Source organism: Talpa europaea, assembly GCF_964194135.1.
Source record: "Talpa europaea genome assembly, chromosome: 12".
NCBI classification, from domain to species: domain Eukaryota; kingdom Metazoa; phylum Chordata; class Mammalia; order Eulipotyphla; family Talpidae; genus Talpa; species Talpa europaea.
Genome location: NC_140079.1, coordinates 81,779,766 through 82,896,177, shown reverse-complemented (window position 1 = coordinate 82,896,177; position 1,116,412 = coordinate 81,779,766). Strand labels below are relative to the sequence as shown.

General features: G+C 41.2%; 1 protein-coding gene across 1 annotated transcript; it reads right to left on the bottom strand.

Annotated features, from left to right (window-relative positions):
* Nucleotides 1-185,832: 185,832 nt before the first annotated feature.
* On the bottom strand, nt 185,833-914,381 carry SDK1 (sidekick cell adhesion molecule 1; the record flags this gene model as incomplete). Its single annotated transcript, XM_084251360.1, has 45 exons — nt 185,833-186,069; nt 196,752-196,881; nt 197,273-197,393; nt 200,175-200,312; nt 203,488-203,652; nt 212,207-212,332; nt 212,926-213,087; nt 219,406-219,543; nt 221,261-221,447; nt 223,341-223,456; nt 243,089-243,190; nt 245,208-245,267; nt 246,737-246,872; nt 252,659-252,729; nt 255,562-255,665; nt 262,737-262,938; nt 265,690-265,884; nt 278,020-278,118; nt 280,129-280,318; nt 281,598-281,713; nt 290,449-290,686; nt 291,275-291,425; nt 293,068-293,177; nt 309,562-309,683; nt 312,747-312,938; nt 316,902-317,000; nt 324,051-324,243; nt 325,867-325,982; nt 346,001-346,182; nt 350,905-351,045; nt 351,998-352,145; nt 367,383-367,519; nt 376,771-376,947; nt 379,149-379,251; nt 381,088-381,255; nt 382,418-382,534; nt 385,586-385,780; nt 389,415-389,498; nt 397,138-397,328; nt 398,005-398,116; nt 499,033-499,166; nt 637,679-637,826; nt 640,063-640,169; nt 660,683-660,842; nt 914,168-914,381. The coding sequence occupies 45 exons, from the start codon at nt 914,379-914,381 to the stop codon at nt 185,833-185,835; spliced, it is 6,534 nt and encodes a 2,177-aa protein (XP_084107486.1).
* Between the last annotated feature and the right edge of the window lie 202,031 nt (nt 914,382-1,116,412).

Here is a 1,116,412-nt window from a genome sequence, read left to right as displayed (position 1 = left end):
AGGTGGTACCGCCTGCTACACACCTAGACTCTATAGCCTATGGGGCCCATTGTTATATATGTGACCCGTCATTGACTGAAACATCTTTATGCACATGACTGTACTAGGTATTTAACCTAGTAAAACGAGAATTTGTGTTAACAAAAAAAAAACTGTAGAGAAATATTAATGGTGGCTTTTTTTCATAATCACCCAAAACTGGAAACAACCCAAATGTACCTCAAATGAGGAATGGATAACAAACCCAGGTACTGCCAGATGGTGGAATATTATGCAGTGATAAAAAGGAGTAAGGTGTGTCCACACACAACACAGGTGAATCCCAAATGTATTGTGTGTGCTTTCAATTATAGGATGTTCTGGAAAAGGCAAAACTATAGAGACAGAAACAGATGAGTGCTTGGAAAGGGCAGGAGGTCTGGGAAAAGGTTAACCACAAAATGACATGTGGGAATTTTTGGGGGGTGGGTGGTAATTGTGATGGTCATCATCACACTATGTATTTGTCAAAAGTAGCAAAGATGTATACCAAAACAATGACTCTTACTCTGTGTAAATCATATTTAAAGTTAAAAAATAAAAAATCTCTAGAAAGCTTGTGGTGGTCAGAGACTACTAGCTGAATTTGGCTATTTACATTTATACTCTAATTAAATTTAAATTAAACATTCATCCGTGCCAATGCAGAACAACATTGCAGAAAGTTGGACTGGGCCATACTGCCTTGGGGGTGAGGTGTGCCTGGGCTACCTCTGCCCTTCGCCCCTTCATCTCCCAATGTCAGGGAATCACACCAAGCAATGTGCTGTACAAGAACCACAAAGAATTGATGATGGGGTCACCCCTTGCCTTAAGCTGAGGAGGCCCTGGCTTGGACTTTTGCTCGGGATTGGTATGTGCAAGGTGCAGAATACAGCTCCATTATAAGGCAGGATCCTTCTAGAAATCCCTCAACCTGAGTCCTGATTGAGTCAAAGGCAGGCAGATGGGGCTGAGGAGGCCAAAACCTCAAAGTTGAAAGCGGTTAGTCCACACTAGAGTCTTCAAGGACCTGGAGCTCAATACATATTTGGCAAATGACTGGGGACCCCACACCATGCTCTGTCTTATCATCTCCTTCCTCTTCCTGTTGACTAAATGTCACTTCCTGCAGTTTCTGTGCCCTTCTGAGATCCTTCCTGTGTCCCCAGTACTGCTTCCTGCCTGTTCCCTGTGTCCCTAGAGTCTCATATCACACAGTGATGAGATCTCTGACCACCCTGGGGAACAACTGGGCTTCTGTGACACCACAAAGACAGAGAAAAATGCCCAGAGTAATCTATGGAAACACCTTACTCATTTTAGACCTGAGAGAGAGGAGCTCTTGGAGCCCTTGGAACAGGATAACCTGTTTTCCTTTGAGGGCCTAACCCCCAACAACCTTGTCACTTAGAATCCATGCATATTTCTTAAACACCAGTTCAGGAAAGGGCTGTTTGATCTTTACACTACTGGAAGCCTGTTCAAAACAAAGTCCAAGTAAGAAGGACTCTGGCAGAGGAGCTGGCCTTTAGAAAAAGATGTGCCATGGGTTACTCATTGTTGCTGTGTGATCAATGGCTTAAAAACGTAGCAGCTTCAAACAATACACCTGTATCACCTCACAGTTTCTGTGGTTCAGGAGTTCAAGGATGACTCAGCTGGGTGGTTTTGCCTGGAGACAGACCTCTTTTGAAGTTGTGTCAAGATACTGGCAGGGCCTGCATCTTCTGGAAGTTTTTCTGAGCATGGAGTCTGTGCCTCACCCCCCCCCCCAAGGCAGGGAGCTCACATCAGGCTAGTGGGTGCTGTTATTGGCAGGAGGCCTCAGTTCCTTATTAGTCTCATGACCTCTCTCTATAACATCTTTACAACATGGCGGCTGGCGGCCCCCAGAGGGAGGGATCCCAGAGGTTGGAAGAGGGCTGTGAAGACTTTCATGGCCTTACTGCAGAAGCCTGCCTCTGCCATTTCTGCAGTACCCTGGTGGTTACACATGTCAGCCCAATTCAGTAGTTCTAGAGCATACATACCAGGAGGAGAGTTGAAGTGGCTGTTGGTATCCCATACATTTGTTCAGTAGCCAATCTTCTGGTGATAACAGGAGATGCTATTGCATAAGCCCAGTCCTCACTTGGTTCCAGAAGTAAACTGAGTTTCTTAAGATACAAAGTGAAGTCAGAGCAGCGTGGAAGGACAGTGAAGGGTGTGGGCAGGGGCTACTCCACTGTTACAGTACCCTTGAGCAAGCTCTTTGGCCTGGGGGGCCTCCCTTTCCTCTGCTGTAAAATGGACTTAGGGTTTTTGGGGGGCTTAAAAGGGACCACGTCCATGGGGTGGTGAGATACTGAAACTCACGTGTTACCTCAAGAAATGCAGAGCATTTTGTAAGAATAGACTTAGAAATGAGGAAAGTAAGACTCTTAGCCTGAAGGTCTGCTCCACAGAAACACCTCTCTCCCATCCTCATCCCCCCAAAAAGTTGCTCAGCAGGACAGTCTAGAAGTAATTGTAAGTAGGATTCTGTAGTGCTATTTCTGCTTCTCTGTGAAGGTTTTGCATGTGCTCCCACCATTCACCACTCCATTCAATAACAAGTGCCAGTTCTTCCAGAGAGAAATTTGATAGGTGTTAGACACTTCTGCACCTGGTGAAGAGGGTCACCCCACATTTCCTATCCTTAGAGTGGTTGCTTGGGATCTGGCCCTCCAAGTCCATCAGTGGTGGGTTAAGGGTAGGGGACCCCGTGCAGGCAAAGTTGGCTTATGACTGGGGAGCCCACCGAGGGTATTCCCTTGGCAGGATCTTTTACATAGACCTCTGAGGACACAACTGGGCAGATGTGGTGCCCCTCCAGGCGTCATAATTCAGAAGAATGCATGAGAAATGCGCAAGGGAGAGTTTCTAGCCCCCATGCTCCCAAAATGGTAGCCACTGGCCACAGCAGCTGTGAAGCCAGGAAACCTGTGTGCTCCTGATTGCTAAGTGCTGTGAGGGTGAGTTGCCCCTGGCCTTTCGAGGAATAAGTGAAGGGAAATGCGAAATCTCCTGAATGGCTTTTATATTGATTACAGTTTGAAATGATAATATTTTGGATATGCTAGACTCAATAAAATGTTTTGCGAAAATAAAGTTCACCTGTTTTCTTTTATTATTTTTTACTGCTTTATCGACAGCTACTAGAAAACTTAGTTACATTTGTGCCTGGCCTTGTTTTTCTATTGGATGGCACTGTTAGAGAGCCATGAAACTGTATTTTTTTTTTTTTGGTCCCAGTAGATGTTTTTGTTTTAATGATTTGGTGTCTTTGTATTCCTTCCTTTTTCTGTTACCCCATGGCCTCTCTAAGTCTTCAGGTCCCAGGGCTTCTGTATCAGCCTGAGGGGGAGGAGAGATACAGGAGAACACACAGCATATTTGAACTGGCTGGCTCCGCCTCAGGGTGCCTTGGTTTTCAGCCACGGAAACCAGCTCTGGCCAACTTAAACAAAAAAGGAATGTCTTGGCAGGATGCTAGGTAATTCACAGACCTGAAGAAAACGGAGATCCAGGTTTCAGAGAGGGCAGGAGTCAGAGCTGCCTTGGGGATTTAGCAGTAAAAACCTGAGGCTGATCTCTCAGGAGTCCCCCAGTGGGACTAATCAGCTCCAAGCTTTTCCCCTTATTGCATCAGACTGTATGAGACTGGAATCACCAGGAGAGAGCAGCTGATGGCTTATCAGAGGTTTGACATCCAGACCTGGGCCAAAGGTGGGCCAGTGCCTTGTCGGGCAGCCCTGCAAGACAACTTGTAGAGGGTGGACGCGTTGCAAAGCCCAGCCTGGTTGCTGTAAGCGGCAGGGGGAGGCAAGGCTGCGCAGGCACACAATGGTGGCCGCTGCCTCATTGCAGCTAGATTTTGTCAGTGACCAGCCGAGAACTCAGTCAATTCAGTGTTTTATGACTCTTAAGTTTATCTGCTAAAACTTTAAATTTTGGAAACATTTAAAACATATATAAAAGAAGACTGAATAATAAAATAAACCTCCACATACCCATCACTCAGCTTCAACCTTGATCAATTTATGGTCAATCTTGTTTCATTGCTAAGCCAACTTAAACAACCCTCTCATAGTCCTTGGAAGCAAATTAAAGACATTATTTTATCATTCTCTTAATCTAGTGTGTATCTGAAAAAGATAAGCATTAGCTTTCAAAATCATAACACAACACCATTATCAGTCATAAAAGAATCCTACCAATACCTTCATATTATCAAATTTCTGGCCAATGTTTAGATTCTTATTTTCAAACATCTTTATTGAAATATAATTTATAGATCCTAACATTCACACACTGTAAGTATACAGTCTGATGAATTTTAGTAGGTTTATACAATTGTTTCATAGTTACCCCAATCCAGTTTTGGAGCATTTTAGAACATTACTGCCACCCAAAAAATTCCCTCATACCTGTTTTCAGTCAGTGCTACTCCAACTTGCAGCCTCAAGGAAAACACTCCCCTGCTTTCTTTTCTATTTTTCCCTTTCTCCAGCAATTTCACAAACACAGAATTGCACAACATGGGGTCTTTTGTGTCTAGTTTCTTTCATTCAGCACAAGATTTTGGGGTTCACCCGTGCTGCTGCATGTCTCAGCAAATCAATCCTTTTTACTGTTGATAGTGCTTTATTGAATATTGAACACATTCAATATGCACATGCCACAGGCTTTTAAAATCAATCCACTACTCGATAGACATGGATTGTCTCCATTTTTCAGTTTTACAAGTAATCCTGCTATAAACATTCATTTGACAGTTTTCTTTTCTCTTGAGTAGTAGTAGTGCTATCCTAGGGATAGCACTGCTGGCTTACACACTGAGGATGTGATTCACTTTTTAAGAAATTACCAGACTTCTAGACTATGACATGCTCCACAACATATAAGTATTCTCTCAGCCTCTACTCATCTATATTTGTCCCCATCTCTTTTTTTTCCCTTTTCAATTTATTTTAAAATCAGACCATTTATTCAGTAGAGTTTCCCAATCTGACTTTCGCTGATTACATCTCATGGTGCCTTATTTCATCTGAATTTTTAAAAACAAAATGCCTCTCTGACAGCTTATTTGGGCATACACATACATACATGAAAACTAATAAAACATTAATATGTGTTTCCCTGCTTACTTGAAGCCTCCCTATTCAAAGTACAGATTTCCCGGCAGGAACTGAATGAGTGCAATATCCTGAATTTTTATAGCAATTTGTATGTAAAATATGCAAAGCATTTATGGGCGGGAGAGCACACTTTCCTGTTTGCTCTGGTGCCCCTTGTGCTTGTAACAGAGCTGGTCATCTCATAGGTGCTCAGAAACTGCTTGTTGAATGAATGCATGAATATGAATTTATGGATATTATCTGCGATGGAGGAAATGTCCCATTATTGCTTAAAAAGTCAGAATAATTCTTTGAGTACATAGGTAGTAGAAAATTCAGTTTCAGTCATATCTGGGTATCGTTTCCCCTCTATTCAAGGGTTTTGTGGACGTTTCCTACACTGTCTAGAATGTTCTAGAGGCAGAATCTTTAGCCTACCCATCTTTGCTGACATGTCCACCATTCAAGGCTGATGAGGTTGCACATTTTACAGCTTCAGGGCCAAGCTTAGGCACAGGAATCTTTGGCAAGGCTGGGAGGCCTGGTTCCTGAGGTCCAGTTTTCCCTTCTGTGACCCTGTCCCTTTCTTGGGGCTCTCCAAGAGAGCAGGACTCAGATCCCCTCTGCTCACAGCATCCTGCAGTCCAGCACCTTCCATGATCTTAGTTTGTGATTCCTTTTGCTGGGCCTGGGAGCCGCCCCTTCTGGAATGTTCCTGCTCCTTTTCCCTTTTTGGAGGCCTTGACATAATTCCCTCCCTGCAAACTTATGCTTTCAATTCTGCAATCCAAGCACTCCCAAAACAAGAGAACACAAGCCCTGGCTATTTCCAGAAACAAATTCAGAGAAAACAAAATACAAATTTATGTATCAGGAGACATCCTGCTGCATCCATTTAAGGAACACTGTCTTTGTATCTAAAATCATAATACCTTGCTTCTATCATTTTTAAACTTTTTAAAACTGATGCCAAAACGGAAGGAGGTATCATCATTCCCATTTTATAGCTGGGGGCTACAGTTCAAACAGCCTGGTGTAAAGGTGCGTGTACAGGCTCTGGTGACAGATCCCCTTACTCCAATTGTAGTTCCAACACTTACTAATTGCAAGATCCTGGGCAAGCCACCCAATCTCGCTGGCTGCCTCAGTTTCCTTCCTCCATATAATTTCCAGACTACATGAAAGTCACATGTGTATTTACTACTTACTAAGTAGAATCAGATGCAACTGCTGTTTAAAAATGATCAAATGTAGTCATCAATTGATATGGTTCAACCTAAAATTATAACCAAAATTTATAAAAAATAGGCCCAAGTACAGTTCAATTTGAAATCTTCAGGCAGGGAAGAGAAGGAATCAAAAAGGAAGCAGACACAAGGAAAGAAAATGAAATTGGTCTAGCGAATTAGAGGTTGTAGGCTGGAACTGCATGTTTCTCACGCTACTGTAAATATACATTAACATAGCCCCTGTTTTGAAGTGGGAGAAAAGGAAAAAGCAAATGTAGTTTCCCACATCTATGAAGAAATTTGTATCCTAGAGAAGGAAATGGAATTTGAGAGGGCCTGGCTTCCAGCCCAACTCCAAGCCGCTTGTAAGGAGTATACGAGAGACTGCACAAAACACACACATTGCAGGGGTGATTGAAAGCAGATGAGATGTAGCCTCCTGCTCTGCATAGGCACTGCAGCGACGCAGCCTCCCACGACGTGGGTCGAGGAGGCCACAAATGCCGAGGAAATGCGCACCATGCGGCCTCCATCGGCTGCCCAAGACCTCTTGCTGGTCTTTTCCAAAGCAATGTGACCCATTAATGCTTCAAAGGAAAAAGAGAAGTTGGCTAAGAGTCTTACAAAGTTTAAGTTAATCAAAAGGTTACATTTATAAGATATAATCTTGCCTCCCTCTTTTTGTTTATTAATGCCATAAACAATAAGCGCTAGTGTTGAAATTAAAGCAAGTTAGCATGCTAACTTGCTAGATTTGAAATCCTCCCCAGCAAGCATTTTCCTACTGTGCCAATAATAGTAAATTCAGGTATCAAAGGCTCATTATAATAAACCTAGGGTAGAGTGATAATGTCTGAGAAAAGCACCAGATATACTTAATAAAAAGAGAGTACAGGAGCCAGCATTCCTGAACCCTGTCAAGACCAAGAACTGAAAACCCTGACTCCACTCTGGATAGAGCTATCCTTGACTGTAAACACAGAAAGACAAATGGAGCTTAGGTGAAACCGTCACATTTTCCTTTGGGGACAGGGTGGTTCACTGCCCAGCCCCTCACCTACATTATTTAATTAGTCATTGAAGATTTAAAGTGTTAAAGGATAGAAACGCTCTTCCTCTCCTCTCCAGGCTGCCAGAAATGAACCATTGTTCGAATGAGGAGCACAGGATAACGTCCTAAGGGACATTATCACCAGGAGACTGGCTTCTGCTCCAGGCTTTGATGGCAGCTGTGTGATCTCGGGCAATGTTGTAGGGTGGTTAATGCTAACAGTGTGGAGTTAAAAGGGCCCAACCACTAGTAGCCTCTCCTGCAGCCATTGTTTGTTCTTCCTTCTAATTTGCACAACTCTGGTTTTGCCTGGGATGGTAACAAGCCCTGCTTTAAAAATGACATTTCCCAGCCTTTCCAGGAGCCAGGGTGGCCATAGTATATAACTATGATTAATGTGCTCAAAAGAGGTCACAGGGCTTACAATGACCAATGCATTCCAGTTTTCCTAGACTTTCTTGGTTGCAGCAATGAAAGTCCTGCATCTTGGGAGGCTCCTTATCCAGGACAAACTGGGATGGTTGGTCATCCTAGCAGAAGCCTCTTTGAAAGGGGCAGATGTAACTGGGAAGGGCCATTTGCTCTTTCCTGTCCCTCTCTCTGCAGGTGGTATGGGCTCCATACCAGGGGGTCTATTAAGCAACATGTGTGAAGAAAAGCACCACCAAATAATTTTGATGGAAAAAACTTGGTATAAAGAGCTGTTTACTCGGCATAAAGTAGTTAACTAGGGAATTGAAAGGTATGTAGAGAACTCTAAGTGTATCTTGGAAGTAGCAACTAAATGAAGTAGATACTATCCCCAGGGGTGGGCGAGTAAAGTGAAGAAGTTATAATTATTGAAACTGATAGGGACTGAAGCTCTGATTTGTGAGAAGGCGGGCTGGTTATTCTGAGAGGTCACAACGAACTGCTTCTGTGTTAGAAAAATAACAGACAAGAAGCTGTTGCTCTGGGACTGAAGTGATGGTGGGGGTAAAGGAGCTTTGCTGGAACACAGCTTACAGGAACAGGAAACTTGTGGAGAGCCAAGGGAAGAAACAAGAAGGAGAGAGTCCCTCCTTCCTCTTCCAGCCTTGGAGTCTTTGTCTAATGCCACCTATGGGAAGACCCTAAGAAGGAGCAAGTGGGCTAAATTGGGTGTGCCTAACACCACAAAGCCCATTGTGCAAGAATGAGGGTTTGGAGCTGAGACCCTAATTTGATAGGTACACCTTTTCTTTGATCATGTTACTCTCCTTTCTCCTGGAAGAAATCTCCTAACACCAAATTTGGTGTTGTTTCCTTGCTTTTTCTTAGAGTTTTATCTACATTTGCATGGAACTATGAGTAATGTGGTTTGATTTTACCTGTTTAAAAGCTTTTTATGGGCCTTCCCGGTGGCGCAGCGGTTGAGCGCTGGGTTGCAAAGCTGCCCGCAGCCTCTGGGGTGCCGGCTCGATCACCGGCTGCTCCCCGGCCACCGGAGGAGGGTCCCACATGGCGCGCAGACCTCTCCTGCAGCCCGCTGCTCCCCTCAGCAGTGTACTTCGGTCCTTCTGCCTGCTCTGCTCCCCACTCTGGCTCTGGTGAATTCTCTCACCCTCCTGCGCTTCTGACTGTACCCAGTGCTTGTATAAATAAATAAAAAGCTTTCAGAATTATACTATTTCTGGTCTTGTGTGTTTGAATTTTTACATTCAAATTGTTTGGGAGATGCACCCATATTCTGCAGGTGGTGGCGGTTCATTCATTTCCAAAACTCTTTAATAGTCTGTTGTGTAAATCTGCCCTACTTTATTCACGCAACTGTTGAGTGTTCACTCAACTGTTTAGCTATTACTTTAAAAACAGTTCTTGTACATCCTTCCTGCAGTACATGAGCATGCTTCTTTGGCTGGTTTTCAAAGTGTGGTCTCCAGACTAGCAGCATCACATTATCTGAGAACTTGTTAGAAAAGCAGATTCTAGGGCCTCCCTGGTGGCTTAGGGGTTAAGTCTCAGCGCTGTCACCACTATGGCCTGAGTTTGATCCCCTGCCAGGGAGCTGACCCACATGGTTCATCAGATCTCTCCTGTCTCACCCACCGCTCCCCTCAGCAGTGTATTTTGTTAGTCTGCCTGTTCTGCTCCCCACTCTGTCTCTGGTGAACCCTCTCATCCCCTGCATCTCTGGCCTACACCCCAGTTCTTCCATGCAAAAATGAAGGAAAAAAAAAAAGCAGATTCTGGAGACCTATGGACTCACATTCTGGGAGTGGGCCCTAGAGGGCCTTCAGCAGTTTCTGATGCATGAGAAAGTTTGAGAGCCATCTACGCTAGGTTATTTACCTAGAGGCAGATTTCTGAGTCACAGACTGTAGAAAGTTCTAATTTTTTTTAGATAACATCAAACTATTTTCCAAAGTTGTTGTACCAGTCTGCACTTCTACCCACAGTGCATTAGAGTTCCCATCGTGCCGCATCTTTGCCATCCTTGGCTCAGACGTCTTAATTTTTGCCAGCCTGAAAGGTATAAACATCTCCCCTGGCCTTCTCCCTGCTTGCACTTTTACTTTCAGATTTCCCCATGTCATGAGGACATTAGTCCTAAGGGATACCTCGACTCCAGCATGGCTTCATTTTAACTAAACACACCACTTTCAATGATGCTATTTCCAAATGAGGTCACATTCTGAAGTGCTAAGGTTAGGGCTCCAGCATGTGAATTTTCAGGGAGACAACTCAATCTGTAACAAACAGCACATAACGGATCATCTGAAACTGGAACACTTTTGAGGTAAAATGGGGCCCTCAGTTTCCTGGATGACCCAGTACGTAGAGGGAGACCAGGGGTTCATAGAATGCAAACACTTACCATCCACATGATTCAGTGGTAAGGCTTTGTTGCAAACAACAGAAAATAACAGAGTTCTGATACTGCAGGGATTTATGATCTCACATGGAAGAACTTAGGACAAAGGGTGGTCCTAGAGTGGGTTAGTCCAGATATGCCACTAACAACTCGGTTTCTGTTATCATTTGGCTCTTCTGTCCTTGGTGTATCAATTCATGGTTTTATGATGGCTGGAGGGGACTCAGGCACCCCCATCTTCACAAACCAGGGTCACTTAGGAACAAAACACTTTCCTAAGGTGCTCCCCACCCAGGGTCCACTTCCCCTCATATCTCATTGGCCACAGGACACCACAAGCCCAAGTTCAGACCACTTCCTCGTGAGGGATTTGAGGCCACCTTGCTTTTCTGCGCCTGATTATGGTTCTCTCTGAAGAACCAAACTCCACCTCACCTGGAGCTGGTAGGAAGTGGGTACTGGGACAAAATCTAGGTTCTTTTGGCAGAAAAGAGAGGAATGGGGAGGGGGCTGCTAGGTGGGCAACTGAGATGCCTTTGCTACAACACAGCACAGGGGCCAGCAGCACTGAGGAGACAGGTAGAAGGAGATATTTTCACAGCGGGGCATGAAAGCAAAACCCAGGAATCATGAATCTTTAAGGTGTTATTCTTTCTAGTACATTGATTACACTTAATGTTTTGGGAAGTTGGCAGCAGCACTCACGTCTTGTAAGGTGGATGGTGTGATCATCGAGAAGGTCAGGTAGTTTCATTTATTGCCCTGGTCTGAAATCATTTCACACCGGATGACTCTGCAATTACTAAGGAGCACAAGGAGAAAAAGGCCTCATTACCAACGATCGTTACCAAGCAACAAGCAGGCATAGCAAGAGTTGAAATAAAGGAACTTAAATGGACCACAGAAATCAATCATCAAAAAAGGTAGCATATGGGAGAGAATATTAGTTATCTGTTTCTATTTAATTTCATTTAAAAAATGACACATCTGGTTGGAAATGCAACATATGTTCATTATAGAAAATTAGGAATATACACACACACAGAGGTATATATATGAAACTCATTGCAGGCATGGGCTCAGCATGGACTACTTTTAGTAGTTTGGTGCCTGTCTTTCAAAACACACACACACACTCAGTCTCCTATCTTGCTTTTTGCAGCCACTCTACAGAGTATTTCCCCATGTTTTTTTTAAAAAACCCTTAGTTGATATCAGCTTAAATAAATGCACAGTGCATTCATTAGGAATAACTCTTTGCAAAACACTTTGAAAACTTTGAAAGGCCAGTCCCAGGGGCCGGGGGTGAGTTGAGCACCTAAGCACCAACCTTGCTCTCATTGGCTCATTTTGACTTAGGCCATGCTTCTAACCTCTTCATTTTGGGAAAAGTAAAAGACTGTGTTGAAGATGAGGTGAGAGGAAAATCTCCTGTGCATTGATTTGTGCTGAAAATCATAAAGCAAAATAGGAAACTTTCCAGTTCTTAGTACTATTTTTTTTTTTTTCTTCAAGGACCAGTCTTTATAGGTCTGAGCACTTCCTGGGGAATAACAGTGCACGGGTCCTCAGCTGCACCTTAAATTCTCACCTTACCTGGTGTGGTGGATCCTTAGGAAGCATGGCAGTGCCATTAATACAATCATTCTCTTATTAAATACAAAAAGAAATCTCACAATAGCAAAGCTCCAGGGTATTTCAGCTGTCCTGGCAGGATTTTCCCTGCTATTTGACTACAGCGCATATGAGGCTAGGCCAACCACACACCTCATGTAGGTGAAGTTCCAGGTATTTAACTCTGTTAACCTTCAAAGAACGAGTAGACATTGCCGATTACAGGTCAAGTAAAACGATTTGTCTCTCAGGTTTACTTTCGTTGAAAGAAGAGTATCTGACTTCTTGGGCTGAAACACTGAACCGATCGTCTACTATAAGACTGTGCTCCATGGGAAATAGGCTCCTGCAAATGTGTGCTCTTAATTATTCAAGAGACCAAGTCCAGGGGAAAGAACATGGGCATTGATAGATTTCAGAGCAAGACTGACCTAAGTTTAAATCCTGGCTCCACTCTAAGTGGCTGTCCTTGTGAGCACAGGGCAGTTGCATGCTCCCAGCAGCCTCAGGGTTGTCATCTGTGGGAGGGGAAAATGATTCTTGCTTGATAGAACCTGGTGCTTAGCGTGGGCCCAGCAATGCATGCACAGGTTTCTGTGCTCAGCCTCCAAGGACACGTGGTGTTCAAGGTGACACTGGAATGTGTCTGGATGCTTGGACAGAGCATTTGGAAAAACAGAGAAAAAGCCAAAGTCCTAACAGATGAGTCAAGGCTCTCCAGAACTAACATCTAACGATGGTAGATGCCTACCGGGTACCCACATTTAGGCATCGCTCAGGGATGTTTCTGCCAATGACTGACCACACATAAGGGGGTCCCCACAGCTGTACTGTGCAGCTTAGGTGTGTAGTAAGCTGTACCACCTATGTGTTGTGACTGTACACTGTGACATTTGCACAATGATGAAATTGCCTGATGATGTCTTCTCAGACAAATCCCTAACATCTAGTGAGATGTGACTGAGAGATTTATTATAAGGAATTGGCTCGTGATTCTCCAGAGTGGGCCAGGAGCCAGGAGAACAGGAAGGGCTGATGTGCTCCTGTTCTGTTTCACTTGGGGGAGGCTGCACACTTTCATTGTAGTCGGGTCTTCCACATTAGGGAGGGCAGTCAACTGCACTCAAAGTCCACTGATTTAAATGTTAATTCATCCAAAAACCCCCTCAGAGAAATGCCCAGAATAGTGTCTGACCAGTTATCTGGGCATTGTGACCCAGCCAAATTGACATAAAATGTGAGCTATTTTGCCCACAACCTAGTATTTTTGAAAAGCTAGCTAGGACCTAGGAGCACTGAGGGATGGAAGCAGGGCCCAAAAGTCCACCGTGGAGAGATGGAGCCCACAGCTGGCTGTGGGTTGTCTGGATATGCACACCCAGGTCCTCAGTCTGATTGTGACACTGCCGTGTCCCAGGTGTCAGAGGTCCTTTGGAGATGGGAAGTAGGCTAGAGAGTATGGGACTATCCCAGGAGACATACATCCCAGCACACTTCTGTGACATGACTGAGACTATGAGGCCTCTCCTCACCCCTAACCTCAGGCTCTTGTGGCAAAACAAGATGGGATTAACCCATATTTTTCATAATTCAAAAGGAAATGAGGAGGGCTGAACTAAGCCAGAGGTGGTGCAACGGAGGCCAAGGGCCATGCCAATCCCTCTACCTGTTTGATGCACCCCCCCCAACACACATACTGGGTTTCAAAACATGGAATTGGTTGCCAATATTCAAATGTGAAATGTGCTCCCCTCTCAGCCTGCTAAATAATAAACATTTTTTTTTTAATATATTTTTTTTAATAGAGGCATGTTTTCTTTCTTTCTTTATTTGTTTGTTTTGTTTATACATGCACTGGGTACAGTCAGAAGCACGGGAGGGTGAGAGAATTCACCAGAGCCAGAGCGGGGAGCAGAACAGGCAGAAGGACCGAAGTACACTGCTGAGGGGAGCAGCGGGCGGCAGGAGAGGTCTGCGCGCCATGCGGGACCCTCCTCCGGTGGCTGGGAAGCAGCCGAGGATCGAACCGACGCCGCGGAGGCCGCGGGCAGCTTCGCAACCCAGCGCTCAACCGCTGCGCCACCGGGGAGGCCCATAAACATTCTTTAGTGATTTAAAATATAAGTACCAAGGACTGGTTCCAGGGTACAGACTGGGATCAGTCTCTTCATTCTATTTGGACCAGTAGCAACTCAGGATGAATTTTTCTTATCATGTATGGCAGAGCTGCAAGGGGGCTGGAGGGAACTTGCTGTGCTTCCTGAGCCTCAGCGTGGACTTAGCCCAGATGGGCTTCTACCCGTAGTCCATGGACCAGGACAAGTAACGTGGCCAGGCCCCTAATTATAGGGGGTGGGATGACCATGCCATGTGTTCTACTGGGAGGCATGCAAAGTTACTTGGCACACCATGGGGATAATCTTACTACAAGGTAGAGAACGACTAGGAACAATAATACAACCCACCATTTGTGTCAATAATTCCTATATGTATAACATGTTCCATCTGTAATTGCACTGTGGTTATAACAGTATCACCATGCTGTTGACTGACAACCTCTCATTCAGTAAAGACTTTCCTCCTGGCCCCTCTTCCTTCCTGTAGTTTGCACTATGTGCACTTGAGAGTCACTGCTGTACTCAAAGCACGCCCTTGTTAGGCCAGTAAATTGCAGTATCTTTATTCACCTGATTTCCCAAGCCAATGCTGTGCACTGGCTTTGGAAGGATTTCTGTCCCCCAGTGTGCAAGGATGGCACTTGAACGCTCTTCAAGTCAGTTTTTTCCACTTTCCTTTATATCTCTGAAAATTTTATGAAGAAGAACACACTTCCACTCAAAGGTATAAAAGCCCAGAACTGTTGCTCCTCATGTACTGCATCTGGACAGAAAGGCCACTTCTCAGCAATGGGACGATCCAAATGCAGGCCCAGATATCACGGGCCTGGTCCCCAGAGAGATAAAGACTTTGGGGAAATGATGGCTTGGTGTCTTGGTCTGTCTTCTGTTTGAAAACACAAGCCAAACAAATTCATGAATAGTGCAACGTTATTGGTTAATGCAGAATGGCAACCAGGGGAGGGGGGAAGAGATGAAAGTACTGAGTTTCAAGGTTAAGTCTGAGAAGCAAAGAGATCGGATTTTTTCTCTCCCATCCTCCTAGTATGTATTTGCTTTAAAAAAAAAAAAAAACACACACAAAAAAACACCACCACAAAACAGCACTTAATTGGCTCTTTTTGGTTTCTACATCAAACAAGGAAGGGGCTGTGTGCAGGCGAGCCCCCTCATTCCCTGCCCTGCCTCCTGCATGGAGCCTTTCAGAGCACACAGAACAACTGGGCACATTCCAAACCCCCCTCTCCAAGCAGCCAGGCAGCCAGTCTTGTTTGTTTGTGAGTCTGGGAGACCCAAGCATCTTGTTAGTGTTATGTTGGGGAGAGGGGTGGGAGATCTTTTGCTCAGGCCTCTGGAAAGCTCTTCCTGCTTAGAAAAGAGGTTTTGTTTGACTCTTTTTTTTCTTTTGGCCTCTGAGGCACCAAAGGGAGTGATTCATAGGGAACCACCTCTAGACTTCAATAGAGCAGCAGCTCGAGCTCCCAGGGCCTCCGGCCTTTGTTCACAGAGCGGGATAAAGCCATGAGGGGCTGCCGGCTTGGAATCCAGTTCTCATGCCTGCTCAGTGTCGTCCTTGCCAGGCCAAGCTTTGGACCTGAGCTGGTCTGGAAGCTGAGCAGTGTGCTTAGCAGAAGCTTTCTCCTCTGGGGTGGTTCTGTGTTAGGAAGGCAAAGGGGTGACTCAAACCGAAAAGGGCTTGAGCAGGGGCTAGGGCTCCAGGACCCTTGTTTTGTTTTACTCCAGTACAGAGTAAAGAAACAAGGGGCATTCCCTTCTGAAATAAGGGTGCAGGGAGTGGAGGTGGCTGAGCCCCCAGGCAGGAGAAGAATGCAGGCCTGTGGATCATGACACAGTTCCCAGCCAGCCTTGATGGCCTCTGGGCATGCTGAGTGGGCTCCTGTGACCACAGCAGAACTGAGGGTAGGCTTGGGAACTGAGATAGTGATTGGATACAGGATCATGAGGAAAGTGATGGCCGGTAGGTCCATGCCCAGAAACCATCGCCCAGTGGATGCCACGTTGGTTTCAAGCTTCCTTGGGCTGCATTTGTCCCTGAGGTTGAATGGGGTGCGGGGGAAGATTAGAAAGTGTTCTGGTCACATGGTGAGGATCATTCCTCAGGGCCAGGCCTCTTTCCTGCATTCCCTTAACAATTCTGAGTGCCCAGTAGAGCATTGTGCAAATTCAAAAGTCAGGTGCTCGGCTGCAGCATGGTGCATTTGCTAGGCTCGGAATGTGTTAGCAGGTGCAAAACTGAGAGCAAATAATACATGGCTGACAATGATGTCACCGCAGCACCTAAGCGTTTCATGACAAGTGTCAGAGGCCACAGAGCAGTGTGGGGTGGTGTCTTCATCAGCTCAGCCTGCTACAACAGAGATACTATGGGCTAGAGGCTTAAACAACAAATGGCATTTCTCACAGTTCTGGAGGCTGGGAAGTTCAAGGTGGGTGTGTGGGCAGAGCAAGTAAGCCAGGGCCTACTTTCTGGTTTGCAGAGGGCTGCCTTCTCTGTCCTCAAGTGGCAAGGAAGTGGGGAGAAGGATAGGAAGAGGGAGGATCAAAGAGAGAGACAGCAATCTTGGGTCTTCTTATAAGGACGGTAATCCCATTCATGAGGGCTTCACCCTCATAATCTAATTATTTCCCAAAGACCCACCTCCAAATACCATCACATTGGGGATTAGGTTTCAATACATAAATATTGGGGGGATTGGGGGGAACAGATGTTCAACCTAGAACAGGGAGTAAGGCAACATAGGTACCAGCCCTGGTCTACTCCTGATAAATCAGGTGGCCTCTTATAAGACATGTGGCCTGTCTTGGCTTTACTGTCCTCAAATAGGGATTTGTTAAGGCTGAATTGTTTCCCTTTCAAGTTCATTATGTTGCAGTTCTAACTCTTGGACATAGGCTCTTTTAAAGCCGTGATCAAAGTAAAATGAGGACACAGGGAAAAGAAAATCACCCACAGGCCAAGGAGACCTCTAGCCTCCAGACTGTGAGAAATGTTCATTGTTTAGGCCCCAGTCTGTGACCCAGGCTAAGACATGGTTGGTGGAAGAACCTGTCCCCCACGGCTGTTCTGAAAATGATGTGATCAAATAGCTGGAAAGCCTCCAGGAGGTGGGAGCGCCATTTAGCCACCATAAAATGTCAGCCACTGTGCCAGTCCTGTCTTGCTCAACTCCAAGCAGAAATTTGAACACAGAAACCCAACACCAGTGTCCCTGGCTAAGAGACACTGCTTTACGTAGTAAACTGACCAGGATGCAAGTCCAGCCCATCAAGGACCAGAAACCCAACTCACAATGGTTTAAGCTGTGCTGAAATAGGTGAGCACAAAACACTGGGACCTGCAGTAAGTGAAATCTTGGTGTGCGTTGACCCCATGGCTCCAGCTGTTGATCATGAGTGGCTATGCCTTCCTCCTGTGCCAGCCTGGAGGCCCAGTGGCCACTTGACTCTGGTCACCCTCAGCCCATCTCTCTCTGGAGAGGCATCTGGAAAGGAAAAGCCATCTTCTTGTGTGGTTCTACCTTATTAACTAGGGATCCTTTTCTAGAATTTCCTACCAAATGCCCCTTCAAATGGGATGTCTGATCTTTCCTGAACAGCTTGGGGAATGGTGGGTGGTTGGTGACTGACTTGGATTTCTAAATCCTTCACTCATTGGTGGGTCACTGTGGGAAGTACAGACACATCCAGGCCCACTCTGGAGCATCATTAGGTGCCCCGCCCCTTGACAGCTCAATAATGGGTGAAGGTAAAGCGGGAGTCAGTCACTTAATATAGTCCACTGAAAATGGTTGTCTCACCAAACTCTGTCCCTTGAGGCAGGTCCTGCTGCCACCTTCATTTTAAAGACAAGGAAATGGATACTCATTGAGCTACACAGGCAGGTAGGAATGTTGGAACTGAACTAAAAGCACTAGGATCTAACTCGCACCTACTTCATGTGTAGAACCAGCTATGGAGTGAGGACAGTTGTATAGTATGTTGGGATATAAATTCATGTTCAGTTATTTCACCTAGGTTCAGATATTGCATGGGGTTCAGACACTCCATGCTGGTAGCTTGCAATAAGCCATCAGAGAACTACTGAGGAAATGTGAAAATGTCACAATTCAGAACATGAAGTCTAGATTTGGCCTAAGAAGGATGGTAAAAAAAATAAAACAAAGACTACATGCTAGAGAGCACAGGTATGCAGAAAATCTTAAAACAATCACTATTTGACCCTTCAAAGAAAACACTTGCAGTCCTTAGTCTAGACTTAAGAAAGTAATGGAGAAAACTAACAATGCAGTTAAACTAAATGTTTAATTAATGGCTATGTAGCCACTGCATTGTGAATAGCACAAAATATTGAGCACTAAATATAGTCATCAGGGACAGGAAAACTATGACTCAATACAGCAAAGAAGCTGTTCACCTATTGATGAATAAAGTTCTGAACTATGTCTTTTTGTTCTGATTTCTGTTTTACTCACTCATGTACTCTCAAAGCCACCTTCATATCATATATTTAATGACAAAACATTTTTTTTAGGAAGTAGTGCATTGGGAAGCAAATCAATTAGACAGATTTCAATTGAATTTCAACTGTAAGTTGGCTATGGATATAGGAATTCAGCAAAAATAAGCAAAAGCAGTTTCTGATAATCACAAAAGCATCTGGGATTCACAAGAGCATTTTATCAATAGAGTGTGCTGCACATACCTTTTATCAGTAAAATTTACTATGTATACATGCACCATCCCCCCCAGTCAATTGTTAAACCTGTGCTACCAGCCTGATCTCTAGGATAAGTACTTCCTGCCTTCCCTTTTAAACAAGGGCGTTTGGATTTCCCCTCGTGTAGGTGTGACTAGGTACCTAAAGCCTGGAGCAGTGTCTGGCACATAGTAGGTATTTAAAACATGTTGCTGAAGTGTGTGTAAACTCAAGAGTACTAACCCAACAGTCTAACCAGCAGTGACAATGCAATTGTGAGTCTTTAAATGGGAAATGAGTGTAAAATGGGGGGTGGGGGTTGGGGGTGGGTGGGTCTGGGGGTAGTTTGGTTTTTACTCTTTGTAAAAACTCCTCCAAACCTTGAAGTTAAAGGACAAGACCAACTGCCATCAGCTGGCATGCACCCAACAGTGCTTTCACACAGAACCGCATAAATAAAAGCTATAGAATAAGTGATGTGTTAAACCGGAAACATCACTTCTTGGCTATTTTAATAATTCCTTGACTCACCGCCCGTTTAAAGGCTTAAATATGCACTGAGCACCGAAACACCAACAGCCTTCAAGGCACGGACCCTCAGGCAGGGGAGGAGGCCTCTGCCCGGGGCCCTGCCCAGACAATGCAGCTCCGCTAGCTCCCGAGCGCCAGAGCGGCCGCGGCGCGGGGCCGGGCCCACGTGGACCTCGGGGGCCTCTCTCCGCCTCCCGCGGGGCCACCGAGCTTCCGCGCTAACGCGGCCGCGCCCGCCGGAACGCGTGACCTTGAGCGGGCCACGCCGCCTCGCCGCACCCGACCCGGGCCTGGACCCTGGGGCCGGCTGACGCGCTGCCGTCATGGGGACGCGGGACGTAACGACCCTCCCGGCTCCCGAGCAGACCGGAAGGGGCGTCAGGACGCGTGGTGCGCAGCCGCACTGCGCAGCTCGGCGCTTCGGCCCCCGCCAGGGGGCGCTCCGCGGAAGGGGCGGCAGCTGCGCCCAGGCGGGACCACGTGCGCACCACGTGGCGCCCCCAGCCACCCCGGGCCGTGGTACGGCCGCTCCGCGGGCTATGCCGGCGGGCCGTCACCAGCGAGGAGGAAGAGCTCGGGCTCTGCGGGAGTCCCCGCTCACCTTTGACCTCCGACCCCGCTACCTTTAGGGTTACCCCTCGCCAGTGGCCGCGCGGTGTGTTTATAAACAGAGCTCCCGGCGGGACCAAAACCCCGGACCGACGGATTCGCACCCGGGGGAACGGAGCCTTCCGCGCAGAGCACCTTCCGCCTTCTCCTGCGCTTGCGCGGCGGCGGCGGCGGGGCGGGCCGCGGCGCTGGGGCGGGGGCTTGGGGCCGGGAAGGGGCGGGCAGCGGTCGGGAAGTCTGGGCGGGGCGGCCGCAGCCCAGCCCCAGCCCTTCCGTACCCTGCCCCGCCCTGCCCCTCCTCAGCCGGGACCTCCCTGCACCTGCCAGGCCCTGCTCCTCCTCGGCGCTTCCAGGAGGTGTGCCCTGGGCCGTGATCCTCGAGTTGAAGTGCGGCTGAGATGGGTGGGTGAAGGTTAAATAAACACTGGCCTGCCCTGGCTGGACTCCACCTGGCTGCTAGACAGTCCCTCGAAGCATGCAGGCCCTCTGTGCTGATGAATGGTGAACAAGTGGTATTTACACTCAGTGGACTACTATTAAGCCATAAAAAGCAGTGAAGTGCTTTATTATAATGCTATGTGTTCTGTAACATGGACGGAGCTGGAAGACGTTGTGCACAGAAAGATAAAAATACTATGATTCCTCCGCTATCAGATCTAGAATAGGCAGATTTGTAGAGACGGAAAGTAGAATGGCGGTTATCACAGGCTGAGCAGCTGGGCAGGGGGGAGTTAGTTTTCAATGGAGACAGTTTCAGTTTTGCAAGATGAAGAGTTCTGGAGATGAGTGGTGGTGAAGGCTGCACCCCAAAGTTAATGTGCTTAATGTCGCTGAACTGGATACTTAAAAATGGGAAATTTTGTTGAGTATATTTTATCACGTCCAGCCCCGTGAGCCTGACTCTGTTTTCATGTTCCAAAAGGCCACAACCTTTTTCTGATGCTCTTGAACTCCTACAGCCCCAGCCAACCTCAAGGCTTCTTACCATTTTGTGATAGCAGTGCCTTCCTCTCTCCTCTCTTCTGGACCTGGTGGTTTCCTTCTCATGTGTCCATTTACATAATAAACTTGTGTCTATGCTTACTTTATGCTGCTTGTATAAAGAGAAGGGGATACAAAGATGATCAGAGCAGGTAATGACTCTCCCCTCACGCCTGGATATTCAGGCAGAGGGCATGGTCAATAAACAGAAGGGAAAACACTAGATTGCAAGTGCTGTAAAAAGAAGGTGATGTGGTAGCGACTAGGGACCTAATCTGGGTCAGGTGATCCTGAAAACTGTGGGGAAGACTGACCATGTGCGGTGAGACCTAGGAGATAAGGAGCAGACCATGAAGATTGGACGGGGTGGAGGGGGAGAGACGTTCCCCTGGAGAGAGAAAGAGCAAATACAGCCAGTGCAAAGCCCTGGGCCTGTGCCACTTCAGTGTCTAAGAACAGAGAAAGACCAGGTGGTTGGAGCATGTGTGTAAGGGAGAGATTTATGAAATAAGGGCAGAGAGATGGGTGCTCCCCTTGCTGTAATTATGGAAAAAATTACTCTCAAACACAGTAATCATTTTATTTCTCTCTAATTTCTATGGGTCAGGAGTTCATTTAGGGCTCAGCTAGGTGGTTCTTGTCTGGGGTCTCAGTTGATGTTGGTGGGAACTGTGGGCTGCTGAAGAGATGGACTGGGCTGGATGTCCAAGTTGGCTGATTGGCATGGCTGGCAGGTGAAGCGGGCTGTGGGCTGGGAGCTCAGATGGTGCTGTTGCCAGGAGTACCCACCTGTGGTTCTTCAGCATCAGGCTTTCAGGGTCCAGAGCTGGGTTTCTTGTCTGCAGGCTCCCAAAAGACCAGGCGGAAACTACATGGCCTTTTAAACTTAGCCTCAAAAGCCACACAAGTCTCACTTGTGTCATACTTTGTTGGTTGGAACAAACAGAAACTGATTCAAGGAGAAGGGACATAGACCCCTACCTCTCAAACGGCGGAGCATCAAAGGTTTTCAGATTTTAAAATCACATTGCAGATGATCATCGCTCTTTTATAGATGGAGGAACCATTATTTGGAGGTGCAGTGAGGTGGCCCAGGCTCCACAGCAGAGCTGGGGAGTGGGGTGGAGTGGATGGGGCCTCCCGGGCTTCTCCTATCGGCCTCCTCTTGGCATGCTTCAGGATTAACCTTTTCAGCACCTAGTTTTGGCTCAGTGGTCTCCTAGGAGACGCCTTGCGGAGCAATCCCACCTTAGAGAAACACACAGTCTGCTTCCTGGTCCTGTTTTCCTGTCTCCACTGTCCTTGGTACCGCCTCAGACGATGGCTCATTGTCTGCCTCTCTCAAAGCCTTGTTTGTCTCATTCAAAGCTGCATCTGCAGAATCCAGCCTGGTCTGAGCCCACAGGAAAGCTTCATAAATCCTGGGAATGAATCTCTGAATTTGGCTCAGGGTTCACTTAGCTTTCGGTGCCTCCAGCTGTCACTCGTTGAGCCCCTGTGACACGCTGGACACTTTATAGACACAAACTTTGTCCTCACAGCAGAACTTAGGCAGACTTCACAGCAATGAAAATAGAGGCTGGTGGGGAAGGGCTCTGAATTTTTAACAAGCTCCTTAGGCATGCTGATCTCAGAGGATAAGGACTGTACCCGGAGTAGCAAAAATCTAGGTGTCGCTGATGTTTCTGGCCCTTGACAGCATTTTGAATATCAGGGATTAATGACAGCCTCAGCGTCTGGGTTTTGCCAAAAAGGCAGCCTCTCAGCCCCAACCCCGTCTACTGACTCAGAATCTGTATTCTGGGTTGGGGCTGGAAGGGCACTCCCTGACTTCCCCCTGTGCTCTGGCCAGCTTACAGTGCAGGACAGGGGCAGTGGGACCTGGCACAGAGTAATGATGAGTGGATGAGTCTTAAGCTCACCGACCTTTCTGGGCTCAAAAGCCCTGATGATGCGGGTGGTTTTGTGTTTCCCAGCCAAGCGTGCTGCACCTTTGATCAGAGAACAGTGCTGTGCCCTGGAGATGGCAGTGCAGGACGGGGACTCAAAGAGCCAGGCTGAAGAACCACAGCGGCGGCCCCTCCCTCACTCCACCCCAGCGTCAGCTCTCAACCTCTCAACGCACTGTTTCCCAGAGCTTTCTGCCGTGAGCACTGGTTTCCGGGGTGTGTGGGGAGCCGAGATCTCAGCACTCCTGCCTGAGCGATCCTCCACCAGGAAAGTGCTCACCCAGCCAGCGTTTGTTGATTGCTTAAGGTGTGAGGGAGCCTGCTAAGTACCAGGGACACAGATTTGATGCAAAGAAAACAGTGATAAAGCATCACCCAAATACACGGAAGCCATGAACAAGTGCTACTGAGAACTTCTGGGTGCTCAGAACAGTAGCAGCAGCTCAGCCGTGGGGCAGCAGGAAGCATGCTCAGTGACTTTAAAACAGCTGTGCCCGTCGGTGGAGGACAGATTTCCTTACAATTTCCCCTTCTCCCTGGTGACAAATTAGTCTTAGCCCATCAGGAAACCGATCAGAGGGTCTTCAGTGGTTCCCACTGTAAAGAGTGTGTCCAGCTCCGGAGTGGGTACCAGATTGAGGACCTGAGAGTAAAATTGTCATGAATTCGGGGGCAGGTGGGTATAGGGGGGCATAGTCTGCCCTTGGTCCTTGGAGAAGAGTTGAGGGGAAGCCTTGCCACCCCACCCAGTTGGCGGCAGCTGGCTCCTGTGCTCTGAAGGTCCAATGGGAAATGGAAGCTGCCGAGGCTCACTTGTCATGGAGCCTTTGTGTTCCTCCAAAATTATGTATTGAAGCCTCCTCTCCCTCCCCCGTGCCCCCACCAGGTGTGGTGGTATTTGGAGATGGGGTGTCTGAGTAAATAATTACATTAGAGTCCTAGGGTGAGTTCCTGCTCCAATAGGAGCAGAGGAGGCAACAGAATCTCTCTCTCTCTCTCTCTCTCTCTCTCTCTCTCTCTCTCTCTCTCTCTCTCTCTCTCTCTCTCTTTCTTGATGTGTCCAGAAGGCTGCCTTCTGCAGCCAGGGTGGAGCCCTCACCACAGACAGACTATGCCAGGTTTGATCTGGGACTTCCAGTTTCCAAATGGGTAAGAAAAGAAATTTCTATTGTTTCAGCCACAAGCCTGTGGTGTTCTAGTGACCAGAGAAGACTAGTCATTTGGAGCATAGCTGGCGACATGGGAAGAGGTGGTGATTTATCAGAGGCCTACCACGTGCCAGGACTGAAAGACTCTTGTGGATGTTTTTGCTCAGCTCAGAGAGATATGTTTTAACCCTCCTTGCCCCGGGTCTCTCCCTCACTTTCTAGTTATGTGTTCTTTGGCTCTTTGTCCATTCTTACCTGTCTATTTGTTTGTAGTCCATTCTCCCCGCCTCTCCCCGCCCCTGTAGTAAATGCTGTGAAGGCAGGGGCTGCGTCTCCTGTCTACCCAGTGCCTTGTAGAGCACTTGGCACCGGTAGGTGCTCAGAGGCTAATTGTCCTGTGGTGGTGAGTGCAAGCCCTGGTGTCCACATAGCTCCTTATCGAACCCTCACAATTCTGCTAGGTAAGCATCACCTGCCTTTCACAGATGATGAAGCTGAGTCTGAGGGAGGGGGAGAGTGAGTTGTCTCAAATGTACACATCTGAGCAGTTGTGCCTGTAGGTGGCAACCCAGGTGCGACTGACTGCAAAGATCCTGTGCTCCCAGCAAATCAAACTGGATTCAGCAAAAGAGATTGAGCTTAGTTGTGGACAGGTTGAGTTGGCCAAGATGGTGGGTTGCTAGGTGGATGTTAGTGTTACACTAGTGTTTACAGACTCGAAAGACCCTAGAGTTGGACAGGCTCATAGAAGATGTCCCTATACCTTCTCATCCTGGGTTGGACTCTTGTCTTAATGTTCGTGGAAGGTCGTCATCCTTGGTCTGCTCAAATATACCTAGTGATGGGATTCCTCACATCAAAGAGTCTACCAATTGTTTTTTCAGAGATGTTGATTGCTTAAGTTTCCTTATGTGGAGCCAATGTCTATTTCCCTGGTAAAAAAAACATGACGAACAAGACAAAACCAAGAGGTCTGCAAGGTCTCCAGACTTGGCTTGATGTTAACTCATTAATTAAAATTTTGCATTCAAGTCTTCAGTACCTTCTTAATCCATCTCGCTGAACTTCCTCCGCCCATATTTGTCTAACACACCCATAGGAGCATCATGAGAACCGCTGCCAAATATTTGGCTGAAATCAAGACATGCATCTCGTTAGTTTTAGAAGGGAAATGTGAATGGCTTTGGGGATCCAGGCGGTTTCTTAATCACCATCCATTTGTGTCTTCTTCTTTCAGGGTTTACAAGATTTAGGAATTTTGGCATAGCCAGACATCAAGTTCTGCAGCTTCCAGAATATTCCCTTCCTTGTTTTATTTGTGATGCAGGACATCTGCTTATCTCTTCTCTCCTGGTACTTTCCCAGTCCTCAGAGCTCTCTGAGGATGGGGACTACATCTGTCATGGTCACCATTCTGTTTGCTGCAGAGCCTCCAGAGCCTGGCGGAGAAGAGCTTGGGGACTGTGCTGACCTGCACTGCACGGAACTGACTCCAGTTCTGCAATCTGTTCCCAAGTTCTGTCTTGCACGTGACATTCCTGAGTCCGCAGATTCCAACCTGTCTCCTACTTTAGTTGTTCTTAAAAAAAAAAAGAAAGCATATTCTTTTTTGTGATTATGAAAGTAATACATACCTATTAAGTATTCTAAAAATAACCAAACAAAATCATCTATAATTCTATGCTCAATGATATTTATTGCTCATGTTTTCTTCCTGAGTTTTTGACTCACAACTTTCAACTGCCAGAAGGATTGTTTCATCAGGGTTTTTTTTTGTTGTTGTTGTTTGTTTTTTTTTAAACATCTCAAGTTCTACCTGATCCTAATCAGCTTTATTGTCTTCCCCCTCTACACTGCTCCTAAGTTCCCTACACTCGTTAATAGTGTCACCATTCACCCAAGATAGACCTCTTGCACTATCTTCCTTTTGACCCTCAACATCTTATTATTCACAGTCTAGCTCCTGGAATGTGGTTTCTCATCATTCTCCCTGCTTCCCAGGACTCCAAAGCAGCCCGTTATCATTGCTCATCTGAACTATTGCAACAACATTCCTACTGGCCTCTTAACCTTTCACCTCAACCACTGGGGCAATCTAATCACTACATGGTCGTTGAGATAAGATCATATCACCCCTCTGCTCAAAACTGTTCCGTGACTCTCCTCTTTCTATAGAAAATTCAGCAAGACACTCAAAGTTCCGCATCCTTTGGTCCTCTGTCGCCTTCCTCATCACCTACTGAATGTCATGTCCTCCAGGAAACTTCTCTGCTCTTGAGGTCAAAATTAACAACCTTTTCTCTCTGTCCTCCTACAGCATTTGTTGGACTGCAGGTGTGCTAGCCATTTTGTGTGCTGTTGCTTCTATATCTTGCTTCCTCTTTAGGCTGGGAGCCTACTGATGCCAGGGTCTGTTCCACTTGTCTTTGTGTGATTAGAGAGAGTCAGTGTTGTGCAGATTCATTTCAATGAAAGATGCATATGGGCACAGAAACTTTTTTTTTTTTAAAGATTTATTTATTTATGCACACAAGAGCTGGGGTGTAGGCCAGAGGTGCAGGGGGCAGGGTGGGTGAGAGGATTCGCCAGAGACAGAGTGGGGAGCAGAACAGGCAGATCTACTGAAATACACTGTTGAGGGGAGTAGCGGGTGAGACAGGAGAGGTAGGGGCACAGAAACTCTTAAAGTAGGATTATGTTCTCTGAATATCAAGAGTATTACCTCTTGGAACTTCAGGTTTTTCTTCACAAATTTTAAATTAATAGGAATAGTATATGCGTGTGCATGTGCTCGCTAAATATAATTTAGTTGTTAAATATTTATATTTCGCAGTTATCCATTCCCACTGATTTTCCTTGAGGAATTGCCTGTTTTCCATCGGCTACAGTTGAATGGAGCGGTGGTGTTTATAATCAGCAGCCTGCCCTCCCCAAGCCAGAGGATGTCATATGACCCAAGATAGATCCAAATTGGATGTTTCTTCCTCTGGAAACTGAATTGGGGTGAAAGACCAGAGAGGTTAAAAACAGGTGGAGTTTCCCATCCTCCACCATTCCTCTTGTGGGACTTAGTGTCCTAGGAGGTGCCAAGTTAGGGCTCCACCTCTTATGGGAACAGGTTACATTTGGATTTTTGAAAATTACAGTGAGATGAAAATTCCAGGACTCCAAAGGCTTTGTGATCCTTTTATTTCCTGTCAAGCATTGTGTCAAGCCCTATTCAGATGTTCCCCATAGTACCTCAAGCTCTTTTCCGGAGAGAGCTTGTCACTTGTCTAAACCTCCTCTAAGCTGGCCAGGCCTGCTTGGTGGTGGTGTGGGCATGTGGTCACCTACAGGGAACAGTTCCACATGGTGGAGAAATGTTTCATGATGGAAAGATGTGGGCACATCTACTCTTAGCTCTTTTTATTTGCATCACTGGGAGGCTTAGTTCTTCTCTGGAGACATACCAATGAGTAAATAAAGCTCCAAAAAGAGAAATCATAGAAGGCAAATTTATAGGCTTACTTGTTCTTCCTTGTTCCAACCTATAGCTTAGCTTCCAGGAAAGGGTGTGGTTTGTTTTTGGATGCCGGTGACTGTGTATTAACCTAGTGGCTCCCTAGGGCAGGAGAATTGGCATGTGATGTCGATGAGGTCACCTACAACTTTGTCATATAGTTTCTTAACTCTTAGCTGCCCTGGTTCTTGCTGATTTCTAAGATTTTTCTTTTTTCTTTTTAAAGATTTATTCATTTATACAACAATGGGGGTACAGGCCAGAGGCGCGGGAGGGTGAGAGAATTCCCCAGAGACAGAGTGGGGAGCAGAACAGGCAGAGGGACCAAAGACATTGCTGAGGGGAGCAGCGGGAGAAACAGGAGAGGTCTGCGGCGCCATGTGGGAATCTCCCTGGCTGGCCGGGAATTGAACCTGCGCTGCAGAGGCTGCGGACAGTTTCACAGTGCTGTGCTCAACCTGCTGCGCCACTGGGGAGGCCGTGATTTCTGAGTTTTTTTCTACAGATTTGTGTTCATTCCTGAGTTAGGGATGAGTTTGTTGATTGCAGAAAAAGAAAGCCCCAAACAGCAGAGATAGGCTGACCAGGTCTGGGCTGTGGCTTCCTGGGGTTACCATTGTCCCCGACTTTGACTTTTCCTGTCTTTCTGCCCCAACCATCCTTGGCATGTGGCTTTCATCCTCAAGGTCACATAATGATCATGACTGCAGTGGTGGTGCCAGCAGTCACGCTGATATTCCATAAGGGAGAAATGAGCAAGGGAGCAGGTTCGAAGGGAACTACCAGCACAGTTAACCTCTTAAAAATGCCTTTCCCCCGGGACCTCCTTGGTGGCATAGGGGTTCGGTCTCAGAGCTATCATGCTATATCACTGCTGTGGCCTGTGTTCGACCCCCAGCCAGGGAGCTGACCCATATGGCGCAGCAGACCTTTCCTGTCTCACCCACTGCCCCCCTCAGCAATGGATTTCAGTGTATTTCCACCTGTTCTGCTCCCCACTCTGTATCTGGTGAATCCTCTCATCTTCTATGCCTCTGGCCTACAGCCCAGTTCTTGTATGCATAAATAAAAAAAAAAAACTTAAAAAAAAAAGCCTTTCCCTGAATTTCAACCCAGTGACTTCCATTTATGTGCTTTTTGCCACGGGGCCACCCCTGGTTTTGAGTGAAGCTGAAAAGTGCGATGTAACTGGGCACATTCTGACCTTGACTAAAGCCAGGCCTGTTAGGAAGGGAGAGAAGAGAGTGGATACTGGGTGGCAAGTCACAATCTTTGCCTCAGCCCCCGACATCCTTCCTGCGACTCCTTTTTGTGTAGATTAGTTTTAGATACACCCTGTGGCTTTCAACCAAAGAAAACTGACAGTTTGGCATATTTTTCTTTCTTCTAAAACCAAAACATTCAGAATTATTGTGGGGAAAAGAGAGAAACATAGATAAGAAAAAAGATCAGAATCACCTGGATCCTATGACCCAGAGATGAGGATCATTAATAATAAATTCATATCAACAACTGTTCTACCAATTAGTGGTTTTCTCACTTTTTTTTTTAAAGATTTATTTTATTTATTTATACAAGCACTGGGTACAGTCAGAAGCGCGGGAGGGTGAGAGAATTCACCAGAGTCAGAGGGGAGAGCAGAGCAGGCAGAAGGACCAAAGCACACTGCTGAGGGGAGCAGCGGGTACGGCAGGAGAGGTCTGCACGCCATGTGGGACCCTTGCCGGCGGCCAGGGATGGAACCAGCACTGCAGAGGCTGCGGGCAGCTTCGCAGCCCAGTGCTCAACTGTTGCACCACCAGGGGAGGCCCTGGCTTTCTCACTGAAAAAATTAAATCTTAAAGGAATGCTCACTTCATAACATAGACAAAATGGCGCGTCTTTGATTGATGCTGGAATGGGAGACCCAGATGCCTCCTTGTTGGGTCCCTCTTTATTTTGTTAATTTTTGGACTAAGTTGAGAAACCAGGGTTCTAAAGGACTGTCTATCTATCCTTGCATTTTTCTACCCTAACTTGCTTGATCAGTCCCCTGTGGGGGAGCCCTTAGGTTGCTGCCATCTTTATAGATAAACTTTGTTATGGGTAAACTTGCTGAACTCTCCACCCCCCTCACCATTTAGCCTGTTTTGGGGCTCAGCCTCCTTGGGGCTCATTTGTTGCCTTGGCAATGATAACAGGATCATGGAGTCGAGTTGTTCTTTTCTCTTCCTCTGCCATCTAGTGGCCTTACACCAAGGAAGCCCTTCCCTTTCTCTGTCATGTCATCCCCATCTTCAGAAACACCAGTATCTTTTCAGCGCGTGCCCTCCTGGGATGCGGCCTTGCACGGCACATTAGACCCCTTTCATTTGGTTTTGCGCTGGGGGCTGTGAGCGGCACCTTGTTGGAGGAGGCCACCCTAGCTCTCTTGTGACTGGTTAGTGTCCAGGCAGTAATGATATTCAGTGCTTTTGTACATACTCTATTTTAAAACTCTTTTTTTCTTTTTTCCCCCTCTTACATTTATATATATATATATCTATATATGTATGTATGTGCATATATAGATATTATTTTTTTTACATCATTCTTCCTTTTCATGCAATGCATGTGTTCTCCTCTCAGGTGTTGTCCTCGTGAAATTCCCACCACCAATCCACCCGTGCACCATCACCATAGTCCCTTGTGCTCTTCCCTCCCCTGTTTTGATCCCTCTCCCCCACCCCCTACAGAATTTCTCTGATTAATAGTTGCCTGTTAATTTTGTTTTTTAATTATTATAATTTTTTTCTTGATCCCTTATTGGTTCCATTACATATCTCCTTTCTGGCTTATTTCACTGAGCATAAATCCTTCCAGCTCCATCCATGTTGCTGCGAATGGCATGAGTTTATCTTTTTTGCTGAATAGTATTCCATTGTGCATGTGTACCACATCTTCTTGATCCACTCATCTATTTTTGGGCATTTGGGTTGTTTTCATATCTTACCTATTGTAAGTAGTGCTGCAATAAACATAGGAGTGCAGGTATCCTTTTGAATTAATGTTAAATCTCTATTTTTAACTAATTCTAGATTAGAGAGAAATATATAAGGATATAAATGCACACATACATATGTGTACACACATGCATGTATATAGGCATATGTGGATATATGTGTATATACATGTGCGTCTATATATCCATAGACACACACAGATACGTGTAGGTGTATATATGCACACATGTACATGTATACATGTGTGTAAATATGTACACTTGCATACACATATACACACAATATCTCTTATACCCCACATCCAGTTTCCCCCAGTGGTAACATCATGCATAATTATAGTACAATACCATACCCAGGACTTTGATATTTGTTCAACCCATCGTGTATTCAGGTTTCACTAGTTACATGAGTGTGGGTGGAGTTTCATCCAACATGGAGATCTGTGGAACAAGCATGACAGTCAAGACACAGAAATGGGGCCTCCCTGGTGGCCTAGGGGTTAAGTCTCAGTGCTATCACAACAGCATGAGTTTGATCCCTGGCCAGGGAGCTGACCCACATATGGCTCAGCAGACCTCTCCTGCCTTGCCTGCTGCTCCCCTTAGCAGTGTACTTTAGTAAATCTGTCTGTTCTGCTCCCCACTTTGTCTCTGGTGAATCCTCTTACCCTCTATATTTCTGGCCGGCACCCCAGTTCTTCTACGAAAAAAAAATCTTAAAAAAAAAAGACACAGAACTGTTCCTTCACCACCAGACCACCTCATGTGACCCTTTCTAGCCACCGCACTTCCCCAGCCCCAGCCCCTGGAAACCACTGATCTCTCTCCATTGCTGTAAGCTTGTCATTTAAAGAATGCTGTGCAAGTGGTATCATATACTATGTAATCTTTTGAGATTGGCACTTTTTCATTCAGTGTAACTCCCTTGGCATTCATAAAAGTTATGTGTGTCAATGACATGTTCTTTCTTATATGCTTCTCTCACTTAGCATTAAGATCTCAGCTTTATCCATGTCATAAGAAAGTACTTTGTGGCTTTCATGGCATGGCTGTAGCCTTGAAGGGCAAGGGTCTTTGTGGACACAGAGTTTTCACTTCTAGACAGAATTCCGGGTTCTCTGGCCGATGCACACTTAGTTTTGTGAGAAATCGTCCAACAACTTTCAGAGTGACTGTGCCACTTCCATCCCCGCCAGCAATGGGGCACCGTCTCGTTTTTCCACATTCTCCCCAACTGTCTGTTTTTTTATTTAGCCCCCCTGATAGATGTGAGTTGTGACTTCATTGTGGTGGTGATTTGCATTTCTCTAGGGGCTCATGAGTTGATCTCTTCTCACGTGCTTATTAACCATCTGCGCACCTCTTCCTGTGAAATATCTCCTCATTTCTTTTGACTGGCTTTTAATTAGATTGCTTATTTTTTGCTATTGATTTTGGATATTTATTTTTTCTGTATTCTAGATTTGAGTCCTTTGGTGATTATGTGATTTGTAAGTCACATAATCTATTTTTTTTTCATTTTTCTAACAGGGTCTTTTTCTTTTTCTGTTGAGATATCATTGACATCCTATACATTCACTCCTTTAAAGTACACAATTTAGTAGCTTTTAGTATTTTCACAAAGTTATAGAACTATGGCCATATTTAATTCCAGACTGTTTTCATGACTCCAAAACTAAACTCATGCCCATTAGTGGACACTCCCTCTCTGTCCTCCCTCTAGCCTCTGTAACCCCCTTTCATTTCTGTAGATTTTTCTGTTTTGAATATTTCACTAAAATAGAATCGTAACATGTGGCCTTTGGGATCTGGCTTCTCTCACTTAGCATCAAGTTCTCAGTTTTACCCATGTCATGATAATGTGTATCAGTATTTTATTCCCTTTCATGGCTGAGTAATATTCCATCACATGGGTTGACCATATTTTGTTTCTCCATTGTTATGAGTCAAATTGTGTCCTCCAAAAAAGAAATCTTGAAGTCCTAGCCCACAGCCTCAAAATGTGGCCTTATTTGAGAAAAGAGTTGCTGCAGATGTCGAAGTTAGACCAAGGTCTTCTGGAGTGAACCTGCAGGGACCGGTGTCCTTACATGACATATGGAGAGAAGAATGTTGTGTCAAAGCCATGGCAGCAACTGGAGTGATGCTGCTGCAAGGCAAGAGCTGCCAAAGATTTCCAGCAGACTCCAGGAACTGGAAGAGGCAAAGGATTCAGAGAGAGAGAGAGAGAGAGAGAGAGAGAGAGAGTAAGAGAGAGAGAGAGAGAGAGAGAGAGAGAGAGAGAGAGAGAACGAGCATGGCCCTTAGAATTCCTGATGTCAGTCTGTGGGTGAAGCATGTGTTCACAGCCCGCACTGTGAGATAACACATTTCAATTATTTTGAGTCACCTGGTTTGTGGTCATTTGTTTCTGCAGCCCCAGGAAACCCAAATATCCATTCATCATGTGATGGACTCTGGATTCTTTCCACCTTTGGGCTGTTATGATTCATGCCGCTGTGAACACATGCTCTCAGTCCTCTTGGGTGTACACTTGGTGGAACTGCTGAGTCATGTGGAACTCCATGCTTAACTTTTGTCAGTGTGGCAAACACGCGTAACACCAAATCTATAATTTTAACCTTATTAAAGTGTACAATTCAGTGGCATTAAGTAACTCACAATGTTGCATAGCCATTATACTACCTAGTTCCAGATCTTTTAAAAAATATTTATTTATTTATGCATACAAGAGCTGGGATACAGGCCAGAAGTGTGGGGGGTTAGAGGATACACCAGAGACAGAGTCGGGAGCAGAACAGGCAGAATGACTGAAATACACTGCTGAGGGGAGCAGCGGGCAAGACAGGAGAGGTCTGCTGCACCATGTGGGTAGCTTCCTAGCTGGCCAGGGATTGAACTCCTGCTGCAGAGGCTGCGGATAGCTACACAGTGCTGTGCTCAACCCCTCGCACCACTAGGAAGGCCCTCTAGTTCCAGATCTTTTGCATCAACCTGAATTGAAACCTGGAATCCATCAAACAGTCCCTCCTGCCCCATCCTCCAGCTCCTGGAATCACCAATCTGCTTTCTGTCTCTCTGGATCTCCCTCTCCCAGCCAGGTCATGTAAATGGAGTCAGCCCATGCATGTCCGTCTGTGTTTGGCTTCTTTCACTGAGCAGAATGTTCTCAAGTTCAAGCACATCTAGCATGGCTCCGTGCTGCATTCCTTTCAAGGAAGAATAACACTCTATTGCACAGATAGACCACACCTGTTTGTCCACTCACCAATTGATGGACATTTGGGTTGGTTCCACCTCTTGGCTATGACAAATAGTGCTGCTGTGAACATTTGTGTGCAAGTTTTTGTTTGAACATCTGTTTTTGATTCTTTTGGAGTGGAATTGCTGGGTCACATGGTAAATTTTATGCAACTCTTTGAGGAGCCCCCAAAGGCAGGACATGGAGGCGCAAGGATTAAGGATTCCAGTTTTTCCCCATCCTCCACCACACTTCTTGTCCTATCTCAATTTTTAATAACTTATTTAAAATGTCATTTATAAAGTCTAATGCACATTTATAAAGTTTAATGTTTAATAATGGCTGTGCTTAACCACCAGCTTGCAAAAAATCCTGAAAATGTAGCAACTGACTCTGGTGAGCTGGGGTGAGCCACTCCAGTCCACCAGCTGAGACCCTATTGTGTCTGATCTTATTCAAAGCAGCAGGAGTAGGAAGTAGGCAAGGGCACCCCCAAGTCCTGCTCTCATCTTCGCGTTCATGGGATGGGATGGAGTCAGTAACATGCTAACATAAACCCGGTGGTGAGCTGGAGGGGCTGTCAGTCAGAATGAAGCAGGGTGAGGGGATATGGTGAGTTTGACAAGTGCTTTCAGGCAGGGCTGTGGCGAGGCCCCTGTGCAGGAGCAGAGGGTGCAGCCTCGGAGCAGAGGCTGACTGCAGTGAGGGGGCACAGGAGCTGGACAGGGAAGGTGCAGTCCAGGAGGAGGCGGGGTCGGTGTCGCTGGTTGGGTTGTAGGGGGTGGCAGTGGGGGTCACGAAGGGAGCTGCCGTGGGAGGGTCAGCCTGTCATGTCCTGCCTGTGGGCCATGACACCACTTTGGACTTTGCGCCAATCAGGGATCCCTTTGGACTTGGACAAGCACCTTCTCCTTCAGCTGGGAGACTTTACCCCCACCAGGAAGTAGTACCTGGATGACCCTTCCCCTCCTCTCCTCCTTTCCCGACTCTCCCGAGAGCTCAGCTGCCCTGAGAGAGCAGGAGTTTTTCTGTGGGGTTGCAGTCGTGTGCTGGGAGGCCATAACGCCCAGTTAACCGCACCCTGTGGGCTTAACCAAGGGAACTTTATTTCTCAGTCTGCAGACTAGATGTCAGAGAGCTGGGCTTCGGCAGGGCTGGTTCATCCTGAGGCCCCGCTCCTTGGTGCATGGACAGCCATCTTCTCTGCGTCTCAGAGGGTCGTCCTCTGCATGTCTGCCTGTGGGTCCACGCCCCCTTCTTATAAGGCGCCTGGTCCCACTGGGCCATCAGGAATGCGTTCTCATCTAATTACATCTTTAAAGGCCTCTCATCAAATGCAGTCACGGCCTGCGGTCCTGGGGCTTAGGGCTTCCACGCGCGAATTTTGGGAAGACACTGGTCAACCCATAACAGGGGTGTTGGGGACTTTCAGTTTGGGTTGGGGTTGATACGTCTACCATTTATTATAGAAAGGGGTACCAGGAAAGGGGAATTTGGGAAGATGGACTGGAATTGGGGAGAGGTTTGGGGTGTGTTGTCAGGGGCAAGAGACTATGTCTCAAGAATTCATTCCAAGAATATGTTATCCTAAAATATCACCGCTGCCCTAGGCAGCTTTCTTCTCATACCTACGGGTAACTCACATGAGGTAAAAGACATGAGGGGTACAGTGTGCTTCCTGAGCCCCCCCATACTGGCTCTGGGACATTTCCACTCTCAGAGAGCTCTCTCCCCCACTTCCCAGCAGCACACACACAGGCCCCCCCTGCCCTGACCTCTCTCACTGGAGTTTAGTGCCACGAACAGAATGTTTATGTCCTTCCAAAATTCATATGTTGAAATCTAACCCCCAATATGAGAGATTTAAGGGTGTCCTTGTGTCCACTGGATGGATGGGAACTTGGGTGGGGGGCAGTGGGCAGCGAGAGCCAGTGAATGTCTGGCGAGCGGCGGATCCCAGATCTGTTCAGATGCCAGGGAGCTCTCACTATGGCATCGTGGGGAGAGGAAACATTTCTTTCTCCCTCAGACTGGAGGAAGGCCGCCAGCATTTCGATTAGTGCTTTAAAAATGAAAGTTTGGCAACACGAGTTGCGCAGGCTTTGGGTTTGAACGGGCGCTGTCAGTTGTCGGTGCTCCTGATGTTAGCTGTCGCTGTTATTTTTAAAGGAAAATGTGTTCCAAGTTCCAAGCGAGGGATGTAGGAATGAGCCCTGGTTGTATGGCCTGTGGGAACATGTCTGTGGGCCAAAAGAAAACATTGCAACTTGGGCAATAGCAAATCCTGGAAATGATGACTGTTGCTTGCAAGCCTGTTGCCAGTCACTTGCTGGTGTTTGCAGAAACCTGATACACAGGCATGTGTGGGGGAGGCGGGAGGCTGGGTCAGCTAGGGGTCTCAGGGTCATAAATCACCAAGAAACTGGGACCCATATCCCCCTCTATTTTAGGTCAGGGTCCCCAGAGGATTTTGTGTGCAAGTCATTTTGGAAGTTAGCAGTCTGGGGGTCTGCAAGGGAGTAGGCAAGACCAAGATGTCTAGTTGGGCAAAATCTTTGGACAAAGTCATCCAGAGGTCATGTGCAGGCCGAGCAGCTCTGCCAGAGCAGCCCATTAGAAGCTGTGGCCCCTGAAGCCGAGGGTGACTATTAAGAATGGTGGGCCACAGGGGACCACGGTTGTCCACAGCTGTCCTATGGGATGTGGGGGTGTGGATTCTAGATTTTGATCTTGTGATTTTCCTGCCTGTTGCCTGTGTCCCCAGGACTCTCTGGGTGTCTATTTCAGAATTAGGTGCTGGGTGACAGCCTGTCTTGCTGCAGGCTCCAAAGTGGCGATAAATTCTGAACCGGTGTGCCGATAACTTGTAGCGTTTTCCTTTCCCCCAGAAAACAAGAGGCCAAAACCACTTCTGAATTACTCCTACCAGCGGGGTGTTATTGGCAGCCCCAAGCAAGGACTGCTAGTCACCACCCATGCAAGGATGCTGGTTTCCTCCCACGGTGCAATGTCTGATTTCAACAGTTCTGGAATGAATGTCACACCTGGAGGTGGTGATGAAGGAAGCTGGGGTTCTTCTGTTGCCCTCCTCCAAAGCCCTTCCACACATGGGGTCTCTGCGGCCACTTACGCTTCTTGGACTATAACAGGCATACAGAAAAGTGTACCGAGGGGCTGCTCCATTTTTCCAAATGAGTTCACCCAGCTGAGCTCCTTCCAGGGGAACACCCACCTTTGGTGACCAGACACCGCACCTATGAGGATCTGCTCACCCCACTTCATGACACCACAGATGAGCTTGCCTGCCGTTTACATTTTATGCATGTGAAATCACATGGGCTGTGATTATTTTTTTGGCTTTCACCCCTTGGTCATTTACTTCTCACTGAGGACGTGTTCTGGTGCGTGGGGGCGGGCTGTGCAGCCTCCTGCTGTGACCACACCCTGCTTTATCCATCCTCCCTTTCGCTCATGGGCATTGGTGCTTCCCCAGTTCTGGCCTCACAGTGTGCGAATGGACCACAGATGGGTTTCTGGGGGCCTGGCGTTGTGTCTACGCCCAGTGAAGTTGCTGGGTCCTGGGTATTTGTATTTCAGCCGGACTGGTTGCTGCCAAAGAATTTCCAAAGTGGGGGTGGACTGTTACACTCCTCCTAGCCACACTGGAGTTCTGGTTTCTTTATTTTCCTTCACCAACCTTTGGTGTTTGGACCGTCCATCTTGCAACTCAGTCACAATAAACGGGATCGTGCATTTCAATATTCTCCACCCACAGGGCTGCTGCTTTTCTCACAACAGTTTTGTGGCAATTGGAAAATGGACACCCCTGTCTTAAGATACCATAAACGTTTATCTGTTGAAAATTTGTGTAATGGTCTGTTTTGGTGAGAGCATGACATGTTACTGCCCTCTGCTGGAAAACTCTTGAAATTCATAGTACAAATCTTGGATTTCTGCAGTAGAAATAGGAGCTCCTTAGGTGTGGATGCCCTTGGGCAGTGCACACCCTGGACAACCACACATGGTGATTCTGACCACTCTGCACTCTTGTCTGCGCACACTAGAGAAGATGGTGAGGAGCGGGAGGAGGAGGGCCGATGAAAGCTCACAAAATGGTGCCTGAGGGACTGAATCTGGTCTGAGTCGTGTTTTATTTCACCTATGGTGTAAAATATATTGAGCCAATGTTTTCAAATTGGGGGACTTTTGTCTAAAAATCTGGAAAAGTCTGAAAATTCAGAGAAACTAAAGAAATGGGGTCCGCTCCCCCAAATTAGAACAAAGGAACCTGATCTGATGTGTTGATTTAACCTCAGTCTGTCTCCACCATGTGCTGCTAGACTCCACCCAAAGCCTCTGTCAATGGACTCAGGAAAACCAGAAGATAATGTGAATGCAGGGGCAGATTTCTACCCCAGGTATTTTCACTTATTTAGGGCACATGCCTTAATGCTATAGGTATATACGTTCGTGATCACTAATCTTGACATTGATAAGGGGGGAATAAAACTACCCAAACTGATCATTGGACTGGGACAAAATAACTCCATCTTCTTTGTGCTGGAGCAAAAATCCCACTGACAAGATTTTTATGGAACTATAGGATCATAAGTCCAGAGTTTACTGGCAGAACTTGCCCAAATGTCTTGGTGCTTCATGAGCTGGTGGCTGAGAGGATGTGGTGGCAGGAGGGCAGGCTGTGGGGATGAGCTGGCAAGGGTGAATGGTTGCATGTAGCGCTTGCTCTGGGGGAATCTGGTGTTCTGAAGGTCAGGGAAGGGGGTGACAGCCTGGCAAGTCATGGAGCTGAGATTGAATTGAAAATGCCAAGTCTTTATGTTATGTAGTTTTAAACTAGTCTCTTGATTAACTCAAGAATTATTCACTTGTCTCTGTCCCTATATGCAATTTAAAAAATCTAATGGCTAATGGCTAATTCAAATAGTCTTGAGGTCATTGTCATTATCATTATGGCTGAACGAGAATCACAATATGACCTGTGTTTTCTGGACATCTACTTGTGCACGGTGATGGATTATCTCATGTAATCATCACAGTGTTGCTACTCATATGGATACTAGTATTAGTGTTGTTTTATAGACTTATTTTGTGGCTAAGTCATCTGAAGTCTAAGGAGGTTAAGCAATCTGCCCAAGATCACAGTAAGTTGGGGGCTGTGTTTGAACCCAAATCGTCCTGATGTCAAGGCTCCAGCTTTGGATGTCTCTGCTCTTCTGCTCAGATAGCATCTGATTTGCCAACAGGATCTCTTAACTCATGCACCAGATGAAATCTAGGTGTAAGCCAGTGTTTTGTAATGATTGCCAGTGTGATACTGCTGCATATGTCACTTCTTCCTTGAAAATGTGACTCTTTTTGATCTTTGATGTCATGTGTTTTGGGGCTCTAGACTGAAACCACTGAAGTTCTCCCCTATCTTCTCCCAGAGGTCCCCAGGGTGATCGGATATTTTGCACAAGGTCACAGCCTGGCCACGGGAGAACTGGAATTGATTGTGGGGATCCAATGTTGAGTTTCAGAGGTTCCAAAGCTGTAGGCATCAGTGCCTGCTCTTTAGCAAAGTGAGCCAATCCACAATCCCACTGGCAGCAGGAGAGCTGCCCCCTCTCCTGGAGAGGCTTTGCTCAAATTGGCAGATGTCAGCAGCCTTGATCCACTCGTGGCTGCTCCACGCGGTCCTCCTTTTTGGGGTGGACGTGGCTCATTTTTGATTCTGGCAGAAGCATAAAGGCCGCCAGGCCCGCACTCTTGCTGAAATAAATCCAGTCTTGCCCTTGCTGAGAGGGCTCAGCTGGGATATTATGGGATAATCAGAGCTCATTACATCTTCACAGAGGCGTGGTGAGGCTCACAGGAAAAGACAGGGTTGAAATGTTTGGGAAAATAGTGAAATGCTAGGCAAACCCACAGTGTTATGACTCCGGGGGTTGGAGGTGGAGGAGGCCTGGGGTGAGAGGGTGCTATGTTGTCCCCCCTGGAGTCAGGCCCCTAGACAAGTTCCCTCTTCTTCACCCCAGGCATCGCAGGTCCCCCCTCCTCCCCCCCAGTCATGAGCTTGCAAGGAAGAGGGTGGCTCAGCTACCCTGTATTTTCATGCTGCATTTTTATTTGCACTGAAGCCTTCCATTTAAGACATCTGCCAGTTAGATTAAATAAAAGCCTTTCTCAGGCCATGAAGAGGTGGTTATTTGCATTAAGTGGGAGTAGCCATCCATGAGAATGAGAAATTTCCCTGTGAGAAGAGCCTAGAGATGCCGCCTGAGTCCTCCCAGAGAAGTGTAAGCCTGGGGGAGGGGTACTCGTAACAGCAGTGGGGAATGTAAGATCTTTTTGGGAGAAGTCAAAGCAGGTTGGACTTTGTTGTGCTTTTATTTCTACATTAAAGAACCACTTATTTAACACATGCCTTGTCTTAGGTATAGATCCAACCCTCAGGGTTCAAAGTGTAGACATAAATGGGTGCCCATGTGAGCAATAAAGTACTGTAGGGGCACTGATGAAGGAAAAGTCAATGTGCTGGGGAGTTGGATGTCAGGGAAAGTTCTGGGAACTATAACATCTGCACCAGGTGTTAAAGATATAGAAGACTTTCCCTGTTAGACAAGGCAGGAGCAGGCATTGATGGTGAAGGGACAGTACATGTCAAGGTCCTGAGGGTGGTACCTGCAGGAAGTTTTTGGATGTAAGTGATCACCTGAAAAGACAAGAGCTTAAGGCACTTGGGGAGCAGGGGGGAGGGGTGGGAAATCAGTCTGTGAAAAATCTCCGATGTTGTGGGGTCATTTTTTTTTCTTGTGGGACCCTCGCCGGCAGCCAGGGAATGGCAGAGGCTGCAGGCAGCCTCCCAGCCCAGCGCTCAACCGCTGCGCCACCAGGGGAGGCCGTGTGGGGGTCATTTTTTATTGCTTACTTCCTCATAGTTCCATAAAAAGGAGGGCTATATGTTTTGGTCTCCAAAAACTGAAGAGTCCTAATAAGGGCCTTTCTGCAGATGGACGTGGCTCCTCTGATTAGGGAGGCTGAGCTAAAATCACCACTATCATGTGCTTCTCGCTTCCTCTGTGGGCCTGTTTGCCCACCACTCGAGTGTCCCCTCTCAGGGTCACAGCACATGTGCCCACCCTGTGTCCTCCATGTGGCTAGTCAGAGAGGTTTGCCTGGGAGATTCCCTCCCATCCATGGCAACTGAGGTCCCAGGGAGATGTAATACTTGAATGAAAGGGAAGAACAGATTCCCAAGACCGCCAGGAACATTCCTGACAGCCTATTCCAGCCTGGATTACCCAAAAATAACTCTAGTGTGGAGCTCCAGTTGGACATGTCTGACAGTAGGGCCTGGCCGATCAGCAGAAACATCTTAAGAGTGGGAGGAGGTGGAGGGTCATGGGCTTTACCCAGTCTCATGGGGAAGGGTTTGTGAGAACATGCTGGGTCCTTTGAGGTACAGACAGGCGAGACAGCACCTAGGGAACCAGGTTCAGTGGTGATTCAGATTAGATTCTTCTCTGGGGTTTCTTGTGGGCACACCCCAATAGCTAAGGGTTCAGATTACTGTCTCCTGTTGTCTGAAGACCTGCCTAAGATTCTTGCTGTCAAGGACAAGAGAAACAAGATCAGGCAGAAGACAGGACTTGGGTCAGGGCCACAATCCCAGGGCAGTCCAATAGCAGGAATTAGGACTAAAAATTGGTGCAGACAATGGACAAATGTTTTTCTAAGGGAGTGTAAATGGATCTGACCACTAGAGGGTGCAGTTTGGCAACATGCATCAGAAGCTTCTGAAATGCTAAGTTACAGGTAAAAAAAATCCCCACAAACCCAACAACAAAAGACCACCAAGCAAAACAAATTTCAGCATTGCTTCTAATCTACAGGTTTTGTATTTTTCAAAGAAGATAACAGTCAGCAATTTACTGCTCTAAGACTTGAAAATAGATTATTTGGGGTTTGTACATGCAGACATATACTGTGTTCTCTGATTTGCATAAAATACATGATTTCTTTTTCAGTGATTGCCTTACATCTTCAGACAAAACCTCGTGTCAAAATGATCTTAGAAAATGCATAATTTTATCTGCATACTGAATATTCTAAGCTTCAGGGAAATAAGTGTGTGCTGTTGATTGCGTTGAAGGGGCATATGCATTCAGTGGTTCTCAAATGGGCTGTACTGTGTCCTTCCTCAAGTTCATATGCTGCAGTCCCATAACCTAGGACCTTAGAATGTATTTGGCAATAAGGTCTTTAAAGAGGGAATTAAGATTAAATAAGCTCATGGGTGAACCATACTCCGATATGACTGGTGTTCTTAAGAGGGACGACCACGTGAGGACAAAGTAAGATGGGGACCATCTTCAAGCCAAGGAGAGAGAAAGAGGCACAGCTTCTGCTGTATCCTAATGGTTACAATTAGCTATAGAGGCATCCCAGATTCAGTATTGGGGGAGTATGATCCAGTCAGAATTAGTTTGAATCAGTTTGGTATTTTTTTTTTCAGGTCAGAACCAGTTTTAATTGGTTTGAAGCAGTCAAAACAGGTTTGAACTGGTTTGATCCAGTCAGAAGTGCTTTGAATTGGCTTAATCTAGTCTTAACTGGTTAGAATCAGTCAGAAATGGTTTGAACCAGTTTGAAAAGGTCAGAGCAGATATCAACTGATTACAGATTATTTTATCAGGTTAAAACCAGATAGAACTGGTTTTAACTGGTTTTATCTGGTCAAAACCAGTATGAACTAGTTTGATCTGGTCAACACTGGTTAAAACAGTTTGAACTGGGGCCTCCCTGGTGGTGCAAGGGATTAAGTCTCAGCACTATGATGCTATTGGCAGCCACTGCAGATGAATCTGATCACTGGCCAGAGATCTAACCCACATGACGCAGCAGACCTCTCCTGTCTCGCCCGCTGCTCCCCTCAGCAGTGTATTTCAGTAGATCTGTCTGTTCTGCTCCCTACTCTGTCTCTGGTGAATCCTCTCACCTCTCCTCCCCCCACATCTCTGGCCTACACTTTAGCTCTTGTATGAATGACTGAATAAAAATAAATCTTTTTTTTTTTTTTTTAGAGATTTATTTTTCATTTATTTATACAAGCACTGGGTACAGCCAGAGGCGCGAGAGGGTGAGAGAATTCACCAGAGCCAGAGCTGGGAGCAGAGCAGGCAGAAGGACCGAAGTACACTGCTGAGGGGAGCAGCGGGCGGCAGGAGAGGTCTGCACGCCATGTGGGACTCTCCTCTGGTGGCCGGGGAGCAGCCGGGGATTGAACTGGCGCTGCAGAGGCTGCGGGCAGCTTCGCAACCCAGAGCTCAACCGCTGTGCCACCGGGGAGGCCCTAAAAATAAATCTTTTAAAAAAAGTTTGATTTTTTTTTCCTGGTCAGAACTGGTTTGAAGCAGTCAGAATCTGTTTGAACTGGTTTTATATGGTTAGAACTAGTTTGAAATGGTCAGAACTGGCTTTAGCTGGTCAGAAAAAGTATGAACCAGTTTGGATTGGTTTGAGCAGGTCAGAACTGATTTGAACCATCTTTTTCCCAGTCATTACTGGTTTAAGTGGGATCAGAAGAAGGTACAATGGAGGCATAAGTTAGGTGGGGACCAGAGAAGAAATTGAAGTACTCAGACCTGGAGATCTTAATCATCTTGAAATGAGAGACCATTGCCTCCTCAGATTGAGGAGTTTGGGTCATTGGATAAGGATCTTGAGGAGAGTGGTGAAAATTGGACTGTATCAGCAGGAAGAAGAGGAGCTGTCGGGAACAGGAATTTGCCTCTGTTTCTCTTCAGGAAAAGAGCAGAGATCAAAAGTCATTGTAGTCGCAGGTGACAAGCAGAGAGAAAGTGAAGTGTTGCAGTGTCAGCTTTGTACATGTGAATTCATGCCATCAGAGACTAAGTATAGCACGGAAGTGAAGTTTTCAAATGCACCTGTCTGCAGCCTCTTTTGTTTCTTGTTCAAATTCACCTTGAGCAAATAGTCCAATTAACTGTTCCCTCAGTGCCTCGCTTATACCACCTTTGCATCAATGGACATGTGCATCCAGCTTTGACAAGACCTACAGTGCTTTCTGTTTCCTAATTTGAATGTGATCTTACACTTTGAGATGACTCAGATGACAAGATTGAGTGGCAGAAGCCAGCCTCATACCTTGATATTCTGATGAATTGAGACTCCGGCTCATCCATCATTTTTGGAGCTGTCAGAGAATTCCTACATCTGGAAGATCTGTTACTCTCCTACAGTATTGGAAGGGGGAAGAAAATCCTCCTAGCATCTGGCATTAGTTTTGAATTTGCTAGAAAAATGGAACTGTGAGATACAGAGTGAATGTTCTAAGATGAAAGTAGAGCTCAGATGAAGGACAAATGACTAGCCAATCTAAAAGGACCCTTAGAGTGAAAGAGGATGCTGTTTTCTTGACTACAAATTTTGGTAAGCATTTGGAGGGGCTGACTTTATTGGGAACGGGGTAGCTTAACCACTTTTCACAGCTGAGTGATTTCATCTAGAAAAACTTTTGGTTCATTTTAAAGCCAATTGTTCTGTTTCTATGTAACTAAAATGAAACTAAGAGTAGGTCCTGCAGATTCAAGAATAAGGTGCCAGTTGTTCAAGACAAAGGCAGATTCACCACCTCACTGGGTGCCTCATTTTGGGAGATAGTTATCTTGCCTCCTGTTTACCAACAATTCATACTTAAATGCAAAAAATAAAAAACCCCAGAGAAAACTCAAGATTAACATGTCTCCTGCTTTCTGCTCTCAGAGATTGCTACACATAATATCTGGAGGATAATCTTGTGTAAAAATACATCTATATACCCATATATACTCATGTAGATTATACCTGCTTATATTTGTCAATGATTTATGGATAATTATACAATTAAATATTTATATGCAATTACAAGGTGCATAGGTTTATAAAATTTGTGGCACACGCAGCAGTATATTTTGATGTCTCCTTTTTTTTCTCTTTGCAATATATTATGTTTTCATATAATAATTATTCTTTCTCAATATAATTTTTTCTAGTTGTATCTATTGCATGAATTGTCCAATCCTTTTTTTGTACAGGGACATTTTCTTGGTCATTCTTATTCTTTTTATTTTTGTTCCCAATTCTTATCCCACTCAATTCTCATTAACAACTGGTAGGGAAGTCTTATTGCTGTTTTGCGGGAAGTATGTCCAACAGGGACTTAGAGAAACTAAGTTTTTTTTTTTTTGCATCTGGAGTTAGAATTTATACTCAGGCCTCTGATCTTATCCTAGATTCCTTTAACACAGAGATAAATTAAAATTCTCCAGTAATTATTTCTTTACATTTTTTTTATTCAAATGATGCTGGAATTCACAAAGAGGCTTTCTGCATTACAATGACTTAAATCATTGGTTTTCAATTTTTTCTTGGAGTCTGGGGTCCCAATGGGTGCCCAGGGCCACCAGCAAAGAGTGGAAAGTGAGAGTCAAGTGGGAGTGTCGCCTGCCATGTCTACCTCCACCCCTATCAGCTCTGTGACTTCTCATATGAAAGGTCCATACTGGGGGTTCTAGATTTTACATAGTGGGGGGTCATAGGGGTGTCTCTTTTGACAAAAGTATCTTGCTGCTAATAAAACAACAGAATAAGATGCTGTCTGTGAGTTCATGAAGAATTGAAGGAGAAGAGCTTAGATGAGTTGATTTTAAAGGTATTGTTAGGGGGAAAGGATGTCTTCAGCAAACTCCATACAGGCTTTGTGGACTCCACCCCCACTCCATCAAGACACTGGGAACTACAAATCCCATTATCACCAAAGGGATGTTGCGAGGACCTGAGGGCAGAGTTAAGCAGCCATTTTCTCTGTTTGTGTATTTAACCAGCCACGTGAGTGGGGTCTCTCTCTTGGCCAGGTAGTGCTTGGTCTCTGTGGGTCATTTGGGATTCCAGGTCAGCGGAATGGGTAGGACACATTTAAGAATTTATCTCCCTCTTTTTCTCCCTGAGTTATTCATTTCCTCATTTCCCCTTCCCTTGTAAATAAATCTTTGAGTAACCTTTTGTGTGTGACTGCAGTCTAATGCCCCTTTAAGCACGTGGGTGAGGCCCCATGATCAGGCAACACATTTTATATCAGGGTTGCTTTGTAATAGTCTCACCCTGCTGTCCATCCATAAGCAATTACTCAGTCACAGAAAGGAAGGACGCTCCAACACACACTACAACATGCAGGAATCTTGAAAATGTGATACTCAGTGGGAGGAGTCAGGCGCAAAGAATTTCCAGACAGAGCGTGGCAGGAGCCAGGTGAGGACTTCTGGAAGTATTTCCTAAAATGTGGTGACTTCCGTCCCTTGGAAACTGGCTCTTGTCTGTAGCTGTCCTGTGTTGAGGAAGCTCAAGCAACCACAGCGAGACTACAGGGAGATGCCAAGTGTAGTCGTTCTGGCCCACAGCAGATTGGGATCTGGGTCAACAGACACCCCAGACCTGTGAGCCAAGACCTTTGTGATAGGGCCAGCCCCCAGCTGAGGCTCCAGTATGGTGGAGCTAACAGCCACTGTCCCTGCCACGCCCCATCCGGGAGCAGTACAAAGTGGCCTCTGGCTCCCTTGGTTTTGAGGGATGGGATCTTCCGGGGTACTGTGCCTTTCTTCTCATTCCCAGGCCAGGGGGTTCCGGGTGCTGGGTCTCCTCCTCGAAGCCTCATCTCTTCTGCTGTCTTCTGTGCTGGAGGGAGCCTGGGAGCGCAGCAGTTAGAAATGCCTTAATTTTATTAGGTTGCGCCTTCATTCATTTTTGTCCCGAGACACCCTTTGGAACCATTGCACGCCCTTTAAAAATCAAACTAATTAAGCTCTAAATTAATTAAAAATATAAGGAAATCGATCTGAAAGGCAATGTAAACCGAGAAGAGAAATGAAACGAAAGTCAATCTCCAAATTGAGTTCTTTTCTTTGGGGAAGTGGCTGTTTTGGCCAGCGTCCCCCATGGGGTGAACCTCTGTGGCTTCCTCAAAGGCCAACGACCCCACCATGGAAGCCGGGATGCCTGTGCACAACCACATCTGCGTGGGGCTCCTGCTTCTGCCCACCTGCCAGGTGAGGGGCATGGTCGCGACCAGGCCGCCAGAGCCATTCTTTCTCTGACACAGTTAAAAAAAAGTCCCGTTAATCACCAGGACGTCTATTTATTCAGTGTCCAGAGGTGCCAGCCACATCACATGCTTGACTTCATCTCATTCGCAAAATGACTTTTGGAACTTGATGGAGGTGGTGGCATGACATAGAGAAATATACTCAATGCCACGCATTATTCAATTTGAAATGGGTTAATTTTATGTTATGTGACTTTTACCTCAGTAAACGATTAAAATTAACAGCAACAACCAAAAGCTGGTGGAGTAAAGACACTTGTGATGTCGTCTGATGAGGCTGACCCGAGGCTTGCAAAGCAGTAACCTGCCTCCTTCCAGGCAAGAGCAGGGGCCCGGGCTCCGAGTCGGGGTCCATAGCCCAGCTGTGGTCTGGTCTTCACCACCCCTCAGCAGTTTGGGGAATATTTTGCAGGGAGAACAGATTCTTCTTTACATATACAGTGCCAAATATATGAGTTTTTAGAGGTTTTTCTACAAAAGTACTTTTCTTCCATGAGTAGAGGGGTCTGTGTTCCCTTGTGGCCCTTTGCCTCTGCTCAAGGCTCACCTCACCCAGGCCTGGGCATGGCTGCCTTCCAGTTCATAACCCATAGCTTGTCACTGTGCCCGCACGTGGTGGAGGGGGTGAGGGAGCTTGGGGTGGGGTGTCTCTTTTATAAGGACCCTCTACCCTCACAACGTCATCACCTACAAAGCCCCTTCTAAATACCATCATCTTTGGGGGTCGGGGTTTCAACAGATGACCCTTGAGGGAACACAAACTTTCAGACTATGGCCAGGAATTGTTTTCTGTCTGCATTTCTGCATGGCTATCCTGTCCCTGAGGCCTTCCAGGCTGGATGGAGGGAAATTGCAGGCAGGAGAGGCGCCAGCTCTGTTATGAACATGCGTAGAGGTGGTGGTTGTACAGCATCATGAAGGTGCTAAATGCCACTGAATTGTTCACTCTATAGAAGTTCATTAGGTTATGTGGATTTTATCCCAATAAGAAAAAAAGAGGCATTAGTTAATAATTCAACAATATTACCACACTGCATTGCAGTATAATCTCAAAGCCAAGCCGGGGAATGAAACCAGCCACCTTTATTCTGTGCTCGCTAATTGGAGTGAACTCAGGTTTCTGACTGGGGCAAACCGACTCCGTGTGATTAATTTAGCAAAGGTCATGATCAAGAGGACTCATGGAGGAGCCCACTGACAGGGTCTGAGGCTGGGCTCTGCCACTCATGAGTTGTGTGACCTTGGCCAGATTTTTAATTTAAATAAAAAAAAGGTGCATTTATTATCAGCAGTCCAAGAGGAAATGCAGGACGATGATCCAATATTCTGTTTAACTTTTAATGCCTTCTGAACTTTCACCTGCGGAAACCTCAAATCCTGCCAAGTAACATCCTAAAAGAAAGAGCATCATCAGAAGTCATCATCTCCCAAAATGTTTCCAACAGTTAATTAATCACCAACTAAAAACACTTCTGAGAGTCACGGATATTTAAATTCTTTATGTTTCAGTTTCTTTATTGGTGAGTCAGGAAAATACTATGACCTATCTTGGTGAGGTTGCCCAACCCAGGAGATGTGAGCTCTGCTGCTGCTGTAATTATTATTATTATCAATGCACCTGTTGGTTCTGTGATGTTCTGGGAGGGCAGGAAACTTACTTGCTTTCTTTTGCACTGCTGATTCAGCTTTGAATAGAGGGTCACACTCAAGAAATAGCGCAATGAATAATTGAATGAGTTGTGTTAATATTCAAATCCACAATGTCTAAGCGTTATCTTTGGAGCCTGAGATTGAGTCATATTTTCTGCCACTGCAGTTCTCGAATTCTTTATAACCGTCTCGTGGTGTTCAACAGAGCAGCCAGCATGCAGGAAGTTCTACCAACACGTCTGCTGAGTGAATGACACATAGAAACTCGGCTTTTGGACACAGGAGATTTTGATGGCATTATTGTCACGGTTGGGCGTAAACATTTCCTGGGAGTTGAGCCTAGTGCCTGAGAGTCAGTTATGCTCAGGGTGACTCTGGAGGCTTAGGGCCCAGTGCAGTCCAGCCAGTTCTGGTCAGTAGCAGCAGGAAGAAGCAAACAACTTTAGCTTGTGCTGGAGGCAGGAAAGTCTTGGCTGTGAGCATCGGTGACCAGAGAATCTCCCAAGAAGGAAAAGCTGGTGACTTAGGTGGTGAGGACAGGGAGCCAGCGGAGGTTGGGGGTGGGGGGCAGCGCTGACATGCATTGTTGTCCTGTGCTGCTAACAAGGCAGTATGCCCAACTTCTGCTATTGCCATAAATCTGGCTTCGGTAATGCTCCAAGTTAGTGCAGCAATTTCCCTCTCTTACACAGAGTCACTCAAACTTCTATGAGTCACCTCATGAAAAGCCATTTTGACCTATGGCCTGACAGTGCCTCCTGCCAGGCCAGTACGGGCACTGCTATCAGAAAACACCCAAGTCTGAACCTGAATGCATGTTGCCTGAGGAGTCCACTACAACACTCTTATAAATGATCTAGAGCTAAAACTAGAACGTGGGTGGCTTAAAGTATCAGAAATTTGTTCTCGCACAGTTCTGGAGGCCACAATTGAAGTCAAGGTGTCACCAGGGCCATGTGCTTGCTCAAGGCTCTTGGGGAGGAGCCTTCCTGCCCCTCCAGTTTCTGGGGCTCTTGATGCTCTGGGGCTGTGCTGATTGCTCCAGTCTTGGTCTCTGTCTTCACCTAATGTTCTTCCTTTTGTCCCTCTGTATCACCTCCCCATCTTTTTCTTACAAGTTCACCAATCACAACATTTAGGCTCCTTCCACAATCTAGGGTGATCTTCTCCCAAGATCCTTAGCTACATCTGCAAAGATTCTATTTTCGTTTAAGATCACATTCACAAGTACTAGGAATTAGGATCAACCTCTACAACACTCATGCTACTGAGGACAGAAAAAGCCCTGAAATGGAATGGATTCCTCCTGCAAGTTCTGGCGTGCTGCTGGCATAACTGGAGAAGTGGTATTAAGTGGATTCTAAACCTCCATGTAGGATCATGGTAATAATTTTTGTTGGTTAATATGGTCTTCTTCCCAACCTTGATTTTCCTATTTACAAGCTTACATACACCTTTTTAGAGAAACTTCTGAAGGTTTAGTGCCAGGCCCCAAGCTGGCAATCGGGTGTTTGGAGAGCCCATAAACTGATAGGTGGGGTTGGAGGGAAGGCAGAGATGGGATTGTGTCTGGCAGTGTGCATCAGGGCCCTGGACACAGTAGGGATGCACTACATTCTTTCAGGTGACTACGGCATCTAACTAGGAGATCCAGGATTTCCATCATCCATACCATGGAATACCATGTGGTGGGAATAAAGTAACGGTAGAGGGAATGCATCCAGGAATGAGAGGAGGCCTGGAGACATGCAGCTGGAAGAAGATCTATTTATCCATCCCCTCCTTTAGGTGAAGCAAAGTAAGAGGCTGTTCCTTCTCTCACCTACTCGTAAGTCAGAGTAATTTTCTTGTCTATATCTCAGTGAGATGTTTGATTCTTTGTGATACATCATCGATTAAGGAAGGCCTAATTTGGTTACCTAGGGATGGCCCTTCTCTGTTATTGAAATTTATTACCCTCTGAGTTTTATCTGGAATCAGGAGGCCTGGACAGGCCAATCGCTACATGGCTCTGACTTTGTGGGCTTGAAATACTGTCAGACACAGAAACAGAAAATGTGGACCGCCAGCCCCTGCTCGCAGTCCCAAAGCTTTGCAAGAAAGTTCTTACAATTTTACATCAAAAATGAAGGTCAGATCACTTCTTCCACATTCAAGGATATTTGGTGAGCTTGAGCAGGCCTGTCAGAGATTTCCCAAGACTTTATCTAAACTTCAGACTCTCTGGGTTATTATTCAGATTATACACCTAAAATCTGCTCAGCATGAAAATGTATATTCTTTTTTTTTTTTTAAAGATTTATTTATTTGTTTGTTTGTTTGTTTATTTATTTATTTATACAAGTACTGGGTACAGTCAGAAGCGCGGGAAGGTGAGAGAAATCACCAGAGCCAGAGCAGTGAGTGGAACAGGCAAACTGACGAAGTACACTGCTGAGGGGAGCAGCGGGCAGCAGGAGAGGTCTGCGCGCCATGTGGGACCCTCACTGGTGGCCAGGGATCGAACCAGTGCTGCAGAGGCTGCGGGCAGCTTCTCAACCCAGCACTCAACCGCTGCACCACCGGGAAGGCCCGAAAATGTATATTCTTTACATCAAAATATTATACATATTTATAATTTCCCTGTATCCAGGCAATTGATCCCATTTTGCTCAAAGTTCACTAACATTTGATTATTTCTTAGTATTATACAATGCATCTCAAATTTTGTTTCCTCCTGTTGTCCTGTCTTCCTTCCTTTTTGTCATATTGTGGCCTCTTACTTGATTCTTTTCTTGGCTCTTTTGTGCCACCTGAGTTTTGTCTCTCTGCTCCCAGCTAGTATGCTTTGAGTGTCATTCTTTTTTTCTTACTTTCCCTATCTCGCTTTGGGTAAGGCACTGAAAACTGTCTCTCTAGATGGGCCTTGACTACTTTCTCTTTTTTGTTATTTTTTCTAACTGACTTCAAAACCCAGCCATGTGTAACATATGGGGACCAGGCTTAGTGATTCCCAAAGTGATATTAAGACTACTTAGAATAAAAGACACATCCAATAAGATGACGGGCAAAGAAAAATCAAAGCTATAAAAAGGAACAAATATGCTTCCTTAAAGACTGAGTTACTGTGGTTAAATTTAAGCTTGGCATTGGGATTCTCACTGGTCCGGGCAATAAGGGAAATAGCATTGCCTTAAGTCACCTTATTTAACAGAAAATTGTCAGCCCACTTGTCAGAGAAAGGTCTTTTCTGGTTTTATACTGTAAAAATATTTTTTTTTCAGGTGGGTGTTATATAAGGGACACTGAGCAACATCATGGATGAGGCAGAGATGACCTTGACCTAAAACATTCCTGCTCTTTCTGTAGGAACCTGTGGTTCCACCTTTTTTGGGGTGTCCCTGTATGAAATGTTCCCATGGGTCTGAGCAAGCTGACCCCCTGAGTGAAAATTTCTCTGCTGCACACTGCCAGCTATGGTAGATGCTAGGGCTGATATCAGTTTTGCTGTACTATTTGCACTGCTTGTATTGATTCTGTGACAATTGCTTCTTCTTTTTTTAGATCTTTAAATAAAAAAAAATTCTTTCATTTCAAAAAAATTAAACAAACGCAACCACCACCTATTGGGCCCCTTCCATGCCCTTCCATAAGCCATCCTCTCCCCGTCTGGTAACCTCAGTTCTGTTGTTAGAGTTCACCATTTTTCCTTTTGTTGTGTCCATTCATCTGATTTATTTCCTTATATTCTACATGCAGGTGAAATCGTTCAATGTTTGTCTTTCTCCTTCTGACTTTCTTCATTTTGCATAAGTCCCTTGAGTTCTTTCCATTTTGCTGAAAATGGCAAGATTTCAACATTTTTAGACCTGAATGGTATTCCGTTGTGAATATGTCATTTTTATCCAGTCATCTATCAGTGGTGGTTTCCATATCTTGGCTGTTGTGAATAATGTGCAGTAAACATAAGAGGTGTATATACCTCTGTGAGTTAATGATTCCCAGATTCTTTAGACAGTTACTCTGAAGTAGGATTGCTGGATTACATGGTGGTTCTATTTTTAGTTTTTTTCAGAAGCTGTTTTCCAAAATAGTTGTACCGATTTACATTTCAACAGTGGACAAAGTTTCCTTTTCTCTGCGCACACTTGTTAGTCTCTTTGATGTGAGTCACTCTCAGGGGTGTGAGATGGTATTTCATTGTAGTTTGGGTTTGCATTTCCCCTAATAATGAATAACATGACCATTAGCCATCTGTATGTCCCCATTTGGAAAAGCGTCTGTTTAGATTTTCTGCCCATTTTCAAATTGGATTATTCTTCTGCTCCTCTTCCTCTTTTTTTTTTTTTGTTATTGAGTACATGAATTCTTTATATACTTTGGATATTGAACTCTTAATGGGTGTATGATATCTTCTCCCATTCAGTAGACTTTTTGTTTTTGCTTACATTTTATTTCTCTGTGTAGAAGCTTTTTAATTTAATGTTGTTCCATTTGTTGGGGTTGAGTCCCCAAAGACATCTCTAAGCATGGGCTGGTGTGGGAGGCTGAGGGGCCCTGCAGCAGAGAATGTGGAGGCTCATCAAGGCTGGGCAGAGGTGTGACTGGGCCTGGGTGGCAGTGAGCAGGGCCCAGGGCAGCAGGGGTGACTCTCAGGCCTGACAGAACCCCAAACGCAGCAGCAGACCCACTTTAGCACCAGGGTGGTTGAGGGGCTGATGCCTGCTTCCCCATTCCCATGAGTCAAACCCCATATATTCTGAGAATTAGAGCCGGCAGGGGGAGGGGGTTGTTCAAAAAGACTGAACTCAGAGACGCTCTTGCCCAGTGAAACTGAGCCATTGTTTTATGACAATAAAATTCTCCTTACCAATCCTGCCCCAGGTAGGGTCTCATGGGGACAATACCTCAATTATGAAAAGTTAAAAAGGTACATTGTCTTTGAGTATCTGTATATCTGTATACATTTTCAAAAATGCTAAATCTTTCATTTCTGCAGTTGGTACCATAATATAGTGGTTTGATGAACAAAGATGAAAGAATCAGACAGCTGGAAAGGGTCTCAGCGTTTGAGTCTAAAGCTTTAATTTTATAGATTTTTTCGTCGAATCCTTCTAACCACTCTCTGAAGAAATTGAGGTACAGAGAAGTTAATGATTTGCCCAAAGTCAGAGCTGGAGAAGGTAGAACCCTTCTGACCTATGGCCTTAACCATTTTGTTGTGTTTTTCCAGACAGCCTCACTGCTTTCACTGCTGTGGTGGCAGCCTGGAGGTCCCCAAAAGGCAGGCATGGCTTTAAAGCTAATGTTGGTCCCCAGTGTCCTCTCAGAGCCTGAGCACATAGTAGGCCCTCTTTAAAAGCATCTCATGGCTCTTTGTGAAACACATATTAGAAATACTACGTGGACTCGCACTGGTACCATTCATCCTTATGCCACTTGGGGATTTCCCAATGCCTGCCTTAAGGAGGTTCATCTGAACCTTAAATGCTCCTGGGAGGTCAGCAGGAAGCTCTTGTCTGAACTTCTGTTTAGAGGAGCAAACATTTCCCATGCACCACGCAGGGTCGGGCCTGAGATGTCCCCAGACTGGTGTTAATGGTCACACCTGTGAACAGACCTACTCCATGTGGTGGGAGATCAGCCCTGGTGCCTTGGAAGCACCGAGAAGGAGCACTTGCCCCAAGGGGGGTTGGGAGGCGCTGATACCTCATTCGAGAGTTTAGCATTTTCATTAAAAAATGAAATTTATAGGGCCTCCCCGGTGGTGCAGTGGTTGAGCACCGGGCTGAGAAGCTGCCCACAGCCTCTGCAGTGCCGGTTCGATCCCCGGCCACCAGCAAGGGTCCCACATGCCACGCAGACCTCTCCTGCTGCCCGCTGCTCCCCTCAGCAGCGTACTTCGTCAGTCTGCCTGTTCTGCTCCCCGCTCTGGCTCTGGTGAATTCTCTCACCCTCCCGCACTTCTGGCTGTACCCAGTGTTTGTATAAATAAATAAATAGATCTTTAAAAAAAATGAAATTTATAGGTGTACATGTTTTAAAAAAGGTGAACAGTCCTCCAAGGTTTATAAACAAAACTACCATTTCTCTGTCTTATCCGATCCCAACTTCAGTTTTTCCCTCTAATTAACTAATTGGATGAGAACCACCCACATTATGGAGGGTTCCTTTACTCAAAATCTACTAATTTAAATATCTAAAAAAATCTTCACAGCACCATCTATACTGGTGTTTGACCAAAAACTGGGTGCTTCATAACCTAGCCAAGTTGATTAACCATCACAGGCACAGAAGAGTTTCCCCTTTTATACATCTCCCTTTTATATTCCCCCCCTTTTTTTTTTTTACCTTGAATGAGAATGAGAATTCCCTAAAGTATGGAAGAATCAGCTTATTAAATAAACCTAGGCAAGTGGCTTGGAAGAGTTTTATCCTGAACCTCTCCTGAGCATTCCAGTTTGGAAACATTTATCAACTATTCACTCTGGGGTTAAGACCATGAAACTTTCAGCTGTTTTTAGCTAATTGCCTTTAGTTTTATGGGTCTCACAGTGGGTGGGAAAGGAGATGCCAAGTGACTGTAATTATTGCTGTTGGAGATGCTATTATTATTTATCACCTACATGTTACCTATCTATCTTCACATTCCCAGTTCTGGGTTGGTGACTGAGCAGACCCAGCATCTGCCCCACAATCCCCTGTGACCCTGCTCCCACTTTTCAGATATGGCACCTATACACATGGATGTTTTAAGAAGCTGAGAATTCCTCAGCTAACACTGGTATATTTTTGGGGAAATTTTTTGGCCAATGGTGAAGTGAGTGTTGTCTGAGCTCCCTTTTTTGTTTATGATTGTAAATACCTGCTGAGTTCCATAATAAAGAAATGCCCCTCCTCAGGAGGAAGTTCTGAGGTTTCATACTTTTCAGAAGTTAAGTCATTGGCCTCACCCAGCACCCAGTGAAGTTTACCCCAGGGCTCTATTGTCAGCTATTAGAAGCCTTGAGTTTTACTTAAGCCTTTTCTTATAGATTTCCAGGTAGCTCATCAAACTTAGTATTAGGAGAAAAGCCTGATGGGAGTGCCAGTGGGAGTTTACTAAGCTGTGTATATAGAATCAAACTTCCTGTTTGTAGCATGAGCCCTGGGAAGCCTTTTTTCCCTTCCTCCTGGACAGCTTTGAAACTTCAGTTTAGAAACTTCAGCTTATTAGGCAACCCAAGTATTTGCCAGCAGATAATTTGCACATACTCGAGTTCTCTCAAAAACTGCTAGCCCCTGGGATGATTTCCATGGCTCTAATTCACCGTCTGTTACTCATGACATCATTGGGGGACTTGAGAGATAAAACAAGAGCTTTCTGCTTTACTTCTGTCCCTTCAAAGGAGGCATCCTGTGGGTGAGTCTGAGCACCCTATGGGTATAATTGAGACAAAATGGTGGTTGTCTATCGACTTCAGATATTTAGCCATTAAATGAGATTTTTTTTTAAACACAAGCAGAATTGCTTATACAAAATCACTAGAAAGGAGATGATTTGACAAAATTAGAAAAATGTAATTTCACTGAGTGTACTAGGTGACACAGAGACTAAATTTTGGCAGGGCCTTTGTGACTAATCCGGCTCTGATGCCTTACCCAGGGCCTGCCCCTGGATGGAAGGTTCTAAACCACTGTCTGGAAGGCCAGTGGGCAGGGTCTTCTGTGCAAGCTGCCCTCCAGCTCAGATTCCTCTCCCTCTTGTTTCTCAAATCCTAATTTTCCCAACTAGGTCTTCAATGCCTTTTTCCTGCCTAAGAAGTTCCTATATATATTTTTTCCTCTGAAAAAGCAATCATTTCCTTTCTATCTTTCTCTCAGTAAAACACCTAGAGACCCACATTCTGGGTTCTTCTTTTACATAGTTACAACATCAAATATAACAGTTGAAATGTAGTAACAAGATTTTTCTTAAGTTATAGAAATAAAAGCCTAGAGTCAGTGTGTAATTTGCTTGGTCCTTCCAGAAGTGGTGGCACTGGAAGGTCCATTTTGTCATACCTGAACCAGCTCACTTTCTCACTCAACAAACATGCCTTAGAGTTGCTTAAATTGCTGGAGTAAAAGGAGTCTTTGATTGTCAGCTAGACTTTTCTGGTCAAGGGAGGGAGTTATTGTGTATGTGTGTGCCCACTCCAAGGGGTAGGGTCCCGGCATTTGACCTGATGGGAGGGTAAAGGGACCACTACCAGGAGGGTGGGTGGTTGAGGGGCAGCCTCTCCCTGGATTCATTACTAGCCCTGCCACTCTCAGGCTGGGTGAGCCAACTGTTAACCTATGCCTTAGTTTCCCCATCTGCAAAGCAGGGTGATAACAGCACTTGCCACCTAGGATTAGTGTGAGGATCACAAGTTAAAACAGATGAGGCCTTTGGATCCCTAGCCCTTGGGCCCTGCTTGGGATTCAGGTTGCCGGAGCAGTGCTCTGCCTTGCATGCGGCCCGCTACACCGCAGATCAATTTGCTAAAGAACCAGTTTGCTGAAAGAGTTAGTTCCTGGATTCTGAGGCTACTTTCTGAGGTTTGGGCTCCTCCCTACCCCCACCCTCCGTGATGTTACACTGTCACGTGAGGAAGGGGGTTTTCCTGTAAACACATTTACTATTTTTATTCCTGGACTCACAATCCCACTCTGACATCTGCCTTTCCCATGCTTTGTCCTGTTCCCTGCCCCACCGCTGCCCCTGTGCTGCGGGCACATTGGTACCTCCAAGGGCTTTTCCTTAGACTGGCTTTACCGTTTTCTCTACTTTTGTGGACTTATGTCTCTGTCTCTGTCAGGGAGATGGCAATGGTAGAACATCCTCATGGTTCTGGTGAATGGACTTAATCTGAAGTGACTTCAGGTGAAGTATCAGAATAAGGCACAGGGCTTAAAAGCCAGCCACCCCAGGGTGCCATGGTCCACAGCCCTCCCCACAGTTGTCAGAGCCCATTGCGCCCCAGGACCCTTCATGTTACACCACAGGACCTGGTATCAGGGGCCAATTAACTGGACTCTACAGAGTGATGTGATGTCTGCACTCTGCATCTGCCTTCATCTGTTCAGGCTCCTCTAACAGACAATCAGAGAAACTGATTTCTCCTCATAACAGAGGCAGGAAGTCCAAGATCGCAGTACCAGATTTGGTGTCTGGTGAGAAACCTCTTCCTGGTTCATCAGCTGTCTTCCCTCTGTGCCTTCCCATGGCAGAAGGGGATAGCTATCTTTCTGCAGTCTCTTTACAAGGGAATGAGCCCCAACACCCCTGAAGTCCTGCCTCCTAATCCCATCATGTTGGGTTTTGGGGTGTAAGGACACAGATATTGACACCATAGCACCATTTTGCTAAATTTTGGAAGGGTACCTGCAAGACAGGTGATCCCTTCATTCCGGTATGGAATCAAAATCACCATGCCTTCCTTGGCAAGCTCAGACACTAGGGATAGCAAAATGAATACATTGTGGTTCCTAGCCGGGAGGGGATCATAATTTAATTGAAGAAACAAAAACATCATTTTTGTACAACCAGCATGACAAATGTCACCGTAGGTAGATTTACGAAATGCCTCCAGGTGCTCAGAGGAGGGAGTCAGGAAGGGCTTCAGAGAAAGGGTACTGAGCTGTCCCCTTTGGTCACGGTCCACCTGAGTAAAAAGGTTCACATGGTCTGTTCCAATGACTTCCTGCCCGAATATTTAGCCTGTGGGATTTGCCAGTGAACAGCCATAGAATTAACATTCTCTTATCATAAAAGATTGTGCCTCAGTGTTTTGAAGTAGTTTTTGGAATATCAAAAAATGTAAAGAAAAAGGTAACCAGCATCCATGCCATAATATTTAGAATCCAGAATTTAAACCTTTAATATGCTGTCATTTTTATTTCAGATCAATATTTTTTTAAATATTTAAAGGAGCAAGAATAATACAATAAAGATGAAATGCCCTTCGTATCCTTCCCCAGTTTCAATCTCCCTTTTTTCTCTCCAGAGACAATATTATCATAAATTTGGTATGTATTCGTTTACTCTATTTAAAATGATTTCCTCACATTTCAATGAATATATATCTCGATATCATGTTGCAAAGTATCATTTATGCATTTTAAACTTTACAGAAGTCCTATGTTATGCATAACATAACATCCTAAACCTTGATTTTTTATTCAATAGTATGCTTTCTAAGATATAGCCATCTTGATAGATATCTTACCTTATTAATTTTAAATGCTGTATAGCATTCTTCTATTGAACAACTACTCCATGATTTATTTATAAATCTGATGGACAGTTAGTTTCCATTTTTTTGCTCTTACCAAGAGTGCTGCATAAAGCATTGTTCACATACCTCCTGGTGAAAAACGGCAGGTATTTTTGGATTGTGGAGTACGTGCAGAACCTAACTGCTCTCCAAAGTGGTTGCACTAATTTACACTCCCATCACGTTTGAATGAATCTTTATATTAAACACTTGGTCCCATTAGACTTGGTGACTCACTGCAGTTATGTGATGGAACTGGCCTGGATGACTCAGGATCATGAATCGTATGTATCTCTTCCCAGCCCCAGGTTTAGTAATGTTTTGAGGTTATCTTGAAATATTCACCACCATGTGAATGTTTACACCATGGAAACTGGCAAACACTAAAAGTCAGGATTTTCCCTTGGAGAGTCAGGTATTTAGCACTTACCAGCACACCAGTGCACCCTGATGTTCCTGATGTCCTGAGTGGCAACTGTTGTGGTTGGTTTCGATCAGTCCTCATGCACCCTTTCTGTAACAGCTCTTGTGAGCTCCTGGGGAGACACCTATGGGCAAACAAACATTCAGTCATCATATTGTAAAAGAACAATGATAGAAATATAGACAAGGCGAAACCATGACCCAAAGAGAGGCTAGTAAACTCTCTGGGCAGACTGCAGGTGGTATGGTTGGGAATGGATTCAGAAAGCTGACATTTGAGCTGAGTTTGATAAAAAACAAAAATAGAGTAAAAATGGAAAGGTAATTCCAGGAAGAGGAAATAGCTTTGGCAAACCTACCCAGGAGTAAACCAGCAGAATGGAGTTAGGATTTTGGGTGGGATTGTTGAAGCTCAGCCTGGGAACCAAGGGATGCTGAGACCAAAGGGGATGTGTAAGTTCGTGACTTCACCCACTTGAAAAAATTAATTGTGGTAAAACACACATATCTTCTTAACCACTTTTAAGTGCATAGTATAGAAGGGTTAAGTATATTCACATTATTGTACACCCACTATAACCATCCTTTTCTAGAAATCTTTATCTTGCAAAACTGAAACTCTGTCCCCATTAGGGACACTAATTTCCTCCTCTCACCCTAGCTCCTGGCAACTACCTTCTACTCTCTGTCTCTCTGATTTTGACTACTCTACAAATAGAGTCATATGGTGTTTGTACATTACGTGTGAGACTTCATGCACATCTTCAAGTTCACCTATGCTGGACCACATGGTAGACTTTCCTTCCTTTTTAAGACTGAACAATATTCCTTTGTACATATAGATCACAGTCCACTTACCTGTGCATCTATCAACAGACACGGGGTTGCTTCCACTTGTTGACATTTGTGGGTAATGCTGCTATGAATGTTGGGGCTGCAAATATCTCTGTAAGACCATGATTTCAACTCTTTTGGGTATATTCCCAGAGATGGAATTGATGGTCCTATGGTGTTCTGTTTTCATTATTTTGAAGACCCACCACACTGTTTTCTATAGTGGCTGCACCATTTTATACTCTGACCTATGACACTAGGGTTCCATTTCTTCCACAGCTAACAGTTGTTTTCTGTTTTTTTTTTTTTTATGGTAGCCACCTTAATGGATATATTCACCCCACTTTTGATAAGATAACATTGACCTGAGTTACTAAATCATAAATATTGGCTCTACTTTATGATTTTTTTATGACCTGAACTGAGGTGAGCCAAGGTTCTTTGGATATCCACATGTCAGTGAGGATCATCACTGGACCCTCCACTGCCAGGTGCTATTTTCATTGCAAATCTTGCCAGATCTATTTGATTTCACTGGCCAAAGTTCTGACTCCTGTCAGAGCACTTCATGTTCTCTGTGTTGCATGAAGACTTCCCTCATCTTTTGCAAGTGCAAAACAGGAGATCATCTCCAGCAGAGGGAGTGTAAGAGAGAGCAGGTGAAGGCAAGGACAAATAAAATTATTTCTGAGTTTTTCCACTGTTACCTCTTGGTCTTCTTTCTTTCTGTAAGTGACATTGTGTGAGTCCTTATCTCCCTTTAATCGGGTTAGAGAGTGCTGGAAGTTCTTGACAAGCACATGGGCTATTAAAAGGATCAAATGAGATTATAGATGAGCAAGCACTCAAGTTTGTAGTGCCACATCCATGCACAGGATTATTATTAATCTCCCATTGATCTCTTAATACGGGAAAATAAAATTAAGTCCTCTCCCAAGGGGTTACCATGGCAAAGACTTGACTATGACTCTCATCTGCCCAGCCCCCTCCCTTTCTCTGTGGGATCCAAAGTTCTAGCCCCAGCCATTTAATTGCCCATGTGATTTATTACTCATTAATTCACCATAAATCAGAGGCTGAAAGTTTGTTCTGAATCAGGGACATATATTTGTTTTGCTTGGCTCATTGAATGCTTAAAAATTATTTTAATTTTGTTAGTAGCAGAGAGAAATCAGGAGAATTATTAACTAACCAAAAAAAAATTCCAGATTTCTGATTTTTTGGGAAAAATGAGAAGACCTGGCAGTCCTGGGACAATACTTCCACCTGCTGGAAAGGGCCCTTCCCCATCTGCCCAGGGGTTTGAGCAGCAAGTCTGATGTGAATGAGAAATCAACCCTGAGTGTGACAGCAGGAGTCCCAGTCTCTCCTGGGAATTTGTGAGCAGGCTGGATGGGTTTGGGGCATGTTTGATTTTGGGGTATGTGTGTGTCCTTCTGGGACAGGTATAACCATCACCCCATAGATATGGTCATTTTCTTCCTATCCCAGTGAGTTGGGGCCTCCCAATGCTGAGGAGGAAAGCCTACTGGTAGGTAAGTGTGCCAAGACTCAGAGTTAAAAAAAAGACCACCGTATCGCTTCCTTTTTGATCTTTATGCTATTTTTGTCTAGATTTATTCTTGTCTAACGTGATTTTCAGCACAGCGTTAATAGAAAAGCTTTCAAAATTTTATTATTTGGTAAAGCTTTAATGTTTTGGATCTATATCTTTTATCATATTGAAGAAGTTCTCTTCTATTCCTAGTTTGCAATTTTTTAATGACACATTTAAAACCACAATTGAATGACCCATTTTATAAACCTCTTTCTACATCTATTGAGTTATACTGTAGGTCATTCATTGATTTTTGACTATTAAATCCACATGCATTCCTAAGGAAACCTAGGTTTGTCATTAAAGTGTTATCCTTTTTATTTACTGTTGGAACCAATTTTGACATTTTGCATTTAATGTTCATAAATGTAATTGGCTTTGTTAGGATTTTTTTATATTGACCTCATAAAATGAGTATTGGGGTGTTCCTTCTTTTTTTTTAATTTAAAAAATTTTTTTTTTTAAAGAGGCATGTATTTTTATTTATTTATTTGTTTGTTTGTTGTTTGTACATGCACTGGGTACAGTCAGAAGCGCGGGAGGGTGAGAGAATTCACCAGAGCCAGAGCGGGGAGCAGAGCAGGCAGAAGGACCGAAGTACACTGCTGAGGGGAGCAGCGGGCGGCAGGAGAGGTCTGCGCGCCATGTGGGACCCTCCTCCGGTGGCCGGGGAGCAGCCGGGGATCGAACCAGCGCCACAGAGGCCGCAGGCAGCTTCGCAACCTGGTGCTCAACCGCTGCGCCACCGGGGAGGCCCTGTTCCTTCTTTTTTATATAAGAGTTTTTATAAGATTTGTATTATTTATAAGTATTCCATAGAACATCTCAATAAAGATAATCTGGAGTTTACTTTGTAGGGAGTTTTAAAATTATAGATTCAATTTATTTAATAATTATAAATTATTCCAAATTTCTGTTTCTTCTTCTGTCAATTTTGGTGAGTTGTGTTTTTCTAGGTATTTGCAAACTTCTAAGTTTTCAAATGTATAAATGTAAAATTTGCTTAAAAGAGCAATTTTGCTATTATTTTCATATCAAAATATCTATAGAGATATTTCCTTTTTCATTCTTGATATTTATCTCTTCTCTTTTTCTTACCAGAGAGTAATTATTTTATTAGCATTTTCAAAGATGACAACTTTTGGCTCTTTCTTCCTGCCTATTCTATATTTGCTTTATTTCAACTTTTAAATATTTCCTTCCAGTCTACTTCCTGCAAGCAGTTTAACTTGCAGTTTAATTGTTTTCCTTAATTTCTTGAGATGTATGCCGAGTTTGTTGATTGTTGGTCTCCCTTTTTCTTTTTGTATTAATCCGAATGGGTTTTAAACTTAAGTTCTTCTAAATTTGGTTGTGATTTGGATAGATTTCCCTCTTACTCTACATCTAGCTTAAATAACATAATAATTACCTGGTCTTTTAAAGGTTAACTGGAAGTCACCTTCTATCTCTTTGTTTTGAAACTTTCTGTTTTAGGTAATTTAAACATATGGAACTGAATATTATTTGATATAGTTTGCAAATTGTTGTGTCTTACTAGAACAATTTCATCCATTTTTATTTATTGTGTTTACCAATATGTTTTAATACATGCCCCAACTCTTACCTTTTAAATTTTTTGTCCCTTGAAAATTGACTATTCAATTGTTTTGTTACTTTTTTCCTCCATAGTTTGAGGTTGAGAAGTTGTATATATATAGAGCTATATATATCTATGTATCTATATCTATATGAATTAATATATATATGAATTAATTTGGGATTTTTTACCTTGAAGTTTTCAATAGCACATTAAAAAATATTATACATCTTGAATTATTTGAACAAATTGATAACTTTTTCTCCTCTTCACTCCCTCGATTTTCCATATTTCACAAAACTCAGAAGATGACTGTTAGAATGGCTTTAGTTTTTCTCATCGTGGTTACTTGTGTCTTATGTTGTCTACTTAAATTCATAATTTTTGTTTTGGTAGAGTAAATCCTTAACAAATTTACTCATTTGTTCAAAAAAGATTTCATGGATGTAAGCTCTTTGGGCTCTAATATGTCTGAAAGTGTTTACTTTTGAGTTCACACTTAAATAGTGTTAAGTGTGTATAATTTATATATTTTTGTGTATAAAATGCTAGATTCAAAATAACACTTAAACCTCTGACTTCTGAGGTTATTGCTCCTTTGCCTTTCAGCATCCATTGTTGCCACCGAGAAGCGGGGGTCCAATTTGAATTTTGTTCGTTTGCAGACAATCTGTTTCCTTTCCTCTTTCTTTCTTTTTTTTTTTTTGCTCTGTAATTTCTTAGGACTTCCTTTTTGTCCCTATTGTTTTGGAATTTCGAGTGGTGCCTGTAGATGCTTTTCTGTTTCAATCATTCTGATTAACTTTCAGTGAACTTATCCAACTCCTATACATGTGTCTTTACTTAACTCTGGATTAATTGTATTATTAAACTTTTTTCTCTTCTCCATTCTCTGGATTCTCTACATATGAATTTCATATTAGATGGATTTTGAGTGGTTTGATTATTCAGGAAATAATTCATTTTTAGCAGTGTCAATCTACTACTCGTCTGAGCTGTTGAGTTTCAAATTTTCACTATTGTATTTAAAACTTCTATTTTAGGAAGGACCCTAATTGGTCCTTTTATTTACCCATGCACTGCTCTCTCAACTAGGCAAAGTTTATCTGAGGCAGCAAAATACTTTCTGAAAAAATAGAAATATTTTCAGTTACCCATATTTCAAATGGTGTGAAAATTATGCAGTCACAATTGACCTTAACCTGGGTCATGTCCAGGAAGACCTGAAAGAGTAATGCAGCCAGAAGTGATACTATTAAAAATTACTCCTGTCAAGGATAAAGTTACCAATCTTGAGGTTTACTTTTAACTAAAGCAACATAAAACTTCCTCTATTCCCAAACGAGGGACAAGTAGGCTGAATAGACATCGCCTAAAAGGCTTCAGGAAATCTGCCTCTGTTTTTTTGACTTGACACACAGTTCTATCAGCAACCTAAATTTAGATTGCTCCTTGTTATGAAACCAGGACATTCCATTTTTGTTCTAAAAGGAATGACACAGAAGTCAACTCAGCTGCTTTTAATTCATAAAGCAGATTTAAATTTAGCTGAGGAAATAAAGATGTTAATTGCAGTATTATTTATAATAGCACAAACTGGAAGCAACCCAAATGGTCAAAAAGGAGGAAAGAGGAAAATAATTCCTGGTACTTTCAATCAAAGAATATTATGTAGATATTAAAAACAGTAGCTATGAGGATTCAGTGGTGAGAAAGACATTAAGTTGAATGAAAAACAGGACATAAAATTGTGTGTCTACTACAATTACAATTATGTATCTGCAAAATATACTTGAAAATAGGAAAATGTAAAAGAAATGTTATTTGTGGTAATGAATTGGGATGCATTTTTATGGAGGAAATTTTTTATTTGCCTTTTAAAACAAAGTTGTATAATTTGAGATTAATTTAGGAAAATAGGTGACAGAGAAAAATGTGATGGAGAAACAGAGAACAGAGTCCACAGCTCCAGGTCTTAATCACGACTCTGCCCTGTGTTTGGATTATCTTTAAGCTGCTTCAGTTTTTATATCACTTCTGGAATTTTGCTTTTGTTGCTTTTCCTGCTCTACAGACCATATCCTATGTACTTTCCACACTTTCAAAAATCTTCTAAGGTTCTAGCTTAGCACTATTATGTTTTTTGTTATTACTCAACAACTTTTATTCATGACGCTGATGATTGTGGTTCACATAGTATCATCATTTGAGTCACATATTTTGTCTTAATAGTCTGTAGTATAATATTAATGTAATTCAAAAAAGACATGATATGAATATAAAAGATACTATGTGAGGCTTAGTGTACTTGAAAGCAGAATCCATGAACTGTACTATAAGTTAGTATATTGGTATATACTGTGTTAGGTTATATGATATGACATTCATGGAATGACTTGTTTGTTTGATCATCTCAATCCTTGAAGGTATAGTCTTAGATCAGATTGAATAAGCAAAAATCTCCCAAGTTTCTAACTTAGTATTATGTTTTCTGCCATTTTATTGGATTTGGAATTAGAGGAAAGTAATACTTAGTACCTCATTTTGTTAAGTCTCTGTTGTTTATTTTTGTTAACTAATCAATAGTTATAAAGGCTTGCTCATTCACAATCTTTATCTTCTACCGTTATGTCATTCATAAATCTTTGTTTTTTAATCTGAAAGTCCCATCTAATTGTTTTTAGAAACTTAACCCATGATGCTGGCATAGAATATTGCATGTTATGTCTAACAAACTCTTATTTTAACATTTAGTGTAGTCTTAAAGTATTTCTTTCCTCTTTGAATTAAATTTATGTCATATTGTTCATGGTACTGATTATGGATCTAGGATCTTTGCCCTTTGCTCTACACAGCTTAGGTAAGAGGACATGTTTAGCACTGATTATATAATATCACGTTGAAGTCAAAACTCAGTGACTCTGCTTTCAGCCGAGGCTTCACTGATGGATCAATTTAATCGGTTTTATTTTACTTGACACATTTCATGATGGACCATCACCCGGTTTGGCTAGTCTGGAACTATTCATTATAAAAACAATACCAGAGGGTAAGTATCCACGGTTGACTAAACTTTGGGTTATTAGGATTGCAGTCCAACAGCTGTCCACCTTTTAAAATGTGGCTATAGGAAATATAGAATTACATATATCATCTACCATTTATAGCTTACATTACATCCGCATGAGTTGTGTTGGACTAGAGTCGGTAAATAGGATATGTTAAATTTGGGTTTATTTGTCATCTTTGGACTCTAAATATTCCTCCTTTCTGTTGTCGATCCCATGGAAACGTGACATCCAGGCCACTCTCACACTTTTGGTGATCTCACCCTGAGGTTGTGCCATAAACAATGATCAAAAGTGGAAACTAATTCCCCAAGAGACTTTCCATTAACATACTGGAAGGCCAGAAAAAATCCCTTTGAAATTCACAAAGCAAGGCAGAAATTCTTCTCTGTGCCAATGAGCTGCTGGAGATTCCTGATGCCCTTTCAACACTGGAAAAGTCTTTGGTTTCTATGGTGCTCATCAATATCCAATTGTTTATTCTGGATACTCAGAGAATGGAAATGTCTGAAGTTAAGAGCTGAGTCATTACTCAGCAGCTTTTATTCATAACACTGATGATTATGGTTCACATAGAATCATTTGAGGCACATATTTTGTCTTAATATTCTGTAGTATAATATAGATATAATTCAATAAAGACATGACATGAACATAAAAGATACTGTGTGATGCCTAGGGCACTTGAAGGTGGAATCTAGGGCCTATATAAGTTAATACATGGATATATTGTGTTAGGTTATATATTTGTGGAACGGCTTGTTTGATCATCTCAGTCCTTGAAGGTATAGTCTTAGATCAGATTGAATAAGCAGAAATCCAATTTGATTGTTAAAATAGCTGGGGTTTATTCCCCCAAATTTTCCCACTAATTAAGTTTTTTTTTTAAAGATTTATTTTTTATTTATTTATACAAGCATTGGGTACTGTCAGAAGCGCGGGAGGGTGAGAGAATCCACCAGAGCCAGAGCGGGGAGCAGAGCAGGCAGAAGGACCGAAGCACACTGCTGAGGGGAGCAGTGGGCGGCAGGAGAGGTCTGCACACCATGTGGGACCCTCCTCCAGTGGCCGGGGAGCAGCCGGGGATCGAACCGGTGCTGCAGAGGCTGCGGGCAGCTTCGTAACCCAGCACTCAACCGCTGTGCCACCAGGGAGGCCCACTAATTAAGTTTTAACATGCATGTGAATCAATGGTGATTTTAACCCTGTTGAAACACAGTGTCTAATTCAGAGACCTTGGGGCGGGACCTGAGAACCTGCATTTCTTACCAGCTCCCAGGCCATGGAGATGCGTTGGCCCATGGTCCCCAGGGAAACGGCAATCACCAGTTTGCCCAGCAGGGGCTCCAGGGGTTAAGCTATGTCTCTCAGCAGAGCAGGGCCTGGGGCAGCTTGAATTTCTGGACTATTCTCTCTAGCCAAGAGCAGCCTCATATTTCAGTGGTTTTGTTTCCTGAGTATAATACCATGGGGTAAGAACTAGCTTTGACTTTTCATAACCCCAAGCCATCTGTATCAAATTCTTTATACTTCAAGGACTAGAAAACCATAGTCCAAAATGATTCAACAAAGACATCTCTTAGCTCCTGTAATTGGAAATTCCAGGAACAGACCTGATGTGAGGTGCTCAAATGATGTCACCCAGATCAAGTATTTTCCCATGTTCTCTTGGTTCCACTCACATTCAAGGGACGGGGGGCGGGTGGGCGGCCCCCTTATATCAAGATCTCAGACTCCCTTCTTTTCTGGAAGGTTGAGATAGCTGGGGCACCTCCAGACCATAGGTCCTGTCAAGCTCAAGACCAGGATACTTAGCAGTTGTCTCACTGCTTGCCATTGGTTTCTGTAGTCGGACTTAGTTAGTACAAAGAAAGGATTTCTCCACATTCCTCAGGCTATTATTATTTTCAAGTTTCTACACTTTTCTCCCCACCACCATCCCTTCCACCCCACTCTCCCTTTCCCTCCCCTCCCTGTTAATGTCAGAGCCCTGCACTGCTGTCTACTTAACAGTCTGGTATTTGTTCTTATCATCATGACTTCTTTTACTATACATAGTTCTCTTCAAGGCCTTCGCTGGCTGTATTTCATCTTTCCTGATGGCTGGAGAATATTCCAGAGTGTAAGTGGACCTCTTTTTCATCCAATTGTCTATTGGTGGGCATTGAGGCTGTTTCTATGTCCCAGTTATTGTAAACAATGCTGCGTTGATGTCTCCTACTCTTTGGCTACTTGCCCCCCAAAAATGGGATTGCTGGGTCACATGGTATTTCTGTTTTTTGTTTTTAAACGTAAATCCAGATTGTCTTTCATAATGGTTGCACCAGTTTACATTTTCCTAACAGTATAGCAGCGTTCCTCTTTTTCCTCTCCAACACTTACTGCTGGAGGCCTTTATAATATCCCCATCTCATCATGGGGATGAGATGGCAGCTCATTGTGGTTTTAATCTGCCCCTCTCTTACTGAAAGTGATGAACATTTTTCACATCTATTGACTTTCTGGATATTATGCAATGCATTTAATTTTTTTTAATTGTAATAATTTTTACTGAGGTAGCATTGGTTTACAACACCGTATATGATTTAGGGGAATAGATTCACACCTCTTCAGATGTCTGTTACCACGCCACAGCACCAAAGGTGTTGATAGTGTTCAATATGTTCTGTTATGTTAATGAAGGTAACATTTGGAGAACACTGAGGATAGGGCCTGGTTACCAGGAAAATAAAAATGAATAGACAATTGGAAATTCCAGTCCCACCCCCCCCGACCTTGAACGTGGGGAGAGGGGCTGGAGATTGAGTTCAATTGCCAATGGCCAATCACGCCTATGTAATGAAACCTCCATTGAAGCCCAAAAGGAGGGGCTTTGAAGAGCTTCCAGGATAGTCAAACTGGGGGGTGGGGGAGAATGGTGGACCCAGAGAAGGTGTGGAAGCTCTGACATTCTCTCCATACCTCACTTTATGCAACTCTCCCATCTGGCTGTTGCTTTGTTCTCTTTAGAAACCTTCATAAAATAAAAATGATGATCTAGTGAGTCAACAGGTTTCCTGAGTTCTGTGCACATCTTCAGCAAATAGAATAGAGATGGGTGTCCTGGGACCCTCTGATTATAGCTAGTTGATCAGAAGCACAGATAATAATCCAGGGCCTGTGGCAGGCGCCTGGAGGTTGAGGAGGGGTCATGGCGGCCTCTGATATAGAGCTGGCTGTCAGAGGCACAGGCTTGCCGGGGACTTGTGGAAGTGGAGGGCAGTAGGGGAGACTGTGCGCTTACCTGTTATAAGATGGTACGTAGTTGAGTTCGTGCACACCTTCAGGAGTCTGAGAACTGCTTGTTGGTGTGGGGAAGTCTCAGCATCACAGTCGATCGGAAACCCAGGAACCCAACGTAATGCTGCTGCTGGCCTGGGGAGGCAGGGTGTCCAGGGGCCTCCCAGCCTCCAGCAAATCTTTTACGCTTTCTCTGAGCTCTTCCTGCCATTCTTTTGTGGTCTCTCCTCTTCTGTAGGCACTCAACCTCTCATAGCTGTCCTACAGCCCTCCTCCTGTCTGAGTGACGCCGCCCTTACATCCCTGGCCTCTCGGCGCAGATGTGCACACTTATGCACAGGTGTCACAATCATGCACACGTGCCCTACGCCCATGCTCCCAAGCGCCTCCTGCATTAGCACAATCAAGGCCGCAGGTGATGGCCACAGAGGCTAATGGTGCAAAAAGCCTGATTAATTCATTCACCACACAGGACCACACTTTGAGAACCCCTGGCCTGAACAATCCTATCAAGGCCCCTCATTTGTGGTGCTTATCTCAAGCCCTTGTCTTTACCAACTTGTGCTATTGCTTAGGCTTTCCTCTTTCTTCCCCTCCAGTCACATTCAAGCCTCCTGGTGCCCTCCTTGTTTAGAGCACAATAGATGAACATCGTCAGTTGGTGTCCAGACTTGGAGAGAAGAAACTGAACGCCTGTGTAGTTTGTTAGTCTCGACAGACTGAAGAAGACCCCTTGGCCCTAGTCCTGATATTGTTCACATTTATATATATCCTGATGTGCTCACTGTGGGTCCCAAGGACCCAGCATAATTTATAACTTTAGAAAATAAAATTGCAGTCTTTTGCTAGTGATTTAAAGTAAGAGCTATTAGCGTAAATGCTGTTGCTACTCAACAATTTGAGGAAAATACGAACACTTCTCCTTAGCCAGTGCCTGTTATAGCAACCCGGCTGACATGGCTGCTGCCTGCTGCGGCAGCTACGGCTGTGTCTTCTCAAAGTGAGGTAGAATGGATTCTGCCCTTCCCTCATCCCACAGGAGCTGTCCTTAGGTGAGGGGCTGACAAGTACCTTCATACTGCTGCTCTGCTTTCTTTTCCCATCCTGGCTGTTACAACTGAGATGAAAAGCCACCGTCGTCTGGGTGAGCTCTTGGTCAACAAAACATTAAGTCAGTGTATTATTTACTCAAAAAAAGACATCCAGCTAGCCATTCCAGGTAGGGCTGGCTTTTCCTTGAGGCAGAATAGATGATTACACAGCAGTTTCTTGGAGAAGTGGAGGGCTGTCCTGTCTAAAATTCCACAGATCACTTCCTGGGGTTAAGTACTGGAGTCCTCAGCTAGTGTTTTCTCATAGCATAAATGAAAGTCACTTCATTCACAGCACCTCTGTGTGAAGAAGTTGGACCACGTGAAGATCTCGGATGATTCTAGAAGAGAGAGAGGAAGTGGCAAGGGCGGTGTTGGGAAGGTTGGGGGGGTGGTCGGTTGACTCACTATTCAGAATTCTCATTTCCTCTGAGCACCTTGCCGTGGTCTTCCCTGCCCCCCCGGGTGTTGGTCAACCGCTCTGGTGCGAGGTATTGGCAGACGCAACACACCAGGGATTTGAAGTGAGCTGGTGTCAGGCATGCACTCTTGTTCTCTGCCATTGACAGGAGAGCTTCCCCTGAAGAGCTTCTGCGCCTTTAACCTAGACTCCAGACTAAATACATGTGGTCCAGATTAGTGTCTGACCCCCACGGGTGGAAGGGGGAGAGGTCAACCAGACTCACAGCTCAAAGAAGGGGTGACCCCAGGCAAGCCTGGATTAGGTCAACAATGCTTGCTGTTTTCTTTTCCACCAAGATTTTGTAGTTGTTTGTTATGTAGCAATAGCTGACAGATACAGATGACAGACACTGGTGAGGAACTTGGGGATGCAAGGTATTATTTTAGCACTTTTTCCAATTTGCCTAGAAAGGCCCTGCCTCTATATCAGAAATCACAGGTCCATCCATGAATTTTTGAAACACTGGTTCATTTTTGTCTCCCTCATTATGATTTGCAGGGTAATGATGTCATTAAACAGCTTTTAAAACTTTCACATTAGCCAAGAGATGGGATCATAACCAGCACTTTGGCAAGATTTCAAAACTGAAGGGGAGTTGTGAGGTGGGTTCATTTATAATAAAATGCAATGACTTGAGGATTTTAGTTTTCAATTACAAAAGTTCTAGTGCCAAAGGCTCAGCTATGCAATTCAGTTCTTAGCTGTTTTTGGCTGTTTCATCTCCTGAGTGCTTGACATCTAAATACCCAGTCAGTCAACAGCCACAATGCTGTTCTTATTTCATGCACTGCTTGTATGGAGTTATGGGGAGAAGAGAAAAATGTTTCCTATATATTTTTAAATTTATAATTTGGAGTAAACATGAACTACTAAATAGATCAGTTATTCACTTAAATGCCAAAAGGGCTTTAATAATGGCTTCTCTAGTAACTTTATAAACTATTATAATTTGTATTTATTTCTGATAACTAACAAAATAGAAAACATCGTAAAGAAAAATGAATTGCCAATAATCCTACCATACAAATAATGATAGTTAATATTTTGATGAATAACTCTTCAGACATTTTTCAAGACACTCATAATTTATATACAGGTTTTAATGGTTGCAATGTATTCCTTTGCATAAATAGGCCATGATTTGTTTTATCAATTTTCTATCAATATTCATTTATTTTGTGATTTTCTCTATTATAAAGAGTAATGCAGTTAAGATCCTCACATATTCATCTATATTCTAAGCAAAGTTCTTATGAGTAGAATTTTAGGTCAAATGTAAAGTTTTTGTATAAAGCATTTGATATATGTGGATGAAATAATTTCCAGAAGTTCAACTTCAAAAGCCACTTATAAAACACTTAATTATTTTGATTAGATGGTAATGTCATAATTGAAACATATAATGTATCTGAGGTCAACGATTATTCTTTTCAAGTTTTTAAGTTAGGCTTATGTACTTGTGATGAAATCAAAAACTTTGAATTTTGGTCCTTTCAATTCGGTGTTCTTGTTTCTTCTTATGTTAAAGTCTAGCTCACTAGGGAAGATCTGGTGATTGATCTATCTATCTATCTATCTATCTATCTATCTATCTATCTATCTATCTATCTACCTATCTATCTATTGAGAGAGATGTGTTAGTGCATCTCTTCTGAGACTTTGGCTCTACCTTATGTATCCCCTCCTGGCTCACCAGACGCACAGACCTGCTGACTGATTCCAACAAACCAGGTACTGATTTCCAATCTCTAGACACATTCGAACTGCTAGGCAATTCCATAGGGTTGAAAACATGCAGCCTAGAGGTTGGCCCAGCACTCCCTTTTTCACATATTTCCCACTGTTCCCTGGTGATTTCGGTGGCTAATTCACCCACTTACTTTTCCTGCCTTGTTTCTATGGGCATATGAGTTTTGTTCTAAATCTCTTATTTATGTTCAAATAAAGAACATGTGAAGTGGCTTACACGTGAGCCGCACTTCCAGAGTTTTGTGGAATGAACGGGCCTGGGAAGGGAGCAATGCTCTCATCAATCTGTCCTGATTGACTGGTTTTCCATTGGTTTTCTTGGTTCTCATCCCCCTGCAGTTCCCCTTCGGATTCTGATCTCCACGTCCTGTGCCTGACTGCATGGAAAATGAAAGCAACCCAGAAGACGACAAAATACAGGGAAAGAAAAGGAAAGGGGAAGTAGAGAGAAGCTGCTCTCTTTATCCTTTGTGTGACAAATGGTTCCTGTGGTCCTTCCAATAATATAAAACTTACTCTTCCCTATTGGTGCTGTGATTCTGTCCAAGGGCTAAAGAGTGGCTCTTTTGGGGAGAAAAGCTTTTTTAGAGTAGTTTTAGATTTACAACGAAATTGAGAGGAAGATACAGAGATTTCCCCTAAACATGTACACTCTCTCCCCAATACCAACATTGCTCATCAGAGTGGTACATTTTTTTTTAAACCAAGGAGGAACCTACATTGGTATGTGATAATCACCTACAGCCCATACTTTACTTTGGGGTTCACTATTGGTGTTGTATATTCTCTGTGTTGGAAAAATGTATAATGATATATACTCATCATTATAATGTCATACAGAGTATTTCCACTGTCCCCCAAATTCTCTGTACTTTGCTTATTCATACTTCCCTCTCCTCTCCCCCAGAAATCACTGATCTTTTTACTGTCCCCAAAGTTTTGCCTTTTTTAGTGCCAGATATTTGGAATCATACAGGATGTGACATTTTCATGGCTTGGTAGTTCTCTTCAGTGCTGAATAATACTCCTGTCTGGATGGACCACAGCTGATCCACCCACCTACTAAAGGACACCTTGGATGGTTCCAAGCTCTGCCAACTAGGAATAAAGCTGTTATAAACATCCATGTGCAGGTTTTTATGAGGATATAAGTTTTTGACTCCTTTGGGTAAATACCAAGGAATTTGATGGCCAGATCCTATGGTACGAGTACATTTGGTTTTGTAAGAACCACCAAACTCTCTTCCAGAGTGGCTGTGTTTCACCAGAGCAATTGGCGAGAGCTCCTGCCAAGCCACACCCTCCCCTGCGTTGGGTGTTGTGGGGTTCTGGGTGTTGACTCTTTTCATAGGTGTGCTGAGGTTGTTTTAACTTGCCGACATGAGTTGGAACATCTTTCCTATGCTTCTTTGCTATCTAAATGTCTTCTCTGGTGACGTGTCTGTTAAGATCAACCAAGGCAAAATGAAGCACAGAAAAGGGATGAACTGAAGAACTTAATCTAATTCCTAGAATCAGCTAGAAGGTGAGTTTAACAAGAGCAGAAACTTGTGTTTGAATCCCTGCTGTATTTCTGACACTGAAAACAGCACCCATCACGTGATCCAAGCCCTGTGAGTACTTGCTGAATGAATCCTGACCATCAGCTAAGACATTTCCATATGTTTGTTGAGAGGTCAGTGGATGCGGCACTCAGCCTGTCATTACAAATAACATTTTATTTGTTCATTTATGTTTTGTCTAAAATTGCTTTTGCACAATCATGGCAAGTTAAACCACTGCCACTAAGACCATCTGGCTAAAAAGCTGAAAATTATTTACTATCATCTAGCCCTGGATTAGTAATCTCTCTGATTAGCCAGCTGCCCCAAAGTGGGCAGCACTGCAGAGGAGGAATGGGCACCCTGTTTGATTCCTAAACACTCCCTTATGAATTTCATGCATTTATGCTAAGGCCTCAGATCTTGTGGATGGCTGGAGAGCCACTGTCTCCTCTTGGGCTAGAAGGCCGTGTAGGCAGGCCCATGTTCTTCTATGCCACTCCAAAATTCAAAAGTTCTGCAAGCTGAAAATTTTGGGGGAACTTCTTTGGCTGCAAAACCTGACCTGAGCTGATGAGAGACTATTTATAATCATTATTTTCCTCACTTAGCCTGAATATTCATGTGTTTTCCTGCAGAAATATTAATGGGTTTGATTATGGGGTGCTGCCCCCCGATCCTTTGGGGTTTTAAATGTGATATGAAGCATATGCAGTACATTAGCTTTTGAAAGATGCAAAGTTCTGAATTCCAAAATACATCTGGCCCCAAGGGTTTCAGATGAAGCTCGTTGGCCTCTACAGGAATGGCATGAGAAAGTGATAATTCAGTTAGCACAGAGCACTCTGCTTTGAGCAGGGGAGGAAAGAAAGTCTATGAAGGCGGGGCGCTCGGGGACTCCAGCAGGCAGCCTTAGTGGGTGTCTGGCAGCAAAGCCTGACCATGAGCATGCACCGGGCACCCGGGCTGTTTGGGGGTGAGGAGGAGGAGTAAGAGTTCCACTAAAAGCAAATGTCTGCTTTTACCGGGGCTGACTGAGGCCCTTCAGCTGCAGGTTGAACTCAATCACCTGCAAGCAAGTTGTGGCTGGTGTGGTCTGCCCCCTCCCTTTCTCACAGATGCCTCCTCTCCCCCAAATCCAGTAGCTTCAAGATGGGGAACTCCCCACCCACTCACACCTCAGAAGTGGTTCTGGTGAGGACGCTTCTGCCATGCAATGATAGAGAGCTGCCGTCCCTTATTTCTGATGTCACCAGTCAGGGGGCAACATGAGGGTGGTACCACTTTGGGGCTGCAGGCCCCATGCTGAGTAAAGTGCAAGAGTGGCTGGGAAAGTGAAGGTCCAGCAGTTCTTGTTTAGCCCTGAGAGAGGACTTAATCCCTCCTCCCCCCAAGAGGGTGGGGACCCCATCAAAAGCTACGAGGGGTTCAGGCATTAACTATGAAAAATGAATGACATATCCGGAATGCGTTGGAGAAGTAGAATGATCGGAAAACAAAATGGAATTAGAAAGCCAGTGAGATCATGGGAATTCCTAAATGGTCTGTCATTTGGTTTTAGTCTTTTTTCCCTCATGGATGTCAATCTTTCCTTTTAATTTTTTTTTCTCTTCTCACTTGGGATTAAATTATGCTTTCAAAACCTAGTCATTTTTTTATGAACTGATTGAATGACTTCATTGACTTGAAAGAACTTTCTGCCAACTTCCTTTAATTGCTTTTTTCCCCCCGTTAAATCAAAGGTGCTTATATTCAGTCCTGGATCTGCTCCAAATTAAGTGATTATATGTTGTTGCCTCCACACTCGCCTCTAATTTCTTCAAAGTAAATGGATGAGTCACATCCCTGCCTAAAAGTAATGACCTGTTCATACAGGGAGCACCTGCCATTGTGGGTGATTGACTTCCCGGGGAGAGGCAGCTTCTCCCAGTGGAGGCAACTTTCTTAGAATGCTTATAAAAAGAACCAAACTAAAAGGTAGGAAAAAAGACCAGGGAAACAATTGGTAGCTAGGATGACAAATTAAGAAGATGGTGCCCATGATTGAGTTGCTTTTCTCTTCTTTGGATTTGAATTGTTAAAACTCAGAGAGAGAGAGATTGCTCGAACACCTGTCTGCGTAGCACACTCACAGAGGCTGTGGGGACATCTCCTGGGCCCAGGTAGGGAGGATGATAGAGGTGAGGGTCCAGCTCAAGCACAGACCCAGAGGGGGCAGCAGAAAGGGCATGGCTGCCCACGATTTTGATGTCTCAAGTGGTCAATGTCAGATTATTTTCCGTGTTTCTGTAGGAATAACTTCTTATGAAACACAACCCCTTCAGAAATTCAGTTTCTGGGGCATCCTGAAAAAGCAAAGAATACAAGTAGCTATCATGAAATATAATCTAGTTAGAATAAATTGCCCAGGCATGAAGGTGAATGAGCTACAGAGACTTCGACTGGCGGGGACTGCTTGATTTGGTGATTGCCATCTGCTCAATTATCAGGGTGATAATTACTTGAAATGACCTTTCAGCCCATCTCTAGGTTTATATAGAAGAGTAAATTTATCCCTCAATCCATTAACAGTTTTTTTTTTTAACTTTGTTTGAAAGAAGGGATTTCAGAACAATTTGACAGGCCTGCTGGGGACAGTTGAACACCTGAGGGAGGTGGAATACTTGAGAAAATCTACCCCAATATTTCTCAGATGTGAGGACTTGGATATATGGGGAAAAGGAGAAAAGACTCCACGAAGGTTTTGTGAAAGGAAGAAAGAAGAAGCAGACAAGTTCTTCCGTTCTGAAAGTCATTTTTCATTTCTGTCCATCTCTACTCTCCTCAGAGGCCTCCTATACCCCCAGAGCTTCTCTTATCACATGGACACCATGTCCTAGCTGCAAGCTCAGTCCTAGTCCTGGGCCCCCACTCACTCGCTGGCCATTTCTTAGGGTCAGTTAAGGGACCCTCCCACTTTCTGCAAATGAAAATGCCCCAAATAATGTCTAGCAGATTCCCAACCCATTTCCTGACTACACGTTTTCATCATTGAAATCACTATTCATGGAGCTTTGAAACCCTCCTTTTCCTGTCTCTTGACCTCCATATCCATCTAACTTTTATCTCTAAATTTTTTCTTAAGTTTATCCTTCCCTTAACAAAAAGCAACTGTAAAAAAATTGAAGTATATCACATATACATGGCAAAATGCACTACTATTAAGCATACATCTTGTGTGTGTGTGTATGTATGTGTGCGTGTGTGTGTAATTAGCATCCCATCACATAACAGAATATTTCCATCATCTTGGAAGTCTCCCTTGGGCTGACTCAGATGTAGAGGTAACTGCTAATATGATGTCTATCAAATAGGAGCTTGGTTTAACTTACATTTCACACAAACAGCACCACACACTGAGTCTGGCTGATTTTGGTCAACAAAATGCTTATAAATTTCATCTACATTAGTATTTTCAGCCATAACTTCAGCTTTAGCAATTGAAGTGCTTTCAATTTGGGGTTATTGTGAATAAAACTTCTAAGCTGAGGTGATCATCCCAGACCACATTTTGGTAGACAAACACACTCAGTTCTTTAAGAATGGAATTGCTGAGTAGGCATATTTTTAGCTTTTCGTAGATGATGCTAAATAATCTACCAAAGTACTTGTACTGATTCAGTCTTACCAGCACTATAAGAAGGCTCCTGTTGCTTCACATGCCTGCCTGTGTGATGGCATTGCCAGCTTTAAGGGGAAGTCATTCTGATAGATATGTCACTGCATTTCATTATAGTTTTAATTTGCTTTTCCCTGCTGAGAACCTTTTTAATTCTTATTGAGCATGTAGGCATTTTCTTTTGTGAAGTGTTCGAATCTGTTGCTCATCTTTTAATTGCATTGTTTATCTTTTCTTCATATACTTACATATGATTCCTTTGTGGGAGAGATGTGCTGAGGATTTCGTAACCTTATCTGTGCATTGTCATTTCCATCCTTATGACATTTTCTGATGAATAGAAAATTTCAGTTTTAATGAAATCCAATGTTTGAGTATTTTCTTCCATGGTAAGTACTTTTTGTATTGTCTTTAAGAAATCATTGCATACTTCAATATCCTGAAAATAGTGTGCTGTGCTGTGTTTTCTTCTGGAAGCTTTTTCATTTTACCTTTCACATTTCAATGCATCACCTGCCTCATATATGCTGCAAAGATCACTCGTGCCATCGTCATTAATGAAATGATCTCCTATTTGTGGGTTCCTGCACCCTCTACTCTGCTCCAGTGGGCCACTTCTCTATCTTCGTGCCAATAACACTACATCTGCTGCTTTAGCTTTGGTGTAAGTCTGGACTCAGATCTTTATCCAGCCTGTCTTGTCTTCCATGATTCTGGGACATAATCTCTCTAGTTTAGCAAGACCAATTTCCCCCTCCCTTCTTTCTGTTTATTTGCCTTTCTTCTGTTTTTAGAAACCCAAACAAAAAATAGATGAATGTTCACACATGAAGCGAACCGATAACAACCAGCACTGTCTGTGGTGGAGCGAGGGAAAGGGGCTGAGGCCCACACGTGAGGTCCCCTCCTGCCTCATCACATCAATCATGTGCTCATCTGTGTATTTTCATTTGATCACTTACTACGTGCCAGTCCCTATGCGAAGTGCCAGAAAAGCACTGGGGAGCAACAGGAAGATGTGCTTGCCTAAAAGCTTCCAGTTTAGTGGGGGAGGCAGAGAAAAACATTGTAAACCATAAACAATTCTTGCAATTACAGCTAGTGAAAAGGGATGGGGGAAACAGGACGCAGTGAAACAGACCATCTTCTGTAGGTGCGCAAGGCGGGGCTCTCAAACCAAGACCTGGAGGATGAGAAGAAGCTGGCCATGCAGAGGAAAGATTGTTCTGAGGAGAGGGAAAGGCAGGCGCGGAGGTCCTGGGGCACAGCAAGGCTGGATGCATCCTAAAAACTAAAGATGGTGGATGGTGGGGGTGACGTGGTGACCTGCCTCTGAACAGGTGTGACCGCGAGCCACTGGCTCACACACAGTGTTCTAAACCTGTGTTACCTCAATAAAAATAAAATAAAATAAAACCAAAAACAGAAGATGGCAGCAAATATGAGAACAAGGGATGGGTTCATCTAGGACCTGATTTTTTCACTGGTTCTAAGTTCCCTGAGCATAAGGGTCGTGTCCAGTATTTTTTTTTTTTTTATTTCTTAAATAGTTTGGTGTAGTAAGAAGAGCAGAGTGATGACAAGGAAATACTCTTGGATGGGAGTTGTCATAACCTTGTCAGCTGCTCGAGGTGCATGACTGGGAGGCTAATAAGCCCACCTTTGGCTTTTCCTGTGGGTGAATGGATTTTCTTGTTTAAGTGTTGGAAAGAGTAAGAAATCAAATTAATAACCCACAAAAGCATGCCCCAGGCCTTACAACTTATATTTAAAGATTTAACATCACCCATTTATAACATCATTAATTTATGAGTCTCTGGTGCTCTTGGTTACCTAAAACCTTTTTGGGAACAAGTAGGATGGGAATAAATAAGTAAATAATTGTAATGATAATGTCTTCTGAACCTGGGCTTGTGAAAATGAAGCATTGATTCTTTCGGGCTATTTGCTTCAATGACCGACTGCAAACCGATGCTTTATTGCTAATAAGTTCAATATGGAAAACTTTGGAGACTTCAGGAATAGAAATCAGCGCTTGGAAAGAATGTCACACCATGAATGACAGGTTGGTGAAGAAACTGATTAATAATACACTGCAGCTGCCATCGCTGGAACCCCACCCCACCACCCCATGCCTGGCTCTGAGGCAGACACCCGTCCCCTTAGCCGCTCCACCACTCTCAGCTGTTTGACCTTAGAAACCCCCTTCACACCTTCATGCCTCTGTTTCTTCATTCATAAAGGTGGAAATTCAATATTTATTCATCTCATAGGATTGCCACGGCCATAGAGTGGTGTAATGAGGCCTGTTGGTCAAATCCGACCCATCACCAGCACTGCCCATGAGCTAGGAATGATTTTCACTTCTTGAAATGGTTGCCACAACAAGAAAACCAACCTGGAAGAATGCTCTTTTATGACATGTGAAAATTATGTGACATTCAAATGTCAGAGTCTGTGAATGTGGTTTTTTTTGGACACAGCTATGCTCACTCCTGACGCGGTCCGTGGCCACCCCCAGCTGTGCTTTGGAGTTGGGGAGTTGCATAGAGACTGACAAAGCCTAAAATATTTTAACAAACCCAACTGTCCAATCTTTCAAATTCCCTACCAGTGTCTTACTGTTTCAAACACAAACTGGATTTCTACAGACAGAAACCTCTCTTATCATTTAAAACTGTACAAATATTAATGAACAAATCATACTGAACAGCTAATTGTCATCCACCAAGTGAAGGATAAGGGTAATTAGTAAACTTGTGAAAAACTATGTGCTTTTTCTCTCTCTCAGAATGGATTTAATGGAACTTGTGAATTTTAAAGAGTTCTTATCTGCTCATGATGTTGAATTTAACAGGACCTCTATTTTTCAATGGTTGATTTTTAGATGTGTCAGGTTAATAAAACTACATTTCTCAGTATTTCAAAATGAAACTTTTCATTGCTTCAGGATCCAATTCTCTTTCCAGCTAGTCCACATGACTGTTTTGACTGAATTATTCAGCAGCTGAGTGCTCTGTGTTTTGTAGAAGTTGGGACTTCACCTTCGCCTTACCTCCCAGGTTCACTTGGCTTCAGGTTATAAGGTGCAGACAATATCACCATTTTTGCAACATGTTCCTATTCTTTGATTTTCCTTGATTTGTAAGAATGGTATCTGGCCTTCAGAGAACACTGGGAAACTTATCTAGAATCTTGTGGAGCCTGAGGGAGGAGAGGTGGGTATCAGTCCTCCTGAGAACTGTAAAGGGCAAAGGCAGTGTGGAGCGCCCTCTGGTGGCAGGGCAAGGAGACAGAGGGCTGCCTTGGGAACTGGCTGCAATGGCATCAATGCCAGTGGGAATAAAGGTGCGTATGGTGGGGTTGGGGCAAGGGAGTGATTAAATATGGATTCAAGGCAGCTCTTTGGAAGGTGACTCCTGAGCTATAAAGACTTCCTGGGGAGCAAAGTGACAGCTGCCTGGTGGGTTACAGGAGGCCTGGGTACTTGAAAGCAGTCAGGTGGAGGAAGCACTGCTTGCATCAGGGAAATGTGGTTAGATTCCTAGCGGGGGAAAGCCTAGGGCAACCTAAAAGGCACCTATCAGAGTATCCGCCACCGCCAGAGTGCTCCCACCTGGCCACAACTGCACCAAGCCAGCGCCATGCCATCTTCCTTTCCCTTTTCTTCCTTTCCCAAGCGCCTGCCCCTGGGGAAGCAAAGTGCAGCTGGAGAGTGTGCCTGGGGGCTGGGCGGAAAGGAAACAAAGGACCTTCTCCAGTCCACCAGAGGTTCTTACTCTTAAATCCAGCCCCACTTGATGGAAGAAATAAGTTTTAGACTTAAGTAACTTCGACATTTTTATATTGGAGTGTTTTAATTCCCGAAAACCATTTGCATATACTTTCTGGAAGTGACCCAAACATCTCTGTGCTATTTCTGAGATTTCATGAAAGGGAGAGAAGATCTAGTCCAGAAAAATGGGTTGGAAGAGACACCTTTATTTGCTACTCACAGACCAGCTCCTGATAAATCTCTGATGTGGCTTTTTTTTTTCCCCCCTAGAAAGGCAGAAAAACTTAAACCAAGTCAAAAATTCATTTTTCTCAACTCAAGAGTTGCCACCACTTCCGTGCTCTATATGAGAACCCACGGTTTATGTGTGCTCTTCAGATATTTACTGTAAGGGGTGAATTTTGCTACCATACAAATCTAATGAGACCTGGAGTCCAAGGAACTTTCAAGGGAGGATGAGGCAGGAATTTTTTAACATTGGAGCATGTCTCTCAGGGTTTCACAGGTGGGGTCAGAGTTTCTCTGAACTCCATGAATTTTTCAGGCCAAAATTGGATGTGCTTATGCACATTATTCCTGGGGATAATATAGAATTCATAATTCTCTTCAAAGGGTCTCTGACCTAAAAAAGGTCACAGACCACGGGTAGATCCTTGCCCTGATGACTCATTTGAGGTAAGAGGAACAAAGACCCCATGAAGGGCCCAGGCAAACAGCTTGGGATTTCCAGAAGCACAGAGGAGATGCAGCTGTGGGTGGAGATAATCCTCCAGGATCAGCCCCTGAGAAAAGAAGGGGCAGAAACAGAGGGAAACTCTGAGCAACCAACACACCCAACACAACTCTGGCTGGAATGGGCCTGTGGTCTGAGCCCCCTCCCTGGGCTGTGTTGGCTGGGCCTTCCTACACGCTCTTTGCTCATTCACCAGATGTAGACCCTCAGAGGGAGATGACCTTGAGTGGGCCATGTTCTCTGCAGCTGAACACTGCCCCCTTCAGGAGCTGATGGGTAGCTCACTCTTCACTCCAGGAGGAGTTGCCTGTCTTTTGAGATTATTATAAAAATAAAACCCCAGAGAGGGCGGGGCGGAGCAACATGGCAGCGAGGAGACGCTGCGAGTAAGATCTCCCATTAAAAAAAAGTTAATAGGGAGGAAAAGCGGCAGGTCCCAGTGAGAACTGGGACACGGAAGATAAACGGACGACTCCAGCAAACTGCCCGAAGAAGAAAGTGGCCATAAAAGAGGACGAGAAGGGAGGGAAGCGCAGAACCCTACTCCCCTCCCCCGCCCACAGAGGTGGCACTCTCCGACCGGCAGAGAGGAGGAAAACAACAAACCAAAACGCCCAACAAGAAAAACGGACGCAGCAAGTGGGACTGTGAGTGGAAAGGAACTATTTCAGCCACCACACCCCGTGAACGGGAGCTGAGGCGAACCCTGCAGGATCCGCCGCGGAGGTGAGCTCCAGGCGCCATTAAAGAGAGCCCCGCCCCCCAGGAGGAGACCAGCACCAGCACACAGCCCCGGCCGCCCGGTAAGCTTGCGCGAAAGCGGCGCTCGGATTGCAGCTGCCCAGGTCCCCGCGCCTGCGACCTAGGCTTGCGGGGAGACGGCGGAGGCCCTCCCTGAGTGAGCAGGAACAAGGTGCCCAGGCAGGGGAGCGGGATTCAAAAGGCGCCATTCCTGCGCCACTGATCTGGGCTACAGCCCCCGTCCTGGAACTGAGGGCTTTGGAACTGAGACCCAGGCGGAGGCCCTCCCTGAGTGAGCAGGAACAAGACGCCCAGGCAGGGGAGCGGGATTCAAAAGGCGCCATTCCCGCGCCACTGATCTGGGCTACAGCCCGCATCCTGGAACTGAGGGCTTTGGAACTGAGACCCGGGGCACGAAATTAGGGGCGTGGGTTCCCCACGACGGTGGGGCACAAGGCAGACACAGCACCCCAAAGCCGTTGAGGTGTACCCTACCATCCCCGCTCTGCTCCCTGTCCCACGGGGTGGAAAATCAGCTCCCCAAGGGCTCTAGGAGAGATCTCTGGCGCCACCTAGTGACTTGACCCTAGCACAGGCTCCTGAAGGAGCTAGTGGCCAGCTGGGGAGTTAGCCCACACCGGGCCCCTTCCGAACAAGTAGTCTGAGCCCACAGGGAGAGCGAGCACCCACAGCCGGGGCAGACCAGGCGCTCAGAAGAGTGTGCCTGAGACCAGAAGCGCAGGGAGTGTGTCCCACATCACCATTTTAGAACAGGGACATTTCTTCAGTAAAGACTACCTGCAGAAGGCTTCCTCAGGAGCCAGAGGTGAGCGGGGGAAGTTCGCCCACGCCAAACCCCCTCTGGCCTGCAGTCCAAGCCCAGAGGGGAGCAGGAACCCACCGCCGGGGCAGACCAGGTGCACAGGGGAGTGTGTCCCCACATCGGCATTTTAGAACAGGGACCTTTCTCCAGTAAAGGCTGCTTGAAAGTGACAGATGACTCCTGGAAGAACCAGAGGGGAACAGAGAAGCCCACCCAAGATGCCGGCCAGTCCCAACAACACAGTGTCCCAACGCATACGGCAAATTAGAAAACAGACAGTAGGGAGGAGAAGAACCACACGCAACCTAGCAACTCTCCAGAGAAAAAGCACACCACAAAAAGAAAGCCAGCCCCCAGATTGCAACGACAATAACTTGGAAGAATTTCTGAGCCTTCCAGAAAGAGAATTTAAAATTGCCGTGATTAAAAAACTGACAGAAGTCATAAAGGAAAACAATGATAAGGGAAAAATAATCAACGATCAGAAGAATGCAATTGAGTCCCTAGAGAGGGAAAACAATGGTCAGAAGAAAGAAATTGAGTCCCTAAAGAGGGAAGTAAAAGAAATGCAGGAGATCAAAGAATTAATGGAAGAACTAAAGAATTCTGGGAAAAGCAATGAAAGCAGAATAGATGAAATGGAAGAACGAATAAGTAATCTTGAAGACACAGAAATAAAAAGAACCAAAACAGAAAAGGAAAGAGAAGTACGAAGGAAAAAGAACGAAGAAAGACTTTGGGAAATATCTGACTCCATGAGGAAAGGAAATATAAGAGTTATAGGAATACCAGAAGGAGAGGAGAGAGATGTAGGAACAGAGAAAATATTCAAAGAGATAATTGAAGAGAACTTCCCAAATGTGAAGAAGGAGCTGAAAATTGATATACAAGAAGCAAGAAGAACACCAAACTTCCACGACGAAAGGAAAAATACAGCAAGACACATAATAGTAAAGCTCCCAAGAATCCAGGACAAGGAAAAAATAATGAAGCTGGCAAGAGGGAAGAAACAGATAACATTCAAAGGAAAACCAATCAGGCTGACATCAGACTTCTCCGAAGAAACACTACGGGCAAGGAGAGAGTGGAGGGACATAGTCAACAGACTCCAAGAAAACAGATGCCAACCAAGAATACTCTATCCCGCAAAGCTCTCCTTCCTCTTTGAAGAAAGAATATGGACCTTCCCAGACAAACAGAAACTCCAGAATTTCATTGCAACTAAACCCCCACTCCAAAAAATACTACAAGGAGTCCTAAAGCCAGAACCTCAGAGGGATGAATAACAATGAAAGAAGGCCAAAAAAAAAAAGTTATTAAAAGAATAAATAAATAAAATCAAAGGAAAGACAAACACAATGGCAAATACAGATGTTAACATATCAATATTAACTCTAAATGTAAATGGACTAAACTCTTCAATAAAAAGACACAGAGTTGCAGCCTGGATTAAGAAACAAAACCCAACCTTTTGCTGTCTCCAGGAAACACATTTAGCTACAAAAGATAAAAATAGGCTCAAAGTTAAAGGATGGAAAACAATCCTACAAGCAAATGGACCAAAAAAGAAAGCAGGAACAGCTATACTTATATCAGATAAAACAGATTTCAAACTCAAAAAGATAAAAAGAGACCCCAATGGTCACTACATTATGATCAAGGGGACAATACTTCAAGAAGAAATAACACTCATTAACATATACTCACCAAACGAAGGAGCACCAAAATATATCAGACAACTGTTGTCCTCTCTGAAAACAGACATCAGAGAAAACACATACGTAGTGGGAGACTTCAACACACCACTATCAACAATGGATAGATCAACAAGACAAAAAATAAGTAAAGAAACCAAAGCTCTAAATAAAGACCTAGAGCAATTGGGCTTAACAGACATCTATAGAACACTAAACCCCAAAAAAACGGAGTACACATTTTTCTCAAGTGCACACGGATCATTCTCCAGGATCGATCACATACTGGGGCACAAGACAAACATCAACAGATACACCAAGATTGAAATCATATCAACCATCTTTTCTGACCATGAAGGCATCAAACTAGAAATAAACCATAAAAAGAAGGCAAGGAACTTTCCTACCTCATGGAGATTAAAAACCACACTACTGGAAGACCATTGGACTAATGAGGAGATCAAAGAAGAAATTAAAAAATTTTTTGAATTGAACGACAAGGAGGACACCAATATCCTAAATGTATGGGATGCAGCAAAAGCAGTAATAAGAGGAAAATATATAGCAATAGAAGCTCACATCAAGAAACAAGAAAGAACGCAAAGAAACAACCTAATCTCGAAGCTCAAAGATCTAGAAAAAGAACAACAAAAAAACCCCAAAACCAGTAGAAGAAAAGAAATAATAAAAACCAAAGCAGAAATAAATGAAATTGAAACTAAAAAAACAATCCAAAAGATCAATGAAACCAAGAGCTGGTTCTTTGAAAAAATCAATAAAATAGACAAACCCCTAGCCAGGCTCACAAAGGAAAAAAGGGAGAAAGCACAAATAAACAGGATCATCAATGAAAGAGGAGAAATCACAACGGACACAGCAGAAATCAAAAGAATAATCAGTAACTACTATGAACAGTTATATGGAAACAAGTTCAACAATCTAGAGGAGATGGACAAATTCCTACAACTCTACAATCACCCAAAGCTAGATAAAGAAGAAATAGAACACCTAAACAGACCAATTACAATTAGCGAAATTGAAATGGTAATCAAAAACCTCCCCAAAAACAAAAGCCCAGGACCTGATGGATTTACAAATGAATTCTACCAAACATTCAGAGACGAATTAGTGCCTATCCTTCACAAACTCTTCCAAAAAATTGAGAAGGAAGGGACAATACCAAACACGTTCTATGAAGCCAACATTACACTAATACCAAAACCGAACAAGGACAACACAAAAAAGGAAAACTACAGGCCAATCTCCCTAATGAACACTGATGCAAAAATCCTCAATAAAATTTTAGCTATCAGAATCCAACAATGTATCCATAAGATAATTCACCACGACCAAGTTGGATTCATTCCAGGGGCACAAGGATGGTTTAACATCCGAAAATCAATCAACGTTATCCAACACATCAACAAAAAGAAATATAAAAACCATATGATAATATCAATAGATGCTGAGAAAGCTTTCGACAAAGTGCAACACCCATTCATGATAAAAGCCCTTGAAATTCTTGGGATACAAGGAACATACCTCAACATCATAAAGGCCATCTATGACAAGCCAACAGCCAGTATCATTCTCAATGGTGAAAAGCTGAAAGCAATTCCATTAAGATCTGGAACAAGACAAGGATGTCCACTCTCACCATTGCTTTTCAATATAATACTGGAAGTCCTAGCCAGGGCAATAAGACAAGAGAAAGACATCCAAGGAATCCAAATAGGAAAAGAAGAAGTCAAACTATCACTATTTGCAGACGATATGATATTATACATAGAGAACCCCAAAAACTCCACAGAAAAGCTAATTCAACTCATCGATCAGTTCAGTAAAGTGGCAGGATACAAAATCAACACGCAAAAGTCAGTAGCCTTCCTATACACAAACAATAAATCTGAAGAAGAAGAAATCAAAAAGACCATCCCTTTTGTTATTGAAACAAAAAAAAATCAAATATTTGGGAATAAATCTAACAAAAGAGGTAAAGGACCTATACAAAGAAAACTATAAAACACTGTTAAAAGAAATAGAAGAAGACACAAAGAAATGGAGAGACATCCCCTGCTCATGGATTGGAAGAATAAACATTATTAAAATGGCCATCCTTCCAAAAGCAATATACAGATTCAATGCTATTCCAATCAAAATTTCAATGTCATTCTTCAAAGAAATAGAACAATTATTGATGAAATTCATATGGAATCACAAAAAACCCCGAATAGCCAAAGCTCTCCTGAAAAAAAAAGAAGGGAATGGAGGCATCAGACTCCCAGACTTCAAACTATACTACAAAGCCATAATCATCAAAACTGCATGGTATTGGAACAAGAACAGACATACAGACCAATGGAATCGAATAGAAAATCCAGAAATAAACCCACAGATTTATGGTCAACTAATCTTTGACAAAGGAGCAAAGAATATGCATTGGAGCAAAGAAAGTTTGTTCAATAAATGGTGCTGGGAAAACTGGGTCGCTACATGCAAAAGAATGAAGCTTGACCACTACCTCACACCATACACAAAAATCAACTCAAAATGGATTAAAGAACTAGACATAAGACCTGAAACCATAAAATATATAGAAGGAAATATAGGCGAAACACTACGTGATTTGCACATCAAAGACATCTTTACAGACACATCACCCAAAGCAGTGATAGTGAAGGCAAAGATAAACAGCTGGGACTACATCAAATTAAAGAGCTTTTGCACAGCAAAAGAGACAATAACAAAAACAAAGAGAAACCCCACCAACTGGGAGAACATTTTTGCACCCAACACTAATGATAAAGGACTGATCACAAAAATCTGCAAAGAGCTGATGAGACTCAACAACAACAAAGAAAATAATCCAGTCAAAAAATGGGCAGAAGAGCTTAAAAGAAACTTCTCTGAAGAAGAAATGCAAATGGCCAACAGGCATATGAAAAAATGTTCAACATCACTTGTCATCAGGGAAATGCAAATCAAAACTACCATGAGATACCATCTTACACCAGTGAGAATGGCACATATTAAAAAAACTAGCAACAACAAATGTTGGCGAGGGTGTGGAGAAAAAGGAACTCTTCTGCACTGTTGGTGGGAGTGCAAACTGGTCCAACCACTGTGGAAAGCTGTGTGGAGATTTCTGGACCTACTAAACATAGAGCTTCCATATGATCCAGCAATTCCACTCCTAGGTATTTACCCAAAGGACACAGAAACATCAATTCCAAAGAGCACCTGCACCCCTATGTTTATAGCAGCACTGTTTACAATAGCTAAGCTTTGGAAACAACCCAAATGCCCAAAAATAGATGACTGGATCAAGAAGATGTGGTACATATATACCATGGAATATTACTCAGCATTCAAAAAAGATAAACACATGCAATTTGCTGCAACATGGATGGCGCTGGAAGGGATCATGCTCAGCGAAATAAGCCAAAAAGAAAAAGAAAAATACCGGATGGTCTCACTCATAGCAGGAATCTAGAAAACTTAAATAAGGGACCAGGAAAATGAATAACTATAAGAAAGTGAAAATCAAAATCAACAAAAAACTATGAACCAGAGACACTTTTAGGGGGGCGGAGGCGGGAGGGGAGGGATTGGGGTCAGAATGGGGGGCTGCAATTGTATGGGGAATATAACAATAAAATTTATAAAAAAAAAAAAAGTATACCGATATGCACCCTTTCAGAAGAAATATTTATTAAGACAAATTAAATTCTTATCTCATTTAAAAAAAAAATAAAACCCCAGAGAATGTTTCCCTTCTCTGATTTTTTTTTCTTTTTTGCTCAGAGCATTGTGGGTAGGGGGCACAGTTCTTTACCTGGATAGCTTAGGTTCATAATTCTAAGTGACGTGTGTGTGTGTGTGTGTGTGTGTGTGCGTGTGAAGACTATGGAGGCTAAGAGCAGAAAATTTAGGATTCTCTGAATCCAACACCTCATCAAATTGACATCACACATACATGTAGATTCAATTCATTTCAAATGTGCTATCAAACACTATTTCAGAAGCTTCAGAAGTGGCTCAAACTTTTAAAGAGAACCAAATCTGAAGTTCAATTCAGTACCTTCCTCATGCATGACATAAGAACATCATTTCTAGAAATTTCCCATCACAATTTCTGAAATGTAAATAGAACACAACAAAAGTACACAAAGAACAGCAAACAAATTAACAAAGAAGACACTTTTAGTGGCAAGCCTGTAGGCTGGCAAGGCAGGGGGGCGAGGGGGCTGAGGAAACCAACCCCCATGAATATTTACTCTTTCTCTGGGCTCTCTCCAGCATTCTCTCAAGGTCTAGCTCCTTTTTGCAATCATTGTCTCCTTGTAGTTGACCCCCATCTCTCAGGGACGCCCCCCTTAAATCCCTGACTTCTAGGTTCAGGTGTGCACACCTGTGCTTCAGGTATCCACAATCAGGCCCATGTGCCCGCCCCTACGCTCCCAAGTGCCCCCTGCATCAATACAGTCAAGGCCGCAGGAGATAGCCGCAGAGGTTAGTGGTGTAAAAAGCCTGATTAAATCACTTACCCCTGGTTCCTTCATGCACCTCCGGCCTGGCTGCTAGTGTGGTGGGAATTGTGATTGGAATCCAGGGCCTCACCTGACATGCCAGCCTGGCCAGAGTCACCCCAATTACAAGTTTTGCTCTCTCAAACTAGAGGTCTTTCTTGGCACGGCTCCACCAACTCAGTAGAATGCTTACCTTTAGCCTTTTCAACTCCAGTGCTCTTCGCTCAGATTAATCCCTCTAAGTCTCAGACACAGGATGGAAAAACAGGAGTTCAGCTGTGAGGGCGGCTTTGTGTTGGGAGCTTCAGGCCCTCACGGCTGTTTTCCCCAATTAGAATATTTTCTGGACCGTTTGCTTGCGAAGTAGGTCATAACCTGTTCAGCTTTCTCCTTTTGAGAAAACCCACTGATTCTCTCCGTGTCTGTATTTAAGTGTTAAAAAAAAAATCCCTATGGTATAAATCCACCTTTTGGTTCAACTTTGGAAAAATTGAGTTTATCCTAAGAATATGCAATTTAGTTGCATTAGCTTCCCAATCGTATTTGTGGTTGAAGTAGCTTATAATGTTCAAGAACCAACTGATAAGAAGGATTTTCCTTATTGTCCAGAGGAAGTTAAGCCCATAAATACCAATTTTCTGTTATAGGTCAACTCTGAAGGGAAATAAAATGGCCTGGGTGCGCACTGGGGGCAAGCAAAACCAATTCCCCTTAGGCCCACATGTGTTCTGTTTTATACCAAGGACAACTGCTTAACTCCACACTTAGTTCCCAGCAAACCCCCCTTGACTTCAAGAAGTCAACAATCATGGTGGATTCATGGCATGGGAGTTGTAATCCTAGGTGCCTGGGATCTCTTGGGCATGGAGATGTGGGTGGAACAAGTAGAACATCTAGTGGAGTTCATTCAGGATATACTATTCCCCCAACAATTCTCCACAGTCTTGAAGAGAGTTGTTACTTCTAGATACTTCCATTGGGAAGGGCAGGCTCTTGTGCACAGCATTCTGACCACTGCTCAGCCTCATGAGAAATGGCCTTGGCCTGCAGCACCTCCTCACAAAGGGATGGAGAGCCCAGCCTGTGTGGAGCTGTCGCCGTAGTGGGACAATCTCCACTGTTACAGACTCATCCTCTGTTCTTCTTGAGTGTGTGTCTGTGGCACCAGGCCCACCCACTGCTGTATTTGTCCCTGTAGGGTAAGGAAAAATGTCAGGCTTTTATGCCCTCCCTCAGGATAGATGACGGAGCCCTGTGGTCCTAATGCATGCCTGATGGCGGGCACCTGGAATAGGGTGTGGGCATAGGTAGATGGGATTCACCTGGGCTAAGACTGTGCTTTTTAAGGGCGGCATCACAGGGACGCCAGAAGCCGAAAGAGAAGCCGAGAAAGCAGCAGCAGAAGCCGAAGAGAAGCCGAGATCACCAGAGAGCCCAGATAGAGTGAGGATTTGCTGGGGGCTGGGAGGCCTGCCAGCCTCCTGGCCCCCCAGCACCCCTGCCTGCCATATGCCTGGTGAACCCCAAAAAGCCACTGAAGACTGACTCCTCCTTTACCCAGTCTGCATGGGATCAGAAAACCTGCCCTGTGTCCGGTCCCGCTTTACAGTCCCCTTGGGTGAGAGGACAGGGTTCTGTTGCAGTCCAAGAGGGGTACATATAGGCCACTGTCAGAATTCCAGTCTGGACACAGTGGCCCTGGGGGATTCACCCCCACTTGTGAAATCTCTTCTCTCTCTAAGTGAAGTGTTCTATCCAGCACTTGGCTGGGTTGTGTTTTTCTTGGTGAATCCAATACCCAGATCCTGTGGGCACAAGCACTGGGATGCCTAGTTCTAGTGACACGTAATAGATGCCATTGCCTCGGCAGTTTCACACTGTAAAGTGCTATGTTGAGGAGTCAGTGCAAAAACACCCAGTGGAAAGTGAAAAGTGAGTTGTACATGTGAAAGAATGGAGTCTATCAGGGGGCACCCAGAGAAAGTCGACGTATCTTAGGGTGGCAGCTCAAGAGTCCTGACCTGGTGGTAGGATACATGGAACTGCTTTTATTTTCTTATTAAACAAGTTCCAAGTCCATAAATTTCACTGAACTGTCACTGGTATGGAAATGAGAGACTTCATGCCAACATAGTTGATATCTACTCACTATTCTAAAATCTGATTTGAAATATTAGATGGAGAATCTTAAGCCTTTGCCCAATCTACCCGTATCTCCCATCATGAATTTGGATCGGAATTCTCAATCTATGAGATGGAGCTTTCTGGAGTGTCAAAAGGGAAGAAAACTTTGTAATTTTGCTTTCCCTTTCACCAGAAATTGTGGTGTCTACAACACCGACATCATGACCGGTTGGTGATTACGGGTGAATAATATTTATTCTTGCTTAATCCAACCAATTGAATGAAAACATCCATTTATATATTAGTTATTTTAGAAAATTGTTCTTAAAACTAGGACTAAAATACTGCCTCGCTGTTGTGGATAAAGAAGGAAGCTAACATTTCTAGATTATAGGCATGTGTCAGGGACCTGACCAAACATTTCTGTAAGTGTTAGTGTGTTCAACTACTGCTACTGACATTGCTCATTAAAGATAAGGTAACAAAGGACAATAGCAGCTATATAGGAAGGTATTAAGTCCCACTGCATGCAGAGATGATTACAGAAATAAAGATAGTTGGCACCTTAAATGACAATGAACTGGAAGTTCTTGCCTGAAGGAAATGTGGCAGTTACAGAGCCTGATGTCCATGGATAAGAGGAGGAGAGGAATGACAAGAAACCACTATGGAGAAGAACTAGGGAGTTCAATCATTTGTCAAATGGGGCAGAGTGGACCCTTGCTAATTTAGAGACTCATGGAGATGGACCTGGGTTTTCCCAACATAAGTAAGTCTTGGTTGGGCTCCCCTCAGAGGCAGATTCCGAGGCAAGGATTTGAGTTCAAGTTTACTTGGCAAGGGCTCTAATGAAATGCTGGGAGGGAAGGGAGAAGGAAAGATAGTCAGTGCAGTCTCTATGGTCAAGCAACTTGCCATGTGGGTCACTGGAGCTTGTACGATCTGACGTTGTAGAACATGCATCTTTGTTACCCCACCCAAGGGGTCTGGAAACTTCAATGTTCATACACAAGCTCCAGCCATTGGATGAGGGCAGTACATAGCTGGGAATTAATTTTCTGGCCATCTGGTGTGCTGTGGTAAAGAGATGTTGGGTACTCTCATTGGTAATGATCACAGAGATCTGGAAGGGCACCATCATTCAAACCAGTTCTGCCTTGATTAGGATACTTAACTGAGCTTCCATTTGGCACCAGAAAGAAAAAAGCACATCTTGACTAATGCACTTGTAGTAACCAATCACATTTTCATACTGTCTCATGTTTCTCCATTAAGAACAGTTTTGGTTTCTGGTTCTAGGTATGCTTTTGACTACTTGATCGAGTAGTCCTCTTGCTAAATGAAATAAAAACCTCAGGATGTTAAATATAAAACAAACATTCAAACAACATGGATGTAATTAATATCAATGAATAGTACACTTAAAAAGGGTTAAAATGGTCAGTTTTATATTATGCATATTTTGCTGTCAAGAAAAATGAAAACAAAACCAAAACCAAAACAAAACTAAAAAAACACCAAAACAAAACACTGAAAGATGACAGACAACCTGGGGACTCCAGGGCCTCGAGACTGATGTGGAAGTGGGTTCCCTGAGTTTTCTCATTGGCCTATGTACCCCAAACTGAGTGCTGGAGAAGATGGTGGCAGGAAGTGTCAACAGGTGTGGATGAAAAAATACTAAGAAAAGCTCTCTCAAAACAAAGGGTTAGGAAAGGGACAGTTTAGCAAGACGGAACATTTTAGACAAAAATCACTCTACTCCAAACATCATGGGAAAATATAACCATCTAAATATGCCAATTATAAGACAGAGTTTGACAGAGTGGATTTTAAAAATGAACAAATTATATATTGTCTACAAAACTCTCACTACATATCTAACATATATAATGATATATGCAAATTGAAAGTAGAAGGGTGGAATGAGATGTACCACAAAATATTCAAAAGAAAGGCGTGTCTATATCAACAACATAAAGTAGTTTTTGAGCAAACAAATTTGCCAGAGGCTGAGAAGGACATTACTTAATGATAAGAGGGTTAATCCACCAGAAGATGAGGCAATCCCAAATGTGTATGCAGTGAAACACAGAGCTGTAAAATATGTGAAGAAAAATTGATAAAACTTGAAGTGGAAATAAACAAATCGACTTCAGTCTCTCTCAACAACTCATAGAAAACTAGACAGAAAATCAGCTAGGTTATTGCCAAACTCAATACCACCATGAAGCAGTAGAATTATAGACATTTTTGAACACTCCATCCAAAGACAACAGAATGTATGTTTAAGTATACATGACAGACCATATCCTGGACTTAAAAACCCTAAACAAATTTAAAAGTTAAACCATTCAGAGTATGTTTTCTGACCACTAAAGAATCAAACTAGAAATCAATAAAAGAAGGATAATAAGAATATATTTAACATTTAAAAGCAAAATTCTTCTCAATAATTCATAGGTCCAAGGAGTGTCAAGGGACATGAAAAAAGAAATGAATTTAATGAAATGAAAATACAACATATTGATAATGTGGGATGCCATTAAAGCAATGGACAAAGAAAATTTACAACATTAAATGCTTACTCTGGAAAGAGGAAAAGTCCAAATCAATCACCTAACCTCCCACCTCAAGAAACTAGAAAAAGAACAAAATAAGCTCAAGACAAACAGAAGAGAGGAAATAATAAAAGTGAGTAGAAAAAATTCATTGGAACAAAAACTAGAGAAAAAGAAAAAAAATAACAAAACACCAATTCCTTAAAAATATATAGGAAACTGATAAAACTATGGAAATAAAAAAGAAAACAATAAAAAAGACAGACAAGACACTAACAACATTAGGGATGGAAAAGGGGACGTTACTATAAGTCCTTCAGACATCAAAAGAGAAAAAGAGAATATTACAATTTCATGCAAATGAATTTGATGAGTTAAGTGATTTGGATTAATTTCTCAAAAAGCATAAACCACCACAAGTAACCTCGTATGAAATAGATGATTTGAGTGATGTAACTATTAGGGGAATTGAATTGATAAATTAAAAAATGTTGACAAAGCAATCTTCAAGACATGATGGATTAACTGGAGAATCTTCCAAACATAAGGAGAATTAACACCAATTCTACATAATCTGTTACAGAAAATAGAAGAGGATCCCTTCCCAATTCATTCTTGGAAGCCAGTATCGCCCTGATACCAATATTTGGTAAAGACAGTCACCAACACATATCCTTTATGAATGTGATGCAAAGATCCTTAGCAAAATATTAACAAATGAAATTCAGCAATATACAAGAAGACTTATACCTTATAATACAGTGGGGCTTATTCCAAGGTTCAATATTTTAAAAAATGAATCAATATAGTTCACTATATTAACAAGCTAAAGAAGGATCACATAATTATATCAATTGATACAGAAATAACTCAACATCCATTTATGGTAAAAACTCTCAGAGGGTCCATAAAAAATATCAAAAGTGATAGTTCATCTAAGTTAAAAAACATTTGTTCTGAGAAAGACCCTGTGAAGAGAATAAAAAGACAAGCCACAGACTTGGAGAAAAAAATGTGTAAACCATATATCTAGCAAAGGACACACACTTAGAATATATAAAGATACGCAACGTCATTAGCCTCTAAGGAAAATGTAAATTACTATTATGATGATCTATTGCTACACACCTATCAGAAGAGTTAAAATAAAAATAGTGACAACAACAAAATGCTGGCAAGGGTGTGGAAAAACTGGATCATTCATACATTGTTGGTAAGAATGTAAAATGTTATGACCACTCTGGATAACTGTTAGTTGCTCTGGATAACTGGTAGTTTCTTAACTATTAAGCATATATTTGCCATATGGCCCAGCAACTGCAATCTGGGATATTTTTCTAGAGAAATGAAAAGTCTTCTTGAAACACAAATGTTCATAGAAGGTTCTTTTTTGGGGGGTAATAATTCCAAACTGGAAATAATGAAAATGTTTCATAATAAGAAAATGGTTAAGCAAACTGATCTACCCATGCCATGGAATATAACTCAGCAATAAAAAGGAAGGAACTATTGACACAACAATCAACTGGCTGCTCTCAAGGATATCATATCATGTTGGGTAAAAAATATCAAACTCAAAAGGTTACATACTGTGTGATTTCATTCATATAACATTCTTGAAATGATAAAGTTATGAAGATGGAAAACTCTCCCATGGTTGTTTGGGCTTAGGGATAGTGGGGGTTTCAGGATGGGTGTAACTGTAAAGGGTTAGCAGGAAGGAAATCTTTGTGGTGGTGAAATGATTGAGTCCTGATTACAGTGGTGGTTCCACAGATATGGCAATACATGAGTGCTAAGATGACCTGATGCTATAAACACACATTGTACAAATGTCAAGGCCTGGTTTAGATGTTATGCTGTAATGAAGTAAGATGTTGCCATTGGGGGAAGAACAATGAAGGGTAAAAGGGGTCTCTCTGCACTCTTTTTGCAATATCCTATGAATCTATAATTATTGCAAAATAAAAAGCTATTTAAAAAAAGTGTCTAATGCCTAAGGTTTCTAGGAGTATCAAATGAGATAATAACTCTAAAAGGCTTAGAAAAATGCTTGAATCCAAGTATGAGTTCTATATTAAAAGTGTAAAAATATCACCCCAATATAACGAGTTCCTTGCTCCGGTCTTCATATTTTAAAATAGCTCATGTTAATATCAGGTCTTTGGGGGGCGGGGACAGGAAGGGATTGTTGTTACTCTCAGAAAGTTTGGAAATATTTTCCAGTGAAGTTCAGGATTAATTTTTTTCTTTGGGGGAAACTTTTTTTTTTATAATTTCAAATGAATGCCACAATATTGCAGGAAATATGGAAGAAGGTGTCTGTGGAATTTGGAGCTGAGAAAAGTAAGGAATAACATGGATGCCACACACCATCTCATCCACATCCTACATTCTGGAGAGTTTCACTGCTAATGTCCAGAGACAATAATTAGGTAGCTTTCATTACTAGTGGTGGTCAGTGAAATACAGCTCAGTTGGGATGGAAAGTTTTAATTGATGATGTTCTAACTACACAATTATAATTGGTCCTAATGAAAAAGAAATGTAGAAATATCTAAAGAAATCAGTGTGACATCCCACTCATGTAAGAGTGAATGCTCATTAATTTGGACTGATAGAGACATGGGAGGTACACCACCATGTACCTGGGAATATATATCAGAGACTGGTGCAAGCTGGCAGGAATGGTGTCAAGGTGACCAGAAATCAGAGCTGGTTGAGGTGTGCAAATGCTAAACATGATGGACTTTGAAAGCTAAGTTAGAAGCAAAAAGACAAGTTACGTCCACTGGGGCAAAAGTCACAAATGTCGTTGTACGAGAACACATGAATACAGAATGAGGATGCTTTTATAGCTAAAAAAGAAGGAAAGACTTGGCAGTAAGAGCTCATGTTTTTTGGCTACCCAACATACCCCAGACAGGTATTTCCTCATCTAATCTGCACTACAAGCCTTCAGGTGGGTGTTAAATCCCAAGCCTGCAAATCAATGCAACAAATGTCTTGGAAGCAACTACTATGTGCCAGGCTCTGTTCTAGATCCAAAGATATAGCAGAAAATTAACCAGACATGACCTACCTTTAAGGCAATGGCATTCTGGGGTGTAGTAGGGGAACAGTTAATAAAGGAATTAAACAATATTTTAGAAGGTAGGGGAGGGGAAACAGCAGGTGTGAAGTTGCAATGAAGGGGTCAGGTACTAAGGATGTGGCATTGGAACAGGCTTACAAGAGCCTGCAAAAGCATGTAAAGCATTGACCTTCCTGCTGAGTTGATGACCTTGGAGGATTCTGGGGGGCTGTACTCTCAGAGGGCAAGATGGAAGGAGGAAGGCAATTCTAAACCTGCAGACAGTGGGTGGGTGCTTGGTCTCCAGGGAAAGTGATGGAAAAGGGTCCAAATCTGAAGAGAACATGAAGGCAGAGGTGTGGGATTTATGGATGAACCCTCACTTTTAAGCTCCAGTGATGGAAGAACGGCATTGTATTAACTGAGATGGGAGCACAGCGGAGCTGCTGGGTGTGGGGCAGGTGAGGATTCCACTTCTTGTGATGTGATGGTTGAGAAGCCTGTCAGACAATTGGTGAAGAGGAGGATGTGGGATTCTGCATATGAGGGGTGGGAGGATTGAGCTGGGGCTCTACTTTCGGCAGAGGCCATCGGCATCAGCATGTACATGGAACCTGGAGCTCTGAGCCCTGACAGATGACCATGAAGGGAGGCAGTGCAGCTGGAGAGGAGGTTGTGGTCCTGGAGTTGGGAAGGAGGGGAGAAGAGGAAGCAGCAAAGGGGTCTGAGAAGGAGCAGCCACAGAGGTGGGGGAGAAGGGAGAAGCTGAAAGGCTTTTTATCCTGGAAACCAAGCTGTGTCAAATGGTGCCACTAGACCAGATAAGATGGAGGCTGAAAGCTGAATTGGTGCAAGGAGGTTGTGCAAGGAGCTTGTGCAACTGAATTGGTGCAGGGAGGTTGGAGTTTTTGGTGAAATTGACAAAGTGGCTGTTAGACATAAAAACCCAACTGGAGTTGACTCATAAGGTAATTGAGGGAGGGGAACTAGCAGTGATTCCCAAGCAACATCCAGATCAGTGGAAGACAGTTTTAAGAGAGGGTGGCCACTTACCCACAGGGACTCCTCACACACAGGAAATTGGATGCATATTTATCGGGAGCATCCTGGTAAAGACTTCTGTGGCACGGTGGAATGGGATGGAATGAGATGGAATGGGATGATTCTCAAGGTCCCCTACAACTCAAAGATTTTGTCATTCACTTTGCCAGGGCTCTAGGAAAGCCAATTGCACAGATAATCCGAGGGAGACTCACCTCATTCCAGTGATAACATTGGGGCGACAGATGCTTTTGCTGTAGCCTTGCTTGTGCTGTGTTCTTTTTCTTTCTACAATTGTATTTACATTCCCAGCACTTCCTAAAATGTTGACTATAAACCAACTCTTCAAAGAAGTTGTAGAATTCGTCATAGGGTCAGTAAGCAAAATTGAAAGAAAACTGGCAAAAAAGAAACCCACATGGCAGGCAGGGGTCCCTCAGAGGAGGGGAAACAAATGTTCTCAAATGAAGGATGGGAATGAAGCTTGCTCCTCAATCAATCGTGCAGCACTTGTGTTCACACACAGAGTAGAAAGAGCCCACAAAACTTTGTTTAAATGAAAGGAGTATTTCAAGTAGTGAATTCACAGTCTCAGGAGGGAAGCAGCAAAGTCTCACTCTCAATTTAAATTAGAAGGCAATTGGATCTTTGAGAAAATGCTCTGTGTTCAGTATAGTTTTCCACAAATATTAAATGTTAGTCAGAACTATTCACATTTCTGTCATCACACTCTACCTCATTATACTATTTTATATTCCTCGAGGCATATATCAGTTTAAAATGATTCTGTTAATTGCCTCTGTGTTAACCATTTATGTACCCTCCTTGACATGGGAGTTCCGATAGGACAGAAACTTCTCTGTCTTGTATATTTAATAATGCTCATATGAATTTGTTTACTAAATCTAATTTTTGGTGGTTGAAGCTATGACACTAACCTACTTTTTTGTGTCAGGAGTAAGTTTACTTTGGGATGGACCCTAATTAAAATAGATGTTTATTGTTAGACAGCATCTGTCCCTAGTTCCTCTTCTGCATACCTGTTTAGAGTGGAAAATGACCAGATGTGGACTTTCCCAGTATTTTTTATATTTTTGCCACAAGGAATTGTCCCATATAATCTTAACAGAGTATGCTGAGGGACTTCAACAAAAGCTTTTGTGTAGTAGTAATAGAGAGACCCTCTTATAGGGAATGAACGTTTGCCACTGTTTCCATAGCTTCCTGATTTTGAATAAGGTCATGATGCCTGGAGCTGCAGCAGCCACTTTATGATCATCAGGCAATACATAAGTTCAAAAAGTTCACATCTTAAAGATGATGGGGAAAAATGGCATGATCATCTTGACTCTTTGACAACCCTTTTAAGTTATAGGAAGTCACTGCTTATCTCCTTGCTAAGTGAATAAGCCTCTATTAGTTGAGTTTTCTGTTACTTGCTGCTAAATGCATTGTAAATGATATAATAGCCACTATGTGGTATCACTAAACATCTGTGAAGTAAACACTGTGTTTTCCAGTTAGTCCCTAGGATGTTAATGAGCTATGCTCATGGTTGACTCTTACCTTTCTTACATCTAAGATCAAGCAGACACTTTGCTATTGAGGACTGACTTCTAGACAATTAGGACAGATTCTCTCTGATAAACATTATTTAGCACTGTGTTTGCTACAGGTATCTCTGACTCTGTATTGTCACTTTTTACACGATTAAGATTTCAGTTCAATCCTTTGATAATTCTTGGACTTCCCTTGTAGGTGTGTGGGTTTTTTTTTTTTTTTTTTTTGGTGCAGATGATTCCAGTTTTACATATAAACCCAGCTCCTCCTGCATGTTAAGAACTGGAAATATAAATGTGGATAAAACACAATCTCTGCTATATTGAGATGAGGTGGAGGTGAGAGGGCTGGAGGACAAAGGAGAGAGAAGACAGAATTCTAAAATAATTTAAAGATCAAGATACCTATGATAAAGGCAAACAAAAAGAGTCATTCGGGCCTCCCCTGGTGGTGCAGCGGTTGCACACTGGGCTGCCAAGCTGCCCGCAGCTTCTGCAACACCAGTTCGATCCCTGGCCGCTGGTGAGGGTCCCACATGTCATGCAGGCATCTCCTGCCGCGCCCACTGCTCCCCTCAGCAGTGTATTTCATCAGTCTGCCTGTTCAGTTGCCCGCTCTGGCTCTAGTGAATTCTCTCACCTTCCCGCGCTTCTGACGCTTCTGACTGTACCCAGTGCTTGTATAAATGGATGGATGAATCTTAAAAAAAAGAAAAGCATGAAAAAACAAAAAACAAAAAAACCCAAAAAGAGTTGTTATATCATAGATAGAAATGGAATGTTTATGTTTATGAGAACTCTTTACAATTCTTTTCTATTTAATTCTTAGAATTAAGAATTTTGTGAGAAGTATCTTTCTATTCACTTTTTTTTTTGGATGTGATAACTGAGGTCCAAAAGAGTTCACTAGTTTAAGTTTACCCACTAGGACTGGGTCAGCAGAATTTGAACCCAAAACCAAGTGTTCCAATTCAAATCTTCTATTTCTCCCTTTACTCTTCTCCCATAGGAGGTAATTGACAAAGGTAGTGCCAGTCCAGAGAATTGCATGTATTTGGCCTAAAAGAGATTTTCAGAAACTGTTTCCCAAGTTTCAGTTTACTTACTGACAACTACTTATACTATGAGGGAATCTGTAAGCAGTATAATGTAGTATTAAAAATATCTTAATTTTTAGAAATTTTAGAAGAGATGAATATCAAAGAGACATTTTCCTGAAAATACTTGCTCATGATTAGCATTATGTAGATCCCTGATGATAAAATAGAACACGATGGATGGATTTTGGCCCTTAAATGAAATATACACTGCTTAAATTTTTATTTTTTGTTTATTGATTCTACAAAGAAAATTGATAATGAAAGTAATGTTCATAGACATGGTAAGTCTAGAATGATTACTTAAATATTCATGACATGCTATATGAGCTAGTATGCTTTAGTTACAAGTAACAGAAGTATTTGACAAATGGAGTATTAAATAATATAGATCCTTAGTTTCTCTCATTGTGGTAAGTTCAATGGCAAGTTGTTCCAGGATTGATTATTGGAACCATATTCAATTGGAACCATGAAGACATCATTTTCCTTCTGTTGAGGAGTTTCCTCATGTTCACAATATGGTTGCTATAGCCCCAGGCATCACATCTTCATCCAGTCATGTTCAAAAGAAGGAAAATTTCTCCTTGCATGTCCCTCTTCACTAGGCAATTTCTCCTTGGCATATTTCTACTGATGAGCTTTTGGACTGAATGTGGGCCAGGCCTAGCTTCGAGAGAGGTTGGAAAATGCATACCTGTCATTTTCAGTTATTATGATGAACAGTAGGTGGTCCAGCTGCGAAGAAAGGTAGAGAAAGGGAGGAAATAATTCTTTTTCCACAAGCCCATCTATATAGGGCAATATTATTTCTCAAGCCTCTGAATTTGTTGCAATCATTCCTATTCCACAGGATGGCATTGCAGGGAAACTATTCACCATGATAGCTTGTAACTTTCTACTTTGGTTTGAGGTTGCAAGGTCCCACTCAATGACTTCCACTGGTATCCTTATGTGTTATTCTCTATTTTCAAAAAAGATACTAAATTAAAAGTGAATTTCCCTCCTTTTCCCCAGTCCTCTTCCCTAGAAGCAACCACTGCTACCAGTGTCTTATGTATCTTTTCAGAAAATACTAAACACATGACTACTAACCTCACAAAATGACTCTCCAGCTTGTGACTTGTGGTCTAAATGGCTCTTGGAAAGTTACAGCACTTTTAAACAACTCCTCTTTGCATGTCTGTGAGTGCACATGTGTGAACCATGCAATCTGTTTGTATAAAAAAAGTTGTATCAGCCATGCTCATTTGTTTACAGTCTCACTTTGAACGACAGAGACACAGTTGTAGTTGTGACAGAGACCACAGGTCTCATGGAGCTGACACACAAGCTCTCTGACCCTTAACAGAAAGCCGTGCCACCCTGTTTTAGGTTATGGCCGCATATTCATTTGTATGTTGAGTCTATTTTTCCTGTCGTACTTCTGGCTCCTGCTGAGGACACCAGATGCCAGGGTGCTCTTGGAGCTGGAGTGTGGGGGACCCTCGCAGGCTCTTTATGTCTGTGCCTCAGTGACTTGATTCCTATTTGGAAAATCAGGCTCTAAAGGGTATGTAGTGCTTTCTGCTTGCTTTGAGAATTTAGATAAATTTAAGAATTCCTTGTTTTCTGAGATGAGTCACTAGGTCTCTAGTCCGAGAAGCAATTTTCACGCTTAAGCTTTGCACCCAGGTCCTGCTGCTATCGGAGAAGCCGTCCTGGACGGGTGGAGGCAGATTTGACCTTGCCACAGGTCCCAGTTTCCATTAAGCCACTCAGTTAGGCAAATAGAGAGTAAATGTGTTTCTCAATCAGATCGTGGGTTTACACTCAAGGATAATTTAATTTAGTAGAAAATCTGGAAACCTTGGGGAATGGCAAGGATAGGAGAACAAGTATTTACAGAAATACCATGGAATCAACTTATCCAGTGTGTATTTTTTCAAGCTCACTTCTGCAAAGCAATGGCTACAAAATGACTCAGATGAAAATGGGATTGCTAATTTAGGATATTTCTTTCTCTTTCTTCTCTTCCTCTCCCACCCCTTCCCTTCATTTTTCCCTGCACCATTCTTTTTTTTTTTTTTTTTTTTACTTTTTTTTAACTTTTTTTTTTTTTTTTATATAGAGGCATGCTTTATTTATTTATTTTATTTATTTTGTTTGTTTGTTTTGTTTATACATGCACTGGGTACAGTCAGAAGCGCGGGAGGGTGAAAGAATTCACCAGAGCCAGAGCAGGGAGCAGAACAGGCAGAAGGACCGAAGTACACTGCTGAGGGGAGCAGCGGGCGGCAGGAGAGGTCTGCGCGCCATGTGGGACCCTCCTCCGGAGGCCGGGGAGCAGCCGGGGATCGAACCGGCACCGCAGAGGTTGCGGGCAGCTTCGCAACCGAGCGCTCAACCGCTGCGCCACCGGGGAGGCCCCCTGCACCATTCTTAAGGCATATTTAGAAAAGAAAATAAGAGAATCCCTTTCAATCCAGGAAACAGGGACGGAGCGCAGATGCGTGCAGCTCTGGGGCAGGTCCCGGACTGCAGACACCAGCCGACCTCAGCGCACCTCCCTGCCCTCTGGGGTTGTCCCCAGACTCAGCCTGAAGTTCATTATCAGTTGCTTGCCTGGAAGTTTCCCTCCGAACTTGTAAGGAAGACCAGGTAAGATCTCAAACCAGAACTACTAACACACTCCTTTATTAATGTTTCTTTCTTTCTTTTTGTTGTAGAAGAGTCAGACAGTAAACTCAACCAAAAGACAAAAAAGGAATGTTGCCCACTAGTCTACCCTCTCCCAGAAAGCCCATTTTCACATTTGAATATTTTTCCTTCTATGTTATTTCCATGCATTTCTTAGAATTAAGATTCCACAACCTGCATATCTTCTTTTGTGATCTGTTTCTCTTACTTAAAATATATTCTACCTTCCATGCAGTGTTCTTCTAATTCAAATGCACTTTCTAACCTGTGCTGAAGAAAACAAGATGAATAATCAATGCTACTTATGCTTATTTGCTGGCTGAAAATTTTGAAGTTATGGCCTCTTGGATAAGGGTCACAGGCTACAAATATATTACCTGAAAAGATCTTATTAATTAGGGGAATTAAATAGGTTGAGCAAGAAAAAGAATTGACAATATGTATCTCTAAACGATGTCACCTGTGTGGCTGGGCCATTACTAAGACAGCACTTTGAAATGTGAACCGAGAGTCATGAACTTAGCTGATGGAAGCAAAGGCAGTCTATTTATAGTCAATGTTGTCTCCAGAATCTCTTTACTAAAATTTAGAAAGTTTTGGCAGGCTTCCATGTGGTTAAGACACTGGCATTTGGGGGTGGAAGGACATCCTTGGTTAGCAGTTGCTATAATCCTGAATGTGACAGTATTTGGAGATAGGGCCTTTGTGATTAGGTCACGAAGGTGGAACCCTCCTGAATGGGATTAGTGCCTGTGCAAGAGCAGGATAGGTCATGAAGGTGGAGCCCTCCTGAATGGGATTACTGCCTGTGCAAGAGCAGGATATGGCTTTCATGAGAGGGAAATCATGCAGTGTTTGTCTTTTCCTGTCTGGCTTATTTCACTAAGCATAATTCCCTCTAGGTCATCCATCATTTAAAAAAATAACCAAATAGTATTCCTTTGTTTATATATAGTATATCTTGATCCATTTGTCACTAGTGAGCACTTAGGTTGTTTCCAGTTCTTTGTATAAATAGTGCTGCAAAGAACTTGGGGGTGCATAGATCTTTTTGAACTTGTTTCCTCAATCTCTCTCTGCCAAGTAAAGACACAGCAATAAGGCATCTATCTACAAAGCAAGAACAGGGACCTCACCAAGAACTTAACGATATGCTAGCAGCTCAGTCTTAGACTCCGGCTTCCAGAATGGTGAAGATAATTTCTTTCTTTCTTTCTTTTTTTAATAGCAGCCTGAACAGATCAAGGCAGTGGTAAACAAAGGTTAGACAGGAGGGCAGGGACTATGCAGGTATGGGCTCATACCTGTCCTTCCTGTATGGTAAGTGTGCACTGCATGGTGTTGAGTTCTTGGGGCCCCCCGATCACCCTTAGGTTCGACGATCCACTAGATGGGCCACTGAGTCCAGAAAAGATGTATTGCCTATAGTTACAGTTTACTACGGCAAAGGACAGGGGTTAAAATCAGCAGAAGAAAGAGGTGATGAGGCAGAACTTCCAGACAACACTGGCTTCTCCCAGCAGCCGTGTGTGACAACATGGAAGTGATATTGCTGTCCAGGGAAGCTCACCCAGCCTTGGTGTCCACACACATGATTAACTTCTTTTCCACCCCTCCCAGAGGTCAAGCTGAAACTGTGTGGCCTAAGGCTGCCACCTTCAATCACATTGCTGGAATAGGCTGTCTGGCATGGTGCAAGGCCCAGGTAAACAAAGACACTTATCAGTCAGGACATCTCAAGTCAAGGGCTAAACCTTTCATGCTGGCAGGGCTTGGGTAATTTATTTATTTATTTTTAAAGATTTATTTTATTTATGCATACAAGAACTGGGGTGTAGGCCAGAGGTGTGGGGGTGTGTAAGAGGATTCACCAGAGACAGATTGAGGAGCGGTACAGGCAGATCTACTGAAATACACTGCTGAGGAGAGCAGTGGGGAAGACAGGAGAGGTCTGCTGTGCCATGTGGGTCAGCAACCTGGCCAGGGACTAAACTCACGCTGCAGTGGCTGCTGATAGCTTCATAGTGCTGTGTCTTTAACCCCTGCACCACTAGGGAGGCCCAGGGCTTGGACAATTTAGACTTCTGATTTAGCAGGTTACTGTGCAGCCCCCCTGTTGCCAATGGCCACTATTCAGTTAAACTGTAGTTTAAGCCTTTCTTGAGCATCTCTGCCCTGGATGTGATGCTTGTCCTAGGAATGAGATGATAGATAATGAGGGGACTTACAGGGGTTCTCTCCTGCTCAGCTGTTTCTCTTCTCTTGCTCTTGAATCTAATTAAGAAACTAAGAAAGGACTAATTTATGGCAGAGGGTGATGCTGTACCTAATAATGTATTGATCATCAAAGGATAAATAGACTAAAACGGAGATGCTAGTTAAATACAGGAAACTCTTGGATTGTGGTCAAAGTAGCTATTTAGAATCTAATGGATCCAAGTAGAACTGGTATTCTTCAGACACCCTCGGTTACATACATGGTTTAATGAACACAAATGTAGGCCAACAACACAATGAAAACAGTAAATGTGGAAGAATTGTGATGGTGGCATTGCAGAATATGATTTTATTTTTCTCAGGATATTGTTATTTATGCCTGAGTAGTATGGTGGTTTAAGTTACTACTAAAATCTCATAACAAGCACTAGCTAATAACTGTCACAACTATCTTTCCTAGGTAGCCTGAAGTACTACACTTGACAAAAATCCTTAATGTGAACACACACACACACACACACACACACACACACACACACACACACACACCCTCCCTTCCCTTCCTGTGCCACACACATTGGCTTCAGGAACTAAGCACGCAAATCCAGATTTTATTTTTACTGGAGTAATATTGCATCATAACATTATATACCTTTCAGGTGTTCATCATTGAGAATCAACACGTGTATAGACCACATTAAGTTCACTGCCAAAATTCCAAGTCTGTCCTGCGCTACACCGCTGTTCCCTGTGAACTGATTCACCTGCCTTCACCCCCCTCCCCTACAGGGGTAACCTGTAGCTGGTCTTGCAGCCCAAAAGTTTATTTTTGTTTTATTCAGCTCATTTGTTTGCTTCCATGCCACATTTGAGTGAAATCATACAGTGTTTGCCTTTTCCTGTCTGGCTTACTTCACTAAGCATAATTCCCGCAGGTCCATCCATGTTGTTGCAAATGGCAGGATTTCATTATTAAAGAGCTGAGCATTCTGCTGTGCACATAGAACACGTTTTTACCCATTTCAAATCTTTACCCATGTCAATCAGTGGGCACCTTGGTTCTTTCCAGTTCTTGACTGCTGCAAATAATGCTGCAATAAACATGGGGGTGCATAGATCTGTTTGAATTAGTATTTTTGTATTTTTCGACAAGGGATATTACTTCACACCTGAGAGGATGGGTATTATCCCAAAGATAAGAAACAACAAATGTTGGAGAGGATATGGAGAGAAAGTATCCCTTGTATGCTAGTAGTGGGGATATAAATTGGTGCAGCCTTTATGGAGAGCAGTATGGAAATTCTGCAAAAGATTAAAAATAGATGTACTGTGTGATCCAGACTTTCTTTAAAAAAAGCATCTGATAAACAAAAAACATATGAAAAGATGATCAATCTCATTAGTAATCATGGGAATGCAAATGACAGCCACACTTAACAGGTTGGCAACATTTTGAAAGGTTGACTCGAGGGAATGTTGGTGAGAATGTGAATCAATATGCTGCTGAAGATGGTGGAAATAGGTGCCAGGTCTTGGAAAGCTGGCGACATTGGTGCTGCTGATGACACACACCATGTCACCAAATGGCAATTCCCTCTCTGGGTGCGGATCCTGGCGGAAACTGCACATGTGCTCACAACATTCAAGTTGCAGTGTTTGTAACAATGACATGATGAGAGCGATACAAAGGCCGATTACCAGGAGACTGGGTAGATGTGCCATGGTTTAGCCTGGTGGATACCAGGCGGGGGCCCCCGTGGCTGTGGCCACAGCTTCCCATTGTTTGGCGCCTAGTTGACCCTGGTTCCGTGAGGCTGGAGGTTCACACGCCCCAGCTCAGAAAGCAGCCCTTAAACAATGGCTGGTGGGAACTGGCATGTGAATAACTCTGCTCCACTTTCCTTCTGTGCCTGTTCTACAGAGTTTCCAAGAATTCCCTGGTGGGATGGAGCTCCAGTGTTTTAAATGCCAGTCTATCCGTTGCTTATCTGGGGAGATCCAAAGAAACAAGGGAAACTTTATTGAGTATTTATTATCTGTAATAGTTTTTATTTCCTCCAAATAAATGACATGGATTTCAACCCTTGTCTCAGGGTTGACCTTTGGGGAAGCCCAGGCTGAGACTTGGCTGTCCACAAGCTGTCTTGGGGAAAATCATAGCAATCCTTGGTGAATGTCCCAGCAGGCTTGTGGTGCTCCCATCAACAGCAGAGGCATTAACTGTTGCTTTAACTCTCTCATTTCTGTCAGCTGGCTCCGCTGCACCCTCTTTTCAGCTCAGGGGAAGAAGAGGAAGGCGCTGAAGTCTGGGATTTGTTCTTGTGTATTTCCAAACAGGAGACCCCCACATCTTGGCAGACTCCCTCACTAACTCCATGCTGCAGGGAAGTTTACCCCTATGTAATGCCTCTGCTAAATCTCTATAGCTCCTGCTCTCCTATTACACAACTCTGTGCTGAGGACTCAGAAAGACACAATCTCTTCTCCATGCTCAGACTTCTAGCTCTCTTAGAACAAAGGGTACTTGTTTGTAAAGAAAGCATGATTCTTGACCTACTAAACATAGAGCTTCCATATGATCCAGCAATTCCACTCCTAGGTATTTACCCAAAGGACACAGAAACATCAATTCCAAAAAGCACCTGCACCCCTATGTTTATAGCAGCACTATTTACAATCGCTAAGCTTTGGAAACAACCCAAATGCCCAAAAATAGATGACTGGATCAAGAAGAGGTGGTACATACATACCATGGAATATTACTCAGCATTCAAAAAAGATAAACACATGCAATTTGCAGCAACATGGATGGTGCTGGAAGGGATCATGCTCAGCAAAATAAGCCAGAAAGAAAAAGAAAAATACCGGATGGTCTCACTCATAGCAGGAATCTAGAAAACTTAAATAAGGGACCAGGAAAATGAATAACTATAAGAAAGTGAAAATCAAAATCAACAAACAACTATGAACTAGAGACACTCTATGGGGGGTTGGGGGTGGGGAGGGGAGGGATTGGGGTCAAAATAAGGGGGTTGCAATTATATGGGGAATATAAAAATAAAATTTATATATATAAAAAAAGAAAGCATGATTCCTCCAAATGTTTTGATAAAGTGCCTTGTTACATCCTTGCCATCATCATATTCTAAAAAGTCACACATCGCACAGAATGGGGAGGATGAGCCAATAACTGCGGGGATGATAGATTTTGAAATGGACAGTGTACCTGAGTCATCTTCCATGACAACACCAGAAAATGGATGTTGTCAGGGTTGTGTTTGTAACTTGCTTGCTTCATATTTGGTATGAATTAAAACAAAACTTTTTAATTTATTTATTCCAGAACTTGTTATCTTGCCTTAAATTTCTTCTGGAACAAGAAGGGTTATAAGATGGAGTAACCACATAACTATTTTTTGGGGGGGCCCAAACTGGGGAAATTTTGAAATTGAAAAGTAATGCTAAAGTAGAAATAATTTTAGAAATATTTATTTATTGGCTGACAAGTTGGTTTCATTAAATTGGTAGACCTATGAAATACTTCTTTTGAAAAACTATTTTCAAAAAATAAATATTTAAAAAATAAATGAAAGCTATATGCATTAAAGGAAAAGCAATTCAAAACTCTTCATACTAATTATATGACGATTAGACAGTAAAATGGGAAGAATGATTATTGGCAGCTATTCACACATTTCTCTAAATTTCTTAGTCATATTTCCTTCTGATACCATGTCACTGATATTTTTCTAAAAAAACAAAATTTTCCTTTTCATAAAATTGCCTACAATCTTCTTCAGAGTGGCTTTTATGATTAATGACTTCAAAATTGTTGACGTCTCCAATCGATTCTTCTCAGTCAATCATAATATTTGAAATTGCAAAATCACTCCTCTCCATGGGTGCCAAACTTTCTGGTAAGCTCAGAACAATTCTGACAAATGGAGGTTATTATCAGTTCTATTATTTTTGTGTTAAACTTTGCGAATATTTTAGACCACACTTTTACAGATCCTGTCTTTTTGCTTTCACTCAGAATACTTCTGTTGAAAGATATTTTTATGAATCAAAATTTATGAAACAGTTTACTCTATTTTTGATTCTTCTAAGTATTTTGCTAATGGAAGCTGCTGGGAAATTTTAAGTACTAACTATCAGTTTTCAAATTAAAAATAGGAACTACATAGAAAGATTTTTTTCTTTCTGTCTCGATATTTCCAAACACAATTTTGGAGTTTTAAAATGAATTATTATACATGGTTTGAGCTCATATCATTTAAGTTGTTTACTTCCATGCTTGCTTTTGTGGGGACAAATTTCAATACCTTCCTGATTGCAGACTTTATTTTCAATAATTGCATTTTGCTAAGATCTTCAAGTGCGAAGATCTTTTGGCTGCCATGATTACTTTAATTAAAAATTTCCAACTGATTTGAAATGAAAGCATCCAAGATTTAGAGGATTCATTTATAAAAGACAGAAAAGTCACTACCATTTTAGGATGCTTACATTAATTTTATCTAAAGGTTCAAACATTTCCAAAATGCATGGAATATTGGAAGCAAAGAGAGAAAGTGTTGAACTTTAAAAAAAGTTAATGTCAGCCTCATTTAAATATTTTTGTAGTTCAGTTACTCTGGGCATAACTATGTATTATAAGTTGTGACAGGCACAGTTTTTGTTTCTAATATCAGAATATTGCTGCATATTTGGAACAATTATAAGTGCCCCACAATGGGTTCCAAGTATGTTGTTTGTCCTATAAGAAATATAGTTGGAATCAGTTGTGGTGCATTTGTAATTTATAATTTAGTAGAACTCTGCTTTTACCTTGATGTCGTTCTCCATCAAAATATTTGTTGTGTGGTCACAGCTCCCAAATTATTTTATCTTCAATGGTGAACTTTTAAACTGAATTTTCAACAGCATTCATAATATCTTTAGATGTGTTGCCTTCAGCAAGATGAATTTTCAGAGGCTTTACTTTGATACTATGAATTGATGAAAAACACCAAATGAACTGATTCAAATGAACTGAATTTCTATTTGAATGTGACTCTGAGATGTGAAACATGCCATCACTTAGCTGTTTGTGCAATTCCTCCACTAATGAAGCCAACATATGAACAGCGATTGCTTCCCGTTTTGTACTTATGCAGTAAAACTTGGGACGAAAAATGAGTGACATTAATTGGAAGAACAGTCATTGGCTCTAAACGAAGAGTCATATTTCACCAAGTGTCATGTAAATGCATCTTCCTACACTGCCACCTTCGAGCACAGTCTTCTAAAATGACAAGAAGGTTTGAATTGATATTGCAGCATCTTTAGTGGGTTTGCCTTTTTCTGGTTTTCATGTGGGACCTCATGGAAACAGGAACAGGAAAATGCCCCTGGGAGTGTTTTCACTGGGCCCCATCGTGGGTGCTTGATGTCAACAAGCATTTTGTGTCAACTATATGTTCACCATTCACTTCTGGGGAAATGGGAATTCAGCCCTTAATTTTTATTAAAACATGCACTTTGGCTTTTCATTTTCAGTTTATTACTATCTTAAGGGTTTGTTGCAAAATAAAAAAGGCATTACCACACCATAAAATACATAACCCGTTGTTGATTTACTCCATGCAATAAATGTCCATAATCCTTTAGCACGAGTGTTTGGGTTATTATAACACATTCACCAGCAGGGCTGCTCAGTGTCTTTTTCCCACATAAATTAAACATTCACCTGTGTATATTTTCCCCATTCCTCACTGGCCTTGCCATTGCTGGCCTGTAGTTTCAGGCATTTTGCAGGACAAAGCACAGGCAGCTCTGCTGCAAACTCCTCCCAACTACCCAGGACCGGAGGGTGACCTGTATCTAAGTTCACTCCATTTTATCACCCATCTTGCTTTATGAGTGAGTCCCCCACATGCTCTCCTAGAAAGGGAAGTGCTAGCTTATATTGGAAATGATTATGAAACAGGAACTGCCCATGCTAATCAGCTTTCAGATTTAGTCATGCATGAGCCCAAGAGTGTGGTGCCTGGCATGTGTCTCACCCGCTGTCAGACTAGATGATGGCGGAAGCTTCAAGCCCACTGGGTATGCTTTCCATCAGGGCTAATGCTAGTGCAGCTATCATAGCACTGTGATGTTAGAGAATTTAACAAAGCAAAGCAGGGACAGCAGACAGAGATTGTTTTAGGAAAAACAGAAAGTTTGGTCGCTCCAGTAGATAAGTAGATAGATGCACAGATGATAAAGGACAGGGGCCCGGTAGGTGACAGATAATACACACATGTGCAATACACAAAGGTAGAGATTATACTTAGATGTAGGTTACACAAAGATAACAGGTAGATGGTACATGGGTGAAAGCTGAAAGGTAGCTGAAAAGATGATACTAATGGTATGTAGATGACTTTGCTAATTGTCAGTTATGATTAAGTCGACCACTACTATTTGGCCAATTTATCCTTTTGTGAAGGATGTCTTTACCTTGAACTGAGAATGTCTACTCCAGGACCTTATAATCTCTCTGACTTTTAGTTTCCTTATTTATATAATGAAGATAACAAGCACTCTGACATTAAATAAGATGATGTCTATGTGCATGTAAGCTAAAATCATCCTCCTTTTCATAAGAAAAGAACCTCCAGTGTAAAAACTCAGTCATTTCAAACTGATTCCATGTTACTACCAGTGTCATCAGGAAAGAAAAATATGTTATTTCTTATTCTAGCAAGATAAGAGACGTGGAGTAGAGATGGCAGTTTATATTCTTATATTGATTTCTCGGCCCAACTAAAATATATCACTTAGTGTGTTTGCTTTTTTAATTAAAAATATTCATCAAAATATTATGTACATACAGTTAAAAATAAAACAGCATTACAGATAGTGATTTTTAACTTTTTATTAATTTTTTTTATTGTGGTAAGATATACACAGCATAAAACCATTTTAACCATCTTTAAGAGTACAATTCGGTTGTAGTTAGACTTTGGCATTGTTGTGCACGCATCACCTCCACTGTCCCCAAAACTCGCCTCATCTTGTAAAACTTAAATAACTTCCCTTTAAATAACTTCCCTTTCTGTTCCCCCAGTCCTTGGTACCCACCTTTCTACTTCCTTCCTTTGTGATTAGACTGTCTAGCTTATCTCAATTAGCATGCTCTTAAGGCTCATTCATGTTGTAGCATGAATTGGTATTTCATTCCTTTTCGTGGCTAATATTTCATTTATGTCTACATGTAGGCATAAGTGGCATGAATATACTACGTAGAAAATACTACATGCAAAAAGTATAGAGCACATTTTCCGTCTTCATTCATCTGTTGTTGGGTTCTCGGTCGTTTTCCCTGCTGTCTGTTGGAATAACGCTGCCATGAATACAGTGTACACATGTCAGTGAGAGCTCCAGCCTCCATGTCTGTTGTTTGCAGACCCAGAGCCACTGGTAACTTCTGGCAGACTTTTCTTTCCAGGTGAATCTCTTCCCAGTCGCTAAACATTATGCTTATATAGCTATGCTTTTATTTTGAAGTTTGAGTCCTCCATTAATTTTCTGTTCAGATGAAGCCTTATTTTCCTAGCCACACCTCAGGCTCCTTCAGTCTCCCAGTATTTTTTTTTTTAATTAATTTATTTATTTATACAAGCACTGGGTACAGTCAGAAGAGTGGGAGGGTGAGAGAATTCACCAGAGCCAGAGCGGGGAGCAGAGCAGGCAGAAAGACCGAAGGACACTGGTGAGGGGAGCAGCGGGCGGCAGGAGAGGTCTGCGCGCCATGTGGGTGGCTGGGAGCAGCTGGGGATCGAACCGGCGCTGCAGAGGCTGTGAGCAGCTTTGCAGCCCAGTGCTCAACCACTGCGCCACCGGGGAGGCCCAGTCTCCCAGTATTTTAAGTTAGTAAGTGGGTTTACGCTCAGGATGTCCACTGCAGAGTTAAAGAGCTTGCTCTGTGACGCGTCCTGTCCACATGGTAGTCTGCCAGGTGTCCCTTCCTTTGCATGTCCACTACGACCTGGGGACACTGTTTCGTGTTTGTCCCTGGGGGTCAGCCTGGGTGTAGAGTTTCCTGTCACTGCTAAGGGGCTCACTTTCCTTTGTCCCTCTAACAGAGAGGCCATTACAAGCCATCCCTTCCTTGATGTCTCTGCGCCATCTATGGAATCTGACACTGCCGCCTCCCCCTCTCCTAGTGGAACCCTCGGCTTGGCTGTGGCTCTTCCCAGAGAGCTGTCAAAGAGAGGCATGCATGGGAATTATGCTTTCCGAGGCCCTGCATGTGTAATAGTCTTTTGTCCTCAAACCCTCAAACCAGATTGACAGTTTGCCTTGTAAAGAATTTAGAACAGAAAATCATGTTCCCTTGGACATTTTGAGAAACAGTATTAAATGAATACTATTGTCTTCAAGCCCCAGCATCCTTGAAAGGTAAGATGCTATTAAGTCCCTTAATTCTGGTTCGATGGCCTGGTTTTAATTTTTTTTTTCTGGGAGCTCTTAGGGGCCTCTGTGGATAATTAGGACCCTGGGTGCTACTCTCTGACCAGGTGGTTCTTTGTTCATTGTCTGACGCCAGTGGGTCCTGTCCTCCTTCCTTGTGAGAAAATGCGCACAGATGACTTCTTATCACAGCTTCCTTTTCATTTCCTCAGATCTCTCTTTTGGAAACACCTATGAGTTCGATATTAAACATTCTCTTTTTTTTTATATCATGAGATAATGTCCTGCCCATGCTGATAAATTAGTACATAGAACAAAGCTGTTTCACTGTAGCATCCAAGAACGAGCCCGGTTTATGGCAAAGAGCAAAGTGGGTGAAAAAAATTATCAAGAAAATGAGCTGGTGAGAAACACCTTTTTAACAGTGTTTGTTTTATTTGTTATTATCTCTCTCCACCTCCTATTAGAACATATTGGGGGAGGGAACATGGTTTTGTTCTCTACTGTATCCCCAGCGCTTGGAATGCTGCCAGACGCAGAGCAGGTGCTCAATAAATATTTGGTGACGGAGTAAACAACATCCTCTGTTGGAATGTCAAGTGCATGGAACAGGAGCCTGCTAATCAATTCTGTTTTCCCCAGGACCTCCAGCACTTAGCTCATGCCTGGGACACAGCAGCTGCTTATTAAGTCAGTGTTGAATGTGTGAGTAACTTGGGTGGGAAGCCAACCTTCCTGCTGAGAGGGGTCAATGTGCTCGGCCATGGAGATCCTTCACTGGGGTTCTCTTTCTCTGGGGAATAAGCATCCTATCTCTTGCTTGGCATTTGGTGCCTGGCTGTTATGTCCTGTGTGGCAGTGTGGCAAGGGCAGATGGTCCACGGTTCCATCGCAGATATTCCATGACCTCCTGTTTCAGCTCCTACCTCATGTTATCTGTGTCTTTTGGAGGGACTGTAGTCCTATTTCTCTTGGATTCTCTTGGGGGAGAAATGTCCTCTTTATTTTCCACAAGTTCTGCTAGAGCTCTCAGAGGGCTGACTTCCTCTCCAACCCACAAGAGTGGTCACCCCCATTCTATCATGATCTTCACCTCTATCCTCCTCCCTCTGCATTGCTCAGTCTCACCAGATGAGCTCACTCAGGCTTTATGCCTTCTTAGAAGCTTATACTTTCCTAATTCTCATTTAAACTGGATTGTAGGAAAGAGAGAGAGGACATATACCTGGCATTTAATGGTAATACTTTGCATGGCTCTGAAGGAAGTCTCACACAGAGAGCATGGACCAATCAGCCTCTAACAAGGTCACTGTTCTTCAGATCTTGACCAGGTGGGGTGCTCTGAGGGCACAGAGGGCCTCAGCAAAGAAAGCCATCATGTGAACAAAGCCACATAGTAGCAAGTTAATCATTGTTGGGTGCTGGTGACTTTAGGAAGCATGAGTCCAAGTGGAAACTTATAGTTGCTATAAAGGAGGAGATGAAGGCTGGTGGGTGGAGGTGGGCGGTGTCACTGATTTCTCTCCCAGGTGTTAGAATGTCTCAGGGTTGCGGGATCCAAGCAGGTTGTGGAGACTCTCCCTGACTCTCCACCTGCCAGAAGAAGAAGCACGTTTGCAGGCAGCGTGAGAGACTTAGGAAGATGCTCTAGCCACCCGTCAGCAAGACCCCGAGGCCCCTCTGAGGCTGCAATGGGCCTCCATGGAGCAGAGTAACTGGAGCATTTGGTGGAATCTGGGAACACTGGGACTGTTGGACCCCCAGGCTGCTGGCTCTGTCCTGCTTCCTCCACTCGGGGAGGCTCACAAATGCTGTGCACATAAACAGTGCTGTGGTGCCCTGGAATTGTTTGCATTTCTCAGCAACATAGGTGATGGTCAGGCAGACGTGGCTTTGTCCCTTCCGAACAGTGTTTTTGGGAGACATAAAGTATGTGGTGTGAGGTTATGATTCGGATGCAGGGCAGGGACTTCAGTTGTAAGCACAGTCTTACTACACATGCAGGACCACTCCAGGCCAGACGTTGGGGCAAAAGCATGGTGCCAACTCTGCTCTTCTTCCCCCTGGACTCCAGGAATGGTTGATGAGACCCCACCATCCATTTCTCAATGGAAAGCTAAGTAGACACCAGTAATTTCATTTTGCATTTCCAAAGGGAAGCTCTTTGCTGATGAGTCAGAGAAAATGGACTTGGAAAGGTCCAGACAGAGGGTGTCTTGAGCTGGAACTTGAATATCCCAGAGAACAAAGACAAATTTCAGATCCTTTCTCTTAGCCACTGTGCTGTAGAACTTAATAAATTTCTACCAAGAAAATATCCAGTAGTGGTGTGAAAATAGGTACACGTACATCTATCTCTATAACTGAGAGAAAGATAGAAAACCATGGATTGCACTGAGATAATGTCCCTTTATAAGGATTCTCTCCTTGGAAAATATATTGAATTCATCCTGAGGCATCTTGGCCCAGAAAGTGGATGAATTAATTTGTTCCTTCTTTACATAGTTACTGGATTTTTTGTTTACATAGCATTTCACCAAGACTCTTGGGAAAGTAGAATTAGTACAGAAAAATAGTTGATAGCATGTAAAGTGGAGAATACTCAAATAAAATAGATTAAGTGGGAAGAAAATACACATATAATGTGTATTATGGATGTGTAATGGCCTACTACTGGATTAGTATTGATGCTTTGCCCAGGATGGAGCCAGTTCCTGCTAAGAGCAGTCAGTTTAAACAATAGAAAAATTACAGCATGCTTAAAAATACATAGAAAGAGAAGAAAACTCACATTTAATGTCACTCAACACGGATGCTTAAAGGTAGCTATTGAGTTTGTATTGATAAAGGTTGGCATGGCACACACACCTCCCAGATTTTACATGGCAGTCCTGATTTAAAATAGTCTGTCCCTTTGACGATTATGTGTTATAATCTGAGCACTGGGAGATAGGGCCCAGACCAGTTAACCATGGAAACTACCTATTCATCTATTCAAGAAATATCTGTGTGACGCAAAGTGGAAAGTCACAGACTTTGGACTCAAGTACTACACTGTGGTGGTTGTGGGCAAGTCAATTCACCTCTCTCTCAATCCATTTCCTCATCTATATGTAGAGATAGTCACTACCCTTAGGCATAAATGAGGTCACCCATGTTTTGAGGTGATATTGTGAAGAATTTACCACTTTCTTCTTTTAGTTCCTGAATGTGGTTACTTGTAACCCGAGGACCTCCCTCTTCCCCGCACAGAGATTTGAATTTAGAAATTCAAAGAACTTATCTCACCAGCAAAATGGGAATAGTGATTACATAGAACCAAAAGAATATGGTCTTGGAAGTCAGAAAAATTTGGGTTTAGATTCTGTCTACAGCAGAAATTGCACCGCCCACAGGCTGTACTGGGGTGGTCTGTATGGCCTACAGGACACAGCAGAAGGGATGGCGCCTGCTTGAGTAGGTTGCCCAAGATGCCACTGCTTCCATCTTGATTCACCTCTCTTGCATGGCCCACTCTGGGGGAGGCTGGTGACCCCATGCTGAGCAGTCCCTTGGGGAGGCAGCTGAGGGGGACCTGAGACCTCAGGTCAATACCATGTGGGCAATGGAAACCCATCTTCCAGCCCTGTCAAGCCATCACACGACTTCAGCCCTAGATGACCACATGACTGCAACCCCATGAGAGACCCCAAGTCACAAGCACCCGACTGAGTGGCTCCCAGACTCCTGATCCTATGACACAGTGTGGGGTCACAAACACTTGCTGCTTAAAATGCTAGGTTTGGGGTTAATTTGCTACAAGGCAAACTGAAGCTACTATACCTTCTGTCCCACTTGCTGTTGGGTAACCTTGGGTATGTTGCTTCCTGTTTTCATCTGTAAAACAGGGGCCATGGCAGTTGCTTCTCCCACCCCCACCCCACCCCATTATCCCTATCAGAGGACCCTGCAGGTAGGTCACATACACATAGCACCTGCCTGTGTCTCTGCCTGTCTCTCTGCCAAGGTCCATCCTCTGAGCACGAGCGCGTCCTTGGCCTGTGTGTGAGCTGGGCTGCAAGTGCCATGAAGTTCGTGGCCTGGGAGAGATCCCCCACCAGCGCAGAAAGGGGGCTTCTGAGTGTTCTGCCACTGTCTCTGAGGGGTCTCATGGAATAGCTTTTACTTTCAAAGACCCTTTATTCATTCTCTGCCCTTCTTGGCCTCATTATTTATCCATTCCCTTACTGTGCTTTCGAAGAAAATACTTACACCTGAACTTTGCCTTAAGGTTGGCTGCAGGGATGACCCACACTAAGGCAGAGCTAATGTGATGTTTGTCTGATGAATGGGGAATTGTGGGAAGGGCTGGTTCTCTTCCTTTTTAGGGAGACTTGCAATGAAAGCTCAGAAGCAAAGGCTCTCTGTTCCTGAAATACCTTATTCTGGGATGCTTCACCCAAAGTTAGGGCTCAGTTATTGTGCATAAGTGAGTGAGACAGAGAGAGACTGCAGGAGAGAAATTTCTCACCACGAACCCAGCTCTGTTAGCACTTGGTGGACTCATTTTATGTCAACTGAATCATTATTTCAAATTCCTTCCAAAGTTTTCTTTCTGTGTTAAGTGCTGAGAGTATTCAGGGGGGCCGCAGCCTGAAGGAAGCATGTTAGATGACCAGAACTCAGTGGGGTTTGCTCAGGTTTCTCCGCAGGCCTCAGCACGGGGATGGGAGACAGGGGGCAGCGCTCAACACTATGTACAGCCCATTAAAAACCATGACTCCGCTGACCCCCTAGCAGTGGGACTCGGCGCCTCTGTTCTTCTGCCAGTAATGATCAACGATTTACACCAAGACATTTGCCCTCTTAACAGGCAACCCTTTGGATCACTCGCTGGGATTTAAAAGATGGCTAGAAGGGGTGAGCAGTACTCCTGTGATTCCCCCAAAACGCTGACCTCGTGACATTGGCCTCATTAGCACCATGCTGTAAAAGCAACGATAGGGCCCAGACAGAATCCCTCCATAGCAGAAACTGGCCATCACACATGCAGGAAATGGGAAAAGCTTTTCCCTGACAACACATCTAACACTGCTGCCTGCTAGAGCTGTTACTGATGCTGTTTAATCAATGACTGTAGGTTTCAGGAAAGTTCACGAATTCTCATCTATTTAACCAAGATGCTTTCATCACATATATTTATGTACAAGTGTTTAAAAATCTTTAAAATATAAAAACTTAAAAATATAGCCTCCCCGGTGGTGCAGCGGTTGTGCGCTGGTTTGCGAGGCTGCCGGAAGCCTCTGCAGTGCTGGTTCGATCCCCGACCACCGGGTAAGGGTCCCACATGGCGCGCGGACCTCTCCTGCCGCCCGCTGCTCCCTTCAGCAGTGTGCTTCATCGGTCTGCCTGTTCTGCTCTCTGCTCTGGCTCTGGTGGATTCTCTCACCCTCCCGCGCTTCTGACTGTGCCCAGTGCTTGTATAAATAAATAAATAAATAAATAAATAGATAGATAGATAGATAGATAGATAGATAAATAGATAAATAAATAAATAAATAGATAGATAAATCTTAAAAAAAAAATAAAGGGCAAAGGATCTAATGGAACTAGATCTTCTTTGTAGTTTAGAGCATTGTAAAAAAAAAACTTAAAAATATATTCTAGAACTATGTTTTCCCTTTTTTTTAAAAAATTTTTTAAAAAAGATTTATTTATTTATACAAGCACTGGGTACAGTAAGAAGCGCGGGAGGGTGAGAGGCCAGAGCAGAGAGCAGAACAGGCAGACTGACAGCAGAGCCAGAGCAGAGAGCAGAACAGGCAGACTGACAAAACACACTGCTGAGGGGAGCAGCGGGCGGCAGGAGAGGTCTGTGCGCCATGTGGGACCCTCGCCAGGCGGCTGGGGATCGAACTGTGGCTTGCCCGGGGCTCGAACTGGGGCTGCAGAGGCTGCGGGCAGCTTCACAACCCAGCGCTCCACCGCTGTGGCACCGGGGAGGCCCTGTTTCCCCTTTTGAAGTTGATTAATTAGTAACTTTTGAGTAGCTAATATATATTCTCACAGTTCAAAATTCTGAGGATAACAAGCAATACCTATTCCTTGTACTCCTATCTAATGCTACCTAGGTTTTCTCTCAAGAGGCGACTGATCTTATGTGCTACCTATATATATGTATAATATTTCCAGAATATTTTTTATGTAGACAACCAACTAGGTGTGTGTGTACACACACATGCATATATGCACACACACATTCATAGCACACATACTGTCTTTTGTCCACTATGCAATCATCCTCACTATTTATAGATTCCATATTTGGGAATTTGCCTACTTGCTAAAATTTATTTTAGCTCCAAAATCAATACTCACAATATTTCTATGATCAATTTCAAAATGCATAGAGCAGTGAAAAATTGGGGTCTCCAAACCTGCACATATCCAGCTGAGGTCAAACTAAGTAACGCTCTGCCTGCCTGTTGAAGCTCACACTCGAAACGCAGGTCCTTTCTGCAGTCTGTTTAGTGCTACATTTTCCAGACTTTGTGCTTTTTGATGGTGATTTTATCACTGAAAAGGCCCCCAAGCACAGTGCTGAAGTACTGGTCAGGTTTCCTGAGTGAAGGAGGCTGTGGAGTGCTTTGCAGAGACAACAGGTGTGTAGGTAAACTCTGCACAGCCACGAGTGCTGTTGGTCAGATGTAATGTTCAAGAAGCAACAATAGATATTAAACAAGTTATCTTTTAAACAGAAACATAAAACAAGATTATATGTTGATTGATTGACAAGAATGCTGGACCCGAGGCCTGCATTTCCCCGTCTTAGTCACCCTTCTCCTCATGAGGGGAGACCTGTGTCCTTGCCCCTCGCATTTGGATAGGCTGATGACTGCTTTGGCCAATAAAGTCTGGTGGGACCGATGCTGTGTGTATTCTGAATCCAGGTCACAAAAGCCACACATGTGCTGCTCTACTGGCTGCTCTTCCCTCACAGAGCCCGCTCAGAGGGCCCAGCTGCCATGCTGTTAGAAGCCCAGGTCCCATGGGTATCCACTCTTGGTGTGTTGGATGGTCTGTCCCTTCAGGCTGCTGTAGCCCCAAATGGGCAAATTAGTCTTCCTGAGGAAGCCGTAGACATCCTGGAGCAGACATGAGCCCTTTTCCTTCCTGTGTGGATCCCTGACCCATAATATTGAAATGTTAATGTTTTCCACTATCTTCTTTCATAATTGGTTTAATTCCTACATCAATGTCAACAGTTCTATTTCCTATAGATGGTATAAAATTTGGGGTGGGTTTTTCCACACTGTGTTCCTGGGATGGAATTGGGTTTCTGGCAATAGGGCACTGCCATAACACCAGCTTAAAATATGTGGTGGGGCCTCCCTGTGGTGCAGGTGGTTGAGCGCCGCACTGTGAAGCTGTCCACAGCCTCTGCAGCGTGGGTTTGATCCCAGCCGGCCGGCGAGATACCCACATGGCGAAGCAGACCTCTCCTGTCTTGCCCGCTGCTCCCCTCAGCAGTGTATTTTGGTAGTCTGCCTGTTCTGTTCCCCACTCTGTCTCTGGTGAATCCTCTCACCCTCCTGCGCATATGACCTGTACCCCAGTTCTTATATAAATAAATAAATCTTAATAAAATAAAATAAAATAAAATAAAATATGTGATGTTGGTTTAGGAGGCAGATGGTGGGCAGAGTAGATGGCTTCACTGAGGCTAGAAGGGGTCTCTGGTGGCGTGAGGAAAGGTTAGCAAAATGCTTGCTTGTGGTAACTGGAGACTAGGAAATGCTTGTAATGAATGGCTAAGAAGATCTGGCTAAGATTGCCATACAAAATGCTGAACATGTCCCCTGGTTTCTTTTCACTAAATTTCTTCTTCTTTACACTGTCTCTTCATAACCTCTGTCCTTTTTAAATTTTGCTTTTCGTTTGTTCTATGAAATGTATAAATAGAATTTATAAATAAATAAACATCTATTACATCTTTTGTTAAAATTTATTAAATGAGGGAATTTACAGCTTTGTCGTATGAGTTGCAAATGTTTTTTCTAAGTTTCTCATTTTGTTTCATAACTGTTTAGGATGGATTTTCTTACAGAAGTTTGATGATGATGTCAGGTCTACTTTTTTTCCTCTTACAGTTTCTGATTTTATATGATGGCTATATAGCTCCCCAACTCTAACATTATTTTTGAAATATAGCATGCTATCTATTTTATTACTTTGGTGTTTTTCTTTTGAAAATTATTTAAATTTTTGCTATAACTTATTTATTACTTTTTCTGGATGTGAGAATGGCTACTCAGTTGTTGACTGAACACTATTGAGTCAATGGCTAGATCCTTTCATCCCCGATGTGAGGTGCCAACATAATCAAAATTGAATTCTCATAAGTATTTGAGTCTGCTTTTTGACTTTTTATTCTGTTTCATTATTTTTTCTACCTATCAGTGTGTTAGTACACTGCCTTTTCAGTGATTATAGGTTTAAAATATGACTTAACACTTGATAAGCCTGATTACCCCTTCTTTTTCAGAAGTTCCTATCTGCTTTTACTCGTTTTCCCACACAATTTAACAGCAGCTGTGCAAATCAGACCCTCTGCTTCATTGTTCTTGAGGTCACGTTAGATTTATACACTAATTTTGGATGTATGGGCATCCTATCACACTGATTCTTTTGATGCAAGAATGTGGTATATTTTCCATTTATTCTAGGCTTATTTTGTGCCTTCGGGAGCATATTAAAGTTTTCTTCATAATGACCTTGCATATTTTATTCTTAGCTATTTCATCTTTGTTGTTGCTTTTGTAGGGAGTTATTTCTGCTGTTATATAGTCTAATTAGTTGTTTTATATGTTGTCATTTTTGCATATTAATAATATTTCTTTTCCTTTTCTCCTCCAACAATTTTATACAAAGCAAAAGTCTCTGTTCTATTGGGAGTCCCATTGTGCCTACCTCTGCTTCTATCATTCAATCTGTACTTCCAGGACAGGCATCCAATTCATGTAGTTCAAGAAAGGGAAGTCCCCCTCCCCTTTATTTCCTTCCAGAATTGCCCTTTATGGCCCTTTCTGAGATACCCAGCACTGTTGATTGCATTTCTTGTTATTTGCAAAGACACTCCTAACCAACAAGGGAGACAATATGGTGGAAGAGAGGCGAGCCTTGATGACGTCACAGAATCCTGGCCCAAGATCTCCAAGGTCTACTATCGGAGTTCTTATTACACAAGCCACAAACGCTGTTTTGTAAGAAACCAGTTTGACCTAAGCTATTTGATCCCTGCATGAAAAGCTTCCCTGGGAAAGACCCTCTACCCGTCCTGCCATTTACTGTGTACCACTTTACATGATGGACTGTGTAAGGGCCGTGGGCTTTCATGGTCAGATACTAGAGATCTGTTTTGTTCTTTTGTTTGTGTTTTCCTCATTCTTCTTGATCCTTGTAGCTTTGTGTTACTGTTACATGTTTGAAGAAACAGCCCACTCTGCTTTCAATTGTCTTTGAACTGGGAAACCTTCACTGGTCAACTCAACCTGGCTGGAGATTCTGTGCCTGTGTGCTGCAGGGCCAGAGTGCTGCAGGGCCAGTGTCCAGTCTTTTCCAGGATCCTGCTCATTATCCCCTGCTCCCTCTGGTGTCTGATTGTGTCAGCTCCCTCTCTGCTCCATTCCAGGCAGAGAATCTTGTCCCTCAGGTTCATGTTGAGGGAGTCCACCTCCTGGCTTGTGGAGCTCACATTTCTGTGGCTATCTCTCCTCCTTGATTTCTTCCGCATGGAATGACTGGGCTGCAAGGGCTGGCTTGACTGTTATAAAGTTTTAAATGTGCAATTTTAAATGGTCATCATCCTTACCCACTCTGTAATGCATACATGGAATGGACCATTGTTCAAAGATGAGCAGCATATGGAACTCTGAATTTCAAATACAAGTGAAGTAGGAGAATAATAAGAAATAAGGAATCTTAAATTTGTCTCTAGATGATCTCAGCAGGGCTCACTAGAGCCATAATTTACAGTCATTGTATAAAAAATGGCACATTGAGATTCCTTTATATTTTAAAAACTGGCATTACAAAGAGAGAGAGAGTACAGCAATGCTAGCACCTAATTTCACTCCTATATTTAGGGAATATAGTCTTTATTCCACCTGTTGCAGCCACATGCTGTTTGTGAAGAAATGCTAACAGTCAGCACTTAATACCATTTCTCTTATCTCTCACTTAAATAAAACACAAAACATTAAAAAAATTGTTTTGAAATTCAAGATTCAAGAATTTCAAACATCAAGTCAATTTTTGTCCTCCTTTAAGATACAATAGATACTTGACTCAATTTGTGTTTCAATATCAATTTTTAATTATTTATAAACAAATCAAGTTTTTATGTAGAATTTATTGGGAAACTCCACTATTTTCGCTATATTTCATGAAGAAATGTGCTTATATAAAACACTGTAGTAAATATGGTTTTAAAATTATATTGACCTAAAATGAAGTATTTAAAATTAAAATCTTTTTGTATCTTTTCATATCTTTTTTTCATATCTCATGTGCACAGAATTACCTGATCATCCTGGCTGACAATGAGAGCTACATATTCCAGGAGCCTCTGCCCCATAGAGGTCTGGTTAGAGCTGGTGGAAAGAGGCATTAAGGGAAGATTTGAGAGGGGGAAGGGCAGCAACTACTGTTCACAAAGGAACATCAAGGTCAGGATAAGAAGGGACAGGCTCTGGGTGCTCCTGGGTCCAGCATCCTCACCTCGTCATTCCTGTCTGGGGTATGCATATCCTTTGGGCTCTATGCCACAGAGCTCTGACTCAGACTTCTGCAGACCCTTGGCCGTGGGTGCAGAGGAGCAGCAGCCACCCAGGGGAACACGTTCCCACAGTGCTCTCTCCCTGGACATCCCAGCCACATCCCACTGGCCTTGCGCTTGACCTCTCTAGTTGTCCTGAAGGATCCAACTTGCCCACCTGCTCTGGGTTTCAGGAGGAATGCCGAGTGATGTTTCCATCACATTCCAGCTCCACTTACAACCCTTCATTTCTGCTCACTCTATGTGTGTATAAGGTCCAAAAATGGATAAGAAAGCTCTGTCCCATAACACTCAGTGTCTCTCTGCTTCCCTGACTGAACCCTGACAGATCCATCCAGAGAAAAATTGTGAAGATGGTTGCTATGATTACTTATTTTCATGAAAGGGTCTTATGAATCAGAATACACAAAGAGCCTTCAGGAAAATATATTGCAAAATGCAATTTCATTTTTATTCTTTATATGATATTTAACAAAACCCAAACCAAAAGCCAACAGGCCTCCAAATACCACAAAGTCAAATTTGGAGGGAAATATGGCCACAGCGTCTGTATTTTATTCTCAGGACCTACCCCACGGGCTTCACAAAGACTTTGAAACCAGCAAATTTTTTCTGCTCTAGCCTTTGGTGTGTCTTTCCCCATGATTTTTAGAAAGCCTGTCCTGGTCTGATCCTTAAAGCAAAAGAGGCTTTTGGTTTCCAGGTGAAATCTGACTCTCTGAAATTTTATCTTGGTAGTGATCACTTGCACTTACTTTGGGATTTAAATCAAAGGTTCCAACTGCTAGTCAGCCATTAGGATTTAATCTAGCTAGGTTTTTTATTTGACACACACAGTGCTTTGTTTGTTTTTAAATTGATTTAGTAAACAAGTTTTATACATTGGGCGATTTCCCATTAAAATCTTGATTTCTGACCTCTCCAAAAACAGTCAGAAGATACTGCTTAATTGGGTCCCCATACAGGTGGGTAAGCCTGGGACAATAACCCTAGTCTCCACCAATCCTTATTATCTTAGCTTCAGCCCACTGCCTGCATTTATACTGCCTGCCAGGCTTGTGATATTTATAGCCCTCAGTTGTCTGTATCTAGGCCCTTTGCAATGGCCACCTTCCTAGGCATTGACCCCTGGACACAGCAAAATGCAAGCCATTTTTCTTAGGCAGCAGGGCCCTGGACACACAGTCCTGCCTTTCAATAGGGGAGCTTGTTGGAATCTACTACCATTGTGTGTGAGACAGGGAGAACAGGAAACATGGTGCCCACAGTACATTTTGGTCAACTGAACCTTCTGAACTTTTTTCTTTTTTTTTCTTTTCTTTTTTTTTTGGGGGGGTCTGCCTGGGAGATCTTAGCTCACTCACAAGCATTTCACTTTCTGGTGCTTTTTTCCATTTCTTTGTTGACTTTCGGATCCTGTCAGTTCAGATGATATTATATGCTTCCATGATGCTGATGCTATATCAGGCACAGCTAAATATCAAGACTCTGGCATTTTCTAAGGTTGCAATTTCATTTATTATTCTACTGATTTCACACTATTCCCCACCACACCCCCTTTCAAAGTCTTTCTTCAACCATTTTCACATTTTGACATCAGATTTTTCCACAGAATTTTGTAACGGTTGATGCTCTGGTTGCAATGGGGTGCAGGACTGTGTAAGCTCTGTGTTCTGGGTTCATTCCTCAGCCTACCTTCCCCTAACACCCATGACCTAGACAGACTGAACATTGAGTCAATCCTTTTTCTGAGCAGCCTGGTGACTCTCTTGGTCACCTTCCCTGGGCCCTGTCTTGAGGCCCTTAAACATTTGCAATAGCACCTGTCTCAGTGTTTTATCTCCTCACCAGTTTGCTCCCCAACCTGACTTCGGGCTCCTTAGGCACTAAGTCTTTTTTTCATTAAACTTGCTTCATCTTTGCACTCTTCATCTGAGAATACAATAGGAGTGCATTAGTGGCTCTTGCCACAATAATGGAACAAATCACTCCCAAGCCTACCAGCATAGAACGCCAGTACTCATTTCTTGCTGTGTATCTGGGATTTGGCTGATAGGCAGGGTTTGGGCTCTGTGGGTCCTGGCGTGGCTCAGCTCAGGTCTGCTCCATGAGTCTTTTGGTTTTTCTGGGTCAGTGGGACTCCCAAGGCTGCTCTTGTCATTGTGATGCCCAAGTGCGGGGAGCAAGTCCAACTGGATGAGACCTTTTTAAATTTTTGCATCTTGCCTACTAACATCCTATTGACCAAAGCATGAACTCAGGCCAACCTAATGTCCAGTGATGGGAAAATATACCGCCCATGAGGAAGCTGTGGCAGGGATATGGAGGCCCACTACAACCACAAAGCAGTGGAGACTTCACGCTGGTACTTCAGCCTGACCCCGCGTGCTTACTTTTTTTTTTTTAAAGATTTATTTATTTATACAAGCACTGGGTGCAGTCAGAAGTGTGGGAGGGTGAGAGAATTCGCCAGAGCCAGAGCGGGGAGCAGAACAAGCAGACTGACGAAGTACACTGCTAAGGGGAGCAGCGGGAGTGGCAGGAGAGGTCTGCATGCCATGTGGGGCCCTCGCCGGCGGCTGGGGATCGAACCGGTGCTGCAGAGGCTGTGGGCAGCTTCGCAGCCCAGTGCTCAACCGCTGTGCCACCGGGGAGGCCCTGACCCTGCATACTTAAATAATTGTTGCATCAACAAATATGGGATCTTTAAGAGATTCAAAAAGATCCCTCATTTCTTGTTCAGAATTTAGTGACTGCAGATTTATCCACATGTGTGGCCTGACATTGGGAGGCTGCTTCTAACATGTTCTAGTTTCACGCCAACCATTTCCAGAAGTCGCATGGGCTGTCTCAAATTAAGACTCAAAGGGTCAGAACCCCGAGGCTCAGTGCCACAGCTAATCACAGCCTCGACTGTGATGTCCAGCTGAATGGTGGAGCCAGGCCACCTCCCACATCTGGGGAACCCCACCTCCAGGCCCCATGGCCTCCTTATTAACATTCACTCATGCACTGACAGGGAGCAGAAGTCTGAAACCATATTAAATTCTTGTAGACCATTTTATTTTATTAGACCATCACTGTAACATGAGTTTTGGCATATGTATGAGAATTATGAACAAAGCTTATGAAGGAGCAAATATTTTCACTCATTATTGTTCTTTTCCAATGTTTGTTCATTTGATTATTTGTGAAATTCTATTAAAGACAACTAAAGGAGATGGGCACTTTCCACATTCCTGCCCATTGATGCTAATCCTAGGGATTTTATGCAATGAAATTTGTTTTCAAGATTCATTTTTGTTGAGTTGGTGCAGAATTCTTCTTTATAATTTGTGGAGAGGCAGAGGTCAGGAATAATATGCACAAATATTTATCTCCTAAACAGTTAATTCTTACTCTGAAAGTGACTTGGGAAACTTGAGGGGAATAAATTTTCATCATGTAGCAGAAAATGTTGAATAATTTAATTGGCACTTTTGAATACCTGCCTGTGAAATAAAGGAAAGGCCTATAAAGTGTAGGGATATTTGGAATTGTTCAGTCAGGAGGCTGCCTGGCACAGAGAGAACGGGGCTAACAAAAGAGCACATTGAGTCAATGAGTGATTGTGAGCTGTGGAATCCTCTGCTCTGGGTCCTGTCACTTGAGACCGGAGATGAAAAATTACAGGTAGACACTCATATTGCTAATTACCATGGACAGGATGTCCTCACCACCATTGTGGCTTGTGTACTTCATTCTAGAGAGCAATACTCATCTAAAGAGATGAGGTTTTGCAGAGAATTTCTCATTATCATCATTTCCTATAAAAACCTCATGAATTATTTTGGGGCACTATCTCCCGCTGCCATGGTACAGTTACAATGACAGGCTTTATAAAACTCATTTCTCTTGTCCAGGTCTTCTCAGCTTGGGCACAACTGACTTTCCTTGTGGTGCAGCCTGTGCCATCCTCACCCTGCAGGGTGTTAAGCAGCATTGATGGTCTCTGCCAACTAGATGCCAGAACTACTGCTCACCCAGTGTGACCACCCCGGATGTCTCCAGACATTGCCAAATTGTTCCTTGGGGAGCAAAAATTGCCCCGAGTTGAGAACCACGGCTTTAGTCCAATCTAAAAACAATTATGAGGATGGTAATCATGGAAATGCAAATTAAAGCAAGAATGAAACAATTTTCCCAGCACCAGTTTTGCAACAATATCAACTTGGATAATGCAAAGTTTTGGCAAAAGTGGAGGGAAAAAGTTGTTCCTGAGGGCTTATTGGAATAAATATTTTAGGAGGCATTGCTAGTTTCTATTCAGGATAAAAATGCACATCACCAGTGACACAGACTTCCTTTTAGTATCAAACCAGGAGAAACAGCGATGGTTTTACTGAGGAAGCGTTAAAATGGTGTTCACTGCAAAATTACTTAATACACAGAAAAATGGAAAACCTAAATGCCCATCAACAGGAGGGCAGTTAATTAAGCAGCAGTGACCAGTGCCACAGACTAATTTGCAGCAACTTAAAATAATTAGGTACATCTGTATACACTGACGTGATGGGGCAATAAAACACCGAATTAAGAAAATAAAAGGCAAATTACCCAATGAGAGGTACAGAATAATTTCACTTGTTACTATCTCTTATATACAAAGTCAGTGAGTTCTTCAGGTTGTGTTTATAAATTGGAACACACAGAAAAAGATCTGGAAACTTCCCTAAGAGTGGTGACCCCACCACTCTTTTGCTTAGCCTTGGTGAGAAATTGGTGGTAACTATGACCAGAATTTGGGCAGGTGGAAGGGAAAGAGGAAGTGAGGATGATGTGGGGGCTTCCAGAATGCCACCCTTCACAGCTGTGGCAGACATTTAAGAAGCAAAGGGGAGAGGGAGCCATCTGGAAGACAGCAAAGACCAGTGTGCATTCAAACGTAACTGTAACATTTGTAACAAATGTAACACACAGCACACTCACAGCAGCACTATTCACAAGCGCCAAAATGCCAAGCAGCAACCCAAGTGTCCACCAATGGATGGATGGATAAACCAAATAAAGCTATAGAGACAACAAAGTACTATCTAGCCAAGAAAAGAAATGCTAATAAGTGGGACAATGTCATGCTTAGAAACATGATGCTAACTGAAAGAAGCCAGACACAAAAGCCATGTTATGACTCCATGGAGACAGAAACCAAAATAGTGGATATCATAGGCTGCAGAGTGAGGGGGTAGCAGGTGACTGCTTAATGGGTACAGGTTTCCTTTTGAGGTGACAAAAAAGAGCTGGCTAGAGATGGTGGCATATACAACATTGTGAATGTACTAATGCCACTAAATTGTTTATTTTAAAACGGCTAATTTTATGTTATATGAATTTCACTTCAATAAAAATAAATTAAAAAAAAAAGTAGGGCGCCACTTGTTCTGAGAACTAGGTGGCATCAGCTGTGAGGACACAAGCCAAAATCTGTTCATTCAGAAATTACTCTTCCATATCACCAGAGCTAAGGAACGCTTTACAAAGTGCATGTTTGTTGTCAAGGACGTGGGAAAAATTTTACCCAATTAATTAATGAAAGTCAAAGACTTGGACTCCTGACAAAACACTAAGGTAACAATTCAGCTTTGCCAAATGCTTGGTGGAAAAATATGAAGAAAGCAATGACCCGGCCCTCCAGGCTTTGAAGAGTAGACACAGTCATGAAAACAAATAATTACGTGATAAATTGAGTACAAAAGGATACTTACAATTTATGGAAAACAGAAAGAGGAAAATGAGGATTCTTTTGGAAGCTTCTAACAGAAGCAATCTCCTGGGGTGGGCACTCACTTTTGTCAGGTGGGTCTTTTGGGCTTCCTGCTGGTCGGTGAGGAAGGGGGTTCAGTAGCCGCACACCTGAAGCCACCTTTAGTATGGAGAGAAAAATGTCCACTTTGAGAAGATATGAGAATTGCATTTACTGTGTGTGCTGCTCTCCTGGCTCTTTTCCTAGACTGTCTTTCTCCCTGTCTTTGCAAATAAGAAATAATCCTCCAGCTCCTACTCCTCAACTCAATCCAATCTTTCTTCTTTCTTATTTGTTTAGTGCAGTGGTTCTAAAAGCGTGGTTTTGCAAAGCATGGGCCCTGAACCAGCATTGCCAGCATCACCTGAGAACTCATTAGAAATGGAAATTCTTGGTCTTCTCAGACCCGTTGGCTCAGGCAGTCTGCTGGGGTCCAGTCTTCTGTGTTAACAACCTACTTGCTGTTGCTGTTGAGAGTTCAAGTTGGAGTTCTATAGCCCTAAGCAAACAGCCCTGGCATCTCTCAGGGTGATTAAATCCTCGCAAAGACAATGAGATAGCTCTTCACTCCCAACAGAATAGGTAGAATTGAGAAGTAGACAATAACAAGTGTCAGTGAGGATGTGATGAAATTAAAACCCTCATACACTGCTGGTGAGGCTGCAAATAATGCAGCCATTTTGGAAACCAGTCTGGTGGTTTTTTAAAATGATTAACACAGAGTTAGCATGTGCCCCAGTAATCCTACTGCTAGGTAGCCATGAGAAATAAAACACATATCCACACAAAAGCTTGTATGTTCACAGTAGCATAATTTCAATAACCCAAAGGTGGAAATAGCCCAAGTGAATAATAAATAAGCAAAATGTGGTATATCCATTGAATGGAATATATTTAGCCTTTATAAATAATGAATTAACGATACATGCCACAACATGGATGAAATTTGAGAACAGTATGCTAACTGAAAGAAACCAGTCACAAAAGACTAAGGTAGTGGGAGTAATACTAAGGTAATAGAATAACTTCTACCACCCTGTAGTTTCATTTATGTGAAATGTCCAGAGAAGGCGAGTCCATAGAGGCAGAAAATAGAGTAGCAGGTACCAGGGGCTGGGGTGAAGGAGGGAGATGGTGAGGGTGATGACAAGAGGATTCAGGACTCTTCCTGAGATGAGGCAAATGTTCTAGAATTGACTGTGGTGATAGTCACATGCATCTGTGACTAGGCTCAAAACCATTGACTCTGTACACTTTGAAAGGACCAATAATACCTCAATAAAGCTGTTTTTTTCACTTAAGAAAACACTCAAAGTCTCCCCCGTTGCTTTAAATATCAAGTTAGGAGCCTTTACAACAGCCTCCAGAGCCTAGAGTGGCTAAACTCCACCTGGGTTCCAGTCTCAGTTCCTCCCTGATTCCCTCTCCATTTCCATGTTCTAGAAACCCTGCCAGAGCCAAGCCCAGGTCGGGGAAGGCTTCTCTCCATGGGACACCTTTCCCTGCTCACACTGTCAGATGCTGCTCACTGTGTCTGTCCCGGCTGCTGCCCTCTCTCAGAGTTCTGCTTCTTTTCCGTCATTAAGCCGATCACAGCCAGCAAGGCATCTTTGTTTTTGTTTCATTGGTGTCTGCTTCTCTCATGAGCCCCTAAGCTCCACTGAACCAGATACCAGGTTTCTTATTATATTTGCAGCACCAAGCACTGTGCCAGGCATGGAAAAGGAGTTCAATAAATATTAATCACATTAACTAATATTAATGAAAATGCTAATTTGCTTCCATACACCTGTGAGGAATGCATCACTATCCTCCAAATGCATGCAAAATCACCGTAATTGCTTTTTTTCCATCTTAGTTGAGAATAAATTTCATATAATTGCTCATCTTTGAGTTGAAAATAAACTCTGAGAAGACACTGTCATTGATTGTATTAGGCTAAAAATCCCATAGTCCCAGCTGACCTTTTCATCTATAAATTCCTAGTGTTGGAGGACGGGGGAGAGATGTATGATTAGGTCAGAGTCTTGCTAGAAACCCAAGTTAGAACTTGGGAATATCCACCTTCATTATCCTACCTAAAAGGCTGGACGCTGTTGGAATCTTGACATAAACTTGTCAAAGTTGTCCACTCATGTCAGTCTCAGATTTCAAGATATTTATTATTTCCTGAAAGCTTATTACCGAAGGGCAAAGGAAAGCATGAGAATGGGAGATTGATGTGAAAGGAAAAAGATTTTCAAAGGATAAGGCCAGACAAAACTTAATTAATGATAAATCTGATGGGATACACTTCTTCAGTGAAACCACCAGCCTGTATTAGTCTGTTAGTGCTGCCACAACAAAATATGATAGACTGGAGGGCCTCAACATCAGAACTTGATTGTCTGACAGTTCTGGAGGCTGGAAGTTCAAGATCAAGGTGTCAGCAGGGCTGGTTTCTCCCAAGGGCTCTTTCCTTGGCTGGTAGATGGTGTATTTTCCCCATATCTTCCTGTGATCATCCCTCTGTGTCTGTGCCCTAATCCCCTCTCATTTTTCATAAGGACACCAGTCCCATTAAATTAGGGCCCACACTAAAAAATGACCTGATAGTAACTTAATTTCCTGTTTCCAAGTACAGTCATATTTTGAGGCACCAGATATTAGGATTGTAATATATTAATTTTTTTGGGAGGGGGCCTAGGATTCAGCCCATTACATGATATATGAATAGCAGGCAAGTTCAGGGGAAAAAACCCGCCATTTCTCACATGACATATACTCCTACTAATATTACATGATTATTTGTCTAAATAAATTTGAGACTAAGCCTCACAATTTTGATAAATCTGATAACATAGATGTTTAGGAAATGCTTAAAGAAATAACCAAAGACATTGGTTCATGTTATTATAAATAAACACTGTTTCTCATCCTTGGGTTGGGCAGATACAGGCCTGTTCTTTTAGATCAAGTATCCTCATGTGCTTTTGGAGACAAATTCTCCCTCCTTAATTTTCAGCTCTCTGAGTAGTAATAGTTTTCAAGCCCTGAAGAGTCTAACTTTTCTTTTTCTTTTTCTCCAAGGGTCCTAAGAACAACTTCATCTGGTTAATGACTGAGGTTAAACCATCCTACTTGACATCTTTGTTGCTTCTTCATTTATAAACAGAAAATAATGTATTTTAGGATTTTTCTTAGCAAAAGACATAGGAAAAAAAGACCCATTTCTTCCATTCAGTATACATATGGAGTCACAAGTGTGAGCCTAGGATGACATAAGATGCTAGACACTTGCCTTGTCTCTTCCTTCAATGATGCAAAATTTCTAGATGCTTCTCAAACTGTCACACCAAGATTTCTTGATGTCAGTCAGGGCTTTTATTAAAAATTCAGATTAGAATTATGACTATATCTACAAAACTCAATTTCTCCCACATTCAAATTCTTTTATTCTAAATAAAAGTTAAAAAAAAGAGCAAACTTCATTCTTAGCAAATGACTACAGACTCCATCATATAGGTAAATGCTGTCAAAAGCAATTGAGTTCATCCTAGAGCTGACAGAAGGAAATGGGATGGCATTGAGGAGAGACCCAAATGGTGATAGTCCAGATGCTGAAATTAGACCAGAAAAAGTGCAGGTCTGTAAGGGGAGAGACACAAGCTGGTGGGCTAAGACTTTTCGCCATTGCTGCAGGATGGGGAGAGACGGGAGTTGCAGATATTCCCAGAGGGGGCATTCCAGTTTAGAGATGTCTTCACAAAGAATCAACGAAAGACATGTCATCTTTTGTAGTTGACAAGAAGTAAGACTTTGCATCATGAAACCCCACAGGAATGTTTTGACAAAGATCACTCAGTACTGAGTAATCACACCACGATTGAGTGTATTTACATAAATGAACTAAAAGGAAAATATGAGAAAAACAGCAGCAAATATATTAACAAAGAATGCTCAGCTATTTTTGCAACATGTTTTTCTTATTGCTGCTAAAACAAATTGTCATAAACTTGGTGGATTAAAATGTAAAAGATTGAGCTACTATATTACAGGCCTGGTGGTCAAAAGTCTGAACTAGGCCTCACTGGTGTAAACTCAAAGTACCAGCAGGTCTGCACACCTTTCTGAAGGTACAGGGAAGAATAGTTTTCTTGTTTTTTCCAGCTTCTAGAGACCACCTGCATTCCTCGGCTTATATCCTCTTTCTCCATTTTTTTAAGGTCAACAATGGCCAGTAGAAGTTTTATTACATCGCATCACTCAGACTTCCTCTCCCACCTCTCATCTACATTTAAGGGTCCTTGCGATTATACTGAGTCCACTGAGATAATTCAGGGTAATCTCCCAGTTTTAAGGTCATCCAATTAGCAGTCTTAATTCCATTTACACAATTTCTCCCCCTCCCTTTCCATGTAACATTACATATTCATAGGTAACATGAATCGGGATAACTTTAGGGGGGTTATTATTGTACCTACCACACCAAAAATAATGAACAACAAAAAAGAGGGCCAATAAAATAGTCAAATCTCAGGCGAGAAGGAAGGGATAAAGACAGGAGTGGATATATTTACACGGCTCACTGATCAGAGAGCTGCTGGGCTTCAGATCCCAAGTGCCATGATCACCTTCCAACCCAAGGAAGGGACACTGAGAGCAGAGCAGTGCTATTGGTTAAGGTTGAAAGTTGTGAGCAACAGAAAAACGAATCTGGTGAATTAAAACAGAAAAGGAATTTATCGAAAGTCCTTAGACATCATGTCTGAGAACCAGGCTTGGAGGCTGCTCCGCCATGAATGATGGCCCGAATCACCCTGGCGGGAAGAAGGATAGTCCCGCCCCGGGACGCCAAGTGCGGCTCCAGGCTGGTCCCTCCCACCCCAACCCCCAGCTGCCTGGGTTTGGCTCCAACATTGTACACAGATGCTCCAGCGCGGACACATGCACGGAGGCCCCTTTTCTTTCCTATTGGCTGTGATTCCCAAGTCAGCACAACTGAGCCCAGGTCACACAGCCTCACTTAGCTGTCCGGGAGAGGTGAAAGCGAGGAGCTGGTGTCCTTCACCTTCTGGTGGGAGATGGCAGCGGCTCTGCCTGATTCCCCCAACACAGAGCAGGCGCGCAGTGCAAGAATGAACAAGAATTGACAGCGCCTTTCATAGCAACAGCTGTGGTGTGCTCAGTAGATATAGTGACAGAACAACAGTCTTCTTAAAATCTAGCTTGGTCACGTCATGTTCTTATTTTAAAAATTTCACATCATCCCATTTAGTAGTAAAGCAGAATCTGGTCACTTGGGGTGTGGTGGGGGGGGACTTATGGTCAGTGCCGAGCCTGTCTATGCAGGCTCAGCCCTGACCCTCACTACCTTCAGTTACAATAGGCACTTACTCTGCCCAGTCTTAGCCCCCTGCTCCCTTTTTTTCCCCCTGTGTCTTATTTTTAGGTAAAATTTACATAGAGTGAAATGTGCACATCTTAAGTGTTAGGATTTGATGCGTGTTGACAAATGCATACACCTGTGAACCAGACATCTATCAAGAGAGACCTCTCGCTCCTGGGTATTTCTCTCCTGCCCCTGCCCGTCAAATCCTTGCTCCTTCCCACCCCCCAAAGCAACCACTGATCTTTCATCACTACAGATTTATTTTGTCTGTCCTAGAATTTCATTTGCATGAAATATAGTATGTGCTTTTTTGTGTCCAGCTTCTGCCACATAACAAAATGTATGTGGGGTTCATCCACGCCTGTGTGTGATCAGCAGGATAGATGAGTGCGGTGGGCCAGACAGACCTGGTGAAAGTCATCACTCTCATTTGAACAAGGATTGTTCCGATCACTGAGATTGAGGAGAAAGGACTAGCCAGATGAACCAGAAGTTGGGTTACTGTGTCCCCCAAACCTACCCCAAACAGACCCACTTTTTCTCTTTTATAAAATATATTTACTGTCTGGATAAGATTTTGTTTGGGAAGAGTTCCTCCCACTTCATATTTGAGAAACACAGGCTGAAGCATGCCGGGCAGCTCCCGGGGGCTTGTTTCCTGGCTGAGCTTTCCCTCCAGCTGGAAGCCATTTCAGTCAAGATCAAGAGTCCATTTTCTCATAGTCAATGAGCAAACATTTGGCTGCCCAGTATGGGCAAGAAATGTGTTAGACTCTGTGGAAGATTCCCCAGACCTTGGGACAAGACTCTAGCCATGGTGGTCCATGGTTCTGATTGTGGAGATGTATAGGCAAGACTGGTCCGGAGCCCTGCTGCTCTTAGCCCAGAGAGTCGGAGCCCATCCTGAAGGGAGAGCCCTGCCTGCGATTGCTTAGAAAGCTGATAAGCCATCTTTGATCTCTGTGAAATAGGAAAGGGAAAAGGATTAGAGTAGAGTGACTAGTGAGGTTTGTTTACTGTGGGGCTGTTGCAGAGAAAATATTTGTACGTTTCTGCATTGTTGGGGCTGCCTGGGTAATTTTTACTGGAACCTGGGATCCTAAATGAAGAGCAAGCTCTGGAGTTAGTTGGCAAATGTGGAGAGCGAAAGAATTCCGGAGAGATTTGCTGGCTCTCTGGGGAGGAGGCAGAGGCCCAAGACCTGAAGATACTGGGCTTCCCAGGCCCCTGGCAGGAGTGAGCACACTGGCTAGCTCCACTCCGCGGAGCCCCTCAGAGGCCACTAAGTCTGTGGCACTATTTCAGGCTTTTGTTATGGCCACACCTCACTTCTGGTGATAAATTCATATCGAGAATATAAAGATATAAGATACAGGTAAATTATATAGGAAACAATAGCTAATGTGAGAGAATCCTCTCTCTTCACACACCAGGCTGTGGTCCTCAGTCCTGACTACTGGGGAGCCTCCACGTTCCATGAAGTCACTCAAGACCCAGGCTCCTGCCATTCTGTTGCTCCCTCCTCCCCTAAATTCTGGTCTCCATCTAGCACAATGGAAGCGCTGCTGTTACCACATCTACACTCCAACCTGTAGGGAAGAAGCTATGAGGCAGACGTCCCAAATAAGAGGTGAATCTTAAAGTCAAAAGCTGGGCTGTTCCCTCTGCTCACATCCCAGTGGCCCCTTATGGTCACATGGCCTCATGGTGCTGAAGGGAGGCCGGGAGGTGTGGTCTCCAGGTGAGTGGCCTTGAGCCCTGCTAAAACTCCGCTAACAGGGTAAAATGAGAGAAAGAATTTGGGAAGAAGCCCAGCATTCTGCTGAGTGAGCTCTTTGCAGGAAGTCACGGAGGGATGGGGCGAGGAAATTTATTAACTGGCAGGTTTTCCCTCTCTCCTGTCACATGTAGGCTGCTTCTCATAAATAAGGGTCCTCTTTTATTTATTTATTTTTTTTTTACATAGCTCTGCCTCCTCCGTTCCTTGGAACCAAGTCAGGTCCAAGAGAGCTTGTTGCACTAACTCCGTCTCCCCATTTCCCACAGTTTGTGGCAGGCAGTGTGTGTGTGTCATATTTCAGGGCAAATCCCAAATCTGTGGGAGGTGAATTTGAACTGACACAGACTCCAGCCACTGCCCATCTGCTGTCACCTCTTCAAGCCTCTCCTGCACAGACCTGCGCTTTCCCAGCTGGTTGTCAGTCTGCACATGTACCTGGAATCTGTGGACTATATCTGTTTTCTGGGTTTCCCCAAATGGAGTTTATGGGGTTTTAAAATTCTCCTTGTTCCTTATGTATGATTTCCAGGAGGAGATGGAGAAAGATGTTCTTACACAGCATGTTCATTCCAGAAGGCAATGGAATAGTTTAATGAGTCACTTTATTCTGGTTAGAAGGAGCCACGGACTGGCCTCTTGGGATACAGATTTCTCTGTAGGGTGAGACACCGCAGCAAGTACCAATTTAGGCTGGTGACAGAAAATCAGCTTGATTAACAATGACAAGATCAGATGAGGTGGCGAGAGTGTGTCGTGTTAGGATGGAAGCTGTGTCTCACTGTCTGCCATCCCAGGACAGCCCTGAGGACATTGCCCTGGGCGAAATGTAAGTGGGTTCTCTACCAGTGAAATTGTCCCCGACATACCTCTGAGGAGGGTAATGACCCTACAAAGAAGTAAAACTCCCAGGAAATGAATGTGTAAGTGCCACTAAGTTAATGCAAAGCGAGAGCTCAGGCAGCGGTGTCCTTGCTGGGCGTAGTAACCACGGGCCATAAATGAAGCCAGAGCAGAGGCTGATAGAAGTGCTGTTGGGGCCATAACTCTGACTCCGTCTGGTGCCTGCAGCTGATAAAGACACAGAGCGCGGCTCCCTCCGCCCACCCGTGATCAGGACTTGTAGCACCAAGTTTCCTCTGGGGCAGCCAATTTTGTTTTTTCTTCGTGGAACAGATTGCTGGTCTCACGGCCAGATTCGGAACAATTCTGTGTCCCCACAGTGTGATCCACCACCAGGTTAATTCCAGACATTTTGTAACGTATTTAGGTGGCAGAGGCGGCCTGGCCATCTTCCAGGGATGCCTTCCCTCAGCACGCCCTTGCTGAGCAGGGGCTCTGATGGCTATGGAGGGCCCCTTCTGTTTACAGATAAATAGAGGGTCTAGAAGGAACCTCCTTCATGGGCCTCAGATGACTTGCTTGAGGTCTCTAAGCCATTAGGCTGGCCAAGTGATCGGGGTGGATCCTGCCAACTGTGTGCTAACCTCATCATCCCCTCTTCCTTGCTAAGAGGAACTTGAGCTTTAGGCTTCAGTGATAATCCATGTGATGATTTAGGATTATCTAAGACTATCATCACAAAGCAGTTTCCCAACTCCTCAATCTCCCTCGCAGCTAGAGAAAGCCATGAGATCCAATTCTTACCCATGAAACCTAAAGCAAAAGGGAAAGCTTTTGCTCTGTTGATGAAAGCAAGGAGAACTATGCTGGTGCAGCTTCCCCCACTTCCTCCCTACTCACTGCTACACTCACAGATGTGATGTCTGGTGTTGTGTAGCCATCTTGTGACCATGAAACAAAAACCCACAAGTCTCAGTGCTAACACAGCCTGGGTCTCTGACATTATTTAAACAACTGAAGCAATGTCGGCAACTACCTATCTCCAGATTTTTCTGAGAATAATAACCCCCTTAAGAAATATATTAAGTTTTCTCTTCACTACAAGCCAAATTCAGGCCTGATGAAGTACAAGAGCAGAGCTAGGATGCTTTCAGAGATGCTTGACCTCAAAGTCCTTATGGCACTGGAACTGGTGACTGCACAGGTGGCCTCCCCAGTGTGCTGTGTAATTACATTTCTAATGTGGCTTCTGGATTCCTCTAGAGTCTTCCAGTGCAAGCAAGCAAAGACAAAGGGTTTATCTGATCTGAACTTTGAAGTCACACAGCATCACTTCTGCTTCATTCTATTGTCACAAACAGCTCACTACAGTCAGTTTAGATCCCCAGGAAGTGTTGTAAAACCAGAACCACCTGGAAGGGAGTTCTGCTGGGGAACCACTTAGCAGGGGCATGCTCTTCAGCCACTGTGCTGAAGGCATAGAGGCGAATAAATTGTTGACCACTCATGGAGATGCAATAGCCTCTTTTTTTTTTTTTTTCCATTACAAAATGTTCATTGTAGGAGCTCTGGAAAGCAGAGAGAAAGGTAAAATCTTGCCATCCACTATCCTGTCAGAGATTCAGCCATAGAAAGCATTTGGCATGTTTCCTTTCAGTTCTTTTTTTCCTCAGGATAATTTTGGATCATGATTAGTTCTTTCCAAGCAGTGAAACAGGACAAGGGCTCAAACAGGTCTCCAGAATCATGGCACACTACCTCAGGTGCGGTTGTCCGACTGCCTCTTGGAGAAACTGATGTTTTTACGGAGACCAAAATGACCAAAGGAGTTGGGGGAAGAACTGTCCAGATGAAAAGGACAGCTGGTGCAAAGGCCCTGGGGCAGGGTCTGGTATGTCTGCAGGTCAAAGTGGGTTCAGAGAAACCAGGGTGTGTTGAATTTTGGAAAGAGGCTTACAATGGGGTAGGTGTCAGTAAAGACTGGGCTGTGCAAGGCTCATTAGTCATGTGGTAGGATGAATTCTATCCTAAATTTATTTCAAGCAAGAGGGAGAAGAGATCTGATTAAAAAACAATTTCTCTGTTGGGGTTGCTGCACAAAGTGGTGCTGTTAACTGTGTGGCTTAATTATCAGACATTTACTATCTCAACCTGGAGGCCAGAAGTCTCAGATCACACTGCCACAGGGTCGGTCCCTGCTGAGGGCCTATAGGAAGAATCTATCCCAGGCCTCTCCCCTGGCTTCTGGTAGTTGGCGGGTTGTCTTTGGCGCCCCTCAACTTGCACATGCCCCTTACCCCAAGCCCTGCCCTTTGCAGGGGAGCACCTCTCCTATTGGATCAGCGCCCGCCCTGATGACTTCATCCTAACTCTATCCTGTTTCCAAATGAGCCACCTTCACAGATGCTGGGGGTTAGGACTCCAACAGCTTTTGCCGGGAGGAGGCATATTCAACCCATAAGCTTGGCATTGCATAGGCAGATGAGTTTGGGAGTAGAAGGCAGAAATTTGACTAAATTCACTGAGAATGTTCTCCTGTGTTCCTCCATAGTCTGAGACCCAGTGGCTTGCAGAGCCTCCCAGTGTCCGCTGTGCCAGCCTGAGGTGGCGAGGCACCTGTGAGTGTGTGAAGGGCATCAGGGAACAATCAGACAGCAGTTCCCCCAGGGCTGCCAAGGGTGTCCTCTGGGACAGGAGCCTTGTTCTGACCCAGCCCTGGCTGAAGCTGCTTCCTCTGGTCTCCTAAGTAGCTGACTTGTGGGAGAAGGTGCTCTGCTCCCTGCAAGGAGTTTTGTCTATTTTTCTAAGGCTAAGATGTTAATCTTCATTCTGCATCGAACCTGGAAGGCTGTTTCCAACTCTGGTGAGAAGCTCTCTCTGCTCACACTTATAATTCAGCACTGTAGCTCTGAGAGGGGAAATATTTAAGACCCTGACATCTTAGATGGAGGTAGTAAATCGATGAAGCTTTGCAGGAACTTGAAGGATGGACTATCATGGTCTTAACTGTATACTCCTCTAATTCACACCTTAGAGTCTTATGCCCCCAGTATCTCAGAATATGACTGAACTTGGGGATGGTCTTTTGAGAAGTAATTTGGATAAAATGAGTCATGTGGGTGGATCCAAGGCCAGTATGACTGTGCCTTAGCAGACGAGGAGATGAGGACCCAGGGGGAAGCCAGCCACCCTCACACCCAGGACAATGGCTGCAGAAGAAACCAGGCCTGCTGACACCCAGAGCTTGGGCTTCTAGCCCCAGGATCTTGAGGTGATAAAGTGCTGTTGTTTGAACTACCCCTTGGTGGCTCTCAGGAGAGCAGCAGACTGTCTGGGGCTCCAGGCTGGAGAGATAGTGATAGGAGAGGTGTACTGAGCGTTAGAGTGTAGGGTCCAACTTTGCTTTGCAGGGTTTCCATATTTGCAAATTTGCGGGTTCCTTAGCAATGCTCTGCCTTCTCATTTCTACCCTCATTTTTGTAAATGAGTGACCGTTGTTGCATGCTTGGTTGGCGATTCTGTTGTTTGAGACGGCCCCAAGCTTACTGCTGCCTGGAGTTCCTGAGCACAAGGCTGTGCCGTGGGTTCTGGAGAAGCTACCCGTGCTAGATGCTAGATTAGCTCTGGCCACACGACAACGTGCTCTGGGCCATTGGCCATTGGCTCTGGCGACAATACTTCGCCAGGGCCTCTATATAACAGAGGGTCTTCAAACAGAACCACATAAACAAGGTGTACTGGCTTACTACAGAGTAGTCACAAAAAAACTGGCTTACTACAGAGTAGTCACAAAATGGTCTCGTGGAACCTAACCCTGTGTTTCCACCTTGGGAGCCATGGTTCCGCAGTCACTGATTCCACATTAGTGGTGACTTCACAGAGCACAGTTACTGAGAATGAGGAGAATCAACTACAGATGCTTCTAGGGAGGGGCAAGTTAGAGGGTATTATGGGGGAAGTGCTTGGGGGCATCTCAGAGGTGCACTTACTTTACAGCAGCATCTAAAGTGGAGATGAGATTATGAAGAGGATGAAGGGCGGGCTCACCTCGATTACTTGTGTTGCGAAGGTGGTTGTGTGTCCATGTGCAGACGTCGTCATCACATCCTTTCCCCACGCTGTGGACGGCAGGTGATAACTTAGCTTTCTTTCCAAGTGCTCTAAGTTGCATTGTCAGCACGAGGACTTTGATTTTATATTAGTGACCATTAATGGAGCCTTTATGTCTATTTTGCCACGAGCCCAGAGCACCATGTAGTGTTTGTGGAGTGAACACCAGGCATTCTGCTAGGTGGAGGCATCTGGCGCCCATTTACATTCTAAATTGGACCAACTATTAGCTTCTTTCAGAAAAGGTTTTTTTTTTTTTTTTAAGTTATTTGTTTGAACTTTGCTTTTACTTTTGATCACCTGAAGGCAGAGAAATCTAAATTCCCAGAAGATAGAAGAGAGAAATTTAGCAGATTTCTAGAAGGGAGGGCTATTTTAAAATAAGGGGTTGAAAGAGCATTTCACTGGAAAGGAAAGAAGAATAAAGTCCTTTTATCCCTACATTAACTCTGGATTCTGAAGTCAGAAAAGAAAGTACACCCGTCTCCCCAGCTCTCCAGATGAAGGACCTGAGGCCATGTGACTATTGATTACAGACCTTGGCAAGGCCAAGAGGGAGCTGAAAGTCAAAACGAAGGACCATCAAATAAGGAGAAATACATTTTTCCACTATTAAAGTAAGCTCTGTATGTTAGCTGAGCACTCATTTGGAGATATAATTAACGTGGAGAGGGAGGACAAGACAAATCACGGCAAACTGATTCAGCAGAAATCATATCAGAGCTGGTTATTGACCTCGGCAGGAGAGGGAAAAACCAATCAAAGGCAGCTCGCGGCAGCCAGTGAAAGAAATGCACACCCCCCCCACCCCGGGATGAGCAATTGTTAATCTGCGTGCAATAAAATAAGAACAGCACATAAACAATACTCAGTGTCTTAAAAAATGAAACCATTAGTGTAACTGCATATGCTGCTCATCTTTCCCTTCTGAAACGTATGAAAAATTTCTTCGCCAGGGCCAATTAGGATCTTCTACCACTTGCACAAGAAGTGCTACTTATTATAGGTGACAACATAATGCTAAAAAGACGCTTAGAAATAAAACCCAAACTGTAATCATTTGGCTGGATAAGGCTCCCTGGCTTTGGCAGCCTCGTATATTTGCAAAAAAGTCTTCTTTCCATAGAGGTTATGTCTCTCTTTAGTATTTATTATGGTGTGTGAGGGGCTGGGGTGGGGGTGCAGGGGGAGGGAATCTTAGTTCACATCTTGGGAGGGTCAGAAATGTCCCGTGTTGTCAATGCCTTGAAATCAACCTAATTTTGCTTCTTAGTCCTTTCCTGCTTGGCTGGTAGGAAAACAAGAGGCATTTTAATGACATTCCCCACTCGGGCTCCTGCTAGAAATCGTGCCTAGGTATTGGAGTCCAGTTAAGGTAAAGGCAATTGGGAGGGTGAGAACAGATGACACCTATTGTTGGTTCCTATGGACCCCCCAAACCCGAAACTCTCTTTGCTGCCTCTGAGCCAGATTTGGGGTCCTGGAGTCTTTGGTGGAGCTGGAGTCCAGGCTGAGAACCACATGCCTGGAGAGCATGTGACTGTTGTCTCTGAGGACCAGGCACAATTCAGGGGGATAAAGATTTGTACACGTCCCTGAGGTTGCAGAAAACTGGAACCCCTACTCCTCACAATTGGGAGACGTTCCTTTTTCAACCTGAGAAAAATGCTCCTTCTGTCTACATTTCCCTCGGATGCTCACTTCTCTTTTCAAACTCTGTTTTCTCAAAGTACTTAAACTTTTGAAACTAAATCAGGTGGGGAAAAATGCCTGGCAAGCACTTCCTGTCCCCCTTCCAGTACCCGATCTTGTGATGCCCACACTGTCAACAGGGGGAGGGAATAGGAAAGTACAAGGGGAAGACAAATTAATATCTAAAACAGTATTCTGTGATGACTGGTTGAGGCTCCAGGGCCTTGACTGTGCGAATTCTGCATTTGAATGAGTTGAGGACTGTGACCCAAGCCCCTCCCCCAGGCACTCCCCCCCAGGGCCCCCCCCACTAGGCCGGCTCCCACAGAATCAAGGGAATCTCATACATATGCATCCAGTGAGTGTGACTTAGGGTCTTTTTTTTTTTTTTCTCAGTAAATAAACTATTTTTTTTTTCCCATTCTACTTTTTTTTTTTTATAAATTTTATTGTTATATTCCCCATACAATTGCAGCCCCCCCATTCTGACCCCAATCCCTCCCCTCCCGCCCCCGCCCCCCTAAAAGTGTCTCTGGTTCATAGTTTTTTGTTGATTTTGATTTTCACTTTCTTATAGTTATTCATTTTCCTGGTCCCTTATTTAAGTTTTCTAGATTCCTGCTATGAGTGAGACCATCCGGTATTTTTCTTTTTCTTTTTGGCTTATTTCGCTGAGCATGATCCCTTCCAGAGCTTTTGCACAGCAAAAGAGACAATAACAAAAACAAAGAGAAACCCCACCAACTGGGAGAACATTTTTGCACCCAACACTAATGATAAAGGACTGATCACAAAAATCTGCAAAGAGCTGATGAGACTCAACAACAACAAAGAAAATAATCCAGTCAAAAAATGGGCAGAAGAGCTAAAAAGAAACTTCTCTGAAGAGGAAATGCAAATGGCCAACAGGCATATGAAAAAATGTTCAACATCACTTGTCATCAGGGACATGCAAATCAAAACTACCATGAGATACCATCTTACACCAGTGAGAATGGCACATATTAAAAAAACTAGCAACAACAAATGTTGGCGAGGGTGTGGAGAAAAAGGAACTCTTCTGCACTGTTGGTGGGAGTGCAAACTGGTCCAACCACTGTGGAAAGCTGTGTGGAGATTTCTGGACCTACTAAACATAGAGCTTCCATATGATCCAGCAATTCCACTCCTAGGTATTTACCCAAAGGACACAGAAACATCAATTCCAAACAACACCTGCACCCCTATGTTTATAGCAGCACTGTTTACAATAGCTAAGCTTTGGAAACAACCCAAATGCCCAAAAATTGACTTAGGGTCTTTAAATTCTTGTTTTTGGAGTTGACATTGGCATCAACTTTCTTATCAATCATGGAGGTCACTATTTAAGACTGTGGGTTGAGATAATCCCTGCAGAAGCTCAACTGTAGAAATCAGAGGAATCCTCAAGTATGTGCCTTATGAAACATCTTTCAAAAGTGAGAAAATCCTTAAGTCATTTATTCATTTTTCAACCTAGTCTAGGGACAGCTGGAAATTTTAATGAATCTGAAAAATTTGTTCAAATAAAGAAAATTAGATAAAGATATATCTGTGGTATAAAATTTAGATGATGGTAATGAAACTGTCCTTTGTAGGTGAAGATGTTGCCAACTGACCATCAGGAGACAATGGGTTTAATTACCTTTTCAGTAAAAATAATGAATTCACACTAATCTGTGGGTCTCTTTTAGTTTTGCTTCTAAAATCCAATTCTGGATAAGGGCAACTATCAAAAAAAAAAAAAAAGAATCAGCACATGATTCTCACTGATTCACATGATCTCTGTTGTGGCCATGCTTGACATCAGAATTTGTGGAGTGCTAAAAGATCATGATATTCTGGGGTAAATTCTTACAGGGCAACTCATATTTTGTAAATGTTGACTTTGGTCCAATGTATTCATCAAAATGGAAACCCCTATTAATTTGAATGAGAGTCAGGAGACTGAAGACTCATTGTCAAGCCCCAAACACCCCAAACTCTACCTTGGTTAGAAGTGCTACCCCTAGAGATAACTTCAGGAACCTGTGCCCCATGAGAGGTGGAAATCACCCCTTGGCGTGGTCTTGGCACACAACTCCAGGGGGCACTGTTCACACTGTGACCTGTGCAGAGGGTGACCTCTTGTGTGACTCGTTCTCCCGGAGCAGTGCAAGGCACAGAGTCTCACAAGCTGTGTTCTGACACATTCTCCATGATTTCTCATAGCCAACAACTGCAATTGGGGAGCATTTATTTCTCCCTGCTATTCCTGTGCCTCCCCAAACTGAATAAAGGGTGAGAGAGGACACTCTATTAAAGCGTAGGAAGCCACTCCACATTGACAGCCTCAGACTGCTGTCACCATGTAGGGCTGTGACTCCTTGGTGAAATCCCCTCATCTGAACAAAGACAGGAGAGCAGAGCGAGGGATGGTCTGAATGCATTTCCTGTGGCGGGAGCTGCAAGGCCTCCAAGCTGATCAGATAAGGTAAATGTGTGAAACAAGTCAGAAGACCAGACACTCACCTCAAGCCTCTGCCCCACATTCAGAAGGCCAGTTTGTCACACCCCACTTCAGATGTCACTCAGGGCTCCTCTTGGGGGAACAGGTGCAAAGTGAAGCAGGGAGCCCTCCAATTAGCAGCAATATCTTGAGCCAGATCCGGTGTAGGGTCGTGGTCTTCAGAGGCGAGAACAAGCAGGCAGCGGCAGGGGAATGCCACCTCGCAAAGGGCAGCAAGTCAACACGAGCCACTCTGGGAGTTCCAAAGGGATGTTAGAGGTGGCCAAATGCTGGGGGTAGTATTTTCTCAACACCCGCTTGTAGTTTAACTTTTCCCCAGCTCTGCACTCTCACAGCTGAGTCTGGTGAACGCCCTCATTGTCAGAGTTTTGCAACCGCCGAGGCCGGGTAGTTTCACCCTCAGTTCGGGCAGCTTAAAAGAGAAACTTGGAGCCCTTGGCGTCATCTCCAAGGATGATGGTGCCTTTCCATGACCACTTTGAGAGTGAGCAGGGAAGCAAGCGGGCAGGGAGACAGCAACGTGGGCCCCTGCGGATCTCCACAGCTTCTTTCCTCTGGGCTTTCTCTGGCGTTCTCTCCTGGACGCTTCCTCTTGCAGCCATTGCTCCTCCTGCAGGTGTTCCACCACAGCCATCCCCGTCTGAGCGACGCTGCCCTTATAGGCTCCGCCTCCAGGCTCAGGTGTGCCCACTTACCCACGCCCACGCCATCCTCCAGGTGACCGCCATCAGGCCCGCGTGCCCGAACCCCCGCTCCCGAGCGCCTCCCGTATTCAAGGCCGCAGGTGACAGCCACAGAGGCCAGTGGCGTAAAAGCTCTAGCATTTTCATTTACCCTACAGTCGCCACAGGAAGGGGGCTCCATTTCCCCAAATATCTCGACTTTGACACGGCATCGTTGGTGATGTTCCCACAGGTATGTGGGTGCTGCGCTCCTGTAGGGTTAGGGAAAACGTATCAGGCTTTTCTGCCCTCTCGCCATTAGGATGACAGAACCCTGCGGTCCTGAATGCATGCCTGATGGCGGGCACCTGGAGTGGGGTGTGGGCATAGGTAGATGGGATTCACCTGGGCTAAGACTGGGCTTATAAGGGCGGTGTCACGGGGACGCCAGCAGAAGCAGAACGAAGGAAGAACCACGAGTAGAAGCAGAAAGCAGAGCAGCAGAGACCACCAGAGAAGGCCAGAGAGCCCAGAAAGAGTGAAGACTTGCTGGGGGCTGGGAGGCCTGACAGCCTCCCTGCCCCCCAGCCTCCCTGCCCCCCAGCACCCCTGCTGTGTACCTGGTAAATCCCAATACAAGCCTGCAAAAGCCACCGAGGGCTCCAGGACTCTCTCCTCCTTTACCCCGTCTGCTTGGATCATAAAGATCCTGCTCTGGCCCTTCCTGCCCCCTACAGGTCCCCACAGCAACACGAATAGTTCTCATACTCCAGCAGGGTGTGCACAAATTCAACTCAATTCTGACACTATCTAGCTGGAGTTAGCATAGGATTTCACAGATTAAGGGCTTAGTCACCCCAGGATCTCCCTTCCCTTCAGACAGCAGCCAGAACTGGTGCTTTTGACTCAGTGCCTGTAGATCAGTGTACCCCAGGACCCCTCCTCAGCCTTCAGATGCCTGTCCCCAGCCCAGGTTACTATTTGTGTTTCTGACCAACTGGTTGTGAATCAGAGGTGCCCAGCAGGCCCAACTCTGGTTTAGTTAATTTGCTAGAACAGCACACAGAACTCAGGAATCCCATTTACTCACCAGACCAGCAGCACATTACACAGGATTCTAAAGGAGAGAGATGGTCAGGGAGAGGGAAGAGACGCGTGGGATAAAGTGTGGGGAAACAGGGCAGAGCTTGCTGCCCTCTCAAGGTGCACCGTTCTTCCCAAACCTTTGTAAGTCCCCAGCCTGGAAGCTCTTTGAAGTCCCCTTGTCATGGTTTTTGTGGAGATTTCATTATACAGGTTTGAGGGATTAAGTCACTGCTTTAGTAATTGAACTCTACCTCTGCTCCTCCTTCCAGGAAATCAGAGAGTGGGATTAAAAGTCCCACCCTCTGTGCTTGTTGGTTTCCCAGGCAACCAGCACTACCACCCCCCCCCCCCCATGTGCTTTCCAAAAGTTACCTCAGTCAACAAAACAAGAGCCCCCTTCAACACTCAGCACTTGATCCAAGGGAGCTGAGACCTAGGAACTGTGGATAAAGACTAAATACATCTGAGAAATACATTTTGGTATCTGAATGACCAAATACATATTTTCCCTCTAACTCACAATATTGCAGAAACCATACTCAGAAGGCCGTGCGTGTCAGTCAGAGTGGAGACGCAATCTCCTGGAGTAGGTGTTGGGATAAAGCAGGCAGAATGACTCTGGCCGCATAATGCAGCTGGCTAATAGGAATCACATTATTTTGTTTGGCTCAGAAATGATCCCAGATCTTCTTTATTATCTGTGGCTCAGCTGTTCTCTAGAAACATTTTAGCTACTCTTATCAACAGATTATGAGACAGCCTGGCTCTCCTAACTAAGAGCGTTTTAGGATTTCAATGTTACAATTTTATATCTCCACTCTCTGGAAATTTGGGTCATTTTGTGCATTATGAAGGACTTTCGCTGTCCATGTTCATTTGCAGTGATTATGTGAGTGGCCAAAGGGTGAAAAGTAATCCAGGTTCTGCACATGTAAATTCAAATGGGGAGTAGTTTCCACCGGAGGTGAGTCGCCTTGAAGGGCCAGCACCTGCCCCGCACTTCACTGGGGCATCCGTGCCTCTGAAATGTCCTTGTGATTTTTGGCGAAACAACTGCAATTTCCCACCTGTTATGAACCAGTAGCGACAACCTGTTCTGATGAAAGCGATAGTAAATTATTGACTAGGTGCCCCAAATAAAATCCATTTAAATGTTTTTGTTGTTGATACAGTTTTGGTTTTTATTCCACTCAGGCACACCGGGCTGAAAATTAACTCTAAACTTGCTATAAATCTAAGGAGCAGGAAACAAAGAACTTGTTTCTTATCCACCTCCTTCCCCACAACCTATTTGTTCTGCTTTTGATTATTTGAATTTTTATTTGATTCTTTGTCTTTGCCTACTTACGAGAGATGATGGACAGCTTTCAGTTTGTATTTTACTTGACATGTTGACAGCCTTTTAAAATATAATTATGTTATTTGCAGACTAAGTACAATTGACCATAAAAACCTGGACAATGTACAAAATTATGGACAAAACAAATATCACCCCAAATGCCATCTCCCAAAAGCCAGTGTTCCTATTTTGGTATATTAGTCTCATGCTTGTTCTCAAACATTTCACAGCCTTTTGGAGTGCCTGCTATATGTCAAGCGCTGTCCTTTTCAATATTTTTTTTCAATTTTGTTTTTCTGTGCTATGTACTCACTTATTTCAGAATTAAGACAGTTGCACTTTAAATTCCGTGTCTTTTTTTTTAACCTAATGTTTCATTGCATGTATTTCCTCACACCGTTCAGTAGCTTTAAACTGGCACATAGTTTGTTTACAAATTATTCAAATTTATCACGGTTTTTAAAACTGTTTACTTGTACATATTTAGGAAGATTTTCATTTCTGGTTGTTATAAATTAAAACCCATATGTAAATCATTGTGTGTTTATTTCATTGCTATTTGAGAATAAATTGCTAAATGAGAATCCTAGTTGGAAGTATAAACATTATGTGTTAGATGCTTACGTCCAAATGGTGTTGCAGAAATATTGTCTAATTTTTCTCTCTTATGAGCAGTTTGAATGGGACTGTCCACTTTATAGTGTTATAGGGCAGGGTGAGGGTTTCCCTGGAATCCTCAAACCTGCCTGCCCTAAATAGGTTTTGCCATCTGCCGCATCAAGACAAAACATACTCTAGCGCATAAGACCTTCAATAGAAAATAATGTCAATAAATTTAGTGTGAAATAAAGAGAAGAAAAGGGAAAGAATATAGTTTCCAAATCAAACACCCACAGTTTCCCATCCCCTCGTGGCAAATGCCCAGCTAAACAGGGTTGGCCCAAAGCAGGGCCACTGAGACCCAAAATCTTGCTACAAATTGAAGGCACCTTCTGGTGGGAAAGCACATGAGAGGCGCAAAAGGGGCCAGGCAAGTCTGTGATGACAGGAGCAAAATCAGAATACAAGCCAAAGTAAAGGCTCCCCATTGTCAGCCTCCCCATGGGGCTCACGCCCACTGTCTCCTTCCATGTCCCTCAAGTCCCTGGTGCAAGTCCAAGGCCAAGAAGCAAGTGCAGCTTCTTCACATATCTCTCTGCTCCATGTGCTCCTCCAGGTCCTCTTCTTTTTTTGTTTTTTAAGATTTATTTATTTATACAAGCACTGGGTACAGTCAGAAGCGCAGGAGGGTGAGAGAATTCACCAGAGCCAGAGCGGGGAACAGAACAGGCAGACTGACAAAATAGACTGCTGAGGGGAGCAACGGGCCAGGGGAGGTCTGCGCGCCATGTGGGACCCTGTGGGACCCATCGGCCTGGGATCGAACCAGTGCTGCAGAGACTGGGGGCAGCTTTGCAACTCAGCGCTCAACCACTGCGCCACCACTGCGCCACCAGGGACCCTCCAGGTCCTCTTCTTGATCTCTCTCCTTCCTTCTCCCACGCACACTCCTCTAGATTCCCCTCCTGGCCCAGCCCCATCTTCCCTTAAGGTGGGGGAGGGGAACCTGGAACCTCCCCTTTCTCTGGGGATCACCCTGCTACAATAGCTCAGCGAGTCCTCACTTAATGTCATTGGAAACTGTGACTTTTTCTTTTAAAGATTTATTTATTTTTGCACCCAAAAGCTGGGGTACAGGCCAAAGATGCAGGTGGTGGGGGTGGGGGAGAGGGGGGTGGTGAGAGGATTCACCAGAGACAGAGCGGGGAGCAGAAGAGGCAGATTGACCGAAACGCACTGTTGAGGGGAGCAGCTGGTGAGACAGGAGAGGTCTGCTGTGCCATGTGGGTTGCTCCCTGGCAGGCTGGGATCGAACTCATGCTGCAGAGGCTGCAGATTGCTTCATAGTGCAGTGCTTAACCCTGTACCACCAGGGAGGCCCTGGAAACTGTGACTTTAAGTCAAACAATGACTTCAAACAAGTCCTCAAACCATTGTTTTGTTTAAAAATCAGCTGGGATTTTTTCCCCCTTATCAACATTATAATGAAAGATGAAATGAAACAGTACTATCTTTACATATAGGACGTGCTATATTTACACTAATACTCTTATTTTTTTAAGACTTCATTTTGTATTGTTTTATATTTTTGACTGATAAGTTGAATACTGTATATGTTTGGTGGCTATTTTTTCCAGGTTCAGAACTTGCTTTCAAGGCCATTGTTGAAGGATTTCTCTCTACTCGTCTTTCCATTTTCAATTTCGTTCATCAGTTTTTTTAAATGCAGTACTTAGTACTTTCATTCATCTTGGTTGCCATTTCTTTCATGTTTTATACCTAGAAAGTCCTTTCTACTTTGAAATTCCCTATATTTCTTTCTAGTTGTGTGGCTTGGTTTTTATATTTAAGTCTTCAAAGCATCTGCAATTTACTTTGATATATGATACATGAAAGAAAACTAACCTTATTTTTATCCAGGGAGTTGATTATCTTGCTTTATCACCTCAGAGTTGTAGAGTGAAATGTAGAAATATTCAAAAGGTTCTGGGTTTCCTCTCTGTAATCCCTCTGTGCTGAGTCTTCTGAATCCTGAATCCCTAAAATGCAGAGAACAGTAGACTCCTTTTAAGGATTGAATTATCATTTTAAACAGCTCTGCTTTGTGACGTACTACACATGCTTTCAATTCCCCCATTTAAAGTATACAATTCAATGATTTTTTCCCCAGCATTTTCACATTATTGTGTGTCTATTACCTTAATCAATTTTAGAACATTTTTATTATGCCCCCCCAAAATCCTGTACCCCTTAGTGATCACCCTTCAATTTATCCATCCACCCTAGGTGCTACCATAGCCCCTGGCACCCACTAATCTGTTTGCTGTCTTTCAAGAGTTGCCTATTTTGGATATTTACTATAAGTGGGATCATCTGCTATGTCATCTGCCATGATTACTTTCTTTCATTGGACATTGTGTTTTCAAGGTTCATGCTTGTTCTAGCATGTGTCAGCACTTCATTCCTTTTCATTGCAGAATACTATTTGATTTCATGGACATACCACATTTGATTTATCTGTTCACCAGTTGACAGATGTTTGCGTTGTTCCCATTTCTTTGTTCTTATAAATGATGCAACTGCAAACATTCCTGACAAATTTTTGTGTGGGCACAGATCTTCTTTCCTCACAGGCATATGACTTGGAGTGGAACTGCTGGGTGGTATGGTAGCTTAGCTCTACATTTCATTGTTTGGGAAACTGCCAGACTGTTGCCCAAGGGTTTCCCATAGCAGTGCGTGAGGATTCTGATCTTGTGACATACTTACCAACACTGGTTACTTATGTGATAGTATCTGGAAACAGTTAGTGTGCATATAATTATTAAGATGCACTAGGTTGGGTCCCTAGCCAATATGGCCTGTATCCTTATAAAAAGGGGTGCCACTCCAAAAGCTGGACACACTGGGGGAATGCCATAGGAAGGCTGGAGTGATGCAGCCACAAGCCAAGGAAACACCAGAAGGCAGAAGACAGGCCCAAAACAGATCCTTTCCTCCAGTCTCAGGGAGAGAGGCCTTGTGGACACCTTGACCTTGTACTTCTAGTCTTCAAGAAGATTTCTGATGTTTAAACCACTCAATTGGTGGTCCTTGTTAGGGCCTTCCTAGCAAATTCATCTAGAGGCGCTGCAGCCCTGGAGAGGTCCATGGTGGGCTGACACAGGGCATAGGGCACCAGGGATGGGGCTGTGAGCTGGCAGGGCCAAATGGAAGAGCCAGCCTCTGAGCAGGCTTGGGGAATGGTGGTGGATTTGCAAGCAGGGAGGAAGGAAAGACCAGTTGAGCAAAGAGGCCAAGGTACAAGATGTGGGAAGGTCTGGAGAAGATGGAAGTGTCACGAGGCAGAGCAAGGGAAGTGGGCACAAAGGTCTAGGGAGTGGGGTCACTTTGGGCCTTGCAGTGACCACACAGTCAACTGCACAGCTGGGAAAAACTTTGCCCCAAAGGCTGAGCCTGGTTGGGCTGTGACGTTCTTCCTCCAGGTGAATAGACCATTAATTCCTGCCGTGCCTGACCTGTTGTGAAAAGCGATTTAGTTAAATAGGTTCCAGGTGACTCCCTAGATTGTGACTATGAGGATTTATGCAAAACAGGACACAGACTTAACATCCTTCATCAAGCCTGCTCTTGTTAGGATCCAGCCCACATGTGGGGCTGCTAAATCTTCCTTGGTCCACTGCTCACTCAGGCTTCTGATGCCATCCTGTGTGCCAGCCTCATTTGTTAGGCTGTGACCCCACAGTGAAGCCGGAATTTGCCTTGCTCATAACCCAGCTGGAAAATTAAATTTTATTTCCAACACATCTTTACCCTTCTTGCTGCTGATTTGTCTGGCTCCAAGCCAGTCTCCCTATGGCTTTGGATTTAATATGTGGCCATAAACCCCTCAGTGCTACCACAGCTATAAGCTGTCCTGGTGTCACTCTCCTCAATGCAGTTCATTAAATCCTGCGCACAATGTGCACGAGGAGATTGGAAAGCGCCTTGGGTGGAGAGCATGGGTGGATGCTCTTGATGGGCATCAAGGTGAACATAGATTATAGTCCACACGGAACGAGTAGAGGCCGTCTGGGGTTGGGTGGGAAGTGGCACCTCTAAGTTCCTTTAAAAAGTTCCTAAATGCTTCCTAAAAGCTTTCCCTCTACCCCAAAGTGATGGCCTAGTGTGACTGGTTTCAGCCTGATACCGTAGACAATTCTAGGGCGTCACCAGAAGAACGGGTAAGCAGATGGGCACAGGCATCCAAACAGCTGACAACTGCTCAGCACTAGAAAGGAACGAATACTACAAAACAGCACACACTGGATGACTCCATTTTATGGAGCACAACAGCCTGCCAGACTCATGTACAGCCACGGAAACCAGATGGCAGTTCTTCACTGTGGAGTGTAGACCGGCGAGGAAGAGCGTGTGGGAACTCTCTGGCCGACGAAAACATCCCAGTGCTTGATTGATGGAGGTTGCACTCGTTTATCAAAGCTCACCCTAGCCTGCACTTTAGACTTAAGCAATTCAAAATACGTAAACGTTACTCCACAATTAAAAACAAGTCCCAAGATGATACAACCATAGAAGTTGCTGGAAATTCAAGTGTCCAGTCACTTACCTTCGAGGGTGGACCTCCTCGGGCTCCAGCAGGCACTTGGGATGGTGGCAGAGAGCACACAGGGGGATTCACCACCGGGGTTCCCTTGGGATGATCACCCCATTGATCTCTGTGGCTTTCTTAGGGAGCCTCTCCAGGTGCTCCCCGAGGGGGTGCCTGCGGGACTCCATCACACCGTGCCCAGATAGTCCAGTGCAGGAAGAGGACCTCATTGGTGGGAGAAGAAGGTTAAGTGGCTGCTGGGGCGCTCTATGCTGGATGCTAAATACAGAATCCATCTTTCAGAATTTTACTAGGCGCCTCCACTTGCTCAGAGCCAATTAAATAAACATCTCTAGAGGAGATGCTGTGAGCTGCAGGTGAGATTGGGTTGAACAGTCCCCTAGTTTATTGGATGTCATCATGTGTTTACCGGAGAGTTACTTCCCCTGGGGTTGGGAGGGTTTAGGCGTGAGGTGGCTGCCCATGGATTATTTTTGGGATTCTTCTGGGGCTGGTATATCCCTCCCTTTCTCAGAATAGTTTGCATTTATATGTATGTGGGTATATCTCGGGGACGGCTGCCTCAACATGGCCTAGCAATTGGTCCTACCACACACCCACTTACTCAGCTACAAAACCTAGAAGTTGTCCTTGTTTCTTTATTTTTAAAAACACCCTGTCCAAGCCAACTTCATCTCCCAGATCTTTCTGGAATCCAATTCATTTCTCAGTAGCTATTGCTGTCCTCTGTCCCACCTGGAACGCAGCCTCCCCACTGGCTCCCTGCCTCCGTTTTTGTTCCCTACCACAATCTATCCCATCACCCTCTGCCCGGTGGTTTGTCACTGCAGCAGGGTCAAAGCCCAGCTCTATCTTTAGCGAACAAAGCCCTGCAGGGTCTGGCCCCTGCCTGCCTCCCATCCTCCCTCTCATTGTCAACACTCCAGCTCCCTGGCCTTCTTTGAAGATCATGAGTGTCAGCCTCCTCAAAATACAAACCAAAGCCACAGAAAGTTATCACTTCACACTCACCATGAAGGCTATCAAAAACAAACAAGCAAAACCCCAGAACACAAAAGGTGTTGGCAAAGATGTGGAGAAATCTGAACCTTGGGCACTGTTGGTGGGAAGGTAAAATGCTGTAATCGTTATGGTAAACAATATGGCAGGTCCTCAAAAAAATGAAATGAGCACAGGATTCACCAGTTCCAGCTTTCGGTATTTACCCAGAATGATTGAATGCAGAGTCTCCAAGAGATATATTTGTACACAGCAACATTATTTATAATAACAAAGAGAGCAGAAGAAACCCGAGTGTACACTGATGGAGGACATACATGAGATTATATAAAAATACGCAATGGGGGCCTCCCCTGGTGGTGCAGGCGGTTGAGCGCAGTGCCGTGAAGCTGTCTACAGCCTCTGCAGCCTGGGTTTGATCCCAGCTGGCCAGCAAGGGTCCCACAAGGTGCAGCAGACCTCTCCTGTCTTGCCCGCTGCTTCCCTCAGCAGTGTATTTCATCAGTCTGCCTGTTCTGTTCCCCACTCTGTCTCCGGTGAATCCTCTCACCTTCCCGCATCTCTGGCCTGTACCCCGGCTCTTGTATAAATAAATTAATAAATCTTTAAAAAAAATAAAAATACACAATGGGATGTTGGCCTTAAAGGGGAAGGATATTCTGCTGGGCTATCAGGCTGAATGAAATGCCAGACATAAAAAGATAACAGGGTATGATTCCTCTTACAGGAGGTCCCTAGAGAATCCAAATCCTTTGAAACCTTTGAGACAGAAGGAGAATGGTGGTCCCCAGAGGAAGGAGCGTGGGGAGTTCATGTTTGATGGGCACAGAGTTCCAGTTGGGGCAGATGAAAATGTTCTAGAGCTGCATGGTGGAGATGCTGCCTCATGATGTGGATGGATTCACCGCACTGAATCCATCCACATCATGGATGGACACTAAGAAACCATTAGAATAGTAAAGTTTACATTGTGTGTATCTTACCTGAATTTAAAGAACAAGCCAGTTCTCAATCCAGGAGCCAGGCCCTGAGGCCCATGAGACATTAGCTATAGGGAGCTGGTGGGTGGTGCTGGAGTCCTGGCTGGCCTGATGGCATCTACAGTCTCCACGTAACTCACTGGCCCCCTCTGGAGGCCGGGCTGTGTCTCTCAGAGTTCCGCTGGGGCAGGGCAGCCAGGACCTCATCCAGGCAGAATGGGAACTGGCCCCCGGCTCTGCTCTGCTCCCATCACAACCCATCTCCACCTCCCACTGTGCTGGTTCATTTGTAGAGCCCACCTTAAGCAAAAATATGAAAGAATTTCAATATTTTTATGTTCTTTTTTTTCCCAGATTTACATGTATCTTTGAACATTCAAAAATGTTACAGAAGTTAATCACAGGCCAATACCTAAAGACAAGACCAACTGTGTCACCGTGTTTGAGATATTTCTTTCTTGTCTTTTTTGAGCACTGTTTATATAGATAAGCCAGTACTCAATATGACTCTGTATTTTGGCGTTTTCTACCTAGTGTTGGCATTTCCCCATGCCATAAAATATTCTTCAGCATGAAGTTAATGATAATACCTGTCCAGGATCCCATCCTATGAGTACGCCATCATTTGCAATAACACCTGCTTTGTTTCTGTTTCTTCCTATTTTGCTAATAATGCTCCAATAATCTAATTTTCTTGAGAGCTTTTTTGATTGCATTTCTAATTATTATTTTGGAATGGATTTCTAGATTCCTGTGGAGTGGATCACCAGGTCAAGGATGGGGAGCATTTTGAAATTTTTCCTACATAGTGCCAAATTGTTTTGCTCCCTGTAAAAATAGGTTTCATATATTTATTCACCAATATAAATTTTTATGTAAATTTTTATTTTCTTTTTAGTAGCAGGCCTCAGAAATTTCCCTTTGATAAATGTGAGCTGAACACCCTTTCTTTCATTATTTATTTCTTATTCTTTTCTAGAGCATTTGTACTGATTTATATAGTTCCTAATGGTGCCCATGTCCACAACTCTCACAACCTTTCATATATACTTAACATATGGTATATTATAATACATCATTATTTTAATACACAATAATTATTATATATATTTATACTGATGTATCAATAATAATTCTAATTCTAATTTGATAGTAAAATAGACTATAGTATTTTTAAAAATCTGAAAGTTTTTGGTTGCTAATAAGGTTGTATATCTTCCCATATGTTTATTTGCACTTATGTTTCTTTTATGAATGTCCTTTGAATGTCTGTCTGTGGGGCTTTGGTATTTTCCTTATTGATCGGCACAAGCTCTTTGTAAATTAAGTCTAGTAACACTTCATTTGTCATATTTCTGCCCACATTCTGCCACTTTGCTGTTTGTAATGGTAATAAAGTGGATCAATGGTGTTTATTTACTTCCCTCCCGCACTGAAGCCCTTCTTCCTTCCTGCCACTCTGCGCTCTCCTCCTGCTTTCCGGGAAGGTCAAATTGAACAAAGGAGGGGTGGCCTGTGGCCTTCAGGTTCAGTTCTGGAGACCAAAGCCCTCCTGGGGAAGCCAAGAGCTTGCTCTTAACACCAAGGCTTGGAGGGTGTCGTGGGGTGTGCGGGAGCCCCCAGGACTGGTGGCCCTTTCAGGTGCTGGGTGATGCTGGAAGGAGCTCCAGGCCTCCCTTCCTCCGTTCCAACAGTGGCACAAAGCCAGGGAGCAGCGCAGGAAGGCAAAGAAAAGGGGAACCTCTGGAGACTTCTGACGGAGGGCAGGAGCTGGCCATGTGGGCCCACATGATCTGGGGTGGGAAGGGCATTAGAGCTGTGAGAATTCCGGAACTGCCCTCTCCCCAGAAGGAACATACTGTCAACAACTATCGGTGCCATTTATCAAGTGCTCCCACGTGCTCTGCGCCGGAGCTTCGCCTGCACACCTCATTCAACACTCCCTGGACTCTCCCAGCACATTTCCATTATTCTGCCCATTTCATAGACAGGAAAACAGAAGGCAGAAGCCTGCCCAAGTTTGCGCAATCTGCAGAGCTTGGGCTGGGCCTCAGGCCCAGGCCTGCGTGAACCTGGAATCCACACTCACTGCTCAGCCTCCTCAGTAGAACTTGCTTTTTGGCATCATTTCCACATTCACGACTGACCAGAATGATGAGAGACCTGGGCCTCAGTGGGGGGCTGGTAGGTTGAGAATGAGAGCCAAGATGCTCTCTTCCTTACTTCTTTATTTGTTAGGTTTGGGCTTTCAAATCCCTTTCCCACACTTGAGCTTATCTGAGGCTCAAGCAGCCAGAGGGCAGGCCTGGTTTTCCTTCAGGGGAGCCATGATGAGGGCCAGGTGCTCTGGGAGCATGGAGGGTTTCAAAGTTGGAAGTTCCTGCTGCCGTTTGATGGTGGGGCTCTGTACCCATGAGATGGTCAGAGCTTGGCACACGCCAGAGGGGGACTTTGCCAGTGTTATTGATGAAACATGTATCCACATCAAAGGATCTGGGATCCTTGTAACCTGCTGACTTGATCGTCCCTGAACCCATGTTCGAAACCCAGTTGTGTTGAGTTCACTGGGCAAGTCAGAAAGTCAGAAGGGTAAAGGGAATCTTCCTTCCTCCCATGAGTGCCACAGCATGTAGGTCCTGCTTGGTGCAGTGAGGATGTGGAGCACAGAGTAATATTATGAAACAAACTTTGGAGAATCAATCAGGACAGCTAGCTTTCACCTGCAGTGCTGGCCTCTGCTTTTCAGCAGAAGGTCAAGGAAGAAATGAATCATGAAGGGTTGTCATTAGAAAGAGCTCTGCAGAGAAGGCGAGCCATGGGTTGGGCCTCAAAAGTGGGAGAGAATTTCTATAAGTAGAAAGAGTAAAAGAATATGGTAAAAGGGCCAAAGTGTATCACTAGCTATTAGGGAAATGCAAATTGAAAGTGCAATAGGATTCTTCTGTACACCCATCAGAATGATTAGAATTAAAACAACTCACAATAGCCAGTGTTGACTGGGAACACAAAATGGTACATGGTACTTTGGAAAGCAGTTATGTAATTCTACAAAAGTTAGACATACACACATGCTTATGACCCAATAATTCTGAGTTTATATCAAGGAAAATAGGTGCTTATGTCCACAAGGTGATATGTATACGAATATTCACAGCAATTTTATCATAAGAGTCCTAAAATGGAAACACCCTAACATCCTTCAACAATAGATGGGTAAAAAATTCTGGGATACTCATTGAACAAAATACTAATAACAATGACCTAAAAAACGAACACAAAGTTGATAAATCTCACAGACATAAGATTCAACAAAGGAGACCAGAAACAAGCACAGGAGACTTGGCATGTGATTGCACTTTTAAAAGTTAGACTTATGAAAGATGATAGAGAATAGAGAAGTGGTTACCTGGCAAGGGCTTGTGGGACAAGGTTAAGTGGAAAGGGGCATGAGGACCATCTGGAAGCTGGAAACGGTGTACAGCTTGACTTGACTGATGATTATGTAACTAGGGTTAAATGGTTAAATTGCTCTCAGACCCTAAAGCAGAAAAGAAAAGTCTAATTTGAGACTTGTGTTCACAGAATCATTTTCTTTGCAAATGACACAGCCTGAGCAAGCAGAAGCTGCTAACCTTGAGCTGAGCCCTTAGGCCAACGGGAACCAGAGATGCAAATGCAGAGGAGGGGGTACCCAGAGGTGAGGGCAGCCACCAACAAAATCTCAAAACTCCAGTTACCCAAAGATTAGCCTCTTCGTACTTCATGTATGAACTGCCCCATCACTAGTCAATGAACTTCAGCCAAGTCCACATTTCTTAGCCTTTAGCTCACTCCTTTGTCAATAAAATTTAACTCCTTTATTCTCAACCCTGGTTTCCCAAATCTATATAATCTCATTCCCTTTCTTAACAGGGGAGCTGGTTTGAGGTTTCTTCTTGCCTCCTTGCCAATCTATTCACCGTTAAGCTGTTTTCTTTTCTTAAAACCTGATGTCACTGTATGAGCCTCAATGTCCACTGCTCAGTGACAGTCCTACAGGCAAGAACATACATCAAATTTTGCTGAATTGTATTCTTAAGATTTTGTGGTTTACTACCTATGAGCTATACCTCAATAAAAGCATTAAAAAAAAAAAATAGCCCTAATCATCAAACCCGAAAAAATGTTGAATTCAGGTGAAGAATTACTTCCAGTAATTCACTGGGGGAAGCATTTTCCACCTTTTTGGGGAAAACAAAATCTATCCTCTGAGTTATTCTTAGCTTTCTGAAGCAACTTCATGAAGGAAATAGATACATTTGCACAATGTTTGTCTAAGTCATTGTCTCCCTAACCCCCACCTGGCCCCTGCTCCCCAAAGTCTGTAACATCCCTCAGCCCCTGCTGCTGGGGAAATACTTTGAAATGCATCAGCATTCCAAAGCAAAACTGTCCTTTCCTTGAAGCTTCATTGAGCAAGATGTGTTTCCAGATTGGAAATATGTAGATTTATTTATCTTCTAAAACAACACCCTGTACTTGAGGGATGCTGAGCAAGTCTGCTGAGAAAAAGGTGAAAGCTGTCTGAACTTTGAAAAAACAGTGGGTAGGGGCTCTGAGGCCAGTGGACAGAGTCAGAACAGGACAGATTCCATGGAGCAGGCTGGAGGGGGCCAGGGAGCACCTTTCTTGGCTTGGATTTTTCACACAGAAGAGGTGGGTTGAGAGAGAGGGACTGATCGCTGGTGTCAACTCCAGGCCCTCAGAGGCCCTCGAAAAAGACTGGGGTGTTGCATGAATCCAGGAGATTAAGCAGCTGGTCCCCAAGTCTAAGTTTCCCTCTTTTCTAAGTAGCTGGGAGCCAGCGCTGGATAAATTGTCCAAGTTGGAAGACTTGTCACCCCCCCTCTGGCTCTTCCTTCTGAACCCTTGGCCTTCCTCTGTGACACTCCCAGCCCCCCTGCAAAAACACCCCTTTCTTTCTGCTCATTTCCCTGTCAGATCTACTTCTAAGACAAGTACTTCTATTATTGCTACTAAAACGCAGCAGCATTGGTTAGGGAGGCCTGAGGGAATGCTGTGAAGCGGGAATTCGCATTTTAATTAGGGCCCAGGGCTGGGGCCCCTTCCCCAAAGAGCTCCCTGGCCAACTTCCAGCCCTGAGCTGGGCTGCCATTTGCACAGTTACATCTGCCTCCTCACTCCACAGCCTGGCCTGCAGGAGCGTGGAGCTAGCAGATGACCGAAGCCTCGGGTCGTAATTTCCAGCTCTAGTAAAATTCTCATATATATTTTTTATACCTGTTCTAAATTCATTTGGGCTCTGGGCATTTTGAGCCGGGCTCATAATATGCTGGGCTGGGAAGAAGGCAAATGGAGCTCGTCTTGCTTCATGGTATCGTGTACAGAAAGGGGAAAAGAAAATCCTGAATATTTATGTCTGCGCTCCCGGACCCAAGCCCCCTCCGTTCATCTTGCTCTCAGTCACTGCAAGCCAGCTGCTCTTCCTCCTGGAGGCTCAGGCGCATGCCAGCGTTCCTCCAGCTCCTTCCCAGCCACTTCCCAGAGCTCGCCCTGGAAGTTTGCATGGTCTCTGATGAGAAAGAACACGGAAAACACAGCCCATTTATCGAGCTGTCGTGGGTGTTTCTTGGGGTGTAGCCCGGGGCTGGCCACCAGTCCCGAAAATGACACTGGGATCTATCGAGGATGAAACTTCCGTTGAGCAGAACTGTTGCATTCAGAGAGGCAGGAGATATTCTGATTAAGTAGATTGAACAAGGGAAAAAAGCCCACGTCAGTGAGTGCCAGGGCAAGTGAGGGTTAATTAGGCAGCTCAGGGACAGGGCAGGCAGGGACTTTGAGAGAGTTAAAAAAGCTTCTGAGATAAGGACAGAGAAACCCAGGAGGGCTAATGAGGGCAGTAAATTTTAAGGCTAATAAGGAGAGTGCATTTTAAGAGAACTTGGACAGGGGCAGTGAAGGAAAGACGAAGATAAGAGCTGTAAAGCTGCACGCAGCTGCCCGGGGAAGCACAGCCACAGAGCGAGCCAGCCCCCAGGAGGATGAGAGAGTTTAGGATATAGAGAAACAGGTTTAAAGATGCCCTAGACACAGGCCCATTCGGCTTCTTGGCCCCTCCCTGACCTGGTTCCCTGGCCTGGGAGTCCCACTTTATTTCTGTTCATTTTCTCCTTAACAAACTTTTTCTTTCTCTAAACAAATCTGCCTCTTGTGGCTTGCTTGTCTGAGCATCAGTGATGCTCCTGCTGCAGGTTCGTGAGACACCCACCGGTGGGGGTCTAGTGGCTAGGGCTCAGCGCTGCCCCTGCAGCCTGGGATCTGCTCCAGGCAGGAGACTAGGCCTGAAAACCTGAAATTCCGGTATTATCAGCATGGTTCTTAGAATGTGGAAGTCTGCTTGAAGAACAGAAATCTTTCTAGCATTTAAAGACCATCTTCTCTGAGTGGTCCCAGGCAGGAAAGGAGGGAGGGAGGCCAGTGGATGTTCCTTGGCTCTCCAAGGAAAAGCTCCCTCTTGGGGTCTTACCCAGTTTCCCAGGTGTCCATGCCGTGGTTCCCTGCAGGTGCCAGTGTGCTGCCCGTGAGCGTGAGGTGGGGACAAGCAGGGCACACTGGCCCTCACATGTGATACAAGCAGGGTATGTCTCTCCCAGAAGACAAAAAAAAAAAAAAAAAAATATGTATTCTGCTATCACCTGACCTCTTAGGCCTAAGTGGAAAATAGTGATTAAAAAATAGATTTAAAGAAAAAGTTGAAGTACGCAAAAGTTCCACAGTCATCCCTCTGCTTCCCACCCAGCCCACTGAGGGTTTGAGTTGGCTTCTGGCTAGTAGAAATGTGAGACTCAGCTTTCCTTTAAGATGCTGATAGTTGAAGAGGAAGGGATTTACATTTCTCCACCCAAGGGATTTGTGTGGACAGGACAGAGGACCCAAGCTCACCCCCACCCCTTGCAGGCCCGGTGGGAGGGCTCTGCCCCTCCTCCAGAGTATGAATGACAGCCCCCTGCATTTCTCACACTTTAAATTCATTTTCCTGACAGGGGCTGCTCTTGGAAGCACCAAGGGGGCCCATGAGCAAGCTCAGGAACCTCCTTCCAGGCACCAGGGACGGGAGAGCCTTGTACCTGCAGGTCCAGGCCAGAGGGAGGGAAAGCAGGGCCTCTCATACCCCTGCTCCCTGGTCACGGGCCCAGCCACAGCATTCCTGTTCCCAAGACACCCCCTCCCAGGTGCCCACCTGGACAGAAGAGACTCCCAAGGAGAGGGGTGTGTCTTCACTGTACTTACATCTGGGAGCTAGAATCCTGTATGCCTGCTCTCTCGCTTCCTGCCCGTTTCTAAAACTCCCCCCCCCCCCACCCCGCCACCCCCGGGCATGGCCTAGCCATCTCCTCCCCACTGCAGCACTGGTCCCGCTGCCCACCTTCACCTGGAACCTCTGAGGTCAGATACTCACTTTCTTCAGCTGACAGAAACCAGAAAGAGGGGCGTGTTTTTTCCTCAGGCCCTTTTGCCTGCCCTCAGGGACATTAATGGCACTTTTTAATGTCTGTGCCTCCCTTTCCCTCTCAGGGGGAAGGTGGAATGTTTATTCATGCCCTTTTATCCTCAGTGGAAGATGCCTGGCAAGGCTGCATTGAAGAAAGAAAGTGGAGGAGAGAGGGAGAATGTGAGGGAGGAAGCAGGGAGAGGGGAGGGAGCTGGCAGGGCAGAGGAAGACAGGGAGATGAAGTTTCAACACCCAGGGCCCACATGCCCAGGCGTCTTCTTTTTTTAATAGTTTTTTTTTTTTAAGATAGATTTATTTATTTATTTATTTATTTATTTATTTATTTATTTATTTATTTATTTATACAAGCGCTGGGTACAGTCAGAAGTGCAGGAGTGTGAGAGAATTCACCAGAGCAAGGCATCTTCTTGACCTTGGGAACGAGGAGCTGGAGGGGTCCAGAGTGCCCCTCCTCCTATGTGTAGTTTGCCAACATTTGCCTCCTTGGGTTTTCCTTTAGTGAAGGTTGCGGGGTGGGGGGTGATGGCTCCAAGTTGTTTCTACTTATGTCTCCAGCACTGAGGCAGGATTTCAAACCTCGATTCCCAAAACCAAGTTCTAAAGTGGATTAAATGAATAAAAAGGTACAGCTTGGCTTAGAGAACATGGCTGGGTGTTTTTCTAAGGAAGGATTAGATGCACTAACAAAAAACAAAAGCCAATAAACTTAGATCATACTCAGTGCTGCCCCTCCAACCACCTTCAGCAGCACAGCAGCAAGGTGGCAGATCAGGTGCCTGTGCTGAGAACTCACACTGCTGCCAGGGCAGGGCCTTGGGTCCTGCTGTGTGTTTGTGTGTGTGTGTGTGTGTGTGTGTGTGCTGATGGTTTTTAAACAAGTCCTCTCTGTGGAACTAGCCCAACTGTTTGGATGAATGTTTTGGAATGATTAATTTTTAGTCTAATGTTATGTGCCACAGGGAAGATTGTTGGCATTTTGCATGTAGAGGAATAAGACCTCCCCACACCCATCCATCACCCTCTTGGGTGATGTGAAGAAACACCTGTGGCTTGCCAAGGCCAAGTGGCCAGTTTAAGCCAAATCTGGGATTAGAAACCAGGTTTGGGACATTTTCTACTAATTATAAGTTAAAAAGGTGGGGAAACTTTCCAGAAAATTCATGGCCAACATGTTTTGGGGTTCTTTAATGTTTGAATCACTGTGTTTTTTAAAAAAAAAGGTGAGAGGAGGGGTGGTTAGGAAAGTGATTAAAATATGGTTTTGATCCTAAAGATCCCAACAAATGAATATCTAATGGTAGAAATTTAGTAATGACCATGGAAAGTGAGAGATTTTTGGAAAGAGGTCAGCCCAAGATGTCTCAAATTCCCTCACAGGAGACTACCAATTGTTGAAGGTCTGTAATGGTCCACTGAAATCATTGAGATTCTAGCTGCCTTGACATATGGCAATTTTAACTTCAGCAAAAGGATAAATTGTGTTACTTTGGATGCTGCTGTTGCGTATAGTCATTTCCATGTTAACCTGTCTTTCCTTTCCAAAAATGGCTGCCAATTTACAGGCAACTGCTCAGCATCTTAGATGCTGGCATGACTGCAAAGAGCCAAACCATATTTTTCAAAGCCATCAGAATATGAAATGAATATATGAATATGAAAAGGGATTTCAGGCATATTAACCAGTGCTTAATTCCTATCTTGGGCTCAGAGAGATGGGAAGGAAATTGCCAGGGCAAGAAAGCCCACATTTAACTAACTTCCAGAGTCAAGAACATGATGAGGAAGCAGCCATGCGCTGGATCACGTTCTTTCGTTGGCAAAATGGGTGTAAAACTCCTCAGAGAACACAGGCTCCATGATGACCAGGAAGGGCTGTGTACGTACATGTTGTTGCAGAAACCAAGACCCCAAACAAAACAAACTGGCAATGACTAAACGTTCTTAAGACAAAATGTCCTGGCTGGCAAGCCTGGAGTTTGGATTATTTCCTCTCTGAGAACTTTATCATTCTGTAACTTCCCTTTTATTCCCCCCTCCCATAGTAGAAAAAAATATGAGTATTTAATTTTAAAGATAGAGCCTAATAGGATAACTTTTACTATCTTGCTTCCTACTCCCTCCCGGTGTTTTATCGAACTTTCTCTGTGCCAGCTGTGTTGAAATCTGTAGTCTTTACTGTACTTAGAATTTATGTGCTTTGGGGCACATAATCTGAAAGTTCAGTTTAATGAGTTTGGACAAGTGTGATCACCGTCACCCAAAGTGAGGGCCATTTCATAGCTCAGATTTCCGCCCCCAAACCACCTTGTGGTTCTGGACTTCACACTGCTGACATCAGGGTATCTGGATTATTTTGCATCTGGCCTCCCTTGCAGGAGATAACATTTGCCAAGGCTCTTGCATATTGGTTGTGAATCAATAGTTTGTTTATTCTATTGCTGAGTAGGATTCCATTGTCTGGAATTTATTTACCCATTTTCCAAACAAGCCCACAATTTATTTATCCATTCTGTGTTGATGAACATCTGGATTATGGTGAGGCTGCTGTAAATATTCCTCTACAAGTTGTTTGTTTTTGACACATTTAATTTCTCTTGGGTGACTATCCAAGTAAAGGATTGCCGTGTTACAGAGCAAATAAATGTTTGATTTCGTAAGCAACTAGCACCCCAACATTCCGAGGGAGAGCCATTTTATTCTCTCACCAACAGTGCTCCACGTCCTCACAAACATTTGGTAATGCTAGACTATTATGTCTTTAGCCAGTCTAGTGGGTGAGAAATGAGTTTCTCCTTTTTATTTGACCAACTCCTATTCATCATTCAAGACAGCCAGATGCCATCTTTCTATGTGGCTTTCCAATTCTGCTCTATGTCCCGTGGAACTTGCATGGTCTGTATGTTGAATTTGAATCATCTCTTCAATTCTGTCTTTCCTCCAAAGAACCACGAGCTCTCCGAAGGCAGGGCTGTGCTTTACATGCCTCTGCCCCCCTCCCAATGCTCAGCAGTGCTCCTGACCCACAGTGAAAGCCCCAAAAGTTTGATGAAGGAATAGGAGTTGAGAAGTTTGGTTTCTGATTTTGTAATCTTGGCATTTCTGATTCTTTTAAAATGGGAATTTCAAGAGACACCGAGGTTAAACTGTATCCAAGTGTTATCAATATATTGACTGATGGTGTCCAATACCATCTCCCTTATCTTCAAATTTGTTAGCAGATAACATTGGCCAACAGCACTAAAACTTGTTTTGCTTGGCTCCTGAGAGGCTAGAGGGAGAAAGCAAAACTGAACAGCAATGGCCACAGCTCAGTCGTGGCTCTCATATGGAGCCATTCTAAAGAAGAAATCAACCTCACAAGGCCATTTCTGCTGGGGCCTGGAACGCACACTGAAGAAGGATGGTTGTTTCTGTATTGACCATTTCTGCATCAACCTGATAGTGATCCCAAGCATCCTGAGGCCACCTGAGGCCAGCAGGGACCCCAGCTCACTCTGTACTCCTTGGCTTCTGTCTCAGACCACTGTACTTGCACTGGTCTATACCTGAAAAATTTGCACTGGTTGGCATCTGCATTTGCAAATTCACCTATGAAGTGGAATTGAGTTGCAGTGTGTGGATTTATCATCAAAACATTCTTCAAGCCACTGGTCGTGCTCCTGCATTCTTGTGCCAGGAGAGCTTTGGTGGATGGAAATGAAATGTCTCCTCCCCAAAGCACAAAGGACAGCCATTATTTCTAAGGTATTAAAAAAAGACAAACTTTGGAATTCCATGGTGTGAATCCATCTTGGTCAAGGGATTATAAAAAAAAGTCATATTTCCATCTACACACAGTCAAACCTTTTCCTACAGAGATTATAATAAGGTCTTCCCGCTTGCCTTGGGTCTCAGTTACAGCTCTCTTTCCTCCTTGCCTTGCTAACTTTAACTCCTCATCTCAAAGTGGTTCAAGATGGAGGATGAAGGAATTGGAATTAATTCAAATGACCAAGTGGTTCCAACCACAGGTCTGTTGGGGGAAACAGGACTCTGAAATACAGTCACCCTCTGATATTACATAATGCCCCAAAGGGTGGCAGAGGCCTACTGCAGAAATACCCAGTTACATAAAAAGATTTATATCACCAAATCCCAAACTTATGATGGAAAGATTAATGCAGCTTTTCTATCCATCAGAACTTTCCAGAACAATGGAAATGGGTCATAATCTGTGCTGTCCAAGATGGTAACCACTAACCGTGTGTGACTATTGAACCCATGAACTGTGGCTCGTGAGGAACTGCATTTTAAATTTTATTTAATTTATATTTAAATAACTACATGTGACTAATGGATACCGTGCTGGACAGCACAGTTCTAACCTCATTTAAGGGCTAGTTAGTTGTCAAATGAGTCCAAACACCCCCTCAGTCCATCCACCTCATTTCTTTTGCCAGGAGTAATTAGGGGAGGATTTGTGGATGTGGTGGAGTTTCATATGGATGTGGGATGATAAATAGGGTTTGAATAAGGAAAGTCATTACTATCTAGGAGATAGGGGCAGGAGGAGTTTGCATAAAATCAAAAGTAGGAAGGGTAACTGCCAGTTGTTGAAACTAATCAGCCTACCCACAACAATGATGCTTTCTCAGTTGTAAATGAAGCCTAAATTCACCTGACAGAGGAAAACCTACAAGATCTCATTTTGAAAAGATTAATGTGTAGGTAAAAGCACACAGCGTTCAAAGACTTGATGCTGGTGGTGCCCGTGGAACATGGGAGGCACCTTCGCGCGAGGAGGCTTTGGTCTTGTATGTATTTGTTCCCTGAGAATTAATGGTCTTCTAGCATATTTAAAGCCACATTAAAATTCTGTTATCTTCTCTATTTCAAGGGCAAAAAATACCCAGTCTTTTAAATTAAACTGTTTTTCAGATGTCCTTCTGAAGAAAGAATCATTCTGTCTTCACTTGGATTTCAGCCCCATCAATAAGAAACTAGGAAATTACTTGTAAAATGTTGAAAGAAAGGGGCACTTCTCATGACCTCCTGGCTTCAGCCTTTCTCTTTTTTCTCCTAACAGATAACAAATCAGAGGGAACAATTCAGTCTATTTCTCTAGAGATGGTTACAGACCTCTGTAAGCAGGACTCTGTAATTGCTCTGGTTCCTTTGGGGCCCCAGAATGGAGGAAGAGGATAGGGCAAGAGTGGATGGTAATTGGAGCTCTGTAGAGGTCTAAATAGTGCATTAAAAATGTAGAAGGAATGACAATGTTGATGAATGTAATAAGATCCCAATTTCATGAAATAATGTAAAAGTTGGTAGCGAGATGTATTTCAGTCAAATTACACAAAGTCTGATACAAAAGTAAAAATTGAACTTTGGTATCAGAAAAATGTCATAGAAGAGGTTCAAGACAAGAGATAAAGTAACCCAGAAGAAAATAGGAAAAAGAAAATAGAAACCAAATAACTGAGAACAAGCAAAATAAAATAATAAAGTGGCAAATATAAGTTTTAAAACATCAATAGTTGTATTAAATGTAAATGGTCTAAAAATACCACTTAATGACAGAGTTCCAGCTATGTGTTTCCTATAAGAAATTCATTTTAAATTTAATGATATATATAGGTTGAAATTGAAAGTACTGAATTGATAGTAACTGAAATCACAGATTGTATTTACTGCCCATAGTGGAATCAAACTATAATCAATGAATGACAGAAATAGCAAGAATATCTTTCCAAGAAATTGGAAATAAAATAGTACAATTCTGAATATCCCAGCAGTTGAATAGGACATCTCTGGGAAGTTTAAAAATACATTGAATTGAATGGAAACGGAAATGTGACATATAAAAATTTGTGAGTTTAAGTTAAAACAGTGCCAAGAGGGAAATTTATAGTATAAAATGCTCACATCAGAATAGAATAAAAGTCTCAAATCAATAAATTGCATCTCAAGCAATTAGAAAAATAGCCAAATAAAACCAAAGAAGAAGGAAAGCTATAAAAGCAGTAGCATAAATCAATGTCATTGAAAGCATAAAACTAGTGACACACAATGGGAAAAAAAGCCAATTTTTTAAATAATCAAGAAAATAAAAAAGTGGTGGAAAAATTGACAAAAAAAGGGAAAAGACATGCTATTTTAGAACTGTGAATGAGACAGGAGACTCACTACCAGCCCTCACACGTAGAAAGAATAAGGGAAAACTCCAAGCAACTCTACACACACAGTTAATGACTTAGATGAAATAGGTGAATTCTTTGAAAAGTACTTACTACCTCTTCTCACCTGGTATGAAATAGATAATTTGAATAGCTCTATAGCTATTAAGGAATTTGAATTTATAATTAGGAGTCTATGAATAAAAAAGTCTCCAAGTGGTTTCACTGGAGATTTCTACCAAACATTTAAAAAGTATAATGACACTAATTACATAATTTCTTCAGAAAACAGAAGAGGAGGAAATGTTTTTCTCATTCTGTGAAGCTAGTGTTACTCTGATTCATACATCTTAGATGTTCTCAGCGCACACTCAAATGGAAAAGTCCAAGGAATTTACCAAAAAATACTTTTGGAACTTGTAAGTAGATTCATCAAAGTTGTAGTGTATAAGATGAAGACATACAAATTAATTTTCCTGTATTCTACCAATGAACAGACATAAACTAAAATTTTAAAACATCATATCATCTATAATTGCTTTTTAAAATATAATAGAATATTATATAAATAGAATAGACAACCTCTCTAGTCTCACCCACTGTCCTCTCAGCAGTGTATTCAATAATCCACCTTTCTTGCTCTCTAATAATAATAATAATAATAATAATAATAATATCAAATTAAAAAATAAGAATTATTTAGGTGGAAGTCTAATGAAATATACATTTGACTCGTATGTTGAAAAATACTAAGCTAATGAAAAGAAATGAAAGATGAGCTTAATAAAAGGGGAAATATTCTAAAACAACTCTGAAAAAGAAGGCTAAAGTAAGAGGAATGTCTCTAGTATACTAGATAGCTACAGTAATCAAGACTGTGCTCTTAAGATAAAGAGAGAGGTTAAACGGACTAAGTGGAGAACCCAGACAGAGTCCCCCACAATTAAGTCATTTAATTGTGTTAAATGTTTAAGGTTAAGTCATTTTTGACAAAAGTGTAAAAGCAATGCAATGAGGAAAGTAAACTTTTCAACAAGTGGTGCTGAAGCATCTTTGATCTAAACTTCATACTTACACAAAAACTCAATCAAAAAGGATCACAGACTTAAGGTAAAAACTAACTTTTGGAAGAAAACATAGGCAAAAATCTTTAGGCTACAGAATTTGGTGAAGAGTTTTGAGACATGGGATCAGAATAGAGGGGAGGGAGTGGCGCCCCAAATGGAGTGCTGGAGGTGGGGGCAAACAAAGAAAAAGACATGGTATCAAAGTATGATTCACAAAAGAAAATATCAAAAATTTGGCTTCATTAAAATTTAAAGAATTTGCTCTGGGAAAAGCTCTGTGAAAATGATGAAAAGAGAAGATGAAGACATGACACGAAAACTACATGTCCAACAAAAGACTTAGATCTAGAATATATATATAAAAAAAAAAACCTTTCAACCGAACAGTTAAAAAACAAACAAGTAAACAACCCAATCAGAAAATGGACGAACGACATGAAAAGACGTTTTACTGAGAAGGCTATACAGATGGCAGATAAACCCATGAAAAGAGGTTCAGCATTACTAGATATCAGAAAAACAAATTAAAACTATGTCATCACTATACACCTATTGGTTAAAATAAAAATTAGTGGTGATGGACTATTATTCAGCCATTAAAATGGTGGAAATCCTATCATTTGTGACATTGATGGAGCTTGAGGGCATTATGCTAAATGAAATGTCAAACAGCAAAAGACAAATTCTGCAGGATCTTATTTATATGTGGACTCTAAAGAAAATCAGACTCATAGAAACAGAAATGAATGGTGGTTATGGGGGGGTTTGCAGGAAATAGGGATAAATTTCTACTTATAAGATGAATAAATTCTGACATACTAATGTACAGCATGGCGACTACAGTTAGCAAAAGTATATAGTTTATTTGAAAATTGCTAAGAGAGTAGCTCTCAGATGTTCTCAGCACACCCTCAAATTGATAGTTATGCGAAGTGATGGATATATGAACTAATCTTATTTTGATGATTATTTTGCCATATATCATGTCAACTCCTCATGATGGCCACCTGAAATTGACACAATATTATAGGTCATTATATCCCAATAAAGGTGGAAAAAAATAGTGGCAATTCCAAATGCAGGTGAGGATGAGGAGAAACAAATTTTCTCATCTATTACTTTCACCCAGAATGTAAACTGGATGTCATCCTCTGAAAAATAGTCTGCAGTGTCTTAAAAAATGAAATAGACATTTAATCATACAACCCAGCAATTTTACTTCTCAGGCATCTGTCTCAGAGAAATGAAAACTTGTGTCCATATAAAAGTCTGTACGCATATGTTCATAGCAGTTTAATTTTGAATAGCCAAACCTGGAAATAACCAACGTTCCTCAGTAGGTGAAGGGTTAAACAAACTGCTACCCCATATTGCAAAATATCACATAGCAATAAAACAGGGCAAACTATCAATGCACACACCACCAGGATGGATCTCAAGGGCATTAAACTGAATGAAAAACACCTTCTCTAAAGGTCAGATACTGTATGATGCCACTTAAGCAACGTTCTCTAATTGACAAAAAGATGGAGATGGAACACAGATGAGTGGTTGCCATAGTGATGTTTGAGGGAGGGAAGTGGGTGTGTATAAAGGGGCAGAATAAGGGGGACCTTTGTGGGGATACAGTGGTGATTACACAAATCTACACGTGGATAACATCACATAGAACTACTGTGATGTGATTCATAACAGAAAGACGTATTTGATCTTCATCCCAGGCCCTGGCAGAGCTCCTAAAACCCTTGGAATTTTCCAAGAGGACAGCAATAAAGGTGCCTCTTGTTGGGTGAGTTTCAGAAGCACCTAAGGATGGGCCCCGGTAAGAGCTAAAACCATAAAATTCTTAGAAGAAATCACAGATACAAATCTTTGTGAGTAGGCAATGAATTCTTGAATAAGACATTGGAGGTGCAAGCAATAAAGGGAAGCCAGATAAGCTGGACATCATTAAAAGTAAAAGTAAGAATTTTTGTGCTTCAAAAACACCATTAAGAAAGTGAAGCGACGATTCGGAGAAAACATTTAACTAATCATATCTGATGAGGGACTTGGTTCAGAATAAAACTCAGTGACTAAAAGATCACTAGTTAAATTAAAAAATGGGCAAAGAATTTCAAAAACTATTTCTTAGTAGCTAATATAGGAATGTCATCTATTCTGTACTGGCTGTATGATCTTGGGTAGGGTCAGCAGCCTGAGTCATTAGAAAAGTGTAAGTTAAAGTCACTTATAACTAGCAGAATGGCTAAAATAAAAGACATACATACTTTTCACGCTTTGCTAGTGAAAACAAAAACTGTATTGACACATTAGAAAACAGCCTGGCAGTTCCTCAAAATGATAAACACAGCTCCCCTGTCTCAGCAATTCTGTGTTTTGGTAGATACTAGAAAGAAAGAAAAACCTATGTCCACACAGATTTCTACACAAAAGTTCATAGCTTATGAAAGGTAGAAAGGACTCAAAAGTTCATTACTTGTTGGATGGACAAAAGTGTGGCCTAACATACAATGGACTATTGTTTGGCAAAATAGACAAAAACCCAACCAAACAAAAAGGAATTAAGTGCTGACCCATGTTGCAGGAAGGCTGAAATCTTGAAAACATTATGCTTAGCTAAAGAAGCCAGGCACAAAAGGGCATAAATTGTATGAATCCACTGATATGAAAAGCCCAGGAGAGGCCAATTTACTGACAGAAAGTGCTGATAGTTGCCTCGGCTGCAAGGGGAATGGCGGGGGGCAGGCAGGGGTGATGTGGGATGGTGACTGACTGCTAAAGATACAGGATTTCTTTCTTGGATGATAAAAACATTTAAATTGGAATAAAATAAAGTAAATGTACTTGGAACCGTTGACTTACGCACCTGAACGCGGTGGTGTGGCCTCTAAGTCATTCCTCAGGAAGGCAGCGAGGAGGAAGCCGCAGGCCGCCGCTGTGCTTGACCTCGGCTGTAGTTGGACAGCTTGACCTCGGCTCCTGACCTGGCAGCACTTTACCGGTCCCTCTGGACAGTTGTTTAGTCTACGTCTGGCTCTCTCTGGAAGATCCAGTAACTTCCCCATGGGACCCACGGAAGCCTCTGCTTCCTCACAAATCCTCAAAATGTTTGTCGTCCAAACCAAACACCAGGGTGTACTATGTCTGGGTTTCTACATGTTTTCTCTGAAGAGCCATGTTTATCATTTGCTTTTCTCTTAAGTCTGTGTTTTGGAAGATTTTATTTATTTAGCAAATTTCATTTACCTTTCCTCAAAGAACGATACGGTTAGTTCCTTCAGGTTTTTGGCAGAAGGCCACTTCTCCACTCTGGTTAAGTGAAACGATACTTAGAGTATTAGTTAAAGTGCTAACAGCCACCCCCCACCACTCACCTCCCGCCCCCCCCAACTCCCTTACCCTAAACTACTTCTATTTCTCTTCTACCCCTCATCAGCAAGCATCCCATGCAATTCACTTCTGAATTGTGGTTATCATTTATTTCTATCTCTTTTTTTAAAAAGATTTATTTTATTTATCTATACAAGCACTGGGTACAGTCAGAAGCGTGCGAGGGTGAGAGAATTCACCAGAGCCAGAGCGGGGAGCAGAGCAGGCAGAAGGACCGAAGTACACTGCTGAGGGGAGCAGCGGGCGGCAGGAGAGGTCTGCGCGCCATGTGGGACCCTCCTCCGGTGGCCGGGGAGCAGCCAGGGATCGAACCGGCGCCGCAGAGGCCACGGGCAGCTTCGCAACCCAGCGCTCAACCGCTGCGCCACCGGGGAGGCCCTATTTCTACCTCTTCTTACTTGAAAATCAAGATGTGGGGGATGTCTTGTCGTGTTCCCCGAGGTGTCCCTAGTACCCGGTACACTGCGAAGGGCTCAACAGTGTTCTGCTGAGTGTGAATGATTAAATAATGCTTTGCTTTCCTTTTAATTATTTTTAGAATTGAGTTCAGAAGAATGATGACCATTTCTGAAGTAGTCTGTATATCCTCATTTTGTAGAGGGGAAAATTGAACCAAGCCTAAGAACCCACCGAGATCACATAGCTCATAAAGAGGGCTCTCGGGTGTGACCCTAGACAGTGGCCTTGGGAGCCCACCCCACAGTGCCATGGGTATGGAGCTGACCCTCAGACTCTCGTGCCAGATGTTATTTCAGCCCAAAACAAAGAAACCTGCACAGCCTAGCAAAGGAGTAGATCGCTAGCATTATGAAATATTGGAAGTATCTTGAGAAACTCAGGTATTTGTTTGAACCCCTAGAGGGTATGGACGGACCAGGTAAGAAATAACTAAGGGAGAATTATGGCTCCAGAAAACAGAAACGAATACACTGTAACCATCATAATCAGCAGGTGCAGGCCTGGGAGCGAGCGCCTGCCCAGGTTTTTGAAGCGTCTGGTGCAGTATTTTAGTTCCTGGAGATCATAAACTGGGGAGGCAACCACTTGAAGGCTGTGCCTCTGGGGGACAGAGGTAGTCCCTGAGCACCCTGGACCTGGACAGCCGGCTGTGCCTCAGCGCCCTGTTCCGTCGCCTCCCCTGCGCTGGCTCTGTCCTAAGCCCTGACGCGGCAGCGAGTCTTCCTTTTTGTCATTGAGATGGGAGTAGGATGTCAAAGGAGGGCAGACAACTTGGCTGGTGGTGGATTTGGCAAAAACAACAAGCTCTTTGAGAATAGATGTGGGCACGGGAGCTGTGATTACATCAGCCTCGTCCAACTGAGAGCTTCCTCCCGCCTGCCATTGACCTTCTTGCTTTCCCAGCTTCTCCGCTAACAGCACCAGGACTCACCGGGGCCTTATTCAGATTCCAGCGTGTCCCCACTATTTAATTTGGGCTGGATTCAGATTTACTCGGAAAGCAATAGGAAATTCAGACACCAGATTTAGTGGTGAATGTCCTCCATGTGATAAAAGACAGTCAGAATTAGAGGTTGCTCAGGCAGGGCGGACGCCGAGGAAGGGATGGAGGGACGGCGTGGCGGAGGAAAGAAGGTGGCAGACAGTTCAGGGGACAGTGGGGCTCAGCTGCCTGATTTCAAGTCACCAGTTAGGAAAGCAAATACAGAAAACTGCAAGATAAATGTGTCACTTTTCAGGACAACTTTGAATGGAAGATGAACAGACCCAAGGAATGAATCGTTAGTCAAAAGAGCATATGTTGCCCCACGTTGAAAGGCTGAACACAGGCTGGTTCCAGGGTGAACTGCTTGAAACCAGGGTTGTGTATTTTGTTGTACGTGGGGCAACTTTTCCCCAAAACCCCATAGCCAGGAGAGGGTTGACAGTGCCCTGCGTGTGGCTGGGCGAGGCACTCCCGGCCTCTTTATCTGATCAGTTGCAGATTCTTCCGCTTCTTTCCTCCCGAGGACCCACAGGTGACCAGGACGAGGAGGTGTGCACCAGCAGGCCACTCTTTCTTACTCAAGGTGCCTGGGACGGCCTCAGGGGTGACAATGGGAACAGAGGATGCTAGTTTTGGAATTGAACCTGCTTTCCCATCCACTTCTGACTCACGCCTCAAAATAACCTGGTGATACGTTACAGAAAAGATCAGACAGGATTAGTGAATTTCCCAGGACCACAGAGCGAGGAAGAGGCCCATCTTCTACAAGTCATGTCCACGTCCAGTGCTCAGGATGCCCAGAGAGGGCAGGCCCTGGGGGCATGGCCGGGGGGGCCCACTCAGCCCAGGTGCCCTGGCATAGTGCCACTTTTCTCTTTGTTACTGAAAAAATAATATATGAGTATATTGAAAAATTCAGTGGTATGAAGCTAGTCCCTCTCCCTTCAGTTCCTCTCCTTCTGGCCCTCCCTAGTGGCAATACTAAATGGCAGTGGGCACCAGATTCATGCTGTCTCCCAGAGCCAGTCTCTGCACATGCCAGCATCTGGTGTGTGCATTGCACATACGCACACACGGGCAGGCAGGCACGCACCCAGCAGGAACACACTTACTTTTGCACAAAACAGTTTTATTGGGAGCTTGCTCTGTGTCCACGTATGGAATTTCACCTCGTTCTTTTAAAGAGCCATGTGGGTTCCATGTATGGATGTGGCGCAATGCATCCTCCTGGCGTATGTGGCCTGGTGCCCTGTGTGACGCCAGGCTGTGTGCAGGGCCAGGCCCGCACGGGGCGCTGAGTGGGTCTATGGAGGGGGTAAGGAAGAGGGGCTCCTGGAGATGCCGGCGAGGCTTCCCTCGCTGGGGGCCCACATGAGGCTCTCTCTGCCGGCAATGCCCGGGAGGCTGTCTGAGAGGACGGTTCAGGTTTCTGTCTGGTGTCTCTCACACCTCTCTCTGGAGCAGGAGCCCCCAATTTTCCTGTGCCCGATGATCTTGAAAAATGTTCCTGGAGAGGCACAGACCCTCATCTACCTACACTGGGCTCTACTAACTGAATGGGATTTTTTTCCTTCTGGGGTCCCTTTGGGGTGCCATGGGGCTCTCTGGGCCCCAAATCAGCAGGCCACTTTCCCTATCTGCTGGCTAGAGAATTCCACCAAAACATTTTCAGGATGCTTCAGAAATATGAATTTTTTACTCTAATGTTTGAGGCTGGATCAAATTCAACCCTGTAATGTGGTGTTTGCTTAATGACTGCAGAATATTGTCTTATCTGAGGGGAAGCAGGACATGCTAAGACCGCAGAGCCCAAAATTAACAGCTTGGAATTTTCGCCCATGCTGGCTGTTAATTGACTTAAGCCATTTAAAGGAAAAGAGGTTTTGGCAAATCCCAAGGCACTCGCACGAGCAAAGCCATGGACATATTCAAATCATTTAAAAATGCACGTCTGGCGAACCAATCATTTCAGGAAAATAGGCTGTTTGAGCAGAAGGCTTTCAAAGCTTCCGTGGCTCCCAAATAAAGTTTCTGAATACGGTTCTACTGCATCGCAAAACTAAACCCCTAAAACCTAATTGGGATTGTCGTAGACGTCGGCAACCACCTTGTCCAATTTCGGTTTTCTTGGGAAGGCGATAAGGCCAACCTCAAAACCGCTTCTCCCTTGTGGGTCAGGACGATGCGGCGTTGAGGGTGGGGGGCAGCGTGCATAGAGCCAGCCCCACAGATGCGGGGGGGCGGGGTACCGAGCAATGCTGACCCGCAGAGGAGGACTCTGCCAGGCTGGGATGTTTAAAACAAGCTCATGATGTTCATGGAACGTTTTGTTTTTTTTCTCTGGAAATGCCTCATTTTGCGGCAAAGCTGCCGAGGGCTGACACCCACAGCGCCTGCGAGCTAGGCGGCACCAGCTGCGGCCCATCGGTTGTCTTGGCTGGAACCGCCTCACCCTATTGGTTTTCCCCTGGAGAACCTCTGGGGAGCAGCCTCCAAGCAGCCCTTCCAGGAAAGGGCACAGCCTCTCTGAGACCGAGGGACTGAGTGGCTTCTCCAGGGGCAAGGAGCAGGTTCTCCTTCAAAGGAGGGGCGCAGTCCTGGACTAGGTTAAGCAAAGAGACCTTACTGAGGGGGTGCAGGGAGCTCTCCGAATTGAATCAAGCTTGGAAAATGGCAGGAAGACATGTTGCCCTGGGAAGTCAGGTCATTCATCCAAGGCGCCCCCAGCTTGTTTTTCTGGAGATTCACATTCACAGGAGGGGGAGCACAACCCCATGAACCCAGCTCGGGCCCCTAAGAAAATGGCCCTTCGGAGGGGTCCTCTGTACGTGTCCCTAGGGGTGGAAGTTGGCCTAAGAGCTATCGGCTGAGTGGCTTCCTAGCAGCCAAAGCCCTGTGAGACCCCCACCCACACTGGGGCCCAGCTCACCTCAGAGGTGCTTTGCTGACTGTGGTGTCTGCTGGCCCCGCCCCTCCTACCCACCCCTCCCTCTGGCCTAAGGACACTCCCAGGGCCTCCAGCTCCTCCAGCCCCAGGCAGCTTTTTTCTCCTGCATTCATCCTCCTTCCTTCCGGTACACCTAGCTGTCACTCAGCAGGACAATGGAGGTTTCTTTTCAGAAGTTCTTCCATTAAGTTTTTAATAATAATAATATTAGCAATGACAATAGTTATGGCAAGGCTCTCTATAACACGCCAAGTTAACTCACGCGCCCTCTGTATCAACACAGGCCAGAATGAATGGGGAAGAGAAAAAATCTCTTTCTCCACATTTCCGTGCAGTTGCCAGAGTGTGCGAGGCTTGGCGGTGTTTCTGTCATCTCCAAAGCGAGCTGCTCACAGGTTTGAGAAGAGCTCAGGTGAGAGCAGGTGGCTTCTGGAAGGCAGAGCAATGCAGACGTTCAGGATCTCAGCGCTGTAGCAACCAACCTCCTGGGTATGGCCTGGAGCGCCCCATGAACCCAGCTGTCTGCTGGCTGTCTGCTCTGGGGCAAGTGGTTCCCCTTCCTTGTGGGTGTTTCCTCATCTATAAATGAGGCGCTGACTGCACCCCCCCACTGGCTCCTGGTGGAGCTCTATGAATCAACAAATGCAAAGAACGCAGACGGCTGCCCAGCACATGGTTGTCCAACACAAGTCATAAGGCAGCTGCCATTCCCAAATATTGAAAATGTGCAGATTTTCATTTCATATTTAGGGGGGTTGGAATGTAGGTGGACAATGTTGAGAAAAAGAGAGAGAAATGAAGGTATTCTGAAAGGGCGTGGTGGGGACTCACGGCACCCCCTCTTCTTCAACTGCCCCTCCCCCCACCCCGGCAGTGGACACCCTTCCTGGCTGTACCAGGGAATCAGGGACTCCGACTTAGCTGGTCTGGGTGTGGCCTGAGCACCAGGAGTTTTACTCTAAGACACAGCAGGGAGGAGAACCCCCATCCCGAGGCGGCTGGAACCGGAGGAAGAGCGTAAAGCTGCGCCTCCCCAGATGAATCCTGGCACTGCAGCCGCACCTCCTGCCTGTGCCCCCCAGGAAAGGGGGTAACCACCCTTCTTTCTCTTTCACTCAGAGTTCCCCTGAATCTCCAGAGACCCCCCCCCACTTGGGGGACAACTGCTGTGGAGGGGAGGCAGTTTCTTCTGGCCCTGCACTCTTCCCAGCAAGGCTAAGGGCAGTCTCCCCTCCCGGCACCTATGAAGTCTTTAGGGGGCACAGCCAGTGGCAAGGCTGGTGCTGCCCTGGGTGGTTGCCCTGGGTGGTTGCTGAGCTCTCGGGGACGCTCAGCTTCACCGCCTGCCCTTGGCCACCTGGCTGCCGGCCAGGCCGCTGGGAGCGCTCAGGCCCTCTGAGCTCCCTCTGCTGTCCAGGCACACTCGCGTGTCAGCAGGAGTGGGTGTGGGGCAGCCGTGTGTGGGGTTCAGCGCAGCACCAGGGTGAAGTTTCAGAGTTTACTTACTTTTATAGCCCTAGAATTCATGAGTCATTTCATCAAAACTTGAAGAAAATCACAGGCCATAAGGAACCAAATGACGTTTTTATTAAAAATTGCACCCATAGCACCTCTCTGTCTTCCTACAGTATTTTTGAAAAGGAGATCGGGTTTTCTGCACAATTCCAGAAAATGTCGCTGGGAAAACCTCAGGACCAACCTAAGCTATTGACAAAGCAGAAGGTGACCTGGAGAGGAACTGAGGGGCGCCTGGGCGGGTTGGCCCCGTCCTTGGACTCCTCCGTGGCTCTCCCGCTCCGGCCTGGGTCCGTGCTACGGGGCTGCTGAACCGAGGAGAGCCGTGCTCAGACACGCGGACTGACCGCTCATTGGGAGAATAGCTACACTGTGTGTCAAGGACTCGTAAAACTAAGACCATGCGACAAACTTTTATGCAAACACCATGCTTCAGTCCATCGTCACCAGGCGCAAGCACAGGATCAACAGAGGCGAACAGAGTGACCCGCGCCCTCTGGGCTGTCAGAGCTCACGGGGCGAGGCCCAGCACCTGTGCGCAGTGGGACGGGCCCCACATGGCCCTCTGTCACCTTTCTCCTGCTATGACATTTCCTGCATGCTCCGAAGAGCACCGTAGGGAGGGGCTCAGGGCAGGCGGGGGAGGAGAGGGCTCAGTGGGGGCAATTTGTTAAGAGGGTGGAGGTGGGGGGGACGGGGGGGGGGGCAAGGCGATGTGCATAAAGCCCACAGGGGGCACAGGGACACCCACAGCTCTGCCCTGACTGAGGGCTCACTTCTCTGGAGACTTGTGCCCCAGGGGCCCTCATGGCGAGCTGAGACCTGCACACCACCCCTGCAGCTCAGACAGAGAGCCTGGCGCCTCCTGCTGCTTCTCTGCACCCCTCGCCTGGAAGGGCAGCTCACCCCACACTCTCTGAGACGAGACGGATTAAGGTCTTCCAGGGAGGACGTGGTTGCTGTTCACTGTGAGGCACCTAAATGCCACGCTCCAGGAGCAGGCGAAGAGAGGACATTTCCCTTGGCCTTGGTAAAGGAAAGGTGGCTTGTCCTTTATTCCAGAACTGAGATTAAAATCCAGTGTCCATTCTCCTATTGTGACTTGTTTTTCCTCCCTAAAGATGAAAGGCGGGGGGTGGACACTTGCCAAAGCCCACAGTGCTCTGGGAAGGAGGCGGCTCTCTTGGGCCAGGGGCCGCAGCGACAGGACGGGGTGAGAATGTTAACAGTCCATCAGCAGCCAGTGCCAGTGCAACCTTGTACAGACAATGCCATGCCAAAAAGTTTACTGAAAGTAGAGAGAACACAGGAAATATGAGCCTGAATAAAAAGGTGTCATGTTGTTGTCACAAAAACCCAAAAGCAAAAACACACCTCAAACCGAACTGTCCGCATCCTAGGATGTTCCAACATTTCCCCATTAGTTAAAGCAATGTCCGTATGGCTTAGGAGGCAGTCAAAGTGCACGGAAGGCAGTGTCTGTCCACGTTTCCACCGATCGCTTGTCTTCCAGGAGTTCTCGCTGCAGCGACGCGGTTTCCTGTCCACTTTGGGGCTGAGAGGAAGGGGCTGAGGGGAAGGAGGTGGGTCCCCCAGGTGGGTCCTGTGCAGTGGTCGGGACATTAGGGGGTGGGTGGGTGGAGAAATTCTCATGCGAAAGTGGCTTTGGGCAGAGCATCTAAGATTTTTGGTTTAGAATATATTCCCCTCCACTCAGAAAGAGCAGGACAGAAGGCGTGGAAGGAGGGAGGGCAGGGGAGAGAGAAAGAAAGGAGACTTTCCACACTCTTTATTTTTGAAAAAAACTGCAGAGATTTTCCATCCAACACAAAACTCTCCTTGGTCTCCTGGGGCCATATCCAGCAACTGTGAAGGCAGAGGGTCAAGTCACCCCTCCACCCTGGAGGTGCAGGGAGAGGGCCACGCACAGACCATGTGCTCTACTAGTGGCCTCAACACTGCTGGGCCCCACCGTACCCCATCTTTAGGCACTGATCACCTGGGAGGACCCCCCCGTATCCTGCCTTGCTCCCCTGCGCTTGGGGGATGTAGGTGGAGTGGGTGTGTGTCTTGCATGGCTACATTCTGGCTGGCCAGAGGGATGTGGGGGCTCGCAGGGTGCCGCACTAACAGCACTTCTGTCACCTCTAGACCTGGGCTCTGAGCTGGGGGACTGACCACCCACACCCCAGCCACCTCAGACCTCTGTTGCAATAATAATGGGATGGGCTGGAGGCGAGCTAGTTTGGACTTTAAACTTTTCAAATTATTTCATGCTATTTTCCTTTTGCTAAAAATGAAAACAAAACCCTAACAATTAAAGGAAAAAAGCTTCCAGAAAACCTGTTAAGGCTAAAAGCTGGCCTCTGAGGGGGGGCAGGGACAGCAGCACTGGGGGTTCAAGAAGCAGCGGGAGGCAGACAAGCAGACCTAAGACCGGACTGGGGTGGAGGCCAGTTCCTCACACAGGAGGACCTGGGGGGCGCGCGACTAGGACCTCGTGTTCTCAGAGCTGCTTTGCTTTATTTGGAGACACTGTCGCTTTTCTCATGTACAAAGCTAAATAATTAATAAAAAGGCACCTGGAGACAGCAAAGACTCATTCATTTCATGTGACATCTTTTAAAAAAAGATAAAAAGATTTAAAAAATACTCTGGTTAACAATGCACACTCCGTACACCACCAGCGACTCTGCAAACGCCACTCTGTTTCCTCTCTGGCAGCGTTTGGGCTGCGCGGCGTGCTCAGGACAGGAGCGAGCTCGCTAAGGGCCGCTGTGATGGCTTCCCGCCGCGGGGGAGGTCTCCTGTCCTGCACTACTGGATTGAAAGAAAGAAAGAAAAACGTCCCGAATATTTCAGCATTGGAAGGACACACCGGGCCGCTGAGCCATCCCAGCGTCAGGAGATGCCCCTTGGTCCCCGCTGGTTTCTAGAAACCTCACAGCTGATTCCTCGCCTAGAAACTGCTGACAGAACATTCCAGAAATGGATGCAGTGGGTCAGGAAGCACTGAGCCCAGGTCAAACATTCGTTCATCAAACCCCACGCCTGAGCCTGGAGCCCTTGGCTGTGCAGGATGGAGTCGGTGCGCCGGGCCCGGAGGCAGAGGAGGCCGAGGGAGGAGGGAAGAGGGCCTGCCTGCGGGAGGGGGGTCTCCCCGCTCCCCCTCCATCTTCCTCGCTGGGCCCCCGGGATGAAGCAGCCCGGGACTGGGAGGTCTGAGGTCTTCCGAAGTCCGGGGTGCCAAGCCATTGCACCAGTGAAATACACCTTCTCGTAAAAAGAAAAGAAAAAAGAAAGAAACCCGCTTCCTGCAGCGATGGTACAAAAAGCCGTTAAAAAAACCTTCTGGATTGAAATCTAGTGTTCACAAGTAGGTAAAATCAGCACGTATCAGAATTTGTTTTTAAACAAAAACTCGGGCTCCGTTAGTGGAGTTGATTGTCTTAACAAAAATAGACTCCAGAGTTCGCCTCCTCCCCCCGGGGCGGCCGGGCTCACACGAAGGAGGAGAAGCCGGTGAGGGGAGTCCGGGTGCCGGGGCCGGGGGGCGCGAACACGGCGCTCTGCGTGGTCACCACGGTGTGCAGGTGCGGCCCCGCCTCGCCGCCCGCCACCGCCTCGTACCGGTGCGGGGTGCGGCGCTTCCACGAGTTGTAGTAGGTGGGGTCGCTCATGTAGTGGTTGACGAAGGAGTGCTGCGGGGGCGCGTCCTCGTACTCCGAGTCAGTGGCCTGGGGGGACAGTGGCAGTGTGAGCATGGGGGGGCTGCCGCAGGGGGGGTCAGGGGGCGCAAGAGGTCACAGGGGAGGACATGGCTCAGAGGTGCACAGGCAGGGGTGGCCAGGGAGGGAGGGTCCTGGGAAGGTGGTGGTCATGGGGGTGATGGTCAGGCAGGGGAAGGCGGCCAAGGGAAGGGTGGGCATGGGTAGCACAAGGTACAGCCAGGAGGCCGGACCCTGGGCCGCAGCCTGTCAGCTGTTTCTGCTCTCCTCCTTCCTCCCACCCAGGCCCAAGCCTGCCCACCCTCCATCCAAGGTGCCACAGACCTCCCCAGGCCTCCCCTAGCCAGAGGCCCTGCTGAGCTCAGGTCTGCACACCCACCCCAGCGGGGCCAGCGTGCTTTCTCATATGCTCCTGAGTCTCTGCTCCCTCATCCGTGGTCCGCCTGAGCTGGGACCAGGAAGGGTCTACAGGGCACTCCCACCCCGGGAGAGGTCTCCATGGTCTCAAGGGGAGGCTCAGGGTGTCCCCACAGCCCAGAACACAGAAGAGCAACAGAAGGGGCAGGGGCAGGGCCGTGAGCTCTCTGAGACTGCTGCGCCCGCTGCCATGGGCCAAAGGGAAGGCAACCCCGGTGTTGCTGAGGAGGGTGTGCCCTCCACGGGACATCAATTTTTATGCGAGGGCGCCTCCAAGCAGACCTCTGTGGGGAGGCAGCTGAGAACCAGGCCAAGTGAGGGCAGCTGATGTCTACCGTCTCCACTCCCCTCCCCAGCGCTTCCCCACCCGGTTACAAAGGAGCCACGGGAGACCGGGCAGCCCATTGATGTTGCAGATTAGTCCTGCTGAGAGCTTCCCCCCTTTTCTTTTAATAAAATAAATCAGTAGTTTCCATTAAGAGCATTTAGTGCACACAGTTTCTCTGTTCATTTTCTTAAAGCAAAACTCATGTTTTTTTATGGTCTTTTGGGTTGATTTAAATCATTTGAGGTGGAAAGTAGAGGCGGAAACGATTTTTTTCCCTGAGGGTGGAGGGCTCCAGTTTCCTCTCCCAGACAGGATCCTAGGACCCTCACCGTCGGGGGTTCAGGAGCAGTGGATGGTGCCCAGCAGGTGGCCCTGGTTCTGCTGTGAGGACCAACACCTAGAAACTCCCAGAGGCTGGAAACATAGCAGGTATTTATAGACAGGACGGTCAGCCCACGTAACACTGGCTTGGCCACTGGGCCCCACCCTGAGCTGTCCCTCACACTCCAGTCACCGGCCTGCATGGCATTTAGGGCACAGACTGCCTCGAAGACTCAAAGGGTCAGTCACAGTCCTGAGCTCCCCAGGACCTTAGCATAAACTCCTTGTATTGTGGAATCACGAACTGCCGGCACCGGTGGGTGGTTCCTCCCCTTTTTACTTTGTCAGAGCACAAGTAAGTGCAGGACTGAAAAATGTCCCCTCCTGACACTCCTGAGATGCAGAGCACCCAGTCCCTCCATTACCAGATGACGATGACAGAGGTGACAGTGGCTTCTCTTCAGTGGACAGATCACATGCCAGATAACCCAACCACGTGATCTCTGCACCTGCCAGTGATCCTGAGGTGGGTATTATAATTCCCTTTTTATAGATGGGTCTCTCGGGGTTTGGGGGTGGGGGGGCCAGGGGCAGGAGCCAAGCCTGAGCCTTGCCTCTCCAGCAGACAGGACTGGCTCCCAACTCCAGGCCTGCATCAGCTGAAAGGATTCATGCATCCCTATCTGTCATCCCAAAGCCCACAGTGCTCTGGAAATCAGGTTGCTTTTGTAACTCATTTGGTGGCAAAGCCTGACCTGAACTGAGCTAATTTGGCAGCTAACCCTGCACTGAACTGATATGAGGCTATTAAGTGTGAATATTCGGGTGTTTTGCTGCAGAAATACTAATGTGTTTCCTTGCAGATTGCTGCCTGGGTCCTGCTGGAGACGATACATAATAAACGACATATTCCCAAATCTGAAACAACAAATTCTTCGATGATCTGCCTCAAGGGTTTCAGGTGAGGCATCAGGTTCCTCTATTTGTAACTGTGGTTAAAGGATTATTCTCCTGTTTCCCAGAGGCCCTGAAGTAGCTTACAAGGCAAACTCTGTGTAAACTGAGACAGGCAGGAGAGAGAATAAAGGTCACCCAAGGAAGCTGAAGGGATCTGTGACCTATCCCTGAATGGGGTTAGTCACTTATGCAGATACTGAGCTTGGGTCTAAATTTCCTGAAGCACAGAGGAAAAGAGCACACGTTGAAATGCACCGAAGGCCTCCCTTTCCTCCTGAGAAAATCACAGACACTTGGGAACAGACCGCAGCTGTTGGCTTGAGGATTCACAAGTGGGGGTCAAGGCCATGACCACCTGAAGACTGAGTCTACCATTCCAGTTGTCTTTGGTGCTCTGGGTACCCCCGCTCACTGTCCTCACTCAGAGGATGCTTGCATAGGAAAGGTGAGAAGAGCTCCGTAGATCTCACTGTGTGTCTGAAGGAATCAGGCCCACGGAAGAGTGACCTTCTCAGGGTCATTACTAGGGACACAGTGAGGCCACACCCTGCACTGGTACCACTGTCAAAAGTAGCAGAAATGCCCCAGTGGCGCAGCGGGTTGAGCGCAGCGCTGTGGAGCTGTCCGCAGCCTCTGCAGCACCGGTTCGATTCCCGGCCGGCCAGGGAGAGTCCCACATGGCGCGGCAGACCTCTCCTGTCTTGCCTGCTGCTCCCCTTAGCAGTGCATTTCGGTCCTTTTGCCTGTTCTTCTCCCCGCTCTGTCTCTGGTGAATTCTCTCACCTCCACACCTCTGGCCTATACCCCAGTACTTGTATAAATAAATAAATCTTAAAAAAAAAGTAGCAGAAATGAAGGCTTTTCAGTAACACTTGAGAGACACCCTCTTCACAGTTTAAGAAGAGGGCGGGGAAATGCTTTGAATGGTGGGTCTTAGGTCAAGTCCTAGCGGGGCAGGAATCATCCAAGCCAACACTCATGCAGCACCCAGCTAGAGACCCTGCAGACACCCTGACTGGGGAGGCTCTTCCCGTCCCTGACCACCCCCTCACTGCAGCTATCTAGCCGGGTTTGTGGCCAAAGGAAATGGGGGTGCTTGAAAGGGGCTCCGCATTGTGGAGGGGTCAGCACTATAAGCGCCTGTCCAGCTCAGCATAGAGAATGGCGGCCCACGGTCCACGCCCCCGTGTTTTCCTCCATGACTAAGACATACAGTTTCATCAGAGCCATCTTAGTAACTATACTTGTATCATTGTGCATTTTCTCAACCTAAATTTCAAAGTCGTACAGCATCGAGAGAGGGCTCTGTGACCAGCGTGGGTGCTAAGCACTCCTGGCAGGAGCTAATGGAGGTGTCTTATGTTCCTGTCTGGGCTTTGACCTTCCTGAATGACCTTCAGGAATGACCCTTTCTGCTTTTCCCTGTACAGGGGTGAATGACTGTCCTTGAGAAAGCAGCGTTTGGCTAATAAGTGGGCACATGACTTAGCTGAGCTGGACGGCATCCACCTGGGGTTTTCACGCATGTCTGGAAGAGCAGAACTCAGTGGGCAACCAGGTGGGTGGCTGGAGCTGTGCGTGGCCTGGGTTGCAGATCTAGCCAAGTGGCTTCCTGGGCCGTGGTGAGGAACTCAACCACCATGCAGAAGGAGTCAGGGTCCAGAGACTCAGAAGGCCCCCTTGCTCCCTGCTCTTCGTCAAGGGAGAAACGGGAGTCTGCTGCTCCTGGGAAGGCCCTCACAAGAGAGTATGGGATTAAAACACCATTCCTCCTTTGGCTGATGGGCTGTTGATTGTTTATATGACATTATTATTTTTTAATGGGGATGTATTTTACTAAGTTAGAATTATTGACTTGAAGGAAATGCTGCAGGCTGCAGGGTCTTTTTTTTTTTTTTTTAAGTTTCCTGTGTGATATGGAGGGGTGCTGTGTGCTGGTTTCCCAGGAAACTGGGGAAAGACAGACGTGATTGGACGCGGTGACAGACCCACTGTGGGTTTCCAGCAGTATGCGGAAGCTGGCAAGCAGCTGACAGGGATAATCCCAACACCTCTGGTATTATGTCCACAAGATGAAAGACTCAGATATTACTAGGGAACTAATTAGGTACAAGGAGTACAAAGGGGCTTGCCTAAGTTGGTTGGAGCAGGAGAGATGTTGAAAACTTTCTTTGGGTTTCAAAAACAAATTTTAAAATGCAGTTCAAACAGTCATCCCGATACAGTTCCTAAAATGGTGGCAGACCCTCTTATTTCTAAGCAGAGAATCATAAAGAGGCACAGCATGTGTCACATGATGCTGATGGCCTAATTCAGAGCAGGGCCCATCAGGCAGGTTCTTGTGCACCTGTGAGTTGATTCTCAGAATTGCCACTTTAGCAATATCTCTGAAAATGGTTAAAAAATACCCTGGGGGGAAAGGTTGGCATTGCTGTTTTCTTAGAGAATTTATTAGCTTCTCAGAAGAGCTCTTCTAGCAGAGACCCCCAGGGTTTGTGATGGCTTATTCTCCTGGGTCTGAAGAAGAGGATGGGCAGGAAGACTGCCCCAGTCACAACCTCTCTCTTTCATTCCTGCATCGCCTCTGGGTCAAACCATGGACTGGACCCAGGACATTGAATGTACTTTACTCTGTATCCCTGACATCCCAGTGTACCAGTAGTTAACTCTAGAAGCTGTCTTTGGTAGGGGATGGCCACTTTACATCTAATTCCCAGTGCAAAGTCACTAACAGACAATGCTGACCGAAGTGGGTGCTACAGCTTCTGAGCTTCTACCTCCTTGATTTGTTCTCCCCGTGGCCCTGGCCAGTCTCTCTAAGGGCTTTATTGACAGTTCTCTGAGCCGCACCTCAGAGACATTGTGGGTTTGGCTCCAGACCATGGCAATAGTGTGAACACTGCAGTAAAGCAAGTCACCTGAACTTCTTATTTCCCCACACATAGAGAAGATATGCTTATACTATGCTGTAGTCTATGAAATGTGCAATAGTATTATGTCTAACAAAACAGGGTACATGCCTTAATTTTCGGTGGCACAGAGACACGAAAAAGCTGTTGGAAAAACGGTGCCGACAGATTTGCCCACGCAAGGCTGCCACAGACCTTCAATTTGTAAAAAAACAGAGCATCTGTAAAGTGAGATGAAGTGAGGCACAATTAAATGAAGTGTACCTGGAACTTAACTCTGTTCCTGTAAATGGTGGGTTAAGGCAGGGAGTCAGAAACACTCATCCCTCACAGGTCCTCTGAATGTCAGAATCATCAATGGGGAATGCAAGATGCTTCCAGAATGGAAGGAGGAGCTCTCTGATCTGCTCCCCAGTGGAGCAATGATTTCACTGGGAACAATAATCTTATAAACAGCCATTGAAAGCCTCTGGAAATGGAGTTATGAGCATAGAGCAAATGGAGAAAGATTTATTCCAGAAAATCTAAATATCACTCAGAACAGTGAGCATCTGAGGCTTCTGACCCATGAGCTCGCCCCCACTGCCAGCTGAGTGTGATGGCTCTACCTGGGCAGAGGTGGTCTACAAGACAGGACTACCTCTCCTCCCAGCTCCAAGTCTAAGAATTTGGTTTAACCTGGGGCAGAAAGCTTTTATACCCATCCCTAGGAATATGTTGCAAAAGTCTCTTTCAAACAGATATGGCCAAGAGTACAGGGCTCTCTTCCCTCACCTAACCCTCATTCCTCACAGGTTGGATGGTCTACATCATATGGGGCAAGCCAAGAATGACACACTTTGATGGTTCCCACCGCAGCTCATTGTAGGGAAGCAGCTCCCTGTGGCAAGCCCAAAAGTCCAGGGGCTACCATCTGGACCCACTAGGGGTGGAGAGACAGTCCATAAAGAACAAAGAGCTCCCCAGTTCTGCCTAAGGGGAAATGAGTTTATTTGGAAGAAGTGCCTAAGGGCATCACTGAAAACAATGGAGGCCTCATCTGTAAGAAATTAGTAAGGGGAAGCTGGTAGTTCCATGATATCAACAAGTGAAGCAAGAAACTAGCTAGAAGTTTAACAGAGAGAACCCGGGAGTGAGACAGCAAAGGAGAGCCCTCTTGGGGTTGGAACAGAATTCAAAAGGGCTGGACTTTAATTGGATCAAACTATGGAGTACTTTATACTTCAGGGCACTGTCAAAACTAATAAGAGCAGCAAGTAGTGGAGGCTAACAGCTGGGTGTGATATCAATAATAGCAAACAGTGCAGAGTCTTAGTGGAGAGGTAAGAAAAAGAGACCAGCAGGGCCTGGCTGAAACCACAGGCAGCGCTGGTATCAGGGCACCTGCATGCTCAAGGCTGCCCCCTCGAGGAGCAAACTCAGAGTGCACACAACGCCGAGGAGGCACACTTCCAGGAGGTAGTCTAGCCAAGTTACTAAACAAGCAAATTAGCAAATGAGCAAACAATAGCAATAGTCCCCAGAGAGTTGTGGATCTTAGTGTTCAGAGTTGTGGCAGTAGATTACATAAAATTACCTGTTTAAAAAAACAAACAGGAAAGTGTGACCATTGCCCAGAAGAGCAGATAGCCTCTGAGGAGGTCCAAATGTGGTTCACACTTTGAAAGCAGTCACTATAATATGTTCAAAGAACTAAAGGAAACATTGTTTAATGAATTAAGTAAAGTATGAAGACAATATCTCACTTAGTAGAGAATATCAATAAAGATATAGAAATGATGGAAATACAATCAAAGGAGAAGTTTTGGAGTTGAAAAATATTAACTTAAATGAAAAGCTAAGTAATTATAAAAGAAAATGTAATGATACATTTATTCTCTAATTTAAAAAGCAATTGCATAAAAATATGCATTTAATAGCATTGTTGGTTCTATGACATAGAGAAATGTAACATATTTAACACTGCATAAAGGAGATGCTGAGCAAGGAGAAGACTTGTACGAATAACCTGGATCCAAAGGAAGAAATGAGGAAGACCAGGAATAGTAAAGAAGAAGGCTAAGATGAGAGATTCTAAACATATACTTGCTCTCCTTTCTTCTCTCAATTTTTTTGAAAGACATAAATTTTTATAAAGTAATAACTATGAAAATATATTCTTGAATTTGAATGTATAGGAACATAATGTGTGTAACAGCATACAAGAAGGGAGGAGGGAATAGAGAAAGATATGGATACCTTTTCTACATGCCACAGAAATTTAGTCTAAATCAGTAGTAAATACTGACACTGGAGCAATCACTTACAAAACAGTTGAAAAATATAGTATAAACAAAACTAAGAGAATTAAAATGGTACATTAGAAAATAGTCACTTAAAAAACAAGACAATAATGGAAAACAAAGGAATAAAGATGAGACATATAGAAGGCAAATGGCAAAATGGCAAAAGTAGACTCTACTTAGCAGTAATTACATGTGAATGAATTAAATAATCCAGTCAAAAGGTAGATATTGGCAGAATGAATAACACAAACCAACTTTACGCTCTCTATAAGGGGGCACTTTGGACTCGAATCCACTGAAAGTAAAAGGATGGAAATGATCGACCATTTAAGTAGTAACCGAGAATCAGAGTGATTATACTGATACCCGACAAAACAGAATTTAAGAGAAAAATTGTGACTAGAGGCAAAGAGGGTCATAAAAGAATCAATCCATCAAAAAGATATAATAGTTATAAACATATATGGACCTAAAGACAGAGGCCTGAAAGACAAGAATTTTAAACAGACAGAATGGAAGAGAGAAATAGACAATTCAACAACAGTAGTTGGAGACTTCAATACATTAACAGATGGCAGAAGGCCCAAAGCATAGAAGACTTGATAAACAGCACCATAAATCAACTAGGACTAACTGACACATTCGGAACACAACGGCAGACTCACACCTTCTTGTCAAGTACACATGGAGCAGTCTTCCAGCACAGACCATATGTCAGGCCATAAAACAAGACTCAAAAAATTTAAAAGGATTTGAAAACATACAAGGTATGTTCTTTGCCTATAATGGAATAAAATTAGAAGTCAGTAACAGAAGAAAATTTGGTAAAATCACAAATATGAGGAAATTAAAAACATACTCCTAAAAACTATTCTGTCAAATGGGTGACTTATGTGGTGATTTATATCTCAATCTAGCAGTTTAAAAATGTAGCTTAAAGTAAACTTTCCCATTTGAGCTGCCACTGCCAAGAAAATGAAGGTCACCCAGGTCCTGCTGTTGGGACCCTGTGAATAATCAGTGCCTGCAAATCTCCCAGATTCATAAGCTTCAAAGTTGGGATCTTGCCAGATATCAGAGCAAAGAACTCTGGATATAAGACAGGCCTCACTTTACCACCTGAGGACCCAGGCTGCAGACAGAGAGGCACAAGAGTTCTCATCCTGGACTCCCCAGGGTTTAGCTGGAGGTGCCTATCAGAGGCTTCAGAGGGGGCATGGATCCCAGATCCTCGGTGGAGTTCTGCACAGAGTGGAGAGTGTCTTCGCCTTTCACCAGTTTCCTGCTGACTCCTTCACCCAAATGTAGTAGCAACTTTGAGGGGCATCTGTGGGAGTTATAAAAGTAACCCCTTTCTCCAGGGCTAGCCAAGGGGGTGAGGCAGGTGCCATGCGCCCTCCACTACACATCCTTATGCCACCAAGACTTGGTTCCACTGCTAGTGGATCTGCCTCTCAGTTCACACCACTAGGGTGTGTCTGGGGAAGACATTACAAAATCTCTTTAAGCTTTGGCTTTCTCATCTGTCATAAGAGATCCTAAAAATCTCCTTGCAGATTGAGTGTGGTCTCCATATTCCACTCTTCTTCTACCTGCCCTGTCACCTCCTCCTGTATGTATATACATGCACATCAAGCCTAGCTCAGTACCTCCATGCATTTAATCATCCTCCATACAAGTCAGCTGGATACTACTCTCCAAACACCTATATGAGAAGAGAAACAGACAGATGCTTCCAGAATAGCCCGGACCATTCCCTAGGAATGGTCACTGACCACACATCTTCGGTTTGGAGGAGATGGCTGTGGAGCGGGACACTCACATCAGCTTTACTCTTCTGTCTCAATGAGGCCTGCCTCGTGGGGTGGGTGTGAGCACTCCAGGTGTGCACTGGGCCCACACTAGGCGCTCAGCTAGCAACTCCCCATGCAGAGCTAATGCACATTCACTGCAAGCATCATCCCTGACGCCTGCAGATTCTAAAGAGCAGCAGGCCCAGGAATTAAGGACAGACAGTAGGTAGGTGTCTTGCAAACATGTCTCTAATTGCTGACATGGAGTTGGCTGGAAGGCAGTCCCGCCCCTTCCTGGCATGCTGCTTTTGGTACAAGCAGCTAGAACAAGGCTGCTGTTTCCTTATCACAAAAAGGCAGGTCAGTTTTGCAGGCGTCCACTTGATAACCCCTCAATTTTAGACAAATGTACCTTTCCGAACATCTGCAGGGCTGCTTGCTGTTTCCCTGTGCCCAAGGCTATGGCACAGACGGGGGACCCAGTGGCCTCTGTAAACAGAGCACTCCAAGCAGAGCAGAGCAGTGTCAAACGGCACCCACCTGCTGTCCAGTCTCACCTGGAGTTCATATACAAGGCACAATTTAAAAGAAGCCATTCTGTGGAGCCTCAGGGCTCAATAAGGCCTGAATTCAGGTCAAAATGAAGGTGAGACTTTTTTTAGATTAAATATTGATTTAGAGTATGAATGCCAAGAGGTGGGGCGGGCCTACGTGCCCAGCAAATGACTTGGTGATTTTCGTCCCTCTGAGATTTCGCATATCTGAAATCAAAGGTTAGGGCTGATAGGGAACCATCTCTAATTGTGGCTTCAGCCGGTTTTGCTTGTACATGTAAGACACAGAGACAGGGCACTCGTGAGGAAGGCCCCTCCCTGGGCTCTGGGGTTGTGCTGGAGGCTGACTCTCCCTTGCGGGGGCGATCACTCCAGGTAACTGCTCAGTGAGGACAGGGAGGCGTCTTCAGCGGGAGGTAAGTTCTCCTCTTCAGGGCACGGAAGCAAGAACAGAAAGTACTCTGGGCAGGAATGGTGAGGCTGGCAGGAGGGGGAGCACATTTGGGGAGGGGAAGGCGCCCTAGTTTCTACCACTCTCATTGGCTCAGGCTGTCTGCCACCTCAGCTGGGCTCTAGAGACCATGGGTTCTCCGGTCACCACCAGAAAACACTAGATTTATTTCTGAAAGCAAAATGGAAAGCAAGTAGGTTTCTAGATCAGAAGTCTACTGGGCTGAGTGGATGATGGAAGAGCTTGCTGGCCCCGGGAGCTCTAGGACTAGGTGAGAGGAAGTGCATGGACATGCCCTGTGCGCGCAGGAGCTGCTGGGAGTTCAGTCAGCTTCACACTGGTTCCGAGCCTGCCTTTCCCAGACAAGCTCGGTCTAGTTCCTCCTCCGGCTCTGTGGACTGGAGAATGAGACTTGTGGGAAGTGGAGTGCAGGCCTGCGCATCTGTCCTGCGCTGGGCTGTGCCTTGGCCTAGGGGCAATGGGTCTGAGTGGGGCTTTTTTGTTCTTTTCTGGTCTGGGAAATAGAGCTGTTTGTCTTTGGCTCTGCAGCCTGCCTCATGTGGCTGTTGTGGGGCTCAAACCGAGACCCAGTGTGTGGCACCTTGAGAAAGCAGAGGGTTTCCTACCCAGGAGGGAGTGGCGGCCACACCCAAAGGGAGTTTGCTTTAGTACTGACCTCGGATTCTGAAGCATCCACCGACTTCTCCTTGAGATTCCCACTTTCACTCAGTGCTGTGCCGTTGTACTTGTGGTGGATGTCCTCGTCTGAGTAGTGCAGCCCGCCAGGGCTCGGCCGTGGTGGGGACCTAGGGTGAGGACACATATCCTTCAGGGTAGCTCTGGTCAAGATCCCTGCCCCTCCCCCTGGCCCCCATCACACCTGAATGGGAGGAGATCACCACCTCTGACACTATCCTGGTAACTGCTGCAGCTTCATGTGACACCCATGTGAGGGTGTCCCCTACTCTGAGGGGCCCGGCCAGCTGACAGAGGGGCCAGCCTGGGTCACTTCCCTCTACACATGAGAGTGCTCTCTTCTGCTGGCTCTACAAGTGGATTTAAAATACCCCTAACCCCCTACCAATCTTGCCTCTTGGATTCAACATGGCCTCTGCTGGGATCTGGTGGGATCTGGCCGGCTTAGGTCCTTGGGCAGAAGTGGGCCAGCTCTTGGGGTTACGGCTGCCATGTCCCTACCTGGTCCCATTCTTTTTTGAGAAGGTGTTCTTGACATTGAGGTGGCGGCTGTTGAGTTCTAAGGCAGCGAATCCTCCATTATCCAGTGTCACGGACTCCTCCATGTTGGAGATGCTCTTCCCTGAGGCGGGGCCGGGAGAATGCACACAGGTGTTTAGTGACGGGCCAGGGCGCCCAGCCTGTAGTGCTACCGATGCCTGCTGAGTGAAACCCAGGTTGTGCAGGCCTGATGTAGCTTACAAGAAAGCCAGAGTTGGGGAGAAAAGCTTTGGACTGATGACAATGATGGAGCAGCATGGCAAGAGTAGCATTTGGGGTTTACTTTGCCTGACACCAAAATACTGATATTCTTATCAGTATGTTACGATAAAGTACTCAAGATACATAAGCTTTATAGATAAGCTTTATATCAGGGAAATTAAGGTTTAGTAATTTTCAAAATAAAAAACACCTCACAATCATATCACAAAATGCATTTATAGGGGGCTGGAAGCAGAGGGAATGGGGTTTCTTCTTCAGATGGTGAAAATGTTCTAAAGTCGACCATGGCTCATGGCGGCACATGTCTGTGAACAAACTGAAAACCACTTCGAAAGGGTACATTTATAAGTACACATCAAAACACATTTTAAATACATTATCAGATCAAATGAATGACAAACTTTTAAGAAACCAAAGGACCTTAGCTGTTTCCAGTGGCATCCCATCTCTCCTGGCTTAAGTGCCTTGCACTGTCGCATGCTAGGGCTGGCCACCCCCACCCCTTTGGCCCCTCACCACCCTGGGAGCCCTGTCCCCAGAAATGCTGCTGATTTACTCACCCCCTTCTTTCAGATCATGGTCAAATATCATGAGACCAGAGAGAACTTTCCCGATGACCTGAAAGAGCAGCTTCCCCTTCTCCCGCCTCCATCTCCAGGGTCCCATACCCCGACTGTTATCCCACAGTGCTCATCCCCAAGGCTGTGTTTTTCTTGCTGACATATGCGCTTGTTTCTTGCGGTCTGCTTTCTGTCTCTCCTACTGGACCATACGCTCTGTGAGGCCTGGACCTGACCACCCACCGCCACCCTGCAGGACAGAGCCATGTACACACGTAGGTGCTAACTCCACTGCCACCCCCAAGCCCCCAGGGGCTTCTCGTTGCTGGGGACCTAGCATGCATTCTGGCACAATGCTCTCTTTGTGTGCAACAGGAAAGCCAACGGAGCCCAGAGAGTGGCCATGAAAGATGGAGCTGCTCACGAGCAGGATTTGGGTTGATGTGAGGTGAGCAGGTGGAAACCAATATCAGAGAGGAAATCCAGGGAGGTTGGCAGTAGAAGGGAGGACAAGAGGGGCAGGGAAGAGTGATGCTGTAATAGCAGAGGTTTAAGTTCTGCATGTCTCCTGGGCAGGAAAGCAGACATTCTGGTAGACAAGTATTTTTTATCTAGGCTTCAATTATGATGTTAAATTAATACTCCAGGGTGAGGCGGAGTATCAGAAGCTGCAGGTCAGGTCTGTCTTTTCAGGTCTGTTTTCCAGATGGAGAAGGAGAGTGAAAAGCAGGGAGATTTTCTATGTGCCAGACAGGATTCTGTAATAGCATTAACTCAGTAAAATGACATGCCATTCATACATTGTAAATCCCATAGGAATAAAATCTGATTTAGGAACACTTGTTAGAAGTGAATTTATACAGAAAAAAAATAAATCCTTTCTTTGAGGGATGAATTGCTTAACATTACAAAGGCAAATGGCAGGGGCTTTAGGTGCCTGGTTTTATTAACCCTTTCAGCAGAGGGACTGATAGTGCTGATGGCTGGGGTGGGGGGCCCAGTGGGTTCATGCAGTGGCTACTTGGTTAGCGAGGACTCATCAGGGTCCACCTTTTTAAGAAGAAAGGACAGAAAGCTGAGGGGAGAAGCTGCAGGGGTGGAGCTGGGCTCATAAAGGGCCCTTCCTGTTAGCATGGCTACTGGGTATGTGGATGCTATACAGGGGGTAGAAGGGAGACCAAGGTCTAGAGCCCAATTATGCTCTGGTTATACAGAGATGGTATCTCACTGGTGATTATGAGGAGTTTTTAAAAATTAAGGACAATAAAATGCCTAAAGTGTACTCATTTTAAGCTTCTGGAGTGATGTCATCTCATTATGTATGAAACCACTGTGGGCACAGAGGTAGAGAACACTCCGGCACTCCATACTGCTCCCTCATGTGCCTTCTCTGTTTGTACTTCTTTGCCAGGAGGTAATTGCTATTCTGTCTTCTGGAAATATCAGTTCCTGACCTTTCTATACAGGGAGTCACACTGGATGGTTGTTTGCCCATTTCTCTGATGGCAATTCAGTCAGCAACATTTATTGAGCACCTACTGTATGCAGGGAGTTTGTGCTGAGAATACAAGGCTGAACTAGACCTCAGAGGGTCAGAGTTGGAATGAAGAATGTGAGGCAACATACAAACTTAAGACACGTTTCTGGAACATTCCATGAGTCACAGCAACATTTCTGAGATGTGTTCTATTTCACTGTTTACATAACACTGAATAGCACAGTGTTTCATCTGCCTGATACTTTATACTTTCTAATCAAATTCAAAAAGACCACTTTCTTAGCGCAAGGTGAGGTGCAGATGAGGAAACAGATTCAGAGAGACCAAATGACATTTCCATGACACCTGGCCAATGTATTGAGGTCAGGGCCAGGGCTGGAATCTGGGTCAGCCAGGCCTAGAGCTCTGGCTTTTTCGGGAGGTTTACTGTCTCCACAAGGAGATCTGGAGCATCTATTTTTCCACCCACAGGCAATGAAAGGGAAAAGTGGCCGCTGTCATGACAGATCTAGGAGAGACAGTCCAAGTGAACACTTCAGTTTGCACATGTGCAGGGCTCGTGTGCACATGAGAAAATGCCCACCTGTGCCGCAGTTCTTGTACCTCTTATTCTGCCCGTGCAAGACCAGGGCAAACACCGCCAGCAGGAGGAGGATCAGGCTGGACAGAGCCAGCACCAGGAGGAACCACCATTCCTCGTAGAAGGGGGTTTCCACTTGAGCTGTGGGGCAGACAGAAAGCAGAGACAACTGACACAAGTTGACAGAAATGCCACCTGGCCCTGAACCCAGGAGTGGGGTTTCGGGGGTGAGTCAGGAGGAAGGCTAAGAGGCATATTCCGCAGCTGCAGCGGAGATGAAGCCCCTGTCTGGACTGGGAGACTGCGGCTAATTGACCATCGTCGGGGACAGGGCTGGAGCGGGGAGCACGGTGGCTCCTCAGCAGCTGCAGGAATTAAGCCTGAGCACATTTCCACCTTCTCTGAGGAAGTAGGATCAATATGCTGTCCCTTCCCCACAGACCTCTCCACCCGGAGTCTGCTCCGACCTTGCCCGTCAAAACTACCTTTCACACTTACATCTCCAAATTTCATCTGCTCGCTGATGTTGAAAGGAGGAAGGACCAAGAGCGCCTGGACGGCCTACCCTCGCCACGAGCTGGCACCCCTCCCAGACAGCTCCCCAGGGCCCCTGGACCTCCCATCACCACCTCACCACTGCCTGCTGGGGCTCCTTGCCCCTTATCCCACTGCAACCATTTCCCAGCTCTTCCCCTTCTTCCTGTCTTGCTCAAATCCATCCTGTATATGGCGGCAAGGGAGAAGAGATCTTTCCGAGATGGAAATAAGTTGCCTCCTCCTAAGATCCTTCGGTGACGCCCCATCAGGGCATTGTCTAAGCCTGAGGGATCCCCACGGTCCTGTCCTGCTGAGCTCTGGGCCGCCCACACCAAGTGGGCCCCTCTGGTGACACTCACTGGGTGGCTGTCTGTCTATCTGGTGCCCCCTCCACCAGGGCATGTCTTATTTATTTCACGCCTCCAGCAGAAGTGACCTGAACAATTGGCCCCACCTTTGGATAAGTTTTTAAGAAACAAATGGAAAAGGTTTCATTTAAAAGTTGCTTTAAAAAGGGATACTCTTTTTCCTCATGTTTATTCTGTCTACTAGGAACTGCAAAGTGGGAAACTGTTTTTTTTGAAGGTGTTGTATGGCCCTGGGGTCCCACTCAGAGCCTTCCTTCTGCCTCCCCGCAGGCAAATGGTTCCCAGACGCGGAAGCCCAGGACAGAACAGGAAGCCTGTTACAGGTGAAGCCCAGTGGCTTCCCAGTGGAGAAAACCCACATGAAACATGTCGACCTTATGTGATACAGCTCATTGCACAGATGCAACATATGTGCACACTGGGGAAAAAAGAGGGGAGTTTGCTTTAGATAATGTGACAGCACAGGATTTCTGAGGAGATGACAGCATTTTGAATCCAAAAATTAAAGGCTGGGTTTCAGGCTATGCATTAAACTCTCCTTCTAATGAGGCCAACAAATCCCCACACCACCCCATGGAAGTGGCCACAATCAGCAGGGAAAGACCTTGGCTATCCTGCACGTATCCCATCTCAGGCCAGGACACCCCCCAGATTTGCTGGCTTCATGGAGGGTGACAGAGGCTGACTACAATTCAGCTGGCAGCCAGGGCCAGCGTTTGGATGCAATGGATTTCAGAGAAATGTCAAGCCACAGGCCCCTGGACTGGAGGGGGGAAGCAGCTGTATTTTCACGTAGGAACCAGCCTTTGTCATCAGCTACCTGTATGTGAATTAAAAGCTCAGTGCATTTGGAATTGCTTTATATTGATTTTTCATAGATGAGCCAAGTGAGGCAAATCTTGGGTTGCTGAATTGGGGTGATGGGTGCTTGGTTTCTTTATTCTAATCTCTACCCTGGGTATGTTTACATTTTTCATAATAAAAATGAAGGAAATGAGAAAATTTTGGTTTTGCTAGATCTTATTTCACAAACGTGCTGGTGGGGCATTGGGCCTCTCCTGAAGCCTCTCACTGAGCTACCAGGAGTTACAGGGCTTAGGGTCCTGCCCCCACAGCGGCCTCCCTTTCTCCAAGCTCATGCAAAGAAAGGGTGAGGGATGTTTTCAGTGCAAACAAATATATTCAGTAGCTTCAACGAACTGAAATTCAGGGGACGAGAAATGTACTTCTCTGGCTTATAAGGAAGAGCAATAGTGAAGCTGACACTTTCCTGGTCCATGTCTCTTGGTTTCTGGCCTAAACGCTGCCACTGCTTTCAGGCACCAGCCCCCTCTCTCAAACAGCTTCACACTGTCACCCTGCCTTCCGACCCTAAGCCTCTCTAGAGCCCTGACTCCCAACCTTGGCTGCACCTTAGAATCACAGTGGTGTTAAAAATAGTCACTCCTCCCAGACTCCTGCCCTAATAGATGCAATCACTGGGGGGCGTGGGATGGAGGGAGTTTTCCTAAGTGCAGCCAGGGGTGAGACCCATTTCTCACTGCACTCTCTAGGGAGTGAGTCTGGCTGATCTGGCCAAGTCACCAGCCTTTCCACCTTACCCCACCTGCCTCACCCTCCTGGGCTGTAACCAGCACTTGTCTCTGGTAACCCCTCTGCCTCCATTATCAGGAGGCATTATCCATTATCCCTTCCCCTGTGATGACATCCCCCAAAGCCTTCAAGACCCAGACCACCTCCCTCCTCTGAGAAGCCCTTCCTGATTCCCAGGCCGTCACTCTCTCCCCGTCTGTTACACCCCTGTTACATCAGTCTGTTGTCACTACAGGGGAAGAGGCCTGTTCTTCTTTATCAGCTGCTCCAGTCCTCGCAGCCCTGGGCTGGGTGGCACAGTCCTCCCAGCCCTCAGCTTCCTGGGGAGAGGGGCGGTGGTGGGGGGGACTGTCAGACACAACCTGGTGTCTCGCACTAGCACTGCCCTGAGGGGCTGCTGGGGAGATTTTGCTTTTCAAAAATTGCAAATGGTTCCCTGGTGAGGATGTCTCAGCTAACAGGAGGGGCTGGACGCCTGGGCTCTGGAATACTTGCACACAGAGGGGACAGTGCTTAGCTCAGGCTGACTGTCCTGACTCTTGCACATGTCTCTGATTAAGAAAAAATGAGGGAAAAAATGAAGAATTGCTTGAGAACAGTGTGACAACGACAGTCTTCTGGATCTGGGCTCTTCAGGGGCCTGGCTGGGGATGTGGTTGGCTCATTGGGTGCTGGGATCCCCATCGTCTTCTCCAGCAGGGCCCCGGACTGTCAGAGTCTGCCAGAGGACAGTGCTTGGCCTCTTTGTGATTATTCCACGCCATCCTTCCCTCAGAAGCAGGAGCCCCTCTCCTGAGTTTCCCCCGAAGGCTCCCTACCTGACACAGCTGTGGAGGGGCTGCTGGGCTCCCCAAAGCCCACCTCATTCACAGCCACCACCCGGAACTCGTAAGTCACTCCTTGCCGGAGCTTATCCAGACTGAGGGTGTAGGATGTAGCACTCCGGGGAATGTCCTTCACGAACATGTCCCACAGACCTTCATCTGCAGGAGGAAGCAGGGAAAGAGAGGTCAGAGGGGCCTTACTCTTGAATTCGAGCCCCTTGCATCGGTTGGCTCACAGCTCCCCGGCCCAAGACTGGTGGCACCAGCAGCTGAGGTGGTAAGCTGCACAGGGCTGGGGGGACAGGGAGGGAGACTTGTCTTTTCACTCGGGAACAGATGCTGCCAAAGCTGCTTTCTGGCCAGCGGTATTGCCCAAACCATCTCCTTGCTCCTATCACAGTCCCATGGCACCCCAGGCCTTCCACTCTGGTTTCTGACTTGATGGTGTGTTTGGCTTAGGATTCTTTAGGCCCTTCTGGCTTGCTGCTGTTGCTGACGTATGCACCCATCCCACCTCCCCACACCCCCGTATCTCTCTCCCAGGATCCTCCTAGTCAGAGCTGGTCCCTGCACATGCCAGCCATGGTTCTGAATGCTGGGTCCACCTGCATTCTAATTGGAAATGCAATTCAGCTGGCGGGTCAGAGAGACAATGTTAAAGGACAGTTTCTTTCACTGCCAGCAGCCAGCTTTGTGGAGATTCGGCTCAACCTCCACATAGCCTCAGGCGGTAGCTGGGCCACTTTTAAAATCGTCACTTTTAAAATCAGCGCCACTTTTAAAATCGTCCACAACTGGGGCCTCTCTCATGCAGCTGGCATGGAGACGGGGAGCGCAGTGGGAATCTCACATGTTCCCAGACACCCCTGCCAGGGGCCTTTCCCTCAGACCAAGGATCCTGCTTTCAACTCTCAAACCGAACTCCAAAGGGTTGCCCTTGACTTTGAATGTCCTTTGGAGGCTGCAGCATCAAACCTGCCCTAAGACCATCTTGTTTTTAAATCTACGCTCATCTGCTACCAAAAACAAGTATGAATTTAAAAAAACATTGAATTTTGAACAGAAACTAATACATCCCTGTTCACAGAGAATTATTCACAGCAGTCAAAAGGTGGAAGCCACTCAAGAGTCCATCCAAGGATGAATGGAGAAACAAAGTGTGGTTATCTGCAGCTGGAATATTCGTCAGTCATGACAAGGAAGGGGGTTCTGACACATGTATAGCATGGAGGGAACTGGGGGCCATTTTTACTAAGTGAAAAAAGCCAGACACAGAAGGACATCTCCTGTTTGGTTGCACTTTTATGAGGAGCTAGAGGGGTTTCTGTTGTAGAGACAGAAAGTAGAAGGGGGCATTCTCAGGAGCTGGGAGCGCAGTGGGGAGTTAGTATTCAACAGGGACACTTTTGGAAGATGAAGAGGTTCTGTGGATGGAAATGAAGATGATGCACGATGATGTGAAGGCCCTTGTGCTCTCAAACTGTCCACTAAAGAAAGGCTAAGGTGGGAGATTTTATGATAGTTATATTTTACCACAAAAAAATCAAATATTTTAAAACCCTGCCATACAGGAAAACAGCAAAAAATTGAACTTAAAGCCAGAAGAAAATTGGGAAGCAAGAGAAAGGAAGAAGAGAGAAGGAAGGAAGAGAAAGGAAGAAGCAAATGGATGTAGGGGCAACAACCAACAGCAATATTTTCCATTAGAAAGTCAGAGTGAGACAGCCTTGGTGCACATTAGCTGTGTGACCTCAGGCAGAGTACTTAGCCTCTCTGTGCCTTGTTTATAGAATGGTCACAAAAAAAGAATCTGCATTATAGATGCCAGGACTAAATGAGTTAATATTTACAAAGTGCATAGGACAGTGGCACACACATAGTATACCCAATACTACGAGAGTGTAAATAAAATGTAAATCTAACCACTAAGGCTATAGGTTGGTGAAAAATGGGTTTAGAGCCCAAAATGTTCATTTGCAGCAGCAATCCTTCATGAATTATAATTTCTTTTATAGGTTTAGGTATGTGATCTTTTAAAAAGAGCAGGAGATCTGGAGAGAAAAAAACACATCTGAATATGAATGCAGCGTGTTGACAGCTTTATGGGGAGCTAAGGGTTATCTGGAAGCCAACTTATCACACACGTTGAAACACCAGATATGCTCAAGTGGATTAGCCCCACAGTAAACAGAAGGAAAATTGCTAGTGTTCAAGTCTATATTTGCATAGGATTTAAGAGTTTGTACCTATTAAGTCCTTAGAGTCACAGGTTAATGAAGGACTGGATGTGAATGAGATTTTAAAGGTACAAATCTCTGTACAGCAGAAAGGTAGAACAATGACTATTTATTTCTAAATATCCACATTTATAGTCACTTCTCACCAAGATATCCATTATCACTAATAATGTCAAAATGGCAAGCCATAACTTAAGCCTCTTTTCCTTCTGAAATGTTGAGGTTCACAAATGAAATGATTGTTATATGTGATTTATATTCTGGCTTTGCATAAGAATGATCAGGGAATAATAGGCAAAGAGGGTGCATTTTCTCTGCATGCAGCAACCTCAGCCTTGGGAACCCCGTGGCCCCTTCCTCCTCCACTCGGCTCCTCCTCCATGCATTCATTCTACAAGCACTAAAGACTCACTCTTTGGTCAAGTTCCAACCATCAGGGAATCAGAAGAAATTTCTATTCCTTCACGGGCTATTCATGGTCTATGGGCAGGGGGTGGAAGAAAATCAGCAAGATCTTTTCACCCTTTCAGACTCATCTTTTTTGACCTCAGTCCCAGTCCTGCCTCCAAGAAGAGATGGTCGCTTCTACCACTTCTACCAATGGGCTCTCGGAACCTTGTCACATTTACCAGTCTGTTTGTACCACCTGGGCTCTTGAACTTTTCAAGAGTTCAATAAATATGTTCAGGTGATCCATCTTCTCCACCTTTGTATCCCTGTAGCATTTCTCAAGGCCTTGTATAAGCAGACTGTTAGTAAATAACCACCACCAGCAGCACTTTTTTTAGTGCTTACTATAAGAAAGTCAATGTTATAGAGGCTTTAAATGTTGAGTGAATTGTATGATATTTTTCATCTAAAAAGATAGACTATTTTATGCTGTAAAAGATACTAAAGAAAAAAAAATCAGACTCAAACTGGATGCTGCTTAAAACCATTGAAATTAAGGGACCAAGAGTGTGGAAGTTACTTTCTGACATTCTGAGTAGTTTCTATGCTTCTGGAGTGGGTTTTCGGAATGTCTTTTGCATTAATGTTTCTGTAATGCTTTGCTACTACCTAAGGAAAAAATTATTTCCCTTCTTTTACCATCACCTAAAGGCCACATTTTATTTTAAGAGCTCTGTCATAGCTCCAGGAATGTGTGCATTTTTCATAAAAACATTTTAAAATATTGATACAGAATCTCAACATAAAACGATTTATTTAGCAATTCATTTACATTGAAAAGTGTTGAGGTGGGGGTGGGGATCATACCAAGAGAATTTCCTTCTGAATTAACAGAAGAAAATGTTCACATTTTTATTCTGCCTAATTCTCCCTTTCCAAAATCAGCACATTCAGCATTTTAGATCTCACTTACAATTCATTGGGCTATTTATCCACACTAACATTTATATCATGGTCATGAGTGGGTAGGAAAAAGCTGGCAGCTGTTAAAGCGTCCACTCTGCTGCTCCACTGTGGATTGTTTTTCTCATTTGTATTATGCTGTTAAATATCTCAATAAATCAATGATGGAGAAAAGTATCTCTACAAATTAGGGGGGAAAAATAACATTACAGAACTATTAACCATAATGAGATTTTTGCAGCTGATTTCCACGCGCCAGGATAATCCCTAGCGCCTGGGTTTCCATCTCAATCAACACTTGAGAGGAGAGTGGCCTTTGTATTTTTTAAAGGCAGCTCTGAGCCTTTGTTTCAGCCAGCTCTCGGACCTCAGGTAAGGCTCACTGCTGGGAAACTGAGCAGACACCAAGCTAGCATTCCCTTACCCCAAAGGAGTTCCTGGTGGCCATCCTGGAAAAACCCATGATTGCCCTGAGATATCCTTTAATGCCTTATGCCAGACAGCAGGTGCCCGGATGACTGATGACTGTCCCTGTTGGGGCCAGGGCTTTGAACTTCCTGGGGGTCAACGTCAGCTCTCAGGCTTCCTGGTCTTGATGTCTGTGGGGACAGGGGTATGTGGCAACAGAGTGAACCCAGTCACATGTCTGCTGGGCCCCTACTGTCCTTGCGCACTCTCCTTACTGAAAAATTGTTGGGAAAATGCCACTGCACAGGATGCAGGCAGGGAACCTGCTGAGGGATAAACTTTGTAAACTATTCCTATTTGTTACCACACTCTGATCACATGCCTAAAATCCTCTCAGCCTCAGGAGAGATGGTTTTCCTTTAAAGGATACAATCTCTTTGTCTTTGCTGTCTTTATTGCATTATTTGTCTACTCAGAAAAAGGTGGGGGAGTGGCTAATATTGAAGATCACTGAAGAAAGAAACCTTTTCCCGTCAAAGTAGGTTATGATGTTGTACAGTACTTACTCCTAGCAAACAAAATGAGTCAGTTTTAACTGTGCTAGCATCTCCCCCACCCACGTGGGAGGAGGCACATCTGTTCCAGACAGTGTTCCTAATAAACCTGTTCCTAATAAACCTGGAAACACAATCACCTCCTTTTGGAATTTAGAGGGAACCCAGCTCAGGCACATCTGAGGGTTCATTGCTTAATCTATCCCCGAACACCCAGACCCGACTGTGTGCTGCAGGTATTAGGGCAGACGCCACGCCAGTACAAAAGTCTGATTTCATGGACAGTTAAACTGGGTCTCCATGCCGAATGAAACTGTCATTCACAGCCTGAGATTTCTGGTTCCACTAACTCACACGACCAACAACTTGACTGTCAGCCTGCAGCGCTGAGCACACGGACTCCTGTCAGTTGTCTGTTTCTTCAACACTGCCATCTCTCTTTGTATAAACGGTCAATCTGGGTTAGAAATGCAACTGAAACAGGCGGGGCTTAAACACAACTGTATGTGATAAAAAATTACCCTTTACCTGATCCTTGCTTAATACAGGAGAGAAAAGGAGAAGAGTGTCTAAATGCAAAGGACGCCTGTGACGGGCACTGACCCCAGAAAGAGACGGGATGCAAAACTGACAGGCTGTCAACAACTGTGGTTAGGAGAGAGACAAGAAGCGAGTGGCAGGGCAGGGCCCGAGTTGGCGCTGCAGCTGCAGCCCTCCTGCTGAATTTGCTGACTTGGGGACTTCTGTGGATTTTAAACAGAAAAATACTGATTTGGAAAAATACTGATTTTCATCTTTGTTCAATTGAAAACTCCCATGGCCAAAGCCCCAAAATGAACAAAATGAATGGGGAGGGGCCTGGGAGGCTCCCAGCAGCACTACGAGAAGAGGGAGCAGCATCCTGGCAGGGGCAGGGGCCTGTGCCCAGTCTAACCAGCTCTCATCTCCAGGCTAAATACATGACTTGTGAAAAAAGCAATACAATGTCTGCTTGCACTGGATACATCCTAAATATGTATTTCATGGCTGCTTTGGAGAGGAAAATATATTTATAGTTCCTTTAGTGCCATTCTAGTCTATTGTGTAAATATGTAAATTAGGCTTCGTGATCTACACAGTAAAATGCCTTGGGATAATTTGTGTAAATAAATCATCTGCATATGCCCACTGCACAGTTTCTACTGCCTTCCAGGGAGCTTTGCAACACCGATCTAGAGGAAACGTACGCCCAGCCAGAGAAATGAATCCTGGGCAAGGCCGTCCCCAGGGGCCTAATGTGATGTCCTTGGGCCCACACGCACTGGCCCTCCCTTCTCCAGAAGAAAGAGAGAATCTGTGTTTGAGCCCGATGCTAATTTCATTAGCTGCTGTTCAGTTCTGCAAGTGGACGTTAGGGCAGCCATGGGGCTATTCAGTAGAGTTTGAGGGGGTTAAAATGAGGATGCAGAAGAACGAGAGGCTCAATGGCCATCTGCCTGGCTGCCCAAGCCTGCTGGCCACACAACCACCAAGCTGATGAGCTTCTTGCCTCTTGGCTGGGTGGGAAAGAGTCAGGCTGAGTGGACAGCTGGGGCCACCCAACACGATGTACTCAGCGTTCCCAGACACCCAGTGGTGGGGCTGACCTAGTGTGGCTTTTCCCTATGGAGAACGACTCCTTCTAACAAAAAGCAGGACCCATACACCAAAACCAAGCTCTCCCCAGAAAACCACTCCCATGCCTGGAGAAAGTCTTGCCAGGGAGCTTCGGTGGAGAAAATGAGATGATACAGCAGTTAATGTTTTGTGTAATGAGGCCTGTAATAGATGACAGCTGAGATCCAAAGCCCTAAGGTACTGGCAAGGTGTTTAAATATTGACAATCCATAAAAGCATTTCATTTGACTCTGAGTTGCTGCCGGCCTTCGTCACAGAAGGGAGGGGGTGCCTTTCTCGACTCGCAACAGCAAGACCGTGAGTCCAGCTGCCTGTCCTGATTCAGTTAACAATCTGAAAGGGGAAATCGTTGGCAGCCTGCTTTCCAGTTTGAGTAGCAAAACGGAGGTGAAAGCAAAATCTTTAGGGATCACTGAAAAAGACAGCTCATTCCAGGTCAGTTTCTTGTCACGTCTAAGTCCCCTGGGGTCATTTTTCATGTTTGGTCCTGACTGCTAAGCTCAGAACTCCAGCTGACTCAGAAGGCTTCTAAGCTTGGGCAAGGTAGGTCCTCAGAGGTGCGAAGCTCAGTGTGAAACCCTCGCTGACATGACATCCAATTAGTTCTTATTCACACCACCTTGCCGGCTCCCTCCAGCTACTCTTCTAACCAATAGGTGCCCTGTCTCCTTCATTATGGAGGATGGATGCGCACATGGTAACTGAGGAGAGATTAAATAGCTCCCCAGGCAAGCCTGAGAATCAATACCTTATCATTTCTTGGAAAGTGCTGAAATGTGTTCACTAGTGTTAAGATTCTGAGCCCATGCACCCGTGTCTGGCTGGTGATGTGTTACATTCCCCGCAGGCTGATCTCTGACATGAAAATGCTTGTCTCCAAGATGTATTGGTGCACTAGACTGAACATAGCTGAGACATCTTGAGATATTGCAGAACGTCGCCTTATTTGGAAACAGGGTCTTTACAGATGTAATTAGTTTAGATGAGGCCATTTGGGTGGACTCTAAACCAATCTGATTGGTGTTTTAATAAAAAGGGGGAAATCCGGACTCAGACACACAGTGGGGAAGTCAAGTGAAGGTGGACTTAGAGATTGGGGTGATGCTTCTAGAAGATGGCCAGCAAAGCACCAGAAGCCAGGGGAGAGGCCTGGCACAGATCGTCCCTCATCACCTTGTAGAGAATGAACCCCACCTTCACCCTGATCTTAGACTTCCAGCCTGCAGAACTGTGAGACAGAAAATTTCTGATATTTAAGCCACCCAGCCCATGCTACTTTTACAGCAGCCCTCGCTGACTGATACACCTACATTTAGAAGTAAGGAAATACTAAGGTCTGTGAAAATAAAAATGTGTTTTTCGCTTCAAAGCTCAGGGATCTCCTGAATTCTACCATAAACTTGGTAGACCTGAGGAGTTTGTAAAGTAAGTCATGTAATAAATGCCTTCCCTGGATTGGGGGAGAAAACTGGGTTGTTTCCTGCAGGCCAGGGCAGCTCTGCAGGTCCTTGGTCTGGGCTCAGACCTCACCGTCCTTGTCAATCTCTGAAAGTGTTCTTGAGTCAAATGTCATCAGTAGAGAGCCAAGGATTGTATTCTAGTACCATCTGCTTTCAGAGGTGACTGACCACAAAGGCCCGGGTTCTACATTGACCTGACTTCCTTCACAGAACAGACTGAATGCTTTGCTCAACAGAGAAACTATCAAGATCCCTCAGGCTGGACTTGTGGAGTTCCTAAGCCAAAGAATTTTTATATTGTTTTTAAATATGTGTACATATATTTGTCATGTGTGCGGTTTCCCCATAGAAGTTTCTACAAGGCAGTTATGACTCGTAATCTTTCAAAAGCAATCTGGAGGGGGAGGAGGGATGTCTCTGACAGTGATGTATGCAACTTTGGGAATTGTTCCTCCTGGTCTAATAGCTTCTGTAAATATTAAACTAAAATGATTCTCAGCACTGGCGCCCATCAGCTGAAGGGGCGGGGTGGGGATGGGGTGCTGGTGGTTCTCTCTCTGAATATATCCCTAGCACAAGGTGCACTTCCACGCTCAGATATTCATGATTAACTGTGAAACCATCTGAAGGTCAGAGTGACTATGCTGTGTTGTCTGCGTTTGGTGACAGGCTCTAGCTTCAAGCAGTAATATCAGACCCAACCCATTAGAAATTCATTTTTCAATAATGTCCATCCTTTGTTATTATAGTTGATCAGAGGAAGGCTGGAGGGGGGGACCCTCTTAGGGTGGTAGGTGGGAAATGATCTCGGGCCTCATCTTCAGAAGCCATAAAGATGAAGCAGATGTGTCAGCCTTAGTATTAATGGGGATCTTCACAGCAATCTGACATGGGCGTGACTCTTTCAGTCCAGGCTGTGAATGAACATTCAGAGCCTTTGGTGAAAACACCCTCGGATCTCACCGGTGGGTTGAAAAAGCCTCAAGTGTCCCTAGGTCCTCGCTCCTGGGCTGAGGAGCAGGTGCCAGTGGGCCACCACCCTTACCTGAGGGCCTGGCCTCTATGACGTAGCCCGTGGTAGGTGCCCGGCCGGCGTTGCCCTCTGTCCACTGCAGGGTCAGTTCAGAGGCAGATTTGGTGACCAGGACATCTCTAGGGGAGCCTGGAGAACCTGGGCAGAAAAAGAAAACAGGGGTGACACTTGCTTTGGGGGGTGGGGCGGGGTTCTGAGTCTGAATCCCCAGGCAGGCGGCTTAGCCTTGTTCAGTACAGTTTGTATATGGGGAGGCTGACACTGGCCTCGTGGGCTTGACCTGAGATGGGAAGAGCTGATGCATGTCAGATGCTTGGCAACAACAGGTGCTCCCTGGCCTTGATTCTGCCACTCTCTCCTTAGAAAAGGCCAGACTCATTTGGGGGAAACCACATGGCTGTTCTTCATGATGTGAAAAGCACATTTTCTCGATATCTTATTTCAGAGATTGAATTCAATAACTTTCTTTTATTCCCCCAGAAAACAAAAACCTTATAGGCTTAACACTTAAGAATTTTTCCTCTCTAGTTAACAAATCCACTGCAGAAGTTCACATTAACACAAGCTCTTGAAGACATCCTCATGGCCACAATATTCCCGTGTTCGTGCCTGCTTGAGCTGGCCACTACCACGTCATAGGGAAGGTAGGCGAATCCTGAGCTGGATGGAGTGCGAGGAGAGAGGCTCCAGTTGCGACTGGTGGGAGCTGTCTGACAGCGGCGTTGGCTTACCCTCCGCTGGCCCGGCGGTGACATTCGCTTGCAGCTCAGGCCCGTAGGTAATGGTCCGTGCTTGCACGCGGAAGAAATAGGTCACTCCTTTGGTGAGATCCCGCACCTTTAGCCAGCGCTGCCAATTCCCTTTCACATCCACTGTCACCACCTTGCTCACCCCTAGAACCACCAAAAGCAGAGACAAGAATATGTTTAGAAGAGCAATCAGCACTGTCCATCCCACTGCGATAACAAGGAAATCTGGCCTACACTTGGCACAGGAACTATTTCTTACAATTAGGAGGCGCTTAAGTGGTGATAATAGACAATTTTCAGCACAGATAAGTGTAATTAGAGTTTAAGCTTGATAAGTGAGTGCTGACAAAGAATGAAGCAAACCTCACAACACAGTGGGGGGAGGCGGCCCCCTGGGCTCACTAATTACATGAGCGGGGAGAGCCAGGCCCAGGCAGTGCATACTGCAGGAGGGCCTGGTCCCCCGACTCTCGGTCAGCCCCCTGATGACATGCTGGAAGGAGTCCTCAAATGAAGAAAGCTCCGTGTCGCTTGTATTGATGACCAAAAGCTTCTTGACTTAGTTATGGGGGGAGAGGAGAAATGGAAAAAGATTTTTCACTTTAGCTAAAAGGTGGGAGTCCCCCCAAGGGGTCCCCAGCAAGACTGGTTTGCCAACCTATAGCTCAAAGGCCTCAGCAACACCTAACAACTTCTTCCCTGCATCCTGAAGCAAGGATGGAGGAACATTTGTCATCACATATATCGATGACTAGATTTAGAGAATATGACAACATAGAGACAAAGTTTTCACTCATAAATATGCAAATGAAGCAAAAATGCTGCTGGTTGTATTAAGTATAATTAGAAAACCGAGATTTAACATTTTTGGGAAGAAGATACATAGTGAAAATCACACAAACAGCATTTTCTAGGAGGGAAAATGGGGTTCTTCGGCGAACTAAGTTTGAAGGCGATACATTAAACAAGAACAAAGTTAAATAAGGTCCTTGCAGCGGGATTTCTTCAGTGCTTCCAGTGCACCGACATCCGGCTCATGGCTTCCTGGAGGACAGTGTAAGGATGAGGCATTCCAAGGCTTAGTGAGCAAAAGTTGTTTTCCATGTTGTTCAGAAGAGCTGCCCCTGGTGCCCTTGGGCCCAGGTGCTCGCCATCCCCATCAGGGATGGGGTCAGCCTGCCCTGGGCACCAAGGGGCACGGCTATTTGGTGTCTTCAATCCTAGAGCAGAACAAAACTCCTTCTTTTATAAAATGCATTCGCCTTTCAAAGTCATCAAAGCAAATTTCCCTAATCTCACTGGTCGCCAAAATATCTTTTAGTTGGTTCACGATTTTCATGCCATGGCATTTATTCAGCTAAATTATTCTCCTTCAAAGAATTCTTTGACTGCTTTTGAGTATTCTCCAAATTTGAGTTTTCCTCCAATGTAGAGAAACAGGGCCACTTCTGCCCAGACAGCCCGACCCTCTCCTCACATTGCTCCAGACAGGGGCTTCCAGGGTGACCATTTGTGCACACATTGTGGGTCATCAGCAAACAGACAGCGTCTGGCTGAATAGAAAGTTATTCTGGGTAGTCTACCCTTTCTTTGTTACTAAGTGGTTTCCCTCTCTCCAGAGCAAAACCAAGCACACAAAGATCTTGTGGATTCTCTCCCACCCGGAGGGAGAGCCAGTCTGGCCTTCCTGCGATACTCGACTGTGTCAAAATCTTAATTATTTAGTCAATTTTTAAATCATGCCCTGCACTATAAAGCCTCGGGGTGCAATCACATAAAATACTACCTTTTAAAACATAGTTTACAACATAAAAATAGCTCTACCATTAAATCAGATTCCCAGGAACATGGTTCAGTGAGTGTTCCATGTGGCTTGGTACTGTGGGCAGAGGGCTGGGGCGTCCCGCCATGACGGAGGGGCCAGCCAGGGACAGATGTGGGCCCCGCCTCAGCATGCAGATGTGCTAGGACAGTTTTCCAACTGTGAGTGGCACGACACTGCATCAGCACTGTGGTCCCCATTCCTTTGACCGGGACAGGTGCATCTTAGTCAGAAGCTTGTCCCAGATACTGCCCATGCCTGGGTGAGGAGCCATGGAAAAGGCCCTAGAGTCAGTCATGAGAGAGCATTGTTTTACAACAATTCTTTTCTATCTTGTGACACTCACATACACGTATGGGCCTATCTCTGGCAATCTTCACAAAGGAATCAGAATTACTACAGTTAATGGAATTCTGGCTCCAAACAAAAAGGCCTGATGTTTTCACTACCTTTGCAATCATCATTCTGGGAAGTGTATGGGTTCTATGAGGCATCTGAAAGTACTGCCAATCACTCAAGCGACTTGTTTATGACCCACGGTTCTCTGATGCAAATCTCGGATTCAACAGTGAAGGGGATAAGGATGGGGCTTCTCCAAGAGGCCCCATTCCAAAGGCCTCACGCCGAAGGCTTCCAGCACAATGATCAGAGTGGCCACTGAGGGTGGACGTAGATACTGCAACTTCTCTGGGCAACAAGAGGAGCCGGGACAGCTGGGAGAGTCAGACCAGCATGGAGGCTGGGCTACTGGGGCTGCAGGAGCAGGCCAGGCGCTGTGGTTGAGTGGTGTCTGCCCCATGCTGTCTTCTGTGCACTCCCAGCCACACTCCATCCCATAGTGAAGGGCCTTCTCAGTTACACGGCAGCACTGTCAGAGATTCAACTCCAAGTTCCCCTTGCCCTCACCAGCCCCAGTAGGGACAAGTGCCCTCCATGACTAAGGGCAGAGAGGACCCTTGGGTGGCACTGCTGGCTCCACATTTCGCCAAGTGTGGATTCTCACTGAAATGTTCAGAGTGGGCCAGCGGGAAGGGAGTGCGAGAATGGGGTTTGGGATTGATCATAGGTCTGTTACTTGTTCCTGAGTGAGGCTGGGCTAAGCAGTTGAGCTCTGTAGGCCTCAGTTTCCCTGTTTGTTCTGAGGTTGATGGGCCCACCTCGTGGAACTGCTGAGAGGAGCCTGGGAGGTGGGGGGGCAGCGTACACGGAGGGTCAGGATCCCTCTCCATTAGCAGTGTTTAAAGTTACAAGTAACTAGTGCCAGCATCTGCCTGGAACCTCACCCTGTGCCTCTTATACACACATCTGTATGTTGCTGTGTGACCCCACAACCACCATTTAACTGAGCTCATGATCTTGGGTGGCCCCCCGGCCAGGGAGGCCCTGGTGGCCTGGCTCTCGTATTGTGTGGGTGTCTGGTGGGGGTGACTTTCCGCTGGAGGCCATAGGGGCCAGGCCTGATGGTTGGCTGGCTGTCAGCCCTGAGGAGGATGGTGACGGGGTCACGTATTTCTCATCATCAAAGGGTTAGATCAGGAAGACCCAAAGAAGAATTGTGCCTGAGGTTCTGGTCATTCTCATAGTCTGTGAAGTGAAGCAGCCAGCAAAGCCGAGGGCTTCTCCCCCTGCTCCCAATTCCAAGCCCATGAGCTTGTCACAAAGCCAGGGCAACCAGGCCGAGAAAGCAAGGCATCCCTGAGGCCCGAAAAGAGAATGCTGGTGACTGCTGGTTTCCTGTGAAAAGAGGCAGAGCCGGTTGTGACAGTGACCTGTTGTCACTGGAGAGAGTGACAAGCCCATGTGAGCCTCGTGGCCTGGAGCGTGAACAACTCTAATAACTGCTCCTCAGGCTCTGTGTCTGTGTTGCTCACAGTCACATTTAGTGTCAGAAACACAAACACTCTGTTTCTCTCCATCAGGTGGCAGATGAGAACTTGGCTCTTCAACCTGATTGCCAGGGTTCAGCCTACCTCTCTCCATCATTCTCCAACTGCAGGGCACTGGCAAATGTCTTAGAGCAAATGGCTCCAAGCCCATCACTTTGTTTGGGAACTGAGGAAAAAAGCAGCATGCAGTTGAGAGCGTGCAGGGATGTGCAGCATGCACCTGGTGTGGCAGAGTTGCTGCACAGGTCACCCAACAGAGTCAGGACCTTGGAGGGGGTGTGTTTATAGGGAGCACAGGGGGAGCTGAGTGTGAGCAGAACCTGTCTAAAGTGCCCACACTCCTGTGAAAGTGGATGAGTAATTGCTCCCTGACAGCCTGGCACCCAGACATGCAGGGTCATCTCCCTGGGAGGCCACCCAGTGGAAGGTGGGGAGAGCAGTCACACTCCAGGAACAGCTCCAGGAACAGCTCCAGGAGATGGGGTGTCACCAGCTTGTAAGTCCCACTGCGGCAGCCCACAGGGCAATGATTACTGTGTAGTCTTGCCTGGGGAGCAAGAGAAGCAGTCAGGGGGCAGGGTCCTGGGTGCCTGGGTGCCCGCCATGGAGAGACCCTGCAGTCCCATGAACACAGACATGCTGGTCCACAGAATACATCGCTCACTTAGGGTGATGTGGGGAAGCTCACTGTCTGACAAAAAGGGGCTCGTAGGTCCATCAGAGCCATGGATTTTACCAATCCTTTCTCATTTCAATGGCCATAACTGGTTAATATCTCATGGGACCCGTGTGTGTATCGATGTGTGTGTGCAGGCAGGGGTGTACGTGTGTATGTGCAGCTAGGTATGTATGTATATGTGTATATGCAGGTAGGAGTGTGTGTGACACTGATGAACACAATGGAAGCTCTCTGTAATTCTCGGCTTGTCTCCTTGCTGGGGGAGCAAAGGTGGTGGCAAGTGTCTTGGCCTCTGCAGTTTGCACCCCTCTCCCAGCCAGGCCCCAGCCACCTGCCGCCAGGCAGGCATTTGGTTCTGACAAGAACACAGCAGAATGCACCCACGCTGAATCAATGTGGTGCTGTGCCCTCTTTGCCCTTTTCCAAACTACTTTCACATATCACCTCTTCTGTTATTTACCAAAGTTCATCGATTGTGTGAGACACACTTTTTCTTTTCTATTTTCACATCACTGATTTGGGATGCAGCTCAGAATTGATGGATCAAAAGCATTGCCCATAGTTTATTGGAAGTATTTTTTCTTTCTTAGCACTTCATAAAATAACAATGAATCTTATACTCAATGGCATCTTAGATGCGATGAAATAAAATCTAGTGCTTAAATTTTCATCTTCAAATCAACTCCCTGATTTACTCAAATGTACTTATTTTAAAAGGCAACTTTTATCATGGCTTTAAATGGAGAGCCGATATTATCTGATGTGTTGGTTATATTTTTCCCTCCTAGACATTAAAGAATCTATAATCTTTACAGTTCACCTATTACTGGGGGGAAGTCTGCCTTGAGCTGGTCTCCTCTCTGCCTGACACAGGTGGCTACCATGTGGATGACAGCAATGCCACTCATGCCCCAGCCTCTGGCCCTCACCTTCCCATCCAATTCAGGGGCAAATACTCTGGGCACCACCTCCCAAATGCATCCCTGATGTTCCTCCTACCACCCCAGCAACGTGTTCCCTTGCCAGAAACCACAAGGGTCCCCCCCGGTCTCCTTATGCCCAAGCTTCCACTGTCCCCTAAAGCTAATCCATTTCTTTTTCTCTCTCCATCTATTATTCATCGTTATGCTTCGGTTGTTTCCTCTCTCAAAGCTCCTTTATGTTTAAACATTTTCTCTGTTCTTCTTAGAGGGTCTGTGTTTTTTATGGATCCCGGAAGTCAGAGGGATCAATATGTCTTCTTTTTATCCCAGGCACTGAGATGGTGGCAATTAACCAGAGGGACACTGGCTTCATTCTTGAGTGAAACCCACCATGACCCATGCAACCCGGCGCCACACCACGTTCTGCTGTGCTCATCTGGATCAGCCTTGGGAAGAGGGTCTGGGCCTTCTGGAGGAAGGTCCTCCCACGATGTCTGTGGACCTGGATCCTTCTTATCACCCAGGTCTCCTTCCTCCATCCAATGGTCTCATGTCACTCTACTTTCTTCTCCACGGCAGCAACCACTGTCAGATTTTTTATTTGTTTTAATTACCCATATGTGACCACTCCTGGAATACAAACTTGCTGCATTCTGGAAAGCAAGGATCCTAATAAACAGATTGGCTATAATCCTTGCTTTCCTGTACCCACAGATTTTAGCATCTTGAATGGTTAGTGACACAAAGTAGGTGCGTAATAAATGTCTGCTGAACAAATGAATAGATGAAGGTAGCAGAAGCACATCTGAAAAGGCCGGCCTGCCAGCGCCTCTCTCAGGAAGCCCTGCTAGCTCCTCGCCAGCAATGCCCTCTGTGATCCCAACCAGTGGCACCGAAAGGCAGCCTCCCAGTGCCTCCCAGAATCTCAGGACAGGAGAAATGCCTTGAATGCTACAGAGACGAAGTCAAGGGTGTCTACCACATAGGTCTGCAGTGGGTGCTGTGCTGGATCCCAGGGCACAGAAGGCCTTTAGTAACCAGGCCTCTTCCAGAAGGTTCCTCACTTAAAGATGAGGAGGAGTATGGCTCCAAACACTGTGGGGTATTGTGTACCTGTGAGCCTGTTCTCCCCAGGGTCCCTTCTGGCCTTACCTTGCACAGGTGCTAAGGGCTCGTAGACCACGCGATAGCCCTGCAGGACGCCATTGGCAGCCACCGGCTCGCCCCATGAGACATTAAGTGTGGTAGAGGTTATTTCTGAAAATGCCAAAAAGCTTGGGGTCCCAGGAGCTGGAAGAAGAGAACATAAAGGGACTTTCACAAAGCTCCCTTATAGATCATCTACATACAGATCTACGCCTCCGTGAAGAATAAAAATGCTATTAGATGTTATTTCCAACCCAGTAAAAGTCTAAAGGCCACTGGATGAAAGGAAGATTTATTGATCATCTCCAAACTTCCTAGGATCAATCAAAAGCCACAGACCCACCCAAGAAGAGGAGAGAAAATGACGGTGCTTAAACACAAAGGAGCCCGAGAGACACAATGACAAAAGCATAAAAATGAATAATAGATGGAAAGAGAAAACGAAATGCAGATTGCTCCACTTTCCAGTGGCTGGTGGAGGATCCCGCAGCTCTGGCCCTGCTCTTCTGGGGAGGGCTGGGGTCTGTGTGCTTAGAGAGCTCTCCCCCGCTCCTCTCCTCTCCCCCAGGGGCCTGCGAGCCTCAAAGGCCCCTACCCTCAGGTCTCGCCTGCCCTCTCAGGCACTCTGCCAGCCCAGTGGCCTGCTTGGTCTGGAGAAAGAGCAGAGCGAAGGGGCCAATATGAACTGGAAGAAATTACTAGCAGGTGCATAGGGCAGCTTGGTGGCCAGGACAATACTGACCCTGCCTCTCCTCGCCCCCTGCCTGGCTCCCGGTGAAGGGCACTGGAACCCAGAGCTGCCCCCACCTGACCCTCCACCTCCATCAGTGTCAGAAACAGCCCCGAGTCAGCACCCATGTTTCCCCTTTTGTTCTCCCTCCTGCTCCAGGGGGTCCTTTGACTTCTGACCTGCCAGGGCCAGTGTGTCCTGAGGGGGCCCAGCCCCCCCTCTCTGTTCTACAGCTTCTTCCAGCTTAGGCTGTGAGTGAGACCCAAGGAAGCATCCGGTCATCTGCCCATCATGCCCATCGTGATGCTTGAAGCCCGTCTCCAGGGGGAGAATTATCGAGGTGGAGTGCTAGTTGGCGGAACCCACAGAATGTTGGAGAACCCAATGGGAGCTGAGTGGAGTGGGTTGTTGTTCCACATGCTCCCCACTTTCCTTGTCTTTGAATTCCTGGTTCTTACAAAGAGCCCCCTACTGCTCCCCAGACCCCAAGGCCAAGCTGCTGTTCTCTGGGGAGCCCTGTTCTACTTCAGCGTTCCCAGGACACCAGGAAACACTAAAGTGCCCTGGAGAACATGATCCGCTTGGAACACACACTGCGCCTGTGTGAGTAGACTGGACGTGGCCACTGCAGCGTGATGACTGGCACGGCAGCCCACCCACGAGAGATGGCCAGTGACTGTGTCCAGGGTGGTCTGCGGCCCTGAGACCCAGGACAATGCCTGATACTGTGGCTTTACCCCCCAGGGATCTGCGTGCACTAATGGGAAAACCCTGATCAGGGCTGGGATGCACCTGCCAGCTATGGACAAGGCCTAGGAGTAGATATAAAGCCCTCCTCCCGCCGCCATCTTGGGGGGCTCTGCGGAAAAGGTGCACCGCTCACATCTGTCTAACACCAGGCTGAGGCCAGGCCCTGGGGAAATGAACTGATTCACACCCAGAAATCCCTGCCTCTTCAGAAACCCCAGCGACATGGGATGGGGGCTACATGGCAGGCACAGAAATGTGGGCACAGAGGGAAAGGGTCCTCCTGCCTAGAGGGTCAGGGACACCCCCTGGGAGGTGACACAGGTCTTGGCTCTCAACGGGAGTGTTCCACAGAGGCAGTGAAGAGGAAGCACGTTCTCCTACCCGCCTGATGCGTGCGCCCCTGCCTGGGGCCGCTTCTCGGCCCGTCGCCGGCAGCATTGAAGGCGGAAATGCTGACCAGGTACTTGGTGTGGCTGCTCAGGTTCTTCAGCTTCACCACGGTCTCCGGCAGGAACAGGACTTTCATTTTCTCCGTTTCGTTCTGGCTGTCTGCCTCCCAATAATAAATCTGTTAGAAAAAGCAAGAGGTTGGGGACGGGGAGGGCGTAAGAAGGCCCAGTGAGCTGAGTTGAGACAGGGTGTCACCTAGAGTGAGATGAGACCCTGGGGTTGGGGGGGAGGCCTGGGTGCATTCTCGGGTGCAGTTCTGGCTGGGAAGGGGGTACTTCTCCAATGGAATAGGGTTAGCTGGGGTCAGCGCAGGATGCAGGGAATTCCTGGCCACTCCTGTATCTGGGGAGCCCGCAGTGAGCGCTTCTGAGCTGTCTGTAGTGTGAGCACTGCCTCATGTGACAGACCCTGCACGAGGCAGGGTGGAAGGGACCTTCTTTCAGCGCCCTCTCTCACAGAACCAGCTCTCCCGGTGCCTTTTTATGGCCTCTGCTCCTTCCCTTGTCATCTGGAGAGAAGAAACACTAACCACATCTCCTCATCCTCAGCCTGTGACTACAGAAAGCCCCCCGGCTTCCACCCCGTGCTTCCACATTTTGTTCGAGGCTCACAAATACCATGGTGAAGAGCCACGAGGGCTTGGCACTGTGGGGAGGCCTCATGTTCCCCCACCTCCTGTCATTTTGCTGTGCTGTGCCCCTGGGTGAATGCAATGCCTGGCGAGGAAGAGGCTGCCAGAATCGCTTCCCTTGTCAGTTGACCCAGAACCACTGCCCGAAGCTGGGGCCAGCCAGGCTTCCAAAGGCAGCACTGGTTCATGGTCCCGTCTTAGCTCTGTGGGCTGAGGCCAAGCCAGGACCTTCAAGTGCAGGCCCAGGTTCGGGCCAAGTCTCCTGCTCGGCTCACTCGTGCGTCCAGGGCAGGCTGGGGGGCTCCAAGAGTGAGTATCACTCACTTCCACCTGCAAGATGCCTCCAGCTTCTGCTCTCCGAACTGAGCAAATAGATGCTTCCCTCTAACAGGCCTTACTACCTTGAGATCAATATCCAGGTTCAATGTCTGTGTCATTAAGGAAATTAGAAAACATATTTCGGACATACATAAATAGCACCTTGCCTGCAGGCTCAGGGACTTCCTGTTACCTCATTAATCACTGCAACAACCCTGCCGGGGAGGAAGGTATTCATTTTCATAAAACACCTACAAAAATCATTTTCAAATGGATGTTTAATTGGTCCAATACTCATCAGGGGAGGCTAAGCTATAGAATCTGATAACTGATCAACTTGGGTCCTAACAGATCAGACACGGACATTCCACTCTGGAGAAGGATGGGGGATTCCGAGGAGCTTCGCGGGCTCTTCTCTCCAGGATGGTTGTAGCTGATCTCACAGGTTTCTAAACTCTCTAGATAAACCAACTCTGTAACTACCCTCCCCCTGGCACTGTTGTTGGCATGGCCTGCTGTCTTTTTAAATGTCATTTCTAGACTATAGAGCTAATGTGGAATCATAGTTTATTGCAATGGTTCTCAAAGTGAGTTCCTTGGAACCACAGTCCCCTGGGGTACTTCTTAGAAATGCAAATTTCTGGGTCTCCTCCCCCCCATATATTTGATCAAGGGACTCACACAGTGACCAAGGGCAGAGCTGGGAAGAAGAGCCTGTTCTCTTCAGTGCACTCTCTGTTTTATGGTCAACAAAGGTTCAGAGAGTCCAGAGTGGGTCAAGGGAGCAAGGAAGAGGTACCTGGGCACAGACGGGTTATACAGTGAACCGAGCTCCCCTCCCCAGGGGCCCAGAGGCCTGGTCAGGCTAGGCCTGCTCCAGCGCTTAGTATCACCCACAGCGCAACAGGCCGAGGGCTGGCCGTGTGCCTGCTGTGGGAAAAGAGCAGGACAAAAGGAACTGAAGGCAGCAGTCACGGAGGCCTCTACGCTGGGGATTTAGGCCCAGATGCTTGGTGTACAAGTGACCTGAAGGGAGACCCAAACCATGCAAGGGAGCATTGCCTTGTAGCCCTGGATGTTTCCGTTCTGGCTCTCGGGTGGAGGCGGGTCCCACGTCACCTCCAGCTGGCTGGCCGTGAGCGGGTTCACCTGGACATTTTGTGGGGCCATGGCCGGGGCTGAGGAGAGAGAAACACAGGAGAGCAGCTGACACGTATGTGTGTTCACAGGGGCGGGGCTCCCGACTCCAGGGGAGACACCGCGAAGGGATCTACTCTGGACCATCTCAGTGTTGACTCCAGGGAACGCTGCCTGCCCTCCCTGGAAGCATGATTTTTTTTTTAAAGATTATTTATTTATTTATACAAGAACCAGGGTACAGACCAGATGTGCGGGAGGGTGAGAGGATTCACCAGAGACAGAGTGGGGAACAGAACAGGCAGACTGACAAAATACACTGCTCAGGGGAGCAGCGGGCCAGACAGTAGAGGTCCGCTGCGCCATGTGGGACCCTCGCTGGCCGGCCGGGATCGAACTGGCGCTGCAGAGGCTGTGGACAGCTTCACAGCGCAGCGCTCAACCGCCTGTGCCACTAGGGGAGGCCCTGAAAGCATGATTTTAAATGCATAAAATAAAATAGGGAGCATTCCAAAGAAAACCGATTACGCTGAGACACAGCGGGGTGTTAGGAAACAAAGGCAAGATATGGCAATCTCTGTGCTTCATGCGCCATGAAGTAGGCTGAGTTGTTGGCCGGGGAGCGGCTGGGATGCCTCAGCAGAGATGTGTGTGGGTGACGTCTAGTGAGTCAGTAACAGCCCTGATTCGATGGGGGACTTCTGTGGGCTCAGCTGCTGAGTCACAGGTTCTGCGGTCCCCGCTGTGGCTTGTTGGCCACGTTTATAATGGAGGGAAATGCCAGAGTCAGATGGGGTTTAGAGGAAATAAAGGCGTGTGTGCTCCCACCACAGGGTCGGGGTCCTGTGCTGAGTCCTGTTCCACACGCACTTGGTCTGCAGACACAGGGATGTGAACACAGATGCCATCACCCCTTAATTGTTCTGTGAGGCCACCTATGGCTTCAAATTATGAGGATCCAGTCCTCGCTTTGAGACTTCCCTCCACCTCGGGGGTTCTCCCGGGGGCTGTGTTTGTGTCAGTGGGGTGTCTGTGCATGTGAAAGTTTGTGAAAGGTGACCAAGGAGGACGCCCTGGCCATGGCCTCATGAGCAGCAGCTGGGAGCTGAGAAGACACAAGCACACATGAGTGCTTTTCAGAACATGCCTCTCTTCTCGGTCTTCCAGTTTCTTGCAGTGTTTGAATTCCATGCTAGATACATGTGCAGACAGCCTGTCCACTGCCTCCTGGGTGTTACTCCCTTTTACTACCTGGACACTCCCCAGTGAAACCTGTGCTGGGCTGGGCCCCAGGACCTGTGCTGGGGGCCTGGCTGTGGGAAGCAGAGGGCCAGCACAGCCCCCGTCACCATTTTAGCATAGGCCGCAGGCCCAGAAGTCCTGCCTTGGACTCAAGACTGTTTACAGGCCGTAGATGGACGTGATAAAGCAGTCGCAGTCTGAGGGAGACAGCCCATACAGGGGCTCTCTGAAGGAGCCTTCTTGGGAGACGCTGACCTTCATGAGTCACCCCTTCCTCAGGTCTTCTCTCCCCACTTTGCTCACCCCCACCCCACGTAGAATAAAATAGTAATTAACACCCACTCAGCCTGACATCAACTATTTATTTTGTTCTAACTGTGTGGTTCCCGTATTATCGCTGCCCACCCTGCCGTTAATGGAAATGTTAATAACCCGCACCAGGTTGTTGTGACAGATGCTCGGCCTCATTATCAGAAATTCTTATTTACCGCTCCATTAAACAACAGAATCACACAAAAAAACAATTCAATCAAAACTAACTGGAGGAATTTTAACAGCCACATTAATAATCCAAAACATAAATAAAGTTAATGTCTTTTGCATGTTTGCCATCGGCAACTCTATCGCAAAATTACTGTTGTACAATTAAAATGTGAAAGGCAAAATTGAGCATGGCCATTACCCTGATAGTTGGTTAGAACTGTCTGTGTGTGGCACCCCCCCCCCCCCAGGGTTTCCTTGGTTAAGGCACAGCCAAACCTGGGGCCACAAGAGCTCTGAGGTAAGAGAAGCCCATCCTGGACACAGGTGACCTTCATGAGCTCCAGGCGAACCCCTGAACTCTGGGACCTATGAGCCCCTCCACTGGGGTTGGCAGCTGTCGGACAAAGCCCTCGGGTCCCACTCGACTAGCTGAGTCACACTGCTGTCCCCCAGCTGATGCTGAATGTACCCACTGGCTACCCCGAAGCAGAGCACTTTCATGCCATAGAAACACTGCAGGTAACAAAGACATTTTGACGATGACACAGCAGGGGAGAGAAGTATGTGCGAACATGGAGCAAAGCGTGTTGGTTTCGAGACTTATTCTTTGGTTCCTGAAAGTTCTGCATTTCCACCCTGACAGAAGAGCCTGACTGTCAGAAAGGCACTGTTTACAACCCCGAATGCAATTCTTGTTCTGTGAAAAGTGTGTTCGGTTTGGAGACCGATGGAGCGTCTGATGAATCATTATCTTTTTGTTCTCCTACCTTAGCATTTGTGGTGTATGGCAAACGCAAATATCAGCTCAGAATGCTTTTTTTAAAATGCATGAAATTATTTTTAAAAAGCCTTTTAGCCCAGCAATTTCTGGCATGTGGTGATATACGGATAGCCTACAAACAACATGGAATGTAAAGGTTAAGATGCAAAGTGAAGATTCTCTCCACAAGTCTCATGTCAGGGCTTACAAGGCTATCCCAGAACTGTGATCCAGAGTCTGGGGTGTGATGGCTCCTGACACCCTAGCCAGGGAGCTACTCTGGCCCTGGGGAAAGAGAACTTGCCAGTGTAGTAATAGGGAAACTTCTGGGACTTCTGGAGACACCTAGATCAATAGTAAAATTCCAGAGGTTTCTGGAATTTTCTGAAATTCTGAATGATGGCTTTGGGAGCCCCACAGAGTTGGGTGCTGTGGGCAGGATGCTGGTGGACTGGCCCCAAGGGTAGTTAGGACAGTCAACTCCCTGGGTGGGTGCTCTGTCCCCAGTGTGCCCATCCAGTATCAGCTGGATCAACCAACAGCCCTGAGAACACAGTGGCTATCCCTGACTCGGTCTCAATTTGCTGTGAGAGCAAAGTGCTGGTTCACAACCTCCTTACTCCAAGTCTGCCATATCCCAGAAGAATCTGGGCTACTTAGCAGGGCCAGAGCCTTACTTCTGAGCTGCAGGCCCTCTCACATCAGCATTTAGAACCTCGCTGCAAGGTGAGGTGAGCACCAGTGTGCTCATACCACAGAAAGGAAAGGGGAAACAGCTATAAAGATATTTAGAAAACTAGTAGAGGCTAGAGAGCTCATGGGGAAGTGTTTGGAGCTGGAGGTATCGTCAACTCTGCCATGAGACTCAAAACATCCACTGCCCTCCTATAGAAGGTTTGGCACCCAACCATGGACAGTACCTTCTTGAGGGAACACTACATGCACTCCTGGTCTGATGACAGGGACTAGTAGTGGCCTGCAGGCAGAGGTGCCATGGCCACTTCCCAGCAGAAGCTTCCTGAGGGCTGTGTGGCCACTACCTCTCCTCCACCACCACAGGGGTTCCATGTGGGGCTGGTTCCTCCATCCATGTCTTGAAAGGAAGACAACAGGAAGCAGGACGAACACAGTCAGAGTGGGAAGGACAGGGGATAGTGAGGGATAAAAATGTCATTGGTGTGGTTAGTCACTGAGATTTGGGGTTATTTGTTGCCACAGCATAACTTTGCTGAAATTTTCCTGAATATTAATCAGGCTCTGGGCTTAGGACTGAGGGGAGAGGGGACACAAAGGTGTAAAAGACAAGTTTAGCAGGAGAGGTAAAACACAGTGGTCGTTACACATGGTGGAAGGTGAGGGCAGGCTTAAAGGGCCACGATGGGGGATGTGGGGTCTTTTCCAGAAAGCAAAAATCTAGCTGACTCTTATGGGGATGATTTAACATGTGATGATGAGCCAGAGGAACCTGGGTGCTGTGGGGGTGGGAATGGATGAGCATAGCACAGAGGTGACAGAGCAGAGTGTCTGTTGGGGTCATATCAGACACATGGGCATCCTGGTGCTACAGCCATCTGAAGCCAGGCTGGCATTTGTTGTGCTGGGTGGTGCTGGATGATGCTGGGCCATGCTGGGCCATGTTAGGCTTCTATTTTTCACTTTTTTAACCCAGTGATCTATTATTTGGGTAGAACAAGTTCTTAACTGATAATCTGAGGCTCACTGTCCCTATTTTAATATAATAAAATAAGTGTTACTATATATGATCAAAAAATTAAAGAGTCATCATTTTGCTTTAATTACATCAACATTTTTTCTGGTCCAACACTTACTCTGATTTCCTGCTGAAGTAAATAAGAAATAGAATTCTCTAACGTAATTTAACTTCTCAGCAAACTTTGCCAACACATCTGTTCCCCTAAGCAGGGATACCTGGAGACAGACTTTGGGTTTGGGTAATTATAGAGCCTCCAGGGCCTTCTTGATATGTAAAGGAGGCTTCATGGATCACTGTGCTTCCACTCAGTCAGAGGCAAGTCACAATTGGAGACAGAGCAATGATTCAGTACAGGAGGGCAGAAAAGTAAGGATGGAGCAGATTTAAAAGACGAGCCAGGAAGCATGGCGGCTTCTTGTCTGGGCAGGTGCACAGACCGCCAGAAGAAAGGTTGTGGCCCCTGATGGGCCAACCCATCACCAGCCCCGCTCTCAGCTACTCTGGGTCTATGCATGAGCACTAAGGTTGTTATAAAGTCATTAAAAAAAAAAAAAGCTTACAACAGGCCATTCAAAAGAAAAATCAACTTATACATCTGTAACAAGCATGAGGGACATGGATCACCTTCCTTTCAACCTGAAACCCTGTCTCTCCAGAAATCCCAGACTTCTGAAGGAAAAAACTATGGAGATGAGACCCAGCCTGCCAGCTGCTGGCACTGTGGTGACCCATCAGCTGGTGGGGTCCACAGCACTGAGGGTGCGCTCGTGTGCTGCAGAGCCAGGTGACTGGCGAGCACTGCATCTGGGCTCCCTCTACCTCACAACCCTGTGAGGGGGGATACTTCTCCCTGCCCCCAGATAGAAAAACTAAGACCCAGAGAGGTTAAGTTGCCCAAAATCACCGTCTCAGCAAGTGTGATAAAACCCAGTGGCTCTCTCTGAGCCCCCCTCCCACATAATTCCTAGGGGTATGCAGGGGGACCTGGGGCAGCCTCCTCCTTCCCACAACGCAGCTCCTGCTGCCAGACTTTCCTTCAAACTCCAACCCCCCAGTCTTTACTCTAAGCGCCTCATTGCTGAGTGAGAACTGCAAACAACTCTAAAGAAGCAGAACAAGGAAAATCAGGAAGCTAGTCACAAAAACTGTTTTCAGAAAAAATCAATGACATGTACTTCGGGCAACAGAAACTCTACATAGGGGGCCATGGAAGAAGCCCCAGATAGTGAGTTTTAGGATCTGGGCTCAGCAGGTGGGACCTAGAACACTCTTCAATCCGAGGCTCAGTTTTACAGGTTGTCAAGTGAAGACCAGTCTGAAAGTGCTTTAGAGATGGAATGAAGTAAGCCATGTGAGACCGCAGCCCTGCATCTGGCAGAGAGCAGGCCAAAAGCCTGCTCTTCCAAGGTGCACGGGACCTATGTGTTGGATGCCAAGCTCATCTGGAAGTGGGCAGTTCATGGGATGGGTGAGCCACTGGTCATACCTGGGCTCTGTTCCCTGTACAGAGGGGAGTAGTTACACCACAGAGTACTGACATGTTCATACATGCACCTCCCCTGTGGTTCCCTCATGAATTAAGAGCAATTAAGGTGTGGCAGGGGGCTCTGCCTTCCAGAGCCTGGCACTGGCATCACAACTGACAGAGATGGATTCAAAGGTCCCACTTCCTGGCTCATACCCTGTGTAAACCCTTCCTCTGAATAGGGGCTACACTGGGACTGGTTACAGGAGGCTGTGTCTTGCAATTGTCAGCAGCCCCTCTCTTAGCCTCTTGCTTGCTGAGGCATGAAACTCAGGGAGGTCTCTGTCCAACAGCCTGGAAAATGGAATCCAGCCAGCATCACACGAGGGAGCTTACAAATGGAACCTTCCCTGCTAAAGGCTGCAAGGACACCCCACACAGGGGCCGCAGCTTGGCCATGCCTGGATTCCAGAACAGAAGGCCCTCTGAGGCAGCGTGGCGGCTCTGAGCAGCTAAGTTGGGATGATTTGCCCCATAGCCACAGGTTCCTGATAGAGCCTGATGTGAATGGGCTCTTCGAGGGAAGTTGAAGCCCATCCTCTGCACATTCTGGACCTTCAGAAAGTTGCTTGAATTTGGTGGCACCTTTGCCATGGATGCTGGATTCATGGTTCTCAGGAGCCCAGGCCCATCTTCAGTTTGGTGCCAGGAGCATCCAGAGGACACCTAAGATAAACCCATGTTCTTTTTACAGGTTGATGCTTTGGCAAGAATTACGGGATTCTGGAGCTGCGAAGCATTTACATGGTTCTGATAACAGGGGTCTCAGGACAGGGATGAGGACGAGTTCGTGAGTTTTTGAGCTCTGACAGAACATGTTCATATGGGTGAAGAAAACAGAGTGCGTACCAAGAAGACATCCTCCTGGTAGGCGATAATGTGGCAGCTGCAATCCTAAAATGCAGAGCCGTTTCAACGATTATGTCTTAAAAACAGTTGTTTCAGTAGGAAAAGGAGGAAGAGGCCAGAGAGTCAGACTCATAAAAGCAAATGCATTTTTCTTACAGATATTTCCATGATAAAGACTGGTTTTGAATAAATCCAGTGTTTGGTTTTATCCAGTAATGATCTCTGCTTCCCCATCAGCAGCACTTACTGCTCCCAAGTTCTTATCAGCTCAATCACTGTTACCACCCACTGTTATGATAAGTAAAGTTAAAAGCCACTCAAACAAACCAACTAGGTTGCCTGTAACTATTGTTTTTTCCCTCCTTGGTGATGGAGTGAGTTTCTATCACAGCCAAATCCAGGTCCGGACAGTCCGGGATTGCATCGTAACCGGTGGCCGTCCAATCATGCAATTCACAGTTCCTAATTCATCACTGGATTCCTGTGCAGTTTGTATTCTCAAAACTTAAAGTATAGGAAAAATAATTTAGTCTCCTTTTCCACCTTAGAAAATTGAGGCTTGGAGGGGTTAAGTTGCTTGTCCTGGAATGCGCTGGACTTGAACTGGGGTCTATGTGACTCTTCAGGCACAAAATGGCAGGTTCTCTGCCAAGGGCCAGACAGCATTTTAAGCTCTGAGGGGCATAAAGTCTGTTGCGACCACTGAACACTGCCTTTGTATAGCAGAGCGGCCACAGACAACATGTAAGTGGCATCTTGATACAACTTTATTTACAAAAACAGGCTGGATTAGCTTCTCTGAGTAATGAAGGAAGGACACAGGCTGGAGAGGGAGGCCTATCTGAACCATCAAGCACACTACATGCTGAATAGGATCCACGACACTTGGCCCAGTGTCCTGGGCTGTTAGCCTTCAGCATTTAATACTGGAGCTGTCAGGTGTCCCGGGGGAGAGCCCCCAGGGTTCTGTCACTTGGGACTGGGCTTTGAGAGTGGACCACTTGCTATCTTGGGCCTGCACTGCTACAAAGTCTCATGTGCCATGGGGAGCCTCAGGTAGAGTGTGGGGGGCGAGTGATCCCGGAGGCCCCAGGAGGCTGGGACCAGCAGAGATTGGCTTAACCTTCTGACATCCCACATTTTTGAAATGCTGTCTTTCTATTATGGTTCCAAGTCAGAAGGCCTTATTTTTTAAGCAATATGTACCTTCCTCATGGAAAGTGGCCACTTTGATGTGTCCTGGTACCAATGACCCAAACAGCATTTCAGTAGAATCTTTTGGAAGCTTTTTGCATTTCAGTTTTTTCACCTGCAAGAGGAAGGTAACCTTTAAACCCTAAACCTGCTGGGATGTGGCGAATCCGTGAACTATGACAAACTCTCACTCTTCTCCCACATCCAAGTGCAGGGGCGAGGATGCCAGACTCTTTGGTACTCTCCCACAAGAAACACTTTAAATAAATCAACGTGGAAATGAGGCTGGGGCTATCAGGCCCCTTCTCAGAGGAAGCACTGAGTCTACAGGGAGGTATGCCCAGATAGGGAGGCCTGGAGCAGCTCGGAGCCTCATAGGAGCCAGGCCAGTGGCTGTTCAGGCCTGAGCACACAGTGACCTTTCCCTCTTTGCTGCTGGCGTTCCTCAAAGAACCTGCAAGTAGCACCTGCAAGTAGAACCTGGGTAAGTAGCATCCAGTCTCCATCTGAGCTGGGCTGATGGCAGCCACGTCCTGAGGTGTCACCCCGGCGGCAGGAAGGGGAGGCCTGAGGCTGCGTGCTCACAGGCTGTGCTCATAGCACCAGCCAAGCCTTCATTGTCATTCCTGCTTCATAGGAAGAAAAGCTGAACATTGCACTGCAGTGAGGGGAGAGGCTGGAGTCCAAACCCAAACGTCCTGCTGCAGAGCCTGGTTCTTAACCTCAACAAATGGGAGGTGGTGAGCTGCCCTAGTCAGCAGGAATCAGCCATCCACTTGTTAGACAGTCTTCATACCCACATCCCAGGTGCTACAGGGCCTGAATTCCACAGCAGGCCCTTGTGCATGCTGTGCGCTCACGCGGGGACGGCACTGTGGGGCACTTGTGCCTGAGCGGCAGGTGTACAACCTAGTGCAGGACACAGGCAGGTCAAGAGGATGCTTCACCCCTCCAGGACAGCGCCACCTTGCAGCCCATCACCCTCTTCAAGCACCACCGTCATAGCTTTGCTCTCCTCCCCTCAAACCTTTCCAAGAAGCCTCTGATCCTGAAGCCCTTCCATGCCTGGCTGAGCTGTGCTGCCTCTCCCCAGGCCTTGGCCCTGCCCCCCACCTCAACTGCTGCCCCGGCCCTGTCTAGAATCTCCCTCCCAGCTCATCTCTGCACCTTCCCTTCCAGCATCTGTGCTGGTTGTAAGGGGCAGGCTGGAGTGGCTGCTGCAAGGACAGAGCTGCAGATGACAGCCTGAATGAGGGTGGACCATGAAAGGAAAGTGGACTTGACATTAAGGACCTGAATCACCAGTCATGTTGATGAACCTATTGGCTCTGGGAATCAAAGATGACACCCGAGGGCTGTCTTGGGTTTGGGGTGATGGAGGTGTCACCCTCAGGCCACGTGGAGGAAGAGCAAGCGTTTCTGTCCTTCTTGCTGCCATGTTGTGGGGCAGGGGACAGGGAATAGTGATGGGCTACACTCACTGCTCTCCAGGCTCCGGGTTTCTCTGTCGTCACTGCCCTACCACCAACCTGGAAACTGAGGCCCAGGAAACTGACCCATTTGTCTAGGAGCACAGGACAGACCAGGACTCCAACCATAAAGTATTCACCTAGTTTGTGCTTTAACTCCTACATAAGATTTCAGTGTGGACAAGTAGGTTTGCAGAACGTGTGGGTCACAGTCGAGGCGCTGGGTTGGCTGGACAGATGGTCCAGCCTGGAGTGTGAGAACTGGAATCACGGGACTCCAGAGACAACTGTGGATTTGGGCATGAGGTGGCCATGTCGGGAGTGGGGAAGGGAGGAGAGCAAGGGCCAACTCCCACTAAAGGCCCCAAAGAGACGACAGAGGCAGAGGTGGAAAGCGGGGGGATCCGTGAGTCAAAGGCCGGGGTAAGACAGGACGGGGAAGTACTCAGACTTGGTTATTCCAGGGACACGTGGGCTGATGCCGGCAAGGCTAGGAGTAGAGGACAGAACCGAGGGCGGTGAGAGCAGTAACTCCGTGGCAAGTTGAGTGCTGACTGAATATCGATTTTATTAAGAAATTGTTAATTAGTTTTTCTAGGTGTGAGGATGACTTTGTCATCATCATAGGTTTTTATGAGTTCTTTTAGAGATATGTGATGAAAATCTTTTTGAAAAAAATGCATGGACGTTTTAATGATGTCTGAAAAGTGCTTCCAAATCCCATGGGGGGAGGGTGGGAGGTGAATGTACAGGCGGAGCAAGATGGGCCAGTGGTGTCTTGTGGTTGAACTGGGTGGTGAACGCGTGAGCCTCCTTTCTGCTCCTCTACCTTCCCTTGTTAGAAGTCAAACATGAACACTAACCAGAAGAAGAAGGTTCTTTTAGGAAGAGACTGTCTGGGAAGGAGAGAGAAGAGCAAAGCTGGTATTTGGGGGAGACCTGGACTCAGGGCACCATGTTGGACTCAGCAGCTTCACATCCACTGGGCTGCGAGAACCCAGGGGTGGAGTGGACACCTGCTTTCCACACGGCCAGCCGCTTAGCCACACACATGGGATGAGGCCTCCCTTCTCCACGCGGATGGCCCAGTGTTTGCTCATCTCAAAGTTTAGTCCACACTGAGCTCTGTGACTTCTAGACAGCCCCAAGCCCTGTAAAGCCTGATCTGGGAGAGCTTCATCCCCTTAAAGGTTCCATGCAGAGCAATCATGTGCCCTCCTCAAGGGCAGAACTAGGGGTGTCTCCCCCTTTGGGGGCCTATTGAGTTGCTGGGTGAATGAGGTCTTGATCCTCAGCAAGTATGGTAATCCGGAGGGCTTTCCAGAGAATCTGGCCAAAGACTGAAACTGAGGATTGTGTGACATTTGGGATCCTTTCCAGATAAAGCATTAGGCATTAGCATTGTCTTCATAACCTTCCAATGTTGCTGGAAATAGAATTATGAACAATGTCCATTTATCTACATTTCCTGAGCTCCCATGTCTGCTAGGAAGGGCAATAATTCAGGCTGAGGGGCAGCGATGAAGCACCCAGGGCAAGAGAGGGACACCCAGATTTGGGGAACATGTTTTCCTTGTGGCTGGACAAAGTAGGGTGGGTGAGGGCATGTCTAGAGATGATGCTGGAAGGAAGAGTGGGCCAGGGCTGGAAGGGTCCCACCGGCCAGTCTTGGAGCATATCCCCCCCCCACCATCCCGTAGATAAATGGGGGATCCTCTGAGGGACTGAGACAGAAAAGCAACAGGATAGGATCTGCAGTCAGGAGGGTACGGGGGCAGGTGTGTGGGGAATGGGTGAAGACAGTGACCCAGAGGTTTCTGAGAGTCTCCATAAGGGGACACAGCTCACACCTGTGGGTGCCCAGCATTAGCAGACCAGAACCAGGGTGGCTTGGCCCCCTCTCATCTCTTCTGGGGGCTTGTCTGATTTTGAGCTTAGACCCTGGAGCACCCCAGGTTGTCAGAACCTCTGCTCCTGTCATCCCCGCCTCAGCCCCCGTGTCCCTCTCCTGCTGAGCTCAGAAGTTGTATAATCAACACAGTCGCGCCTTGATCAGCTGCCTGAAACCTCAGGCTGCCCACAGAGAGGGGTCCTGGGGTTCTGATGCTGAGAGAGGGTGCGCCGGCAGCAAGTAGCACATGCCCGGGCTGTAGCAGGCAGTGCAGTTCTCTCTGCATGACTAGGGCAAAGGGCGCGCTCTCCACTCACTCTCCGAGGTCTGCTCCACCTGCTCTGGTCAGGCCCAGGCACGGGTGTTGTATGTGTTGGGGGTGTTCAGGAGGGGGATGCCCCCTCTTCAGGGAGCCTCCAGGGTGAACTCCTTGGCAATGGCTCAGTGCTTGTGCATCACGGAGCAACCACATGCTGCAGCCCCAGGGTGTAGAAGTCCTGGGCCACCTCCCCATGGATGACCACCCTGAGCTCCAACTGTCCATCTCTGAACTGGGGACGGTGGATGCACTGAGCATGCAAGGCTGCCCACAATGCCCACTTGGTCATTCATGACAACCGAGGTCATTCTGGGCCTCTGCCCACACACAGTGGGTGAGTGAGCTCTTGATCCTCAGCCAGTAAGGTAAACCACAGGTTTTTCCAGAGAATCTGGCCAAGGACTAAAACTCAGCACTGCTGACGGCACTAACAGGGGAGGCTGCTGCCACAGCAAGAAATCGCCAGCGGTTTCCAAACACCATTGCTTGTGTTCCACGAATAACACTGGGCGATGCCCCTGCACACAGATGGAGAGTCGCTGTGGCTCCATGACACACGGGCGGGATGGGCACGCTGAGTGCCGCTGGCAGATGTTCCCCCGTACACAGGCTTCAACTAGCGCAGCTCAGAGTCCTCTCCTCCTCATGGAGCAGGCTCTAGGAGACGCTTTATCTGTCACTAGGGGGAGCTAAAACAGCAAGACGCTCAGTGATTTGTCTCCCATTCCAACCAGCAGTAATTAAAAACTTGGAGTATTTGTCAGAAAGGTGGAACCCAAATTCTGCAATAAGTTGTCATTCTTAGAAAATGGCAAAACAATAGTTTGAAGATTCTTATCTGTCTTTGAAAGCAATGCACACACCAAAAGCAACCAAATGCCATATAAAACAAAGATATGATAATAAATGCTGAGATTTTTGCGTTTGTCCAACTGCCCTTTTTGTAAAAAGTTAGAGAGCCAGAGATCAAAGGGCTAGATGTTCAGCTGCCAATGAATGCTGCACCCCACACCCCACTGGACGTGGGAGCACATCCTGCCTCCCTTTGCTGGAGAGCCCAGAAATCAGATCTTTATTGTGGGACTGATTGTTAATACGTCTCAGTAAGCAGCGCCCTCAGCCTTGGGTTCTGTACAGCCCGTAGGGCAGGGCCAGGTTACTGGAGTAGCTGGGCTCACAGAACTGCCACAGTGAAACCTGAGAGATGGCTGATACAACATGCAGGCCCAGTACCCAGAAACTTCTGGCCCCAGCAAGAAATGCAAACCAAGAGGTACATTGGTCAGCACCTACAGAGGAAATACGAATGGAATGGAGACAGCAGGGATTTCAATGTCAGGTTAGAATTTAATATACTTTCCATAAAAATCCCAGTAGAATTTGCTGTTTTGAGTTTGCCAAAATGGTTGTAAAGATTGTAAAATGACTGGAAAATAAGCCAAAAATGAAGACAAGCTCTATTGCATAATAAAGTGACGTAAATGAAAGGTCTGGCGGCACCAGGGCAGTAGGAACACGTCTCAGACACACTCGACCAGAGGTAAGAATGCAAAACATGAGTAAGTGCCATTGAAAAGAATCAATCAGTAGAAGGTCTTGGGGAGGGGGCTCCTCTGGCATTGAATACTCTGCTTAGAAGCCCACTTTACACCAGGTACCAGAATAACTTCCAGATTGATTATGGAATTTAATGAAAAGAAAATGAAACCATAAAGGTTCAGAAGCCAATTATGTGAGTACTTGCCAGCTCTCTGGCTGGGAAGCAGAGCTGCAGCAGATCTACCGGTTTGAGCACACGACGATATTTTTTAAACACAATAAAATCAGTGACAAACCATGTAAAGGGGAAACTATTTGCCACAGATATGATTGAACATGATAGTCCTAATATCCAGAGTTGCTACAATCAACTCAAAACACTAAGACTCCACGAGAACAAACACTATGAACCATCACAGACATTTAATCACAGACGAGTAATTTGAAAGCCTGTATATGAAAACAGTCCTGAGATAACTTTTCACCAGAGGAGGGAAGATTTAAAATGGGAAGAGGAACAAGCCACTAGTGTATTCTGATCTGTTGACACAGTGTCAACAAGTTTAGGGTTTTCAAAAGTACAAAATGTCTATCTCCCTTGAACCAGAGATTCTGCTTCTAGCACTTTTGCCTAAGGAAAGTCTCAGGGAAGTTGTGAGTTTTTAATCGTGTTCACAGCAGCTTTATTGATAGAGCAAGGCACTACCCTCAGTACCAGGATAGTTGAGGGCTGGTTGGGAAGTTTCATTCCACCAGGAACCGACCCTTTCCCACCCATCAGGTATTCTGCACCTCATCAGGGAGGCAGTGTCTGGTCCTGCCCCCCACCTCCCCAACAGCACACGATGCACCAGACACACACACAACCAGGGTGAAAATTGCAAGCTTGCTCTACCCACATGGTGTCTAAACACATCCCCAACTTCCAAACTGAACCAGTTCCAAGCCCCCAAGGCCCTCCTACAAACAAGCCCCCCACCTCCATGTCAGTCCCAGGAGGAGGCTACAGATGTCAGGAGAGGCAATCTCAGACCTGACCTGGGTCTGCTGCTGCCAGACCTCAATGCCATGGGCAAGAAAGCCCAAGGAGGTGGGAAGGTAGCATCGTCCCTCCTCACTGGGAGGCCAAGGAAATTCTGAGGCATTTCCCAGACCAGGGGTGCAGAGAGAAGAGGCACATCTAGATGGTCTGGGGGCTGGGTGGGGAGGAGGGTTCTAGCCTCTCCCAGGAGCAGCTGTGGGCTCCACTCAGGGCCTCCATGAACACGCTAAAGAGTGTCGCTTATGTTTACACGTGTTCAACTGGGAGGTGTTAAGGGCACTCCCTGGGGACAGACATGCAGCTGCTAGACTCGGGCTGGCATGTTTGGGGCATCGGGTCTAAAGGGTGAGACAGCTGTGACTCTGGTGTCACTGCACAGGTCTGGGTGCCCAACTACCATGAGGGATGGGAACTGGAGGTAAAAACTGCCAGCCCTGCTTTGTCTGGGGCTACTGTGTCTCAGGCCTGCTGCAGGCCACAGGGATCCAGAGGCTGCGGTCAGGCTGGGAAATCAAATGCTGGGCTTTTCAGTGGTTGAAAACAGGGGTTGAAGGGGACCCTCAAAGGCTGGATGCGAATCCCCTCTTGGCCCCTTGGGAGCTATGGCCAATAGCTGGGCTGCCCATCTCTGAGAGGCCAACCAGCCCCTCGACCCCCTGGGGTCTCACTTTTCATCTGTCTCCCAGTGGAGGAGGGGTCCTGGGCATGCACCCCCATTCTACAGATGAGCAAAAGGAGCCCCAGTACTGCCTGGCCCACTCCCCACCTAGCAGTCCTCTTCTTACTGCTTTCTTGGCCTCACAGGGAGCTCCTGAGTGTGCTGGGGAGGGGGTTTCACATTTCTGCAGTCTTTTCAATTTGCTCGTGGCCCCTGACAGAGGATCAACTTTCCAAGCTGCACTTGGAAAGGCCGTGAACTCTGAAGTGAGGCCAGGCTGTGAACTCTGAAGTGAGGGCTATGCCGGCCAGGAGGTGAGTTCTGGGCCAAGTGTCTGGACCCCTATTGGAGTTATTGTTTGTATTCAGAAGGGCTGGTGGCATTTCCCTTGCAAGACTGTTCGGGATAAATAGGACAGGCTGACCTGGTGAGGGATCCCAGCTAAGATATGCCCAGGTCTTGGAGACCGTGACCCACCCAACGCTGGTGTTCAGTCCCTTTCTATGCGGGAATCTGTATCGGCTCTGTGCTATGTCTCTGCTGCTCCCTTCCCCGTAGAGTACGACAGTTACCCCATTAGCCCCACGTCGTGTGCCCCACAATGGCAGCCTGCCTTTTCCTGGGCACCTCTCCTCTTCCTGCAGGTGCAGCCACAGCTAAGGCCCAGCAGAGCCATGAACACCTGGCTCCAGAGTCCACACTGATAGCGGCATTGGCTGTCCCCTGGGGATCTTTCCTCCTTTTTGGTGCATGTGGTCCAAGTAGAGTTGGCATCATCCCCTGGCTCAGGGACCTCAGACCGCTGACCACAGCAACTGGCTTGCAGATGGGGGTGCTACTAAAGGCAGGCTAAGTGCCAGTGCATGCCCACTATAAGCCTTATTGGAAATGGGAAGCTCTCCTTCTGCTGCCTTTAACTGCAGAGCTACCTCGATGAAGAGCCTAAGGCAGGAAGCAAGCGGAAAGAGGACAGGTGCCGAGATGGGACATGGGACCAGTTTGTTGGGTCCTGGATCCAGCTGTGATTGAAGCTGTATCCAGACTCTTCAACTGCTCTGTTACATGAGTTTATAAATGATTGTTTCAGCTTAAGCCTGTTTGGGTTGGTTTCTCCTGCAAATTGGAGTCTGTATCAAGGTACTGTTTTTACCAATATGTAAATCTAATAAGGAATTTAAAAATCACTCTCTTTGAGGTAAAACAGATTAAATTGCATATATTTGGACTAGAAGGGACCTCATCATTTTCCAGACAAGGTCAGACAAATTGAGCTACTTGCCCAGGGCTTCTTCATTCATCCACCCACTAATACTGATGAATCCTGGTCCAGGTACATTCTGGACTCTCATCCTGTGAGCTTGTAAGCAAGACAGATGAGTTGGAGACAGATTTGGGATAAGAACCTGTGTCCTTACTCCTAGCTCACAGAGTTTCCCTTGGCACCATCATGCCTGAAGACTAGAGCTCAGAGTGGTTAAGTGACCTGCCTATAGCCACACAGCTGGTGGCGAGCACAGCCAACACTCAGACTGATGAGTCCCCTCATGAAACCACAGTTTTGTCCTAGTTTTCATCTATGTCTTTTTTCATCAATGTTGACTAGGTTTGTAATACTATGGGAACATGTAGCCAAGTGAACAGAAATTAGCCCAATTTAATTTCATTTTCTGAGGCTTTGTTAGCAGCACCTCTCATTGTCAGAATGAAATTATTACAACAGGAAACTTGGGCTGTGAGATGAGAGGCTGTAATGATAACAACTAACTGGCAGCAATGCTAGAAGCATGGGCATCCTCCTTCCAGAAAATTCTCTGCAGTGTAAACACAGATGACAGAGAAACATGCTGAGGCTGAACAACAGCTGAGAAACCCAAATGCAGGACTGGGTGCTACCAGGCCCAATGTGTGAGCTGTTTGGATTAATACAGGAATGGGGGAAAGAGAGAGGAGCAGAAAGAACTGAATGCAGGGACCCCTTCTGGTCTAAATTCTGGCTTGGAACCCCAAACTAGTTGGAGCAAGGAGAGGTGTATAGAAATAAGGCCACAGGACTCCTAAGTGGTGGAGGAGACAACCACCTTCAGGAGCCTTAGGGAGGGCCTTCCAGACAGAACAGGAGACCCGGCCTGGGGACCAGAGGGGCTCTGGGGTCTCTTGGTAAGGCTGCAACCCACATGATGGTGGAAGAAGCAAGTGTATAGCTTCCTTCCCTCCTATCTCCCTCCCCCCATCTCATCTGGTGCTGGGGAATTGCAGGGTGTGCACAGCAGTAGCAGGCTTGCTCTGCCTCCTGAGATGCTGCCACCAGCTGGGCCCTACAGGCCCATGGAGCTGTGTAGTCCCATCCTCTGCCTGCGCCCTGCCCTTCCCCTGCTGTAGGGAGTGCCAGGAAGAAACAAGCCCAGGACACAGTAACTGGAGCAGAAAAAGTTAAGTGTGGGCACTGTGGTTATGGTGCAGACCTCCAGACAGCGATCCCAGCTGCTGTCATCTCAGCGTGTGTGGGAGGACCCATCTGTGGGGCACGCCCCAGGGCACAGGGTCCCCATGGCCTCCCTCCTGTCCCATCTCCACATAGGATTTCTGGAATCTCTATTTGGAGGACAGAAAAGGCATGTGGGGCCACTTTGGTGTAGTGAGAAAGACAGACATAAAGAGAGGATTGGCCCATGTGATGGTGGAAAGTCGAGCGGTCTCCCACAAAGTATCCAGGGAGCAATACAGAGGAAGACATGTGGAAGTGCCTCGAGGGAGGGTGTCAGGGGGTATTTCTGAGAAGAAGCCCTGAGGTTAGGCCCTGGGGCAGGAGTGGAGTCATCTGCGGGGTGGGAGGGTGGACAATGCTCCAGGCACTTGGCCTGTGAGTGAATTTCCTAAGACACTGCAGAGCTGCTCTTGGGTGCCCACTCTTATTCCAGCTCCTCTTCAAGCTCTACAGGCTCTGCTATTCGGTGCTCCTGTGTATAGGGTCAGAAAGCTTTGGCATGATGCGTAGAACTTCCCTTTTCCTTCTAGGGGGTAGCTAAAGGCTCCAAGAGTTCAAGGCCAGAGATTTGGTGGCAGCCACTCTTCATGGGGGAGCGGGTGTCGGGGAAGGAGATGGGATAGGAGGACAGGCCGCTAGGGAAGAGGAGCAGAGACCCCTGGTGAAGAGGGCAGGGAGATATGAAGTCCCAGGGGAGCAGGAGAGCCAGCATCTCATGGGGTTGCAGCCACCTCTCCCTGGGGGGTTCAGTATCTGCCCAGCACTCCTGAATAGTATGTGGTTCACCATGCTCATAGAAGCTCTACTCATAAAATCCAAACAGTGGAAACACACGCAAGCATCCATCCTGGATGAACAGGTAAATCAAATGTGGTGTACACACACAGGGAGTATTACCCGGCCAGGATAAGGGATGAGGTGCTGCCACCTGCTGCCACATGGAAGAATCTCAAAACCACGATGCCCAGTGAAAGGAGCCAAGGACAAAAGGACATATTGTATGATTCCAGTTATATGAAATATCTAGAATAGGCAAATTCATAGAGACAGAAAGTACATTAGAGGTTGCCAGGGGCTGGGAGAGGGAAAGGGGCTGCTTAATGGGATGGAGTTTCAATTCGGGAAGATAAAAAGTTCTGAAGATGGATAGTGGTGATGGCTGCACAGCAATGTGAATGGACTTAATGTCCCTGAACCACACACTTAAAGAGGATTAGGATGACATATTCTATACTGTATGCATTTTACTACCATGCAAGACAAACAAAACAATACAGAACTGGAGCTGAAAACTTGGCATCAAGCCCATGGTCGCTTATCTGACCCAACATGGCTCCCCAGGGTCTGGCCAGTCTCTCCTCCAGGCTCCAGGTCTTTTCTCTAAGGCTCTGCCCGAAGGATCTTGAGTTCCCTAGATACTGACTCCTGGCTCTGGGATGCAGGCTGACTGACAGGATCTCAGTATTTCAGATCCCAGCTGGTCAGCCATGCACCCCCCTCACCCACCTCGTGACCAGGCCCCATCGTGGTGGCCATCCAGGGTCCAGGTGCCGGAATGGACAGGAGTACCCACCCTTACAGACAGCACATCTGGTGCCTTATGTGGATCTTTTTGTGGCAGGCCCATCCCCCTCTAGAATACTGGCCGCCTATGCCATCTGCTCTAAGTAACCCCTTGGGACAGAGTTCTGTGCAGAGAGAGGTTAACATAACCCGTGCTCCAGAGCACACGCATGTCACTCATCATCACTTGTTGACAACATTGCCTGACCAGCCCAGAAAAATCCTGCTAAGCAAGACCCTCAGTGCTGACTGATTTGTTATAGTAACCTCTCCAAATTGCAAATGGTCTCATAGGTCTCTGCTTCCTGGTCCAGTGCCCGAACCTCCTTCCTCCTGCAAGCCTGGGTCTCTGTCCAAGGGAATGCCATGTATCCCCAGCTAGAAGCACTCATTTCTGACAAAGCATCTGCAGATCCAAGCAGAAACCCCAGACTGTGCACCCCTCTGGAGAACACAAGGCAGCAAGCAGGAGTGTGGGGTGCTGGTGGGGGAGCTCCTGCCAGAGGATACACAGGGCCTGGGAGGAAGAACCCACTGGGCCTCAGAGCTCAACACAGCATCTCCCAGTGCATTAGCCCCACAGAGAGGGTAGTTCTTGAAACAAACTCAGGGGACACATGCTCTCTAAAGGGGTAGAACATGCCCTGTGGCTGACCAGGGACCCAGGAGGGGTAGTTCCAGGAGGTTAGGCTAATGTGCCTGAGGGTCCCTGCCAGATCCAGGATAGCAGGCGGGCAAGAGCCAACATCCCACACAGGGGTGACACACACCGTCCAGCTGCTGATGGACACGACAGCTCCAGATAAAGCAAACCTGGCGGTTCCAGCTGAGCCTGCCTTCTCCCTCCCCTCCCACCCGTTACATGTTTTACACAGCGGGACATGCAAGACTTGAGCGCTGCACCTGGCAGCCTCAGCCCATGGGTGGGCTGGGCGCTTACCTGCCTCGCCCACGAAGACCTCCACAGGCGCGCTGGCCGGGCTCTCGCCTATGATGTTGTAGGCGGTCATCACCACTTCGTAGCGGCGGTATTTCTTTAGATCTGTAGAAGGAAGGAGACAGTGGTCAGCATGCCCAGGTGGCCCTTATTTTTAGAACATTCCCTCTTGAATCACACCCAGGGAATCTGTGCTTGGAGGAGACGCAGGGGAAATACTCAGACTCCCTTCTGAGAGGAGTGTGTGAAGGGCATGGCACCCCGCATTCAGCTCCACTCCTCTGGGGGTGCTTCAGCACCCACACTGGGGGGAAGCAGAGACTTGGCCCATCTGCATTCAGGGAACAGGCAGCAGAAGCGCCTCTGGTAAAGGTCACAAAACCTGATCTGGGCTTGCCTTTTGGTCCAACAATCTCTCCTTACAGACAGGAAGAGATGGAGAAGGACACTGCTGTTAAAAAAGAAAAAAAAAAATACACAAACCGAAGGTCTTCAAGGTTGAACGACAAGGTCCTGGGAAGAAAAGGTGCGTGCAGTCACACAGAGAGTGCACAGGGCAGGCAGCTGAGAGAGGAAGTCATACTAACAGACACGGGGAGAGGACCTGGCCTTTAAACCAAAAAGTTCAGGAAGGGTCTCGCGCTGGTTACTGCTGCTTCATCAGTTTTCCCGAGGCCAAGTGTGCATGTGTGATCACGTGGGTGAATGGTGTGAAGATGGCTCAGCCAGGTCTGTAAATTTTGCCTCCTGGTAAGCTACTACTTTAGCGAAGGTTCAGTGAATCAGACCAACAAGGTCCTGCCACCACTGGCTTTGCAAAAATGTTGACAAGGCTCAGCCCACATGCTGAGTCGGAGCTCAGCCTCACCCACCCTCACTGGTGTTAGAGCTGCGCTGCCGTGTGGGCCTCACAAGGCTGGGCTTATTAGTCTCAATCTGGGAATGTATGGCTGCAAGTCCTGAGGAGAGGGGTTACTGGGAGACAATTGGACAAGCAGGAGTGGATGAGGATGCAGCTGTGTGGGTGGGTCACCCCTCTAATTCTTCATGACCCATGATGGGAGGCCTGGAGCCAGGAACCGTCATCACTAGAACCTGGTCTGCACACAGCTCATCTGCTCACTTCTGGGGAGTGTCTGGTTCTGGGAAGCACTCTGCCCCAGAGGATGGGAGACAGATGCCAGCAGATAGGGGAATAAAGCAATATTTAGGGAAACAGCTCAGTGCAGAAAGAAAATAGCTGAAGCCTATCCTGGCCACAGGGAGTTGGATGGACTGTCTGCAGGGGGTGGTGGAGACTGAAATGGGGTGAATCACCATGGCCTGCATTTGGACCTTGAAACCCACCCCTAGTGAAGAGTCAAAGGGGTGGTTTAGCTGGAGTCCAAGGGAGGAGGAATATAAAGAAACGGGGTGTCTACACCCAAAGGACTATTACTCAGCCTTTAAAAGGAGATTCTGACATGTTGGTTCACCATGAAGGGACCTTGAGGACACTGTGCTGGGGGAACTGAGCCAGTCACCAAGGAAAGACCCCGTATGAGTCCACTTACACGAGGCCCTCAGAGCAGACAAGTCGACAGAGGCAGGAGCAGAGGTGACTGGGCTGGAGGGGGCGGATGGGGAGTTAGTGTTTATGGTGTCCATAGTATTCATGGGGTTTACGGTGTTTCAGTTCGTGAAGATGGAAAGTTCTGGAGAGGGCTGGTGGTGATATTGCACAACAACGTGAATATACTTTATGCCACTGAACGGGGCACTTTAAAGTTGGTTAAAATGGTAAATTTTGTTATGTGTATTCTACCACACACACACACACAAGACTAAAAAAGGTCAAAGAAAGCCAGCGAGGAAATCTTGCCCAATCCGACTATCCCAAACTTGAGGACCAGATGTTAGTAAATCCCCTTCCTGGTGTCTGTTTCTAGAAGTTTCATTTCCTGTCTCCCTGGTTCTGGCATGTGGAGGAGCAGCGTTTGAGAGGGTGAGTTCCAGGAATTAAAGCCATTAATCCAAGCTGGTTTTCACTTGGTCCACTGAGAGGCCAATTGGCGCTGGCCCCGACCTGCTCCCCGTCACGGCCACTTCCCGCTGGAGGCGCTAGAAGGCGGTGTGCACTTACGTGTTAATTCATACGTCGTTAATGTGGAGCTGCTGTTCACAGTCTTGAAGCTGCTTTGGGCTATTAGGGTAAGCAAAGCAGAGAGGCAGTTAGCATGCAGCAAGCAGTTACTGCAAATGATGTGCTGAGGAAACAGGGAGATGGGGGCCTGGCTGGGAAGCTGCTTGGCTCCCACCCTGTTTGTCCAAGGCCCATAAGGACCACAGGTGACACTTCCTACCAACTCTCTGGGGGTCACCCCACTTCATTAACAGCCCCTGGTCCATTGATGGGGTGGGGCATGCACTCATCTCTCTGATTAAATGGAACGAATTAGTATCTGGCACGACAGCACAAAGCAATACCGGCGAAGATAGAGAAATCAGTTTCTCCCGGGTTGGCAACTTTTCCAGATTCCCTATGGCAGGTACAGACAGCTTATCTATGCTCAGGTGGAGCCCTTACGTGTGCTCAGGTAGGTAAGCAAACTCAAAGAGCACTTGCAACCTGACCCAAGCACGTCCTGGGAGCCTCTTGTTTTGACTTTGCTCCAAAGCTCAGGAAGATGCTAATAGTTTGGCATCAGTGAGGGACACCTGGGGCTGTGCCAAGCATGTGGGTGAGACCGCCAAGCCGTTTTCTTTGGTCAACACTACCCCTGATATCAGGCCAGGGCCAAGCTGCAGCGCGCTGCCCAGTGTGAGGGGCTCTGGTGTGCCCTGGGGAGCTGCCTGTCTGCACATGTGACCCGTGTGGGCTGACCCCACAGAGCCTCCTGACAAGACCAAGGTGGCAGAGGGCAAGAATGTGGCTGCCGAGCAGCACATTTCTGAAGCTGCTCTCGTCTCCAACATGTGGACACCAAGGGACAAAAAGATTTTCTGTGATACCCTTTGTCAGGAAATGAAACTCTAACCCTCCTTCCAGAGTAGGAGGAGAGAGGGGGGCAGCCTTGACCGATGGGCAGAGCTTGTCCCTGATTTTAGGGCCAGACCATTGCGGCCCAGGTTGCAACTGGCCATGCCTGCATCTCCCCGCCAGACACTCTCCATGCAGGGGAGCAGCACTGCAGCTTCTGGAGGGCCTGGCTACCTCTCCTTATAAAACCCGGGGCACATGGACCTTACTTCACACTGTGCTCCTGACTTCTAACCCACTGCTTCTGGCCCCTGAGCCCCTCCTTTCTTTCCACCTTCAGACCATTTCATCTTGCTGGGCCCTTGTAAGTCACACCTTCCCTTCATGTCCTTAATGAAATCCTTTCCCCCTGACCACCTGTCTCAGAGGACTCCTCCTCCATGAATCCTCCCCAGACATCCCCCCTGCCCCACACTGGATAGAAATCCCAAAACACAGGGAGCTTTCTGGGGGCCACTACCCTGCTGACCTTCTGGCAGACTCAGCCTCACTGCGCACCCCTGCGTCACTGTGCTCAGTGGGAAGCAGGACTGCCTCTCCTCAGATCTGCCAGGCACTTCCCACCACACACTGTACAGAGAGGATCCACGATGGTTCCCTGGGTGGTACCTACACCAGGATGGAAGAGGTACCTGTGAGCTCTGCTCGTAATGCGGATGGTGTCTGGAGGGTCTTGTACTCGCTGCCTGAGGCTGCCTCAGCCTCCAGCTCCCGGTAGTAGATCCTGTACCCCTGCAGAAGGCCATTCAGGCTCTCGTCCCTCGGAGGCTGCAAAGACACCACAGTCAGTGCAAAGAAGAGTCTGGTGAGGTCGCTTCAGGTTTAAGTAGCCAGTTGGTCAGGAGGAAGTCACTGCTCAGTAATAGGTGGTTCCCGGTGTTTGCCAACAAAAGACAGGTGTCACATTCATGAAGGAGAAAAGGGGGTTGCAGGCCCGGGGCCAGGCCATGGAGTCACGTTCTGTCATCCAGATTTTCTAGTGCCCATCTGAGGGGGCTTGGAATCCTATCCCTGTCCAGCTGGAATACTCGGATGAACCCAGGACTGAGGCAGATGGGCCAGGAAGCTGCCTGTTGCCTGGTAAATCCAGAACTCTGAGAGTGGATGTGGCCACTCCAGATTGTCCACCAGCTGGTCTAACCCTGTCCCTCTCTGTCCCTATCCACCAGGGTTCCTCACAGACCTCTCTGCCTGCCAGGTCACACCCACCCCCTCCTGCCCAACTCAGACCTCAGGCTGCAATCCCTGGCACCTGTGAGGTCAGCAGGCCTAGGAAGATCTGATGGTAGGTCAGGAGCTCATTCAACTGTTAAACCCCAGGGAATAAGGAAGGCTCAGCCCCTACCCCACTATAAACCTTTGCAGGGTCTGACTCCAGGACCTGTGTCAGCCAAGATCTCATCAGAGTCCTTCCTCCCACAGTGGTTTCTGTTGACAGGTAGTTGATCTGTCACTAGGACAAACGCGCAACTGCACCCCACAGCTGTGTGCAGAGCAGTGGAGTAACGTGAGAATTCCAAGCCTGCGGCTCGGGGGTTACAAATTAGCCCAGCCCTGCCTCTGGCATCTGCTATCTCTTCGGCCTGTGAGGTCTCCTGAATAGTAATCAACAGTAACTGAAAGGCAGTCCTGCATGCAGTCTGGAGGATCAGAGGAAATGTCCCAAAGAGGGGGCTTTCCAGCTGACCCTGGAGATGGGGGGCTGAAGCAGCAGTGAGAGTGGCCCTCTAGGAGGGGCTGCAACATCTTGTGTGGACCCTTAGACAGGAGTGCAGTGGTGGCAGGGGTGTGGAGGGGCTCTGGCCGCAGGGCAGGGGAGGAGCAGCCAGTATAAGGCTCAGTTCTAGTCAGGACTGACTGTGCACCTAGTGGTTCGGACAGACAGTCATCCTGGCAGAGAGTCAGGATGTGGCAGCGTCAGGGGTCTGGGTTGTGATGATGAGAAACCTCATGCTTCCCTTTCTAGGTCTGAGCTGACTGGAATGGGTAAAAGGAAGAGGGAGTGAGCAGATCAAATGGTCTTGCAGCGGGGCCTCTCTGAGTGTCAGCCAGCCTCTCACCCTTCAAAGCCTCCCTTACAGCCTCAGATTATGTCTCTGGCAACTGGAGGTACTTGGACCTCAGCAGGGAGATTGCAGAGGCCAGGGTCTGGCTCTGCAGATGCAGGCTGGTTGAGATAGGATTACAGTGAGGACTATTTTTTTTTAGGGAGATCTTATGAAGGGGGGAGCATAGGATTCAACTCACCAAAAATATCAAATATGCAGGAAACTAAGAGTTTGGGAAAACAAAAATGTTCTCAGTGGGAACCAAATGTGGCTATCCAGCTGGCAGCTAACACCCCAGCCAGCATCTGTGTCCATGTATCCTGGGGCTGGAAGATGGAGGGAGAGGGCGGGGGCTACCGATCCTGCGCCCACAAGTACTTCTATCCAAGAAGGAAGGGTGCTTTAGAGGTGTGAATGGAAGAGGTCAAGTCCTCAGGCCCCACAGGCACAAATGGCCACAGATATGGCTCTGCATGTGCCAACAGGCTCACTGCTGGTGGCCCAGAGATCCCTTGCACTGCCCTCCCAGCAGGAGGCTTCCAGGTAGAGGGAAGGGATTGGAGGTCCCACAGGCCTGAGAGAGGCTGCTGTAAAAGCTGCAGCTGGTCCAGGCCTCACAAGGGCAAGCTCTCTTGATACACAGAGTCCTAGGTCTGCATGGGATTCTGAATGCCTTTAACCACACGTTCTCTTTCTAGATTTGGAATAAGCTGATCTGTCATTCAAAAAGAGGCCTCCATGACTTTGTATATCCCGGGAAGTACCAGTGGGGCAGCTCCATGTAACACATGGACCGTTCTGGAGGTGATGGGCCAACAATTTCATACTATAGATTTAAGGACTGTCGCTGAACTTCCCAGCGTCAACTGTCAACTGTTTCCACAACAAAGAGAAGCTTCCCTTTGCATGCAGATCAGTTCTTTGGGCCCTCAGCACCAGCACCCCCTCCCCTCGCCCCTGTGCCCATAGTTTCTGATTGGTGTTGATTGGAGGGCAAGGTCATGTTGGTTCATTTCTGTCTTCTCCACAGCACCTGTGACAGGCCTTGGACTCAGCAGGTGCTCAACCAATGTTTGTGGGAATGAGCTGGGTTTGCTCACTCCCTGTCTATACTTCTTTCATCCTTGATTGGCCATCTGTATGGGCAGATGCTTTCAGAGAACTGGCCACCCCACCTAAAAATGACTTTACTTTGACTTTATTCTGCAGACCAGAAAGTCTACTGGCAGACTCTTTGAGGGTCTTGAGTGCCTTTTCAGTTTGTGAAAATGCAGGTGACCTGGTAGGAGTACATCTGGCCTGGTCACCTGGTGAAACAGGCAGGAGGATGGAGTGAGCTGGTGAGATGTGGAAGGATGAAGACAGGGAGTCTCACAGAGGCAGTGGGGTTGTCTGGAAGGAAGGGCAGGGGTTGGGAGGAGGCAGGACTCCGTGATGAGGCTCACTCCTCTTCCTTGCTGCTCACATAAGGACAGACTGGGATGAGGGCAGCAGCCATACCCTGACAGGGCAGCTCCTATCTCTCCCCAGGGCTGGGGCTTAAGGGGGTTTGACACATGCCCAGGGACCTGTGGCCAATATGAGACAGAGCTAGAACTTAAGTACAAATCTAATCAACTATCATCATGCTCTGGTGTCAGATGTGCACCTTCCTGCCTTTGACCTGCGGAAGGTCCGTTCATCCTGCAAGATGCATTCAGTTGTCACCTCTGCCTCCTCCTCTACTGTCTTTCCACTGCATTGTTGAGCTCAGCCCACTAAAGGAAAGCTCTTCTGGGTCTGGAATCTACCCCATTCACTTCTGGATGCTCTGCACCCTACACAGAAGCTGCTCCAAGTTTCAAATATGTCCCGAGAGGCCCCACTGTCTTGCCCCACTGTTCATGCAACCGTAATGCTCCTCCTAGGAAGTTGCCTGTTACAACACTGAGTCACCTTCTGCTGAGAGCTTCCTGCATGACTTGATACATCACTCAGGATGCTTTCTTCACTAGAAAACAACCTAAAAATCCACTTAGAGAAATGTGCAGTAACATGAGGGGAAATGTATTTGAGTGACAGACTGTCCAATCCACTGGAGGTTTCAGAACAGCCAACTTAAATGTTGTGATCAATTCAGAAACACTAATGTGTATTATGAACAGTACTTGGTATGAACACAATACCACCACTGTCTAGAATATATGCTCAAATCCTTAGATTTCAAACAGCACTGGACCCCGTGAAAGGCAAAGATTGATTATCCCACTAAGAAGAATCAAACTTGACAGGCTACTACAGAGGAGCTATTTAAATGGGTCGGCAGTCTTGAATTACAGGCAGTGTTAGCATTTTTAAACACATTACTAAAAAAAAGAAAGGTTTACAGGTGAAATATTCCATTTGGAATGCAAATCTATATTTAAACATAGTCTCTTTGTTCTGTTCACCCTGATTTAGTAAATTACTCATAATTTTAATTATACTTCAATTGCCTGGCAGTTGACAGACATTTATTTCTATAATACATGGCATTGACCACCTCCTGCTCTGGGCTTCTTGCAATTAGTTTGTTCTATTGGGCACCAAACAGGGACAGCTGATGGACACATATGCCAAGTTCCTTTGGTGCCGCTCCCCACCACTTCATAGAGTTGTTTCACTGCCACTGAGGGGCTCAGAGCCCGAGTGGTTGGGAGGCAGGATGGCCAGTGGCACGCCCACCATAGCTGGTGTCACGTCCACAGCGTCTTCTCTGGTGGTGATGCTGTATCCCAGCCCTGAGCCCTGCCTTTACAGAAAAGGAGCTTACCTAGTTATTGGTAAGCTGAGCACCACAAAGGAAAAGCTAATTTTCTGCTAAAATTTAGCACAGTATAAAAGAACAATCTTCTTTTGGCTGATTATGTTCATAGAGGGTCAGAAATGAGTTCCTACATCCCACCTAAGACCTGCGTGGATGTCAGAGTGCGGTGCTCTAACTGGCCTTGGACCAAAGGCCTTTGGAGACCTCAGAGGTCACCTATGACCTCCTATTTTTACAGATGAGGAAACTGGAGTGAGAGAAGCTATGGATCAGAGGGAGGAGGTGGGAGTCGACTCTGCTTTCTTGGTTCCCTGTTCAAAGCCCAATATGCTGGGGGAGCTAGAACTTGCAGAGCTATGGAGTGAATTTCCAGTTTCACCTGAGGGTATCTGGAAATGTGTTTTGATCTCCTTTAAAGATTCCATCCCCTCCCAGAAGCTGTTACTTAGCAATAGAGAAGAGATGAAGATGTGGCCCCCCAATTACTCCATCAATACTTGCAGGAGATTATGACCTTTTACCAGAACCTGGCTGATTAAAATGCTGTCCCCCATCAGGTTGTGTTAGACTGAACCACGTGAAATATGGCCACTTCCCCAACTGAATAATGGTCAAATTTTCTATGATTCACCTAATAGTTAGTCCTTACTTAACACCATCAATAGGTTTTTGGAAACTGTCACTTAAAGTGAAATGATGAATAATGAAACCAATTTGACCATAGACTAATTGATATAAGAATTTAGTTCCTGTGGCATATTTCTTGTCACAAAAACATCACCAAACTTCTAAGCAAAGACCCCAGACACTTCCAATATTCAACAATCATTTGTATTTAGTCATTCATTTTCTAACTCCCTGATTCCAATTCACCCCATGGCCCACTGGCTCTAGACACTGCCATCCTCATCCCAGAGATGGCAGCTTTCTTCTGGCTTCAGGAAATTCCTTGCTGACCAGAAGCTTCCAACAGGCTCTCACCACTGCCCTTCCCTCTCACCACTGCCCTTGGCCACTGCCATTGGCCAGATCTAGCCCTGCTAGCACCTGACCCTGGCTGAGAACCCCCTAGAGCTGGCCCACAGGCAGCTGGGCTGGCCCTGGGGCTGGCTAACTTGCCCCTCTATTACTTTTGTCCTTCTTGTAAGCAAAAATCATGCAAAATTATAAATAAAGCAAAGAGAGGGCAGCCATGTTCCATTCAAGATCCAGTGTTGTTTAGTGCCCCACCAAGGATCATTTGATTATTGAGAAAAATGTGCCTGGTTTGACTCACTGTTCACTGAAGATTAAAGACTCACATTAGTGAAGATACATGGAATCCTGTAGATATTTTGTGTGGTTGAAAGTGATTTCTACAGGAGAGATAACTTCAGAGGTTATGGTTTCATTGCTCCTAGGAGCCCTGCTCTGTCCTCTTTCCAAATTCCTGGGCATTCAGTCCCTCTGATGCCCTTGTCCAGTCTTGCCCTTGCTGGTGCCTCCTTAATGACATGAGGACAAGTTCATTCTGCACGTGCATGTCAGCTATGTTTTCCGAGTCTTCGAAATCCTAGTTGGACACTATTTTCCTCCCAGTTTTTGTGTCCAATATGGATGTTTTCTTTGTGCTCCTCCTAAACACCAGCCCAGCAAGGGCCAGCCTGTAGGTTCCAGCCGAATGAGCAGGGAATGAGCACAAAGTAACTCCCTAAGCACAGTAGATTCCCACAGGTCCTTACCTGCCACTGGATCAGAACAGAGGAGGTGGTGTGCGGTGTCACTGAGATAAAACTTGGAGGTTCTCCTGGAACTGAAATCCAAAGAAGTACACAGGGTTACAAGATGTGGTCCATTTGGCCACTATTCCTAGGCAGCTCCCTCCTGCTTCCAGTGAGGAGGTGGGGCCAGGCCAGCCCTAAGCTTGGAAAGTAGATAAGACAACAGCCTGGCTGGCTCCTTCTTCCCTATGGATTCTCTTCTCCTACTTGTAATGCCAGTGCCCAGGACAAAAGCGACCCAATTGTAAATGGATGGTCGCAAGATAATGTCCCTGAATTTATCTCTGCAGACAAACCCACACAAGTGAGTCGGAAGTGAGCCTGGGCCTCTCAACTGCAAACCCCTCATCACCCCTCATGACAGTGTGGTGCCCTGGGAACCTTATCTGCAGAGCCTGCCTGTAGGTACCACCTCCACTCCCCTTGAAGAGGAGCATCCTTTCTTTTGAGGTGCTTAGGGCAGAATGATTTCTCTCTGTGATCCAGCCTGGCCACAGGCCCTTGACTTTACACACTGGCAAGGCCATCATGAAAAGAGGCTGGCTCCTGGTGGTTGAAGGGCTACTTGCCATTGTTTTCAGATATGCAGTTCTCCTCTGCTCTCTGGAGGGACAAGGTCAGTTTGATCTCTGCTCATGGCAAAAGTCCTACACTCTGGAAACCAAGATTGTTTCAGGCATCCCTCAGGTCCAGTGGGCTCCTCTGTGCCCTCTCAGCCCCTTGTTCCAGTATCTGCAGAGTCCCACATTAGCCCAGGGAACTGATCCTCTGACAGCTCCCCACTATAAGCTCCTGGGCAACACAAGTTAAATTCGAAGGTGGTCATTGAACTGAACTATTTAGGAAGTTCTCCCCACCTGCCCCCACCCCATGGCAGGGCATCCCCACTCCTCTCACCCTGAAAAATTGGGTCGCTGGGTCACCTGCTCAGAGAGCCTCCTCTGCACTTGCCAGGTTACCAGGTAACTTGGGATATGCCTGCATTGGTCTCACCCAGCCCTCTCCATCCTCCATGTCCACAGCTCTCAACCCCACACCCTTGCACCTCTTGCTGTGCTGTCTTGGGTCAGAGGTGGTCCCGTCCAGCTTTCCTGATCATGCTGATTGCAATTACAGGCAGTCCCAACACCCTAATCACATTAACAAGAACATGTTTATTAGCACACCTTGCACACATGCTCCTGGAGCCCAGGGACCCTAAACCCTAGAGTCTGTCCTGCCTGCCAATCTGGAAACAATGCAAGGCAAGGCAAATACAATGCAAATCACCTACAAAGAGAAGCCTCAGACCTCAGGAAGGAAGATAACATGCCAGATAGGTGCAGCAGAAGGAAGGCTTTGAATACAGAAGGAGGAAGCAAGGCCTTTGGGAAGCCTGGAGAAGCTCCCTCTGACTGAGCCATGTAGGGCAAAGCGAGGCTATGTGTCCTGTTCTCCTGTCAGTTCCTTAGAGACACCCAACAGTAAAAGAAGCTTGTTCTGTTTTCTAAGAATTGGCGCTTAGCCGCAGATGTAAGATTAAAACAGGAGACACAGAAGATAACCAGTTACTTGGGGTAGGTCCTCGCTTTCCTGCCTGGACCGTGCAGGCTGAGGCCAGCACTGTCCCGTCCCGTCCCTCTGACCAGGAACACATGGCCTCAGCAGGCCCTGGTCTCTAGGAGCACTGTGTGTGCTGCACAACAGTCTCTACACACTGCTGAGAGCTGGAAGGGTCCACCTGACCCTTTGCTGGTTCTACAGGTCACCTGAGGTCTCTTGTTAGAGACCCTCAAGGCTCAGATTATAAAAAGAGCAGAACTGAAGACGTGAGGTGGAGGGGTGAGCTGGCTAGAGATTGATTTGTTTAAAAATGGTTCCACTGGTGCATTAAATGGGGAAGACAGTGCTCTGGGCTGAGTCTGGGGAATTATTACAAAGCACTGTGGGGCCAACTAAGTGCTCAGGTTTGCGGTCCCAGATCTGAGCGTCGGCCTATTTTGCAGTATCAATCCTTTTCCATCCTAAAAGTCTGCCTGTCACTGCTGGATGAGTTTGATGGTGTTGTCTCCTGGCAGGATCAGTCACCCCAAATCACAATGGATCTTCAGGCCCAACTCCTCTGAGGTAGAACAGAGGGGGTGAAAAACCACTGGGAGCTTTTAGGGCTCTCCCGTCCATCACTTCATTGTGCTTTTGTCAAATGGCAACACTGGGGGATGGCTTGCGAAGCAGGAAAATGGGGGAAACCTCTTAAAACCCAGCTACCCTTTGACATTTATTTTTAATGACCCTATAAATTATTCAATTTCTAGGATGCTAATGGATTATAAGGGTTTTGGAAGCCAATCAAAGAAACTTCCATTCCATTTGGAAGCCCTTGAAGTCTTGATTTACGGCCAGGGCCTCACAGGAACACTCCGAGTTGCCTGTTACTAATTGAATCCTGCTGCTCCCCACAGCTTCCCTTGCTCCCATGGGGGATCCCTTCTGGCTCAAGACAAAAGTGGGGCCTCTCTTTAGGGGCCAGAGTTTCAGGGTGCAAAGGCAGCGGCAGTCAGGCTGTTGGTGTTCAAGGGCATAAACTTGTAATGAGTAGTAAATAAGCCACAGAGCTCGACTGTGCAGCGTAACAAATGCAGTCAAGAGTATTGCTCTATAATGATGTAATGAGATAAATACCGCTTCAATGGCAATTGTATCACAGTATATAAAGGTATCCAAGCAGTATGCTGTAAACCTTAAATTTATAAGATGTAACGTGTCAAATTTATTTAAAATAAATAAACAAACAAAACAAAACTTCCAGTGAAAAAGAAAGCAAAGGCAGCAGCAGGGAAGGGGTCTGGACCTGTTTGTCTCCAGGCCAGGCCCAGCTTTCTCACCATCCTGCAGCGTGGTCACCGCCTCTGTCTCGGTGCTGAAGTCGCTGTCCCCGATGTCATTGGTGGCTTTCAGGCGCAGCTTGTAGGAAGTGAAGGGCCTCAGCCTGAAACATGCAGAGCCCTGTGACTGCCCGAGATTTCCCTCTGGCCACCCTGCGGGGTCGGGTGAAGCCCCCAGAAGGGAGGTGGATTCTTCCCTGCCCCATGCACTCTGGGATTCTTCTGGGCAGAGAGGAGGTTCTTTGAGGTGGAATGAATCACTCATGGCAGCAGTGAGTCAGATTTAGGGGCCTCCCATATTGTCCAGGGAGTGGCCCTCAGATGCCAAGCTCTCTCTGAAGGGCCTGCCTAGAGAGAAGAACTTCCCAGATCGGAGAGAGGAGAACTTCCTGGCTCCCAGCAAATCATTGCTCTGAGAAACTCAAGGAATTTCTCAGGGTGACTAATTACATCAGCGCTGGCTCTAGTCTACAATGTAAAGTGAGTGCTCCCCAGTTCACCTTCTCACTCCCTCCTCTTGGCCATCCTGCATGTTACTTCAACATAAGCAGGTATAAAATCACTGTATCTCTACCCCACCTCTGCCCCCCACTCCAGCAGCAGGTCTGCCCTAGATTATGGCTTTGCATTCCTCTTGGCTTCCTAGACCACAAGACCTGCAGTGATTCTGGATTCTACCTCCCCTGTCCCTCAAGTCCAAACTATCTCTTAAGTTTCCTCAACTACCAGCCTAAGTAAAGCCCTCATCACCTCAAAACCAACCCCCTCTCCTCATTCCCAATCAAACCTATAAACTAGTGGTTTTCAAACTCAGCACTGTTGAATCCTCTGGAAGACTAGGGTCTCCTTACTGTTCATATCCATTTCCATCTGGTTTCTAATTTGGTTCTGGGTAAGGATTTTTTTAAAGAAAGCATCTTGTTTTTTAAAAATTCTATATCCATTTTTGGAAACCAGTATTATATAAAAATTTCTTCTATCCTTGTTTTCATATTGTCTCCTGCTGAAGGATAGATGGCAGGGGTTCCTGATCAGCTAACATTTCAAGGGCTGCTTCCCCTTCGAAGCCCTCTAGAACCTGATCTCACCCTGCTACTTATGAGTCTGTGGCTGCAGACAAATCTCCCAGTCTCTCTGGATAGAGGGGAAACTTGCCTTGTCCCAACTTTAAAGGAGATGCTTCTTAAGCATTAAGAATAATATTTTATTACAGGTTTCTGGGAGATACTCTTTATTAAGTTAAAAAAAATTTCCTATTTGTTCCTAGAGTCCTAGAAGTTATTTTTAGCTAATTTTGTTGATAACCATGCATTTTTCTCCTTTGACTTCCTGCCTCATGCACCATGTTTTTGGGAGCTAGCTCCTTCTACTTTTCTTATTAGAAGCTCGTACAACACAGTTGTTAGGAGTGTGAACTCTGAAATCAAAGTGCCCAGTTTCTAACTTTCAGCTAAACTTGGGCTGATTACTTTCCCTAGCTTCCCTACCTGAACTGATGAAAGTACACATTGTAAGGTGGCTGTTGGGCTTAACTTCAGGAGACCCCCTTGGGAGCAAATGGGCATACAGTGAGAGATGACAACTTAGTAGCTGCCATGATCACCCTTTCATGTAGCGGCATACAGCCTGTCCCTGCCTGCTTCCTCATCTCTTTCATCACAATTTGCAGTTAATTGTCTCTTTTATGACTATCTTCTTTATAAGACTCAGGACTCTGTGAGGATGGGGACTAAGCTGGTCTCATTTACTGCAACACCAAGGGCATCTAGGGTGCTCAGTGAGTATCTGTTGAATGAATGAATAAGGGCATTATTCATCTCCAAATTTTTTGAGAAGGTTGAGTTAGAGGACATGTGAAAATCAGCAGTGTCTGACACATGGCAGATGCTGCAGAAATTACCTTGCTATAGTTAACACATATTTATTCAGGACATTATTATTTAGAACATTTTGGGCACATATTATTTTCACATATTTAGTAATTCACTGTTCTCTAGTGATTTTGGGATTTGAGCCCAAATATCAAGTTCATTTGAAGCTCACTGACGATCATCACTCTTTCTTTGCAGTCCTGTGGGGTTGGAGGAGCTGGCACACAGTAGGTGTGTGGTCAGTGTGTTAGACAGGGAATGAGGTGGCCCCGATGGGGCTGTGTGCAGAGGGAAACAGGAAGCAGAGTTTCTCAAATCAGATGTATGTTGGGCCAGGCGCACCTCATTCACTTGCTTGCTTGCAAGGTGGATGAATTGTTGGGAGTCACAGGTACAACTAAGGCCAGTGACTACAGGAGTCTACCTTTCAGGCAGGAAGTCTGGCCAGGCTTCCTAAAACTGACCAACAGTAGGTCAGAACAGCGCAGGGAGAGACCAGCTATGGCCAGTGAATGGTGGTGGTGCCCTCCCCTGGTCTCTGAGTCTCCTGGTCTCCTGGCCCGGATGCACCCTCTGCTTATTCACCCAGTCCCCTCATGACTCTGGGGAGCTGCTCCCTTGGACTATGGGTATTTCTTGATGCTGACTGTGGCCCCATCCACTCCTGGCCCTGTGGTGCTCCTCTCATGGCAGATCAGGATTTCGGGGACCGCTGAGACGCCACCGGAACAAACCATCCTGAATATTCTCCTTCAACCCCTTTAGTGCTCCCAGTTCTGCATTCTGTTTACACTTCAGGTGGACTCAAACATCTGCTTTGGAGTCAGCCACACCAGAACTCAAGGCCAGGCCCTGCCACTTCTCACCTGGATTCAACTGGGTGAATCACTTAGCTTTTCTGAATCTCACTTTATTCATCTACAAAATGTACTTCTCAGGGATATTGTGAAAGTAATTTGCACAACCCTCCCTCATGGAATCTGACAGATCGTGGCACACAGTAGGCAATTAATAAAAATTACTCTCCCTTCCTTCCCCAAAAAGGCTTTAATCTGGCTCTGTCCCGGGAGTCCACCCTTGCTCTGTGCAGCTTCCCTTAGTCTTCATCTGCCAGCTTTCTGCCATCCAAAATCAGAAACTGGCTAGATTTGGGTAAATATTTGAGATAATACCCATTATTGAAACTCTAACAATCCCAAAACTCAGGAAAAGAATGGATTTGGATAATGCAGGACTCTTACTGCCCAAACTGCTATCCAAATTCTTGCTATCCAAAGTCAGGAACCAGGTATTCAAAAACAAGCTAGGGCCTGTCCTGCCTTGGATGGTCAACCTCTTCCCCTATCTACACATTTTACCTGCACAGTCAAGTACTCTGGGGGCAGGAGGGGGGCATGGCTTACAGTTAACTGTACTTCCCCCAGAGTTAAATGGAAGGTCTTATAAATAGGAGAGTCTCCATATACTCACTCATTCACTTTGGTTAGAATAATGAAGTATATGAGTCTTGAACATTTAAAAAATTACCTGCGCCACCTTTATTTATATTTAAAGGGCTGACAACAGTCAATAAGAACTCATTATTAGCACCACAAAAAGCATGGAACCCTTGGCCGAAGTTACCTGGTTATCCATATAGCATTATTTTAAAATTACACCGATGAACAAAAGAAACGATCCCATGAGGCAGGGTCAGTACGTTGACCTGAGTGTAGTTTTACGCTACAGGAACTCCTTGTTGGACCTTGTATTTTTGGTTTGAGTCCACAGCACCTGACACAGTGGGCAATCCATAGGATAGCAGAATCCCCCGTTACTGATATGCAACACACCCGGAACTCACGCCACATTGCTCTACTCTAAAGTGACATCAAGACTATCCACATGGCAGCCCTTTGCTTCCACTATGCTGCATCTTTGAGATGCTACCCAACTTACAACATCAACCAGCAACCAACCAGAAACTGGTAATGTGGAAGTCTGTCCCTCAAACCCACGCCCTGCTGGTATTCTCCACTCGTCCTCACTAGATGTAGGCATGGTCACAAGATTTAGATGGTTCATCTTTTATGGGCTTCCTTTATTTTTGACAACTAGCTTATTTCAAGGAACTTGCATAAACAAAATATACAATGAAAAAAATCCAGCCATCAAAAAAATGGGAAAATGCAGTCATCAGGATTACTAAACATTCCGCAGATCACACCACACTACAGTGTACAGAATATCGTTTTTCCGGATTCTGCCCGTGACATTTTCCATTGATAGGCAGAGGAAGCATTTGTCCTAGTTCTGGCCCATTAGGAAATTGACAACAGTCTCTCCTACACCAAATTAAACTGTCTGTCCTGAAACATGGACCTCTCCTTTCCAACGTAAAGTCCCAAGCACACAGCTGGTCTGTTTCATTTCAGGGTCTCCCTGACAGGAAAGGCAGTGGATTTTATTTTTCTTTGTTCTTTCAGATGGTTATACAAAGGGGGTGACATTGTTTATATCTGGGAGGACATTCTAATTAAGTTTTAAGTGCCCAGTGCTATTGAGGTTGGTTATCAAGTTAGCTGGGCTTCGTCGGCCAGCTCCCCTGACCCCCCAGAGTCATGCCAGGAGAATCCAGGGCTCTGGGGAAAAGTCCACAAACAGGAGAGCTGCCCCCGAAGGGCTGAGAGCCGTCCTCTTGGGTCCTGGGGCTGTCGTTCAAGGGTAAGTGAGTGCTGGCAGGAACCTGGGGCAGAGTTTGACTATTTTTGGATGCATTATTACTTGGCTGCCAGCTCCCTGCTGTCAGTAACTGAGGCAGCTCAGCTCTAAGCTCCCAGAGTTAAGTGGAATCATGAGACCATTCCTCTAGCCCTGTCTCTCACAGATGAGAACATGGAGGCTTAGCAAGCTCATGCGGTGGGCTTCTCCCTAGACCACATGGTGACTAATGGGTACAGACTACCAACAACCTGCTGTTTACATGACATGCCTTTCCTCCATTATCTCAAAGACCCTCATAAATGAACTGTGTGATGGTTTGTTCCATGAAGCTTTGAGTTACGGGCCTAGGGAGAGTTAATGCCACACCGAATCGAAGGGATTCGATTCTCCTTCCATTTAGAGAAGTAATCATTACCTACATGAGCTCATTACTTCCACTTCCTCATCTGCAACATGGGATTGATGGAAAGTCTAGTCACAAGTGGTCTGTGCACCACAGGGCTGTTATGGATATTGCAGGGAACAACATATGGAAATTGTTTTGAAAATGACAGAACGTCGCATCATGCTGAGATGAAGACAATGATGACAATGACAGTAATGAAGGCTCAGTGGAAAGCTTTAAACATCTGGAAGCCACTTGACCAGGTCACTATGGAAATCACCTCTGAAGCGAGCATCCCAACAGATGGGCTTCCATGCTGAGGAGTTTACACTGTAGCACTCACTGTAACTGGTTTTCTACCTTGAACTCCCCAAAACATCTATCTGAGCAAATGTGTATGGCAGACACGTCAGGTATCTGAACATGTCTCTCCCCTCAAATGGGAGCCAGGAGTGCCCCTGTCCTGCGGGGGGCAATGCTTGTGCTTGGGACCCTTCACCTCCATTTCATTCAGAGCTAAGTGCTGCCTGGGTCTTGTGGCAGAGGGGTCACAGTCCATCATTTGGGGGCCCTGACAGGACAGCTGTAGCTAGAAGCAGGTGAGCAACTGCCTTCCTTCCTGGCCACTAACTGGCTCTCAAGGCTATTTCCAAAGGAGCATGAAGTCTGGGAGCTGAAGTGGAGATGCGGGATGGCCTAAGTAGCCTGAAGGTGGGTGCCCCAGGGTGCCTTATACCATGTCCAAAGTACACAACAACTGAGAGATGAGTGATGAGGAGACCCCCCCAAGGCCATCTGAATGGCAAGTGACAGAATCCAGGTATGAGTGTGGGATGGTTCTGACTTCAAAATATCTTTGGCGATACCAACATCTTCCTGTGATACCCAGAGCTGACCACACCCACATCACACATCATGCTGGGTCCTCAGACCAGCGAGGGCAGCACCTCCTTTCTCCAAACCCCACTGCGGTCACCTCTGGGATGCACACTTCAGCCTCAGTCTGATTCCAAAGCCTGAACTAGGTCTAGGGGTCGTTGAGGATGGGGGCTCAGGTGTGGCAGTGTGCAGGGCTGCTCTGGGCCTCAATGGGGAGGGCCGCCCCCAGGAGGATGCATACTCTCTCCCATCTGGCAGGCTGGTGACCTTTCTGAGCTTTGGTTTTCATCACAGAGTGGGAAGATGAGCTCCCCTCACCGTGCCACAGAGGGGATTCTACCAGCTGCTCTAGGTGACATTTCCCAGCATGGTGCCTGGCATGGTAGGTATGAATCAGAGGTATTTGAGTCTCAAAGGTGAAGGACCTTGGCCGGTCTGAGAAACCACTGTCTTCACTCCCTCAGCTTCTATGAGGGAGTTGATGAAGATTCCAGAACCCACAGAAACAGGTCCCTCCTCACACCCAGTAACACCCAGTTAATTGCTGCTTAATACGCAGTAACTAAAATCAGGGCCAGATGAGAGTATGGTGAAAATATCAGGGTGGTCTTCCCCAGCAAGCTAATGGACTGGGGGGTTTCTGCCAGGGATAATGGGGACAGTGTAGGCCCGGCTGGGTGGTAAGCATGGCAACCTGAGGTCACTTCTTCCACCTGCCCGTCTAGATTCTCAGCCTGCACTCTGTTTGCCCCTCAATTGCACAAGGGGCTGAAGGAAGACCATGGAGGAGACATGCCTGCAAAATGTCTCACTGCTGTCAGCCTGTCCCCCTCCCACTCTGTGCCTAGGAGCCTACTAAATAACTGGATAAATGGGGGGATTCTCACCTTGTTCGGTGGGGCCTCTATTTCCCCATCAGGCATCACTAACTGGGGTGGATCCTATCTGCCTCACTTATTTGGAAAGAGCACAGAGAGAAGGAGCATGTCTCCTGGGACACCAGCAGCCCCCTCCTCCCTGCCCCCCATCATCTGCCTCTGGAGGGCAGGGTACCTGAGCCCACACACCCAGGCTAATGAGGGCCAGCATCCCTCCCTGCTCGTCAGTGCCTGGGGTCTCGTGCTGGGTGTTGCCACCTGGAAAAGGCTCGGGTGGGTCCCAGGTGCAGGACACAGGAATTCTGGGCTCCCTGGTGCCCGTGGGAAGAGGAGCAGGAGGTCTCTGTGCTGTGTCTCCTTGCACCATGAGACCCATGCTCTGTGGGTGGGAGCCACAGCAGCGGGGACCCCATGGCCAGAGCCCAGTCCCACGGGAAGGGTCCCCCCAGCTCTCAGTACCTTTCTACGGCACAGGCGGTGGCCTCGTGGCTGATGGACGAGGAATAGGTCTGCCAGTCTCCTCCGGGAAGCTCCCGCAACTGCACTGTGAAGTACCGGATGGGAGAGGCCCCGTCGCTGCCCGGGACCCACTGGAGCCGGAGACTACGAGCCGTCACGTCTGCCTGGGGTACCAGGAGCTCTCTGGGGGGTGCAGGACGCTCTGCAACCAAACAAGGACAGCCCAGGGGCAGCTGAGAGGCCGCGAGTTCTCAGGGGTGTGAGGTACTCTTAGGGCTGACTCGGGATGAGCCACTGCGTGGATCTGACTGGAGACCTTGCTTGTTCCTGAGCAGAGACAGACAGATGGACAGAGGCGAACTGACGCAGGCTCCCGACTGTCGAGTTTGGGCATCTCTGAATGGTACCTGCGTCTCCTAAGCCTCAGGTGTGAGCTGGGGTGTTATCGGATTCTGGGCTCAGTGCCTCTTGAACACTGATTTCCTCCCCCTGGACGTCCACTGAACCTGAAACTTTAGTGACACCGATCTCAGTTCGTCCTTGGTGCCATGTTGTCCCCTGTGCTGGCAGTGGTGGAACTGAGAGTGGGGGGCATGGGCCAGGGCCCAGAGTCTGACAGTGAACTGTTTGCCATCTCTGAGTCTCCTCACCCATCGATTGCAGTAAAGGAACTCCATGGGGGAGGGATAATTGTTTAATTGTTTATCATGCAGATTATTGATTCTGATTAAAATGTGTGGCATGTAATAAAGCAGCAATTGATTGCCGGCCCTGCAGTGACGGGCCTGTGAGGAGTGCTTCGATCTAACTTAATCAGTACCCTTCTCCTGAAGGGACGCTTTGGCGGGAGCCATGGCCCTGAGCCCCTTCCCTGCCTCAAAGCCCCCTCCTGGGCAACTGGCAAAGCTCTCTTGGCCTCTGTTCTCTGAGCAGGAGTGAGGAGTAGAGGGCCTGGGGCAACATCTAAACCCAATGGGCCTAAGAAGCAGGTGGTGTGGATGGGGTGGAGGTGCAGTGTGTGGGGTGGGGTGCAGAGTCAGATGGGGTGGAGATGCAGGGTGGGGTGGGGCTGCCAAGTGGGTCCCGGGATAGGGGATGAGGCCTATCCTTTAACAGGGGCACGGTATGGGAACATCCCCTCCTCCGTCTACAGGCCGCGGAGCAGGAGAGCATGGCTTGTTGACAACTACTGCAGCTCTGAGGCAGGCAACATATCATCATCGTGAGGAAACAGGCTTGCTGGTTCTGGTGAGCAGGCCTCAGAGGCTGAAGTCTTCCCTTGGAAGATTCTGAGCCCTGAGCCACAGAGGTGAAGCCAGCCTTCCCCACTGCTGATCATCGGAGGGGTGGACCAGCTTGGGGGACTGCCTTTGCACCTCTCCCTGTTGCTTTTTTTTTTAATATTTTTATTTTATTTTATATATTTTTTACATCATTTTTCATTTTTGTACAATGCATGCATTTTCATCTTGGTTATAGTCTCCCTTTTAAACTGATGGTTTGAAGTCAGCCGGTGACATGGTGGAAGCCACCCGGGGGGGGGTCAGTACAGGTGGATGCTGTCCAGGAGGAGGCAAAAGAGCTGTGGGGAGAGTGTGGAGGGGCGAGCTGGGAGAGGGAGTGGGCAGGGAAGGGCCCTAAGTGGCTGTGCAGTTCTGAGTGGGCGAGGAAGGGTAGAGAGGGAAGGCCACGTCTCGGCCTTAGAAAGCAGGAAGGAGCTGGTTCCCACCCAGAAATCTGAGCAGACTAGGTGAACATTTTCCTGGCCTGGTCTGAGCCATGCGGTGAGAGCAGCTGTTTCACTCCCTGGCCATGAGTTTCCTTGGCTACAAACCCCAGCTCTGTTGGTGAGAATTAGAGGTGAGGAGGGCAGTGCCTCTCAAACTGATCAGAGGGCAGGAGGGCTCAGAATGTCTTTGTCTTTTTTCAGATCTACAAATTGTCTGTCAGATGTTTTGGGCTCAACTTAAATTGTCCCAAATTGTCTAGCTCCCTTAAATTGTCTGCTGTGGTGCCTGTGATGCAATGCTGCAGACACGGAGGGCAGCTTACACTGAGTGAGCACTGCGCTCAGGCTACTGGTCAGTGCGCACAGCAAGTGCTCCCATGGTCCTGTGCTCTATGCTCGCCACACAGTCTGCAGGCCATACAGAGGGGAAGATCTTTGCCTGAGGTTGCTCAGCTCCAAAGCCTGGGCACGTGGTGTCTCAGAAGGGACGCAGAACAGATTATATGCTCTGAGTGCTTCCCATCTGGGTGCCCTCAGGCTCCTTCCTGTTATCATTTCCCCTAAGATCTCTGGGTCCAGCTGTGATGTCAGAACCTAGAATTAGTCAAAACTGCATTTTCTGTTAAAGGTGCTGTGGCTCTGGCCCTAGAGGAAGCTAGTCTGCTGTGGCAGACTGCTGAGTGAGGTCCAGGACATGCCCATGGGCTGCTGGGAGAGAAACCTGCAGCAGATTTTTGTGGGAAGAACTGCCCTTGTGTTCTAAACTTCAGCCCCACGCTGTGCATCCTGTGAAAATGACCCATCTGGGCTCACTTTCTTCTCCCATACAACCAGGGGCTCATACCACATTCTTCCCTGGGCCTTGTTGGGGACAAACCAAGATAGCACATATCAGGCACCACCACCAGGGCTCAGAACAGAGGGGGTGCTCATGGGCTTCCCATTAGGACCGCCTCGTGGAAAACCTCCTTCCTGAACACCTCAGTGAGGGCTCCAGTTTTGAACATCAGACCTAGAACAACACCCTCTCTGAGATATACCTTCATCTTTAAACCTGGGACAATCATGTCTACCTTTGAGAGTGGAACTGTGGCTAATGCCGAGCCCGCTATGCAGGGTGGTCTGACCAAGGCAGCGGCCTGCCCACCAAGTTCATGGTTCCCTAGGAGCCCCCATCTCCTCCCACTCCCACCATGGCAGTGAGATTCAGGATGAGAGTCTTACCTCTCTTCTCAGTGGTGATGACCGTGGCTTCCAGTGGCTCCCCCCAGCCCTGCCTGGTTTTGGCCGACAGCCTGAAGATGTAGGCTGACTCTGGGGCCAATTCAGTGGCCGTGAATTGCCTCACGGTGGCACCGACCTCCACAGTGGTGAATGTGTTGGGGCTGCTGCTGGCCAGGCGGTAGGCAATCTGGTACCCTAAGGGGAGACAGTAGGGGGGCTGAGTCATCTCTCCACTCACACTAGAAAGGCCATCTTCCCCCACTTGTAATCACTTCTAGATTGGAAACCCAGACAGACATTTGTTTCTCTATGAGTCCTCCCTCCTTAGTCGGCATCTGAGAGGCAGATGCTTTGCACATGGCCAGGGAAATCAGAGCCACGGTGGTGAATAAGGCAGGGTTGGGCACCAGCTAATCTTCCATGACACTTGTTTCCCTCTTCATTCTTCACAGGAACAAGATGTGAAACCAGTTTCATCTTCCCATGGCCACTGGTACCCCAGAGGAAGCCAGGAGGACTTGGGAGGAGGCAGGAAGCCAGCAAAGTTGAGCGTTTCTGATGGGGGTCTGCAGAGTACTCACTACTCACTGCTGCTGTCCCCCACTCCATCCTCCTCTTGAAGATAGGTCTTCCCCTTCCTGGGCTAAGAGCAGTATCTTCCATGTGGTTTTTTTAAAGCACATTTCTCCAACAGTGTGGCCTGCAGGGCTAGATGGTGGGTTGAGTGCCGTTGGCTCTCATGTCTGTGTCTGGTCCTTCCTCTCTTTCATCTTCCTGCTGCCCAGCTGCCCACAATCCCCAGTCTCCCAGAGTGTGATTGACACCCCCACCGTCCACTGCCTTCAGTTGACTCCTTGTTCTTGCTTCTCCTCTGCCCTCCACACCCCTAGCAGCTCTGGCATGTGGCTCTGAGCCGGGGGCTCCACTGTAAATAATCCTCCTCCTGTCAAGGAAGCAGGAGGGTGCCTGCTAATCAGTCCAGGGAGGGGTCTATGGGCTCTGAATGTCTCTCATGTTGCTTGATTGTATCAAGGTTCTAGGGCTGATAAGAAGTCATTAATGATCAAATCTCTCCAACCAGGCCATGCCAAGCCCTCTCCACCAGAGTTTGAAGAGGCAGTGCCCACTGGCAGACCCAGCCAGGGTGCAGTGCTTAGCCTCTTTCTGCTCACAGACATGCTAGTCCAGCTGCTAAGCTCCTACTCTGATTAAAAGCAGAACTGATGGGGTGCTACAGCCTCTGAAAACATTAATGACAGCCAAACTGTTCAAGTCAAACAAGGGTAACTCATGGAGGGAAATTAGATCAACAGAGCTGAACTCTGTCTCCACCAGCTCTTGCCTTCTCGGGTGTCTTGTGTTTGGGAGGGCTGCCCACAGAGAGAAAGCACCTGCCTGACCCCTCGTTCAGCCCCTCTCTCCTCGGCCATGTCTTGTCTGGTGAGTGTCTCTGCTCCTTCTGTCTGCCTTCGGCCCCAGTGTTGGTCAAGCTCCACAGGCACTGACCCTGCTCCTGCACTGCCATCTATCCAAACACCCCGGGCCAGAGGAGAGAGTGCCCAGGCATTTACTCCCTAGTCACTGCCAGTCACTCTCATCACCACACACACTGCCCTGTCCATGGTGACTGCTATTTGTAGATCTGGTGTATGCAAAACCCTGAACCTGAACACCCTGAGTAGCCACTACAGCTGTGGTTCTGCCTTCTACGCATGGTCTCTTCTCTCTGCCACAGTGACCAGCTGTCCCTGTGCTTCCAGGATGTGACTCAGCAGGCCCTGCACCTCTGCTAAGGGTGCCTGCTTGAAGCTGTCCTTCCCCGCTCACTGACCGGTTGACTGACAGTCCCGAGATTCTGCCAGCTCTTCTCCGAGACCTTCCCTCCCACCTCCTCTCCCTGCCTATTTGACTAGTGGGAACCTGACAATTGGTGTAACATGAACCCAATCCCAAGCCTCCTGAGATCCCTTGACAACAGATCCCTAACAAAGCAGACATTTAAGTTTGCATCAAGAACAGACTAACGCACCTGTGTCTGGGGCTTGGGCCCCGACTATGCACACACTGAATTTCTGGGTGGGGTAATCTTATAATTTCGCACAGTGGCAGGACAGATTTCTCCTTTGTGCATGCCTCTGCCTAAGGTAGCAAGAAGCAGCAGAAGCCACCTGACAACAGCTCCTTGTGCAGGTACACACCAGAGGCTTGGGCATGGCGGTGAACACAAGGCTGACTAGACACCCAGACTCCCCATGCACTTCCTTCCCAGGTGACTCCACCAGCATAGCTTCCTTCACTCCATGGGGAATCATGTGTGATTCAGACTCTACACTGATTCAAACTGCCTCTTGCCCAGTGAGTCTGAATTAGTGAGACACCAACTGCTTTAAGGAATAGCACAGTGATTACAGATGTGCTTTCATATTGTCAACCTTTGTTACATTTTGTCTCTGCTCAGATTATTCTGTTGCTGAAGTTAAAAATCCTGTGATGAAACAGATTTTTGTTCAAAGGCGTATCTTTGTGAATTGCGGAATTTGAGAATTTAATGGGAAAGTCATCTCTCCTTGCCTGTCTCTACTATTAATGGGAACAGCCCTACTTCTTCAGGGCCTCTATGTCCAAGGCACCTTACATCTGTCATGTTAGAACTCATGACATTCCAGGGGGCAGATATCAGTGTATCCACCTTACACTGGAGGTCAGGGAGGTGGTCCTTTGGCATTGGAGTCCCAATTCTTCCCAGGAAACCCTGCTATTTCCCATAGTTCTTTTGTGCTCTGAAATGATAGGATTCTGATGATCTGAAGAAAAGGGAGAAAAATGGAAAATAATTTGGCCACTCAACATGAATTTTTCAAGGTTATTATGAAAGTACAGGAGGAATCTTGAAGCATTTAGCAAGCAAGAGGCACATCTGGTGCTATGGTGGGACTTAAGCACAGCAGTGCAGTGGAGACTCTGTGGCTGATGGTCTGTCTGGAGGGGACAGACAACCTGGGAGGAGCAGCCTGGCTTCCCCACAGCAGCGGGGTAGTACCCACCCTGCTTTGAGAAGGCTAGCGCAAGAGGAAAAGCTGGAGTGCCTGCACCAGGACAGTGGGTGACACCAAGACAAGGGCATGCTGATTCTGTGAACCTTCACAGAGCAAGCACATGAAGAGGCACTGGCAGCCCTGTCCCACACAAGGCACTTTCCCTTCTATGGATATTTCTGCTTGAGCCCTAAAGATTCTAGTGAGCTCCAAGACAGGTCTGATTAAATAGTTTATTAGGGAGGCAACCCCAAGAAATGGAGAGGAATAGGGAAATTAAACAGGGAGGTAAGGATACTGCTAGAAACCTGCTGTGAAAGCTGTGGCCCCTCTGCACACTGAGACTTGGCCCTATTGGGAGCACTGGGGACTGTGGAGAAGCCACAATCACACCACAAGTGAAACCATTTCCCCCCCGTCAGGAACATGAGTTTTAACAACTGCATAATATTCCATCTTGGGGCCCTGCCCCTTAGCGTGCTATCAGGACCACAGAAGAAGCAGGGGTGTTTGCAGCTGGATTGCCCTTGAGTCCACTGCCCTTCAGCTTCAGTCGGGTAACATGGAGATAATATTGATAATATTCACTTTTATATCTGCAGCAATGACTCCATGAGATAATGTATGTAAATTGCAAAGCACAACGTCATTTGTGCCTAATTGCAAAAATCTGGGTTATTATTTCTATCTCTGATCCAGTTCCCACTCTGAGCCACAGGGAGAAAATTCCTCAGCTTTTGGGTTAAATTTGTACCTTCTGTTATTTGCCCTAAAAATAAGGCTACTATCACCTAGTCCCCCATTCAGTGGGAGTTCAACATAAAGATCAACACCTGCATTTTACCTTGATGGGCCCCATGGACACTAGAAGAGACACTTTCTCTGTATACAAACAGCAAAAAGAAGCTGCTGAGCACTACCAGTTCTTTTTTTTTGGGAGGGGTGGGTGGGTGGGTGGGGGAGGGAGAGTAACGATAGGCAGTATTCAGAGATAAAAGCATTTGGGAGGAAAAGGCTGGTTATGTAATTATAGTTACAGCAAGATCAGAACCATTATTGTGCTGAATTTCAGTGATGCAAGGTCAGCAGCCGACGTGGATGTTAGGGAAGGATGGATAAGCTGAATCAATAGTAGGAGTAAACTACAGCCTGTGAGCGGGCCTGTGTTTAAGGTTATGGGTGAATTATGATAATACAGGCATTCAGGGGAGTAAGGCCAAGTGCCAGCAACATTGATCCAAAGCTAAGATTAAAAACGTGGAGTAAGGGAGGCCTAAATGGGTTTCTGAATACACCCAGAATATGGAGGACCTCAAGCACCTGGAACATCAGAGCCGACAATGGGCACATGCTACAAATTCCAGATCTATCCACCAAGACAAACGCAAAAGGGAGATTTTCAGATCATGGAACCAAAAACTAAACGCCTCTTGGTGGGAGTAGTCTCGCTGCCTCAGTCAGACAGGTTGACTGGACTCATACCAAGGGGATTCTGGAAAGTTTTGTACAGATATATTAGAAGGCTACAAGACTTTATGGCTCCCCAGGCAAATAAAAGGTACCAGGATGAGAGCTGCTTGCCACAGGGTTCTGATGCTCAGGTTCCCAGTGGCAAGGCCACCACTGGGGTGGGGTGCTCCTGACCTCCTCAGTGGCCACTGTTATGGGTGTGGGTGGTGACACTCTGCCAGCATCCATTAAATGGTCAGAGAACTGACGAGCAGCTGAACAGCCCTAGGAGGGCCTGGTCAGCCCAGCCTAGGTGTTGTGTGGCTTGTTGGATTTATAGCTTATCCATCTGAGACTGTGGCCAGGCAAATGCAATAGTGGATCAAAACCATGCATTTGCAAACATGGATTATATTCAATTGAGCTCCTAATTCTCAGCAGAGTTCTTGCCTACCCTTTTGTAATAAGCTAAAGGTAAATGTTAGACCCTCGGTAGCTGGAAGACGTCTAACCAGGTGGAGGTGGGGAAGATTTTGGCACATCTGATGGGGGCAGGCCCATGTGGATTTGAAGAGCACATGCATCACTTTAGTTTAATAGCATTTAAAGGAGTCTGGAGTAGTTGGCAAGGGAGGGAGGGGTGACCACACTCAGGTGGCTTGCTCCACACCCCCCAAAGGAAGGCTCTAAATGCTAAAAGCTCTCTATAGTAAAATATTTACGCAAATAAGCAAGCTTTTCCCCCTCTAGGCACCTGCCAGTGTTTCATGCTGTTAATCTCTTTTGGAAATGCAAGAACATGTTTTGATATAGATTACAAAAGCACGAGCTGCAGAGGTGTTTATATACTCAGAAGGCCGCGCTGCCAGAGTGGGAACATTGATTCAGGGTCTCTGGATGTAAAGTGAGTCTTGCAAAAAGATGTTTTCCCTTCTCCCCCGTGAACACCAATCTGAATCTTTAGAAACTGTTTTCCCATCTTTCCTCCAGCATCTACAATTTGGTGTGCTAGCTGTAATAATATTCAGGTGACAGGTTACCCAGACAACATTTGTTACAATTACAACTAAATGCCATTACAATGTGAGGCTCCAATGTGATGCTTTCTGCATTACAGGTAGACACCGAGCCATCTGCTTCGCCATGGCTGGAGTGCTCAGTTTAAATACTATCTTCTTTCTACCTGGGTTATGGTGATTTTCAATCACCTCTAGGGACCCTGGATCAAAACCCAAATGTCTCCACATACTTAGGAACATCCCATAGCCTGGCACCAAATCACCTTTCTAGAAATTTCTCCCTCTCTCGTCAGCATGAACCAGCGTGATAAAGAACCAATCAATGTGACATATCACTGGTGAATATAAAGTAATTTCTAGCATTGGGCTAAGATGCGGTGTGACATAGAGACGGTGAACCAGCCCTGGAATCCAACAGGCCTCCAGGCTCCTATCATCCAATAGAAATGATAAAATACTAAGTAACCAAGATACTAAAGCTTACCACTGATTGAGCACTTACTATGTGACAGGGATCGTTCTAAGTTCTTAATGAGCAATTCATTAAACCCTAGGAGGGAGGTATGAATGATATTCCCTTTTGAGGGTACAGAAAAGCTAACTAGCTTTTGTGACTTCACTCAGCTAGCACATAGTGGCTGAGGGCTGACCTAGGCAGCATGGCTGACGTGTCCAAAATCTCACCCATGCTCTACTCTGCCTGTCTGTAAGAGAAGAGGAAAAAAACAACTTGTCTGTGACTCACGCCATGGGATTATGCAGTGCATAACTGCCTGGGGAGTTCAGGCAGAGGATGAATCATGTTGTCTGGGGATGTCAGACAAAGCTTCTTGAAAACAGCCGATTGAGTCAGGTCCCGAGAGACAGGAGAGGTTCCACAGCTGTTTGACCCTTTCTGTGTGTCTTACTTTCTGCAACTTAGAGAAGCACAACCTCATATATACCCTCAGAACCCCATAATCCTGCCCTGTGTCCCATCAACACCATGTCCAGGCAGCAATTCCCATGGGATTTCACACTACCTCACTCCAAGTCCAGGGTGGAAAGGGGAGAATTGTTAGAGCAGTTGGGCAAGAGAAGACTATAAAAAGAATCCAAATTGGGAAAGAAGAAAAACTATCATTATTTGCAGATGACATAATAAACATAGAGAACCCTAAAGAAAAAACTAATTGAAACAACAAACCAGTTCAGCAAAATGTCAGGTTTTAAAATTAATTCACAAAAATCAGTTGTCTTCCTATATGCAATCAATGAACTTGAAGAGGAAGAAATTAAGGAAACAGTCCTATTTACAAGCACACCAAAAAAATTAAATGCTGAGGAGTTAACCTAACAAAGGAGGTGAAGGATCTATAAAAAGAAAACTATAGGGCCTTCCCGGTGGCACAGCGGGTTGAGCACAGCGCTGTGGAGCTGTCTGCAGCCTCTGCAGCGCGGGTTCGATTCCCGGCCAACCAGGGAAATTCCCACATGGTGTGGCAGACCTCTCCTGTCTTGCCCGCTGCTCCCCTCAGCAGTGTATTTCGGTCCATCTCCCTGTTCTGCTCCCTGCTCTATCTTTGGTGAATCCTCTCACCCTCCCATGCCTCTGGCCTGTACCCCAGCTCTTGCATAAAACTAAATAAATCTTTAAAAAAAATATTAGACATCGTTAAAAGAAGTAAAAGACACACAGAAGTGGAAAGATACACTGGATGGTGTCATTTATATGTGGAATATAGAGAAACCAAACAATGGATCATACAACATTGATTTAAAAACTAACCCTTGAAAGCTGACTATAAAACTGAGGAATCAGAGGGTGTGTGTGTGTGTGGGGGGCAGGTAAAGTGGGAAGGAAGCACAATGGACAACGGACTGTGGTGGTGCACTATGGTCACAACACCTGAAAAAGTCGGGGGTCACCCTATACTTCCATAATACTAAGAACAATGTAAACCAACATTACCTTAGTAAAAAAAAAAAAAAAGGTCCAGTGCTGGTGAGGGAGGGGTGATTTATGCACTGCTGTTATGAGTGCAAATTAACACAGCATTTCTAGAGAGAAAATTTGAAATGTGTGTGAATATCCTTAAAAGTGTTCTAATACCTTGTAGTTATTTTATTTCTGGGAATAGATCCTGAGGAAATCACGAGAAATGCAATGAAGATTCACCTCTAAGGATGTTAGTCACATTATTATTTATGATTGCGAAATTTGGTAGATAATCTGTACTTCTTTATTTTCAATTACAGTTTATTTGAGTTTAAACATTATAATATTTGAGTATGTTCTTACTGTGAAGTTCAAACAATACTGAAGTATATAGAGGAATTCTGCTTTTGGCAACGTGGTAAACTAGATGACCTGGAAAACCTTCCTGTGAAGACATTTAACAATGACAAATATGATTGTTAAGGAAACCTTCTAAGTACATAGTTGAATTGGCAAAAGACAAGGAGAAATTATAGAGGTTGCAAAGGAAATGGAATAGCAATTCAGATAAGTTAAGATGAAGCTGAGAGTAGTCCGAGGACAAGAGGTCATGGCAAACAAGGACGGCCAGGTTCATGGCTGTTGGAGAAACCCAACATAACACCACAAGAAGCCACTTTGAGCCTGACAGGATGGCAAATGTTTTAAAATTCTAAACCTATCAAGGGTTGGAATAGATGTATAAAGCAACACAGAGACAGGAGGGCGGTATTTCCACTTAGGAAGACAGCCTGGTGTGAAGCTTGAAACCTACAAACTCTGTGACCCGGGTATGTGCCAGCGAACCAGAAGGCAGCTCCTGACAAACGGGGGACACTCCTGAAGTCCCACACCAGGGGAATGGAGGGAGAGACTGTACATGCAGAAGTGACGACTGGGGAGTAAGTGACAGCTAGCGGCGTCTGCCAAAGCTAAATTCACGAAGCTGAAAGGAAAAAAAGGCAGGTCTCAGAAAAACACATAACCGAGATTTATCTAAGTCAAAAAACATGCAATACTACCAGTAGGTTGTTTAGGCTTAAATGTAACTATAGTAAAATCAGAAAAGAAAGTGAATAAAGACAGGGCCTCCCCAGTGGCACAGCGCGTTGAGCACTGCGCTATGAAGCTGTCCGCAGTCTCTGCAATGTCGGTTCGATCCCCACTGGCTGGCAAGAATCCCACATGGCGCAGCAGACCTCTCCTGTTGTGCCTGCTGCTGCCCTCAGCAGTGTATTTCTGTCGTCTGCCTGTTCTGCTCCCTGTTCTGTCTCTGGTGAGTCCTCTCACCCTCCCGCGCCTCTGGCCTGTACCCCAGCTCTTATATAAAGAAAAAATAAATCTTTAAAAAAAAAAAGAAAGCTAACAAAAACAAATTGGGTGAGTGTTCTCCTTTGATTAGGGCTTCGGTGGTATTGGAAGTCCTACATCTTAAACTGGGCGCAGGTATATATGTACTATTTTATTATTCATATATGACAAACACTGGAATGATGAGAAGCATTTTATAATCATGAAGCATTTTATAATTACAATGTTAGAAAAAAATGTTAGATTGTAAGAAAAAATGTTCTTAAACACCTAAAATTTTTTAGGTGGTAGAATTGTGGGTAAATTTCATTTTCTTCTTTGTACTTCTTTGAATGTTTTTAAAAAATTTACAGTGAATATGTTATTTTTATTTTATAATTGTTCTTTTATTATAAAATATTTCAAACGTGCAGAAAAATACTTAGAATATAGACCATACACTGAAGTATTTGTCACCCTGACTAAACAAATCTTGAGATGTTGCCAAATTTCTCTGATTTTTATTTTTTTAGAAAGAAAATAAGACAGAAAAATTGGAAGCCATCCTGTGGGCTCACTGGATCCTCTCTCAGAGACAGCCTGATTCTCAACTGAGGGTCCATTCCTGTCCATATTTTACATTGTTATTCTATATGCACATCCCTAAAACGATATACTGTAAGGGACACATCACCCAAAGCAGTGATAGTGAAGGCAAAGATAAACAGCTGGGACTACATCAAATTAAAGAGCTTCTGCACAGCAAAAGAGACAATAACAAAAACAAAGAGAAACCCCACCGACTGGGAGAACATTTTTGCACACAACACTAATGATAAAGGACTAATCACAAAAATCTGCAAAGAGCTGATGAGACTCAGCAACAACAAAGAAAATAATCCAGTCAAAAAATGGGCAGAAGAGCTAAAAAGAAACTTCTCTGAAGAGGAAATGCAAATGGCCAACAGACATATGAAAAAACGTTCAACATCACTTGTAATCAGGGAAATGCAAATCAAAACTACCATGAGATACCATCTCACACCAGTGAGAATGGCACATATTAAAAAAACTAGCAACAACAAATGTTGGCGAGGGTGTGGAGAAAAAGGAACTCTTCTGCACTGTTGGTGGGAGTGCAAACTGGTCCAACCACTATGGAGAGCTGTGTGGAGATTTCTGGACCTACTAAACATAGAGCTTCCATATGATCCAGCAATTCCACTCCTAGGTATTTACCCAAAGGACACAGAAACATCAATTCCAAAGAACACCTGCACTCCTATATTTATAGCAGCACAATTTACAATAGCTAAGCTTTGAAAACAACCCAAATGCCCAAAAACAGATGACTGGATCAAGAAGATGTGGTACACGGGCCTCCCCGGTGGCGCAGCGGTTGAGCGCTGGGTTGCGAAACTGCGCACGGCCTCAGCGGCGCCGGTTCGATCCCCGGCTGCTCCCCGGCCACCGGAGGAGGGTCCCACATGGCGCGCAGACCTCTCCTGCCGCTCGCTGCTCCCCTCAGCAGTGTACTTCGGTCCTTCTGCCTGCTCTGCTCCCCGCTCTGGCTCTGGTGAATTCTCTCACCCTCCCGCGCTTCTGACTGTACCCAGTGCATGTATAAACAAAAACAAACAAACCAGCAAACAAATAAATAAAGCATGCCTCCATTAAAAAAAAAAAAAAAAAAAAAAAAGAAGATGTGGTACATACACGCCATGGAATATTACTCAGCATTCGAAAAAGATAAATACATGCAATTTGCAGCAACATGGATGGCGCTGGAAGGGATCATGCTCAGCGAAATAAGCCAGAAAGACAAAGAAAAATACCAGATGGTCTCACTCATAGCAGGAATCTAGAAAACTTAAATAAGGGACCAGGAAAAAGAATAACTATAAGAAAGAAATATCAAAATCAACAAACAACTATGAACCAGAGACACTCTATGGGGGTGGGGGGTGGGGAAAGGAGGGCTTGGGGTCAAAATAAGGGGGTTGTGATTGTATGGGGAATATAAAAATAAAATTTAAATAAAAAAATAATAAAAAAACAAAAAAAGGATATACTGTAAGGTTGGTCAAGTATACATAAACATTTTCAAACTGCATATTCTTCTGCAACTTGCTTCTTTACACTCAACAGATGTTTGTGAGAGTTATTCATGTTGACACATGTAGATTCCCTTCATATTTTAGTTTCTATAGTGTTTTCTGCTGTATGAACAGCCCATAATTCCCCTTCCTATTGCATTATTGATGGGCATTTGTAATGTTGCCAGTTCTTTTTTCCTGGCTATTAAAGGAGTCCTGCCACAACTATCCTTGTGTACTCTGTGCACACATGTGAAATCTCTCTAGGGTGTGAGACTGGAAGTGAAGAACCTCCAGATTACAGGTTACACGTCTGCCCTACCTGACATGCCACATGTTTTCCAAAGGGATCACACTTACCTAGAACACAAAGCAATATCTCTGGGGGTCCCTAGCAGTTGAGATTAGGTAGATACCATATTTGAGAGCTGAGCTGATCTGGAGAATACACCATACTTGCTGCTCTTCTTTTAAATGCCCAATTTAAGTAGTTTGGGCCTTGGGTTCTCTTCCTCCATGGAAAGAAGGCCATTTCCAGCAGCTCCTGGCCTGGCCCAGACTACTACCACAGTCTCAGCTCAGTCTATGCCTCCACAGGCAAAAGGCATTTTGTTTTGGCTGAGTGGACACCCCTTCCTTTTTTCCAGGCCTTGGAAGCCCTTATCCTTGGGATCCAGCTGGAAAGCTGCTGCCTATCCACCCAGATCCTACTGCCCAGAAGGAGCTGCCTGCAGAGCCCTTGGTGACACCTCTGTCATGTCACTTGTCAGGTAGGGTTATGGTGCCTCTCCCTCATGGTACTGTGGACATCTGCAGGCTGGGCACATTCTACTTACTGCTCACTTCCCACTCTGCATATGACGCCTGGCGTATAGAAAGCCTTCAATCTGTCAGGGTGAAACGGTGAATAAATAAAGGAGTGGACCATTTTTTAAAATAAAATGTGCTGCCTTTGGGGAATAGAAAGAAATTAAGGCTTTTCATCAGTGTTTCAGGATTATTCTTCTGAATGAAAAGTTAAAAGTAAACAATTTCCCTGGGACCAAAGACATGCAATTCACTCAAGCAGCTTCTTAAAAGGATTAGGTGCAAGTACTGTAGTGGAAGAAAGATGTTTCCAGGAACTTGATAGCAAAGCCCAGGTCTCTATCTTCTATGAAAAACTGGCTTGTTGTTTTCCAGAAACACATCAAAATAGCCTGGTTATTTCAGAGCTGAAGGGAAGGTCAATTACATATGATATTGCTATGAACCCCAAACAAATGGAAGAAATTCTAGGTTAACAAAATGTAAATTTCAGCCTGCCAGAAAACCTTAGCGCACGGTTCACGAAACAGCAGAGGGTCTCCAACCTCTCAGAAAGGGCTAGGCTGCTGTAGACAGAATCTTGTTTTTGTTTTATCTCTCAGAGATCTAATAAAACCAGAAGAAATCAATCTAACTGTTATTTCTCTGCGATCCCTTTACTACTGCCGCTCCCTTACCCAGAATGATGCCGTTGGGCTCTTCTGGGGGCTGCCACACGATCCGCACTGATGTGAGCCGAACTTCGGGGAACACCAGCCTCACCGGTGGGCCTGGGGCTGAAGGGGAAGAAACATACCATGATCTGGACACTGATACAATGTTACATGGGCCCGTGTCAAGATGAAGGGGGTTCTGTGGGCTAGCGGAGCATGGTGACGACCATGGCTGACACTGACTGTGGTTGAAACATTCTAAGTTTTGGCAGAATGACTTTTGGAATCTAACTGGCTAATAATTTTGAAGAAACACCCCTCATTTTGATTCCTGCCCACCCGCTTTTCTGAATTTCCTCATCAGCACTCATAAACAATGCTGGAAATAGTGTGTTAGTTGCAGGAAAGCTGTCACTGAATGATGGCCTAGAGTGGATCAAGTACATCAAGCTGAGAGGAAAGATTTCACCAAGCTGAGCTCAGATTCCTTTCCTGGGGCTTTAGGTACATAAAGTGGTCTAAAATTCCTCCCAATTCTACATGGAGGTTATGATGGCGATAAAACAACATGTTTCTCATCAGAGATTCCTGCCCCCACCCCCTTATGCACACTATCCCTCTCCTGTGTTGTCCTAGAAAATTAAGTCTGGCCATGCACAAATGCATATAATTCTTTTGCAGGCCACGGTGCACCAATACTTCAAAAAGCAGTTATGTACTGTGGTACTATTGAATATAGTGCCATAGTCCTTCTAAAACACATTCACTTAAGTGGAGAGGTGAGCTAGTGTGTGGCCAGAATCAGGACTTCTTGTTGGAACTTATTAACTGATTGACTCCTAGATAGGAGGCAATGGGCATGAACAATCAATACAAAAATAAAATGGTATGCGTTCTTATCATGCCAGGGCTGTTGAATTCTGCCTCTAGCTATTAAACTGAGAACAATATTTAAAATTTTAAACATGCATTATGACTACTATAATGGGGTAAAATAAATGCCAGGAGGACGCCACAAGCCAGGACCCAATGCTGACATAATCCCATGTGACAACACCCCCATCCCCAAAGCCATTCAGTACCAATCATTTGATGAATTTGAAAGGAGGGGTGGAAAAAACATGTCTCTGTTAGGAGTGGGAGAGAAGGAAAAAAACTGTTCTGTGATGTTGGAAGAAACAATTGTAATTGACTGAGTTTGAGGAGCAGTTTCTAAAATGGTCCTTTGACTTTTCAGTTGTGTAACCCGGATACCCAAACGCTTTACAAGGTTTTGTGAAGAAACAACCTCAGGTCACGCTTGTCCTCTCAGAGGCCCACTGGCCCTGCAACTGCTTGTTTCTGGAGGACAAAGTTTTGCAGAGCTTCTTCTAGCCACCGACCCATAAAACAGAGAGGACAGGTTCAAGTCAGCTAGAGTACATTTGGGGGCTAATTACTTAGTAAAGATGCTTAAGAAAACCCACAGTTGTTTCGCCTGTCAGATGGTTCTGGTCCCTGAGGAGAATAGCATTTACCACCCCTGCCACCGACATATTAGTTATAGTCTTTTCAATAATGAAAATGTGAAGGAGTTAACCTTTGAGTGTTTGATAGCTGCAAAGTGGAGAAACATATTTACTGATGATCTAGACTTCTATAAACACAAAGCCATCAAGTGCACTTGTTATTCAGGCCTGGAAACAGGGGTCTGGGCACCCTGGGAGCCTGAAAACGCTGCACTCTGGATGGAAACGTCTAATTACCTCGTATTATGCAAATGGCAAGAGCTGGGCAGCACCAAGAGAATCAGGCACACAGGCCGGGAGTGGAGTTTTAACTAGATTTGTGCAGACATCACCAAGAGGAGCAGCCTCACGTTTTATGGCCCCGGCCCACCGGCCTTTATTGCACTGCCTATTGCAGAGTTACGATGAAATTCTGCACAGGTTCATAATTAGGCTGTAAAAATTCACTCCAGGCTGAGATTGGCCATATAAATGCTCAGCGACTGAAAGACAATTTTGTTTTGTTTTCCTCAACTGAAAAAAAAGAAGTGGTTTGAAAATTAAGTTAAAAATGACAACCACCCAAATGGTTTGGATTGTTAAAAGCGACATGGGAGGCCAGCGAAGGCTTGGAGAATAAACATACCGTCATCTTTGGTTCGCTCTAGGAGGAGGGGCGAGCTGGGGACCCCATTTCCGATGCGGGTGAAGGCCAGCACCTGGAGCTCATACAGCACAAACTTCCGCAGGCCTGCCAGCAACGCAGACTGCGTATGGTTCCCTCGCACGACGTGACTTCGGAGCTCAGAGTCCAGATCTTTGGCCCGGAACAGGATCTGAAGCATCGACACACACGCGCAGTGGTGATGAGCATGTGACGTGTCAGGGAGGGATCTCAGCAGGTGTGGGGGGCTCGCAACTGCAGGCGAGGACCAGGACGGCTATGCTGAAGGCTGAGGCACCAATTTGTATAAGCTGTTTTGGGGGAAGATGGTGATGCTGTGCTCCAGCGTAGCGGGGTAGCTGGAGTTATGACCCAGTTCATGGCTGCGTGAGCTGGCTGCCTTGCCAGAATTTGCAGGGTCGGAGGGCCCCAACGGCGGGCCTCAATTATAACAGAGACAGTCTGCTTCCCAAGAAAGGAGCCAGCGGCCCACTCAGTTTTCCGGCTTAAAAGAGTAGCTGCTCTCTGGCATGCCTATACCATATTCTGCTGCCCACACCACACACAGTTATCCTAATGCCCACCTGCTCCTCAGCTCCTAAGTCCTTGCAATAAGCTCACCCTCTCCAACCTATTCCTTAGGATCAGAGACCCCAAAGGTTGTAAAAGATGGGGTCATCAGGGAGAAGCTTAAAAATAGCACAGCAATATTTTTCTCTAGGACCCAGGTATGGGATGGGCCCCCTCAGTAGCATTGTCTAATAGGCCTCATGTCTGATGGGGCCAGAGTGAGTGATTAGAATATCCAGGGCAGGGGAAGCATGAGAACAGGTGGAAGAAGCAGAGACTGGGGTATAAGTTATGGAAAGTGCAGTGGAGATGTGCACATGAGACAAGCGTGGCCTTACTGGCCAAATCCAGAAATGTTCATTCTGTAGTTTGGTGGGGGTGCTGGGGAGCAGAAGGGGGAAACAGTGCTAGTCACTGCAGTGATGGAACAAGAGCATAGGTAAAGACTACCCCAGAGATGGCGCACCAAGAGGCTGGGGTGCTCAGTCCTACAGTGATGCAGGATGACAGGGAGGTAGCGAGGAAGGACAGACCTGCATGCTTTTATACAGTTACACTTATTCGGCACTTGGCATGAAACAATAACCCGCTTCATTCCCACAGCCTCCTGCAAGGCAGTGACGCTCATTACTCCCAGACTGCAAGTGAGACAACAGGTTCAGACTTCAAGTAGCCGCTGCCATGGTGTGTGGTTTTGGCACAAGGTAAGAGGTCGTGCAGGTGCCTGATTCCCCCTCTAACTCCCCCAGGCTGGAGTGAGGCTTAGACTGGCATCTCAGAGCTGCCGGAGCTACTGTTCTATGAAAGATACAAGCTCACTGGGGGAGTGACGTGCAGCAGCCCCTTCACGGTGCAAACACAGGAGGGTCTCTGGAACATACCTTGTAACCCAGTATGAGCCCATTTTGATCCTGTTCAGGCACTGAAGCCCATGTCAGTAAAATTTGGGTGGAGCTGACAGCCTCAGCTGACACGTTTTCAGGTGCGGCTGAAGGAACTGCAAAGAAAGAGTTAAACAGATTGGTACCAAAAGTCTAAAGGCTTCTACAAAGAGAGGTCTAATTTTTACCCAAATAATCAAGTTGTCCTTGAAATAGCAATGTATTCTGAGCATTTTGCAGTGATCAGATTAAACCTGCAGGGGTATAACAGAAATGTAAATCTCTTTAATATTAGCAACAAATTCCATAAATCCTGGGTATTTAGGAGCTCAATTCTACCTGAGTCCACCCAGCAAGAAAATACGCTTGGTCTGCTTTCTGTATTAACTTGCAGGAACTGCAGACTTTCATCTCAAATGGAAATCCTCACGTTCAGATGCTGGTTCACTGACATCTCTAAATGAGGTTTGTCGTGAGGTGCTGGGTGGGGCTGGAGAGAGGAGGTAATTATCTGACCCACATGAATGGCAGGAAGGGATGGTCACTAAGTGCTGAGACATTAAGTGTCAGTTGTTTAAAGCCACCCTGTTGGGACAGTTTTTTTTTACAGTAGCCTTAGGAGATAGTCTTTAGAGACAGTCTATAAGAAAATGTGCCAGGATTAAGGCAAGTTGTTGGAAGTGCACGGTAGGGGTTGGGCCCTTGGTCCCGGTCAGCACGAGGAGTCACCAGACAAGGTGGCAGAGCGGAAAGGAAGCGGGCTCCACAGAAGGTCACAGGGAAGTTGGCAAGTTGCTGGAGAAATGCTGACTCTGGAGGGATGAAGGGGAAGGAGTTGGCCCCCACCTCTGTCCCCTCTTGTCCAGGGAGGGGAGGCCATGGAGGGCATCCCAGGAGGCACAGTCTTGGGCTGCAGCCCCCATGAAAGGGCATGCCTAGCCATGAAACCCAGGAGGCAGCAGCACGGCCCGGCCCACTTCACTATGCGGATTATTTCAGAACACGGAGGCAAGAGGCATTTCTTGCTCCTGACTCTCAAGGAACCTCTTCACATTTTTGGAGAGAGATAATGTCAGTAAGTCCACACTGGGTAGATAAAGTCTTTCTTCCCAAATATGTTCGTTGACATTTATTTGGTTATTCAGTTATTCAATAAAATAACATTAATTTATTTGCACAGATATGTGCCGCAGTAAAGCATATTTATAATTTCACGTTTACCTAGCCATCTGAAGGGGAAGGAGGCTCACTGCACTTCCCACCCTGGGTTCTCACTGGGGTTCTATGTGCCGGTCAAGGGCTCCCACCAGAGCTCTCAGTTCCACCAGGGCCCTTCCAGGACATGGCTACACGCACACTTAATGTAATAAAAAATGAGTGATAAACTGGCACCTTGAAACAACTGTGAATGAAATGGGTCACTTTCATTAAAAGAACATGAAAACCTATAATGCCCCTGACTTTATTTTCTGAGTCTGTTTGGAATAAGATGAGAATATCAGATACAATGTATGCCCAAGATATTAATGCTATATTCTAACAAACTCTGTCCCTGTCTGTAAGAAGAGAGGCCATTGTCATAGCAACAAAACCAGTCCACCTCTCAAATGCTTAACTGTTTCCTGCAGGTCAATCTTTGAAACTATGAGTGCACAGTTCTTACTATAGATCTACAAATAATAGCTGATTTTCGAAGTCGTGGTAATGCGTGCCTCCATTTACTGGAGGGCCATCCACATCCCCAAAGGACTAGGGTGACCTGGCGATGGAAGCAACTCAGACACAGCACTCAGAGCACCGCTGGATTCTAACAAGGAGAGAGGCAGAGAAAATGGCAGTGTTCAGGATTAGAATTTCAGAGATTTAAATTCCACCTGGATAAAAGCTACCATTTAGTCACAAACAATGTTTTTAAGATTTTTTTTTTTAAAAGCCTTACTCATTATCTATTCTGAGGTAGATACAACAACTTTCCAATCTAACATCTTTTTTTTTTTTTTTTTTTTTTTTTTTTTTTTTTTTATTTTTTTTTTTATAGAGGCATGCTTTATTTGTTTGCTGGTTTGTTTGTTTGTTTTTGTTTATACATGCACTGGGTACAGTCAGAAGCGCGGGAGGGTGAGAGAATTCACCAGAGCCAGAGCGGGGAGCAGAGCAGACAGAAGGACCGAAGTACACTGCTGAGGGGAGCAGCGGGCGGCAGGAGAGGTCTGCGCGCCATGTGGGACCCTCCTCCAGTGGCCTGGGAGCAGCCGGGGATCGAACCGGCGCCGCAGAGGCCGCGGGCAGCTTCGCAACCCAGCGCTCAACCGCTGGGCCACCGGGGAGGCCCCAATCTAACATCTTAAGTTCTGAAACAGTCTTAGAAATTTTCTTTCAAAACAACAACAACAAAAAAAACCCCAAAATAATGCTATTTTAGGACGCTGATTCTTTCCTTCATTTGCTCTCTCTTCTGTACAGGATTTCTTGCTGCTCAGTTCAATTCTACTTCTCATGGCATCTCTTGATTTTTAAAGCCTCATTTATCCTTATAATATATCATAATACGGCACGAGATGTCACGAAGCCAGTTAGACTGCACTTCAGAGTAAACTACATTTCAGTGTGGTTCAAAACAGTCCGCTGTGTGCCTCCTGCCCCGGGTGCCTGCCTGCACGCTGCTCCCTGACCTCCCAGCTCAGTCACTGAGTGACACCTTCTCTCTGAAAATGCTAAGCAGTGCCTGGAGGACCAGTTCTCTGAAGGGGTGGTTTCTCTGCTGGGGTGGTAAATGCTGAATGTTAGCAGGTCCAAGAGAGACAAGAAGGCAAAACTGCTGCATTGAGCAGCATGCGCCTGCCAGTGGGAGGAGCTGCCCATTAGAAGGAGGAGCTTCACAGTCAGAGGGAGGAGCTTTCCATGGCAGGAGATTCTAAAAGCTCCACTCAGAGGAGGCCTTACTGCAGCCCTACCAGACAGCCACGATGATGGGGTGCCCAAGAATGCCCCAAGTGGTGGCTCCTAGAGGAGAGATCCACGCCAGAGGGGTGTCTGAAATGTGAACCATCTGCCTCTTGATTTGAAGACCAATAACCCTGCTATCCCATTTGTGATGAAACACCTGCTAAACCAAAATTCTTCCCAGAGAGAGAAACATAAAGTCAAGTTTACTAACCGAATAAATGTTTCCTTAGAAGTAAAAAATAATTATCTGTGAGTCATAATCTTTAAAAGAAGGAAGAATGTGATAGCGGACAGAGCAAAGATTAAGTCACAAGTGATCTTACTCGAGATCAAAACCCTCCACAGTGCGGGAGGAACATGACAGTACTGAAGCTGTCCACCCAGTTAATTCTGCAGGGCTGCATGAGAGTCCCCCCTATCATACATATATGTATGTTTTTGTTAACTGAGGAAAAAAACCAAACCCACAATACAACATCTATACCTCAATCTTAATTAAAACATTCCAATCCCCACAGAAATAAACAATGTTACTCATAAAAGTCTCTTCAGAGTTGTTGTGTAAGAGGTGACACAAGATTGAAGTAAAGAGAGTTAGAAGGAACCATCTGGAATGAGTTTACATAGAGTGACATCCTCTTGACTACTGTTAAAATAGCTTCTCAGCAACTGGAAAAATTTGTACAGAAGTATAGTCTCAACTCAGCAATTTTTTTGCTGCTTATTTTTTGTGTGTTCCTTGAAAACATATCAAAACAATATTATTTTCCATTTTTTATTACATTTTCTTCATCTGTACATAACATTAACTCTGTTGTTTTCTAAAGGAAATACTTGAGAAGTAATTTAGCTGGGTGTAATAGTTGAGGCTCACAGATCTTTTCTTTCAGCTCCTTCCAGATTATTATTCCACTCTCTTCTGGCTTCTGTTCTTGAGAACAATTACCTTTGTAGGTAAGATGTTTTTTACTCCAAATATTTTTAAGATTTCTCTTTGACTTTGATATTTGCAGCTGTGGCACAATGCAATTTGCTGTGGATTTGTGTTTGTTTATTCTCCTTGGGATTCATTCTGAAAATTCGTGTCTTCTGTTAATTCTGGAATTTCTCAACCATTATCTGTGCAAAGTTCCTCACACTCATTTCACCTCTCCTTTCTGAGTCCTATTAGATGTATTTTGGACCATTTATTCTATTCTCTGTCTTTTGACCTCTCTATCATATTTCAATCTCTGTTATTGTGCTGAATATTTTAGTTATTTGCTCATATTCAGCTTCTAGTTTGATAATTCTTTGAACGGTATTATTTCTAATGATGGTCCTATCTTTTTTATGTAAAAATTGCTTTAAGTGGTATCTCAACCTTTACTGAAAGTTTTAATGCTTTCTTTTAATAATTGAAGACTTTAAAATGGTTCCAGCTTTATTGAGACATAAGGGACATAGAACATTATGTAAGTTTAGGTGTTACATTTTGTAAAATGATTGCATCATGGTGGTAGCTATGTAACAACAAACACCTCCATCTCACCACATAATTACCAGTTGGTTTTTATGGTGAGAATATTAAGGGTCCATTCTCTTGGCAACTTTCAAATATATTAAGACAGTATTATTAACAATACTCATCACTTTGTACATTAGATCCCAGGAAATTATTCACCTTATAACTGGAAGTCCTTAATCATTTAAAATGCACTTCTGACATATTCCCTATCAGACTGGTATATATTTAAAGTGATTCGGCCTTCCTTTCGGCCTTCCTTCCTTCCCGATGCTTCTCCTTACTTATGGTAGATTATTTCTTTGTATGTTTGGCAACTGTGAGTTCATCATTTAAAATTCTTGGTTTTTATTTGGGACTGTGTGGCACTGGTGTGCTTCCTTTTCATTTTGCTTTCTTTTTGGAGGATTGTAAAATCTTTTCCTGCAGTATAATACGTTTAATATTTCAGAAGGAGTTCATCACTGTTTGCCCTGAGGGGAAGAAGATATCCTGCTCAGAAAGGACAGTAAGGCTCTTTGGAGTCTTCCAGTCATCGCAATGTGTACAAATTTGAACCCTACTTATTTTAGTAACAGTTTATCTGTACCAAATGAAATTAGGGGAGGTTGAGCTCTTCTTAAGGGGAAAAAAAAAAAAAAACAACAAAGCAGCTTTATTGAGATATTATTAGCATAGCATACAAGTCACCTCTTGGAAGGAGACAATATGATTATTTTGTTGCATTCCTCGCTGTGCTGAGTTATATTCTGTCATGGATATCCCACATTCATCAACTGATGGACATTCAAATGTTGTTTCTACTCTGTTATTAAAATGCTGCAATCAACATCCATGCACAAGTTTTTGTGTAGACATATATTTTCCACTCTTAGGTATATATTACCTGTGAGTGGAATTACGGGGTCATATGTGTGTTTAACATACTGAGGAATTACCAGCTGCTTAAAAGTGACTGCACATTTTACATACCTACCAGTAGTATATGAGAGTCCCGATTATCTGTATCTTCACCGACACTTGCTATTGTCCATTTTTTTAAAAAAATTATCTTAGGCGTCTTAGGGCTATGAAGTAAAGTCTCACTGTGGCTTTGATTTGCATTTCCCTGATAAGTAATCATGGGCAGTGCTTTCATGTGCTCATTTGGCCATTTGTATATCTGCTTTGGGGACATGTCTGCTCAGATTCTTTACCCAGGTTTTAATTGGGTTATCTTTCATTGTGGGGTTGTAAAATTTCTTTTCTTTATATATTCGGGATACCAGTCCCTTATCACACATAAAATTTACAAATATTTTCTACCATTCTGAAGATTGTTTTTTTTAATGGCCTTCTTTGAAGCATAAAGATTTCCATTTTGATGAAATCTAATTTATCTATTATTTTTTTCCCTTTCATTGTTTGTACTATTGGTATCTGGAACCAATTTCTCTTCTGAAAGTTTCTGGACCATTCATATAGTGTAAAATCAGAACCCAAACTGGGTCAGGCATAGGATTCACAGTTATTTTTTTTTTTTTAAAGTCTCTATGCATTTAATAGATAATTTTATGTACCAAGGTGGGGGATTTTTTTCCCTCATTTAGAGTCTAGGTAGACAGACCAAATTCCCTGGGCAGATCATTTTAGTCTTCCCTTTCAAATATTCCTCAGCAATCAAAAAAGATAAACACATGCAGTTTGCAGCAACATGGATGGAGCTAGAAGGGATCATGCTCAGCGAAATAAGTCAGAAAGAAAAAGAAAAATACCGATGGTCTCACTCATAGCAGGAACTTAGAAAACCTAAATAAGAGACCAGGAAAAAGGCTAATCAATACAAAGTAAAAATCAAAATCAACAAGCAACTATAAACCAGAGACTCACTATGGGGGGGGGTGGGGGAAGGAGGGGTAGGGAAAGGAAAGACTAGAGTCAAAATAAGGGGGGAGGTGCAATTGTATGGGGAATATAACCAAAATGAAAATGCATACATTGTGCAAAGATGAAAAAAGATGTAAGAATTATATAAAATATTTAAATAATAATAATAAAAAGATGGTACAGCCTTCAAGAATCTTGTGCTTATGAGGGGGGCTTCTTAGTTGTCACTCTCCACTTTACACAGATCGAGGCAGAATCTTCTGTGTGGCAGAGGTACCAAACCCCAAGTTCTGGAGCCACCGGATGGCTCTGCCCTCACCCAGCCAGGCAGTCACAACACCAATGGCTCAGTCTCTTGTCCTGTTAGCCTCTGACATCTGGGACTTGCCTGTTTTCCTTATGGGCATATCAGTACATTTCAAATTAGGAAAAAAAAACAACCACCACCATGTATTTTAGCCATAATGTTCCTAGTTAGCTACAGCAGAAGTTTTCTTTTCTTCTTTTTAAAAAATATCTTTGATGGTCTGCCCATTATTGGAGTTAGAACGTCGTTAGGATTTTTCAAGTTCTTTGTCACAAAGATTCAGACGGTTAAGGTAATAAAGCTTTTAAAACCTCCATGTGGTGATAGCCCGTGATCAGTGTGTTTTGGTCTTTTCTTTCTTTCTTTTTTTTTTTTTTGTGGGAACCTCGCCGGCGGCCGGGGAACGAACTGGCGCTGCAGAGGCCGCAGGCAGCCTTGCAGCCCAGCGCTCAACTGCTGCGCCACCAGGGGAGGCCCTCTTTTATTTCTAATGTAATAATATCTAACGCCTGAAAGACAGCTGAGGAGCCATCAGATCCAGTCTAGCTGTTCTGCAATCCCTCTTTAAATGCGGGTCCTCTTGGAAGCCTGGTGCCGTGGTGACAGCCTCCCTCCAGGGTTCCCTTCTGCCCCCAGTCCAGGGTGCTCGGGGCTCGTTCAGTGAGCCACTTCTCAGTCTCTGTTTCTCTGCACTGCTGTTGCAGAGACCTCCTGCTGGCCGAACCTGGGCCTCAGAGAAGGTCAGGCAGAAATCAAGTCAAATCTGCCTAAGAACTTTTGCTCTTGGCTGAAATGGCTGCTTACAGTCTGTGGCTGAAAGTAAATCAAAGTCAAGGGAAGTGAATCTTAGCAACCTTCATGTGCCTGCCCATAATGGTAATGCCAGGTGCAGACATATTTGGTGCCTTTGCTGGGAATAGGAGAACGAGTCCACCAGGACGAAGAGAAACCTTTATCCAGCATTTCCCAAACCTTTCATGTCATGATAGGCAGAGAAGTGACACTGGGTGCACACCAGGGAGGCAATGAACCGTGGCCTGCTGCTCTGAGTCCCCAGTGGTGATCAAACTTACCTCCCTGGCCTGGGTCCCTGGAGAGCTGAGGCACCTGCCCACCTTGAGCACCCCTATGATACAGTGCAGTACAAACAGTACCCCCAATCAGAGTGGATACAGGGCAACAGGAGGAGAAGCTGAGAGCCTGGGAGAGCCCACCAGGGTCAGTGGATCATGTCCTTATTTTTCAGAGCCGCCTATATCCTTAATCCAGCCTTCCTTGTGTCTTACTGGACCCTCGGCATTCTCCATGTCCCCTTGATAACCCTTATGTGTTTTCTGGGTCCTTCCTTAGAGCTCCTAGTAGGCCCAGGTTGAGGAGCAGTCTGGTCAGCCCTGGCAGTGACCGGGCTTGCCAGAAACTCACTCCTGACCCCTGTGCGGTATCTTTCATGGCCTCTGAAGCCATTTCCCAGGCAGGGGAATGTTGCTGGATGCTGTCTTCATTAGGCCACCATGCACTTGGCCTTCCTTACTCATCCTTCTATGTATTGCCCATCAAGTGTACTCTAATTTCTGATTTTATCTTCTACAGCAGTTTTCAGTGTTTCAAAAGTCAATTAACTTTGTGATTTAAAATGATGACAATAGAGGAAGACTTTGCTCATACAATGTTTTAGCACATGGACAGAAGTAGAGTTCTAGTTGGGGAGCTGGGGAGGCCTGGGGCATTCTGAGGGCCCCAGTGTGGACACTGTCTCTGGAAGGGGGTTGGGGGCCACTTGACCCCTTCCTCTCCCATGTGGGTTTCAGGAAAACCTCCTTGATTTTGTCCCCTTGAGCCTGGAGAAAGCAAGGCTTGTCTTGGCTCAGGAAGCCACGTTCACACATATCATTAATCAACAGGAAGTCCTGAGGACCCGGAATCATAACTACCTTCTTAGACTCCCTATACATGCTTGTTGAGCCTCATTGATAGTGAAAATTATCCCTGATTAAAAAAAATAACATTATGAGTCCAGCTGCTGGTAGGATTCATCATTAGTGGCACAGGCCCTAATGAGGTTTTAAGTAATTTGCTGTCGAGGTTGACCTAATTTCTGCATTACAAAAGCGCCACCACAGACAAAGGTGGGTCAAACCAGTGAAATGGCAGGGATGGTAAGCTCCATGTCTCGGGAGACACTCGAGGACAGGGTCCGAGTCTGCAGGCCTGAAGAGCCTTCCCCTCACCTGACTCCCGCGTCCGGCCCCGGACTGCCTCGCTCCAGGGCCCGGCCCCAATGGCGTTGAACGCTTGCATCTGCAGCTCGTACTCCGTCCACTCCTCCAGTTCCTCGATGGTGCACTCCCTCTCCAGCCGATCGTTGATGACTTGGGCCAGCCCTGAAGACTGGAGGTCCAAGCGCCAGTACTTAATCCTGTAGCCCACCGACTCGGGGTTCCCATTGTACTGGGAATCAGGCAGGGGCTAGAAACGGCAATAGTCCATGGTGAGCTGACATCTCAGAACCGTCACCATTAAAGGCCTTCAAGGATGGGGCTCTCTTCTGAGGTCAAGTCTGTGGAAAGTATTTTCTGGGAGGAACATTTTCAGAACTTTCTACTCACCCAGGGACCTTTTCTTTTATTAATTAAATGAAATCCTCTCAGTAACTCTGACTGAAAATAATTTCTTTTAATACATTTTGGCTTAATTTTGTGGGGAAATGTTCTGATTAAATATCAAACTGGCTCTCTCACAAATATTGAGTGTGGTTCCATGCTGACCTGGCTTAAGGACTCACAGAGCCAGGGTGTAGCACCATGGACTGACTTTCTCCCCCAAGGGATACTCCTCAGTTCCAAGAAGCCAGTGAGTAATGCCATGAACTAATGAGATAGCCCAGGCTGGTCTGAGAGCCAGCACTGACTGTAAAATGTAATATTTCCTGGTTTAATGATGAGCTTAGTTTTGGCTAGTAAAGGGCATGACAAGATTACTAAATGCTGGGTGCAAGTATGTCCCCTGGCTACTTGAGACCACTGGCCCTGTCACTGCCACGTGGCCCAGACTCACCACCCAGCGGAGCCGCAGGCTGGTCTCACTAGCGGTCCTGACAGTGATGCTGGTGGGAGCCACGTCAGGAGGGGCCTGCAGCGTCTGGATGACCCGGGATGACTGGCTGAAGGGACTGGCACCAACGATGTTCACCTGCCTCATTCGAAATCTGGAAGTAGAACCATTGACAAGTTATTTCGGGGCAGAAGGTAAAGGGAGTGATATAAAACAAAACCAGACAGAACAAGCTGAGACTGTTTCTCGGGGGAGGGATTGGATATGTGTCTTCCTATATTGTAAAGGCCTTTGCTCAAGGGTGCCCTGTTTCCACCTGGTTTCATTAAAAATGCAAATCACATATATGTCCCTTTCCCCTAAGCCTTTTAAAAATGGTAAATGGATTGCACCTCAACAGTTTCAAGTTCTCTAGTGAAGTGCTATTGGGGAAGTCAGTTGGGCTGACGCAGGTTTAGGAGAGTATCAGGAGGTCTTCAAGAAGCTGTTTAACAGAATTGCAGAATGTGGCCACCAAATGACAGTTCTGAAAGTCCAGTGTCTTTTTAATGATGATGGGCACCCCCCATGCCCTATTCTCTGTGGGTTCATGGCCCCAGAGCCCACACCCTGGGACTTGAACCCAACCAGTAACTGTGACCTTTGGGAAATTCAACCTGTCCCTGCTTCTTTATTTCTAAGTCAGATGCTCTTGGAGGTCTTTGTGAAATGTTCTCAGTTCTACTGCCTTATTTACATATACAAACATTTGAATGGAAGTTACAAACAAGAAAAATATCCTAAGCACACATATATTTATGACAGAGGCTTCCTAAACTGACATAAATAAGACAGGGACATTGATCACTAGTCACAATTTCTGATCTTTGAAATAATTATACAAGCTATGCTAATTTCACACCATAAGTCCTGAATCCCAATAGTTGATTTTATGCTAAATGTTTTCCTCAGACACTGAGAGTACAGCATCTTGATTCATCTGCTCTAAACTCAGAAGAAGGATGTAAAATGAAATAAAAGCTAAACAGAATCTCTCACCAGTTTTTTTTTTTTTAAAACCCTAACTTTGGTATTGTACTGAAAAAACATTCTTCCCAAAGATGCAATTTCACCTTTACTCCCTGAATTAGTCATTCTTATTTTTTTATTCCCTGATCTTATGAAATGTATCCATCCTGGCAGAACAATGACATTATCAAACCCAACATCTGGTGATAACTGGAAATTTCATCTCCTTCAATGATCTTACGGGAAGTTATAACATCTCTAACAGCTCATGATGGCTCTCCCCTTTGCTAAGGCCAAGGATTTACTGCCTGGATAAGTTTCAGGATCAAGAAGCAAAAGGTTAAATGGCATGTTAATGTTTGATTAGTGAGTCTAGCAACTCCTGGACCCTGGAAGGGGAAGCAGAAGGCTATTCTGAAGACATCTGTTTTGTGTATAGAAAGCATGTTCATAGTCCTGACAGGTTGTAGAGTTTTGTAAAGAAAAGTGTCCTATCTCTGACTGCCAGTGGCTCTTGCCTATTAAGCCTAATATAACTGTAAGCCATTTCTATCGAGTGTCTCGTCAGCTGGGTTAGATGGAAAGAGCATTGCTAACCTAGCTCCCAGGACATAAACCCCATTGGAGCAATACTGAATTGTGTATCTTCTCTGAAAGGTTCAATGTACTGCTACTGCCATGTGGACACTTTTCACTTACCTGTGCATAAGTGGATTTTGCTATTGCAGACAAAGCCACCTGCTGGTGATGCCAACTTGCCTGCAAAGGCTGATCGCCTGTTGTCTCACCTGTAGTGAGTGTAGGGTGTGAGGTTTGGGATCTCCAGGGTCTGGGCATCGGGCTCATTCTCTTCCTCGTAGAGGCTGACCCACTCCTCTTCATCGCCGATGGCTCCTACCTGTGAAGAGGGAGATCCTGGCACCGACTGGGCAAGTCTCAGGGCATGCGACTGCCTGGTCCATGGTGACTAGGCTGCGACTCTGGCTGGGCAGAGTCATGTGGTATCACCTATTTGCAGAGCTACACTGAGTCCTGTGCACACACATACCCCAACTTGTGCCTTGGAGATGTGGCCCCACTGAGTGGTTTTAGCCCAAAGCTCAGTCAGCGGTCATCTCTCCATGCTCCCACTCTGCCCCAAACACACACTAAAACTACCAGTGGTGACCATTGGAAGGTCTTTACATAGCCAAGGACTCCTTGGGTGCTAGAGGGGCAGGTACACTTCCTTTCCTAGCAAAATAACCATCTTAGGGTAGAACTGACTCCCTCCCAATAGGACATGGCCTTTTCAGGTCTATACAAGCTCAGGTCTATACAAGCTCAGGTCTATACAAGCTCAGGTCTATACAAGCTGGGGAGTCGCTCTCTCAGTTTCTACCTCACTGGGCCTCTGGTCCTGCCCAGGGAGCTGCTTCTTGCTGTGTTTACCTTCATCATGAACTTTGCCTCCCCTTGGCCTGCTCAGGTGGTATTTCCATTTGGCTCCAACACTCTGGGGCCACACTAGCTGTACTGCTCACTTATGCTGCCCTGGTAATATCCTATTACTCTAACAGGACATCTTCTAATTCTGTCCATGCCAAGCTGACCACACCACTCAAGCTGCCTTGCCAGTGCCATGAGCCCTGTCCCACAAGAGACAATAGGGGCACCTGAGACCTCCTGCTGGCTAGGATGGTCTTAGGATTCCACTATGCAGGCTTCTGCATCCCTGTCCAGGGCACTCTGGCCTGGTGTGGCTGTGTGGCCCTGGGGACCCAGGGAACACAGGCAAAGAGAAGGCGCTGAGCAGAGTGAGGGTCAGCTACACAAGCCCTGTCAAGGCAGGATCAGCCCAGGGCTTATGCAGTTAACACTTCATAAATGCCTCAAATGACAGCATAGGAAATGTGCTCATTAATTTTGCAGAGAAACCAAGTTGGCAGGTGTCCAGGTCACTGGAGGATGACATGAGAATTTGAAATGACCTTGGTAAACTGGAGAAATGGACATGGAGGACAAGAAGGGGAATAAGTGAACACAAGTGCCAGATAGCAGGCTTCCTAAAGAAAACTCAAGGCAAAACACAAAACTCGAATTACTTTGACCATTAAAACAGTTTGGAAATTCCTCAAAGAAATTAAGCATAGGGTTACCACATGACCCAGCAATTCCACTTTGAGTGATATGCCCAAGAGAAAGGGAGCCTGGGACTCTAGCAAGAGCGTGCACGTCCAGGTTCACGCAGCCCTATGCACAGCAGCAAAAGGTGGAAGCAGCACAAATGTCCATCAAATGGATGAACAGATAAAAACTGTGATCCATCCATAAAATAGAATATTAATGGCCCATAAAAGCGAACGAAGTGCTGATACAAGCTTCAATATGGATGAAGCTCGAAAACATTATGCTAAATGAGAGAAGGCTGACCCCAAAGGACAATAAAGTATGATTCTTTCTCACAAAACATACAGAACAGGTAAATTCAGACACGGAATGCAGATTGGTGCTGGTTGGGGTCTACGGAAGGAGGGAGTGGGAATAGGGGTAGAGTTTCCGCTCAGGATGGTGAAATGTGTTGGAACTAGATGTAAGTGGACTAACTTGTGAAGCGTACACTTTAAAACGGTTAACTTTATGTTATGTAAATTTCACTTCAACTGAAAAAAAATTAAAATGAAATGATTGGTCAAAAGCTTATGGTGGAAAAGATTAGATTCAGTGAGCAGGGTGGATAATGAGCATCAGGGAGGCAGCGAAGCAGCCGAATGGGCCAGAGGATCAGGGCAAGACTCTGCAGTGTGCTCAGGAGAGGAAGAGGGGGGACACAAGAACCTTGAACCAGGTGGGCTGGCTTCCTCCTATCCCCCCACCCCCACACCGTGGTCCACAGTGAAGCCTACCTCAGGGGGATGGGAATGAAAGAGACAAAAACAAGACCATGTGGACAGATGGAGGCTGTACAGCGCGCCTGTGCAGGACATGCTCCACCTTCCGTGGGGAGAACTGTGAGTGCCTGACAGTGTCCAAGGAGGATGGGGAAGGTGGGTGTGCTGGGACCAGAGACTGGAGGGAGTAGTACTGGCCCCCACGTTTGCTTTGTCAACTGGTTCCATGTTATAGTAAATTACTAGTTACATTTACTAGTCCCGTAAAGCAAATATGCTACCACACTCAGTTGAATTGCGTGGAGTGAAAAGGACACTCAGCACAAAGTTGTAGTGGTGTCAGAGAGCGAGGTGAGGCAGGTGCATGCTCTCAGTGAAAGGAATCCTCTAGATATTAAATCAAAGCACTTGTGCAATATCTTGGAAAACACATTTAGAGGAAACAAAAAGAAAGGCAGACAAAAAGAGAAAGGGATGATTTCGGGTCTAGGGCAGTCAGCTCCAGAACTTTGATTTACCACCAAACCCTCATCTCAATCAGGGCAGCTGCTGCTCTGTGCACAAGGTGGCTGAGGTGGTCACTTGGCACATGGCCCCTGGGCACTGCTATGCCTTAGCTGCTGTGGAGCTTCTGAAGCTCTTCCTTTGTCTGGGCCTGCAGGAGGGGAACAGATGCATGTCCAGTTTCAGGGACTACCCAAGTCCTTAGGCCTCTCTGTGGGGCATCTACCTCTGCAAAATCACGCCTTTCTCTTTGTACCCCTCACCCTACTCTTTCAACCTGGGATGCTTATTTGAGCTCCCCTGGTGTCAGGCCCTGGTGAGAGACCCTGGCTCTCTCACTCTTGACTTTGAAGCTTAACATGGATTTGTTATCTGTATAGTTGATTTGTGGGCCTGGTGGCTATCCTGACCCTGTGGGCATCCTCTGACCTGCTGAAACACCCAGCACTTGGGAGAGTGCTCTTGGCTGCCTGGGCTGCTGTGGGTTGACAGGGTGCAGTGTGCAGGCTCAGCAGTGACCCTGGTTTTCAAAGCCTGTTCTACCCACATGGACTGCAGGAGAACTGGCCAGACCTCTGATGCACCCTTAGGAGAGGGCATGTAGGAGGCCTCCATGGGCACTAGAATGGCAGAAGATGGGCAGGTAGCAAGCAGCAGCAAGTTGGGTCCACAACTCCATTAGCAAAGACCTGGGGGCAGCAAGATGATGACTCTCTACCTTATCTTTACAAGGAGGAGTGAGCTCCTGCTCTGGAGAACCTCTGAGAAAGGACTCTTTCCTTGGAGAATTCCCGGGCCCCATCATTCTCAGGCAGATGGCCCCAAACTGGCCTTCTAAGAGGTCATTTCTGGTTAACTGTAGGACTTCAGTTTTGCTGAGTGTAGCTACAATGGGAGGGTCAGGACCATTGGACTGTGACAATGGAGAACCACTGAGGCTGACATACAAGGTCAAACCTCTATGCCTTTCCATCCAGAGCTTGGTTATCTTTTGTAAAACTTGGATTTGAATGGGTGCCACATTGTCGGCAAGCCCAGGTGGGCGCCACACGGCTCCATTTGGCACTTCCTGCCTCTTTTCCCTGAAGTTGCAGTTTGTCATTACCTGGAGGCATCGATAGTCTCAAACACCTGTCCCCTCCAAATGCTCTTCTCTCTCTAAAATGTGCCGACCCCTTCTGCTCCTTCTCTATGCAGCTGGCAAACTCTCCCAGAATGGGGAGAGCATCTGGGCCTTTGGGAAGCCTCCGTGAACAGCATGCCCTTGCACCCTACTATTCCCCAACCAGGTTGTCAGATGGAATGTGCTAATTCTGTGCTCTCATGGCATCTTCTACCTTCCTCTGATCTGGTGCTGATCGTATCTGTCAAATTATCCACTTAATAGTGTGGCTCTCATACAAATACATAATGCGCATCTAAGATGCATTTTGCTCACTAATGAGGGAACAAACAGGGTGATAAAGCTGGTTCAGAGGAGCGTCAAAGTATGTAGAATAAAAGACAGAAGATGGCATAGAGCTCATGAGTTAGACGTAACACAGGTCTGGGTTTGCAACTTTCAATCTTCTACACGATAGTGTCCAACTTCACGGTGGGGGCCAAGTTATGACACAGTAAGGCAACAGATTGACAACACTTGAGGCAGATGTCCCTCAGGTAGGCTTATCAAATAGCTCCTAGGACAGAAGTCAGCAAACTATGGTCCATGGGCCAAAAGGGCCCACCTCCTGCTTTTGCAAATGAAGTTTTATTGGAGCATCGCCACGCTCATTGTTTTGTGTCTTGCCAACAGCTACTTTCATGCTTCACGGTAGAAACAGAGTCGCCGCAGAAACAATTTGGCCCGATGGCCTACAGTATTTACTATCTGGCCCATTATAGGAAAAGTATGCCAGGCCCTGCTGGAACGCGCCATGTCTGCAAGGCCAAGCTCCAGGCAGGTCCGGGACCTGGCTCATCACAGTACCCCGAGCCTCTCCCCAGGGTCTCCTGGCATTCAGTCCAAACAGGGGCCCATTCTGTTGGTTTAACACAAATATACAAATAAACACGTAAAGATTTCAAAATCAATTGTCTCACACTGAGCTCCAGAAGCAAATTATTGCTGAAAGTATAATTTTGCATATAGATCTCTAGGGGAAAACTTTAGTTTCTATAATAAAAGGTTTACATTTTGATCGGAGAGACCAGGGTTCTTTTTAGTGGGAAATAGAAATCCTTTCATACTTGCTGGGCTTCTCTGGCTTTCTAGTTAGATTCTAAGACCATCATGACAGAGTATTCTAGAAGTAACTGGCTGTTCACTAATGATGCACTGGACATGGAGGGAGGCAGAACTCTCTTAAGGGTAAAATAAATCAGAGCTCTGTGGGGAAGCTGGGATTTTGAAGGGTTTTCTTCTTCTACTAAAACTAACAAACAGCACTTTGCAATACTTGTCACAAAAGCAGAAATACCACACCTTTTCAATGCTACTCGGCAGGGAAGTTGTTAGGACCCATTAGGGAGCACCTGTGCAGTCCATCCACTGAAGCACCACGATTTGCCGCCTGGCCCTGGTCCCAACAGGAGAAATCTGCTAGCTCGTCTCTTCCTCGTCTGGCCTTGGTACCAGTTGGCCAGGGGCTGGGCCCCTCTGGACACGAGCCACTCATTTAACTCAGTTGACTCCTGGATCCCAACACCTTGCCCAGTGGGTTTTCCTATGTGAGCGTGAGTAGTTTGCACTCTGCAGGACCTCAGGTAGAAGTCAGCTGCTTGGGCAGAACTTTGAAGCCCGGCTGAGGGGCAGTGGTGGTCTTGATGGACTCAGTGCCCCAGAAGCCAGGAGGTCAGTGGCCATTCAGGGGACACCATCCTTACCCAAAGTGTCAGTTTGCACGAGGAGAGGAAGCACACACAATGCAGTTGTGAGTGGGGAGAGGTGGAGGGGGCAAGGGGAAGGGGGCTGGAGAGGAAGGGGGAAACAGCTCTCCTTTCATCCACAGCTAAGGAGAAGAAAAAAGACACTCCAAGAATTCATTCCATGGAAAGCTGCCAAGCCAAGTGCACCCTGCTTGGCTGAAACTCTGGTGTCAGCAGGAAAACTTGCATGTCAAGCAACTTCCACAGTTCTTGAGTCCCCTCCTGTTCTGAGTGGCTCTCCTCCCCGGAGCCTGAGCTGGTGAACCCCCCTCCCCAGGAGGCAGCTAGAGGGCTGGAGAGTGGGGACAGATATGGCATCTGCCACTTTGCCAGTAGAAGCACAGCGTAGCCAGGAAGGCCAAGGGCCAGCGAGTCAGGCCAGTTTGCAATGCCAGTGAGTTGTTAAGAGCATCCCACCAAGCACTTGACTTAGCTTGACAGGTTTCCTGCTTTGGAACAGCCAGAAATCTGGTTCCCCCAGTCTACCCTGTCTGCTGTCTTCTTAGTGTTATTTTTAGTATTTGATGTTCTTTCTCTCTTGAAAAGCAGGAGGATTATAGAATGACTCTTTGGTTTTTATCACCTGATAAAAATAAAATTTACATTTTAAAACCATAGGTATCATGCAACCTCCAAACTATTACCTTTTCATTCCACGCCAATCCCTGGTTGGAATGTCCTCATCCCCATCAAAATATTGTTCACCCTTCAAGGCCCAAATGAAATTTCACCTCCACTTTGGAGCCTTCCCTGGTTATCATGGCCAGTTATCCATCACATCTCCATCATCCCTCCCATATTTCCCCCACATGGTGAGTTTCTAGAGACAGGGCCTCAAAGTTTTCCATCCTTATAATGTAGTGTGTAGCATGATATCTGAAACCAGTAAGACAGCAGATGCTTAATAAATGCTTGCTGGATGAATGGATGACTGAATGAAAAATATAAAACCTAAAGACAGGAAAAAACGAAACACGTAGGCAAATCTAAAAATCCAACAAGCGATGTAAAAATGGGAGCAGCCCTCAACAAGAACAGGAAAAAATTACTCTCATAAAATTTAATTTGGTTTGACAGTTGTGATTTATATATACGTTGACCTCTATTTCTTGAAAATGACATTTGTAGTAAAATGCTTCCTTTAGTCCTACTTGAGTTGTCACTTGTGCTGTAGTATTTTCTTCTCCTGTGGTATTTTAAAAAATCCCATAATAGAACCTAAAAGGATCTGATAGACTAATGAACAAAAAGGCCACTTCAAACCATTCATCTTGTACAGATTTCCTATGCTGGTCACAAAATAAAAGAGAAAAGTCATTGTAAGGGTGTTATTATGGACAATCAAGCAAACAATAAACATTTTGAGATATCTGAGTCTGTATTTCTATGTCACCTATCATCACAGCGCCTACACGCTTAGGCCGAGGCGTGACACCAGAACAAAGATGCAGCCTGTCTTGGCAAATTTACCACAGTGACCGCGTCATTATTGAAGGGACCATTAGAGATGGTGACAGCCCTCTTATGCATACACGACGGGCTATTCAGAAATAATGTTGCTCTTTTTCGTCCTATTATGAAAGAGAAATTCAACTCTAGTCAGGGTTTATTACAACTGAACTGCTGACAGATACTTATCAAAAGGGCCACAACCAGCCTTAACTCCCATGGTGTTAAGAGAGGGAGGAGTTATAACTGGTGATTAGAAGCCCCAGCTCCAGCTGTCGACATTTGGCCTGTGCCCTTACAGGAAGACAGCACACCAGCACACCTTCCTCCTGTCAGGCAGCAGGCCGCCTGTGCACGGTTAAACTGGGATGAGATTTTATAGGATGGCAGCTCCCCCCTGCCCCCAAATCTGCCAGGTCATTTTTATTCCTTAAGTGTGGGTACTGGGCAGCGAACCATTTCCTGGAAACTTTTATGTACCAGTTCTGTTCTGAGTCTGAGGTAAGGAACCTTGACTGGACAGACAAGGTCCCCGCCCTCACTGAGCTCAGGTTCCTGGGAGACTCTTTGTAACAACCGAACAAATCAAGAACACTTTTGTGACAAAATGGAACAGTGTGTGAGTCCCTGGGGCTTCCTGGTATGTCTGCTTCGCAAGCGGTGAGTCTTCACTTAGATACTGGTGCCCTGGCTGTACTGCCACATCTTCACTGGTGATGGGGTGCAGCAGGGTCCCGAACCCTCTGCAGAGGTGGGCCAGCCCCAACTTCTGGGCGAGGTGAAGCCCAGGATGGGGGTGGGGAAGCCCCCGAGTAGTTTCTAAACATAATTTCTATGCAGACAAAGCTGGATTTGACATTTTTCAAGCTGTAGGATTTTTGGTTCCGTCTGAATGAATTCTAAGCAACAGCAGCCTGACTCTCAGCTGGCCTCTGGGTACATGGCCCTAGGCAGGCTGCTGGCCCCAGGAATGGGGATGATTTCCTGTGTGGTCACTGGTCACTCAGCCAACTGCTGACCACACAGCACCTCCTTCCCTGAGTTTCCAAGGGGAGTTGGCCTTGACTGTACCCTGGCTCCAGACACCAGCCCTGGTCTGGATCTGCTGGGGAACTGCTTGGCTTTCCAGCTGTTCTCTGGGGCTCAGCCCTGTGTTCCTTGCACAGGCCTCTCCCCAGGATCACTGCCTCTCCTCTGGGCCCACATATCACAAGCAGCCTTTGTGAGGTCAAACTTTATTCTTTTTATTATGAGCTTCTGTTTACTAAGTGCTTAGTATACATGAGTTCCATGCTAATGTTTTCAATGTGCTATTGTTTTCCCAGTGGCATGGCAAGGAAAACGAGGCAGGAGGGGTCACGTTATCTTCCCCAGGTGCTGCTCCCTGTCCCCATCCTGACTTCTATGCCCCAGTGAGCACTGATGGGCCCTCCCACACCCACAACTACCACGGAACTGAAGGTTCCCTGTCACCAACACACCTCATGCTTGTCCTTGGTGCTTGTCCCTTCCCTGGTCCTGCCACCAGCAAGGCCAGTTCTGGAGGGAACACGGGAGCCACTGGGGCAGAGCTGGGGTCAGAGTGCCCATTCCAAGGATCCCGAGATATCGCTAAGCCTCAACATTGCCCAGTTTGCTCTTTAACACTTCTATAGATTCTTAAAGAAGAAAAACATCCCTGAAAACACATACACAGGAAAGTAGGACAATTTAGAATAACGCCTTTGGACTAATTATTTTACATTAACATGCCTCTTATTTTCGAAAGGAAGGTCTTCATAAGTGAAAGCCCCTCTGAGCCTGTGGCCTTCTGCTTCTCCCCCTCAGACAGTGATCAGCCAATGAGGTCTTGGTACCTTGTTTCTTCCCTGCACCTCCCCCTTTCCTACTCACTAGAGGTGGGGGCTGCTGTGAGTTTCTCTCGAGGCCCAGTGTCTAGTACAGGGCTGTGGCAAGCAAGCGCACAGTACACAGGGAGCAGATGAAGTGTGGACAGAGCACACCCAGCTGAGGGGAGGATGAGAGCACTTCCCTGGCCACACACACACCTTGATGAGCTCGGGCAGCTCAGGCACAAAGGGAAAACCCCCAGGTTATACATTGACAAGAGCATTTGCCAAGATATTTTCCTGACAACTCACTGAGAGGAGCAAATTATTGTAAGAGGCCCTGAGAAACAGGGAAACAGTGACCAGGCACACATACGCTGTGCTCCTGGGCCAATACATCAGCAAACAGAACAAGGAAACAGTGCCTGAGGCCTTCCCATGTCAGATTCCATCCCCCAGTGGGAAGTGCACCTGGGGATAGAGAACGTTGCTTCATACCCCTGACTTTCCCCAGGAGTGTGTCATCCTGCAGGCCATCATGTAGACACAGCCCGGGGCACATGAGCATCTTACCTGTGGCTCTCGGGCACCTGGCGCTCCGTCTCTCTACCCTTTAGTTACCGAGAGAACAGCGCCCAACAGTCTCTGCTTTATTTTATTAGCCCATAACACTCTCTAAAACAGTTCCTTTTAAGAAAATGGCTACTATTATGTACAAATAAGCACTAAGTGGGTTTTTTTTCCCCTTTCCATTTTCAGAATGAAAACCGTTTTATCTGTACCCAAAGTGTTACCACTAGCATCTTCATTATAGGAAATCCTGCTCAGAGCAGCCTTTTGAGGAGGCTAGATGTGATTCTGGCTATTAGAACTCAGCAAATGGCTGCAGACGGCAGGGGTTCACAGAGGACTGAGCAGGCAAACAGGAGTGGTAAATGAAAACATATCACATTTGCATTCTCCCCTTTTATGGTGCGTCATAAAAATGTGGGAAGAGATGTTTTGCTCACTCTACAGTCAAAGGTTACTAATTAAGCAAAGCATTACTGAACCAGAAATACCTATAAAAGCTGCTTTTTTTTAACCCACATCTGAACATCAGCTTATTACAGGGTCTTTCAATGGGCCCCTCTGATGATTAGGATCTTTCATTCCATAATTCACTAAAGATAACTCCGAGTAATAAAACCTTCTTGGTGCACTTTAAAAATGGTCAGAATTTAAAGGAAACTTTTCTGCAAAGAAGACGCGGTTGAGCTGTAGATCAAAGGGAAGAAGTAGAAACTCGGTGCTTTCATGTAGGGCCTAGTAGGAGGCTGCCAGTCCTGGCCTGGACCTTGAGATCGGCTCAGGTGCTGGCCCCTTCCTGGACCTCCACAACCACTGGCCAGGTTCAGCCCCACTTCTGTTAGCACCCCAAGTAAACCTCTACTCAATCACCTCATTGCCTCACTGGTTTTAATGAGATGCATCATTCACTGGCTGACTCTCTGGACTGGCTGTTCCTGAGTCTTAACTCCTCTTCCAATTCTAGGCCCTGGTCAGGCACAGAGTAGGAGGCAACACACACTGCTTAGGTGGGAGGCTGCTTGGATGGGAGGCTGGGTAGGGAAAGCTTCCACTACAGCCTGGAAAGCGTGAGCTGGTTTGCTCAGCTTGAGAGAATTGGGTGTGGAATATTCCAGTAAGCTTTGCCTACACAACTCACAGTCTCAAGAGAGAGCCCCACTACTTTGAGTTCAGAAAAGTTGGAGCTTGTCTAGAGCAGGAAAACCGTGGAGAGCTTCTTAGATAACTGGAGTAGGATCCTGGGGGATAATATAACGAGGGTGTGGCACTTAGAGAAGAGGCCCTGGGATAGGGCCATGAACTGTCCTGTAGGCTGACCGGGTTCTCAAAGGAAATTTAATTTGTAACATATCCATGCAGTTACCCCTGTTTTGCACCTATAGCCTGAGCTTGGTGACTTGCCAAAAGTCATAAAACTTGGACACAGCAGAGCTGGGAGTCAAGTTTAGCACCTCCCTCTCAAGTTTAGCACCTCCCTCTCACACCTCCCTCTGTGCTATTTGTTTTCACATGGCTGGCTTTTTGGAGGACATGGCCTTTTTGGAGGACCAAGTCGGACTCAGTCATCCGTGGAACAGGGCGAAGGCCAGAAGGAGGCACAGAGAGGAACAGGCTGGCATTTCTTGTGCCTGGAGTCCCAGCACTAAGAGTGAGAAGAGGCACCACAGATGTGTTCTTTCCCTGGATGGGCCATGTGAGCACTGGGGAGGATGTACATAGGTCAGAGTAGATTCTGAGTCTGTGGAAAACTGAACACTGGCCTTAAGGCCTTTAAAGGCATTTAAAGAGATGCCTATTCAAGGCATATCCTGCTGTAATATGTCCTTTAGGTTAGAAGCAACAGGTCACAAGTGAAAACAAGATGAGTTTGCCAAAACAAATGGATATTTATGCTAATGTTGGTAACATTCTTGAGATTTTCTTGGGATATCTTAGGGTATCACTGAAAATCAGCCCAACTTGTTCAACCAAAAGAGTACGATTTATTATAGCATAAAACCAGGGTAGCAGTCTGTTCATGGAGTCACTCCAGATATTTGAAGTAAAACGACATTGCTTTCCTGTGACACCAGGCATCGTCAGAGAAGAGACAAGCCACAGCCATGTGCTCTGCTCTAGGATGGAGCCCTCTACCCAGGGCTCTCAATGCATCCGGATGAAATGCACAGCTCCTCCCAATCACTGCTATTTTCTAGAGAGCCCACAAAAGCTCTATAATCCTTACCTTCTGGGGTTTAGAACAAAGCTGCTTTTTTCCCCCCAAGAATGAACATTTACCCTCTAGGAACATTAAAACACAAATGGTTCAGATAATGATTTTTAGGGGGAGAAACATTATTTTGTTTTTGAATTTTTAGCCATCTGTACTACTACCAGAATTTTGAAACTTGCTGAGTTAATGTTAAAATGTCTTAGAAAATATTTCTTAGTTCTTCCAGTTCTGGTAATATGGCAAACAAGATAACCCAAAAAGGACTTGCATCCCCAAAGCTTTATTGGTCAGAGAAAACCAGAGGCCTCCTAGGTGCACAGCTGAGCACTTGAGGAAGTGCGTCCTCACTCTGAGCAGCCAAGGTAGTGGGGCTGAATGGCCGCGGGGATGGGACATGGTGCATTTTGTTCAATGGAGATGAGAAGGATGGAGCTCCCTCACATTCTCCCAGCAAAACAGAGATCCAGAAAGTCTAGATCATCCATGAAAAGTCATTCGCATGCAGAGGATGTTAGCTGGGGAGGGGCTGGCCACCAAGCAGTCCCACCTCTGAGACCCAGGGTTCTGGGTCCCTGGAGCAGGACCAGAGACAATAGCTTTCCATTCACTCTGTATCTGGGAAGTTACATGCAAATCCAACAAGGCCTTGGACCCAAAGAATCCAATGAACTGATTTCAGGTGGGGCCTGGGTATTAGTGTGTGTTAAAATCTCCCCATGCACTGACTCACAGGACTGAGAATGCAGAGCATTTAAAAAGATGCCCACAAGATCCCACTGGGCCAGTGAGGTTGGGTCATCAGCAATCCTGCCTCTCACCTCTGTCCGCAACGCAATCAAGTTCCTGTTTATGAAAACTGGTGAGAAAAGAAACTATTGATCTTCAAAACTAAACCAACAACCAGAAAAAGCCAAGTTCACTTATGAACACAGATATAAAAATCTTATAGCCCAAACCAAATAAACATCATAATCAGGTTGTGTTCATCTCAGGAACAATGAAATAGTTGGATATTAGAATATCCATATACCCATTTCCTTCCCACCAGATGGAAGAAGAAAAAACAAGTGAACAACTCAATAGATGGAAGACATAATTTGATAAAATTAGACTTCTTTATTATTTCTTAAAAGCCCCCCCCCCAAAATAACACCTAACAAACAGGATTAGAAGAAAGTTGTCTTAACTGAATGTAGGTAGCTTATTAAAAGGTAGCCAAAAAACCCACTAAAAATGTACATGATTAAATAGTAAAATAATTTCTTTAAAGTTAGTAATAAAACAAAGATTGTTCTAACACTGTTCCAATTTAATATGATACAAGATTTAGTTCTCTCAATAAGATTACAGAATGAATTAATAAAAAGAGACAAAAAAGAGGGAAAAAAGATGTAAAAATATCAAAGGAAGAAACAAACTGTCACTATTAATAGATGATGTGATTTATTTATAGAAAACTTTAGTAGAAGTAACAAGCTAACAAGGAGATTCTCAAATTTTCTGATTACGACACCAACACACCAGGCTGAGCAGGGGCACATACCCAGGTCACAGGTGTGAATCCTGGAGCCAGGATGTTCCAGTGCAAACTGACTCCTTGGCTTTGCTGTGTGACCCTGATACTGCAAGCCGTGCGTGTCTTATCTCTAAGAAACGCAACAGCAACCACTCCAGAATCGTTATCAGGATTACATGAGTTAATATTTGTAAAAGCACTTAGAACACATAAGAGTTCACTCAATACAGAAAAATGGTCAAAAATCAATAGTGATTCTAGATGCCAGCAGCAAAGTCAGAAAATGAAATTACAAATACACATAAAATCTTGCAAATAGTACCACTGACCATATTTTACAGGTGAGGAAATTAAGGTTCACAAAGAAGTTAAGTAGTATGTCCAGATCACAGAGTCAGGATCATTTTTCCTGCCTTTCTGAGAGCATGTAGTGATTTCATAAGAAGAAAATAGCTAACAAAAGTAGAATTAAACAAATGGGAACACTCATAATATTTCTGGATAGAAAGACTCAGCCTCATACAAGATCACAAGGCCAGGAAAATCCTAACTAAGTCAAGCTCTGTGTGTGTGTGTGTGTGTGTGTGTGTGCGCGCACGCACGCATTGCTGGGGGCACTGGGGAGATCTTACCAGATGTTAAAATGTAATTTAAAACCTCTATAATTAAACAATGTGGAGTTAGTGCATGAATAACCAGACTAATAGAATAGAATAAAAAGTTCAGAAATACTCAAGTACACATGGGAATTTAATTTTACAAATCAGGAAGAGAAAAAAAATGGACTTTAAAATAAATGGCTTTAAAACAACTGCATAGCTATTTGCAAAATGATAAAAATAGAGTCATACCTCACTCTATATAAGGGCAAACTCCAAATAATGGAGATCAAAATACAAAAATGAAACACTAAAAGTGGCAGTAGAATATTGGATGAATGCCTTTATAACTTGAGCATGGGGGAAACTGTTGCAATATGACTCAAAAATCTAAAAACCTGTAAAAGCAGATTGATAAATTAGACTTCAGATTTTTTTTGCATGACAAAAAATTACATACGCAAAATGTGATGGGAACACAAAAATGCTACAATCTGTAGAAGAGGGAACTGGTAATTTCTAGAAAATTCACATATACATTAGTTGTTTGATTCAACAATACTGCTCTTAGGAATCTAACCCAAACACATAGTAGCAAAAATACAAAATGCTTAGGCCTCAGAGGTTGCCACACCATGATCCCTGGTACTTGTGAGTATATTACTTTACATGGGAAAAGGGACTTTGGAAAAGTGATTAAAGTTAAAAACCTTGAAATAGGGAGATTATCCTGGATTAGCTTTGTGGTTCAATACAATCACACAAATCCTTAAAAGTAGAAAATGGATCTGATGGAAGGAGGAGAGAGTTGAAACCTGAAAAAGACTTGACCAGTCATTTCTGACTCTGAAGATGAAGAATGGGGCCACAGGCCAAGGAATGTGATGGCCACTGGGAATTAAGAACAGCTCTCAGCTCACAGCCCGCACAGTTCTAGAACTATAAAGAAGTGAATTTTGCCAACCATTTGAATCAACAAGGAATTAGATCCTCCAGACATGAATGCAATGCTGCTGAAACGTTGATTTGAGTCCATGAAATACAATTTGGATTTCTAACCAACAGACTTGCAAGAGAATACATTTGTGTTATTCAAGCCACTAAGGGTTAGTAGCTTATTATTGCAGCCACAGAAAACTAGTGTACATCCCTGATGCCTGAAAGCAGAGGGCTGGTTAGATGAACAAACCTTAAATCATCCACATGAGGGAAGACTCTGCAACTGTAAAAGGGATGTGGGCGCTCTCCACACAAGGTACAGAGTGATCTTTGGTGTTGTTGCCAGTTGAAGATAGGAAGGCACAGCATGTTATGATGTAAGAAAGGTGGGCACATATATGTATATTTGCTTATGCTTCAAAAAATCAAGAAAGAGTAAACCTAAAACCTATATATGGGGCATTTGGAGGAGAGAAGTGACAGTGTAAAAGGAAAAGGTGAACATGAACTTATATGATTATGCCTTTTCTATAGTTTTGTCTTTGAGATCATGTAAATCAGTGACATGCTCAAAAATATATTCAATTTAAGATGTTTTAACAATGTTTTAAAAAAGCAAAAGGATTTTTAAAGAAAGCAATCACTAAAATTTGAAGCAAAAGAGCAAAACAAAACAAAACAAAAACTCTGAAATGAATAAACCTAATTTTGTATTTAGTTGGTGATATAACTGCACAGAGAAAAGAATTTAGAATTCAGTATTTTGACTGTACATCCACAGTGGAATACAGTCTAAGAAACAAAAAAATGCTTAAATTGCATTCAGTAGCCTTATTGTTAGTAGTGGCATTGAAATTACAGCTTGAAAACTTTTTATACAATAGTAGGATAAAGAAAATGAGTAATTATGTTAATATTAAAAACAATTTTAGCATATGAAAAAGGTATTTAAAATATAAATTCCAAGTTAAGTAATCTTCAATTTGCATTGGAAATACCATTATGATCTCATGATGTTTCAAAAAAGTATGTATTTCCTCTCTGTGTCCACTGGAAAGGTTTAGAAGCAATGACCAACCACTAGCAACCCTCAGTTGCCCCATATCCAGATTTGGGTCTTTAAATGCCACTTGACACTAAACTTGCCAGGTAAGAATCCTGTAGCTCAATTTGCACTTGGGGCAGGCAGTCATAGGTGATTCTAAGGCATCCTATTGTATCAGAAAGCAAAGATATCATCAAAGATTAGAGTTCTCTTGTTGAAGCATAGAACATGAAGGCCTGACCCCTGGCCAAAGATGGGTCAATTAGGTTCAAAAAGAATAATAACTGTAGGTGATTAAAAGGCACTGACTATATTAAAAATGGATATATTAAAAAATACTGGTAACTTGGGAAAGAGATAGCAGTGCGGAAAAAAAAAAAGAAAAATTTTTTCAACATCGGAAGTAACTAGATGACCAGATTACTTTGAAATTGGTAATCAAAGGAAAAGGATTTGGAATTTACCTTCCTTCCCATTTTTAGGGTAACTAAATAACTGAAGTGATGAGGGGAAGTATTTCTTTTCAGAGATGAGCTACTAGAGGAGGAAAGATTGATTAAAAAAGTACCATTTTGAGTACTGTAAGAAAATAGTTAATTGAGAAAAAAATCATTCAGGAATGAGATCATAAGATATAGAGCTGGTGGGGAGTGACAAGGTGATCCTGCACCTCAGTTGTCTCCAGTCTCTGGCTCTCTGATCCTAAAACACAGCCACCTCCCAGGCGGCTGAGCAGCTCCAGCCCATGAGTCATTGTTCTGCAGAGGCATCACTTAACTGCCCCCAAGTAGAGACCCCAGTATCACTCCTAGGAAACTCTGACCCTTAGTTGAGACACATACCTGCCCCTCTACGATCCACCTGGAGATGGAGGTCTTCCCGTCGTAGCCTGGTCGGAACTGAAGAGTAGCAGAGCGAGGGCTGATGTTGGAAATGACCAAATTGGATGGGGCACCAGGAAGTTCTAGAGACAAATGAGAGAGGAAAAGTAGAGATTTAAATTCTGTCACAGCTCAGGAAATATATCAAACACGTCAGCAAGTAAATAGTCTCAAAACACCATGCTGCCAAAAATAGGGTTTGTTTTCAAAACCGTGAAAGGGAGAAGCTAAACTTTCCCAAGGACATGCTCACAACATAATTCTTACTTTAATAGGGTCACCCATCAGGTTTCAAGTCATCTGAAGAGGCACTGGAGACATATTCATGTAACCTCTTAGGGGATAAACTCTGAAGGTAGGGACCATGTCTTACTCACCACTGTACATAATAGATAATTCATAGGTATTTGGATGAAGAAAGGATGAATGAAGGTAATTTTTCCAGGCTCCTAAAAGACATGACCACTATCCTTTCTAGGCTCCTAAAAGATGTGACCACTCCTTTTTATGACCACTACGCTGTCTTGGAAAGAGAATGAGGACAGGGGACAGGAGCGTGCCCACGGCCCTGTGTTACTTCCAGGCAGCACGACATGGGTAGGTGTGTAGGTTGTGGGCTTAGGCTTCCTGGGACTGGTTTCCAGGACAACTGAATGCAGGTGAAAGTGCAGAACTCTTCACACTCTGCCTGTGTTCAGTTTCTCTGGCAACTAAATGAAGGGAAGGTGGTTCTGAAGGAGGTGCCCATCATCTGAGGTCACCCATGGCACGCCTACTCCTCCTGCAGTAGGCTGCTCACCCAGAGAGCCTGTCCAAGTCAGAAGTGATTACCATGAGCTCAGGATGAGAGCTCTTATATTGTTGTGCAATGCAAAATACTCTCTAGAGAAAGATAATGGGGCAGAATGAAGAGGGGAAAAGACAACGCAAGTCGCCAAAAGGGCTGTCAGACCATGCTGTTTCTGAGGAGTGACTTCCTGCTGTGCCATTGCTTGGGGTATTTGAAACCAGGTCTTGCACAGAGTCAACAAAACCACTTTGGTGATCAATTCAGTATTGGCAGAGGCAAGCTCTCTAGGATCTCGAGGGTCCTTTTTCATATCTAGTTTAATGAGTTTGAAGCAGAAAATGTTTAAATCGAAGGACAAGTGACTCTTCTTTATATTCCTCGGCTCTCTGGCTTCGTAAATGGTTCTTTAGTCACTAATGGATGTAAACTTCAAGCACAGCAAACATAAGACAGTCCCCCTAAGTGACCATCATAATGTGATTTTGCTTCTAGTCAATACTTAGATCGCTCAGGGAAGTCTCAAGAGCAATCTCCAGCCACAGGTGATCTGACCTGTAAATGAAGCCACAGCAGTTCTGTGGCTCCCTTCACCTGGGGTATCAGAGGTGTCCCAGCAGCCAGTCCCCTCTCCCCTCCTGTCCTCACTCTGCAGTTTCTGTACAGCCCAGGTCACAGTAATCAGATGTGGAGGCCGGTGGAGGTCAGCGGGACTGGTGTACTGCCCCAGTTGGACAGTGCCCGGACCATCTCAGGGAAAACTCTGGTCAAACACACGCCCTCCCTCCCTCCCCCTCAATGTGGTACTCAGTTGCTATGTGCAAGCAAATTAAAGAACACGCTACCACCATCATCACTACTTCAGCACAGTAACAATATTTTAAGTATGAGCTTTGGGAACTGGCTTTAAATGCTCTCAGTAGGCGCTGCAGGAGCTGACTATCTACATGGGAAACATTAATCTTTCTGCAAGACAAAGAATTCCTTCTTTCAAGAAGAGATTTATTTTGCAAGTGCCTTTTAAAAAATTACCAATTGCATAGACATCACCTGAGAAGTTGTTCCACAGGCAAATGCTCCAGCCACGCCTCATAGTCACAGAGTAGACATGAGGGAGGGGGCCAAGCAATCTTAAGAAGCCCCTGTGATTCTGATGCCCTGGACAGTGTTAGAACCACCACCTTTGAGGGAGGACATGGGGCTATCTATAGGTGGACAGAAAGACTGGGCTATCTTTGGGACAGTGCTGGGCTCAAGGCTCCACTGCTGGCAGTATAGGTTGTTCGTGGTTTCCAGAAAGTGCCATATGAGGTCATACTGCCAGATGAGAGGAAACATGTCCCCCTCGTCCTTCTCTGACACCACATACAACACAGGCTGCTGGCTCATTAGAGCGGAATGTGAGATGAGGCAGGAGCAGGTTTATCACTGTAGGCTTTTTATTCTGCATACATTTCACTTGTGTATTCTCTTCAGGTCGCGCACGTCACCCTTCCAGGACAGCAATTAGGTTATGAAGACTGAACTGGATCTGAGGGTCTATGTACGGGATAAATGCTGTTGGAAAGGGATCTTTACATTCAGGTCATTATACCGAGGCTCCATGCTTTCCTTAAAGACTAAACTAAGGCAAATTGATGACTTTTAAATGGCAAGAGATTTATGGCTTTAATCTCAGAATTGAACTAATAACTCCACAGTATTTTCTCATGACAGGAACCTGTGAATCCTTGAAAAAACACTTTCATTTTAAATACAAACTTTACAATTAGAGAGAAAAGTGAGTAATAATTTTCTAAAGCTGAAAAGAAGTAAGCTGGCTATTTAGGAAGAGATCTGAACTTCAAAAAGGACATGAGAGCAGGTGTAACCCATGTCCACACCAAGGTCAAATTCAACCCAAGCACTCTGTTCATTTAGCAAGAATACTGCACCATTGCTTATATTTTTCTCCCCCCATCTCTTTACCTTTCCTTCCTATTGTTTCCTACTTTGTTTTTTAAATTCAAACTTAAATTTTTATTGTTTTGTTCAGTGAATAGTTTTCACTTCCTGTTCTTAATTTATTACCCACATAACACAAAGTTTGTGTTTTTCTACTGTGTGGTCCTCCACTTAGGCTCACACTTTATGGAATCCATCTCTTTCCTCCCTCCCATAAGCACATTCCCATAATCCACACCCTAAAAAAGAAATGTTAAGCCACCCTAAAAAGACACTAGACTACGAAGCTGAGTTTGGGCATTATCCACTCACCCCTAACCACCTTGGCAGGCAGCATCTGTACAAAGAAGTCCATCACCAAGAACTCTCCAAGGGAAATGCGGAGGCAAGGAAAGCTCGCCAGGATTTTACTGACCTGGAGGCACTCCAGAAGAAATGGTGGATGATGTTGCCAGGCCGGGCCCCACAGCAGTAACAGCAGCCACGTCGATGGTGTAGGTGGTGAGAGAGGACAGTCCTTTGATCTTGTATTCGTGAGTTGTGCTATTTAGAGTGTGTGAGAGACGAGAGTCGTTCTTACCATACACCTCCCAGGAAATCTGATAGCCTAGAAATCGATAACAGGAGGGTTAATTTAGGTCCTCTGAAGGCCAAGAGCTGAGGCTGGACACCGCACCTCTGTCACCTGCGCAGATCTGAGACAACAGTGATGACAACCCACTGCCCTACTAGAAAGGGCTCCTTCCTTTGTGCTCCCCCAGAAATTTCCATCGCATCACTTTTCAATCCACAGTGGCCCTCTCCTCCGTGACAGTGAGCTATAGGAGGGCAGGGCCTGTGCAACATTTTGGTAACCTTGGTCCCCAGTGCATGGAATGAAGAATAAAGACTGCCAGTCTGCTTCACTTGATTCAACTGTCTCTTATCAAATTCTGGATGCATTTTATCAGCAGTTGCATTTTTAGAAGTTGATGCTCTCATTATGCAGTACCCAGTCAGTAGCCTACTCTTGTGTTCCAGCTAACTTGTGGAATTACTGCTACTTTTTCTGCTATGAAATGATCTGTCCGGCACTCTTTCATTGTAAATAGTGCTTTGCCTTCCAGTGTTTTATCTGAGTACAAAAGTCTTTCTTTTGGTTCTGCCTTCCTCTTTTTGAATCCCCTGTTTTCCTAGTGAAATCTGATTTCCCTTGTATACTGTTCAGTCCAATGGGGTCTCATAATCACAATTTATTCAGCTTCAGATTCCATCATGATGTGGGTCTCAGAGAAAAAAGGCCCAGTTAGCCCCTGAATTGGCCCCGTGGAGGGGAGTTTATGTGATTAGAACAGGCTAAGGAGTGTCTGGTAAAGGGGAGACAGTGATGGAAAGAGCTCCTGAGCCCGGAGACAAAGGGAAGCGAGAAAGTGCTTGCTCTTCCCTCTTCCCAGGCAATGAGCTCAGGGGTGCTGAAGCACGGGGAGGTGCCTTTGCTCTCTTCCTCCTCCTCATGGAAGCAGTAAATACAGTTAGAAACTTGCACTCACAGGCACACAAGCATTTAGAGGAAAGTATCTTGGGACTTTAATATTTTGGAAAAAAACTAACATCAGAAGCCGCCACCTGCCTGCCACCCCACGGAACCTGACGGTCCAGCACCTCTGGGCATGGCACTGAGGATCCCGGGCTGCGGGGGCATGTGAGGAGCAGAGGCAGGCAGGGCATGGATGCTGTACCTGGTGGCTCAACACACATCAGAACTGTCAAATCATGTTAGCTGCATGCCTGCTTGAGGCCTTGCCATGCTCCAAGGTCTCTGCCCCAGGCCCCTGAAGACCACTTAACCCTGAACTCGTCTGCTTATGGCTCTCAGCTTGGCCTTGGGCCTTGCTTTTCCTCTTCTCCAGGGGCTCGTGCATGTGCCCTTGCACAGCTGCCCTTTCCCATCCCAACCGTGACCTTGGAGTCCCCATCTAGTCCTGGGTTGAGACTTTAGAGACTCCTTCTTAACCATCCTGATGGCTAACCCTGCTCGTTCTCTGGGGGCCAGCACTCTAGCCAGGATTGGGAACAAAATGTATCATGAAGACAACAACCACAGCAAGCCTTCTAGGCCGAGAATACTAGTAACTTCCAGTACAGAGAGTACTGGCGGCCTTTCTGTACACGTGTTAATTTCCTTTAATCCTCACAATAAACCTTGAGGTTGGAACCATGTTTATCTCCAGGTCACAAAGGAGAAAACCAAGGTGCAGTAAGCTGTGAACTTGCCAGCAGTTGAGGGGATTTCTAGGGTTTCCCAGGCTCCTCATGCTGCTCAAGGTGCTTCCTGCAGTGCCACTTTCTCCCCAACCCTTGCCACCTAGGAGGAAACCTGAAATCATCCCCCAACTGGGTGCTTAGGTCTGAAAAATCTCTGAATAGTTTGGTACTCAGGGTCTACTCGAGTGGACAGGAGAAGGAGGCTTTCTTTAGTGTCACAGCCTCCCTGTCACACAATTTTATTTGTTTAAAAGCTGTTCTGCATCAAAATCTACCAAAATACAGCAGCTTTATATCATGGTGGCCTGGAGGCTAAACACAGCGATTCTAGCATGTTGGGTAAGTGCTGGGATTTATTAGTATCAAAATTAATAATTTGGCATGTTAAAGTTACTGTGGGTACAAACTAAGCCAAGACCCTCAAAAACACCTGAAGAAAGAAAGTGCCGGCTTAGATGCCTAAGAAAGGGGCCATGTGAAGTCTGCACAGGGACACAGCAGTGGCACGTGGGGCAGAGAGGCCTCCGTTATTTCTGGGAGGTGCATGGAGCTAGCCCAGGAGTGTTCCCTCTGGCTCCTGCATGCAGAGGAGCGAGGAGCGAGGAGTCAGCCTCTGCCAGGAGCAGTGCCTCCAGCTGGCGTCCTACCTGCTCTGAACGGTTGCCTAACTGAGACTAACGACTGTAGGAGCTTCTGAAATAATTTTCTGTTGATCTGAAGTAAATTCCCTACAAGAGAGCAGTACATCCAATCACAAACTGTCTGTCTGCATCCCAGCCCTCATAAATCAGAGTTTACGGAGGGAGAGTGGGAGAGGTTGAAATTTACAATGAGAGTGCAGTGGGCAATTTTCTGGGGTGGGTGGGCCACCCCCTACTCAGCGTTTCCCTCTTCTTGGTCCTGAACTAAAACAAAACAAGGCAGAGGGGAAGCTCTCCGCTTACTAGCACCAAGGCTGATAAACTATCATTTCCTATAAGGCCTCCAACCACATGACGCTGTGCAAAGGACCAGGCTATTATGCTGTCATCTGCCTCTAACAGCCACCTACAGCTTTAATGGGGAAGGCTTCTAAGGGATGGCAGAGCCACAGCAACATTTCCGGAAAATGGCTTTAGAGGCCAGGTTTGCCTAAAACATTGTTTTTCTCTTGCTGCGCTTGGTAAAATAGGCCAGGGAGCTGTTGGAATGCTCCATAGGAGACCCACTTCGATTTGGAGGGTGCTGGCCTGTCTGGGGGCAGAGTGGCCAGGGCCAGGGCCAGTCTTGCTAAGGGCAGGTGCTGCCCGGACAGCCAGTGAGGCACGGAGACAACTGGCAGGCCTCACCTCTAGGCAGGCCTTCTGGGACGCCAGGCACATATTATGGTGTAGGTGGCATGGGCCAGACAAAGTGAGGGGGGGGCAATGTGACCCCAGGGAGGACAAAAGCAGAATGTCTGCCCGAAGCTCTGCTGTAGTGAGCCCCCAGCCCAGGATCAGGAGTGCAAGCAGCCTGCTGGCTCTAACTCCAAAAGTCAGGGCTTTGAAGGTCAAGTTCCATAATAAACGATAAACTGTTGCTTGTAACTATAGGTATTTGTTTAAATAAAATATGAAAATGAGTTCATTAAGGCCTAATAGCTGGAGAACACAGATGATCATAAATTGGAACTATTGGCAACCACCGCTTAGCTGTGAAATGTTGGCTCAACTCAAATGATTACACCTATGGGGCTTCCTTTAAGATTTAAAACAGAAGTCAAGTGTGCAGTGTGTTCTGAAAGGCCAGGGCCGGGCCTGAAAAGAAGAGTCCTCAAGTCTCTATAGCAGGAGGCCTCGTCAGCTCTGCCCCACGTTAGGCCATTCCAGATCTGCAGACTTTCAGCACAGCACCTGCACAGAGTAGGCATTCAGTGCGCATGTGCTGAAGAGGAAAGACCACCTCATCTCTCCCAGGCTCAGTTTCCTCGTCTACAACAGTTTTAATCTCAGTGTTTGCCTTATTGTGTTTACATGAGAATTAAGGGAGATAAAAGTGTGTGGGAGAAAAACACCATAAAGTAATGCATTCTTGTGATCAAAGAGATCTGAGAGGTTTGGTAAGAGGATGCAAGGAGACCAGGTCTGATCTCTGAGGCTGAAGCCCATGCAGGGGAAGGCCCCCACATGCGGCTGGGCTTTTGGGGCTGGCCCTGGTGGGTAACCAAGCCCCAGGCTGACGTGGCAGTTGGCAAAAACACAGACAGACAGGCACACTCTGTCAGCCGTTTTGTTGGAAGCAGTCTCGGCCTCCCTGTGCTGGTGTAAACTTGCTTTTTCTTTTTTTGGAAAATGGGGACTCTCACCTGTAATGATGCCGTTTTTCTCCAGAGGCTCCTGCCAGCTGACCTTGAGAGATGTGTCCAGAATCTCTGTGAAACTCAGATGTCCCACAGCTCCTGGCTCTATGATTAAAAATAAAGTCCTCTGTTACACAACCACCTCCAGCTCTTTGGGTCAGATTTGTATGGCAAGTTCTAACCATGGAAGGGAGCCAAGCCAGAGGCTGCAGGAAATATCAAGACCAGCCTGGAAGGGATGAGGGAATTCGAGGTGCTGAAGGCATGTGGGCTGTGGTCACATCAATGAGTTTACTCAGCTTCCTTGCAGCCACGCTGCCGGGAGCAGGAGAAACCGGCAGTGGATTTAGATCTCTCGTCCTCTGCCTTTCTCTTCCATTCATCTAATTAGATCAACTGGGTTGGCTGGATCCTGAGAAGCAGTCACCTATACTTCATCCCTGGACATGAATCCACATTTGTGTGTCTGGTTTGTGTGGGGTCAAGAACCAGGGGAAGCCCAGTGTCTGGCCCACACCTGGTTGCAGGTGACACCAGCACTCCTGTTGCAGAATTGCAGGTTTGTCCCCTTCGGTCACTCTCCCCAGGGACTTGACAGTGGTAGGGCAGGGGTCTGAGGAAGTTCCAGCAAATGTGTACTTTTCTCAGGAGTTTCTTGGCACTATAGTCCCCTGCTCCTAACACAAGGAGGTAGAAGAGCAGAAGGTGGTTTAAAGCTGGGTCAGTGCTGGTCTGAAACCTGGCTCCACTGCTTGTATTCTGGAATAATTTAAACTTGCAAAGCCTTAGTTTGCTCATCTGTGAAATGTGAGAATTAAAATAACTCACTCCACCAGGTAATGGTGAGAATGAAGTTTAACAAGACATGAAAGCAGGTAGCAGGTCCCTGGCACCACAGAAATGCTTACTGATGTTAGCTGCTATCATTATGATCCACTGCCAGTCATCACACATTCAGAACATAAAGTAATTTTTCAGATGAGCTTACTGCTGCTTGGAAAAGCATCTGAGGGAAAGAGACTTGAGAAGCTAAAACATGAATTAAATAGATGCAGAATCATAGATTCTCAGACCCAGGGGACATTACAAATGTCCTCTGTTCTCTCTCCCACTTCACAGCTGTGGAATTCAAGGCCAGGTCCAGATCAGTTCTAGGACACAAAGCACACAGATCTCCCTAGAGGGACAGCAGGACAGGACAAGTCACCCCTGGATGCAACTTCAGGGGCTTCTGACCCTCATGCTCCAGCCTTCCTAGATTTAGAGACCTTCACTGCTCCTACAAATAGACCCATTTAGCCAGCCTCCCCACGTAGTGGTCGGAGGGGGAAGAGGCTGCCTCATAGTTCAGAGGTGAAGGGTTGACTGTGCTGCGTGATGCTCTCACTGAAGGCTGGTGAGTCCCAGCTCTGCAGGGCATGGGGAGCAGATAGAAGGGAAATAGTTGATAGGAGGCTGGAGCCTTAAGATGGGATGGGGGAGTGGAAGGGGGAGAGGAAGGGAAGGAGATGGATGTCACTGTTGACTGAGCCACGCATTGTGTGGGTGCCTGGCAAATATCACTTAACTAGGAAATAGGGCTGCTTTGCTCAGACCAGCTCTGCCCTCTTCTCTACAGTGATGCCATGTGTTTACCCTCTCAGAGGCCAGCTCAGGAGAAATGCAAGGGACAAAGTCACAGAGGAAGAACGGAAGGTTCAAAGGTAAACTCAGAGACAGGAGAAAAAGAGCATGAGGACGGAAGACAGCATGCAGCTCCACGCAGTGCTGCACACACCATGGCGTGGATGCAGGCGGGCTCGCCAGCTCCTGTGGAGCGCACGGCCACGTGGCTCCCTAGTGACCTCTGAGTACTGCCATACTGACACCTTTTTCATAAGAACTAAATGTAATTTTTAAGCTTAAAATAGGAGAGCATGAAATCAAGGATGTTGGTTGTCCTGCCAGAGAGCAGAATTCTGGGGATCCTAAAGATTCACCCCCTTCTCCATCCTGTCAGCTTGCTCACCCAGATGGGGGATTTTTAGGTGAATCCAATACTAGTGCTCAGCTGGTATTTTGTTGAAGCCTCCAAACACAACTGGTAGCTTTTTAAAAATGGTAACAGCAAATATTCAACTGGGTGAAACTTTCAAAAGACTTTTGATGGTAAGCTCAAACCCTCTGGCAAATTTCCCTCTTAGGGTGTGGAAGATGGTAAAATAGAATGGCTGTCAAGATCATCTCATCCTCCCCCAATTCTGAGTTTCCAGAAAGATATTCTGATGGATTTTGAACTGACTTGTTCTTTTTTCGATCGATAGAGTAGCAAGAAAGCTTTTTGCTCCTTTTATATTCTCAGTGTTTCTGCTTCCTGGATTCCTGCCCAAATATGCTGTCCTCTAGCTCGGCTGCAACAGCTGCAATGTCTGCACTTAAAATTTATATTATTTCCTCTTTACTGTGCTGCACCCCACCCCCACCCCCACCAAGTTCTTATTTCATTGGCGCTTTGGAAATCCGAGTTCTGCTGGATGTGGGACCAAGCACAGCACAGCTACAGAGCTCTGGGGTCCCCTTCTCCAGCTGCCAAGAGTCCTGCTACCCTAGAGCCTGCTTCAAGCTTGCCTTTCACTTTTCAATGAGGTAGTTCACTTTTACAAGGGTGCTCTCTCCTTCTAACCAGGATAAACAGGCTCCCTGCCTAGCAAAAGAGGTGATTCTGTTAGAAAATTCCAAAAATGATGAGATCACTTCTAGTTTTTTCAATTCCTAAGAAAGACACTCCAAATTTTCTTGTTTTCCTTACCAAGTTTCAGTTACTTGTTTGACTGTATTACATGTTCTATTTCCTAGCTACAGAGCTTTATGTTGGGTTTCCTCATAGTTCTGGTCTACAGCTAAGGGGAAAAATGTGCTTTTTTAGTAAAGAGTTCAGCCAAGAGTCTTCTCTGTTTTAATTTGGAGAAGTTTACTTTTTATTTTTAAAAAATATCCTCTGAAAAGAAAAACCTGATGTTTGGTTGTATCTGGCTGTGATTTGAGTGAGATGCTGCCCTTGCCACTTCTTACAACAAGAAAAATAGAGGAAAACTTGCAACAAACACTTGGAACAGTTATGAAGGGGATGCCGGACAGAAGCTCTTGAAATTTATTGCCACCTTGCAACCACCTCCCTTACCATAAATCTCCCTTCCCATGTTATCTATATATCTATAGGAATTAGGCTGTGCTTTCCTATACAGGAGTGGAATTCTACCCTTTGTCTAAGCAAGGCTCATTTTCCTCTTCCAGGAGTCCTGGGATCCAGCATGGAGACATCTCACTCCATACTCCAAGTTCCCAAAGACCAAACTTCCTTGAAAACCAGCCTCCTCATGTCCAGTTTCTCCCTTTTTTTATGCTTCCCTTACAATTTGATACCCAAAGCAACTTCACCTGCTCAGGTAGTTTTAACAGTAAGGATCTTATACCTTAAAAGTTCTGATATAGAACTGACTTCAAATCTTCCCATTTGTAGTTAGACCTTGCATTCAATGGCATTCCCTAGACTTTTTCTTGGAAGGTAAGATTATAATCACTAATTTTGAGATTTCTAAATCTACGTCTTTAGACTTTCTTCTGCCTGTTCACCTAGATGTCACCACAGGTATGTAAAACTGGGTGTATCTCAACTAAACCTATGATCTCAACTCAGGATGTGTATTCCACATCTTGGTTACTGGCAATACTGTCTGCACAGTCAGAGAAACCCAAGTATGTTGATCCATCCTAGAGATATCCTTTAACCATCTCCCAAATCTAGTAATTTTCTACATTTTCTGTGACAGCTCTCTAACTACTCTTTTTATTACTATCTCTACTGTCTGGGGGTAGGTTCACATAATTTCTTTACTTTTTCTAGCTCTTTTTACTTAAAGTTCATGACTGGAAAAAAGATCCCACAGCAGATACACATTATTTTTTTTCAAGTTCTCATGAAAACATTCACGAGGATTGATCATATCCTGAGCCATAAAACAAACCTCAATTAATTTAAAAGAACTGAAATTACACAAAATGTGCTCTTGATCTAATTGAAACAAACTAGAAATCAATAGCAAAAGTACAATAGGAACATCTCCAAATACATGAAAATTAAATAGCACACTTCTAAACAGACAATGAGTTAGAGAGGATGTCTCAAAGGAAATAAAAATATCTATAACTGAATGAAGTGAAACATAACATATCAAAATATATGTGGTTCAACTAAAGTAGTGAGGAGAGGAAAATTCTTACAGCACTAAATGTTTATATTAGAAATGAAGACATTTCTTACTAAGTAGTGATATCAAGAAATTTAAAAAAGGAAAGAAAAGCAGAAGGAAAGAAATAAATAGAATAAAAGCAGAAATCAACAAAATTGAAAACAACAGAGAAAAATAAATGAAACAATAAAACTAATAAATCTCTAGGAAGAACAGAAAGTAAATAAATCCATCAACAATATCAGGAGTGAAACATTATATATACTATAGCCATTAAAAAGATAATAAGGGAATACTACCAACAACTTTACACTCACAAAATCTGACAACTAAGGGGACAGATCCCTTGGAAATCACAAATTATCGTAATTCACCCAAGATGAAATAGAAACTGAATGGTATTACAGAAAATGATTCATAATTTTAAAACCTTTTCCAAATGAAATTTTTAGGCCTAGAGATTTCACTGGAACTTTTAAACATTTAAAGAAGTAACATCATTTTACACAATTTCTTTCAGAAAATGAGGAGAAAATACTTCCAAACTTATGAGGAAACTATTACCCTGACACCAAAACCAGACTAAGACAGTAAGCACAGAAAGACAAAGCAACAGACAAATAGCTCATGAATAAGTAAATGCAGAATATCCCCTATAAAATATAGCAGAGTCCAACAACATAAAAATAATTATACACTATGACCAAGTAGAATTTATTCCAAGTATGAAAGGCTGCATCAAAATTTGGAAAGTCAATCCACCATGTGAATAAACAAAATGATCTGAAAATTATATGATTATATTAATTGATGCAGTAAAAGCATTAGAAAAGATCCAACATTTAATCATAACAAAAACACTCAGCAAGTTCATAATGAGATTTGCCTCAATGATAAGAGTATCTATTAAAAAATCATACCTAACAGTGAAAGACAGAATGCTTCTAAGCATTTCGTTTTCTCTCTAAGACTGAGAACAAGTGAAGAATGTCTACTTTCCTTACTCTTATTCAGCATAGTACTAGAAATTCTAGCCACTGCAATAAGACAGTAGAAATAAGAGAATATATATTAGGAAGAAATAGATGGTACTGGGTATGACCATAAAAGAAGGATCTTTATGGTATTGGAACCATTCAGTATCTTGTCTCTGGTAGCTGAGACACAAACCTACCATGCGATAAATCGTATAGATCTAAATACACACACACACACACACACACAACACCCCAGAACAAGTAAAACTGGGAAAATGTAAATCAGAACAAATGTAAATATCCTGGCTGTGATATACTATACTTTTGCAAATGCTACTACTGGGAATCTGGACATATTATAATGGAATCTCTGAATAACTTCTCATAACTGCATATGATTCTGTAATACTGTCAATAAAAATTCAGTTAAACAAAAAACATATAACTAATCAAAGGTGAGTCTGGGAAGAACTTATGGGATTACTCAATAGTAGCAGGGTTACTTTCATTTAATTTTTCTATTAGAGGAAGTTAGGTAGCCTCGGAACACCAAGAAATGCACATAATATTTTCCCTGTGTCACCTATTTGACATCAACTTTGAGTCAGTGGCAAGGTGGTGACAGTGGAATGCTGGAATGAAAATCAGTCTGTCACGGTTATGGGTAGTGAAGAGGTTATGGAGGAGGTCAGACTAGTCATTTATACTAAAGGAAATGAGCTAAGTCACTGGATGGAGCAGCACAGTTGGGGAATTGCTACCTGTGGGTGAGGGAGACCTCAAGATATTTGTGGGCTCAGGGAAGGTTAGTCTATTCATCCTTTGAGAAGCAAAGGAGAAGGATAGTGCGAGAACACAGGGTAACTGAATGGAAGGGAAAGAGAGGCAACTCATTTTAGATGGCCTTGACTTCCACAACGCTATTTGCAGAGAGGAGAGGGAAGCTGAGGGAGCAGGCAGAGAAGAGTGATGGACCACACCACCAAACAGGCAAGTGAGAGGCCGACTACACCAGTTTGGCTGAGATAGGGAGGAAGAAGCTGGAAGAAAGACAAGTGGCAGCCCTGGAAACTTCAAAAAAATAACTTATAATAGTTTTAATTCTCCTTATAAAGGGAGTGCATATTTATTGTAGAAGTGACAATATACAGAAAAATACAAAAATACCTACAATCATACCACAGTGAGTTGATAATTCAAAATTGTGGTATATTCCCTTCAAGGACTTTCCTCAGCTCATAATTTGACATAAGTATATTTTTATAGAATTTAGAACTCATATAGTTTGGGACAGCATTTTTTTCCACTTAATATTAGATCATCATCATTTTCTCTCAAAACTTTTTTCACTAATTCCAGAATATTTAGCATTTTGCCATACCATATTTTTTTCAATTATCCCCCTTTGGAACATTTGAACACTTTGCATTTTTTTTCAGTTACAGATACTTGTAATGAACCTCCTTGTACATCAACCCATGTGAACATCTGTGATAATTTTTTTGAGAAAAATTTCATTAGCTAATGTTTTCCAGAAGTGTCAGTTGGCCTGAGAACAGGAAAGGGGCCGGTTTGAATTGAGCAGATGCAGATAATCGAAAGTTGAGGGGCTCAGGATGACCCAGGTAAAATGCATGGGGAGGGCCTGAGGAGCATGGGCAGAGAAGCCCAGCAAAAACCAAAGATTGACCACATGGCCAGGACCAGGTGCTCTTTCTCGCCTTCCTGCTTTCCTCTAGCCAGGCTTCCTTTCATATTCCATGGACCAAATGTTATTTATGTTTTCTAGTGACTCATCTCTGTAGGGCAAGTAGAATGCTGAGAATGCTGAGAATATGGAGTTCCCTAACGACCATCTCTGCCCTCAGTGCTGGGTATACCAGCAGTCCATTCTTATTTAACAGCTGACTCATGACTATTGATATGACACATGGCAGATAAATACTCACTGTCTTCATGAGTCCAGATGAGCTGAGGAGTGCTTGGAGGCCCATCCCCTGGAGTGGTGAAACACAGAACTGATGTGAAGTAAGCAGTAAACTTCTTCAAGTTAGTTATGAACCCATGGTGGACTCCATGGAAATCAGGAGCAATGGTGACTACAGTGATAACCTCAGGGGCATCTTCTGGCCATGCTAGAAGCTGGATGGACAGGTTGTAAAAGACGTTTTGTTAGTTGCATTTTTTCACTCTCAGTCTTGATCAGAATTTTCTTTTGCAATCAATATGCGCTCAGAGAAAGCAAAGTCATAACTAAGAAACTCCATAAATCCTACATTTAATGATCTCATGTAAACATTGAATTTGAAAGTTATCTCAGATTATGGAACACAAAATGTATTTTTATATATATTATATATGCATACATAAATAAAATCTACTTTATTCATTGGGATAATACATGCACCTTCAAATTTTTACTTTCTCTTCACTTAAACATATACTAGAATATATATTTATCATCTTCTATTCAACTGAATCAGTACAATGAAACATAAATACAAATATTTCTCCTGCTAGGCACCTGCTCTGACTCCATAAAAAGTTCTTGATACAATGGAAACAATTGTAATTATTTATAATTTATATCACACTAGTTTTCTAATAAGAATTTTAGGAATTGATTTGAATTTTAAAGAAATATAGCATGTATGTATGTTCCAAGGGAAGTTGTTTAACTGTTTTGATAACATTATATGTAAGTGTGACTTTTAATTCCTTTGACACTCAACATTTCCAGAGTTAATTAGGTCTGTAAGTTAACATGCCACAGGACATAAAGTATATTTCTATAGATCAAGCCAACAACTAAGCCATGGAATGAATGCTGTGGTCTTGTCAATGAAACTTGACAGGGAAGTCAAGAACAGGAATCACCTTGATCAATATGATTTTCTTTCAAAAAAGCTTTTGAATATAGATACTGCTGGCGGAAAAGAAAAGGGTAAATTTCTAGCGAAAAACAAGTGTTTCAGCAAGTTGAATTCAAATGGGGAAAAAAAACCCACGTCTCTGAAGAAATAATAGTCTCTAAATATAAAATACTCTATAAATATCTTTCCTAAAAAAAAAAAAATCTTTCCTGAGTTTAGCTGTCATTGTAGAAGATTAATGAATATGTTGTAAGTAAAATTAAGATGGACTCCCAAGCCCATCCAGAACTTGATCTAAAAGTTAAGATAAGCTCTACTTTTGGAAATTGCATCCAAAAACATCTATGAAGGTAACATATTCCAGTAGCTGTAAGAACAGAGGATTCTGGATTGTGGAATGTGTCTGTGTCCTTAATTTAGTTCATGTAGTTATCCTGATTCAGCTGGTCTCAGTTCTATTAACAGAACTCTCCCTGAAGTAGAGAAGGGGAAGGGATAAATGTCCTTACTTGATAGAAATATTATAGTTGCATCCAGTACCCTCTGTTCTAAGTCTGTGTTCTGAGAGGACTCCTTTCCAGGAAGAAGTGATTTGTATAAATACTATTTCCAATCAACTGAGATAGTTCTCTCAATGGTAATTTTTAAATGAACAGCCTTTCTCATTAGAAATTGTTCTGTTTATATGAGCCATCTTCTTGATAAGCAGTATTGAGTTTCAGAACAGTAGCTATAAGACCTTGCATAAATTGTGACCCCACCAAGGCCAAATGCTCTATAACTAGAAGCAATGGGTTCTTGGTGAAATGAGGGGTGGCTAGCCTCCTAACTGAATCATAAGACATGACATACCAAGACAGGCCCCTGGAGGCTCTCCATGAAGCTCACATACCTTGTATCCCTGGTTGATGCCATTGATGAACTGCTGAGGGGGAGGCTTCCACAGGAACTGAATGGTCGTGGAATTCACAGCTTCCGTCTGTACATTCTGTGGGGGCGCTGTAGGCACTGTTCCAAGGCAATCATAAAGGACAGCAAAACCACCAGTAGGAGGCACAGTAGGGAGAAGAGATGAAAAAGAAATCCTTAGCTACCACTTAAGGATTCACTGGCAATTACAGCACTGAGAACAGGGGAGTGTGATGAATGTTTTTGGAAGCAAATAGTGGCATTACAAAGAAAAAAAAATTGGGCTATTTCTCATTTTCTGTTGGAGAATTCTTTAAGGCATAGGCAGAAAAGTGAATGGATCTTCTCATTCCACAAGCGAGCCTTTCCTAGGGATCCCAAGATGGATAGCAAACAAAAGCTTTCTCTGATTTCTTTTTCAATTACCCAGTACTTGTGATCAAGGCAATGTTTCATCTAGAAATCCATCTCCCATTATATACCACTGTGCTTCAAGTCAAATTATCCTTTACATGGAAAAAAAAATCCCCTTCCCATATGTATTGTTGTTTATCCATTTGGAGACTGAATTTTTCTTTGTCTGTCATAAAGGCAAGCATTAAAATTTTTTTCTCTGCTTATTTCTTTCTTTTACTGAACAGCTATTAAGCCCAATTATATATTTGCAAATGGCCTGTCTTCAAGGAATTCACATACTGGGAGAAAAACTGAGGTTGTTGTAAACAAACTACTCTCTGGAGCAGTAACTAACCAGCTTTGCCCTAGGAAAGTATGGCAAGCTTTGATCAGGAGACACCTGGTGAGGTCTGGAAGAAAGGGCCAACCATTGAAGAGAGGAAGACCTTGAGGAAGGCATCCCCATCTGGGGAAACACATTGAGTAAAGACAAAACCTGGCAAAAGGTGAGCATGGCTGGGCATGGGGTATATTGGGGAGAGGGCTTAGTAAGTCGGGGGTTATTTTGGGGGCTGCCTCATAGGTCAAACACAGTGGTTGATAATGTACATGTTAGGCAATGGGGAATTAAAAGTGTCTTGAAAAAAAAAAAAACACAGTGATGTGACACGACAAGCTTTTAAAGGATGATAACCCTAGCGGTCTATGAAAAGAGGATTAGCCCACTGGCTCTACTATCAAGTTTTCTGCAGGTGAAAAGAAAGGTCCTAAAGGTTCTTTAGAATCCTATTTCAAAAGTAAGACACAGAAGCCCGAAAGATCATTTGGTTCAAGGCAAAAAACGAAACAAAACAACAACAAAAACAAAGACAAGGGCCTCCTGGCACAGAGCACATGAAGACAGAACACAGTTCTGTTAAAAATTACAATACCTTTCATTGTTCTTTTTCTCAAAAACTCATCTCATTATGCAGAGATGAAAATAATGTAACATTTATCCAAGTCCCTCAAGTCTACTCTTCCATGTTCTCTTTTCCAATCTGCTCTTGACTTCGGCTATGATATCCCTTGACACTTCCCTCCATAAGTCACCAAGAAAACTGTCCTACTTCCCACTCAACAACTATGCAATATTTGTGGATTAAAAATGACTACAGGGATTGCTGTGTCTAAGATGCAGAAAGCTGGAGAGAACATAATGTATACCAAAGGACAGGAAAAGACTGAATAAACTATAAAATCATAACTTTTCTTGAGCTCACATGAAGCTGAGATCACAGGGCAACCAAGCAGTCTGAAATATAAAGAAAGCTGGACATCCCCAAGGAGGGTGACTGTGGTATTGGCTCATTTGTACAGAGCACAGGAGAAGATATCACAGAACTGGGTAAAGGAAATCCAACTGATTCTTTTTTTTAAATGTTTTAAATTATATATATATATTTTTAAAGATTTATTTATTTATACAAGAATCAGGGTACGGGCCAGATGCGTGGGAGGGTGAGAGGATTCACCAGAGACAGAGCAGAAAACAAAACAGGCAGACTGACAAAATGCACTGCTGAGGGGAGCAGCGGGCAAGACAGGAGAGGTCTGCTGCACCATGTGGGACCCTCACTGGCTGGCTGGGATCGAACCAGTGCTGCAGAGGCTGCGGACAGCTTCACAGTGCATCGCTCAACTGCCTGCACCACCAGGGGAAGCCCAAATTTTACATATTTTTTACATCGTTGTTCATTTTTGCACAATATATGCATTTTCACCTTGGTTATAGTCCCCATACAATTCCCACCACCCTGTTTTGCTCCTACTCCCTTCTCCCCTCCCCCCCTAGTGTATCTCTGGTTTATAGTTGCTTGTTGATTTTAATTTTTACTTAATGAATTGCTACAGGGAATGTGGGCTGGCATGGGGGTATGGAATGTTTGGATACTGCAAATACACAAAAATGACTGAAGTACATACAGAGATATAATGTGAGAAATATAGTAGCCTTCTGATCATAAATTACAAGACCCAGAGGATAACGAAGCAGTTATCTTTAAAGTAACCAATAGAAAAATCTATCATTCCAGAATTCTGCAGCCTGTGAAAATATCTTTGAACATGAAGGCAAGAGAAAAACATGTTCAGAAAGACAAAAATGGAGTGAATTTATTACTTCAAATCTGCAATATGAAAAATGTTAAAGGAATTCATATAGATCTTTTAGATCCATGCCCATCCCATTTGGTAAGTGAATGAGCGACCCCCACATGCCACCAGGTACCACACATTCCAGCCCCTCTCAGCATAACCCCTGATATAAAACTGTTAGATAGAATATAAGGGCTGTTTTCTTAAACCCTACATTTATTATGTATCAATTGATAACCAGGGACAGTCTCTACAGAAAGAAACAGAGTAGAGAAGAGTATGTAGGAGAAAGAGGAGGAAAACAGAAAGGGGAAAAAATATAAGGAGCTAGTGGGAAAGACTAAAAAATATTTTGGCTTTTTCTCCTAGACCCCACATTCTCGGGGTTGGAAGAGGGCCTCTCATCCTTTGTGGGTTTAATGGTTTAGTTCTGGGGTTTCATGAGCCCAATTAGTGACTCTGATATGCTATGAAACTTTCCAACAAAAACAGTTAGGTTCACTAAAATAAGACCACAAAAAGGTGTTTTGCATCAATAAAATCAGCAATAATTTCCCACCATTCCAAGAAGACATGGGCATCTTTGCTTTGGTTGGGTGCTATGTAGTAGTCATTTCGCAAGGTGTGTCCTTGCCTGCTTCTGGCCTTTCATCCTAAAGTTAGTGCCTCTTGGCACTCTCCATGGTGTCAGAAACAAACACCAGGACTGACTCCCTCACTGACCCAGTTAAGAGAGTAATTGCTTCCTTTTGTCTCTTCCTGGGATGGCACCAAACCATGTGACAGAGGATCCGGCCTGCCATCCTCACACCAAAGCTCGTGGAGTCTGATCTTTTGGATGTCTTGACCTTTGGGCATCTCTACCCCAATGTCACAGGATGGAGTTTCTGAAGTTTCAGATTCCTTTTCTCTTGCCCACGCTGGACTTCATTAAAAAAATATATATATCAGCAATTCTTCTCAATTTTCTTTTATTCTCAGATTCTTTGGCTCCCCCCCCCCACCAAATTTTATCATTAGAAGTGACTTAAATTTGTGTACAGTGAACTTAAAATTTCCCTCAAGTGAGAGAAAGACCTACAGCCTGCAGTATATCCTCTGACTGGGTTCACTTGCAGGAGCAGTTGTGGCTCTGCCACATTTGAAGACGGGAGGACTGTCTCTGAGAGAGAACTACTCACAGAGCTGGGTTTTAGTTCTCACACAGGTCTCTGAAGGAAGCAGTGGCCTCCTATTGCTCTGAATAAAGCCTCCAGGGACATTTTCTCCCCGGATAATTAGCATTTAGAGTGCCATCTTTCTATACCCTTAACTGTAGACCTTGACGAGGCCTGGTAAAGTGACAGGTTTATGTGCTTTTGTGGTTTTCATTGTTCAAAAAAAAAATCCATTTTCACTAGATAATTCCCCCAGCACAGATCTAGGGTATTCTCAGTCTTAAATTTGCCACAGCTTAAACCCATTCGACAGTGTCTCAATTCTGTCAGCCAAGGACAGGAGCCCTGTTTGATGCACCCAGCACTCAATACCTAACAACTATCAAGTTTGAAAGGAAAACCACAAGAGAAGTTTCAGATACAAGTTTTATCTGTCATGGAGACATTTGCAAGCAGGCAAAGCAATGACTGTTTCTTATACCTGAAGATGTGATTTCCTGGAATGGCAAGGAGGAGATACCCAGGGCAGAGTAGTCCTGCCTAGGTGCATTTGATGGGGTACACTTGGGTTGGTGTCTGTCAGTTTTTCAGGATAGTAGTCACTCAAAAATTTACAGCTTGTTGAAGTGACTGTTGAAAACCACACATACATTTCATACTGTTAAATGAAAGCCAATCTAAAAAGACTATGTAGTTAAACTAGACAATGTAGTTCAACTAGATGATATTCTAGAAAAGGAAAACTATGAAGATAGAAAAAGAGCTTGGCTGTCAGGAGTGGGGAGGAGGTGTGAATAAGTAGAGCACAGGGAACTTTTAGGGCAGAGAAATTGTTATAGATATATCTCCATGAAGGGGCGCACTGAATGGGTGCCACTTCCCCCCATCCCCCACTTGTATGCAGTTGCCTTGGATTACAAGTCCCAGCATGCCATAAACTGAATATCCTGGATGGGAGGCAGCTGGGAAGGGGTAGGGTAGATATATAAGTAGAAGGGGAGACACCTGGAGAGGGGACCCATGTACTTGGACAAGACATGTGGAAGAGAAACATGTGTAGACATTTGGAAGGGATACTGGAAAAACACACATGGGTGAGAGACACATGGGAGGCTGCTCCTGGTCCTTGAAGGGGACAGTGGTGCCCTATTTCTGACCTCCTGTTGGGGTATATGGTGTGGGGTATGTGGTGAGTTTTGAGTCTCTTCTTCTGTCCCAGCTCTCTGGGACTTGGCCAACCTCTTTCTTGTGGTTCTTTGCCAGAAGGTACCTTAGACTTGTAGCAAACTCTTGGGTCTCATTAGCTCCACTTTCAGCCAAACCAGTTTGGTTGAGAATTTGGCCATGAGGAGATAGTAATTTTTTGAGTTTTATTGGAAAACTATTATTTGAAATCCTTTCTTCTTTTTGTATGTACACCAACTTTATTAAAAATATTTCACACTAACAGTCTGCTTCCTTTCCCTTTGTGCATACAAATGGTCAGAATGCTTTTAGACCACACATCCCATAATAGTTTTGGATCCTTGGGTTATTTCTCAGGCACATGCTAACAAAACTATGATGTTATAATGGTGAATACCTGTCCTTATGCATTTTCCCAAACCCACAGCATGTATAACGCCAAGAGTGAATCTTACTGTAAACTATAGATTCTGGGTAAAGTGTCAATGCTGTCCACTGCTTATAATAAATGTTCCATTCTGATAAATGATGGTGATGTAGGGGAACTATGGGAGAGCTCTGCATGCTCTGTTCAGTTTTTCTGTGAACTCACAGCTGCTTTAAACATTGTATTTTAAAAATGAAACACTGGCACATGATTTGTTTTGAAAACTTTCTGAATCTAGTCACTATTATGCACATTCTGTGTACTGCCTGGGGCAGAGAGGCCTTAGAGTGGCCAGACCATACAGAGCTCTCTCATAAAGCCACTAGCCCATGTTCTATCAACCTGTGTTCTATCCTAGTTGCAAGTGACATTTCATTTGTGAATTTTTGTTGTTGCTCAGTGTGAGAGTATATATTTTTTTCCCAATTAATTTGCTAACATTTCCATCTGGTTAGATAGAGAGGGCATGTGTGATCATGCTTATGATTATTTTCTGGCATTGTTTCCCAATAAAACATGAATGATTAAATAAATTTCCTTTCCCTTCCTTTCTTCCTGGCTAGCAATGTTAATTCAGCAAGATTTGATCACTGATGGAATTTTAAATTGAATCATTGTTTTTTGAAATTAAAGTTTTAAAATAATACGGTGCATAATGAAGCCTATTCATTACAGAGGACTATAGGGATTTACAGTTTCAAATAATTGATTTAAATTTTTTGAAATATTTTAGAGCAGAGATTATGTGATTAATAATTTATGTAATAAATTTTTCAGAATTTTAATCCTTTAATCAAATAAAAATGAATGTGTCAATACTGCCTTGCTCCATGCTTCATTTTTTTGATATTTCAACTTGATTTATTTTAAAACATTCTTAAGCATGAGTACATTCAAAACATTGAGACGTTGATTCTCGAAGTCATTAAGACCTACAGTCTACCCAATGTATTTTGTATTTAAATATATAAATAATTATTAAAATTATTTATGGCAATATTATTAATGTAATTTTACATTTATAGCAAAGTATTTCTCACCACAATAACAACTTTTGATTACGGAACAGTCATCAGGTATACCAGGTATATCTTCCACCCAGGGACTATAATGGGGATGATCCAAAATTCAGAAATGTATGTTCTGATAATCTCCTTTTTCAGCCTCTATTTAGAGTTTGATGGAAAAGGAATCAGCTGAAGCAATGATGCCAGGCAAATTATGTCAGCACCTTTCCTGAAAGCATTGATCTTACAGGAAAAAAAGATTAAAAGTAGGAAAATTTTCTGCAGGGACAAAAATAAGGACAGGTATTTATGAGTTTGTTACAACTGCATCAGATTGAGTACAAGGAGCTAGTTACAATGTCCTGCATTTACTAGCTATAGCCAAAATTCCTTCTGCAATTGCAGAAACACTCAAACTGCCAGGCAGCATAGAAACTGTCAGCAATGTGTCTGGGAGCAATGAAGCACAGGAAATAGGAAAGGTACCACTTTTGAATATGCTGTTAGAAGCTGCATGGCTGACATGGAGATGACCCACAAACTTAGTACAGAAGATGATTAAATCAAAATGTTTCCATTGTCAACTGGTGGTAACGATGTTAACTGCACTTGGTTGGATGTCTCAAAAGAAATCCTTATGACATTATTTATGTTGCAAAAGACATTCCTGTCTTAGACTGGGTGCCCGAGAAATGGACTTTGGCTATAAAGCCACTAACATATAAGCTTTATTGGTGTTAAGTGGACATATCTCTATGGAAATGAGAGGCCAGCACTGGGCAGAAGAAGGGCTGCTCTGTCAGACAGCAGTGAGTGAGGCCTCAGTTGATCCCACAGGCTGTGTCCTTGAGTTGATTCAAACTAAGGGACAGAGACAGGCATTTCCATGTCCATGGCAATTAGTCATGGCCACAGGTTGACTTGTGGGAGTGGAGTTACTTTGGGTGAGGCAGGTCCCCATGGCAGTGAGCAATTCCTGGGAAAGTCACAGCTATGAGTCCTCAGCAGGCCAGGTATCAACACTGGGAGAGGGCATGATACCCAGAAGAAATGATTTGGACCAGACGCCACAGTATAACACAAACCAGACAAGCGCAAGGGATGAAATGGTCAAAATTAAATGGACACGTGGGAATAAACAAAATACAAGAGAACAAATGTGTAATTTCTATACCATTGCCAACAGAAAGGTAAAAGACTTTATATAACAAACTCAATATGAAAGGCTGTGATTCAAGAAATCCATTGTTGTATTCATGGAGGTCTCCTCTGTAAGAAGTGGTCTGTGGACCTGAACTCCTCATTAAATGCCGTTATCAGAATGATGCATCTAATAAAATCCAAGACAAGATAGTTGTGTTGGTTTTTTGCTTTGTAAAAGAAATGGAATCAGAGTACCACTTTTAACAAAAGAATTTCTTTTGAGTGAATCAAGATGCTGTTGTACTCAGGTATAGTTAGTCACATTGGTTCTCATCAATCTGCAATGGACAATTCTTTGATTTAATGACCTGGGCTAAGTTTGTCTCTGGGTCATCTGACATGTCATCCATTTATTTTCTAACAGTATAAATAAAAAATTGGAACTCTCCTGTTTCAATTTCAAATTGAAGTCTATCAGCTGTCCAAAAGAAGGGATTTTCAAGAGTATTAACTTAACAAGCAATGTTCTTATAATTTTGGGTAAATGGATCTCATTTTGAAGATCTATTGATGGTTAAGTTATTGGCATCAAAATTGCTTATTTAAATGACACTTCAAAAGTAATAGAGAGCTATACTGATGAGTGTAAAGTGCATGGATGGATTCAAAGCAAAAAATCAACTTTGTTAAGGAGTTAAACATTTTTCACTAATGCTATATAATCAATTTTATAATTCTAAAGGAGTCTGTGTTTGAACTCTAAAGAAAAATTAAGACTGGCAGCAGTATCTGTGCAGATCTATAGAAATGTCCATTATTTTGAAATACTTTATACGAAAAACACTTGATCAGAATCCAAATCCACTCACATTATCACAAAACCCCATTCAACATTACATTTGTCAAAGAAATAAAAGGAAGAGCTGTTAACCTAAAGAAACATTGCACCCTTAAAGTATAATTTAAAGAGATTGAATTATCTGTGTTTTGGTTAATAGCAAGAGGGAAGTTTCTCTCAATGGTGGTGGGGGGGGGAGAGCAATAAATAATCTTCAGGCATTTGTGATCATTTCCTTGTGCAAATACTTTGACAGTAGTAACTTTCAAATATTTGAGGAGGTTATCATTAAAAGCGTTGTTCTCAATAGAACCAGATATTGAAAAAGTTATGTTACCCAATCGAGGTCAAGTTTCTTACTAAAGATCTTGAGCTTTTTGATTGGGAAGCTTTAGATTTAAGTTCAGATTTAACAGTTTCCCTAGTGTGTCAGTGGGGCTTTCTAAAAGTGTATTGTTATGAATCCGTGAACTGAAATGTGTCTGAAGCATTTCAGTCCACTGAAGTTGTTGTGATTATTGATTTTCAGATTTTCCCCTCTTTAGTTAGCGGGACCCTCTTCAAGTCAGGTCTTAAATTTTTCTGACACATCCTCAGTTCTGTTTGAAAACTTTGCTTTGTGGAATGACTCAGGCTCATTGTCCACACTGTCTGCTTCTACCCATCCACTTATACAAGAAAGCCTATTTATTCTTGTGGTTAATTGGGAAGCTCAAAGCTAATAGGTTGGTTCTTATTTCTACACCTTTTTGCAGAAATCCTTTTCTTAAAGATAAAATCATCATGCTACCAATTCAAATTTAGAGTTTCAAGTCTGCCAAAAATCTCATCCCAATGTCATCAACTTACTTATTTGTTTTATCTCACAATATAATTGTCTTAGAAATAAACCCAACATTACTACCACCAAAATGACTGTTGAAATAGTTCTTGAGTCTTTTTTAAAAAAAAGTTTTTGTGTTTATAGTATATACTCCCAAGGATATATAGTCAATTTTTTATGTTTTAAAGTTACTTGAAATAAATACTTTCATTTTGGCTATTCCACCAACTCAATGTAGTTATGTTCATGTGTTTCAGTTTTTTTGAGTTTTCAAATTAATTTGGTTTTACATTTTCATGATTTCAAAGTCAATGAGAAGCCTACTTTCTATTTCCATACTTTCTATTTCCTTGTCGATATAGGTCTATAGTATTAGAATTATTCTCCTTCCTTTCTTACAGCTATATAATACTCTATTTGTATGGTTGTGTACTCTTCTAATACACTAAATTTCCATATGTAATTGGGTCCATCCTGGGTTTCCTGTTCTTTTCTATTCATCATTCACTCAAGCACCAAGACCTCACTGTTTTAAATATAGAGCTTTACAATATGTTTTAATACCTAAAGGGTTAGCCCACTCTCTTTGCTTCTTCTCTTTCAGGGTTTCCCAGCTTATTTGTTCCTTTAAAATTAACTTTCCAAGGTCCAGAAAATATCTGATACTATTTTTATTTCAATCATGAGACATTTGCAAATTAACACAGGGAGCACTAACATTGTGATGTAAGTCTTCTTATGCAAGCACATGGTATGTACATCCGTTTGTTTATGCCTACTTTTATAATGCCAGGGAACATTTATAGCTTTCTTCACAGATTCTGGTGATTTCTTAAGTTTATCTTCAGGTTTCTTTTCTTTCTTCCTCCCCCTTTTCTATTCTATTCTAATGTTATTCTGCTACTGTAAGCAGCTTTTTTTCTCTGAACATAACTTCTTGCTGTGAAGTCAGTTGTTTTTACATGCTGATTTTATAACTTGCTAGTTTGATAAGTTCTCTTGTTTATAGTAGCTCTTTCATTGACTCTTTTGGAGTTTTCAGATAATGAATCTTATTATCTGCAAGTACAGATAGTTTTATCACTTCCTTTTCAGTCCTTATGTCTCTCATTACTTTCATTTGTCTACTGTTTGGGAATACACATTTATAGGAGGAGATAGGGCAACAGAACTTTAGACCACAGCAGGGACACTTACAGAGCTCCTCCATCAAATAAATGGAGAAAATGGACTTGGGGTTTGGGGCACACACATAGTTTACCATAGTGAGTAAACATCTATTTCTATTTATTATACATTTTTACTATGGAGGACTTTTGAATATTGGCAAATGTCAAAACTGCATTTTGGAATAAAAGCCTACTTGGATATGAGCTATTATTTTTTCATGTGCTGTTGGATTTTGTTTATTTTTTTTGTATCAATATGCAGAAAGTGAAACTAGTTTGTAACCTTCTGCTTTGGTACATCTTTGCATTCTCTGGAATTGTTTGGGATGTTTTGTGCCCTAAGGCATGATCAATTCTTATAAATGTTTCCTGTGCACTGTGAAGGTGTATTCTCTATTACCAGGGTTCAGAGTTGGTATATAAATTCTACATTATTCATTGTTTTGTTTAGGTATTCTACATTTTTACTGATTTTACCTTCTGTTTATATTTGTCTTAGATTGAGAGAGGCATATTAATGTCTCCTTTTATTTGTTTCTCCTATAGTTTCTGCTTTATGAAAGTTGTTACTATGGTGCTACATATATAAATGATGAGTGTTATTTCTTCATTATGAAGTGTAGCTTTTAGCCTTATAAAATGTTCTCCTTTCCCTTTTTAAATGATTTATTTTCAGATAAATTCTATTGGTCAGATATCATGATTATGATGCTGCTGTCTGTTTTATTCATATTTGTCTCTGTATTTTCTGTCCATCCTTTTACTTCATACCTTTCTAAATCTCAATCTTTTATAAATCTCTTCTTTACAGCACAGTACTAGATATTGCTTTGTTAGCCAGCCTGGAGATTTTTTTTCTAACAAGCTAATTTATGTCTGTTATATTTATTGATATAATCAATAAATTTGGCTTCAGTTCTGTCACATTATGTATATATACAAACATATTTTAAATTATATGTTATTGATATTTCTCTGTGTATGGCTGTGTGTGCCTCACCATGTGATGCTTTATTTTCTTTCTTGATAGTTTTTGATAATCAAGCTTTGTATTTTAGCTCTAATGTTTATATACATACATATGTATACATACACACACATATTAATATGTTTACAAAAACCCTAAGTCTTCTCTTTTTAAAATACAATCTAATGGCTCTCTACTGTAAACAATATTGCAATTAGATTGTAAACTTTTTAATCTCCTTTCTTCCTTAGAAATACTGTGATATAAGACTACAGAATGATGATATAGTAAAATGTCCTAATTCAATTTATATGTATTATTATAATTTACCAGAAGACTTCCTACTTGGTTTCACAGTTTCACTTACATTTGGAGAAGCCAATTTTATCTCTGGTAACAAGGTTCACATGTCTATGTTCTGCATACATGTATATTGCATGTATATGCACACATGCATGCATCTATATGCATAATCGTGAGTGTGTATGTATATAAAGCTATTTTTATGTATGTCTAGACACAGAGACACATTTATATGTGTATGCATGTTTGGATGTGCACTTACACACATGTATACACATAGATGAGTGTGTGAATGTACAATTAGACATGTATGCATGCATGCATACATATATATTTACAGTACATAGGAGCCTCTGCTATCTGACTAGGTCCTTTCTTTGTGTTTATGTATGAATCTAGGTGAAGGTCTCCACCTTATGAACCTCAAAGTCTGGTTGGGGAAGCTAACATTAATTCTATGTAGTAAGTGCTATAATGAAAGTCTGCATGGATTCCCTTAGGGGAGACTTTGTGGAGGAGAGAGTTCCTGGAACCAAATGTGTAAGTGGAAATTTCCAGGTGAAAATGCAGCAGGAAGTGTATTATAACCTGAGCATGTGCCAGGGCATGGATGCTCAACTCAGTATCATGGTTTTGTCCTGTAAAACCAGAGTTTTATGAAGAAAGCTTCTTTTAGGAAGCACTATAGAGGCAAAGACCATACAAATGGTCCTCCGATGATGTCCAGACCATTCTGCAGGCTGGAGAAGAAGGAATTGTAGGGACCCTCCTAGGTCATGCCATTCACCATGGAATTTCTGGCCAGCCCCAGAGGGTGGCCACTCAGCAATTGCTGGCGTAACATCTTGGACAGTTTTCCTGACCTCTAAGTCAACTTGAAAATCTGTTGTACAATGTAAAAGGGGTTTTACTTATGTTGAACTAAAACCTTTCCTTTTGCAATTTCTGCCACAGATCCGTCTATCTCCTGGGTAAATTCTTTCTTGCACATATAGTTGTTAGACTATTTGAAAAAAAATCACAAAAAATATCCAGCTAGGCTTTACTACCATAGGCCAAATAACCATCCTGTTTCTTTTCCATTTTCCCATACAACAGGATTTATAGGCACTGCCTATCCCGGTCAGTTCCCTCTGAGAAACCTTGATTCTCTCATTGTCTCTCGTGGAAAGGCACATGGAGTTGCCTTAGTGCCTCAAGTGGCTTCTAGCCAAAACACGACACTGTGACGTTATGATCTGATTGATTTGAAAATCTGTCATCTACAAGATAGAGATTAGGATTATGGTCTCGGCACTCCTTGGATCTGAACTCAACTAACCATCCTCTTCCAAATCTTTTCACGGTAACTCTTGGTATTTGAAGTCTCCCCTTCCTATGGTCACATGATTGCTTATGTGAATCCAAAGGTAGTATTTGGTTTATGTCTCTTATCTTTCAGTTTTGATTTCAACCATGTTACCTTTTCCAACCCCCAAAGGCAAGCCTTGTGATATTCCCAGCCTAACTCCCATTTAGTCTTACTGTTGGCTTCATTAGTTCTCTTGGGAAGACTTCTTCAACCCTGACCCTGATGGATCCTACAAGCAGTGGAAACCTTTTGTGAAAGGGATGCCAGATGAATCCAACCAAATGCCCTGCATTCCTCAAATTCAGTAATTTTTCAAGTCACAAATGCATTTAGAAGACCAAGAAATCAATGTAGCAGTCAGAGCCCAGTTAGCATGTTTGAAAGAATGAAACCTTGGAATAAAAAATACCACATCACATACTGCAAGAATAATAGCTGTTCCAGGAAGCTTTGTTTCAGGTGTGTGTATGTGTGTGTGTGTGTGCACGCGTGCATGTGCATGCATGCACTGGGTTTCAAAATAAAACTTTTCTTACTGTGAATTGCTGTAAAAAATGTCCACAAACTACTGCAAACTCACTTGCCATGTGAACATGTAAGTAGGTAAGAAGATACTTTACTTCTTTTCTATTTCACATGAAAACTACGTTGAAAATCTGGCAGTGATTTTTGTCCATGTTTGATATATGCAGAATGAAAAAGATCACAAATCTAGCATTTTCTAGCTATGTGACCTTGAGAAATTAATTTCTTCCCTAGCATCTGCTTTCTTCTGTAAAATAGGGACAATGATGCCTATCTCACCCTACTGCTAGGGGATGAAGGAAGGAAGGTGATGAGTGTAAATGCATAGCACATGATAATGCATACTGCTAGATAGAGGCTTCTGCTAAAATGCAAGTTCATATTCTTCCCTTTCCTGAAAGTTCTAAAAGACCAAATTAAGTCCAACCTAATGGGACAGCTATATCATTTCATTCAGTACTTACTTAGTGTTTTAGGTGATTCTGAGAGAATTTGGAGCATCTGATTCTGTAGGTGCAGTCTGAGACCTAGGAAGTCTTAAGGATTGAGAAACAAATCTTTTGTGCAGTGTCATTTATGCCACATTGAGAATTTCCCAAGAGGAGATAAGAATGGAGTTTGCAAACAGAGTTCATTTATAATCCTTACTTTAGAAAACCTTTCAAAGCCCAAGTGAACATTTAGGAGCTTTTACTAATGTTTTAGAAATGTGGATAACCAAATGTTTTTTCCATTTCTTTTTAAATGTGAAATATTTCTTTTTCATTAGAAGGTAATGTTCTGAACCCAGAATTAATCATTAGAGTGCAAAAAAAATACCTGTTACAAGAAGAAAAATGACAAAGGAATAAAACCAGGAAAAAATAAAATCATGATGTGCTCAAAATGATGATTTATAGTATAATTTGTCTTGAACCCTTTATAGAAAAAACAACATCTGCATATTAATGGGTACATTTAAGAAGTTCTCTGTATTTGCACTGGCATGCTGGGAGATTTAAACTTCATCTGTGACATTTCATATTCTGATGGAGTAGAGGACTCCACACCTAGGCTCACCTGAGGACTTCATACTCACATTATTTCTTCATGAGTCTTTCATGGTTAGTTGAACAATTTTTAACAAAAACTGAATGTGGGAACCAAACACTGAATCTATGTGGGATCTGCACTGCTGATTGCTTCAGATGACTATAGTACTTCCCTCACAGACAAAGTGATTAGAAAGGTGCTGAAGTAGATATTGGCAGTAAGAAAAATGCTTGCAATTATACTGGGCATTTAGTTACGCAGAACTTTTACTCTATGACTTTTCCCACTTGAAACCAAAAGCATATTGATTTCTAGAGGCATTTGAAAGAAATCCTCCAGTAAATTTAAATCATTTTCCATTTCAATTTAGTAATCACAATGGAAATCTGACAAGCGGGTTCCAAGTATATTGGGATTCTAGGTCACGGCCGCCATGACAGAGACACCTTTTCTCTCTTGTCTTGCAAAGTTCACTTGGCTGGAACACTATTCAAGTTCTGATGCTCAATCTAAAAGTTAATATTTGCATTTAAAACTGCCTAGAGCAGAAAAGGTCAGGAAGGCAAGACTCATAGAACTTATTAAACAGGCATGGTGGATAAGCTAATGGTGAACAAAGTATGAAAGGGTCATGCAAAATCAGAGAAGGTAGAAAGTTTAGATTAAAATAATATGAATATCCAAGGTATGCATCCATGCTGAGGACTCACAAAGAACCAGTGTAGACACGTTTATCTACCAGATGTTTGCTGTATTTCTAATAAAATGGAATCAAAAAGAAAAATGGAATTTGTGACAGGTGAACAGTGGGTTCAGATCTCTTCAGGGATCAATGTCCCACTGTGTTAAACTCTAGATAAGCAAGAATAACTTGCTTATCTTCCTTCAAGAGCCTCCTTGACGAGAATACATTAGTGAGGAAAAATATGAGCTCCAGGAGCACCAGGCACTCCCTCTCTGCCCAGGCAAAGGGCATTCCTGTTTCTCTGTTTGCACCCTGATGCCAAGAATTGCCTTTCTGCCTTCACTTTATACCAGGGCCACTGTACCCTTTGTAAGTTCTGTGAGATCCACAGTGAAACACGTCACACACCCACCTAATGGAGTAGGAGTCATACCAGCTTTCCCCAAATCCAAAGAGCCTTATTAAAAGTCGAGATAGATTACGTATCATTTCCCCTGATGGATCAAGCTTGCCACTGGCTGAATGGAAAAGGAAAAATTAGATTGGTTGGACTGTAGCTTTATTCTTCCTGAGGCCAAGTATTTCCAGCCCTGGTCTCTCCAGATTGCAGATTATGTTTCTGTATCTTCTGATCATTTTCCAAGTTCGGCTGACAAATAATTAAGTTTATGAGTTACTCTTTTTCTGTTAATATAGAGGCATTTTAATGATTTCCTTTTCAGCTTCAAGGACCAACTTGGTCCTGCAGGCTTTCTCAACAATCGGTGCCAAGAGCGGTGGGGCCTCGAGCGCACCGAGAAGGGTTCCTACTACAAACTAGCAGGTCTGGCTGTTACCTAGACCGATCCACAGAGATTGAGTTCTGAGGGTGAGGGGGCCCAGAGACACTGTGTGTTTACAGTTTCTGCTAAATCCTACATGGACCATCACGTGGGCTCATGAGGTGAGTTGGATGTCACATGGTGTGAGACAGACTGTTCCACAATTTTATAATTAGAAATTTTTTGTGCCCTAGGCTTGACTGTTCAGTTGGCATCAGCACAGAAAGTGAGGTAGAAACTGCTAGCTGCCCTCCACTTCCATCCCCTTCCTTCCGCAACAATAGACAGAAGTGTATCTGTAGATGCCCACCTTTGCAGCTTCTCCAGCAGAGACATTCCATGAGTTGCAAGTGGAAGTCAGAGGCAAATGGGACTGCTACAAAAAGACCTTAGAAGTGGGCATACTTGCATACTTGGGCACGGGCACATCCCTGTGCCTTCTTCCTCCTTGCTTTCTAGAGTGTGGACATGACAGCTGGCACTGCAGTAGCCAGCTTGTGATCATGAGGCAGACGCTAATGATAGCAACGCAAACAGAAGGAAGCTGCTTCTCTGGTGACTGTGGCACTGTTGCTAGTGTGGCAAAGATGGGAGCAAACCTCCATTTTGTTTAAGCGAGTTATTTTAGGTCTGCTGGAGCCTTTCCTAACCAGCATGGCCAGCTGCAAACTTAGTGCCCTGATGTTGTCCTGCCAGGCCGATCCCAGCAAAGCCTGTCGTGAGGATGGATTTCACATTCATGGCATCATCTTCTGAGTATCTGGACTGCTGGTCTTTAAAGCATGTAAGTAGCAACGATCTTGTGAATAAGAGGAGGATATGAAGTGGGTAAAAGAGGCTGGTTTCTATTTGAGTTCTCACTACTGTTTCACAGTGTTGGTCTGACCTCCAGAATCAGCTGCAAGTCCCTGAGTTTGAAAATGTGCCAGGCAACTCTACCCTTACTTCCAGGTGCCTCACACTACATCGAGCACACAGTAGGTGCTCACATCAATTCTTAAATGTCTGTTTGATTATTATTAGCAGGGATCTCTTTCTGTACAACTGCCAGGCAGAAACACTGTAACACCGTAGTGCATACTGGTCACTGTCACAGCAGGAGGAGAAAGACATAGCAATGCTGGCCTCTGAGTGATAGCACAGCATTTTCAAAGCTTTTCCTCATGTATTGTCTCATTTTCTCTTCACAATGACCCTTAAAGTAGTCAGGGGCAGGTACAAATGTCTCAATTTCACAAATGAAAAAATTGCAGCTCAGAAAGGTTAAGTGTGTTTCTTGAAGGCAGATAAGTAGTAAATATCGATATTAAGAATCAGGCCTAGGTGGACTCCCAGGAAAGGGCCCTTTCCGGGACCAAAGATATGTTCTCTTTGAGACTTAAACACACAGTATTTTCTGAGCCCGTACCGAGGTGAGGAGGGGAGCTGAAGGCTGGTATTGAGCACATACAAGGACACATTCAAGAAGACAAAGAAGAAATTCCTGGAGTGAGCAAAGATGAGAATTATGGCCAATGCACTGACTGCCCGAGACGCATGGGGTAGGGGCTCTAAATTCCAACATCAGCCTCAAGCATTCAGGCAGGGGTTTCCCTGGTGGCGCAAAGGGTTAAGATGCAACCTATGCAGCTACCCACAGCCACTGCAGCATGAGTTCAATCCCCAGCCAGGGAACTACCCTCATGGCACAGCAGACCTCTCCTGACTCACCCACTGCTCCCCTCAGCAGTGTATTTCAGACAGCCTGCCTGTTCTGTTCCCTACTCTGTCTCCGGTGAATCCTCACCCCCCCCCCCACACCTCTGGCCTGTACCCTAGTTCTTATATGCATAAATATAAAAAAAAATCTTAAAACAAAAAGCACCCAGGCAAAGCAGATACCCCAGTTACAAAAACTGAGCGGTCCATGGGAGATCTGCATATGTGGCATTTTCAGAAACCTTTGCTCATAAATAGTTGAGAGAGAGCTATTATGAACCATTATTTGCACAAAACACTAATTGAGGTCATATTCTCACCCACATGAGAACAAATCCTTCCACCTAGCCAAAGTGTACCTAGCAATAAGTTTCCCCATCAGGAAGATTCCTTTATATAGCGGTGAGGGCCCACTCGTACAGTTGTCACCTCTGCCTGAGCTCCACACTCTGGCAGGACAGTCCAGGTGTCCCCATCCACCCCAATGGGGAAATGACCTCTCAGTTCCTGAGGACATGAGAGGCTGCTAATGTCCCCAGAAAACAGTGGTCTTGACTGCAAAGACTGGGTTGCAATGGTGGCTCTGCCATTTGTGAGCCACGCAATTTCAGACCAGCTGAATTGGAGCAAGCTTACATCTGCTCTCTTTATGCATAAATGACTGAAATAAAACCACCCTGCTCTATTCTTGAAACTGCAAGCAACTTGAAGAGGGTCACCTGTTTTCACACCTGTGCTGTTGTGCAGGAAGCAGTGGGGGAGGAGCAGTGTGAGTCAGCCCCACTCTTTGGACAGGGTGTTGGGAGACACACAAGGGGTTGTAGGCTCAAATCCATTTTGAAAACCATAAGGCACCGAATGTATTACCCCTTGTCCCTCGTTGTCAGAGTTGGAGGGATTCATCACTTCAATGCAAATGACTGTTCCTTTGTCTCTGGAGTTCTCCGCTTCCCTCCCACCCCTGCATACTCCGACAGCTTCATCTTCCTAATATGGCATTTCAAGCATGTCACTCACAGCTCTTAAATCTTTAATGGCTCCCCAACACCAATGGAATAAAGCCAAATCCTAAGGCCTCAAAGCCCTTCTCCATTAGGTTGAGATCTGCTTCCTTCTGCCCTGCACAGAACTCAAATGCACTGGGATTAAAATGAGGCAGTCACAGTTAGTAGTAATAGGAGATTATTAATAGCAGTATTCGTCATTTTAAGTGCTTCCAAATTTATTGTTATTTTATTAAATAGACTAATTAAAGCAAACATTAATTGTCCAGGTTTTCAGCTATTTTCATTTTCCAATGAGTAATCAGGAATTACTTGCAGATGAACAGGTCCTTCCTGGTTGTCTTGCATTTTAAATATTTCTGCTAGTCACTGTGAAAGCAGAGCTGACTGCACTTAATTTATAAAGGAGGATTTATGGACTTACGGATGACAACAGACAGCCAATCAATAAGGGATGATAATAACAGCATGTAATATCAAGGAACATTAGGTCTCAGGCATGATTTGGGGAGAGAAGTGGGCAGTTAGAAACCTTATCATTTGAAAAAGGTCAAGGTCTGGTAGCAATAAAAATGCCTAAGCAAATAAAATCACACCTGTGAGTCAGGAGAGGGTACAAATTGCTGAATGAAAAAGGATTTTAGATTTTGTGGGAAAATTGCTTCCTTGGGCAAGGATTTGGGCTACTGTAGGACACAGGCATTGCATCGAGAGAGGGTCTATTTATTACTGCTAAGAGCAATAACAATGAAACTCAGACATGGAGAGTGTTTCTGAATGCCCACCTCTTCTTGAGGCTGAGATCTGAATCCTTCAGAAAACCGTGGAGGAATTAGAAGCTGCAGAAAGTCTTAAAATGACAGGGTTGAGTCTTAGTACATATTTGTAAGAAACAGTGGCTATATGACATTCTGCCTGGTCATTTTTTAGGGGGATGGAGAGAGGAGGAATTTTTATTGACCTACTAACTTGTTTGCTTGTGTAACTGAAAAAGAAAACCCTCCAAAAGATATCATGTTGCAAATTCCATCACCAACACTTAAATTTCATCTCTAACAAAACCCAAAATTCTAAATAGTCATTATCTTTGAAAAAGATCACAGCATCACATAGGATTCCAGAGCCAGATTTTCTGCACAATACACCATCATACCATAGAGAAAAAGCCAACTCTACAGAACTTTTCAAGAATAAGAGGACCAGTTAAAGGAGGTGTGTAGATACTTCCTGTCTTTAATAACCAGGAGAAAGCAGTTAGAATATTACTGGTTTTCCTCATACAGTATCACTGTATCTTCAGAATAGGTCCGGAGATTATATTATGTATATGTTGAATTTCATTTTAAACCATCCCTGAAGGACCAAATCCTCTATTTTTAACATGCCCAGTCAAAGTTTGCAGACCCTGCTCCCCAACCAAGAGTGCAATCTTTCAGCAAAGGAAGCTCACCTCCTTGCAAGGTATACTCAGTCACAGCCCTGCTGAAGACACCCAGTCCAGCCCCGTTGTAAGCAGCCACCTGTATTTCATACTGCGTCCAGATAATCAGCTCTGTCACCAGGCAGTAGTTCACTTCTGGGCTGGTAATGTTCCTCTGCTGGTATTCTCCAGGCAGGCCGGCCAGGCGGTACCTGCATCAGAATGTAGAGAAATGCTTTGAGCCAGGAATTTAAAACCAAGGTTTTATCCTTGGTTATTGTGCAGGGCAAGAGGAAAATGGAAGCAAATAAATGAGGGTAAGGCTGAGAGATCAGCCCTAACAACACTACTTCCCAATTCAAGGATGAAAAAAATGTATAATCTAATCTCACAGTGATTATAAACTCTGGACAAAACAGAACTGGCATTTCTGCTACACTATGGTTAAGGAAAAATTATAGCTTTTTAAGCGTAACTTGTCTAGGGAGTACAGTGACTTAGTACCAAAAATTCCAGACATGTTTTCCACGGGGGTGTTGCTATAAATCAGTTTGAACAACAGTTTCCTCCTAATACTCTGATGTGGCCACAGACAGTGAAGCAAGCAGTGCTGCTTCTTGGCCTCTGTGGGTTGAGTTTCCAGTTTGGTTTCCATTTCAGAATTGTATGTCCCAGAATTAGAATAAGTCATTTTAAAAGGTGTACACACCCCACAAATGCTGGACCAATGCTAAGCATGACAAACTGCTTTTAGGAGACGACTAAGGGTGCTTGTGTGGTGTGTTCTGAGCATATAATGGCAGAAATTCAAAGTTGCATTTATTTTTCAGGTGATAGATATGACTTTGGACTTAGAGAATGCATAAATTAGGAAATTACTATTTGCACTATGAAAGGACTTTTTTTTAGCATTATTTTGATTAGCAAACGTTTTTCCATTATTCTGTTAATGGAAGTGAATCAGTCCCCCTGGCAAAAGTGAGGGATTATGTACAGAGAGAGTAATTTCCTAAATCATCACGCGGCATCCGAAAGCATCTAATTTCTGTCTACGATGTGGTGCTTGTCTCAGGGAGACGCGGCTTTGTGTTTTTATGCTAAGTGGGAAAGGGAAAGGCTGAGCAGGAGGGCACAAGACCAGAGAGGCCGCAGGACACCCTTCACTCATCCTGGGAGGCTGGGAGCTTCGAGAGCCCCTCCAGAAGTCATCCTGCAGTGCCCCCGTCAGACCACGCACAGGACCCTGGGCTCAGAGGGGAGGGCATGAGTGAGGCGTTCTGACCAGAATGGCAGCAAGACCGCACCATCCAAAAAAGAAGAAATTCGGGCCTTTAAATGGAAAACACCTCTCCAAAGAGAATGATGACCGAAATGCACCAGGGAAGCACAGAAATGGCAATAAAAGGCTCTTCATGAAAATCAGGATTTTCTGAAAGTCGTTTTTCATCCCCTCTTGCGACAGGCCATTTATACTTGGTGAAGCCTGTTTGATAGGACAAACAAATGATCAAGAACTGACAGTACTTGAATAGCAAGAAGGTCTGAGGCCTCCTCCTGCCTTTTGCCTGGATGGAGCAAGCAAGCAGCTTGGCGGCTCTGCTGCTCAGCAGGCAGCACCGCAAGTGGAGAGCAGGCAAAAATCAAAGTTCATGGATCAAACCACGTTTTTGCTTCATGCCCCATCAGTCTATGCTATCGACAGAAGTGGTGTTCCTTTACTGAATGCCTGCACTAAGTAAGTGCAGGTGTAATTCACAGAGGGGTCAAGTCTGTTACACCATGAGGGTCTTCAAGGTGGCAGACAACAGGGAGACTGGCTTGGTATGAACAAGCCACGGGACACATCTTCCCACTAAATCCCTATCCACAAAGCAAGAATTGTTAGAATGAATGGCACTGAGATGGTTAGACAGCCATTGGAAAGGGCAAAACTAGGTTCCACACCCACACCACACACTAGAGTATCCTGCCATGTGGGTGGTGCCTGGGGCAACTGACAACTAAGAGGCACAGACTGGGCAAAAGGGGCTAAGGAGAGCTCTCGTGCATGGAACTATCACCACACACCCATGCTCCAGGGAAAAGAAAATGTCAGAGCTCCAGAGGTTGGGGAGGACGTGTGCATTGGATAGTCTCAAGTAAGTCCTTCCCTTCTCCCAGCCATGGTCTCCACTCCCACGATGACACTGGGACATTTCATAGGGTTGTCCCAAGAATAGAATGAAGCTGATAGATGTGAAAGGGAACAAGCAGTGCAGAGCGCCCCATAAATATTTCTTCTTTTGGAATGTTGCTCTTCTAGGAAGCACGTTAAGAGAAAGCTCTGAGGGCCTCCCCTGGTGGCACAGTGGTTGAGCGCTGGGCTGCGAAGCTGCCTGCAGCCTCTGCAGCACTGGTTCGATTCCTGACCACCGGTGAGGGTCCCACATGGTGCAATAGACCTCTCCTACCACGCCCGCTGCTCCCCTCAGCAGTGTATTTCGTCAGTCTGCCTGTTCTGTTCCCATCTCTGGCTCTGGTGAATTCTCTCACCCTCCTGCGCTTCTGACTGTACCCAGTGCTTGTATAAATAAATAAATATATCTTTAAAAAAAAAAAAAAGAGAAAGCTCTGAGTTAAACTAAGCTAAGTCTGGGTGAGCCACCATTTCTGCAAGCAGGGACCCTCCGCGTGTGATGTTGCAAAACAGACTGCAGACGCCATGTCTTAGAAATGGGTTTCTCTCTCCTCCACATCTGGCAGCTCAGTCCATGCAGACCAGTGGTTCAGGATGTGTTTGTAATATTCACAGGATGTCTGGGAAGGTCACAATTAATAACGGAAGTGCAGGGCATCATCCTCTGACTGGTAGGCTACGTTGCCCAGGAGACCATCTCAGACAGAACAAGATGATTTTTTATACGGAAATAAACAGGAGAATGTTTTTAAAGGACATAACCCCTATGCTCCTCTCAAAGAAACACCCTGGCCATTATTATAAATATTTTATTACTGCGCACGCATCCTAACTACTTCTTATGGCCAGAGCCACAATGGTGATTTATTTCTATTTTGCTCTTCCCTGGATTGTGCTGCAGATCTGACACAGAGACTTGTGCCCTGGAGGAAACAAGCTTGCAAACAGACCTGATTTGCAGACCAGAGGATTATTTGGAAATGTTTCCAAGCAAATTCATTCTGGCATGGGTCTTTAATTTCTGAAAACTTTGATATTCACAGGCCTTGGGTAGTATACCCTCATTTTAGGGCTTTTTTGACTTAAGTCCCTACAAATACAGATGCCCTCTTTTCCAGAACTCAACTCCACTGACACCATCATGGAAAATCCTTTCAACAGTCATAATCCCACAAAACAGAGAAATGTGCACCCTCTGATGGGAACTTGTAACATCAGAGAGATTTTATTATTAAACTCCACGCCCCGAGCCCAGTTCTGTGGGCTGACTTTTAAAGTCTACTTGACAGCTGGCGCCTAAGAAAACTATTCCTCCATGTGCTGAAAAAGACAGAGGCAGGCAAGATGAGGAAGCTTGTGATGGGCGGGTCCAATTACTGCCACTAATAGATGAGCCTGGAACAAGAGCTGCAGCTGGAGCAAGGAGCCATTTGTAGAGTGGTGATGGGGAACCTTGGCTTCAGCAGTAGAATGCAGGGCTGTTTTCTGGAGAAGAACTACAACTGTCCAGAAGCATCCCCAGGACCCAGAGCCCAGGGGACAGATTGTAGCCTCCCCTGTGCCCTTCTTTGAAAAGGGGAAGGACAGTTGGGGACATGAGTGCTGATTCCAGTTCTCCAGTCCTTCACGTACCCCTGGGGACAGACTTTAAACCATTTCAGGCAGATAATGATCTGGCTTATGTTTTGAGGATGATTCACATACTGGAGGGAAAACTTTACAGTAGCAGTGAATTGGTTGTGACAGGCATATATTACATGCATATGGATAAACTTGTATGAAATGATGAATGGATGATTACACAGACACATATTGGGAGTGAGTGGTCCTCCACACAAAAAGACAATGGTATTAAGGAAGCATCACTCATCATTTCTTACATTTATCTAAGAACTTAAACTTATCCATTTCAGGCCTTTGATAAGCCACTATTTGATCATGTGCTGAGAATGCTCAGGACAATAACATGCTCAGAATAAGTATAAACCAGGCATTTGGAAGATCCATCTATGATTTTGGCTCTATAAGTCTGCTAAGAAGTAAGGTTAACAAATTTGTCCATAGTTCTACACCCTACTAGAAGAAATTTAATAATTATCTTTCAATGTAGTTTCACTTTTTTCTCTTGTATCAACAAACCACTGCAATTATCTTGTTTGGTGCAATTTTAAAATCAGGAGTAGTTCTGGCAAATGAGATTTCTTCTTTCAAATGCAGGCAGATTGACTGAAATACACTGCTGAGGGGAGCAGCAGGCGAGAAAGGAGAGGTCTGCTGTGCCATGTGGGTCACCTCCCTGGCTAGGGATGGAACTCATGCTGCAGTGGCTGCGGACACCCTCATAGTGCTGCATCCTAACCCCTTGCGCCACCAGGGAGGCCCTCAACTGTATATTATTAATTAAAATTATTATATTTAATGACACATGTTCCTGGTAAAAATTTTATATAAACTGAAACGGATAGTACACCGTGCTACCAAACCATAACACCCAACTCCATCCTTCTGTCAGAATGCAGCTGCTGATGCCAACTTTTTGTGTGTACCCACTATGCTTAGACTGTCTCTGCCAAGCTGTCCACGTTCACTATGCTCTCCAGTTCGCCACAGTCTCCACCATTCCCTAAATACATACATTTGCCCTGGTTCTCCTGATTGTTGTTGGTACCTACAGACATCTGACTTTGCAACCTCAGCAAAGCAGACATGTAATTCTTTATAATGACAGTCTTCAAATGACCACTCATAGCCTACTTACCTGAGGATATACCCACGTAGCACCCCATTGTGCTCTGTTTCTGGGGGTGGTTGCCACTGGACCATGATAGACTGATTTGTCCGTCCACTGGCCACTATATTTTTCGGGGGGGCACTGGGTGGTTCTTCAGGTAACATCAACCTAAAAAACAAGGAGGGGGAGGGGAAATAGAGATGATGAGGAGAAACAAAGGTGGCTCATTCATGTTTCCTGTCTTGCTGAATCTGGAGCCATTTACTAAAATTGAGTGATGAGAAAAACAAAACACACAGGTGATCAAACTGAAAGGACACGCATGAAATAGTTACAACAAATCAGCATAATAGGAAATCAGTTAGGCAGCAGCAAGGAAGACACAGGAGGTGACCTTATTCTGTCTGAATAACCCATGGTACCGCTACTCTTTAACAGATTATAAGCCTGAGCGAGCCAGCTCACAGGCCCACAGTCTGAGACTCCTTCCAAATTATTTTCTTTAGCTCTTTCAATATTCCTCATCTCAAACGCTCACATTCTGAAGAAAAGTCATTTAGATCTCCACAATTCTACAACTCAATTCCACGGGGAGCTCGGGGCGGCTGGGGAGTGGGCATGCTGAAATCTGATGAAGCTGTTTCCCATGTTACATCTGAGTGGGCTTCAGAAGCAGCCACCCCAGGGATGGGTGAGCAGCAGCCCACTGGGGATCCACGGCAACACCAGTGCTCATTCAGCTTTCTCACAACACTCGGAGATGCTTACTTGTCAAGACTGTCAAAGCGTGGTACCAGCGCCGGCCCTCTTGGCACTCAGCTGGATAAAGGGCCTGGAAACAGGCACACTCTGCATTTCACGTATACCGAGAGTTGTGCTATCAGGAATAATTTATATCAGCATGGCCAGAGAGCATCACTGAAGTCTACGAAACTTCCCTCAGAGCGAAGGACAGCCAGCTAGTCCAGCACATGACTGCATTTTCTCTCTTTTTGCCAGTAACACCGAGGGCTGGAGGGTGATTACTTTGATCAAGTTCCTCTACATGAAACGAGGCCTCTGCTTGCTCTAAGGCTCAGCTTGCCCCTTGTCCCCTGACAGAGGGATGGCACTCACGCACCTGCTTGTCTCTGTGCTGTACTGGCCCTTCCCCACTTGATTCACGGCACACACCCTGAATTGATAGGTGCGAGCTGGGGTCAGACCATGTACGGTGACGCCTGTCATCTCGGGGCCAACATCTGACAGATGCACTTTCCATGGAGAGTCTGAAAGAATAAGCAAAACAAATTCAAACCTACACAAACACAAGTATAAATAATGAGTGCATACAAAATGCATTCCCTAAATCATCTTACTGGCTTACCAACGCAGGTGTTGGAGACGGAGCACTGATTTCAAAGCGCTGATTTCAACAGACATGGAAACCGAGCTTCATGAGGCTGGTAACTAGTGAGCCTGGCAGTAAACTCAGGGCCCCCCTCCAAGCCCAGAGTGCCTCCCGTTACCCCATGCTGCCGTCAGCAAGTAAAGAAATTTTCTGTTCAACCCGCATATGGCAGTTCAAATGGAACCGAAATATTTCTCACCCCTGTCTTCAATATGTGATGGGAAAGAGTTCTCTGACAGCTCACATGGTTAGGCAGATTGCAGATTTTCCTCCCAGAAGAGGATGCTGCACATGTCACCAAATGATAAATAAAAACTATATTCATTAACATTTTAATAAAAGAGGAAATGAGCATGATAAAGACAGATGGGCTGTGTATTTCGCAACCCATCTGCGTGGCGGTCCGTTCCACCACCACACCCTGAGTGGCTTTGGCTGGAGGGAGACGTAATGAAATTCACAGCTAGTTCACAATATCTTTCTACCCAGCTTTCTGGCAGGTGTGGGAGAACAATTCTGTCAGCCAAATGAGGCTTCTGAAGGTTCTGCTGGGCTCCTACACCTTCGCGTGATTGTTTTGCAGTTTAAACATGCTTTTTGGCCAGATCATTTCAGAGAGTGAGGCCTTGGCTTGAACAAGCCCTGGCATTGAGGTTGAGCACCCACTGTCAGTTCCCATTCTGAATCACTATGGTGTCTGAACTGTATTTTCAAGTTATCAGTGAAGTAAAGCCTGGGGAAAGAGTGTGCGTGAAACCAAACCTTCTGTCTGTTCCTAGGGTGCTAACATCCCTTCACCCCCTCCCCACCCTGGAGTTGGTTAGAAAGAGATGACATATGAAGTCCACCTGGGCACCAGGCAATGCTTAGACTGAAGACAACACGAGCTACACATACACTCCTCACGTGGATCACAGCCACTTCTGCAAAAGCCTGAATGTCTAGCGGTAAGGACTCATGAGTCTGGGTCTGGGAGCTCATTGGAAATGCACTCTGGTCCCTTCCAGGTCAACAAGAAGCCGTAAACTGCTCTGAAATGAAAGAAGACTCTCAAAGGCCACCTCACTGACCTCCACAGAGATGCCTGTCACCAAGTTGGAGTTTGTAAGCCGGATTCCTCAACAAAAAGTTATGCTGCTCTGAAGCATACTGCCAGTTGGGCTTGAAGACTGAATCTTTTTAATTATTTCAAATAAAGCTGCTTCCAAAAATGGCTTTCTGGGAATGCAGTCTTCCCCACCAGCTGGGCATTTCAGTGTTTTTGGCTATGGATTTGCCGTGATGGGTAATCCACAGTTGATGAGGAGCCCCCTCACTTTATGTTTCCTTAAAAATGCCACGTGTGCATCCCTGACGAGCTATGGGAAAAGCACAGCAATTTCTCTTTCACTTTGAGAGTCTGAGACCCCCCTACAAGCATCCAACAGCTTGTGGTGATCTGGCTTTCTAAGGCGGCTCCCTTACAGAAAAGAGCCACTTGTCAGCACAGAAGATGAAAGCGCTCCCCTAGTATCACTGCGACTGGACTTCGTTGGTGGGAACTAGGGCTCTCCAAGTCAAGCTTCAATGGAAAGAGTTTTCATTCTGTTGACTGAAAGGTAGTAGAGAAAACACGGATGCCAAAGTTGACTATGAGCTCTCCCACTGACTTGTTTAATTTTGCATGTGCTTCTTATGTGAAAATGGGGGGACAAATCAAAACCACAATGTGATAGCACCTCCCATCCATTTGCATGGTTATATAGGGGAAAAAAAGCACAAAATAACAAGCATTGGCGAGGACGTGGAGAATTTGGAGCCCTGTGCAGTGTTGGTGAGAATGGAAAATGGTGCAGCTGCTGCAGAAAACAGGATGGCAGTTCCTCAAAAAAATTAAAAATACAATTTTACCACATGATCGCAATTCCACTTCTGGGCATATATCCAAAGAAAATAAAAATAGGGTCTCAAAGAAGGATCTGTACACCCATGTTCGTAGAGCATTAGCCAAAAGATAGAATAGCCAAAAGGTAGAAGCAAGTCAATAGTCCATCACATTGATGGGTCAATGAATAAACAAAATGTGCCCGATTTATGTAATAGAATGTTATTCAGTCTTAAAAAAGAAGGAAATTCTAACATTTGGTACAGCGTGGATGAATCTTGAAGACACTAGGTTTGTATTAGAAGAAGATAAATCCCGTATGACATACTTAAATGAGATCCCTAGAGTAATCAAGTTCACAGAAAGTGGAAGGTGGTTGCCAGAGTCTGGGGGAGGGGGATGGGGAGTCGGTGTTTCATGGGGAGTATCAATTTTGGATGATGAACACATTTTGGAGATGAACAGTGGTGATGATCACACAACAATGTGAATATACTTAAGGCTACTAAATTGAGCACTTATAGTTAAAGATGGTATATTTTATATGTATTTCACCACAATTCAAACTTTTTAATGGTGAAAAGATGGGGAAATAACAACTCCTGAGATTGTCATGAATATGAAATAAGAAAATGTGCATTGCTGTGTCCAGCCTGGCCCAGGGAGCCTGGTCTGTGCTCTGGACATACCTGATTCCCAGAGTCACTTCCAACCTCTTTGTGCCCCGGAGGCCCTGCCTGGCAGGGATGGTTCCCACCCCAAGGCTTCTCCTAAAGAGCAGAGGGAGGGAGAACGAAGTCAGGGCTCTTTCTTTTCACTGGGAGGCTGCTCAGACTACCTGCATCCTCCATCCAAAGGTGCCTGCTCTCTGCACTCTCAGCTCTGCAGCCTCCTTGTTTCTGTGGGTCACTGGTGGTACCAGCTCTGCTGCTACCAGCCCCAGATTACTGGGGGTTCCCTCAGCCCACACCTTTGCAAAATATTCTCAAAGCTTCCTCCTTTATTATTCTAATTTGAGGGTGCCCAGTTGCCTTGTGGGTACCTAATTGATAGCTTGCTCAACAAGCTTATCTTTCATCCCTTTCGCCCTGCAGATCTCAGTGTCTGTAAGCAACGAGTGACCACAGCAATTTCAGCAGGAGACAAAGTCGAAAGGACAATGTTCAAACCAGCTGACTGAAGCTGTTAACTGCAGGAAGAAAGAGGCAGAGAGGGCCCAGAAGTTGCCTTTCCTGCCCTTAGAGCCTCCTTCCCAGCCTTTGCCCCTGTGACTGGCAGCCATTTGTCAGCTCTTGGAAGTGCCTAACTCCAGCAAGAGGATCTGTTACCCAGTTTGATTTGACAACAGGGCCCATTAATCCACTCTATACTTTTAGTCCTCTGGATGCATCTACAGAATTCTTTATTCTTTTCTTCCCTCTTACTAAAAGATAAAAGATCTGGCAAGAAGAGAGATTAAACTGAAAACTAATACAAATGAATCCAATCCATCCCAGGGGCACTCTGATTTGTACCAAAAAAGAAAAAAAAGTGGTTTGGGAAGGATTAGCTCATTCACAAGCTTCCGAATTGCAAGCTTGCTGAGAACTGTTAAAATTTAAATAGCAAGGTCTGTTCCTAACAATCAATAAGCAAAATCCCTTTAAAAGATTCTTCTCCCAGTCCTCACAAAAGAATACTACAGGATGCTTGTCTTGGAGGCTGGGATATAGAAGGATCTTTTGATAAAAGAAACCATCCCCATAAAAGTTTTAAATAGTTTTTCCTTCCCCTTCAGGGACACCTCTGGCTCCTCTGATCTAGAAGACCAGACAGAAGACAAGGAATTTCAGACTCTCCCAGTCAGGCTATTATACAAATCTCTGCTGTACAAATGGCCATCACTAATCTTCTGAGCTACCAGCATCCAGAACCCAAGAGGAGTTAATTGTCCTCCACGCTTTCTGTTGTTTAAAAAGCTAGTGGTGTTTAATCTTTGCAAACGTACTGAAGCTTATTCCAATAAAAAAGCATTACCTATTTCCTTAATTAAAAGTACGTAAGGAAGGAAAATGCTTTTTCAAAGAAAACTTTCTTAATTGCCCAGAGGCCCATTATTATGACTAATACCTAATGTCTGCACAGCAGCCCGCGGTCTGGAAGTACTTCTGCACCTGGAACCTTGGGGAGAGGTATGGGCCTCCTCTCACAGACAGGAAACGGAAGACTCCAGGGAGTTTAAATAACTTCTCCCAAAACTCATGGGCAGCCAAAACCTAGACTGGCGGGAGGGTCAGCATCACTAACAGACAGCAGCTGGACCCCTGTGTCTCCTCAGGAGCTCCAGCAGGAAGTGCCAACTACACCCAGGAAGTACTGATGCACACACACAAACCAGGAAAAGAATGTCAAAAGCTAAATTGAAGTTATTGCAACTCCAAGCAATAAAGAGGACTCTAGGACCTATGAAATGAGACCTCAAGGAAGCAACTAGCCAAATCCAGGGCTGGGGACATAAAACAGGACAAACACCCTGGCCTCTGCACCAGGAGAGCAGGAGAAAAGGTAGTGGGAGGCTTGTGGATGTCCAGATTAAGAGACAGAGCAAGATGTTAATAATGGGGGACACTGGCAGCAGGGTAAATGAGAACTCTATCTTCAGAATAATCCTGAGAACCTAAAGCTGTTCTAAAACAAAATACCAAGTAGGAAAAAAATAGACCTGTCAGCGAATAGATTGGTGTGGCCTGGGAGGAGAGGGGCTGTTATAAAATCCTGAGCAGGCTGGCACTGAAGATTCTGTGTGATCTGCAGTCTTCTGAAAGAAGACTGAGGTCTTCCAGATGGACGTGAGTCTATCAAGGTATTAAATACATTTAAAATGAGTGAATTCAAACACAATTTTGAAGAATATAACTTAGACCCACACTGGGCAACTCTGGGAGACGAGACTGAGGCTACAAGAGGGACTGGTCATAAGAGGGATGCCTAAGGCAGAAAGAGTTCTTCCACTAGCCAGATAATTTCATAGAATGGCAGGAAAGGAGCAAGAAGTAACAGGGATATTCTACCTAAAACAGAACACCAAAGAGTAGACAGCTAAATACAGATGCATATCCTTTTCTTTGGGAGCTCCCGAGCTGTGGGGTAAGACACCAAACGTGGCCTAGACCTGGGAGATGCACACTGACAGGAAGAGTGTGGGTAAGGCCAGAGAAGTTGGAAATGGGGCTGGGGCAAATCCAGATGTGTAGGGAGTCAGCTTTGGGCAAAAGCTGACTTTTGTGTGGTGGTGGTGGGGGAGCCCCCCCCCCCCCCCAGAGTGGCCCTTGATGGGAATACCTGCATTGGAAGTAATGTCAGTCTATGGGACAGGTTTGGGGAAGGCCCTCTGGAAGGTGGGTCCAACAGGGCACGTGGGGACCACCTGAGCCACTATGCCCATCTCTCCATCTCACCTGGAGGCAGCTAAGGGGGAAAGAACTTGTAACCCTGCCCCCTCAGCTCCTCTCTGGGTTTGTAAGATAGCAACAATCTTCCTTTCATAAATATCTTTGAAATGTGCTGTCTTTCTGGATGGATCTTAAAATGGAAGCAAATGCTATTAATGTGAGGCTCAATATGCAAAAGCCCAAAGAAAAATGAGCTAAAACATAAAATAGTTCCTAACAACTCTGAGGCTATTAGAAAATACCTATGTGAGATATGTTTCAAAGACAGCATTAAAACGATTTGAAGCATAAAGAACAAAGTCTCTTTGCCGTTTTGGCAAGCCAAACAGCACAAAGCCCGTCAGCTTTTAAGTACATAATAGCGAGCAGGGATGAAGACGTTTAACATATTGTGCAGTGACAGTCAGGAGCAGCTTTCATACAGGAGCAAATGAGCTCACGGAGAGCAGCACGCAAGACAGTGAGGGCTCTGCACATGAAAAGATACTGTCAGGACAAGAAAGATTTGAGCCACACAGTGCAGAAGAGGTGGTCCTTATGATGGAAGAGACTTTACCCGCCTCCCCCAAAGATGCTTGGAAGATGGCTTGGAGAGACAGCAGGCCTCAGAGGATGTTCTTCAAAAGCAAGTCTTAGACTGGTAGTAAGTCCTTTCAAGAGACCTGTCAGCTATAGAATGTTCTACAAACTTCCCATAGGATGTTGCTATCTGAACCCCAAAATATCACCTTCAACTCAGCATGCTCCAATCAGGCTGACAGATGATCTGTCTAGAACATGGGGTCTCAGTAGACTCCCACTCCCAGGTCTGGGTCTGGGGTGCCCAGTCACCTTGGGTGTCTTTCTTTTTGGGAAATTCAATCAACAACTCAGGATCACCACCTTTCTTGCACATGGCCCTTGCTCCCGACACTTTCCACAGCCTGTGACCCTCAGAGTTGCTTACATACCACAGCCAGGGGACTCTCCCAGTGTGAGCTGGTGCTCCCCCACTCACCCTTGCTCAAAAAGTTTTGTGTGGTCTTTGGGGTTTATGACTGATCTGATGTGTGTGTGTGTGTGTGTGTGTGAGAGAGAGAGAGAGAGAGAGAGAGAGAGAGAGAGAGAGAGAGAGAGAGAAAGAGAGCGAGAGAGCGAGAGAGACAGAGAGACCCATCTCCTACTTCCAAAGAGGACTTATGAGACCTTCTAAAGTGAAGAAATATATATATATAAAATTGTATGATAAAATGAAAATGAAAATATAAATTCAAAATCTCTAAGGAGAAGAAGACAAAGAGATGCTCGAAGCACCTGGATGACTTAGGTACTTCAGTTTACTTCAGTTAAGCACTTAGTTTAAGTTTGTGTTTTATGGCAACACTGGTGAAAAAACAATACATTCAGTGGCCAAGTTTCAAAAAGAAGTTGCTAAGTTCCTCAAGAGGAAGAGGCATCTCTTGGTAGCAGAGACCCCTTCAGTAAGTAGGCTGTCTCTATATTGAGAGACAGTGAGTGATGCAGAGATACAGAAATGTTCTTTCAATTTAATGTGTCTTTTAGCACATCCTTAGAAAAAATGAAGACATGATATAAGACACTTATAGAAGACAGTTGCTTCTTTTTTAAGTAAGAAAAAGTGCATTGATTTTAAGATGGAGTCTCAGGACCTTGATATGATGGTGAAAGCTCCTCTGAGTATCAGTTCTGAAACCTTCGGAAGGCAGGACTCCAGGTCTTCACACCAGACCTGAAGGATGATCATAGGCTGAACTCCACTGCATAACCTATAGGGTCTTGCTAAATGGAATGTTTAGTTATTTTAAGAATAATTTACTTAGAAGGAAGACATGTCCCTACACATAATTTTTTTTTAAAAAAGATTTATTTATTTATTTATACAAGCACTGGGTATAGTCAGAAGCGTGGGAGGGTGAGAGAATTCACCAGAGCCAGAGGAGAGAGCAGAGCAGGCACACTGACGAAGTACACTGCTGAGGGGAGTAGCGGGCGTGGCAGGAGAGGTCTGCGCGCCATGTGGGGACCCTCGCTGGTGGCCGGGATCCAAGCAGTACTGCAGAGGTTGCGGATTGCTTCATAGGTTGCGTCTTAACCCTTGTGCCACCAGGGAGGCCCCCTACACATAATTTTTATATCCCAAGAAGAGCAATAGAAGGAATGTATCACATATTGAAAAACTGCTTTTCAAATCAGTATCATATTCACTTATATGAAGTTCAAGAACAGGCAAAAATTAATCTAGGGAGACAGGCAGGAAGAGGGCTTGCCTTTGAAGGAGGACTGTTGACTGGAAAGAGACACAAGGGAACTTTCTAGTATGCTGAAAGAGTTTTGTATCTTGTTTGAGGTGTAGGCTACATGGGTGTATACATCTGTCAAACCTCATTTAAGATCTATGCATTTCATTATATGCAAATTACACCTCAATAAAAAACAAAAAAAAGTCAATACCATACATAAGAATAAAATTCTGGCAGACATTCCATGGAGATCAGAGAATAAACAATGAAAGATAGTAAGATATAAACACATAAAAAATTTTTTACTACTTGGAAAAGATATGGTTGTCATGAAAACTGAGAGGATCAACTGAAAAATCACTAGACTAATAAGAGAATAAGTGACTGAATGGAAAATAAATATCTAGCCATCAATAGCTGTCCTATATTCCAGCAATAACTAGTTGGAAGATGAAATAGAAAGAAAATTCTATTTATATAGTATGAAGAAACATCTCAGGACAACATTAATAAAAAAGTATAATTCTAAAATATAAAAAAATAAGTGGAGAAAAATTATTTTTGTGGCTAGAAAAGCAGAATTACCAAGGAGTCAGTTCTTATTTAATATGATTTATTAAATATGATTTAATATTATTTAAAAGTCAATGGGATTACTCTTGAAACTTGACAAAATAATGCATTTTTTTCCTGAAACAATAAACAGGTGACAAGAAGTAACAAAATTCTGGAAAGATGAGGACTCGCTTTATCTGTTTTAGACACGTTTTGGAATGAAAACAATTGAAATACTGTAAAAATGGTAGAAAAATAGACAATCAATAAACCATATAAACTCCAGACTTTTATATAAACAGGTCCCATTAATATATAAAAAAGGAAACATTAGCAAACAAATGTATTATTTAATAAATCATACTGGGAAAATGGGTGTCATTTGGAAACAATAAAATGTCATGTCAGAAGACTCAACACATCTAAATTGCAGATGAATTAGAGCTAAATGCATTAAAATAAGCTTTAAAAACAAGAGGAAAACTTTTAATAATATGTATTTTATGCTTGATAATATTAAAATATTCAAACAAAAGTAATGAAAGAACTCATAAAGGAAAATATCAATAGATTTAACTATATAAAAATCAAACACTTCCAAATGTCAGAAAGTAATACGCAAAAATTAAGAGTAAAAAGCAAATTGAAAAACAACTTGTTACAAGTAACAGAAGAAACCCTAAGGCCTCAATAGAAAAATAGGGGAAAGGAAATTGACAAATCACAGCAGAGGGAGTACAAAAAGCCAACCAACTTGGAAAAATGACTTCAACAGTACCAGTAATCAAAGAAATGCAAACTGAAACACTGTAAGATCTGAACATAAAACTCAGAACCATAAATCTTCTAAATAAAAACATAGGAGGATATCTTTACAAACTTGGAGTAAAATATTATTGAGTTTCCATCTGGATATTTTCATTAGTGTTGATATCCCACCTTTGCTGTGCCCTAGGCCTAGTTTGCCCAAATGGGTAGTTAATTCAGCACTGCAACTGAGTACACTGCTCCATGCTCAGCAGAAGGATCCTGGAGAAAGTGCCCTCTATAGGAGGAGGCTGGGAACAGTGCCTCCCAGGGGAGGAGAGACAGGACAGCGCCTCCCAAGGGAGGGAATGGAGGGCAATGCATAGAGGAGAGACTACCAACATGCTGATCAAAGACAGAAGGTGGCAAAGGAGAGAGAATTCCCAGACACACAGAGCAAAGGTGCAGTGGTACTGACTGGTGTTTTCAGAGAACTAGAAGTGATGCCTTGTTGAAGATGCATGAAAAACAAAGCATGAATGGCTGGAGATAAATCTGGAGAAGCAGGTGTTGGTCAGATGATAAAAGACACTACATGACTAAGTCAGCAATCTATTTTTTAGGTTATGAGAATTTCTATATAGGGAGGAATTTGGGCAAGCAGTCTGGTTAGCAGATGGGCTAAAGACTAGTCTCCAGGCTATGTTTAAAGCACAAGCAACTTGAGGCTACCAAAGGTGATTATGGAGGTATTATGATTGCCCAGTCCCAGTGATGCCTTCTCTGAAGAGTCTCCAAAGAGTTTTCAGCATTCACTTGCTTGCTGTGTGTTTTAGAAAGCTCTCATTGGTGGTTTGATGAAGTTTGGATTTGAGCGGGTCAAATAGATGGATTAGTATAATGGGGTGATAGTCGGGCACAGTGGCTGTAGGAATAGAGAGGAACAATGTATTACATGAAGGTTTAATAGTAAAACCAAAAGAATATATGGATTTACTTGTGGGGGGCAGGGAAAGGCAAGGAGTCAAGAATGACTTCTATGTTTCTAACTTGGAAAATGAACAACTTTGGGGGGATAAGACGATGAGTTCTATTTTGATAGTAAGAGCTTGATGAACCCCTGGGACATCTAGATATCTAGAAGACATTTGGTTACATGAATCTGAGACCCAGGGGAGAGCTCTAGGTTGGAAGCACACATAAGGGAGTTGTAGCAGTGAGCAAAGTGTGAACCACATGACATCACTAGGGAGAACAGGTAGGTGAGGACATCAGCGAATGGAGTGATACCAACATTATAGAAATAGGGCTGGAAATGAAGTTTTGAGACGAGTCAGTGAAAAAAGTCCAAGAAATAAAAGAATAAGAAGTAAGAATGATGAGTAGGTGGAATGAACGAGAGCTAAGGAGCAGGAGATCATGTGCTTAGAGGTAGAAACATCCAGGAGAGGGGGGGAACATGAAGACAGGGCAAGAAGGATTTGGCCATGGAGCCAAGACCTGGGGGAGTGAGAGAGGGAGCAGCCAGGACAGGGTGGAGAGTTAGCTTATAACACACAGGGGATTGCATGATTGTTTTTATTCTTTGTGCTTTAAGTAATTTCTAAATTTTTATTACTGAACATGAATAACTTTAATAATAAAAACTATAACTATAAAGTTATTTTATATTTTAATTAAATTTAAATAAGGTACAACATATAAAAAAACCACAACGATGAGCTCTCAATAGCCATTAAAAACTAATAGTAGAATCAAAAGAATGAAATATTTTGAATTTTTCCTATAAGTGTGCTTGTTACCAGCAAGACCTTACTAGGAGACATATGCTAAGACTTAAAAAAATAAAAATCCAAGGGAAAGGATGTAATTTTTCTAAGTGGTATGAGATTGCCATAATTCTATCTTAGCAGTGAGATATTTTAATGCAACTTATGGAAAACAGGCAAGGACTCAGTTTGAGAATGAGATTGAGATATAAGGATTGACAAGTGTTGCCTCCGATGAGGAATCTGCATACATGATGCCAATCCACTCTGTTAAAGTATAAATTTTTTAAGAGATAAAATGTGGTTCTCATCTAAGTAAAAAATTAACATTTGTCAAAGACTTTAGTTAACTCATTAATTAATGAAAGAACCAGTAAGATGTTATAACTGTATCAAAAGAGAATTTGAATAACACACATGTATTAATAATCAGGAATGCTAAAATGAATTTAAAAATAGATGCTAACTGGTCATTATCTACAGAGCAAGAACCAACTGCTGTAATAACCACTTTGTAAACAGGACACAATGCATTTGCACTTTTGTGAACAGGCATTATTCCTATTACTGTTAAGTTTTCTACAAGCTACAGAATTGTACCATAGCTCAAAAACAGTAAGTGCAGACTCCTATGGTATCAGCCAACCCCTAAAGAATGTGCTAGATGAGACACCCAGTTTTTTGGTTCACTTCAAAGTCTTTCACCAATTTTTCTGGCAGTCTCTCTGCATGTGATCACAATATCAAAGAAAAAAGTATTCTTGACCAAACTCAATATACATTTTAAAGAGGGTGCCAAATGCTTTCACTCTTCAACAGGATTTTTTCAGCCTAATTCTAGGTTCCTCTCTGCCAAGTCATCAAGAATTCCTGTACTCTCTAACAGAGGAATCCTCCAGGTCTCCTTTGCTGCCACACTCTGTGCTCCTCAGCCCAGTAGACTTGTACCTTGAACCGTGTCTCTGCGGCCCTCTCTGAGGCCCGGGGTTACCAAAGAGGCGCTGGGGCAGAGAGAACTACCGAACTTCACAGAGAGACAAACTACAGGATCCCTGTGGAGGGACAGGCGTATTTTTCCATAAAGGGTTTTGACTCCAGTCAAGTGCATGAACAAAGGCTCAGTTCAAGCTCCAGAGTTCTGCTCCATAAAAACTCTGAAGTGGCTTTATTGTAAAGGCTGGCATGTCGTGAGGGCAGGTGTTACAAAGCGCCTGCCTCCGCCACTAACTGATGTCAGTTTGGCCCCTGTAGGATGCACGGTTTCCAGGAGAATGGCATCCTAATCAGCCTGCCAGGAGGAGCTGGCTGCAGGATATTCCAAGTAGCTGGATGAATGAACCTATTGGATGGAGATATTTAGAACTGTCCACTTTGCACAGCTGAGTATAGACCAAATGTAATTTTCATTTTAGTGTACTTGCCACTAAGCTGTTCTTTCTGACCATAATTAGCCAGCATGCTCAATTGCTTCTTAAGGGTGCTAGTCCCTAATAAAAATTAAAACCAGATCATTTGGTTTTTCTATTTGCTGTGGCAGAAGACATGGAACTAATTGACTGATAGCAGTGTGGATTATTTTGGGAAAAGCCACAGACTTATTTTGTATAGTTGAAATCAGGACCAGCTTGGAGATAGCCATCTTATCCACTCCAAATGCTTGGTATAATAATAGTACTTTGTTCATTAATAATAATAATAATAATAAAAATAATAATAATAAATGGTGTGGCATACATACTCTAGATTCCTCTACATTAGAGATTCTAAAGAGAAAACATCTGGGAATCTCTGCCAGGTCGACAACTCCAGCAGGAGAGCCAGAGGTTAATGAGGGACTAACGATGTACTTAGTCACCTTCTTAGTGCAATGAAACACCTGAGCAACTACAGCATTGTCCAGTATGTGTCAGGCATGCTGTTAGTATCACAGGTACAGCGAGTTGACAATGTGAACCATGCTCACACAAGGGGTTCATGGTTCTGCTAGAAGATGGCGTATTAACCAGTGAGTATTGTTCAATGTACTAAATACTCAAAGTCAATATAAATAATAACATGGGAACTTCGCGGAGGGAATGATGGGACACAGGTCAAGGAAAGATATGAAGGAAAAGCAGTATTTTTGCTAGGTCATTAGGACGAGGGAGAATTTTCTCAGGCAGACACACCACACAACCCTCAGCAATATCTGGCTCAGTCTCCCCAGTTGGAGTCACATTAGAAGCTGCTTGTTTCTAAACAGGCCCTAGGCTTGCTCTGCTTAATCTCACATTGGCCCCTCACTCACCACTCCACACAGTGGGTTTGCACCTCAACAGGAGCTTATTATGTGGCAGAAAGTGACCTGTCTGATCATCTTATCTCTGCGTCTTTGCACTCAGCAACATGCCTAGTGTGGACCAGAGGTCCAGTTAAGATTTAGTGTTGGGTGGATGGAAGGAAATATTACCATAAAATCTGTGTCTTATTTGGCAAGATGTTTGATGGAAAGAACCAATCAGTTGTACAACTTACTGAGAAAATAATTGGTAGAGTTTGAAACACTGCCTTATTTTACGTAAACTGGGGAGGGTAGAACACTTCCCCTTCAGAAGACTAAGACTGGAATTTGAATCCATCACGAGGGATTCATTTCCATTCATGTCAGAGAGACTGCCAAGTTACAGGCAGTGCGATATTAGGATGAACACACTGGCCATTGCAAGGAGCTGGCCACCGTGAGGCTGTCTTTGTCAGAATTCTGATGGCAAGAGCTTTCCTGCTGTCACAGTCTCTCTGTATGTATCATCATCAACCTCTGCTTTACTTACAGACCACATGGCATGTGACGCCTTATCTTCTCAGGAAGCTGATTGAAATAAAGAATGCCAATGACTCCTTTCATTGATCAGAGCTACTGAGCTAAAGCTAAGTTGAATGTCAGCACACAGACTGGTTTCCACACACATACCTGCCCTCAGAGAGGCGACCAGAGTAAATGTCAGCGCTGTCCACAGGAAGGGGAACAAGGGCCTGGACAAGGGGCTCATTCTGAAAGAGTGCTCTAAACTGAAGCATTGGGGGTCCATTTAGAAATCTAGGACATGGATGTCCAACAGCCTTTGGTGCTACCAGATTTGGCTGAGTGGGTGTTCTGGCCAGCTTGTGGGAGGAGGCATGGGGTGGTCATGGTGGATGACCTAGCCCTGTGAGCAGAGGGAATATCACTGAAATGAGAAACAGGCTCACCCATTGAGCTGCCAGGAACCCAGAATGGTTGGCACAAGCTGGTTATCAGGAGCAGAGTGACCTGGGATTGGCAGAAGTAGGCTGCATGGGACAGAGGAGGCAGTGTTTTGTTCTAGATCAAGTAGGAACCTCACAAGGGAAATAGGTGCAATCATACGAAGAGCAACACTCTGCTTGTGTAAAGAACATTTTGGAATGAGACGTGCAAAGGCTGGGGGGCTGGCTAGGGGCTACTGCCATTGTCCTGGCAAGAGATTATGGTGGCTTGGGCCAGGGAGCAGATTCCAGCAATGTCCTGGAACTCCATTTGGTATGATTGCTGATGAGTTGAGGGGAGGTGGGACATGGGAGAGGGAAGAAGGAGCCAGGTTCTGCTCCTGGGCTTCTGACTTGAGCAACACAGAAGCCATAGGGGTGCCAACATAAGATTCAAATGGCCATGGTAATGAGCAAGAGCAGCATTAGGGCCAAGAAAATAGTCCAAAAGCAGATTTTGATGAAGTTAAGTTTGAGAATTCTTAAGACAACCCAGTAGAGGGGTGCAGTAACTCGGTTCAATGTATGACCCTGGAGGTCTGGGTAAAGACTTACAGAGCAAGATATGCTTTTAAAGAAAACAAGCCACTTACAACCACAGGGAGATTTCCCAGGAAGAGATTCTGGGAGAGTAGAGAGGTGTGAGCCAGAGGACATAGAAGGGCGTGTCCTGCGTCCAGCAGAGGAGAGGACGGAGGACTGGCCAGTGAGGTTGGAGGAAATCCAAGAAAGAAAACATCTGCTAAAGGAGGGCTGGAGTGATGTGCTGGCTGCTGCTGAGGGGTTGAGGAAGGGGAAGAAAGGGCACATGTGTTGAAGCCAAAGGAAACATCTAAAAAAATGTTAACCATGAGCATTGTTGCTTTTGTTGACTCTTCAATCAGCCCCAAGTGGGGGATTATTAGCCAATTTCAAAGGATGATACTGGACCAAGGATCTTTGCCTCAGGCAGCCCTGTCTGTGCAGCCACCTGGGGACTTCATCCCCACAACCAGGCTCCCACAGCAGCTCCCACAGCAGCCCCCACCCCACCCCCAATTGTTCATTCCTCCTTTCTCCTCCAGGCTGCCACATCTCCTTTTATCCTTTCTACAGTGAGCTGTGCTAATCATTTGAAACCCCATAAAGCATCATAACATTTTACTGGTTGTTTTGGGTCTGAGCCAGAAGTAAAGGTTACAGACATGAAGAGTCCAGAAAGAGATCTGATTATTGTCCATGGCGACAATTTTCTTTGCTACTTACTGTTTTCAGACAGCTCCACAATGTAATAAAGAACAGGGCTGTTTCCATCAAAGGGTCGAACCCATGAGAGCACCACAGTGTGGCTGTGGGAGGAATTCAGGCTGGCCAGGAGGTTCTGAGGCGAGTGAGGTAGTTCACTTGGATTAAAAAAAAAAAAAAAATGAAGGAAGAAAAAATGCACATCAGAATTGATGGTTAGCCTGGGTTCTTACATTGCACAGATCTGAAGTGTAATGTTTATAAAGTGGAGAACATAAAATACGCCCCAAACACAAATACTATCTCCCCCAGGAAGTCCTCCACCGTTCACAATGTTATTTTGTTTTCTAAACCATGACTTAACCCCTCCTGAAGGTACTGACACAACTAATGACATTGTAATCAGAATCCAGTGGGGATTGCCACTTTTTACACAGTATATTATTTAATTGAGAAAATGTGGTCAACAATTTGTTTTTACAACTAGAAGCGTTTAACAAAAATGCAGCAAATGCAGTAAGCCACATAAATAGGAAAGGCCTGGGAAATATGATTCAATATTTCCAATGCTAGCATTTGGAGTTACCAGCCCAAATGACCATATATATTTGTAGACAACTTAGTTACCTCATTTATTGACAGCATGAGGTTACATTGTCATTTTGTCCTCTGTTAGATAATGGAAATTTAGGAACAGCACTGAAAGGGAAATGTGGTGAAAACACTAAAACCCTGTGGAAATAGTAAATAACATATCGGCAAGGCTATAAAATGGAAAAGCAATTAAAGTAAATAAATTCTGAAAAGAAGTTACTAATGGAAAGGCCTTTACTGGGACTTACTATGGCAAAGCTTCAAAATGCAACTGTAGTTTCCACTACCACACCAGGTCTACAACCTTAAACTCATAAGCTGCCCAAGTCCTGTATTTAACCTTTCCAGCTCATGATTCAGGGAGCAGGACCCTGTTTTGTGGCCATTAGGGATGACTATCCTTTTATTAGCGCTCCTGGCAGTGCTGGGGTGAGGGGGTGCTGAGGACTACCCTTTTTACCCACTAACTAGTTCCTGGTCTCTCTTGGACATCAATTACTACTGACCCACATAGGTCAGAATAAAAAGCCATAATTATACTTGATATTTTTAATTTAAAAAATGTACTCATTATACTTTGGAATTTATTAAATTGTTATAGGTTTGCAGCTACCTAAGAAACATAGCTCTCTCTAACCCAGGCACACCATTTATAAACAAACTAATATTTCTAACATAGACTATGACTTTAAATGAGTACAATAAAGAATAAACCTGAGTCTGAAATGTTGCCTTGCTTTCTCTTTAATTGTGAATTAAGTTTTAAATCAGAAAAGGAGCAGTTATTTCTACTTGATTTCTCCAATAACTGAATCTCCTTAAGATTTCTAGTGAAGACCAAAATGAAGGAAATAACAGGATAAAATATCTGTTCTACTTCTCTCATTTTCTTTTTTTTCCAACCTCAATTGGTTTTGTCTGAAACCAAACCAGAAGTGTTGAAGTACTCTCACACGAGAACAAACTAAGAATAAACTTGTATAAATATGTCCAAGTAAGACTGTGGTATAACACAGAGCTTATCTGGTCTTTGTCCTGGGTTACTGCATGGGGCTTCTAGACCTTTGGAATTTCCTAAGTGACAGGACTGTGTTTGCTATTTACAGTGGAGCCCTTGGACCCCACCTGAGTTTACAAAAACAAGGTCACTTGTGGTGGGGTCCAAAATAGTTCTGGGGTGAGGGGGCTAGAAAAGCCAGTCATGGGGGTAGAGGGGAGGGGGCTAGAGCCTGAGTTCAGTCACATGGCCAGTGATTCAATGAGCCTACTATTGACACCCCAGTAAGAACAATGGACACCAAACTCAAGTGAGCCTCCTGCTTGGTAATCACACATCTCTCTGCCAGAACAACATCCTGAAGACAGGGGTGTTTCCTGTCTGGGATGCACCCAGACATCTCTTCATTTGTCTGGTCCTGATTTTAGTCCTTTACAGTAAAACTGAAACTGTAAGTGTAGCACTTAACTGGATTCTGTGTGTCATTCTACTGAACTATCAGGAACTACTGAACCTATCAGGAAAGTGGGGAGCCCCAAATTTTAGTGAGGCATCAGAAGTATGGGTGGCCTGGGAAGTCTGGAGCTTGTGGCTGGTTTTGAAGAAGGGACGGTTTGGTTAGGGACAGTGTCCTCTACCTGTGGGGTCGGTGCCACTCCAGATAGTTCGCAGAATCACACTGTAAAGCTTTTTCCTAGGAATTCTCTGACATGAGGAATGTTAACTTAGAAGACTGATGGGGCTAGTTTTTGTTCCAGACCACTTTCTACCTGTGAAAGTGCTTAAGGAGGCTCCCTTCTAGCCATCGCAGTCTGACCTCTAAGTTGGGAGGAGGCGGCTCTGGAAGCAGACGCAGCCCCTGTGAGAACCTTGAAAGACCTGTGTGACATAGAAGAGAGCCTGGTATCTTGCAATGGGGAGGAAGAAAGTCCACTGAAACATTTCAGAGGACTAATCTCTGGGGCTTGACCATGAGTCAGGAATCATTTTACTTCCAAATTAGGTACTCATTGGCCCATCCTTCTCTGTAGCCAGTAGTTACATTCAGGAATCTCTCCCTTCCCTCCACCATCTACCCATCCACATGCCTCCAGTCAGTTACTAAATCTTACCTCAAAGATGCCCTCAACACCAAACCCTCTGCTCTATTGATGGACCAGCCCTCAGTCCAGCCGCCACCGGTCCTCTCAAGAGTTCTAACTATTCTGCTCACTGCCACTTGGGCTACACTGGAAGGGTAGGGTTATGGCCTGCTAAGGGCATGGGTAAGACCATCAAAATTCCTGGGATATCTGACTGACACTGACTTTTCAGAGCTGGAACTAGGGCCCCAAGAGCAGCTCATTGGAAAGAGTCCCAAGGGAATGGACATAATATAATAGGAGGGAGGACACATTATAAGGAAAATGATGAGCTGGAATTTGAAGGGGTCAGGCAGCCATGGCTGACATACAGCAGAGGTCTGAGAGAAGACAAGGGGAGTAAGATGGGGGACATTCAGCCAACTTGGGACAGAATGGCAAAAGGGTCATTCTTGTCCTTCAGGATGTATGAACTGGGCAGGAGATGGGCAGTAAAAGGACAAGGTTGTAACTGGACAAAAGGAATGATCAACCGTGACTCCTGAGAAACTACCACAACTTTGCACACTTTTCCTAGTGGCCTGGAGCAGGTTATGCTGGATCTAATTCTAACTTTTAAAAGTATATCCTTCCCACAGCTGGGAAACAGGGGGCTCTCACAATGGATTTCCAATCATGCTTCTCTTAGCCTGAGCGCACACTTGGAAATGACCACTCTTACAGGTGAGTAAGCAGCTCTTTTCTTGGGCTGTAGGGCTTTAAGAATTGTGTTCAATTCACAGTACTTGTCTAGAGTCACTAGATGAGCATCCTCCCCTAGCCAGATGCTACTCATGAAGCCTGGGAATATGATCACATACAATCCCTCTGTCCTTCGGAGCTTGCAGATTCTCACTTAGGATGTGATTCTAGTGAGACTGATTTCTCCCTTCCCTCCTCTTAGCAGATCAAAGCAACCAAAGAGAAGGCCACAGGGCCAGCTAGCAGAGGGCGCAAAATGAATAGCAAAGTGGTAGCCAAGAGCCTGAGATGGAGGGATGAAAAAGATTTTTTAAAAAGATTGAAAAAAAAAGACTTAGAACTCAAAAAACAAAGTAGCTTCGATATGTGTGGATGAATTGAGGCCTACAAGGCTAGCATCAAAGAGGGCATCACTGTCTGCAGCATCTAGAAACAATGAGCCCTCATGCGGTCCACTATTGTCCAACAAAGTCGGCTTCATTGACTCAGTCACACCAGGGTGATGGCTCAGTGCAAAATGTTTTACACATTGATGTTTACATGTACCATGGGCTCAGAGTTGGAGGTTAGTTTAGATCCTTTCCTAGTTCTAGCTTCTACTGAGGTGGAACAGGAATTTAGCACAAAGGCCACAGCTCCCTACGCCCCCCCCCCCCCCACTGGGATATTTCTCAAAGCCAGCTATGCAGATTCCAGAACAAGCAACTCAAGTCCTATTAGTTTATCTTCACACCAGGTGCCACTAGTTGTAAAACTTGTCCTATTTTAACTAACAGGAGGCTATGGGGCATGGTGCTTTGATAAACAAAACTGGCCAAAAATCACTATTCCCATCTGTAAACTCCTGCCCCTTTTGTTAATCAAAAATGGCCAAAACCCATTCAGGATCCCATCTGTGAGCCCCTGCCCCTCAAACTAAGCAAGTCTTTATATCAGCAGCTTTAAGACCCAAGGCACGACTCTCCTCTGAATCTGCCTGCACTCAGCCCCGGGTGTGTACTATCACTACAATGGGCTTCATTTCTAACTTGCCTGTACTGACTCCCTCATGAATTCATTCCTGCTTAGAAGTCAAGAACCTCAGGACCCCCAAGCACCCAAGGCCCTAGAACTACCCTCTATGAAAATCCCCTCTCTCTTGTGTTCACATCCCCTGTTCAACAAAGAAAAGAACTTTTTAAATTACACTGGAAACATAAACAATTTCTTCAAATGGCAAGTTTTGGTTATCTAGAAAATTAAGCTCTGTGAAATATTTGACTAACCCATCAATAACTGATAAATGAGTCTTTAATATATTCTGAGTCCATTTCAGAGTACCTTATCTAATGGGGATAGATTGTGTCTTGGCACTTCTCTGCCAACTTTGAAAGGAGATAAATGATCAGCAGAATGACTCACAGACAGTAATATGCAGACAGGGTGACCAAGGGAAGTGGGTGGCAGAACAATGGAAATAAAGCCGAGTGCTGAGTCACTTTGTAATTTAAAGAGAATGAGGGGAGAAATCACCATCAGGCAAATTACACCACAATAATATCAGAAATTAACAACAGACACAGGACTGTATAGGAAGAGATTAAGGAAGGTGTGTTTGAGAAAAACAGCTTGGAAAAAGACTCAAGAGAAAGCAATTGGTAAAATTGTGGCTTTAGGGGGGAATTGCTCCTGCAGAAGAGGATCAGATAAGTATTTTTCTATATAAAAAAGCATTGCCCCTTTAACGCACAATGATGATTTGGTCAAACCCATCTTCTTTGACTTCGGTCTGAGGAAGAAGATGAGGCGGACCTGATAACTTTCGAGAAATGGTATTAAATTGTTCACTCCTTATTATGGCTTTGTCAGAAGTAGTTTTATTGAAAGAAACCGCTCCCCCTGCCCCAGGGTTTGGGTCTTCAAATGGCTCTGTAAATTAGGTTTTCTTTCTACTTCAGGCTCAAAAGAATTAGTCTCTGATCTCAGAAGGGAAGATGCAATGCTAATTGGGTCTTTAAATGATTAACAATTAATCAATCCACAAAGCCTAAGGAACCTGGTCCCTCTGGTGTGCTCAATACAGGAAGATACTTGGGGGTGTGGAGTCATCCCAGAAGCAGCTCCTCCCCTCAAGGCATCAGAAAACTAGTAAGAAAGACAATTAACACAACCGGTGACCTGTGTAACTATGACCTATGTGCTGTTAATTTCCAGAAATTAATTTGGAATTCCTGGAATTGTAGAGGCTTCTTCTCTTGTGGAGGGGGGAAAAGCAGACCCTTCATATATCAGTCCTCCTTTATGGCACAAAATATCCAAGCCCATTTCAGACTGGTAGGTGGGGTGAGGCTTACACAGATATTAAGGGAACCTAGTCTATTTTAGGCATTGAGGGCACAGCAGTGGACAGGCTTACTGAGTGTATCAGAGGGTCATAAATATGGTCAAATACAAGACAGGATAAAAGAGAAACTTACTGGTGCTGTTGTGGAGCAGCTGGTGTGCTGTTGTCAAAAGGAGGATGGCCATATTTTTTTTTTAACAGAAGATAAGGAATAATAAGAGCTGTGGCTGATTAAATATCCACCCTAGGGCCTCCCCGGTGGTGCAGCAGTTGAGATGGGTTGCGAAGCTGCCCACAGCCTCTGCGGCGCCAGTTCAATCCCCTGCTGCTCCCCGGGCACCGGAGGAGGGTCCCACATGGTGTGCAGACCTCTCCTGCCACCCGCTGCTCCCCTCAGCAGTGTACTTCGGTCCTTCTGCCTGCTCTGCTCCCCGCTCTGGCTCTGGTGAATTCTCTCACCCTCCCGCGCTTCTCACTGTACCCAGTGCTTGTATAAATAAATAAATAAATCTTTAAAAAAAAAAAAGAGGCTGATTTGTTTAAAAAAATAAAATAAAATAAATATCCACCCTAAGCTAGGTCCCAGGCCCACATTCACAAACACTATGTTATTCAAACCTCCCAAATGCCTCCCAAAGTACATGCAAACATGCCTGGTGTACAGGTAAGAAAACAGAGGCCAGAAGAGAGATCACCTGTCCAAAGTCATAACAGTGGTAAGAGGTTGGAGGGTCCTTCAGGCCTGCCTCGCTCTGGGAAGCTGTCACCTTTCCTGCCGGCAGGGACGCCTTCCCTACAACCAGGCTCGCACCAAGAGCACAGAGGTACCCAGCACGGAGCAAACAACTCTGAGAGCAAGTCAATGAAGGACCTGCTTTTGAAAAGCCCACTTCTAATGCTCCTAATTTCTATATTTAATAAAGCAGCTTTTAACTGAAGTGGGGAGGCAGGGGAAGGGCTTTCAGGCTCTTTTGAAGGACACTGTTCAGCCATAAGTACCTCTCAGTCACTTCTGCAATATGAGATTTTTTCTTTTTTGTTATCTGAGTAAATCACAGAAATGTTACTGAGCTAGATATGAAAGTTCTCTGAGAGGCACAAAATGCCCTGCAATCCTGAGTTATTGTTATTATCATTACTACTGTCATTACTGATGTCAGAGAGTTAAGACCTATTTGGAGCTGAAGACACACCACACTATAACCTGCAACATCCCCAATTCATTCAGATTTGGAAGAGTGGAGTGTTTATTACACTAACAATTCACAAGGAACAACTGTCTCCAAATCAGCTCTGCAACCAGTTGTACCTAAATTGGTTTGAATCACAAATCTGCAAATATTTCTATATTTAGAGATGAGGTGTTTTACTATTACAGAAAGCCTATTATTTTATGGATACAGCAACATTTGCTGAAAAATGTATTTTACTTAGAGGAATCAAATAAACAAATAGTAGGGAAGATATGTAAATCAGCAGAACATAAAAATTGTGCAGAACAAAAAGAATGTACCATATTGGAAGTATGCAATTTGGCTTCTGCTGACAGAGTCTTTATGAAATGCTAACATTTATTTGGTACCAATGATGGATGATCTGAGCGTTCTCAAAGGTAGTTTAAAAATGTGAATAGCACAATGGATTATGTAAATTCACTGGCCATATAATCCAATATTATTAACATTAAAAAAACAATCTCCAACAAGAGATATGGAAGGGAGGAGAAAGGGCAGAGCACCAGAACTTGGGGTGCTGGGTTTCAGGGTCTCAACATTGTGATCTGAGCCATTTGTGTGCTCATGGGGGGAAGTCCAGTGTCTGTGAGCAGAGGGAAGTTGAATCTGCCCTGAATCAGAAGGAGAATCACCAGTAGTATGCGACACATATGCATTCATTTTTGCATTCAAACAATCGACGTATATTTTTGAGCACTTACAGGACACCAAACACGGTCAGGCACTCAAAAAGCAAAGTTGTGCCCTCTAGGTGCTTCTACTTTAGTAGGGGAAGGAACAGTGAAGTAGGCACTGCCACCTGTATGAGCAATACTAGGACAAGATGGCAGCAGGTGTGGGGAAGCACTGTAGGACAGAGACCTGGTGCCCCAAAAGCAGGGAGTGATCCTGAAGGCTGGATGGGAGGGACAATTCTGGTGAAAAGGGTTTAAAACACAAGTGAAGCTGTGAAGGCAGCAGAGGGCTGAGGTCTCATGGAAGGGGGACTAGGGACACAGGATGGCAGGAAGAAACCAAGGTCAGCAGGCAAATGCTAAAGGCAGGGTAGCAGGCTCTGGTCCTTCCAAGCACACCTATGGAACTGGACAAACGTCTGTGCAGCAGCCTGGCGGCACCAGGAGCCCTAGCTCCTGATCTTCTGTGGCAGAAGGGACACTTGCTTTTTCATGACTAAGGAGGGTGACCTTTGCTCCCAACAAGTGTCTAACCTCTACAGAAAACAAGGGGTCATCCTTGAGACAGAACAACTAGGAAGTAGCATGGGGCTGTCCCAGGCACTGAAGAGACATGACAGGCTTTTCTGGACTAGCTGCTACATATCATGAACCAGTCAAAACAGCACAAGGAGGGGCCAGCAGAAAGGAGTTCATCTGTTCATTCATTCGTGTGTGCACGTGCACACACATGCCACAGATACAGGAGGCCACGTGTTTAATACTTAGCAAGTGTTTCTTTTTTTTTTAACTTTTAATCCCCTTGGCCAGAGTCTAGAGATTCAAAGACAAATGAGATATAGCCCTGTTTTCAAAGTGTTCCAGTTCTATTTTTAGGGAATGATTGTTGTCTATATAATCCTTTCTGGGTCCAGGTAGGCAGAAAAATCTCTGCAAATTACCTTTTCTAATGGCCCAGCATGTCCTGTGTCAGCCAGGGACCGCCAGTGCCGACTGCCCTGACATCGGATGGCTCTGGCCTCCTCTTTGCTTTTCAGGTTTTACTTTTGTCCGCATGTGCCCAGGGACTATCCGGGAGGGTACCACACCAGTTTTAAAAGGCAAATAAATACATGTCGAAAAAGTAAAATTTGTCAGCAAGCTTTTCAGCTACCTGCCCACGAACAGAGGGAGTCATGGAAAAGAGCGGAAGACAGAAGAGAACGATGATCTCCTGCCTGGGCCTCCGGGCGCCCAGCAAGGTCCAGAGTGGAGTAACGCGCAGCTGCCTGCTATTTTCAGGATTTCACAAGACTTATGGACAGTACCTATTGACCACGGGGAGGCGGTTGCACTAACTTCAACTTGCAGTCTGGTTGACTTTCATGGGTAGGGCTCATCTCAGTGGGCTGACCCTGACATTTCTGACTAAGCAGAAGTTCTGCTGGGCATTAAATGGAAAAGTGACTTTCTATTTCTTACCTGTGGTGTGGGGAATAGAGCCTGTTACAATATGGTGTGGAGAGGGGCAGAGAGGATATGATAACAGGGATCAACAAGGAGGAAAACTCATTTTCAAATCATCTAAACCACTTTAGAGGTTACAATTCTGAGGTTACAAATCCCTGTCATGTGTACATAAGGCAGAGACCTCTGCCTGTTGACTAGGGACCCAACGTGGATGACACCCATGTAAAGTGACAGCTACTTGCAAAAGGCCTGGCTGACTCTCACTGGTGCGCAAAGTCCGGAGATAATCACCACCCTGCCACTGCCATACTCACATCACTTCCAGTCGGGCTGTTCTGGAGTCATTCCCACCCTGGGAGATAATTTCACAGGTGTAGTCTCCGATGTCACCTGACCACGTCTGGCTAATGAGGAGGGACCCATCTTTCTCCACCACAATTCTGGAACTGCTAGATGGAGTGAGGGCCACGTTGTCCTTCTTCCAGACGTAGCTGCAGGCCAAGCAGAGTCTTAATTTAGGATCTTGGCCTCTGATCCTTCCCTGACTATTAAGAAGCAAACAACTGAGACTTGTGAATCTACTAAAAAGCATCCTGTAAAAGGATGAATTTTATGATATGTGAATTATATCTTTTTAAAAAAAGCAACCAGATATCTTGATCACAGTACAAAAATAGATGCTAAAGTTAAAAACAGGACAATGAAGATAACTGAAATATTTATCTGGTCTTTGAGTTTAAAGATAGAAGTGTGAAATCCTCAGCACACCAGCCTCCCACTAAAACTGTATCTAACTGTATCTAACAGTGGGAAGTTCTCTAAGGACAATAGTGTGGCAGGGATGGGAGTCAATGACTGCTTAAAAAAAATCACCAGGGTGGAATTAGCCAACTTCTCAAAAAAACAGATCACATCCCATAAACATGTTTTCTTAAAAATCCAACCATTCTGGCACATTGTCCTTAAAAGTTGCATTTCTTTCTTGGTTAGTTTTATTTATGACAATTTTAGCACATTTTCCTTTTCAAATGTGGAATCAGTTAAGTGCTCATCCACCCTCTAGACTTCAGTGGGCTGGGCCACTCCTCACTACTGACTGGATGGGAAGTGCTGACTTTCTTTTCCAAAATAATTCAATTAAAGTTCCAAAATGGATGGAATTCCTTAATGAGGCCCACTATGAAAAAAAAAAAAAAAACAGTCATTTACAAAATATTTATCTGAAATTACCCCAACTCAGAGACAGAATAGGCTTGATTCTGCAAGGAGGAAAGGAATCAATTGCTCATTTGGGGGCATAGAATTCAGCTGAGATAGTCACTGAAGACCTGGTCTTTCTGGGGGGGGGGGAGAGAAACTCTGGCCCCAGGGATACCCCAAGAGTGAGTAACCTTATTCCTTCTCACGAAGGAAACTCCAATTTCCTCTTTTTAATAATCACACTTAAAAAGTTACAAGAAAAACACCACGATCCAAGGGGATTATTTTTGAGATCTCAGAGTGGCAGAAATCCAATCTTAATTGTTCTTGATTCTTCTCTTGAGTCGTAGTCCCAAGTCATTTAGAAATGAATGAATCCTTTTCCAGGCATGAGAACTGTCTCTAAAGCAGCCCCCAAGGATTCCCTAGGTAGCCTTCTACTTATCAGTTTTTGTTCATTTGTTTTGCATCCCTCATTCTTGTAACTAAACTGAACTTGGTTTTTGAGCTCTGGAAGCTCCAGAGAGACAGGTGCAGATATGAAAGTTCAGGATTTGCCAAACACCTGCCCAAGAATAGAGCGAGAACAGCTTAGTCTCCAGATTCAGCTAATGATATATGCATCAACAGCCATCTTCCTCTGCTCAGAGCAAAATGTTCCAGAAGGAAGGAAGACATCTTGATTCTATCCATTTGGCAGACTGCATGCCTTTTGGGCTAAGACCAGAGTCAAAACACTAGGATGGCTGTATCTTTTGAGAATCATTGCTAAGGCTGATTCTGAAAACTGAAAACTTTTCTGAAAGTGGCAGCTTTTTGGGAAGATGCGCACCATTGACAGCACCTGTGTTTGCTGCCACACATTCCCCTGGAGTATTATATTTATCATTGCCGCCTTCCCAGTCAGAACTCAAGCAAAGTCAACATGTCACAAATTCTTTGTGAATCTCCAAGTTCCCTTCTTCACATGTAGTTACCACCCAATGTGTCAGATAACTGTGGCTACCTTTCTTCCATGCCAGGACTCCCTCAATCTCCATTTCACAATGAAACCATCTTTGGAGGAGAGAAAACCCCTCTGGAGTATTAGCACAGACCGAGCGCAAACACTGCTGAAATCCTATTCGATCCCTCTGGATTTTTCTCTCATTAAGTATCAGCCTCTGACAAGTACGTTTTACAGATAGTGTATTAACCTTGGCAGAAAAATCATGAAAAGCTGTATTGAAGTCATGAAGTGGAACATAGCTCACTGTAAATAATACATAAGGCTGGAGTAGAAAATGGGATTTGTGTGATTAATGATGGAGCCCACGACTGTAAGATGCTGTAATCAGGCATCTGTGGCTGAAATCAAAGTTCCAAAAATTCTCCCTTCTCATCTCATCAAAGTTCCAAAAATTCTCCCTTCTCCCATCCCATCTCATCTCAACTTCACTTCCTAAGCTCACAGAATAGTAATGAACCACAAACGCTAATTGACTTTGCTGACCGGAGAGAAATCCGGGGGTCATGAGTGGCTGTACAGCGTAGCGTGGCGGTGGTTCCCTTAATCACGACCAGGTCCTCGGGAGGGTTGACAATGGATGTTCGATCTGAAAAAACACAAGTCACAACTCAGATAAAACTGTATGTGTGAAAATTTCCTCCCATGGAGGGTAACGTGTTGGTCATCTCACATAAAAATGTCCAAGTTTCATCCTGGCAAAACGAGTGTAAATGGAGCACTCAGAACAGTTCAGGGACTTGAAGGAGCCCTCCACATTATAGCCAGGGAAGTTGGGCCTCCCTGCATCTCCCAGGTCAACTCTGGACCTGTAAATGCTCTGGAATAAAATGAGAATGGAAGGTCATATGCAAATACCTATTAGGTTCTTCTCGCTTAAGTAAAAATCTTGATTCTTTCCCAAGAAAATCATCAGTTTGGTAACTCCTAATGTCTAGCACTTAGGACTTTTCAAATTCAACCCTGTAAGGTTGTGCAATTATTACTCCCACTTTTCAGGAATGAAGACTGAAGCTCAGAAACCCAGTTACTCATTCCATATCTTGGAGCTGGTAAGGAGTTGCCTGGTGCTTAGCGGTTTTGCCTATACCAGCCGCAACCTGTGTTCTCACACTGCACACCTCTGAGGTGAATGCTGCTCTGGCACCAACAGAGCCCCAAATCTTGGAGTCACTCAGTTCAGGGGCCTTCCTCACTACTTGCTATGCCTCTGAGCTTCAGTGTACTTGTCTGTGTAAGGGGGATGTTGGTCACTGTTGCAGAGAATAAAGTAGGGAACAGTGTACAGGAACGTGTTCTGCAGGCCACACAGCGGTTGTACCAACCACCCTAGTGTTGCTACGACTTTGAATCTTAGCAGATCTACAACATTTTCTGGTGACTGACCTATAGAGATTGAGATACCAGCTTTTCATAAGCTTTTAAGTGAATGGTTAATTCATACATGATGAATCAGAAGTGGCTGACAGAGTTGATCACCAATACCACCAAATGGAACAAAACCTCTTATTTAGTACTTGACAATATTGGGGGGAATTTGGATTCATTCCTTTTAAACTTATGGTATTTTTCAGAACCCCTAGTAAGTTAGAAAGGGTCAGTTATCAAAGTGGACGCCAATAACATCATAGAAAAAGCCAACAGATACTAAAGCATAATAATTTTGTTTTTCTTCAAAGGTGGTATTTTTAACAAATTATCCCCTTGAAAAAGTTGAAACTTTCTCTCCTCACATAGTTTTACGAAGATCTATAAGTAAGCATTGTCTTTTGCTCATGTACAATGATTTTCAATATAATATAGAGAGGGATGTAGCAGAGACGAAAAACAGATGGTAAGTGAAGTGACAAGGAGGGAGGGCAGAAATACTTGGTGCTCCAGAAAACAATTTATGCTAACTTTTCATAAACTTGAATTGTAGGTAAAATAAGAATAAACCAAAGGTATAGAAATAATAAAGCTCTTTTCATTCACTTCTAATACATAGGAAACATTTTTAATATACTAAACATATTTTTGTTGGTTGTAATGATAATTACATTTATCCTAGAGAAAGAACATGCTTTCTCCAGGATTTTAATTCTTGTTTCAGTTTTCTTTTATAATGCTTATAAAATTAACCAACCTATTTGTTTTGCTATTTGAATTAATTTGAGATAATAGCCCTACTCTACTGACTTTAAAAAGTCAATCTTTTATCTCTCCTGAATTGTCCCAAATTGAATCTTTGAATACATTATCTAATTATTCTTTTAGAAGCTGAAAAATTAATTACTCAATAGATTTCTATAAATTAGTTGTAAAGATAATCATTCTCTTTTGATTATATTAGAGAGTCCCAGGGCATATGGACACCCCCTAAGTGCAGATGACATGGTGATTAAAGCCGGATTAATAGAAGGTTCCTCTTGGATGCTGTCCTTACTCCACACAGTGAGCGCTGCAGACGCCTTCAGGGAGCCCTCTGTGTTGGCTGCATAGCAGGTGTAGTTGCCAGCATCCTGGACAAAGACAGGGGCTATCTGCAGACCCCCAGACTCCAGGAGCATGAACCTAGGAATCCGTACGGAGCCGCTGGCCAAAATGTGGTTTCCTGAAGAACAGCAGAAGACAACGGAATGTTAGAGCCCTGTCTCTTGAAATGAAAGAAGATGATGTTAAAAAGCCACAACCAAGAAAGTAATATGAGGAAATAATCGAGTAAAGCGGAAGTTTTATGCACAAAAGTTACCAAACCAATTTTCTTTTACATCATTTAGAATAACAGAAACTGAGAATATCGCAATTGTCCAACATTGAGAAAGTTGTTGGTTAAACAAATTATGATTTGTGGTGATCATTTGTGTGGAGTGACTTATCTTTATTGCTATTCCTCTGGGTTTGAAAAGTTTCTATAGAAAGTCATATACATTTTAAATCTAAAAAGAAAATAAATAAAATAAATCCCTTTTTCTCGTTAATTGTCAGTGTCCCAGAGCCTCGTGTTTCTAAGCTATGTTCTGAGGGCAGGAATTGCCCTTCTGAGAGTTGAGAACCACCACGTGGCTTTCTGGGAACATGAACCAGATGTAAGTTTGGAAGTTTCACCCGCACATAGTCCACCATGCGTGACCAGTTAACCTCTATGAACTGACAGGTTTGACATGATGTGTAAAGGAGGGGCTGTGTGCACTGCTCGCTTAGTGAAATATGTGCCACCTGTGGCCTGGGTGTCATGAAGACAGTCTGAGTGGCACTATTCTTCATGGGAACTGAAATAGAAGTGGAATGTAGAGCTTCACACATGTCAAACTGGAGAGGATGAAAATGGTCCTGTGCTAGAAGCAACTTGCTTTCATAAAAAAATGGCCACAAACAAAAAGGGTATGTGAGTCTTAATGTTGAATATTATCAGGGTAGAAGTTCATTTCACAAATGGGGAAACTGAGTCCTAGCAGAACTGCTCTAAATTCAATACCTCGTATTTTAAGGATCCTCAGCAGGCCTGAGGTACTTTCTAAAGGGCTGAGACAGATGAAAGTGATATCTACACAATGTATTAACATGTCTGTTTCCTTTTCTAGGTCCGTAAGCTTCCTGAAGGCAGAAGTCTGCTGTCTCGCCATCCCAGTAAGGCATCTAGCACCTTGCAGATACCGAGTACCTGGTTATTTAGTCTTTTACTGAGTGAACAAAATGAGAACAATGAGACACACCCCTCAGCCTGGTGGGTTCATGTTCTATGTTGTTTGTACCACTGTGGGCGGCAGGCCTACCTCTCTTCCATGTGATGGCAGGTTTGGGAGCCCCAGACACCTCACACCTTAACACAGCTGTCATCCCATCTGTAACTGTGGTGTCCACTGGAAGCTGAGTGAAGGTTGGTGCAACATCTGAGCAGAGAGTTAAACAGGGACATATTCAGAGTGTTGTTCCACAAAAACGCTCAGACTGGTATGGTGAAGTGGTCTATGTGGACGTTTATAGGGCTAATCTCAGAGACACCGCAGTGATAAACAATGAAAACATTTTAGAAGTGACAATAACCTGTCATTGTTTGTCTTCCAGGAATTGTCCATCTTTGTTTACAACCTAAAAAGCATACAGTCTCTTGATGAAACAAATACACAGTGGGAGAGTGCAGGGACCCGGGAAGAACAGCTTTAGATGGATATAAAAAGAGGATTTATTTAGATAAATCAAAAAAGTTGCTACATTAAGGAGGAAAAAAGCTGATTTTGAATACTAAGGATCACCCAAATGATGGTAGTTTCTTTCCACGATCCATTCTCAAAGTTAAAACAACCAGATTTCAAGGACTTCAGCAGGGAACTCCTGGGAAATGTTGTAGGCCTGAAGTGTTGTGGGGGTTCTTCATATTAATGGAGGTCTCTAACCTCTACCAGCCCTGAATCAGACAAAAGGAAGGCAGGAGTAGCTCAGGCTGGTTTCAGCGAGGGCTCCTTTGACTGCCCTGCTTTGCTAATGATGAAAACAGAAGACCCCGCACATCAGTGACCTGTAGCTCCCAAGCCCATGTGAGAGCATCTGATGAGCCTGGGGCTGATGCCCCCAGCAGAAGTGAGAAGACTAAAGGAGATGAAGGCACAGCTGCCTGACTCTCCCTTCACTGAATGGGGATTCCTACAGATCAGCGTCCTGTTGCTTCTTCCTCCAAGCATCTCATAGGGCTGATCACGTCAACACACTGCTTGCACTACTGACTCACCTTAACTGATCCCCAAACTTCTGCTCTTACCCTCAAAGTACATTCCATAGCCATAAACGACGCCATATGCTTCTCCCATGGCTCTTTGATCGGCTGGCTGCTGTGTATCCCTCGATCCTATCTCCTACCCCCTTGCTCATCCAAGACTCCCTCCTCACCTACTTTCTTCTCCCTGCATACACACATAGCCTAGCTTGTCCCTGCAAGGCACCCCCCATGCTCCATGATATGCATGGCCCCCAAGATTTCACATGACAGGCCCCTCTGTCATAGTTCAAGTCTCAGCTCCAGTACATCTGAGAACCCCTTTCTAAGCATGCCTGAAGGGGCCTTCCCTGTTCTCTGGTCTTCCCAGGCCTCATCACTAGCGGAAGCATCTTCTCCTTTACTATCTTTCTCTTAGAAGCACAGAAACCAAAACCTCAGGGACCCAGCATGTCTGACACAGATGCTTAATAAACATTTATCAAATGAATGAATAAATATTGACTGCTTCACATGCTGTATTTTCCTTTCATTAAAGATGTTTTAAATTTTTAAAAAAAAAATAACCATTTTGCAAAAAGGTCAGTGTAGCATTATCATAATCATTACTTTATTTGTTTCTCTGGTTGTCATGGTAGCCAGTTTAATGAGCACTGCACTGTCATTTATATTGTCGATATGATCCTCATAAAACCCCTGTGAACTGGGTTAGGTTGGTTGCATTTTGGCAAGAAAACTGGGGTTGAGAGAAATTACATAAGGTGCCCAAGGTTTCTCCCTAAAGCAAGGGCCAGCAAACTACAAGCCATAGACCAAATGCAACCTGTCACTTCTTTTGAAATAAAGTTTTACTAGAATGTAGTGAAACCCACTTGATTGCCTATTTTCTTTTTCTTTTTCAAAGATTTATTTATTTATACAAGAGCTGGGATACAGGTCAGAGGCATGGGAGGGTGAGAGGATTCACCAGAGACAGAGTGGGGAGCAGAACAGGCAGACAGACTGAGCAGAACAGGCCCGCTGAGGGGAGCAGCGGGCAAGACAGGAGAGGTCTGCCGCTCCATGTGGGTCTCTCCCTGGCCGGCTGGGAATCGAACCCACACTGCAGAAGATGCGGACAGCTTCATAGCGCTGCGTTCAACCTGCTGCGCCACCAGGGAGGCCCTGTTTGCCTATTTTCTGAGGCAGCTTTCATTCTGCTTGCATCAAAGGTAAGTAGGTGTGAGAGACCACATTCCTCAAAGCCAAAAATAATTCCTAGGTGGCCTTTGACAGAAGTTTTGCCAGCCCCTTCCCCAGACCACCCTGGCCCACAATTATAAGTTAGGCCTGGAGTAATTCTAACTAACTAAAATTCAGTTTCTACTTTAGTAACCAATATTATTTCCACTGCTTAACACAACACTGGCTTCCTATGCAGAATTCTAACCTGAAGATAAATTTGACCCTGCGCAAGGTTCACAGAAGTCATCCCTAGATCACCAACATATATGCATGTATCTCTAAATATTCCTCCAGTGTCTTTGTAAGTTCTGGCTGGCAAGAGCTACTGGCTATGTACATGCCGGCATTGATTTGCTTTCTCAAATGGCTTTCATACCTGAGGATATAAGCATTTTGTTTCCAAAGGGCAAGCATGAAGGTGTAATTCCATAATCATGAAATTCTACTTTGTTTTAAAAGAACAATATTACAACTATGGGAGATTAAAAAGAAAACCCGCAGATACTTGAAAACCTTTACCTTTATTTTATTTTTCAAAGACAAAGTGCCAAAGTATTTCTGTTAATGGAATAATAAAAGAAACTCACAAAAGAACCATCATTGTTCAATAAAACTAAAACAGAGAATGAATATTTTAAAAATGGTGAAAAGATCAAAAGAAAAAGATTAGGAGTGAGCTATTCATGCAACATTCCTTCTAGTTCTGTCCAGAAAAATGGGGGATTTTTTTCTACTTCCCTTCAGCAAAGAGGAGAACTTAAGTGCTGAAAAATCAAGGCTTTCATAAGAACAGGGAGGGCACGAGAGATGGGAGGCAACTAACTGTCTGTATTTGCTGCTCACAGGCTCCAGCAGAGCTTCCCCTATACCTACAAATGGGCACAGCACGGTTTCCATTTACCATTGACCTCAAAGGTTGAATGGAGGTGACCACCTTCTCAGTGTCACATGGGGCCAAGGTTGGGAAGCCCTAGAGGTCTGGTTCTGCTGATGGGACAGTACTCACTGGTGACATCCAGGTAGGTGTAGGTCTGGATCTCCCCTCCTTCATTACTGGCAAAACACTGGAAGATTCCAGAGTCCTCTGGACTCAGCTTCTGGATGCGCAGGACTCCACTGGGGAGCACTTTGTACCGAGGATTCTGGAGCTTGCTGATGGACACGGCATCCTTGTACCATCGGAGGATAGGAAGAGGGACCCCTGTGCAGGAATGGAAATAGATGGGCATTAAAAATTAAATTTTAAGAATTCCTTATTATAAGGAATTCTTACTATAGGCAAAACGTTTCAAAGACTAAAACGTTTGAGTTGTAATAAGCATGTTATCATCTATTAGTCCTTTACCTCCTCCCCCAAAGTATTTTCTCACTTTAGATGAGACATCGGCAGAGAGGCATTAACAGGAATGAACTCAGACCCAGATACAATCCTCTGGGCTCCCCTGAGCTGCACAGCTTTTCACTCTTACCTAGACCGTGCACTTTCAACTGTGCTGTACCGTGAGCCAGGGCTGGGGATGACAGTCTCTGCTGCTCTGCAGGGCCTGATTCTGCCACTGGGGGCTCAGGGAAGGTCACACAGGTGGAGAGAGTACAGCACTTAGTCATATCCCAGTTGATGATGGTGCCATCTTAGGCAGAATACAATCTCTCCTTGTCTGTTTCCTCACTTGTGGAAAGTGAGAGACCATCGTGGCCTCAGAAGGTTGTGGTGAATATTAATCACATCAATATAGATAAAGCTCTCAGAGCTGGCACGTGGTTGGTGCTCAATGGAGAGTATCCCTATTAATTACTACAACAACAGAAACATGTGCTATCTTTAAAGCCCTCTACTTAAGGAGTGGCGATTGCTGGTCTAAGTGGCTGTCTACTGTTTGGAGGGGCAATTGATTAGGTTAAGGAACAACCACACAAGATGTATTTGGTGAAAAGTTGAGGAGACATAAGAGATATTAAATTGTAGATAAGGGATAAATTGTCTTGGCCCCTAAGACAAATGTGAGCACAACAGAGGAGAAGGAGGGGCTGTAGGATGGCTCCATTTTATACCCCAAGAGCAGAGTAAGCCAAGGGAGCACAGTTGAGAGTTTGAGTGCTAGGACTGAAAAGTTTGACTAAGGTGAGATATTCGACAGTCACTCCGAATGGCCCCGTCCTCATCTAAACACTGCAGTGAAAATGAGGCTGCAGTCAAGGGCACTTCAGCTGCACACAGTCTGGAGGCCTGAAGGAGATTGAGGGTTGGGTGTTTGCAGCTCACAAGGAAGAGCCTAGACTGACAATGACAGGGAACTTCCTCCCTGAGAGCATGGGGATTTCTGCTGCTCTTCCCCCTGATGGCTGTGGTCAGTGCAGGTAAGCCAGGAGATGAGTGGCTGCCTCCTCTTTACCCAGCACACCCCGCCTGCACACACACACACACACACACACACGTGGCCTCCTGCATGAGGTGAGCTCCAAGCAGGAACCATCAGGCTCCTTCCACTGGTGGCTCTCCAGGGGCTTGGGTGACTAGCAGTGGGGGAAGACTGGCTTTTTGGCACTTCCTGATGACCCTTTCTGAAGCAGGAAGGGTCGAGCTCACCCAAGAAGGGCATGCTCGGCATACCCGAGGGGCTGTGCAGGGAACCAGACCAAAACACTCAGGGCAATCAAGTCCCAACTCACAGTGGGCACAAGTCTGCTGGTTGTGGATACAGGTGAAATATGCTTATTTCCAGATCTCAGATGGTTCAGTATGTACCTCTGTTTCTCCAAATGCAAAATGGATTTAAATAAAACCCATCCTGACATGGTTCATGGTGAAAAGTTCAACTAAATCCCTTGATTTAGGATGCTATGTAGGTATACGACGTTTTCTTTAATAAATAAAATTAATGTCATGAAATATTTCAACATAATGTATTCTCAGATTCTGTTCTTTGCCTTAATTATGTTTCCTGTCACTTTTCATTAAGTCAGGAAATTAAAAAAAATCCATTTCAAGGTAAAAGCATAACCAATTCATGTAAAATCTCATAATAGCAATTACATGATGTAGCTTTCATAAAGAATAACCACTTCACATGCTGCTATAGTTTCATTGTCAAAATTAAAAGAAAGCAGTAAATTATATGATGGCAATGCAATGTTGAAAGATCTGTTCAATATATATTTATAAGTCTATACTTAACAAGCAGTTTACCCAATGGAAATCATGCAAAAAGGAACATTCTCTTGTCAAAGGAGAGTTTAAGATTGTCACTTATTGAAAAATAATTGTTAGGAGATAGGGAACTAGGAATATTTCTATTTTGGGGCAGTTTAATGTCATAAACAGAAATCTTATCCCACGCAGTATGTAGACTCTCCTTTCTAAAATATAAGCACTTTAAATATTTTATAGCTTCACTTTCAGAGAATTGTTGGCCTTAAAAAGCTGGTGTTTATATAAGACAGAGAACAATGCAACCATGGTAAGGAAAATATTTCTATTTAAAATTCATATTATGGTTCTCAGCCCCTTTTCCCCTGCTCCCCTGCGGTTGAGTTAGCAGAGTCAGCAAAGAGACCAGGAACAGGCAGATCTGTAAACACAGGCCATGGGGACTCACCGGGAGCTGAGAACCAGAACTCCTGGTGGAACAGATCCTTGAGGCAGGGGAGGCTGTTACATACAGGACATGTGAGGATGGGGCTGTGGTCAGACGCTGGCCTCTGTATTTACCATTAACATGGTACCGGGCAAGACCACCACTTATTTTCAGAAATGAAAAATGACATGACATGCCTATAAATAGATGGCCTTTGCTCTAAGTCCCAGGACCTCTCTTGGGACAAGACAGGTGTCCTGCTCAAAGCACTGGCTTTGGCAGCTGATGGATTTGGGTTTGCAATCTCCTATCTCCATTAATCACATACCTGCGGTGGGGTTACCTGCCCTGTAGCTAAGGAGCAGCTCCTATGTACCTGACACTGGGCCAGGCCTTCACCAGCAAGATCTCTTTACACCTTCCTGCTCTGTGCCTTGATCACCTTATTTTACCTTGCTTTCTAAGATTTTATTTTCCCCACATATGTGCAGTGAGATAATAACATCTCTCATGGAGCTGTTTTGAAGATGAGCTAAATTGTTAGTAAACTTTACCCTCCACACTCTCAGAAGAAAATGCCCACCCTTGAGATGGACAGGTATTAACATAAAAGAAAAGCTCCTTTCATTTCTTGACAATCTTCAGAGCACTCACATAGCTTTTGTTAATGAAATTGCTTTAAAAAGCCTGTCTCTGTTAAGGCATTTGGTATAATTACTTGTGCTGCTGGGCATGAAATGGTGAAAGTGGACAGCTAGTAATCAAGGCCTGGGGCCCAAGGTTGGCATTATCTGAATAACAAAGGAAAAGTCCACCCAAAGCTGAACAGGCAGAAAAACAGGAATATTTCCTATTCAAATATTTAAAACAATTGGTCTTCCTAGGAGCGGACTTGGTCACTAGTCCCTGCCCCCCCATGGATGAGAGTATGAAGCTCCAGCCCTGAGCCCTGGGGATGGGGATGGGGATGGATGGGGGTGGGGGTTTGGTCATGCTCTCAGTGCAGCTGAAGGTGGTCGAGAAGCTTTGTTGGGACAGAGGTGGGGGGTCAGACTTCCTTACTGCTCTCTGGGGTAAATATTACTATCCTTGCTTTGAAGATGAAGATGTGAAAGCTAAGCAAGGTCAAATACCTTTGTCAAGGTCACATGGCCAGTGACAGTTCTACTCCATTCATTCAGCAAAGATGACCCTGACCGAAAAATGCTGTGCCTGTTCCCCCAGCTCATGGCTGCCTGTTTGACCGCCTCCCACACTTACCCATAGCTCGGCACACGATGTCCACGGTTTCCTCTACTTCAACTAAAATCCGATTCTCAGGTTCAGCAGTAAAATACGGCGGCTCTTTAAATAAGAAAACACATAATAACCCCTAAGCAAAAGAAGTGTATTTCCAGAGGACCCTAATAGTCTGATATAGTTTGCGTTCCTTTTAGAAACTATTTTTAAAAACTTCATTAGTTACCATCATACACACAAACTCAGGATTCACAGGGCAGAGGCCAAAGGCAATTTATATTTGAAGGTTTTAGAAAGCAAATTACTACTTAGGGCGATGGCTACTTTTCAGTTTATGGGCTTGAATCATGGAATATCTTAATTCACATTTTAGAAGGACTATCCCAAGAGGTTCATAAAGGTTTATATTTACAGCACAGTATTTTATAGGCTAGTTTGCTTCAGTATCTAAACTAAACACCACCTCATGAAGCATGTCAAATAAAGTGGCATGGCGAGGCACCCAGCCTGCATCAGAGAACGGAGCAGCCTATTAACATATTTTTTAAAATCTTAGCAGTTCTTCTCCTCCAAAATATAGATTTAATACTTCAATAGAATGCAAACTAATAGCTAAGAGAAAACGGAGGAAGGGCCCCTCATCTATCTTTACCAACAAAAGAGACTCTTAGCCACTTCCTATCTCTAGATATTCTACTCGTTATTCAACACAAAAAAAATAGGGGTTGTATTAAACAATGAATTTCCTTGGAGAAATACGTGCAATATTTTTCTCAGTTTATTCAGCAGAAATTCAACAGTGGCATGGCCAAGTTCATCCAGTATTTAGGTGGTAGTGATTTTATTATCATGATAACAAAAGGCTGTTGTATTCACTTTCTGCGTGATAATTAATTTCTGGGCACTGTCTTCCAGAATGGTTTATTTTCATTGTACTTGTGTTGAATGTGAATAATATAGCTTGGCATGCCTCCTATATTGACTGTATCTAAAATGGGGTGGAGCTAAAGGAAGAAAAATAGAGTAAGAACTTAGCATTTCAAAGAAATGATCAAGGAGAACAGACTGGTTTCTCAATGGAGGCAGTTAGGTATCAATTCTGCAATTACCTGGATCACTCAAGCGGGAACAATCTGCCTGAATTACCTCCTCTGCTAAGGCTGCACCTTCACTAGGTGGAGGCAGAAGACTCGACTTAGTTTTGCATGTGTATAGACCCAGGTCTAAAGAAATACTGCGCAGATTTAGAGTCAATCTTTTCCAAGCTGGTTTTTATTGCACACTCATATTCACACCAATCATGTCTCATTCATCAATAATAATGATAGCTGCAGTATTTATATTCTAACTATGCAGTAGCTGTTCCCATGTGTGGGTCATGCCCTGTATTCATCAGTGATGGCTGGAATCAATATCTACCATTCTGACCAGTTCAGAGGACGGGAGGGGGAAAAAGTTAAAACATCAACATTTGCCTGTGACCAATTACAGCTTTCCTTTCTTAAATTACATATCCTACTTTGAATTAGTTGTAGAATCTCATGCAATTTTAAGAAATAATGCATTCTTTGCTCAGTTGACTCCAAAGATAATGTCTTACAAAACTATAGAACAATCAAGATTCTGACATTGAAACAGTCAACCTAACACGATCAACCTATCTTATTCCTGTCCTTTTGTTCATGCTCCTGTGTGCTTGCCTGTGCCACTGAGCTCGATGCAGTGTCACCAGCTGTGCAGATCTGTGCCTGCACCACCACACAGCAGGTCTCTGACAAGGACCCCTCATTGCTGCCCTATTGTAACCACGTCCACCCCAGCATCCCATTCCTAACCTCTGGCAACCAATCTTCTGCTCTCCATCTCCCTAACACTGCGGTTTCAAGAATGTTTTATATATGAAATCACATAGTATGTAATCTTTGGAACTGGCTTTTTTCACTCAGAATAATTTCCTTGAGATTCATCCAAAAGCAGTTATACTTTGATAGTAAAAAATCCATACATACAAATAGTCAACATCTACAGGGCCAGACAATTCTCCGTGTACTGACTGCAGATGCTGCCAGGCAAAATGGCCCAATGTCTGAGTGGTGGCTTCCTCATTTGGCTCCCCCTAAGTGCTAGGGAGGGCCCTAGTCTGGGGTTCAGAGACAGGGGTACCTGAGGCTGGCTGGAGCAAAGGCCTGGCTTTATGGCTGGGATGCCTCAGGGACCTTGAGGCCCAGCCAAAGCCACTCCTCAGAGCACTGCCAGCCTCCCAGGCCAGCCAGTTCCCACAGGGGCTTGGCACACTCACTTTACTCAATATTCTGTGCCAAGGGCAGTCTCTAGGCTCTTTGGGCATGGTCTGGAAGAGCAGCTTGCCAGTACTGCCAAGTGCTCTCACTGGAGCCAATGCCAAGGGACATTTTAGGAGCTGAAAGCTGCGAAGGCTGGGAATGGCATGGGCAGAGAATTTGTTCATTTATTGATGCTCTTGCCTTGTTCCTGAAAGTCTTCCAGGTGGCTGAGTGAGTGGAGCAGGGATGCCGAAGCCCTGACAGGCCCACACAGCTCCTTCCTCATCAGAACATGTTATTATTTCTCCCACTGCTCACCTTTTTATAGGACCTGAACTCAGCAGATGCTTGGAAGTGTTTTCTCTTGATCTCCAGCTACTTTTACACATAGTCACTTGAAGGAAAAAAACTGGAGGGAAATATCAAGCATGTCAACCTAGATGATACCATGGGTTGGACAGTGGGGAGAGAGCTCTCGTCACAGTGCTCCTGTGCAGACTTCATCACCGCTTAATCCTCCAGGGGCAAGTGCATGTCTTAGCAAATCAGCAACAACTCTTTCTAAAAGGTTTCACTGCCAACACAAGCACACACTAAGTTTTACAAAATTTACCAACCTGTGGTCAATAAAACTCAGGTTGAAACTAATACTCTTATCTCTTTTAAAACATGATGAAGACATCAGGAAAATGTTCTCATCCCTGTATGAAGCTGGATGTTAACAAGAGGCCAGCATGCTGATGGCCCTCTGCCCAGGGTTCAGGCAGCATGAGCTCCAGTCCCCCCATCTCAGAACTGGAAGTGGGGATAACACTCAGTAGCCCCAAGAGGGCCCCTATCAAGCACCCCACTCTCCAAAATGCCAGAGTAACAAGGTGTAGGTTGATGTTTGAAGGAGGTGGCATGGCTAAGTTGCAGAGTCTGCCCTGAGTAGGGCTTACCAAAGGCCCCAAAGATTTTCCCTGTTCTGCCTTCCTTTCCCCTCCATGGTCTCCCTAAGGAGCAGCAGATCCCAAGGTGTGCCCTTGACTTGCCATCTTGGTTCACACCCAGGTGCCTTTGTCCATTGCAGTAGGCAGAACAGCCCCTAGAGATGTCGCCACCCTAGTCATTGGATCTTCTGAAGATGCTCTGCTTCAAGGCAAGAGGTACTTCGCAGATATGATTAAGGTTATGGATTTTTAAATGGAGAGATTGTCTTGGATTGGGGGTAGATGGGCCCAATCTTAGCACAGAAACCCTTAAAAGAAGAGAACTTTTTCCGGCAGGAGGGGAGTTCAGAGAGATTGACAGCATGAGAAGAATTTGGCCTACTACTACTGGCTTCACTAGTGAAGGTGGTTATAATTTGGGGGATCTGGAGGTAGCTCCTAGAACCTGAGAATGACCCCTCCACTCAACAGCCAGAAAGAAAACCAGTATTGCAGTCTCACCACATGAACTAAACGCTGTGCTGACTGAGCCAGAAAGTGGATTCTCCCCCAGACCTTCTAGATAAGAATTCAACCCAATCACAACCTTGAATGATCTTGGGAGAATGGGAAACAGACTAGTTGAGCCCTTCCAGACTTCCGACCTCAGACCTATGATGTCATATAGCATATTATTTTAAGCTGTTTCCCACAACAGCAACACAAAGGCAGTATATGCCTTCTCGTTCCTTTGCATGGAATGATTTTCTCAACTCTGTCTTCTTGGCAAATTTGGACTCAAGTATCGAAATTCAGAGCTTGAGTCCCTTCTTTTGCAACCCCCCACCCCTCGACTTCCTCAGACAGGGCCTCTACCCACATACTTTGGTGCCAATGATCCATATTTGTGTGATCCACCTATAGATCAGCCCCCCATATCTTTAGAAGTGTCTCAGACAATGTATCTTACATCTGTATTTTTAGTACTTTAGCATAATTTCAGAGAACACCCTTAAAAATATCTACTGAAAGAAGAGATGAAGGGTAGTAGCAAAGACCTTGAAATCCTTAAGCTCCTTTAGGGGAGGAAATGTGTCTGATTCTTCCTTGCAAATCCTCCTCCATTCTCCACCCATGCTAACACTTTAGCTTAGCGACTTGTACATACTATGTGCTCGATCAGTAACTGGTGCATGAACAGTGAAGGCAGAAGACAGGAGAGAAGCCTGTAGGAAGAGAGGGTGCACAGACAAGCACACCCTTGCCCCTCTGAAATCCTACCCCGCCTTGGTATTCCTGGACTGGCCCAACAACCCTGCATTCAAAAGCAAATGACCCAAATAGCATTTGCTATTTGCCTCACATGAATTTTCCTTTTATCTTAGTAACAGTTCTATAGTAGCTTTATTTTCTGAGCTTTAGTCAGTAATACACTGCCATGCAGATAAGCTCCAGCTGTGATAGGAGATCAATAAAGAACATAATTATTATAGGTCACATGTGAATATAATACCAGTCTTATGTAAAAACCATAGAAAAAGACATCTTCAGAGTATCTTAAAACAACACAAGGAGTTACAAGACAGGTTATTCTTAGTCGGTAACACAGTTGCTAGAGTCTCTCCTGTTCTGAATGTAATACTTGTACTTGAATTTGCCTGAATTGTTGGTGGAAACTCCTCACCCACTGCCTGTCAGGAAAACCTGGGCCTCTGCAAGTGCTGCATGTATTTGGTCATTCCTGCTGAACTGTAACTGCCCATGAAGGGATTGTCTTCCACACAAAAATCCTCCATGCCTGGGGTGGCTGCCACCTCACTCCTCCGTTGCAGACTCAATAAATACATGTTGTGCAATAAGCGGAGGAGGTAAGGGAAGAGGAAAGGAGCCAGAGGGAGAAAGGCAGGAAGAAGGGAGGGAAGGGAGAATGAAGAGAGATGGAGTTTTACATCGGGATGAGAAGCTCCCTCTCAGCTCTGAGAACCTCAGTGCAGCTACAGAAGAAGGTGCCAGCCAAGAGATGTTACAAGAACTTTGGCATTTCAGCAATAATCGAGACATTGGGACTTCTAAATGATTTGTGTATAAACATGAAGATAGATTTGACACATAGAGAGAGGGCTCTCTGCCACAGGGACCCTTGTTGGAGTTTGTGCGTGGGAGCAGGATACGCATGCTCACGGAGCAGGACACTGTGCCGGCAGCACTGCTTTGGATGTACATAAGAGTCAATCTGTTGGGATGGATGGATGGAGAATGTACCCACTGTGTTTCACTGGATCTGTGGAGCACACTGCTCCACACAGTGGGCACTTGGCCCCACACTGTGGGCACCCAGATTCCGGTGGTCAGAGGCCAACAGGAACAAAGATACACACTGACCATGGAAACAGGAAGAAGGAACATGCTGGGCCACCCAAGAGTGTGCCGTGTGTACATGTGTGTGGTGTGGGGGAAGCAAGGAGGTTATTGTAGGGGGAGTGGAGGGATAGATTAGGAATAGAATGTTGGAGAAAGAGCAGCAACCTTAGTGGAGGTTGGAGGAGCAGGACGGGATGGCCCAGCCCAGGATGCTGCTTCTGCAGGTGTGGGTTGCTGCAGGAAGTCAGCGGTGGCCGGTGCCGTAGCCAGACCCCTGTGCTCCTGCTCACACCTCGGAAATTAAGCAATACAGCAGGGAGGCTGACAGGCAGCGTAAACAGTGCAACTACTCTGTCTTGTCTCATCAGTCTGAAATAAAAGTAATTGGAAGCCAAAATGCTCCTGCTCTCTTTCGTCTGCAATGTTCACATCGCTGGCTCTGCACAGTCTGCCGGTGACAGCGCTGCGAAATCAGTAACCGTCCTGAGGACCCTCCTTCCATGATTACTGGGTTTGGGGTATAATCTCCTAAATCACTCTGAATTGACAGAGCCTTTTCAAGGCTTTTCTAAGATGACTCAACCACAAAATCCTAAACCTGTCACAGCAAATTCTTATGAAGACGAGGTGACTTAAATCAACATCACAAAGAAACAACGTGTGCTCGTGTACCTTTAAAAGTGGGTACACAGAGGGATGGCAGCTCAAGCAAATATAAAAATGATCTGCTTCAGGATTTAGATGTAAATGCAATATGTAAGTTCACGTGATAGATTTAAATATTTTTGAAAGGAATTATGATGGAAACAAACATCCTAGTTTGCAGGGAGATAAATTTCTTCTCTGGTTTAAATTACCTTAAGCTGTTTTAACACAATATAGTCCTGTCTACTAGAGATTTACACATCACAAATTTTAATTTTGGTGCAATCTATAATGTACTGTGCTCATAGCTATAGATCAACACTAATGAAAAAGTCCTCACGGGAATGGGGATGTGGTATTTACGTCGATAGCTAACGCAGGGATGATAAAAGCAGCAAGAGAACCAGCTGAGACCCCTGGTGTAGATGCAGCAAGGATTTGTGACTCTGACTTGCTTTCTGTGAGTTTTAAAAATTCTTACACCTCTTTCAGAGGGACTGACAGGTTTGCCTGGTCTGTATTTGGCAGTCATTTTCAGGCCACAAAGCCATTTCCTAATGATTTAAAGGAATGTGACATACTCAAGGCAAACTGCCTCTAATGCAATATTTCTTGATTCTCTTGATAATTTCATAGGAAGATAAAAACTTTATTTTTCTTAGTTTGCAAAGTGGCAAACAGTAAAAGACGTTATTTGAAGAGCAATGGCTCTCCAAAGGGCTTTCTGCTTATTTGACTTTTTCCTGTTTTTAATTCCCCTTCTTCTGGAAGAGAAGAGGTGAAGCAGGGTTTCTCCTTCCTGAGGCCCACTTCTAAGACTCTCTCTTATCTGCGGTGGCGTCTGTTCTGTTAGATAGGCCACTACATAGTAATCACAACCACTTAAGAATAAAAGTGTCACAGGAGCTAAAAAAACCCACAATTTTGGAGCAACTGTACTTGCCTTACAGTTTAACATAATCTTATCATAATCTGAAAGACAAACTACGGAGTCCCTCAACCACTGCACGACGTACATTTCCTAAACACTGATATTTTCTAGCATTTACTGTAACTCAAATGTGCTTAGTTTTATCTCCTAGTTTAGGATGACACTTGGCTCATGCTCTAGGAAGCGTCTCTGCTGTCATTTTTTAATTTAACAAAAGGTAATATCTAATATTTTCTCTATTCTGGGTTAAAAAAAAAAACAACAATCTCTGAATGCTGATCATAACATCAAGTCAGAATTATGGTAAAGTTGAGAGGCACCCAGGCCAACACAGGAATGTGATTTATATATATATATACAACACGGTTTTCACCTATTTCCCAAGGTTTCTGACTGGAAGTAATCAGAAGACCATTTCTTGGAAGTATTCACCATTCTTTGGATTGAATGAATCTATATTTTTGGAAAAGAAAACTAGACTGGATTTGGAACGTGAACTCAACTACACTGCCATTTGCTGAGTTGAAGACAAAGTCAGTGAGACAGAGGTGTCACTGTGTTGTTTCTAGGGATGTGTCAGTGAGGGACTCTGACTGAGACAGTTTGAGCCTTACCTATGATAGAGAGGAAGGCTCTCGCCCTAGCAGGCTCAAAAGTGCTTCCTCTTAGTGTCGCCTCACAAACATACACCCCGGTGTCTGAAGATGTGGGATTGTTGATGGTGAGGTGTCTCCCAAAGCTGTGAAGCCCACTGGTGAGTCTCACTCCATTTCTTTTCCAGCTCACACTCAGCTCCTCAACAGGCCTGTGAGAACAAAGGGTGTAGACACAAAAACTGTGAATCATCAAGATGGCCATAATAATAATTTTAGGCATTCAGCACAGCTTGACAAAGCTAATTCTACCAGGAACCATGGCAGGTTGAACAATGGACATTTAAAAATCAATCCAGATATAACTCTACTCCCTTACGGCATGCATCAATGATACATTCTCCTCAAGGGCTATTGAGCAGGGATAGCTAATTGCAGCAGCAATGGACCATAAGTGCTAATGATTCCATTTGCTCAGGAAAAGAATGTTTAAAATAAATACTACTAGGGGACACAGCTACATGGGAGGTGTGATCATGGGAACTCAAATCTGGAGCAACTACTAACTAGGCTGAGAACACCTAGGACTAGAGAGAAGTTAACTATTTCCTTTGTATTAAAAGTCTTACCTCTTCTCTCCTTAGTTCAGAGTAACTATCATTCACAGTTATCACCTCTCCTCCACCTCCTCCTATTGAAATTTTATATTCAACGTACATTTAATGTAGTTACTTATTTTCTCCTATGTGGTGTGGCCCAGCTAGACAAACAAGACCACCATTTCTAAAAGAGTAAAACCACACATGATGTGTCATTCCACGAAGGGTAACTTCATGATGTTGCAGGTATTATGGGTTAGTATTCCCAAGTGGACGACCAGCTGCATACCTGGCATTGGCTATGCATTCCAAGGTGACCTCGCTGGACCCAGCTACCACACTGCTGTTTCCTGGGGGAATCACAATGATGGGTGCCATGGTTTCAGGTGTGCCAACATCTCCTGTGACAGAGAAAACAACAGTCCATGGAACTCTCCTCAATGTAGAAGATGTGATCAGGACATGATAAATGAAACTTCTTGCTAAGCCACTCTGACAGGACACCCAGTCTCTCACTGCCCTATCCCAACTTTGGGTGTGGTCATTATAACTGGCTTTTTCAGACTGTGGACCAAGGTTCAAGCATAGCTAGTTTCCTGGGTGAATCTGTGGTCTGTAAGTGTAAGTGTGTGAAGCAACTAGAAGGCCCAGGAACTAACAGCTTTACTTAGGATGAGCTCAGTTTATTGTGTGGATAAGAGGCTTTCAAATTGAGTATTGTCCAAAATGCTTGCCGGATTTATTTATTCATATCACTTTAAGACTTTGCTTATTGACTTACCTAGTCTACCCACTATTTTCAAATCTGTTCAATTTCACAAATATTTCATATGTCAGAAACTCTGTGAGGCCCATGTATGTTAGAAAGTGCCCAGCTTTCCTATTAGTGCCCAAATGAGATTCCCCGAAAGAAATGTTTTCAATGAACAAAGTGTTCAGCTCTATCAGCATACTTTCAAATCCTTTTTCCTTTTCTGAAAAATAAATGTCCTAAATCGGACTCTTTTTTGTGAGTATCAAACCATAAATAATTTCACTCATATTCCTGGTAACAAGGGAGAAAAAAAACAGGACACCTTTTTACTAAAATACATGTAATATCAAATTAAACTACCCACAGTACACTTTGAGTATCAAACCATAAATAATTTCGCTCATATTCCTGGTAACAAGGGAGAAAAAAAACAGGACACCTTTTTACTAAAATACATGTAATATCAAATTAAACTACCCACAGTACACTTTGCTACTGTTTATTTAGGGAAAATGGAGACTGAGCAAACATTTCTAGAACAGGAATTTCAATAAAGGATGGAGATGGAGGAGACTAGAAATAAAAATAAATTTAAATTACTACAAATGCAAAATGTTTCATCTAGTACTTCATGGGGACGTGACCTACCACTATTAGGAGCAGCGGAAGAGAAGTCTGGCAAATGGAAGGTTCTAGCCTGTTGGGCTGGCAATGGGTGAGGCCCAGGGAGAAAACAACAGGAAAAGAGAGGATTGGGCTCATCAACACTAATGTACCTCAGCTCTGTTTTCTGGCTCCAGTATGTGATTTTTGAATGAAAGTTTCACATGAATGAAGAAAAAAAGCTTCATTAAAACAAATGTAATGTTGTAAACTTATACTGATTCCATGGATATGAAACAGATTATCAGATGTCCTGAGGTCTCTTGGAAACTGCCAGGAGACCTTCGTCTTCCCAGACTCTGTGCAAAGTTCGCCCTCCAGGGCTTCTTCTAGCTCTGTAAAATTGTGGGGGTTTTGGGGGTGGTTATCAGATTTCTGAGGTGATGTCAGAGTACAGACACTTTTGTGATGGGGCAAAGGACGAAAGTGGAATGCCAATCAGATTAACAACCTGCCTGTCATCTGTGAAAGTCGCTGATGAGGAGAAATGACCTGAGAAGCTAATATTTGCAAATAGTTATGTGAAGTGAAGGAGAGCAGCAGTGAATGCTAAAAGGTCACGGAACATGGTGCTAATTTGGCATTAATCACTGCTCAGCCACGGTGGCAGAAGAGGAAATCCATGCTCAGCACTTGTCACTGCCCAGGGAGGACAGCTCCTGGCTGGTCAGCCTCAACTGTATGCTGACCCAAAAGATGTTCAAGAGACAGATTAGCACTGAGACCAAGCGTCAGACCGTCGGGGACCACTAGGACACTGCACGTACCACTCCACTGTGGATTTGGCCGCACCAGTAGAAAGATGAAGCAGGCCTTCATTTTGATTCATGTGGAACAATAACTTGTATTTACACCACAGTATTCCTAAGTACCCTCACTCTATGCAGTCAGTGGGACCAGCTCAGAAACTTATTCACTTTGGGTCTGATAAGTGCCAGACTGTTCTCAAATCTGGGTCTTCTGATCCCAGTGACATGTCAGCTTCCCATGACGCTTTTGGAGAAGTTGCTGCAAGAGATGCAGATTAAAATGTCATCACTCCAATAAAATATTTCTCATACCCACATAAGGTCTCTGGTAAGGTGACCTTGACTTATGGAAACTAAAACAGTAAGATCAAAGCAAGGTTTTCTGAATGCAAAGCTGGTATATTGTCTATTGGCAGATTTGCATAAATCACTAGGATCCAGATCTCTCAACAGAAAGGATAGAGCTTATTACAGTACACATTCGGGGTACACTTTCTTCCTTAAAAAACATTAAGAATTTTGATCAAATTCTTAAGTGCATACTGATTGAAAAGAAATGTAATAATCTCTCCCACTAATGAGAACATTTGACTTGTCAGCTGTCAACTTCCCTTCAACTAGGGGGGAAACTCATCATAATTATGAAAAGACTCTAAATACCGGAGCGCAGAGATCTTTTCTCGGGATCATTCATTCTCACTAGAGAGGAATCTGACCTATTTGTGTGTCTGCCTGTCCATCTGTCTATTTAGTTTAGCTATTGAGTATGTTGCATACAATAGCAGGGGAAGGAAGTAGACTGTTCCAGATACAAACTGTCAACTAATCTTCCTGTTCTAATCTCCACATCCTAACTAAGCCCGCTGTGACCAAGTTCCAGGTTAAGACCTTCTTCCCTGGTGGCTGGGATTCCTCCATCCGAAAGCTGTGGTCCACAGCTCCTCTCGTTGTCATGTCGATCTGTCTCTTGTTCCTGTACTGCTTGTTAGCAGGTTTTTACTCCTTTGTTAATGAGAGGAGGTAATGGCTTGCTTTTCCTGACATTTTTAACCTTCTATGCTGACTCTTCTAACTAACAATTTTTTTTTCACATTCAATTTTTAGAAGATGCAAAGGAGAATATTCAGGTATTTTTCAAGGGAAAAAGTCTGTTTATTTCTACCATTCCCATAGTATCTGAGACCTAACATGCACTCAAATAGATACTCAGCAATGATTAATTGCCTAAAAATATTTTCCAACAATGATATAATACTTCTTTACTGCTAATATTACCTCTCCTGATGTTCTATACTAATGGCTCATTTTTAAAACAGCATATGCCAATGTTAAGAATTATTTTCAAGAAAAATGAAAATAAAATGGTAAGTGGAGTTTACCAAGACCCACTGTAGCCAACATTTTATTAAATGTTTACATTTACAAACATTGCCCCATTTAATATAATGACAAGCCAGTAAGATAGTGATAATTTCCTTCTTATAGATGAGGAAAGGGAGGTCCAAAGTCATATGACAGAAAAATTTTAGATGATAGTGTAGAAATAATAGTTTAAATTTAGTAACATTTCTACCCACAGTTCATAATCTTTCTTTTACACAATACTGTCTCCTAATAAAAACTTGGGTTGTGCTTAGTTACTCAAATATTGAATGAACTAGAACTTTCCTTCTCTGAAACATTTCCTTGAGACTTTATTGCATGCCTCCTGGGCTGGTTTTAGGTAGTTGGAGAGGAAGACATGAAATCAAAGGAGGATATCTACCGGCACTAGGTAACTTCAGAAGCAGAAAGGCACATGCTTTAAATGAGGCTCTTTGTCATTATAGGGATGAAGTAACAGGAGATGGAAAAAGGGGACTTGGTCCTGATCAATTTCCCCAGGTGAACCCCTTCATCACAGAAGTGGGTGAATAGGGAGAGGGTGTCTAGGCTGCATTTAATTGAAAGTGTACTTGATGCATATCAGATTCCTCTAACAGAAGAAAAAGACTCAGCGTTCACCTGCACTGCTTAGTTATGGAATTACTGCAGATAAAGTAGGATAAATGGAAAACACCCATGTTACTGTAGCTAAACACTGCTTTAAGCAAGCAAAATAATAAATGGCAAGTCACACAACTCTATGTTGGGAACACAGAAATGGTGGGAGGTAGTGGACATGACATGGAAGGCAGTAAAGCAGCCATCCGGGAAATGCACATTGTTGACCCTGCGGGCATGCTTGGCATGTCATCCTTTCTTTTCAACTGTTTCAACCTGGACATGGGGATTCAGGGTGCTGGCCAGGTTCCTGGAAGCACACCTGAGGTGATCCCTTACTCCAGCTCCCTCCCTAGTCCCTGGCCCTTTGTGTTTCTTCCCCTATGATTTCAAATGAAGATTCCGCACACCCAATAGCTGAAAGGCATAGCTGTGAAGGGAACAGAGTTTAGAATCCAATGAACATGGAAATGCCATGGCTCCTCCTCGCTTGGGAGCAAGTCACTTAACATCTTTGGGCCTTACTTTCCTTATTTGTGAAACAACCACCATTTCACAGAACCATTAAAAACAAGAACATAAAATGTTTTTTCATATATGCATGTAAGCTTACATGTGTGTCAAATGAGGTATGTACAATGTACATATACAAGTAAATGCATGTAAAATTGTATGTCCATACATGCATACATAATGCATGTTAAATAGTGTGCACGTGGTTCATGCCAGCAGTGTGTGTGTGTGTGTGCATACATGATGCCTAGAATGTAGAAAATGCATGTGAACGTGATGGTTATTAAGGTTTTGTTAGGTAGGAAACAAAGTCCTCACTCCCTGCCCTGTCCTAGACTTTCATCCATCTCTCTGCCAGGGGTGTCTTTCTCATAGACTCCTGAAGGTGCTTGAGGCCAGTGTGGTTGCTCCTCTTCCCATGTGTGTGAAGGTGAAGAATGCTGACCTGGAGGCAGGTCCAGGGCTCCATTCAGAGCCCAGCAGGTAAGTGCCTACACTTGGCACTCTGAGCATTTACATTCCCCATACCCCTCTCCTCATAAAGATTCCATAGATCTCAACATCTCATTAAGATTAATAGCCCTCTTTCTTTGAGTAAAGAGTCTATACCCTAAAGAAGTGGAATTTTCCAGAATGTCTAAGAAAGTATATACTGCATTTTGGTTTTTGCTCTTGGAGTCACTGTCTTGAGTCCTGACTGACATCTGCGTGATCCTGGCAAACATGCCTCAGGACCTCTTGGCAGCAGCTAGCTCAGACAGGGGTGAGGCTACGGACTCCCTTACCTGTGTAACATCAGGTTTTCTCCTGCATCACTCCAGACATAATGAGGTCAAATGCTTTTCTCAACCAGGAAATACTGAGTCATATTTTCCCCGAGACATGCAACTCGTGCATGACTTTCATGATGACGTGCTGTAAGGGCAGGATAGGACACAGTGCAGGTTTTCTGATCCCATGCAGACCGGGTAAAGGAGGAGTCAGAGTCCTCAGTGGCTTTTTGCAGGTCTTTTCTTGGGGTTCACCAGGCATATGGCAGGCAGGGGTGCTGGGGGGCCGGGAGGCTGGCAGTCCTCCCAGCCCCCAGCAAATCCTCACTCTATCTGGGCTCTCTGCTTCTGCTTCGGGCTTCTTCTCTTTCGGCTTCTTGGCTTCTGCTGCTTCTACTGGCGTCCCTGTGACGCAGCCCTTAAAAAGCACAGTCTTAGCGCAGGTGTACCCACTTCAGGTGCCTGCCATCAGGCATGCATTCAGGATCACAGGGTTCCCTCATCTATCCTGATGGGGGAGGGCAGAAAAGCCTGATATTTTACCTTACCCTACACGTGCAAAGTGAGCAAACTATGCCCTTGTCACGCAAAGGCAGATGTGGTCAACAAGGTAACTTTGTTATGGGAAAGGCTGAAGTATGAAAAAATGCCACAAATTCTAAGATTTAAAAGAGTCTACAGCTCTTTAATTCTGAATGTGTCTTTTGTTTTTGTAAAAACAGAATCCCATCAAAAGGTCAGCAGGTAATGGAGTCCACAGGAACATTTGAAACCTCAAAATCTTCTTGCTTCAAAAATAATGGGTCTAAAATTTGTATGAACAAAAGAGACAATAAACTTGGAGATAAGCAAGGAGTAAAGGCTTATGAATCTCTTACTCTCTTAGTGTTGAGCAATACATTACTTGTCTCTCCCCTATCTTTTCCCAACATCCATCTGTTCACCAGATGACATAACAGTAAAATTCAGAAAACCTGTCATTTTGACAGAGAAGAAGTTATCCCTCTCAAGCTGGCAGTACAGATACCCTGGCTCTTTGGCCACATGACTCTCATTTCACCTTAGTGTAGGGATTTGTGGGTAAATCTGTCTACCCCCTAGAATAAGGAGGGATGGATATGCTATTCTTCTTTGTATAAAAAGTGAAATGCCGGGGCCATAAGAACCTGCTGTAAGTACTTGTTGAATGAAGAACTAAGTCTGTCCAAATGTTTACTGGTTGATTATTGTCATCAGGCCATTATCACTGCAGGATGTTGACAACAATAAGGGCTCTTCCTCTCAGTGTACTGTACTGGGTGCTATGCTAGTGATGGAGATACAAAGTTTAATTGCAGGATGTCAGTGTCTTCAAGGTGGCTAGGGTTTACCAGAGGAAGATATTTAACAAAGCAAGTACAAACAGGTTGTGGGTGTAGGGCAGGTGGAGGGAGGGTAATGGCAGGACATGGTAGTTTTGCAAAGTAATGAGTATAAGGCTTCCAGTAGAAAAGCCTTGTGACAGATCATTGAAGGAATGCATCAAGCAGACAATGGAAGGAAAGGAATTTCAGAACAGACAAAAACAAAAACAAAAAAAAAGAAGTACTGGTTTGGCTCATTCGGAAAACAGCAGGTAGTTCTTGATGGTTGAGGGGAAACTGAGGTCTGGGTGGCTACAGATGAGGCTGGTGGGGCCATCTATGGAGCATGGACTTTATCAAGTAAGTAATGGAGAATCAATGAAGGGTGTGAAAGAGCAAAGCTGTGATCAAATAAGAGAGACAATCGGGGCAAAAGGAGACTGAGCAGGACAGAGGAGTCTGAGGTTGGGGTTAGGAAGTCTCTGGGTTTGTGGCTTGAGTGGTTTGGTGGATGACAAAGCAACTCATCAAGGAAGAAAAGACTTAGAAGAAAGAGCAGGACTGGGTGTCACGATGTTGATGAGTTAGGAGGGAAGAGGAGAAGGGAAATAGTTCTGGAGAAAAGGTCCTTGTTTTACCCGAGTGGCAGGAGGGGTCTGTAGGTGAGCAGATTTGGGGGCACTGGCTGGCCAGTGGTGTGTGTGTGGTGACTGACATCCTAGGAGCCAATGAGGCCACTCCTTGAGCATGAAGAATGGGAACAGAAAATATTGGACAAAACCCCAGGCAGAGGTGGACTCTTGAAGGGCAAGCAAGGGAAGTTCACAGAAGATGCTGAGATAGGTCGTCAGAGAAAGAAGATGGGAGAGGCAGAGGTCATGATGTTTAGGAAAGAGAAGCTATCCTTTGATCCAAATGGACAGAATTCCCATATATAGAATCAAGGCTACTTCTGTTCATTTTTTGAAGATGAATCTTTGCGTTTACTTTGCAGGCCAATTGCCATGGAATGCAGAGCTACATATACATAAAGCCCTGACCTTTACTAAGCACCTCACTGTACCCAAAATACATTAGAATGCTATAGAATGTGAGTCACTTTTGTTCAGTGCTAGAGCTTAGTTTCAGCAAACCGGCTGGCTCTAGCCAGCTTCAACTAGTACTCTGACGATATAAAGCACAATGTAACTGATCAAAATTTGATTCTTCTTGACCTCCTTCCATGCATAGCAGGGTGCACTGGTGTTATTTTGGAGGATGGGTAAAAAACAGATCCAAGACATTTTACTTAAAAAATATTAAGTAAATTTTCCATGTACCTATTGTTTTGCAACAGCTTGGTGTCTATCCTCTTTCCCTGCATTATTAAAACTACCTGGCAAAGGGATTAAGTGCTTTCCTGCCTGCAAAAGCATCTCAACAGGTGCGTCTGATCTCTTGAGACTATGGGAAACAGGAGTCTTGACAGCTCAAACCCTGAAAGACTGAACTCCCCAGGACACACATTCTTTAAGAAACTAAGAGCTACACTCAAATCTATCTATCCGAGAACCCATATAAGTGACTATATGTGTTCCCATATAATCTTTTTTGTTACAATGTGCTGTAGTAAAAGAAAGGGAGGCAGCAGCCAGACCCAGGTCATTCCCCAGGACTCCAAGAAGGCAGTATCTCCAGGCAGAATATGGGCAATTTTAAGATGCTTTTTATTGTGGAAAGTGAAACAAACAGCATAGTTTTTCTCCTCAGAGGAAAAATCTCGTTCAGTAAATAGAAAATTCCTCTCACCTTTTTTACATTTTAATTTCTAGTAACCTATCTCCTGAACAGGGTAAGTGGGTTAAAATTCCTGGGTTCATTATTTGTTGTATGTAGAAGTGTCAAAGGAAACGTTCCTGTTATTTTAAGCACCATGCACTTTTTCACCCATCAGCCAGACCCCAATCAGCATTCTCGAGGTGCCACGGCAGTTGGGCGTGGCGCAGGGGGCCAAAGGGAAGCATGTGGGGCAGGGGCCCAGTGGGCCCAGTGGGCGTGGACAAACCCATGACAATAACTCTGGCTGCTCCCTGGAGATGTGTGAGCACCAGCTCACTCGATTCTCCTTGTTTACTGCCCAACATTAGGAAGGAAAGAAAAATGGGAGAAAATACAGTGGTATATCCCATTTACAATTTTATCTTTACATGTACTTCCATTTTTATCTCAATACACTTCTGGACTTTCCTATTGACAAGAGACGATAAATAAAATAATATGACAGTTTGACAAATAATCCAGCAGTTTCTTTTCTTCTCATTTATAACATATTTGAAAACCTGCACATTTGGAAATGAATGGAGTGTAACAAAGAATGTATTTTCATCAGCTTTTTACTGGGCAGAGAAAAATGAAGGTGATAACAGGCAATTCTACAGTGGGCTTATTTATTTATTTATTTTGGGATGAGTACAAATTTAGCAGCCATAAAACATGAGTGTGGATTTAGGAATTGCATGACTGGACACTGGCGTTATTCAAATACCAGATTCAAGAGACAGCAGCTGATAACCTGTTTTTTATTTAAACGTATAAATGCATGATAGTATATTGTTTAACAGTAGAAGACCAGTCACCACTAAAAAATGGGGACTACACACAGATAGGGCAGATGAAGGGATCAGAGTGTGTGTTTACTTTTTAATATGAAATTAGGTCAGTTTTCTGAATGGCATTGTGAAATGACTAAGAATATAAGTAGTACAATAATAGATCACTTTTAGCTTTAAGAAGACATGCCCTTGAATAATTTTGCCAAACATTTGGGCATGGAGCCCAAGCCCACCAGGGCAATTAATGCCCATCTAAGGCTATTAGCAAGGACAGTGGGGCCCCTTGGCAGAGGCCTTTGAAGACCTGGTCCTCTCGCACCTCAAGCAGGTTGACAGAAAGTTCTTTTCAAAGCTCAGATGAGAGACAAAAAGTACTTAGAGACTGGTAGATCTGTAGGAAGTACACTTATTAAACTGGAAGAGAGATATCAAAACCACATCTGACTTTTTTTTAATGACCATAAAGCCATCATTTTGAGGACACAAGCTATCTTGAGCAGTCATTTCTTCCCCTTCAAGCTACAGGGTTGATAACAGGTCACCCCTTTCCTGCTCTTCTTCCTCATGGCTCTTACCTCACTTATTACTTACTGGGCTTGTTTTATGTATCCCCATAAGAATGCAAGACCAGGAGCACAGGCATTTCTACCTGTTCTATTTTGGTCATACTCCCAGGGCTTAGAACAGTGCCTAACATATTGCAGCTGCTCAACAAATATCCATTGGGTGACACGGAGTGAAGGTCTTGGGACAAGCCTCACCTCCCTGGGTTTATGGCAGAACTCTTGTGGTTAAATGCAGTAGAGCCACACAGTTAACATTTTCTGATCATGAAAGACTCCCGTAGACCTGTCCTGTTCTTGACCCCTGGGTCACTCCATGGGCAACTTCTTAGACATGCCAGTAAAGACCAGGCCCCAGGTAATGAAGGCCAAACAGCATGACCTCTTTACAGTACCTCCCTCCCAGTTTGGCCTCCCTAAGCTTCAGTAACACACAACCACAAGGTACTCTGAAATATCTTGGCTGCACTCCTCTGTTCAGAGTGTGCCACTTGTGGCAAGTGTTTCCATTTCTACCTTCCCTCACTGTCCCCCCACCCCCACCCCCGCTGTCCCCTGAAATCCCACCTACCCATCAATGCCAGAGAACAAGTCACCTCCTCTATAAAGGCTTTCCAGACCTTCAGTTAAAATGACCTCCCCTCTTTGTACTTGCAGCAAACTTTTAAAGAAATTGTGGTTGAATATACAAACATGAAAATCACCATTTTAACCACCTTTAAGTATACAGTTCCATGGCATGAATCCCTTTTGTTGTGCAATAGTCACTAACACCCATCCACTTTCATTTTTATTTTGCACAGCGGATACTTGCTACACTGAGTGAATCTAACTTTACATTTTCCAAATAGATATCAACATCTGTTCCTAAGATAGTAACATCACTTCCCTAGTTAGCGTTTTACATACAAGTTTCAGTAGAACAGCATAGCTCTGCTCTAGGACATGTTTGTGACTATTTGCCAGGCTAAATCCTTCTGAAGATCAGATGTTCTCTATACAGCATGTGACTTAAGAACAGGATTTGTAACTATAAAAGTGTCTTTAATAGCTAAAACAAAGAACAAAGAAATTCAATCCTGAGTCCCAGCAGAAAACAGAAAATTATCTTAATAAATGCTTTGAGCATATAAGAGAAAGAAAAAAGAAACAAACAAGAGGAAAAGGGTCATAGTCTGCTCAGGTGATATTTTGAAAATCACAATTGTGCCCTCCTTAAAATACAGTAAAGATCCTTAAAAAGCCAGAATAAACTGAAGTTATTTTCTGTTGCTACAGATACTACTATTCAATGCAAAGCCTAGAAATTATGGCAGCTGAAGCTCAAGAAAATTCATAGTCTGGTTATAAAGAAACCTGCTTAGGAAGCCATATTGCTGGTGAACAGAGTTCCCAGGACTGTTACTTTCTGAAGACTTTGCTTGATTGAAAGAACATATAATTGAAAGCTTTATATTTCATACCCTCCCTAAGTTATGTGAAAAACACAAAGTGTTTAGGGGTCAATATTTGAGAAATAGATTTCTCAAGGTTTCTGTTACTTATCAGAAGGAGCACCCCAATAATCAACAGATAACACTCTTTTTAATTTTCTTATTATATAAGTCTGATATCTTAAAAAAGCCAGAAATTCTTAAATTAAAAATCCAAAAGCAAATGAAACCTTTCATTTATATATTCAGTGTTACATAAAACATAAATGCTGAAAGGTGGTCATATTCAGAACTGTATAAAATTTTTATCAATCATGTAGCATTTTCTTTTGTTACATGTTCCCACCTTAAAAGCAAATGTTCATACAGATATATTGATGGATACTTCCTCAGTGGTTTTCAGAGTCAATTTCTTATTTATTTCATTTTGAGGAGGGTAAATTCTTAAGATAGAAAATCTTGCAGGAACTTTATCCTAACCAGCATAAAGCAACTGCAAGTACTATATGTTCCCAAACAATAAACGGTAAGTAAAGAACATGATGGAAAGCCAGCCTATCAACCATATTCATTCCAAAATAATTCCAAGAATAGAGCAATGCACCATTTTCTGACATTAGATCCACAGAGCATTTCTCTCTGGAGGGTGGAATGGAGACCTCACCTCACATTGTCTCTAATTGGGCTGGTGGGGCTGTGCCCTCTATCAATATGGTGGGGCTGCCTGCTCCCACTGCACCAGGCCAGGCTCTGGGTCCAGCTCTTCGGGTATTTATCATGCTGAGTGGACAGCCCTAATCATGAGAAGAAGAATTAATAATAAAGCTTAGCACATTTGGCTACAGAGCAGTGCCACATCCAATTTGAGTACATGGTAAGACAGAAGAGGGAAACTTGACTTTCTTGCTCTCTCCCTCCCACTCTCCTCTGCATCTCTGGGAATTAGGTGGGCCATTGTGCTTAATGAGGACCACAGCAAACAAGACCGCAGAATGAGCCTAGGTGCGCAGATGCTTTGATAGTGAAGAATGAGAACTCATAACTGCAGAGGAAATCCCCCCCTTCAGTTTTCCCATCTCTTTTCTTTTTGTTAGAGGTTGCTGTATCAGAATTACCCTTGGGTGTCACAACAGAGGTACAAACAAATCAGCAGATCTTAAGAGAAGAAAATATTTCTTTTCCTGTCTGCCCTCGCTTCCTTTAAATGAATAAAGTCAGTCCCTCAGCACAAGAATAGAGTACTCAGCTAGAACAAGACATTTCCTGATATGACCCAAGGTTATCTATTTAAACCAACTGGTTCTGTACTCAATCTGCCATGAGGCAAGGTTTTTTAAAATGTCAACACAATCTCATTTATAATTTGGTCTAAAATCAACAGCAACAATAAATCTAACATTGATGACAAAGAGAGGGAGAGTATATGAAGCAGAAGCTGTATATACAAAGAAAACAGCCAAGATCCCTCTTAAGATAGACACTTATAAATAGATTATCACAGGTGTTACACAGACGGGATGTATTGCTGGCAGAAGTCTGTTCACATAGACTGGAAGGCAGGTGAATAAAAAATAAAGTCCTAATCCCATTTATATGATTGTTCAAATATATTAAGAAAGAAGCTGATCAGTGTGGGTCTATTTAAAATGTGGAAGGTCAATGATTACTCAGCAAATCTGGACTGTGCAAACTATCAATTCAAACAAATGTACACTAAGCACATTTCACAGACTTAGCAGTCTTGTGTGGTTTTAAAGCAGTGTGAATGCTTGGCACTCTGTGAGGTAGCGTGAAAACAGAATTATAGCGAATTTATAGGAAATCCAAAAGCAATTATGACAATTTTTTAAACAATAGGCATGCCCACCAAACCTTTCCCAAAACTTCCAGTAAGGAAACCATCTATTTATTTGAAAAATTGACAATTTCTGTTTAATACATGAACAACTTGCCTATAAGCAGTAAAATGCCCCATAAGCCAGAAAAGAGGGAGAAAGAGAAAGGGACTGAGCCAGAACAGCACACTTAGTAACCAGCATAGGATCAACTACCTACAAATGATGGGTGGAACTGACTTAAGGAGGTAGAGGGAGTCTAAGGAGCTTAGAATTGATCCCATATACCTGAACATAAGTCAAGGATTCCCCCCCCCAAAAAAAAATTATCTCTCCCAAAAGAGAGAGCTGCTTTTGGCTGAGTCCTTACAAAGTCTCTCAGATACCAAATGTTCTCTCTATTTTTTTTATTTTGGAAATTAAGTACTGTTTGGGAAAGGCACATTAGCATAAAATAATCCCAATTAGAATTTGTGATGAGTACATGAAGGAGATGGTTTTTAGAAATGGCATAGAAATTTATCATAGTTTATTAATTATTTTCTGGAGGTATGACCTCCCTGTGTAAGTGTTGGATATTGTTGTGGAAAAGCCTTTAAAGTATTATTTTGAAAATCAAACATGAATGTAGTACATCTACACTACTGGATGCTTTGCAGCTCTAGAAAATTATGATGAGACAGTGCTGTCTAGACTGATATGGAAAGATCTTTATGATATATTGTTAAGTGAAAAAGGCAAAGTGCTGAACAATATGTATAGTATATTAGTTTTGGGTGTAAAAGGGGGAAGAAATAGGCCATACATATTTGCTGTTATTTACATAAATAAAAGTAACAAGATAAAAAAGTTATAAAACTCAGTAAGACAGATACAGAAATAATTATTATTTTACAGGTAACTTTTTTTTTAAAGAAATGACTATAGATAAGAGATTATAAAAGGTGATAAAATACAAGTTTTCAATATGCTTTTCTTCTCCGTGGTGCAAAATTGATTTTCCTCAGAGAATCTTTTCTGATTAATTTCACTCTACTCACTCACTATCTTAATTTGACATCAGTATTTTCAGTTTCTAGAACACTAAGAAACCATGTTACAAATATTAAGACCTTTTTATTTATATCTTCTAAATTGTTGCTTCTCAAACCTTCTAGTGTATATAAATCACCCTGGGGATCCTATTCAAACACAAATTCTAAATCAGCAGATCTGTGGAGCTGACAGTCTACTCAGCTTCCAGGTGAAGTCTGTACTACTGGCCACACTCTGGTTCCTGAACTTTTATTCATTTAATGGATAAAATCATGCTTTCAGCATATGGTGAATACATAATACACTTGTTACATGTCAACCAACTCCTTACTCCTCAAAGTGGGGCTGGGACCAGTAGGACAGGCCTCTCCTGGGAATTGCCTAGGACAGAATCTTGGGTCTCACTCTGGATCTACTGAGTCAGGACCTAAATACTAACAAACTTCTTAGACGATAAGTATGATCATTCAATTTGGGAAATTCCATTTTAAGTGATTTCATTTTTCAATTTAAAATATATTCACCTGTTTATCAACTGAGTAAAAAAAAAAAAACCACATAAAACCACCCCATCCTGATTCCAATAAGAGGGCCATATGTGATCACACCCAAACGGTAGAGATAAAAGGCCAAGGAGAGGAAAAGGCTGAGAAATTGCAGCCAGAGTGGATATTTCAAATGCTGAACTCAGGGTAATCCTCCTGGAACACATGCTGTAGGGTAAATGAATTAATCAGGCTTTTTATGCCACTAGCCTCTGGGGTAATCACCCATGGCCTTGACTGAGTTAATGCAGAAGTTGCCTGGGACCGTGGGAGAGGGCACACATGTCTGATTGTGGACACCTGGAGTATGGGTGTGCATACATATGCAAGTGTGCACACCCCAGCCTAGATAAAAGCTAGATAAAAGCTGTGGCAGTGGCTACGAGAAGACTAGTTGCATGACTATAAGAGAGGTGATGTTACGGAGCAACCCCAATATTGAACTGGTTGCCTGGCTGTGGGTCCTCACCCGCGCGCTTAAAAGGGACTTATTAATACTCCACTACAGGCACACACAAAAGGTTAATAAAAGGTTTATTTACAAGGGAAAGGGAATTAAGGAAATGTACAACTCAGGGAGAAAATAGGGAAATAAAGTCTTTAATGCATCCTACCCGATCCGCAGACCTGGAAACCTAAAGGCACTCTCCGAGCTGGCCGGATGCTGGAGAGCCAAAATGGGGGATCCTCTCCAAAGTCCACGTGTCCGGTTTTCTCAAACCTGGCTGCTTAACCCCACCCTCAGGTTCCAGTCACCTTCCCTTTGGTGGTGATGGGATTTGAAGTTCCCAGTGTCTTTTGGCTTTGGTCTGGAGTGGGTGTGGAGTCCACAAAGCCTGTATGGAATTAGCTTTAGGACATCCTTTTCCCCCTAACAGTGGGACCACAAGATGATGCCAGAGAGAACACCAGAGAGAGGCCAGAGAAAGACCGTAGAGATTGGTGGGAGACTGGGAGGCTCAGTTACCTGCCTGCATCCCAGAGCCCTGCCTGGTCTCCTGGTCTCCTTGCCTTGAAAGCTTGTGGGCTTGCCACTATAGATGCTCATCATACTTAGATCCCCAAAACTGCCCTAATAATTTAAGCCTAATCTGTTTGCTTGGGATGGGAGACATTATAAAGGCTCATCAATACTTGGAGATTTCTTCTCCTCCTTGCTACAAGGGAAGGATCGTCCTTCCCATCCCAACAAGTTATGTGGGGCCATGTCACTGGTTTTGTCCATGAAATGTGAATGGAAGGGACTTGTGTTACTTCCAGGCAGAAGTGTTGAAGGGCCCATGGAATATTCCCTGAGCCCTGTGCTATAAGCATAAATACTCCTATGGAGATGGCTGCATCACAGAACAGTGACACATCTCCAAACCTGGATCTGAGTAACTTTTTTTTTAATATTTTATTTTATATAATTCTTACATCATTTTTCATTTTTTGCACAATGCATGCATTTTCATTTTGGTTATATTCCCCATACAATTGCACCCCCCCTTATTTTGACCCTAATCCTCCCTCTCCTCTCTGCCCCCCATAGTGTGTCTCTGGTTTATAATTGCTTGTTGATTTTGATTTTTACTTTGTATTAGTCTTTTTCCTGGTCCCTTATTTAGGTTTTCTAAATTCCTGCTATGAGTGAGACCATCCGGTATTTTTCTTTTTCTTTCTGACTTATTTCGCTGAGTATGATCCCTTCTAGCTCCATTCATGTTGCTGCAAACTGTATGTGTTTATCTTTTTGATTGCTGAGTAATATTCCATTGTGTATATGTACCACATCTTCTTGATCCAGTCATCTATTTTTGGGCATTTGGGTTGTTTCCATAGCTTAGCTATTGTAATAGTGCTGATGAGACTCAACAAAACAAATAATCCAGTCAAAAAATGGGCAGAAGAGCTAAAAAGAAACTTCTCCAAAGAGGAAATGCAAATGGCCAACAGGCATATGAAAAAATGTTCAACATCACTTATAATCAGGGAAATGCAAATCAAAACTACAATGAGATACCATCTTACACCAGTGAGAATGACACATATTAAAAAAACTAACAACAACAAATGTTGGTGAGGATATAGACACAAAGGAACTCTCCTGCATTGCTGGTGGGAGTGCAAACTGGTCCAACCACTATGGAGAGCTGTGTGGCAATTTCTTGACCTACTAAAGATAGAGCTTCCATATGATCCAGCAATTGCACTCCTAGGTATTTACCCAAATGACACAGAAACATTAATTCCAAAGGGCACTGCACCCCTATGTTTATAGGATCTGAGCATCTTATAGTGAGCAGATCCCTCTTGCCCTCAAGACCCAATGCACACTGGAAGAAAACACTGTTGTTGTTGAAAGTCACCAGGATCTTCAGGTTGTCTTTATTGCGGAATGCCCCTGATCCATCCTGAATGATTCACCTGGCTTCCAGGAACCTCTTTAATCCATCCCCACCCAAATAATTAAACCTTATTTCCAACTTTTCTCCACCATCTCTCTTCCACTGTAGATACTGCCCTGTGTCTGTGGTTTAACCTCCCAGTTCTGTACCTGCCCCATTTCAACTCCTCCACTCCCAACCTACCTACAAATAACCTCATACAAATTCCAGCTCTACAGATATCCAACAAGGGCTAGATCAAATCTCTCTGCCTCTGAAAATTTCCCTAATCATTCTGACCCTTTCTTCGAAATCCTTCACAACCTCCACAGAATACATTACAATTAATAGATATTTTGTTCAAAGGAGTTTAGAAGAAGAGTTCTACTGTTTTATCTAAGAATCTCAACAGAATTCTGAGATTAACCTACAGAAACACCTAGAGAAACACGGCCTTATTTTATGTTCCTTACAGGTTTGCAGAAAAGATCTGGAATACTCTTGTTGTTGCTGGATCTGCAGATCCAACTTGAAAGTTTTGAGAAAAACATAAAAACAATCAACACAGCTGGAAAGGCGAGTGCCTGGTACATGAAAGTTAATACTATTGAAGCTGGCAGAGCAACACTGGGTAAAATGACCAACATCCATAAAATCTTGAAGTCTATGTATAGGGTCCATCAGGACATGTTCATCAAGTCTCAATAGTGAGTGACAGAATTTGGTGGCAAGCTTTGATCTCAAGAATTAATAAGAGGGCCAATAAAAGCCAACTTCACCCAGATCACAGTTTGACCCAGAGTGAACTGCACTGGTTCCAAACCCATAACAACAATTCAAGGCAGACAGACTCTTGTGAGGCTAGAGTTGACACAAGGAAGACAACAGTATCTACTGTGTTTCCTCATGATGCTGAGAAAGACTTTTGGATGTGTCCAAGAACTGGATCCAAGGAAGCAAATTTGATCTCCTTAAGATAAGATAAATTACCTCCTTGAGGCAATTTCTCACTCTCTTGAGTGAGAGAGCGCACTGATTTAGTTGCCCCATTTGTGTTTAAACCCTAGCCTTTTCACTTGTTAGTTGTGTGAACTTGGACAAGTTTCTGACCATCTTTGACTCTTAGTTTCCTTATTTGTAAAGAGAATTATCTCCCATTGCAAAGGTTGCTGTAAAAATGATCAAAACAAGATCAAACAATGATCAAACAAAGGTTGCTGTAAAAATGATCAAACAAGTCCCAGGCACAGAGCAAGGGAATATCCAGTGTTAGTCCTTGATATTTCTATGTTTTTACTTCCTGTTATTCTCCATCATTGTTGCTTCTTTTTTTTTTTAAATTTATTTATTTATACAAGAACCAGGGTACTGGCCAGATGTGAGGGAGGGTGAGAGGATTCACCAGAGACAGAGCAGGGAAAAGAACAGGCAGACTGACGAAATACACTGCTGAGGGGAGCAGCGGGAGAGAAAGGAGAGGTCTGCTGCGCCATGTGGGTATCTTGCTGGTGGGCCAGGATCAAACCCACGCTGCAGAAGCTGCAGACAGCTTCATAGTGCAGCGCTCAACTGCCTGTGTCACCAGGGAGGCCCACCATCACTGTTGTTTCTAAAGAAAAGTTGTTCTGTTTCTACTGCTGGGTAGAATTAAAGCTACAAAAAACCAATCTTACAATTACATATTTCTTGACCTGAATTGTTCTTTGCCATACTTTAGCAGTTTCTTTTTTTATTAAAAAAGTTTTATCATCATAATCAAATAATATTTGCACATGTAGATAAAATGTGCATATATTAATAAAATTAACTTTTGAAAGGTTTTTAATTAAGTTGTAGAATTGAGGCATATTAAGCTAAATAATATTATTAGCTCACCACAGGGAACTTTAAACTGAAAAAAATAAAGATTTGCTCAATTATCTAGAGAATTCAGACCAAAAAAATCCACTTGCACTGTAATCACCAGCTTGGCAGTCCTGATAGTTCTGGATACAGTAGATAATGACTATAATTTATGTTAACCAAGAATTCTATTAATTTTCCTATACCTTTTTGAAGTTATATCATTAATTGCTATTAATGTTTCCTAATCAAGACAGAGCCACTGACTGAAACAATTAACCTATTTCTGAAGGTGCAAATAGAGAGATAATTCATCAGTTTCCTAATTTTTCCCCCTGCTGCAGCACTAGCCTGGCTTTTGTCACTAAATATGCTTCTACTCAGGACTCACAGCAGCTGCTGTCAGCAATCAAGGAAAAACAAAGAAAGTGTCGTTTATAAGGGTCACTCCTGCAGTTCTGTGGTGAGGAACAGCCATTTGTTAACTTAGGTAGGAACCTCATTCATGACTATAAATCCCACTACCTAAAAACATTACTCCTGCACAGAAAGCCACCTCAGAATTCAATCTATTTATGAAATTAGAGGATATTGTTTTCACTACCAAGCAGCATTCTCAAGTGACCTAAAGTTCCAGACAAAGCAGTTAGACAAAATAGTAGCAGATGAGACAGATGATTTCTTGCAACAGCCAGTGGCTCAGTTGGTTGTTAACATGCCATACCCTATCCCCTCTTAAGTGACAGTGCCATGGAAAGCACACGGGCTAGAAGTCCAACAGTCTTGAATTCTAAGCTCTGGCTTTGCCATGGACTCACTCTTTTACCCTGCAAACTCCTTTTTACTACGCGAGAAATGGGCTTTGCTGTTGTGAGGACTAAATAAAATATCAGATATAAGGTGTTTAGGACATAGCCTCTGGCTTATAGTAGTTGTTTCATAAATGGAATGCCCCAAAATATCTAAGTAAAAACAGGACAGAAATTAAAGAATGCAACATTTACTGATGGATAAATTCTATTTCATAAGTCATGGCATTGCTTTGAAAAGTCATACATTTTAAAAGGATCCTCAAATCCCAATAGGTTTATAACCTTTTACATATAATGTGAAGTAAGACCTGGCTCAATACCTCACAGGCAATTTCTAAGCCTCCTAAATCCCAGCTATGAAATTGAAGGCAGGAAAGAGTGTCAGCCCCTGCCTGCCCATCCCACACAATGTCAGCCAATGGAAACCCACTGGTGGATGGATGGGTCAGGAATTTGTCTGTGGCCCAAGCCCCAAACTGGGTGCCATGAGGACCCCCAAGGAAGTCCTGAGGGTGACCAGACTGTAAAGACTTTTATTTAAGTTCAGATCCCCACAAGTCCTGATGGAAATACAGCTCCTGCCCACTCTCTTTGCTGAGTGAAAAGAACTGCTTTCCACACAGAGTAGACTCCACATGGACAAGTGAAGTTGTTTGGCCTGGGTGACCTAGCTACTAAGTGGCCAAGACAGACCTGTACCCAGATCCCCAGGACATCAGATCCCACATCTTTAACCACCATGCCAACTGCCCCTTAGAAATCTTCAGCTTATACAAAATGGCAAGCACTTTCAGGGGTGAATTTGAAATCAAAACAATTTAGTGACATTTTCCTCTAGCCAATCCCAGAGAAAACTGGGGAAAGAGAACAGAAACAAACCTAACATTCGTTGAGCACCTACTATATGCCAGGAATTATGCTAAGTATCTACAGGTGTATTGTCTTTTCATTGTTCAAATATCCCCAGCAGACCACATCATCCTGCCTCGAAGAGTTCACTGAGTGAGCTGAGTCCTCTCAGTAAAGAGCTTTGTCTACAGACCTGCTAGCACCAAAGCCAAGATTCTTTCTGCTGTGACATATCTGCTGTGGTCTCATCAGTGCAGGTTTAAAGAAACTGATTCAGGGACTGGAAGGTTAGCATTACGGACTCGACTCTGTACAGTTGGGGATGATCCCCTCCCCAGAGTGGTGCCAATACTCCTCACAGGTGTTAGTCTCAGATAATTAACTTTCATTATCCCTCTTTAGGATGTAGAAAGGAGTAAAAGGTTTGTACAACTTATTGTAAAACCCCACTTATGCAAATGCAGAGAATTGTTGAAAACACAGTTTCTACTTTATCAATGGGGAAAGGTGGAGCAATGGCCAGCCATTAGGAGAGCAACATGAGGGAGATCTTCTTGGGGTGTCTTCTCAGCGGGTTGGAGAACATCTGTGCGAAGCTTTCTGTACAGATACTCAGGGCTTTTATCTGAAACTGCCATAAATGCTTTCCCTTAGTATTTCTAAGGCCCCAAAAGGAAGGAGGGAGCAGTGCGCCCAAAGCCTCTTATGCATTGCAAGGAATCCCAGCTAGCCCTTTGGAGAGTCCTGGAGACAGGCCAGTGAGAACCCACTGCAGGCAGCACGCAGCCTCCACACATTCACTCATGTCCATTCTGCTGAGGGATAAAGCTATTTACTTTGGTGGCTAGAGATGGATAGTGATAGTTTCTGCTAATGATAGGCACACCATTGCTTTTGCCAATAACGTGAGCAATGGAACATTTGTGTGTGCATCTCTAACTGCAGTTTCTATGTGGAAATTTGAATGTGCTTTTTCCTCTAAGCAAAGTTAGAGGGCAGGAATATCATTCAGTTTCTCCTCATTGCTTTTCCTTTTTTAAAAAATGCCAGTTGTGTTAATAGAGGGTAAAAAGTTTTCAAGTTATCAAAGGTTCTTTCCAAATACTGTACTCAACGTTCTTTTTGCCTCAGTGTACAGACAGTGCCCTTTGGCAAGAAGTTAATTCTAAACAAGGTGTGGTGAAGGCCCAGGGCGTTAGAACTCCGCTTCACCAGTCCCTGCTCTTCAGAGACTGGGCTGTCTTATTTTGCTTTATTATATGCTCATGATAAGCAGACAGACTCTAAGCTACAACAGGATAAGGAGTAAGAGGGAAAGAGAGCTGACAAATAAATTTTCAAGGTCAAATTAAGAGCTGGACCTAGCAGGTTATGGACTGCCTGAGAGACTCTAGCTGCTGTCCCCACATCGCCAGCTGGGTGAAAATTACAATGACCATAATTAGGAATGCGAATCCAAGACTTGAAGTACCAGACAAGTGGGTACTGTGAAGGCTGCCCCTTCACCTCTGTCACACACACATATAGGAACAAGGAAAACAAACATTTTGAGTGGGAAGAATTACATCAGATAGGAGGAGGGTAATGGGTGAAGAAATTCATTATCTTCAGTGCTGCTTTGTAAACCTGAAAATTAACATGCCAAAACTCTTGGAGGGATAGTTAGTGGGAAGCTACAAATGAACTGACAGAACAGAGAGACCATGCGAATGAGAAAAATGTGCTACTTCTCCCTGGTTGCCTCTCAGGGAACCTGGAGAAATGCGGTGAACACTGCTGCATCAGTAACAAAGCAGAATGTGAGAGACCCAGAAGGAAGTGTGGGCAACACAGGTGCTATGTCCTGTTTGCTGAGTGACAGTGAAGATGCTCATGACCAGGAAGGCTTGGGGTGTGGCACCCACAGGTGAGATGCTGTCTCAGTCCTACTACCAGCATATGTTTGTCCTGATGCTCTGTCCACCATAATCCCCCTATCCAGAGCCCTCATTCAAAGTCAAATGCAATTTGAATCTCTTCCAAGAAGACAGCTAAGAGCCAAGCTAGAAAATGCCACAGTCCTTCATCTGTCTTCTCCCAGATTCCTTCCATTCCACTGATCATTAACTTGATTCACTGTTCCCCAAAAGTACTTGGAAGTCTGACTCCTCCCTGCCTTAGGCAGGTCTTCCCTACCTCCCCCCCGGACAGATACAACAGCCTCTCCTCAACCCTGTATCTGTAGTTACACTCTCCCAGGTTACTCTAAACTACTGTCATTTTGAAAAAATCAAACCTCTGTTTGCAGGTGATTTGGATGTATCCATTTTGTACTTCTTAAATACCTATAGAAAATTCAAAGAGAAAAACAAATAGGGAAGCAGCTGGATTAATGCTGCAAATCAGGATCACTACCATCCAGAAGAGAATTTTTTTTTAAATGATATTCTATTTTTTTTTTTAACTATATGACTAAGCCTTGTCTGAGACAAAGGCTTAGCCATCTGATATTCCCCATGTTTTGAAGAGGAGTCAAAGGGACCCTCTAGGATCCTAGCAAATGCCACCAAGGTTAGGATGCAGGAGTTAGCATAGTCTGTGGGGCGGGGTCAATCTGTGAATGCCCAGAAAGGGCACAGGCATGAGAGACTGCGCACCAACTAACACTTGGCTTAAATTTGAGATAGCCAGAAATCAAGTAATGAATAGATATGCTATTCCCAAACCTTGATGGGAATCAGGACACTTGGAGAGCTTGTTTATACAGATTGCTATGTGCCATCCTCTGAGTTTCTGAGTCCGTATATCTGGGGTGTAGTCTGAGAATCTGCATTTCTAACAGGCTTTCAGCTGATGCTCACACTACCAGTCCGGGGAACTGGTACACCCCCCCCCCCCCCATTTTGAGAACTTCTCAAACACAGTAAATGCAGATGAAAGAGCAGGGTCCAGCAATTTCTGAATTATTTCTAGATTATTGCTGGAATCCAGCAATTTCTACACTTTTTCTGGGATTATGGCTTAAGGAATTCTATTGGTCCTGTAATAAAACTTCCTCATGCAATTAGATTGAACTGTAGTCACTTCACTATAGTTCACAAGTTCATTAATGTGGCAAGATGAAGTTAAGTAATCCTAACAATGAATTTCAAAATAAATAATCTAAAAAAGGGATCAATTTAAATAATATAAAAAATATTCCCCTCATGAAACAGAACACTTCAGGCAACTTCTGAATCAAATTGATTTAGATGAATCAGAAAATCTGAATCAAGTAAAAAACCCACTGAGGAGTCAATGACATACTGTAAATATGAAAATGAAATAATTAGGTATCAGGAAATACTGCTTTTAGATGAGAATACAATTACCAAATTAAAAATGCAGAAGCCCTGAAGAACAGATTGGATGATCATAACATCAAATCAGTTTATTTGGCTGGATTTGAGAGATTTCCTAGAATTCAGAGAATAGACTGAGCTATGATGAAAAGACAAGCAAAATGGTCGATTGATCAAGACATCGAATATAAGCATGAGGCATTCCAGAAGGTAAAAAGAGAGGCAGTGAAAGAAAAACATTAATCAAATTACCAATGTGGAAAACTTCCTTGACATAAACCAAGAAATTGTGCATCTTCAAATAAAAAGGGCTTACTGAGCACCAAGAAAGAGAGAACCATTTTAGCCGCAGCCCAATAAAATGTTTCAGCTATATGGACAGATAACTAACACTTCCAAGAGTCCAGAGAGATATAACACAGTATCAACAAAAGAAAAACAAAAATGAAAACCAAAAAATTCCTCAACATTTAATGTTAGAATGGAATGAAATGACAGCTACAGAGCTTTTTTTTTTTTTGATTTATTTATTTATTTATACAAGCACTGGGTACAGTCAGAACCGCGGAGAGTGAGAGAATTCACCAGAGCCAGAGCGGGGAGCAGAGCAGGCAGAAGGACCGAAGTGCACTGCTGAGGGGAGCAGCGGGCGGCAGGAGAGGTCTGCGCGCCATGTGGGACCCTCCTCTGGTGGCCGGGGAGCAGCTGGGGATCGAACTGGTGCTGCAGAGGCTGTGGGCAGTTTCGCAACCCAGCGCTCAACCGCTGCGCCACCGGGGAGACCCAACAGCTACAGAGCTTTAACGGAATTAAATCATATCACAAATCCTAAGGATGTCAATCACCCCCTTCTCAAGGAGTCTGTTAGTTTTATTCCATGTAGCACCCGATGGTATTTTGATAAACACAGCAGTCAGGGCTGTCGGTACTATTTGCTGGAAATTCCTTGGAGCAAATACTTCCCGCCTGGCAGATTTCATACTAGAAGATGATGTCACAAATATACACTTGAGAGGAGAGGCTGTCAATCAGCTCTTACTGGCATGTGCCTGATAGATACCTCACTTTCAACCCTCCCAATCCATGGTGCCCAAAGTCAGTTGGCCAAGACTTGTGACTAGTAGGAATCAGTCAACCAGAATAATCATCTCAAGATTTAGAGAGAGAGAGAGACAACAGTCCACCACTGAAGCTGGGGAGGCTGTGATATAAAATTGAGCCTTATGGGAATAGACTGGTGAAGACAAGGAATCAGGAGTTATAAGGAGCAAAGATGAGCAGTCACGAGGCTCCTGAGTAATTGGAAAGTGCTTGGATCCAAGGATTTCTATTTTCATTTTCTCAAGAGACATGAAGGTAGCTCGTTCTCAGGCCATGTGACATCCTCTTACTTCTTTTTTTTTCTTTCCCCACTTTTACACTAGAGCTAGCAAGTTTGCATGGGTATCTATGTCTCGGAACTAAGGAGGTAGGCTAGAACACCCTTTAGCACGCCAGATCCACTTCTAGGAATTTATTGTAAAGACATGATTTTGATGCCCACATAGATACAGCTAAAGGGTTATTTGCCATCCTGACTAGGATGGTGAAAATCTGGAAACAATCTGAATGTTGAGAAAGAAAAAGAGCTGGATTGGTGAACCATAAGTTAACTTAGAAGAGGAAACTATTTAAAATGCTATAGCAGGTAAACAGTTATCAGTTTACAGATAATATAATATTAGGTGAAAAATTGACAAGATACTATGTGTGGTATGATTCAATTTTGGTAAAAGTGTTCAGTTTTTTTGTATGAAATGTATAAAAACGTTAACAATCATGAGTCTGGGTTCTAGAACTGTGAATTAAGTATATCGCCTATCTTTGTATTTTTGAAAACAACTATAATTCTTGTAAAAAGAAAGAACATGAACTTTATTTCCATAGCATTTATTTATATCTCAGCTATATCAGAATCAGAAAGTCAATCTATAATTTGTCTATTTATATGTTGGCCTTCACTTGAGGAAAGGGATGGTTCTTATTTGTTTTTTTTTTTGCCCGCAGTGCCAGAGGCCTGCACAGAGAAAGCCCACAAGTTATTATCAAAAGCCTTCTTTTACCACTCCAAATACTTCATAAAGTTGACTCCAGAGCAATTGCTTTAGGTCCACAACTATCTGAAACTTACATCTATTGCTTTCTACTATTATTTATCCTGTTTACTGTTCACTGTTTATTACTCTTCGCACATTCTCCCTCTACCTTCCTTTTGGCTATCTTATCTGAGGTCACCAAAAACCACCCAAAGGCGAAAACTTCCAATCTCCATCTCTAGCCCCAGCCTGATAGTTAAAACGCCAATTTGCCTTCTGGAAATTTCCATCTTGGCACCTAAAACTCAATGTAGCAAAGCAGAATTCACTATCTATTTTCCTGCCCTCCTTCCCTGAAATATGCTTTGTATAATCCTGACCCCTGGAAACATCGACATCATCATCAACTCAAGGTAGAAACATGAAAGTCAGAGAAGACATTCTCCTCTCTTTAGCCCCACAAATTAATACATGATTAAATCCCATTGAGTCTACATTCTCCCCAAAACTCACAGGTATGGTCCCTTCTCTTAACCTCTTTGCCACTCTCTTATGTGAAGATCTTCTGGTATCTCATCTGACATATTGCAAAAACTTTTCCTCAAATTGATCCGTATACTGTAGCCAGCATGATCTTCCTAAAACACTCCTATGTCTAAAATCCTTAATTAATTACCACAGCCCATAGAAATGCACAGCATGTTCTGTCAGTGAACTCAAGTGACCCTCTGGACCCCATATCCTATTACTTCCCTGAACACAAATTGGCCCCCCACTCACAACAAAGCTATAGCATTCCCAGGACGTTGTCCTGCCTCTATAGAGTGTTCTCTCTGCTCATGTCACCTTTCGCCTAATCCTTTCAACTGCATCCTTTTCATCCTGAAAGGTTCAGCTAACTCATTTCTGTAATACTTTCCCAGAACTGGTTCCTCCTGTACGTTAATTAGGCGCCCCCTCTCTGATCCCAAAGACCCTTGTGCCTATCTATACTAGTGGTCAGTAACGCCGATCATGTCTCTAATAGCTGTTTTGCTGATTTCTCTCTCTCAGGACATGACCTCCCTGAGGTCCCAGTCTGTCTGTGAGATGTGTGTGCAGCCCGTGACTTGTTCAGCCTCAGGTCCTAATGACTTGTATCTTATTCCTTCAAGTTAGCAGTTGTTAACTGCCCCATAGGGTCGAGCACAACAACATATCATTCTTACCGGTGACTTAGACCCACAAAACATACTCAGTTTTGGAGACTTCTGAAACCATTTCTTTTTAAAAGTTCAAATCGTTACAAATTTAAGTTCTCAAAAAGCAAGTAAATTAACCACATTGTATGGATGTTTCCTCCACATTCCATTTAGCTTTTAATCACTCAGTGGGCTGTGAAGGCCACTCTGGAATGCTCTGGAGTCATCTCTTAGCCCTTCTCACCATGATTGTCACAGATACCTTACACTCTGTCTTTCAGCAAAGTATCATTTTGAAATAAGAGTCGGGAGAGAATATTCTGCATGGGTGAGAGCAAGCTTTAAACTTTCCTGCCTTGGTTGTTTAAACGCATTTTGTAAAAATAGCTACAGCAATTAGGCTGCGCTTGTGCAGCAACTGCAAACATACCATTTCTGAGTTCAGGAGCATGAAAACCCTCTAAGCCGTTAATCTTATGTTTTCCCACTTCTGCCACAACCTCTCTGTGATTTCAGTGCGGTTTCTCTATATGTATATAAAACTATACACATTTCTTCAATTTCCCTGAATTTTTGACATAGTTTTGCCCACCCCCGCCCCAATCTCTGAGAGCAGAATGTTATAAACATTTAAAAGACTTGACATGAAGCCAATAGACAAAATGGTAGAAGACGAGCAGAAGTGCAGAAAAGGCAAACAATAATAATGTAGACAGCATAGTGCAACAGCAACTTGCCCCTAATTACGATAAAGGCCTAAATGAACTGTGTAATGTGCTTGCTCTAACCAAGTAGGAGGGAGAGCTGCAAAGCACTTTTTCTAAATGCGAAATGCTGAGCTCTCCCTAGAACTGAGCCTCTGGAATTGCTCCTTACATTTCTTCAACATCTAGAACAGCCTCTTCTATCTTTGTAATAAAAGCAGGAAGCTTCTAAAAAGTAGGCACTGCCAAGGAAGGGTGTGTGGTATAGCAGAGAAGCCTGAGCTCTTAGCAGTCACTGGCCAGACGTGTGATCTGAGCCCATCAGTCACCTCCCCGGGCCTCCTTATTTTCTCTGGTGTGTCTGAGTCTAAGACAGCATATCAGGAGATCAGTGAAAGGGAAGACTAAGAGGAAAACATGAAGGGAAAGCAAAGAGAAATGGCTAGGGGTCAGCATCTGTCTCACCCCAAATAAGTTTTCTTTTTTTCACTGCTCTCCGAGCCAAGAACAGATAAATACAGACAAGGCCCTGGTGAACTTACTCAAGGAGGTTTTGGGAGTTGAGAGTGTAATGGGAGAGGAAAAGGACATCGAGACAGCTGTGATACATTCCAGAGAAAATAAAGGAGTGGGGTGGGGGAGCAAAGGTAGAAGAGAAAGGCCAGCAGAGAGGCAACAAAAAGAAGGGAGCCCAGCAGAAACTAGGCTGCATGCAACCAGGAGAGGGGGTGTTACCATGCGGTCCCCTGAGGGCTTCCCTTCTGGTTTGGTTCACATCCCCAGATGCTTCCTGAGCATTTACCTTCTCTCCTGTCATTCATCGCCCTTGACCATAGACTCTCAGTTTTAAAGGGGCAGGTAGGGAAGGAATAAGAGGAAAACAGAAGAGCACAGTCTGGTTTCTCTGAACCCTTACATGGAAACCATTTCATCTGTGTAAGAACAGGCAGTGCAGTGGAAAGGTCACACGATTTCTGGTTAAAGGACTGAAATACTTCTCCAACCAGTCAAGGTGTAAATAGACAAGGCAAATGTTCCTCTTACCCCACTAGCTGCCACATCCTTGGTTTCCCTGCTTCTTGCTTCCATAAATATTTGGAGGCCGGTGCTCATCTTTGCTCGAGGGGACGGTGAGTGGACAGCCAGCACGCACAGGGCCCAGCCAGCATGCACAGGGCAGAAGGGCTCAGAGGCAAACTCTCCACGCAGCAGCTGGGGGAGGTGGTGCCTCAGGGTTGTCAATATTCAAAGGTTGGCTTTGTTATCTTCAGCTTCTAAAGTTTAGCTGGAGCAATCATTACATTTTTTCCTATATTATCATCAAAACCTTTGCCTGGCTTTTCCTTCTTCAACCTCTCTGGATAAATGCAGTTTCTAAGACCATACTCTGCAATACTAGTTATATATGCTCATTTGTTCATGCAAAAATGCAGAGGGGCTATGGAGCACCAGTTACTGTGAAAAGAAGATTTTGTGGCCAGATAAATTTAGGAATTCTTCCTCTTATTAGAATTCGCAATATGGGCACTGGCACATGAAAGCAAAATCTGGAAGCAATAAGGCAGTTTTACTTCCATGGCCAAAGAGCACAATTTAGGAGTTGATCCTCCTGTTTCTCCCGTACAACCTAGCTCCAGCTTCCTAAATAGCTGTCATCACAGAGCTTCTTGCCTTTAAACCCATCAGGGAGGTCATCGAATAAACGTTCAACTCTTTTCAAGTTCCTTTGTTGCCTGGCTTGTTTTCTGCTTCCCTCATGCCCTTCATCCCAAGTGAATAGGACCATGTGTTCATTTCCTGCCCCTCTGAGCCCTGCTCACATCGACAGTTGCCTAGAATGCTCATCCCATCTCCAAATTATCAGCTTCTACCATGCTTCCAGGTACATCTCAAATGTCTCTGTGGCAGACAAGCTCTTTATCCAACTCTCCCAGGTCATTTATTTGCACCCTGCATCTTACTGACATACTAGACCAGTGAGGGTAAGGGAAGGACCTGTTCCTTATTCATCTTACTCATTTTCACATAAAGTGATCTCCCTCCCCCCACACCTGATATAGAACCAGAGAGAAAACAGTAATCCAATAAAAGAACTGGCTGGCATGAGCCAGCTTCAGCTGGAAGACCACGAGGAGGTCACCTAATTTCTATTGCCACCATTTTCTTAATTCAGCTTCTGCTCTGAGAAAAACACGAGCTGGAGATCTAGCTCTACCAAGGCAGAGGGAATGTCTCACAGGCTGTGCGAGGGTGTGCACATTCAAGCTGACCCATGTTTTGTATGTGTCATTTCAACTGCTGTCCCAATTAAACAAGTGAGGCTATGCAGAAATTTCCCAACTGGGTCACTCTTGTCTCCAAAATGTTTAGAGCCTACAGAGTGAAGGTCACCTTGTGGAGGCCCCTTTTGAAAAGTCAGGGTGCAAGGAGAGAGCGAGCCTACAGAGCAGCATGCACAAGTGAACTTGAGGAGAAAGGAGTCATGGGGCACTGGAGAAGAGGTCCCCTCGCCCCACAGCGAGTGTCACTTTTATGGGATACAATAGGATGTCGATTATCTAGACTAATTGGGGATTTAATGATCTGAATAATCAATTTTTTTTTGGATAATTGATCAAGATGGATGTGAGAAGAAGAATCAGCTAGTCAGATAGAAGGGCCTAAGAACTGACCTTTCAGGTGACCTGCATTCTAAACATTGACATTGAGGACTACTGACAGGCTGAGGCAGGGGGAAACTGGGAGATGAGATACTCCTGCCCTTGTAGTTGGATGTGTCTGGACTGCACATTTGTGTCAAACCCCACGGGGAGTCAGGCACTGCTTCTAAAAGGTCCAGGAGAGCTTCAGCCCAGGAGGGCAGGCTCACGTAGCAGAATAGTATAATCAATACTTTTGAGGGACCTCAGAAAGTTCAGGCATCTTGCAGAATGTTAAGGAAAGATTCCTTGAACAGAAGAGTCCGGCCTCTTCAGGCAATATTCTGCAACATGCAGCTATTTTGCCTATACATGCAAATTCCCCAACAGAGAGGCTTTATAAATATGGTTTTTAAATGTGCTCCATAAGAGACAATTTTGAACAGAGCATTGTGCTGCAGTGAAGTGGCTGCACAGCAGAATAGTCTGTTTTTGATTTGTCTCTCTTCGCAATATTCAGATTCTTTCTCTACTGTGGTTCGTGTGCTGGAGAGGTACAGAGCCCTGCACATTCCACCAAAAAATAATGCAGCTGTCTGCTGATACAGCACGATGCAGGGAGCCACTCAGACACTGTGCCATTGTTTCCCTGCGAAAAAACATGAGTTCACATCAGCATCACCAGCAAGTGAACAGTCCTTTCAGACGGCCTTTCAATCCACGAGTGCTTTTATTATTTTTATACATTTTAAATGAACCTTACCCTTGGCCTCTACTTTTTCTCATATAAAATATTCCCTTCCCTGGGGGCGTAGATGCATAATGATCCCTACTGCTCATTTATGTTTTCAAGGTTGTGTTTCAATCCTGTTGCATTTAACTTTTATTCAAAAGAGGCTGATTTATGTGTTAAGAAGTACCTTAATTTAAGCAAGTGAAGTATACAAAAAGATAAAGTCATAGATCATGGATTAAGAGAATTATTTAATCACTGAGATTCTCTGTAGAAAATGTATATGTTCTTATTCTTAGATTGTATAGCACATCAACAAACTTCATCTATACATACTTTTATTTGGAAGATGCTACACAGGCACTGTGGGGACCACAATAGCACCCCTGCTCTCTACATGCTGCCTGTGCTCACTTTTGAGAGAGTTAGGGACTCACAAAAGTACTAAAAGGTGGATTATTGCTGCTGGGTGGACACACCAGCCTAAGCAGAGGCCACACTAGGAGGACCAAGGAGTTCCCACCTTACCCTGGTTGCACTCCTCACACTGGCCAAGAGCATCATCCACAGAACAGAAGGGGCATCTGTTTCATGGTTGAGGCAGGATTTAAGGCTGGAGTTACTGGTGACCATCTGGTCACTACCTGAAAGCTTGATTGAGAATTGAGCCAAACTGGGAGACAGTAGAACCAGAAATAGAAACTTAGTTCAATGAAGTCCAGCATGTCTCCAGTGTGTCTGAAGACAGTCTGCTCATGGGCCCTTCTATTGTTTGTGCCAAGAAATTTCCTATTTATTTTTAAAGCTAGTTCCAGGAAAAAATAATATTCAGGGCAACCAACAGGAAAATGGGCCAAGAGTTAGAGCCAAAAGGACTGCCTTCCTAATCTGCTACCTCTCCTGCCTACTTAAGTAGAGAATGACCATATAGATATGCCACAGATGGACAGTCCTAGAACCCCAATATTACCTATGTCGGTAGAAAGAATGTCCACAGAAGTAGGAGATTTCAACCCTTGTCTTACAAGTGTGGCTTCTTTCTTCATTATTCCAAGGAAAAAATTATTTCTTTCCTTCCTGGAGCCCCCATAAATGAGCAGTCTTTCCTACTCTACATATAAGAGAAGACATAAGTAAAATAGATTTGTTATGTGTTGTCTTACAAAAGAATATGACTTTCCTTTTGATATCTAAAATGTATTAACAATGACTTGAAAGAGAAATACAATTATCAGTATTAGTTTAGTTGTGATGAAAGTTTGAGATGACTTGTTGTTACATTTTTTAAAGGAAGGAGGAGATTATTAGCAGACTTTTGTACCAGATGGACCAAATATCTTGAAATTTCTTCCATACCCTTTAAGGGGCCATTCCATATGAATCACTATTCCGTTTCCATATGACCCACCTACCTGGCCATAGTTGACTGAACCATTGATGGGCATCTGGCCAGCAGTCTATGAGGGCATCTGCCAATGTAGGTTTGGCACTGTGGGGAACTAGACCAAGCAGACCTTCACCTGGATTAAGCAACATTTTCACTTCCATGCGTACTTGTGCAATGAATTGTCCATCGCTTTCTGGAACATAAATGAATGTTTGTTTTTTGCATCTCAATGTGCAAAGTGTATTGGCCAACAGCAGGTATAAACTAGGTTATGAATAAAGTTCATGAACATTCTGTATGTTTCTTTACTACAGCCTCACTACATTAGACTATAATTTTTTTTTCTCTTTATGTATCTGATTCACTGACTAGGACCCACACCTCCCTGTATTGCTATCATCAAATGCTGCAAAAAAAAAACAAACGCTCATTTAGGTTCCAGAAAGTTATGGAAAATTCACTGCACAAGTACATATGGAAACAAAGAAGATTGCTCAATTGTGGACATCTAGTAAATGTTTGTTGAGTAAAGGAAAGCTAAGTAGTCAGAGAAGTTACAGAACAGACAAGGAATAATGTATTGATGCAGGAGTGAATATATATTGATTCAGCATTATCCCAAAATCTAAATCAAACAAACAAACAAAAAATACTCTCCTGAAGTAACAGCTGAATATAAGCAATACAGGCAAAAATATTCACTCAAGCCATTTATATTGTCATTGAAATACGCTGGATGCATGGTATACACAGCTGAGCAACATGCAACAAGAACTAGGCAAATCCAGAGCTAAAAAGCATTGACCTTAACTCTGAATATCTCATATGGTAACTAAAGCAGAAGTAAGTTCACACCAGTGAGAATGGTCCATCTCAAAAAGACCAGAAACAATAAATGTTGAGAAAGTGTGGAGGACAAGGAAGCATCTTACACTGTTGGTAGAATGTACACTGGTCCAGCCCCTAAGGAAAGCAGTGTGGAGATTTCTATGACTAATTAAAGGCTGACTATGGATCTGCCACATGATCCAGCAATTCTACAACCTTGTATCTACCTGAACACTGAGAGGGGGAAGGGCATCTGAAGGGGAAGGGTAAGAATGGGAATGGGGATTGAGAACAGTGGACTATGGTAGAAGACGATGGAAGCTTTGGGGGTGAGAGTACTATGGTGACTATACCTGACGGGGTAAAGTTTCTAATGTCAAAACATGAGCAAAGTCAATAAAAATATTGAAAAAAAACAACAACATAGAGGAAAGTTGAAATAAGACCCTCACTACCTTTGTTGTTTGATTGTTACATTTTTGTGATTTATTTTCTTATGCTAAGAGGCTTTTCAAAAAACACAAAATGACCATTTCACATAGCAATTTTACCCCTAGGTATATACTCCAAAGACTTGAACACAGACTCTTATAGATACTTGCATGTGATTATTCATTGCTGATGTATTCATTCATAATAGTCAAAATATGGAAACAACCCAAGAGCACAACAGCAGGTATATGGGTAAACAAGTTGTGGTACATTCAAACAGAGAAATATTATTCATTCATAAAAATAATGTAGGTCAAATACATACTACAATGTAGATGAACCTTATTTTAAGTGAAATAAGCCATACATAAAAAGACAAACATTGAATGCTTCTGCTTCAATGAAATATTTAATAAATGCACATTCATCGAGAAAGAGGTTACTAGGAGTGGTAGGAAAAAAATGAATGGGGGATTATTTGCTTTATTAGTACAGAGTTTCTGTCTGGGGTGATGGAAACATTTTGGAAATAGATTTTAGTGATGGTTGCACAATGTTAAGAAAGTAATTCCACTGAACTGTACACTTAAAAATGGTTAAATGGAAAATTTAATGTTATATATATTTTACACAATAAAAAAATTCCTTTAAAGATTTCTGATATTTTATTACATGGCAGAATGAGCGATCACGGACCCTATCCCTGCTATAAGCACATAAGATTCTAGGCATAATAGAAGAAAGAAATTCAGAGCTAAGCTTGATAGAAAAAAATAAGACAACCAGTATGTGTCAGAAAATACAAAAGGTCAAAAAGATATAGAAATATTACCTGTATTTTGTAGGACTCCTTAATGTGAAAAATTAACTTCAACCACTTCCAAGGCAATGAAGCTAATGAAACAATGGCAGAGTAATACTTCTTCAATCCATGAAGACATACAATATAGCCATCATTAGGAAGTATCAACATATTCAAACAACAAACTTTACATTCCTGAACTTGAGACAATGGAGTAGTTTGGAAAAGACTATAAATTAATGAAGCTTGAAATGAGTAAACAAAAAAATAAAATTCTAACAAAATACTAAGAAAAAAGAGCAAATATAACTTCTACAAAATGAAAAATATAGTCACTGGAATTAAAAACTCAAAGGTGAGGATAAACATCAGATAAGATAGAGCTAAAGTGAAAATAATTAAATGGAAGAGAGATCAGGGATTCTGCCAGAATGTTGCAGAGATAAATAAAGAGACAGTACCTATGAAGATACTATAGGTAAGATACTAGGCTAATAAAGAGGCCCAAAATATGTTTAACTAGGAGTTCTAGACATAGAGCCTATAAGAGAAAAGCAATATATTTAGAAAAAAATAAGGTTAAGAATTTTGGAATTGAAAATGACTTGATTTCTCAGACTTATTAAACAGGAGGAAATAAACTGCCTAGTGAAACTGCAGACAGCAAAGACAAGGGGCAAAATCTTAAAAACAACCATAGAGAAGATTACCCAAAAAGAATAATTGAACTGGCAGATTTCTTATCAGAAAAATAAAGTGGCTAGAAGAAAATGGAATAATAGCTTCAAGGGGTTGAAAGAAAGTAAACTATCCACCTAGAACTTTATACACATTCAGTCTATCATTCAAGAATGAGTGTAAAATCACCGCCAGTGACACAAAAGCATAAGCACAAGTATTCACTGTGGCTTTCCTTATAACAGAAAAACAGCCAACATAGTTTAAACATCTATATACAGGAAATTGGTAAAATGGTATAAGAAGTATGTAGCAGCTAAAAAAAAAAAGAACAGTGAAGATTTCTCAGAAATGATTTCCAGGATATTAACTCAAAATAGAACAAGATAATGAGCATGCAAGAAAATATATGCTTTTATATACAGTGAAGGGAAAACAATACCTTGCTGTTGCAGAAAGTGAGACATGCTCAAAATCACATATGAATGTTTTAAAAATATATAGGAAACACTGAATGAACTCCCACCAGTCAAGTTTGGAATGATCTGAACATCAAAATGAGTAATTGAAGGACGAAAGTGTAAAATATTGAATTAACAAAAAGAATATGAGCCAATTTTAAAAATAAAACAGAGACGGGAAAGCAGTTCTTAACAGGAATATATTGACTTAAGCATAGTTAAAATGGTAGAAGTTTTAAAAAATCACTAGTATATTAATCATTATGGTAACATTTGATTGAGACAGAAGTCAGTAAATGTGACACAGGGTAGAGATTATTGGTAAACAAAATAGTTGCTTAGTTTCAAAGCATTAACCACACATTTTTCAATGCATTACAAAGAAAAAAAAGTACCTTAACATTTGTAGACATCTGTAGGCCTCCACTTGCCCAAAAAATCACTTTACCAAAACCCATCAATAAGTAGACAAACTGCCAAGTGCCCTCTGATGTGGTTCACTGAGAGGGGCATAGTATTGCCTGATGTTTAACGTTACTCTAACAAAGAGGAAATAAACAGAAACATTCAAGACAGAAAAACTGTCTGCAAAAGTACTGACCTGGATTTTTTTGGGGGGAAAAATGTCAATGTCAAGACAAATAAAAGGCCAGGAAACTCTTACATTAAGGTTAAGGAAATGAAGGGGACATGAAAAATAATGCAATGGATAATCCTTAGTTGATGCTGGCATTGAAAAAAGAAAAGCTATGAAGGTCTTTATTATTATAATTAAGGACATTGGAGATAGGTTATATATTAATATTAGATAAAAGTACTAAATCAATGCTGAATTAGAAAGAATGAATGATAGTTTTATTGTGCTTATGTAGGCGAATGGTCTTGTTTGTAGTAGATACTGGAATATTTCAAGTGGATTACAAGTGACAAATTCTCAAATGTGTCAGTTTAAAAAACTGTGTGTGTGTGTGTGTGTGTGTGTTGTGTGTCGGGGTGGGGGGGAGAGAGGGGGAGAGAGAGGGAGAGAGAGGGAGAGAGAGGGGTAGAGAGAAGGGGAGAGAGAAGGGGAGAGAGAGAGGGAGAGAGAGCAAGCACGCACAGCCAGAGAGAGCACAAAAGTGGGAAAATGCTAGTAATTGTTGACTATAAGTGGAGGGAGTGCAACGCTCATTTTCTTCATTTTACATTTCTGCAGGTTGAAATTTTTCAAAATAAAAGTGAGAAGACAAAAGTGTGGTGAAGACAAAAATTTCCAATTTTAATTGGAAATTACTTCTGAAGGCAGTTCTTTTATAGGGATATTAACCCTGAAGGAGCGGGGTGTGCGAGAAGTAACAAGTGTAAACTAAGTTGATAAATCTATCTAAATAAGCATCATTAAAATATAATTTTGTATTGTCATTGTAACAAACTTTGGGATTCAAAACAAGAAAATACTAATACAGTACACAACAAAGATTGAAATATAATATATGTTGATTAATTTTAGACTTAATTTAATTATGTATGTTAAATAGCTGAGAGTAACCACTATAAAATGGAATTATTTATATAAATTTAAAAATATACAAATGTTGCTTTATAAAATTATGGGGATGGAAATAAATATTAGAGGAATAGAAAATCATGAATTAGAAGGAATCATACCAACTTCAGATTAATGGTTTCCATAGCAAAGAGAGAAGGGGATGGGAAGGTAACGTTTTCTGTAAAATTGTACTTCTTTAGAAAGTTGGATTTTTTCATAGTAATCTCTAGAGGATCATAAGAATTTACCAAGGACATCATCACTACTGAAATTCATATGGAACCACAAAAGACCCTGAATAGCCAAAGCAAACCTGACGAAAAAGAACAATGATATCATGTTCCTAGACTTCAAACTATACTATAAAGCTATAGTAATCAAAAACGGTATGGTACTGGAATAAAAACAGATCAATGGAATGAAACTGAGAGTCCAAAAATAAAATAAAAAATAAACCCACACTTTTGCACAGTTTGGCTCCTATGACAAAGGAGCCAAAAGTATACACTGCAGAAAGGGAAGCTTCTTCCACAAATGGTACTGGGGAAAATGGACAGACAGATGCAAAAGGATGAAACTAAACCACTATCTCACGCCATATACAAAAATTAACTCAAAATGGATTAAAGACTTGGATGTAAGACCTAAAATCACACAATGCATTGAAGAAAACACTCCACAACATTGACTACAGTGATGTATTGTGGATTTGTCACCAACAGGCAGAAAAACAAGAGAATATAAACAAATAGGACTACATCAAACTGAAAAGTTTCTGCACAGTGAAAGAAACCATCATAAAAAAGGAGAAAATATTTATACATTGTACATTGGACAAGGAACTGATATCTAAGATTTAAAATTAATTCATGCAACTCAACAAAAAGAAAATAAATAGCCCAATCAAAAAATGGGCAAATTAAATGGACACTTCTCCAAAGAAGACAAAAGAAGTGTCTTCCACTCCTTTCAAAGAAGGAGCAAATACAGACGACCACCAGGGCATATGAATAGATGCTCATTATCACTTATCATCAGGGAAACACAAATTAAAACCACAATGAGATACCATCTCACACCTGGAAAGAATGGCTCATATCAAAAAGACAAGAGACAACAAGTGCTGGCAAGGACATGGAGAAAAATAAACCCTTGTATGCTGTTGTTGGGAATGTGGGCTGGTCCAGCTCTTATAGAAAACAGTATAGAGGTTTCTTAAAATACTAAAAACGTATCTACCATATGCTCCAGCATTCCACTCCTAGGTATCTACCTGAAGAATGCCAAAACATGAATTCAAAGGGATATTTGCACCCTATCTTCTTTGTAGCACTATTTACAATATCTAAGTTATGGAAACAACCTACATGCCCAAGGATGGATGAGTGAATTAGGAAGATGTAGCAGATACACACACACGTACATGTGTGTGTGTATATAAATATATATATATATATATATTTATATACACACACACATACACACACAATGGAACAGTTCTAAGCTATAAAAAAAACTAAGATGAACTCTCGCCATTTGTGACAATGTGAATGAAATAAGCGAAGTCAGAAAGGGAAAAGTATCAGGTGGTTTCACTTATATACAGAATATAGAGAAACAAAACGAAAGGTGAGACAGAACCAAACCAACAACAAACCTTAAAGGCCTGACTATGGAAGTGAGATTATGGGGTCAGAGAAAGGTGGTAAGCAGGGTGTAAAAGGGGCCTAACTGACTATAGTGGAGGACTGTGGGTAGGCTGGTATCTGGTGTGGTGTGGTAACATACATCTGAAGATGTGTGATCCTATAACTCTGAATCATGCACAGTGTTGTAAACCAATGGTACCCCAATTAAAAAATGTTATGTTTGTTAAATTTGGTGGGGCACACTGTTATCAAACTATAGCTTTATACATATCTGAAATATTTCACAATTAACTCTTTAAAGAATACATTTGAAATTTTAACATTTATATGGCCAGACAGAATGTGAGCAAGGAAGTCAACACCGAAAGGAAGAACTATGATTTGCTACGAAATTCCTGCAGCTGAGACATGAATCAGGACCCAGGGGAGCAGGGGCACTCAGGGGTCAGGGAATGTCCCCTGGAGAAGCGAGAAGCATCAGAATGCACTCACACTACAAGACAACTGACAGGTAGACAAAGGCTTCAGCATAGAGAGACAAGGTGGCACAAACACAGAGTGAAGCAGAGGAGGGCATCTGAACACTGGCACACGGCTGGTGTGACTGAGGGTTGGTATGGGGGGAATGTTGCTGATGCTCTGCTGGGAATGCTTGAGTACAGAAGCAGAGCATCATGCCTGGAGAGATGACTCTGGACCAGAAGATGAGGTGAGGGCGTTACCTGCTTTCTCATTCAATCTCTCCACAACCCTCAAAGGAGGTCAAGCCCACTCCCATTTTACAAATGAGAAAATTGATAATTAGAGAAAATGAGTGGTTCACTTTGTCACATAATACACGGCAGACAGAGATGTGAATACGGGTTTTTCTGAATTTAGAACTCTGCTCTCAAAGAAATTTCAACCTGGAGGTGGGAGATATTATAGATCCTTAAACAGGGAACGAGCACGAACAGATGCGCCATGAAAACAGCCCTGTGAAAGTCTGAGAGCAGAACATCTCTACAGGGGAAGTGAGGGTGAGACAGTCAAAAATAAAGGCAAATTTGGAGATCTCGCAACACCAGACCAAGGACGAGGAATGTCTTGGTTTTCCAAAATAATTCTCTCACACCTTTCATTTGATGTTATCAGTAAAACTCGCAGGATTACAAGAAATAAGGTACAAGAATTTCATAGCAAATCACAAATTTCATTTGATGTTATCAGTAAAACTGGCAGGATTACAAGAAATAAGGTACAAGAATTTCATAGCAAATCACAAATTTCTCATGATTAAAACTGAAACCAAGAAGAAACATAGAATTGTACTCATAAAATAATAAAATGAGTTATAAATGTACTGTTTCACCTTACTATTGATTGGAAAACTATTAGCCCAGAATGTATGATAATCTGTGGTTTGGGCTGTTTAAAGATACAATTTTCTCTAAGCAAATCCACAGCACAAACAAGCTACTAAGATGCATTTGGTCTAGTCAAAAGTAAACTTTTCATTTGTAAATGAAAAATGTTCACCGAAATAAAGCCATCATTTATTTATTAAAACATGTTTCCAAAGAGCTCTAATTGCTAAGACTTAGTTTGATAATCAAGGGACAAAATGTCTTTAACATTATAAGACTAAATTTTTAAATTAGTCATTCAAACTTTTTACTAATTCAGATGACTTATTACCATAAGTCAGAAGTACAGAGATGCTGCTCTTTTGTTTCAAGAGCAATTATTTTCTTAAGAACAATAGGATGTAAAAAGCAAAAGAAAAATTATAAAATTGCAAAAATATTTGCAATAGATTATCTATTTGATTGGTCTAAAGCCAATCAAAAATGAACAAAGTACATAAAAATACATAACAATTTTCATTGTCCAATTTTAATTATAACATGCATATTTATATAATTTTCCACATATTACTTTGAAAATTTAAAAGTTAGTTAAAAAGAATTATTGAGAAAAGAGATCCAAAGGATAGAATGACAAGAACACTGTACAGAAGGCAGAATATTTTCCCTATCTCTTGCTTTTACTCACACTGATTTTTCAAGCTGGAAAATCTTTGCCATCATCTTTAAGTCCAATTGCACCCAACTTTGAGGTTTAGGTTAACTGGCAGTCCTTCAGGGAAGCCTTCCTGGATAGCCCCAACCCCAAACCAACCTCTCTTGATGATTAATAGAAATACTATTTCTATACTTTTCCCCTTTCCTGCTTATGTTACAGCCACTGATGTTTGTGTTTTCTATTCCTCCTGGAATGTGGGCTGCCTCTTGTTCACAACACCAGCATGCCGACCGTGTTGTGGTCTATATGCACACATCATGGCTTCATGCAGCAAGTTCTTCTTCCATATGTGAAAAGAAGTGAATGGAGAGAAGTATGTTAAGAGCAGCATAGAAGGATGGAAATAACCCAAATGCCCAAAATAGATGACAGATCAAGAAGATATGGCACAGATACACAAAGGAATATTACTCAGCAATCAAAAAAAGATAAACACATGCAATTTGCAGCAACATGGATGGAGCTGGAAGGGATCATGCTCAGCAAAATAAGCCAGAAAGAAAAAGAAAAATACCAGATGTTCTCACTCATAGCAGGGATTTAGAAAACCTAAATAAGGGACCAGGATCAGGAAAAAGACTAATTATAAAAAAGTAAAAATCAAAATCAACAAGCAACTATAAACCAGAGACACACTATGAGTGTGGGGGAGAGGAGGGAGTAAGATCAAAACAAGAGGGGGAATTGGATGGGGACTATAACCAACATGAAAATGCATACATTGTGGGCCTCCCCTAGTGGTGCAGCGGTTGAGTGCTAGGCTGCGAGGCTGCCCGCAGCCTCTGCAAGGGTCCCCCAGCAAGGGTCCCCCATGGTGCGACAGATCTCTCCTGTCACGCCTGCTTCTCCTCAGCAGTGCATTTTGTCAGTCTGCCTGTTCTGTTCCCCGCTCTGGTGAATTCTCTCACCCTCCCGCCCTTCTGACTGTACCCAGTGCTTGTATAAATAAATAAATAAATCTTTAAAAAAAAAAAAAAGAAAATGCATACATTGTGCAAAAATGAAAAATGATGTAAAAATATATATAAAATAAAATAAATAACACATGCACACACAAAAGAGCAGCATAGAAAGAAAGGAAATACAAAGAAAGGAAAAAATACAGAAAAGAGAAGATAAAATAAGGTAGTAGGGTAAAGGAGAGAAAGGAAATGGCAAGGGAACAGAATGTGGGAAATATAATGAGAAGGCCATCAGCATTTGAAGAATCATAACAACTCTGTTGAACACTAAAAGTACATAAACAATAGCAACATTATTCACAGTGGCCAAAAGGTGGAAGCAACTCACATCATAGACTCAAGTCCATGTGGATGAATGGATAAAGACAACATGGTCTATCCATAAAATGGAAATTGAGCTTTGGAAAGGAAGGAAATTCTGCCAATGCTGCAACAAGGCTGAACCTTGAGCAAACTTTATTAAGTGAAAAAAGGAAAAATACTGTATGCTACATGAAGTATATGAAATAGTTGGAGCAGACAAATTCAGAGGCAGAAAGTAAAAGGGTGGTTTCCAGGGGATAAGGTAGGGGAGAATACATAATTATTTAATGGGGACAGAGTTTTAATTTGGGAAGATGAAAAAATTCTAGAGATGGAGGTGGAATAGTTGTAAAACAATGTGAATATACACATTACAGAAGATATACATAAAATAGTTAAGATGGTAAGATGTGTGCTTTACTACAGTTAAAATTTATTGTATTTAAAAAGTATTGTGTTTTGGGCTTCCCTGGTGGCGCAAGGGGTTAAGACACAACCTATGAAGCTATCCGCAGCCACTGTAGCACCAGTTGGATCCCCGGACAGGGAGCAACCCACATGGCACAGCAGACCTCTCCTGACTCACCCACTGCTCCCCTCAGCAGTGTATTTCCACCGATCTGCCTGTTCTGTTTCCTGTTCCATCTCTGGTGAATCCTCTCACCCTCCACACCTCTGGACTGTACCCCAGTTCTTGTACACATAAAAAAATAAATCTTTAAAAAAAGTATTGTATTTAAAAAGATGGAGAGGAGTTTTATTTCATTCATGATGTAATAAGGGGGATCAGATTTATTTTCTCACCTTAAACAGCTAGAAAATCCAACAAAATATATCAAACAGAGACTTTCAGTCACTGGGCTGTGGGCAGCACAGGACACTGTTCGTTCTCTGAGTGAAAGAGGACAAAAACGTATGTCCACTTACTGCATTTCCAGCCCAAGGTGAGGGAACGCAAATAGATTCCAGAGGACCTCCTGGGTTGACAAGACAGAGTTCAGAGTTTGGGGAGGCCAAGGAAGCTAAACCTAGTGGGACAGAATCCCAATGAAAAGGTAAGTGCAGATATAAAGCCACAGAAATCTACAAAGAGGCACCCTCTGGCCTCCTGCTGGGTGGATCTGTGCATCTGTGGTTATGGGGGAAAACAACCAAGGTGAGGGGGAGCTGGCAGTGTTGCCCTAAAAGCCCAACATGGCTAGAAAGAGTTTGTGCTCCCACCAACTCTCATGCACAGGGCATTAGGGAGACTTCTCACCAGAGACTGGCTTTTCAGGAAATGTTACAGCAGGGCCTTCAGGAAGAAAGGGAAGGATGCCAGAGGGAAGCTGTATATACACAAGGGAACAAAGCACACCCAAAATTGTAAATATGTGAGTAAAGTAAGAGTTTTGTTTCTCGTTAAAAAAAAATTTCTTTAAAAGAAAAGTTAGAGAATCAGTAAAGACATGGAAGACTTGAACAACATTATAAAACTTGACCTAATTGATATTTATAGACCATTCCATCCAACAACAGCAAAATACAACTTCTTTTGTAAGAGCACATAGAACATCTGGCAAATTATTTTAGGCCATAAAACAAATAATAAATTTAAAAGGATTGAAATCATGTAAAACATTTTCTCTGACCAAAACAGAATTAAACCAGAAATCAATAGTAGAAAGATATTTGGAACTAGCTAGATATCCCCAACTAGCTAGAATTTAACAATACATTTATAAGTAACCTATGGGTCAAAGCAGAAATTACAAGGGAAATTAGAAAATATTTGCCATGAATGATCATGATAACCCAACATATCAAAAATTGGGGATGTACCTAAATTAGTACTTATTTATAGCATCAAGCAAAAAAGGAAGAAAGTCACTAATTAGTGATTTATGACTATGCAACTTCAAAATGAAGAGCACTAAAGACGGTGCAGAGGACGGAGAGCATGCACCTCGTCCTTCAGGGTGTTGGCATCTATCCTCATGCTCACCGCTTCATAGGTGGCAAGATGTTGCACAACCTCCACGTGAGCACAAGAAGAAAACCTTCCTGGATGCCCTGCTACGTAGCAGATTTGTGCTCAATTCTCAGCGGCCACAGCTTTGTAATATAATTGTGTGTATCTGGAAGTATCTGGGTCCTTGGTCCTGGCTCAGCTAACTAATGATGTTGGTGACATAGGGAAAGCCTCCAATAAAATGAATCACCATATAAAACTGAGGGATTAAATCATCATGCTCTGATACCTAAACATACAAATGACTTCTTGTAGTGATTGTGAAATTGAATCTGTACATACTAAATTCTTGAATTACTTTTTTATTATCATCTCTTTCTTCACCTATAAAGATTTCCTCCAACATACTGGATATTCTGCGCTTTTCTTTTTATCCTATAATAGAAAATCTTGCAGCATTCAAAATCAAAGCGACAATATTCTTGGAGGACTAAATGAGCAAAACATCTATTAGAGACACATCGATAATTAATAGGTGTGAAATAAACATGGCATCATTTTGCTTCTGTTTCGATATACATATAATGTATAATGAAGTGTATTTCCTTTCAGTGGATTTGATGATGATACTGTAGCTATCCAGGAAGATGAATTGATGGAGATTCTGAAGCACTGCTAGGCTGCAAACTAAAGCACATAATTCCTTTCAGTGCTTCAGTTCATTTTGGGAATTTTTACCTGGATATCCCATAAAGTTCTGGTAAGAAGAGAGTCATATCCCCCACCATCCCAGGGGCCTGGCACTGCTGTTCTGCCAAGGCTTTAAGGAGGATTTAGTAGAGAGGGAACACATAGATTCATACTGATATCCCAGTCACCTAGCTCCCAGGACGGGTGTGCAGTCCCCAAGCCCAGAATGTTGAAGGGGAAGCTGTTAATTTAGCAGGAGCCATGCATATTTTTAAACTGCTCCTGATCACAGTTGCAGGGAGAAGTAAATTAAATTTTATGAAAGCTTTGACTTTTAATACTATCGGTAGTATATTAAAGTGTTCTGAAGATAATTTATGGTACATATTTTCTATAACTGGTCCAACTCCAATGATGGAAAGCTTGAAAAGCTTCAAGCATAAAGTACTTGAAACACTCCTTGCCATATTTAGAGTAGGAACTCTCAGGAGACATTGCTTAAGAGGCTTCCTGTATCTTTTAGTGAATTTATTCTCCTGTCTTAAACATCTGCAGTGCCTGGCCAGTGTGAAACCAGCAGGATGTCACTGGCAGTCAGGTTAAGAGAGGTTTAGAAGGAAAATGCAGGGCATATGTCCAATTCTTTGGCAGTACCACACAGGTGGTACTTTGAGAAGATTTCCACATGTAAATCTTATACATCTACAGTAGACTATGGCTTCCTTGAAGGCCACTGAGTATTACATAAATACTGTAGGAATTAGATATATTTATTCAGAATGCTAATATGGTTTGCTTGCTATCTAAAGGGTAATTTTTAAAAAGTCTTAGTTGACTTGATGTATCAGGATAAAATACTGAGTGGATCAATCGCTACTTTAAATCAACCCGTTTTAGATGACATTTAAAGGATCAGAAAAATGATATGTTTTCCCCTTACTTTTCCAAGAAAAGATTAGGGAATTCAGAACAGTGCTAATTTTTCTTTCCCTCTTGGACTAACTTAACTCTTTGGTGGGGGTGGAGGGTATTCACTTTGCAAGTAACTATTTCAGATCATTAAAGCAGAATGCTGGGAAATAAAATAGGTATTCTAGTGCAAAAGGACAATTAAATGGTTTATGGCACTAACATTAAAAGGTCGGCTGAAGATAAACCTGTAAAACTCTTAATATTGGTCCAGGAAAATCAAAGTTAGGGAAGAAATGTCAAGTTGGAGCCAGGGTCAGATAAAGGAAGGGAAAAGGCAGGTAACTGGGATCATTAAGTCGTCAAGGAGGAAAGGGTAATGCCCAAAGCCCAGTGAACCAGCCAGAAGGTGACAAGAGAGACCTGTGGGGAGAATCTGAGTGTTTGTGGAGATATCTAGAGTTGTCCAGTGTGTATCCACCCAGAGAGAATTGCTCTAATTCCTTTGTCTCTTAACCAGAAGCAGATTTGCAGGGAGAAAGCTAGATTGGTGATAAGTGCAGAAAACAGGACAATCAGGGATGCTTGAGGGAATAGAGACTGTTTAGCCTGAAGGAACAAAGAAGGGCACAGAAGGAATGAAAACAGGGTTCTGGTTCTTGAAGAGCTGCCATTTGAAATCTTAGTAGCAATAATAATTGCACTAGCATTTGCTCCCTATTCTTACAATAAAACTGAAATGGATATGATCACTGTCAGGTAAGCACACTCAAGAATGGGCACTAAGCAGCCTTCCCACAGTGTCACTGGGGTTGGCAGAGTGGACTTAGACCCAGGTGGTCTGACTCTGCACCTAATCTCATAACCACTTTGCTGCTCTATCCCAGAGGCAGAGCAGGGCCGAAGTTTAGTATAAGGTCATCAGATTTTGGTTCAATATAATAAAGAACTTTCTTACAATAGGAACTGCACAAAATAACACTAACAACTGTCCTATGAGTTAGGTGCTTTTTGTGTTCACTTCACAGAGAAGGAAATAAACCTAGAGGGTTTAAGATGGCCCATGTTCCGCGTCTGGTAAATGGCAGAATGGGGTTAAAACTCCAAATTTCTAAACCTATGATCTTCCTATTCTAGCCCTGTCTCTTCATAGTTTAGCATGTCCCTGTCATGTGAAGTGGGCCAGCACAGAATCACAAATCATCCTCGGAAGCAACGCAAGACCATCTAACCCAATTCTTTGTAAGTTAAGAGGTTTTGAGATCCACAGAGGAAGAACTGTCCTAAGGTACATAAGTGTGGCAAACCTGGATCAGAACTTGGGTCTGTAACTCCCCTACCAGATTCCTTCTGCTACACTGAGCCACTGTACAGCTGGATGAGCCCTAAGTGAGAGTCTTCCCGCCCCATGCTTGACTTCATGCCTGTGCTTCTGCTGCTAGAAAACTGCAATACAGCTGTTCCTGACGATTCACTAGTGGGCTTCTGTAGGGAGTCTATACCTGTGAGACTGTTATTTGCTCCTGTTCCTATCACGACTTCCCAGAAGGTGAAAGGTACATACCATTTCATTAACTTGGGATTTGTCAAGTAACTTGTGGGAGCAGGTGACATGTGCCAGTTCCCAGCAAAGGCTTTACAAGATATGATGGGTTTCCACTTGCCCTCCAGTGTGCCTGCCCTCCACCGCGATAGGAGGAGAGCCCAGATGGTGGCTCCTCATTCAGCCTCAGCCTTGGCAGAGAAGATATGAGAGCATAGCCAAGCTCAGTGGAGCCAGAGCTGACTCACAAGATTCTTAAGTGAAAAATAAATGTTAGCTGTTAGATGCTACAGAGATATGGAGGGAATCTTAAATGCAGGCTATTGGTTGAAGGTCTAGAAAACTCTTGCAGGAAAAAGGGCAACCCAAGCTATGCAACACTGAAGCATTTGTCAAGAAACATTTGTGATAACTCAGAAGGTAGAATGAGCACCTTGTTTTCAAAATAGAATGGTACCAGTGTGAGTTGGTTGTTACAGGATGCTTTCACATACTATGCAGGGGGAAAAATGACACTCTCTTTGCCTCACTGCCATGAAAACACAATAGGAAGGGAGTATAGAAATTTCAAAACTTCCAGGATCTACAGGATTTGAAATAGAACTATTCCTCACCAAATCATGATTGGCCATTAAGGTATAGCCTCCTGGCAAAGACCAGATCAAAGGTATGATGAATACTCCTTTGTTGAAATCTCCCATTAGGTTAACACAGCCCCAGTGGAACACCTCAGTTGAATAAAACAGCTCAAGGAAAGAAATCCAGAACTGGTCTTTTGGAAGCACAATCATATCAAAGTACTTCTAATTGAGTCTTGAGGGAAAAGGACCTGAACTGGAAATAACTGTGGGAGTCTGCATGCACATGTAGCTGACTCATGTCACGAATTAAAAACAAACACAATGGTTTCAGGAGAGACAAAGCACTAAACATATTTTGAGCCATAATTAAAATAGATTGTGACTATTTGCAACCTAAATGATCTTTGGCTCCCATCTTTTCCATGGATAGGAAACAGGTTGAGAAATTTGCTCATCTATCAAGGAGGTCATATCTCCTTGTACCTTCCTCAGAGGTAAACAGGGCTGATGATGAAGGAACATAACTCCCAGAGTGCCCATGAGGAGTCAGGCAAACAACTGACTGGAAAGCTCTTGCAAGGTGCACAAGGGCCTGACTGCGGAACATTCCACAGTCTCAGCCTTATAGTCCTCAAAATACTTGCCCAGAAGATATTGGGACTGCAAGGACTTCTGTGGGGCTCCTACCCTTCCTTTTCCCAAGTGGGAGTTTTATTGAACTTTCTTTGTTCCTCCACTGAATATCTGTGGTAGGGAATGAGGAAGAGGAAGCAGTTAACTTGTTTTTTTGATTCATGAGACTTTAGGTCAAGAGGGGATGTTTTTGGACACAATGTGGATCTTGACAGCTTGGACTTTGAGCCTGATGCCATCAACTTCTGATACTTCTGGCTTACTTGAAGAGGACACAAGTGTATTGTTCATGGGGGAGGGAGAAAGTTATAGGTCATATTACATGTTCAGAGTCATTCCTTATCTCCCTGTTCTCACTGTGCTTTCCTGTCAGGCATGGCATACATTCCTGCCATGTTTGCTTAAGACTTGGATGTGACCTGCTTTGAAAAATGGAATATTATAGGAAGCAACCGTGTGTTATTTCCCAGCAAAGGTTTCAAGATTATGTGTTTCTGCTTACCCTCTGAAGCTTCTACAATGAAGACAGCTTGCTCCAGAGGTGGCTGCTCCATCACAGCCTGGGTCCCAAAATGAGAAGCATGTGTGGTCGGCTAAGGCTGGCAAAGCTTGGCCAAGGCCAACAGAGCCACATCTGACTGAGGGACCCCTAGCAAGAAATCAATATTCATTATTGTAAGCCTCTGAAATTTGCAGAATAGTTATTACCACGGCAGAAACTGACTAATACAATATTCATGCATAATAACCACTGACTCAATGCTACCCACAGAGACTCAAATGTCAAAAGAAATATAATCCAAGTCATACATGTAACTTTAAATATTCTCACACCACACTGAAACAGTAAAAAGAAAAAGGTAATAACAAGTTTAAATATATATTTTATCTCACCCACTATATCTAACAAATTATTATTTCAACATGTGACCAACACAAAAACAAACATGAGATAGTTTACTTTTTATAGTACTAAGTCTTCAAAATATGGTGGTGTTTTATACCTATAGCATATTACAATTTAGTGAACCACATTTTAAGTATCAGTAGATACTTATGGCTAGTGGCTACCATAAGGAGCAATAGAGGTCTACTGACTGCCTCTTCTTCCTGATTGGCACTTCTGTAAGTGAAAAAAATACCAGATTTGGTGTCCAAAGTACTGAATTCTAGCCCTAGTTCAGCTACCAACACTCTTTCGATTTCTGAACAAGGAATATGTCTGGGATTCATCTTAACATAAGGGATTAGAGGATCTCCCAAGTCTCTTTCTGCTTTTAGGAAATATCAAACTAATCTGCACTTAGGAAATCTCAAACTAATATTGACTGCTTAATCAGTCAAGGGTTCTTGGTTGTAAATTATAGAAACTGACTCAGGCTAATTTATGCAAAAGCAAGGGATGGGGTGAGGGATTTCTGGAAGGTGCTCAGGAGTTCACAATACTGATGCACTTGGCTGGCCAGTGTTGGAAGACAGACCAACAGGAGCTAAGGTATCTCTGAAACAGTGTTCTCAGGCACTGTCTCCTAATAAGATCATCTGACTGGGATGTCCCTGGCACTGCTGTTGGATTTGCCACTTTTGGACAACAGCAAGGTGAGTTCTATAGTAGCTATTGCTACAAAGGAGCCCAACCTTCCCTTTATCTTTCTATCACCCATGCTGCCTCCAATGACCAAGGACAGCCCAAGTATATGCCCGATTTCTGGATACCAAGGGCCCAGAATAGGAAAAAAAATCACCTCCCTTCAGGGTCTCACTGTCATCTTCACCAACATGAGTGCCTGTGGAAATAAGGCACTTTTCTTAGTATTAACTCAAAATGGATAAGAGACTTGAATATGAAACCTGAAACCATAGAACTCCTAGAAGGAAACAAAGGTGGTAAGCTCCTTGACAATGATCTTGGCAATAATTTCTTTTTTTGATTTGACACCAAAAGCAAAGGTAACAAAAGCAAAAATAAACAATTGGGACTATATAAAACTAAAAAGTTCTGCACAATAAAGGAAAATATCAACAAAACAAATGCAACCTACTGAGTGGGAGAAAATATTTGCAAATCATATATATCTGATAAAGGGCAAATATCCAAAATACATGAAGAACTCAAACAACTTCACAACAACAAACAATCCAATAAAAGAATGGGGGAAATCTGAATAGATATTTCTTCAAAAAGACATACAAACAGCCAATACGCACATGACAAGGTGCTCAACAGCACTAACCATTGAGGAAATGCAAATCAAAACCACAATGAGATACTACTGCACACCGGACTTAAGGGAGCAAAGAGATGCTTGTGGGTTTCTTAAATTTCAAGGTCTTAGAGAAAAACAAGGACTATGGATGGCTTTGTCTGGATCCTTGAAGTAAAGCTAACACATCTCATTAAAAAATTAATAGTAACACGGTATTCCCATATCTCCACTTAAAAAAATCAAATTTTGTAGTTCCTTTATTAAGTTCTTATAATTTTCAGAAGTGCTCACAGATTCATTTTTAGATAAAATAGAAAATTAAAGTGAACACAGAATATAGAAGGGAAAAGAAGAGAGTGGATCAAAAGACATAAAAACCTTGCAAATTCATGCAAATACTTTATTATGTAAAATACTGGCATCTCACGATGTGTGCATTCACCCTCCCAGGATTTTCCGTGCCTCTATATGATGTAAAAATGAATTCCACTCTTTCACCAATACTGATAACCCCTGATTAGATCTATGCTAGAATTTTAAGATCTAATTTGTGTATAATTTATCACAGTCATTTCTACCGTGGTGATATTACTATTGTTTTGTGATGATATACCATACAGTATGCCATTATTAAAGAATTCCATTCTGTGAACAATGAATACAGTAGCAGTCTGTTAATGCATCAACATTGATTTATTGGAAACATTTTCTCTTTGGGTCTGCAAAAGCCTTTGCAAATCTACTTTACATCAGCACAAATAAAAGCACAAGCCCCCCAGAGGTGAGGTGCAGCCTACGTCCTGTTTTGCTCTCAGTGGAAGCCAGTGCCAATTCTATCCAGGAGGCCAGGAGCCAGACTGTGAGATGGAACAAGGTTGTGAAAACAACAGCAGATTAAGTGAGAATTCATTCAGAATTCCGAAGGAATTATTTCCATTGTTTTCATGACAAACAGCTGAGTAAGGACAACTTAGGAACAGCTGTGAGGATATGGTTCTCTCCTTTATCAGGTGGATCTGTGCAAGTCAGGTGGAAGGTACCATGCTTATTATTCACTAATGAAAGAAAAATTTCATCTTCAACCATCCATTTAAGTGGAGTACATCCAGTTACTTTCTGGATCTTGCTGGTCTCCTTTTGGTTAAATCATATTTTCTTAAAAATACACCCCTTGGAAAGTATTTGTATTAAGGTAGCAAGAACTACATACATGTGTCACTTTTTCTATAAACAATCAGACAGAAAAGACAGAGAACACACTCAGTGTAAATGGAAAATTTCAAGATCCAAGACTAGCAGATCTCACATCAGTTGCTGGAGTGGGTTGGGGGGGATGGAGGGTTAATAAAATAAACATTAAAATGCATTTTTCCAGTTGTTTAGGTTTCAAAACAGCTGTGAGAACAACTGTTGACTGAGTACCCCATGATGATATTTCACACCAAAGAGATTTATTTCAACCATAACTTCAAGGACAGAAAAGAAAAAGACGTTATAACTAATACGATGCATAGAATGGAGAGTATTCATCTGCTAAAGAATCATCAGGACCAGGGGAAAATGACAACATGCTTTTTGATTTGTTAAATAACCAAACAAATACATCTTATTAGCAACAGCCACCTTGGCTCTGGGCATTTCTGATGAATTAATGAGCAACTGACATTTACAGCTCAAGGCAAAATTCTTCCAGTCTTTCAGAAATCCCCAGGAAATGCCCTAGGGGGTCCTTGATCATGATTGCTTAATTATTATTACTTCTCCACTGGGGAAGACATTTCTGATGTTCACAATGCCCAGTGGTCCCTTACCTGCTCTTTCTGGGCACATGGAAAACTACTTTTCAGCCTTCTTGTAATTAGTTGGGGCCATGTGACAAATTTTCTCTAATAAAATGGGAATAAAAATGCATTATTACTTCTCAACTCAATGAGTGAAAGTCTAAGCAGGAATCTCCAGTTTTTCTGTGACCTGACACAATTTGGGGCAGGTGAGAGACAAGGTCAAAGCCACATGGATCTCTGAATCACTATCAGTGAATCCTCTGTGGGTGAGAAATAAACCCTTGCTGTGTCAAACCACCAATACTACAGAGTTCTTTATACAGCAGCAGAGCCTTGTCTTCTTACCACTCAAATTTTGAATTAAAACATATCACTCCAACAAAAATGTTTAGCTAATTATGTTATTTTCTCTTCAGAGTAGGCTGACACATATTCCTTTATGGAATCAAATAGGCTTGGCATTTCAAGAGCCAACTTTTGACATAGGGCCAGATGGAAAAGACACACAACCCAGACAGAATCAGACACCAAGTTCACTAAGCAACTGTTGAACTGAACTGTAAGTTTAAATATTTGGATTGACAGAGAGCAAGGGGAATTGTCACAGAGAAAAGAACAAAAATGACTTACAGTTGTCACAAGTTGACTAAGTTACTTAGTCCATTAATACTCAGTTTTACTGTCTGTCAAATGAAAATAACATGATGGTCTAAAGCAGCGCGTGCTGTCAAAGCCTGCCTACATCCTCTCTGGCCTCTCTATGGCAATGCACATTCCAACTTCCTGGGGCCAACATCTGTGTCTTGTCACCTGACAGCTTTCCCTGGTGACTTGAGCCCACTCTGCCTTCATCCACAGTGGCCAGGTGAATGAACAACTAGTTTCCCTGAGTTGCAGCTGTCCCATGGCTTCCTCCTTAATTCCTGGGTGGGGGAACTGCAGTGCATGTTTTGCACTGGTTCCTCCATAGGTCCTCAGAGGAATGCAATTAGAATCCCTTCCCAGTATAACATGTTACCTCCTAGATAAAACTACTTGCCCTGAAATCTTTCTGACTCAGATTCCTCTGGGGCAATCAAAACTCAGAAGTCAGCTTAGTGTGAAGGTGGGAAAATTCAAAATAAAACAATAAAACAATATGCAAAATGCACAGTTCTGTGTCCTGTCCCCCAGAGTGCCTAATAAATGTTAGCAGTCATTCTTATCATTGTTATTTATATTGAACTCTGGGAGTTTGAAAAGGGAGAGGAAGACTTCAGTGAAACTGTACAACTAATAAAGGCTGGAGCTATGTTGGGAAAAGTATGCCAGGAATTAGACTAAAAATTTTAGTGACATCTATAGATGCCATAGCATTCACCAACTTAGGAGAGAAAGCAGAGATACACGAAAATGGCGCCCAGCCCATCAGGGAAAAGGTGAAAAGCTGAAGGAGCAGACCTGGCTGACTTGATAGGTCCATACAAAGCTTATGTATATACTAAACATACATCATACAGGGGACACTGATCAGAGGTCTGTGTCACCTTCATTACAAAATGGGAGGAATGCGTGTCCTGAGTGAGTTCCACCCTCAAGCCCCAGGGAGTCAGCTCCCTGAGCTGCTGTACTCAGGGAACTGTCCGAGGACATCAGTCAGGGTACATATGCTAATTCATGAAGCGGTGTGCCCCAGTAATAGCAGTTCATTTATAGCTCTCCCTTGAAACTAGTCTTCTCAGACTGTCACAAGTCAGCATGTTAGCAACCCCAGCCCCCCCCCCCCCGCCCCAGATCCCCACCTCCTATCTAAATTCCTTATGCCGTGTAACACCACAACTGTATCAAGTTGCAGCAAGCTCAAATGTGGGCAAGTTCTGACCCACCTCCTCCAACAACCACAGATCAGCTTCCAGGGGCTGTTGCTGGAGAAGCCTGGGAGACCAGGTATTCAAGAGAGATCACCTTCCTTCTACCCTGTCCCCACCATTCCTTCCACCCTGTTCCAATTTACCCACTTGGAGTGACCAGGCCAATGGTGAAGAGAGAACAATCTCATGTTCTCTAGGCCCAGGGCTACTCTTCAACAAAGAAGCCCCCTCTTCTATCTAATCTCCAGTGATTTACTGGGAGGGGTCATCTTTTCCTGCAGAAGTTCAAAGGCACCACCTCACAGATACATTATATCTATGGATACCAATCATGCTTGTTTCACAGGAAGTGGAAAATGTTCCTACAAGCTCCCATGGGTTCTGTGCTTCCCCACCACAGCACTTACTTTGGTTGGGGGCACCTGTCACCTCACAAGCCTGTGAGCCTCCCAAGGTAGGAGCACCCTCCGAATCTAGCAGGACCAGATGTGCCAGCATCTTGCATGGGCCTAGCACACAACTGGAGGTGACAAATTGTTTGTTGGAAGAATGTTAAACAACAATAAAAAAAAGTTTAATAAGGTGCCAGATCTCTCTGAGATTAAGTTTCCTTAAAGTAGAGTTAACTATTCCCACTGCTCAAGGTTGTCAGGAGTTCAAAAGAGGCCTTAGTGTTCATGTCAGACGTCTAGCATGTGGTAATGTCAATAAACAGCAACAACAAAATAAAATAACAGTGCATGCAGTTCAAACCTACTGAATACCTTTTATGCAAGAGGAACAAGGAAAGCGCCCTCACTGAACCTCAGTCTAGTAGTACATGATATAGCACCGTCATCAAGAAGCTGTAAACTGAGAAGTTATTTAGAAGGAATGAGATTGCAGAGCTTTGAATACCTTGCTAAGAGGTCTGGACCTCCCTCTTTAGATGACTGCAAACAAATAAGATTATATTTAAGGCAGGTGTTTTAAAAGTAGGGTGCTTTAATTCATGTGGAGGCTTGAGTAAAGCAAAGAGATGAGACAGGTAGATGATGAAGACATTAACGTTACATCATGATAAAGACTACAGCCAGGTGAAGAGTCAGAGAGGAGGGACTAGATTCAAGTTCCACTGTCTTGAATCACTAAGCAGAGGGTCACTAATTGGATACGGAGTGGAGAACAACCCTTGGGTTTTGAATTCTGTCTTCATGACGAAGTCTATATTTCTTAGAGTGGATATGAAAGGCTTCATAATCTGAGGTCCTTGGAGTCTTCCCCCGGCCCTCATGCACCATGGGTCCCTGCTTACCCTTCAGGGTGAATTTTTGGAATGAAGCAGCCTCTGTGTTATCACACAGAGCTTAAATTAAACCTACACACATGCACACACACCCCTGGATTAATGTATAGAAGACAAACTCATGATGACTGCCCAAAGAACTCCCTCCCTCTTTCAGATGCATCCTTTCCTTAAGGTTCTCATTAAGGAGGCCATGTAATCCTTTCTAGATTCCTCTGAGGTACAGCAAAGGGCTATACAAGTTCTTGAACTCTAAAGAATCCGTTTTTCCCTGAAAGATATCTTTGTAGAATCCCAAATGTGGACACAACATACATGCTGGATGAAGTGTATGTGGAGGATCTGCTGGTGCCCTGCCCACTGGCCACCCAGGAATCTGCTTTACCTTTGCAGGGGGAGGCAGGCTTTGTGGAACCCCACAGAAAAGCCTCTGGGCTGCATGAGTTGTGCCAGTAACTCAGAGTGGCAGCTCCTAAGTTCCAATTTCTTATGAGGATCACATCTGTGTGGTCTTCCAGCCAACACTTCTACTGATCTATTGAAATGGGGCAAATGCTCCATTACTGAAATTACATGGGCAGGCAGCAAACGCCAGAACAATCTCTTAGATATGCATGACTGAAATGTTTTCTGCATCAGTATAGTATAGTAACTCAAAAGTAGCAGGGAAAGTCTAAATTATAGAGTATTTTTAAAAAATTCAGTTTCATTCATTTTAACTGCTCAGATGAACTGCAAACAAAGTGGTCCCAAGGAGACACCCTTGCCAAGGATGCTTTCATAAGAAGGAAGGTTCATTTGTAAATAGTGACATAACTGGTATCTAAGTCCTTAAAAAGAATTTGTTCATGTAAGTCGGCAAGACATGCCCCCTACAACACTATTTACATTTCAGATGGGCTCCACATACACATTTATTTCTCATAGACTGAGCAAGAGTAATTTCATTCCAGTTCAGGACAGATGATCATAAATTCTAAATGAGTAGAATCCAAATGAAGGTATTTACTGGGTCCATGCACACATTTCAGAAGGACAGAATCAGTGTGTGTGGCCAGATTATAAAGGATAGAAGAAAGATCACAGCTGAGAAGGTGGCCCCCAAGAGAAGGTCTGTAGTGTCAGGAGCTCCAAATTAATGTTGGTCTTGACCTTCACTCCAGACACCCCAAGGTCAGCCTGCCTGCACCATCCAGGGTGGAGGGGCATTTCAGTGGTTCTTCACGGCCACCCACCTACTCATGTGGGAGCATCTAGGTGCAGAGGCCCAGGCAGCCATGGTCATCCCTTCACATGAAGGCACACGTACGTCTGCCACTCAGGAGAAGGTAAAGCTAACACATTTCAAAGACATGTAAGTAAACCCTTTACAACAAGCATGCCGGTGTGCAAGCTCAGCAGAGTAGTTCTCCCCACTGGAGCCTAGTGGAAATGCTATTCTCGAGAGTTGAGGCTCTCTCCTGTTTTCAAAGGTGAATAGCCAGCAAGTTGCCCATCTCTTTCCGGCCATTCCAGTAACCTTGCAAGTATCTGAAGTCCATGCCCAGTAACCTTGTGCTATTTGAAGTCTGTGCTCAAGGCCTCTCTCAGCCCTCTTCACCAGGATAAGTGACCCATGATGCATAAAGGTTTCCTGACAAGTGTTCTCCATGCAGGCCCGCTGCTCATGACCAGGGCCATAGCACTGCATGAGCAGAAGCCTCACTGGCGCTTGATCTCAGCTGGCCTGGTCTGTGTCTTCCTGTCAAGGCTCTGTCAGCGCCTCACTTCAACAAAGGGAACATGTTTTGGAGAAAACCAAATAAGAGAGCGAGTGGGTGGAAGGAACAGCAAGAAACCATCTGGGACTTAGCTCAGATGCTTCTGAGCTGAAAGGACTTTTGTTTTTCACCTGTTGGCAAGTTCTTAAAAAAAACAACAGGGCATTGTTTTAAAATGTCACCACACATCTGTGCATCACTGCACTTGTATTTTGATCTTGGCAGCGCTCCAGGGAGGCACTGGAGTGTGAAGGGCCATCTCCTGCTGCCCTGGCACCTACAGCAGCTGGCTGTGCAGCCCGACTGCTAATCACAGGGGCAGGCCCTCTCACCCGCTGACCGTGGCTGCAGCTCTCTCCTCAATCTCTCCGTCTCAGACTCTTACCTGTAGGAATTCCTGTTCTGCAGTCCCAACCAGCAATTAGGAATTTACTTTTAACAGGTCTAGTATTTTAAAATCATTTTTGCCAGAAGCTAAGGCATGCCTAGCCGTCGTGATGTCGTGGCACATCCCCTTTTCCCTGTGGAGTACAGCGAGAATTATGTTCATTAAAAATCTTTTCATAATGACATCCTTACTATCAAAGGGCACAGAGATGATTGACCTTGGCATCTAGGATTAAGGCAGCATTATTTTTCTTGATTACCAGCAGCAGAATAGAAGGAAATTATAAAGCCATTGAGAGGATTAATACAGCCTTGATCTCTCTCTCTCCTGGCTCTTTATCTCAAGTGATTAAAATTCTGCAGGAAAAAAAAAAATGGTCATGTAGCATACGCCGGCTGCCACAGACAGATACAGTATCAGCTCCATGCATCAGCTCGCTGTGACAGCCTGCGCAAAGGTTAATTATGCATGCTGTATATAGTTTTAATCACTTTAATCAGTGCACTGTTCCGCTAGAGACCAGGCTGTAACTTTTCTACAAGCAGGGGAAGTACTTCAGGCATGGTGGTGTTTGTGTAGGGGGAAAAAAGAAGAAAAATGGTACATTAACCACAAAAAAGAAAGATAATGCAAGAGCTATTGACTGAACAACAAATTAAACTGGGTGTCCATCCTGAACACACAGGGAATGTCTAAGAGCTGGAAGCTGCTGCAGGGAGGCCACACAAACTTTGAATGTCTCCGTTCAAACACTGAGGCCACGCCTGCACCTTGCAAGGCACAAGTGTAGGGATCAGAGGGCTGTGGCCTCTGCATTCAGTGAGTTCTGCATCCATGGGCAGGCAGCGGGACCTCCAGTCTTGGTGGCCGAGTGCTGCACCAAGTAACCTATAGCTACTTCTTCAAATTCCCTACAAGCTTCCCTGATGCAAAGTGCCCAATTTGTTATTGTACCTCTACTGCTATCTAGTGACTATAAGGTTAGTACCAAATAGCCACATGCACCAACTGTTCATGTTCATCAGACCAGTATGTGCAGCAATACACTTTTAATCACACACTTTGAGAGCCACCAGGCTTTATCCTTACAGTTTCTTGATTTCACTGTCAAAGAGAAAGGATTTTTAAAGCTTTTTTATCACTGTGGGTAATCTAAAAACTAGGCAAGTTACTATACACAGAATAATGAGAATCAGTTGCTCCTGGACTGTGGAAGAGAGGAGATGGAATGCAAATGTTTTCCCAAAGAGAAATTATTGACCGATATAAAGTTGTAGTCCAAGGAATTGTCAGGGCAATTTTCCATTTTCCATTATAAATATCGATATTAGTAAATATTAATAGTTTTTTTAAACTTGATGGTGTCAATTACAGAGATATGTTTACTTCGTAATAATTCATTCAGGTGAGATTTTTAGACTTTTCTGTTCCATTTCCATTAAAAAAAAAAAAAAACAGAAACAACTTAAATGTCACAGGGCAGCTCTGAAGTTAAGAGAAAAATATTTCCTCTAGGAATAAGATGGGGACTCAATACAGGAAGGCATGTGAAAGGAAAAGTGACAAATGGGCTTGAGAGCACTGGTTTCTCTGATCAGCCCTCTGATCTCAGACCTCACTGGGCTCATTGACAAAGAGAGACAATTATCCAAGATGATACTTAAGTCCCCACTATGATTCTGATGAATCCAGTTTTAATGACAAAAGGACTTGGTTTATTATGAAAAGTTTTGGTTTATTTTTAACAACAGATTTTTTAAACTTTAATATGAAGACATTTTAAAAAGATACTTTTAGAGAAAAAATGTTCTTGCTTATCAAAAATATAGAAATATTTTATTTTATTCTAAAATTCCTAAATGTTGAGACATGTATATTACATGTTTTTATGGCAGTGTAACTTAGAACAGCTTTTCCAAAGTAAATTTGGTAATGTTTTATTGTTTAAAATATGCATTCCTTTTATCCAGGGAATCCACTTCTAGGAATGTACTCAAGGAAAATACATATGTAGGACAAAATACACATATGGGGCTATTACATACATGTGTCTATTATTGGATACTATTATAAATGTATTTAATTTGGAAAGTCCATACAGTGGCATTCTATGACAATTTTATTTATTGACATGGAAACATGTTTGTGATATAGCAGTTAGGTATAAAAAAGGAGGTATAAAACATTATATTTAGGCTATAGCACTCAAATTATGGACAAGAATTTGAATCCAGGTTGCTTTTATTCCAAATCTAGATCTTCTAAGGGTGTCCTTTCTGTTATGAACATGTTGCTTCTGAATCTAAGAATTAAGATTTATTTATAAGTAGGGCCAATGTTTGGGGGCAGAGGGAGAGAGGTTGTTTACCTTATCAAAAAAGAATTTGCTTTTTGTATAAGAACAATGTAGAATTCTAAAGGAAATCCCCATTGACATTAGAATATATTCCAATGCCACAAAAGTTATTTAGGGATACTGAGTAAAGTATGAGAGAGCTTTATTAAATGCTACCATTCAGTGAATCTGGCTCAAGTTCTATATCCCTGCTTAGCTATAATAACTTGTCATTTAAGGTCCTTCCAAAAACAAACAAATAAAAAAACAAAAACTTTTCCTTTTGCCCTTTAGGATCTACTATACATTGTATTTTGAGCTTTGCAATCTGAAATGTAATCTTCAGTATTTTAAACATGAAACATCTTAAGATGTTATAAGCTCTTTAAAGCCATCTAACTGTTTCACATTTCAAAATTATAAAAAACACAAGAGAAAAAAGTGTCCTGTAGTCAAGTTATAACACAGTCTAGTCACTTAAATAGAAAAAATGCTAGTGAGACAATGTTAACATTGTATTCTGTCTTAATTCTAATTGAGAATCCAAGAAATTTAAGTGATGATTGTTTCCACATCCCATGGTACAAGATCCTCAAAACATGACCTGCAACACTGATGTGAAAAACATGTTTCCAACTTAAAGGAGATTAACAGGCTAGATAAAAAAACTATACAAACATCTGAATAGATACAAAAGAACTTGATAAAATTAAGTACTCATTCATGATAAAAAAAAAAACCTTAGCAGATATTAAGCAAACATATGACATCCTTAAAAGCCTACAGCTAGCATCATACTTAAGAACATTTCGCTTAAGATTAGAGACAAGGAAAGCATATCTTCTCCATTCAATACCCTATTCACTTATAATGCATACAATAAGGCAATAAGAGGGAATAATGCAGTTTGGTAAGAAAAAAATAAAACTGACTCTCTTCTTAAGATGACATGATCATCCACATAGAAACAAGAAAGTTCCTAGAACTAAGAAGGATGGCAGGATATAAGGTCATTATATGAAAGTCAATTATATTTCCTGTATACCAGCAAAGAACAATGGGAATTTGGGGATAAAAGCTTAGCATTTATCTTACACTCAAACAAGCCAAAAAAAAAGAAGAAGGAAATGAAACATTTTGGTGTAAATCTAAAAAAATATATGGAGAAGCTGTATGCCCAAAATTACAAAGCACTGATAAAAGAAACCAAAGACCTAAATAAATGGGAGTACCATATTCATGGACTGGGAGATGAATATTGTGAAGATGTCAAGTTCTCTTCTCCAATTTGATCTGTAGATTCAACTTAATACCAGTCAAATAATCTCTACAAATACCTGATCAGTATCCTTCCAAATTTCAAGGTCATGAAAAATAAGGAAAAGAGAGATGCTATTACAGATTAAAGGAGACTAAGGAAACATAACGGCTAAATTCAACTTAATAGGCTGGCGTGGGTAAACAGAAAAATGACATTAATGAAAAAGCAGGTGAAATATTTTACTTAATGTTAATATGCCAATTTTAATTTTTTAGTTTTGATGAATATATTATAGTATGTGAAAGGTTAATGCTATGGGAAACTGTAGGAAGTGTATGTGAAACTTTTGGTACTAATTATGTAACTCTTCTGCAAATCTAAAATTATTTAAAACTAAAAGTTTAATGTAATATGAGGTAAATGACATTTACTATGGTTTCCCCCCAAGGGATATGGAATTTCTGATCTAAGGAGAGTGTCTTAAAGTGACAGTGAGAGAGAAAAATAAAACTATTTTAAAATGATTTTACTCCTCTAAGTCCTGCTTGTTTGATGTAAATGTTACACCCTTAGCACTTAATTTTTCCTATTAACCATCATCTTTCCCAGGAAACTGACACATAAGGTCAACTGCCTCACCTTGAAAGGGGGCAAAGTGTAGCAAAACTAATAGGAAGTGGCAATTACTTGACATACAAGAATGAATTCATAAAATGAATTAATCTTCATATATGAAAAACTCATGGAGACTCTGGTCCCTATCTTTGCAGAATCTTAAAAACAAAGCAATATAATTTTACATAAACTTTTCTGAACATAGATAAAGGTTTTATATTTAAGAATAACACATTGCTAAATGCCCTTTATTATTTTGATCACTTTTTACTTTTAATGACCCAATGATAGCACTCCATTTACAAAGACCCTGTTACATTACATTTAGATGGATGAGCCAAAATAAATTCATGAGATGGGTAAGTTGTAATACTCAAGGAACAATAAATATCAGATGGCATTTCTTTCTAATAAAATGATTTAAACAGCATTTTCTTTTCCTACCCTGTGGGAATCCATATATTATTTGTTAAAGGTTGCAGGCAATGTGCTATGTTGGTTTTTAATTTAACTTTTCCCTTCTCCCCTTTGCTGGGCAGCACGATATTCCCATGGCCAGGTGACTGCCTGAGAAAGCGGTCCTTATCCAGGTAAGGACTCAAAATCTTAAAGTTCAAAGAGCTGGGTAGAAATATTTCCTTATTGGCAAGGAAAATGTATACAGTCCAAGAAGTTGACAGTTGAGCAAGGGAAGATGAAGAATTACCTAGAAGAGAGGCTATGCACTGGGTCAAAAGGCCAGGCCTCCAAAAGGCTCCACATTGATTCCCTGACACTCACATCCTTCTACACTTTACTGTCCTGACTGAAATCTCAGAGAAATGAGAATTGCAATGGTGCCAGAATGTATACACTGTGTTACTTTTCACTTTATTTTTTAAACAAATTATTCAATTGACCAGGTTCTATAACCAAGCAGAATCCACCCCCATCCTGAATCACCAAAATTAGTTGTGTTTTTCTCGAATAAGAAATGTTAATCAACTTCATATTTCCCTCTTGTATTATTGCCTTTCAGCAATGCAATATAGTAATTTATATGTTTTTACAGAGTAATGATATCATACACATATTCTTATCAGAGTATTAGGCAACAAAAGCAAGCAATGTAGATTTTTCTTACTCTGAAGGCTAAAATGATGCCCTTTTTTTTTTTTTATAAACAGCAACTCTTGTGCAAGTTAAGAAAAATTCCAATTTAACTTTTGCTATGGAGAAGGTATGCACTATGGTGTATGTAACTTATGTGCCCTTAGAGACACCCTTAATTTCTCAAGAAGTAAGAGTAAACAAGAATGTAGATTTACATTTATGTTAATGTGTGAAATTAGATGAAAGTTTAGATTATTTGCCATGGTAGAATTCAGTACTAAAATATTGGTAAATTCTTGTATAGGAAAGTATAGATGAAAGAGCACAATTTGACCACAGTAGCAGAATATATTACATTATCTGGTTGTGAAGGCTTCCGTACCTGATATTGCATCATCTAGTAATAATGCAAACGATGTTTTCAACAAAAAAAGTAAATTTATTAACCAGATGTCACCCAGTCTGTAAATCCAACCTTGATAAGGTGGTTTTCTTTTCCTATTTCATTTTTAATAAAGTCTAGTTCCTCTCTACAGACAGTTTTAATCGCATTATATCAAGGGTCTGCTTGATGGTATTTAATAATCACAGAACTTCCCGGAGACAAATCCCCCTGCTTGGATGATACCAGTCATTAGAATAAACTAAACAGTGCATTTTTCAGAATCAATGGTTGGTGACAGGTTTGTTTATTGTTCATTAATAAACAATAAACAATAAGATGCCTAGTGGGTAATGTCAGGTTACTTGATTATATTTCCTTCCAATTTATAAGACTGACCTATGACTCATTGGTTTGGGTATTTCTTCTGAACTTTACATGCCTCAGAGCTGCAATCCTTCATCATGGCAGCTAAATATGCCAGGATTAACATCCTGCTAAACACTGAATTCAAAATTACTCTCAAGTTATGAAATAGGGTTTTTATGAGAGGTTTTATGTAATCTGTGAACTCTGCTCATCTCTAGAAAGACATAAAGGAAAAGTAATGGTTTACCAGAAGTAAATTTATCTCTTCCATGAAAGAAAAACAACAATAACAAAAAGAATAAGCTAATGCAGTAGAAAACCATGCATAGCCAATGAGTGATAGCTTAGAAATAAAATACACTATTGTTTCTAAAGAAAATTCTGATTAAACATTAACATTTTAACATTAACATTAAACATTTTTAAGGGTGGAAAAATAACCTGAAGATCAAAAATTATATTTTAAATTTTAGAAAATGTTTTAATCAAAAGGAGCTTTGGCTTTATATACACACACATTAAAATAATCCAATTCTAATTTCTTAAGGTGTTTGGGGAAAATATGCTTTCAACTAAAAGTGCTTTTTTTTTCCTCTCTGTATCAAAGACCTTTTTTTTACTTCAACCACTTTGAATTCATTTTCTCAGATTGATTGATCAAGGCCAATTTTTATTTCATCTGAATCCAATACAATAAAATCACCTAACTGGCCTGTTCTCTATTTGGTTGAATGTAATTTACCTCTTATATCATCATTTGGAAAAAAATGACTTTTCCATCAGTCATAGGAATGAAAACCCACACTCACATCACTGACCATGTCTACACCTGCCTGTGTATATTCTGTTTGTTATTAATTTGCCAGAAAGATAGAGGAAGAAGGTGATTGCAGCCTCTAGCCAGAATCCCATTGGGGCACCTGGGCCATTCCACCAAATTGTGGGCCACTGAGCCAAAGACTATATGTGTGAGAGCAAATGGTCTCAGTTAACAACTCAGTTCCCAAGAGCAAAGAGCTCAAATCTAAGCTCTTCAGCTTGGAAATCAAAGTCCTTTGTGGTTGGTCAGCCCTTACCGTCTCTCATGTTTTCTCTATTGTCACCACCCTCAACACACAGGATGTGGTTGTCATGCACAGAATAGTAAGCTTCCCTAACTCTAACTATCCTGCTGCCAAATCAAAGCTCAATCTCTCTCTTGAATCTGTGATCCACAGATATATATTCTCCTTCTCCCTCTTCATAACCTCCTGGGAATATTTGACATACCATGTGATTATACGCACTGTTTTGGAGAGCTGGTCCATGACCCATATTCATCATCTCATACTCACTCCCCTTCTGTAGCTATGAAACAGCTACCCTGCCTTTTCTTCCACTAAACCTAAAAAAGTCCTTCCTTCCTAAGGCCTTTGTACTTTTTCTCTCTCTGCCAAGAAAGTAGCTGGCCCCCTGTCATCATTTAAGGCACAAATCACTCTTGGGAATGATCACCTTGTTGATTTGTGTGCTACCCCCATCTCCCACACTAGAATGGGAGCTCACTGGAGCAGGGTCACCTTTGTCCTGCTCACTACTGAATTCCCAGAGCCTGGAACACATCTGGGCAGTGAGAGATGCTCAATCAATATTTGCTGAATTAATGAATATATGAATATTTGCCTTTTGACATGAGTTGGTAGCTAAGAAACACTCCCGTTTGGTTGTTCTAGATGAGGGAAATCAACCTATCAATGATCAAAAGGACATCATGTCATATATTCAAAATACCTTTAAAAAATCTGCCAACAAAATATAATCATAATGTTCTATTCTTTTTGTCTTCTGCACATTACTCTGCCTCCCTTTCCTTCAAATGTGTGTCTAGAATCTCCTTTCAGGTGTACTCATTCCGTGTTACTCTTGCTGTTTGTCAAGGTATATTTAAAGTTTGATTACTTATGGCTACAAGGGCTTCCCTTCCTTATGAATCCCAAAATAAAAATCTAGATAGGTTTTTTTTTGTGTTAGACTTGGGTTAGATAGATGAAAACCCATAAAAATGACAGGTGCAGAACTGAGGTGAAACAATCGCCTGGCTCCTAGCTGGTGGCTAGTCTATCATTTTTTCCTGCAGGCAGAGTTCTTTATAAGTGACATTTCATATGTCAAAAAGAAAAACAAAACTGAGCCTGTAGTCTTATTTCTACTGCATTCCAGCTATATTCTACTACATTTAACTACAACCCATGAAAGATTAAATGCTCTTCTCCATGCTCTCACTTTTAAAGCTAATTCCACCATCACTTCTTCAAGGAGGATGTCCATGTCTACCCAACCGCTGGCTTTGACCACTCTCTTATCCTCACCCCAACCCATTTCACAGTGGCTCAGATACAACTTTCTGTAAATCTCATCTTCTAGGACATAGTTCATATCCCAAGATCTGGGGCCAGATATATCCTTCTTTCTACTGCTGTCAGTAAAATATGTAGGAGGACTCAAACCTGATGTCAAGAGGAACAGGTTTGACTATTGAGAAGTGGTATAAATTATGGGACATGTGCTCAGAACGGGCATCCCCAAGATGCCAATAGCTAGAGATCAAGTTAAAGTAGGAGCAAAGGAAAGACTGTTAAATGTGGAGAATTCTTACTGGGGAAAATGCTTCTTGCCAACTTCTGTTTTCTTCTTTGTAGCTTTAAGGCTACTCCTGACCTACCCCCTTCTCTCCCTCTCCCTCTCTTCTTTCACTCACACCTTCTTCATTCATCTCACTAGGCAAAGGGGTGTAACTTAGCTAATTAGTCAATCTGGTGAGGAAGGACGGACAGAGTGTATTCAGCTTAGTTTCTTTCCTTTCCCTTACTCCCTCATTCCTTCCCTAAGCAGGTCACCCACAGCACTCAAGCCTGCTCTGTTCCGCTCTGCTCCCCATTTGCCAGGGTAGAGGATACATATACTGTCAAGGGCCTCCTAAGACTGAATAGCCAAGTCCAACTCTGGTTTTGGTGTTAGGAAACCCACATTCTTGCAGGTCTTAAACATACCTCCAAACCATGCTTTATTATCTGTAAAGATAACATCTTAACTTCCTAAGTGCCTGACACTTTTCAATAGGTTGAGAACTCAGGCAAGAGAGTGTATTGTTTAATGGCTTCCTTAAAACATAATATTGCTGGCATATATTTACTTTCTCTCCTTCCCCAAACCTTAAAGTGACAGTAAAAGATGTTTTAAATTATTGACCTGTAGGTACAAAGTAAACAGAAGAGAAGATACTACAAATTTTGGAAGAAAAAACATTAAAAGGAAGCTACAATTGAAGTGCTTGTTTCAAAAGATTCCTTTAAACAGCGAGGCAACTGACACTAGTGAACCTGTAAAAGAAGCAGGCTTTCAGGACTGCAGGTCTCACAGAAAGTTTGGTTGAAGTTGAGGCTGAAAATGTATTACTACATATCGTTGTACAGAGCTATTGCAGCCCCCTGCCACATTTGACATAAAAAGAATCTTTTGTCTCTAAAAATATTAGGAGCAAGTCAGTTCCAGACAGAGTGGTATTGGGTTGTTGGAAAAGTCATGATGCATTTTTGCAACAGATGGCATTTTAGTTCATTTTTGGGAGTACTAGAGTCATTTGCATCTATGTTATTGCCAGTCTTCTGACAGTTGACATTCTAACTTCATTCTAAGGAAAAAAAAATGAGTGATTTGGTTGAATTTTGGAGATTTTACAAGTTAAAGATGGAAGACAAAACTGCATTTTCACCATATTTTACTCTTTTACTTCCGTAAAAGGAAGAACTCATATCAAGCTTGTGAAAAGTTGCATAAAGTTTACAGTAATAATGCTTCACAGAAATGTCAGTACCAATGATGGTTCATGAAATTTCATGCTGGTGATTGATTTCAACAATGCTTCTCAGTTAGGAAGGCCCATTGAGGTTCATGATGACAAAAATAAAATGGGTTTGATCGAGTCAAACCCATGTTACACAACACGAGAGACTGCAGAAACACTGAACATCCATCATTTGAGCATTCACGACCACCTGAAAAAGCTGGGATACATAAGCAAGTCGATATTTGGGTTCCTCATGAACTAAAAGAAGTTCATTTGATGGCATGTGTAGACATCTGCGATATACTAATGAAACATGAGGAAAACAATCCTTTTTAGAAGTGACTAATAACTGGTGATGAGAAGTGGATTGTTGACAACAATGTTGTGTGCAAGCAGACTTGATCCCAATGTGATGGTTTGCCTCAAACGACATCAAAAGCAGACATTCATCAGAGGAAGGCTGTGTTCTCAATGTGAGATTTTAAAAGTGTCGTGTTTTTTGAGTTCCTAACAAGGAACCAAACAATCATTTCGAATGTGTACTGTCAGCAATTGGACAGATTGAACGAATCCATCATCCAGAAATGTCTAGAGCTTGCTAATTGTAAAGGAGTTGTGTTCCATTACAATGCAAGACAACACACAAGTTTGATCGCATGTCAAAAATTATTGGAGCTTGGGGCCTCTCTGGTGGTGCAGGCGGTGGAGCACAGAGCTGTGAAGCTGTCCGCAACCTCTGAAGTGCCGGTTCGATCCCTGCTGGCCTCGGAGCAACCCACATGGTGAGCAGACCTCTCCTGTCTCGCCCGCTGTTCCCCTCAGCAGTGTATTTCGTCAGTCTGCCTGTTCTGTTTCCTGCTCTGTCTCTGGCGAATCTTCTCACCCTCCCACGCATCTGGCCTGTACTCTGGCTCTTGTATAAATTAAAAAAAAATCTTAAAAAATTATTGGAGCTTGGATGGAATGTGTTGCCACATTCACCATACTCGCCTGACCTTGTGCCATCAGACTTCCACTTGTTTTGCTGTCTTCAAAACTCCTTGCATGGTATAACTTTCAATTCAGATGAGGCTGTAAATCAGCATCTTGCTCTTTTTTTTTTTTTTTTTTTTGCTGATAAAGATAGGTCCTTCTATGAACAAGGAATTAAGAAGCTCACTGAAAGATGGCAAAAGGTTATCGAACAAAATGTGCAATATATCACTGATTGATCTTTACTCTTTATATAAATAAGTGATGTTTGAAAAACAGAAAAAATATGTCATGACTTTTCCAACAACCTAATATTAAAAATGGATCACTTCATACCCATTAGACTATAGTGAAAAAAATAACAAAAAGCAGAAAATAATTGTTGGTGAAGATGTGGATAAAGCAACTGATGCATTGCTGGTAGAAATGTGAAAGTGTAAGAGGCTGTGGAAGGCAGTATGGTAGCTTCTACGAAAGTTAAGTATATAATTACAACATGATTCAGCAATCCCACTTCCAGTTATATGACTGAAGGAACTGAAAGCAGGGAGTTGAGCAGATATTTTTGCCTTCATGTTCAGAGCAGCATTGTTCACATTGGTAAAAATGTAGCCACAACCCAAGTGTCCATTGATGTATAAACAAAATGTGGTCCATCCATAAATGGAATATTATTCACCCTTTAAAAAGGAAGGTCATTCTGACACTAACTACAACATGGGTGAAGCCTGAAAACACGTTAAAAGAAGTCAGCGGGTAAGTGAGTTAATCAGACTTTTTATGCCACTATTCTCTGTTGCCATCATCTGTGGCCTGATGTTCTTAACACAGATGGCACTTGGGAGAGCGGGTGTGGGGCATGTGTGTCTGATTATGGACACCTGGAGCATGGGTGTGGGCATGCATAAGTGTGCAAACCTGAGCCTAAAAGCCAGGGATATAAGGGCAACAACTATGAGAGGACAAGCAGCATGGCTACAGAAGAGGCGAGACCACAAGAGAATGCCAGAGAGAGCCCAGAGAAAGAACATAAAGATTTGAGGGTGTTGGGAGACTTGGTTGCCTGCCTGCCTCCCAGACCCTCTCCACCCCGCCGCGCCTGGCCTGTGCCTGCCTCCTTGCATGCCAGCCTCCCTGCCTGGTGTGCCTGCCCCTGGTTCCCTGGGAGAGCATTAAAGCCTAAAAAACCCTCCAATGGCTCAGGGTCTTCTTTTGTCCAAATCCACAGTGAACCTGCCCTGTGCTTGCTTGCACAACACTGGCCGTGGATGATTCTACTTACATGAAGTCCCTGGAGTAGTCCAGTTCATAGAGACATATATAGGAGCATAAATTATGGGGAGTAAGGAGAAGGAGGCAATGGGAGTTATTATGTTATAGAGATAAAGTTTCAACTTGGAATGATGAAAATGGTCTGGAAATGGGTGATGGTGATGGTTACATCACAATGTGGATATACTTACTGCCACTGAATTATACAGTCAAAATGGTTAAAATTTAGGTAAATTCTATATTATGTATATGTTACTAATATATATTTTTATTTTTTTCATTTTTTAAAAGATTTATTTATACGAGAGCTGGGGTACATGTCAGTGGCACGGGAGGGTGAGAGGATTCACCAGAGATAGAGTGGGGAGCAGAACAGGCAGACAGACTGAAGACACTGCCGAGGGGAGCAGCGGGCGAGGCAGGAGAGGTCTGCCACGCCATGTGGGTTTCTCCCTGGATGGCTGGGAATTGAACCAGCGCTGCAGAGGCTGCGGACAGCTTCACAGCGCTGCACTCAAACCGCTGCGCCACCGGGGAGGCCCTAATATATCTTTTTAAAGACAATGGAGCACTGATCTCCTAGGGGCTGAGCAGTGTAGTTTCTGCTAGAACTGATCTCAGATAAAATTCTCTAACGTATTCATTTCCGAGAGGCAAGCATGTAGGAGACAGGAAAAGTAATATATTTTCTCTGTATTCCTCCTAAAGTGTTGGAATCATTTTGCTTAGTAGAATATTCCAATTTGAGGCCCAGATTAGGATACCAGGAAATGGGCTGAGAGTCCTCAGTCTTTCTCTGCCCACCTTTAAGCAGCTTGAACATGGATATAAAAAAAATTGCTGCAAATAAGCGACCAGTGTCTCAAAATTCAGTTTTGTTAGAAAAAGACTGACATTTCTGATAAATATAAGGATGAAACTAAATAAAAGTCACTGATGATTCAACATTGCCTAACAAATGATTCAGACTACCACTTTTGCCAAATCAAAAATTAGGAAGTGTTATCTGAGGTTTTTGATTCCTAAATATGAAAAAGTATCTGATAAAGTTACAACAATTGCCTTAAGTTACTGTAATGTCAATCGCGGACAGGTTCATGGTTGATTTGGGCAAACAGAAAAGGAATCTTGGAGCTCCTGGTAGATCTGACAGGCCTTTGATGCTGAGGCAGGGGACTGGATGCACATGCAGACCAGCAGGCAGGGAGGCAGGCAGCGAGGCTGGGAGGCAGGCAGCAATTGAGCCTCCCAGCCATCTGTATTCTCTGCTCTCTCTCTCCCCACTCTCAATATCTCTCCTTTCTCTACCTCTTACAATCTCTTCGATCTCAAATGATCTCTCCCGGCACCCACACTTATAGGCGCACAACCCCATGTTCTCTGACTTCTCAGCCCGGGCGCTCACAATCATGGGCACGTGTGCCCTGTGCCCATGCTCCCAAGCACTTTTTTGCAAAAATATGTTATCACATGTGGGCAACAAAACCTGGGAGGAAAACCAAGCTGCAGGCGGTAGCTGTAGAGGCTAGCGGTGGGGGGCAAGAAAGAACCTGAGCCGCTCCATTTCCCTTAGTTATACATTTGGCACATAGCCTTTATGGAAAGAAAAACTTGCAAAAAATCATTCTATCCCAAAAAGGTATGTTTACCAAATCATCACCACATAGACTGAGATTACAGGAGACTAGAAAGGCTGTCTAAATTAGGTGTTCTTGATCTTGGCTACAAAGGAATACCATGGGAGCTTTAAATAGTGCTGGTGCCTGGCTTTCTCCCCTGACAATCTGATGTAATGGGTCTGGGTGGGTTCTGGGACTTTTCAAAGCTCCCATGTGGTTCTGATATGCAGCCATGGCTGTGAGCTGGTCTAAATAAAGGAAACCAATTTCCTTATCGTTGCGTAAGTAAATAGATCTGTAGCTGTGGCAACTCAAATGAGATGTTTGTTGGCAAGGAGTTTTTTCAAAGCTTGCGCTCAAAAAATGTTTATACAAAATAATACCTGGAAGGCTTTGTTTTCTGCTGGTTACCTGAAGCTGACAGCTAGTCTCCTAGATGCCCACTCAACCTTAGGGAGTAGTTGTGTGGAAAAGCCTATCTGTAGCCACAGTGAGGCACCCCAACAGCTGCTTGGATTGTTTCCCACAGAAGATACCCACCTTTACATTGGGACAGATGAACACAAACTCTTCTAATTCAGTAATCAGGACAGATAATTGCATCCTCGTAATTGTTTTCTTTTTTCAGCTTAGGTTCACATTGATGGGAGATGGTAAAATTAGTCCACAAGCCATGTGAAGTTTGCTACTTTGCTGATTAAAGCCTTAATTGATTCGGAATGTTTTACAAATCAATCTCTGAGAATTACTTCAGGCACATGAAGGCATCTTATAAAGAAGTGTTAGCCCCAAATAAGGTTTTGAATGAGCACCAAGTTAGCAGACAGCCCTTCTGGTGAAGACATTCAAGTTCTCCATGGTATGGAAATGAGTCTTACTTTCTCCCATTTGTGTTCAATTTACTCATTCCATTTCTTTTCCGTGGCATCCAAGCAGCAGGGTGTCAGCTAAAACTCTTCAGTTTGAAGCACACAAGTACTCCCGAAACCCCAAATGCCTATGCTGTGATCAGTCCCCCTGTAAGAGCCATGATGACACATAGGAGACACTCCAATTTTATAAAGATAATAAACAAAACCATGAGTGAATTTTGCTTGAGCAAATACAACAAAAAGTATGACTTAAGTAATTAGTGAAAAGAGACATTTCATCAATATTATTTCCTGACCTTTAAGCACAGTGTTACATTAACCTTTATGCATAAATGGACATATAGTAAGTTGTTTACCCACCCCCTGTCCAAACACTTCAGGATCATTTCCAGGTGACACTAGTACAAACATCTTGCAACTATTCCTCAAAGCAGTGAAACAAAAGATTATAAGGCATGGGAAGTTATCATTATAATAAATACAGCCGAAAGGTTCTCCAAAATGGTTGGATTAATACATGTGTTAATGTATAGTATTTTAGTAATTCCATCATATACCCTACCCAACACTGGATATCATCAAACATTTCCAATGACAACAATTTGGTGAGTAATATCTATATATTTTTTTATTTGGATTTCTCTTTTTATAAGATTACTGGCAATAAGTAGTCATCTTCTATCAACTGACTTGTCATATGCTTTGCTCATTTTTTCCCCATGAGTTGTCTCTGTTGCATGTTGATTATGACTAGAACATCAAGACTTTGTAGATTAATTATGTTGCAAATATTTTCTTCCACTCTCTCGTCTCTGAACAGAACTTTTAAATTTTGATGCAATTAACTATTTTTATTTGTTCTCTTATTTCTTTATATTTTCATTTCTTATAAAGAATATTAGATATTCTTATACCAAGAATATAAAATATTCTTACACCAGTATTTTCTAGAGTCTTAACAGTTTTGTGCTTAACATTTATGTGTTTGATCTGTTTAGAATTTATTTTGGTAAGTACAGTGTGAAAGAGAGGTGTCATGGACACTGGTTGACTAATCTGTTTTGGCTAAACTTGATATTTTATATATTTATTTTATATGATAAAATATTTATTTGATAAAATATTTAGTTGTTTTTTTTTAATACTCTTCTTAGTCCTTTTTTAAAAATTGATCTGACTTATTCCATTATCTTTTCTCCAGTGGTTTAGAAGCATTCAATTTCTATTCTAGTGGCTGTCCTCAAAAATTTAACATGTATTTCAACTTACTTTTTCCTTATATCTAGACTGAATCAGTAGGCATGCCTTTTTCCTGAACAAAATAAGAAAATTAGTGCCTGTTCTTGTCAAGGCTCTTAAAATTTTAGTTCCTTATGGATAGTGTCAACAATAAACATTATTTAGACTTAACAGCAAGATACAGCAAGATTTTTTTCCTCCCTCAACAGTTTTAGTGTTAATGAGTTTTAATGTTCCAGTGTATAAGAATATGCAGTTATGCAATACTTTACAAGTATGAGGACTTACAAAATATATCTCTGTAAGATGTGCTGAAAGCAATATGAAAGTCTAGGCTTTGGAGGGTTTTTAAGAAATCAACTATGATTTCTATTATTTCTTTCCAGTTTTACTGAGATATAATTGATACAAAACATTCTATAAATTTAAGGAGTAAAATATGTTGATTTGAAACATTTATATATTATAAAATTATCACCATAGTAGCATTTGCTGACATCACCATCTCATCACATAATTATCATTTCATTTTTATGATGAGTTCATTTATCTGCTCTCTTAGCAACATTTAAATGTATAATGCAGTATTAATATTTATCATCACTGTCCCGTACATTGGTTTTCCAGCTTGTTAATCTTATAAACAGAAGTTTATACACTTTTGTACCATTTTATACACTTTTGTACCATTCAACCACTGTCGCTCCATTTGCCACACCCCACAGACTCTGATAATCACCACTTTACTGTTTCTGGGATCAGATTTTTTGGATTATCCATGTAAGTGATATCATTCAATATTTACCATTCTCTGTCTGACTTACTTCATTTAGCAAAATGTCCTCAAGGTTTATTCAAGTTTTTGTAAATGGCAGAAATCCCTTCTTTCTCATGGCTGAATGATATTCCTCTGTGTGTGTATAACATATTTTCTTTATGCACTCATTTATGGTCACTTAGGTTGTTTTCATTTATTGGCTGTTTGAATAATGCCGCAATGAACATGGGAATGCAAATATCTCTATGAGATCCTGATTTCAATTCCTTTGAATATATACTCAGATGTGAGATTGCTGTAGAAGGAGGTCTTAAACTCAATCACACCACATTTGTTCCTGGGTCACTTCTTGCTCTCAGTATCTCCTACCTCCAGTGCTGCTCCTGACTTTTTGTAGATTTCCCTTCAATCCATTTGTCTGCTCTTTCTCTTCAGGAATTCTTCATAAGTTATCCCTTTTCCTTTTTCTGTGCTCTCTCTCTATCCATCATCTATCTATCTTTGATCTTATTATTATTATTTGGAATGAGAGGGAAGGTTTTGGCAGGTTCTTATTTGCCATTTGACCTGAAGCTTCTCATACACCTTCCAATATTTTCAGGAGAAAATATTGTAGAATAAAATCAAATTGTCACTTTCATGTTATCTAATAAATATGGGCACTCAAAAGGAATTGCATGACTCTAATTTCATGAGCAAAATATTCCTTAAATTGTATTCCATTTTCAGTGAAAGGTCTTTTTGACTGCATTGTGGAATATGGTCACTTTGTTTACCCTATAAAAATTTGATCTTTTTCAGTAGTTTGTAGAAGATACTGGTAATAAGTCTTGAGAATGTGGGCAAGGAAATGAGAAGGGGAAATGATTAACGTTATCAAAATACCTACCATGTTCTAGAAGTTCTATTTATATGATCTGATTTAATTTGCACAAAATTAAATCATGGATTGTTATGTTTATTTACATTTTATAGATGAAGCTTCTGAAGTTTGAAGAGTTTAGGTATAAACTTTCCATAGTCACAGGACTTGGAAGGAGCAGGGTTGAGAATATGAACTAGGTTCAGATGATTCCAAAATCCCTTGCTCATATTATGCTTACCATTCATTGGTGTCTAAAAGATTTCTAAAAAAGTGATATTTACTCTATATTTCTCAAAGTATTTATTCCTTAGAATTACAATCCTTATTCTGAACTCCTTAATTAAGAAATTTATGAGGCTTTATTTCTTTTAATAAAAGTAATGCATACATATACGTGCACATATACAACATGTGATTATAAAAATTTTCCAACAGAGCTTTCATTATTAAAATTCACTTGACTAAAACAAAACAAAACAAAACAAAACAAAAACCTAAAGACTGTGAAACAAAATGGACTACATTGTGAGGTCACTGAGGACAGTCATATTTACTGTTATATCCCCGATAACCAACACCTATTCAATGCCCTCCAAAACTGTTGGATAAATGAGTGAACAAATTCCAAACTTACACTCCAGGTGGCAAACTGTTTCCAAGGTTAGTCTGAATCATAGATTATTTTCCATCATTTCAGCCAAAAAGAAATATATCAATATACACACCAGGCATCATACAAATGACAAACACTCCCTTACCATTGATAGTATGTAGGAAGACAAAAATAATTAGTGTAACCACAGTTAACATTCTGCCTTCACATAAGTTGATTCTTTGAAGGATTCTGGGGGCGGGTGACCACTATGATGAAGGTACATGGTATTTCAACTCTAAAGAACTTAAAAGCTTTGATTTACTTAAGTAGAATGTTTTAAAACTGAATTTCAAGAAAGAATTTTTTTTACACATATGGTAGCTTCCTCATCATTTGCAAGACTCATAAAACTGATGTGTTTCTATCTGTGATGGCTAAGACAGACTGTAACTAATATAGTCACATCTACCAAACACAGGAGCTGTTCTTCAAAGACTTCGCTATCCATCATTCTGGACTGGTCAGTTTTCTGTGTTTCTATAGCATATCAGCCAGAATCATTTTGTAATGAAAAATTCAAAGTGTCTTACATAATTGCAAGATTATGTAGCGAGAGTAGACCCATACTCTTGTGCACAGCTTATCATGAACAAGAGGGACTGAAAATTGGCAAGGCAGCCTGCCCACTAATTTGGTCATCTACTAAAAAAAAAGTTCTACAAAAAGTGGAACTCTGATCCAAAGCAACGCTTTCTTCTCTTTATGTTCAGCCAGATTAATTCAACTTTGACTCTACAAGCAATCCTCAATGCACTGGTAGCATTAAATAGTTTAAAATACACTTCAAACACATATTTCCTATTAGGAACATATTTTCCTCTTATTTGTCAAAATATGTCAGGGGTGTAGAAATGTACTACTTTATTTATGGATTTTATTCTTTAATAACAGTACTTTAAATCTTATTTTTCTTCCTCTAGGGGGTGTCTGAAGCTATTTAGTCATTTAGCTTCAATGTCCAGTTCTTTTCCAAAGGCCATTTACTCCGCATTCACAGTGATTACCTATGAGGAAGGTTTACTGGTGAACTGTGTAAAATTAATCAGAGGCTTTTCATAAATCACATACAAAGTTGCCTAACACCAGCAAATCTGCCTTAGTGAATGAGGTACATCATCACGACACCTGTATGATTGGCAAGTTTTCACATCAAAGATATTTCTTATCTACATTATTATTCCACTGGGATTAGTATTTTCAAAATACATCTCCATTAAACAGAACACTGGTGACAAAGTGAGAATATAAACACAGAATACAAAAAAGCATATTATACTTCTATCTTTATGGAAATATGAAGTATAAATTAGTTATAACTGAGATTTCAAATATGTTAAATACTTGTAACATTATTAACATGAAGTAGAAATTAAATATCAGTTTCTGAAGAAATGTGAAAATAGGAAAATTCCTTCATTAAAATGTTAATATCACAAATAATGCAATTACAAAAAAGACTGTATCATATCTTTGAGAGAGACATTGTCTCCTAAAAGCTTATTATTCATGATAGATAGCATCTTTGTCTGCTTTTAACAAGCTTCAAATGCATTTTAATAAAATGATAATTTTCACTCTAACAAGTGAAAATTCCAACATGTATTGTATGATTTTGAATTACTAATAATGCATAGATGGTGTTTTTACTATTTGAGTCATCCGGTTTGGCCAAGAACTCAGATAATTTTTAGAAATTAAAGAAAAGTATCTTATTGGTAGTAGTATAATTCAGACAATTATAAGATAAATTTCACTTTACTCAATAATTAATAATTGAATAAGACAATAGTAATTAAAATAAGTATCACTTTGCTACATGCCAGACATTGTTATACACATTTGGCATATATTTAATTAACTGCAATGTCCCTGTGAGCTGGTGTCATTGCTGGCCCCAGCAGAGACAGAAGACGAAGCAGGGAGTGAGACAGAGTGGAGGACTCAGGGGCTCTCCATGGGCAGGGCCTGGCACGCCCCACTGCTGTCTCTGTAAACAGGCTTTTGTAAAGGATAGCAATGTGGAAGAAAGCAACATTCAGATAGGATACCTTCCATGTTTCAACTTGCTAGGCAACATTCAAGAGACTCTACCATGCCTACATTCCTTCTTACTTGTGAATTAATGGCCATTTCAACTTTGAAAATACATATTATTATTCTTCCAAACTTTGAATTCTTTTTCCAGTAGAGCTAATATGTCACTGTGGTGCCAAGCACAGCCTTCATAATTAAAGATCCGTTGGCTTTTCTATTACATACTCCCTATGTGAGCTTTGGAACCACTTTTAAAAAAAAGATTTATTTACGCTTTTTGAAAGTTACATAGATAGGTACAACAAGAAAAGAAACAAATGCTCCTTCTACCCAAGCAGACTGTGGGCTGTAATACAGGTAATGGTCGCTCTCAACAACGTAGCCATCTATTATGAGAACAGTTGTCCTCTCAGAATCATTTGACAAAATGAATTCTGCATCCTGCTTTAAATTGAAATTCACCAGTCAGCATAAGGTTCAAATGACTTTCAAATTTGAAACGTTTTCTAACAATATTCTCTGAGGTCAAAAATCACCCTCTTAATCAATGAATGTAATATCACCACTGTTTAAACAAGTTTTCCTCAAAAATAAACTCTACAGACTAGTAAATCCATTTTTCTGCAGATGTCTGAGAAGTTCAATGTCTTGGCAGCTTAAACTATCCATTCAGGGTTCTGCACTGGGTCCCGTGCTTGCCCTCAAGGTCCAGGGTCAAAGAAAGGTGTCATGAGGGAGGAGCTCAAACCTTGACTGAGAGCAGGCCACCAGCTGCTGTGTTATAAACTCTGTGACAGAGGCAGCAATGAGCCTAGGGAACGCGTCATTATTTCAGAAAAGAGGGACATGAGAGACATCTTGAAGATGTGTGGGTAGACACAGGTATTCCAGGCAGGGCTTTATTCAAATAATAAGCAGCAGGGGAGGGGGATACATTAATTTGAGGAGAGACAGAAAGTTGTGATGGAAAATTAAACTTGTAAACTTAGGCTGGGATAGGGGTGAAGAGTCTTTAAAAGCAGACCAAGGAGTGAAGAAACCCAAATGCCCAAAGATAGATGACTGGATCAAGAAGATGTGGTCCATATACACAATGGACTACTATTTAGTAATCAGAAAAGATAAACTCATGCCATTTGCAGCAACATGGATGGAGCTAGAGGGAATTATGCTCAGTGAAATAAGTCAGAAGGATACAGAAAAATATTGGATGGTTTCACTTAAAGGAAGAATATAGGGGAACCAAATACAACATCAGGGGAAACACAAAACACAACAAAACAAAGACAAACAGACAATTATAAATCAGAGACATGCAGCAGGAGGGGAGGAGGGATCAGCGGAAGAGGGATGAGAGGAAGGGAGGGAGGAGCACAGGGGACTGTGGTGATAGTGCATGGGTGCACTGGTAAAGGAAATTCTATGGGGACTACACAGGGTAGGGGGAGAAAGCAAACATTGTTTAAAAATGAACAATGATGTAAAAAATAGAATCAATCAATAAATAAATCAATAAAATAATAAAAAAAGAATCTAAGTTCTGAAGAAGGGAGTATCAAGTTTTAGAGAGAACTCGGTTGATACTGAATATTGTCACTGGAGTGGGGGTTGGCAGTTGAGGCATCTGCCAGCTACAGCAGAGGAAGTCCATGCCTTAGTCCTGAGCACTGGCCTTCAGAGCAGGGGGCAAAGTATCCCTTAGGAAAATTCCAAGCTTGGGAGGTTTTAAGGTAATAAATTTTCTGTTATTCAACTTCCATCCTTGCTTTTTCCAAAAAAAACTAGGCCTCCATCTCCTGACCCCAGGCTGTCCCACACACCTTCCTATCACCACTGCCCTCCTGCTTTGAACATGCCAAAGGGTTGTGGGTGACATGCTGGTGTATTGGCACTGGGGCGCTGGTGAAGGGCAAGTGAAGCATGTGCACGAGTGTGAAGTTGTACTCCTCAAATTATATAGGTATGTCAACGAACGGCAAACCAATAACATTTGATTAAAAGTAAAAGAAAGGCACACCTCACCCATGCGGAATGTCTAGAATTTACCACATGGAATAAAATCCTTCTGGGTACCAAAATGGGATAAACAATTTAAATTCTTTTTATCAGGACACCAAAACACAAGTGCTTCTGAATCCATCTCATTAAGAATTTTATTTCCAATTAAATATTATACGTTTTACAAAATGAAAAGGCAACCATAAATTAGAGAAATTTTGCAAGGGAGGGGGAGGCAGAGGGATCAAAACAGGGAAGGGAAGAGCACAAGGGACTATGGTGATGGTGAATGGGTGAATTGGTGCTGGGAATTTTGTGGGTACTACACCTGAGAGGAGTAAGCAAACACTGTACAAAAATGAACAATGATGTGAAATAAATATATACATAAAAATATATTTTGTTTTATTGCTCATGAAATTTGTATGCACTATGGTATTCTGATCAATTGTGTCCTTAAAATCATCAACATAATAACTAGATACAAAATCTCTTCTTTAAGTTTATGGTCACTGGAAACACATAAATTTCAAATGCAATTTATACATGCCAAGTGTGTGCGTAGACACATACATGCCTATGTATGTGATGATGATTATGTATGAATATGGTAGGAAAGTAAGATAGGATGATCAGTGAAAAACTCAGAGGATTAAATTTGGATAAAATTCCATGTGTGTTGGTGGGGAGTGTAATTCAATAATGTACAGGACACCTCCAACTGTCAAAGAAAATATTTTTCATACACTTTTGAAATAGATGGTATGAAATCACTGTGATAGATATCCCGGTGGATCCATTCAGAAGATGATGTAACCATTTAATCTTTTATATGTCAATATTTATAATAAATATTCCTTGCAACGAGTTATACTTCTGAAAAGTTTTAATATCCTTTTAAAATTGTGCAAGGCTTTCAAAAATTTTTTCAGGAGGAAGTGTAGCAGAGCCTCTGAAGAGTCCTGGTCCAGGAGAGAGATGATGAGGGCGTGGTCATGGGCTGTGCACGCCAGGTTCCAACCTGGGCCCTACTTACAGGTACTGGGGCTTGGCTGGTAGTATTCCAGCAATCTGTTCTATTACATCTCTCTTGCTCTCAGCTTAGCATGTAGGAGGCTCCAATTAAGACTAAAATAGAATGCTATTCTTTCAGAAATAAAATTGACAGAATTTGGGGACTTACTGGAACCAAGTAAAGAACTGAAGTTGTTCCTGTGACTTCCCGTTTTATGACTCAATTGATAGTGTGAGCAAGAAATCAAGCCTCAGGGCATGTAGATGACAAGTCTGAGGAGTCTGGCCAGGTGAAGGGCAGCTTATATGTGTGAGTCCCAGGAGTAGAAGTTAGAGTCACCAGAGAAGCTTATGCTTCTAACATAAGCACTCAATGTCAACAGAAAAGACCTGGGAGGTAAGGGAAGCTCCCAAGAAACACTGGAAAGGCAAAAAATAAAGAATCTCAGAAAAACCCTGAGCAAGAGCTGCCAGAGAGGTATAAACCCGAGAACACAGGCTGTGGAAGAGGATGGCCAGACCTGCATGAGGGCACGGTGAGGAGGAATGGCCTGGCCCAAGATTTGGAGGAATGGGTGGTCTTTCATCTGCAGGTGGCAGGTCTGGGTGGGGAACCAGGCACAAAGCAGACTAAAGAGGGCCCCCGAGGGAGGAGGCTGAGGGGGAATCAGGGGGCTTGTGTGATGGCCACCCGGGGTAAAGACATGGTTCTCCAGAAAATGTGGTGAGCACGCCTATGGGCTTCCACAGGGCGATAAGAGAGAAAAAGGAGAAAATAAAGCCACACTTTCGGAAAGGACAGGTCTAGAAAGTGGGGGTGCTGAGGCTTGAACAGGAGCAGGAATATGCTTCTGGAACAGAAGTGAGGTAAATAAGAATGAGTCAACATACATAAATTTGGAGGGAATTTATAGAGTGGTAGCTGGCTTCCCTTTTCTCAAATTATCAGGAGAGTGAGGTATGCAGGGAGGGAGGCTTGGGGAAAGGGATTCACATTAAAACATCACTGTGATTGAAGATGAAGGCTCTATGTTATTATCAGAAATGGCCTATCACTAGATAATCAAATTCCTTAAACAAACGTCTTTTTCTTTTTAAAAGCAGAGGATGGAATTCCCTTAGCGCATTTAGAATTCACACCTTATACTCTACACATTTTTATGCAATAAACATAATTTATAAAAAATCTTTACTGAGATTCCTTTAAACAGTATATTAACTGCATACCCAAAGGGGCATGGCTGCACATTTTTCTTCTCCTGTATGTGTGTATGCACACACATGTGGTTAGATATACGTCCCTGTGAGCTATTTTATTATTCAGCTCATGAAATTAAGAGAGAGTGTCATTTATCAGCAACCTAAACTTGTAGTTAATAAAATTTCTGGGGCTCTTTCCTCCTGCAATGTGCAAGTTACTCTGATTTACTTCAAACGGAAATACGTATGTGTTATCAAGAAATACAAACCCACCCTTCTCCTTGAAGTAATTGGGAAGATGGTCTAAAATTATTAAATTGGATTTCTGCAAAGTTGTATATTAGGAGAGGAGCTCAAATAAAATATCATTTCTACTGAACTTATTCCAGAAACCACAATTTCAATCTGTTTATACTGACGGTCCAGCCACTTTCTAAATGTATCTAGTAATTTTCTACATTCACTCAGATATGTTATTTTATTTTTATTATTTTGGGGAATCACACAGACAGCAACCTATTGAGTGTTAAATATTTACTGAAAATGGAATTTATTTTTAATTAACCAGGCTGCATTTATTTACAAAATGCACAGGGAGAATCCATCTTTAAGGAGGCCACAGCTTAAGGGACAATGTCAAGAGTCGGTTTCTTTTAGGACTAGTCATGCTCTGCTTTCAAGTCTTACCAGCACACTGGCATACACAAACTTCAGACTGTCTGACCAGTTCTACAGGTGACTCTTTGCTTCATTCTTTTGATGGGTAATATTTTACCTCCTCTCATCTTCCATCCTAAAAGCCTCCAAACTCAGCTTCCCTCCCTCTCTGAAGTCCTCAACTTCCTATGCCCATGAGAACCTTCCAGCTTGTTCTCAAGCCACCCTTCTCTGAAGCTTCACTGAGATACAACCCTGGGTCAGGTAGATAAGTCCAGAGAGTCATTCTTTGTACCTTATGTGATAACAAATAGATTTGAAACATATATTCTGGCTAATAAAGTGTTATATAAAATCCCTCTTCTTGAGAAAATAAACTACACACTTTCTTGATGTGATGATTGAATTAATTCAGGAGGTTCTACTCATAACGGATTTTGAGTACAGGATCACATGTTTTATAAATATCAAGACTCTTGTGTAATGAGACCAAATCAGAAGCAAGGTAAATAGGTCTGACTTTGGCCTTCAAGGCCTTAAGCAAATGGCGATGTCTTATCTGTGGATCTCAGATTGGAGAGTCTCTGCATTAATGGGCACTTTTAAGAGATTTCTCTCTCTCTCTGACACACACACATGCATATGCATATATAGACACCTTCATTGTCCAAATTAAGTTAAGGAAGTGGGCTTTTCTTTTGTATGATGGAATTAAGTTTCACAGTTCTCTGTTGCAAAAGAGATTAAATTGCAGGAAGTTGACTATCTGGGGGAAGAAGATCAACAAGGACTGGAGCCTGATTGTCTTGAGAGCCAGAATTGAACATCTAGGGTCCTCTGTGTCAGCACATCCAAGGCCCCTAGTGGTTAGCCTTTCTGAGGGCCAGATGAGCATATCTGAGTCCCCTCAGGTTAGCACAGCTCAGGGTCTCATTGATTATCAATGGATTTGGGGTCGACCTGACTGAGTCTTATTCTCTTTCCATCTCCCTACACATCCACATAAGAAGTTCCCCTTTACCTTGGTTCTTTGTTACAATTTTGATTGAAATTCTATACTGGGCCAAGAGAACATTTAATCTTTCTATATTCTTATAAACCTCTGCATATATTCTTCAAATATTTGTTCTACAAAGCTTATTTAGTGTTATTTGGCTCATAAAACTAACGTTTAGAGTTTATCAGGTTCAAACTCCTCAATTTACAGATGAGAAGACTAAGGTCTAGATCCCCAGCAGCCAAAAATCCAAAAAGCCCACACAGCTTCATCATAAGATGAGTTCTCTAGCAAACAGACTATGCTCTGGATCCTGAGACCAAATTGATAAAAAGGGCCTTCTGTATAACAATGTCTGAGTGCCTGCGATAATATTGTTTCAGTTCTAAAAGAAACTAATTAATTTTCATCAAAAGCATTATGAATAAAAAAATCAGATGTGCTGAAAAATGAATTAAAACTAATGAAGGAATATCACCCATTGAAAACAGGTTGATTTTAGTTAATTCAGAGAAGAAAGAGCCAAGTCCTATTTTGCAGGTGATAGGATTTTAACAATTTCTTCTCCATAATAAAAGATCTTTTTTCATAGCTAGAGACAAAGTTAATAAATCACATCCCTTCTGTAGTCACAAAGAAGCCAGGATATTCAACTTGGTCCAGAACACAAAGCAATGTGAGCCCACGCTATGCAGAATTCTGCAGTAAATACCAGGAGACAAAGAGTTGAAGAAAGTGGTTCTGGTTTTCCATTATGCTCCATGCTAAGACTAGAGACCAAGGTCCAAGTCTGTTAGTTCACCATGTTCAAGAAGTCAAGTGCATAGGTAAGTCATGGATACACAGGCCACAGAAGCAACTCTATCATAAGAACGCAAAGGCTGTTGCTTAGCCCCATTTCTCCCCCTTAAATCCATACTCAATGAGGGGGCTTGAGCAAATGTTAGATGCATCTTCACCAAATAGGAGTGTGACTTGGGTCACCTTCCTCTCCTTGGTTGACCTTCGTTCTTCTGAGGATCCTTTCCCAAAGAGATGTTTGGTTTACGGTGGACCCCCGCAAATAATCGTAGTGTATTTCTTAGTTGTACCGGTAGTGATGCCATACCTCTTTGCTGTGGAGACTTAGAGTCCCACCTGCACCTGGGCTGAGGGTTGTCAGGGAGCTCCAGTGAATGAGAAAACAGGAGCGTATTCCCTCACCCTTGGCCAGCACTTCAGCTGGTCTGGGTTGTCAGTCTGGTGGATGACCCAGACCTTCCTCAAAGTGTTTAGTTGAATTGTCCAACTGGCTACAATAGTCCACTGACTGTTTGGGAAAGGATTCTCAGAAGAACCTAGGTCAACCAAGGAGAGGAAGGTGACCCAAGTCACACTCCTATTTGGTGAAGATGCATCTAACATTTGCTCAAGCCCCCTCATTGTGGGTGTGGAGGCACAGAGGACATGTCAGGGAACCACCTGGGTTTCAGACAGATTGCCCCCACTCCCTCCATGTAACAGGCAGCGAGCCAGGCTCCTGTTGGTCATCACTGTCAATTACTCATGCCAGCACAGTAATTCTTCCCCTGCCTGTTGGTCCAGGGACCCTTGTGTCCCCCCTAATAGAGGCACTGTGCCAGGATGCAAGAGCTGTAACCTAACAGAGCCTGTGGTTTAGAGTCAGGAAACATAATGCTAGAACTGGGCCATGGGGGCTGGGGGGTTGGTGAGGGATGACCAGAACCTCTGTTCATGGGGAGGACTCTCTTTTACCACTGTTCTTTGGATACCCTGTAAGGGGCACATTATGCACCTACCTTTTCAGCTAGTCAATATGGGTTTGACCAACTGGAATCAGTCTAGATTTTTCATTTCTTTGTCAATGGTTATAAGAACCCCTTCCCACTGAGGCTGTAGCCATGGCACTTAACAGGTGTCAGAGCTGAAAAAGTAGGTGATATGGGAGCAAGGGCCCCCTTTCATGTAATTTACTCTTGCTCCTTTATCTTCCTGGGCCTGGTCCCAATTGTACCATTTCCACTTGACCATATTTATGAATTATAGGATTTGATATTTTCTGGCAGTTCTGGGGCCTAGACCTTGGTGCTCATGTCTCTCAGGGCCCAGAAACCCAGTGGAATGAGATACCTGACCTTAAAAAAGGAGTAATTCTCTGATCCACAAGTAGTGGTCTTGTTCCAGAACTCTAGGGCCCAAATTGCAACCCTCCTTCCTATGCTTGACATGGACTTTCACAGCATCTCTCTGCAACAAAGTCACCTCTAGCTCCATTAGGTCTCCTGAATCAAATGATGTCACCTGCTAGGAAGTTTGTTCCTAGATCCACCAGACAGCCCTTTCTTGATCTGACTCTTCTTCCTCTCAAAACTGACAGGCTTTTGAGCCACCCAGTAAGTGGCTAGGAGCAGTGTTCCTATGGGTTATGTATATACGTGGCATGAGGAAAGTAGCAAGGCACTATCAGGTCATGCCTGCATAAAACTTGTGGTAGATTCAGGCCCATGGCAAAATGGATGCCTGTGGGCTTGGAGGCAGATGGGACTTGTGATGGAAGTTTCAGTAGCAGCTCTCATTAAGCTGGACAAAGTTCCCTTCTTCTCTCTCAATAAAATTGAGACTAGTGTTATCTGAGGCCTTTGTGGATTCTCTCCAGAGAAGTCCTTCCCCAATTTTAGTAAGCACCAGAATCACCTGGATAGCTTGTTAATACTCAGCTTCCTGGAACTCACCCCCAGAGAGTCTGGTCAGTAAGTCTGGGCTGGGAGCCTGAACATGTACAAGCCTGGCACGTGTCCAGGTGATGCTGCTACTGCAGGTCCTCAGACCAACTTTGAGCAACTCTGCTCCAGCACCTCTGAGGAATGGGTCTCTAGAACTTTGCTCTTCAACAGCAGCAGCAGCAGCATCACCAGGGGCCTTTTAGCAACTGAGAAACCATGTTAAAGACTGAACATTTTTACTCAATTTTGTTGCATGAATTGCCCTTTGTCAGTTTGAGCTTTTGTTTTCCCACTGTCCTAGAGCCCTCTGCAGGATTCACTTCTTCTGGGGGGTCTTGTTTCCTTTCCCTACCTCCTTTCCTGTGTTTCAACTTTCATATGCAAACTACCACTTTCACTGAACATGGTCTTCACATGTTTTAGTCTGTGTGTCCATAAAAGAATTTTGAGAAAAACTATATTCCTCTTCCATATTTTAAGTTTACATTTAAATAGTTACATAACATTTCCAGGGTATTTTAAGTAAAATGTCAGATCACTCTTAACGCCCAGGGAGCTAACCACCATGATGATACCTACCATCATTAACTTTTAAATTTCCTTTTTAATATCTGGAAACTTTACATTGATTTTTTTTCTCCTTCAATTTGTGCACAGAATTTTTATTTACTGTAATATACATTATGCTTGAAAGTCTTTTATCACTCTACTATACTTCCCTACAGAAAAAAGGATAGATATTTCATTAATTTTTTTTCAAATTCTTGTGACCCTAAATCTCTAAATGTCGAAAAACTTTGGGATGGTTAAATATAATTAATAACCGTAATATTATTAATAAAACCTATATACATCATTACAAATTTTGACAAGTATTGAATAAAAAGCAAAATTTTATTAGAAATTAATCTTTTAATGAGATTAATAGGTCTGTTCTTTTAATTAGTTCTTGTATTCATGAATGAATGTTATTCTATCTAAAATGAGAAAGCATTCAGCATCAATTTTATTTCTATTTGTCATTTTTATAAATGTATGCACTGAGAAAACTAATTTTCATAAATAAGTAGATGGGAATGGAAGTTTTGTTATAACAATGTTACTCAATTCTTTGACATCATTCTGACTGCTAGACCCAAAATCACATAGTAATTTATCATCAAATGTAATGATCTATTGACTGACAACTTGATTAGGTCCTCCTTCAATTTGGCTGAAAGCTAAGAATTGTAAACTGCCTGACGTGCAAGAGTATTTCTTACCCAGTTATTAAAGTCATCCACTTTCTCAAACTGACCTCAACATTTGAAATTACCCTTTATCTGGCAAGTAAGGGCTTGACAGCTCAGAATAATGTACCAAGGAAGATAAGGATTTGGAGGGAGACCTTTCCTTTGTGAGGTGGAGAAACTACTATGAAAAGGCACAGGTTCAGTTACAGATACTTTCTCAGGCACATCGGTCTGGGAGAATACTTTTGGAAATTTGGGATGTGGATACTAATTCTCCTAAAAACACTCATCTCTGAAGACTTCAGGAGTAACTGATGCCTGATGTGAAGGTCCCTGATATAGATTAATCCCACTGCTAGTAGTGAGCAGGGTTAGTATACATAACTAATGGGCAGTGTGAAATACTCTCACTTTTTTTTTGCCTAACTTATATTTTCCTAAATTCAGCTAAAGATTTCTCTACTATAAGAAAAACAATAGTGCAAAATTAATAAATAGCAACTGGCTTGTTTCCTTGTGAAGGGCATAGCCTGGGAGGGTTGGGGCATTGATAAAAAAGAGTGTGTGAGCCATGGAGTGTGAGCAGCATCCATTCAGCTCAAGCTAATTCTTATTTTGATGGGGATGTGGGTCAGATATCACCAGATTTTCGATATTTATGTAGACTCTCCTGGTTTTCTGTTCATATTTCCTAAACCGTTTGTTTGGAGCCCTTTGCTAGGGCAGAACTTTGTTCTTATCTTGGAGCTGGTAAGGTGTAAGTCTGTGAATAGAGAAACTTCTGTTGACTTGAGGTATTGCTGTTCCCTGTTTCTGTACCCTGTAAGGGGCAGCCTCCTACTCAGCTCTTCAGTCAACTAACTCTTAGTCAAGCTTTGGGTGGCAGTTAAGTATCAGGACCTCCCAGACTTGGCAGGGTATCCTGTCCTGGAGTTTCCATAATGACATGCATTTCCCTCCATGGCGGGGGGGACATACACTTTCATTTTAATTATCTATTTACATGACCATTTCACCCTGGACTTCCCTAACTGTCCACTGCAGAGCAAGAGGTTGGTACACAGGAAATATTCTATCAATAGCTGTGGACTGAAGTAATCGAGATTTCCTTGTATACAGCAACAGAGGCTACTCACTGACCACTTCTTTGCAGTACCATTAATATAGATGCAAGTAGTCCTGGAACTCTACACAATTGCCATGGATGAGGGACTCAGCAATTGTATTTGTTAAGGGAAATATCCTTGCACCCAGATCTTTGGTAAATAAGCCTTAGGTCCATATCCTGATCATTTGTACAAGTGCTCTCAAGGGGACCTGGGAGTTTTAAGCCTTGCTGGTTAAGAGAAACCCTAACTACTACTAGGTAATGCCAGAAACTCATAGAGATAATAATGGGTCATGTGGATAATTTCAACAGCAGTTCTTTTTGTATTGTCCCTTCCAATGTGGCAGCCTGTAGCCACATGGCTACTAAAATTCATTGAAACAAAATTAAAAATCTACTTCCTCAATCATACTAATGACTACTGATGACGTTTCAAGTACTCAATAGCCTCACGCAGCTCATGATTTTCATACTGGACAAACAGAAAACATTTCTATCACCACAGAAACTTCTTTTGAATTATGGGTCATAACTTAAATCCTAGAGCAGGTAGCTAATGTGAAAGAACCAGGCTAAGATTCAGAAGCATTTCTCTCCAAAGGAAAAGACTGTTCATGCAAACGCCCAATTGACCTCAGAATAAAGAGACTTTATCTCTCACTTAAAAAAAACCTGCCCTTCATGTTACTTAAAATCTGTAAATATTTAAAACTCCAAAATGGCTATTTTCCCACAACAAAGAACAGTACACTCTACAGGAAAACTAAAGCCTTTGCCTTGGGAAAATAATCTCAACTAACCTGACCATTCCAGGTGGGAATAGTAGCTCTGGTGTGGCCGATTCATCAGATATTTTTTAAAACTGGAAAAGTTTCTCTCAACTTTTAAATATTCACTTGCATATTTATTTTGAAGGTATTGTATGGGATAAACAAAGAAAGTAGAGTTAAGGAGCAAATAGAGCCCACAGATGGCTACTTTGGCCTTCTCATCTACAGTTATACTGTACCTCCGGGAAGAAGTCACCACAGGAGTAAGGAATGGGCAGTTATTATGGATGGACTCGTGCCTTCCCAGAAGCCCTCTGGGCTTGTTCATATATTGAAGTTCCAAACCTCAATAAATTGAAACCTTGATGTATTAAAGACAAGCCCTGTAAGGGGGGTAATTAAGGTAAAGAAAAGTAATAAGAGGGGAGCCCAAATTCACTAGGACCAGCATCCTTAAGAAACGAAAAAAACAGCAGAGACCTCTTTCTCCATATATGCACAGAATTAAAGACATGTGAGGCCACAGAGAGAAAGCTGCCATCCTCCAGCTAGGAAGAAAGATCTCACTGAAACCATAACCTTTCTGACACCTTGATCTTGGACTTCAGCCTCCAGGACTATAAGAAAATAAGTATCTGTTTACACCACCCAGTCTGTGCTACCTCGTTATGGGAGCTCCCGCTGACTAAGACAGCTATTCCAACTTACACATCTAAGCTCTTTCATGTATATATCCATAAGTTATCTATATAACATACATAAGTTATAAAGAAATCAATTTTTATAAATCATATATTGAATGATTTAGAGATAAAGAACTTATATTAATAGTGCATGTGTAGAACAACTCATTTTTTAAATTACAGTTTGACATATTGGGCTTGCAGAACATGGGCACTGGTATTATTTCACATGACTCAGTCAGCTTTGCCCACAGAAGGACTCTGCCCATAAGAATAATGAGGCCCATGGCTTGAAGGCTGTAATTTTACTGACATGTTCTATTTCTAGCATAATTCATCTCTTGAAATTTTTCCATATTTTCTATATATAAGCCTGTGCTAATAGTCATATAAATAAGAACTACTGACAAGTATTCCTGGAAAAGTGTTTCTTTAACATACACTCTTAGTTATCTTTATTTTACTTTATCTTACCAGCCCTATCTTTTAAAGTGGGCAAAAGATTAGGAATGAAAGTGGGCAGGGAATGTGTGGGGAAATTACTATTCCCTGACTTAGGACATCCCCTAACACATTAAAAGTGTTTGTCTTTTTCTCCCACCAATATAAGCTCTGATGGCAGAAACTCATCTGTCTCAATTGTTATTATATTCCTAATGCTCAGCACAGAGTTGGCACTTATGAAGTATAAATAAATGCTGAGTGAATGAATTGATGCATTTGTGGATAGACAGAGGGAAAGATGAGTGGGAGGACAAATATTCTGGAAGAATTAGGGATTTAAGCTAAATGTCTAGGGACATTCTGTGGAAACACAGAAAGGGTGACTTTCTAGAGAACTTAGGAAAAGAATCTACTTTGAGAGAAGAAGTTCAGGGAAAGAGACTAATTTAATTTTTAAATGGAATGTTCAGTAACTCAGCCAATCCTAGTTTCAGGGCACATTGTCCTAGGCACTAGGTTAGACTGGGCAAGCTTTCTCCACTGTAACCAGAAGCAGCACAATCAGATGAGTGATCTTGAGACAAAGAGGTAAGTCAGAGGCCAATGAAGTCACAAAATAGAAAAACAGTGATTAATTAATTAAAGAGATCCACAGGGACAAGCCTTCTGTTTCAGGACTCCTTACTAAATCAATCAAAGAAATTAAAAAATTAGAAGATAATTGGAATCTTAGGGTCATAGCAGACTTAAAAGCATTTCATACAACTGTCCACTTAACGAACACTAATGCCCACACTGACATTCAGGTCTGCAGGTAACATTTTATTAAGGCGATACTTGAAAGAACGAGATCTCCAAGGAGGGAAACATGGCCCCAAATCAAACCAAAACAAACACTGCACCAAAGGACAAAGCGAGGGTGGATCCTCACACTTAGGGGTAAGGAGAACTTAAAGGAGTTGTAAACACCAAATGAAAAGGTGCTGTAGGCAGAATGAGAACAAAACCAGTAAGAAGTTATCCTGAGACGTTAAGGTGCAGAGAGGATCAAGAATGGAGAGTAGGAGGAATGGTTCATAGCAGAGGGGTGACAAATGAAGACGGGAAAAGCAAGGCATTTGGTTCCTGCTGACTTTCATTTGCCCATTAAGCAAGTATATTCATTCCCTAGTATTTATCATGCACTTGGGAGAACAGGAAATAAAATTCTCTTCCCTTATGGAACTTATGTTCTGGTGGCAGATAAAGATGACTTCATAAGTGATCTCCTGCAACAAAGTTGTAGGAAATCTTCAGTCTTTTAAGACTCTTGGTGAGGACATTAGTATTGAAATGCAGTCTTGCGGGATGGGGTGGGGGTGGGGGTTAGAATTAAAAACAAACAGAGCAGACAACAGGACAGTAGTTACAACAGGCCTTAGTTGTAAGAAAAATTTCTAATCCAAATCTCATTTTCTTAACTCCGTGTTGGTGCATCTCTTTAAATGAAAGCTAACAAAGCTTTTCTGGCCTCAGTAGCAGAATTAACTGTTCCCTCACCTGCGCTTCCACAAAATTTCTATCTCACTCCATTTCATTCAACACACTGTGTTTATGTCATTTTTTCATGGGTCTACCTCTCCTTAGGAAGAGCAAGCTCGGGAAGGGCAAGAATCACATGTCTGAGGCACTTTCTTTCCTCAGCATCAAACATAATGCCTCATAAATATTGGATGATCATTGCTTTCTGAATGAAATACAAAATGAAATCTGAAACTTTTTTTTTTTAATAGAGGCATGTTTATTTATTTGTTTGTTTGTTTGTTTGTTTTGTTTATACAAGCACTGGGTACAGTCAGAAGCGCGGGAGGGTGAGAGAATTCACCAGAGCCAGAGCAGGGAGCAGACAGAGCAGGCAGAAGGACCGAAGTACACTGCTGAGGGGAGCAGCGGGCGGCAGGAGAGGTCTGCGCGCCATGTGGGACCCTCCTCTGGTGGCCGGGGAGCAGCCAGGGATCGAACCAGTGCCGCAGAGGCCGCGGGCAGCTTCGCAACCCAGCGCTCAACTGCTGCGCCACTGGGGAGGTCCTGAAATCTGAAACTTTTTAAGGTGGGGGGGGTGGTTAATACACTTGGAACACAAGTTCCGACACAGACTTCAAAAGCCACGGCATTTCCCTGTGTCCCGGAGACAGAAACATCACAGGAATGGTGCAGGGGTTCCAGAGTGGCAGTGAAAGCACGTGAATAGTTTCCACAGTGATGGTAAATTCACTTTTTTAGGCATTCCCAGCGTTCTTCCAGGCTGGAATGATAAACTATTTCATGACTAACAGGCCAACATGGCAGAGCTACCCACCAATCAGGGGAGAAGCCAGAGGGAATCTAATGTGTTAATATCAGTCCTTTAGGTACAAATTTACAAGGGGGTACAAGCCAGCTCATCCTAATGGCAGTGCAGGGTTCAAGGAAGTAGAACTGGTATCTTGATGTTTATCAAGAATATGCTACTGTCATGATTTTTTTTAAAGTTGTAACTGAAATGAACAAAGAAACAAAAGGCTCGAAACACTGCTTATTCATTTTCTATTTCTTTATGATGGTAACATTTTTGCATAATTTTTTCAAGCTCATTTTCTCAATTCAGGATAATTCCTGAGTAGGCTGAAGGAGTGTGATGGTGAAGCCATTCAAACTTTCTAAAATGAACTCATAACCAATGGTCAACTCAGCAGATGGTATCTATATGTAGGTCACCCTGATAGTTAGGGTGCTTCCCAAAGCCTTAAGGAAGGAAAGGGAGAAGTTTGAATTCTGCAGCACAATTGTGCTGGAAACTCCCAAATGAGAGCAAAGCTTTGTGTAATTCTGCGCTGTCTGAATTAATATAAGCACAGAGCAACATGCTGACAGAGAAATACATTAGTGTGTGCAACAATCTTCCAAGGAAAGTGAAGGGAAAAGCAGAGTGTGGTGCATTTGATACCAGCCAGGACACAGCGCAACAGAATCCACTATCAGTTAAACAAGCAAACAAACAAGCGCCCATGGGGCCTGCTGAATGGGTCATCACTACTGACTTATTTCTTCTCTAGTAAAATAATGCTCTCAAACCCACCTTAAAAAGCAGATATTCCTGGGCAAATGGCAAGTTACACTGATACTTTGTGGTCACATTTCTTACACCCTCCAATGAAGCTTTGCCAAACATAGAGCCACACTATGCTCAAAGAATAGGAACTGATTTTGTGCCAAGGCGGATATTTTTGAAGATCCTAGAAGGTGAGAGGGTATAGGCAGAAACCATTCCTAAGAACTCACTAATTAGAACATACGGCGTCTACATCTTAAGATAAATTTCTGGTTCACTTATTACTTATATAAATTCCTTTTTTTTTTCAACATTTCAGACATAAAGTGTTCTTAGAAAAATGAGGAGTCTAAAAGTCTGGATTTCGTAATGGTCTAAGTGGTTTCTTACTTTAACAGATGCTTTACCTGATTTTCTTAAGGCTTGATTTAATATTCTCAACCACATTGTAAAGATCTACAATTTTAATTACCTGCTGTAATTGCTTTCTATAAGAGTCGAAAGAACATCATTTACAGTAATCAGTAATAAAACATTATGACTAAGTGGTAAAGGTAGAACTGAACCGTTATCAAGAGGTGACCAACTGTTAGGGCTGCATACACAAAAGCAGCACATGGATTTAGAATCTTCAACAAGGTTTTAAACATCAAAAATGATTCTATAATATAATCTATAACCTAGAGTTTGAAAACCTCAAAAATTCTACAGAGCAACTACACAGGTGTTTCTTAATTTTCAGATTTAGAATATTGAACTCATTCAGAAAAAGAGAAAGAACATTGGGAAGGTATGAGTGAGATTATTTAGCATAGAAAGGAATAAAAGCTGAATACCAGGGAACTGACCATGGTCATCATTTGTATTCACCTACTAAATACAGTTTTTCCAAGAAAACCATATTTACAAGTAGCAACTAGTTCAGTGGTCTCATCGCAGCCAATAACCATTACATTGTTTAGGATTTCCCCAGACAAGAGGTGTAATGGATAAATGTTAGAGTTTATAAAATGACTGCAATGAAAATTCAATTTTCCATCCTCCCATTTAAATCTTCTAAATATTTCTTACCTTTTCATATCAATTATAGTGACAGAGAGAGCAAAGTTCTTGAAGAATGTAACATCTAAAGTAGTCAGAGGTAGGAAGACACTCATTGCGTACGTACGTTATAATGTTGAGTCACTATATAAGTTTTGAAATAATTATATTTATATATTATGAGCCTGAAATGGAATGATCTTAACTTCTCTGTCAACTGAATTCAGGCATGTGGCTGTTGGCTAAGGTTAAGAAATTAGATGAAGAGTCAAAGGTAAAAATTACTAGGGTTACTTTTAGTTACAGCTCTAAAACATGGGTTGCTCCGAGGCTGGCGGGGATCAAACCGGCACTGCAGAGGCTGTGGACAGCTTCACAGCACTGCGCTCAACCACCTGTGTCACCAGGGAGGCCCTCCCTTTGTTTGCCCGTATGAAAGACCTGGGTGACTTGTACCCAATAAGAGAAGGGCAATTCTGAAAAGAGCACCCTGAAACTCAGGCATCCTCAAGCAGATTCGAGTTTAGAAAGAGTATACGAAAGGACCTGAGATAGATTCACTCCCAGATCAACTTCCTGCTCATCCCCTTGAGTACCCTTAGAGATACCCATAGTATATTTTGAAGATTGTCAGTTTGGGTGATTGGGGATACTGAGCTATTTCAAATTTGTTCAAACTTGTTGAACAAAGATTTACCCTAAGATTTACCAAGGGTAAAAATAAGCTGAAGTAAATCACAACAAAAAGAAAGGCAGCTTGGGATGAGAAAAGATGGGAACATGTAGAGAGAACAAGAGCAAGCAACAGAAGTGCTCCAGTTTTGCCTTGTGGGGATGGGGAGAAAATTAGAGCCTCCAGCTCTTTTGATCAAGAGCTGACATTCGTACTATTATTTATTCTAAACCTCATCACCAACCCATTTGAGGCTCAGAAACAAAATATCAGAACTGGCATTTATACTTATGTTTTTAAACCAAAACCATTACAAGAAAACTAATGTTTAATGCTATTTATTATGCAGATCAAGTCTCCGAGAGGGAGAGGGATGGTCCATGTCTTACACCTATGCAAGTCATCCCAAAGGGAGATGTGAAAATTCTCTTTCTCAAAGAGGTGGGCAGGATGCACTCAAATACCTGTTTGCTTTCAGAATTTTCCCAGGGGCTGTGGTTTCACCTTTGCCCGGTGAGGTGGATTTATGTCCTTGTGTATTTAGCTTTAACTACACTAACTCTTCCAGAATAGATAACTGGATACAAAAGTATTCCCTGGAGAAAAACCAGGTTTGAGTTACTCATTGAGCAAGCACACATAAACCACAACAAACGGCTGCACTGACGCTTGAGTGTCTAGCATGAGCTCTTCATCAGCCACATTACAAGATAAGCAATTCTCTGTAAGCAGATGTCCTAAGAATTTGGTCCAAAAACAGCTTTATCAGGAAGACCAAGCAAAATATGGATTTCCAAGTCACAAAACGTATACGGTGCCTTGGATATGAACTGAGGAACTACGGAATGAGACTTTCATGATTAGCCAGATACTTAATATGCTTTTTATTTCACCTTTACCTACTTTGTATGATAGGTGCCTGCTTATAGTTTATAAATAAGTACATACTCATTAGGGGTGAATGCTTATTTATTCTCACAGTGACTATTAAAAAGCTTTACAGACCACATGCTAGACTTAGTTCTGTCCATCACCACCTCTAGGATGTGGGGGCCAGTGCATGCCTATGCTCATTATACACCCCACTTAGCAGGTTTAACACATGCTACATGATAAAACTCATTATTTACTGTAAAGGCTACTTCCTATTTATGTTTCAGAACATTCTGACAGTAAAGTCTCCACAAGCTATATTGCCTATGTTGGATTCTAACTCGGTCATTTGTGATATGGTCATGGTCTACAGACTGATTTTTAGTGTTATTTCAACCCATTCCTATTGCTTTCGGAATCCAACCCATGTCAGAGAACAATCAAAAGGCTTATGCCTGCTCCCCTTTAATGCTAAAGACACAAAGAAAGTAAGATCGAATTTTATGGGCACACAAAAACCACATTTTACAGGGCATTTCTTTTGGACTGTTCACTGCTCATAGGCATTATTCTTGGGTAGGCACTTTCAACTACTAGACACATATGAGGTCTGCAGTTAAATTAGCATTATAGAGGACAAAAGAATGTTAAGTGGTCTTCAGAATTAAAAGCAAGGTTTTGTCAGCCTGAAAGAGGATCAGTTGAAATGATATCCTATCTGCAAATGTTGTTTGAAGAGGAGATATTAAAATGAAAGGGGTGAGAAAAACAGGAAGGAGAGAGGCAGTCATTTCTTTTTTAATCTAAACTTCATCCCTAGTAGAGAATCTCATTACACGGAACATTCTGAATATTGGATCATACCTGATGATGTGTCTAAGGTATGTACAATGGCCTTTAAACAATGATTGACTAATCACTTTACAGAGTTCTCATTGCCTAACTCTATTTCCCTCCCCTTCTTTTTAAAGAAAAAAACTTTTATTCATATATTAATTCAGTTCAGAAGATCTGATCCACAAAAGTTAACTCCATGTAAAATCTTCAAAGTGAAAACCAAAAACAGGTTGACAGGTTTATAAAGCTTGCCTGGATTTGACCTCAGAATAGAAATGTCTACTTTCAGGCAAGTTCAGCCCATTCTTTTTCTGGTGTGCACCTGAGCTGCGGGAGCTAGCCATGAAAAATTCATGCAGGATGCTTCAGCAGTCCCACCTATGTCCTTAACATCTGCTGGCTTCACGTCACATTAAAACTTCAAAGTGAATCCACCCCAGAGATGGCAGCAAGCTTTCCCTGGTAAGCGGTAGAATGGAGAGTTCAGAAAAGTCCTCTCCTACCTGACAGGAAATATCTGTGCAGAACATGCTGTAATTTATCTTCTTAACCATATAAAAGGGAAGACATGATAAAAGAGAACAATGCCATCCGCTAAACATGCACAAAACAGCAGGCGGTACCGTGATGGGACTGCATTTCACTTCTAATTGTCATGTTTTAAAAAATATTTATTTATTTTAATCTAAGCCTCTTTATCTCTTGCTTCCCATAAGCTTCAGGGGTAGCCAAAATATTTAGCAACTGAAAAGCTGGTGAGATTTTGAACTCTCAAGTGCATAGCTGTTTGGGAAAATACATCATTTCCTTCTATTAGCAGAGTGATTGCCCACCAATCAGTGGGATACTCTGAGGCAAGGCTGGCCCTGGGTGTTCCTCTCCTGGACACTAGGCTGTCCTAACACAAGGAACAGTTTACTAGAACGACAGGAAACAAGAGGTGGGACCACATGGCACTCTTTGGTTTTAAATTAATTACAATACAGGAATTTAATTTCTAGTCCCCTACCACCTTGATTGTATTCACTTCTTAAACCTCCCCTACTTTATTCTCCCGATGCAGGGGGAAAATTTATCTTCGTTAAGTGATAACTGACTGTAGTATCTTTTGATTCTTCAGAAATGCTGGCTGGAAAGTTTAAAAAATTTTTCATCAATCTTATTTGGTGTTTTTACAAATACGATATCAGAAAAAAAATGTCGAAGTCTGCATAACACACTATATCTTAGGACCAGTACGGCGAGGTCTCTAGAATCTCTAATTCCATAATAAATCTGCAGAGCCTGAGCACTTATTTAGTGTTTCCGGCCTCATGAGCTGCTGGCAGTGAGCTCTGGGACTGCGGTTTCCACTGTGCACAGCAGTCCCTGCTGTCCAGAAAGGAGGAAGATGTAAACATACAAGTCTGGGGCTTTCTGTAGATTTATCAGGACTTCTGATCTTTCGAGTTTTCAAAATAGAACTTTTAGTGAGAAGATGCATAATTGGGTGCCATTAATGTCTAGCTAAATCCAATATGTCAACAGTCAGGTTCTCCTAAGAATTAAAATAAGATTGCTCCCTCAACCGCCTTGCTCCTCACATTTCACCTGTCCTGATGATGAACAAAGAATATATAAGGGAACAGAATGCGGGTTTCTCCTAAGATGTAAAATAAGTCTGCCCATATCATCAACCATATATCTCACCTTTTACACATTTTACCCAGTGCCAATGAAAAGATAAAACTATACAAGGGAACAAAATGCAAGGCAGCTAATTATAATATTTATGAGCTACTTCCAATATAGTTCTTGGCTGGATTCGTAACTGAAATTATCGGGAAAAATTTACATATTCCAATTATCTAATGTCATGGTATTGCATGGGTATGGCAGCTTGCAAATTCACTGTATTAGTTTTATTTTCTACTGTTGTTTTTTTTTTATATAGTAGGCATATGGAAAACTAGGAGGTGCACTCTATTTTATAATTTTGTGATGTTAGCATCATGTTATCCAGAATATTTGTGGAATTCTGCCACCCTTTTCTAATAGACTGAGGTCAATTTCCTTGTTTCTGACTCAGAATTACACCAATTTGACCTCTTACTATCATCCTATTATGTACATTACAACTGAGTGCTGAATTAGATTTGCCAAACAGAATAAATGGCTCTAATTGTAAAACTCAGCAATCATTAAAGTCATCACAATCTATTTGATAATACAATGTCCATCCTTTATTATCAATACTGAAACAAATATCCTGATAAACCACATTGATTTCTACTATGTCTCTTGGTTCAGATTCCTTTAATAGCAGTATATCATATGCTGGATTTTGTGAACCCCACACCTAATCAAAGAATATAACTCTCCAAAGCATTTAAGAGGCCAATTTCTTCACCCATTCTACAGTCTGGTGATCAGGATTCAAGTTCTAGGAACTACGGTGATGATGGTAACTCAGAAGCACTAAACCAGAATGGTGCTGGGCACATAAGGGCACACTCAGTTAGTTCCCACAACTTCCTACCCCCAAATCTGTTACATTCACCCAGTAAAACCTACTGGGCTTAAAGCAATCGTATCTCTCTAGGACCATCAGAAGCAGGCACTATGTTCCTATCCCAGGTACAAGTCAAAACTTCTGAGATGACCTGAAGGTGAAAGCCTCCCTTCAAGGTATATTTGAAGATTTTTAAAATTAATTAATTTATTTGCTTTCATCATTGTTAATTTTGAACGGTTGATTTCTCCCCTTAGGTGTAGTCCCTGTTGCCACCACCATAGCATCCTTGAGCCATCACCATAGTCCCTTACATTCTCCAGGCCCTTGTTTTGTCCCCTCTCCCTCCCCTTCTCCTGCTATGTGCCTCAGATCTCTGGTCATATATACACAATGGAATACCACTCATCAATCAAAAAAGATAAACTCATGACATTTGTGGCAATATGGATGAAGCTGGAAGGGATTGTGCTAACTGAAATAAGTCAGAAGGAAAAAATATATATCAGATGGTTTCACTTATATCCAGAATATAGAAAACAAAGGGTCAGGGAAAAGGTATTTTTTCAAAGAATAAAATCTTCTATAGACAAAGTTATCTTGAAATTTATAACCATTTCCCAACCGTACTTTCTCAAAAGCATAATCACTGCATTTCACACTATGAGGCTTCATGCTGCAAACATTTGGTGCCATGTTCTCTGAGATCCAGGTTTTAATCACAGAGTTTAGAGTTCTTCTGGTCATTTTCCCCTTCTCTGGCATTAGTACAATTTCTGCGAACTTCTTTCAAAGACCAAATATTTAAACTAAGTTTCCTTAAACTGAATTTTCCAAAATTAAACTGAACAAATCACTGTGATAGGTGTATTCTTTCCATCTTTCAGTTTTAGTTATGTAGATGAATTGATCAGCTGATTATGACTAAGACATATGGCTAAGTTCAACACATTAGTATAAATATTGTCTCAAGGATTTTATTACTAAATTAAAAGGATATAACCTGTGTTCATTCTAGTCTCAAATAAGGCTTATGGATATAATTCCTTAATAATCAAAAGATTTTTTGTTGTTATAAAAAGTACGTAGTAACAGTATAAAAATCAAAAAAGGGTTTTTTAAATTCCCAAAACAAATAAGATCTCAGGTTCAGAATTATCAATTGTAGTCACAATTTTCTGCATGTCACTTCACAGAAAACAACTATTGACAGTGGATCAACATTAAACCATAACTTCTCTACTGGCAAGATAAGATTTATTGCAAAATGACCCATGAGACAGTTGTTATTAATTAAATCAAAATTAGATTGCTTTCAAAATTATTAGTTGGAATTTCAAAACTCACCTGCTACAGTCAAGGAAATGTATGGGCTGGTCTTGTTCTCCCCATTCCGCTCGTTGACGGCCTGTACGTAGTAGGCCCCTGCATCTCCAGCTGTGGCTGCAAGTATGACCAGTTGATTCTGCAGTGTGATGGCTCTGTGTCAGAGAAGGTACAGTGTCAAAGCCGCTCTATGGAACTTCATAATTGTTTTTTTTTAAAGATTTATTTGTTTATACAAGAACTGGGGTACAGGCCAGATGCGTGGAAGGGTGAGAGGATTCACCAGAGACAGAGCGGGGAGCCGAACAGGCAGACTGACAAAATACACTGCTGAGGGGAGTAGTGGGCGAGACAGGAGAGGTCTGCCACACCATGTGGGACCCTGGCCAGCAGGCCGGGATTGAACTGGCACTGCAGAGGCTGCAGACAGCTTCACAGTGCTGCGCTCAAGCGCCTGTGCAACCAGGGGATGCCCTGGAACTTCATAATTGCAAGACAAATTAACTTACTAGGCCAACTATAAGAAATATTAAAAGGTTAAAAAAAATCTGCAATAGTGTAATTGCCAGGAGGGCCTGAGAGCTCCAACCTTTGGTTGTGAGGAAGACATTATTTGGGGGGATAGCTATCCAGGGTTTGTTGAAACTCAGCGGTTAGGTGGGGCTATTTGATTTGTGGTCACAAATCTTTCATACAGAGGGTGAGACCACCAACACCTGGACCAGGGCAAATGAATTTACTGTGATTTTTCTGGGCATTCTCATGACAGCCTGCATCTATTTCTAAACTAATGGGCATAGTGTTGACCTCTTCAACTCAAGTCTCCCATCATCCCAGGCTCCAGGATTACATTTTTCCATCTGAGTCCTAGAAGTGCAGACAATCTGTCTACTTGATCATAATGGAATCCTTTTCCTATATCCAATTCTCATACAAAGAGGAATCTGTGAGACACATTTGACCCACTTGACCTCCCCCCAGAAACAAGAAAATTGAGAATCTGAGCGATTAAGTTATTTGTCTAGGGTAACACAGCAGATTAATATCAGGGAGAAGACTAGATCTCCCCACAAGCCATTCCAACCATTCCATACATAGAAACTCTGATCAGATTAGTTATTTAAGAGAGAAAAAGAAGAAAAATAATAAAGACACACTTCCACAAACCCAAGCAACTTTAAAATGAGTGCTTTAGTAACCTTTGCTCAAGCTATAATTCTGTATTCTTTTTGCTAACTATGGACTAGGTTAGGGGAGATAGAATTTGTTCTTAAAAAAACAACAGAACGGTGAATAAACTATTCCTAAGTGGTGAATTAAGATTTGAGGTATTCTGATTAACAAATTAAAAGCATTCTGATTAACAAAATATCATTAGTCTGTACTTTTTTTTTTTAAGAACACTAGAAATATCCTGGGATTTACAGCGACTTGTGTCTCTGCTACAATTGTGTTATCTACAGGGAACAGTTCTATTTGTTTGTTTTTAAATCTTAGATAATCATAGCCTTTCTAAATTCAGATAAACTAAGATCTCTATTATGGAAATACAAACATATGCGATGTAACTTCTTTTGAGAAATTTTAGAGTAATAATAATCTTTTTCTTCCTGATATCATTTGGAAAGCTTTTACAAAAGTCTTGATTTGTATACATTATATAAGATTATATTAGGAAGTTATTGCTTATTCAGGGTTCCCAGAGGATATAATACAGTTTGAGGTCTCTATGATTAAGTTACCTCATTTCTCATTTAAGAAAATTTCTCTATTAAGGAATTTTCAATTTTTAGTCCCATAAAAATATTTCAAAAAAGTTTTACTATAATTATTTATGACTCCTTTATAGACTCCTTTATAAAACTATAGAAATTGTTCCATTTTATTTTAGTATATATTATACTGGCACCTAAAATTAAATATGAATATTTACTACACATGAAGTTATATATTTAATAGTACTTAAAGTACTTAAAAACTGAATATATCATAACTTCTTTCTTCAACAGCTGATTTTGGCCATTGTAATTTTAAGTATGCCTATTATTTCTCAGAATTATTGTGCAGAAATGCCTATTAATTCTCTGTATTATTTATGACATTATTTCAAGGGTATTGAAATAAAAAATGCATGAATAAAAATATTAAAGCTTACATCTATTATAGTTTATCTTTATTTTTTCATTTAGATTTTAATTTCTATACCAGGTTAAGTCAAAAATCATGAAGAAAAACTTAATCTAGTGCCAAAAATAGCATCACAACAATGCCAAGACTTTGGGGGAATATTAGATTTAATTAGGATCAATTCCCAGAAAACTTTACTCTTTTTCCCTATCCAACTCTTTCTGAACATAGAATTTCAACAAAAGAAACTAATCTCTTTAATAACGACTTAAATATCTAAAAACATTCATCTTAATTTCAAATTCTGATAATTGCTGTGATACTTAAGAACAATGTTTAAAGATAGCCAGTGGGTACCATGCATCCATTTGGGGTCTTTGTCCCTGACAGACCCTCATGCTGTTGAGGTGCCCACACCTTCCCCAGGCACTGGTATGTGAGGCCCATTCCCACCACCAGGCTGGATCTTGATGATCAAAAGTCAGTAAAGGGCGATGGGCCTGGGGCCCACTTTCTGCCCAGTTAGAGCCAAGGGGAAGAACATACTTGTCGGGGAGGGGAGATCTTTTCCTCTTGTGGGGTCCTAGCTAGGAAGTAGGTTTTTCCTAGAACGATCATGTATGAACAAGCAGGAGGAAGGCATAATTTTGACAATCAAAACAAATTATACCAGAGCCTGGAGGCAATGAGGAAGAAATAAGCTAAGTAATATTTTAACATGGCCCTTATATATGTTCATAAAATATTCAGTGAAAATCTTAGGTTTCTGAGGTTGGGGCTGACTGTCAACCACTATTCCATATCTCCACAATTATATAGTAGCAGTGTGGTTTGGGGAACTGACCCCAAGTAGTCTATGTTAATCAAGATAATGTAATTCCCTTTACCAGTGACAAAGAAGAACCCAGGCTTTGGTGTCTATCTGGTGACAGTTACTGATCTGGGGATAGATAAGTTAGTTTCAATGACAGAAGGGCGAGACTTCCACTCCATTAATAGCAATAAGGCCTTTTCTCTCTCCCTTAGATGTGAATAAGGAAGCAAGCTATCTCAGATGTTCATGGTGGTAATTTTATGGCCATGAATAGAATAATCTTAGCATGAACTTGATAATACTGATGGCAGGACAGAGAGAGTAGGAAGTACTTGGATCCACGATCTTGATAACCTAATGGGGTCAATGAACCCATTGTGAAGCTTATTTTATTTCTGGAATTTCTATTTCATGAGATAACAGACTCCATCCACTTTTAAACTTGTTTACGTTAGGGGTTCTGTTACTAGAAGTCAAATGCATCCTGACACAGAATCAAAGCAGAATATGCAATAGCATCCTAGTATGCATTTGAGAGAAAAAAATTAAAATATGTGTCCTCTGTGAATAGGAAGTAAATCCTATATGTGTGTTTCTATATACATGTATGCATGTGTATATATAAAACATTAATAGTCATTAGCTGTGAGTGGAAAGACTGCACATTATTTTCCTTTGATTTCTGTATTTTAAGTTATTTTTCCACAATAAATATCACTTTTGTTATCAGCAGAACTGTTTTCAAAATGAATGCCAGGGCATGTTAAGCAATTATGCTAGCAAAGTTTAATACTTTGCCTATAATAACTATTTGGCTTTATTATAATATAATTCCAAAGTAGTAATTTAAAACATATATTGACTTTATAGGAAAATTATAGTATTAAGTCAGAGAGATTTTGCTTTATTTAAAATTTTTAAAAATAAATGTATGCATGGCTTTATATAAAATTATTTCCTTAGCATTTTCCATCTTAATTCTACATTTTAAAATGAAATCTCACGAATCTAATATCTAATTCCAATGGAAAATTATAAAGAAAATAAGGGGAAAAAAACTTAGTCCAGTATCTGTGAGAATCTATAGCTCAGGAAATCAGAACACTGAATTCTTAAAGAACAAGTTAAAGGGTTCCTTGTTACCAACTACCAGCACAGTAAGGGTTTTTATGAGAGAAAAAAAATCAATCAATTGGCTATAACTGATGGTACTTCACTGATGAAGGAAACACTGCAATTTAGCAAAAGAGGGATAATTACAATGGGTAGTTTCTTTTCTCTCTTTCATGTTTTTAAATTGAGGTAACATTAGCTTACAATGTTGTATAGGTTCTAGAAGTACATTGTCTCACTTCAGCAAGGGCGTGGTTTGCACTAGGCCCACCACCAAATGTCGGAACCATTCTCCACCAACCAATTGGCCCACCTTTGTCTCTGGTAACCACTGTTCTGTTGTCAGAATCTAAGGGTTTGTTTTTGTTCTGTTAGTTCCTTTGTTTTTTTCCCCTTTATATTCCACAAATGAGTGGAACCATACAGTATTTGCCTTTCTTTTGACATTTCACTTAGCATAACCCCCTCAATGTCCACTCATGTTGTCAAAATAGCTAGATTTCATCTTATTTATGGCCAAGCAGTATTCTGTTGTTGTTACTATATACTGCATCTTTACCACTCATCTGTTGCTGAGAACTTGGATTGTTTTTATATATTGGCTATTATGAATAATGTTGCAATAAACATAGGCGTATATACATCTTTTTAAACTAGTGTTTTCATTTTCTTTAAGTTAATACCTAGAAGTGGGACTACTGGATCATATGGCAATTCTATCTTTAATTCTTTGAGGAACCTCTCTTCTCTTTGCATTTTCCTAATGATAAGTAATACAGAACATCTTTTCATATGTCTCTGGCCATCTGTATAACATTTTTGGTGAAATGTCTATGTATATTGCCTGCTTATTTTTTAACTGAGTTTTATTTTTGGTATGGTTGAGCTGCATGAGTTGTTTCTATATTTTGGATCTTAACCCCTAGCCATAGATATGTTTTGCAAATATCTTCTATTGAATTGTCTACCATTTTGAGTTAACAATAGTTTTTCTCTGTGCAGAGGCTTTGTAGATTGATGAAGTCCCATCTGTTTATATTCTTTTATTTCTCTTGTTGGAGGAAAATTATTAAAGACATCATTAATACTGACTTCAAAGAGTTTCTTATGTTTTCTTCAATATGTTTTATGGTTTCAAGTCTTATTATCAAATCTATCATCATTTTAAATTGGCATAAGAGAGTGGTCTAGTTTCATCCTTTTGCATGTGGCTTTCCAGTTTTCCCAACACCATATATTGAAGAGACACCACTTTCTCCATTGTATATTTTTGGCTTCTTTTGCATAAATCAGTGGCCCATACAGGTGTGATTTTATCTCTGGGCTCTATATGCCATTGATTTGTGTACCTGTTTTTATTCTAATGTCATACTGCATTGGTTACTGTAGCTTTGTAGTAGAGTTTTGAAGTAAGGGAGCATACCACATTCATTTTTTTTCTTTCTTCTTGGGATTGTCTTGGCAATTTGAGAACTTTAATGGTTTCATACAAGTTTTAATATTTTTTTTGTTCTATTTCTGTGAAAAATCCCACCTTGCTCTTAATGGGGATTGCACTAAATATGTATATTGCTTTAAGTAATATGACCATTTTGACAATATTAATTCTTTCAATCCATGAGCATGGACTATCTTTTCCTTGTATTTTCCTTAATTTCTTTCAATGGCATTTTATAGTTTTAAGTGTACAGGTCCTTCACTTCCTTGGTTAAATTTATTCCTTGGTGGTTTCCTTGGTGCCACAGGGGGTTAAGGTGCAATCTATGGAGCAATCTGCAGCCACTGCAGCATGAGTTCTATCCCTGGCCAGGGAGCAACCCACATGGCACAGCAGACCTCTCCTGGCTTACCCGCTGCTCCCCTCAGCAGTGTGTTCAGTCAATCTGCCTGTTGTGTTCCCCACTCTGTCTCTGGTGGATCCTCCCACACCCTACACCTCTGGCCTGTACCCCAGTTCTTGTATGCATAAATAAATATATCTTTAAAAAATTTATTCTTTGGTACTTTATTCTTTTTGTTGTATCACAAATGATATTGTTTTCATCATTTCTTTTACTGCTAGTTCACTACTTGCATATAGAAAGGCAACAATAGAGTTTTGGATAGCGACATTGTAGCTTGTGATTTATTGTATTTATTATTTCTTTTTTAAAAAATATTTTATTTATTTTTGTACAAGAGCTGGGGTACAGGCCAGAGGCTCGGGAGGGTAAGAGGATTCACCAGAGACAGAGCAGGAAGCAGACAGGCGGAAGGACCGAAAACACTGCTGAGGGGAGCAGTGGGCACGACAGGATAGGTCCACCACGCCATGTGGATATCTCCCTGGCTGGCCGGGAATCGAACCCATGCTGCAGAGGCTGCGGACAGCTTCAGAGTGCTGCACTCAACCCCCTGTGCCACCGGGGAGGCCCTGTATTTATTATTTCTGGTGGGTTTTTTGTGTGTGCAGTCTTCAGGGTTATATATACTATTATGTCATCTGCATGTAGTGACAGTTTTACTTCTTCCTTTCCAATTTGGATATCTTTTATTTCTTTTTCTTCCCTAATAGCGCCAGTGAGGACTTCCAATTCCATGTTAAAAAACAGTGGTAATAGTGGGTATCTTTTTCTTGTTCCTAATCTTAGAGGAAAAGTCTCCAGCTTTTCTCCACTCAGTCTGATATTGGCTATGGGTCTGTCATATATGGCCTTTATTATCTTTGGGTATGTTTCTCCTATATACATTTTATTGAGACTTTTTATCATTAATGGATGCTGAATTTTGTCGAATTCTTTTTCTGCATCTACTGGAATGATCATATAATTTTTATCTTTCATTTTGTTAATTTCATCAATCACATTGATAGATTTGTGTATGTTCAAACATCCTTGCATCAACAGAATAAATACCACTTGGCCATAGTACATGATCTTTTAAATGTGCAATTGAGTCAAGTTTGCTAATATTTTGTTGAGGATTTTTTCATTCGTGTTCATCAGGTAACTGACTTTACTTTTCTAGTTCTGTCCTTGTCTGATTTTGGTATCAGCATTATGCTGGCCTCATAAAAGGAGTTAGGAAGCATTCCCCTATTTTCTGGGAATTTATCTATTTCCTCTAGGTTTTCCAATTTAATGGCATACAGATGCTCACAGTAGTCTCTCATGATCTCTTATATTTCTGTAGTCTGTCATAATGTCTCCTCTTTCATTTCTGATTTACTTGTGTCTTCCCTCTCTATTTTTCTTAATGAGTCTGGCCAATGGTATGTCAGTTTTCTTGATTTTTCTTTAATGAGTTCTTTGTTTCATTGATCTTTTATTTTATAATTTTCTATTTAATCTGCTCTGATTATTATTGTTTCCTTCAATCTATTGATTTGAGGTTTTGTTTGTTCTACTTTTTTTCCTAGTTCCTTCAGATGTAAGGTTAGATTGTTTTAGTTTTTTTTGTTTGTTTCTTGAGATTAGCCTGTATAGCCATATAGATTTCACTTTTTTAAATTAATTAATAATTGATTAATTAAATTTATTTATACAAGCACTGGAGTACAGTCAGAAGCGCAGGAGGGTGAGAGAATTCACCAGAGCCAGAGCAGAGAGCAGAACAGGCAGAAGGACCGAAGTACACTGCTGAGGGGAGCAGCGGGCGGCAGGAGAGGTCTGCGCGCCATGTGGGACCCTCCTCCACTGGCTGGGGAGCAGCCGGGGATGGAACCGGCGCTGCAGAGGCTGCGGGCAGCTTCGCTCAACCACTGCGCCACAGGGGAGGCCCCATATAGATTTCTCTTAGTACTGCTTTTGTTGCATCCCAAAGATTCTGATACGTGGTTTTTCATTCTTATTTATATCCAGATACATTTTGATTTCTCCTTTGATTCCTTCAGTGACCCAATATTTATTCAGTATTATATTGTTTAACCTCCATGTAGTTGAGGTCTCTCCATTTTTCTTTTTGTAGTTGATTTTAATCTCATACCTTTGTGTTCAGAAAACATGCTTGGTGTAATTTGGTCTTCTTAAGTTTATTGATATTTGTTTTATTTACCAATATTTGATATACCCTGGAGAATGTTACATGTGCACTTGGGAAAAATATATATTCTGCTGCTGGAATGTCAAATGGGCAGTTCCTAAGTGCTTTTGGCCCTTCACTTGATTCTCCCAAAATTTTCCTAGAACAGTGGCAACACTTGTTAGGTAGCAGTAAAGAAAAGAATTCTTTATTTCAGAAAACATGACACATGGTCCACAGAGTAGCTCTCTGGGGTCTTTGACCATTAACATTGATCAAAAAGGGGGAAAATGCCCTTAAAAGGTGGATGCTTTGACCCAAGAATTTATGTGTTTGAAATATGGGCTGGGAAAGATTATCTTGCTAAAATTGCAATTTTGAAGAGACACTGTAATACACATGCCTTACAAAACATCAGCTTTCAGAGATATGACACTGACATATTTAATTATACAAATACTAGATTCATGGCTGATGAAAACTACCCAATGTTCACCACATAGTTGCTCAAAACCAGGAAGGAAGAACTTCTAAGCTGCGTATACTGCCATGGGAACAGAATCAAATAACTGCATTCACTTTATTTTTTTATTTTTTTTTCTTGTTTTTTTTTTTTTTTAATAAATTTTATTGTTATATTCCCCATACAATTGCAGCCCCCCATTCTGACCCCAATCCCTCCCCTCCCGCCCCCGCCCCCCTAAAAGTGTCTCTGGTTCATAGTTTTTTGTTGATTTTGATTTTCACTTTCTTATAGTTATTCATTTTCCTGGTCCCTTATTTAAGTTTTCTAGATTCCTGCTATGAGTGAGACCATCCGGTATTTTTCTTTTTCTTTTTGGCTTATTTCGCTGAGCATGATCCCTTCCAGCGCCATCCATGTTGCAGCAAATTGCATGTGTTTATCTTTTTTGAATGCTGAGTAATATTCCATGGTATATATGTACCACATCTTCTTGATCCAGTCATCTATTTTTGGGCATTTGGGTTGTTTCCAAAGCTTAGCTATTGTAAACAGTGCTGCTATAAACATAGGGGTGCAGGTGTTCTTTGGAATTGATGTTTCTGTGTCCTTTGGGTAAATACCTAGGAGTGGAATTGCTGGGTCATATGGAAGCTCTATGTTTAGTAGGTCCAGAAATCTCCACACAGCTTTCCACAGTGGTTGGACCAGTTTGCACTCCCACCAACAGTGCAGAAGAGTTCCTTTTTCTCCACACCCTCGCCAACATTTGTTGTTGCTAGTTTTTTTAATATGTGCCATTCTCACTGGTGTAAGATGGTATCTCATGGTAGTTTTGATTTGCATTTCCCTGATGACAAGTGATGTTGAACATTTTTTCATATGCCTGTTGGCCATTTGCATTTCCTCTTCAGAGAAGTTTCTTTTAAGCTCTTCTGCCCATTTTTTGACTGGATTATTTTCTTTGTTGTTGTTGAGTCTCATCAGCTCTTTGCAGATTTTTGTGATCAGTCCTTTATCATTAGTGTTGGGTGCAAAAATGTTCTCCCAGTTGGTGGGGTTTCTCTTTGTTTTTGTTATTGTCTCTTTTGCTGTGCAAAAGCTCTTTAATTTGATATAGTCCCAGCTGTTTATCTTTGCCTTCACTATCACTGCTTTGGGTGATGTGTCTGTAAAGATGTCTTTGATGTGCAAATCACGTAGTGTTTCGCCTATATTTCCTTCTATATATTTTATGGTTTCAGGTCTTATGTCTAGTTCTTTAATCCATTTTGAGTTGATTTTTGTGTATGGTGTGAGGTGGTGGTCAAGCTTCATTCTTTTGCATGTAGCGACCCAGTTTTCCCAGCACCATTTATTGAACAAACTTTCTTTGCTCCAATGCATAGTCTTTGCTCCTTTGTCAAAGATTAGTTGACCATAAATCTGTGGGTTTATTTCTGGATTTTCTATTCGATTCCATTGGTCTGTATGTCTGTTCTTGTTCCAATACCATGCAGTTTTGATGATTATGGCTTTGTAGTATAGTTTGAAGTCTGGGAGTCTGATGCCTCCATTCCCTTCTTTTTTTTTCAGGAGAGCTTTGGCTATTCGGGGTTTTTTGTGATTCCATATGAATTTCATCAATAATTGTTCTATTTCTTTGAAGAATGACATTGAAATTTTGATTGGAATAGCATTGAATCTGTATATTGCTTTTGGAAGGATGGCCATTTTAATAATGTTTATTCTTCCAATCCATGAGCAGGGGATGTCTCTCCATTTCTTTGTGTCTTCTTCTATTTCTTTAAACAGTGTTTTATAGTTTTCTTTGTATAGGTCCTTTACCTCTTTTGTTAGATTTATTCCCAAATATTTGATTTTTTTTGTTTCAATAACAAAAGGGATGGTCTTTTTGATTTCTTCTTCTTCAGATTTATTGTTTGTGTATAGGAAGGCTACTGACTTTTGCATGTTGATTTTGTATCCTGCCACTTTACTGAACTGATTGATGAGTTGAATTAGCTTTTCTGTGGAGTTTTTGGGGTTCTCTATGTATAATATCATATCGTCTGCAAATAGTGATAGTTTGACTTCTTCTTTTCCTATTTGGATTCCTTGGATGTCTTTCTCTTGTCTTATTGCCCTGGCTAGGACTTCCAGTATTATATTGAAAAGCAATGGTGAGAGTGGACATCCTTGTCTTGTTCCAGATCTTAATGGAATTGCTTTCAGCTTTTCACCATTGAGAATGATACTGGCTGTTGGCTTGTCATAGATGGCCTTTATGATGTTGAGGTATGTTCCTTGTATCCCAAGAATTTCAAGGGCTTTTATCATGAATGGGTGTTGCACTTTGTCGAAAGCTTTCTCAGCATCTATTGATATTATCATATGGTTTTTATATTTCTTTTTGTTGATGTGTTGGATAACGTTGATTGATTTTCGGATGTTAAACCATCCTTGTGCCCCTGGAATGAATCCAACTTGGTCGTGGTGAATTATCTTATGGATACATTGTTGGATTCTGATAGCTAAAATTTTATTGAGGATTTTTGCATCAGTGTTCATTAGGGAGATTGGCCTGTAGTTTTCCTTTTTTGTGTTGTCCTTGTTCGGTTTTGGTATTAGTGTAATGTTGGCTTCATAGAACGTGTTTGGTATTGTCCCTTCCTTCTCAATTTTTTGGAAGAGTTTGTGAAGGATAGGCACTAATTCGTCTCTGAATGTTTGGTAGAATTCATTTGTAAATCCATCAGGTCCTGGGCTTTTGTTTTTGGGGAGGTTTTTGATTACCATTTCAATTTCGCTAATTGTAATTGGTCTGTTTAGGTGTTCTATTTCTTCTTTATCTAGCTTTGGGTGATTGTAGAGTTGTAGGAATTTGTCCATCTCCTCTAGATTGTTAAACTTGTTTCCATATAACTGTTCATAGTAGTTACTGATTATTCTTTTGATTTCTGCTGTGTCCGTTGTGATTTCTCCTCTTTCATTTATGATCCTGTTTATTTGTGCTTTCTCCCTTTTTTCCTTTGTGAGCCTGGCTAGGGGTTTGTCTATTTTATTGATTTTTTCAAAGAACCAGCTCTTGGTTTCATTGATCTTTTGGATTGTTTTTTTAGTTTCAATTTCATTTATTTCTGCTTTGGTTTTTATTATTTCTTTTCTTCTACTGGTTTTGGGGTTTTTTTGTTGTTCTTTTTCTAGATCTTTGAGCTTCGAGATTAGGTTGTTTCTTTGCGTTCTTTCTTGTTTCTTGATGTGAGCTTCTATTGCTATATATTTTCCTCTTATTACTGCTTTTGCTGCATCCCATACATTTAGGATATTGGTGTCCTCCTTGTCGTTCAATTCAAAAAATTTTTTAATTTCTTCTTTGATCTCCTCATTAGTCCAATGGTCTTCCAGTAGTGTGGTTTTTAATCTCCATGAGGTAGGAAAGTTCCTTGCCTTCTTTTTATGGTTTATTTCTAGTTTGATGCCTTCATGGTCAGAAAAGATGGTTGATATGATTTCAATCTTGGTGTATCTGTTGATGTTTGTCTTGTGCCCCAGTATGTGATCGATCCTGGAGAATGATCCGTGTGCGCTTGAGAAAAATGTGTACTCCGTTTTTTTGGGGTTTAGTGTTCTATAGATGTCTGTTAAGCCCAATTGCTCTAGGTCTTTATTTAGAGCTTTGGTTTCTTTACTTATTTTTTGTCTTGTTGATCTATCCATTGTTGATAGTGGTGTGTTGAAGTCTCCCACTACGTATGTGTTTTCTCTGATGTCTGTTTTCAGAGAGGACAACAGTTGTCTGATATATTTTGGTGCTCCTTCGTTTGGTGAGTATATGTTAATGAGTGTTATTTCTTCTTGAAGTATTGTCCCCTTGATCATAATGTAGTGACCATTGGGGTCTCTTTTTATCTTTTTGAGTTTGAAATCTGTTTTATCTGATATAAGTATAGCTGTTCCTGCTTTCTTTTTTGGTCCATTTGCTTGTAGGATTGTTTTCCATCCTTTAACTTTGAGCCTATTTTTATCTTTTGTAGCTAAATGTGTTTCCTGGAGACAGCAAAAGGTTGGGTTTTGTTTCTTAATCCAGGCTGCAACTCTGTGTCTTTTTATTGAAGAGTTTAGTCCATTTACATTTAGAGTTAATATTGATATGTTAACATCTGTATTTGCCATTGTGTTTGTCTTTCCTTTGATTTTATTTATTTATTCTTTTAATAACTTTTTTTTTTTTTTTTGGCCTTCTTTCATTGTTATTCGTCGCTCTGAGGTTCTGGCTTTAGGACTCCTTGTAGTATTTTTTGGAGTGGGGGTTTAGTTGCAATGAAATTCCGGAGTTTCTGTTTGTCTGGGAAGGTCCATATTCTTTCTTCAAAGAGGAAGGAGAGCTTTGCGGGATAGAGTATTCTTGGTTGGCATCTGTTTTCTTGGAGTCTGTTGACTATGTCCCTCCACTCTCTCCTTGCCCGTAGTGTTTCTTCGGAGAAGTCTGATGTCAGCCTGATTGGTTTTCCTTTGAATGTTATCTGTTTCTTCCCTCTTGCCAGCTTCATTATTTTTTCCTTGTCCTGGATTCTTGGGAGCTTTACTATTATGTGTCTTGCTGTATTTTTCCTTTCGTCGTGGAAGTTTGGTGTTCTTCTTGCTTCTTGTATATCAATTTTCAGCTCCTTCTTCACATTTGGGAAGTTCTCTTCAATTATCTCTTTGAATATTTTCTCTGTTCCTACATCTCTCTCCTCTCCTTCTGGTATTCCTATAACTCTTATATTTCCTTTCCTCATGGAGTCAGATAGTTCCCGAAGTCTTTCTTCGTTCTTTTTCCTTCGTACTTCTCTTTCCTTTTCTGTTTTGGTTCTTTTTATTTCTGTGTCTTCAAGATTACTTATTCGTTCTTCCATTTCATCTATTCTGCTTTCATTGCTTTTCCCAGAATTCTTTAGTTCTTCCATTAATTCTTTGATCTCCTGCATTTCTTTTACTTCCCTCTTTAGGGACTCAATTTCTTTCTTCTGACCATTGTTTTCCCTCTCTAGGGACTCAATTGCATTCTTCTGATCGTTGATTATTTTTCCCTTATCATTGTTTTCCTTTATGACTTCTGTCAGTTTTTTAATCACGGCAATTTTAAATTCTCTTTCTGGAAGGCTCAGAAATTCTTCCAAGTTATTGTCGTTGCAATCTGGGGGCTGGCTTTCTTTTTGTGGTGTGCTTTTTCTCTGGAGAGTTGCTAGGTTGCGTGTGGTTCTTCTCCTCCCTACTGTCTGTTTTCTAATTTGCCGTATGCGTTGGGACACTGTGTTGTTGGGACTTGCCGGCCTCTTGGGTGGGCTTCTCTGTTCCCCTCTGGTTCTTCCAGGAGTCATCTGTCAGTTTCAAGCAGCCTTTACTGGAGAAAGGTCCCTGTTCTAAAATGCCGATGTGGGGACACACTCCCCTGTGCGCCTGGTCTGCCCCGGCGGTGGGTTCCTGCTCCCCTCTGGGCTTTACTGCAGGCCAGAGGGGGTCTGGCGTGGGCGAACTTCCCCCGCTCACCTCTGGCTCCTGAGGAAGCCTTCTGCAGGTAGTCTTTACTGAAGAAATGTCCCTGTTCTAAAATGGTGATGTGGGACACACTCCCTGAGCGTCTGGTCTCAGGCACACTCTTCTGCGCGCCTGGTCTGCCCCGGCTGTGGGTGCTCGCTCTCCCTGTGGGCTCAGACTACTTGTTCAGAAGGGGCCCGGTGTGGGCTAACTCCCCAGCTGGCCACTAGCTCCTTCAGTAGCCTGTGCTGGGGTCAAGTCGCTAGGTGGCACCAGAGATCTCTCCTAGAGCCCTTGGGGAGCTGATTTTCCACCCCGTGGGACAGGGAGCAGAGCGGGGATGGTAGGGTACACCTCAACGGCTTTGGGGTGCTGTGTCTGCCTTGTGCCCCACCGTCGTGGGGAACCCACGCCCCTAATTTCGTGCCCCGGGTCTCAGTTCCAAAGCCCTCAGTTCCAGGACGCGGGCTGTAGCCCAGATCAGTGGCGCGGGAATGGCGCCTTTTGAATCCCGCTCCCCTGCCTGGGCGCCTTGTTCCTGCTCACTCAGGGAGGGCCTCCGCCCGGGTCTCAGTTCCAAAGCCCTCAGTTCCAGGACGCGGGCTGTAGCTCAGATCAGTGGCGCGGGAATGGCGCCTTTTGAATCCCGCTCCCCTGCCTGGGCACCTTGTTCCTGCTCACTCAGGGAGGGCCTCCACCGTCTCCCCGCAAGCCTAGGTCGCAGGCGCAGGGGCCTGGGCAGCTGCAATCCAAGCGCCGCTTTCGCGCAAGCTTACCGGGCGGCCGGGGCTGTGTGCTGGTGCTGGTCTCCTCCTGGTGGGTGGGGCTCTCTTTAATGGCGCCTGGAGCTCACCTCCGCGGCGGATCCTGCAGGGTTCGCCTCAGCTCCCGTTCACGGGGTGTGGTGGCTGAAATAGTTCCTTTCCACTCACAGTCCCGCTTGCTGCATCCGCTTTTCTTGTTGGGCGTTTTGGTTTGTTGTTTCCCTCGTCTCTGCCGGTCGGAGAGTGCCGCCTCTGTGGGCGGGGGAGGGAAGCAGGGTTCTGCGCTTCCCTCCCTTCTCATCCTCTTTTATGGCAACTTTCTTCTTCGGGCAGTTTGCTGGAGTCTTCCGTTTATCTTCCGTGTCCCAGTTCTCACTGGGACCTGCCGCTTTTCCTCCCTATTAACTTTTTTTAATGGGAGATCTTACTCGCAGCGTCTCCTCGCTGCCATGTTGCTCCGCCCCTCTCCTGCATTCACTTTAACCAGGTGCAAACTGCCCTGTCCCATAGAGTTTACTCTCAGTGTATCTGTAAACACTGGGTGTATTTGTAAACTATTAAGAAGTTGTAGGAAACAATTTAACAACTTTCCCATAAGAATTGTTGTGGTCCCAAAGGGAGGCTTTCCAGGGTTATTGAAAACCTTCCCCCTGATCTACCTCAAGACTTGCAATGAAACCACTCTTTTGGTTTGGAAAAGTCTCTGATGATCAGTAAGTAATTTGATCTTCAACACTTTCAACACAAACTGAGATACTGTATACACACTGATTTATACATTATGATGAAAATTCAGTAAAATAAGAACATCGCCCATACTATAAATATGGGTGTTTAATTTGGGTCTGTGGTTTTACCATTACAAATGTTAAAGCAGTATTTGATTAGCTTCAAAAGACATTTAAGTACATTTTTTAAAACAGCCAGATGGCCCCCAAAAAAAAAAAAAGCAGAACATTAGTTTTTTTAAAGTCTTAAGTAAGGAAAGCATTTAAATTATCCTCTGCTTTACTTAAGTAACTTTTTAATAATTTAGTTCTAAAGATTAGTGTTCTGAGTATAATCTGGATCTCAAGTCTCATCACTTAATAGCAAATTCAAGGCAGATAACTTCAAAATTGATGAACTTCCCTTACTTGTATAATTACCAGAAATAAAATTGCTTCCAAGTAGTTTTAGCAATATTGAGTCTCAATAAATGTTAAGTAACCAGAAAGACATGTTTATTTAGTTAGAAAGTAAACACACACTCCTGACCATTTACCCTAGGTACAAGAAGAGCATTTTAAAAGCAAATGAAGAAACCTGTTTGGAAAACCTGAAATTCTTAGAATTTTAATCCAATGTAAATGATGATCTGAGTTATGTTCATTAACAGAAGACAGGAACACTCAGGAAACATGACAAGAAGCATTGGGTAAATGGGCTTGCAATTTAGCACTATAGTGCATTGTAATGCAGGTTCCAATAACAAAGGGAGCCAACTAATTTGAGATCTATGTTTATCCAGTAATAGAAATACTATCCTTCTGTGGTCAAAGAAAGAACAAAAGATGACTGGAGAGGGAAAATCTTAGATACAGGAAGAGACCATTCAAGTCTTCCACTTAGTTACCACTGTGGTCCATGTGGTGGGAAGCATTTGGATTTAGTCCATGTAGGGGTCCTCTCTGTGGCAGGTATAGCTAATTTCATAATGGCAAGTATATGAAAGCATACAATTAAATTTATATAACTTCACTTTCAATCTAATTCTTCTCTTCTATATTTACTGTCAACTAAATTACAGATATAAATGAAGATGTTACAGGGTGGAATTTCTAAAGCAGTAAATCTTTTGGATCTTTAAAATCTTTCAAATTTGAAATATATTCAGATACCCAAATGTCCTGCCTTATATAAGCATGGAACCTGAAAAATAGTATGTGGCAACAAATTTGGGTTGAATAAATGAATGAAAAGAAAAAAATTTGAGGTATTCATATTCACCTCTGTGCTCTGACTATTCCTTTCTGAATTTGCATCTACATTTTGGTGCCAGGCAAGGAGTGGAGTAATTTAACCATTTGTTACATATGTATGGGGCACCTGCTATGCTTACTTAGAACACTCTCCATGGAAGCAAATTGGGAAGTGTGGACATTGAACCAACAGAGGTATCTCCATGGAAAGAAGATAGCCAATATATATATAAGAAGAAAAACATTAGCTTTATGAGGTCCCAAATGTGTGAAGCAAGTCTATGTATTCTGTAAAATTATAGAGGAGGATAGATAAGTCAAATAGGCAACTGACCATCACAAAGCATGCAGTCCAACCACATCTATGATCCCATGACAGCTTCATATACTGTAAAATACAATGGGATGTCTAATTAGGAGGACTGATTGGTTCTCTCACTCAGAAAATATTTACTGCTACAGGGGTAGGAGGACCACTTCTGGAAGTGACTGAGGAGGAAATGCCTTTCTTATTTCTGCTGACCCTTCTGCTCGTTCATTCCACCTTTCACCTGATGCTATGTCCATGGGTTCCTATGAGGCAGCACTTGTCTAAAGGGGCAATGCATCCATCTGTCTCTCAGACTAGGGGCCTTGCCTGGGTTCCTTGTTTACTTTCTAGGAGCACAGGTACTGGGTGTGTATCCTGGTCATCAGGCCAAACAGCAGCAGAGAGGGAACTTTGATGGACCATAAAGCAAAGCAGAGACATCCCTCCTGTGTGTACACTGTCTTTCTCTGGATAAAAGCGGAAAAGAGGCCAAAACTTAGAGGTGTTTCTTCTCATCCAGCTCCTGGTAGCTTGCATAGAACAAGGCCTCCATTAATGTTTTTTTTTTTTTTTATAGTTTTTTTTTTTTATAGAGGCATGTTTTTATTTATTTATTTATTTATTTATTTATTTTGTTTGTTTGTTTGTTTTGTTTATACATGCACTGGGTACAGTCAGGAGCGTGGGAGGGTGAGAGAATTCACCAGAGCCAGAGTGGGGAGCAGAGCAGGCAGAAGGACTGAGGTACACTGCTGAGGGGAGCAGCGGGCGGCAGGAGAGGTCTGCGCACCATGTGGGATCCTCCTCTGGTGGCCGGGGAGCAGCCGGAGATCGAACCGGCGCCGCAGAGGCCGCGGGCAGCTTGGCAACCCAGCGCTCAACCGCTGCGCCACCAGGGAGGCCCATGGCCTCCATTAATGTTAAAGAGGCCCACAGTGACAACACCTCTTTTTCTACCAGCAAGATATTACTTTATAAGATGTAGCACTATAGAAAAACCAGGGCTGAAGTCGTCACAATGTGAGAGGCTCTTACAGTGATCGGACAAGAGTGACCTGGATGGAGCAAGGGACTTGCAGTCAGCCCTGGCCCTGATCCTGCTCCTCAGGTAGTGCACAAATTATGTAATGATATAAATGAGACTGTCACGTAAGTTATGACTAAAGTTTTTGCTGAATATGAATCTCTTTCCTCAGGTGCATGTGTGAATAGCAAGAAATAAACTGGTGAAGTCAATATCCTCTTTTGGGGTAAAATACCAAATGCTTTCTATCTAGAATTTTAGTTAACAGACATCTGTACAAACAAACACAGCCAGGTAACTGAATAATCAGATTATAGTCATGAAATCATCTGATGCTGCTTCTACCCAAAACAAAACCATCTGTTCAGGAGCCAAAGTGCAATGATTTAAAAAAGATATAATTATAACTCAATATAACTAGTGAAAAACCTGTTTCCAGTTTCCTCCACCCAGCTAACAAATACAAGCAGCAAAACCCCCTTTACAAGATTTTAATTCTGGAAATCTCAGCATGTATTAACATGTCATAAATAGAATCAATCCTTGTCCTCTAGGAATGACACTGCATAAAGGACTGGAAAAGAAAGGCAGAAATTACAGGCTAATTTGACATAACTAGTGAAGGATGGTTTTCATCAGGGATTTTTGCCCAGCAGAAATATATTTATTTATGGCAGTGTGTCTTCGAATTTATAGTTAGTCTTAAAAAGCATTTTAGTCTTATATTATATTTATCCAGAGACCTATTGTCATTTTAGCTAATTGTTCCAGCACTATGCACAAATAAAAGGGACACAGCAAATTTCTATTGTCATCATAGACAAAAGAGTAAAGTGAATGATAAACAAGGATGCTTAAAATATACATAAAAATAATTTAAAAAGAGAAAAACATGTAATAATGAGACACTGCTAAACACCTGGTAGAATGGCTAAAATACCAAAAACTGATAAATACCAAATGCTGATGAGGATGTGACAAAAAAGGAACCCTTCTTCAATTGCTGCAACATGGAAGACCCTATGGCAGTTTTTTTACAAAACTAAACATATTCTGACCAGTTTCACCCCCTCTAGAGTGTCTATTTAAAAAAAAAAAAAGTAGAAAATAACAAGTGTTGGTTAAGTATGTGGAGAAACTGAAAACCTCACACATTGCTGATGAGTATGTAAAATGGTGCAGCCTCTGTGGAATATTGGTTGTATTTGAAAATGTCAAACACAGAAGTACCATTTGACTCAGCAATTCCACACCTAGGTATACACCCAGAAGAACTGACAAAGGGACTCAAATATGTTCATAGCAGCATTATTTATAATAACTGTCTTCATAAATAAAATAATAAGATCTCTATAAATAGATGAACAGATGACCAACATACAATGGATTATATTCAGGCAAAAAAAAAATAAAAAAAAGGATGAAGTTCCAAAACATGCTACCACATGAATCAACCTTGAAAACATTATGCTAAGTGGAATAAGCTGAACACAAAAGGACAAATATTGTATGGTTAAACTTATAAAAGTAATCTACAACAGGCAAATTCTTCAAGACATAAAGTAGAATAGTAATTACCAGGGGCTGTGGTTGGGGCTGGCAAGATGGGAACCTGAGAATGACTGTTTAGTGGTAGTAGTTTCTAGGACAATGAGAAAGTTCTGGAAATAGATTGTGATAATGGTAACACAAGATTGTTAATGTACCTAATGGCACTGTATTGTATACCAAAAATGGTCAAAATGGTTAAATTTATTATTTATAATTTATCACAATAAGCATTACACAGCAACAATAAAAAAAGCATGAAGGGAACGAGGATGGCTTAAACAGAACTGATGTTTAGTGATGACAATTTTGCTAAATGAAAGGTTATAGCAAACTGCTCCAACCACTATGGAGAGCTATGTGGAGATTTCTTGACCTACTAAACTTAGAGCTTCCATATGATCTAGCAATTCCACTCCTAGGTATTTACCCAAAGGACACAGAAACATTAATCATTAATTCCAAAGGGCACCTGCACCCCTATGTTTACAGCAGCACTATTTACAATAGCTAAGCTATGGAAACAACCCGAATGCCCAAAAATAGATGACTAGATCAAGAAGACATGGTACATATATACACAATGGAATATTACTCAGCAATCAAAAATATATACACATGCAGTTTGCAGTAACATGGATGGAGCTAGAAGGGATCACACTCAGCGAAATAAGTTAGAAAGAAAAAGAAAAATACTGGATGGTCTCACTCATAGCAGGAATTTAGAAAACCTAAATAAGGGACCAGGAAAAAGACTAATTAATACAAAGTAAAAATCAAAATCAACAAGCAACTATAAATCCGAGACACACTACTGGGGTGGGGGTGGGGAGAGGAAGGATTAGGGTCAAAATAAGGGGGGGGGTCAATTGTATGGGGAATACAACCAAAATGAAAATGCATAAATTGTGCAAAAATGAAAAATGATGTAAGAATTATATAAAATAAAACATCAAAAAAAAGTTTATAAAGAAAAAGAAACAAGACTTAACCAAACATATGAAATGTGTGTTCTTAGGTCTTTGGACCTTAAACAGGGAAATTTTTCCAGAGTATAAAATCCAAACTAGAAGCCATTAAAAAATGAGGGAAAGACAAACTATGAAACAGATGGGCACCTTGAAAACCTCCCCAAAGGTAGGCTGTCCAAGAGACCTGCTATTCCTGAGATGTTATGAACAGCAGCCAATAGGAAATACATTCATTTTATTTAGTGATAAAATAAAAACAATACATACATCAGCCAAAATTTGAATATTGCCATGACCAAGTCAGATACTTGTCCCCAAATTAAGAGTATCAAGACCAGGGTGGCTGCCCTGCCCGTGGCTATAGGAACCTCTGGTAGAGGATTTTGCAGGGTGTACCAGTGTCCTGTCTGCAGCCTCTTGATATCCTATCATTCCCAAAGTAGGGTGGGGACAGGGGAAGTTGACCTAGTCATGCTTATGAACTGTTTTGAGGCAGAAATGCCTAAGGTTGGTGATTCAAGCTTCTAGACAAGTCTGTTTCTCACCGTATCTTCTTATCTTCAGAATAAGGCTCCAGAGAGGCATTCTTCCTTTCTGCAGAAGAGCTGTGGGCACACCACTTGACCCTGCCCTGCATGAAATTGTCTGCGAAGGATTATGTCTTCAAGGCAGGATCAAGCACAAGGAGAAGCTACTATGAGAGACAGAGCTCTTCTGTATGAGCAAATAATAGTGGAGGGAAGACTAGGAAATCAGTAGTGGGGAGCTATTGCTTTTGTAAATGCTCTCCACCTTTCAAGTCAGTCACAGTATCAGTTCCTCTTTAAAAGAACATAATTATTACAAAAGGGTTTGACTCTTTGTTCAACTCTTTTTGATTATTAAGGGACAAAGCTGTGCCTGCTGAGCCAGGAGCACCCGCGCTGGCCGTGGCTGATTCAAAGTGCCTCAAGATTATAGCTGCTCTCCAGTGAAGGTGGATCCTCCTGGCCTGCCTCAGAAACCTTGCTTCCCAAACTATTGGTAGACATCTTTGTGTTCAAGGACAAATCTCTATCAACAATGAAGCTGAAACTAAATTTAGAAGACCCGATTTTTCTTTTAACTAGTTTTCTTTCTGACAATCACTCATCTAGGCATTGGATTGCATTGGATGCAGAAAGAATGTCTATAGTCTCTGTTTTGTCCTCTGCGGCCAGGCTCCAGGCACTGGCAAATAAAGCAGGGGCATGGCAAAATATACTATAGCAAGAAACCAACTTATAAACAAATCTCATAAACTCTCTGGTCCTTAAACTAAACTGAGGAAGAGCTACCACATCCCTTGTTAACTATGAAATAAAGGCCATCCAGGGTGAAGTGTACCCTTTCCGTACTGGGCTGAGAACAGGGGGCCTGCTTATTTACACCTGTACTGGGAGCTATGCAAAAGAGGTGGAGCGGAGCCTCCAGCAGATTCATTAGCCAGAGTTGGAGATGGACACTGGTATTCTCTGGACTTCAGACAGGTTTTTCTGCGTCCATTTTCAGGCGGAGGGAACCTGTTTGGTTTGGACTTATCTCTCTCAGGACAGACCCTCTGGCTGCTCTTTGTTCCTTCATCACTACTGGGGATGCCTGCAGTTCCCTGGAAAGAGCAGGAAACCCCTTTCATCTCTCTTTCCTCTTTCCCTTCTCCTTCCCTGTCTCATGCTCCCTTTCTTTCATTCCCTTTATCTCTTCTTCTTTTTCCTTCCTCCCCCCTCCCCTTCTCTTTATCTCTGTCTCTCACACTCTATTTCCCATACCCCCTCCGCCCTTCTGTAAGACTCACATCAACCCACAGTGGCGCCAACATGATATGCCTGGTAGATACAGGCAACATGCATTTTTTAGGCAATATCACTCATACTGCCTGGTCACCCACATGAAAATAAAAACAAGAAAAATGGGTAAAAATAGAAAAAATGGATAACAGCCACTTCCCCCAATGTTTCCACTTCTTGCCATTTTTAATGATCATACAGTCTATTTCCACAACAAACATAACACAATAACATAAAACATAATTGCCTCCATTTGTCTTCTTAAAGAACTGTGCTATGTTTGCTAGGTGGTGATTTTGGCCACATTTCTCAACAGGAATTTTAAGTTTGCCCCAAGTAATGTTTACCCAGAAGCCACATCCTAAAACAAACCAGACATGAGGTTTTGAGCAGAATGAAAGATCCTCTGCAAGAATCACACAAAGTAAAGCCCACTGAGATTCCCTGAAAGAGATGCAGACTTTTGCCCTGTGATGGGGCAGGAGAAGCCAAACACGCTAGGTGTCTCTGCCCCGACCGCCAGTCTCATGCTTAATATGTGAACTTCATAAGGGTCAGCAGAACAATGGTTCCCAAAGATGGACATGTCCTAACCTCCGGAACCTGAAAATACGTCATCTCACTGGGCAAAGGGACTGTGCAGATGTGATTAAGCTAAGGATCTGGTTTTCTGGAGACAATCTTGGAATATTTAAGTGGGTCCAATTAATCACCAAGTTCTTAAAAGTGAAAGGAGGAGGCAAGAGAATCAAAGCCAGAGAGAAATGTGAAGGTGCGGTGCTGCTGCCTTTGAAGGAGGAGGTAGGGGCCAGGAGCTGAGGGATGCGAGCACTTCCAGAAGCTAGAAAAGGCAAGAAACAGACTCTCCCAGCAAGTACACAGCCCTGACACTCATTTTAGACTTCTGACCTCCAGAACTGTAACAAAACTAATTTGTGTTGTTTTAAGTCACTAAATTTGTGGCAACTTAAAAGTTTAAAATTTGTGGCAGCAATAAAGAACTCCTCCTTGGCTCTCTGTTTCTATCTGTAAAATAAGAGACCCTACCTAGTTCACAGAGTTATGGTATATGTTAAAAAATGGCTGCAGTAAGTACATGTATTACATACAGGACCTGGCACTGTAAATACTCAATAGTATACTTCCATTCTCACACTGACAAATTTAAATTTATGGCAAGACTGGTTTAGTACTTCCTTTGATAAAATGCTGGCATTCATTCATCCCTTTGAAGATCTTCAGTCATAAGCACTTGTAATCTTTCTATGCCTGTACTTTAGGGCTTATCAAGCTGTTAGGGGTAGCAGCAGAGATCTAGAGACACTCCCTTTGAAATCAAGAATAGAGCCAGAAAGGGAGAGGAAAGGGGTGAAGAAGCCAGGCTGGCTACAGGAAGTTTTGGGGAAGGAGCAAGAGAGTGTGTAAATAGAAGTTTTGTGGTTTTGTAACTGAATCCCCTCGGTGCCCAGAGGCCATGAAGCAAGGCAGCTTTGTTGGGGCTGAGGCTGAGGGAGACAGAGTAGAGCGTCAGAAGCGGCCATGTCATCTGGAACCTGCCAGACCCTGTCAATAGTCCTTTCAATGGGAAGGTCCTATAGTTTCTCACTCTGAGGAGCACTTTTTCTTGTTTTGGCCCAGCTTGCTGTTCAGACTATCAGGAATGAAGAGGGAGCTAAGAGAGAAAGGGATACTGACAGGATATTGACACCCACCATGGAAATAAAAGCAGTTATCAGAAGTGCATAGCTAAGGCCAATTAGAGAACTTAAAAAAAATAGTATTAAACAACTGGGTAGACTCTAAGGGTCATGGAACAGGAATTTATGCTTTTAATTATAACCTTGCAGTGATATTGAAAAGAGAATAAATTACATGCACTGTGCTCCAAAGAAAAGTAGAGACATATTAGAAAAGTTTTCATTAAAGCTCCAACAGGAAAAAAAAAGAGGTTATGGTGATAAATTATTACTTTTGGCAATTAAAAATAATCCCTGTTACATGAAATAGCTAATTATATAATAATACCTCATAAATGAAATAGTAATGTGGTCTTATTTTATCCTCCACATCTGTGTCTTTCTTTGCTCAAAAACTGTCAAAGTGGCAAGGCTAGTTTATGTACTTTGGGATACACTGGTAAAAATAAATAGTTAAAAACTGCATTTTATTGTGCAAACATCTGAGTTTGGGTCATTTCAGTTAGGGTAGGAGGTACAAAAGGGTTGATATGGAAAGGAAGTTAAAGGGAGTTAGCATAACCAGAACAGAGAATTGTGACAAAGACAAATCTGGAGAACCAAGAACAAACGATTTCAGCTTGCTGGTATACCCGGGTGTCCAATGCACCTCTGTAGATCGATAAGAAATCCTAAAGGATACAAAGGACTTTTTTCTTTTGATGTAGGGATAAAGTGTGTATACGTAGGAGTCATACAGATGAAAGAACTCTAAATACTGTTATACTTTATGAATCATTTGGTATGTGATGGGCGAGGAAACAGAACTTTGCTTAGAAAAAGGAAAAAAACTTGCTAGTAGACTGGAGAGTACATCAATATAGCTAGATATTTCCATCAATCAATAATAGGAATAAAGATACATATATGACATTACTTATATAAAAAGTGTGGAAAAACCAGAATAAAACACGAACCAAGCATCTTTATATAGTATTTTTTTCACTGAATTTTAAAACAAATATCAAAATGTTCTAAATTAAACATTTTGAAGAACATGTAAACTCAAACAGACAGAGAAGTAATGGACTCTTGCCTGTCAATTTTAAGAGAATGGTATTGTCCTAAAATATTCATATGCCTTTAGCATGGAGAATTCAGAAGAAATTTCTAGATTAATTGGGAAAATGGAGAGGCAAGCCACATTTCTAGATAAGAGGATTACTGGATCATAAAGATATTTCATTCAAGATTTAGTTGAAAAGTTTAGCAAAATTCTAAAGAACATCTTAATAGAACTTTCAAAAAGTGGAAAAAGATGCAACCTCTGTCCTAAGAGGAATCTGGTCCCAGAGAAGGACACCGCCATGCAAACAGGAAAAGCACCTATGATCTTTCTCTGAGATCTGCTTCTATGCTCTGTTATCTTCTTGATGAAGAAATTGTTTTTCACAGTGCAAGAAACCTCTCCCTTTCTACTTAAGTCTCTTCCATCTGATCTGGTCATCTGGGCACTGGGTATAAACTCATTAGCATCCTGTTCACTCATATTTAAAGACCTCATTAGTCTTCTCTTTACTAGCCTAGACAAACTCAATTCACCCTTTCATTGAACAAAACTATTTTCTAACCTTCAATAATTTTTTCCTTCCTTTCCAACATATCACAAGAAGCAGGGTATGTCTCTAAACAAATCAAAGGAGCCAAACAAAGCCTGCACAAAATTAGAGAATCCATTCTACTGGTTTCCAGAGCAGGTTGCTTATGCTCACAGAATTGTCTACGATTTTTAAAGCCAGAGGTTACGAATTCCATTACTTAGCATTCTCATGATGTTTATGTGTACATCTGATCATGAATCATTACCTTCCCAGAAACACTTTTATGACAGTTAAAGTTAGATTTATGGCCCTCAACTGGTACCATTCTGAGTATAATTAGTCAATTTTACAGATTTTACTATGTGACTCAGAAAGAATACAGGCCCATTCTTGTGACTTTATCCTACCACTCAGTACCAGGAAGAACACCTGCTACTTTCTACAGTGAACACTTCAGAAAGGGCACATTTTACATTAGGTCTCAGCTCTCAATCCAAGGTGATGGACTGTAACACATCATTGTCACTTTCCAGTTTAATGAAATTTAACTTTTCTTTATTAGTAAGAGAAGTGAGAAGGCCAGCTGAATGGCAGACTTTAAATAGCAAGGGATCAAAGAAAAATTGCCAGCAGTGCAGTCAGTCCTCCCCCTTTTGCTCTTTAAGACACCAGTGCTCCTGACAAGCTCCATTTCTGAAGGAGTTCTGTGCACGCTGCTTGTTTTTAGGCCCTCACACCTTCTCTCTCTCTGTCATAACCTCAGAAAATGATTGCTAGGGTTTTAGTTGGGGCCTTTTAGCAGTACTAGGTGAGGTGCTGGGGGTGCTAAGTTCCAAATCTCATTAGGATGGAATGCAGGTGGTATCACTTCTTAAGAAACTATGCCCACCACTCCTGTAAGGAAAAGAATCACAGCCACACATATTATCTCATCAGAGCACAATGCTGGACTCAGTCAACAAATTTTATCTCATGGGCTGGGATGATTCTGGAGTCAGTCAGCTATGCCATGAACCTTGGACAAGCTGCTTGACCTAACTTAGGCCCTATCACCCATCTAAGAAAAGGAATAATGATGCCCCAGAGGATTGTGCAAGAAGTAACACATGCAGTGCTTCCAGCATACTGCCTGGCACAGAGTCCACACTTAATAGTGTAACAGTAATGACAATAGCAATAGCTATCATTTTTTATAGTAAGCCCATTAATCTTTTCTTAAGAGCCAAGTATAGTGTCCAAGAAATCATGTAGGGCAACAGACACAGGATCTAAAACAGATGTCTCCAGGGCCAGTTAAATAGAGAAAAGAGGATGAAATGTAGAGTGTGGATGCATCCCAAAGTTATCCCCTTGTTATATATATCTTTATAATTCTCTTTCTTTTTACTTTTACTTTTTTTTGCAGATTTATTGATGTGTATTTGGTACATTAAACCTTCTTCTTATTTAAAACTTAAAGAAGCAGCAGCTAGAATGGGACTGTTACATATATGATTCAGGAGAGTGTCTATGTCTTGAGGGATGGGAGAGGCAGGAAGGGTCCTTTAACCACACGAATGATGATTCACACGTTCAGCAGCAAGTTGGGCAGGTAAGTACTCATTACATTCTCCTTTAAAGATTTTTGTATTTCTGAAATAGCCCATTGTACTTTTTAAAGGAGGCAAAATCAATATGTAAAATGAACTCAACAACAGTAATTTTACAGAGATAATGTAAAAATAGGACAGATTTAGTATGTGCTAAGTGTAAGGACCCCACTCCCAATGCAGAGGCTGACAGGAGTGCCCTCAGAGCAGAAGGGGTTCCAGAATTTTAGTACTCTTCAGAAAGCAAGACAGGAAGGAGCCTGCTCCTGAACACCACTTCTAAAACTCATCAGGGAGGAGGTCCTCAGCTGTCTCAGACACATCCAGCTACATGACTGCAAGGTGTCTGTGATTGTGCAAAATTGCTGCTCCTACTTCTCGCCCTCACTCCAGCTTGGCCCATTCCTCTTACGTGTAGCCATTAAAGAATGGGCATTCTGAATGCTGACACCCATTTATACTTTAAACCTCACTTCCAACAGTTCAGTAAGTGGCAGAGGAGTGGAAGGTTAAAAAAAGATGCAGTTTATAGCTTCCCAAATCTAAAGAAAAAACAAGATTGCTTAGTTGCTGACAATAGCTATAGAATCGACAGACATGAAGGATGCAAAAGCTGTTAAAGGGCAGAGGCTCAAGGGTCTACTTAAAAGTTTGCGCTAAGAAAGAAACCTGAAGACTATCTAAGGCGCAAGGAAACCTTTCATCAGCTGAAAGAGACTGTCATTGTGCACTGAAATATTCAGGGCTAGTCATGTCAATCGCTGGACAGGCTTTTTTTGTAGACACGAATTTCTTCAAATACAGAGCTTTTCTATCCATTAGAAAATACATTTTATGTGTAGGGGATTACTCCATTAATAATCTTTTTTTTTTTTCCAAACAGGAATACAAGAAGACTTAAAGCTAAGTAAATTAATCACTTACAGGATCTTAAAATAGGGGAGGGGTGCCTTCAAATTTAGAAATACATTGTCTTTTATAGCAGACCAAAAAACTGAACCAATAGCCCTCATATGTTACTATTACTTTTTATTTTTTATTTTATTTATTTATTTATTTCTTACTATTACTTTTTAAAAGCCACATTTGGGTAGATATTTTTCACAACATCATACCACTTCTTAACAGTACTAATCTTATCATCAACCCATTTGTAGCACTCTGGAATCCTTTGACCTCATTTCCATTATCTCCTGTTCAATTCTCTCCATTATTGTGAAATGAATCCTTTTCTTTCCCATTTATGAAAGGTTTGATTTATTATAATGTTGCTATTTCAATGTTTGAAAGCTACAAATAAAGGCATTTATTAAGCTTTCTATATTAAAACGTAGGTTGGACTATGAGCTAGAGAGGTTACAGCGAACTGAAATCTAAGCAGGAGCCAGCTGCAGCCCTGACATTAAGTAAATGAGCTCCAAGTGTGATGTACAGAGAACCAAATGGATGGATGGATGGGTGCATGGGAGATTGGGCAGAAAGGAGTAAGAGTGCGTGGATGGATGTGTAGAAGGACGGATAGACTGATGGATGGGAGGATAGATGAATGGACGGGAAACAGAGAGCAGAAAGAGATATTTAGGTCTCAGATGAGGGGTATTCAATTGGACAGTGGGAAAGAAGATGAGAGCTTAAAAGGACTTGTTTATGTAATTCATTTAGTGAATAAGGGTCAGATATTTGCAGGCCTGCTTGGCAGAAGAACGATGAACATATAGACACAATGGACACCTTCAAGAACATGTATCTTAGTAAGGAAAAAACAAACACTAATTATTCAATGTTCACTAGAAATGACTGAAGAAGAAAGGGAAGAGGGAGCAAGAAGGGAAGTGACAAATGACACATGCAGGTCAAAGTGCTCTGTAAAGGTACAGGACTCCGAACCCTCATAGGCAACTCCAGGTCAGGATCTGGCCATGAGGGGCATGGAATGAGGGGTCCAGCATAGTCTGGAGCCAGGCAGTTCTTAACAGACCTAGTTTAGGGTCTATGCAAGTTTCAAAGCAATGCCAGGTATCTGGGAGCTTTGTTGCATATTTGTTCAAGGACCCAGATTGGAATTACATCCATAGAGCACATCTTGAACTGATTACTTTTGATTAGAGTTATTTCAAAAGCTATCCTTCTTTCACAAAGAGGGAATTGGGGGATTCCTGCAGTTGAGAGGGCACTGGATGTGAGCGCCCATCTCCCCCTATCTTCTTCCCCACCTGGGAGGAGCTGGTGTCATCCCACTCAGCTTCCCACTGGATCTAGAAGGAATGAAGATCGAGGCAGGAATTACATTAGCAGCCTTATCCCATTAGCTAGTAGGCGCATTGTGCTGCTTTGGGATCATAGCTGATGGGCTGAAGGACCTTACAATAACCAGATGCCACCAAGTCAGTCTCTCCTCACGCCTTCACCATGACCTGGTCCATGTGACATGGTTTCTGCCACGGTTCCTTATAATATCTGGATCCCTAACATGTAAAACATTCAACTCAGTTCCCTTGGGTTAAATCTGCTCCTGGGCTCCTATTTCACTAGTTATAGCTCCACTAGGTGGACTGACCTATCAGCATTATGTTCCTTCTCACCTAAATTCTGGTTTTACTGACCAGCTCAGCCACGGCTAGGGCAATTTGTTTAGCAAGCACTTACATAATGTTTACTATTCACCTGACGCTGGTCCAAGCTCTTTACAAATACCAAACAATCTTCATAACACCTTGGGAACTAGGCTGTTACTAGATACTGACATAAAGAAAGGTTAAGAAACTTGCCCAAGGTTACCCATCTAGTAAGCAGTGGAGCTGTGATTTAAACTCAAGCAGGGATGTTCCAGAATCCTGTGAAACTTCAGGCTAATTCCCCCATACTTCTATTTCTCTCCCAAATCAATGCAGCCTCTGTGCCAGCCCTTCCCATGCCCCCCGTCCAGCTTCCAGAGACAATCCCTTTCAAGCCATTTATCTTGTCATTTGGTATTTGCCTCTGTGTGAACCAGACACCTATGATCTCTCAGCTCCAAGCCCACCCTCTCTCCCTTGCTCCAGTATTATCTGACTGGGGCTCTGCAGATTAGTTTCAGGTTCCTTTGTCAGCCAGCTCTTTGTTCTGTCCTGCCAATGAGCAGCCCTAGGGAGCCTGGAAAGTAGAAGGAGGGGAGGAGGGACTCATGTCCCTTGCTGCTATTGGCTGTGGCAATGTGCCCTCAGAGCTAACTTTGCTCCTAGCATAGTCTCCACTCTGGCCTCCAGATTCTTCTGCACTCTCGGGAGCTGTCCACTGTGCCCCTCCAAGCCTTCAGCAGCTGCCACATGGTACCATTCCATGGGTCATTGGAGCCCAGTTCTGAGAGGGTGACCTCTCCAGCTCCTTGGTCCCCACAGGCTCCACCCCAACCCCTGTGTCATCCCAGCCTTTTTGCTCTTTCAGCACATATTAAATCCCTCTGACTGAAATACCTAGTATGATTTCTGTTTTCCTGACTGACAAATATACATATCTGAAAGTCTTTACTCTGAGTCTATTTAGCTTCTTCAAAGTGATTGCCTGACATCTAGAGTATGATGTAAACATCTGGTTGCTAGTGTCTGGTAGAGCAGGGCAGAAGCTGGGTGAGCATGACCCTCATTCTGCATGCAGACCATGACTTTATCTCCTCATCCTCCCTCTATCCTCTGTTCCTATTATCCTAAATACAGGGTCTGTCTGGGGAACAACTCCTCTGAATAAATATTTGGTTCTGGGAAGTAGGGATACATGGTGATCATAAATAAAGTTGGCAGATGATGGCTCTACATAGAAACTTTTCATTGGTCTTGCTACTTCTGTCCCGCCCCTCACCCCACCATTCACAGTGGATGGGGTTGGATGAGTACACTGATCTGCAGGCTCTTTGAACTTATTTTCTCAGTTCTTCTCATCAAGTTCCTGCTCTTCCAAATGCTTTCTATCATTCAAGGCTTTTGGAGCTAATCATCTGCTCCCACTATTGTCTTTCTTATTCCTTGCTTTGTGATTTATACTTTATTATTCTTTATCATTTTCATGGGATTTCAAGAGGAAGAGAGAAAGGAGTGGAAAGTTAAAATTCCATGTTTAATCAAAAATTTGGATGATATTCTTTTCATCAATTATTACTTTCCTTTTTAATTCACAAAGTAAATACAAATTACATCCCAACATTTCTAAAATAATTCAACACAACAAACCCCAAAATTAAAAAATATATATATTTTAAAAGGGAATACCTATGAACACTTATTTATATGTATGAAAAGTAGTAAAAGCAGTTAGAAATAGAATTGACTTCTCCAGTCACTAGATTTCCCTCGGGTCAATTAAGTTTGTTCTTTCAGGATCTGTTCCTGAAAAACATTATAGCATTTAGAGTATGGTTACTCTTTCTCTCCTCCCCCCAGAAAAGAACTAGTCAGATGATGTAACCACACTAATCCGTGACAACACGAATTAGTTGGGTTCTGCTCCTAAACTCTACGCAAGACCAGGTCTTATTTCCAGAAGGTGCACCCAGCCCAGATTCAGGTCGGAGTTCCCTTCATCTCACACTGGGAGGTGCTCTTTGAGGGTCATCTGAGGAACACTGTTGGATACACCCCACAAATGACCTAAAGGTATAGAAATAATGATATGAGAACAGTGCAGCTGGGACAATTCTAGTGGGAAATGTTACAGAATTTGACATCTTTGCCTATGGGAGAGAACTGCATTTCCCACCTTCCAGGTGGGAGGAAGACATCACAGAGTGGCCACTCAACTTCACCCCCTCCAGTGTCAGAACATCCTGCCTGGCAGAAGTTAGAGTGCCCAAGACTACCTTATGGACTCCCACTTGGGGTTTCCCATGGACCGTATGGACTGCTGCTGACGGCGGAGGGAGAAGTGTACGTCTGCCACTTCTGACAAGCACGGACATTGTGTCTGGTGTGTAAGTCACAGGGGTCACGGGTCCCAGCAATCAAGTCCCTTACTCCCTAAGTGACAAGAGGCAGCACACTGCTGCAGATGTGGCACCTGAGGGTCTCTCTCCTACAGCCAATAGTCACAAGGTAGCTTCCTGCTTTCCACTCAGCAGAGGGACTGAGGTCCTGGGGTCAGTGTGGTAGTGCAGCTTTGAAACTGTCAGCCTCCTGCTGGTGCCAGGGGCCTCACTTCCCAAGGCAGGCCAATTCCTCAGCATTATCCTGGGGTCACTGTCAAATTCAGTCCAGAGCATGTCCCTGTATGAACACCTATGAGATTCTAGCTCTTACTGAGTTCTGTTTCTACATACCCAACAATGACAGCAGCACAAACCCCAGTGTCCTAAGGCAGCACAGTCCCAGAAAAAGGACTGCTTATGTTTAGAAATACTTTTATGCAATACTTCACAAAACTACCAAATGTATAAGGGGCAGCAGAGAGAGTTGATATGATACATTTCTACTAAATAGGTCAGCTTCAGAGTGGATTTAGAGTGCCGTCTCTGAATTAACTGTATTACGGTGAACTGGCCAGTGATATATAAGGAAAGAACAATGGTGTATCGAGCCAGCTTTTCTTTTTTTAAAAAAGAAAAGGAATCATCAAACGAGCCTTATTATTTATAAAAGGCACTGAGAATCTCTGAGATATAATTGAGGGAATTAAAGAGATTTTGCACCAACGCCTTAGAAAAACTAATGTTTAAAACTAGTTTCTAAAATTATTTCTCTCTTCTTTTTATATAGGTTCGTCTCTAGGGTAAGAAAGAAGACGCTATTCAAACCAGTTAGACAGCAGGAAGACTATGAGGTGTATCTTCAATGGGAGCAATTTTACTGTGTTGCCGTGCTTCGTCACCTTTGCCTTTTTGCAACTGAAATAAGCATTTTCTTTGTGCTTTCCTGAGTTAATCAGAATTTAGATGCATATATTTAGAAAAAAGAATTTTTCTAATTATAATTAGCATTCAAAAAATGCGAAACAATTAGTGGGCACAGAGGAAAGAAGATTAAGGGCTACACTGTAGAAAAGTTTGCCTTATGAGTTTCTTTTTAAAATATGATTTCAATAATAACTCTTTCTTAGGATGAAATAATTTTAATGATAATGAATATATTGTCAAGAGAAGTCACACTTCTTATTTGAAAGCCAAAACCAAAATCAGAGTTCATGTCTATCACCACTTCAGAGTAAAGGAAACTATGCCTATCAATTTGGTTAGAGCAAATGAAGACAACGTAGCTGACTTTTTCTATTCTTTTTTTATTTTGAAAGTAAGATAGCATGCAGTTATAAAACAATCTGGTATGTTTTTAGGGAAAACATTAGAAAAGTTGCCAAGTGGTGGCTGTGAAATAGGTGGTCTATTGAAAGCTAACACGAACCCAAAAATTCTGCTCAGCCCTGCAGCAGGCGGACAGCACCATGTACTGATTACACGAAGACAGTGGCTAGAAAAGACCAGAACAGATCTCTGCCCAGTACAGATGGATATACCAGTGACCAGAAGGTAGGAAGAAAGGAGGGAGAGAGAGAAACTAAGAGAGAGAGAGAGAGAGAGAGCGAGCGAGAGAGAGAGAGAGAGAGAAACAAAGGGTGGGGGAAGAGAGAGAGACTGACAGACTGAATGCAAAAGAAAGAAAAAAAGACTCAAGAGTGTTTAAGGAACAGATCTGCTTCTCACGGCTACCCCTGTTCTGAAAGAAACCACATCTGTGTGTTATGCACATGGCCCCAACTGTATTAGCTGACAGAGCCAGCTAACAAGAGCCATACCCTAATGAGAGTAAATGATTGCCTAAAACTGTGTTTATCTGAAATAGCATATTTACTCAAGTAATATTCACTTTTTGAGATTTTGCATGGGGAAACAAGAGAAGTGCACGGTTGTTTTAACAGGATGGTGATGTGATGAACTGAAGATGCAGCCACCATCCGCAGCAGCAAATGAATGGGTAATGTGTTGGGAAATCAAGAGAATGTCCCCTCTTTCCTTGCACTCAGACTTAGGGCTTGGAAGGCTGCTTATACCCATGGACAACTGTAATTTTCAGATTAAATACGCCTGTATCTATTGGGTAATTTCCCAAAGGTATTCTGTTTTTTTATCCCCTCTCCCTCCAGTAGACAATTATTTTCTGAAGCATTTATACCAACAGTCTGATAATAGCTATTTAATTTATAAAGTTTCCCTACATTTTCCTTTCTGTTTTCATATTTTCTAATGACATATTTTCCCCTTGATTTCCTCTCTGTCTCTTTGATTCAGCTAGAGGATCCTTTTTATTTTAAGCGGCATAAACGAAAGAGATGCAGTATCAAGATCATCAACATCCAACAGCTGAGAACTGCTTTTCACACGTGGATATTTAATTAAAACCAAGTTTCATTCAGCTAACTGGGATCTTGATTATGGGATGGTTTTTACCACACTGAAAAGTCTGACTTCATAATGAAAAACCAACTACTGTTGAGTGTCTCCCATCCGTCTTTACAATCATTTGTAAATCTGGTGGTTGTGACACAGAAGACAGAGTTCAGAAATGATGATTTACTGCAGGACATTTTTAAACACTGCTAGCCCAGAATGAATTGCCCTTTGACGCTTAGAAGAGACAACTTGACCAACTTCAACTCCACACTCATTCTAGTCAGAATTTCTTGGACTGGGTGGTACACCTAGTCTTAAAGATAGTGTTTACTTTTATATATCAATCAATTCAAAATAATATCATTAGAAAAGGAACTGTAGAATTCTTGGTCAAATGATTAAAAAGGAACATCCATAATTTAATACTCTGTTAATTTTATTTTACTCTAAGGCATTCAATTAAAGTGTCACGCAATAAAAGCCACTGCTACAATGGAATCCCAAATCCTATTAAGTGTCAAGGATGTTAAACCTACAAAACTAACAGATTCTTTAGTCTGAAACCATTTAGGTACTTTATGGTACTGCCAGCGAGCCTCCCACCTGAATAGCATTTTACTGGAAAGGCAGTCTATAATGTGCAATCATTGAAGCACTTTGAAATAATCGACCCCATAGGGCCCTTCAACCTTATTCAGTTTACATTAAATAATTATGAATTCATCATTTTGTTTAAGCTTATGTTTAAAGCCAGTCCTTCCACCAAGTCTATTCTGTAAGATTGAATATATTTTAGTTTAGGATCATGTTAGATCTAAATATACTTAAACGTACTAGAAACATATGTGAAGTACTTGACTATGAGGAAATACAAAATACAGACTTACATTGTCAGTGCATAAATATAGATGCATGCAAGCTGTCTGCTGAGATATGAAGACATAAACTGTCAGATGAAACAAAAATATTCTCTGACTATATTAGTCAGATATAAAAGATGAAGAATATGAACTTAAACACAGTTTGTTAAAAACCATCCAACAGGAAATGCAGATTCTCAAGGAGGTTTTTTGCTCAAAGCCCAAAAAACTTAACAAAGGTATTAATTTTTAAATCTGAGCCATAAAGCCTCATTAAAAATATAATATCAACTTTGCATTTTCATGTTGACTTATTTTCTTTAGAAAAGTGCTACTAAAGTATGCACGGATGTTAGTACATAAAATTCTGGCTTCAGATTAACATATTTTCTTAATAGGGACAACCATATTTGCTTAAAGGTAGGAATGCTTTCATTTTGTATACACTGGTTGTTACCAAGATAGTGTCACAATGGCATGGAAAGTGACCAGCACCATTTGGTTTCTATGAGCACCGATGAGAAATGTTTCCTCTGCCTAAAAGGAAGATAAAAGAACATTGAAAAAAAGACTTCAAATTACTTACGTAAAATAAAATCATGTTAGAAAGTGCCAGCTACCAAATAAAAATGTCCATTATTTCCTGCTGATCCCTTCTTGGCAGGATGTTGGTATTTTTACTGTTTAGAATTGGGGTGGGGGAGGGGGCACCACATCCCCTTTCATAATTGCATATATTTTTAGCAATATCTTAAGGACAACTTTTGGCAAAGTTCCTAAACTTAAGATAATTATTTCAAAACAATATATAAATGCAACTGGCATGAAAAACTCTGAGTGGGGCCTCCCTGGTAGCACAGCGGTTGAGCGCTGGGTTGCAAAGCTGCCCACAGCCTCTGTGGCGCAGGTTTGATCCCGGCTGCTCCCCGGCCACTGGAGGAGGGTCCCGCATGGCGCGCAGACCTCTCCTGCCACCTGCTGCTCCCCTCAGCAGTGTACCTCGGTCCTTCTGCCTGTTCTGCTCCCCACTCTGGCTCTGGTGAATTCTCTCACCCTCCCGCGCTTCTGACTGTACCCAGTGTTTGTATGAATAAATAAATAAATATTTAGAAAAAAAAGAAAAACTCTGAGTGGTCAATATCTTGGGATGTCTTCTTGACTCAGTGTTAAGTATTATACCAACAGCTATGGCTCTTCAGAACTCTGCTAGGGCAGCTTACGTACAAGGACATGAGTATTGGTTCAGATTTCAGTGCCACTGTGGATTTGCTAATGCACATCAGAGAATGTTTCCCTCCTGTAAGATGACAACCAAAACCTGTCCTGACTATCTCACAAGGTAAGGAACGAGTTGGATTATATAAGTAAACACTCTGACAGCCATAAAGTCTCATTCAAACATTAGACTATTTGTTAAAAGGCTTAGGGATATCTATTAAGCAGCATACCAATAAGGGCAAATTGGTGCATAGTCATCGGAATATAAAGGGCAAGACAAAAGTCACTTCAAGATCAAACTTGTGTTTCATTCAAGTCTGCAGTTAAACATTTATTTTATACCTCAAGTGTCTCTATCATAATAGAGGGCTACTTGCAGCCTACAGAGACACCTTTATTTCATCCTGTGTAAGTGCCAAGGGGGTAGAGAGTAAAACCTACTCTCCTAGGTTTTAAAAGAGCGAGTAATGAAATGGACTTTAGAGAAAAATATCATGATTAGCAATGAGGAAAAAGGCTTCTGAGGTTCGGGGAAAGCAGAAATGAAAGTGAACATGTGGAATGTGGGGAATGGATGCAGATCTCTTGCTGGATTCAAGTTCATGCAGGTATACACTGCTCTATGCGATACAGTTCTCTGCCTGTTACCATGGAGATGTTGAGAAGTTTCACTGTATGGTGGGTTATATAGGACTGTTGTGTGACATTCTTAGTCTCTGTAAAAAAACCAAGGTCAATTTCTGTTACATGTCTTTTCCAGAGTCATCTTTGTCCAGAAAACTATCTTATTGACACTTGATTTAGGCCTCTGTTTTAATTCTTCCAGAAAAATAATTTTTTTCTCGTGGCCTTTCCTTGGGTCATTTACTGTGGGCTGTTAATATGCTTTGCAGTGATTAATAACTACTGTGCACAGTGACTACATACTTGAAATCCATGCCATTTGTGTGGTGGTTTATGCACAATCACAAATGATTTTCATTGAAGACTTCCAACAAGCCCGTGAGCTAGGTTAGGAGAGGATGCATCAGAAAAACATTACACAACAGGACCTGGCCAAGTCCACTACACAGCGCTGGAAATGTCAAATAAGATTGAGAAACTGGTACAATTCGCTCAGGTGATAGTAATAGAGGTCTTAAATTATCCAGACAAAAGTCTGAATTGCATATTGAATATCTTTTCAGGCTGTAATTGGGAAGTAGCATGTGGGTACAATGCACAAGAAAAATAAATGTCTCCTCTGTGTCCCCAAAGTACCCTGTACATTCATCTATTATTGTTTTCTGTAAACTGAATTGAATCTGCTTACGCCTATACCCCTGAAGATAATCCCTAAAAACTACTCTTTCACATCCATCCTCAGTTTCTCCCTGCCTGTCTCCCTCATTCCCTTCTCCCTCCCTCTCTGAATCTCTCTCCCTCATTCCTCTCTTCTGCTGTTCATTCAACACATATTTACTGAGCACATGTCATTGGGATTCACTATCATATTCCAGACCTGAGGGGCCTGGCAGTTGGCCTGAAAGACAGTAGGTGCTGAATAAAGAAACTTATGAATGACATGGGGTAGGGAACAGATGCCAATTGATTAACACAGAAGACTGGAACAGGCAAAAGATTCACTTTTTCGGTGAATCAGTGCAACCATTAGTCAAGAGCAATAAGCTATAGAATAGAGGCAAGGACATTAATCAAGTAATTATTTTATTTATTTATTTATTTATTTATTTATTTATTTTTAAAGATTTATTTATTTATTTATTTGTTTGTTTATACAAGCACTGGGTACAGTCAGAAGCGCAGGAGGGTGAGAGAATTCACCAGAGCCAGAGCAGGGAGCAGAGCAGGCAGAAGGACCGAAGTACACTGCTGAGGGGAGCAGCGGGCGGCAGGAGAGGTCTGCGCGCCATGTGGGACCCTCCTCAGGTGGCCGGGGAGCAGCTGGGGATCGAACCGGTGCTGCAGAGGCTGCCGGCAGCTTCGCAACCCAGCGCTCAACCGCTGCACCACCGGGGAGGCCCTAATTATTTTATTTAAAGAGATAATAATGACTGAGCATAAGAATTAAACAGGAAATGTTGAAAGTAACTACACAGAGAGCTAAAAACTACTTTAAAACATCATTCTGAATGACCAGGATAAACATGTGTCAAGGATGAAAAACTAGTCTGGAAAGAATGTGATCTGCAGACAATAAAGAAAGACTCCCTTGAAGGTTGGGAAGGCAGCCCAAGAAAAGCTACCACCAGCTTTAGGTAAAATATAGAGTGTTAAGCTGAACCACATACAATTGCCAGTATTCAATTGCTTTTGACCTACAAAAAATGGCAGCTGCATAATGGTTCAACTTAACAGAAATCAAAGAGGCCTAAAAATGGCAAGCACTGTGAAGAGAGACTATTAGGAGTGCATAAAAACAAATACCTTGAACAAGTTCTATACCTGTAATTTGACTTGTATTTACTGAAAACCGGCACATGTAGAGCAATGACCCAGGTGATTACAAAGTAAATGAAGTTGAACACTCATGAAGTTGGCTTTTTTTTCCCATGAAATTGGCTTTATCTAGGAACAAGAATGAAGAACATGGACAGTATTCCACGAGGATCAGACCCTGCTTGCCCCCTAGTGACTGACTGGGCATTGCCCAGCCTTCAGGAGACCTTGACTGGTGGAGCCTCTAGAAAGAACTCACCACAGACACCAAAGGTTTCCCTCTGAGAAGAAATTATGAGTTTGATAACTCAACAGTCTCATTTAGAAGTAGTCCCATCACGGTCTGTCTGACTCTGAAGATCAGAGTTAACCACATACCAATACTACAAGTTATTTTTAAAAGGCTAGACAATAGTGGCATTCTAAAGAAGATCATACATCATGGAAAATACATCCAAATTTTATAACTGTGATTATAAAAATGATACGTACTTTTCTTTAAAAACTTGAAAAATGCCAAGAAATAATCTGGCAAAGATACCAATTTCTGAGATGATAATTCATATCGTTTCCCATGATAAATGGCTTACACTGGAGCTTTGTTCAAAAACCAAACCTATCCTACAAAGCAAGGAAAAATGCCATAGGTGTCAGTCTCTGCAGCCAGCCCCCAGACAGGCTGAAGGGATTTAGAACCCAAGAGACTAACTTGATCATACTTAGGGTGACAAAGTAAGCGAGGTAAATTTATTATAAAAATGGCCTCAATTCTTCATTCTCCCTTTATCCATGTACTCTTTGCAATGTCTTTTAAGTTCCTCCCAGCAGGAGAAGGAACCTATCTCCCCTGCCTATGAACTGCCAAATTGTGATTTGGCAGGCACAATAGAGCAGAAGGGGGGTCATACCAAGCTGAGGCCCAAAAGCCTGCCTTGTGCCCTTCCTCACTCTCCTGGAATGCTGTGATGCCACCAGACAGCCCCAGGCTGGCCTGCTGAAGGTCAGATGCTATATGGAAAAGAATACAGCTGTCCAAGTTGAGACAAACCTCTACCAACCTGCAGCAGGCTGATTCCCAAGCACACACTAAGAGCCCAGCGCATCAGCAGAGCCACTGACCTGACCCGCACGGACCACAAACATGTGGATGAACACATCAAGATCAGAAAAGCACTCAGCTTACCCAGGGGTGTGTGAGCAGTAATAAGTGCTTATGTGACCTGGAAGGTGAGCTGGTTAGGGACCCAAGAACTGAAATAAGAAAGAGAGACAATGACAATCCCCAACTAACAGAGGAAAGTGACCCAGGTCTGGTGTTTCCCAGCCTCTAATGTAGCAACAGAAGGCAATCAAAGCAGGCTCATCCCTCACTTGAGCTAAACAGAAACCTGTCACTATTAGAAGGTATGTCCAGCAGCAAAGGCAAGGGGGCCCATCATTTGGAGCACCCTAAGATCCAGCAGTCAGATAAAAGGGTTTTCCTTTCCTACAGGCCTAATACTTCCCTCCTCACCAAGAGCTCACAGGCAGCAAGCAGCCGTGGCACAGGGGCAGCTTACCACAAGTGTCCAGGCTGGAAAGTCTCTTTGATCTCATGGACCTGAGACTTTAGCCAAGTGCATTAACCTTGGAAGTGATTTCTGCCCTCCACAGGCAGGGGATTCCAGCCAAAATAAGAGTCCAGGACAGAATTCCTGTCTCTCCACTCAATTTTGAGACTGCTCTCCCTGACCTAGAGATACCAGATAGTAAGCCTGGAGAAACTCCTCTGCTTGCCTGGATAGCCCCAGAGAACTAGCAGGAGACCCAAAGGCACCAGACAAACCAAGCAGATCAAAATAACATTACAAAGGCTCTAAAAATTAAATTGCTATTGTCACAAATTTGACAATGCAGATGAAATTAACAAACTTTTTGAATAACAAATTTTCCAAATTTGAAAATTCCATATACTAACAACAAAACGAAAGCAATAGCCTTACTAGCCCTACACCATTAAATCCCATCAAGATGATAGAAGACAAGGAAACACTTCCAAATCAATCTTAGGAGGCCAGTGTTACTCCGATACCAAATCCAAACAACAGATAAGTATCTCTTATAAACTTAGCAGTAAAGATCCTTAATAAAATATTTGCAAATTGAGTCTAACAATATATAAAAAGAATTATTTGTGCAGTGACCAAGTAGAATTCATATCACTTATGCAAGACTGCTTTGAATAAATACATATAATCTATCAACAAAGAAGAAAAACATACAATCACGTCATTTGATGCAGAAAAAGTATTTGACAAACCCAAAATTCATGATAAAACTTTCAGTGAGTTAGCATAAACTAGTAGTATGTAGAGTATAGTATACAATGGTAGTGTATGGAGTAGAAATACCTCAACTTGATAAAGATCACAACAAACATACATCTAACCTGATACTTAGGTGAGAAAGATTGGGTTTTATACCTAAGGTCTTATTCCCATCAATACCTGCTTTCACCACACTCATTCAATATAGTACTTGAAGTTTAAGCAACCACAAGGAACAAAAGACATACAGATTGAAAAAGAAGTAAAGTTGTCCCTATTTGTAAATGATGTAATTGTCTACATAAAAAATCCCAAGGAATCTACAAAGAAAAACCTTCTGGAATTAATAAACGTGTTTAGCAAAGTCACAGGATGCAATATAAACACACACACACACACACACACCCCAATCAATTATATTTTCATATACTAACAACAAAACGGAGAAACTGCAATTAAAAACACAATACCACTTATTCTTGCTTCAAACAAAATGAATACTTAACTATAAACATGTGCAGACTCTGTATGCTGAAAATGATACAGTTTTGATGAAAGAAATAAATCAATCTAAATAGGTAGAGACACATACTGTGTTAATGGATGAGAAGATTCAAAATAGTAAATATGTCAGTTTTCTACAAACAGGTCTATCCCAGCCAGACTTTTTGTAGATCCATACAAGATTACTCTAAAATGTACATGGCACAAAGGCACAACAACAAAAACAATTTTGAAAAAAAAGAACTTTAAGAGGCATCACTCTACCCTATATTAAGACTTAGCACATAGCATCACTCTACCCTATATTAAGCTAGATAGCATAATATTGGTAGGTGGACATACAGATCAAGTAGACAGAAAAGAAAACCCAGAAATATAGAAAAAAAATTGAAAAGAAAATTAACCTTAAGCTTTATGACTTAAGCTTTATTAACATTAAGCTTCATGACTAATCAAAATTAATTCAAATGGATCATGAAACTAGAAAATGAAAAACTATAAACTTTTTGAAAAAGACAAAATGTTTGGGACCCTAGTCATGGGATTAGGGTTTTGTGGAGAACTCTTAGACTGGACTCTGATAGCATTATCCATAAATAGAAAAACTGATTGATGAAGTTTTATCAAAGCCTTTGCTGTGCAAAAGAGTCTGTTTGGAGGATTCAAAGACTAGACATAGACTAAAAAAAATATAACCCACATATGCAATGAAGGACCAATATATAAAATATATAAAGAATTCTCAGAACTTAACAAAAATTCAGCTAGGAAATGGGCAGATGATGTGAAGAGATATGTGAAAGAAATCTACAGATAGCAAATAAGCAAATTAAAAACTGTTCAACATCATTAGCACTGGGGAAATGAAAATTAAAACCACATGTATCTGGATAAAATAAACAACAGTGACAATATCAAATGCTGGTGAAGATGCAGAGAAACTCAGTCATTTATTGCTGATAGAAATGCAAAATAGTACACTCTGTAAAGCAATGTGGCAATTTCTTATAAAACTAAACATCAGCTACCATATCATGTAGCAATTGATTCTTGAATATTTACCTTGAGGGGAGAAAAGCACATGTTTACACAAAATCCTGTACACAGATGCTCACAGTTTTATTCCTAACAGGCAAAAATTATAAGTAACCCATATTTCCTTCAAGGAGTGAACGATTAAGCATACTCTGATATATCCACCATATAGTATATTACTTAGAAAAAATGAATGAACTACTGGTACATACAATAACTTGGATGGATCGCAGTGGAATTAAATCCCAAAAGTTCACATACTATGTGATTCCATTTACGATTCCTTTATGAAATGACATAATTATAGAAAAGGATAACAAGTTAGTTGCTGGTAGGGGTGGGAATGTGTTAGATCAAAATAGGTAAGTGTAGTTATAAAGGGGAAACAGGAGGCTCTCTTGTGGTGATGGAGATGTTCTCAATCTTGACTGTGGTGGGGATATACAAGCCTACATGTGATAAAAATACACAGAACTAAAAACACATGTGGGTGCACACACATGTGCACACATTCAGAGAATTATTAAACCTGAGGAAATTTAAAGAAGATTTGTGAATATTTAACAATATCAGTATCTTTGATTTGATGTTGCACCACTATAGTTGTGCAAGATATCCCACTGGGAGAAGTGGGGATCTCCCTGTTTTATTCCTTACGAGTGCATGTGAGTCTACAACTACTTCAAAACGAAAGATTTGGGGACCTCCCTGGTGGTGCAAGGGTTAAGTCTCAGCACTGGGACTCTATCTGCAGCCACTGCAGCATGAGTTCGATCCCCAGATAGGGAGCTGTCCCACATGGCACAGCAGAGCTCTCCTGTCTCGCCTGCTGCTCCCCTCAGCAGTGTATTTCAGTCAGTTTGCCTGTTCTGTTCCCCACTCTGTCTCTGGTGAAACCTCTCACCACCATCCCCACACCTATGGTTTACACCCCAGCTCTTGTATGCATAAATAAAATAAATCTTTACAAAATGAAAGATTTCATTGAAAAAGCTCTACTGTTCAAAATTCAATGGAAACCACAGATAGGACACCAAGAAAAAGTTCTATTTTTGGCACCATTTACCAGATGTCGCTCAGCACACATACCAGATGTGGTCATTTCATAATAAACCCACCAGGAACTTATGACCCTCTAATAAAGTTCTCCATTCTGTTCTGTGTTGCCACAGCAGATCTACTAAACAGGATATCAAGGAGGAGGAAGGGAAGAGTGAGTGAAAAAGCAGATAATGCCAGTCTGGCCATGCAGTGGGTAGACTGGGAGAGGGAGAAGAGACTTCAGTGGGAAAGATGTAACAACTTTAGAAACTGTAAAAACCGGGCCTTCCTGGTGGTGCAAGTGGTCAAGACACAACCTATGAAGCTATCTGCAGACCCAGCTAGGGAGCAACCCACACGGCGGCGCAGCAGACCTCTCCTGTCTCACCCACTGCTCCCCCTAGCAGTATATTTTAGTCAATCTGCCTATTCTGCTCCCCACTCTGTCTCTGGGGAATCCTCTCAACACCCCCCCATCTCTGGCCTGTACCCCAGTTGTTGTATGCATAAATAAATCTTTTTAAAAAAGGAAAATGCAAACACCAATGATTAATCAATTTTCAGTCTTCCTATAGCTGTGTACTACAGCTTTTAGATGCCACACGATGTAAAGTGTGAAAACTTCTGACAGAATCTAAGAATATGCATATAATTCACTCCAGCTATCCAGTGGCATTGGAGTTTTCAAGATGCAACACTAGATTTTCCAAATGGCACATGCCTGAATGATCTAATCAAGTTATTAGACACAGTCTCTGATTCTGCTGCTGGGTGGTGAAGTACCGAGAACTCGAATAATAGAAAGTCGGCCATGTAATTAAATATGTTTTTGAGGCTACTCATGTTTATTTAGTTTCCTTAAAACTTAAGTTTCAGCTGATAATGTAATAGTTCATCAGCATGCTACATCTGCTGTATTTGCCCATTGCAATACTCTCCTTGAATCTGTGGGGTTTTACCTTGTGTTTTATTTAGGGCAAATCTATGCTATTACATGTTCTGTAAAGCAATGGTTTCTATGTTGAAAGTTGGTACTACAGGAGAGGAAGTTAGGCTAGCTACAGTATTCACAGCTGCTTTAAAGAGAATAAATGCAAATCTCCTAAAATAGAAACTGGCTCAGAGTACGCATTCCACAGCCATCTCCCTGTGTACTGATAAAAATTCATTCTATGACAGGCAGTGACCTGCAAGGAAGAAAACTATATCTTTGTCTTGTTATATTTTTTTTGTTTCCTTCTAGATAATTCCAAAGTTAGGGTTTTTTTGGTCTCATTTTATTTTATAAGGGAACATATCTTAATTATGAACATGGAGTCTTAGATTGCTGGTTCTATTCCCCAATTCTTCCTTCTGACAATATTTTCTGGGGTCTTGTTATCTAACACCTCAGTGCCTCCTGGTCTATAAAGTGACCAAAAGGAGTTAAACAACCTGGCTGGGTTGTTGGGAGGGGAAATAGATTGGTACTTATAAAATATTTAGACCAGAATGGTGTCTACACACAAAAACCACTGTGTACTTACCCTATGCATTAGCTATTATGGATTTTGTTTTATATCAAAATAAGTAATAACAATATAAAGAACAGAAAACTTGGGCCTCCCCAGTGGCGCAGCGGTTGAGCGCTGGGTTGCGAAGCTGCCCGCGGCCTCTGCGGCCCCGGTTCGATCCCCGGCTGCTCCCCGGCCACCAGAGGGGGGTCCCACATGGCGCGCAGACCTCTCCTGCCGCCCGCTGCTCCCCTTAGCAGTGTACTTCGGTCCTTCTGCCTGCTCTGCTCCCCACTCTGGCTCTGGTGAATTCTCTCACCCTCCCGCGCTACCCAGTGCATGTATAAACAAAACAAACAAACAAACAAACAAATAAATAAATAAACATGCCTCTTAAAAAAAAAAAAAGAACAGAAAACTAAAAATATAAAATATAAAAAGTAAAACAACACTACAATATTTTCATGTTTTTAGGTCCCCTGGCCTGATGGGCCCTCAGCTCAGCTTCATTTAAAATCTTTTAGACAATTGGGGAGCTGCTCTTATTCTCATTATCCTCAGCAATAATTTCAAACATCTCCACTTAGCTGCCATGTCAACTCCCTGAAGCCCTTCCCATGGTGTAAGTGTCCATCTGTAGCCACAACTTGTCTCCTGCCTCCACTGGGGGGTTCTCCCCAACCTTCTTTCCACAACATCTACACAAGCTCTCCCTTGGGTTTTATGGAGTGCACTACTGTGTCCTCTCTCAGCCAAAAGAAAGGACCTCCCTTGGGCCTCCCCGGTGGCGCAGTGGCTGAGCACTGGGTTGCGAAGCTGCCCGCAGCCTCTGCAGCGCCGGTTTGATCCCTGGCTGCTCCCCCGCCACCAGAGGAGGGTCCCACATGGCGCTCAGACCTCTCCTGCCGCCCACTGCTCCCCTCAGCAGTGTACTTTGGTCCTCTGCCTGCTCTGCTCCCTGCTCTGGCTCTGGTGAATTCTCTCACGCTCCCGCGCTTCTGACTGTACCCAGTGCTTGTATAAATAAATAAACAAATAAATCTTTAAAAAAAAACAAAGAAAAAGAAAAAAAAAAAAGAAAAGAAAGGACCTCCCTTGATACCCATCCTATTCCATCCTCATCCAAACTTTCCCCAAATGCACATAAATTGTTTATTCTTTTTTTCTATCCCTTTACTCCTCTGGCTTCTCCTACTAAAAGAGGATCCTAATTTCCAAATTCAAATAGTGACTACAGGAACCAGACCTTCCATCAGATACTGTTGCTTCTCTGTTGTGACATTTAAATACAAACACCTTTGGGTATATTATTGTAAAGGCAATGAAATGAGCTTTCACTGAGGAGTGGTCATTACTCAATCCCACATATTTGTTGTGTACTAATAAAACTAATTGCAAAAAATTCATGAGGGGAACAGAACACAATACCTAATCTCACCATTTATTAGTATTTCTAAAGTTAAAATAGCAAAAACCTACCAAAAGTCATTCTTTATTAATCACTTAACTTAAAAGTCAGGCACCATTCTAAGTATTTCATATTCTATATTATTCCATTTAATAATTACAGCAACACTATTAACTAGCTACATTACTACTACTAAATTGGCATGATAACCCCCATTTAATGAATAAGAAGTGACTTGTCTGGATAAACACCAAGATAGCCTTTCTTCAGAGACCTTACTGGTAACTACCATTCTGCTTATCTCCCAAAGTGAAAAATAAGATAATACACTCTGCAATTCATGGTGACTGGATGATTTTCTTGGAACAAAAAATTTCCTGAAGCATGAATTTAGAAAACGTTCAGACTGACAAAAAATGGATAACTAGTTTGCTTATTTTACATTAACCAATGCAAATCAGATACCAAGGAGATAAATATAATCATATACAACAAGAATAATGCCCTCTATAAATCAATATTAGAAATTGCACGTAATTCAAGATGCCAGCGCTCAAACATGACATATCTATCCATCACGGAAAATCTTGGCCAACTGGCCAGAAATGTCATCTCTTGGAAAAATGCCACTTTTTAATAAATGATGCACTTATTAAAAACATGTTCTTATGAAGCAAGTGATTAATTCTTTGCATTGTAGTGTTATTGTTATTGGGTTTTGTATTGCAGTGAGAATGATAAGCTAAGAAGAGAATAAATACTTTAAAACACGACCCAAAAGGATCTAAATCCCACAGGATTGAGAATACATCCCACTTTTTTTAACATAAAATATTTAACAATGCCCACTTTACTCTTATTTAATTCACAGATAAAACAATCAGACCTTATATATAATTTTAAAATGTCAATGTAATACCCTAAGAGTGGTATAATGGAGAAATCAAAGAAAACTATTGTATATTATAAACAATATTATAAACAACAAAATATTCTATTTTAAGCAATATCAGAAACAATAAATATTATAGTTATTATTTACATATTATAACCAGTGAAAAAGAACAAACTATTAATATACCATACAATAAGAACGGATCTCCAAACTATTATGTTGAGTAAAATAAACATTAAAAAAAATACATCCTGTATGATTCCATATAGTATAGTACAGGTCAAATGAACGATTGCCAAAATTTTGGTGTCAGTGTTGTCATATAGTTTTAAAATTACCGCTATTGAGAATCAAAGGAAACTCTGATTTATGTCATTATTTTTTCTAATTTTATCATATTAAATTTTAAGCTGAGACTTAAATACTAATTAATTAAAAATAGCAGTAGTAAATTTCACATATTAACAAATACAACATATTTATGAAAGATATTTATATTTTCCAAAAAAAGTTAAAATAATCTCACTGTTTTATGTTTTTTAAAATCTCTAATGTTTGGTTTAATAGAAGACAGCTGGATACTCATATCTACTCTGCATTCAATTTACATATTAAAATACATATTGCGAATTGCTTTCTCTTATTTCTCCTTTATATCAAAGCTAGGGCATTATATTGATTTTTTTTTTTGGAATTGCATGTGTAGGCTTTTTTTTATTTATGAATTTTATTGCAGGGGAGTAAAGGGAACATGATTAAATATTTGTTACTTTGTTGTAACAAGGGAGGCTTATTTTGTCCATTGGCACTAACAACACTACCTTAGATCATGTTTTAAAGTATTTATTCTTTCCTTAGCTTATCATCCTCACTGAAATATGAAAACTAGTAGCAATATGCACTTCAATGTAAAAAATTAATGTCAAGTAGTTAAGTCCCACTGAATATTCACAGTAGTATGTGATAAAAAGGCAAAATAATATCTAAGTGTTATTGTAAGAATAGTTTTGACCCCATAGTCCCTATTCAAGGGTTTCAAGATCACCCATGAAGCCCAGACCAGAGCTAAATTAATCTATGGTGATAAAATCAGAACAGTGGTTTCTTCTACTTAAAATTTGTATACTTTACAATGTATAAATCATACCTCAATATTTTAAATTGAGCTGTTAAACAAAAGTAGTCAGGTTAGGTTAAATAATAATAACTATTGACTTATTTGTAAATGATGAAAGAAAGGAAATTATATTTATTGAAATAAAGTTTCAAGATAAATGTTATTAAAGTGAAGAAAAAGAAAGATACTACATATTCAGAAATAATGAATTTTATTTTTAAATGCAGGGCCAAAATAATGTGTTACATTGATATTGCCTAGAGTTCTGACAATGGATCTCACAAAATACAGCTCATATCCTGAATTTCCAACATATGCCAAGTGATATATCCAGTTTGATAAAAGGGAAAAAAAACTAAAAGGTTATAATAGTACAGTCATGCTATAGATTTTTGGGGGATTTTTTGGGGATTCTTTGGGGATAAGAGTAAGACTTCAAATGGCAGGTAACCCCCCAAATCAATAATTTAAATATGTAATTTTTAATGTATTTCATCTAGTCATATTACAGTATTACATAAAAATTCAGAGTATCTCAAATTTCACAGTATTCTAAGTAAATATAGAGCATGACAGTAAATAACATTATAAATACTTCTATTAATAATGGATTTTAAACCTTTATTGTCTGATATCTTCACACTTCATGTTATTTTACTAATTAAAACACTTTTGATTCTGAATCTATTACAATGAATCTCAAATCCCCTCTGTTACATATTTGCATTCCACAGCTACAAAATGAAGACAGATACAGGTGTGTTGCACTGGCATCTCAGGCCTCATCAGGGCATTTCTGAAGTGGTGAGTGGTTTTTGGTAAAGTTCCCAACAAAACAAAATAAATTTTTTCCTTAAATTACACAGTAACTTAAATAAGGGACCAGGAAAATGAATAATTATAAGAAAGTGAAAATCAAAATCAACAAAAACTATGAACCAGAGACACTTTTTGGGGGGTGGGGGGCGGGAGGGGAGGGATTGGGGTCAGAATGGGGGGATTGCAATTGTAAAAAAAAAAAAAAAAAGAAAAGAAAGATGGTATGAAAAAAAAAAAGTCTAGTTGATATCTTAAAAAAAATAAAGTTCAGATCAAGTTAAAAAAAAAAAAAAAAAAAAATTGGGCCTCCCCGGTGGCGCAGCGGTTGAGCGCTGGGTTGCGAAGCTGCCCGCGGCCTCTGCGGCGCCGGTTCGATCCCCGGCTGCTCCCCGGCCACCGGAGGAGGGTCCCACATGGTGCGCAGACCTCTCCTGCCGCCCGCTGCTCCCCTCAGCAGTGTACTTCGGTCCTTCTGCCTGCTCTGCTCCCCGCTCTGGCTCTGGTGAATTCTCTCACCCTCCCGCGCTTCTGACTGTACCCAGTGCATGTATAAACAAAACAAACAAACAGACCAGCAAACAAATAAATAAAGCATGCCTCTATACAAAAAAAAAAAAAAAAAAAAAAAAAACAGTAAAAAAAAAATTACACAGTAACTACATTTATGGAATATTTCAATATATTAAAATTCTACAAAAATATTATGTGTTTATATTTTTAAATGGAATGCAAGGGTCAGATCATGGCAAAGTATTTCTTTTTAACCTATGTAGACAACCAGTGGTATACACAGTTTTTCTCCCCCTTGCACAGGACAATCCTGGGCACTGCAAATGGTCGAGTCTGGCTCCTGCCCTCTTAAAGACTGCTGCCATTGGGTACACAATTGCCCCCACAAACTTCCAGTAGGAGGCAGTCTATATCCATTAAATATTATTGATCTAAGGATTGTTTAAGGAATAGTAGAAATACAGTCCCCAAAACAGAATCAAAAGACTACCATACATTCACTCTTAAGTCATGCAATGTAAAAATATCTTCTTGGAGTTAAAATACACAACCCCACAAAAAATATACTTGGGTACTCGGTCATTCACTGATGTTTTGTGACTATAGTTCACTACAAGAAAGCATTCCAAACAGTAGCTAAAGACTTGCTATACGGAAACAATATTCTTCTTCCTCGTAGGGCTGAATTTAAAAAGTTTGGACCAGAAGTGAAATGCTCCACATTGCGCTATACAAAAATCTAAGCAAAGACTCACTTTTCCTAAGTCAAGAAAAGATGAATTGACATATGAATTCATTTGTTGAGATGAGCTGTCCCCAAGTAACTAAATGGATCACTAAGTATGGATTAAAAGAAAAATGTGTTTGATTAAAAAAAAAAAGTAATCACTGGATTAGAAAAAATGAAAATGAAAAATCAGTCAACTTTAAAAAAAATCTGTGTGTAGCTTAAAAATGAAAATGATATAAATGGGATCTTTTGATCTTTCACCTAGGGAAACATATTTAAAATTTTAACAATCAAATGTTCACCAATCTGCCCCCCCCCCAAATTAACAGGCAACTATAAATCAGAGACATTTTACAGGGGAAGGAGAGGGAGAGGGATCAAAACAGGGGAGGGAAGAGCACAAGGGACTATGGTGATGGTGCACAGGTGAACTGGTGGTGGGAATTCTATGGAAACTACACTTGAGAGGAAAAAGCAAACACACAAAAATGAACAACGATGTAAAGTATAAATAAATAAATTATATAAAAATTTAAAAAATGCTCACCAAGGAAACGTGCTTCATTCTATATATTTTTTAAAGATTTATTTAGGGCCTCCCTGGTGGTACAGAGGTTGAGCACTGGGTTGCGCAGCTGCCCACAGCCTCTGCAGCGCCGGTTCGATCCCCGGAGGGTCCCATATGGTGCACAGACCTCTCCTGCCGCCCACTGCTCCCCTCAGCAGTGTACTTCGGTCCTTCTGTCTACTCTGCTCCCAGCTCTGGCTCTGGTGAATTCTCTCACCCTCCCGCGCTTCTGACTTTACCCAGTGCTTGTATAAATAAATAAATAAATAAACAAATAAATAAATCTTAAAAAAAAAAAACAACTTCTACACTAAGAACTAAATCCTCTCCACCCCCAAACTTAAAAAAAAAAGATTTATTTATTATGTACAAGAACCGGGGTACAGGTCAGAAGCATGGGAGGGTGAGAGAATTCACTAGAGCCAGAGTGGGGAGCAGTGCAGGCCAGATGGACCAAAGGCACTGCTGAGGGGAGCAGCAGGTGAGGCAGGAGAGGTCTGCTGCACCATGTGGGGTTCTCCCTGGCTGGCGGGGAATCGAACCGTCGCTGCAGAGGCTGCAGGCAGCTTCGCAGTGCGGCGCTCAACCGCTGCGCCACCAGGGAGGCCCTCTGTATTCTTGATAAAAGAAATTTTTGCAAATATGTAAAAACTAAACATATAACATCTAACCCATTCCTAGGAATCTATTTAAAAGAAGTAAACATGTAGGTTCAGAAAAGATTGTGTAGGCAAACGTTTACAGCAGCTTTCTTCACAATCATTCCAATAACCTAAGTATCCTTCAACAGTTGCATATATAAACAAATTGTGATACAGTCAGACAATGGGATACTACTCATGGTTAAAAGAAATGAACGGCTGATTTATACACAACAGCATGAATACATTTTAAATATGTTTTCCTAGGTGAAAGATCCAAAGATCCCATTTATATCATACTGAAAAAGGCAAAACATGTTTAGACACAGATCAGTGGTTACCAAGGGTTGGAGGCACAGGTTGCCAACAAAGGGAATACACAAAAACTTTCAGGTTGACGGTGCTATTCTATATGGTACAGCAGTGACAGATACACAACTCAGTGCTTCTGTGAATCCCACAGAAAGGTATACAGGAGTGAACCTTAATGTTTGCAAACTAAAAACAAACAAAAAATCAGCCAGGATATTGGAAGATTCCAGAATGGGATAAGGACTGTGTCAATGAAAGACCGATGAATGAAGTGCAAATGTATGACAACCTCATGGAAGAGAGAGAGAGAGGAGATGAAGTAAATAGAATTGGAAAACAGCGATTTTTCTATATTATAAGGCTAAAGAATAAAGGAACAGCATAAACACAGTTTGGTTGGTAAATTTGCTTCTCACTGGGTATGAATTAGCAGTTCTGAAACTAGTGTACATCTATGCTAAGGTTAAATAAGTATATAAATTGTAGCTAATGGAAGTTAGCCTTCTCACTGCCAGAGAAAGAAATTACAAAGAAGCGGCCTGGAAAAAGGAATTATCCTATGGTGCTGGATTCCAGTCAGAGATAGCTGGTTGAACTCGTGGTTATTTTAAAATATATACAGATAAAGACTTGTGCACAAATAGGGGATAGAGTGTCTACCTCTGCCCACTGGAAGCCTAGAAACAGTGACAATTGGTAGCAAAGAGCCCACCCAGCACTCAGAGGTCAGTCTATGTTTCCCAAAGATATCAGGGAACTTTAGAAAAGTAGTTGATTCTGCGGCTGGTGCAGGTGATATAAGAAACGAACCTGGGGTATTTCATGGGCCCAGGGAGTAAGGAAGTACTAAGAAAAGCCAAAGCGACCCCGGCATAAAACTGCACAAATTCCCAAGGTCTAAATTTGAGCTACAAATTAAAGATAGGCTATACTCCAAGGAATAACATTAAAGATCAGTGTCCACAATGATATAACAAATGATTGGATAAATAAATGGGAAGAAGGGATAAATCTTCATTGCAAGTGAATTCCAATTAGCAAATGTAGAAGGAATGAGGGAAACAGAACCTCACCATAATTGTGACACAGGCATTTCTCACTGACAAATGCTACATTGCTGGGCTAGAGTTTAAAGAGAAACAGATCTTTGCGTAGCCTCAAAGTGTCTCTCCCAGATACTGATTACAGTGGTGGTTTGAACATAACCCACACATTATTTGATGATCTTCCCTGCAGAAGTGGAGCTTAATCCACCCCACTCCCTCTTTTCTGCTTCTAAGGAACTGTGGTATGAGAGAATATACACATCTGGTCTTTGTCTGGGTTTCTGGCGCAGAGTTCTTAAGCCCTGAGAATTTCCTGGGTGATAAGAGTGACAACAGCATCTTTTCTTCTAAGGAGGTGAGGCTACTCTTGGGAGGCTCCTAGAAAGTGTCAGCATGGGGACTAGTAGACAAGAAGACCAAGCCCTGATCAGAAGCTTGGAACTTACAGCTCCACGCCTTCCTTTCCCAAGGAGGGAAGAGGTACTGGAGTTAATTGTCAAAGGTCATGATTTCGTCAATCATCACTAATAATGAAATGTCCACAAAACCCCTAACAAATGAGGCTACAGAGCTTCAAAGCTGGTGAGCACATGTACATGCTGTGAGGGTGGTGTCAAGAGAGGGCATGGAAGCTTGGTGCCTACCTCTCCTGACCTCCAAATCTCTCTCTGTGTGATCTTTTCCATCTTGACTAAATCCTTTATGATAAACCCACATTAGTAATAGAGCACTTTCCTGAGCCCTGAGTTGTTCTAGTGAATTATCAAGTCTAGGCATGGATCAAAAGAACCCCTTAATCTTTAGTAGGTTGGTCAGAAGTGTGGACAAGCTGGGCACAGCATTTTCAGCTGGCATCTAAAGTGGGAGTGCCTGAACCCTTTGCCTGTAAGGTCTGTGCTAATCCCGGGAGTCGGTGTTAGAGCTGAATTGGATTGCTGAAGGGCCAGAGTTGGTATCAGAGAATTGGAGAATTGGTGTGAAAAACATCACACATTCCTGAAATAACTTTCAGTTAAAGAATCTGGAGAAGTTGGGCCTCCCCGGTGGCGCAGTGGTTGAGCATTGGGTTGCGAAGCTGCCCACGGCCTCTGTGGCGCCGGTTCGATTCCCGGCTGCTCCCCTACCACCGGAGGAGGGTCCCACAATGGCGCGCAGACCTCTCCTGCCGCCCGCTGCTCCCCTCAGCAGTGTACTTCGGTCCTTCTGCCTGCTCTGCTCCCCTCTCTGGCTGCTGAATTCTCTCACCCTCCCGAGCTTCTGACTGTACCCAGTGCATGTATAAACAAAAACAAACAAATAAATAAATAAATGAAACATGCCTCTAAAAAAAAAAAAAAAAGAATCTGGAGAAGATAGGAAACATACTCTGAGAAATCTGTCAAACACCACCTTCACCAAGTGATCACAGAACTGAATACAGCAATAAGTTCATGCTGATATCATGAACCTCTAGATATGATGCCATGCAATACCACTCATCTCTGTGATATTTTTCCCCCAAATCTATAACTCCAGTCTAATTATAAAGAAACATCAGACAAACCCAAGGGGAGGGACATACCATAAAACACCTGTCCAGGGCCCTTCAAAAGTGCCAAGGTCATAAAAATAAGAAAAAAGTGAGAAATTGTCTCAGATTGGAGAAGAGTAAGATATGACACCTAATTGTGATGTGGGATACTGGGTTGGATCCTAGAACAGGAAAAGGACATTGGGACACGAACTGGTGAAATGCAAATAAAGTATAAAATTTAGATTTTTTTAAAAGGAATAAACCAAATTATTTGTCCAACATATGGATAAATGTCTTGTGCATCATGTTGTGTGGAAGAAACCTGATTCCACACTATGCATCAATGTCTAGGACACTCTTCTGACCCTCTGCAAAACTATAGGGTCAGAAATCACATCCATGGTTGCCTGGGGGTCAGGCGTGAGGGATCAGAGAAACCACAAAAGGATGGATAGAGAGCCTTTGTGAGATGTTCTGTGTCTTAATCATGGTGGTGGTTTTCAGATTGTGTCCACCAAAAGAATGAAAAAAAAAAAGAATCTGGAGAAGATAGGAAACATACTGTGTACAGACCAAAGGTAAATATTTTAAACATCCCAAGATTCATCTTAATTTATAATTTCCCTCTTAGAATCTTCTGTTGACAAAGTGAGAGACTGAACATGATTGAACAGATTGAACAGATCACATTTGATATCAGAACTCTGTCCCACAAGGGAAGGGGGTAGGGATAAGATGGTCGGGACTTGGTTTGTGACTGTAACTTCTCTATATTTGCCCCTCAAACCTTTTCTAGCAGAGGAATAGTCAGAAAAAAAAGCCAACTATGCTCTCCAAACAAATCACATATGGGTCCCCTGCTAGTGTACCCATTTCCAGCCTCCCCAGGCTGACAGCCTCCCCTGACTCATCACCTCCAACAGGGGCACCTGAATGCTTCTCTTTTCTTTTCTCTTTCCCCACTCCTCTGTCTGCCTCTCAGTTTCTGTCAAAAGCAAGCTCTGAATCAATAGCTGCTGTTTATTTTCCTTTGGTCTTCCTTTATTTCCACAGAAGCAAAACCACTTTATAAAACAAAGCCTTATCAGAAATTAGATAAAACATTGCCCAAGTGCTATGTAATCAGTAATGTAAGAAGCTCTGGGCATCACAAATGAACAGTGGAATGGAGGCTGGTGAAGTCTCCCTATGCTGCAATTCCCTTTCAGAATCACCAAGACCCTTTTGAACTTGTATTCCCTAACTAAGGCCATCATTATTTGCACACTAGCTGTTCAGTGAAACAGGTACAATCTTGTAGAATGAGAATTTCTTTCATCATTTCTGAATTATTCACTGAATATTGTTATCAATGGCAAGGGATTTTCTGTTGTTGTTACTTAGAAACCAGATCTTGCCACTATTACAGTCAGAAATTCTAGAATTGCTTCTTGGGGACAGGAGGGACAGGAAGGAAGGCAGGGTATTAGGAAATACAAGGGAAGAGGAAGAACAGAAAAAGAAAACTGTCTTTTTTTAGTAAGAGTTGACTTTCATGAATGGATAAAGTAGAATTAATAATGAAATGCCTCCAAGGACTGATAAAATAATTTCACTTCACAATAATTTAACATTTTAATGCTCCCTATAAAAGAGTTTTCTTCCTCACCACCTGCAACAGCTTGCCAAGCTATTTGGATTTCAGGGAAAATATTAATATGGGCTAAATTAGCTGATGTAAAATTTAATTATTCTGACAGAACAACACCAAGCAACAATTGCTGAAAGAAGCAATAAATTAAGAAACCTTCATGAAAATGCAATATTCAATTATAACTAAAATAAACTCCCTAAGATGTGAACCAGGACAACTATATTAAATACTATGAATTTCTCAGGGAAAAAATTCAGTTTGGATGAATAAAAACTCTCCAAGAGCCAACTTCATTAACCAGTATAACATCAAAGAATCTTGGAGTGACCAATTAATTTAAAACATCTTTTACAACCAATTTCCATATGGTCTCATCACTTATGTTTATAGCTTGAGCAGAAGTCTTGACTAGAAAGCCAAGAGAATGCCTAGAAAGATCAAGGTTCTTTAAGAAATATTTTCCTCATCCACTCATAAATTTGATTTTGGGGGGGTTTACTTTTTCACTTTCCTTTAAAATTTAATTTTATGGGTAATGCTGAATTCTCAACAACATATTTTATTCAATATAATAAAAAGAAGAGAAAAGGACAGCAAATACCAAAGGGCTCAGCTTTAGCTAGTTCAAAATATGCCTTTTGCAATGTATTATTTGCAAATCACAGCCATATTTAGCCTACAAAAGTCACTTCACCAGCCCTAATGGGTCCCTTTATGCATTTCATTGATAAGAAACACTTCACTATAATCAGGTTCCTCACAATGTCCAGTGATAAGCATGACTACAAACTGGTCACCTACAATGCCCCAGCTTTCTAGATGGGAAGGTCCAGAGCCAAATACAATGATTTGTAAGAAACTTCTTCTGCCTTGGGGATTGTACCCCTCTGTTTTCTTCCTTTTTTTTTTTTTAAAGACTATGACTGCACTGCATTTCTCTTTTCTTGCCATAAAAGTTAATTAAGTGGTACTAACTCTTTAGCTTAGAAAATTTGAATTCCTGTTTCTCTAATTCGGAGATGTTTTTGGCTTTTTCTTGACGATGATGTTTGACTACAATGGTATGTGGCTTAAACATCTAAAGTTTCCAGAGGAGTTCAGAAATAGAGTTTACAAAATGACAGTTTGTTTTTTTTTAATTTCCATTAATTCAGGTTGGCAAAACAGTAATGAAATTACGATAAAGTTAATATTGAAATTATAATATTTCCAGATATTGTTATTTGAAAACTAGTTATGGCATCTAATTTATGAATTACTGTGTGTGGAAATGGTCCTCCACCCTTGAATTCCCTCTGTTTTTCGTCACTGTCCCAAACATCTTTATGAACAGACAACAACAGAATTTGAAGACTCTGTGGTAGTTCAGTGGGTCTCCTTTTATTTGGTTAGAGAACTAGAAGTACCAGTGTTGCATACCCTTTATCTTTTAGGGTGAGGTAATAGCAATTAGGGAAAGTTGGAATTAAAGGCTGAGATAATAACCAAAATTAGATAAGAAAACTAGAAAGAGATAAACCAAACCCACAAAACAATTAAAAAAAAAAACTAGTAACAAAAAAACTAGAAAAAAATCAACATGTTTGTTATAGATCTATTACAACTTTTGTTAAAATGCATAAGGGAGAATAGAAAGAAAGATTTAATATTTATTCAGAGGTAACAAATCAAAATATTTCACACATTGGTTCCCCAAATACAGTTCTTGCCTCAGATGATGGGCTTCATGATTCATAATAACAAAAATATAATAAATACAGATTCACAGAGTTTTAAGTATAAGGAAAAAAAGAGAAATCCATATAGTCCCAGATGATGTAAATCTATGCTGGAATTTCAAAGTCAAACTCTCAAAAAAGCAATTTCTATAATTGTTGTTTCTAAAGCCGTATATCACATTTTGACCAAGAATTTTAAACTTCTCCCAAAGCACAGTAACAAAGTTTCCCCTTGAGCATTGCTTTCTCATTTTGTTTGTATTTAATTCTATTAAAATCCTAAGGTCAGATGACATTCAAAGTATTGGGAATGCTTTCAGAATAGTAATTATGTATCAAAGTGAAGGCGTTGAAACTGTGATGCGCAGGAAACTATTTAAACCAAAGAAAATCAAAAGAAAGGGGTCTTTGAAGTCCTAAACATGCATTAAGATAAAAATAATTGATGTAATAAATTCATGACATAGATTGAAGTCCTTAATAACAGTGAATAAAACCTTATGGAAGACAAATTAACAGAGTCAATTTCAGGCTCAACTATCAGATTGGGCAAGATGAAAAAAAAAATTGCAATATATGTTCAATTATATAGGCACGACTTAGAAAGTGTTTATTAGTTAACTTTCTCCCAAAAGGTTGTTTTGAAATGGAAATCAGAAGGTAAAAGAAACACTACGACCCCCTAATAGTAGAGCATTCATTTCCTCTTCTGCTCATTAGAAATCTGTCTCACATGAAATATTATCTAGCCTCTTGCCCAAAATGTATGATGTTTCTTAAAATTAAAAGTAACCAAACAAATTTCACAACTGACCCAGGAAATGGAAGCATAAAACAATGTCACCAGGGCCTCCCCTGGTGGCACAGGAGGTTGAGCGCTGGGCTGCGAAGCTGCCCGCAGCCTCAGCAGCGCCAGTTCGATCCCTCAGCAGCGCTGGTTGGATCGCCGGTTGGTTCCCTGGCTGCCGGCGAGGGTCCCACAAGGCACTACAGACCTCTCCTGCCACCCGCTGCTCCCCTCAGCAGTGTCCCAGTGTCTGTTCTGCTCCCTGCTCTGGCTCTGGTGGATTCTCTCGCCCTCCCATGCTTCTGACTGTGCCCAGTGCTTGTATAAATCAATCAATCAATCAATCTTTAAAAAAACAAAACAAAAAACAATGTCACCAGGGCTTTTAGAAGACAGTCTTCAAAGGAACTGTAGAGCCCAAGCAGGCCAGGTGCTGGGGTATGGCACCTTTAGGGGCACCACTGAGACTCCTTCCCAGCCAGTGTTAAATCTCCCTTTTGAGAAAAAGGGCCTTTCCAGATGAAGTCTGCATGTCTGGCAGAGAATCATCACTGTCCAAGACTCAGCTTTGTGAAAACAGTTTGCCCTGGACATTTAAGGGATGATGAAAGAGCAGGGACATCTTCAGGAATTAGACACCCACTGACCCCTTCTCCACTCCCGTCCCCAAGTTCTCCTTTCAGACAGTCTATGGTCCCACTCACCATTCTTTGTCCTCTGCCTGCAGTGCCTCTTGCAGTGAAGGAGTGCAACAGTAATGGATTATGATGCAGTTGCTAACTTCAAGGTTTATGAGACAGGAAGTAAAGGAGGGATCATACCAGTTTTATTATCCTCTTATTTGATACCTTGAAAAGAACTAACAGACCTTCAAAGACTGAAATACACAGGAAATTATCAGTTGAAATTTAAGTTTCATTTTAGTGTCTACATGCCCTAATATCAGAAGTGCAAGCGCTCAGGCTGAAGTTGCACAGGGACGAGGAGCACTTTGGACAAGCACAAGGAGGGATCCCAGGGGCAGGCCCACTCTCTGGAAGGAAAATGCAAATTCTCAGAAGGGAAGAATTGGGTAGATGTGGGTAGATAAGATTACTACACAAGGAGGACAGCTTTGACGTACATCTCTTCTCTGCTGTCACCACATTCGGGCATCTCAGAATTTATGCAGAAAAGAATGCGAGAGAGAAAGGTGTGCATACATGGCAAAAGCAGGACTCTGTTAACCATTTGACTCTACCAAATATAATCTTTTATTTCACTATCCTACCTGTAAAAAGAATCATGAATAAATTACATATTCTATTTAAATACTTTAATAGTTATTGATTTGGCACATAGTAGATGCCAAAATTAAATGGTTTACCTCACTTTTTACTCTTCTGCAATGCAGTTAGTACCTCTTTAACATTTCTTACTGTCCATCTAATCACATTTTTTGTTTGAATCAAAAACACATTTTTTAAAAATGACTGTAACAGCCTACTAAATCTCTAGTCCTCTTTGGTAATAACAAACTGATACTATTAAGTGATTTTTAATTGAAGCAGTCAAAATAACCATATATTCTTAGAGCAAAACATTTGTGCCAATTTTGTTCAATAAGTTAGGTCAATTTTGTGTTATGCAAATAAATCATGTCTTGCTCCCTAAACCAGATAAGACTTTCCATGTCTGTAAAGCATGTGTGAGCTTTGTATTAAAATGTGTGAAAAATGTCTGAATGTTAACAAGAAAGCAAGTTGAACTAATTTGTGTTGCTTTACACAATTGGGAGAGGTACATTTTGGTTCATTTTTGTTTCTTCTTTATAGTACAGACTTGGTCCACAAATCTATCTTCATCACTGCTATTTTACACCAGGATAGCTCCATCCTTGAAAGTTATAGGGTGCCCTTACCTGTGTGATATGGAAGACTAGAGCTCTAGAACTCCAGCCTATTCATGAGTCTAAAAGCAAACTCATTTCATGTTCCTGGGATATGACAGGAAGAAAAGAGGATACAAGGTGTTCTCTCTTCCTATACCAGGGCTTAAAAATGAGCAAAGCAGGAGTAGCAAAGGGTTCAGCTGTAGTAAGCCACTTATGTCATTGATCAGAACTTTTCTAATTTCAGATAAAGACGTGGTATTCCTCTAACCTTTCTTTAATACATTCATCTATTAGACATCTGATCAAATTCTGGGGGCATGGGATAGTGAGAATATGATCTGTCAAAATATTCCCATTATTGGTATTTTCCACTTACTTGTTCTTTATATCTCCCTGACATTCTGAAGTATGTCCTAACAGATATAATTATTGTTAATGATTTTCTGCACAACTGAAAAAAGTCCAGATATGATTAACCAGATATACTTGAACAATAGTAATGCTGTGAATAATATTGAAATTAAAGGTATATGTAGAGCTGAAATTCTGAGTTTATATATAGTAATTATATAATTGCATCAAGTACTTTTAAGTTTTAAGATTTGTTTTTGCTCCCAGTCAAGTAAGACAGGGATGAGATTTAATTCACCCTATGATTTTCCTATGGTAACAAAACCAGAATTTTCTCACCTCAATACATGATGCATGAAGAAACTGAACATGTATTAGAATTTCTAAAGCAAATGCCCAAGGCTAACCAGTTTCAGTTTCCCTCCCAGATCCATATGATTGAATAATATATTTCAATAAAAACTTCAAACCCTAAGAGTCCTTAATGGAAAAGTGTACATTGAGGGAGTTGGCAATGAGACAAAGCCAGTATTAGCCTAAACTCTATTCTATTTCACAGATGTTTGTATCATGTCACAAAACCCATTATAATAAATATAGATTAATCATTTAAATGCCCCAAGATAAAACTGAACCTATTTTCCTGAAAAAACACATATTTTTTTTCTAAGTAAATAGTAATATCTATTCATTTTAGAGAATTTAGAAAATAAAGGAGTATATAAAAAGCACCCTTCACCCTGACACACACACACAAAAAATTTGCAATACTTTCTCTCTGTTTTTGAATATATTTACACACAATTTTTCTTATTCGTAATTGAAATTAAAACTGTACATGCAGTTTTATATCCCATTTTTATGACCTATAATCATTACAATATATAATAATGATGTACTAATATTAATGATATCATTAAGATGATATAATTCCATATTGTGGTAAGTCTTTGAAAACATCAATTTTACATTCATTTACTAGTTCAAATCTTAAATTTGCCTGAAAGGTTTAATGAGGTCTCACCCTTTCTATCTTATCAGGTCACCATAATCCCCTCTCTGTGTCCCCTGGTTTTATCCTCTTGCTTCTTTGAACCTGTCCTCCTGCTGACCTTCACACGTGCCACTCCTCCGCCCTCTTCTCCCTAACTCTTACTACTAGCTAACCCCTCACCCACCAAATACAAGTACACACACCCAGGATGGCTCCATCCTCCAGGGAAAGGCTCTCCTAGCTGTAGTACTTCTCTTTTAAGGCTAGTGATTATTTTCTCTTTCTCTGTTATTTATTTAATGTTTGTCTTCCTGTTTTCAAGGTGATATTCCCGGCACCTAGCATCATGTATTCCATAGAGGTAGTGTACAATGATTTAGTAAATAAAAGACTATAATTTTTTTTTTTTAAGATTCATCTATTTATACAAGAACCGGGGTACAGGCCAAATGCGAGGGATGGTGAGAGGATTCACCGGAGACAGAGCGGAGAGCAGAACAGGCAGACTGATGAAGTACACTGCTGAGGGGAGCAGCGGGTGACAGGAGAGGTCTGCGTGCCATGTGGTACCCTTGCTGGCCGGCCGGGATCAAACTGGCGCTGCAGAGGCTGCGGACAGCTTCACAGCGCGGCGCTCAACTGCCTGTGCCACCAGGGGAGGCCCTTTTTTTTTTTTTTTTTTAGGATTTAAAAGACTATAAAATCTTAACAAACCAAATCCAAGATATGTCCTACTACTTCTCAAAATAAATTCCCAAAAATATAACTGTCAAAAATTACACATTTTGATTACTTTTGATAAATACTGTTATGTATCCCTCCAGAAAATAGTATAGTAGACATTTTCCTCTACACTAAAATTTATACATAAATACTACTTATTATCATATCTTTAATTTTTAGATGTTGTCTTTTTGAGAGTGAAAACTATATATTAGTGTTCATGTATTTTTAGTTTCCATATATTTACCTGTTAATAGGTATTTCTTCTGTGATGCCCAGGTTGTCAGCATGCCTAGATCTCCCAACATCACAAAATGATGTACAAAATCATCTTCCCCGTGCTCATTGGTTTGCATAGTAGTAACAATAAATAATCAAGCATGTCCACCCCAATAACACATTTCTTTCTTTGGTGACTCAGTGATACAGTGACATTGGATAAATGTGATTGTACATGTAAATCTAGGGCCCCCAACTAAAAGTTTTATATAACTTGTATGAATCTGCATGCTGAGTTTAAAAGCCACAAATCTGTAACATTAAATTTAATTAGGGCAAAATGCTATTTAATATAAAGCCAATATTCAAGAATAACACAGATTAAAATACAGAGTAGTTTTAAAAAACAATTGTTTTAATCACTTCCTGATTAGAATAGCTAAAATAAGCTTCACACACATATGGTGCAGCTAGTAGGGTGCAAAACTCCCACATAAACCACTGCAGGAGAGTGGAGTAAAGACAGAGAGTGTCCCTAGGAGCTGGGACAACATGGGGCTATAGATTACTGTTTAGTTCTTCAGCAACACTGGTGGGCTGACAGGGTCTTCCTAACATCCCGTTTGTTTCAAATGCTCTGGAGAAACTCAAAACATGTTTGGTGGGACAAAGACTGTCCAGTAGCTCCTTAAATCCTTTTCTAGCATTTCAGAAACTATCTATAAAATCTGCAAAAGGTACAAGGGTTGGTGTTCTATGGCATTTGGTGAAAAACACCAGTGACAGCTGTTCAATATTGCAGTTGCCTAAGATAGGAATACTAGTTAGGGTTAATAAGAGACTGATTAAAACCTTAAAAGGAAAAACTGGGAAAGAGATGTCTATAGGGGGTTCTGGAAAGTTCTGAGACATTACAGAAAATTTAGCAGGCTGCACTCATGTGCAGGGAAGACCTAAAAAGACCCTAAAATCTCACTGCTGACTGACCTTGAAGCTCTGAAGAAGCAAGAAGTGAAGGCAAAAGCAGTGCTGTAAACTGCATGCCAGTGTACGGAAGACATGCCTCAATACATACCCGAGCTCCCTGCCTAAGGCCTGGAGTTTTATTGGTTCAATGCCATTAAAGAATGCCCTGTCTAGTCATTAACTGACCACTGAGCTAACATAAAATATATATTTTATATATATTTAACATATATAAATGTAACATAAAATGTCATATAAAATATATATTTTATAGAATTAGTCTGGGAAAGTCACTAAACAAACAACAGCCCCTGTATAGAACTGTTTCAGTAGGAACGTAAAATATTGTGGTTGCTGCGGAAGTGGTGGTTCTTCAAAAATTATAAATGGGATTACTATATATTATCCATACCACTTTTGGGTATATACCCAAAAGAATTTAACACAGGGTCTCAAAGAATTATTTTCCCTCAGTGGGCTTCTCTGATGGCGCAGGGGTTAAAGAGAGAGCTATCAAGCTATATCTAGCCACTGCAGCATGAGTTCTATCTCAGACTGGGCAGGGAGCTACCCACATGGCGCAGCAGACCTCACCTGTCTCACCCGCTCCTCCCCTTAGCAGTGTATTCAGTACATCTGCCTGTTCTGCTCCCTACTCTCTCTGGTGAATTCTCTCACCCAAATTCATAGCAATATTATTACAAGTATCTAAAAGGTGGAAGCAAATTAAATTGCCACCAACTGAAGAATGGATGAACAAAATGAGGTAGAGATAGACCATGGGACATTATACATCCTTTAAAAGGAAGGAAATTCCAACACATGCAACCACACAGATGAACCTTTAGAATATTATGGTAAGTGAAATAAACCAGACACAAAAAGACAAATATGAATGAGTCCACTATATGAGGTAGCAAAGCTGTCTAACTCAAAGAAACAGAAAGTAGAATGGTAGTTTCCAAGGGGAGAGGAGAAGGGAAAATGAGTATGGTACATAGTTAAAGAGTATAGAGTTTCAGGTTGCAAAACAAAGTTCTGGTGGTTGGTTACACAGCAATGTGAGAAAACTTGACACTACTGAACTGTACACTTAAAAATGTTTAAGATGGTAAATTATATCTTATGTGTATTTCACAATTAAAAGTGAAAAAGAAACAGAAGCTAATATGCAGAGAAAGATATGAAGCAAATTTATAGAGAGATGAAAAAAATAAAAAGTAGAGGGTTTTAGTTCCTGCTTCCAAGTCTGTTCTGAGTCCCACCGGGGCTCCTAAACTATAATTCTGAGGACACCTCTATAGTCTAATTATAAATTCTTTATTGGGCTAAACCAGCTTGAGTGAGTTTCATGCAAGTATAGGGATCTTAACTAACTTGCACACATACTGGAGAGTGAGGAACAGATGACGCTGAAGAGACATTGTTTACTTCATAATTCTGCCAAGAGCTTTTGCTATTTGCTGATTTGGAAAATACAGATGACTGGGCATAAAAAATACTGCCCCCCCCCCAAGAAGGCTGATCCTAAAAAATATAATTTGTTTTAATGAAGGAGGCTGTTCAGCTCAAAAAGTATGCTGTATGAAGTAGCTTAGATACACATCTGCCACACTCATAACAAATGCCCCATACATCTCAAAAATAATTTGAGAAAGGCTGGCGGCCTTTGATATTTATGTTCACTTTTCCAATTGGAAAAGAACTTGTGTTTAATTCACGGTTATTTCATTTGATCAGGTTTTGGAAGGGAAACTTTATCTAAGCTGCAAATGGCAACTAATCTCAGATAATACCTTCAACTGAAAGTTTTAACCATCTTAGTGAGCTACTGACTTAATGCTTAAAGAGCAATTCCATTGCAGATAGATTCTCAAATGTATCTCTAATCAAATATTACTTTTAACATCATCTGTAGGTGAATCAAAGTCTGAATACAGATTTTGTGATTTTTTATTAATTTGGATAGACTCATTTCCCCATGCTGATTTGTGTGAAGAAAAAACAAAAGGTTATGCCAATGTTGATTTCATTCTTAAGCATGCCACACAATTCACATACCCCTACCCCCTCTCCTTCCAGAGCACCAGTGTGCATTAGGCCTCTGCTCCAGAAGTAGTAGCACGTTTAATGAGACGAATTTAAAAGCAACTATAGTTAAATAGCAGCGTGATACTACAAGTGACTAAGGAGAGCTATTGTCCTAAATTCCAGTCCTGAAGAAAATACAATGTTTCTATGAGCCTTCATAGAAAAGCTATTGGTAAGGACACAGCCAGATTGGAAGCAATAGTTCCCAACATGAATTCTTAGTGCAACAGCCTCTGAAATATCTTGAAGCCTTTTAAAAGTAAAAAAAAAAAAAAAAAAAAAAAAATTGGGGCCTCTCCTTGAAGACCCTGGAATCCTGTTTGTAGGATTCCAGGGTAAATGTCCAAGGTGGTTTGATGTGCATTCAGATTGAGAACCGTCTGTCCTGAGAGCTGGTAAATCAACTGTAAGAACTGAGATGGAACTCCTACCATACCTCATGAATGGAAGGATAGTGAAACACAGGCTTTAGAAATACCACACAGATACAATCAGTGCAATGGCCAAGATATGGAAACAACCTAAATGCCCCAAAACAGATGAACAGATCAAGAAGATGTAGTATATGCTGATTGTGTAATCAGCATATACACGTATATACACACACAATGGCATACTACTCAGCAATCAAAAAAGATAAACTCATGCCATTTGTGGCAGCATGGGTAGAGCTGAAAAGGGGTGATGCTAAGTGAAATCAATCAGAAGGAAAAAGACAAATATATGAGGGGAAGGGGAAGGAGTGATGAGGAATGGGGGTAGGGGTGAGGGTGAAGTGCACAAGGGAATATGGCAATGGACTCTGGGTGCTTTGGTAGTGGGAGAACTACAGTGACCACACCTGAGAGGGGGAAATCATATAATGCCCCACATTTTAATTAAAAATAGAAAAAAAATATACCAAACAGAGAAGCAACTTCTAGTTCCCCCTACTCGCCCTTCTATCCATTCTCCCATTTCATAAACATGTGATGTTCATTTCTAGTCCTTGTACTAGGGGGTAAGGAAACAAGAGTCAGAAAAGAAATCAGACATAGCTTTTGGGCTAGATGTGACCGTGGATATTAACCACTTGAAAGGCACCTCAGAAGCCTGTCAGTCACCACCATCACAAAGCTCGGCACTCTGACCACCAGAGCAGAGACACTGAGAAGCTCTACCTCTGGAGAAAAGATCAAAGAATTCTTTTAAAGCAAATAATACATTTCTATTATTTGTGGTTTTTTTATATCAATCATGAAAAATAACTCACTAATTTCTATTGAATGGAATACAAGTAATCTAGAATAGCTATCTAACAACGTATATTTAGAAAGCTTTCCAAAGTATTGACTATTTTCCTGTCCTGTTGAAGTTCTTCAGGGAAAATACCTTTGTGGAAATTGAATTTGACTCAAGTTGATGACCCTATGCATTACATGAGGAGGCATTTATGGTAAATAAGTTTGTAAAACTCTGTCATGCTTATCCTTGGGGTGCTAATTCTGTTTCATTTAGTTGGGGGGGGGGAATACAGATGTGTGGGGATGGACTCATTTGTGTAGACAGGTGGCCACAATGCAAGCCTGTAACTACCAAGATTACTGCTGGTAACTGGATTGCCTCCCCAGACTCCAGGACAACTCCCAGTCAAGATAAACTCATTCTCCACAGCAAGCAAAGGTGGCCACTTTAGAAAAGTTGCAGAGCACATAAGGATACTCTAATTACCACACCAACATGCCAATGACATTTAAACCTTGAACTGCTTCACAAACACAGCCTTATAATGCTTAGTGCAGCAGTTATGGAATCCTGAATGAAGGTTTCACATCCTCTCTGCCAACAAATTCCATTTCACTGAGTGTGTTCCTAGACATTTCCTCAATTAAACAAATAAAGAAGACACATGGCAAGGATTAGTGTCTGCCTCTCTCACTCTTCAAACACTTCACATGGAGAAAACAGAAAAGGCTGACAGAAATGCTGTACATACAAAATGTATAAAGTAAACATTGATTGCATAAAGTTTTAGAAAAAGACTTCCTTATCTTGGAATTTTGGGGAGCTCTACTTTAACTAAGCTACAAGTAATATGGTAGCTCTCTCCCGACAAAGTGAAAAAACATTCTTGTTACTCACATATGTTTATAAATACTTCTGTATTCCTTTGATCATAACAATTTGAAAATCGGCAGTTTTCCCAAGCCCTACTGGCAAAACACAGTAGCTGGAGTTTCCTAGTTCACTATTCTCACCACCTGCTCCTTAAAAACGGAAAGCCAACAGGAGTTCTATGCAGTCACTGCTAACAAATACTCCTCTCTTCATCATTTCATCTTAAAAATAAAATTACCAGGAGGTTTTTCCTCCACAGGGATTCCATTCTTTTCCCTCTTTAATCTATATGCTTTTACTTAGTTCATCTGAACATGCCATATTGGAGTGGTGTTTGCATTCCTGGGGCTTCTGTCATCATCATACAGGTGACAGAATGACTAAGAGATAGAAAAATTACCTACTTAAAATGCCTAGTTAAAATGCCTGCCAAGGTGGAGCTCACCCACAAAGTTGAATAAAATACATGATGTGTTTAGTTCCAAGTAATACTACCAAACATAAAAGAATATAAGAATTCTGGTAGAACAATGGCAATACTAGCTCAGCTATCCACCTCTCTGTGTCCACTTTTTGGAGTAGAGTCTTTCCACATTGACTCTGGGCTTGGTGGTGTGACTTGGTGTGGTTCATAATATAAGAGGCAGCTTAAGAAAACACTTTGAAATTTCCATTCTCTCTAGACCCACTCTGTTAAACAAGCCCACTACATCCTATGGAAGGGTGTGGCTGACAGGCGGCAGAGTACTGATTCCCTATATGAAGTCATCCCATCCACTAGTCCTGCTCTAGTGGTCAGTGATGCACCAGAGGTCCCAGGTAAACAGAACCACTTAGCAACCACTCATGAGAAATAAAAAGTTATCCTTTGAAACCACTAAGCTTGGAGGTTTGTTACACAGCAATAGCTAACTGATATACTACTAATGGAAACAAAGAGAAAATGAATTGAGAACCAAAATTTTCAAAATAAAAGTTGTTCTGAGGCAGCATGATGCTGCATTTCAAAGACTGATGGTGATGTCATGGAAAAAAAAAAAAAAACCTTTAGTTTGAAATCCAAAGCAACATCTTCAAGACCAGAGTTGGTAGGGTACTACTGCCAAAATAGATGATTATATGTCCCCTCATCCCCCTGTACTGACTACATCTGAGGCTTTTCCAATTGGCCACTTCTTGATCGGTTTGCTGTAGCTGGTTTCCTGGAAGGAATATGGATCTTAATTTTATAAGTAAGGAAAAATGATCTAAGATCTGGAACCCAAGCCACAACTCTTGCATGTCACTGGCTTCTTTCCCAGAGAAAAAGGCCATTTGTCACCACATTCTCTTGTTCCCACTGCCAGGACACTTAATCTTCTGATGGGCTCTTCCTATTGGCAGGAGTCCTCACTCTCCCTTCCTAGAATCTTCTCATTCACATCTCTATTACCCTCCACGCCCTACCCTTCTGTCATTTCACAATCTGCTTTTTGAAAAAGTGGACACAGATGGGCCCAGAAGATTCAGAGTCTTGGCAAGAGTTTGTGCTATCCACTGGCTTCAATCCAGAACTATTCTCACTAGGCCTAAGAAAATCAGACTGATGCCTCAGCTGTTGGATTTGTTTAACAGCAGGTGATGAAGCATGAAAACCATGGGATAGTCCCACACTGTCATTAGCCGATATTTGATAAGCAGTATATGTGGAGATAGAAAATCCCTCCCTATCTCCTAGACCATTGCCAGACTCCTAGCTAATCACTGATTAGCTCCAGATATGAGCATTCTTCAAATCATGTATCTCAAAGGAATCCTCATTAACAGTGACTCCCAAGCTCTGGACCATTTTTCCCTATAGAGATTTCCTTCCAGGACTATCAAATCCATATGCACCCAAACTCTTACCAGTAGACTGAATAAGTAATGAGTTTCAGTATGTATGTATACATACATATATACACATATACATATACTGTTATTTTTTAGATGTTTTGATTAACAACACGAAAGTAACATTAAATATCTTGATAAATCCACAGGCATGACACATGAGTGTATATTCTTGTGCACATGCCAACATTAAGCATTTTGTTTCAGTGGCTGAATAATGAGAGGTCAACAATTGCCACTCCCTGAAAATTTTGGTGACTTTTTAATGAAGACCTTTTTATGTCTTTGTATTCCAACACACTGGGTAGAAACCACTGTTTTAGAAGTCACTCTCGAACATTTTATAAGGTTCATTCTTAGGTTGATCTAGAGTCAGAGATATCCTCTAGGGTTATCGAATTAATCTTTCAGACTAAACCAAACATACAGCAAGTCTCAGAGTCATGGGAAAGGTATCCCAAACACCAGCGGCAACATAGTCAATCATGCAGCTTTCGCAGCCTGGGCACTGTTGACAATTTTGGTAAGATAGTTCTTTGCTGGTGGCAGTGGAGTGGGTGAGGAGAAGGAGGAGGTGCTGTTCATTTGTTACAGGATGTCTAGCAGCATCCCTGGCCTTCACCTACAATAAGTCAGTAGCACCCAGCTGTGACAACCAAAAATCCCTGGATAGTGTCAAATATCCCCTAAGAGATAAAATCTTCCCCTGGCCCCTGAACCACTGTTGGCTACTAAGAGAATCTGGAGATAAGACAAATGTAAACACTTCCAACATCACAGTCATGAAAGTGCATGGTTTGTGGCAGAACCAGTCTTATGACAGCACAGAAAATAATGTAGAAGGCTCCAGTGTTTGCTGGTGATAAGCTGATGGCAAATGTTAATGGTAAATCCAACATCACACTTACTTTCCAGAATACACAGCAATGGAATGAAACCATTTCCTATTTAGGAATTCTGATTACACATTAGATCAGCAGACAGAAACAAATAGAACTCTGATTAAATCAATATGGCAACAAGGTTGCTTTTAAAACTAAAAGTAACTTGCTCCTCTCTTGCCATGTAAACAATCAGTGAGGGATGCTTTTCCAATACTTATTTATGATGCAAGTGAAAAATTTAAAAATCAATTCCCTTCAATGGAGGGAATCACTGTTGTCTCCCTACTAGCAAGCTTGCTTTCTGGTCACAACATGTCATGACTGTAAAGACCAAAAGGCATATTCCCAAGAATGTCACTCAGACACCTACCTTATTCATGATCTATTTATCATGGAGACAGGCAATTACAGTTTGATTAGCCTGTAATAAATGGTGTTTCTCTCCAATATATCTAGCAAAGTGGGTAAGCAAAAAAAAAAAAAAATCTTTTAGTGTGATTTACAGCCCTATGGACTACACAGCAGAAAGGGGGAAGTTGGTAAATAACAAGTCACTGGATAAAGGGAAGATTTGGGCTAAGCAGTTGAATATTTGCTATATTGGAAGGAAATGATTACATTGCAATGGAGAAAATCAAATAAAAACAAATATTTCAAGAAGCTATTACTAACAATATACAAAACAAAGAACTCCACTCCTGAAAGAGGGGTGAGAACTAAACCTCAAAATTTGCCATAGGCTTCAAAAAAATTTATAAGATATGCCCATAGTTGAATTACTACTTCCAGTTTCACTGTTTGCATATACCATCTGTCTTAATATAAAAAAGCATTAACTTTGTTCTTCATGCTGATCAGAGTTAATGGATTTTAGTGAGCATATCTCTAAGTCCAAACTTTAAAAAACAAAGTTTCTTTCCATAGAGTGGCCATATTTTGCTTGAAGTAGTGTGAAGAGTTTGATGAACTGGGTTCCAGAACTAAACTAAAAGTTTCTTCAGCAATGACGTTTTCTCTATGAAATGGGAATTCCTGCATGACCTCACCCCTCATTGGATGCTGGGATGATGGAGCTTTAGACAAATGCAAGGTGATGTGACTTCACGCATACTTAGCAAATCAGCAATTTATTTTCCCCTGAAGAATTTTAATAGTGTCCCTCTTGCTCTGAGATATTGACATCTGAATACAACCTTATTTTTCTCAAACCAGTCATTATTTTGTGATGTAAGCATGTTTTAGCCCAGAATCAATGAACTGTTCAATACAATTGAATTCCAACTGCAGTAATTTTAGAAACTTTATTACGATAGTAAATTGTGGTTTCAAATCAGATATCATCCATGACCATGCTTAGAGGAAAAGACTGTGTAAAACCATATACTCTCACACTAGCACTGGCAATTTTCTCCTCTCCAATGGTCTTGGTTTTGAGCAACTGTGAAATCTGTCTACCAATGGCTGAGTCCCGAGAGACAGAGGGTGCCTGATAGCTCTACAATGCAACATCATCTCTGTTACTGGAGTTCCTACCTCTCTATAAAGTTTGTGTTAAAACACAGAGTGCGCCACCCTGGTGGCGCAGGCAGCTGAGCGCAGCGCTGTGAAGCTGTCAGCAGCCTCTGCAGTGCGGGTTCGATCCTGGGCTGGCCAGGGAGATACCCACATGGCACGGCAGACCTCTCCTGTCTTGCCTGCTGCTCCCCTCTGCAGTGTATTTCAGTCAGTCAGTCTGTTCTGTTCCCCACTCTGTCTCTGGCAAATCCTCTCACCCTCCTGCAATCTGGCCTGTATTCAGGTTCTTGTGTAAATAAATAAATCTTAAAAAAAAAAAAACCCAAAACATAGAGTGCAAACAAATAGTGAGGATGGACTGAAGCTTTTAAAATAATAGTAAGTTTTATTAACAGTACGACTGCTCTCTTAAGGGAATACTATCACAGTTCCTCTGTAATTATGATTAGAAAACTTTTATGTGAAATTCATTAAAAGTTAAGTCATCTGATATCAGGGGACCACATCAGAGGGTTATTTAACAGATACTACCTCTGCTGCCCTTTTTCCAGCACTTCGCCAAGGGACAAACAGTTATTTCCCTATTCAAGGCCTAGACATATACACTTCAGATCTCAGATTATAAAATTCCTAGGAGGGACAGTGAAGGACGCCCTTTCTTAAACCCTGCACTCTTTCACCTCTCTAGTAAGAATAAGGGTAAATTTGTCTTATAGTTTTCAGAATACCCTAGTAAGTTTTCTTCCTTAACAGATCTCTAATCAGAAAAATTAAATCCTCTATTAACTGAAAATGGATTCAACTCTCTAGAATAATTTTTCCCTTAAAAGTACTTGTCTAGGCTCCTACACAATGTAGCTTAAAAGAAAAGTCTAAGTAATGTGGTTGAAGAGAGATTTCATGGCAGAGTTGGCCTGGCTGTCCACCAAAACCCACTTTCTGCTTCTAAAATACACATTTATACCTGGGAAGCCGCTCTCCAGCCAGAAATTGTATTTCCAAATCCCTGTGCAGGCAGGTGTGGTTATCCCGGCAAATAGGAACACTCTTCCCAGGTAGTCAAGCCTCTTTATTGCTCTTCTTCCCTCCTGAAAGCCCGAAGTAGGTTAGGAGTGGATGGCAGAACTACCGAGGGAGGAGGTTCGAGACACAGATGCCCTCCCTCGGCAGTTCCGCCATTTACTCCTAAGCCCAAGGAGCAGGAGCTTTTCTATCCTGGGCTTTTCTGTGAATGAAGCCACTCTGCTGTGTTTGAGTTTTGTGTTTCAGTCTATTTGTGATCACAGCCGCCCCAACCTAACAGAGTGTACTATTAGGACACCCAGGAGATAAAACACAGCCACATGGAAAGGTTTTACTTTACCTCACCTCTCAGCACAAACAAATAAATACTGCTAAGACACAAGAAGCTGTTGGAGCAATGGAATGATGGCTGTTTCAAGTGCCCTGTTTCTGGTGAAGGAAATTCTATGGGGACTACACTGGGGGGTGGGGGCAGTGGGGAGACATTGTTTAAAAATGAACAATGATGTAAAAAATAAATAATAAAATTAAAAATAAAGTGCCATGTTTTGTTTTCTAAATACATGAATTGTCTTTTTGCATGCTTTCAAACTACTAATGAAAAGAGTATATGTTTGAAATTCAGATTTTACAATAGAAGTTTTATTATCATTAGATGAACAAAACAGGTATAATTCTCTCACTGATTTTTCTAATTTGTTACTCATGTGTGAATAAAAAAAACCTGAAGAAGTAATCTCTTTCAACTGCATGATTTGTTAAATCACCAAGACATTGTAACAGCCCTAAGAAGTTTCCTTTTATCCACAAATATTGTATTTTTTCAAAAGCTTATATTTAAGACATAAAATTGCTACTCTAATATTTTAGGAAAATGCTCTCTGATTTCTATGGTAATCTTGAATTTATGGCTATACCCCAGTACGCAAAGGCAACTTATTAATTTTGTCTAATTTATTTACTGTCTCATTTTGAACTCTTAATTCATTACTCAATAGGGACAAAGCTAAATTTTGGGTACAGGAGCTTTTTATTTTAGAACACACTTGAGAAAGGTCTGAGACAGAATTATATAGTCACAAATTCCTGCCTAACACAGATATGCTACCCGGCCTTGCAAAAGTTACTTAACCTTACTGTTTCTGTTTCCCAAGTGTGAAATTGAATATTACATGTTACTTCCTTCTTCTCCCAAAGAGTAATGTGAAGTTTAAAATTTGTAAAGCAATTTCAAGGTGAAAGGAGTTTATAAATACGAAATATTCAGGCTGATTTTCTTCTCCACCTTGGGAAATTCGTGTTTCCTGAGAGTGGAGGAGAAAAGACCAGCAGGGGAGTGAGAGCGCAGTCCTCCACCCGGGCGCACACTCTGCCCCAGCCTCAGGCACTGCCCAGAGAATGGGGAAGGGGATGGGTGACCTACTAGAGTTCAATCCAGGCCCTGAAGACCCTGATCCTGCGGCAGGGGACACCTGGCTCTTACAGTGCATGCCTGGCATCGGGTCTGAGGGTGCTGTTTAAGCAGACTTTAAAGGTGCCCTTTCGAAGCATTTCCCATGTGAGCAGAATTCATTGTGCTATGGAGTGTACATGGAGCACCCATAGGAGTCCCCAACTCTGAGGAAGGACACAGATAGAGATGGAGGTCTGATGCAGTGTAGAGGGCAAGCTACTCCAGGGTGTTCCTTCCTGGTGGGAGTCCTGCAGTGAGATGAAAAGCCAGGTGGCCTCTGGTGATTAAAATGTTTGTCTACACTTCTCTAAGCTGAGCTTACTCCTCAGGGGGTCCCTTGCTGCGACTGACTTCCTGGGGGCAAAGACTTCTTGATTATTTTCTTTGCTCATTCTGCTCTGTGCTTAGGGTTCCTGAATGTAATGGTGGCTGTGGCATAAGATATGACCTACTGGCCTCCCCTTCTTGCAGGAAGTCTCCCACGCCAGAGCCTACTTTTCTTGTCTATCTTCTTGGCAAGATTTATTGATAAAAATATTGAGAAAATCAAAGAAGAACTGACATACAAGGGAGAGTTGAAAGGATGGCAGGCAATTCATGAAGTCCTGGTGAAATGAAGCAGAGTAACTTTCTACTCTATCCCAGCTCTGTACCCATTTCGCATAGTCCCCATCTCCCTTGCTTTCTCTGATCTTGTCCCATCTTCCTCTGGGAATACCAGACACCCGTTACAAAGGATGTCTGTTTAAAGCAGATAATAGATCCTTCAAATCATCAGAGAACACCAACAGAGGCATTAGAATATCATTGTGAGGCTATCTATCCAAAATTTAGAAGCTTGTATCTTGAAAGTCTTATCATTATTTCAGTTTTGCACACTGAAGCTGTATTTCAATTACTTAAAATAACTGGTATTAAAATAATTATGGATTCACAAGAAGTTGCAAATAAATACTTGGGGAAATCTTGTGTATTCTTCACCCAGCCTCCCCCAATGCTGACATCTGGCAGAACAGCTCTAATACAATGTCAAAACCAGGAAACCGGGCCTCCCTTGGTGGCGCAGCGGTTGAGTGCTGGGCTGTGAAGCTGCCCGCAGCCTCAGCAGCACCGGTTCGATCCCCGGCCCCCGGGCGAGGGTCCCACATGGCGCGCAGACCTCTCCTGCCGCCCACTGCTCCCCTCAGCAGTGTACTTCGGTCCTTCTGCCTGCTCTGCTCCCCGCTCTGGCTCTGGTGAATTCTCTCACGCTCCCGTGCTTCTGACTGTATCCAGTGCTTGTATAAATAAATAAATAAATCTTAAAAAAAAACAAACAAACCAGGAAACTGACATGGTGAAATCCATAATATTTGATCAGATTTTAACCAGTATTGTATGCACTCATTTGTGTGTGTGCACAAATACACTTCTTTTCAATTTTATCAAATATGTGGCTTTGTATAGTAGCTACCCTCACAACTATCATACGGACTGTTACATTACCATAAAACTCCTCCAGTTATTTCTGCATAGCTACATTCATCCCCTGCCCCCCATTACAGTTCCCAATTCCTCCATCTTTATAACTATGTCTTTTGATGAATACTATAGAAATGGAATCCTAAAGTATGTGACCACTGGAGATTGGCTTTTTTTCAATTGGCATAATTCTCTGGAGGTCTATTCAAGTTATATATACAAAGAATATATCACTTTTATTACTGAAACAGTATCCATGGTATGTAAGGAGCATCGGTTTTTTAATCATATATTGCAGGATATTTGGGTTGGGGTTGCGTCTAGCTTTTGGCTATTACAAATAAAGCTGCAATGAACATTCATGTACAAATTTTTGTGTGAACATAATTTTCACTTCTTTGGGATATGCTCAAAAGTACAATTGCTGAGTCATACAGTAAGTGCATTTTTAATTTAGGAGATACTCACAGAATATTTTCCAGAGTATTGTATCATCAGCAATATATGAGTTTCTCTACATCCTCATCAGTATTTGGTGTCATTGTTTTTTATTTTAACCAACTTGATATGTTTGAAATGAAATCTTGTGCTTTTAATTTGCCTTCCCCAATGGCTAGCATGTTGAATATCTTTACATGTACTTGTTTGTGATTTGTATGTCTTCTTTGATGAAATGTCTGTGCAAAAAAAAAAAAAAAAGTCTTTTGCACATTTTCTACCAGAGCTTTTTTATGTCTAATTCTGATAGTACTTTATATTTTCTATGTCTTAGCCTACTCTAGATATATCTGAGTCTTTGTCAGATAAATGGCTTGCAAATATTTTCTCCATGTCTGTGATTTGTCTTTTCATTCTCTGAATACAGATATTTGCAAAAGATTTTAGTTGTGAAAATATCTAATTTATCTTTTTTTCTTTTCCTTCTGTGGGTCAACTTTTGGTATCATAAACCTTAAGAGCTCTTTTCCTAGTCCTTGGTCCCAAAGGTATTCACTCATGATCTTTTCCTATCAGTTTTATAGTCTTACATTTGCAATACATGACTGCTTTACAAGTTCTTTTCAGGAAATTCTAACATCTTATTCACTGCAATTTTGGCCTTAGCTGATTGTTTTCTCATTTAAGTTGTGACCTTCCTGGTTCTAGGTATGGGTAGTGATATTAAATTGTATCCTGGACATTTTGGAGATTATGCTGAGATACCTGATCCTGTTTCAAGTTTTTATTTTAGTAGGCATTTACCTGATAGGATTCACAATATAGGGTCTAGTTTTTGTAGGCTATAGTTCCAATGCCAATTTATTTCTCAAAGGTATTCTGATCTCCTTCCTTCTGTAGGATCTGTTGGGGATCCTGCTCTATCCTTACTATTGCTGGCTTTGGAACAAAAAGTAATCCTCTGGGCCAATTCTACCACTGGGTAGGAAGTGAGGGATTCCTGGCCTTCGGGACTAAAAAAGTTTCTATGGCCCAGTGAAACTGGTAGGCAACTTGCCCAATATCGGCTGGTGCCCCATAGGCACAAGCACCTACTTGGTCCACCTTTAGCCACTGGACATGGACTATAAAATGCTGGGTAATGTAGTTTTTAATTTAATACAATTTCTGGTAAGTAGCTACATTGATTCATTTGTAGTCTTTATTTCAGCTGCAAAAAATGAAATAAAACCTTAAGTTTGCAATAATATTTGGACAATTTATGACAATCTCCTGTATTTGTGAACAGGAGAGTCTAATATCTCATTAACTGATGCTAATTATATGTGCAATTATTTTGGAATAGAGTGAACAATAAGGACAATTACAATCTTAACATTTAACAGATTTTTTAAGTCATCATTTGAGAGGTTGAACCAACTGAGAGATGAGTGTTCTCTCTACTTGATTCTTCATTTCTTTTTTATTTAATTGAGTTTTAATGCTACATAATATTGATTCACAACTTAAAAGATTAGAATTATAATCAATCTAAGCCCACACTGCATTCTCTCAAAGCCCATTTTAAAGTCTAAAAATTGGTGTCATTTATTAATTTCATTGTAATTTGCACTTAATTAGAACCTCTCCATATTTGAGACTTACTTACATAACAACTCATTCCAGCATGATTGGGAAATAAGATGGTCTGTGAAAGCAAATTTCCCCAACATTTGATACTAAAAGCCTCAAACATGGAAACTTGTTTTAGAATCATTTTAGAAAAAAATTTTCTGAAATTAATATTATTTTTTTCCTTCCTTAGATAAAGTATATTAAATGACATTTAACCTTTTCTTCAGGTCTCAGGAACATTTTCACAATTTGCATACTGTGTGATACTGTAGTGATGATAAAATCATCAACTTAGATAAAATACTACAGAATTCAATGCACATTAAGGCTATTATTTTACTGGAGTGACACAGACAAATTAAGTACATCTTTATACTCAATTTCAGAGGAAACTGAGTCTCAAGGAAATTGAATGGCTAACTCATAATTACAAGTAATCAAAAGACAGAAAAAGGAATAAAAAATTAAGATTCACACGTACATTTATATTGTCAAAGTTCTTTTCACAAACAGAACTTCAATTATTTCTAATAACAATACTTATTATCTTTCATATTTTATAACAAGGAAACTGAAGTGCAGAGATTTTACCCAACTGTCCAGTCACAGGGAGAGTGCATAGAGACTCTCCCTCTGGGTCCTGTGCTGTTTATAGTATGTAAATTTTTAGGCCCTTTTCAATCAAAACTCCAGAGCTTTGTATGCTGCACCATGGGTACAGGTTATTTACACCTTCCCAATGTGCCTTCAATGGCTGCATTTTGTGATTCTTGGCTCCATATTTTGCATTCTTTGGTTTCCTCACTGCTGTTGGACTCCTGGTTATCTCCTTACTGCTGTCTGCACACCTGACTCTCACTGTTTCTAATCTGATATTTCAAATAGACTGAGATGAAACAGCCTTTGAATTAGAGTCTGAGGGGCTCTCTCTTTGAAATCAAGTCATGAGTTAATGTGATATGTACTCTGACTGTGTAAAGCCTGCTCTGTTGATTGCTGGTTCAGTTTTGTTCTTGGTGGCAATGGCTACTAGATGCGTGACTGTCAACCAGTGACAGGCTGTGACTATAATATCTTACATGAGCCAATTACACAGTAATTAATTAAATATTAAATTTTGAGTGGTTTTTCTTTCAAAGCTAGTATATTCTCCAGATGAAAGCTCTGGTTCAGATTCCATGATCAATGATCAAATACTATGACAGCAAAGCTGTTGAAAGGTTTCTGATGACTGATGGGATCTTATTCAAATGGGGTTGGCATATGCTTGAAAAGATTCTTTTTTGTACTTTCGGTTACAAGTATTGAAGTCTAGACCAAACTTCATTCAGTACTAAAAAACAAGAAAGTCAGTTTTGGGAGAAAGAAATAGGAGATGTTGGAGATAGTGACAGCAATGGAGGAAGAAATTCCTGAGGGGAAGGAGAGAGAAGTGTTTAACAATCATCTGTTCCATTTTCCTCCTCTCTGCCAGCAACACACATTCATTCTTTTTTTCCCCCTCACTCCACCCCTCCTACTAACTACGTCCATTCTTTCTTAAACTCTTTGGAAACCCTTAGTTGTATTTTTTTTTTTTTTGGAATTGGATTTCTTGAGGTGTGGAGAGAAAAGGCTCCCCAATTGTATTTTATATTGAGTCTGTATTCCCAAAGGATATTCAAGTTTAAAAAAGCGATTTTCTTTCTTATCCTAATAGAGGATGCCAATGTCTTTATCATTAGTCAATTCATTGACCAGTCAGATTCAGCTTTGAGAAGGTATTATCTTGGGGATGTGTTCACATCTCCCAGCTTGCTGAGGGGCTCCCTGTACCCTTTGGCTGCCCACCATCTTTTGCTCCTCCAGGCTTAGTCTCCTGCTACCTTCCAGGGGAGACAAACTGTCTCCTGCACCCTTTTGTACCCCAGCCACATGAAATTCCCTTGGTTGTTTCTATCTCCTTAAAACAGGGCCATGGATTAAAGAACAGTTAGTATTCTGGGTATTAAGTGTGTGGGTTTGCACCTTGACAGGGACTTTTGGGAAAAACTACTCTAACCCAAAGTAGAGAATCCAGTGGTAGCACAAAAAGTTCTTTCCTTTGGGTCCAGGTATACATATATCTTTATCTATACACACATACATATGTGTATATATGTGTATATACACCCACATATATAATGTTTGCATATATATATTTGTAACAACATGACTACTGTACTCTGTGGGCCTGCTTTATACCCACTGTGCATCCTGAAGGCAGTGAAATGACTAAGTCATCTTTATAACAATGATGATTTATAATAATTTTATGATATTTGCTTTGTTCCAAATTCCCTGCTAAGCCTTTCACATACATTTTCTTACAGAACCCTTGCAACACGTTATTATGTAGATCCTATCATGATTTGATGTACAAACAAGGAAATTAAGCTTTAGAGAGAAAGTAACTTATACACAGAGGACAACAGTCCCAGAGTGCTTTTTTAGGAGGGTCACTTGTGGCAGGTCTCCTCCCTGGCTTCTGTTTCCACATTACAGCCAACGCACAGAAGACTTGTTTAATGTTCAGTGCAGTTCAAAGATGTCCCACAGTACTCAGAATAAAATTCAAAGGACAGAAATGGGCTAAAGGGCGCTGCAGATTCTGGACCCTGCTTATCTCCCCATGCCCATCTCTGCCACTCTTTCCCTGACTCATCACACCCCCACTACTCATCACACCCCCAAATTATATAAATTTCTTTATATAATTCTTCAATTACAAATGCAATAATGTGACTTTAATTTTAGCAGAAAAACAACATAGGTGCATATAAGTGATGTCACAAACACTTAAAAAAAATCTGAAACTACTTAATTTAATTGACATCATGTAACAGCACTAACTAAATATGTCTGTTAAAAATTTTGGTTCAGGGCCTCCCCTGGTGGCGCAGTGATTGAGTGCTGGGCTGCAAATCTGCCTGCAGCCTCTGCAGCGCAGGTTCGATCCCGGGCCAGTGGGAGAGGGTCTCACATGGCGCACAGACCTCTCCTGCAGCCTGCTCCTACCCTTAGCAGTGTATTTCGTCCGTCTGCCTGTTCTGTTTCCCGCTCTGTCTTTGGTGAATTCTGTCACCCTCCCACGCTTTTTTTTTTTTTTAAATAATAAGTTTTATTTTTATATTCCCCCATACAACTGCACATGCCCCATTCTGACCCCAATCCCTCCCCTCCCGGCCCCCACCCCCCAAAAAGTGTCTCTGGTTCATAGTTTTTTGTTGATTTTGATTTTCACTTTCTTATAGTTATTCATTTTCCTGATCCCTTATTTAAGTTTTCTAGATTCCTGCTATGAGTGAGACCATCCGGTATTTTTCTTTTTCTTTTTGGCTTATTTCGCTGAGCATGATCCCTTCCAGCGCCATCCATGTTGCTGCAAATTGCATGTGTTTATCTTTTTTGAATGCTGAGTAATATTCCATGGTATATATGTACCACATCTTCTTGATCCAGTCATCTATTTTTGGGCATTTGGGCTGTTTCCAAAGCATAGCTATTGTAAATAGTGCTGCTATTAACATAGGGGTGCAGGTATTCTTTGGAATTGATGTTTCTGTGTCCTTTGGGTAAATACCTAGGAGTGGAATTGCTGGATCATATGGAAGCTCTATGTTTAGTAGGTCCAGAAATCTCCACACAGCTCTCCATAGTGGTTGGACCAGTTTGCATTCCCACCAACAGTGCAGGAGAGTTCCTTTTTCTCCACACCCTCGCCAACATTTGTTGTTGCTAGTTTTTTTAATATGTGCCATTCTCACTGGTGTAAGATGGTATCTCATGGTAGTTTTGATTTGCATTTCCCTGATTGAACATTTTTTCATATGCCTGTTGGCCATTTGCATTTCCTCTTCAGAGAAGTTTCTTTTTAGCTCTTCTGCCCATTTTTTGACCGGGTTATTTTCTTTGTTGTTGAGTCTCATCAGCTCTTTGCAGATTTTTGTGATCAGTCCTTTATCATTAGTGTTGGGTGCAAAAATGTTCTCCCAGTTGGTGGGGTTTCTCTTTGTTTTTGTTATTGTCTCTTTTGCTGTGCAGAAGCTCTTTAATTTGATGTAGTCCCAGCTGTTTATCTTTGCCTTCACTATCACTGCTTTGGGTGATGTGTCTGTAAAGATGTCTTTGTTGTGCAAATCACGTAGTGTTTCGCCTATATTTCCTTCTATGTATTTTATGGTTTCAGGTCTTATGTCTAGTTCTTTAATCCATTTTGAGTTGACTTTTGTGTATGGTGTGAGGTAGTGGTCAAGCTTCATTCTTTTGCATGTAGCGACCCAGCACCATTTATTGAACAAACTTTCTTTGCTCCAATGCATAGTCTTTGCTCCTTTGTCAAAGATTAGTTGACCATAAATCTGTGGGTTTATTTCTGGATTTTCTATTCGATTCCATTGGTCTGTATGTCTGTTCTTGTTCCAATACCATGCAGTTTTGATGATTATGGATTTGTAGTAGAGTTTGAAGTCTGGGAGTGTGATGCCTCCATTTCCTTCTTTTTTTTTCAGTAGAGCTTTGGCTATTCGGGGTTTTTGGTGATTCCATATATGAATTTCATCAATAATTGTTCTATTTCTTTGAAGAATGACATTGAAATTTTGATTGGAATAGCACTGAATCGGTATATTGCTTTTGGTAGGATGGCCATTTTAATAATGTTTATTCTTCCAATCCATGAGCAGGGGATGTCTTTCCATTTCTTTGTGTCTTCTTCTATTTCTTTTAACAGTGTTTTATAATTTTCTTTGTATAGTTCCTTTACCTCTTTTGTTAGATTTATTCCCAAATATTTGATTTTTTTTGTTTCGATAATAAAAGGGATGGTTTTTTTTATTTCTTCTTCTTCAGATTTATTGTTTGTGTATAGGAAGGCTACTGACTTTTGCGTGTTGATTTTGTATCCTGCCACTTTACTGAATTGATTGATAAGTTGAATTAGTTTTTCTGTGGAGTTTTTGGGGTTCTCTATGTATATTATCATATCATCTGCAAATAGTGATAGTTTGACTTCTTCTTTTCCTATTTGGATTCCTTGGATGTCTTTCTCTTGTCTTATTGCTCTGGCTACGACTTCCAGTATTATATTGAAAAGCAGTGGTGAGAGTGGACATCCTTGTCTTGTTCCAGATCTTAATGGAATTGCTTTCAGCTTTTCACCATTGAGGATGATACTGGCTGTTGGCTTGTCATAGATGGCCTTTATGATGTTGAGGTATGTTCCTTGTATCCCAAGAATTTTAAGGGCTTTTATCATGAATGGGTGTTGCACTTTGTCGAAAGCTTTCTCAGCATCTATTGATATTATCATATGGTTTTTATATTTCTTTTTGTTGATGTGTTGGATAACGTTGATTGATTTTCGGATGTTAAACCATCCTTGTGTCCCTGGAATGAATCCTACTTGATCGTGGTGAATTATCTTATGGATACATTGTTGGATTCTGATAGCTAAAATTTTATTGAGGATTTTTGCATCAGTGTTCATTAGGGAGATTGACTCCCACGCTTCTGACTGTACCCAGTGCTTGTATAAAAATAAATAAATCTTTAAAAAAAAATTGGCTGAAATTTACAAGATAAAAGAATTATGCATTTTTGCAGCCAAGGAGAATAATTACTTTCCTTAATTATCATAAAATTTAAGGTACATTGCTTCAAAAATACATTTACATTTTCAGAATCCTTTGGTTCATTTATTTAATTGATTAATTTATATAGATTTTACACCATTGTTCATTTTTGTACATTATTTGCTTTCTCCTCCCATAAAATTCCTCACTTTCTTCTTGCGTCTTGAACAAATTCAGACTTTCTGCTTTGAATTCTTTGAGGTTGCAATATTCTTTGAACTTGAAATATTCTCACCTCAGGTATTTGCCGCACGCCTGCTCTTATACTTCAGGAAACAACATAATTGTTGTTTCCTTAGAGTAGCCTCACTTAACTTCCCACCAAAGTAACCTATCTGAATAACTCTATTTCCTTCACATAATTTATAGCTATCTGTAATTATCTTGTTTATTCATTTGTTTACTTGTTAGTGACCGGTCTCTCCCATGTAAACTTTATGAGGTCAGAGACCTTATTTGTATACTCTCTGAAGTGTAAACCCATACTAAATAAATATTTCATGACAGAATAAATGATACCTTAATAACAATGATGATGAATAATAGTCTCATAAATTAATGGAGATTGTTCTCACTTTAAATAAAAAAGGAAATCTGCAAAAATATTTAGAAATATTTTTACATTGTTTAAAAATTTCAAATCATACTGCTTCCCATGATAAAAGAGAAAGTATATAAACTTTCTTAAATTACATAAATTGAACTTTTGGATATAAAGCTTTTCTACTTTCTGAACAAAAATCCAAATTGCTATCAAATTATAGTGAATTCACAAAGGCATTTGCTGATTTCCCTGGAAATAAAATTTAATTTTAAAGTTTGAAGTTGGTATAATATAAAAGAATACCTTTCATGTGCACATTATGTTTTAGAGAAAAATCTCTATATTACTATATGAAAACCACAGTAATAAGGATCTCAACCAAGTATTTATTAATGATGCAACATTCAATATACTATATAATGGCATAAAGTATTTCTATTTGAAATAATCAAATGACAATGCAACCCTTCCTAGAACATTTTCTAAAATAGATATGGAGGTTGGTGGCCAAGATTGTGGCCCCATTAGCTTCTGTTGTCCTTTCAATCAACTGGGAGCCCCTTTAGCACAGCAATAACACAGCGGTAGTAAATTAGGGTGTGCATGCTCTCTCACTACATGTGCCTCAGATGTCACTGTTCTGTGTTAGTATGTGACAGAATCAGCAAGTATATAACCAAGAAAGAGTATACTGAGGAGCACCAAAACAGAAGACAGAATTTCCCTAAACAGCTTATTATTATATCAGAATTATCCAACAGATCACTGTTGTTATTAACTCCAACATGAGAACTTTAATAAAAAACCAATCAGATTTGGGCAAAGGATTTTTTTTTTTCTAGTCACATTAAAAGAGCATGCATTAGGGCCTCCCCAGTGGCGCAGCGGTTGAGCGCTGGGTTGCAAAGCTGCCCGCAGCCTCTGCGGCGCCAGTTCGATTCCCGGCTGCTCCCCGGCCACCGGAGGAGGGTCCCACTTGGCGCGCAGACCTCTCCTGCCGCCCGCTGCTCCCCTCAGCAGTGTACTTCGGTCCTTCTGCCTGCTCTGCTCCCCGCTCTGGCTCTGGTGAATTCTCTCACCCTCCCGTGCTTCTGACTGTACCCAGTGCATGTATAAACAAAAACAAACAAATAAATAAATAAATAAACAAACATGCCTCTATTAAAAAAAAAAAAAGATTTATTTAAAAAAAAAAAAGAGCATGCATTAACTGAAAAACCAGTGAACAAAAAAGTTATTGTGAGTCCAGTATGTGATGATCTTGCATTAAGCTAATCTTTCTGAAGAATACAAAGGTCTTTCACAAGACCCCTCTATAAAAAATCCAGGTAGGAAAACAAAATGCCTACATGAGAAACGATGGAACCATGAATTGCAGCATATGTAGCTTTAAGTAACTCAGACTCAGTCATTTAAAAACGAAAGACATCGAACCTCTACATGTCCCGAAAGGGTTTAAAATGTAAAAGTTGTTACACGCAATATCGAAAGTTGAATAAGAGATGTTTAATGAGTTTCAAGAAAATCTCTGATTTCTTTCTCTACACAGTCAAATAAAATAGATAAATAATTCAAAATATTCATCAGATGATAAAAAAATACAACAAAGAGCACATTAGAGTCCTGGGGCACATGGTACAGGTGTTGCTCCCTTGTGTTTGCCATAGAGCTCAGCACCGGGGTCCTGAAGACAAACACCGGAAGGAGAGGGCCCAGAGTTGCAAGACTACATAAGATCTGGTAAGCCAATTTCTCCTTTGATATCAGAAGGTTAGTTTATCTCACAATGCAGTTAAGAAAAGTTTTTCAAAAGCCTAATTTCAAAACAAAGATCTTACTTTAAAAACAGGGAATCACTTATTCAAGTAAACAAACAAAACTATAACACAATCAATAGGAAGACAACTAAAACAAACCACTTACCAAGCCAATGACAAGTTTTTTTAAAAATGGGAAAATGTTTGCCAAAGGGATATCTGAGGCATCTCTTTGTTTATAAAAATTTATTTTGAAATAATGGAATATTGGAGAGATGATACTGAGAACAACCATGTATCCTTCACCCAGATTTGCCGAAAGGATGCATTTCGAGTAAATTTAGAGCAATGGAAAACAGAAAAGTGACACTGGTATCAGGGGTGGGCATAGGTCAGCTGGCTTCCCTACAACTACAATCAAGATACAGAACTACTCCAGCAGCATAAATGTCTCCATAACACTACCCCGTAACAGACATATCTACCTCATTCCTCTCACTCTTCCTAAGCGGTCACCCATTGATTGATTCTTCAAGAATGTAATTTTGGGGCCTCCCCTGGTGGCACAGTGGTTGAGCTCTGGGCTGCAAAGCTGCCCACAGCCTCTGCAGTGCCAGTTCTATCCCTGGGCACTGGCGAGGGTCCCACATGGCATGACAGACCTCTCCTGCCGCTCCCACTGCTTCCGTCAGCAGTGTATTTCGTCACTCTGCCTGTTCTGTTCCCCGCTCTGGCTCTGGTAAATTGTCTCACCCTCCCGCGCTTCTGACTGTACCCAGTGCTTGTATAAATAAATAAATCAATCAAAAAAATGTAATTTTGTCATTTCAATGACAAACGTTATATAACCAGAATCATACACTAGATAGCCTTTTGGTTTTTTCCATTCAGGATAATTCCCCTGGGATCCATCCAAATTGTTGAATTGTTATTGGTTCTTTCCTTCATGATGCTGAATGGTATTCTATGGTATGCATTCAAGTGCACATTTTGTGTAGACAAAGGTTTTCATTTCTCTGAGATGAATGCTAGAAAGAGCATTGTTAAGTCTTCTCATCTGTGTATCCTTAGCTTTTTTCTCCATTTTTTTTTTTAAGAAACGGCAAAACTAATTTCCAGTGGAGCTTATTTACCATCCGTATATACTTTTTCATGAAATGTCTTGTCTTGGCCTATTTTCTAATTAGATTTTTTTTTTTTTTGCAGAGTTTGAGAGTTCTCTGTGTATTCCTATGTATTCTAGACATGAATGCACTCTCAAATACATGACACACAAATAATGTTTTAAAGCCTATGGGTGTCTTTTCATTCCATGAACGGAATATTTTGCAAAGCAAAAGTTTTAAATTTTGATGAATTCCAATTTATTGATGTTATCATTTTCTGTTATCATTTAGTGTCATATCTAAGAACTCTACACCAAACCCCAGAGATTTTTCTAGGTTTTCTTCTGAAAGTTTAATACTTTTACATATAACATTTAATTCAACACATTTGAGTTAATTTTTGTATGAGGGTCCAGGTGAAGGTTTACTTTTTGGCCTATAAATGTTCAATCATCCCAGCACCATATGTTGAAAAGACAATTCTTCCTCCATTGAACTGCTTTTGTATCTTTGTCAGAAATCAGTTGGCTGTACTTGTGTGGTTCTATTTCTGGGTTCCCTATTATGTTCCACTGATCTATGTGTCTATCCTATACCATAGAGTCTATCCTATACTATAGAGTTTTTATTCATTTATCTATATAGTGAAAATTCAAATTGGGTAGGGAGAATCCTCCCTTTTTTTTTTTTCAAAATTGTCTCAGCTAGTCTAGCAGCTTTGTTTTTATGCACATTTTAGAACAATCTTTTCTATACCTACAAAAAAAATTCCTGCATGATATTGGTAGGAATTGCATTAAACCTACATGTTGATTTGGGGAAAATTGACTTTTTTCAATCTACAAATTTGTAAGAGCTCCAAAATATTGGATATTTTATTTCTCTTGTATTTTTTTAGTTTTCAGTCCCAGGCCTTGAATATGTTTGTTAGATTTACACTGAATTATTTCCTTGTTTAAATAATTGTAAAAGGTATTGCACTTTAATTTCAATTTCCATATATTCATCACTACTATACAGAAATGCATTTGATTATCATGTTGATCTTACATCCTTTGACCTTGCTAAACTATGATGCTTAAAAAAAAAAAAAAGACTCCTTGGGATTTTTCCAGAGAAGCCATCATGTCAACTGTATATAGGGACAGATATTTTTTTCCCTTTCAATATTTTATTTCTGAGCCTGCTAGATATTCCATTACTACATTGAATAAGAGTAGCAAGAACTGGGTGATAAGAGTGGAATCATTACCTTGTGTCCAGCCCTAGAAGGAAGTGGCCAGTACATCACCATTAATTATGATGTCAGCTATAAGTATACCTTACACACATGCTATTTCTCAAGTGGAGGAAGTTCTCTCTATTCCTAATTTACTGTTATTCTTTCAATCAAAATTGGGATTTGAGTTTTTTCAAATAATTTTTCTACATCAATTAATATGACTTTTTCTCTTCAGATTGTTAGTTAATATGTTTCATTGCATTGATTAATTTTTGAATACTGAATCAGCCTTGCATAACTGGATTAAATCCCATGTAGTCATGAAGTATTATTCTTTTTAATGTATTACTGAAAATAGGGACGACTTCATTATAATTCATAGGGCATGTAAATCTGTGCTACACACTCAGTCTCTTTTTAACCACTCCAGTAGGCATCTTGTTACAACCTAGGAAGATTGGAAGTCTAGGCTCTCCACTTGGCCTTTCCTGGTGGGGTTTGTAAGTGTGGCCCCAGGGTTTTTTTTTTGTATCTCTGGTTGGAGTAAAGTGTTTACTGTCTAAAAGCTTTCTGTCTTACTATTCAATCGATTGCCCCTTTTGTGGTCCTTTTGCTTGAAAAGGAAGAGTTTCATGGAGGATTCCTGCTCTGATCCCCATTGGCATCTGGGCTTTTGCCTCTGGCATCCATTTCAAAATATCTGAGCAAATAGAAAGCTCAGGGAACCAATCACTGTGTCATTAATTGAGCCCCAATGTCCCTAGGCAGTCTGCCTTTTGTTCTCCAACTTTCAGTCTTCTGAGATTTTCACATATGATGTTCAGGGTTTTTAGCTGTATGTAAAAAGGAGGAATGGGGGCAATATATACTCCATATTTCCAGAAGCATGAGTCAAGAAGATTCTTATAACAGTCTCTTTCTCTTTTATAGATTGATGATCAGCAAAATAAGATTCAAGGATCATTAACGCACAAAAATGCCGGAGGAACAATAACAACAGAAAAACCTACTACAGGAGTAAAGTGAGAAGTAAAAGATAAAGCATGAACTGTACATCAAGTTTAGAAGCAAAAACAAGTACCTCTTTCTTTTTGCTTAGGGCAAAAGATAATGACTCTGAGATGGAGATAGATGGTCAAAGAATTGTACAGAGCAAAGAGGAAGAAGACAATAATTTAAGAAAAAGGGAGAATTAGAAGTATGGTAATATCACATAGCCTTAGGAACAAAAAGCAGGAAACCTATTTTAAGATTTCATGTCAACTTTTAATGAGGGAGGGAGGTTCTCCATATTGTTAGCCAAACATTGCTCGATTCCATTAGTTGAAGACGAAACCAAATTTCTCAGAAAAAAAGCAAAGGCAGAAGCTCCAAATCGGCAGCTGACATCCTAAAGACACACTGTAAATTACAGTGGGAGAAACAGGGATAAGTAATTAGCACTACACAAATTTCAATATCTGGGCTTTTCTTATAATTAGCAGACACACAATTTAAAAATCACAGCCCTGCACATAATTATTATCATTCTTTTCCAAAGGTAGTAGGAAAAATGCCTAGCACAGAATGGTTGACATTCTTTTCATTCACTGTATCTGGTTTTATTATAAGTAATTGTCAAACACAGGGCCTCCCTGGTGGAAGGGTTTAAGATACAATCTATGAAGCTATCTACAGCCACTGCAGCACAACTTCGATCCTGGCTAGGGAGCTACCCACATGGCACAGCAGACCTCTCCTGACTCTCCTTGTTACTCCCCTCAGCAGTGTATCTCAGTAGATCTTCCTTTTCTGCTCCCCACTCAGTCTCTCATGAATCCTCTTACCCCACACACACTCACGTCTGGCCTATACCCCAGTTCTTGTATGCATAAATAAATAAATCTTTAAAATAAAAAAATAAAAAAGTTGTCAAAGACAGCTAGAGAAGAAAACAGAAAATAAATGATTTCTTTCACATTCCAGTTCTTATACTTAAGAACTTGACAGTGTATCCCTTTTAATGTCTTCAAAGGATTTCTAAACTAAAGCTTCACTCAGCACTGCTCTTCTATATGCAAAGTAAATTTGCCTCACATACCATGTTACTTATGTTTTCTTGAAGGAATTACAATGGTAAATATTTGAAGTCTCCTAGTTACTAGTGTTAGACACCCTAGGGAGTCTAAGACAATGAAATACCGTTCTGGTCCAGTGACTTACTTTCTTATGATTATATTTTAGTCTCCAAATCCAACATACTTTTTAAGATAATAATTAGAGAATCAATAAGTTAGAAACTAATTAAATATATTATTTCATTCTTTAATTTCCTTAACATTGTTTTAAAAGTTAGAACTTACAAAGGATTCAAAATTTAGACAGTAATTACTGTTGTTTTTTGAGTAAAATATTGATGATGATGCAAAGGAAAAAAGAAAGCTCTATGAGAATGAGAAAATTGAGCTATATCTTTTAGAGAATATTCACCAAGTCCTGAGTAGGGAGAATGAGAATTATTTGCTGAGGTAGGATTTTTGATCACCTTTGGTCAGTGATCCACCCAATCATTTGATCAATCACCAATCACTGTGTTAGTGCTCTCTGTATGTGCAGCATACCCCTAAGGGGGCAGGACCCAGCAAACACACGTGATACAATTGGTAAAAGAGAGATATGAGGGGACAATGATGGTTAAGATCATACAGAGGAGCATCATTTGAACCAAGACAACAACAAATGGCAGATGTTAAGTGAGAATTTCAAGGCAGAGAAAGGAGCATAGGCTGTCAGTTGGAAGGGTATCGCTCCTAAGAAGCAGTTTAAGACATGGGAGCAAGAAGAAATCACCCAGAGAGATTATTTTGAATGATAGAAAACAAAGAGGATCAAACAAAGAATGTATAAGAAAACCAATGCTTTGACAGCAAGGTAAAAAAGTAGAGGGCTCCCTTGTGACCTAGAAGTTAAGTCTCAGCATTACCACTGCAAAGGCCTGAGTTTGATCCTGGCCAGGGAGCTACCCACATGGCGCAGCGGACCTCTCCTGTCTCTCCCGCTGCTCCTCTCAGAAGTGTATGTCAGTGGATCTGCCTGTTCTGCTCCCCACTTTGTCTGGTGAATCCTCTTACCCCTCCCCACCTCTGGCCTATACCCCAGTTCTTCCACCTAAAAATATATAAAATCTAAAAAAAAGCAGTTAAGAGGAACAAAAGGAGAAATAGTGAGTGACGAGGAAGGCAAAAAAGAGATATGTCAAGAAGCTGAAAGTCATAACAGCTCCAAATACTGCAAAAGGCAAAATAATGTAAAAATGTAAATTTCCCATTAGCTTTGATAACTGGGTTGTCATTGAAGACTGAAAAGAAGGCAACTTCAGTGGAGTCTTCTGGGTGTGTTAATGATCGTCTTTTTCAATGTTTCCCACGGATATGCTGGCTACTGAATCATATTTAGTTCTCGTTTACTTTCCGGAATTTGTATTACTCAGATTAACATATTATATAAGGAAAATAAAAAAATATACATGATATAAATCTTAGTTAATTAAATATATTTAGCTCAAATACTTAATGTATTGGTAGTGCATTTCTCCATGTATTGTATTTCTGATTTTGTAAGAATATTCACATCTACATAAGGTAAGAGGCAACGCATGGACTTGTAATAATAAGGATATTTTCCTTACTATTTGTAATAGTAAGGATATTTTCTCATACAAAAAAAGGGGAAATTAGTAAACGAGAAATTAGGTTCAGAAAAAAATATAAAGAAGTAAAAATTTGGGGCACATATATATATATATATATATATATGTTTGGTGTGTAGTCTATAAACAAATTAGCATTACTTTAAAGTAGCAATTAAAGTAGTGTGGGAATTCTGTTAATTGTAAAAAATAGTAACTTATTAATATCCTAAAGAAATAGTATGGTATATCTCTATGTTAATATATTATATAGTTTAGTAGGACATATATATAATCTGTGATTTTATAAATTATTTTTCTAAAATTATTCATGTATTTCATTCATCTTGTACCTCAAGGGGCACCCTGACTTCTTCCTATAATTAGATATTTTTGTTCTATAGCATTTTTATCCTGCTTTTAATAATCATACAATATAAGAACATTTTGAGTTGTTTTTGGTTCCTCACAAGTCTGAAATTCAAAAACTCTAATTGATTTTCATGACATTTGAATTTATTCATTTAAAAGGTAATGCTAAAGTATGAAACATCGGTGTGACTACCTGAAAGAAACTGGTGAATATCCTGCTAAATGGTAAGAAAAAGAAATGAGTATTTTCCTATCATAAGTTAAAGAAATATGCATCCAAATAATTTTCCTTGAGAACAAAATCATCTTACAAGGACAAACATACTATATTTGAATATTTACTGTGGGTCACAGAGTCATTTAAAGAAACATTAGCCCAGTGAATTGCCTGTAAATCCAGGCTAAAATATTAGTGTATTTGTTTCTGAAGTGTTTTGAGACTATACATTATGAAAGGTGTTATATAAATGCAAAGTATTACTTTTAAATTAAATTTTTCTGGAACTGAAAAGACAAGTCATATGGCTTTTATTAATGTAAAGTTTATCTTGACCTTGCAGTGGAGAATATAATCAACTTGAAAAATATTAGTATAATGTTATATGGAATTAAAACTAATGTGGAATCTTAAAAAAGAAGAATTGCTTCCTACCTTCTAAACAAGATTGACTGTGTGACGTTAGCATGGTGACTTATCTGTAAAAGTTATACTATGATCTCATAATTCAATATTGGTAGGGTTGCTTGATGTGTGATTTATTAGGCTTCTCTTTATCCTAAATGCCAGCAAAAGACAGGGTATCCAGTGGGCTTACTTTTTCATTTACTACATATAAAATCTGAAAGAGAAACAAGATGAGAATTATAAAAAGATAAACCCTTGTAACTATCATTGAACATAACAGTAAGCCTCAAATGAATTATTAAAATTTTGGCAATATATGCCATTTTTTTCATGGTCCTCAGTGGGAAAAAAAGATTATGTTACGGTAAAAAAAAAATCAATATTGTGTGATGCTTGAGATGTAACTATAAAATGTCATTTAATTCTGGATTCATGGTAATCGTCATGTGTAAACGTTCAGCCAGCCAGCACTGGAAATAATATCAGTCATGAGGAGAAATGTGGAACATCACACTGAAAGTAACCAAGCTGTCTGTCCCAGCTGCCATGCCCTATCTTTTCAAAAGGTTAGATCTGTTCTGGGTTATAAACTGTAAACCTTGCCTAAGAACATAATTGCCACTGGGTACTTCTCCAAGGCAATATTCTAAGCAATGGACAAATATATTTGCAAAAGCATTTAGCCAATACACAGCATAGCTTAACAACTCAAATACAAAATATTCATTTCAGCACTATGATCAAAACAAGTATTTCTAAACTGGAAATATTTTTGTTTGCAATAGAAACACATGTTCTGGTTGTCAAAACATGCCTAAATAACACATTATTTTTGCAAAAGGTGTTTAATTTGGTAAATATATGCCTTTGTAGACAGACTAATACAAAATTTAAGTTACTTTTACCATTGATTTAGTATTTTGTATTGATTCATCAAGAAATAAAAATAACCTTCAGTTATTTATTCATTCAATCGCAGTAATTGAGCAAAAATTTTATATTTATCATCTAATTCTCCTAACCAAATGTGAGAAAAGGTAAGAAATCTGAGGTTTGGAAAAGTTAAATAATTTGTTCAAAGTTTCCCAAATTGTAAAAAAAGTTATAATAGACTGTATTGAGTAATAAGCAATGACAAGAGTAGATGGTTTTAAAAGATTTCTTAAAATAGGAGGGTTTTTTTATATAACAAATAATTAGAGGTAGGAAGTCCAGGACTAAGTAGTATGGCAGCTCAGTGATGTCTATCAAGAATCCTACTCCCTCTTTTTGTAGCAACAAGGGAACCAGGGAACCAGGCCCAGGAGCATCACTGTAATTCAGTATGGTGGTCAGGCGGGGAAGCACAGGGTGCCATCTCAAACAAAAGTCACTCCTGTTAGGAATACCAATTTTTTGACCATGAGTGGGATTCATCACAGAACAGAGACAGGGCTCAAATCTAGGCCTAGAAGAGTCCATGGCCCACATTACTCATCATCATGCTATTTTTTATTATTTTCCCTTTGATGAGTTCACCTGAGAATCCAAGATGAAAAATGGAAGATGCTTTATTTAACATCTACTCTGACATAGTAAGATTCTAGATGAGGAAACAGGGGTCTGGAGGGGGAAGTGGTTTTCTAGAATTCACACTGCTAGTTAGAAGCAGAGATCAAATGTATCTCGATACTGGATGATTTTGCCCATATGTAGAACACAAAGAAACAAAACAAAGGTACTGATAAAACTTAACCAAAATATACCCTAAAAATATGATTGCAGAATTGAGGCTACTAAAGGAAAAGGGAAGATCAGGGTGAGACAAGGGGGAGGGGCCTAATGGTTTATGGCAAAGGACTATGAGGGCTTGGCTAGTGGGGATGGTGTGGTAACAAAAAGTTATACAACCATGAAGTAGTAGAGCCAAAACAAAAGCCCACAACTGATTCTCGAAACATCAGGCAATGTTGACTACAGCCTCCTAGACACTGCATTGCTCTTCAGGATCTTCAAAAGGTTTGCATACTCCTAACTAACCAAGATACACTCACAGAGACTCAGTTGTTTTGGAATAATTAATTTGGAACAATTAATTTTGCATACACTACCCTCAGAAAGGAGTAGGAAATAGCTGCATCATTTCCAAGCTGAGCACTGTCTTAAAGCTCTTACTACCTGGCTATCCTGAATGCAGTTAGGAAAATAGTTCCCAGAGTGGTTTCCTTTTGGAAATCTTCTCACCATTGGAAGTAAAACCTTTTCTAATGATCTTAAAGGCGACAATTTGCCCCTCTAACTCCCTCTAAGCCTCTATGGACTTTCTACTCTGCTTATGAATGTGCTGAGTCCAACTCAACAGAATGAAAAGAGGGTGGTGCTATAGAGATTTCAAAGCTATTTGAAAGTAGAAATCATAATTACTATTTTTCCCTTTTTTCCCCCACACACCCAGAGAAGACACAAAAGCAAGACTCCAGCCCCTTTTGCCGCCAAGGGAAAAAGAGTCTTCTGGAAGAGGCAAAATTCCTTCACATTCCCTTCTGATGCCTCTGGAAATGTCACTTCACAAATTAAGTTCAATGCATGGGTTGGAGGCCCAATCCCCTGAGCATTCCATCCTCCCTCCATTCAATAAATCATTTTAAAATTAACCTTTTTATTTTGAGACAATTTCAGATTCACACGCAGTTAGAGAAAAAAACACAGCAGAATCCTTGTACCTTTACCTAATTTCCCCAAATGGTGACAGTCTATAAAACTACATTATAACATTACAACCAGGATACTGACATCAAGTCCAGTTACATAGTCTTTTCATCACTTTAAGGATCCCTGAGTAGCACTTTATTATCACACCCACCTCTGTTCTCACCCCTATTTCACTGACCCCTAACAAACTCGGTGTTCTCCATTCCTGTAATTTTGTCATTTTAATAATTTTATATAAATGGAATTATACAGTATACAACCTTTTGAGATTGAATCTTCATCACTATAATGCCCTGCGGATTCATTTAAGTTGCTGTGTGTATCAATGTTTCATTTCTTTTTATTGCTGAGTAGTATTCCTCACTGTGTATGTACCTCAGTTTAATTATTCATTACCCAATCCAGGGACACTCAGGCTTCTCCAGTTTTTGGTGGTTATGAATAAAAATGCTATGAATGTTCATGTACTGGTTTTTCTGTGAACATAAATTTTCATTTCTATGAGAATAAATGCTTAGGAAATAGTTTGCTTGTTTTTGTGTTTTTTTTTTTTTTAAGTACTATTTTAATCTACTTTTAAGGCTCTGGTTAGAGGTCAGCCTGGTTCACTTTCTTAAGCAACTAATAAGTTCACATTCTCTTGTGGAGTTCTCCCACCCCACGACTGGTCTCCACCGGCCCTAATGTTCTGGGACTAGCTAGCACCAACAACTACCGAGAGCCCTTATACCATAGAGCCCCCTGAGTTACTCAAATTAGCCAAACCACCTGCTGCCTGAGAAACCTTGTTAATCCTTGCCATATATAAGTTGACCTCCGTGGTTCTAGCTTGTGATTACCCCTACCTTGCATCTCCTTTCATGAACCTGCTGGTGCCTGACCTCCTTTGGAGTCATAGCAACAAAGACTCTGCCTTTCATTCTTTCCATAGTCAATGTGTTGTGTTCTGCCATCAGCGGAATCTTCAAATCTTGTAAAACAACTAAGAGTGCATTTCATGGGTTTTATTTAAGTGTATGTTTAGATTTATAAAAAAAAAAAAAAACTGCCAATTTATTCCCATAGTGGATGTGCCATTTTAAATTTCAACCAGCAGTACTTGTGAACGACAGGAATTGGTTTCTCTGTTTCTCTTTTCTTATCTCCCTATAAGTTATTTAAACATTTTTAAAGACTACATAGTGACTTATTCCTAGAAATTTTCAGTAACTAGTTTTATAAAGTTTTCTTAGTGGTTATGTAACTATTAAAATATATAAATATAACTTACTACTCTGAATGATGTTTAGGAAATCCCATTCACGTTCCTTTATCTGCTCCACTTTTTAAATGTAATTGTGTTAAGCATTTCCTCTCTATCTACTGAACACTGTATCAGCTAGTGTTATAACTTTTGCTTCAAGCATCAGATATGATTTAAGAAACTCAAGGGAAGTAGGAGAGTTTATTTAATTTACCCTTAGTTTTATGCATTCCAATGTTCTGTTTTTCTTTCTGAAGTTTTAACATTTCTTTCATTATCATATTCATTCTGTTTAGAAAATTTCCTTAAGCTATTCTTTAAGGATGAGTTTGCTAGCAACACATTCTCTTAGTTTTCCATCACCTGAGTTTTTCTTGATTTCCCTTTCATTCCTGAAGGATGTTTTCACCAGATATGAAATTGCTGTTGACAGTTCTTTTCTTTTGGTACTTGAAAAATGGTTTGCCACTTCCTGCTAACCTCCTGGTATCCGATGACTGCTGTCACTAGAGCTCATGTTCCTCTAAGAGTAATGTGTTTTCCCTCTGGCTTCTCTGAAGACTTTTTCTTTTTTGTTCATAAGTTTAATTTTGATATGTCTTATTGTAAGTTATTTTCATTTATCTGAACTGAGAGATTTACTCATCTCCTTAAATTTGCAGGTTTATGGGGTTGTTTTTTTTATTTTTGGGGGGGAGTGCAAGTTGGAATGTTTTCAGACATTATGCCTTCAAATATTTTTCAGCTTCACCTTGGTCCTCCTCTTCTATTGGTTTTGAAAATGCAAATGTTAGTTCTTGCTATTGTCCCACAAATCTCAATGAGTCTGTTCATTTTTTCCCCTGGTCTGTTTTTTTCTTTGTTGTTCAGATCGTGTGAATTCTTGATTTGTCCTTGACTTCACTGATTCAATCCTCTGTCATATATATTCTGCTATTAAATGCTGTTCTGCTGGAGAGTCTCACCTAGGGAGACTATTATTTTGGTTATTATATTTTTTTAGTTATTAAATTTTCATTTGTTTTTTATTACTTTTACTTCCTTACTGAAATTTCCTATGTTTTTAATTTATTGTAAGAGAATTTATAATTAGTTATGGAAGTACTTTTATGATTGATGCTTTAAAATCTTTTCCAGGTAATTCCAACAACTGTTTAACTCTCAATTAGTGTTTGTTGATTGACTTTTCTCATTCAAGTCTTGATTTTCCTGGCTCTTAGTAAAGTCATCTTCAGTTATGCCCTAGACATTTTAAGTAGTAGAATCTATCGTGCACTGATGTGTAGCATAAGGGTCAAGGTCCATCTAACACTACCCTAAAAAGGACAGGGTACCTGTTCCCACCATCTCATTGCCTCTGAATGATAGTAAAGATAACTGCACTCTGGGTACCACAGTCACCAGGAAAGGAGATGGAGACTGACTCTAACTACTTTTATTGCTGCAGAGTAGGGCTAAAGCTTCTCTACCCATTGAGTTTAAGTGAAACAAGTGTGGGGGTTGAAGACTAATGGTGACTAGCCCCATTTACCACCATTCCTTAAATCTTTGCTGTTTTGTTGAGGTGATGCTCTGCTCTCTTGCAAAGTTGGCTGACAATAAATACCCTGGTAGGGGAATCAGAGTGCCAACTGTTTCTGCTGGGTAAGAGATAGAGGATTGCCAAACTATTCAGTCCTGCCAACACCAACCAGTGGGAAAATCAAATCACCTGCCTACTTAGAGTAGTATGTGGGGTGCAAAATCGACATTCCATTGGAACCCAATGAAGTCATGAAGTGGGGGTGGGCAGGAGGTGCTTTTTAATTCCTATTTGGCTAAAGTGGATGGGCTTTACCAAAATGGTTTTTGCTGGTAGACCACCCTTTTCCTTTGGATAAAAGCAATAATTTTCTTGGAGTTTTTTTCAGTATATATGTCTGTGACTGGGAAAGTTCAGAGTTTCTACAGCTCCTTGTCTAGGTAACATGGGTCCCAATAAGGAAACTCAAGGAACTCTTGAACACCATGGTCCTTAAGTATCAGAATCCCAGGTTGGCTGCCTCTTCTTTCCACCTTTCAGAGACTACCTATCATGCTTGTTTGATATATCAGATCCAGTGACTCTTAGTTGTGACAGGGAGAACCTGGCAAGAATGGGACTGTTCCATCTTGGCAGAGCCTGAAGTCAATAAAAATTTCTGAATGTTTATTACATGTCAGGCCCAGGTGAGCTTTCTGTCCTCATGAAGCTAATTAATATTAAAAGAAGATTACATAAAAAGTAACTCTAATAATCTATGATGAGTTGCTCAGAAGGCAGTCAAAGCCCACCTCCTTTCCATGAAAATTTCCTATTTGCTCCTTCTGTCAGAAACTGTTTTTTAACATAGCTCAAAGGCATGTATCTCTTAAAGATAAAAAACTTTAAACATAACTAATTATTTGTTTATTAAACAAATATTAGGTAAATACAGAGTATATGCTGGATCCTATTACAGGTATTGAGAAAGAGCAAACAAAACAATAAAAAGCCCTACACTGATGCAGCTTACCTTATCTTAGAAGGGAGAGCAAAATACAATAAACATAACCCCTAAAGAAACTGTAATTCACATTCATTCACTCAATCAATTTATTCAATATAAATGCCTTGCTAGGTAATACCGTGCCTGAAAATCTCCCAGTAAAAATTGCTATTTGACATATAAATCCAGATGGCTGTTTAGATCCTGCTCTGTTTTGAGAGAGGAGAGCATGATGTAGTATAAAGGGTGACAATGTGCAGTTGATATAAAAAAAGAATTTTCAATAAAGGAAAGAGAAAATACAGAAAGGGGAGGCTGGTGATGCCAATGGGAAATGTCCTGATATGTGGAGGGTCAGTGCTTTCACTGTGGCAGAGACTTGAATTCTGGTGCATACAATCCAGTACATATATGTGCCACAGTGAGAACACTACCATTGATTGGCTCTGTTTCAGACCTCAGGATAACTGTGCATGATTTGTGACAGCTTCATTATGGAGGAGATTTTTCCCCTCTGAAAATGCTAATATATGAATCACAAAAACTTTACTTTCGTCAATGAGGAAAACCTGTGGCACTGTTGTAAATGAATTAGAATCAGAAGATAAGGTTTGTGTTTCAGTTCTGCTGTTTAATAAACCCTAGGGTAAGATCTTCATTTTCTGATGCCTTAATTATGCCTATCATCTCTCAGCATTGTAATTAAAGCAAAAACATTTTTATAAATGCTGATGTATAATTTTTAGTATTATAATCTTCATCAGAGAATCTGACTATGGATGTTTTAAAATTCTACCACTCAAACAGTTACAATAAAAGATATATTATTCAGAGTCTTTTTTCCCACTTGGAATTTCTCATGGTTTCACCACAGGGCATTCATATGTTTGATTATGTGATGCTCTGAGAGTCTGGCATTAGGTAGTACAGTGTATGGACAACATTATCCTTTCAAAATAAGAAAAATAAATGTCTACATTCCAAAACAGTCACATGCAAACAAGTGAAACCAGACCATTATCTTGCAACACACACAAAATTAACTAAAAATGAATTAAAGACTTGACTTAAGTCCTGAAACCATCAAACTCTTAGAACACACATAAGCAGTAAATTTTTTGACATCAGTCTTGCCAAAACATTTTTTGGATATGATACCAAAAGCAAAGGCAACAAAACTAAAATAAATAAATGGTACTACGTCAAGCTAAAAACAAAGCAAGCTGAAACAAAATGAAAATATAAGCAAGTGAACAGGAGAAAACATTTTATCTTTGATAAAGGATTAACATCCAAACTATATAAAGAACTCATCATATAACTCAACAGCAACAACAAAATGTAATCTGATTTAAAAATGGATAGAGGATCTAAACAGACATTAATCTAAGAAAGACATCAAATAGCTCACAGATACATGAAAAGGTATTCAATATCACCAATCATCAGGGAAATGTAAATCTAAACCATGATAAGATATTACCACACATCTGTTAAAATGACTGTTACCAATAGACAAGAAATAACAAGTGCTGGCAAAGATACAGAGAAAAAGGAACCCAGATGTACCAATGGTTAGAATGTAAATTGGTGCAGCTACATGAAAAGTTCCTCAAAAACTTAAAGAATAGAACTACCACATGACCTGGCAACTCCACTTCTGCCATTTATCCAGGAAAGACAAAAACACTTGAAAAGATATATATACCCCCATGTACACTGAAACATTATTTACAATAGATAGGATCAATGAATGAATAAAGAAAAAATTATATATAAAAATATGATAAAATGTATTAAAATAGAGAGTAGAATACTATTCAACCATTAAAAGAAGAAAATCTTGTCATTTGTGACAATGTGAATGGACCTTGGGAGTATAATACTAAGTGAATTAAGTCAGACAGAGAAAGACAAATACTATTTGACCTCACTTATATGTGGAAACTAAAATAATGAACTCATGAAGATAGAAAGCAGATTGGTGGTTGTCAGAGGTGGGGAAGTGTGGGGTGTGGGAAATGGATTGAAGGTAGTCAAAAGGTACATACTTCCGGTTATAAGATAAATAAGTTCTGGGCCTCCCTGGTGGCACAACGGGTTAAGCACGGCACTATGAAGCAATCCGCAGCTTCTACAGCATGAGTTCGGTCCCTGGCCGGCCAGGGAGCAACCCACATGGCACAGCAGACCTCTCCTGTCTCACCAGCTGCTCCCCTCAGCAGTGTATTTCAGTCGGTCTGCCTGTTCTATTCCCCGCTCTGTCTCTGGTGAATCCTCTCACCCACCATACCTCTGGCCTGTATCCCAGCTATTGCATGCATAAATAAATAAATCTTTAAAAAAAAAAAAAAGATAGGGCCTCCCCTGGTGCCACAGATGGTTGAGCGCAGCGCTGTGAGGCTGTCTGTGACTTCTGCAGCTCTGGTTTGATCCCGGCCAGCCAGTGAGGGTTCCACATGGTGTGGCGGATCACTCCTGTCATGCCCGCTGCTCCCTTCAGCAGTGTATTTCGTCAGTCTGCCTGTTCTGTTTCCCCGCTCTGTTTCTGGTGAATCCTCTTACCCTCCCGTGCATCTGGCCTATACCCCAGTTATTGTATAAATAAATAAAACTTAAAAAAAAAAAGATAAATAAGTTCTGGGGATGTAACATAAAGCATGATGACTATAGTTAACAAATAAATGTTTTTAGGTTCTCAAGTTCTTAAGTTCTCAATTCAAACTGTATGAATGATAGATGCTAACTTGACTTACTGTGATGATCATTTCACAATATATAAAAATATTGAGTCCTTATGCTGTATACCTGAAACTAATATAATATCATAAAAAATAATCATAATTAGTTAACATATTTAGGATCAAGAATGCTATTGTCTTTAAGGGAAACAGAAGGGCTGGATTGGAAAAGGGCTAGCTTAGGTCCTCTGAGGTGCCACAATGTTCTACTTCTTGATAGTGCCTATGCAGATGTTTACTTTACAATAAAATATTAAGCTGCACATATATATTCTAAATCTAATAACAGATTTAAATATCTAGATTCACAGGAAGATACCATTACAGTAAAGTTCTCATGTAACTTTCATCCAACTTCTCCCAAAGGTAAGATCTTATGTAACAATGGTATAACTTTAAAATACTGCGGGGGTAGGTGGGAATTCTATGGGGACTATAACCAAGATGAAAATGCATACATTGTGAAAAAATGAAAAATGATGTAAAATATATAAAATAAAAAACAAAAAATGAACAATGATGTAAAAATATATAAATAAAAAGAAAATTTTAAAAAAATAAAGGAAATTTTAAATCATGGAAAAAAAAAAACATTATAGCCATTGGTATAATCCCTGGCCCGGTTTAGATGTCACTAGTTTCACATGTAATAGTTTGTGGGTGCTATAGACCTAAGCACTAAGTTGTAAGTTCTATGCAAACCTAGCATGTGTATCTTTGCACAACCACCACCTTAGTCAAGATACAGAACTGTTTCAGCACCACAAGGTCCATTTTGCTACCTCCCTTATATTCATATCCTTCCATTTCCTCTCTCCTTCCCCCCAAACCCTTCTCCTTAACTTCCAACAAGCATATTTTTTCTCTGTAACTGTGTTGTTTTGAGACTGTTACATGAATGAAAGCATAGAGTATATAACCCTTTGAGACTGCATATTTTTCACATATCGTATCCCTGAGCCCAACTCAAGTGGCCGTCTCCATTAATAATTCATTTCTTTTTTATTGTCAGGTAGAAGTCCATGGTATGGATGGACAACACTTTGTTTAATCATTCTTCCACTGAAGAACATCTGGGTTGTTTCTAGCTTTTGACTAAATACATATAAATCTCTAAAATCTGGCAATTGAAAATAAAGCTACTATTAATGTTTGTATGCACACCTTCAGTTCTCTGGGACAAATGCCAAGAAGCGTGATCTCAGGGTTATATGATAAGTGCATGCTTTTCAGAATGGCTCTGACAGCTACAGTGCTCCCTCCCGGCAATGTAGGAGTGACTCAAGTTCTCCACATCTTGACAATATTTGGTGTTTTCACTACTTTTTTTTTTTTTATTTTAGCTGTTCTAATAGGTATGTAGTGAAACATCATAGGGCTTTGAATTTTTATTTTCCTAGTGGCTAGTGATCTGTAAAATATTTTGGTATGCTTTTGTATTCCCTTCCTTTGTTCATTTTCTTTCTTTTTTTTTTTTAAATTTATTTATTTATTTATACAAGCTCTGAGTACAGTCAGAAGCGGGGAAGGGTGAGAGTATTCACCAGAGCCAGAGTAGGGAGCGGATCAGGCAGACTGATGAAATACACTGGTGAGGGGAGCAGCAGGCAGCAGGAGAGGTCTGCCTGCCATGTGGGACCCTTGCCTGGCAGCCGGGGATCAAACCAGTGCTACAAAGGCTGCAGGCAGTTTTGCAACCCAGCGCTCAACCGCTGTGCCACCAGGGAGGCCCACCTTTGTTCATTTTCTAATTGAATTCTTTCTTAATGTTGAATTTTGAGAATTATTTATATATTTCAGATAGAAGTCTTTTGAAAGGTATGTGATTTGCAACTATTTTATTTTTTCATCCTCTTTATGGCATCTTTCATACAGCAAAAGTTTTTAGTTTCAATAAAATCCAATTTATTGACTTTTTTCCATTTATGAATCATGATTTTGGTGCTATGTCTAAGAATTCTTCATGAATCCCTCAGTCATGAAAATTTTCTGCTGTCTTTCCTAAAGAGTTTTGTAGACTTAGGTTTTACACTGAAATTTATATTATGCTTTCAGTTGATGATGAAGATGATTTGGTATGAGGTTTGAGTTGAAGTTCAATTTTTTCCTTATAGATATCTAATTGCTTCTGTCCCATTTGTTGAAAAGATTGCCCTTCCTCCATTAAATTGTTTTCTTTAAAATTGTGGTAAAACAAACCTAACATAAAATTTATAGCTGTAACAGAATAAAATATTCTCACAGCACAGGGCTTGGAGGTGGAGAAGTAGTAGCTTCTCATTGCTCTCCCTGTCCTGTCTATTCCATCTCCTTCTCTAAATGCCTCCATCCCTAACTTTGAATCTCAAATCATCGGACTTTATTTCCCACTAGCCCTTCATTGTTATAGTCAACTTCTGACACTGTCTCTCACTTTTTGATGATTATATCTCTTGATCATAATCTCCTTATGCACATTGATAGTCTCAATCAGCATACAGTAAGCCTGTGCTATCCGGAGATATTTCTGTGTTCTCACTTTTGTGCCTTAACAGATTTCAAAACTTCAAAAGATTTAAAAATTCTACCATTAAACATCTCCCTGTTGTTTCCTATTAACAACCTCTTTGAATTAATCCCTTATTCTCCATAAAAATTATATTTTAAAGAGATTTTGTTTTTATTTCTAAGAACAATGTATAATCATTTCATCAATAATCTCAATATTCAAGAAGAGATAGTTGGAACTCAGTTTCAAGATATGCTTCTCAATCTAAACTAATATTTAAGTTTTCCTTTCTTGGTGAGCGAGCTATTACCTGTCATATAATGAAATTCCAGCAACCAAATATACAATGCAAGAAGGAATGCAGCCCTGAAGAGAAGCTCCATGTTGATGGCAGATCTTTTGACTTTGCACAGTAAAAAAGAAAAACAAAACACAGCAACTACCTAATGCGTTAGGAAAGCACAATATTCAAAATAGCATGAGACAGAAATTAAAGAATGAGTCTATTTGCAGTTTCACAATGGCTGTTAATAAACCGATATGGTAATATGCCAGCAGGACTGTGGTATGCCAGTATTTTTGACATGATTAACCAGTTGATAATAAATTATTAAGAGTTTTAAGATGTTCATATAAGCTTATAAACAACTAGGAAAGGAGAACATACTGAAAAAAGAACTAGTCAATAATAGCCATGACTGTAGTGAGAAGACTCTTTCCAGAAACACATACTTTTATTTCATCTCTGTTCTCTCTTGACACCACCTAGTTCTCAAACCTTTCCATTCAATGAACGATCCAGTTGATCACAAACTAATCCCACAGGATTTGTTACTGAAATGTTTCATTCTAGTTTCACATTTCCATTTTATCAAATGTAGCCAATTTCATATCTGTGGGGTAAGAGTATTACAGAAAAAAATCAATTCCATTTGGAATTCATTTTCTGAAAAGCTTGGTGTATCACTGAAAGTTAAGAAACACTGCCTTTAAAATTGGACAAATGCTACAAAAATATTTGGAGTTTTAGTATTTATTTACTATCATTAAGATTTGCCTTATAGCCAAAAGAAGTAAAAATTTATTGTCTAAAAATCATCAAAAAAAAGCAAACGAAGAAGAAATTATTTGGAATCGTTCAAAAGAAAACAGAAAAACACACCTTGAAAAAAAATATTTTAAGAGTTAGAATACAGCTTTGATTCCCAATTTATTGCCAACACCAAAAGCGGGATCCCCAGAATAGATGCCTATCTAGACAGGAGTTTGCTTTCTACACACTGGAGGAGAGCCAGGGTTTTCGTGGGGTGAGGGAGAAGAGTGGGAAAATGGTGCCAGTGAAAATAACAGAGTTCTATTTTGGATTCGTTGAGCATGAGGTGCCTTTGAAAAAATCCAAGCAAGTGGCAAGAATAGGCCACTGAATATATATGTTTGAAACACAGAAATGTGGCTTTGAGTCTCCTGCCAGTACAGTAATTGGTGTGTTAGTGAATAGAGTTAGATGAGATTACCTACAGAGAGAGGATGAGATGAAAGGTAAAGAACTCCAAGGACCAAAAATTGAGGAAATCCAAGATTTAAAGCACAGGTAGAGAAAAAAGAGATGGCAAAAGGCCCAGAAGCAAAGACAGGAAAAATAAACAGAAGTGTGCGGTGTTATGGAATCCAAAAATAAAAGAGTATTTCAAGAAGGAGAAACTGTTTTTGCATTCTTTGGGTAGAAACCTAAGAATGGCATTAATGGATCCTATGGTAAATCTATTTTTAATATTCTGAGGAATCTCCATACCGTTTTCCACAGGGGCTGGACCAGCCTACCTTTCCACCAACAGTTTATGAGTGCTCCTTTTTCTCCACCTCCTTCCCAACACTTGTTGTTTCTGGTCTTTTGTGTGTGTGTGTGTGGGGGGGGAACCTCCCTGTGGCCGGGGAACCAACCGGCACTACAGAGGCAGCGGACAGCCTCACAGCCCAGCGCTCAACCACTGTGCCACCAGGGGAGGCCCTGTTTCTGGTCTTTTTGATAGGCACCATTCTCACAAGTGTGAGGTGGTATCTCGTTCTGGTTTTGATTTGCATTTCCCTGATGGTAAGTGATGATGAGCATTTTTTCATGTATCTGTTGACCATCTGTATGTCACCTTTGGAGAAGTGTGTATTTAGCTTTTCTGCCTGGTTTGTGTGTTTTAGTGATATAAGTTCTTTGTAGATCTTTGATATCAGCCATTTGTCAGATGTATGCTGTACAAATCTTTTCTCTCATTCAATAGTGTCTTTTTGTTTTAGTGACAGTTTTTTTTTTTTTTCCTTCTGTGCAGAAGTAAAGGCAAGAGCCAAGTTTACTTAGGAGAAGAACTGAAAATTTATTCCATTTTGGTAGGAATAGAAACAAACTGTTGTGAGTTAGTGTATGAAAAAGATGTATGGAGACCCTATTTAACCTGCTCATGGTTCAAATGTCCTCATAAAGAATTCTACAAGGTCCAGAGTTGATAAGTATCTATAAAATCTTATTAAACAAAGTGAGAACTTTCACAAATTTCACTTTCCTCTATTTCCCCATGTATTTCAAATTTGAGATTTTTAATTCCATTATTTCTTACTTAGAAATAATTGAACGTTCAATTAGAGTAACCAATATATTTTATCACTTTGTCATTTACCAGTCCTTGTATCTGCCTTTCACCAGTTTTTTCTTCTTATACTGTGCCCTTTTAAAGATTCTTTCAAAGAAGTTTGACAGGCAGTAAAATTCTTGAGCACTTATATGGAAGATTACAATAATTTTCAAATGGATCACAGCCATATTTCCCACATGACATACTCTTTCAGATCCTTGCCACTTCCTCCATCTCTTCTCTAGAACTCTTCTCTAGAAGATGAAATCTCTTCTCTAGAACTACCTCAACCAGTAACAGAATGGTGACAATAACATTATATGACTTCCAAGGTTAGTCACAAAAGGCAACACAGTTTCCATGTGGTTCTTCCTTTGGAGATGATAGCCCTTGAATGCATCTGTCATGTTCTGAAAAAGTCAAGACCATATAGAGAGGCCAGTGTGGAAAAGAACTTAAGTTTTTGGCCCTTAAACTTCAACAAATTCCTAGGGAACTATCAACACCAACTTGCAACCATGAGTGAGTCATTTTGGAAAAGGAGGCTATTGTCATTGGTTGAACTGCCCCAGCTGACATCATGTGGAGGAAAGATAACTCACTATGCCTGCCTAATTTGTAGCTACATATATAAAACAAATGATTGTTTTAAGTTAAAGTTCATGTTGGTTTATGAAGTAGCAATAAATATTGAGAACATCCTGCATGTTTTAAATCTACCATTATTTTAGCTAGATGTAGAATTCTAGGTTTATGATTATTGCCACCATGAACTTTGGCGTTTCTTATACATTTCTTATAAAGTAAAACACTCACTTACATTATGACCCAAAAAGTCCACTTTAGGAATTTAACTAAGTGAGATGAAGACTTAGGTTTACACAAAAACATTCCTCTGAATGTTTGTAGTAGCTTTATCAATAATTGACTCAAATTGGAAATACCCCAAAAGTCTTTCAGCTGGTGAACAGAATAACAAACTCAGGTACAATCACACAGTAAATACTAAGGAATAAAAAGGAACTAACTACTACATGCAACAGCATGAATGAATCACAAATGCATTATGCTAAATGAAAAGAAGCCAGAATCAAAGGTTATATACCGTAAGATTCCATCCATATAATATTAGAAAACTCAAAACTCTGGGGACAGAAAACATGTCACTAATTAATAAGGGCTGAAGTTGGAGGCAAGAATTGAACACAAAGAAGCAGGAGTGCATTTGGGGGTGATGGAACCATTTCATATTTTGATCATGGTGGTAGATTAAAAGCCACTTGTTTGTCAAAATTCACAGAATGTATAATAAATGTGAATTTAATACATTCATTTCCAAAATGAAGCACAAAAGATGTTACCTCTGGATAGAAAATAGAAGGTTGAAAAGAAGGTTGAAAGGGAGACATCTTTTCCTGATAAATTTGTTACCATACTCAACAAGGGGACAAATATCTCCTCAAAGTGAGGCACATTTCAAAGACACTGGCATGTAAACAGGACTGTTAAACCTCTGACATTGAGGCAGATTTTCTGTCTCTCTTTTCCTGAGAATCATGACCTCCCATTTCCATTTTCCAATTAAACACCTGTCTCATATTAGCTTTTGCAGAACACTTTCTCTATTTATTGTGGTTCCTCTGCAGCCCTGTAATTTCAGATGGTATGTAGCACAGTTTTTCCAAGAAAACAATTCGATGCTTTGTCATGTCTGGATTTTCATAATATAGGTTTCTTTAAAATTTTAATTAGTCAATGATGAGGCAATGAATTAACCTTTCTGTCACCTCTGATCTGAAATCAGCTGGGACTAAAGGAAGAAATCATGTGGTTAAAATATGGTCCTCTAGGTTTTTCCCTTCCACAGGGATTATTATTGTGAGATATTTCCTAGAAAAGGAGGAAAGAACTGAAAAGGTTTATTATATGTCACCAAATTGAATTTTTTAAAAGTTATAGTTTTGTGGACCTACGGACAGTATAATCCAGAGATATGAGATAATTATCCAAAGTTAAAGAGTGAAAATCTATAAGATGTGTTTCGCCAATATCAACTGACCTAGTCTACTTAAAGCTTAAGACTTTCATAAAAGGATTAGAGAGAGAAAGCCAGGACAGGTTCAAGCAAAATAAGTGTCCATGAATAGGGGAGGGCCTAGAGAAACAATGAGACATACGATCACTTGAAAAATAGACTACTTTCAAAATTATAGTGGTAAAATTTGGCTCAGCTGCACTATCATCTTCCTGTTGAAGGAAGGACTATAACTAATGAGAGTGGGAGACCAGGCTGAGTCAGTATATGACTTAGAAAAAAGAAGTTCAAAGAACAAATATTTGGTTGTGTTTTTCTTACTGAATTGAAAAGAGAAAAAAGAGATGAGTTGGATTCATATTAAAATCCCAGGTAGACTGCGGTAAAGATAGGGAGAAAGTGCTCAGCCTCACTATAGCTCAGAATAAATATTTGTTAAAATAGTCCAGCTGTTTTTGCCTGCATGAAAACAATTTTGTAGTACAACTTGGTCTCCTAGATATTCCAATGCTGGAAAGAAGTTGGGCTGCAGAACAGATATGCACATAGCAATCACTGGGATATGCAATTCCTTGCTATAATCAGGTATTTGGCTTTCATATCACTCTTAGTCCTCTGAGTAGGAGCAATTCCAAGAATTCAGAGGAAAAAAATAAACAGTTGGCATGTGCAAAACTGAGGACATGATTCTGGATATAAAAGCCAGATGATATCCCCTGATAAGATTTTCTCTCTTATTGTTGAAACTACAATTAATAACGGATCTTTGAGGAGCACTGAATACCAGAAAAAAATAGGCAAAATTTAACCATGTATGAAATAAGTGACATTGCGAGGCACTTCATATTTCATATACAATCTCCATAGTGATATATCAGTAAAATTTACCTAGTGAAGTAAAATGGAACTTGAACTGGGAGATTAAGGCAAGTGAGCAATTTCAGTAGCCAGTCACAGGGTAAGATGACCCTAAAAAGATAGTGGGTATGGAAAGGAAAGGTCATAAAAGAAAGAAAACAAAGAATATACAGGAGTCTTTTCACATAGACAAAAATATATAGTATGTAAATTAGGGATACAAATGGAAAAGATAACACCATAGACACTTAAAAATTTCAGAAAAAAATTTTAAGAGAATATCAATGCCATAGGACAGGGAAAGATATCTTAAACAGGTCTGCAAATGTATTAACTATAAAGGAAAATACTGATAAATGCAACTGTAGTAAAAATAAGTTCTTCTCATCAATACACAGGATTGTATATTGATTTTTATACCAGGAAAGGTGTAAAAAGGCAAGTCACGGAGATGATAAAAAATATACAAGCAAAAGACTTGTACCAAGTGTTTATGAAGAACTCTTAAAAATCAATAAGAAAAAATTAATAACAACAGAAAAACTGACAAAAGATTTGAAGATTAAATATACACTTCACAAGAGAGGAAATGTAACTGACAAATAAACATATAAAAAACATACTAAGCTTCATTACTATCAGGAAAATGCCAGTTTAAACCACAGTGAAGTGTAACCAAGCACACCCCTAGACTGACAAAAATATAAAAATCTGACAATACCAAGTATTGATGCAGAGTTAGAGCTTTTAATATCCACAATGATGGTGGAAATGTAAATTGGTTTAAACAGCCTGAAATATCTAGTGAAGCTGAAGACAGGCATACCATATGATCCAATAATTCCATGAATCAGGAAACATGTGGAAGTTTAATCATAGAAGGATTGTTCACTGTAACCATAACTGCAAACAAGATTAATGGCCATTAACTGCAGAATGATAAACTGTGGCATAGTCATATAATGGGAAAACTATACAGCAATGAATATGAACAAAAAAGAATTATAAATATCAACATGGGTGAATCACAAAATTATAATTTTGAACTTAAGATGCAAGACATACATAATTACATTATTTTTCATTCTATTTGTATAAAATTCTCAAAACATCAAAAATCATAAGGGATAAAACTCTAAAGAAAAGCAAGCGTTACCAAAGGTCAAGTCTTCTGGTTGAAAAGTGGAGGATAAGTTGAAAGGGATTCACAGGAGGTTAATAGATTGTGTTCAGTGTTAGAACCGGAGATGATTACATGGGTGCTTGCTTCCTAATCATGTCTTATTCTGTACTTTGTGTTTTATGTGCTTTGCTGTATTTATGTATATTTCATAATTAAAGATACTCCCTCCTCCCATTTCCCACAAAGAGAATATTACAGAGCTGGCAGTTAATACAATGTGGGGTAAGAAATTGAAAATGGAAGAATCAAGTTTAGAACCTGTGAGAATGGGAAAATGGTGGTGGCATTAGTTGAAAAATGAACATTAGGAGTAACTCAATTGGGGAAGAAGACAGATTTCAAAGTAACAAGCTTAAGGCAATGGTCCTTTATTTGGCCAAATACTTGATACAGAAATATTAAAGGAGAAACAAAGACAGATAAGAAGTTACAGCAGAAAGTAACACATGTTAATTTTTTCTATAATATTGCTGTATTATGTTTAACTTAATTCTGCAGAGATGCTTTCCTAAAATAAGTTACATGAAATAAAGCAGATAAGTGACACTTTGCATGATGATTGTTAAAATTAACTTAACTACGGAATAATGGGAGTAATGGATTAAAGCTTACTGGAATCTTCAAGTTCTTTTACTTAGATGAAATACCCAAAAGTTAATGCTATGTTCCCGTTATACAATCAGTGATATTTCAATTTGCTTCTATCAGTGGTAACCAGAATCACCAGTCCTTGAGAGACATTTATAGTTTTTCATTTAGCCTCAACATTTCAAAAACTAGCTTCAAAAAAAATCATAGTCCAACATGTTGTTCTACAAATTACTTGTATTAAAAAAGAAATAAATGATGTTATCATTTTAATAATGGAATACATAGAAGCTGCAAGAGTCCCAAAGATGCATTTTTTTAGTAATACAATTGTGATAAAATTACATTTGAACAACAATATAAACTTCTTGGATATGTATCTCTCAAATGAGAATTTACCTACAGTTAAGTCAGAAAAGCCTGGCAGGATACATAAATATGCACAAGAAGTTGCATGTGTTATAATTCACTGGGAGTTTTCTTTCCTTTATCATGTATTTTTCTTTTAGTAACACTTAATGGAAAAAAAACAAATCCCCAACATACAATTTTCCAAACTATAAGAGTAGCCAAACTAACAAAATACAAGTCCTTAAAAAGAAAAAAGTAAATTACAATCCAACTTCAATTTGAAGTTCAAAAAGAGTGTGATGTGATTGTGCTGGTCAACAACGCCTGTGACTCATAGCAGCTACAGATAAGAATAAATGTGAGGCATTTATCCTTATTTCCATCAGCTTACTTTCCCACTGACATCCTTAAGTATGCTCTCTCCTTCTCCTTGATTTTTTTTATGTGCACAAAAGTGCTTTAACAGACAGATAAGTATGAAAAGAAAATCAGTATTAGTTGTAAATCAACCAATTCATTCCAACAAATACTGATTACCTACTCTGCACCAGGCACTATTTCAGAGTCTGGGGATGGATCCACAGGTGACTAATGCATGGTGTCTATCCTCAAGGAGCTCACAGTGCAGAGAGAAACCAACAAACAGGCACTATAATTTATGGCTGATGAGACTAACAAGAGAGGTGTGTAGAGGAGACAACAGACAGAAAAAGGAACAGAGAAAAGCAAACTCCAAGCCAGTGGGTGGTGCTTATCAGACAATTAGATGGTCAAAGCTAGAGCTTTCCAGACTCTATTCCCTGGGCAGGGGCTGATGGGAAAATGGGGCAGAGCTGGGGCTTTGACCACTAAACCACTAGGGCTTTGGCAGTTAAACTGCTGCGGGGTTGGCAGTTAAAATGACATTTGGGCAGTTGAAAGGTTGGAACTTCAGCAGCTAAACCACTTGTAAGGAGGGGTGTCTGTGGAGAAGTTGCCAGTTTCCAGGTGTGGTTTCAACTTGGACCTTAGTCTCTGCTCAGCAGACACTATCTGGAGTAGGACGGACTGCATCTGGTCACATACTGGCAGTTTGCTAGCTCTCTCTCTCTCTTCTCCTCCCTTCCTCCCTCTCCCCCTTTCTCTCTCTCTCTGCTCCCCTCTTTCCTTACTCCCTGTATAAATCCTGTTATTGTTTTTTTTTTCTCCCCATGTGGCTGCTTTAGAGTCATGCCCTGAAGTTATAAGTATGTGGGTGAGGAACCACCAAATAGGTCACCCTAAATCTCCTGGGTTTGCCCCATTTCATGACCATACAGAAATCACTCTGAAATGGCCTCCATGGGCAACGAGGGTGAGATAAGTGGCTTGAGAAATATATTCAGAGAAAGTAATACAGAAGTTGAAATCTGAAATTCCTGGCATTCCAGGTAGGGGAGCAGCATGGGCAATGACAAAAGAGAGTCTAAGACAAGAGTCTGGAGCAGCTGCAGCACACTATGCAGATGGCTGTCTTATTAAGGTCAGAAAGAGACAGAAAGCCAGAGGCAGGCAGCAGCCAGGCCAGGACCACAACTCAGACCAACTGAAGACAATGTGAAACCATCGTCCAAAGAGATCCCTACAACCTACAAGGTAAAGGCTGGATTGCAGGGTAGATCAGGGCAAAGGTGGGTCCTGGAGATCAATTCAGCATCTTTATAAGAATCTAAGTAGAATAATATACTGAACCGCCCCCAAACAAAGGTCAGTGGAGAAAGAGAATTTCAGGAGTCATTGGGATTTCAAGGACATAATGGAAGAATCACATAGAAAGTACCCACATGGCACAGCGGACCTTTCCTGTCTCGCCCACTGCTCCCCTTAGCAGTGCATTTCAGTAGGCCTATTCTGTTTTCACTCTGTCTCTGGTAAATCCTCTCACTCCTGACACCTCTGGCCTATCCCCCAGTTCTTGTGTGTATAAATAAATAAATCTTTAAAAAAAATTTTAAAAAGTATCCTAAGTATTTCCGTCTCTTCATTAATGAGACTGACTGAGAAACGGCCTTTATCACTAACACCCAATCGAAATCTGTTAAGAGAAGGAGAAAGTCAACACAAACAATACACAGTATTTCAAATGTGAATAACCAGTTAACAGTTTCCTCTCTGGACTCAGGCAAGGGGGCACTAAACAGAATGCCACAGTTTCAATGTCACAGGAAAAGGCCCACCTCTCCACAGACTACAGGTCACAATCACAACTTCTAAATACTACTTCTTGCTGCCTTTTGCTGTAGCATTATATTCTTTTCTCCCCTTATGAGAAGGAGGGAGTGAGGGAAGAAAGCAAGGAAGGAAGGAAGGAAGACTCGAAGGATATCAGGCACAAGACAAGCTTCATTTATTCATTTAACTAACAAAATTTCTTAAGTATCAATGTGTAGAACACTGTATTACATGCATGAGATGCAGAAGTGAACAAATTTCAGTACCTGCCTCAAAAAATTTCAACCTATCTTGATTTAAGTAGGGTATGGAACAGAAATAAAAGCAGAATTATTCATAATTTTAACTAATGGATAAATTCACATGAGTTATCCCCTTTATTAAAGAAAGCTTAAAGAACTTGCTAGAAGTCTTCTCAAATGGGAATGAAGTTAAAGTGAGTTTCCATGCATGCAGATGTGTGTGGAAATGCGAAAGAATTCACAAGTGGATGCTCCTTCACAGATGACATCGGACCCATCCATAAATTTCCACAGACTTGAGAAAAGCAACAAAAGTCAGAGAGGTGGTGCTTGCTAGTTTCTTGGAGACTTACATCATTAATTTATTTCTCTACTTTCAAATAAACTCAAGGATCTTCAAGTTAGTAAAAAATACCCACTCAAAGTTATGGAGATCTTAATGAGTCTATTGATATGAGCAGATATGATATGACAAAAAATTAAAAGTCTTTAATTTCCAGGAAGAAATTAAAGAAATTTCTTCCTGGAAATTAAAGACTATGCTTTAAAATCACTGTTATTTTTCCAATATGAAGATATGAAAGTAACATTTGCTATTTCTTAGAGGCAGTGTTTATTTACCAAATTGTTAGAATTCATACAGGTTTCATCTACCTCAACAAGCAAAAAAAAAAAAAAATCCCTAGAAAGAGTTACTAAAAGCATATTAAAAAACACTGTTCTATTTCTATTTTTCAAATGTGTAAGAACAACAGCATAGGTAGGCTGTAAGATGACCAGAATAACATGTGCATGTGAGGACAGAGTACACATTAGATTTTCTTAGTATATTTTTCACAACACAATTGCAATTCAGCTGGACTTACCTGGACTATAGGACCTTTATGATTACAACAATGGTTGTGACTAAGAGTGTCCCAGTGATGCAGCCTGTTGGCAACCTCTGACTGGCCTCATTTTTTATACTTCCTTGAAGGCATGTGTGTTTATAGCAAGCTTTCTACCAAGAGGAAAGAAAAATGTCTCCTGTGGCAAACTGAGAAATGCTCACTGAGCTCATTTCAACAGGTTGTTTCCACAGCCCTGAGCTCTGTTTATATAGAAACCAAAGGGGACTAGAAGAGAGTAAAAAGGTGAGACTAGTCATTCTGTGAGACTAAAATGAGATGCTGTGGTTAGGGAATACCTAGTGGCTAATTTTTTCTCAAAATCACAATGTCTGGCATACTATGGCAGCATATAAGTTCTCCTTATAGTGACAATGATGTTTTACTAAGAAAAAAATGCTTTGAAAATTAAAATCTGTTCATGAAATATTTCTGCCTTACCTAGCATTTACAGGATAGTTAGCTAATATTAGATTTTTTTTTTTTTTTTACTTTCCAGTCTTCCTTGTAATACAGAAACTTTGAGACTAGGAGGGAAGATAAATAATTATAATATGGCAAATTTTACACCCTCCAGTACACATAAACAATGAGTAGGGCATCTTGGTTCGCCTGAGGACTTAGGGGATTTTTAATGATACTATCCGGAAGTCCCAGAAATTAGTTGGTTAACCAACAAGTCACACACACATTCCTGCTGTACCATGATCCAAATACTATCTTTTTTTTTTCCAAAAGATTTATTTATTTATACAAGCACTGGGTACAGTCAGAAGCGCGGGAGGGTGAGAGAATTCACCAGAGCCAGAGCGGGGAGCAGAGCAGGCAGAATGACCGAAGTACACTGCTGAGGGGAGCAGCAGGCAGCAGGAGAGGTTTGCATGCCATGTGGGACCCTCCTCCGGTGGCCGGGGAGCAGCTGGGGATCGAACCAGCGCTGCTGCGGGCAGCTTCACATCCCAGCACTCAACCGCTGCGCCATGGGGGAGGCCCCCAAATGCTATCTTTGTTTTTTCAACTTATCCAGTGCTGTGTTGTGCAAATCCCTCAAATCTAGCTTAAACCTCTAAGAGGACAACTTCACAGAACACAAACAAAGTCATGGAATCAACCCTGAATCAGATGTGTCACAAGCATAAATTCAATTTCCTTCTGTTTCACTTAGTTAGAAACTCAAGAGGAAAAATGAAAGTCTGTATGGAATAAAGTTCCATTTTTACATAATCCCTCCAAAGTCACCCCATTTGAAGAGTGAAACATGGGTTTTTATTTCTCTGACCTAGGATGTTTCATTATCACAAACCTTACTCAAAGTTATTATCACAATTTTGCTCACTTCAAACATGGAGGAATCAAAGCCTGGTACCATTGTAGATAGATCTAAAAGTATGGGGTCACTTGACTCAACTTTATTTAGCATATTAATTAACATTAAAGTAATTTAAAGTGGGCCTCCGTGGTGGCGCAGGCGGTTGAGCACCACACTGCCAAGCTCTCCATAGCCTTGGCAGCACAGGTTCGATCCCGGCCGCTAGCGAGAATCCCACATGGCGAAGCAGACCTTTCCTGTCTTGCCCGCTGCTCCCTTAAGCAGTGTATTTCCTCAGTCTGCCTGTTCTGTTCTCTGCTCTGTCTCACCCTCCCGCGCATGTGGCCTGTACTCCAGTTCTTGCATAAATAAATAAATCTTTTAAAAATAAATAATTTAAAGTAACATAAGCATTCCTTCTAAGTTCAAAATGAAATTAAATATGTATACTAGTTATCCAAGACACATAATATATACATTTATTATGTTTACACACATAAGCACATATATGGATATATACACATGTATATAAACGTATGTGTGCACACACATGCGTTTACATATGCACCTATGTATAGATATGTGTGTGCATGCATCTATTTCTCTCTATACCCCTGATGCACATTGGAGGATACAAAGACCTAAACATTTACTTTTGTTGTGCTCAATAATTGTACCACTTCCCTGAGCTGGAGTCTGGAACTTGTAATCCCCAATAGCAACTCTTGTTAACACCTTTCTTTTTTTCGGGGTCTCAAGAAAGACAGTCTAGTTCCTACCTTCCCTTGTTTTTTGAAATTGGCAAAAGCAATCATAGAGAGTTATCAGAAGTGATGGGTTTGTTTCTTTTAGGACTAAGGCAAATCAGAGAGCAAGGGAGAAAATGTGCCTCTGGCTTCAAGTTTCACCTTATGGATTATTGTAGTGTTTCCGATTTCCTGTAATCAGAGGATGCTCTTTTGGGGAGCACTATGATGTGTTCTGGTCATATCTTAAAACCTGTATGATTTAGTTACAACTCACCAAAGGATCTATTTTGCTACTGCTTCATTAATTCCACCTTACCTATTGCTACTGAGAGCTTGGACTTCTGTTCACATAAAGGATTAAAGAAATAACTTTCATGCCTCCAGATAGCATGAAAGTAATCAGAATACAAAATGCAATTTTGCTTTACAAGATTTATTTTAAGGGAACTAACTCGCAGAGAATAATACAACCATTGCCATTTCCTCTATTTGAAACACTCAAATAAGTAATAACAATAATGAGAGTAATAAAAACCACTTATAATAAGAACAGTCATGATGTTCTGACTATGATCCGGATACTTGTCTGAGTTCTTTAAATTTTCAGGTGCTCACACAGGTAATCCTTGCAAGTCTGAAGGATTTTATGGAAGACAACACTAAGTACAGAGGGGCTGAGCAAGATGCCCAAGGTCACACCACTACTAAATGTCAGGACTAGGGTTTGAAATAAGGCAATCTGGTTGTTCAGAGCTCATATTCTTGGCCACTATTTTACATTGTTTTTTTTGCAAGTTATAGTCATTATTCTTCCTAAACATAATAGGAGCAGTAAGATAATAACAAATGCTAAGACAAGGGCATTTTCCACTAACTATTTAGAAACTGTATTTTTAATATATTATCATTAGATATTTTCTAAAATTCTGTGATTGACACAAGCCCTTATTTTATCATTAGATCAAAGAAATGATTAAATTTTATCCAGGGCATTCACAATTTATTTAAATTCATATAGAGTGTGTTAGATGAAAGGCAGGCACTGAACAGCTAGACATTCCACTCACAACTAAAGACCAGAGATAAGCCAACGGCAGGTTGCCAGTTCCTACTTCCTCTCCAACTTTAATTAACATGAATACTGTTTCTCATTTATTTCCACAGACAAAAATTTTAAATTTAACTAAAATTTTATTCAAAATACTAACCCACACACAGCAGCTTCAAGTCAGATTATGCCTTCTGTGTGTATATCCAGTTTTAAAATAATAAAAAGTTAAAAAGAGTATTGATAGTAAATTAGTTGTTCCAAGTACTTGGCATGACACAGGATTCATATAGAGTACTTAGCTCAGCAGAGCATACATAAATGGTCATCTAGATCTTTACAGTAGGCAATAAGGGCTTCCCAATGATATTACTGAATGGCAGGGATGTGTTAAAATGACCACGGACATGTGTAGACTTCATATAGGAAATGCTAAATACTCTAAATTATTCATCATAGGTAATTCACAAAATCACTTCATGCATTAAACTATAGGATCTGACTATAAAAATAAAGTATATATATTGTACATATAACCACAGGACACAATTCATCTCTTAGATATAATACATTACTTCATCTAATAATGAATGGGCAAATGTAGACTAAAGAAGGAAAGATTCATGCTCTCAAAGATAAATAAATTTTGAGGATTCCTCCCCATTATAACCATCCAAGGTAATAAGTGCAATTCTATCAGTGATGATAAAGACCAAGCACTAAAACATGAAGAAAAATCATCCTGGGTGAAGCATGAACTAGTGCTGTTATGGTTGCTTGATCCCAAACTTTCTGTCTACCACACATTTTTTCAAGAAGCGCTATCTAATTGATAGCTCTGGCAGAGAAGGAAACCAGCCTTTTCAAGCAAACTGCAGAGCTGAGTCCATCAAGAGCAGGTTTTACTCCCAAGGTGATAAAAACTGTAACAGGACCAGACTTTCCCCTTTCTTTCTCTGTATGTCTCCCTTTTGTCCCTCATGTTTCCCGTTCTCCTCCTAAGTTTTGCTGATCTCTTCTTCATTTTCTGTTGTGGAGGCATTTCAGCTCCTGTTGACTCAGATGACTTCTGGACTAGAACCAGGTAAAAAGCTCTTGTTGTGAACTCCATGACATCAACACTCCTGCTTGTCTCCTCCCTTTCTAGCTGTCTTTACCTTTTTGGGGTATCTTATTTCTCGACCCTTTTCTAAATATTGGAGGACCTCAAAGTTAGCTCGTCTTTTTTTTTTTTTTTTTTTTACTGTCAAAAATCTCTCTACCTTTAAGTCATCATTCTTACGGCTTTAAATATTACCTTAGACTGATGATTCTTGCCCAGGATCACTGGTTGCCAGGTCCACATCTTCCCTTTGAGCCCCAAACTTGTACATATCCAAATGAGTAGTTGATCATTTACTAAGATCTCAAACTTAAGATGACCCAAGGCCATTCTTCTCCAGCTGTCATTATTTCAGTAAATACATACCCAACTGCTCAAGTCAGAGACAAAAAGCCTGATGTTGCTATATTCCCAGTCCATCTCTAAGTCCTCTTCTATACTTTTTATCCTTGTTTTGCTATTATTTACTCATAAAATTATTATTTATTCTATTTCATCCTATAGCTTTTGTCTACTTTTTCTCTATTTCCTTTGCCCTTTCTCATCTAAGCTATCAGCAGCGTTTGCCAGGATGTTTACAGTGTTTCCCATGGATTCGTTTTCCACCTTTGTCCCTTAGGACCTATTCTTCACAAAGAAGCCACATTTTTTTTTAAAAGATTTATTTATTTATTAATACATACAAGCACTGGGTACAGTCAGAAGCACGGGAGGGTGAGAGAATTCACCTGAGCCAGAGCGGGGAGCAGAGCAGGCAGAAGGACTGAAGTACACTGCTGAGGGGAGCAGCGGGCAGCAGGAGAGGTCTGTGCGACACGTGGGACCCTCCTCCGGTGGCCGGGGAGCAGCCAGGGATCAAACTGGTGCTGCAGAGGCTGCGGGCAGCTTCGCAACCCAGCGCACAACCGCTGCGCCACCGGGGAGGCCCAGAATCCACATTTTCTTAAAGCTAATCTGAACATGGCACCCTCTTAATTTAAAATCCCACATATACTTCTGTGGTACTTAGAATAAAACCCAAATCTTTTTCCATAGTTGCATGATCCCGGCCCTACTGACTCTTCTCAGTCACTGTCCCTTAGCACCACTGCCATTTTGGCTTCCTCTCAGGTCTCAACCACAGCAGACTCTTTCCCAACACTACCCAAGACATCCAACCCATTTCTCCTGGCTCTTTCTCTTTCATGTTCCTGGGTACAGCTTCTTTCATCACCCTTATCTTTATGGGTTTGTTCATTTGTCCATTTTTCCTCTGTTCATTATTACCCAACTGAACATTCTGTGAGAACAGGACCCAGTACCTGCCAAAGTGTATAACACAAAGGAAGAATCCGGCAAATATTTATTAAGAGTAAAGGAACATCTTTTCATTACCCCAGGAAAAGGACTAAGAAAAGATCCAATGAAATATTTAATGATGATTAGTGAAATGCAAAAGGAACAAAAGAAAAAGGTCAAATGAATAAAGACCAGATAGGGTGTCAATAGGCCAGCGTATATATAATTCCTTTTATATGAAATGTCCAGAATAGACAAATCCATAGAGACAGAAAATAGATTAGTTGTTGCCCAGGGTCGAGAGGAGGGAGGAATGTGGAGTGACTGCTAACAGGCATGGAGTTTTCTTTGGAGTGATGAAAATATTCTATTAGATAGTGGTGATGGTTGTACAGCTCTATGATTATATTAAAGACCACTGAATTATATAGTTTAAGAAGGTATATTCTCTAAAAAGAATTTATGATAAGTAAATTCCATCTCAATAAAGGTGTAATTAAAAAAAAAAAGACTCCAAAAGATGATCTGTGATGAGATAGCTACAATCCATTCACTAGACTATTCCATTGATCTAGTCTCAGAGCCTAGCACAGTGCTGACTGATTGACAGACTAGATGGATGAATGATGACTCTGACAATAGGGACTATCATCTGGATGCAAATAATCCATAAATTAGATCTAAGTAGGTTTGGTTACATCTGATAACAGCAAAAATAATGAGCCCTTGTGAAGAAATGATTCCACATTCTAGAGAGAGAAATTCTGTAATTCACAAAAAGCTCTAATATCTGTCATGGTATTTGATTATCACCCACAGAAAATAAAATCCTGTAAGATGTATTTCCTAGATGAAAAAACAGAAGTTTATGGAAGCTGGAAACTTGTCCTGGGATACCCAGCTCAAGGCATCATGGGCAATAGCAGAGGGTGCCCCATGCCCAGCACAGGGTCCATTTTGTCATATCACAAACCTTATGGGCAAACCTAGATCAACTTTGTCATATGCACCCACAATAATAACCAGAAAGGTATCACTCAGTAGTGGACTCCATCCTTGGTTCAGTTACTAACATTTGATCTTAAATCATGTAGCCACTGTCTTCCTCCATGCAGTCATCTACAAAATCTGTGTGATAAGATTTCTTCTGCTTTCTTTATGGAATGCCATGAAGATTAAAAGCATTTTTGCAGAAAGAAAAGAGAACTACAGGCTTCCACAACATTTGCAATGACAGTATTTACAATGACCTCCATTACTTAGCTGCGCCCAGAAGCTTCTTCCTCTAAGGACAGCCAGTTCCTTCCCTTCCTCAACTAATCAACAGAATGTTTTCACATCAGATATTCACAGGATCAGTTTACATGTTGTAAACTGTAAACCCACTGTACATGTTGTAAAACTGAGTCCACAAACATTAAGTGAGTCTTGCACTCACTCAGAAAAGGACTGAAAAGTACAGCTGGCTCTCAGTCAGCTATTCTTAGGTAAATTAAGTATGCTTTCCAAACCTACTCTGCTCCCCTAACACTTTACATTTATGTAGAACCTTTCATTCTACAGTTTGTATTACTGGACCACTTTTTAAAACACAATCTCAAGACCTCTGCAAGGTGCACTGCACCCAAGAATGCCACTCTCCTCCTAAATGGAGGACACCAAGAGGACACAGTGTGATAAATTTAAAGGGCCACCTCTCACCTGACAGATTTTACCTTCCCCATGCTCCCATTGCCTTCAGCTCTCCCCTCGTGCCCCCAGTCCTGGAGTGGTACACTTCTGTGACTGTCTTTGACTTTTAAGTGCATCCCTGACTTCCTTCTCCCCTCCCCTGTGTGGAGAAATTTAACTTTTGTGTCCAAAATTTCTGCTTAAAGACATATTGTCATATGTGTGTGTATGTATATATAGATACATATATATGTATCTATATATACATATATATGTGTGTGTGTATATATATATCTCCTTAGAATTCATGTATAAATTGACTTTCACTCTGATCATTGGGTCTCCATGGATATGCAAGCAATATGCACCCTGGAGAGTCACCAGAGCTGCCCTTAAGGACCTTGCCCTATACATGGATTACAAATGAAATAGTGTTACATCTTCTTGACTTATTACTCCAGCAGTATTCCCTTGGCCAGAATCCAATGTGTATTTCCTCATAAGGGAATTTCGTGCTTCAGGAGTAACTTTCATGGATGATGCCAGTGCAAATTAGGTTCTTGTTAAGTGAACAGATGAGTGAATGAGTAAATGACCTGTATTTGGGGGGAGAGCAATACTGATACTGATACTGATAGTCTGAAAAAGAAGCTAATAAAAGTCACTTATAGTTGACTGCGTAATGAACTATACATTAGATGCATAGGAGCAATGGCTCCTTAATTATCCAGTCAAAATTAAGCCTGGCCTGAATTTCCCAAGGACATTATAACAGGGCCGCAGGGATACAGATGAGGAGGTTAGAGTGGCGTATCTTTTTTGTTTTCTGTATCACAGGTGGTACCACTGACCACTGACTGAAAATTCATTGCCAAAACTCCCTTAAAAATCTATACTTTATACTTCCAAGTGAGTTAGTAAATAGTTTATTCAAATATTAATGAATGTTTATGTCTAAAATTAGAGAGTAATGAGCAGAAATGGGGATGATTATAATAGCAATACACTACATTTACTTTATACATTAGAAAGAGTTTTCATATCGGTAATTTTATCCACCAAATAAATACATCTCCTACTAATTCCAAGAACTCATTAGCAAGCTGCTCTTTCACTTCATTTGAGATGTATCAGGTCATCACCTTTGTTGGGAATAAATGATTTGTCTAAGGTCACACAGTTAACTAAGTGACAGAGCTGAGATTGAGACCCTAGTTTTCTGAGTCTCAGTCCAGCACACATTGCTCTACATCACCTCCCCAGAATAAACCAAGTACTATTATTCATTTACTCATTCAAGAAATTGTTACCCATTCATCCAGTAAGTATTAACTACTTATATGGCCAAATGCTGCTAAGTTTCTGGGTCTTCAAAGACAAAGCAACTGTCCAATTAAAATGGGCAAAGGACCCAAATAGACATTTGTCAAGGAGGACATACAGATGGTCAAGAGATACATGAAAAGGTGCTTAACATCACTAATCATCAGGGAACACAAATAAATTATACAATGAGCTATTACCTCACCTATTAGAATGCTTATTAAAAAAAGACAAGACATAAGTGTTACAAAGAAAAGGGAATCCCTTGTGCACAAATGGTGGAAATGCAAATTGGTGCAGCCACTTTGAAAAACAATATGGAAGTTCCTCAAAAAATTAAAAATAAAATTATCATATGATGCAGCAATCCCACTTCTGGATATATATCTAAAGGACAAGGATTCACTATTTCAAAGAAGTATCTGAAGGCTCATGTTCATGACAATATTACTTAAAATTGCCAAGACTTGAAAACAACCTAAAATGTCAAGTGTCCATCAACAGATGAATGGATTAAGAAAGTTATACACACAAACACACTTGTAGAGTTATACACACTCTACAGTCATGTTTCACTTAATGACGATGGGGATAAATTCTGAGAAAAGCATCCTTAGATGATTCCACTGTTGTGCAAAAGTTATAGGGTATTATTACACAAACCTAGATGGTACAGTCAACTACATAGGTAGACTATCTAAAGGGACCACCATCATACATGCAGTCCATAGTTAATGAAAAAAAGTCATTAGGTAGTACATGAATCCATGTGTATTAATGATATAAAATGTATATAATAGAATGTTACTCAGCCATTAGAAACACTGAAATTTGTCATTTGCAACAAAATGGATGGACCTTGGAGGCATAATGCTATGTGAAATAAGTCATATAGAGAAAGACAAATGTTGTAGAACCTCACTTACATGTAGAGTCTAAAAAAGGAAACTCATAGAAACAGTAGAATGGAGGTCCCCAGAGGCAGGGGTGGGGGAAGTATGGGGAAATGGATTGGAGTGGTCCAAAGGTACATGTTTCCAGTTATAAGATAAATGAGTTCTGGGGATGGTGACTATAGTTAACAATGTGTTGTAGATCTGAAAGTTGCTGAGAGCAGATCTTGAAAATTCTCAACACAAGAAAAAAACGTGTAATGATGCAACGTGTTGGATGTTAACTAAACTTACTGTGGTAAACATTTCACAATATATACATAAATCAAATCATTATATTGTATACCTAAAATTAATATAAAATTACATCTAAGTTATATCTCAATAAAACCAGAAAACTTTTTCCTTGCTTCAAGGAATGTTAGTACAAAAGGGGGTTGCCAGATATATGATAGTCATAAAGAAACACATTATTTAGTAGTACATACTATTATGTACATTTTAAAAATAACTTCCTGTTCATTACGGTTGCTATTTCAAAACATAATGTGGATACAGATGTTAAAGCTAAGAAAAGAGCAAGGTATGATTCAACTAACACATTCCAGGCTTGGCAACTTCAGAATTTATTGTTCATTAAAACTGTATTTTAATTATCATAGTTTTAATTAAAGTATTATGTAGAGTTGGTGAAATGCAATTATGTGCAACTGACTTAAGATGTATAATAGGCTAATATTTGTAAAGAAATGCATTATTGTCACTAGATCTGTTCATGTAAATTGAAGTGGTATTTTATTTTCAAATGAAAAATTGATACATAGAATATTAAATTCTTGTCATTAATGTTAAACACTACATTGCCAACTCAAATGGAACTGAATCATTCAGAGATCCCCACCCTTGGGCTATTCAGTCTAATGGCTTCCAGCTGTGATAAAATTTTATGCCAAAGCAGTAGGCTCCAGGTCAGCTGCCTGTACCACTAACAAACATTCCCAAAGAGAAGACACTTCAGTGACCTTCACTGCATGATGCAGACCTCAAACTTCAACATCGAGCTACTGCTAGCTACAGTTGATAACTCAATCTAAAAGTATATAGGTAACCCTCCATCCAATACTGCCCAACTCTCTAAAAGAAAATATGTAATTCTCACAACAACCTTTGTCCTCTTTTCACTATGCAGTGAGGTTCTGGTACAAAGCACAGCAAGGTGGAGCCTCTGTCAGCATTCTGTATAGTCATGTACTGCATGACAGCTCAGTCAGTGGCAGGCCACATATATGATGGTGGTCCCAGAGCCTAGGTGTGTAGTAGACTATACCACTGAGGCCCTGTAATTATGCTCTTTGACTCACACAGTGATGAAACTGCCTAACAATGCTTCTCTCAGAAAATATTCCTGTCATTAAGTGACGCAGACACAATGGAGCAATGTAATACCTTCATGCTTTTTCTTCCCTACTTTTATGGACAATAATTTGTCCCAGGGTAATATCACCTCAGATAATGGGACTGCTCCTGGATATGGTTGGAACAACAACAGGACCTTTCTAGGCTTTAGATCAGCACTTGGAAAAGCTTGAGGGCATCTTTTAGGAGCTAAGGTATCCCTGGGCTCCAGTATATTCTCTATCCCTTCTCCCTGCCCCCAGCTGTCTCTAGTCTTATAAAACATCGACATGTACAGACACACACAGCCTCATCTATACAGAATATTTTTAAAAGTTACCATCACGATATACTTTTTGGGGGAGCATGAGAGGTTGCCATAAAGAATGAACTGTCTCCACTTCCTCACTGAGAGTTGGTAAGTTATTTGTCATTCATGTCTTGTTATATCTTAGAACAACTCCAGGAGGAAGAGATCATTCTCTCTGCTTCATACACGAAGCCCAAGTTTCTGACCTCCCTAAGATAAGTAACTCTGGTCTGGGTGTCTTAGTTTGTTCAAGCTACTATAACAAAATACCATAAAATAGGCCACTTACCAACAAGAATTATTTTGAATAATTATAAAGGCTGGGAAGTCCAAGATCAAGGTGCTGGCAGATTCAGTGTCTGAGCAGGTTCCTCTCCCTGGTTCACACAAGGGCATCTTCGCACTATGTCCTCACATGATAGGAAAAAGGTGAGAGGGTTGTCTGGGGTCTCTTTTATAAGGGTACTAATCCCATTGTGAAAACTTCTACCCTCTTGTCCTAAGCTTCCTCCATGATCTAAGCACTTCCCAAAGGCTCCACCTTGGGCATTAGGTTTCACTATATAGAGGCGGGGGAGTGGTGAAATATTTAGTCTATAGCAGTGGGATTCCAAACCACTAGACGTTGGGACCCAACATCAAATGCCCAAAAGAATAATTCTAGGGCCTCCCTGGTGGCATAGCAGGTTGAGCGCAGCGCTGTGAGGCTGTCCACAGCCTCTGCAGCACCGGTTCGATTCCCGGCCGGCCAGGGAGATAAACACACGGCGAGGCAGACCTCACCTGTCTTGCCCGCTGCTCCCCTCAGCAGTGTACTTCTGTCCTTCTGCCTTTTCTGTTCCCTGCTCTGTCTCTGATGAATTCTCTCACCCTTCCGCACCGCTGGCCTATACCCCAGTGCTTGTATAATAAATAAATCTTTAAAAAAATAAATAAAAGAATAATTCTAGGTGACCTTTGCCTAGTCTACTCAAAGCAAGCACCACTGAAACCATCTGCAGGCAACCATCAAACTATTTCTCCTCTTTCTCCTTCCAAATCCCAGCACTTTTGAAACCCATGCAATCAAGCTTTACTACCATTTAGTGTCCATGTATCCCCTTGTACGTGCTGATGGCTCTCCCTTCTTACTAGAGAGAAGGAATCTCTTTGGTCCCCATCTTACTTGACTCCCCAACTCATCATCCCAGGTGGTTTAACATCCAAGCCCATGGACACTCTAAGTCTAACTCTGTGGCCTTGTGGTTCAACCCTCTTTCCTATACCACAGACATTTTCCTCTTCATTGACTCTCATGGTCTTCCCTAAATCCCACCAACTCCTCAAAAAGTTCCATTCTGAATTCTAGATCTCAAAATACCCAACATCTTGGTCCAGCTGTCCTGGGAAATAGAGCCCCTGCAACAGCTTCTATGTGACACTTTCCTGATCAGCAGGAAGGAAGGCAGATGAGAAGGGCAGCAGGACCAAGCTGGCCACAGTTTTATAGCCGTGCTTGACCCACAGGATGACTTTAGAGTAGCTGCAGAAAGCTACATGTTGGGGTACAGTTCATCTAGGGTACTGTGAGAAATTTATCTGCTGCTCCATTATCTGGAAACATCAAAATCCCATTATCTTAAGTTCACCCCACAGAAATTTGGTCATCTTTCTAGCCTGAATCACCTGATCACTTAAGATCAGGTCTAGTGATGGAGGGAGCAGCCAAGGTGAAGAAGAGAGGAGTCTGGGCCCTAATACGAATACTTTCTCTCATCCCCACTAAATAATTCTTCTATTTCAATTTTCTGCGTCTCCTAACATGGCATCTTGAATTCTATCACTTCTCCCTATCCAACTCAGAAACGACCTAGAGTTATCTCTGTCTGGCAAACACGCTTGACATCCTTGTTTCTCATCCATTTGACGGTCAGGCTAAACTTTAACCTCTTGGGCAATTACACCAGAACCTCTCAACTCTGCTGCAGAAATCCATCACCACACACTGCAACCGTGCACTTGCACTCAAATGGCATCATAGACCTGCTGCTTAATTTGCTCTTACTCTCTGGATGATTATTTAATGACTTCACTTTTCTCCTTTTGCCACACTTCATTTTAAATGGAAAACCTCATCCCAATATTCACAGAGAAAATAAAAATCCACAAGAAATCCTCCATTTTTCACAAGCATATCTGCTGAATAAGATGCTTCCAAACCCAAGTTGTTACTTTTATTCTGTCACAGCAAAAGCTGCCCTTGCTTCTATCAAAGGCTGTCCCTTGAAATACTGCCACATTATTTATGAAGCCTGTGGCCCACCATCAAGCTGGGCCTTTGTTCTCATGCTAGTTATGTGGGTGTACAAGTCACCAGCTTCTCATCATCTACAAGACTTCACTCCTCTAGGTAAACTCACACTCACTTGGAGTTTAACATTCTCCTCAGGTAGTGGAGAATTTCCATTAGCATATAAACATTAACTTGTAATATTAGCATATAAAGTTTTCCCACCTTAAGCAAAAACCAAACCCTTAACCCCAGGTACCCATTCTGTTTAATCAGTCATTCTCAATAAAAATTTCCAAAGAATTATTACAGTTGCAAACATTTCCTAAAGAAAATAATGAAATGAAGACCAATATTCTGTGTCCTTCTTGATTCAGTATCTTTTTCCCTCAGGTTCATTCTTAGTGGGTCTAAAGTTCTAAGAAATGTAAATTCTTGTCTCATCTGAAAATATCTTCGTTTCTCCTCACTTTCAGATATTAATTTAGCGGAATATGGAATTCCACATTGACAATTATATCCTTTAGCTTTGAAGCTACTATTCTATTATCTTCTGTATTACTATCTTCTCTATTGTTGCTGCCCACTGTCATCTAATTGCTGTTCCTTTGAGGCAAACTGAATTACATGTATGGTTGCTCCTAAGAGTTCTCCTTTTAAAGTTCTACAGTTACACTACAATATATCCAGATTTGGACTTATTTTTACTTATTCTACTTGGAGCTTATTCTGCTTCTTGACTCTGAAGATTCATTATTTTAGGAAATAACACAGCAATTATCTTTGAGTATTATCTATCCATACTCTCTCCCTTCTTTCCTTTGCAATTCTTTTTAGATGTCTGCTGGTTATCCTATCCTCTATTGCCCTTGTTCTGTCTCCTGTGTTTTCCATCTTTTTATCTCTGGGCTTTATTCTGAGCACTTTGCTCAGATCTACCAGAACAATATTTCTCATTTTAGTTGCATGTCTGTTCTTTCACCCATTCAACTAACTTTTGAAATAAATGATTGTATTTTCCACTTCAAAAACATTTGTTGTTTTTTTTTTCCTACTTGGTTCTTTTTAAAATCAGTACATTAAATGATGTTCAACATCATTAACCATTTGGAAAATGCAAATTAAAAAACACAATATTTAGGCCCTCCCCGGTGGCGCAGCGGTTGAGGGCCGGGTTGCGAAGTTGCCCGCAGCCTGGCAGCGCTGGTTCAATCCCCGGCTGCTCCCCGGCCACCGGAGGAGGGTCCCACATGGCGCGCAGACCTCTCTTGCCGCCCGCTGCTCCCCTCAGCAGTGTGCTTCGGTCCTTCTGCCTGCTCTGCAACCCGCTCTGGCTCTGGTGAATTCTCACACCCTCCCGTGCTTCCGACTGTACCCGGTGCTTGTATAAATAAATAAATAAATAAATCTAAAAAAAAAAAAAAAAAAAAAGAAAGAAAAATATAAAAAAAAAATCCACAATATTTATAAGTACACACCTATCAGGATGGCTAGAAGAAAAAAATAGTGATAACGCCAAATGCTGATAAAGGAGCAGAGAAACTGAATCACTCATACACTGCTTGTGGAACTATAAAATGGAAAAGTCACTCTGAAAAACAATTTGGCATTTTCTTAAAATAAAAAAAAAAAACAACATGCAACTAACTTACAGGCCGTCACTGCACACCTGAGCATTTATTCCAGATAAACAAAGACTTATGCTCACCTATAACCTGTATAAGAATGTTTATAGCAGATTTTGTCTTTCAACAGGTGCATAGTTATGTAACTGGTATGGCCATATGGAATATGGCACAATAAGAAGAAAGTAATTGCCCCTACATGCAATGGCCTGAGTGAATCAGAGAATTATGCTGAGTGAGTAAAGCTAATCCTAAAGGTTATAGACTGTATAATTCCATTCCATTCCTAAGTGCTAAAATTAGATCAGTGGCTTTCAGAGTTTAGAGAATGGGTAAGACAGGAGCATACGTGCAGGATCACACCTCTTCAGATGTATGTTACCACACCATATCAACCAGTGCTTGACCTGTCTTCTGCCTTAGTCCCTATGAGAAAAGCATAGGTAATAACAGGACCAACTCCATCTGAGCTGCTATAAGGATCAAATGAATCATTCTCCAGAAAATACTTCAAATAGTTCCTGGTACTCAAAAATATTAGCAATTATTATCACTAAATATTACCTTGAAAATTTCATAAAGTTATGTCAAATAAAAGTTGTTAGACAGGCAAGATTTCATATTCTCATAACATTAATAAAAAATTCTAGAAAAAGGCAAACTAAGCTATGGTAATAGAACTAATTACCTAATTGGTCTAACCTAATAGGCTAATTAGATTACTGGGCAGGAGGAGGGCAGGGGAAGGGGTCCTACCAGCATGAGGGAACTGGATAGGAGTGGTGACTATACCCACTACACATCTCTTAAAATTTATCAACCTGCACTCTTAAAAATCTGTACTGAGGGTGGTATGTAAAGTTAACTCGATATAGCATTTTAACATGTCATCTACAAAAATATATTTCTCCTTCATCAACAGCATTTTTTCTTTAGGTTGTAATACTTATAACTTTTCCTTTTTGGTGAGGAAGTTTAGAAATATTACATGACTTTTTTTCCACATTTATTCATTCACTCACTCAGCCAATGCAGTACAGTATGTCTGTTATGCATGTCACTATAGCCAACTACAGTTATGAAATACATACATAATTTTTGCTGTTCTGATGTCTTTTTAAATTAGTATTTGTTTGTTTTTAATTGAGGCAACATTGGTTTACAACGCTGTGCATGATTTTGGGAACTAGGCTCGCACTGCCTCAGATGTATGTGAGTACATCACACCCACCACCCATATATCTAGAGAACAAAGATGTTTTAGATGGTCAGTACCTAGGGTAGGTTAAAAACTACTTGAGGGAACAGAACCTACCAATGTGATATAGCAACGTAACTCTCAATTGTTAACGTTTGAAGGCACAATGTTTAGAAGACAAGCTGGAAGACTGGAACATGCGCCAGTCACAGGGGACGTGTGGCAACAGGAGGTCATCCCTGACCACACAAGTAGAGTGGGGTCCCCCTCCTTCTTCTCCAGCTCAGTCCTCTCATACCCACATTATACTTTCAGCATGATGTTCAGCCTCCTTAGAACATATCTGATGATTAACCTGTTTGTACCTGTACACTACTCCTTGATGGCAAGACCTTTGATGCCTCACTTCTGTTCGTACAGTGCCTGGAACAAAATAAGTACTCAATAAATATCCACTGAATACATAAGGAAGAAAAAGAGGAAAGAAGAGGCAGAAATGGCCATGAGCTCCCCTTCATAAGCATTACTGAATGTTAACACAAGAAGGGAACTTGTAGGTGACTGGTAAGTCTTCCTCTTTTCTGATGTTAGAAAAATGGAGTTCAAGAAGAGTAAAACATTTGTCCAAAGTCAGGGTTAATGATGGAAGCATGTCCAGATCCTGCATCTTTGAGTCTCTTCCACTTACAACAAACATGGCTCAATTCACACATACAGACATATTCTATAAACATTTACAAAATGCCTATAAAATATAATATAAAAGGTTTAAAAGCATGTTATTTTGAAAGCCCAGTTAACCATAAAAATATTTTTACAACCAGACCTACTTCATTCAAGCATTAAACTGCAACTTCCAATACAAGTGCTAATTTAAACAAATCTTTCTTGAAGCAATTGAAATGAAATGGATGTAATAAGTTAATGGATGTTTGAGTATTTAAGCACGGACAATTATGAGTCAGACTGTTTCCAAGTCACCTGGGGTGCTGTTTACTGCCCATACTTCACAATTCAGACCTTTCCTGGCAAAGCTGACTGGAGGTTTGAAATATTTAATCTATAAACTTTGCATTCCCAGAAAAACACATGCAAGTACACTTGTGCTTACACATTCCTGTCAGGTAGGCTACAGGATGCAATTTGAGCACAAGAACCTGCAATTAAGCAAAAGAATGGCATTGTACAGAACAAGTTTTTGCATCCTAATCTGATAACTGCCGACATAAATTACCTCCTGGAGGTAATAGAAATATTGCATGACATCAACATTCACATTTCATATGTTGAGAAATAAAAGAAAACAAAGAAATATATCAAGACTGAAATAACATAGAACAATTTTATTATCAAACTAGACCATATTTATAAGACAAGGCTATATTCATCTTTGATATGCAAAGATTGCAAACTAACTACTTGGATTCAGAAAATCAGAAAAAAAAAAACATGTCTTTTTTCATCTTATCAGCTAAATAAAACCCATAATTGCCTATTCAAAATCGAAGTATAACCTATAGTCAATACTTTCAAATTACTGTTTGCCCTTCTAAAATATATTTCTCCTTCATCAACTGCATTTTTTCGAGATTTGTTGTGCTCTCCTACCCCCAATTTTGGTAGGGAAGTTTTCAATATATATGATTACAATATCACATGACTTTTCACATTTCTTCATTCATTCATTTGTTCATTCAGTCATTCATTCAGCCATTCCAGTACTATATAACTGCCATACATAGCACCAGGTCAGATAAGGTTATATTATAAAACAAAAATGCTTTAAATGGTCAATATTTAGGAGTGGTTAGAAGCTATTTGAGGGAACTGAACCTACTGAAGTATAAGGAAATGTGACTCTCATCTGTTAAAGTTTGAAAGCATGATGTTGAAAGAGCTGGGCATTGAGGTAAGTGCCACTCACAGGGTACACGGGTCAGTCAAGAGTATATCTGACAAAGGACTGATATCAAAGATATACAAAAAACTCATAAATTTCTATAAAAACGAAACAACCCAATCAGAAAGTGGGTGAAAGGGTTAAACAGATACATCTCAAAGAAGACACTCAAATGGCCACAAGGCACATGAAAAAAAATGTTTACCATCACTCATTGGAGAAATGCAAATCAAGATCACAATGAGTTACCATCTCCTACCTCTGATTCCATGTCTCAAATAACCCCACTTCCCACCCCGAATTCCCTATCCCATCAACCTGTTTTATTTTCTCCTCACCATTTATGGCCACCTGACATATCATATCCATCAGGTTTGTGTCTGTTTCTTTCCACTTGGATGTAGGTTCCCTGAGGATAAGGACTTTCTTTTGCTAGCTGCTCTATGTTCTGGCTAGTTTCTCCCACAGACCATGCCCTCAGCAAGTACTTGGTGAAAAAAAAATGGTAAAAAAAAAAAGGCAAGAACTTTGCCATTTGGGAAACTTTGCCATGGGAAGCGGCTCAAGCACCACCACCAGGACACATGCTTCAGTTGCTTCAGTTACTTTTCTGGGAATGAAGATGAATTCCTGCAGCTATTTTCCCTACACAATTTAACTTCTCATTCAACAAGTATCCACCTTGAGAATAAAGAGGCTGCCAGTGATTAGGTGCTGATTTTGCACATAGAATCACCCCCGAGGTCTCCTGTTGTTGTGCACCCTCTGCTAAGACGCCTAATGATGCCTATTAAGAGATCATTTTCATTCCTTCTCCCACCAGGACTCTGAATTTAGTTGGAAGGTCACATTTGCCTACACTTTGTCAAAAAGTGAAGTTAGGGGCCATTTGGCCCAATACAAAAAGGATAAATAATGCATATGCAGGCATGTTCAGCGCTGATGCAGGCGTGTGTCTGTGTGTGCCCATGGCTCATGGCAAATCCGGGCTAGCCTACAATATTTCAAATTGAAAGCTGGTTTTCTAAAAAAAAGAGAAAAAGTACTAAAGTAGTGAATAGAAAAAGTAAATCAAAATCACGAAGAAGGTTCAGCAAAATAAAGTGAAAATAAACTAGTCTGATGCAGAAAAGAGCACAAGATTTAAGAATCAGTCTGACCAGTTTTGGTTTCCAGTTCTGCCATTCATCAGTGTGTGCCCTTGGGCAGGTCATTTAACGTGTCTGACTTAGGTTCTGAGAGCTCTAAGGGCAGCTAATTACACCTGCCTCAGAAGGCAGTTGGGAGGACTAGAGAAGCATGTTTAAAGTAGGTACTCAATAAATAATAGTCGTTGTTAAAATTATTAATAGTTTAGTCTACTCATTTTCCAAGTTGGGAGACATTAGACATACTGTTGCCTTGAAAATGAAAAAAAAATTATAAGTCTAAAAGTCACATTTTAAAGGTCATGAAATAAAGGGGAGGGTGGCAAAATGAAGTTCCTCTACTCCATTACAAAGGTACCTTTCTTGTGCTGTGTTGGGAGCAGACCTCAGATAATCTGGTTAAGAAAAAGAAAAATACCGGATGGTCTCACTCATAGCAGGAATCTAGAAAACTTAAATAAGAGACCAGGAAAAAGAATAACTATAAGAAAGTAAAACTCAATATCAACAAATAATTATGAACCAGAGACACTCTATGGGGGGTGGGGGGCGGGGAAAGGAGGGATTGGGGTCAAAAATAAGGGGGTTGCAATTGTATGGGGAATATAAAAATAAAATTAAAATTAAGAAAAAAGGAGGTGCAGAAGTCTGACCTGTTTCAATTTGTATGAAACATTGTGAGTCAGATAAGACGCCTCTTGGGAGTATAGAAGAGATCTAATGTCATCTGACTCTTGTCTGCCAACCATTTGGACCAGGGCAATGCAGAAATGCCCTTCTATCTGCCATCTGAATCTGAACTTTTTTAGAAGTGGTAAGTAATGTATCTTTGATGTATAAATTTGTGGAGCAAACCACGTGCCTACTGATTTATGATCTCTTGCACAGCAGGTACTTAATAAACATGGGGGTGTGATGATGAGGTGGAAAATATGAAACTAAAGGGCCTTGCAAAAGTGTAAATATCCATAATCAGCCCCATCTTATCTCTTTCAAAAAAAAAAAAAACAAGGCATACTGGCATATTATTCTACTGAGATTGGAAATTTATCAACAGCTTCGAGGTTGTAAGTAGGCCATTTATTTGATGTGACACTAAGTTAAAGCCCTAATAGCGTCTTTACATTATTAGCTCACCAGGAATTAAACAGTCTTTAGCACAAATTTGCAAGTAAAAAAATATAAAAATAAGAATTGTTATTTCATTCTATAGCCTTTCATAGTTCTTGAATAAATATTGCTTCATGAGTGCAGATAGCTTAAGACCATAAGTTAACAAATGAATCAATATATAGTTATTCAGTACTAATTTAAAATAATCCTGCCACCATAAATTGAGCTGCCATTGGCATTAATTAGAAGCTTTAGTGTTTGAGAGCAAGCTTAATTCAATCCACCTGCTTTCCTGCTCCCCCCACCCCATCTTTTTTTTTTTTTTTTTTTTTTTATAGAGGTATGTTTTATTTATTTGTTTCTTTGTTTGTTTGGTTGGTTATACATGCACTGGGTACAGTCAGAAGCGCGGGAGGGTGAGAGAATTCACCAGAGCCAGGGCGGGGAGCAGAGCAGGCAGAAGGACCGAAGTACACTGCTGAGGGGAGCAGCGGGCGGCAGGAGAGGTCTGCGCGCCATGTGGGACCCTCCTCAGGTGGCTGGGGAGCAGCCGGGGATCGAACCGGCGTCGCAGAGGCCACGGGCAGCTTCGCAACCCAGCGCTCAACCGCTGCGCCACCGTGGAGGCCCACCCCCCACCCCATCTTACCCACCCACTGCATCTAACAACTCTTCAGCATTCATCAAAACTTTGCTCAGCCACATTCCACTAAACATTAGAACCTTCTAGAATATTTGAACAGGATTCTATCATAGGTTGCCTTTTCCCATGCAACAGTCTACTAAGAGAATGAGAAACTGACCCCAAGTCTTTGTTTTCACTATTACTCAAGATGCATATGTTACTAAAATCAATGTAAAGATGTATACCTTAGCATATTTTAAGAAAATAAAGAAAGGAGAGCAGTTATTTCATTTTTAATGTAATTGATAATTGTTCTAGGATTTTAAAATACGGGTTTTAAGTATTTTAATACTTTTTTCCATTTCCAATAATCAAAATTTGTGAAATGAGCTTCAGAAAAGTCCAGGTTCCAGCAAGCTGGAGTGCCAGGAAAAAGCAGTGACACTGGGCTTAGAGAAGGATCCTATGAATGCTCAGGTTGAGGAGGAGCAAGAGATGCCCATGGTTATTTCATAATCCCATTAGAAACCTATTCTGCAAGTGACCTTACACATAGCTTTCTTGGAAAAACAAGACAAAACAAAACAAGAGTTCTTTCCTCTGATTAATTTTTATCTATTTGCAATCATATGAGAGCATAAATATTTGACTTTTAGGCTAAGATTATTGCACTTCATGATTTTTTCAGAAATACTCATGTCTTTATATCTGGCATATCATCTCTAAACCACATTGCAAAATGCCTAATTATTAAATATATGCCAAATGTTCTTTTTAATTACTTTAAACTTCAAATGAAGAAATCTGTTTGGCATTCAATAAATATCTTGAATGTGGGATAGGCAAGAACACCTTGAAATAATGCTTAACTAATCACAAAGCAACTATTCTGCAATAGATGGGTGAGCCACTAATTAGATGAAGGGAAATAAAACTGTCATGGTAGGATAAAAGGATAAAGAGAAATAAGTGGTAATTACTGTTTTATCGTCAGAGAAAGTAGTATCAAACATGGCTCAATAAAATAGGAAAAAAAACCCACCGCTCTATAACTGAAAACCAGCACTCATTAATTTAGTACTTTGAGCCAAACACAACTCAGGGATAACAAAGATACTGCAAAATGTGCATTCAGAATGGAGAAAACAAACCAAAAAGTAAGGGCACGCGGCATGCTGAATAATATTCTATGACTATTAAAATGCTTAAAAATTTCCAAATTAGTTTGAAAATAGTTGTTTATTAAGGATTTATGTAGGATACTAGACAAAGTTATTCTTTTCAAAGCTTAATTGACACAATTAATATGTAAATGGTGCCAACACGTTTAATAAATTGTATTTTAAATTTTAGGACAACTTACATTCTGTTGCTTGGAATAATCTTGTGCCCTTCTCTGAACCAAGTCACTTGAGGTCTGGGGCAGCTGGTGATAGGCAATAAGTTGAGAACAGCTGCATGGCCTTGAGAAACTGTTCTGCTCTGGTCTGTAGCTATGAAATTTCCCATATCTGTAGAGAAAAATCAGACTTTTAGTATTCCAGAAACCTCCTTTTTGAAGAGGGAGGTCAAAGATGAAAATAATGATATTTTATAGGAAAGTCACCAACATTGCTATAATTAAGCAATAAGACGAAAGAGCACAAGCAGCAATGCTGATGAGTGCATATTTAGTGGAGAAGCGAAGCGTGAGGCAAAGCTGTGAGCCTCCCAAGTACCCTCAAAATGCATTAATCAGCAGAACTTCATGGTCTTTGTGCTCCTGCTACAATACAATGAAATGCTGGCAACTGATCTTAATATTGAAATTAAATGTTGAAAAGCATCCTAGTGTCACACGAAGCAGTGTTCAAAGAAAAAATGCTTTTAGGAAACTCGAGTTGAACCTCACGTTCCCAAATTTTTAAGCAACTGACACTTTTCTGCTTAGTCTAGTCTTCTCTTCCTTCACTTCTGGGTGACTATTTCCTTAACAGATATTTTGGAGGAAATATTTTCTCACCATGATTTAGTTTTCATAGGACTTTCTAAACTCCATACTATTGACTTAATTTGGGGCAGAAAAGTTTTGCTCCAGTCTTTGTTCTTCTGGTTACCAATATTTTAAAAATAAGGTCACAGGGAAAGACACAGCCATTAGAATGTGGATATGTTATCAATTATAAAAATAGTAACATTTGAAATTTTGAAAAATGTCCATATTATAGTTATGTACAGATAGATATGTATAAAAGTAAGTATGACCTAAATATTTTTGTCTGAATATATATAAGTTGGAATAGTCCACAGAAATTCCCTATTATAAAAGGATTTTTTGATTCAAAAGAAATTATTTCTGTTACAAACAGCATTTAATATTATAGGTAAAAGATGAAACAAATTAATGAAATTATTCATGGTTATTTTATCAAGTGAAATTTGTTATCAAAGGAGAAAAGAGAGATAAAAGACAATCTAAAAGCTAGAGACACAGGACAGAAACAAGGATTTAAATAATTTAGCAAGAAAAGTACACAATTTAATTTTCTAAAACAGAATTTAATATGTTATAATAAATTCCAACCTGTTAACTTATTCGAATATATATTTGGGTATTGATCTGAACTTTTAATTTATTAATTATCTTTTCAATTATTCAATTGAATTGAGTTCTGAATTATTCTGCAGACAGATTTAGTGGAATGATTCAACCACCACAATTCAGAAAAATTTAAGCCTTCTTAGTAATTAATAAAAAACATGTATATAGCATCAGCATCTAATTTCTAATTCAGTCATGAGTAATTATAGTAGAATAGAATAACTAAAATTATCTTATTTTATATAGTAACATTGAAAACTAGAGACCTTAAAGGAGTGAAAATAACAAAGGAGAAAATATTGTCATCACTGATTAACACAGCTCACTTTAGTAGCTTTTAAGAGTTTTCTAAAACCTACTGGGACATAGTAATGTGTGATTAAATTTTTCATAATACTTTTTGCTTTCTTTTAAATGAAGAGATATTTTAGTAGTAAATTCAAAGAATAATAAAGCAGACAGACCTATTTTTATTAATTCTCTACTGGGCAGACCCATTTTGGAGAACGAAACTTTTACAACTGAAGGATACCCAAAAGCAGGGAGCTTGAATTTTAGTGTAGTATGTAAGAGAAATAGGAGAGAGAAGTTGGCCCATATGAAGTTGGTCCTTCTATAATCCAAAATCTGTGAAGAGAAGACTATTTAATATGGTCTGCCTGCTTTACTGTAGTAATAATTAATACTATCTGGAACATTTATTTATTACCCATGTACTTTTTATTCTGCAGCTAAAGGATTTCTAAACAAATCAGCATTGGCAAGAAATGATTATAAATTGATGATATTTTATCTAATTAGGTTCAGTTTAACTTTTAAACATTTTGAATAAGCGTGCAATAAAAGCTAGGAGCAACTAATTGATTCACAAAACAAAGGATGTCTCGTTCTTTATTTTTTTCAGTTAACTACAGTGCCTTATAGGGACCTTAATCTGTTGAATTGAAAAAAACAGACATTTATTTACCATATTATCCTCCACCCTCATCATCATCCTCAGAATAACCACTTTGGCCCTTATCTCTCAACCAATTTTAGTAATTATTCTATTCCAAGTAGAATCCAAGATAAAAATCTCCTTTCCTACAATGTTAAAACTGATTTTGATTAACAACCTCACAGACACTTTGTTATTGGTATCTGGACATCTTTTCACGTGCACGTACATGCAACTTGAACTTCCGATCTTCTTTGCAAGAGTGCTCCCATTCTGTTTCGTACCACACAGCGGTAAAAACCAGCATCATGTCTCTGTAAAGATGGAATAATATACCTGAAAAACACCAAAAAGAAATTATCAATGGTTTCATTTTGAGAATAGTTCTGACATCTTAGCTACATGTTCAACAAATATTTTATTTTTGGTTAACTAATAACTATGAAACCCTCCCTGACCAAAACACTACCTGAAACTTTAATTTTATTGTGAGATATAATAAATCTCTGTTCCCCAACCAGGCTGTAAGTATTACATAAAGCTAGATCTGCCTTATTCATCATTGCACCCCTGGTCTTGGCACAGTGAGACACATATAGTAGGTATCACTCACGACAGGTTGAATGAATAAAAGGTGTTAAATAGCTAAAACTGATGACACATATATCAGACTTCAATAAGATGTTTTTATAATTTTTTTCAGAATATCTAAATATTGTTTCTAGAACTAGCAACAGTCTTAACATAATGGGTTACATCACTCTATATAAAAGTTCAAAGAATGCTTTCAAGATAAGATACAGATGTCATTTATTAAGGTAAAGAAAGTGCATCATGATGCAACTTTCTCGACTCACAGTTGTAGACATCTCTGAACAAAATTTATACATCCCCCTTCCTTACGTCTCTATATAGGACCTGACATTGACTTTCAAACTTTCTGGATGGGGGCCTCCCCTGGTGGCGCAGCAGTTGAGCGCTGGGCTGCGATGCTGTCAGCAGCCTAGGTAGCGCTGGTTCGATCCCTGGCTGCTGGCAAGGGCCTCACATGGCGCGCAGACCTCTCCTGGCGCCCACTCCTCCCCTCAGCAGTGTTTTTTGTCAGTCTGCCTGTTCTGTTCCCCACTCTGGCCCTAGTGAATTCTCTCAACCCTCCCACGCTTCTGACTGTACCTAGTACTTGTATAAATAAATAAATAAATCTTTAAAAAAAAAAAAACTTTCTGGATGATTGAAAAGTCATTTCATTTGCATTTTTCATTTCCATGACTATAACTAGTCATTCTTCAAATCAATGCTTTTCTTAGAACTTAAGTAAAATTTTTTAAGAAAAAAAGTTGTTAGAAGACTCATTTTACATAAAAATGCAACTTTTGGCTTACTGTTAGTTTGATAACTTCAAATGGTTGAAATCCACAAGCAAAGAGAATAACCAAGAGTCACTTGAAGTGAATTTTACAGTTCTAAAAACCGTATCTTTCATGTTACCTAAAAGAGTCCATTAATTGGTTCACAAACAAATCAAGAATAAGACTTCATGTTAGATATGGTTCACATGTGGGGGATGTGATCATAAAAAAGAAAAAAGAGTAAAAGCCAATCAATGGTAGCTTTATTGTCTGAAAAAGAAAATGCAGTGATGCTATCCTTTTCAAAAAAAAAAAGTTGTGGTAATAGTTATCTGCAACTAAAAAAATTTCAGATAAAAATTGCAATGTATGGTATACTTTATTTGCTCAGTTCCTAAGTTTACTTTGAAGTCACTTATAGACAACCAATTGCTGATCTTTTCATTGAAGTGTGTGCAATTAGAAAACTTTAGCAAGGAACTAGTAAGCATATTTTTAAGTGAATAAACATTTAGAAAATACAGATAATTCAGTATTAAGCAAATATTAATCAAAGTATGTTTTCTTTCTGATAAATGCCTTGAGAGCCTATGGCAAAATTAATAAAATATTTTATGAAAAAACATAGCTAAGTTTTAATCTTCAAAATTTCATTCTGTTCTTAGGAATGGTTCACCTCATACAAAAAATTAATTAGTGAAGATCATCAGAATAATATCAAACTGAACACAAAGAGTCAATGCCATTTATTTAAATTACAAATCAAGACTGGAAGGATGAACAGCTTTGATTACTATATACTGTGATTACAACAAGGAGGAGTTTTGAGAATAGGTTAGAACAAAGTCAACAAATTTTTTTGGAAAAGAATTAACACAAGTTATTGGAGTTTAAAACTATAGAACAGTTCTGTCATTGCAACATAACTATATTTATATAATTGTTATTCATTCTATTTTTCCTTTTTTTGCAATATCCTAAATAGATTTTAAATTCTTATGAATTTCCATAGTAATCCTATGTACTAATGCACAAAAATAGAGAAACAGATACCAAATTGAATATTAGGCATATGCTGTTTTGTACCATCTCTTTAGTCTAATGCCTCACCAGGGGAAAAAATGAACCAAAAAAGTTTCACAGTACTCCACCTATTATAGGAATTTCTACACAAATTATGTTCACCTAACAGATGGGAATATTCATTGTAAGTCTATTGTTTATATACACACATTTTTAAGCAGAGAAAGTTTCTTGGCTCTTTATAAGAAAGTATGATGAAGTCTTAGCACCATATGTCACTAAAATATAGAAAATGCCTGCTCCTATTTCAAATAAACACAGCATGGAATGTTTGTATTCACTGTATCAAGGAAGAATTCTGTGTGACTAACAAAACGTTTTCCAAGTCTAGTTCATTAATCAGGAGTTAAAAAATTAAAGAATATCAAATACAAAATTACAACAAAACCAAGAGTTTAAGTATTCATTTCTGCCAAGTTGAATACTTAAGTGCTGAACTGTCACTTGGAATAGGCTACAAGAACAACCCAGAATTTCTTCAGGAAGTAGTTTTAGTGACTCCATTTCAGTCCATCAACAACTATGTAACTAGTCCTGCATGGAGTGGACATTTGATAATTTTTTGTCCGCCTAGGATCTGTACCACTTTACTGAATCTGGAGAAGTCTCCACTCTGAGTATTGGTGAAGACAGAACCCCATATCTATAGGGCACAAATGCAAGACACCATGTGACCACCAGACACAAGTACTCTGGATTTTCAGATCTGGGGCCAGTGATGCACAGGAATGAACTAAAGCAGAATTTGCCAGACAGCTGTGATGGTGAGACCCTGTGGAGCCCTGGACCAGGGGAGCAATGAGAGTGGCTAGTGCCAAGCAACAACATCCACCAGTATCAGAATACCACCAGTATTATCAGAATACCACCAGAATACCAGTATCTGATACCACCAGTACAGTGGTATCAGAAGCAGGACCCTCAGGTGACTGGCTCTGGGGGTGGCTGAGCTCTGATGGACTCAGCTCACTCTTCTCTTGCCCAATCTCCAGTCAGCCTAGTGAATGTATGAACAACCTTAAGTCCATGCAACAAATTAAATTTTCCTGAGCACAAATCACTGAATTTTTATAAAATGCATGACAAAACTACTGAAAAATAATTTCATTTTAGAATAGTTACTGCTGAACAATTCTTTCCAACAACTAACATATATTATACAGACCTACATTATATAGGTATCTGAATACAGGTCTCCAGAGACCTATCATAGTTCAGAATAATGAAGCCACATCTTCAATATTAGAAGAAAGTCCATACTTTCCCTTCTAAGGTCAGGAGACATAATTTATTTGTGAGACTATTTAATAGATCACAATTCATAAGAATTTCCATGCCCATTACAATTCAATATCTTCTTTCTTTAATGGAGATATGCATACATTTTATGACACTCCCGAAAAACTATTTCCCACAACTTTAATTTTTTATGCTGTATGAAAATATCTATTTTGCATTAAAATAACCAAGTTCTATAATAAATTTTCTTCCTCGCCCAAAACTCGTTCTTATGTTTAAAGTGAAAATTGGGTTGAAAAAATAAATAAAACAGTAAGTCATTTATATCCTTCTTGGAACAATCTCAATTCTTTTTTGGAGATAAGGTTAATATACATTTTTTAATTTTACTTTTATAAATTTCCTATATGAAAAAATTTTATTACTGATTTTACCTTTTATTTTAGATGCATTTTTTATAAAAATGCATTGATTGACTATTGGTTTATATTATAGCATAGCTTCATTGATAAATGTATGTAATTAAAACAAATAATCAAAAGTAGAATGAGTCAATTACTGGCTTTTTCTCAAGCAAAATAAAGTAAAAGCCAGACTGAAAGTTGTTAAGAAATAGTCAGTGATCCATATCACTAATAGGTCCTAAGCACTGGGAACACTAAGTTATGTTCTGATTCTTTAAAGTAATCAGTGTGAAGTTAAAGTAAACAGTGCAGTGGAGATGGAAGCTAGCCAATGGAAACATTTTGTTTGTAGATGTTCTTTAATATGTATTTCTTAGTTAAAATTAACAGTACATTGAAAGGGGCAATACATAGATCTCTGCTGGGGGTGGCTAAGGATGTATATATAGAATCTGTCACTGCCATTGGTTGAGAATATAAATTTGGGGAATAAAAGCCCTTCAGGGATCAACTGGATGCTGAGTATCCACACCTTATTACTGACATCATACTATGAAAATTACACTTAAGTTTTATCTTCATTCATAATTGCAAAAAGCCAATCCAGGGTTTCAGGAATTAATGTTGAAATGTCTTTGAAATTTTTTTTCTTTTTTTTTTTATAAATTTTATTGTTATATTCCCCATACAATTGCAGCCCCCCCATTCTGACCCCAATCCCTCCCCTCCCACCCCCACCCCCCTAAAAGTGTCTCTGGTTCATAGTTTTTTGTTGATTTTGATTTTCACTTTCTTATAGTTATTCATTTTCCTGGTCCCTTATTTAAGTTTTCTAGATTCCTGCTATGAGTGAGACCATCCGGTATTTTTCTTTTTCTTTTTGGCTTATTTCGCTGAGCATGATCCCTTCCAGCACCATCCATGTTGCTGCAAATTGCATGTGTTTATCTTTTTTGAATGCTGAGTAATATTCCATGGTATATATGTACAACATCTTCTTGATCCAGTCATCTGTTTTTGGGCATTTGGGTTGTTTCCAAAGCTTAGCTATTATAAACAGTGCTGCTATAAACATAGGGGTGCAGGTGTTCTTTGGAATTGATGTTTCTGTGTCCTTTGGGTAAATACCTAGGAGTGGAATTGCTGGATCATATGGAAGCTCTATGTTTAGTAGGTCCAGAAATCTCCATACAGCTTTCCACAGTGGTTGGACCAGTTTGCACTCCCACCAACAGTGCAGAAGAGTTCCTTTTTCTCCACACCCTCGCCAACATTTGTTGTTGCTAGTTTTTTTAATATGTGCCATTCTCACTGGTGTAAGATGGTATCTCATGGTAGTTTTGATTTGCATTTCCCTGATGACAAGTGATGTTGAACATTTTTTCATATGCCTGTTGGCCATTTGCATTTCCTCTTCAGAGAAGTTTCTTTTAAGCTCTTCTGCCCATTTTTTGACTGGATTATTTTCTTTGTTGTTGCTGAGTCTCATCAGCTCTTTGCAGATTTTTGTGATCAGTCCTTTATCATTAGTGTTGGGTGCAAAAATGTTCTCCCAGTTGGTGGGGTTTCTCTTTGTTTTAGTTATTGTCTCTTTTGCTGTGCAAAAGCTCTTTAATTTGATGTAGTCCCAGCTGTTTATCTTTGCCTTCACTATCACTGCTTTGGGTGATGTGTCTGTAAAGATGTCTTTGATGTGCAAATCACGTAGTGTTTCGCCTATATTTCCTTCTATATATTTTATGGTTTCAGGTCTTATGTCTAGTTCTTTAATCCATTTTGAGTTGATTTTTGTGTATGGTGTGAGGTGGTGGTCAAGCTTCATTCTTTTGCATGTAGCGACCCAGTTTTCCCAGCACCATTTATTGAACAAACTTTCTTTGCTCCAATGCATATTCATTGCTCCTTTGTCAAAGATTAGTTGACCATAAATCTGTGGGTTTATTTCTGGATTTTCTATTCGATTCCATTGGTCTGTATGTCTGTTCTTGTTCCAATACCATGCAGTTTTGATGATTATGGCTTTGTAGTATAGTTTGAAGTCTGGGAGTCTGATGCCTCCATTCCCTTCTTTTTTTTTCAGGAGAGCTTTGGCTATTCGGGTTTTTTTGTGATTCCATATGAATTTCATCAATAATTGTTCTATTTCTTTGAAGAATGACATTGAAATTTTGATTGGAATAGCATTGAATCTGTATATTGCTTTTGGAAGGATGGCCATTTTAATAATGTTTATTCTTCCAATCCATGAGCAGGGGATGTCTCTCCATTTCTTTGTGTCTTCTTCTATTTCTTTTAACAGTGTTTTATAGTTTTCTTTGTATAGGTCCTTTACCTCTTTTGTTAGATTTATTCCCAAATATTTGATTTTTTTTGTTTCAATAACAAAAGGGATGGTCTTTTTGATTTCTTCTTCTTCAGATTTATTGTTTGTGTATAGGAAGGCTACTGACTTTTGCGTGTTGATTTTGTATCCTGCCACTTTACTGAACTGATTGATGAGTTGAATTAGCTTTTCTGTGGAGTTTTTGGGGTTCTCTATGTATAATATCATATCGTCTGCAAATAGTGATAGTTTGACTTCTTCTTTTCCTATTTGGATTCCTTGGATGTCTTTCTCTTGTCTTATTGCCCTGGCTAGGACTTCCAGTATTATATTGAAAAGCAATGGTGAGAGTGGACATCCTTGTCTTGTTCCAGATCTTAATGGAATTGCTTTCAGCTTTTCACCATTGAGAATGATACTGGCTGTTGGCTTGTCATAGATGGCCTTTATGATGTTGAGGTATGTTCCTTGTATCCCAAGAATTTCAAGGGCTTTTATCATGAATGGGTGTTGCACTTTGTCGAAAGCTTTCTCAGCATCTATTGATATTATCATATGGTTTTTATATTTCTTTTTGTTGATGTGTTGGATAACGTTGATTGATTTTCGGATGTTAAACCATCCTTGTGCCCCTGGAATGAATCCAACTTGGTCGTGGTGAATTATCTTATGGATACATTGTTGGATTCTGATAGCTAAAATTTTATTGAGGATTTTTGCATCAGTGTTCATTAGGGAGATTGGCCTGTAGTTTTCCTTTTCTGTGTTGTCCTTGTTCGGTTTTGGTATTAGTGTAATGTTGGCTTCATAAAACGTGTTTGGTATTGTCCCTTCCTTCTCAATTTTTTGGAAGAGTTTGTGAAGGATAGGCACTAATTCGTCTCTGAATGTTTGGTAGAATTCATTTGTAAATCCATCAGGTCCTGGGCTTTTGTTTTTGGGGAGGTTTTTGATTACCATTTCAATTTCGCTAATTGTAATTGGTCTGTTTAGGTGTTCTATTTCTTCTTTATCTAGCTTTGGGTGATTGTAGAGTTGTAGGAATTTGTCCATCTCCTCTAGATCGTTAAACTTGTTTCCATATAACTGTTCATAGTAGTTACTGATTATTCTTTTGATTTCTGCTGTGTCCGTTGTGATTTCTCCTCTTTCATTGATGATCCTGTTTATTTGTGCTTTCTCCCTTTTTTCCTTTGTGAGCCTGGCTAGGGGTTTGTCTATTTTATTGATTTTTTCAAAGAACCAGCTCTTGGTTTCATTGATCTTTTGGATTTTTTTTTTAGTTTCAATTTCATTTATTTCTGCTTTGGTTTTTATTATTTCTTTTCTTCTACTGGTTTTGGGGTTTTTTTGTTGTTCTTTTTCTAGATCTTTGAGCTTCGAGATTAGGTTGTTTTTTTGCGTTCTTTCTTGTTTCTTGATGTGAGCTTCTATTGCTATATATTTTCCTCTTATTACTGCTTTTGCTGCATCCCATACATTTAGGATATTGGTGTCCTCCTTGTCGTTCAATTCAAAAAATTTTTAAATTTCTTCTTTGATCTCCTCATTAGTCCAATGGTCTTCCAGTAGTGTGGTTTTTAATCTCCATGAGGTAGGAAAGTTCCTTGCCTTCTTTTTATGGTTTATTTCTAGTTTGATGCCTTCATGGTCAGAAAAGATGGTTGATATGATTTCAATCTTGGTGTATCTGTTGATGTTTGTCTTGTGCCCCAGTATGTGATCGATCCTGGAGAATGATCCGTGACGGATCATTCTCCAGGATCGATCACATACTGGGGCACAAGACAAACATCAACAGATACAAAATGTGTACTCCGTTTTTTTGGGGTTTAGTGTTCTATAGATGTCTGTTAAGCCCAATTGCTCTAGGTCCTTATTTAGAGCTTTGGTTTCTTTACTTATTTTTTGTCTTGTTGATCTATCCATTGTTGATAGTGGTGTGTTGAAGTCTCCCACTACGTATGTGTTTTCTCTGATGTCTGTTTTCAGAGAGGACAACAGTTGTCTGATATATTTTGGTGCTCCTTCGTTTGGTGAGTATATGTTAATGAGTGTTATTTCTTCTTGAAGTATTGTCCCCTTGATCATAATGTAGTGACCACTGGGGTCTCTTTTTATCTTTTTGAGTTTGAAATCTGTTTTATCTGATATAAGTATAGCTGTTCCTGCTTTCTTTTTTGGTCCATTTGCTTGTAGGATTGTTTTCCATCCTTTAACTTTGAGCCTATTTTTATCTTTTGTAGCTAAATGTGTTTCCTGGAGACAGCAAAAGGTTGGGTTTTGTTTCTTAATCCAGGCTGCAACTCTGTGTGTTTTTATTGAAGAGTTTAGTCCATTTACATTTAGAGTTAATATTGATATGTTAACATCTGTATTTGCCATTGTGTTTGTCTTTCCTTTGATTTTATTTATTTATTCTTTTAATAACTTTTTTTTTTTTTTGGCCTTCTTTCATTGTTATTCGTCCCTCTGAGGTTCTGGCTTTAGGATTCCTTGTAGTATTTTTTGGAGTGGGGGTTTAGTTGCAATGAAATTCCGGAGTTTCTGTTTGTCTGGGAAGGTCCATATTCTTTCTTCAAAGAGGAAGGAGAGCTTTGCGGGATAGAGTATTCTTGGTTGGCATCTGTTTTCTTGGAGTCTGTTGACTATGTCCCTCCACTCTCTCCTTGCCCGTAGTGTTTCTTCGGAGAAGTCTGATGTCAGCCTGATTGGTTTTCCTTTGAATGTTATCTGTTTCTTCCCTCTTGCCAGCTTCATTATTTTTTCCTTGTCCTGGATTCTTGGGAGCTTTACTATTATGTGTCTTGCTGTATTTTTCCTTTCGTCGTGGAAGTTTGGTGTTCTTCTTGCTTCTTGTATATCAATTTTCAGCTCCTTCTTCACATTTGGGAAGTTCTCTTCAATTATCTCTTTGAATATTTTCTCTTTTCCTACATCTCTCTCCTCTCCTTCTGGTATTCCTATAACTCTTATATTTCCTTTCCTCATGGAGTCAGATAGTTCCCGAAGTCTTTCTTCGTTCTTTTTCCTTCGTACTTCTCTTTCCTTTTCTGTTTTGGTTCTTTTTATTTCTGTGTCTTCAAGATTACTTATTCGTTCTTCCATTTCATCTATTCTGCTTTCATTGCTTTTCCCAGAATTCTTTAGTTCTTCCATTAATTCTTTGATCTCCTGCATTTCTTTTACTTCCCTCTTTAGGGACTCAATTTCTTTCTTCTGACCATTGTTTTCCCTCTCTAGGGACTCAATTGCATTCTTCTGATCGTTGATTATTTTTCCCTTATCATTGTTTTCCTTTATGACTTCTGTCAATTTTTTAATCACGGCAATTTTAAATTCTCTTTCTGGAAGGCTCAGAAATTCTTCCAAGTTATTGTCTTTGCAATCTGGGGGCTGGCTTTCTTTTTGTGGTGTGCTTTTTCTCTGGAGAGTTGCTAGGTTGCGTGTGGTTCTTCTCCTCCCTACTGTCTGTTTTCTAATTTGCCGTATGCGTTGGGACACTGTGTTGTTGGGACTTGCCGGCCTCTTGGGTGGGCTTCTCTGTTCCCCTCTGGTTCTTCCAGGAGTCATCTGTCAGTTTCAAACAGCCTTTACTGGAGAAAGGTCCCTGTTCTAAAATGCCGATGTGGGGACACACTCCCCTGTGCGCCTGGTCTGCCCCGGCGGTGGGTTCCTGCTCCCCTCTGGGCTTGGACTGCAGGCCAGAGGGGGTCTGGCGTGGGCGAACTTCCCCCGCTCACCTCTGGCTCCTGAGGAAGCCTTCTGCAGGTAGTCTTTATTGAAGAAATGTCCCTGTTCTAAAATGGTGATGTGGGACACACTCCCTGAGCGTCTGGTCTCAGGCACACTCTTCTGCGCGCCTGGTCTGCCCCGGCTGTGGGTGCTCGCTCTCCCTGTGGGCTCAGACTACTTGTTCGGAAGGGGCCCGGTGTGGGCTAACTCCCCAGCTGGCCACTAGCTCCTTCAGTAGCCTGTGCTGGGGTCAAGTCGCTAGGTGGCGCCAGAGATCTCTCCTAGAGCCCTTGGGGAGCTGATTTTCCACCCCGTGGGACAGGGAGCAGAGCGGGGATGGTAGGGTACACCTCAACGGCTTTGGGGTGCTGTGTCTGCCTTGTGCCCCACCGTCGTGGGGAACCCACGCCCCTAATTTCGTGCCCCGGTCTCAGTTCCAAAGCCCTCAGTTCCAGGACGCGGGCTGTAGCTCAGATCAGTGGCGCGGGAATGGCGCCTTTTGAATCCCGCTCCCCTGCCTGGGCGCCTTGTTCCTGCTCACTCAGGGAGGGCCTCTGCCGTCTCCCCGCAAGCCTAGGTCGCAGGCGCGGGGACCTGGGCTGCTGCAATCCGGTCCGGATCCGCGCCACTTTCCAAGCTTACCGGGTGGCCAGGGCTGTGTGCTGGTGCTGGTCTCCTCCTGGGGGGCGGGGTTCTCTTTAATGGCGCCTGGAGCTCACCTCCGCGGCGGATCCTGCAGGGTTCGCCTCAGCTCCCGTTCATGGTGTGTGGTGGCTGAAATAGTTCCTTTCCACTCACAGTCCCATTTGCTGTGTCCGTTTTTCTTGTTGGCTGTTTTGGTTTGTTGTTTCCCTCCTCTCTGCTGGTCGGAGAGTGCCGACTGTGGGCGGGGGAGGGGAGCAGGGTTCTGCGCTTCCCTCCCTTCTGGTCCTCTTTTATGGCAACTTTCTTCTTTGGGCAGTTTGCTGGAGTCGTCCGTTTATCTTCCGTGTCCCGGTTCTCACTGGGACCTGCCGCTTTTCCTCCCTATTAACTTTTTTTAATGGGAGATCTTACTCGCAGCGTCTCCTCGCCGCCATGTTGCTCCGCCCACCCTGTCTTTGAAATCTTTTTCTGGAATTCTGGTTTATGTGATTCTGTTCTCTAGTATGAACAAAGTTTTGGGATCATTCATTCTTCATTCATTCCTAGTTTTCATGATCAAATCACGGCAGAAAAGGAGAAATTCACAACTAGTAAAAGAGGGACACATGATTGGAACGGAAATCTCTTGTAAGGAAATAATGTTCTTCCAAGTCTATAGGAACAGAGTTTCAGAAAGCCCTTAAGAAGACACTGATTGTCAGGGCCAAAATATTTTACTCTATATTTGTTTACTTAATTCTTTATGTTACTAGTGTATATTTAAAAAAGCTTACAATCAGTATATCAAACATTGATGCATGAGGGGAAAATGGAAGTTTCTACACAGCCAAAACTATCCATACTAAGATGCAACACAAAGATGACCTAAATTATGAAGTACTACAATCTAAGCATAAGTGAACTAGAAACAGAGTAAGTTTTCACCTGTCTTAAATGTGGACAATTAGGATACAAATTTTGACATACTGGCTAAAGTTCTTTGCTTAGATTCCAAAATAGTCCTTAGAACCAAAAGGAATTAGTTCTCTAAATCCAAATCATCTCCAATAAAAACTTGCATAAACTCAATGCTAATTTTGTTTCAGAAATTCTCCAGAACACAATCATATCTAGTATGACCACATGCAAATGAAAAGGCAGTCAAAGTAAATTCATAAGTAAATACAAATAATGCACCAATTTGTTGGCAGGATACAAGCATTGGAGAAGGCCATATTAATGTTAGAGATCAAAATCAAATCAGATAGCACAGGTTACATTATATAAGCCTTGGAAGTTAATGTTGATTACTAAGTATTGGAGTAAGATGAGAATAGTCCACCCACTTTTACCTGCCAAAGTTTATTTTCTCCTTTCTATAGACAAAAAGAAAAGGACTTAATGCCTTATAAATGAAAAATTTTACTTTGTTAATTCCAGAGTTCCTAAGTATTGTGTGATATAGAAGAAAGGTCAGAATTAGGTTGAAACCTTTATACTCAGTGTCCAACTATTTACAACTTGGCCATGAGGAAATAAGAAAGTTACCCCAAACCTTCAGCAACTTGGGACTATCATCTGGGACTCTACTTATTTTAGACCAAATAGCAAGACCAGCATGTCTGAGTCAAAATATAACCATTGTTGGGAGTTGGGCAATTCAAAAGAGGACAGGACCAATGAAGTATTAACTAACAGAAAAGAATTACTATAAGCCAAGGTTGGGACCACTGCAGCTGAACATCTTGGGGAACTAAATCCTTTGTGGGACGACATAAATGGGAGTCACACTCAAATAATCTATGAAGGTAGAAATCAATTGGTTACCTTTCACCTAAGAATACATTTTCATTTTCAGAAATACAAAATTTATTTATTTATTTTAAATCAGATATCAATTTTATTTTCAACTTTCACATAATCCTGTATTTTTTTAAATAACTTAATTTTTAATTGTGACAACATCTTAATTAAAAAGACCTTTACTCTTTGTCAGTGAGGGGCTCAGAAGATTAAAAATTAAAAAAAAAAAATGAGTAGTGATGTCTTGCCCATGCTTTAGTGACGAAGTATATTTTAGTGGTTTGCTCAGGGCCTCATGACTAGAGAATATGTCCAAGGATAAATATGAGGAATTTTAACATGCTAACAATATTGTCTTCAGACACATGAATATGGACTCATGGATTATCTGTTCACTTATCTAGGCCTTCTTTAATTTCTGTAAGCAAAGTTTTATAATATTTAATGTAAAGACCTTGGAAATCCTTGTCAGATTTATTACTAAGATTTTTAATGCCATTTAAAATTTTATGCATACACATATAAAATGAACACTATTTTTTGCTATATGTATAAGTGAAGTTTGTATACTGAATTTTGTATACAGGGATAGAATTGATTTTGGTATACTGATCTTGTGTCCTGTAATATTTCTAAACACACATTAATTTTAGCATTTTTTTTGTAAATATTTTGTTCACATATCATATTACCATCAAAAAAGAGAGAAATACTTCTTTCACAATCAGTATGCCTTTTATATTTTTCTTTTCCTCCTTATAGCACTAGTAGCTCTCTACTTGGAATTTTTTAGCTTCTTGTGTTGGTAGTTTGTAGTTTTCATCATAGCATTATTTTTTCAAATATTTTTCCATTTGGGATTCCAATTACACATATATTTGGTCATTTGAAATTGTCCTGTAACTCATTAAAGTGCTTTCCTGTGTTTGATTCCTTCGTTTCTTCTAATCTGCCTTTCATTTTGGATAGTTCTTTTGTTATATCTAAGCTTACTAACATTTTCTGCAATCTACTGATAGTCCCATCCAATGTGCCTTTTATCTCAGACCTCATAGGTTTCATTTTATAAGTTTGATTCCTGCCTTTTAATATCTTTCACATCTGTACTTAACTTCAATCATATGGAATACAGTTATAATGATTCAATGTCTCTGCTAATTCTAACATGTTTCAGCTTTGGCTTGGCTTCAAGTCATTGATTTTTCTCCACATTATGAGTCATACTTGCCTGCCTCTTTGTATTCCTTATAATTTTTGACAATCCTAGAAAATGTGAATTTTATCCTTTTGGGTGCTGGATATTTTTATATTCCTACAAATATTCTTCAGCTTTGTTCTCTGATGCTGTGAAGATAATTGGAAATAGTTTGACTCTCTCTGATCTTGTTTTTTAAGATTTCTTAAGCAGGACAATTGCTGTATTTTATCTGGAGTTAGTAATTCCCTACAACAAACAAACTCAAGACAATTCTGTATATTCTATTCCATAATCCATGAAATAGAGATCAATATACAAAATACCCAATCTATGAGGATGGTTCCCTTCACAGCAATGCCTCAGATTATGGACTTGATTTACTTATCAAAGGAAGTGTGAAAGAGGCACATGACCAGGGGATCCACTAGTCCTGTTATTTACTGAGTCAGCTGGAAGTAGCCACACTAACAAGACAATGGAATTGGGAATATATTTGCCAATATACATATGTTGAAACAATGTGTATAGCTAAAAGGTTAAGACTTAATTGGCCCCAATACTAATGGCTGGTTTGTGTTTCCTGAACTTAAATTCTTTTGGTTCTCAGGGGGAAACATTTCCCACAGAATATAGAGTAAGGAATCCAGGGAATTTATAATTTGCCCTGGTCACTTAGCTCTCTTCACCAGTGGACTAGTAAAGAAAGAAAGGAATTACAATATTGATGGAAATAAATTACTACAATTACCATAAAACAGGAGGGTTGTTGTCATTTGGTGAAGGCAAAGAGAATGTTAGAATACAAGGAATTCAGGAACTCATTGGAGTATGCCCTAGTGCTTCTAAGAGTAGTCACAATTATTGTACCCATGGTATAACAAGGCCATGCCAATAAAAGAAATAAAGAGCTGGCTCTCCTTACCAACAAGAAAATAGACTGAAGTAATGAAAGTTAGAGATATCTAAAATAGGCCAGAGAGGAAGAAGAAAATAAATATTAATTACACTCGGGAGACTTGCTCAAATAGCAAGAAAAATAGCTTGGTGTTCCACTAACTCTTTTGTATAAAGTCTTGTAGAAAGTGTAGCTGACTATCCTCTTGGAAGGGACTCTGATGGATTGGATTTATACTGGTGAAAGTGATGCTGGGGGATTCAAAACATGAATTCGATTTGATTCACTTGTACTCTATTTCAAAAGTTTCTTTTTGGCACTACCGTTTTTGGAGTCACTGTTATGGTTAACAATTCCAGTGTCTTAACTGGCTTCATACTGGTGCACAAACCATGCCTCATACCTATTGGGTCCTGTGCTGGGACTTCTCAGACACCACAGTCAGAATGTTTAGTTATTCATGCTTGAGATAATCAGAAAAAAGGGCTAAATGGCCATGGAGCCAGAGTTCATCAATTGAGTATAAAAGCTATTTATATATTCTTCTTTAACCCTTCAGATGGAGCAATTCTAAGATGCATTTCATGAGGTTTCAGTGGGAAGTTTCCAGTAGGATTGAGTTTCAGCCACCTATAATCACCATCAACTTACGAATGCTCTTGTGTTGGTTTGCACTGTCTGCTTTCCCAGTTTCATTGGCACTGCCTTTGTTCTTGCTGCCTCAGATGACATTTTCAAGCAGACCACCTCATAAATCTTTTTTTCAAGCACCTTCTCCAGAGAATCCAAGATGAGTAAACATAATGAATCTGCTTGATTTGTTGCAAATATTTTCCTGATTAATTCTTTGTAGACGCTGTAAAATTTGGTATGGTTATCTATGATGTGTTTTTGGTCATTTTTTATCCAATGCTTTTTATATACTGTACTTGCATAGTTAGAGATCATTAGTATTTCCATTGTTGTCTTATGGTTTCATTTTTTTAACTTAACTCTTCAATGTATATGAGACATACTTTTATGGCTGGTGTAAAATGAGAATATATTTTGAAGACTGTTATGAAATAATTGTCTTCTTTACTATTGGTTCTAATGTTTACTTGATTATATATATACTTTTTTTTTGCCTATACTATGGTGTAGTTTGAAACTCTCTCCCAGAATTTTTCTGCTTACTTTTATACCACTAATATGATATTTAATTATTATGATACTTTAATATGCTTTAACTCCTAGAACAAAAATGTTCCTTCCAATTATTCACCTAATGCTTTGAATATTTGTTGGTATTCTTTTCTGTTTATATTTCTAGATGTGCTATATAGAACCACTTCATCAATCAAGTTATTCTAAAAAAAATCCTATTGGGATTTTTATGGAAGTTGGGTTAAAACTTCTACAATAATCTTTTATTGAGATATCCTACTTTTCTTCATGTAAGTTCTATTCATATAAATATTCCATGTATTTAATAACTTTTATGGGCACTATGATCATCTTTATCCTTTTATAAGGCATAAGAAATGGTAGCATTTCCCTTAAACATTTTTACTGGAAAGAAAAAAATCCATCAAATTTCTATTGTTATACTGTCATCAATATTGAACCACAGAGACAGATCATTTAAGGAGACTAAGATTTTCAACAATTTATAGTATCCAATAAGTCCTCCTGATATAACAATTAGTGTTGTACCTCACACTAAGAAATATTAGCATATATACATATACTTTGAATGCAATTGCAAAATACTTTCATATCCCAAAGTAGAAAATAATTGAGAATAAATGTTTTCTGGATAAAACAGATATAAATCTGCCAATGACACTTACGCAAACTTTGTTTAATTATTGAACTACTACTATTTTGCCAGCGTACTCGTCTGTGCTTAAACATGGATATATGCATCAATATGAATAAGGGAATATTTGAAACTCACTGACATTCATTGTTTATAATATAAGCAGCAAAAAAAAAATACTATTTTCAGTCAAAGCAGGGAAACATGAATTTATATGATATGCTTCTTATAGGGCTGTTTTTTTTTTCATAATTGACACCAAAGGGAGGGGGAAACAGCTATTAAATTTCAGGTAGGCAATGGCTACCACGTTCATAAAGTAACCATGTTTTTCATTTGAGACTTAGAGCAGTCTCATGAAGGCTAACAGATGACCATTGAATGTGTTTATTTGAAAGAAGTAAATGAAAGAGCAATTTGAAAAAATAGCATGATATTTTTAGAGAGGTTTTATTATCTTGAAACAAATGATGACAAAATACGATGAATTCTTGATAACCCATCTCTGTCTGAGGCCCTCAATAAACAGAACAGTATAACAATATCAAGTCTACCTCAAACTGTTCTTGCCTCAAAGCAGCCCATTTCTTCTTACTGAATTTCTAGTGAAATGGTAGTGAAATATATAACTTACTTTAATGATTCATAAATAGTGAGTCACTCCCTTGGTTTTGATTCAACATAACAACATGGCTTTGTCTTCTTGTGGATTACCCAGACTGTGTTTCAGATTAGTAGGCGAATTTGCTACTGCAAAAAACAACGGAAAAAGTTCCAGCCCCTCGCATATTTTTAAGCTGACACTACTTTGTCATAAGATTAAATAACTGTATATGTAATATCATAGTGTATGTTTTGGTATTTTAAAATAAAAAACTTAACTACAGTTTAAATGTATCCAATGGAATCTAAAAAATACAATGAGTTTATATCTACATTATCCATTTTTTAAAAAATGAATTCTTTAACAAAACTTTCGTATTTTTTAAACGCTCTGAATTTGAATATAAAATCTATTTGCCCCAAAGAATTTTATTCTAACATGACATGCTCTTTTACCTGAAAGATACTTACTGACTACCCATAACATCTCCAATGAAATATATATATATATATATATATATATATATGGCAACTGAAAAATAATTTCCTTTGACCAAATAATTCTAAGTGCCTAAAAAAAAATTTTTCTTCTGGATCATATGCTCGCTGTAATCATTATTACTACAAAGTTAATCAAAACAAAATAAATTTATTATAAAGTTTTACAAACAATGAAGAAAACATATCTCTTAATGAGACAGAAATATTTTTGTCAATTAATTTATAATTCATTGAATGGAAAGTTACTGGTAGAATGAGCAGAACTGGACAGAAATTAACAAAAAAAAGAGAAAGTATTGTCCATATATTTGCAGAGTTACTTTAAGGTGTATGTAGAAGAAATAAACAAGAAGAGGTCAATGAATAGCAGCAAGAAGAGCACTTATACTGAAGTAATAAAAAAAGATGTGGATTTAGATTATCAAATACTCTTTATTTGCAAAAAGTTAATGAAAGTAGCTTCTAAATGACTGTTTGACAAAACATAAAGCACTAACATCCCCATAGAGTATTTTCCTTCTATGTCAAGGTAGAACATGGATTTGAGAGGAGCAAACAAAACCTTTCAGCCCCTCTTCCTCCAGTATGCCACTGAGTCTCCAAATTTCTCCTTGTTTCTGAATGGGGTGAAGTGCTGTTAGCATGTGCTCCATAGAAGACTATTTCTCAACTAGTTTCTTTCTAAAAGTCTTGCATGTTCTCATTCTAATATATGTCAATGGCTAAATTTAGCCACAGAGCACTACACTAAGCTTGCTGCTTGGAATAAAACAAGGTGCCCTTGCCTGTGGTATTTCTGACAGATTTGCTTTGCTCTCATTGAACATTTCTTGAGGCACAATATATTCTTTGGTAATAGTTGGAGAGTGGGGAAGGGAAAGTTTTTAACAAAAAAATGGATATGATTCCTGCTGCCCACCTATATAGCCCTTGAATTAAGAACCCCAACACTGGTTAAGATATTCTATCTCTAGTGTCATATGTTGTCCTTAAAATAAACAAATACAAAAAATGAGAGGGGAGACATCTAAAGTTTTTAAAAAGAGTCCAATATTTTACTCAAGTCCAGTATTTTGAGCTGTGTGTCTGTCTTGCACCACTAAGACAAATTTCCACAGGAAAACTCAAGATGGGGAGGGAAATACCTCGCAAAATGGAGAAATAACACAAAGAAGGTAGAAAGAGAACTGGCAGGTGCCATACAAAAGCATGTTCTCAAGCAGCTCAATTTCAGAAACCACACACATGGAAACAGAAGATCTAGAAACAAATCCTCTACCACTATCCACGGCTGTGTACCCAAGTTTCAGGATGGCCATTATAGACCCGTATTACTACTACTAAAAAGTAGTTCTGGAAGAACAATCTGTATTCTTATAAATCCTATTCCTTTTTCCCCATAGTGCACAAGTCATTAAGACATTTATTTTATTTTTTTTTTTTTAGAAACCTCTGAAGTGGCTTTTACTTATTCTCATTTTACAGATGTGAAAATAAGGTCAAACTGGTCAGAAAACCTTTCCAGAGTCATACAGATAATCAATTGAATAGAAGTATTTGGACTCAAGTCATTTGCCATGAGGGCCTCATTTCTCATATATGATTCTCATTTCTAAATTTGATATTTTCCCTTTCTTAGACCCCTCCTAACAAACCAAAATCCACTGTGGTGTAAACAATAATATATAATATTTACTAGAATTTATTAATGAATTGGTTTGGGGCCTGGAAGTATGCTCTTTTATAAAGACATTAGAGCCTTTTAATACAATACCACAACTGAAGCATGATAATCCCCAGTTTGTGGATATTGAAAGTGGGGCTCTCAGGACACTTACCAAGGTCAGACCTCTAGTGATAATTGGTTTTATTCAAACCTAGCTCTGTCTGATTACTCCCATATAAGAAGATTCCCTAGTAATACAGACTTCAAGAAGTAGACTGAAAAGGGAGATCACAAAGTCATCTCTACAAAGGGCAAGATAATAGACATGATTAAGGCAAGTATAACATTATAAGGTGGAGGGACAAAACTGAGAACCAGCGAGGCTGTGCCTTTAACCAAGGGTAGTGGTAACCAACCAAACAGTCCTCTGTGGGGCCAGGCCTTCTGACTGGTCACATAGGCTGGAAAGACAATTTTTATATAAAACGTCACAATTGTTAAATGCTGACAATCAATAAGAAATATATGTTGTCTTTACACACACACGCGTGCACACACACACAAGTATTTAGATGGTTTTTGAAATACACACAGCCACATTCTGGACAGGCTGAATGGAGTTCATAGATGGCCAGATTTTAACCTCTGAAGCAGATTGTGAGAGGTGGGCTATGCCCCATTTTCAGAAGCTCATTATTCTATTTAAATACCTCTATTTTGTGATCTTATATCTCTGAATCATATACAGTGTTGTAAACCAATGTTGCCTCAAAAAATACAGTATCTCTATGCAATCAATTCCCTCTCTTCATTTAAATGAGAACATGGTATAGCTGACTTATGTTGACTTTGGGGGATCCTGGATTTTTTAGGCCATCACTAATTCTGCATCCTAGTCATAATCACAGCATTTAGTACAATAATCCTCACATAAAATGGAGGCTAAATAGATAAAAACCTGGAAAGATCTTGAGCATTGCAGGGAGCTACTGAGGCTAGCAAGCCTGGTGAAGTCACACCTTAGCTGTAAAGCTGATCTCTAGCTTCCCCCCTCAACCCAGCCTTTGTCTCTGCTCCCAGCATCTAAGTCAGTAATGTAGCCCCAAGCTACAATAAATAAGTTCAATAAATTTTTTTGCTGCTGTGTAAATACTCATAACCCCACTTTTTCTAATTCCAACTTTCTACATTAGCCTAAGAAGTTTTTGTTTACTGCTCAGAGTTCCCAAAGTGACTGATGGAAAAAAAGATCTCTGTTTAAACTTTGTGTGCTCCTTAGGTACAAACAATGCTGGTGGGTGGGGCTGTGGTCATCAGAAAGCAATTTTATCACACTGAAGCTGCTACTTGCATTCCTCTGTAACTATCACTTTTCTGGTCTGGTAATTTCACTAACAAGCTTATTTTCACAAATATAATGATAGACTTCCTAGGGGTAAATATGGCCTATATATCAGAATAGTAAATCACATTCTAATTACATGTTCAAATCTATTCCTTTATTCCTTAGCACATTACAAATTCAATCCAATATTTTCACCTCCTTGCGCTACTATGGCCAATAAGACAAAAAATTCTAAACACATCAACCTGAAATGGAATCTTATTTTCAAGCAATCAATTACTTATATTCGCTGGTATAGGTGGTGAGCTCACTGTCATTGAGCATCCACTTGAACTCCAAAGGCCAGCTCCCTTCAGCAAGGCAAGTGAGAACAAGGCGGTTTCCTTCCAGATGGATCTGTGGTAGGCCTGGCTCCGTTTTAAAATATGGCACAACATCATCTGAAATAGAGAGAGAGGAAGAAACTGAATAAAATACACATGAAAATGGCATTTATCTAATTAATCAATCACTTTTTAAGACTAATTTTAAAAAGTAGACATGATCACTACTTGGCCCAATCAAGCAACAAATAATTCTGAACCTCCTAGAAATATGCTATACCCTAGACATTTCAACAGTCTGAAAGCTCAATGATAACACCATTTGAAAGCCTCTTAAAGGTCTCACTGCCTAAGTAACTTCCATTCATGATCAATACTTGTTTCTCAAAGGGGACGATTGGGCAATCTGTGCCCTCACAAGATGCTGGTTTTAAGTAGCATTCTATTCTCAAAGTACAACCAAGGTATACACAAAGGTTCTAATAGAGAAATTTTCTCATATAAGCTTCAACTGGTAAAACAAAAGAAGTAGTATAATTAAGGTTAACATACAAACATAAATGAACCACAGCCTAGTATTTATTACATACACATACACACACACACACACAATTGTCTCTTTCAGTGACTTTCAGTGTGCTATAGAATTGGAATCTGTGAATATTCATATAATGGAATGTGACACAGAAATGAGAATGAACCAGTCATTGCTACATACAACACATACCACAATGAACCTACAGACAAATGTGGTAGAAGATTATTGGTGCTGTGATGGGGGGCACGGTGTGATAACATATATTTGTAGAGGTGTGAACCTATAACCCTAAAACGTGTGTTATAAATCAACATTATTACCTCAATAGACATATTTAAAACAACAACAAAAAAGTTTATATAATTTGAAAACCAGGAAAACTACTCTGCTAGCAATCGGGATGGGAGATGGAGAAGGCAGGGTGATAACAGGGCAGCTTAGGGAGGGAAAGACAAGATCTATTTCTTGATACAATTACACTGAGATATTTACATTGTAAAAATTCACAGATTTCCCCATAAGATTTGTGCAACTTATATATAAGAACATAGTATACTTAGCTTCTAGTTCTAACTCCACCACTAATTAGCTTCATGACCTTGATCAGGACATGTGGGTTTATGTTTATTCATCAGTAAAATAAACAAAACTGGATAACTTCTCATTTTTCTAGAAAATACCCAAGGTACACCTGCATAATCTGCTTCCTGTCTAGCTTTCAGGCCTTCTACCCAATCTGCTTGCTCACAAACACCCTAGCCACACTCAACTTTTTCACTCTCTATCAGGCTAAGCCCTTTCTGACCTCAGGCCTTCACTTGATCCTTTCCTTCTAGCACAGAGCATGCAGATCATGTTCATTCTTCAAGCTAAATGAGCCTCCTCCCCACCAATACATACTGACAAACCATGACATTTATTTCATTCAGTAATTATCAGATTTTGAAATGAGAGTGTTTATGGATTACACCAGTGCATCCCCATCCTCTAGTTCAATCACTTCTAAATTTCCAGCACCTAGGGCAATACCAGAAACAAACCAGATATGAATAAATACTTGTTTACTGTATAAATATAATAAAAATGATATAAATATTTATAAAAATATTATATAAATATAATAAAAGACATGCTCTGTGCTAGGCAAGTTCTTTGCAGAAGGAAGCCACAGTAAAAGACAGTATTCACTGAGGATTTACTACGTGCTGAGAACTGTCCTAAGGGCTTTATATATACTACCCCATTCAATTCTCACAAAAGCCCTATGGAGCACATGCAATTATGTACCCATTTTACAGATGAACAAAGAGAGGCACAAGGAAACAAAGCAACTTACTCAAGACCACCCATATAGTAAGTAGTAAAATCATGATTTAAAACCCAGATCATCTGCTCCAGAATCTGCCAATCTATGTATTACGATTCTAAATGTCATACCTTTCTCAACAAGGAAAATTTCTTCTCAAGAATCCATATCTTAGTTTTAAATTTTTTATAAGTTTGTGTAATTACTAGAGTTTTAAGTGAAAATTACTATATTTTAGGTAAATTAAGCACCAACTCTCATATTAACAGTGTTAAAATTGAGACTGTATTTTTACATTAAACTCATACATATAGGCAGTCTCTTTTGTATGGATTAGATAGAATGCAGTATTCAATTTATTTTGCCAGTATGCTGATCACTGTATTCCATTACTAGTATATTGGTAATACAATATTACCTCTCTTTTAATAGTATTCATTTTTTTATTCCAATAAGTAAATGTTAAAGTGCATCTGTGAGTGTGGTAAGGGCTATAATAAGGAGATGGCCGGTCAATGAAATGGCATTCAAGAGCGAAGAGCTGGAGGATCAGTGGGCACCCAGGGGCAAAGTCCCTGTGGCAGAAGCAAACATGGCAAGTAACTATGGGAAGTATAAAAAACTGGAAAACAAGTAGGGCTGTAGATGCAGAGAGAGTGAACGGAAGCAGGGTAGGCAAAGGCACAGCCTTGTTTCACATTATCCCTGTGTGACAATCAATGGTGATATTCCACATTCAAAGTGTTCTCATGAGAATAAATTATATGAACACTTTATTTATGGGCCTTCACCAAAAAAGCTGTCAGCATTATGATGACAATGACTTGCTAGTATTATATACAAAAAACAGGACACCTTTGAAGGGTCTGTGTTGTTAAAAGAGCATTCCAGGGGCACCAGGGAGAAGGAATTAAAGAGGGATCAGAGTAGAGGGAGGCCAGTTAGGAGACCACTCAGTGATACAGGCTAAATGATCCAAAAGGTTAGGGTTAGAGTTTTGGTTAATTTTACCAAGGTAACATTACTGATTGTGGTAGTGGACGTGGAGAGAAATACATGGCTTTAAAACAATAATGAGGAGGCACAAAAGTTATATTGATGATGAATACTGGGTGAAGGAGAGGAAGGGGTCAGGAAGGAGTCTTAGATCTCTCACTTGTATAATTTTCTGCTCAATGAATATGTGTTACTTCTGCAATCAGCACTAGGAATACAAAGACAATTAAGACACGGTTGCTGTCTCATAGAGGTTATGGTCTAGGTCTGACGCGGGAACAGAGACAGTAAAGGGTTAGATGCTGGGGTGACCAAAATATGTAACTCAAAGGCAAGAGCAGTCAGTCCTTGCCCTGTTTGTAGAGTTCCACCTGCCTCTGCTGCATGCCACATGTTCCAACCTATAATTTCAAGTGCATTCTTAAGTTTTGATTGTCAACCATGTGTCCAATTTCCCTTTTTGCTAAAATCCTCCACTCTTGTGACCCAAACAGTCTAATAAAGCTGACTTGCAGTGGATATAGCTTTGATACCTTGGAATTTACTGAGCTACAGGCTTTATTAATGTCCTGCCATTTGCACTATATTTAACAATAGAAAAAGAAATGCCACTTCAGATGGTTCCAGTGTCGTACAAGAATGAGTCATAAAAAATACATCTTTTTGAAAGGAAAAAGCGTCAAGATAGATGCTCAAGAATTTGAATTTGGTTTTACAATTGACAGAACATCATCAATTTAAAATATTATGGGATGACTTTGAATTTAAATGACACCATAATTCAATATTTTTACAGAATTCATGCCACTAAACATGCCTATACTATGTACAAATTATGCAAGGCACTGTGATCTGGTAGGAAAAGACATTGTCATAAAGAATAGTTTCACAGAGCTGGCAAGCAAATATCTTACAATCCAAATGATTGTAGAATAGTGGTTAGCACAGATGCTAACATAAGAAAAAGGGAGGGCAAACATGTCAATGCACTGGAATTTTAAGTGCCTAATTTAAAATTATTACCACAGGTATTATAATATAGATTAGCCAATATACTAAATACCATAGTTATATCTCTGATTCTAGTTGTATTTACCATTGAAATACATATAGTAGGTCATGACATTAAAAGAGGACATAAAGGTAGCAAAACCAAAAGCTTTAGGAAGAATGAGAGCAAAAGAGACAAAAAATTAGTATGCAGGTCTACACGGACCCCTACAAAAGCATGAGATCTTTATATATATAAATGGGGACAGAAAAAATTCTGAAAAGATCTATAAAGACAAAAATGATTGAGTTATCTGTGAGATAAGATTATTAAAATTTGACCTAAGGAAATGCAAATGGTCCACTTAACACTCTTTGAGAAGTGTGTGTGTGTGTGTGTGTGTGTTGTGGTATGTGTGTTTTTTGAAAGAAAAATAGACCTCCCCTTCCTCAAGAAAAATGAGCAGACATTTAACTATGTTTCAGTATTCTAACAATGAACATTATAAGACCCTGGAATAAATTACTAAGGAAAACTGTGAAATTTCCATTTTCACATACTTTTAAATGGAACATAAATCATTTATGAAAGAGAGAATTTCGTCTGTCTGGATAATACAGATTTAAGGTCCATCCAAAGGAGAGGAATGGACTTAATGTTCTCTCAAGACAACATCATAATTTTATGATGTAGAAGTCACTTCCCTAAATGGACTTTTAAGGTTTTTAGATATAAAGTAAATGGATTTAACTTTACCTGTCCAATGTGGAGATAATTTTCTGTGCTCATCTAAAAAGGAACCATGACCCATTTGCCACAGTAAAAATCATTTACATGGGGAACAGCTGGAGGAAAAGCTCTGAAGCAGAGCTATGTGCTTTGGTTCGAGGTCTTTCTTTCCACTCTGAAGAGGGATGAACTGCCATGGGTTCTAATTATCCGCTTCACAGTGGAGAATTCAGGACCTATTCCTAGAAACTCCTTAACAGCAAGAACAGGCAGACATTAACTATAGATACCCAAAAGGTCAAGCTTCCAGTTATTTTTGTGCCTCTGTCAATGAGAGACCTTTGGCTAAAATAATGGCAATCTGTTCATCAATTTCCCCTTTTCTCCTCCATTTCAAAGTTACAATAAATAAGGAAATAATAATAAATTTCTACTTAGCAGAGGAATCAACTGTATCAAAAATAAGGGAGTCTGAGCATGGGTCCCCACACGTCTGGAGTGATATGGAAAATCATCGTAATCAGCACCCTCCATCAGGTGAGCGTCCAGCAGCAGGATTAGGAGTCACAGCGTGAATGGAGCAATCAGCTGGAGCAGGACCTTTTATTACTGAACTATGCTTTTTCGACAGCTGAATTTCCCAGGGCAACTAATCTTTTGGTTTAAACCACTAATCTTCCTTTCAAAACTTCTTTTACATCAAATTCAAACATTTTCATGCCCCAAGCTTATGAATTTACCATTAACAGAAAGTTTTATTTTTCAAATCCCAGTGAGAAACAAAGCATGGGGGATTAATGTTTCATTTGTGAACAACTATTCCGGAAAATATGGGTAGAAGATCTTTTTCCAGTAAATATAGTCATTCAAATTTCAGCCCCTAGCAATTTATGTACACCTATTGAAGCCAGGGGTATAATCTGAGAGTGAGGCATGCTTTTTTCTTAAGAGTAACATTAATCTTTTAAAGACAACAGTTAAGCATTTCAAACATACTTCTGAGGTAAAATTTAAATATCTGATTCAGATGTGTTCTACTATCGTTAAATGTGCCACCATGGAAAGGTCACACTGCAGGTTGTAAGACGACCTCCTGAGATAGTTGTCTTAGGACAAGGTTCTCCAAGATACAGGAGTAGCTGATTCCAGCTATAATTTCTGTGACCACCTAATTCGAGTCCTTTCTGATGGTAAAAGTTGAAATTAAGAAGGCAGAAGAGGAGAAGGGCGAGAAAAGGAGAGGGGAGAGGGGTTAAAAAAGAGAAGGCGGGACCTCTCTGGTGGTGCACGTGGTTGAGCACTGCACTGTGAAGCTGCCCGCAGCCTCTGCAGTGCTGGTTCCATCCCCGCAGGCCAGCGAGAATCCCACACGGCATGGCAGACCTCTTCTGTCTCGCCTGCTGCTCCCCACAGCAGTGTATTTCAGTAGATCTGCCTGTTCTGTTCCTGCTCTGTCTCCAGTGAATCCTCTCACCCTCCCGCGCATCTGGCCTGTACCCCGGTTCTTGTATAAAAATAAATGAATCTTTCAAAAAAAAAGAGAAGTTGGATGAGCAGAAGGGAGAAAGGGAAAAAAGGGGGGAGGGAGCAAGGGAGGAAGCCATTGATATGCCTTCATTCTCAAACTAGATAATTATCGCTCCAATAAAATTGGTTCAATCATCACAACGAATTCTCAAGCTTCATTCTCCTAGCTTATAAATATGTTCCAGTGACAGACTGTCAAATATAGTACAATGTACAATCATGTTCTGAGGGTCTGAAAAAAATCAGCCAACTTCTTTGTATGTCACTTTATATATTTTTACTACTGCCTTGTATAATAAATGATTATCAGAACGTGAAGGTGCAAGATCATGATATTAATTGTACTCATAATCCACAAAACTCACTTGCTATGATGACTACAACTAGGTTTTTTCTTGCTGTACACTCCCTCTCAAGCCTTTCTGATGGGGTCTGACTGGCAGGTGAGTTGAAAGTTGAGCCACCACAGCATCTGCCCCACAGCCACAAGCGCCTCACCACCTTCAAGGTTTCGCAGCGCTCCCACAGGAGAGCAGCCATGGTGCGGTGCATGCACAGGTCCTGCTCCACAGTTAAAAGGCACTTCATATATATACACAATGGAATATTACTCAGCAATCAAAAAAGATAAACTCATACCATTTGCAGCAACATGGCTGGAGCTGGAAGGGATCATGCTCAGCAAAAGAAGCCAGAAAGAAAAAGATCTGATGGTTTCACTTATAGGAGAAATGTAGAGGATCCAAATAAGGGATCAGGGGAAAAAAAGTAATTATAATAAAGTGAAAATCAAAATCCACAGGCAACTATAAACCGGAGACATTCTGCAGGGGAGGGAAGAGCATAAAGGACTATGGTGATGGTTCACTGATGAATGGGTAGTGGGAATTTCATGGGGACTATAACTGAGATGAAAATGTATACATTGTACAAAAGTGGAAAATGATGTAAAAATATAGAAAATAAAATGATAAAAATCTTTAAAAATAAATAAAATCAACATTTAACAATCAAAAAAAAAAAAAAGGCACTTCATTCCTCTAGCCCTCATTTGCCAGGTGAATCCTGCTGAGGAGCTCGAGATCCAGGAAGCGAGAGACTGGTCAACAGGCCAAGGGCAAAAGGGAGACTGGCAGGAAGCCATTGCTTGAGAAGGCTTTCAAAGGTCTCCCATGGCTGAGGTCTCCACGTCTCAGTCAGAGCAGGAGCTGAGGGGGCAGCAGTGCCCAGGAGCCCAGGGTACCCTGCAAGAAGCAGGCTTCACAGGGACTCAGCTACCAAGTGTTTGCAAAAATGCAATGATTCAGACACACTTCTGAATGCTGCTTCAACTATACAGGGGCTTGAAAAGTTTTTGAAGGCTTATTAAAAAACTGTCCCCTTCCTATGACAAAGGAATTTTTTTTTTTTTAGATTAAATGTACTCCTCCACATTAACAAAGAAGCGCACCTTTGTGAGCCAGTGTGCCTATAGGAAGGCACCTTAGAAGGTTAGCATATTGCAGGACTGCCACCCCCATTCCCCTACCACACATGCACCCCACACCCCTGGGGGAGATCTCTGAGGATCAGGACCAGCCTGGCAGGGATGGTAGGGACATTAAGCCTGATTATGGACAGAGTATGGAGATCCAGGGATCAGCACACCTGAGCTGTAGGAACAAGAAAAAGACAGAAGATGTACAACCCTCTTCCAAGTGTATGTCTTGTCTTTTCAGGAGGGAACCAAAATCAGAAGGGAGAGAACAAATCAAAGCTTGCATAGCTTCTTCCTAGATCTCACCATAAAACCATCATCTGTGCTCAAAAGTTGACTAGAAAATCTGGGGGATTTCTCTAAGTAAAGTAGTACATCTGCAGGATTCTCTGGATATTTGGATCTGTGCATGTGAAAATAGGGAAAGCAGGAGGGTTCCTCAGATTCCCATTAAACAGCACTGTGAACAGCTTGCCAATGCATTCAGCCAGTGGGGAAGTCAAACTGATTATCTCTGTTTTCTCTGAAATCAATGAGAATTAACAGCATATTTACGGGAACTCATGGGGTAAACCTACCCTTCCAATATTTTCCCCCAAGAAACCATTTGAGCTTTCAGTGAGATTAATCTACAATGAAGCTGATGGTGGACCATAAATGGTTGTATTTATGTACTGGTTTGATCCTGCACTGTGTTCATCTATTTCAGCATATAAATTAATAATAAGAAGAGGCAGTGGGATAAAAGCAATTACCCTATTTTTCTAAACTGAAATAAGCTTCCAGCTCTCCAATATTTTATTTCAAAGTAGAATGGAACTAAATTGTCATTTCTATGGTTTGTAGTAAAAACATATGACCAACCAAAATAAGAAGAGAGTTATCAGAAAGAACCAACATTTTTCTTGCATATGGTACAATAGTTCTTTCAAACATTCTTTCAAATAACCCTAAAAGTCCAACTCACATTAAATAAATGGCCAAAAAAACAAACAAAAAATGAACTCATATTTGATTTACTTTCCCTGCTCAGATGTTTACTGGTAAGTTTATATCACATATTTAATGACATAAAAATTGGAATTCTAAAGATTCCTAAATGTTGAAGATTTAATTTTAGACCTCAAAAATTACATGTGAAAAGAACTTCCTATAGATATCTAAGTTCAAGTAGATTTGACCTTTGATTTTAGCAAAATTAAAGTCAAAAAAGGTTTCTCAAAGAGAAATACGCGTACATCATGGTAACTCAGAGCAAGAATAGGAAGCCAGACCTCCTGGGTTCAAATCCTAGTTCCATATCTTACCAGCTTTGCAATGTGGGGTAACTCAACCTCCTCTGCTTGGACTTCGCAAACAACCAAGTAATAAAAACAACTTTTTTTAGAGCAAATATTCTCAGGCTTTTTGGTCTCAGGAAACTTTTGTGACTTTTTAAAAAGTTATTGCTTACTCTCAAATCTTGTTTATATGGGTTATATCATTCTGTATTCATCACATTAAAAAGTAAAACTAAGAACTTTAAAATATTTATTAACATTAACACTGTAGTTATTATGTTATCACAAAAGACCTTTATGAAAAACAACTTTATTACTCAAAAATATTATTGAAAAGATTTGCATTGTTTTATATTAATTCAGATTTCTTCAATGTCTGACTTGATAAAAGACAATTAGATTCTCACATTTGCTTTTGCATTTAATCTCCTGAAATTATGTTGTTTCGGTTGAAGGATATGAAAAAAAATCCAATCTCCTATAGTCATGTGGTCAGAAAAGGAAGGGAGATTTTAATAACCTTTTCAAATAATTGTGAATATTCTTGATACTACACCAAAACAGAACAAGAAACAGTTTCATGAAGTTAGTTTCAACATGGCATCTGAAAGTCTATCAGTGAAATTCTGGTGTTTTCCTCCATTAAAATCTTTTGACCTATCTTGCACTTTTAATGGACCTGTTACACATGGATGACATTGTTGGTGCACTGTGTTGTGTAACTCTTCTAAATGTTGACATATTTCATTATATGTTATAAAAAAATATGTTATCCCATCCAAAAAGTACTTAAGTAATGGGAAACTGTTGAGTTCATGGTGACATATACAAGATATCCAAAGTTCTAGTTTTTACTTAATAGCTCATTTTTATTAGCAACAAATATTGTGAATTGTCTTTGCTGACATGGGACTCATTTTGATCATTTTCAATAAACTGCTGTCAAATGCCAAGTCCGAACTACCATAGTCTGTTAGTCACTACTTCAAGTGAAAATAGGGTACTGGGGGGGGGGGTAAACTATTGAGTTCACAACTCAGTCTCACAAGATGTGGCCTAGAAACACCACCATACTTCAGAATACATTTGAAGTATTTCGTGTAGTGGAATTTTTTTGATGCAGACTACATAAAAGACATTTATTAGAGTTAAAACTTAGTAAAATTAGTAATGTTTATCACTTCATCAAGGATATTCTAAAGGACAAAGGATATGCTTGAGGTTCAGGAGTCTTCTCATGATTGTTTCTGTATCATCAGTAAAATCTCAACACAGGGGAAAGAGAAAATATCTCATGAAATGTGTTTGACCTAGTGGATTCCCTGAAAGTGTCTCAGATCACACTTTGAGAATGGCCACCAGTGAGTTGTTACAAGGATTAAATTAGTCAATGCGTTCAAAGTGCTTAGAACGATGTTGGTTAGGGAAGCATAATATATGTCTCATCAGACTTCATTAAAACATAGAGTCATTGTAGAAATGAGGCTACCAGAATACCGAAGGCTGAGAGCAAAGAATGGAGGGGCCCAGTGGACTCTGGTAGAGGACTATCAGTGCCTTGATGGTGGGTGTGGAGCAGTAACATACATCTGAAGGGATGTGATCCTATACCTCTGCATCATATATAGTGTAGCAAATCAATGTTGCCTCAATAAAAAATAAAGTGTGAACAAAAGAAAAATCATACAGACACTGGATGAAATTACATCTTCCTATAGAATGCTGAATCTTGTGCTTCATTTAAAGTACTTTTATTTTTTGGCTTTCTTTTAAAAAGTATACATAAATCAGGTAATAGTCTTAAATGTAGATAATTATTAAGTTAAAGAAATTGTTCAATTTAAAAAAATGGGTTACAAAGTCAACAGGCAAAAGTCAGTAGCCTTCCTATACACAAACAATAAATCTGAAGAAGAAGAAATCAAAAAAAACATCCCTTTTTTTATTGAAACAAAAAAAATCAAATATTTGGGAATAAATCTAACAAAAGAGGTAAAGGACCTATACAAAGAAAACTATAAATCACTGTTAAAAGAAATAGAAGAAGACACAAAGAAATGGAAAGACATCCCCTGCTCATGGATTGGAAGAATAAACATTATTAAAATGGCCATCCTTCCAAAAGCAATATACAGATTCAATGCTATTCCAATCAAAATTTCAATGTCATTCTTCAAAGAAATAGAACAATTATTGATGAAATTCATATGGAATCACAAAAAACCCTGAATAGCCAAAGCTCTCCTGAAAAAAAAAAAAGAAGGGAATGGAGGCATCACACTCCCAGACTTCAAACTATACTACAAAGCCATAATCATCAAAACTGCATGGTATTAGAACAAGAACAGACATACAGACCAATGGAATCGAATAGAAAATCCAGAAATAAACCCACAGATTTATGGTCAACTAATCTTTGACAAAGGAGCAAAGACTATGCATTGGAGCAAAGAAAGTTTGTTCAATAAATGGTGCTGGGAAAACTGGGTCGCTACATGCAAAAGAATGAAGCTTGACCACTACCTCACACCATACACAAAAATCAACTCAAAATGGATTAAAGAACTAGACATAAGACCTGAAACCATAAAATACATAGAAGGAAATATAGGCGAAACACTACGTGATTTGCACAACAAAGACATCTTTACAGACACATCACCCAAAGCAGTGATAGTGAAGGCAAAGATAAACAGCTGGGACTACATCAAATTAAAGAGCTTCTGCACAGCAAAAGAGACAATAACAAAAACAAAGAGAAACCCCACCAACTGGGAGAACATTTTTGCACCCAACACTAATGATAAAGGACTGATCACAAAAATCTGCAAAGAGCTGATGAGACTCAACAACAACAAAGAAAATAATCCAGTCAAAAAATGGGCAGAAGAGCTAAAAAGAAACTTCTCTGAAGAGGAAATGCAAATGGCCAACAGGCATATGAAAAAATGTTCAACATCACTTGTCATCAGGGAAATGCAAATCAAAACTACCATGAGATACCATCTTACACCAGTGAGAATGGCACATATTAAAAAAACTAGCAACAACAAATGTTGGCGAGGGTGTGGAGAAAAAGGAACTCTTCTGCACTGTTGGTGGGAGTGCAAACTGGTCCAACCACTGTGGAGAGCTGTGTGGAGATTTCTGGACCTACTAAACATAGAGCTTCCATATGATCCAGCAATTCCACTCCTAGGTATTTACCCAAAGGACACAGAAACATCAATTCCAAAGAACGCCTGCACCCCTATGTTTATAGCAGCACTGTTTACAATAGCTAAGCTTTGGAAACAACCCAAATGCCCAAAAAATAGATGACTGGATCAAGAAGATATGGTACATATATACCATGGAATATTACTCAGCATTCAAAAAAGATAAACACATGCAATTTGCAGCAACATGGATGGCGCTGGAAGGGATCATGCTCAGTGAAATAAGCCAAAAAGAAAAAGAAAAATACCGGATGGTCTCACTCATAGCAGGAATCTAGAAAACTTAAATAAGGGACCAGGAAAATGAATAACTATAAGAAAGTGAAAATCAAAATCAACAAAAAACTATGAACCAGAGACACTTTTAGGGGGGCAGGGGTGGGAGGGGAGGGATTGGGGCCAGAATGGGGGGGCTGCAATTGAATGGGGAATATAAAAATAAAATTTATTATTTAAAAAAAAATAAAAAAATGGGTTTTTTTATTTTTAATTATATGAACTGAGGTAGCATTGTCCTACAACATTGTGTATGATTGAGCTGAACAGATGTGCGTCACCACACTGCACCCACCACCAAAGCACCCACAGTCCTTTACCCTAGATCACTGCCACCCCTGCCCCTTTGTTTCCATTCTTCCTCTCCTCCCCTTCAAGTAGCCTCAATCCTGCAGTTATATTTCTAGGGTTTGTTTACCTTCAGTTTTGTGAGTTTCTTTGTTTTGCTTCTTTATATTCCTCATATGAGAGAAATCAACCAGTATTTATTTTTCCCCTTCTGACTTATTTCACTTAACATAACCACCTTCAGTTCCATCCATGTTGTTCAAGTAGCAAGAGTTCATCATTTTTTAAATAAGGGTGTTTACATTTTCAATTATTTCATAAGTTTGGAAGTCCAAATATTATTTTTTCTTTCATTCAACAAGTATTTATTAAATGCCTAGCAGAAGATCTATAAGATGGAAATGCAGATGTGAGTAAAAAAATAAAAATCATACCTTCATGAGGTTTATATTCTTTTGTCCAGGGAGATAAAGAATAAATAAACAAACAAGAAAAATATATAGCATGGTCTCTTTTGCTAAAGCTCATATTTCTCCTACTCAAATTATGTCATATGTGGCTGATAAAAAGGGAACTGATATTGATATAACATAAAAGTTGTATTGATTTATACATGATTTCCCCCCAGCATATTAATGTTATAATGTGATCTATACAAGCTTTATCATTTACTAAACAGTAAGCCTTAAACTATAGCCTTAAACTATACGGAAGCAATTAACAATAATAATAGCAACAAAGTTACCTTAAAGTTAAAGAAGGACCTCCTTAATTTAGTGTTAGTTTTGGCTGGTTTAAGAACTAAAAGAACCATTTCACTTCCTACCACTTTACTGAGAGAAACTGTGAGTGCAATAAATAACTGGAAAGGTTTTTTTTCCTTTGTATCAAAACAGCAAATCAAGTGTTGCAAAGTTCTACATGTTTTGGGGTACTCTGCCCCTTAATACTATTGTCCCCATACGTTGTCATGTTAGTATGTGATTTCGCAGAACATGGAATTTTTCAGGAACACATATGAAATAATAAGAGAAACACCTGTAGATAATATAGTGATAAATGCTATAGGAAAAACAAATGGAAGAGAAAAGGAAAGAGAGAACTTAGGGGGAAGGCCTGCAAATTTAAATAAGGAAGATAGGATAGTTTCCTGGAGTTGGTGGCATTTGAGTAAGGATCAGAACAAGCTAAGGAAGGGAGTCACACACTTAGAAACAGAAAGAGGACTAGGCAGTAAGAAAAGAAAGTAGAAAGGCCTGCCAGGGAAGCTAGAGAGCCTAGAGTATTCTAGGAACACTGGGAGGATAAAATGGTCAGTGAGGGGCACTACAGGAGTGAAGGTAGATAAAAAGATAAGGATTAGGAGCTCACAGGCATCATGGCCTTTTGAATTTTTCCTATGTGCCACTGAAAGTCAATGGAGAATTCTGTGCAAGAGTGACAAGCTTGGGCACAGATTCCATGGCCCATAGGGATCACTGTTGAGATTAGGCTGGAAAGGCAGAAACTGAGAAACCATTCAGGAGACTGCTGATTGATCCTAATGAGAGTCAAAGACAATCAATGCATAGATATATATTCCATTCAGGGAACATTCAACAGGTAAGGTAAACTGAGGTATAAAAATGAAAATATATAATTTCCTACAAGTAAAATTAGATGAAATGATCAAAACTACAGAAAAGCCACTGTTAGGTGGCTAGTTGAAAAACTTAAATCATTCAGGAAAAATGAGAAAAAATACATAATTAGGAGAAAATTGGCTGTATCTGACTTCAATCTTCCAAAATTTGGTGGAAACAAATTGGAACCCATGGTGGTAGCAAAAAAGGTATTTTCCATGTTACCAAAAACCAATTTTTAAAAGTTAAAACATAAAAGCAAGCAGAGATCAAACCAAACAAAATGACCTCTCAACACATAAACCTACTAGGAAGATGATTAGACTCTAAACATTAATGATGACTAAGCTTTGTCTAGAGTTAACATTTTCTTACTGTTAATGAGATGCAGGAATGACTTCTTTATGCTTGACTTAAAAGCAATCCTCCCTTTTGTCATGGTAGAAGCTTTATAAAAACAAGGACAGGCATTTCTTTCTTATATCTGTATTATCTCTAAAGCAGTAAGCAGTTGTTTTTCGTACATTCAGTAGCATATTTAGGCTAATATGCACATGAAGAGAATAGGCTGGAAGGATGGCTGGCTTAAGTTTGAACATGCATTCATGAAAGTTTCCCCAGCAGACCCAGGGGCACCCTCTTTTGCATTGGACCCACAGCCCAGTCTGATGGATGCAATTTGGGAATAAGAAGAAAAAACATCCTGAGAAGGTGTCTTCAACATTTTCTTCAAAAGAATCACAAACAAGCAGAATTATACAAAGATGAGCTGAGCACTTTCAGAATCACCAAGGACCCCAAGTAAAGCAAATTAAAAGGGAGGGCAGCCAACCTGTGGTCTTGGCGCATCTGGAAGACCAACTGATGTTCCCAGACCCGAGGGGCAAGGGACAGGAAGGACTCGCCCAGTGGACATGGTCCCCACTATTTCCAGTTCCTCTGCACTAGAAAGGGAGGCCAGGGTCAGTGACAGCCAGACAGAAATAAATAAAGACAAGAGCCCTTTTCAAAGTCCTGAGGTGCTGAAAAGGGAAAGTTCATTTACTTCATAAACTAGTTTTTAGTGTTAAGAAATTAGTCTTAATGAATAAGACTTTCTTTTTTTAAAGATTTATTTATTTATACAAGCACTGGGTACAATCAGAAGCGCAGGAGGGTGAGAGAATTCACCAGAGCCAGAGCGGGGAGCAGAACAGGCAGACCGAGGAAGTACACTGCTGAGGGGAGCAGCGGGCGCAGCAGGAGAGGTCTGCACGCCATGTGGGACCCTTGCCAGCGGCCAGGGTAGCCCAGCGCTCAACTGCTGCACCACCAGGGGAGGCCCTGAATAAGACTTCTAAACCCCAAACTTGTTCTCACAGATACGGAATGAATTCAAACACTGAATCAACTCAAATACTTTCCCAGCAGTAGGACAGAGGCAGGATTCTCTTCTGTACTCCCTTAAGTTCCAGGGGCAGCACCTGTTGTGCCCAACAATGTTCTCACAGATGAGTTATCTTTTCCTAGACAGTTACCTCAACTCCCCAACTCCCTACAAGCTTTCAGTGGGCAGGAGGGCACTGACTCCATGCTAAGCATCCCCACTGGTTACTTTTCACCTCACCTCAAGGATGGTAATAAGCAATATGTTAAAAACCCTATTAGTCAAACCAATCAAGACATTCACTTACGTGTAATACAAAGAAATCAAAGGATTAGAAAAACTTTAAAACTGACCCTGGGAAGCTGACCATAGATCTGAGGCCTCCAGGAGGGGAGGTGGGGAAGAGAAGAGAAGGTAGGGGAGAGCACAGTGACTGTGGTGCAGGATTATGGTGCAATGGTGGTGGGAGACTCTTGCGACCACACCTGAGGGGAGAAATCCTATACTGTGAAAAAATTAACAAGGATGTAAAACAATGGTACTTCATGAATACACACACATATATGTGTGTGAGAGAGAGCATATATATGTATTAAAAAACATACAGCAAACATACTTTCAAATTGTCAAAAAGTTTATGATGTGGCAATCTAAGCTATTAATGGAGTTGTGATTTAGGAAAGTTCTTTGTCTAAACCGGTGACATTTTCTCAAACAGAGCTCCCTCAGCAGGAGTCTCCAAGCTTCATCAGCCTGCTGTGTACTACACAATGGCATGGAAAAGAATGTCTAGTAGCAGTTCAGAAAGGAAACAGAACACCAAGATTAGTAAACAGAGGATAAAATACAGCTCAGGAAAAATAACCTTCACTGGGCAGAATTCATCAGAAACAATACACAAACAGCATCATTAAAATGTGGCAAGAATGACCAGGAGGTAGACAGAAAGAAAAGGGCAGTCAGTGGAATTATAATTATCCGGACATTTAAAAGACTTAAAATAGAAGGCAGTGTCTCAAATCTGCAAGGCTTGAACCTTGAATGCTCCTCATTTTGCAAGGATTCTGCTATTCTGAAATGTCTGAATGTAAGGAGGTTTGGGGGTGGCAATTATATTTTAAAATGGCGTGTAATCTTTTTACGATAGATAGCTGACATTTTATAGTAAGACATCATTTTGATTTCAAACTGTTGGGTGATTCTTATAATGACTTGAGGAGCTCTAAGGAAATAAAGTATCAGCAGGTGGTCAGTCAAATACTAAGAAATTCCTCACTCCACAGGCAGTAATCAGGTTGAAATACTTCCTCCATTACTTCCAAAAATAGAACAGATAGTGATACACAGGCCTTCTCAGTTTCAAAACTATAATTTCCACAAATGGTAAAAACATATTCATTTGTTTCTATAAAGAACCATCAATAAACTTGCTTGTAATCTGTAACGGCATCTAAGAAAAGTAGCTTTTGTGGGGAAATTTATTTAAATCAGAGCCTCTCAAACTTTGGTGCCCATTCTAGGCTGATTACTCTGATCCTGATACACTACAGAATGCTGAGGATCACCAATTTAAAGATTTTTGACAAATTTCACAAACATTTAAAATATAAGTTTCATGTTTGAAATGCAAACAAAAACAATCTATTGACACACCCTAGCTAGTGTGTACACACACACACTCCAGATGGATTTGAAGATCACAGATCACAGCTTCTGCTGTGGTCCCATCATGATTATTAAACCTTTCCCATCCATCAGTGCACAGTAGGCCCACTGCAAATTCTACCAAGAAATATACAAAAAAAGGCATTTGGTGCATATCTTGGAACATTACTGGACATTACAAAGATTTGTTTTTCTGAATGTCAGTACAAGAAGTCAGTGCAAAATATTTCTTTAATTTTATGACTTTCACAACATACCCAATGCCAAGGCCTCTGGGCAGATGCATAAAGGACATCCAGAAAAGAATTAATAAGGGTAAGGCCTCCCCTAGGTGGCCAGTGATCCTTCCCATGTCAATCAGATGAAAGTACTGAATTAACAGCTAGGTCCTGCCATACCCTGCAGGCTCAGAACAGTTTAAAAAAGGTCTATTGAGAGGTTTCAAAAACCTAGGTCCTGGCACTCAGTATTATGATGCTGTAAAAGGAAAAGGGTAGGCCATCTAAAACCTAAAACTCTTAAAGATAAAGGTCAAATCTCTGAATTGCCTGTAAGTTGATCCAAGCTGCCTTCCTCAAAATAGTACAACTCTAAAGTTTAAATGTTAAAATACAGAGATTCACCTTAAAAAATAACATAATTAAAGAATTATTATAATATAAACAGTAGTCTTAACTTTGGATGTGCATTTGAATCTCCCGGGGAACTCTAAAACATGCTAATGCCCAGGCCATATTCCAGACCAATTAGCTCAGAATGTCTGGAAGTAAGACCCAAGTATCAGCATTTTTCAGACCTCCCTTGTGATTTAAACCTGTAGCTAAGATGAGAACCACTGAAACGAGCTAAAGTATACCCGATAGTTATTTGAAACTAGCAACCTTGCCCAAAATATATTTAGACTCAATTTGAATTAATAAAACTCCTTTGCATAAATTATTACTGTGATTTGGTGATTTTATACTTGTTAGTGTTTATTTTTAGGAGCTAAACAGAATAGGTTAATTTTGGCATAGTTTATTTCATTAACTTTGTGTTACATCATTTATAAATAATAAATCTTTACTCCACAGTGTGATTTTCCAATTTATCCACATTCTGCCTTCTCCATTGTATTTTGACATCTTTCATACATCAATTAAAAAAAAAGATAAAGGAAACCTAATCAGGAAAGGAGGTAATTTAAATCTATTTCTTTTACTTCAACCAAGTAGAATTCAAGAAAAACTGTATGTTTCTATTTCCAATCTATGAAAGTTCAACTTTTATTCAGAAGTACCCCTAACCATTGAGGAAACTGAACAGGCACTCCCCGCCCCCAAAGATCTGGGAGCACAACTTGAGGATACCTGATACAAGTGAGATATTGAAATTTAAGTTTTCAAATTTCTAAATTCATGCATAATTTACCCTCTCTATAAAAGACATACATTTCTGCTAACATTTCCCCCTAACACTTCCACTCACCATCACTTTCACTTTTCAGTCTCTATACACTTCTGTGTATATCCTGCCACAACACCAGGAAACTCGTTCAAGAAGCATGCAATTTGGCAACCACAAAGATTGAGAGCTGGGAAAAGATTTCATTTATCCACACTTTTCATATTGTTCATATAGTAAGACTATTCAAGAGATTTTTATGTAAATCGCATCAAATGTCTTCCAAATATGGGGAGATAACAGCAGCCAACCCTAACATACATAAAAACCTAAATGATGCAGGCTATGGAGATAGAGTTGGTGAGCAGATGCACAGGTGTCAGAAAGGCCCACACACAATGTGTGATTAAGTATCCTTATCACCCTGAGTCTGTTTCCATATCTGTGAAATGGGGGTAGTGATTTTTATCCTGCAGAATTGCAGGAGTTAAGAAAGGTGATATCTGTAAAACAGCTGTTAGTTAATATCAGTACAAATTAACTCCTGTCTCTCACTCAGTGTTCCATGTCAAGAAAATGAAATCCCAAATGAAAAAGAAGCTTCTTTTGTGTAAATGACAACTTCAAAATCCCTTCTGACAGGCAGAAACATGTGAAAATGACTATGAAGAGAAGAGCAAATCAAATGCACCCTTTGATTCTTTTATTTCTTTTGTTTGGATCCTCCAAAATAGTGATCCAAAGTGGTTTCTTTTTTCTCAAGTTTCTCACATCTAATAAATTACTTTATTCTAAAACACAGCAAGAAGAAACTAAATCAACCCAATACAGATGTTGATAAAGCCCGATCAATTTAAAATGAATAATTCAATCAGGAGGTGTCCAAACGGTTTCACTAAATCTTTTTCAACATCTTTCTCACACTTAACATTAAGTCACTGACTGAAAAGATTTTCATTGCCTCAACAATGAATCTAGGAATACAGCCTCTGGACCCCAGGATTTGGCACTTACCCAGCACATTCATCATCCTCACACAAGTCACAGAAGAAAAACGAAATGCTCTGAGCTAGGGGTCTTTTATAAGTGAATTTTCTTGACCAGAAGCTCTTTCTGTTTGTATACACATTTGTGTTTTTTTTTTAATTTTATCCTTAACCTGCCATAATCTGCAAAACGATTTAATATAGACTTTACTCATTAGTTTATTATTGAAATGTTTTAATTTAAACAAATCAACTAAGTATCTGCAAACTAAAGATAAATACTACTGAAAATATGATGTTATTGATTCACGTTATAAATTTCAAGACTGATCTTTTCACAGTCACTCTCTACCTAAATAAGAGGAATACTTTGCTTTCAGGAGCCTTACATTTGACCAGCAGATCAGATTGTGACAAGCCACTTCATTTCTCTGTAACTCAGCTTCCTTATCTGTAAAATGAGAATAATAGCGTAAAGGACTCTTAGATTCCCAAAAGCATCACCCAGAGTTCCTATAAATGCTGAACATCCCTGGTACGTTTGAAATAAAATTCAATTTTACAAAGAATTGATTTACCACAGCTTTTCAAGAGCAATTCTGTATTGGCATAGACATAAGTTTATTGGATCAATGAACCATCCAACACATTTCTATTGAACTTTCAGTACATGGAAAGCATTGTGTCAGCTATAGAAACACGAAGGACAAGACAGGGCCCCTGCCCTAGAGGAGCTTATAATTCTGATATGGAAATCTGATATACACGCACAGAGAACTAACAATCCAAGAAAAGCTGTGGAGGAGTGGTGATTAAGTTTATGTGTCAACTTGACTGACCAAAGGTTTTCCAGATAGCTGGTTATACATTACTCCCCAGTGTGTCTGGTGTCTGGGAAGGTGTCCTGGGAAGAGATGAGGATGAACTGGCCTACTGAGTGCAGCAGGCGTCACTTCACACTGTGGTTGGATCTACCAACCTGCTGAGGGCGGAGGAAGAGTGGATTTGTCCTGTCTGGCTGCCTGAGCTGGGGTGTAGATCTTCTCCTCAGTTCTTGGTTCTCAGGCCTTCAGACTCAGACTAGAATCTACACTGTAGGCCCCGTGGCTCTCAGGCTTTCAAGCTACATACAGCACCAGTTTTCCTGGGACTCTACAATGACAGGTTATGGGACTTCTCAGCCTCCATACACATGTCAGCCAATACCTACAATAAATCTTTCTCCCCCCAGCCCCTTCTTCTTTCTACACCATAGATCTATCCTATAGATCTATCCTATTATTCTTTCTACACCACAGACCTATCCTATTGTTTCTCTGGAGACTCCTGGCTGAGCCAAGTAAGAAATGCTTAAAATCTCAAACTCTCTGAATCCCTTCTGACCAGCATTACCTCACCATCCTCTCCTTCCATCCCCTAACTTCCCCTCTCTTTGACATCCGTTTGACTGTTAAAATCTCACTCTTCCCTCTTACCTACGTCTGTAAGCAGTTTTATGTTAGAACAGACTGTGTCTGAACCCATACCCAGTCATTTTATAAGATTTCACACATGCCAAAGACTCTCCCCCATGTCCCCCAATGCTAGTGCCCAAACTCCTACACTGTGTCTTGCTGTCCTTTCCTCCACCTCTTCTTCCTCCTGCTACAATTAGCAATTATGACAACTGCTTGGCTACAATGCCACTAACCTTGTTCTGATTCTTGCTGCTGTTTTTATAAGGGGAGGGGGAAACTCTTATGGAATCCTTATTGCTTTGACTGTCTCACAACTTCTCCCACATGTGACCCCTCTGAAGAAGTGGCAGATCTGTCTCCACTGAGTGCCTTCCCCTTGCCTATGCAAACATTAAGAAATCCTGCATGACACTCAGATGACAGTTAAGGTTACTCTGTCCTTGGACATAGTAATAAAATTGCTCTGCCATTCTTTTCCACACATTGTGGGAGGCCCAAAGGCCTCCTCAATTTTGCTGCTAATTCCTAAGAGTTCTTGCGGTCACCTTGCCAGGCACACTAGCTCCCGCTCACCACAGAGGGATTGCAGTTGGCTAGCTTCCTCTATTGGTACAAGCTGACCCAGTAGAACTTAGCTCTTTCACTGCTGACACAAATTCCTCCTGACCAAGACACTGGACCAACGTGTACGTGTGAAAGTCACACTCTATTGAATGGCAGGTTAGGAGTAATCTAATGATAGCATACCTCCCTGCTCCTCTGTTGTGCCTGGGCCTACTCTCCTCCGTCAGTCCCATCTCCAAAGTCATCCACCCCTATTTTATTTAACACAGAGATTTAGCTTTCTTCCACCCTACAAGCTTTAAAGCTGACATTTGCATTTCCAAAAATTCATTAGTATTTCTGCTGAAACAAAGAGCCATATACTCTGTCTCCTTTAGCAACAAAATAAAATTGCAGAGGTCTTAAAAGGTCAGTCTTCCTCCTAATCCCTTTGCGATCATTCTCCTAAAGTTTTATTTCCCCACCGACAAAAGTTATGCCATATCTTTAGAGGCAAAATCAGTGGCTGCAATTTCTTTTGCTTTTAGTTTTTTCCCCATTTCATCTATCTCTCCCTTTCTTCAACCCTAATGTACTACTATGCTCCTGCCCTCCACCACCAAACTTGTTGCTTACATGGCACAGCTCCTAAGTCACATCAGCCTACTTGGCAGACACATCAGTCACTTGTGACTCCTCTGAAGAGTTCTCAGAAGGCACATTCCAGGGTGCTCATGGAGGAAATCCATGGGAAATCCACCGCCTGGTTTCCTCCCACTCCCCAATGATTTCTCTCTTTAGAAGTTAACAACCCCACGATGGCCAGATTTTATCATCCCTCCTCTTGGTGGCTGCTCAGGAGCACAACAGGCCAGCATTTTATCTAAGTCCAGGAGGCAAGGAGCAGCTCAATCAAAACAGAGCTCAGAGTGAGGGACCAGACAAGATTCCAAGTTAGAACTGCAAGTTGAAGTGATCAGGCAAGCAGCACCTGAAGGGGTGCAGGGAGCAGAGAATTCGACAAGGTATACCTCAGATTCCATGGTCAAATATGCTTAGAAACGCCACAAAATAGAACCCACATGAAAAAGTCACAGAGCTTATTAAAGGCTCTTTGAAATCTTGCAATAAAGATCAATTTATTTCACAAACTTCATTCAGCACAGAACCCTCTCATTCACAACACCTCAAATGAGGTATGTAAAGACATACTTTGGAAAAACGATTTATCAATTTACTTTCCTTACTGTACAAACTGGAGAAATTGCTCCATTATCAACCACCTCAGATTAACATTGACTCCCTCCTGGGATGGTGAAGTGTGAGGTGCTGATCCCACAACTGGGGTTTCAGATTCATTTCTTACAAGACTGTAGGCTGTAACCTTACTCCAACCAGGCTTCTCACTGTGCCCTACTGGGCCCTGGCTTTACTCTGCTCCCAGTGTTCCTTTCTTGGGACCTACCTGCTGCCTTCTAGCTACTGCTAAATCAGTGTACAGCCACAGAAGCCACCTTCTCTGTGCAGTTTCCTCTGACCTTGCAGGTGGGCGTGGCTGTTCCTTAGTGCCCTCATTTGCACCCACACCTCTCAGAGGCACTTAGAAACTCGCTGCCTTTTCTTTAGCACTTGTTTCATTTCCCCTTTCAAAATATACTCTCGAAGGTCAGAGTTACATCTCTCAAGGAGACTCCCAACTAGAGAGTCTCACACATAATAGTTACTCAACAAGTGACACAGAAATGAATGCTCTGAACTAGATAAAAACAACCTCTCAAAGACATAAGTATGGATGTGTAGTCGACTGTTCTAGTGATGGATGGCTAACTCTTTGTGTTTTAATACTGTTCTGACCATAATCTGATTTCAAGGTAAGTAAAATATTCTTTATGAATCAGCCACCTTTAAGAGCAATTTGGCATGAAAAGAGTAAAGTTTCTAAAAGGTAACATAATAAACTGAAAATTTGTTTACTAAGAAAGTGGTTTACTCCCGGAAAGATGGAGAATGTTATTTTAGAGCAAGAACTGCCAAATTTACATACTTTCAGCCTTAAATGATAATCCTCATTAGTCTGAGAGCTGTAAACAAGGTCGTGCTGATATACAGCACACATGGCTATAGCCCAGGGCCTAACTGTAAGAAACAACCAAAGAATGTTTACACCAATTTGTCCATCGTCTCCAATTTGAGTTTCATTATCAAAATGCCTTTACTCTCCACATTTCCATCCTCCTTTAGGACTAGTCCTGAGTAACAGAGGAAGGACCTTGGGGCTACAGTCAGCATTGGGTCTGTGAACGCCCAGGTGTTCACCACTAGCCATGCAACTTCTTCACTATCCGCCACAATCCTCCCCTATATGTGCAGCTCTTTACCACTGCTGATGACTTTAATAAAACCTCTGCCACCTGCAGGCCACAGAGCTAACTGGACATACGAAACCAGAAAATGTGAGGGAGGGCTGAACTGGGGAAGGCTAAAGGCCTGCCCAGACAAGCTGACGGGACTCTCTTTTATTGGCAAAACTGGAATAAAAATTAGAACTGAAGTCCCTGAATTCTTAGACTAGCACTGCTATTACTTTCATCAACCCCCCCCCCTTTTTTATGAGAAAAGAAACACCAATTATGAGGGGAAAAAATAAGATAAGATGAATCCAGAATGCGGGGGCAGGAGAGGGGGGAGAGCAAAGGGAGAAAACCTCACTGCCTGTCTCATTGTTATAAGTTAAATCAAAAGGACCCCTTCCTTATGCATCTCCCTCAGCTGTTTCTTCTTCTCATCATTTTGCTAATAGCGTCAGAGTATCTTTAAACAGAATCAACCAAGGCATTCATTGTATGCCTCTTTGGTGTATGGACATAAAAGAGATCATTTGGGAATACAAGAAATGAGGAAATTATAGGCTCTGCCTTCAGGAAGCTTGTAACTTGGTTGGGGACAATATAAAGAAACAAAAATTTAATGCAAACCAGTTCCCTGTTTGTAAAATAAAGAACTCTTTCCTCACAGGGTTACTCCAAGAAATAAAATTCTCAGTTTATTTCCCTTTAATTTAACTTAATAGACATGGAAAGCTCTCAGCACAGTGCCTGTCATAGACAGAGTTCAATAAATAGCAGAAAAATGAAAGCATTCCCTGGGAATTCCACGAGAGAGGAAACTTCTATTAAAAGGCCTACTGCGGGCCTCCCTGGTGGCGCAGGCAGTTAAGCGCAGTGCTATGAAGCTGTCCACATGCAGCCTCTGCAGTGCTGGTTCGATCCCCGCCGGCCACAGAGATACCCACATGGTGCAGCAGACCTCTCCAGTCTCACCTGCTGCTCCCCTCAGCAGTGTGTTTCAGTTAGTCTGCCTGTTCTGTTCCCCACTCTGTCTCTGGTGAATCCGTTCACCCTCCCACACATCTGGCCTGTACCCCAGTTCTTGTATAAATAAATCTTTTTTTTTTAAAAAAGGCCTACTATACAGATTACATTTGCAGTAAAGCAACTGCAGCGAGCACGTCGGGAGAGCATGAAGAGTCCACTGCTGGGCAAGCAAACCTCCAGGAGTCCATGAAATCTGGAGAGACTCTGCCACCACTTCACTAAGGGCCCCACAGTCGCATGGCCCGATCAGGCTGGCTCTGTGCATTGCTGGGCTCAGGACCTGGGCTGGACGCCTATTGCTCCCCATTTGCCTCTATTCCTTGTCTTTAAAATGATGTTCACTATTAGGACCAGTCCTAGAGTGCTGTTACTAACTCTGTTACCATCACTGGTGTCAGATGCTTTGTAAAGAAGTGTGAAGAGGGCCTCTCCTGGTGGCGCGGCGGTTGAGCGCTGGGCTGCGAGGCTGCCTGCAGCCTCTGCAGTGCCGGTTCATTCCCCAGCCACCAGAGAGGTCCCACAAAAAAAAAAAAAAGTGTGATCCAGCAATTCCACTCCTAGGTATTTACCCAAAGGACACAGAAACATCAATTCCAAAGAGCACCTGCACCCCTATGTTTATAGCAGCACTATAAATAGCTATACAATAGCTAAGCTTTGGAAACAACTCAAATGCCCAAAAATAGATGACTGGATCAAGATGTGGTACATATACACCATGGAATATTACTCAGCATTCAAAAAAGATAAACACATGCAATTTGCAGCAACATGGATGGAGCTGGAGGGGATCATGCTCAGCGAAATAAGCCAGAAAGAAAAAGAAAAATACCGGATGGTCTCACTCATAGCAGGAATCTAGAAAACTTAAATAAGGGACCAGGAAAAAGAATAACTATAAGAAAGAAAATATCAAAATCGACAAACAACTATGAACCAGAGACACTCTATGGCGGGTGGGGGGCGGGGAAAGGAGGGCTTGGGGTCAAAATAAGGGGGTTGTAATTGTATGGGGAATATAAAAAATAAAATTTAAATAAAAAAAAAAGAAGTGTGAAGAAAGGAAATGCAAAGGTGGGGTGGGGTCACTTTGCTATGCACCTGAGGTCCAACCAGAGGACATGGATTTAATATGAAACGGACTTGGAGGTAAGTAATATTCTCCAGCTCAGCCAGGTTCCGGGGGATTTGTGTGTGGCCCTAACTTTGTAAGGTGGACTGGACCCAGGAAGTCATATCTGGAGGTAGCTGCAAAGGCACCATGGAAAGATGATGAAAGCCAGTTCCAAGGGGATGGAAGTGCAGATGGACACACACCCCAAGTCTGTTCTGTTCCTCAGATGCCCAACCAGCTACTCAGGAAATTAAATTGCTACCCACCTCCAAACATAAGTCTAGGTAATTCCAGCAGTCACTGACTTCTGCTTTGCTGAGAGTATGTACATAGTATACAAGTACACACCTCCCACCTAAATCAATAAAGCATCATGAAAAAAATGCAGCAGCTCTAAATTTCTGGGGTAATAAACATAGTCAAAAAACATTTTTTTAAAAATTTGTGTACACTGGCTTAACACAAAGCACAGCCATGACTGTAACTCACATAGGTGTAAGTAATGTCTCTTACACTTGAGAAAAAAATGGTAGAAGTGATTACAAGTTGCTTTTTTCTAGCAACTTCAGGATACTGGCAGTTTGACTATAGCACAGTCAGAATATTCAAGTAAAGAAGTTACTGGCTGGATGACCGAGGTCATGTACCCATGAGCTGGATCAGTTCTGTAACAGATCAACATATTAAGGTGCCAAGGACCTCCACTTGTCACCACTGCCATCTGGCTGCACAAGACTTCTTTGCTCCATGTTTCTGTGCTTGCTCATCAGTCCCTGAGGAAGGCACAGGCTCTAACTAGGCAATATGCCCTCACCTTGTGTGCAGAAGCCCTAACTAATTCAGAGTCAGATCAAGGTGTTTGGTGTAATTTCAGAAGCCTTTACCTGGGGCAGGCCACTATCAAATCTGTAAACAATGGTGACCCCAAGGGACCTACTTGGGGATGGTGAGCATAAAAGAAAAGTCTGAATAGCACAGCATTATCATTCTACATTATTTATAATGATCCATAAGAGATCCAAAGCACAACCGACTTGATGGAACATTTTATCTAGAGCTGGAAAAGATAATGTCGTTTTCTCTAATTACAATTTTAAATTTGATCTGAAATGTAAAGTCAGATGTGATTTTCCTCATTTTTTCCCTTACTCTTTTCTTTACCTTTGAACATAATCTGGGTAAACAAACACATTCATAAGAGTAGCAGTAGCACTGAATCACTGCTGACCTGGGTCACATGGGAAGTACTGAGCAGAGATGAAAGCTTCATCTCCTGTTTCTCCTGGCTATTCATGGGCCTCACTCTGGAAATTGCACCTTTAATAAAAAATAAATAATAGATTTACAGCCTCCTGGTTTGTAACAAGACAAATGCTATTGTGTGTTGGGTTTCAACGATACCTGATAGACTGGGAAGCTTGCTTTTAATTCATTCCCGTAACTTTAAAAGAACAAAGAAAACTTGATGGATTTGAATGCTATTAATAAGTTAATCCCCCAAACTTTCTTTAAACAGATTTATTGCCTTTACTAAGATGGTCCCTTTGAAATTCTCACTTAATGGAATTTTATTGTTTATCTCTAGATTTATTTTCTTGATCTTGAAAAATCAAAAGTCAGTCTAAACCACTATTTATTGCCAATGTTTATTTTTCCCCCTCCAGCAAATGCTTAACTACATTCTTTTAGCTTACATAAAAATATCAATGAAATGTTGCTATGCTCTGTCCCCCCAAAATTTATATATCAAAGTCCTACCCCTGACAGTGATATTTGGAAATGGGACCTTTGGGAGATATTAGGTTTAAATGACGTCAGGTCCTGATAATAGGACTAGTGCCCTTACACGAGACGAGGAGAATGTGTGTTCTCTCTCCTAGCTCCTTCTTCTCCACCATGAAGACGCAGTGAGAAGGCTGATATCTCTAAGTGATTTCTTACCAGGAACCACATTGATGGCACCCTTATCATGGACTCCCAGCTTCCCAGAACCGTGAGAAAAGAATAACTATTGTCTAAGGTGCCCAATCTGTGATACTCTGTGAAGGCAGCTTGAACCAGCTAAGACAGAGTCAATTCAAAATTAAGGATCTGTCCTTTGAGAAGCAGAGGAAGCATTCTCTGGGTTCCCTGTGAGTTCATGGTAGTGAGAATTCAAACAACTTGAATGGGGCTGGAAGAACAACTCAGAAATCACCCCCTACACTTTGCAGATACCAAGTGGCTCCAATATGATGGCTCACACTCAGATACTTTCTGTAATTCACATTACTGATTTGTGAACCTGTAAGCTACTTCTATTCTAATCCTAGATCTCTCCATAAGTGTAGTTTTGTTCACCTTTACCACTTGTTCCTTTCTTTGGTTTAATAATTGATTTGCTTCCAAACATTAAATGAAGTGTTCTCTTTCTTATTTTCATGAAGCCAGGCAGTAAGTACAATGTTGATCCAACTACTTTACATGTAACTTCAGCTGCACAGAACATGTATGGAGGAGACAGTGTTGAGTGGGGATAGAGGTCACGCTTTGTAATAGGCAGGCACCCAGCACTGACCAGCGTCAAGGGGGAGGGGATCCTTCCCACATTCATATTCTAAGAGCATTAAGAACACTGGCCCCACAAGCTGTCTTAAGCCCAGGTTCAGGCATCAGTTTAACAATAGCAGAAATGGCCATTCACCTGCCAGGTCACTTCAGGTGTGTTTACAATCTGCTTTGGAAGGACAGCTGAGCCCTTGGCTCTGAAGCCAAGTTTGTCCATGTTAATACAATAAACTATTTGGAGCCCTTCAACCTATCAGCAGTATTCAGAGCCAAAATGAAAACAACAGCCCCACAAAGAGCGATTACTAAAATACAGCCCTCCCTTTAGCAGAGAGTCTGTACGTGTGTGTAGAATTAATGAAGTTGTCATAAAAAAAAAAGAAGAAAACACAGTACTAGATTTGGCCTAATCTCACACCCAAGGGTTGTTCCCCCCTTTTCTTTTTATTCTTTTCTTTTCTCTTTCCTCTCTCCTCTCCCGTTCACTCTTTTCCTGAAGGGCACTGCAACAAGAGAGAGAAAGGGAAGAATGGTAGGGATCTCATGGGTTCCCAGCCGCTTTACAATGTTAAAATGCAGCGTTACTTTCATACAAAAACATTTTTTTTAATTTAAATCTTAAAAAAGAAAAGGAAGAACAGAAATCACAATGTTACCCAGACACAATGTTACCCAGGGCAGCCAGGTTCCCAAGCAGTCTTCAGTTTTTTTAATTTAGCTCAGTCATGAGCTAATCATAACAACCCACCCAGCCCCTGAGGAGAACATCATTTGATTATTGTTCTTCCTTTTCAAGGCTGGTTTGGGAGGTGGTGTTCATTAACCAGGTGCTGGGGGTGACTGAAAAGACTCCCTGTGGCCTCACTTCTCCCTGTGAGTGTATGAATGCTATTCCCAGAGGACAGCTGCATCTATTGTTGTCCTCTCCTAACACTGGGTCCTCCAGCAAACAGATTCACCCCATTTCCTATTGCTAAAGAGGATGTGGAACCCCATGACTAAAACAGAGAAGTACTCTCTCTGCTCAGCCTCCTCAGTTTTGCCCACTGCACCTGCCTCTCTGGGGTTATTTGCATTCCTCTCACCTTCCTAGTCACTGCTGCTCAATATTAGTCCCCTGCCCAGTGCCAGCCCCTGTTCTGCTACTGATCTGGTCCTGCAGTTCCTCCACCAACTTACTTCATTCTCTACTCACAGAGAAGAGAAATCTTCAATTATCTTGTCAGATCCCTGCAATATTCAAAATTAATCTAGAGCTCACCACTGCTCTGGGATAAAGCCTAGATTCCTTCATCACAAATGAAAAAAGAAACTCCCCATGCCAGTCCCACCTGGCTCCTGACCCAAGATGTACACATGAGTTCATAGGTGCTTTGTAATTTTCCCTTCGCTTCTGAGTGGTCACATGTTATGCAACTCAACCATAGCGCTGTCCCCCACCCACTCCTATCTCAAGAACTCCTACCTGACCATCCACTGAAACTCTCCTTCCAATGGGAATTCTCCCTGCCTTCCTTATACGCCCATTGTACCCCATCTGTCACCACCACCACATACACACTGTATAGCTGTGCAACTGTCTGAATCCCCCATATAACCAGAAGTCCAGTGTGGGCCATGAGTAGGTCAGTCTGTTTTACAATTAGGTGTTCCACCTAGTACATGCCTTTCACTTAACAGTCACTTGACAAAATAGCCACTGAATGCATGGCTTCCTTTTCCACTGGGAAAAATTCATCAGAATAAGATAATAACAGCAACAACAACAGAAATGATAGATGCTATGTTTACTGCTTTTATATACCAGAAGTTAATTTGCTGAGCCATTTTATGTGTTATTTTTTTAATCTGTGTTATTTTTGGCTCTGGCCCCTCAGTGGTCTGTACACCTCACAGGACATGTATGGGGACAAGTTCCTCCAGACATGAGGTCAATGCTACGGCCACATCTTGATATCCACTATGAGTATGATCTGCATGCTCCTATGCTAGAAGATCCTGATCCTAATAAGGCTGCACATTCTCTCTACGGAGGCACTTTTGCCTAGGATTGCCATTAATTAAAACTATTTTACTCTACAAAAATTCATGAAATACCATTAAAAAACTGAAGGTTTAGCAAAGTAACAGGACATAAATGCATGTTACTTGAAATTAGGAACTACTGACTTACTGGTCCTCCTATCATCTTCCATTTGTGCACACAGTAAATGCCCACTGATGTTAGCTGAAATGAATTTTAAAAATTAAACACTCCTTGCTGGTTGAAAATTTTATTCCACATGATGTCCTTTCATTCATGGTTAGATGCTGGTAGTTGATCATTAATTCTGTATATTCAGATGTTCAAAATGTAGAATTTAAAGACGCTCTGATACAACTAGGCACCTAATTGTGTAACCTAGGTAAGAGAAGAGGATAACAGGGAGAGAAGAGAGAATGACTGATGGTGTTTTAAGGACCAGACAGATGTTACCAATTAGTTTTCAAACTGCAGACAGCAAATTTAACTCAGCATTAAGAAAACAGGTCACTTTACAATTCCACATAACTCATGCTAGAACTGCTTGTCCAAGTTAAAAATGTGATCCTATTGTCTGATTTCCAAAAGTGCTATAGTCAGTGAGCTCCTTGAATTTTTCAAAGTTGATTATTCTAAAAAGGACATTTAGGTGGGCTAATAGAAATTATTTAAAAATGTGAGCTCAGGCATTCCCTAATAACAGACTCTAAAACAAAAAGCTACTCTGATAACAACACATACAGCATACAATCACTTCAGTAATGTTTAAAATGAGATTTTGTAAATTGGTAATATAAAGTGCACAATATACTACAGAGTTCCCTATCCAGAGAAAAAAAGAGAGAGAGAGAGAGAGAGAGAGAGAGAGATTCCACCACTACATTTAGGTAAATGATGAACTTCAATAATCAAATTCTAAATTAAATTAAATTACAAGGACTCTTAGCTGGAATTTTAGAAACAGGCATTTCAACACAAAGACACTAATTTCATTAAATAAATATATTTGAGAAAAATATAAAATATTAGCTCCCTGGGAAAATGTAAAACAAATGTGTGTTCTCTAAATACAAATATCTCAGTACATATTCTGACAGAGAAATTCATACTACAGATGGTAAACACATAAATCACCACAGATTAAAGAAACATGCATGAAAAGTAAGCAAGCAAACTGTGATTATAATGAATTCTAAGCATTTATGTATTGGCAAAAATCACTGAACAAAATAAAGAACATTAATTTGTGTTAAGACAAAGGACTTTGTGGAGCAAAGCTTGAAATGCCTTCAGGGATCCATCAGTTCAGTAAACGGCATGGCTCTCTAGAGCGTGCCTAGGCTTGCCACGCAGTGGGATATGGCCAGGCCACTGCCATCCATGATTGTGGCATAAGTTATAAATATTGTTATAAGTAAAACTATCATGAGAAAACAAGAATTATTTCCAGAAAGATGAAATTTGAGACAGGCCTACAAGAGCAATGGATTACTTGGGGATCTTCATCATCCAGTGAGATGCAGAAACAGTTTTGGGAAAGGCAACCATTCCGTGATGCTGAAAAAAAAAAAAAAAATACAGAGAAGCAGCAGCCTGAGGCTTGTCCCAAGACAACTGGATGCTGGTTCTACACAGAGAATAAAGAGCCAATGGTTTCTGTCCCCAGCTCTCTCAAATGATGGAGCTGTTGTCCATGATTTAAGATTGTGAAGGAAAGAGAGTAATAGGGAAAAATTGTCCTGAGGTCAAAGTTAGAGAAAGACTTTGAGTCTCTGGGACATAGAAGCAAAGGTAGATGATGGTTTATCACTCATCAGACATACCAGGGGACACAGTTCAACGAAAACAGCCAACTAAGTGTCAACTGTATATCACAAAGAACAGACCCTAACAAGTTTAAGGTCAAATTCTTTTTCCAGAAGTAATTTGTAATTGATGATGATGGAGTGAAAACAAAGCAGAAGCAATGATTCCAGTACAGACAGCCTGGCCTCTCCAGCAGAGGTATCACAGGTTGAGAGATCACCTTGAGAGAAGAATCTTCATTTCTCAGCCTGGCTAGCATGATGGGGTGGCTTCACTGCCAATGTAGAGAGAGGGTGACCTGGAGGTCCTTGGAGATTCTTCATTAAGGCTTTGTAAGGATGCCACTGCCACTGCTCATGAAATCATAGAGTCTCCCACATCAAACTTTTCAACACAACATGCCCTACTCCTAGCACCATGAATAGCCTTGCTTCTCATAAATAAAGTATTTACTTTATCTGATAAGCTCTGAGAACCAGACAACTGGGTATGATTCCCTTTTCCTGTTGGTTACTACACAGCATCTCACTAAAATCAGGCAACGTCATGGCAAGTGGTCTAGACCCTCTGCATCTCCCACTCAGTCTCACATCTTGTTCTAGTTTGTGGACCTACTTTTGTTTTGTCTTGTTTAATCTCACTTCTAACGGTTGTATTTGTTTTTGCACTCTCTGTATCCTTTCTACCACCTTTAAAGCTAAGATATAAATTTTAAATGAGTAAATAAATATAAAAAATACAGACTCATTAATTTTTCAAAAGAGAAAATTAAGGTCCAAAGAATCACTAATATTAATGTGATACTAGAAAAAAACATATGCCACACTAAATATTCAGCAATAAATTAGAGAAGTTAAACTAAAAATAAATGTCTACTTGTATAGATACTAAATCAATTTGTCTATAATTCCTTTGGTAAAATATATTCTATTTATTAACAACATAAAATGGATATATGCTCCTGTGTAGGAGCAAAATTTGTTAGAATCCAAATAGTGTTTGAAGGGATCTGGTGACCAACATTATCCATCACAGATACTCCAAGATGAGATCAATTGAGGAAAAAAATCATCTCATAACAGGGAGACTGCCAAAGGCCACAGCTATATGTCACCAAAGATAGAGTCATAAATTATAAACACTCTGTCTGCCAAGGCTCTGCTCTTTACTATAGACTGCTGGTGCAAATCATTTCTGAGGTCCTTTGGAATGTGGTAATTAATAACCTTAGAAGACATGCTGAATATTTACCAGAAGAAAACCCACAGAGTAAGAAGGGAGAAGATCAAAATTCAATTCAACAAGAACTTCTTAAATGTTATCCATTTTAGGGGTCCAGAGATCAGTCACCCAAAGCCCCTGACCAGAAGAATCTGAAATCTAGTGAGAAAGAAAAATATCTGTATACTGTGTACATAACACAAAGAACATCAATTATTGCTATAAACTGGTAAAAAGGAAAACATTTTTATCTGGATATAAGCTAGGAAATTAGATAAAGTACATCAGAGTTGTCTAAGGGAGTTGATCAACAAAGATTAATATATTCAATTAACTGACCCATACATTACTATTAGTAACACTGGTTCAAACATAAGATCTTTTAATGGTCACTCCCCTGAAAATCAAGAAGGTGAGAAAGCTAGCAAATAGGCAGCTACCTTAACCCCCACCTTGATCAGATTCAAAGAATACCAAGAGGCAAACCCCACGGTTTATCATCTCTTACTGATACTTGTGAGGTGTTAAAATGGAGGAGATTAAAGGTAAGCAGCTCACCAACACACTCTACACATTTGAATCAGAGTGCCATTGAGACTAACCCTATTTATATCGTTATCTATAACACAACCACATGATATATATTTTATTTCATTTTCCTATTCACTGTGGTAGGGTAGTTCTATCAGAGCAAGGATTTTTGCCTATTTTTGTCTACTTTCTCTAAATGCCAAGACATACAGTAGGCACTCAATAAATATTTGTTGAATTAACAAATGAAAGATGACGCACAAAAAAATAGTGCATACCATTAACCCAGTGTTCCTGTTTCTAGGAATAACACAACAAATAGTAGTAGCTAGCATTCTCCAAGTACTCACTATATACCTGACACTCTTCTAATCCTATTATAGGTTTAAGCCATTTAATTCTCATGCTATGAAGAAAGTGAGGCAGAGAGGATGAAATTCTTGCCTAACATTAAATGGTTAATAAGTGGTAAAGGTGCAGCAGACCTCTCCTGTCTTGCCCGCTGCTCCCTTCAGCAGTGTATTTCAGTAGATCTGCCTGCTCTGCTCCCCACACTCTCTGGTGAATCCTTTCACCACCTCCACATCTCTGGCTTACATTCCAGTTCTTGTATGTTTAAATAAGTAAATCTTTTTTAAAAAGTAAGTGGTAGAGCACTGTTTTTTCCTCTCTAAGTAGATAACCTGAAATGTGACCAAATAAATACATGAAAAGATGTCATACACTGTTTTTCAAAAAGCACTCCAAAATCTAAATACTTAAGAATAAGGGGCAGCTTTTATAAATTACAATATATCCATAAAGCTAATGTCATATATCAATCAAAACATGAATGCTTACAAAGCATTTTAATCATATTAGATATGGTGTTAAACATAAAAACAGAACACAAAATTGCATGCTGTGATCTCAACTCTATGTAAAAAATAAAAATTAGAGGTAAATGCACCAATTCTCTCTTTTTTAAAACTTCAGGAATATGAGTAATACATGATATTTTATTATTCTTCATTCCATGGCATTTTATTATTAGTCGTTCATGCAATATAGATGCATAGATTGATGCACAGATATCCCCTTAAACCCAACTCCATACTCATCCCACCAAAGTACCAATTCTAATGTTTTGTGGGTACCTTTCTATTTGAATGTGCTTTACAAAATGTTAGCAAATACTTTGAATTCAAATGAATGATAATATTTTGCTAGTAATTTCATTCTACTTTCTATTTTTCAAACTACATAAATTCTGTAAACTTTGACTGTGCTCTTTGTGTATAGTATCTGCAATTGGTTTTAATTGTTATCTGTGTGGCCACCACATCTTACTGAACAGTTCTACTAGTATGGCACCCAAATTTCCTGCCTCGAGAAATAAATGTTGCCACAAACAGCCCATACATATACTTTATTCAACTACTGCGAATGCCCTTGGGATAGATATCAAAGAAAATAAATGCTGGGATACAGAGTTTGTGTTCCTAATTTGATTAGACCTTCCAGACTGTTCTCCATCACCGTCTCACAGAAGACTACATTCCCACCACCAATGCATGAGAATTCTTAAACATCCCCAGGAACATTTGCATTTTTCTGCATTCTAATTATTACTAGTTTAACAGTGATTGTCACATTGTTGCTTCAATTCTCCTTTCTCTAATTACTAATGAGTTTGATGATTTCTTTACATGCTTGTTAGTCTTTAGGGCTTATTCTTTTGTTAAGTGCATGCTCATATCTCTTTCCTATTTTTCTACTGGGATTAGTATCTCCTTCACATTGATTTGCAAGAGTTTCTTGTAGTACTAGACATTGATTTGCTATTAATCTTTTACAAGTTTTGAGCACTGCATACATCATCTCCCATTCTGTCATCTGTCCATTTGTCCATTGATGCCTTCATTACACAGAAATCCATAAGTTTGATATAATCAAATCCATTGATTTTTCCCTATTGCTGTAAGCTTTTGTTGAAGAAATTTATCAAGTTCTTCAACCACACAACTAAAATTCTGAAAGAGATTGAACTGAATTGAAAGATTAATTTAGGAAGAACTGATGCCTTCTTTATACTATATCCGAGAGAATAAAAGTCTCTTTATTAACTCCTATAACCTTTGTCTTTTAGGTGAGTTGTAAATTTTCTTCTAAGGTGATATTGTGCATTCTTGATTAATTCATAAGTACCACATATTTTTGCTATTATAAATGGTATCTTATGCTTTATTCCATTCTTAATTAGATAGTAGTATACAGAAATTATACTGATTAATGTAGATTGGGCAATGTTACTGTACTTATTAGTCATGATAACCAATTAATTATATTCCACTGATTAAGATGCCTTGCCTATAAATAACAATAATTTTACTTCTTTTTCTTCCTATCATTTGGGACATTACCAAATGCTGGTTAGTGGCAGCAGAGATAATGAGCCTATGTGCCAGACACTTTTGCTTGACTCTTTCAAACTCCATTCCATTCTCCCTCCATTTTGATAGGTCTGAAATCTAAAAACTACATTTCCCAGGCTCCTTTGTAGCTAAGGTTCTGAGGGCAACCTAGGATCTGTCAACCAGAAGAGTTGGAAGATATAGGTAAAGGCCATCTTCCTACTCCAGTGGATGGTGGGATGGAAAGTTCAAGAAATGTGTTTTGTGTTGTCAGGATCTGCATCAGTATCTAGCTATCAACTTGTAGGATAAATGCAAATAAACAGCTTTTTAAGTATCTGATCCATTGTATCCCATCTCTTTCAGTTTGGAAACTTTGTTTACTGCATTAAACTGTGACTGATAGCAGCATATTTGTTGGGTTCCCCAATATTGGGGAGAATGTCTCTGAAATTTCTCCATTAAGTATAACCTTTTATTTTCAATCACTTTAATCAATGAAATTTTAAAAATAAAATTAATCTTTAGATTTTGGCATGTAACTGTAAGGAAGCTTCCATCCATTCCTAATTTGTTGCATTTATTTGTGTTTTTAAAATCATAATTGTGTTGAATTTTATCAAATGCTTTTTCTACACAATTTGAATATTTTCTTAGTCCTTTTAATGTGAAATATTACATTCAGAGATTTCCTGATAATGGTTTTAGTAGTTTGATGAAATGAGTTGGGCATCTTTCTTTCTACCTTCTATTTTCTGGAGCAACATGTAAAAGATAAAAAGTGATTGTTTCTTAAAAGTTCACCAGAGATCACTCATAAAAGTCTCCCCAGAGATTTTTGGAGAAAAGGTCTTAGACTACTATTTCCAAGTATTGGTCTAATCATATATTGGTTTAATCATGTTCTCTTTTCTTCTCATGACAACTTTATTTTTTCTGAAAATGTATTCAATTATTTAGGTTTTTTTTTCCCCAAAATGTATGACTATAGATGTCTTCCTATACTATTTTATGATTTGAAAAATTGGTCTGTAGTTATTTCCTCATTTTTTGTTCATATTTCATTTTTCTTTCCTTCTTGCTCAGTCTGTCAGAGGTCTACCTTCTTTATCTTTTAAAGAACCATCTTTTTATTTCCTTAATCTTATCTAGTACTATCATTGTTTTGCATTTAACTGCTTCAGTACTTACTTTCATTATTTCCACCCTTTTTGTTTCCTTAGGTTTTATTTCATTTACCAACTTTTGAGTTGAATGCTTGGCTCGCTTATTTAACCTTTCTTGTTTACTGATAAATGGATTTGAGACCATAAAATCCCTTTCAGCACTGTTTGAACTATATCCCACAATTCTGACATTTAATGTGTTCATTATCTTTCAATTCTAAATATAAAAATATTCCATTTTTTATTTCTTCTTTTAACCCAAGGCTTATTTAGAAATATGCTATTTAATTTATAACCATAAGGAATGGGGGACAGCAATCGTTTTGTTTGTTATTTCTTATTATATTTCATTATACTGAGGGAAACAAATTTGAATCATTTTCATTCTTGGGAAATTATTGAGGCTTCCTTTATGGCATAACACACAGTTTGTTTTGTAAACATCCCATACAAGGCCCCAAAAAGTCACATTTATGTTGAGTATACAGTTTTAGGCATATTTCTAATAGCTCAAGCTTAATGATAGTGTTGTTCAGGTATTCTTCACATCTGCTATTAATTTTTTCACCACAGAGTTTATCAGTTTCTGAGAATAGTGTGTTAAAAATCCTCAAGCACAATTGTTGATTTTATCTTTCTTTTTCTTTGCAGTGCCTCAGATAGCTGAAAACAGATTGTATATTTTCAACCTGTATTGTTAGACATCTTATGTTTCTGACGGCTAAACCTTCTTGTTCTAATATTCCTTTCATCAGTATGTAGTGTGCCTTTTTTTTCCTTTCTATTTACTTGTTAGTGCTGTTTCTCTTGGTTCAGTTTTGTCTACTACATCTCTTTCCTGTCCTTTTATATTCAACCTTTCTCTGTCTTTCTTTAAGAGTATGTTTCTTGGAGACAATTCCTTTTTGTGTCTTTCTTTTACATCCAGTCTAAAATTTTTCTTCATAAACTTTTATAAAGAATAACCCTATAACATAATTTTAATTACTGTCAGAATTTCTGATTCTTTGTGAGAATTTTTTTCATATTTTCCATGTAATGTACTTTCTTTTTGATTTAGCTCCTCACCCTCCTTTCCAAATTTTGATTAGATAAATAAGTTTTCTTCTACTCGCTTAAAAACCACATCCATATTTTTTTTTTCTTTTTCATTTTTAGTGGCTGTCCCAAGATTCATTCTGAATCTTTATTTATTGCTACAGTCAAGTTCCTTTTTTTCCCCTCCATTCAATAATGCAAATCACATCTAGATTTTCAGTCCTTATTTTGCCCAAGGTTGCCCTTTTACTTCAGTCCTTGGCCTATTTAAGGCGCCAAAGCACTTTCCCTAGGGGATTTGGTCCTCCTTATTTCCCTTGTATCTTGTAACTGCTCCTGTGTTTGCTATGCTGAACATTTAAATACTTCCAATATGTTTCATTGTGTGTAATATATTCCCAACTTCCTGGGAAGTTTCACACAAGACTTTGTACAAACATAAGTTCTCGAATTTGAATGACAATTTGACTGGTAATAAAATTCAAGGTGTTAGGAAACGTGAAAGTAAAATTTCATGTGAATGTATGTGGTGCCACTAAATTATACACTGAAAAAATTATTAAAATGGTAAACTTTGTTATATATTTTACCACAATTTAAAAAATAATTTAAAAAGTTTTCCTATAGACCGCCTGACACCTCTGGCTACATCACACTTCTCAACTAGACAAACATTCAAGTGTGTTCAGTCCTGACAAGGGGTTCTTCTTGTTTTTGTTGTTAGTCTTTAGCACACCTACTTCCCTTGGGCTTTTATATCTTCCTGAAAACTAATCTTGTGGTAGGGAGTCAGAAGTCTATGATAGTTTAGAGTCTCAGCTGAAAATAAAAGTCTATGCTGCTTTTGTATTTAAAACAGAAGAATATGCCAGAATATTTTCAGTGAGCATATTTTACTTGAATAAACAGAAAATATTTTAAAGGTAGTGGTCAAAGCTGAAAATGACAAGTTATTTTTGGAAACTGCACAATATGGCCTGAACTCCTTAGAGACAGATCTGCTTTGCACTTGGAATCATTTTTCACTAGGGCACTACACAGTTTTCTGAACATCCAAATTATATTCCCCAGGTGAACACTGGCTGTGAGACAGCATATTGTAGAGAAACAGCATAGCATTCTGTCCTAGATCAACTATGTAAACATAGCTGTAGGTTGTTGAAAAACAGAGACCTAAAATATTTATTATGATTGCATATTTTCTTTGTATTTCCCCCACTGGCATTTTTGCTAAATTAATCTTTCTCAGTCCATTTTAACATGAAAATGAAAGCAAATGTGAATGTAAACAGAGAACTGAAAAGAAAGTGAAATACTCATAACTTACAGGTTCTTTATAAAAAAAAAAATGCTCAAATACAAGGCAACCCTATAATGAATTTTGTTTAGCTCCACATTCAGAAAATCCTATTTAGCTTCCTTTTTAGAAGCACTTCATTCTGGAAGGAACCGTATGTTCTTTGTTGCTTGGCCTCAGATAGCTTCTCCTGTAACTTTGGAATGCAAAAATGTAAAGGCCACATGTAATCCATTGGAAGAAGCTAAGAAAAGTCATCAAATTCAAATTTAGGGACCCTGTCTTGGTTCAAAAATGACTTACAGAGCATTTACTATGTGCTGGGCATTATGCCTGGCCAATAACTACCGTAAAGGAAAATAAATCACACACACCCTCATTAGCAGGTCTCTTTAGGAGCAGTCTTCAAGAGAAAAACAATAACCACAAAAACCTTTATACTCCCAGGGACTTCCACGTCCCACAACCATGCTTAGAGCATCTAGTGTGTAGAAAGGCACCTGGGATATCTGTGTGGGAATAAATATGTGACCAGAAAGGAAACAGTGTTTTTCTTTTCTCCACTAGAACCCTGAGCCTTTATGGCTCAAGAAAGCAGCATTCACAGATAATTAGGAGGGAGTCTTAGAAGTATTTCTTACACAAAGATGGCCCAATATCCCAAAGACAAGCCAAATTCAAACTGTTAGGATGAGTGATCGGATGCCCCCAAGAAAAGAGGGAAAGCTCAAAGCAAGCTTTCTAAGAAAACTCTGGAGACAGGTGAGGAGTAAATGGAGATTCCCTGGCATGCCTCTTATGTAAGAAGGATAATCCTATATTACTCTTAACAGGTTTATAATCTAGGGATGTATTTTCTGGACATTGAAGGGAAGGGGCAGGGAAAGATCATAAATACCTTCAACATATGAACTATATAGTAAGGTAAGCATCAGAAAAGAACACAATGGGGCCTCCCTCGTGGCACAGGGGTTGACGTCTCAGCACTATCAAGCTATCACCAGCTACTGAGGCATGAATTGATCCTGGCCAGGGAGCAGACCCACATGGCACAGCAGACCTCTCCTGATTCGCCCGCTGCTCCCCTCAGCAGTGTATTTCAGTAGATCCGCCTGTTCTGCTCCCCACTCTGTCTCTGGTGAATCCTCTCAACCCCTGCACCTCTTACACACCAGTTCTTACATGCATAAAAAAATAAAAATAAATCTTTTTTTTAAAAAAGAAAAGAACACAATGTAGGAAAGGAATGTAGAAGTGATAGTAGAAGAGAAATTTTGGACAGAATGTAGAAAGCCTCACTGCAAATTTAACTTGAGTAAAGACCCAAATGAAGTGTAGGAGTGGGGTGCTGTTGGAAGAGCAGGTCTAGCAGAGGAAACAGCAAATGGAAAGGTCTGAAGGAGCAGCAACTTAGGCAAGCTGAAGGAACAGCAAGGAGGTCAGAGTAGCTACGACAGTGACAAGAAGGGGATGGTGGAGAAGAGGAGCCTATGAAGAGGGACATGAGGACCTCACAGATCTCGTGAGGAGGCTTGGCCTTCCTTCTAGTCAGTTGGGCAGCCCACGGAGAGTGCCAAGCAAAGCATCATGCAATCTGACACAGTAAAACGTGCTGCCCAACGGCGACTCAGCTTGGGGACAAGGGCAGATGCAGGGAGACCAGTTACAAGGCAACTGCATGAACTCAGGTGTGAGATGTTAAACATTTTATCAGTTTACCTGAGTAAAAATCAATCCAAAATGGGCAATGACAAATTTGACAGGCGTGTTCCACAAAGTGAGTCAGGGGAAAGACTCATGTAAAGAAAGTACAGAAGCAAAGAAAGGAAGTTATTCTGTTTATTCCAGTTTAAAGTCTACTTGACGCTTTGTGATTGGTCATCTTTGGAGTTTCTTTTTTTTAACATCGAGGCATTTATTTACAGGCTTAGATTTTGGTTTATTAAGATACCTGCTGTGGCATTAGAACCACTGCAGTGTAGTAGTGCCTTTGCTTAATTAATTTAACAGAGAGGATGGTAAGAGTCTGGTAGCAGAGTAGGGATAGTTAAAAGTGATCAAACACAGGCAATATTTTCAAGATAGAACCAGCAGTATTTCCTATAGACTGTTTGCAAACTGTGAGACAAAAAAACAAGTCAAGGATGACTCTTTTTTTTATTTCCCCCAATCAGCTAGAAGATTGAGTTGCCATTTACTAAGACAATGAATTCAGGGGTCATGTTAAAAGGGAAGACATAAGTTTGATTGTAATGAACATATAGATAATGTTTAAACAGAATGTCATTAGTGAGACAATACATTTTTCAAAAACAATACAAATATTCTAAAGATATGTGATAGGAGTATTCAGGATATGCAAACCATTTTCCCAAAAGCATGATATTATTTTTTGATAACATTTAAAATATTGTTGTGATTAAACAAACAATCCAAATATGAAGTAGAATGCAAAATTCTTGTGAGATTTTAAGATAAAACACCAGACTTCAAAGAAGTGTACTAGTGACAGGTGCTTTGAGCTATATCTGGTCTCCTGGGGCTGTGTGTTTCTCTCTTCTGCCAATACAAGTTTTTCTGTGTTCTTCCAAGCTCTGAAGATCTCAGTATTTTTTAAGTTTATTCACCATCAATCATCTTGAAACATTTACTGAGTATCAAGCACTATACTGGGAGCAAGGGATACAGCGTAAATAGAACACAGTCCCTGCCCTTGTGAAGTCTGCACTCTATGTTGATATTAAGTTCATCTGTGTTTGTTTTGGTTTAGGTGGATTTTTTAAGGAAAAAACCGTGTCATCTCTATTTATACTTTGCAGAGTTACTTTGAGGTTCAAATATTTATGATTATGAAAACAGTTTAGAAATTATAAGTAGATATGCAGGTGAAATGAATAGATATGGCTTTTGCACTGAGGCTCCAGGCAGATAAAGTAAATGCTATTACAAGACACTTAAGGAATGAATCAGAACACAGTAAAAATGAAAGACTATGTTTGTGGGTGCCAATTACTACATGTGGGCACTAAACTGGGCTCCTAAGTGTCCTGGGACTAATGAAAAACTTAAGTGTGCATTTATTTATTTTGTTTTCTGGCAAAAGAAACACAAAAATTAATTGGCAGAGGAAATATTTTTCCTGGAAATAAACCTAAGCAGGGATAACATGGGTCATCACGTAAGCCATGCTATTAACAGAAAGGACAATGCTGTTCACTGTCATTTTACAAAGGCGACAACTGCATTGTCCAAACCAATGCTGCCTATCCTGATGAGCTATAAAGTCAGATTGCATAACAGTAAATTACTCAATTATCAAATCCTGCAAGAATCATTGCTTGGGATTTTATTTCCAATTACACATCTGACTTTTGTAATAATGATGAAAATAATTATATATATATATCATATATATTTATATCAGTTAAGTTCAGTATCTGAGCTAGACTAAAAGCTTCAAGGAAAATATCTTCAGCTAGAGAGGATACACCTTCTTTCTTTGTTCATTCTTAAAGTTTAAAAAAAATCCTATATGTAACAGAAAAATTTAAAACATTCAGCCATTGCTTCTAATACCCATTAGCACATGGATCAACCAACTGACCAATCAGACAGGTGACCTCAAGTACAGTAGAAAAAAGAAATGTTATGAATGTTTATTGTTTATCTAATAAAAATGCATGTTAGAAGTACACAAATACTGTTCTTTATTTAAATGCTATTTTGAAATATTTTTGATAGTCTCTAATATAGATTGGGTTGTCATTCCAGAGGGGGGAATTTTTACTAAACTCAAAAGTTGTGAAATTAAATATAAGTTAAAAATCATTTTTTGCATTCACAATCTAATGGTCATTTGGTTTTCTTGCCCTGATGACTACAGACACAGACAGCAGCAGTTTCTGATTCCCACAGGTCACTGTAATGGCTGTGTCTAACCCATGGCTCCTCACTCTCACCCCATTCATACTGCAAAATCTCTGCCTCCTGCCCGCACTGTCCATGCAGCTCCACTCACCACCCTTTGGCCAATGATTGGAAAAGGGTTGGACATGTGTCCCAAACCACACTAATTTCAATATTCCTTGGAATTTTTTTCAAACAAATTCTTGGAAAGATTCCTTTCCTTTTGATTGAAGGACTGTTAGGATAATACCCTGGAAGCTACCCATGATCCCACTGCAGGCAGTATGTGGAATATTCATTTGCAAATTCAAGCCAAAATTCACAAAAAAAGATAAGATATGGAAAGAGAGTGTGTCCCAAGTTCCAGTCTCTCGTCTCCTTTCTGCCATTCCAAGAAATTCTTTTGCTCCAGCAATTTCTTTGAACCACATGAAACTGCCATTTCTGTAAATCAAATCTAGCCTACTTTTGCAACTACTGTGACAATTTCAAACTGGTTCTAGCTTAAAGATCAGGTCAGATTTAAGCCATTTGGGACCTAATGAGTCTTTGGTGACTATAGTTGTCAATATTTAAGGGAGCTGCCAAATTATGTGAATATAATCCACTGCTCCCCAGTTCTGACTTGTATTCACTTGTGCATGTGTATGTACATGCACATGTATGCTGAATTCTACACAATTTAAGCAAATGTGTGGATTTATGAGTCCATCACCACCAATACATTGAACATTTTCATCACCACAAGGGCCCCTGGCATTGCCCTTCTACAACCATAGCCACTACCTTCTATCAACCTCTTTAATGATTATAAGACTCTTCAAGTTATCTCCTTCATCTTGGTTGAGATTTAGTAGTTTGCAGCTTTTGCCAAATTGGTCCATTTCTTTTAAGATGGCAAGTACCTGAGCCTATTTGTCCTTTATTCTTCGTAAGGCTTCAGGATTTGCAATGGCACTCCCTGTGTCCTTCTGATATTAGTGATTTGTGTCTTCTGCATTTTTTTCTCTCTCAGTCTTACTAGAGTTTTATCAATTTCATTGATTTTTTTCGGAGGCAAGCTTTATTCTTCATTGATTTTTCTCTATTATTTTTGTATTTTCAATTTCACTGTTTTTGCCTTTTATTATTTCCTTTCTTCTGCTTGTTTTTAAAAAAAAAAAACTTTCCTTTTTAATTTCTTGAAGTAGACACTTAGATTTTGAGAGCTTTGCTCATTTTTAATGTAGTATTTGGTGCTATAAATTTTCCTCTCAGGATTGCATTACCTACATCCCTATATTTTGATATGCTGTGGTCTCATTTCCATTCAGTTCTATGTATTTTTGTTTCCTTTAAGATCTCTGGGTGACATGGATTATTCAGAACTGTGCTGTTTTATTTTCACTGGTTTGGAGGTTCTCCTATTGTCTTTCTGTTATTGATTTCTCCTTTGACTCCCCTGGTCAAAATAGTACATGTTCATGAGTTCAACTGTTCTAAAGCTTTCAGAGGTCTGTTCTAAGGCCTGGGATGTGCTCCATCTTAGCATATCTACGGAGAACTGTTGAGAAGAAGGCATCCTTTCAATGCTGATTGGCGTGTTCTAGAAATGCCAAATAGGGCTGTTGGTTGATTGTGTTGTACATCCCTCCAATATCCTTGCTAATTTTCTGTCCAGGCACTCATCCTATATAGATTCAGCATGCAGGTCTTGACCTATTTTTGTTGGCTGTGGTTACAATAACAGCCAATTATTTTAAAGATGTAGTGTTCTTTCGGTCTGATTTATTAATCTGGTACCACTGGCACTCCCACTGGTGTTGCTGGTATTGCCTTATAGGGTAAAAGGGGTTTCCCCAGGCCTTGGATGCCCAGAAGCTCTCAAAGGAAAGGGGCAGGGAGTTGAGTGGTGCTTCGGGCCCACAGGCTAGAGGAGAGTTCTTTAACCCAGCATATACTGTGGCAGGATCCCTTTGCCAGTGAACCAAGGCAGGGGAAAGGATTTCAGGTCCACAGGGATACAGACAACACTGGGCTGCACCATTTGTTGTGACAGGACCCCCTAGAGCAGGAGCTGCCAGGTTCCTAGGTATCTCTTAGTGAAAAGGGTAACTCAGGCCCAACAGTAAAGGTAGTATGTGCCCTGGCCATTGACTACAGGAGGGGCCTCTACTAATCATTGGTGGAGCCAGGTTTACTCCTGTTTGATCCAGAAGGAAGGGACATACCTGAGCCATCTTCTGCTGATAGCTCAGGGGTGAGGAAATGCCAGGCCTGGCTTGATCTTCTGTAAACTGGGGGAATGTGTCAGACTCTGTATTGTTCCTCCAGTCTGGAAGTCCCAAACCAACTTTCAGAATGTGTTCTCTCCACCTCCTCCTTCCCCCCGCCCCTGGCACCCTTGCACTACTTCTAGGGTTTAGAGTCATACATAGTAAAGAAAAGGAAAAACAGGTCTACGCATTTTGGAAGTCTAAGTTTTTAAATTTTTGACAATGAGTGAAATCCTGCTAAGTTTAAGATTCCTTGTTGGAACATACTGTCTCATAGATTGTGATGAACATGAAATAGATAGCACATGTAAAGCTCTTAACTCACTGCCTTCTATGAAATAAGCACTCAGAAAATGTCAGCTATTGTTGCACAATATAAAGCAATAATTAAATTTTATGAAAAAAAAAACATGAATAGAAAAGGCCAGAGGGAAAGCCATTATATAATTATATCTCTGGATAGGAGGATCATGGGTATTTTTAAAATGTCTTCTTTTATATTTCTCCGCATTTTCCAAATGTTCTACAACTAATAGTTTTTAGTTTGATGATAAAAAGTATTTTAGAAATGAGTATAATCTGAATATATACTTTATCACTTTTAAAGGTAATTATTTAAATATCTGCTGCACAATCTTCAGATAAAATGAGGAAAGTGACAACTTCAACAATAAAATCCAAACTTATTTTCCATTTCTGGGCCTATGAAATATTAGTATAAATTGACTGGACCAAAACATTTAACTGCTGCTGCTTTGCTCTGAGACTGCAATGATTTTTTCAAAGTGTTCTCATTTCCTTTTTAACCCTTAGAATGACCTAATTAGCAAATTGCATGACAGCTAAGGTAGAAAGCTTAATATGATTCCCAGCCACGAATAAAATAAGATCTTACTCTGGTCAGCCCAACTCAGAAACACAGCTTAGAACCAACTCAACAAAGAAGAGCTCTCTAAACTGTGACCCAACAAAACAAAATAATTACCTCCAAAGAAAAATTCTGTGTCATAAATTCTGCCTGCCTTTTAAGTCTGTTTAGTCTAGATGTGAGAGGAGAACACAGGTAAAAATCTGAAAAACAGAATGTTTCAGTGAACATTATCAACAAACATCTCCTAGGACCTCTATTTCAAATAAGCAGAGTTTGCCCAGATAGATCTTACATTTAGGAATTGTGTCACACTGAAATCTGATTGACTTGTGCTGTAAGTTCAGGGCTTCATTTTCTCAATTAAGAGTCTCTTAAAATTTGTTAACTTATTTTTTTTTAAAGATTTATTTATTTATTTATACAAGCACTGGGTACAGTCAGAAGAGCAGGTGGGTGAGAGAATTCACCAGAGCCAGAGAAAGCAAAGTGATGAAATACACTGCTGAGGGGAGCAGCGGGCGTGGCAGGAGAGGTCTGCATGCCATGTGGGACCCTCACTGGCAGCCGGGAATTGAACCGGTGCTGCAGAGGCTGCAGGCAGAATCACAGCCCATTGCTCAACCGTTGCGCCACCAGGGGAGGCCCAAGTTTGGTAACTTGATGATCAACATCTAGGTCTATATAATTCTCATAAGAAAAATTTTTTTGAAAAAAACCTTTCAAGCTTTTTGTTGTATAAGACTATTAAATTTAGGGGGAAAGTAAGGTCAATTAATTGGATGTTTGTGTTTTATTTTTGAATAGCTTTAATTGCAGAATAAAAGACTAAAGAAACACGCAAGTAAGTGTGAAGTATAACTAGCTCAAAATTATTTTATGATACTATACAGAGTATACATATAGGCAAATACCCTGTTTTAAAGCAGAAAAACGTCACAGAAGGTTGTGTCCAACTTTAAGCATGCTTGACCTATAAAGTAAGGGAGAAAGAGAGCAGCTGATTCCCCACATGGACTTGAAAACCTCTACCAGGATAATCTTGGCAGATCGTATTACATATGAACATTAAAAATTCATTTTATATCAAATACCATAAAATAGTACACAGATGCTCAATTTAAATTATTCACATACCCATCAGGTACTGATATATTAAAGTAATATGACCTATATTAATAAATATTGCATTATAAACACAGATGTGCCCTTTTTGTTGGGGGGAGGAGTTGGAAACCAGGTTGCAATGCCTGAAAACATTTACTCTGGCAAAAAAGTTATAATAAATAAAATATAAAAGAACAAAAAGAAAACAGTTAGAAAGGAAATTTACTTTTCATGATTAAAATAGGCTATTTTCCTGCCCTACTTTAAAAAAAAAAATTATCAAAAGCTGGTTGAGGCCCTCCCTGGTGGCGCAACCAGTTAAGAAGCAACCTATGAAGCTGTCCGCAGCCTCTGAAGCACAAGTTCGAGTCCAGCCAGGGAGCTACCCACATGGTGCAGCAGACCCTTGCCCACTGCTCCGTCAACAGTATATTTCAGTCAATCTGCCTGTTCAGTTCCCCACTCTGTCTCTGATGAATTCTCTCACTCCCCACACCTCTGGTCTGTACCACAGCTCTTGTATATATAAATAAATCTTAAAAAAAAAAAAAGCTGGTTGAGTATACCAAATAATATTATACAACTTATTTTAATCTTTAATTCCTTCAACAATGAGGAATGATAAACAGAATGCTTAAACTAAGCTAATATGTTCATTTCAACCAGGATCCAAAGCAATATGGCCAAAAAAAAAAAAAAAAACCCATAAATTAGTTGAACTTTAATGAAGTAAAACATTTCCTTAAAATATCAATACATGAAATGAAAGGAAATATGACAAGAGTTCTTACACAAAACTTTTCTTTTTAAAACTACTACTTGTCAAAGTAATATTAATCACTCAAAACATTTCAAATTTTACTTCACATTTTGATGACTACAAGAATGTTTCTCAACATATCTGTCAAAAGGAATAATCAGCACAAGAGAATTCCTGACTTGTTCTACATCTTCTCAAAGTTCACTTTTAGTAGTCACCGATCCATCAAGTATTAAACTAAATTAATAAGTGCTAGATAGGCAAAGCAGTATTCCAATTAACACTGTCCCAATAAAATCAGAGAAGGAGTAAGAGTACATAACCAGTAATAAACAAGGAGAGGTTTTGAAGGTTGCAGACCTGAGACACATGCTTTTCACCAAGTGGCCATCAGGACTAAAATGACCTAATCCCTGGTAACATATGCAGTCCCCATAATGTTTACTTTTGCTATATGTTGATTTATAGTATTATAATTATCTTAAGTCTATATCACAAAAGGGAAGAAATATAAAGGTTTAAAAAATTCCAGGCTATTGTGAATTTACTTAAACATCACAAGATAGCTAAAAACACAACCTCTTCAGTAAATTATTTGCAATCTCTTATACCAATATAAATACACATATACATATTATAATGTACACTATATATAATCTACACACTATATAGAGATATACATATGTTGAAATATGCACATATGCATAAGTATATTGAGACATCTGAATGTGTATATATACATATACAAGCTAAAAAGTCACATTGCCTTTATAAATATCACAATCATGATAATTTAACTGATGTTAAGCATATTATATATTTTATATATCTAAAATTTATTTTCACATGCATATTTTATTTATTTATTTTTTTGAGATTTATTTATTTATTTATACAAGCACTGGGTACAGTCAGAACCACGGGAGGGTGAGAGAATTCACCAGAGCCAGAGCAGGGAACAGAACAGGCAGACTGACGAAATACACTGCTGAGGGGAGCAGTGGGGAGGCAGGAGAGGTCTGCGCGCCATGTGGGACCCTCGAGGGCGGCCTGGGATTGAACCAGTGCTGCAGAGGCTGCAGGCAGATTCGCAGCCCAGCGCTCAACTGCTGCGCCACCACGGGAGGCCCCCACATGCATATTTTAAAGGAATGTAAATGGAGCTAAGTATTGTTTTAATTTTAGCGTTAAATGCACCAAAATAGGATTTTTTTCTCTCTTGATTAACTTGGCTTGAGGTAAGACTTGGCCTATTCAATGAGAAATGAGTCAAAAAGTAAGTCATGATTCAGATGTCTGTTTATATATTAATTAGCTTGCAGTAAATAGAAGGAAAATAGTAAACAGTATGACTGCATGTGCATTAATAAAGTCATTTACAAAAAGATAGTGTTATTATTCAGGGCCAACTTAGACAATTCTGCTAACTTTCAGTTTATTATACAGTATAATGGTCTAAGTTCATGCTCAAAAGCAAAAACAAGCCCCAAACCCCACTGTGTGGAGACCCAGTACCTCAGAGTACACAGGATGCCCACATTCTAAATTCAGTCTGGCATGCACTGTGATTGATGCCACATCTCCATTCTATTTCACACTGAATACTGTAGAACATAAAACTGCCTGTTCTGAAAAGAACTTTCTTTTGCCCAAGGGATAATATTTAGCACAATATATTATTTTAAAAATTTAAGTATAATGACAGTTCACAAGGAATTCTACATAGATCAAATAAGTGTTGAGATGTCAATATTTCAACCTTGTCTTTTGTTGTCGGTTACAAATGGATGTGAAAAAAATATGTGGAAGAAAAATAAGTAATATTATAAAATAATATTGTATCAATCCTGTGATGGTTTCCACAAAGAGAATGCATCCTCACAGAAAAATTAAAACTCATAGATATCACATTTCATAGCCTTCAGAATTAATCCAATAAATTCTATAGTCTATTAAAAAGAACTGTGTGTATGAAAGAGAACTAAACATAGAAGTCTTAATACCTTACATGTTTTTCTTTGAGTTTGTAAATATATTGTACTTCCAAGAAAATGAAAAAGATAATGGAGATTGACAGAAATCATATAACAGGAAGTTCTACCGAGAGATATAATTCAGATGGATGAGGGAGGAGGGGCTTCTGGCCTCCCACACAGTTGATAGCTTGATACTAAGCAAGATAAAACTCTACTGTTGTTCTTTATGATCGATCTTAACATAGGCCTCTGATTAATGTTAGAGAAGGAGTTATTTGGGGGTCAAAGGAGTGACATTTCTCTTTATGACCTTATTAATAAATTAATCTATAATAGATAAGACATAAAAGAATACCGACTCCAGATTTCACAGGAAGCCTTAAGTTCATCAGAAATTTTTCAATATAAGATAAATATGGGAGTACAATATGGATGGGTTTCTTTCTGGACTCACAATTCTATTCCATTGGTCTGTGTGTATGTTTTTGTTCCAGTACCATACTGTTTTGATTAATATAGATTCACGATATAGTTTAAAATCTGAGTGTGATACCATAACTTCCCTTTCTTTGTCAGAATTATTTTAGCTATTTGAGGTATTTTGTGGTTCTATATGAGTTTCAGTATTGTTTTTTTCCATTTCTTTGAAAATTACATTGGAGCTTTGATATGGAAGTACATTGAATCTATATATTGCTTTGGGTAGAAAGGTCATTTTAACAATGTTGATTCTTACAATCCATGAGCAGCCACCACCCAGTATTACTAGTTCTTTAAAGCTATGTGGGACTGCACTTTCCTGTTAGCTCAGTTAGGCATGGAACTTTGCTTCAGACAATGAAATGCAAGCAGAAGCTACAGGGTTCACTTCTAATCAGAAAAGAAAGGAGTCAGCAAGCTCTAGATCCAACACACTTCCTTCCCCTTAGGCAAGCATCACAGCATTTGAGACGGTGGCTGCTCCATCAGGCCAGGTCTCTAAGGGGACTGCAATAAGCAGAAATTTGACTTGCCCCTTCCTACCCACACTGGATGTGTACCATATGAATGGAATAAACTGAAATTTTAAAAAATCAGACTCTAGTGCAATGCTCTCTTGATACCCCACACCAACTTCACGGGTAGCTGGAGATCTATCACAGATTTGATCCATGCTATTTTTTACCCTCCCTTTGCTGACCAAATATACTCCACTCTAAATTAAGTTGCAAAGGAAAATGTATTTTAAATTATTCTGGCATTTATAAGCTGTTGGGAACCAAGATGGATACATATGACCCTTGGAAAGTAAAGAATTCTTACAGAACTATACTAGAAAATTTATAAGTAGTCAAGTATGCCTCCGTAGGCATTTGAACATGAAATTGATCCTATAAAGGCCAGATAGTCAGAAGCATTTACTAAAGAGAAAAGCCTTTAGCCAAGAATAACAATCCATGAGGAAAATAATTCAAATATGAAAACTATACAATTGCTAGGGCTGAGGAAAGAATTAAACAAGTTGAACAGCTGCATAGATGGCTAGTGATAGTTTATGAATAAAGAAGTAATTATATTTCAAAAATAAAATACATGCTATCTTAATGATAAAAACAAAAGGTTTATAACTCAGATTGCTCTTGGTGTTTTTACTCTCAGGTAGCCACTGGATCTTTTGAGGTAATTTAGAAGCTAATATTCATTAAATGCTCTAAAAAGATCATTCCTTTGCACAGAATAAACCAAAAATGAAATTCAAATCATATGTATATCAAATTTAAGCTACATTATAAAAATGAAGTCCATATAATTCCTGCCCATATCTATAAGCAAGCATAATACAATCCTGCTTACCAGATTCAGTGCTCTTCTTGCTGAGAAATATAAGGAAAACCATTTCAAACCTTTTTCTCAGAGGTAAGCAAATGCCATCTTATGTTTCCACACATGCCTTTATGTGGCTGTGTCATCTTTATTACCCACTATTAGAAGTGACCCCTAGAAGGGTATGAAAGTTCAGACGATGACAATGGAAGTCACCTCTCATCTGCCTAGGGCAGGTTATGCCTGTACTCCTTTCAGATTTGAGAGCACCTTCTCCCTAGTAATAATGTCTGCCCCTTCAGGGTAAGAGTCTGGCCTTGTGGCTTTACCTCACAGTCACAACAGAGAACAATCATGCTCATAAAACAGAAATTAAAAGCACAGAGTAGAACAGGGAGGTAAAGGGGAATGAGACCTATTTCTTCAAAAGGTCAGCTTCTATCACAAATGCCACCTCAATGGTGGAACCTCAGGTTTTTTGGTTGGTGGTAGAAACATTAGTTTGTTGACTTCAAAAATAAAGTCAGTTAGCTTGAAGAGATCACTCAACATATTTTAGCAAGAAGTTTCAAACACAAATAGGAATTACTTGTAAGATTGTACCAGCATGGAGATAACAACAGCAGCAAATGCAAAATCAACATAAAGGCCTTTCTCTCCAAAAGAGGCACTTTGGAATCAGGAATGAGATAAACACTGAGTGAATGAAAGGTGTCCTCAGCAAGGTCTGGTCCCTTCACCTTTTCTGATCCCACTTTGGGGGGCAAGCAAGGTTAAGTCCATTTTACTTTCCTTCTTAGAAATCTTCCTTTGTGATGCTTTTTCTTATGTCTCCATTTGCTCTTACAGGAGATCCCTTTTACAACTCTATGCCTTCCCTCCTAAAGTACTTCCAGTAAACAAAAATAAAAGTGAACCTATCCCATAACTTCTAAGAGAAGTTTAAAGAGAGATAAATCCATACCGCCAATAGCTACTATCAGGTGTTTTTACAGATGAAGACCTTTTATTTTAGTAATTTAAATATTTTAATGCTTTTATTGATTTCGAGATTGATGTCATTTTAATCAATACTACATGAACATTAACTAACAAATACTAATGTACTATATGCCAGGCACAGTAACATGAGCTGGGCACCCCAAGATGCTTCCAATGAAAGTCTCTATACAGGGGTCTTTCTCTCCTAATAGCCAAGAATGCTGCCCTGGAACATGGGCAAAGAGTCAGGCTAGCTCTGCAGACCTGCACAGAGCAAGGAGTCACCCCCATAACTTGTACAAAGCATAGGTTGAAAGTGATCATTTTGATACATTGGATCACCTTTCCAATATTGATATTGGGCAAAAAATAATGTTCTAAGTTGTTTTATGTGAAAATTTTACAATCTCTAGATTTCTGGGTCAAGATTTTACTTGTGGCATATGAATATTATGTAACATCAAATGATAATACAGTAGAAATCTACCACAGATCAATAAGGAAATCTCCATCTTTCTGAGTTAGACCTCTACAATTTGGCTTTGTCATAGACTACTTATATACTGATTAAATTTTTAAATCAGTGTGAAATAAAATAGTATTGTATTAGATTTTCTTAATGAATTAGTTTATGAAATCTTAAATACATAGCCTTCTTCCCTTCAATTTTTTTTTAAAGCAGTGTTCTTTTTTTATTATTTATTATTTTTATTTATTTATATAAGCACTGTGTACAGTCAGAAGCACGGGAGGGTGAGAGAATTCACCAGACCCAGAGTGGGGAGCAGAGCAGGCAGAAGGACCGAAGTACAATGCTGAGGGGAGCAGTGGGCAGTAGGAGAGGTCTGCACGCCATGTGGGACCCTCCTCCAGTGGCCGGGGAGCAGCCGGGGATCGAACCGGTGCTGCAGAGGCTGCGGGCAGCTTCGCAACCCAGCGTTCAACCACTGCGCCACCGGAGAGGCCCTTCCCTTCAAAATTTTTTTCTGCGTTTCTTTCTTGAATTACATAACAATATATATTAAGGATATTTAGGTAATCATACTATTAAGGTAAGTGATTCTTTAATGACACATTGGGTTAAATAGCTTACTCACCTGACTCATGTACTGGAGCGATATCTATCCTTATGAATGGATTCAATCTAAGCCAGTAGTCATTTGTTGAAAAACTGCCCTATTTCAGACACATGCCTAAATGCAAAAATTTATGACACAAACTAGGGGAGTTCAGTCTTATGAAAAAGAATAATAAGTAAAAAAAAAAATTTGTTAAGTGCCATATGTGGTGCATACACTGTTATGGAAAAATGACAAGGATGTATTTGGGATAGCTATAGGAGGACTAACATTTTATTTATTTATTTATTTATTTATTTATTTTTAATAGAGGCATGTTTTATTTATTTATTTATTTGTTTGTTTTGTTTATACATGCACTGGGTACAGTCAGAAGCGCGGGAGGGTGAGAGAATTCACCAGAGCCAGAGCGGGGAGCAGAGCAGGCAGAAGGACCGAAGTACACTGCTGAGGGGAGCAGCGGGCGGCAGGAGAGGTCTGCGCGCCATGTGGGACCCTCTTCCGGTGGCCGGGGAGCAGCCGGGGACCGAACCGGTGCTGCAGAGGCCGCGGGCAGCCTTGCAACCCAACGCCCAACCGCTGCGCCACCAGGGAGGCCCGAGGACTAACATTTTAAACTGTCCCTGAAGCATAAGAAGAAGCTATTGGAAAGCAAACATACAAGGAAAGACATGGAGGTCTGGAAGTACACAGAATGATCAGTGTGTGGCTTAGACTATGCCCACTGATATCCATTGTGATACAGCAATAAGAAATCCATCTGCATAACTTTGAGCACATGAAAGTACGTGAAAGGAACTTTGTAAAGGGCTTCATGTGCTCAGCTTGACAGCTTCTAACTTACAGAACTTAAAATTGTAAAAATTTTTAAAAAATAAAATAAGCAGCTCTCCTTCCCACCTGTGACTATGCAGGTGCCTCTTTTTCTTTCTCCTTTTTCTAATAAACCTGTCCTTTAAATACATGTATAAACATCTTCTATTAGTGAAATGCCTTAAGTTGGACATAATTTGCTATACAAAGATATACATTGTTCAATTTTGACTTAAAATGAATGTCACTTGAAAACATAGATCATGCTTGGCAAATGGAAATTACTGTGTTAAATGTCTGAGAGACTTTGGATTCTGTTCTTTGGTAGATAACATGACAGCAAATTAATACTGAGACTTTAGCTGGGCTTCCCTCCAATAAAATAAAACCACATAGAAGAAGATCTACTGTCATAATTTTCCCCAGACAGACAAGAGGAAAACCTGTCCTATCATGGTTAAGATATAAAAAGAGTGGTTCCCTCAGACAGCTTCATGTAAATCCTTTGATATTTTAAGTTATAACATTATGGACATATGAATAATGATTTTCAAAGGTCAAATTAATTTACATGGATTTGGGCTCTTTTTTGGCAAAGTTTTATGGAAATAATTTTAAAAGCAACTTTGGTCAAATTGATACCTAAGTCACAGTATGAACCATACTGATGATGGACCAAAAAAAGCTGTTTAATGTTAATGCATTATTTCTACATAAACATTTCACTCTGATCTATAATTACTTGACATGTCCATAGCATATGTCACAGCAGATATCAGTCAACCTTCTCCAGATTTCTTGAAAGTCTTCATTCACTTCTTTAGATTCAAGTTCACTGCTCTCCTTTAGCTTTTTAATTGCTCTTTCTCGGTCTTGTTGGGAGATTTTTTTCTTCTGCTTGCCCCTTAAATGAAAGTTCCTAAGCAGCCTGAACCTCTTCTTATCTGATTTGCTGGAGAAGACAAAGTAAAGACCTAAGGACAAAATTTGATGCACAGATATTGTATTTGTCTTTCAAAGTACTGCAGATTTAAATTTACAAACCAGGATAATTGATGTTATCATCAGACATTTGCTTACCTCATGGCTTTGCTTTGTCTGTGTTAAGCCAATGTACACAAATTTAAAAAACTGTTTTTGATTTTGTTTATTGCCCTAGAAATCTAGAGCTTCTGCATAAATAAATAAAAATAAATCTTAAAAAATATTAAAATGAGTAAGAATACATTGTTCACAGGGCAATAAGAACATGTATGGAGTCAAAATTACATTGAATTTTGAAATTCAATATTTAAAAAAATAGAAATTCAATATTTCTGAATGTGCCCTCAGAATTAACAGAAGGAAACTTATTAATTAAAATATAAAATTGGGCCTCCCCTGGTAGCACAGGCAGTTGAGTGCCGCACTGTGAAGCTGTCCGCAGCCTCTGCAGCGGTGGGTTGATCCCAGTCGGCCAGTGAGAATCCCACATGGCTCTGCAGACCTCTCCTGTAGAGCCCACTGCTCCCCTCAGCAGTGTGTTTCATCAGTCTGCCTGTTCTGTTCCCCGCTCTGTCTCTGGTGAATCCTCTCACCCTCCTGTGCATCTGGTCTTACCCCGGTTCTTGTATCAATAAATAAATCTTTAAAAAAATAAAATAAAATAAAATATAAAATTAATGAAATCTAGTCTGATTTTTTTTTTTTTTAAAAAAGGCCTCCAAGATAAAGATGGCAGATTGAAAGCACATTTAATTCTCTTGTGAAAGTTCGTTAAAATGACAGAAAACAGATTTTCTTTTCAAGGCAAAGGGATCACAGGAGAGAATACAAAACGGAGACAGATGGAAAATGTTGTAGCAGAGGGAAACATTACAGCCATGCAAGGAGCTTGAGTCAGAAGTGATGATGGGGAAAGCAACAGCCACTATGATTTTCACGGGACATCCCCAAAGGATTTGTAGTGGGTCTACCACAAAGAGGCATGAAGGGGAGCCAAAGTAAAGAAGCCTGCCTGAACAACAGCTAAGACAACAAAACCAGTACCCACCACGCACAACCACGTGCTTACCCAGAGCATCTTGTATGCGCATTAGAGGTTCACACTCCAGAGAGAGTAACACAAGTGTACTTGAACTCGGAGAAACTGAAGTAATCTCAGCCAACATACCTTCCTGCAAACAGGGAGATGACCTGAATTTATGCAGTCTGCCCCAAGCCAAATTCCTCAACACAGGCAGCCAGTTTGTCACCCTCTAGGCAGGAGACTACTGGACACCTCTCTGGGGAATCTAACCTGCTCGAGGGAGAAACGACAGTGCCAACATCTAAAGTCAAGATCCTCAGCTTCACAGTGCCGTCAGATCACCCCACTAGGGCTCAGAGTTAGCAAACTGCTTAGAAGGAAGCTATTCAGAGTGGCAGCTTGATGAATACCTGCTGACAGAAAACTGGAATTTTCTTATAACAAGCATGAAGTTTGTTATACTTCACAACCCCAAAGCAAAATGGGGTTTATTGTAGTAAACCCACATTATAAGGAATATAATACAAATTCCATAGCATGACAAATATAATACAAATTCAGATTGCTTCACAATCCAACTCACCCTCCTCTCCCACTTCATTTCCTATCACAAGTCCAGGATAGCAGCATGTAGAGTCGGGAAAACAACTGCGCAGTCACACAGGCCTGAGATCAAGCCCTGGTTCTGGCACCTCCTACTCATGTAACTTTGGGCCAGTTGCTTAAACAATAAGAAGTTTTTAATTTGTGATGAAAACACACAAATACTGATATAAGGTATAATACAATAGTCACACAAAAAAGCACATAAACTCCATTCACAAGATGCTCAAACATTGACATGAACCCATTTTGATATTTATCATATTGGTGGTGACAGTTATTTAAGTGGATGACTGGGTAAAGGGAGGGGTGGATTTGAAAGAGCTTTTTAAGTACTTTAAAGAGATTATTGGAATGGATTGTATTTTAAATGCAGTGGGTAAAAAACTCATCAAAGGACACAGTTTCAAAACTCTGCATTTTATCATGTGAATTATATTTCAATTAAAAAATAAAGAGACCAGAAAAAATTAACATTTTTATTGAGGTGTTATTTAATAGTCAATAAAGAATGTGGTTTTATAATTCAGTTAAACAACTACTGATTGATAATCACATCTTAATAGCATGGTACTTTTTATTAAAATGGAGATTCCCCCAATAAAATATCAATTGTTAAAAATGGGAAATAATCAAATAGCATAAAGGAAAAACTCACTTCAAACTCACTGTAACAAAACAAGGATTGCTAAAATTTGCTTTACTTACTTCCAGACATTTTTATATGCATAGATTTTTAAAAAGCATTCTGTTATTACAACTCAATCATGTAGGGAGAAATTATGATTCAAGAAAAAAAGGTAAAGAATTAATAATTAAATTTCTAATTAATTTAAAAATCATAGCTACCAGATATTGACTAGAAAAAAATGTTGAAGAATATGTAAAATAATTTCCAAGATGTAAGGGAAAAAATACAAGATGCTAAATAGTACTCATGATTTATGTGTACATTAAAGAAATTTGTCTTCTTTCAATGTACTTCTTTAATTTGAGTGCAGATGGGGGTAGAAAGACCTATACATAAGACATGTATAGGTTATAAGACATATTTTGTCATATAACAAAGGTCAGGGTTATGAGCAGAGGGACCTAAGCATGTTTTAGAAAGCTCTCATTTTACAGCTGACAAAATTTTAAAACAGAGCAGTTAAGAAACTTGCATAAGGTCACACAGCTAATAGGTAGCATAATTCAAGCTGGACAACAGTCCTTTTAGTTCTCAGGACAACTTCATTTTCACACTGTAACCATAGTATAAGGCAATCAAATGCTATTAAAATTAAGAATCAGTTATAAATTTATGAATGTAAAATTCAACACTAATGTATACAATTTGAATAATGTAGATTTTATTTTTAAATTAAACCAACAAATAATCAAGAGTAATCTTTACAACCTACCATAGTTTTGTTTTAATGTAACTTAACACACTTAACACAATCATGCTAATGAAAACTAATGTACAAGCCTTTTTATTTTATTGGCTTTGATCTGAAATAAATTGATACATTTTATTAAATTAGACCATAAGGCTAAATGCACTTATTACCACTTTATAAGACCCTTAGCATCTATGAGTAAAGGGATTTGAAGAAAATATCTATCAATGTTCTTTCTATGAAAATATTGAACTTTCCCTGTGATAGCCGCCTATTTTTTTACATTGGTTTAAAACGTTTATTTTTATGTGAAATAATTTCTCTACAACTAATTTTTAAGATGAAGAAAATGACCCATTATCTTATCTTAATTAAGGATCACAGTAATAAAGTATCACTTAGGGGAAGTTCCCAACCATATAAGTGGCTAGCAATTCTACCAGAAGTAGTATATGTGGTAATTTGTTAGTCTAAACTCTACTTAAGCCTGGAGTTATAGTGAACTTTGGGAAAGTGGAATTGTAATGCTCCTGAAAACATACTCCCCACATCCAAAAACAGACAAGGATTCTGCTCCAGATCCTTCTAATAACAGATAACATTAACATTTAAAAACCAAAACAACTAACAAGCTTTCAGAAGTTATAAAGCCTTCTCTGATAAGTCAGTGCAATGTCTAGTAACCCTAGAAGGTTTTTTTATGCTTAATTTAAATAGCTATTTAGTTTTGCTAGATAAGTATGAAGACCTTCATACATAAGAAAAAAATACACACTGACAGTTGGAGAACTCCACTGAATCACCTCACAAAAAAGCACTGAGGTCAATCCATATGTAAGAGGTTTATGACCAAAATCACAAGAGGAAAGTCTCCAACATGAAAGACAGAGACTAAACAGAGAAATATAAAAAAAGATGCAAGCAGCAGCATAGGCAATGAAGATACCAGAAGAGCTAAGAAAAAAATACTGTAAAACAATGAAGGGGAAAAGTCAAAGAAATGGACAATAGGAAAGAAAAACAGATGAAAATCAGAAACTTAGCCAGCACATACAACAGGAAACCAGCAATAGTTCTAAAGATAAAAGATAAAAAGAGAGAGGAAGCTGTCAAAAAAATAATATCCCTCCAAAATTCCAATAAAAATGAATTTCCACATTTTAAGGATGGAGAAACTAGTACTACTATTTTTACTATAGACTTACTGAGATCATTTTTTCATATAGTATTAGGTTGATAAAAATTTTTAATTGGGCCTCCCTAGTGGCACAGTGGGTTGAGTGCAGGGCTGTGAATCTGCAGTGCAGGTTCCACCCCAGCTGGCTGTGGTGATACCCACATGGCATGGCAGACCTCTCCAGTCTCACCTGCTGCTCCCCTCAGCAGTGTATGTCTGTCAGTCTGTCTGTTCTGTTTCCCGCTCTGTCTCAGGTGAATCCTCTCACCCTCCTGCACATCTGGCCTGACCCCAGTTCTTGTATGCATGAATAAATAAGTCTTTAAAAAAATTTAAATTTATAACACTACTTATTACATACTTTCATAATGTCTGAAAAATACACAAAATTTATTTCCACATCACCCTCAGAATAATAAAAATTTCTATATTTAAGTCACATATAAGTAATACCTAAGTTCCTAAGTCATAGTACTTCAGTTTCCTTTAGTCTTTAACAACGGATGGTATTCAGATTTTCAATTTACTTAGTAATGCTCACATCTTTCAGCCCTGTCTGTACTTTTCATTTAGTATTACCCTGTATTGGAAATGGAATTCTAACCAGTCTGACCAACAGCAATCCTGATTTTCAAATATGTGATAAGAAAGGCTGAGATTATATACCACATACACTCAAGGATTTCATTCTATCTTACTCTATGAGATCACATTATTTAGGCTAGCAAAAACACTTTATTTTTTGCATATCTATAGACATAGTTCAATTATTTTCCATCTTTACCTGGGTACTGTGACTTTTTGAAGCATTATTTTTCTGCCCTTAGGTATCCATGTTAATAAACAGTCTATTCCTCTCCATCTCCCTCCAACTCCCATATTTTCACCATTTATTGATTGTTTACATTGGCAAGTGGAAGATGTTTTTGAGGATGATTAAGTCCAGAGGCAGGGAGCAGAGTAAGAAAGTAAAAAATGCAAAAGTCGACAAGGGATGAACCAGGGCCATGAAGCAGAGATTAAGAAAAGGAGAGACTTTAGAGACTGTAACTCTGAATGGAGAGTGTGAAGAACTCTAGGATGATTCTCTGATTTCTAGTCCAGGTAAAGGGATGACTAATAAGAATCCCATTAGAAAGAACAAGAATCCATCCAGTATTTTCTTTTTCTTTCTGGCTTATTTCACTGAGCATGATCCCTTCAAGATCCATCCATGTTTCTGCAAATGGCATGAGTTTATCTTTTTTGATTTCTGAGTAATATTCCATTGTGTATATATACCATATCTTCTTGATTCAGTCATCTGTTTTGGGGCATTTTGGTTGTTTCCATAGCTTAGCTATTGTAAATAGTGCTGTGATAAACATAGGCATGCAAGTATCCTTTTGAATTAATCTTTTTGTGTTCTTTAGTCCCTTAGATGAGGAAAGCATACATTGTATAAAAATGAAGAATGATGTAAAATCATATAAAAATGAAGAAAGAAAGAACAAGAATCTCACAAGAAAGAACACAGACTTTTCTTTTTAAAAAAAGATTTATTATTTATACATACAAGAACTGGGATGTAGACCAGAGGTGCGGGGGTGTAAGAGGATTCACCAGAGAGAGTGGGGAGCAGAATAGGCAGATCTACTTAAATACACTGCTAAGGGGAGCAACGTGAGAGATAGGAGAGATGTGCTGTACCATTTGGGTTGCTCCCTAGCAAGCCAGGGATTGAACTCATGCTGGCGATTGGCGATAGCTTGACAGCTTAATAGCGCCGTCTTTAACCGCTGTGCCACCAGGGTGGCCCCAGACTTTTTTCTTTATCAAGACTCACAATGTTGGGGCCTCCCCGGTGGCACAAGGTGTTAAGACAAACACTATTAAGCTATCTGCAGCCACTGCAACACAAGTTCAATCCCCAGCCAGGGAGCTGACCCACATATGGTGCAGCAGACCTCTCCTGTCTCATTCACTGCTCCCCTCAGCAGTGTATTTCAGTAGATCCACCTATTCTGCTCCCCACGCTATCTTTGGTGAACCCTCTCACCCCCTACACACACACCTCTGGCCTGTACCCCAATTGTTGTATGCAAAAATAAGAAAATCTTAAAAAAAAAAAAAAAGGACGGACAATGTTCTTTATCGAGATGACAATGTTCATGATAACTCCCTGGAATAAACTAGAAAAGTTACATTAAAAAAGCACTAGGCTTGGAGATGGGATAGAGTCCTAAAGCCATTGATTGTGCCACTACTTGATATAAGTAAGCTCGGAAAGAATACTCTCTTAGGGTTCAATTTACTCATTTGTAAGGGAAAGTGAGGCACCAGCTCTGACCCAACATACCATGAGCCAATGACTTCTCAATAATCATCCTTTCAGACCAAGCTTCCAATCCAGAAACAACATACAGAAATGTGAATGCTTAACACAGCTAACTTAGAATAATAGCACTAATGTAGCCTACTTAATTCATAGGTTTGATTCTCCTGGATTCTGATTTGCCATAAACAGCAATCCCTAACAACTTTGGTTCACAGTAATGGAGAACAAAAAAGAAAATCATGAAAAGAGAAGTAAGAGGAAGCTACAACTGGAGAAGAAATGGCAGCGTGTTAGTAATCTGACCAAGAAGAAGAAAAAAAAAAAAAACCTTAAAAGTAGACCTTACAGTCAACTACTTCATGTTAAGAAACAGTGGTCCTGAGTCATCAGAGAAAGCATTAAATTGCATTGAATATCCTCTGATTAAGAAAATATAGGAAAGTAAGATGGTAGAAAGTGTGTAATATATTTTATAAAGATTCCCATCAAATATGGTTAAATTTAAAAGATTTTAGTCCTTGAAGGTGTAAGATTCAGTTACCTGGAAAACTAATTTATGATCACTTACCTGGAAAATTCCATCTTATTCTGGAAAATGACCAGATAAATGGGCTGTTACTGAATGTGCTACTTCAGTACAAATAAATGAGTCAAGTTTAAAACAAAACTTAATTTCTAGACAGCTTATTTTACCTGCGCTATAAAGTATTTCCTATAAATTCTTTGTATATTTAAAATATTAATGTGTAACATTTTACATTGTTCAGATAAGCATCCTAAATAGTATATCTAAATCATTTATTTTTCAAGAATAAACTCTCCCATGTACCACTTCTTTTTTTTTTAATTTATTTATTTATTCATACAAGAACTGAGATACAGACAAGAGGTGTGGGGGGGGGCTGGGGGCAGGAGGGCGGTGAGAGGATTCACCAGAGACAGAGTGGGGAACAGAACAGGTGGATTGACTGAAATACAAAGCTGAGGGGAGCAGTGGGCAAGTCAGTACAGATCTGCTGTACCATATGGGTAGGTCCCTGGCTGGGGAATGAACTCCTGCTGCAGTGGCTGCAGATAGCTTCATAGTGCTGTGTCTTAACCCCTTGTACCACCAGGGAGGCTCCCCATGTACTACTTCTACAAATGTTATTAACTGGGGAGAGGGGAAGCAACAAAAATATATTATAAATAATGAAATTAATTATCTACAATAATGGGGGAGAAAATAATATGGATAACAAATAATTAATATATTAAAATAATTGACATTTGTTATCTCAAACATACTTAAATAGTGGTACATGTATAATTATTTATATATTCAATATGCTCTAATAGCCCTACATTTCCTGCTGGTTAGAATCTGAGTATGGCTAGCAAAACTAGGATCTCCGGGAAAAACCCCAAAGGACAAACAGCTGCTCAAAATGCAGGTAATTTTTTATTTAAAAAAAAAACAAAACTAAAGTTAAATATATCCTCAGTGTAGTATTTCAAATACCCATTATTCAAATAAAAACAATTTCTGTTAGATTTCTCAACTACCCCTAATAACTAAAGTCAAAATAATCATAAGCATTTCAATGCAAAACTAAGGGTATATAAGGGACATGGCAATAACAGAGGACACAGATTAAGCTCAACCTAAAATGTGGCCCTGAATTATTCAAGCAAAAAGGTGGACTTGTAAAAAGACCCACAATTAATATCAAATGAAAACTTCATGTGGTTGAAGGGTCAGTACTTTGGTCTGATAGTCAGGAACAGATCTGATCTTCAGAGTAGAGTTCACATTAGTCAAATCTTATTAGACTCTTAAATGAGCGATTCATTCACTGGTACGTGAAACAGTTATTTTGGTAGAACACTGTAACAGCATAATTCCAAATACCGGCCATATCATTTCAAAACCAAAAATTTAACAGAAATGATTAACAGTGTAAGAAGTGAGAAACAAAAACTTAAACAATATTGAGATTTAGTCTTCTGAATAGTGGTCTATATTTTTACACATAGTGAAATAATAAGGTAATGATTAATTCTTTCAGAAAATGTTATCACACAAATTTGTTCATAGATGTTAATTTCATAGACTCACTAGTCTGCTCATGAAGTAAATGGATGCTGATATTTCATGTGTGAATTTAGCTATGTGGGTCACATTTTTATTTCTCATTCGTGCACATATGGTAACTTCATAGTCAAGGTAATTTTAAAACAGATGATTTACCTTATGTGCCTATCTATTTGAAAGTTTCACTCTATCCATATTATCGCAAGTAAACAGCAGGAATACCATTTTTCCCTCTATTATTCATTCTGCCCATATACTTTTCCCTTGTAAAACAAAAGTGAATTTAAATCGAAGTTCCACTATCCCTTCCCTCCCCTTCCCTGGTCTTTCTGACTCAGTTTGCATATTTCTTACATGGCTTATTGTCATTCTAAGAATTAATTACCAGCACGTGTCTTCTGGTTAGCATATAAGTTAATAACATGGTTAAAAACAAGTTTCCCTTTAGTAATTTGGAAAGCCCTAAAATTTTAATAAATATTTAGCCACAGAGAAATACATAAAATCTATGAACTTGCGTTGGAAGTGCAATGGGGGTGATGAACAATTGTCAGGAATACCACAGAAAATATTCTTACACCAGAAATAAATCAGCCCTACTTTTAGGCAAGCTGAAATGGATCATTCTAAAACTCCATGGTTTAATGTATTGTTATTTTTAAATGTGTACAAATTTTGCTATTTTGAGCTGATATAATGGAGATATATACATATAGATATATAGATATATATATAGAGAGAGAAAGAGAGGCACACACACACACACACATTACAAACGTGAGTGTGAAATGGTGCTGGGTTTTGAGACTGTAATTTGACAATACTTCTCAAGAGCCTTTAAAAGTTCTTATTCTTTGATCTAGTTGTCACATACTTAGAACTCTATTCAAAGGAACACTCTTAGATAAAATTTTATCCATAAAAAGTGTTCATCACATAATAGTGAAAACTTAGAGCTCTGAAACTATGGCAATGTTAAATTATGATTTATTTATTTGATGGGATTATATAATTTTGCCATTAAATTGTTGCTTAAAAATGTTAAAAAGAAGGGAAAATGGCTATGATGGGGACATAGAATTACATAGATAGTATGACTTCAACTATGTAAAACTACATCAAATGAACAGTAAAGAAGCATGACAAAATGGACTACTGATTATTTCTGAGTGAGTAATTTTGTTCTTTTCTTTATATGCTAACTATAATCTCTTTAATGAACACACATTTCTTTTTAAATCAGGGGGAAAATGATGATGATGTTAAAGAAGTGAGGTATATTTTCTATTTTGGTGGTGTAATAGTGGGCCTGACAGGCTAGGGTAAGCTAATGCAACTATTTTTCTGTAGCTTCAGAGAAGTATCTTCACATATTTCTACAATTGCTAAAGTGCCTTCCAGGATGAGACCCCCAAGTCAGATCAGATGAAGCACTAGTTTGGAGGCAGACTTGCAGCTCACCCTATACCATGAGTCTCTGGTCAGCACAAGGCCCTACCTAACAACCCACTCCCAACAAAGCTACCAACCAGAGACTGAGGAGCCATTTCCCCAGCACAATCCCAGCATTTCCTAAACTATTGTGATTTTTTTGTTTGTTTGTTTTCTTATTTTCTTTTAAATTTCAGCCACAACAAGGACTTTAAGTACTCTGGGATATCGAACATTAGGCAGAAATAAATAAAACTCTCTCCCTGTAGTAGTAAATAAATTCAAATTCTACCTCCCCTGACCTCCATACCCTCCCTCTGTGCCACGGCCCTTTTTCCTCCATCTTCGAAACCAGCATCAGCATCTCCTTCTCTGACTCTGCTTCCATCATCACATCTCCTCTGAAGCTAACCTGCCTTCTTCTTATGGGACTTTTGTGACTGTGTGTTAACAAAGATAGTCCAGAATAATCTCCCCGTCTAAGTCATAAGGGACAGTTTCAAAGTCCCTTATGTCATGCACAGTAATATATTCACAGATTCCAGGGATTAGGGTGTGGCTATTTCTAGCAGGTCTTCACTCTGCCTTCCAGGCCATTCCCCCCTACCTGCTAAAACCAATAATTACTTAACTCCTGGCCACCCCTACTCCTCGCTGATGAAAATTTCAGCACTGAGGCACTATCTTTTTCATACTATCACAACCCCTGTCACCATTCATTGTGTGCACAGATGATTTATCCATCATGCTAATCTCTCAGTTCTTCCCTCTTATCACTTCTGAAGAACATTATCCCATGGAACCTGGTCACACACATCCCCACCTTGTCATCATACTCTAAAGACTTTTATAAAATCTGATCAAGTGTCTTGCTAAGTCCCCATTCACACACTCAATCATGGCCACTGTATTGAACAATCAAACACTGTGAGAAGGCAATCCTACTACGATACCTCCAAACGAGAATTGACCTCCACCAGGGCCTCTAATTCATGACAACTAGAGTATCTTTACTGTTCACTCCTACAATCATGTCCAGCCTCAATCCCTACCCATTTAGAGTCCATGTCGCATCACTATAACCATGACCCTACAAGAGTCCCTAACCCCTTTGTCCTCTCTCCCTCTACCATAGACCCCTGTGATATCACAGACCCAATATTAACAAAACCGCATGTTCCACCCAACACAAATAGTTGAACATGGTTTGTGGAAAAAACACAAAACCAAGCTGCCTGGGTCTTACTTTTTTTTTAAAGATTTATTTATTTACACAAGAACCAGGGTACAGGCCAGATGCATGGGAGGGTGAGAGGATTCACCAGAGACAGAGCAGGGGACAGAACAGGCAGAGTGAGGAAATACACTGCTGAGGGGTACAGCGGGAAAGATAGGAGAGGTCTGCTTTGCCATGTGGGGTTCTCGTCAGCCAGCCGGCACTGAACCCATGCTGCAGAAGCTGCGGACAGCTTCACAATACGAAGCACTCAACCGCCTGCGCCATCAGGGAGGCCCAGGGTCTTAATTTAAATGCCATTATTACAGTGATAGAGCCTAAAATCATTTACAGCAATAACCCTCTGTAGAAAATCTAGACTCCTAGAAGCAATGAGTATAACAAGTCCTAGCTGTGGTTTCTAAGTTCCATCCTTCAATAAATGGGAACCAAGGCTCCTTGAAAGAACAGTTGATTCAACAAAAAACAAGGTAAGTCTGGAAAGTAAGTGTGCACCAGAAAGTAAGGAAATATTCAGAATGAGGTGGATATGTCAAAATGTTACACAAATCAGTCTGAAGGGGCTCTTACTACTAACAAGAAATAAAATGAATAATTATGGTATAATATGCAATAAACAGATTAATGTGAAAGAAAGTTCTTCCTTAGAGTAGAATGTCTATTAATCAATGAGGAACAAATGCTGGAGTTAAAAAAAAAAAACACCATTTGGTGGCCACTGTGGTGCTAGGTGGTTCAGGTGGGAACTGGCAATGGATGCTAATGCTTGTGGTGGGAGAGGTTTGATGTGGAACAGAATATTGGTCTTCCCACAAAATATTGATTAATTACTGTTGGGAGAGACCCCGCGTAGTGAGCAGAAGGGCCTTGACCTGAGTCCCTAAGGCAGATCAGGTCAAGGCCCTTCTGCTCACTACACGGGGTCTCTCCCAACAAATTACAAAGCAAAATTGGTTGCCAGGTGACCAAAGCTAACATTACCAATAGGGGATATGCTGACATCATGTGCCTCCAATTAAAAGAGAACAGTATGAATGAATTCTGTAGTATCCAGTCAAAATTCCAGCCTAGGACTGGATAGGAGGAAGCACTGGAAAGATTCAAGTTAGGGACATTCTGAAGAATGAAACACCTAAACTCTTAGAATTATCAATATCATGAAGATGGGGAAAAGACTAAAACACCACTAAAGCTTAAAATAGAAATTAAATGCAACATGTGGATACTGGAGCATACAAGAGAAGTTGCGGGATGGCTGGCAAAATCAGGGCAAGATCTGTGGATAAGATAGGCAGTGTTGTATTGGTTTCCCATTTCAGACGCAATTATGTTCTTGTTTTGGTTTTTGGCTTTTTTTTTTCCCACAAGTCCAAACAAATACAGAGTCTTACACCAGTAAAAGCCTAGATCTCAAAGAGGATAAATCCTTCACGGGAAATAAAATCCAAACTCTTACTAAGCCCCATAAGGCCCCTGGATCACCCCTGCTGCCTCTGATCTCACCTTCTACTCACCCCTAGTTGACTACAACTAGTAACTCAACCCCGAACCTTCCTTCAGTTCTCAAACACTCCATGTTAATTCTGTCCCAGGGCTTTTCCACACTCCACACCCTTCCCTACACTGCCCCTCATGCCATCATATAAATCAGATCTCTCTGCTTGAATGTCATCTCTCCCAAAAGACTTTCCCCAACCACACCACTCATGTCTGAAGCTCCATCTTTGCACCTTTATTTTTTATAGTACTTTATTTTCTTTATAGAACTTAACACCATTAGCAACTCTAGAATGTGCTTGCTAACTTGTTTGTTCTCTGCCTACCACACTAATTTGTCATTTTTTATAGGAGTGTCACATTCACCATGGAATTCTTATTACTTATGTGGGTAACACATTGTGGGCATCTAAAAAATATTTGCTAAATTGATACACTAACAGGAATGCACATGTAACAAACTTTCATGAAAGAGAAATATAATCATCTGAAGATGTGGATTTACGATAAAAGGCAAAATAACTGGGTTAGTAACCACTGGCAGCATCAAGAACAGACCACCAAACCAGAGATATGCCATTAATTATAGAATTTATGTAATTATAGAATACTGAAACTAAAGATAGATTTATAGCAATTTAACTGACAACCTGTGGTGTGAACATTAAAAAAGGTAAGTGGAAAGCATATCAAGGAACAAAGTTTTTTTCGGAGTTGCCCAAATGACAAATATCTTCATAATAATATAAAGCTAAATCTGGAAGATGTATAGGATTCAAAACTGCATACTCCAGTGGTTTGTATATGCATCAAGAATGAAAATCAAGGAAATAAAAGACCATCCATGGCTCTGTGCGGCTGTGAAAAAAGAAAAAGAAACAGAAACAGAACACAAATGAGACAGATTGATGGCATGAAGGAAAACTTGACAAAAATAAATGGAACTGCAGGAAACAATCATGATGGTGAAAAGAAATGAAAGGACCCATTCTATCCAGTGTTCCTAAGCAAAGTACTAGAGAAAAAGTATAACAAGTAAAGATAAAATTCTACCATACTACCTACAGAAAATGGGAAATTTTCCATATATATGTAGTACATACACTCCTATCATAACATACAGGGAAATATATGATATAAAAAGGAAACTGATAAAATTTCTAGCTAAAACAATGATTATTATATCAAGTCATAAGGGAAAACTGACTTTAATATTTTCTCAAATGTATAAAGATATTACCAGTTTACAGTGAAATAGGTATCATAATAAAAAATCATGGTAAATTCTATAATGTAAAATTGGATGATTAAAATAACAAATCCCATAAAGGACGAAATGTGAATTATTTGAGAGCAGGGATATATTATTATCTCATTAATCTCTATCCTAACCCCATTTTAAGTCCTTGTAAAATTTGAATTTTATTTAAGTGAACAAAATAACATAGACAAGTTATTACCTTAAAGTTAATAGTATTTTATTGATCAGAGATTAGGGAGTTAGGGAATTCCAGGAAGAAACAATCTTCTACAACACAACTGAGAAATAGCAGGGCACCTGGGGTAAGCCAATGGGAAGATCAACTCTAAATATGTCTTCCATGTTGATCTCGCCCATCCAGGGGCATCCCTTCATTAGAAATGGGACTCAAAAATTTAAAAAGTCAACAGAAATCAATCCTGAACACAAGAGTAGAGGCATTTGCAATCAGAAGGATATTGTACATGCAACAACTAGAAAAACATTTTCCAGATTCCTGATGCTGAGGGACACTACTGAGTTAATTCTGCTCTGTTAGCAACCAGTCACATTTACAGACTGGACTTTGGAAGTGGAGGTACTATGCCTTCAACAGTTCAGAAGATATGGAAAATAAGACATGGGGCCTAGATCTTAAGAGCCAAGAGGATTTTCCCTAAGTGCAAGTGAACAAACCATCCAACATAAACTTGCAAGATAAAGCACAGCCACTGCATCCAGACAGTCTCCTGATGGTTTGAATCCATGCAGGGATGCCCACCTTTTACAGAAGTAATTTGTTTTCTTGTGTACACAAACTCCCACTTCTACTCTCAGGGAGCTGACAATATTTAGAGAAAAATACTGACTTTTCTCCCACTAAATCCATAATCACAAACCTCAAATGGGTCCTTCATGCTGCCTAGCAATCCTACTGTCTGGTCCACTCCCTCTTCTACTCTCCTAAATGATTATTTTATACCCCTTTCTTCAAGTCTCCCACACCTCCTACCTTTCCACATTTTCAGTTTGATCCTATTTCTCTGAGATAGTAAATGCAACCAGCAAGGTCGCTGCACAAGCACTCACCATCTCATCCACCCATCCATACCTGTATGTCCTGCCCTCTCTTCTGCTACTCTAGATAAATTGGCCATGTTCCCATCTAAAGCCAAAATCTGCATTTGTACACTAGATCAAGAACATAATTCCAACAATTTTACCCTCTCTTTCTCTATCATTACCTTTTCCCTTTTTGCTGGATTTTTCTCCCTGAGCCTGAAAATATTTTCCCATTAAAATTTAAATTCTCTCACTCCTTCCTCCCACTACCACTCTCTTTCTCTAGCCACCTTTCAAAAAAATCCATCTTTTCGGTCTCCAGTTGCTTTCTTTCCATTGTCTAACCCACTAATACAGGTGCCAGGCTCCTCCCACTGTTGCTCTGCAGAGGTTTGCACAAGTGACTTCCCTTCCCCTCTGACTTCCAGAATGCCAGTCTCTGGTTTCCTTCTGCCTCTCTAGGTGTTTGGACTCAGTCTCCTTTGTTTCTTTTAATTACCCAGGATTCTAAATATTGGAGAGTCCTAAAATCAAGACTAGTTCTCATTTCTGTCTACACATACTCCTTTAGTGATCTCATGCATTCCTGTGGTTTTTAAACCTTTTGTTATACCAATCATCCCCCCTGCCATTTTTATTTCTAACCTGAACTTCTCCAGAGCCTAATCCCAGCTTTGTGCATCCTACCGCCTTTCTGACAGTGCACTTGGAGGTCTAATAAACATCTCAAAGTGAACACATCTAAAGCCAAGCTCATTAGTTCATCCTCAAGCCTGTTGCTCTCACTTTCCTCATTTCAGTGAATAGAAATATAATTTCTCAGGTCAAAAATGTTGATGTCACTCCATTTTCTTTATCCTTGCTTTTATAGGTGTGCATATGTGCATGCACACACATGCACACACACGCACACTTCATATCCAATCTGTCAGAAATTAACAATGTTAGAATCTTTGTGCACTTTGACTTTGCTATGACATGTCAATGAATTTGAGTGGGGTATATACCAGGTTGGGTTCCATGTGGTGTGGGTCACATACCAATCATATGCAGAAAAACCATTAGTCTGCAAAAGAATAACTACTTAAAAACTGGTGCTTCACTACTATAAAGTATACCTTTAAGTAGACAAAATACAAGCATGTGATAATTTACCTGATTATCAGATAACATGTCTTCCTTTAAATATATAGAAAAATATTAACACTTGCTTGTCTTTTTTTTTTCCTTAAGTGAAACATCTATTCAATTTTCTTTAGAAAACACATACATGTAACAAATTGCAACTTGGAATTTCTTTTAAATGACAATATTGATAGGTTTACTATTTCCTAGTGATTACTTTCTAAGGTTTTCTTAGAGATCAACAACCTGCTTTGGCATATGGGTCCCACTGAACATTTTCCACAGAGCTTCCTATACCAGAGTTTCCACTACAACATCACAATCTCTATTCCTAACCTTTTTGATCCTCCATCTGTCCCTTGTGAAAGTTCGCATCACATTACAAAATAACTATTTAATTATCTGTCTTCTCTATTGGACTGTGATCTCTGTAAGGCACCATGTCTGAATTGTAAAACAGTTTTATACTCAATACTTTGCTGGCTCATAATAGTTGTTCAATAAACATCTATTCAGGAAATAAATAAGCAAATGATTTCTCTTATATAGGTAAGGGAAATTAACAGAAAATCCAGAGGTTTTCAGTTGGCAAAAAGGAGGATGGGATCCCTAAACAGGAAGGACAGGAAGACAAAAGACAATGTATAACTCTCAGTGCATGAGCTTTCTTCCAGAAATTCACATGCCTATCATTAGACAAGGCAGATGAAATGGAAGTGGATTTTTGCAAAGGAATACAAAAAAGCAAATGAAAGCATCAGAAATGCAATCATTTATAATAGCAACAAGCACGATAAAAGGTTTCCTTTGAACTTGAATGCATTCCCCCACAGTATTCCCCTACTAAACAGTAATGTTTAGTAGAATCTATATGTCATTTATTGGGCAGCTATTAAAGCAAAGAACACTACGGGGACAAAAGAAGTAGGAAGGCAAATATGTTATTGTCCCTGGAGTAGAATTTACTTCTGTCTAAACTAAAAGCTCCTAATTTTCCCTTGTTTTTATTTTCTAGCTTGAAGAAAAATAAAAGTTTTTACATTGCTACAAATCACAAATCTGTCTGGTTTTTAATAACTGACACAGCATACTTAATATTTGATAATTCTGATTTCAAGGTTTAAAGTTTTCCTCTTGCTCTGGAAAACTGAGAGCCCCAAAACTCCACATCCTGCACTCATTCTGGTACACTACAACTACAGGAGCATCATGAATGCCCACTCTGCATCCTATTGGGGTAAAGCTGGTGAAGACTCAAAGAAGACTCTACTTGTCCCATGGTTCTTAACAAAACCTTGGAAGATCAATAGCCATTCACCAAGTAGAGAAGGTTTGAAGAAAAGTCACTTTCATTGACTAATCCAATACTTAGTGAGAACCTATTATGTGCTGAGTGCTTACTGCATGCTTTCTCTCTGGGCACACACTAATCTGCTTCATCTCTCCAGTATCTGTGTTTCATCTTCCACTGGGTGAGAAGCCCTATGGCCACACAGACTACATCTCTGAGATTCAGTAGCTAGCACACTCCTTTGCATGTGGAAGACATGAGTCCCAGTTTGTTTGCTGAGAAGAAAACCAGTTGTGTCATTTATGACTTACAAATGTATTTGCAATAGTCGGTGGATCTTTAACAATTCTGTCTTTCAGGTCAACTGCATATAGTATTTTTAGGAGAATTTGCTCTTTTTAGTTTTGTCAAAAATATACAAATATTGTCATTTCTAATTCAAATGTGATACCTAAATGTTTTCCCTTCAATTTAAGCCTAATCTACATAACCTGTCTCATGATACAAATGTTAAAGGTATACCAATTTACCACTTTGTATTAAATTACAAATTTGCCTTGAAGAGGGTTTTTTTTTTAATAAAACTATTACCCAAGCCCTGCATAGTGTAATTAAATAAGTCAAACTACCCCTTAGGGATCTCTTTCTTACTTTGAAATGAAATTTTAGAGCCAAAGCGTGCCTGTAACCTTTACCGAAGTCATGTAAATTCTAGTCTGAATTTAACAAACTAATCAGATCTCCTTAACAAGGGCTCTGACATAAATAGTTGTGACTCCACCCCCCCAAAAAAAAGAATCAATAATGGAATTATTTTAAAACAAGATCATGTTTTGCAAAGGTCACTATGACACTTTAAAGCTAGAACCACATATATCAGGATCTCTCCAAGCTTATCAATTTGCCCTCAGGTCTCAGCAGTTTGAAAGAGAACTGAATATAAGAAGCACCTCCAAAGATCAGCCTTGGTGATCCTAATTATCAATGATTGATTAAATAAGCATCTCAGGGCTGCTGCTCCTATAAGTCAGATACCATATTAAGCACCAGGGCACCAAGATGATCAAGTCCCTGCATCCAAGGAACGTATTTATTTTATGCCTCATAGATAAGTTAACTCCTCAAAAACTAGTAAATATATGGATATATTTATTTAGCAGGAAGATTATTCAGCTTAGTTTAAACTGTGTGTCTGAATAGTCTCTCCAATTACCTCTAAGAATAGCTGCAGAGATAGGGCACTGCATAAGAATTAAAGTCCTGAATTTTGCTTCTACTTACAACACTGACATGCTGAATGATTTTGATAAAATAACTGCAGATTTCTGAATTTCAGCTTTTCATATTCAAATAAAAAAGGTAATTCTTTCTACTCTGAACAAGTTCTGAACACTGCTATCAGAAAAGAATGCAAAGCATTAAAAGTCTGACACACAGTAGGAAAACTGGTCATTTTTACTGACATCACAGCTTCAAAAAGAAAAAAAAGATTTACTCTAAACAATACAACCAAAAGATAGCACAATTACAGAAGTACCCTCTGAAAGTTTATGAATTAGAATCATAGAAAGTCCTATGATATCAATATTTAAGATGGCCAGTAAAAAGGTACTTAAGGAGGCAAGACCAAATTTGCTCCAAGTCTAGATGACAGCAGCACCAGCTTACCTGTCCTAACTCCGCCTTCAATCCAGTCTCTGCATATCACTGCCAAGATTGTTATAAAACACTCATTTCTTTCTAATTCTACTTCATTGCAACCTTAAGAGGCTTCCCATTTTAGGAAATTATACCTAAATTCCATTGCATGGAAACATTCATGTCAGAACCTTGCAAACCTTCTACAATTTGTATGTATTATTTCCTTCTGCTTCTAACCTAGCTCAACATAGCCTCTTCTCTGTCACATAAATACATCATGCCCAATACTACATCGTATTTATTCATGTTGATCAAGTTTTTTCCACTACCCTATAACTCCTCAATCTTTAGAATATGAAATTCCAAAGTCATCAAGGGCCCACTCAGGCGCTTCCAATAGGATAAAATTTTCCATATTCACAATAGAGAGACTATCCTGAATTATCTGGGTGAGCCCAATCTGATTACCTGATCTCTTAAAGCAGAGAGGCGTAGCAAAGTGGAGATTTCTTTGACAGGGGCTCAAGCTGCTCGTTGTTGAGAGTGTCACATGGAAAACATGAGAGGAAAAGTGGTACCCTCTAGATGCAAAGATCAGCTCTGGTTGAGAGTCAGCAAGGAAACAAGGCTTCAGTCCTACAGGTGCAAGGACCTGAATTAAGCCAATCTGGATGAACTTGAAAAAGGAGTCATTCTCGGAGCTTCCAAAATGGAACCTCATTCAGTTGGCATTTTGATTTTGGTTTGTGAGACTCTAAGCAGAACAAGTTGTACCTCACCATATGAAGACTTCTGGTCTACAGAAATGTGAAATAATAAATGAGTGTTTTAAGTTACTAAATTTGTGGTAATTTGTTATGGGAGCAACAGGAAAATAATCTGCTCACAAATATGACAGCACAAAATCAAACAAGAAGGTATTCAGGCCAAAATACAATTTCAGGCATGTTGTCCAAAAATATGTCATTCTTTGTATGCTTGTAATTTGGTTAGATAAAGGATCAACATGCTTACTTGAAAAGGGAGAACACTGAAGAGTAGGATTAATGTTTCAGTTTTGTTTTTTTTTTTAAGATGTATTTATTTATGCATACAAGAGCTGGGGGACAGAGCAGAGATGTGGGGGGTGAGAGGATTCGCCAGAGACAGAGCAGGAAACAAAAGAGGCAGACTGACCGAAACACACTGCTGAGGCGAGCAGCGGGCGACACAGGAGAGGTCCGCTTCACCATGTGGGTTGCTCCCTGGCCGGGGATTGAGTTATGCTGTAGAGGCTGCCATTGCTTCATAGTGTGGTGCTTAACCCCTTGCTGCCAGGAAGGCCCTAATGTTTCAGTTTTTATTAAGGAAAACTTAGTGAGATTCCCATAGCCAAACTGAATTTTAAAGTAATAGGGTCAAATAAATTAGAACTATTGCTTAAGACAGACAAGGTTATTGGCTTCAACTGGTTTTGAAATAAAGTGAGGAATCCATGCTAAAACTTCCAAACAGTCAACACTCCCCAATGACCCAATGGGCTTATTTTGATGCATTAGGGGTATAGTATGCAGCAAAAAGCCGACACGGTAGCCTATAGAGAGATTGTACACACTGTCTTGCTATTATTAATGCTATACTAAAGAGATAACCATCCAGTTCAGAAAACTACACAGAATGTTCTTAACTCTATTGACAAGGTAGATATAGATCGATCAATGAAACCAGCTCTGAAGGAAAACAGGATTAAACTGTGAACTTTAGGTAAAAATCCTGCAACTGCACCATTTATAAGATCACTGTGCTAAAAGATGGGTAGGGTGTGACTGTTACCCCAAGGAGAAGATTCTGGTAACTTCGTATTTAACATTTTTACCTATCTGTCACAGCAGCAAAAATATAATGAAGGTAGTAACTTTAATCTAATTAAAACAATTTTTAAAAAAGTTTTTGGGCCTCCCCTGGTGGCGCAGTTGAGCACTGGGCAGTGAAGCTGCCCGCAGCCTCTGCAGCGCTGGTTAGATCCCCGGCTGCCAGCGAGGGTCCCACATGGCACTCAGACCTCTCCTGCCACCCGCTGCTCCCCTCAGCAGTATGCTTCGTCAGTCTGCCTGTTCTGTCCCCCGCTCTGACTCTGGTGAATTCTCTCACCCTCCCGCGCTTGTATAAATAAATAAATAAATCTTTTTAAAAAGAAAAGTTTTTTTCCCCAAATGCAGAATAACCTGTTCAATGAGGAAAACTTGAAATACAAAAAGACACATGCACAAACAAAATCATCCATAATCTCAACATCCAGAGATAACTGATACCATTAACAAGCTGTTAATTGGCTTCTGGCTTATTTATGCAATATTTTTATTCCAATACATGTATATTAATATCCTTTTTACAAAAAATAGTTCACATTTTTTAAGGATTAGCATTAAGAAGGCATTTTCCACAACATGATTTTTTAATAATCTATTGATAAAATGCTATTGTTTGGTTCTTCTTTTATTTGCCTCTATTTAAGGCAATAAACAATTTTTAAAAATTTCTTCACATCTCTGGATATAATAGAGTCAAAGCTTGGCTTACTATTCACTAGCTATATAATACTGGACAAGTAACATAACCTTCTGTGCTGGATATAGATATATCAGCAGTACCTACCTCATAGATGTATGGTGAGTTAGATAACAGATGTAAAATGCTGAAAACAGTGTCCAAAACAAAGCAAGTGTTACATAGAAGTTAGATATTATTGTTGTTATTTCCTACAATAAATTCTAAAATATGTTATTAGTGGGTAAAAATTCATACACTTTAAGAATTTTTGCTATGAATAATTTTTTCTTAGAGAGTACAAAATAAATCATTCACCTATAAGAAATGCATTTTACTGACTCATATCAATAGTGCATATATATTACATAAACAACCTATTTGCTAGGTCAAATCAATGCTGTAAGTATAAATATCATAAAAGTCTTACTGAAACATGAAAAATAAATTATGTCTTGCCAAGGAAGGGTCTAAAACTACAACTTAACTTGGCTCTTTAAGTCAGGCTGCTCCAACAAAAAGAGACAAAGCACAAAAACAAATTAATGAACAAAATACTAGCTGGATTAATGAGAAAAAGTATTTAGCCTAAGAAAAAGTATTTGGTCACTGGCTAAAGTTAGCTCATAACAAAGGAATTTGTTTCTGGAAAGAGCAATTTCAACTATAGTGTCAGGTGTTAGAAAAAGTCTTATTTAATGATAACCTAGTATAAGAAATGCACATGGAATTGTCCAAATGTGCTAGGAAAAGAAAGCATTTGGTGATGGTAAAATTCATAACTAATAGATTATACAACAAGAGCTGAGAGTCTTATCAGAAGAACAGTGGACATCGTTGACAACTTAGTAGGTCATACTCTATCAGGGGATATAACCCAACCTGCTCGAGGGATCACATATTCTGAGCTAGGAGTCATTAGAGGTGACATATCTATGGCTTGGTAAGCTGTCATAGGCTGTGACCTAATGACACTGTTTCAATAAATTTCTGCAGAAGCCTGCAAAAATGAAACAAGAACATCACTTCACTCCTCTTTTTATAGAAACAAGATGTGTTTCTACCTCTGATGATGTATAAAACCCACATAGGTAAAATTCAAGAGGACATAGAGGAAAGCAAATTAAAACAAGTAAAAACAATTAAGAGGATTTAAGAAACCTATACATAGACTAAAAATATTAGTGTTATACAAAATGTAACGGTAAATTGGGTATGTTTTAAAATAATGTTGTACAAAATGTAACAGTAAATTGGGTATGTTTTAAATAGTAATGATGAACATGCTGCATGATGGAGCACTGCTTTAACCTGTAAAAAGGAAATACAATTCCCTCCTGACCATCAGAGCAATTGCTGCTATTCTTTCCATAATCTTAGGAATAAGAACCTTCTAAAAATAAAAGTGGTCTCCATAGGAGTTTCAGTACATTTAAGAATGGTGTATACAATACAGGTCACACAGGGTTTGCTTATAACCCTAATCCTCTGAGATAACACAATCAAAGGTCCCAAAATCCAGTCTTCGGTTGTCAACAACAGAGAACTACTGGCAGACTGATCTGATCCAAGATGACACTACATAGTTCTCTAAATGAGTGCTTTTTTGTGTCCCTGAATTAGTAGTGAAGTCCATTACAGTTAATGAATTCTTAAGAAAGTAAGTGCTTTTCTTTGAATTATTTTGTATCAATTTCTTTTAAAGTAAAAATGTATAAAAGTGGATATATTTCAAGTTGTTAATTGTCAGACAATAACAAGAGTTCTTCACTCTAGACTTTCATGAACTTTTCCAAATTATCATTTCTACAAACCCATAATAATTCATTTGAAAGGCTATTATACCCTAATTAATATATTTTTAGAAGACTTTGTAAAAGTATTATTAGTAGCACATGAGAAAATGAATTCCTTAAGAGGTCATAGAAGCTCTAAAAATTCGTCATTAGAAGTCAAGAGAATGTTTTCATAGAAAGTTCAACAATTATTTATTTCTTAAGAGATAAAACAGGCTTTCAAAGTAAAATACTTACAAAATTGTTTTACTGTACTTTGAATCATTAGCCTGTAGCAAATTCCAAATATAAAGATTAACTTTGGGTTAGAACAACATAAAATAATCATGTAGCAGGATGATATGATCTAGGTAGCTTTTATTCAGGCATTTTGTGGGATGTGTGTGTGTAAATTACATATAGGTGCTTGCATGTATAAACATAATATATATGTAAAATACATGGTGCATATAATATATATAATATATATGATGATCTTCATGATTACAGTTATATGTATTATACAGTTATGCAAATATATATAGTTTGTGTATATATTTTTTATATTATACTAAAGTCTATTTTGAGAGCAAACTAAAACAGAATAGCTTTTGAGTTAAAAGAACAAAGGAGTGCTCTAGATTTTTCTTATACTTTTTTAACTTTTTCAATAAAAATAACATTTTAAATAGTTCTCATCTGATGAATTATAAGTATAAAATAACAATTGGTAATGAAATAATTACATGTACAGAAAGCCCTTGTAATTATACCACATGAACATTTTGAAAGGTCAAAATGAAAAATTTCAGTGAAGTCTCTCATGCATAGTGAAGAGTATTTTTCATTAGATTTGCTTCACTCTTCAAAAATTGATCAAAATAAAGTGATTTATATCTGAGACTTTACAACTAGTGCATTTGTAACTTTGAGTAATTTGTAAAATCAAATAACTTATAAAAGCAAGTGAGTTGAAAAAACAATGCAAAATGTTTAAAGCAAAATTTACATCACTGTCCCTTTGGCTAAACTACCACACAATTCTGAAATACCTTCTAAATGCTAAAACAAGAAAGTTACTAAAAAGCCTGTCTTTTAAAAATATATTCTAGATTATAGAGGGCCTTGCTTTTATCAAAAATACAACTCTACACATAACTTATTGAGCACTTAACGGCTCAGTATGTGTTATTAAATGAAATAATTCATGAAGTTGTAAGTACAGTTAAAATTAAAAGGGTTAAATAAGGGATTTATGTACATGAACCTGTACTAAGCAATTCATAGGATGCCATTTTTGTCCTCCAGAATACCTTGCCAATCAGTAGTACCTCTCTTTTTTAATTCAATTTAGACACAACAGAAAAGAATGGATTTTTTTCTTTCCTAAAAAGCAGAATTCTTTCCTCCTAGAAATCACTCCCCAGGAACTCTTCCAATGAAGAGTTAAGTGTTAGCTCTCAGTCCAAGACAGGCTCATCTTTACAACACAGTGAACAGAAGTCACTGCACTCCAGGTATGGTCTCCTCCAGGCCATTCCAGCTCCCATCCTTTGTTTCACCTGCCCCTTCAGCCCACGGAAGACACTAGGTGGTCAAGGGACCAAGAGTTTCAAAGACTCCTTCTGAGTCTCATAAGACCTCACATGAAAACTTCACATTCAGTGGTGAAAAGAACCTTGGGGGGGTTATTTATATAATTAGCATCAGAAATGTTTCTGCTTTTTCATATATAAAAAAAAAATAAATACAATTAAGATGGCATAGAGATGGCTACTTATTTAGTACAATATTGATTTTCTCATTTCTTAGCAAGGTATCTCCTAATTTTTAGCTAGACACAAACACAGTTCTTCGTTCCATGGACCTAGCGTTTCAGCCAGAATGGTGAAGTGTAAGTACCATGAAACAACTTCTGGAAACCTCCTTAAAAAAAAGTGAGCAAGTGCCATTTTCCATATTTTTCTCTGTTCATCAAAGTTGGACCAGAACATCCCTCTAGAAAAATAAAGAGACACACTGATAGAGTAGTAGTGAGTCACATGGAGTGTGAGTCCCAGTGATTCTGGCCATGCACACCAGCCCTGGACTATCTACCTCTCATAAGAGAAAAATAAACTTCTCTACAAAACTGCATGAATTTTCTATTGAAAGCAACAAAAACTGATCTGATTGACACATACATTTGCAACAAGTAAATATGTGAGTTTTAACTACATATTTTTCTTCCTTCATTAACATAATACACAAATTAACACACAAAAACAACCCCAACAATGGACGATTATATAACATATTCAACTTACAAACTGCTGAAATACTGACTATAAATCTCTTATGTAAATACCATACTTGTGATTTTGAGTAAAAACTGAAAATTCCATTTGACAGTAAATCTGTAGACACTTGCTCTGAAACAATGGTAACCTGTCTTGTCCTTCTGTTCTTTCCTTCTTATTTCTAAAATACTAATATTTTCTTTTTATTGTTTGCTATAACTTTATCTTTTGACCACACAAGTCTTAAATCTTCATTATGAGACTACTAAAAATGACAAGGATTTGACTAAAGAGATTCACAATGTATAAATAGGCTATTTTTTAAATGCCAGTTATTATCCAAGTTGGTACAGAAGGTTAACACAATTCCAAACAAAATCCTGTAATAGAAATTTTAAATGTAAATATTTATCAACTTCCTGGACAATGACTATACATCTCAAAGTAGTATAAGAAATCATTAAACATACAATTTAATCTACTCAGATCATAATTACCTTAAAAACTAAAAATTTGCAGTTAAAACCAAATTTAAAAAGAAAACCACAAACCTGTACAAAATATTTGTAACAAATATGACAAAGTAAAGATAGGTGAACTTCTTTACAGAACAGAGTTTAATCACAAGTTAATAACAATTTAAGGCTATGAAAACAAAATGTACAAGACAAGAAACACAAATGACTAATACATACTTGAATAACTTTTCACTAATGCAAAGGTAAGTAAACCAAAACAAGAAACCATGTGTTATAAAATTAGTGAGATTTTTAAACAAGAAATTTACAATAGTAGTTATCTATAACTGAAAACCAATACAGTGCTTTATTGTCAGTGCAAAGCAGTACAACTAAGCAGGTAGCAAAAGCAGGGGTGTTTGTGTGTGTTGGGGGAGGATGGGGAACAGAACATCTTAGTTTGCATCCTGGCCTGGCCCTGTATTTATCATTTTTCTGGGTTTCAGTGTCTTCAGCTAAACATGGGGTAGTTAAAGGTCCCACCACACAAACTGTTGGGTGGATTTAATGAAATAAAACGCCAGAAAGACCAAGCGAGCACGAAAGTAAGAGCTAAATCAATGTTGACTACTTTTGTCTTTATTAGCATAATTATTGAAAATAATCTAATAATACGTATAAAAATCCTCAAAAATGTTTCTGTTCTCCAAACAGTCACTTAAATTCGCAGAATATACTCTAAGAAGTTAATCTAAAATACAAGAAAGGTTTTTACACACAATTATTTTAATGGCAGTGCCATTTGTAATTTTATAAAGGTGAAGATAACCAAAATTTCTAAGAACAGGTGAATATTAAATCTCATTACATATTAATCTCGATATATTAAATTGAGATTAATTAATATTAATATTAATTAATTAATATTAAATCTCATTACATATTAATCTCAATATATTAAATATATTAATCTCAATAATATTAAATCTCAATCACACAGCTCTTAAAAAGACATGATACATTTTTAACAAATAGGAAAAGCAGCTTTTATGATAATATTAAATGGGACAAAATGGCCACAAATTATATGCACCCAAAATCTCAATTATTCACACCAAAAACATAGAAAAAGATCAGAAGGAAATAATACCACTAAGATTGGTCTAATCATAGAAAAGTATAATTACGGTTGGTTTCCTTTTTTGCATTGTCATTAAATTTTTTTGTGTTTTACAAACTTTCTACAATGAGATTATTTTATAATGAAGAGTTTAAAAAATAATTGCATAATACTACCACTTATAATTACCAGGAAAAAAAAGTGGATTAGAGGGGATTCCACAATATTAAGAAGAGAATAACTGTTAAACATTTTGACAAGTATTTAACAGTCTGACAATTTGATTAGCAAATTTACTAATTACTTAAATGTTCACTAAGCAGGAAATTTTTAGTATAAAGCTCTAAAGTAAGTAAAATGACCTAAATACTCTACTTATTGAATCTTAAATATTTTAAACTTAAAGGAATTGGTGCTATTTTTGTACTATAGTTTTATTTAAAATCTTTCATCATAAAATCTCAGAATATACAAATAGGTAAACATATCATCAATCTGCAAATAAGAGATTATGAATAACTTAAATAATGGTTTTCAGAGTATACTAAATTGCGTTGTAAATGTTTAGCAGCAAAGAAGTAAAACTGCAATCATCTTATAAAAATTAACAGACAGAGTCTGAGTGAACTTGAACAGAAATAAGTATGACCTAGGTTACTCTTGACTCCTCTTTCTGGGACCACATGGTTTTATGAAACTCTGTTGGTTCCACCCTTACAGACATCCTTACCCCCTTAGCCTTAATTGCTGTAAAAGCCCTGACTTGGTCCTGTTTCTCCCTTATTCCTAAACAACTCAAAACAGCAGCAAGAGGGGTTCTTTTCTGTTGGATCTTGTCACTTTTGGGTCTGATGGCTTTCCATCTAAAGCAAAGTGAAAACCAAAATCTTTACAAAGACTCTAATGGCCACACCCCTGTTACTTTTCTTTTACCTACCCCTGTAGCCTCTAGCTTGTGATCAGTCTTCCAGCTGCTGAACCTTCAGAACATTCCCCTTTGTAACATCTGCACTCACAGAACACTTTCCAAACATAGTAACAGTGCTCACTCCCTCACTTCTCTCAACGTCATTCCTCAAATGTCACCATCTCCATGGTTGAGTCACTCAGTCATGGTGGTCTCCCATGTAGACAGAAGTTATATGTGTTACTATTAAACATTATTCTGCCTTTTTTTCTTATCAGTCTGTCTGGTGCATGTATGATTATCCTTTGACTACTAGGTTTAAAACTGTAGGCAACAACCCATTATTTATCCCTTGCCCTTTCTTTCCTCATGGCACTTCTCGCCTTATACAGCATAATTTATTTTATTATTTATTATTTGTCCTCCCTGAATATGGCCATGATGAAAACTAAATGTGGGCAGGAATTTCTGCCTGGTTTGTTTATCAATGTATCCCAAGCATCTAGAGTTTAAATGACATGTGGTACATGCTAAATAAAAATGTTAAATGAAAGAAATACTACATTTACCATGCTAGACAAGCATACCATGAGAAACCTACCTAAAATAAATTTAAAATGTATGCTTCTCTCTTTTAAGACGAGTGACACTTAATATCTGTATTTGTAAAGGTGATTATTATCAAACATCAGGAAACTATCCTCCTTGAAGAGAAAAACATGCACTGGAATAGCTAAAAAGTATGTCTGAAAGGAAATATAAAGACATTCCATCTCCAGAGCTAGCTAACCTCTTGTTATCTTCAATTCTTTATTCAATCTTAATCCTCAATATGCCACAAATTATTTTTTTCTTAAAAATCAAAAATCAGAACATAAAAAGGCAGTTGAAATAATGTGACATGATATAAGCAACCAAACACTGCAAGGTCTGTAAACAAAGATATAGTTAAAATTTCAAGCAGCCAAGATAGTATCAATAACATCTATTGTGGCCACTGAATTTTCACCATACATCTGACAAGGGGCTGATATCCAAGACCTACAAAGAATTCATGAAACTCAACAACAACAAAAAAAAAATCTGCAGGAGAATATAAAAGGCACTTCTCCACAGAAGACATACAGACAAAAGGCACATGAAAAAATGCTCATCACCAGTTATCATTAGGGAAATCAAAACCATAATGAGATACCACCTCACACCTCTGAGAATGACCCATATCAAAAACAATAGTAACAAGTGCTGTTGAGGATGTGGGGAAAAAGAAGCCCTCGTGTACTGCTGGAGAGAATGTAAATTGTTCCTTGCTGTATGGAAAACAGTATGGGATTTCTCAAACATTAAAAATGGATCTGCCATAGGACCTAGCAATTCCACTCCTAGGTCTCTACCAGAACAATACACGGCACTAATTTGAAGGGATATACACTCTCCTATGTTCTTTGCAGCACTTTACAATGAACAAACTATAGAAACAACCTAAATGCCCAAAACAGATGAGTGGATTAAGAAGATGTAGTATAAATCTGCAACATCTACCAGCTTTTAAAAAAAAAAAGAGGAGCTCTTGTCATTTGTGACATCAAAGATAGAATTGAGTGGAATTATGCTAAGTGAAATAAGAAGGAGAAAGACAAACATGGCAAGGTATCACTTTCAATTTGGAATACAGAAAAATAAAACAAAGGATCAGATAAAGCCAATATAAAAGCCAATAACAAAGCCTAGAAATCTGACAGAACTGAGGCTACCAGAGCAGGAAGGGTGGAGGGCCAGAGACCAAAATGGGGAGGGAATACAATGGACTGAGGTGGAGGACTAAGGGTGCTTTGGTGGTGAGTATGGTATGGTAACAACACCTGAAAGAGGAGATCCTATACTTCTAAATCACAAATAATGTTGTTTTCCAGGGCCAGGCCAAGAAGCTCATACCACTAATATTAGAAATAAAACACAAATAGACAGCCTGCCCAAGCATCTGTGGGAGGGCTGGTACCTTGAGGGTAAGATATTAAACACAATTCCATTGTCTAATACAACTTAATTTTACCCAATATTCTGACTCATTTTTCGGAAGGATATGTATGTAAACATGTCTCATAGATATGTGTGTGGGGTACACACACACTCACACACCCCTAAATCCCTTAGGTTGCCATAAAATGTTGAATTTATCACTGTTCCCTGCTGCTTTCAATAAGGTTGACCTCCATCAATGCCATGGCTATTACTAGAACATTCCATTTTAAAACATTTCAGATGCATTTATTCTTTAAGAGCATTAGCATAAACTACATGCCACATTCAATAAAAGCAATAATTACTTCCAACGAATTGTATTCATTCCTTCATTTGTTAAGTCCAACAAATACTGAATAAGAACCCACTGGGAGACAGTTTCTAACCTCAGAGAACTTACAAACTAATGAGGAAAACAAACAAGTTTGGGGCAAGTTCAGTGCCATACAAGGAGATTTGCATATAAGGATTCTATGTGTTAAGAGAGAATGCTCTGGAGGATTAGGAAAGGATTCTGGAATTACATATTGAAGTTGCAATCTTAAGAGTGATAATTCAGTGAGGCAAGGGTAATGATGAGCCCAATTCAGAATATACTGAGTTTGAGTCCAATGGACAGAAAAGTCAACAGCCAGTTGCCCACATATTAATAAATCTGAAATAAGAATGAAATAGGGTAAGAATTCAGTGATATCAGGCAAAAAAAAAATGGCTGTATAAGACAAGGGGAGGTTAATGTATATTTAAATGTTAATTAAAGGAAGTCAGCATTGAAGAAGGAACTGAACTTAGAGGAGAAAAACACATTTCATCTATAGAAGAAAACATTAAGCAAATATTTATTAAGCACTTACTATGTGTCAAGCTTTGTTCTTGCAATGACACAGCAAAGACAGGTTAAAGCCTCTACATAAATCAAAGAGACAAAAAAAAATAGCAAGTTAAATAATAAGGAACTTCTAGGGCCTCCCTGTGGCACAGGTGGTTGAGTAGGGCTGTGAAGCTGTCCGCAACCCCTGCAGTGCAGGTTCGATCCCAGCTGGCCAGGGAGATACCCACATGGAGCAGCAGACCTCTCCTGTCTCGCCCACTGCTCCCCTCAGCAGTGTATTTCAGTCAACCCACCTGTTCTGTTCCCCACTCTGTCTCTGGTGACTCCTCTCACCCTCACACATATCTGGCCTGTACCCCAGTTCTTGTATGCATAAATAAATCTTAAAAAGAAAAATACCAGATGGTCTCACTCATAGCAGGAATTTAGAAAACCTAAATAAGGGAGGAAGACTAATTGTAATAAAGTAAAAATCAAAAGCAACAAGCAACTATAGACCAGAGACACACTAAGGGGGGGGGGGGTAGGGGGAGGAGAAGAGGGATTAGGGTCAGAATAAGGGGGGGTGGGAATCGTATGGGGAATATAACCAAAGTGAAAATGCATACAGTGTGCAAAAATGAAAAATGATGTAAGAATTATATAAAATAAAATATTAAAAAACTATGAATAAAACATAAAAAACTTAATAAAAATACTAAGGAAATTCTAGACATTGTGGAATAACTAGCTATGGATACCTTCTAGAATAAATAATTATAAAACAGAACAAAATATAAGAAACAATTGTTTTTGGTCACAAATGATGCTTGAAAAAAAAAGGAAAACTAAAGCAATGAGTCCTACAGTTGCCTTAGGTTTCTGCCTGGAGGCATTTATTGGACCAAGTCATGGGGAATGAGAGCCCAAACAGGGCATCATGTTATTTTTAGCTGAGAAGATAGGATGAGAGGAATTTGAAGGCAGCATACTAAAAAGGAGGAGCTCTTCAGAGAAAGAACTCCAGAAATGTGTGTATGGTTCCCCTTGACTCTGAATGTTAATCTGGAGAGGAGACTTCTAGGGTAAGTGCTGGAGTCAACACAGATAGAAAACATCAGAGTCCTACTGGACCCTCCTAAAATACTTGAGGCATTTACTAGAAACCCTGGACAACAATGCATTATAGTTTGGATGAAATAAATACAACAGTAAAGACTACTCTTTACTACTCCTAACAAAACTCAAAACTTAGACTTGCAGGTTTCAAGCAGATACACATGTAATTTATGTTTGCCACCAGAATAAAAACAAATACTTTTTAAGGAAAATGAAACTCAACTCTTAACCAGGAGAAAAATTACAGAATATAAACAAACGTAGAAATGACAGAGATGGTGAAATTAATTGGAAGAACTTCAAATGAACTCTTATACAAATGTCTGAGGATTTAAAGTAAAACAAGACATAAAAAATATATATTACAATAGGGGGACCAAAAAAAAGAAGTATTTAGAGTTGAAAAATACAACACCTGAAATGAAGAAGTCAATGGATTTGCTTAGAAGCATATAAACATGGAAGAAAAGATTGGTACATTTGAAGAGAGAGCACAAAAACTATCAAATTGTAACATGAGGTGAAAAAACTACATGCCACATTCAATAAAAGCAATAATTACTTCCCATGAATCATAAATAGCATATGTAAAACAGGGAAATCAAGCATTATGCATACCATTGGAGTCCTGAAAGATGATGAAGCATTTGAAGATTGAATGTTTAAATTGTGACAAAAGACCAATAAATGCAAAACAAAATTAAGCCAAGAAAACATTCCAAGGTGCATCACAATGAAATTCTTGAAAATTATAACAAAAACTCTTTTAAAAAAAGCATCTGGTTTAGGGCAAGAGTTAAATTACACATGTGGCATACATAAAAGTTATTACGGACTTTTTATCAAAAACAATACAAGTCAAAAGACAGTGGAAGAGCATTCTCTTTTTTTAAAGATTTATTTTATTTATACAAGAGCTGTGGTACAGGCCAGAGGCATGGGGGTGAGAGGATTCACCAGAGACAGAGTGGGGAACAGAACAGGCATACTGACTGAAAACACTGCTGAGGGGAGCAGCAGGTGATACTGGAGAGGTCTGCCGTGCCATGTGGGAATCGCCCTGGCCGGCCGGGAATCGAACCTGCGCTGCAGAGGCTGCGGACAGCTTCACAGCATTGCACTCAACCCACTGTGCCACTGGGGAGGCCCCAAGAGCATTCTTATCTTTCAGAAAAAAAACAAAAAGTTGGGATTCTATATACAATGAAAACATCATTCAAAAATAGAGCCAAATTTTTTTTCAAATAATAAGAGAATTTATTTTTGAAAGACCTTAACTTCAAGAAAAGTTAAAAGTGATTCAGGCAAAAGGAAAATGTTAAAAGATGAAAAACAGTACCTACAAAAAAATAAAGGGCATTGTAAATGTTCTGCCAAACATGGGCAAATAAGAATGTCTTGTTTTTGAATTTCTTTTTAAAAGATAATTGAGAGTTAAGAATAAAAATTAAGGGCCTCCCCTGGTGGCGCAGGCTGTTGAGCGCAGAGCTGTGAAGCTGTCCGCAGCCTCTGAAGCACTGGTTCGATTCCCAGCCAGCCTGCGAGGGTCCCACATGGCACAGCAGACCTCTCCTGTCACACCTGCTGCTCCCCTCAGCAGTGTATTTCATCAGTCTGCCTGTTCTGTTCCCCAATCTGTCTCTGGTGAATTCTCTCACTCTCCCACATATCTGGCCTGTATCCCAGTTCTTGTATAAATAAATAAATAAATAAACAAACAAAAGAGTAAAAATTAAAATTATTGTGGCACTCATGCCATGTATAAAAATATATGATGTGTGCTAGTATAAACAGGAAGAAATAAAAGTATGCTGTTTTAAAAACTATGAAACACTGTTAAAAGAAATAGAAGACACAAAAAAATGGAAAGACATCCCCTGCTCATGGATTGGAAGAATTAACATTATCAAAATGGCCATCCTACCAAAAGCAATTTACAGATTCAATGCTATTCCAATAAAAATTTCAATGACATTCTTCAAAGAAATAGAGCAAATATTGATGAAATTCATATGGAGCCACCAAAAACCCTGAATAGCCAAATGTCCCCTGAACAAAAAGAAGGGAATGGTGGTATCACATTCCCAGACTTCAAACTATACTACAAAGCCATAATAATCAAAACTGCATGGTATTGGAACAAGAACAGACACACAGACAAACGGAATCAAATAGAAAATCCAGAAATAAACCCACAGATCTACAGTCAACTAATCTTTGACAAAGAATATGCAATGGAGCAAAGAAAGTTTGTTCAATAAATGGTGCTGGGAAAACTGGGTTACTACATGCAAAAGAATGAAGCTTGACTACTACCTCACACCATGCACAAAAACCAACTCAAAATGTATTAAAGAACTAGACATAAGACCTGAAACCATAAAATATATAGAAGGAAATATAGCCAAAGCACTACATGACATACACCTCAGTAACATCTTTAAAGACATATCACCCAAAGCAGTGATAGCGAAGGCAAAGAAAAACAGCTGGGACTACATCAAATTAAAGAGCTTCTGTACAGCAAACGAGACAGTAACCAAAACAAAGAGACAGCCCACCCACTGGGAGAACATTTTTGCACACAACACTAATGATAAAGGACTGATTAAAAAAAATCTACAAAGAGCTGAGGAGACTCAACAAAATCAAAGTAAATAACCCAATCAAAAAACGGGCAGAAGCGCTAAAAAGAAACTTCTCCAAAGAGGAAATGCAAATGGCCAACAGGCATATGAAAAAATGTTTAGCACCACTTGTAATCAGGGAAATTGAAATCAAAACTACAATGAGATACCATCTTACACCAGTGAGAATGGCACATATTAAAAAACTAGCAACAACAAATTTTGGCAAGGATGTGGAGAAAAAGGAACTCTCCTGCAGTGCTGGTGGGAGTGCAAACTGGTCCAACCACTATGGAAAGCTGTATGGAGATTCCTCAACCTGCTAAAGATGGAGCTTCCATATGATCCAGCAATTCCACTCCTAGGTATTTATCCAAAGGACACAGAAACATTAATTCAAAAGGGCACCTGCACCCCTATGCTTATAGCAGCACTATTTACAATAGTTAAGCTATGGAAACAACCCAAATGCCCAAAAATAGATGACTGGATCAAGATGTGGTACATATACACAATGGAATATTACTCAGCAATCAAAAAAGATAAACTCATGCAATTTGCAGCAACATGGATGGATCTAGAGGGATCATGCTCAGCGAAACAAGCCAGAAAGAAAAAGAAAAAAAAACAGATGGTCTCGCTCATAACAGGAATTTAGAAAATCTAAATAAGGGGCCAGGAAAAAGACTAATTATAATGAAGTAAAAATCAAAATCAACAAGTAACTATAAAGTAGAGACACACTATGGGGGGGGGAGTAGGATCAAAACAAATGGGAGGGGGAGAATTGTATGGGGACTATAACCAAGATGAAAATGCATACATTGTGCAAAAACAAAAAATGATGTAAAAAATATACAAAATTTAAAAAATAATAAAAAATGAAAAAAGTATGCTGTTTTAGAATATTAGCTTTTATATGAAGGTATGTAATATATATAGACAACAATAAATTAAAGTAGTAGAAATTAAACAGATTTATTTAGCTAATAAATCAGAAGAAAAGATAATAGGTTATACTTTAAAATGCTAACCAAAAAATTTTATGAAAAAAAGAAAACTACTATATCCATTTCAGGTACATGCAAACTTTATTTTTTATGGAAAATTATTCTACAAGTCAAAGGGGCTTAGCAGAGAGAAGAGCCATATTAAACATCTAAGCACATATTAACACGAAATTTCATAAAATTTGCTTATTTAGATATACTGATTTGTATTAATATGCAAATCACATAAGAGGTACTCCATAAATAGTCACTGAATGAAAAATTAAGTTGTATGTGTGTGGTAAACCAAATCCTTATAAATGGTTGTTCATGCTTTAAAGATCTACTTCTAATTATTTTATTTTTAAAAGCAGTACAATCCATTTTCCAAACAAAACCTTATGTAGAACTACAATCTATATGACAAATAAAAGAAGTTGGAAGAAGGCCTGGGGACAACTGCAGACCTGCCATTGGTTTCCCTAACAACCATGACAATCTCCAAGTACATCTCTGCGAAACTAAGAGTTCATGACACAAAGTCCAAAAATGTCTATATTATATAATTCTACAGACAACTATGGAATAACTGGATTTTCTAAATAGTTTTATTGAGATATAATACCAATTATAAAATTTACATATTTAAAGTACACAATTAAAGGAATTTAGCATATTTATAGTAGGGCCATTGTCACAATCTAATACTAGAATATTTCCTCACCTCCAAAAGAAAATTCATAACCATGAGCAGTGAATCCCCCTTCTCCAGTTCACTTCCAGCCCAAGAAAACTACTAATCTTTATTTCTACATAAACTTTACTGTTCTGGACCTTTTTTATAAATGGGATCATAAAATGTGTGAAGGTTGTAACTGTCTTCTTTCAATGAGGATTTCAAGGTTCTTCCATGTTATAGACTGTATCAGTGTTTCACTTCTTTTTATTTCTGAATACTATTCAAGTATATAGATATACCACATTTTATTTCACCAATTTATCAGTTGATGGACATTTGGGGCTCTCATGAATAATGTCCTAGGAACATTCATGTACACATTTTGAATGGATATATGTTTTCATTTATTTTGGGTACATGACTGAGAACTGCTGGTTGATATAGTAATTGTATATTTGACATTATGAGGAACTGTTTTTCCAAAGTGGCTGCATTTTACATGCAAATCAGCAATGTGCAAAAGGTTGTTTTCCTTCTGCTGCTTGTGCTTTCAGTGTAATGGCTAAGAAACAATTATAAGACAATTATAAAACAAAAAAAAATCTCATATTAATATTTTTTACAGGTGGGAGGTAGGACTCCAAACATTCTTTTCACATGGATATCGAGTTATCACAGAACAATTTGCTGAAGAGATGATTCTTTTCTCTATCTTCACATTTTGGTTAAAAATCAATTGACTATCTTTTTCCTTCTAGCTTATGTCACTGAGCATAATTCCTTCCAGCTCCATCCACATTGCTGTGAATGGCATGAGTTTATCTTTTTTTGATTGCTGAATAATATTCCATTATGTATAAATACCACATCTTCTTGATCCAGTCATCTATTTTTGGGCATTTGGGTTGTTTCCAGGTTTTACCTATTGTAAATAGTGCTGCAATAAACATAGGTGTACAGGTGTTCTTTTGAATCAATGTTTTTGTGTCCTTTGGGTAGATTCCTAGTAGTGGAATTGCAAGATCATATGGTAGCTCAAAGCAAAGACAGACAATTATAAATCAGAGACATCCTGCAGGAGAAGAGGAGGGAGAGGGATGAGAGGGAGGGAGGGAGGAGCACAGGGCACTGTGGTGATGGTGCATGGGTGCCTTGGGGAAGGAAATTCTATGGGGACTCAATCTGAGGAGGTGGGGGGGAAGCAAATATTGTTTAAAAAATTAAAAATACAAAAATCAATTTACTATCAATGTGAGGGTTTATTTCCAGATATTCAATTCTCTTCCATAGATCAATATGTCTTTCTTAATGCCAATACCACACTTTGTTACTATAGCTTTGAAGTATTTGAAATTGGGGAGTGTGAATCCTCCTCCAACTTTGATTTTCATTTCAATATTGTTTGGTTATTCTGGGTCTCTTGTATTTCTATGTGATTTGAGAATCAGTTTGCTGAAAAAAAAAGATTTGCCTAAGATTTTTTTTTCCACCCAGAAATAATGTTTTATTGTTTGGGTTTATCTGAACTCAAACAGGAGGACACATAAAATTAACTATCACATACTTATTTGCCTAAGATTTTGATGTAAATTGCATTTAATCTGTAGTCAATTTGGGAAATTAAACCATTTTAACAATATTGTCTTCCAATCTATAAACATGCCATGTTTTCCATTTATTTTGATCTGTTCTTTCTTTTAACAATGCTTTATAATTTTCAGTGTACTAGTCTTATACTTCTTTATTGTTATTCTTAAGTAGTTCACACTTTTTAATCCTATTGTAAATGTAGTTGTTTTCTTAATTCCACTTGTGGGTTGTTCACTGTTGTATATACTCTGTTTGACAAGACTTAACTATCACTGACTGAAAATGAATATTTTGAGATATTATGAATATCATAAACCAAATAATCAAATTCTTCCAAATACAACTGCTGGAATTTGAGTCTTAATGAATATTTTCATACTCCCTCATTTTCCCTGCAGCTAATAAATTCTTAAGAGCCTTGTAATTATGTATAATTTAAATATTTCATGTTAATATTCACTTGCCATTTGCAGGGGAGGAAAAGATTGCAGCAAGCATACCACTGTCTCCATGTAATTTTAATTAAAAGAAATCCAAAACATTAGATAATACAATGGCATCATTATCTAGTCCACTATCCTGAAGACAATACATAATATTAATGATTATATCTATTTAGGTAATTTCAATTCTAAAAAGAACAAAATATTTTTGCAAACATTAGTTCTTTAATCCCTACAACAATGCAAAGATTTGGTAGGATCAGCATTAACATTTTCATCTCAGTTTATAGGGAATAGTGTATATAAAAACAATGAAACAATGTGCTCAAAGGAATTCAGAAAATCAGAAGTTGGAAAAGTGATTTCCAATAAAAGGGCCTCCTATTTGCCAAAAAATATAGATATGTACCTATACAAAATACGTATTTCTATATGTAAATTCAAAATTTGTATATGCAATCATGATTTAAATGTATTAGAGATGCTATTAAAAATGAATCATCTCATGAGCCACTTTGTAGGAAAAAAATTATTAAAAAACAGTGACTCTAAAGAATGCCCAATTAATGATCCTTGTGCACACCTAAATTCTCATCTCTTAGGTGTGGTTTTGTTTTAAAGGCAGTGAAAAATAAACCACAATTATAGCATCCATATGTTTAATCATAGTAATCAAATGACAATGAGTTTATTATTAATGGAATTTTTGTTAAAGTTTTTTCTACCACTAGAAATCTGTTATAACGAACATAAAAGTTATGAGGAGCAAACGCCTCTGGTCTAGAAGAATTTAAAAAAAACAAGAATAAGGATAAATTAAAGTGATTTTAGAACATCTAATATTCCAAATACCTGCAAATCAACAGAAACTCCTTATAACACTCTTGGAGAACATAACAAGAAAGAAACATTTCTCAAACAAAGTCTCCCACTATTTTTGAGAAATTGTAGATAATAAATGGAAAAAGTTGAAGTAACTGATCTGTTTCAACAAAAAGTAAAAGACGGATGATGATAATTATGGATCAGTAGTATTTACTTTAGTAACTAGGAAGATTAGAGAACAAATTAATGAATAAATCATTTCATAATCAACTAGAAAAGTACATATACTAGATCAATTGAAATTGCTTAGGAAAAATTTACTCTAGAAAAACTTTAATTAATATTTCATCAATAGAATTCTGTTACATGAATATACATTCAAAAACACAAAATAAACCTAAACATGTTTCTGAGGCACCAAATTCTAAAAATCCACACCTTAAAACCTTTAATGCACAGGTCAGTCCCATAGGCTGTCATTCAGAATCTGTTGTTATAATCTTAATAAGGTCACACTCTTCACTCCCTAGGCCACAGCAGATTTAGAACATGAAATCAGGGAAAGGGAATGGAAGGTAAGTGACAACATCTAAAATCAAAGAAGGGGAATAAAGGAATCTTCTTCAAGGAATTTGATTGGGCCAAGAGGAATTCTCTAAAAATATTAGCATCAAGGGTGACCCAAAAAAAGAGTTCCAACAGATTATTTTTCTAGGAAACACAAAGTTAACATGTTCCACCCATTTGCTCAGCACTTAATATCAGTTTTTTTTTTTTATTCTGCCATCTTGTATTACAAGCAGTACCTATGATTAACATTCATCTTGGAAAGACTTCAAAAAACAAGTTAGAGATCAATGCAATCTTAAAGAAAATAAAACCAATTTGGGGAAGTTAAGACTATGCAGAGAGAAGACGACTTCAAAAAATTTTATCATTAAAATGCTCATATATAAAAAAATTATCAATTAAACAAAAACAGGATGCTATATAAGGAAAAAGAATAAAAAATATTAAAAATTAACTGCACATAGCAAAAAAAAAAAAAAAAAAGAACTGGAGAATGAACTTGAAGAAATTTCCCAGAAAGTAAAACAAGAAGGCAAATAAATGCAAAATGAAAGAAAAAAATAGGAAACAGAGGGGTAGTTGAGGAGATGTAATGTCAGAATAAAAGGAATCCCAGAGAGACAGGACAAAAACGAGTGGGAGAAAACCTTTAATTAGAATTGTTAGAATTTAAAGAATTCTAGAGAACTTCTCAGAACTGAAGGAAATCAGTTCTGTGTTAATGAAATTTATTATGATAACAGCCCACACGCAATGAAATAAAATTATCATCATAGTAAACTTCACTGTAAAATCAAAACATTAGGGCAAAGAGAAGTTTGCCCAACGAATAGCCAAAGAAAAACCACAAGATTACATCATATAATTAGAAGTGGAATAGCTTTTAAGTTCTCAACAACAATGGAAACAAGAAGACATTGGAGTAATAACTTCAACCTATATCCAACCAAGAATTCTCCGTCCTGCCAATCTAAAAATAATGGCAGAGTGAAGGCATTTTTAGATATAATAGATATCAAAAAACCCATCTCCTGTACAGCATTATCTGAAAAGACACTGGAGGATGTGCTCCACCAAAACAAGAAAATGGCCTGAGAAAGAGGGAAACATGAAATAAGGAAGCATGAGACCCAGCACAGAGAAGCAGCAAATGGTATCCTCAGAACACAAGAACAAAATCCTAGAATCAGAGCTATGCAACTAGTGTAGAGGGGACTGATTAAACTTCAACAATGTGACTCAGAGCTAGGCACCCTGTCAGAACAATGATCCCCTCTACTCTTCTTTTTAACCTCCTCTTCAACCAGAACACAAAATACTAAGGTGAAAGTGAGCCAGACTCTTATCTGCTTGGCTTGTACTAGCTACATGTTAATGGAGTTGTGATTCTATCCCCCCACCAACAACCAGCTCCATGCCTTTGTCAGCTGAGGAAGTTCCTTTCATCCTTGGATGGCAATTTTCATCTACCCTGGAGAACTGAATGGGCATGGTGAGCTAGGAAATACTGAGAGAAGCACTTATGTCCTCTCCCATGTCTCTGCCAGGCAGCTCACACATACCCTCACAACAGCCTTGCCAGTTGTCCTACGTTAAGCCAGATGTTTTCAGGACTTGTTCATGACCTTGTCCACTATTTTCCCCAGGAGGGGCTTTGTAAACTATGGGAAAATGAAGCTCAGCTATGAATCAGAAACAGTTCCATTTCTCTATTTATGGAAACCTATAGAGGCAACATTCCCTTCCCTTACACAGTTAACATGTATACAAGTTACTCAATTTTTCAAAAACAACAGTAAGTTGTTTTTGCAAAATAACATGAGGAAGGAAACATTACAGGTTTATCTCTAGGGGAGAGGGAAAAAATAAGGGAGGGATGTAAGTTGGGTACTTTAGGTCTTCATTTTATTATTATCCTCTAACCATAATGCATATTTTATATACTCATCCTCAAGTAGTATACATCTCACAATTTAAAAAAACTGAAAACAAAAAAAAAAGGCTCAGTCATTAAGAAATGATTAGTTAACAATCTCCTATATTTTAATAAAGCAAGTTGGTGCTTTATTAAAATGAACAAAGAATTATATTGCTTTCATAATAATGGTGCAATGATGTCTGGAGCAGGGCTACAAAAAGAGTGATGGATGTTATCTATTAAAAATAAAATATGGGCCTCCCCGGTGGCGCAGCGGTTGAGCGCTGGGTTGCGAAGCTGCCCACGGCCTCTGCAGCGCTGGTTCGATCCCCGGCTGCTCCCCGGCCACCGGAGGAGGGTCCCGCATGGCGCGCAGACCTCTCCTGCCGCCCGCTGCTCCCCTCAGCAGTGTACTTCGGTCCCTCTTCCTGCTCTGGCTCTGGTGAATTCTCTCACCCTCCCGTGCTTCTGACTGTACCCAGTGCTTGTATAAACAAACAAACAAACAAACAAATAAATAAAACATGCCTCTATAAAAAAAATTAAAAAAAAAATAAAATAAAATAAAATATAAAAAAGATTAGGTAGGTGATATAAGGTATATACACAAGTTAGTGTTGCACATATGGTTTTTAATTGCTGAATGAAATCAAAGCATGAAATAAATTTGGAATGATGTCAATCTTAAAGAACTCATTTAGTGCTTTGTGGGTACAATCTCAGGAATTCAGAAAAAGAAGTTTCAAAATAATTAATCCAGAGGTATCATCATAACCAGGAATAACAGAAAGGTAACACTTGACTAAAATTTATTGGTGTTACAGTATGATATGCAGCATTGTATTTTAAGAAGAAACAAAAAGGATAATACCATATATTTTAATTAAATTCTGGATTTCTGCATATTTTTATCAGTTAATAAGAATTAGCTCCAGATCAATTGGAGCTCATTCCCAAATTGGTCTTTACCTGCCCATAGGCCAGTGGACTCCCTGATATGCCAGGTACTAGATAAGTGTTGTTCAGAAGAACCCAAAAGACAGACCTGGGTGGGAGATAATGTGGGGGAGCACACAGATGGGAGCTTAAATCCTGTCTGTGGATGACAGTCTCAACAGAGTGAAAAGTGAAAAAAAAAAAGATGAAGACAGTTAAAATTCAAGCAAATCTAACATTGAATAGGCAGAAGGAACACATAAAAGAGTCACTGTGTCAGTGATACTGAAGAATAAGTGAGAGGTAGTATTAGAAGCCAACAGAGCAAAACAGATTTAAGAACAAAAAGTAGTAACAGCTGTCAATAGCAGCTAGTAATTAGCAATAGCAATCAGTAGCAAAATAAATCTTTATTTCTCACACATAATGTGCTAGGTTACACTTTAAGCACTTGACACATCTTTTTTCTCTTAATTCTCCCAACAATGAATGCAAGGAGACAAGTATAATCATTACCCCATTTTATAGACTCAAGACTCACAGAGGGTAAGGAAAGAGCTCAAATCTAAAAAGCTGATAAATAAGGAAGCTAGTACTAACATCCAAGTCCATCTAAGTTTTCAACTTTTGCAAACCTAACAAGAACTATAAATTTAAATAATGGGTTTTTATATATCATCTTTAGAACACAAACTATTTTGTATAAAAAGTGAGAGAAACCTCAAAACCTGTTGATGTTTCTCAAGGCAGACCATGAGGTTTTTCGCCAAAACCTCACACAGACAGAAGACTGGGATTAATGTTACAGATCAGTCCAAAACAAATTTCAAGAATAAAGGTTTAAAACTTCAAATTAAATGTAAGCCAATTTAGCCTTAGGGTTTTAAATGACCAACTTTTGGAGGGCTGGTTTCTTTAAATCAATTACCATCAATATAAGCCAGATGGCTGGACTGTCAAAGTGGATAGAGCTGTCTGTATGATAAGGTCACTGCATCTGTCACTGAATGACTTTGGAAAAGGTGTCACATCCAGAAACTCCCTAACCTCACAGCCCATGTATCTGAGAAAAGTCCATCAGGGATTAAGATGAGCAGTGAGGGGATTAGATGGGGTTACAGATTTTGACAGTGTTTGTCAAATTATTGTTTGCATTTTTATTTTGAGAGTAAAGAAAGGAAACAAAAGCAAAAGCTCTCCACAGTCTAAATAGAATCCAAGGGGTTTATCAAGGTATGCAATTTTATTCCTTCATCTTTAAACCATTTTTTACTCCATTTTACTATAAACAATATAATCTTAACAGGCACCATACTGTGTCTGATATCAGGAAGGATATTACCATAATTAAATGTTATTTCTGCAAGGATATGTGTGTTACAGGTTGAAACAAGATCATATATGGTATTATATTGCAATTTGCAAAATCATCTCACTCCTGCTGCTTCAGAAACTCACTCTATAATAGCAATGACTGGAAATCTACAGTACTTTCATAATAAAGGCACAGTGATGTCTGTAGCAGGACCTACAAAAAGAGTGATAAACATCATCGATCAAAAAATAAAATGTAAAAAGAGCAGGCAGTTTGACATTCCACAGAAATACTATACTTACTCACACAAATCTACAAGCACAAGTCCCCTTGTGTATATTTCTATTTCACAATTTCAACACTGGGGATGCCTACCAATCTGAAAAATAAGAGTAACTGTTGCATTTATGTTGAGGTTACATTTGTGCAAGCATTTTTAGGGCCTCTCTTTTTAGTTAAGTCATAGATGAAAATTAAGCCTTAAGAATAAGCACCATCTTGCCTGTTAGTCTATGCCTCTATCTAGAATGACTTTAATTCACAAGTATTTGTTGTGAACATTTTTCATTGAAAAAATGACATGACCAACAATAATTTTTTAATTTCTCTGTGCTGAGAATATGTAAAGGGTAAATAAATGAACATGGGGACTCAAGTTGTTTGACTGATTCAAAACCACAGTTATATCAGGTGATCTCTGAAGAGAGTCTGGTCATGCACTTACTAACCTAAATGTGGGAGGTAAAAGGATTTTATCTTCTAGCCTATAGAAGAAATTAGTCAAATTTAACTTGAATTTGTATACCTTCACTATACTAAATGAATTAACCAATGGTCCATTCTTTACATTTTCAGAATGTAACAAATGAAACTGAATTGAGAAGTAAAATGATCAAATATAGGTACTCTTCAAAAAACAGAAATTTAACATGTGAAAATTAATTCTTTTGGAATTCAGTAAGTATAAACCAATGTACTATACTTGATCTGAATCCTCAGTCTTAAATTTTCACTTTAGCCATGCAACCTGTTGCAATTAACTCATTTATTAATACAAAACAGTATTATTTCCCCTATATTTTATAATTAGGGATCACAACATAATAAAGTATTAGAGTGCTGAAAATACAGTGTTAAAATAAGGCTTGAATCCCTGACAAGTCGTAGAAACTTTAAAAATATGTCTATGTACGACAGAGGATGGAATGATTTAATTCTGAATTCTTTGAGTAAACTGTGGAAACTACAAACACAGCTATAAACTATGGGGTCAAAACTGATGATAAAATAGTAACAGCAACAAAGTATATAGCACTTGATTCCATACAAGACACTATATGCGGAGTTTCAGGAATGCTAACTTAGTTGATCCTATAGCAACCCTATAAGATAGACACCATTATCACCCCAATTAGTAAGGAAGAAGCAGGGCTGACAGTTTAAAGTCACACAGCTATTTGGTGTTAGAACAGGAATTAAAGATTAAGCCCTGTACCTCCAGAGTCCAAACTCTCAACCATCAAGTTATATTGTCTCTACTGCTTGAGAAAAGCATACCAACTTTATTCTACCATGAAGCGCTAACTTGATTTTATAGTGACAGGCCACTGAGCAAATATGATAAATATGTTTTAATTATATACATTTTTCTGGAATTTATGAATTGAAATTTTGAGAGGTAGAGATAAACAGATGTATACAAGAATAAGATGTGAATTCAGGACCATTGGAATATCATCTCATTGTCACCAGCATTTTAAAAGCACATTAATTCAGACGATCTAAGCAGCATGTATGAGACAGAGTTGTGCTGGAACCCAGACCCCAGGGGCACCAAGGAAGCTCAAGGTTGCTCATGGTAGGGCACAGTGGAGGAAGTGCAAGCTGAAGAGGAACAAGGAAATAGATAATGGAGTAGTTAGTTTGTGAAGGTCTTTGTGGGAAGCACAATATCCTCACTTTTATTAAAAAAAAAAAAAAAAGAGAGTAACTGTCTCTATTGTAGAGAACCTACGTGCAGAGAAACCAGTTAGAACTGCTGCACAGTTCAGCTGTGGGTTTGAACTAATGTAACAAAAAGGAGACAGGGGTTTCAGAGAGACAACAGTTGTGAGGGAATCATAACAATATTGTGTGCAGCAGGTTGTATATTAAGAAATGTTTTGAGATTACTTTCAATTTCCCCTTGAAGAGAGATAATACGACCCTCATTAACCAACACAGGGAGTGCCCAGGGTAGTAGCACTTCAGGGAGACTGAGCGGAGAAAGGAGGTGATGGCATCCCATTAGGTGAGGAAGACAGTGCTAAACATTAACCCATAACAAATAATAGTGTGGGACCTGAGAGAGTTCAGACTACAGATAAAGAAAAAGATAGAGGGCCTCCCCTAGTGGCGCAGCAGTTGAGCACTGGGCTGCGAAGCTGCCCGCAGCCTCTGCAGTGCCGGTTCAATCCCTGGCCGCTGGCGAGGGTCCCACATGGCGCAACAGACCTCTCCTGCCTCCCCCGCTGCTTGCCTTAGCAGTGTACTTCGTCAGTCTGCCTGTTCTGCTCCCCTCTCTGGCTCTGGTGAATTCTCTCACCCTCCCGCACTTCTGACTGTACCCAGTGCTTGTATAAATAAATAAATAAATCTTTAAAAAAAAAAAAGAAAGAAAAAAAGATAGAGACATACATGAAGCCATGGGCCCAGGGATTAGGGGTAGACACGTGATGAGAGAAGTCCCCACATCACTTCTCGCACATGATAAATTTTTACCAAATAAAGCATATGTAGTAATCTCTGAATTATGAGGCATGATGAGTAAATGAGGTGATCAAAGTAGACTAACCTTAGAAACATTTACTCTTATTTTAAGCATTAGGTTAAAATTGTTATAACTTTGGTGGTTCCCCTGTATACTCTCTGTCATTTTGAATAAAGTATATAAAACATAACTTTTTCATAAATTTATAATCTCTAACATTAATCTTCTTACTCTAATGTAATGTATGATACACTGGCAAGTTACTGATTCATAGTTATCACCACCTTGCATGTCCCTAGACTATGATAAATCCTTTCCTTTTTTTCCAGGTGTGATATCCCTATTACTTCTCATTGTTCCAACTAGCACTGCTTATCACGCCACCCCTCTTAATTTCTATCTTTAATCTGGACTATAATAGAATAACATATATTCTTAAATAACATATTCTTAAATTTGTATATAAAGGAAAACTACTGATTCAAGACTGTATAAAATCTGTCCCTATGCAACAAGAAAAAGGACTTTATAATAGCTATTTTGAATGTTGAGAGGAGGAAGAAGTATTATTTTATCTTTCTCTAAGGTTGTTGGAACATGGAATAATAATAAATGGAATGAAAATTTACTCAAAAATCTTCTAACCTTTTAAAATTCACCTAAGAAATGGACCCTTTCAATGAACAGCCTCTATCACAACTTATTCTTCTGCATGCTCCAGCTATATCAAACCATTGAAACATTTGATGATTTCTGAACTGCTTGAACTGATATTTCCAATTCAAACTGGAAGGCTGGATGAAGGATTTGTAATGGAACTTTGGGACCAATTCAATCTGGTCCATTCCATGTACAGACAGACTCAGACTGATCTACTATAGCAAATCCAATGTTCCATAAGTCACTGAGACCATGTCATAAATGAGAAAGGACGATCAAATGCAGTATTTGTGAGCTAACTCAAGAATAATTCCCTTTAACCTTGCAAGAGAAAAATTGAAACTGAAAAGTCCTAGCATTGCAAAAACTCTGACTCATGAAGATAGGATTCATAAAATTCTTTCTATATTCTCCTTATTTTCAGTTAGTTAAACAAGAGTCCAAGAAAATCAAGTATCTTGAATAATTACAACTTTTATCAGTGTGCACACTTCATTATAAATATATATAAATCAGAAGTAAACAGTACTCTGCAATGAGAATAAACTACACCAGAGGTAATATTTTAAATTTTCTCTTTTGAGGAAAAGCATCATTAAAGTATGATGAATACAATGACTCAGCGGACTGAGCTCTGGACTTAGAGATTAAAAACTCAGGCTAGCATTTTGGCTCTCAAGTAATGTCAAGTACGCATAGATCAGATCATAGGTAGGTGGACAGATAAAAGACAGACAGACATTTGAATCTTCTCTTGGAATCTTCTCTTGGAATCTTCTCTTCGAACACTATATATATATATATATATATATATATATATATAGTGTTGCTTTTTATTTGAATTTGTTTATTTGAATTTATATGTTCATTTGAATTTATATGTTACTTTTTATTTGAATTTCAATTAAATCCCAGTATTTTCTCAAGACACATTTAAATACAAAGATTTTGGTCATCAGTCAACAAAGGCCATATTAAGTTCTATGTTCAATCAAGGAGAGCAAGCTAAACAGCTGCATCTTTCTGTTTACCATTATTGACAATGAGTTGGGATTTTGTTTTATAATTACAGTCTTAATAGGATGTCAGAATGTTATTAAAAAAAAAAAAAAGCAGAACATCAGTCAACCAGAAAGCAACAGGGTACTTGTTAAATGGGAACTGCTGAGATACAGGATCATGTCTGCTGTGCTGAGGAGGAGGAGGAACTCTGATAAAGAACTGCTTTTTCCTATGCCCGCTGTCCACAGATCCCTCTGGTAAGGTCACCCAATTTCACAGACACATCTGTCAGGCACCAGCTTTTTAATTAGAGACATTACACTTTAACTCACAAATCTGCCTCACACATAACAATTTTAACAGAGAAGAAAGTTTGAGATGAACAGAAAAGACTTTTGTAAACACTTTGGATTTAAATATACAATTAGTTCTGTTTCTTCTTGTTTTAAGTCCCTAAAAAGCATCTATTAAGGGAAATTTGTTTTATCCTGCCAAATGTCCAAATCACATCTGGCTTTGCAAATGAAATCAACACCTTGAGTTGTATCCAGAAACCAACAGGAAGTCAATGTAAATTGGAACAAAAGGTAATGTGTTCCATATGGATAGAGGATTTTAAATGCCTATAAAATGTTTTATAAAAGCACCTGTATTCACTGCACCAACTAAGGGGTGGTCAGTAAGATATTTTATCTATGCTAATTACTATTTCTAATTCTTAAATTCTGTTCAAGCACAAAGAATCTTTAAATGGCTACTTTATACCCTGATTGTTGGCATATGAGAAAAATTATTTGGCCTGCAAACAATGCTGGATTTATTGCTCTGGTTTATTTAAAAAGCCATAACACTCAGGTTACTTTCAGTGGAGCAAAGAGACAATCTAAAGTTCTATCTCAGCTAAGAAAGTATGCACTTTCTTAATTAGTAGCTGCAAAAAAGACTTCAGGAGCGATAGAGCTATACGTTTATTTCTTCTTCTAAGTAAATCTCATCAGACAAAATTAGGCAATTCTACAGAAGTTAAGACTGCTGTCACAGTGGTTTATGAATAAAGAAAAAATGCTTTAATCTTTAATTCATTTTATAGCCAATTCAACAACGTATTTCTGAAACATCTACCATAAAACAAAAACTGCACTGTTCAAAGTTCTAAATAGTGGTTCTCATCCTCAGCTGCATACGAAAGCATCTGGGAACTTTACAAAATACTGATGCCTGGGTTCTACTCAGCAGCTCTGATTTAATAGGTTGGAGGAGGCAGTCTGAGCATCAGCTCCCCAGGTGATTTTTTATACCCAGACAAAATAGTTGCTCTACTCCAAAGATAGGTTCCTCAGTAATTCTAGTCTTCTAAGACATTGTACAGGGATATATTTACAATACTCTATGTTGTGGTGTTACAGTATGAAGATATACTGCCATCTCTAGCTGCAGTCTCATTGTACATTGTCAACATGGGAAACATATGAACAGAAACCAAAGTGAGTCCCTTAGCAAACCAGGATGCTATACATCCTACTCACTTAAAACCACTCCTATAACATGCTCAAACTTTTTCCAGGCAATCCAAACAAAATCCTTGTCCTTTTTCTCCTGTAATCTATAAAGTAGAGTAACATGAGGCTTATAGCAAATGTTCATGAGCACAAGGTTTGGGGAAAGTGAGCAATCTGTTGATGGTGGCTATATCACTGCTGCAATTTTGTGCCCCAGGATGAATGCTACACAGGACTGAATGCCAAACAGAATCAAACGTCTCTGTGAGAGTTGGACAGTAGGAGAACTGTTTACTCTCCTAAGTTTTCTCCTTGAGTTACAAGAACACTCCAAGAAATGAGAGACAATATAGTGCATCAACATCTAAAAGAAGCTACCTGATTTGGGAGAATCTGGGAGACTGCCCAAATGTGGAAACTATACCTCGCATAATTACCTGAAGCTATAACAAAAGAGAAGGGGCAATCACAGATCACCTAAGTGAGATACGTGGGCTCAGGTAGTGCTTTCCCACTCAATCCATTTCAGCAAGTCCAGTGTTTGAACCTATATGTATTCATTCATGTGTTCACATTGAATTTAATTCCTAACAGAAAGTCAAATGGAGGTATATGGCAAATTCTTAACACAAAATACAGTCTCTAAAGAAATATCAGAAGAAAAAGAATGCCAATCTTTAAAATGATATATAAAATATATGAATGACTGGCAATCATAGGAACACTTGTCAAATTAATGAATATATTTCTTCTGTGCCAGGTATACCTAAGCAAAATTTCATACTCCTCCCCCAAGACTAACAAAACAATCCTGAGAGAGCGATTAAGAAATATAAATCCTCTGAATTCATTTCTCTTCTACTAATTGGTATCAGTGATAAGGACTATTAACTTAAAATATGCCTATTTCCAATGAAATAATTTAATTCATCATTCATATTAAATTACCTGGCTGCAAAGTAAAGAACTTAGCAGTTGTAAGACACACTATACTGAAAGTAATAATTTTACTTAACACAGATTTCCTTTCACATAATTGGTACCTACATCTAAATATCAGAAGAAATAATTCCAGCTTGAAGGCAGGTGACAATATATCACTTTTGTGCATTCTCTCAAAAAATAATGAAAATAAACAAATGATCAGTAAGCGCAAGGGGAGGGGGGGTAAAAAGTTCTTCCTGACAATTAGTTATCCAAATGTATTTTCTTTTGAGTATTTTATGTGTAATTGGCAATATCATTTTTTCATGACGGGACTCATTTAGTGATACTACAACTTCCCATTAATTCAGCATTTTACAACAAACTTAAGCAGTAATTAGTTGGTATGAATCTTGCTACATTACCATACACACTTAGTGACCAGATTTTAATAGGACCATCTCCTCTGTAGTCACACAATGGTGTTAAACCAATTATTTTTTATAAGTTGCCTTAAAATAAATCTATTTTATTTTTCATATTTGCTTTCCGTGGGCTACAAATATACAGGACAAATAACATCTTAATATAAACAAACTAGGCACCTAATCACCTTGAGTTGCACTTCAATCTATCTCCAGATATGTATCTCTTATTATTTCTAATAATTAGTTTCTAGAAACCCAGGGCTAAGTGTCGGGTGCAAAATAAAGACACAGAATCTGCTCAAAATTCTAAAGTTCTGAGTTATAAGGAAAACAGTAAAAAATATATATCTGATATAGCTATAGAGAATTTCAGAGTAATCTTGTTCAGTGAGGCAGTATTTATTAAAAACAAAAATTATACTAAACTCTCCATGATAAACTCAACCATATGTTGCCAAAAAGGTGCTTATTTATACCTGAGGAATAAATATTCAAATGAAGTGTGTGGTTTGTGTTAGATAAAATATTCCGCTGCATGTACAATATTGGTTTTCCCACCCAACTACCATCCCTGAACCCCTACCACACTCTGCTTTTTAACTTTCTCCCCACCACCATCCCTTGTATGCCCTTGCCCTTTTGTCCCCACTTTCCCTTAACCTGATTCCTCAAGGTGTTTATTAATGTCCACAATGTTTTGTAAGTATTGTGCTTTGTCCAACTTTGCACTATGTAAATATCTAGTATTTATCTTTGTCATTCTTACTTGCTTTTCTACCCATAATACCTTTGAACTTCCTCCAATTTGCTGTAAATGTCTGTATTTCATCCTTTTCATGGCTAAATAGTATTCCATAGTGTGCATATACCACATCTTCTTAATCTAATCTACTACTAATGGACAATTAGGGCTGTTTCCATGTTCTAGCTATTGTAAATAACGCTCACTGCAATAAATATTACAGAGAATATAATTTCTCTTGGCATTAATGGTTTTATGTTCTTTGGAGAGATGCCTAAGAGTGGGATACTGAGACATATAGTATATCCATTTTTATAGTTTTAAGATAAATCTAGATCACTTTCCATAACGGTCTACCAGTTTATATTCTATCTAATTGAGGTTTTAACCTGCATCTCTTACTGACAATGATAATTAACATATTTTATACGTCGATTGGCCTTACAGATATTCTCTTTGGTAAACTATCTGCTCATATCTGCTGATCATTTATTAACTGGGTTGCTTTACTATGGCTGAATCATATCATTTTTTATATATTCTGGATATTAACCCCTTATTTGTTAAATATTGTGGGAATATTTTCTCCCATTCAGTAGGATGTCTTGTATTTTCTTTCACTGTGTAAAAGCTTTTTAACTTAAGGTAATCCCAATTGTTTTTGCCACAGGGATGGAATCTCCAAAATATCTTTAACATTGAATGTTTTCCTCAATATTTTTATTGCTGCAGGTCTTATATCTAAATCTTTCATCCATTTGGAATTTATTTTTGTGTATGGAGTTAGAGTGCTCCAACCTCATTCTTTTATGTATGACCTTTCTTTTTTCCCAGCACTATTTATTAAAGAGACTCTCCTTCCCTCATTGTATGGCTGTGGCTACCTTATTACAGAGTAGGTACTGATATGTGCATGGATTTCTGTTATAACCTGACATATTTATCCATCTATCTATTTTTGTGTTAATACCATATTTGTTCATAGTACTGTTACTTTACAGTAAAGTTTGAAGTCAAGTAACTTGATACCTCTGTTTCTACCTCTTTCTTAGGATTGCTTTTGCTATTCAAAAACCCTTTGTAGTTCCACATAAATGCCAATCTTTGGGTCAATTTTTTGGAAAATTATTGGAATATTGATGGAGATTGCATTAAATTTACATATCACTTCAGGCAGGCTAATTTGATTATATTGATTCTTCCCATGCATGACAATGGATGACCTTCAATTGTCTGATGTCACTATCTAAATCCTTTAATAAGATCTTGTAATATCATCATTTAGGTCCATCATTTAGATTAGTTACAATCATCACTTAGGCCCATCATTTAGGTAAATTCCAAGGCATTTGATTCTTTTTGAAACAATTATAAATGGAGTTATTTTCCTGATTTCTTCTGCTTCTTATATACTATTTGTATATAGATCTTTATATCTTAATTTTGTAACCTGCCACTTTGCAAGATTTATCTTATATTTCTAATAGTTTTGGTGGCATTTTTATGGTTTTCTATACATAAAATCAGGTCATCCATGAATAGCAACTATTTTACTTCTTCTTCACTGACTTGGATTCCTGTTTTTGTCTGATAGTGCTGGCCAAAACCTCTAACGCTAAGTTAAACAGAAGTAGTGACAGTCTTATCTCCTCTCTAAACTTAAGAGAACAGCTTTCAATTGTTCACTATTAAGTATTATATTTGCTGTTGTTTTCCAGTATAAGGTCTTTATTATAGTGAAGTAGGTTCCTCCTATTCCCATCTTGTTTAGTTTTTATCATAAATGGGTACTGAATCCTACTGAATGTCTTCTCTATAGCTATTAACATGATTTTTAGTTTTACTTCTTAATAGGATGTATTATATTCATTGATTTACAAATAATAAAACATTCTTGCTTTCCTGGTTTAAATCCACTTGATCGTGATCTATAAAGAGCCTTCTCATATACTGTTGAATTCAGCTTGCTAGTATTTTGTTGTAGATTTTTGCATTGTTGTTCATCAGGTATATTGGTCTATACTTTTCTGATGATACCTTAAAATTTATTGGGGAGCATTTCCTCTTATTTTTAAAAACAATTTCAGCAAGATGAGCATTAGTATTGTTTAAAGGTTTGGTAAGATTTATTTGTGGTTTTTTTCTTTTTTTAATTAATTTATTTATTTATATTTTACATTATTGTTCATTTTTATACAATGTTTGCTTTCTCCTCTCAGGTGTAGTCCCTTTTACCAGGTAAAATTCCCACCACCAATTCACCCATGCACCATCACCATAGTCCCTTGTGCTCTTCGCTCCCCTGCAGTGTCTCTGACTTCTAGTTGCCAGTTAAATTTGTTTTTTAATTTATTATAATTATTTTTTCCCTGGTCCCTTATTTGGTTCCCCTATATTCCTGCTATAAGTGAAACCATCCGATATTTTTCTTTTTCCTTCTGGCTTATTTCACTGGGCATAATTCCTTCTAGCTCCATCCATGTTGCTGCGAATGGCATGATTTTATCTTTTTTGATTGCTGAATAATATTCCACCTTACACCACCAGTAAGAATGGCACATATCAAAAAAACAAGCAACAACAAATGTTGGCGAGGAGGTGGTGAAAAAGGAACTCTCCTACATTGCTGGTGGGAATACAAACTGGTCCAACCACTCTGGAAAGCTGTGTGGAGGTTCCTCAGTCTACTAAAAATGGAGCTACCATATGACCCAGCAATTCCACTCCTAGGGATATACCCAAAGGACACAAAAACATTGATTCAAAAGAACACCTGTACCCCTAAGTTTACTTCAGCACTATTTACAATAGGTAAAACCTGGAAACAACCCAAATGCCCAAAAATAGATGACTGGATCAAGAAGATGTGGTATATAAACACAATGAAATATTAGGATGATGTATTTATTCTGTTCCTTGAACCTTGACTGTTCCCCTGCCCCAACAAACACACACACACACACCACCCCTCTCTTCCTACAGGGTTGTGCGAGGGTTCACTATATCCTTCAATAAAATGATACAGTTCACATTGGTGGCCCTCCCCACTGGGCCCTAACAACATCAATATTCCACTTCCCTGTCCTCATACCCTTTAAATTATAGCAGTGGGAAAAACTGTTACTACTTGCTCCGGGGAATGGCAGAATTCCTTTGGTTTCCCTACACTGACATATCTCTTCTCAAATTACCCCTATTTAATTGCATGATCTGTTTTCTGTCAAGACCCTGACTGACAAACTGAGAAAACCAATTATCCTTTCAGGGAAATTAATTGTTAAATTGTCACATAACATAGTATAGAGGAGTTGAATATCAATATATTCAAAACATAACTATACAAATATTCCTTGAAGATATAAGAAAATATTTGATGACTTTTGATGAGGACTCCTTTTAAAAGACATGAAATTTAAAACATTTAAAGCACATTAAATCTTTTTAACAATTTAGTGACATCAAAACTCAAATTTTTGTGGGACCAAAAAAATCAGTAGATTTGACAGGCAGAACTGATCAAATAAATTATTAATAATGAAAACATATAAAGACTGTCAAAACATCCATAAAAGATACAAGCCACATAATAATAACGTGAAAGGATATATTCTATCAGGAATGCTATAAAGTTATAGTAATAAAGTAGTATTAAGTGTAAAAAAAGTACAGGTTTTACAGTACTATGATAGATCAGATACTTTAAATTACACACCTATAAATAAAAATGTTAGGTGAATTATTTTAAAAAAAGGGCATTCTAAAATGTATTACTGATTGAGCAAGAGAATAGGAGTTGGCGGAAAGATAAAATGACTGGGGGACTCTAGGGACAGTGAGTTTTTCCCATCTTGCTGAAGTCTGGTGGCCTAGAGCTTCCAGTGTGATGACTACCTAGGGAATAAGAGATTCATCATAAAGTCTGCGGTCTCTACAAAGTAGGAAGGCTTGAGACTTCTGAATTAAGTTGGAATCGCAAAGTCCTTTGAGCACAGTGTAAAGGTGAATGAGAAATACATACCCATATATGAGAGAAAAGCAAAGTAACAATTTGACTTAATGGAGTTGAAGAAAAGCTCTTTCCAGAAAATTTAGAACCACCAGGGGGCCTCACACTTGTCTCAAGCCCAGATTCAGGCTACCATAGGAGGGAAATCCAAAACAACCTCAAGCAAACAAGTTTTGAATGTAGCCTTCAGGTAGCTGTGCCCCTAGGCAACTAACAAAAGCAAATACAAATCCTCTCTGGAGGAAAGCAACTTCAATCCAGTATTTAAAGCAGTAGGAAAGGCAGCCAAACAAAATCACAGGAAAAGGATCAGCAAGTAATTCACACAAGATAAAATATACATAATCAATAAACAGAGAACACATAAACAGATGCACATAATCATACTAGCAATACAGATATGCAAATGAAAACAATAATGTAATACCATTTTATCCACTTTATTGGTAAAATTTTTAAGTCTCATAATATTAGGTGCTAACTAGGATGTGGGGAAACTGGATTCACATGTTGCTACCTCATTCATTATTCAACAAATATTTATTAAGCTCCAAGTGAAATAGGAATGAAGGACTTTTCCCTCTGCCCACCAGATAAGCCCTCTCCTTTCCTTTATTTACCCTCGAGGCTTAACAAAGTTTGTTTTTGTACATTCTAAAGGAAAAGAGCATCACTGGGAAGATAACATCTGAACTGCTGACCTCCAGGTGATGGCGAAAGCAAGCTGGCATCAGACACTTGTGTCGCAAGGATGCATATGCTGACCCTTGCCCATTTCACCCTTCTACTCCCTTGTAACTCTGGATAGATAAATACCCCTGCCCTCAGGCAAAAGGCAGGATGGTGGTCTTTCAGACACAAGTCTGCTGCCCTACCCAAACTCTGTTTCCTTTCATTGGCTAAGGGAAACCCGGACCGGCATTCAGTAACACAGTATGTACCTGTTATTTTAGTGGAAACACAAAGTGTGTTTTGAAATTTATATTCAAGTGACAGAAGGAAAACAATAAATAAATATATGTTAAGGAGAGAGGGGAGGGTAGAAAGCTAAAGATCAAAGATCGGAGAGTAAATATTTTAGGATGTGCAGACCAAACAAACTCATTGAGAACTATTTAACTTTGCAAGTGTAGCACAAAAACAGTCACAGGTAATAATAAATACTTATATAAATATGACTGTGTTCTAGTAACTTGAACATACAATGGGGCCAGATATGGCTATGGGACAATAGTCTGTCAACTATTACAGATTAAAGAGCAAACATTCTGTTTTTGTGTCTTTTTAACTACTGTAAAAGCTTCAAACCTAAACAAAATACAAAAAGTAGTCTAATGAATACCAAAGAAGACATCAGATAGCCAACAAGTACATTAAAAGGTGCTTAACATCACAAATCATTAGGGAAATGCAAATCAATAATACAGTGAGATGTCACCTCACACCTGTTAGAATGGCGATTATAAAAAATACAAGAGACAAGTGTTGCGAAGAAATAAGAAAGCTTGTACACTGTTGATGGGACTGTAGATATGTCCGGCCTCTATGGAAAATAGTGCTGAGGTTTCTCAAAATATTAAAAATAGATCTACCATATGATCCAGCAATTCCACTCATTGGTATCCATCCAGAAAATATAAAAACACTAATTCGAAGCAATATATGCACTCCTATGTTCACTGGAGCACTGTTTACAACAGCTAAGCTATGGAAACAGCCTAAGTGCCCAAAGGACAGATGAGTGGATTAAGATGTGGTTTATATAGACAATAGAATATGCTCAGCTATAAAAATAGATGAATCTTGTCATTTGCAACAACATGGATAGAACTGTAGGGGATTATGCTGAGCAAAACCAGTCAGAGGAGAAGGCAAATATTGGATGACTCACTTATATGTGGAATATAAAGAAACAAAACAAAGGAACAGACAAAACTCAACCAAAACAAATCCTAGAAATTTGACTGTAAAATTAAGGCTACCAGAGTGGGAGGGTGGCTTTGTATCATAGAATCTTCTGTTGGTTCAGGTCACTGGCATTAACAAAAGCCATAAAGATGGAAACTGATCAAATAAGGTTACAGGAATATATATATATATATATATAAAATTTTTTCAGTCCATATATATATACACAAAATATACTACACTTTAGCAAAACATCTTTGATGAATGAGACAGAATATAAATAAAATTACTCACCTAATCCACAAGTAACATAATGGTTTGAAATATTTTAAATTGGTTAAAAAACTCAGAGTAACTTTTGAACTACATAATTCTTTTTTTTAATAAATTTTATTTTTATATTCCCCATACAATTGCAATCCCCTTATTTTGACCTCAATCCCTCCCCTCCCCGCCCCTCACCCCCCATAGATTGGCTCTGGTTCATAGTTTTTTGTTGATTTTGATTTTCACTTTCTTATAGTTATTCATTTTCCTGATCCCTTATTTAAGTTTTCTAGATTCCTGCTATGAGTGAGACCATCCGGTATTTTTCTTTTTCTTTCTGGCTTATTTCGCTGAGCATGATCCCTTCCAGCGCCATCCATGTTGCTGCAAATTGCATGTGTTTATCTTTTTTGAATGCTGAGTAATATTCCATTGTGTATATGTACCACATCTTCTTGATCCAGTCATCTGTTTTTGGGCATTTGGGTTGTTTCCAAAGCTTAGCTATTGTAAACAGTGCTGCTATAAACATAGGGGTGCAGGTGCTCTTTGGAATTGATGTTTCTGTGTCCTTTGGGTAAATACCTAGGAGTGGTATTGCTGAATCATATGGAAGCTCCATGTTTAGTAGGTCCAGAAATCTCCACACAGCTCTCCATAGTGGTTGGACCAGTTTGCACTCCCACCAACAGTGCAGGAGAGTTCCTTTTTCTCCACACCCTCGCCAACATTTGTTGTTGCTAGTTTTTTTAATATGTGCCATTCTCACTGGTGTAAGATGGTATCTCATGGTATGAACTACATAATTCTTTTGGGTTTATCTTACTGTATTTAATCTATCTTAACCACTGATATAGGATGCACCATTGTTTTATTTTATATATATAAAATAATGATATACTTATATCATTATTAAAGGAAAAATGTTGCCTAGTTTTAAAAATATAGCTTTTGGGAAATAAATTCTTTCACAACAAATGTAAGTATTAATTATCAAAAGATAATAAGCAAGATACAGAAACAGACTTTAAAACTAAATTAAGTTACTAAATTATGGTGTAATTTTAAAGGAAAAGTCAAGTTTTTTTTTAATTAATTTATTTATTTATAAAAGCACTAGGTATAGTCAGAAGTGCGGGAGGGTGAGAGAATTCACCAGAGCCAGTGCCGAGAGCAGAACAGGCAGAAGGACCAAGGTACACTGCTGAGGGGAGCAGTGGGTGTGGAGGAGAGGTCTGTGCGCCATGTGGGAGCCTCGCCACCGTAGGCTGGGGATCAAACTAGGCTGCAGAGGCTGCAGGCAGCTTCGCAGCCCAGTGCTCAATCGCTGCGCTGCCGGGGAGGCCCGGAAAAGTCAAGTTTTTTGAGTTAATCTATTTGGTCAAAAATTACACAGGTCTTTGAAAAACAAATCTCATTTTGCTATAGAGAGAAAAGAAGAGCTAAGGTAAATTTTTAAAAATACAGATTCACAATGAAATCATGACTTCTACATAAAGGTCATGTAAAAAGATATTATACTTCATTCTTTTAAATGAATGTATCATACAAGCTTGACTTGACAGTTAATTGAATTTTTTTACTTTTACTACAATTCTCTCATGGACTCTCATCTGGAGGAAAATGAAAACTAGCCAAAATATAAACAAGTCATAGCTAAGAGTAACTCTAAAAATCAAACAAAGAGAAATATTGTCAAATAAAGCATTAATAATCAAAATAAATTTTGCAGCTGGAAAATGCAGCTTATAGTAGGTCCCATTTGACCCAAATCAAGAGATCCTCCTACTGAGTGAGACAGAAATGTTCTAAAGGGAAGAACACCTTCCTGGAAAAGCATGTGAAGGAGTCCTGAGAGAAATCCTAGTAGGAGGGCCTCCCAGTGGCACAGCGGTTGAGTGCTGGGTTGTAAAGCTGCCCGCAGCCTCTCCAGCGCTGGCTCCATCCCCGGCTGCTCCCCGGCCACCTGAGGAGGGTCCCACAGGGCACGCAGACCTCTCCTGCCACCCGCTGCTCCCCTCAGCAGTGTACTCAGTCCTTCTGCCTGCTCTGCTCCCTGCTCTGGCTCTGGTGAATTCTCTCACCCTCCCGCACTTCTGACTGTACCCAGTGCTTGTATAAACAAATAAATAAATCTTAAAAAAAAAAAAAGAAAGAAAAGAAATCCTAGTAGGAGACAAAGCTGTCAGAGTACTGAACATAAGCAGTTGTTAACCAGGGAAAACAGGAGAGATAGTAGAGGCAGGGACAAGATTGGGTAAATGGCAGGGAGCAAGAAGCAGGAATCCCAGATGGTGTGAAGAACAAGAACTTAAGGAAAAGTCAAGCCTTCAAGAGAACAGGAAGCAACTGACAATGAACGAGCACTGAGGGAGTGCAGCTTCCAGATCACAAAAGTCTTCCTCATTACAGTTTTACAGAAGAGGCTATGTGAAGGAAGTACAGAGTTTTAAGCAAGAGAAATTAAGTTTCACCCTGCACTGTGTGGAGAATGAACTGGAAGTTCTAGAGTGAATGCAGGGGAATTAGTGAAGATGTTACTACAATAACCCAGGTGAGAGCTGGCAAAAGTGAGAACTAACTGATATCATTACAGGTGGAGCAAAGAACATAGTCAGTGGGAAAATGTAGGAGGTAAACATGGCAAAACAAGAATGGATTAGATATAAAGGATGAGAGAGACAGGCAGAAGTAGATGCAGAATAATGTCATTAAGTAGAGAATGCTGAAAGAGAAGCAGGTCAAGGGTGGGTGTCCAGGTTGGACAGAGACTGAGGGTGCTACTGGACACCATGAGCATGAAGATCTTAACCCATCTCATGGAGCTGTCAAGGAGATAGGCAAATAACCTCACACAATCTCACATGTCAGGCATCCACCCTCATCTTATCAGTGAAAAGGTTGAGGCCCCAAAATCTCAAAGCATTTGCCTACAACCACAGAGCTACCAAATGGTGGAGGACATCTTTCAACCCAAACTACTGTGACTCAAAAGCTCAGATTCCTCCCATGACCCTTTGCTGCTGTGGTCAAAAAACATATATACAAATATGGAAAAATACTCAAAGGAAAAAGAAATGAAGACAATACAATGGTCTAAAGTCACCTAATTTCTATTATATTCCTTCAACATTATTATTATATTAACATCTTGTTTTGGGAGTTAGGCTCTATGTTTAGGAAGAAGAGAAGCTAGAACTAGTACAAAGGTAACAAAAAGGATAAAATAAAGGGAGCAATAATTCAAGATATATAGTAGCTGCACTTGTAGTAGTGAATAGACACATAGGAGTGTAGAGCAGAATCCAAAGGCTTTGTCAGAGGTCATTTAGAACTGCCAACATCCCACTTAATGCAAAAGTGCCATCTAATGAATGGTGGTCCCTCAGGTTTAGAAACGCCAGACAGCTATTCTTTAAAACAGCCTAGATTTTTTGTTTACACTATGTAACTACTAATAATGCATACAATTCTCCAAAGACTGCTGAAGAAGTAAATTTATAAAGCATTTTAAAAGGTACAAGCCAATTAATTACAATAAGCATTTAAACACAATTTCACTCCTCATTTTCTACACGTTCTTCTAATTGATTCCCTGGTTTGGGAAAGGATGGGAGGTGGAACCAGCTTTCTAAGAGAACCAGTGGGAAATCAGATAGGAAATTTGGGATGAGGTTTTGCTTCACGTAATTTAGCAAATTATTTCAATTATTTGAAGTTTTTTTTAAATCTTAAATCTCAGTCAAACTTGACCTTCCTCACAAGGTTGTGGTGATGATCAATTAGTATATATGAAAACATTTTTAAACCACATGAAACCATACAGATACAAGAGACAATGGTGATGGTGACATTGTTAATGATGGAGGGGGAGGAGGGAAAAAGAGGAGGAGGCAGGAAGGAGGGTCATTTGTAATGGCTTTTCATTTTATTCCAACAGTAATGCTGACAAGCTTCTCTTCCTTAAGTGTTGCCCACAGCCTGAATGTGTCTGGCACTACTACCAGTGAGCTGTGTAACAGGCAAGTCATGAGCCTCAGTTTCCTCAAACATAAATTGAATAATTTAGGCTAAAGTTCTAAATTTTGAAAGTTTTCTGATGTTCCATAAACTGATTTTTTTTTAAATTCAAGCCCTAGTATCCTGTTTATTTCAAGGGCTTGTGATGAGATTGGAATTATTCTTAGCTGAATGAAAAACCAGTTTATCAACCACAACTATTCTAAGATACAACAACTATAATATATTTTTTCTTTAAAATACATATATATCTTTACATGTATTGTTTTCAACATAGCTTTGTCCCTCTGATGAGAATGTAAATCACTTCAAACAGGGAACATTACTAATTTTTTATTCATTTTCTTCACAGTATCGAACAATGTGCTGAAAATATGCCAGATGTTCAATAAAAATTGCAAAAAAATGTGTAACATGTAGAAACAAAACTGCTCTGCATAATCCCTCCTCCATCCGGGAGTTGACTGACATTTATAAAAATATAGCTAAAATTAGAATTATATGGATATTTAAAAAACAATAGCATTTATAATTTATAATTATAAATTATAATTTATAATCCTTTTTGCCAACAAAACATAATGGAGGGAACTATGAATTTACTAACCCAAAACTCAATGGGGAAGGAAATATGGATAAAAAATAAGAAAGCACTCACAAATGACAACACTACTCTTCTACATAAGCAAAACTACAAAGGAGGGATACAAAGATTACAAAAGCAAAAAAAATTAAAATGTTCAAGACTATAACATGCTTCAATTAAAAGTAACCGTGGTTATGAAAAATTTGAAGAATTTAATTTTTTTTAAAGAAATAAGTCTTCGTCAGAAGTGAAACGCAAAATACTTCAATATCTGTTTCATAGAAACTTCATATTTCAATGGAAGTTTGAGGAATAAAGTCCAGAGAGTATTTCAAACTATCATAACCAGGCAAGTTTTATATTAAAAACAGAAAGCCAAATAGACTATAGAAAGTAAAACCATACAAAACTTATTTCTGTTCTTAGCTGCGAGAAGTAGTGTTTTATCTGTTTCTTTACAATGTCATCAGTTCTTCACTTGAACACAAACTCAGCTGCTCTATGTAAGTTGACAACATTTCTTATTCTTGACTTCAAACATCATGGCCAAATTGAAAACAGTGTAAATGTGCAAAATTGAATTTCATTTGAATTAGTTGAAGAATCTAAACTGACTGCTCATATAGCTAACTTTATTAATGACTCCTTAATTAGCAAGGTTTTAAGTACCTGTAGTTTGAGGATTAACACATATTAAAAATAACGGTGTGAAATAACCCAATTTACAATATCAGGAGATGATAATGATTTTGCAGAAAGAAACAAGGTCTAATAAAAATAATCTAGATTCCTAATACCACTTACTGGCAATCACAGCTTTACATCATGCTAAAATTACATACTTATCTCCTCATTAGCAACTAATCTCACTTATTCTTCTTGCCAAACCAATTATGAGAAAATTTTCAGACTCAAAGGAATTAATAGGACACTTGGACCTTTCTTAGTCTTCTCATGACTCAAGTAATTAGCAAGCACTTGTAAATGAAATCCAAATAGTTTTCCTAAACTAATTAATGAAATGAAGGACATCAAAATGTTATCATCAAATAACAACTCAAGTTCCATATACCAATGGTCCTCAATCAGATATAATTGCCAGATGTTGACAGGGTCTTTTTTGGTCAACTCAGAAACTAATTTGAGATATAAATAAGAATGAGGCAGTTATTTATCAAATACAGCAAACTAGTTATGTCATAAAGGAATACTTTACAGGCAATGCCTAGTTTATTAAACAGCTTTTGGCTTCTGCAACTCTTTAAGCACATAACACAAGGTGAATAAGTGATTATAGCAGAAATTTGCATTATATGATATTTTCTTCCAAGCAGCTCAAAATGGTAGAACATAGGCTAGGTCATTTTCTCAAAATTTCATAAAAAGCCTGGAATTTCTGAAAAGGAACTTGGAAAGCTGATTCTTCTGTCAGTTCCTTATTTTCTGTGTCCTTTCAACCATTCATTAGAGAATCAGAAGGTAACCCTTCGTTAGATTTTCATTTTGTTACCTCTCCTTTCATATCCCCAAATTCAATAAAAAGTTTCCATTGTATCCAGTTACACTTTCTCTACAAGGTTATTTTACTGGCTGAATGAGAGCCTCAAAACAGACACTTTTGCAGATATACTTTATGCTAAAAATTAATAGTTCATTAGCTGTTCTGAGCTCTAACTTGTTAAAAGGTTGACACTAATAGTGAATCAGAAATTAAATTTAAATTTGATTACAGATTTTTTTTTTTAACTAAACCTGAGGTCCTTCAAGAGCTCTTTAAACAGTTGCATACAGTGTTCTGAGAACAACACACTGACTTTTTGCAGCCAGTAGCATATCAGATCCTACACCGTTCAGTTTGCTCTGGGTAAACAGTAAAACCCAGAGTCTGGCACCAAATAAGCATTATCTCTATATATATATTTACAAGAAGAGAGAGAAGCTGGCAAGCACATCTTTAAAGTTTTTCAACTCTAGATTCAGAAAAAGACCAGTTGAAATCGCCCTGTGACACTAGGCCCCCACATGATCGAGAACAAATAAAATCTCACTCGTCTCCTCTCCATCATATGGTAAAATTAATGGACAGAAGTTGCTTCCTGGCCATCAATAAAACTGCATGAATTTTGTGCCTGAGATAAAATAAAATATATTCCCTCATACCAAGTTAACCAAATCTCTGAAATCTCTAACCTATGATTAAACCATCATCAGCATAGTTATTTTCTTATGTCTTAATTCACAGAAAAAACTTCACCTGATCTAAAATCTTTGGAAGCATTTTCAATTTCTTTGGTAAAATGCCCGACAGACTTCTTTTTAATCTCCCTTTAGATAAAGCTCTCTGAAGATCAAAGGGGCCTCACTCAGGCAGATGTGTTTTGCTGTCAATGGCTAAGAGGGAAAAATAGACTTCAAGCAAACTGCTTAGAGAAGCCTTAAACAATTAGGCATTAAGTGGAGAATATAGAACTTTAGAAAGGTCAATGGATAAGGAAAAGCATGGCATTCTCACATGCACAAGCTCATGTGCTCTCTCGCTCTCTCTCCACACACACACACACACACACACACACTTTCGTTGGAAAACGCAAACAACACACACACATACACACTTTCCTTTGAAAACTTAGAAATAATACCTAGCTGGAAAATTAAATCACAAGTTCTCCATAAATAGCAAAAATTACTGAAGTGTATATATATGTGTGTGTGTTTTAATTTCCACTAAACTATGTTTTAATTTCCACTAAAGATTTTCTGATGGAAAAACCTAATTAATTGAAAAGTCCAAGTTTTGAAATTAGCCTATACAGTAGCACATTCTCAGAAACGTCAATCTTTAAAGCTAACAATTACTGTTAGTGAGCATTTCATAACTTATTGTGATCAGAGAAAAAGCCCAAATTATGGACACAGCACCCAAAGTCATTTCAACCAACTTCTATTTATCGTTTCAGAAAATAAATCAGTGAGTATATAAGAGTATCACATTTCACTAGTTGTAAAAGAACATACATTTGTCCTGGACAACATGAAAATCACCTGAAGTAAGAATAAAAGACCACTGAACATACATCTGAACTTTTGCACAATTTTGAACAAACAAATGTGTTTCTCTATGCTGTACTATTCATTTATTGGGTGCATTATATTACATAATAAGTGTCTAAAGCAGAGAACTACTTAAAATCCTCAATAAAGAAATATAACAGCAACAACTGTCACCTATGTATGACTATAAGAAAGCCAGAAAGCTTATAAACTATATAAAAGCAAAATCTCTAGTCTGATGTATTTTCAGATTTCTAGAAGCATTGTTGCAGTGCAAATGAAGTCTAATGCTAAAGGAAAAAAAATTTTATTTGGAGAATAAATTTTAATTAAATATTGTCCAATTTAAAATATTTTAAGATAAAAAGGTTTTCTTTTATCTCAACTTACAAATACAAAAAAGAAATCACTAATGAAGAAATTAGTTTTAAGAAAAATTATTTTTATTGAATTTTATTGAATTGTCATTCATTTCCATAATTACTTAATTTCAGGAGTACCATTTCACATCTCAACACGTGCACATGCTTCATTTACCTTCTGACAAAGCTATTGCACCACGACACTATCACATACCCTGCTCTAGTCTCCTCTCCCTCCCCGCTTCCCATTTAGGAACCACCATATTTTTCACAATATCAGAATTAAGTTTGTTGTATTTTGCCAGTTCATTTTTAGAAGACAGATTCTTTAAGATTTCGATAAACTTTGTTCTTACGGAATCTTGATATTTGTAAAACATGACTATTTCCATTATATTTAAATAACAGATATCAACTTGAAAAAAACTTACTATGATAAATAATTATCCAGAAGCAAGTAAAATCACTCAGATAAAGAAACAACTAGCCCATTTCTCAAAAGTCAATTGAATTATTTTCTTCCAGGTGTAGCTTTTATAAGTACCAAAAGTCCAGTAGGCAACAATCTTTAAATGCCCAAAAGTGGTGCTCTTAAATGCATGAGTAAAAATGTTTTTCTTTTTTAGAGAAATGTTAAGTTGTATTTAGCTCTAGTTCAAATGTTACTCAATATGCCAAATTTTACTGTTTCTTATTATCGGTAAATTTTAAAAGCATTTTTCTACTGTAAAACTAATATTAACTTTTTACAGAAAAATATTTTTTACTGATACTAAAAATAATACATTACCCATGAAGCAAGAGCAAAAAAACTAAAAAAGTATCACAAATACTATCACCCAGATATAACCACATTTATCAACATCATTTTGGTATCTTTCCTTAAATTCTTATTTATAGACTACATATATGTTTTTATGTAGCTTTACACACATCACACACACATACACAGGGAAAGAGATTTTATAAGCACATTTATCAAAGGAACCAGAGAGAAGATACTAATGAGAAATAATTGGATGGTACATAATATCAATATTTATAATAAATGGTTTGTAAATATTTCCAATTTTAAAAAAGTTAATGTCTTCAGTCATTCAGCCTCAATTTAAACACATGGTGAAATCATTCATCAAAACCCTTAGTTCCGAAAATTCTCTTTATGTTGTTCCATTCTACTGTGCTTTGGAGAAAAGGATAGGGGGGACATTTTGTGACGAGCAATTTCATATGAACTGTAGATATGGGACATGGCTCAAAAAACAGATATTCTCATTCCGTAATAGAGTGGATGAAGATGAGTAAACCTGCCCGAAACAGCAAAACTGAGTCACAGCCCATGTGGTAGAATCCAACTGACAAGACTCATCCGGATTGAATTCTTGAGGTTAGAACACAAACCAGTAAGAACCCTGTCCAAGACAGGATAATCCTAGTTTGTTTTCCAAGTGAGTACCAGTATTTCTCCAGTATCAGAAAGAAAGCATGATTTGATGTTTTGTACTTTCTAGCAATGTTTTGGGAAACAGCATCCATGATGGAACATCCATTGTGAGATAAATGTCTACTTGCACACCCCACAAAACACAGCTCCCAAACTAGCAAATAAAGCTAACAATCTGCCAAAAGACTCTAAGGCTCCTCTTACCCCAACAACTAAACAAAAGTTAGAGCATTTCCATGTGCTGTTTTGTGGACCCCAGTATGTCCAACTGCCAGTCCCATTCTGTAAAGTAGAAGCCAAGGCATAGATGATAATAAAATCTCACCTCAAAATAGTTGTCCATTTGAGGTAAGAAAAACCACCACCCCCTGAAATAGCATTCAAAGAGATCCATGGTTGTACTTCACTATTATGGCAGAAAAAACATTGAATGATAGCAAATTACTGTAATACCTTTTATTCAGGGACGACTTAGTATGCAAGTGAACATGTCTCAGGTATGGTTAATGCAAAATTCTCCTCAGTATGCTCCTATAAGTGGGTTGGGATTTCAAAACAATAGCCAACTCAGTTTTGACTCTCTGAAATGCTGCATTCTAGGCTGTAAAATCCTTTCATAAATATTAATATAGTGTTCTGTGCTGCTTCACCTGACCCTCCTTCCAGACGTTCCAAGTCATGTGACTGAATGACAAGAGAACAGGGTCTACCCTACTTTGTGGGCCTTTCCCACACTTCATAAAGTGGCTAGTCAGGAAGAATATGTTTAGAATACATGGGGGTCTTGATCCCACCAACAACCCCACATTATACAAGCCTCAGCAATTAGAGGGATATAAAGGCCTTCAAAGAAGAAAGGAAAGTTTTCATCAGTATTAAGTGACAGAAAAAGTTGATGGTCAGGGACACCATAGTATTTCTACTAGAAATAGTTCTTCTCAATTTTGGCCTTCAATTGCCAAAACCTCAAAGTATGCTTAGGTCATTCAATTTGCTTTATATTCCTATTTCTCCCAATTTTCATTTTTGTTTAAATAATTTTATGGATAGTTGAATTTGCATGTTTTACATGTGTTGAAAAACATTGATAACCTTTACAGAATGCCATCCATTTTCACAAATAACAAGCTTAAATATGAGGTCCTCTGCTTCTCCCCAGAGGCAGGGCTTTATCACAAATCAAAATGTACACAAATAGGGTTTGTCTTAGAATTCCATAAATCACTCTGGACTCCAGTTTTGCCCGGGGGCACTATCAGTGGCCTCATTTACAGATAATTAGTACACTACACTAAGATTTTCTGACTCCACTGCTGTAAAAATTTGTGCCTTTTCTTTCAGAAGTCATCCTCTAATGTACCTTTAGTTAGTAATAATGTTAGCTTTAGCAGCATGAAGTACAAGTATTTTTAAAATACTCAGTGTAAACTATGGTTCAATGTCAAATAGAAGGGAAAAAAAAATCACAAAAATGTGTATTTTTCTCTGGATGAGGACTACTTTAATATATAATATAGTTCAACTTAATATACAAAAGTTTGCTATTAAAAACATTGAAATCTGTTTCAGTCACGGTACTTTATAGGTATATATAAATATACATATGCACATATAATAAATGTTAAAAACATACTACGAATCAAGTATTAAGCAAATACTTATTATCCTTAAGGCATAGCACTGAATTTTAAAAATAACAGCTTTAAAAAAAAAAAAGCAATTGACAAAATGAAAAGACTTTTCAGACTTGACTTTAATATCTTTAAGAGAGGAAAAAGTTACTCTGGCCCCAAAATATATTTTATTTTTTAAAATATGCATTTATACATTTCACTCAAAGAAATATCAGTATAACACAGTACTAGAAATAAGTACATAAAATATTTTAAAATAATGTTTACAACTGCTTAAGTCATAAAGGAGTTTACTTACTTTCAGATTAAAGATATCAGAAAAGGAAAGGTGACAGTAGAAGGCACATTTTACATCTGCCTGGCCTTCTGAGCATTGAAGGTCCGAAGATAAGCGAAATATCAGCAGCTATGGAAGCAATGGAGTGGGATAAAAGAACCATGGAGCCCACATGCCTGGAATGTGTCAAAGAAGCCAGGGCAGGTTCCAAAGTTACCATTAAATTAGATCCTCCTCAAACAGTCTACTGTAGAAGGAATATGCTAAAAAAAAAAAAAAATCAGACACTAAGGCAGAGAAATGTATGAAAATACCAGCATTGCGAGAGAGACAAGCAGAGGACTTTGAATGAGAACAAAGGGCCCCTTCTCAAGGCCTGAGCTCTGTTCGCATCATTTTCCCCTTTAATATAATGTAGTTTAAATAAACAGAAAACGTACTCATTTTAGAAAACCAGAAGTTACAAATATTCTTAAGCAATAATTATGTTTATTTGCTGATTTACTGGCATATATTAAGGGCTGGCACTAAACTATGCACTGTTCATTAATATTATTTATTTATAATAATTATCCCTATGTAACAGATGAGGAAGAAAGGCTTTTAAAGAAATTGACTTCTGCAAAAGCTCACTGTAGGTCACACAACAAGTAAACATAAATGCCAAGACTCAAACCTTAACCTATTTGACATCATTAGCTCATTCATTTATTCATTCAAGGATATGAATGTTATGCAGGAAGACATTAATCAAATTATCACATAACTAAATGTAAAGTTAAATATGTATATGAGAGGCAAGAAAAACTCACCCCAATCTCTGCAGGAGTGAGGGACAAGTTCTCTGAGGAAATGACACCAGTATTAAGGACATAGTTAGGTCAAGAGGTGAATGAAGTAAGAACAAGTGCAAAGTTCGCTAGCAGCATGAAGCAAGGCACTCACTCAATGTTAGAAGGAAGGGAGAGCACTGGCAATTTCCTTAGGGCAGTAAAATCCAAACCTCATAATCTATGTTAAGGATTTTGGTCTTTATCCTAAAGCAATGGGAAGGTACTTCCCGTTGGGATAAACAGGTTGGGTAAAATGATATTACTTGTTCTTTAAAAATCACTTTGGCTATGAATGGCAAACAAACTGGATTGGAAGCAGAGTGAATGAGACTAGATCAGTTAGAAAACATTGTACGTGGGCCTCCCCTGTGGCACAGAGGGTTGAGTGCAGCGCTATGAAGCTGTCCGCAACCTCTATAGTACGGATTTGATTCCCAACTGGCCAGAGAGATACTCAGATGGCACAGCAGACCTATCTCACCCGCTGCTCCCCTCAGCAGTGCTTTCGGTCTGTCTGCCTGTTCTGCTCCCTGCTCTGTCTATGGTGAATCCTCTCACCCGCCTGCGCCTATTGCCTGTTCTGCAGCTCTTATATAAATAAAATAAATCTTTAAAAAAGAAAACACTGCACCTGTACAAGAAAGAGATGATGACAGCTTAGATTAGGGTGGTAGCAATAGAAATAGAGGGAAGGGGGTCAGATTAGGGCCATGTTTGGGAAGAAATATAGTGGTGAGTAAGGTTAATGTGGACAAGGCATAGAGGATAACTCCTAACTGATGGAGTGTTTGAATGGGTAGGTGAGTTTGGTCTAGTACATGTTAAGTCTGAGGTGCCTTGGAAATATCCAAATGTAAATATCAAGTTAATAGCTGGATAGGGAAGTTAAGAATTTCAGATAAATTTCTGATGATTAACACATATGTAGACGATAATTCAAACTGCATTCAGGAATAAAACAGTTTAGGAAAAGCATATAGACTGATGATAGAAGAGAATTAGTTTTGGGGAACACCAACATTCAGTGGGGAGAGACTGAGACTGACAGAGAAAGCAGATATCATTTAGGAGGATAACGAAGAGAGTGAGCTGTTACATGTATTTCAAAAGAACAAGTATTTCAATACTGTTACAAGTACTTCATAGCATTGGTGAAGAATGCTATGAGAAGTCAAAGTGAACTAAGAAATTTTTTCAGGCCCATTTTCAATGAAGTCACTGACCATTTTATCCAGAGCCATTGATAGGAAGCAGAAACCAAATTAGTAAAAACTGAACTGAGGCAACAAATACAGATGACACTGAAAATTTTAGTGTAAATGAAAAGAGGAGAGAGAGGGAAAGAGATAGAGAGCAGTAGGATTCAGGAAGGGCATGTTTCTATTTTAACATGGAAGAAATTTGAAGCACATTGAAATAATGATAAAATTGACCTGGTTAAGAGCAACAAGTTGAATACTTGTTGAAAAGGGAAAAAACAGACATTACATGTTTCTTGAAAAAAAAATAAGATGGAATTAAAAATCAGCAGAGATAACTGAACTTAAATATTTAAGGAGGATGTACTAAAGAGGCATATAGCTCAGTTATTTTCAGAAGTAGGATGTCTAGGATGTGAAGCAAGGTTTTGTCTGATAGCTTCTGTTTCTCTGTCAATTATAAAGTAAAGGGATCAAAACGGGAGGGAAGAGCACAAGGGACTATGGTGATGGTTCTTGGGTGAATTGGTGGTGGGAATTTTACGGAGAATACACAATGATATAAAATATATACATAAAAAATAAATAAAAAAAATATAAAGTCATCCGTTGAAAAGAGGGAATGCAAGAAGGAAAGGGGAAAGTTTCGAAGCAAGAAGGAAACCTCAGAACATTTAAATGATGATAAAAGTCATACACCTACTCAGTGCCAGGAGGGTTCTAATCAGGTTTTTAAACTTGAAGTCAACATTCATGCCATTTATTCATTGCGATACATTCTGGTTTTTTGTGCACCTCATTTCCCCCACTCTGACTCTCTGGCACAAAGACTTCTTCTTTTTTTTTTTTTTTTTAGGTGCAATGGAAGTAAGAACTTTATTATGGTGTATATTCCTATTCTTATTCTCCATCTCACCTTCTTCAACCAACCCCACTATTTTACCAGTCCCTATTCAACTAAACTAATTTGGTGTCCATCATGATTGTTTTCTTTTTTTTTTAATTAATAAATTTTATTTTTATATTCCCCATACAATTGCAATCCCCCCATTCTGACCCCAATCCCTCCCCTCCCGCCCCCCACCCTCCAAAAAGTGTCTCTGGTTCATAGTTTTTGTTGATTTTGATTTTCACTTTCTTATAGTTATTCATTTTCCTGGTCCCTTATTTAAGTTTTCTAGATCCCTGCTATGAGTGAGACCATCCGGTATTTTTCTTTTTCTTTTTGGCTTATTTCACTGAGCATGATCCCTTCCAGCGTCATCCATGTTGCTGCAAATTGCATGTGTTTATCTTTTTTGAATGCTGAGTAATATTCCATGGTATATATGTACCACATCTTCTTGATCCAGTCATCTATTTTTGGGCATTTGGGCTGTTTCCAAAGCTTAGCTATTGTAAACAGTGCTGCTATAAACATAGGGGTGCAGGTGTTCTTTGGAATTGATGTTTCTGTGTTCTTTGGGTAAATACCTAGGAGTGGAATTGCTGGATCCTGTGGAAGCTCTATGTTTAGTAGGTCCAGAAATCTCCACACAGCTCTCCATAGTGATTGGACCAGTTTGCACTCCCACCAACAGTGCAGAAGAGTTCCTTTTTCTCCACAACCTCGCCAACATTTGTTGTTGCTATTTTTTTTAATATGTGCCATTCTCACTGGTGTAAGATGGTATCTCATGGTAGTTTTGATTTGCATTTCCCTGATGACAAGTGATGTTGAACATTTTTTCATATGTCTGTTGGCCATTCGCATTTCCTCTTCAGAGAAGTTTCTTTTTAGTTCCTCTGTCCATTTTTTGACTGGATTATTTTCTTTGTTGTTGTTGAGTCTCATCAGCTCTTTGCAGATTTTTGTGATCAGTCCTTTATCATTAGTGTTGTGTGCAAAAATTTTCTCCCAGTTGGTGGGGTTTCTCTTTGTTTTTGTTATTGTCTCTTTTGCTGTGCAGAAGCTCTTTAATTTGATGTAGTCCCAGCTGTTGATCTTTGCCTTCACTATTACTGCTTTGGGTGATGTGTCTGTAAAGATGTCTCACAAAGACTTCTTGAGTAGTGCAATCACAGGCAGACATTGGTGCTCTCTAAAACATCATTGGTGGTGATGGTTTTAAATAACAGAATTCAACTTTATCCATACCCAGTAAACAAATTCATAGAAAGGACATCATGTTGCTTATGGAATTGTCTCAACAATGAGAAAGTAAATTTCCACAAATAGACAAAAATCCAGGGAAACTAGAAAAAGCCAAGATTTAACACTAGAAACTCTGCTTTGGGCAACCTTTGAGTCATAAGGTTTGTACATTTCTTAACTATATTGCTCTACAAAATGATTTGTACAAAACACCATTATGCATGAGAGTAAAATTAAAAAAATTTCTAAGCCATAACAAAACATTAAAATGTGTTAAATCTTATGTATTTACAAAATATCCTATGAAAATTCTACTTCAAATATGTATGTTTCTCATATTGGCTGCAATTTGATCTTGAATATTAGTGTATTATTTAGAATGTGAAAAGAAACACTTCACTGTCAAATACAAAGGTTGCTGTTGAGTCATAGTCAACATTCTAGTCAAAGACTTATTTTAAAAATGCCAAATGATAAGGAACACAGGAACAAGGAAAAATAGATAACCTGAACTGGTTTTCCATAAATGGATTAAATAATTATCAGATTCATTCATTTTTGAGTTTGTAACAACTGGGTTGTTTTTAGTCCTGAATAATAAGTTCTTTTTTAACTGATTCATTTCTGATAACTAAATAAAATCACTTCACATCATGTACACGAAAGCTATTTCTAATTCTTTACAAACTGGGACATTAGACAAAATAATATAACCTATAAGATAAGGGTAGGTTTAAAGGAGGGGGGAAGATTCAGATCATTCAATTTGGAAAATGTGTGAATTCGATTTTGTATCAGCCATTATGACATACCAACATACTATACAATATCAGAACTGCTGCTCTTCCCTTAAAATACATTTCCAAGTTCCTTCTTTCTGACCCCTGAAAAAGAAATCAGTTATAAAATATGAATTGTCACCAAATAACAAGAGATAAATATAAGACAATTTCACAGGTAATCAATGACATAAACACCTACAGTTTATAACAAAGATACTTACTAACTGAGATATAAAGCAGAGTTCCTAAAATAAATAATTCACTAACTAAACCCCTTCAGATAAACTGATTTAATTCACCACTATTCATCTTCCTCAGACTGTTCTTATGAAAGGTCTAACTTAGTTCATTCCCAAATATATAACTATGGCAAGCAGGTGATAGTGTGTGACCACATATACTGTAGCAGCTCCATTCTATTATTCAGCTAAGGAAAATTTAGGAAGAATTTTCCCAGTAGAAAGATAAATGTCATTATGCCTGAAACACTTCAGGAAGTAATAGTTTATAGAAACAGAAATGCCATTTACCACCTATAAAAAATGACCATATCTCAGTAGACATGAAACAGATTTCAAAATAAACATTTATTCCAAAACCACTTTATTTTAAAATGTTAGACAAAGAGCAAAAATACTAAAAATTAAAATAATTTTCTTTCCTCTCCAAGAAGCAGGCAAGTTTCTAAAAATAACAACAAATTACAAACTGAGAAACCTCAAGTGTGGCAGATACCTTCTCTTATCTACATAATATTTCTCTCTTTTTCTGCTAAAAGAACCAAAATCAGTTCAAACAGCAACAGAGAGGGAGGGAACACCCTTACTTCAGGCCAAGAATATAAGCTACAATAGCTCTAAACCAACTGAAGTAACCCTGACTAGTGACTGATATAGAGGGTCCAAATGACTGAGCTCTGTCTAACAACCATCCTGAGTTCTGGAAGTCACAGGGGATGGGATGAGACTTAGAAGAACACTTGTTTCCCTTTATTTTTTTTTCCTTTAAATTTCCCTGCATAGAACAAAAAGAAAAATAGTTGCATAATAAAAGAAAAAAGAAAATTAGAAGATAAATCCAGGAGTTTTAACTTCCTAAAACAAGGAGTTCATTTATTCATCTCTTCAACAAAAATATTGTACAGAGGACCTACTCTTGTAAAGACAATATTTTGGAGACTTAGGATAAAACAACATACTAAAGAGATTTTTGGAGATTATGTTCCAGCACAGTTCGTTCCATAAAGAGAGAAGAGAGATAAGGGGAACAGCATTAACAATTAAAGCAGCCCACCTGATTAAGCCCATGTCACAATGCCACATCAATGCAAATTTTCAAAATATCATACTAAAGAAGTGCATAAAAGTATTCATACTCCTGCATGTCAAATACAAGAAACAGAATGCATTTCATTCCCAAGAGAATTAGAAGCTGAAAATACTGAACAAAAATGATTTTTAACTTTTTAACTAAAAAGTTTATACCTAGAAAAGTTTAAAAGTAAAATTAAGATATTTTTTAAAGATCAAAGTGTCTAAATAAATTCATTTCTTGCACATGCATTTGCAGGCAAATACCAAAAGTAAAACAAGTAAGAGGGAGACATGACATATTTCTTTGCCTGAATAAGGTAGAATGGGCAACTGACATCAGGGGTTTCACAACGGAATTTGCTCTGGTGGGAAAAGCAAAAACTGTAAGAACCAGAAATCAAAAAGAGGGCAGGAAGAAGAGCTCTCTCAGCAGGAACAGCAATAGGAGTTTGCCTCATCAAAAAACCTTGCAAGACTTTGGAAAGAGTAAATGATAGAAATTTCCGACAGGGAGGTGGACAAATGACAGGAAAATCCCACACAAAGTGACATAACTACATATATGTCTTTGAATTCTAAGTGTCACCATGGACAGGACAATACTTTTGAAGTTTTTTAATAGTACATTGTACTATTAAAGTTGGCAAATATTTTAATTTGTCTTAATATTTGCAACTACATTATGATTCAGTAGGACTGAAGCAAGTCAAATTATAATAATGGGTTTTCTTAATGTGTCAATTTAATACGAAGATTTTGATTTCTTATTGATGCTTTTCAAAATAACTTTCTTGATTTTAATTTTTGACATAACAATCACAAAGTTAACTTTATTGCAGGGGTATTTGTGATAAACATTTCCCAAGTTTCAAAATGATTAATAAATCCCAGCTATTAGTGTAGGGTCATCACTTCCACCCTCTGTTTTTAGTATCAATTACCTGCTCATACAGAGTGACAAAAAAAAAAAAAGCCAGATATTTAGGGCCTCCCCAGTGGTGCAGCAGGTTGAGTGCAGTGCTGTGAAGCTATCCGCAGCCTCTGCAGTGTGGGTTTGATTCCCAGTCGGCCAGGGAGATACCCACATGGTGCGGCAGACCTCTCCTGTCTCGCCCGCTGCTCCCTCAGCAGTGTTTTAGTCCATGTGCCTGTTCTGCTCCCTGCTCTGTCTCTGGTCTCTGGCCTGTACCCCAGTTCTTGCATAAATAAATAAATCTTTTTTTAAAAAGTCAGATATTTAGCAAAGGCATATGCAGCCACATATAGGGATATGGAATATTACTATCATCCCAGAGTCCGTAGGAAAAGTAACCAGTCATTCTAAAGAGTTTAAATGAAATTCAATTCTACCTGTTCGAAAGAAAGCTGGCATGATAGGTTCCAAATATGTTTAACAGATAAGACATAATAATGTCTGCAACTATTCTATTATTTTTCATCATGGTAGTCAGCTTCAGTGATTTCTGACAAATTTAAACAATTTAAGTCAATAAAAAGTTTACACCCCTGCCCCTGGGTCTAAGATAGAAGTTTATTTACTTAAATGACTTTTGAAGTATTATTTTTTCAATATATAAAAAATCAGTATTATAGTCAGATTATAGCTCATAAACAGACAAACACAAATACTATGTCAACACTCCCATATGGAGCCCATTTTCTAGTCAAGTGCCCAAAGCAATATCTTTATGTATTTCTCTGAGTTTCTCCCTTACTGCACAGATTTAATTGGCTGTATACAATTGGTTTTAAAATGTTCATAGTTAGGTGAGAGGGAAAAATGTTAACATCTTGAAACAAAGCAAAATGGAAAGTTATCAAGTAGAGCAGAAGTCCTGGAGGTTGGTGGAACTATTTCATTTTATACATGTATTTTCCATCGAATATTTACTTTTGCTTAAATTTCAGGAAATTACTCAGTGATGCATTAAACAAATTCTCAGGATCAAAACATCATAAACAATGAAAAATAATGGTAATGAAATTAAATCTACTTTATTTTTGATTCCACTGTAGACACATCAGCAGGACTAATGACAGCTATCATATTTAGAGGCATGTCTGTTCTCTGCTCACCTATACCTGTATCCCACTAGCTCCCTATTCTCCATCTCTTCTCTCTCTCTCTTGAGAAGGTATTTCTCAATCCACAAAAGAAAACACAACTTCCCTATTCCTGCCTACTCTGCCTCTGACACAAACTTGCCTGTATCTTCCATCCTCATCTTTCCATCCCTCTCCTCAGACTCATCAGGAATGGGGTTCCTATTTTTTAATAGAGTTCCATACTCCTTCATTTATTTTGGCACCTCATTATCAACTATCTCCCTCATCTTCTGTGTTTTTACTTTCTTTCTATTCCCTAAACTTGGTATATTGTTCAAGACTTATTTATCACACGTGCAAGCACACACACATACTCACACATGCTTGCTCTCTATCAGCCCTACATCATCACCTTCCAGATTCTGTTTCTACTTTTCTTAATAACGACCTGACTGAAAGAGACTAACAGGACACTAGTCTACACTTCGCCTCTCATTCTCTATTTAGCCCATAGAGATACCATCTATCATCTCAACTTCAGAACAAGTTCTGGACTACACTGTTGAGAACCTCTTTGTTGCCAAATTCATCAAGTGCCTTTAAGGATGGAACTAATGAGAAATTTCTGTGTTATCTACCCATGAATATTGCTTCCCTTATGAAACTTCCTCCTCTGCTTTTCACAAAACTACTCTCTTATTTTCTTCATTACTATTCTGGCTGATCCATGTCTGTAGTTCTCTCAGGATCCTGTGTCTATATCTTAAATGCTGGGGCCCCCAGGTTTACATCTTCAGCCCTCTTCTCCTTTTATTCTGTGATTCCACCTATGAAATTTCATGTATTTCTGTGGCTAAAATAACCACTGATACACTGATAACATCAAAATCCTCAACTCTCATATATTAATAAGGTCACATCTGGGCCTCCCTGGTGGCACAGGCAGTTGACTGCAGCGCTATGAAGCTGTCCACAGCCTCTGCAGTGCTGGTTCGATCCCCGTCAGCTGCGGAGCATCCCACATAGTGCGGCAGACCTCTCCTGTCTCACCCGCTGCTCCCCTCAGCAGTGTATTTCAGTCATTCTGCCTGTTCTGTTCCCCACTCTGTCTCTGGTGAATCCTCTCACACATCCCCCACACCTCTAGCCTTGTATGTATGCATAAATAAATAAATCTTTTTAAAAAAAAAATAAGGTCACATCTATTCAGCAATCTAATAAATATCCTTGTTTCTCTCTACAGTCTTCAACATGTTGTAAGCCTAAAACTGACTGAACTCAATAGCATCCCATTCCCAGATTTGTCCTTCCCCTGACTTTCATGGATGAAGTCCTCATATATCCACTTGCTCCAAACCAGAAATCCAGGGCTCATCCTACACTCTTACTTCCTAATATCCAAGCCCTAACAATGCTTCTTCCTTAAAAATTTCTCTAACTGTACCATGGTACTGTCTGCCCAAAATACTTCTCATCTAGAGAATTCATGACTCCTGATTTAGCAACACCTTATCCATCTTTCATTATACCTCATAAAAAGATTTCTGAACATCAGGACTGAAGAGATTATCCCCTACCTGAACTCTCTATTCAGGATAAAATCCACTGCCCTTGGTTTTGGAAAAGCAGCCTTTCAAGACCTCACTATTTCCAAACTCTATATACCCTAAATCACATTGATAATTACGCACATGGTAATGATACAATTACATGGAACAATAACTTGAACTTTATTATAACATTACACTCAAGTTAATGCTTCAGTGTCTATATTTACTATTCACTCCTATTTGAAAGGCTCTTTCCCGCCAATTATCCTCATCCTTTCACCTGGCTAATTCTTTTTTTTTTTCCCAAATTGAAGTTAACACTGGTTTTATTTTTTTTTTATAAATTTTATTGTTATATTCCCCATACACTTGCAGCCCCCCCCATTCTGGCCCCAATCCCTCCCCTCCTGCCCCTGCCCCCCTAAAAGTGTCTCTGGTTCATAGTTTTTTGTTGATTTTGATTTTCACTTTCTTATATTCATTTTCCTGGTCCCTTATTTAAGTTTTCTAGATTCCTGCTATGAGTGAGACCATCCGGTATTTTTCTTTCTCTTTCTGGCTTATTTCGCTGAGCATGATCCCTTCCAGTGCCATCCATGTTGCTGCAAATTGCATGTGTTTATCTTTTCTGAATGCTGAGTAATATTCCATGGTATATATGTACCACATCTTCTTGATCCAGTCATCTATTTTTGGGCATTTGGGTTGTTTCCAAAGCTTAGCTATTGTAAACAGTGCTGCTATAAACATAGGAGTGCAGGTGTTCTTTGGAATTGATGTTTCTGTGTCCTTTGGGTAAATACCTAGGAGTGGAATTGCTGGATCATATGGAAGCTCTATGTTTAGTAGGTCCAGAAATCTCCACACAGCTTTCCACAGTGGTTGGACCAGTTTGCACTCCCACCAACAGTGCAGAAGAGTTCCTTTTTCTCCACACCCTCGCCAACATTTGTTGTTGCTAGTTTTTTTAATATGTGCCATTCTCACTGGTGTAAGATGGTATCTCATGGTAGTTTTGATTTGCATTTCCCTGATGACAAGTGATGTTGAACATTTTTTCATATGTCTGTTGGCCATTTGCATTTCCTCTTCAGAGAAGTTTCTTTTTAGCTCTTCTGCCCATTTTTTGACTGGATTATTTTCTTTGTTGTTGTTGAGTCTCATCAGCTCTTTGCAGATTTTTGTGATCAGTCCTTTATCATTAGTGTTGGGTGCAAAAATGTTCTCCCAGTTGGTGGGGTTTCTCTTTGTTTTTGTTATTGTCTCTTTTGCTGTGCAAAAGCTCTTTAATTTGATGTAGTCCCAGCTGTTTATCTTTGCCTTCACTATCACTGCTTTGGGTGATGTGTCTGTAAAGATGTCTTTGATGTGCAAATCACGTAGTGTTTTGCCTATATTTCCTTCTATATATTTTATGGTTTCAGGTCTTATGTCTAGTTCTTTAATCCATTTTGAGTTGATTTTTGTGTATGGTGTGAGGTAGTGGTCAAGCTTCATTCTTTTGCATGTAGCGACCCAGTTTTCCCAGCACCATTTATTGAACAAACTTTCTTTGCTCCAATGCATAGTCTTTGCTCCTTTGTCAAAGATTAGTTGACCATAAATCTGTGGGTTTATTTCTGGATTTTCTATTCGATTCCATTGGTCTGTATGTCTGTTCTTGTTCCAATATCATGCAGTTTTGATGATTATGGCTTTGTAGTATAGTTTGAAGTCTGGGAGTGTGATGCCTCCATTCCCTTCTTTTTTTTTTCAGGAGAGCTTTGGCTATTTGGGGTTTTTTGTGATTCCATATGAATTTCATCAATAATTGTTCTATTTCTTTGAAGAATGACATTGAAATTTTGATTGGAATAGCATTGAATCTGTATATTGCTTTTGGAAGGATGGCCATTTTAATAATGTTTATTCTTCCAATCCATGAGCAGGGGATGTCTCTCCATTTCTTTGTGTCTTCTTCTATTTCTTTTAACAGTGTTTTATAGTTTTCTTTGTATAGGTCCTTTACCTCTTTTGTTAGATTTATTCCCAAATATTTGATATTTTTTGTTTCAATAACAAAAGGGATGGTTTTTTTGATTTCTTCTTCTTCAGATTTATTGTTTGTGTATAGGAAGGCTACTGACTTTTGCGTGTTGATTTTGTATCCTGCCACTTTACTGAACTGATTGATGAGTTGAATTAGCTTTTCTGTGGAGTTTTTGGGGTTCTCTATGTATAATATCATATCATCTGCAAATAGTGATAGTTTGACTTCTTCTTTTCCTATTTGGATTCCTTGGATGTCTTTCTCTTGTCTTATTGCCCTGGCTAGGACTTCCAGTATTATATTGAAAAGCAGTGGTGAGAGTGGACATCCTTGTCTTGTTCCAGATCTTAATGGAATTGCTTTCAGCTTTTCACCATTGAGAATGATACTGGCTGTGGGCTTGTCATAGATGGCCTTTATGATGTTGAGGTATGTTCCTTGTATCCCAAGAATTTCAAGGGCTTTTATCATGAATGGGTGTTGCACTTTGTCGAAAGCTTTCTCAGCATCTATTGATATTATCATATGGTTTTTATATTTCTTTTTGTTGATGTGTTGGATAACGTTGATTGATTTTCGGATGTTAAACCATCCTTGTGTCCCTGGAATGAATCCTACTTGGTCGTGGTGAATTATCTTATGGATACATTGTTGGATTCTGATAGCTAAAATTTTATTGAGGATTTTTGCATCAGTGTTCATTAAGGAGATTGGCCTGTAGTTTTCCTTTTTTGTGTTGTCCTTGTTCGGTTTTGGTATTAGTGTAATGTTGGCTTCATAAAACGTGTTTGGTATTGTCCCTTCCTTCTCAATTTTTTGGAAGAGTTTGTGAAGGATAGGCACTAATTCGTCTCTGAATGTTTGGTAGAATTCATTTGTAAATCCATCAGGTCCTGGGCTTTTGCTTTTGGGGAGGTTTTTGATTACCATTTCAATTTCGCTAATTGTAATTGGTCTGTTTAGGTGTTCTATTTCTTCTTTATCTAGCTTTGGGTGATTGTAGAGTTGTAGGAATTTGTCCATCTCCTCTAGATTGTTGAACTTGTTTCCATATAACTGTTCATAGTAGTTACTGATTATTCTTTTGATTTCTGCTGTGTCCGTTGTGATTTCTCCTCTTTCATTGATGATCCTGTTTATTTGTGCTTTCTCCCTTTTTTCCTTTGTGAGCCTGGCTAGGGGTTTGTCTATTTTATTGATTTTTTTCAAAGAACCAGCTCTTGGTTTCATTGATCTTTTGGATTGTTTTTTTAGTTTCAATTTCATTTATTTCTGCTTTGGTTTTTATTATTTCTTTTCTTCTACTGGTTTTGGGGTTTTTTTGTTGTTCTTTTTCTAGATCTTTGAGCTTCGAGATTAGGTTGTTTCTTTGCGTTCTTTCTTGTTTCTTGATGTGAGCTTCTATTGCTATATATTTTCCTCTTATTACTGCTTTTGCTGCGTCCCATACATTTAGGATATTGGTGTCCTCCTTGTCGTTCAATTCAAAAAATTTTTTAATTTCTTCTTTGATCTCCTCATTAATCCAATGGTCTTCCAGTAGTGTGGTTTTTAATCTCCATGAGGTAGGAAAGTTCCTTGCCTTCTTTTTATGGTTTATTTCTAGTTTGATGCCTTCATGGTCAGAAAAGATGGTTGATATGATTTCAATCTTGGTGTATCTGTTGATGTTTGTCTTGTGCCCCAGTATGTGATCGATCCTGGAGAATGATCCGTCACGGATCATTCTCCAGGATCGATCACATACTGGGGCACAAGACAAACATCAACAGATACAAAATGTGTACTCCGTTTTTTTGGGGTTTAGTGTTCTATAGATGTCTGTTAAGCCCAATTGCTCTAGGTCCTTATTTAGAGCTTTGGTTTCTTTACTTATTTTTTGTCTTGTTGATCTATCCATTGTTGATAGTGGTGTGTTGAAGTCTCCCACTACGTATGTGTTTTCTCTGATGTCTGTTTTCAGAGAGGACAACAGTTGTCTGATATATTTTGGTGCTCCTTCGTTTGGTGAGTATATGTTAATGAGTGTTATTTCTTCTTGAAGTATTGTCCCCTTGATCATAATGTAGTGACCACTGGGGTCTCTTTTTATCTTTTTGAGTTTGAAATCTGTTTTATCTGATATAAGTATAGCTGTTCCTGCTTTCTTTTTTGGTCCATTTGCTTGTAGGATTGTTTTCCATCCTTTAACTTTGAGCCTATTTTTATCTTTTGTAGCTAAATGTGTTTCCTGGAGACAGCAAAAGGTTGGGTTTTGTTTCTTAATCCAGGCTGCAACTCTGTGTCTTTTTATTGAAGAGTTTAGTCCATTTACATTTAGAGTTAATATTGATATGTTAACATCTGTATTTGCCATTGTGTTTGTCTTTCCTTTGATTTTATTTATTTATTCTTTTAATAACTTTTTTTTGGGGGGGGGGCCTTCTTTCATTGTTATTCGTCCTTCTGAGGTTCTGGCTTTAGGACTCCTTGTAGTATTTTTTGGAGTGGGGGTTTAGTTGCAATGAAATTCCGGAGTTTCTGTTTGTCTGGGAAGGTCCATATTCTTTCTTCAAAGAGGAAGGAGAGCTTTGCGGGATAGAGTATTCTTGGTTGGCATCTGTTTTCTTGGAGTCTGTTGACTATGTCCCTCCACTCTCTCCTTGCCCGTAGTGTTTCTTCGGAGAAGTCTGATGTCAGCCTGATTGGTTTTCCTTTGAATGTTATCTGTTTCTTCCCTCTTGCCAGCTTCATTATTTTTTCCTTGTCCTGGATTCTTGGGAGCTTTACTATTATGTGTCTTGCTGTATTTTTCCTTTCGTCGTGGAAGTTTGGTGTTCTTCTTGCTTCTTGTATATCAATTTTTTCAGCTCCTTCTTCACATTTGGGAAGTTCTCTTCAATTATCTCTTTGAATATTTTCTCTGTTCCTACATCTCTCTCCTCTCCTTCTGGTATTCCTATAACTCTTATATTTCCTTTCCTCATGGAGTCAGATAGTTCCCGAAGTCTTTCCTCGTTCTTTTTCCTTCGTGCTTCTCTTTCCTTTTCTGTTTTGGTTCTTTTTATTTCTGTGTCTTCAAGATTACTTATTCGTTCTTCCATTTCATCTATTCTGCTTTCATTGCTTTTCCCAGAATTCTTTAGTTCGTCCATTAATTCTTTGATCTCCTGCATTTCTTTTACTTCCTTCTTTAGGGACTCAATTTCTTTCTTCTGACCATTGTTTTCCCTCTCTAGGGACTCAATTACATTCTTCTGATTGTTGATTATTTTTCCCTTATCATTGTTTTCCTTTATGACTTCTGTCAGTTTTTTAATCACGGCAATTTTAAATTCTCTTTCTGGAAGGCTCAGAAATTCTTCCAAGTTATTGTCGTTGCAATCTGGGGGCTGGTTTTCTTTTTGTGGTGTGCTTTTTCTCTGGAGAGTTGCTAGGTTGCGTGTGGTTCTTCTCCTCCCTACTGTCTGTTTTCTAATTTGCCGTATGCATTGGGACACTGTGTTGTTGGGACTGGCCGGCATCTTGGGTGGGCTTCTCTGCTCCCCTCTGGTTCCTCCAGGAGTCATCTGTCAGTTTCAAGCAGTCTTTACTGGAGAAAGGTCCCTGTTCTAAAATGCCGATGTGGGGACACACTCCCCTGTGTGCCTGGTCTGCCCTGGCGGTGGGTTCCTGCTCCCCCTCTGGGCTTGGACTGCAGGCCAGAGGGGGTCTGGCATGGGCGAACTTTCCCCGCTCACCTCTGGCTCCTGAGGAAGCCTTCTGCAGGTAGTCTTTACTGAAGAAATGTCCCTGTTCTAAAATGGTGATGTGGGACACACTCCCTGCGCGTCTGGTCTCAGGCACACTCTTCTGCGCGCCTGGTCTGCCCCGGCTGTGGGTGCTCGCTCTCCCTGTGGGCTCAGACTACTTGTTCGGAAGGGGCCCGGTGTGGGCTAACTCCCCAGCTGGCCACTAGCTCCTTCAGGAGCCTCTGCTGCCTTCAAGTCGCTAGGTGGCGCCAGAGATCTCTCCTAGAGCCCTTGGGGAGCTGATTTTCCACCCCGTGGGACAGGGAGCAGAGCGGGGATGGTAGGGTACACCTCAACGGCTTTGGGGTGCTGTGTCTGCCTTGTGCCCCACCGTCGTGGGGAACCCACGCCCCTAATTTCGTGCCCCGGGTCTCAGTTCCAAAGCCCTCAGTTCCAGGACGCGGGCTGTAGCCCAGATCAGTGGCGCGGGAATGGCGCCTTTTGAATCCCACTTCCCTGCCTGGGCGCCTTGTTCCTGCTCACTCAGGGAGGGCCTCCGCGGTCTCCCCGCAAGCCTAGGTCGCAGGCGCGGGGACCTGGGCAGCTGCTATCCCATCCGGATCAGCGCGCCGCTTTCTGCGCAAGCTTACTGGGCGGCCGGGGCTGTAACACTGGTTTTAAATACTGTATACGATGTGGAAAATGGATTCACATCCCTCAGATGTATGTCACCACATCACACCTACCACCAAAGCACCCATAGATCTTCACCATGGCCATTAGGCCCCTTTTCCTGTTAGCCTTACCCCACTGTCCCCATCTAGTACTGGATAAATATTTTCTTCCTAATGAGCTCCACTCTAATGTTACCACCTCCAGGAAGCCCTATCAACCCCACACACCCAGTATGATTTGTGTGTGTCATTCATTAAAGTACATACTCCAATGATATAACTTATTCATTCACTAGTTTGTATGCTGTAGTAGAGCAAAAATGATTTATATTTTTCCCCCAGAGCATCAGAGAATGCCTAAAGCATAGCTGATACTCAGTAAACTTTGGTTAAAGAGTAAATGAATGAACAAACGAGTCACATAAAGTCTCTTTGCTGCTTGGTATGATTTGAATTTAAATGCTGTATATCCACTGTAGATATTGTTTATTTATAAAACATAATATTGTAAAATGTGTGACTATCTTATATATCCATTATTAACAGCTGCATACTATTCCATCCTACAAATAAATCATATTCTACCCAGTTATGTCCTTACTGTAAATATTGCAGCTGTTCAGTAAAAGTTTCTCTACACTCCAAGAATTTACATCTAATTACAGAGATGATTTGCCCTCAAATTTTTGCGTTAGGTACAGCTTTAAGGTAGCTCTAGCCAAATCTTAATGATCTTATTTAGAGAACCATCTTTATAGTTAGCTTATGCCATGAAGGAGGGAGGAAGCTGTCTATAAACCATAATTCTTCTCTGTGTGTATGTTTGAAATATTATTTTCTTATATTTAAGAAATGCTCTTTTTCCACAGGGCATATATGTTACTGCTTTTGTAGAAGCACTGAATATCTCAAATTTTCATTTTTTACCCAAGGTATTCAAATTGTTAAGTTACATCCTGATTAGTGGATTTGTTCACAGCAATAATCCTTCTTGATCTTGCAATTTCAGTCAGCAACAATAAAAGGTATCAGGTAGCATATGACATTTGAGCACAGAGAAATAACCTTTTCAATTTACTAATTCCTGCTTTTAAAAAGTCAGTACCTCACTGAAAATGGGGTAAGCTGGAGAAGAAATGTAATCATTTAAATATTTTAAAAGTATACTGATGGCATTTAAATTAAGAGGTGAAAATGGTTTATTTACTAGATGGCATTATCATAATAAATGGTTAGCTATCAGAAAAAAGTAAAAAACTTGGCCTCTAAATCTAATCATATTTAAAAGCAAATTCTAGATGAATTAAAAATTTTCATATTAAAAAATAAGACACTAACACTCAGAATAAGAGAATTTAGAAGAATAACTATCGAAGTACAGATGATTCAAAAAGTCCACAACAATAAGAAATAAATGTAGTAATATTTTATTCCAGAGCAAAAAATTCCATAAGCCACTTCAAAAATGCAGACTGGAAAAAAATCTTCTAAAGTAAATGACAATCAATACAGGAAGCACTCCCAAAAGTTGATTAAGAAAAAAAGACAACTCAATAAAAAATTAGATGTATAACAGAAGACAAAATTGAAGTAACCATAAAAAAGAGATGTCCAATTTCACCAACAGTCAGAAAATGTCACTTAAAGCTAAAATGAAATACCATTTTTCACCCATCAAATTAGCAAAAATCTAACATGTACTGGCACCCAGTGCTGTTAAGGATGTGAGAAAATGAGCACTCTCATAGGATACTTTAAGGACTATATTTTTTGAGTATCTTCTCTGGAGAAGTGTCCTGTCTAGTTCTTTTGCCCATTTTTAAATTGGGTTATTTGTTTTGTTTTTGTATTCTTTGTATATCTTTGATATCAGTCCTTTGTCAGACATATGGTGTGCAAATATTGTCTCCCACTCAGGTGGGTGTCTTTCTGTTTTAGCTACGGTTTCTTTCGCTGTACAGAGCTTTTTACTTTGATGTAGTCCTAGCTGTTTATGTTCTCTTTTGTGTTCCTTGCTGTTGGGGACAAATCCCTAAAGGCATCACTAAAGCTTGTGTAATGAAATGTGTTCTCTATGTTTTCTTCTCTGTGTTTTATACTTCCAGGTTTTGCATCCAAGTCTGATCGTTTTTTTTTAAAGATTTATTTATTTATTTATACAAGAACCGGGATACAGGCCAGATATGCGGGAGCGTGAGAGGATTCACCAGAGACAGAACAGGGAACAGAACAGGCAGACTGACAAAATACACTGCTAAGAGGAGCAGCAGGTGAGACAGGAGAGGTCTGCCACGCTATGTGGGACCCCTCACCGGTTGGCCAGGATCAATCCAGCGCTGCAGAGGCTGTGGACAGCTTCACAGCCTGGTGCTCAACTGCCTGCACCACCAGGGGAGGCCCCAACTCTGATCCATTTTCATTTGATTTTGGTGTGAGGATGTGCGATTGTGGTCTAGTTTCATTCTTTTGTATATAGCTGCCAATTTTCCCAACACCATTTATTGAAGAGGCTCTCCTTGTCCAGTGCTCCTTTGTCAAAAGATTATTTATGTCTGGGCTCTCATCCCTATTCCATTGGTCTGTGAGTCTGTTTTTGTTTTAATCATTATGGCTTTACAACTTCAGGTCTGGAAATGTGAAACTTCTATTCTCTTTCTTCTTTGTCAAGATTGCTTTGCTATCCCAGTGTCTTTTGTGATCCCATGTGAATTTCTGTACTATTTGTTTCAATTTTTTGAAAAATACCATTGATATTTTTACTGGGATTGTATTGAATCTGTATATTGCTTTGGGTAGGATAGCCATTTTGACAATGTTGATTATTTCAATCCATGAGTAGGGAATATTTTTCCTTTTTCATATTTATTTATTTATGTATATAAGAACTAGAGTGTAGACTAGAGGTCCGGGGGGGTGAGAGGATTCACCAGAGACAGAGTGGGAAGCAGAACAGGAAGAGCTACTGAAATACACTGCTGAGGGGAGCAGCAGATGAGACAGCAGAGGTCTGCTATGCCATGTGGGTTAAGTCCCTGGCTGGGGCTTGAACTCAGGCCTCAGTGGCTGGCAAAAGCTTGACAGCACTGAGACTTTAACCCTTGTGCACCAGGGAGGCCCCTCCTTTTCTGTAAATAATAAGAGTTTTACTTCTTCTTTCCCAACCTGTATTCCTTTCATATCTTTCTCTTATAAAACTGCTCTAGTTAGAACTTCCATTACATGTTGAACATCAATACTATGATGAGAGTACATCCTTATCTTGTACCAGATCTTAGTGGAAAAACATTCAGTTTTTCACATTAAGAATGATGTTAGTGGTGCAGGTGTCCATTTGAATTAATGTTTCTGTGTCTTTTGGGTAAATACCTAGGAGTGGAATATAGCAGCACTATTTACAATAGCTAAGCTATGGAAACAACCCAAATGCCCAAAAATAGATGGCTGGATCAAGAAGATGTGGTACATATACACGATGGAATATTACTCAGCATCAAAAAAGATAAACTCATGCAATTTGCATCAACATGGATGAAGCTGGAAGGGATCATGCTCTGTGAAATAAGCCAGAAAGAAAAAGAAAAATACCAGATGGTCTCGCTCATAGCAGGAATTTAGAAAACCTAAAATAGGTACCAGGAAAAAGACTAATTATAGTAAAGTAAAAATCAAAATCAACAAGCAACTGTAAACCAGAGATGCACTGCAGGGAGGGGGGAAGAGGGAGTGGGATCAAAGCAATAGGTGTTGGGAATTGTATGGGGACTACAACCAAGATGAAAATGCATACATTGTGCAAAAATGAAAGATGTAAAAAAATATATAAAAATAAAAATAAATAAGAATGATATTAGTGATGGCTTTGTTGGAAATGGCTTTTATTATGTTAAGATATCTTCTGTTTATCCCGTTTTTCAAAGGTTTTCATCATAAATGTTCATTGGATCTTATCAAATGCTTTCTTAGCTTCTATTGATACAATTATATGATTTTTATCTTTCTTTTTATGCATGTGGTGAATTATGTTAATTTATTTTCAGATGTTGAACCATCCTTGTGTTCTTGGTATGAATCCCACTTGGCAACTGTGTATGATCTTTTTAATGCATTGTTGGATTTGGTTTGCTCGTATTTTATTCAGGATTTTTGTGTCTGTGTTCATTGGGGAGATCATTCTATAATTTTCTTTTATTGTGTTACCTTTCTTTTTTGATAGTAGAGTAATATTGGCCTCATAAAAAGTATTGAAAGTACTCCTACTTTTCCTATTTTGGGAAGAGTTTGAGCAAACCAGATATTAGTTTGGTAGCTTTTGTAAGTTTGAAGTTTTGGTAGAATTCACTTGTGAAGGCACCTGCCCTGGAATTCTTATTTTTGAGAAGAATGTTGATTACTCTTTCAATTTCCTTGCTCATGATTGGTTTGTTCAGGGTTTCTATTTCTTACCTATTCTGACTCAGATGATTGTATAATTCTGACAATTTGTCCATCTCTTCTAGGCTATTGAATTTGTTCACAGAAAATACTTTTTTAAATGAGATTTATTCTATCCACATCCTCAAAGATTTTAATAAGATTTTAAGTTCAGAGCTCTGTAACCTGTCACTGACAGAAAAAAAGGACCTAAAACCCATCTGCCCATTCTGATTCATTCATAGTTCACATTACTTCATTAAATTTCCCTTCATGGAATTCATCTTTTTTTCAACTTTTTTCTTGAATGTTATTCTATTGATTACATGGTTTCTAAAAAGATGAACCACATTAAGTGCAAAGTCCAAAAAAATATTTTGAAGAGAATAAATTCATCATAAAGCAATACCATTAGCAAACCCATTTGACTGCAGAATTTAAAATCCAAAAATTATTGTAGCCAAAATAACATCCTGGGATATTAACTTAACTCTATGCAGTGCCACTGATTTGATATGTTATTTTTAGGAATTGTATTTAAATACAGTTTAATCTTGTTTAAAAGCAGGTATTGCTTAAAATCATTATTAACGTGTTCTACAAATGCTAAATTACAATATACTGTAAGGAATCTACTAGGGAAAACTAAAAACAGAGATTTGATAGAGTAATTTTAAATTTGTTGTGTGTGAAGGGCTGGTAGAAATGTTGCCAACTCTAAGATCATTTTACCCAGCCTCTAGCAATTGTACGATAAAGACAAAGGGAAAATATTTAGAATTAGGCAAACCTTAGTTCATGTGCTAACTCAAACATGTCCTAATTTTGTGACTTTGATCACATTCATTTACTTCTATAAGCATCAGATTCTTCATCAACCAAATGAGCACAATATAACCTAACACATGGTGTTTGGGGAAGACTGGAGATGGTATACAACACAGCAAGCCCACAGCATGTACAATGAGCCATAGAATTAACACTGTGATTATTAGAAAAACTTTGTATTTATACAAAGGCTATAAAACCAAGCTCAAAACCAAGATGGAATACATATACCCCCCCACCCCACTAAGGGAAGCTAAAAACTTTGAACATTTTATATGAAACCATCATTACAGGACCCTGAAACATGGAAAGGAGTGGCAAGGTACAGCAGGACCCAAAGAATGACACAGCAGAACATCCCCTGGGTTTTTTGTTTTGTTTTTGCCTAATCCCATATTGAGACTTACGATGGCAACCTAGAAAAACCAATGGAGGCAGACAAAAAAGCAATCTCCAAAGAAAACTTACTCTCTCTAACCAAAGGGCTAGGAAGGGTGCAACCTAATAAGACAGAGAAGTTTTAAACAAACACCATGGAAAAAACACAAGCACTTTCCTTAAGCAAAAACCAAATGGACTGCCTAGTCTACCACCCTTGCCACTTTTATCAAGGTACCACACCTCCCATCCCTCTAATGTATCAGAGAAGGCTGACAACTGTCATCACCACACAGCAATTAACAAGTTCTAGCCTCCTACCCCACAATGAGTCATATGTGGGGTTCATTGCTTTAGATAAGGCACTTTCTCCAATGAAGCTAGATAGTGACCAATGAGAACTGGAATATTAATTCAGGAAAGCAATCTAACAACTATGGAGTAGCAATACGCATAGCTAGGGTGGTAGGCACAGATATGGAATTATCACAGAAGAACAAGCAGTGGACAATAAGAGTGCCCAGTTCTGGGTGGCCCATTTTTAAAAGAAACTTTGAAAAAAAACTACAGTTTTCTTGTCAAAGAAATGATCTGTTCTTGTTCTTGGACAGAATAAGGAAATACTCTTCCCTCTTCTCACAACCACCTACTATTGTGATTATTTTTTTTTTTAATTCGCCCACTACATTCAACAAATATGTGCTAAGCTGAACACAGGAATACAAATAAGACAGGAAAGGGAAATAAGAGGTAGAGAAATGAATTTGAAGAAGGGAGTCTCAAAGTGACATTAAGCACATGTGAAGTGGGAGATGTCTGGGAGATATCCATGTGGAAATGTCAAATAGGCAAAACTAGCTGGCAGGCAAGCATAAATACTATAAGACCAGAGAGAACACCCAAGGAAGAAAGCAAAAAGTTGGTTTCTGGGTACAGGAGGTAGCAACCACTCTGCCTTATAAATCTCTTATAAATGAGAACTAAACTAATTTGCCCTTTCCAGAAAAAAAAGCACATAGGAGACTAGTAATGCAGGGTAAAGTTTTCTGACACATCAGAGCACTATAGCAGTCTATAGAGAGAGTTGGCATGGGTGGAAAGGCACACTGGTAGCTCTTGAATCTTTTTACTTCTTGTCAGGCTTCTATACTTATTGCCAAAACAACTGTAATTGCTTCGTAACTAGTCTAGCCCACATCCTCTTTGGTTCATGTTATTCCATTTCCCAAGTGCTGTCACAGAGATTTTTATCAAAATTGAGATGTGATCATGTTACCTCCCGTCCTTAACCCCTCCAATGGATTCTTTTTACTCCTATAACATAAAAACACATGTCCTGAAACTGGCTTTAAGGGTCTTGCATACTCTGGCTCTTATCTAACTATACAGAACCATCTATAACCTATCCACTGGTCTTCTCTAGGCAGCTCAGATACTAAGTATGGTGGATACGCCCTCCAACCATGGGTTCTGCACTGACCATTCCCTCTACCTGTACAGTCTTCCCTCTGTTTTACCTGGTCAAAGTCAGATCTCGATTTAACCATGACATCTCCAAGAAAGTCTTTATTGACCTCCAACTACAATAACAACAAAATGTTACTGCCCTTTAGAACACACACCACTGTTAATACTGTTGATAGAATCTTCGTGTACCGCTTTCTGGAGTATAAGCTGAACCATGGCTCAGCATCATGTTCCCAGGACCCAGTATAGTGTCTACTATATAGTAAGACCTCAAGAAGCTCTAGTTGATAGAACAGATGAGTGGTACCCTTGAGTACGGCTCATGGTCACCAGCGAGACCATATTCTGAAATCAGAAACACCCAACAAAACCTATTGTTTATACTTAGAAGCCCATCAGTCCTATGAACACTAGTTCTCTTTTATATTAAAGTAAATGCTACACTATGTGATGATAATGACTAATGTTCCTTTGTTATTAATCCATTTCTGTTAAAAGTATTCTGTATTCAAGCCTTCCAGTCATATTGGCAGGTCATGTTCTGCTTGGCTTTCACTGAACTTGAAATTATCTGTTTGCATTTTATTATGGAATTTCCAATGGTGATATCACTAGCCAGATGACAATAAATTTATAACAAAGAATCTAAAAATAAAAGCCATTATGCTCACTGACCATCAAATAAAAATAGATTTTACTATCTTCAAGGTCACTCAGAGCTGAATTTAACAAATTTATTCTCCCCTTGGCAATCACAGATGAAAAAAGTAAGCACAAATCCAGCCAGTACCAAGGCCTATGTGCTTCCTACTGGTTCCAGCTATATCAGAAATATTTAACGTTGGTATTCAGTTAGCAGTATGGATTTTGTAACTACTCATCATCTCCTTCATTAATACTGCAGTTAGTGACAAAATCAGATCACATCATCTGTGTGTTTAATTACAAGCTGGAAAATATTCAGGGTATACAAATTTTATTAGCATGGCTGACATCTGCCAACTATTTTGGTTAATTACTCCTGAATTTGGATTCTAATCTTGAACTATTTCAAATTTCGATATATTGACATAAATGGTTTTCAAGCTACCATTATTTCTTTTGGGTATCTGTCTTCTTCCTATTCCAAAATTGTCAGAAATAAGTAGTTAGCTCTCATATTGACTACAGTTCACTCTGTAGTTAAATAAACTGTTAGTTTATACTATATACCATGTGATTAATTTTTGTCAATGCTTATTAAATATTCTCAGTAATGAACACAGGATATAAAATATTTTGAGCTCTCTAAATTACACATGAAGAATATAACCCTAAAACTTCTCTTTTTACTTCAGTGTAGAAAAAAGTATCTGACTTTTTATTTTTATGGACTGGATATGGATAGGTTGTTTGTGTTGCTTTGTAAGCAAACGTGTTTCCTATCCCTCCTCTAACATATAAGTCATTTGTGGTATATGAGGGCAGGCTTCTTGGAGGAAATTAGTTTTGAAGAGAAAGAGAAGGCTGGCAAGGGTGAAAGAAAAGATCAAAAAAAGTAAGAGGGAATGTGATGGGTGAGACAGGGTGAACAGAACAAATAATTTACAGAATGGAAAGGAAAAGCAGTTCACTGTGCACACAGTTCACATTTTCACAGGTAGTCAGAAGCAACTAAAACACACAAAATGAAAGACAAAAAGCATAAAAAATACATTATGTTAGAAACAAAATATACCAAGGACACTAAACCTAAGTATCTCTGATGCTACTTCAATTTTTCATATTCTTAAAAGCATCTCAGAAAAATGGAGTCCACAAATTTACAAAGATAGAGTGGTTATTTAAATCTGGGCAGATGCACTTCATGCCCTCAAACACAACACTGTTCTAGTACAAGAAGATGTATGCTCCAAGTATAAGAAGAGTATACTTCCGCTCTCTAGTACAAATATGTTCTGACTTGCCCTGAAGAATGGGTGATTAAAATGAAATGACCAAGTCACCATTCCATGGTCATCGTTATATAATTGACTAAAAAGGATTCTGGCTATCAGCTGTGGTGGTGATAAATAGTCCTATTAGCTCAGTCAAAGCTTAGCCTCATTACTATAATTAACACGACTTTCACGACAGGTGAAGCTCCAACAAAAAAGGCTATGTTCTATAGCAGACATAGCTATCTAAATTTCTTTGCCACCCTGATTTCTTTCATTTACAATGAGAATTATAATGCTTCTATTAATAATGACTTCATCTTCTTTACACATGTTCCTTTGCTTTTCTTGCAGGAAACTCCCTAGAAGCACCAGCTAATCAGGAGAAGATTTGGATATTCTTGGATCTCCAGCTTAAATCCATCCTAATCTCAAATAGCCCACATTTGATGTGGTGTCCACAGGCTAGGTGAATATACATGTATATAGTTGGCTGGCATCTGTTAAACAATGGTGCTTTGAAGAGCTTGAGGTACCTGCTTTGAGTTAGGTCTAAATAATGGGCATCATTTTAGACATTTCATGTTAAATGAGGATTTTGTGGAGAACTGTCAGGCAAATCAAGCAAAAACAAAACAAAACAGTTTCCATTGTCCTACTTAATCCAATATTGAAGTACCTTAAGTATGTCTTTTGCTTTCTTTCCTGATGAGTGATCTTATGTGATCTACACTTTAAACTCAGATAAAGACATCAAATTTCAAGAGACTTCCTCATAGTTTGAAAAATTTAATCAATGTTGCCAATATATCAATTCTCCCCCCAAATGGTCCATAAATTCATTATCCAAACCAAAATCTCAGAATAGCTTTTGTTAGAAATTATTGAGCTGGTTCAAAAATTCATATGGAACAGTCAAAACCACTCGATAAAAAAGAACAAGTTGAAGGCTAATGTTTTTTGACTTCAAGAATTATTACAAATTTACACTGAGCAAAACAGTTAAGTCTTAATGTCAGGTGAAACAAACACTAGTGTAACAATATAGAGATAGAGTCTAAAAATAGATCCATACATACAAGGACAAATGGTTACCAAGAGAGTGAAAAGGTAGTTCAATGGAGAAAAGAGAGACTTTTCAACAAATGGTTCTGGAATAGTTAGATATCAGTCTACCAAAGAAAATTTATACCTCCCATTATATGCAAAAATTAATTGAAAGTACACCACAATTCTCAATGTAAAACCTAAAACTAGAAAACACCTAGAGAGAAAGGTTAGAAGAAAGTATCTTTAATCTTGCATTAGACAAAGATTTCTTAGATATGTTCCCAAAATCACGAAAGACAAATTACTGACTTTCAATAAATTAAAAAAAATTAATCTTGGGCCTCCCTGGTGGTACAGCAGTTGAGCGCAGGGTTGTGAAGCTGCCTGCAGCCTCTGCAGTGCCAGTTCGATCCCCAGCCACTGGCAAGGGTCCCACATGGTGCGCAGACCTCTCCTGCCGCCCGCTGCTCCCCTCAGCAGTGTATTTCGTCAGTCTGCCTGCCTTGTTCCCCACTCTGGCTCTGATGAATTTTCTCACCCTCCCACACTTCTAAATGTGCCCAGTGCTTGTATAAACAAATAAATAAATCTTTTTAAAAAATTACTCTTCAAAAGACACTGTTAAGAGTATGAAAAGGTAAGTTTACTGAATGGGAGAAAGTATTACTCATTACACAGCTGACAAGGGATTAATATCCAAGCTATACAAAACTCATATTCAATTTAACAACTGAAGAAAAACAAACAACCAAGTTAATAAATGGGCAGCAGATCTAAACAGACAATTCACTATAGAGGATATTCAAAGGCCAATAGACATATGGAAAACTGTCCATCATAATTTTTAATAAGGGAGATGCAAGATAAATCTCACATCCATGAAAATGCCACAGATTAAAAAGACCACCACTAACAAATACTGGAAAGTATACAAAGAAGAAAAATTCTATTATACTGTTGATGAGAATGTAAATTCCTGCAGCCATATGGGGAAGAAATTTAGATTTTCTTTATAAAAATAGAAATGGAAATACCATATGATCCAGCAATCCTACTCTTGGATATCTATCCCAAAGAACATGAAACCATCAAAAAAATTATATATATATACACACACACATGCACACACACACACACACACACACACATATATATATATTCTCTACAATGCTTACTGCAGCATATTAACAATAGCTAGAACATGATAACAACCTAAGTAATCACTGACAGAGGACTGGATCAAGAAGTTACAGCATACTATTGAAATACTACTCAACCATAAGAAAAAAATGTAATTTTGGAAAGAGTTCAAGGGAATTACATGTAATAAAGCAATTCAAAATGACAAAGACATTGAACAAAATGACAAAATAGGGCTTCCCTGGTGGTGCAAGGGGTTAAGATGCAACCTATGAAGCAATCCTCAGCCTCCACAGCACAAGTTCGATCCCCAGCCAGCCAAGGAGCAACCCACATGGTGCAGCAGACCTCTCCTGACTCGCCTGCTGCTCCCCTCAGCAGTGTACTTCCGCCAATCTACCTATTCTGTTCCCGGCTCTGTCTCTGGTGAATCCTCTCACCCCACCCGGACCTCTTGCCCATACCCCAGCTCTTGTATGCATAAATAAAAATAAATCTTTAAAAAAAAAAAAGACAAACTATTGAACATTCACATAGTGGACAACAAGACAAAGCAAAATACTTGCAAAAACTAGCAGATACTAATAAGAAAAGTAAGCCTTCTAAAAAGAGAGGTAGGAGTAAGAAAGGATCCAAGAGGTATAAGGGACAAAAAATACATACACACACACACACACACACACACACATATACAAACAACAGTACAGTACAGGTTACTTCAGGGGTTAATTTAATTAATGTCTCCTTTTCATCTAACTCAGAAGCTTCTGGTACAATGAAAGTGCTCTAAGGAAGGAGGTCTTCCCATGTACGGTTTAATCTGTGTTATCTTCCTCTTACAAAACTGCTGGTTTTAAATCAAGATAGTGAAACAAAATAATTTTGAATAATTTTTTTTTCCATCTTAAGAACAAACTATCACATCTCAATTAAAAATATAACAGATTATTAACAAACAAATTAAAAAGAGAAACATATTCTTTTATTCACTGGAAAATATTAACTAAGTCATTACAGGACATTCCTGGCAACATTTAAAGAAATGTTACTCTACACATTCAGTACAAACATTAATATATGGAATTTGGGGATTACCTTATATATCCTGCCATATAATTAACTGATTACTGTCTACTGAGTCAGTCCTAGGAAAGGCTAATCACACCCAAAACAATCTCATAATACTTTTGAATATTTCTCCAAAGCTTTGCAAAGAGTGAAATGGTAGTTTCTAGTGTAATAGTTGGATCCACTGCTTGCGAGCTCCTTGTATATAGTCATAGCTGGAGAAACATTAGCTATATCAGCTATTTAGCATGAAAATGACATACATTTGGTGGAATGCTGACTCAGGAGAAATATGTTTATATATTTTTTTAAATCTGTTAATTACATTGTGCCCAACCAACTGAGGTTTAACTGAAAAAAACCATGAACCACACATTCAAAATGGTGGACAGTTAATGGAAAGAGGAAAAAGAATGGCTACCAATAGTGGAATTAGTGAAGAATAAATTTTGCAAGATAATGAGTCATGGGTTTGGAGTGAGAGGAGAAGATAATATGGAGAGAACGATTAAGAATTTAAGTGGGGAAAGAGAATCAAAAATGAGAGTTGGCAATGAAGATGAGAAGTACCACACCAACTGACAGGCTAGGATTGAAACCCAAGACAGCCTGCTCCACATTCAGACCCCTAACCACTCCAATAAACCAACTCTCTTTCATGCCATTTGTGGCACTGACACATGAGATAGAGGCATTCCCAAGCAGACATTTCATGAGGCTTGTATGTATATACCACACAGATAGTATGAAAACATTCAGTAACAACAGGAAACATGAACATTTACTAGGTCTCTCTCATTTAGAAGTCTTAGAATCTGGAATATGCTATGGCTAAAGAGAAATTATTTGGAATATTTGCCATATTCTATCTTTTTTCTGTGCCTTTAAATGAAGGTTTCAAATGTTGTTGGAAAATGACAATTATAAAATGATAACCCTCATTGCATATTTTTATTCAGAAGTCATATGCATTGGGGATATGAAATAATAATGCCACAAAGGTGACAGTAGCAAATTTTTGGCTTAGTGTTAACTATGATGCATAAATCAAAAGAATCGAGAGACCATATATGCAGCACTTTGAAAGAAGGGGGTTTAAAAGATCTGGAGGAGAGGTTAGTTGCAAATATTAACCATGTTGCATTGAATAACTTAATTATTCCATGTATTCATCTGTAAAATGTAGACTAATTCTGCCTGCTTTAACAATGGCACAGGATTGAGAGGATCAAACAATATAAAAAAACTGTTAGGTCTCTCCCACATGTATGTGGGGGTATTCTCATTGTCATCACATTACCTCTTTCAGTGATGTCAGCTATGTGGTTTCTTCACTAATAAGTTCCAGTACTATAAAAGAGGGAGTTTCTATTCAGCAAAGCCTCTGCAAAGCTATCTGAATAAATTTTTGTTCTCTTTAATCATATTTAATTTTGACTACTGACATCTAATAAGAGATTACAGGTCTCACAAATTTCCATATCACTTTTTATTAAAGTTTTGCTTTTCATAAACTATGAAACATTTGTGGTATTATGCTAATAATTCTTTCTAAAAAGTCCAAATTTCAGCATTTAAAATAATCACATTCATCTTTTAGTCCACCTCAAAATCCATCCCTCAATTCTAGGAAATAACAATATTCGAAGAAATTTTTTCAAAAATTACTTAACACTGATTACCTGGTTTTCAAACATTTTTTGCATTAGGTTATCTCCTTTCACCCTAGAAGAGCACTGAGCAATAAAGATGAAGGGCTACAATAAAATGTCCTGTATTGATTTTTATTCATCTTTTCAAGTCATGAGGTATTTGAGAAAGAACAGCACTGTTAAGGCAGGCTGGAATCTCCTGGACCGATGCAGAAGGGCTGCTGCCCTTACATGCAAAACCCAGCATTTTTTTTTTCTTTGTGACTAATCTACTAATATACTCTATTAGATTAGCTAATAAAGTTACATAAAATAAAATATACTCTCATTCAAGAATATTCTGTCGTTTCTGTGGTTTCCTGGGAAAGGTAGATGAGTTTTTAAAAAGTAGTCTAGCACCTTTCTGGTTTTTACTTAAGATTCTTGATCATAGGTTTTCACAGAAAGAGGGAAGAAAGTGAGCACAGAGATTCTGTTCTAATTTAAATATTCTTCACAATTTAGTAGTAATCACTTCTTTTAAGGTTCAATCACCTTCTAAATGTTACAGGATAAAAAGAAGAGAAAAATATTATGTGGTTCATTGCCAAGTACATTAATAAAAGTACCTTCTAAAGTGTAATAATTATTTTAATTTTCTATATAAATTTTTTCATTTTTCATCATCTCCATCTCCAAATTTCAATTTTCATTGATTAAAAAACACAGCAGAACTCCTTGCATACAAATTTATTCAGGTTTGCAAACATTAAATCATCATTAGATTAGAATGACAAGCATGACAAAATTAATACTTCAAAAGAGATTCAGGGAAATGTGAAATCTAAAATGTATTGAATTAGGTTTTAAATTGAAACCATACAAGCTTAAGTTCAATGAAAACTAATATTGCATACTTTTTAATCAATTATTTTATAATCATCTCCCTAAGTCCTTTAATTTATTAAGAAATCCTATCTAAAAAGTTTTCTAAAGTCAGCCATAAAAATACCACTGAAGTGCAAACTGGCTCTAAACTGATGCTAAATCCATCAAATATCACCTTTACGTCAATTCATCAAAGCACTTTACAGGAGAGAAAGTAAAGTGTCCTCAGTGCTCATTAGTGTTACAATTAAAATCCATATTATATGGAAAATAAAATTGCATAATTATTTGAAATCATTATGGATCTAAACTCTTTAAAATGATACTAAAACTTATTTACAACCTTAACAATTTAGACTTAATTTCCAAAATTAACATTTAGTCAAGAGCAACAGTTCTGCCTTTTTTAATATTTTTAGTAGAGGAAAATCTTTGTTGGTTTCCTTATATATCTTGTGATTAACAAGTGATTATAGGGGAGAGGGTAGGGCTCAATATTTGAGTGTAATTATCATAAATCCATGAGAAAGGATGAGCTCCCCAGAAAGTGATGACAGACCCAAGGAGGGGATAGGAGTGGAGGGAGAGAACAAGTCAGAAGATACCCACCCAGAAGACAGAGGACACGGGGTAGGAAGGGGGAATATGCAGGAGGCAAAGGAAGGGCATTAAAAAATAGCATAAAGTTACCCTCTAGTCCTTCTTTAAACATTACCTCCCTTAATAATTCATGTACCAAAATATGTGGGTTTAGAAGCCACATTACAAAAGATTTGTAATGTAATGTTTTTATGCTTAATAATAGTTTGCTTTTCTCTCAGTCATTATCTTCCAGAATACACAGAGAAAAAGAAAGGATTTATGTCAATAATAATATAAAGAGGCTTTTATGAAAGTATTAATAATCACAAAAAATAAACTGATTATAATTTAGAGATCCTTTATTCATCTGCAGCTGAATAGATTGCAATTAACTGATCAGAATTATATAATTTGACACTATTCTGTGGAATATATCTTTTTTATGAGTGTTATCTTATTAATGGGATTATTTAGATAGAGACTTGAAAATTAGGTGTAGTGAAAAAATTGACCTACAATTTTAGCCGCCATATTTCCTCCAGGAAAAAAAAATGCCCAAGAAAATGAATACATAAACCAAACACTGTTATGAAATGGGTCACCTCTAACCTGTGTCTTAATTTGCTGTTAGTTAGCATGGAAGCATGAGGAACCTCCTCCAGGATGCACCCATGATTCTGATCTCCTCTGCTGCCAGCACCATTACCCAAGGGGGCTACAGCTCATAACCCCAACAGCAGACCAGTTTGGATTGATGATGGCAACAATTCACACCTCAAGAGGAAGCACTCTAATTTAAGTTAGAGTGTAATTATCACAAATCCATGAGGAAGGCTGAGATCCCCCAGAGAACCTTCTGAGTTTTATTGAGTTAGATTGAGCTTGGGATCCCAGCTTGGTCACTTAACTTGCAAAATGACATTGGATGAGCTACCTGCACCTTGAGTCAGAGTTGCCTCCATCTATTGAAATGGAGTGGAAACTTATGGAGTTGTGATGATTAACATGAAAAAACACATGCAATCTTCAATAAATGGTAGCTGTAATATAGTATTTCATCTTGTCCAAGAAAAGTGGTGGCACTGGTGGCTGAGAGACCTCCTCAGGGTAAGTGTCATGAGGCATCACTAGTGCACTCATCCTCAACAAAATGAAGAGAGGACCAGAGTAAAATTTCCCCCTCATACTCCAACATCAAGGAGAACAAAGCAGAAATTCTCTCACAGTTCCTTCATGAAAAAAAAATAACAATAACATATTCATCTACACTAAATGAGTCTTTGAAAACATGGTTTCCTAATCTTCTCTCCATTATGCTGACTATTTGACCTGGTCAAGTCAGGAGCACAGCAGACATAGTTTCTAACTCTAGATCTTTAAAGAGATGGAAAAAAAAATCCATCTCAAAATAAGCCAAAATAACCAGCAACAACAGGTTATAAGCTACACTGATAGCTATGGTTTTTACCTGTTTTTTTTTAATTATTATATCTTTATTGAATTTCCTTCAATTGATTGCTTAAAAGTAACACTGATTTAAATCATCAAATATGTGGGATAATTTTTCTTATCACTTCCTTAATGGAAGAATGCCAGATTCCAATTTTTATGGTATGGATAAAGCCTGGGACTACACAGCAGAAACACACTCGAGAAAGTAGGTTTCAATCTGAGAAACTCGTCTCTCTGAATGTACTCGAGGTGATGATAAACCCCTATATGGCCCAGCAGGGGAAGCGTAAAGTTGTGTGAGAAATTTCTCTGTGCCATGCACCATGCACACCTCAGTCTAGATGTGTCCACCACCTATGAAACTCATGATTTGTTAGATAATAGAATTCTTTGGTCCTTGTGTTTATCAAAGGCAATATTTTCACAATCCTGTCAACCTGGCAAATGGCAAATGACTTTAAACTGGATCTAATGGCATAGGGAAAAAAATCAATACTAATGGAAAACTTTACACCGTCCAAACTTCCCAGAGTCACCTTAAGCTCAGCATCAGGCCTGGTGTTGGGACAATGAGGTTATTATCAACCCTTAGAGACACCAAAGCTGAAACTAAAAATGAAATGTGAGTTTTCTCACTGCCACCCACACATTGCAAACATTTGGAATAAATCTGCATCCTAATGGTAGGAAAGTTGGCTTTATGAACACTTACTAGAGATAAACCAAGTAACTTGAGTTCAGCCACACAACAGTCTTAGTCTCAAGATCACCTTGGGAAGCTTGGGGAGGAGAATCATTGGTGACTAGGGAAGCGTGCAAACTTCAAAAGGAATCATAATTTTTAAGAAATTTAAATCCAAATCCTAGTTGGTTTCGTTACATCCCAGACCCAGAAGACATACTATCAATGAGCTCCAGCACTTACACTCCATTAAAACAGCCTCAGGACTAACAGAGCTGATGTGTCTGTTCTATATCTAGTTGTCTTTGTCCTGCTAACCTCATGCTTAATATGGCTTAACACACATAGCTCACTGAAAAGACATTTAAGACTCGGGAATGTCGATTATGCAACTGAAATCAACTTCAGATTGTCTACACAATTAAAAATAAACATTTTTGAGATAGTAGCATGCATGTAATCTGTAAGATTGTCAAACTCATGATATCTAAAAGCCAGGTTAAAGATGAGTTTCTCAATTTTACAATAGTATATGTTTTTCTGCTAAGCACTGACTACAACTCTTAAACTCAGTTGAGCTGGAATGGCAATAAATTTCTAATATATTTGTATTTGATGTTGGTCCCCAAAGCCTGCCATACAAAGATTAATAGTTTCTTGGTCAAGCAGTCTTTAATGTTGCAATTCCCTCAGTCCTTGTGCTGGAAAAAAAAATTATATTTAATATAAACCTAAAGAAGAGGGAGAGGAAATAAGGAGTGGAAGCGAAGACAAAAAGATGGAGAAGGGAAAAGGAACTTATTAACTGAATATAATAACCTGAAATTTTGCCTTACCTTTCTCATAGAAAATAAATAAAAACAGAAATCTAATCCAACCTATTACCCTTCCCAAGTGTTAAAATGACTAAACATCAACATTTTGAAGTGTGACTATAAACCAATACTTGCAATAGCAAATCATTTTAAGATTACAACAGAATTACAAAGGTCTACAAAATTTATCTCCAGTTTAACATTCATATGGGGCCAGATGAAATGAAGATTAAAGCAGTTAACCAGATAACTTAGGCAGGCATATTCTCCAGCCCTCACCCAGTTTGACTTGAAATTGCTGCATAACGTGCTGTCAAACTGGGTATCAACTGGTCATGAAGAGTTATGGTGACTGGGGCCTCCCCAGTGGCACAGCAGATTGAGCACAGTGCTGTAAAGCTGTCCGCAGCCTCTGCAGCAAGGGTTTGATTCCCAGCCGGCCAGGGAGATTCCCACATGGCGTGGCAGACCTCTCCTGTCATGCCCGCTGTTCCATATGCCTGTTCTGCTCCCTGCTCTGACTCTGGTGTACTCTCTCACCCTTCCGCTCCTCTAGTCTGTACCCCAGCTCTTGTATAAATAAATAAATCTTTAAAAAAAAAAAGTTATGGTGACTGAACTCTCTAGGCATATGTTCTGTAACCAAGATGCTATACTGGGAAAAGCTTCCTCTAAAATGAATGGAAAAGCACCTTAGCTCAAGTAGAATCCCAAGAGCAATACAAAAGAACTCTTCAAGATTCTATTTATTATTTTCTACAAATGAATATTTACAAACTGGTAATAACAATGTGATGAATCTTTATAAAGGTAAGGCTGAGCCATGAAATTCTTTCTGGAAAAGATGACTTAGCAGTATTCATCTTCAGGCTGTCTTCAAAGTCTCTTTTAAATGTAAAAACAGGGCCTCCTCTGGTGGCACAGGCAGTTGAGCGCAGCGCTGTGAAGCTGTCCACAGCCTCTATAGCACCAGTTCGATACCGACTGGCGAGAGTCCCACATGGTGTGGCAGACCTCTCCTGTCGCTCCCGTTGCTCCCCTCAGCAGTGTATTTCATCAGTATGCCTGTTCTGTTACCCACTCTGTCTCTTGTGAATCCTCTCACCCTCCCGTGCATTTGGCCCAGTTCTTGTATAAATAAATCTTCAATCAATCAATCAATTAATCAATGTGAAAACACAATTTTGGTTTTTTAGAAATTCAATTATGATACACATATTTTATGTAATGGGCGGGGGGGGGAAAGAGAAGACACCTTCACAAGCAACTCAAATATACATAACAGTTCCTTTTACAACCCAACCAACCAACTCTCTCCTTTGACAGTTCAGGGTACAGCCTAAACTGGGAAGGCAACAAACCTCTGTTCTGATTAAGATCTGGATACTAGTATCTAGCCATTTAATCTCTATATTTCAAGAATTTCCCCATGTGAAATCAGGCAGAATATATTTCTCTCCTACAGTGAAATACTTTCAAATAACTAATATTCTTATACAAATTGAACATAAATACAGGATAAACTATTATTTTTCCTACTTCTTCAATCCTTTCAACTTGTTTACATGTTAGCATTTAGGATATTTTGCCCTCTGGAAAATTAATTCATAAGTAGGCAGAAGGCTGCCATAGTACAAATCAAATCTTCAATATGGCTACATCAAAATTCTAGTAGCAACAGATACACAGACATGGTAGAGATGTAAATGTTGACTCAGCACCAATGTCATAATGCCAAGACCAATATGATGATGCCTATATCAAAAAGAAAGCGAATACATGGCAAAATTGGCACTAACGTCATTCTCATACTAGAAAAATCAACCTGAAACCTATAGAATGGGATTATTCTTTGTTTACTGCAGTCTGCACAATATTGTTTTTGAAGTATTTCACGCAGAAATACTTTACTGAGTTGTTGTCATGATTCTGAGACAAAACTTTTCTCACTTTATCCAGTAAGTGTGTTTTTTAAATTAATAAGTCTAAATTTAATTTTTATCAATTAAGAACAGTTTAAAAGATTGAGAAAAGGCTGAATCTTAAAGGAATTCTAAGGAGAATCTTTTTTAAAATCACAGGTTTAGGATATTTAAAAAAAATCAATCCTGATTTTTATAAAATTTTTCTTTATATTCAGTTTGCTCAAATCAGAAAGTACCTGTATATCAATCGGGTAGATCCTATTTTACATATGAGGAAGTAGACAAAGGTTAATGTGCTTTCTCAAGGTCACAAACCTAACCAGTTGCAAAACAGATTATACCTGAGATCCAAATTCCACATCATCCTTTCAGTCTACTGGGCTATGCTATTTCTCAGACAGAACTAAAAATAGATAACAATAAAAAATTACCATAAAAGGTTGATTCTTCCATTCACCACTTCATGGACTGCCGTTACAAGTACAATACTAAAAAATTGATTTGACGTTCACCTTTGATATTTTCATTGCAATGAAGCAGCACAGAATATGACTAAAAGGCATAGTCTTACTTCTAGACCATGCCAATGTGTGTATCAATAGGTTGCCTATCTAAAAGATTAGCAGGCTACTAGGATTCTGGTTAAGCAAAATAGGCTCATTTGCTTTAAAGTATCTTCCAGTTTTCAGAGGAAGACTACTCCTGGTTTTTTTGTTGTACCATAGCTCTTTGGGAGCTCTTTATTATATACTCTGGATATGAAATTTAATTTGAAAATATACAATGTGTGGTGTTAATTGTTTTATTAGTTTAAATCTACTAAAAGATAGAAAGTCGGAAACAAAAAGCCAATACAACTAGTGAGTAATGACTTGGCAGGCATCTCCACTTCTGTCTGCTCTGGTTCAAGTGAGGACAGCATAGGGAGGGAAGCACTGGTCTTGGAGCACAGACACTGCACTAGTGAGGGACATCTAACTGTGATGGACACCTGACTAATGATAGACACGTAACTGTGATGGACACCTAATTCAGGATGGGCCAATCAAAGTCATTTTCCCTTTGGGGATCAGGTCGTTACAATCTGCTCATCAGTGAAACTGAGAAAATATAAAACCATGAGCCAGAGTCAGTCATGTGGATTGTGTGCTCTGTGATCAAGAGAAAGCCATTCAACAAGCAAAGAGAAGCTTGTTTCTAAGGTGGACACAGGTAAGCAGCAGAAAATAGGCAGCAGAAGAGGCATTCCTGAGTAACTAATGTTCCTCCTAGTCCCTGGTCCCCGAGGAGAAGGAGCAATTCTGAAACGTGACATACCCATCACAGCCTTAGAATTGTCCCTTTTTTAAGTAGACTAGAGCCCATTTATTTCTATTACTTGCTATCAAAAGAATTTTAATTACTGGTTAAGACAATTAATTCAGAACTTATGTGTGGGCCTCCCTGGTGGTACAAGGGGTTAAGTCTCAGCACCATGAAATTATCGGCAGTCACTGCAGCACGGGTTCACTCTCTGGCCAGGGAGGTGATCCACATGGCACAGCAGACCTCTCCTGTCTCACCTGCTGCTCCCCTCAGCGGTGGATTTCAGTCAATACACCTATTCCACTCCCCACTCTGTCTCTGGTGAATCCCCTCACCTCCCCGTGCCCCGTACCTCTGGCCTGCACCCCAGCTCTTGTATGCAAAATAAATAAATCTTAAAAATAAAAAAGAACACTTATGTGGTCAGAGAAATAAAATGTTGAATGTATCATATAACTGCTTTCAATTCTCAAAGTTAGAATGCCTAAGGAGTGATTCACTGCATGGCTGCTTCTCTTCTGAACAAGTGGAAGTGAAGACTAAGGCCACTGCTATGCAGGTATAACCACCTAATAACTTGGCAGTACTCCTATTTTCAATGGTGCTGCTGACAGGCAGGGATGCCCTCAAGGAACAGAGTTCCCAGGAGTTCCAAGATGGGATCAAAATTCAGTATTTTATGTTAATAATTCCATTCACTTTTAATACTATAGGATAAGATACATAAAGAGACAGAGATAGCTATGGAGACAGAGACATAGAGATGAGCATATAATGTAAAATAGGGTTTCATACTGGGTCCAGGTGCCAAAACACATTTTCAAACATTATTACAAGGTTCAAATACCAATTCCCATGGCATATTAACAATGAGCAATTACTTCAAAAAAAAAAAAAAAGCTGCACAATTAGCTCTTCAATCCATAAATATCTGATATGTCTCATGATCTGTTGCAGTCCGTATCACTTATTTCAAAGTCAGTGACTGGTCACTGTGCATATATTAGTTCACACACAGACAGTAAAGCATGAGGCTGAGTGGCCTCCTTTTCTCCCAGTGATAAACCCACTTGACATCTTACAAAAATGGAACTCACCAACAAGATGAATGTCCAGCAAAGAAACAGTGGTAAAACTGGAAGTGAAATTTGAATTAAGCATTAAAGTTGTTACACGAGAAATAGCTGACCATAGGAATAACAGCCGCACTGGTTAAGAGTCCCTGCATGTGTAGCCACCAGACTTAGTAAAGACAATTTATGGCATAAATAAGCAAAGGATGAAGATATCCAGCGGAACTGATAGCAGCATAAAGCTTCATATTAAAGGAATTCAGAAAGATACTTCACAGCATTGGAAGCATAAGATAAGATATTGGAAGCTGATCTAAACTTAGAAAAGGGTATGAAAATTCACAAAGGCACAGAAAAGATGTTTTATATCATACATTGTGACAAACAAGAGGGAAACCTTTGATACCACTCTTGGTAAGTTTTGAATTCCGTGTTTCAAATGTTTTACATTGTGTGTACTAGATCAGTATCATTTTTACTATTTTTTCATTTCCCTAAAATTCTCGTAACAGTATAGAGTCTTTAAAGTTTTAAGATGAATTATTTTTTAAGATTTATTTATTTATTTTTACAAGCACTAGGTACAGTCAGAAGTGTGGGAGGGTGAGAGAATTCACCAGAGACAGAGCGGAGAGCAGAACTGGCAGACTGACGAAGTACACTGCTGAGGGGAGCAGCGGGAAGCAGGAGAGGTCTGTGTGCCATGTGGGACCCTCGCCTGGCAGCCAGGGATCAAATGGCGCTACAGAGGCTGCAGGCAGCTTAGCAACCCAGCACTCACCTGCTGCGCCACCGGGGAGGCCCTTAAGATGATTTTTAAGGGCCCTGGAACTACTCTAATTTTTCCATTGATTTTTAAGGTCACTGTGCATGGTCCAGAGTGCACCAATACTTTTCATCCTGTGTGGCTCTGCAGTAAGGGCTGCACACACAGCTCTTATAAGGTTGTAATAAGAATCAAGGAAATGACGCTCATAAAATATCTGTTGGGATATGAGGTTGTAAAGGCAAGGAAAAGCTAAATTCTGAAGAAACTTGCATACCTTGAATGCTGAAAATTAATTATAAATGCCTTAAGAATGATAAGAAACCGCTGAAGGGATTTAAGGAGGGTGGCAGGGCAAGATCTGCATTTTAGAAAATTAACTGGTCATGTTGAACAGGATGGGTTTTAGGGGGGGAAATACTAAAAAAAAAGACTGCCCTAATAAGAGAGACTAAGCATAACTGATTATGATCCTTATAATGGGGAAATCATTTTTAAGAAATACTTAAATACAGAAATTATCAGAAGTGGTGATGAACTAGAGACAGGTGTTGATAATGGCTGCAAATATCTAGGCAGGATAATACTTGCTGACATTTGTTAAATGCTATATGCCACCTTTTGTCCTAAGGTCCTTACATCTACATCATAACTCAATGAACCCTACTAACAAGTTTAGGAGACAGGTTCATTTAGAGATAAAGAAAACAAGCACAGAGAAGGTTAAGTAACTTGCCTGGAGTTACATAGCTTGTAAGCAGTGCTGCTGGATAGGGACCAGGCTGTGGAAATCCAGGCCTTGATCTGCCCCATTTTCATCCCACTCATCTAATCAGTCATCCGCTTTTCAGTCCTGGCCCCATCACTCTGCAGAAAGTACCCTCTTACGTCACTTCCCTTCCATTTGTCCTAAGCAAACATTTATTGAATACCACTGCATGACCAACACTGTCCTCATCCTACTGTGGAAAAATTCCCTTTCAAACTAGCCAGGATCACTGGCTTATCTCCTGAATAATCATTTCTTCCAAGTTGTTAACTATGAGTCATACAATTGCATAGAACAAGAAGATAAAGACAGGGCCATTTATCTGAGATGAAAATGTAATTTCACATACAGTCCCTCTATCTACAAAGTTCTCATTTGTAGATCAAATTTTTTTGTGAAAGAATATTGTTCATAAAATTATTTTATACTTTAGCTTTTGAAACTTTCTATTTTTATGTAATTTCACACTCTTCACATTCATTTGCATGTCATATATAATACAAATGTGGCAATATACTGCATATGTAGTTTTTAGGAAATTGTTTACAATGTTAAATCATGATTATCTCCCAGAGCTATAAAATTTCTTTAACACATGATTACACCAATAGCTTTTAACTTATTTTTATTAAAGTAATATATTGCAAGATTATATACACATAATATTAAATATACATATATATATATATATATATCTGTTTCAGGTTATCATCATAAAGAAAAAACATGTGTATGCTACAATAAGCTCACCACTAAAAATCCAAAGATATCCTACATAAAATTCCTTTTAAGCCACCGGATTTCTAGCTTTCCATTTCAGCTGCTTTGTCTCTCATATTCTATTCTTAGGAAGATGAACTTAAGACAATTGTGTTCAAAAGATCATGGACTAACATCTTTCACACTTTTCTAGGACTTTCAATAATACCAGGTTTTTCAGTGTGAAATGTCCAAAAATAATAAATGTTTTCTATCTGCTTATTTTCCCTAATTGATGGCATATTTTAGCATAAAATTAAAATGCATTTCAAAATTAAACATACATTTCTTTTCTTTTCTCTCTCTCACCTAGAAAGTAGATATAGTTGTTTTGGTCATTCCTAATAATGGAATTGCACACCATATAAATTTGTTTTCTACTCTGACAACTGAGTTATTTATTAAGTTCTATGAAGGGTCTATGTTCATTCCACAACTACCTAACAGAAGAAAAATTATCTATCATGCTGGTATTAAGTTACATTTTAGTTATTCAGCTTATGCCAAAATATAGAAAACTGGTGGATGATAATTTCAATGGGTTACCCAAGAGTTACTGAGAAATCAATCTCCCAATCATAGATTTATGCTGAAAGGGAAAAATAGTCATTCAATTCTTGATTTATACCAGTTATTCATAAAAGTCTTCAACAGATAAGGGCCATAAATTTGCTCTCTGTAAAAGTGTAAATCATTGCCAGAGGAGGATAACACCGGCCTGTCTCTCTGACACCACTCAGCTGTGGAGCAGCAGCTCATGGGGAAAAAAGAGAAGGTAACTTTGAGTTTTGTGTTTCTTATAACATCTCCATCATTTGCAAAAAAAAGGATAATTTTATGACTGTCAAGGACAGATAAACAACAATATCAAGGGTTGAAAATTTTTTCATATAGGGTATGCAATAATTATATTAGTTAATAAATTCAGCTAGATGTGGATTTAATCAGCTTTAGCCATGGCTACTCCAAGAAATGAAAAACATTTTGCTATCTATTTAAGGATTTTAGGTTTACTTTTTATAAGAATGAAACTAAACTTTACCTTTTCAGCCAGATTACCAGCAAAGAAGAAATGATTAAAATTTGATGCAGTAAGATTCATAAAGGAGACATTCTCACAAACCTGCCATTTTTTTCTTTCCATCATAATATTAAAATATTCTGCTTGCATCCATATGAAAAAAAATTCCTGAATAGTTCATAAACCTCTTATACTTAAGAGCAGTATAACTAGGTTTAAAGGGGTAAGTATATGATTCCAGAGAAAAAATTTATCCTAACACAGGTATGTATAAAAAGAAAAAGACCAAATATATACAGCAAGCAACCTTGATTAGCATATTTTGGGGCACAACATAATGTATCTCTTAAAAATTTTGTCCAAAGTGAACTATAAAATGACATTTTAAAAACTAAAATGATGTATTTGCTGAGAGTCATTTGCTTATTGTTTGGAATGTGTAGGGAAAAAAAAAAGTAATGGTTTTCTTATTTTTAATTTCTATATTATTTAGAGACTAAAACATCAGATAAATGTTATGAGGTTAAGATATAATTTTCATAGAAAAATGTTATATGGTGTCTTTCTGATCTTCTGACTCCTTTCTGCCCAAAAGGAATTTTCCTAATCCACTCAGACATCTAAAGCAGAACTAAATTCAGTTTAAATTACTGAGTTCTATAGTACAAATACTATCTAGAAATATACTTCTTTTATATTTAGGATCCTCTGCATGGGAAATAAAAATGAAAAAATATAAAAAGCAATAGACTCCATGATTAAAACACAATTCAAGATCTTTATCGATTTACTTTTTGTTCTTTAATTTATTGTTTTTATGTACTCACTGGCCAAAAAAAATCCATCTTGCAAAAGCACAGAAACCTGCTTATCTCAAGAAATTCTCCCTGTTAAGATTCCCAGGTTCCTTTGGCTCAGCTAATCTGCTCAAAATTTCATTGTTCTTTTGATAGGAATCACACAAATTAACTACATATTTTTCTCTTCCTAGACAGAAAACTCAATCTGGATGCTCAATAAAAATTTTATTCTTCTCTACTGTCTGATATAAACCAAGCTAATTATATTGGCCATAAAAAATGTAAATTATTAGAATTGTTTAATCGTTTGTGCTTAAATATTCTTATGGAAAGGATGACAGCTCTCACCAACCAATTTATTCTTTTCTCTTTACATGCTAGATCTACAATAATTTCCTTCAATTCCTTATTATGATTACTCCTCTCAACTTTTAAGAGTAAAGGGAAAATTTTTTTGTTTGAAAAAAAAATTGTAAATTATGTTATACTAGTGACTATTCATTACTTTTGCAAGTATGTAAAATTGGTCTGTCCATTAATATTTCTGATGATATCCCTGATAATATGAGATTATAGAAAGTACTTAATCTAGATCTTATTATGTGATATTAAATAAATCATATCTATTTTTGTGATTACTTTTGAAATTCACATTAGCTGTTTCTCATGTTTTTCCCCTCAAATAGATAGTCCATCATAATTGTATCATATTCTCCTCCTTTCATCCCCTAACCCCAGCGTTTCCTAGAGTTGATTTTTCAATTGCCTCTATTATTTAAAGTTTACAATTAATTTACTATTAATTAGACATTCATGTAAAACTCAGAGCTGCCAAAATAAAAAGCAATTCCAGTATTGTTAAGAAAAACTGGTTATACTCTACAATATTTTTTGTGTTAATGAATTCACTTGCCTTCACAACCTATTAACAATTATTTAGATTCAATTTCACTTCCACTGATTGCATACAAGCCACAAATTCTTTTCTATTATACTGTATGAAGTAATAACACCCTTGACATTGTCACTATCTTCAACAATTTTTTTTTCCTGACAGAAGTCATCATAAAAATAGCATATCTACACATATTAATCCTTTAATCACCTAAGTAGTAGTAGTTTGGCTGGGTATAGAATTATTGGATCTGATTTTCTTCTACTGGAAAGGTAACTTTTTTTCTTTCAATCTTGAGTTTCTACTTATTTTTTAAATTAATTTGTTCATATATATTTTATATCATTGCTCATTTTTGTACAGTGTATGCTTTCTCCTCTCAGGCATAGTCCCTGTAAAATTCCCACCACCAATTTACCCATGCACCATCACCATAGTCTCTTGCACTCTTCCCTCCCCTGTTTTGATCCCTTTCTATCACCCTGCCCTGGAGAATATCTCTGATTTATAGTTGCCTGTTAATTTTGGTTTTTTATTTATTATTATTTTATTTCTGGAAAGGTAACATGTTTTGTTCTGATTAGATACTTAAAGAATTTCCTCTTTATTTTGAAATTCAAATGTCATATATTTGTGTGTGTGTGCATATATATATAATGTCTTTATATGCCTCTGTTAATCAATTCTATGTCTTCTCATTTACTACTTGATTTTGAGCACCACCCAATCTGCTATTTAATTCCTCCATTCAGCAACTATTCTTACATTTCTAAAAATTCTTTCCCATACTCAGATTATTCTTTTTTTTTAAAGATTTATTTATTCATGCATACAAGAACCAGGGTATAGGCAAGTTGTGCAGGAGGGTGAGAGGATTCACCAGGGACAGAGCTGGAAACAGAACAGGCAGATCTACCGAAATAAACTGCTGAGGGGAGCAGTGGGCAAGACAGGCGAGGTCTGCCTCACCATGTGGGCATCTCCATGGCCAGCAGGGATTGAACCAGCACTGCAGAGGCTACAGACAGCTTTGCAGTGCTGAGCTCAACCGCCTGCACCACCAGGAAGGCCCAGATTATTCCTTTTTGATTTCAGTTTCTTCTTACAGATTTAGCACATTAAAAAATTTCATTAAAAAATTCAATTATCAGGTCTCAGTTTAAATGCCATGCCAACAATAACCAACATGAATCCAAAGTAAAACCTATATTCTCTAGTTTTTATTCAAGCTACTCATAAAATGTTAAGGTAACTCTTCACAAGTAGAAAGTTGTACAGAGGAGAGGCTCTGCCACATTACAGATCTTAAATTGACTGAGTTTATCTTAAGAAGAACTTTTACCCACTTTCCTAAAGAGTATTAAGCACCAAGAAATCAGAAAAAGATGCAGCCTCTAGAGTTGTTCCATTATTTAAGGTTGAAAGCAGGTTGTCCTAAACCTGTAGTACTCTAAATGGCATCTTTAAATTAGGGCAAGTAAGTTGTGTCTTTTAAAACATGCAGTATGGATCCACAGATGTAGCCCCAACCATGAACTCAATGAAAGTTACTTCATTGCCTAAATGTGTCCTTTATTTTGGGGGAACTCATGTAATGTACAAATTGTTCACTCTAAAAAATAAGAAAATACAATTTTAAAAGCTTTGCTAATTGTGGGCATTACAATTACTTAGAGGCAAATACTAGATTTAACATTGAAACAACTAGATACAGGAATGCAGAGAAGGAAATTTGTTGAAAAAAATCATTGTGAAAGATTTTAATTTATTCTTTCTCATTTAGATTATCTGAAGCAATAATGCAATAAAACAATTCAAGAATTATGCTTAAAAAAACTGTTCTTGAGAAGTGGCAAATTCTTCCATAAAGATTTTCTTTATGTTAAAATGAATACAATGAGATTACATTTGGTATCACTGAACAACTTTGTAATTGTTATGATACTTATAATAATTATTATAATTACTATAATCATACTGTTGAGCAACATACCAAGCTCTATAAAAGAAAATGTACATCTCCCCAAATTAAGTTAAAGCACTCCTTACCCCTCCACCAAAGATTAGCAAAGCTATTTAGAGATATGATAAAGCAGACAAACATATAAAGTGTACATAAGTTCATTAACACCTAACTACTTAGGCATCTCTTCTACATAGAGTAAAATGATTTCTTCTCTGAAAGAAAATTAATGAGAAAGAAAAATTCAAAGAAGATCAGAAGAATGTTGAAACCATCTAAGCTATAAAGTCTTTCCTGCTGCTGGCAATCCATCAAACTGTTCAAAATAAAAGCTATTTCATCTAACCTTTTAAAATCTTTTAGGTTAAACAATACTTTCAAATCCACCAATTCCAAAAAATAATGGGAAAATTTTAATGCTAATATGACAATACCGTTAATCTTGCTATAATGTTATTACTAACACTTTTAAACTTAAAGAATATCAAATTGAATATTAAATAGAATTTTACTTTGGTTTCACTGTAGAGCATTCTTTTCTCTGCAATAACTGTGGAAGACTCTCCAGTTTGCCACTGACAAAGGCTAGCGTGCCAGAGAAATACTTCAAAAACCCAATGCCTTGTTGGCATATTCATAACCACTGGGACTGGATGCATTTCTCATTATCATCACCTTCTGCGTCGTTGGAACATCTCTTAGTGCTTTGCATATTTTCTAATATTACTTATTTATCTTTCCTTTTCCACATTTTGCCCTTTTGATTGTGAAACTTCGAGGAAAGGATTAATACCAGGCCACACTGAGCTTGGGTTTGTTCTTTAGAGAAAGCTGTTAACTCCATTTTAGTAGCATAGTGTATTTCTTGAACACTGGAAAGCCAGTCCTTATGAATACACAAGTAGTCATCAACTTAAAAACAGATTATCCTCAATTTGTACGCTACATGAGTTCCCCCAAAATAAAGGACACATTTAGGCAATGAAGTAACTTTCATTGAGTTCATGGTTGGGGCTACATCTGTGGATCCATACTGCATGTTTTAAAAGACACAACTTACTTGCCTTAATTTAAAGATGCCATCTAGAGTACTACAGGTTTAGGACAACCTGCTTTCAACCTCAAAAACAGTTGTTGGAACTAGGAATGTATTTTCCCAAATGATCAACATTGTGAAGGTGACTAGGATTCTCAACCAGCACTCCAAAATCTACTGAATCCACAATGAAACTCCTTTACAAAAGAATCCTATGGAGCCAATGATGGTGTCCAGAGAGCCTGGTGCCAAAACAGCAACTTCCCTGCAGAGTAGCATTGGTTGAAAAAAGGAAGCCTCTGTGCTGATGTTTCTCTAGAGTCTTGCTAGAGGTGAAAAGGGAACAGGGGGAGAAAACTGCAAGAGGATGGAGGTAGGAGAGATCATGACAGTTAATCCAAAGTACTGACTTTCATAATCAAGTGCCCACAGAGATGCAGTACATTTAGTAAGAAAGCAGATTCTGAAACCAGAATGCCTAAGGTTCAAGTGCTAATTTTGGAACCCTGGGCAAGTTACTCAAATTCTCTTAATTTCAATTTCCTAATCAGTAAAAAAGAATAAGGCAGCTCAGTGAAAAAAGAATAAGGCAGCTTCTTCACAGAATGTGTTGTGAGGATGAAATATATAATATAAAGTGCTCAGAACAGTTATTTACAGGGCATTGCATGTATTTGCTACTATTATATGAGGCAAACACCAGGACTCTGCACTGCACTGTCCAGGGGTTTGCACAAAGCACCTCACACAACATTCTGGAATGTCTTCACAGGCCACTTCCATCATATAAGGAATTTTTAATCATTTCATGTGTATGTGAAGAGTTGGTCTTTCAAGGTTCTGTTTCAAGGCTCTGTTTCAAGTCCTGTTGAGGACAGAGATGAAAGAGCAAATATTTTTTATGCCACTGGCATTTTCTAAAATGGCTGTACTTTTGGCACAGTGATAAGCAAAGGAGATCAGAAACATCTGGGTTACTCTTTGCTCTTTCTGCCTGTGTGATTATTTGTAGAAAAGTGAGTATTCCATTCTATTCACTATCCACTAAGAAAAAAAATTATACTATCATGTATTGGGATTTATTTTTATCCTATTATTGTAACTTGGAGGATTCTCACAATGCCTAGCAAATGAGTAATACTCAAGAACGGGTGTTATCACTGAAGAAATCATTTGCAAGTGCTCTAATGTTTCAGAGTGAATAGTTAAGTCTTGCATTTCATTTTAATCTGAGATTTTGTAATCTCACTTCTATCCTCACCATTCTAGAAAAACTATGCCTTCTGAAATATCCAATGACTTATATTTACAAATCTAATGGACACCTTTCAGAATCTGACTTGCTATTTCAGGAGTATATATCACTGTAGGACAGTACCATTTTAGTCTTTCAACAAATCTTTATTAAGCATAAAATAAGCACCAGACACTGTACTAGATACAGCAGATATAGCATGAGTAAGACCATCATGAAAGGGAGAAAAGCAACAAATAAACAACTGCATAAGTAAATAATTGATTATAAATACGATATATGTTATTAAAGGAAGATACAAGGGATGGTGAGTGCATATAAGGCATATTTGCCTTGGATTCCAAAGCAAGCAAACCCAACCAGAGGTCAGGTAGTACTTATGCATAAGCTTGAAGTATTAGAAGTTGACCGCAAAAGGAGCAATATGAAAAGAAAACAACATATTCAAGGACACAGAGCTGAGAGATATTTGGTGAGTTTAAGATTCTAAGAGATCAGGCTACACAGATTATAAAGAAGACAAAGAATCATGAGGCAATACTGGAGAGGTGATCAGGATATTAGAACTCTTAGTTTTATAGCCATAAAGTAAAACTCTATCTTGCAGATCTTAATCATTGAATCTTAGATTCAATTAAATATGATTATCTACATTTTAAAATGTGTTGAATAGATATTAGTTTGAAGGAAAGGAATACTTTCATAAATAAAAATAAACAGCTTCAATAACTACAAAAGTAATTCTAAGGGGTCAACAATGTGCTCTGTCTGGATCCCTTGGGATTGCAGTTGCTTTTCTGGTCAGGATACGTCCATTTTCTTTTGGAAAGTTGAATTCTTATAATGCCCAGGTGTTGGTTAAAGATTCTGCAATGCATAATTATAGAGAAAAAAGTTTTTTAAAAAGTCCAGAATGGTGAAAGTCTGGAATATCATCATTACTAGTGGGAAAAGGAGTACACAGGAAGTTTCTGGTTCACTTTTGCCCCCTTTCTTGGGTCTAACCAACTGAACACAACCACAAATAACTGATAGGTGGGGATCAAAATATAAGTACTAGTAGAAGCCTGGTAACATTCAGTACTCCTAATAGTTTCTGGTAAACTGTGTTGAGCAATGTAGCTTAGACCTAAGGTCAAGATGGGACTCCTGGGCCTCCCCTGGTGGCACAGCAGTTGAGCGCTGGGCTGCGAAGCTGCCCGCAGCTTCTGTAGTGCCGGTTTGATCCCTGGCCGACGGCAAGGGTCCCACATGGCACGGCAGACCTCTCCTGCTGCTCCTGCTGTTCCCCTCAGCAGTGTATTTCATCAGTCTGCCTGTTCTGTTCCCCACTCTGGCTCTGGTGAATTCTCTTACCCTCCCATGCTTCTGACTGTACCCAGTGCTTGTATAAATAAATTTAAAAAATCTTTAAAAAAAGAAAAAAAAATGGGACTCCTGACTTGAGGACAACCAGGTTATCAGATCAAGCTTTAGTTTATCTACTCATCCAGTGAACAGCTGAAACACTGGATCAGAAATGAAACAGATTATTGCCTAGGGGCAGCTGGTAGGAAATGGAGGAGGGCCTCCACATAGCAAAAGACATAACAGAGGCAGACACACTAGTATCACCCATATTATTGCCAAGTTCTAGACTTTACAATTTGCCATCTTCCCTTGATGAAAAAGATGTTAATAAGGAGAAAGCAGAGAGAGAGACCCAAAGAAGAAACAGGGTTCTTCTCCACATAACACAAAGGAGTGAGATCAACTTCTTCCTGAAAGGCAAAACTTTTAGTAATATTACTTCCAAATCTGATTATAGATATCCTTCTTTCTACAACTACCTAAGTGCTGTAATTTGACACTTGATACAACAAAGCCATAAAGATTTATAGGATCCATAATCATTACCTTGACAATGAAGATAAAATCTACTGAGATATCATAAAATACTCCATACTTTAAAGGAGACAGCAATGACTTTTGCAGCAAAGATATCTTTTATCCCGCTTATTTGCACACACCATCTGTTTTATTAGCATGTCTTGTCACACAGAACTGCTTTTGTAATTGCAAGCCTCGTATTATGATAACAGTAGTAGAATGTGAGGGTATGAAAGAGACAAGGAACAGGAAGGGAGAGAATAACTACTTTATTCAGTCTTGCCTACCTTGTTCCCAAAATAATTTAAGTGTCCTAGTAGTTACTCACTTAGCCATTCCAAGTATGTATTTTCATTTATGTGCTAGGCACATTGTGCTCAACAACAGCAATATAAAATAGTGAGGAAGGCCTCCCTGGTGGCGCAAGGGGTTAAGCACCGCACTACGAAGCAATCCGCAGCCTCTGCAGCACGAGTTCAATCCCGGCCGGCCAGGGAGCAACCCACATGGCAAGGCAGACCTCTCCTGTCTGGCCCACTGCTCCCCTCAGCAGTGTATTTCAGTCAGTCTGCCTGTTCTGCTCCCCACTCTGTCTCTGGTGACTCCTCTCACCCTCTTGTGCCTCTGGCCTGTACCCCAGCTCTTGTATGCATAAATAAATAACTCTTTAAAAATAAATAAAATAGTGGGGGGAAATATGGTCCCTATTCTAAAGAAATTGATGGTTTTGTAATAGAATTTATTAAATACACAGTTAGGGGAAATAGTAGGGATTTTAAAGATCAGGAGTAGGGATACTTAGATTGACTACTTAGATTGATGAATGTCCTTCAAATTCTTTTTGAAACTTTTGCATGTGGGAAGCAATCTTTGTTACATTATAGTTTCTTAACTTACATAAACGATGTCAGACTGCATCTAATCACCTGAAACTTAATTTTTCATTCACCATTATATCATTTCAAATATCATTTCAAATCTACTCCTATTGAGATGTATACACAACAGCTAAATATATCCGTGTGCTCTAACTTGCTCTAACCATTTTGGATTGGCTGTAACCATCTCTAACTAGCTCCAACGGGGTTGAATTGTCTTTATCCAGTATCAATATGTTCTAGTCTGTTCTAACCAGATAGAACCAGCTCCAACCAGTTCTCACTGGCTCCACATCATAGCTAGTCAGCCCTAGTCTGCTCAAATATGCTTAAACCTGCTCTAACCAGATCAAACTGGATCAGACCAGCTCTAACTGAATCAAAACAGCTCCAACTGTTGCTCTAGTCTACTCTAACCTAACTGAAGCAGGTCTAGCTAGGTCCAATCAGCTCTAACAGGATTGAGCCAGATCAACTTGCTCTAGTCAGATCAAACCGGACTAGTCAATACTACATTGCTTATACCAGATTGAACTAGCTCTAACCAGATCAAACAGAATTGAGCTGTCTCTAACGGCTTCAACCACATCCACCCAAATCTGAAATGTTCCAGTCTGCTCTAAATTGCTCTAACCTGCTCTGATCAGTGCAAAATGGCTCCAATCAACTCCAACTGGCATCAACCAACTCTAACCACCTTCAACCAGCTCCAACCAGTTTGAACTGACTCCAACCAGTTTCAACCACTTTAAACCAGCTCTAACCTGACCTAGTCTGCTCTAACCTACTCTGAACTGATCCGACTAGCTGTAACAGGCTCTAAACTGCTTAAACTTGCTCCAACTAACTGAAGACATCATCAAACAGCTTTACTACCTCCTACTGTCTCCAACCAACTCCAACTCGCTTCAACTTGTTCCAACCAACTCCAACCAGCTTCAAATGGCTCCAACCTGATCTGGTCTGTTCTAACCTGCTCTAATCTAAACTAACCAGGTTGAACCAGCTCTATCATTTGGATCTATATAGATATGTGTGTGTGTGTGTAATTGCTACACATACAAACATACAAGCACATACACACAACACATATCTATAATACAGTATTCCACCACCTGAATGTCACAAATTTTATTTACCTTCCTTCTGCCCTAAACTGAAAATTATATTTACCAATGCATCATTTTAAATACGTTTGTGACACATGCAGGTTTTTCTGTGGCCCATCTAGCCTCAGAAATCAGTTTGTTTTCTCAATTATTGTCATGAATAAATGATATAAAGGATATCAGCAAACTTCTACATAGCCTTAAAAATTTAAGCACAGATTCTCATATGATCCAACATTCTACTTCTGTAAACATAACCAAGAGAAATTAAAACATATGCTCACACAAAAACTTGTACAGAAATGTTCACAGCATTATTACAGACCCAAAGTAGAAACACCCCAAATGTACATAATTATGTTAAATTCATATAATGGAATTCTATTCAGCAATGAAAAGAAATCTAATGCTGAAACATGCTACAGCATGGATGAAAACCAAAAACATCATGCTACATAATAAGAGCCAATCACAAAAAGTCACATATGTGATTCCATTTATATGAAATATCTAGAATAGACAAATTCATAAAGATAAAAAATAGAGGAATGGTTTGCATGACTGCCAGGACAGGGGGAAGGGGAGTGGGGATTAATTTCTAATTAGTATGAAGTTTATTTTCTGAAGTGATGAAAATGTTCTGAGTTAGTGATGATATTACATAACCTTTTGAATATGCTAAAAATCTGCACTTTCAAATGGTGAATAATACATATAAAATATATCTTTAAAAAATATTCTAAACTATAAACATCCCCAGGATATGAACTTTGTCTTATACATCCTTACATTCCCTAAAATGCCTTATTTATGGTAGGTTCTCAAATTATATTTGCTACATTGACATTATGGGTACTGGGGATCTATCCCACCAGGTTAATTGGAAACTTCATCCCTAGACTTACTACAATTCTTATTTAGCTTTTGCCTTTTAGCAAAATGAAATATAATTCTTATTAAAGGGGTAGATATCATCCCATCATATGTTAAGTAAGTTTCTAGGTTATGGATGGTCATAGTGTGTCATCTTTTAATACTTGATGAAGAATGTATGAAAATCTGCAAATAATGAATCCCAGGAAGCTCAGCTGGATTGGATCACAGGTCTGGAGGTAATTTCAGCTCTCTGTCTAGTCTTCTGAGTTTGGCTCCATAATCCTTCCACCCATTACCCTTGCATGCACACATACAATCTGAATTGCAGAAAAGTCTGACTGTAATATAAAAGGTATATTTAATGGTAATTTACCTGAGCTGTTCTCAATTTTGGTTAATTTTGAAATAATACATTCTATACATCATATTACATTGTATCAGGTAAAACTTTTGTAAATTTGATCATTATGAAGCTCCAAGGAAAGTTCATTCATTCATTCCTTAAAGTACATTAAGGGTTTACTATGTGCCATGCAATAATGTAGGGGATAGGTGCCTACCTAGTGAACAAAGTTTCAGCCCCTATCCAGATCTCACAGCAAATTAAGGCAAGACATAGCAAGTTGAAACAAGTTGAATTCTAGAGTTCACAGTCTATTGCTCTCAAGTTATAGGCAAGCCAATTCATAATTTTTTAATTGTGGTGATTACAGCCACAAAGAAAGTAGCAAAATGAAAAGAATAAATGTGAACAAGAGAATATTGGATTAGAAGGGCACTTTCCAGGATAGTATTAGCACATTGATCATCATTTCATGGCAGTGCATCTTTACCGCATTTCAGATCTGTTGAGAGGCATCACAGATGTATGAGATAGCTGAGTGCTGAAACCAGATCTCCAATTAAGCTGAAAAATGTCAGACATTGCTTGCAATGAGAATATGCTATTGACAAAACTTATAAATGGGAAAAGAGGAAAAAATCAAAAGAATAAATCGAAGTTCTAAATTTTAGCTCCTGGTTCATCTACATCCTTGGATTACATGCTTTTATTTCTTATAAATGTAGTTTCCATCTTTTTTCATAGCTCCAAAGGGAAGTAAACTTTTTAACAGATTTGTTAATACAAGAGTGACTTAGATGACTTGTTTCAGGTTTTATTCTTCTTAACCTCCATGTAGTATTTGGCAACACAAATCAACAGGTGCTTTTTGAACCTCTCTTGTCCCTAAATGTAATCACATGCTCTTCCTCTTGTTTCTGTGTTCTCTGACTTTGCTTTTTCCTGTACTGATTCTTTTCCTTTTCCCTTTTTATTTTTCCTAACAGCTCTCAAATGCTAAGCATCATCCTCATCACTCTGTAGAATTTTCTCTTATTGTGATTATTGTTATCAAAAAGCTCTCCTTATATATAATGTTTTGAAAGGGCACTGCCGATCCATTTAATACTCAAAACAACTTTCTGTGCATCACAAATTTCACCCTCAATCCTTTTCCTACACCAGGCAGCCTCTGTTGAGAGCTTATTTTCACAAAGAAAGATAAAGAAACAAGACTACTTAGGAATATGGGTTCAAATTCTGACTGGGCTACTTTATGTGACATTGGGTAGAGTTGGTAAGTTGTTCCAGCCAAGCATCCACTTCTATAAAATGTGTACAATAGTACCTCTTTCCAAAGGGATGTTGGATTAAATTGTAATGATGACAACATTTAATTATAAATTATGTGTCAGATACCTTTAAGCACTTTACACATATTAACTCCTTTAATCCTCACAGGAAGTCTACCATTAAGCCCCTTTTACAAATAAGACAGTTACCCCTATCACACCAGTTAATGAGCATTCAACAATGGCTGCTATGTTAATTACCTCTATGCTGTGATTTTAAAATACCTATTCCATCAAATATTCATTCACTTATACTTTGCTAGGGGTTTTCATGCAATGTCTCACCAATATAACAGGTGTATCAAAAATCAGACTCCCCATTTCATTCCCTTGCACCCTAACCCAACCTATACACAAAGCCTGGTTCTCTTAACTTCTTTAATTCAGTCAATAGTCACCCAGGATTTAACGTATAGTCATACCAGACATGCATCCAGCTCCAGCCTTGGATTTCTTCTTAATTGCACACCTTCTCTTTTTTCTATTTCCACTCCCTTACTTTCCTGCCAGGGGGCTGAATTCTGAAGCCAAACTATATTAAATGTATGCTATGGAATACTTCCACAACTCATGTAAAGTTAGATGAAAATAAGTGGCAATACCTCAAAGTTCATCCATAAAGGGTGCCTGAAAAGCAGTGGAGAGGGAAGAGAAAGAACGAGACCACCTGACTGTGCAGGCAGGAAGACAACAAACACAGATGTAGGTATGTGATCAAATTGTAAACTGTCCTCTAAGTGATTGAGAGCACGATTCAAATGGCCTCAGAGGTATCCAAAACAAAATAAAATCTTTTTTTTAATATTAAATTTTATTTTTATATTCCCCCATACAATTGCAAACGCCCCATTCTGACCCCAATCCTTCCCCTCCCGCCCCCCACCCCCCAAAAAGTGTCTCTGGTTCATAGTTTTTTGTTGATTTTGATTTTCACTTTCTTATATTCATTTTCCTGGTCCCTTATTTAAGTTTTCTAGATTCCTGCTATGAGTGAGACCATCCGGTATTTTTCTTTTTCTTTTTGGCTTATTTCGCTGAGCATGATCCCTTCCAGCGCCATCCATGTTGCTGCAAATTGCATGTGTTTATCTTTTTTGAATGCTGAGTAATATTCCATGGTATATATGTACCACATCTTCTTGATCCAGTCATCTATTTTTGGGCATTTGGGCTGTTTCCAAAGCTTAGCTATTGTAAACAGTGCTGCTATAAACATAGGGGTGCAGGTGCTCTTTGGAATTGATGTTTCTGTGTCCTTTGGGTAAATACCTAGGAGTGGAATTGCTGGATCATATGGAAGCTCTATGTTTAGTAGGTCCAGAAATTTCCACACAGCTCTCCATAGTGGTTGGACCAGTTTGCACTCCCACCAACAGTGCAGAAGAGTTCCTTTTTCTCCACACCCTCGCCAACATTTGCAAAACAAAATAAAATCTTAAAGGAGACCATCATAAGTGAACAGTGGAGTGCAGGATATGGACATTGGTAAAATCTCAGCAAAGCAAAGGACTGGAAAACACCAACCCAAATTGAATAAAAAGGCCCATGTTAACACAAAGCAAAAGTGTCAATTTACATTATTTGGTGTCTTTTTAAGATTTATTTATTTATGCATACAAGAACTGGGGTTCAGGCCAGAGGTGTGGGGGTGAGAGAATTCACCAGAGACAGAGCAGGGAACAGAACAGGCAGATGGTCTGAAATACACTGCTGAGGGGAGCAGTGGGCGAGTCAGGAGAGGTCTCCTGCGCCATGTGGATAGCTCCCTGGCCAGGGATGGAACTCATGCTGCGGTGGCTGTGGACAGCTTCATAGGTTGCACCACCAGGGAGGCCCTGGTTGTTTTTATGTCATGAAAAAGAAAGCCAACTTATAGCTCAAGGGCGGAAAGTGAAAGGAGCTAACCATGGTAATGGCATTCTTATGTGTGCCATTTCAGCGGCCTGACAAGCAGCACTATGAACCTCCAACTATCAATAAGGCTGACAGAACCACTTAAGTTAATTAACTAGTTAGGTTTTTGAAATGCAATGGGAACTGTACATCAGCATTGCTTAATTATTTCAAAACTAAAAACTGCTAAATATTATAAACTCTTTGTAAATAAATGGTATTGCCATTTTTACAATGCATTATTATCAAACTTTAGTGAATACAGTTGAGTACACAAAAAATAGAGTTCTAAAAGCAGAATTTAAAAGTGTATATTTTAACAAACAACTTCCAATTCATAAACAGAGCAATCTATGGTAATGCCCAAAATATCAAATTAAAAAAACTAATGCAAATACAGATCAAATCAATAAGTTTGTATAAACAAATGCTTAAGAAGAATGACCAATTCAACATACAGGAAACAAAGAGTAATTGCCTATAACCTCTTCGAATAATAAATGATATACTCAGATGTACTATTTAACTTTGTTTTCAGTAATTTGTCAAGTGGCACAGGCTGTATAGACTCTGTTCATAACTTCCTTTATAAAGAATAACCTTGGTATAAATCTTTTAAAACTCAATCAAGTCAATCCTTATAATTAAAGACTGAGAATTAAGTAATAATATATTTTAGTCATAAAGTGAATATATTTTGGCCAAAAGAAAAGACTAAAGTATGATGCTCTTTCAAGTCATCACAACACACTGGCCTTTAATGAGTCTCTGTAGGGTTCTATCTGTGCTCCCCAGGACCCTGCCTATATACCTTTCTGATACCACTCATGGTGTTGCTCAGAACAGGACTATGTCTGCCTCTCTCTCCAGGGACTGCTACCATGCCTGGCATATGGTGATCGCTAAATAAGTTAAGGGATTTGCTTACAAATCTTTCTGACACAAAAGTGGAAACTTCTTGAAGGGAAGGACCATTTTTATTTGCCCTAGGTTATGCCCAGAACAGTGCCCAAGAAATGACTGCTAAATGATCTTCATCATAATTTATAGGACCCAGCTTGGGACTATATCATATAAGTAAATAATGTATGTCACTCATATAAAGCTGATTTTTAAAATAACTCTAGCTTATTAACTGGGGGCTGGCTGCCCAATGACAAACTGGAGATAAATATATTGGAGAGTTTAAACATATTGTCACTATGTTTGTTTCTTCATTAACTTTTTCTTTCATATCTTTTAATCACAGATAATTTAAGTAGCTCTCTGAGACCAGTTAGCCGTGACACTGGTCACAAAAAATACCACTTAGCAGGATGCGAAATCTGTGAAGCCTGGCACTCCACAAGAGGGCCCATAGAAGCTTTGTTTTTCACTAAGTCATCGAAAAAAACAAATGTTTGGTAATGGCTATCAGCAAAGATTATGTTGTTTGAAAATTCCTGCTGCGATCTATGGAATTTTAAAAATGAAGTTCCAGGAAGCCTAGTGAATTCTGAGCAGGTTATGAACTGATGGGGCAACAAAAGCCAACTTGTAAAGACTTTTTCACCCTACGTATAATTAGTGTAGGCCAGTAACCCTAATCTCTGTTTACTCTGTTTGGTTTTTTCCCATTACAGAGAGACAGCAATTTGGGGGCAAAAGGATTGGGATCATCTCTGCCCCTTCCTCTAGGATTCTTGATTCCCTTGGCAACCAGCCTCCTGTCTCTCCTACTCTGTGGTTTATTCGGTCTTGTCCATAAAGGAGGAAGTAAAAATTAGAATATTTTCTGCTTTCTGTTTTAATATAAAAGTAGAATGCTTGTATTACAAATGTACTGTTTATATTGATTTTACAAAATAGAAATTCCTAAAGCTATTTTGTGTATATATTAATGTTTGTAAACAGGCACACATACAAATCTCCTTTTCTATATGTGGATGTATTCATATATGGATGCTGCATGTGGTTTTTCGGTTACTCAAAAAAGTCTGTGATCAATGGCCAGAGATTAATATTTTCCCTAAATATCCTTTCTTCTGAAACACATCCCAAACTAGGAGATGGGCTTACCCTGGCTTAGTACCCCCATCTGTAGGACAAGGCTAAATGCTTTTAGTATGATGTTTCATTTAGTACACAAAATGATCTATGGAAAAAGAAACCAAAACTTAGGTAAGACTCCATAGGACCTCATCTTGACAATAATGTACAAAGGCAGTGCAGAAGGGGAAGTCAACATATCTAGCAAATTTCCCTTAGACACTAGCAGTAATTCCATAGAAAGAGGAAAAAAATATATTTATTACTTAAGTACAAATCTATGACTATTTATATTGTCTAGGATCCCTGGAAAGCTCTTCCATCGATAGATATAAGCCAAGAGTAGGGTTAATACACACATCCAGTTCCAAGTCAAGAGAAGTTCAGAGAGATAGTGATTGACTGAATTCATATTTCAAAGTAATAGCTTTTAAATAACATCAAAAAAAAATCACTTGAATTAACCACTTGACTAACTTGTTCTAGCATTTGTTTAGAAAATGAAACATAAAACTAAGAAAGGAAGTAATGAAATCAAATCAAGAATACTGGTATTAACTTTCTTACAGGGATAGTCATCTCATCACTACCCTTGACTCTGTTCTATCAACCCTGCACAGCGCTGCTAGAGTAAGTTTCCCTATAAGTATATCGATAATGTTACTCTTCTCGCAAAATCCTCTCTGTCTACATAGCAACCCAGCATGGTGTAAACACAAAAGCTTTCAAAAACAAAAATCATGTAAACCAGTTCAGTCTAAAACTAAAGAGATGCAGAGATTGTGGAGAATCAGGAGCACGTGTAAGGGTGTATTGACATAATTTGTTTAGGATATATAGTAAAACCACCACTCAGCCCACGGGCCACTTGTTTTCAACTCATGCACTTATGTTGTGAGATCTGTGCTACTCTGTGCTACTCTGCCTAGCAATAAGGATCTGGGATTTGTGGCTGCAGCATGTCCTAATTTTATCCCCAATGACTCCATCCTTTCCATCAAATCCCCAGCTCCTACACAACAGCAGAGTTCTCACAGGGTCACAGGTGCGCCACACTTGCTGCTTTCAAAAACTATTCCAGGAAGAAGGAACGTTTTACAAATGAGAAAGTTAGACTAGACCAATTTAGCATAGATCCTCCTTAGCCACTACAAAATTGAGATTTGCCAACGTCACAAAGGTTTCTTGTACATAAGCCATGATCAGAAACCGAACCCTCTGGCAACCAGACAGTTTTTAAAATCCAACTGGTTTTTCTTAGGATATTTCCACATATAGGCAATTTCCTCTATATAAATAGCTCGCATGAATAATTTCATTTATTTACTATAAACACTGAAATCTCCATACTACTATATACATTAAGAACACAAAATTAACAAGTTAAACTCTATGTCTTTGAAAATATGCTGAAATAGCTTTTACATTCTTGTCTAAACAAAACACATTTATTAAAATACCAATTAAAGCAACATTTAAGGGATCCTATAATGTACCATTGGACAGAACTGAACAATTTACCAAGGCTGCAGTTGTTCAAGCACTGAAATAACTGACTTCAGCCATGTAAAAATACTGACAAAAATCAACTGGCTAACAGCCCAGAGCAGCTTTCAAAACCAGTTCATAAGTATTTAATACTTTTAAACATTTCAAACTCCTTTTCCATTGAGTATTCTTGCACGCCTAAAATAATGGCACATCTAAGGGCAGATGAATAAATTGCTTACATAAAAATGTCACAGACTCCATTAATAATAACACTATATATTCTCTATTATCTGAAATAGATGATAGATATAAATAAACATATACACACATATATAAACATATACATTATATACATACATCCACACAAATATACATATACACAAATACACACACACATACATACACATAGCACATGCCACTTTAATGCAACTTGGAATATATTCCTTCAGTACTGAACCTGTGTAGTACTCTTACCCTTTCAGACAGCACACACACCTGAGCAAGCAACATGAACAGAAAGTAGTAACAGACTACTGTAATATTACCACTGGGCATTTTATGTACAAACCGCATGTGAGGCTTAGTCTCCCTTCCTTAATACACTTATGTTCCTTTAACTCCTTACTCACATAGCTAGGTATCCTCTGTCATTTTTTATTTTTTTTAATTTATTTATTTATGCATATAAGAACAGGGGTACAGGCCAGAGGTGTGGATGGTGAAAGGATTCACCAGAGACAAGAGTGGGGAACAGAACAGGCATATTGACTGAAATACACGGGCGAGTCAGGAGAGGTCTGCTGGGCCATGTGGGTTGCTCCCTGGCTGGCCAGGGGATCGAACTTGTGCTGCAGTGGCTGCGGATTGCTTCATAGGTTGTGTCTTATCCCCTCGTGCCACCAGGGAGGCCCCTGTCATTTTTTAATAAATGCAAGGAAAGTTTTCTTTGCCTAAGTCATTACTTAAACGCTTGTTCATTAAATTAAAACCAAGACATTTTTTTTCCAGTGGCATTATGAGTCAACACCACAAATCAATCAGAAAACTGTTAAATAGTCAAAATATTAAAATAACCTGAGATAAGCAATAATAAACAAGAAATTTCCAAACAAGTTATTAGTTTAAAAATATTTGAAAGAAACAACTATTCATTATCTTTGTAGAAAAAAGCTAAATAAAATAAAGTGACAAATTGTAGATTAAAGGAATCCTAGAGACCTCATGAGTAAGCAAATGACAAACAGAAATGTTGATTTATCCAATTTATAATAAAGTGTGCAAAATTAAATCTCTATCAATCAGAAGTCATCACATTTGCATAAGAGAAAAATATATTTAATATGTTTCCACAAAAATTGTAATAGAATCTATTGTTGAATTTAGAGTCTATATTAACTAATAACCTCAATAATGTTGAAATTTAAACACAATGGTTTCTATTTTTAAGAGATACAAAGATGGAAGGGAATCAAGAAGAAAAACAACATTGCAATTTACTTAAACACTTCAAAATGTCATCATAAAATGGCCCATATGAAAAAAAGGAACTACTTCAATGTATTTGCATTTACCAATGCATATTCTTATTCCACTCAGAAAATTTAATTGTGTTTTGCGTATGACCTTTAAAGCATCATTGTCACAGCTTGATGATGACATCCAAATAATTTCAATAAAACATCTACCACAGATGGGAAGTAATAAAATCATAATAGAAATATTCAAACTTCATAATAGTATCTAGGAGAAGTTTCTTTTCTAAAACTTAGTTTTTATGCATGGTATTGGAACAAGAACAGACATACAGACCAATGGAATCGAATAGAAAATCCAGAAATAAACCCACAGATTTATAGTCAACTAATCTTTGACAAAGGAGCAAAGAATATGCATTGGAGCAAAGAAAGTTTGTTCAATAAATGGTGCTCGGAAAACTGGGTCGCTACATGCAAAAGAATGAAGCTTGACCACCACCTCACACCATACACAAAAATCAACTCAAAATGGATTAAAGAACTAGACATAAGACCTGAAACCATAAAATATATAGAAGGAAATATAGGCGAAACACTACGTGATTTGCACATCAAAGACATCTTTACAGACACATCACCCAAAGCAGTGATAGTGAAGGCAAAGATAAACAGCTGGGACTACATCAAATTAAAGAGCTTTTGCACAGCAAAAGAGACAATAACAAAAACAAAGAGAAACCCCACCAACTGGGAGAACATTTTTGCACCCAACACTAATGATAAAGGACTGATCACAAAAATCTGCAAAGAGCTGATGAGACTCAACAACAACAAAGAAAATAATCCAGTCAAAAAATGGGCAGAAGATCTTAAAAGAAACTTCTCTGAAGAGGAAATACAAATGGCCAACAGGCATATGAAAAAATGTTCAACATCACTTGTCATCAGGGAAATGCAAATCAAAACTATCATGAGATACCATCTTACACCAGTGAGAATGGCACATATTAAAAAAGCTAGCAACAACAAATGTTGGCGAGGGTGTGGAGAAAAAGGAACTCTTCTGCACTGTTGGTGGGAGTGCAAACTGGTCCAACCACTGTGGAAAGCTGTATGGAGATTTCTGGACCTACTAAACATAGAGCTTCCATATGATCCAGCAATTCCACTCCTAGGTATTTACCCAAAGGACACAGAAACATCAATTCCAAAGAACACCTGCACCCCTATGTTTATAGCAGCACTGTTTACAATAGCTAAGCTTTGGAAACAACCCAAATGCCCAAAAATAGATGACTGGATCAAGAAGATGTGGTACATATATACCATGGAATATTACTCAGCATTCAAAAAAGATAAACACATGCAATTTGCAGCAACATGGATGGCGCTGGAAGGGATCATGCTCAGCGAAATAAGCCAAAAAGAAAAAGAAAAATACCGGATGGTCTCACTCATAGCAGGAATCTAGAAAACTTAAATAAGGGACCAGGAAAATGAATAACTATAAGAAAGTGAAAATCAAAATCAACAAAAAACTATGAACCAGAGACACTTTTAGGGGGGCGGGGGTGGGAGGGGAGGGATTGGGGTCAGAATGGTGGGGCTGCAATTGTATGGAGAATATAACAATAAAATTTATAAAAAAAAAATAAAATAAAAAAATAAAAAAAATAAATAAAACTTAGTTTTTACCTCTTCAGAAATGAATACTGTGCTTCCAAGTGAATTTCTTCAATGAAACCTATTAAAGTATGGCCTCCATTACACTCCGAATAGCCAAACACATCATCCTTTATGTCAGATCATTCAAATCTTCAGTCCTCATTAAAGTCTTTTTTTTTTAAAGATTTCTTTATTTATTTATACAAACACTGGGTACAGTCAGAAGCACAGGAAGGTGAGAGAATTCACCAGAGCGGGAACAGAACAGGCAGTGTGACAAAAATACACTGCTGAGGGTAGCAGCGGGCGGCAGGAGAGGTCTGCGCGCCATGTGGGACCCTCGCCCGGCGGCCGGGGATCAAACCGGCCCTGCAGAGGCTGCAGGCAGCTTCGCAGCCCAGAGCTCAACCGCTGCGCCACCAGGGGAGGCCCCTCATTAAAGTCTTTCCTAAGAAATTCAATTAGATCTTACACATACCCCCTGCATATTCTAAGTACAAGACACTAAGCCACATGAAGCACTCCCTTCTTCAAATCCTTTTCACATTTATTTTCTGCACATTCTTTTCTGTATATGACACCACTTTGTAATTTATGACTCACATAAAAGCCATGCCTCACAAACCACACTAGTTCCATTAAGATAGGTAGAATGCAGTTTTCTACTTCTAATATACCTCCTACAATACCTAGCACAAAGTACATATATTCCCAGTGCTTATAGCTCCTAATTGGCAAAAACAATAAAGACAGCCACATAAATATATGACAGTATGAAAATAAACTAGTAATGTGGCACACTGGTCTTCAAATTCACACTGTTCAATAACAATAAAAGCAAATAGCTATGCATTTGTACAAATGTCATTTGCTCTCATTTTGGCCAATATTAAATGATTTTTTAAGCTTAAATATTTGAGAAACTGAGTAATTTTAATATTTTAGTATTGACAGATACAAATCCATACAGCTAGACAGCACTATTACCATAGATCAGATGGGTAAACTAAGGCTGAGAGAAATAATGTAACTGCCCAAAGTATGAGAAATATATCTGAAAATCAAACTTGGATCTTTTCAACCAGTGAAATGCAGCTGGATTGGACTATTTTGGCCATGAGTAGCAATAAGAAGTTTTGCTATTTATACCTGGTACTCTTGGAACATTCTCTCCAGGAACTCTAAGCTGCTATGGAAAATTTCCAACTATCCTGGGACCACCATGCTTATGAGGACAGATATTGGCTCTCTGATGAGCAGTCACAGTTAAGCCCAACCTTCTAACTACCCCCTTCAAGGTTCCAGACATGTGAGTGAAGCCATCTTGGACTCTCAGGACTAGCCAATCCACCAGTTAAAAATCATCTTTCACAAAGAACGTTAACTGTTCAACCAAGCCCTCCCAAATTCCTGACCTATCGAAATACAATGCACAATAAAATAGCTGTTATTTTATGCCCCTTGAGTTCTGAGGTAATTTGCTATGCAGCAGTAGGTAGCCAAGTAAGCATCAGCTCATTACTCTGAAAATTGATAAAGGAAAAAAAAAATCAAGCAGTGATCCTATCCTTTCAAGTACAAACTATAGTTTATTACAGGGTAAACATATAGTTGAGAATGAATAAATTCTATAAAGAATTCTAGCTAATAAAAGAATAAGCAATGATATCATTAGAAATACACTGTTTATCAACCTCTGAGAAAATCTGATTCAGGGCAATAATCACCAGTAGATGTTATAATCTCATGTGGAAGGTTTATGAGAGAGATCGGGCTTATACAACTCAAAAACTCTCTCTCTCTTTCTCTCTCTCTCTCTCTCCCCACCCCCCCCACCTCCCTCCACTCCAAGTCAACTGTATGAAATAAAAAGAGGGCAGGTTATTATACAATAAAAATAGATTAACAGACATAACAATCTAATGTAATGTAAGAACCTTTTTACACCTTAATTCAAATAAACCAAGCATGAAAGGCTATCTTTGGAGACAACCTAAGAAATCTCAATTTGGATGGAAAATCAGATGCTACTAAGGAATTATTATTCATGTTTTTAGGTGTGATAATGGAATAGCAGTTATGTTTTTAAGAATAAGTACTTATCAGTTTGAAATGCAAACTGAAGTAATCATAGGTAAAATGGCATGATGATCTTTGGTTCAACTTTAAAACTCTCCAGGAAAAGAAAACAACACAGCACACCCTGTCATATTCCTGGAACTGTAACAAATTGACAAATTGCTGTTAAGAGTCAAAGCTGTATGATGTGTACATAGGAGTCATTATTTTAATCTCTTGTATGAAGTTTGAAAAAGTCTGTGGTGAAAAATGTTTTAAGTGTTCAGTTATTAATTGGAAATGAATTTATAGATTCCTGTGAGGACAACTGCCATCTTTACAATACTGATAGTTTCCATCATGAATGTGGTACAATAATGCATTTATATATGTCTCCTTTTAAGTCTCTGTAAATCCTTTGGTGTTTTTGGTTTAATTTAACCTTAGGTAGTGGTAGTGTATGTTAGATGTTTTAGTACATTTGTGTGTATACACACACATATATATACATGTGTGTATACATACACATATAAATAGTATTATAAATATATGGAAACTATTCTTTTAAAAATATTTCAATTATTTGTTAATGGGATGTATGTATGTTCTACTTTTCAAAAATTTTTAAAATACATTTTGGGTACAATTATTTCTTTATAGGAAGAAATCTTTTATGCTACAACAGAAAAACTAAAAGGAAAAATAAATTCTGAATGTATTTCAAAGCAAAATTTCCAGGGACAACTCTATTCCACAAAACGAGGCATCCTTTTACTTCCAACATTGCTCTAAGCTACAGCTTACATTCAAAGCGCATTCCCAAGTCCTGCACTAGGGAACAAAGGTCATGTGGGGTTTACAGGTTGGAAGGAAAAAAATGATAGAAAAGTCATTTTAAAGAGTTGACTTCTGTCGAATCTATTATTTCCCTGGCTAGTCCAGGGCAAAAATTACAAGAGACAAGTTGCAGAAGACATGGTGCCACTTTATGCAACCTTTATTTTAGTTATTTCTTGTTTGATATTAAGTTTGATTCTGTTTTCAAGGTTTTTCACTCCATTCTAAATCTCACCTGGTGTAAACTATTTAAAATTACCTAAGGAAGTACAGTAGCATAATTTAAACTTTCAAAACTCCTAATTAGGAAAAATGTCTTCATAGATATTGGTTCTGTAGAATAGAAAAATTTTGTTTTATTTTGTTTGGTTTTTTAATTAACTTACTAAGAGTGTATTATTTAACTTGTGCTTGTAAGAAGATGCTTTCTTCTTCCTAGGACTTCCATAACAAAATAACATAAGCTGGGCAGCTTAAAACAAGAGAAATTTAGAGATCAGAAAGCAAACATCAATCAAGATGTTTTCATGACTGGTTCCTTCTTGAGCTCAAAAGAATTGTATCACATCTCTCTCCTAGTGTCTGATGGTTGCTGACAATTCCTGACATTCCTTGGCTTGTACCAGAATTACTTCTACTTCTGTTTGTGTCTTCACATGATGTTCTCTTTATGCATCATAGTGTCCAAAATTCCCCCATCATATAAGGACACCATTCATTGGATTAAGACACACTTATATCTGTATGAGCTCAAACAGTCCCTTCACTACTTTGCTTAGAAATCTCAGCCCGATATCCAAGTTCACCATTTATACATTCTGCTTTTCACAAAACTGCAAGACAAAATTCAATTAGGCTTTCTGCCCCAACATAACAAGCATCTGCTTTCCCCCAGTTTCCAAAAATAAGTTCTTCATTTCCATCTGAGCCCTCAGAGCAAAGTGGTAACCATCCACATTTTTACTACAGTCAGTTCAAAGAAGGCTAGATTTTTTCAGTTACAGTTACTACTGGTATACAATTACGGTCAAAAAAATGTGATCTAGTCACAAAGTCAAAACTGAGAACACTCATCTCCAGGTTCCAGCCCAAAGCTCCATCTAAATATTCAGAATTAAATCAGGACACAATAAAAAAAAAAAAGAATTAAATCAGGACAATGTATATTTGTAAGAATAATACTAGCTAATAATACTAGGTAAATTTTAATATGCAAAATGCTCCAAATGGTATTTTCCATGCAGTAAAAACTGCATGAGCTTTATCAAGTTTTATTTTTATTAAACAATATACTTTTGCTATGGAATGAATGTCTGTATTCTCCCAAACTGCATACACTGAAGCCCTAATTCCCAGGGTGGTTGTATCTGGAGTTGAGGCCTATGGGGGTAATTCATGAAGTCCTCATAAAGAGACACAAAAGGAATAATCTCTCTCCTCCATGTGAGGGTAAAAGAAGGTGACAGTGTGCAAGCCAGGAAAAAGATTTTAATTAGACATCAAATCTTATAACACCAAATGCTACATATCTTGAAATATCATTATATTAAATAACCTTATATTACACAATAGCTGGATACTGATGCATAAAAGTAGCCTTATTTCAAACACCTAAATTTTTAAGTCATCAATTTTTTAAGTAATTTTAAAATAAGTAGTTCCATTATTTCCTATTGTTACCTTCTCAATCTGTCAAGAGAAATGTTTCCCCATTGTTTACCTGATAAATATTACTGACTAGCAAAAATCTATAACATTTTTACCACAGCTTACTCCCTGTGGGGAAAGAAATATCCATGCAGAGAAGGAAAAGAGAGCATCTGTATTCTGAAACAAATTCGATTAGAGATATTATAGCTTCATTAATTCTAAGGTGCTGAAATAGGTATGAAAATCTATATAAGCAAATACAAATTTGCTGAAATTGTTAAAATTCAGAATTACAAATATTAGTGCTTCATTTCATGTCACAAACAAAAATAAAAATGTCTGGTAATGATAAAAATTATGAAAAAATCAAGGAAGGGTAAAGGGATAGAAATATACTTAGAGGGACAGTTTTTTAGGTGGTCAGGAAAGTAAAGGAAAGGGGAAAATCACCACAGGTGGACAACATTCCAGGTAGAGACCAGCAAGTACAAAGAGTCTGAAGCTAGGGCAGGAAGACACTCTTCAGTTTTTAAGAGTTTTAAGAAGAGGTTGGATTTAAAAAATAATAATAATAAAGCCCATTCATTATTCCATTCATTAACAAGAAAAACATACATATCTTCATATTCATAGTTTAATAAAATGAATGTCATCAAAAATGACATAGATAGGAATTTTCTTATTCAACATACATATAGAATGGAAAATAGAGGTTTAACACATTTTTAGTAGGGATTTATCCCATATCAGGATCTGTGTACATTTACAGCATAATTTTCAATTAATTAAATCAAGGTTTAATATATTCCATTTATTATATTATATTCGAATAATCCTACATGATAAGTAATCATTCACAGATAAGAAACAGAGGTTCAGAAAAACACCCATAACCTGCCTGTGATTACATGAATGAAAAAAGGTAGAATCTGATTAAGATTCTGAGTTGTAGGTTTGAACCCAAAATCCAGGGCCCTTGTCATCTGACATACTTAATACTAAAATGGTATACTTGTCTCAGGTGTCCCTAAAAGATCACATCTGCATACTAGTGAATGTCACACCTTATTAAGTAACCATAGTTTCCTGTTTTGAAGAAGACAGGAATATGTCATGGATTGGTATGTTTTCTCATCTATTTATTCAAGAAGTATTTTCTGATACTGCTACATACTATAACCTGCTATACATAGAGATAATGCAGTGAATAAATCAAATATGTGATCGTGCACGTGTGTACATATATTACGTGTGTATATATCCTTATAAATGTATATATGTCAGAGGTTTATTACAAATATCTGTAGGTACTAGTGTAGGAGATAAACATCTGCTATTTTTGAATGTTGGAAAAGAAGAGTTACTGCTCATAAAACAGAACATCCCCAAATGGTGGTGGGATACGAGGTCACAGAAAGTCCTTCAGATGTCCATTACTTTCTTTTTTTGTTTGTTTGTTTCCTCTATTTTATTTTTTATTTAAATATTTTATTTTATATAATTCTTACATCTTTTTTCATCTTTGCACAATGTATGCATTTTTATTGTGGTTATATTCCCCATACAATTGCACCTCTCCCCTTATTTTGACTCTAGTCCTTCCTTTCCCTGGCCCTCCCTCCCCACCCCCCCTCCGTAGTGTGTCTCTGGTTTATAGTTGCTTGTTGACTTTGATTTTTACTTTGTATTGATTAGTCTTTCATGCAAAAACAAGAGTGGTGGTTTCTGTCATCAAATAAATTTAGGAAACACTGAATTAGACAATTAAATTATTTGCTCTACATGTTAATGTACATCGTGACAACTTTAAGAAGAGCGTACAGTATACAGTCTTTCTCAAATTTATTGAACAATGTAATCCATTTTGAAAAAGAATCTCTTAAAGGAATGTGTATTCTTCAAAATGTCCTTCAGGATATATTGCTACTGAAAGTAAAAATAGGGTCCAGTTAACTACTTTGGAACCTGCTAGTGACTACAGAACACCAGAAAGCATACATAACAAAGATGAAAAGATAAAGTTTAACAAATACATAATAAATTTTTGGTATTTAAAAATAAAATGAAAGGGCCTCCCCCTGGTGGCGCAGTGGTTGAGCGCTGGGCTGCAAAGCTGCCTGCAGCCTCTGCAGCGCCAGTTCGATCCCCGGCCGCCGGGAGAGGGTCCCAAATGGCAGGCAGACCTCTCCTGCCGCCCGCTGCTCCCCTCAGCAGTGTACTTCAGTCCTTCTGCCTGTTCTGCTCTCCTCTCTGGCTCTGGTGAATTCTCTCACCCTCCCGCGCTTCTGACTATACCCAGTGCTTATATAAAAAAATAAATAAATCTTTTTAAAAAATAAATAAAAATAAAATGAAAATATTAACAATAAAATATCAGTTTTCTTTAATGAACAGCTATACAAGAAGTTTCATTTCGATATCCACAGTGATAATTCTATCTACTTCTTTAAGGCTGTATAAAATATAAAAATTTATTTATAAACTTCAAGTAATAACTCAATAATTCTGTAAATAACAATGAGGATAATATCTAAAAGTTGTAGATACCTACTGAAATATAAAAGACATGCTAATATCTTGTATTTTGAATTTAAGAATCTACTGTGGCTCATAAGATTGACTTATTTCTTTTGCCAAAGAGTTTCTCTAAAATATAAAAAACAGCACTGGCACTGGCTGTGCTTTGGATGAGACCATTTGTCAAAGGACTAGTGTAGTTATTTCAATTATTCAAATAATACTGGCACTTAATAGGCTCTATGCATCAAAGATGTTTGACAATCATTAACCTTTTAGGGCTACAGTAATTTGTGCAATTAACTTGGGGGAAATTATTTTTCTTGGTCACATAATTAATTATCTATGCCTCTTTTAAACAATTTTTACACCTGAACTAAAAGTTACATGAAGAGACCAAGACTATACATTTAAGATTAGGTCCTCAATATAAAGAGTACAATTAATCAGCTATACTTCAAGTGTTCAATCTAACCAATTATATTGGAACCAAAAGAAAGATGGCCAAGAATCCTTCAGAGGCAAAACCAAACACTACCATAGGCATATGTTTTCATCCTTTAAAATAACACTTTTTAATTGAGAAAAAAAAATCATCCCGTTTCCAAGTTCATAAATTTAAATGGAAGTTTTAAGCTAAATAGAATACTATATTTAAGAACTAATATTTTATTAGCAAAGTGACAGAATGAGTGATTTACTTTTAATTAATATCATTGGCTGATATCTCTGGGTATTGACAAATTGGTGATGAAGTGAGAAGATATGAAGATATTCCCTCCCTCCGCACCAAAACAAGTTTCATAAATAAAAGAGAATCACCTTGACCATGAGTCAACAAATACATAAAACAGAAACCTATTGAATTAAAAACTAACCCATGGGAATGTCTTGAGTTGACATCACTCTCCACTGAATCAGATTATGGAAAACACCAATACAGATATGATATGATATATACATATATGTACATACACACACATATTATGATTTTCTTTTTTTAATATAATTTTTTTATATTCCCCATACAATTGCGACCCCCTTCATATTATGATTTTCAACTTTTCTATGAGTTTGGGTCACTTTTATAACTAGAAAAAAGTTCTCAAAAATAATGCTTACCTTGTGATTTGACTTGTTTCATACCTATACATAAAATTATGTATGTATAGGAAATGAATACTAAATAAGCAGGCTTACAAATATTCCAAATGAGTTCATTTTCATGTTTAGTCAAGTTTTAAAAAACTAGATTTATAATGTTTTTTCTTCTATATTTTTGCCAATATTCCCAGTTTCTTCCCCCCCCAAAAATGAGGTTTTGTCATTATAGTTAGGAAAAAGTAACAACACTATCACTTAAAGTAAAATAAAGTATATTATTCAAAAATTGCAGAAAAGTGATTTTTTAAATCAGGATGATTAAAATTATAAATATTTCCAAATGTTAGAACAGATCATGGCAATGTAAACACTTAGGACAGTGCCTGGCACAAAGGAAGCAGTCCACTGACCTTGGCAATCACTGCAGTGAGAAAATCCATTAGGTTAAACTATACAAAAACACCAATTTTCATCATTTTTAGTCTACAAAACAGGCAATTTTATATGATTCAATCTACACAATAGTAGTTAATATCACCACTCGGGAGTGCAATGACACAGTTCAAATCATGGCATTACAACAAACTAGCTATGTGATCTACAACTTGTTATTTAAATTATCTGAGCATAGGTTTTGTCATCTTTAAAATGGAAATAACATCTGCTTCAAAGTTTTTTATCTGACAGAGAATAGGTCCTCAATAAATGTCAGTTATAATTATAAATTACTTGCTTTAGAGAAAATTAAATATTTTAACCGATTTTTATACAAACCTGTGGTTCCATACGTCTAATGTGGTCACAGGTATAATTCAAAAATGCCAACTAAAAGTTTCAAAATACTTTGTGTATAAGATAAAGCCATCTTCCAGTTGGTACTACTGAACTTAATTCAATTCAGGTTCTCCATGAGTGGGATCTTAACATAGCCCACTGCTCATGTTTCACTCTCTCTCAAATTTTCTACATTTATCAGTGATCTTGCTTATTGTCTTCAGACTTCAAGTCTGCCATCTCTCCCTTACGAGCAAGTGTCTTGCTCATTTCCCAGAGAACACAGAGGTAAACACAGAAGGTTAACTCTCATATCCCAGTCACCAAACATGTTCACACATCTTTCCTTTCTCCAAAGCTTATCCTTCCCTGGGCTCTGGATCGCAACACTTTTCCTCCTCCCTTGGGAAACACAATCCTATAATCTCCATTCTCAAATATCTTCAAGGTCTCCCCTTCCCCTCAACATTTAACTGTGCTCCAGTTAAAAAAAGTATCACTTTTCTTGAACTCACATCTCCCTCCAATCACAATCACAATCCTCCTTCCTCTCTTTTTTGGTTTGGTTTTTTTTTTGTGCTTAGAAACTGTTAGCCTTTGGATCATTTACTCCCACTGTCACTACTTGACTCTCTTTTCACTTTGTAGCCCACAACCACCATTGAAAATAATCACCTCCAAGGTTTCCTTTTGCTAACTTCAAGTTCATGCTTCAGTTGCTGCAGTACCTAACCCAGGATCACCTATTCTGCCTCCTTCCCTCTACCTGGGCTTGCATGACACCACACCCTGTAGATGGTCACTCCTGCAACTCACTCAGGGTCACTCTTCTAGGTGCCCTTTGAGAATACATGTTCTTCTGTCTCTTCAAAACTAAAAGTTCTCAGGACTCTTTCATAGATTCTCTTTTTACTTTGTACACTTCTTCTCTATCCTCATAATCATACTCCTGACTTCAAATATATCTATGAGCAAAAAATTCCTATAGCTGACATAAGCTGCCTAACTAATAGCCTAATAGCCATCCTCTAATTAATAGAAGTCTGATTTCATTATAAGGTGTTGTGCTCTAGTTGAAAAAAAAAAAAGCTTGATTTTTCAGGTTTCCTTGTATATCAACATGGCTCTATAACAGTTTTGGCAAGTGATCTGCAAGTGGAAATCTAACTAGTGAAGTTTCTAAGAATGCTTCTATTTTTTCTGACAATAAGGAACATAACCAAATAGAACACTCTCCTTCCCCTTTGCCCTTCCTCCCTTTTGCCTGTCTGGATCACAGGTGTTATCTCTAGATCTCTCAATCTGATAGCTAAAATGAGATCCTTCATTTTCCCTAATTATATTTCTTGGATAATTGTTCATGCATATATTGTCATTCCTACTTTGTGAAATGCTTGGTTGTGTCTTTGGCCATCCCACCTATAAAGTAAGGTTTATATTTGATTTCAAGAATGCCCTATATTTAAAAGATGATGCCTTTCATAATACAAGTTGTTAGCAAATTTTCTTAATTTGCAGTTCACCTTTCACACTAGCTTCTAATTTTTATCATAAAGAAATTATAAATTTCTACTTTATGATTTGGAGACTGCGTATTAATGAGGAAGTCCTTTTTCACTCCAAAATATAAAAATTTGTAACTTTATTTTCTTCTAAATTCAATTACCTGGTTCCATTATTATACATAAATTTTTGACACATCTGGAATTTTCAGCAAGTCTGCCCTCATTATTGTTTGTTTTATAAAATTTTCTCAAAACTCACTAATATTTCTTCTGCAAATGAACATCAAATTACTTTTTTTATACATGAGAATCCATATAAAGGGCCTAGAGTGGGGGAAAAACTTACCTTTATTGAAAGGCCAATAAATCCACAGTGTAGGGAAAGTAGGGTGACCTGAAGTGTAGCAGCCAAGAAGGTAGGTGGAGGCAGATTGCAAAGTGCCCTGGTAAAGATTGAAGATTTAACTTGTGTTGGTGCCAGAGCTGTGGTTGGTTCATACACAGAAGTGAGGAAGTCAAATTCCCCAAAAACAAAGTAGGGAATAGGTAGAAAGTCAATTATAGTAATAGATCTTTGGATAACCATAGTACCTGATGATAATCTTTCCTTTTGTGAACAACTAGGCAGAAAGTCACACAGCTTCCAGAAAAGTAACACATCCCAAGTAGAATACTTAAAACTAGTTAACTACGTGTTCTTGATCCTACAGACTGAATCACAACAGTGGATCCCTGACACCACACTCAGATAACCTTCCGCACTCATCTATTCCCTAGGTATGAATAACATGCCACAGTGAATCCAAAAACTTCCATCATTCTGATAACTTGGGTATTAGAACATGAAGTTTTAAAAAATTCCACAATTTGAATAGGCATTACACTGAATTTATAGACCAAAGGAAATTTGACATTTTACAAATATGGCTATTTTCATGTGTAAAGGGGGTATCATTTATTTTTTCTCAATTCTTTCATTCTTGGGTTTTCTTCATATAAATCATGTACACTTCTTATTGACTTTATTTTAAGTGTTCAGGTTTGTGATTGTGAAGGGAGTTTCCTCTTATTGATTTTAAGTGGTTATTATTGGTATAAAAGTACTGAATTTTGTACATTTAATTTGTAAACAAGCTCCTTAGTAAATTGCTTCTAATAATTTGTATATTGGCCTTTTGTATTTTCTAATCATATAATCATTACCTTCAAATTACAATAATTTTGCTTCCTCCTTTCTGTCATTTTTCAAATGACTGATAATTTTCCAAGAACAAATTATGTCACACTTCCAAAAAATAAACATTTCAATGATAACCTAATTTCAGATTTTTGAATGTTTCTAGTGTTTTACTATTGTAAATAATGACTATTAATTTGACACACATCTTTAACTATGTTAAGATGGAGAGCACACTTCAATACTTCCATTCCTAAGGGTTTTCCTTTTAAAATAAGGAATAGATGTTAAGTGTAATAATATCTGTTATTATAATATCTACTGTTACTAGAAATAACTTTGTAATATCTATTATGAATGCATGGCTTTCCTTCATTTGTTTGTTTATAATTTTAAGTGTATTATTCTTAATAGTTAGCAACAGAATGCAACTTGGTATCAGTTAAATTAACTGCTGAATTCCAGTTTCTAAATCCTAAATTTCAACATCAAAATCATTAAATTCTTCAAATTTGGTTATTGTAATGTGTTTTTAAATTTTAATGCACCTTAAAAGTAATTTTTAGAGTGCTAGAATTTACAGTTCTAAGTTTTGAAATAAAATTCATCACTTTCATACATTTGAGATTGAATACCACACTACTGAAAGACAATTGGGTTGATGAGGAAAAGTAATTAGAAGTAAAATAACTTGAGACAAATGACAATGAGGACATAATTTCCAGACTTATTAAACATAGCAAAAGTGGCACAAAGAGGGAAGTATATACCAATATAAACCCATTCAAAAAATAAGGAAGTTCGAATAAATAACCTTATCTTCCACCTTGAGAAACTAGAAAAAGAAAAAAAAAAAGCTAGTAGAAAAAAGGAAATAATAAAAATTAGAGTAGAAATAAATGGAAATTACAAAGACAATTCAAAAGATTAATGAAACCCAAAACCTGTTCTTTGGGAATAAAGACAAACCTCTGACTAGGCTCACTAAAAATAATAAGAAAGAAAACTCAAATGGGACCAAAAATGAAAGAAAAGTTACAACAGACACTGCAGAAATTCAGAGAATAAGAGACTAACGTGTATCTATATGTGCCAATAAGTACAATAACCTAGAAGAGATGGACAGATTCTTAGAATTATACAACCATCTGAGACTGAATAGGGAAGAAATTGAAAACCTAAACAGACCACAAGAAAGGAAATTGAAACAATCAAAATTCTCCCAGAAAACAAAAGTCCAGAACCAGACAGTTTCACAAGTGAGTTCTACTAAACCTTCAAGTTCAACTAATTAATATCCACCCCACTCCAGTCTTCACAAAAAAGAGAAGGAATACTTCCAAACACATTTTATGATGCCAATATTATGTTAGTACCAAAACCAAAGACAACACACAAAAAGAAAACTACAGACCAATTTCCCTGTTTTCGTTTTGTAGCTGATTTCTAGTTTGGCACCTTTGTGGTGAAAAAGATGTCTGGTATGAGTTGAACCTTCATGATTTCGTTGATATTTGCCCTGTGACCCAATATGTGGTCAACTGCTGAGAATGTCCTATATGCACTTAAGAAGAATGTGTATTCAGCTTTTTTAGTGTGTAGTGCCCTATAAAAGTCTATTAGACCCATGATGTCTAATTCTTTGTGTAAGGCTATTTTTTTATAAAATATATTTTTTTTATTTTATATATTTTTACATCATTTTTCATTTTGCACAATGTATGCATTTTCATCCTGGTTATATTCCCCATACAATCCACACCCCTTCTTATTTTGACCCTCCTCCCCCACCCCTTAGTGTGTCTCTGGTTTATAGTTGCTTGTTGATTTTGATTTTTACTTTATTATAAATAGCTAAGCTATGGAAACAACCCAAATGCTGAAAAATAGATGACTGGATCAAGAAGATATGGTACATATACACAATGGAATACTACTTAGTAGTCAAAAAAGATAAACTCATGCAATTTGCAGCAACATAGATGGAGCTGGAAGGTATCATGCTCAGCAAAATAAGTCAGAAAGAAAAAGAAAAATACCGGATGGTCTCATTATTAGCAGGAATTCAGAAAACCTAAATAAGGGACCAGGAAAAAGACAATTTTTTTACAATTTTCTTAAAGATTTATTTATTTATACAGGCACTGGGGTACAGCCCAGAGGCACGGGAGGGTAAGAGAATTCACCAGAGACAGAGTAGGGAGCAGAACAGGCAGAATGACCGAAATACATTGCTGAGGGAGCAGCGGGTAGGACAGGAGATGTCTGCCGCACCATGTGGGAATCTCCCTGGTCAGCCGGGAATCAAACTGGTGCTGCAGAGGCTGTGGACAGCTTCACAGTACTTTGCTCAACTCACTGCACCACCGGGGAGGCCCTGAATAAGGCTATTATGTTCCTATTTCTTTTATGTCTAATAGATCTGTCCATTGGTGAAAGTGGGGTGTTGAAGTCTCCCACCACAAATGTGTTTTTCCCAGTATCTGTTTTTAGAGTTGATAGTAACTGCCTAATATATTTTGGTGAGTATATATTGAAGAGAGTTAGGTCTTCCTGATGTATTCTTCCCTTGGTCACTACATAGTGTTAATCTCTGGCTCAACTTTTTTAACTGCAAATCTATTTTTTCTGATATAAATATGGCTGTCCCTGCCATACTTATTGGGTAACATTAGCTTCTCAGATTGTTTTCTGGGCCTTTATTCTGAGTCTGTTTATCTTTAGCATGCAGGAGCATTTCCTGGGGGCAGGAAGAAGTTGAATCTATTTCCTAATCTAACAAGTTACTTGGTGTCTTTTGTCTCTCATATCTGAAGGAGAGCCTTACAGCATAGCGTGTTCTTGCAGGGTAGTACTTAACTGGCAGCTTTTATCTTTCAGTAATTGAAACAAGCCATTCCATTCTCTCCTTGCCCATAGTTTTCTTCAGAGAATTCTGAGGTTCACCCATGGGGTAACTTTATAGGTTATCTGCTTCTTCCCCATTTCCATTTTCAATATTCTTTCTTTGTCTTGAATTCTTGGAAGTTTCACTACCATATGTCTTCGTGTAGGTTTCATTTTTTTTTTTTTTAAGATATCCCAGGAACATTTTAGCTTCCCAGTTTTCTAGATCTAGTCTATAAATACATTTCCTGTCTCCTTTTCTCTCTCCTCCCTCTCTGTTATACCCATTATTTTTATATTGCCGTCCCTAATGGAGTAGAGTAATTCTCAATGTTTTCCTTTTATTTTTTCATTTTCTCTTTCCTTTTCTATTCAGACTCTTTGTTCATTTGCATCTTTAATTATACTGATTCATGCTTCCATTTGGTTTATTCTATTTTCATAACTTTCTCCTGAATGTTTCATCTTCTTTGTTGCTCTTTTTTATAACCTGAATCTCCACATTTACCTTAATTTAGCTAGCATTTCAAGTTCAATCTTCTATTCACTGATTTTATTTCTTGTTACATGCATTTGCTTTTCTGTGTTTTCTCTGTATCTTCCATTTAAGTTTCTTTTTATGGCAATTTTGAATTCTATATCTGAAAGGAAGAACATCTCTTCGATGTTTTTGTGGTTTGGTTCTGGAGATTTGTTCTCTCCCTATGGTGTTCCCCTGAGGACAGTTTGTTGTGTTTTTCTTGCTCCCCACTATTTGTTTTCAGTGCTACACTGCTGTATAATATTTCTTAAAGCATTCACATCCACTTTCATCTTTACTGTCTAGCTTAATATATCAAGAAGAAATATTAATGTCTCACTGCTATCTTTCTTTGACTTCTCAGTAATTGTGATGCATAAAAAATAATGCTATTTATTATGGCTTACACTTTCATCTTCATGGTTGTTTCTATTTTAATGCTGTATTTTTTTAGTAATAATAGAATCCTTGTATTCTCCTTGTATTTATCAATTGCTTTTCTTTAAATCTTAGTGATTTCATTTGAAATAAAGATTTTACATAGCTACATTCCTTCTTTTTTAAAGATTTATTTATTTATTTATGCAAGTACTGGGTACCGTCAGAAGTGTGGGAGGGTGAGAGAATTCACCAGAGCCAGAGCAAGGAACAGAAACAGGCAGACCGACGAAATACACTGCTGAAGGGAGCAGCAGGCACAGTAGGAGAGGTCTGCGCACCATGTGGGACCCTCGCTGGTGGCCAGGGATCAAACTAGCACTGCAGAGGCTGCAGGCAGCTTTGCAGCACGGCGCTCAACCACTGCGCCACCAGGGGAGGTCCACAGCTACATTCCTTCTTACAGGAGAAATACGGTAAGGTTGTTTTTGGTTTTGTTTGGTTGGTCAGTTTTTAATTCTCTAAGTTGGGCTACATTTTCCTTTAGATGATCCAACTTCCTAATCGGTGAAGCTGGACTAGCCCAAGAACCTGTACAGATAACCACCAACCATAGAACATGACAAATATATCCCAAGATCCCCAAAGGTCAGGAGGCTATAAAACTTCATGCTTTCCCTTCAAAGTCAGAGAAATAAACCAAAAATTAAAGATTGGTCTCCTTCTGGGAGGAAATATATATTTGCTTCTTTTTTTTTAAATATATATTTATTTAAACAAGCACTGGGTACAGTCAGAAGCATGGGAGGGTGAATTCACCAGAGCCAGAGCAGGGAACAGAACAGGCAGACCGAAGGGAATCGAACCGGCGCTGCAGAGGCTGCAGGCAGCTTCAAAGCCCAGCGCTCAACCCCTGTGCCACCAGGGGAGGACCTATTTAAATTGGTTTAAGAAATGCAATATGAATACTATTGTTATGTAAAAATAACATTAAATTGTATATTAGCAACTTAACTGAATATAATCACAGGGCCACTGCCTTCAGATTTCTTATATTTAGTAGACAGGATACCCAACACAAAACTAATTTTTGTTCCTTTGTAGGTAAACTCTGCTCTTTCTTCTGGGCTCAAGTCTTAAAATTCAAATATTTTGCCAGGATAGGCCTAAGTAAGAGCCATTTATCATAACTTTTGGCTGGTTCTCAGGGGGCCCTTTTGACATTTATTCACACTCTTCTCTAGCACAGGAAAGCTCATAATTTCCTTGATCACTGCTCTGGAACACTTCTTGGGTTGAAGACCTGTTACCTGTCCTTTGCATCTATTGTTCATATTTACACATGAAAATAATTTTCATTTTTAGATATCTTTGTCATTTTTTTCCCCTCAATATTCTGGAAGTGTTTTCAAGTATGTTACCCATAATAGTCTTCCATTTTTTGGAGTATCAAATCTTCTTTTGAATGCCTTAATATAAATTTTAAGTTTTATTGCAATTTTAGTTTCTTTGCATTCTTTTATTTCAACTAGCTTTTTTTCACATTTCTGCTTTCATCTCAGCCTGCTCCTCTTTAGGGTTCTCTGGTTTCATTTCTTTTCAAGGCCATGATCTTTTTCTAAGCCACCAGGAGATTTCACTCATTTTTTTTATAAATTTATAGTAAATTTATTATATGTGATAATTTCCAGAGAAATGCAGTATCCTCATTCTTTCCTTACCCTTACCTTTAAGAATCTTTTTGAAAGTCACATGCTAGGTATCTTCTCTGTACTTATCTTTGATGAAGAGAACTCTGTTTAGATCTAATGTCCTTGCCAGACAGGGTAACATTGTCCTTAGTCTTCACAATGTCCCCTAAATGCTGGCAGATTATCTCTCTCAAATTGGAACTTAGAAAAAATATATGTGCTCAAAACCAGATCAGTGATGTGTGACAGAGATTCCTTCTAATGTGAGCACGTGGACTATCTTCTTGCTCTGATAGTGAGATATATTCCTATCTTCTATCATGTACAGACAGGAATACACTTTCTCACTTTCTCTCCCCCTCCCCCGTTGTCTGTACACACACACATACACACACACACACACACGCCTATATTCCTTCTAGTATAGGCATTCCTTCTCTCATATATTCCCTCTATTTAAAAAACTTTAAATGATTTAAATGACATGCATTTGGACATGTAGTGCACCTTTTCTCATCACCCCTTATGTTCTGCTGCACATTGGGAATTACAGTTTATAAGTGAAAGGGAGCCCAAAAAAAAAAAAAAACTAGTGGCAATAGGGAAAGGAAAAGTTAAGGATGTTAAACTGACTCAAAAGCCTACAAGACAAATTTTTGCTACTCGGCACAGTCCATGTACTTCCTGAAGTTAAGCATACTGAGAAAATGAATTTTTTAACTATGTCCTACTTTGTGTAGGGTTATTTGCCTTGTTTTGGTTCAGAAGTAAAATATATTATATAGTCCAAAATTAGTCTCAATATAATCCACCGACCATCTGAAGGAAGCTTCTACCCAGATCCTATAGTGCAATTGTTGTGCCTGTCCTCTTCATGGATGTTTTAATGGAAATTGGAAAATGGTAAATCTGGCTCAACTAGTCTATCATCACAGTATCCCAAAAATAATGACTTAAGAATTTGTTTCCTTTTGGAGTAATTACATCATTTTCCATTATTTCAGTGAGAACTTGGATTATATAGGCTGTGTTTGTGCATTTTAGTCATATTATTCTTGAATGACAATTACTTTTCCATCTCATTCTGAAATCAAATTTCAGACCTATAAAGAACAACTGACAGCAATTGTTTTCCTACTCCCTTAGGGGTTAACATTTGTGTAGCTGTCTCTCTTGGTTGGCACACCCTGTACTGAAGAAAAAGAGCCATCTGCCTCACTGTCTGAAAAACACCACTTGTCTGATATTCTCCTGTCGGTAAGGAGATGACTCTGAAAACACACATAACTTATGAAGCAGATCACTTTGAAGACATCATTATCAAAACCTCTCTAAAGGCATAAACATATTTCCATTTAAAATCAGGTCTAAATTTGACTTCTCAGCCCTATATTCATGCTAATATTTATTATGGTTCTAAATCTAAATCCAGATAATCTGATCCAGGTAATAGTAATAATATATTTTAAAATATTGGTTTTAAAATTCCTTTCATTTGGTAGTAAAATGCTATATCTTGTAGAAGGTGATGTAAATAAAACTTTACATTGAGGCAGCAGAAAACAGCATAGAGTAGTGAGGTATAAAAACTTGGGACAACAGAATTTCAAAATTCAACACAATTTCTTGACTACATATACAGCAGATAAAATAGACTATTTATAATTAATAGTAATCAAATTTTGTGTGTGATAGAGAATTCTGAGTCACCTCTTACAATATGTCAAGTATGATATCAGTGTTTTACATAACTGTCTCAATTCTCATAACCAGCCAGAGAAGTTTCAGTAGTGTTAATACAGAGGAGTTGCCAGCTCCTATCAGGCTGCTTTTCAGTTCTAGAAATGAAAATGTTGAACAGAAGGGAATATGGGTACAGCCAGGTCTAAGAGGCACATGTTTTAAGTTCAATGACAAATACTCAATGTGCTAGTTTCCATGGGTCTCCTCTGCTACTATCCTCACTGGTCACACCGTAAACTCTACCATCCCATCATCCAAATCCATCCAAGCTGATTTTAATTCTCTATCAATTTCACTCAACCCCCCTGCCCTATACTGACTACTTCAATATGAAAGCACAGTAGAAAGAGATGAGATTTTCAATCCCTCTAATGAAATGTATGCTATTTCATTTCTAATTGTGTTTATTAATGTTTTATCTCTTCTTTGTCGGTCTAACTAGAAGTTTATCACATTTTTAACTTCTCCAAGAACCAATTCTTAGTTTCACTGATTTTTCTGAACGATATTTTTTGATTTCTATTTCACTTATTTCCACTGTTATTGTTATTTTCTTCCCTCTACTAACTTTAGGCCTTGTTTATTCATCTTTTTCAAGGTGTAACATCATGCTATTCATTTGGAATTTTTCTTGCTTCTTAAAGTGGGCCTGTATTACAATTATCCTTCCTCTTTAGACTGCTACAACCCATAAATTCTGATAGCATGTATGCTTGCTTATATTAGTCTCAAGGTATTTTTTTCTGCTTTAATTTTCACTTTTATTTCATAGCTATTAAGCAGTATATTGTTTTGTCTTAATAATTTTCCCTGCTTTTTAAACACATGTTATCTAGCTTTATGGCACTATAGTTAAGAAGGGTACTTGGGTTTGTAAACCAAAAACTAAAAGAATGCTGATGAAAGAAATCAAAGAAAATACAAACAAATGTAAACAAAACATACTATGTTCATAGATTGGAGGACAGCACAGTAAAGATGACAATTCTCCCAAACTGATCTAAAGATTTAATGCAATTTTTATCAAAATCCCAGCAAGATTTTTTGTAGATATAGGCAAGAACATGCTAAATTCACATGGAAATTCAAAGGAAAAAAACTGACTGTATATTCAAAATAAAGTATATATACTGAATAAAGTGTTTTCCTTAATTATTTATGTCAATACTATTTCACAAAGCAGAGCATTAGCATACAAAATAAATGTAATTTTTTTGTTTACTAAAACTTAATGTTTTAAAATTTTTATGCATCGCTTCATAAATCTGAGAAGTATAATTTTAAAAAATATTTGTAAATTTTTAATGATGTATAATTGACAAGCAACATTATATAAGTTTCAGGAGTATCACATAGTGATCTGACATTGCTAACTATCCACCATAATATGGTTCAAAATAATAACCATAATACATCTACTTACCATATTTCTTAACAATTTTCAAATTTTGTAATACAATTTTGACTACAGATCTTGTGCTGAACATTATATACCCATGATTTATTTTATAATTGAAAGCTTGTTGCTTCCTGATCCCTCCATAACTAACTCCCCCCCTAACTCCCTTCTTCCGATAATCACTAATCTGTTCTCTTAAACCTTAATATTCTGGGCCTCCCTGGTGGCTCAGGCAGTTGAGCACCGCACTGTGAAGCTGTTCGCAGCCTCTGCAGCACGGGTTCGATTCCACCCAGTCAGCGAGAATCCCACATGGCGAAGCAGACCTCTCTTGTCTCGCCTGCTGCTCCCCTCAGCAGTGTATTTCGTCAGTCTGCGTATTCTGTTCCCCACTCTGTCTCTGGTGAATCCTCTCACTCTCCCGCGCATCTGGCCTGTACCCCGGTTCTTGTATAAATAAATAAAAAATAAATAAATCTTTAAACTTTAATATTCTAATGGAGTTTGTAAATATATCAGAAAAAATATAAACTGTATTTCTTCAAATACAGCAAATCCAATCAAAACCATTAATTTGATGTTGTATAAATTTTCTGCAGCTGTATATTTATAGTCAAGTACCATCATCAAAATCACTCAAATAGCAATATTACCAAAGTGATAAAAAGATTCAAGCAGGTATTCGATAAAACTTTTCCAAAATGACTCTTTAAAAAGATAGTCAAAAAAGGTAAAGGAAGGTTGCAATTACACTCAGCTCACACATATATTTGTGTACTACAGTGTGCAAAAACAGATTCACAAATTCAAAATCAGCCACCTAATGTTGCAGGGTTTATATAGGGTTCTCCCAGGGTTAATTTCATCTAGATTCTATAGTAATTGTTATTTATCACAGTATAGTTCTCAAATCAAATAAGAACTAGGTCCCTTTACTCAGAAAAATTATTTTTCTTTCCTTTCATTTCCATCCTGCTTGAAAATTGTAATAATAAACTTTAAATCCTTTAAGTCTGAGAGGTTTGCAATAAAGCATGGTACCAACACATAACTCATGTAGAGAAGATGGGGACTGCCATTGAAAAATTACCCTGCTCCAAGGTATAGATCTAGAATACTTAAAACAGATATTTTTAAATGCCGGTTTATGTATATGATTTACTTTCAGTATCTATTATCAGTACAGCACTTTAAATAATCACTCTGATTGAAATCAGAAAACTGCCTGGCTATGCTGGTCATGGAACAATTATAATGCTATACATTTTTTCCTCTAATAAATATGCAGAAAGACTTTATATACTTTGTATGACCAAAGGAGAATTTGAAGCAATGGTTCTCAAAGGAGGAAATAGATTTAAATGTAGTAAATTAAAGGCAGACAAAGTATGATCAGAGAAGATGCAGAAAATGTAGATGGGAGCAAAGGAAAGAGAAGAGAGAAGCTTAAGGAAGAAAGACAACAAGCACCTGGAGATGGAGAAAAGACCAAGAAATTGAAAATGGAAAAAATGAGAAGAGAAATCACTAGTAGGTAGGACAAGAACAAGTAATTCAGAAGTACTCCAAGAAAATTACAACTATTAGTACCACAAATGTTTAGAAAATCAGTACTAATTTCAAGTTTTTTTTAATAAATTTTATTTTTATATTCCCCATATAATTGCAACCCCCTTATTTTGACCCCAATCCCTCTCCTCCCTTCCCCCCACTCCCCATAGAGTGTCTCTGGTTCATAGTTTTTTGTTGATTTTGATTTTCACTTTCTTATAGTTATGCATTTTCCTGGTCCCTTATTTAAGTTTTCTAGATTCCTGCTATGAGTGAGACCATCCGGTATTTTTCTTTTTCTTTCTGGCTTATTTCGCTGAGCATGATCCCTTCCAGCGCCATCCATGTTGCTGCAAATTGCATGTGTTTATCTTTTTTGAATGCTGAGTAATATTCCATGGTTTATATGTACCACATCTTCTTGATCCAGTCATCTATTTTTAGGCATTTGGGTTGTTTTCAAAGCTTAGCTATTGTAAATAGTGCTGATATAAACATAGGGGTACAGGTGCTCTTTGGAATTGATGTTTCTGTGTCCTTTGGGTAAATACCTAGGAGTGGAATTGCTGGGTCATATGGAAGCTCTATGTTTAGTAGGTCCAGAAATCTCCACACAGCTCTCCATAGTGGTTGGACTAGTTTGCACTCCCACCAACAGTGCAGGAGAGTTCCTTTTTCTTCACACCTTCGCCAACATTTGTTGTTGCTAGTTTTTTTAATATGTGCCATTCTCACTGGTGTAAGATGGTATCTCATGATAGTTTTGATTTGCATTTCCCTGATTACAAGTGATGTTGAACATTTTTTCATATGCCTGTTGGCCATTTGCATTTCCTCTTCAGAGAAGTTTCTTTTTAGCTCTTCTGCCCATTTTTTGACAGGATTATTTTCTTTGTTGTTGTTGAGTCTCATCAGCTCTTTGCAGATTATTGTGATGAGTCCTTCATCATTAGTGTTGTGTGCAAAAATGCTCTCCCAGTCGGTGGGGTTTCTCTTTGTTTTTGTTATTGTCTCTTTTGCTGTGCAGAAGTTCTTTTCAATTAAAGTTTTTTTTTAATTAATGTGCTCTATCATAGAAAAAACTATGGTACTTTTTTTCTATAAATTTGGCATTATGTTTAAGATTAACTTTTTATCATCATTAAATTTCTTGGAGTATGACAGTTTGTCATTTCCAAATTCTACCTAAGTGGAAAGATGACAGATATAATTACCAATTCACCATTTTGTTTCTTCAGCACATATGTTATAAATGCCTTACTCTTCAGACGTGTTGAATTGCTGCTCCATGTTGAGTACATTATGTAACACATAGGCAGAGCCATTTGATCAGAGAAGTTCCTCCAAATTAAAACTACCCCTGCCCCATCCTTCCAAGAGGCCTCCCAGTTTTACAACAGAATACAGTCTTCAATCCTTTGGGCAAGGAGACCACTAGTGAAGCCAATCTGACAAAATAGCTTCTCCCCAATGCTCCCAGATCACAGAGGCCAAATGGTAGGTACCTCAGTGACATCAGCATTGGACCAAGTTACAAAACCTGGGACAATACACCCAAAACACATGTTCTTGAAAAGTTTTACAACACATAGTAAAGTTTATATTTCAACAGTAATTTTCAACAATTTACTTATTTCTATTGAAGAATGTCAACCCAAAAAATGCCTATTATTATTAAAAGAGAATTAAAAGATGTCTTTTGGTCAACTTGAACATCTTCAAAAATACACTCTCTAATTCACACATATACATATACACATACACAAACAATACAAACACACAAAGATATACTTCATTAACACAATAGGCCTGGCATTGAGCAGACTACCCCAGACCTGCACATTTGCAAAACAGCATTCCTACAAAGCCAATAATTACTTCAAAGAAAACAAAAAACAGGTATTTTAAAGTGATTATAGGCCAAAAAACAAACCAACCAACAAACAAAAAAACCTGTTGTTTTCTGCACTGGTCTAGTGAGAATTAGCCCCACCGGTTACAGAAATTTAGAGGCGCTTCACTCACCCCGTGAAAAGATTGTATGTAGATTTCCTTTTGTGCCAGGTACTACTCCACTGGGGCTAGTGAAGCAAACAATGATGAACAAAACTAATGTGACTTGTTTTCTTGATCCTTCGTCCTTACATTCTAATGTTAAAGAAGCAAACAGAAGTGGTTGGAATGTTAAAGAAAGGTACTCTGGTCCAAGAACCCTGAAGGCCATGAAAGAAGTAGAAACACCTCTCTTGCACCACATGTGATACAAAGAAAAGGAGAATAGCAAGACTAGAAATAACATGGAGGAGGTACGGTAATATTTTGCTTATAAATTTTCTCATGACAGTGTCTATTGCTATAAATGAGGACAATAACTCCAGGGCAAGGCAGATGCTTTAAGATTCATTCAGCCAAAGACCCTTTCTCAGTTTGCTCTCAGACCCCAAAGGTCCTGGCTACAGTATGAGTTCCTATCTCCAGGGTTTAATTACCAAATGATTCCTTTTTACAGTGACCTCTGGAATGCCCCAAAGAGTACCATCCCCCACATTTTGTAAACGTGAAAGTGAGGGCAAGGTTTGCCCTAGAATTGGTTGTCTATCTAGCGTTCTCTTGTTATTCCAGAATTCTCTGGAATAGGATGCAGTGCTAAGGGGCCAAGTAGTAATCCTGTTCTAGGAAAAGACATTTTAAAGAAGATATCCAAAATTTCTTATTTGAATGTGTTCCTAACCAGGTATAGAATCACTCACCACACATAAGCAATACATATATATTAATTAGAAATTAAAAACTAAAAGTCTAGATAATGTGATCATTTTAATAACAGTGGTTTGACAGCTAGCTCCTGACTTCCCATCTTCCGTAAAATTGTTCGTATATTTCAATTTCATATTCGGGGGGGGTGGGGAAACACTTAGCTTAAACAAAAAAGAGGATGTATTTACCATGCAAGTGAACAGCCCTTAAGTAAATGACTTCTACCTTTGCAGGACCCAGCTTCCTAGAGGGTCTTCTGGGTTAGGTTCTAGCTCCCTTGGGAGGTCAGAGCATCCCCTTGCTCCACTCCCTCCCAATGCTGCATTCTTCATGGGATCTCTCTACAGAGCAAGGAAGGAGGTCACTTGGCAATACACACACAAGTACCAACCCAAAATGAAAAGGCAATCTTTCCTTGCTACTCCTGCAGAAAAGTATAAAATAGGACTCCACTTGACCTATGGTGGCTATGTGTTGTGGATCACATAGCAATCCATGAACTAACACTGTGTATCAAAGGTGATGACAACAAGGTACTGCAACAAGGAAACATGGCGAGCACAGTAACTGACAGCTTCCACAAGAGTTGGGTAGCTGCACAGTACAGAATGATGGTGGGTTTAGAAAGAGAGAGAAGAAGCAGACATAAGACCTGAAACCATAAAACATATAAAAGGAAATACTGGTGATACACTTCATGACATACACCTCAGCAACATCTTTAAAGACTCATCACCCAAAGCAGTGATAGGACTCTTTAAAGATGTTGCTGAGGTGTATATCATGTAGTGTTTCACCAATATTTCCTTCTATATATTTTATGGTTTCAGGTCTTATGTCTAGTTCTTTAATCCATTTTGAGTTGGTTTTTGTGCATGGTGTGAGGTAGTAGTCAAGCTTCTTTCTTTTGCATGTAACAACCCAGTTTTCCCAGCACCATTTATTGAACAAACTTTCTTTGCTCCACTGAATATTCTTTGCTCCTTTGTCAAGATTTGTTGACCATAAATCTGTGCTTTTATTTCTGGATTTTCTATTCAGTTCCATTGGTCCATGTGTTGGTTCTTGGTCCAATACCATGCAGTTTTGATTGTTATGGCTTTGTAATATAGCTTGAAATCTGGGAGTGTGATGCTTCCATTCCCTTCTTTTTCAGGAGAGCTTTGGCTATTTGGGTTTTTTGGTGGCTCCATATGAATTTCATCAATATTTATTCTATTTCTTTGAAGAATGTCATTGAAATTTTTAATGGAATAGCATTGAATCTGTAAATTGCTTTTGGTAGGATGGCCATTTTGATAATGTTAATTCTTCCAATCCATGAGCAGGGGATGTCTTTCCAATTCTTTGTGTCTACTTCTATTTCTTTTAACAGTGTTTTATAGTTTTCTTTGTATAGGTCCTTTCCCTCTTTTGTTAGGTTTATTCACAAGTATTTGATTTTTTTTGCTTCAATAATAAAAGGGATGGTTTTTTGATTTCTTCTTCAGATTTATTGTTTGTGTATAGGAAGCCTACCAATTTTTTCATGTTGATTTTGTATCCTGCTACTTTACTAAACTGATTGATTAGTTTAATTAGTTTTTCTGTGGAGTTTTTGGGATTCTCTATGTATATTATAATATCATCTGCGAATAGTGATAGTTTGACTTCTTCCTTGCATATTTGGATTCCTTGTATGTCTTTCTCTTGTCTTATTGCTCTGGCTAGGACTTCCAGTATTACATTGAAAAGCAGTGATGAGAGTGGACATCCTTGTCTTGTTCCAGATCTTAATGGAAATGCTGTCAGCTTCTCACCATTGAGAATTTCAAGGGCCTTTATCATAAATGGGTGTTGTACTTTGTCGAAAGCTTTCTCAGCATCTACTGATACTATCATATGCTTTTTATATTTCTTTTTGTTGATGTGTTGGATTACATTGATTGATTTTCGATGTTGAACCATCCTTGTGTTCCTGGAATAAATCTTGATTGGTCGTGGTGAATTATCTTATGGATACATTGTTGGATTCTGATAGCTAAAATTTTATTAAGGATATTTGCAGCAGTGTTCATTAGAGATTGGCCTGTAGTTTTCTTTTTTTGTGTTGTCCTTGTTTGGTTTTGGTATTAGCGTAATGTTGGCTTCATAGAACATGTTTGGATTTATTCCTTCCTTCTCAATTTTTTAAAAGGGTTTATGAAGGACAGGCACTAATTCATTTCTGAATGTTTGGTAGAATTCATTTGTAAATCCATCTGGTCCTGGGCTTTTGTTTTGGGGGAGGGTTTTGATTACCATTTCATTTTCACTGCTTGTAATTGGTCTGTTTAGGTGTTCCATTTCTTCTTTATCAAGCTTTTGGGTGATTGTAGAGTTGCAGGAATTTGTTCATCTCTTCTAGATTGTTGAGCTTGTTTGCATACAACTCTTCATAGTAGTTTCTGACTATTCTTTTGATTTCTGCTGTGTTTGTTGTGATTTCTCCTCTTTCATTTGTGATCCTATTTATGTGTGTTTTCTCCCATTTTTCCTTTGTGAGCCTGGCTAGGGGTTTGTCTATTTTTTCAAAGAACTAACTTTTGGTTTCAATGATCTTTTGGATTTTTTTTTAGATTCTATTTCATTTATTTCTGCTTTGATTTTCATTATTTCTTTTCTTCTACTGGTTTTAGGGGGTTTTTATTGTTCTTTTTCTAGTTCTTTGAGATGTGAGATAGGTAATTTCTTTGAGTTCTTTCTTGTTTCTTGATGTGAGCCTGTATTGCTACATATTTTCCTCTTATTACTGCTTTTGCTGCATCCCATACATTTAGGAAATTGGTGTTATCCTCATTCAATCCAAAGTATTTTTCAATTTCTTCTTTGATCTCCTTATTAGTCTGTGGTTTTCCAGTAGTGTGGGTTTCAATCTCCATGAGGTAGGAGGGGTCCTTGCCTTCTTTTTATGGTTTATTTCTAGTTTGATGCCTTCATGGCCAGAGAAGATGATTGGTATGATTTCAATCTTGGTGTATCTGTTGATGTTTGTCTTGGGTCCCAGTATGTGATCGATTCTGGAGAATGATCCATGCGTGCTTGAAAAAAATGTGTACTCAGATTTTTTTGGAGGGTTTAGTATTCTATATATGTCTGTTAAGCCCATGAGCTCTAGATTCTTATTTAGAGCTTTAGTGTCCTTACTTATTTTTTGTCTCGTTGATCTATCCATTGTTGATAGTGATGTGTTGAAGTCTCCTACTACATATGTGTTTTCTCTGATGTCTGTTTTCAGAGATGAGAATACTTATGTGATATATTTTGGTGCTCCTTCATTTGGTGAGTATATGTTAAAGAGTGTTATTTCTTCTTGATGTATTGTCCCCTTGATCATAATGTAGTGACTGTCTGGGTCTCTTGTTACCTTTTTGAGTTTGGAATCTGTTTTACCTAAGTATAGCTGTTTCTGTTTTCTTTTTTGGTCTATTGCTTGTCGAATTGTTTTTCATCCTTTTACTTTCAGTCTATTTTTATCTTTTGTACTTAAATGTGTTTCTTGGAGACAGCAAAAGGTTGGGTTTTCTTCTCCCTGCTGCTTGTTTTCTAATTTGTCCTGTGTGTTGGGACACTGTGTTGCTCGTACTGTCTTTTTATTGAAGAGTTTAGTCCGTTTACATTTAGAGTTAATATTGATACTTTAGCATCTGTATTTGCCATTTTGTCTGTCTTTTCTCTGGTTTTATTAATTTTTTTGGTCCTGTTTTGTTCTTATTTATCCCTCTGATGGTTCTGGCATTAGAACTCCTAGTAATACTTTTTGGCGTGGGGGTGTAGTCGTAATGAAATTCTGGAGTTTCTGTTTGTCTGGGAAGGTCCTTATTCTTTCTTCATAGAGGAAGGAAAACTTTGCGGGATAGAGCATTCTTGGTTGGCATTTGTTGGAGTTTGTTGACTCTGTCCCTCCACTCTCTCCTTGCCCATAGTGTTCTTCAGAGAAGTCTGATGTCAGCCTGATTGGTTTTCCTTTGTATGTTATCTGTTTCTTCCCTCTTGTCAGCTTCATTGTATCTTCTTTATCTTGGATTCTTAGGAGCTTTACTATTATGTGTCTTGCTGTATTTTTCCTTTCATCATGGAAGTTTGGTGTTCTTGCTTCTTGTATGTCTATTTTCAGCTCCTTCTTCATGTTTGGGAAGTTCTCTTCTATTATTTCCTTGAATATTTTCTCTGTTCCTATGTCTCTCTCCTCTCCTTCTGGGGTTCCTATAACTTTTATATTTCCTTTTCTCATGGAGTCAGATAGTTCCCAAAGTCTTTCTTCATTCTTTTTCATTCATACTTCTCTTTCCTTTTCTGTTTTGCTTCTTTTTATTGGTGTCTTCAACAGTACTTATTCATTCTTCCATTTCATCTATTCTGCTTTCACTGCTTTTCCCAGAGTTCATTAGCTCCTCCATTAATCCTTTGATCTGCATTTCTTTCACTTCCCTCTTTAGGAACTCAATTTCATTCTTCTGATTGTTGATTATTTTTCCCTTATCACTGTTTTCCTTTATCACTTCTGTCAGTTTTTTAATCATGGCAATTTTAAATTCTCTTTCTGGAAGGCTCAGAAGATCTTCCAAGTCACTGTTGCTACATTCTGGTGGGTGATTTTCTTTTTGTGGTGTGTCTTTTTCCTGAGGACTTGCTTGGTTGCTTGTACTTTTTCTTCTCCCTGCTGCTTGTTTTCTAAGTTGTCCTATGTGTTGGGACACTGTGTTGCTCGTACTGGCCACCATCTTTTTGGTGTGCTCTTTCTGGGATGTCGGAAACTGGTGGTCCAATTGAGTAAAAAACTGTTATGCCATAAGTCCAGTAGGGCAGTGGTATTATGAATATGTTGGTGGTTGCTATCACAGAAAATCTCTCCTTCTGTATTTGTTTAATTCCAGAGGTGGGTCTTGCGGTCCAACAGACTGCTCTGGCCATGTCAGCACTGCCCACTGGGCTCCAAATTGCTGGATCCCCCTCTAGGCTCTGACTGGCAGCCAGATGGGGCCTGGCTTGTGGGGGCTTTTCAGCTCACCTCTGGCTATGGGGGCAGCTCTTTCCCAGTTCCACGCAGTCTAGGTGGATTCCAGATGCAAAGATATCTGTTCTAAAATGGCAAGCCAGGAGAGCACTTCCCTGTGCCTGTAGTCTGCCTGGATGTTTATGTACCTTTTTTATATGTGTTATATTTGACCAACAAAAGCCTAAAAAAATTAAGAGATCAGGATAACTGAAGGGTGAGTGCTGTCTAAATTTTTATTTTTTATTTTTTCCTGTCTAAATTTTTTAAAACTACAAAAAGTTATTTAGTATGAATCCCTAGAGAGAGTCTTACGAACTAAGAAAACTAAGAATTCATAAAAGCTAATGATGCTGACATGGGAATTCATACACTATATGACCAGGAAAGTCCCTTTCAACAGTTACTTGTAAGAGCTATGAGATGTCTTACTACTGGTACAGAGCATTCCTTATGATGAGTATTCCTTATGATGCTTTAAGGTAGTCAACTAAATATAGTTTAAGTTCAATAGTTTCCTTGTTTAACTTAATTTCATTCTATTCCATTTTGAGATATACAAGCACATCATCATAGTCACTAATATTTCACTTTTAACCTTCAAGATATATTTTTAATAAGGGTCAAGGTTAATGCCTTTGCTAGCAGGGCAACTTAAACAGTCTACTCCAGACTTATACAGTCAATATGAATTGCTAGTGAAATATAATTAAATGTATGTGATGTAATAAATGTATGGCTTTGAGATATATAAAAAATATAGATTGATCATTTGACTTGATCAGGAGCTGTTACATTAACTAATACAAAAAGTGTTCTTGCAAATGAAATGGTAAGACAGTTAAATTTAACTTTTATGCTTTTACTAACATTTTTCCTAAAAAATTAATTTCTAGAATGATCATAAGTACCAATAAATACTAATATTTCAAAAACAATCTGTTCCTTATATTCAAATTTCTAGACAAACCTAAAATGAAGTCATATGGCCTGATTTGTCCACAGCTCTGGTTTTCTTTGTTTCTTTGTCCTAAAAGATAATTTGAATCCTGGTGAAACAAAATGGTCTAAAATGTTGATTCAGAAGGCAGTTCTATTCTGAAACCTGTTATGTGAGGAAAATGGAAAACCTCGCTGTGGCCTGGTTTCCCAGCTCATGAGATCATTACAAGGGCCATAAAGGCAACATATGGAAAGTGTTCTGCATGGAGGCTGACACACAGGACATACTCAAACATGTTAGACTGCTTCTTCTATTCATCTTTTGTATGGTATCCACAGTGAATGGCCCTTCACCCAATAATGACAAATATAGTCCCTGTAATTATGAATAACATTGTGTGTGTTCATCTAGTCACTTGACACTATAGACAGAGTGGAGTAACATCAATTGCAACAGGTCTAAGAGTGCTGGTTAGCCCCCCAGGCACTCAAAAATGAATTCCAGCCAATTTGGGGGTAAATCATTACAGAAACTCCATGCAGGAAATGATGAATAAAAAAGAACTGCAGATTATCTTTGCAATTTTGCAAAGAGTAGAAACATAGGGTATGATTTATCTATTAATTCCAAACAGTAGTATAAATGTGACATTTCTCTTGGTTAATCTATGTTTTTTTTTTTTTTTTAAATATGGTCATTTAAAAAATTGGGAGTAAGGTTTGGTATATTTTATAAAAACAAAAGTGGACTAGGTTTATAAATGCCATCAATTTTCAAAATAACCACCCAACCTTTGTCTTTTAACTGACTCTTCTAAGTCTATTTACATTTATTGTAATTATTGACATTTGGATTTATAATTACATTATTTTACACTGCTTTTTCTGCCTCTTTTATTTTCATAGAAGGCAATGGAGTTAAGATTCATTTTTTTAATAATTTCCTCCCTGTGTTTCTTTTGAGTAATGACAGAAAATTATTAGGTAAATAAAATGGTGCATCAATTTTATTATTTATATGCTTGTTTTCTTATTGGAATGGGGTGATGCTGAGCTCTCTTAATAAATTCTTACGCCTTTTGCTGATAGCAAAACACAGAACATAAAATCTTTATGAAATTTTGATACAACTACCATCTGGTCTTTAAGATTTAATCAATCCATGGAATTACAAGGCTACCTATTAAAAATCATAGCAATAGACTCTCAGAATAACTGCTCTTTGGGTAGTAATGAAGCTGCTTTCAAATTTATTTTATCCTTCTAGTTTTATCTAATAAGACTAAGGTATATTACCACAATATAGATATCTATGCATCATATATTATTGATCTTTGCAACAACCGGATGTCACTAATTATGTTTATTCTATCATAATTCTCTCTTAACACTAACTGTAAGTAAACATCAATTGAAGGTAAATACCTCAGGAAAGTGTTATGTTGCTTGTAATGGGGAAAACTGATTATAACTATCTAATTTTTTTTTAAGTTTTAAGTAAACTACCATAACTACCACATACAAGATCAATTATGAGAAGTGAGCAAAGTTTAGAATTATAAAATAGCAAGGTTAACATGACATGTTGGCTACTATTCAAGTTAAAGCAGGAATATCACTAAGAAAAACCTACCTGGACACTGCCTAATGCCTTACAGATTAGCAATCTAGGGCTAAATCCTCAGTTTTATAGCCCAGAGAATTTATCACAACACTAGAGTTGATTTCACTCATGCCTCAGGTCAAACTTAAAAGCCATCAATTATATAAAGCAAAATGGCATATTATCAATATTATTAGTAGTTATAACTGCCAAGAAGACTGAACACTGAGCTCTTCTGGTCAACGTAAAATGTTTGAGAAAAAAAACTGGTAAAGCCATTTTAGGAATATAAACTAAATTCAGAACACAATTAAAAGTCAAGCTACAGGGAAACAGTTCTAGTGGATTGGACTCTGGCTCTCAAGAATTTGGCAGAAATTAAACTAAAAGGAGGTTATAAATATCTAGGTCTTTTTGAAAGAAAACCACTTTGTCAGATTATCTGTGCCTAATGGCTAGAGTGTAGACTTGACTGCAGTAGTCACAGAGTAGATGAAAGAGGAAAAAGTTATTTTGCTTCTGTTTCATTAGGTACTTTTGGCTGAGAAAGAGAGCAGAGGCTTCAGGAAGAGTCATCAGGTCTACAGTTGGTACTACTATCTTCCATTCTCTTACAGTAACCTCATTCAGGGATCCTAACCAATCAGTCTGTTTTTCAGGAATATTAAACCCTCTCTGTCTTGTGATGATAGCACATCACTATTCACAAGCCCACAGTGAAATCTAAATCCCACTGTGTGTATTGTATACTCAAGACAATATAAAGACCAAATCAATAAAGTTCCTTAACCTATATATTACAGAATATCAGAAGATTTATATTAAATGTTGCCGGAGTAGTACAAAATTGCCATCAGGAAAAAAAGAAGAATCATTTCCTGGTTTGTGCAGTTGGAGAGGAATTCTTGGATGAAGTGGCATCTAAGCAGGATCTATAAGGACAAACATAACTTCAAATAACAGACTAACATCTAGATGCAGGAGATAACAAAAACAATAGCATGAGCAATAGGACAGACGTGAAAAGAAAGTTTTTCTAGGAGCAGCAAGTAAAAAATGTAATTACAGATTTTGGATGCTGAAGTGAAACTTTCTCCAAATTTTCTAACAGAGGAGGATAATAATTATACAAAAGTCAGCTGTGTTTATGTACAGTAATAACCAACTATCAAAAAAGAAATGAACAAAATAATCATCAAAAAGAATAAAATACCTAGGAACAGATTTAACCAAGGAGGTGAAAGATCTGTACACTGACAAGTATTAAAACAATGATGAAAGAAATGAAATACACAAATAAATGAAAAAATCTTCCATGTTCATAAATTGAAAAATGAATGTGGTTAAAATTTCCAATTTCAACAATCTGGAAAATTGTTAAAGCTATTCAATATGATCCCTTTCAAATTTCCAGTGGTATTTTTCACAGAAATAGAAGAAACAATCCTCTAATTTTTATGGAATCACAAAAACTGTGAATATCCAAGCCAATGTGAAAATACAGAACTGGAGACATCACACTTCCTGATTGCAAACCATACTACAAAGTTATAGTAATCAAAATGTATGGTACTGACATAAAAACAGACACAAAGAAGAGAACAGAGAGCCCAGAAATAAATTCACACATGTATGGTCAATTAATTGACAACAAAGGAGCCAATAATATATATAATAGGAAAAGGGCAGTATCTTTTATAAGTGGTTCTGTATTTAACATCCAAAGCAACAACAGCAACAAAATCCTTGCTCTACCACTTTATAGCTGTGATCCTAAACAAATCGCTTAACGCTTCCTCAGCTGTATTTAGTGAAACAATAGTGGCACATATCCTATGTTCTTGCTGTATAGATTAAATAATATAATACATGTAAAGTGTCTGGTACAAGTGTTGGCTCTATTACTACAAAGACACCAAAGAGTATAGAATCTTTGGAGAACTTCAAGTAGTTTCATATAACAGGAACACAGATTTAGGTAAGATTTGTGATTTGGGTAAGAAGAAAGAATATAGTGGAAACAAAAGAAAGAGCAAAAGCCTGTTGAACAGCCTAATATGAAAGTTCGCTGAAGCTGTGTTAGTCCTCTTAGTGAACTTCCTCATCCTTACCAGCAGCCCCAAAACTTCAATAGTAGACATAAGCTGTTAAGTTATTCCCCTCCTTATAGGTACCAGCATACCAGGTACAAGCAGCTTTATTGTGAGCAGCAGCAGTCCAGTATGCTTAAGAATCTGATTTTTATTCTGAAGACAATAGGGACTCCCTGAAGATTTTGAGAAGAGCATTCAAAGTAGCAGTATAGAAAAACTGAGACTCTAAATCTTAAAACTTAGACCCAAACCATATAGAGTTAGTCTGGGAATACAGACACTAGGAACATTTAACAATGGGGTTGTTCTAAAATAATTGTCTTTATTATGCTTAAAAGAAAGAACACAAGAGGGCCTCCCTGGTGGCGCAGCGGTTGAGCACTAGGTTGTGAAGCTGCCCGCAGCCTCTGCAGCGCCCGTTCAATCCCCGGCCACAGGGCTAGGGTCCCACATGGTGCGCAGACCCCTCCTGCCACCCACTGCTCCCCTCAGCAATGTACTTCGTCAGTCTGCCTGTTCTGCTCCCCACTCTGGCTCTGGTGAATCCTCTCACCCTCCTGCACTTCTGACTGTACCCAGTGCTTGTATAAATGAAATAAAATAAATCTTTAAAAAAAAAAAAAAAAGAAAGAACACAAGAATTGAGTAACATAGCATATGATGACAATGTAATTCCAAAAGACTAAGAATGGTTGAATATCCACAGGTCCTGATAAGTGAGGTACCACACTCCTATCTTCTGATCAGGAATATTTTGGAAAAATGAAAACTTGCACTACTGAATGGTGCTAATTTTTGGAATTAAAAATTCCGCATTGCAAATCACGCTTCTTGATGTAGGAATAAAACATATTTAATGTGTTTACATCACTATATTGGTTTTTTTGATAATTTTTTCAATAAAATTTAATCTCATAAAACACAGTTACTTCAACTTGTCTATCTGATATATTTATGTTGAAATAAAAGGTTAATTCAGTCATTTTAATCTCACTTATTTCTAAATATATGTTATGTGCCAGTATCTTTTCTCAATGAGTTCTTTTGAAGATAATATTTAAAATGGAAAATTGTTACTCTGGAACAAGTCAGGTCCTCAAGAAACCAGGAATTGAACCATTTCATTTGCATAAAATATTTTCACAGTACAACCAAAAAAATACCTGAAAAATAAAATTCTCACAACCCAAACTGCAGTTCAAAATGATATTACTCCTATGTAGCACAGTCCAGGAGAGGTCAAACTATGAGCTGCAGAACCCCAACATCCAACAGCAAGGCTTCCCTACAACTCTTAACTTTTTCCAATATGATCGTATTTATTACCCGGAAATTTTTAATTGCTTTTCGGTTTGCAAACATCCAGTTTTCAATGATGGACTTTAAGTAAATGTTATATATATGAGCTTATGCGATACTCCCAGGGTGCCAATGGTGTAATAACACACATGTAAATTATAATATAGAAAATTGTATCTGAGTGACAAAAAACGGTGCCAAACGAGTACAGGGGCCTGAAAAATCTTTCTTAGTAAGTCAAGGAAATCTCACAAAGGTTTCTAACATGGAGTGCTGGACTACAGCTGAAGAGAGAAGACTTTTTGTTTGGTCAGATGAAATAATGTGAGCAAAATAGCATACTCCAGCACTGTAGGAGTAAAGTTACCATACCTTAAAAAAATCACTATAGTATAAAAATAATCACATGAGGAAAGCACTATTAGATTCTCCCTTTCATATTATATGTATACATACAACTTATATATCATATTTATGCATTGTTTATCAATGCATAAATGCAACAATATCACATGCACCTTTTTCCTTCCTTCTCTACGCTCCCTTGCTAACAACTTAAGATGTATCCATCTATACTTTTTTCATCATGATGTAATCATAAATATATGTACACAGAAATAATTTTGCCACTGTATTACAAAAATAAGATCAGAGTACATATTACTTTTCAAATTTATATACATTTTACATCATTCTTCATTTTTTTTTAATTTATGCTTTCTCCTCTCAGGTATAGTCCCCATAAAATTCCCACCACCAATTCATCCATGCACCATCACCATAGTCCTTTGTGCTCTTCCCTCTACTGTTTTGATCCCTCTCCCTCCCCTGCTGAATGTCTCTGATTTATAGTTGCCATTAATTTTTTTGTTTAGTTTTTGTATTTATTATAATTATTTTTTGCCTAATCCCTTATTTGGTTCCCCTATATTCCTCCTGTAAGTGAAACCATCCGATATTTTTTTCTTTTTCCTTCTGGCTGATTTCACTGAGAATAATCCCTTCCAGCTCCATCCATGTTGCTGCAAATGGCATGAGTTTATCTTTTTTGATTGCTGAGTAATATTCTATTGTATATATACCACACCTTCTTGATTCAGTCATCTATTTGGGGGCATTTGAGTTGTTTCCATATCTTACCTGTTGTGAATAGTGCTGCAATAAACATAGGGGTACAGGTATCCTTTTGAATTATTGTTTCTGTGTTGTTTGGGTGGATTCCTCAGAGTGGAATTGCTGGGTCATATGGTAGCTCCATTTTTAGTAGTCTGAGGAATCTTCACACAGCTTTCCATAGTGGTTGGACCAGTTTGCATTCCCACCAGCAGTATAGGAGAGTTCCTTTTTCTCCACATCCTCGCCAACATTTGTTCTTGCTGGTTTTTTTTTTTTTTTTTAAAGATTTATTTATTTATTTATACAAGCACCGGGTACAGTCAGAAACGCGGGAGGGTGAGAGAATTCACCAGAGCCAGAGCGGGGAGCAGAGCAGGCAGAAGGACCGAAGTATACTGCTGAGGGGAGCAGCGGGCGGCAGGAGAGGTCTGTGCGCCATGCGGGACCCTCCTCCGGTGGCCGGGGAGCAGCCGGGGATCGAACCGGCACAGTGGAGGCTGCAGGCAGCTTCGCAACCCAGCGCTCAATCGCTGCGCCACCAGGGAGGCCCGCTAGTTTTTTTTTTAATATGTGCCTTTCTCACTGGTGTAAGGTGGTATCTCATTGTGGTTTTGATTTGCATTTCCCTGATTATATGCGATGTTGAACATTTTTTCATACACCTGTTGGAAATTTGCATTTCCTCTTTGGAGAAGTGTCTTTTTAGCTTTTCTACCGATTTTTTTGACTGGACTGTTTATTTTGTTGAGTCCTGTGAGCTCTTTGTATATCTTTGTTATCAGCCTCTTATCAGGAGTGCAAAGATTTTCTCCCAATCACTATGGTGTCTCTTTGTTTTGGTTAATGTCTCTTTTGCTGTACAGAAATTTTTTAGTTTGATGTAATCCCAGCTGTTTATCTTTTCCTTCACTTTCTTTGCTTTGGGGATGAGTCTTCAAAGATATTATTGAGATGTATGTCATATAGGGTATTACCTGTATTTTCTTCTATATATTTTATGTTTTCAGGTCTTTTTTTAATATTTTATTTCATATAATTCTTACATCATTTTTCATTTTTGCACAATGTATGCGTTTTCATTTTGGTTATATTCCCCATACAATTGCACCCCCCCCCTTATTTTGACTCTAGTCCTTCCTCTCCCCGCCCCTTCATACCTCCCACCCCGTAGTGTGTCTCTGGTTTATAGCTGCTTGTTGATTTTGATTTTTACTTTGTATTAATTAGTCTTTTTCCTGGTCCCTTACTTAGATTTTCTAAATTCCTGCTATGAGTGAGACCATCCGGTATTTTTTTTTTTCTTTCTGACTTATTTTGCTGAGCATGATCCCTTCTAGCTCCATCCATGTTGCTGCAAACTGCATGTGTATATTTTTTTTATTGCTGAGTAATATTTCATTGTGTATATGTACCACATCTTCTTGATCCAGTCAGCTATTTTTGGGCATTTGGGTTTGTTTTCAGGTCTTATGTTAAATTCTTTTATCCATTTTGAATTATTTTTTTGTGCATGGTGAGAGGTAGTGGTCTAGTTTCATTTTTTTATTGAACAAAGTGTCCTTGTTTCATTGCATATTCTTTGCTCCTTTATCAAAGATCAGTTGTCCATATATGTGTGGCTTTATTTCTGGGTTTTCTATTCAATTCCACTGGTCTGTGTGCCTGTTTTTGTTCCAGAGAGTACATATAAATTTTTGCAATTTGGTTTTCACACTCAATATCCCATGAAAGTTCCCCCCAAGACACCTAGCTCTATTCCATCTATTCTTATAGCTGTATATGGCTTTGACATATCATATCTTATTCAGCCATATCACTATTAAATTAATGGCCATTACCTTTGTTCTCTATCATCTCTGTAAGCAATGCCACAATAAAACATTCTCTTCTTATTGCATTATATGCTGATAGCTTATTCCATACGATAAAATTACAGGAGTGGAAGTCAAAGGGTGTGTGTATTTACATAATATATTTTTATATATTCACACGTGTGAACAATTTTTAAAACTAACATTGCTAAGTTGCTTTCACAAGAAGCTGGATCAAATCACATTGCTTTTCTCCATATCACCACTAACCCTTAGGACCCTGCTTTTCTGTTATTTGATTAATCATATTTGCCCAGTTTTTTAAATCAATTTTCTTAATTTTAATTTGTAAGTTTTCAGCTTATTATATATATTCCCTTATTATTTGAGTTACAAATAATTTTTAAAATATATCATTTGTCTTCCCTATATTTTACAATGAAAATATTTAGATTTTATATCACCAAATGTGATGCCTTTTATAAGTTTTGGATTTCCAACTCCTACTATACATATGTCTCTGAAGTCATATACTGTTTTCTCTTTTACACTTAAGTCTTTAATCTAGAATTTGTTTATATATGTAATTTTTATTATTTTATATATTTTAATGCCTATAATTATATATCTATATTGTGAGACTTGAAGTTTAGAATATTTATCTTAGAGTGAATATTCACCTTTGTTTTAACATTATGTGAGTTTTAGGTGTGCATCATTAAAATTCAACATCCATATATACTACATTCAGTTCAACACTAAAAATAATTTGGAAGTATCCAATGGATAGGTACACTATTCCTCTCAATTCCCCACTGACTTTAAATACCACCTTTAATATATATTAAATTCTCATATGCAGGTATCTAAATTTCTCTTCTGCTGACCTGTCTTACTATTCCAGCACTAATACCATCCTAATTAAAGCACATGGTTTAATATGTGAAAAAGCAAATTCTCCTTCAATCCCTTAATACTGTTTTTGGCCATGTTCAGGCATTTATTCTTCCATTTACACTTTAAAATCATTTTTTATCAACTCTTTATTAATAGTGTTTCCAAGTAGTTTTCCACCTACTTCAGGGTTTTTTTTTTTCTTTTATTAAGGTCACATTGGCTTATAACACTGTAGATTAAGGAGAATAGATTCACACCTCCTCACCTGCATGCTACCACCTTACCCTCACCATCCAAGGACCCACAGTGCCTTATAACAGACTCACTGTTTTCAGTTTCAACCTAGCTTCTAATTTCTTAAGCAAGAAGTTTGTGCTCATTCACTATAGTATATCTGTGAGAATCCAAACTCATATGCACTGTCTGAAGTAGCAGCCTCTTTTTCTTGACAACTCTTAGAAAAGGTGATGACATGCTAAGGAGAAATGGAAGAGCGTTTTCTGGACAATGAAATCTACTCTCCAGGCTCAGCATGGCCTTAAGTTCTAATCAGGGATAAAGAATGTACTAAACTGAATGGCTGTTTAACGTAAAATGTTTTTGGTTTTGAATTTCTGGATTGGGGGGGGGGGGTTTGCATAGAAGAACTGGGGTGTAGTCCAGAGGTGGAGGGAGTGAGAGGATTCACCAAAGAGAGTGGGGAGCAGAACAGGTGGATTTACTGAAATAAACTGCTAAGGGGAGCAGTGGGTGAGACAGAAAAGGTCTGCTGCCGCCATGTGTGTAGCTCCCTGGCCAGGGATCAAACTCAGGTGATGGTGGTGATAGCACTGAGTTAACCCCTAGGCCACCAGGGAGGGCCCTAATTTAAAATGTTAATGGTCTTTTGGCACCTCAATGATTAGAGAATTACACTTAAAAAAAAAACTTAAAAAGATTTACCAAAAATACTTGTTGTATCTATTTCTGGGAGGGGAAGAAAGTTAGTTGGTAAGAGAAACAACTTACTGGCTAATTGTCAGAACCTTTGAAAGTATTACTATCCCCTACAGAATGACATTCCTAGAAACTGTTCCAACTCCTAACTTTAATTATGAAACACAGTTTTTCTAGAGCCTAGAAACATAGTTCTCTCTAAAAATAAATGGTTGGCAATTTACATTTATTATAAATGGTAATAAAATTTGTTTTCTCCAATAGATAACAGATTCCATTATCATTCCTGTATAATTACTGACTTTCATTTTAAAAGAGCTATTAATTATTAGAAATATGGAGGGACAATTTTAAGTTCTTGAATCCTATTGAACCATATCCCTTTTCAAGCACAAAATAAGAATTTATATCTCCATAAAATATAATGCCAGAGTAACAAGAATAATGTGAGAACAATTTACAGCACTGGCATTAAAGGATGGAACCCTGCTAGGATTAATTTGTAATACTTTAGTCATACTTATCAGCAAGCTGTGCCCTGTTAATTATCCAGGGTAAAAATGAGGAGATTTAAAACTATAATCATAAAGAAAAATATTTTTAACTTTCTCTGAATGACCAAAAATAAATCAGTTTAAATCTCCAAAAATCTCAATTGTTGTCATTCAAAAATTTTAAAGATAGTAACTGTATGGATAAAGTGTTTTTTTAACCTGTACTAAAATTATTATCTTATTAGCATAAAGAAGAGATTTAATGCTAATCAAAATAAGGAATGAGAAAGCTACATTCTGAAATTGCAAAAAATAGACATTTTAGTACCTATAAAGGAAATAAGAACTAAAGCTTACTCTAAACATGCAAAACTACAATGTAAGCTGTATTAATTTTCTTATAAAAATACTTTTATCAGTACTTCTCCAAATAAAACATTTACATCAATTTAGTTGGAGCTGCCTTAAAATAAATCATACCTGAGATCACCTTCAAGGAATGAGTGGTTAATATTACAAACATGTTGCCTGTACCCAATCTGATGAACCTAATATGCAAGGAAGAAAATATAAGCTATATTGTACCTGACATCAGCCTTAGAGATGTGTTTGGGAACTCAACTCCACTGGCAACAAAAACAAAAATAAATGGGACTACATCAAAACAAAAAATTTCTGCACAATTAAAGAAACTTGCATCAAAATGCAAAAACATCCTATGGAATTAGAGAAGGTATTTGCCCATTATATGTCCAACAGGGGTTAATTTCACATGAATTCAAAGAGCTAGATATGCACCCCTATGTTTATTGCAACATTGCTTAAAATAGCCAACTGGGAACTTCAGTACCCACTGATTGGCAAATGAATACCAATGATGTGGTATATATACACAATAGAATATTATTCATCATTTAAAAAGAGAGAAAATCCTGCCATTTGCAACAACATGGATGTCTATACCTGCAGAAAGTACAGAACCCTACATATATATACTGTATTTTCCCCAATACATGCATACCTATGACATTGTTTAATTTATAAATTAAACACAGTAAGGGTTAACAACAAAAACTGAAAAAAAATAGAATATTAACAACATACTAAAATAAAGTTTACGTGAATGTGGTCTCTCTCACAATAAGTATTTAATGTAGGTAATATTTTCAGAAGCAATTGAATACAGGTAACTCAAACAGTAGAAAGAAAATCCTTGAATAAGGGGGGTCAACTGTATATAAACAAAGAGCATGCTTCCTCCCAAGGATGTGAAAATGAGGAGAAGGGAAAGAATCTTACTCTCTACAGCCATACCCGCACCTCATGAAGGTAGTCCAAGGGCATGGGAGCTGAGCCTATATCGTAAGTACCAAACACTATCAACACAATTAAAAACTGCATGGCTCATAAATATAGGCTTTTTTTTCAAATTTAAATTTGAAAAAGGTTGTTGATATTAACAAAATATAAATCATTTTAAGTGAAAATTTAATGCTCGTTATATTTTAAAAATCTACTTGCGTAACAATGCCTATCCGCAAGGAAGGGGGTAAAGTATTCATAAACACAGAAAAAGATGCACTGGCAAGATATTTTGTTTGGGTAATTCACCACTATCCATACATTTTTATATACATATCTAGCATTTTGATGCTAGCAACCTACCTTGTGGATTTTATTGCAAAAATCTGTTAAACTATACATAGAAAGGTTTTTACCACATAATTTCTAATAACCCCAAAAATGAAACAACCTATAGGTTCATCAAGAACTAGTTACTTATGAAAGTTATGATATACTGGAAATATACGTTTGCTAAAAATAAAATCAGAGTGCACTTATAGAATAAGCAATTATAAAATGTGTGAAAAAGCAATGGACAATAGAGTATATGATCCTACTTGCAGATTTTTTTTTAAAAGATTCATCTATTTATTTATACAAGCACTGGGCACAGCCAGAAGCACAGGAGGGTGAGAGAATTCACCAGAGCCAGAGCGGGGAACAGAACAGGCAGACAGATGAAATACACTGCTGAGGGGAGCAGCGGGCACAGGAAGAGTGGTCTACGTGCCATGTGGGACTCTCGCAGGTGGCCAGGGATCCAACTGGCACTGCAGAGGCTGAGGGCAGCCTCGCAGCCCAGCACTCAACTGCGGTGCCACCAGGGGAGGCCCCCCTACTTGCATATATTTTAAGTATACATATAAACTAATATGAATAATCTTTTTAAGTAAAATACATATAAAATTTAACAAGTTACCTTTGGGATGAAATTAGGGGACAGAGATGTAATACATCTTCTGCTGTTTGATTTTTTTAACGAAGTCAATTGTTCCTTTTATAAATGAATACTTTATTAAACTATACTGCCTTTCCTTCTGTGTGAAGTTTAGAACTTACAATAAAAACAATCTAGATCACATGAACTAGGCTGTTAGCATGATCTAAAATGAAATCATCATCATCATTTACAAGCAAGTTCAATATATATGCCTAAAAGCAAATTCAAAGACCTCATAAATGAAGGCCTTAAAATAGGTCTGATTCTATTTTATGATACATTACTTCATTTCAAATAATTCAAAATAACTTTATAATGTGCTAATCAGACTGGATGAAGTGCAAACATTTTAAAATATTTGTCATTTGCCTCTAGAAGACATCGCTTTGTTCAACCACTATAATACTTCAACTATGTACTTCATCATTATTCTTCCCATTTTCAGAAGGAACATTAAACATGTATAGAAGAATGTCATACTAATAAAATGTTATTTTAGGCAGCCCTATTCTGAATACACTGTACACATTAATCTAATTTTCAGACTCCAAAGAGACAAATAAAAAAAGTATTATCATCTTCTTATATATGTGTAGTCACTGGGTATCAAAACACAAGGTATATCATTCAAAATATTTAAAAAAAAATTATAGATAAAAAAACATTTGGGCAAAAGTATTTCAGAATTCAGACTTCTTTAGACTTTAGAAGGGTAATATAATAATACAGCATTACATATCACCCCCTGAGGTACAGGAAAGCACTGTAATCAAATGTACTACTATTTCTGCAAAGAAATGTATGAATATTCACACCAAGTGGGATAAATAAAAACATATCTGTTTAAGGCCTCCCTGGTGGCAAAGCAGTTGAGTGCTGGGTTGCGAAGCTGCCCGCAGCCTCTGCCCGCAGCCTCTGCACTGGTTCAATCCCCAGCCACTGAGTGAGGGCCCCACATGGCGCGCAGACCTCTCCTGACGCCCACTGCTCCCCTCAGCAGTGTACTTCATCAGTCTGCCTGCTCTGCTCTCCGCTCTGACTCTGGTGATTTGTCTCACCCTCCCTTGCTTCTGACTGTACCCAGTGCTTGTATAAATAAATAAATAAATCTTTAAAAAAAAAACACACCTGTTTAAGTTTTGCTTCCAAATGAGTTATGAAAAACATTTCAGACATTTTACTTTTTGAAACTATAGATATGGGATTCTGAGCCTACACTGGGCAACTTTCTAGCTGGAAAATAATTTTCCCAATGAACAATATTTTCTTATACCACAAAGTCACTTAAGTCTCAAAGCTAAGTCCTGGTTTGGAGAGATGGACATGTTGAATAAAACTGATAAAGATCATCTCAGGATTTCCTGAAACACAAAAAGCATTATTTGCACCAACCACATAACTAATCACTTGTTTTGACCACTTCTACAGAAACACAATCAGTAAACACTAAGCGTGAGGAGTCAGAGAAGAAATATAATTTATTACTATTTAATTATCAGCTTCTTCCTTATTATCCCTGAAGCCCTTCCACATGGCACCTTCAGATAGAGAATTGTCACCATTCCCTGTCTTCCCTCAGTTTTGTGTTCTCCAAACCAAAGATTCCCACCTGGCTCCTTCAACCATTCTGTTTGACACTATGTTCTAATTTCACCAGATTGGCTACCCTCTTTTGGATATGCTCATTTGTCAATGACCTGAAAATGTCACAACTAGTGTCACATGCTATAGATGTTAACTGACCAACCCAAAGTGTGGTTACTTTCCTGGAACTGAACATTACCTTTGCATCCAACAACTTAATATTATTATACCTAAGTGGTAAACATAACAATGCAACTGGTTTAAACTAGAGAAAGTGAATCAACTAATTTGCTATTAAATTAAAATGTATGTAATTAAAATTATATGTACATATAATCACTGTGTACCCAATGTACATATAAAATGATACTCATTCTCAGTAGCAAACAAGATAAAAATAAAAATGAAACATTAAATAATTTAATGTGAATTAAAGGTCAGTATATCCAGAACTTGCTTCACAATAAATGGCAGGATGGAAAACAGTAAGATGGAAATGAAACAACATTAACCATGAACTGAAATTACGGGTGATGGATACACAGTCACCAAATATATTCATTACATATATTTGCATTTTTATGGAAAAAAGTTAAACAGAAAAGGAAAAATAAAATGCAAAAAAAGAAGTTAGCAGTTGGCATATTTCTGATTTGCAGTAATGAAAGACTGGCAAAGCAATGTTGATGAGAAGTTTTGGAAAGGAGAACTTGGTGGAAGTTAAATTGTCATTATCTTTCTGAAGGGCAGCCTGGCAACATGGAACAAAATTGACCTGCTCTATAACCCAACAATCACACTCCAGTGCATTAGACAAGTAGGAAGATCTGTGTCACCAGCCATATCCATAATACTGTGATGTTAAGCAGAAAATGACTAAAACAACTCCAATATCTATGGATAGGAGAGTCAAGGAAAATATCACCTATAGTGGAAAAGCATGCATCCCTTGAAAATAGTAGCGCACATCTGTGTACTATCTGCATGTCTATTTCAATTAAAAGCTTACACGTCTACAAGACTGCATTCAATTTTTATCAAGTACAATATTTAAAGTATGATTACTTAACCTTAGCTAATTTTTAAGCTATACTTTACCTGACAGGTACCAATGTGCTAATTTATCAAATTCCTGAGATCTATCAAAATCATTATTTTAAACATTTTTGTCAAATTTAACATTAAAAAAGTTGTTCTTATTCTATAAGCAGCAAAAGGAATACTAAAGTTCTTAATTCCTTTCTAAACAAAGATGTATAGTTGAACAAATTCTGTATCTCAGGGAGGACTTATTCTGGGATAATTGTAATTAGTGTTGTTTAAACAGGACAGTTGCTTAAAACGTATAAGATACTTAACTAAAATCTACAAAGACCATGAACTAGCACCACAGATTTGGTTTGATTTCAGACAACTATTTGTAAAGAACAAAAATAACTCAAAATGTTTCCAACATCATTAGGGTTTTCATATATCAAGAGAAAAGTAATCAATATTAAACAAGGCCATCTTTTTAAAGAAGGAACTCTGATGCTAAAATATGCAATTCTGAATGCTAAGCAGCAATTTACAGGAACATGAACTCTTACTCGGTGTAATACAAAAATACACTTGTATTTTTGCTTGCAGTTTTTTCCACAGAGTTCAAGGTATTATGTGTCAACTAAGAATAAGGAATGGGAAAAAAACAAAAGAGAGCTGTAACTGAAAAGATGGGCAAAGATGTCTAAAAATTAGAATCAAGTCTCTAAAATGCCTAACTCCTTCAATATACATATGTGTGTATTGGGGAGGGTGGGGAGGAGAGTTTTGTATGAAAAAGAATCATCTGGAGCTTCTTAAACCTACACTTCAGTAGGGAGGGAATTCTTCCAGAATAGAATCTGGAAGAACTGTTTCAAGAGGGCGGTAGAACACACACACCACCACTTCTAGATCGGGTACATGCAAACCAGACACCTTGGGAGTGGAAAACGGATCCTTCCTCATCACCAAAGCATGCAGGTGCTCAAAAAAATCAAAAGGGAAAATCAATGTCAAATGGTGTATTATGTATTATGTACATATATATATATATGACACAATACACACACACATATGTCACCCAAGTAGTGAAAAGCTATTAGACCAAGAAGTCAGACAACACACTCTTTTTTAAAGGATTGATTTATTTATGCATACAAGAATGGGGGTACAGGCCAGATGTGGGGGGTTGAGAGGATTCACCAGAGACAGAGTGGGGAACAGAACAGGCAGATTGCCTGAAATACACTGCTGAGGGGAGCAGCGGGAGAGTCAGGAGAGGTCTGCTGCGCCATGTGGGTTGCTCCCTGAGGTTAACTTCATAGGTTGTGTCTTAACCCCTTGCACCACCAGAGAGGCCCCAGACAACACACTCTTGAAGCATGGATAAAAGAAGATGGAAGCAAGCCAGCTTGCTTAGGTCACACCAGCCGGTAGTTATAGATGGAATCACACTGATGGGAATTAATACCTTAAATTCACCAGCTCTCAGCTCCCAGGATGCTCACAGGTACTCAGCCCTCTTAAAAGGCAAAAATACATCTGGGTACATCAATCCTGATTCTTCGAAGCATGACAGCCTGGCAGATCCCTGTCTAGTGAGACCCATGTCTACCCTGTGAGAAAGACTGCTTGTAACTCAGTAGGGAGCTCATCTATTACACATGCCTGCATAGCATTCCCTGTGAGCTACCAATGCCTCAGATTTTTCTAGACAGTTTTCAGTTAACAATGGGTTGTTGTAGTATCGCCCCCACCCCACCATGCACACACTCAACTCCTGACTGGCATCTATAGACCAGCCTCCTATGGCCACCCCCAGACAAGCCAACACCATTGAAATGCTTCTGAGTCATATTAGCCCCACATTTATTACTCTCTGCCAACTGCCATCTGTATCCAAATCCCAGTTCTATCCCAGCTGAAATTCCAATCACAAAAAAATCATCCTGCTAGGAACTTGAACAAATTTGGTCACAATATTAAATTGACCGCAGAGTGTAATGAACAGAAATATTCCTTCTCTATGCATTTTTATATGAACTGCAGTTGATGGTACCTTACGTAATGGCAGGGATGTTCTGACAGGTCAGTAAGTAAAGTTACCCACTAAAAAAGTAAAAGTAGTATGTAATATCACTTGTTGGGAAGAAGGCAGAAAGGGAAGTAGGAAGAATATAAACAGTGAATTAAGAAAAAAAAAAAGGACAACTAAGTAAAAAAGGTCAGGAAATACATAATGTCTTCTGTGTATTTTAGCTGAAAAAGAAAAAACACATTAGGATTTCATTCAATCTGATAAATTAATGAGCATAATAAAAGCTGTAATTTATTAAGCAAGACACTGCTAAATGCTTCACATACATTCTCTCTTCTACGCTACGAACCTTGTGGAGAGATAGTCCTGTTTTACAAATGAGCAACCAAAACAGACAGGTCAGGTAACTTGCCCAACATCACACAGTTCATAAACTGTAAAGACAGGATTTGTCCAGTTCTAAGACTCATGACACTATCACTATGCAATGCCAATAAACTACAGTCAATGGCTTAAAGTACATTTTATGTGTGTGTATTTGAAAATGAGATCTCTCTCTATCTGACAATATGAAATGATCTCTAAAAAACATTGCTAAGTGCACTGAAACTAGTCTCCAAAATAACAGTAAAAAATCAAATGGTTGGGGGAAATACATACATATACATATTGCATAAAGTATTCCTAAAGAACACTTGAGAAATGGGGAACAATGATGGACCCAAAAAGAAGAGACTAGGGGATCAGAAAAGTGGACTTTTCATTACATATATATTGGTGTGGTACAAATTTTTAACCTGCCCATAATTTTTCATAAGTAGTAAGTGCTACATAATAAAATATAAATGCAAAAAATAATATCCTATGATAAAAGGATACCCTAAGTCTCCTTGCTTATACCAAAGCTAAGTGAAGAGGCTTAAAAATAACAAAGCCACATCTATTTTAATCAAGCATCCTTCCTAGATGCTTTCATCTGTAAAGGATACCTATTAACACTGATCACATCCTAAAAACATGGACCAAACATGATGCCAAACATAGAAAGGGAGAGAAAAGGACCACTGAAAATTAGTCAATGAGGAGAAGAAAAGAAAAGATGCAAACCCTGACCCTCCTGGCAGACCCCAGGGAACACAGCTGAAAAACAAAGCCAAGTTGTAGAAATGGAAAGCAAGATGAAGGTGCAGAAGCATCCAACACTGGTAGTAAAGGAATTTTCACTCCCCAATTAGTCTGGAAAGTGGAAAGACAAAAACAAAAATGAAACACATAAATACCAATTTCATTAGCTGTAAGTATTCTGTTCAGAAACAATATTTACTTTTGGAATTTCTAAAATTTTGTATTTTTAATGATTCAGGATCATGGTAATGTTCAGTAAGTCCACCATCACACACACGTACTACAATTTTAAAAGGTTAAATACCATTTACTCAGAGAAAAGAAACTGACTAGTTTAGGCAAAAAAGAGAGATTTACTAGAAAATAAACAGACTTGATGAAAAGTGAGTCAAACTTCAAGAGTCTGCAGCAATCTGCAGAGCTCCACGAGCACAAGATACCACAGAGCAGAGAAATGCCCAGTGAGGCCCCTGCTATGTCCCAGGGCCATTCACAGAAAATGGTACATTTTTGTAAACCAGGTATCACCCCAGTTGTTGCCTACTGCACTACATTATTCATATAAAACACTCTCCTAATTTACATTAATATTAATATAAATATGTTGATAAATTCACAATTTATGTAAAACATTTCAATTAAAATCATTCCTAATTTTTCTTTACAACTGCATACTTCAAAGTTTTTGTACATAAGGCCATAAAAAACTTGAATTTATTGAACTGATGGTGATATCAGAGTTGTTGTGGGAGAATTTGACACCAGAATCATAAAACAGAGATTAAACAGCACTAACCAGAAATCAATGGTACAAATGTGTTTATCAATCCATCTTCCAAAGGAGTTTATGTACTTACAATGAGCCTGTAATTTAAGATGCTGCATTTTTTTCAAATACATGAACAAAATAATGCCCAAAACAATTATTTGCATCTCTTTACTTGAAAAAGCACCAAAACCTCAAATCTCAGCCTGAACCACTAAACTACCTTAATACCATGTTCCTCCTAAAATCCACTAATACCACATTATGGTAAATAATAATTGCTTTCATGATTTTTAAAAAGTCTTCAATGCTTACTGATTGAAACTTAGACCCTTCAGAGAAAAATTTTGAATTGTGGTAACACAGAGGTAAATACTTGAAAACAGGCTGAATAATTTCTTTTCCATTTTTTTTAACTAATATAGCATCCCTATTATTTTCCTATCACACTTTTCTATAAGCTTTTAAATTATTCTTATTTCAAAAGCAATCTAAGCCCAATGAGAAAATACAAAAAGTAAAAGTAATTTATACTCACCAAGCTGCTGACAATATCTTGTTGTGCTGCCTTGCAGACCTTTTTCAATTTACATGCGTATGAATGACCCTATGTGGGACAAATCTTCCACCACAAGCATTCAAGTGACACAGAAGGTAGAACAGCATAAGGAGTAAGAACAGAGACCTCTGCTGATTAAGCCCAGTTTCACCACTTAGTAAGTGGGTGACCTTAACTTCTCTGAAACTTCATTTCCTCATCTATGAAACAGGACTGCAATGCTATAAGATGCTGCACAGAAAGGCCTCAGCACAGTGCCCAATACATAAAAGCAGTCAGTAAAGATAAGCTTTACATTGTACGGAGCATACTATAACCTCATTTTTCACCTAATACATTCTGAACATCCTTCCATGTCAATTAGATCCATTTCCACAGCACCCTCTTTAATACCACTACAGTACAGTGGGTTTCTCATGTGCTACATCAACCACCATTAAAGAAGCCAAAAATTTCATATCCTCACCCTCTTAGTTAGGGTCACCTGCTGCTAACTAACACATATGCGACAGAGGAGTCCAAAAATGGGGGAGTGGAAGTCAGAAAAGGTAAGGACTTCCAATATTCCCTCACTAGCTCATTTGGAAAAGACACAGGCCAAGGTTTTTTGGCTATTTTTTTAAAGATTAATTTATTTATGCATTCAAGAACTGGGGTACAGGCCAGAGGTATGGGAGGTGAGAGGATTCACCAGAGACAGAGTGGGGAATAGACCAGGCAGATTGACCGAAGTACACTGCTAAGGGGAGCAGCGGGTCAGGCAGGAGAGGTCTGCTGCACCATGTGGGTAGCTCCCTGGCCGGCCGGGGATTGAACTAGTGCTGCAGAGGCTGCAGACAGCTTCACAGCACTGTACTTAACCCCTTGCATCACCAGGGAGGCCCAGGTTTGGCTATTTTTTAGTTATTGCCAATAACATCTATAATGAAATTCAATTTACTAAGAAAATGCAAATTTTGAAGCAAAGAAATGACTTAAAAACCCTTAGTTATATTGGCAGCTTATAAAATACTAACTTAGAAGTGTAATTACTACAAATTAGCCATCAAAGTAGAAGTATATCACAAGTTATGTTTCATGTCTTTGATTCTACAGGTAATAGCAAAGTTAGAGATTCAGATGACCTTTGTCTTCCCAGCTATAATATTCCAATGTACCAGATTTAAGTAATATTCAAAGTTCAGGAATTGTTGCTAAAAAAATTAAAAAAAAAAAAGCAGCCAACCATAACCAAGTTGCCACAAAACTACAAATGTCTACACTCTTATCTTCCATTAATTCTCAATGAGCTTCTTCATAGTTGAATCCAGTTTTCTCACAAATGCATGCTTTCTTTCAAAGTTAAAGGTGGTTTACCCTTGTGCATCAGAGAACTGAATCCAGTTCTCTGATAGCAAAATCCAAGTCCAATTTTTCACAAGATGCCAAATGAGAATCAAAAGGAGGTCATCTGTCGGCTAAACATAAGGTCATAATGTTTAGTCCTATTATCTGGGAAGAATCTTATTATCTAGACATTGAATTCCCCACTCCCATTGCTGAGTCTCTTTTAACTTGAGTTCTTAATCTTTTTGTTCCCAAGTACTGATCTGAATCCCCAGACTCTGATATAGCCTGCCTCCTGTTTCCCTGCTAAGATCCTGAAAACCCTTCAGAATAAATGTCACTGCACTATATCTGTTGTTGTGTGTGGGTTCCTATGAGTTGACCACTCATGGGCAACTGCGACCTATTTTCTATCTGCAAATCTCAGCAGAGCATTCCTTGCCTACCTCCAGAGTACAGCCTGTATCACCAGGCAGGCCTGGGAACACCGAGGCCGCTGTTGACCTATTATGTGACTATCGCCATGGTGGTCTCGGGATAACTCTGCCTATGATAACATCAAATACTTTGTTGATGCAAATGTCTCTTGATTTATGGTCACGATGGCCCTTTCTCTATTCTTCATAAAACTTGGTCCCCCATTCCTATCCCACCTTCTGGACTTTACTCCTTATACCATTGTCACATGGCCAGCTTTTATTAGCTGTATGTTTTCAATAAATGGCACAAGAACTTGTGCTCAAGCAGCAGTCTTGCCTTGCAAACCTGCTCCACAACTATTGTGTTCCCTGCAAAGTGGCAACAAGGTTCCTGTCACAACAGTTGTGTCACTGCCTCAATCTACAAAAAGCCCCATGAAGGAAGGAACTGTGGTTTTATCATTGATTCTTTATTGCCTTATGCAGTACCTTGCTCAATAAAAGCCCCTAGTAACTGGTGCCCTTATTCTTTAGCTAAATAGTCCACTCTAGAGAAATATTAATGGGAACACGCTAATGCTCACTTTTCTCAAATCAGATGGCATATATGCATAGAGTCAATATGAGGGACACACAGCTTCCTGTCAGTTGGCACTTTTAATTGCATTTCACTCCTCCTTCCTTCTGTTTTCAACTTCTTTCTTCTTGAAGTACATCTTTTAGTAATTCCTTCAGCAGAAGTCTAAGAGTGATCAACTTTGTCTTTACAAAGCCTTTTTTTCACTCTTAGTGTTCACTATCACTTTACATGAATACAGAATTCCAGGATGGTGGTTGTTTCTCCCTTTCAACACTTTGGAGATATTACTCAATCATCTACTACAAACAAAATGCCTGCCAATCTAGCTATTAGCTTCCTTGGGTTGTTTTTGTCTTGTTTCTAGTATTTCCCATAATGACACTAGGTATGAATTTATTTTTATTTATCCAATTTGTGATTCACTGATTCTTAAGCCTAAGAACTCAGGTCTTACATTGATTATGGAAAAATCACAGCCATTCTACCTCCTGACAGTGTCTCTCCCAGTCACACTATTTCTTCTTTCTGGAAGCTCACAGAAGGTAACATGGACCTTCAGGAAACTAAAGTTCATGAATCTTAATGACACCTGTTTTCCATCTCTTAATCTATATCCCAAGCAATTCCCTCAGATCTCCTTAAAGATCAGTGGTTCTCTCTTCTATTAAATCTACTCAGGTATTTGACTTCTCCATTGTGGTTACTTTTATTTAATGACTATAACTTCATTTCTAGAGGTTGTATTTAGCTCTTTTTCTAATCTATGATGTTCTTTCATTACAGTCTTATCCATTTTATTTCTTTTTTTTAAGAATTTTTTTTTAATAGAGGCATGTTTTATTTATTTGTTTTTGTTTTATACATGCACTGGGTACAGTCAGAAGCACGGGAGGGTGAGAGAATTCACCAGAGCCAGAGCAGGGTGCAGAGCAGGCAGAAGGACCGAAGTACACTGGTGAGGGCAGCAGCGGGCGGCAGGAGAGGTCTGTGCGCCATGTGGGACCCTCCTCCAGCAGCCGGGGAGCAGCCGGGGATCGAACTGGCGCCGCAGAGACCGCAGGCAGCTCCGCAACCCAGCGCTCAACCGCTGCGCCACCGGGGAGGCCCATTATCCATTTTATTTCTAACAGTATTAAACAAGTAATATCTGTCCTATGTTTCAGGAGCACCAGCGGGAGTACTAATTCTACTGTTTACATCTGTTGACTTTGTAGTTATTCATTTCCTTGTATGGCTGGCAAATTTTTATTGCAAGTTCATCTTTAGAAGTTACTGTTTCTTCTGAGGTTCCACACTTACTTCTGAGGACTCCACTGGCTTCCATAGTTCTGGACCAGATTCCATGCATGTCAGTTTAAGAGTTATTTGTGCTAAGAAATGTTAACTTCTAATTCAACTTAGAATTAGAGTTCCATCTTCGACATTACCACTGTAGCTTAAGCTCCAACTCTCCCGCCTAAATGGATGCATGCTATGTACTTGGTAAGTATAAGAAATGTCAAATTTTAACCCACCCCCAACATGAGGTACACAGCCTGGGAGCTTACACATTTATTTTTTATTATCATTCCTTATTATGCACAACCCCCAAGAAAGCAAGACTGTTTGCACATCAGCAAGTGAACAAAGCTTTTCTGTCCTCTTTTCACAGATGGGCCAGCCCATGAAAGTTTTACACAGAAAGACTACAACTTCACATTCCTTCTATATGCAGAAAAGAGGAAAGTGTCTGCCCCTTTTAAGACCCTCAGGATCAAGTTTTTGGGACCTATAATTAGATATGAAATCACCATAAGCCTTGAGTACCTTACTATGCCCTGGTTTTGCATTCTCTTTTCACTGTTGGCACCTGGGATTTCCTAGTCTATCCGACTTAGAAATGCTTTTGCTTGTTTTTGTATTTTGCCCACTGTTTCTTTGTGTTTATAACAGGCCTGGGGATCAAGTCCTCTATATCAGCTTTTAGCAATGTTGCTAGAAGTCTCCAGCAGTCACAAAATATGAAACTGAGTAATATCACTTCAGACAATTATGATGATTACTTACCATTTTGCCAGATGACAACGCACATTTTTTTCAGCCTCAAGAAGAGTTTTCAAATTGGAAAGAAATAAGTATTCCCAAGGAATTTTAAGATCATTTTCTTAGCACACACTTCGAATGACTTCATAGTTCTCTTTCTTTGAGAATTTCAACAGAACAAGAACATACCTGTTGACTCCATTTTCTCACTACCCATTTATTCTATAATCAATTTCAATCTTGCCTTATATATTCCTACAACTCTAGTGAAATTATACTCTAAAAATATTAACATTCCCCACCTAATCAACAAATTCACTGGCCTTTTTCTTGGTCCTTATCTTATTCACCTGTCTACAGTAATATTGATCATTCTGCATTTTTTAACCCCAATATTACCCCAATTCAAATAGCCCTTTTATCATCACAACCAATCTCAATTCATTCCCATCACTTTATCTTATCCTCCTTTAATTTACCCAGTAAGTCACAGCCAGATTAATATTACTATACTCTAGTCACGTCAACCATTCACCCCTCCCCTCCCATGCTGGACTTAGGTGATTCATTAATGCCTAGTTCTGTGTGAAAAGAAAAGATAACTGAGGCACGGTTCCTGCCCACAAAGGTACAAATAACAACAGCACCTTAACTGAATACATGTTATATACTTGGTAAAATATTAAACGTCCTACTGCAATCATAGAAAGTGATCTTCACAATAGCTATATGAAGTAGGTGCAATTATTATACCTACTTCAGGGATGAAAAATAAAGATTAAAAAAAATTAAGCAGCCAATTCAAGGAAGCATAGATAGCAAGTAGCTGAGCCAGCTTTACATTGTGCCAAGCCCATCCTCTTGAGCAATATGCTATATTGTGTCCACAAATACTTACACCAAAAATCCAGAATTTTCCTCTAATTGCAAAAAAACCTATATCCAAGCACCTCCATATCAGCTCCACTTGGCTGCCTTAAAGGTACCTCATAGTAATACATTCAAAACTAAAATCATCCTTTACTGCCCAAACAAAGGTGGTCCAACCTCAGTGAATGACTGCCCCAACAAACTAGTTATGCAAACCAGAAACCTGCACATCATTCTCAACATATATTGACTCACCCCATGCACCCAGCCAATGAGCAAATCCAGTGTGTCCTTTGTATATTAACATCTCTCTCTATTCCACCTACCTTTCTTCATCTCCTAGCCCAAGCTACAACTCTCTTACCTCAACTGCTGTCACTGTTGAACTTTCATTCTGGTTTCTCCCCACTAGTTCTTAATTTTGTAAACAAAACTATAACTTTTTTCCCCTCCAGATGATACTTTTAAAATATAAATCTGATTATTTCACAAGTTTGGATTCGGGACTCTAAGCTTTAAGTCAATCTGTATTTCAGGATATGAAGCAATAAGATTATAAAAACTAGTAATAGTGGGTTTCAGTCACAAAGAGAAAGTCAACTTTTAGCGAGAGTCAAGAATGATGCCAACATAGGAATCATTCTGTGAGATGTGACAAAGAGGATTGTACCAGAGAGGTTTCAAACTTAGTCTTAGTTCTAGTTATTTCTGAGGCAGAGCTGAATCCTACACTTTTCAAGTTTCAAGGTATTCTTCTTATTATACGGTGATACCCTAGGATGCCTCCAATAGCATCCTTTTTTTCTTAAGTAGCTCAGACTGAATTTCTAGCTTGCAACCAAGAGTCTTTGGTAGGAAAAGAAAGGAAAAAAAAAAAAAACTCAGACAAGCCAAGAAGACCACTTAGAAAAGGAAGACATGCCTTCAAGTCAAAAAGAAAACAACACCTAAAGTAAAAATACCTTTGGCCAGATAATATATAAATATGCTCTATCTTTGTAAACTCCTGTATGTCCTTTTACAGGTGTTACATAAAATGCTATGAGGTCTAAGTCAGATTTTCTTTCATGTTCCACAAACCATTAGAGCTTATTATAGTTACATAAATGCTAAATTTTATAAGTTATATTATTTACAACAATGTAAATAAGAAAGTTGCATCCTTGGAAAGTCACTCCTCTGGGAACATGCCTTCATGTAAATAAAATTTTGTTTTGTAGCAACACTTTACTGCTGTTCTGTTTCCTGGTTGTAATTTGCATTGTTAGGTATTATAAAATCACTTTGCTCATAGTCAAGAACTTTATGAATTGCATAAGTATACTGAAAACTAGTGTGTCATGGAAGGAAAAAAATTAGACATGAAAACTACAAATTTTACACACACACACACACACACACACACACACACACAATTACTGTTGCCATCTGGTGGTTCATGTACTAAACCAAAACTGACACCATGAGATAGGTGTCATGACAGGTTGGTTCACAAAGTAAAAACTGCCTTTTGTATCACAGCTAATATTTAGTGAGAAGGTAAGACTGACCTTTACTTTAAAAACAGATCATATTTCATGAGAAAACCATAAAGACATGAATTAAATAAAATAAGGATCACATTAAAGGGAAGAACCCACAGACACTACAACTTCTAGAGATGATCATCCTTATGTAAGTATGACAGGTTACAGCTATGTAATATAACCCCTACTTACCCCAAGTCAGAAATATATTCCTAACTAGCCTGTCTGGGTTGCTAAAATTCTTATCACCAATTATTAATAAAGACAACTACAGGTACTCCACGAGTAGACATATCCCTCTCTGAGTCATAATAGACATTCTTCAATCACCTCATTTCCTTTTTTCCCAATAAAGAGAGTTCATCTTTGTAAAATCAAGGGCACATGTTTGAGAGCTTCCAACCCTTTCATGATAAGGAAAGGCATCTACAATTCTAGAGTTCAAGAAGGGGAGAAAAGGCAACAAAACATTGCACCGAACACTAATTTTGTCTATATAATAACACTGACCTATGAGTCTAGTCTATTTTCTAAAGTCCCCATCACCAAAGGTTGGCCTTATCAGTTGAAAAAAAATATGTAGTAAAGTCAAAAACACTGTAGAAGCTATAGTCTTAGCCCATGTTCAGCAAGGCAATTTCCAAAGATCAGTAATTAATAGATTTACTTAACTGACATATCTGTTGTCAAGAAATTGGATTATTTAATTGATAGCTGTTGTCGTCACTAAACAATGTCCATCAACAAGAATGCCAGCTAAGCCTGTTAAAGTGAAAAATAATCCCTGTGTTAATTTTAAGGGCCTTTTGATTTACTAAATTTCCTAATGAAAGCAATTAACCAACATAATATTAGGTTGAACACAGAAACATCAACTAACACCATCTACTGATCTCCTTAATTACTAGTGGTCACTGTCCAATAAATACAAACATATACATATTCATCACTATTTTATATCTTTTTAAATTTCTCACTGCATTAATTACCTCCAATAGATTTCAATTAGTCTTGCCCTTTCTTCTTCAAGTCATTTAAATAAATAAGCATCTCACATCTTAAGAAAATTTATTTCTCCAAACTTCAGGTTTACACTGATAAATTATGGCACTAATTCATTTTACAGAACCTAAAATCTTGAGCATGAACCATTTCAGGCTAGAGTAAATACATCATGTGTTAGATGGCAATGCCTCAGTAGAAATATTGCATCTTCATTGTCTTTGACATTGTAAATACACTGGCAAAAATAAAATGAAGAGTATTAGGTTCTAAGAGTTAAGACATATAGAGTCAGCGCATCCCCAAATAGGAAATACACTTAGTCATCTGAGGAAGAGCAGAAAGAATATGACAAATACACAAGATCAGAGAATCAGAGAAGTATGATTGTGAAGATCTAGTCTAACTCTCCTTTTAAAGTTGAGAAAACAGACTGAGGTTAACAGACTTCTTCATTTTGCAGTTAAATCCGGTTCTATTGACATTTACCCAATGCCTCTTCCATTCACCACATCCATGTTTCTAGGAAAGTTTGTTTTTTTTTTAAATATTCTCATTCCCACAATATCCACAGGAGTTCTCAGGGACAGGGAACTGAGGCCAGGCTGAGGCAATGAGTCCCTGACTTTCAGAGTTGCCTGTCATGAGGCCAGACCACCTAAATACTAGAATAGCAAGTATATAACTGAACAAGGGTTTCCTAACGCAGTGCTCCCATGCTATTTTTAATTTTTGTATTGGGATACAGTAAGAACAGTGTTAATATAGTAAGACTAATAATGTTTCTTCAGAACAGGTCTCAAGGATAGGATCAATTACTAGCAAGTAGGCATCTATCAAATTATGACAGACTTTTGCATTTCAGGAATTCATTGAAAAACTTAAGACTAATTTCTATGTGCTGCCACAAAAGGATGCCAAGAGCTGTCATACTTGCAGTCCCAGATGACAAAATATATTCTCCCTTGGATCATAGGTACAAATGCTTATGCCTTTCTTATTTAAAAAAATTTACAAGCTTAGGAGGAAATTTTGTTTTTTAAATGCCCTATAGAAATGTTGACATCAGATGAACTAGAATAAAAGAGACTATACAAATTGAATGCTCAGTTAAATTCTGTAGAAATGCATCATCACTTACTAGAAGTATTTAATCAGATAATAAAACTTACATCAACACCTTAACTATTTTTAAAAAATAATTCCACTTTAGTTCTTTATACTAAAACCTTTCAATTTTCATTTCCCATCCTCACTTTTATTCAGTCTTCATGGGTTTGGTCTTAAAGGGTCTGTTCTTAGAACTATATACTGCCTTTCTTACTTTTTACAGAAATTAAAGCCATGACATAGAGACAATCTCCAGTTTGTGTTTTCCTGCTCACTCTGCTCCATTCTCTAGATTTAGCCAACATTACCAGTCTTTGATCACAGGGCCACCTTGAAGAACTAAATTCATGCCTCACAACGAAAGATTCTTACGGTGGAAATAATATAAAAGCAACTGGTAGATAGAATTTAACTACATTATTTGATACCACTTAATTACTCATTTGTCAGAGTCCCACTGTTTTACCCAAATATTTGCAGGCATAGGAATCTTCCTAACTAAGTATAATTCCAATATGTAGCTAAATTTACATCTAGTTATATAAAACACATGCTAAAAAGCAAACTATGAAAGATCTGTACCTTACAAACCCCACCTATTTTTTTTCATTTAAAGGACTTAAATGCATGTACTTAAGTGCAAGCAAAAGAAATTTTCAAATGCTCCTCAAATAAATAGTAAGTGCACTCTTATTAGTCAATTCTGGGGTGCTCAAATCTGCCAACAGACTGCTACAACTCATTCTCAGTTGGCAGACAGTTACATTATAAAAAAGAATGGAAAGAAAAACATTAAATGGCAATGATTATTTTACTATGGGAAAGGAATGGGTACACAGAGGGGATTATATATATTCTTCTTCTCTATTTTCCAAATTGTCTAACGCAATTTTTGTTTTACAACTGTAACAGTGAATAAGGTAACCTGAAATATGAGGTGATGTAACCCAAAGGAATATTTAGAAAACAGTAATCGTCATCTTCTCTAGGTATGCGTTAGACTGCTCTCCCTTCCTATATAAAGGCAGGTTACACAGGAGATACTCCAGCCCAGTGTTATGGATGGAGACTGTGAATAAAGCAGCCTACTTTCCATCCTGGCTCTACCACTACTAGTCCCAGAACCTTACAAAATGAGTTAACATCTCAGTGCCCTAGGGTCCTCACAGGTAAAATGAAAACAAGATTCTACCTACCTCACAGGGGTTGTTCTGAAGAGTAAATGAGCCTACCTGTGAAGCACTTAGTACTTGGCACAGAAAAAAGAGCTCTATAAAGGTTAGCTACAGGTGGCTATACATAAGATTGCATAGAGAGTGATAATTGCTTATTATTGGCTTTACAAGACAGTTACCAACCAAGTGGCCAGTTGCCATCTGTTAAACATACAGTGGTCTAATAAAATTTAATCAGTATGTATCTGAGCACTTACTAAGTGTAGCACTCTATGAAGACTCTAGTGAAGCAGGTAGTCTGGAACTCAAGTTCCAGCTGAAACTCAAATTACAAAACTATTAGGGTATGAGGGTCTAAGGAGAAAACAAACACTTCTGGGTTAATGAAAAGCAATAAAACCAGAAGGAAAGCTAGGTCACTAGTGAACCCAATTAACAGCATTTTGTGATTTCTCCAGCAAACCAGTTGCAGAGAAGCATACTTAGTAGACCTTACCCAAGGCTGGGAACTGGCCAGAGTGAAAGGGTCATGGCAGGACTCTAAGCCACAGGAAATGAGGCTGAGGATGCTATAGAGTTGGGTGAGATGATGGGACTGGCCAACACAAGGACAAAAAACATAACCCAAAGAAACAAGAATCACCGGTGGAGTTTTTTTTTAACTGCACAAACTCATGCTCCAAGACCTTCTAGTCTGGAGGAGGAGCCCAGATAATTGCATTTTTTTTAAATTTCAGCGGTGATTAGACTGGCACAAAATAGCAACTAGATAATGCCAGTAGGACTAAATAGAATAAGTAACCCCAAAATGCTGATTAAGTCAGGAAGAAATTTCTAATTTTCAGATCATAAACATGAAGCATGTTTAAGTGAAAATAGGTTCAAAGTGTATAAAAGGTCACTAGAATGAAGAGGGAGTAGCCCACAGAACCACAAGAGAAAGTCAAAGGAAAATTGAGAAATTGAGTAGTGTGATCACATTTAATAGAGTGCAATGATTCTCAAACTTTTCTGAACATTGGAAGAACCACCTCGGGAGCTTTTAAATCTCTTGATGCCTGGGTCAAACCTCAAGTCAATTAAAACAAATTCTGGGAATGAGATTGAAACCTTGGTATTGTTTAAAACTCCCAAGTGATTCCAATGCACAACCAAGTTAAAGAAACAGGGCTAGAGAGGTTCCAGAATATCAACAAATGACTGGAATGACGAAAAGCAGGCATCTAAGTTGTTAGTGGTTCTCAAGCCCTGGTGTGTATCTCAGAATCCCCTGGAAAGTAAGTTGTGACTCACTCAAGAACAAAAGGAGCTGGCCATTCACCACATTCCCCAAGCAATTCTGATATGCGAAGTTTCAGAGCCATGGGTCTAAGTAACTGGAAATAAGTCAAAGAATAAACTATAACTATGAACAACCTCAAAGCAGTAACTGAGAAGATCATTCCTACCCCTCTCTGAGTGATAAATGCAGGCTTAACATAGGAGGCTCTGCTAAACATGATCAGAATCAATAAGTCTGTCAATGAGTTAGCAGAAAAGCTAAAGTACCAGACTCACAATATACTAATGACCGCACAATCCTTCACCTCAGAAAGTGTCATTCTAAAATACTCAGATCTGGCGTCTTGGTGGACAACATACAGAAAGTATGCAATGCCACATGCCTTTTAGAATTAAAGAGTTGGCTCTTCAGGAATCCAGGAAAGTCACAAAGTCACACACCAATAAGCAAAGTATATAACTCACATTCTCATTTCCATGTGGGAAGAAGAAACCCTAGGGTACATAAAGTCACACTAGGAACTTCCGGTGTTGCACAAAATGGTCAGTTAGGTAACCTGCTCCTAACTTAGGGTATATAACTATATAACTTTAATTAGTTAACATTGCACTGTTTTTCTCTCAAGATCTCATCACCAAGGCTAACCACACGAAACACCAGTAGAAGAAAACAAGGAGAAATGACCAATTGTTTCACCTAGCTACACAGTAATAATACGGTACTTGTGACCAGTTCCAACTTAGTGGTAAGTATTGCATTTAAAGTGTTACATTTTATCTGAAAAGATTCAAGATAATACATTCCCTTGCATATGACCAACTCATCATCCCATCAGAAATCTCTATAGCAGCACCAGAATTTTCATTTTCAAGATACATGAGCTTTTGTCAAATGGTGACATCTCCCCTGTAATATGAATTTTCAATATGATATAAAAAATGATGGATATATTACACATTTCACAGAGCACAGAGAACAGAAACCTGTCAATGAATTTAAAATTTGTGACAACCTATTTGAAATTTTACACTAAAAGATCTGTACTCTTTCATAAGCCATATAAATGTAAAGCAGGTACAAACATTTTTTCTGGGGACAAGGAATGAAACATTCATCTGTAACAAAGTTTGACTGTTGCCTTGGTACATTTCTTTCAATGTTTTCTCATTAACGTTTCAGTGATAAAAATGCAATGCTTCAGTATTCAAAGCGCAACTGATAAAAACTTGAAAATAATGTACTATACTTCAAAACAAAGCCACACATTTCCGTACCATTTGAGCTCGTGCACTAATCTTCACATGTTATATATAATGCACAGGTCTTACTGCAAAATGCAAGTCATTTAAAAAAAAAGGAAAACTTAATAAACACCATTTCTATTTTAAAGGTCACCTTAAATGATTTAGATGTCTTCGTTTGAACCTGGCTGCTCTGGCAAGCTACAGATACCATTTTACAAAATGACTTAATAAATGCTTTTCTACCAAAGTAAGTCATTAAGCAAGAACGAAGCAGGGAAAAAAAAAAAGTGAAATGAAAATTTTCCAAGTAATGGAGGAGTTAAATTCAACAGAAATAAGAGTTTTCAAGTACAGAGTGAAAAAAAAAAAAAAACCCATAAAAGCAAACATGAACGCCTTGGGGAGGGTAAGGGAGGACCACAATTTAGATAACACTAGCTAAACACTAACCAGAGCCTCAAGAGTTAGTAAATTATCCAATGACAGTTTTGTGCAGACCTTTAAAACACAGTTGCCTCTTAGTCATTACATGTCAATTACCTTCGCCCCACACAGTCCAAGTTTCGAGCGTCAGTGTCAGCGGCTTACCGTGATAGTAGTATTCCACCACACAGCTAGGGAGCACCAAAGCCAATTTTCTAAAGATGCCCCCAGCAAAACAGGCACACTCACCTTTTCTCTCAAGACTTCACCATAAGGACCTATCCAGACAGTTAATTCTGCCTTTTTGTTTTCTTTCCCCTTTATTCTTTTCAGACAAGCAAACTTCAGTGCAACGGGGCTGCTACTGGAACTGGCACAGGGTTCTGTCTGGGGTTTTCCTAAGAACCCAGATTTGGGGTGGACGCCGATGTCACATGCGATTCTATCTCCCCTCTCCAATGCTCACTTGGAAGGACCAGATCGGCGGCACCTCCTTGGAGATCTCCACGGCATCCCACGAGGGGCCAACAGCGAAGAGGACAAAGCCGAGTGGGAACGCTGTGGCCCCGAAAGTTTTGCTCTACCGACAGCCTGGCCCCCACTTGGGGGTCGGCCTGGGGCTCGGGGGTCGCGCCGGCGAGCAGGCGGCGGGCCCGGCGGGCGAGCGGCCGGCCGCGGGCGCGCGAGTCCACCGCCCACGCCGCTGCGCGCGAGGCGGGCGCTGTCCACCCGTCCCCAGCCGGCGCGTGCTCGGGAGCGCAGACGGGGCTCCCAACTTTCGAGGTTTGGCCCGTCCCGCTCGGCGAGCGCAAATAAGGGCCAACCTGCGCCGTTCTGGGGGGCCGGCCGGCCGCCCTCTCCGCGCGCGCCCGCCCGCCCGCCCGCCTCGGACCCCGCGCCCCCCGGCCCCGCGCCGCGGCCCCGCCCCAGCCCAACTCCAGCCCGGCGCCCGGCGCGGCCCGCGCCCCTACCTTGCGCCAGCGCCCGGAGCAAGTGCAGCTGGAGCGCCAGCAGCGCCCACCATCCGCGCCGGCGGCCCGCGCTCAACTTTGCCGTCGGCCGCCCGCCGCGCCTCCCCGCGGCCGCCTCGTCCTCACCCCGGGGCTCGGCGCCGGGCGGGGACCCCCGCGGCCGCCCCGGGCCCGCCGCGCCGCCTCCGGGCGCCGGCCGGGCGCCCCGGACCATACTGAGGGGCCGCCGCCCCCAGCCCTCCGGCGCCCCGGCCTCGGGCCCCGCGAGCCGGACGCGCGGGCGGTGGCCACCGGCCGAGGCGCCTCCCGGCGGAGCGGCCAGGAGCCGCGGGCCGGCGGCGGCCGGGGGCGCTGGGGGGCGCGGGCGGAGAAGTTGTCAGCGGGGGAAATCCACGGCAGGAGGCCCCCGGCGCCCCGGCGGCCGCCGCCCCCGCGGCAGGAGCGTCCCGGCCGCGGCGCGTCTCCCCGAGGGTCCGGCGGGCGCTGTGGAGACGCCGCCGCCGCCGCCCCCGCCCGGCGCTGAGGAGAAAGTGCGCCCGCCCGCGCGGCCGGCGCTCGCCCTCCGCCGCCGCCGCCGCCGCGCCCATTCACAGCCCGGCCACACGCGCCGCCCGCCCGCGCCCGCCGCCCGCCGCCGATTGGCCGAGGGGAGGCGGCTCGCAGGCCCGAGGCCCGCCCCCGCGCCCTCGCCTGTTTTCAAACTCTCCGCGCCCGCCCGCCTGGAATTTCACGCCGGGCCGGGGCTCGGCTCGGACGGCTTCCCGCGCCGGCTGCGCCCCCTAGGGACTCGAGGCCGGCACTGCAGCTCGGTGCCGTCTCGCTCCGCGCTCGGCGGGCGACTCCGAGCGGGGGCGCGCGGGGTCGGGGCAGCGCTGGGCGCCCGCGGCCGGCGCGCAGGTGGGCTGGCGCAGGTGCGGCGGAGGCGCCCGCGGGCGGGCCAGCCTGCAGTCCAGAGACGGGGCGCGCCCCGCCCAGAGCCCCCGACCCGCCCTGCGCGCAGCGCCGGGGGAGCCGCGGTGCTCCCACCCTCTGGCTCGCTGTTCGGTGGTTGCACGCCAAGTTACTGTGTTTGCAAAGGAACAGCACGCACAATCGGGTTTTTAATTTCTGGCAACAAAAGGCACCACTGAGTGCTGTCCGGCCGCCTGTTGAAGGAACGGACGCCGGCTCTTTAGGGGTGCCCAAGGTCATGCGTGACCTGCAGGGACCTCAGCCTAGCCTCTTCCGTAGCGCAGGGCGGGTCTTGGAGAAGGGTCTCCAAGGGACAAGGTCTCCAAGGGGAAGAAGCTCCTGGGTGAAGAATGTTCAGGGGTGCAGGCTCTCCTTGATGAAGGATCTCCAAGGGAAAGAAGGGTCTTCTAGCGCCAGGCCTGGGAAGCCCGAAGCCGGGCGGGGAGCATGACGCTCAAGCTCAGCAGCATGTGGTAAACATTAGCCGAGTTTATGGGGTGAACTAAGCGCTCCGGAGGCTGGGAGGCCAGCATTTTTGTGGGAGGAGGGCTGGAAGGTGACACATAGTCTGATGCTGTTGGCAGTTGGCCGTGAGGAGCCTGGGGGCATGTGATGATTGAATGAGATCATGTAAGTGATGATGGCAGCTAGACAGTGCTGGCTCCCCGGGACGCCCTAGATGAGCGTTTGCTGTCAGTTTATTACCCCAACCAAGATGGACCCAGGCGGGAGAGTGGAGAGCTGGTCAATGTGGCCCATGGTTCTTAGCTCAGGCTTCCAGCGCACCTTCTATGCACTTCCCACCCTTATTTATTAAGTCTCAACAATGACGGTGTGAGGAGGATGGGGAAACTGAGGCCCAAGCACAGCAGCTAAATGGAGGAAGTGGCTTCCAAACTCATCTGATACCTGGGTCTCCCTCCCTCCCCCAACATCGCTAAGCCACTAGAAGGTAAGATGCAACCCAAAGGTGAAGCTTTTCCCGACACCATGTTGAACGCTCAAACACTAGTGTGCACCGACTGGACAGCAAGGAGTGCCTTTTGGGCACTGATGTCCTGAGGATAACTTGAGGGTGAGAGGAGTCTCTTTTATTTCCCCTTGCAACAACCCTGGACCTCTACTAACTTGCAAGGTTTTATGAGAGTGGGGGAGATGGGAGATAAATATATAATGAGCTCTTACTGTGCTCCACTCCTGTGCCCTAATCCTCACCACCCACTATGTGAGAGATGCCATCACTAGTACAGATTGGGGAAACTGAGGCTAAAAGAGGTGAAGTGCCTTTCTGGAGATGAAGTGTTCAAATCTCCACCTCTTCATTTTTGAGCATCCCTACTTTGCTCAGAGATGGAGGCGGGAATACCAGTAGAGAGGATGAGGGGGTTGAGGGCTTAACTCCACTCTTTCTAGTTGTAAAATCTGGGCAAATTGCTGATTCTAAGTTCCTGTAAAAACTTAGGGATAATTCCCGTCTTAAAGGGCTGTCTGGAGGGAGCAAGATAACTCTCACTCAATAAATGCTCTTTTCCCTTTCCTCGAACCAACTTGGCAGCGCTTGTCCCAAACTACCCTTGCTGTGATCACCAGTTGAGTCTGTTCTACATTTAACCTTTTCCTTTCAAACAGAAACCTATGTTCATTACTTTCCTTTCAAATAGCAAACCATATGCCCTTACAGCATAGGCAGGAACATGGCCCGGACAACTTCTTGGCTTCAGGACACTCAAAAAATGCCCAAGCCTCTTTTGATGTGATTTATTTCACACTGAGTGAAAGCTTTGAGGAAACTTGCTTAGAAATTAGAAAGCTGAGCCAGTATACTGTAGGTTGTAAGAAGGGCGTTGACATCACTGCTACTCCAAAAGGTCTGAAGACCCCTGGGAAATTTTATTCCAATATCATCCAGGGTAAGGAGGTTCTAATTTTGTCTCCATTTTACAGTTAAAGGAATGAAGCCAGGGAAGTTTAATATATTCATAGTAGCCGTGTTAAAGCCAGAGTGGGAATCTGGTTCTCCTGAGTCCTATTCTAAGACTTTTCCCCACCAGACTATGTTGCCTTTTATAGGACCCATTAGATTACTATCTTAGGAGTGTGTTTAGACTGTGACTATGAGAGAGAGAGAGATGAGGGGGGAGATTATAACACTGGGGAGGGGAGACTGTCAGCACAGAAATGGAATATTCTGTCCAAAAGGACTAATTAATCTCTACATTTTATCTAGCCCATTGAGAAGGTCTCAAAGCAGTGGACATTTTATACTTACCTTTAACTCACCTTTAAAATCTTCAGCCATCTATTCTAAAAGGCCACGGGTGGAGGGTGTTATTCCATGAAAGCTGACTTAAAGCTCATTTTCTTTTAAAAAATGAACTGTGGCTTTCTCCTACCTTCTAGAACAAGAAGCCAGGATTTTCCCAAATTAAAGAGAGAAAGTAATTTTCAAAACAAAGGGTAATTTCAGAGACCACTGAAGCCACCGGTGTTTTCCCCTGTCATAATCGAAAGCCTGGCTATTCCAGGTGTGCACTGTGGGCCATCAGCCTCACCAGCTCTGGTCAGAATTGCAGAATCTCAGGCACAGTTTGGGACTTCTGGATCAGAATCTACATTTTAACAAGATCTCTAAGTGATTCATATGTAAATGTAAGTTTGAGAATCATTAATCCCTTCATATCTCTTAGGAACTTAATAAACAAGATGAATTTAGCTCTTTTGTACACTCTGTCTTCCTCTCTGACTTTATTCCTGTTTCTTCTCCCTAGTCTTTTATCCTTAATGAACCATGAGATAAAAGGGAAGTTTTTTTTAAGGTAGAATTATATTTTTTTATTTTAAAGGTAATATATGCAACTTCCTAGAACATCAGTAGTCTCAACTGTATACAAATTAAAAACTAAAACCATCTTATGACACTGTGAAAAAGATATAAGAGAAGCAAGCAAAAATGACAGAGTATTGTATTAGTTTTTCTATAGAAAAAGCTTTAATAAGTCAGCAGAAAACAATCTCTATAGAAAGATGGGCAAAGAGCATGAATAAGCAAGACAGGAAGAAATACAAAGGGAAGTTAACATTTTGAAGAGTGCCCAATCAAAAAACATTGATTCAAGAAATGAAAAAAAAAATTAATAGCGCTTTTAAAAATGCTCGGCTTTTTTTTAAAAAAAAAAGATTTTTAAAGGACAGTTTTATTAGGAAAAGGGGAAAAAGAGACAGCTGTATAGTGGTAGGCAGGCAGGGAGGAGAGCCCTACAACTTATAAAAATGTTAAAGGACTGATAATGCAAGAGTTGGGTAGGGTATGTGGAAATGGATGCTCATATTATTGATGGAAGCTTAAATTAAACAGACTTTCTGGAGAGAAACCTGCAATCTGTGGCTAAATTCTAAATGCAAACTGTCTTTGATCTAGCCATTATACCTCACAAATGCACAAAGGCACATGTATAAGGTTGTCTATGGCAGCATTCTTAGTAGAAAAAAATGGAAAGCAACCTCAATGCTCATATGGGGAGATCAAGTACAATAAGATGTACCCACACAATAAAATCCCACGTGACTATTAAAAGAATGGAGTTAGAGGTATTGATGCAAAAATATTATTCAGTTGTATTTCTTTATGAGGCATGTATGTATGGAATAATTCATATTTAACTTTTTTTCCTGAAAGAATGGATGTCAAATCTTAATAGGGTTTCCTTTAGGAGACATGAGATTATATGTATTTCTATACTTTTTTTGTTTTCAATGTGAAAATGAATTTAACAACAAAAACCTAATAGGCATTATTTTTAAAAAGCAGATGGTGATGAACCTGTCATTTATAACCTATAACTCATTAAGAAATGTCCCTCGTGGGTCCTCAGTGGTTCTTCTGAGAAAAATATTCCCCAATCCTATTAGAGGTCAACATGCAACATGAATTCATCCACAAGGGGATGTTATGCCCTTCCACATGCAAATCAAATGGTGTGTCATGGGGATTTCTTAATTTCTGGCTTCTATGGTCTTCTGATGCAAAGTCTACCTTCTGGATGCTTCAGTAGATACCTCTAAGACTCCTGCTAGCTGCTAATCTCTGCCTCAGCCTCACCTATGTTCTGTTGCCTGGCAACCCACTAACAAGCCACCAGGTACTGCCTTTGATCCCTAATGGGCATGTGACTTGGTGACCCTAGAACCCACCTAGTTTCTGAGATCTTTTTCAGAAAGTGAGCTATTATGGAATGTCCTTATTAAGGAAACTGCAGAGAGATTTCTGAAATTTACCAAGTCTCCAAAAACTTGTATCAGCCTCCTTTAAAAACAAATATCCTTCAATGTTTAGAGTGTGTTAAATTGTATGAAGCAGAGGTTCTTACCTTGTGGTCCTAGGCCAACATGATCATCAGTATCACCTGGTTAGAAACGCACATTCCTTGACATCAGCCCAAAATGTAGAATTAGAAATTGTGGGGCTGGATCCCAGCAAGTTGTGTTTTGACAGGCCCTCTCGATGATTCTGATGTGTGTTCTAGTTGAGAGTCATTGGTGGGAAGCAATTCCTTCCATTCCCATCTTCCAATACATACTTATTAAATACCTGATTTGTTCCAGCTCCAGTGCTAGGCAGGAAAGAAATAAACAATTGCAGTAATGTCTGATGAGCAAAAGCACTTAAGGGAACATCTGAAAAGGGGTTTCACGACCTTGGGGGATCAGGGAAAGTTTTCCAGGGGAAATGAAGTCCAAATTGAGACCTGAAGGATAATTGTTGGGCCCATCGCCGGGAGAAGAAGGATGCTCCAGGGAGAGAGCACCCCGCATGCAGAAGCCCAGAGAGCGAACTTTAGCATGAGAACCATGGAGGCCTAGTGAAGATTTTTAAGCAGGGGAGTTGTGTAATCAGATCTATTTTTAGAAACATCATTCAGGTTGTGGACTGCATTAGAGACAAGCAAGACCGAAAGCCAGGAGCAGCAATTTAAATAGGAACTGGCAGTGCCAATTGGGATGGAAGAGAAAAGGTAAATTAAGGAGCTACTTACGAGGTAGGATCCATAGTTAAGAAAGGCAGGACCCATGTTTTCTGACTTTAGCAGCTGGAGAAATAGCCATGTTGTTTCTTCAGAGAATGAACACAGATGGGGGTGGCAAAGACACTGCTGGGTTCAGTTCTGAATGAGTAAATTTGAGGTGTCTGCAGAGGTTTGGGTATAAAACCAAACTGCATGGACTCTATAATGGCAAAGATGACAGAGCGCCAAGAAGCTCAAGATGAAGTGACCTCTTGAAAGGATGTCTTTGCAGAGCTAGCTTCACAGAAACAGCACTTGCAGTGGGAGCCTCAGCCAGCCCCAGGTGGTGGGGGAGTGAGTAGGAGATGGAAATGACATTTTCAGGAGGCTTATAGCAAAGTGAGATCAGGAGATAGCAAAAAGAGTTAAGCTGGAGGGAAAATCCTTTCTGTAGAACAAGAGACCCAGGGGAAGCTTGGGGGTGATAATCTATCACACAGGGTCCTGAAGCCCCCCGAGAATGTCTTTAAAATGGAAGTTTAGCCTTAACCAGGGAGAGCTGTCCACTAAAGGAAGAAAAGGGGGTGGGGTGTTGAGCAAGAGGCACAGTTTAATGGGTGGGTAGTCAGGGGAAATTAAGAAAGAAGCAGCTGGTGGTTTATTTTCTGTGGCTCTCATCTATAGAGAACCTACCTACTTTAGACACAGAGGAGGAGACTTGACAGTCTTTGAGAGTAGAATGTAGAAGGTTGGAGATTTTAGCAACAGATTCCATAAACCTCTCTCCCCCCTGGTCTTCACATAGATCCTTTGTTTAATCTTACCAACCAACCCTGTGCGATAGGAAGTACGTTTTCCATTTCACTGAGGCTCTGTGAATTTAAATCATTTGCCCAGAGCTACCCAGCCAGTGAGAGGTAGAGCCGGGTTTGAACCTGTGTCACCCAATGCTACCTCCTGCTTTTGAAGGAGGCAGGACACAAACTATACAGACAGCTCCAGGAAAACATATTGACAGGGCTCTTAAAGGGCATCCTATTTCAAAGAGGAGTTTTAAGCCAAATGAAAGGAAGTTTTTAAATCCTTTTGGGAGAATGCATGGAAGTGATGGAATCTCAGAGTTGGAGAAGAGAGTTGGGACTGATCTCAACACCTATTAAGTCTAATTTTCTGCCTGCAGCTCTCAACTCCTCCTTGTCATCTGTCAAGATCATTCTGTAAGAGAGCAATGTGTCTAGCAGCTCCGCCCTCTGACTTCCTGAGTAGGGGTTGCTGGCACCCAGGGCATGCTGGTGGACTTTAAAAGACAAACCAGGAAGGTGGGGTTTGGAGCTCCCACCCTGTGCCCCTTCCAGCTCCAGTGTATGACCAGGGGCTTCTTCAGGTAGCTCCTGCTGCAGCTCTGGTGCTGGGGCTCTTTCAGCTGGCTTTCACTCCCCATGTGAGGCTCCTGCTTGGACCCTTGCCCCAGATGAGCGGACACTCTCTGGGGTAAGACAACAGAAAAGTCATCTGGCCACATGCCAGCCAATCAACTTTATTTCCTTTTGATCTCTCTCCATTCTCCCTTTTCCTCATTCCCTATATAAACACTTTCCAGCTTCTGCTTCTGAGTGCCTTGCATTCCAAAGCACAGGGTATGTGTGAACTCACCAACCAGGTCTTCTCCCAGACCCATGGGTTTGCCCCATTTCAATTCCATTTGGAGAAGTTCTAGTTACTACCAATGTCTTGCTTATACACAATTGTAATCAGCTTTCCTGTAGTGTCTGGTCACTGACCCTCATTCTGCACTCCAGAGCTATGTGCAAGTGTCACTATTGTCTCCCCAGAGCCCAAAGCAGCATGTGGTACACTACAAACAACAAACATTTGGTGACAAAATAAGTGGCGTAAGGAGCTCTGGACTGGAAATTGTGAGGGCTGCATTTTAATTTAGCTCCATTATTCGGTAGCTGAATGACTTTGAATTAGTCACAATTACGCTTTTGGCTTTAGTTTCACCATCCTAAGATATGGTATAAAACAATCATTTACAATGTTCCCAGGTCCTGGGTATTGAGGAATTCAATCAGGATGCAGCGAGAAAATATCTGAAGACTGGAATCATCTGGAACTTCACTCAATATCTGGTACCTGAACTTTACTTGCATGCTGACTGTATCAGAGCTATTAACTAGACTGCAACCATGTGGTTCCTCCACATGTTTCTCTATCAGCCTCTCCATGTGACGAGGACTTTATCACAAAATGGCAGCTGGCTTCCAGGACGAGCACCTGAGAGGCCATATCCAGAAGCTGCATGGTTCTTCTGACCAAATCTTGGAAGGCAGGCACTTCACTCCCACTTCAGTCTTTTGGTTGAAAGCAAGTCACTGAGGTGACACAAAGTTTTAAGAGGTGAGACATTAGAGTCTACTTTTTTTTAAAAGATTTATTTATTTATGCATACAAGAACTGGGGTACAGGCCAGAGGTGTGGGGGTAAGAGAATGCACCAGCGACAGAGTGGGGAACAGAACAGAATTGACTGAGGGGAGTAGCAGGAAGTCAGGAGAGGTCTGCTGTGCCATGTGGGTTGCTCCCTGGCCAGGGATCAAACTTGTGCTGCAGTGACTGTGGAGAGCTTCATAGGTTATGCCTTAACCCCTGCGCCACCAGGGAGACCCTAGAGTCCACTTTTTAATAGCAGGAAACAAGCCCACACAGGTAGATCAGGCAAAATAGGAGGTATTGGTACAGTCATTCAGAAAACACAATCTGCCAGATATACTCCCAGAGGACGCTGGGAAATACTTGGAAGGGTCCTTTGCAGGAGCCTGGGGCTCCTGCCTTAGAAGCTCATGAAATAATATTGCAATTACAAAGCCCTCCACAAAGACCATGTCTTCCCCTAGATGAGAATTGGGGCCAAATTCTGTACCCCAAAATTCATATATTGAAACCCTAACCTGCAGTCACCAAGAATGTGACTATATTTGGATGTAAGACCTTTAAAGAGGTAAGTTGAAGTGAGGTCATTAGGATGGGTCCTTACCCAGTCTGGCCAGTGTCCTCATAAGAAGTAAAAATTCGTTCACAGGATGGACGACACCAGGGATGGGCATGGAAAGGTACCCCAGCAAGAGCACACCAGTCTGGAAGCCAGGGAGAGAGATTTCAGAAGGAACCTGCTGACACCATGATACTGGGCTTCTAGATTCTAGAACTGTGAAAAAATTAATTTCTGCTATTTAACCGCACCCCCCACCCCTGCCACCCTGCCCCATCTGTGGTATTTTGTTATGACATCCCTAGCAAACCAATACAATGAGTGACTAGGGGGGCACACTTTAGTCATGGGGGCAAAGCCCTAAGAACTACCACACTATAATAGTGCAGAACCTGCCATTCTTGCTTAAGGGACATTTTCTTTATGTATTTGTGCTCCTTGGCATTTCAGATTCAACTGGGACATTTATTATGTAACTTTTTTCAATTAAGGTAGCTTACCTCCAATTTTCTTTCCAAAAGTTCATGTTTCTTTCCACACCTATAAGGGCTTAGAATCCTTGGAGATAAATTTGGGGTTTGGTTATAGTTTTTACCTTCCACTCCTCTGTGCTATATTCAATTAGGAGGTGAAACTGAAAGTTGATCTACTCCATCATCCTGAAAAGTTATTAGATGAAAAAGGTACATGACTGCAGAGTAAGTTGGTGACACATATATATGAAATGCCTTAAGAAAGTTCATATTCTTTGACCCAAAATTACATTGCAAAAAATATCTCTAAGTAACTGAAATGCAAAGATTTGTGTATAAAAATACTTACCTCTTCACTGTGTATAATAGGAAAAAATTAGACGCAACCTAGATGTTTAAGAGTAGAAATTCTCATACATTATAACTTATCTAGTTTGTGGAATACTATGAAATTATTAAGTCTATATTTTCAAAGGTTATTTAAAGTAATGGGGTAATGGTTAACATAGTGTTAAAGTGTGGAAGTTATGCTAATTTTTCTTCTACAGAACTTGAAATACATGGACATATATTGGAGGGAAGGAAGGATGGATGGATGGATGGATAGATGGATGGATGGATGGATGGATGGATGGATGAATTGATCTTTATAATAAATATTAGGTAAACTAAATTGTGTTTTAATGTGGAGGTGGTACTCATAGCTTTCTTCTCCCACATAAGAAGGGAAGAGCTCTTGTTTAACTCATACCGAGTGATTTTGGGACTTTTAGTAATGCTACCTCTGTTTGCCCTCTTCTTCCTTTCTATTTCTTCTACCTTCTTCCACTCTCAGAAAACATTTCAACTGAGTCAGACTCCTGGCACAGTAGGCTTCATTTAGGGACCCATGGTGGCACCAAAGAACTTTTGGTTTGGAAGAAAAGAATCACAGAATTGAAGAGCTGGAAAAGGCCACAGAAATCATCTAGTTCAACGTAGTTGTTTATCTTGATGTCAGATGGAAAAGCAAGAAATGTGCAATAGAACATTCTACTTTGTCGTAATAAGCCAGTATGGGTCTCTCAACCATGAAGTCATCTGAATCATTTTTGAAGCTATTTGTATTTTCAAGCCTGTACCATTTCCATAAATCTGCTACCCACTGTGGGAAGCACAGGATGGGGAGACATGGTTTAATAGCAACACATGTGAGAAAAGACTTGAGGCTGCTCACTTGCTGCCTTGAGCTCTGTGGGAGTCTGCAACATGCGGCGGTGGCTCTGGGCTAAAGAAGTGTGCAGAGAGCAGGACACACTGCAGTGTCAGGCCATCCTGAACACAGCTGGAGCAAGGTGCTCAGTTCTTGGCAGAGCAGTTTAAAAAGGATGATCAGAGGCTGGAGCAGGTCTGGAGTGAAATGGTTGGCAGAACAAAGAATACACACATTAAATGGGAAAGACTGGAGGTGCATCTAGTGACTGTTTTTAAATATCCTACTGTATGGACAGGTCATTAGATTTCATTTTAACACAGTAGGTGGGCCCTAGCCAGTGGTCAGTCAAAATCCAGTAAAGGGGGAATTTTCTAGCAATTGTTTTCCTTACACTGAATAGACTCCCTTGAGAGCTAGTGAGTTCCCTGTCACTGAGACAAGGCCAAACATCAAAGTTTAAGATGTGATGGAGAAGGGAAAGCAGTAGACAAAATATTGGACTCAGTAAGTGTTAAGATTCCAATCAACTTTCCCTCCAAGACTCATCTTTTATTTTACTTACTAACATTGTGTCTTATTTATAAAAATACTTTTTACACAAATGTTTATGTTAGTTTTATTCACAACAGACCAACACTAGAAGCACCTCCAATATCCTCAATAAGTAAATGGACAGTGGTTTCCAAGGTGTGATACCATACAGTGATGAATAAAAACATAACTGGGCCTCCCCTGGTGGCGCAGTGGTTGAGCGTTGGGCTGCAAAGCTGCCCACAGCCTCTGCAGCGCCAGTTTGATCCCCGGCCACCGGGTGAGGGTCCCACATGGCGCACAGACTTCTCCTGCTGTGCCTGCTGCTCCCCTCAGCAGTGTACTTTGGTCCTTCTGCCTGCTCTGCTCCCCGCTCTGGCTCTGGTGAATTCTCTCACCCTCCTGTGCTTCTGACTGTACCCAGTGCTTGTATAAATAAATAAATCTTTAAAAGAAAAAGAAAAAGACATAACTATGGTAATACGCAAAACAGGGGTAAACCTCAAAAACGCAATGCTGAGGGCAAGAAGACAGACACCAAAGTGTATATGTGAAGTTCTAGAACAGCATATTGATCTATAGCAATTTAAAGCTGATCAGGTGGAGAGTGGAGGTGATTGACTTCAAAGGGATATAAGGGAGCTTTGCTGGGGTGATGGAAATCTTCAGCACCTTGACAGTGATGGTGGCTACATGGGTGTTTATATTTGTCAGGATTCAATGAACCATGCAATCACAATAGTGAGGTATAAATGTGGAGGTATAAATGGGGAGTGGGAAGAGCATAGGACTGGAGGACAATGGAGGAAGGTGAGGCATTTCATAAAGGAGTAAGTTAATGGACTAGGTCTTTTAGTGACCTGAGTCCTTCTCAGTAAGATCCAGTATTCCATTCTTGTCCTGGCTGATGTGTTCCAGAAATAGCACACAGTGCCTCCTCAGCCCTTTCCTTGGGCCATGGCTGACAGCTCCAAGCTATTTCTCCCTCGATGCATTACCAGGGTTTGCCCCAGTGAAGCTCATTTGCCACTCCTCTGCCCACACTCTTAGCCCTGAAGACCTCCAACCATTCGTCTCCATTGGCCTGACATTCCACCACCCAGGAAGGTCCAAGGTCATGTGCTGAGTCACTGACTTCACTGGGCACTTTTCTTCCAGATCATTTGCAAAAAAAATCACAAGGGACCATGACCAGTACTTTTTCACCAGGGTTCTGGCCGTTGACACTATTCTGGGCAGAGTTGCTTTTTCAATACTTTTCTTTCTCCCCATCTCTAAGTCATTTTCTTATCTGTTAAAAGGAAAGAGCCCATACTTTCTACCCTATAGCATATTACTATGCTAACTAAAGGCTTAAAAATAGACTTTGATGCAGAATCTTGCCAAGGGCAATTTGAAAAACTAAAATATTATTTCCTTGTGTTTCCTCTTATACTCATTTATCCCCTAACAGCGATTTCATCAGGCTCAATTTCCTATACCAAAATAATGACGCTTTCCTCCAGAATTTGTCATTTCCTTTGGTGTCAATGATCACATTACTTATTTGTGAATCACCATCTTACCCAGAGCAGAAGTTGGTCTGAACCATGTTTTTAAATATTCAGTTGGTCGTTTTCATGGTCACTGCTAGAAGATTTCTACAAACACCCTTTACCTTCATAGTGGATTGCAGGGCCGGGGTTTTCTGGATATGAAGATGGTTGAAGGGATCTAGGCAAATCATTTTCAAACTCTTTTTAAATTGAGCAATTTCTGCTCAACAAAATCTTGAGTGGAAATGTATTCATTCAGCAGGTATTTATTCAAATGTCTACTCTGTGTCATGAACATGTCTGGGTTCTTTAGCAATATATAATATGCACTATGTCCTGGTCTGTGGAGCTGATACTCAGTAGGATAGGGAGGTGAGACAAAGCAATAAGCACAATAATAGATCCGATATTCAAGGGTGACAAAGATAACAATAATGAAAAGAAAAGGTAGACCAGAGTAGCAGATTACCCCCACTGAGGGGGTGACATCTGAATAAAACTTGCAAGTGGGAGGGGTTGAGCATGGGATTATCTAGAGAAAGTGTCCCACACATTGGGAACAACTCCAAAAAGGGAGCCAGCCTGGAGGATTCCAGGAGCAACCAAGAAGTGATGTGGTGGAGGAGAGTGAGGCAGGGAGAGGTGCTGGCAGGTTAGCAGGTCCACAGGAGGAGGCCTTGCAGGCTGTGATAAGAACTTTGGCTTTGGGGAGTCATGACAGCATTTTGAGGAAGAGAGCACCTTGATCTGAATGATGTTTAAAAGGTCACAATGTAGGGCCTCCCTGGTGGTGCAGGGGTTGGAGACACAGCGCTGTCAAGCTACCACCAGCCACTGCAGCACGAGTTCAATCCCAGGCCAGGAAGCTGACCCACATGGCTCAGCAGACCTCTCCTGCCTCACCACTGCTCCCCTCAGCAGTGTATTTCAGTCAATCTACCTGTTCTGCTCCCCACTCTGTCTCTGGTAAATCCCCTCACCTCTTGCACCTCTGGCATACACTCCAATTCGTGTATGCAAAAAATAAGTAAATCTTAAAAAAAAAAATAAAAGGTCACAATGTAAACTAGATAACAGAGAAGCCACTCAGTTTGAAGAGAGTCACTTAATGGGTTGATGCCAAATTCCTGGAGATCGGCAAAGCCTTTTGCGTTCTGGTCCTCATGACAGCACATTTTAAGGTATACATTTTATCATTATTTAGGTACAATAAAGCCAACAGAATAGAGCCTACTGCCATTGAAGAGAGTGTTTGTCAGAGGAGGAAGAGCACCCTGGAGGCAGCAGAGGTGCAGGGCACACGGGGCAGCACCATGGTGAGTCAGAAGGCAGAGGAAGAAGAGGGCAGTGTGGGCAAGAGCCCACACTGAGAACAAGGGCAGCAGGGAAGCAGGCAAGGGACTGGCCAGTGTGAAGACTTTCAGTGTGCCCTGGGCAAGATGGCTGTCTCTTGTTGCCTGGTACCCAGCCCTGGAAGGTCAGGATGGGGATGGTAGCCCTGAGAGTGAGAGCCCCATAAAGGAGAGCTCTGGGTTGTGGGTTTGTGTTTAAAAGGCATGTTCTCAGGAGAGTTATTTATTATCTCTAGAAACTGGCTACCTTGGGAGGTCAGTCTCTCCAGGGTCAGCAAGGTCTCAAGATATTAAAGCATCAAAAATACAAAATAAAAAGATAACATCAATATATAATAGTACTCATTAATATAAGGAAATTTTAGAGACCAGCTGGGTCAGAATTGGAGGGAAACCAAGAGTTGACTGTGCAAACAGCACCTTCCCCAATTCCTCCGAAATAGGGTGTGCAATGAGGAAAGTATAAAAGTATAAAAGTGGGGTCTTGGCCACCTGGCCATGCCATCAGGCCAGGTGACTTTCCCTCCACAGGCATTTGCTTCCTCCTCTATGAAATGAGGAACATATTTCCTGCTTCATAGGTGGTAAGGAGTTATATCTTGTCAAAATGCTCTGTGATTAAAACAAGCTCTATAAATACTGCAGTTCTTTTTACATGGCTGATTTCCTGTCCTGAGAACGTCTAGAACATTTCAAAGAGGGGTTCTGGGTGTTTTCTCCTTTCTTCTTATGGCACTTACTCTTCTCTGCCTTGTCTGATCACAACTTGTGGACTGGAATCATCCTCCCCTGACATGTTGGGAGTTCCTTAGGAGCCACAAGTGACCTTTCATCTTTCATCCATGGTCCTCAGTGTAGTTCCTAGAAGGTAGGCTTCTGATAAAGTTTGCTGAGCAAAAGCAAGAGGACTTGATAGTAGTAGGTCAAACACTAGGCTGCATTGAAATCTTCCTCCTCTTGCTTGCCTGGAGCCTGGAAAAGTCCAGTGCAAACACTTCTTTTGCATAACAATTACGTTGATGATTTAAAGGAACAGGGAGGTCCTTATGAATTGTTAATCTTCTGATGTCTAAGGGAAAATGGTGTATTCCATCTGAATGTGTCCAATTAGCAAAGGGTTATGATTAAGCAATGGGGTTGTTTGTTTTATTCAACAGACATTTGTTGAATTCTTACTATCTACCAGGCACATTTTGAGGATCAGAGAATAAGCACAGTCCCTATCCTCAAGGAACTCATTTCTTAGGTACACACAGAGAAACAATTAATTATAATACAAATTATTCTCTGCTATCAACTTCAACTAGCACAGGTTCTATTACAGTTTAAAAAGGTCCACCATTTACTTCACTAGATTTTCCAAACTTAAAATAAAATGAGAGAAACCTACAAGTGATAAAGATGGATGAGATTTCTGTTATAGAGGCCAGGAGGAAAGCCTGTAACCTTCTTTAAAAAAAAAAAAAAATAAATGGAATAGAGCTGACCCATTGAGTGAGACATTAGGTAGTCAGAGAAAACAAATAAACAAAGCCAGATTGTATATCCCAATGTCAGAAGCCGAAATAATAAGAAGGTTCAAATGAATCCTTGCCAGCAAATAGAGATCTTCATGGAGCTGGCCTCCCAGAGACCTGGCAGGGGGACAATTGATGAGATGGACTTCAAAACCAAAACCTATTCAAGAAGGCACAGGCAGAATGAAGGCAAAGACCTGCCTGAAGAGGGAGGATTTAAACAGCTGTGGGGAATCTGGGCTTACCTGGTGAAGGATATGCTAGGGAATCCCAGTGAGTGGAAATTCCATCTTAGGTAATAAAAAATCTTTGACACCCTTGCCACCCCAGCTCTCCCATCCGCCCTCACTGCCATAGCCTGCATGGAGATAACCACGATTAGCAAGAAGCATTAACTGGTATTTGTGAAGTGGCCAGTCTTTTCCCAGCATTGATGGAAAACTTTCATTACTCTGCACAGGTAGGCCAAACATCTTATCGAAATATCGGAAACAAAAAAAATAAATCAAGTGGCTTTGGAAGTTAGTGACCTTTTTTTCATTTCAAACTTATAGAAGAGTTAAAAGAATAGTATAATAAACATGCATTACATTTCCCCCAATTTACCAGCGTTAACACTTTGTCTTTTTCCCCTCTTCCTCTAATCTCCCTCACCATCTCTCTGTCTCTTTCTGTCCATATATCTCTTCTCCCTCTCTTTTCCTATTTCTCTTTCTCTCTCTCCCCACTATCTCTTTCTGTTTCTGTTTTTCTTCTTGCTGAATATGACCTCCTTCTAATTAGTTCATGTTGTCTCCTAAAATAAGCCTATATTTTTAAACATGGATTATATAATTTAATCCTCATGACCACACTGTACATAAGATATGACACACCATGTTTTACTAATAATAACTATGATATCAAATAATAGAGATTAAAATAAAAAAATAACATTAATTCTGTTGTAAGATCCATTTCCCTATTTGCTCCCATAGCAGTTTTGTTTTACTTGCACCATGAGCTGATAATTTTGGTTTCTCTCTCTCTTCAGGCTCTTTCCATTTAGGATAGTGCCCCACCTCTTTCTGTTCCTTTGTTTCTCATGACATTTAATCTTGTTAGAAGAATCTTGGCCAGTTGACATTTGGCATGCAGCACTTGCTGGATTTGCTGGTCATGATCACATTCATAAATACATTAAATAAATACTGACAGTATCATAAGTGATGTGGCCTTCTCGTCAGGGTACATGACATCAAGTGTCCCACTACTGGTGATGTGAAGTTTGATCACTTGATTAAGGTGATGCAAAGGTCAAATTTTCAGAAGGGATAAAGGGCTGACTGACTCCTTCCTGGTACAGGTGGGTTAGGACCCATTGACTAATGAACTATGACCAAACCAAGAAGTCATGGAGGAAAGACACAAAAATATAATGATTACAACGCTATAATATTAATTAGTGATTAGTTTCTATCTACAAGGCAAATTATCAGCATTTTTATTTGGGGGATCTTATTTCATATTCATAACTACTCTGCAGTAGATACTATTGTCTGTGTTTTAATGATAAAGCCCGGTAAAGGACAGTAACTTGCCTGGGACCACACAGTAAGTTAGCAGCAGAGTCAGTGATTGCAAATCTACATTTTATCCATCCGGTTAGACCACTTCCTAATAATAGAGCAAATTCATTGTCTGAGGGGAGGTATGGGGAAAACGTACAAGAAGGGGCATTGAAAAGAATGAATAACTATAAAAGTCAGAGGCTTTTCTTTAGACAACATACTGGATGAAAAGTTCTTTGTTAAAGAAAAACATGAGGACAGCATTTATGATTCACTCTTTGTAGTCAACTGTGTAGGAAACTCAGTTGAGAGCTTGATTAATTTGGACTCTGGTTACAATCAACAAGCCCCAACACACACTAGCTGAGGGGAAAAGAGGGATTCATTGATTCATGCAACTGCAGAGGCAGGGGATTTCACTGGCTCTGGAGACCACAGAAACTGAACACTAGAGTGACAAGTTTCCTACACTCCTGATTTCCCAATTCCTCCTTGTCTCTTGATTCTCATTCTCTGTGCTCACTTCCATCACTCTTATCTGCCTCAAACAGATCTTCTCCATTGGAGAAGTGAGAAAAGGGCCATGTTCAGTCCATATTGTCTACATGAATAGAAAGGGCCTTCTTAGAATCTACTAAGAACACTTTTGGCTAAAGATTCTGGTTAACCGATCCCTGGACCAATCAATCACTGTGATCAAGGGGATTCATGACCCCAATAAAACCACCATGATGGACAAGCAATTCCCCAAAGGGAGAGGAAGTGGTTCCAGCAGAAAAGTTCCTCAGAGGGGAAAGTGAACCAAGGCTCCAGCCCAGGTTGGTCTGACTCTAAAGCCAATACACTCAGTCACTAAGCAACACAACTCCCCACTCACAGGCAAGGTCAGCATCCTGCCAGGAGAGTGCAAACCACCAACCTAGTTGTTCGCTCTGCTTTTGAAAAGGCTAGCATGACTAATAGATGTTCTCTACAGGGGGAAAGATGAAAAGAAAATAGTTAAAGGATTGAATGGACTTCCAGCCTTGGTCTACAGAGGTTATTAGAATCACTTCTACAGCCGACAGGTACTAGATCAAACCATGGTCAATACCAGGATGTTCTAAGCCAGATTGGAAAGAAGTTACTGCAGATAAATCACTGCAAGCAGATGGCGTCCACCTGAGAGCACAGCAGGAGCTCATGGATGAAATTGGGATGGTTGGTTGGCAGGACTGTGGACCTGTCAGCACAAATGGCCACTGTGCTAGGGAGGATATCAACTCACAGATGTGACCTCTGCCATAAGAGCGCCTAGGCAGGGCCCAGGGAATTGCAGCACAGATGAGTCAGCTCTCAGCCTCCATCTGGACCACGCTGGTGGCAACTGGAATAGAGAAGAGAAGTCCATGGACTTAAAAATAACCCGCAGAGCAAGGAATGAATGGGCTGAGGGAGAAAAGTGGCCACACAGGTAGTGGCCACACAGGTACTGCCCAGAGAACTCACACTTGCTGGCTGTACTGGAATCCTCAAGTCCTTAGGGTCCTTCCCACAAAGGGAAGGACTATGACTCTCATTTCCGTGGAGTAGAGCGAGCAGCTGATATACACCAGAGAGAGTAGATTTTCTGGGTCACGCTGTCCTGGTTCCAACCCTGCTCTGCCACTAGCTTAGACTTTGTGAACTTAGGCTGGTTGCAAAACTTGTCTGAACCTCCAGTTCATTACCTGTAAAATGAAGATAAACACACCTCACTCCAGAGGCAGAGTTGAGGATTAAAGCCGATAATGAAAGTATATGACAGCAGGGAGGTAATAAAGGGCAGCAGGTTCTTATCTACTACACCTGGAAACAAAGCCTTTTTCTGCCAAATTTCATGGTACCCTAGGGCCTCTGGGGGAAAAGCCTTCAGGGTCACTTTGAAGAGAGGAAGAAATAAGACCTCAAGCCCTCTTATTTTTTACCCAAACAGCTTTGCTTGTATTATTCTCTACATGAGATTCCCTTTGAAAACAGGTGTGGCATGATGCTAATCTCTGTCTCCTCACTTCCCATCCTAGCCTCATTGCTGTGGGGTCATTTAACATAATTAATGGTTGTACTACTTAATAGAAATACAAATTTCATCTGTTTCTAGATTTACTACCACAAGAATTGAAGTATCAGGACCTTTAGCACAGTGACAAAGTATGACTTTTGGAGCTAGACTGGGTCTAAATCCTAGTCCTAACCTTACCGTTGTGTCATCTTAACTGTTGAGTTACTTACAGCTCCTTGCTTCACATTCTATAAAATGAAGTTGATCATAATATTACTATTTGGCTTGTAAGGATGTCCTGCAGATTGAATGAGTTAATATGTGCAAACTGATTAGAACAGAGCCTTGCACTTTTAGTTGCTATTATCACCAGCATCATCATTATCACCATTGTCATCACCACTACCACCACCATCATCATCATCACCATTATCATTTTCATTGTCATCATCACCATCACTACCATCATCATCTTCATTATCACCATTGGCATCTTCATTATCATCATTGTTAACATCATCACCATTATTATTACAATTGTCACTATTGTCTTCATCATCACCACCATCACCATCACCTTTGTTGCCATCACCAACATCATTGTCAACATCATCGTCACCACCATCATCATCATCATCTTTATTACCATCACTATCTTCATTTCGTATTCATCATCTTCTTCATCATTACTATACCCTCAGAACACCAGGATGACCCCTCTTGCCCTCCAGGATAGAGCAAAGCACAGCAGTTTCCCCTGGCTTTGACTGTTTAGGGGACCAAGAACTGTACACCAGGGCCCTAAATTGGAAAGTGAGTAGAAAAGGGAAGAGAGAAGATAGACTTTGATAGCCTATAGCTCAGGATGATTCTGCAAAGATTAAAAGGTGAATCAGGCAGCAAAGAGGCTATTTTTCTGTTACATCATTCCCTGGGCTTCTTGTTATTCATGATCAGCCACCCATAGACTGAGGGACCTTTTTTTGTTCTTGATCTATACATTCACACCCTCCTAGGTGTCTGGTACAACAGTGGGTTTTGTTACTACAAAGGTTTGAAAAACACCTACTTACATTTTCAAGACTAAAGAATTATAGTCACTAAAGTTCTTTTGAAATAATTGAGGCATTTGCCAATTGAGATGAGGCTGTTTTGACAGTCAGTAGATGATAGAGAACAAGGAACAAAGGTGAATGATAAAGGAACAGAGCTTTTTTTCCATAGAGAATTGGGAAGAGCAAGACTCGTGCAAGATCAGTGCCAGCCTCAGTTTTATTTTATATTCTTTTATGAGAGCTAGATGAGGTGTGTATGGGGCTCAAGGGATGCCTGTAGAGAAAGTCAGTGTTAGCATATTAAAGGGCAAGGGATGGAAAATTGGTAACAGAGAAACTGAAAGATCTTAAGACTATGAGGTGGGCATGAAAGAGGGAGAGCAGATAGAATGTGAACAAGGTCAAGGGGACACACTTAGTAAAATGGGACCTTCCCTAGATTGCTCTTGATCACCCTGCCTTGGTAAAGTCACCATACTCCAGGCAGCACTAGAACTTTAAAAACAAAATAAAACCATTAGCTTTATTTGCACACACACCCCCAATTCCCTATATTTGGGAGATGGCTGAGTTCTAGCTTGGTAAGCCCCAGTAACTCCAAGCCTGGAAACAGCTGAACTGGGAGACTGGGCCACAGGGAGAGCCTTCTATCTGTTGAGTGGGCCATCTGGCTTGTTCAAGTGTTAATGACCTTGCTGCCTTCCAGAGACTGACCTACAGAGAGGATAAAAGCCATAATGCTATCACTTCCCGAGATGCCCTATCAACTCAAGTGGTAGATGACTGTGTTTTTCTCTCCAGCATGCTTGTTTGTGTGTGATAAGTGATCTCCCTGGTCCAGTAGTAATATTTGCGAACTGCAAAAGCTTAGGATGAGCTGACCACAAAGCTACTTCCTATTTCTTGTGTCCTGTAGATTACTACCAGTGTTGATTTCCCTGTTGTTCAGATATCCAATGAGAGCTCATTGCATGAATGGTCAGAGAGGACTCTCTAACCAGCTGGCTCTCCCAAATGAGCTCACTCTGCTTTTTTTCACTCTGCTGTTTTCTTCCATAAGGATGAGTGTAAGAGCAAAGCAGACTTGGCTTTTAAACAGTATTATGTGTCATCTAAATAAATACATTTCACTGGGGAAAACATGTTAAATATGATATTCCCGTGAGTCACAAAGCAGCTGTGCTGGTTTCACAGTGTAAATCTGCTCCCCCATCAGTACTAACGATTGAAAAAAGAATGGAGATCACATTTCAGAATGGGTGATCCCTGGGGGAGCAGGAAGTGGTCACCTCCTCCTGGTGTAGTCACAAAGATTAGCCTTGATGAGAGTCCAAAAAGCTTGACACAGATTTGGAGTTAAAAGAGAGGGAGAGAGAGGTGGATAGAGTTCCACAAAATTGAATGGTTAGATCTACCGTTGCTTCAGTCGCTATGATGACTTAAAATAATAAATTGAACCCAATGTACCTCAACAACCAAGTGCCAGGGGTCTTGGGTTCACAAACAAATAAGTTAATCTTTGCAAAGTCACTTTATAAAATTTAGCATTTTATTGATGGAGTTTTGTTGCCCTTATGGTCATTTAAATAACCATTTAGAATTGTGATTCTCTCTGTAGAACTAAGACAGTGTGGGGAGTGGGAGAAGGGCTTTAGAAGAAAATCAAACCCCAAATTTCTTACTTTCAAATGGCAAAGGGTCTTAAAGAGGGTCTTTCTGTGACTGTGTTCAATGCAGCCAAAATTCAGGAGGCTGGGAAAAAAAAGTGTTTTGTTGTATTTCCTTGTTAATGGGAGACCACCCATGTCATAGGGAGGAAGTCTCACTGAGACATTACCCTATTTTCCTGCAGACCTCTCCAAGAGTGAGAGTTTGGGGGAAATCTTTAAATCACACTAATAATTTGCCTATTTTCTCGAAACATTTTTTTCAGCAATATTTTGAGACCACCGCCAGGGCAAAAGGTATAAGGACATTACTCTCCACTATTCAGAGAGTTTTGAAGATTATCGTAAAAGGGCTTTCACCTTCAAATCCTAATCCTTCAGGACCTCCACAAATAGCCTACCTGTCCCCCTCTTAAATATGAGAATGCCTTTGGCAAAGGTAGACTAAGGACATTTCAGAGGGAACGGGCAATAAAGAGAACAGGTCTAAGATGCTAAGAAACTCTCTGTGGTCCTGCTTTCCCCATAGCCTGACTTTGAGTTTTGATCTACATTCCAGCTGCTCCTGAATCTCTGAAGTGCATCAGTCCCGAACTTGCACTGAGCATTACATGTGGAAAACACTATCTTCTAATAAAAAATCTGAAATTAAATCCTTGTGTCCTTTGATAGCATCTTTCAAAAGCAAAATTGCCTGCTCAATTATCCAGATAGCACTTTTTGCTTATGCAGAAAAAAATGACTCGTAGCAGAGTTAATATACTTAATATTATATTTTCTGAGGCATGTACCATAGAATATCTTTGTTAGTATAATTAATTTAATTGTCACTCCTACCAAGAAGTGTTTTAATTATATTGCTCTGTGAATAGATGATATGATTATTATAAACTCACAATCTTTTTTTAAAACCTCATATCTATGGTCAAGTGACAGGAAGAAATCGAGAGATGGAAACCATTACTGTGAAGTCTCCAACAACAATGATTTACTGCGAAGAGATAAAAACCAAACACCTCAGCCATATTATCACCATAATTGTCTGCCGTTTACCCATCTTGTAAAGTAAACGGATCATGAAATGTGAGCACACGTTTCAAAACATACATAGGAGGTGTTACAGTGATTATGCATAAGCTGCCTGACTTAATTGTAAATTGTTTTTCTTTCAGCAGGAAGTGAAAGGTATTAATTAGTAGTGATTTTGACAAGATTGGAAGTCCACGGACTTTGACTCAGACAGAACTGCAAAAGTGCCTGCATCTTTCTGAGGGTTTGTTTTTTTTAAAAAAAAAAAAAAAAAAAAGCTTTTAATGGCATTTTGCTGTTCACTAATCCCTGGTGTAGGCACACACTGGAAGATCCAAGATTTGATACATGTACACATGACTCAAGTTTTAACAAGGAGCTTTTCTTTCCTAACTCCAGGTGGCAAAGACAAAAGTTGGACAGCATCGTGTGGCCCCAGGGAGCCGCAAATGGTGGATTAGGGCGCAGACCCGGTGCCAGCTGTCTCCTACAACTTGAGAGGTGCTGGCACTAAATCGAAATCTGACTCAATACTGCCTTCCTCTCCTTCCCAGTCATCCTGCTCTGTGCCTTTTCCACCAACAGGTTTTTATTCTCAGCAGCCAAAATAATTTATTGGTTTCCACTGTTCTCCTTGGCAGAATCCTCAAGTACACCAACCCCCCTCCCCCTTTTTCTGGACAGACTCTCCATAATTCAGCTAGCATCTCATCAGCACCGTGCTGATCTTCCATCCTTCCTTTCTTCAGAGTCGTGATTCTTTCTTTCCTTCTCCAGGTGAAGGGGAAATCACAAGCAAATAGACACCATCCCGTTATCCAGTTAGGGTTAAAGAGATTGGGGGATGAACTCGACAACATTTTTGCTTCTTTGCTGAAATAATCTCTGTTTTCTCTGTGCAGGTAGCAAATCAGCTTTACTAAAGCAACAAGCAGCGTCCCTTTCTTTTGGCCAACATTACGATTCTGCATTTCCCTCTCACAGACATGGCTATTAATTGCATTCTCACCAGGAGCATTTTCTAAGCTTCAAGATGTCCTTTGCCTGGATAACTAATGCTGTCCTCTCATTTGGTGCAAAAACAAAACAATTATGGTATAGGTTCTTTAGGTAAATTGGGAATGGGGTCCACACACATGGGCACTGGGTCTGGCAATCAAATTTAGACCATCATCATTAGTGACCCATCATCCCAGGAAAACACCCAGAGTGTTCATAATTCCTTAACCTCACTACTGCAGACAAGACAGTGACACTGTGGAAGAGAAAAATGACTTGTTTAAATAGAGGAATTCAGCTGGGATCTATGGTGTGGGAGTGTGTGTGTGTGTGTGTGTGTGTGTGTGTGTTTCATACCAACCTGAACATTTTTGCAATTTAGACTGAAAACTTCCATAAATCCATTAATACCAGTGATAGATTCTAGGGAACTGTGAATGTGTTTGGCTGTCGGGCACGGGCCTACCTTGCAGGCCTCCATACCTGGGAGCAGGGAGATTGGAGCACAGTCAACCAACACTTGATGCCCAGGAAAAAGATCACATGTTGAGACATTTTAAAGACTGCATCCTTCCAGCCCAGGGGAGCGCACACCAGCACACACAAGCAATAACATTCCTCCACCTTGTTTTGTAAGTTAACATTTTGACAAAAAAAAAAAAAAAGCAACGTGAAGGAGTTAATATTTAAAATGCCAGCAGTAAGCCAGGGACAGGAATGGGGCACTGAAGAGAGGCAAACCTTGGACATATGCCTAAAAATAATACCTACATCTCCCTTTTCAGTTTTAATTATTTTTTACACCCCTGGTGAGCTGTCTGAGGGCTGAGATGCGAAGGCTCTCTGGAGCCTCTGCCACCGTCCCTGACACTTGGCAGTTACATTATTTAAAGCAGACATCAGGCACAGGAAACAGGAAACTGAGGGCCAGGAGGGAATTTGGGAACATTGTCAAATCCACCTACAGCTGCCGGTAGGACACCAGCTCCCTGAACAGCCATGGGTACAGAAGGATTTTGAAAACCACCCAAAACTTAGATTTCCCTCCTGAAAGCTTTGTGGGGCTCAGGAAGTGAAGGATGAAGTTATTCCTCATGTTGAATTTGAAAGCCCACCTCTTCAGCCTGGATGGATACTAGGAGGTTTAGAAAATAGTCCCTCTGGATGAACCTTGTAGACATGATGAAGAAAATGAAGCCAGCCATTAAAGAGACTGTACTGTAGGGTTCTGCGCGAGTCCTTCATATGAAATTTAAAAACAAACTCAATCTACCATGATGGTGGTGATGATAGTACTTATTGTTTGCAGGTTCTGTCATTGAAAGGAGGCTTGAAAGAAATTTCAGCAGTGCTGGGTTCTGGTTGTATTTACTTTGGAAAGATTTACCAAGCTGTACATTTGAGATGTACGAATTATACCTCATTAATTGCACCTCAATGTGATCTCTCTCTCTCTCTCTCTCTCTCTCTCTCTCTCCCTCCCTATACTATGAAAAATGTCAACCACACAGAAATGTACAGGGATTGATAGATTACATGCTACTGCTCACAAGTTAACAGCAACATTTGTGTCGCTGTTATCTCCTAATCTTTTTTCTTTCTTTTTTTTTTTTTAGGAATTGGACATTATAAGTAGAATTAAAATTCTCTTTCTGACGCCATTGCCTGCCTTTTCTCTCTGGGGGAAAACACCATCCTGCAGTTAAGGCTTTTCATTCTCATTCATGTTTGTTTATTTTATTTTTATCTTCTCAACATTAAGTATTTTTTGCAGACATAAAGGATACATTGTGTGTTTTGCAGACTTTCAAACTTTATATAAATGGTATCATATATAAATGCAACTTGCTTTTTCAGGCAAGAGGTGTTATTTTCAGGATTATCTATCTGGATTCATGTAGCCCTATTTTCTTCATCTGTTCCACATATAGTACTCCATTGTAAAAATATACTGCAATTTATTTTTTTAAGATTTATTTATTTATACAAGAGCTGGGGTACAGTCAGAGGTGCAGGAGGGTGAGAGAATTCACCAGAGGCAGAGTGGGGAACAGAACAGGCAGATAGACCGAAGTACACTGCTGAGGGGCGCAGTGGGCGAGACAGGAGAGGTCTGCTGCTCTTCTTTTTCATCTTCTTTTTGCCTAGAATGTGGATTTGATAGCTGGAACCTTAGCAGCCGTGTTAAACCATGAGGTAATATTGAGGAGAGAAGCCATTTACTAACTATGACACATCAGGATGACAGAAGAGGGCTAGGTCCCTGGTGACTTAGTGGAGTCTTCATTCCAGTCCTGAAATACTTTTTTTTTTTTTAAATGCAAAAGATAAAACCTTAGATAGACAGGTCACTATTACTAGTGACTGAAAAGTAGGTTATCATTACTAACTGATAGAATTTGGGGGTTATTATAAGCAATATTGCAATGAATGCTCTTGGGCCTGTCTTTCTGTTCACAAGTGAGAGTTTCTTTCAGGCATTGTGAAATAGTAAGAAATAAACATTTGGTCTTTATCCCTGGTTCCTGATACAGAAAAGAATGGCTAAGACCCTTGGAAATTTCTGAGTGATAGGGGCATCTTGTGATGTTCCAAAGAACTCTCTTTCAGTCATACCTAAGTTTATCCTAATAGATGCCCCAGAGTAGGTGGCCAGAGAAACCAACCTTGAGATTAGAGGGTGGCAAAGGAAGAGGGACTGGAAATTGAGCACAATCACCAATGGCCAATGATTCAACCAATCCTGCCTGTATAATAAAACCTCCATAAAAATCCTAAACGATGGGTTTGGAGAGCTTCCAGGTTGGCAAACACAGTGACATGCTGGGAGGATGGCCTGCCTGGAGACAACATACAAACTCCTTTCCCCTCCTCTGAGACCCAGTGCATCTCTTCCATCTGGCTATTCCTTAGTTATCTCCTTTACCATGCACTATATCCTTTATCATCTAGCATATCCTTTAGAATGTATAATAACTAAAGCACTTTCCTGAGTTCCACGACTCATTCTGGTAAATTATAGAATCTGAGAAGGGAGTTATGGGAACCTCTGATTTATAACGTGTTAATCAGAAGAATGGGTGATGCCTTGAACTGATGACTGTTGTCTGAAGTGGTTGTGGCCAATCTTGTGAGACTGAGTCCTTAATTCATGAGTGCTGTGCTAAATCCAGGTAGTTCTGTCAGAAATAAATTTAACTGTAGGACATACAGTTGGTGTCAGAGAGTTGGGGAATTGGTTGATATGAAGAAAAAAATTCACACATATGGTGAAAATATTTCAGGCATATATCTGGAACAAAACTGGAGGAAGGTAGGGCATGCCTAACTCCAGTATTACAAAATACTGCCAAATGTTCCTCAAAAGTTTGTGCCAACTTATACATGCACAGAAGAAATGAGTTTGTATTTCTTCCTATCACTGTCACTCTCTGTATTATCAGAATTAACTTTTATTTATTTTTTTTGCCAATCTGACAAGTGTGAAACAAGATCTTACTATTGTTTTAATTTGCATTTTTCTGGTTCCTAGCAAGACTGGCCATTTTTTCCCCATATATTTATTTGCTATGTAGGTTTCTTTGACATTGAATTGTTTCTTCAGTTTCTTTGCCCATTTTCTCTTGAGTTTTTGGCTTCTTTTTATGGACTAAGAGGAAATAGTATTATATTATGGGAACTACAGTTTAATCAGCAATTTTCCTCATCTGTGTATTACAGTTTTTCTTTTTTGTTGTTGTTGCAAAGAGGTTTTATTTTATTGTAGTCAAACCCATCCATATTTTCCTTTATAGTTTGTACATTTTTTATGTCTTGCTTAGGGAAACCTTTCCTACATAAAAACTGTAAATATATTTTTATATGTTTTCTATGAAGAGTTTTCTGATATTTTGTAGTTGAGTCTTTGGTCCTTTGGAATTTTATTTTTGTACAAATTAAAGAGATGGAACTAATTTTTTTACAAGGATTATCAATAGCCTCACGTTTTTTTGCTTCACTAATTTGTACATTTGTTTCCATACATGTTGGCTTGTCTCTGTTCTTGCTCTACTCCATTGACCTAACAGTTTATCCTACTGCTATTAACACAACATTTTTAAATCCCAAAGTAGTGTAAAACTTGTTATATCTCATATAGCAACTGTCTTTCTTCTTGTTTCCTTTTATCAACAAGTTATTAAGCTGCTCTTTTTTTAAGATTTATTTTATTTATTTATGAGTAAAAGTGCTGGGTTGTAGGCGAGAGGTGGGGGGTGAGAGGATTCATCAGAGACAGAGTAGGGAGCAGAACAGGCAGAATTACTGAACGTACTGCTGAGGGGAGCAGCAAGAAATACAGGAGAGGTCTGCTGCACCATATGGGTTAGCTCCCTGGCTGGGGATCAAACTCGTGCTGCAGTGGCTGCAGATAGCTTCATAGTGCTGAGATTTAATCCACCGGGGAGGCCCCTATTAGGTTATTCTGAGTTTTCTTTTGCCCTTCAGATATTTTGAATAAGCTTGGGAAGTTTCTTGAGAAATCCTACTAAGACTGAATTTGATTCTCAAATTAATATCCCTGTTATATTAAAAGATTCCCAAACTCACATATGATTTATCTGCACCTTAAAAATAATTTCCTCTGGTCATGTTTTATACTTTTCTTCATGAGTTTTTGTAAAACTGATATATTTTTGGTTGATGTAAATACTTTTTGTTGCTGTGGTGTTTATTTTTTCTTCCAGTATGTTTTGTCTGTCTTTTCCTTCTGTTGTATTTCTCACTACCTTCTATTGTTATAGAGGAATGCAATTGCTTTTGTATTTTGATTTTATATCCAGAACATTGCAAATCTCTCTCATTATATGGGATCTAAGATTACTGTTTGCTTGATTTTCATCTATTGCCCTGGCATCCCATTTGGTTTTCATTTTTCATTTCTCCCAGGTTTCTCATTTTAAATGAAGTGATATTATTAACATTATCGTTATAATCTCCACTTCTGAAATGATCTTGTCTAAGTCTAATGGGAGACACACAGGTAGTTGCACAGCAAATAAAGTTCTCACTTTAACACACAGTTCAATGTAAAAGACAACCAATGGCAACCCACCTTTGTTTACCTGACTTATTCTGTATGCAAGGTATTTGACCTCCCTTTATAGGATGGTAGGCAGGATGGTTGTTGGTAGACCAAAGATGTTTGAAGCTTCTTTGTAGCATCATGCAGATTTGATTTAGTCATCATGATTATACTAAGATTATAAAATTATTTTAATAGCTTCTGCTCTTTTTCTGGTATAAGTAGAGTTCTTACACTATGGGGATTGTTTATTCTTTAAAGATTTTTAGAATTCACCTGTAAAAAAGAATATGGGTTTTGTTTTGGTTTGGTTTGGTTTGGTTTGGTTTGGTTTGTCTGTACATGGGATTTAAGCATCTTGGTTGTGGGAGTGCAGGTAAAAGTACTTTTGATTGCCAATTCAATTTCTTAAATAGTTGTTGAGGTGTTTATTATTTTTAGACCTTCTCTAATCAATTTTGGTAGTTTATAGTTTCCTTAAAAAATATTCCATTCGTGTGAGTTTTCAGATTTGTTGTCTTAAAGTTGTTAATTGTATCCTCCTAGTTTTTTTAGAAATCTTAACTGTATCTGTTTTTTACAATTGTCCATTCTTATCATTACTTATTTTTTATCCCCCTTTAAATTCTGCCAAAGACTATCTTATTTGTTTTATTTAAAGGCCAGTTTTGTTCTTTTTAAATCATTTATACTTTTTCTATTTCATTCATTTTCATACTTGTAATTTTTTCCCTGCTAAAACAAAAAGTAGCATTTAAAAATAAGTAGTAGGTCATTGCATTTGCCAATGTATTTAATGAATTTTTGTGCTGTTTGCCTTTTTCATGCCTTTCTTCTTTGTTTACTTTCTCTAATATTGACTATCTGCTTTTATTGAATTCTCTTATTTGTTGTATATCTGAAAATATATCTGTTTTCCCTTGGCTGATGAATGATAGTTTAACTAGGTATAGAATGCCAGGGAAGGTATCTTTAATATATTGTTCTTCATTGTGCTTATCAGATTTTATAGTTTATATACATTGCATGATTATTTGTAAAAATATCTCCTACCAAATTTTTGTTTATTTTGTCCACCATTATATATCCAATCTCTAGATTAATGCCAAGCACACAATAAGTACTTGGTAAGCAATGTGTAAATGCCAGGTATAGTGTTCGACAAATGGATACATGAAGCCCTTGTTTTCTGAGGGAAGGTGAATGCCTACTTATTCAGGAGTGAGTCTCAGTACTTTTCCTAATGCCTGACGTAATAGTGCCTATATAAATATTTGTTAAAGGAATAAATTAATTCATCCAAGTTCCAAATAAAAGAAAATGAACAGTAGTCTTCAACACTAGTTCGTCTTGAAAAGGCAACATTTTGAGTTTTTAGGTTTACATTTAGGTTTTAAATTTTCTTCCCTGGGTTTAGCCACAAGGTAATAGGGGGCAGACAGGGGCCTTTCATGAAAGCAAAATCCTTCCTGGAGTGTTCCCTTTTACCAAATCTGTGCTAAATTTCAAAGATCTATGCTGTTCACAGAAAGGATAATATTCTCCAGTTTAACTGTGAGTCTGGGTGAGTCCTTATTTCTGAACAGACTAGCATGCCTCATCACTGGAGGTTCCTTTAAGGAAAAAGGGTGTCACAACAGGAAAAATGACATCCGGATGCTAACTGCATGGACAGGCACAGTGACTAATAAAATATTCATCAGTTGCTGCTACGGTCTCTGGGAGGACAGTGCAACAGAGCCAGCTGATGCGCCAGTGTAAGGAAGTATACTAGGATTTTGCAGGAAGGCCCATTTAGGAAGGAGGCAGGGGCCTTTGAGACCCATTTTACAGGATGTACTTAAAGACTTAGCCCCCTGAGAGCATTAATGTGATTCAATGTGACCATTTATAAAGTAGAAGGAACTATTAGGACTCAGAAAAGATGCCTGGCCTGCACCATTAGAGGACATCAGGGTCACCTCTACGTCAACAAAGTAAGAGGATCGTTCATAAAGATTTAGTCTGTTCATCAGCCCTAAAACCCAACTCAACATGCCAGCAAAGGCTGCCTTGCTTCTGCATTCTCCAGTCAAGTCTAGCAATTCTCAATTGAATGTCTAACCTGACACATGTAATACCAACTTCAGCTGGTTTCTACAGACACACAATGTACTCTGTCCCACGCAAACAGCCCTCTCTAAACTGGACAAGAGCAATCATCTGGTAAGAGACACTGCCAGCTGGTGACAGGCTACAGTACCTATATCTGCCCTTGGTCACTCACAAGACCACAGTATACTGCCAGTGGAGAGAGACAAAAAATAAAAGAAAAAAATGATTTTTATATATGCCAAAGCTAATATGTTAGCAAGATTTTGAAAACATGTTTTCCTTGGCTTGTGGCGAAGAGGCCTTTTTGCAAACTGCATCTCCTTCAGCCATGACATCTTCTTTGAAACATGGAAGTATAAACAGAAAAAACTTCCCTTCCAAATATTGGTTCAGATGCAGGCAGAACACGGTTGCCAAAGCAAAAGAACAAAATCAGAATCAGAAAAGCAAATTATTTTTTGAGGCATCAAAGTAGGGTGTCCAAACAAAGGAGAGTGCTGTTTCTTTGTTAGGGGAGAAAAGAGCCATTATGGAGCATACTTTACAGTCACCCTTTAATGTTGATATGTGACAAAAGTGTTTTTGCTTCTCCTTGTCTCGCATTGTGCCTCTGATCTGGGCCCGCCATTTGACTTTGCCTTTCAGAGACTCTCCAGTTTCAATGACCTCAAGAAAGGGACTTCCTGAGTGGCTTTGCACATCTTTTATGTAAAGATTAACAACAACAATAATAATAAAGCAATAAATTGGCCTCAAGTCTTGGCAAAACCTAAAACCATATGTTCTGAGAGTTGTTTCAATCACTGGTAATTAAGTTTTCTTTTCCCTCACAAAATGAGACTTTTTCGGACCAAACAAATAGCTTGAGGCATGTGGGCATCTTGATGGGCCTCCTCTTCTCTTTGAGGATCAAATCCTGGCCAGCTTTGTTTGAAGTTCAGAACCCCCTGTGGGACCAAGGCACATTAATAAAATAGTAATACATATTTGGAGTTATTCTACAACTCAAATGACTTCATCCCAGGAGGGACATGTAATAAAGACTCACTGACTGTAACCAAAAAAAGAAAGAAAGAAAGATAGTCTCCAAGTCACAGGGATGTTAAAGAATCATACATATGTCTTCATGTCCCAGGCCACCCAAGGGACTTAGGGCTGGGGTGCCAGCACATTATATACATCTTTTCTGATCAACACCCAGCCCAGATGGTCATTGTGCCTCCCCTCAGCAAAAGTCACTGAGCATTTGTGTATATATGCAGCTTGTTTGTCTTGAGTTAGTGCAGTCTTGCAAAACACAGATGTTTTCCTTTTAATCCTGTTTGTACTTTGCAATGGTCACACTCCATGTCATTTGGCTGCAGGAAACCCCTCCAGGAATGATCCTGCAAGAGAAATAGCATATGAGCGAAGCCACCTGAATCGGGGCGGCTCTCTGCCTCTCTGCATAGCTGAGCACAGTTAATTTATTTGAACAGAATGGGCTATGATGGTGAGGATGAACATATAAATACCTTTTTTTTTTTTAAATGCTAGCTCTATAGAATCTAATCATCTGGCCCTTCAAGGTAAGTTTATGACTGTGTTTAATGTACTTCTGAGTGTTGACTCTCCACCAAGATTTGTAAAGAGATTTCCTAGCTTTTCTGAGAGAGGTGATATGTCTTAGAATTCAAGAGCTCTGACGGATGGGTTCAAACCTTGGACCTGCTGCTTCCTATCTGTGTAGCCTTGGGCAATTCACTTTGCCTCTCTGAGCTGTTTATTTAATCAGTAAAGAGGAGCTAATACAAGTACATATGTCAGAGTTTTGGGGATTAAGACACATGAATACACAGAGTAAATATGCAATTCAAGTACATTACTCATTTAATTAATCTACATTAAAATTATTTTACTTAATCTATGTCCCTTAGGGCTGTTATTTCTTGTTTCAGGTCCTTAATCTTGATCTGCATAGAGAGTCAGCTCAAGGAGCATAAACTTGCAATGAAACAGACTGTGAGTATATTTCTCCTCTGCCCACAAAAATGTCCACTCCTTTGGCTCAAGAAGTAAAGGCCACTATGAAACACGATATTGCCATATTACTTATGTACTGCAAAATTGGGGTCAACTCCAGAGAGAGATTGGCCCTAGAACTAGGACTGGGGTAAAGAATCAGTTAACATTAATTAAGTCCCTACTCTGTGCCTATTCTCCCAAGTGACTTTATGTGATACTCATAACAAAACTCTAGAGCAAATAGCCCTATCACCTCCATTTTATAGAGTAATTGAGCTTTAGGGAAGCTAAAAACATCAACGTTCCAAAAGTTTACCTCTGCCTCCGCGATAAAGTCCCCAAAACAAGAGTTTCTCAATGGTATGACCCTCTGTCTGTCCACTTGCCTTGTCCCCCATCCTTGTACCTCACTGTATGTACCCCAAGGGAAACCAGTCTTTTTTTCCTGCCTTTAGGGAGACTGAGACCCCAAAAGCAGTACAACCAATGGAAAAACCAACCCAAGAAAGCACTGAACACTAATGACAGTCTTTACTGACAACTTATGGAAGGCATAATAGAGGTGTGTCCTAAAATAGAGGGGTGTCCTAAAAACCCACTTTCCACACCTCTCACCTCAAAGCCCATGTCCTCATGGGAGCTGCTCATCTCATTTCCTTTCCTCCCTTCATTAACTCTTAAATGCCACTTCTGTGTTCTCTTTTCTCTGTTTTACCTCCTCTGCTTCCTCAAGTACAGAAACGTGGCCATCTCTGGCCTTCTACCCTGACTTGTCCTCTCCACTCCTTGCACAGATTAGCATGGGTAGGCTAATAGGGAGGGTGGGCAGAAGATTGCAAAGGCCTATGTTAATTTTTTTCTTTGTTATATTCACACTGCACTATAGCAAAACTGAACTGGTGATCAGTCTTCTTCATAGACCTGCTAAGGTCTTTTCTCATCTGCCCTAAGTAGACCTTGTCCCCCATAACTCTTTCTTCCCATGGGCAGGGCTCATGCAGACAGAGGATGGAAGCTGTTTCCAATTTAACAATCCCCTCACCTGGGTGGGAGATTCAGGTACCCCTTCTCTGGGCGCCCACGCATCCCTGATCACAGTTTATGACTGTAGTTACCACATAATATTGTCACTATTTGTTTATTGATCCATCGCCCACCATCTTGTAAGTGTCTTGAGGGCCCCACAGCACTTTCCACAGATGATTGCTTCTGTTGGTTTTTTATAGTGGCTTAAACAAATAATAATAGATTCTTCTCAATATGAAAAAAAAGATGTGTGCTAGCACTGGCATTGATGTGTGCTAGCACTGGCATGGATTCAGCAGCAGCTGCACAGAGGTGACAGGGCCAGCCTTTCCGTGATCCTCTTGGCCTTTCCCTCATGCTAGAAACCCCCAGCACCACAAGATGGCTCCTGGGACTCTAGACAGGGCATCTTCATTCAAGGGAAAAGAAATGGGGAGCAGAGGTAAAGCTGGTCCTCTGAACTTCTACCAGGAATGCAAGGACTTCCCTACAACACAACTCCACCTTGGACCTGGACCATGGTGTCTCATTGGCTGTGGCTGGCTCCCAAGGCTTTCCCCAGCTTGCTTAATGGAGTTCTATGACCTGATTTGGTTTTGGTTTTTTTATTAGAGTGAAATTCAAACATTAAATAACCCTGTTAAAGTAAAATTTCAGAAACATTTTGTACATTCTCAATGTTGTGCAACCCCTGCAATAGAATTTGATTTAATTGCAAGGCACTTTCGTCACCCCCAAAGGAAACCCTCAGCCTGTTAAGCAGTTATTCCTCATTGCCCCCAACTCTACCCTTGGCAACCACCAATCTGTTTTCTGTTTCTATGGACTTACCCAATCTACACATTTCTTATAAATGGAATTACACAATATGTGACCTTTTGTATTTGGCATCTTTCACTTAGATTAATATTTTTTTGTGGTTCATTCCACTTTGTAGTATGTATGCACCTGGATTTCATCCCTATTATGGATGAATAATGTTCTACTGTATGGATAGACCATGATTATTCTATTCATTCTTGCATTGATTGGCATCTGGGCTATTTATCAGAACCCAGGCATCCTGGCACCAGCTCTTCTACGCCCCCTAGGGGCCTCTGAAGAATGACAGTTTCTGAGCCTGAGGGCAAAGAATGCACAGAGAAGGTTTAGGGTTGCCCTGGATGCCTGGAGGGAGTGAGGATGTTCCTGGAATGGGGAGCCATTTGGGTTCTCACTAGAAATTACCTTTGCCTACTCCCAATCCCGCTAAGGCCCTGTGAGCATCTTTCTTTTGGAAACACTCGCCTTCTGCAACCACTTTTAGCCACCTGGGAGAGCCTCAGCCTTCTTAACTCAGGGTCACCCAGTCCAGAACTGCCTTGGCTGGGGCCCCGCCAAGCACATTCCTCAGCACTAGCATCACTTTATGTCGTTCTTATTAGTAATCAGGTAGATTCATGGTCTGTTGACTTTTTATTCTTGCCAATGTCTGATAAATTGGTCAGATGCAAGGATCATTCTTCAATAATTAAAAGCCTTTATGGCTTGCAAGAAGCAGCAAATTTGGAAGCACCCACCACGGCTCTGTGCAATGCTCCTCCCAGTCACTGTCCATGTCCACCATCGGCCAGGTAAATGTTCATTTTACCTGGGAAAATGACCTCTGGGTCATTTTAGCTTGACCTCTGGGATCTCAGTTCTGCCATCCAAAGACTCTGCTCTCTACAAATATTAGGTCTTTTCATGTATCCTCTAGGGTTTGCAAATGCACCACTTGTTTCAGGGAAACGAAAGAATGGCTCCTGAATAGACTCAGCATCCAGGATATTTGCTTGGAGGTACCGTTTCAGTATCTTTAGTTTGCTGCTCTGGAGATGTGTGGGTGTCTCCAGACTAGGAATTAAAACTTGAGATAATTTCCTGTGCCCCCAAAAAGGGAGCAAGGAAAGGGGTGCCCAGCTATTGGCCTGTGGCAAGTAAAGAGAAGACCTATGTAATCAATGATACACAAAGACGAAAGCACCAAACAGACATACAGATTAAGTCAACTTCCTCATCTCAAATGAGGAAAAAGCTGTCATAACACCATACTTAGGAGCTCTGGCTATTGAGTCAAAAAGATCCAAATTTGAGTTCAGGCTCTGACACAAACTGGGTGATCTTGGGTGGGTTATTTAACCTATCTGAGCCTGAGCTTCCTCATCTATGAAACAAGGATAATGTCAAACTCATGAGCAGGATAATTCTATGAGGCACAGCATTTTGCACATGATGTGAGCTCAGTCATCTGTAGCTGTTAGATTAATCATGATCCCACAATTCCCCACTTCATTTGCCCCCATGAATCCAGACAGAGCTGCCAGGACCCTTACTGTCCAGCACCTTCCCTCTTCAGTCATTCCAATCAAGGTTTTATGGATTCAACCCTTGCCAGTGCATTTTTCTTAGGGGCCCCTCTTTGCCAGGATGGGCTGAGGATTATGAAGTGTGGGTAAGAGTTTCAAGGTCAAACCCAGTAGTTCCTATGAAAATAAAAGAGAGCAGTACATTACATTGTCAAGTTAAATACAGTGTGATGGAGCATCTCCAGACGGCACATCCTGGAAGACTGTAAAAGTCTAATAGATTTAGGGAAACTGTACCTCGGGGAACGTATTAGACAGCACTCATCAATGGATCAAAACTGTCTTGGAGGCTCCCTTCCCAGGGAACAGCAGTGCCCTTAAATGATTGCTTTCCCTTCAACAACCTGGAGATAAATTGTACTTCATACATTAACTTTACAGGAATGGGACAATTATTTTGAGTGGAGAGTGCACCTTATTTTACCCCAAATGAACAAGTATATCCTTTGAATGCCAAATTCCATTTTCCTTTAAATGATTATAAAATGACATGATGCCATATTAATTTCCCCTAGCTTGGTCTCAGCTGATTTCAGGTATATTTGGACCTATTTAGTTTCATGCCCCTATTGGTGAAGTGTTTAATGATTCCAAAGAAAGTTTTGGTGAACTTTATATCTGATCTCTCTCAGATATAAAGTCAGCAGCATGTGAAGTTCACACAAACGCTCCTAGGAAGGAATCCTTTCGGTAGGCTTTTATTCGGGGAAGAACGCCATTTGACATTGAAAATAAATGCTAACAAAAGAAGCATGACTGCACTGCACAGGCCTTTTAAAGTTGCCACAGAAAACCATCAATCTACTTTCCTCTCTCAGTGCACTCCTATAGTGACATCTGCTTTCCCAACTTCAGCAGCCATCACTCTGAAGAGCTGAGGTTTGATGAAGAATTGCGCTGTTGACAGATCCTGGCCCCTTGCTTCTTATGCATCTCTCTGTTGGTTGGGATTTAATCTCTTCCATGGGAGGGACTGATAAAATTGAGTGATTTAAATACTTCATGACTAGACCATGCATCATGGCATCCCTCAGGGACTGACTGAGGGATGGAGCATCCATTACTGGAGCCCTGACTCCTTGGGCTCAGGGGAAAGATGCTGTAGGGAGAAGTGATGCACATCACATCACCTATAAGTTGTTCATCAAAACAGTCATATGCCATCCCAGAATACAGGGGAAGGGAAATAGACCCCATCTCTTGATAAAGGATTGTCAAAGAAAGTGCTATCTTTAATCTACCACAGCAATAAGGAACATGTGCCAAGCAGTATTGTTTGGAGACTGTTAATGCTTGAGGCACATTGTTATATTGTATTCTAGAAAGAGGCTTAACCAATATTCATGTTCAACTAAACCAAGAACAATAAGGTAATTACCAGACATTTTACAAAATAAATTTGACTCATCTGGGTACCTAATCTTCCATTTATAAGTGATTTTCAAGAATCACTAAAACTTGGGGCCTCCCCTGGTGGAACAGGTGGTTGAGAGTTACGCTGTGAAGCTGTCAGCAGCCTCTGCAGCACTGGTTCGATCCCAGCTGGCCAGAGAGGGTCCCACAAGGCACAGCCGACCTGTCCTGTTGCGCCCTCTGCTCCCCTCAGCAGTGTATTTCATCAGTCTGCCTGTTCTGTTCCCTGATCTGTCTCTGGTAAATCCTCTCATCCTCCTGCACATCTGGCCTGTACCTCGGTTCTTCTATAAATAAATCTTTTTTTAAAAAAGTCACTAAAACTTGTTCATTTTGCCTTTTAAATATTATGCAGATGTTCATTTCTCTTATTTCCACCATCATCACCACCATTTCTATGTCCACCAAAACCCTCTCCACCACCACTGACATCACCATCTCCACCCTTACCACCTTCACTACCATCCCCGTTACCACCACTGCTACCACCATTACTGCCACCATCACCCATCACCATGACACCAACAGTTTTGCATTGTCCAAGAGACCCCCATTTCACCTCCAATAGCTTCTGACCGTTTTCATTGCACCTACCCTGACTCCTTCCAGTCTGGTTGTTCCACTGCAGAGTGATCATTTTAAAAACTGATCATGTCAGAGTGTTTGCTTCTAACCTTTCAATGGCCTCCCAGAACTCTTAGGATGAAAACCAAATTATTTATCATGGTGCAAAAGGCCCAGACTACCTCTCCAGCTTCACCTCACACCAAGTTCTCCTGTTTCTGTTGTTCCAATCCAATCCAATTCTTTTGTTTTGTTCTTGCAGTATTTCCTCAATCCAACTCCATCCAAAATGCTCTTCCTGCTCTCTTTGGGTAAGTGACTCCTCAGTTGATGTCAGGTGAGCCAAAGTTTCATCTCATGCTCTCAGAGCAGCTCCTTTGTTAGTTTGCCATGTGTGCATGTTCACATTTGCTTGTGTGATGGTTTGTTGAAGGCTTCACCATATGCCATTAGTGCCATGAGGCAGAGTTGTCACCAACATCAGCCCCAGACCCTGTGGAGGGTTGGCCTAGAGGAACTGCTCAGTAAACATTTCTTGAGTGAAGGAAGAAATAAACATTATGTTCACCATGAAGTATCTCATTTACCTCTTTCAAGTTGTGAGATTGGTTTAAGGGTTTAAAATTGGAACAAAGTAATGGTTATTATACACTGCATTTCAGGCTTGAAACAGCCGTAGATGCCTCTCTCACTCTCCTTGCTTTATGAATAGCTCCACTGAAAGACATGTTATATATTAATACTCAACTAGTTTAACCACGAAACATTTTATTTAAAATTGTGATGCACTATGAAAAACAACGCTTGAAAAAGGAATATTTTTATCAACTGAAAAGGAGAATTTGATTGAATGTTTTTATAATTTCTGTATGCTTGTTGATTACAGAAATTAAGCAACAATCCATTCTTAGCTGTATTTTTATCATTTTCTTCAAATTTTATATAAAGAAATAAAGTATTGCAAGTGAAAATGAAATTAGTGTTACCTCCTACAGTTTCTTTATTTCCCTGCTCTCTCTGGAGGTTGCCACCATCATAAATTTGATATAAATTCTCTAACTTCTTGATTTTATATTTTTCTATAATGCGCAATCATCTATTTTCATATATATGCAATAATAAATAATGTATGATATCTTCTGTGTATCTTTAAATGATGTCATACTTTTATATAATTCTGAAGTACTTGTTTTATGAGATTTATTCATTCTGATAGCCATGGTCTGTTTTTTTAACTACTGATAATATTCTATCATATATACTACAACTTATTTGTTCATCCTTGTACCAATCGTCATTTAGGTTACTTCCCATTTTCATCAAGCAAACTGCTGGGATAAACATGAACATAGGCACTAGGTTTCTCTAGAGCATATATCTGGATACAAAATTGCTGACTATATTTATTTTGTAGTTTTATTATGTATTGTTAATTATTCTCCAAAGCGATTGCACCAATTAACTCTTCTACTGGCAGTGTGTTATATTCTGGTTTTTTACATCATCAAAAATTGATACTGTTAAACTTCTTTTAAAAATTGTTTCTTACCAATCTGATATGTGTAAAACACTTAATCATGTTTTAATTTTCATTTCCTGGATTTCTAGTGAAATTGGTTGGTCATCTTTTCAAATGTTCATTGGTGATGTTGTTTTCTTCATTATATTTCTGAAATTATTTATCCTTTTTCTCTATGGGGTTATTTGTCTTTTTCTCTACTATAAAACATATTGCATAAAATTTATTTATATAAGTGGGGAACAAATTTTTTGTCTGTTATGTATGTTGCAAATATCTCCTCTCAGAATGATGTTTTATCTATTATACATGTTACAAATATCTTCTCACATTCTGTAGCTTATTTCTACTGTTTTATCAAACAGAAGGATAACATTTTAATGTACTCCGATTTATCATTCTTATGTGAATCATGATTTTGTGGTCTTTTCAAGAATTCATCCATAGCATGTCATGTGGATATCCTCCAACAACTTTCCTCCATATGTATTCAAGTTCTACTTTTCACATTTAGTTTTAAATTACTCTAATGCTTATTTTATTGTGAAAAGTAAATTCAATTTATTTTTTTCCATATGGGAAGGCAAGAGTCTTCATACCTTCACACTACTTAATCTACAGGTCATTTTTTCTCCACTGATTCTGTTTTAATTGACATACGGAATACACAAAGTTCTTTTTTTTCCTGTGTAATATTGCATAACTTTTAATACAAGTACAAAGGTCCTTAAATAATGTCATTTATTCTATGTAGTTTTGTTATAACATTGATGAGGAAAAAAGCTGATTCCCAATTGGGGCCACGATCTGGGTAGATTTGCATGTTCTCCCCATGTCTGCATGGTTTTTTCCAGGGACTCTGCTTTTCTCCCACATCCCAAAGATGAACACCTGAGGTTCAGTTTTTAGTTCATAAATACATAGAGATCTAACTCAAAGTTTCCACAAGAACTGGTGGAACTGGTGGCATAATGGGTCTATCCTATAGAATCAGGACTGTCTTCTGCTCTCAGAAACAGAAGTAGAAACAGAAGTATAATACTTCTGTTTCTTCCTCCTCCAAGAATTATGTCCAATGTCACCTCCTCCAGGAACCCTTCCCTGAATTCATTTGTAAGACTACTTCTTTCTCAAATTCATAATTATAATACAAAGAGCTTTTGTATAATAGTTATGAAAATATGATCCATCCTCCATGCCTAATAGCAGTCTAATCCTAAATCAGATAGAGAGCAAGGACTCTGGAAAATGGAAAATTCTAACCTCAGTTCTTTTACTAACTTAACTCTTTGGGTCTTCATCTGAGAAAGGGGAGAATTTCTACCTGACTTCAACAGGTAGGTAATTGAGAGTTTCTCACTTTATGCAGCCTTCCTCAAGCTTCCTGAGTTATAGATATAATATATATATAATATATATATTCACATAATGCCATATACTTCATAATAGGGCCCAACTTTCAATGCTCTGAAATGACTATGTCCCCCAACCCTATGTTGAACTTCTAATCCCCAGTGGCATTAAGAGGAAGGCTTGGGGGAGACAGTGATTAGGTCATGAGAGTGGAGCCCTCATGAATCAGATTAACGACCTCATAAAAAAGACCCCAAAGAACTGTCCTGCCCATTCTTCTGTGAGGACACAACAGGAAGATGGCGACCCATGAACTAGGAAGAGAGTCATCACCTTGATCTTGGGCTTCCCTTCCTCCAGATCTATGAGAAATAAATGTCTGGCATTGAAGCTACCTGGTACTTTGTCATAATATCAGCCCAAATGGACTAAGACACCAGCTCAAAATGTAGTATTGGGCAAACACTTGATAGTGACTGCTCATTAGTAATTTAGGATATTTTCAATTTCTTGTCCCAGAGAGATTTTAAAGCTTCCAAAGGACAAAGACTGCATCTTTTATTTCTTCTCAGTAACAATCACATAAGAGAACTTGCTGGTGTACCGGAAATCTGCTGTCCTTTTCAGGGTGGTAGTTACATAGGTATATACATATGCAAATACTCACAGAGCTCTGCATCTCAGCTGGGTGCCCTTTACTGTGTCATGCTGCAGCTCACTAAACACTTAAGATGATACTAATGATCTGGAGGTGTGTTAAACACTCACTAAGCCAGGAACTTTATGTACATTATTTTTATCCTCATAACAACTAAAAGAGATTGGTGTCATTATCCCCACTAAACAGATGAGAAAACTGAAGCTCATAGACATGAGGTTGTGTATCCAGGGCCACATAACTGGTCAGTTCGGGAATGAGGAGCTACACTGAGACAGATTTGACTGTGACTTTCCTAATCTTCTCATCTGAATTCATTAGGGCCTCAAGAGAAAAAGAAACACACATATACACACATAAGAACACATAGGTGTGCACACACATACACAGGCATATGCTCACATGTACACATACACACACATACACACACACCCCTCTCTGCACACACACACTGATTCAAAATGAGCTTTCAAACTAATATTCCACAGTACGTCTGATATATGATGATGAACAAATTCATCTCAGCTTAGGAAATACAAATACAAGAGCAATCTGAAAAAGACTGGGCAAGGATGAACCCAGAACAGCACTTCCCAACCCTCACTGTACACTGAAACCCCTAGGTATCTTGTTGAAATGCAGGTTCCAACTCCAGATGTTGGGGTGGGATCAGGAGTCTGCATTCCTCTCAAGCTCCAGGTGACACCAGTGCTGGTGGTATGTGACCCATACTCTACATAGTCAAACATCAGAGCATATTCTCATGTGTATGATAGATTAAGTCATTAGTAAAACACAAGAATTTGCTCAGAAAATTAGACAAATACAATGAAAAATGTTGGCATTACCCTGGTCAGGCTAAAAACTTAATTTTTATTCAAAGTGCCACATTTGAAATCATTTCAGAGATGTCCAAATGGAGACCTGCAGTTGTCAGTGCCCATCTGCTCCAGGTGTCAACTTCTGCCTAGTCCACCACCTCCCAGGCACACCAGGTGATTGGCACCCATGATCTCTTTCACAGAAGGGAGACCCAGGTTTTGTTCACACTTCCATCTGATGACTTTAGTACCTGTGGCCCAGCCATGACACTGCTGTTATAACCAACCCTGCAGTCTGCATCTGAAGATGAATAGGACTCACAATCCTTTGCTGCAGTCATCCTCTTCTCCTGCCCTCCCTACTCCCAGATTCAAACTAAAGCCTATCTATGTGTCAGCAGCATACCAGCAAAATATGCGAGCTGTCAATTTGCAATGTCCCAGTCCTGCATTCAGACAGAATGTGGGATTCTGTGCCAGGTTTACCCACAGCAACTTGCTCATTTATTCCTGGGAGATCAAAATAGCTGTTGGTAGGGACATATCTAACTTAGCCTGACACCTTGCCGGCCGTAACAAAAGAAGATTCCCATCCAGGCAGCTCTTGGATCCTGAAAAACAATCTTGCTCCCTAAAATCATACAGTGGTTCAGCAAAAGGAGGGAATAAAATATATACATACATACCTACATACATATCTACTTGATGTGTTTATATTAATATATGGAGACAGAGACATGCATACAGAGAGAGACAGAGACAAGAGAGGGAGAGATGCTCCATGCAGGTGTTGCAGTTCTCGGCACTGCTATCACCTAGTCTCAGCACAATGCTGAGACCTCATCAGGAACGTCATTGTTTGAATTTTGCTGCAATTTGATGAAATATATGCAGAGGAGCTTTTGTTGTATGTTTCTCTCTGTGTGTGCATTTTTTAATATCCCAGGCAGGCTACAGGGGAACAACGATCTGAGATCTGGTGTATATGAGGGATGCAGTAGAAATACAGGGTGCTGAGCTCCTTTCAGGAACACAGCAGCAGTAATAAGCTGCAAGTTTGATTTGAAGCTGCCAAGAAACATTTGCTCCATAGTTGTATCTTTTGTGAGGTGCTGCTATGCAGGGTCTGTGCAGCATTGCCAGAGGCTCTGTGGACAACGCTGTTATAAGCCCTCCACAAAGATCCAGTTATTTGGCTGTTGTTATGGGAAAGATACAATTATGGCCAAATTGGAGTGGTGATGGGGGACAGAAAAGAAAGTGGATTGGGGGTGGGAAAAATTGCTATTTTCGTCTAAACGTATTTTGGCTGATCACCTGACCTGAATGTGAACAACAATCAGGAGGAGCAGGTAGCAGCAGCCCTGCTTGGCTTGAGGATTATAGCCCTGAGTTTGTGCTGGGGAAAAAATTGCCTTTAAGAGAGAAAACATCACATCCTCTTACTATTTTTGTAATTTTACAAAAATACTATAATTGTACATGAGAGTAGGAAGTTCAATGACATTCAGAGATTCTGTGTAGCCTCTTTACCTGTGTTACTTAAGTTAATACATGTCAGAGATATGTGATTTTGCAAGTTAAGATTTTTGAATGAAAAATCTAAAGTATCAGGCAATACTTTTCCAAAAGGATTATTATTATTCTCCAATCTTAACACAGTTATCAAGCAAATGCCCAACTCCAAGCTAATTAAGATGGCAACTAAAATGCCAGGCTTGGTGAAACTGAGTTGCTTTTTTCAAAGCGACAGGCAGGAAGAGGAGGTTATTTCCCATACAAACAACAACATGAGTACATACAACGCTTCCTCGTCTATCTCTGAAAACATGGAAGTAAGGGAAAAGTATAAAAAAATATTTAAGACTTAACAGCCCTTGGGAAACATGTAGATTCTTTGGGAGTCAAATACCACAAGGTAGAGAGAACAAAGAATTTTTTCCATATATCTGAGTCGGGTCTGGGGTACACTTCTCTACCCATGAATGGAGGCTAAGACATTGCAGCACTGGTCCAGGGTATTGCCCAAGATGCAAGAACAAACAAAGATGCCTGTGAAACTCACCTGGTGTTGAATCACCCCTGTCATGTCCCTGTGGGATGAGCATATACTCAGGACCCCAATGGACTGATTACATGGACATCAATACAAAACTGCTGGTCAAAGAAGAATGATTCCAGACAGGGGAAACACACACACACACACACGCACACTCATTTCTATTCAAGATGAACTTTCAAACAAATTCCAAAGCACATTTTCTAGAAGAAAAAGGAGAAATTTTTAAAAAATTAAAATCCTAGATAAAGAAACGTTCACTTACAGAAAGATGGAGTTGATGTACATTCCCCTAAAGACCCTGGACGTTACATATGTAACGAGAACAAAAAGATACTGGGAGGTGAAGAGAAGAAAGCAGACCTTCTAGGGACCTCAGAGCAAAAAATGACACAATGCTCAGTTCTTTGAATTTTCTTCTTGTTTCTTATGTCCCAAGTGGGGACCTGGAAAGACTTGCAACTTGGAGACACCTACAGGCACAGACAAAAAAGGAAAAAAGTCCCAAGGAAGGTCTGTTTTCTCTAGCTAGAGGACAAGCAAAAGGCAGCCTAGCAAAACAACTTTCAGACAAGCACCTCTGCACTGCAGGCAAATAACACAGGAAACACTGCATTCACACCCACATTCCCACCAACAATTGCATAATAAAAATCAGAAATTTCACCCCACTGGTTGGTAATGAGACCGCAGCCAACAGTGTCAGTGGAGATCAGTTGGGGAGCCTGGATTTCTACCCGTCTCATGCTCACCCATCTCACCACTGGAGAGGTGGCAGAAAAGAGAAATGGAGGATGAGAACATTTATCACCAACAACTAAGTAGTAACAAAACTATCTCCATGTGGAAAAGGGCAAGGAAGCAGCCGTGCACCTATCAGCCCAGAGGATATCAACGGGGGCCTTGGACTGAAGTCACAGCCCCACTCAGCAGTAGCGAAGGGCACCGCTCTCTGAAAGGACAAAGCAAGCGTCAGAACCAGAATCAGGTAAACACAGATCTTGAAATTATCAGGCTAGGATGTGAAATAATTATGATTGATATGCTAAGGGATCTAATGGAAAAAAAAATGGACAAGATGCAATAACAGATGGGTAATGTAAGCAAAGAAGAAAATGCTAGCAATGAGTCAAAAGAAAATGCTAGTAACCAAAAACACTGTGACAAAAATGAAGAATATTTTTGATGGGTTCATGAGTAGACTGGATGTGGTCCAGGAAAGAATGTGTGAGCTTGCAAAATGTCGGTAGAAACTTTCTAAACTAAAATGCAAAGAGACTGAAGAATGAGGAGAGGGAGGGAGAGAGGGAGTGAGAAAGGAAATGCCCAAGAACTGTGGGGCAATTACAAAAGGTATAATATTCACAAAATAGAAATACCAGGAGAAACAGAAAAAGCATTTGAAGTAATGGTGACTGAGAACCTTTCAAAATTAATAACTGTCAGAAAAGTTGGGGAACTACCAAGGAGGAGTATTATTTGAAAGTGGACTTGGATTAGTTTTAAATGTATATTGCAAAAACTAAAAAATGTCTCAAAAGAAATACTATTGACTTGCTAACAGATGAAAGAAAATTGAATCATATAAAATGCTCAAGTCAGAGAAGTCACAAAAAGAGAAGGCCAAAAATGAGAAAGAAACAGAGTATGGCTACAAGGACAAAACAGTTATAAACATGGTAAGCATTAACCTAACAATAAAAATTTGTACTCAGAGAACTCTCATTTCCTATCACTTCCACCCCAGTTCCCTAGATCCCATAGGCGATTGCTTTCATTAGTTTCTGGTTTATTTTTCCTCCTTTCATTTAAAAAAAATGAAGCACACATGTATATAAAATTTACCATATTACAATATAATACTCTTGTGCATTTTGCTTTTATCACTTAACAGTATATTCTAGAAATCACTGTATCACTTCTTTGGGATCTCATTTTTTTTTCAACTGCATGGTAATCTATTGCACAGATGTATGGATATTCAGACAGTATGCTACAAATGGGTATTTAAGTTGTTTCCAATATTTTGCTAGTAGGAACAAGGCTGTATCAACTTGTTTCACTTTTGTGGAGGGGTGTCTTCAAAGCGATTTCCTAAACGTGGAGTTGGTGGGTAACAGGGCAGGTGAGCAGGATATTGCTAGACTCCATTCCGAGAGCTTAGCCATTGTGTACCTCACTGCATCTTCCCCAACAGTGTTTTTCAGTCTTGAATCTTTGCCAAAATGAAAAGTAAGAAATGGTGCTTCAGGGTAGTTTTAATTTCTTTTTTCTTAATAAGAGTAAATTTGAATATTTTATAGGTTTAAAAGGACTATTTGTATATTGATTTTTATGAACTGTATGGCTATGTCTTTGTTCATTTTTCAATCAAGTTTGTGGTCTTTCATGCCTCCTCTTTAAAAAGCTTTTAAAAAATTAGGTATATTAGCCCTTTACTTGAAATATAGTTTATACTTCTGTTCTCTGATTTTCCACTTATTGTTTTTTTTTTTACTTTGCTTACATTTATTTTTTCATCATAAAAAGGTATATTTTTCATGCAATCAAAATTGTTGGTCTTTTTACTTGTTGCATATGGATTTTTCATTGTTGTTAGAAAGAATTTTTCTATACCCAGGCTGTAAGGGAATTCATTTATAATTTTAAAAGCACTGTGCACTTTCATTATTTACATTAGATTTCTAATCCATTTTGAATTTATTCTGGTTTTTGGTGTGAGGAATGAATTCAATATTATCTATGTCCAAATACCCATCATAAAACCATTTACTTAAAAGTCTATCTTTTCTCCAGTGATTTGAGATGTCACATTTATCACATACTAAATTTTCATAAGTCCTTGGGTCTATTCCTGGATTTTCTATTGATCTTTCTGTCCATGTATGCACTAATACCAAGCTTTTAATTATAAAGACTGCATGTTTTAGTATCTAGAAGTGGAATTAGAGATTATTGAACTTTTTTGTGCATTTTTTGCATTTTTATCTTTCTATTTGAACATTCAAATCAACTTCTGTTTAGCCAAGAAAACGTTTGTCATTTTTGTGGAGAATTGACATCTACTTGATGTTGAGCCATCTTGTACGTGAACAAGGGATGTCTTTCTATTTGCTCAAGTTTATTTTTGCAAAAGATATTGGATCCTTAATTAGAAATTTCACATTTTGCACTGAGCAGGATAAATACAAATAAATTCACACATAGGCAATTTTAGTGAAACTACAGAGTATTAAAGATAAACAGAGAAATATTCATAGCTGCCAAGGAGAAGACATTGATTACCCACAAAGCAAAGACAATTAGGCAGACATCTCATCAACAACATTAGATGCCAGAAAACATAAAACTGCTGAGAAAGAACAATTGTCAATCTAGAATTATCCCAGATAAGCTATCACTCAGGAGAGAGGGCAAAATAATTATCCTTTAACACATAAAAAGATGGAGAGAATTTATTTCCACAGATGGCCCCCACCCCTCCCATAAGAAAGCTACTAAAGGATGTACTTCAGCACAAAGAAAAGTACACTCTGGTGAAAGAGTGGGACACAGGAAGCAAGGGCTAGCAAATACACCATTAAATAGGCTGATAAATCTTATTGATCATTGAGTTTAAGAAAAGCTTGTGTTTACAAAATATACACGTGGCTCTCCATAGAACAATAACATCAAAGGGAAGAGGTAGCATTTGCTAAGGCCCTTTTCTTCTTTTAGAGAAGAACAGAGACACTGTGAAATGCTAGATTTTTGAAAAAATATAAAGTATATGTGTCTTAAAAATGCATGGGTAATAACAGAAGAACAGCTATCATTTCCAACACAATGGGGAAAAGAAAAGAGAATAATAAAAGGTTATCAGTCCACAGAATAAGGAAAGGAAGTGTGGAGGAATATAACAACAAAAAAATAAGATGATGGGATATACCAATAATCACACAAATGGGATTAAGTTAAAATCACCTTTTAAAAATCAAATTAGATTTAAAAATACAGCTATATGCTACTTATGAACAAGAGGCACAATTAAAACCAAATGACTCGGAAAAGTTAGGATTATGCAATTGTTTTTATGCTAATTCTTTGTGCCCTATGGTTTTTTGGTTCCCTTACTCCCTATATAAGAATTTACACTTATTTTGGAAAAACCTGTTCATTGGACCCATCATTTCTGTCTGTTGGTCTGATTCTGTCACCCACTGTAATCACTATTCTGCCTGCTTCATGCTCTGTCCCCTTTTGATCATCCTCACCTGGCTTCCAAAGATGGCTAAGAAAAGAGAGCTAAGACACCCACTGGCGACTCCCAAACTTTCCTTATTCAGACAACATCATTCAGCAAGTTGCAAAAGGCATAGCCACGCAGCAGTCATTTGGCAAGTTTGAAGTGTATCTTTCTTTTTTTTTTATCTATGTATATTTTATATCATTGTTCATTTTTAAACAATGTTTGCTTTTCTTTCCTTGCCCCTTAGGTATAGTCCCAATAGAATTTCCTTCACCAATTCACCCGTGTACCGTCACCGCAATCCCCTGAGGCGTATCTTTCTTAAGAAGTTCGGATCAAGAAGATGTGGTACATACACACAATGGAATATTACTCGGCAGTAAAAAAAAAGATAAACTCATGCAATTTGCAGCAACATAGATGGAGCTGGAAGGGCTCATACTCAGCGAAATAAACCAGAAAGAAAAAGAAAAATACCGGATGGTCTCACTCATAGTAGGAATTTAGAAAACCTAAGTAAGGGACCAGGAAAAAGACTAATTATAATAAAGTCAAAATCAAAATCAACAAGCAACTATAAACCAGAGACACACTACGGGGTGGGGTGGTGAGGAGGGAGTAGGATCAAAACAAGGGGGGTGGGAATTGTATGGGGACTGTAACCAAGATAAACATGCATACATTGTGCAAAAATGAAAAATGATGTAAAAAATATATAAAATAAAAATGCTCACCAAAAAACATTTTAAAAAAAAGTTTATTGAGAAGTCAGGGCAAAGTGCACCTGGGCATCGTCTCATCCTTACTGCTATTTTCCCATCTTGTCCAGGTATTTTAACATGCCAGGACTTTCACTTCCAAGACACAGACAGAACTCTTGTTAATAGCAGATTTACCACATCACAAGAGGTTTTGCTATAAAACCCCAAAGAACCTAACCCCCTTTTTCAACTGGAGATGGAAAACATCAACTAATGCAAGACACTGCATTCCTGCATGCAACTTAATTAACACATTATGCACCTCCTGTATTTCAAAAGGTCTTTGATGTCAGTTCTTGTGTGTTCAGCTTGCAATAATTGAGAAATAAAGTTTCCAAGTCAAGAAACAGTATCAGAACAAAAGGCATAGTCACTCACCAGTCATTTGCCATGTTTGAAGTGTACCTTTCTTAAGAAGTTCATTGAGAAGTAGGGGCAAAGTGCACCAATGGTGCACCTGTCTCTCTCAGCCGATATACGAATAATTAATTACATGAAAATGACTTCCATTGGAGGTTAATTTATTTTGGCTGACAGTCACATACATACACAGATATGTCTTACACTGCAGTCAAGCAGAGCTTTATTTAGAACATTTTATTTATATCTTGGGTGATTTCATTCCTAAGAAACTAAGGGAGAAAAAGAGGAGATGGTACAGTATGTAAGGGGTAATACTTCCCACCATTTAAAAAATTATGGCTAAGAACTTGGCTTTCTCCCCAGCATATAGAATTCAGACACACTGCAAAGAAGGCTCAAGTGTGCGCTGAGGGCAGATAGAGAGGGCAGGGACAGGGGTATTGAAATTATCTGATTTTCTGTGGTACCTGCCAGAACTTCATTTACAGACTTCCTTCTGAAAGGGTGGGAGTGGGCCCAAGGTCACCACCATCCCATGCTTGCAGATAGCATAGCATTATTGTATTGCTCAGAATCAGCCTCCCTTCCTCCTCCAATGCCCCCTACCCTCCCCAACAATGTGACCCCAGGCTTCCTGGGAGCCAAGAGGGACTCATCTTTCCATATAATGGCTAAACTTTATAATGGGTTTTGTTCCATTGCAGGCACCTTATAAGTAAGCATTATTTCATTCCATCCTCACACCAACTCTTTAAGGTAGATTCTATACTTTATGGAGGGGGAAACTTCTGTTCTGAGAGGTTACAAAACTTGCACATCCAGTCTATAATCAAGCTAGGTTTCCAGCCTGGGGCCTGGGGCTGACTGTCTTGGTTTGTACTCAACCACTGCATCATTCTGACTCCTGTTATAATTATTATTACTGCCCTCATCATCACCATCATATCATCATCATTGAGGCAGGGGTCCTACAACAACCCAGGAAGACCTTTGTGACTTCTGATATGTATTGGCTGGGGTAGCAGTGTCACCTCTGAGGACTTGAGTGGGTTTTTAGCACGCCTTGTGCTTCATCTGCATAAAAATAGAAAAAGATGTGCTTCCAGCAGTATGAGAGAAAATGGGTTTTGATAATAATAAGGTGAGCTCCATTCTCATCAGCTGTCCTTAGTACATTCAGACACAAGCCTGGGCTCCTGGACCCCATAACGTAATGCATATTTTAAAATAATATTGATTTAGTCATTATATGCAGAATGTTGTTAATTCACACAAAAGTCATATCAGGCAGATACTATTAGATGCTCACTTTAAGATGAGGAAACCAGAACTCACAGAGCAGGCTATAGCCAAAGTCCACACGCAGATTAAGTGGTAGAGAGGACATTTAAACCAATTTTGGGATGACTCCAATGTCCAAGTTTTTAATTATAACATGCTTCCTGGGTTAAAGTGCGAATTAAAGATGATGTATGTTAAGGGCTTCAGCCAGCGCTCAAGCACATAGTAAAACTCAGTTATCGACAGGTAGACATGGCTGCGTGCTCTTCTCACTCTGGCACTGCTCCATCACCAGGGTAAACTCCCAAATCAGGGCACTGCGGAGGTGGCCGGAGGAACCTGCCACCCCAGCCAGGTTTAAGAGAGAGGTGAAGGTGAATTGCCTGCAGAGTGCAGGTCCCCAAACTGATAGTAATCTTATTTTAAAAAAATAGGTACTTCTTAAAAAACAAAATGAAACAAAACCAAAACCTATTCAGCCAGACTGCCCAGTTTTCTTACACAATAGCTATCTTAATGAAATCTCAAGTTCATTTACTCTATCTGAAAACCACTTAAAAGGAAAAACACCTATGTTCCTAATACTGGTCTAGAAACAATACAGTGGGTAACAAGCTGCTTCTGTCAATCGCCAGTTTTAAGAAACAGAAATGCCTACCTGCCTTCATAGCAAACACGGTTCCTAACCTCACAACAGGTGTCTCTCTTCCCCTCCTACTGCCAAGAAATGGAAAATAATCATTTACCAGGAAACAAGATGGTGCTGTTTTAATAGCCCTGAAAGACTATGTGGACCGCGGTGATGAAAGTTCAGCCATGGGGTCAGGATGCTTGGGTTGAGATTCCAGGTCAGTAACAACTGCTCTGTGCCTCAGTTTATTCATGTGTATAATGGGAATCATGGGCTACCTACTTCCATAGGGTTGTTTCATGGATCTGACGGATCAATTCAGATGTGCTTCCAGCAGTTCCTGGCATATAGTTATGCCTAGGAACTTTAGTTATATTTTTCACAATATTTATGGCAATGAATATTATTTTTATTGCCCCATGGAAACAGGCTTGAACTCGCCACATTTAGGGCAACCCAGCTCTGAGCAGATTTGTACACAAGAAGTGTTTGGGTTTTGCAACAAAACCTGGTAGGTAGAGTCAGAGTCTGCTGTTGGAGGGTAAGCTGGTTGGGAATTAGGAGAGAGGTTAAGAAAGAAGCAGGAACCATGGATTGGGTTATGGCATGAACTTCCTTAAAAGGGGGGCCTGAGATGAGGTCAAAGATGGATGGACTTCAGTAGGGGCCTCTTTCAGACTCCAGGGGAGCCTGAGATAGCCTCTTTGCTCAGCCCTTCTTCTCTACTGCCAAACCTTTCCAGAATTTGAGAGACCAGCTAGTTTGAGTGGGGAGGGAAGTTTCTGGAAGGAGAAGGCCCAGAGAATTCATCACATGGCTCCAGGCAAAGATGATAGTATTCTAAAAATATCCATAAGCCGTGTAGCATTTTAGCTGACCCCTGCGGTGACAATGTTGAATTTCACCTGAGTTTTGTGCTACTGGAAAACAGCATGTTAAGAAGTCCTCTGCCTTTTGTTTTCTAGAAACAGCTTACTGCAATCATATACCATAAGACCCAGATAAGACTGAAGAATGCTACTACCTGTTTACCTAGGACAAGGACTGACAATGAAGCCCAAATCTCTATTCTTCGTTCCACAAACTATTAGCTGGCCTGATTGTCCCACTTATCGGCTGGAACAATGGCTCATTAACCAAGCCTGGTTAATCTTCTCTCAGTCACCCAGATCCCTGACCCTCGCCCTCCCTCAGAATAGGAACAGCCTGCACTCCTGAGCACCCTCTGATCTATCATCCATCAACTCCACTCCCTCCACTTCAAACTATTTCCACACACCCAGTTCTTTCTAGCTGGACTTATTCCTCCCCATAAAAGAAACACCCTTTGGCCCAACCTTGGGAATCTTACAGGTCTATGGTTATACACCCTCCTATTTCAAGCATCCCTCCCCCACCTTCTCTCTCACAAAGATACTTTCAAATAAGGCCTCTCCTTTCTAAATCCAGATTTGTTTTTATCTGATAGGGGAAACCTCATATGGGGTAAGTCAAGAGCTGCAGTTCTCTAGAAGACTTAGGTCTTCCCCTGCCGCTGGCGGCTTCCTCGATCTGTAAGAAACAGGGAACCTCTCTCCCCAGTCTCCGCAGAGGAGTCACATGAGAACTGGGCCTTCTGAGAGATGAGCAGCTGCTCTTCCTCCTCTCCTCCAGCACCTCCATGTTGTCTGTGGCTCCTCCCTCCTGTTCTTCCTACTTCACAGGGACTCCACCTTTTCCTGTTCTTGCTGTTCTACCACTTCAGCTTGAAATTACCTGGTGCCAGGCAACCCACCTCACGTGGCCCTGCTGTGGGAACCCAGGTCAGCTGGTAACTTTCCTCTGTGTCCCATTGGCGGGACTCTGATTGGCTCCTTTCATCTAATGATGCTTCTCTGCAGGTGCTGGCCCCCCTCTGGATTAACTGCCCTCGGTCACGTCCTCACCTCTAGTCCCATCTGCTGGGCCAGGTGAGGTCACAGGATGATAAACACAGCTGTTTAGACACCAGGGCAGCAGGGAGGCATTGCTGGGCAAGCAATGATTGATATTTCCACTCAAATCTCTCCAGCAGGCTTCTAGAAAGCTGGCAAATCTCAGCTAAACATGGACTATTCTTTGGAAGCAAGTGTCAACCCAACTCCAGTTGCAACATTTGCAAATTTCACCCACTTTGTGGGGACATCACTTGTTTCATCCTTTCCTGTGATTACTTGGTACATTGAGAATAAACGGAAGCTCGTGTGTCATGGTCCCCATATCAATCCCTCAGACTCCCAGAAGCCCAGTGAGAGGAAATCTGCCTACCTCCTAGCTTGGTTTGGAATGATTATTTGTTTGGTGTAAAGGAAGAAAATTTTTCTGTTTTTATTCTGGTGCTGCAGCAAACAGATCCCCTGTATTCTTTTTTTGGTTTCAGCAACTCAGGATCCCACAAACACCCTGAATGCATTTTTAGAAGGCTGTGCTCACTCTGATGGTGTTGGTGGTGTGTTGAATAATATAAAAGTGGTTGCCACAGTAAAGTAATGAGGATGGGTCCTGTGAATAAGGGGACCCTGGAGGGACCATATCAGAGATTCCCAATTAGGGGTTCACAAACATCGTGAAATGGCATGTTCAGGATCGACTGCTGATAAGAACATTCCACCTAATTAAAATGTCAGGGTTTGCTGGCGAACCAGGATTTATAATTGGCCTGGGAGGTAACACTTGTCTCCTGGTCAGTTCCTACTGATAAGAAGTTCTGCTTGACAGTTACTGAGGTCTTAGATAAATAAAATATGGGAATACAGATAAATTATTACATAATAACGGCAGTGTTGTTGGAAAGTTTGTGGAGTGTAGAAATTATAAGCAGCAGCCTATGGGCCAGAGTCAACGCTCGGACATCTACTTGGTCTGCACAGGACTTTAGGTTTTGTTTGACTGTTTTGAGCCAACATTAAAGGAAGGAGATGCCACACACACACACACACACACACACACACGAATCCAGATCTGTGACTTCCCTTGAAACTGGCCACTGGAGGCATGTCGGGAGCAGCCATTCAGCCACTGGCAGTAGTTGAGGGGTTACTGCTCACCCACCAACCAGGGCACCCCCACCCCTTGCTGTCCTGGTGCAGTGCCAGTGGCTGTGCCTCATACACTGGTACTGCATCCTCAGGTCTCTGTTCAAACTGGGAAGAAGAGAAATCAGAACAAAGGAACATACTAGGTTTGTTCTTTTTCTGGTCTGTTTTATTCATTTATTTTAATGGCCTCTGTAGGTGAGAGGTCATCAAACTATGCCAAAGGGTCCAATTTGACCCAACACCTGTTTTCCTGGTTTTATTTGAATGCAGCTATGCTCAATTGTCTTCCTATGGTTGCTTTCACACTTCAGTGGCAGACCTGGGTAGCTGCACAGAGACCATCTGGCCCACAAAATCCAAAATACCTATGATGTGGCCCTTTGTGAATTTTTCAGACCCCTGCTCCAGGCAGTTGAGTTTGTGATCCCTGGTTTAATGATTCATTGTCCTCCCTGGGCAAATGACTTAACTTCTGTGAGCTTCAAGTGCCTCATCTCTAAAATGGGATAACATGATTCCATAGGATTCTTGGGGGAATTAAACAAGATGAAATATGCACTTGGCACATGAGGGGGGTATTTTATTCAACATGTGCTATCTGCTGATATTAATCAAGACAGTAGTTCTATAAATATAGAAGTGACACCAGATACTCCACATGTTGATTTAATGTCAAGATTAGCCTCATGGGACTCAGGACACTAGAGAAATATCATCTTCCCCTCAAAATCAAAGAGTTCCAGAAAATGCTTGGCTGAGTCAGCAGTGGAGAGCAAGACAAGCCACAGCCCAACTTAATACCAGAGAGAAAACACAACCAAAAAACATGTAGGGGCACATGACTGGCCAGAACATGCTTCTGGGCTATATAACTGAGTCCCATACCTCACACCAGTGCCCAACCCAGAGAAACCACTGAGAGCTGCCTCCCACCAGCACGTATGCAGCACCTCAGCTGGGTCCCGTTGTACTTCCACCCACACACTAGAAAAGCCTGCACTGGAGGAAGCAAATAGGGAAATGTTGGGGTGTGCATTTGTGCATTTGGGCCATGACAGTGGAGGAATCAAATCGATCGAATGGAGGGATCCCCTGTCTATTATTTAGGAAAACTGCTCACTTACATGCAGTTGAGCTGTAAATCTCCCCATCCCATGACCCAGCATCACTTCCAGCACTTCTTACCACCCTTAATATCATCACCATTGTTCAACAAATATTTATTGAACACCTATTATTCTAAAGTTACAGAGGGGGCAGGAGCGCTCCCAGGGAGTTGAGAGGAGCTGACAACGAGTAAATAGAAAACATCAGCTTGTGTTATGTGAAGAACTGAGAAGGGCAGTGTGTTAGAATGAGTAATCAGGGTTTTTTTTTTTTTTTTTTTTGAGAGGGCATATTTGAACAGAGACCTGAAAGATGCATGAAAGCCAGCTATGTGAATGTCAGGGAATCAGCATTCCAAGAAAGGACATGGGACGGTCAAAGGTCACATGGTGGAAAGGTCAAAGGTCATATTCTGGCTCATTAGAAGGAGGTGGGTACAGCAAGAACATTGCCACTGAAGACGTGGTTCATGACCATCTTTAACATCACATTGGGGGGATCGGAGGGGTCTTGTTAGAAATACAGTTCTCTTCTCCAGCAGCACCCTTGCCCCTCCTCCCAGCCTTTGTGTGGACATTAGAAGTTTGGCCAAAGCACAGCTGAACAAAGGCAAAGGAAAATAAAGCAAGGATGGTGAGGGAAACAGCGCCCAAATCCTGCAAGGTCACCACCACCAAGGCAAAAGGTAAGTTGGCCCACATGTCCTTTGCTGCTTGTTTTCACTGATTGCAGTCATCCAAAAACTATTTTAGTCATGGTGGGGGCAGGGGCTGTGTTGGTTAATGTTTAACAACTGGGTCTATGCGACTAAGTCCATCCTGCATGGTACTTAGTATTTTCATTTATGTTTACAATTAAGAGAAAAGTAAAATAGCAAAGGTGCGTGCCAAAACTACAATCCTTCATTAATGGCATGGGGATTTCTTTGCTAATTTACTAATAGTTACCAAATTCTGGAATAATATTTAACTCTTTATGCTATTTTCAATTTAACATGACACACTTTTAAGTTTAACCTACATTATTAACATTTTCTCCAATACTTTCTTACATCTAGACAATCAACCAAGTAATAAATCAAGCTCTGGTTTTAGTGTTTGGTGATTACTGTGGTATAAATACTCTCACCGTGGCCAAGGTTAAGCTTCCAATATGGCATCACAGTTGCACATTGCTACCCAGTGTGTCCACACTACAGACATAATAGAATAAATAATCTCAAGAATAGAGATGATATTAATTAGGAAGTGGTTAGTTTTGAGTATTCATTATCTTTCTTTACAATTTATTTACATTTTTATAATGTAATTTTTAATAATGTCTATGTTTAACAATCAATGCACAAAACTTCAGTTGGCTTTCCTGAATTGGTACGAGCTAGTTTCTAACACAGCACTAGGTGAGATACCTCAATCATGTACAGGACAGTGTAGCCCCCATCTTCAGAACTTATAGTTTAATACGGTAATTGAACTTCATTTAGACCCAGGGAAGGGGACTGGAAAATGGCACTGGCCCTTGATTTGCCCTGGGCCCCCACTGAATACCCCTTCCTCAAGGGCAGCCTCATGGAACAGGCCTCCAAAACCCTCCATATGACGAGCCCAGTGGAGATCCTCTGGAACAAGGGAGGACAGGAAACAAGGAGACTGGAATGTTGAGTATTTTGGAGAAGTGATTAGGATGGGGTCACCTTGGCTTGCTTTTCCCACTTGGGCCACTAAATGGAGGAAATGATGGCAGAGCATCTCTCCTACAGCCCAAGCCCAGACTAGACAAATTAGGCCCAGACTAGGTCAAAATTCCTGGGCCTGGAGCCAGGAAGGAAACCACCTTATACCTTGATTACCTATTATAGGCAGGTTGGATGATCCACATTCTCCCTCATCTTTGTCCTCAGATAACCTGCTGGGATTGGAATCTTTACCAACTTCATCTTACAGCAGGAAAAACTGAAGCTGAGAGGGATTAAGGAGTTTACCCAAGATCATATAGACATGAGGCAAAAAAGCTGGGACTAAAACACAGGAGGTCCAGATCCCTTTGCCTTCCTAGACAGGGACCATAAACACGTGAGACCTTGGACATCCTGCCCGGTGATGTTGGGATAACTCTAATGGGTAGTCTTACCTATGGCCCCCAAGTAAGGCAGAGACTGACCATTCTGAATGGCTATCCCTATATCTGATGGGTTCCCTTTATGACTTTTTTCTTCCCTCTTGGGTTCGTCATTATTTGCCTTTTGTAACTGTTTCCCTTGAAAAGGTGCTGCAGACACCTCCTCCCTTGTACCAGCCACATCCTTACTGCATTCAATTATCCTGGTTTATTAGGCTCTTTAAAGCTACTTTACAGCCCTCTCCTTGCTATGACCCTAATCTTCGTTTTTCCTCTAGCTTTTTCCAGGGTTATTGCTTATCAAGAGAAAATTCTCAAAAGACTCAAAGGAAACAGGAGAAATAGGCAATAGAAGGCTGACTCTGCCTATCAAGTGTGTTTTCACCAACATTAAATTGACAGAGGAAAATGGAGTGGTCCTACCAGAATTCTGTCTCTTCTCAAACTGCATCTTACCAGACCCTATTTTCAGAAAGAGCAATCATTTTAATAAAAGTCTCCACTAGCATAACATTCACCAGTGTACTTTCAAATAGACAAACATAGTTTTGCAGTACAGATGAAGTAGATATTATTACACCCATTTTACAGATAGAAAATAGGAAGGTCGAACCATACCTGAACTTCCAGCGTAGGACAAATGAAATATTCCTATTCCTCCCAGGTCCTCCATCTTACAACAAAAATTTCCTGCATATGGCAAAAAAAGAGGTATAAGAAGAGTGTCCCTCTTCCCAGCCCTGGCATCAGCAGGGATTCTGCCCCCTGCTCTTCAATAACAAAGAATGGAAGTTAGCTCTCCACCTCTCCAGTCCTTGTGCCAGTGGAGCCTAGTGCCAGAGCTCAGAGACAGTAAGATGGTGCAAGTTGTTTCCCCAACCAACCACCTTTCACTGAAAAGTGTCATCAGGGCCCAGGAGAGAACTAACTGCCACCCACCCATCCACAAAGCATCAGTGTGAGTCAGTATTTGTGCTCCCTCAATGGGGAGACTGCCTGCTCAAAAAGAAAAATTAAATAAGATCCAGTCTCATCATACAATATCCAAAATGTCTAGCATAGACCAGAAAGTCACTCCTAATATCAAGAACCAATTACAATTTGGATGAAAAAAGATAATCAACAGGCATCAATACAGAGATGAATCAGAGGTTGGAATTGTCAAAAGTTTACAGGGGTTATCATAAAAATGTTTCAACAAGCAATTATGAATTCTTTTAAAACAAATTAAAAATAGAAACGCAGAAAAAATGGAAGTCGTAAAAGAAAGAATCAAATAGCAATTTAATAAATGAATAACAAGGGGGAAAAAATCCCTCACTGGATGTACTCAATAGTAGTGGGAATGTCCAGGAATAGAATCAGATGACCTGAGCACAAATCAATAGAAGTTTTCAACTCTGAACAATAGAGAGAAAATAAGGCTGGGGGAAAACCCATATTCTCATGGACATTGAGACAATAAGAAAAAGAGTAACATTCATATTCCAAGTCTCCAGAGGAGAAGAAAAAGAAGGATTGAAAAAGTATTCAAAGAAATAATGACTGAAAACTCTCCCAAATTTGGAGAAAGACATAATTCAAAAGCTGAGTGATTCTCAAACAGGATAAATGTAAAAGAGTTCCACATAATAATTAAATGTCTGAAAAATAAAGACAAAGAAAAGATATTGAAAGCATTTGAAACCAACACATTATTTATAAGAGAACTTTAATTTGGATGACAGCGGATTTCTTGTCTGAAATTATGGAGGCCAGAAGGAAGGGGTTTGACATTTTCCAAGTACTGTAAAAAGAACTGTCAGCTATAAATTCTATATTTGGTGAAAATATACTTCAGAAATGAAGGAAGGAAAGAGGCCTTCTCAGATGAAAGCAAACAAGAGAGTTTATTGTTGGCAAATATTTCCTTCAGGATTGAGTGAAAGAAGTTATCAAAACAAAGTTTTTTAAAATTATTGCTATTTCTTTCCTGAGAATTTCTATTTTTTTCACTTCGAAAACATTTGGACTTCAGAAGAGAAAAAAGAACTTTGGAATGTGTAGAAAGAGGGATAAACACAATAGACTATGCTTCTCATTAGTATCGTAAATTATAATTGAAGCAAAAATTGTAACATCTGACATGTCACTCAATGTACATAAAGAATACACTTTAAGAAAATTTATATGTAACTATATTCATGTTCTATTATATATCACATATTTTATATTATTGTATTGATAATATATATTGCTATAATATGGAATTATATTACAATATTATGTAATTTATTTTATAATCTGTATTAAATCTATCATGTTTAATACATATATCTTTAAGATTTTATTTATATTTTCATATCTTATTCATATATTTATAAATATATTTTAACCAACACTGCCAACTCATTTTGTGAGGCTAATATAAACCTAACACCAAAACCAGAAAAAGATAGTGAAAAGAAATAGTCACAAGTCAATATCTCTCATGAATTTAAATGCAAAAACTCTCAATGAAAATTTTAGTAAATTAATACAATAAATATATAAAAAGAATTAAACACTATGACCAAATGGGATTTATTCCAGGGATGCAAGGCTGATTAAATATTTTTAAATGAAATCTACCATATTTACAGGCTAAAAAGAAAAAATTGTATGATCTTACCAATTTATGCATAAAAGCATTTGACAAAAGTCAACACTTATTAATTATAAAAACTCTCAGAAAACTAGGATAGAAGGTGAATATCCTCAATTTGATAAAAAAAAAAACTTTTGCCAAAGACTTCACCTAATATCATAAAAGTGAAACACTAAATGCATTCCCCCTATGATTTGAAACAAAGGAAAAATACCTTCTCTCACCACTGCATTGAACATATTACTGGAAGTTCTAGCTGGTACAATAATGGGGGAAAGGAAACAAAAGACACGTAGTTGGAAGAAAAGAAGTTAAACTGTAACTGTTTAGAGATCATATGATTATCTAATGTAGAAAATTCTCAGGAATCTACAAAACAAAGAAACCTCGAACTAATAAGTGAATTTCAGCAAGGACACATGATACAAGGTCAACTCACAAAATATATTACATTTCAATGTACAAAGAATGAACATGTAGAAAATGAAATTAAAAACTTTACAATGGCTCCAGAGATGAAATAGTTAGGCATAACTCTTACAATATATGTACAGTATTTATAGATAAACATGACAAAATACTGATAAAATAAATAGAAGAAGACCTAAATAAATGGAGAGGTAGGTATACCATGTTAATGAATGAAAGGATTTTAAAACTCCAGTTCTCCCTAAATTGCTCAAAATATTTATTGCAATTACTATAAAAATCCAAGCAAGAATTTTAGCTTATTTAAAAAATTTTAAGGAACATTACAGGAGCTAGAATAGCTGAAAAGATCTTGAAAAAAGATTAAGGTGGGAGAAATTATTCTGTCCAATATTGAGCCCCAGTATATAGCTATAGTAATCAAAACCATGTAGCTTTGGCAAAGAAAATAGAGACATAAATCAGTGAAATAGCAAAGAGAACCCAGAAATATACTCATAGATGCCCAACTGATTTTTGGGAAAAAAAGGAAAAGCAATTCAAGGAAGGATAACCTATTCAATAATTGGAGCACTGAATAGCCATAAACAACAGCAAAATGAACTTCTATTGAAGACTCATATTTTGTGTAAAAATTAACTCAAAATGGCACATGGACTTAAAATATAAAAATGCAATTATACCAATTTTTAGAAAAAAGACAGGAGAAAATCTTTAGAATTAGAAAAGGAGTTTATTTAAAACATTTAAAAGGGGAAATGGCTTAATTGGACTTCACAAAATTTTTAACTTTGCTTTGTAAAAGACCCTGTTAAGAGGATGAAATGACAAGTTATGAAGTGGAGAAAATATTTGCATGAAGTGTAAATGACAAATGACTCATATCTACGAAGATATAAAAACCTGTCAAAAAATTACAGTAAGTGAACAACCATCCAATGGGAAAATTGGCAAAAGGCCATGAACAAGCATTTCACCAAAGAGGACACACAAATAACAATATGAAAAGATATTCAACATCATTAGCCAATAGGAAAATGCAAATTAAAACCACAATGACCTATCACTACATACCTATCAATGACCTAAATAAAAAATTATAACATCAAATGCTGGTGAGGATGTGGAGTAACCATATCATTCATACAATACCAGTGGGAACATAAAATAGTACAACTGCTCTGGAAAAGAGTATGGCAGTTTCTTATAAAACTAAACATGTGCTTATCATTTGACCCAGCAATTGCACTCCTGGGCATTTATCCCAGAGAATTTAAAACTTATGTTCACACTAAAATCTATACATGAATATTCACAGCAGCTTCATTCATAATAGTCTAGTGTTGGAAACAACCCAAATGTCCTTTAAAAGGTAAATGATTAAACAGATGTTAGTATAATACCACTAACTCAGAATAAAAAAGAAAAGAACAAACTATTGATATATATAATAACTTAGTTGGATCTCCAAGGAATTATGCTGAGTAATGAAAGACAAATCTCAAGACATTTTATACATATGATTCTATTTATATACCCTCTTGAAATGATAAAATTAGAGATGGAAAATAGAGTATCGGTTGCCAGGGGTTTCTTGCAGATGGGGATAAGGAGAGGTGACTGACTATAAAAAGGCAACACAAGGGATCGTTTTGATGGAACTGTTGTGTATTCACTACGGTGATCACACAATCCATGCATTATAAAATTGCATAGCATTAACTACACACACATGCATAAGTGGGTGTATAACTGGTGAAGTCTGAATAAGATCCATATGTTGGTGGATCATATCAATATTATTTCTTGTTGCAATACTGTCATACAAGTTTATACCATGGGGGAAAGTAGGTGAAGAATATACAGGATCTCTCTGCATTGTTTCTTACCACTATATATTATTATTATCTCAAAATACAATGGTTTCACAATCACATCTGTATATTAAGAAGAATGGGCACAAAGGTGTCATTTCTGAAGCTCTTGCTGAATGGAAGATTCTGGGTGAGTCAGGAGACACAGAGTTGGAGACAATGTGGTCTGCTGTCTTTCATGAGGAATAAGAGGCTGGATTGATTTGTAAAGATGGCACAAGGAATAGAGGGAACCACCAAGCCCAGCATTGACTAACACATGAGAAAATGTTCTTGGCAAAAAGTATTAAGGGCCAAGTTCTGATATAGCCATCAAAAGCTACACTGTCAGACAAACGGAGATCCCCAAGACAGAAAGGTTCAAGGCAGCTTCATGGAAGAGGAATTCTTAACAAACCGGAGTGTAGACTTGACCTAGAGACCAATTCACTCCCACTAAACAGAAAACAATGAGCATGATGGGGTATCACCTGTGAGATGAGGTCACAAAAGTCTATCACTTCCATTTCCGCAGTTTCTCTCTTCTCCCACCCCTCCTCTACCTTCCTCTCTGCCAAGGGTTAAATGCCCTATGGAGAAGTGTCATGGCAAGGAACTGGGACCTGCCTCTGGTCAAGTCTGCAAGGAACTGTTGACTGAGGAAGTGAATTCTGACCCAGGGGCATTTTATTATGACTGCAGACACAGCTAATCCCACAGGTGATTTTACGAGACTCACAGTTCTTCAGCATACTTAGGCTGCTTAACAGCCGCTCAGGGCTTCCCAAACTTAGCATCAGCACCAGCTTTTGCCTTCTCAGTAGGCTTTTCTCCTCTGCCTGGCTGCTGGGCACGCACAGGCTGCTTTTGGCCATCAAGGCCCACTGGCCACCCCCAGATTTTCAAAAAAAAACATAACCTTCCAAGGTCCTCCACCTTCTGGCGGGATTGTCAGTCCAAGTTCACAGTCCGTGTCCATCAGTCCAAGTCCATTAGGCCAAGTTCGTTGGCCTCTCCCTGAATCAGCACCGGCGAGCTCCGAATCGTGGTCCTCTCCTCCCCGACGATTCTGCTGCCTCAGGGGTCATTGGCTGGTCCTTTCCGGTGTCGTTGGCTGGTCCTCTCGGGCGTCTCCTCCTCCAGGTGTGGTCTTATTCCATAGCTCCCAGACCTTGTCCACCAGTCCCTCCAGGTCTTCGGAGGGCTCCATACCCGTCTGCATGGAACATCTTGCCAACTTACGCCAATTGTAAAGGCAGGAATGGACACAGTGCAGGTCTTCAGATCCAGCAGACCGGGCAAAGGAGGAGTCAGAGTCCTCAGTGGTTTTGCAGGTTTTTTATTGGGGTTCACCAGGCATATGGCAGGCAGGGGTGCTGGGGGGCTGGGAGGCTGGCAGTCCTCCCAGCCCCCAGCAAATCCTCACTCTATCTGGGCTCTCCGGCCTTCTCTCGGCTTCTGCTTGGCTTCTCTCTTGGCTTCTCTTGCTTCTTTCTCAGCTTCTGCTGGCGTCCCCATGACGCCACCCTTAAAAGCCCAGTCTCAGCCCAGGTGAATCCCATCTACATCTGCCCACACCCTACTCCAGGTGCCCGCCATCAGGCATGCATTCAGGACTGCAAGGATCCATCATCTATCCTAATGGCAGGAGGGCAGAAAAGCCTGACATTTTTCCTTACCCTACAGAGAGGCTCCAAGTTAAAGGACCCTAAGTTGTGCATGGATTCCAGATCCACAGAAACATGAGATAATAAAGGTGTGTTGTTTTATGCTGCTTAGGGGATGACTTGTTGTAAGGCAGAATGGAATGGACACAGGGCAGGTTTTCTGATCCAGCAGACCAAGTAAAGGAGGAGTCCGAGTCCTGGAACCCTCGGTGGCTTTTGCAGGCTTTTATTGGGATTTACCAGGTACACAACAGGCAGGGGTGCTGGGGGGCCGGGAGGCTGGCAGTCCTCCCAGCCCCCAGCAAGTCTTCACTCTGTCTGGGCTCCCCGGCATTCTCTCGTGGTTCTGCTTCTCTGTGCTTCTGCTGGCGTCCCCATGATGCCGCCCTTAAAAGCCCAGTCTTAGCCCAGGTGAATCCCATCTACCTGTGCCCACACCCCACTCCAGTTGCCCGCCATCAGGCATGCATTCAGGACCGCAGGGTTCCATCATCTATCCTAATGGCGGGAGGACAGAAAAGCCTGTTATTTTTTACCTTACCCTACACTTATTATGCAGCAAGAGATCACTAATACAAGAGGTAGTGCTCTCATTACCCAGCAAGTTAACCCAAACTGTTCATGTGGTGGCCACAGGGGTTCAAAAAAGAGATTTGATGGTGCAAAACCTCATGGGGCCCAGGCTCAGACCAGCCATGACACCTCCATCATTCATTCAGGGCTTTCAATTCCATCTGGATGGGGACATCCTCCAAGTCACAAGTATGGGTGTGATTTGGCAAACGACCTATGAGAACTATGCTTCCAAACATGTCTTGCTTAGCAGGCCTCTAAGCGCCAATGGGTGTCAGAGACAACACCTGGGAGGGGGAGGGGTCGGAGGTCATACTAGACTCAGATCTGGACATTTGGGTGGGGGGGGGGCGGGTGAGCAGGAACTGGCAACAAGTATATCCCTGAAATGACCACAAATCCCTCCTCCCCCCAGTCCCTTTACGTTGTAACCACAAATGAGCTTTGACCCCAGCTACACAGAGACTGTCAGCCCCTTTGCCTCCAAGCTGAGGGCTCCTGGCTCTCTACCTTCCAGCATTTTCCAGTGAGTTAAATTTTGCATGATCCTGCTCGCCACCCTAATCAGAAACCCCCCCCCCCGCCCCCCGCCTCGCCCCGCCGCCCCCAGGGCCTCTGACTAGACGTCAGCAGTTTGCTGGCATAAGTTTGCCATGGTGCAGAGCCTGGATGCTACCACACCATGAGTGTCTGACCCAGGACTGGGGGGCTGGTCCTGGCTGCCCAAGAAAGATTGTCAACAGGAGAGTCTTTGATTCTCTAGCAGTTGCTATTGCAGATTCTGCAAAGGCCAGCTGACAAAGCAGCTCAATGGAGCTGGAAGGCCATGGCCCAAGTCTCAAGAAGCCGGGAGCTCCAGGTGAAGCCACTTTTGGGGTCCACATCTCATGATCCTCTCTCCTTGCTGTGCCTCAGGCATACTAGGCATTTTCCCAGCTCAGGCTTGTTAGGGACTGAATTGTGTCCCCCTACAAATTCACATCTGTTGTAATCCTGACCCCAGGAGCTCAGAACGTGAGAGGACACAATGAGAATTAAGAGGGAATTAAGTTAAAAGGAAATTAAGTTAAAATGAAGCCATATGGGTGGGCCCTAATCCAATAGGACTGCAATCCTTACAAGGGGAGGCGATCACACAAACACACACAGAGGGGAGGCCCTGTGAGGACAAGGAGAGAGGACGGCCGTCTTTCAGCCAAATAGGGAGGCTTCAGGAGACACCAGCCCTGCTGACTCCTTGATCTTAAGCTTCCAGCCCCAGAAATGACGGGATCATTTCTATGGTTTGAGCCCTGAGTCGGTGGTACTTTAAATAGACGTGTATAAGGCCTCTTCAATTACCCCAGACACTGCTTGAGAAGAGGCTCAGCTCCATCAAGACTTTGGTAAGTTTTCCCCCCCAATAGACCTCCCCTAGCCACTGCCAAACCTGCACACTCACCAGCACTCCCAGTCACCCCCATCTGCTCTGCATTTTCCTTTGTCTGCAGCACTTCTCACTTCCAACATGCCATGTTTATTACACTGATTGTTTCCATCTGTCTCTCCCCGCAAGCGCGCCAGCTCCACAAAGCAAGCATCTTTACTTGTTTGTGGACTCTCTCCAGCATCCTGCACAGTGCTTGGCACGTAGTAGGTGCTCAGCAAATATTTGTTGGATGGATGGCTTGCTACCCAGCTGCTCATTCTCGAAGTCTCTCTTCCTCCCCCACTGCCAGCTGTCCAGTTCTGACTCAGCTTGCAGCTTTGCTTCCACCTCTGCCTTGGCTCTCGTTACTCTTGCTCCCTGGCCAGCCCCTTGTCTACACGGCTTCCCTATTGTTCCTTGGTCATGTCAGGATTCTGTCTCCACAAACCCTCTGCTTCCCAAGCAGATCCTAGGGCCACAAAGAATTCACTGAACTGGGAATTGACGACATCACCCCCACCCCTCCCATGGCTGCTCCAGGCCTTCTGCTTCTACCAGTGAGGGAGCTGCCTCATTCAGCGTGTTGTGCCAGGAAGTTTCACTCATCCATTCACAAGTATTGATTGAGAGTTTTCTGTGTGCTGGCCTGGTAACCACGGTGATGTTCCTGCCTCTCAGTGCTAATGTGGGAGCCGACCAACCGTGTGCAAGTCCCCGAGTGACTCAGGGGCTGTGTGAATGCTGATTTGTGTGACTTTAAAACCAGCATCTCACAGGTGGGCTAGCATACAACACTGGCTTCTTGGTGATCGATACATTTCAGCAATATATGGGGTTTAATTTCATTTCTACTCTTCTTCCCTGAGGATGATGGTAGATAAAATTGAAATTTAGATTCATCAATAAACATTAATTGAGCATCTATTCTTTGCCTGCACTTGGGCCTTGTAAAAGACACAAAGGTGAGAGCTTACTACGCAAACATCACCAACTGCTCTGGGGATTTATTTATTTATGCATACAAGAGCTGGAGTACAGGCCAGAGATGCAGGGGGGTGAGAGGATTCACCAGAGACAAAGTGGGGAGCAAAACAGGCAGACTGACTGACATACATGGCTGAGGAGAACAGCGGGCAAGTCAGGAGAGGTCTGCTGTGCCATGTGGGTTGCTCCCTGGCCGAGGATCAAACTCGTGCTGTAGTGGCTGCGGAATGCTTCATGGTGCAGTGCTCAACCCCTTGCACCACCAGAGAGGCCTTCTCTTCCTTATTTTAAATAAAAGTACTTCCAAAAAGAGAACACTGGGCCTCCCTGGTGGCGTCTTAATCCCCTGCACCTGTTCTGTTCCCCACTCTGTCTCTCGTGAGTCGTCTCAACCCTCACACTTCTGGCCTGTGCCCCAGCTCTTGTATGCATAAATAATCTTTAGGAAAAAAAAAAACAAACAGAAAGAGAACACTACTCTTAAAACAGAAATGACTGATAATTTGACATGTATGCCAACCTGGATACAAGGGTAGTAAGCATGAGGCACTGTGTCGAGAAGGCCTTTGTGGTTCAGTCTGGTCTCCAATGCAAAGAATGATTAATGGTGTCTGTCATGGGTTCCAGAAGGGAGAAGAGTATTTACCATCCCACCTTAGAACAGAGGTGCTTAAGGGATTTTTCCCCATGCTGTAACAAGGGATGGGGGTGCTATATGAACACTGAAAATCTGAGGGTGAGTTCACTGAAGAGGGGTATAAGAAGACAGGACTGTGCCCCGCCCACCTCATGATGTCACACCCCGGTCTGGACATTGTCCAGCTCTCTATACTCTGCAGCAGGAAACCCAGGGTCCTGTCCCTTCTCAGACCTTGGAGCCTTCTCAGGCCTCAGCCCCCATGGTTTTTCAGCCATGTCTAACTGTACTCCTGTGTATTCCAGCCCCACTGAACTTTTTCCCCAGCTTTATTGATGTTTAATGACAAATATAAATTGTATATATTTAGGTTGTGCAGTGTGCTCTTTATTAAGGTATACAGCAAGATTTAATTTCTGTAAACTGTGATTACCACAAGCTGGTGCACACATTGGTCACTTTACCTCGTTACAGTATGTGTGAGGGGAGAACTCTCAGGTATGTGGTAGCTAGCTGAGGCCACCATGCTGGACATGAACTTATCCACCTTATAACTGGAAGTTTGATCAGCATCTCCCTGTTCCCCCCACCCCTCAGCCTGTGGTGACTACCATTCTACTCTCTGATTCTGTGAGTTCGACTTTTTTTAGATTCCTCAAGTAAACAAGATCATACAGTATCTGTCTTCCTGTGTCTGGATTATTTCACCTAGAAGAATGTCCTCCAGGTTTACTCTTGTTGTAGCAAATCACAAAAGTTCCTTCCTTTATAAGACTAATAATAGTCTGATTTCTTTTCAGATCATATAAATTTTTCACCTTTTAAAAGACTGAATGATAGTCCTGCATGTGTGTGTGTGTATGTGTGTGTGTGTGTACTACCTTTTTCCATTTAAGGAAAAAAGAGGAAACCCCAAAATATTTTCCACAACTGCACCAAAGAACATTCTCACCAAAAGATCCAAGGGCTCCCTTTCCTTCATACCCGATGTCCGGAGCCGCATGGAGCATGCGCCGTGTTGCGCATGCTCGCAAATTAGGTTTTGGTTTCTGTTTCGCCTTCGGAGAAACCACTGCACTTCCGGAAAATCACGTGGGACTGGGAGGTACGAGGAGAGGAGCGAGGGGGGATAAGAAGGGAACCACGGGAGAGAGAGAGAGACTGCGTGGAGGAGAAGGAGAGAGACTGCGTGGAGGATGAGGCGAGGAGACCTCGAGAGGGAGACTGTGGAAAGGATACTGTGTAGAGACTTTGAGAGAGGATACTGAGAAACGTACTGAGAGAAGAGCATAGAGAAGGTCAGGGAAGGTAGTAGGACAGGGAAAGGAAAAAACATGTAAAAGTAGGAAAAGGAAAAAGGAAAAATAAAGAAGCAAACGCTAGCGTCAAGTTGTCAAGCCCCTCATTTCAATCCTCAGCCCTTCTCTTTCCGTGCCTCCGAATCCCGCGGGCCGGGACACCCTCACCAACACTTGGTTAGCTCTTGTCTTTTTGATAATAGTCATTCAAGCAGGTGTGAGGTAGTATTTCACTGTGGTTTTGATTTGCATTTCCCTGATGATTAGTGATGATTTTCAAATACCTATTGGCCTGTTTTCTTTGGAGAAATTTCTATTCAGGTCATTTGCTCATTTTAAAAATTAGACTATTTGGGGGGGTTTGTTTGTTTTTGCTCTACTGAACTCTTTGCAAAGCCTTGATATGCTTTTACCTATGTTCTTCTAGACTTCCAAAGACATCTTGCCTACTGTCTCTGCAAGGTAACTATTATATAAACCTATTAGATCTGATGCCAATATCACCACCTCTCAGAAGCCCTCCAATGCTTCTTCTGTCAGAGTCATCATTCTCTCCTTTGTAGCAGTCTCATTGTCTACGTGTGCCATGAGGGCAGGGCTACTGTTTCAGAGTCCAGACCCAGAACTGGGGCTGAAATACAGCTGGTGCAATGACTTTGGTTGACATATGAGTAAATGAGTGAAAGAATAAGTGAGTGACTGAATGAATGAAGTTCACAAATGTCACCTGATGCTGAGACTTGGCTCTGCATCCATGTGCCCATGCCCCTCCTTTTGCCCCTTCAGCAGTGCACTGTCCTAGAACCCCCAGGCTCCATGACTTAACAACAAAGGATAGTCAGTTTTCCCTCCCAGAGTCTAGTGTGAATCACACAGTCCTCCCCATTGTTATCTTTGAATTCATTTTGGATGTTTTTACCCCTGGGACTTGTTGACCCTGGAGGGACTTTCTCTCCCAAGGTTAGTAATTCCTGGTGGTGACAAACTACTCACCCAACACACCTTTCAAATGCAAACCAACCAGCCCAGTCCCACTTCCTCTATGGGGTCCTAACTCTCAGGGTCTAGCTACCTACCCTAATCACATAGCACCAAACAACTGGGACTGCCCCTGTGCCCCAGAGCCTGCTTTAATTATCTAAACTCGCCCCTCCTAAGCCTGCTAACATGGTTAATCCTAACATGGCGAACCCTAACTTCTTGCTCCTTCCATGGAAACCACAATAAGGCGCTTGCCCACATTTCCCCCTCTCCTCCAAATCCTGACCCCCCCCTTCCCCCCCCCCCATGGTGCTTTCCCATGCAGGCCCGGGGGGCATCATGTGTCCTCACCTCTTTGGAACTGTGAGTAACAAATGATCTTTTCTTTTTTTTTTTTAATAGAGGCATGTTTCATTTATTTATTTATTTGTTTGCTTGTTTGTTTGTTTGTACATGCACTGGGTACAGTCAGAAGCGCAGGAGGGTGAGAGAATTCACCAGAGCCAGAGCGGGGAGCAGAGCAGGCAGAAGGACCGAAGTACACTGCTGAGGGGAGCAGCGGGCGGCAGGAGAGGTCTGCGCGCCATGTGGGACCCTCCTCCGGTGGCCGGGGAGCAGCCGGGGATCGAACCGGCGCGGCAGAGGCCGCCGGCAGCTTCGCAACCCAGCGCTCAACCGCTGCGCCACCGGGGAAGCCCACAAATGATCTTTTCAATGGCTTCCTCTCCTGATCTGAAATGGCCTAATCATGCCCCACATTTTCTGTTAAATCTCTATATTTTAGGAAAGTGATTCAGTCATCCATCCTTTTTCATGTGTCCCACCACCTCATCAGGTAGCCTCCACAAATCTGTGGCTGGGAAGAGAGTGAACCATCTCTCACTGATGGAGGACAAGAATAGAAAAAAAAAAAAAAAAACACTAAAAAAGGAGGTGCCACAAGACCAGAAACCTGGCTCACACAAAGAGGTGGGGGCAGAGGACATTCGCATAACCATCAACACAGTTGTGGACACCAGTATCCCGAGGTGCAGACACCTAGATTACAAAGCATAATATCCAAGCAGGTATCAGACTGCTGTCTAGAGCGCAGGCCCAAGGGTAAAGATAAGGAGATTGAGCCCACAGACGCCAAAAGTAAAGATATGGAGATTGAGCCCATTGTAGAATCTCTGGTCCCTTTCAAATTCTACATAGTTATCCAAATTTAGCAACCAACTCACCTCCTTGTGAGGGGTCAAGAAGATATAGACTATATAGAAGATAAAGAAGTCTATATAGAAGACTTTATCAGTGCAGTCTCTGCACTGGCTCAGGGCAGCACTCCCACTGCCCACTGTGACTATGCAGGTGCCTCTTTTCACCAACTCTCTACCTCTGCAGGGCAGTAGCCTTCCTGCCTGCCCCTGACCTGTCAAGGCCGCTGGCCAGCAAACATGCAAGCCTCTCTTAGCAAACCTGTCCCTTCTGGGGCAACTCTTCCTGCCCACTTGTGTCTATGCAAGTGTCGTTTACTGTTTTATCCCTTCCCTAATAAACCTGCTCTTTAAATATAACTAATGTTTGTGTCTTATGAAAAACTTGCCTGGGAAACTCACCGCGTGTCACTGAAACGGGAGCTCTGGTGAAACCTTTCCTAGAGTGAACCCAAGGACCCTGCACTCTAAACTCACAGACTCCAAAATCAACAAGTCACCAGCTCTTAAATACCCCTACCCAGAATGCACCCCTGCTCACCAGTGGGCAGCCAGACCGAGTCACTCAGGGCACAGAAGCGTGGGAGGGCAGGAGAGGGGGTATGGCGAGGAGGGCGTGGCTGGAAATCCTGGGGTTGGGGGGGGGGTCTCCTATCTCCACCTCTGGCCTTGATCTTCCCATTGGAATTAACAACGAATCACCAATCTAAGGTCAGTTTATGTTTAGCTTAATAACTATGACACGGTGTGATTTCAGAGTACCCTTTGCCATAGATCTGACCTACTTTGTCACCAGAAAATATGGAAGTTGAATGTTAACAAAGCAGAGACTCCAAGGAGACGGATACAAGGACTGATTGGGCCATAAAAGTGCTCTGGCATTAGGGCTGTGGGAGAGATTAATTGGCTGAGGCCCTGCAAGCTCACCTGCTTTCCCCTCCATGGGCCAGAAGCAGACAGGAGCCCTTTGGGGATGGCCGGTCTAAGCTGGGATGTAGCGGAAGAGGAAACGTGTGTCTTGTGAATGTCCACTCTGGGTGTGATGTCTCTAAGGACCTTAAGGTACTCACCCCTGGGGTGTTTGCTTGTAGAGTTTGCATTAAGCAATTTGATCATCATCAGTCTCTCAATTATTCACGACCAAGGAGGGTCACCTGAAGAGAGAAGCATCAGGAATATTTGAAAGCACAGACCTAAAACATTAGCTGATAATTTCAGCTTTGTTCTCTCCCAATATTAACAGTGGCTTCTCAAAAGTTGTAAAATAGGGCCTCCCCTGGTGGCGCAGCGGTTGAGCGCTGGGCTGCGAGGCTGCCTGTCAGCCTCTGCAGCGCCCGTTCGTTCCCAGCCGCCTGCGAGGGTCACACACACACACACACACACGCACACGCACACGCACACACACACACACAAAGTTGTGAAATAAAGGAAGTCTTCACCCCTTCCGTCTCTGTCTCCACCAGCTGGAAGTACAAATAGCCATGGTGCTGACCAGAGAAGAGGGTTGGTGTGTAAGGGAGGACGAAAGCCAGAGCGCCAGAGAGGATGCACGAACTGGAGGAGGAGACTTGGAAAAGAGCAACACTTTTCTTGGCAGGGGGCGGGGGGACACGCTGTGTGACCAAGACCAGAGCAGGGGTGCTGGGTGCCCAGTCTCATCTACTTCCCCACACCCACCCCGGAAGGGGCTTTCGTTGTACAAAGGAGGAAGCCAAGTTCTCTCAGTTTCCTCTCAGGAAACCAGCCTGGAATCACAGGGGATGTCAGTGGGGGTTGTTGACACCCTGCCTATCCCCCTGCTGCTGCCCCAGGGGCCAAGCCTGCAGCTCTGTGGTCATGACACTGAAGCTTCCCACCACCTCTCACCTTGGAAACTTCCAGTGACCTGGAACAATGGCTCTTCACTCTGGGAGGCTGGGAAGGCTGCAGCAATGTGCACGTACCCATAGGCACACACTGGCACCTGGTGCTGTCTCCAGTTCAGGGCATATGTGGATTCCCTGTGTGGAAGCACAGCTGGTGGGTGCAGGTAAAGCACTTTCTCCCCAGTCAGGCAGTTTTAAGGTAATGTGTAAACAATTTTAACGTAACGTGTCATCGCTGCTGTGGCTAAAGAGCTAATAGACCAGTGTGGAGAAGGGGGGACTTCTGAACAAGGAATCAGAGTCCTATCCTGTTTAATGTACTTGCTCCCCACCTCCAGCTTGCCCCCACCTACCCTTGGCCCTGTGCCATCTGTGGGTCCCCTTGCCACCCCTCTGCCTCTGGAAGGAACTTCCGTCTGTAACAGGGTGGTCTCCAGGAAACGGGGAGGTTCCAGGTTTTCTGCCCCACCCAAAAGGAGCGGGTTGATGAGCAGGGAGAGAAGAAGCTGCAGAGGAGACTGAGGAAAGAAGGAAGCAGGATGGAGCCAGAAGGAGACCTGGAGGAGGCACATGAAGCCAAGAGACACGTGAAGAAGCTGCACTTGCCTTTTGGTCATGGACTGGGTGACACAGATGTGGGTGAGAGACCAGTGGGGAGGTGACAATGGTGGGTTTTGTCTTGATTTTGATTTTGCTCTTTTCCCTCCAGACTTGTCTGGTTGTTTCTGACCCTTTTCTGTGGGTCCCCACTGGAAGATGCTTTAGACTTGTGGCAGGCTTTGGGGCCCTGCTCTGGGCCAACCCTCCTTGGGTGGACTTTTACCCACGAGGGGACGGGTAATTTGGGTGCTTGATTTAGAAACTAGATTCTTTGCCTTTCCTGTATTGTTTCCTAGTTGTATTAAAGTTCCTTCCCATTAAAGTCTCATATGTTTTGTGTTGATGGGGCAGATGGCAGAACCCATTTAGAGCAGACAGGTTTGCGGGGTCTGGGTGTCCTCTCCCTGCCCTGTAACACATCCACACTGTGGCGCTGCACTTACCCTGCCCGCAGACCATCTCTCCTGACCTCCCCACTCTACAATTTGGTGTCACACTCCTCACTTTAGGCAACTGAGGCTCTGACCTTACCTGAGGAAGTCAAACTATCAGCCAGAGGGGCACCAGGATCCTGAAGACCCTACTTAGGTGTTGGCAAAGGGCTTCTGCCTGCCACAAATAGGAGGAAAGAGCTTGGGCTCAGAGAGGAAGCAACAGCATTTCTAGGTGGCTCCTTGTCCTCCACAGACCTCAGTTTCCCCACCTATAAAACAAGGGCAATGATTCTTCCATCGTAGAGTCATGCCACCTGAAAGGCACAGAGACAGTGCCCAGAGCAGTGAGCTGTGGCCTCCAAATCCAGACCCACCAGGTTCCAGACTTCTGGGGCTACAGTGGGAAGCCCCATTAAATAACACCTCTTATTCCCCTGAGTTCTAAACAAGTTGAGTGGGACCAGTGAGAGGTCAAAGCAGCCCCTTCATTCTCTATGCAACTGTCAGGTTGGTTCTTCTACCTCCCAGGAGGTAGAAGGTCAAGCATTGTGCTCACTGCAAAGGCATCTTCTACGCCCATTATGCCAGCCCCAGGCCTGTGTGGCTCCTGGAGGCAAGTGTGGTTTGAGATGTGTCTGTATATTTGTAACCCCACCCTGGGAGTCAGTTGTATGCTCTAGTGAAGCCCATCAGAGGAACCTTCTAAGTGGACCCCATGTTACCCAGGCAGTTTCTTTTCCTGTGCAGGCTCCTACTTATCTAACTGTAGTAGCTCAGTCACTTTACTTTTCCCTCTACTCAAGGTTCCAGCAGTGACACAGGAGTGTCCTACTACCTGCAGGCTTCCAAAGGACTCTGCTCAGCAGCTTCCTCTTCTTTGCCATTAAAGCCTGAAAGCTAATAATGATGACCTCACTCACCCTCAACTACCTCCAACTTTGTTTTACAGCAAGAGAGAAAAACCTGTATTATTAATGAACTCAAGGTTTGAGGAGAAAAAGCATATTTTCACTTGAGTTCTGGTCTTCCATAAATGCAATTCACTCAAAAAAAAGCAAAGACTAGAAAAAATAGTTTGAATACTTATCACAGAAAAAGAATCACTTTGATAATGTAGAAAGAGTTCCTACAAATTAAAAAGAAAAAGGCAACCCCTTGGGAGAGAGTGGGCAAAGAGCAATTGTCATGAATAGTTAGTTTCCTGCTGGGACAGCTATTTCTGTTCCCTCCATCCTGGGGGATCGCAGGTCTGCTTAGGTCTCCATCTCCATGTGGCCAAGTGTCCTGAAGTCTAGACTCCCAGTGGTCAATTGTAGGGGCCCTTTCCCTTCACCTGTGGTCTCCAGTGTGGGGAGTGGTAGAAATGGGTTTCCATGAGAAGTTTTCCTCAATCTTAAAAAGAAAGATACTGAAAGGGAAGGTCCACTTTATGCTTTGGGGCATTACCATAAAGACCCAAAAATGTCTGGGACCTCAAGGAGAGCTGGCTAAATATATAACAATTTCTTTAAAGATGGCAGAGCAGAAAAGTGGAAAGAAACAGGGCCTCCATGACATCACTGGGCTTCTGAGTTCACCAACCTTGGAGCTACTTTTGATCTGCACTTTTTTTAAAACTTAAAACATTTTTTAAATTGCGATAAAATACATGTAACATATAATTTACCCAGTAATCATTTTTAAGTGCACAATTTAGTGACTTTAAGTGCCTTCACATTATTGTGCAACCATCTCCACCATCCAGTTCCAGAATTTTTTAATCTTCCCAAATTGAAATGTGGTCCCTGTTAAACACCAACACCCCACTTTGCCTCCCCCAATAAATGGCACCCAACATACCATTTTCTATCCCTATGAACGGACTTTTCTAGGGACTTCCTGTAAGTAGAATCACGCAGTATTTGACCTTTTGTTACCAATTTATTTCACTCAGTATAAAGTCCTCAAGGTTGAAATGGGTCAGAATTTCTTTCCTTTTCAAGACTGAGTAATATTCCATTGTGTGAATGGACCACATTTTGTTTATCAAATCATCGGTCAGTGAACACTTGGGTTGTTTTTACCTTTTAGAAATTATGACTGAAGCTGTTATGAACATGAGTATGTTCTAAAGATCATAAAAAAAAACCTAAATGTTTCTTTTAGTTCTTACTTCCAGATATATACCCAGTAGTGGGATTCCCAGGTCACATGTTCATTTCATTTTTTTTTAATTTAAATATTTTATTTTATATAAGTCTTACATCTTTTTTCATCTTTGCACAATGTATGCATTTTCATTTTGGTTATATTCCCCATACAATTGCACCCCCCCTTATTTTGACTCTAGTCCTTCCTTTCCCTGCCCCTCCCTCCACCCCCCCACCTCCCATAGTGTGTCTCTGGTTTATACTTGCTTGTTAATTTTGATTTTTTACTTTGTATTGATTAGCCTTTTTCCTGGTCTCTTATTTAGGTTTTCTAAATTCCTGCTATGAGTGAGACCATCCAGTATTTTTCTTTTTCTTTCTGACGTATTTCTCTGAGCATGATCCCTTCATTTTTTTAAGGAACAGTTCTACTGTTTTCTAGAGCAGCCACGCCATTTTACATTCCCTCATCTGCAGTTATTTTATTATAAAAAGATAAATTCCTTATTGTCAAAGTCATTCAGGCCACAATTTTCTGTTCCTTGCTCCCCAAATTCCCCTACTTGATACAGATATAAATAGGTATTTTTATAGATATGATTGGCCAATAAACATGAAAATATTCACAGTCTCAGTAGTTAAACAGGGAAGCATAAATTGCAATAACAGTGCTATATTTTTGTGCCTGGTAGATTAGTAAAGAGTACATAGCCTAGTAACATGCAATGTTGAAGAGACTGGAGTAGTAGGCATTCCTGCACACAAGTGGGAAGTGTTCCTTAGCACAGCATTTGGGAACGGTAGTTTGACCACATCTCTAAAAATTTAAATGCACAAACCCTTTAACCTAATAATAATTCAATCCCTCTTTAGAAACATTTGCACAGATATACAAAGGATGAAGTAGAAAGATATCAACTGAAGGCAAAGCTGTTAAGTGAAAGAAAAGGAAACAGCCCAAATTGCTTCCAAGAAAGACTTGGCTAAATAACTCAAGATGTACCATGATATGGAATACTATGCAGCTGTAAAAAGATTGGGTTTTGTAGCTAAGTGAGCAAACATGGAAAAACCTCTGAGATAATAAATAAAAGTTCAGTGAAAAACAAGTCATCAAATAACACAAATAATGTAACTGTACATACATAAAATGTTCTATCTGGAAGTTACATACATATGTACATACATATATATCTATGCATATACATGCAAATCCACAAAAGAAAGACAGTATGGAATTAACAGGATTACTCTGTAGGGAGAAAGTAGGGAAGTGGGAATAAAGAGGGAACTTTATTTTTTTATTCTACATTCTGTTTGAAAAAAAATTTACAGTGTATTACTGCATTGTGTGATTTCTTTAAAAATGCAAGCCACTCATGATGGTTCAAATCCAATATACAAAAGGGATGTGTTACAGAAAAAGAGGGTTGCTTTGTATGAGGGGAGGTCCTGCCCACCACCTCCCGCCGGTCCCCCCCAGGCTGACCCCGTTTCACAGACTCATGCCTTTCCTGGCAAAAGAGGGACTTACAGCTGCTCCCAGCCTGCCTGAGCAAGACTAGGGGCTCCAATTTCTCAGTCTGGGACCCAGAGGAGTCTAAAAATAGAGGATCTGTGGACCTTGGGAGCCTGACAGCCCCCAGCCTCCACTGGCGCACACAGCGATCACAGCACCTCCCCATTTCTTCCTACTGGGTGTCTCCCACAAGTTCTGGCCTCAATCTAGAGCCTGCTGCCCTGAGAAATCCAAAGGTTGCAGCCATCTCAGCCATTGTGTTGGAGTCACATTCCCGGTTTGTGGCCATATGACTGGAAACCCTCTTCCTGCAGTGTGGTTTATTTTTGGAGGCCTGTGGCGGCTCTGGAAGGCATATTACTTCGTGGGAGGGGTGCTGAATTCAGGAGGTGTTGTGGACTTCCTTCACCTCTGTCATCTTGTCTTTAACCAAGAGTTTCACAGATACAAGTCAGAAGGTCTGGGAACCTGGCACCACATCCTCTTATGCATTTCCACATTTTTTCACAACCCCTCCCAATGTGAAACCCTGCCATTTAGCAACTATGATCTGAGCAATGTCCCCGAGCTCTAACTTGGCTTCCTCATGTGTAAAACGAGGATAGGTAAGCATGCCTCCCAGAGTTGGAGTGGGAATCAAGTGAAAAAGGCTGTGATCAAGTAGCCGGGGGCAAAAGTGGGGCTTAGAAGACAGATGGTTTGACCCAGCCTAGGCAATCCAGGAGGGCTTCCCATAGAAGGGAGCAGAGAACTGAGGTTTGAAAACTGCAGAGCATAGTGGCAGAAAGAGCCATTTCTTATGTTCATGGATCTTTGAGCCTTGAGTTTGAACAAAGCACAGCAGGGCGGGCTTGTAGCTAATGAGTTATACCTGCCTCCATAACACACCCCATTCCACCCAGGAGGAGATTTGAAGCCTGGCATGGCTGGGATTGGAATCATCTGGAGGCACCTTTGCTCATGTGTCTGACAGTTGGCGCTGGCTGTCACTGGGACCTCACCATGCTGTCCACTGGACACCTGCCAGGGCTTCTCTCTGTCTGTGCCTGGCTAGTTGGGCTTCCTTCTCACTGGCAGCTGGGTTCCAAAAGAAGCAGTCCCAGAGAACCAAGGGGAAGCTACCTTTTTATAAATGAGGCTCTAAAGTCACGGGGTGATTTATGCCATAGTCATGCACCCACCAAGATTGGAAGGGATGGATTATAGAACCCACCTCTGGAAAAGAGGAATGTCATTATCATGAGAACTGGGATAGATTGTTGCTGCCACTTTTTGAAAATGTCATCTATTATAAAGGCCAGTAGCAAGCAGGAAGTACTTATTCTAGACTAAGGAGAAAGGAACATGTTCCCGGGCTGTCTGGGACTGTTGTGCAGTTTGTGTACTGTACAAAAGCACCTAGCTGAGGGGGAAAATAGGAACTGAAATCAATCCAGTGCTCCATTTACTGAGCTGTGTGCAGTGCAGGAAGCTGCATCTTCTCAGAAGGAGAGACTTTCCTTTGCAAAGGGCATAGTCCACGTACTAAAATAACCACCCACAGAATTGTGAGCACCCACAGAGTTGTGTGCATTGAGTGGAGTTCACTTCTAGTTCTCATAAAATAACTGCTTCAACCAGTTGTGAGCCTGGATGATCTCACTGCAGGGAAAGTCAGTAGAAGAACGAGAGGCTGGGACAGGAGTAGGGTGAGGGTAAGAGAAAAGCAGATGAGAAGGGACGGGTTGGGTTGGGGGAGGGGGTAGCAGAGAGGAGGGTGTGCTGAGCCTCAGACACCCTGTTCCTGTCATCACCTCCCCCACGCCCAAGCACACTTGTGCAAAGCGATTTTCCATCTTATCTTGGCATCCTCTGGCCAGGATTCTAGCTTGTCCTGGTCCCGGAGCTATGCACCTCAATTTCATAAAGGAGGCCCTCCACATTACCTGAGGCTCAGTGGAGGCATGGAGAAAATCCTTGACTCCTCAGGGACACCAAGGGCAGGTCCCAGAAGCCTAGGCTCTAGGTCTGAGGGGAGACACAGTCTCTCCTGGAGAAGAGGCTGGCAGAAGGGGGAGAGCTGCCCTCCTGGAGAGCTGGGAGAGGTCCTGTGGGGGTCTGACGTGCCTGAGCGGCCAGAGAGGAGAGAATTCCAGTCAGACACAGAAAATGTGCTGGTGCTTAGAATCTAATCTTTTTTTTTTCCAATTTTCCTTTATGGAGATGGGGCTATTCTGAAGAAAGCTCAAGGCCATAAAAATAAAGCCAGAGCCGCGTATCTGGGCTTCCTAGAGCCTGCTGTAGCAAATGTAGAACACAGAAGCTATTTATACAGTAAGGGAGCATTTCAGCAAGAAACTTACAACGGGCGTTTAGAATTAATTTAGCACCTTGTCAGCTCCAAGGACATATGCTATGTGTCTAGAATTATGACACCTCCAGCACCATATGTGCGTGTTTGATGTGACCGGGAAGGCTCGCGAAGCCTCCTGGCGCACAGACGCAGGCGCGCTCCATGTGTCGGCGATGATCGCACCTCCCTGTGTGCGCGAACACCATCAACGCGTCTAGAATCCCAGAGACTTCAGAAATAAGTGGGCATATGGCACATGTCTCACGTTTGGCACCAGGCACAGAACATAAACGGTGGGTGCAGACTGAGTCAGGTGGGGTCTGACCGCCAGTCGGTGTCGTCTCCACTTACCCGACTTGGAGGGTTTCCTGCCCTGGGAGGGTGCAGCGTGGATCTCTGGGTGGGCATCAGAACCCACCCCAGCTTGCCGTAGGGCCTGAGCATTCAGACACGGGCATGTGCCCCCACCTGTTATGGAACTGGAGGCTCTCAGCAACTTTCACCTTTGAAGCCTAAACGGGAACTGGTTACATCTGGTGCACAGTTAGGAAATCTCAGCTAAGCAGAGACCCAGTGACTGCCCAAGCTGGAAGCAGGGTCACAGAGTCTTCACAACCTACGCGGAGTGGCAGGTCAGACCCTGGATTGCTGTTAGGAAGGAAACGAGGCGCAACGATGATCACCAACCAAGTGTGGCAGCATCCCCGGGAGCTTCAAGTCTGTCAAGGGGTGATTGTGATGGGGGAATCAAATTCAGAGAGGGCAGCTGAGGTCACCACCATGGGGTCGTGTGGCCCCTGTAGCATAAGTCAAGGTTTTGGCTTTTACATTGGGCAATGAGGGGCCAGTGGGAGTGTGGACAACAGCAGGGACATGAGCTGACCTCCATTTCTACAAGACCACTCTAGCTTCTGGGTGGAGAATTCTCTGCATCAGGGTTAAGTTGAAAGAAACATTTTTTTTTTTTTTACATTTCAAACTCAGTGAGTCCTTGCTCTAATCTCTGAATGTCCCCCTGAACTGTTCACTCCCTATAACTAGCAACTTGCAGAAAATTTTCTTTTTCATTTAACAATCACCAAATCTGTCTTCAAATTGTGCAAACTGAAAATCAGCTAATGAACCAAGGATAATACTACCAACTAGAGAGCACGAGAACTTTGTGTTTAAAGTTAGGTTTTTAAAATTAGGTGCTACTTGCATAGAGTAAAGATGACATCAGTGTAAACAGGTGGCAGGTAGGTGAGTCCTCTCCCTGCCCTGAAGCCCATCCTCCTCCCTAGCAGCAGAGACTGTCACCAATGCCTGTGCATTCTTCCAGAAGAAATAGCAGTACTCGTAATTCTGCCTTTATAGACTTTTTATACACAGAGATATAACTGCTTTCATTTCAAAATGGTGGGTAGATTGTACTCTGACACCTTGATTTTTTTTCACTTAACTTTATGTCTTTTATACTGTTCTGTATAGGCACAGAAACAGCATCTCATTCCTTTTCACTTCTTTTTGCACGTTCTTTTTCAGAGAGTAAGTTCACCCCCCCCCCATAATTGATCCAAGCAGATTCCTATTAATTTGAGTTGTTTTTCATTTGGGCTAATTTCTGCAATGTTGGCAAGAATGTGTTTTACAGATGCTTGTGGGTGCCTGTGTGACTATCTCTGTAGAATAAATCTTAGGAAAGAGGTGGTTGGGCTAGAGTCAGAGCCCCTGACATTTGGATAGGTCTCACAGATTGCCTTCCCATGAGCTGCTATCTGTTTACACTCCCATCCCCAATATATGAGCATTGTAATTCCCCGAGAGGAGGTTGGATCCACTTCCTAGGGCTTGTGCAACAAATGACCACAACCTGTGGCTCAAAAATCAGAAATTTATCCTTTCACAGTTCTGGAGACCAGAAGTTCAAGAGCAAGGTGTCAGCAGAGTTGGTCGCTTTTGGAGAAAGTGAGCAAGAATCTGTTCCATGTCTCTCTCCCAGCTTCTGGCAGCTGCTGGCAATGCTTTGTGTTCCTTGGCTTATAGATGCATCTACCATTTCTGCCTCCAACTTTACATGATTCTCCCCATGTACTGTGTGTCCCAATCTGTCATTTAAGGAAGCCAGTCATTGGGTTAGAGCCACCTTTAGCCCAGAATGACATGATAATCTGACTATAATCTGCAAAGGCCCCATTTCCAAATAAGGTCACATTCACAGGTACCAGGGGGTAGGACTTTGATTTAACATTTGGGGGACGTAATTGAATCCAAAGGGAGATATAATCAAATGGTTCCATCTTTGCTGCTCTGAAAGTCTCCTTTTCTTAGCAGAGTCAAGTGGATGCTGGAGATCCCAGCAGGTCAGCTGCTCCTATCGGCCCCTGCTGACTGCCTGATGAACCAGTGCTAACACCTGAAGTCATTTTTGCCCTCTCATCAGAGGCTCCCAAAGCTTGCTCAGTGGCAGGGGTGGGGGTTGGGGTGATGGGAGGAGTGGAGATTATGGGGAGTAACATCATAGCGGTTCCCACCTATTTCCCAAACAAATTGAGGAGACTTTGCCTGTATGGATGTTTGGTCCAATAGAGTCACATTTAACTGGCGTATAAAGTCTAGGTTCCACAAGGTGAAAATCACATTCTGGGCAAGAGTCAAAGTTGCGCTCGCCCTAGACACGCATACCAAATGCTGGACTTCTTTTGCTTTGTCTTTGCATTTTGGTATCCAGAGGCCAAGGTCTGGCTCATGCTCTCTCAGTGCCAACCCTATGGAAGGGTGGGGTTAAAGGATCCAGTTCCCCTGCACTCAGGGCAGATGCTCTCATCAGGGAAAGCCCTGTGTTATCTGAATGCTGCCGAGAAAGAGGAAGAACAACCCTTTCCCTTCAGCAGAGCCTTTCAGCGAACAAATCTGAGACTTTCAAGTGCCACAGAGCAGAGCATGGGCTCAGCCTCCGTGGAATCCCAGGTCTGTCAGCCAGATGAATGGACCTGAGGCAGACCCATGCCCCCAGGGGTACAGAGGATCCCTCCAGTTCTCTCAGCAGCCCCACTAGCCCCCTCCTCATTTTCTATCAATGCGGGCAAAGCTTTACACTGGGGCTGGCAGCCCTCCTGATGAGCCATCATGGGCAGAGGTGAAGGGACAGGGTTTCTGGGAATCCTCACTCACTCCGCCCGGCTTGCTAATCCAGAAGGACGATGGCGATGACTCAGGAAAGTATAAAAGCAGGATAAAATGAGAGACTCCATGGGGCTCTGACAGAGATGTAGAGAACCCCTGTGTCCGATCGATGAAATATGTAATGGACTGAGGAGGTTTGCTCTGGGAAATATCCCCGTCTGCTCCATCCAATTATCCTATCTCATGATGAGGATCGTAAGTGTTTTGCCCCGTTTAAGTGATATTTAAAGACCCACCTTCATGGAGGAGGAGCACAGTGGGCTCCCCAGCAAATATCAGTTTAAGTGGAGCAAGCGAAAATGTTGTGCACAATTCTTGATTTATTGACTTACTTCTCCCAGTCAATTTCCCACCGGGGAGCAGCATGGCGCTGGAAGCTGCGTGAAAATCTTCTAAATGCTGCTCAGAAAACAGGGTGTCATCTCCTGAATACATTGCCTGCTCTCTGAGACAGCAAGAGAAAAATCCCTAAGCAGAATTGATCACTGGGTATTCATGGTTAATCCCAAACAGCAAACACACCTAGGGCTCACAATCAGCACTTGATAAATGTACCAAGGTGAAGACTTTGGCCACAACTTTCCTATTAGCATTTTTTAAATTTTTATTTATATATATTTTACATCATTGTTCATTTGTAAACAATGTTTGCTTCCCCTTCCTCAGGTGTAGTCCCCATAGAATTTGCTTACCAAGTCACCAGTGCACCATCACCACATTCCCCTGTGCTCCTCCCTCCCTTCCACCCTCAGATCCTTCTCCCTCCTCCCCGCAGGGTGTCTAGGGTTCGTCAGGGAAGGGTGACAGACAGCCCTCCCCTGGAGCTCTTCCTCAGGAGGAGGGAGGAGAGGAACATGGAGCGCAGTCCTCCAGCTTCCTGGAATAGCCAGCAAGGCCTTGGAAGGGGGAGCAAGTGCCTGCAGCCCTTTGTCTGTAGAGGGATGGGCAGCTAAAGGTAACCAGAAAGAACTGTCAGTGGCAGAGCACCCTTTCTGGGGAAGAAAATTGAGATGAGGTTTAAGAAAACAGGCGAGAGAGCCTCCCCAGTGGTGCAGTGGTTGAGCGCTGGGCTGCGAAGCTGCCCGCAGCCTCTGCAGCACCGGTTTGATCCCCGGCTGCCGGCAAGGGTCCCACATGGCACGCAGACCTCGCCCGCTGCTCCCCTCAGCAGTGTACTTTGTCAGTCTGCCTGTTCTGCTCCCTGCTCTGGCTCTGGTGAATTCTCTTACTCTCCTGTGCTTCTGACTGTACCCCGGTTCTTGAATAAATAAATAAATCTTATTTTTAAAAAAAGGGAAAAGGAGACTCCTAGCACACTGGAAAAGAAAATGAGAAACTTTTGTTTATTGACTTTTTTAAAAATGAAGGCTGTTATTGGTTACAACTTCATCTCCTTTAATATTTTAAAAGAAAAAATGATCCACTATTGGAATTATTTTTAATTAGTGTTATTTGATGAATTCTTTCTCTCACTGTGAGACTACACTGAATAGAGGCATGTGGGGAGTGGGGGCTTACCCAGGTTGACTTTTGGGGGGGATGGAGGTGCATCAGGATTCTGTTACAAATGTACGGAACCCAGCACGGGCCAGAGTGTTTTCAGGGTCACCTCCTGGCTCCATCTGAGCCACTCTGGATCTTGGAATACAATGGCAAAGCAGAGATGTTAGAGCCAGAATGCTGGAAAAGAAACTACCTTTCTTGGAGAATGCACATTGTATTTTAGGTGGAATAATATTTCACCAGATTGAGGGAGTTTTAAAAATCTCTTCTGGCAAAGTCTGAAGGTTTAAATATGAAATGAATTTTATTTTTCCTCACTTTCTAATATCCACAAATACCAAGGTTTTTTTTTTTTTTTTTTTTTTTTTTTTCAGAAATCAGAGTCCTTTTCAGACACTGAGGAAATTTCACCATCAGATTAATTAGTATTACTGCTCTGGTTTTAAAAGAATATTTGTTTTGAAGAGAACCCTTCCTTTGACCAGTTACAAACTTATGGAATTCTAAGTAACTGAATAGTACAGGAAAGAGGACTTGCTCTCCCATTCCACAGTCTAATGATGGCCACAATAAGAGTCCTGGGCCGCTTGATTATCTAGCTGGTGGGGCACTTGTGCAGAAGTCCAACTGACCAGAGGAAAACACAGAGCCTTGCTCTCAAAGAATTTATAACCCATGGACGGAAAAAAGAAAGCGTCATGAGGGAAGAAAGGAACAGAGATACATAGCCGACCAGGCAAGACCCACCTCTCTCCCGCTCCTGCCCATCCTTGCAGGCTATAGTGTAAATGCTGACTCAGTTCCTCTCCTTACCATACCCATACCCCTGGCCATGTGACATTGCAGTTTTTCCCATGAAAGGGAAGAGAATATTTCCCCACACCCTGACTCTGGGTAATCCCATGGGACTTGCTTTGCCCTGAAGAATGTGTGGTGGCCTGCCAGTCCCCAGCCCCGGCTTCAAGAGTGAGGCCCACGTGTTGGCATTGGCTCTTTCATCCCGCTGCCACTGTCACAGCGGTACCTGCCTGACTAGCCATCTATCTCAGAAGGGGGTCAGAGCCATTCCACACAAGTTTGGTGGAGGGCAGCCAAACTTCAGTTGACCCTCTGAACCATAAGCATAAATAATTGCTGTTTTAAGGCATGAAATTTTGGGTGTTTTGTTACACAGCAATTTTATATCACTAACTAACTGATACATTCCCTTCCATGACCTGCTCAGTCTCCCCCACATTCCACATGTTTTGACTCATGTGCATTTTCCACAACACCCATACCAGCTGCTCCTCTGCAGGTCATATGCTAATATTGATTTGCTAAGACCCTCAGCACCTGCATTGATTTTTCAGTCTACTTATTTGCCTTGTATCGGCATTTCCATCTCCTTGCAATCTTTTGGGAGTCTGCGGGACCCACAGGAATCCAGGGAGGCTCCCCCTGCCTTTGTCCCCTCTCCCTGCACTGGGTTTTCATACCTGTCTTTTCCCTCCTTCTCTCCCAGTTCTTGCTTCATGGCACCTGGCAGGTGCTTGCCTTCCCCTGGCATCGCTGTGCCTTCTTGCAGGAAGGAATTTAGAAATGCTCTGTGAGGCATTATTCATACACGAGACGTTGTCGCTGTTGACGGGGTAGGAAGGCCCCCCAGCAGGCCTCTGTGACCCCAATGCCAAGATCTCCTGGCAAAGGAGGCAGAGCTTTTGTGGAACAGACACAACCTTGTCTGGCAGCGTGCAGCCTCTGCCAACAGCAAACCCCATCGGCCGCGACAGTGATTTGACAGCATTTGTTAACATATTAATGACAGGAAAAGGCTTTTTTGGCAGAAAGATCTCTTCTCCAGGTCCTCCTCTCTGAAGAAAAGAATAGGGCCACATGATAAGTAAATCAGATACAACCCCTGGAGAAGACTCCCAACTTCATCCATGCTGTTTAAGGGGGAGGGGTCTTTCAGAGGGAGTCACCCTCTGTGTATTGTCTGTGTTGAACCCCAAAGTCACACATTTGTTTGCAAAGAATAGGGAGCCACACAGGCTAAGCCTGGTGAAAGGGATGTCTCCCTCAGAACCCTAACAGCAAAGATGGTGCAGTCAAATGAAGAGGACTCAAGAAGGGCTTAAAAAAGAGACATTTACAAAGGGATGAGAAGTCTGCTGGGAAACCACAGAAATCTGCTGAGCTACCTTGGGACTCGTAATGGTGGAGCTGTCCCCAGGTCCAGCCCCTAGGAGCAAGAAGGAGCTGGTAACAAGAACCGGGAAAGAGGAAGCCATGTGGAGAGAATCACCTTGACAAGACTTCAGATGAGGGACACAATTGGGCTAAGGCAACCTCACAGGAGAAAGTCAGGGAATCGACACACCCACCAGCATGGCCTTCCCCATCCCTCTGGCCTTCTGGGACTCCCCACCCCAATGGGAAGTCACAGACAGGGTACCCACTGATGTTAGTAAGAGCATCCTTGTGAGCTGAGTGGAGGGGAGTGATTTCAGTGGGTTAGGATATTTGTAGCTCCCAGGCAACCCCCAAGACAGTTATTCAAGCATGGGCTTCTGATGCTAAGAAGGGGTTTGGGCTTGGGGCATCGCCAAGACCTGAATAGCATGAACACAACTCAGCAGTTCTTTGCAGTTCTTTTCCTTTCCTCTCACGGCTATGACAAGGCAATTTCCTATTTCTTCACTTGAATTCCAAAGAGGGAATCGTACAGGGTTTTAGGTACTGTGAACTGTTTTATACCCTACAAGAGTTCACTGGCTACTCTCTGGGCCAAGAAGCTGCCAGGCAGGTCCAGTTTGGCAGGTGGTGCGCTTCCACCGGAAGGTTGAGGAATCAGCATCCAGGAATGATGCACATCTGTTCACTCATTCTGTCTTCATTTGAATTTTTCTAGGAGCAGACCCCGAGACTAGAAGGCAAATTAACCAGGCAGGGAGTTTATTGTGGAGATGATCTCAGAAAGCATGAGTTGGGGAATGGAGAAGCAGGAGAGGGAAAGCTTCCAGTAAAGGATGCATTAACATGCATTAACACGCTGAGCACCTCTGGGCACCAGGGCGAATTCTGTGGGTGCTGAGTGATCAGTGAAAAAAATGCCCACCTCAAGGGCAATAGTGAGTGGAATGTTTATATATACATTTATATTTATATCAGATACGCACTAAATATACACTCATTTATACATGTTAGTCATTGGTAAAGGGACACTAAGTGCAGGAGGCCATTAATTCCCAGCCACTTTTGGGCTCCAAGGATCAGAGAAGGTCCTCAGGGAATTGGAAGTCAGGGACAGAGAGCACCACATGCTTCTTTGAGTTTTGTTTTAATCAGCTATGGTAAGACACACAGACATGTAAAGGTCTGTACCTGAAGGAAGAAGTATTTATACTCAAATCCCTAGAAGTGGGGTCACACAGGGAAGCACTTGGGTCATTTAGGAGGCAGAGGAGGGAGGGCAGGCCTGGACAAAAGCCTCATTGTAATTTCTGCTGGAAAGAATGGACAAGGCCGGGCAGACAGGCCTATGAATGGTCACTTTGAATAACTCCAGTGGGCTCTGGGCTCAGGACTGTCCCTTGCTGTCTGGACTGGCCCTGAGTGATTAGGACAGGGAGGGAGTGGCCCTGGATGTGACAGCCCCGCAGAGGAAGGGGTATCTTGTGAGCTCCAGGTTGGTTGCTTTACATGTGCAAGACACACTCACTGATGGAGATATTCTTCCTCCGCCACAGCGGAGGAAGAGAGGCTGGCAAAGGGAGGGTGTACTGACAGTGGCTGTTACACATTCGTTCAACTTTTCAGTGAGAACCTCCTATGTGCAAAGACCTGGGTGCAGGGGGGCTTCAGAAAGCCCCGGGGGTCCCCACCCTCATCATGCCTATGATGGGGACATAGGAACTTCAGACTGGAGCCCTGTGCCTGCAGGCAGCTTCCCCTCGAAGGGTGGCAAGCTCACCTCTGGCACCATATCTAGTCAGTGTCAGGACATTGGGCACTGGGGGCTCCCCCTCCAGAGCCAATTCTGGGAGCGGTTACACAGCTCACCCCTTGGCTGGAGTCAGTCAGGGAGTTGCCATCTGCTGGCTTTCCAGGACACGATGTGTCTGCCGAATGAACACTGCAAAGCCCTTCAGGGGGGTTGTGGGGTCTGCATGGTACATGGGAGAGGGAGCATAAAGGACCCGACTGATGGAAGTCAGGGCGGGTAGGGCAGGGCAGCACCTCCTGGAAGGAGAGCCCCACTATCATCGTCTCTGCATCAAATAACAAGTACGCTTTGAAAGATGGATGCCTCCAGCACAGAAACACAGAGACTCTTCAAATGAGGCAATAAATTTTCCTACTCAAGCCCCATCCCAAATAATGAGCGGTCTCTTTTAGCAAACTCTGAACATTAACACAGCTGGGAGTAAATCAGGTGCCCGTGTTAAAATCGAGAGCTAGACACCAAAGGAAGCTGGAAAGAAGGGCTGTAAAAATGCTGCCAGTGTTCCCTGGGAAAGTTAATGGGCCCAGCATGGCTGATGGACTTTCCTCTCCAGGAGCTCTCTCCCCAGCAGCCCTGGGGAAGCCCTATGACATAGAGGAGAGCCTGCCTGGAGGGAGACAGCCCTCCCTCTCCAGGGGACCAGCTGGGGTCCACTTTCAGGGCAGTGCAGCAAAGACCAGTCCAGGCCCCAACCTCCTGCAACTCAAATGCAGCCTTATGAGAAATGCTCAGAGCCCAGGACAGTTGCAAAATGCTTTCCTTCATTATGATTTTTTTTCCTTGAGCTTGCTAATTAAATCATTAAAATTTTATCATCACTTAACCATGGATAAGAACCATTTGAAACATTTAATTAGTATGCTATGAGGTACATAGGAGCCAGGAATCTCTGCAAGTTGGGTCTTTTAGTGGGGAGAAGTGGATAAAGTGGAGGAGGGGAGAGACGAAGGAAAAGAAAACAAGGTGATGGCTGATGTACAAAGGAACCTGCAGCCGCTCTCCTGACTTTGATAAGAGTTAGGTTTGGAACGAGGCCCACCTTCCTGGTCCTGCCACTCTCCCTTTCCTCAGGAGCTCTGGCTGATGGCCACAACCAGCTTCTTAGCCCAAGTGGCATCCGGGGACTGTATGTGAGAGAGAGGGAGGGAGGGAGGGAGGGAGAGACAGAGAGAGAGAGAGAGAATGAGCATGAACTCTCAGCTCAACTATCTAAATTGCTTTTCAAATTCTACATGCATTTACGTTCAGGGCCTCTGAATCCCCTACACTTCTCTACTCCTCGTCAGCAAAAAAAATATCATGCATGAAATAAAATTAAAATAGGGCAATTCCAAGGTCAAGATGGTATTCAGCATGTAGGGAAAATGGCCCCCGGGGCCATGGGGAACAGGAGCTACCAGTTCTCCAGCCTGTCCCCAGTGCCCAGCAGCTTACAGGGCATCTTCTGTGCTCCCACGACAGCCTCAGGGTGGGTATTATCATTTCCTCAGTCCTAACAAATCAAAAGCTTGGAACAACACACACCTATTATCTCTCAGATCCAGACACCGAGTCCGAAATCCAGGTGTGGGCAGGGCTGTGCTCCCTCTGAACCTAAGAGGGCCTTCCTTGCTCTCCTGGCTTCTGGCGGCCCCAGGTAGTCTTTGGCTTGTAGCAGTTTCACACGTCTTCATACTGTGTTCTTCCTGCCTCTTCACATCATCTCCCCTCCACGAGTGTCTTGTCCAAATCTCTCCATTGTTTTAAATTAAGGATACCAATTGCCTCAGCTTCGGGCCCACCATATGTCCCCATCTTAACTTGATTACCTCTGCAGACACCCTGTCTCCCAATAAGGGCCCGTCCACAGGAACTGGGGCTGGGACTTCGGCGTGTCTTGTTAAGGACATAAGTCAACCCATAACGACTGCTCTGAGTGTTGAAGGTCACACAGCTAAAACATGTGGGAGCTGCATTTACAACCCAGATGCGACCTCAGCACCAGGCTTCTAACCGCTGTCCTGCTGGAGGGATCTCTCGACCTCACATGAAGGGGCTCCAGCCCACCACACCCCGAGTACCCCATGCTGGGCTGGCCTGGAAAGTCAGGCCAGACATCAGGTGGCCCAGAGCTGGCCAGGCAGTCTGTGGAACAGGCAGGGCAGACCCCTGCAGCTCACCTCAGGCTCTTCTCTCTCTGAAGCTGCTGTCTTCTCTGTTGCTGCTGCTTTGAAGAATTTCAGAGTTCATGTCCCATGTAAGTCAGTCTCCAAGAACCAGGTTTTCGGGGGATTCTCTCTGAAATGACCATCCCCTCTTTCCAGGCCCACCGCTGTGTGCTCATCCCTGGCCCTGTGGCCAGTGGCGTCCCAGCAGAACAAAGGGTGAGGCCAAACGACAAAGTGACTTGTCCCCTGACTGGCCTGAGGATGTTGGCATCAGTGGGTTTTCTTCCTCAGACCTTTCTTTTTTTTTTTTTTTTTTTTTTTTTTTTTAATTTTTTTTTTTTTTTTTTAGAGGCATGTTTTTCTTTATTTGTTTGCTTGTTTGTTTTTGTTTTTTGTTTATACATGCACTGGGTACAGTCAGAGGCGCGGGAGGGTGAGAGAATTCACCAGAGCCAGAGCGGGGAGCAGAGCAGGCAGAAGGACCGAAGTACACTGCTGAGGGGAGCAGCGGGCGGCAGGAGAGGTCTGCGCACCATGTGGGACCCTCCTCCGGTGGCCGGGGAGCAGCCGGGGATTGAACCGGCGCCACAGAGGCTGCGGGCAGCTTCGCAACCCAGCGCTCTACCGCTGCGCCACCGGGGAGGCCCTCTCAGACCTTTCTTATGCCCTAAACCCTAGGAGTGCCAGCATGTGCTCTGTATTATCAAGGGGTGTCCAGACATGCTTTCTGGATGCCCCCATGCTTGGTCCCTAACTCCTGGGACTTTCTCTGTCACTGCCACCCCACTCTGCTCAGGCTGGAACTTGGGTGCCAACAGAGAGAAGAGGCTGGAAGGGGTCCCGCACTGAGATAAATCTGAGAGCTGGGCACCCACCCTCTTTCCTGCCCAGTGGGGTTGAGAGGTCAGGCTCTTTGATGGCTCCAAGTTCATCCAGTCGTAAATAAGCGAGGATCCGGGCTGCCTCGCTGAGATGCAGACACCCCCAGGCAGGCTGACACAGCAGCCAAGTTTTCTGCAGGAGAGGATTAGAAGAGGGGAAGGATTTCCCATTAAACACAGTAATTATTAAAATCCTTTGAGGCAACATGCAGAAAAGAGTATGCAAAACATTTAAGGAACTTCTGGTCCCGAGCTGCTATTATACTGTCAAATGACAGAGACGGCAGAAGAGAAAACACAAGATGTCAGCGTGAACGATACCTGATACAGGCTGCATGTGAAGTGGGGTGACAGTCGTGAACCCTGTCTGTTTGCCTGGAGATAATGAGAGTATGCAAGTCCTTGATTTCACTAACTTCACCCTTCATTCTGGACAGACTCTGGGCAGGGATGGAAGTTCTGATTACACCATGGAGCTTGTCTGGCAAACTCCCCTACGTGGTAGGCAGGCAGGATTTCTGCTCCAGGGCAGGGGAAGAGTGGTCTGAGGCTCGGGTGACAGACTGGAGTTGGTGAATTCCTGAGATTTTTTTAGAAGAGCTGGGGGTGAGTGTGCTGAGTGGCAGAAGTGAAGAAGCAGGAGACCGTGGGTCAGACCCTCCATCCATGGTCATCGTCTACCACAGTCAAGCCACCTTTCCTCCAGGCCAGCAGGGGAGGCAGGCTGAGAGATGCAGGGCTTGGTGTGAAAACACAGGCTTCCATGCCTCTCCCCTCCCCCACAGCTAGTGTGTCCCCAAGAAAGTTCTGGTTTGACTGGGTTGGGCAGAAGGAGAGCTAGCTGGTTTTCTCCCTGTTTTCTTCCTCAAAAGAGAAAGCAGGAAGGTCTTTGTGAGGTGATTCTCCAATCTCGTGCCCAGGCACTCCCTGGAGCTTGACACCCAAGGCAATTCCAATTGAGTGGGATCAGAGGAGAGTCCCTAATTGGCACTGCCTGTTCCCAATCACTCAACAACAAAACACCAAGCCTTTGGTTGGTTCCCAGCACCACTCAAACCCTAAAATGAGCTATGAGGCTCCAGTGGCCATACTCCTCATCAGACTGAACGGTTAGTGTCTGGGTTCCTGGAGACACCTGGGAACCTGCTTTTGTCTCTTCTCCACCAACATTGCCAAGGCATTCCACCAGTCTCAGGCCTGCTAGTTGGGGTGTGTAATCCTAACCCACACCTGCTGAGTCAGAATCTAGATCTTACCAGGTCTCAGAGGCTCTGTATAACTGGCCCCACTAGAGAAACATGGGTTCCAAGGACCCCAATATGACTACACTGATGACCCCTCAAAGGAGAGTGGAAGAAGCCTTCAGATATACCAAGTCTGAAGAAGCAGTCCAGAAAGGTAAGATGGCCTCTGTTATGGGCTGAATGTCTGTGTCCCCCAGAATCATTTGTCGAGGTTCTACCCCATTGTGATGGTGCCAGGAGGTGGGGCCTTTGGGGGGGGTGATTAGGCCATCAGGATGGAGCCCACGTGAAAGGGATCAGTGTCCTGTAAAAGGGACCCCAGAGGACTCTCTTGGCCCTTCTGCCTGTCAGGACAAGTGTGAAGATGCCAACGGAAACGGGCCTCACCCGTCACTGAATCCTCCACTGTCTTGGCCTTGGACTTCCGGCCTCCAGGACTGTGAGGAATAAATCTTGATGAAATCTCCCAAGCCAGGGTATGTGATAATTGTACCTGAGCAGAACACAGCCTCCCCTCCTCATGGAAAAGAAACAGATACTTTTTGAGCTGCACTTCTTGCAGGGTACGTTGAAGGGTGTACCCTTAGCTCTGGTGGGAGATGGTGACCCCCCAGAAGAGCAGCCAAAACACAAGACAAAATGAAGCCAAGCCTGGATCCTGCACCATCCTCCTCCTCCAATACGAACGCTGGAGCTATCGCCCTCTGCTGGACTCCATAGGAAGTACATCTGAGGGGGGCTACTGTTGCGTGGGGTGTCCATTAGACCCCCATTCTCAGTAACAGTGAGATTGGTAACAACAAACAGTCACAGGGAGGGCTGGTCTGTGCCAGGCACTGTTCTAGCATCTTTATAGATTTACCTGTTTGTTTTCAAAGCCCTCGTGAGACTTTTGTTATTAGAGATTGCAGTGCCTGCTTTGGTACTTACCAGGTCTATTTCCTTGTAAAACACAATACGTGTGGCATAAAGTTTGCCATGTTCGCCATCTCTAAGTGAACAGTTTGGGGCATAAAGTCCATTCTCGTTGTTGTGCAGCCATCACCACCTCCATTTCTAGAACTTTTTCATCTTCCCAAAATGAACCCTAACTCCTCATTTCCCTCCCACCCAGCCCTGGTAACCTATTTTCTTTCTGTCTCCATGATTTTGTCATGGAGGAACTTCATGTAGTGAGTTATATGTCTTTTTAATTAATTGAATTAAACTAAAGTCCTTCAATATTTTACTGCAAGGGAACAGACATGATGATCTACACACACAGGTAATCTCTAATAATAATTTGAAAAGTAAAATTTGTTAAATCAGAAATGTGACCCATAAACATTCTTATTTTCCTGGAAATAAGCCTCAAGCAAAATTTTAAAATAGGATGGGAATAGCAACAACAGCAACAGCTGCTTCTGGAAAGACCTAGGAAGTAGGAGACAGAAGCTCCTTCTGGTGCCTGATTTGGGAAGCCCTGTGTCTAGGTGCTGCTGTTCTGGGGGTGGCCTGCTCACGGTGTGTTTCTAAGCTCATCTGCTCTCCTGTCTGAGCTGCTGTCACAGCTTGCTGGTCACAGCCAGGATCTGTGAGCCAAAGGTAGCAGGTTCAGCTGCTGAGCTGGCAGCCAGACAGCCTTGATGGATAGCATCTACATGGATGCCCACCAGTGCCCCCTTGGAACTGGCAGTGCCCAAAGGGGCAGCCAGAGCTGGACCCATGCCTGGGAAGTCCAGGTTTCCCATTGGTAAGGGAAAGAAAAGTCTAGATAGATCCTACTCTAGACCTTAGCACCCAAATCTTCGGAGATAGCTTCCCTCTACCCCATCCCTCCACCATTTTACTTACAAGTTCTCTTCCTACAGGTGACCTGAAAGACTTCCTTTGTCCCCAGAGGGAAATTAATAACCTCTCTGAGAAATCACCCTTCTTGAGATGATTTCTTGAGAAATCCAGTGGTCTTTAGGAGCCTTTCTAGCTCTGATCTAAGTCCTGGGGCTCCAGTTCAAAAATGTGCTGAATAGGACATGGGGCCACATCTCTCATTCAGTTCCTTTTAGAGTTTCCAGCCTTCCTCTTTCAACTACCTCACAGGACAGTGCAGAACGGTGGGAGGCAGAGCTCATCTCTGTTTTTAAAATGAAAGATTTCCAGCACAGAATTAGATCAAATATAAACGACACTGATTTGTTCCCAAGGGAATAATTCATGCATTTATTACACCCCCAATCTCCCCTCCCACAATCATCTTCATTTGGAAGAGGAATCAAAGTCTGGATCCTAAGAAGACTGAGAAGAGCCAGCCCAAGAGACTTGCTGAGAGTTTTAATGTCCTGCTTAGTTTGGGGACAATTTGGCCACCCCCAGTTCATCTCCTCCTCTCTCTGGCTCTCTTGTTTCCCAAGGAGAATCCATGCAGAACCTGAGGCAAAGTCTGTCTGCTTTTCCCCCCACTCCGGTCGCCCCACATCCTTCTCTGGACAGAAGAATGAGGTGTGGGACTGGCCTCCCCTAGCATGACAGAGTGGGCATCAGTTTAATGAGAAATCCTTTCAATTCAGCTGCAGGGGTGCAGGGGCACAATGGAGGTCTGCCATGAGGGACGTTGGGGGTCAGGACCACGTGAAAAGCCAAATGGGGGAGGGCATGGAGCCGGTTCCCAGGCAGGCTCCTGGGAGACTGGCTTTGATGCTGTCCCAGAATTTGGTTCAGAGTCAAAGCAAAGGGATGAATTTGTGAGCTGGAATGTAGCCCTGAATCTCCCCAGGAAATCCACTGAAAGATAGATTTAACTTGTGAGAATTTCAAGGAGGTGATGAATCACCCAGCTCCCCTCTATTTTCCCAGACCCAACAGTTCACGTCTCTACCTTGGGCTGGATAAGGGAAGGCGTAACATCCTTAGACTCCCAGGGTGCTTTGAAGTTTTCAAAGGGCTTTCACTTACATTGTCTCCTGTGATCTTCTGGGCAACCCTGTGGGGTGCAGTAACAGGAGCTAGGGGTGAAGATTCCTATTGTGCCGATGGAGAAACGGGACACTAGTAAGGCCGAATGACTTTTCTAAAGTCCCGCAATCTGGGAAGGTGATCGGAATCAGGGCCTTATTCTGGGGTCGTTAGTTAGGTTCCGATTATACACGATAGTGTAAGGAAAAGCATGGACTTCTAAAATCTAAACTAAATCAACACAGCCCCACCTAAAGTACTCAGTCACCACGACTGGCCATCAGTTTCCATATTGGCCAGCACAGCAAGAGCACTTCCATCTTTCCAGAAAGTCCTCGCAAGAGGACAGCAGAGCAGGTTGCTCAATCTATGACCCTCACACCAAATGCCACATGCCTGGGACACTGCCACACTCATTCCTTTATATATTGCCTGTGGCTGCATAGAGTTGAATAGTTAGGAGGCTGAAGTCCCCACAAAGCCTGAAATATTTACTATTGGTACTTTACCAAAAATTTGTCTTTACTTATTTTAGAAGATACTAAGTCTCCAGTTCTACTCATTTAGAGACCAGAACCAATGCCCAACTGGAGAAATCCCTCCTCTCTCTACCCCTGGTAATGGCATTCATTGAACTTGTCTGCCTATGAGTGTGTCCAGGAAAGAAATGCCGTTCTTTTGCTAAAAGGGTGATTTTCCCCCTTCTGTGCCATTTCAGCAGCTTTTCTCCTGCTCTGTCTTCACTCTTACCCCCTTACCTGTTCTAGCTGCTGAAAGATGTCCCACCCACCACTCAACCCATGTTCCCCAGCTCTGGCCCCCAGGGACAGGCCTGGCTGCTGCAGAGCCTGGGGCTGGATCTGAGCCTTATTGATCTTGGTGCTTCCAGTCTCAGCCTTTAATGAATTCTAATGGATCAACTTCACAGGCATCTTTGGAATGAACTAATGCAGGGACCATACAGCAATCATGTATTGATCCCCCACCAAGCTCCAGATTGACATTACCTCATGGAATCTTCCCAATAGGCCTATGAGAGAGGGCGATTAGCAGCCCATTTTATAGATGTGAATAACTGAGTCTGTCTGAAGAGCAACTTCAGTGCTATACAGTCTCTGGGTAATAACAGGGACCTCCTTTGTAAGAGAGCTTGTGAGACATGTGGAAGATGTGAAACACCTACGAAGGGCAAGAAGACAATGTACTGAACCCCATAAAACCTCACCCACTTCCACAATTTTCAATTTTCAACTCTGTCAGTCCTGTTTCATCTGTTCCTCCATTCATTCCTGTCAAACTCTGTTCTTTCATGGGAAATCCCAGTCTGTCATTTTATCAGTGAATATTTTAGCATGTATCATTAAAAAACATAAGCACAATACTATTAGCACAGCTAAAAATACAATAATTCCTGAATATCAACAAATACCAACTAGTGTTCAAAGTTCTGTAATTATCACATCAATACTTTTATCATTTTTAAACGTGAGTTGAAATCTGAATAAGGTCCACACATCATATTGATCTGGCTCCTCAGTCTCCATTAATCTATAACTCACATTTTCCTTGCCATTATTTAATTATAAAATTATTTAGTCATTTAATAAATTATTGGGTTGCCTGTCCAACAGAGTTTGCCACAGTCTAGACTTTTGAGGATTGAGGCTTTCTGGGGTCATTTAACATGTTCCTCTGTTCTCTGCCTTTTCAGTAACTGGTCATTGGGTCTACATGAGATTTGGGTTTTGCTTTCTGGAGATAACATTTCACTGCGTGGTGTTGTGTCCCACGATTGGGGGCACAAAATGCCTAGTTTGTGACTAACAGTCATCGCTTGGGTCCATTAGTTTATTAGAGGTTGCAAGAGGGCATATTTGAATTCTATATTCCTGTTCACTGATCAGGTGAAATGCTACAGTGAGGGCCTGCCCCTCACCCACTATTTGGTCACCAGGCCTGAGGTCTAGTTGCTAAAGGAAAGGCTGGATAATTGCTGATTTCTTTTCCCTTCATTGAACAATTTTCAAAACAATGAGTTGGTACCCCCCACATCCTCCCATGTTGTTCAGGAAGGTTTTCTTTCCTTAACTGTTGTGAATTCATGGATTTAGACATATTTGATGTGTTTTACTCCATCATGCTAGCTGTCCTTGAAGGTGCCAAATTGTTGGAGGGGAGCTGTCATACCCATTTTCCCTATACCCCTAAAGTTGCAACTTTTGGAACAAGAGATACCAGGCTGGGCAACCCTGTAACATGTGATTTGTTGATGCAGACACTGATTCCAAGCCTTAAAACACACACACACATGCGCACACACATGCAGAAACACACCACACATCACATACACCTGTGCATACACACACCATATGCTCCTATGAATGCACATGTCATATGCGCATACACAGCACATGCACACACACACCACAGGCACATATGCACAAATACACGCACACCTTGCTGTTCATGAAGGAAAGTAATTTCCAGGCGTCTGTTCCCACCTACTGGTTACAGATACCCTCGTATCTGAAAGGTGGCCAGCTTACCTGGCTTGATAAGGGCCAGATTCTGTCTTTTTTAAATTTATTTATGCATACAAGAGCTGGGGCACAGGCCAGAGGTGTGGAGAATGGAGGCTTCACCAGAGACAGTGGGGAGCAGAATAGGCAGATTGACCGAAGTACACTGCTGAGAGGAGCAGCGGGCAAGGCAGGAGAGGTCTGCTGTCCCATGTGGGTAGCTCCTTGACCTGGGATCGAACTTGTGCCACAGAGGCTGCGGACAGCTTCATAGGTTGCGTCTTAACTGGTTGCGCCACCAGGGAGGCCCCCAGATGCTGTCTTTAAGAACCATCTACCTCCATATCCATGTAAATAAGTTCCTTTATCTGCTCCTCCCTCCTCAGCACTCATGTTGTTGCCAAGAAATGAAATTCAGGAGTATCCAGTGAATGTCTAGTTTAAGAGGGATTTCTAATGCCATTTCCAAAGCCTGCAGATATCCACTGACATTCTGTTTATTTGCTCAGTCCCTGCTCAGGACAGGATATTGGAGGTGAATTATTTATACCCCAAGAAACCAAAAGAAAGAGGGTGGGAAAAAGACAACAAAAAACCTAATTTCTATATAGCACTCTTGGAAGTTTCTGCCCTTCTCACTAAAAAAAAAAAAATTATTATTTCTTCATTTTTGAAAATTTCATTTGTGTACTGCCAGAGGAAGACAATGTTATTGATTTATTGAAAATATTTATACCAAATTACAGCATCAAGCTAGACACAAGCATTAGCAGGAGTCATTCAGAACAATATGCCCACAAAGTTTTAGTTTGAACAGAAAGTCGAGAAGGCTGTGTCTACAAACATCAAATGACTCATTCTTCTCTAATTACTGACACCTGCAGCTGAATCACTCTCTACTAAAACTCAGCATTTCGGTTAATTTCTGTTCTAATTAGTGTAGTAACAAATGCATCTCCCACTTGATATAAAAAAGAAGAAGTTGTACAATGACCCAAGGAGTTATTTTCTTCCTAAAATTTCTAGCAAAGAAATCAAGAAAAGGTAACCATTTGGGCTTCATGGCTTGACCTTGGTGATCAGGAAGTGCCCTACCTAAGGGCAGGGTCACTTGGAAATCAGTCAATTCAATCTTTTAAGATGACATGGTGGGGCGTGCTGGGGCTGGAGGCCAGACAACCTTGGGTTCACATTGTACCCCATTCACAAGTTGTGTGACCTTGGACAAATCATGCCCCTCTGAGTCTCAATGGGGATAACCAGTTGGTCCCATCTCAAAAGGATGTCATGGAGCAGTCAAAGTCCTGGAACAGGATAGATGTTTCATCACATTGGTTACTGCTCAAGACCAGTTTTTCTTGACCCCAAAACTCCCCACCAATGTTACTCCCCATTTCAGTTCCCCAGGCTTAGCTCCTGGGAATTTCTATTACCTAGTCTAGGTCCAACAGCTGTAGTTTCTGTCTTCAACCTACCCACGACATCATCTTCTCTGTCCTCTATCCTTCCCAGACCCAACCCACTGTATGGAGTGATTTGAAACAGGGTTGAAAGCCGCCACCCCAGAGTGGCATCCACTGTGTGGTTCTTTAACTCTTGCCAGGTGCTGTGAAAATTAATACAGATAAGCCCTATTTAAATGAGGTTGGGAGGCTAGAAGAGAGTTCTCATGTGTGTGCTATCAACAAACCATGGACCCAACATTCCCAGAAGGAAGAAGGAAGCAATTTTCAGCTCAGTAACATCCTCTCTAAGAGCTGCATAAAGGGGCTACAGCAGTGGGTACCAGCTTTGTTTCAGGGAAGTGCACCTTCATCTTCCTGTGAGAGTTGCCCCATTGTGGTTTCTGAATAAACCCATTTTTTGAGTGTGAAATAACTACTCACAATTTGTTTGAGGTCTATGGTGTCTTATGAAGTTCCTTATGTTTACTGGCTCAGAGAATCTTCACGACCCCCAATGTTTCTCCATTATATGAATGAGAAATCAGACTTCAAAGAAACGTAGTCCAAAAGTGGACAATAGAGGAAATTAAAATCGCCTATAAAGCTTAGGTAAAGTTGCCCAATCTCATAAATCATCAAAGAAACACAAGTTAAACTGATAAACTTTCACCCATTCATTTTTTCATGGATTAGTTTAGCAGAAGATTAAAAGAGCAATAACTTCCAGTGCTGGCAATAATGAGAAACAAGGTCTCACATACCTTGTGAAGGAAAGAAGGTGAAGCTGCAGCCTTTACAGAATTCAACCTTACAATATCTATCTAAATTTAAAATACATGCCCTCTGAGCAGTAAGCTCCTTTTGAGAATCTATACTACACAAATAAAATCAACTATGTGTGAGAGATGTATTTGAAGACATTTGTGAGAGATGTATTTGAAAACATTCATAGGTGCATTGTTGAAGGAGGGAAATAAGTGATTCCTTCAGCATTGTTTATAATGGAGAAAAATACAGAAATAACTCAAGGATGTTATAGGATTTCATGGGAGAAATGGAAACAAACTTAAGTTTTCAGCAGTGAGGAGTAGCTGACTAAATGTTGTACATATATATCCATACTATGGAAAACTATGCAGCAGTTTAAAAGAATGAATGAAAGTTGTGTGTTCCATTGCTGAGTGAAAACCCAATCTAACTCACTCTTTAAAATATGTCACAGAGCAACACTTCGGATAACAGACTATATTCCATTATTTTAAGTGGGAAACTATCATCATGCATTCCCAGCTCATTCAAATGCCCAAGTAATTCCAAAAAATTACTAAAACTCCCTCCAACACCCACATAACAATCCACCAAGTGTTTTTGCATAACATCAGGCATTTAAAACATCAATAACCTAATTATTTAACACTGAGTGCACTCACTCGAGGGTGTGTGTGTGTGCACACTCAACAGTAATGTTTTCCTCTCCTACTGCAATTAACATACCCTGTAATATCAGCAAATGGCGAAATAATATGTTAAAGATACACTATGAATGCAAATAAGACTTAGCAAAATGAAACAAACAAGGGAAAGTTTTAATAATGGGGTTTATGGTTGAAGAGCATTCTGAGTGAGGAGGGAGATGGGGCTGTGGCAGGTACCAGGTCCCTTAGAATGTCCCTTCCTGGGACACTGATCTCTGATGTGATCCAATGGGCAGAGTCCAAACCTTCTAGCAGTTCCCACTAGGACCTCTGTGACCAAATCCCTACTTCTCCTAATAGCCTGTTTTCTTCTGCCCCTCCAGACCCTAAACACCACAGTCTTCCATTCTCAGTGCCTCCTTCGGCATCACACTCTATGCGTTGTGCAAAGAAGTGTCAGAGGTCTGCTCACCCTCCAGGATGTTCTTCCAACATCCCTCCTCTGCAAAGCCCATTGACTGCTCTCTAACCTGGGGCTTTGACTCCTGTAGGCTCCCATGGTCCTGATGCAGCTGCAAAGAACCAGCTATGGTGGCAAGACTGGGCTCCTCTCAGGAGCTATTCCAGCTCCAGAACTCCCTACAGGGCCAGGCCAGGCTGCATCACAGCTCAACTCCTTACCCTGCCCTCTCTCACCTCCACCCCCACGTTAGCCCCACCCAGTCTGTCTCCGGGAACCAACCTGGACAGAGGCTGAGGTCACTAGCACCTTTGGATGTGGGTGAGCAGCAAGTGTGAGCTGGTGAGGCATGAGGAAACCAGACCAAACAGACACCAGGGCAGTGTCTCCACCCTCCAGAGACAGAGCTATTCTTGGAGGCTGTGATGGAGTGAGGGGGTGGAGACAAGACTGTGAGGCCGCCCGCCCTGTGCTTGTGATTGTCCAGCTCCTGCAGACATGATTCGCCATCCCCTCCTCCCGGGTCAGGTGTACTAACCTTGTCTTCCACCTGCAGTGCTCTGAAACTTAGACAGGGTCTCTGCTGCCCCTGGAAAGACTGCCCCTCCCAGGTTTAGCCAATTCCTAAAGATAGCAAACAATTCACCTGTAAGTGCAACTTCTAAAGGCAAAGCAAGCAACCCAGAGCCCACCCCTCTCCCTCCTTTATGGGGCTCTCACACTCAGGGTCTCTATTCCCCTGCCCTAAGCCAAGTGCCAGAGAAGCCCACCGGTATTAATCAAACCAGCCGGTGCTAAACGGGCTCACCCTGCCAGATCCTGTCCTCCCATAGAAACCACAATCAGGCTCGCTTCCATGTCCCCTGCTCCTCCTGATCATCCCTGGCGCTACCCCCGTGGCCCTGCGTGGCACATGGCTTCCTGTTTCTAGGGATAGTGAGTATAAAATTAATTCTGACAATCATTTCCATGTCTGCATATCAAAGCCGATTAAGACAAACCCGAGGTCCTGGTAAGAGAGAGGCCTGTGCACACCCCAGCTGGGGAACAGACTTGGGGAGGCACAGTAGAGGGCAGTGGTGTGAGCCCTCATAGCAGCGGGAAGGGACAGTGCAGGATCTCTGATTCTATGCAGACAGGGCAAAGGAGAGGGTCATAGGGCCCTCGGTGGCTTTTCAGACTTTTATTGCGATTTACCAGGCAGGGAGGCAGGGAGGCTGGCAGGCCTCCCAGCCCCCAGCAAGTCTTCACTCTACCTGGGCTCTCCAGCATTCTCTGGTGGCCTTGTTCTCTGCGGCTCTGCCGTTCTGCTGCTCTGCTCTCCTGGCATCCCCATGACCCCCGCCCTTATAAGCGCAGCCTTAGCCCAGGTGTACCCACTTACGCAGGCCTACACCCTGCTCCAGGTGTCTGCCATCAGGCATGCATTCAGGACCACAAAGATCCATCATCAATCCTAATGGCAGGAGGGCAGAAAAGCCTGAAAATCACTTACCCTACAGCCCTCCAGCTGCGGGTGGGGGAAACTCATCAGAAGCCTCAGGAGTCTGCAGGGAGCATAGCCCCTCCCCAGCTGAGAAAGGCGGGAGGACTTGGCGGAGGAGGGATGGCAGAAGACAAGGTGCGCCGAGGGACGCGCGCACAAGCGCACACACCAAGGGAGAATGTGGGTGACGCTGGGGACAGGCATGTTAGGATCCGGTGGGTGAGAGGAAAAGAGGCTGTAGCACGAGTTTGGTGGTGGAGACCTTCACGGGGCCTGCCCAGAGGCGCAGACCTGCCCAATGCGCCAAGGGAGCCGCTCAAGAGGGTTAACCCGTTGGTGCTGGTTTCAAAGGCGTCTGCTCTGCTGCCCAGGGCGCCTGTGGGGAATCGATGCCTGGCGCGCTTTTTGCCGACTGGATCAATGAACAGTTGGAGTTTAGAGGAGTTAGTAGGGGGAGGGGGAAGTGAAGCGGACGAGGTGGGAGATACTTGGGATGCTGTGTGAGGGCTTAGCGACGCGTTGGAATGTGTGTGCTGGGTGGGCGCAGGCGGAGAGAGGCCGCAGGGCGTTCCCGGCTCTAGCTCTGAGGCCAGGTGGGAGGCGGGTGTCAGGTTGCTTAACTGGAACAGGACCTCGAGCGCACATTGGATTTGGGGAGTAGAAGCCTTCACACAAGGGAAAGGTAGCCTGAAGGAGGGAAGAAAAAAAGAAGCAAACATTGTTTAAAAATGAACAATGATGTAAATATTTATATAAATAAATAAAAATTTAAAAAAAAGTACGCTTGTGGATGCTCCTCCGCGTCAGCCGACCTCGTCCACCTACTCCCTCCCCCCTTCTCTCGAATTCTCTAGCCCCTTCCTTCAATTCTTTCTCCCTTCCCTCCTCCTGAAAATCTGTTTTGAGCATCCACATAATTGTGCAGCCTACACATGGCATTAAGGAAAACTTGGCAATAATTCTATGTGACACAAAATTCATTAGAGATACCTAGCTTTTTCTTAATTATTCAGAATACTGTATCCATTTCATTCAAAACTAGGATGAGATGGCGAGCTGAGTTCCATAGTGAAAAAGCCTGTCGGTGTGAACTGAACAACCTCATAAAAATAGTTCACCCTCCAAATCTGTGTCCTCAGCTGCCCGGGAGATGCAGTAAGGGCCCAGCAAAATCTCCCTGTGAGCATTGTTCTTATTTTCCTTCTTGAACAGCTCTTATTTTTGACCTTGGAGGTGTAAATATTCAACCCTTGCAAGGGGCTGGGGGTGGAGGGGCTCTCCCTGTCACCTTCTCTCTCCATTGCTCCCTGACGCTCTGCTCCACAGTGGGTGTGTCCTGGGACTTCTGTTTTAGAACCGAGGCGGAGGGGCCACCTGCCCTGAAGCTGATTTCCATAACCTGTCTCCCTCCTCCCCAGCTGGCGTGGCTCTTGGTCCACGGTGACAAAGCAGAATGTGATCTCCTAGGAGAGACTGCTCAGGCACATGCTGGTGCATTTTTCCTTCTCACTTCTGCCACGTGGCACTTGCTCCACCATCGTCAACTTCCCGCCTCTAAGTGCATCATTACAGACTGGCATAATGTCTCTTCTCTGCTGTAGTTATCATCGCCTCATAATCTCTGAGGGATATGTCTGCTTCTAATGCCACTCCTCTCAACCCTTCTAGGTAGAGATTTCCGCCACACCCAGATAGTTGTGCTGCTGGCACAAAGCATGTGCACAGGTGCACATAAAGATCTTATAGAAATGAAACAAATAGTACTGACTAGGTGGGAAGAGCATTGTCTGGCAAGAAAAAATATCAATGTTTTGTTTAGCAACAGTTTCAAACAAAGGCAGGGCCATCAACCAGGTTTGGGGCAGCTTGTATTGTTTCTAATTATAATTCTTTGTAGTGGGAACCTTATTACATTCAAAATGCTTGTTTATCACAAGGGGACAGTGAAGGAATTCTGTCTGATGTGAAAGTAGTTCCAGAGCTCTCAAAGAGCATGGGGAAATCAAAAGCCACAGCAGTGAGAGGCTTACTCTCCCGGTGCCCCAGGCGCTGTTTACTTCATCAGGGCCAGTCAATATGTATTTTGCTCTCAGACCATAAGGTGGTGTTAGTAACCTGTGGGTTTTACAGAGGTGCACCAGGGAGAAGTCATTTGTGGGCCAGAGACAGGTGATGGGGAACCCTGACCCCTCAAGCTGTGGACCTGAGACCAGCGCCCGGCGATCACCAGGCCTGTTGGAAACACGCCCCACGCTGCAGCATCAGAAAGGGTCATTGTACAAGACTCACTGAGGTGATCTGTTTGCATAGGAAAGCCAAGAAGCCTGGGCTTGGAAAAGAGCTTTCCAGAAAGTAAACTCAGGAGAAGCTGCAGGGAGCCTGTGCTCAAGATGGCCCTGAAACAGGTTGCAAGCGGTTTCTAGAACATGAAGCAGCAGGACCCCAGGAGGAGCCAGGGCTGGCGCAAAGCATTTAGGCAGTTTCAGCTAAGTGTGATTTTGTTACTCAATGATGTTGAGTCAGTGGAATTTCAGCAATTCTTTTTTGAGGGGATAAATATGAATTTGGAAGAAGTACTAGGGTGTCTTCCTCTGCGTTGAATCTAGTGGGCTAGGATTCCAGAATCATGTAATTCCAACTTGTTCAAGTTGGTATTCTGATATTAGTGAAAGGAGGAGGAAGAGAAAAATAAAAAATGAAGGGAAGGGAAGGAGAGAGGAAAGGGAGAGGAAAAAGCAAAGTGAGAACTGCTTTTCTATTTTTGGAAAGCACGCTGACCTTGTTCCCTGGTTGGAATGAATCACTTTATTACAAGAATTTTTATTTTTCAAAATTGGTACCAGGCAGCGCTCGAGTGTCAGACTTTCTAGATGTGCTTTCCTAACTGGGGAGCCTGCTGCTGCCTCCCGCCACATCATCTGATTATCCTGTGCAGACAGCAGAAGTCAAGGACAAGAAGCATCACCTAGAGACAAAAGGTGCCTGTGGGAATGGATGGTCCCACTGGGGGGGGGGGGTGTGAGTTGAGAGATGGCAAAAACAAAGTACCACAACATGGATGGTATGAAAGCCCAGAAATTTATTCTCTCACTATTCTAGAGGCTAGGAGTCTGAAATCAAGGTGTCAGCAGGGATGTGCTGCTTCTGAAAATTTAGGGGGAAGATCTTCCGGTTCATTGCAGCTCCTGGTGGCTCCCGGTGCTCCTTGGAAGATTTGGCTGTGGGCACATGACTTCAGCCCCCCGTGGCCTTCCTTCTTGGCTGTCCTAGTCTTCTTATAGGACACCAGTACTAGATTTAGGACCCACTCAAATCCAGTGTGACCTCATAACTTAAATAATTACATTTGCAAAACCCTACTTCCAAGTAAGTTCCCATTCTGAGGCTCCAGGGCGGACATGAATTTTTTTTGAGGGGACACTATTCAACCCATGTAAGTGGAGAAGGTTGGTAATAAAAAAGAAGTCCCCCAGATAGGGCCTGAAGCCACCTGTTGTGCTCCTGGCTAGGTAGTTTCCATGGCCCTCAGTTTCCATGTCTATAGCAAAAAGTGCCATTAATGTCTTTATTGACTTTTTTTCCTTTAATTCTAAGGTGGCAAAGAACCAACTAAGGATAGATGAAAGGGGACTGATGAGGAGGAAGAACTATAACTCCTCTCTCCTTGGGTGCTACAATTTTGGCACCAAGTCTAGAATTTCAGTGGAATCTCCAAATCAGCTCCTCAGGTAGGTTTCTGCCTCTCTGCCTCCATCCTCGTGCATTTAAATCTGAGCTAATAACTTGGAACTCCCTGGCAGGGATGTTAGTGTTTAAAGGGAAATGATTCTCAAGCATGTTGCAAATATGAGGTGCCATAGGAATACTAACTAGGAGGTGACCCATCAAGGTTTCTCAGATTCTAAATCTGGTGAGAGAGAAAGAGAGGAATAGGGTGAGGGAGGGGGGAGAACAAGCTATTTTTAATTCCTGGCCAAGAAGTGATTTTTTAAAATCCACACTAATATTATGAGCTCAGCCTGTTAGAATAATGCTTTCTGTTTCTGTAATTGTCCCATCTGTGGTTGTGCTGGTGAAGAGAGGAGCAGTCACGAGATTCTTTTCTAATCTAAATCTGCCCATGTTTTCAGGTGGCAGAGTGGGAACCCCTGGAGGACCCCTTGCTTTGTAATTAATTTTTTAATATTTAACACCGGACCAGCGTACATGACCTAAGACCAGGAACAGAAGAAAAGCATTTGAGCCTCCCTGGTGGCCAGGCGGTTGAGCTCAGTGCTGTGAAGCTGTCTGCAGCCTCAATTCCCACCGGCGGCGGAGCAACCCACATGGCACAGCAGACCTCTCCTGCCTCACCCGCTGCTCCCCTCAGCAGCGTATTTCAGTCAGTCTGCCTGTTCTGATCCCCGCTCTGTCTCTGGTGAATCCTCTCATCCACCCCACCCCCCACATCTGGCCTGTACCCTGGTTCTTGTATAAATAAACAAATCTTTAAAAAAAAAAAAAAGGATTTGTATTTTACCCTCTCAACCCATTTGCGTCTCTATGGGCCTGTGAACCAATGCTGCCCACAGTGTCCAGATATTTTTTTAATTCAGGTTAATTTTATTCTGAATAAAACATATATAACAACAGCAATAACAAAAATAGCAAAGGAGAAATTAGGCTTAAACACATGTATATTATGCTAGAATACAATTACTGTAGCTATTCTGTTCACAGACTGGGAGATAAGACATGAGGTAACTCACCGTTATTTAAGTTACTCTTGACAGTGACAAGAACCAGCTCTGCATACTTTCTGTATCTTCACAGCAATCTAATATTTGCAAGTTTGAGGATATTATTGTTTAATCTTCAAACCTGTTTTATAGGCACCGTTTCTTAGTATCTTGTCCATTTTATTGATCAAGTGTGTCAGGAGGACAGTATCTTTATATAAACTGTATTAAAAAATTGAACTGTGAAGGGTTACATTGAAAGTAAATATTCTGTATCAATCAGTGAGGAATCTGGATTACAGAAAAATGTTGCTGACTTCAAGAACCCGTAACACTGCAGAATGCCCAGATTTTTTTAAAAGATCTCTTGGCCACAGCTATCAAGACAGCCCACCTCCGCTTTCTGCATTCACTGCTACTGGGGAACATGTGTCAACAAGAAATTTGAGTCCTTCAGAAGAGTGCCTGGCCCCAGTCATCCAACCTGCGGCAGACAGCTCGCTGCTCACTGACCAGGAGGGCCATCAGACGCCAGCATGTAGCTTCACATGGGTTTTTATTTTTTCCAAAGGTTTAATTCACAGAAAAGTACAAAAAATAACAGGACAAATTCCCAGGAGTATACCACGTAAAATTAACAAATCAAATATTTTGCCTTTGGGGTTTTTTTGTTTTTTACTGTAAAGGGAATAAAGCATGACTGATCAAGTTCAATTCTTTTCAAGCCCTCCTCCCTCTTGCATGGTCATCCCAAGTGCTTCCCCTCTCCAAGACACACAGCCAGGATCAACCTGTAAGCTTGTTGTTTGGGCTGTCTTAGGGTTCTTCAGCTTGCTTTTGTCACCCAACTTTTGATGATTACCTGTGTTCATCTACCAACATCTAGTTCATTCATTATCTGTCTTTAGCTGGTTCCTTGCCTGTGGAAGTCTGGCATCTGAATGCAGCAGGCCTTGCTCATCGCTCCTGTCATGGATATTTAAGTTCTTTCCCTTGTACAAACAACAAGCATCCTTTTCATGCTCCCTGGTGTTCTCGTCCATGTGGAATGTCTGGGCTATGAATACATGCCTTTTCAGCTTTCCTGGACACTGCCACGGTGCTCTCCAGAGAGGCTGGTCCATTTGCACTTGAGCAACAGGGTAGGAGAGCTCCAGCCCCCCTGACATTATTTTCATGTATTCTCTGGTTGTTTGCTGGAGGCATGGAAATGCAGCAAAGGGAGCAAAATCCAGATTGGAAACCAGATCTTAAAAATCTGAGTCCAGGCTCCTACCAAAACTGTCCCTACCACCCCATGTGCCATTTCAACGCAGCAGAGGAGCACAATGCAATTATTTTCAGAAAACTGTCCTTGGAGCTGTGGAGCTAGGAAGATTTGTATCCACCTGTGGTTGAAAATCTTTCTTTAGACAACTGACTTCACTCTGAACCTCCATTTCCTCATTTGTCAGGGCAATTCTCATCCTATAGGATGGAAGGAGTTCGTGTTTGCAGAGGGCTCAGCATGTGGCTTGGCACATAGTGGTCAGGAAACAGCAGCCACTGTTATATAGTACAAGAAGGAGTCTGGGTGCTAGAGGCCTGGTCTAGCTTCTCTCCTGCTTGGTCGCTTGCATGGCTGTTTTCTCCCCCGTGAAACGGGAGTGCTAGTGATACCAATTGCTGAGAAGAAGCACATAGGATCTTGTATGTTAAGGACTTGCTGTAAGACATACCACAAGTGCTCAAAATACAACTCCTCGTATCCTAACAGAGCAAATTATTAAGGGCAGCGCTACCCTGCCATTTGGGCAGAATCTGTTCAGGAGCCGTGACCGCAAGGACTTCACAGGGCAGTGGCTTCTGCGAAGTCCTCAGGTGAGGAGAGCCCTGTTCTCCTGCCACTTGACTTTGGTAATGGGATGGCAGCTGTGTGCTCGGAGGGGAGCTCCCCAAGGACCCAGCGGTCCCCACCTGGTCCTGTGACATCATGGCAAGTCTGGCCCCCAAAGGTTTGGGCATGTTTTGGCCAGAGGGAAGTGTGAAGCCTGTGAAGAGTGAGAAGAGAGCCCCCGCCTGAAAGCTGCTTCCTGCCTGGGCGCAGGAAGAAAGCACATGGGGCTGGCCCTGTGGTGGAAATGCCAGCAGGAAGCAACATCAATTCTCTCCTCTTCTGAGATTTCTCTGCCAGCAGTCAGGGTGATAATAAATCACTCATTTCTGTCATGGTTTATTTTTCAAGGGATTTTTATAGGAAGCAACCAGCCATCTCATTTCAAACATAATTTAAATGGGAGGGGTAAGTCCTGCAATGTTTATTATTAATTAAAAAGGATTACAGGACCAACCTGGTAGAAATGGGCAGAGAGAAGCAGGCATCATCCCGAATATTTTATTCCTAGTTCCCAGGCTCACCTGGGAGGGGCTTTGAGATGAGATTCCTTTTGTCATAAATCCAGATATCAATTTAAGTCTATCTGCATTTTGATGCTGGAATTAGAGGCTCCATGTGTGTGGATGTTGGGATATTTATTGATAGTTAAAATTTCATGTTCCCTGGATTGATGTTTGTGCATAAGGACAAATGACTAGTGTCTTGCAGGTAGTTTGAACAGGTGTAGAGTAAAGATTATTTAACACCAAGTTCTGCTTTCTGTCTAGATTCTCCAGGAAATGAGAAATCAAATCTCCACGGACTATCCAGGTGGGGAATAGAAATAAATGATAAACATATAAATAAGTCAATTTTGTTTCCTATTGGTTGGGAGCAAGCCTTTTCTTTTATGATCTTGTTACAGTTTCAAATTTATGAATTCTAAAAAATTTAGAGATGATTTGAAATATTTAAACGCATTTTAAAGACTGGGAAATGAGGCTGCAGCCTGACAACATGTAAAGTGTCTTCCACAAGCCTGCACGCTGGCGGCTGGAAGGGCCTCTGCTGGGTGGAGCCAGAGTTCTGTCTGTGTGAAGGTTTACAGAACAGGCTATCACTGGGGGACCACAAGTTATCTTGGGGGTCATCATCCAGAGCACTGCCCTTGGAGTCTGGGCAGCAAAGATCTTCAAACAGAGTATCTGACAGAATGCCACAAGATCACTAGACAATTAATACCTGTTCATTTGAAAAATATGCCCAGGGCCTTGTCTCCAAGCTCAACCTGGATGACTCATTCTTTGATCCTCCTAGGGATGGCATGACAAGGGTAGAAACCATGCCCCAGGGACCACAATAAGGGTGCTTTGTCCATAGAGAATTTTAAAACACCAATGAAACCACCTACCTGCTTTTATTATTGCCATAACCCTACCCAGGGCCAGTGATCACCTTTGTGCCCCCACAGCCTGTCTGTGGTCAAAGTTCTAACAGTTGCTGCAGTTATGCTGTTGTAATCATGTCTCTTCAGTGGCATGTTTATCTGACCTGTCCTCTAACAAATATTGGAGGGTGAATTGCAGAAGTCCCAGGTAACAGCTGGTCCCCACCACCTAGGAACTCAGCAGTAAGCACTCAGTACAAGAGGAAGTCCATCAAGGTTCAAAATTGTTTGGGTTCCAAAGGACACAGAAACATTAATTCCAAAGAGCACCTGTACCCCTATGTTTATAGCAGCACAATTTACAATAGCTAAGCTTTGGAAACAACCCAAATGCCCAAAAATAGATGACTGGATCAAGAAGATGTGGTACATATACACCATGGAATATTACTCAGCATTCAAAAAAGATAAACACATGCAATTTGCAGCAACATGGATGGAGCTAGAAGGGATCATGCTCAGCGAAATAAGCCAGAAAGAAAAAGAAAAATACCAGAGGGTCTCACTCATAGCAGGAATCTAGAAAACCTAAATAAGGGGCTAGGAAAAAGAATAACTATAAGAAAGAAAAAAATCAAAATTAACAAACAACTATGAACCAGAGACACACTTGGGGGTAGGGGTGCGGGGAAAGGAGGGTTTGGGGTCAAAATCAGGGGGTTGCAATTGTATGGGGAATATAAAAATAAATAAATAAATTTAAAATATATATTTATAAAAAATTGGTTGGGCTCATTTGGGGTGTAGGTCAGGTCTCCAACTCCTGTGGGATTACCTATTCTTGTGTTTAAAGGGTAGATTCAAAATAAAGGTAATTTGGAAACAAAGAAACACGTTCTGAGCTACTTGGATTCTGCCACTATGACCTCTTGGAGTTTTTGTTTTCACCATTAATACAGTGAAACAGATGGAGAACAGAGAAGTATCCTATTTTTGTTGGTATGTGCAAGTGTTAGTGTACACAAAAGCTATTTTACTGAATTCAAACAATATCTTCAAAATAAAAATTTATTTTTTTAGTCGTTACTATTTTAAAACTAAAGGATAATTCGAGAAATGATTATTATGTGATTGTAATAGAAAATAATTCTATCTTAGAAAGGAAGGGGTATTTTATTTATTTATTTTTATTATTTTTTTTAATTCTTTTTTTTTTTTTTATAGAGGCATGTCTTCTTTCATTTATTCATTTATTTGTTTGTTTTGTTTATACATGCACTGGGTACAGTCAGAAGCACGGGAGGGTGAGAGAATTCACCAGAGCCAGAGCGAGGAGCAGAATGGGCAGAAGGACCAAAGTACACAGCTGAGGGGAGCAGCGGGCGGCAGGAGAGGTCTGCGCGCCATGCGGGACCCTCCTCCGGTGGCCGGGGAGCAGACGGGGATCGAACCGGCGCCGCAGAGGCCGCGGGCAGCTTCGCAACCCAGCGCTCAACCGCTGCACCACCGGGGAGGCCCGAAGGGAGTATTTTAAATGATGGGCTCTCAGGATCCATTTTGCTTAACATACCACTGCCTCCCAGCACAGGTGTAGACCGCTGTGGTTGGGTTGTGCTGTGACATCATGAACTAAGATTTCAGCTACTCAGTTTGAGAGCCCTGCCACATAGCCACATGGCAACAGGAGAGCTGGATATACAGCTGAGGGGCATCCATTTGACTGTGGGTTTGACCTTGCAGGGAGGCTGTTAGTTTAAAGCAAAGAGGAAAGAACACCGAAGATGGCATTTGAATTCTTTTTTTTAAAAGGCTGAACTCTTATCTACTGTTATGGTTCAATTAGATAGATAAGAAAGCTACCTGTTTTGCTTAAGCCTATCAGGCCTGGGATGGGTCTATCATTTGCATCCAAAAAGTTCTGACAGATATATAAAGGCTACTTGAGAAGAGTTTCCTGCTTCTTAGAACAATAAACCAACTTTGCTCCCACTTGGAGAGATGAGAAAGTATTTAATTTGTATGCAAATGGTGATGGATGGTGATCTGCTTATCAGCAGTAACTTGTCCCCTTTTCAGAAAACAGAAACTTATGTTCCATTTTATATAAATGATACAGTGCAGGATGGCAGCCTAAGGCAAATACTTCCTCCTTTTTTTCCTTTTTGGCTGATTATTAAGCAAGACCTCACTTTCCACATAAATGCTTCTATAACCTTTGACAGTATTGCTTCAGATCTTTCCTCCTCCGTGAAACTTTCAGCAAAAGGGGCTGGGCTGGAAAGTCTAATTAGAAAGCATATCACCCATCCACAGGTGATCAAAATTCAAAGTGAGCTACCCCTCCTGGCAGGCGGTCTGGAAGGAATGCCAAAGGTAGGTGGCCTCGTGTCAATGTCAGGTACCTGGTCAGCATGTCAGCCCTGGGAGGTTATGACCCTCGGTTTCTTTCTTAAAAGAACATGAATTATCAAAGACCTGACATGTTGGAATGGAAGGAAGGATGCTAGACAGGAGGACAGTGAGTGTAAGTTTGGACACCACAATGATATGCCTAGTAATTGTCTATATAATGTCACGTACATTGCTCACCAAGAGAATTTCCAACTGTCATAGGAACTTTGAAGAATCCCCCGGATCCAGAAAAACTTGTTCCTTCAGACTCACCTTCACCATTTTTAGAGCATTTCTGAAAGACAAATTCTGAAGGAAAGTGGCAATGATCCTTATATTTTCAATTACTGCATAATCAATCACACCAACACATCTGGCTTAACACAATAATCGTTTATTGTCTTCCTGAAGGATGACACCATCAGATTCCTGCGTCCAGTGGGGAGGAGAGAGACCAGTCACTGCACAACAGCTGTATGGCCTTGTTGAACACTGACTTCTTCCTGGGAGCATCTGTTAGCTAGACATTGGGGACAGTAGTTAGTTTTGACTTACATGCTTGCCAGAAAGATTCAATGAGGCACCATATCCCAAGTGCCAGGCACATAGTAAGTTATCAATGAATGAAATTATTATTACAAATTATTATAATCTTGGCATTAGTTGGCCCAACGGATGGCCATTTGGTACTAGAACAGTTGCAAAACTCTGCATACAACCAATTCTCCATGTCATGTCACGATAAAGAAGTCAGAGTTGACTTTGGGATACCACACACCCCCTGAAATGACCAATATCACTGGGTCGGAGAAGTTGGAGAATAACTAGAGTTGAGGATAATGAGTCTAGCATTGTTGGCACTAATGAAGCTTCCTTCTGATGGCTAGCTCACCCATTGCTTCCTGCACTCTAATGTGCACAAGCACAGCTGAGAATCTTGTTAACATGTAGACTCCAATCCCAGTGATAGGGCCCCATCTGCTTTCCTAGCCAGTCCCCAGTGATGTGATGCTGCTGGTCTGTGGACCCCATATTGTGATTCAAGATCCCAAAGCCCTGGCGTTCCTATGTGACCACACATTGTAATCCCCTGGGGGACTGTAAAAATACTGAGGCCTGGATTCCTCTCTGAGAGGTTCTGATTTAATTCGTCTGAGGTGTGGGTAGGGCACCTCAAATCTTGGGTACACTCTGAATTTTGATCACCTGTGGGTGGGTGATCTGCTTTCTAATTAGATTTCCCTTCCCGGCCCCTTTTTGCTTCACCCAGGAGGAAAGATCTAAAGATCAAAACTCCTCAGGATATCCCAGGGATAGCCAGGGTTGAGATTCCGTGTCCTAAATGAACCCTAACTTTTCTCTTTTCTCTTTCCCTGTCTTTTATCATCCTCAGGCTAGAGAGATCTGTTTTAAATGCGAGAGAGTGAAATTGACTTTTTTTAAGTACCCTCTTCCCAAGAAGAAAATAAGTGGCTCAAAGTGTCAACCCTCATTCTGAAATATCAGCAGAGATGAAGAATGAAATTTGAGGAGGAAAGATATGTAAACCCTTTAACCTAATCAAGATGCCTCGGTGATCCTGGGGTGAGGAGTGAGTGGCGGGTTCTATTTAGGAAGCAGAGCAATGACATTTTCCCTCAGGGAAAGGGAGAGCATCTCCCCCAAATCAGGACCTTGGTGACTCTTTGAATATTTTCGGGGAGATTTGAATGTCAATGTATGCACTCTGGAAGTGTTTCCTCTGGAGAAATGTTATCCCAGACCTCTCACTTTAGGGTTGCCACTGTCTCTCTTCTGAGGTTCAGTCCCAGGCCCTGTTGCTCTACCTCCTGAGACACGAGATATACAGCTTCTATCTTGAGAGCTGTGAGCACAGTCCGATCTGTCACCAGTCCTACCCTGGGGTCAGAGTGGTGCCAGCCCCAACAGCCATGGTGTAGACTAAAATCCAAAGACCCAAGGGAGAGGTCAGGATGTATTCTTTATGAGGCAGGCATTGGAGGGAGCGTAGGGGTTTTGGCTTTGTTTTTTGTTCACTAAAATAACCACATTTAACTTTTTCTACTGTGGCAAATATACATGGTGTCAACTTGACCATTTTAACCATGGTGAATGCACAATTCAATGGCATTGAGTACAATCACTTTGCTGTGCAAATCATCACCACATTCACCTCCAGAACTTTTTCATCTTCCCAAACTAAACCCTGCCCCCATTAAATATGAACTCCCTATTGTCCCCTTCCTGCAACCCCTGGCATCCACTGTCCTACTTTCTGTCTCTATGAATTTGAGGGAAATTCACATCAGCTGAATTGTATTAATAGTTATCCTTTTGACTGACTTAGTTTGCTTAGCGTGTTCATCCATATAACATGTCAAAATTTCCTACCTTCTTTGAGGTGGGAACCTTGGTTTTGGAGTCTCTTTGAATTCTGTGAGTCACTCCCTGGCCTGGATTATGTCATATATCAAGGGTGTATCAGGCCTAGTAATAGCCTGTCAGGAGTTGTGTTCACTTGCATGTAGCAGAAGCCCATAGTCAGTGGCTTCAGCAAAATGCTTCTCTCCATACCTCAGCACATAACAAGATGTCTGGAGGAGGTCACAAGGGCTGGTAAATTGTCCCACAACATTCTTGGTGTCCTAAACCTCCTTTCTGAATGCAAGTGGGTCACTTTCATCTTCATGGTCATGAGATAGTTGTGCCTTCACAGCCTCTAATCCAGGTTATGGGCAGGAAAAAGGTGAAAGTAGCAGGAGGAGAAATAGATGGTGTCTGTGTCCAAAAGGCAAATATTTCCCAGAAGTCTTGGGAAGAACTTCCTCTCACATCTCATTCACTAGAACATGACACATGACCACACCTAGCTGAAAAAGAGGCTGGTAATGTAATTTTTTTTTTATCTATGTCATTTTTTAGAATATTCTATTTCTAATTGTTCAACAATTTTAGATCATCGCACCTAAAAGGGGCAGGGTATGTTTTTATTAATGCAGACATTTTTAGCACCTTGCCAGGCTAAATGAAATTGTAAGGAATAGGGGGAACATGTATTTGAGGTAGGTAATGAGTGATAGGCCATTTTACAAGTTGTTCCAGGGATTAGGTATAGCTATGCAGAGCATCTGAATGGTGCCAGCATACAACAGGCATTCAGCCAATGAGTGTGTTGATGGTAATGAATATTGTAGTGATGATGATGGTGATAACAATGGTCATGATGGTGATGCTGATGTTGGTGATAGTGATGATGATGATGATGATGATGGGGTGATGATGAAGTGATATGGACAAAAACATTTTCTGTAGAATAAATATTTTTGTAAGACTGCTGGTTAATCAGATTTCATTGAGAAAATAATAATAGTCACAAAATTGCTAACATTTATCATGTACTCACTGTATGCAGCACATGGCACTTTGCAGGCATTATCTCCTTCGATCCTCAGAACTCTGTCATGAGGATCCTGATCTCTTCTCAGGCATCTTCCTTGGAGCTAACTCCACTTCTGCTCTAGGGAAGGGCTAGGTACCTCAGCCCCAATATGACCAATGGAGCTGCACCCTGGGCCCTAATTCATTCGGATGTGGTCACATCATTTAAATCAGTCCATGAACCCTGGGGAGAGTTTTGATGAGGGCTTTGTGATGGAAATTTTCTCATCCTTCTGTGAGCATTTCCAGTTGAGACACTTGGCCACTGTCCATGAGAATGTTTCTAGCTCCAGGGCTGGTTGACGGCCATATTATAATTATGTCATGATGAAGCCAACATTGCTCAGAAATGGGAATTAGAAAGGTAACACCTCAGTTTGAGTTGGATTTTATGTTCTCTGCATCCACAATGGAGTTCCTTCTTACAGTGATCAGTCTCATTTTATAGACAGGGAAAAAGTGGCAGAAGAGGCAGCTGGATGTCAAATCTTAAATCACCCTATTGTACCAAAGTACTGTAGTGTGCTTATTGGTGGAGTCCCCCTCAAAACAACCCTGTGCTTTGGTCTCTCTCCCTCAACCCCTCATTTTCCATTCCACGTTCAGCTCCACCCCAGCTTTATTGCAGGCAGTAAAGGAGTCTTTTGTTTTGGTATTTTCAAATCATAAAGGAAGGAACCTTCTACACATTTGCAGAGCATGACAGCACTCAGGCTAATTAAAATGCAGAGCATCTTTGCCTTCAATTGGAATCGTATCCACTCCTTGGAAAAAGCTGGGTAGCTCAGTGGTAGTGCTGACGGCCTCTTGTATGTCTTTGATTAATAATAATACTTTTTAAAACATGAATTAATTATTTTGTAATAAATACAACTTTGTAAACAAAATCTTTCAAAGTACAAGATGTAAGAGGAGCATGACAAAAGGGTCTTTGTCTTTCCTTCTCCTAAGTGTGGACATCATCACCCCTAGAAGCCCTTGGGCCTCCTCAGCTCTTGTGTGACCATTCAACAAAATCTGGAAACTTCCCTCCAGACCATGTCTCCCAAGAACAAGAGCTGAGTAAAAGGCAGCTCCTATTCTCTACATGAAAAATGTCAAGGGCCCTTCTACCCCAAAATGGAAAGAGGAGAAGTCAATACGTGAAAAAACTAGTTTCCAAAATTTTCTTTTAAAAATGTTTAAATGTTCTTTTAAAAATGCTGAGTGGGAAGCACTACCAACCGCTTCTAGAAGAGAGAGTTAGACAGAGCTTCTGTCAGAGGCTGTTTGAGAAAGTTGCTGGTGAGCACCCCGTTGCTAAGGAGACCATGAGGAGGTTCATTATATGTAAATTCCAGGCAAATAGGAGAGAGCAAGAGTGAATTCCCTCAAAAAGGGAAAAAATTGGAGAGATAGAAAGCAAATTGGCAGTGAAAGTTTATGATTGGAGAAAGGCAGTCCCAACGGGTTTTATGCTCTGGGGAGAGATGCGTTAGGAGCAATAATCTCCCCATTTCCCCATCTCCCTACACCCCTTCTCTACCACTCTCCAGGGAAGGAATAAGGCATAATCTAAGCTTTTCTTCTCATAAATCAGGGGTCCAGCAGAGTTGCCAGGTAAAGGAAATCAAAATATTTATATGAAATAGATGGTTGTTTATCTGAAATAAAAATTTAACCTGGCAACCTTCAGTCCAGGGGGCTATTGTTGCATCGGGCAACACCACACTGACAAAGAGCCGGGAGTTGTGGAGCAGGCTACACAATGCAGGATGCTGCTGAAGAGCAAGATCCTGTCCTTTTTATTGATACACAGCATCGGTTGTAAGTGGGAGGAGCAAAAGAAAAGGGAAAGGAGGTTAAGGGGAAGGAGATTAAAGAAAAGGGAAGAAGGTAGAAGATCACAGATTGTGGGTCTGCCCTCCAGGCATTCTCATCTGCTTGATGACTCAGTATTGTCATTGAGATCATGCCCTAATCCCCCAGCCACGATTCTAATCTTATCAACAAGGCTTTCCACTGATCAGCTTCTGGGGTCCCTTGTTATATATCAGCCCTCAGGAGGGCCCCCAAGTGTTCCCGGTCATACCTTGTGATGTATAAGTGGGAGTATGTGTTATGCATTGGTCGTCAGCCCCCCTGGAGTTTCTGGTCATACCTCGCGATGCATAGCCTTCCCAGCATGATCCAGCTTTGTGCTTTTGTTTAATTTGAAGGGCACCTTGCAGGGTTGTGTTCCTGTACCTAACTGACTGGGCCATTTTGACCTTGCTTAGGATTTAGAGCTACAGGTGACAAAATGGTGGCCGAACAGGCCACTTAGGAGTAGCAGACCCACAGGCTATGAACCCCATCTTCTTCACGACAGCACCAACATCCTACCTCAGATTTTAATGTTAGCCCTGTGTGTGCGTGTGTGTATAAGAGAGAGAGAGAGAGAGAATGGAAAATGTAACAATAAGTGAAATCAGCCTTGTAAATTGTAAGCAGGATATGATTCTATTTATTCTGTGCCTCAGTATAAATCACATTTTAAAAAATCAAGATAGGCACTAAAGAATAATCCTTGAACACTACCTCCTGAAGAGGTTTACCCTTGCTAGACCTTAGGGCAGCAATTGCAGACACTGTCCCCACCCACCCCTCATGCCCCTCTCCCTCTACCCAGCTACACACACTTTTTCCACATTAAGGCCCTGCTCAAGGCAGCAGCCCTTCCTCAAGTGATTCCCTGCCCCACCCCCCACTGATTTCCTGCTCATGGCCCAACCCCCTGAGCCCCACAGCTGACTTGGGGTGCTCTACACAACAGCACTTAAATGAAAAGGGAGATGGTCTACAAGCCTAAAAATCAGTAACCCAGCTGGGGATATAGAACATAGTAGGACTCAGTTTTTCTAGAAGATCTCCATTCACCTTTTTCACTTGTTGCTGTATTTCGTCAGTCTGCCTGTTCTGCTCCCCGCTCTGTCTCTGGTGAATCCTCTCACCCTCCCACTCATCTGGCCTGTACCCCGATTCTTGTATAAAAAAATAAATAAATAAATCTTAAAAAAAAAAAAAGATAAACACATGCCACTCGCAGCAATGTGGATGGAGCTAGAAGGAATAATGTTCAGTGAAATAAGCCAGAAGGAAAAAAGAAAAATATCGATGGTTTCACTTACAGCAGGAATATAGGGGACCCAAATAAGACATCAGTGTAAAAAAAATAATAACAGTACAAAACACAACAAAGCAAAAACAGACAATTATAAACCAGAGCCATCCTGCAGGGGAGTAGGAGGGAGAGGGATCAGGGGGAGGGAGGGAGGAGCAGGGGACTGAGGTGATGGTGCATGGGTGCGTTGGGGAAGGAAACTCTGTGGGGACTACACTGGGGGCGGGGCGGGGGGGGTAGTGGAAAGCAAACATTGTTGAAAAATGAACAATGATGTAAAACATAAATTTTAAAAAATAAAATAAAATAATACAAACCATCTAAATAGGAACTTTTGCCAAATTGGGGGAGAAGGAGGGGAGAGGGGAGGTAGAAAAGAAAACTAATTTTCTAAGTGCTACATTTACAAAAGGGAACTCAGCAAGGGACAACAATAGACAGATAATATCCTTGAGAAACTGATGCCTGTTTTGGCCAAAGGTGGTTCTAATTTATTCTTCATCCATCCAGGGTTCCTCACTTGAAATCCCACCTGAATGGGTAGGTGGGTGGCAGCGAGGAGAGAAGGCGGGTGCTATAATTTTGTTGAACCAGAAGGGAGCTTGATCTGAGCCCAAAATAGTGCAAGAGAAAAACTAGAGTCTTATCAAAGTAACAAGTCCAAAGGGCAAGATGAGGCCAGAGTAGGACAAGCAGCCACGGAGGATCCATGAGCTCAGATGCTGGAACGATTTAAAACAAGGTGGCGGGTGGGTGAGCCATGACAGAAGCACAGGGTTTAGAATGAGTGGTCCGTGAGCACAGAGAGAGTTCTGGAGTCCCTTTTAAAGTGAGGGGGTGGGGTGGGGGGGAGGGCGGGTATTGTCCAGGATTCAGGGGTGGGTCTGATGGCTTAAAGGATTCCTGCCATCTGTCATATTGCACTCAGACTCTGGACATTTCGTTCATCAGTCTCCTCTCTGTCCATTCCCAATTTCACATGACACTTAGATTCTCAAATAGCTGTCAGCGACTGCCCTGCCCACATCGCTAACACCACCACCTTTAGCCTCACTCAACTCTCTCGAGCAGAATTTGACAATCATTTCCCAGCATTTAGAAAGGAATATCCTCTAGAGAGTGGCTCGACTCCCCTCCACCTCCACCCATTCTGAATAATAAATCTAGAAGAAAAGAATTAAAGTCATTAAAATAAAATCACTTACTGACAAGCTATGACTTGGGAAAACTAAATATTTGTGAACATTTTGAAGGGCAGGGGAGAATTTCATTTGGGGAAATTATTTCTAAAATTTGCTGCCTATGTATGATCTTAAAGCTTTATTTCCTCAAATTACAGAAAAAGAGTAATCATGGTGAGGGAAAAAATCTCCTCCGGAAAAGCTGTGAAAAATGTCTTTGCACTGACATGAAGCAACAGAGTTTTGCTAATTTTCTGGTGGGCACGTGAGGGTGATGTGCAAGGACAAAGAGTAATGGTGACGGTGCTTTATGGTGCTGACACATAGCCTTGAAGATGCTAATCAGTTCGCCTGGCAGAGCTCAAGGGAGAAGGATACTGGGTAGAATGAGCACATGTGATCTATAAATAGGGTACATGCTTGAAAAGCAGCTCTCTTATCTGGAGACAGCATTACCTCTGTTTTCTCATTGATTCTCTCCACGTTGATGGTGTTGCTGGAGCTTACTATTAATCTAATGACTGTGCTTTGGAATAATAATGCTTCTTTCATGCTCGCTCTCTCACATTTGACAGACAGCTTGGATTCACCAGAGAATAGGCCCAAGAGCTGCATCAGTCCTTATGAAACAGGAATTAATAGAGAACATTACATGAGGGAAGTCTCAAGTCTATGATATGAACTGGCATGTTCCCTGTGAACTCTGAAGTCCATTCCAGTCCAGCTCAGAAGTCATTCCCATTTCTAAGCAGTAGAGTGCTGAGAGCCTCCTGGCCTCTGGGCCCAGAGAATGTACATGCTTCACATGTGCTTTCATGCACATTCCTGCTCTTAAGAAGGTGGTCACAGCAGGGTGACAAGTTGGTGGTGGCCCCAGAATTGAGCAAATGAGCAGCCCTGATTCTGGGTTCCCTACCTGAGCAGATTTCAATGTGAAGCCACCTCTCCAAGCTATATAGCTGTGCCAGAAGGTAGTCCCGCACGCGCCATCCAAATCAGCAGTTTGGGAGAGACTGTTTGGAGCAAGAAGTGCAAGAATAAGCAGGTGCACGTCTGAGTGTCTGAAGGCCAGAGGGCTTTCGAAGCAGGCTTCCAAGGCCCTGGGGCAGTAACACCAGGGAGGCACCCCCCATTTTTCCATTCCTCATTTGCTGGTCACATTCCTCCTTGCCTGCAGGGAGGCAGGTGAGTTTCTTTCAGTGCGGCCTACGAACAGGAGAGGCGCTCCCAGCTGCATCTTGGCCAGCAGGCTCTGCAATAACTGGGAGGTGTTTTAAATGGCCCGACCACATTGGCCCAGCAAGGGCACCGATGTCTTAGAGCCGGCTCACCCTGTTCCTCTGCATGGTAGCAGTGATGTTACCAAATAGTAATGGATGTTTGAGAGCTTGCAAGGGGCTAACAACAAGTCCAGGATCTCTCATGACATTTTCACAATGCTGTAAACTGGCAATTTTAGAGGAGGCACTTGAGGCTCGGAGAGCTCAACACTCAAACCCAGCCTTCCGAACCACATTCATGTTCTCCTTGGCGCTTTGCTGCCACCTCCCCAATGTGGGTGAAACCTGGGCCCTACTCTAGACAGCCTCCCACCACCCCCACTCCCACAAAGCTGCCAGACTCGCCCCCACAGCCCATGTTCCCACAGACCCCTTTCCATCCTGCCATCAGCACTGGATCTCTTTGTGGGGACTGTCCCCCCAGCCTGCACAGAGAGCCAGCAGAGCCTAAGGGTGTTTGTCCCCACCCCAGTGCTCTTCTTCAGTGACTGACAGGTTTGGGGGACATACATTCTCCAACTCCCACTGGTCGGGAGCCTCTGAGGTGTGGCCTGACTATCTCCACTTGAAACTGAGATTTAGAGAAATCAGGCACATATCAAGTCTGCAAGGTCTCTGAAATTCACACCCACCCCAACATATGGTCTGCTGTTACTCTGTGGTACCCCTCCCACCACTGTCTTGCTGTGCGTGTTTGGAGCTCTGACCCTCCCACAGATGGGGTGAGTCTGAGGTTGACCACATCTCCTTGTGCTGCTACCCTCCCCCTTTACCTGGGATTTCGGTCCACTCACCCTGCTCACTTACTGTCCCTCCACAACCACAGTGGAAAATCCCAGTATGCATCTGGCCTTCCTGCCTGAACCAACCCAGATCTGTGGTCATTCTGGTCAGGACACAGACCAGAGTGAAGAGCCCCCAGCCTCAGCCCCATTACCCACCCTCAGGGAGTGTATGCCCCTCACACCGCCAGGCACCCACCCAGCTCGCTGCAGCAGATGGAAAGGCCTCTTGTTGGTCAAAAGATTTTGCTTCCCCTGATAATTGTGCTGGAGACTAAGCTCAAACTGTGCTGGATTTTCTTCTAAAATAAAGTCGGATGGAAGATGGGCATCGCGGAACGTGGTGGGCTGCTTCCAGAAAAGTAATCCAAGGGAGGAGAGGGCCATGATCTCCTTTGAATAGCTCAAGTCCTCCCTGCCTATGAGACATTAGAGTTTAGGGAAACAAGTCTTGGGGTGTGGAACCTTGCTTGTAAAACACAAGGGCAGCACTGAACTAATTAGCCAGTTTTTCTGCATAAATTTGCCTTTTAAATTCAAAAGATAAAACTCCTTGACATACCATAAAGCCAAATTCAATTTTAAAGACTCAAGAAAGAATCAAACAGGTTTCTTTAAGCTTTGTATTAAAGATAAATCTACAAGATATATACATTTATATGCATATGCATATATACATATCATGAATATTTCTTCAATATATATTGAACTTCAAATTTGAAGTTCATTGAATTTTCACAAGCTGAGCTCCCCCATATAGTCAGCCCTCCTACCAAGAAAATGGGCATTCTAACTCCCCAGAGCGCTTCATTTCCTTCCATCACTGGTCCTGCACTCGTCTGATTCCTAGTACCATAAATTACACAAGCCAGGGTCCTGGGTATGGCAATTTTTAACTGAACTATGGTTAACGCATAATAAAATGCACAGATCTTAGACATTTGGCTTAATGAGTTTTGACAATTGTATACATTCAGGTCAAGATCAGCTCTGTTCAATAGCAATATAATAAGAGCCAACATGTAGTTTAAAATTTTCTAGTAACCATGTTCAAAGAGTAAAAAGAAAATATTTAATACCACAGTTTAAACCCAGTGCATTTACAACACCATCATTTTGACACATAATTATGATCAAAAATAAATAAAAGAAATTTTACTTTTTTGATAACAGGTATATTTTATACTCACAGCACATCTCAGTTCAGATGCTAACTTTTATGGCTAATGTGAAATAATATCCTATCCAAACCGTAGGTTTTTTTTATTTAAGGAAAACTGTTTTGTACTGTTTCATCTTTTAAATTAAAATGTACCTCAGTCCTTCAGTCACACCAGCCACAATTCAAGTCACATGTCAGGGGTGAGGGGCCACTGCATTGTGCAGTAAAAGGGTAGAACAGCCCCATGAACCCACAAAGTCTTCTCTTTCCCGTTCCCAGTCCGTTTCCTCCCTTCACACCCAGGCAACCACTTTCTGATATCTGTCACTATAATCACTTCATTTGTTCTTCAGTTTCATATAAACAGGACTACACTACGTGCTCTCATATCCTCTTCTGTTTTTTTTCAATGTAATTGGATTATCTAATGCTGCTGCACAACTACTGTAATGGCAAAATCTAAAATACAAACATCACCAAATGCTGTTGAGTATGTGGGGCAACAAAAACTCTATAGTTTTGCTGGTGGAAAGGCAAAATTGTGCAGTCACTTTGAAAGATACATTGGCAGTTGCTTACAAAACTAAACATACTCTTACCTTATGATCCAATCATGCCCTGGGTACTTACCCAACAGAGTTAAAAAGTTATGTCCTCACAAAAACCTGCACAAAGATAGTTATAGGATCTTTATTCATAGTTGGTAAAACGTGGAAGCAACCAAAATTTCCTTCACTAGGTAAAGAGATAAATTGTTATATATTCAGACAATGGAATATTATTCTGCCCTTAAAAAGAAGTGAGCAACCAAGACCTGGAAGAAACTTAAATGTGTATTACTAAGTGAAAGAGGCTAATCTGAAAAGGCTATGTACTGTATGATTCCAACGGTGTGACATTCTGAAAAAAGCAAAACTATCAAGACAGTATAAAGAACAATGGTTGCAAGGAGTTAGGGAGTGAGATGAGCAGGTGGACCACAGAGGATTCTCAGAGTGGTGAAATGACTCTGTATGATTCCATAATGGTGGATACATATCTTAATGCATTTGTCCAAATCCATAGAATGAAAAACATCAGGAGTAAATCCTAAAGTAAACTTTAGGCTTTTGGGGATGATTTTGTGTCAATGTAGGTTCATTCTTCGTTAAAAGAAAAACTGTACTGGCTAGCGAGAGGTCCTGATAATGGAGGAGGCAATGCATGTGTGGGGCAGGAGGTTTATAGGAAATCTCTATACCTTCCCATCAATTTGCTGAGATCATAAAACTGCTCTTTCCAAAAAAAAAAAATGAGATCTTTAATTAAAAGAGAGAATCATCCAAGATGTGTGTATCTATAATTCTTTTTACTGCTGAGTAGTTTTTCGCTGCATAAATATACCACAATTTATTTAGCCATTCTTCTATTGATGCACCGTTTGTCTGTTTTCAGTTTGGAACTATTATGAATAAGGTTGCTATACACATTCTTATACAAGTGGTTTTAGGAACATATGTTTTCATTTCTCTTGGGTAAACACCAAAGAGGAATCAATGAGTCATGTGGTACATACATGTTTAACTTTACAATAAACAACTCTCCAAAGAGATTTCACAGTTCCATCAGCAACATCAGAGTGATCTATTTTCTCCACATCTTTGCAACATTTGGTATTGTTAATCTTCTTTATTTTAGCCATTCTCTCTACTGTGGTTATATTTGCATTTCTTTGATGACTAAAGATGTTGAGAACCTTTGTTAGGGCTTCTTTTGTGAGGCGTCGGATCGAGTCTTTTTTCATTTTTTAAATTGTGTTGTGTCTTATTGTTCATTTGTAGGAGTTCTCTCTACATGTTCTGAACACAGATCCTTCACCAGATATGTGTTCTGCCAGTATGCTACTCTGGCTTATCATGATTTGATGAGCATTTTCTTAAAACTGTCTGGTGATGAGAAGAAAATCATAATTATGATGAAAACAAATTTATCCAATTTTTGTAGTTAGTACTTTTTTTGTACTAACTTCTTTTGTAGTTAGTACTTTTTGTGTCCTAACAAGAAAATCTCTGTCAAGATCATAAGATTTTTCTCCTATGTTTCCTTTCAGAATAAGGGTTGGCAAACTAGCTCTCAGGCCAGATCCAACTTGCCACCTGTGTTTGTACAGCTTAGAAGCAAAGAATGATTTTACATTTTTAAACAGCTGGGGAGAAAAAAATCAAAAGCAGAATAATAATATGTTACATGTGATAATATATATGAGATTCAAGTTTCAGTACCGTAAGAAACATGTCATTAGAACACAGCCGTGCCCATTTCTTTACACACTGTCTGTGGCTGCTCCACACCCCGGAGGCAGAGTTGAGTCGCTGTGTAGGACTGCACAGTCTGCAAAGTATAAGATATTTAACAGCTGGCTCTTTACAGAAAAGTTTGCTGACTCCAGTTCTGGAAGCTTCTATGGTTCGGGTTTTGTGTTTAGGTCTATGATCCATCTTTAATTATGTTTTGTGTATGGATTGAGATGGAGGTCAAGTTTCATTCAAACAGATTTCTTTATGTGATTATTTGAATTATGTGGCCAGTTGGGAAAATCTAGGATGGAGCCAGCATTTCAGGAGCCTGGCAAAGCTTATCTCCTTTATCCCCACTGGAAGGAGACTGGTCTCCCCTTCCAGGGCCTGGTTCCCAGGCTGAAGATGGGAGGAGGGGGTCCTAGCTGCGCCTCTTGAGAGCAGAAGGAGCTGCATTAGAAATGGCATCATTTTCCAGCTCCTGTGGATATCCCCAGATTACACCAGCCACTTCGAGTCTGGATTTTTGTATTAATAGTGCTGTCCTCTATTCAGGCTCCTGCTGTTCATCCCTGGGTCTGAGGCTCCTCTCCAGATAAGAATCAGATCCAGACTCCGGTACACAGTTCCCATCAGCGGGAACCCGCTCGACACTAGCTCAGGTCCTGGCATCTTCATTTGTCAGCTCGACACCCTAACTACTTGCTTCCACCTTTGTAGCCCTTTATCACACCCAGCAATCTCCTGCCACTCTATAACCACATGAAAATGAAATGGAAGCTTTGCAAAAGCAAATAATTAGTTTGAATCTGTTTACAACCAGTCAAAGTTGTTGGTTCTAAGAATGGAGTTCAAAAAGTCATTCCTCCTAACAACCAAGCAGAAATATTTGCCCATTATTTAAAAGTTCTGTAGCTCTCAGGGGCCACCTTACCTTAAAGTGCTTGTTATGCAAAGCATTCTGAGATGAAATTTAACTTCAGCGTTTGGGGAAGGACTTTAGATGGATTTATTAACTGACTTTATTTGCATTGCCTCCCTTGTATTCTATGCTCTATCTTCCTCTTGCTATCTCTTATGCAAGGCCAGGACTGGTAGTTATTTTGCCTTTGTGAAACCTGCTTTCAATGGAAACCTCACACATACAAAAAAAACTCCTTAGGTGTGCATCTACGCAGCGGTGCCCTGCCAGCCTCCGCCTCCCTGTCTGCAGAGATTGTAATCACTAATTATAATTGCACTCGGCACCAATGTCACGTGTCTCATCCATACTTGCAGAGGGTTTCACAAACTGCTCTTTCTGAGAAACTGAGGCACAGAGGCACTTGTGACATTCCATATCACAGCTCCTCCTGCCTTCCTGGGCTTGATCCAGACACAGCCCTCAGCCCAGATGGACGCCCACATCCCCCACTTCGTGCTTTCACATCCTGTGTGTCAAGCTTTCTCCTAACGCCCTTCCTACAAGACAAAGTTCACCCCCAACACAATTTAGATCCCCATGTTTCAGGTGGAGAGAGAGAACAAAAAGGCTCAGAAAACTGGCCAGAGTTACAAAGTTAGTGATGGGCAGAGCTGAAATTGAAGCCCGAATAGGGGGGAACCAAGCACCACACTGGGGGCCGCTCCTTCTCACTGGACAGAGGATGCTGTCAGTGATGTGTCCTCCTGGGGAGCAGGTACCGGTGATCACATGTTGCATGGGTCAGAATGCAGGGATGGAGAAGCCCAGCCCTCTACTTGTGGAGATGGGGTTTCTATCAGCTTGACCAAACTTTCAAAGGATTTCTCCACAGGTCAAAAGAAAATTAAAGAGTGTATTTTTGCTGGATATTTAAAAACCAAAACTACATTGACGTGTACTTAGCCTAAAGGCAAATGTGTGGTCAAATACGTCCTGGCCATTTGTGACCAGAGTCAGAAAGAAACAAGTGATTGAGACAGCTGTAAAAAACAGCAATTTGTTTATTCCACTTTAAAATAAGAACGCATTTCAGATGCACAACCTCAATCTGCATGCAAAGCGGAATAAATCCCACAAGCAAAAAATTATCTGGACTTCCCCCTGCCTTAGAACACATCCTCCAAGGATTTTTCTGTAAGGCCAAGTGAAATTACAAGGTTGGTTTTTTTCAGTGAAGTCACAAAATTATAGTAGCGTAAAGGGCACTCGAAAGGCCAATGATCATTGCGGCAAATTAACATTTGTTAATACCAGAGCAAAGAAATGCAGCAGAGGAAGCTTCTAGCACAGGTTCATGGTGAAAAATGTTTCTTCTTTCTCACCCTAAAGAGAAGTGAGGCTGCCCTAGACCTCGGGAACAGGAAGTGCTGGGATGGGAGTCAGGGACCCCACTCCAGCCTTTCCTCACTCATAAAACCACCAGACTGAAAATGTTTCTGGGATTCTGTTTCTAACCACCTGGAAATCTGCCAGCAACCTTCATTTATTCGACATCATTCCACAAATATTTGGACACTTCTAATGTTGCAGACTTGGGGCTCAGCTATAGGATGGTGAACAAAACAGACGTGGTCGCTGCCTTAACAGCGCTTCCGTCTGGTAGAAGATGAGCTCTGTGAACAGAAGTGTCATAACACGGAGAAGAAGCACACTAACAGTCAGAAGCAGATCTGCTGCAAAGAGCAAAAACCCAGAAGTGTTTCCCCACCTAATTGATAGGAAGTTTCAGGTAGGTGGCTACAGGTGTTAGGGCAGTCACTCCAGAATGTCAAAACCCACATCTCTGCAAATCTCTTGGCCTTTGCCTCAGGATCACAAGATGACTGCTGAAGCTCCAGCTGTCACGGTCTCATTCTAGACAGAAATGGAAGGAGGAGGGAGTTAAAGCTGAAATGTTTCCTCTTAACAGGAAAGAAAAATCTTTCTAAGAGCCCTCCATTGTGCTACCTGGCCACCCTAGCTGAAAGGTGTTAGTTATTTAGTCCAGGACAGCCAGAATGGGAGGGGTCAGTGGGCTGGAAAGAAAAAAGATGGGTGGCAAGATGGGCAAAAGCCAAATCACACTGCAGCCAGGGAAGGGGCTTGACTTTGCCCTGAGACCAGTGGGAGGTCAATCTGGGAGCAAATGAAAGATGTTCTTGTTAGGAAGGCCATAGGCTGCATGGAGGAAATGTGAGGGGCATCTAAAGGTAGGAAGACAGGAGGAGGCTGCTGCAGGAATTTAGGGCTGAGAGAAGTAGAAGGGCGGGATGGACATCTAAGGAGTGAGACATGTTTTGGAGTGGAGCTCTCATGACCCCTGACTCACTGAATTGCAGACGCAGAGGTGAAGGGATGAGAGGAGGGAAGGGTAAGTCCTATATTTTGAGGTTGAGCACTCTGGGACACCCAAGGTGCTGGCATGATGTGGTTTCTTAATAAGTGATGCCTGTGTTAATGTCTTTTTAAAATGTAAAGCAACCAAGGCCCTCCAATGCTCGGAATGCTCGGTGAGTCCCTTTGCCTCCAGATAAATGCTTATCAATCTCCTGACACTGGCCTATACAAACATTTTCCCAGTCCCTCTGATGTCCTCGGCCCCATCCCTCCAGCTCCACGCATGACTCCAGAATACCCAGAAATGTCTCACTTTCTCAACCCTGCTCCTTGCCTGGGTTGCTCAGGCAACCAGGCAAATGCTTCCTGGTTATCTCCTCACCACATTACAGGACTCAGAGGATAAGTTTCTTCCTTCAGTCCTGGGCTATTTATCGTATCTCCTCACATGCTGTGGTATTTATAAGCCAGCCCCGTCAAACTGAGCGCTCAGCGGCAAGCACCTTGTCTTTCCTCACTGCTCTGTGACTGAGTTCTGTGGTAGACAATGAGTGGGGGTTTGGAAAGCTGAATCAGCAGTCAGTCCCGGAAGCAGGAAAGACACAGGAGACAAGAGGACACATGGGGGTGGGGGCTGGAGAAGAGAGCAGAAGACGACTGGTGCATCTAAGACTCTTGGCTTCTGTAGGAAACCATTAGCTATTCATGGCTCCTTGTCAGCTTTCAGTTCCAAAAGTTAAGAATTCTAAGTTCCTCAGATGCCACCCAGCAGCCATAGATCCCTGGCTGACCAGTCTGACTGTGATTTGACCTGAAAGTCAAGACTTCCCATTTCTATTAACAGTTCAAAAGGAATCCAGAAAGTCAGAAAATGACCAAAGAGTGTCCGTGGTTGGTGGAAACAACCCAGTCTGTTCAGTTTCAACATTCTTAAAAAAACAAGTAAATCCTAAGAGAGGAAAAAAGATACTCATGGCTTTCTCCAAGTTGACCATGAGATGAAGAAACCAGGTGGGAATACAGTCTTTGGAGTTGTACTTGCTGGCCTTGATTTTCTGCTTTAAACTTAAATTTCCTCAGCAAAATGGGAATGGCACTGTGCTCAGTGAGGTGCGTGCTTAGTGTCTAGCTTTACACACATACAGAGGGACTCTTATGTGTGTTTAGTCAAAACTTTGAACACATATGCACCAAATATCGGAGCATCTAAATACATAAAGAAAATATTAATAGGCCTAAAGGGAGAAGTAGCAGCAATATAATATTAGTAGGCTTCAATGCCCCATGTTCAACAGCAGAGAGCTCATCCAAACAGAAAATTAATAAGGAATCTTAACTTTAAATGACACTTTAGACCAGATGGAATGGACACATGAACAGAACATTTCACCCAACAGCAGTATGAAATACACATTCTTCTCAAGAATACATGGAATATTTTCCAGGATAGGTCATATGTTAGTTACAACACAAGTCTTTAAGAAGATTGAAATCATATCAAGCATCTTTTCCAAACACAATGGTATGAAACTAGAAATCAATTCCAAGAAGAAAACTGGAAAATTCACAAATAAGTGGATATTAAACAACATTGCTGTTCAACATGTATTTGAACAACCAATGGGTCAAAGGAAAAATCAGAAGAGGCAAGTGGAAATACAACAGTCCAAAACTTATGTGATCAGCAAAAGCTGTACTAAGAGGGAAGTTCATAGTGATAAATATCCACTTTAAGAAAAAAAAAAAAATTTAACACAGAATTAGCCTCCTTCATTGTGTTGTTCTTATATTTCCCCCAAAGGCATTAAAGCAGCTCTGCTGACAATACTAGCCGACCCCCTTCTAGGGGATATTAGTGTGTTAATAAATGTAACTCGTAAGCAAAACCTCCCCATTCCACCTTGACCCCAGCATCATCACAGAATGCAAGTGCTTAGGTGCTTACAAGATGTTCAAGAAACACTCACTGCTGTTTAAATTTCCTTTTTACTGGGAGGGGGAAAGTGAACATCTGAGAGGAAAGATGGCATGCTCAGGATGGAAGATGGGATTTCATTTAATGTGTTTTCATGTAAGGCTCGTAATACCGTTTCCTCTCATTAAAGATTGTTAGTTCATAGTGATACACCATTCAAGCTGCATTAAATTTTAAGACCTAGTTAAACTTATATTTCTTCAGGCTAAGTGGAAACTTGGTAGATTATTTTATCCCAATTAAAATAATAATAAAACTGATTTGGAAAAAATAAAATAAAACAAGCTTGAAGTGGGCCTCGACATATCTGTCAGTGTTACCATTACAAATAGAATTAGTCCCAACATTGAAGTGGCTTCCAAGAGCCTTCCTCCTGTGGGTTCCTCTGTGTGTATTTTCTGCACAGAATGTTATTAGGTATAATTTATCCTCCTCTAATTTATTAGATTATGTCTATATACTGCTGCACTTATTTTAACAAAGAGGTTTTTAAACAAATAGAAGTAAATGTAGATTTAATTTATTTCACCAGGCGAAGAATTCTCGAGAAAATCAATTTCCATTTGCACAGGTATTCTGGTAGCCTGGCACCCCCGCTATTACATTCCTGTTCCTTCCATGCTGGTGTTTACATGACAGATAGCTTCATTTCTCTGCCATGATTCTATTACTTACAGAAAAATATGTTTAAGGGGCATTAAAGGTCTAACTTAAAGTGACAAAAGTTTCAACTTAACAAAGCTTGTGTTAAGGCTTTAGCTTACTCAGGTGACTGGGAACCATTGAGGAAAGTGATGGTGCCCATGATAATGTGATATGTCAGTTTTAATTTGCAGCCCCTCATGTTTTGTTAACTTATGGAAGGCCTTTCATGCTATCTAATGGATGAATAGGTCTCAGTCCAGCACGAGAACCTCTGACAATGGATTTTCTATCTCCTTCTCTAAACCTGAATCTCAGAACTAGGGTGTGTGTGGGGTACCCACTGCCCTGCTTCAAAGTAGATATGTCTTAGGTCTGCTCCTAAAAATTCCACTTCATCCCATTTTCCTAAGTTCATGGCTGATTGACAAACATATATTTGATCATTTCTGCTCTCTGCCTACATCCCCTCCCTCTTGCTTTCTGAAGTCCTGACCTTGCTCCTGCTATATGTGCTAGAGCCAGCTTGTATCACTTTGCAAGGCGTGTCTTACCACCTCTGCATTCAGGATTCACCTTGGGGGTATGAAGTCAGCCATGATTTGAGTATTTACACCATGGAAATTGGCAAACAGTACATATCAGGCCTTTAAAAAAAAAGCAAAAAAAAACTGGCTGAGACTATTTCCCAGTGCAGCACTTCCTTATCACTGCCCATTCTCCACATTCCTCACTAAGTTCCAGCCACACTGACCAAAAAGTGTTTCCTTCAGGGCATTTGCAGGGGCCCTGGCATGGAACGCTGGTCCCCTGGTGGCAGAAACTGTCAGTTCCCTCATTCAATCCCCTTGGCCTCCCCCAACCTCCATCCCCACCCCCAGTACACACAGGCTTCCAACTTTTAACTAGCAGGACCACTTTTAAACCAAGGACTGTGGCCACTATTCACTGACAGTGAACCAGAGGCCATCAACCAGGAACAGAGGTAATCCCCACCTGTGCTGCAAGCTCCCTCTATGGGCTGCTTCTCTTCCATGTCTCATTTGCTCAAATGGTGTTTCCTGGGATCACCTCCCAAATGAATTTCCTGTATTTCAATTTCTGTCTCAAGGTTTGCTTCTAGGGGAATCCAAACTAAGATACCCCAATCTTATCTGGGTGGGCTCCTTCTTCCCTGCAGATCTCAACTCCACTGTCACCCTCCCCCACAAAAACCTATTCTGATAACCATGAATGTTTCCCTACCCAAGCCTGGTCTCTATAAATGCCCAAGCTTGCTTTTAACCTCAGATCTCTCTGGCTCTCAGACCAAGGACTCCTGCAGCACCACCATATACACTTGCTACTTTAGGATCACTAATTGAAGCTATCATGTTTAAAAGGAAATAGAAACATCTGTGATTGAGTGAAGGGATAATAGCTTTCTTGAGCCATCCACAGAGGTCCCTTGGGCCTGGGGCTCGGGCTCAGCAATCTGCTCCATTTGGGGCTGAGCTGGACGGCCCTTTTGCAGTTAGTCTAACAGCCCTTTCGGAAGGAACACAAGTCTAAGAACCCTGAGTTTAAACTATCCAGGAGCTTTCCCAAGTTTATTTGCCCCACTGCTAATTGGAAGTAATAATGTTCCTCTTACTTCCTTGTTGAGATCTTTTGAGACAAAAGGAAGCTGATGATTGGATGTACTCAGCCACCAAGACCCCCGCCCCCTCCCTGTGTCATCAGCCTACCATCCCCCAGGTTTCTCCAGCTTCTTCCAATCTGGAACCTCCCTCTGAAAATAGTCAGGAGAAAGCCATTCTGGGGAGGAGGCTGTCCTGCGATCAGGAAACCAAAGGCCATTCTTGTCAGATTCTGGTGTGTAATGAATGCCTGCTGCACAGTGAGAAGAAGCTCTGCTGGGTAGAGGTACTTCACTTTTCTGCAAAATTTTAATACTTTGGCTATAAACAGTTTTTTCACAACACTTAAAGGCAGTTTTCCAGGCCATCTCTCTTTAGGGAACATAGTGGAGGGCAAATCTTTGAAGGGATTGGTATTTTGGGGTAGGATGTGAGTGACTTCACTACAGAAGGGCTGTCCCAGGGACTTCCATGTTTTGGACTTGATTTTGTGATAAAATCAAGGTGATCCCCTTTCTAGACCAGGCTGCACTTTATTTCATTGCAATGAGACCAAAGAAACTAAAAATTGGTTTAAAATCCCTTTTCTGCTATTTTTGATCCCCATGAATGCAATTCCCAAGACAGCATAGGTTGCCACTCTGCAATGGTGGTACTGCGCCTCCTTTTGCCCTCTGCTTGGAGGTGCAGTGGGGAATTTCAGGTGTTTGAGAGCCCTGTTCCCTCATTGGGGTCACTGCCCTGCACCTACAGTCCAGCTCAAAGACCTCTGATCCAGTAACCACAGTGGGGAGCCTGACCCTGATTTATAACTTGGGCCTTCCCAATGAAAGTTCACCATCCCATTTCTGGGGTGCAATACTTTAGACCTTGCTGGGCTGCACTCTTTACCAGGCAGTCTCAATAGACCTCAACACAGTCCTCTAAACTACTAATATTTGGGGTTGCAGGAAAGATCAGGACAGTTACCTAGACAGAGTCCTGGACTCTGCTTATGTTACTTTGCAAACTTTACAGAAGAGGAGGTGACCTGTTTGTGATTTACTTGCGACTATATCACATATTTATAGATATTCTTTATTTCCAAAGAGAGGAAAAAAACTATTACATGACAGACTTTGGAGTTCAAGTGAGTCCAACAAACTTTAAACATTAGGGTAGGGGGAGGTGTGCAAAGTAGAATTTAGGGGGCTGAGAAGCTAGGATATCTTGACACAAAGCACCCATATTGGAAGTGCATTCTACACACTGGATTTGTTGTTGTTAAATTCACACAACATATAATTCACTTTTTTCAAGTGAGCAATTCAGTGGAATTTAGTGCATACAAAATACTGTGAAGCCACCGCCTCTTTCTAATTTCAAAACTTTTCATCATCCCAGAGGAACACCTGCCCCTGGATTTTCAAGCATATTATTGAATGCTCACTGGATGTCTCATTTAATCCCAGCAGCCCTCCAGGGTATGCATTAAAAATCCCACTTACCAGTTGAGGAAGCTCAGACTGATGCTTCCACAGTCGCCAAGAAGGCCAATCCTCCTGCCAGCACTCCCAAAACCCAGCTGCTAAGTCTAAGCCTAGATGATCTCTAAAAAGCAGATTCCTGGGTCCTGAGCCCCCAAAGAGTCTAATTCCTTGGACCTGGGAGGGGGCAAGAACCTGAATTTTCAAATACCCCTAACAGCACAGGAGCTACCCCGCTCTCTTTGTCCACATCTGTGCCTTCAATACTCCTCTCTCTTTGAGGAGGGATTCCCCTGATCCCTGGCGGCCTGCGGGTGGGGGCTGCCCTGTAACTCAGGCCAGTCTGCTTCACTCCGAGGACCTGCGTCTGGACCCCCCCTTTTCTTTTTCCCGCTCACTCCTGCGCACTGGTAATCATCCAAGCTCAGGTGCCTTTGCCTGTTATCTCAGAGCCAGTTTAGGGGACCTGCCACCTCACCTCTGATCCCCAGCTGCAGCCTTATTCAAGGACCTGGTCCCTGCCTTCGTACTGGGTGTCTAAGCTGTTTGCCCTAAGCCTGCATCTCTGTCCTGGTAACCTCCTGCAAGGGTCTCTCTGGATCCCCAAATGCCCTGCCTGATAGGAGAGCTTTGATTTACCTCGGGGCTTTGGGCCATACTAGACAATGTGACTTTGTGATTGAGGGGGTGGGCTTTGGGTTAGATGGCATCAACTAGGTCTCCTAGGCAGCAGGAGCCTGATGTCAGCCACGTGGGACATCAACATGACTGTACAACAAAGTCTGGGGACTCCCCTGCAGGCAGTATTCCCTGTGTATTGTCATACATTGACACCAGAGGCATCAGCGCCAACCATGCCCTCTGTGACGGGGGCAACTGTAAGGCCCGTGTGGGAAACCATCCTGAACTCTACCCTCTGCATCTCCTCCCTTGGCTGATATAACCTGGATCCTTTGCTGTTATCAACAGTTTTCAGTGCGTTCTGTACGTCCTCCTAGAGAATCATGGAGGATGGTGGTGTTGTTGGCTGCCCCCTAACTTCCCAAATTCCCAGAGTTAGAGACCCCACTTGCACCTTACCAGACATTTGAGTCCCCGAGCATTAGCATGGTTGGGGTGTCGCTCTTCCCTGTGCTGGTGGCCTGCAAACGTAGTCAGGTCTCCTGCCCTGTTTCTCTGTCCCCATTCCAGCCCTGTCTTTGTGCCTCTACCTTTTGAAATCTGCACCTGGACAGTTTCCACAGCACCTCCATCTGCAGCCATGTTTCTCCCCCATCCCCACCTATGTGGGCTTCACTCCAGGTGCTGTTCCATTTTATCACCTTCCTTCAACCTGCAGGATAATCACATAGGTCTCAAGCATATGACTTCCTTTCCCCTTGTGTACAGGACCCTCCTTGGGTCCCTTCAACCAAAATTTTTCAATTTTGGAAAACCCAACAGAAGAATTGCCTTTGGATTTTCTGGTTCTATTGGCCATTTTGCACCAGGGCACATTTATCTAGTCCCAGACAGAATCTCTTGTTTCCCTTTTTCATAGAACATGTTTTCTCTCTGCTTTAAGCCTCTGCAACTCCAGGATAAGTAGAATCCTTTATCTTGTCATTACCACGCTTTCCTCTTTGGACATCGATTGAGAAACTCAGATTCACAGCTTCCTCTTTGGAGAGAGCATGAAAAGATCTCCTGCAGCATCCTGTACATTTCAAATGAGGTGAGGTTTCCTCTCCCATGTCTTGCGTCTGCTGAGCAATCGTTTAACTTCCTGACATTAAACAAAAACGAAACCGAGGTTTCCCTAATTGGGAATCATAATCAAGAATCTGTCACGGGGTCTCCTCTAAATTAATTCAGCTTGATTGTTCTTTAGACCTTTGCTAAGGAGTCTGCGTGTACTCTTGACATCGACTTGTCCCATTTTCATCCCATATTAGTCCCCTAACAAGGGTGCACATTGGCTCTTAGTTCACAAATTAGAAAAATAGGCAGTGGTTCCGGCAGCTACATGCCGATGTGCTCACACCAGATTATAGTCACGGCCTCACTGCCAGGCCCCTGGATCCCTCTCTGGGAGCGGAAATTGGTTCCAAATGTAACTTCATGTCGGTTCTCCCCAGCCCCCACCCTTTCCCTGGAGCGCTCCCCTAGCTACATTTTTAAAAATGAACTTCTCCTGGTTACCCATGTCACAGAGATTGGACTGGAAGGCCCGTGTGGCGTGCCATCCTGGACTCTACCCTCTGCATCTCCTCCCTTGGCTGATATAACCTGGATCCTTTGCTGTCATCAACAGTTTTCAGTGAGTTCTGTACGTCCTCCTAGAGAATCATGGAGGATGGTGTTGTTGGCTGCCCCCTAACTTCCCAAACTCCCAGAATTAGGGACCCCACTTGCCCCTTACCAGACACTTGAGTCCCCAAGCTATATTAGCGTGATTGGGATGTCACTCTCTGTTGAAGCTCTCCCAAAAGTGCTCTTGTCAATTCCAGCTAAGTGCACATCTGCTCACTGCCTCTCCACAGAGTCCCCTTCCTCGAGGATTCAAGTCTTCACTGAGGGGGATGTTGGCATCTGTTCTGAGGAGGTGAGGTGACCTATTGGAGGACACCCTGGAACTTCGGCACAGCCCAGGTAATCATGAATGGTCAATTTTGGCTGGCCAGGGGGCTAAGCTGGCTTGATTTCCAACCTGTGCCAGCCACTTCCCCATGACATGCCCACGGGCCAGTTATTATCTGTAGGTCCTCAGTCTCCTCTAAAGTAGAAGTCATCACAAACCTCCCTTCCAGGGCTGCTGGGAGACTTGAGGAGACAGGACACACAGGAGGATGAGCCCCCTGTCCTGTGGCAGGCACCCAAAAGCAGACACCCTGTTCCTCTCCCAGACCTTCAGTTTGACCTTTGCGTTTCTGAAGGGTGTGATGTAAATCAAATCACAAGTATGGTTAAACACACCCACCTGGCACCTCTCTTGCTATCCGCCTCTGCGACATCTGATTCTTACCTGTGGGAAATCACAGGACATTATCAGAGAACCCATCCGGCTCAAAATCCTGTGGGCCCCCGACACCAGGCAATACTTGTAGAAGTAGACTGTGATTCATAAGTTGTCAGCAAATCCAGAGGGAGGCAAAAAATGTATGAGTGCTGAATGAATTGATTTTCATAAAATTAACATTATATTGTATAATAACATTTCCCCATATAAAGTCTTTTTCATATTAATATTTATAACACCATAAGGATTAAATCATAACTTTGTGATTATTTGAAATCTTTTTTTAAAAACTTGTTCCAAAGATGAGTTAGTGATGGGTTTGTTTTTTGGGCTTCTTTGGGGTTTGTGTTTTTGGTTTTTTTGTTTGTTTTGCCTTTATCTTCAGAATGTTCTGGTGGCATTCAGAATTCTTCCAACAGAGAGACATTGTAACTTTAATAATGGTTTCACACAGCACATGAAAGGATCTGTCCTGGAGTTGGTGGGACTGAAAATTTGACTTAGACACCCAGCTTGAAAAAGCTTTCATTTTTTTCATGTTTCATTTGCAACAATCTCCTCCTTTGCACAGGACAGTAAGATTACTGAAACAGGAAATCAACACAGACATGTTCCTGGCCCCCCAGTATTCCCATTCTGGGTGCTCTGGGGTAGGGGGGGGGTGTCTTCTGAGACATGGGACTTGGTCTGAAGTTTTCTCTCCAGTGTGGCAGGAGTTGGGCAACATATGGCTGCAGGCTGGGTGGCATTGTTGCAAACTCAGCCAGTTTCTTGCAGGAGGGCCTGACTCCCAGGGCATACACTCTTGAGCTGTGTTCACGAAACTACAGAAGCTACACACAAAACCCTATAGGCAGCGCAGGAAATGAGACCCACAGCCACATCAGGGGCCTCACTTCTGGGGTGGTTGGGGAGGGGGGGGTTGCCTTCCTTTAGCAGAAACAGATTTTTTTCTCAAAGCATTAACCTTTTTTCTCATACTTAACAAATTTTGTTTGGTCTTCTTGCTGAACATTGGTGCTAAACATTTGAGCTGAGTAATGTTGAGATGCACACCACTTACCCAGCCTCTCACCAACTAGCTCTAGAGATTGGCTAGGTGTGTTGTGACAAAGCACAGCACACGGCTGGGTTTAAACAACAGACATCAATTGTCTCCATTCTGGAGTCTAAGATGGAGGTAGCGGCTGAACTGTTTCCTTCTGAGACGGAGGGAGGATCTCCCCTAGCTCTGGAGGCTTGCTGCCCATCTTTGACGTTGATTTGTAGATGCATGATTTCTTCTCTGCTTTATCTTCACATGGGGTTCCCTGTGTGTCTCATCCAAGTGTCCCCTATTTATAAGAATGGGGTTGTGTTGGATTAAGGCTCACCCTAATGAGCTCATCTTAACTTGAGCATCTGCAGAGACCCTATTTCCAAATGGGATCACATTCACAGGTACTGGGGGACAGGACTTTGATATTTGGGGGGGTACAATTCAGTCCACAAGCCCCATTGCAGCTCACTGGCCTGATTTAGGGCCTGTCTCCTAACTATTGCCTCCTCCACCCTGTGCCCTCTATGGCCCCTTCTCTTGCTGTAGGGTCACGAGTAGAGAGGCAGGATTCAGAAAGGGAGGTGAGCCTGCAGGAGGTGGTCTTGGAATGTCACCTGTGGAATAGAGGGCACAGGATTGGGCAGGAGCCATTATTAAGATTTGATCCAAGCTCAAGAGAGGTTTCAGATAGCCCCGCCAGGAATTCCAGAGGTGGGGTGACCCCTCAGCTGTCCAAGAGTTGATGAGGACCAGATGCAGGCTCTCCTAGAAGGGCTGCGTGTGACCTGGGCCAATGACCCCTCCAACAAAGCCCATCCCTGATGTGGGTAGATGCTGAGGGCTTTCTGACAGTAGACTTCTTGGCACCTGGGGGGATGAGACTTTATAGAGCCACCCCAAGCTGCCAGAGTGAAGCTTCTAAAAGGCAGGTCTGACCATGTCTCCCCGTTACATACTCAGTGGTTCCCACTGCTATTGGGATTAAGACTGAAACGCCTGGGCTGGGCCCCCTCACCTCATGCACTGTATCCCCATCCTGCTCTACTCTGGCCTCTTGCTTGCCACCTGCCCTCCCGCCACAAGGTCTTTGCAAACACTGTCCCCTCAGCCCAGATTTCTCTTCCCCCTTTTCACCTCAGTGACTCCATCTCATCCTCCAAGAGTCACTTCATCAAAAGCCCACCCCATCTCCTTGACCAAGTCAAATACTCTTACCACAGGCTGCTGAGCACTGTGCCACTCCCCGGAGCCCAATCTGCACTTCTGTGCTCGAGCTCGTGATGGTTCGGTTTTGCCTAGCTTCCCGCTGGACTGGGAGCACCATGGGACTCGGAGCCAAGTCTGGTTTTGTTTCCTGTGGGTTCCCAAGGCCTAGCTCAGACCTGACACATTAATGCATATTATTAATATCAAAATCATATCAATGGATGTGTATGTTCAGGCGTCGATTAGTAACAACGGAGGATTTTGCAGGAAACCTGCGAGGCATTCACATTCACTGTCTTAAAAGGGAAAAAAAAGGCAGGCGCTGGATGTATTTCAGTCCTTGAAAGCTGTGAAAGATTGACCATCCACAGGTTAATAAACAGCAGTGGGCCCCAGAAGACACGAGGGAGCCATTTTTCCAAGTGAGAACACAATTCACCGGTTTCTGGGATTTAGTAAATGGCCCCCTGGTGGACTGAAAAAGAATGTGCTTTCCCAAGTGGGGTCTGACCCGGACATCTCTAACAGGGAGTGGGGGGGTGTCTCCTGATGGATGCAGGGAGGCCCAACTACAGTGGAGCTGCATCCCAGAATTCTTTTCCAGTCGGTTCCTAGCCACATTGCCATACCAAGAACCGGAAGAAGAGAGAACAGGAATGGGAGGGGGGTTAAGGGGACACTGTCGTCACGATATTTGCGTGGCGCACAACCCATGTGGAGTCCCATTCATGTGTGATCATACATGATTAATGATGGGAATGCACGTTGAGAAATGCGTCATCAGCAATCCCAGCACTGCACAGACGTCATGTGCTATGCTCCCTACACAACACTCCCCATTGTGCTCATGCAGCAATTCAGGAGGGCCTCTTGGAAGAGGAGCTGTGTCATCCATGACTTCTCATTGCTCCTGGAGTCCTGACATTGTATACTGCAACGTCACCACGTAGTCGGGATTTGGGATCACCCTCATGGAGGCTGCCCTCCGTGACCTGGACGTGGTTATCTACGCATCACTGTCCAGCAAGTGGAGCTGAAATCTAGTGCTGCCCCTTTCCTCTCCATTCTGTCAAATGCCAACATTCCTGCTTCCTTCTTGTCCCCAGACCTTTTCACTGTCAGCAGCTGCTCCTGCTGAGGACACCTTCGTGAGAGCACCGAGCGCAAGTGCATCATCTTGCTTTAATGTTGGCAACAACCTGGCAAGGTAGTTCTGTTGTCCCTGTCCCTGAATGGGGAAGCTGAGGCTCAGTGATGTGCCAGGTTGCGCTTTCCCAGGCCTCAGATGGGGGTGAAGGCAGAGCTGGGAGGAAAAAAGGCCAAAGAGGCGCCACTGAGTCCTTGGCCACTCAGGCCTCCGTCCTCACTGCCTCTGCCAGAAACCTCTGGAAGTGTCATTGCTCCAATGACCAGCAACCCCCCTTCTTTTTTCATTCTCAGTTGTTGCCGCACTGACAAAAAGTTCAGGAGCTCTAGGGAGGAAGTTGGCTCCACTCCTGGGGTCTGGGTAATGATGAAGCCAACCCAAACTGACCGCCTTGCAGCCGTTCCTGGCCCTGGGGCATAGCTGCGGACTCGGAGAAATGCCTCTGAAGCCCCAAGTGTTTTCCTGGCATCTCAGCCCTAAATGGCAGGTCAAGCTAAGAGCCACCTGACAGGAGAAGAAACGCCCCTCGCCTCCCATGGCCTTCTGTTCCCGGCCCTGCTCTGAAAAGTAAATGTTATGCAGTAAATTCTTTCCTAACACATCAGCAGTGCATAACCAGGGCATTTCCCCCAACCGAGAGGATCATCCATCAATGCCAGCAAGTGGGGACGCAGGTTTCCTGCACTTCTGGCTAAATGCTGCAGCTAAGAGCATCCACCTGTTCATGCTAGTCCTGCCAGGGCGGGAGGAGGGAGAATCCTCAGAGGAGAGTGATCTGGCCCTGAGCAGCAGTCCCTCAAGCTGAAAAGGGAGAGGATTCTGTACCCCCAGGAGTGACCTTGGGGAGGTGGAGCAAGCGCTGGGTGAGGCGCCAGGTTCTTCTTCAGGAAGTCAAGGCCTTTGATGCCATCTCATTGGGGTTAGGGAAAAGTTCTGTGCTTCCAGATAAGGCAAAGCAGGGGCCTCCTGGGGCATGCTCAGATCCCCGGAGTCCTTCAAGTGTCACCCCCAATGCAAAACTGCTTGCTGCTCCCGGGTATGGAACACGAGGCTTCTCCCCCAGGCGAAAGAACCCCACTGCCTCCATTGCATCTAAGATCCCTTGTCTTTTTTCAGGAAAAGAGGCCGCCCTGGCTAATGAGAACAAGTGGATGTAAGCATCTAAAACACCAAATGAAAAATGACTCTTCAGCTCAGCAAAATATAAAAGAAAGCCCACTCCAGAATCTCCCTGAATGCCTGCTTTGTAGCCTCCAGGCAAAGCTGTCATTTCGGACTAAACTCAGCCAAGGAGGAACGAATGCTGATAGCTCATCGTTAGCTTCCAGTTCTCCTGACTTTTTTGCCTTGTTAATACATCAAAAGTAATTCTTCCCCGTGTTAACAATGGCTTGTTTCCTGCCTGGGCATTTTGCAGGAGTGACATGAGTTTCTTGGGAGAAGGTTCCGCTGTCACAGTTAAATAAATAAATGAAATCATCTACTTTTCTTGGCCCAATACCCTCCTTCCAACTCACATACACGCACAAAATATGAAGTCTCTGCTTTTCAAATATATGGTCAGCATCTCTGTCTGTGGTTTGTAAGGACAAAATAGTAAATATTAGCGCTCTCTTCTCTGGCCATCAGCTGAACACGCCAGGCAAAGAGCATCATAATTCTTCCCCTTGTGAAGGTGAAAAGCATTTCCTGGAGGACATTAACTCCATCTGACCTTGACTCCCGGACTTCAGCCATTTCGTAGACAAGGACCTTCATACTGTCCAGGAGAAACTGTACCCTCTCTCCGCTGGTCTGTGGGTCAGCAGACAGGACCCCAAGCTTGTGTCTGTGTGTCTCTGAAAGCCTCGATGTTTTCTAAAATGAAAATGGGCTAAGATTTTTGTAGTCAGAACTATGTGATCTGATGACCCAGTCAACAAAACAAAACAAAACAGAACACCAAATCAAAAGATGCAAAGAAAAGTATCAGTCAATTCATCTGGTTTCTGTTTTGGTTTGGGTTTGTTTTCATTCTTTTTTTTTTTTTTTTAATTTTTGATCTATCAGATGCCAGATTAATTTGACTGATTTCCTCTATTATTTTCAGATTACTTCTGGACACTTTATATAGTAATTTCTCATTTTGCTTCCAGTGGGTTCATTTCAGGTGCACGTGCCAGGCTTTAGTTGGAGTTGTTTTCAACTTAGGAACACTGGATTAGGGACCCCAACTCCAGGGCAGAGGGGTGATCATTTTTCCAACAAGGCCCCCGTTCTGACCCCAATTTTCTTATCTAGGAATTGGAGACAATAAACCTCAGTACCAGGCTGCCTCCCAAGGGCTCAAAGTCCTTGGTAAGCTGTCAGTTGGTGACTCTAGTATCCAAACAAGGTCACCTTGAGGTGTCATTTGAATATTGTGAGCTAAAACCCTCCCACCTCAACATCATTGCTCTCCCAAGCATAACAGGGGGTGGTGGTTTGACTTTCTTGCTTCCCATGAAGCTGGGTCCCTGAACCCTTACGATCCAGCACCTACAGAAGGCCTCTTTGCCACAAGCCTCGGTTGATTCTTCCTATAATACCCCTATTGCTGCCCCCATCCCAGACACCCACAGCATCCATGTGTCTTCCACCAGATGCACATGTGTGTTCCGTCAGCTGATACTACAAAGCTTATAACTTCTGGTTCTCAACAGAATGTCAACCAAAATATTCATCTACCTAATAATTGCCACAGTGTCCCGCTTCCCGTCACCCCAAACAAGACAGGCATCTTTCCTCTCTTCCGAGCAATCCCGTGTCCATTCGAGGCCTGATTCCTCGCCCTTTCGGGGCACCTTGGCCTGTGTGTGGTCAGCTTACCAGTGATACCCAGACCCCGGTGGCCCCCACCCATCTCCCCCCAGGTGACCTTTCAGACCCAAATTAATGTCACATCAACAGTTTCTTGGGGCCAAGTGGAGCTTTGCCCACCCCCGTCCAGTGGTGTCTGCTGCCTCCATCTATTTGATGAATTGCGCACTATATACTCTGCTTGCATGTGCGTAGAAAGTCAGTAATTAGCTTTGAGCGTTTTGTTAAACTTCCATGTGAGAGATGCTAGAGAAAAATAAATTGCATTGTATTGTATCTTTCTCCTGAGCGAGTGTTGCCCTCTCTGCCCGGTTCCTGTTTGCCTGCTGCATTACCATCCTGAAAATTGCTATTCTTGTCTTGATTACTGGGTCTTTTCAGCCTCAGAATTAGTTTTCAGGGTACAGAGCAGTTTCTACCAACTCCATCCTTTTTCAGAAGGGTCTTATTTACCAAAGTTAATTTTGCTCATATTGCAACGTGCTTGAAAATAAGTATGAATCTTGTTTATTTTCATTTGCAGTGTTCCACCAGCAAGTAGCAATTGGAGCTAAATTACAAGTGTTCAAGGAATGTACTCACATATTTCAGAGCTGTTGAGAAACATCTTGCCGGACAAAGCCAGGTTTGAACAAAGCTATAAACCAAACCATTGTTAGCTTTAGGACCCCCCAGAGAGTAGGGCCATAGGTGCCTTGATAGACTTGAGGAGGTGGTTGGGGGGTGGGCATTTGTTTTAGTTGCAAAAGCTGGTCACAGTTTTACCATCTGTCTCTCTCACATCCCTGGCAGGCAGGCTGGGGATGGCATCAACTTAATGGTTCCTAGCCCATTAGAAATGCAAACCTTTTTATTTCCTAGTAAATAAATCTCCGCTTATTTCCAGGGCTGCCCAAAAGGAATGGAGCTGCCAAGGAAGGACTTTGTACTTTCTCAACAAGGTTATTCTCCGTTTCATCCCAGCAAGCAGGAAGCCTCCATGGCCCCAGGAGAGGGGCCGGGAAGTCAATCTGCAAACGGTTCCAGTGGGCTTGCCATATGCTGGAAAAGCCCCCAGGCAGGTCCCTTCACCCCACCCAGCCCCCAGGATTTGCAATCTAGTAAGGAGGAGGCCCTCAGAGTCACTGGGAGTGAGCAGCACAGTGAATGAATGCATGGCAGGATGTCAGCGGTCTCTGACAAATCTTAACAGGGACACCCATTTAGGCATGTGACCCAGACAACATCTCCTAAGGAAGTGACATCCCAGGAGCCTGAAGTCTTGATTCTGGCAGCCAACAGGTGTTGGTGGGATTTTTGTTTGTTTTTGCTTGGACTCATACCAGGGATTCCCACAGTTTTATTGCTTTATTTTCTAATGTGTAGATTTCCTGGGGTACAGCACAAACCTTAACCTCCTTGGACTGATTTGGATTTTCCCATCAGACTTATCATCATCTCTGATTACTGCCTGTCAGGGACCCCTAAATCTTTATCTCTAAGTGTTTCTGTTCCTGTTAAGCACCTCCAAGCCTCTCTTCCAGCCAGGAGTTCACAGCCACCAGGGGCCCCTGATCCATGCCGGGATGGTTCTGGAATGGAGAGATCCTGTGTGAACACCTCTATAAATCCAAAAGTCATTGTTTAATATGGATCATTGGCTTCCGAATTACTAGACCTGAAGTTCAGATTCTTACACTCAAAATAAAATGTTTAGGAAGTCTCTTGGTTAATTACAAAAATTACCCTCTTTCTCTACTCCACCAAATCTATGCCTTGCAACTACACAGCAGCTCCCCTAAAAATATGGGGTCTATTTCCCCACTTGTTGCAGGAAGGCTGGTCATGTGGTTCACTTTGGCCAGTGGGTGCAGCAGAAGCGATGGCGTGAGTTCAGGAGCCTAGGCCTCCAGAAACCTGAGTCTGATGGCTTCTCTCTCTCTCCCCCCTCCCTCTCCATCTCTCCACCCTGCCATCACCATGACAACAAGCCCACCGTGAGAGACCACATGGAGCACAGTCCCGCTGCAGCTCTTGTCCCAGCTGAGGCCTCTGCGGGCCCACTGACAGCCCACCCTGACACAGGTGAGCTCAAGGGACACCAATCGCCCTATAGGCCCCTGGGCAGTGACAATGGTCAGGTGTGTATCCATCTGCTCAGGCTGCCATGACAAAGCACAGCAGGAAGGGCTTAAACAACAAAAGTGTCTGGAATCTGGAGCCTGGAGTCTGAGATTAAGGTGCTGCAGGGTCAGGGCCTCCTGAAGTCTCTCTCCTAGGTGCATAGATGGCCATCTTCTCCAGCTGCAGGTGCCTGTGTCCCAAACTTTTCTCCTCAGGGCCAGGCCTGTTGGATTAGGACCCTCCCATGTGACCTCATTTTACCTTAATCACCTCTTTAGGCCACATCTCCAAATACAGTCACGTCCTGAGGTGCTGGGGTTAGGGTTGCAACACATGACTTTAGGAGGACACAACTCAGCCTAGACCAGGATGTTCTATTTCATAGCATTATTGTGGCAATTAGTCCCAAGCACTCCTAATGAGGGCCAGGCTCTGCATTTGCCAGGCCTCTGAGCAAGCACGGACAGGATTTATAGCCCGCCCAGGAGCTCAGTCCATGGGGTTTTCTTCACATGTCACCCCATCCCCGGAGCCAGTCACACAGGTGTGCATATATCCCAACCTGGAATCTTCCCACCTGCAGTCTTAATCTTTGTCTCTGCCAAACAGACCCAAGTCACAGGGGGAGAGAAAACATATTCCCCTTGTATCCTAACACTCACAGTCACATAATAAGCAGTTACATTTTGCTGCCCCAGGCAACAGCTTGTTCCGTTTTAATTAACTTGCCTTTTATTGAATTTCCATATCCATCACCAAACACCAACACACCTTCACACACATCTGTAAAGTCGATGATCACACAGCGAGGAGCTTTGCTACACTTGGGACCTCTGGCAGTGAGGAAGGATGGCTCCCGCTGGGGAGTTTTCAAGTTCGACCCTACTATGATATGATTGGGGTGGGGGCCACAGAAAGAAGGTGCGACAAGGAGAGGTGGGTCATGGGTAGGCAGAGAGCCCAGACTGGGCCCTTTGCAGTGGTATGAGGGTCAGAGCATTGTGGGCAGCTTAGGTTACTTGGAGGAGGAGACGAGCATCACGCTGGCAACTGCGAGTATCGTGCACTTGATTTCTGCTTGTAAGGGCGAGAAACCAGTGTTTTGGGAAGACGCACTATGCACAAATCAAATTGAACCTGAGGGTTGCCTTCCTCAGTATCCACCAGGGCTTCCCGGGGATAGCACTGAGCTGATAATAATGAAGCAGGGGCTAGCAATTTCAGAGCTGAAGCACAGATTCCACGGCAGCCTGGAGAAAGCTCCTCTGCAGGCAGAACAGAGGGATGCCAGCCCACACCTGCAGGGGGTTGCTGCTGGCTCCCTCCCTCTCTCCAGTGCCCAGGGCAATGCTGTATGGAGCACTATTTTAGTGGGCTCACACCACCACCACAGCTGGCCCCTGTCTTCACGTTGAGGTCTGTCTCGGGTTCCCAGAAGCAGGTACAGAGGTGAAGTTTCAAGTGCTGGTGGGAGAACTTGAGAAGGAGCAGGAGTCAGCTGGTAGAGATGTGAAGAAGCACAGGCAGGGGCTTCCTCCCATTCCCAGGGGAGGCTGGGGAGGAAATCAGGTCTGGATGTCTCAGCCACGGTTCAAGGTAAAAGAGCACAAGGCCAGCTCCCCAACTCCCCTTTTCAATCAGGGGCCAAAGGAACATAAGCCCCAGGAGCTCCATCCCTCTGTGCCTTCAGCAAGTCTGCTCTAGCACCCAGGGCAATTAGGGGGCAGAGATTCCAAGATCTGGGCAGGGGGCATATGATGGGAGAAGCAATTTTTTTCCATTAAGGTGACATTCACATAATATAAAATTAATCATTTTTAAAGTGAACAAGTCAGTAGCATTTAGTACAACCTTTAGTGTTATGTGACCACTACCTCTATCTATTTCCAAAACATTTGCATCACCTCAAAAGGAAACCCCCTACCCATCAAGTAGGGGGTTCTCCATTCTTCCCTCTCCCCAGCCCCTGGCACCATTAATCTGCTTTCTGTCTCCATGGTTTTACCTATTCTGATTATTTCTTATAAAAGGCACCATACCATATGTGACATTTTGTGCTTGGCTTCTCTCACTTTGAACATCATGGTTTTCTAAGTTCATCCACATGGTAGCAGATGTCAGGATTCCCTTCCTTTTTATGGCTGAACAATATCCCATTACATGAAAATGCCCCAATTTGTTTATCCATTCATCTGCTGATGGACATCCAGGCTGTTCCCATCTCTTGGCTATTGCAAATAATGCTGCCATGGACATTCATGTACCAGGATTTAGCAACAGGAATTTAGTTTGGGGGCCATACAGGAAGTTAGAAATAGATCTTAAACAAAAAAGTAGATTCTCTGGCTCTCAGTCTAATGCATATTCCTACACCATGTTAGAATTCGATGCAGCCAAGAGATACAAGGGTAGAAGTGGGCAACCTGCCAAGTTCTGGCTATTTCTGAGGTGATTTTAACAATAAATCAGAACTAGAAAAATTGCTGCTGAGTCGGATCCTTTCCAGATGTTCAGACAAGTCTAATATCATACTAATAAAGCCACCTGGCAAAGGAGATTCAAAGAAGCAAGGATTTGATCTTATTCTTTCCTTTAAAACATGAATGTGTGTGCATGTACACACTCTCACACTCAGTGTGTCTTATCATCAGCCTAGTGTGAAACAGCACCAAACATTTTGAATACCTAGGAACAGTTCTCAAAATATCCCTCCAGGATGCTTCTTTGGGCCTGAGGATTTCTTTCATCCTCCTCAACCCAGGAGAGACTCTGGTAAATGACAGCAACTGAAAAAAATGAGCATTGTGGCCACAACAGAAAGAACCTACATTTCCAGCTTGAAAGCCTCTGCATTTCACGGGTCCCTAGAACTGTCTTTGTTGCTATATTTTGAAAGAAACATTTTCACCCCCGGGGGTCCTGGCAGGTTGCAGGCTTTGAGTTACGGCTTTGGATCTAGCTATATGTGGGTTGTTATGCAAAATTAATTATCTTGGTCATTTGAATGTTTTTTCCCAAACATAATATAATCTCATTACAGACTACTCCATACCAGAGTGAATCTCGAGCCAAATTCCATTTAGGAAATTGAAGGTAATTTAGAGTTATATGATTTGAAGAAAAAAGAAGCCCCTTTCTCTGCTAAATGCTAATTTGGTCTGTCTATAATGTGAAAGTGACATTCATTTGGTTGGGGAATTGCTATAAGTGTGCAGGCGACTTGGGACAACAGAAGGGGCAGTTTAGAATTTTTGAGTGAGTTATCTAGAAAGAGATTTACCTAAGAATTCTGGGATACAGGCTGCAGGGGGCACAGGAATGTGTGTGGATGGCCTTGGTCTGGTGAGCAGGCAAGTCTCTGGGAAATACAGCCCTTGTCCCCAAGAGCCAACTATGAACAGACAGGAGGCAGGGCATTTGGAGAAGCAGAAGGGAAGGGCAAGAGAAGGGCCCAATGTCGGCTTACGGAAGTGTGTATACTAGTTTGCCACCATCACAAAGTACCAGAGAGACAACTTACATGTCAGAATTTTTTTCCTTATAAGTCTGGAGGCTGGATGCCTAAGACTGAGGTGTCAGTAGGGCTGGGGTTCCCATAGGCCTCTCTCCTCGGCAGTCTTCTCCCCATGCCCTCCTGGGTCCTCTCTGTGTGTCTGTGTCTGTGTCCTGCTCTCTCGGTGTCAGGTCATGTCATATGAGATTAAGGTCCACTTCACTTCACTTGAGCTTGATTGCTGCTTTACAAACCTTATCTCCTAAACTGTCACATCATGAGGTCCTGGGGGTTAGAACTTATAAATGCAGCCCATAATGGGGTACAGAGCCAAAGTGCTAGCCAGCCATTCCTTGGCATGTAGACACACTTCTCACCTGGATGTCAGCCTAACCTGAACTCCCTGCTGCCACACCCACCCTCTTTGGGTGCTTTCTGCACATAGCAGGCAGAGTGAGCGGTTTCTTGAGACATCCAGCAGGTCATGCCATCCCCAGGACTTGGTGGCTTTGCGTTGTGTTGTGAATACGTGCAAACCTTCCAACAGAGCACCAGGGGCCATGCCTGACCCTCTTATACTCATCTCCAGTCACTGTGCTCAGGACAGCTGTGACCTGTCTTCTCCAGGTGCTCTAGGTCTTTCTTCTCTGCCTCGGGGTATTTCCTGCTCTGCTCCTTCAGCTTGTTCTAGCTAGCACTCCTGGCTAGAACTGGCTGATATTTCCATTGAAATATCACTTCTTGGGAAAGCCTTCCCTGTGTCGCCCTCCTCTTTCTCCAAAGGGAGCTTCTCCCCCACCTGCTGCCTGGCATGTAAAAGACACTGATACAGAAGAGAAAATGAATAAACAAATGAACAAACACTCAAATGTAGATGGAGTGAACTAATAAATAACTCCAAACACAATACAGAGACTTCTAGATTCCAATGAAAATTGACAGCATGCACCACAGAATCATAATCTGAACATTGGTATGGAGGAAAGAGATCCCTGGGGAAGTGAGGGCACTCTCATCCTCACCCACACCAATAAAGGGCCTGCCAGTCACTACTTACCCTCCATGACCCATTGCGAGTGATGATACACAGCTACCATGGTCCGGGCTCTCTCTGGCCTGTGGCCCTGCCACTTAAATGTCTCTCCTGCTAAATACATTAAATTATAAACCACGGAGATTGAAGCTGAGAAGGCTGTCAAGCAGTATGAGAGTCCCCATTAAGCTTCTCCCTGATTTCTTTTTATTGAATTATTATTATTGTTGTTGTTATTTAAAAGCCTATACTAATTAACTACCCCGTCCATCTCAGAATTAGAGTTTTGAATGAATAAATAAATAAATCTTCAATGGATTTAGTAACCTTACTTAGATTCATGGAAGTATAATTGTTAGTGAAATGTGAGTCCCCCCAAATTAACAAGTGATTCCTTGAAAGAGTGAATCTCATTCCCTGTAAAATGTTACTGTCAGGAGGGAGGTGCCTCCAGAAGCTGACCCTGAGACAAGGAGGATGTGTGACTAGTTTATTAGGAAATTGATTCCAGGAAGCACTGGTAGGGGAGTGAGAAGTAAGATCAGGAACACACCTGGTCGAATGAGGCCACCCTCCTGAAAAAAAATCCAAGTTCTTACCCCTGAAACCTGGGATTACACAGCAGAAAGGAATTTGGCAGAAGTGGTTAAGGATCTCTAGGTAAGGAGGTTATCCTAGATTATTTGGGTAGCCCTTAATGCTGTCACATATGTCCTCATAAGAAGGAGGTAACAGAAGAGGATCTGGCCACATAAAGGCAGAGGCAGAAATTGGAATGACGTGGCCATAGCCTACGAGACTAATGATTGCTGGCAGCCACCAGAAACCAGAAAATGCAGGGAAAGTATTCTCCCAAAGAGTCTCTGGAGGGAATTTGACCCCACCAAGATTTGATTTCAGCCCAGAAGTCTTGGTTTTGGACTTCTGATCACCAGAACTGTGAAAGAAGAGTGTCTGTTGCTTTAAGCCACCAAGATTGTGGTCATATATTATGGAAACCACAGGAAACTAAGATAGAAAGAAATCCATCCCTGTGTACGATACAGTAGCTCACTATTGTGGGAAATTGGAGTCCCATCCTGCTGGGGCCCTGGAAAACCTCAGAGCCATCCCAGCTGGGGGATGAGGAACTGGGAGATTTGTTCACCAACTACCACAAATCATGGATTGAAGTCTATTTCTGGGGGACTCTACCCTCTGTCCAATGTGTGAACAAAGCAGGTGGCAGAGCCAGAGACCTCAGAACGAGTTGTAGCTGCAATTAGAAGCCAGCAGTGGTTCAGAGTGCATAGAAGTGAGGAATGCCAAGGGAAGGTGGGCAGGGCACCAGCAATGTCTGCTACACGCAAATAAATGAAAACCTCAACAGTGAATGCCTGAACAAAAGCACAAAGGTTGAACCCACATTAAAACCTTTTTCAGTGAATAAATCAGGAGGCTGACAGATGTCGCTGAATAACCCCTAGCCCCAATGTTACCTATTAATACAGCCTAGAATGGAAAGAAGAATTAAATCTGCTGGAGTGTTCTCATTGATCAGACACTTGCATCCATCTTTTCATTTACTATGCCATCATTCTCTTTAGTGTATTCATTTCCTGGGGCTCTCATAACAAATTACCATAAACACGATGACTTAAAACAGCAGAAATATATTCTCTCACAACTCTGGAGGCCAGAAGCCCAAGACCAAGTCATTGGCAGAATTGAACCCTTTGGGAACCTCTCAGGGAGAATCTGCTCTGTGCCCCTCCCCTTGCTTCCTGGTGTCTGCAGCCACTCAAAGCATTCCTTGACCTGTGGACACATCACCTGTAGAGACCAATCTCTGCTTCCATCTTTACGTGACCTTCTCTAGGGTATGTCTCCATATCCTCTCCTCTTCTTACAAGGACACCCATAGTTGGATGTAGACTCCATCCCAAGATCCTTAACTAAATACATCTATTGTACATAGATCCTACTTTCAAATAAGGCTACATTATAAGATTCCAACGGACTTGAATTTAGGGGGTGCTATGAAACCCACTACACATAGTTACTAGTATTTCCGTTTTTACAAATGATGGAACTTAGGTTGCCCAACATAACAGAGCTGGTAGGTGAAAGGTGAATGTCTTTGGTCTGGTTTCATAAGACATCAGACTCCTTAGGCTCTCCCAGACCTTCTGTGTGTTGGCTGTAGAACTATCTGAAGCCTCCCAGACAAGGCTCCCAGCAAAAGTGACTCAAGCTGGGCACAATTCAGGCCCAATAAATATTGCATAACTGAAATTCCCAGAAGGCCCCAACATTCCAAGCGCTAGACACAATAATACATTTCTCCTTCACAGCTACCTAGGAAAACATTTTGTGCTGGCAAACTGAGGGTAAACTGGTCCAGCCCAGACCAACTGGCCACACGTGGTACTTCGGTCTACTACTGTTGCCCTTCGAATTATAAAAACCCTCAGTCACAATCAATTTCGTATTTTATTGTCTTTTTACCTGAGCCTCAAACAGTTTCAAGTACACTGGAGCATCTTTTATACTTAATAGTCTATCTTCCAAAATTTATTTTTGGAAACAAATGAGTAAACAAAAGAAACCAAACCCAGCTTGATCCCAATAACTCTGAACCAAACAAATTGGGTCTTTTTAGTTTCCTTGCTGCTTACAAGGTTTTAAAGGGTCTTTGGAGTCATTAATTTGTTGACTCTTGTGGAAGTATTTATGCAGAGCCATTAAGTAGCACAAGCTGCGGAGGGAGCTTGGGATTCTTTATGAATGCAGCCTCTAACCCTGGCCACATGTCCCCTCTTCCAAGGGAAACACAGACATGATTTTAGACTCTCGAGCTGCCACTTCATTGTGGCCTGGTCTCAATTCCCAGGCAATAATGTTCCACTTTTATCCTCATCTTTAGTCAAAAACAGAAAACAGAACACAAGGGCAGAACTCTAAGGGGAAAATCTGGGTCCCAGAGGAACAAATTAGTCACACCCTGAAAAGTCACCTCTCCAGACAGAAGTGAGAGTCTCTCATCTTTATTGTACCATCTTAACCATCACACAAGGAGGAAACATGTTGCAGTGCAAGTCTGACACTCACCCACCAGAAGTTAGGTCAGTTTCACAGGTTAAGACTCTCCATTTCGGGTAGCCACAAGCTCAGAAGTCCCCAGGCCACAAACACTTCTCACCAGTGGGGTCCCGCTCTCTCTTAGGCTCAATAATTGGCTAAACAGCTAGAAAATACTTTGCTGGCTACCACTGTTTTATTACGAAGAACACAAATTAGGACCTACCTAAAGAAGAGGCCCATAGTGCAAGGACCAGAGGGCCCCAAAAGCAAGCATTTGTGTCCTCAGATGCTTCACACTCCCCACATGTGGATGCCTGATTCCCACACACTCGACTGAGCTTTGGCATCCAGAGTTTTTGTGCGGTTTCCATGTTTAGACACGACTGGATAGTTGGTCACATGACTGGACACAAGCTCCAGCTCCTGTTCCTCCCCAGAATTCAGATTGATGTCACCTGACTCAAAATCCCAAGTGTCTGATCACGTGGTTGGAGTGTTCCTTCTGGTGTGGTGGCCTCATCCTGAAACATCTTGTTAGCATAAACTCAGGTGGGACTCTGAATAACAGAGACTCCTGTCAATTGGGAAATTGCAAGTGTTTAAAACCCACCTCAGGACAAAGGTAAGCCCAAAATTCAGTATTGTAATATATGTATGTAATTGATTGGTGTAGGGTGAGTGATTTTCAGGCTTTCTGCCCTCCCGCCATTAGGATTGATGATGGATTCTTGTGGTCCTGAATGCATGCCTGATGGCAGACACCTGGAGCAGGGTGTGGGCATGCGTAAGTGGGTACACCTGGGCTAAGGCTGCACTTATAAGGGCAGAGTCACGGGGACGCCAGGAGAATAGAGAAGCAGAGAGAACCAGCAGAGAGGCAGAGATCGCTGGAGAGCCCAGGTAGAGTGAAGACTTGCTGGGGGGCTGGGAGGCTGGCAGGCCTGCCTGCCTGCCGTGTACCTGGCAAATCCCAATGAAAGCCTGAAAAGCCACCGAGGGCTTCAGGACTCTCTCCTCCTTTACCCCACCTGTTCGAATCATAGAGAACCTGCTCCGTCCATTCCTGCCTTTACAATGGGACTCAACAGAGTATTCCTTCCCCTCTACTACTGATAAAAATCTTTTGTCACTAGGTCAATTTTCAGTTTCTAAGGAGAAGGGATTCTTGCTTACCAGAGTCAGGTTTATGGCACAGACTGGCAAGGGAGGAGCCTGAGAGCCAGAGTTTGGCAAAGAATTGGGGCGGGGGGTGTTGGGGTGTGAGTTTGGTACATGAGGGCCTCAGGAACGTCTGGGATTGGGACAGCATGGAGGGGGCTTTAAGAAGTCCTCTGCGGGTTTAAAGTTGGACTCCTTGAAATATGTTTGGACAAAAATGACTTGGGAATGAAATTTATTTGCACTTTGACTGTGAATCCATGTTAAAATATCTTCTCTCCACAGAGACTGAGCCTCAAGGCTCATCCCCCTGGGATGTATCATGATTTCATCCCTGTACTAATTTTATTCTGATGAGTACAAGCTCCCTCTTTCACATGTTGCCTCACATTACAAGTGGGAGGCAACTCAAATTTGGTGTGTGCTTCACCCTCTAAGTACAGGCAGGAAGGGCATGTTCGAGACTCTGTAGGAATCCAAGGTTGAAAAGCAAAGGCCCTAGGCCCAGGGACTGGCAATTGATCATGGATGGTATTTGTGCTCTTTCCTCTGTTACTTCATCCTTTGGTCGGCACAGAGCATGGAATGGAAGGAAAAGACTGCATGAATGGGTCAGTGGGCATCTCCAGTTCTAATATCAGTGACCATGAACTACTGGCGGAACCGCTTTCAACCAACACCCATTTCCTGATCTGCAAAACGGGAAACCACTCACCTGGAGCATTAGGTAGACACAGCTAGCATCCTCCCTTGGGACCTCACTGTTTTAGTGAGTACCTGTTGGCTCTCCTGAGCTGTAGCTGCATTACTGTGGGTAAGGGATGTTTTCCAGATGCACAAAGGACTATCGTATAGGAATGTTTTCCCACTCCCGCAGGAAAAAACATCCTGACACCATTCCAAGTTGTTCTCCAGGGTTCCAGAGTAGGTAGAGCGCCTTTTATCCCCAGGGGCAATTCGTTGACCTAGCACCCTGTGTCCATGGCTTTCCCTCTGGACCTCTTTTTCCTTTGTCTCTACCAGTGTTTGTTGAAATCACCCTACATATAAGACACAAACACAGAAACCCTTATCTCATCTTGGTGTTAGCTGCCATAGAAATCCAAAACAAGTCATGAAATTTGTGAGGATCAGTTGAGATTCCATGTAAAGGATAAAGGGTTCCATGCTGGCACATGGAAGGTATGTTAAATACCAGGCACAACCATAACCTTTGCGTGGGCAGGTCTGAAAGGGAGATTTGCCTTGGGAAGAGTTGGCAGTAGTCCAGGTAGAAGGGAAGTGGTAGGTGATGTTACCAAAGGAGGGGGTGAAGGCAGGAGGCAAGAGCCCCACCTAAGGGTGGGGAAGTAGGAGAAAGGTTGACAGGTGTCACCTACCATGGTAGGATGGAAAACAAAAATCTTTACCTTCCTAAATTCTTCATTCCATAGGAATGGACTGAATTTTTCAGTCCTGTGGCTCTGTCTTACTCTGTCCTGCTGGTTGGGGCAGGGCTCTCATAGTCTGGAGTGCAAAGGTCAAGTAGGAAAAGTGGACTTGTTCTCAGAGGTGATCCTTGTTATTCCTGCTATTTGTGTCACTTTGGGCATAAAGCATTATGGTAACCAGAGAAGCGTTTTGTTTATAAACCACCTTTTATCTGACAGTCACCAAGATTCTAGAGACTAAAGAAACCACAGCAGCACCACCTGGCTCCACCCTCCTGTCAAAGGCCAGCAGTTGGGTGGAGGAGAAGGTCGATTACTCACCTCCTCACCCACCCTCTCGCCATCCTCCCTGACTTCTCAACAACAAAACAGTGTGGCAGGAATTATCCCCATTTCACATATTTGGAAAGAGCTTCCCAGATGTGGGAAGGTCATGGGACCCAGAATTCACATTCCCAAAGGGCTTCCCAGAAGGACTTGTGAAACTATCTCAGATGTACCCTGACATCTTAGAAGACAATGTTCTTCACACACATGTAAGTCAGCCCACACCACCATCCTGTAATGCACCAACATTTAAAAAAAAAAAAAATGCTGAAATCAACTTGAAAAAAGCAGTTATCTTACACTATATGATGAAATAATTCATTTCTTTCAGGAAAATATTTTAAAACATGCCATGTTGTGACTTTTTGGAATGCTGTCCCATTAAGAATTTTAAGAACCTTAAAAAATGAAGTTGTAGGGCCTCCCTGATGGCGCAAGGGGTTAAGACGCAACCTGTGAAGCTGTCTGCAGCCAGTGCAGCACGAGTTCAATCCCCGGCCAGGAAGTTACCCACATGGTGCAGCAGACCTCTCCTGACTTGCCTGCTGCTCCCCTCAGCAGTGTATTTCAGGAGATCTGCCTGTTCTGTTCCCCACTCTGTCTCTAGTGAATCCTCTCACACCCCCCCACACCTGTGGCCTGTACCCTGTTCTTGTGTGCATAAATAAATAAATCTTTTTTAAAAGGAAGATATAAAAATACTGTATTGCATATCTGAATGTTGCTAAGACATAGTTTTTAAAAGTTCTCATAAGGAAAAAAGCAGATAGCTATGTGAGGTGATGTTACTGTGGTGACCACTTTGCCATATATTCATATATCAAATCATTATGTCATACAACCAAAACTAATACAATGTTATATGTCAATATAACAGAGCTGAAGTGAGCAGGCATGGGGGAGGGGGAGCTTTTGTACCTAGAAGTGGTGAGTACCAGGGGACTGGCATGGCCTTCCCTTTACAGCTTCTTCAGGACAGTGGACTTCTTTATTCTAAACAGTTCCCCTTTCTCCCTAGAAATAGTTAATATAAGAACATGTAAGAACACCATACCATATAAGAACACCATACCCTCTCCAGTTCCCTCTAATCCATATTTTTAAAAAACTTATTTTGCAATGTATTTTTGACAAGCCCAAGAATATGAAACCCCTAGAGGGGAGGAATGATATGAGCAGATTGTTCTCTTGATTTTCATTCATAACACCTCACTCCTTCCAAAGACTCAGTGACAAAGTCAGTTAACAAAACTTTCCACTCTGAGGTGGGCAGTGAAAGAGGAGGAGGCCAAGGTGCTGGCAACAGGTTCAGACTCCTTATTTATTCCCATTTTACAGAAAAGAAACTGAAAGTGCTGCAGTCATGAGCCCAGGGGCACAGGATGAGGTAAGAGTAGAACTGTGTAGTTCTTGAATGCCTTCACTCCACCCAAAGGTGTGCCGACTCAACACTGCAGCCCCCACAGGCTGCCCCTGTCATCTTCTGGATGACTGATGGGTCCAGCCAAGATAATTAGTCAAGAAAAGGGAAAAAAAGCATCCAGATTAGGGGAAAAAAAGCAAAACTATATTTGCAGATGGCATGATCTTGATAGAGAAAATGCAAAGGAATCCACTATAAACTATTAAATAAATTCAGCAAGATTGGGAGACAAAAGATTATTTTATAAAAACCAATTGTATCTATAACACTAGCAATAAACTGAAAACAAAATTAAGAAAACAATTCATTTACAATAGCATCAAAAGGAATAAAATACTTAAGAATAAATTTAATAAAAGAAGTGAAGATATAGTTTATATAGTTTTATAGAAAACCATAAAAACATCACTGAAATAAATTAAAGATGTAAATAAATGGAAAGATATCCCATATTCATTCTCCTCAAATTGATTTATAGATTCAACACAATTCTTATCAAAATCTCTCCTAGCTTTTTTGCAGAAATTTACAAGTTGACCCTAAAATTGATGTGGAAATTCAAGGGACCCAGAATATCCAAGACAATCTTGAACAAAATTGAAGAGCTCATTCCCCACCCCATTTCAGATTTTACTATGAAGCTACTGTAATCAAGACTAGCATAAGTATAGACATCTAGATAATGGAATAAATGAGAGTCCAAAAACAACCCTTATTTATATTCAACTGATTTTTTATAAAGGAGCTAGGGCAATTCAGTGGGAAAAGAATCGTATTTTCAGTTATGGTACTGACACAAATAGATGTCCACGTGCAAAAGAATGAATTTGGACGCCTACCTCACACTACAGGCAAGTATTACATGAAAGCTGATCACAGGCTGAATGTAAGGTTTAGAACTATTACACTCTTAGAACAAGATATGGGAGTAAATATTTGTGAGCTTGGGTTAGTCAATGATTTCTTAGATATTTTACCGAATACACAAATGACAAAAGGAAATAATAATTGGACTACATTAAAATTGTGTGCTTCAGATAATACCATCAGGAAAGCAAAAAGAAAACCCACAAGAATGGGAGAAATTATTTACAAACTCTAAATCTGACACTGCAGTTGTATCCAGAATATATAAAAACTCTTAAAACTCAAGAAAAAAAAAACAAGATGGGCAAAGCATTGAAATAGACATTTCTCAAAAGAAGATATACAAATAGCCATTAAATACATAAAAAGATGCTCAACATCATTAAATATTAGAGAAATGCAAATCAAAGCTACAATGAGATACTACTCCATACCCGTTAGAAAGACTAGAATAAAAATGACAGACAATAACAAGTGTTGACAAAGAAATGGAGAAATTGGAACACTCATATACTGCTGGTGAGGATATAAAATGGTACAGCTGCTTTGGAAAACAGTTTGGTAGTTCCTCAAAATCTTAAACAAAGAATTACCGTGTGACTAAATCATGGGTAAATACCCAAGAGAAATGAAAACATATGTCAACACAAAAACTTGTACATAATTGTTTCTAGCAGCATTATTCATAGTGGTCAAGTGGAAACTGCCCAATGTCCATCAACTGATAAATAAACAAAATGTGGTATATTTATAGAAAAGAATAACATTTGCTAATAAAAGTGAAATACTGGGCCTCCCTGGTGGTGCAAGTGGTTGGGATGCAACCTATGAAGCTATCAGCAGCCACTGCAGCACCAGTTCGATCCCCAGCCAGGGAGCTGCCCACATGGCACAGCAGACCTCTCCTGACTTGCCTGCTGCTCCCCTCAGCAGTGTATTTCAGTCAATCTGCCTGTTCTGTTCCCTACTCTGTCTCTGGTGAATCCTCTCAGCCCCCACACTACTAGCCTGTACCCCAGTTCTTTTATGCATAAATAAATAAACCTTAGAGGAAAAAAAAAGAAAAAGAAAAAACTATGAAAAAAAAAAAGAGTGAAATACTGATACATAATATGACTGAACCTGGAAAACATTTTTCTAAGTGAAAGAAGCCAGATACAGAAATCCACATGTTATATGATTCCATTTATAAGAAATGTTCAGAATAGTCATAACCATAGAAACAGCAGATTAGTGGATAGCTGGGAGAGAAAGGGATTGGGGGGCAATCAGAGAATGTCAGCAGGTACAAAGCTTGTTTGGGGGTTTGATGAAATGTTCTAAAATTAGGTTATGGTGTGTTTATACAACTATATAGACATACCGAGAGACATTGAGTATATTCTTTAAATAGGTGAACTTTATGGTACACAGATTATGTCCCAATAAAGCTATTTAAAATTTTTAACTTCCTAATGGTTCAGAAGACTTGTTAGAGGTCACTTCAAGCTGGACCTTGTCTTCAGTCTCTGTGACACTCCATCTTTCTGTCTTTAAACAGTAGATCCCAAGTAAACAATAATTGTGCAGTGACTATAAAGACCAAAACGGAACTCAAATCATTTCATTCCTGCCGTTCTGTAACTACTAGGAGTTTTCACATAAGTTTAAAATTTAAAACAGTGGACAGTGGAACAAAGGATGAATCACCAGTTATGATGATTTTGTGTGGCAAATACAAATTTTAGTTCAAATTTTAGTTCAATATAGAGATTATTGGAAATGTTCTGCTCCGGGTATAAAATCTGCTGGGGCTACTATGGTTAGAACATGTCAGAAAGGGTTGGAAGGGCACACTTTAAAGAAGCTAGTCATGCTCAGGGTAAAATACGCAGGCCCAGTGGATCTTAATAGTTATTAATAAATTATTGATATATTTCATGTATCTATTCAAGTACTTTAACAATGTACAAGCCATTTCCACATCATAATTTAATCTCAACAACCACTAATACAAAATCCAATGCCAAAAAAATGTGTATTTCCAGAATACCCAAATGGCACAAGAGGGTGTGTGTGTGTGTATGTGTGTGTGTGTGTGTGTGTGTGTTAGTTGTTTGGTTTTTCTTGCTTTGTTTTGTTTTGACTTTGTTAGCATCTTGGCTGCTCTCACCCTGCTCAGACAGTTTCCCAAATGAAACCTTCCACCTGACAGTGTTTAGTGCATTTATTCTGTGAGTTTATTTCTTGCCTCTGTACTTTGGGCTGAATAGTTTTGAACTTTATTGATTATACCCAACATTTGCTTCTGTCGGATCAATCTTAGGGTGATTTGTTCTTCCTCACTTCTAATCACTCTTTTCTTTCTTCAAGGAAAGAAAACTTTCTTCTTCCTTTAATGTCTCCGCCCCACCATTTGTTCTCTCAAGTCCTTTATTAGTAATTGTACATGTTCACCATGTCCTCACACATTGAACTCAGCCATTTCAGTGTGAACATTTCAAATGGCTACAATTCCTTGATTAAGAAAATCAAAGATTAGAACATAATAAACTCAGTTTCATTCATAGTAGATGCCAATGCACTGAGTTTTATAGAATGTAAGATATGTGAAGGCTGGAACTAGGATTAAATAAATGCCAGCATGGAAATGCATATACTTCTTCTGCATAGGAGTAACACTACTTCCCTGGTGTGGACATTGATAGTGACCAGCGCTTTTCTCAGCCATCAAGAAGGGCTAACTTTTTCCTTGGCTGGAGCAGTCTTGTGAACGCTGTGCCCTGCTGAACCCAGGGAGATAAACTGAAGTGTGTTGTGCACATAGATACTGAAAGATGCCTCATAAAAACCCAGACTACTATAAAGCAGTTTGAGAACCACTGGTGTGTAGACGACTGTGTTTAAAGTGGCCAATTCCATAAGCTACAACATTCCTATTTTTAATGAGCCCTGACTTTCCTGCTCAGAAGTTGCGTGCTAAAAACAGACGAAACTCAGAGCCATTTATATTACTTGGGTGTTTCCAGTTACCTTTTCTAAAAGCAAAGGGTGGGGGGGAGCAACTGGCAGGCAGGGTGATTGCTGAGCAGGGCTAGATATTTTCCACTTTTAAACAGGGCACCAGAAGCAAATATTGGGCCGCTCTTAAGTTCTGTGCAAAGAGGAATGCACTCCAGCTTGATGGAGCACCTTTCAGCCCCCAGGTAACCCAGAGCATTTTAGAGCCTAATCAGTTACGTGCTGGTAATACAGTCCCCAAAGACAAACAAAGCATCCATTATGTGCTCACCACAATAGCTCACACACATTTCTGGTCATTACTGCAATTATTCATTATTTATATAGCGCCTCAAGCACATCCACCACACTGTAAAATGGATGTAATGTGCCAATTACGCTAATGTTGATTAACTGAGAAAGAAAATGTGGTCAAGTTTTGGGACTGTCATCTATCCCCTTGGGAAGGAGATGTGGACAGAGGACATTGATGTCATGATCGTGTGATTCTGCATTTTACTGACCTCTTCCCCTTGCACAAGATGGTGCCTTTGTGGCCCATCAGGGGGCCGCCCTCCGGGGTTTAGCACAAAGAGCCTACGTGTCATTTTAGCAGTGGCACTGTCACGAGCCTGTCGTCATTTTGCACGTTTCCTGCAGAACATTCTCCCCATCAGTACTGTGGTGGAGTGAATTTTAAGGTATCTTTTCCCCCATGAGGTATATAGATGGCTATCATCATATTTCATAGCTCAAGCAATTGAAAACTGTTGAATGTATATTACCAGCCTAGAGATGGAACATCTCCTTCTGGATTTAAGCCATACTTTCTGCCAGAATTAAAAAAAAAAAAAAAGTCAAGGGTCATTTAAGGTGTTCAGCATACAGGAAAGCAAATGGACCTTTCAGTGGGTTGTTTTTTTATCAGTGTGGGGTAATGTGGATACATTGATGTCTTTCTGGAAGCATCTCTGCATAGGGAGATGGCATGGAAACAACCTGAAATGAAGAGGAATGAGCTTGAAGGGGCAGAGAGAGCAATAACAGCATAAAAGTATCAAGTATGTAAAATATAATTAAAGGCCTGGAAGGGTCCGTTTTGCTCGTGCTGCTATTTTGGGGGTATTAATATATACAATGGTAGTGAGGTGTGGCATCTGGGGAAAAAGCAATATATTAATTCTCAGATCAATAGTTTGTGAAATGCCTTTTTGCTGTCCCAAGCGTGTGACTGTTTCACTGATAAGGAATGATTTTCTTAGAGTTGAAGGCAGCCGACAGAGGAGGAGATTGCTCTCTGGAGGGGAGGGGTGGAGGCAAGGGGAGTACCAGCAGAGGAGGGTCATTTAAGAGACAGAACCACATCATCCCCTGGGTTCTGCTCTCATTGCATTTTGCTCTCAGTGCAATACAGAAATGTCTCAAAATACAGCATTTGACTGGATCAGAGCTTTGGCTCTAGATTAAACCAGTCCCTCATTTTCTTCCCTTATAATCTCTTGTTGGGGTTCAGGTAACTCTTAAGCTGCTGTGCAGAGCTAAAATGTTTCAAGGGAGAGCGTTGGTAGATGTACTGAGACCTCTTGGGGTACAATAGTGACAAGGGGAGCACGGCAAACAGAGCTGACAATTTCAGGAATGGAACTAGTTAATGTACTGCATCCAATTCTGCATCAGTGACAAGGTCCCTGCTGTGTACATCCTTTCTAAGATGCCTGTTCAGGGTGATCCTGCATCCTTAGGCACACCTCCCCCATGCAGGCCTCAGCCAGTGTCTGGCCAGCACCAGAGCCCATTATCTTAGGGGGATTCACTCCGGTGCAATTCTGACCTCAGCGCTCCAGTGGACTTGGGCTAGAGTCCAACTGGGATTGTCTCCTCAAATTTTTCCACTGTACTCTTCTGCTTGCTTCACTTTCTTTGTCCTAAAAGCACCCCCACCTGAGCTATCCCCCCTTGAAGAGTCCCTACACCAGAATCTGCTCCTGGTTGTGGGTACAGATGGGAAAGAACTGACAGGCCCATGTACATAGATGTAAGAATGCATTGGGGGCGCTTACTTCTTTCCTTTCTTAGCTTCCCCACATTTGGGAAGATGGACTTCTCCCCAGATTTGCACAAAGAGGTCATAGAGACCCCAATATGAGTCTTTGGCTGCCCCTGCAAAACCTTAGTGCCCTGGCATGTCCTACAGAAAGACCTAAAGCACTAGCTTTCCCTGGCTACTCCCAAGCTCCCTGCACAGGCAGGGAGTGAGGGCCTGCTGTGAGACCACCTGGCATGCCCTGGCACCTGCATCCCCACCTACTCTGCACTATAACAAGGTCCCTGCTCTTTACATCCTTTCTAAGATGCCTATTCAGGGTGATCCTATGGGAAAGGGAGAAAGAGACCAAAAGCCCCTGGATGGGGCAGAAACCAAAGTCTCCCTGGTGGCTCTGCAGGTCCTTCAAGCCACTCTCCTGCCACACACTCAGACATGAAGGGACAGGGAGGGGGATGCAGACAGAGGGCAGCCACAGGAGAGACGTTTTTATTCTAGGAAATCTATATTACTGTTAAATCTCTAGATTGGTTGGCATATACATTTTAGTGCAAATACAGCTAAAAGTTTCATGTTTCCTACTAACATGGAAAAGGAGTACGGAAGGAAGACAAGATTACATCTACATCCGATAGTGTGTATTTCTCTGCACACACATTCAAGGTGTGTGAGCAACACTGGGTGCCCGGTGCAAGCACAGATTATGACTTAGAGGCAGGCAAATAGGAGACTAACCTGATTGCCCCCACAACCGGGGTTCTCCCAACCCCGACTTGTACAAACGATTTCTTTTTATTATGAAAGAATACAGAGATAAGGAAATATACACTTCCCAGTATGAAAAACACCAGTGGGGGGCCTCCCTGCTGGGGCAGGAGTTAAAGTCAGTGCTATCAAGCTATCATCAGCCACTGCAGTATGAGTTCAATCCCCAGACGGGGAGCTAACCCACACGGTGCAGCAGACCTCTCCTGTCTCATCCTCTGCTCCCCTCAGCAGTGTATTTCAGTAGATCTGCCTGTTATGCTCCCTACTCTGTCTCTAGTGAATCTTCTCACCCCCCATAAATCTGGCCTACACCCTAGTTCTTGTATACATAAAAAAAAACTTAAAAAAAACAACACCAATGGCAAGTAACCACACGCATTGGGGGATGCTCCCTCCTCTCCTGGTTCAACTCTTTAGAGCCATTTTTGACAAAACAAGACTTTCAGATCCATCTGTCAAATGACTTACTCCAGTCCAGTAACTTAGCAGTGCTTCTCAGCTCTTTTGGTAGCTAGGATTTGTCCTGAAAGCTCAGATACATACTGACACTTTTTCTAGGCAAGTTATGGTTCCTTCTTATTTTGCTCTCACACTTTATTGATAATTTGAACAGAGAACTCTACATTTAAAGCAGATTTCCCCAAGAAGGGGAAGCATAACTTCATTATCTTCTTGGCAGGAGGTAACCCCTTGTTGCTGAGAACCTGGACTTCCATTTGGTCCTTGGCCTCCACCTGCATTCCTTTCTCCCCTCACTGAAAGATCTTAGGATCATCCATTATACACCTTTCCTTTTCTTTCCTGAAACTTGATGAGACTTTACCTAGGTGCAGATCTCCTACATTCCTCATATTGACTCTTGTTGCAGAGGATCACCTCACTCTTGTACTCCAAAAGATGTTATTATCATTTTGTGATTGCATCCCTTCTCTGTTTTGTCTTTTCCTACCTGGGATGCTTTTCTAAGAGGATGCTGGTCTTTTCAACTTGATCACTTGTAGCTCAACTTTTATCTCCCACTTTTCGTTTGTGGGTTTTATCTGTTCTGGCTTTCCAGCCAAGGAGATATACTTGTCAGACATCTTCTTCTATCCTTTCTGTTAATTTTATTTCTTTATTCTATTCTGTGGGTGAGCAGATTTTCAATTTCCACAAATGGTTCCTACAGTCCCGCAGCCCATTTCACAGCCATCTGTTCCTATCTCATGGACATGAGTTCTGCATCAATCTCTCTGAAGACTCTCATTAAAGAGATTTTTGGAGTGGGGGTGACTCCCTGGTGGTGCAGCGGGTTGAGTGCCGTGCTGTGACACTGTCCGCAGCCTCTGCTGCTCAGGTTCGAGTCCCGGCTGGCAAGGGAGATTCCCACATGGCGCGGCAGACCTCTCCTGTCTCACCTGCTGTTTCCCTCAGCAGGGTTTTCAGTCTGTCTGCCTGTTCTGTTCCCTGCTCTGTCTCTGGTGAATCCCTTCACCCTCCCACACTTCTGACCTGTGCCCCCGTTCTTGTATAAATAAATCTTTTTTTTAAAAAAAAAAAGAGATTTTTGGAGGGGAAGGGGCACTTATGTTCCATCTTCTTCCCAGTGCTACCCATCTCATCCCCACTGAACTTTGAGAGACACTTGTCCTACATGTTCATCTGCTTACTCCTCTTTCAAATTGCTGATTTCTGCCCATATTCACAAAGCCCAGGTGGACTGATGTTTCTGGACTCCTTATGGAGAACCTGGCCAGGGTCAAAGGGTTGTCAGATGTGGTGTTGTCTCCAGTGGTGGCTTTTACTGTAGGGCTATGCTATGGAAAATCGTCATGGACACATGTTCCTCTGTGTACCAGTTCTCAATGAGATAAGAACAGAATCAAGACTGATCAATAGAAATTTCTTCAGCATTTTGACATTGACACAATAGCCAGTTGTGATCAACAGGTTTATATTCCACTTTCTAGTAATTAATTTTTACTATATTTTGGGCCTCCCCAGTGGTACAGCGGTTGAGCGCTGGGTTGCAAAGCTGCCCGCAGCCTCTGCAGCGCTGGTTCAATCCCCGGCAATGGGTCCCACATGGCGCACAGACCTCTCCTGCCGCCTGCTGCTCCCCTCAGCAGTGTTATTTCGTCAGTCTGCCTGTTCTGTTCCCCACTCTGGCTCTGGTGAATCCTCTCACCCTCCCGTGCTTCTGACTGTACCTAGTGTTTGTATAAATAAATAAATAAATAAATAAATAAATAAATAAATAAATAAAAATAAACATTTAAAAAAAAATTTTACTATATTTTATAACAGTATCAGTCCATAACAGATCAGAAATTCCTTTATATTACAAGGGAGATGTCTTTCATATGGACAGTTTGGGGGGCATTTCTCTAGGGGACACAGACAGAGAAATCTATGCTAAATAGCATTTGAGGAGGGGTGTCCTTGAGCCATTGTCCCCAACTCTGAGAGCAGTTGATCCTCAGAGTAGGATCCATCAGAAGTACTTCTTCAGTTCTAATTGGGATAGAAGCTGAAACCACACAGAAGTTTCCAGGTAATTCTATAGTCATCCATCACTCAGTGTCTGGCCCCCTCCCTCCTCCTCACCCTCAAACCAGACGTATCTGAAGCGTTCTGAAGTGAGAAAACCACTCCCATCTTGGCTGTCTTCTCTCCTGCATACTCCTAGCTGGACCTTCTGCTCACTGGCCTTCTGTCTTCCAGAAATACCCCACACCTTCTGTAAGTCGGTCCACTCCCCTGCTTTTCTGGCACCATCATTAACTTAGTACCCACTGTTCTTTGCTGTCATTTCAGCAGGTTTTCAGAAGAAGAGATGAATGTTTATATTTAGTTCATTGTCTTGAACCAGAAATCTTATTCAAAGACGTCTGAATCACCTTCCCTCTGAGTTACAGAGGAAACAAGTTTAAAAAGGGCTTGCCTTGGCAGGAGGGAACTTTCTAAATGCTACTGTTCTTACAGTATGAACACTGTCCCATAAAAGTAGAATGTTCTATTTAAGATTTTCTAGTAGCAACATTAATTTAAAAAAAACAGGTGAAAATCATTTTAATAATGTTTTATTTAATCCAACATACCCAAAATATTAAGTTCATACACAATCAATACTATATATTAAAGAGAGGTTATACTTTTTAAAAAAAATACTAAGTCTTCAAAATCTGGTATATCTTTTATACTTATTTATAGCATGTCAATTCAGATACTACATTTTCCTTAAAGAACTTGACCTCTATTTAGATTTTGTAACATTTTCAGTTGAAAAAGTAGATTAATATACTCAAATTGTTAACAACATACTTAAAAGTTTTTAAGTATGTTTTAAGTATACTTTATTCTAATAATAGAATAAAGTATCAGTTTTTAGATCTAAATTAAAAGTAATGGAATTTAAATTTCAGTTCCTCATTCATACCAGCCACTTGTCAAGTGCTCAGTCAAAGGTAGCTTAGTGGTTGCCATAATGAACCACTCAATTCTAAACTTTGTATGGGGGTTTGGGTGACATGGTGTGTGCATTTATGAAGACTCATTTCATGACATAGTTAAAATATGTATGTAAATTTTACCTAAGAGAAAAACCTCTTTAGTTAATGATATGCTTGATGAATATTTAGAGGTGAAGGATTCTAATTTACTTTGAAATGCCTCCAAAAAAAAAGGATTGATATAGATGGATACATATCTGATAAAGCAAATATTGTACAAAAGTGATCATGCGGAATCATTAGAGGAAGACATGAGTGTTTAATATACAATTCTTCTAATTCTTTTGAATGTTTTAAAAAAACTAATAATATATGGAGGAGAAAGAGATATCTTCTATTTAACTATACCTGCATAAAATCCCATCACTTAACCTCAGAAACATTATGTTGCAGGAAAGAAGCCGAACCCTAGACTACCTGTGTAGGGGCAGCATGGTACCGAGCAGGATATCTATGATCCGAGTAGATGGGGTAAGGGAGAGTCCTAGAGCCCTCAGTGGCTTTCTCAGGATTTTATTGAGCTTTTACATGTAGTGCAGCAACGAGGTACATGGCAGGCAGGGGTGTGGGGGGGGTTGTCAGGAGGCCTCCAAGTCTTCCCTCTGGCTCCTCTGGTGTTCTTTCTTCCCTTCTCCCTCCTGCCTCTCTCCTACTTCTGCTTCTCCTGGCCAATATCTCAATACTGCAGTCATGGCCCACAGAAGTAAACAACATAACTTACAACAATGTAACAACTGCAGGTGCCCCATCAGGCAGGGCAATCCTAATGGTGAGAGGGCAGAAAGCCTGAAAACCATGTACCCTACAAGGACCTATGTAAGGTTCTATTTGTATAAAATTTGTGAACTTTATAGGTGAGAGATCAGACAAAACTGACCTGTGCTAGTAGAAGTCACAATTGGTTATCCTAGGCAGGGGTACATGGGTAGGATGTGGGGAGGGCAAGAGGCTTGACTCAAGGGAACAGAGGTGAACACAAAATTTTATTTTTGGATATGGGCATGCTCACTTCCTGAAATTGATCAAGCTTTTTGCACAATGTGTGCACTTTTTACTGTAGTTTTAGTCAATAATCAGGTTTGCTGCTATTTTAAGGTCTGCTTACTGTTAACTGAAATAAAGTGTCAACAATAGTTAGGCAAAGAGTTTATTAGATAATCAAAGAGAGGATTCCACCCCAGGAGACAGATTTTACCTGTGAAAGTTATTCAGGTAACCAAGAGTTTGAATTTAGTTTATATAGGTAGAAACAGTTGGTCACTGACATTAAGAATGTAATTATTCTTGATTGGAAGGGTTTCTACTTATAAGCTGTCCAGACCTAAATATATACTGATGATAGAGGAGAGCAACACTAGTGAATGCACTGCACTTATAGAAAGGCTGGGTGCCCACTATTAAATCTTTTTAACCTGGAAATACTGATTTTACCTTCAGGCAAAGATTGCTGCATAAGGACCAAGCCTGTGAGGAAGGCTTTGCTTCTTGCCTGAGGCAGGGTCTCCAGAAAATTTACATTAAGTTTACACTACCCTTCACACCCAGTGTGAGGGAAGCCAGTGTGCTCCTTTAAAACCACACTGCTTGACTTTAAGGTTTCACCTAGTGCAAAAGAGCTTCCTCCCTGGTTCTCACCCACCACCCCTACAGTCACTTGAAAACTTGGTATTTATTTTAGGAAGTTTTTCTCCTTGGGGTTCTTGGTAAGTTCTTGACCTTGCTTTACAGAAGCAAACTCATGTCTTCCTTAGTCTCTGGCCTGTGTGTATCAATATAATCACAATCCTTAAAATTACCAAGATTTTTCCTTTGTTGTGTTTTGTACTGTTATCTTTTTTTCACACTGATGTCTTATTCAGTTCCTCTATATTCCTGTTATAAGTGAAACCATCCGATATTTTCCTTTTTCCTTCTGGCTTATTTCACTGAGCATAATTCCTTCTAGCTTCATCCATGTTGCTGCAAATGGCATGAGTTTCTCTTTTTTTAAAATTCTATGGGGACTCAATCTGAGGTGGTGGGGGGAAGCAAATATTGTCTAAAAAATGTAAAAAAATGATAAATGTTAAAATAAAAAAATAAAAAAAAAACATTACCAAGATTTAAAATTCTCTTGTGCTTGCACTACAATGCTATTATGTATTTATCTTGTTAGTTTAATTTACTCACCAGGACCGCAAGGAAACTTTCTCAGAAAACTTAAAACATGAAACGTGTTTTAAGTAAAACATGTAAGTTCTATAGCATTGTAACAGGAGAATGAAGGGAGGGGAAGAAGAGAAAAGGGTAGTAAAGTGAGGCACAACAGGAGGGCCTGGGGCAACAGTGGCAAATCTGAAGTAGGATGATTGGAATCCCAGATTTTTTGGATTTGCCTGCCTTGTCCACATATTTAAGTTCACCACTCAGATAAAATCAGGAAATGCCCACCCAGACAGTACATTTTGTGAAATATTATATACCCAGGGGTCTACCCCTATAGCTTTGGGGGTAACTTATTAATACGAAGACATCTAGAAGTCAGTCTCTTATAAGTGTGGTTCTGTTCAGAAATCTGAGGGTACCAGATGGGAGGCTGTGGGGTGAGGAAGGTACTGGCAGGCTGTCACAAGGCTGAGTGCAGGAGGGGTGTGTGAGGCCCCTGAAGGGTGCTGACTATGAGGTAAATCCCAGGAAGCTTCTGGAACAAAGTCTGGGGAGTGGGATAGTGAGAGGTAGAAGACTGCAGGAGTTGTTTCTGGCTCTTTTGTGGGAAAAGTCCTTCCCCTCACCCCAAATCAGTGGTGTGTTCTGGAAGTTCTTCAAAATGTGGCCAGTTCCTCTGAGAGGACAGCTGCCCAAACCTCCCACTCAGAGTCTGGAGAACCAAGAAGGGGGCATCCCCTACCAAGGCCCCAGGCCACACCTGGGCTGGGCAGGTGCCCTAAGCCTTGGCTCTAAGCCTTGTGTGGTGGCTGATGGCACCAGGTTGCCGTCCAGCCTCAAGCCCCTGAGGCCTGCCTGGGTCACCCGCAGGTCGGCCCACCCCTGAAGTCCACAACCTGACACCCTAGGGCCCATCCCAAGACCCTAAACCCAAACTGTGCCCCTCCCCCCTTCCTTATCTCTTTTTCTAACCTTTTGCATTTTTTAAGTCTCATTTCCTGTCGGGTTTTGCATTTCCCTCCTCCGCCCCTCCCAGCCTATGACATACTTTCTCTCCTTTTTTTCTCTTTTGCCTCTTCTGGTCTCTGGACACCTGTCTGGGCCACACGCAGCCCCCTCCCAGCCCTACAGCCCCTGGGCGGGCAGCGCCCCTTAGCGCTGAGGAAGCGCCCCTCGAGGCCAGCAGAGCATGAGCGTCCCAGGTAGGCTGTCCTGTGGGACATGGGGTTGGGCTGCCGGGAGCGGGAAGGAGCTGAGGTGGCTGGTTGGGGGCGGGGTGATGCTGAGGGGTGGGGGGGCGTGGAGGAGGGGGCTGGGGGTGAAGGTGGATGGTGGGGGTGTGAAGGGAGGTGGTGGAGGGGGTTGGGGGGAGGATGGAGGGGCCTGGAGAGGTGTGGCTGGGAGTGGAGGGGAAGGAAATGTGTACTGGGGTCTGTAGTGAGGGAGGGAAATGCCTTAGGTGTGAAGTGGCCGCATGACAGAGGGAGGGAGGGGGTGACATGGGCAGAATGACACAATGGGGCGGGAGTTTCGGCCCCCCCTGCTGGTGTTGGGCCCGCAGCCCTCCCTCACCCAGTTCCCCTAAACCCCCTTTCTCTGTCTTACTCTCCTCTCTCCTTCTACCTTTTCCTTCCCAGCCCATCTTTCTTCCACTATTCACCCTCCAGTATCTCCCATCAGAGTTTCTCTCCAATGCTGGCTCTGACTGTCTCCCTCTGACAAATCCCCCCACTCCCCTCAGAGAGGAAATGAATGAAAAAGAGCTCAAGCAGCAGTGGCCAGGCAGGACCCCACTGGATCCCGCTCAGAGCACCTGCCCCAGAGGGAGGAAAAGAACCTTCTCTAACACCTGAAAGGACAGGAAGTTTCCAGACCACAGGCCTGACTCAGAGGCTCCGGAGAAGGTGGGGCCCCTGAGTGGGGAGGGGAGTAGGACAGCCCTTCCCATGGGGAGTGTATGGGAGGGGTGTGAAGTGTGGCCCAGGAAGGGCCCAGATTCCCAGCAAGGGCAGAAAGCGGTCCCAGTAGTCTTGGGCTGGAAGCCACCCGGGAAACTGGAACCTCCACCCTTCCAACCCCTAAGTTTTCCCAAGCTCTCATTGCCCTGGAGGCAGGCATGGAGGGTTTTCAACCCCTCTGGGTTCAGAGCACAGTCAAAAAGGCAGCAGGGAGTAGCAATTGTACTGAAGGGAGCAGCTTTCCCAGCTGGGCCTGTTTTCCTGAGTGGTTTCTTCATGCCCAATATAAGACTTGCTTCTAGGACTGGAGGGCTGTGTGTCTGGCTTGGTGGTGGCAAGATGGGGAGCAGTGGAGAATGAAGACACTCAGCTCCTGTGATTATTGCTCCTTACAGCTCTTCATGCATGAAAGGCCAAATTGAGTCCCAATATTCAAATGATTATGATGAAAAGGAGTGTCAAATGCTGAATAACGGGCCTCCTTAAATCAGTTTTAAAACTGCCTTCAATTCTTTCTATTCTTGTCCCTGCCCTTGTCTTGAAGTCAGTGCTTCCTGGTAATGGGGATAGGAGTTGGGTCCCCATGGGCCTGAATTCCCAGGTGACCACCCCAACAGAGAGTGACTATGTCAGTATTGTTTTTGCAAAACCGAATCTGTGAGACTGACTTAAAAAAAAAAATGATCAAAGGAAAAAGACAATAGGTGTCATCTTTGGGTCAGAGGCCACATGGGAAAGTGGGAAGGAGCCTGAAGCTGTGGCCCAGGACACACAGGTCCAGTCTCTGCTGCTCATCTGTTCAGGCCCCATGACCTAGGGCAGACCACTCGTCATTTAAGCTCTCAAAGAGTCATTTCTCACCCTGAAATCAGGATATTCATAATGATTGTTTTGAAGGATGTCAGTTACACCAACCATCACATGAGAAAGCAGAAATTATGACATATTGTGACCTGTGCTATTATCATGAGGTTTGGAGAGGAGTTCAAAACTGGAGGGCCAGATCTGAGGCTGGAATGCTGGCTTCCCCACAAAGCCCAGTAGGGTGGGCTCTGTCCCTTAGTTTCCTTGTTTTCAGTCCCAATCTCCCAGGACCATGGTGGGGATTAAAGGAAATCTACCCTGTGGAGACATTGCATTATCCAGTTGGCCTACAAGATATTTGATAAATACTGATTGGACTACAGGAGCCAAAAGAAAAGGGAAAGATGACTTTGGAGGAAGTCCCTTAAAAATGCTTTTCTGGGGCCTCCCCGGTGGCACAGCGGGTTGAGCGCCGCGCTGTGAAGCTGTCCTCAGTCTCTGCAGCGTGGGTTTGATTCCCAGCCGGCAAGGGAGAAACCCACATGGCGCAGCAGACCTCTCCTGCCTCACCCGCTGTTCCCCTCAGCAGTGTCTTCAGTCTGTCTGCTGTTCTGTTCCCCACTCTGTCTCTGGTGAACTCTCTCACTCTCCCGCACCTCTGGTCTGTACCCTGGTTCTTATATAAATAAATAAATCTTTAGAGAAAAAATGTTTTTCTGCTAAGTAAAAATTAAATCAGCAAATTGTTGGATGGAAGCACCTTCCATTGCCATGCACATGGAAGAACATGCTGGTGCGTGTTCTTACAAAGAACGTGTCAGGAGGATCCCCCGCTCTCCTTGAGCTACTCCTGCTCTGCAGGTCAGCGGTTTTAATGGGGTGACTATTTTCAAGAGGGCTGTGATTTGCTTAAGCCTTAGAGATCATAATGGTCACTGTCAAATTTGTGTAATGGGTGTCCACGGCCCAGTGCAATACAAGTTCTGTTCTTTCTTCCTCCGACTCCTGCTCCACCCTCTGCTCCACACAGCTACGTCATGTGTCTTGGGTCCTCCCCACCCACTTGAGGCCATTTCCCAGTGGGTAATGCTCCTTCTAAGTGAGTGAACCAGAAGGAGAGGTGTGCAAAATCCACACCTCAAAAGAGGGCTCCTGCCTTCCCGTGTGGTTTCTGTTTAAAGGGAGGAATAACCGTCCTTCCTGCCCCCATTCCAATGTCCAGACCTTGTGCTCAGTGACAGTAACAAGGCCCAGCTCCCACATAATCTGTTCCAGGTACCTCACAGAGCCTGGTGGTGCCAGAGGCAAAACCTGTCAGGCTTTGATTTTTTTATAGACATTGCTATCCCTGGAGCTATCCATTTATAGGCAAGATGTTTTGGTGGGAAAATCTGTGGACTTGAGCCATGCAGGCTTAGCTCTACCACCTCCCAGCAAAGTGATCTCAGGACAGGGATGGTTCTGAGCCTTAGTTGCCACATGTATAAAATGGGTATAAAAGCACCACCTGTAGTCTGGTGTGTTTCCACATGTACCACATGAGTTGAAGTGCTCAGAGCTTCTGCTTTTAAGGTTTTGCTTCTGATTTGTTTATTTTTGTTGGAGACCAGGGTAGGAGGGAGAACAGAGTGATGAGTTACATGCAAAACAGAATATATTTCCTTAATTTATAAAAAAAAAAAAACTCTTACAAATAAGTCAATTACATGCAGGAATGGGCAAATCTTTTCTGCAGAGGTCCAGATAGTAAATATTTTAGATTTTTCAAATCAGTCGCTGTCCAAAAGGCTCAGCTTGGTCATGGTAGTGTGACCTACACACCAGAGACAAGAATGGGTGTGGCTGGATTTTCCCAGTGGTGCAAAATGGGCTGTGCAGAATTGGAACCTTGGCTTTCATTTGCCGAAACCCAGAATTCGGAAAGTCAACCCAACATACTTTATGAATATGAACAAAGAGATCATGAATAGACTAATCAACACTCTCCATTTATAATGAAATAAATGTGAAGTAATACAACAGGGACATACTATGTTTTTCACCTCTCACACTGGCGAAGATCAAAAAGTTTGATAAAACCTAATATTAGCAAGGGAGAGGGGAAGCAGAACTCATAGGCTGTAAATTTGACGTTCGCCGGCATGATTAATGAGTAAATCCTCTAGTCCAGGAATTCTGCTTCTAAGAAATTATTTCACAGTAGAATTGTCCATCTCTTCTTGTAGGCTGATGTTAATTGTATTATTGTTTATATTGGGGAAACCTCGAAACTGCACACATGCTTCTCAAAAGGAAAGTCTATTTATACAATTGAATTCTTGAGGTTATTGAGACTGAGGTGGGTCTGGGGGGAAGTTTCCTACAGAAAACACTTAGCATTTATAAGCATTTCTAGTAGGGACCTCTGAGGAGGTGCAAGAATTTTAGTGTGTGTTCCTTACCCTAGTCTTCTGTTGGTTTTGTTGTTTTTGCCACGAGTGTCTATTATCTTTACTATGAAGAAAACAAGGAGTAAAAGCAGGGTGAAGAGCAGAGGGGCAAGGGGAGCCCCATTCACTGCCGGTCCAGTCCCCTCATTGCCTCCTCCCAATAGCCACTGGCTCCAAAGAAGAGTTTTCCTCTTCAGCAACTTCTGATTTCAACTATGTCCCAATGAGAGGGTGACCTTAGAGATCATAGGGCCTCCGTGCTCCTGTTGAAAAACAAAAGTGATGAGTTTGACAGAAAGGATTTTCCCCCCAATTAAAGTTGTGTATTTTTTTTATATTGTTGTTCATTTTTGTACAGTAGTTCATTTGTCCCCTAAGGTGTCATCATCACTGTGGTTCTCCCATCACCATAGCACCCATGACCCATAGTCCCTTGCGCTCTTCTGTCCCTGTTTTGACCCCTCTCCCACCCCCTCCTCTGCTAGAAGCCTCAGCTCTAGCTGAGGTCAGGTAACCAGTTTTGTCTTTTTCCTGACCAAAAAGGATTTTTTTTTTTTTTTGACTAAGGTACAGCACACAGGGTGCACTTCCCAAATCTGAAGTGCACTCCTTGACAAATTTTTACATACACCCACAAAGCCAATCACGCAAAGCGAAACATGGGTCCTGTCCAGGCCCCTGGGAGTCTAGTACTTCTTCCCAGTTCTTACCTCCCCCACCCTTTGCTTCTCCTTGAAACCACATCCATAGAACCCCAGCAAGTTCTCTTAGGTCTCCAGCCCTAGATTCATCTGTGTGTGTGTGTGTGTGTGTGTGCGTGCGTGCATATGAGAGAGAGAGTGTATATATGTATGTGTGTCTTTTGTTTTTTTTCACTTAGCTTTTTATTGCACTTTATGAATTTACCACAATTTATGCATTCTACTGTCAACAAACATTTGTGTTGTTTGCAGTTTGGGGCTATGATGATAAAGCTGCTGTGAAAACTCTGGTAGAAGTCTTGGTGGTGATGCCCCTGTTTTTGATCTGAGGGCAAACACAGTCCTGTGCTAGCATCATGTGAGATTGGCAAATTGTTATTTCAATGAATAAATGTCGGTATGAAGTAAAATTGCATTTTATTGACATTAGTGTTTTGTTCCCTGCCTCTGAGTAAGGATTATGTGATTCATTGAAGTTTTCTAAGAGGAAATGGCCTTTTTAACAGAGATTCGAGTATAGCTGGTTTAGGGGGAAACGTTCAGTTGAATAATAATGATACCTCAAACTTCTTTCCAAGCCTCCTCTCTACATTTCTCAGACGCTTTTCGCAAGCCAACTTGTTAACCTCCACATAACCCGAGGAGCCCCCACTCAGGGACACCCCTGACTGTAGGAGAATCGATGGAGGGGCGTGGTGAGCCCCATTCCTTTGGGGCTTCTCCATCTTAGAAAAGCATTTCTTTCCATACTCACAGGAAGTTCTCTCACAAGGCCCTAGCAATGCCCAGGTTCTGGAGGTTTTAAGTGACTGAGGAAAGATGCCTGGGAGGGAAAGGGTTGTTTTCTGTCGCCATTCCAAGTAAGGGGACACCCCAACTATGACAGAGCAGGGGCTGTTCGCAGTGAATAGATCAATCTCTTTCTCACTTAGTTTTTACAGAAATTTTACATAATTTTGCAGCTTCACTAATTCTAAAATGCACTTATTAAACCCAACCTTTTATGTCTTGTTTCACTGTTGGGCTAACTGGGCCCAAGAGGCCCGACCTGCCCTGAGCCATGGGTTGAACATCCTTCTTCACCACGCTCTTACCTGACATCATGACTCAGAGCCCTGTCCCGCCCCCTCCACCTGCCAAGCCTGCTTCCCATGTTGACACCAAAGCCTGCCTTATCTACCCAAAGATATTTCTCTAGCGCCTGTCTCTTCTGCACCACCAATTTCCCCTTAGCCACAGGGGTCATCTCCTACCAGAGTGCAGATATGCTGCAGTCCTACCATCTTTAAAAAACTCAAACCTACCTTGATTTCAGATCCATGTCCATGACTGCATAACCTCTTTTTGTGAGTCAGCTCAGGCCACCATAGCAAAGTACTGCAGACCAGTGGCTTGGCAATGGGAATTTATTCTCCCCAGTTCCGGATGGCGGCCACGCTGGTGGCTCCTGAGGCCTCTCTCTCCTAGGTGCATAGCTGGTTGTCTTCTCACAAGACCTTCCTGTGTGCACACACATCTCTGGTGACTCTCTGTTGTCCAGTTACCTCTTCTTACAAGGACACCGGTCACGTTGGATGCAGACTCATTCTCCACCTCATTTTAATTGATCATCTCTTTGGAGACTTTATCTGCAAGTGCACTCATATGCTCAAGTAGTGGGGTCAGGATTTCAACACATGAACTTGGCGGACTTAATGCGGCCCTTCGCAGCAGGTGTCTTTGAAAATGTTGTCTACACTCTGTCCCAGTTCCTCATCTTCCTTCTGGCTTGGACTTTAGTCAGACTTTTGGCCTCAGCACTCAATTTAAATCACCCGTATCAAAGTCTCTGATGGCCTGAGTCACAAGTCCAGTGGTCCACTCTTAGTCCTCACGAGACCTGACTTCTCAGCGGCATTGGCACGATCCATCCTCCCGCCTTGGACTGCAGGGTCCCTTTGATTATGGAGCTCACTGTCTGGGTTTTTCTACTCCCTTACAGGTCACTCATTCCTGGTTTTTGTTTTTTTCTTCTGATTCCTCCAAATCTAAGTGTCACGGGCCCTTCTTCCTCTGTTCTCCTTCCTGAGTATTTTATTTAGTCTCATCTCCATGCTAGCAACTCCCAAATTCAGATCATCTGCCAGGCTACCCCTCCTCCCTGCCTTGAACTTTATTATTATTTTTTAAATGGAACTCTTGTGTGTTGAATTTCAAACCTCAGATTTCTTTTCTTTTCCTTTTTTTTTTTAAGATTTATTTATTTATTTATTTATACAAGCACTGGGTACAGTCAGAAGCGCAGGAGGGTGAGAGAATTCACCAGAGCCAGAGTGGGGAACAGAGCAGGCAGACCGACGAAATACACTGCTGAGGGGAGCAGTGGGCATGGCAGGAGAGGTCTGTTGCGCCATGTGGGACCCTCGCTGGCAGCCAGGGATTGAACCAGCACTGTAGAGGCTGCAGGCAGCTTCGCAGCCCAGCACTCAACCGCTGTGCCACCAGGGGAGGCCCAGAACTTTTGACTTTAATAGTCAACCAGTTTGATCTATCTACTTGGACATAGATTGAATCCAAAATCAAGCTTCTAACTTTTCTTTTAAAAAAAAGATTTATTTATGCATACAAGACCTGAGGTACAGGCCAGAGGTCAGGGGGCGAGGGGGGAAGGTGAGAGGATTCACCAGAGACAGAGTACAGAACAGAACAGGTAGACTGACTGAAATACACTGCTGAGGGGAGCAGTGGGTGAGACAGGAGAAGTCTGTTGCGCCATGTGGGTAGCTCCCTGGAGAAGTCTGTTGCGCCATGTGGGTAGCTCCCTGGAGAAGTCTGTTGCGCCATGTGGGTAGCTCCCTGGCCAGGCAGGATTGAACTCATGTGGATATCTCCACAGTGCTGTGCTTAACCCCTTGCACCACCAGGGAGGCTCTTCTAAATTTTCAACCCCTAAGCTCTTTCTCCCCCTGACAGATGCTCAGGCTTAAAAACCTTAATACAGTCTTTGATACCTGAACAAGAATTTACTCACTTGCTTAGCACAGAAAGTTCATTTCCTCTGGCTAGGTCATGCAGAAAGCTGTTCTCATGCCTTGTAAGTGCCTCTTTCGGTGGGTCTTGTCATCTCACCTGATGAGGCATGGTGTGGTGGTGTGGTGTGCTAGAGAGACTACTGATTAGAAAAAGGGGCATGTGAGCTCTGGCCACTAACCCACTGGGCCATCTTAGACAAACCCCTCTGTCCTCTGGACTTTGTTTCTTCATATGTAAAGTGAGATGATTAGACAGGACTCAGGATGGCAGATAGGTTTCATTTTGAAGGTCAATTCCAAGCAGCTCATAAGGGCTTGCTGGAGCAGGATATTGAGGAACTCTGTGATCGATTGCCAATGTCTGCTGTGGGTGTGAAACTGAAAACTGAAGCCAGCGTGCCCCCCCCCCTCATTAATCATCCCTGCACTTGCTTGTCATGACCAAGAACTCTCCAGCTTAAAAAACCCATGATTGTTCCATGACCTTGAGCAAATCACTTCACTGTCCCAAGTTTTCGTTTCTTCACAAGCAAGATGGAGATAAATAATGCCTGCCTTCCTCCTCCACAAAATTGCTGTGAGGACCATATGAGATAGTGGGTGAAAAATTGCTTTGAAAATAACAAAATGTTATATAAATGTGCAGTTTTATTGTTATTAATTGACCTCTCCAGACATGAATTCATGTTAGTCATGCCTTCCTCTGAACCATCTTACTGGGATTTCACTCTCCCCCTCTGGCAAGACAGTACCATTTGGATTACACTGGTGCTGATGAGGAGGGGATCAACATGGATGCAGGGTGTGGGGTGTGATCTCTCTGTGCCTGCACCATCTCAGCATTTTTAACAAACCCTTGGGCAGCAAACTCTCTGCGAGTCAGCCTGCTGGAAGGGTTCTTGGTCAAGACAAGCATTGCCATGTCCCCCCACTTCAGGATACTTCTGCATAATGGGTAGGGAACCACCCCCCCCCAAAGTAAACTTTTGTCTCCCTTAAGGGTTTTTTTTTAGTTTCCAAATCTTCAGAATTAAATTAATTCTCCAAGTTGGACAGTTGGGAGCAGTAGGTCTCCTGGAGTGCTGCTGAGTGCAGCTCTGGTTAATTTCTGAAGTAGGCATGTGCCCTGCAGCCTGTGGGACTCCACAGAGAGCTCCAGATATATCTATTTCTGTAACATGAAGAAATGTCCCTGTCCCTAAACCTACAAGTCTCCCTTCTTTCACCTTGAATGTTGCTAATGCCCTGTGTTTTCTGCCAAAATCCCAAACAGTCTCCATTTGCAGCCTCCTATATGCATTAACTTTTCCCAGAGACCCAGGGGAGCCATCTGTTCTTACATTATTTGGTTTAAGCAAAGCTTTGGGGCATTTCTTCTTGCCAGTGGTATATTCTGAGTCAGATTCATTGCTCGGGCTTTTATTTATTAGCATGTGTATTTTATTGTAATGCGTTTCATTTCCTTCTGTCTTTTACTTTGGGCTTTATTCCGCAGCCTTTCTCATGAACAATGTTTGGTGCGGTGTGAAATGAGAAGCATTCAAAACTCTTCTAAGACATAAAGGTTTTTTTTTCTGGTTTGATTTTTTTTTTTTTTTTTTTTTTTTTTTTGAGCAGCAGAAAAATAAAGGACTTGAGCTTCCTGTAGGACTGGAAACAGTGAATCAGATTTTTGTTTGTCTAAAACCTGAAAATCTCAGGCAGGAGTTGAGAGTCTCTGGACCACTGAACTCTGTTTCAAGGTTTGATGTGACACCCCTTCTCGATGGGCCATTCCATGGCCACCCACAAAGACTGATTTGAGAGGTTCCAGAATAGTTGTCTGAGTCAAAATGCTGCCCACGGCAGAATGGGCACTGGCACTCACTCCCTTGCCTCTGCTATCCCAGGGGCATGTCAATGATTCCATGCCTCATGTGATCCATAAAATAATAAGTGGGCGTGGCTTCTTCCTAAGCATTGACCTTGGGAGAGTTGTTGAACTTCTGCGCCTCTGTCCTCATCTGTAAAATGGGGTTGATAACACCATCCTTCTCACAGGAAATTAAATGAGATACCATCTACTGAGTGTTCAGCTCATGCAGGGACATGCCGTGAGAGCTAAGTGCACACCCATGGCAAGGCGTGTGCCACTTATCAGCAGGGTGACTTAGAGCAAGTTCCAGAAGATCCCCCCTAGATCTGAAATTTAGTGAGCCATTTGCAAAACAGTTTTTATATTCCTTTGTCTGGTCTTTATACGTTAATATCTATCACCACCACTACCCACTTTTCATCACTTAACACAAACCCAGTGTATGTCCTTAGTGGGCACTCTGCTAAGTGGTAAGGATGAAAAATGAAAAGACAGAATCCCTGCCCCAGCAATCCTAGGTTCTGGTAAGTGCACAGGCAATGGACAGCCTCAGTTATTGCGATGGAAGAGGCACACGGTGAAGAGGGGTGAGAAGAGAGGAGCACCCAGGTCTGCCCAAGAGAGTCAGAAAAGCCACCCATAGCTGATGGAGGGTGAAAGGAGACTTGGAAAATAACTAGACTTTTGCCAGGCAGAGAAGTCAGGGGAGGCCCACAAAACAGAAAAAAAGCACTCTCAAAGCCATGGAAGTGTGCTTAGTGTCAGTGTCAAAGGTGTGAGAACAGAAGAGAGGCCATGAGAGCCCCAGGGTCCTCTGCCAATAAGGCAGATGCTGTCCAGGAGCAAGGGCAGCCAGGGGTGTGGCTGAGCAGAGACAGAGAGCCAGGATGGATATGCAGATTAGAAGGTCATGGACAGCAGCGGGGAAAGCAGATGGGAGACTCCAGGCAAGAGGCAGGGCGGTCCTCTGATGGGACTTGAGCCAGGATTCTTTTTATTGTTATTTTAAACAAACCTGATTGAAGTATAAAATCCACCCAGGAGTTGTACACAAATCCTGAGTGTGCAGCGTAGTAAGATGTTCACAACATGAACACACCTGTGTCACCAGCACCCAGATCAAGAAACAGTGTGTGGCTATCTAAAAAATAATACCACGATTAATATTAATAATAACTCTTAATATAACAATCATTTTTAGCAAAGCATGTTTCAAGTATTACATGGGCCATTGAGGCACTAAAAAGTTATTTGCTGTTTATTCAAAATATAAACCTAGTGGAGCATCCTGTATTTTATCTGACATCTCTAGTTTCACCCAAGTCATTGTAGCAATAGTTCTTTCACGTTTTTATTGACAGTAGCAGTTCATTTCATGAATATTCCACATTTTATCTAGATTACTACTGATGGCTTTTGGCTTTATCCAGTTTAGGGCCATCATGAATAATTCTGCTATGAGCGTTCCTGAAGTGTCTCTTGGAGACACATGCTTGTGGATTTATGGGATCCATGTTTACATGTTTCAGTTCAGCTGTAATAACTACTCCCAAACAGTGTTCCAAAGTACATCCCATCAATGATGGAAGACAGTTCCAGTGGCTCCACATCTTTCCACATATAAGGGTTTCTCTGTCTCTCCGTTGTAGCGGTTCTGTAGTTAAAACATAATTTTGTGGTTTTAATTTGCATTTCACTCATGGCTAATTACTTAAAGTACCTTTTCACGTGCTTATTGGCCATTTTGAATATCCTTGGTGAAAAGCCTTTGCCAGTGTTTTTCCTATTTTTCTATTGTAATGTCTTTTTCATATTGAATTGTGGTTTTTTACGTATAGTAGGTAGAGTCCTTTGTCAGATATAAGTATAACAGATTTCTTTCTTCAGCTTAGGACCATAGAGACTGCTGATGAATGTATGTTTTAAATTTTAATGTATTCCAATTCATGTGGAGTTTTTTTCTTCTGGTTAACTTTTGGAGTCTTGTTTGAGAACAATTTGCCTACCACACGGTTTATATTTCCTTCTAAAAGCTTTATTGTTTCAACTTTCACAGTTAGATCTATAATCCATCTAGAATGGATTTTTCCCTTTAAAATTGACTTTAGTTAAATATCATTTACATACAATCAAATTCACCCACACTAAGTATAATGTCCAGTGAGTTTTGATAAATTATACACTTGTAACTACAACCACAGTCAAGATATAGACCATTTCCATCACCCTGTGAATTTGCCTGTGTCCCATGGCTACTCAGGGCTTTGTCCTTGGACCAACAGCACAGGCCTGACCTTGCGACAGGTTAGAAATGCAGACTCTCAGGCCTGTCCTAGACTGGCTAATTAGAATCTGCATTTTAACATGATTCACCAATACGTTGTATGCACATTAAAGGTTTAGAGACAATCTGAGTTCCTTTAGAGAAAGGTGACAAGCCAAAAATGCTATTTCTATTGTTATAAATAGCATAGCCTACAGCAAGGCAAGGTAAATGATAGATTATTGAGTTTGGGGGGAAATGAAAGAGAGAAGAACTAAGTTGGGAAGAAATTTTGAAGTCATTACAGAAACATCCTCTGCAGAAGGTTTGACCTTTGTTCTTTGCTATGACCAAAGACTTTTGTTGTGAAGATCTATTTCACCAAGATCTCTTTTCCCCACCTATGCCAGAAATGCCAAGGGGCCTTTCTGGCATCCTCCCAGTGATAACCTGCTGAGGTTTGGGAGAACACGTGTGGTATCCCCCTAAGATTGTGACCTCAAGTTTTTCCTTCTTATGCTTGTCTAGACTCAGCTTTCAGCAACTCATCAAAATCACCATTTAGGTGTCCTTGTGGCTCCAACAGTTTCTGCTCCATAGAAGCAGATCTCACTTGCTGCATCCCTGTCTCTCAAATTTACCTTGTGGCCTTAGTTCTCTCATGGGTCCAAGAAAATTTTTGATTTTTTAGTTCATCCAACTTTTTCTTGTAAAGATGAGAATGGTGATTTCCAAGCTTTTTACCCATTGCTTTTGCTCACATTGAAAAGAACTTAGTGACATGGCCACATGCGACTTCAAACGAAGCTAGGAAATGTACTCTAGACATATAAATTCTTTTTAATAGTTTAATGATTAGCTTCACGTTTTCTTATGTAGATAACAGTATCATTTCTGAATTTTGACAATTTTGCTTCTTCTCCATTTCTTTAACTTTCTTTTGCTTCATGTTATGTAGGGTTTGTCCTGCAGTTTCACCACAAAATATGTAGCTATGAGTTGTTGTTTTATTCATCCATCTTGAGATTCATTGTGCCTCAGGAATATAAAACTTCACACTTATAAGTTTGGGAAGATTGTCAACTGTGAGCCTTTGAATTTTATCTCTCTTTCTGGATATCTGAATATTTGTGGCATTTTTAAACTTGCTCCTCCACTTCCCTCAACCTTTCTTGTATTTTCCATCTTTTTGCCTTACTGTACCATATTTTCAGTGATTTCTTCATTTTTTTAATTGACTATTTCTCAACTAAGGTATACCTAAAGTGGCTTTTAAAACTATATTAAAGAAATTTCCAGGCATAAAATCTCAAAAAATAGATTCCTAGAGTAAATTTCCCCCCCTTTCCCACTGCCCAAACTCAGTATGATCTACAGATGGCCATTCTTGTTATATCCACACGCCACTCCCTCTTGCCTCATTGGGCTGCTCTAAAGTAAATCCCAAATCCCATATCATTTCCGATAACCATGTAGTTCTATGGAGTTTTTAACTTCATTATAATTTTTCATTTCTAATTCTATTTGGGACTTTCAGAAGTTTGCCTGTTTATACTGAGCAGTTTTTTACTTTTTATGTTTTGGTTCTCTTTTATATTTATATAAATATATTGAAGATAATAATTCTGTATTCTGTCGTTGGTCAGCTTCCAATATCTGAAATCCTTGTGGATCTGATGCTGCATTTGCTATTCTGCTAGCTGTGGGTTATTGGACTTTGTTTTGTTTTATAGGTTTTTGTAGTTGTGAGTTCATGCTCTTTGAAACTTCATCTACAGAAAAATTGGGGGGCCTGAAATGAGGATGTGCTCCTCCAAAATTGATATGCGTTTGCTTCTGCCAGTGCCTGGGTACCCTGTGAATTGGAGCACTTTGTGTTTTTTTTAAAGATGTATTTATTTATGCATACAAGAGCTGGGGTACATGCCAGAGATGTGGGGGGTGAGAGGATTCACCAGAGACAGAGTGGGAAGCAGAACAGGCAGATCCACTGAGATACACTGCTGAGGGGTGCAGTGGGCGAGACAGGAGAGGTCTGCTGTGCCATGTGGGTTGCTCCCTGGCTGGCCGGCATCGAACTCATGCTACAGAGGCTGCAGATTGCTTCATAGTGCAGTGCTTAACCCCTTGCTCCACCAGGGAGGCCCTGGACCACTTTGTTTTATGTAAACATTTTATGGCAGTATAACATACAGACAACTCTTTTGACCAGGAAGCAGAAAATGATCAGAGCTGCAGAATCCCCCTCCTGCCTCCTTTAAGCAGTTCCTTCCCCCAGAGTTTATACAAATCTGAACAGAGAGGAGTTTTGCCTGTTTTCATATAAATGTAATCATCCATTCTTTTTTTTTAATTAGGCCTCTTTCACTCCACATGTCTGTGAGATTCATTCATTTAGCGCTTGTCATTGTGATGTTTATTTGCATGATTCATCAGTACAGATGCATGACGTTGCAGCTTCATTTGCATGATTCATCCATGTCACTGCAATGTTCACTTGCACGAGTCATTCATGTAGATTCTTATAGTTGTGTTGTTCATTTGCATTGCTGTATAATGTTCTACTTTATCTCTTTTATGGTGATGAGCACTTGAGTGGTTTCCATTTGGGAATATGACATAGAGTTCTACTGTGAACTTCTTGTGCATGTCTGTGTGAACGTATTTTGCTTTTCTGTGTATTATACCTGGGAATGGAAGTAGGGGAAGTAGAAGAGAACTCCATTCTCTCCTGATGTTTCTCTCCAGTCCTGTCCTGTTTGATCTGAAAGATCAAGGGTCACCTTTTTCATCTCAGACAATGAGTTGGGTGGCCAACTGCTCAGAGCTAAGACAGGACTCCCACCGCCTGACACTCCACATCCTTCTAACTGCTCCAACTGCACCTTTTTCTAAGACTCGCAGAGTTGGGATCTCCAGGGCCGGCACTTCCTCATCTGTCGACTGGGTGAGTCACCTCAATGTCCACGGAGATGCTGAGTTTTAATCAATGGTGGCGTGAGGGTGAATTGAGATTCCTGGGTGCAGCCTGGATGAGCAAGTGCAAATTTTGATACCTTAAGTTACGGAGTTTCAACCCTTTACTTACTTCCAAGTTGGTTCTGCAAATGGGGTCTGCAGGGGTTGCCAGCCATAGTAACCAGACTCAATCAGGGAGGAGGGGAGGCTGGTGAGAGAGCCATTCTAGTGATTGTCCCTCGGGGTATCATGGGCTGATTGGTATCCCCCTGAAATTAATATGTTAAAGCCCTAACCCCCTGCACACTGGAATGGGACTGATTTTGGAGACAGGGGCTTTAAAGAGTTAACTAGTGAGTTAATACAGGTGGGCTCTAATCTGGTCTGCTGCTTCCTTTTAAGAAGAGATCAGGACAAAGAGGAATGACCTTGTGAGGGCACAGGGAGAAGTTGGCTGTCAACAAGCCAAGGAGAGTGGCCTTGGCAGAAACCAGCCATGCTGATATGTTGATCTTGGACTTTTAGCCTTCAGATAGTAGAAGGGTTTATTTCTGTTGTCTCAGCCACCTAGTCTGTGGTAGTCATGGCAGCCCTAGCAGACTATCTTGGGGGTCCTGCTGCTCCCTCCCTTCTCTTTTGTGACTCCTGCCTCCTCTGCTGTGTAAGCTCAAGGACCAGAACCTCCAGGCCACCAGAAATCATAGTGCAACATTAGATCTTGCTCTGGCAGTGATGCAGGCTCCGAGGGCCTGGAGGAGATATTTTAACATATGTCCAGCCAAGGGCCCCCAAGCAGAGCCAGCCAGAGTGACAGTCTGTGCCTTCCCCAGTGTTCCCACTGCCATTCCCTGAGCACCTGGTAGATATGGTGCTGAACTAATTTTTTTTTTTTAAATTGCCGCCACCAACCTATGGTGGGAGCTGCCAGGAGTTCCTTTTAAAGACAATGAGAAGAAACAGGGCCTGGATAATTCCCTGGTTTGACACAGGCTGTATCTAGTTTGGCATCTTCCCCACCTGACATCTCAGTCGGATGCAGAGGGGCGACAGCTCTGGGTGCCCTGCTTCTGTATTTGAGGGGTCAGGACAAAAGAGTGGCCTCATGTGATGCCAGTCACCCTCCGCCTGCCTGGTGCCCTCTCACGGCAGACTCCCTCATCATGCAGAGGCGAAGGCAGATGGTGATGGGACAGACCCCACCTCTGCTAGCGGGCCCTCCAGCCACCTAAGAGGTGAAGTTCCTGTAACTTAATAAATATACTCAGCTCTCAGCCAGGCCAGTCCCCAGACAGAGGCCCATGCTGCCCACACCCCAGGCCTCTGTCCAGGCCGCCCTCCCTCCCTGCAGTGCCTGCCTCCCTGCAATGCTCTCAGTTGGTGCTCATCCCAGCCAGCCTAAACCTCACCCAAATCCGTGGAACCTTTTCTGGCTGCTTTCCTCAGAACACTCTCTGAATTTCTGTTGCATTTTGTGATTAAAAAAGAAATCATTGAGCAAATGTAAAATGGCACAGCTACTGTGGAAAACAGTCTGGCAGTTCCTTAAAAGGTTAAACACAGAATTACCATATGACCCAGCAATCCAGTCCTTGTTGTATACCCATAATGAAAAAGAGATATTCGGACAAATCCTTGGACATCCATAGATGCCCGTAGTAATACTCGTCACAGCAGCCAAACGTGGAAATAATCCAAATATGCATTAACAGACGAGTGGATACACGAAATGCAGTAAATCCATACGCTAGACAGTTATTCGGCCGTAAGAAGGGATGAAGTGCTAATACATCGGACAATACATCCCTGAGATGACAATACTTGAAATCACCATACTAAGTAAAAGAAGCCAAACACAATGGGCCACGTATTATAGGATTCCACTTACATAAGTATCCAGAATAGGCAAATCCAGAGACAGAAAGCAGATTAGTGGTTGCTAGAGGTTGAGGGGTGGAGGGAGTGGGGTGAATGCTGAATGGCTACAGGGTCCCCTCTAAGGGGGACAAAAATGAAACTGGGTAAAGGTGATTGCACAATAGTGTGACTATAGTAAAAGTCACTGAAGTGTACACTTAAAAGAGTTATGTTACATCAATTTCACCTCGATAAAAAGGAAGTCACAAAGCTAGATATCTTAGAACTGGAAGTGTTAGGGGGAAAGGATGTCCTAAAGCTAATTCCATACAGGCTTTGTGGACTCCACCCCACCCCAGGCCAAAGCCAAAGACACTGGGAACTCTAAATCCCATCACCACCAAAGGGAAGGTGGCTGGGACCTGAGGGTGGGGTTAAGCAGCCAGGTTGGGATAAAGCCAGACACGTGGGCTTTGGAGGTTCCCCCATTTTGACTCTCCGCCAGCTCGCAGCATCCGGCCAGCTCTGAGAGTGACTTTGGGTTTCCAGGTCGTCGGATCGGGTAGGACGCATTAAAGACTTTATTTTCCTATTTTTTCCCTGAGTTGTATATTTTCCTTATTTCCTTTTCCCTTGTAAATAAACCTTTTATTAACCTTTTGTGTGTGCCTGTAGTGGAGTATTCATAAGTCCCTTGTAAGCGCGCGGGTGAGGACCCATAGCCAGGCACCCCGTTCAATATCGGGGCTGCCCTATAATAGAAGGACATTTATCCAGTTTAATCTTGTAGATGATGGGGAGTCCTGTGTCCCCAACCATCCCCCTTCATAACGACCCTTGCCACTTAATGTGAAGGGGCCCAGACAAGTGAAGTCTGTTCTCACATCACAAAACTTAGGGATCTATCTTCATCCTTCTGTGCCCCCATCCTTGTTCAGCGGTCATGTGGAATGTTATTTCTTATTTTAACCTTTCATTTCTCAGTCATGTCATGTAGACAATCAGCCAACTCAGAGGCTACATTTTGTGGACTTTGGGGCTAGGCAGCTGGGGTTTAAATCTGGCTCCTCCAGGAAGAGCTCTGTGATGGCAAGTTCCCAGCTTTAAGCTCTGGCGCTTCTTCTGTGAAATGAGGTACTTACCAGATACATTTAAGTGGTGAGGCCCTTAGGGCCTGCCTGGTGCAGAGCACACCAAGGACAAGGTTCATCATTGTTGGTATTGACAATCCATTTTTTTGTTTGTTTAAAGATTTTATTTGTTTATGCATACAAGAGCTGAGGTACAGGCCAGCGGTGGAGCAGGGGAGGGGTGAGAGGATTCACCAGAGACAGAGTGGGGAACAGAACAGGCAGATTGACCAAAGTACACTGCTGAGGGGTGAGATAGGAGGGGTCTGCTGCGCCATGTGGGTTGCACATGATTCCCCCCCTCACCCAACCCCCCCACCCACCCCCGCCGGGGGATCGAACTCATGCCACAAAGGCTACAGACAACTTCATAGGTTGTGTCTTAACCCCTTGCTCCAATCAATTTTTGTTGATATTGTGTTAAATCTATATATTAGTTTGGCAAGAATTCACTTTACCATGTTGAGTTTTAAGATCCAAATATAAATGGTATGTCTCCCCATTATTCAAGTCTTCTTTAATTTCTTTTATCAGTATTTCTTCAGTATGCAGATCCTCTTATCTGTTTTGGGAGATTTATACCAATATATTTATACCTACATATTTGGTTCTGTTTTGTTTTTTGGAGAACTCCTTTAAATCAAACCAGGACATGCTAGAGAGTAAGAAGGGGCACTATTCCTAACACCAAAGCAGTAGGCATAATCCAGGGATGTTCTGGGCAAAATTGGGGCCTAGCCTCTGCATAGTGTACTCTAGCTTAAAATGTCTCTTAAATCATAATGCTCAGATTGGACACAAAACTCCAGGCATCATCTGACCCTTCAAAATGTAATGGGTCTGTTACTTGTTATGACTTGTACATTCTTCTCAATCTATTATGAAATAGCCAAAAGACTACACTGATGTTGGTGTTCGTTTTATAGTTTATTTTTATTTCTTGAAAAATCATACTTGGAAACATTCCTTTCTAAGTAATGTATACAAAGTTTTTCTCTACAACCATGTCATTGATCCTGAGATGTGCCCTGAAGGAAAACAGTACTGTCACTTCCCAGACCTCTCCTAGATAAATATATGTAGCTACAGAAATTCGTATTTTAATTTTGTGGTTCTTGTTTACCTAAATGGCATCATATAATAACTTTTGTTCTGCAACCTGTTTTCTTCACTTAAAAATATTTCTTGGATATCTTTCCATGTTCATGTAAGCTCTGCATCATTCTTATCAACACCTGCAAAGTCTTCCAGGGTATAATTGTAACCAATCCCCTATTGATGGGAATTTAAGGGACTTACCAATCCTGATTCATCTTTGTCTGCACATGCCTTCTGTGCAGAGGTATATACATCTCTAGGTCCCAACCTAGAATTGCCAGGCGGAAGGGGTGCTTTGTATGTGTTAATAGATATTGCCAAATTGCCCACAAAGATAACTGGACCAATTAATATTCTCACTAGACAATGTGAGAGTGAATTTTCCCTGTACCCTTGCCAAAACTTTATATTACCAAGATTGAAAATTTTTGCCAGTCAGATTGCTAAAACTTGCTAAAGATAATAACAATAGCTAATGCTTCTAAACGGTTGACTATGTTCTAGGCTGTGCTCCAAGAATTCTACTTATGTATATGGACTGGATTAACCCCCACAAAACCCCTGTGATTTGGGGGCCTTTATTGTTCCTGTTTTGCAGCCAAGGAAACTCAGATGCAGAGTGGAACCTCTTATTTCAGCTGCTTTCTTGGTTATTACTGAGTCTAATTATTGCTTCCTATTTATCACATAAACCTTCATGACTTACTAGTTCATTTCTTTTCTTTCCTTTTCTACCACATTCTTTGTTGATGCTCTGCATATTAATCTTTATTTCATAGGTTACAGATGTTTTCCTAGACCAGAGCTTACATTTGAACTTTGTTGTGCTGTTTTCCATCACACATGTCTTAAATTATGATGTACCCAAATGCATCAACCTTTGCCCAAATACATTAGCATAGTATGTCCTGTTTAGGGAGGCCTTTCTTATTCCAAGATTATATGCGTATTTTAAATGTTGTTTCTTCTAATACTTTTGGAATCCATTACTTAATTTTAAGCCATTAATCTGCAAATTATTTTTGCCAAGGGGAAAAGTAGAAATATAATTTTCTCCAAACTGTTAGCAAATTATCCCAATGGTTACTGAATACTCCTTTTATCCCCTACATTGATTTGAAACGTGATCTAATCATGCACTAAATTTCTACACATATATGAGATATTTGCTGGGCTTTTGTTCATTGATCTAATTATCTGTTTCTGTACCACTTTGGTCTTTGTTTCATAATATGTTTTAATATCTAGAGAAATATGAGTTGATCTTGTATTTAGTCACCTTGCTGAACTCTTTTATTAGTTCTAGCAGTTTATGGCCTCATTATTGTTCCTTTTAAAAATAATTTTTCATTTATGTTTTTTATGGTTTTTTGGTATATAAACTAGATAACATTCATTTGCAATTTTTTTAATTTTTATATTTTCATAAGCAAGTTTATGCCATGTGTTTTTTCTGCACTTCATTATTGCTGAAATCTCCTTTAATACATGGTGAATTTTTGTAAAATTTCTATGTATATTTGAAAGGAATTTTTCTTGTTTGTTGAGTACAAGGTTCTGTCGATCCATTAGAGGAAACATGTTAATTCTTTTTAATCCTCTCTAACCCTACTTATTTGTCCCTTTCTGGGGCATTTCAAAGTCTTTTCCTGTGGCAATGTCTTTGCCAGTTCCTGTCAGTTTTGCTTTATTTGCCTCAAAACCAATTAGTAAGGTACATAAACATTCATGGAAATTGATGGTTTCTCTTCATAACATAAAAGTTCTTTTGCCCTTTTTAATGTTTTCTCCTTAAATTCTGTTTTCTCATTCACCCTTTATATTTATTGTATATTTGTTTTATAGACTGTGTAATTGTTATTGGATTATTCTTAATACCTTATCTTGTGATTTCTTTTTCTCATGATTTTTTAACTTGTAGAACTGATCATATTTTCTTTGTTTTATTTTTTCCTGTAATGGTTTTTTTCATCATTGTTTCATACTGATCTTCTGTACTGTTCATTATAGAAAGTTAGTTATTATTGTAGAGATGTCTATTTCTCCCTTTCATGATGTCAGCTTTTGCTTCATGTTTTGGGGTTCTGTTGTTAGGTTCATGTGTGTGTAATTGTTATAGCTAATTGATTGATTGATTTTATCAATGATGTTCTTATCTGTCTCTTGCAATAATTTTTACCTAAAATCTACTTTGTTTGGGATATATAGCCACCTCAATTTTCTGTGGAATATCTTTTTCCCATACTTGTTAGGACACCATCTTAACAACCTCTTTAAGACTTATCTTCAAATATGCTTACATTCTAAAGCATAGGGGATTGGAATATCAATATGAGTTTTGGGGCACAACTGGGATAATCCCAGGCAAGTACCGCTGTGTTTTCCCCCTTGGAATTTCTTTCTTCCTTGTTAATGTGCATTATTTAGTGATTATTTCATTGAAGGCCTAAAAAACTAATACTACCCCAATGAAAAAAATAATAAAATAAAAATAAATATTTTTCTTTGGAAGTTAAGGATATTGCCCCTGTTATCATCTTGCATCTGATATTGCCACTTGGTCAATCTGGTTCTATTCTTTATAGATAAGATGTATCTAACAGCTTTTTGAATTCTTCCTTATGAACTTATTCTGCAGCTTCATTACAGTATGAACAGATGTTATCTTTTCTCCTTCATCTTTCTTACATATCATGTGTCTTTTTAAGCTGAGAACACATGTCTTTTTCTAATCCTGGAATTTTTTTCTTCTAAAATTTCTTTGTATTAGTTTTCCTCTCCATTCTTTCTTATTTTCTCCTTCCTGACTCTCTACATGAAAATGTTGGAACACTGAGATCTACCTCCCATTTCTCTTACTTTTTCTTCCTTCTGTCCAGCCCCTTTTGTACTGAATTCTGGGAGAATCCCTCACTTCAATCTTGCAGCCCAATCATTCAATCATGATCTGTGTCCATTCTGCAAATCCAGTCTATATACTGATCTTGGTTCCAGTGATAGTTGAAATCATTACTGGTTGAGCCAGTATTCTCCTGCATCTTTCTGAGGCCATTCAGGTAGTGTGTTCTCATGACTTGCTCTGCTGGCTGTGTAAACAGTGTCCATGGTGGCGGTTGTCTGTTGTCTTGGTTTCCCTTTTTGATGCTGGTGATCCTCAGCTGTCTGGAGTTTCCAGTGACTTTATAACCTATTCGTGTCTATGTCTGTTCACTGTAACCTTTGTGAAAGAGAGATGATCCCAGGTGTGTTGTGGGGGAATGCTGCAGGAAGTCCTTTCCTAGGCTGAGACCTCTTGTTTCTCCTGGTCTTAACTGCACACCCATCCCTCAGCCCAGGTATTGTCTGTGACCACCAGTCCCTAAGTAACAGCTCCCACCTGCAGGAAGACACCTCCATGACTTGCTTGCTGACAAGTCCCTGGGTGAGGTGGTTGCTAAGGTTTAACTAGGCCCTCCAGCCTGGGTAGAGTGCAAACCCGCAAGTTCAGATTTGGTCTTTGCTGCAGCCATTGGACTTGGGTTTTCACTCTCAGTGTTCTAGTTATCAAAGAGTCCTCATAATTTCTCATCTACTGGGTTGGGGGCGGAAGGGGAAAGAGAAATTGCATTGTATACAGATTTTTCTTCTTCATACAGTCTTACATTTTTTTCTAAGTATCTGTGTTACATAATTGGGTCACATCAAACATTTAATTAATCAAAAGCCAGTGTTTTTTGTTTTTTGCACAAGTTCCTGCCTTGTCAATTCTCTCCTATTCTGTCCTTGTACTCTTTTTAAGGCAAAATTCAGCACTTCGCATTTATTTCTCTTGAGTTCCAGCTTGTGGTTTGGACCCTATATTCTTGCCTGTCAAATCTCTTTGAATATTGATGAGTGCATTTATCATATTAACTATCTCTCCCAACTTTGTGTGACCTGCAGATCTGATAAGATTCTCCTTTCTATCTTCACTCACATCATTGCCAAAAATGTTGAGTATAACAGGGCCCAGAAATGAGCTCTTTGGTTTTACCACTTGAGACCTTGCCCAAGGTTTATTTATTTATTCAACAAACATTTATAAAGATAGAGCTGTTGTCAGTGCTCTTGAGGTAATGCTATTCAACAACTTGTGAGTTCACCTATCAGGAAAAACAGTCAGTCCAAATTCCATTATTTTATCTTCAAGGTTATCATAGAAAATTATTCAGAAGCTAAAATCAGGATGTACTGTTTGTTAATCCTAGCAGATTAGCATGTAATTGTTTTATTGTTCCCTGATTGCTCTGGCATATTGGTTTGTCTTCTGAGCTGGAGTGTGAGTTTCTTGGGAGAGGGTATTGATGTCATTTCCTGGGGGGGTGGGGAGGATTTAAAATTAAGCACACACACTCATTCTGACTTAAAGCCATTGTGTTCAACACTTGATAAATACCACAGTGATGTTTTAATTTTGATTTTATAGATGAGGAAACAAACGCCCTGTGCAAGTTGCCCACAGCTGTGTATGGTGGCATTTATTTGACTGATTCCAAACCCAGGCCCTCTGCACTATACATGTCCCCCCCCACAAATGCAACAACACTCTCCTCCAATCCTGCAATTTGGGATAGGCTCAGAAAATATCACCAAATGCAGCAACGCTCTCCTCCCATCTTATAATTTGGGATAGGCTCAGAAAATGAAATTCCACCTGATAAAAATTTGGGTTAAATGAGGTGATCCCCAGCAGGATCGCCCATCCTAAAAGATGAATTGAACTGGTTTGTTGGTGCATCTGGGTTCTTCCCACACCATCATAGACGCTAAGCCAAAACATCACAGAATGCACAGAAATCTCGTTCACTGAGCTTGTCCAACGTGAGTCTTGATGTCATGATGTCAAGGGGGTGTGCTTATCTGAAAGTAAAATTGGGTCATGCGCTTTTTTTTATTTACATTTTATTTTATTTTATTTTTATTTTTTTAATAAATTTTATTTTTATATTCCCCATACAATTGCAATCCTCTTATTTTGACCCCAATCCCTCCCCTCCCCAGCCCCCACCCCACATAGAGTGTCTCTGGTTCATAGTTGTTTCTTGATTTTGATTTTCACTTTCTTGTAGTTATTCATTTTCCTGGTCCCTTATTTAAGTTTTCTAGATTCCTGCTATGAGTGAGACCATCCGATATTTTTCTTTTTCTTTCTGGCTTATTTCACTGAGCATGATCCCCTCCAGCTCCATCCATGTTGCTGCAGGTTGCATGTGTTTATCTTTTTGAATGCTGAGTAATATTCCATGGTGTATATGTACCACATCTTCTTGATCCAGTCATCTATTTTTGGGCATTTGGGTTGTTTCCAAAGCTTAGCTATTGTAAACAGTGCTGCTATAAACATAGGGGTGCAGGTGCTCTTTGGAATTGATGTTTCTGTGTCCTTTGGGTAAATACCTAGGAGTGGTATTGCTGGATCATATGGAAGCTCTATGTTTAGTAGGTCAAGAAATCTCCACACAGCTCTCCATAGGGTCATGCGCTTTTACCTTCACTGTCCTGGGAAGAGCACGACCTGAAGCTACGGGCAAGTCCCCATTTTCAACATAGGTGCATCCAAAATTGGACAAGAACACCCAGGGGGAGAGTGTATGTCACAGGACTCTATGGGTTGCTCCATGAAACAAGGTTTCTATGGTCAGATGAGTTGGGAAAGGCTGCATCAGCACCCCCTTAGGAGAGTTGCATGCTGAGGTTCTGAGAAGTCCTAGGGAAACCCAGGTTTCAAATCAATTTGAACATAGCACACACCCCACTCCCTTCCCCATATTTTTTTTAATCTTAAATGTACTGTGAGAGAAATTCTGAGCCCAGGACTTACCTTTCTTTACTCACATTTTGAATTTATCTTTTGGGCAGGTACCCTACTTTCTCTCTCTCTCTCTCTCTCTCTCTCTCTCTCTCTCTCTCTCTCTCTCTTTTTCTCTCTTTCTCTCTCCCTCTCCCTCTCCCTTGCTCCTCCCACTTCCCTTCCTTCAAAACTCTTATCACAATTTCCTAATCAAGGTTTGTTATTATGCTTATTCAGTTCATGCAGATGACCCTACTGGACTATAAGCTGCATGAAAGCAGTGATCACCTCTGTTTTATTCACCAAGTAAACTCAGTGTCATGCAAGGTACTAGCACATCGCAGGAACTCAGAAGTACAAAATAAATCTGTCTCCAGTCTTTATTTTGGCTTCCTGGGCCAGAATTCTGTACAATTAATAGGAAATATGCTTTGTGTTTTCAGGTACAGGCCCTGAGCCAAGTTCTTCCTACACGTCATTTCATTTACTCCTTGCAGCAACCCCAGAATGCATTTACATTATCACCACTCCCATTTTACAGGCAACACAGTTGAGGCTTGGAGAGTTAAGTTGCCTCCCAGTTCACTCAGCTAATAAGCAGCAGAGCCAGATTCAATCCAAGGCCTACCTTACTCCAAAGTCTACTTTGTCATGCTCCCCTAGAGGAAATGACCACTTCTAATAATAATAGTAACAAAAAATAAGTTAGCCTTCTGGTTATGAGGCAGAATGCTATTAAGAGTTCAATGAGCCAGACGACCCAGAATGAAGGGGAAAATATTAAATTCCTCAAACTTGCAAAACTGGGCCCCACAATCCAAATGGAGAGTGACCCTATTAATATGTAGTCAGGTTCCTATTTTCTTTCTAGAGATTTCATTAGAACCTCCCTGTGGTCAAACTTTCCTGCACAAGGTCCAGTCAAGGTGCACTTTATGTCGCTGCAGATGCAGCATGTGAGTGAGACCAGCAGCAGTGACCCCTCCCCTCCCTCACAGGAGGCTGTTGAGTGCTCATGGTGGGCCATGAGCTTAGAGGGAGCTACTGACCTCTCTCCTAGCCCAAACTGCTTTACAGTCATCCTGGTTTTTTAAACTCACTGGATTTTGGCTGTCAGTTATCCCTGAAACACCCAAGGATGCTGTCCTTGTGATGCACACTCCCAGCAGCTGTTTTCTGCTTATCCCTCCCCATAAGCCTCTCTTGCAGTTTCCTTCCAGCCCACTTGGAACTCTGAAATCCTCACTGTGGCCTGGTCCTGGTCTGGAGGCACCTAAGCATATATCACCCAGGGACCCAAAACTCTGTGAAGGTCCTGTCTCACCAGAGACCTGACATCGCATCTCCATAGTAACCAGCAGAAAGCTCATGATGGTCAGGGACCTGCAATGGAACTGGCTGCATATTCCATGGGTCTCTGGAAGAGGTCTCTTCCCTCAGAATGACCTCAGGTGCGGAACAGATGATATGGGGGCAGGGAACGAAGAAGAGAGGATCCTAGCACTTTCAGAGACCTATTGTAGATGAAGGCAACCATTGCCATGCCCTTCGTGATTTTTGGTTCTTGCCAAAGCATATCACTGAGCACATATGACAATGGATTAAGGCTAGTGAGAGGCCCTTCTGACAAAGATTCATTATTAATAGGCCAAGCTGTGATGATTAGTTAGCCAGGAGATGAGCAGACCCCAGGGGGAAGCCTGTGCAATCTTCTTGGACTTACACAGCTTCCAAGTCACTGCAGGGCCCAGAATCAGGTAAGACTCCAGTTGGCCATTGTTTATGGAGCTTGGACGGGGCACTAGGGGTAGAGGGGTGAATGAAACAGATGTGGTCCCTGATATCAAGAAACATTCAGGATGGCAATTAACAATATCTTGCAAGCACACACCTTCTGGTGCTTAATAAGTACTTTGAGCTACCTTGCCATGTCCACTGTCTACCTCCAACATCCAACATCACCATCATCCCTTTTCTTCAAAGTTGTCCCCCAGAGTCTGTGCTGCATGTCACCCTCAGACCAAAAACTTTCCAGCAGCTTCTCTTCCATGCCCAGGACCCTCCACTCTTTATGATGTCATGTCATGGCCCTTCTCACCCAGTCCCATCCAACACTCTCGCCCCACTTGACTGACCTGGAGTCCAGTCCTGCACCTGCACGGAGGCCCCTCTCTGATATGGCTATCAAGCTCTGAAAGGTGGCAAGTCCAGAGATGTGTCTACCTGTAAAATACACACAGGTTTTAAAGAATTAAAATGAAGAAGAAAGAATATACATTTTCTTGACAGTTTTTATATTGGTCACATGTCAAAAGTATATTCTGAGTAGAGTAGGTGAAATACAATACATTATTAAAATTAACATTTACCTATTTCTTTTGATGTTCTTTAATGTGGCTGCTAGACAATTTAGGAATGCATCTGTGACCCACCTTTCTGGCCAACACCTCTCCATTAAACAGCACTGTCCTGGATAATCTCCAGCCTTGCCTTCCTCATCTTTGTGTTTGCTGCTCTCTCTGCCAGGATCCATGGCCCCCTGATGCTTCATTCAGTTGGTGCTTTGTACCATTTGGGCCTTGGATTAAGACTGAGATGGGCTTCCCTGACTGCCCATCCAGAACCCTCTCCTCTGTGCAAGCTGCACTGTCTCTACCAGCACGAGTTCCTTCCCTGCCATTAGTCACACAGTGTAATACCCTTTATCTCTCGACTCTGTTCTCCAACAGTACTTATTCTGTGCCAAACACCATCATAGTCTTTCACATGTATTCAATTCCTAAAACCTCACTGTTACCCTAGGAGGTACATGTCTCCCCACTTTACAGATGGGAAAACTAGCAATTCCAACCCAAGGGTCTGGCCTCAGAGCCAACTTTTCTGACCCTATGAGTGCAGGGACCATGTTTACCTTGTGTTCCCACTTGGCATGTGTCAGTGCCAAACAAGTATTTGTTAATAGTCCACATGTCCATCAATAGATAAATGGATAAGCAACTCCTGCAGTGGAATACTATTCAGCCATAACAAGGAATAAAGTACTGACACATGCTAAGTAAAAGAATCCAGACACAAGAGGCCACATATTAGGGGACTCACTGATAAGAAATCTTTGACTAGGAGACATACAGACAGAGCAGATTAATGGTTGTCAGGAGCTATGGGAGATAGGGAATGGGGAGTGACTGCTAATTGGTAGAGGTTTCTTTGAGGGGGGTAATGAAAATGTTCTGAAATTAGGGTGAGGGTTACAGAACCTCTTGAACATACTAAAATGAACTGAAATTGTATACTTTGAAATAGTAATTTTTGTGGTATGTGAATTATCTCAAATTTGTGTGTGTGTTGATTGAATGAATCAGCACAGAGGTGAACATGAAAACTCAGGATTCACCACCTGTCTCAAGGAGCCCTCCAGAAATGCTAAACACAGTTGCAGCATAAAGTTGCTCCTGAGTCATTCATTCATCAAATATTTCTCTTGCATCTGCAAGTATGTGGGGCATTTTGCCAGGTGTCATGTTGCCACGATGAATAAGACAGATGGGGTCCCTGACCTCTGGGGTCCTGCAGGGAAGACAGGCAGTTCTGCGATTGCTTCCCAGCAACTGGAGGAGTGTGACCTGGGCAGGGCTTCTTAACCTGGAGCCCACAGGCCCCACAAGGATCCGTGGATAGAATTCAGGTGGCCCATGAACCGAATGTAAGAAAATACATCTTTGTCTTCACTGTCATCAAAGTTTAGCATTTCCTTCAATTATGAATGCAGTGAGGAGTCACTGTAGTATTAACATCACTTTTAACTATGTCACCAACAGAAATCACCAATATTTTCATATCCCCTGGCAGTTTTTACAGAAAACTCAAAATTATGTCAAAATCAGGGTAGTTGTTAGACTCCAGTGCTGGATATTATTTGATGCATTAATAAAGAGGTGCACATATCAGAATATTGCATTTTTTTAATTATTTGAGAAAATTAAGAAGTGCTGCTCCCCAGAGAAGGGCTTCTTATACTGGGGAAGACATCACAAGTGGTTCTTACAAAGGAGAGAAGAGGTAGAGGACTGACAAATGAAGGCTCACGTGGCCACCAGAGACCAGAAGTGATTCTCCCTCTCTTGGAATGGCCATGGGGCAG